This window comes from Takifugu rubripes, chromosome 10 (assembly GCF_901000725.2).
Source record: "Takifugu rubripes chromosome 10, fTakRub1.2, whole genome shotgun sequence".
Classification (NCBI taxonomy): Eukaryota; Metazoa; Chordata; class Actinopteri; order Tetraodontiformes; family Tetraodontidae; genus Takifugu; species Takifugu rubripes.
In genome coordinates, this window is record NC_042294.1 from 8,072,020 (window position 1) to 9,183,786 (window position 1,111,767).

The following is a 1,111,767-nucleotide window of genomic DNA, read 5'->3' on the forward strand; positions in this document are numbered from 1 at the left end:
GGTAGAAACAGCACGTTGGCCGTTGTGTGTATTTAATATGGGCCCGTCGGGCAACATTTGTGACTGAATCGGGCTGAAATGGTCCCATTTTCTCTGGCCAGTTATCTTTGAAGTGGGAGTTCACATGCAGAAATCCACATGTTTCAGCTTAGAAAGCCTTAAATCAAAGCAGACAGTGACAGATGGACTTTGGCACGTTAAAGGCAGCTCCTGGTGGGGCCCCTGGAGGCCATGCAGGTCCTACCCGGTTAGAGATGCTGTACATAAAGCTCTTCACCTTTTGAAGTATTTTCTCAGCTCTTTGAGTCGTTTCATGGCTCCGAAATCCCTCAGAAAGCTCTGATCAAGTGAAACTAAGTCTCAGATGGAATGTAGCATATTAAAAAAAATAATAAAGTACTGCAAAGATATTCATAAACCTAGGATTTAGACTTTTTATATGGTTGTACACCTCTTTCCACAAAAAGATTAAAATTTGGGCGTAAAAAAAATGCCAGATTGGCAAGATTGAAGCTCTGATGAGTGTTAGCAATGGCCCCATAAAGCAGAACAGAACCCCCCCTCCCCCAACACTAAGAGACAAACAGGTTCTTATGAATCAGCAATAAGGAAGAGGACCCAAAGCAGGACCCTGTAGCACACCACAGATTCTTATAAATAATAAATGATAAACTTTGTTCAATTCCTACCTTAAGCAGTCTGTATTAACTGTGAAAAACATCTAAATCTTATATTTAATGGAAATAAATCATTAATTCCAGCAGGACCATCATGGTCAGGGGTCTATTTGGGGCCCCTTTTCTTTTTTATTTCACAGCAGAATCACATTTGATGTCTAAAATAGAGACTCAAGTGTCCGTTTAATGTTCTGTAATGAACTTTGAGGGTGACATTTATGGAGGAGGAAGTGCCTGTTAAATAAGGTCAGAGTTTTTTATCTTTTGAATCTTTTTGGATTGCCGGTGTAAAACCTGTCCTTTCCTGCCTCGTGGCTCCTCCTGGCTGATAAAGCCGCTCTCTTAACCCTTCGTCCCTAAATTATCGTCCCTGCGCTCAAAGGCTTCGTCCTCATCCGATCACCCTCCAGGGGGTCCATCTATATCTGCTGTCCATGTTTGAGACTCCGTTAATTATTTTTCAATAAAAAGTGAAAAACCATCCTTTTTAAAGGCCTAGCCTTGGTGCTTTGGATGGTGCTTTTCTTCAGAAAAGTGAAAATTTGAGGTCAGAGCCATCTTTCTTGGTGGATTTAATAGTGTTTTAATAATATGGTGTACACCTTCCAACCTCCACCTCCCTTTATGAATTAAACTTTCTTAAAAAATGATCTGTTGAATGACAGAATGAGGATAATATGCGCAAAAAGAGTTTTTAAAATCCCTAGCAAAGGAAGGAATGGCGAAGGCAGCTCAAAGGACCAGGTGAGTGAGGAAGACAGAGGTCAGAAGTTTAACTTGTCAAGGAGCTAACATGCTAACGTAAGCCCTGGCACTGGGCTGAAACAAACCTCTAATGCCAGGTCGAAGGAAATAAAGGAAGCGATGGAGCTGCTGAGGACCGTGAACCCAAATAACAACGTAATGATCATTTTTTTCCCTTCCTGTCAGCGCGGAGCGGCTTCCAGCCAGGCTGGAAAACAGGATCAGAGCCAGATCATTAGGAGAGCCAAGACAGCGAACAGCAACTAAAACAACACACAATTTGTTTTACAGGAGGAGCCACAATATTCTTCATACTATTTGGGTTACATTTATGCGCAGCTATGTTTATGAGGGTTTCATCGTTAGTTCTTGAACAACAGAGGCGGCACAAGAGCTTTTGGATGTAAACAACCCAGCTAATTGAAGGCTTTACGCCCTCTGTGTTAGACTGCTCGTAAAAATTCAACATTAATGGCACATCCATCATCGCTGACCTTTCACTCCACGTGTTTCTCCGTCAGTGTTGTACCGTCACACCCATATTGACCCATTTTAAGCCTCCGCGGTGTCTCGACACGCCCTCAGCTGCTCCCTGGGCCCTGCCGCCAACAGAGGTCAATCCAGACGTGATATTTTCCTTGTTCCGTCTGTCTCTCGCCTCCCTCAGAGCTGTCAAGCTCACCTGCTCTCCCAAGGTTAATTTAATTTGAACCACGTCACTTCTCTTCAGCTTCTTTATTGATTGCTGTGAAATGAAAGTGTTTCTGTCTTTGATGTCTGGTTGTTGGACGTGGTTAATTAAGCGCCTGTGGCATTCATAAATCCCCAGACTTTAGTTTTTGTTCGTTCCCCGCTAAACACCACCATTAATATCTTCAGCACGAAGTGAGTAAGGCCTGTGGTGGCAAAATGATGGTGGGGGACTTGTTAGGAGACCTGTTACAAAAACTGAATATTTGAATGGATTGAATGAATATTTTTCTGTTTGTGATCTGAAATCACAAAACATTTCCTGCCTTCATGCTAAGCTAAGCTACTGGTTTCTCACATTAAAGACAGTTTATACTGTCAATTTAATACACACTCCTTGTTTTACTGCCGATTTACTGTTTTAATGCTGTTTTACTCTAATTGTGATTGCTACTTAATATGTAATGATTTAAATGTAGGACTGCCTCCTCTTTTTAGTCATGTGTTCTCATTTGTTCTTGTTAAACATACAGACCAGGAAAAGACCTTATTGAGCAACAACCATAAAAGCCATTTATTACCCTTTACGACATGCTAACAGCTTCAGCTAGTTTTCAGGTTGAATCCAAGATTCAGGTAGACTGTGAGGAACAGACAACTCGGCCTGAAGTTCTTCTGTGGTAGCCACAAAATGTTTGGCCTGGAGGTGAGGACAGGGCAGAAGAGTTAAGGGAGGAATGCTAACCTGGCCGATGGCGTCGCTGCAGGGCTCGCTGCGGCTCCTGCTGCCCTTCGCTCTGCTGTTTGCTCCTGCGTTGGTCAAAGCCTCTCATCGGGAACTCACCTGCGCTCAAGGCTCATGTTTTGCTTCGGACTGCGCGTGTAACTTTGGGGACGACTGTGAAAACGGCAGCGATGAAGAACACTGTGTGTAAAGAAGGAAAAAAACAATTCATGGCTAACATCCATCCCTGAAACACAGCTTTATTATTTATGTTTTTTCTCCGAAGGCTCCCAGTACAAGCGGTGCGACTTCGAGGAGGGCTTCTGTGACATGACCCAGAGCCCAGAGACGACCTCTGGATGGTTCCAAACTAATCAGGTCCCAGGACTCCAACACGACCACGCTGGCAGAAACTCAGGTGAGCCTCTTAAATGTGACGTTTGAATCCAAAAACATCGACTTTTATCGTGTCCTCGTCTCTCTCTTTCAGCCCATTTCCTGTCACTTTTACCTGTCAGAGGAAATGGAACCACTGCCGATTTAAAAAGTCCAGTTTTCCTGCCCACTCAGACCTGCCAGGTAACAAAATCCTCCCCTGGATTAACTGGTAAAAACAGAGTGCGGGTCTTAACATGCATCGTGTGTTTACACCTGCAGCTGAGTTTCTACCATCACGTTGGAGCACAACACGGACGTCTTCACGTCATCGTTCAGCACTATGGCCTGGATCAGCACACAGAGGTGTGGAAGAACTCCACGCAGGCGCACAAGGATGTATGGTGGCAGACGACCATTTTGGTTCCAAGCGATCACACTTTTCAGGTGCAGTTTGCTATGAAAAGTCCAACCCCAAATGTGGGGCGACTTCCTCCACCATGAAGTTAACCCAAAGTTAACACGTCACCTGTGTCTTCCTCACTGATATCAGACAAAACACGGCTGAAGTGTTGTCAGCATCCAAAGTGATCCGTTGTAGTATCTGATTAAAGACAACAAAAGATGGAAACCACGTATTCAGTGGATTTGACAGAAATCTTTAAAGCACCATTCTGCTTATTTCGGTCCGTGCTGACGCCGCAGGTGTAGATAAAGCTGCTCGATGGACCTTGTCACACTTTCACCTTATCACTGTGATGGTCAGAGGTCTGTTTTCCCTCTGTTGGAAGGGCACGGGAATGCTACGTTTTCAGTATTGATTTCGCATTAGCATTAGCATTAGCCACAGTCCATATGTGTTCATGTAGATGGTACATTTGTGTCTGTATACAACTACAACAGATGGAAATTCCTTTTAACGAAACAGACAGATTTCAAAGAAAAACCTCGACATTGACTCTGCTGATGCTGCTAGCATAAAGCTAAACCGGCACAAGTCTGAATGAGCGTACGCTGTAACCCATCCTGACAGATTCAGCCCAGACATCCAGATACTGGAAATAAAGCTGGACCAGACTCAACGTCAAACCGCAGTGTGTGAACATGTCCAGAACGGGCTTCGTCTTGCTTTAACAAGTATTCTGACTTTGCCCACAACTGACAGACATAATAATCACACGGGCAGGAAACGTCCCCGTTTCCATCCCGCTTACTGAGAGCACTCTTTGAACTCCCGTCAACATGCCAACACCAATCACTGTGTTTACCCGCCTGCCCTTGGATCTGGTAAATGTTTAGAGTTTTGGCTTTAGCATTTAGCTCAAAGCATCGCATCTCATCTCATCTCTAACAAGCCCATGAGTCCAAGGCGCAGCCATCGTACTACATGCTCTTAGCCACCCCATCCGTTCTTCTCCACATTTATCCCACTCACAGGGATTAAGGTATCTAAACTCTTGACACATAGCTGTCCTACTACATGCCTGTGGGACCCAAAACCAACCATCCTATTACAGACATGAGCTCCCGCCATCACCCCGGCAATCTCTCACAAGCTGAAATTGGCTCAGGTGACACTTCTGCTCAAGATATCCTCCTTCAGTCTGACTCATTTGTGAAGCCATCCCCAGTTTCAGGTCTCCCGTTCCTGCCGTTTTGAAACAGATTACTTTTTAACACCTGGCACTCTTGACTCCTGTCAAGAAACCTCCTCCTTCACTCGACCCAATCTTGTTTCAAGAGTGGCCACCTCCTGTAATAGGCCATTTAAAACGGTCCGAGCATCTCAGTCTTTGGATCTGATTTAGCTACATTTGATACAGTCCTTCGCTACCTTCCCCCTGGCATGTCCTCACTGGCAGCGCACGTTCCTGGTGTGAATCTTACCTGTCTGGGTGTTCATTCAGGGTGTCGTGGCAAGGTCAGCTTTTAACTTCTCCAGTCTCCCTGTGGTGCCACTTTGCCTCATTCGACGTCAGAAAAATCAGACCATTTGTAACCCAGCAAGCTGCCTTCTAGTAATAGCTGCAGTGGCTCCCTCTTTCTTGATCACTCCTGCTGAAGGCCATGCTACCCTCTCCTCCGCTGCCATCTACACATGAGCGTCATCTGGCAAAGCCACCTGTGCACACATGATCCAAACTGTTCTCATTCCTTGTTTCCAAACAGTGGAAGAACCTCCCAAGCTCTGTCAGTCCAAAAAGCTCTTGAAGACACAGCTCTTCTGAGAACACTTGCTTTCCTAACAGCACTTATTTTTCTCCTCTCTCTTTCTCTCCTGGTTATCTCCCTCTTCACTCCCTCCTCTCATTTCCGCACCGTTAGTTGGTAGTTGCACCTGTACTAGATAGTTGAGCCACCAATCACATGGTGGCTTGATTGTGTCTCTCACTTTAAATCCTTTAGTCCAAAGGGACTTTTAGTCATTTAGCAGATGACTACAATGTATAAATCATAGTAGGACAGATTTCAATGCTATTTAAGCTCTTTCTGTATCCTCAGGTGCTTATCAGGGGTGAGTTTTCAGGTGACAGTGAAGCGTCTGCGGTCCTGGCCATTGACGACCTCTCATTCAGCCCCGGCTGCATTGCTCCCACTGGTACTGTCATCGATTACATCTCACTGCATGTTCAGACCTTGATGCTTTGAAATATCGCCACACCTACGCGGCCCCGCCACAAATATTGAATACTGATAACGGCCTATAACATCAAAGTAGCGAGGAAGCCATTCACAGTGGAATAAATGAATCGTTAGAATGTGACAGAGAGCACAAAATGCTTCTCTGCACTGATGAATGGGATGCACGGCCGTGTCATGATTAGCACATTTGTAAGGAGAAGGTCATGGATTTGAATCCTGATTGGGCCTTCTGGTATGTTTGCAAGCTCTTGCAGTGTCTGCACGTATACTGCGTTCCTGCCACAGCCCAAAAAACATGAACACTAGGTCAACTGGAGCGGACTCAGAGGTTTAATCGCACACATGTGGCCCTGAATAATGGAAGAAGGATAAATGGGCCAGTTATGGTGATCATTTATTTTAACTGGGAGCATCTATAGTGTCTTCACAACAGCTATTATTCATCTGACACACTGCAGGATAAAGGACCTATTGGCTCCATTTGGCAACAACCTTCAATACATCCTTATTGGTAATGTTTGCTAAATGAATCATGAAAAATGGGCCAAACGTAGACACAAATTGGGGGACCAAAAACAAATGATCAGGACTGTAGTTTTAAGGTATAACAAGGTTTTTGCCATCATTTGGTCCAGTTTGCATGTGAATCTCTCATTAAAATGAATGTTTTTAGTCATTTTAGCTACTCAGTTTGGATTAATGCACAGAAAACTCATACAAAAAATTAAGAGGGAGCAAGTTAACAACCTATTTTCCATCGTCAGCAAAAAAAAAAAAAAGCAATTTTGAAACTTGCTGATTTTTCAGTTCTCGTAACAATAATTAGACCAGCTGCATCCAAAAGATGGAATCTCGGAGATCGAATCGATCAAACTTTTTAAACTTTATTCATTACTTTAGAGCTGAATCTAATCTTCCGTGGCATTGCTGACACACTTCACGTTCTGAGTGCAACTCTGCTCAAACATATATTAATATAGTGGTCCCTGAAGTGTGAGGGCCGGGGGTAAGGATGTATGGGTCTCCTCTTCTCCTCCTCCTGTACCCTAGGAGGGTCCCACCATTTGAGCTTGGTCCTCTACAAGGTTTTTCCCTGTTAACAGGCAATTATTCCAGCCACTGTTGCCTGCTCAGGGAGTCAGACTGGGTGTTTGTCACTGTTACAGCTGCTTTATAAATAAAGATAAATTGAACTGAAAGATTGTTTTCGGTGTGAGTAAAAGCTTATTAGAAACTCTCTGACAGATCTGATCACCTCGCCGCCTCCTTCACCGTGCCCTGACTCCTGGTTCGCCTGCGGCGATGGCGAGTGCATCGAGGAGAGCAAAGTGTGCGACTTCACCCCACATTGTCTCCACGGAGAGGACGAAGCCGGATGCCGTAAGATGGATGTTTATTTGAATCTGAATGAAAGGCTCTTCTCGTCACCCTTTAATGTGTCATTCAGCCACTGAGTGTGACTTTGATGGCGGGTCCTGTGGCTGGAACGAGCTGACCCTCGGTGACGGGTTCGATTGGGTCTGGGGGACTTCTGCTGAGTTACCACCGTACCTTTACGGTGACCCTCCACCTTTGGACCACACCACCAACAGCACAGAAGGTAAAAGGACCCACTTTTCGCTTTAGAAATTCTTGTTCTGTCTTTTTTTTTTTTTTAAATCACCATCTGTTGTTTTCAAAAAGACTTTTGTTGGAAAGTGTCCAAAGCTTATTTTTAGAATGTTACACATCCTGGTGGGAGCATGTGTGTGATGATTTAGAAAATTTGATCATGGGGCCCCAATTGGAGCGAAGGGATCGTTCCAGCTCATCTCCACACCGGCTCACACCGAGTGGGAGTGGTATTTGTAGGAGGGCATCACAGATAATCCCTGTTCATGCTCAGCCAGAGAGCAGCTGTAATTTTCTGTTTTATTTAATGGCTTTTATGAAAAGAGGACTATTATTTTATTCCACAGAGTTTGGTATGTAGATTTTTCAATATTCTGGCCCTAAAAGTGGAATCAATCATCACTGAATCTGGAAAATCTTAAAGATTGCAGCAGATATTTACAGCCTAAAGAGTTTGGTGGAAGCAACTAGGGAGAAGCAATGAGAGGTAACACATAAAAAGGTTGCCTTCTCTCTCTATAGGGCATTTCATGTTTATACGGAAGAATAGCAGCAGCCTCTACCCAAAGGCGGTTCTTCAAGGTCCCTGGTTCAAGCAGTCGGCCTCTAGCTGCACCATGACCTTCTGGTGAGTCACAGCTTCACCTTTGTTAGATGTTTTTTGTACCTTGCTGTTCATGGACTGATAGCAAACACCGGTCTCTCATTTCTGACAGGCACTATAACTCCGGCATATCTGTGGGGGCTGCAAATATGAACCTTCAGATTAAAGGTGACCCAAACAACACCATCCTCTGGAGGACGCTGTACGACCAAGGACCGCAGTGGAACCAGGCCACTGTCCAGCTAGGGCGCCTGACCCGGCCCTTCCAGATCTCCCTGTCTAAGATCAGCCTAGGCGTGTTCAATGGGGTCTCCGCTCTGGACGATGTCACTTTCAACAACTGCTCGATGCCCCCGCCAGCTGCACACTGTCCCCAACACACGCACTTCCACTGCAAACACACCAAAGCATGTGTGGAGTACATGAGGCTCTGTGACCTGGTGGATGATTGTGGGGACGGATCTGATGAAGTTGGATGCTGTGAGTGTTTGGCCATGACATCCTTTCTTCTTGAGATTAGCCGCTCACAACAGCAAATTTTGAATTTTTCTTTTATTTGTTGTGATTTCTGACAGCTCCAGAGCTGCAGTGTAACTTTGAACAGGGGCTGTGCAGCTGGAAACAAGAACAGAGCGGGGGGGACATGTTCGACTGGACACTGATCCAAGGTCCCACTCCGACCTTTGACACGGGGCCATGGAAGGACCACACGCTGGGCACAATCTCCGGCCACTACCTCTACATCGAGTCCTCTGCACCCCAGCAGTTTAAGGACACGGCCGTCCTCCTGAGCCGAGTGTTCCAACCCACTTTTAAGCACAGCAAGGACCCGTCATCGGCCCACTGCGTTTTCCGCTTCAATTACCACATGTTCGGGTCGCATGTGTTCTGTCTGGCGGTGTACCTCAGGACCACGGCGACAGGCCGCGGGTCCATGCTGTGGGTACGATATGGGAATCAGGGCAACCTGTGGCACAGGAAGACTCTTTACCTCACCAGCTCCAAGCCTTTCCAGGTAAAATCAGCCTTCAGAGAGGAACTAAAACTCTTTTTCTTTAAATGCAAAGTCTTTCCTCCTCGGTAGATTCTGATTGAAGGGACAGTTGGGGATGATTTTAGAGGCGACATCGCCATCGATGACCTCTCCTTCATGAACTGTGAACCATATGAAGGTAATCCTTACACCAGTGACCCATGCATTGTAACATTTTATCAGTCCAAGTTCACACATGCATTTTCCGGCATTTTTCAGGAAACCTCCCGACAGTGAACCAAACCATCCCCGCAGTGACTACCCCGGCCCCGACAGGTCAACCCCACAGCTGCCCCGATGGACAGTTTGTGTGCGGGGCTCACGGAGAGTGTGTGGCTGACAGCCAAGTGTGCGACTTCAGACCAGACTGTTCGGATGGTTCGGATGAATTCAGCTGTGGTAAAACTTTACGAATTTGCAGAATTGGTGAGTAGCTTCCTTTCCTTCCCCCCTGCTTTCACTTTAAATTTCTCCTCCTGCAGTGAGGGAACGTTGCGGTTTTGAAGATGGTGAAACTTGTGGTTGGAAGATCATGGATTCCTCTGTGACCGAGGCTCATGCGTTCCGTTGGTCACCTGACCAGGGGGAGAGTATTCACGATTTAGAAGAGTACCATCGTCCTGTCAACGACCACACCCTGTGAGTAAGCAACAGTCTAGAATTTACAACATATTTGATGACATTTGGCTAGCTTGACATTGAAAACCGACTACTCTTATCTATATTTTATTGAGTGCAGCAGAAAATGGCAAACATTGCCAACAGTATTCCATTAATTTCTCCACTGTCAGAATTGCAGTCGCTATCTTTTACTTAATCATAAATTTGTCTCCCTGAAAATCCCTGGCAGCCTTGACTGGCTGCTGATCAATAGTTGCACTGCAGAGTGAATTGAAGAGAGGAGGTTGTATCTTTTATTCAACCCAAGTGAAGCCGCAGCTCCTGTGTGAATTTAATAAAAGGGAAGTAGAAATGTCTTCATAAAAGTGGGGAGGAGAGAGAAGCAATCTCAGCCTGCGCGATTTACAGTGGACGCTTTGATTGACAGGTTATGTCCCATGAGCTGCAGAACACAGCTGAGAAATATCAATAAAAAACAGTTAAATTGCTGACAGGCAATGACTGTTGCCATGATTAAATTTATTACTGAATTATCTATCTTCTGTCTATGAAATATGAAACACATCAAATATATTCGCCTCGTAATCACACAACAGAATGGACTTGATGTCCCGGATGGAGGACCAAGTCAACCATCATATTTGACCCATCTTTCATGGCGCCTGCTCATTAAGTCACACCAGTTATTCCATTCTTTGTAATATCTGTATGGACAGTGCTGCAGTTTGCCGGTAGGGAAGCAGATTATGGATCTAGATTAGGTTTTTAAACCGTTTCAAAATTCTGATGAATTTACAATACTCAAAGCATGATTGATGGTGTCACAACATCTTAAGAAGGTCATTCTTAGTCCAGACAACGTCAGAGGTCTTGACTGGTGGACTGGTTTCAGTGGTTGTCCCGTCATTTTTTATAACAGAGGAACCCCAGAGGGTTGGTATCTATGTGCAGACAGTTCTAACGGAGGCTATGGTCACATCACTGACCTACAAAGTCCTGTTATCTCCTCCACTGGGCCCCAGTGCATCCTGGTCTTCTGGTACTACATGAACGGCTTCACAGTTGGAACGCTGCAGGTACGATGAGACGCGCTGCTACACAGGAAGTGTGCAAAGGCTTTTAGGGACTGAATATTTGTTTTCTCACCAACATTTCAGGTACTGCTGAAGTATGAAAACAACTCACGTGTGGTTTGGTCACAGACTGGTAACCAGGGCAACAAGTGGAGGCGGGGAGAGGTGTTTTTGGGACTGTTAAACAATTTTCAGGTTTGCAAAACACACACGTGCAGCTACAAGTAACAGCCATGCAAATACAGGATATTTCCTGTGGGAGTAAAGAGCTGTCAGTTCTTCATTGATTAAAATGATCGACATTCGCTCTGAACAGAAGGTCGGCCTCTCGGATGACCGTTCCTCAATTTAATTGGCCTGATATCAGCCTTGTCAGGCTAAATTGGACATGCAGACTTGGTCAATGTCGAATTGATTGAGTCGAATGAGTCCTAACCTGTGACTCATCAGAGTCATCAGAGGTGCTGCGTCTTTGGGGGTGACTGCTGAGCAGGTTCTGTGCCAGTGTGACCATATTGGCCCTTATTGGCTTTAAAAGGCGGGAGCACCTATTTCTTTGATAAATTTGTTAAAGCTTTTACAGACTAGAGAAGAATTCAAATTACACTTTTCTCTGGGTTCACAGATAACAAGCAGGGCCCCATTTGTATGTTGTTGACATCATTTTCAGGTGGTATTTCGGGCAAAGAGAGGAATCAGCTACATGGGAGACTTGGTGATAGATGATGTTAGCTTCCTGCAGTGCTCTCCACCTCTTCCTCCAACCCTGCCTTGCACACCTGAGCAGTATGCCTGCGCTAATGGCCACTGCATCCCCGAGGACAACCTGTGTGACTTCATCAACCACTGTGGGGACAACTCTGATGAAGACCCCTACATCTGCAGTGAGGCCTTGTCGTGCTGAAACATTAATATATGGGATCATTAGATCACCTTGTTGTTTTGGTGTTGCTGTCAGAGGGCTTCAGCGGGCGCTGCAACTTTGAGTTTGACATGTGCTCCTGGCGCCAGTGCCAACAAGATGACTTCGACTGGCTGATCAAGGCAGGTAGCACCCTGACAGTGGGGACCGGGCCTACAGGGGACCACACCCTGAGGAACCAATCTGGACACTATGTCTACCTGGAGAGCTCCTTCCCTCAGGCAGCCGGAGACACTGCCTGCATCTCAGGACCCCTCTTGAGCCGCAGGAGCTCCAAGTGTAAGGTCAGGTGAAGCAGAATTATAGCCTACATGTGTGTGTGTTCTCTCACTCGTCAGCCTGACTCTTCAGTTGATTGATTGTGCAGTTTGCCCTGTGAATCATGTTTCTCTTGTCTCACTGCTGTCAGTTCACCCTGCAGCAACGATGCACCAATTAATCTAAAGGGGAAGGAAAGATAAATGGGGAGCCCCTTTCTTTCAATCTCTGCTACACAACCTACTTGTTTGATACGCACTTTTGTTGACATGTTCCTTTTACTAACCGTCTCCAGATGCGTTTCTACTTTCACATGTCCGGAGATGGAATCGGCACGCTCAGCGTGTTCAGGAAGAGTCAAGGGCATCGTCACCTCCTTCTGAACCTGACGGGAGATCAGGGAAACTACTGGCAGATGGGAGAGGTCCCACTGAGCGACATCTGGGACTTTCAGGTCATATTTGAGGGCAAGGTTGGCCGAAACCCAAAGGGTGACATCTGCCTGGATGACATCACGTTCTCCCCGGGATGTCTGCTTGCCTCCTCAGCTGGAGGGTCGGAAAACACTCCTCCACCTACTGCAGGTATGCATCAGTCTGTTTTAACTGTTGGAATAATTCCCCCTCCTTCCACTGAATCCCCTCTTTTTCCCGACCTTCGAGCAATCTCCTCCTGAACGGCAGTATTTAGAAAGTAAAATGTCCTTGTGACATGAAACCAAGACTTGTTGTAGCTCTCTGGTCCTTTTATTGTATGAATATCTAACTTGGGAGCTGTAGAGTTCCTTTGTGCTTCTGCATCAAAGAGTGCCAAACAATAGCTGATTTATTGCCTTTGCTAATGTGTCTCTAAATGGGCTTTGAGATTCCTTCCTTGTCTCTTGTTTTGGATTCTTGGTCATCTTTGCTGGGAACACTTTCTAAGGCTCGATTATGACACAAGAGACTTCGATTTAACAGCACAAGCTTCAAGATGTGAAGATATTATAGCATCTGTATCTCATTTCACCCGCTGTATTTCTCCATTTTTCAAATTAGCAAGCTCATGGAATGAGATGAGGACGTAATCATTAAAGAGCTCTGATGTGCTGACACATACCTAATGGCATGTGAGATAATGATGTCTCCAGTTTAATGCTGCAACTTTGGAACATCTCGGTGGTTGTCGTGTCTCTCCGGAGCAGGTTTTTTTGTTTCCTGTTAGGCTCTTACCCCCATGTCTGAATTTTCCCCTGGGACTTCTGTGAATTATATTGGGAATTCTTTTCAGTCTAATCAGGAGGAACCTCTTTGCACCAGGGGGCAGTATGTCACCCAGGATGACCAGAGCAGGTCATATTTACAGACAGTGGCCTTGCAGGAATCCACAGGAATTGCCTTTTCACCAAACAGAGTCCAAGCTTCCAACATTTTCTTATTTAGAAATCCACCTTCTGCTTCTTCCCTGCTTAGACAGCTTTACGGTGGCTTACTGGCTTCGTCTGAGTTCTTTGTTAGGACCCATTTCTTCTGGTCTTATGCATCTGAAGAGGAACAAAGGATTAGGAGGGACTCAAACCTCTTTCTCTCCTTTACTTATGGGGACAGCCCCTTTTTATCACGCCTCATCTCCCACTAAAACTCCCCAGAACCAAACACTGACCCCATTCAAATGCCTTGCACAAGAAAGAGGAAGATTCCAGCTCCCCTTTCCCTCAGAATGACCACCTTTGATACACTGATTTGGGCTTACAGTCAGTTGGACTTTTTGTCTACTTAAGCTTCTTAAAGAGACTGTGATGTTGCCGGCAGATTGCTCCCCACTTTTATGTGTAGACTCCTTATTCTTAACTGTTAATGCAGAACTCATGTGGTGCTGCTTTATCTGGAAGAAAAAAACTTTCACTTTTTTTTTGAATGAAAATGGGACTTTTAGGTGTTTTAGGTGCTGGCTCAGCTCAGTCCAACAGTCACAATTCCATCTGCCCATTTATTCATCTTCAAAGTTTTATTAATGATCCGCTAATGCTAAGGCTAACCTTATCAGATTCAAAGTTCATCAAGAATTTTCATCATATCTGCATTTTTCAGAAACATGCAGTGCTAGCTTTTAACTCAGATCTGGTCAATCAAATTTCAGCCTAACTTACCAATTAACTGATGTTTTTTTCTAGGCGCTTGTCCTCCAGGCTTCCTGCCATGTGATAAAGGTGGCTGTTATGCCTCAGGACAGAGCTGTGATTTCGTAGATGACTGTGGTGACGGCACGGACGAAAAGGGCTGTGGGACTTCCTGTTCCTTTGAGGATGGTTACTGCGGCTGGAAGAGCTCCCCAGCTGATAATTATGATTGGAAGCTAGGTGTTGGGTCTGTGAAAAGCACACGGCCCCCATATGACCACACACTGATGGATGGAACAGGTTTGTAACAACACTTAGCTGTTTATCAAAATGCTAAGATACGTTTGAAGGCGCATTTCTCCTCCATCACATTTCCTTTTTGTTTTTTTTAAGGACATTTTGTCTCTCTGGAAGCTACCCCATTGGGTCTCAGAGGTGACAAAGCTCACATGAGGAGCTCTGTTTGGAAGGAGTCGAGCGCCATCTGCAAGTTCTCCTTCTGGTACTACATTTCCCACAAGGCTTCAGGAACAATCCGCGTCCTGATCAAGGTAAGACCTGTGTAAAATCATAGGAGACCCCGCATCATCATTGACAGTCACCATGTTGCTCTCGCCTAATACGATCCTGTGCACTGTGGGGGCTGTAGGCTGCCCCACCAGCCTGACACACGCTACTTTGCATAAGCAGTTTCCTGTTTCCGAACTCCGGCTGTGATTTGCTCCGGCCTCCTATTCTGTTTGCGCTCATTTGACCTCAAGGTCGAGGTACAGGAGATGATTTGCCATCTCGGGGTGTGAGCGTGCAAGTTCAGCTGGCATTCTTCCACATTTGCATGGGACGCCCTGCAGAAGGTCGGAAAGATTTTTATGCAAATTCCCGCAGATAGGTTCCCACCTTAGTTTCGCACCTTTCAAAGTCTTGCAAAGGATAAGTGATTTCCCACACTCATTTTGTGGAGATAAAACTGCATTTTCTGAGCATTGTCCAACATCTAGACAGCTGTGAAAAACTGAAAACAGCAAATAAACTCTGCATTCATTCCATTCTATTGATTGTGTCTGGAATTTTAAATAGGATTTGCTGATTTTTTCAACCAGGTCCAGTGGCTACTTGATTGATTGTGTGGCTTCCTGACTGGTGAATGATGGTTGCTTTTCATCCCCCAGTCATGCTGCCTTTAGAGTTGAAAAATGGAAAAGTTCACCTCCGGAACATTAACAGGATGTAAAAACATGGTGGTTACAAACAGTGAGACGGATGCCTTATACCTCAGGACCTCGTGTTTGATTGTTTTTGGATGGGGCTGTCGTAGCAGAGTGGGGCAGGTGTGAACTGAATCAGTAAACACTGGATGAGTTGTTAGAAACATCCATTGTGCCAGTAGATGGTACGCACTCACATGAGGTATACCTTGCTGTGAAAGGGGGAAATACCTATGACCTTGGAAAGATTTGACTTTCTGGACACATCATCAGCAGTATGCCCTTTGACTCATCAGGTGTTTCGGCCTTTTAAATACTGGACACCCTCCTCAAAGGTGGCCAGCTACAGGCTGAAAAAGCCTGAAATTGTGTCCCTAGCCCAGTCATACGTCAACCTGGTCACACAGTAGCCAGGAGCAAAACGGAGTGAAACCAGTTTCAGCCGTTTGCCAATGATTGGCATGGGATAGCCCATGGGGCTCTGCAAGGCAGGGGCGTCCAACTCCCTGAACCAGCACCTACGCTGGCCGCATACCTGGAATTGTTTATATTGATCCATGAGCCCAGCAAGGGTCCTTCCGTTTGATCCATATCCACTGACTGCTTCTTTCGGCGGCTTCAGAGACTGATCTTATCGTCTGCTGCAATCCTCTTTATGTCACCAAACTAACAAAGTAAATGAGATTTGTGGTCCACAATCTTAAATCCATACACATTAAGCTGACCGGGGACTCGACTGGCACCAGATGGGGTGTGTGGTGGAGCGATGGTGATGGTGCCCTTTGTAGCTCTGCTGCTAACAGCAGTAAAAGGCTCCACCTCTGGCAGCAGTGGACAGATGGATAACAGGAGACGAATGAATGGCGATCATACAACGCTACCTTTTTTGCTTAAAAACAGCCTTGATTCTATAGGAGCACCCACGGGAGGTGTGTTGTATCTATAAGCCCTAAAATCCTGCTCATTTTTAAAGTCAGTAACACTTACAGATCATTGCTTGGTGCCATTTTTATGGCTTCAGCGGTGCCATGAGCCCAAATAACGCTCCAAAAAACCTTCTGTAAACAAAATGTATAAGAAATCTCTAACGGCTGTTGGAAGAACAGGGGGGAAACAACAGAAGGGAAAACTCGGTAATGACGCCCCCAGACTTTAGCGAACCGAGGGAGGGGAACAAGAGGGAACGGATATTTATGTACCTGGCAAGTGTTTCCCACCAGGGAGGCAGCTTGACAATCCTATCTCGTCTCAGCTTCAAAGCGGTCCCACAGTGATCCAGAAGGGCGGTCTGGCACGTTTCATATCACCCATGTGATTAAGTAAATCTGCCGTTTTATTGTCTTGCTACAGTCAAATGACGCCTGATGTATTTTTAATTCTCTGTAAACGTATAGCTGCACTAAACTGAATTCCACAAGAAAAGACCGGTGGATTGGATTATTGAAAGACTTTATTGACTAGTATCACTTTTGATCACGTCAACTCCAGATGCTCGCCCATCACTCTCAGGCTGCTTTTATGGATCCAGCCTTTACACCATGACATAAATCTGGTGAAGTCCTGCTGTAACGCTGCCTATTAATCTGCACTCGACGCGCACTGTAACAAGATTATTGCAAGGCAGGACTCCGTGGCGTGGAGCAGAGGAGACAGCATGCTCTCACCCAAGGGTGCATTTTAATAGGCTTTTGAGCTGCAGATGAGAACGTGACATTGCTCGTCCTTTTGGGGGTTTTGAGCACATCAAACCTGGTCTCTTTTACCGCAGTTAAGCCTCTTTTACAAGTTTGATGTTATACATTATTAAGGAATTCTCTGACATTCAAATATCAATTAATGATCCGGCGTTTGGTGCCGTTAAGCATATTAATTCTGGTATAACGTGTTAATTCACATTGATCGCTTCCAAACTGACCTGCAGGGAGGAAGATTGTATGTTGGAACCTAATTGAAATATAAAACATGACACCAAAGGTATGTTTCTGCTTGACTTACAGCGATAAAGCGTAACCTATCAGGGGAAGCAATGAGACAAAGTCCTATGCCCAGGAGGTGGGAGGGAGCAGGACACTCCGGCTAAGGTGGATTTGGAGTCTGCTCCAGTCTGAAATGAACTTTGCACCTCGTTCTTTTAACTTGCCCCACAGATTAGACGATTAGAATCCGTCTGGGGAAACACAGACAGGACTTGCAGGGCAATACACACCCGTCTGTCTTTTGATGCGTTCCATATGTGGCATGAAAATAAACGTCCGACTGTACCGGCCTCGGCGGGGGGAATTGAGTTTTTATGCTAATGAGACTTTAACGGCCCCTTCAGGAGGTAAATCTCAGCAGAAACAATGAGACCAGGCTCCGTGATTGCAGCCCCAGCTGCTTCAATTACCGATGACATTAGAGCTGTCGTCCCACCTTGTTACATCGTCAAGTCAAAGCTGCTTCTCTCCGCAGACAGAGAACGACTTGTGGGAAGCCTGGAGCAAAAGTGGGAATCAAGGAAGCCAGTGGAACCGAGCCGTGATCCCCATGAGGAATCTGAGGAGCTTTGAGGTGATATTTGAAGGGGTTCGCTCGTGGGATGTGAGTGGAGGAGCTTCTCTGGATGACCTGGAGTATATAGACTGTGCTCCCAGTAAGTGATGCAGACCTTAACCCAGCAAGGGCCAATCGTACACTTTAAGTGTGTGTTTTAACTGCAAATATTTAACATCACATTGATATTTATGACTAGACGTGTGAGTGAATCTTCCCTTTAGTCAGATCCTGGCAGAATGTGATGATTCCTTCGGTATCCTGTTCTTAATCGGACCATAAAGTCAAAAACAAAACAATAAAACAACCGACAGTGGTGACAGATGCACATGCAGCAGAGGGTTTCCATCCAACCCGTCAGGGTGCGTCACATATTTTACAGTGAAGAGCTGTACTATGATGTTTTTTCTATTACTAAGATTTATTTTGTTACTTAGTGGGTTTTTCCTTGGCCTGTACTAAACTGCACCAAGTGAATTTAAAACTTTTTCTCTTTTTTTTTAAAGTCTAGGGCTTCAAGCCCCCAGACAAATACTGTGAAAGTCATTGCAGTCAGCGTGAGAATAAAAAAGAATAATAACATGCGTATACTGTATAGAACTCTTTTAACCTTTCACAGCATCAACATAAAAAACCGAGTTTAAACAGTCAAATAGCTTTTGTGCTAAGCTAACCTAGCTGCCCAGCTGGAGTTTGTTAGGGTTGAAATATGAATGCTGAGTTTCTCATTCAACTCTCAGCAGTAAAATGAGAACACATTAAACAAACGGTGAATCCTGAGCTTTGGTTCAACAGAAAGGAGCGAATGAGTTATTTATCAAAGTCCACGTGTGTGACTAAAATACCCATGTGGCTTTTTCATCTATTATGGAGGGATGGAATCTGCAGGTTGGCTGGTAGACAAGATGAAAAGTGAACTGGAAACTATTTTACAGGCCTGAAATCACTCCTCCTGCTAAGGGAATCGGTCCTGTTCAGTAAACATGCTGAAGGCTGCTGCGTTGTCATCAGTATTTTAGTCACCTTTTGAACTATGAGTCAGCCATTTGTGAAAAAGATCAAACCACCAGGTTTATCCAAGGTTTCATACCTGGATTTAGTGCCCTGTCACCTCCAGCCAACAGCTCCTTATTACCAAATTCAGATTCGGCTAAATCAACTTAATTCTCTGCCTTTTTACAGCGTAAGTATGCTGTGAAATTATTTCGCGCTCTGTTGAACTGATACTCTCAGCTATGAAATCGATTCTCAGATTGCAACAGGAAGGAAAACGCAGCCGGTGTTGCTCAGCAGAAGAGGTGGTGACCTATGGGACAGATGTTTCGCATTAAACGGGACCTTGCACGCGTCTGGAATCCGTGTGGAATGCTTCTTTTTCGTCTGCAACACAGGAACACGGTTAACACAGACATAAACAGACCTACAGAGAAGCAGAGACCAAAACACTGCTGTTCGGTCTCTGACATCGCCTGTGTGACCAGCCAAACCTTTAGAATAACACCAGAATAATATAAGAACCATATTCTTTAATGAACAGTTTAGAGGCGCCAGTTTAAAGGTCAAGTCGATGACTTTCTGTTTGTCTGTGTCTGTTTTAGATGAGGTGGAGCCACTTATTTGCCCCATAGTCACAGATTTCATGTGTCACGATGGCCACTGTGTCGAGTCCCACCTGAGGTGTGACCACAAGGGCGACTGCGCCGACGGGTCGGATGAGGTGGACTGTGGTGAGCAGGAACAGGAAGCAGCTTTGATGAAACGCTGAGTGAATTATCGCCCAAGAGAGACACAACACCGGCCTCCCTCTTCTGCCTTCATAGATCGGATCTTCGGCCTGCCGGGCGCCTGCGATTTCAACATGGATGATGACCAGTGGGAGGCGGCCTGCCAGCTTTCCCAGGACACCACGGATGACTTTGACTGGCTCATTGGGCAGCGGAGTGAGACGCACGGGGCTGGACCTCAGAGCGACCACAGTCCCGGTCAGTGTTCGCGCTTCATAACCTGCCTCTTCATCTGTCAGGCTTCACCTTTGACCTCTTCAGAGACGCTGTTTTGTGTAAAAAACAGGTGCTTCACTCCCTTAGAGTTGTTAATCTTGTGTTAATCTATAGTTTTATATTACATTAAAAAAAACCCAACAATGTGAGCCTTGGGTTGGCTGACATTGTCCTCTGGCGACTTCACCCCAGCTTCAGATCGATCCAGCGAGCTCCTGATATGGAGATTGAGCCTTGAGCTCACGTCGCCGACTGATCACATGATCTTCTCCACAGCAGATCAATAAATAATAAAGGCCAAACAAGGACGCGGTGACATCACTGGCGCTTTTATCTTTTTGTTGGAACCATTTAAAATTTTAAAATGAAAATCCCTCTAATTTTTTTTTTTTTAAATCCAGTTTTATTTATAATTCAGGCTGTGTCAATCTACGAGTATTCAACAAGCCAACCTTTTCTCCTGTGTCCAAGGGGGAGGGGGCAAATTCCTGTACGTGCATTCAGCCGTTCAGAGGGAGGGCGACATTGCCAGGATGACGACCAGGCGCCCGTTTCCTGCCAGCATCGGCGGGTGTCACCTGCGATTCTGGTTCTACATGCACGGCTCGGACAGGATGGGGACGCTGAAGGTGACTTGATCTGTACCCCATCTCCATAAATAATTCAAAGCCTTTCATTCGCCGTCAGGTGATCCATCACATGCGTCTCAAAAGGCGTGCGTTTGTCATAAATCTCATCTGTGTCTCACCACATCACAGTCCCGCTCTCTCCCTCCCACAAAGAAACAGGAAGAAATGAAAGTGCCGTGTGGACGTGTCACTTCACTAATTATCACCATCCTTTCATGTTGTTTTTAGCTCTGGGTTCATTTTAAGACAACAAAAAAACAAGCAAATATTCCCACGGAGCTGCTTTGTCAGCCGTGTTCCTAACTATCACATATGTGGTGATGATCTCACAGCTAGATGGCGACAAATCTCACACATCTGCTAAGAAACGAGGCTTTGTTTTGCACCTCATCAGGTCTACACCGTTGGACCCAGCGGCACCAGTCTGCTGATGTGGGCAGTCACTGGAAACCATGGCAGCGAGTGGACGTACGCTGATGTCATCCTCGCCAACACGGCCCCCTTCAGAGTGACCTTCCAGGCAGAGGTGGGCGGGGACATGTGGACGGACATCGCCCTGGATGACATCTCCTACACGGAAGAGTGTGTGGTTGGAGGTGAAGACGAAGATGACTCCCATTTCCTGTCCTTTTGGTGCTGCGGCCAAGTTTCCGGCCCACATCCTCCAGTGTTCACCGTCTTTTGGTCTCCTCTTTTCTTTCCACGTTTTCTGTCCACCATCATCCAGCTCCGTTTCCATAACGACTCTGCCGCAGTTCAATGAAGCTGATTGTCCTTCAGAATAAAACAAATCAACCAAGGACAAAAGCATTTAGATGAAATTTGTGTCTGACTGGTCTCGCCAGGGCCAGTTACTCCCCAGCCTCTGACCTGTGGCGTGGACCAGTACCAGTGCACGTACTACTTTCAGTGCCTCCCAATGAGCTGGAGGTGTGACGGCGAGCTGGATTGTGCTGACAAGTCAGACGAAGAGTCTTGTCCGGGCCAGGTCCCAGGCACCATCCCCCCGCAGGTCGGCTGTCCAACTGGACAGTACCAGTGTTTGGACAGCAGCTGCGTGCCGTCCATACTGCGCTGCGACAGCGTTGCCGACTGTCCTGAGGGGGAGGACGAGTACAGCTGCCGTAAGTCTCCGTTTTTGTGCACCTGGGACAACCTGAGGTCCTATTTTTTTGTTTTTTTGCCATTTGGTAGAGCATTAATCAGGCCCCCTCTTTCTGTCTCCACCAGCTCTGCTGCAGTGCGAACTGGGAGAACTGGTGTGTGAAGGTTCGCGCGGTTGTATCCCACTTGTCAAGCGTTGCGACCACTCTGCTGACTGTCTGCCTTTTCGCTCCGACGAGTCCAGCTGCCATGGTAACACACCCTCTCTTTCAAGATTTTCTCCACCAAACATATGGTGGCGATTCGACGCCCTGCATAAATACTGTATGTCCGACGATTATTTTTGAGCGTAGTCTAAAATACCCCCCCATCCAGGATAAAATGTTGAAATTTACACCGCCCTGTCGCGGGTCACTGCTCGGATTGGAATGGGATGCTCTTGTTCACTCCCAGCCTCTCCGAGGACGAGTGCTCACCTCACTTGTCAGATCCAAAATCATCTCAGAATCTTCAGGAATGAGACCAAACCTCATATTTATCCTCCAAGCAGTGCCAAATAAAAGTGACTGTGCAGGGAGAAAGTGTTCCATAATGGAGGTTTAATCATGACGATTATTCAGGGGGAAAGGAAGGACATTACTCATTAGAAGGACTGGGTGGGGAAGGGGGGGCAGTTTTAAACACTCATAATGGATGGAGCTCTACAGCGAGACACGTCCTACAACATAATTCTCTGGTTCCGTGTTCCAACGTGGCAGCGTCACGCTCCAGCGTGCTGGCGATGGATGATGGCAGCTCTGATGGTCAGTTTCTCTTCTGTGATTTACAGAGTGTCCTTGGGCGTACTGCCTGAACGGCGGCTCGTGCCTCGTGGGAAGCCACGGGCCCGTCTGCAGGTAGGCTGAACTTCTAACCCTGTTCAGAAACACACAGACACACACACTCTCTCCTCCCATCCTTTATGTTGCCCGTTAAACATGGAAATCCCATCAGCCTCGTTTCTTTCCCTGAAAAAGACACGCTCCGTGAAGCATGTGGGAATCCGATTTAAGCCACAGCTTAATCGCATCTCCTCTGCATTCATCTACCGAGCCGGGGAATCCTCCGGGTCAACTTATTAGCAGCATTGGTTTAAAATCTGCAATGTTTTGGGATCGTCTGTTGGTTTCATTGAGGAGACCCGTGAATCCATTTGGCGTCATGGGCAGATGGGAGTGACTGGGCTGTGATGCTCTGAAAGCAGGAATGCGTCTGTGAGTCTCTCTGCTGTATCTGCTAACATCATCAGGCTGGGCTGAATCCTAAATCACCTTTCTCCATTTGGGTCAGAGACAGAGCTCCTTCTCTCTTTAAACGGGATCAAACTTGTGTGCAGACTAAACCATTTTGAAAGTCACATATCTGCTGAAATGGGGCAGCAGAGAGCTTCTTTAGCCTCTTTTAGCCCACTGTAGCATAGTTCAGCTGCCTCTGAAGTGACTGCAGAGGTCACTTTGGTGCTGATGTGGGTTTTCTAGTGTCCTGCCACAACTCCTGCTTCCTACTGGTTTCATTACAAGGCAAGTTGTACAGTCTCAGACTGCTGGAACCTGAAGTTAGCTTTTAACTGCCCCTCTGAATCAGAATTTGAACCATGTTTCTCTGCTGCAGAGAACGTGGCCAGGGACAACACAACCCCCCCGATCTGATCTCATAAAAGTACCAAATAAAGTAGTAGCAGTAGTTGATAGTGCACTCACTCAAGCGTCCTCATCACTGAAAATGTGTTAGCTTTGCGCTAAGTGATGATGCTCTTAGTGCTAACGAGCTAAGCCCAGGTGTGTTTGTTTTCCTTGTAACTCTCACTTCCTTTTATTCATGTTGCCTCTCAGAGATTGTGATGTGTGACCGGCTTTGTGGTTTATTTCTCCATCTGTTCCCTGCTCTCATCTCTCCGCGCCTGCTTATCTTTTTTGGCTGGGTGGCATCTTTTATGCTGATTTACAACACCGGCGGTCTGCGTATATCCCAGGCAGCCAAACTGTTGAAAGGACCTACCATAGAAACGCTCCATTAAAACTGATTGATTCTCAATATTTCATGATCAGGTGTGCTCCAGGATGGACAGGCAACCGCTGCCACGTAAGGGAGAAGGTGATTCCTTCCACCCCCACCCCGGAAATGGAGGAAAGACATCTGGGTAATGAAGCCCACCTCCCTGCTCGTGGCACCACATAAACAGTGCCAGCTATAATTTGGGTCTTCTCCATGTTCAGAGTCCGTGTATGCTGGCGTCGCCATCGGACTGCTGCTGCTTTTAGCCGGGGTGGCGCTCTGTTTTCTGGCTGTGTGCCGGAGAAGATGCTACGCCCTGTGAGTTGGGACGCTGCGGTTTATTTGATGATCACCGCCGGTGCTGAGAGTTGGTGACTTGTCTTTGCTGCCTCCGCAGGAAGCACGTGATGATGAGCTACAGAGAGATGGATGAGCAGCCTGCTGACTGGAGAACAGAGGTCGGCCCACAAAAAGAGTCCAATCGATCATCAGAAGATTCCGTGCGGACGGAACTTCAGCAAATATTACAATCACTGATTTAACATTAGAGGTGTTCAGCAGGTGATCGCTGAGCCTTTCTGCTGCAGCATGGATTTGATTTGAGACTATTGATTTCCTGATTTGCATGAATAATTGTTTTTTTCCCGCGTGAATGATTTATAACCCCGTGGTTCTGGAGGCATATGAAGAAAGGAAGAAATGAAACGTTTTTATCTTGTAGATGAGGGAATTTAAACAGATTTGGGTTCAGGGACCATCATTCTGGCTACGTAGCCACCCGGGGACCACTGTAGCTGAGATTAGTTTTTCCTTATCTGTGATTTCAGAGCGTACTGAATTGCAGGCACTCGATTTTTGGCACTATAGTGGTGGACAGGGACTTTTGGGCTGTTGGGGCCCTGTTCCAATGTGGCAAAGCCACAGAGGACAGGCTGGGATAGACCAGTGGACGGTAGCCTGTTCAGATAAAATCATCCCTGCATGTTGTTTTTACATGTTATAGATTTGCATTATTTGATTGGTGTAAATCTCTAAAATTAAATACAATTATACACCATATAAACTCCATGGTTACCTTTGTGACCACTGGCAATCTCATCAGGGTCCACCAGGGGGCCACAGATAATAATGTGATGTTTTACCTCTCTTAGTCTCCGAGACTTATTCCAATTACACTAGCATAATTCGTTTTAGGAACCATTCTACCAATTTATTGTTGTATTCACACACCGGGTGCAACAAGCAACAATGAAACATAGTTCTAAGGTCTTGTACGTGTAGTTCAATCTGGAGCAGACATCAGCTATTTTTAACTTAGGGATGTGGTTTGAGGGACGTTAGAATGAATAACTCACACTCTCACTCTCTGTGTTATCCCCCATCTGAAACTCAGAAATCCTGCACTGCCAGCGTTAATCCCAGGAGGAATGATAGTCCACAGCTCCCCATCAGTGTCTACCCCTGGAGGAGGGAGGTGGAGGTACAAACACCCAGCCAGTTTCTGAGTTTACTCTGATGGTCTTTGCAGATGTCAGTGATGCCTTTGTTTGTTGTCTCCACACAGAAAGAGCTGTCCTTCGACAACCCATTATACACTCACCCACCTGACACCAGGCACACCCACTGTAAAAGCTCTGAAGCATGAAAACAATGTTCTTTGAGTACTTCAGCAGAGCTGAGCGAATCCGTGTCTGTAACGACTGAAAAAGCAGAGTGCGTTGATGTAAATTAAACAGTGGAGAATAACTGCGCTACATTTGTGAAAAGTGTAATTTTTCCTAAATAGTCATCTCATCTTAGTTTAATAGCAGAGCTAAGTTACTAGCCTAGCATCAGCGTTTGTTAGCAAATTATGGAGACAGCCTCTGGAGCGAGCGAACCATCTCTTGTTGATGCAGACAACTCGCAATTTATTGAGAGCAGGTAGATGTTTACCTCAATAATCTTGTAATATAACGTTTTACTAATTAAACTGTAAAGTTTCCTGTGGTTCCTTTGTGTCTCTGTGATCATTAAGCCTTTTCTTTAAACATCCGCTGTGCTGAACTGACAGGTTCCCCTGAACCCAGCGAGCCTTTTCAACCCCTCCATGTGAAAATTACTTTGTCCCGGTTTTATTTGCAAATAAAAATAAATCCCATTACAAGTCAGAGCCATGCAGCCGATTTGTGAACTGATTCCGAGTCTGTTCCAGCCCTGCGTGGAGCAGATGGGACCGCAAACAGCCCCAGTTAAACCACCGCGTTATAAATTTCACGAGCGTTCAGTCATTCTCAGACATTCTCAGACATTCTCAGACACGCCAACTGTCAGGTGGAGTGCTTACAATGCAGGATGAGTAGAAAAGCAGGCAAAGTTTATCCTCTTGTCAGACACAAGCATGCTAAGAGTTATCTCATTGAATAATTTAGGCTAGCTCAGCATTGAAAAAAAACAAACCCTAAATGGTTTTGAGACATTTATGAGGGGAAAAAGGCCGTGGTGGTTGTACACATTCTTGTTTGACTTTAATTTGGTGTCAGATCTGTTGACCTTGTAGGAGAACATTTCTGAAACCACCAGCTCAGCCTTTTTTTCCCTCCTCGTGACATTTGACCTATAATGCAACCACAAAGACTGACCTAAACAAAATGCCACCACACTATTTACTGGAAAGAGAATGTGCAGCCCTCATTCTTTTTAATCCCGGTCCGATGTTTCTTTTATTCTAGGGGCTTCATTATTCAGTCTGTTCAACAGCACACAGAACAGCAGCAGCGTTGTTTCTTTGTGCTGTGGACAGCAGGTGACTTTTGCTTTATGGGGACCCTAAATAATTTCCTCTTCAGCATCTGGAACCTGAAGGTCACTCATCAGCTGTCTGAGCTGGTTGATGTGAACTTCTCCATTTCTCCATTTCATGCCCCGCGGTTGGTTCCTCTCTTGCTGATGGCAGAAGAAAATAGCTGTTTTATTCATTGAGAGTAGTCATGTGTCCTGGAGGAGGCAACGATGTGTGAAGAGCCCAGACAGTGATAAACCTGCAGTAGTGATAAAGGTGGTGGGGGGGGGGGGGGGGCACTTATCATTAATATAAAGACAAACAAGAAGCCTTAAACTGGATTATAATTGACATACATATAGAATTTTAAGAAATCAACAGTACATCTTACTAACTGACCTTATGATAGTCCAACTAAATTGTTTAAATCCAGATTTAAATGAGTATTTAGTTATTTGTTTAAATATACTGAGTCGCCTTTGACAAAGATTGTTTAATGCTAACATGCCCTACTCTTACATCGTCAAAGTTTTTACATGTGCATAGACGTGGGTAGAGTGTACGCTCTTCTCAAAATGCAATCTTTGATTAACACGGTCTTTTTTAGGCTAAATTTTGTTGCTAAAACTTGTTTCTGCTGGGGGGGACCCAAAATCTAGGCAAAAATAGAAAAAATAGTTTTATTGTCGACGTATTTCTTGTATGGATGAAGATGTGTCGGTCAATGGTCTCATAATTGCTGTCTATTTCTACAGTTAATAACTATTAGCGATAGCATTCATGCTAGCATAATTTGATCGATATGATGGACAAATTAAGAAGTCTGAATGCTCTTTGAGTTTATTTTAGTGGCTGAAATGTTCTTATGAGGGACTGAACCTTAGGATTTAGCTTGTTATCATCCCAATAATAACAGGTTCCTTCCACTGTAATAGTTTAATTCCAGAATGTTCAGTTCCCTGACAGACATAGAGATGCAGGTTCAGATGAGAAGAGAGGAAAAATGGAGATGGATGAAAAAGGATGAGCAGGTATTGTTGTCAGTATTCAGGACAGGATTAACATGATGTCCCAACAAAACCTGACCTGTTCACATACAGTTCCAGCCTCACAAACCCAGAGATGGACGTTCTGAAGGCTTCCATTAAAATACACGGCCCTGATACAATATTATTGTATAACTGCGATGAAAAAACCCATTTAGTCCGTGCTCGGTTCAACACAAACCTAGTTTTTAAAATCTAAAATAACCTTTACGTGTCTTTTCTCTAAGACTTAGTTCAAATTTATCCCGATATATTTTTGGTCAGGATGATATCGCCCAATTCGGGGTGATTTTGAAGTATTGAATTTAAGCTAAAGGTCAGAATGACTTTTGGCTCTTTACCTATTGAATGCCGTCATTGTGCGTCATTATTCAAGCCCAGCAGTGCTCCAAGGGCGTCCTCATGATTATCACCCACACAGAGCTTTAATTGAGCTTATAATAATCTATTTACTGGCATTTGTTGCTAAAGATGCAAAAACAACACGTGTTCCGAGACGTCCCCGAGATCAGACCCACTGATTGGGTTCTTTCCGGTCTGGCTGCGAGATTTAAAGCCCAATAATTAGCACAGAGGACAGAAAGAGAGCGGCACTTGTTCTCTGGTTTTCACTTCACCTCTCTGTTCTGAAGAGGCCATGCCTAAATGCCACAGTTGCACACGGCTGCGCTGCCACTCTGGGACCCGACCCACCGCGTGTGTACACTCTGGAAAATTCACACTTGCCCCCACCCATGGATGGAAATAGTTTGATGTCGGTGTCATTTTTTTCGGTTTGTCACGGGCGTTTGGATGCTCTTTAAGGTCAATGACTAGTGTATTCAAAGTTCTAGCTGTCTGCGTCACACAGGGGAGGGTCGTTTTAGCTGTTGTGCTGCAAACGATTGGCAGAATTCTTGATAAATGTCGCCTCAGACGGGGGAAGGTTAATTATTACTCAAACGGGAAATCATCTGACATTTGTGTTGGCCTGATTTTTGGAGTTCAGGTTCCAAGGCATGTTTTAGATGGAAATCAGACTCTTTCTTCAGGGTAGATGAGACGGAACCCTGATACGAAGGTCAGGACTTAAGGAGGTTTAAAGGTCTTTATACTGAGGGCATGAAACACTCAGAGACAAATTTTCTATTCTTTTTCTATTGTATTTGTGCCCCCACGCCGCGACATTATTAAAAGCACGTAATAGCTTTCATGTCTATGTGCCTCCCTACTGTATAAGCCCTCTGAATGGGTTATAAATAGGTTATTACTGGAACCTGAGAACAAAGTTTGCAGCTTCTTGTGTGTAAACTTTGCTGCACGACAAGAAAAGTTCTTTGACAATATTAGAATGATGTAAAATTAACTTTGCTTAGACCTTCAGAGGGAGGCCAGAATTCTTGCTTCTCTTCCGCTGGCGGCGAAGTTTAATAAGGTAAAACTTATCACAGCAAATGAAGTTACTAGTGGGAACCATTGTAACGGTTGGAAGAAGCCATTTAAAATCTCTGAAAACCTATTTAGTGCAAATAATGAGGGAGAAACTTTGGATATGAAGCTGCCAAGTACATAAAAGTGGAGCTCCGGGCGAGAGCGTCCTTTCGTGTTTCGTGTGATTTGTGGTGCGGCTCCTGAATTCCCACAGTGAGTCTCTTAATTAGAGCAAGGCTGTGGTCCAACTCAATCCCATAAACGAACGTCTGGTGAGGAAAGAGAAGCCTCAGGAATGAATGAAGTGTTGCCTTTCATGAGAGATTTGCACGTTTCCTTCTTATCTGCAGGAAAAAAGGAACTTAAGTTGGGTCACCTGTCTTAGGTGATGTCATTTGAATCATTTTGGAAATGGTTTCAAAACCCATTCATGGTTTTCAGATTAAAAGACCTATTAAGGCTGATTACCGAATTCTCTGCCTGCTTATTTTAAAATTTATTTAGCATAGAATTTAAAAAAAAAGAAAGAAACAACTTCATTCAGTTTAGTAATTAATCTTATTGTAATTTGGTATTGGGCAATTTTTAAAATAAACAGACTGAAGCTTAATTGCGCCCATAGGGGGCGCACTAATTAGATAGCTAGATAGATAGATAGATAGATAGATAGATAGATAGATAGATAGATAGATAGATAGATAGATAGATAGATAGATAGATAGATAGATGTGTTTTAAGATGGTGTTTTGCAAAGTGATGTTGGTAATAAACACATTTTGTATGCAGACCAAAATCAGGACACCTCCAAAAATTTCATAGACTGCTTGTAAGACAGTTCAACCTATGGAGGGGCAAACGTTTTAAGTCCCCCCCCCCCCCCCCCCCCCCCTTCTGCACACAACGAGCATCAGACAGCTATTGGCTGCGAGGGGAAGTGGATGACGGAGGGGAGCGCACCGTCTTCTCCAGGAGCGCACCGCTCGCTCTTCACTCACTGCACCTCCTGCCAGAGACGGGAGAGCCCGTAAGTGCAGGACTTCTCCCCAGAACGCTTCTGATATCATCACTTCTTGTTTATTGCTTTTACTGGGGAGCTGCTTTGACGAGCCTTTTTCCCTTCCCTGTCCAGGAGCGCGCAGTGTGACACACACTGGAACAAAAAGAGAGCACAGTGCAGCGCGGGCAGGTTTGCGGTTTAAAAAGCAGCAGGAGCGGCTGGAGAGTTGCGGAGTCCGCCGGGGAGCTCCGTCGGTGCGTTGGGGAGACGAAGAGGTCCGGAGAATAACGAGAAGAGGGAGGAAAGGTTCGAGCGGACGCGCAGAACTTGGATGGATATGGCGTGTGTGAAGACGTTCGACCTGCTCGTTGGAGTTGTTTTAGTTTTGCAGTGCGTGAGGAATGTCCACGCAGAGATTGCAACCAGCTACGGTAAGAAAAGCCAACTCCAGCACCGAGTGAGATGTGCTGTTGCTGCAGGGAGCCGCTGTGGCCCCGCTTACTGTCAGTCACAGGTGGAATCCGGCATGACAATAAGCTGTAAATGCGTCCTTATCCTCCACATAAAACCTAAACACGCTCTTGTCTAGATGGGATTACGCATGTAATGCCGTTTAGAACGTGTAGATTACCATTATTACCACCCAGTTTCAACATATTTTCCTACAAATCCTGCAACTTTTAACGGATGTCTGATTGTGCAGGTGCTCTGCAGAGCTGTTGTTGGTGCATAAAAGACGCGCACGCTCCTTTACACGCAGGCGGTTTCCAGTGTGACAGTGGAATAAGTTCATGCTCGTTTCCTGGGGTGACGCAGGAATCTCATCAAGCATCAGAGTGGTTGGAGGGACGCTCGGCTGCTGACAGGGACTGTAAATGATTCCAGTGTGTGTTTGTTTGCGTGTGTACAGACCACAGATTTACTGGAATGTATGCATGTTTACATGAGGGAGGGAGATGGTATCAGCTACATGCACGGTTTTAATTCTTTTGGCTTCGGTGTCCAATTGTGTGTCTTTTGTTCTGGCCTCGTTCGTTTAAATGATGTAAATGAAGTTTCCCCTCACACAACCTCTAGTGGGACCAGTTTAAAGGCTGCGGAGCTCCACCATTATCTTTAAACTGCCTCTTTCCTCCTTCTTTGAGTGCTCCATCCCTCCTGCACAGACTGGACACTTTTAGAATGTAGGACAGTATTTTTAGACATGTGCGTGAGGGTCCTGGCTGGAGCCCATGTCCTCACTGGGATAGTTCTTTATACAAATGAGAACTCTCTGGAAATGTAGTACCAGAAAGCTCTCTTCTCCATGCATTCACTGCGATGATCTGTGGAGAACATCTGGGTGGAATTACACAACATCCTGTGGGCTTTTTTTTAAATACCGTTTGAGTCCGCAGCAGTCGCCCTCTCAGCAGTGGAACCGTCACAAAAATTAGTGCTGATTTTGAGGTTAATCAGCACTCTGGTGCTGTTCCCGGTGTGGAAAAAGAGATGTTCCACAAGAGTCTGAGATGAGGCGAGGGAGAAAGTCTCGCCTGTTGTAATGACGTGGTCTCATTTAAAAGCCCCCGGGGTAGTTAATGCGCTCAGATGGTGTAAGATCATGTGTGGAATTTCAGTTTGTCAGGGATGGAGGCTCAGAGTTATGTTTTTTTATATGGGGGGGGTTGATGGAAAGTCCCTTCCAGGCTGCAGCGAGGTGGTCATCACCACCTCCAACACGTCGCTGCTCATCCATCAACCTGCCTCGGCAATCAGACGAACACACACTCAAAAGGTCGAGGGGAAAAAACACAAACACTGAGTACAGAGAGGGCTGATCGGAGAGTTGTTAGGACGGATTCTATTTTGGGGCATTTAGTCCTTCAGCTTTAACTTACAGCTCCTCGTTTCTGCTTGGCTAATTGGCTGAATGAATGCAGAATTGGCGTCAAAAGGTTTACAAATGTCGTCCGTCTTGCTGTCTTTTTCTTGGCATTTTCGCCTAATAATTTCCAACTGTCGGCAAAAGGTTCCTTCCTGAGAACCGGTGGTCCAGCAGCTACTTATTATAAGCCCGTTTGGAATCTTCCCCCTCCCCCGCTCTCTTTTTCTGACATTGCACATTTTAGAATGGACAGAATGAGCCAGCCTCTTTATTGGCCTTCTGAAAGACCTGCTGAAAGGACCTACCCTGAATGGGCGATGGGGGGTAGGGTGGTATGCGGGGGTGAGCGGTGGCAGTGGAGGCTTGGGTTTATATTCTGTTTGCTGTCACAGTGGGCTGTGCCATACATCGCAGAAAGCAGGGAGGCTGGGTCGTCCCCTCGTACCAGCATGCAGCAGCAGGGCCGGGCTCCTGCATTAGTCACGCCTGGCTCTCGTCGCTGAGCCTCCTGCCCCTTTGAGCCCAGAGAGCAGCTCCATCTGAAGACTTGAGGAGCGCATAGTTCAATAGGCTCCAAGACAAAGAGCACAGAGGCCACTAGTTAATGAAACCAAACACACTTAAGCTCCTCTTTAGCTTTATTCGTGCTTTGTCTTCTCATGTGGTTCAAAAGCTCCTACATTCCCAATTAATGCAGCCCCGGAGCAACGCTGGAGCCCTTACTCTTGTGATGAACAAAATTTTATGAATTCTTCGAAGGAATTGATTTCAAATGTAACTAAGAAACGTCACGATTGAAAACAGAGTTCAGATTGGCTGGTGGATCACATGACCAACACCAGTGCTGTTAAGTGGTGGTTTCATCAGTGTCATTTTTGGAGTGATGAAGTGTTGATGTGGCATTTGATCCATGAGAATTCTAAGAGGTTTCATGTTTGGGTTTTGCCCCCAAAAAGGTTTCCAAGGCAATTTGATGGGATGTTGAAGTGTACGTACATAAGCTACATTTGTTTGGCTCCATGTGATCTTCCCCACAGAATTTAGCTTCAAGATTACACCAAGGTAATGGAAATAGTTCCATTAGAAATGCTGTTAATCATCACGGTGGAACTCAGCCGCAGCCATGGTGACAACAGCAGCAGTGTTGTGACAACTCATATCATGAAGAGCCACAATCATAGACATTGGCCATAGCAAACCTGATTTTGCTATCGTGAGCTGTGCAGCGATACAGATCAGAATGTCAGCAGTTTGCCCCCTCCCCGCAGATGAGTGCAAAGCTGTCAATAGACTCCGGTATTGTTCACAGCTGGGCCGTTATCTGTTCCTCTGTTTGACTCTAATGTGAGATGCTGCCAGAGGACATCTGAGATCATCTGGGAATGAAATGAAATGAAATTAGAAGACATGCAAATCCTAGTTCTGTTGGCTGGAGAAAAGAGGCACAATAACAGAGATATTACCCTCTTTACTGACTATAAAATACTTTTATTTGAGGATGAAGAATAAATGTCAGGAATATCGCAGCACAATTGTGCCTTTGGAGGATATTTAATGGATTTAAACGATCAAATTAATGATCTAGAATCATTTTGCATGAAAGCACTCCCTGCTTCATTAAGTTTGTGACAGTTTCAAGCTTTTATTCCCACAAAAATGAACAGTCGCAGCACAATACGTCCGACCCGTTTGTGGTTTTTGATGTCTGCTGAGGGTCGTACTATAGTTGTGATCAGAAGGCAGAAAAAAGTTGTAATACAAAGGTCAAAATAGCTTTTGCAAAATGGAATGAGGGAAAAATGAATTGCACAAGCCCTGACTGCCCCAGTCTGTTGGAGAGGCATCCATCGGCCATTGTTCACGGCAAATAAGAGAGTGGGAAAAGGGTGATTTGTTTATAGATGGGACACAGCAAATCTGTAACTGTCAGAGAAGAATCACTTACCGGTAGTTTTTTCCTCTATCTAGGTCACTGTTGCTGAATTAGATGGTGAATGGTGGTACAGCATTGAAGGAAGCAACACAGGTTCACACATGGAGAATGTGGCTGTGTTCAGGGCCATCCAGGCATGCTAGGAGGAGATAAGGTGTCTAACGGAGCCTATCACAAACACATGCATGCACAGACACACACACCTAACCTGCAGAAGGAGCATAGCCAAAGCCCAGCAGGAACAGAGGGGCCAGTGTCACTGACAGGTTGATGGCAGGCCGCGTGTGAAACACAACTCCCGTTATAAATGACTTTTCTCTCACCAGGCTTTTTTCAGGTCATGGTAGATAAGGTAAATTGTTTGTTGTATCAGGGACACTGTCACAGGGTGCACCTTCAGGCGCTCGTGGTTTTGGCATTTTTCATAATGAAATGATGAAACAAGATGATCGGTGATCTTTACAGCAAAAGTCAGCTTTCTTTAGCTTCACATTTGTAGGTTTTTCATTGACAAAGTCAAAACTTGATTGAATCAACTAATTAACTCATCGGGTAGTTCACCTAACTCCAATATTAACCCTAACCCCCCTTTTTTCTTTGATAAAAACATAACTCCAAACGGCTGAAAAATATAGCCTCACCTTTATACTTAGTGCAATTTCTCTGACCCACACAAACACAGGATCTGTTATTGGCCTGCTTTTATCATATTGCACAACTTACATGAAGAATCTTGTGAGTCATTTTTCCATTTTTGAACAGTAAACACGGAGCAAACGCCAGGATTAGCCTGTTTCATGATGCTCGACTTTAAAAATGGACTTGAACTCAGCCAAACGAAGCCTCACACACATTTTCCTCGCTGCATGTCCAACACCGTTGCCTTTGTTACCTCGCCCACAAAATGTCCCCAGATGTTTCTTTTCCCGTACCAAACTCATCCTGACAAAGAACAAGCACGCCTGGAGCAGTGGTTCCTCAGCAGCCGATTCAAGTGACATGGTCTTGGGAGAAAAATAAAGGGATTTACAGCCGTATGTGCTTCTGTGGAGGAGCGCAGAGAATGGATTGTGACATTGACTGTCTGCTCTTTCAGACAGACCAAACAAAGCTTGAAAATGACTAAAACAGTCATTGCTGTTGTCAAAAACAAGGCTTCAAATTGTGCATTTATTACTTTTCTGTATTCTCTGGGGCCTTCTCAGAAGAGTTAACCAGTGTAAGGAATGCAAGTCAACCCAGATTTGCAGGGCGTGCAGCACGAGGGACTTCAACATCATCTGTCACTGTCCAGACTGTATTCCAGAAAGGAGGCTCCACTCCTTGATTTGGACTGATTTAATAATCCAGTGAGTCATGAGGAGTGTGTTTATGTGTGTGTGTGTGTATGCATGAATCTCTAAAAGGTTTCAGCTATTTCAGCTTGACCCTACAGGAACCTTGACGGCCAATAATGGCGAGAAAACAGGCTTTTCTGAAAGGCAAGTAAAGGCACGTTTCATTGTGATGTTGACGCAGTTTTCCCCACAAAGTCGTGCATGTTGTCAACCCGGTGCTGAACTCATCGTGCAGCCGTAAACAAGAAAACCATTTTTCCGTCTTTCCTCGTGTGACCTTCATCCACGTTATTACATTACACAAATTCAAACGGCAGAGAACATCAAAATCAAGTGTTTCTGATGGCATCCCACAATTCCAGTTGTTCAAGTTTCCGTTTCTTAGCCAGTAGATTCCTCTACAGCTGAGGCACGCAGGAACAAAGGCTTGCTTTCAGTCTGTGGTGATGAATTACAAAATCTACCAGCATTTTTATCTGTGTACTTAATGGAGAACATCCTCCTAACTGTAAATTCTTCAGTCTCCGTGGATTGAGAATGAGAATACAGTGAAACAAGTTAAATAGCACATTCAGGGTAAATAAGCATGAAGATAGCTCAAAACTCTGTAACGTCTCTCTCTATGATTGTGCCTTGCCCTTTTAATGCAGCAAGTACCTGCACTAAAAGGGAAATTACATATTGTTTAAAGGTGCACCTGACATCCTTTTCTTCAATTGTGATGTATAGTGTTTGCTAATCAGGATATTCACTGCATTAATGATCATTTGGTGTGTGCAAGATTTATGTGGAGCAAAATCGCATTAATCAAGTCTCATTTAAAGGCCTTTGTCTATCGCCCACCTGAATTCTCAAGTAAATGAGTCAGAGCAGTTTAATTATATGTTATTCACAGCAATCTGCAAAGGCAATAAATGCTCTGTTCCCTCAGACAGGCTTGGTAGGAGGGAATGGTAATGAAGTAAAACTCTGCAGTGAGGACATTAATCCGTGTGGGTCCTTGAATGCATCATGGGTGGCGTGCAAGTTTAATGTATAAGCATAACCCACATGATGAAAGAATGTTATCTGATTTTGAGACTATTTAATCATGTTGTGAACGCAGAGATGGTCTTCAGGGTTCCAGCAGGTATTCCAAAGCAACCAAGTGCTGATAAGAGAAGCAGAGGAGGTCTAGATATTGATTAAATGCCTGGCTGGCTCCCTTGTTCATCCAGAACTCTGCTGAATTTAGTGAAGGTGTGGACACACTGCACTATCACATCTGGAAGCTGCCAAGCTAACTCCACCCAAAGACACTTATTTAAACCATAAATAAAGAGTGGTGGGGATATGATATGATCTCCCTGGTGCCATACTTTTTCTTAAGTTTTGTTTTAGGCTTGGAAAACGAATGATCTCTTATAGAACACATTGAATCAGGGTCAAATTTGAAATGGCCTCTCTTCAAAGAGCTGCCAGGCCACTGATAAATGTCAGAAAAATCCCTTCCATCACAAATTGAAATTGAGTGATATGAATATAAATGAGTTGGTTTATGTCCTTTTCTTGCCCCGAGCTCGCCCCAAATGGCTGGCAGACGTGCCTTTTGAAGACGTCTGCCCGTCACTCACTTCATAAATAATCTATTGAACGTCACAGTCTGAGGCTGTTTGTGAGTTATATTTTGAAAATACATGCATTTTGAAGGTAGACGTTTGGGAAAGAGCTGCACATGGAACACTATCAGGTCATTTCAATGAGAGCGGGATGTCTAAATGGCTAAATAAATAGCTGATTTTAAAGGGGCTGCTGTACCGTTCTGTGCCTGGGCAGGATCTCTGCCCTGATTCTTAATGTCCCTGACAGAGGATGTGTTTTTAATAAGCTAGAGGTCCCGGTAACAGAGTCTGCCTCTTCTTTCATTTCCTATTGCTGTGCCTGATGGGGCACAAATTTAATATCTTTTATGTCTCTTGCCTTTATTCTCCTTTATTCAGACATGTCTCATTTTTAAGAGCAGGCCTCATTCATGCCATTCAGAACGCCTTTTTAATGTAATGTCATTATGTGATGACCAGCCATGCGCTCACACGTGCACACTGCTGTATATATCAAGCCAGTATCACACACAAAGGCATTTCATTCTTCCATTATATGGCTCAATTTATGTCTGTCTTCGGAGATTTTGAATTGGTGACATTGACAGTTATAGCAGACATCGTTATCAGCATAATAATCTGCTACTTTTAGGAGCAGCAGTCACGAACTGAACCCCAAAAGGCAGAAACAGGAATCCAAAACCTAGGTGTAATGCAGAACATTTAGGAGCCAGGCTGCACCACAGGGAGTTGACCAAGGATGGGAGAGAAAACCAGGCTTTTAAAACGGAAGGCAGGTGGGTTGATTGTCCATCGATGCGAATCAGGTGTGCAGATTGATTGGCGGGAACTGGAGAGCAGCCCCGCTCAGCCTGAAAATAGGGAGCCAAGGGAACAACAGACAAGAAAGAGAAAGGGAGGAGGAGAGGGCTCACACTCAGGAAAACTCCTAACAGCTGCAATTCATCCAATAAAATTAGATGTCCAGCTTCATGGTTTAATTCCATTTCTTGCGTTTCGTGGCCTGTCAGATAAGAGTTTATCACACAAGCTGGCAGGTGAACCTCTTCCTCTGGCCTGGATGATCCCAGGTCTCAGTGTCCTGTGGTAGATTCGCAGTGACGTGGCCTGCCGAAGCATGACAGGCAACACATTCGGCTTGATATCAGGACACAATCACGCTGACAGGGAGGTAATGAGAAGCGCGTCTCCCTGACACTTCAGCCGACCCGCTCGCTGACTGCGCCGAAGTGGGACGTGGCGTGATTGACAGCAATAATTTGACCCGTCTGTCTGATTCTGGCGGATATCTGCGTCACATGAGAGGAACTTGGAGATACATCTGTGCTAGTAAGGCAGGTATACAGAATATTTCACACGTCTGTTTCCTTTATGAAAGAGCCGAGGGGCAGAAACATCTGCCAGACAGAAAAAGAAGAACAGTCCAGTCTTTTTCATGAGTACAATGAAGAGAATGAGGTGGGGCGAGGTTGGGGAGGCGTGAATACGCCGGGATCTGAGCTGCGCACTGCAACAGCTGGAAGAGGAGAGGCAGCTGAAGCACAACTCTGCTGTATAAATCTTTAAAGGCTGTCACTTGAAAGGTCACTGCAGAGAGAGGATAGTTAGCGTAGCATTAAAGTTAGTCTCTCAGGGTGGAGAGTCTGGGTGGGACAGAGCTCCTGCCATCCTAAAGCTTGCCTCTCCATCTCTGCATATCTGCAGGCTTTCACCCTTTCTGTCTGTGCTTAACAGAAAAATGCTGGCCGTCCACCGTATAGTTAAAAGTTTCTGAATTTTCTGCAGATGTCTTGTTTTCTCCAAGCCTTATTTTTTTTCCACCGCTCTGCTTTTCTTCCCCCGCAAAATGTAAGAGTTAGTCAGATCCTGTTTTTTTCCTGACCGAGCCCTGATAGTTTCAGCTCTGTTGGCCAGAAATGTGTTCATTTATTTGATCGAAATTGCGTTTATTAACTTGAACAGACAGCGTGCTTGTTCACTGGGATGTGAAAGTATAGATTTGAATTCAAATATATAATTACTTTTTCAAATGTGACCAATATTAGCTTTAAAGCTGATATAGAATGTGTTCTCCATGAGGTTAATTAGGCTTTGACATGCTAATGAATTCTTAGAATAGCATCATATACCCTCGCACATGTCAGTGACTTTCCTGGAAGTTGTCATGGTGATAGATTTAATTCCAGTCAAAATAAAGCAGAGGAAAAAGCTCATGAAGTGACTTCAGTGCTTCTTGAATCTGTCAATAGATGATGGTTTGGGTCTTCATGTTGTCTGCAAATCACCTTGAAAACGAGTGCGACCGCATGCCCAAGCTTAGCTGGCTTTTAATAACATGCATGAGCGATTGTAGTCGTCCCTCTAGATTTGCAGTTGTTTGCAGATGTGCGTCTGTGCAGGTGTAATGGGAAAACACTCTTCTGAATTTTGATTTTTAGTATGGAGACAATCTTGTTACTCAAGGTTTTATTCTCAAAAGTCAGCAGACACTGCTCAGGTATAAATAAAGTATAAAGGCTCTGTCAATTGCTGAATCAATCCTTGCCAAATATTTTTAGGTTTTGAGTTGTGCCAGACATCTATGATCCGTTGTCTCCCAGCCGGTCGGCCATGGTATGCTAATGCTAATGCTTTGTCTTTAAGGACTCTTGGGAAGAGACGGCAGATCGGTCAAGCCGCCACCAAAATGGCAGTTTTATTCTCATGCTAATCACTGACATCTGAGCTCCTGCAGTTAGAAACAACCAGAGGCGCGATGGCTTGTGTGCCCGCTGCAGTCTGTAGTTGGTGTCTGTAAAGCTCCTGCGGATGAGTCCTCAGAGACAGATGAGGTGAGGATGGCTCCTGCAGATGCAGCAGCTCAGACCACTGCTCAGCCCCCTCAGGGCATTTCCCACCTTTGCACAGCAGCTCTGACAGCTCCCTTCGGATTTTGTTACCTTCTTCATGATGACATGCCCCCCCCCCACCCCAAAACAAAACAAAAAAACCATCTTTCTTCCTGGCTTCTTTAAAACAGAAAGTGAGTGTGGATCCATATGCAGCTCTTTTACTGTCATGTTTTATTCAGGAATAATTTTTGGAGTGCCGACCTTTAAACACATAATCTTTGTAACTGAAACAGCTATTAAACTGTACCAAGGTAAAACTGTGTTGGCAGTGATTGCCCGACACGTGTTTTTAATTCTCTCGGCTTAATGTTTGTTTTATAAATTTTAATAATTTGCACTAAGAGTTGCTTAATTTAAAAAACATGTCAGGCACTTGAATTCAAAAGCATTCCTCGAACCAGTGGTTCCCACCCCCTTTCTAGGGCTAGGATCCTGGCCCTCTGTCGTGTTTTAGATCCCTTTAAATTCTTATTGTTTCACCAAGAAATTTTCCCCTAAAATTCCCAGAAGGTTTTATTTAAGTATCAGGGCCATAAATGGCTGAATAAAACTTTTATTCATTATGTGTTATGCCTATTATGAGCTGATATATATAAATGAAACGAGTGTGAGAGCGTTGGAGCTGCCGTCCTTCCTGGCTGGAGCTGCCGTCCACTGTGGGCCCCTACGTTTGATCAATGAGTCCCAGGAAGGCAGCTCACGGGACCCGGCGCCGATGGCAGCGTGCCCAGGAGCATGGCAACGCGAGCGAGAAACAGGGGAGTCGAGGCGTACTTGTCACACTCCAAAGTTTCAAAACAGAGAGATTTTCAGGCAGAGTAGGGTCGGGACTTTCCCATGAAATGTCGAGATGCTGCGGCTGTTCTGCAACATTTCAGAGAACAGAATCATGGAACTGTTTAGATCACATGGAGCGACTTATAGAGAGGAGCTGAGAGGCGAAAACCAAAGTTCTGGAATGAGTCCAAATTCTGCCTCTTTCTTTTTACTTAACTAATGTCATTTTCTAAGGTTAAACAAATAAGCCATAGTGCATTAAACAAGCATTTCGCTGTGCTCTGGTGGGAGTTTCATGCTTATTATGTTTATATGAGACCAGTATGTGACTCATTGTAGTTATAACAAGAAATAAAACGAATAACAACCTGTTGCTCTGGCTGAGAACAGGCAGAAGATCTGGATTATCAATGACAATAAACACACTGAATTAAATGATGCCTTAATTCAGTAAAGCGACTTTGCTTCACATTCATACGCATGTTCAACTTCATCAGCTCGGACTCTATAAGTGCAGATTTCAGTTACTCCCCGAACAGTTTGGAAGCTGTTGTGAAAACAAAATGCGGTGTCAGTCTGTTGGTTCCCTCATGGGAAAATAAGAAGGGTTTTGATTGTGGCTGGCAAGGCGCATCCATCTCTGGCTGAATAACAACACCACCACCCTCTTCATCACCTCGAGTGCCAAATCAGCTCACAGCCGCGCCGGAAAGCAAAAGTTAGAGTCCATTTTAAAACAAGTGCAACCTATTTACATTCCAGGCCCGTTTCTGCTGGGCTGTTTATCACGAGGGCTCCGCTCTGCCCGTTTCCATTACGGACCCGGGGCAGCCATGCGCCGCTGTACCAAGACAAATAATGTCATCAGGTTTGAAGTGAGCTATTATTTTTGTGTCCTCTACAGGGGTCAGAAGTACATTCAGTATCCAAGCGATCGATTGAAGAAACCGCAGACTGAAGCTAAAACACACTGGTCAGCTCAGCTGTCATTAACAGCGGGAGGGGGTGGGCTTTAAACTGCAGGCACGCGCGTCAGCACATGCAACAGCACGTCGACATGCAGCTGAGGCCATCAGCGTGAGCGGCTGTCCGGTTGACACTTAAGCCAGAGGATTGTAGGCAAGTACAGGCATGCAGGGTGCAAACAGCGGACGGCAGAGTCTCAAAAGTGGGAGATAACTAGTGAAACTTTAGGATTTATTTATGGGTTCCCTGACACAGGAGGTGGGATCAGCTGCAGGTTGGCAGGAGATGGTCTAAAACATACGGTAATATGAGGGAAGTATGGGCGGCTATATGCAATGCAATTATATGAGCTTGGAGATAAGTGGAGACTTTTGTTCCTTTGGGCACCGGCATAAAAGAAAAAAGCAGAACTCTCAGCAAAGTCTGCATAATTAGTCACTTTTGCAGCGAGAGGAAATCTTGTTATTCAGCTGACAGTGCCGGTCGCTGATAGAATGGAAGTGTGGTGGTCTTAATGAGACAGACCATTCCACATGAACAGTCTTCCCTAAACATGGTGTGATATAGTTAGAGACTATAGGCTTTAATGAGCCATTCTTTAGGATGTGTGATCTTTCTGTAAGGCGTGGCTTTAAACATCAACAGTTAAGCGACAAGGTTAGCAGCTTTTTGGTGTCATTGTTGAAAATTTGCTTTTCAGCAGCTGAAAGTGATGTTGTTGTCCACAGTGTGATTCATTTTTTCCCTTTTTACCCAGATAAAATTAATCTTAACTATGAAAATCCTTTGAATTGTGTGTCTGCACCTCAATTCTACAACAAAGTAGTATTGTTATTGTCAAAAGACTGGACCATTGACCCATGACCACCCAGATAACACCCATAAATTCTCATTTATATGTGCTTGTCAAATCCAAGATAAGAAATGTATCATTTATGACAGACCCAAAGTGTGTCAATGGGTGAACGATAGCGTTCAGTGTGTTCAGTGTATATTTCCTCCACCTACTTTTTAATTTATTCAGCTAAATGTTAACTTTTCCTGACCCAGAAGTGTTCCAGATGCAGGAGGGGAAAACTTTATGATCCAATTTATCATTTTCAGAGGTTTTATCCACATGATTGTGAGTGCAACCATGTTACGTGACGTTGGTTGATTTTTATCATGATGGATGAGACACTGTGGGAAAACGTATCGGCTTTTATAGTAGAAACACACGCTGGCGTCACGTTACAATTCAGCAAGACAAGTTGCAGATTTTCTTTTCTACGTGCTGGTAAGCAAAGCCAGTGACCGCTTTGCTTGTGAACATCGCCCGTGACAATATTTTACGAGAATAAATGCTGGCTATCGCTCAGCGTGCTGGAGGTGAGCTGACAGCTGCTGCAACACACGGCTGCGTCTGTGGACAGACACTTGAAATCAGTGCTGATTGACGGAGCCGCAACATCCGTCACACAAATGAAATGGCACAACAAATCTCCTGCTGCACAAGGAGTCAAATGTAGCATGCAGGGCTAATGTGTACCCTTAGCATGCTCTTTTTTAAATATAACTGTGAAATATGATAATAGTGGCATCTCTGAATGGATGCAATGCTATCATGGCATTCTAAACAATTTAGCCTTAAATGTAGATGGATGATAAATGTAATTTTCAGAGCCTGCTGTATAATCCTGTTTTGAAATCAAGACGTCAAGCGAAAGTACATCTGTCCTTGGACAGCAGCCCTTGCTTGACAGCTGGAGATTGTTTATATGGGAAATGGCAGGTCCAGTGGGATAAAGGTTCCAGCAGTTTGTGTGTTTACAGAATACTCAACTCGGGTTTGGAGAGGTTTGACTGGGTGGAGCGCTGACTCTGCATCTCTGATGGATTAGCAGGAAGGATGAGACAGACCCAAGGGCACCCATCTGACCTCACATGGAGCTCTCCTCCCTGAGAAGAGGCAAAAACAGGCTTAAACCACTCGCAGACACGCACCGGAGTCTGCACGAGCTTTCATCTGCAGACTTACTCCGTCCACGGTGATCAATCTTCAGTTTAGGCGCCGCTGCCTGTTCTCACTCGTTTATCCGAGTCACTCCTCGGATCGATTGTGTTTGAAACGGGAAAAACATAGAAGGGGCAGATTAGACTAGCTTAAAGCACTTGTGCTGATCAATATATTTTAAATGAACTAAAAGTCTAATTTTTTTCGGTGACAAACCATTTGTAATCATGAATATTTCCCAGTAATTTGGCTTCGGAGTCCGTGCGGCTGAGGCCGTCGGTGCGATTTGTCAGAGACGCGTTTCCCTGGTTGTGACTGGATGAAAAGGAAATTGAGTCGGAGAGGCTTTGAGAGAAGAAGAGTTTGCGAACCCAGAGGATAAAACCGAGGCTATTGTTTGTGATGCGGCGTATCGGAATAAAAGCGCAGGCTTTGTCCTCTCTATCCCCTCCATTCAGCGGTACAGATGTCACCTTTTCCGATTTAGAGGTCTGTTAAACCAGCACTGAGAGGACTGTGGGAACAGAGGAAGGACAGGCGCTGTGTTGTGTTTGAAAGGTTTGGGCTGGCCACCGTATCGCCACAGTTTTATCCCAGGTAATGGTCTGAACACGAGGAGGGAGGAACAATCAAGGCCCAGTGTTCAGGGATTTTGCAGCCTGATCCTTCTCAAGATCACCGGGGCTCCTGCTCCTGTTGCTGGCTGGCAAAGCTGAACGGTGGAAGGATGCCAAGAGCAGCGCTTCGTCAGCCCACACTATATCAGTCAGTCCTCTGAAATATGAGACAGATACCGCGCCTGACTGGAATCCTGAATTCGTACATAGCCGTGCACCTCAGGACGTATATTTTCTACTAATCCCCGTCTGTCTGCAGCCGTCCACACCTTCGTGTTGCTCCCTTTGCCAAAGCGTCTTCGTATACATTTTCTGAATTGACCAATGCCTCAGCCAAGGCAACCACCAATTACATAAAGAAAGCCACGGCGGTGACAGCAGCCTCCACGTTGGTTTGGTCCAACACTTAAAACCCTATGGTTAGGGGTTTGATTCTGTGTGTTTGGGTATATCAGTCTGTTCTTTGTGGCTTAGCCTGTTTGGATTTTATGTCCAGAGTATTTAGTTGTTTTTAAAATTTCCAGTGAAAAGAAAATTAGCCGAAGAAAGAACAATTATGTTAATTTTAAAACTTGTTTTGAAACTACGTTGAACTTGATCCTAAAGCCAGAAAATCTACTCTCGCTCTCCTGACACCTCCTATCTAAATAGCTGCTGTGTTATCTGAATATTCTCCCTGAATTTCTTCACCCTGAAGGCAGAATGTAATTATCACAGTCGAGGATGAATGTTGGGCTTTATTTAGTGCCACTTTCTCACACCTTGCTTGCAGTGTTTATTAGACGTTAGCCTGCTCCATTATCGTTTTTCAGGTTCTGACCTCAACATTTTGTGTCATAATGTACATTTGGGAGGAGAAGAATTTAAATCTGGCCTGGTGAAATCTCTCTGGAAAAACTGGGCATTTCTGACATCTCTAAATGTCTGTTTATAAATTTGCCTCAACTTCGACTCCGGCACAGATTATCTCTGGCATTTGACGGATTTTCCTATTCAAGCCACCTACATTCCTGCTTTTATTGGCCCGTTCCTCCATTTGTGAGCGCCGTTTGAAGGGGAGTCTCTTCTGCAGGTGCTGCGTCCCTCCTGGTCTGCCTTTAACTTTCTCTGCTTTATGTGTTTGCTTAATGACAGGCTGCATAAATGTGTAAAATGCACGCTGCGTCAGGTCAGGAAGCCCACTTCTGCTGTGCACGGTAATTTCAGGCACACTTCTGTCAACCGTGCACTTTAAAATGCATTTCATTGTGAAATGATTTGCGCTTAAGGGGTGAGAATGCAGCATCGCAACCCTGTTAGATCCACCTTATTAATTTATTCATCAGTCGGTGTCTTTTCAGTTAATTTTAGCATCAGCTAGTCTAGTAGGACTGTCATCACCTTTTACTTTCATGACATGTGATGTGCTTGCTGAAAGGATGTCGTACAGCGAATGCTTCTGCTCGTCGGTGCCTCGCTGTCATTCACCGGGTATTTGCAAGTGTTCACACGCTGGTCGGAGCAGATGTGGTCTCCGTATATATTAAATAAAATCTTTGTCCTCTGTTTCTCTGTGGAGAGTTTGATAACATAGAATGATTTAGTGTAATGAGGTGCCTTAAATGACAAATGGCCCAATACACCACAGCTAATGAGGAGAATAAGATTAGCTGGGTGGAGTGATAATTGCACTGTTTTCTCATGATCCAAACTGTTGCTGTTCATCACGGAGATCTTTACACACAGATGTAGGAACTATGTCTTTTCAATATTCGTATATCTGGACCTGTTGAGTTGATCTGCACGACACTGGCGCTGTGACAGAGCCTATAGAAGGTCCTCCTGAGTGCTTGGCACCTTCTGCTGCTTCACTGATAAAGTAGCTTGCAAAGGACACTAAATTAAGCACCCTGACAGCCAGAGATAGAAAAGCTAAGAATCCATGGAGGAACGAGACTTTCTCCTTAATCCGTAATCTCTATGCACACCACACACACTAGAATGCACAAATCTATCCAAGCATCCCGCCTCCTCCATTTGCCATTCATGTGTGGCAGCTCCCTGCTGGGCACACCGAGTCAGGTGGGAACTGTGAGAAAAGAGAGGAAAAATGGGGGAAGACAGGACCTCGGTTCTGCAGTTTTATGACTTTCTAAATGTCCTTGAAAGGCTTGAGGTGGAACCAAATTGCAGCCCCTCCTGTGTTTTTGAATCAGAGGTGTTGACAGGCGCGAGTCTGGCCAACAAGGCGACTCGACACAGTCATAGTCGAGGTATGCGGGTGCTTTCAGACGCAGTGAAAGAAGAGGAGGGCGGGAAAAGATTTTCTTTCTAAAGCTGAGGAAGAGTCTCTTGCCGGGAAGAAGAGCTGTCCTGTTGGGAAGTTATTTAGGTGTCAGTAAGGAGTCCTCCCTCCCAAATGCCTGACCAAAGACTAAGAGATAATAACAATCTGCTGCTCCTGAGTCACAGAGGTGGTGTTCACAACAAATTTCCAAGAGCGTGTGTGCATCATGGTTCTTGATCAGATATGCCAGGAAAATCGGAGCCATTCATTCATTCAAGGCCCTTATAATGTGGTCATGGTATATTAGGCATATAGCTTTTCCCCCGTACATTAGCAAAGACGTTTAATGGTTGAAAATAGACGTGAGGTGCCTCTCGGATTAGAGGACACATTGACAGGAAGTTGGCCTGGCCTACTATGTCTGCAAACGACATGTGACTAATGACTATTAGGGACAATTAGTTGCTGCCAAGAGAGCTGCCAGCAGCTCGTCATCTCAGCATGTGCAGAGGGAAGGCAACAAGTGCTGCAGCTCCGTACCTAAAAACACTTTAGAAAATGCTAAAAAAAACATCGAACCTTTTTCCGTTTGAGCGTCCACCTTCATAGATGGGTTTGTGTTTATTTCCATTGCTATTTAAGACGGCCATTAACTTTTCGCACGCTTCTCGGTCGAGAGTTGCCACATCCACACTCACAGGGCAGATTGATCTCACTGCTTGTTGCTTTCTGATGCTCAAAGCAACGCGAGTGTCAGCTTCCACTTAGGATAAATTAGCATCTGAAGTGTCTCCGCTGGGTTTCACCGAGGCCATCCTGCTCTCCTGAGAACCTCTCGTGGGGGGCCCGGGGAGAGGCGGACGACAAGGAGAATTAAATGTGAGTGTGAGAGAAGAAAGCAGGGAAGAAAAAGCAGAAAACCAAGTCAGCTTAGTAAACCCAGTGACCTCCGTCTGGTCATAAAACACAGGATCGTAACTTATAGTGGAGTCAACGGTATATTGTGTTTACATCTGTAGCTGTATTCAACACTTTTGCTTTCAAGCTTCGCATGAGCACAATGAAAAGTAAGTTTATTGCTAATTGACTTGATCCGATTTGGGTCATGGGGAGCAGGAGCTTATCCATGCAGGCTGAGCATTAGCCTGAAGCAGCAAAAACAAGTCTGCAGATTATCGCAGGACCGCCGGGCTGAGCAGGCCATCTCCTGCTCTCTTTGATACCTACGGGGAATCTGGCATCTCTAATCCCTGTGATTTGGCCATCTGAGGACATGCCCCTTTGTCATCAATTGACAGTCCTTTAAATTTCCATATGGGAATGTTACAACTACTGATGCTCATGAATCGGTTCAAAGCTATTACAAGTGAATATATTTTCCATGTTGTTATTCAGGTTAACATAATGATGGACCACATCAAAATCTGAATATAAACGTACGACGTGCGTTTTTGCTTCTCTCTAGGTGTCTCCTTCAAGTACACGCAGGATCACGAAGGAGAAGAGGACACAGCGGTGGACCTGAAGCTGTACAGTCACCGCTGGAGACGATGGCTTCCCCAGAAGCAGCATAGCACAGACAGCAACAGAGCCAGTCAGGAGCAGGACCAGGAGCTTGAGCCCGATGCACTCCCGGGACCGCTGTCGGCCGAGGACACGGACAACAGCTCACATATCGAGGTAGGTTGGAGCTTAATAGAAGATTTGGGGAAGTCCTCTAGATCATCTTCGTCTCGTCTGTGCTAATAATTTAATGTGGATTAACATGAGCCAGTTCTGTGCCTCATCTGATGTTCTGAGCATGTTGACCATGAACAACTATTGACAGTACAGGCGGTGTAAATAACAAAAAAAAAATTTTTTTTTTTTCTTGTTAAAAGTCACAAAGAAGCTAAATTGGTGCTCCAAAGTAACCAGTGTAGCAGGTGTACGTCTTCTTCCTGCATGGGGCCGAATACCCTTTTCACATGACCTGAAGGACTAGAAATCAACCTGGTGAAGCGGTTAATGGAGCAGGGTTTGTATCTGAGAAAATAAAAGGCATCGCTTGTGTCCCCTTGTTACGGGGTTTTGCTGGGTTCATGGGCCCCGTGGCGCCCTGTCATAATGATGGCGGCCGCCCAGGCTAAGACAGCTTGTTAAGCTTTCTGCTGTGGCTTGTAATCATCTCAGGTGCCCCCACGTCTCTGAGGGGGGCTGAGAGACGGCTTTGATCATCAACCTTCAACAATAACACACTCATCTTACACAAACATTCATATCACACAGCTGTAAACACGCCTCACATCCACAAGAGCACAATTAGGTGCATGCATGCACCAGAGCACCAACATCCTGTTGTTCCTCCTATTATTACACAGAAAGACCCACAACAGCCACTAACATGTTGCAGACATGAAAAATGTCCTCATAGTCAAAGGTTCCAAGTTCTTCAGCCCAGCAGTAAATTAAACGATTATTTTCGTTCTGAAGGAGGAACTGAGTGTCCATTTCTCAGTCTGTCACCAATCCACATTTCATCAAATATCTCCGACGGTAAACAACATTCCAAGCATAATTTGTGTTATAATCCATCTTCCCGCAGCACCGGCCTTCCATCAACATGTTTAGTCTTTTTCAGTTAATTACTGGCTCCAAAAGTTCCTTTCTTGTCTTGAAGGTGCACAGTTAAAGGCCTGATTTATGTATTTTTAAATGCAAAAAGCAGTTGGTTCAGATGAAGGATACAGGCTTTAATGTAGGGGAGACTGACAGCAAACTCCCGTGTAATTTATTGACCATTTAGATAATTGTTCATGCCCAGCTGGACAGGATACAGCCAGAATATTCCATGCAGCTCTTCCTCCATACCGAGTGATTGACCCTGGCTGTTTTCTATCACATTTGAAAACGCGTTTCTTTCCAGGACTCAGCAAGGAGAACTTGCTGATTCACATCGGCTGTAGAACACTTTAACTTGGCACATGAGTGTCTTATTCCTGAGGCGGATAATTTGTGCACTAACACGCTGTAGACATGTTGTGAGACAGCATTGGCTGTGATTAACTGTAACCCGAGCTCGCTGTGAGACCGCCGACTTGTCTCGTATTTATGGTGCAAAATTGTGAGTGATATCAGCTTTAACAGCAGACTGTCTGACGCCCCGCCTGCCTGAGTCACTGTACCAGCGCTGTAGATCATTAACTGAGACTTAACAGGCTCCCGTCTTCAGGTCACTGTAAGGTAGAATTAGAGGACGTCAGAGCGGAATAAAGGGTGTCGCTGGGTTTAAGCTCAGGGATCACCAGTGCGCCACAAAATGTTAACCCTCTCTGAAATCTGCAGTAAGAGTTGCAGTAAAATACTCAAAAGATAGCTGCGCTGGTAATAACTAAACATTAGATAAAGCAGGCTCGCGGGTGCATTGGCTTGAAAGATGGAACTGAAGACTCTAAAATACAAGGCTGTTTGGTGGCTGCCTTGGATAAACTGCTCTTATCTTTAATGGAAATGGAAGAAAAATGAATGTCTAAACCTGCAATTGGGAGAAAGGAGTTCATAATGCAGCCCTTCGAGCAAAACACCGAAAGAAACAGATCCAGTGCTCCAACAAGGGCAGCCAACCTTTTTCTTTATACTTGATTTATCATTTCTCAACACCGGCTCGGACTGACAAAACACCTGAAAACCTCATCGGCATACCACACAGGCCAACGCAGGGTCCCGACCTCAGCTTGCTTACAGCTGTCAGCTGGCGCCATTTTTGGTCAAGTATTTATAAGGAGCATAACAAACCACACCAACACACATGTGACCGACACTTGTGCGATAAATTTTACAAACCTCTTCTTTTCCAGCGCCTGTATCACATTACAGGATGTAGCACGGGCGAAGTCCAAAGGAACACAAAACTACATGTGTTCCTTTGGAAATAAGGCATATTTGGGACTTTGTTTTCACCAGTGTTGCCAATGTAAGCCCGGAGTGTTCAGGGTATTGTTTGCACAGCTCACTTTGATCTGCAGTAATAATGGTATGGGGCTATGGTGAAGACTTTTTATTGGATGTCAGGGACTTCGCAGCTCAAGAGGCTCTTTGAGGGGTTACAAGCTTCACCACATTCACACAGCGAGGCAGAAAGCAGCCAGCTTGCTAATGTCCAAGACTTCCATTGATTCCCAGTTCTGCTTTTACTCCCACCACGCTTCACTTCTAAAACCTGCAGTGAATGCAAATTTGTTTCACCCCCAACAATCTGATGTTTGTTTTACACTTTAGTTTGCTAGTAGCTTCCAAATGGACCATAGTCTATACGGCTCCATTAAAAAAGAGCACCGAAATGCGGTAAATCTATTTTTTAGGAGTCTCACTCTGATTTTTTTTCTTTATGTATGAAGTAAGCCCTTTGTACCTTTAAATGCAACCACATTCCCTCTGAACACAGTGGGCTGCCTGCAGATCTCAGCAAAGACCAAAGAACACTTGAATTGTAGATCAGGTGCCTGGATCCGTACCTGGCTACTTATTCACCCTCTTCTGCCTGCTTTCAACACCATGTAAATAATGTCAAATGAGTGTTTGTCTGAACCTTTGTCTGGCTTTTATTCAACACTAGTTAGATTCACACTGTTGAGACTCACACACCCCCCCACACACACACACACACCCACCCAACCACACGCACACACGCACACACACACGCGCACACACACACACACTCATTAATGCGATAGAGCTGGTGTAATTGGCAGGAGATGGAGGGAAGACATGAATAATGCATCACAGGTGTTATCAGCTGATGAAGAGCTGCACACACGAGTGATGCCCCCCCCACCCAGCTTTAATTTCATCTGACTTTTCACTTTTCTCTGTATGTGTGTGTGTGTGTGTGTGTGTGTGCATGTGTGTGTGGGGCTGCCTGACATGCGGCTTAATCCCAACATATTGAAACATTTATTCAAAGCTCAAACACTCCCAGTGCAAACATGATTTTTTTTCTTGCAAGTGGAGATGTGGTTTCAGCAGAGGGATTACAATTTGACTTTATTTTTTAGCCATTTTTATTTCATTTTCTTGTGCAGAAACATTTTAAGGTCTAATTTCCTTTACTTTAGAATGAAGCTGGGCACAATCCCCTAAATCCATAAGTGAAAAGCTACAAATAATTTTTATTTAGAGTCTCTGAGTTGAGAGGCTATTAAAGAACCAAAAAAAAAATCTGCATCTGGAATTTCATCTGGCTTTTCCCTTTATAACCCGACAGAAATCCATTTGGCCAGACATTCTGTTTCTCCACTTCACACAGGAGATGAAGTTGAGTCAGAATTCTCTTAAGGCCACATTAACCTTCTTCTGAGACTGTAAATATACAGCTGTAAATTCCAGGTATACCAGGAAAAACAGATATACCAATGTCATTAATATATGTACCGTAATCTAAATTATAGATGGCTATTATAGATGGCTTGTTGTGTGTGTGTGTGTGTGTGTGTGTGTCTGTGTGTGTGTAGCATATAGCTGAAATATAAGCAGACTGTAACATAGGTGCTGAATTTTACTATACTGCACCGAGGGCTGGATTAACCCAGAGTACTGTGTGCTGCTGCTCATCAAATGTTTGCAGATATTCAGCATATGAAACATTTTCATGTCATACAGGTATTTTCATTTGCAACTAATCATGTTGTAGCTTAGCTTTGCACGATACCATCACCCTCGTAGCTCGCACCGAATCAGCCCGTCTCCTCAGTCAGAACTGAAGAAGCCTCGTGGATACAGGTGAAAACGTGGCCCCTCACACTTCAGAGCACTCTTTATCTCTCTCTGCACTTTTCCATAATCATCTCCCAAGAAAGAAGAAAACATCTTGTGTTGATTAGGAGGCAGTATGAGCGCCTTTCGTTGGTTCGTCTGCTCCTTCTTAAAAGTCCCCTTGTTTTCTATTCTAGACATAATGTGCTGATTGAAACAGCCCAGAGGGCCATTTTCTCCCTGACACAATTTGTCTGCACTTGTGATAAAAGGCTTCCAGCAGGCTTTGTCTGAATTAATCAAGCAATACCACCTTAAACGACTGGCTGTTATTAGAATGCTTGATATTTATCATCTTGTGGAGGCTTTAGCAATCCATAAACAGGCTGGATGGTGTGCCTTTTTTTACAGTGTAACTGTCAGAGCTAAATTCAAAAACAAAACCAAGATGAAAGGTTGCACCCAAGTGTCTTTGCCTTTTTATGGTGTAGAACAATATAACCAGAATATCAAAGTAGTAAGCGATCACGCTCAAGCATTATTGACCTCCTCCTTCCTTATTGGACAGAAATGGAAAACTACAAGCATTAGGGAAGTACCCAACATGGATGGCCTTCCTTTTTTTGTACAAGAAGTAATGAAGTCAGACAGGTTCCACCCACAGGGTTCATGGAAATCTGTAAAGGCTTCTCTGGAAGATAATATGATGCAGGTTCCTGATCAGCAGAGGCAGTTGATTCATCCATTGTCTTGTTTTTATTAGATTATTGACAGAGTTTAGGGTGCTCCATGAAAGCAATACATCTAAAAATACAGGCACTCCAATCTGCAGATATAAAAAAAAACTGCTAATGTCATTGATTTTGGACATGCCAAGGGTTTCATCAGGGTGATTCTGGTTTCCTGGCAGTAAAATTAACCCCATTTCCTTTGTTGTGTCCCCCCTTGCAGGAGGACACAGACCACGACTACTACACATCCAAAACATACAGTCCGACAGATGCGATGAGCAGGGACTTGTGGGTAAACATCGACCATATGGACAAGGAAAAAGTGAAGATTCACGGGATTTTATCCAACACTCACAGACAGGCGGCGGTGAGATTTGCTTGGTATCCAGTTTGGCATCATTTTTTAGGATGAGTTTTTTGTGGTTATAGATGTTTGGAGTTTTAAAGATACTGATCACAAAGTTCATCTGACTGGAACCACAGACCTTTGTAGCATTCAAATGAACAGTCGCTGGTGAGGGGGTGAGGGGATGGAATAGGGCCACACATTGTGGGTTCTGATCCCCTACCTCTAATCTGAAACACAAAATCCAATAACAAGCCAATCAGTTCATAGTAAGCAAGAATTATGACTAAGCTGTTTGGGAACTTCCATTGTGGGATTCGTGCAGAAGGAACTCAAACTTTGCTGAGATTTAGGTGTCACATCATCACCTCAAACAAGGGCAATGTGTTATGACAGGAGCAGACATCCTGAGAAACTGCACGAAGAATGAGGAAAACTAAAGAAAAAAAAATCCTGGCGCTGCTGTCGTCCGCAAGAGAAAAGGTTTTAGCCAATGAAAGAAAATTCAAAACAAGGTCATCACCAGACCGTCGGATACCACTAAAATTAGCTGCTTACCACAGGATTAACCATGATAATCTGTGATCAGGTATAATAGCTGCATATTTACTGGCATTGTTGCAGCGGGACTGTAACGTATCCAGGTCATCCCAGAATAATAAATATACACACCGTCATTTGTGGTGATGTAGCTTTTGAGAAGATTACAGGTTCATGTGGTCCAAGAGCAATTTTATAAGGTTATATTTTCTTGACGACTTTGTAGAATGTGAGTATAATACATTTATACAATATATTGTATTTTTGTCAACTGTATTCTTCTCATCTTTGATTCTGTCTGACTGGGCCGATCTGTCCGTTTCTCCTTTACAGAGAGTTAATCTGTCCTTTGATTTCCCTTTTTATGGACATTTCCTGCGTGAAATCACTGTAGCGACTGGCGGTAAGTGATTGCTGCTCCCACTGTCTCCTTCCAACGGCAGTTATGACTGTTGGTTTTGGGTCTGCCGTTCATGTGGCATATTAGAGCATACACAGACAGAAGTTATTGCTGCGGGGTTGAAGGGAGTCTGTGAAATGAGTCTGGAGTAGAGAGGCTTTTTGGAAATGGAGACGAAGGAGTCGGCATGTGTTCGGAGCATTAGAGAGGGTCGACTGGTACCTGAGAGCTGCGAGTGTGGCGAGTCGGAAAAACAGAAACAAAAATTCAGAAGAGAACCAAATCAGTTAAATAGTTTTCTTGCTGGCACAAACCACAGAAACGAATATGAAACCAGTAACGCTCCATCAAACCGGCTATCTGTCAGTTAGATCTATGTCCTTCACCTCTGTGGACAGATGTGGGATAAAGCAAACAAACCACTCCCGATATTCAGCACCAGCAGCACCGCAGCACACTGGGGAAGGAATGAGCCCAAAGGGTTTGGGCTGGAAACAGGAGTCCCGGTGCCAGCTGGCCTTCCAGACCCTGAACGACGTGGATAAAGAGGCTTGGAGGGGGGCTTCTGGAGACACGTGACACAGCAGACGCGTTTGCCTAAAAAGTGCGGAGCAATTTTCCACTTCAGTCTCGACAGTGAAACCACAACACCCCAACCGGCTATTATCACATCTGAGACCAAAGTCGACCTCGCGCCCGTCTGCTCCCGTGCTGCGTTCAAGTGCGACTGCAGCGATAATAAAGAAATCCTCCCACAGTCTTTTATCATCATCCTGCCTTTCCCAGCTGATCTTCCATCACTGCAGATTGGACTTTTTTGGTTTTCAAATGGCGAGTGATGTGGAGAATGCACCGTCTCCGGAGCTCTGAGGCGCTGACTCCAGACAGATGCAGTGATAAAGCAGGCAGAAAAGAGTCCAGAAGGCAGCTATCTGCGCCTCACAGACCTCTGGGGCTTCTCCTTCATTTTCCTCCCATCCTTTCAACACAGAATAACTTCCTGCTCTCTTCCACGGACCATTGTTTTCTCCATCATCTCGTCAGTAACTCGCTGCATTAATAAATATTAACTGCAAGTAACTATTTGCAGATTGGATTCACGTCCGTGTTTAAACAGCTGCATCCGTCTCAGTAATACACCAGCCCCTCCGCAGACAAAGGATCAGCACAGAACTGTGTCAAACATGAGCTCCTACAATAATTTTATGCAGGGTAGAGTCGCTCTGAAAAACATCTTCCCCTCCAGGAAATTAGTGTTGAGATTGCAACTATTTATGCAAATTCAACAAATCCCCGCTGATTTTGTGTGGCCTTGCAATTTTGTCCAATTACCGAAACTTTTCCACACTTTCTTTGACCCATAACTGCAGACATGAAGACTCGTGTAGCTTTTTTTATTTTTTTTATTTTTTTAAGAAAAGCTGCTACAAATACAGGCAGTTTAGGCCCCAAAACCACATCACTATGTGCATTTTGCTGATAACCCAGTTATATTTTTTGGAAGAACACCTTCAAAAGTGCCTGTAAGACTCCCTCCTGCTCTTTATGCATGTGGCTCTGGCCCCTCATGTAGAAAATGCAAATGTCATTGCTGATATATGGTCTGGGGACCACCAGCTGCATGGAAGGTTCTCCAGCTGTGACCTGGTGGCTGCTGACTGAACCAGCTGTTCCACATTACAACCAGAACACAAACACAAACTCTGGAAAGCCGGAGCCTCACACCGCAAGTTATTACACAACTCATTGTTTTCCAGTTAACTCTCTGCGACCCGTGCTGATTGTTTGACGTCTGGGGGGAATTAAAGACGCCTCGCGATGGCGCAAGCTTATGCCACGCCACCACTTTTGTTGGCGAAACCTAAACACCCATGACAGATCGCTGCCCACCTTTCGCTTCACCCGCCTCTGCACAACCCTGAGAAAAAGGATTTATTCTGAGAAAATTGGACCTAATCCAGACGCTTCCAAATAAATAATGCAGAGAACAAGAAGGATCACTTCCAATAGTGAATATATCACTTCCAAATCACACCAGAGAAAAATCCTCTGGACTGTTGATCTGAAAACCTCCCAGTTAAGGTGAGTTCGTGTGTGGGTGTGTGTGACCAGCTCTGGCTGAAAGCAGGAACTTTCCTGTGAACAAAACCCAGCCGAGCACAGCGGAAGAAAGATCTTGTCTAAACAAAATTTCCAATAAAATGGACCTTTAGTCTTTGGGAGACCGTTAATTCCAGCCTGTGTTTTGCTTGGACAGCGGTACATCTGCACACATAAACAGAACCTGAAAAGAGTGGCCCCGCCCTCCCAACGCTGCTCTACCCAGCTCACTTTTTCATTTCCATCCCTCTCTTTCTGTTGCCCCCCCCCACACACACACACTCCTGTCGTCTAGTCAGCCTGAGGTGTGTGTCAGTGAAAGCCATAATGAATGAATCGCTTCTCCATTAAGCACCCTGTGGCTCCCGGCTCTTTAGTGTATTGAGACGCTGTCTAATTTCCTCTTGACTGTCAAATAAGTCGCATTGTGCTTTCAGGAGTTTGTCAGGAGAAAGTGGAGGCAGCAGCAATAAAGGAGAAAACCCTTTGACATGGGGTTTGTGTACACACAAGTGTGAGCAAAGTCTGAGCATTTTAAGTGGAGGTTTAGTGTTTAAGCAGAAATAAAACAAAGAGCGGAAAGTACATCAAATGAGAGGGATTAATTCATGAAAACACCTTAAAGCTTCTGAACCTGACACTCTAGTAAGTAAGAGAAAAGCAGGAAACTGCAGCAAATGGCCATCTTAAATATGTTTCCAGCACTTTTCCAGTCATACTGCAATATAATTAAGTTGTTCAAACCAAATAAAAACACTCACTTCTTTATTTGATGCTCAAAATAAAAGGTTTTCTAACTTAGAGAAGTTAACATCATTCTTATTTGTTGCCATTAGTGTTCATTAGCATCTCTGACTGATGATGTGGAGTTAGGGCACACATGGGAGGACAGAGGAGAGCTCCGGTCAGATTTACAGCCCTACCATGATGCAAAACTGCCAAGTCAGCATATTTAAAAGCCCTTCAGACTTGCACATCTGTTTCCATAAAACACTAAAATCCTCATTGAGAGCTGCTGCTGGTCAGAGAAACACACAGCCTCATAAAATATAGAAATAGAGATATTTGTCTCCAGATTTTTTGCAGAAAATTGCTTCTAAAGTTTCCTTTTCCTCGTCTTCTCCGACAGGGTTCATCTACACTGGCGACGTGGTCCATCGGATGCTGACGGCGACACAATACATCGCTCCTCTAATGGCCAACTTTGACCCCAGCGTCTCCAGAAACTCTACGGTCATCTACTTTGACAACGGTACCCACGTGAGGCCAGCTGGCTTCAGATTGTTTTTATCCTGGTGATAAAATCCTGCTTCCTCCTCCGTCTCAGTAAACATCTGAATCGTGAGGGGAAAAAGGTTGATTTTACCACCAGGTTCACGCCGACGTGCGGCTCTCTCACTCTCCGCTCCGCTCCTTCGTCTTCTCCGCTGCTCCTCATCCATCACATCAGTCACCGTCGTCTAATCCCTCCGCAGCGGTGACTGACCTTCAGCAGTGGAGCTCATCAGACTTTAACCGAAACGACAGCTTATCGATCCCCTGCCCGTGCTGCTGTCCATCAGTCAGTGTCCCGCCGTCCCAGCGGTGGGGCCGAGCTCGGCGCCGTCCTGGGAGCGTCGGCTGTTCTCTCCATCACACCGTAAACAGAGACGAGCCGTTTGTTCTTGACAGGATCAGAAATCTGGCTCTTTTTGAGCAATTAGAATCTGCTAAATAAAGATGGCTTTTCAAGTGGTGTCACACAGAAAAGGAGCGCTTTTGTGTCACTGATGTAAAAATACCACCGACCTTCACTTTGACACTTTTACCGTGGTGTGTCATCCCATTTAGATTATCACAAATTATTTTATTAATCTATTAATCCACATTAATCCAAAATCTTCTTCCCTAAAGAAGCTTTAAACTCCTCTCTCATCCAATTTTCTTTAAATAGCAATTGACAAAATATAAAATCTGACCGGCTTGGCAAGCTTAAACTCTGGCCGAATGTTGGTAAATGCATAAACACAGCTGAGGAACAACTGCCGACAGGCTCGTAACAGCTCAAGAGCTGAAATGTTCTTTTGAATGGATTTAGATCAGCCTTGCCTGGTTAAATCTGATCAACCTGTTCACAGTCTCAGTGCTTCCGTTTCTCCGTGTGTCAGTCCGGCCCTCCGGCTCTGGTCAAGGAAAAAAAAACAGCCAGTCGGGCCTTTAAAGGTCAGTTTACTGGTAAAAGCCCAAGAGCAGCTTCTGAGACAACTAGCATGTGGCGCTGGCGTCAGTTAGCGCAGTTGTGCCGATATTTGATTGGTGGAAGTAAGATTAAACCTCTAACAGCCTCTGCATGTGATCACAGGTTTAAATGTGCTTGGACTGTACCGAGCTGTGGACGGACTCGTCCGATTGTTTGTTTTGACTTTGTTAAGCTTTTAAGTGAATTAGAAATAAGGCCGGAGTGTCTTCCTTCCACGCTTCCTCGCACACTCTGTATTTTTAGCCCGCAGGCCCCGGAGATAACGTCCACCTCATCTCCTGGTCTCAATGCATCTTTAAGCAGACTTTTATTGAGCTTAACTTGTGCTGACTGAGAAATAACGCCGTGCCACAAGGCAGCACCTCAGCGCCCACGTCTTCGCTCAGATGTTCATTGCTTCTGCTGCGATCGTGTACAGCAGCAACACTTCAGTCTTCCAACTTATTTTTCATCCAGTCACTTCAAATATTGCCAGTTGATGTCAAACGTTCTTGTATTTTCTATTATTTCGCTCTATTTTGTCCTGCCGTTGTTGTGTGCCAGTATTATTGATCGCATCTTGTAAAATATGGAATCCAAACTCCACGTTCCGAGCCAGAGACCATCTGTTCGCGCCACGTGTAGTGTATAATAGGTTTGGGGATGACCTCTGCACTCCCAGAGTGCCAGCAGAGGAGCTCAATCACTTATTCGCACTAGATGGAAGAGCTTGGGTCACGTGACGTAAAAATCAATAACCGGCAGTTATGTTAACAAACCTCTATTGTGGTGGCACGCAGCCAAACCAGCGGCTCAGTCCTGGAAATGGCTTCGACATCAATAGGTTCTCCAGAGTTCACGGTAAATCAGAGTAGTGTTAGAAGTAATGCGAGGCCGTGCTGTCTGCAGGGTACAGCCCAAGGCCCCTCTAGACCGCTGCATATTTAATAAGGGACCAGATCATAGAAAAGACTATTAATGAGCCTGCTTGTCTTTAAAAAATCCACAAGTGCCGCTCCATGATTTCATTTGGGACTGAAGAAGGTGCAGGTCGATATGTCTGATGCACTTAAAAGTGTGATCCATCTCAATTATTTTAATTTGCCTGCCGAACATGTGAAAACACGCCAGTAGGATTAAGCGAAGTCTATCTTTGGACTGCATTATATATACCTTCGATGATAGCTCCAAGCTAACGGTTTCCCAGTTCCAGTGCAGCTCTTACGTAAGGGACGCCTGTCCTACAGCTTCAGCACAGATATCTCTGAGTGTTTGCAGGCTGCAGCGGTTGTTGAGGTTGCGAGTGTTGTTGTTTTTTTACATGCAAGCTTCAGACGATTTTTTAGTTTTGCCTTTATGAAACCTTAAATTTTCTCACTTCAGAATGGAAAAAGTATCCATTCAGTAATCCCTGGGTCCACTCAGTGAAAATATAATCAAAAGAGTTGGATGAATTCTATTTTCCTATTTTAAAAGGACCATCTCGCTCTTCTCTACAGTATGAAAAACATACATTACATGGTGCCAAAGCTTTATTTTCCATCTCAGAACAGTCCCGGCCCGACTCGGTTTGGTCCGTTTGTGCTGTTCCATATCTGCGTTCCTGCCGCCTCACATCTTCACCCAGCCAGCAGTCCTTTCACACCCCATCTGAGACAGTTGTCAACACAGATGTGTTCCTTTCCCCCCTTTAGGAACCGCTCTGGTGGTGCAGTGGGATCACGTCCACCTTCAGGACAACTACAACCTGGGAAGCTTCACCTTCCAGGCGACGCTGCACAATACAGGCAGGATCGTCTTCGCATATAAAGAAGTAAGAAAGCTTTTCTTTATCTAGGATTTCCATATTTACCTCGAGCATGTACGGCTTTTCTGAGCCAGCCTATAATGCGATAATGTTCTTTCTGACATCTCAATAAATAATCTTAATGCACTTTAGGACTATGACTCAACGCCACACTAATCACTAAAAGCCAGATCTCAAGTGCTGGAAGTCAGATTTTTACATCTTTGTCTTGAACAAGCAGCACAAATACTAAAATAATACATTCAGTCCCATTTTTCAGGCTTTTGAAACAAATTTAGCAGTTTGAACCTAATAACCACATTTCATTAGAAGAAATGAATCCACTTGAAGGTTTCCTTTGTATTGAATAAGCATTAGGGATTTAAAGTTAAAGTTACTTTACTCCAAATTGAACCATTCATTCTTGTCTTTCTGACTTTTAAATTATGTGTTATGTTCATCAGGAACTGCTGCTTCCAGCTGTCAGAAAACATGTTTCCTTCTCATGTGTTTGCATGTTGTTAGCATGTTAGCATGGTGCTGATATAAATGAGAGAATCATTCAGTACCCCTCCTAAAACACTCCCTAAATGCTTTCGTGCCGTTATGGAGACAATTATGTGGTCGTAAATGATTCTGGGTTGTTTCATAAAACGCCGATTAGTCTGGTAATCCAGCAGAGATCTAGATTAAAGCAGTGAGGAGGGAACAGTGCAACACAAGTCCAATATTTTCCTCACTGATGCCCTCAGTTTGGGCAGTGTGAGATTGTCGTATTTTTCTGCTTCAGATTCCGGTCGAGGTGTCGCAGATCAGCTCGGTGAACCACCCGGTGAAGGTGGGCCTGTCTGATGCCTTTGTGGTGGTCCACAAGATCCAGCAGATCCCCAGTAAGTCACAACCTTCCCGACGTTGGCGTCGAATGGAAGTTTGTTTTTGAAGACGAATGGAGATTTTCTTTGATTTCGGTGTTGAAGTTGCCTTTAGTGGCTGTCTGAGATTCCCAACCCTCCTCCCTGCCTCCCCCTGTGTCACTGTTTGGAAAATGACTGAGGTCATTGTTTCAGAGTTTCAGTATCTGGTTTCCTTTAGCGTCCACCCTGTTGCTGCTCTCTCAGTAGGCAGCAGGCGGGGCTGTGAGCCCAGCTCCTGAACTGTCTCCCCCATGTGTTTACTTTAAGACCTGAGCCAAATGTGCATGTGTGTCAAACACACCTCTGATTCAACATCTGTAAGCAGAAATGGGCGACTAATCACTAGCTTAAGAAGAGAGCTGCTCTGTGGAGGCACAACAGTATTTCACAATGCAACAGCCTGTTTTCCTTTTATGCTAAATCCCCCAGTCATGGTTACCAAGCGATTGTATCATGAACCTGTTAGTGCTCCTCCTGGACTTCATAAAGCGAGCTGTCTGATGCCTCCGACGCTGCCTGATGAAACCCCTGCATGCTGCCTTTTGGACGTGGTGACGTAATCATGAATGGGAGCAGATCAAGAGGAGTGTTGCGTTAAACATGGATAACGACTGAGAACATCACGTCTTCCGCGAGTCTGACTCCATTCTGCTTATCTGTTCTCAACCATCTCCCCAGCTTTTCGGCCCTGAAAGAAACCGGGAATGTTTATATGGGTGCTTGATTTGAGGAGAGATGAACCGGCACAAACTGGATCCTTGCAGGACCGTTGCCCGCCTCGCCCTCCTTCACATTGCAGATAAAATCCAACCCATGTCAACATTTCCTCTGACTAATCTATTGCAGTCTCTCACGAAGACCCGGGTCATCTGAGTTTATTTATTCCACCAGGAAAGGCAAAAAATAAGCTCTATTTGTCTTTGGCCAGCCAGCTAGTTATGCGCATTAGTCAGGTAGTTACTACTGAGTGAGTTAGTTTAGGCTAGTTATAAACATGTTGCTGTGATGGTGCATTTATGAACCGCCTTGAGCCTTAGATATTTGCATTGTGCAGGTTCATGTTCAGTCTCTGCTGTTGTCAGTGCAAAGGACTCTTCAGGTCCCTTTAATGAGACATAATAGATGCAAATGAAGGCTGAACTTAAATGTTTGAACTCAATTAATTTAATCTCCATGTTCCCCGCTGCAGCCACGGTAAATCTGTCCAGTTTTTCCACCGGCTCCAGCTTTGCCATGAATTTAACACTTTGAACTTTGCCTGCAGGCAGGTCAGCCCATCCGGCAGGACGCTGGGATGGGATGAGATTTATGGGTGTCCTGTGGCCACTGTGTGTAATTAAGCAGTTGGGTAAAAGCACACGTGAAGATCCGAGCTTTAATTTACATTCACAATGCGCGATTGCACATTTATTAGTCAGGAGATTTATCCTTTCATAGCCTAATGCATAATCCTGCCTTCCAGCAGAGGGACACAAAAACAGAACATGATTTCAACATGATTTTACCTTAATTCTGGTTAATTTATTGTTGCAATAGTTTAGAGTTCAACCATCTGACACATTTTAACCACGTCTTCCTAACCGTCCGGCCCATTTTCGGAAAAATCCTGTATTTAGATTTACTTTTAATGGCCATCTCAGAGTAATGCTGGTGTAAACACAGCAGCCTTATTAAAAGTTATTGAAGCCGTGTTTCCGCTTGAGAGGAAATGGTGTATAAAGATGTTTACACGGTTCAAATTAAGCGAGTACTTTTCTGCCCGTCTGCTGTGTATCCATTGTTTATGTTGTGGCTAAAACCAGCCTGTAAGTGATCCTGTTTGTGACTTCCTTCCACCTACAAACCTGAGGTCAGCAAGGCTCCGCAGCCTGCCCACCCAGCAGCTGCCTCTAGCTGCAGATCCGACCTTCCTCTGTCTCCCACCGCGTCATTAGGTAGCTGATAATCTTCTTCCCCGAGGCAAGAGGAAGTCAGGAGCATAGGAGGGTAGAGGAAGGGCAGTTTTATTCTCAGGTTAAACCGAGTGGGCTGGCGTTTGTTGCTTTGATCAGCCGCCCTGTGACTAATCACACGAGGCAGGTCTGCAGGAAACCTACATCCTGGATCCAGCAGAGACGAGCAAATCTACCGAATCAAAAATGCAACATTTTTCCCTTCCAGCAGTCCCGTAGACGGCCAAATCAAGCATTTATTTTCCACTGGTCCACATGAGTCCGAATGTGCCTAATCGATGACTCCATCTTACCCCAGCTGATGCGGATTACTGAGAAGGCAGCCTTTTCAGGGCCTGACTGATACCAGCGCCCAGGGCAAATGGCATCATCCTTTCCCAAACGTGTGCCGACACTGGGACATAAGGGGACGCGGCGATAAAGTGCTGTGGTAGCATTATTTACGACCCCATTCTGCCTCGGGCTCGCTTCCCTTTTCTTCAGGGACCACTTGTCCCAGTTTTTATATGTCGGATGAAGATTTGTAACAAACTCTCCCACTCTTTTACTTTATTTGCCATTTGTCTAAACTACAGACGTGAGGCGGAGGACAATCTATGAGTACCACCGCGTGGAGCTGACGAAGACGAGGATCACCAATTCCACCGCTGTGGAGATCACGCCTCTACCCAGTAAGACTTGATTGCAACAATCTCCGTGCATGCAGGTTTCTGGATAAGTGCGGTTTGGTAGATGGTCTTAGCTGCTTTTCGCTGCTTCAGAATCGTTAAGGCTTCTCTTCACCTCCACAGCCTGTCTCCAGTTCATCAGCTGCAGCTCCTGCGTCTCCTCCCAGATCAACTTCAACTGTAGCTGGTGCCATCGGCTCAACAGGTGGCATGTTAACTCTCCAAAGACTCCCGACTCATCACACTCCTCCACTCACAACATTCAAAGTCCTTGGTGGAGCAGAATGCATCCAATTTCCCAGCGTGCAGATTAACTCAGTTATTTTCTGTCCAACTTAATGTCTCTTAAATGACTATATTAGCCAGAGTTCCCCATCAGGAACCAAATCCTTGGGAATATTTGCATAGTAATATTATTTATAAAACTAATGAAAGCTGCCGCTCCATCGATCGCCCTTCCCATCCCTCTTTTGCCTCTGGCTTCAGTAAGTGTTTGAGCTGTTAAAGGAAGCGTGTGTTGCTCCCAGCTTAACTGGGATCCGTGCTGAAACTCCACCAGCAGCACAACGGGAACATTTGACAGAGGTCGCCGTCGAGGCCGTCAGTGGCTCGATCGGCAAATATTAATCTGCTCGCTCGTTTTAACCTCATTGTTTGTTGAGTCATGAGTTTGAGTAAAAGACAGAAATGTGCAGCACTTTTATCCGCTTAGCTTTGTTCTTTGGATTTGAGGCCCCTCTGCTCTGCACAGTTCGAGTAATTTAGCCCTGAAGCGAGCTTCCTCCCAGCCTCAGCGAGATATTGTACACCCACAGCAATAATCACATTAAGCTGCATTTTAATAAGCTTCCTAACTGTGTTAATGTCTGACCATTCAGCCCCGCTCTGCCCTTGGGATTCTGAGCCACTTCCTCTGAAAACACGGCTGAAACTCACGCTCATTAAAACCAGTAGCAGCCTGGTCGACTGCAGGGTTAATGAAAGGTGCTGGCAGAGAAGAGAGAGCAACCCTAATGACGTTTTCTGGCAGTAAATCTGCCAGTATGAGCATGACGCCTCTCATATGCTCAGTTCCTGCTGACATTGACTTGTTTGTTGTTGTTATGGTGCTGGAGGTTAATAACTTAGGTCCCAGAGGAAATACAGATGTGCCTTTTTTTACTGCAGCACACAAAAACAATTTTAAATATAATTAATTAATGGATCTGGAGAGATGAATATTTAATGTCTTTGTCATAAATCTAATGCTGCCATTAAATTACCCATTAGATATATTACATTTGTTTCTTTTCTCAACTGTGAGAAAGGGCCAAGGATGAGCTTTTTATCTTCAGTTTAAGCAAAATTCTGCGTGAACCCTGCAGGTCGATTCAGCAAATTTTGATGCGCAACAGTCCTCACTTTAACAGAATCAGTAATAACTCACATAATGTTCATTATAAAGAGGCTTTTGCCTAAAAATGCAGTTAAAATGCTCCACTTTCTGCCATTTTAAATACCAAATACCAGTCTTTCTTTGATTTCATTCTAGAAAGTGGAAGTTATTTTGTACCGTTTGGCCATTAAATGCGTCACTTCTTGTTTCTGCTCGCTGGGTTCACAGAGTGTGAGGGAGGTCTGAACTCATGCCTTGTTCCACTCAGATATATTGGCTCTCTTCTGGGGAGATGAGCTGGAGAAAAGTGGAGGATTAAGCAGAAGAATCTGTCTGGCCTGGTCGACCAGATGAGCTGAGAACTAAAGCAGTGGGATGACCACAGAAGCAGAAGGATGAAACTGACCACTACTGCTCAAAATTGTATCAGCCTGCACATGTCGTACATGTGCTGAAAAAACGCCTCTCAGCTCCTCAGTTAAACTTGCACAGCATGAGCGCCATCTAACAACCGTGACAGGCTGATGGCGAGTTCCCCAACAGGCAGGAAGTCATTTTGATCCATTTACAGCGTAAAGGATTAGCATTTGCCTCATCTCAGCGCCGTCTTCCTCTTGGGGTTATTGGAAATCTTAGAGCGTGATACAGCAGCCTTATCATGAGGAGCTGTGACCGCTTGAATTCCCCCTCAGACGCTCTGTCCTCATGCAGCCTGAGCTGCCGTCTCTGAATTTAAAATGCCTTTAAACCATCCTGTGTTTCTCATCTCTGCAGATGTTCCAGCGGCTTCGACCGTCACCGGCAGGACTGGGTGGACAACAGCTGTCCAGATGAGGTGTGTCTGGATCTGCTCGGCTCCCCTTCCCTCATCTTCTTCCTGACCACTTGTCTCATGTTGCAGACGAAGGACAAGATGTGCGACGTCCCTGACACCACGGTCCTCTACCCCGTCACCACCGCCGCCAAAACCACGCCCAGGTCCAGGGAGGTCACTGCAGGCAGAGACCTGCCCTCCACCTCCCACCCTCCCACCAGTCTCCCCACTGAAGGTTCGGTAGAAAACCTGCATCCAGATCTCAGACTAGCTTCTTCCTCCAGGTTGATGCTACATCGTTCTCCCGCTTCCGTTGAACGAACGAGAGGAAATGTCACAAATGCTGGTCCACTTCCATAAAAAGGAAATTCATTCCACTCGTGGAGCAGTGCAGAAAGACTAGCGCTCACGTTTGTGCGCTTATCACAAATCTTTTATTCCTGCACAAACCCAGAGTTCAGGTTAATGTGAATGTTAGCCTTCAGTGTTTGGCTGTGAAGGCCACTAATTTCCCATCCTGGAGGATGAATATAAAAGTAGGAAAATAGATTAGAGCCCTGGAGGGACGTGACTTGACAATCATTTACAGATTTAGTGGAAATTGCCCAAGTGGATGAAGATATTGAGGTTTTAAAAACTCCTTTTAACTCCTTCTCTATCCGCGTGCAAACGCCTAAATTAAGATTAAGAAAAAGAAACATGGATTTTACTTTATTAGATAATATTTACAGGTGAAAGAAATAGCCCTTTCTGACATCATCTTCGGTCACAGGCCAATGAGAACGCCGCCAGGCATTTAAGTTTGGCAGTAATTGCATTAATCCTTAATATAACATACGTGCTTTAAACCATGTGGGCTGTTTGCCTCCTGGTGATCAACACACTCGGGTCCTGACGATCATTCAGTGGTTTTATTGTTGTCTTGTATCAGAATGATACCTCCGACGATCTTTATTGTCCATCGTAAATCGAACGAGAGGCGTCTTTGACGTGTTGCTCCGGGTGTAAATGTTTAAGCCGAATGTGCTCCTTTGCTCGTTGACAGTATGAAAAGATAAAACTGGGAGATAAATCTACAGGTTATGAATTTACCTGGATTTGAAAAACAATAGGGAAACCAGCTTGTTTGGCTGGTTTATTTAGATTAGAACTGGTGATTTGACGATTTCTTTGCCATCAGAGTTGCCATAAAACACATTTAGGTCTGTTTTCAGAGAAAACTGACTGTGATGGGCTTTTAAATTGACTGAGTGCAGCATCTGTAAATTATTCCACTCTTTGGTACACATCCTTTGTTTAAGAATTTACCAGACTTCAATCTGGATTATCATCACTTAATTCCCACAAAGAATGTTCAGCAGAGCTGGATTTAAAAAGGAAACTATCGTGAAAACTGCTACATATTCTTTTACGTAGCATGGACTCTTCTCCATTTCTGATTCTCACCTGTGTGATCAGCTAGAGAGGTGAAAGGTCAGAACAGAGAGCATTCTGGGTAGCTGAGACCTGCAGCAGGATGACAGGCTATAGTGTCCGATGCTCTTTTAGTTCTAGGCTAGGATGCTAGTTCTAGGACACCATTTCTTTTTCCTCTGCTTCCTCCCTGTTAATGCAAAGCTCAAGTCAGCACCAACATGTCAAACTCTGCTAAATGGACTTTATTTATATACCAGTAACGTATCGACCACTCAGAACCCTTTATAACATGTTCCAGCATTGACACACACTCGACTGGAGAAGACATCAAGAGCACATCACTGTCCAGCATCTTTCCTTCATAATAAATCCTTAATTTCGTGTCTCCCCTGCAGAAAGACGGGGAATAAATATAGAACCAGCGCGACAGTTAATGATCACAAGTGATTTCAGCAATTTTTCAAATGGCGAATGCAGCCCTTCATCTCAGTGCCATTGCCATGGAAATGCCAGCATATGGAAATAAACCAGGCCAGATGAGTCCTTCAACCATCTCCGCTGCTCATATATGAAACTATTCAATACCATTGTCTTTAATAATGAATTCCAGACACCAAAACGTGGCTGTCTGCAATCACTGAAATGATTCTGGGGTGTGTGTGTCCCTCATCTACATAAAATGAACCCTATGGTGTGTTTAAAAGTCTGCTGTTCTTAGTAGAAATGGGTCACGCTGCATTTCCATATTTCACGTGCAATTAACTCTAGACAGCGTTAACATATTAAATTATGCAGCCTGCATCATTATATCCAAAGCATCAATTTTTAATCAGATCTTTAGTGTAGTAAATTCTACTTTGGAAGCAAAGCAGCAGCTAATGATGGAAACCCTCATGTCTCATTTAGGCCTTTGGAGAGGTATTTATATTGTCAGAGACTCAAAAACAAACTACAAAGAGAAATATTGATTACTGTGTCTGACACATCTCTGCTTTGTCTCCTCACAGACGACACCAAGATCGCCCTACATCTCAGAGACAACCAGGGTAGGCGGCCCATTCCATTAGTCTCCCCTGTTTAGTAAAAACTTGATGTTTTAAGTTTAAAATGTTCAAGGCTTGTGTCTAATTGTGAATTACAGCTGTGCTCTGCCTGTATTGTTGGTTAGGAGTGTGAGATAAGGATTAAGCGCTGGTGTCAATGCTAAGCTTTGCAGCTTGGCAGGATTTCTGTTGGTCCCGTTGGACCTTTTCTCAGAAAATTATGTATTTTCATTGTTGTGTGAGAGCTCTGCTGCCTGTCTGGGTTGGCTCATGGGACCAGTGCTAACGCATAAAAGATGCTAATAAAGCTCCAGTTTCTGCGTCCAGACTTTATACATGAGTGTTTTTATAATATCACTCTTTCAGCTGCAGTAGACAGGAAAATAATCGAAATCTGTATCATTAGTTGGGAGATTTTATCAGTTGCTAGTCTATTCCCGAGAGTAGATCTTTGTTAGCATGCCGACGACTCACTTGTGTAGCTGTTGTATGTGCACGATTTAGACTGGAAACAACACCACAATTGCATGTATAATGATGTATTCATTTTAATTTATCAAAATACAGTATTTGTTTTAGAATTGAAGTATTACCGCCACAATTACCACCATTTAAACCACCAAGCGTAAGATCGTGCCTGCATTACTTATGTCTGCCGCCAGGTGTCACTAATGAGAACCGTGAACATGGCCGAATCTGACTGTTGCTACTTATCTTCTTCCTGCCCCAATCCTGTATCCAGCAAGGGTGTATTTCTCCATCTTCTCCATCTACATGTTTTTATATTCTTAGGTTAATGTTGCCTAATGGGAAATAAACTGGTGTGCAGCCCCGTGCCAACATGACCAGTAAAGTGAAGCTGCAGTTTACAGGGACCAGTCCAGACCTGCCTCAGATAGCATTCTGTTAGCTTTTAGCAATACTACAACGAGCTGTCATGTTTTTGTTTTTTAAAAATTGATTGTTTATTTGTTAAACCTTTGAGCTTTGTAAATGCAGCTGAATTTAAAAAGCTACATTTACAGCCCTCCAACAGAAAAATTGAATAATGAAAACAAACAGAGCTTTTTGTCTGTTAAATGCGAAGCCATTAGCAGCCAACCACAGCCTCCAGTTTAGGAGAACACATAATGGTCACTCAGACTTACGCAACCGCACGCTGGCAGCAGCTGACCACGCACAGCGGATGGGTTTGATTACCGCCTGGTTGTTCTGTGGGCTGGGAATCAATGAGAGCTGGGAGAGAGGCTGGTTGCCTGCCAGGGCCGACAGCAGCCACCACAGCTAATTACAATCTGATTGGAGCTCAGGGAAGAGAATCACACCCATGGCGGTGTTGAAAAGATACTTGTGGGTGATGTGGAGGGAGGCAGATGATGAGGGCATCATGTATCCACAAACACATCATTAGTTTCTTTTGACACTTTTATTGTTCAGCTGAATTGCTGGTGAAACTTCTGTTTGGTGTGTGAAAGTCATGTCTTCCCAAATGAAAAATATCAGTGACTTTTAAAGAGAGGACTCGGAGTCTCACTGAAGGGCACGATTATTCTGTCGTCCTCGTGTAACGCCTCGCTTTGATTGAGCTGTTATCAGGATGTACAGCCCAGTTTGCCTCTTATCAGAGTCATTGCTGATGTTGGTCTGAGGCAAAATGCTACAGAAATCTGTAGTTAACATGCATAAGCTGCTGAAGCAAATATCAGCAGTGAAAGTGTCACCCTCCTCCTCCCCCTTGTTCATTGTCTTGTTCAAAACCAACATAATTTATGTCCAGGCCTCATAAGGTTTAATAGATGAAGGGCGATTGTCCCCTTGTGGTCATCAGAGGAACTGCAGTCAATTTATTTAAATGTGCTAGGATTGGCTCATAGCTGGTTGGTGTGTGTGTGTGTGTGTGTGTGTGTGTGTGTGTGTGTGTGTGTGTGTGTGTGTGTGTGTTTCAGTGATGCCTGCAAACAGCGCCGTGGACAGGATGCCGGGTACACACCCTCTGCACATCGGGCTGATCCTCGGCATCCTCTTGGTGACGCTCATCATTGCCGCCGGCGTGCTGGTCACCGTTTACGTCTACCACCATCCGACCTCTGCGGCTAGCCTCTTCCTCATCGAGGTGAGATCCAAATATCAGCCCATTCGATCCGTTTCTACTCGGACCGTTTATCGTCCCGGGCCATTTCACTGTTTGCTTTATGTCTCGAAACCAGGACTTATAAATATGCATTGTGGGGGAAAGGGGTGGGGGGGGGGGGGGGTGGGGATGGAGGTTGTTTGTGTGCTGCTGTTCAAGGTCGTTCTTATTAAGGTCGGAATCAAAAGCAAAGCTGCATTTTCTGATCAAAGCAATTTCCTTTGAGGTTTTCCAGCCTAAAGACGCATGCTCTATACATTAATTATTACGTGACTGTCACTGAACGCATCGTCCCCGCGTGTCCTCTACAGAGACGCCCCAGCAGGTGGCCCGCCATGAAGTTCCGCCGGGGTTCAGGTCACCCCGCTTACGCAGAGGTTGAGCCAGTGGGCCAGGAGAAGGAGGGCTTCATCGAGTCAGAGCAGTGCTGAGGGAAGAGGGGGGGCGCCAGTATCCCCGACCCTCGTCCACCTCCTCCCTCCTGCTGCCTCCCAGCAGGGACCTTTAGGATGAGCTCGGCGCCACGTTCGGACGGAAGTCGGCCCTTTCTGACTGGACCAAGCCACGAAGTCCTGATCCCAAACTGACAAAGCGGGACCAGAGGCCGGGAACATCGTGGATGCTTCGAATCCAGCTGCCGGGGCTGGATTTGGGTGGGTGGGGGGAATTATATGATCTATTTTCCAAAACAATCCAGAAGATGTGAAGAGGTGTTTCCACTCTGGTCGGTGGGTTGTCCTGTGTAGGCCTCCTTGTATCCATCAGCCCCCCCGATCAGCGTGTTTTCCAGAGGCATCGGCACATGTGTACAGACCCTGGCTGCTGCTCCTCTGTCCCATCACAGGCTTTGAGTTTTCCAGGAGGCCGCGGCGCTCCCGTTTTGTTTCTGGGGATAAAAAGAACCTGCGGGCTTCTCTGTAAGGGTGACGGGCACAATCTTGATTTCTCAAAATCCATTTTAAGCCTTTTCTTTTTAAGCTGTGCTGTTTTTGTACCTGATTAGAGTTTGCACATTTCTTTTCCATGCATATTTTTTATTTTTGCTCATGTGGTTCCAATGCAGAATGACAAGACAGGTGCTTGTGAGTGTGTATATTATATTTTCTATAGGTACTGTGTGTTCATGCAGAGAGCAGCCTGCAGTGTGACCGGCTGCCTATTTGAGCGGGCTCGGAGTTGAATCGGATTTTTGTGAGCCGGAAAGCGCGCACACACGCGCGCGCACACTGAGTGGGTGGAGTTTTCCTTGATTTTCTCATCAGATTTCCTCTTGCAGTATTTCCCCACCATTAAATATTCCCACCATAAATCATCTACGGATTCAGGTAACCCATGGTTAATGTCTGTTGCATAATTGTTATGAGTGGCCTTTTTTCCCCTCTATTTTTTTACTCAAACGTGAAGCTAATCAGCCTAATTCACACGCTCATTCATTCGTGTCTTTGCGCCAATGATTGTAGTCAGAATCAAATAAACCCTGGAATTAGACAGAAAATGTGCAATATCGATGCCGTCATTTCCAAAACAATCAGATTTTTTTTTGATGCCACACCTTGTAGACTTTGCATGAAGACCAAAGACTAATCAATACCTGAGCTACAGAGGTACACGTGACCTTTGAGTTATAAATTCCAATAGTTTGATAGATCTAAGCCCCGTCCCCACATCTAAACACTTAAATCTGAGATCAAAACCTGGGAAAGTGTTAGCAAATCCTGTCACAATATACGTTTGATTTTGCTTAGTAACTGATCTAAAATTGTCCCGAGGCTACTTTTATTGTGTATTCAAGATCTTGTAACCATTTATTCTGATCAGTTCCTAAATAAAACATTGTTTTTGTTGCTTATTTTAGCAGTGAATTCTAAACAATCAAACCTCTAATGTCCAGTTTCAACAGTCACAATGAAAGGATGCCATTAATTCTTAATTTGTTCACATCAGCACAACCTTGACTGTACGTACAGTATTGTCACATTTCCAGCTGTACGCGAACGCAGCAATGACAAAGACGCGTCACAGAACGGAAGGTATTTGTCGCCACCTCGTGGACAAACGGCAGAACTGCACAATACCCGACTGCACGGTCTGCAACCTTTTCAAACCTTTCCCAGTTATCTTTGTTATTTTTAATGATTTGTAGGATAAAAACATAAGACTGTGCACCACCAAGGAGCGGGGTTTAACCTTACATCAGTTGTTGACGTCACTGAGTGTTTCAAAAAGACGAACCAGGAATAACATCTTAATCTTCACCTTTAAAGATTAGAATTTAGGTTTTGCGATATTAACACCAAGATAGTGACAGTACATGTAAAAGAGACCTTTGTTTTATTTCTTTTTTTCTCCTGAAAACACAGATATCCCCAAATATCATCTGTGTGCGATTTCTGTACCTGCTGTTGTTTTTGGTTACTTTTGAAATAAAATCACGTTAAATGAGATGATTTGAATAGCAATTGCTGTTTTTGTCACCATCGGCGATCTAAAACTCGGTGAATGAGAGAAATAAAGCTTCAGAGACAAAAGGTTTCAGAAGCAAACCAAAGCAACCGAATAAATATTTCTTTCCTGCTTCACTCTTTAGATTCACTTGACACGGCGTTTCACTGCCATCTAGCGGGGAGATTTGGGAACTGCACACACACTGTGACAAGAGACCGTCTGACCCCTTAGATATTAAATCCCTGATTTTCAATGGTCAGACGATGCCTGGTGCGTCCACGTCATTCTAAAGTGTTATATGGAAAGCTTCCTCGTTTTGACAGCAGCTAAAAAAAAATCCGACTTGATTTAAACTGAAACGCCACCGCCAGATGGCAGCAAATAGCGCGAAGGTGGTTCCGCGATTTGGTGTTAAAATGGGGTGAAATTGTGCTTTGTCTCGTTTCAGCAAATATTTCTCATGCCATTGCAGGATCTATTTATTAATCCGTGAAAATATGTTCTTTTTCAAGGGTTTATATTTTCCCTCTATACAGGAAATAAAATCTGAATTTCAAGGGAGAAGTGATTTTTTTTTTTAATGTAACAGGCAACAGATTGAAAATCAATAACAATTCAAGACATTTCACAAGTGTACATAGAGTAAGAAACTTTACAAGGACAACAATTTGGTCGCAAAGATCGTCAAACGAAGGCACAACTTTAACAGTTACATAACATTGCTTCATCTTTGTTTTCACTTCAAATTTGCCATATGGAAAACCCTTAAGATCCTGAATGTATAGTTAGGTTTATTTAAAGATTGTGCCAGAGAAGTCAAAATCTTTAAAGGAAAAGTTACCATAACATTCAACAAAACCAATGATGCTGCTTCATTAGAAATGAACTAAAAATGCAGTCACGAGTCTAATTGGACAAATAAATAAAAAGACAGTTAGTTCATAAATACGCCATCAGTGCAGGACAGTCTCCCGTTACTGACCCAGAACCAGACAGAGTGACATTATGGCTCCGGATTGAAGTGCTTTAACGAAACCACTTGACAGTGTTAGAATAGCGCCGTCGGGCGGTTCTGGTGATCCGTGTGGTAGCTGATCCGTGTCAGTTCACACACTTATAAGATCAGAAAGAATAAAGAGGCTCTTAATCCTAACAGAGCTGGAGGGAACTTGGAAAAGTTTGAAAACAGATAAAATAACCACCCATCTCAAATTCATAGCACACAATAGCAGAACCGTCCCTTACAAAGGTCATCATAGTTGACCTTCCTCCCTGGCCAGCCCTGACGACTGCGTCACTGAGTGGGGAGTGTCTCCACCTCCATGGCCTGGGTCAAGCCCGGCCTAGAGTTCTGCTTGGGCCGGGCCCCCAGCTCCCGTACATCCCTGGCAGGATTCTGGTTCTCATCCAAGGGTTTCTTCTCCCCCTCCACCTCCGGGATGTAGTACCCCCCCTCCTCTGCAACCATCTTTTCCACCCTCTCCAACAGGTGCTCCACCTGCGGGTTTTCCCCGAATATGCAGTTGTTTATCACAAAATACCGGCGCTGACACTTCTCCAGCACCCACTGGAGCTCCTTCCCCTCCCGGCGGATGTACCTCTCGATTGAGATTTTCGCCAACACATCCGCCCAGTTGAAGACGACGATGGTGTGCTTCCACACGCGCTCCCCAAAAAGACTGACGTGCTCCTCGATGCGAGCGCGGTCCACGTCCGTGAACATGCCCACGGGGACGACCAGTAAAAAGGCATGTGGTCCTGGAGGACAAAGAGAAGCCCCCCTTACTAGCTCCTGCTTATATTCCAGAGGCGTGTCCTGGACCGAGAACCATCCTGGGGTGTCCACAACCGTCACCTGCCGCCCCTGAACCTCCGACTGCCTCGTCACGCAGAATTCGGCCGCTCGCTCCAAGCGGAACTCCTCTCGGCCGATAATGGTGTTGCCAGTCAGGCTCTTCCCGGGCCACCTCCAGCCCAGCATCACCAGGCGGACCTCAGGGAGAAAGTTCGGAGCACTTGTGACCGTCCGGGTCTCCCCATCGGGTACAGCAGCATCCCCAGCTGCAAGCACAAGTTCGACACATTAAATTTACGATCACATGCATAAAGGCAGATCTACACACCAGTTAGGATCACTAGTGTGATCATTATATTTTCCACGGTTGACTGAAGAGCAGGAATTTACGGATGAGTTACTAAACTAGTAAAACAGACGTGAAATAAAAGTGTACCGAGTTACTTCATGTTACTAAGTGATCCAGTGATCACTTTCATGATTGTAATAGTTACTTAATCCCTTAGTATCTATTAACATGCGACGCAAGTTTCCAAATCCTGAAAGGTAGTTTACTTTTCCGGGTTCTGCCACGAAAACGTGTCACGTCCCGGTTTAGAGGAAATGTTTGACGTCATCTTGGAAACAGTTCGCTAACTTAAAGCTAATTTTTATAAGAACGGAATCTCCCCGTTTGACAGATCGAAAGCGGACGAGACACCCATAAAGCCGCACCAAACGTTACCACTTACCGGTCGTCTGAAGTGTTTTGTTGTCCATGTTCTATTATCCTGGATTTGTGGTTTTATTCTGATATTGCGTGTCTTTGAGAGACAATTTGGAGGACTTCCTCCTACCTGAAGTGACAAGCTAGTGGGAATGTTCTACCCACACTTCCGGTGGCGCCAAACCACAACCGGAAATACGCTTAAATGGCCAAATAAAAGTCTGCTCACTTCCGGATCACTTCCGATCATTTCAATAAAAAAACAACTAAAACAGTCCACATCAATCAATCAATCAATCAATCAATCAATCAATCAGGACAGGAGGAGAGGAGAGGAGAGGAGAGGAGAGGAGAGGAGAGGAGAGGAGAGGAGAGGAGAGGAGAGGAGAGGAGGGGAGAGAGAAGATCATGTTCATGTTTCTGGACCCCGGCCCCTCGGCCTATAGCAGCATGACTAAGATGTTAACCTAATAATTAGACGACCCCCAAATATGATAATTAGTCTGACTAGAATAATAACTGAAACATCAGAATTACTGTACTATTAGCTTTTTCAAAGAGGAAGGTTTTAACAAATCTTCATCTTAAGTTTGGTCTCCATAGAAACTGTGTCTCTGTCTGCCTGTTTGTTGTATTGTTTCCTATAACAATGAGTGAAAATGCTACTATTGATGTCTAAATAGAAAAATCATGTATATATTGTATATGCATGATCTGTTAAACATAATAAAACCTAACAAAATGTAAAAAAATGCCCTATTTTTAATCATTATGATTGTATAAAATAAATCAAAAATAGTTACATTTCTTGGTGCATTTGCTGGGCAACAAAAACACTGTACAGTTCATAAGCAACTAGCATAGCTACATAATAAAAATAGAAAAGCACAAATACAGGAAATACTTCCTCGTGACCAAATTGTGATGTTACCTGTTTTGCATACTTGCTAGAACTGCTTAAGGTTTTTTATGTCTATTTTTTCTTTACAACACTACACACATTGTTGTTCCTATGCTAACATATGGCAGTTTTGATCCTAATAGTTCTTATATATACTATTTTACCAGTTACTGTTTCCCAGCTTACTTTTGATGTTTTATTCAAATCAATTCCCTCAACGTTAACTGTTACATTTTCTTCTCAGTTATGGGTAAAATGACAAAATATCCGATCTGGTTTCAGTAAAGATCTGATCTGAGAGAGCTAAGAATATTTTACATTATTACACAAATGAATAACATCCAAAAATCTAAATACATACCGACAACAGTAATTCATCCATCTTCAGTGCAACATACAAGACAAGTCGGAAATGAGTGTTCTGACAAATCAATGTTGCAAAAATCACTTTATTTACAGTTTTGTGGTATTCGGTGAGAATAATGTACTATCAACAAAAATGGGAAAAATTATCTCGGTAAAGACAGGCAAGATAAAACAAATCAAGAGATCCAACCGCCGTTTAATTTCTTTATGTAATCTGATTTTACAGAATAATTTAGACGTTCATCCACTAAAGAATGAGGTTCATTTTGGTGTGGTACAGAACGGCATGCTTGGACAGATGCTAACAGCTATTAGCTAATGTATTTAAGAGCATGATGGAGAACAAACATGGACAGTCCCCTATTAATTCAACAACAAAGCAAAAGGATGGAGAGTGTTAAACCCAATTAACACTTTATCCTCAAAGAAATGTGCATATGCGCTCCATTTCAAATTGAACCATCACGCTCAGACAAACACAGCTTTATCAACAGTCCAGGGCACTTCATTTCCCTAAAACCTTTTAAATTTATATGTAAAATTGGAGCCCTCCGTAATCATAAACTCTTCATTAGAGGTGGCCTGGGTGCAATTATATTGCCCACGAGGCCAGTTTACTCAAGTCTTCATCTTCTTCAGCTCGTCTCCTGGTTGCTGGAAAATCAAACAATATGATGTCAATGTTAAAGCAGCAGCCGGATCAATAAAAAGATAAATAGATTCCAGTTACTTACATGCATGCTGACTGGGCCGTGCCGAGGGCAGCTTGGAGCTGGGCACACTGGGAAGTCCGCCCATGCTCTCCATACTCTCCTCCATGTCCTGATCCTGCAGCTCCTGCAGCTCTGCCAACAACTCATCCTAACGGACCACAGCAAATGTGCAGGATTACACTTCTGCACAATGAATATTATTTTAAAGTACAAGTGACTTTTACCTCATCGTAGACGTCGCCAAAAGGCCTGGAAATGGCATCGCTGATCTCTTGGGCCCTGTCCTGCTGCTCCGTTATATCCTGCATCATGTCATCGATCTTGTCAATGTTGCTTTAAAAAAGAAAAAGGGGGGTAAATACTTTTACAAATTCAATGCACTGATGCACAAAAAGTGTAAGAGAATGTCTATTTATTCTACATCCTTACATGTCTTTGTGGACCTTCTCCAGGGCCCGGGCAGCGAAGCCCATGTTCTTCAGAACCTCCGTGTTGGTGTGCGAGTTCTCTAAAGCTTCACGCTGAAACTCAATGGTGGACAGCGTGCCGTCGATCTGGACAAGCTGCTGCTCCAGGCGCTTCTTCTTCTTCAAGGCCCGCAGGGCCGCTGATGCAGAGAAATGCCCAAACAATACATTTATCACCATTTATCATCATTGATGCTGAGCTTCCGGGGTTGGGCGTTCACAAACAACCAATCCAAATTCCTTCCAACGTTTAGTTCTACTCTTAAATGATTCAAATAGAACGGGCGACTGTTAAGGTTGTTTTTTTTGTTTGTTTTTTTTAAATGTAAAGGCAAAACTTGAGGTATATCACAAAATTTGATCAATTCTTGTTTGTAATAAACCAGTTATACCACATGTCTTAAAACAACAAACAGGGCAGGTCATAAATTTTCAAGGGAGGCCTATTTTACTTCTGAATTTTGAAGACCTGGTGCACAAGATTGTATTTAACCTATATATTTAGCATTCATTACAACTTAAACTGAGATATTACTATTATAATTGCACCAATGGCCTCGAGCACTGGGAACATAACACCTTTTACCAAAACATTATACTTTAGCAAAAACTTGCCTTGTTTGTTTTTAGTGCCATGTTTCTTTGCTGTCATTAGTTCTTGTTCTATCCTCTTCTCCAGGAAGTCTTGCTTTTTGGTCAGCATTTCCTCGGTTTCCCGCAGTTTGTGGATGGCCTCCTGCGGCGTCGGCCCTGCGTGGGACCGGTGGTGGTGTCGCGATTTCGACGAGCTCGATGAACTCGAGCTGGAGCTGCCCTTGAATAACTTGGTGAACTTACTCATTTTTTATCCGTTTCTCTCAATCGCCTCGGTAAATTTTCCCTGGACTCTTCCGGGCTCTTTGGTTGTCGATCGCACAGTGTGAAGGGCAGATTTACCAGCTCGACAAGTTTCTGGCTTCGATTCAACGCAGCCACCGAATGAGCCTTTTGCCACACCTTTAACAATTACCTGCATGACGTAGGGTTGGATCCCCTCCCCCCTTTCCATGACCCGTTTTCTCTTGAAAGAAGTTGCAGATATTTTTTTGTATTTGGCAATTAATTGCAAAATACACTTTGTTTCATTTTCCGCGTATTATCTGTTCTTTAATCTTTAATCTGCTCTAATCTAAAAGCGGATTATTTTACTTGATAAACAAAAACAGCGGAAAAAGAAAATAGAGGCAGCTACGTCACATCCGGGGCCAAAGTTGATGTTGACATTCGGCGGAAAGCTCTCCGATGGCTGAATTAGATATTGGAAGCCATTGCCAGGTCAAGTCCTGCAATCAAAAAGGTAATTTTGAGTCCGTTTTACAACCAACAGAGTTTGCAGTACTTTAACGCGTTTGTTCTAACAAATCTATAGCTTTGCGAGCATGTTAGCTGCTGACTAAAGGTTACAAACTGTTAGCCTGCTATAGGTAGCAAAATGACAGATATTTATATGTACGCTTTATTTTGTGCGAAAATCCACTCAGTAGAAGTTCAGAACATTGCTTAACCCCGCTGTTAACATTCACATATTGTGTTATTTACTGTTTGCACCTTTTGTGCTGTATGTGACGTAGATTTCCTGCCTTTTGTCTGTGATTGCTGCAGTGGCGTTTTCTGGTAAGGACTCAACAGCTCTGCAGAGTTAGAGGATAATTTTATTAATCCCAGATCAGTAGTGTAAATGTACCTGTCTACAGTGCAGTCAAACAGCACCAGTTAACCCGAGAAGCAAAAATGAAATAAAATGGTGCTTGTGTCCCTTACAGCTTTGAGCACAGAACCAGGGACTCTCATTCATGTTCAGAGGTAAACTAGTTTGTTGGTTACATGATTTGTATTTTATTACATTAACTGGGCCTAAGCTCCTGGTGGTATTTCACTTACAGTGTGTCTCAAATCTTTATCTTTTTTCCCCTCATGGCTTTTAGGAGCCAGTCAAAAGGACGACCCAAAAAGAGGCTGGTACCAGAAGTTATCCATGTTCATTTCAGGACTGCAAAGGAAAAGAATTGTTGCCTGTTATTTGTCCACATTGTGAACAACATTTCTGTTTGGCGTAGGTTTTTCCCCCCCTTACCACTTACCATAAATTGCCACCAACATAGTAGTCAACACAGTGTAAATTGCACTAAATAGAAAACTAATAAATGAAAGAAACCCCTTCATGTATATTGACTAGTATTTTGTTAATGTAATTGCTAACTCCTTGCTTTATAGCCACCGCCATCAAGACGACCACCAATGTGACAAGTTGGAAGTCCAAAAGCCTCGAATGGTGGCTACACAAGAGTTGGTGCAAAAGATTATTGGTCAGTGAGTTTTAAAGTGTTTTGTCATTCCCCAGGAATCCTTGGAATCAACAATTTGTCAGAATCACTTGGATTTTGTGCTTCTCTTACAATTGGATTGTTATTTACTTTCTTATCGTTACTCAGAGTCAAAGGATGGAACCAAAAGTAAAGGCCGCAAAGGGGCGAAGAACAGCGCAACTGCAGCCAAGGTAGCATTAATGAAACTGAAGCTGCATGCTGCTGGTGACAAAGGTTTGCCTCAGGTACTTGTTTAAAATCAAATTCAAAACAATGTTTTGTGGATCTTAAATATCATATCTGCCTATTAATGTACATTTATTGTCTTTTAGACAGAAAGAACATATTTTCAGGTCTATCTTCCCAAGGAATCTAAAGACTCCAGCAAACCAATGTTCTTCTGTTCCAAATGGAGTGTGGGCAAAGTGGTGGATTACGCAGCTTCATTAGCAAGCCTCAAGAACAACAATAATGTACAGGCTGCTAAGGTAATGGGTGCACACTGGTGCACTGAGGCCTGCCACTCATCCAACATGTCTCTGCTTACTGTATTGTACTGATTCATTTACAATTTTCTCAGGGCAAATTTTTCTATAACACAGTAATTGTCTTTTTATTTCTTGCACAGAAGTTGCGATTATGTCATCCTCAGACAGGCAAGGCTTTCCAGATGGATGATAACCTGCTCTCAATACTGGCCCACCCAGAAGCCCCTCTATACAATGGGGGTCATGTGATCCTGGAGTATCTGGACAATGAGTGCGCAGGCCTGGAGGATGTTTCTGAATACATCACACCATCCTGACAGATAAAACACAGATACAGTTGCATACAACCGTTGTGTATGATGACCTGTCAATAAAATGTTTTTATGCAAACCTTCTTTGTCACTATGGCTACTATGCGTTAATGTAACTTTCTTTGACAACAGCATATCTACATGAAAAAGGGAGAAAATTTTTAAGATGCAATGTTTAGAAATGGTTCAGTCATTTGAGGGCTTGAAAGCCATTTTTAGTATCTGCCCATTGATTTTACATAAAGATAAATAACATTTTACGACCCAGGTGGGACTTGAACCCACAATCCCCAGCTCCGGAGGCTGATACCTTATCCATTAGGCCACTGGGCCAACGAAATAGCTGGATAAAATATAAAATGATACAACTGTCGAAAGGAGTTTTAGGACTAGCATTTGAATTTACTATTGATTTCTTGTCCGGAATCCAAAAATGGTTAATAGTTTAACGCAACTGCTGGGGCGAGGAAAGGGCGTTGATACAGTATACATTACACATTATACACAGTATAAACAAACGGGAAAAAAGCCCAAAAGCATAAATTTTACTATTCAAAAATTAGGCACGTTCATGGAAGAGCAACAGCGCACGAATGATAAGTTACGTGGGACTTTGTGCATTTTGCGGATGGTGAATTGCTTAATGCTGCGGTATATATCAAAAGAATAGTCTGTAGAATGTGTTTAAGTGTCGCAGTTCTTATTTTTTTAGCAGTTCTTGAAAGATAAGCACACTGACGCAGTTGTAGTTTAGGGGGTCCTCGGATCAGGGGTCGACCAATCAAACGAGTTGTCACAATTACGTACAGGCGAAGCAGCCAATCACAGGATGGATTTGGTTGGCGTGGGCGTGTCTGCTTTTATATAAATAAATTAGGGGGCTGGGCGACCAGTACAGTCGATTCGGTTGTTTTGAGCGCTGTTGATGTATTGTTGAGGTGATCGACGATTTACAGAACCCTTGAATAGATTTTGGACTTTCGTTGAGCTAGGTAGCTTGTTATTTTATCAAGTCGCTTAGAAAAGGCGACTTGGTTTCGTACTAACCATTTTCAGCAAAATCAGGTCAAAAGGGATGCCGCTGCAGACAGAACCCGACGCACGTCAACAGCCTCTGGATGTAATTTCGTCGCATTTAATTGGGAAGAGCAGTTTTTCTATAAATTTGCAAGGCCCCAGACAAAGTCAGTCTCGACCGAGTGCTTCTGTGAGATACCCAAGCGCGAGTGTAAATTAAATTTTCGGCTGCGATTACAAAGAAGACGCGACCGCTACTAGCCTCCAAGCTAACAGATAAGCTGGTCAACACAGAAGTCGGTGGTTAATCTTTTGCCTCTTCAAGTAAACAACTTGAGTTGAGAAGAAGTCTGTACCGCTGGTGACCTGGCTTTTACATTATTCTGTGTTGGGATATATTTCTCGGTGAGTACATTAAAGCGTTATATTGACCCAAGAACAATTTGTCATAAATAGTGTGGGGGAGGGGCTGTAACCTAGAACCAGGAAATTGGCCCAGTGTTAAATGTGACCTCACGGGGCGCTGTCCTAAAGCTATTTACTGATTTATGCAGCGTATAATCACTTAATGACATCTATTTTACCCAGCTAATAGGTGGATCTGGAGGAAAGGTCACTTTATCCCTGTTTAACGGTCGTTGTGTTCCCTTTCTGTAGCCATGAAACTGTTGGAGAACTCCAGCTTTGAAGCCCTCAGCTCCCGGCTGTGTGTTGAAGTGGGAGAATCTCGCATCCTTGGAAGGTGGGTGTCCAGACCTTTGCAGCACGCACAACGCGCATTCCAGCATCTGTGCAGGAGTGGGAACTTCATTGATTGCCACATTCAAATGTCCTCACATAAGAAAGATTCTAGCCATGGTGATCAGGTAGGCTCGGGGAAAGGTGAATTAGGTGTGGTTCGTTTATGGATTACATCTCTGCCCGTAAACGGGGGTAGTGGACCATGCCTACCGGAATGTTGCATAATCCCGATAATGAACTGCTGTGCTGGAAACCAACTTTCAGTGTTAATTACTAACTGGGAGTGCAGTTAATGTTACCTCGAAGTGTGAGAACACAGTGTTTTTAGCTTACACAAGACCGTCCCTGACTGTAACAGTTACATAAAGGGTATTTGGTGTTGGAGCCCTGAAACCTCAGTACCAGCTTGGCTGTTGGAAGCTAAGCTTCTGTTACTGTGACCTAACGTCAAGCAAAACATGGCAGTCTCTCCCACAATTGCTCTGTGCACAGCTGAGACCACATTACTGGTCCTTGCAAGAACGTATCTCAACACATAAACGCAGTGAAAGCCGAGTGTCACTAGAGCTGCTTAGTGGATTAGTCAAGCGGAATATCAGAGTGGGACTTAAAGTTTCCAGAAGACATAAAAATAATCCGCCTGAAAGGCCGAGGGTCGGTCCCAGGTGCTAGCAGAAGGTTTGTTATTGTTGTGCCTAACTTAAGGCCTCTTGTGTTGACATGTCATCCGATTACCAGCCGTGTTTTGCCAGCAGGTCAGCTGTGTCTGGAATCCAGGCCAGTTTTTTCCACCGTGGTCTCTGCCGCCGCTCGTTGTAGCTAAATTTAGGGTGGCGACGCCAGAGACGGTCCCAGTAGTAGTTATCTTATGTTGCACAACCTTTTGCTCTTACATAACCCCTGTGTGTCAGGAAACAAAACCGTGCACGGTTAAGCCTGACCCAGAAACATGAACGAGCATGCAGGAGGTTTCAGAGGTGGCGGGCTCCGTAGATGAGCAAGAATGGCTCTCACAGTTGTTATTTTGTCTTGCAGGATTGAGAGCTACTCCTGTAAGATGGCAGGAGATGACAAACACATGTTCAAGCAGTTCTGCCAAGAGGGGGAACCACACGTCCTGGAGGCGCTCTCCCCACCCCAGTCCAGCAGCGCCGCCAGCCCTTCGCTGTCAGTGATGCCAGGATGGTGAATCCCTTCGACAAATACTAGAGATAACGTCCCATTTCCTTTTGTCCTCGTCCAGGCTGGGAAAGAGCAGCGAGGACGGGGAGAACCCCCTGAGCGACAAGTGTTGCAGGAAGACTCTGTTCTACCTCATCACAACGCTCAACGAGTCCTTCAGGCCCGACTACGACTTCAGCGCGGCGCGAGCCCACGAGTTCAGCCGGGAATCCAGCCTCAACTGGGTTAGTGTGCCTTTTTCCTCTGACCTGATCCGGGAGTTTTTACATCGTGCACTTTTCATGAGGCAGAAACGGCGCTTTGTGTAAGTGTCGGGCTTTTCCGCAGGTGGCTAATGCAGTGAACAGCAGCTTGTTCTCAGCAGTGGGGGAGGAGTTCAACTCCCTGAGACCAGAACTTTGGAACGCCATCGACCAAGAGATCAACCTGCAGAGCTGTGACATTTACAGGTAGTGTGTGTATTGTTTTCCACTGTGCCAGTTGCTATGGTGATAACCTGAATCGTGTATTGACACTGTTCGATGCTGGTTTGTAGCTACAACCCTGATCTGGACTCGGACCCCTTTGGTGAAGAAGGAAGCCTCTGGTCTTTCAACTACTTCTTTTACAACAAGAAGCTGAAGAGGATTGTATTCTTCACATGTCGCTCTGTCAGGTAGGCTCATTCTCTTGTAACCAAGGCAACGCGTTAGATCACATGTGTAGTATTTATGGATCTGTGCATCGACAGCGTGCTGAGCGGTTATGGTCGCGATTCTCTGGACAACGAGCTGGACATGGAGCTGGACGATGTGGAGGAGCCAGACGGCTTCACTGAGGACAGGTCTGTGGGTTGGTTTTTCTTTCTTTTTTTTAAATATTAAACATGTACATTACATTTTTAAGTGATTTATCCTCCTGTTACAGGTTCTACAGGGCTCTCTGCGTGTAAACATGGAACTATCCCGGCTAAAGAACAGCTTGGCTTCTCCCATTTCCATTTTGTTGCCTCATCCAAAGCCAGTTTCACCCATTACTCTGCATGTTTGAAGCTTTCTCCTCTGCCGGTCTTGAGGTTGTGGATGTTTTTGAACATTTAATCTTCTGTACTATCCATAAGCTGTTTTGTAATTCACGCGCCACCAAACATTCTGCACACGCATCATTTCCAAAGAGGGAACTTTGTGGATGACGATGAGCGACTCACGCAGGCGGATTTCTTCCGTACGATGTCGAGACGACACCAGCATCAGTGAGAACAGACTCAAAGTTATAAGTGGACTGGAGACTGGTCTGGGGTCAGGACAGCCCAATTGGGATTGATTCAGTATATGGGCTGAGAACCTATCTATTCGCTGTTTCCTTGTGTTGCTTCCTGTGTGTGGCAGTGACGTTACTGTGAGGTTTTTAGCACCGAGTTTGACGTCCCAAAACTGCATTCATAACTCCGAATTGTAGAACGGTGTTACTGCGAGCGCTCACCACTGGGGCATTTTGAGGAAACGGGAGTGCAGCTTCAAAACATATCAGTTGGTTGTTTTGTCCAATGAGTCTTGTTATAACCAGTGTTTATAATGTTCTAACCTATCAGCGGATTAAAACCTGATTTCTACAGTGATCTTTGTAAATTACCTCACTAAAAATGCTTCAGTGAGATGCGAATGTATAGTGAAAGGGGGTGAACTTTTACAAAAGAAGTTATTTTTTAGAAATAGACAAGTTCCTTGTTATGTTCCTTCTGCCTGGGGGGAGTTCTGTGACTTTTATTAACTGCTCTCTGCTTGCAGATATGAATAAACTAGTGTTTGAACCAGTTTCAACCTGTAGTTTCCATTAAAACAAAAAAAAAACCCAACTGGATTGAAAAGATTTATTCAAAACAGTTCTGGATGCAGGACCCAGGCTGGACTCCAACACACACACACACACACAGGTTCCTGTACGTTCTGACATTGGGTACAGAGAACCAAGCTGGAACCATAAACTGACATGCTGATGTAAGATTTCTGCATTAAGGTGATGGCTGGGGAGCAAGTTCTGGAACTGCAAAATGGCCAAAACACTGATTTAGTCAATACAAATAACCATGAACATGGCAGTAACAGCCTTTCCTTGAACATGCAACCCTGTTAGATGTTTTTGGATCCCTTCTCTTTGCAGGGGAAAAGCATTAAAAGAGAAACATGTGCATTAAATACACTTGAATAACAAAAAAAAAGTAAAACTCATTAAAACTTGGCTCTTGAAATAAGCTTTGTTCCAGGAGGACAACATTTTTTTCATGCCAGACAGAGTAACATGTACTTCCCTCAAAATAATGTACAACTATAGTCCTGAAAGTCAAGATGCCAAAGGGTCGTTTGACAACATTTCAGCACCAGCAGTGTTGAAAACACACCAACGACGTAGCTTATGAAAATAACATGGCAGGTTTTAAACCTGTGCCTGATTAAAGTGATGTGAGAACTTAACTTGGACAAACCTGCCCACACTGTCAGTGTCCTGTTTGAGTGGTGAATACTGCTGATAATTCCTCAACCTTCACCCAAATGTGAATAAAATAACCCCACAGCTGCATCCTGCTTCCCAACAGTGGGCAAACTGGCATTCTGTAAAGTAACACGATATGAATGTAGTGTGAAGGAGTCCTTGGTAGTTGGTTTTTTCACTACCGGTATTTAAAAATAAAAAAAAATAAAAACAAGCCGTGGCTCCCACAACTGGTTCAGTTCAATATTTACTGTAGTGTTTCCAGCTTTTCTACCTTAGCAGGGGCCAGTGCTTAGGTCCTTTCCTGTTCCCAGAGGTCACGAGTTCATTAAAATTCATCCTTTTAAAAATAAGAAGCAACGATGAGCCGGAAAAGACGAGCCGCCGTGTCACCGCCGCGAGTGGTGCAGGTAGTCAGGCTGTGGATGGCAGGAGGAGCGAGGGGCTATCTGAGGCCAGCCCTCGAGGTCATCCACTCAAGGCCTTGGCATAAACTGGACAAAGAGAAAAGTATCAATGAATGAAAAGTGCAAAAAGACATCATTTAAAATATCTTCCAATGTCTCGAAACCCTACTACACATTTAGACACGGAAAACAGTGGCTGACAGGACGCACAGCAGGCCAAATGTCAAAGTTTTATATTTTTTTCTTTTTTTGGAAGCCACACAAACAAATGCATCTCACCCTTCTCCTGTGAGTGCACAGCAGGACTGTATGTGCCAGGGGTGGTCTTTGATGGAGCTGAGTGTGAGGTAAGTGGAGATCTCTGCCGCACTCATACAATTCTTCATATCTTGCTTATTGGCAAATATCAACACGGCCGCTTTACGCAGATCCTGAAAGAGAACAAAGGCTGAAACAACGGGACCCTTTACAGGGAACTCAAAGCCCTCCGGTGACATCACCAGTGTGTAGGTGGTTTCCTTGTTAATGCATACCTCATGAGCCAACATCCTGTAGAGCTCCTCTTTAGAGATGGCCAGCCTCTCTCTGTCGGTACTGTCCACCACCAGAATAATGAACTGCAGAGCAGGAGAAAGAAACCACACCCATGACCTCTTTTCAAAGGGTACTTTAGAAGTGAAAATGCATCACAGTGGGTGGGCACAGGCACCTCACAGTGGGGTCTGTAGCTGTGATGCTAATAATCCTTTTACAACGCGAGACAGTGGCCCTGCGTGACAAAAGCCTGACGGCCGGTGTGTTGGGGGATGCAAGAGGGACTCCAGGGGCAGCAACAACCACCACAAAAGGGCAACATACTGTATATTCACAACACATTATCTGTGCTAGTACAGACAGAAAGTCATTTGAAAACAAAACATATGGGTGCTCATTTGCAGAGAACGTAGTGGAACCAGGTCACGGATCACTGAACACTGGCTGTGTTTACTGGTGGCCTCAAGCTGTATCAGATATCCCACGTCGTGTTCAGGCAGAAAGAGGCACAGATGGGTCTGCGGGTTGTCAAACTAGAGGGCTGTCCCGCCTGTGGTGCCCATCATGTGCCGAATCTGACCTGCCTTTTTGCCCTTCAGATAGGCACCTTTGTTCCAAAGGCAACCTTTGACCTGGGCGGCCCCTGCTGATGTCTGTGCGGCGAACAAACACGCCAGCTGCCGGACAATACCTTTTCCCCCCCCCCGGGGCCTGACAAAGCAAAGAAAGAAAAATCTGAAAATGTGCTGCCCACCTCTGTGTTGGAGTAGTAGGTGTTCCAGGAAGACCGGAGAGACTCCTGCCCCCCTATATCCCACATCAGGAAGTGAGTGTTCTTCACCACTATTTCTTCCACGTTACTTCCGATGGTGGGGGATGTGTGGACCACCTCGTTCATCAGACTTGACCAGGGGAGAATCGCAAAAGTGAGGTTTTTGCACGTTCAGACAAGACGCAACAAAACGTTCAACGGAGACTTACAACTGATAGAGGATAGTGGTTTTCCCAGCGTTGTCGAGTCCAACAATGATGACCTTGTGCTCTGCGAAACAAGTAAACACGGCCGTCAGTCGCAACAGGTGTGATATTGTGAGGCAGCGGGCCAGACTGAGGAGACAATAATGCAGATTCACCCCTGACACCAACACGCCAAAACATCCTAATGTAGTGGTTTGACTTTTCCGCCCTTCTGAGAGCCGCGGCTCCCAAACGGGAAGGATGTGCGGTCAAAGGGCCCCGCGGATTTGACCACTTCGGGGCACCAGACAAGGACCCGTCTGCCGCTTCCACAAAAGAGCCACCAATTACACTTCTGCAAAACTTCTGCCGATTTAAAATAGATGACAAAACCATTCCGTAGAACACAATAAATGGGTTGCTGGAATGGGATTAGAATGGGTCGAAGCCCAGTAATCAAATTACTCTAGATTATATGATGGTGTCTACTACTACTACTATTATGTGGCCAACAATAGACTCCACCTTAACGACTGAAACTTGAAACCTTGTGTCTGGAACAGTACATCTATGATCTATGTAATTAAAGTCCCCTCTAAAATCAACGTGAGAGCCAAATAACTGGGATTAAACCCCCTCTTAGGCTATTCACGGGCGTCTTTGTTGCGCTTCTCCATTGTGGTTACATCGTTTACACTTTTCTGGTTAGTCAATTTAACCTGGATTAAAATAGATTCTGGAAAACCGGGGGAAAGTTCAAAAGCAATTTTGAAACGGGTTGAAGGAGATGAAACCGCCCTGCTAAGGCTTTTGTTTTAAGGTAATCAGACAGGTTGACCAGCACATTAACTATCGTAGCGAGTGATGAAGATGACAACGTGTGGATTAATCTTATTTCTTCCAAACGCACGAGTCGAACAAAGACTGTCTGGTGATAAAGACGCCGAAGCGACACAAATATGCCGTGAGAGAATAGTGCCCCATCTGTTAGCTAGCCCGCTAACCGAGCTCACCAACCGCGGATGAGCTGCTAGCGGGTTGATCGGTGAGCCGGAAAATATCCAACATTCACCCACCTTGGTTGCAGAAGAAGCTCCACAGCTTGGCGAATATGAGGCCCATCGTTTAGGTTTCGAGCAACGACCGTGAATCCGCGGGCGGCAGCACCGAGCTCCGGCTCTCTTCACACCGCTCGATCCTCGGCCAGCTGCGGCTAGCTACCGTTAGCTCGAAGAGCCCTTGTCCGCTAGACACCTCACAGACCGTTTCAAAGAGGACTCCATGCGCCTCTTTCCTACCGAAAACGTGACGGGCGCGATGAGAAAGTAGTATGAAGGCGCATGGAGGTGACGGGATAATATCGAGTGTATTTAACGCCTCCGCAATAGCTGTAGCGGCGGGCGGAGGAGCACAGCCGTGTGGTGGGTTCGCCTGTGCCCGTTAGCTGCTGCTCGGCGGCGGAGCGGAGAGAATAAGAGCCAGCCGACCATTTAATTCGTTTCCGTCCACGTGACCGCAATGACGAACGTTATTGTTGGCTTTATTTATTTTTTGGTCGAGAGGAATAAAACGCACACGCGTCATGCGTATGTTAAATCACGCCTAAAAAAAGAGAAAAGATCCACAACAAAGGGATACGTGGCAAAAATTAGATTCTTTGTCAAACACTCGGGGGAAAAAGATTTTTTGTCTAACACTTGGGGAAATCGCTATGGCGAGTTTAATTGTTCTAATTAAAGTAATAGATTGAATTTTGTACGAATTTAAATTGCTTAAAAGTGTGCTGGCGTTGGGGCTCAACTTTCCGCGATTTTGGAATCAACAAGTGCCATGTGACCAAGCCGATGACGTATGCGGAAGTAAAAGCTGCATGGCATGTACGAGCACGGAATGTGAGTCAGGATTACCAAAACATCTTTTAGAAACACACTTACCTCTTATTAACGACTTATTCATTACGAAGCGGTGTGTTGAAAAGGGCAAACTTTGTTAAACGTAAATTTTAGATACCGGAATCGTCCCATTTCCATCACAAATGAATGTGATTTTGAACTTGCTCAGGTGATGGAGATGTCTGTTTTTCCAAGAATATCCCTGAAACCAGAAGTTACAGATTTTCTCCAGAGTGTTTTCCTCAACAAGGAGGTAAGGATTTCTGTTTTTTTTCTCTATTTCTGAATGATCACAAACCACTTTTCTATATAACGAAGCTGTCCAGATCTTTCAGCATAAGACAGGTTATGGGACGACAATTGAACAGAATCAGCTTGTCTGTGCTGCTGTCGTTTCAGGTCTTAGCTGCGGTGGGCCATCAGGAGGCCGAGAGTCGTTTCCAGAAGCTGCTCAGATGTTTGTCTCACCCTCCATCTTACACTTGTGTCCGGGCCAGCACCCATCTCGCTCCCCTGGAGGAGATCAGACTCAAGCTAGCAGAAGAGCTGGCAAAGGTGAAGAGTTTGGAGAGGTTTTTTTTGTTGCGGTGATGATTGTCCATGTCCAGTACAGCCAGAGAGATGATGATGGTGATGATGTTGTTGTTGTTGAAGCAGCAGATGGGCCAGTGTTCAGCAGAGGAGGCTTCCCTGCAGATTCTTACTCACCCGCATATTCCAGATGTGCTGCTTCTTCCCGTCGATGGACCCAGGTATGAGAGGAACACCAAACCCGAATGTCTGTGAAAATAATGCTCGGATTAAGACAAAAGAATCCCTGATGCCGCTCCTCTTATCTCAGACATGTGGAGCAGGTCAGCTCTGAGGTGGTGGTGGGTGCTCAGTGTGGCAGCGCCGTCCTGAGAGGCGCTCACGTCTTTGCCCCGGGGATTGTTGCCAGCCCAAAATGTAGGAACTAAACAGCACGTTTTTTTTAAATTTGGTTTTTTTTTTTATGTGGAATGGAATGAAAAGCTTTGAAATGGCCTGCAGATATGAAAGCTGGGGACGTTGTGTCCGTCTTCTCTGATCTGGAGGGTCGGTGCACCCGCGGAGCCACAAGCTTCCAGGGGAAAAGAGCATTTGTGGGAAATGGCGTCGCTCGGATGGACCGCTCCAGCCTCTTCTGCTCAGACGAGCCTGTCAAGTATGATGACCAGTTTCACATTTTCACATTGTTGCATGAGATGCAATCCAAAGAAATTATTCTACAGCTTCCTAGAAATTTTTGTGTCCGCATTTAATTCTTTTTTTATTTTAGAGGGGTTGGTGTGCAGATGGTGGAGCCGCTTTACCAGAGTCCGTCCTTTGACGGTGTTCTACCCAGTTTGGTCTTTCTTCAGGTATTCACACGCACAGCGTCGGTCTTGACATCAGGTTGCAGAAGTGTGCAGAACAGAAACCTGATTTTTCTGGCTGCAGAACCTTCCCTCTGTAGTCGCGGGTCACGTCCTGGGGCCTCGTCCAGGCGAACGCGTGCTGGACATGTGTGCGGCGCCTGGAGGGAAGACGTGTCACATCGCAGTGCTGATGGGGGACCAGGTACTCCTATTCACTATTTTCACCACTATGAACTGTTGTTAAACAAATTCCTCCTCACGCAGGGCAAAGTTGTGGCTTTGGACCGGATCCGAAATAAGATCGACCGCATTCTTGAAAACGCACAAGCGTTGCAGCTGCGCTCGATCAAAGCTTTCTGCTTTAACAGCACTCAGGCTGTCAGTGGTGATGCTGCACCACAGGCTGAAGGTATGAACTTCTGGTCATTTCGGGCTCTCTTTTAATCTAAAGGAAAACAGTGAGAACTTTGGTCTTGGCGTCACACAGAACCTCCGTATCCTCCGGAAAGTTTTGACCGGGTTCTGCTGGATGCCCCCTGTAGTGGACTGGGACAAAGGCCCAACATGGGGACCACCTGGAGCCTGAAGGAGATCTGTTCTTACCAGCCTCTGCAGCGCAAGTTATTCCAAGCTGTAAGTGCCTATTTCATTAGGTGAGGGAGATACATCTCGACCAGTAGATGGCAGCGTTGTTCGAGGTTTGGTTATGAAACCCTTTAGGACACCTTGAATTCACATCATATAAAATATTTCCTGTTTTTCTCACCAGAGGACATAAAAAAAAAACAGTAATCCAACAGTTAATCCTGTTAGTCCACTCTGAATCCATTTTGACTTTTCTTTCTTAAAAAATAGATTTGTGAAGAGAATCTTATTGTACACCTTTTAAAAAAGAAAACCAAACAATTCAGCTCTTTGGAGCAGATGGATTATTGCAGCAGTGGGCATCATTTATGCCGCTAGCAATGCTCCATCAGCATTTACTCAAGGTTATGTGTATATTGCAGCATCAGCGGAAGACAAACGCTTGGCCACGTGGGGGCAGCAAAAACCAATTTACAGGGAAATAACAGCAAATTTAGAATGTCTGAGTTTCAGGTATTTTGGAAAATGTTATTATACATCCGCGTGACACACGGATTTTGTATTTCAGGCAGTGAAGTTGCTGAAGAGAGGCGGCGTCCTGGTCTACAGCACCTGCACAGTGACCCTGGCTGAGAATGAGGAACAGGTCGCCTGGGCCCTCCGGACGTTTCCCTGCCTTTCGCTCCAGCCTCAGGTGAGCCTGACAGGCACAAAGAGGAATGCGTGCCATCAGATCATTATGTACTGTTTTTTTTTTCCTCAGGAGCCCCACATCGGATCAGAAGGCATGCTGGGAGCTGGGCTGTCGCCTGAGCAGCTGCGCCTCCTCCAGAGGTTCCGCCCCGAGCTGAGCTGGGACCAGACGGGAACGGCGGCCCCTCTCTCTTGCAGAGCTGACAGGGACACCATTGGGTTCTTTATCGCCAAGTTCCTGAAAACCTGACGTGGGGGGGGGGGGTGTTTTCATCCTCATCAGCCTCCAGACAGGAACTGCTGTGTTTATATTGTGCCGCCGGGTGCTTCGGCGGGGCGGTGTTGACAAAAGACGCTCGTGCTTCTGCCCCGCCGCAGCTGCTCTCTCCGAAAACTGCGGGCCATGTAGGGATAAGCTCTGTAAACACAGAGGCGAAAAAGGAGGGATGGAGGGTGCACGTGGGGACGAAGGCTGAATGAGCGCTGGCAAATGCAGCAGTGCCGGTGTTGCCATGACAACAGTGACGACTCCGCTTCCGCGGGGACAGCGGATTGGCTGGATTCAAGAGCTCGGATCAGGAAGTAGCGTGCAGAAAGAGGTCATGAGAGGCATTAAGAATTTAGTGTTTGGACAAATGGGAATTCTAATTAGTCTTTCTTCCACGTGCAGCCACAATGACGGATGTCAGCTTCCTCTAATTTAAAGCCTTTCCCTTCCATTTGGTCCTGAGCCATGTGTCAAAGAAGTTTTTATCTTTTGGTTTTGGTAAAATAAAGTCCGAGTTGACTGAAAACAGTGGTCGGAATTCTCGATTTAAGGAGCAGAAAAGTGAGTCATCACAGTTTCCGCGCAGGTTAATTTAAGCTCCTCGTAGTGGCACCATCTCATACATCATTTATTGGGTTTTAATTGACTTCTAAGTCTTGGAGTTTTGTACATTTTGAGTCCAGTCCATCCTACTGAAGACCACCGCGGGTCTTCCAGCTGTCCGTGATGAACAGGTTATGCATCACATGTCACATGTGAGTGAAACGCTCCGCCTCCCGGCGCACCTGTGATCTTTGTCGCATCGCAGCCCGTTCTACGCACACAAAGACAGTTTCCCACTTTAGACCTGCGGTCGTTCACGTTCGTGTTGTCATGACGACCAGGAGGCAGGCTCGTGAGCCTCCCCTCAAAATTCCAGACTATTTATAGATGCCGCTCCCCTCCTGAGTCCGTGTCCTCCGACAAAACACATCAGATGCGTCTCCGTGCCCACCAGCTCTTTGTCTCCAACTTTATTCTTCAGGTTTATGTACATACGCACGTTCACTGAATCTAAAACCCTTTAATGCCACCACCGCTGCACGGACACCTGCATTCTTTGAGTATTTACAATTGTCGGGCAAAGAGGAACAAGTGAAAAAATTGTTGATTTTAATAAACGTCAAAAATGTTCCTTTGACCAGCTGTTGTGCGTCACTAAACGTACATCACGGGTTTAAGCAAAACAAGTGAACACGTAAATCTGTCAGCTGAACATTATGAAAAGTTGAGTAATTTTGAAGAGAAGAAGCTCATTCTTTGTAGATTTTACCCCATTTTCCATGAAATATGATGCTTGATGGACGTTTGGCAGGAGTCAAACACCAAGTGGCAATGACGCCATCGCGCTTGTGTCCCTTAAACCACCATTAGCTAAGAAAAGTGCAGAACAAAGACTGTACCGACATTAAAAAGTTTCCAGATTAAGAGTGCGTCTGTCAAAAATGGCCAGATGATCCTTTATTTTCCGTCAAAATCTGGACAGATTTCTGCAAAGGCGGAATCCAGCTCACTCGACCGGTTATCTGTCAACCAGCAGTTTGAGGCAACGTTAATTCAACCGATCGGGAGCGAAAAGAGAATGAAAATAAAAACGCTAATCACAACAACACAGCTCAGTGCAGACAAAATTCTGCTTTAGTGTCATGCTTTATCAAACACGTTTAAAATATGCATATTAAAGAATATTCATGCATACCCACACATAGACAACATCTATGCATAGATACACACACATATATTTATATATTTAGATTTGTACCTATGTAATCAAAATTCTGCTGTTGAAAAAGATGCAACAACCTTTACAAAGGAGGTGTACATAAATAGGACGCTGTGGTTTTTAGGTGTAGCAGCATGATGGAAGAATGGGTCCAAATGAGCCTCAAGGAGGACTTGGCCCGTCACTGGTAAATGTAGGAGTCCCTGGTCCAGTCCCCGGTGTCACCCCTCTTTTTGGGAGCCACCTCCCCGTCTCGGTCCCTGTCCCGGTCGTAGCTGTGGTGGGGGTGGTCCCGTGTGGGCCTGTGGTGGTGCGAGCGCTGCTTGTTGCGTTCATTATGGTCCTGCTCGCGCTCCTTTGAGCGGTGGTGTCCAGTGCTCTGGCCGGCCTCGTCCGGTCCGCTCCGGTGATGGTGGTGGTGGTGATGGTGGTTGTGGTCCCGGTGGGGCGGCGGCTCGTAACGTTGCTGCTGTTGGGGTAGCTCCTCCCCCATGTCCTCGTCCTCGTCCTCGTCCTCCTCCACCTCCACCTCCTGGTGGTGGAGCTGAGCGCGTGGGTCGATATAACTCGAGTCTTTGCTCTCTCTGCTCTCAGGAGTCTCAGAGTCCAAAGTCTCCTGCCGGGAAAGACCCCGGGCTCGCCCGCTGTGGTGATGGTGGTGGTGGTGGTGATGGTGGTGGTTGTGATGGTCAGTCCTGGTGGAGGAAGAGCGATGGTGAACGTGCTGGTTTCTCCTGGAAGAGTCGGTCCTCAGAGGTCTTTCCTCTTCGTTGCCCTCTTCGTCCACCTCCGCGTCAGCATCAGCCTGGTCCTGGCTCTGTAGGTGGTGATGGTGGTGGTGGTGGTGGTGCTGGTGATGATCCTCTCTGGAGCCCTTTCTCTCCACCAACGCCTTTTCTCCTTTCTGCTCCGCACTGCTGCCCTGAGGTCAAAAGCAGCAGAGTCGGGAGGATGACGCAAACACAGCAAGCACTCACACGGAGGACGGAGGGGTTTTTGCGCACACACACACACGTGCACACACCTTGAATAGCTATCAACCTTCTATAGAAAGTTGGATTTGAGAGGAAATGTCACAGCAGACACGTCAAAGATTTCACACCCCTCAAGGCTTCAACTCCTCTCCACACTCACCAAAAATCACATGTCAAACTCATAATAATCAGGATTTTCCTCATTTCCAGTCTTACATGTCCAGTGTTGGTGGCAGGAGATGGACAGAGGGGAGGGGACAGAGCATTAACACACTTAAGCCTGTGACACTTTTAATTTCTTGATGATAACGAACTATTATGTCCTAGCTAGTATTATTTGAATAAAAGCTAAAAAAGAGAAGTTCTTTCAGTTACTGCCGACAGTGTGTTGGCAAAAAGTGCTGACTGACCACTAAATTGAGAGTTTTACACCCTAAAGCTGACGATTTGTAGTGAAACACATAACTGAGTATTTGGAGTGTGTTGGCTTCACATCCTGCAGCTTCGCATTTTTATTTGGTGCGGGTTACCTGTACGTCAGAGATGGGGGCTGCGTTGGAGGGCAGAGTGGCTGTGGACAGCTTGGCTACTACAGGGTTGGGGGGATTTGAGCTGCTGGGATGAGTGCTTCTCCAGTAGGCCTCTAGGTAATCAGCCATGTGCTCGCATGCGTCCTCCAGCTGGTTCTCATCTAGAATGATGTCAAACATCTCCTGAAATCCACACAGAAGGTGCAGATATAGGTAAAATAATGTTAGAAAAGGCATGAAAGAGACTGGAATTACATGAAACCCCCGCTTCCACATGCCTAGGGGGGCATACTTTACTCTCTAAAGTGATAACTAAGCAGATTACAGAGGAGCAAAAATAGAACTGGCAGAAAATATGTAGTTTAGATTCCTGTTATTCCTGAAGCAAGAGCCAGAGAATATCAGTAGTCGAAAATAACTGGCGACTTACAGGAGGACACTGAGCCAGTTTGTCAGCAGCCACCATCTGGACGTTGAGATGTTTGGCCTGAGATTTGCCCCTAGACTTGATGAGTCTCTGCAGCACCTGAAGGAGGCGAGATCACAAAATGTAAGCATCTGCGTCCTCAACAGTAAATGTCTGAGACTGATTACTGATATGTTGAACGCTGCAGAGAGAAAGACGGCCGTTTGCTTTAATTAAGAGGACAGGTGGTTGACGCTGTGAGTGGGATTCACACCGACGCCACTCTGATTTAAAGCTCAGGTCTTGTGCTCTTTCAGTCAGGCTATCAAAAAAGAGGTCTGCTGTGAATCGTGGGCCTTTGTGACTCACGCTGAAGGTCGTCGTGATGAATCAGTGCACTTTCAAATGCATGAGATGTTTAAAATTCCACCAAGGGCACCGAAAAAAGTAAAAGATGAAAGTTTCATACGGCAGATGACTGAGCCATGAAGTACGTGTCCTCCTGCCGTTTCCCCCGTTCCCGGCTCTAACATTCCCTAACCTTAGGAGAGGTGATCTTCACGTAGACGATGATGGGGGCGAGGGAAGTCTTCCCCAGTTGTGAGGGGTGGTTGATGGTGTCCGCGTCCAGAACCACCAGCTGTAGCGTCCTGGCCAGCTCGAAAATCCGCTCAATCTCACTCTGGACCTCAGCTGAAGGAAAAACACTGTCAATAACCAAGTTTAAGGAACCTGTTTTGGTAAAGACAAGCTACTTCCTAGTTTATGGTCTCGCCTCCCTTTATGTGAAATGAATATAAGCATTAATTTAAGATAAACTGACTACTATATGTGAAATGTTTGGGAATAACATCATATTTCACTCAGCCGATGTCTTCTTTCTTTCTTCTTTCTGTTAACTAGCTCTGAATTTTGACAAAGACAAGGAGAAACCTACTGCTGTCTGTTATGTAACCTTGCATTAGGACTGTCTATATGTGTGGGCACATGCAGGGAAATGACCTGATTGGCAGAGGTCTGTGCTCTCCGAGTGCTTTTTTTCTAGTTATTAAAGGGTTGCTAGCTGCTAACTGAAGACAAATAATCCCTTCCACACCTAGTGTGTACGATCTAGTGCCATCTAGCGGTAGAAATAAACATTGCAAGCATTAAATACTGTAAGAACTGAGTAGCTTCAGCCCTAAAGTGGATGGAAGAGAAGACGATATCTTTCACCATATCTGAAACCATAAATATTTGCAGTCCTGAGCTAGTTATCACACATATTTTTAAAAAGTGGCACTATGAATTGAGAAGAAAGTGAGTGAATTAGTGACACCTATATATTTATAGGAATATCTTAAACTCAAGGACTGATAACTGTTAGAAAAACACCGAAACACATTCTTTTAAATCTAACAATTACTGACTGTTACATCACACATCCCCGCACTCCCACAGATGACTGTAAGTCTGCAAAACCTGCCGCCAAATATCACAGTACGGCACATTTCCCAATCTGAGGAGTGGTGGCCAAGATTCATGACTTCCAGTCACGACAAACTCTGATGTAAGCCGATAGCCTCAAAACATTCCAAGCTAACAGCTCATTCAGACTCTGACTGAGACCCCCCCTCCTCTTTTTATTTTTTTATTTTTGGCTGAAATTTGAAAATAAAGAGTAAAGGAAAAAGATAAGCAGGAAAATCCTTTTCTCTTTTTTGCCATGTGGAGAGTATCAGCATTGATCTTTGTTGCTTCATCTCCACAGGGCTCAAAATCCCTCATGTTATCATAAAAAATGGGGTCATATGGTCATTTTGTGGATTTGCATCTTTGTGAAGTTAAATAAAATAGGAATAAAACTCTTTTTGCTCCCCGGTTTTCCGACTCTGTAGTCGGTGACCGTTGCTGTTGCTGATATGCGGATCTCAGGAATTTGTTTTATTCTAATTACTCCACTCTAATCAACTTCAGAACAATCAGAGCAGTTCCTGGAGTCATTATCCTGTTTTCTTTAAAAAAAATTAAATCAAAAGAAAATTGTCCACTCACAGCTCTCTGAGGTTATCACAGCTGCTGTCAGAACATTCTTTAATCATTTCCTTCCTACTCTACGTAAGAAAACATTCTGAATGAAAACAGCAGATGTTCCCAGGCCTGCGTGATGTACATACCCAGGTTGGAGCGAGTGTTGGAGCGCTCGATGATGGCGTGCTTGCTGGGATTGTTGAGGACTGAGCGTTTGGCGAGAGAAATGTCTGCCGTGACACGAGTGATTGATATTCTGAGAGAAGAGAAGAAAAAAAGACAAGCGACAACGTTGAATCATGGGCTGGACTTGATCTGAGCAGGAAGACAAACGGAACCAATCAGGTGCAGAAAAACGGACAAATCTACATGAACTGACACACTTGTTTCCCCTAAAGTTCTGCTGATGCCCCTGACCGTCCTCCGTGTAAACGCTGTCTCCAATTCTGTGACCAAACCAACTGTGTGAGGAGAACTGCATCTTAGTCTGAAGGGTTGTTTACACCGTCGCACATTAAACCGCACAAGGGGACGAGAATAGAATTCTCGATAGCTGCTGGTGGTCTAAGAAGATCTTCAAGTTGCATCATTTTGTGTCCTCTCAGCTTTAACGCTGAGTGAGGACAATCCTACTCTGCACAAAGGTCTATTATGGCCTATTAAGGACATGCAGAGGGCCTATTTAAAGCAACAGCACACATCTCCAGGCCAAACAAACTTGTTACACACCCCCTTGGCTAGCCTCAGGGGACAGATAAATACCCGCCTATAGGGTCGGAGCGGGGGGAAGAATGAGGGAGGAAGCTGCAGAGGAAAGGTCGGAGAGGACTTACCTTCCCTCGAATCTGTGTTTCAAAAAGTCAAACAGCGCTTTTTGCATCATGTCTGTCACCTAAGGCCAGGAAATGTAAGAGAAGCAATCAGACAAAACGGGTCTTTGCTGATTATTTCCCTGTAGTGAACGCCAAGTACCTCGTAGCCCTTCAGTGATGGTCCAACTAGAACCACGGGCCGCATGGAAGGCACAACGTCGTACGGTGGAATGTGTTCCGTCTTAAGAGGAAATAACAGATGAAGGCATTTATGGAAACAAAGTAAACATCACCAGGTATCACCAGAGGGGATTGGACCAAGAAAAACAATAATGTCTACAATTCTAAAGCACCAGAACCACACGGGCCATGAAACGGGCCATCTGAGCCAGTCCGAAAACAGAAGCGCTCGAAAATTTGGCTGAATTTCAAAGAAAAGAAAACGGGGTTTACTAGAATGTTTTGGGATTGCAATCTTAGATTCCTAGATAAGTGCTCTGATCTCATGGTTCTGATGTCTTGGAATCAAAAGGGAAAGAGGAAAGGTTAGTCAGACCGGGAGGTTAAAAAAAAGCTGCAGGAGACCAACAGAAGCGCCAATGGAAAAATCAAACACAGGGAGGAAGTGCTGCTCACGGCAGTTGGACAAAAGTGGGAGCTGAGTGTGTGTGTGTGCGTGTGTGTGTGTGGCAGCTCCATATAGTCAAAGGGGGACGAAATGTGAGTGTTTCCTCTGATGTTGTCAGCGATTAATCCATGTACTCTGGTTTTGTACATATTAAATGAACATTTGACATGTAAACGAGGAACCTTTAGATGTTTCTCTATATTTCTTTTTTTTTTTTTTTACAACCACAACAGGATTTTAGGAGCAGTGATGAGGGGTAAAAGGTCATCCTCGGACCCTACTGCGCTAGTGCACAGCAGGCTGGGACTTACCGACTTCTGCTTCTGCTTAGCTGTGGTGAGACGGAGCAGAGAAAGAAAGAAAGAAAGAGGTTAAACCCAGGCATGCGTGCTAAAAGACAGGTGGTAGAAGACAGACAGGATGGGTGAGTGAGCTTGTGCAGCCACAGTTAGCCTTAGCCGTGGGGACGGGCACAGAAGAGAGGCTTTGGTGGTACAAACTTTACCTTCTTAAAAAAGGGCATTCGTTTCTCTTTAGAAAGGGGTGACATGACAGTGTTTGGACTGGCTTTAGGGGAGCGCAGGTTGACTGGAAGCTCATTGTCCTCGGGGTCTAAGTCTGTGGCGTCTATGTCAAGGGCTACGCACACGGACAGATGACAGCGCCATTATACGGGGAGGTCACACACAGTAATGCAGCAGATTTAACACTGACAGTCACATGAATGAATGAATGAAAACAGACACTTGTAGCTATTGAATACTGGTGTAAAAGGGAGAAGTGGAGGTCTGTAACATGTCAAGATGCTTACCAGATGAAGGAGGAGTAGATTTCCGGGAGTTAGGAACAACTTCTCCTAAACTAGAGGATGAGTTTGCTCCCAGTTTACTGGCCAGAGGAAAAAGTCAGCATAACATTCAGTATTTACCATTTCATTGATTTTCCCAGCACATTGCGGGAACTCTGATGTCGGAGAGGAGGGTTACCTTGAGTGGAACTTGCCCTGTTTGGCCCTCTGCTCCTGGAGGATACGAGTGTTTTCGATCTTCACCGGACTGGGGATGAAACCAATTTCACAGCCTTCCTTCACAAGGCGTCCTATCCACCAGTCATTATTGAATTTCTATACAGAACAATGAGGTGCGGTTAGCCAATAACACCTCCTAAACATTCAATTGCTGTGATCAAAACACAATAAACGTACTTCTTTGACATGGAGGAAGTCTTTAGCCTCGAAGGAGATGGCCATGCCCGGCACAGGGACGTCATCTTCGTGACTGGGACTGTAGCTGACATTTGTGCGTACAGCAAATGCAACGGGTTTGGTCTGGCAGGAGGTAGAGAGAGGTTGGAGTGTCAACTTGTGCGGGACGAGAAATGCACCTTCAAAAGCCCCCTGCGGCTATTGGTATTTTTAGGTGGAACCAGCCGAAAAGAGAAATTTGGAAGGGTTTAAGTTGAGCAGAAATGGTGAGCAGTGATCTTTGTGCGAGGTGTAAAAATAACCCAGGGCGAGAGATCCAACACGCTCTGACTCATCCGGACTTACTTTAGCTCCGTCTGTATGAATGATTCGGCTGCTGTGCTTTCTCCGTCCCACGCTACAACAGTTTTTTTCATGGAAGAAATAGTGATACTACTCTATATCCCTGCAAAAAATTTGACCTGATCAAAGACACTCATCACTTTCAAAATGACATTAAAAAGCTAGTTTGCATAATCTGGTAGCCAATAGTTGGCAGTAAATTCATCTAGATTACATCTGCTCTCCAACAACATCAATCTAGCCATCAAGCTATCTACAATGACGCAGTGCTGTAATGGTTCCCGGCTAGTTTAACAATAAATAAGGTATGGTAGAAGCATCAATACCGGCTGAGACCCTGTAGTAAAATCTCCTGTGTAAATATTCAATAAATTGACCATTGTAAGGACCGTGCGTGCGAGCGTGCACGCCTGTGTAACACCTTCATTCAATCCAATCTGAGCAGTGCAGGGGACCGTAGAGGACGGCGTGCCCTTGGCGTTTGCATGCATGCAGTCACATGCTTTCGCTAAGGTAAGAGGTCCATTAGGGCTCACATGTTCTCCTTCGGTTCTCTTGTGGTCCACTCCCTCCCAGCAGCTCTGCTGGCCTTTATCCTTCACAGCAATTCATTATTTTATTGAGCAGCGGGCAATCAAGCACCTCTGCATGTCCCACAGGCTGCTTTGAAACACAGGTGACTGCGAGATTTGTTTCTAATGGCAGGTTTAGAGCTGCAGTGCTGTATCTGTACATCTCCTGATGGCGTCCATGCGGCTCGCTCGCTTCTTACGTAACACGCTCCTTCATTATGGATGCCATATTGACTGTGGGGAGAGAGTGACAAGGAGGAGGAAGCGCAGAGGTGGGGAGGGGAGAGAATGAGAGGGGGGGGACAATAAGAATGGGGGAAGCAACTGACAGGAGGAGAAAGGATAAGTTGGAACACAAAAAAGGAATTAAAGGGCAGGAAGGACAAGAGGAGACGCAGCCATGCTGATAAGAGGCACAGAAGAGATAAGACAAAGGTAACCTGTTCAAAACTAATCCTATCTGTAACTGGGAATCCTGGGGTTCGTACCCCCCCCCCCCCCCCCCCGGTCCAGGAAAGTCATATAACTGCCTATGGACACAATCAATAGGTCAATAAGGGTAAATTTGACCGTTATTACAGTACTTGGCATGGGTTAGCGCCATCACCTCTCAGTGCGAAGGATTGTGGTTTAAGTCCCTAAGAGGCATTTTCCTGTTACTCAATTATTCTAAAAAAGACTAAAATATAAATCAATATTCCCCCTCTAATTTAACACTAGTATGTTAAGCAGTTTGTTTTTTTTATAAAAGCAACTTTGGTGCCCCCCCCCCCCTCAATAACTGCAGCTGAGAACATGGACAGAGCAGTCCTTTCTGTCCTTCCCTGATTGGCTGAATGCCTCCAGGTTGTAAATTTACAATGGACGACGCCGTAACGCCTCCATTAGCACCACACACATGCACACGCTCTCGTGCTACAAATTAAAGCGTCCCGCATTGTTTCACCTGGAATGTTGTGGATCGATTTGAGACTCTTTTTAGCCCCAGGCTACTGAGAACCTGTGAAAGATGTGGGACATCTTCACCCAAGATTAGCGCATTAGCAGAGAGGTTTTGTTGTGCACTAAAGCTGCCAAATGTGGCTCTTTCCTTACATCACTTTGTGCTCTCTGTCCTAGTCTTATCATAGAACGATCAGAAAACCCTGAGCTAATCAACCAATAATAAAATAAAGGATTCTATATTACATTGTAGGCTGCATAAAGAGATTTGCCCCCCTGGAAGCAGTGAGACAAGCTCTCACCAGGGCACTTTTATATTAAAATACAATACAATGATGCATTTAAATGATGCCGCATCTATAACTTTATCTACTTTGCATTGACCTGAAATGGAGAGTGCATTCGGGCCAGCATGCATATGTCCCAGTTTGAAACAAACAGGCAACGGACACCTTAAAGTGAACATTAAGAGTCAAAGCGAGAGAGGCTGAAGTGTCCCTCCCTGACCTTTATTTTTATGACCTTTTCTTATCAGCATTTTTGGCATGTTAGGGAAGCTTTTGTGAATTAGTGCCCATAAGGTCTCACATTCAGGGAGCCTGCACTTCCTCTGACCCCCAACTTGCTCTTTCCAGTGGCAGGGCTTTTTTTTTTTTTTTAACTGGTCATCTGTCATGTAAAATGCCAGCGGGGGTAATCTATGCCAGGTTATCTCTAAAGCCGACTTATCTCTCTAAATGAACGAGGCAGAGAGTGCATCTCTGGAAAACAACATAGATCCACGGGAGTGATCCGTCTGCGCCAGGTAAGGGCGAACCTTTGACAGAGAGCAGGAGGAAAAGACATCATTCTGCTAGAATAACTGAGATAGCCTAAAGCTCACAATTAATGTGAGAAAGCTGTAAGACATTTAACACCCAGGGAAATTAACAAAACGAGGTTTGCGACACTTGCTTGAAATTTATGCGCAAGGTTTCCACTGAGGTGTAAAAGAGGAGGAGAACAGAATGTGTACAGATGATATTCGCCAAAATTCTTTCAAGACCAAAGTCATTAATCACACGGCAGCGGCGATTTCACTGGTTCTGAGGTAGTGAGCTGTGATCGTGGTTCCTGTTGCACAAAGACGCGTCTGCCTGTGTTTATGTTTGTTTATATGCTGCTAATTGTGGCCTTGAGCAGAGCAGACTAGGCTGGGCTCTGATAAACAGCGACACCGACAACACCAAGGCCTGAAGATCACACCACACAACCCCTAAAAGTACTTTCCTAATCTTAGAAACCAGGTCTAATGTCCTGATTTTTTTTTCATCATCATATATTCAGCCCTCAAGTGCTCATCCCGGCAAATGAGCCACGGAAATCGGAGACTTTTTTGCTGCGTTATCAACTTTTTAAAGAAACTTTGTTCAGACTAAATTAGCCCGAGAGCTTCCCACGTCCCCCAATGAAGACATTGCGTTGTCTTCCATTAAAAGAGAGTCTCACAGTCTAGTTCAATAGAGTAACCCTGCATGGAGGATGCGTAACCTCCACACTATCTCACCTGCTGGTGAGAGGCAGGGGGGCCCCTGGACAAGTCGCCAACTCATTACAAGGGCCAATATACAAAGACTCATCATCACTCATTGCGTCTAATTGGACCCACTAGTTTAATGTGACGCGGGATTTTGGATACTAACCTTGGCCTTGTCAAGCTGTGCCTGAGCCTGTCGCTCTGCCTCTCTGCGCACTGCCTCCTTATCCTCCTCCAGGGACACATCGGAGTCTGATGGACGGCTGGTGTAGGAGTCGGCCGAGCCCTGTGGACAAACACATGCGGAAACCATCATTTTTAAATTGAAGATGAGTCTTTGCAGCGACTTCTTTTCCGTACGCTCGCTCTTGTTGTTCAGTAAAACAGCTGCCTTTGGAGCCAAGCCACTCAACTGTGCTGTAACCATCAACGTCGGTTGATTTCAAGCTATTAAAGGCGGTGTTTAATAGAACACAAGCCCATCAATCAGTGCAGTAACAAGCAAAGCACAAACTGAATTTGTGGCAAATGAACAATTTCCTTGTTGCGAGAAATGATGAGACACGCACAAAAATGTGGGTAAATTCAAAACACCTGAGCAGACAATTGACAACAACCAAACCACAGCATTCTAATTCTATACGGACGTAAAAATGAGAGATTTGGGACTGAGGTCTGCATGAGCTTGGTCTTTACCTGCACACTACTCTCCAAACCATTCTTTCATTCATCTCACTGCAGCATTACAATCTGCCTGAGAGTTAAAAATAGCCTCCCTCACTCGTGCCCGATTAGAATTACCCAGTCGTCACATACGTTCAAAGGACCTCCCACAACTCGACATACATTACCTGAGTTGTGACACGAAAGCACACATTACACAAGGTTATATAAATATATCATTCAATTACCCACAGTCTGCAACCCTCCCACTGGATTTACCTGGTCTGAATAATGCATTTTAAAGCAAGGTCTGTCTGTATTGGATGGATTTACCATCATCACGTTCATGATCCACATCATCAAAATATCAGCATGCAAAAAAGAACAAACGGCACAAGTTTGAGGGCAAACTTTACTCATTTAGATGTGAAATCAAAAGGACGGCATCTTGTTGCACATCAGTTTGTCTTTTCTGCACTCAGAAAAGTTCACGTGATCATGTGGGTCATGTCTAATTATGGGGGTATTTTCAAGAACACAATTCCAGTGGGTCAGAGGGAGGCGATATGGAATTCTGCCCACGACTTGACAGCCGTAACTGATGCCAACGCTCAGCTTCTCATTATCACTGTGCAATAAAGAAATCGTGCCACACACATTGTGGATGGATGGATGGATGGATGACATAGTGACTGCAACACACACACATGCACATGAATCAGACCAGCTTTCGTGGGGTAAACACACTCAAATTCTGCTTACACAGGCATCAGAGCTCTTGACATGACCTCCTTTGGCTCGTTTCAGCAGGCGGATCCAGGTGGCCTTCATCAGCCACACTGGTCATTCAGTGTCCTGGACCACTGCAGCCTCCAGTCCTGCTGTAACTACACTTAACTGCACTGCTGTGCTCAGCTTTACATCAGCGGTGCAGCGGCAGCTTCGGCTACAGGTACATTCAACACTGTGGGCGCATGGACTTCTGGCTCCTGTTACACCTGGGCTGTAAATTCTACCTGCATCTTGGAATGAATAAATATGTTTGGAGTGAGAGCTCCTTGTGTTGCTGCAGCTGCAGCTAGCTCTGCTGCTGTCTGTACATCCACAGCTCCTGCTGCTCTTTCCGTTGCCAAAGATGGGGAATCCACAGGAGCTCTCTGCCACGAGCATAATCTCAGCAGCTCTCTCCCTCCTCCGCCCCGGTCTCCTCGGCAGAGTGTTAAAACAGACGTTGCAGGTAACAAGGCTGACTCCCCGAGCAGGTCAGGTAGCAGAAAGGCTTCTTATCCCGTGGTTTAAGCTCTGGGTCCAGTCTCCTCCTTTGGTGCAGCATTTTATCTATGCATGTCCGGGTTTGGCTGCGTGTGATCGCCTCTCCTCCTCCTCCTCTAATGGAGCTGCTGCCTCTCAGGTGCAGCAAGCTGCCTCCTTGTCACTCGCCGTCAGTGCATACGCTGCACACTCCTTCAGTGATTCTGCTTCTGTCTCCGTCTGTACCCACCCCTCCTTCTCCTTCTCCTCCTCCTCCTCTGTCCCTCCCCTAATTTATGTTCCCTCCATTGCCCCTCATAGTCCATCTGCTTGTGTATTGCTGCACTAATCAGTAGTGGGCAATCCATTGTATAGATTCAGTTTGTGTTCAGGATTTTCCTGCAGTCTTCTTGCCTTTTAGTATTTTGTATATACTGTATATCTATATATTTAACGTGCTCCATATTAGGATTTCAAGATTATTCTCATGACGGAGGAGGCTAAAAACAACCATTTATTTTGCTTCAAAAAGGATGCTTTCTATTGTCATTGTCTCCAGACTAGTGTCGGATTAATAAGGAGAAATGAAGTATAAGCTTTGACACAGTGTTTGGAAAATGTATTTTGGGTTTAGGGGCGACGAAAAAGAATTGTTTTGTAAAAAGGGATCATGAAATCAACTAGTTTTCTGCTCAAAACTTTAAGAAAGATTGGTTGCAAGATTAACAGGAAGAAAAACTGGTTCAATTGCGAGCCTCAAAATGTCTTTAACTCTTCAGCAATCAAATCAACAGAGACTAATAATGAGTCAAATGAGCGTAAAAAGGCTACACAGGACAAATGAGAATCAGAGCCTTAATTACAAAAAGCCCAACCTAATGAATGAATGACTGATTCAAAGTGTCTACAAGGATTACTAAAAATGTCCCTTTTTATTTGTTGCCTTGCTGACGCACGCTGCTCCCCAATGTGACCTGTCACGAGGTTGTGTAGGGTCCTGGGCAAAGCTCGTGGGAGCGGCGGCTGAGCGAGACCTGCTGGCTCGTGATCTGTCACTCCACACAAACTGTAGATTAAAGGCTGACATGCTAATCTGCACTGCTTATCATAACTAATCGATGACATGCCTCCATCTACTCGGGCTCCAGCGAGACACTGAGAGATGACACAACTTGCATATCGCGATGCCATTCTACCTCATTAGGAGCAATTATTCTGACAATGATAGAGATAAGCTGAGGTACCTCAAATTACCGTACCAAACCCTCCATCGTGTCATTTAAACACGAAGCGCATCCAGTGCTGTGTCACGACTTCCTGACATGGTCGCATATGTTTGGATAAGGTGTTTTGATGAGTGCCTGAAGAGGGCACAGATGCTCTGAACGTGAAGCCCGGAGGGAAGTGTGGTGAAACTGTGAAGGCTGCACTCCAGATTCAGAGTGACAAGACTAGCCTTCGGCTCCACATTACCGGCCTATAGACCAGCTGTCACACCGATACCGACAGCAACAAAAACACTGACTTCTACTAATACTCTAACAGCAGCACGGTGCTGCTGTGAGTCACAAGAATGCCTTCACGACGCCGCACAAGTCTTTATTCAATTGCTGACTCAGCAAATGTACAGCTGCCTTTAAAGTGAAAGGAATGTACGGTAATTTGAGTGGGTAGCATGAGATAAAATTAACACAAGGATGGGGGGGGAAAATGTGGAAAACCTGCACTGCTATCTACCCAAAATGAATCTGGCAGCCTTGAATGGCGGATAGCTGGCCGGTTTAATGCATGAGGCAGAGAACGACCAGTGAAGCAGCGGAATGAAAAGGCGATCCTGTCGTCTCTATCCCGCTCTTATCGATTCCTTTGGACAGAGGTCCCTGCTACACGACCACCGCTGACCTCCACAAGCAGCGTGGTACAGCAATCATTACATTAAAACATCACAAATCACTGTGGCCATTACCACAATGAAACGGGAGCCTGCTCAACAGCAGCAGCTGCCTGCTAAATCTGACCGACACTATAGAGGACGAAAACAATAAACACTTGACCTGAAAGCTTCCATTTTCATTTACGTCTGTTCTTGTGTTGAGTCCAACTGCTTTCACTGTATGCTCTCGTACATTGTCGACTAGTTCCAGTTTAATTCTCAGTTGGGTCTTAGCAGTCATCCCTTACTTCTCCAAGTTGCACTTCCTTTCACCTTATCCCTTCCTGTCCATCTCATCTGACCCCAAGCGCTCCTGCGTTCACTTACAAAGAGGCGAGCTCGAGCAAGTTGAAAGCGTTTAACCAGACGCTAAAATCTGGAGGACAAAACATTTGCATTAGACACTCAATTTAGACACTCAATTTAAGTGCAATTTAACTGTAATGAGCAATAGTTTGGAGAGCTGTCAATTGGGATTGAGAGAATCCATTTAGTTTGACATTGAGGACAGAACCTTTACTCTAAATGTCAACGCGGCGTAAACTAACGATAAACAAAATATAGATGACAGCCCTCGGCAGAGAATTAAAGGAAACGGTGTGGTCAAGACATACTAAAACTCACATTTAAAACCAAGCAGGAAGATTACTGCGCTTGCCAAGTCTTGCTCAGTTATGGCTGATAAGAGTGTAACTGACTACAGAGGGGCTGACAATGGGCTGTGCAAGTGTGCTAGCAGTTTGAGACTTGGTCTGAGTCATTCTTGGATGGAAATGAAGCCTCGTTCCTCAGCCATCTGTCTGTCACAGCCACAACTTCAAGTCAATTAAACCGTCATTCCACAAACAGCATCTTGATTGTCAAAGGCAGACAAGGAGAGCAAACACGATGGCGAATGCAGATGCTACCACTTCCAGGCGGGCGGTTACTGATATTTACTACATTAACTGAGCAGTGAAAATCAAATGAACAGCACAAAGAGGAAGGAAAATGTCAGGAAAAGAAAGCCCCAAAAGAGAAGCGCGACAGAAAAACGGAGCGGAGTATGGTCCTGTCAAAAAAGCGATTGGCTGGCTGGTCGTCAAGGTGACACTGACAGACAGCTACCCAGCATTCCAGACGGCACTGTGCTTGCTAAGTGCACTACATATTTACTAGACGCCAAAAATACATGACAAGGTTAATTTACACTGTTTATGTTGCACACTTAAGGAAAAAAGTTGTAAAAATAACAAAAGGATGTAACTGCCTGGTGGCTGCATGTCTGCCGGCCATCCATCAGGCCCACGGTAAACAAAATGTAAAAATGGTAATCTACTGGCTGGCAAGAAGACCAGAGGATGGCACATTTATTTAACTCGCCGGCTCTGACGGTGATTAAAACTTTGAAGGCGATCTACGTGGAAAATTTTTGATGACACAATTAATAATGGAGGATCCGTGTTTGCGTGTTTTAATGATGCTTCGCTGCTGTGAATGCCTCCAACAATGGGACACTACAAATGTAAGGTGACAGGACCCTTTACAGCAAAAAATGATGTGCTAATCCTTTCCTTCCACCACAGTTTGTATTACCTAGAACCAGCAGCAGTGGTCCCTGGAGGGACGTGGCTGTCGTTAAACGTGAAATCCCCTCACAGCGAGATGTAGTTTATCTAGCAGCTCTTTGCCTCTCGGGTCCCTCTGAGGAAACACACCACCATAATAGGATGATGTCTGATCAGGGGAATACATTCGGAGAGGCCAGAGGCTGCTCCGTGCTGCTATTTTCTGCTTGCATCATCAATATTCTGGCAGTTTCCCTGTGGATGAAGCAGGCTGTGGAAGATTGATGAGAACTGTAGAACGAGCCGCTGACCGTCACCAGCGGAGCGAGACCGTCCTACGAATGGGAGTGTGCTTGAGTAAAAAGATTTAAGCTTCATTGATTTTATTCCACACGGAGATAAAATTTAATATTCCACAACACTTTCCTCCCTCTATCTTTGAACTCCTTCAAATAAAACATGTAAATTTCCAGATTTTAAGCGGATGCAAATATCAAAAACTGGCCAAATGGCTGTTCATTTAAAAAAAACTGATGCCTATAAAGTGAACATCACTCATAAAAATTACAATTCAAACTGTTAACAATATACTTATACAATGAAACAACTTTGAAGCCCATCTTTAAGTTCAGAGATGGTACTTTAGTCCATTAAAATTGCCATTTTGAAATTTATACACTGGTTTAAAAGAGGCTATATATAGCGGGATAAGCAGTTTAGAGTGTATAAATAATATTGTCAGGGGCAAAATTATATTATCTCTTGGCAAACATAGTAACTTTCAAAACAAGTTAATACCACTGGAATCAGAATCATTGGACAAATATGAGGAAGAGGAAGTATTTGTGATCCAAACAGCACCACATCACGGCTTGGATATGGATGTCTGTCAGTGGAACTGGGTCACAGCACATTATTGGTGATGTGACTGCTGACAGTGATTCCTGGCATGAATAAGTTAAAATTTCCACTCACATTCAGCCAGGCTGCCCTCTGAATCAGCCAAGACTTATCCAAATTCTATTGAGGAAAAAGGACAAGGGGCAACTCCATCACCTGATAACGTCCCAAAGCAGAACAATAGCTCACTGACGGTTTGGTTTTAAATTCACCATCTTGTGTATTACTAGTCTAGACAGCTGTCTTGATAGATTTAGTGTCTGAGGCCACCCTAATGCTTAAAAATGTTAAAAAGCTTGAAACAGTAGGTGTGTATCTTAGGGAGAAGAGATAAACCTTGAGTTGTTGCCAGGGTTTGAGATCACGGTATGTAGAGGAGCGAGCTTTCCAGGCAGATGTTTACTTTTTTGCCTCTCTGCTGGTTAACCACTCTCACATAGCAGCGTTCGCAAACTCAAAGAAGACGCGTGAGGGAGCTAAAAGTACAAACAGAACTGAAAGGCAGTCAAACTGTGCATCTGGAACGTGACTGTACAACTTTCAGACAAAGCGACGAGGAAGAAAAATAGGAAGTCTGTGATTACGCCCCTCGAAATCCTGCACTCATAACCTAAATTCTCCAGCAGTCTGAGCCATTCCTCTTTGTTTGGAGGGTGGAACGCTGGCAGACAGTGTCAGAAATGTGTGAAAGGCTACAGCCTGAGCAACAGACGCCTCGTGTACTCAAACTTACCAGATCTGACTCCTCACTGCAAGAGTGGTACATTTCTGCCCTACCCGACTGTGCTGTTCAGCCTGGCTGGGAGAAAACCTCAGCTGCTGCCCATCTCCTCCAAGCACGCAGGAACTCCTACCAGCCCGACTCCTTCGCTCCTACAAACCCTCTTGTCCAAGCTCCACAGGGGAAACAGCTCTGCAGCGAGAGCTGGAGCTCAGGGGCTAAAAGTTAGTCCCTCTCAACCCTGCTTTGGCCTACTTTACTTACTGTGAGGCACAGAAAAGACAAGAGTCTTTCCCACGCTGGGAGAACACTCCTTTGGAGCGACGCGACCATCCTCCAGCCCCGAAAACAAGCCCCCTTGCCCCTCTCCCCTCCCTCCCACACACACTCTCTGTTTCATGCACCCACAGCCAGTTAGGAAGTAGGATCTCGGGCCAACGGGGCCGACCTGAAAATTCCAGAAAGCACCAAAAGCAGCTGCAGAAGGGTTTTTTTTATGTCCGTGTGTGTGTGTGTGTGTGTGTGTGTGTGTGTGTGTGTGTGTGTGCGCTTGAGGAGTTCATATGTGTTCTGCTTTGTACCAAAGAACTTATTCTGAGAAGAAGGCTCACAGATTTAAACTAACTATATAAACTCAGCACATGTTGCTGCGACGCCAGCGTCAGGAAGTAATTAGCCACACTTCACTGACGAAATGCCATGTATAAGCCTTCATCTTTGAGAGGAACTAAGACCATTTCTTTTAACGCAGAGTCGTAACGCGGCAGACTAAACCGTTTATCAGAGGACAGACGCGGGAGGTTTAGCTGCAGTCTGGGCAGCTGGTAGGAATCCAAGCGACTGTAACGGTTTCTGTAAAACCTCGTTACGCGTTCACTTCAAACAAACTTTAAGTGGATCGTTTCTTTGTTAGTGACATCAGACTCTCTGAAGCTCTGATGTGTGCTTTGTAATCAAGCTGCCGCTACGTCAGTGCTTACGCGGCCTTTTATAAAATAAATAACCTACCAAGTTGAGTCGCACAATTTTACATAAATAAATCCCAATTCATGAATATTCCTATCGAAGCAGGAAAATGAGGCGACGTCATAACTATTCTTGTTTTAACCGATGCTATTAGACGGGTAAAACTATCACGGATTCCTAGCTGTGTTTGACACCCCAAAACCAAGATTGTGTTTTGAGATTTTATTTTTTGCACAGCCCATGTTAAATCCTGGATTATATGGTGTTTGATCAGGGTTAACCCCTTTGTGAGGATTATTCTTCATGGCGTGTGCACCACACGTGACACAGTTATCCTCAATTCACTCAAGCCTGTTGCTGCATTAAAAAAATACATACCGGGGGGGGGGGGGGGGCTTTGCTAAATATGTATATGCATGGCCAGACAGTGATTTTGGCTGGAGGTGATTTTAACAGCTCTATTAATGCAAATAACGTTATATTCCAGAGTAATCATGTTGTCTGAAGGGGTGTCAGTCCATGATACCTCCAACACCAAATCAGCTCTCTTTAAACAAGATCTGATAGATCAATGTCTTCCAGTGGGGCCAGCTCTGGGAAATCAGTGCCGGCTTATCGATTAGTAGACACACGATGACGTCGGCAGGGCGTTCGCACTAACAAGCACTCACAGCCTGCAAAACCAGCAGGCAGTAATTGGGACGCGATGGGGGATCAATACAACATCCCAGCGTTTCCCACTCTGACAAATGACACGACAGTTGTTTCCTTCCATTACGTAATTACTAAAGAGTCACCTTGTACAGTGTCTGTTGGCACAATAAATCCAGATTCAGTCGCTCTGTCGCTCTTCCCTTTGTGACTTTGGAACTAAATAACACGTGCTGGACACTCACTCAGCATGAAACATGAAAACAGATGTTCTAAAACTAAACAGAATGATGTTATACATCTATATATTTTACCACACTTGATACAAACAGCCAGCAACTATCAGCAATGTCATTTAATGTGTCAAATTTTACATTGTAACGAGTCAGTTACCGGAAAACAAAGAGCTACTAGAGCTGAATTAAGCTTTCCCCAAGCACATCGCCTCTCCAAGAAGGCTGTTGGATATATTAAGCCTTACAGGATGCTTTTAAGTGCTGCTGGATATATCTGTCAGTTTCTCTAGAATCTCCCAAGTAGTTCATTCATCACGATGTCCAAACGGCATCAAAACCAGATAGTTTATATTTAAAAGCGTAACTTTGCTAGAAATTGCTCTGAGTCCAACTGGCATGTTTCCTAGGGAAAAGCTCATTATTTATAGTTAGATGTTTTCACATAGAACCTCTCTGGACGGAGCATCTCTTATCAACTGATTTCTTCACTTTTGTAAAGACCAGAGGAAGAAAAGAAACTGGACAATGTTTATGGGCTAGTTTGAGATCCTGGTGCATCCAGGTTGGGCAGGAGAATCCATGCTGGGTGTGATATGACTGAGATTCACACCTAAAAAAAAACCTCACAGCCAGCATCCGAGTAAGGTTACCTAGCTACGACACAAGCCAGGTCACTTGAGCCCTCATCCCAGCTCTAATTACAATGAGTGAAAGGAAAGGACAGAAAATGGATAAGTGATGAAAAGTGGAATTAAAAGGAGAACAGAAAGAGAAGGGATCCAGCTGCTCTGATTTCTGCTGCCTTTCTAAGCAACACGTACTCTAGAGCGCTGTGCCATAGGGCACCCCGCTAGCCTGTACGCTAAACAGCGCTGCAGCTACGCACGCATCAAAAATCAGGCCACAATTTGGAGTTTCATGCTGTTTTTGATGCAAAATGATACAGTCTCAGGCCAAAGTTAGGCTTACCAGTCCCAAGATGTGGCTGGTCAGCGGAGGCCAAGAGAACTTGTCAAGTATCCCCAGAGGAATGAAGATCATCTCAGAGCTGCAGGACATCGAGTAAAAGCAAAGACCCGATGGCTTCGGAAGCGCTGACATGTGTAACAGTTTACGCGGCGCACGTCATGCTCAATGGACACATTAACACACCAGCCAACCCAAACTGGAGGTTGACAAATAAACCTCTTCTCATCTGCCACCAGAGCTCTATGACCAGCACATGGACACACAGTGGCAGAAGAAAGTGCACTTGAACTCTGCATGGGCGCACAACTTCACACACAAACAGCGACTCCCCCCTGCCCTCTGGTGACAACGTGATAGGATGGATGAGGAGAGTAGAATAAAAACGAGGTAGCTCAATGAATCCTCTGCTGCTAGAATTAGAGCCCACAAATGTGCCCATACACAAAGTAAACACAAAGTGACACACATTTGGAAATAGAACAATGTCAGTGGTTCAGAGAGACAATCATCGGCCCCGTTGCCTTCCACACATACATCTCTATAAGATCCCCAGGCTTGATCCTCTGACTCACTTTATGATTGCTTCGTTCAGTAAACAGAATTAAATCTGCTCCTGTGTTCAACAAATCCAGGATTTAGAGTTCAAGACGGGGACAACGTCAAATTTTGATTTAGAAAAAAAAAACTAAATCAATAAAATAATACGTTGTGGTTTAATAAAAAAGGAAGAATAAAAAGGGACGATGTGTTCAGGCAGTGGTTGGAAAACTAGAGCTTTGTTTTTGGCACAGTCCTCTAATCTCTGCCCTTTCTCTTGTGATTTACTGGATTATTTGACCTCAGTTGTGTTCCATTAAGGTTATATCATGCGTTTATATGAGGACACACATACTTTCACATTTTCAGTAGCAATTCTTTTCTTTTAAATGGTGTATGCCTTTAAATTATGCAGAAACATTTGATATCAAAAAGGCAGTGAAGCATTTAAGTAAAATATATGCACAGAATGGAGTTTTATATTAGCCAGTGTTTTTACATACATAAATGCTCCAATTAATCTAAATAAGGTTTAGCAACAACTTAAACTTGATACATTTCTGACAGACCGTAAAGACACGTCAAAGGCAGGATATACTGTGACACGATGATGTCATTAAAAACTGCACGCAGGGGATCAACGAACACAAAGCACTCACAAAACAAGGCAGCGCTGCAGCTAGTAACACAAGCTTTGGGTAGTAAGCTGCTGATTTAAAGGAAAATAACAACAGGTTGTGTTGGTTTTCTTTTCTGTTTTGTTTACCTTCGGCTTCTTAGACATGCTCGTTCTCCCACAATGCCCGGGACACCTGTGACGCCTCACCGTTCCACAGCGACTGTAATGAATTATGCAAATCCCCTGGTTTTGTTCAGAGTACCATGACCTGGGAGTGCGAGCAGCTGATGACTGGCATCAGGGAAAAAAAAGCTAAGCTCTTTGTTTCAGCCCAAAAGGGATAAAACTGACTGATGTGTTACCTGTCAAGCTGCTCTTAAAGACAACCAGTATCACTGCTGGGGTAATATCTGAGAAGAACGACGTGGTCATCCTCCAGAGCTCTTTCACCAAGTGTCATGCCTCATATGGATTGACTCATTTACACGCACACGCGCACACACACACACACACAGTTGAGTGCTTGAGCTCTGCAGTGTGATGTTAGCTCTAAAGTAGTTTTCTTCAGCTGCGGAGGCATTAAGACTTAATTTTATAGCGTGGCAGACGGCGGAGAGTCAACTCAACAATACACTGTTATTAGAAGTAAGCAGAACATGACACCACATATCCAAACATCAATTAAAAGTCAGGCAACTCTGCCAACAGGTCCTCAATAGCGCGAGATCAGTACCTGTGATGCTAATCTGGCTGGTGCTGCTAAATGCTGCGATTATAAATGTTGCCGACAGTCATTAGATTAGGCCTGTTGGACAGACGGACGTATAGCTGTATATACCTGGGAGATGTTTCATCACATGCATCTGTAGATTTCTGCAAATGGAGGGATAGAAGATAGCATCTATGTAAAGGGACATTATAATAAAGCAAACCAAAACACTTGTCATATAGTATATATAGGCAGAAGTATGAGAAGCTTACTTAACATAGTAGGTTGCTTTGTTATCAAAGCCCCTGGTTTTGAAGGAGCAAATGCAAACAGAATCCAGACATCACCCTTCCATCGCTCTTCCTTGGCCAATTATCAACATTTCATTACAAACTGTTCATAACTTTTTGAGGTGTTTTGCAGACGCTGGCTGTCATGTGACCTCCAATGGCGGCGGTAATAACACACGCATCATTGCACTTGCCACACTCCCGCCATTAAAGTCACCGCCAGCTCTTTGCCAGTTGCACGAGCGGTGGACAAATGTATAGCAGGCACATGTCAGGTTGAGGAAAACAGGAAATGCTGCACGTGGCATTCCTGCCCATCTTGTTTTCAAAGCACATCTGCTGACATTTATGCTAGATTGCCACTATGCTAATACCGTTAATCTGTCCACACAAAAATGCATGGAAAAGAAATCACACCTTTTGCCCGGAACGCGACGCCACACGCAGAAACATCAAATTCAAAAAGTAAATAAACTGATGCAAGAAACTGGAGTCACACAGATGTTTCCTTTCATTTAAACGTCACTGGTAAGAGACTCAGACAAATATGGATGTGTATGAATGCTGAAAATAAATCTCTATAGACGGAAGAAAGCCCAGCACAACATACATTTTAAGTAAAGTTGCGTGACCTCCTGCTGGTGACCCAGACCCCAGCATGAGAGGCAGCACTGTGATGGTTAAGTATTCTGCAGTGCATAAAGATCGGGTTCATCGTGAGGACGTGGCGCTGAGCGGCAGAGAGCAGCACTCAGACATATGCGCCATATGGGACTGTTAAGCACGAACTGGAGCAATGATTCCCTCCGGAGAAAAACACACATCTATTTTGGCTTATGTTGTATATGAAACAGCTATTAGTGTACATGCTGCAGGTTCTTTACACCTCAACACGCACGCTCGTGCCTCACGCGTAGTATCTTAACAGATTTCACAACGGAGGGGCTTGGCAGAGATGCTGGAGGTCATGTGACAGCAGATGCAGGCGGTACAGATATTTTCAAGTTTATCAAACCTCTACAACATCCACTCCCGTCCCCTCCTCTCCACCCAACCCCCTCCCAGAAGTAGCTGATTTTATCCACGCAAAGCCACTCTCGCTCTAATCTCCTCTGATCTGTATACACTGGCAAAGACTCAGATATCAGACTTACACGCGTGGGCAAACCTGGCAAGGACACCACGAAAAAGAATTATTGTCCCCAATCTTACTATAATGAAATGCTTATAACCGTCTTTAACCATTTCTATAATTAATCACATTCCTTTCACCATAACCAGAAATGAAAGACTGACAAAGAGACCTCATAAAGCACGCAGTAGTAACTTGAATGTTATATAATACCTAAACCATTAAGCTCTTTGGAATAGTCACTGGGCCAGGCACATAAAAAAAAAGACCCAATGGTCATATTCTGTAATAGTCTCTGGATAATCCCTACATAAACCACAAAATCTCTGAAATCATTTGTGGTTTGATTTTAGCGCAGCACATCATGGCTAGCAAAAACCAAAACTTTAAAGAGAAACCGGCAAAAGCATGGAGGAGAAAACTCTCCCGTCGCGCCTCACTTACCCACGAGACATTTTTATTCTTGGTTTGTCTGATCATGGCACTGAGAGTGGGCCGCTAACTTGGAGTGCTGAGCCCCCTTTCTTGGCAGAATGCAGCTCCAAAGCCAGTTGTCAGGGCAGGTCTGAGCAGGGATCAGGGGTAACAGCAGGTCAGGTCACGCTCAGCCACGGGTCATCGTCTATCCTGCAAACCTGCGAGGCCGCAACGCCCCCGCTAATTGAATGCAGCATCTGTCAGCAAGGCCACGCTAGGCAACCAGGACGGCGGTGAAAAAGTTTCCCCTCACATGGAGAAAGAAGTCAAGGAGAGAGAATTATCCAGCAATCAGGCGGCTCCTCCTGGCAGCATGCTGTTGACCTGATGGACTGATTATCTATTCACGCTGAGTATGAATATGAAACGTCCCAGCAGGTTTAACCCCGCCCTGCTGAGCCTTAGCACGCGTCCAATCGTAGCGCAGATCTTTGTGGCCGGTTCCCGAGGGGGAGCTGAGAGATGGGCTAGGATGAACATACTGATTCTTTAGATGAGGGTGGGGTTCGGCGATGACTGTCAGGTCATCAGAAGTTCCAAAATCAAGAAACCTGTGGGAGGAGATAGCTGCTCTTATCTTGCCTCCATGCTTTTTCGACAGTGCAGCCCCCCTTCCTTTACATCATCTCACTTTCCTTCCTTTACTCTCAGCCCTCCCTCGCTCTCTGGGGTGCATCTCCATGTCTGCCTGGTACCTGTTGTCATAGCGCTCCTGTGCCAAAGCGTGACAAAGTCAAAGATGTTCAGTGGAAATGAGATTCTCTCTCTGTCTCAATCCTTCATAACGGTCTATTTAAGAGTGGAATTTTTTGACACAGAATCCTATTGACTACCGTATTTTGGGCTGGAGTCCTTATCTCCACACCTCCCAGCAAAGATGGAGGTTAATTTCAGTTATTTTGGGAGAACTGCCTACAAAAAACTACAAATACTGCCACAAAAGTAAAAGTAAAACAAGCAGCTTCCTCCACATTGATGTCAAATAAAATGGCAATTTCAATCACAAAGACACAATTAGAACACCACCCCTGTAATGTGGGGAAGACATTTAACAGCATCTGATCCATTTTTAACCTCTGTCATGTAATTAATTGTCTTTTGGATCCATATGGGCCAGCATCCCTCCTCAGGCGCACACACGTGTCCACATCTCTCCATTGTTAATTGGCCTCTAAGAACATCTGCTCCTGTTTTAAGTGATGGTTGGTTTGTCCTGGCTGCCCTCTCGTTCTGAGGGACCTAATTAGTAGTAGTAGTTCCACAACTCTATAATGAGAGCATGACTGACCTTTTTCCTGCAAATTCTGTATACGTTTATCCTACTATTCAGTAGGTGGTTACTGGAAAGAAGAGAGATTCAGTCTTTTGTTCAAAGTAAATTTAATAAAGAGTTATTGTTATATTGGTATTGTAATTATACTCTAAGGTGTCAAACGTAAGGTGTAATGACTTTTAAATTGAACTACATGTCTCAAACTGCACCTACAACTTTGGACACATTTCTTTTTAATGCGCGCTGTAGTGTAAAGTGATGCTGATAAACAGAATTAGTGAGTAGAGGGTTGCCAGAAACTGTAAGCGTCACAAAAATAGATGACTGCACTTCTGCCCTCAAAGCAGCTGCTTTCCACTGATAATAGCAAAGCTGCAATATGATGTGTTGGAGGAGAGACACGGATAAAATTAACATTCACCAGAGGGAGTAATTTATCTCATGAGGATGAGTCTCATGCAGCACACAGTATTTTCTTCACTGTAACTAATCAACATTACCAACAGATAGTATATCTACTCATGCAGCTATGCATTTATGCAGATAAACTTAAGTAACAGGTTTCAAAAAGCCCTAATAACAACAAACAGCCAAACAATATAAAAGCTAGTTTTTAAGTGGACAAAGAAAGAAGGGGGAAAAAAGGAACACCCATAGCGGCCATAACATGACACTGCATGGTGAAATCCCTCATTAATCTCCTTACGCATATAAAAAACATTTCATAGGGAATGAGATTATTCTTTCCTCCATGACTTCATCATTTTAAAACGCAGATGGACAAACCCCAGCGAAAGCTGGGCAGCAATCAGCACCCAGACTAAGCGTGCAGCCACTGACATCAGTGTTTCCAGTCTGCAGAGAAGCCAGAATCTGCCTTTGCCTTTACTGATTTTCTTTTGCATATTTTCCAGACCTATGGTGAGACTGCAGATTATGCAAAAGGAGTATCGAAAAAAATCAACATAAAAACCAGACATTCCTTGCTGGAATCTGATATCTATAATATGTTTGGGACATTTTTGTATTCTTGGAAATGCAATGGAGCATGAATTCATAAATGCTGGATGCCATAGTCTTCCTTTAAAAATCGAATTCACACTTTTCAGTTGGTTGTTTGCGTAAAATTAGCATTCTCAGTAGTTCTTTGGCCCTCGTAGAGGCTGTACCTGATCAGTATACATTCTTCAGGTAGTAAACACTAATTGTGCTCTATCTCAGCGGCCTGCTGACTTCAATTAGCCAACTTCCTTGAAAAGTGTCTTAAACCGGCCGCTCAGACTGCCGGACTGCCCCATCCGGTTGGGTAGTCGTGCTCCACATTCCATTCTGAGCGGAACTGTGTTCTGCCCCATTTCAGATGTAAAACGCTCGTTTGGTGCTCCTTATTGGAAACATGTGAGAGGAGTGTCACAGAGAGAATAGTGAGTCACGCCAACTGAGGTGATCTCAAGGTCATTACTGAGCTTTAAACGCAATCAGGGATTTAATAGAATAACCAAAATGAAAAACAAACACATGGTGCTTCTCCACACCGACTGGTTTGTTTTCATACCAAGGCCTTACACATGGGACTGGATGGTCTGGTCTGCAGTATCAGCAGCTGGTCCTGCACTAATCCACTCATCAGTTAAATTAAAGCTTACTCAGTTGAACAGTGAGAGTGGATGTAGCCAACTGCCGACCGTGTCACAGAAAACCAGATTGTGTAACCAAATTATAGGAGCCTGCACGGGAACAGTAGCAGTTTTCCATCTCTACAACATCTGGGTTAAAGTTGGAGTCCCAGACAAGGAATTGGAACATTCACAGCCCACATTTTTAAACAGAACACATCATAGTAGTATCAGTCACTACTTGACATCACTTGGAGTCGTCGGCGTCACATAATTTATCTTTGGTTTCATCGGATCATGGTTGAGTCATGTAACTTCACATAAAAAAGGGTGTGAAATTAGATTACGTGCAAATACATTAACTAAAGCCAAGCCATTTCACCACATATTGGGACTTACACCCATAGTGTAGTTCCGTGGCTCATCAACAATATAACTTTTTGAGTTGCGCCGGCTGTCTTGTACCCTCCTTGGCAGCGGCAAACAAACACATGCTGATTCGTGATGTGTCTTTTAAGGATGGACAGATCTGTCCATCGAGGCTTGTACTTGTCTGGTACAGAGCATACATTTTAATTTTAGAAATAATGGGGAAAAAATCAATCAGACCTCATAGAAACTTCAGGTATTTGTGCATATGTGGAAATGGAAGTTTCATCCTGTGAGTGGCAAAAGCGTAACATCGCCATCTAGTGGCACAACTAGTTTATGAGGGTTCATCAGCAGCTCTGGCAGAATTGAGATGGGGGATGAGAAAAGAGCACACTTTCTTTTCCCAAAATATAGATATACATCACTGCACAATAGTGTAGAAGCTAGAAAATAGCTTTGCTTTGAGAGGGAAGTTTACACGAAAGCACTGCACTACAACCAGAAGCCACTGTGGCATTACTGTCAATTGCAAATAAACAAATAAAAATAAGATAAATATGCATTATAACCAACCCAAGAACAATAAAGTAAAGCTGTAAACATGTAACTGCAGTGAGAAACATACATGTTCAAAACATGGACTGAGTGTGCTGTGGAGATCCCAGAATAAATATGAAATGAAAGATTTATTGTGTCTGGCTGCACGAGAAGCTGGCTGCACTGCCACATCCGAATCCTGCAGCATCGAGGGTCTGGAGACAGATCTACTCTAAGGGTAACGGCTGCAGCGGTCCCCTGGTCGTTCAGGCTGCTGCTTAGAAAGCAACGACGACGTGATCATTAAAGTTGTGCACGTTTTGAAGTAACGCCGCAAATAATTTCTGAATGATTCATATGAAAAAAGAAAAAGGCACATGAGCTGGCGTCTGCCGGCTGCTTCATTTAATCTCCCTTGTGCAGGCACGCTCTCTCTCTGACACACACACACACACAGACACACTTCTAAGCCATGTAATAAATTAGCGTGGTGCTCACACACTCACATATGGAAGCTGTGCTCTTCGGCGATGGCCCAGCCCACAGCACGGCATGAAGGGGGCCGAGGTGGAAAGGAGGGGACGGCCGTCTCACAGACTCCCCTGTCAGGCAGCAGCATCCACTCAGCCTCGGTCCATGTCTGCACTCTTAGCCCACTTGTGTGCAGACCTCCAGAAGATGAAAGACTCCAGTGATGGAAGCGATTCCCGATGGAGGGAGCGCTGCCAAGAATTCCCCCGCGACTTAGAAACTCGAAGCGTTCATAAAGTCATATTCGGACACCCACTCCCCTTCCTCATTTCCGACCAATCTTCAGACTGTTGCAGTCGAGCGCACTTGTGAGCGTACCACTCACCCCGCCCCAAACCTTTAAGCACTCTGACAGATCCTCTGAGCTGCTAAATCCTCTGCAGTGGCGCTGCCACAGTAACAGTTGTGAACTGGCACGCTGGATCAGGTCTGGGTGCATTTGGACTCTCTTCATCACATACAAGTTCTCCCTCAGCAAGTGAAGGAGGTGGAGCTCTGGAGTGTCCTTTAATGACCGCTGTCCCTTGATTCCTAATGGAGGATGTTGTTATCAAACTCTCCGCCTCTTACTGCTCTTTTATTCTGGTTGTAAAGCTTTAACCACATGTTTTCTTTCCCTCTCAGGTCACATTTCCTCCACGTTTTCTTCTACATTGTGGATACAAGATTCAGAGTTTTTTTTATCCATCTGCAGAGCTACTTGTTACAAAAGAGACAACGCTCCGCTTTAATATTCTCTTGTGCACACCAGAGTGTCTCCTTTTCAAGAAAGGTAGAACAGGGAGCCTTCTGATGATTGACTCTTCCTGTCACACGCCACCTATCAAGCGTCGCCCTTCCTGCCGAGTTCAAAAAGACAAGGAGTCCTACCTGCTACATCAGCGGGAAGTGAAATTACTCCCACTCTCTCTGAGGGGCTGATTTCACCTTGCCTTAACACGCATCTCGAGGGATTCCATCACAAGTAGTCAGCACTAAAGCAAGGTGAGAATACCTCCAACGTGTCCTCTAACACAGGCCACACTCAGAAGGGGTGTGGATAATTACTGATGATGGTAGTGGGAACACAAATGTGGCCACAATCTGTAAGTAGTCCCAACCAAAATACTAAAATTAAAGCACGCGCCATACATACTGCATTGAAATATGCCATTATATAATAGTAATAAATGACTGTAGATGGATAGCAATAGCAAACGATGTTATTAACACAAAAACATTGTCTCCTCAGGCTTTTAAAAAGAAATTCTGCTTCCCCCTGTGTCTTGTAGCTACATACCAGGAACCTTCAGATTCTAGTCTGCTGATTTAAGGTGACTTCCCAAGTAAGCGTGTGCACGTCACAATAGGTTCCCAGAAGTTCTGCGTTAAAAACATTCCACAGAAGGGGCCGGCGCAAGTTTAACAGAGTTGGAATGGTGCTGAAAGATGTCCACTTGTGATCAGACCACAAGAAATTGTGTAAAAAGCTGAGAACCTCCTCTGAAGGTCAGGATAGCACGGAATAGACATTAACAGCTCTGGGTATCTGTCACTCAGTAACAATCTCTCCTCATCAGGTCTTCTCCACAAAGTTTTGTGGTGGTTCGTGAAAAGGGATTTTTTTGTGCTTTGCACAGATTTAAGACTGGAAGGCTGAAAATTAAAAACTAGATCTACAGTAAAATACTCCGGCGTTCTCCATCTGGATCAAATTTCAGAACCAGAGTTGTCCTGCGCAGATAGTGTGCAACCTGTTGTAAAGCTTTGCCACATCACCGATAGCATCTCTGTCCATATATTTCCTGCTTGGGCCTGACAGAAACTCAGCCAAACATAAATCTGGCATCCTCTTTGATCAACAGCAGAGCTTTTTAACTTCATGGCCGGTGATTTAATGGCTGACACATGTCCGCTGTGATGGAGAGGCATCGTTATATGAGAGAGGAGCAGCTCACAGTGGCGACACAATTCAATCTGTCAGACTGGGTGATAGTGCTTGTCCCCTTTTGTGAAGTAATCACCATTTATCTGCCGAAGGACATCACCATGCGTTCATATTTAAAACAAGTCACTGTGCCTTGTTGAGACACTCAAGAACTATCAGTTGTGACAACAGAACGCTGCACAGATAAAACAGCAATCGCACTTATGTAGAAAATATTTGTCATTTTGCTTTGAAATGGACATTATTCATAAGGGAAACGGCAAACAAGAACATTGTTTTGCCACCAGGGGGCAGTACTGAGCTTCAATGAAGGAGCAGCAAAGCTGGCGTCTCTACAATTTACTTTTTTGGATTTAAATTAGTGAAACTCATGCGTCATCCTATAGTTCCTCTCCAGAAAACACGCACACCTTTCCAGGAAGGCCAACAAATAAAAATCTAATGACAAGCGTCACCCCAAATTCTGTTGAATGTTTGCTACGAGATTCCCAATGGCACCATCTCAGAACCACAAAAGGAGCTACTAGTAATTGTTATACAACTTGTCAAAGGTGACCTTATCTGATAAGCATCACAAAGAGTCACATGTTCTACGTCATTTCTCCTCTCCATTAAGCGTTAACATCTAATCTACATCTGGAGGACGATGAAAAGGAAAAATGTCTGCAATCAGTGAGTTTCCTGAATTTTCTGCACTTTATGGGATGTAAATGTGGCAGGTTACATCACAGTCCTCCAAGTGATTAAAATGCGAACTGCTGAACTGTAGATTTTTAAATGTTTTAATGAAGCAAATGGGTCTTAAGGCACACGCTCAATTCCCCCCGACTCAAACTCTAATCACCGTTTCAACTTACAGGGATTTCAATCTTAGGAAGAGGCTCCTGGAGTTTTACATCTAACATCAAGAGCAGACAGACAGACAGATCCTCGACTGAAGCGCGTCACAATCAAACGTGAGCTGCTTGGATCTTTATACATAATCACAGCCAAATTATCCTGACAAAGTCGGTCTTTTTTTAAATTCACCACTTGGACACGCTTTGTAGAGTTGCTTTAAAGTAGCTGTAGCCCTCCTGTTTAATCCTGCTGTTTGTTTTAGCCTTGCAAAGTACTTTGTTAACTCCGTTTTTAGAGGAGCACTATATAAAGAAAGTTTATTATTATTCGGGGTCAGCGAGTCTGGATCACTTCCCAGGATGCATTAGGCACAAGACAGACTCACTAAACACATCTCCAGTCTAAGGAAGATTCACATTTACACTTTCTACTGTGATGAACCTCTGCCAATATTTTTACAAAAATGCAAACTAGTGTAGCCTATTTATGTGAAAAGTTTAATTTCAACATGTCCCCTAAATCATCTGTACTTATGACAAAAAACAATATACAAAAATATGGCCCATTTTTGCTTTTGTAGCTTTCAGCTTTGCAACACTTTCAATTCAAATTAAACGGCCATAAAGTGTTAAGTTGTAAATTTTGGAGGCGAAGCAAGCCGGACCTTGTCACATTTACACAGCACAGTATTTATGTTTAGCTTTCTACAGAACCAAACTACCTTTAAACATATATAAAAAAAAAACAAACCTGTTCATATTGAAGACTTTTTGACAAATCTATGACTGGTCTGCCCTTTTCTCAATGGAGGGCTGTGTTCCAGTACCAACACTGGCCTCGCTACTCCCACGGCTGAGAGGGCCAGACTGGCACGGACCTCCTCTCTTCCCAGCCTCCTCCTACTCCCCCAGGCATCAGACGACAACCACAGGGAATGTCTCTCATCCTTTTTCTGTAAGCCTACTCACTGTCTGCCCTTTGCCCTTGATTTTTACCGGAATGAATAATCCTGTCTTAGAGGACTACAGTAACTTCACAATAATTTTTATGATGCAGAGGTTAGGGGGGTCATTCACACAACCATCTTGTATAGTCCTTAGTACGCCTACAGGAATTTCAGGGCTATGAGGCGGAAAAACAACAGGCCAGGCAGAACAAAATATACAAAACATCGTTTTGAAATCGCAAATCCACTCACGCAAAGCAGTAAACTTTGACCGTTGACAGCGAGAACCTAAAACAAAGAGAAACGGGAGCGATGAGGGATGAAAAGTGACAGGTTGATAAATAGGCTGTAAAACACAGACATGTTTCACGCAAATTCAATACCCAGCAGTCATTCTTCATTGAGAAATGGAAATAATCACAGCAAGAGTGATTCAGTGCAAGCAAGAGAAAAATTAAGTTCAAAATTAAAAGCGCTGTTATGATAACCCACATGAAAAAACGTATTTACATTTTTATCCAAACACAGAAGTTAGGGGAAGGTCTATTTATGGGGCGTTCTTGAGGCCAGAGGATCTTTCTGCTCAGCATGTAGAGCCTTGTTGACCCTGAAACACATTAATCCTCCACTCTCCCCACATCCTACTTTGTGTCTGCTACTTTAATAGCCTCATTTTTGGTAGAATATGGTGTTCAGTTGCAAAAAGATGTGTACTCATAGCTTAATTGGGTTAATGCCTGATGACTCAATGGAGGGGAAACTCCTCATTTGGGGAAAACACTGTGGGAATTGGCAAGATCTTCTCAGGGCAGGAGTTAAATCAGAAAATTTCTTACCAACAGTGACGATAGTAGCTCATTCAAACGTTCTCAGAGGCCTTGAGAGGAAGTAGGAGGTACGGTCTCACTCTGATCTCTTACAGCTTCTGATATATCTGCTGTTGCTATGCCAAAGACGATGTGCCTCCTCCAAAAAAGGCAGAAACATTCAGGCATAGGCGTGCATCCTCCATAACCCGGCCCATTCTGTCCCCTCCAGGTCTGCTAAACAAAGACCAGACACACACAACGTGTACCTAGCAAGGTCTGCTTCATAACAGGTCACCGCTTGGCTCTCACACCACTGAGGGTGCAGCTCAGATGAGAGTCTGACAAACTGTACCCAACAGTGTTTAAAGAAAGCTTTCAGTGCAGACCACATCATGCTCCTGATGGATGATGATGACTCATTGGGGCTCTTATGCCAGTTAACTTTACACTATGGGTTTTACACACACTCACTCACTTAGACAGACACACAGGTGTAACATTCCTAAATGAAGCAAATGGGAAGCGAGACAATGAAATCCGACTGTGCCATTTTCTGCCATTATTTCAAGAGTATCCCTTGTAAAAGTGGTTTTAACCCCTCGTTATAACAATCTCCAGTTCCATCATGTCTGAAATATCCAGCATCATCCCAGTACCTAAAACTACATCTGTGAAGTGCTTCAACGACTATCAGCCAGTGGCATTACCACCGATTAAGTGCTTTGAAAAACTGGTACGCTCCCACATCAAATCCATCATCCCACCTGATCAGGACAGAACCAGAACAGCTCATTTACATATTGCAAAGACCATAAAGTTTATTTATTTACACATTTCTTATGTTGATATCCATGAAGGTGAATAAGGAATAAACTAAACCCTTACCTGACGAACGAGACTGTTTGTTGTGGTGTCAGAAGAGGTGCTGCCATCCGAGCCTTTAAAACGTCCTTTTCTTCTTGCTCCTCTGCCATGAGACTAGAAATAAAGGTGAGCATGTAAATTAAAGACTATTTTCAGCTCAGAGGGTTTTTTTAAGCAGATAAACTTGTAAGTTTGCACTAGGATTTGATCCCCAAACATACAGGAGATCAAGTTAGCAGTTAGTGAGCTCACATGCTGATATTTTATGTATAACATTATAATGCAGTCATTAAAAATAATAGTAATTGTGTTGCTTATCCCCAGACCTCAAGCTGATATGGTGGCATACTGGAAAAGTGATTCACTCAGCTCAAGGTTGAATACAGCATACGTTGCTACTGGCAACAAAAGAAAATACAGAAAACCTGGCTTTTAGTTCAGTCTGTTCCCCAGGGGATGTGCCAATCATGAATATAAAAAGAGACAAAAAAAGAGCTGGTCTGACATTTATGCAGCCCAGAGAGAGTCTGGAATAAATGAAGGAGGTTTAATGAGCACCAGGAAGCTTATAATATAAATCAGTTTAACAATTACATTTTGTTACACAACGCCTACAATATAAAATCCCTAGTACAAAAATGTTCGTTACCTTGTGATTCAAATGAAAACCTCTTGAGTAACGATGGAAAAGTTTATTTAGTGATTAAAGAGATACTAGCACTTAGTTTTATTGGTATTTAAGAGAGTCTGATTAGAACAGATAAACTTTGATTCCACTTCCCCTGTTATGCTTGTGAAATCATGGATCTTATCTGGCTCCAACCTCAACAAAGCTAAGCTTATCGTTTTAAAATTTTGAAGAGGCGTTTTGATATAATAAACGTCTGTTCTAATTTCTTATTGAGGTTCTATACAAATGAATAAAGCAGTATAACATGGCTGTTTTTAATGTATGTTGACAACATCATGTTATTAGTTGTGTAAAGAACATCTGTGGCTAATCTTATAGCCTTTCGGACAATTTACGCTGATAAATATAACTTTTGGCTGCATCGACGCCTGATTTGAGTCCATAATTGCACAGAATGAGCAAAGAAAGGAACAACAGTAAAATGTTTAAACACTAACTTTACAGCGACAAAGAATAATTCGATTGTACATTAAGCGCATATTTGTTCAAAACACGGATTGTTACAGTTCGGTCAAGCTGGCGCGTGCGGCGTATTACGTAACGTATGCGGCTCGTCCAATCAGAGGGCAGGTTGAGGGCAGGTGAAAGTTGTTCGGACCTTTAGCATGCTAACTTTTGTCAAACATGAATAATTAAATTCCCTTTTTTTATGCCGTTTGTACAAATAAAGAACTTACTTGTAACGTATGCTCCAGCGAGTCCATGTGTTTGCTCCAGAGATGTTGAGGCTCGTCTTTCAAGAGTAGCTTTCACGACCATTACACCATCTGTTAAAAGCTTATAATCGACAAGAACTCTGGACTTATGTACATGCTACATCTGTGTCTGAGGCAAAAGCTATGACGCTCCATCGTTGTTGTGACGAATGCTGTTATTATTTTTAAACCTAGTGACCGGTAGAGGCGAACCGACGCGCCGTTGCTGCTGCTGCTGCTGTCGCCGCTAGATTGGCACCACAAGTTTTGAGACAGGAGATCCAAAAAGGAGGAGCCTGAGCGGAAGAGGTTAGTGGAGCAGCTTCCCTGTGGTTCGTGTTGATGACGGTCATTCGAATTCTCGGATATTATATTCAATAGCCTTCAGCATCACAGAGCCTCCTCATCACTGCCCTCCTACCCACACTGGTGGAGAGCTGCCCTGCTCCTTGCGCCCTCATCCAACGCCAACACTGCCTCCCCACAGCACCACCGCGCACAGATGAACAACAGAACCTCTACCCCACCTGGCTATTTTTTTTAACTTTTGCAATTAATCTCCATTTTCAGCACATCTTCCCTGTAATGGTATTGTATAATCAGTTATACCTGCAAAATGGCTTGATTGCGAAGCTGTGAAAAAACGTTACTACGAAAAAAAAGAACAAAAAGAATCAAAGTGACATTTGTGGGGTATTTTTAGATATTAATTGCAACTGTAATTCCAACTGGATCGAGTCCCTTTATTTAGAAAACGTCAGGGGATTGATATAGGTTTTAATACAAAGAAGACACGGAATAATTTTTGTTATGTACATCTTTTGTTATCCTTGTGATAAAATGAACAGAATAGTTGCATCTCTGCATGCCTCTCGATTCAGATCAGGGCTAAATAGTTTTCATAGTTTTCAAGTATGTGAGTCATTATTGCCCTCTAGTGGCGTAATAAACCCCCCTTTTGATCCAAAAATAAACTAGAGCCAATAAAGTTGGTTTTTCACTATTTCTCCAATTCCCTTTTTACCAAAAGTTGCTTACAGTCATCTGTGCCTGCCTAAGAAGTATAGATTTGTTTTCTTTTTTCTATTTAGATTAATATTAGAATAATTAATAGATTGATTTAGATTAATAGTATGTCCCATTGTCAGTCTTTATTTTAACTTAACCTGCTTCCAAACTGATTTTAACTGTAACATTATATTTTAGCTTTCACGTACGGCACAATATGAACAACACACTGGGGATTGTATTGTGGATTAATTACTGATTAACAGAACATGTTAAAATATAATGTATGTGGATGCTAAGTGGCTAATTGTGCTACATTTAATAAAGTTTCTTCCTGCATGTTAAGTTTTTTAATTATCAAATTAAAAATTTAATTTGATATTTTTATCAGATTTAATCATCTACATCATTTTTCTACAGTACATTAATAAAAAGTTCTGTTTTAGCAACTGTGCTAAGTCTTTATCCATCTCATGTCGTTTGGTCATGTGCAGATCATTGCTTTCAAATGATTCTTCCTCATCAAGGTGAAAACACATTTATGTTTCCTGTTTAATCGCTGAATTTTCCTCGGGTTTTCCTGCATTTCTGTCAACCCCTGTGACCCTCTTCCCTCGGTTCTCTCATGATCAAGTGAGGATACTTGTTGAAACCAGAGTGGCCCAGATAAAGAGCCCTTCCTTCCTTTATCCTGCCGGTAATCTCCTTGAACAAAGGCTTATGCACCAGATTGCACCTCTGGTGCAAAAATGTAGATTTACACACAAACTGCTTGGCTGATGCTTTCCTTAAAAAAAAAAAACATAAAAAATGCTAGCACAACATCAGTGGCAACGGACTTCCTACAATTGTTTGCTCAGGAAATGTCTGCTCTTTCTGATGTGATGACACTCAGCGGTTTTTGGTCAGCTCAGGATCTGAATTCACCATTCTGCAACTAATGCCTCGCGCGAAGCAGCTCGTGTCCATGTTTTGCATGACCATATTAATGTAAACAGCATAGAAATGCTCTTTTAAAAAGGCCAGAAACCACATCTCAGCCCCGCAGCCCACTTCTCCTTTCAGTTGCACAAATCCTATTTCACGTACAGTTAAGTTGGTTTATTGTGTGTTTATTTATCTTGTGGTACTGATTTGTTCAACACATTCTCTACTTCCTCCACCTCCTCTTGCGGGCCCTCTCTGGCCAGTGAAGAGCATGCGTGGGCCGGATCGTTCCAGAGTTTCTGTCTTCCAAAGCGAGCATTAGTCACCCAGGTTGGAGGATGAAAAGAACAAGTAGCTCAGGTGGGTGGAAGCACCCTCATATTGGATCATACAGAGGCCTTTAAAACAAAGAACACTGCCTCCAAGATCAGAAGCTGAAAGACAGCAGCGTTTGTCCACAGGGCTTTAAATATAAATGTGTTCACAGCAGCCTCTGGATATCACTGTTGAATCAGTCTTGCCTATTATATTCAAGTATAATTTCTTAAGACGTTTCTTGAAAACATGTTTGGCATGCATTGCAATGCAAATACAATTCAGTTATTTTGAATTAATATGCTGTCTGATGAAAGACAGGCTTAAGATGACAATTAGTTTTTGTTGTAAATAGTTGTTGATTTACAGAAAAATGTGATGAGAACATGGAATAAATGACATTTTTAATTCACTTTTTTAAGGAAAAATGTTAATGTGTCATTGAATACCACACAACACATAAATAAATCAAAATATAAAAAAGATTAACACGCAGCTAATTTAGTGTTTATCCAGATTAAACCACTCGTGCTTCATTAGAACATCATGACAAACGTGCAGAAAGAAACGGAATGTGCAGAATGATGTGAATGTTGATGTTTCAGCCCATCCTTTATCAACTAGGTTAAAACTGGAAGTTGAAGTGATTAAGGTTAAAAACATTGTTCCTGTGGACCCGGAAATACTTGCACATAATTCATGATTTTCTAATGCCAGCACAAAAAGTTCTCAGGAATACTGACAGTAATATTCCCCCAGGCAGGTCCTGAGCTGTTTCTGGCCACATTCCCTGTCCTGCTGGGGGCACTAAAGTCACTGAAGGTGTCCTGAAGCTTGAAAAGTGTTTGGCTCATCCAAACTTGCCTGGATTAAACCTTCCCAGCAGAACAGTGGCAATTGCCGATGGCAACGGGTCTAATTTTACCATTTAAGTTCATTTTCAAAGATTGCAAGGAGTAGGAGACAGGCCCAGCCCATCAGTAGACCAAGGTTCTGAAGAAGAAACATGAGGTAAGGCCTGTCGGTCTTTACCCGGTTCATCTCTGGGAGCTGGAAAAGCAGAAAGAAAGCACGGTTAAAGCCGCAACATATGAAAGTCAAACAAATATGTCTGGGGGAATTAATTTATTAATTAATCTGAGCAATATATAATCCCAGCTGCTTTGTCCTTTTAATGGCACCCCCTTACCATTTCCACCAATGACAAGTACAGGAATATCCCAGCAGTAACAGCAAAGATCCACTGCTGTACATCAGAATCAGAGGAAACAAAGAGTCCAATGTAGAGACCAGCGAACGCCGTTACAGCACTGAGAAAGTTCATGAGTACTGCAGTCTTCACTGAGAGCCCAGAGCTGAGCAGCACTGCAAAGTCCCCTTAGAGAGAGAGAAATAAGGCCTTAGCTAAGACACTGAAAAACTTCCCAAACTTACTACTCTGACCTCTCACCCATTTCGTGCGGGATCTCGTGGCAAAGGATGGCCACAGTGGTCGCCATGCCGGTCTCGGCTGAAGAGGAAAAGGCCGCCCCGACAACCAGACCGTCTGCGAAGTTATGAAGGCTGTCTCCCACAATTACCATCACGGCCAGCAGGGGAACCCCCTGTCCTGGGAACACAAAGGCAGCCTTTGTTGGTACGGCTCGTCTTTGGGCCGTGACAATGAGTCGGTCGTGCCAGGCGAGTAATTAAAGTGTGTCACATTCGAGTGTATTGTGTTGCTTGAATGGAGGGAACTCACTCTCACGTGCAGGCCTGCTTGTGTCTTCATGTTCAGGAGACACTTCTGGAGACTCCAGGTCGTCCACCTGTCCCTGAGGGACACAATTAGGAGGGCATTTTGATGGATAAAATAGTAATAAACTCCACTCCTGTAGAACTTTTACTAAACGATGCTAACAGAGAATACAGGTCTTATATGGTGTGTTCTGAATGAGTCAGTGCCTCTCATTCTCCAACATCCTACACCCCCTGTTCACTCTCTTCACCTCTCCTCTCATCCTCAGTTACATAAGAACAGGAAAATTGATCTGAGCAATTTCGGTGTTTCGAAATGCGTGCGGGGATCCAGCAGAATCATTCCAGCTCTGAGAGAGAGAGATGATTTAGGAGATTGTTTACACTGTTATTTTATGCTGTCGTATACAGTTTAATTCACGCATTGCGCCCTCTAGCAAATCTCCACTGTTTATAACAAGTGCCTGGATGGAGAAGGGGGGTGGGAGTAAACTGTCAACAGGCGGATTAAACAATGCAGAATTTAATTTAACTCCACAGCGGTGTCGGCAGAGGAAACAAAATATTTACTCAGCGTGTGAGCCGTGACCACATATTTGGGCAGCTATAATAAACACAAAAAACTACAAATCCACACCATTAATGTGATGCTCAACTTACAATCGGATTAGCGGCTTTGATAAGCCGGAAGCGCCTGATATGAACACACTTGCGGACTATGTACTAACTTACGTTTTTTAAATGCTAAATACAGTGAAATTCTGGCATGATTCAGAATTTATTTTTTCCTCTGAGACTGTAAATTCCTGGCCAACCTCAGACCTCAGGACACTTCACTGCTAGAATGCGGATGAGACTCACCAGCTGTATGGTGGAGAGGGATTTGCCCCGTTGTGACTGGTGGTTGCAGCTGAGCTCTAAGGGAAGGTCACCGGAATGACCCTGCGGACAAAAGATTGTCATGAAGCTGGATAAAACTTGCTTGTTCACGAAAAAAAAGCACCCCTGCTTCAGCACCTTCCTGTTATTATATGATGGATTCCGTTTTTCTCTGCAGAAGCTGCAATTTGTTTTTCATCAATAGATAAAAAAATATATCTCACATGGCTATGGCAGGGCATCAGTAATGAAAACAGCCTTTCCATGAGGAAAAAGGCATAAATTCCTGCAATCATTCCCAGAACCTTCCACAGATACTGATTTTCTTCTGCCGGGTGTCCATCATTGTGGCCATGAGTGTCTTCATGGAGGTCTAAAACCTTCAAAAAATGAAAAAAACACCCCAATTACTTACATATTGCAGCGTCATCAGGAAGTTGCAGCATCTCATACCTGTGGTATGAGGTGCATGAGTGCATCTCCTGAGAGGGTCCCCACTGCAAGACCCACAAACAGCTGCAAGATGAGGGCGTAAGTCTCCTGACAGGAGTTGAAGAAGATCAGGCAGATGCCAAACATTGAGCCCACTGTGATGATCAGGACGGCCACTGTACTGTAGCCATACTCTGGAAGGACAACGGTATCGGATTACACATACAAACCCCATTCTGGATCGTATCATTAAAATGTTATTTAATGAAGTTAACTATAAAGGTGCTCCTGCTGCATTTGTAACTGCAGCATTTAGAAGGAAAGTCTAAAGTCAGAACTCTTACTCTCGAGAGCAGTGGGCATTGATGCTATTCTCTTCTGTTCTGAAGACTCACAAGCGTTGCCTAGCAACTGCTGAATGATGGCTGGGCAAATCTGTCTGAAGTGCTCCTTGGAAATGGGCAAATGAGGATTCAGAGCAAAAATATCCACCAGTTGATTGGCTGAAAAGCACATCTAATTAGATTGAGAGAGACACAGGCATGAGGAGGATTTCTTTAGTGTTTGTTCGATACTGGTATTTCTTGTATACAGCATCGCTATCCCAACTCTACCTCTGCCCAGTCCTGTGTTATTCCCGCAGAGTTGTGTTTGCATCCATCTTGCAGATGTCTGTCTGTGACGCTCCGCCTCTTCCTGCCATGAAAATGCATGGCTCCTTCTCGTCCAACTCCCAGCTGATGAAGAAGTTCCTCCAAGTCTAACCAGAGAGAACAGAACATCAACATACCTTGAACATACCCTGAAACAATGAACATTCAAATTGTCAGCTTATTTCATAACCAACATCACTAACAATTTTAAACAATTACCCAATATTTGGAGGTTACTTGTGCGGTTAAGCGTTTGAAAGATATAGTCGGTGAAGAAAGCAGGGGATGGGAGTTCCTGGTGTCTGATACAGTGACCCTGCAGGATGTGAGTGATGATGGCTGCAGCCAGTTTGGGCACAGAAGATGCTCCAACACCTATATCTTCTCCTATGTTCAGATCTTGAAGAAGGCTTGTGGCCTCAACGCACTGCTGGATCAGACATAAAATCCTCATTCGCGTTCTTGCTAATGTCAATACAGAAATGCTTCCTTCGCTTACTTGCAAATCCTGTGAGGTTTCTTGATTGGATGGGTGGTAGTGCTGGTTGATGAGTTGAAGAATACTTCCTATTTCACTGGATGACAGAAATTTAGTATCCTCGTCCGGGTGCAAGCTAGTGAGGGCCAAGACATAGAACTGATCGTTTTCAGATGAAGAGGAGGAAGGAACGGTTGTGTGTGAAGCACAAAGGTCCTCTAAGTTTACAACGTAATACAGCAAAAGTGTGGAAAGCTGCTGGTAGTCGTCCTCGGAGAGGTCAGCCTTCCCATCATCCTTTACCACAGAGAGCGCTTTATCCTGTGTCAAGCACTGCAACATGGACAAGAACACAAAAGAGTTGGCACCCCAAAACTATCTTGCATAAAGTTTCTGAAGTTTGTGTAAAAACATCAAAATAAGGAAAGTTTTGTCAAAGAAATACGTCAAAGGGGAAAAGCAGCATACCAAGCACAACTGTTGTGTTCCGCATCACTGCAATTTGTTGCGCTAGGCAGAACATTAGATTTCTGGAAGTGACTCTGTCTCAGGCTCAGGACGTTGTGTCCTCGACCAGTCCCCCCAGCCAATGATGGACGCATGCTACATGTTTACAGCTCTCCGCTTGTGAACATCTGTATCTGTGAGTTTTGGCAGAGCTCTCATGATTCTGAAGATTCAGTGCAAAGTTGTCAGTTACAAGAGGGAGACAGGAACAGTGTCTGCACATGCTGGCCTATTCACACTTTATGTCTGGCCTCAGTGCTTGCACGTGCACAACATGCATGTTAGGTAGCCATTTCTGACCTCAGGCAAATTCAAAATAATGTACAAACAGGGCAGAGGCCTGCTGTTTAACTTGTCCAATTTTTACCTGTTATGCATTCTGCCTCTTTGATTCTGAACAAATTAAATCATAATTTAAATGACACCTGTATGTTTTTGTTGGGTCAGGTAAGCACTGGAAGCCACTGAAGACTTTCTATTCAGAAAACAATAAGGAAAAAGAAAAAAAAGTTGCTGCTTTCTATTGGTCTCCCAATTGAGGCTGGACTCACATAATCCTTTTATCCCCCCACCTACACAAACATGTAAAGTACCTCTGCGCTCCATGACGTGTATTATGTCAAACTGAGCGAGGTCTAAAGCCACTCAGCTTGAACACTGCATCGAGGTTGAGTATTTAAGCCCCTGCATTCCTCCTATGAGTGCATTTCTCAGTGTTATAGTGTTATTTATTTATTCTGTTGTTGATATTTAAATCTCAAGAGCAGAATGAATAAGCGAAATCCTGTGAATATGTAGGCTGATGGAGAAGTTAAGTTTGTTCTCTCTTTTGCAATAAACAGCTCAGGCCTTACCTGATCACAGATGTCCTGAGATGTGCCAGTTCGTTGTGCACAGTGCACTGCCTGGAGAACCTTGGTGATCAGGACACCGGTGTAGTTTTTTAGGAGCCGTGGCTCCGGATCATTTTCCAAAGGCAGATCCAAGGCCACGAGAGCCCGCTGCAGGTATCCCCCCTCCTGAGCATTCACCTTCAGTAAGCACAGCAGTAGCAGCAGCACTATGGAAGCGCTGCTCCTCAAATGCATGTTCCCACGCAGATGGTCCGGTATCCTCGAGCTCCCCGGGACTTGCTCAGGACTTGGTAAGACAAGAAGACGATGGAGAGAAACTATAAACATGCAAAGAGAGAAAACTATTGATTCAAGGTGAGCAAAAAGAGAGAAGACTAGATGTGGGAGGTGTTAATAATAGGTACGCCTGATCAAGGAAAGGACAAGAGGGCTTGTGCGCACCCCTTCGCTGAACCAGCTCCTCCAATACTGAGAGTTTAGCCAAAGCATGGGCCTCTCAGTCCACAACAAAAGGATTAGTGCAGGCAAGTGAGAGAGCACTGGGACAAGGAGAAGGGGGCATGAAAGGGGAGGAAAATAATTAGTATTGAGCAAAATTAGGGACCAGGCAAAAGCTATAATTAAGGCCAAACTTTGTGTTACAGGGACAGAGAGACACGAGTAGAAAAATATGAAAGTGTTTCATTTTAGGCCAAGTCTTGAGTTCAAGAAGTTTAATCTGCGTGCAATAGTGACAGTGTGAATAATAATAATCTCTCCCACACAAAAAGTGTTTGGGAGGTTAAGAAAGATTTTCTTATTCTGTATGAATTCTTCATGAACTCTTCAAACTTTCTAGCATCTTGAAACACCCTGTAGAGCAACTGCGCAACAAGCAAACAAATGCTGCATCAGTACCTGAGATAGAACAACCAGAAAGATCTCACAGGCTGATTCAGGCCCACTGATCTCCTGTCAGCTGCTTTGGCAGGGTTTGTTTTCCACCTCTGGCTGGATAATCACAAGTTCCTCTGATTGTTTAGGGGAAATTTGCAAGCGTCGGTGCTGCCAGTAAAACCTCTTATAAGAAGTAAGAGTTGAGTAAGCTCCTGAGGATTAGCTTTGACCGCGTTTAGAGGTCCATGGTTGCCATGGAGAACTGTGCCGGATGGTGACGGCCAGCTGTTTGCAGGGGTTTACTTATTGTTGACTTATTATTCTACTTAATAGCTGTTTCCTGGCTGAGTAACGCTTTTGAAAAGCAAATCTTATGAAACTCTCACTGGTTACATGTGAGGTTACGTTTTAGGGTGGAGTCATACCCTAAATCCTAAAAGTAGCACTTGAGTCAAACTCCAAGTGCAACTTAGTTTCGCCAGTGTGGCAGTATTGGGGAAAGAAATACTCCGAACAGACTAATGAAAAGCACTGAAACTAAGCACCACTATTCTTGACACATTTGTTTTCCTCTGGCTTTAGAAAACAAAGAGGTTGTGGGATCTTCATAATCCCGTGGGAATGTACAACTCGGTAATTCACTAAATTGGGGACAAGAGGCTCATTGCTTTTGGAGTGTTAAATAAAAGTGCATACTTCAGTTGTCTTGATTAATTGTCTTTTATTGAACATCTATTTACAAAGGTCATAGCATCAGGACGTGGATATTCATAAGGAGCCTTGTTGAATCTGATTACAGCAATTAAAATTTGTTCATCTTGCTTCATATTTAACTGGTATTTGACCAAATGAATGATAATCAATGCTTTCATGGCGTTTTCATGGTGATTTCTATGCCTGCTCATTCTGTTCTATGTTGGCCACGAGTCCGTTGGTGTCTACGTTGCTTCGAAGGGGGTTGTTGAAGTATAACTTGTTGTCAAAATTGCTATCACCCAACACAGGCATGTGTATCTTCTTTCGGAATAACAAGAAGCCAACAAGTATGACCGCAGCTATTACAACCAATATTACAGCCACGGTAACTCCTGCAGATCCCTGAGAGGGTTCCGTTATGACTTTGGCTGTAGGGACAAAAAAAAAAAGTAGTGTTAATATTTCGGTCATGGAAGTTGGATTTAGACACATATCTTTAGGGAAATAACTTACCAATGGATGGTGGTGCTTCTGTTGGTGCAACGACTGAAAGATGGGAATGAATGCTTTTACTGACAGTACAGTGTCATTTGGGCTGAAAGGTGCATTAGATGCGGCCTACCTTTGGCTAATTTGCAGATGTAAGACCTGTATCTGGAGCAGCTGGTTGTGCTCCACAGCCCCGTTTCAGAGCTGATGGCGACGCATGAGTCGCTGTTCGGCATTCCTGATTTCCAGTTGGTGTAGTCCACAACACTGTTGTCTATCCACATCCACTCCCCTTAAACAAGGATGACAGGCAATAACTTAGCTTTTATGCTTTCCCGGACAAATTAACATTTCATGAATGCCCACCTTCATGAGTCTTATAGAGGCCGATCCAGAAGATCTTGGCACTATCCTGAAAAAGCTCCAGATTTTCGTGTATGAACGCACCCTCCTGAGGGTCTTCAATGCTGACCAACGCAGCACCTAATGCACATGTTTGTGTCACAATTAAGATGGTGAAATAAAAAAATGTAACCATTACAGTTAAGACTCCATACCCATTTTCAGACAGTCAACCGAGGCGTGGGCCCAGTTGACTGACACCGAATTGAGAATAGTGTAACAATATCCTCTGAAAGGTAACCAGGTTTTCTGCTTAGTTGATTCTGGACAGATTCCGGGGAGCTGAGGAGGATCAGTGGGGGCTACGTCTGAAAAGGAGATAGGACATGGAATTCGAGCAACACCCGTGGTTTATTGTACAAGGGAGCTGACAGACCTGGTGACCTCTTGCAGAGGGAGTAATGGTTGTCTGTACATGGCGCTGTCTTCCATTTTCTGTCGACATCCATATAAACACACCCGTAGTTTCTTTTGGGCTCATTCTTTCCCCATTTGGTGAAATACATCCGCCATCTGTCAACCCACTTGAACCTCCCCCCAGTCTTGAAAACATTAAGCAGAACAACGTTACAGGGCATTTTTACAGAACTAAATATGTCTAAACAGACAATAGCTGGTAGATCCTTTACCTCGTTGCTGTTGAGGCCAATCCACACAGGTTCGTTGTATTTGGAAATCTGCAGGGTGAGGTATGCCTGGCTGTAGGGATTCAGAATACTGGCCAAATCTGCATCGTCTGCTTGGCACTGCCTCCTTGCCTCATCCCATCGCATCTTTTGGGTGACCAGTTTGTAGGAGTCATTGCCGAGTTTGAAAAAATTCTTTGTCGATGCAGTTGTGGGTGGGGCTGGGATCTGGGAATCTGTATTGGGGAGGAGGGCGGGATGACTGATGGGAGTTTTGAAGGTCGTACTTGTATAATGTAATGTGCTTTTACCCACCGACGTTTGTTTTACAGATGAATCCCCGTTTGGAATGACAGTCGTCCACCTTCCATAACCCTGTTTGTTTGAAGGTGCCACCAACCATGATCACGCAATCATACAGCTACCAGGCAGAGAAACAGAAATAGTTTAATTATACTTATTATGTTAATTGTATACTTATTATGTCAATTTTATAACTATTCTTCTATATGCAACAAACATAAGTTCAAAAGAACAACCTCCATATCTGAATAACGTCCTGAAGGCCCTGATGATGGTTGACCTTTTGCCCAGTTGGTGTATGAAATGCCTTTCCCGTCTGTCCACACAAAATGCATCTCCCAGTTGATATCGTTCATGCCGATCCACAAATCTTCATTGTATTTGACCATCTGGGCTGTAAGGAATGCTAAAGAAAGAACCATTCATGTTTTTATGGTATCTCTACATTAAAATCAACATGCAGCTCCAAGCTTCCCTTTGATCAAACTTTTAATTATTATTTTTCTTTAAAGCAATCCTGTTTGACTAAGATCATGGTGAAAAAAAGCAGGGTCAACTTTTATGTTAGAAAGAACTGGTCCATAAGAAACACCACAAAGGACGCATGTGTTTACCTTCCTCTTTTTCATTGAGGATGGAAACCAGATTTCCTCTTTGGTTCAGGCAATGTGACCTGGCATTTTGCCAGTTTTTGCCATTCCCCACAAAAAACTTGTAACACTGTGTGAAAAAGTGAGAAAAGAAAATCTAAGCTGTGTTTTTAACATAGGACTTGGATTCTTTGTTAATTCATTACTTTTCCACTGAAAGCTTCCCATTCTGGAGGACATCCTCCGGTTGGGACAACAGTCGGCGCCATTGTTGTGTTGACATAGTTGCTGCTTCTTTTGCAAATAGACGGTAGCTCACTGCCACAGTTAATATCATTCCAGTACCCTGCATGAGTGCACAGTGAAGCCGTCAAATGATGATATTTAATGTTTAACTTTACAAAATCTGCATGTTGTGGTCTGACTCACCCATGCTTTTGTAAATTGTCACACAGTTTTCATCGTTATTAGCAAAGTTGGGCTCATTGGCTTCCCATGCAGTGTAGGTAACGGGAGAACCATCCACCCAACTAAATAGAGGTAAGAAAGGAGCAACATTAACATTTGAGATTTTGGATTGTAATAAAGATCAGACCTATTTAGAATACTGTTTTTTGGGGGTTTTTTTGGCTTACCTAAAGGATTTATCCAAATTTACAGTCATACCGATATAGTACTGCCCTTCGGTGCCTCTGGATATCTGTTGGCAGACAAAGGTACAACTCAGGTTATTTTGTGTAATTTGGACATTGAGCTATGTGGTTAACTTGAATTTCTTGCCTTTTTCCAAAGGAATTTTCGCTCACTCTCCCCTGTAATGATCACAAGGTCACCAAAGTTCTTTTTGCAGAAGTCTCTTGCTGACTCCATGTCTAAGTTTTCATTGTTGATGAAATATTGTGTCTGGTTGTATATAATCCATCCATCTTCTGTGTTGTTGTATACTGGAAAAGGGTACCCATGGTTCAGCATTAAAGAAAAAGACTGCCAGTGATCTAGAGGCTCGGTAAACAATGCTAATACATGCATAATTTATTAAATCCTAATGCTATGATGCTAATGTTGATACCTTACCTTCCAAAACTCTGACAGGCTCAGGTTTGGGAGTTGTACCTACAAGCACAGAATAACAACTGTGACTTTCTAAGAGGCACAGCTGGTTTGGGACCCTTCAAAGATCTGAGTTTACCTTTGCGTATCTGACAGATCCAGTCATTGTAGGTGTCACAGTGGACGTCGTTCCAGTTTTGCCCACCATATGAAAGGATTTCTGCACAGTGCTCATTGTCATTGTGGTTGTTGGGTTCTCCGTAGCCCCAGTTCTCATATTCGGACTAATTGTTTAGAGATACACTTCGTTAAGTTTGAGATTATATTGAGACGTATAGCAAAGACGGTTATGGCAACAATAAAGTGCTACATACAGCGGAACCATCACTCCACACAAAACCTTTACTGGCACTCAGGCTGAGGCCGATCCACGCAGATTTCGATAAAGAAAAGCTGGATGACGACAGGAAACAATGATCACTCATTTGGATAAATGCACAGCTGAGCCTAACCAGTTGTTAAACTATAATACCGGGCGTTCTGCATGTCCTTCGGGCTGTGTATGCTCAGTAGATTTCCACCGATGGCAATGCAGAAGTCCAGAGCTTCCTGCCAAGTCTTCTTGAGCTGGGAGGACTTTTTGAAAATCTATATGTTGAATTAAAAAAAGAGAAATGAACATCTGACACACCGTTCCAGATTTTTAAGGATGATCGCATTGGTTCTCTTACTTTGAAGCAGACGTTTCTGTTGCTAATGGGGGTCCAACCAGACTCACAGCTCAAAGGGGGGGTGGTGGGTGGAACGGTCGTGACTTGCACTCCCTCTGCTGGTTTCTTGCATATGTACTTCTCCTTACTGCTGCAGCTGACCACATCCCACAGTCCAGCGAAAACCCCAGTCGTCATGGCAACGCACCCTTGGTTTCTGTCTTTTTATAAAGCACACCAGTGTAAATGAATAGAGTACAGATGTTTGTTTTTTTTTTCCAATTTTGAAGATTTTTCATTCCAATGTTTTTATTAAAACAAACATTTTCATCAAAATGTGATGGATTATTAAAATTGTTAAAAAAAAATTTTAATGGCATATATCTTGACACAAAGCTAAAGATAGATGCAATGTACCTGGCATGCCTATGTTAAAGTTGGTGAATGTGACTTTCCTTCTGGTCGTCCATTTGAAGAGGTGTTTGTCAGCTGTGTTGGAAAGGCCGGTCCAGAAATACTTTTCCGGTCTCAAACCCACCGTACTGACCAAGAAAGCGTTCTCATATCTGCATTTAAACATATATATAAGTGTAAATATGACCTTAATAACCTCAAAATGAACCCAATTTCGTTTTGTGTCATCTTACCTATCAGCCACATCGACTAAATAAGCACTAAGTGCTGAGCATGCCTGGGTCGCCTCGTCAAATGTTTTTTTCTCCGATCCAATGTTGTAACAATAAGAGTGGAACCTGATCCAGCCCTGGGTGGGAAAAAAACAGTAAGAATGAATCCAAAATAAGATTTGGCTACTTAAAGGGGAATTGCCTCACGCACAAGTTTGCAGCCTGGATTGATATCCTCTTGAATGCCTCCATTTGGTCTGGTGGACGCCTTCTTCTTACAGAGGTATCCATACGTCTTCTCGCACATGTGGTCGACCCACCTCCCTTCCTGTGTCAACCACTCTGTTTATTACTGTTGCAGTGAATCCATTCTTACTGGACGGTTGTGAGTCTTACCTTTCCTCTGATGAGGACACAGTCCTCCTGAAGGTTGATGGCATGAGACGGTTCATCGCTCTGCCAGTAGGTGAATCTAACTGGGGTGCGATCAGACCATTCAAACAGCATCTGGTTCCTTTGATCGTTCAGCCCAATCCAGAGCACATCTGTTGGCGCTAAGAGGAAGAAAAGGCACAAGCACTTGTTACAGTTGTGCTTTATTTGTTTACAAGATATTCCCTGTCTGTGTCCTTAAACCACTTTTACTTACAGTATCCTGACTGGGAAAATATGAAGCTCTGTTCTTCTATGTTGTGAATGCTGGCCAGGTCTCCTCCTTCTTTGTGACATGCAGCCAGAGCATCCCTCCACATCATTTTATTCCTCTCCAGGTAGTAGCAGTTACCCGCATATGGAACCCAGTGATTGGGACAGAAGCTGGGCTGGTTTTTGGCTGAAGACAGAGGCCAAAAAATGGTAATCGAGACACATTCAAAGACGCAGATGCGTAAAATCTGATTGCCAGCAGTATATTTCATTTTACTTAGTGACGGGAGCAGTTCTGTTGAGTTTCCTCTGCGGCAAATGTAACCGAGTTTCTTGTTGCATGCGTTGCTTTCCCACTTTGAGGCTTTTCCAGCATTCAGGGTTGCACAACTCAGCCCAGGCTGTGATGAAGGATGACCTTGTGAAACATCAATACATGAGTTAATTGATTTTTAGATATATGTTTTTAGCTTTTTCTCAATATAAAATATAGTTAAAAGTTAAAATCATATTTTCATACAGCTCTTTGTTAACCATTTTACCCTGCTTAAGCAGTTATAGCACTACGGAAGCTCAATCTTCATCGAAGAACCACAAAATGTTTGTATCTACTTTAGGTAAGTGACCAAAACATGCAAGGCTTAATGCCGTCATTATTTAAACACCAATTAAAATATATCGGTTCTTTTGCTTTGATACGGGCACTAACCTGGGGCCCAGTTTAAGTATCTGAATGGACTTCCGTTGCTCCATTGCCATCCAGTCTCAAAATCCAAGTTGTTTAGTCCAATCCACAGAGATGTCCCCAGAAATGCTGTCAACCCTGCATCAATGCAAACATGCACTGAAAGCTTCCATAACAAGCCCGATAATGGACATTTTTGACGTTGTACCTGAGATGTACGACTGTTCGTGTAGCTCTACAATGCTGAGCAGGTCAGCACCCTGCTGCTGGCAGCTTTTCCGGGCCTGATGCCAGCTCAATACTGACTGTGCGTTCCTCTGATACTGAACCCCCGTGACTGGGTCGGTGTCCCAGCCTGAAGTTCCTGCATGTTGCCAAGACAAAGCGACAAAATGTAAATATTTGATTTTAAAAAAAGTTATTGCAGCTGAAATTCTAGTTAAAATTCCACGCTCTGGAATGTTGAATGCTTGCGTTATTAATCTGGAACATTACTGTAGTTAGATGCTAGCTGGTGACTGGAGATCCTGCAAATGTCACTGTGGTGGCAGAAGTCATATTCCTAGAAGTCATATTCCTAGAATGCTAGTTAATGGAACTTTACTGGTAATGATAAAACAGTAAAAGGAACATAAATAGGAGTAAAAGATGGCACAAATGTGGGATCATAGCAGATTATCCATTGATACATGATGAGTTTTCTGCTTAAGAAATATTCCGTAAAACTGAGGTTTGCTTTGGATCTTCTCTTTCCTGCCCCAGTTTAAGAGCTGTGTCAGGAGAAAGGAGGGCTGGTGAGAGGGAAAACAAGGACAATGCTGTGTTGACAACTTGAAAGGAAGCGTTAATGCTGCTCTGCTGTTGGAGATGGGGTCAAAGACCAGACCTGTCAGCACTGACCTCCTCAAAGCAAAGATAACTCTTGCAAATGTTAGTTATGTGTTACTTGCACTTACCTTCAGTGGGACAAAAGCCCCACTTTTTTTTCATGTCATAATCTCTGTCTGTAGCACACCATAACTGTCTATCAGAGCGACCATCCTTGGTACATTCAGAATACCACTTTGTCTGAAACTTGAAGGGGAATTGACAAGGAGCTCCGAAGGCATTCCCGCCCAGTGTGAAAATCTCTGAGGAGACAAAGGATGAGAGGATTTAGGGGTTTCCCTTTTGTTTGTTTACATGACAACAACTTAGCAACATTGTTTATTTTCCAGTTCAGTCCAAACTTAAAAATTATTCTGTGTGGAGTAAAGTCCTTCCACACCATCCATCTGACAGCTGACATCTAAGAACCGACAGGAATACTTCCTGGACAAATTATTTTGATCTAATCAATCTAGTTGTTGCAGTCCCCTTAAATTACAGTTACATTTCTGTGTAAATTACATTATTTAGTAGAAATTTCTATTAATCTTTATAGCCTACATATCCGCAACTCTTACCTTGGAACCCCTTGGAGCAAAGGTCATTCTGGGTACCATAAATCCTCCAACGACTCCACAACCCCGAACCCTTGTAAATCATGATGTTTCTTTCATTAAAGTTGCCCCAATTTAAGTGCAGGTCATTTTCTTTCAGACCAAAAAGGGTGTCGTTCTTGCACTCCCAGTGCTGGAGTTGGCTGCTTTCATCACATTCAAAGAGGATGACTTTTACCCAGTCTTTAATGGATTCGGCTCCCAGACAGAGTTGGAGCTTGAGGCTCAGGACACGATATTCGGAAGCCCAGCGAAACTGCTGATCTTTGGCATGCGGATCGCACTGGGCCACCGTGATCGAGGTGGGACTTTCCACCTTTATGCACTTTTTGTGGTTCTCATTGAAAATCAGGAAAGATCCGGTGTCTGAAACAGAAGAGGAGAACAGAGTTTTGATGAGTTTTCCACTGATCTTGTATATTTAGAGGTGGACACATACCCATTGCTGCACTAATCCAGAAGACTTGCAGGAGCCCGAGGACCACAGCAGAACTCAAACACGGCAGCATTGTCCTCGGCGCTGTTTGCTCAAAGTGGTGGATGAGGCTGCGGAGAGTTTTCAAGATATGGGAAATGTGATCTTCCGCGTGCAAAGGTGTGTGACATAGAGCTACGGAGACATGCTGCCACCCCCATCACACTGATGGACATCCTGTCACATGAGCAACCGAGGCTGGTCAACGGCAATTTCCATGTGCTTTTTTTTTTGTAGCAAGCCAGGAAGTGGGGAAACATGCTGTTACATTTTGTCTGTAAATGTGTCTGTAAAATAAAGATCACCAACGATCATCACTGAAATTCTGCAAATTATCACAAAGGCCAACTGGTTGATGAATAGCTGCAATAAATTAACCAAATATATTGAAGTGTATGCAGAGTTTCAGCCTGAGCTGATGCTACACAATAGAGGTCAACCAGTGAGATTAATTTGAAAAGCAACTCTGTAAAACAAGAGGCATTCAGATCTGGAGAATGATGCTGATGTATGTGTTTTAGCGCGGAGTAGTAGTACCCAGGAGGTGTGTGAGAGTAGAACAATGATGATACAAGACAAGTACAGAGCAATGACAAGAGGAAATCCTGCTTCCTATGGTGGGAAATGAAAACCGATCTGATGTTCACTTTGTCCTTACTTGCATATTTTGCCGCAGATTTGATTCATTTCTAATGTTAATTATGTGGGGTTACTTTTTGATGGCTCATTGTGTTGTGGGCAAAGAGTAGGCAGGGTCACAGGAAAGCATGTGATGCTGTTGAGAAAGCTTCTGATTCCATCCATCCATCCATCCATCCATCCATCATCCATCCATCCATCCATCCATCCATCCATCCATCCATCCATCCATCCATCCATCCATTCATCCACAGCTGTTTATTGCCAATCAGGGTCACACCATCATCGGATATTTTGCTTTATTGATTTTATCAAAATATATCAGCGATACAAACTCACGCGTGGTTCTCTTGTGATACAACAAAGCAAAAAAAAATGCAAATTACCGCACTGAATCATTGTAGAAAAATATCAAAAGTAACAGGTTTGAAAAAGTATAGGTATAAAAGTTGATGACGCATAACACTTGAGACACGATCTTCTGTACCGTTAAACATTACCCCCCCCCCCCAACCGAGTGTGGTCATGCCTGTTAACAAATCGCATCAGGAGTCGTTGCTCTCAAAAGACCATCCGCTCGGTGTTAAAAACCCTCAGCTTAGTCATGAAGTTGAAATAGACAAAGGCCAGGCAAACCAGTAGGTTCTTCATCAGGTAGAGGATGGGTGTGACGAAGCCAAAGAAGGCCGTGAGACCAACTCGCACAAAGAAAAAGGGTAAATCCTGCACCACCACCCCAAGGGAGGACAGGAGCGGGCTGTGGGGCATGACCACCACGCGCAGGCATGACAGGTAGCTGAAGATGTAGATGGGGAACACCCAGCCGGAGTAGTAGACCAGGGGGTGTCCTGCCACCCTCACCATCTCCACTGTGTCCATCCAGAACATGAAGCTGTCCACAAATACATCTGCTCGGGCGTCACTGGCGCACAAGAATCTCAGCGGACCCGTGTAGGCGTACGGAGGTATGCGGAAGGGTGTGGTGCTCCCTGACTGGGAGCTGAGTGCAGAGGTGTTAAACGGTCTCCCAGGATTATTTGGTATTCCCGGGACCATTCCGTTGGTTTCTGGCCGAGCACCTGCTCCGTTCTGGCTCCTGTCATTGAGCTGATTGGGTCCTGGTGTAATCGGATTCTGGGCCCCTTGTCTGGGCGCCGCTGGTCCAGTCACAGCTGGTGCAATGGGGGTTACGGGCATTACCTGTTCCACATGTGTGAGAAGAGTGGTTGGGATGTCTGCATCTCTTTCCAAATCATTTGCTGGGGGAAAAAAATAGGAGATTTGACCAGATCAGTCAGATAAAAGTTTATTTATTCTGCTCATGTATGGCGCGTTTGTTTCAATTTCATTTCTTAATTCTGTTTTCTCAGAACACATTGTGTTAACAAAGACCTATAAGGTGCCATTCTGATTAAATAAGGTCACCTTTTCGCTGCACATTTGAAACAAATGCTTTACACCCCCCACCCCCACCCATAAAGAAAAATAAGGTTTTGTCAGGTCAGCACTATGTTACAAGAAGTGGATGAAATTTCCTGCTCATGTCCTCCATTTGCACTAACATTTATCTCCGAGGGGTCAAAAGTTGGGAGTTCTGATGACATCTCTATACCCGGGATTCCCATTCTGGTACGGCCCATTTTTAAGGGCCAAACCAGACTGCAAAAATCAAAGCTTTTAAATGATTTTAGACGGAATAAGGAGTTTAATTAAGGAATTAAATGTGTTATAATTATTATAACTTCAGAAGAGCAGCGCCCCTTTCAGCTGTCTCGTGTCATTGACTTTAATAGATAACAGTCGCAGCCTACGAAAGCAATTATTTTCGTAATTATTTCGATGAGTTCTATCTAAAAAGTTATGAAATGCATTTTTAGGAGTGTATGTGTATGTTCCGCATGTTGTTTGGTGAAGATAGGTTGACTTTTGCCATTATTTTGCATTTCATCAGCCTAACATGAGGATTATATCATCATAATGTCCTCCCACCATCAGATTCTGGAACCTCCTGTGCAATCTCAGTAGCGTTGGCTGAGGTTCTGCAATGTAAAGCCTGGCAGACATCACCGTAGCAGTTGGGAAAGGAAAGTTCAGGAGCCAAAGCACTGTATGAGCGCTTTGGCTAACGTGTCACTAGAACGTTGCGCTCACCCTGGCCAGTCAGCCTGCAGTGGCGTATCCTTTCCACAACGTCAATACAGATGAGAGAGAACAGGACCAGCGACACGGGGATCTCCATGAACGTGTCATGTTTGATGTTGTTATTTATCTGGACCTGAGTAAACAGCCAAAGTAACATCAGAATGGAGGAGATTTCATTCTAGAGGAGAGAAATAGGTTCATGGGGCAGGTCAGGACTACTCATATAGTCATTGCTCTCATGTAAAGTCGCTAGAGGTCATCTTAAACTCTAACAAGAGCAATGCAAAACTGCAAATAGCACCTGATCAGCAAGGAGGGGAAAATGTGCCTAATGAATGGGGGATTTGACGAGGGTGACCAGGGCAGGAAGAAGAGCCAAGCTTATTACTTGCTCTTTAGCCATAAGGTTGATATCCATGGCCCGTAGATGTAAAATGTCCCTAAGAAATCAACACCTTGTATCCACTCATGTAGAATTTTATGCAAAATTAGCCTCATATGTAAAGTTCCAGTCACCCAAAAAGCATTTACAATACAAAACTCTTGAATCAAGACCAAATAAAAAAGATTACCAGAATGAATAAAAGAAAAGGAATAATATTCAAGAAACATATTATACCTCAGAGCTGGCGATGAGAAAGGCAAAGCAGGGTAATGTAGCCAGGATCACATAAACAAGGGCCACAGGCCTCCTGATACAGAGACAAAAAAGTAAGGAAGGAAGACAAAGGCGATGCAGGACTTGCTAACTCATGGTATTTCCAAGCCAAGCGCAGTCCACAATCACCGACAGGCCTGTTCAGGTGGTCAGTTTCCAGCTATGCAGCAGCACGAGGAACTTACCACTTCTTCCTCCCAATGAGGAACTTCTTCTTCACAAAAACCATGTACTTTAGGGGTACCCAGACCAACAGGGCGGTGGAGGTGATATAGGCAACAGAGGAGGCCACAATCAACCAGTAGGCTGTGCTGCCATCACCGGGGGGCTGCGCTGAGCTTTTGGCCTTTGCCACAATGACGGCGAACCTCTGCATCACGATGAAAAGTGGCACGCACAGACCTGCAAACTGCAGCACCTCACACAGGGCAAACTTCAGTGTTCCCCCTGAGCCCATGTTGTGGCAGCTCAAAAAAGAAAAAGAAGGGAGAGAGATGGGGCTGTTGTCGCAGCGAGGTGAGCCCCTGTCCCTCTCAGGGCAGGGCAGGGCAGGGCAGGGCAGGGCAGGCCTCAGACCAATGCATTGTGTGCCTCCACCAGCATTTTCCACACACCACAGCCCTGGCTCTCCGCTCGCCCAACTGCTTACACTGCACTAGGCATTGTGTGAGAGGATGTATGTCTGGCTGGCTCACTGCTCTCTATAACGGATCCAAACAGTCTGTCAAACTTTACACAATGATAAACATGTGTGTACTCCATGAAACTCACAATTCAGTCTTTATGCCAACAACCTGAGATCGGCCAATTAAATGTTGCCATCTAGTGGCAAACAAACATAATGTAAATTAATAAATTGAGTAAAATGAGTGTTAGCACTTAAAATAACTCCAAGCACCAATTTTAGGCTAGTAACCATGACTAAGGAAATGACCTTAAACTTGAGTAAAAGCACATTTAATATGTGATTATAGTGCTGGGTAAATAAGGAATCTATAGTCACGCTGTGTTTTGTTTCTTTCCCCAAAAAACAGAGTTTAACTTGCATTGATGCATTGAATCAACAATAATTTGGTGTGAACAATATTACATTTAAAATGTCCAGTAAATCCAACTTCATGCTTTGCTACGTCTTGTAAGCGGTTGAAGTTTGTGGTAAAAGGCGTTCACACCGCCTCCAGACCGCCGGCAGGTGGCGCACTCGCAGTACCAGCACCGCGCAAGGGGCCGAATAGATGGATGTTTGACCCCGCGGTTGCCCTCCTCCCTCCCCACCCCAGCTGTCAGCTCCCCTCCCGATCTCCCCACCCTGCCCCCGGTACCATGGCGTCCAGCGAGGAGGACGGCGCGGTTGAGGAGAAGGAAAACAACAACAAGAAGAGAACGAAAAGCGCCCTCGCTACGGCATGGCTCACTTTCTACAACATCGCCATGACGGCCGGGTAAGCGCGTACTTGTGGCCCCCCGTCGGCTTTTAATAGGAGGCGCAAGTTCGCCGCTCCATGAGCGTGTGTTGCTGTTTATAGGACTGTGTGTCAAACCCAAAGTGCCTGTTCAGCGCGCTCGGCCGTCAGTTCCAGCTCAGATGGGTGTTTGTGTGTTTGTGTGAGGGTTTCTGACCGAAAAGAAGACAAAACGGAAATATTTGGAGCGAGTGTTGGAAATGAATGAGTGTTCGGGGAGGGTGGCGCGCTGGTGGCTGCAGCCGTGTCCAAATAGGGCTGACTGCGGCGTCAGAGGCCCGCAGCGCTGCCGACAGTTGCAGTGATAAGTATAGCCGGGCTCCTCTGACACTGGAGCCCAGGTCTGGGACATTAAAACTGCTCAATGGACAGATTTCTAGTTTAAAAACAAAGGTCGCACTTGGTGATTGAGTGTGAACTTCAGGGGAAACTGTCGTGACAAATAGATTAAAATCACAAGTGCACCTATATTGTTTCCTCCCAAAGACCAAAAAGGTTACATTGACTGGAGTCTCTAAATTGCACCCATGTCCGTGTGCGTGTGCACTGTGGTGAGTGTATTCCAGCCTCTCTCCCTGTTAATCCTGATTAGAAATAAGTGCCTCAAGAATTCACACTTAAACACAAATTACTGCTATTTTTTTGGAAGATTTTACTGTTTTGGACTAGAATCTGTGGCGAGGGAACATTTATCCCCAACCTGATAGGTCACGCTTCCTGTTTGGATCTGCAGGTGGCTGGTTTTGGCCATGGCCATGATGCGCTTCTACATCCAGAAAGGAACACACAAGGGTCTGTACAGAAGTATAGCACGGACGCTCAAGTTTTTCCAGACCTTCGCATTAGTTGAGGTAAGAACAATATCAACACCGTCCTCTTTTAAAGAACCTTCTTGGTCTGTTGCTGTCGTTGAGGGTCCAAACAAGGGCACGTTTCACAGTTGCCGTTATCACGCTGCTTATTTCGTCGCAGTCCTTTTCACAGAAGTGCACGCGCATATGTATCGTATACGTTTACATAAAACAGCCGTCAGCCGGGCCGTGGAGTTTATTATGCACTTTTAGCGATGATGGGGGTGTTACGCAAGATTCAGAGGAATTTTCTGGGCAGCAAAATAGTACCAGGGTAGGATTCTGGGTATTTTTAGTAAAATCATTTAGTTTATACACGTAGCACGTTGCTTTTTTTACTTTTATTAAAATGCTTTACGTCCAAGTTAACGTCTAATGTGTCCTGTCTTACAGGTGGGACATTGCGCCATCGGTATGTTTAGGACTGCAATTGTAATAAAAGGTAACCACATTTACGTGGGTGCCCTCGTCTCTGCAGCCGCTTTCTTTTGTTTTGCAGGAATTGTGAGGACATCCGTGATCGTCACTGGGGTTCAAGTCTTCTCACGGATTTTCATGGTTTGGTTTATCGCCAGCAGCATCCGCCAGGTGACCGGCCCTCTGCCGATTCCCTCCGCTCTCCTCTAACTTTCATTTCACAGCATCACACGTCAGGTGTGGCTCGTGTAAAGACCCGTTTCCTTCCTGTGGTATTGATGGTGTTTTTGAATCAAGATCCAGAATGAAGAAAGCGTAATCCTATTCCTGGTCGTGTGGACGTTGACGGAAATTACCAGATATTCGTACTACACGTTCAAGCTGCTGCACCACCTGCCGTTCTTCATCAAATGGGCCAGGTGGAGCAACTGGAGTGGCTTGTGCATGCGAGCATGCTGCTGCGTTTTTATGTTGAAGCAAGTCGGCGGAGTCGACGGTGAAAATAATAACCGTTGTGCAAAATGAGTCCGGATGTTCCTTCCTGATAACGCTGCGAATGATGTCATGGCGTTAGTGTCATGCCTCTCTGCTACTGTAGCTGAAACCCGAGACGGCCATCAGCTGTAGACACCGACAGCTACAGCCACGGACCGAGCGTCTGACCCGTGACGCCGAAACCCGCCTATTACATCACCCACAAGGCGAGAGATTATTCTGAGGAGAGGAGATCAATATAAAACAATTTTTATTATTATTCCTGCTTCTGCGAGTCGTGTGATCACCTCGAGAGCGATCCGCTTGCTCGTCTTGGGTGTTGAATCTGGGGCCTTCCCCACACGCCTCGTGTCTTTCTTTAAAGCACCGAGGAGATGCCAGGCCCCTGGAGGGGAGGGGGGGGGGGGGGGGGCTCAAGTTCAGCTGCTCCCGTTTTTAAAGACCATCTGTTTTGGTCATGGAATGTGTGTCCAGAGATTCACTCGCATCCGCTGACACACTCCCCCGAGCCGCCGCTGCGGTCTGGACTGAGTGGAGAGTCTCTGTCACCCAGAGTGACGGTGTTGGGGATATTATGGTATAACGGGAGGTAAAGAGCCTCCCACTGGTTGGTTAAGAGCAGGGCTTTCTGAGCTGGTGGCCTAGAGCTTGTTGGAGTTTTTGGGGGCTCCATCACTCATCCAAGAGATGAGGCCGGGCAACAGTCTTTTCCACCTGGGTGTTCTACTTAAACCCAGCCTGGTTTTTCCCCTGGCGCTCCATTAATGGATTTTTGTGTCTGTGGTAATAATCCCACCAATAACCTTGCATGAATGTTGGCTACAGACCTGCTGAGCCATGCTGATTCTTTCTAAATCATCGTCCAGACAGCGACGATGTGTTTTTTGGAGCGTCCTCGCTTTCTGTCCGTCCTTCAACTTTTCGAGAAAGTTAAAAGTTGCCGATAGATTTCCAACAACTACAAGAAAACCGCCAAATATCGGCACGGCTGAGCGGAATCTGGACGCTGAGTTTGAAACGCTGTTGCTCACCAGAGAGTGGCGTCCTACGACGTCGATGTAAACTTAAATGCATATGTTATAGAGCTGGAGTTGCAACTTTGGTCTGAATTGTGCATCCAAGTGTGGCGTGTGTGTGTTTTGGCATCTAGTCCTGTCTGTTTTAACATACATGTGATTTTGAGAAATTTCTGAGTGAAAATTGTGTGTCCCCTTCCCCCGCAGATACAACCTTTTCATCGTCTTTTACCCTGTGGGAGTCGTTGGGGAGCTGATGACCATTTACTCTGCTCTGCCGTTCGTGCGCAGAACTGGAATGTACTCTATGAGACTCCCCAACCTGTATAACGTGTCGTTCGACTACTACTACTGCCTCATCGTCATCATGCTGTCCTACATCCCACGTAAGGAGATTGATTTTGCCATCAGATTTGATGTGAACTTATGAAATGACAATCTGATAAATGTCGGGGGGGGGTGCATTGTGTCACCAGTGTTTCCTCAGCTCTACTTTCACATGCTGCGGCAGAGAAGAAGGGTGCTTCACGGAGAGGTCGTAGTGGAGAAGGACGACTAAACAGGCCCCGCCTCCACGCCGCCATCACCTCCCACGCTTGATCTTTGGCAACGTTGTTCCCCCGAGCGGGACAGAGAGGAGCTTTACCGTCTAAGTGGAAACACGTTTACCATTCCAGCACTGTGGGCACTTGAGACGGAAGCTGATGATCATCTTGGGTTATTTATTCTTCTCGCCGGCCTCGCTGCACCTTTTCACATAAGAAACATACCTGTCCCTCTCTCCTGGACTGAGCCCAGCCGAGGCGATTGGCAGGTTAAAAGAAAAAAAAAACCATTGGGATGTCAAGTATTTGGTTCTTTCATACCTCAAGAATAAACCTACATTTAGACAATACGCTGCTTCTTTTGTGTACGTCTGTATGAATCCCGTGGTTTCTCATACACTTAACATTTTGTCCGCTTAGTTCTTTAATGTCGCTCTCATGTCTCCTGTGTCGGCTTAATTTACAAGATGGCGTCTTAAACATCAGATTGATGCGCTTCGCGTCAGCGTTTGTGGGGAACGCTCGCAGTCTTGTGTTTTGTGTTGTCGGGTGTTGACAGAAAGATGATTGGATTCCGTCCAAAGGTGCTATCGCAGCTGGAGGAGAGACTTGATCGGATCTGATGCAAAGCAGGAAGTCGGCATGTGACACGATTGAGGGGAAATGTTAGTGAACTGTAGCCCAGGATTATCTCAGAAAATCTCTTTTTTTCTTGTAATCTGGGTTAGTGGAGGAATAAAGCAAAGGTCAAGTCACTGGATAATATTTCAATCCACATGAACAAATGTGAAAATCAATAAAGTAAATTCTTCAGTACTTTGTGAGTTTTGTGACCTCAATTTTTTTTGTTGGCATGAAAATGTAGAAAACGACAACCGACCTGTGAGTTTTTTCTGTTTATTTGGTTCCTTCAGCTTCTTTTATTACTTATTCTAAAATATTTCATTTCTCGTAACAGTAAACGGTACCTGAGTGCAGAAAAAGGCACATACGATCCATATAATCATGTATATTAAAGCAGAAAAGAACTTGGATTACTCACACAAAAGATAAAATCTCCACATGAATGAAATCTTCTGTACTCTTCATTGCTACTCCTAAAGGAAGACGTGACGGAAGCACTCACCGACTCTTCCTCTACAGCAACGGTTCTACATTTTGCATCATTCTGCACCATTTTAGGATGACTTCAGCATAAAAAGGTGCTCTATATCCTGGATTCATAGAATTGATCATTTCCTACAAACTTGTGTAATAAAATATACATTCAGATATTTAGTTGCACATGGAATACAAAACAAAAACAAAATATTTTCAGATATAATTCAGTAAAAACCAGAAGTCCTTCTTTGATTGCGCTACAGCCAGAGGATGAAGGCTTCCCTTCAACACCGGAGACGCATCAGCTGCAGCAGCCCTGGGCTCAAGTCAAGAATTGTCCTGTTCCGCTGCCCGTACCGACCCCGCATGCGCCGTGTCGGCAGACCGGAGCCACACAGAGGCCGCGTAGCTGCTCCCTGCCAGTTCCCCTTCAAGACTTTGCTATGAACCCAGAGGTCTCGCTGCATGAAACAAAAGCAGGAAAAAGTGAAGGCCTCATTTTCAGGAAACGCGGAGAACAATTAAGCCATTTCACCTACATTGCTCCAGTTCCTTCTGGCAGATGTAGCTTATGAGATCTTCACAGAAGAAATCGTTCCACAGCGCTTCGTGGATGAGCCCCGCACAGTCCTCACCGCTGATGTCTTGACCGTGGTTCCAGTTGTCCGGCTGACCGGGCTTCCACATTCTGCAGGCAACCGACAGCGGGCGACACCACATTACAGTCTGGATCTAATGCTGCAATCTGAGTGAACCCTTATTACTCTACAGACAAGTGATGTTGTTTGCATTTATTTATTGGGGGGGGGGGGCAGGAACAGCAGATAACAGTTCATTACTGACGTGAAAGCAGGCTGCGTCCCGTCTAGCCAGCGCCAAACATTCTCCTCGTCCTTATCAGTCAGACCCATCCAGAAGTAACCTTTCCCTTGGACTTGCTTCCTCAGCCATTTCTGTGCCAGGATAAGGACAGACATCAGTTCCCTTCATTACATGCTTATTACAGTAACTGTCAGTTGCTCACCTGTTCCTCTTTGTCGTTGATGATCAACAAGGATGCAGACATTAATTCACAAGTTGTCTTTGCATCGTCAAAGCTGTGCAGGTCTTTGGAGAAAAAGTAGCATTTGTCCCTGTGATTCAGCCACTCAAGAGGACAACCTGTAAAACAATGATCTCTTTTAATACAACCAAATGCACAATATTGTCAAAGTTGCTAGATTATGAACTAGTCATGCGCGAGCTTGATACCATGGAGTACAGAGTCACTTGTCTTTGCACAGCTGAAAACAATTTCAAAAATCACTTTGCTGCAGCTAATTTAAAAAACAACATCGAGCTAAAAACAAAAATGAGCCGAGAGCTGTTGGTTTTCTGACAATGCAATGTAAGCATTTTTACAACCCTCTCCTCTACTGCCCCCTACTGTACAGAGTGGGATTAGTTGGGAACTTTTTAATCGATTGTACATTTAGTTATGTGATTTTCTAGATGAACAAAACAACTAGTTTTTTCCTGTCCGTGTGCTGTTAGAGTACTTACCTGGTGCCCACAGTGTAGGGTTCACAGCCTCATCTTGCATAGACACCGGGCCTACAGGAGGTACTGGACCGCGTATTGGAACACCTGGTAACCCAGGTGGTCCCGGTGGCCCTGGAGGGCCTACTGGTCCTAGCAGTCCCCTTGGCCCCTGCTCCCCAGGTGGCCCCATTGCCCCTCTGATGCCCTGAGGACCTTGTGCTCCTTGAGGACCAGGCTGTCCATCTCGTCCAGGTAAACCAGCAGAACCTGGTTCTCCTTTTGTTCCAGGAGGACCAGCCCTTCCTCCAGATCCCCGTGAGCCCTTGGTCCCAGGGCTGCCAGGTACACCTGGCATACCCTTTAACCCTGGTAGGCCCGGTGGACCCGAAATACCCTGTTCTCCTCGTGGCCCTCGTATCCCAGAGGCACCTTTCTCCCCTTTTTCTCCCTTTTGACCAGGCTGGCCAGGTGGTCCTTGAGATCCTTTGTCCCCCTTTGGCCCTCTGGGCCCAGGAGGACCTAAAAAAGTCAGAAAATATGATGACATATTTAACAAAATACTAGGTCGCTAAAATACTGGTGCATGGAGTCATATTCGCTAGTTTATTGTTTTTCCCTTCCTTATCTTTGTCTTCTGCTCACAGAATATTGATATCTGCTACACTTAAAAGGACCCTTGTTAGTAAACAAACATTGTAACTCATGTCTCACCCTTTAAAATTGTGAAGTTGGTGATGAGTTGGGAGTGTTTTGTGTCCACCAGTTTCATCTCCTCCATGACAAAAGAGAGGTTGGTAACCTCCTTATCCAAACGTGAAGCCAGCTCTTCCTGCTGCGTCCTCAGGCCGGCTGCATCTGTCCGTACGTCTGTCATGCTATGATTGAGATTCAGTAAGAAGTCTGAGTGGCGGCCGACGGTCTCGGAGCAAGTGCGCAGTTCGTTTAACTTCAGGTTAATAGAGCCCAGCAGCTGCGTGGTAAAGCTGATATTGCCGGTCACGCGGTCAATGCTCTCCTCCGACTCATCCAGACGCCCCTCCAGCCGGTCGAATTTAGTGGAGGTGAGGTTGCTGAAGTCTCTCTGCTGGTCTAAGACCTCTCTCAGGGTCTGGTCGTGGGCTTCAGCCAGGCTGCTGGTGTTCTGGATCTCGCCGGCAATGGCAGCGATCTGCGAACCCACCTCCTCCAGACTGTCGTTGTTGGCCTTCGCAAGAGCCGACACGTTATTGGCCACAACCTGCAGGTTCTCCACCTTACTCCGGAGCCACGCGGCATCCGTGCGTGTCTGTCGGGCCGTCTGCTCGAGGCTCTGAAAGTCGTTGCGCATTCTCTGGATGGCCTGGCTGGTGTCGTCCACGGAACGCTGCAGGACGGTGATGAGGCTTCTCTGCTGGGCCTGGGTGAAGTTGAGGCTGCTGATGCTGAGAAGAGCCTGGTCTTGAAGTTTCACCTGCTGCTGCAGTTCTCGCTGCAGCCGCATCGTGTCGTCCTGCAGCCCCCCGATGACGCTGCTGTACGACTGCAGAGTGCCATTTATGGTGTGCAGGGTGGCCGTGTTGCTGTCCAGACGTCCCTGAATGGAGCCCTGGTTGTTCTGGATGTCTGATCCGATGTTCTCCAGCTGACTCAGCTTTACTTGATCATTGTGGATGTGTTCCTGCACCGCTGACAGCTGCCTCTGGAGAGTCCAGATGTTGTTCTTGAAAGCCTGGATCTCTGTGGTGGTGTTCTCCGACTTTTCCCCCGCTTGATCATCTGAAGATGGCAGATTTATGCAATAAACCTTTCACCATCACACTCAGGCGCGCCAATTCAAACTCAGGCGTGGGAGACTTACCCAGCTTTTTCAGATCAGTCTCAACAGCAGTTATTTTTCCTCCATAGTTTTCAATGCCTTCAGACACAGTGTCAACTCGTTGCACCACTGAAAGAGAAACCGGAGATTAGCGAAAGACCGGAATTGCCTGCAAACACAGACATCAACTATCTAAAGGGATCACAGGGAATGCTTAAATTCAAAAGCGAATTCCATAAGATGCGTCTACATGTCTTGTAGGGATGCAATAATGGTGGGTTTGACTGATGTAATCACCCGGCTAGATTTGTTTGAGGTGGACAAGCAGAGGAGGGAGGAAGAAGCGTGATTCAAGGATTCAAGGAACGGCGTGGGCTCCCCGCGAGGGACGCTGCTGGTGGAGGTGCACGGGAGACACTGATGAGAGCCTCTGGGAAATGGAAGTGAAGTGGAGGGTCTTCAGTAAACAAGCGGATCAAAGTGGAGACAGACACTGTGGCAGGAGGGACTCTTCACACCCCCACAGGCGACACTGGCATTCATTTCCTCTGGAATGTGTCTGGGATTCCAGGGAATCGTCCCACTTCTACCACCAGCATTGCCAGCCGGGGGACACGTCCTCTGACCTGAGGGGTTTCGGGTGGTGGGAACTTGCACCCCAGCTGTTATGCTAGGTAGGGGATCGACTCACCAGAGAGACATAACGAGCTGAGTTAAAGCCATCAATATCTCTACATATGAACTCTAACAGAGCTCTTAATTTTGTGGCATTTTAGTGAGCATCTGGTTCATTTCCCATGTGTATTACAGTTAAAATGTTGCAGATATGCACAGGGGAGTAGGATTGTTATCCTCTAAATCTGTACAGGTTTGAAACTCAACGGGGTTTCAGTCACGACTGCTACTCTATAGTTATTGTTTCCCACGGTATCTTTTATGGACTTTACTGTCACAAGTAGCATAATTATACTGTAATTCCAAGGTTATATAACAAATAAATATTTGAATTTTTAGCTGAAAAGCTGTGATAATGATGTGTGTTTCTGAAGTATTGGAAGACAGATGTGCCTGCACATGAATCACAGAGGCTGGAGTGACGATCTCGGCAGACCCTATGTGAATTTCTTCTCAAAATCCAGTTCAGTGATCCAAGTGAGTCTTAAATCAAAGACTCCAAAGGAAATTATAACCCAGTTTCCAGACTGCAAGTCAAGAAGGCCTCGCTGTTATGGAAAAACACCCTCAGACTCAACTCTAAGTCACCGGCGCTGAAATCTTGGGGAGTCTACAAATTGAAAATGAATGTTTTAACCAAAGTTTGGGTTTCCTTTCTGCAGCCAATTAGACGCCACAGAAATACCCCTAACATTGCAACAAATAAACACATTTTAAAACCACCTAAATTCATTCAGGCATCATTATTATCAGCCACTACTTTTTTTTCCACATGTATAAATGCATTTCTCAACACACTGACCCTTCAATTCAGTGCAAAAGACAAATGATGCAGAACTAAGCGGCTCCTATGCTTATTGTTTCTTAACCCACGTTTACACATGTAGCCTGGAAACTAAAACAAGCATCTCCTACACTTTTTGGGCCCTTTCCCACATGTGCTGCTAATATACCCACTCCCAGAGAGGCTCATTGCATCACGCTACAACAAAAAGGAGAAACATAACACGCTTCCAGAAAAGTTGCGACAGGGCTGCAGAAAAGAAAAGAAAACCTTGTTTTGGCCAAGAAGCTCTTAGTAAATATTCACTATTATTGTTATGTATTGTCTCCAGATCTTGTGTGGGTGGGTGTAAAACTGGCTGGGCTGTCTTGTAAAATCCAGCGTCCTTTTCCAGAAATAGTAAAACATACTGTTGAGTCTAAGCTGTAAACTCCTTATTTGGCTGTTGCAATCTCAGAGATCACCTCCTTATTGTGGTTGCCATTCCCATGCACTTGTTTTAACTCCTTTTGAAGGAAATTAACAGGGTTTAAATCCTCTGGAGTCCAGGGATTTTTTTTTGTCAACTTCATCGGGTTGCGTCAATCAATATCCCAATCTGCAGGGGAGAACCCAAGAGTTCACCGAATTCCGGAGTTTGAGCAGAGTTCGTGTCTGTAGGTCATCAGTGGAGGAGGCACACATGTTAAGTGCATAGATCTGGGTCTCACTACTTAACCATCTGGAGTCGGGGGTGTGTTTAGCCTCAGCTGTGGTTCCCTTGACATAGCAATGCTTCAGTGCCAGTAAAAACCCAATTTCAGTGGGTTCTGCTGGACTGGCTTCGAGCTGGCTCATCTGGGATGAATTAGGCCTGTTCTGAAACATGCAACATGGAACGGCCATGTCCACGGTGTGAAAAAGTACATTACAACGTACACGAGGGGCAGAGATAACTCTGCACATGTTAACATGTCATTTCGGGGGGGCAGTTACACATGGGAGCTTTTAGAACAATTATGGCAAGAACATTCAAAGTTCATTCCTCCAAAAGACGGCGAGACCGTTTCCTGACCTGGGAAAAATATGAAAAGAGGCAACCAGGAAGTTCGGGCACACTAAAGATGAAAGACGCTTACTAGAGGTGCGAGCTCGGGGCGGGGGGTGGGGGGTCGGGGGTTGATAAAATAAAGTGGGGGGAAGCTGATGGGTGGAGTCAGAGAGGCACAAAGGCACATTTTCAGCCTTAGCCTCAGCACCTTGGACACAAATCAAATTTCATTTGCACTGGATAAACTTGATAGGGACATACTTTTCCAAATCCCCACCCCAGAACAATTTTTATTGGATCCACATTTAATGGAATAAATAGTCCATTTGTGGTGAATTACAATAGCTTCGGAACAAGACAGGCCTGTTTGATTCCCATAGATTACCACACTCGATCAAACCAACAAAATGAGATGTAAAAATGTAAATTTAAGGGCTTTTTAAAAAAAATAAAAATTATTATCCACACGCTGCGACTTGTTTCGCATAATGAGGTTTGTTTTACCTTTATATCCGAGCACAGCAACAGCAATGGTCAGGAGAGAACACAGCACATAGAGCAGAGCTATGGAGGTCTTCAGTGCCCATTCATTCTTGCATTTAGTGCACTGGGTGCCCTCTTGGATCCCTGCGTAAGAAAAAGAGAGAAAACACTGTTCAGTCCATTTTACTGCCATTCTTCAAAGTCTAAAGAGGAAATGGGGTATAATTCAGTGTTTCTTTGGGGGCTCTTCATGTCCAGGAGTCCCACATCTGGACAAACAGCCCTGGAGTCGACATTAAAGCAGTTCCCCCTAGGGTCCGGGTAGCGGAGGGCCAGGGGACACAAAAACAATCCCCCCCACAAACTTGTTTACTCTCAGCAACATGCTTGTTTCCCAGGGTTTAGCCTAACTTCTTTTCCATCCACAAATCTCATGTGGGGGAAGAGTCCTTCCCAAAGAAGCGCTGTCATATTCCCACATGCCACCTCTTTTGTCAGGCTCTTCAGTTGCCGTAAATCTCCGTCAGCTGATTGTGGAACTGAAAAGCTCGGAGCAGCAGTCGTGGAATCTTCCTTTCATGAAAGCCGAGCGGCCAGATCCAGACTGCTGACGGGAACACAGCTGCATTTCATTTTCAATTCAGGAAGTGGGTGAATGTGTATGTAGAAGGACCAGGATGTGTGCGTTACTTCACATTATGAAAGGATTTCTCCAGGTCTTTCAACAAATGGAAGCCAATCAATGAAATGGCTACCACCTATAGGGCAACCGCAGACAAATGCCAGTCAGATTTGGATGAAATATTCATTTTTGCAACACTATTTGTTTGTACACATGTGAAAATGCCAATTGCCTCATTGTTCTCTCTCATATTCACCTTTTTAACCTAACAGCCTACCTATATACGTAGGTCTTGTAGTGAGCGTTTATGAGCACATGTTGGTATGTTTGTGCCTGACTTCACCAAAGTATTGCAGTTTGCATCATTATGTGTTTTTTCTGCCAGTATTTCAATGCACATTTAGCCCCTTTTGCACATACATTAAAGAGGATATCCTGAAAATGATATCTGGAAAAGCTCCACTTGCATCCATTCACACATTTAAGACATCTCTGGGTTGGATGTGCACAGAGGCTAAATAAACATCTGCTTTTGGAAGAAGCAATATGTCATATTTACACAGGAGCAGACTCTTCAGCATCCACCAGATCACTTCATGACTTCATCTTCTTGTGACCCTCATTACATTCACTCTTCATTCCCTCTATAGGAACACGCCAGGTGTCGACATTCACCCTCCCTTGGTATATTCACATATGGAACTAAGCCAGCAGAAATAAACAATGACCCTTTCTTCTCCTACTAATGAGGAATCTGGTTAAAGTCTTGATAAAGGCAGAAACACACCACATGAAACTGCCCCCACGTAGGAATTGAGCTCTAAAGAAATTTGCCTTGATGGTAACTTCAAAATTATTAAAATTTTCAAACCTAAAAAAGAGTTTTGATGACTTTCTTCTGCAGTCTGAACTCTGTCAACACGGCTGACATCACTACCTCTGGACCACCCTCCCCCCTGTAAGCTGCATTATAAATAAATCTTTAACATGTGTTCCCAACAATGACAATATACAGCAGAAGAGTGCATATTTCATCAAACTGTTTCAAATCCTGACGTTTTTACATAAACCATATCAAACATTTGCAGCGTTTGCAGATTCTTTCCAGAAGTCTTCAAAGCGGGGAGCTCATTATTTTCGGGGTGGGGCGAAGAATGATGAAACTGCACGTCTGCCAGCTTCAAAACAAATGCCAAACGTTCAAAAAGTATTAAAAATGCACAGTAAATTTAATAACACACTGTAAATATACACACAATGTTTTAAATGTGTCCAGATCATTTGCGCAAGAAGAAACATATAGGGTCAGGAAAATGTTTTATAAGTGAATATAAGATGTATAACTCTGTATAACTGGAGCACGGCATTCTGGGAATGCGACACTTGCCTTCTGGCCTGGTTCATAACTCTTGATGTGTTTGTTTTATTGCAGAAGCCATCACGGGCCGGTGGCCTGAACGCACCACTTCATCAGTTCGCAGTAATCAAACGAACTGCCGACTCAGCTCGCCGGTCCAGTTCAACCAGGCTGACAGTGTTTACTAATCTGTTGCACTGTGTGCGTATAAACTGTTACACAAGCAACAGGCTTTTCCATCTCAGCATTAGGCAACTTGGTTGTCAAATATGTGGACCACCTGACATAACACAAGACACAACCACCACGGGGGGATTCCAGTTTCACACCTCCCAGACATGAAGCGGAGCAGCTGTAGGTGTTCCGACCACCGCCGGCAGACTTCTAAGACCTCCTCGTGACCCGTTTGTTGCTCACCTCTCAGCAAGTCACTTCCTGGATGAGCAGAGGAACTGGACGAACATCCCAAAGACACGCGCGCCAGTCGATGCCGCCTCCTGTTTATTTCTGCAAACTATCACGGAACACCAGGACGGGAAAAGTGGAGGCATCGAAACACGTGCAAAGGTGCAGAAACAGGGAAAAATTGAGTTTGCGGTGCGATGTTTAGCTTCATGGGTAACTCAATCCCTGAGTGACACCGTTCTTAATTGATCTCAAACCTAAAGAAGAGACGCACGCTGTGGAAAACCAGTGACCTCATTGTTCGCGTTGAAATATAAAAAGACTCGCTTTCCCTCCATTTGGCTGCTCATCAGTGAAACAGACACTGATTTGTCATCTTTCCAGTTCGCATGCACAGTCAGACACAATCGAATCTGATGGCTGACGACCGCAAAAAACAACCACTGTCCAAGGTGCCACCGCCCAGACCGCAGGCTGTCAGCAACACTTTACTGCTCAGAGCTACACACAAACTGCCCGAAACAAAGAACTTTAGGGGCGCATGAAGCAACACTTGCTTTTTTTACCTGCTGTGAGTGGAGCCACTTTGTTCTTCGGTCACACATTGTGACTTCATGTGTCCCCGTAACAAAGGATTACCAACGCATGGTCATTTTCATGTCGGAAGAGCCATTAATTCGCCCCTGACAGGCCGCAACAATGCTCCCTCATTAAAAAGACAGTGTTTATTTACTGTAAATAGCAGAAGTGATGCTATGGTAACGGCTGAGTACACAAAGCCGTGAGCTGAGGTCACACACACATGTGATTTGGACCTCTGCCGGTCTTCTCTAACGCACACATCATTCCAGGAACTTGAAATTCCTCCGAGGGGGCAAACAGCAAATTATACCTGGCACCAAAGACAAGGAGCCTGGACTCCAGTTGGGAAAATGCAAATAAATGTTCTGTATTCAACAATATGAAGCAGCAACAGCCTAAACTATGCCTGTCATAAAAAGATTTGGCTTCTAATGAGTCCTCAAATTTATGGGAACACCTGGATTTGAGAAGAGATTAATACTTGGATGGAAAATTAACACCCAAAGATGGACAATAGGAGCTCCATAAAAGCTTGAACCAAAACATCAACGACCACCTGGTGGCGCAGTGCTGTAAATGTGTTCCTGTAATGCCCAAATATCTTTAAATATCTGATTCGTTTGGTTTCAATTATGCTATAAAAAGTCCATGACTGATTGCGTTTACGTTTTACTGGCTCTCTGTGGAACATATAGTGTATCACCTGACACTGTAAATATTTTTCTATGTCAAATTTGCTTTAAACCAAACCAGCTCTGTGGCGCTGGAGTTCTCTTCTGTACGTTATGCTTTTTCACAATAAAACCCGATCTGGCTTGGCCACCGATCCAACGAAGCAAATGCAGCATTGCCAAATGGGTGAGCGTCTGGATAGCTGGCCGTAACTAATTATTCTTGCCCGGTTGTGGCAATTTTCTGTTGCCCAACTGATGGACTGCAGTGTGTCCGACAGGAAAATAATAGCGTAAATAACAGCAGTTTCTTCACAGGTGTTATAGTTACAGGTTAAGACTGTCTTTAAAAGCTGGCAGGCTCCAGAGGGAACATGTGTGTCGGCTTCCAGCTCCCCATAGCTTATGGGTTTTAATGAATTTAAGGGAAAGTGACAGAAACCGGTCCAGCACTCACCCCCAGTGTGTGTGTGTGTGTGTGTGTGTGTGTGTTTTCTCCACACAATGAAAAATGGTGCCAGGCTGCTGCAGCTGCATTACAAAGACGTCATATGGTTACCTCCTCGATCACTGTCGGCCGTGAAAGATGTTTTATTGATTGTTTCCAGTCGTTGCGATTATCCTTCACGCGCCTGGCCTTTGTTACTTAGAAATTAAGTGTTTTAGAAAATCCCTCAAAAGTTCGACGGAGCCAAGATGTTTTACAGTGAGGAGGGAGATGATGGTTCAATGAGTGAGTCATGGATTGGATTCTCAATGTGTGTGTGTGTGTGTTTTCATGCGTGTGTGTGTTCTGTACTCTTGAGTCTCCACCCAGAACAGTTTGAACATTATTAAAAACATTTTTTATGAAAAGCTCAATATCCTTTGCCTGGTCTGTTTAATACGTTACTGTGAACAGTTATGGGTCAAAACCAGTTGGATTTCTTAAAAAAAGTCCCTTTTATGATCCTTTACACACCTTAAATCCAATCGGTCACAGATTATTGAAGTACTCCTAGATGGAGGGTCTGAAACTGGTGGAGTGGGATCCACAGCCTAAGTATGACGTTCCGTCACAGTGGAGGTCCTGGCTCTGTTTAACCCTCATAACCGGCTGTTTTACTGCTTGGACACGCTCCTTCAGCACGCCAGCGGCGCTCTCTTCGGGGCTGTACCTGCCTATGTGACGCAATCAGAGGAAGTGCGGAAATAGGGCTACGGGTTCACTGGACGTCTCTGGGGCCCCACAAGTAACTGATACCAGCTCGGCTCCATGTGTGGCCTGATTTAGCTCCATGTGTTTTTAGCGCGTGATGAAAACCTTACACTTCCTTAAGAGGATAACTGTGATGCTAATATTCAATAGAGGCAGGGAAGGAGAGATTCAAACTGATGATTTCAGAGAAAATAAATGTTGAATTTAATTAATACACCAATTATTTACTGAAACACTTCTTGCAAGTAGCTCAACGCCTCTTTAATGCTGCTGCTGAACAGATGCTGGATGTGTTTACAGTTGCATTAACGGATTTGGTTTAGCCACAATGAGACAGCTGAAAAGGGTTATCACCTTGTAAAGTTTTTTTTTTTTTAATGTGTCAAAAGTTTATTTACGCATGTAGTCATTAAGAGGCATCACAGCATCCATGAATCATTAAACATTAGTGGCATTTTTGGGTCGTCAGAGGAAAATATTTCAGTTCCTAAATGTAGCGGAACATTCAGCGGCTTCAGCTAGTTTGTAACTGCATCTGCTGGTGCTGCCAGAAATGGCTAAAAGACTCTCTTTAATCATTTCCTTCAGAGGCCTGTGAGTTTGGTTGGGTCTCCAACCCATTCTTGATCCCACCTTCATGATGTTTCACCGACTGATACCGCAGGTAGAGAAACAAACACACCAAAATTGTTGTCAGATGAGCAGTGGTCAGGCTGGATCGCACTCCTCAGCAGTGTCCGCAGCCCCCCTCCCAGGAGCCGAGAGGCCTCAGCCCGTCCCTGCACAGGCGAAGCGCTCGCCGTAGTTACACAAACAGGTCGTCTTTCCAGAAAACTGCATCAACAAATGAGTGGGAATGGACTTACTCAGCGGAGAGACTTGGGGCCCACGACGTGCCTCGAGGTTTTAGTTACAAAGAAAAACAACTCAGCTCACTCGCAAATGCATGTTTGGTTTTTTGTTGTCTGTGTGTGCGTGTGGCCTTTTTGTTAATGACCATCACATTAGCATTTAGAAATTGAGAGGTTTCCTACGCTCAACTTTGAAGGATATACAACACCGGGATACTTTAGCCAAAAAGAACAGAGCAAAAAGGAAGGAAAGCAGCATAAAAAGACAAGGAACGCTTCATCTGAAGAACAACAGCCGCCAGAGCACGCTCCTCTTCATTCATCCACCACAACCGTGACTCAAGAAACAACAGAAACATGTAGTTCAGAAAAATAAAAGCTCGACCGGAGATGTGAGTTTCACTCCCTGAAACTTAATCTGATTGATGTCCAATGTGCAGAGGTCAGGTCTCCTGCTACCAGTCAGACACCAGTCGAAAACAGGGAGAAGCACAACAGAGACCACCGGTGCTGACAGAGCAAGCGCATCAAAGGAAAACCAGAAAGACTTTACATTACACCTCTTTCCGTCAGTTCCACTGGAATGGAGTCAGATGAAAGGACGGTACTGCAGCGGGAGTTCAAATTGTCTAAAAATATCCAGCTGACATGAATTTTAAGCGTCTGAAATGTAAATGCACTGGAGAACAGTTCCTTTCCTGCTGGGGTTCTGCCACATAAAACCAGGAAGCCTTTAAAGAGCCGGGCAGAGTTTAGGGAGACTTTTGGGACGCACCACGTTCACATCGGCCAAACTCATCGCATCCGCCACTGGGCCCGCTTCAGGAACAGGGAACCTGAAAGCACCTCTTGTGTCACTTGCGTGACTCTTTCTTTGAAGTTTGAACAACATTTCTTTGATTTTCCGTCCATGATTTTGCCGGCATAATGGGATGGCCGTGAGGGATCGAGCCAGTGTGCTTTTAGGATTTCTGGCAATAAGAATCTGATTTGATGGTAGCTTTGAGAACTTGGAGGGCTGTTAAATGGTAATATGAATGTGTCAGTAGGACTGGGTCCAGTAGGGCTCAGAACTAAGATTGATGTCAAACATGCAGCTGTAAAAACACTTTAAAACTGTTCAGTTCAGTTCAAAACTGTTTTTTCTGTGTTGCTTTTGCTTACAAATGAGACTGTTATCAGATGAAAACTCAACTCAGACTGGTTGCCCACTCACACTGAACCCCACGTTACTCACGGCTCTAAATCCTAGATCAGCGGGGATGTGGAATGCACCGTTCGAGGAGTGCAAGCCCACCATGTTAGGCGCGGGAGTGTGATGTGTAGCTTAACGGCAGATGTGCTCCAAACAAGATAGCGCAGCACATGGTTCAGATGGGGCTGTCCAACATCTGGGTAAAACAATAATTAGGAGCAGACGGTGGCTTGACTGCCCTACTGTGTTTGTTTCGGGTGATTAAGAAGTGTTGCCTCAACTCCATTAACACCGACTCACAGTCGCAACAAAATCTCCAACATGACCAAAAGGGTCGACTGCTTTTAGCGGATGGTTAATCTGAGAGTTGTCTACACTATTGATGGTTAATCTGAGAGTTGTCTACACTATTGATGGTTAATCTGAGACTTGTCTACACTATTGATGGTTAATCTGAGAGTTGGCTACACTATTGATGGTTGATCTGAGAGTTGTCTACACTATTGATGGTTGATCTGAGAGTTGTCTACACTATTGTGCATCAGCACGGTCAGATTCATCCCATCGTCGAGCCATATGCTTGCATGACAACCACTGCGTACAGCTCCACGAGAGGTGCCGGAATCAGAATTTTAGTGAATTCCTTCTGTCGGCTGTCTCGGCCACACATGGAAAAATGTGATAGTCATTATCCTTCTGACAGCTCTGAAGCTGTTGCTCTCCGTTCCTGCTCCCCTCTGCAAAACCAGGAAGCTGAAGGTTGTTCTTGGCACCGGCTGCGCTCGTTTTCCACCCTCTCATTAACATCTTGGACTGCTAATAACAGGAGGTTTTATTAGTCATACTAAAAGAAAAAGATCCCTGTTTCGTTGTTAAAGTGTGCCTGTGTGTTCTGTTGCTGGAGGTGTTGGGCGCAAAACGCTTACAACTTTTTGCATATGAGTTGCGACGCATAAAGTCGAGTGTTACACAAAAACAGGTGAGTTGGGGGGCGCAAATGTCGGACGAACGCACGATTGGGTTCCCTCCAGAACAAAAAGACAGGTAGAACCCTTTTTACGAGAGGCGTTAAAGGAATGCAGGTATGGAAGCGCCTTTCATGCACGAGTCTGACCCCCTTTTTTAGGCCTTGGCAAACTCCACAAACTCTCCCCTGACATCTTCATGTGGGTCACATCAAGGACACCTGAGGAGTTATTACTGGGGGGGGGGGGGACAATGCAGCTTTTTCCTGCGCTTAAAGGTGAGTCGGGACCATGGGAGGATGATCACAGACAGGACTGGAAATGGGGTCTAACTACCTGCACATGTGTTGTCCTGGCAGAAACATCACAGATCCACTGTCTGCTCTTTGCATCAAGCGCCTGGAGTCAGGTTACTGCTGTTTTATTCAGTCTAATGAAGACAAGCGGAGCACAGAGAGATGAGGGGGGAGAGGAGACTTCCAAAACCATCTATTGTGTTGTCATCTTTTTAAAATCCAAAACTGCTTCCCAGTGTTGAAAGGAGTGTTTAGATTATTTACTCAACCTGTCAATCTATTGATCTTTACTCGCCAGAGGAGCTTTAGCGTCCACGAGCAACAGTTTGGTCCAGCTCTGTGGGATTTTCTGTCCTCTTTGCTTCCTTTAGGACATTATGCACATCAATGGCTGGTCCTCAACTGTACTTTTGTAAACCCAAAGACCAAAGGAAAAAAAAAAAGTTGAGTAAATTCCTCTGTGATTGCTGCCATCAGTCCACTCAGCTGCTTTTCTTCACACGCTCCGTTCTATAAGTTTGGAGTAAATTATAACAGAGATAAGATAGTGTCTAAATCTCTGAGAGTGATGGAGTCAGAGTCAAATTGCTCTTATAAAAAGGTGTCTGTATAAATAGCTCCAGCTGGAACCCCTCCTTCTCACCTCCTGGGATTTAATACCCTTTTGCCCCTTTCCCCTCTTAATTAATCCAGCGTCTTCTTATCTCTCCTCCAACCCTGCTCAGAGGTGTGATATGCTCCAAGAACCCAGATAAGAGAAACCCCCTCAACCCCAGCCGGTACATCATCCCAGTGTTTACAGGCTTCGCTTCACTGGGTGAATACATCGCATTTAATCCTGACCCGAGGCAGCTCCTATCAACCCCTGGATGATATCAGCCTCTTTTAAATCATACCATTGTTTTTAGGAGAGTCAAAATTTTGAGCTGATTTGTACAAAGACCTCAGAATAAATGAAAAAAGGCCTAAAAATAAACACTACGCAGCTTAAAGCTATGCTTGGCTTTGACCCTTTGAACCAGAATGAGGCAGAGCTGGTTCTGATTATGCTGACTGAGCATAATTGAGCAACAAGCAACAGGTGCCCATCAGCAGATCAGGAGTAATCAGGAACAGGTGTAACCCGGCTGCTAGAAAAATAAGACGGCCACTGCGTACGTCCTGCAAATGAGCTCCAAATCAGCCTTTCCTTCTGAGCAATCGAACTGCACATGGGGGAGACACTGGATATTTATTCTGGTCCCCTCATTGTTTTACCATGCAGGCTTTTAAAAAGCTACAAAAGCGAGTCCTGCGGTTTATTGGGGGTCTGCGCTGCCTCAGCAGGTGACTTCAATAAGCTTTTCTACCATCTCGATCGGCTCTCCCCAGCAGGTGTTTGACCGGCTGCACGCACAGACGTCCCCGCTCACCGCTCGTTACAGTGGAGGCCTCTGCTTTTTGGGATTTTCTATCAGGGACAAGGATTTTCTAAATCTAAAGAGATTTTTTTGATCTGTTAGAGACCCCCCTATGCATGAAGCTAAAAAGTCAGGTATCGGAAATCTCACGTGATCCAACAAAAAAGAAGACAAAGAAGACAAAGGCAACAACCGAAGAACACAACATGCAACATAGAAGAGGGCAAGAAATAGTGATGATGGAGGTCTTGGGAGTGTTTCTGAAATAAAATAAAAAACTGGAGAGCTGCCTGCTCGCTTCTTGATTGGCTACATTCCATTCAATTCAATTCTGTACAATTCACAGAGTCCTGGCTCTGGATTTGTTGGCTTTCCACACACGGAGTTTTTTGTTAAATATGGTCGGCCCTGACCATTTTCGGAGCCGATCAACAAGAAAAATTCACTCTTAACACAAATCAGACCACAGGAAAATCTCACAAGACCAAAAAGACATAAAATCAACGGGCGTTTGCCGTCCTTGGTCAGGAAGGGGGAAAAAAAATTGGGACAGAATCTAACCCGAGATTCATGGATCGCACTTTATTTCAACTTTTATATTTCTGGGGATGCACAATCAAGGTTTGTGGAAACTCTGCAACAATCACTGGCCAAAAGTTGCAGGAAATTGAGCTAAAATGCATAAAAGTAATAATGAATGAGCGCGCCAATCGCCGCTTGACCTTTCGTGCCACAAATTCGTCTCAGCAACGGATGTTTCTTCAAATTATCTGACCACAGCAAAAAAAGAAAAACAAACTTAACATGTCCTCACAGGCAGACAAACTAGGAGCCAGAGAGAGACTCCTGACAGCCGTATGGCAGAGCGTCCAGAACGCTTTGTACCCTTCACACAAGTATGCTCGAAACCTTCCACGCAATTTTAATAAAGAGGACAGATTTTGGAAAAGCTTGAACGCTGTAAGGAGGCCCAGAAACCACAGCAAAGTGGATAAAAAGCCCTCACCAGACGTTCTGATCCGCGCCGCGAGATATCACATGACTGCGAGTATTAAATGCATCTAAAAAGCTGGCTGGTAACGCTAACATGCCTAAATCCAGGTTAACCAGGATTGATGAGGTGGTGGGCGAGGTGTGATTATGGCCACAGCTGAGGGTGTGGGGGTGCTGCCAGAGAGACCCGACGGATCAAAACCAACCACGGCTGTGCTGACACAGCTGGTTCCAGCCATCGGCGTCCCCAACACCCAGCTCTGTTCCAGGAATGTTCCGGGCCTTGCTGGAGAAACAAGTGCAGGAAATAAATTAATGCGCTCTGGGCTCCACGCTGGCCGCAAACCCTCTGAGCCCGGCCACTATAAACCAACATATGTGTGCGACGAGCGGGAGACAGAGCCCCGCCCACAACGCCGATGCCGCAGTGGAAGCCCGGAGGACCTGCCGTGTGAATTCAACCCACCAGTATTCCCTGATGGGTACCCAATTCTTGAGAACCTTGACATGATGGTCTCCCCTCGTCTTTAACATCTGTTTTTGATGCGTACATGTTATGGAAAATGGGAAAACATGGGCAAGACAGGTTTGCGGGAGTCATGCGCAAATAACCGGGCACCCTCGTCCATTTAAGATTTTCCAGGTCCCGTTTTTTGGGTGATTCTGCTCAACAAAAGTGTGGAATGCAGGCTGGAAACAAAGGTGAAACAGAAATGAACGGCATCCAAAAAACTGTCTTTCTGGTGAGATCGGTGGTGTGAGTCTGGCCTGTGATCAACGAGTTTAGCGGCTCTAAAGGCTGAGGGGGAGTTCAGCCAGAGCTCAGGTAGCGTTCTGTTTTATTCGGATGACCTGCTCGTGTCAGCCTCCCACTGAAAAATAAATATGTTGAAACCTGGGTGACTGTGGAAGCAATTCCAGCCCAGCTTCATCTTTGGCAGGACGAGAGATGGTATTACCACATGAATTTACACAGTGGTTGTACTGGTGTGTGCGCTGGGGACTGTGTCTTGTAAATTTCCACTTGTATATAAAAGCGTGGAAAATATGTGTATATTTGGGTTGTATACATGCCATCTTGATGACGTGCGCGTGAGATTAGGAGGCTAAAACAGCGCGCTTCGCCGAGACAAAAAGCATTTGTGTTTTTTGCTTTGTGGGGGCATTTTCGCCGCTCACGAACTTCAAAGGGCCCGTTGATGGCTGGGCCTCGGTTTGAGGGGTTCAGTTGGAGTTTTCTTTAAGGCCAGCAGACGCTGAGTCAGCACATGTGCACTTACCTCCGAAGCTGACGCAAACATCACCTGGAAATCTGCTTCTTCTGGAGTTCTTTACGGCATAAAGTTTGTGGAACGTGCACGTAAGCGGGCTAATGAGAAGACGGTCCTGTTTGTATCTGCTGGTTCTTCTCACTGTAGAGGGTTTACAACCAGCAAGATTCCTCTCTTTGACCCTACGTTTGAGGAGTCGCAGCCGTCGGCCGCCGGACACTTCGGCGAATTCAAGCAGATTGCGTAAGGAGGAAATAACCGCTTGTATTCCCCCTCCGGCACTGATATGACGTTGATAACGGTGGAAGAATGAAGCGTGGATTCTGCTCCGATGGCGCAACAAACCCTCTGGAGCCGGCGGAGGCGGCCCCTCCAAGCAGCTGCTGCGTCCCAGCGCTCGGCTCCAGAGTTCAGCAGCTCTCTCTTGTGAGCGTCAAGAGTTCATTCAAATAAAGTTAAAAGCAACGCGGATGCACCCGCACCCCCACCCCCTCCCCCCGTCCCTCGAGCCCCCTAATCGAAGCCACGCGCAAGAGATAGATAAACAGGACAACCACCCGGGGGTGGGGGGGTTGATGCTGGAGAGGCTGCAGCCTCGCGTGCACTCTCCACCACGACAGCGGGAGAATGAATCACGCTGCAGCAACACCCAGCTTTTGGACGTCTCCATGGAGACGCATAACAACGTGCCAGAATTCACGTATGACATAATCGGTCGGCTCCTGATGGAAAACATGACGCTTCGTAAAACCATATTTATGGACCCCTTCCCCCCCCCATGCAAGACTTCAGAGTTGACCTTTGCTAAGGACTTCGGTTGTCTTTATTCAGATCACTTCCTGCTTAAAATATGACTAAACTGGTTTCTTTTTCCCACGTCCCTGCTCCTTCCAGCCAGCTACACTGGGAAGGCATCCATAATTCGGCTGAGCTGCATATGCAGGTCACGTCTGCTTCTGTCACCACAAAAGAGATGCCGAGCCCCCCCCCCGTCTATTGTTCCTACCGGTCACCTTGTTTGTTTTATTTCAGGGGGACACAGAGAAGAGGGGCTCCTACAGAATCTGGATCCGTGAGCTCTGTCAGGTCTGCGGTGAGCTGGACCTCACAGGCTGTCGGCCGCGTTTACGTTACCACCGAAACCCTCTGGTGACCGAGCCAAAACTCAGGACACTTGAAGACCAAACTCAGCCTGTGTGTGTGTGTGTGTGTGTGATGGGGGGGGGGGCAGCTTGAGTCATTTCCCACAACAGTTTGAGGTAATTCAGGTAGAAGTTTAGAGGTTGAAACAGAGTTGAGGCCACACACTCTGCAGCTTCCCCTCACAACTTTTTTTTTTTTTTTTTTTGAGGGGGGGCTATAAAAGGTTTATGATCAGAGCTCCGCTTTTCCCTCAAGAGTAGCACAGGATTCACTCACCGAAGCGCTTGTATCCAAAAGACTGTACTTCCTCCTCGTCTGCAAAGTCGTCTGCGCGACACAAGAGAGAAACACATCAGACTCGCTCAGGAACGTCGTGAATTTATGCAGCTGAATTCAATGTGTGATCTCAGTGTGTGATCTCAAGCACCTGAGGACATTAGGTGGCTGTGTGTGCACGTGTGTGTCCGTGCGCGCCCGTCTGTGTGTGTTAGGACATCCAGGGAACCATAAAGGCACTAGCTGTGGTTTCTCTAGGTTGTTGACAGTTGACTCTAATTACGCTCTGCTGCACAACACTGATGACTGGAGGAGAGCTCAGAATGTCCCTGCTAATGATAACCAGATGGAACCTTGGGGGGGGGGCAGGAAGGGATGAGCTGAGTGTGGGCCACTCTTGGTGCTGGTGTGGGGGGACAAGATGTTGATCTACCTATCTGTGAATGAGGAGGCCCATTGTGCTACCTTTGTTGCGCCCCATATGGATGCTTTTGCAAAATATTCATACAACTTTAGTGGAAAAACAATGTAATCGTTCTTTTCTAAGTGACGTTTGTTATTGGTGTCATGAGCAGCTTGATTCCCGAAACTGTGTGATCTCATCTGAAGACATCAGGTTACAGGCAGCAGAGCGTCGTCTGTGGTGTGTTGCAAACATTCAGGACTTTCTAGACATCTGCGCGATGCGACATTACTGCACAGCAAATCTGCCCTGAGCATCATAAAGAGTGTAGATTAAAGTTGCGTCTAAATTTACCTCTCATGGCGTTAAATGACTCGTTGGGGACTGTAGAAGAGATGAGGACCGCTGTCACTTTGAGCGCATCTCAACATCCAGCAAAAGTGTGGTAAACGTGGTCCGCGTGCGCGCCCTGTGCAGAAGTGTCCGGATTAAAAATGCCTCTTCATGCTGTGGTGTTGGATTAAAATCAAAAGAACAAAAACCCCATCGTGCTCCAGCGTGCCTCGCATCAGAGGAGTTTCTGAGGGAATGATGGCAAGTTTAGCAGCTGGAGGACGAACTGGAGACGCGACAGAAGTCAAGCTATTCAGAACGGGGCAATGTACTTCCGGTAATACTTTCAAAATAAAACAGCGGCCGAGTCGACTGTAAAACCAGACAAAACATCTTTCTTTCTTTACGCAGTCTTTTTGGATTTCATTTAGTTTTTCAAATCTTCCTAGCTGTATCCTACAGGAAACCTATAGTTTCAGATAATAAATGACTCCAGTACAAATCATATATTTTGAAGAGTTCTGTGCCCTGTTTCCGGTTTCATCTCTTCTCCAGCTGTGAAACTATCAACACCAGCGTCTTCTGGTTCCAGTAACTTTTAACCATCACTACAGGGGCCCCCTTTCACCGCCACCGACACCGGGAGGTCGCGCAGCAATTAAGCTGAGAGGCTGCCAGTAGAGATGGTGATCAGGTCCACGGTGGAAAACTGGGACATTGAAATAACTTTAGAAAGAGAAGCGACATCCGCACACTTGAACTGTTTTGTATCTTAGCATCTCATTTCCTTTGGCAATATTCCACCGGGGTGTCACATAAAGCGTGTTCATTTGTGGACAATTTTGTCAGAATTTAGACCTTTTTTTCCTGCACAAAAACAAAAAAATCGCATCAAAAACCAGCATAAATTCAAAGTACTGGTTTGATAAAAAATCTCTTCTGTAGAAAAGTAAGTAAAACAGGAAACACGCAGGTATTCTTGCTAATTCTTACGAATATTTTGGACGCAGTTTTTTAAATGAATTGCACAAAAAGTTTTTTCCACTAATTTGAACTGATGAGCTTTAATTTGTTGATTAATCAAATCGACCCGCTTTAACTTGATTCCAACTGATCAAATCAATCTTGGTGTTGAGCTGACCCGTCAGGACATTTCCTCTTTTACCTCCTCCAAGTGCTTTGATCAGCAGATCATCCCGCTGATGCGGATCACTGATCAAAGGGAGCACATCTGGATCAGGCTCTAGTATCAGTGGGCTACTTTTTCACTCTCTCAGTACAAACCAATCAATTTGGAGATAAGAGGAACATCAAACTCCAGCCTGGGTCTCTTCTTTCTCCGTCTGACAGGCCCAGAGCCCCACGCACGTCTCCAGAACAGCCTGAGATGATAAAGTGACTAATTAGTTGTTTTCTTAAAACCTTGCGGACTGTTGTTTCGCCGTCAGCTGGAACTGGAGCAGCAGGCAGGTATTAGGGCGAGCTGATAGGAAACAGCTGAGGGTTGGGCCCCGCTCCTGCTGGTCCTCCCTCTGATGCCAGGACCTGCTTTACTGGGTCAAGGCCTTCAGCGTGGGGCTCAGGCATTCCACGCAGCGGCCGTGTTTAGACGTCGTGATAAGAGCTCGGATTAGCTGCTGTGCTGCTGATGGAGAGCAGAAAGACAGGAAGTGAAATACATTTTTCTTGCCCCCCCCCCTCCCGGTGCTGACATTTATGATGGATGATGAACTATAAAGGGAAGTCTGCAGCTTTTTAGCATTTCATCTTACCTTCTGTTAGATCTTGAATACATTATGAAGCACACGCACAAGCGTTGCTTTATTTAAACCTGCGGAAGGTTTTTAAACATCTGTTGCTTTTGATTCATTTGACCAGCATCCAGGGAAAATATGCTGTCATGTTAAATGCTGCTTTTTAACTCTATTTGCAGCCATTTTCAGGAAAGCCTCACCACTTTAACCTGTATTGTTTCTTTATTTATGTAAACTCAATTCAATCTTAAAAAAATGACCAATAGATTTCCATTACCTAACTGCTGATTGTTTATCAGGGATAGTTACTATAAATATATCTGAACATGTGAATGGTGTGAGTTGCCACGGTTTTTTATGGATTGTTGATCATTTTAATCAGGTGACAATGTTAAATTTTCCCTTTCGGCAGAACCATAACCACCCATATTTGAAATGCTAGGAAGTAATTATGGCATTTTTTGGGATGGAACATCTTGACCTACATATCTCAACTTGTGACCTTTATAAACTTTAAATTTGACCTGTATACATTTTAAATTGAGTGCTGGCGGACACGATGCAGTTAAATAAGCCCCCAGTAGGCGGCAGTGTCGCGGAGGCTTCAAGCATAAGGAGGTTTTAAACGTTGCCGAATGTTGCCTTTTTTTAAATTTAGATTTAACAGGATATAACTGCATAGGTATATAAACTTTCAGTAGCTATATTTGCGTTCAATCTCTATTTGAGCTGTCAGTTTTATCCATTTACTATTTTAAATCGCCCGCTCTTGCTTTGCATAAGATGTCCACGTCTACGACCTGAGTTTCCAGGAACATAAATCTTAGTTCCATAAATTACATGAATCATGGTTAATCTTTAAAATGTGTCATGCTTTATCATTTCAGGCCTGTGCTCTAAATGTTGGGGGTTTCATGCGAATTGGTGTAATTTTGGAGAAAGTGGAGAAAATATTAATAAGACTAAAGCTTAATTTAAGAGAGCGCCAAATGTGCCGTTTGACTTGTGGATTAGTGGAACCGTCTGCACGTGTTTTCTCCACGACAGCACGGTTTAGTTCTCAGTGGGGAGCTCGGGTTAACTGTCAGTCAGATTGCGATTAAAACCCCGACATGAGGTCGGGATTCGACCCTCACACGGCGGAATGTGTGATGTGTAAAAAGCTGGTCGGTGCAAGAAGGGGTCAATTAATGTAAACACGCTAATAGGATCAGCAGCGGCGAGTAGATCCATAAAAATAGAACAATCCTTCGAGGAAGCAGTCACCTCCGCCTGAACTCTGCAACGCATGCTGCTTCTATACGTCCTTGTCACTCATCGAGGTAAATATTCTATACGCTTGAGACGATTTCTATATGTATCTGTTTGTCGCAGCGACATTAATTTGTTTGACATTTTATTTTAAAATGGTGTCTCTGTTTTTGCTTTTAGATATTGATAAGACCCGTGAATTAATGCAAGGAATAGACATATGCTGAATAGTTTAGGAGGAACGAACAGTTTATGAAGGAACATTGTTTAATTCTGAAGATTTAACTATCTAAATCACAATTTTAGGTTGATCATAGGTTCCTACTACCAATAAGTGTATGGCATTACTCATTACCTGCTGATGATAGAACCACCCCCCCCTCGTGATCAATTTATTTTTATTAGTTTTTGTTTGGCTAAATGTGTTGAGAACTGGGTAATACCGCCACCTTGTGGCCATTTAACGAATCGATGTGTCTCTAAACACTTCTTTTTGAAGTTAATTATTCTCTTGATGCTCTCTCCGGAGGGAGAATGAGGAGGCTACCGGTGCATCTGCTTTTTGTGTCTGAACTTCTGGTCTGCGCTGCCACACCTGCAGAACTCAGTGAGGACACGCTCAAACGTGAGGATTTGATTTAGAGTCCAGACGCAGATGCACAGTTTTGGTCGCAAAAAAAAAAAAAATGCAAACAAGGTTTGTTCAATGTGCTCAGAGCTGTCTGCAGCAGGGCGGCAGTATGTTGTGGAGGAAATACAGCTGGCCTTGCAGGGGATGAAGCACATGAAGGAGATGGTGCAGAAAACAGAAGAGAACCACAAACATCTCATGGAGGCCCTCACTCACAGCTACGAGAAGAAAATGGTATTCTGCTGTTGTTTCTATGCCCGGCCTATATAAGATCTCACGATAGCATAAAGTGTCTGTGTCAGTTCATACAAACATTTATTATAACATTTGGATTTAAATCCTTGGCTGTTTGGGTCAGGCCATTAAAGAAACATCTATTTCTTTGCCTCCAGAAGAACTTCAGCAACACCATCAAGTGGAAAAGAAATTGAACATAAATATTGTATTTTATTCTTTTGATGCACTTTTACATACATCACATATCCATGTTGGTGTCGATTTTAAAACCACTCCCTTATCTTGTCCTGTTTATTGCTTGAGTGAGACATTTTTTTCAGGGGGTAATGCAACTGGTCCAGGAAACACAACAGAAACTAGAAGAAGCTGAGCAGCAATGCGGAGATTTGACCAAATCCTTTTTTTCAGAGTGTCAGCCTTGCCTGGAGGAGACCTGTAAGGCCTTTTATACCTCCGCATGTCGGCGTGGCTTCATGTTTTTCTCCTCCGAGGTTTGAGCTCAACATGTTCCAACTGTGACTGTGTTTGTAACTAGCTGATGCTGCCTTTCTGAATCTCAGGTGGAGGAGCTTTTCAGTAAATCTGCCTCCTTGGAACATGTCCAGGACCATGGAGGAGAGAGTTTGGTGTGCGCTGACTCCCCGGGGAACCAGGCCAACGCAGCTGAGCTGGAGCTTCTGCAGGCAGACGCGTCCTTCAACCTGCTGTTGACTCGCATCAACCTCTTGCATGACCGGAGCGCGCTGCTGCTTGCAAACGTGCAGCAGTCGAGCTGGAAATCGTTCCTGACCGAGTTCCACACAGAGCTCCGTCCCGGCCCAACCAGGAAGGTTGAATCCCCCCCTGGTTCCTGGACCAATGATTTGGATCAACACCCTGTCTCTGTGTTCAATTTTGGGCAAAATGTTGCAGCTACTGAGGAGGTACGAGAACCAAAGGATTACCTCCAGCACACAAGCAGAGGTATCAGCCCATTACTTTCACTTTACCTTGTGTGAAATAAGGAAAATCACTGAAAGACTCTTTTTTTTTTTTAAATTGACAATCTGACGCAGAATCTTCCACTTTTGGACCGTCCCAGAACAAATATCTCTGCCGACGACTCCGCAAACGAGCGTCAGAGTGCCGGCGGCTCCAAAGTTTGTGTGAAGCGTGTGAAGAGAACTTGTTAAAAGGTAATTAACCTATCCAAGAATGTCTCTGTTTTTGTATTTAAGCATTCAAAACCCATTAACTGGCTCCTCACTGCAGATGAAAAAAATATTCTCATTCTCATAAAAATGCAAATTCTGGCCGAAATAATGAGCCTTGTAACTACAGGGAATTCAGGACTGCTTATCACACCATAAAAGTCTCGTCATTCATGCAAATTCCTTATTTTTCCCAGTGTGTCCCAGTGTGAGGCCGCTCCAGTCAGAGATGGAGGAGATGATCATGCTGTTGAAGGCCTCTCGTCAGCAGTACGCCGACCGACTGCTCCTGGTTCAGAGACACACGGAGGAGACCCAGAGGTGGCTCAGCAACATGGCTGACCAGTTTGAGTGGATCGGCCGGCTGTTCCGTGACGGCAGGCGTCCAGGAGACATCTTCAGCATGACCGCGGTACGTCTGCGTCTCGGCTTTAAGTAGATAAAACCACAAGAGGTTTTGTGTTTGCTGGACTGTTGTGTGATGTTGAGATGCGATTTGATCTTCTCGCCCTTCAGATGACGTCACAGCAGCAGATGAACGATGGTCTCGGACCTGGCAGAGGTGTGATTGTCACGTTACTGGATTCTGCTCCTATAAGAATCTCTGTTCCTGCAGAGCTGCTGCTGGAGGATCCTGCTTTTATCCAGCGTGTCGTTCAAGAGTCTCTGACTGCCTTTAAACAGCAGATAACAAGTACTGAGCTCGGCAGCGGCGCTGCAAATCCTGCAAGTTGAGCAGGAACAATTTCTATTATGGGCTCCGGATAAAAAAGTATATTCCAAAGATTAAATGTGTATGTTCATCAAATTAATGTTATTGCTGTCACTTACATGTCAGCAGCAGAATCCCATCTGAAGAAATTAGATGTTTAGGAAGCTATAGGATAATGTAGATTTGTTTGTGTTCCTGCTCATGGAGGAATTGAAAGGAATTAAGATGTTTAGCTAAGCAGTTGTTCAGATCTCAAGCAGTAGATATTCAAGTCCACTTAAACAAACCTGAATGGAAAGCATTCATATAGGAACATACACAGAAACAGTCGTTAAAGGAAGGAATAAAGCTTTTAAAGCATTATGAAGAGCACATAACTTTGAGAAATGGGAGGAGGGTACATATCTGATAATAAAGAATGGACAGGAAATGTCAATATCAAATGATGCTAAATCAGAATTAATGGTAAAGGCTTTTAGTTGTATTCATATCTTGAATAACAGAGGAAAGGAAACAGGTGGGAAAACATTATCATTATTACATTATTAGACTTGTTTCGTGCATCGATTACAGGAAAAGGCAACACAAATCAGACCAGCTCTGTCTGACACCATCACACCTTTAGTGCACTTGAGGTATGTCATCACACTTTACTGAAGTCTCAGATTGCTGTTCAGAAAAAGTATAATATTCACATTTTCTGCTTTAAGACAGTTGCGGCTCTGCCTTTTGCTGACTGTGTCGGCTCGGCGGGCTATGTTGCACGTTGATGCTCATTCGCTGTCTCCTGTCACGTGACACGGGCCAGCGCAATACGCCGCCAGGTATAGGGGTGTCCCGGCACATATTAATTTAAGTAACTAATCTAAAACGGCGGAAAGTGATGCATACATCCCCAATTTCTTTATTTTTTTTAGTTAGTATCGATATTTATAAAAGAAAATCGATACCAAATGAGTAGTTTGTGAGTATCGATATATCGATTCCACGGGATCGATCCGCCCATCCTTACCAATGAGACCGCCAAAAAACCACGAATACTAAGCGGGAAATTCAAGAGGTGACTGGAACGTCTCGGGAAGATTCTACACTTTTATCCGTTAAAATGCCCGCTACCTTAGACACACACTTCGAGGAGAAACTCACGGAACGTGTATGTAAGAGCGAGGAAGAGTCGAAGAACACCGCGGCATCGAACACGAAAAACGTCGGATTCTTTTGCGATGAGCGCGGGTATCTGGATCAGATCGACTATATAATAAAGCACGGCAAGAAAAAGGGTGACAGAACCGGTACCGGAGTCATCTCTGTGTTCGGCTCCCAAGCCAGATACAGTCTGCGAGGTTCGTTAAATCATTCCATCATAAATGTATTTACTTAGCAAGCAGCAGGACAAATACCGAGGGAACTGCTGTTTTCTCTGTGAAAATAGTTTTTGCAATTGATGCAATTTTTTTTTTAGCTTGAGAAGTGAAATATCGGTTGTGATCGGAGTTTTCCTGCGAATGTTCGGCATTATTAAGGCTTTAACCCGCACTTCGCTTGTGCTGACGGTAGCAATCGATACTAACCTGCTCCTTGTCTGTAGGTCAGTTTCCACTGCTGACAACCAAGAAGGTCTTCTGGAGGGGAGTCTTAGAAGAACTGCTGTGGTTTATCAAGGTGAGATTAACAATACTGTCCCTTTCTAAACTCGGGTATTAAAAAAATGCAAATTTGAGGAGAATTGGATCAAATGGAAAATAAAGGATTTGCAAGGTTGAGAGGACATGAAGTGATAATTCTGGTTTTGCGGCAGGGATCCACAAATGCCAAAGAGCTCTCAGAGAAAGGAGTAAAGATTTGGGAAGCCAACGGTTCTAGGGCTTTTCTGGACAATCTGGGGCTCACCGACCGAGAGGAGGGAGATCTGGGCCCTGTGTACGGGTTCCAGTGGAGGCACTTTGGTGCCGAGTACACGAACATGCACGCAGGTACGTTTTTCCACATTTCTTTATTTTGGACTCCACAGTTTTGCATCTGTTGCACACCCCTGTATTCAAATGTGACACTCCTTTGACAGATTACACAGGACAAGGCATCGACCAGCTGCAGAAGGTCATCGACACGATCAAAAAGAATCCAGACAACCGGCGGATACTCATGTGTGCCTGGAACCCCAAAGGTGATGCAGGACAGGTGTGATCAGGGCCCTATGGTGGAGAGGTGTGTCTGGAACATTGTCCTCTCCCTCCCACAGACCTGCCAAGCATGGCTCTGCCACCCTGCCACGCTCTGTGCCAGTTCTACGTGTGTGACGGCGAGCTGTCGTGCCAGCTGTACCAGCGCTCGGGGGATATGGGCCTCGGGGTGCCCTTCAACATCGCCAGCTATGCACTTCTGACCTACATGATTGCACATATCACAGGACTCCAGGTGAGGGTGCATCCATTTTTGAGGAAATTCTGTTGCACTTTGCCACTTTTTGTACTAAATTGTAAGGAGAAATTGTTTTTTTTATTATTATTTTTTTTTAATTTAAAGCTTTAAGCTCTGTGATGGTAACTGTAAAGAGGTAAAACTTTGATCTAGTGGTTGAGTAAATGTACGTGACTATCTTGTTTTTTCTTCTGTCCGTTCAGCCCGGAGACTTTGTTCACACCCTGGGAGATGCTCACGTGTACAGCAACCACATCGATCCTCTTAAAGAGCAGGTTGGTCAATGTGCCAGCAGGCACATCAACACCGCCATGTTAATACATTCCGGTGGTGTTTTTCGCTGCTCGTTGCTCAAGCACTTTATTAAGATGACTGCGATTTTAAACATGCTCCGTCTGTCTCCCGCTGCAGCTTGAGCGGGACATCCGTCCCTTCCCGAAACTGAAAATCCTGAGGAACGTGGAAAAGATTGACGATTTCTGCGCAGAGGATTTTGAAATCCAAGACTACAACCCTCATCCTCCCATCAAGATGCAGATGGCTGTTTAATCTGGAAACTGTAATCACTCGTACTCTGTAAATACAAAAATTCTATATATATTGTGGTTGAATCAACATTGCAGGAATAAAACCCAGATGTCAAATACAAGATGTGGAAGCAACTAATCAACACTTAAACACACATTTTTTTTGTTTTGTTTTAAATTCCTTCAGGAATTTTGAGACTATTGCACGTCCTGCAGTTCTCGAGATTCACCACTAGATGTCGCCAATTTGATATTCAATTAATGTCAGTCTTCATTTGCTTGTGTTTGCCTTCCACACGTCTCCCTCTGGGTAGCGGTGAGCCTGCACCGATGATGCCAGCATCTCACAAGAATATCCCAAATCCTGAAATGAGGATGCAAGGAGCAGATGCAGACACTTAAGAAAGGGAAAAACTTAATTCTCCTTAATATGCTGATCTCACCTTGGGGGGCATGTAGTGGCCGTTGCGAATCACCACAGGACTGGCAAAGTGTTCATGGAGGTGATCGACATATTCACACATCCTAAAACAAAATAGAAGAAAATATAAACAGCACTGCTTGTGAGTCCTCCAGCACAAATCAGGCCGTCTCATACCGGTTAGTGAGGCTTCCGGACACACAGATGTAGTCAAACAGACTCAGATGCTGCACAAGCTCGCAGAGGCCGACCCCCCCCCGCATGAGGACAGACGGGAACTGAGAGGAGAAGACAGAGAAGCGCATCCACTGTGTCATGTTCTCATCGATATAACATTTATACGATCATTAAGTGTTGAGAGATCAAAAAAGAAAATTACTGGTTATGGTAAGTTCCTCCCATACTTGACTAATGACCAATTATTCATACTTAAATCTCATCTGTCACACAATTTCACATCTCCACCCTTACAATAGCATGACTTTTTCCCATATGTGGTGCACTCTGCTATCAGATCTTGAGGTCCCTACCCTGGAACTTGTGCGCCATCAGGAGCACGGCCAGGTTCTCGTTGATGCTGCCCAGGCGACAGCTGTCTATCTGGACAAACTGGAGGGCCGAGGCCTGGAGGAACTGCTTAAACATCACCCTGTTCTGACACTAGATAAAAAATTAAATTAATTACTGAGGTTATTCCAGGCAGCACGGTGCAAAAGCTATCCGACCTGCTCTCCCGATGCCACACCGATCCCCAGTGGAGCCAAAGCCTGCAGCAGAAAAGCAGCTCGGTTGATAATGTGTCAGCCGGAAAAATAAAAGTCTCTCTCGCACCTTGGAAATAGCAGCGTGACCCAGGATGTCATCTGGACACGTGGGCTCCTCGATCCAGAGAGGGTTGAACTCAGCCAGGCTGGACACCCACCTGATGGCCTCAGCTACATCCCACCTCTGGTTAGCGTCGATCATCTGACACGTAAAACATCTTTAGCGCTTGTGTCGGTTTAAACCAACAGTCGGGGGCTCTCGCAGCCGTACCAGGGTGTTACTTTGGCCGATTATCTTTCGTAAGAGGCGGCAACGGCGTCTGTCGTCTTCTAAATCGGCGCCGACCTTCACCTTGAATTTGGTCCATCCCTTCTGAAGCGCATCTGTGCAGAGCTGCAGAAGCACGGTTACATTTGATGGTGGTTTAAATCCCTGCGGAGGTGTTTTCTCGCAGCAACCTGCGTGAGCTGCTCGTCCGAGTATCCCAGCCATGCGCAGGAGGTAGTGTAGGCAGGGTAACCCTCTCTCAGCATCTGATCCTCTGGGAAGATGCAGAAGGAAGTTCAGCAGACTTAAAGGTCCCCTGTCAGTTGGTAGTTCTGTAAAAAACAAACCCTGAAAGGGTGAAACTGGGGTGTTCTCACCTCTCTGCTGCCGGCCCTCTCGTGCTTTCAGAAGTATGTCTGAATGAGGAAAAAGGAGCAGCTGTTTCTTTTTACAAAAATGAGCGATTTTCACCCTAAATCAGCCTCACCTAGAGCCTCCTCCTCTGTCAGAGCATCGGTGATGTACCTGAAGTCAATGCAGGAGACGATCTGTTTGGGATCCTGAAATATCACACCAGAGTGGGTGTTTGCCCCCCGGTCACATGATCCTGGACATAAATCAAACGTGCCATGTGACTCACCATGTCAACAAGCAGCTTCCACAGCGGCTACCGGAAAAATGAAGAAAACGCACTGTGAGTTATGAAACGGTGGGAGGAAAGTGTCGCATCAAAAGTCCAACCTTGCCCTCTGCTCTGGCCCACAGGTCCCACACAGCATTCAGGACTGCAGCACTGGCCAGGTGGATCACTCCTTTCTCTGGACCTAACTGGTGCATACAAGGGTGTAAAAATATCAGTGTTAGGATTCAAATGATAAAATAACAATGAAGATGCTTGTTGATAACTTCTGTGTGTTTATTTCAGTAAAAATATATCGCACGCCGGCTTCTCCTTACCCATCTCAATTGGCTCTCACTGGTCAAGAGTCGGTAAAACCCACGAAAGTCACTGACGATCTCCTGCCAGGACATTCCAACGACCAGTTTGGCCAGTGCCTCAACAGCACACACCACTGTTAAACCAGTGTGAACAGAAATTATTCAACACGGACTAGTGACACATTTAGACTGCTCTGACTATACTGGGTACAACATAGAGTACTGCTACTTTTATTTACATTTGCGTGTCTAAAACCAGTATTGTGACTTTAACAATGTCAATAATTGATTTGTCTTGAAAGGTAGTAAAAGTAGGTGCAGCTTATATTGAACTGCCACATTAATATACACACTTGATTTGCATAAATGAATAAAAGTGCGTCCACAGATTTTACTGGCTAATGACTGCAAAATTTTGGAATCTTTTGATTTGGGGCAAAAAAACCCCGACCCAACTAAAACATCCACCTGACATACAAGAACAGGTCAAACACAAGCCCCGCCCTACTAGCGACGCACGAGCGCCCTGACCAATCGGAAGGTCAGAAATGAGGAAGCGATGGTGCTGCCTTCAGGAGAGAATAAAAACATTTACACCTTTAATCTCCAAAAAAATCACTATTAGTATTTACATATACAGTATGTTATATTTTAAGCCTTCTTTCTCACTAGTAGGTAAACTTAAACCGAATTTTAAGACATATTCGGTCGGTTTTGAATCTCACAACTCACTGTTCGAAATCAATAACGCAATGAATGTATGAATATCGAATTAAAAATTAACAAGTGATACATTTAGGTATTTCGTTTTCAAACGTCGTTGCTGCACGTAAACGCAGCAACATCGAATCACGTGATGCATGTCGACGTTAAAAACGATAGTTGTTACCAATCTCGGTGCCTTTTCCAAGAGTGAAAGTTAGGCCGAAACCTTTCAGTCCGCACTCCGTTTCGATCACCACATAAGCGGCCGAATAATCCGGGTCGGTGTGCTGCAGCGTGGAGAAAATGTAAACGAGGGCCTAAACCAACCATGTGCAGACAGTATTGGGTCCATCTTTTGTTTCCTTACCATTGCATCCGAACCGTGCTGCTCCGAAGACGTGGGAAATCTCACGTCCATTACAGTCAATTTCACGATTTTGTGCAACATTTTGGAACTGAGGTTACAGAAGTTTTGCTGAAGAGCTGACTTTATTTTTCTGAAATAACCAGTGGGACCACCCGCCAGTTTCCATTGGTCCAGACACTTAAAGAGACAAATCAAAACACTTTTATTGACTCTCGCTCACATATGTGCAACCATTTTATTAATAACCTTACAAAATGATATTTTTAGTAATATACAAAGCATTTTTTGATAAGTTCAAGCATTATTTAGTGTTATTCTCGTTGTAATACTGTATGCTTAAGAGAAAAATGCAAAGACAAAGTGTAAAAAAAAACCCTGCGATAAAAGTCTTTCACAAGCCACCTCATGAGTCAGCATAAGATATGAAGATATGGAGACAAAATGTTTTTTTTCCAGCACAAATGAGCATCTCAGTCAACCATCTCTTTCTCCGGGGGGAAAGAGTATAAGCTTCTCTTCTTCTTTCAAAAGTGAAACGTCGCCCATCAGCTTCATCACTGTTTAACTCACTGACCCACTATTCTGCTGTAATCACAGATTATACAACCAGGCCAGGGAGACTTATGAGACAAAGAGATTTTATCATTACAATACATGGTTTGGAAGGTCTTCAAGACCAATAAACGAATGTTCATATGACTGTGATAACAAGTTTAAAAAAAAAAAAAAAAAAAAGACAAAACAACAGAGACAAACACACAGCACATGTGGAATATATTAAAAAAATGCACTCTAAAATGTTAAAAAGGCATAAATACACGGTCACAGTCTCACTTCGGTCCCCCATTTTTAAAGAAAGTCAAGCTGTGTGGGATGAATTTCAGACCACCACTGTTAAACAGTCCTTAATATATTATCTCTGTCAATAATTCATTGTTTTAAAAGTACAATGTGGTGTACAACACGGTGGTGGAGCTAAATTAAACATGTTTCCGTTGCTGCTAAATTTAAAAATCAAACATGCCACACAGCTGCGACTTACATAGTACCATGACTGATAACGCAATACATCAGGATAAAATGAAATGGTAGCGGACAATGAAAAAGAAATGATAATCAAGAATGGGTGGAGCGAGTAGTGGTTCTTCAGCTGCTCAGCACCGCCTCCAGTTGGCTAAGAGCTTGTTTTTCTTAGGTGGAGGGAGACACGCCAGGCTATAGGTTTTCTCCAGGTTGGTATTGTGGCTCCGTGGCTGTGAAATAGTCCTCTAGGAAGGACTGCAGGTACTCGAACGTGGGCCTTTCGTCCGGGTCTTTCTTCCAGCAGAGCTTCATCATCTCGTGCAGGGACTCGGGGCACCCCTGGGGGCAGGGCATACGGTAGCCTCGCTCCACCTGCTCCAGCACCTCACGGTTAACCATGCCTGAAGGGGAGAGAGGTGGCAAAAAGGACTATCAGGATTTATAATCACTTCATAGCCTCTTATAGTCTTCTGGAATAAAAATAAGAAAGGTTTAATCTGACATACAGACAGATTCTAAACCCTTTGAACAGAGCTTGTTCTGCTGTTCGTGCTAAGCTAATTCATAATTGATAAATCACGACACAGGATTTATGGAGGATCAACACACCTGAGATGTAAATGTCCTCAAATATGAATTTACTTCATAAATCAAGCGCTTTTAAAAAAAAATAAAAAATGGTGAATGTTTCAACGGTTTCTGGTCTGCGGCTGACCTGATGTGGGCTGTGTGTTAGTGTGTTGCAAAACCCTGCCGGGACTTCTCCCCGGGGTAATATCAGTCTGGCAGATGGTTATAAACAGAGTGGTGCTCAATCTCCTGATCGTCCTCCACCAGATGGTCTCATCTAATCTCAAATGTGTGTGTGTGTGTGTGTGTGTGTGTGTGTGTGTGACTGGTCCCCCTGCAGAGGCATAAACAACCAGCCAGACAATGTCAGACAGCCTCACTTTATCCTCCCAGCATGCCAGCTTCATGTCTACAGACAGGCTGAAAACTGATAACTCTGCCTTCTGACACCCCCTCCGCCCCACACCTTCGCTCAGCATCACTCACCTGGATACGGCACCCTTCCTTTGGTCACAAGCTCGGTGAGTAAGATCCCAAAGGACCAGACGTCTGACTTGATGGTGAAGCGTCCATACAGAGCAGCCTCAGGCGCTGTCCATTTAATGGGGAATTTGGCTCCTGTGCAAGAAGACAGTTGTGAATTGGAACCACGAGGGGGCGCAAGACCACTTTTCAGCATGCTTTCATCTTTTTTTTGCTTCAGGACATCACAAAGGCTGTCGTGACACAGAATGACGTGACACAGATTACGTTTTTTTGGCAATCGGGTTCAAACAAGATTGAAAATGGACCCTGGAGAAATTTCAAAACTCAGGATTAAAGGGACAAACTGGGATTAAAGCACATGATGGAGGATTCAGGTTGAGTCACTTTAGATTTCTTTATCATTGTAATTGAATCAGTGAGGTTTATTAATGAGAACTGGATAAATTGCTTATCACTGTTAGCATCGCTGACGTGCATTTCACAATAATATCTCGCTATCTCTGGCCTGTAGTGAAATGGTCAATCCAATAATGACTCTTAATAATTTGATGGGGGATGTCCCAGCATTTTTCCTCAAACATGAGTTCAAAACAGATATTTGTCCCATATTCTAATTCCTGCTAACAGAAACTATCATTCTCAACTATATTTCATTTTGTCCGCTATATTATCTATCCTGACATTAGAATTCAGCTGTATCACCACAGGGCTGCTCACCCTAGCTACAATATTTTACAGTCTAATGTACGGTTTGAGTTTTACTTGCAGCGACATTTTCATTACTATACCGCTTCACGATTTTGCTAATGAGAAGATCATGAGAACAGCTACAGGCTGTGGGTGAATCAAACTAATCTGGCAGGGGTAACGATACCAGCCCTCTGAATGCAGCTAAACAGAGGCAACAGAAGCATCTGCTTGATGCTATTCACTTAATTTAACCCGACAGGACAAAGCAGGGAGTCATCACCGCCAAAAGGTCACTATTTGATCCATTTTCATCTGTGACTCACAACGTGACTCACCTTGCCTCGCCGTGTACTCGTTGTCCTCGATCAACCTGGCCAGACCGAAGTCAGCAATCTTGCATACAAGGTTGTCTCCCACGAGGATGTTGGCGGCTCGCAGGTCCCTGTGGATGTAGTTCATCCTCTCGATGAACGCCATGCCGTCAGCGATCTGCAGGAGGGGCGGGAAAAAAAAGAAATCTGACAGCATCTCCTGATGGCTGCTTTGAACTCCAAAACATTTTTAGCTACAAAAAGTGTCCCCAATCTGGGAGAGGAAGACATCTGAGGCTGGAAAAACAGCGGCTTAAAATAGAACTTAAAAGTGTGACTCATTGACACAAATTTGATTTTTTTTGTGTGTGAAAGCTAAAAAAAACACCGCAGGAATTTGTCTCACCTGCGCAGCCATGTCCACCAACAGAGGGAGCTTCAGGAATTTGCCATCACCCTCTTTGAGGAAGTCGAGCAAACTTCCTATAAAAAGTCATCAATGCCATGACATAAACTAGTTCACAAGCCCTAAATTATCATCAAAAACTGACGTTAAAATCAAGCGGGAGCTTTAATTTAGCCCAGATTTGATGCATTGTCCCTGTCATTAGAGGAATTGTGGGAAATCTTACTTATTTCATTACATCAGAGAAGCGTATATAATTAGAGTTAACGTTCTCACACACACAAATCTATTTACTGACTAAAAATCTGGAAATCAAACTCATTCGGGCTGAAAGCTTCTGACAAAAACAGCAGCCTCAAACACATTTAATGAATTAAGATTTAAGTGTGTGTTTTTAATGAGAGAGGCTTCTTCCTCTTCCGCACCTTTGGCCATGTACTCTGTGACGATGTAGATGGGCTCCTCAGACACCACGGCGTAAAGAGGCACCAGCTTGTCGTGTCTGAGCTTCTTCATGATCTGAGCCTCCTGGAGGAAGGCCTCGGGCGACATGGTGCCCGTCTTCAGGGTCTTGATGGCCACCTTAGTGGTACCGTTCCACGTGCCTGGGAGGTTGTTGGAGGGGCAGCATGTCAGTGGAAAATAACAGCTACGAGTTCAACAGGGGAGCAAATAAGAGACAGAGAGAAACACAACAAACAGAGGAAGCGACTGCAGGAAGTGGATAATGTCCCTGTTTGGACACAAACGGTACCGTAAATAATAAATATGTTTGCCTGCTTCCAGCTAAATGGCTAGGTTTTGAAGGCAGTACTTTAAAAAGCTAAACTCACCCATCCACACCTCGCCGAAGCAGCCCTGGCCCAGTTTGATCTCCAGTCGCAGGGACTCCCGGGGAATCTCCCAGGCATCCTTAGCCAGTCCCTGGGTCTGAGGCTTCACCGTGGGGCACACCGTGGTCAGCCTGTGGCAGAGCCCGTCGGCGTGCTCTGTGATTAAACAGACGGCGTCAGGATGCTCCAGCTACACGCAGACGCGCTCAGAGAACCCAGCCAAAGCTGCTCTCCACTCATCTGATCTGACGAGGATGAATTTCTACTCCAGCGCCAACGCCGCTGCAATATAAATGAGCTCAAGTGGCTTTTAACACAGTGGAACCCCCTCGAGAGTGAGGGCAAATGAAGTGGGATCACAGATCTTAACCTCAGCCTCAGTACTCAGGAGGCTAGAAAATCTCTCCCAGGGTGACACTCGACGCTAATGAATGTGCAGGGCGACGCAGAGAGTCTGGTGCACGTGCGCGTACCCGTGTAGTGTTTGACGAGCTTCTGTAACGCGTCGAACTGCACCCTGGTGGTGATGTAGTAGCCGCCGCTGTCCAGCTTGCGGATCTTGTAGTGTTTCACGTTGTCTCCTTTGGCCTCCTCCCAGTCTCTGATGGACAGGGAATAAGCTCCTGGAGAGGTTTCACTGGTTAGACTGGGAAGTCTCCAGGACTTGCGTCTCCTTTTATTTGCAAGTACCGAGTTACCTTTAGTGGTTTCGCTTTCCCGCACCAGGAAAGTTCCTCGATGGTTCCCTGGGATCAGCAGCAATCTCTCAGCATCTTTGCGCCCCATTTTACCAAAATACCACCTGTGAAGAGACCAAACAAACACAAATGCTGCCAGACTGATAGTGCCGGTGTGATTACTCTGCTGACAGTTGCCTCAGATAACAAGGTGGGAATCAGTGGAAACGGGGCCTCACTCTTCAGCCTGGATGGAGTCGGCAGGGGCCACGTAATTGCTGGGGATGTAGCCTGTCCTCCCTGTGGTGATGGAGCGGGCCTCCCACCAATCTCCCTCTCTGCGTAAATGACACAGAAATAATTTGTCCTGGATTTATTTCATCCGTTGGCGCTCCGAGAGGCGTCTGAGAGGGAAACGTAGGAGCTCACGTGTTGTTGATGATCTGAAAGCGGTCTCCTTTTGTAAAGGACAGATCGTCCGAGGTCCGAGCTTCGTAGTCATATAAAGCCACGAAGAAGGTAACCCCACCTGAGACACAACCCAAACGTAGTGACGGTAACACCAGGCAAGGCTGCTGAAGCCAGTACTAGAGAACATTGTGTTATCATATCAGGCTGTTTTGTTCCAATAAACAGACAAATATAAAACACATCTCATCAAGGTCTTTAGCTGTATTGATTCTGTCTGGCTTTTAATGCTTAGGTACTTGCCAGTATGGAAATATGATTGTGACCAGACGCTGCAATGACAGATAATGAAATGGAAGCCGGGAGAAAGCCGATATGTCAAATCTCTCTTGATCTGATGTCACTGGCACACGGTAGTGACGCAGATCAATGAGTTACAGGATAAGTGAGGTCATATTTCCACCACCAACATCACGTACGGCCCCATCTCCACACGGATGAGTCCGGTGTGAGACGGCTGACAACATCGCCGCCGGCTGTAATCCCATTAGCACCCATAGAAAGCGCCACCTTCACCTCCCTCACGCCCTCCTCTTAGAGCGGATCATCCAACTTGGAGAAGGATTACACATTAAATCCCATTGAAACAGGAGGGTTCGGTCTGGTCCTCGCGCTCTGAGGACGGCTGTAAGCTGCTCAGGCTCATTTAGGGTGATTAGAGATGAAAGGGGGCCTGTTAAATCTAACAAAGACTGAGGTCTTAGCGAGCTGATTTATCGGGTCAACATATAGAGCATTACACCAGTGATACCCTGTGTTTAGCCTCACATCACAAAGTAGTTAAAATGACTTTGGTGTTGTCATGACAACAGATACACAAGCTTGCTCTCCTTTCGAAGTGAAGCATGCCAACTTTCACAGCACAGATGTGCTCCATTCAGCAAAGCCGTTTTGGATCGTTCCACTGGGAAGCCGAGCCACACTGGATTTCAATAGTAGTAATTAATGATTGGTTTCCATATGTTTCTATAGATCTACCACTGCAGAATGAAGAATATCAGGATCATTAACCAAAACCCAAGGGTACACTTCAAGGCCAATACATTCAAGGAAAACTCACTTGAAACAGCCCCGGAGAAGGAGTTGGACACTGGACCGGTGAAGGACGATGACACCCCTCCGAAGGGAGTCATGGCAGATGAAGATCCCCCAAATGGCGTGATTGAGTGGTTGAAGTTCACGCCCACGTTTCCCGACGAGGACGAGGGGACCTGGTTCTGCTGCAGCTGAGTGGGATCCGGCCCGTAATGACCCGTCTGAGAGGCGGCGGTGGCGTTGGGGTCTGCCATCATGGAGTTCTCTGGACGGTACTTCATAGTGGGGCCTTTTTCCTCCTTGCTCTTTATGCATCCCATGGTTACGCCCACCTGGACAGACACGGCGCAGTACTGAAGGACCAAAACCGTGGATGGTGATGATGTAAGAAGACTGGGACAGATGTGGGATTACCCACTGTCTACAGCAGAAAGCCTCCATCAGCATGTGCCATGGAAAGATAATGAAATGACTCGATGTAAACAAGAATTCTTTCCTTGTTGATGCTGCAAACATGAACACGATAAGCAGCGTGCTAACTGGGACATATGGCTAAAGGTTAAATCCACTTTCAATTGCACTCGACTTCAGTGATGCGTGTTTGGAGGCGATTATATTGCATTGTCCTCCAGTAGAACAGATTAAATCCCTTTGAACACAAAGGGTGAGCAGCATCGTGCGGTGTGCTACTTTCCTGCCGCGCTGCGATTCATTGAGCTTTTGTGGCTGGAAGGGGTTCAGCCGCTGTGCTGCACCACCTCTTCAATGCTAAACCAAGCAGATGCGGAAACATCCTTCTCCAAACTTCTGGTTTCCTTTGAGTCTTTCCTCTGCTCGCAGGTGCAATGTCACATCTGTGCACGCTGTGACATCATTCACAGAGATGGACAGATCACACCTTTCACACGCCTTTCAACTGTGCTTCGCTAGCAGGGGGGGCTCATTCTAGACTTTCTTCTAGATGTGACAGATGGGGAAAACATGAAAGCGTATAAACGTTCGGCATACTTCGCTCGGATAAAACCACACGACCAGTTAAATTGCAGGTCGCAGGGCTCAGGTCCGCGAGTCAGCGAACGGAGTCGGGACTAAATCGATGTCCAAAAAATGGTTTGAAAGCGGAGGAAACGCGTTGAAACGTCCCACTCAGGCTTTTCCTAAAGACGACTCTGCCCCGCTGATGTCACTAAACTGCGAAATCACTCAGCTCTCAAGATTCCTGGAGAAGTCTGGAAAATGAACCACCACCATCCCATCGTTCTGCTTCCATGAAACCCATTTATGTTGATGTGCCTAAAGAAAAGATTCCCCTTCAGCCATATTAGCGGCTGCAGCCCTGCTCAGCGGTTTAGAGGTCATTTTCAATTACAAACGCGGGAGAAGACAAAAAGAAAGGTTAAAGAATGCAACCGCATGTTCCAACATGCTAAATTTCTCAGAATTCTCAGCAAATTACATTAGGAGCGACACTAAGACGTGGTAGAAACCTACAGACGCTAAAGACTCTAGTTGTGCTTATTCTACATGTCAAAAGGACATATTTTTGTAAACGGTGAGCACACGTGCACCTGTTCAAAGGTCATATCTGCAAAGCTTTAACTAGCTCACAATATGCTAGGGGAAAGGTTAGAAAGTAAATGAGGGTGAAAAAGCGTTCCAAAAGTCTTAAAAAGACCCTTTCGGCGTGCAGGCATAAAGGCGTTATCTGTATTCTAGCCTGGCAGAGCGGAGGACAAGGAAAAATCAGGTTGTAATGACCTTCCATCGTCCCTCTCAAACGTGTCTCAGGCCTGAAAGGCTCCTGTCTTGGCTCTGAACTAGGGCCGTGTTGGTTAAAGCGGACGACTGCTTCACAATGAAACTATTGTCCATGCTGAAAATAAAGCAACCCTGCGTGAGCTGGACAATCTGTCTGCAGGACTGCGCTGAAAACTGCCTGACCTGCACCTCTGAGCCCCTTCGGAGGCTTCCCAGCTCGGCGTAGAACCATACCTGAACAGGATTCACGAGAATTATCCCATACGCTGCTAATTATAGAATCCTAGTCCTCCGACACCCGGCTGCCCCGGGATGATAATATGACCTACAACAGAAGGACGCACGCACAGCTCCGGCGCTACACCTCTCACGGCGCCACGGCAACGACGAGAGGAAGGCGAAGAGTTAAAACCAGCCCGTTTACGTGTCATTGCAAAACAGTGTGTAAGAAGCTGTTTCCTCCATCTGATCGGGGGTGCGGCGCTATTGTTTCACTGACAAAGGAAGGTCGCCTCTTCCATCCAGACTGATTCCAGACTGTCTGCCATGAAGCATCTCGTCCTTCAGCCAACGCTGCGGCGAGATGTTTATTCTCTTAATCAGTGCTGGCAGACGGCTTCAGTCCAGCCATTTTTGCGCAAAAAAAGCTCACGAAACTCTAATATCCGTCTCTATCATTTTAATCTCTTGGCAACGGCGGGCGGTAGTGCTTCATCGTGTTGCTCAAGGACACTTCATCACATGCCAACACATGCCTGGAACACGATAGAAAACCCAGAAGTTGAACCACTGACACAAGAACTCATCAACAAATGAAGGCTGAAAGACACCAAGTCAAACTTAAAAAACTGGAACGCTCCGATAGTTTTGCTTTGGAAGCGCTCTAAAGTCAATTTTCCGTCACCTGCACGGAATTAATGGAATGGTTTTTCCAAACCCCGCGGCTGTTCTGGATTATCAGAGTTCCCCAAGCTGACCTCAGGAAAAACAAGGAGATAAATTCAATCACTGACGCCTGAGAAGGTTCCAGATGTTCTCTCAGGGGGCCGAGGCTGAACATCTGAGGTTCCCTTTGACCCCTGACCTCTCTTGTCTGCCTGCATCGTACGGCCTCTTCGCTGTTTTCAGACAATGGAGCCTTCCTGCGCGCTAGCTGCGAAACAGCCCTTTCCCATCATTATCTGTGGGATATCTAAAAAAATATTCTGCGTTTTCTGCGTTCTCCAGAGCAGCTGTTTGTTCCGAAGCTATAAAATCAGAACCACGCTTATTCTTCTGTGATAACCAGAGCTCCTCTAATCAGCGTCCAGCCCACGCGTTCCTCCAGCATTACTCTCCAACCACAGGGGAAAAAAAAAACACGGATAAATGCCATTTTTTTTCCTCTTCCCACGCTTGCTGATAGCTGCAAGGATGACCAAGTAGAGCCCCAAGAGGTCAAGGTTCGGAATATTACAATATCTCCGGGCATCATTAAGGAGTTACATTAGCTGAATAAACAGAAGCGTAAATGACCTAATGACATATGAACTCAATGGAGTCATTTAATCCTACAAATGATCTGGGGAATGTGAAACAAGACCTAGTTCAATGACAAGTAGCATGCCAGAAGCATGGAATGACATTGCTAACATGTAGCAGAAGTATAGCATTAGCATGATCTTAGCTTTAATGGGAGGCTAACAGGATACCTCTGGTACATTTGCCATTTTTTTGATGACACAACGCAGCCAAATGAGCAAATCATAAAAGCTTATGTTAGCAATAGTGGTTTAATTAAACTCTTTAAAGGCCTGTTGAAATTTCTGCAGGTTTCCCAGGAGGAAAAGAGATCAACGCTGGGCAATACAATAAGCAAACGAATGGTTGTGGTTGATGCTGCATGGATAATTTACAACCCAGAATCAAATACATGCATTAATCCTGACAGACTCTTCACCGCTCTGGCATGGATTAGATAATCAAAGCTTTAATGAAGTGCCATTTGGCCAGACCAGACGCCGGCCACGCAGCCGAGCCGAGGGGTGCGATGGTGGCGTCCTTCATCCGTCAGCCGTCCTGAAACGCCGCCACCAGCGTCTCGGCTGACAGCTGTCAGCAGAGGCAAAGCTGAGGAGGACCTCTGGAGCTTTCACCGGCCTTCAAATCTAGCAACAGATGCCGTCTGTCACCATCTCCCACATTCCTCCGACGCCAACGGGTTAAAGCTGGGTCTGGAGGAATGTCATGTGATGCTTCAGAGGTGAGGCCTCCGGACGGCAACAGGACCATCAATAAATGTCTTGTTATGAAGTTCCACCACGCAGACGTTTGCTCAAGCGTAAACAGGCTGCAAGTACGGAAGTGATTTAAAATGCTATAAAAATTCACAACCACTCGAGACGGCCTGACTCTTAAATAGATGTTTTCTCCCACAAGTGTCTTTGAATATAAGGAAATGTGACCTTTTGTTTCCGCCACCGAGCAGACAGCAGACTTTGGAAGTTCATAGAGTCCGGTGGGAATACCTGAACGCTCCGGCTATTTTCAGATTTTCTATAATTCAACCATTTGAAATATAACAGAGTAGAATTTATAGCATCCACTCCAACCAGGAAGATGTGGATTTATGCTGGTAAAAGGTTGCCAGTTTGATTCCAGCTCAACCCTGCATGTCTGCCCCGTGCCCACGCTCCTTACTCGCCCCCTGATGTGAGCGTGTGGGTGACAGGTGACCCGTCCAGAGGTGGATTCCCTCCTGGGGACTGCTGGGACCTGCTTAGCTCTGCTCCAGATGTGGTCCGGCAGAAAATGCTGAGCAGCATCCTCCACACGACACGTTCTCAACGTGGAACCACAAAACGCCACAGCAGAAATGGGGGAAAGCTGACTCAGCTGTTCTATCAGAGCAGACAGCAGCTCTTCCTCCTCCTCCTCCTCCTCCTCTAATACTCTGAATCAGCACATATCAAAGATTGGGGCTGACAATAAGATGATGAGGTGGCACTTTCTGACAGCACTGTTGCACCGTTTAAATCACAACAATCAACTTTTCAACGCACATATTTGTTGAATGACAAAGTCTGAAAATAAAACCCTCTATTGTCAGCCATTTAGGATTTTTTTTACAGGATAAAGATGGCCATTTATGCTTATTTTACACATCGATTATGTCTGTAGCGCATTTTGCAAGCCTGGACAGTTGTGCAGATTTGTCAGGTCATAATCTTAATTTCTTTGTTCATGACAGTTAGGCCAGTTTGGCAAATCTCCCTCTAATCTGAAGGAAAATGTTTCATGTGGTTCCCATTACCTTCCAAATCCACGTTCTTATTCAGCACTTTCTTCTTTCTTCCCACCTTGACTCAGATCCAGGAGTGAAAGAGGAGGGGGGGAAAAAATCCAGACGGGTTATTCCAACCGGGACCGAGCCATCCTCGATCTGTTAATCCGTCAGAGAAAGTGTGGGGAAGTTAAATCAAAGCGGGGTAAAGTGAGGGGTTGTGGAAGATACTGGCATTGTTGTCCCAGAGGATGCGTCCGGCGGCAGCATGGCCAGAGACTTCCACAGAAAAGTGCGGACCTCCAGCTTCTTTGTCGCTTCTACTTCCTAATATCAAACTTACGTCAACCCCCACACAACAACATGGCCGACCCAGCCTATGGGACCGGAGCCACACAGCTGGAGACGCGGCCGCCCGAGGTACAGCTGCTCCGAGCGGGCCAGGGAGACGAGAAAGGTCGCACACCGCCCGGGTGGAGGTGGAGGTCCGTGCGGATGTGGCGGATGGGACGGAAGAAGAGAAGAAGAGCGCAGAGGAGGTCGATTAATGGAAGAAGAAAAGGAGGGCTCGCGCCTTGGGTTGTAGGATTTTCGGTAAAGTTGGTCTCTCCCGCCCCCTGTCGGTGGCGGCGCGGTACTGCAGTCGAGGTCGTTGCATGTGGGTGAGACACAAAAGACAGACGCACGAAGAGGAATTGGGTTTTAATTTAATTATGACGATTACAAACTGAAATGTGACTTCAAATAGAAAAACTGAGATTAGAATAACGTATCGGAGTTGCATGTTAAACTTTGGATTTCGACTTAAAAATTCGACTTGTTATCCATCTTATTTTCTAAAGTCTTGATTGTTTTTGAAGCAATTTCAAACTTTTTATTTCTTTTCACATCACTTTAGGGATACATTTCAGCCGTTCCTCCTTTTTTCCTCCCGAAAGTCGTAAAAATGTCTTAAGATAGAATACAATTTGTGAACGAAACCAGATATATTTAAAGCAAGATTGTTTCCTTCATATGGGCCCCATCGATCGTCGATGTCTTCACCTTCTGGTGGTAGATTGCAGAGAACAAAGCTTGCCGTGTCTTGTTGAACCTCATAAGATGCTTTGACACAATTTCCATGTCATTTCCATCTTGTTAATGTGGCGGGGTGGAGAGAGGTGGAACGGTTCACGACAACGCCACCTGGGGAGTTTCACCCCAGGAATTAACCGGAGAAGAGGCACGCGCAGATAAGGTTCTATTCCAGAGGCAGAGACAGGATTGAGGGTTATGCACTACAATTTTATTAAATCCAATACTCAATATAACTCGGCTGTACAAAAGTCAAACAAAAGGGGTGGACAGGGCTGGGGCCCCACCGGCAGGTAAAACTCAATTAGGGGAGATAAACAAACTAAAAACACCCGTGCTACTACAAACAAAACTACACACGAGAGGTGATGAAAACGCCCTCCACCAGGGGTTGGGTCCCCGCCGTGGCCCGCAGCACCTGTCCACAAAGAAAAGAGAACAATTAAATTTACAATGATAAACAATCAGACGCGACGAGCGCACACACACACCTCACACACACACACAGGCAAATAAATGGTGACCAGGTCGTCTAAAAGAACACAACGTCAACCAAGACACGAAAAGCAACAAAACCTAAAAAAAGTAAATATAAATTGATACAATTTACACACTGTTAAGAGTCTAAAATTTAGGCAAAAGCTCCGTGGTCGCCTCGGCGGCACCACCACGTCTCAGCGCCGTTTCTCCGAGCAAAGGGGAGCGAGGGGAGAGGGAGAGAGAACAAGAGAGAGCCCCGAACCAAAGGACCGAGCCAAAGCAGCAGTGGGTCCAGTACGCGAGGTAGTCCGTGCCGACTGTGTTTGGTGGCGCCCCCACTCCGTGAGGGGTTCCCGCTGGGGCAACGCGACCCACTGACGCCATTAAAACACTCCAGTCACCACGGGCTGGAAATCCAATAAAATGACGTGTCAACACCGGAAGGTGCACCACCATATATAGACACAGAGCAGTAAAGCCTGAGTCACATGCTCCTCACCTGTCACCGGTGAGATAAAGGTGAATCACACCTTGATGCGATTATTCACAGCATCCAACTGTTAACATTGGACACAAACAAATGGAAGCACATTCGCTTTAACCGGATGTTTTCACGCCTGTAAAACAGGCAAATCACTTTAATTAAAAAGCCTTATCGTCAGAACAAAAAGTGTGAGCAGGAACTCAGCAATCATTTCAATAAACCCGCAGCAGGAGGTGGTTGATGCAGGTTTATTAATATTCCACGCAGATTATTGCAGGAAGACACTCAGGGTGAGTCAAGCAACAGCTGATTACTGGATAAATCATCTTATCTGCACAGCTCGGCACATGTAATTAGGCGATTAACAGGATGATGCCCAGCTCAAATATGTTGTTTTTTTACCCGTCGTTAAGGCCTTTTGCTTAATTAGACTGTGATTGCTGACTCATTTCCATACAAGACGTGGATGATTATATTATGATGGTTAACAGTAATTAATTTCCACTTAGATACGGGGAGAACCTGGTGAAGCAGCCTTCTTCATCCACTGCAATTATGTTAATGTGGTTTAGTGTAACTTGATTTAAACTCTAATTTCACCACGTTTTGGATGAATATTACAGTTCTTTTGATGTGTTACTGTAGAGAGAGTTTGGTTCGTCGTATTTAATGTCTAAAATTCTAATCCACAATGATATATTATTGTGCGGATCATCATATACTCATTACTATAAATAAAACTACGCAAATAAAAATGTCACCTTTTCATCACGCCGGTTTTAAATGCTTTCAAAAGTTACTATTTTGTTTTCTTTCTGTCTTTTTAAAAAAAAGTTATTTAAACTCACAAATACTGTTCCGATTGGTTCTGTGACACCCTGGTGCATTGGCTCATGTTGACCACTTGGGGGCAGTGTTCTCTCAGGGTACTGCCTGCTTAACGCCATCATTTCTTTTCTTTTCAATTTTGGAGTCCTGCTGATAAAGGCAGTCGGGAACAAATCCTTAAATACTTGCTTCTTTAGAGGATACAGAGGTGAGGCCACTGGAAGCTCTGACAGGAGCTGAGCCATTTTCTGCTGCTGTCAGTTGCACTCAAAGGGGCAACAGAGAGTCCTTCTAAAAGAAAATATACTGGCGATGCAGTTCACAGAGCAACTCTGAGCTGTGCCTTCAAATAAAACCAAATAATTCACACACAGATTGTACAAAGGTATAACTGGTGAAGATTAAAACTCCAGGTTTTATCATTTCATCGTCTCTGGTGACAGAATTTTCAGGTTTGACAAAAAAGGAAAACAGAACAGCGGGAAAACTAAACTATTTATATAGTACATCTGTTTTTTTCAATTCAAACATATACTGATAATTTAATTAGGCAAATATAAACTGCACAATATATGGATATGTGTTCTCTTTAATGTTGCATATTTTGAATTTAAACACGAATGTCTCTTTTTTTTTTTTTACCTTTTAGAGAAAGCTACATCTCCCTTAGCAACAAGACAAATCTTGCCACACAGTAATTTGATGCATCGGTATAAATAATTTACTTGTGCATTAACATTCCGTAATACCCACAGCAAAGATTTCCTCTTCATCGTTTTCTGTAATTACTGTAAAGTATTTCCCATCACTCCATCCTTCTTTTGTGGTTTTGTGTTGTGGATCAGTCAGAAATCAAGGTGATGTGGGTTTGACCTCTGACCTGAACATGGGGACTGAGCACAAAACCGTGTAATAGAAGGTATAAGTAGCATTACGTGTGTTCAAATTGATTCATGTTTTTTTTTCTTTTAAAAAAATAGATGAATTCAAAAATATACCTATACGTCAGATTTCACGTCACAGCTGCTTGGAATCAGACATAACCATATTTGGTTGCGTGGCCTCTCACAGGAGGTGTAAAGATGAAAAATAACTAAAAATATATGTTGCTAAATTAAGACAGCCTCCCGAGAGCCTCTCTTTGATGCTCGTCTGTGGAGGGGAGGCTGTCAGGCGTGTTTCAGCACCGGACAGCTCCCCCGGCACCCTGCCGAGGCTTCACCGACCACGTGATCCTGTCAAAGCCGTGACGTCGTTTTGACTTTAAATCATCGTTTAATTAATAGTCATGTTTGAATTCAAGAGAATTATTTTTTTTTTTTTTTTTTTAGGAAATGACTTGTCTCGGGGCATCTCATTGACGGAAAAAGGACTCCAATGGGACACAGGGTGTGCGTGCGTGCGCGTGTGTTTGTTGGGGAGGGTGATGACGCAGGCGCCCACCTCTCCACCCCCGCCCCACCCAACATCCTGCGTGCCATGCAATAAGGCATGCCTTTCGGAATCATGAATAAAAAACCAAGGGGATTTAAGTTCCTGGGAGGCAGGAAAGTTCTCCGCAGATGTATGTTTGGAGCTCCTCGCCCCGTCCATGAGCGAGTGCAGGTAGACCTTGCCGAGAAGTGAGCTGCGGACGCACAGAGGACTGCGGAACCAGCACAAAGAGACCGAGGAAGGCTTTCTGAAGAAGAGGAGAGAAAGAGACAGACTGTGTGTGACGCGAGGGACTGAGATAGAGATCCTATCTCACTCTCCCAGTTCAAGTCTTCAGCGCGTCGGAGCTCTCCACTGGTAAGACGCGTCTCTTTTACGCATCGCAAAAGTGGTGAAGAAAGTAAGTTTTGTGATCTTTTTCTTCCAGTAACTCATTTGTGGGACGTGAAAGTGATCAGATATTACAGATGGCATCGGAGAATATCTGAAATCTACCTGCTCATTCACTGATTGCTGCTTTTTTTTTCTGTTGCAGCAGCACAATGTCTAGTAAAGCGACTTTAGCTTTCCTCATCTGTGGGGTCATAATGCACTACAGCGTCATCTGCTCACCTGTGGGGCTTAGCTTTCCCAGTGTTAGGTACGTATACCTTTATCTGACGTCCACTGTCACCTCTGAGGTCGAGAATGTCTCCCCTGTAGGGGGACGTTGTGCGTTATTGCCGCTGCGTGTCTGCTTCTCCGATGTGGGCTGTTTCTGCGCGTAAAGTAGCCTGTTGGATTACCGGATAACAGCATCTGGCAGACAATCCGTATAGAGCTTCACGCACAGAAACATTCACCAGAGAACGGATGTAATGTGATTCAGGCTGCCGTGCCAGTGTTCCAGCCTGTCCTGCGGTCATTAATCCAATAATTTATCAGATTTAATCATTAAGTGGATATTTCTCATAGTTCGGACAGCTGTTTGTGTTCCCATATGATATTCAGAGATTTAGTTTGGTGGTGTTCTTCTTTGTTCAGATAATGTATATAAGGGTGTTTCTAATTATTTCCAGACTCGACAGTGAAGTTTATGATGACGGTGGGAATTCCCTACAGTCTCTGGATTATGACAGAGACATGGAAGTGAGGAGTCCTCCGTCTGTCGCTGACGACCTCTACTCCTTCTATTACGCACCAGAGAAAAGGTGACTATCATTTCTCTCTCTTTGTTTCTTTTCTTTTTTTTTTTTTTCCAAACGATGCCTCCTCGACGTCCGTGTCGAACATCTCCCATCGCTGTAGTCCTGCTCTGTCTGTTCTTCGTTTTTGTGTGAGTCACTGTGGCAATTTGAAACACCATTAATTTTTTTTCTTAAATTATAATTTGGGATTTCACCTACTTTATGTATTGAACCATTCGATTCACGGGGAAGCGGAATTAAATATAGAAATGACGCAAATTTCCAAAGAAAATCAATGAGGTGAGGCTTCAAATTTGCCTTTAAACACCTTAAATGTCGTGACGCATTCAGGTGACAGCTATACTTCCAACTCCAGAGGCCCTGAATTACGCCTTCCTCCGACCTGCTATAACATTTAAAACTGTTGCCTTTTCTTGCGCTGGGTGTGTGTTGATTTTATTTTATTTTATTTTATTTTATTTTATTTTATTTTTTTACCGTGTGGCTGTCTGTCATCCCAGAACGGAAAGACACGCAGACGGCATGTTTAATAAAGCCTACAGGAAGGCGCTGGGTCAGTTATCAGCCAGGAAATATCTGCATTCTCTGATGGCAAAACGTGTAGGGTAAGAGCATCTTCTTGGTTGTCATCTTTTCTTTTGTGTGTTGGTGTGCGTCTGGCTCCCCGTGATTAGTCATTTAAATGCACATAAGTCACGCTGTTTTACGCATTGTGTGTCTGTGGTCCCATCATCTTTCCCGGCTTGCCTCTGGGCGCCGTCTGAATCAGCCTTTATTATTGCTATAAGACCGCCATGAGTGCACAAATGGGCACTTGATTGATTTGGGAAGTGTCATTTTCTGAGCTCGCCGATGCGTCGTTAAGGCGGAGAGGGAAGAATTATCCCGCAATGACTTAAATTTATTTCAACATGAATAATTTATGAGCGTCAGTGATTCCCGGGGAAATGTGGGTGGAGGTGTGCGGGAGCATTTACTAAAGCAGGGGGGTGAAAATAGATGTCCTGGGAGGGGCTAAAGGTTAACAAAATAGCTTATATATTTGACATTTGCAACATCATTATGCAGAAATAGGATGATAAAGGCTGCCTGCCTTATTGGGAGATAATTGATGGAATATTTCCCCTCCCTTATCCCAATTGTGCTGCATTTAGGCATCATTCTCCCTCTGAGATGAGCATAAACTCAAGTGTCCAGACCTCTTTGCATCAACCCCGCATGTCCCTCCTGTTTGTCTCTCACACAGCGGTGGGAATACCCTGGAGGACAGCTCGGAGCCCCTCTCCAAGCGACACTCAGACGGGATCTTTACAGACAGCTACAGCCGCTACCGAAAGCAAATGGCGGTCAAGAAGTACCTGGCGGCAGTCCTTGGGAAAAGGTATAGACAGAGAATTAGGAACAAAGGACGTCGGATGGCGTACTTGTAGCATCTCCCCCTCCTATAGTGAAAAACAAAACATAAAAAACTTATGTGTGCCACCCCAGATGAAGTCATTCTGAGATCAACAATCAGTGGGTTTTTCTTTTTTGCTCCCAAACATGTATTTATGTATGAAGTAAGCCATTAAAATGAGTATTTTGATAATAATAATGCTTTTTATTTTGTACTTAAAGCACTTAAGGACACACATATCTACTCTGTGGACCAATTTTTGTTCATTCTAAAAAGAGAGAGAGAGAAATAGCCTCTATTTATGTATTCATTGATTTATTTTTGTTAGGACGGATTTATAGAGGGGAGACAGTTGTTCCCAGAATGCCCCAACAGCCCCTGTCTTTTAAACATCCAGTGAAGGGAAACGATTGTGAGGAGAAATAAATAGTTTAAAAGACAATCAATGTGCTGAATGCTGCTTTTTGTAAAGTGACGTTAAGAGTTTAGTTGTCTCTATTCACAACAGCCTTGAAGACGTAGTTTTACACCAAATCCTACAAGACATAGACATTGACGCCCTCCCGGACGGGGATGAGTTTGAGGCGTTCTTGGGAGACTGGCTGAAACGGTTCTATCCGAAATTCCCGGTGAGTTTCAGGCTCGTTCCTGACGCCGAGTCCTCGTGAGGAGGGGCGAGGCGTTCCCGCCTCCCCTCCTCCCTTTCTCTTCAGGCCTTTAACTCTTCTGTGATCCTGCTCCGAACACGTGAACTCTCCCTCTCGTGCCTCATTTGTGCTCCTGTCGCTCGGATTGTTTTCATTCCAACAACGCAGCAGCATGAATCCCTGCTGAATTAGGCAATCTTTAAAGTTTATTGGATCTTTTCAACATTCCTAATCTGAGATGACGCCGGGCACATCTGAGGCGGTTGGTGTCCTTCTCCTTCCATACCTTCAGACTCATGTAAAGTGCTGATCTTGTGTTTCTCTCCTGATGGTTTTATCATGTCTCTCCAGCCCATATAATAAGTATCAGAACCTTTGCATAAAAAAACCAAGAAATGATACTTGTTGCATGGAAGAAACCCTCCATTGATTGTTCTTTATGAGCGAGGCCGATTGAATTCTTGTGTTCTCTTCAACTTCTGGGTCTATTGTGCTTCCTTTTTCTGTCATGTGAACTGATGTATAAAAAAAAACAAAAAAAAAAAACTGCAGTAGATTGCATGATTAAAGTAATTGCACTAGCCACTGCGTCCGTGCAGACGACTCCAACTGGATGGGTTTGCTTGCTTTCTGACTTGACTGCCAACGTGTGTCATCTCCTGGATGTTGCTTGGTGTTTCTGTTCCTCTCTGATGTTTCTACATGTCAAACTTTTTTTTTTTCCCAATGTACTTGACAGCTAGCGAGGATATTTTAGTTTAATGTCATGCTTTGTCCCATACGGGACCTTTTTGTTTGTATTGTATCTGAAGAAACAGCCGTGATTTTCCAGTAGAATTATGAAGGATGATGAAAGGCAGGGACGGAACACCAGTAGAAGGAGGGAGGAAAGGTAGAACTAAAGACAAACGGGTGGATTTTACTGCCCCCCTGATGAGGGGAAAAATAGCATATCAGCTTCAAAGCTAGGAGGACGGTCTTGATTTGATCCTGTGATTACTGTATCAACCTTTTTCTGTTAATTTTGCACTCTCCTCCAGGCTTTGTGATGCAGGAAGCGGTTTGCGGCTGTGGTGCCTTGAATCGAAACAAAACAAAACAAAAAAAATCGCCATGAATTCACAGATGGCTCTCTAGTGGCCCTACAATGCTGCACACCATCAGCGTACATTCCACACTTCTGTTCCTGTCTTCTTTCCTTTTGTGGCATTTGCTAGCATCCATCGTAGATTACCCTGCTTTGTGTTGCACTTTGTTTTTTAGAGCGCTAGACTTGTTTTTGTGAAAAACGAGGGCAGTCGGGGTTTCCCACCCTCCGTGAAACGTATGTACGATACCGAAAGCGCCAATAGCCTTACAAAAATGAACTAAGCTAAAAAAGATATATATATTTATTGTGTAGAAAGTGAATATTACTTCAAAATGGTGATCTTCAAGGGTCAAGTCAATAAATGATTTAAAAAAAAAAAGTGTTGTAAGATTTGTATGAATAAATTTTTGTAAACAACACACATTTCGTCTAATCTTTGAAGCCAATATCACCATGGTGACGCAGATCCTGCCCTAAGATGACGAGAGGATCAAGAGAAGGAACCAGATCGATTCTGAAAGGATAAAAACTGAGGTGCCTGTGAAGGTTTTTTGAAACCAGGAAGAGCAGCGAGTCTCTGCTACATTTCCGTGGAGGATCTGGCTGAGGAACAGTGACACCAGTTGGCCGCGTGTCTGCCTCCTCTCAGGGTGGCGTTAGTAAAGAGACGTGGGAGAGATCAGCGCACACTGCCTCGCTGCACTTTACACCTCTCCGGGACTTCGGCAGTAGCCATCAAAGGCCTGCAGCACTGGAGGAACATTCGGATGAGCTCAGCACCCTCACACTTGCCAAAGACAACAAAGGAACCGGCATGGACCGGTTTTAACTAAACACGAGCGGCAATGATATCACGTATATGCCCAATGATGGCAACCTGAACATAAAACAATGCGGTTAAAATCGGTGGAACGCCAATTTATATTGAAACGGTAATGACAAGTTGTTCAGCGTGGGTTGATTTTTGCACCTCATCAGTCATCCACCTTGAAAAAGACCCCTGATGGTTTAAAAATAGACCCAATGAAACACAAATGAACACGCACATGAAAAACACGCTACTTAGCTTACTTCTTCCCTATTTCCTTTATTTGCATGATTAAGCTAAACTAATTGCTATTGTGTGTTAAATGCTAGCTTTACACTGATGCTAGCTGTGCTAGAATATAGAAAAAGTATTATTTTAAACCTCTATCAAGACTATTTTACTGAGGTGGAAAGATAAACAAAACACTAGCAGCACAGAATGCTAATGCTACCTACAACTGTCTATGACATCAAAAATGAGCCAAAAGTCAAGAAAAGCGTTTGCAAAATGACATTTTTTCACATGTTACGGCCTCGGACAAACACCACAGTACCATCTCTCCTCATGTGGGACTATTTTTATACATCAGTGTAGATCCAAATTACAGCTAATGGCCTTAAATAGATCCCCGACTCTGCTAATAGATCACCGCTGTTCTCATCCCACCAGACAGTTCTTCAATTACAATCACATCGCTCACGACTGCGAGAGCTCTCGGCATTACGCCGTGACACGCGGCGTGGGACGTCAAACGGCACAAAGCCCGCCGTGTTTCTCCACGGCCCACTCCTGCGTCGCAGACATGATGGCAGAGCTTTGATTTTTGCGGCCCAGGCTCTCTCAGGGGGAAGATGATCAATGGGAGTTATCCGATTCCTCCGTCCTGTGCCAGACCCCTTTTTAACCCTGCTAACCCAATCAGCCAGTGTTGCTGGGAGACCACTCCCTGGAGGACGCGTTGCCATTGGATGGGGCATCAGCGGCCTTCCTGGGCACCTAAAGATCACTCGGGATATATTTCAATCCGATGGCTTTAGTCGCAGATATGTCGGCTTCTACAGGCTGCAGCGGCAATTTGCAGGGAGGGCCTGATGGATGGAGAACAAAGGATAAAAGAAATCCACAAAACTGCACCGACACGAAAGGACAACGTGTGCTGATTTACATTTTCCATTCCCCAAGCTGTGTTTGCGTAACACGGCACAAACAATTTCATCAAACAGCAAATAGACCCAAGTAAAAATGCATCGTTCACCAGAAACTGTCTCTAGAATCGATTTTGCCATTGGCGACACTCAGACAGTCTCACTAGCGCGTTCCCAGCCCACCCATCAGTCGGAGCTTCGGATCTCCCTCCCCGCTCCTCTGGGGGCCGTGAGAGTGACAGCTTTCCAGAGCGGGAATCTACATGAAGCCCTTTTCATCGGGGCCCCCCCGGACGGATCAAGGCACGGTGCAAAAGTTCAGCTCGAGCAGAACCGTTGTTTACACGCTGAGGAAACACTGAATATTAGTGGATGTAAATATTGTTTAGCGCCAACATGCCAGCATCTCTGATACAATTCTTGGAGGAACATCAAAATTAGATTGATTAGGAACAGGAAACAATCCATCAGTGTTTGGTGTCATTCTTCCAAAACCTCTATTCTCAACAGCAAAAAGCAAAGGACTCTGAGATCGATAATTTAAAAAAACAAAAAAAACCTCACTTCATCTGCCGACAGTTGCAGACAGACAAAAGGATTTCATTAAAGCAGAAGCGATGCTGCTAGAAATTAATCAGGCTATTACAAGGTTAAAGACGGGCAGCTCTCCTGGAGCAGGCAGCAAGAAGATATAAAAATATGGTGTCTCATTCCATTTCTGAATTTAAGTTCAAGAACTGAATCTGTTAAAATAAGTATTTTGCCCCACCTGTTTAATCTTTTTCACTGTCTGCAGAGGTGACAAAACGGCAATTTCCAGAATGGGATAAATTCAGGCCTGGATATATATGGGAGGGTAAAAGGCCAAGGGTAAAATATAAACCTTTAGAACTTGACGCTGTGCTGGTAAAGCTTAAACTGACCCAGGAGGTCCGGTTTGTCCACTGTCTTCACCGGTCCTCCACAGCTTGGTTGATAGAGCAGATGGTTGCCGTGTCTGTCAGGCTGCGGTTGGAACCTTTCCCAGACGCTTCACCGTCTCTGTGATGGATGGCGTCCTGGTGATGTCAAGTGTGAAGTGGCACTGGTCAGTGACCTTTCCTTTCTTCAGCACACAGGATCATTTAAGTCGTATTTGTGCCTTATTTAATTACTTCCCATATTGTTTAACCCACACCCAACCAATTTGGGCCATTCTCCTTCACCTTCAGCGTCTCTGTGGCTTCCATTCGGTACATCAGAGCCCAATTAGCGGTCTCCAGGCTCAGACAGTACGAGCACCTTGGGTTCAAAGGCCACAGGTAGAGGAGCAAGTACCTGAATTCAGACTGAACGCAGGACTCATTATTGAGTTGTCATCTGACCCCTGATGTCATTTCCCTCACATCATTAGCGTGACGGTACCTCTCGGGGTGAAAAGCCCTGCTCTCTCTCTCTCTCTCTCTCACACACACACACACACACACACACACACACACACACACCCCGGAACTGTTGCCATTAATATGCCTCTGCTGACGTCACCCCATCGATACGTTCATTAGCGCCGCCTCGTGAAATCATCGCCTACATAGGGCCACAACAACGGGAGGTCACCGCCGCTCTTCACGATTAGGCAGATAAGTACACAATGGAGTCGCACACCTGTCTGCTCCGTGTGTCCCACCTGCGTCTGCTGTGTTGGGACGTCTGGGGAGACAAATGAAAATAAAATGGGTCTGCGAAATATTGTTGTGGTAGCGTTTATATTTAGACATTCATCATTCATCCGGCACCAATGAGATGGCGGCGATAAATCAGTTGGGCTGCTAAAGATAGAGGTGGAGTTAATCCATCTCACTTGTGCTGCTGAGGAGGTACCTGTCCTCTGTTGTTGCAGGAGGTACACAGGGAGGAAAGATAAAGGACATAATACCAGAATAGAGCGACCCCTTCTCCCTGTGGCCAGTTTTATCTTTATTCCTCTGAAACCGTAGTGACATGGCATTATATCTGTTATATTTGGATTGATATTTCTCTAATAAAGATTCAATTCAAGATTCAAGATTCAAGATAACTTTATTGATCCCTTTAGGGGGTGTCCACCAGGGAAATTAGCATCTCCAAAGATCTACAGCATCTACAAAATTTCCCACCACCATTCCCCCCATCAAACCTATTAAAGATAATAGAATATAAGAAAATAAGAAATAAAATAAAATAGAATAAATTAAAAATAGAATATGAATATAACAATATAAATATAAAACTATAAAAATGTTCCGGTTCTCCTGTTGGCCCTCCTCCCCCCCAGTGATGAGTTGAACAGCCTGATGATGTGGCAATTAAGTATTTACACATTTGCCATCGACTTAAGAAGCCGTTACCTCCCACCTCCGGTGTGAACTGTCTGTTGTCTCTTTTTGTGGCATGACATGTGCCAATGTGACACCTGGTGGATCGCCAGGTTGGATTTTTGAAACTTCAGTGGCATGTCGGGAGGGGAGCGATGGACCTGAAATAAACATGCGGCAAAGATTGACGGCTTCCGTTCACCCCGCCACTCACATTCTCCTGGATTGTGAAGAAGGCATTTGGTGGTCTGATTTACCGGTTTTGGGGGTCTCATTTTAGATTTTTAAGCACTATCTTTGGCTCTTGTGATTTTTCGTTAAGTTCAAACCCCGCATCCTGCGCTTGTCTGGTTCTTTCCGTTCACTCATCACCAGTGATATCGGGCTGACATTTGATGAAAGGTTCCAGTTATTCATCTTCATCCAGAATCGCTGCATCAGTTTCTCCACCTGCCAAAGCGAGCAGCCGCCTAATAAGGTCTCGCGGATTCTTCTCGACCTCTTAAGTGGACATCTTGGTAATGACACACAAATAAATTGATGATGAATAGGAAAGCTAATTAGATATGACTCGAGATGAAATGTAGTTCTAAATTAGATGACTAATATCTTCCCCACTAGGATCTGCGTGGTGGATGGAATGAATTTCCCGGTGCACATGATTAGACAACTTGATCTGGATGTTTTTCTAACCACGGCAAAGTGGACAAAGCATTAATTTGGTCTGAATTAGTGCTCTGTGTGTGAGTGTGAGCGTGTGTGTGTGTGTGAGCATGTGTGTGTGAGTGTGTGTGTTCCAGATTGTATCCAAAAAGTCTAGCTGATTAGCCTAATGATTGCCAAACAAATGTAGAACATAGTAAAGCAAGTTTTTAAATTAATATTGGCTGTGATGACCTTGTTTTTCAAAGAAGTGGTATCCATAGTAACAGGGATGTGCCTAACACCATATTTTGCAATAGTCCTTCAAGAAAAGCCACCGTAGGTCTAATATTCTGTTTTGATGTTACTTACAAGTAGTGATTATTAGACTTTTGGACTCACTTATATATTTAGCAAACATTTTTTTCATGTGAACATTTTAGTTGAATAACACTTTTCTTCAATATAAAAGCTGTAAGAATAAAGATCAATAAATCTGTGTAAATATCAATTTCCCTCCTCCATACGGTATTTACAGGAGGTAAATACCGTGTGAAGCTATGGGTCCCTGACTTCATAATTTCCACAGCAATGCTGACTTCAGAGCCTTTTTTATGCAAATCTACTTGTTTTTATGCTGAAATAACAACACGGAATGACGGCAACTGGTTTATGCAAAGTGTCGGCGGGTTAATGGCCATGAAGTGCAGCAGGTTAGTTACTCACATGGTGGGCTAATTAGCAGATTGAGTGCTAATCATGGGCTAACTAACCTTTATCATTTTAGAATCCCTGAATGACACAGAAGAAGACGCCCCCCCAGACATGAAACAAAAGCAGCTTCGTATTGGAGTTCTGAATGGGTTAGCCATCATTCACCTCCTCCCGCGTCTCTTTCATATGTATCTTTAATATCGAGAGTGACTAAAATAGAGCCTCTATCTTTAGCTGCCCGCAGTTCATCTCAGCAGACATTGACTGCTCCTGAAATAAAGTTTCTTGTCAGTTAAAAAGGCAACGCCGCCGGGCCTCCGTGTTAACAAAGAAAAGGGATGGCTGTAAAACATCACCGTCTCGGTAAAGAAGTACATGTACGGCTACATACAAAGATGTCAAACGCGTCCTGCAGGTCTCAATCCCAAACTTTTTTAAGATTATTTTGGAATTATTAGTCATTACCATTTTAATGAAAAAACCCCAAATGTTTTTCCGCGTGTTTTGCATTTTCAGTTGCGATGCATTTGCATAGACGTCATGGAATTCTGATGAGAAAAGCTACAAATTGCTCCATATCGCCTGAAAAGAAGAAGTGACAATATACCGATGCAATGTGTCGTGTTCTGCTCGTAAAACTGATGGCGTCCTTGAAACACAAAGGCCCGAAGAATGCGTGTCGCTCTTTGTTTGTTCCTCTGTAAGCAGGTAAGCTATCACAGCGGAGAAGCGCACAACACTTTATGTCCAAATCACGCACCATTATTGCCTGATGGCGAGACGCACCTCGAAGCTCCGAGCTTATTAAAAAAGACTGATTGTCCCAGACCCGCCGGCGGCTGGTGAAATTCAATAAAACCCAGCTTTTCTTCCGCGTGTGAGAGCGTGAGGAAGGTCAGCGCTCTCTGGTTACTTCCTGTGTACTCTGCGTCCTGCTACTCTATTTGCGATTTAATTGTGCCATTTGTTTGTTTCTTGACATCTCCGAGCGCTCCGATGACAACACGATGAGAGTCTCACGCAGGGCTGTTTATTGATGATCACACATTGGAGGAGGACGTGTGCTCGTGTCCTCTATAATACAGGTAAACAGAGGCTGGAACAGATATTAAATGCCTCCACGCTGCCCCGGCGGTTTTCCTCGAGCGGCCTCGTTCTGATCCGACGTGGAATGGCAGCTTACGTCGCACGTTTTTCACCTGAATGTGTTGATGATGCTACATGAGCCTTATGGGGCATTTTAAGAGTTCTGAATAGATCATCTCATTTTATTACTCATTTGAAATGCTCACATTTCATTGTAGCGTCTAAATTGGACGGTGACATTAGCGCTGAAGAGGAAACCAAACTTAAATCCCACCTCCCGAATCTGAATTGATGACACGTATCAACTCCGCGTTCGTGATCGTGACGCTGAGGCGATTGACTGGGATCAGGGGAGTGAACGTGCCTTTGATAGCACTTGTTGTGGCCGGTGTGTTCCTGGGAAGACGTCTTGATTCGCGCTCAGAGATGCTCCAGTAATGACAGGGAGGGCACGGCGCTCTCACCCCTGCTGGATTTCATCAGCTCATACGCCTCAAGGGTATCAGGTCAACCAAAGCCTACACCTGGAGGAGAAAGAGCTGGCTTGTTATTTAAGATATACCACTAAAAAGTGCAATAAACACCTTTTCTTCATGTTTAATTGAGTGGATGCCCCAACAACACGTGTTCCTCTTTTCCCTCCATTCTGTTGTGTATCAATGAGGACTTGCTAATTATCGGTCTATTCGATATGGGGGTGTTATAGTGTCAAATGAGATTTGTCTCACCATTAGGAGAAGTAATTGGGCACGGCTCTCTCTGCAATTTACTCTCAGCCGGCGCTGCGTTGCTTTATGGTGAATAATGGCTCCTGTCTGGCTCACCACTGTGATGAGCATCGCGAGCGTGGAGCCCCTGCAGCCGTGGAGACCAACGCCCACAAAGCGAATGGCTCCCGCTCACATCGGCTCTAATCCATGCCGGAGTCTCGTTCGGCTCTTGAGTATATTTTGGAGGAATTTTAAAAAACCCTGTTTGTTTGGCCGCCAAGAATCCTCGTGGATACACGAGAAGACTCGGGGAAATAGCGAAATATTTAACGAGGCCATGAAAGGATTCATGGTTGCTCCTCGCATGTTCTGCCAGGTTCTGCTTCTGAAAGTTAAAAAAAGTTTGTGTCTATGAAAGGCCCCGGTCTCCTGGCAATAAACAATGAAGGTGAACGATCCCACGATCTCGTTTAATGGCCGTAATGTGCTCATAAGGCAAGCACAATGGAAAATTCATGCACACTGACATTTTAATAAGGCAGCGCTGCGGCTCTAAACCCCCTCAGAGCCCATTTGAATCACCTCACTGTATTCTGATGAGCTTACGTGAGCCTTTCCATTGATATGAAAAATATTAAATGCCGAGTCTTTGTTGTGCAGATCATCTTTAATCACCGTCTCAATTTATTAGTCAGTCATGACATCTAAATCGGTGAATGTTGACAAAGCTCCAAAAGTTGGATTTAAGTTTTTAGTACTTGCGTTCATCTCACTGCTTTTCACTTTTTTATAGATAGAACAGTTGCATAAAGTAGGTTTTCTCAAGAACAACAAAAAAAAAAATCAAAATTTTTGTTTTGATGTTTCTTCTGAAACTTTCAGGACCAGAAGCAAAGGGTTCCTAAAAAATTGAGATGATGGTCCAACTGTAGTATTTTGGTGTTGTTTCATTACAAATTATTTATTGCTGAGAAATAGCACCAAGCACATTTCCCAGGTTGAAACCAAAATATACCATTAGGTCCTCCACAAGTATAGGAGCAGTTTTTGATAAGCGATGTCCAATCGGAGGTCCGGACCCCCCCCCCCCACACACACACACACCACCACAAAAAAAAAAAAACCTGTTAAATTTAGAAAGCTTGAATTTGTTCAGAAAACACAACAGGAAGTCAAGTCCAAAGACAAAAAGGTAAAGAAAAAGCACCAGAAACTCCAGGGGGACTGAAAGAACCCAAAGCAGCTGCAAACTGGTCATGAAAAAAGGAGAAAACACAGGAGAGGAGCACACGGACTGCCAGAGGAAAAAATACACAATAAAAACACACCCAATATCTCTGGTTATGGCACAGACATACAGAACTATCTGGCAGTGGAGGGATGCCTTTTAAAGGGAGCTGATGGGCAATTGGCCACAGCTGGTCCAGGTGAAATGAATTCATGAAATTATCTTATGCACTTAATAGATTTACATCATTTATCTTCTTTCTGAAATGTAGCAAAACAAAGGACGGGCTAAATAAGAAGCTTCAGCCTATTTCAGTGGCGTATGTTTTTATAATTTTGTATTTATGTATATAAGACATTTTTTATGTTCTTCTGACTGATATAAACTTAAAAAATAGTTTTCAAAAGTTCAACTTTATGATCCAGGACGCTGGAACTTTGGAGTTACTACTTCTTTAAAGGTCTTGCTTACTGTAATATAGGCAGCGCTAACACCTTAGCATACTGATAGCATACTTAGTTACACCTTAACATACTGTTTTACTTAGTTAATTAGTTATATGCACTATATGTCAAAGCGGGTCTGTATCCACGAGTACCAGATGGTTTTTTTATGGTAGCCCGGAAGGGACAAACCGGGATTGTCACTGCAGGACCGGAATTTCACAGTTTTACAATAAAGAAGCACAAGAAAAGAAATACTTAGAAAAATCGATTTTGCTCCACTGTTTAAAAAGGAAGACAGTGTAAGACATCTGTAGCCTAACCGGCAGATGCAACTGTGGCAGTGGGCGGAGCTTTGGTAAATTTGTCCTGAGACGTCTGGTTCTGTTGACAACTTCTGCAGGTCTCACGGCCATAAAGCACCTGACACGTGACATTCGGCATGACGGGAAACACAAACGCTCGGCCGCCACTCATTAGCTGGTGCTGGGTAACCTGACCTCCCTGCTCATCTAAATCCACAAAGGTCAAGCAATTTGCAGATGGAGCAGCGGTTAAGTGGCTGAATGTGACATCGAATTTGTTCTCTGGGGTAATTAGCTAAAACGATGTTAAAAGAAGACTGAATTTAAGGAGATAATTGAATTAATGTGAACGCGGAGCCGTCAGAGGTGAAGAGGCTCGGCAAACTTGAGGGGCTGATTGTCGACGCGGCGAGACGGAGCCGCGGATCAGCGTGCGCGTTAATCTCTGTGACGAGTTGACGTTTTTATGAGCAACATGTCTGTTCACACATTCAATAACGACCCACCCAGCAGTGACTCGATATCACCTACTTTATAGATCAGGTGGTCACGGACTCTGACAAAAGCTACGGTAAAAATCCCTGATGGGGACAGGGGCAAGCGGGGCGGCGAGAGCCATGACAGCGAGCGGGTCAGGCTAATTTGCTCGTGTCCATTTATTACCTTCATTAAAGTTTGAGGAGACGCCATCACACACCATCTGACTCATTGGGTGAGACGCCACAAATGGTACGACAGTCAATTACAATCCTTCCTGCGATCGAATCGCCTGTGAACATTAAAATATGGAGGATGAGCGGCGTGGTGACGTCTGAGGACTTGTCTGCATTGAATTTCTCAAATCACGACGGTATTTAGTTAAATGAAAATTAGCATAAGTCTAAGTTTCCTCAGAAAACACTGTCAAGTAGTTGAGAATTAGATGTGATGAGAACTTGAACTGTTGACAGTCTTACTCACGCACTATATGAAGGTGGACATATTAGGCTTCCCAAAAGTAGGAAGAAAGAGTGTCGCTATCGCCCTCTGGTGGATGGATACAGAAAAGAAATAAGCACTTCCTCTTTGCATTATATGCAAATGTTAAGAAATGACTGCACTTTCCCCCCTTTCCCAGGACATCACAGCAGCTTGTGACATTTAAATTAATCATTTCTTATACTAGCACTACCGTTGTCGTTAGCATTATGGATAGGAGCTCCAGGCTGAAAATGGCATCATGCTATTATGGTATCTAATGTACATCACCTCTTATCACCACCTTATTATATCTAAAGTCTGACTTTAGCTGTGAGCCACTGTTGATGCCACTGCAGAAAATGTGGCTTCACTTCCTGTTTTATGTAAATATGAAGCAACAGATATGAGTGCTGCTATCATGTGTCAATGCTATTTCAGTTATTTGGCACAAATAACAGAACCCCCCCACCAAATGGGAAAGTTCTCAAGAAGAAAATAAGAATAAAATCCAACAATAATCACCAACAATAATCACCACCTCTCTGGGTGTTGAACAACCGTCGGGTGGATATTTTTAGTGAGATGGAATGCAGAACATGGCTCGGGTCTCGCGGGGAAGCTGCTGCCGGCTCGTGTCTGCTCAAGATATTCCTATAATCACGAAAGTACGGCGGCAAAAACGCACGGACGGTTTTGCTAACAATATTTTTCAACTTTAGTGCACACAAGCACCGCGGGGGTCCGGTGGCCCCGAGGCTGAGCTGTGTGTCAGCATGAGAAGCTTGATTGGAATTAAGGCCCGGCTGGTGAAGGCTCCTGCAGTGATGGCAACAGGAGGCTAAATGGTCCTCTGTCATTTAGCACATTGTCTGCCGAGGTGAACGGACACGCGTCCCCGTGTGCGTTCACTTCCTGGTTGGCATGAAAGAGCAGAGAGCAGCGTGAGAGGAGGTGGCATTTCCATTTTACTATACATGCAAATCAGTGCCATCCTTTATAGTTCATGTTTTAATAAATCAGGGGATTAATTGCAAGACCAGAATAGTCATTTTAAAGCCTTCAGTTCCACATGAATGACCATCAAGCAGCTGCAGTGAACACACTCGTTCTTTTCCCAGTAGCATACATTCCAAGCTGTCAGGTAGACAACAGAGTGTTTCCCCACAGAACGCAGATCACGCATGTGCTTCCGGAGCTGTTTGAACTTTGACCTGCAGGCATTTTTGGAGGCGAAGAACAACAGATCAACTCTCCCTGCAGCCTCCCTGCTGGGCGACAAGGATCTCACTGAGTCACGCAGGCGCACGGGCATGTGTGCGGCGTGTGCGCGCGTGCGTTGTCAACAGTTTCTACCCAGCCTGTCATCTTCAATCAGCTCATGTCACCAGGAACATCGGACTGTATGTTTAGTAACAGTGAGCAGCCAAAGATCGAGAGACAAACTGGCAGTAATGATGCGACTGTACCTGTCACATTAGAAAGGGTAACATTTGCATTTTTCAGCAACAACAATGCAGATTCTGGAGGTTTTCCCGACCTCTCGTGAGTGCGGCGGGATAAGAAATACATGATATGCTAAACAAAATTGGTACAAGAGCCATCGTGCATGGGCGGCCTTTTCGTGGAACAACAGAAGCAGGGATATGATGCACGAGCTCCTGCATCATGCATTCCATGTTTCAATGCATGGAGAGCGTGACGGGATTTAGAATGCTTCATACATTTTACATGGAATCTGGTTGGCTTTTGCTTGCTATACTCGACTTTTAAAAGCGAGAACTAATAAAAAATTTCAACATTTCACCGAAACCACGTCACTCAGTCTTAAAAAATGTGATTTAAAAAAATAAAATAAAAAAGACTTATTATTCCAACTAGATTCAAACATTTGGAGTCTGGAACACCTCACAAAGATGAGACTGTCCAATTATGTTTTGGTTTGTTTGCGGCTCTTTTCTTGTAATAATATTCATCCCAGGAAGATGATTAGGATTTTTTTTGTATACATAAAAACACAACAACAAATAGTAAATGAAACATAATTGCTGTTTTTATTTAAATGCTTCCTGGCTGATGATGACGACCCACATTCAAATAAGATACAAATGATGGGATGCTGTGATGTCGCTGGCATCAGTAAATGCATCTCATGGTCGTCTCTACCAGCCACGTCTCAGGATTTCAGGATTTGCAGTGTAAATAAAATAGTAATCAACAGCCTGGGAAAAGGTCTAGTAGCCTTTAACGAGTGGTCTCTAACATTCATTTGCGCCAAAATTTGAAATGTCTGATAAAATGTATTAAATCCTTTTCCTGGTTAAGTATTTTGGTTTGTTAAGCTTCGTCCACCTGTCACAGTTCTAGCTCATTAGCAGCTCGCCCCTTCAAACTGCTACTTGAGGCTTGGAGCGAGCGCAGCACAGTAGCCTCGTGGGGAAAAGGGTGACCGGTCCGGCTCTGCAGAGGAGGTGTTGCTGCTCACAGATGAATGCTAATTAAGATATAGGTGCATTCTTTGTAAATCCGAAGAGGGCGCACACACACATACAGTATATATCTATATATCAGAAATCTGGGTGAAATCTGAAGTGTTTTTCAGTGGATTCGCATCCGTTTGTATTTTCACACCAGTCGTTGCTGATTTCGTCTGAGCTCAAAAACCTCCCTGCTCAAGGCTGCACGCTTCAACCCATCACGCCTCTCAAGGGAGACATTAGAAGCAACTAATTAGCAAAGGAGTGTAGTGCAACAATTTGCATCAAGGCTGAGCTTTAAAAATAAAAGAAGATGCTGCGCGGTCAATTAACGTTCATTTTCAGTGAGGTGACGACAGTATCATCCCACGAAGCCCACGCGCTTTCATCCACCCAGTCAAGGCCGATTAATCAACAACGCTCAACAATATTGTGCATTGTGGGGCGTCATTGTTTTCCATTTCATTGAAAGGATGTATTGTAGCAAGAAGCTACAGAAAACCACAGCAGAAGAATACATTCTGATAAATGGATGAGTTCAAAGCCCACACAGCAACGACAGGGCAGCCTCCATTGCCTTGAAAAAGAGTGTTGACTCTCTTGGATGTTTCCCTCTTTCCCCCGGGTGCTGCGGTGAAGTGGTCCAAACATTTGGCTTTTTCTATTTTTCAAAGAAAAGATTTAATGTTAACATGAAAACAGATCTCTAAAGTGATGCCAGCTGAATAGAAATAGGATGTAAATCAGGCGGCTGCTTAAATATTTTTCATGCCGGAGACGTATTAATGTCTCCATCACTTTTAAGCATCTGGACACGACACTTTTACTCCATTCATCTTTGGAAATTAGTGCAAATCTGTTGGGTCCACAGAGCAGGATTCACTCTAGGGAGGAGGCTGCGTTTCTGGAGTAAAAAGAAACCTCTTTGATTTTGGTCTGCTGGATATTTGCCGTCTCTTCTCCCATAAAAAATGATGGATGAAGGATCCCGGCACTGGAATGTTCCGTCCCATCTCATCAGCAGAAGCTCTGATCTCCTTCAGGGTAGTTCAAGGTGTCTTGGTGGTCTCCTCGGTCAGCCACCCACGTTGTGGGGCTGAACGGCTAAAGGTGGATTCATACTTAATCTTTCTTTAAGGCTCACCGATAAACTTTAATTAATTTTTATTGGCACCATTTCACACGCTGTTGCAGACCCGTAGACTACAGACTGCTGCTGCTAGCTAAGAATACACGAGCAAAGAGACAGACTACTGATATTTATTTTAAAAATTTAGCGTTAGTCAATGGTAGCTGGCTTGCTCATTAGCATTAGCACTTCGCTTCCTAGGCTTCTTTTTGACACTGAAGAGAATTATTTTATCTTGTTAGCATCTTTTATCTTATTAGCATGTGTTATACTATATGTTTTGTTTTATGTTAAAGTTAGTTTAGAAGTTAGGAATACTATATACTCTTTAGTAGGAATACACATAAGCAAGTCAGTTGACCCTTCCTTGACCTGAATACTGGTCAGACAGTTGGAGCCAGCCAGACAGGAAATGGTAGATCCCCATCGTAAAACATGACAACGTAGTTTACTGGTGTTGATAAGTTCCTTGGCAGGAATATGACTTCGGACCTGGCCATCTGGAGAAGATAATGGACAAGAAGGACCACACCAACACCAAAGGAGGCTGGAAGAAGAAGATGGGGTCATCCAAGAAGAAGGACTGGATTGGACTGAATTAGCATCAATAATTTACATATATCTTTCTATAAAAGACTGGGTCAAGGGATAGTTAGGTCGTCAGACTTCATGCCCTGACAATTGACTTGTTGTTGCTAGGGTTATGAACTGGCCCAGAGCTCTGTAATATTTGTATCGTGAATTGATTCTGTTTGCTAAATACATCTGTTTGCTAAATACATTTTGAAATTGACATTTGTTTACTTGAAGTCTTCATTTAAAGAACACGCGGATTGGCAGTGACACACGAGAGGTACTGCAATCCAACAACACCAACTCAGGTACCTACAATAATTTTCCCAGTTAAAAAAGTTCCCACCTGTATTTTTGGAGATCCTAAAATGATTGTGACACGGTTTAATCTACATCTGTAAACAGATTGATTAGATAATCAGCAAATTCAAGGGTCATCTGATAGGAGCTGTGCACACAAATGGATTATGTAAGAACCGCCCGAGTTTGGAGCGAAGGAAATGAGCAGCAGGGAGCGTTGGTGGCATCCAGAACAGCCTTTTAAATGAAGTTGGCCACCACGGAAATGGAGCCCATGCTTGTTCAGAGTGATTAAAAGGCAGCAGCTGAGCTCTCTAATCGAGCTTGCGCTGAATCCCCAAGCTGTCCTTTCCCCAGTCGAGGACAAACATTAAAAAACGTCCTGCCAAAATGATACACCTGATATTTCTCAAGAGCCTCATAATTAGGAGTCCAATGTGTGTGGGAGGCTGAAGCTATGGTTTCCGTGGGTACCCGTTTTTCTTTTAATGAGAGAGGACTGGTTGTAATACGATGAATATCGAAGGAAGGAATCCGGCGTAATAAAGGGTTGAAAGCGTGACTGGGGACTAATCCAGTCAGCTTTATATTGGGACAAAAAAGGCCGGCGTATGCGGACAGTGTGATTCGCCTACAAGCAGGTCTGAATGGAGCGTTGAAAGAGCATCACAGGTGACGCAGGATGTAGCAGGTGTGGCTGTAGTAAGGCATGTGGGTGAATGGACCCCTGACCCTGAATTACTGTTTGCCTGCGGCGGCCTTTGATGCTTTGTTGTGCTGAGTTCGCTGCATTTTAGCGACACAAACAGGGCGAGCGGAACAAAGTCACTGACACAGCACAGCTGGACCAGGAGGAGGAATGAAACCGGTATCCCTCCTGGGAAATGGAGATGTAAACGGGTTACCATGGCAACAGGAGATCATACTTATTCTGTACTTTGTTAGGACGATGGCTTGATTTACTAGACGCACTGAAAATGTGTTGCTGTTGCAGCGATAGCTACTTCAGTTAGCACGCTAACATGCTAAACCAGGGGTGAAATTCTCATCTCTCTTCCAGGGTTGAGCTGAGCCGAGGGTTGGGCTGGGATGTCTCTGCTCTTGAGTGGCGCTCCTAATGCCAACGCTAATCCACAAATTTCACATTCTTGTCCCGAATCACGTCCAGCGACACCATGTAGACCAACTCCCAATGCCCTTGCAGCGACCCCGTCTCCTATTCCCCATTCACACGCGTGATGACAGGCCAATAATCTGACCTCCACCTGCATATATTAAACTTGTTTATGCACCTTTGGGAGGGCTTTGAAGGCAGTTCTTGAGAGAACGCCCCTCATGTCTCATTCATGAGGCCGGCTCCCCATTGATTCAGCTGCTGTTTAATCTCGGCGGTGGCGCAATATTTTCCCACGTCAAAGTCACCGTCACTCCTCCCTCAGCCTCCGCTGTCACACGGAATTACCTGCCCCACCCTCCTCCGGCTGAGGTGACTCCAGGGGTACGCTGGGGATCAATGTGGAGCTGGAAACAATTAAAAACAAAAGTTGACCATTAGCAACGAATGCGGGGCCACCGGCGGCTGCCTATAGGCTGACTAATTGGCAGAACATCACATCTGTCAATAATTCATGTTTCGCATTAGTTAAATGAGTCTATAACGACCCCCAAAAGGTTAGAATTGGGCACGCTAGTGTGGCGCCGCATGCGGTGAGGAAGTAGTCAGAAAGCTAATGGCATTCACTAATTCATCATGGTCACACTCAGACCACCAGAAGAAGACGTTATTGATTCCTCAAAGTAAACATTTTCTCCATTATTTAGATGGTGTTGGGGTACCCGGCTCGTCCCAAGAGAGTCGTTACCGGTGACAGTGGTAGTCGTAGATCTGGATGCTGAAATCCTAACGGGTGCTGTAAGTGTCCCTTTTTCCTCTTGGTTGGACAATAAAGTCTGTGCATGTTTGTGGTCACTGGTACAAGTAAAACATGTCTACATCATATACACACATTTTAGCAGACTGTTATTATCGCCCTTGCTATCTGTAAAAAGACCAAAGGAAAAACAAGTTTAAAGTCGTATGCGACCCATGTCCAGATCCTTCAAACCAGACCGGAGGCAGGTTTCGTATGTGGTCGTGACTCAGACACAGTTCTGATGTTTGGTTACGCGAGCTCAGTCCAAACGGACATGTCTGCTTCCATCAGACGCGTACGTTGCCGTCGCCTCGGATGAGCATCTTGCTGAGGGGCGCTGACCGATCCGGTTCAAGGCGCGCTGTGACAAAGCAAAACTGTGGATCTGTTTCTGTGGACCCATCAGTCAAGTCTCCACCAAAGGCCCTTACTGGAGTTTGACAGGTCACGTTTTGAAACATAGCTGGAAGTTACAAAAAACTCAGATTGGAGCAACAGCGGCTGCTGACGTTGAAATGGCAACTCGTGCGCCGGACCAAGCAGATGCTTCATTAACATCTGTGCAGCAGGTTTAGTGCCCACCCCAGTGATCAGTCAACATGCTGGTGGGGTTTATCAGGTTTTCTGGGACTCTCAAACACGCCACACGTGCAGTATATGGTTCATGTATTACTAACAGGAAATTTGAAATTGTCCTCGGGTTGTTAGGCTCCTGCTCTGTCTTATCCCTCGCTGTCTTTTCTCTCTTTGGGTTTCTCTCCAGGACGGGTGGGGCTGTCGTCGTGGCAGGTCCATCCACACCGGCGATCAGCACCAGCATCTGCCTGCTATGGTCTCTCCAGCCGCTCTTCACCGGTTCTTTAAGAACGTCTGTTCCTGCCTGTCTTCCTAGTTTCGTTGGTCTGTCCCGGTCCCCTCCTCAGCACCACAAGCCTGACCTACAGCGTTTGTCCGAGTCCCCCCTGAATCATTCCCGAGCTATTTTCCTGGTGGATTGTTTTTCCGCTGTGTTGTTTTCCGTAGCTGTAACTGCACCTTTTGCTAAGTTCTGCCTGCAGCAACACCGGTTCTCCTAACCCAAACCAAACACCATGTCATGTACCCGGTGGCTGCTGTTAGTCTAACATTAAACGGGATAAAAAGAAAAGCTAAAGTTAAAATTGTAGAAAGGTCAGAGGTAACTTGCTTCACCTCATCGCAGCCTTTCAGAGGGTTCAATAAACCAATCATGCTTAGTGTAAGTGTTTCATTGTGAGAGGTGAATAAGGTTAGGTCGATTCAAAAATAATCCAAGGTTAGCAGGGAATTAAAACTATAAAACCTGGCATAAGGAGAATTTTTAATGTGATAGTAAAAGCAGACACAAGAGCTCAGCGTGGTGAGACACCAGTGCAGTTTATATGTTTGCAACGCCCGCTTGGTGGCGCCCCCCAGAGGCCACCCGTAGGACGGCAGCATTGTAAAAATCGTAAGGCAGCTTTATGAATTGTAAATTAGTCTGGAAAAGTAAAACATCCTTAAAGATGTCCCAAAACCTCACCTACGCCTGAAGTCGTTGTTCGCTGTCTTGCTAGCCTTCGTGCTAAGATGAAAGAGTTTCGTCACGTCTCAGTATTTGTGTCCATGGAGGAGACATGTAGCCGATGAAATACCTCAGGAGAAACGGGAATTAGCAGCACCATCTCCATATCAAAGCATGAGCCACGCCTCTTCCTGGGTTTTCTATATTTCTATATTTTTATGTGGTGTGATTGTGCTGATGGCATAAATTGATACCCCGCCGTGGCACCTTTAACTCCGCCATGTGACATCCTGTAATGACACGGGTTTTCAATTAAACGTGTGACCACACCTGTCACTCCCTCTGCACCAGACTATTTCTTCCCTTTCTGAGAATATCCCAACTATTTCTACCGTTTCTTCATCATTACATATGGCGTTATTTGCAAGCGGCTCCAGAGCTGCCGGCAGTGACCTGACTCTTATTTAGCTCATTTAGATGGCAGCTTTGTTTACACCCAGTTAATTATGAGCTTCCTGAATTTGTTCACCAGATTCTAATCGTTGCCTCACATCAGAAAAGCTACTCTGACTCCTGCCGAATGCAGAATTTAATGTCTGCTGCCGGAAAAGGTTATTAACCGAGCCCAGTGCCATATACTGGTGTACAGTCACTCAGACAGAGCTTTATCATGGCTGTACTCACCACAAATTTGCTGTTATCTTTATTTACACTCATGATAACAGGGAGTATAAATTGAGATTAAAGCAAATGAAGTTTATTGGAAATATTTGACTGCGGATTTGTGCTCTCCCGCCGGCGCTGCAGCCGTAATAAGGCCATGAGGGTGGGTAAAGGATCAGACCTGTCACGGAGGAAGCACCAGATAGGCTCGGGCCAAAGGAATAAGGGGCTAAGCTTGAGTATGAACATGACCTGCTGCCCGGGCTGTCAGCGAACACAGCCTGCTGAAAATCCTCAGCAGCAGTGAGGGATTTTATTTTATTATTTTCACCAGAAACCACACCGGGATGTGCCTCAGCTTGAAATGGAGAGATCTTTAATTATTTACTCCCGGGCTCGCTGTGCCTGCTTGTTGCTTTATCTTTTGGCATGTTGTTGGGTGCGAAAATGTGCCCTTCCCCCCTTCTTTTTTGGGTTGTAAATTAATGCTCCATCCCTCGTGAATACTAATGCTGAGAATTCCATGCTAAAGGATCCTGCGACACCAGAAAACAAAGACAGTTTAATTTGTGTATCTCCGTGACCGGACTGTGTGCACAGAGTTCTCTAATTCCACATTCTAAGCTAATTCCCATTTACCTGATCTTATGTGTTCTCCCCATGTCTGTGCCAGTTGTCTCCAGGTATTCTGATAGAGTAATAACGTCCCACAAGCCTGAAACATGCACATTAGTTTAATTGGAGACAACCAGGTGTCAGTGGTTCGCCGAAAATGGATGGAAGGCTTGACGATCCCAGGCACCGACAGGGAATCAAAGCATTCAAAGGAAAACGATTAAACTTCTGCTCAACCAACGGCGACGGGAAAGAGAACCACAGTCGATCTGAGCATCACGAGAGCCTGGAAAAGGTTCCCTCGACTAAGACGGCGCCTCGTTGATGAATACGATTGTGTTCGGGCGGGTTTCGGAGTGTGAGATTGTCGGGATTATGGTCGGAACATTGGCGACATGAATCATGCCCGGTCACACGTTGGCACACGTGCCAGCATACAGATGCGTGTGGAGGATCCCTCTTCACGTCTCCCCGGCGGGCTCTCCAAAGTCAGACCATCTCAGATTTCATAATCCCACTGTTTGCATGTACGAGCATGTCCTCCAGTCAAGCATTACACCTTTCACCAGCTCTAAATGATGGTCCACACAAAGCTGTTTATATATGCATGTATGCATGTTCTAATTCGCTGAAACATGCCGAATGAAGTGTGCCGAAAAATGAGGCGGATCAAGTTTTGATTAAAAAGAAATGGATTTTGCGTTGTGGATCGATTCGAGTGAATCCGAGCGAGGTAAACGAAGGTGCTTGTTCTATATTCATCAGACGTTTCTTTTTTCTTTAAAGCAATAGGAGAGAAAAGCACAGCTACACACATGCTAATGTAGCGGAAAACATTAGCCAACTACGGCGGTGGATTAAAATATTAACTATTTAGGTGTTAAAGATAAGACACTAAAGTAGTAAAGCCTATAAAGATTAGTTTGAATTGAAATTGGAGTCAGAATCAAACCATTTAATACCACCCAATATATAAATTTGCCCTAATGTATCTAAATGTATGGATGCTAAGAAAAATATATGTAATAAAGAATATTTGGTTCGTCGCTTTGGTTACTATAACGCGTTTAATTGCTCATATCACATCCACACTCCCGCACACACGTTTGCTTTCGCTCTAGGTGGCAACGAGTAGGTGGAAAATGCAAATGTCGGAAAACAATATGGTGCGGATCAGATAACACGTATGTACATAAACACGTGCAGGTTACCACAGTACCAAATCACCGAATTCTGCTCGTATAATCTTGCCGTGATGCTGATGTACTTTAGGGAACTATTCTGGTTTTCTGCTGTTGCTCGCAGAGAAGAGGCCAAATTAATGAGATCTCGAGTCCATGCTGACCTCAAGCACGTGAAATGAGAAAGGAAGTGGCAGGAAGAAGCCCAGTCGTGTTAAAATGCATCCACTGCTAATCTGCTCATGTCTGCTAAATCGTGTTGGAGAAGGAAAAAGTCATCTGAACAAACACAACCTTATTATTTTTGATGTTACCAAAAGCTCTGTGAATAATGTGTTCCAAATTAGCAGACAAGTACAGGTTCCAATAAATAACAGTAGTAGTTACTCAGTTCTTCCACTTTGATATATACTAAAATACCTGGGTTTCCTGCTAGCTTATTAGCACAATGATGGTGCATAATTAAGACAGAAATTGGGCCTCTGCAATTAACAAACTTCTTTTGAGAAAGTTAATGCTGCACAACTGTGCAACATGTATTATAAGGTCCTTTCAGCACAGATGTGGTGGGGGGGGGGTTCCTGTCCATTGCAGCATGAACATTTTCAATGTTCTGTTGTTCTTTCTCGTCACCTGTGCAATCTTATCAGCATGCTAATGAAAACAATGTTAAGGCTGGAGATAAATTTAGAGTGTTAATTGAGTACCCAATGCGCTCAGTCTCACTCTGCATGATTTTAGAGTTTGTGACACTTAGCCTAGCATCATCATTGATACTGTTTCCTGCTCATCGTACCACCGTACATTTAGCATGAAGCTCTAAATCTCTAAACAAAGTCACTTACAATCTAAATAAAAGGATTGCTAACCATCATCAGACCAATGATTTTGATGCTGTACAGTCATGTTTGAGGCAGTAAGCTTTTCCTGTAAGCTAGCTGCATTAAAACACCCCCCACCTCCACAGGTACACTCAAGAGACTGGGATGTTCTGGCAGTTTTGTCCTGTTAATAGACGTTCATTAAAATCCAATCAAAATGTTTTGATGTGTTTTTATTTTGCGCATTTAACGAGCGCAATTAAAATGTATTCGGTGATTCGGCGCTAGCGTCTCGGCGGACGTGTCGACCACACCGGCCCAAAAAAACCCACTGATTAGTGTCAGGTTTCCAGAGTAGATTAATTTACTCTTTTTTCCTCCCACCGTACACATACAGACATTTTCTCTCTAATGAGGGATGTTGGGATCTGGAGGAGGAGAGGAAATACAGGTGGCAGCTCTCTAATTATGTCTCTGGTGGTTAACTACATTACCCAGGTATCCCAGTCTTCTGACAGGTGGGTGGATGGACCAGAGAAGGAGTAACATGGAGATGAATGACGTGTCTTTTAAGTGATGGGTGGAAGCCACAGAAGTTCAAACTGGACCAGTGGTGGGGGGGTCTGGGGATACAGGTGTGTAACTTCAAATAGCTGTCAGACGTTGTCATTTTTTCAAATCAATTAGAGTGTTTTCCCGTCAGCAGACCAGCTTGTAAACACCTTTAATTAATCCTCCTTGGACGACGTCCACTTTGGCTGTTTTTTGCCCGCAGCCCTCAGTAATCTCCTTCGCTCCCAGGACTCCCCCATCGTTGGAGTAAACACCAGTTCGAAACTGCCACTGGAGCAGACCGAAGCATCCCTGGCATTGATGTGTGAGGAAGGAGTCGGGTCCCATCTGTTCACTGTCCACAGGGGACGTCGGCTTGGCCGGCCAGTCTCCTCCATCGCCACCCTCCCCTCCTCTCATCTCCACTCCTCCACAACACCCAGAGAGAGGATAATGAGAACAGGGACGGGGTGCACGGAGCATCACAGAGCACGGATATGTGCCTGAACTCCTGCGTCACCAGTTCTTACTCCCAGTATAGTCTGACCCCCAGGTAAGTGTGAGTAGCTTTTTTTTTTTTTTTTCATGACACAAATAAAAGTGCACTAAATCTGTGCAATAAAAACGTGAAAACCAGGAGTGGTCGACACTGATTTGGACCTTTTGCATTTCAATTTCCAGTCCACCAAACATCTCTGTAACACCTCAAAACAATCCAAATTTGAAAAGGCAACAAACTGAGTTATTGTCTTTTTTTTTGACGTTCATCATCCTCTCATGTTTTCATCCAATTTTCCTGCGAAGTGGGGAAGATTCTAACGTTTCAACATCGGTCAAATCCAACCCCGTGTCCATGTCTGCCAGCCGTAAACGGGACATCGAGACGTTTATTTGGGCTGGTCGAGCCCGGCGCGTCCTCTTTGCGTGGCGGCCAGCAGTGATGCGGAGATCCAACGGCGTGACCAGATGCTGTGGCGTGCGCGCCACTTCCGGAGCGGAACAGATGAGCTCAGGCCTGTTCTCTGAAGACTCACGAGGCTCACGATTCTTTTCCGCCTTCCGGCTTTTCGCAGCATTTGTGCAGAGAATTCCCCAAATATTCGATGCTTCCTGTTTGGCTCGGCTCAATATTCATGCTCCCGGTGTTTGGGTGCCTCAATAACACACCGTGATTGAAACACGGTCCATGTGGCGAGTGAAAAACCACTAAATTTGCCACTAAATCAGGGTTATGGGGGGGGTCACTGGATCCTTCTAAGGGCAGGAATACTTGTGGACAATTGAGAGTTTTGCAACTGCCTGACCACCATTCCTCACTCTGACCCACACTCCCAACCATGTTTCTGAGATTCAAGAGTCCGTCAGAATCTTAGGATAGTTCGGGTGTCAGCACAGACCTACTTGGGGGGGCGCTGGGGAAAGCTTTGAGTCACCCTCCACCCCCAGTCTTCTCTGTTTCACGCTGCTCCTCCGTACCTGGTGGGGACGCCTGACTGTTTGATGTTTCTGACAGCGGTACTGAGAACACCACACCCTGCAGTTCCGGTCTGGTCTAACCACGGACCCCCCCACCCCGCGGAAGCCTCCCGCCAATCTGCATCCTGTCACCCGCAGGGAGAAAGGTCAGTCCAGGTAACATCACGGCTCAAGAGGCGGGCGACTGGCGACGGTCGCAAAGCAAACATGGCCACGGCGCAGCCACGCCCACGTTCCTGTAGCGCCCCCCCTCACAAAGACAGAGCAGAAGGTTTCATACATAAATCCACGTTTTAAAGGAACAATCAGCCCTCACAGCTCTCATTTGTCTCTCCTCCTTCAGCAGATATTCTACCCTCTTGACCTTATGTGCTCCTAATCAGAACTGATAACACAATAGTGGCGCTGATCAAGGAGACACTCATGGGTTTAATCCACTCCGAGGTCCCTGTCTTCAGAGGAACACCTTCATTGGATGAAAAATGTGAGTTTTGATGAGCAATCACAGTTAAAGATGTCAAGAAGTGTCAAACCGAATACAAAAAAACAAAAACATTATAAGAAAAACCCAAAATTCGGCACCGTGGTCAGTTGTTTTAACAAAAGAGGTAACACTCCTGTACAGACCAGGGGCAGAGTGTGGGGGTGGGGCTTTACGGGGGAAGGGGGGGTTAAAGCCACCGTCGCCACATCTCTCCCCAAAGGAAAGGAGAGGTTTGATTCTCCCAGGGGATATGGAGACGTCAGAGTAAGAAGAGGCAGAGAAAATGAGACACCTTGAATAAATACAAACTGGAACAAGGAGACATGGCGCCCGGCCAGTACACGCCAACCTCGAGCTTCTTTATTCGTTATTAAAGTTGGCTGCGAGATGGATTTACATGCGTAGCTGCTCATCTTTCCGCCCTTTTATTAGACCACACAGGAGGGACTGTCCCTTTAATCTCCAAGTATGACCCTTATCACACCGGTCGGTTAGTGGGAAAAGGTGTAATGAACAAACATGTGACCGCTCGCTGTATAATAAAGAGGGAGGTTTTATTGCCGTCCAACAGACGGGCTTATCGACGGCTGTCAGTTGATCCCCACTGAGGTCTGTTTAATGATCCCCTTTTGCTTATGAGCCGTCTGTCAAAATTCAATTAATCTGTCAGGGGTTATTTGGCCGACGGTTTGCGGCATCTTTAATAAAGGCGGGCCTTTGATAAGGCCTCCTTTTAATTGACAGCGAGGAAGCGATAAAGCTCATTTCCTCCTCTTTCTTCTGATGTTGCGTTCGAGGATCCTCCAGCGCCTGTGCAAATAACAGCGGGTTTATAACAAGCTCTGGTTTGAACTCCCCTCCAGGTACGGCGTGTGTGTGTGGGGGGGGTGACTGGCATTCAATTGGAGGGGGGCAGGCAACCAATGCTGGGCCTGGTGTTCCCCTGGATGTTCTGCCTCTTGTCATGCTGGTATTCTGAGCTGACACGTCTCTTTTCCATCAAGGCAGCAAATCTGGCCCTCCTGGAGCTGTAGTCAAATGTCACCTGAACCCCCCCGCAGAACGACGCCAGCCCCGTCTCGGGTTCCACTGACAGATATTGAAGCACTTAGGTGTCGTTAAGCGTTCCAGCCCGCTGTGGGGCCTGCGGGCGGCTGCGGTGCCCCTTCTAAGATGTTACATAACATCTAAAGAGGTTATCGATACAGAGGAGGGCTTGTTGTAGTTGCCATTTTAGTTTTAGAGTTCTAAATGTTTGAGGGGTGTCAGGTCCCACGCATGGGGGCTGATTTGTCATCCATAGAAAGAGACTGATAGAAATGAACAGCGAACTGGCGCCCTGCTGATCGGATCGGCTCGTTCTGCCTGTCCTCGCCACCAGCGTGCGTGTCTCTGCGGGTGCAGCAGGCTGCCATCGCTGCGCTGGACAGCATATGAAGTAGGACAGGGGGAGAGGAACAGCCGGTGGTGGTAACACGGGAATGGCGTGAATCGCAAAGTGAGACGAAGGGCGCTGTCTTTGGGGAGCGAGAGGATCGTCCGTTCCGTACCGGAGGGGAGGACGGGGAGCAGGACAGGTGACGATTCCAGGAGATGGAAATCAAAGTTCTTAGACTGAAGATAACGATGAAGAGCAGCAGAGAGCCGTTTAATTGAACCACGGTCTGCCGGCTCAGACACGTCCACCTCCAGTTGAGGTTGCCAAGTCCTCTTCACAGCAGGTCTAAAAGACCACAGGCTAAACAATCAATAATCAACCTACCCGTGTGCTGATGAGTGTGCTGCACATATAAACTGCTGATGGATACGAGGATCCTGGTCTCACACCAGACTTTCCATGTCTCTGTTGCTAATATGCCTCAGGATAAAAATACACCGCTCCACTGCTTTGTTCACCTTTGCACTGCGACTCTCCCGTCCACAGAGGCTTGACTGAGCACTTGTCAGACTGCCGCTGACGGGTTAAGCAAGGCATGAGAGGTAGACCCCGCAGGTCTCAGACTGCTGCTAGGTCACATTAGTGGCCGTGTCGGTTTGATACGTATGCCAAGAAGTCAAAATAGGAAGGACTCATGTAAAATGACTGTTTCTCTTTGTCTACATTGCACTGACAGTCCTAAAAATACAGCCTAAAATGGCTTTATACTAGCTCTGAAAGGAAGGGTTAGCACTAGTTTCTCATTAGTTTCATCAGCAGAGAGGGGAAATTAGATGTCGTAAACATCCCCCATCAGGGGTAAAACAAAACCTCTTGACGTCAGTACAAATGTGATGGAGGACGTCCCGGGTGGACAAGACATTATTAAATGAAAGAATAAAATGCCAGTTGGCCAAAAGATCGTCTAATTAATCCGACTGATATTAAAAAAGATCAGAGGTTAAGCCACAAAAGTTTTCACCTTAAACTTCTGGGATCCTTTAGTTAAAGCCGTGTAGTCATTAAAGAAAATGTAATAGATGAGCTATATTTACATCAAAATGTCGTCTTTGAGTTATAAGCTAGAGCTCCTCAAGTCTGTAATAAAGAGTGTTTAAAGTTTTGCCTTCATAAATGAGTGGGAGTTTCAAAAGATGGTGTGAACAGCACAAATATTGATCAAATCCCCTCTTCTCTAGATCACATAAATTTAGTAATCTGCGGCCATCTGTTTCACTTTAATTACCAACATGGAATTAATTGTTTCTGGCAATTTCTGAAGCAACTGTTGCTCTTTTGAAAAGAGGAAGTCAGAATTAAAAGCCCATTTACAGATGGCATTACGCCGTATGTAAATAAGCTTCTAAATAAGCTATAATTCAGTGATTCCAAAGGAGATTATAATGAATTTCTTTCATATTATAAATAGCAGCCGTCTGCCCCCTTGTGGTTGGCTGCAGTATAGGTCATAAGCTCCTTCTTTTTTTGTAATTGTGATTAACACTGCAACATGTGCGTGGCGTCCAGCTCACGTTGGTCAATTTGTCCAACCGCATGCTTTTTCGTAGCAGTCAGAGGCGTTGCCCAGCAACGGTGTCACATAAACACTTGTTTGGGGGCTCCTGCTGGAGACGGCGTGGTCACGTTACCTGGGGGAGCAGTTTTCTGTGGCGCCGCGGTTTGACCGCGATGACACTCTCTCAAATGCGTCACTTTCGCTTTACATCATCTTTATTTCTGAAGCTCTGTGGATTAAAAGAGCCGGTCTAGTCGGACACTGTCTGGCTTCTCTGCTCTTACTGCAGTCGCTCTCTCAAACACAGCTCCACGGCCCTGGGGGGTCGGACTCTGGAGTGACGGCGTGTCATCACCGTCCCATATCAGTGACTCACTGAGGCCCGCGTGCCCCCGGCCTGTCACCGTCCTGTCGCTCTCTCTTCTCTGGCAGCACAACTACACTGATGTTGACCTCAGGTCAATATCGAAACATCTGTTCTTAAATCCATGTGTATTTCAAAAGTATTCATTACAATTCATCACATACAATCAGACTAAAATGCCTAGCCTTGAAATGCTAATAAAAAGAAAACAGTTCGACCCAAAGTTGCAGGCTTGAGTTAAGAAATAAAAGCAAATTGATGAAAATGAAACTTCTGGGAGCATTAATTTATAATCATACCAGTTTAGCTTCACCCAAAAGCTAATATGGAATCCCACGTACATAAACGTTATACGCTCTGGTAGGTAAAATCGGTTCAAACTCTGATAATGTCCGTGGTCTCCCTGGCCTTTAAACTCAGTTAAGGTTTTCCAGCCTGAGACTTTTATTAAAAACTAATGAACTCAACACTCTGTGTGCGTCCACCTTTCAGGTCAAACGCTCTTGGGACTCCCAACATCCTCTCTCTCTGCAGCCAGCGGAGCTGATGTAAATAGTCCATTCTGAAGGCGGCGAGAGCAAAGATTTAACATTTAATTTTAACGATCGATTTCTGCACAGTTTGCTGTAAAACCCCTCTTTGCCAAAGCAACATCACACCCACTTATCACTCCTCTGACGCACAGATCAATACCAGGATACCTTCTCGAGGAGTGAGGTCGATAGCTAACAAAAGTTATCCACTGGATTATTTCTTTAAAACTGTGATCCTTACTGCCGTATGAGTGCTGCTGTTGTGTAATAAGAAGGCGAACCATCTGGGTAAGAGAACAGGCGTGGATTTATCTATCTACATTTAAGTTTTTCTGTATATTTTACATCTTTTTCTTCTCCCTATATCATTGGTAGCCAGCATTCCCTTTTCTTGAGACTACCTTGACCTTTGTTCTGTAGACTTTCCACTGCATTTGTATGCTCCGGCTCAAACCGCCTCAAACCGCGCCTGTACTGGAAACCAGATGAATCAAAACCCAAACAGGCAGGCGCGCTCGCCGAGCAGCTCGTGCGGAGTATATTGGCGTTCAGGCCGCTGCATATGCTCTAGCTAATTTAACAAAGCGGCGTGAGGAGAGGGCGTTGGCGTGACCATATTTAATTTGTAGCAGAGCGGTCAAAGTCGAAAATGTAATAAACTCAATGAGACGAGAACGAGAGGAAGAGTGTGGTCTTAATCTCTGGGACGGACTAGTAAGAAGCCGGTGGTGGATTCGCAAAAATCTTTACTCTAATAAAGAAAAGCTTTATGCTCCGCCAACAAAGGTTGATTTCCCGTCTGCTGCCGTCCACCTGTCAGCCATTTTGACACCTGCAGCTACACCGTAAAAACCCCTCAATCCGTCTCCTTTAGCGACTATTTTGGAGCGTCTTGTTCACTCTGACACCTTTTCCTTGTCTCACTGACACATGCTGCTTTCTGACGGACAAGAAACGGGAGGCATCCCGAGAATGAATATGGATGGGCCCGCCCATCTGTCCATCTGCCATTAGGACGCCCTGAAAACCCACCTCTGACAGCGCTCGGCGGGAGCCCGAAGACAATCAGAAAAGGAGCTAGATGTGATTGAGGCTCTACACATTTTTCCCAGAGGAAGATCAGTCACACCGTCGAGGGCCGGCTTCATTAATGCTCCTCTTACAGCTGAGTCACGGGTGTGAAATTTCAAATGTTAGCGTTGAGATTCTCGTCGGACACCAGCTGTCAAAAGTGAGCGGACACAGGTTTGGGTGGCTCGAGAAGGGAGACGGATTGCATTCAACGCTGTGGATGCAATCATATTCATGTCTTAGATGGCATGCACGGTGATGGAGACGGTGCTTATCCCAGCATGCACTGGGCAGCATCCTTCATAAGATGCATGAATATTTTCGGTCCGAGCAGGAACCTGAACCTGTCACTTCTCACTGTCAGTGAACTGCAGATTTAACATATTTTTCTGAGAACCAGCATCGGCCACCAGGGGGCGTTTGGTGGAACATAATCACGCAGTTAGCAACGTATTGATCATCAAAGCACACACGGAAACAGCTGAATCAGGCAGTTGAAGCAGGATATTGTGTATTTTCTTGGTTAGATGGCAGCATGTCTAGCACAACAAGGTTTAGCAATAATCAGTCACATCAGTTAATGTTGATGTTGTTAAGGCATCTACATGCACAGTGATAACTTTTACCTCGCTATGATAGCATAAAAACCCAAATCCATTGAGTTTGAAAAGTTAAAAATGCTAATTACCTACGATAAAACAGTGGAAATCCACACGTAATGTTTAATTTGACATTTTCTTCTCGCACTCGATACACTCAAACCTTGAAAGACGCTATTATATAATGAATATTCTATAGATATTGTGGACAGAGAAGTAACGCCCACTCGTGTACGCTCGGCAGAGAGTCTGTCATCAGGAGGTCTGACCTTCTCAGAACATTTTTGTATACAATCTCCAGTTTTCTTTTATCGGATGTTATGCAACTCAGCGAACCATAAATATGGACCAGATTCTGTGGCAGCGTTTTACCTCTGTGGAGCCAAAGAGTCAGAACTGGGAGCTGTGGCGTCTCTTTTAAGATGATCATCTCTGTAATGTGTCTCAATTTAGCTCTGAAACACGCCCGTCTCACTTTCATATGTATATTTAATAGCAGCCAGATATATCTTCTCCCCTGGGTGATTTAGGAATTTATTAAAGTGCACAGAACTTATGTGGTCGGCAGCTACGTCCTCTTAAATTCATTTATGATATTCCGGAAAGCGTTTGCTTTGATTCCTCTCATTCAGAAATATATTGGCCAACGAATCCTTTGAAGTGATGAAATCATCACTTGAATACGTATCAGATGAAAATCAAAGCTCACTATGTTGTAAAAATCTGGAATAATAGCTGCATTCATGCCGATCGTCAACACATTGTTCATTTTGTTGCTGAAACTATCAGCCATTTAACACTGTAAGCACATTTTATACATGTCAGCGTCTGTGGTAATAATGTATAATCTTGGGAATTGTTCCTGCAGCTGCATGCTCACTTTAGATCTCATGTTCTCCCCAAAATGAAGTGACTGTGTGGCCGCTCGGTGGCCGTTGCTCAATGGCGGCGAAGACAAGTTAAAGAATCGAGGCAGTGCCTTTTCAATTACCCCTCTCATTCCTGCCCCGGCCTCCCGTGGGAGATCTGGCCGCCATGGCTGCCAGTTTCACTTGGCGCTGAAATCTTTTCCTTGAGTTAAAATGTTCCTTTAATTGATAGAACTGTAAAAAGATTTGTTTTTAATTCTAAAGAAGTGGATTAACAATCTAAAACTGTTGTTCTGACCGTCACATTCCATTAACCCCAGCTGAACGTGATAAACGGGACGCTACTGGTTAGCATCATCCACCAGTCTGCCTGGAAACAGGATTGAATTTCTCTCTGTTTTCGGTAATATTTCAATGGCGATGTCGTTTACAGGCACAAACGCTTTCCAGTGAGCAGAAATCGACCCTCTTAGCGGTTGCTGGTCGAGGAAGAGAGAAATATTGCAGCACATTAGCAGGAGCTGTGATGCATGGGTGCTCTCAGACCTCCATCTCCTCCACAACCACAAACGCCAACGTCAGATCAGCTGACTGGGCCGTAACCGGTCGCCCTCCCGCCCCAGGCGAGATTTTGCAGTGATTTAAAGCGTGAAGAAGAAAAAAAATCCAACTCCGACAACCTCAGTGGGCGGCGGAGCTGCAGGAAGACCAAATGACTAAGTTTTCACTCACGGTGCTTCACCTCCAGTTTGACAGGAAGCGCTTTGTCTTCCAGGAGTCTGGCAGCGTTGATGGCTGCAGTGACATCATGTTGTGGTGCATTGTGGGCTTTTAACGATGCTATATTGAGTGAGAACGTATCAGGGTTTAATTTATGTTTCAGTTTAGCAAGGGAGAGAAAATACAGGCATGACGACTTCTTCTCAGGAATAAACGGGTCATTTTTCCAGATTAATGCTGAACAGCCACATGACCTGATGCGAGTTTGGAACATTTACTGAAAATATTATTTACTCACAACTCAACGTGCAATGAAATCTTGGGGGGGGGGGGGGGTAGCCCAGTCGGGACATGGGCTGAGAAGCCCCGGTGCAGACTAAACATGGAAGGTGTTCCAGCAGTCGAGGAAGGTGCCAGAACACCTTCAGAGCACTACCTGGGTACCCTTGAGCAAGGGACCAAACCCAGGAATGCTCATAAAGGGCGACTCATCCAGGGAAGGAACCTGCCTGCATCCTCCTGTGTCCCCAAAAGGGATAAAGCGGTTAAGGAGACTGTGGCGGGCACATGGTCGTCCCCCACCCAGGAGGATCATGGGCTGGGGTGCGCGTTTGGCACCCTGAAGTTTTGGAGCACTTTTGTGTGAGTTTCATTCTCGCCGGCGTTCCAGAAGTAAACTGTTGTGTCATTTTTCTCCACTTATTTTGGCTACAGGGACGGCAAAACTTGAGCTCCAGCTGTGCTACCGATACGCAGGCATTTCTAAGGCATTTATCCGAGCGGTAGACGCGACTCCGTAGGTGGATTTTTTGCATTTTTGACTTTGCAAGAGAGCCAACGTCAACGAGGAGCCGGCGACATCCGCGTGCGTCATCTGGCCGATTGGATTCATTCAGCGCTTTTTTATACTATATTATGTGAAATTCAGGGATGAGTGTCGAGGCTTTCATTCGGTAGAAGCGCAGACAATGGCGAGAAGTCCTTGGCAGCCTGACTGGTGGAGGCTTCACCATCACCATCGTATTGAGATGGCTCGCGGTTGATAATAGCAACTTTTTAATCAAGGCTAGGTATCAAAAGGACCTCTCCTCCTCCAGCTTTGAATGGAAAAAAAAGTTGTTTATAGAACTAACTTTTCCTGCGTCAACACGAAAAAAAGTGTGTGTATCTCATTTAACATTTACACCAACCTTTTAATACCAAGAAAATACATGTTATTCATTTAAAAACATCAATAATTTTCATTTATTCAGCCACCTCCACACTCCTGGAGGTCGCCTGGGCAACGTCACGGCGCCATTCTGTCTGCTTCAGACTGGTCAGACTGGGAGGAATGGGGTTGTTTGATGAGGACAGAGCTGACAGGGTAATGTGTAAATGATCCTGCCAGAGTCACAGACCGACTTCATTAGCTGATGTATGCCGTGCCGCCGCCACCATAACTCACTTCCCACCCGGCCGTAAAGACAAAGGCAGCCTTGCTTGTCGCAACATGAGCGTGCTTCTCTCCGGAGACCACAGCACCACTAAAGAGGCCTCACCCAATGGGGAAAGGTGGGTTAACTGCTGGGTGACCGGGGAACCAAGGGGCTTAACTGTTTAATTAAGATTGGATTTGAAATTCAACAAAAATAAAAGGCCTTTGATCATCGCGGAGACACGTACCGAGCCAAAAAATAACCCGATAGCAAGAAAACCCGATGGCGCAAGTGTTGTTTGCTGCTGCGCTGTGGGAAGCCTGAATCAGAGCCTCGTAGAAATGCTCTTTCATCTCTCCAAACACACCATGGCTGCCTTTAAAATCTAATCCGACCTACAAAGAGAAAAAAAGGAATCAAAGCGCCACCACGCACGAGGAGAAGACATGAAGAAAACAACTGGCAGAGGAGAAGTTTGGCATTTTAATCCCTGTTAAGTACATTTAAAATCATCACAAACGCGCATCTCCAATATCTTCTGGTGAGCTCAGAATTCCCGTGGATCCGTCACCATCATCCGTCCGTGTCACAGTAAAGTAGCTTGCGTGCTGAAATTTGAGCACTTCGTTGCCCCAGCTGGTCCACCCAGGCAGGAGACTCCTGGCGAACAGCTCCAGGCACGTGGGTTCGCTTCCAACGTAGGGCTTCAGCACATCTGGAGGACCAGGAAGAGATGAAGAGGGGTGACCACAGATGGCGTCAGTAAACATCAACCTCCTTGTGGCTGGACGCCGTTTGGATTTCACAGCTCGGAACACAGTCAGTCTCCATCGCTAACAGTTAGGAAGTTAGGAAATAACCCCTTAACCCTCAACACATCCCCCACCTACGAGAGGGAGCTGGATGGCGTCAGCATTCTCTGCTAGTACAGACGCGTTATTAGTCTTTGGTGCTGCCATTATGACTTCATGCTACTAGCATAGCAGACACGGCTGACCTCATCAGACCCACAAACCCTGCAGTGGGGAAAAAAAGGTGGACGAACAGCACGAAGGTCATAAGAGGCCTCTGGGCTTTAGTGATTTATGTATTAGTTGCAGCAATTCTGCATATTTTCCTATTAAGAGAGAAGGTAGGTGGTTTTCCGTGATCCGCGACCAAGGTGAACCGAAGAACGTCTTCTCAAGGTCTGGCACGAAGGCGTCATCACGAGGAAGGCGTTATGGCGATTACGATCTGCCCGAAATGCTTTGATAAAGGCAGGACTGTGGACACACCAGCAGAGAGATAATAAATTCTTGCTCTGCGGATGTAAATTGGGCAGCGTTTCAGCTCCTTTCTGACTGTAATCTAATAAATTTTGGAGAGGATTTCTTACTCCGTTCCTTCGCTTGTCAGGCTGTAGGCGGCTGAGCGCAGCCTTGGCCAACTGCCCACATCCTTCACACCACTGCGCAGAGTTTCTGCGCGTACCCTGGCGATGACCTTAAGTCTACACGCAACGATATTCCAGGACCAGCACGCCTGACAAAAGCGGCTGACTTCCCACGCCTCCGTGCTGCTGGCGCGCGCTCAAACCGATCCCTCCGAGATCGGGGAACTAATGAGCAAGAGGAACTGATCATCAGTCTGACCCAGCCTGCATGATTGGTGCGTCCCGCCACCCACTCCCTCTTCCTTTGCGAGTCACAGTGAGGAAAAGGCCAAACACGCTGCTCTCTCTCCGCCCCGTTCACTCAAAAGTTCAATGGGAGGAAAGCTAATTATCCTTTATAACTTTTGGACATGGGACATCAGAAACTTCTGAGACTAAGGTAGAGGAGGATACTTCACTGTTCTCTTCACAGAACATATTCAGCCTTACATTTCCTGCCCTAGAGCAGCAGATTGAGGGTGTTCAACCCCTCAAGGGGCAGCTAAATATTGTTTCAGCTCAAAACATTCCTTACAGTGCATCCCTGATCCTAATTTTACTGTAAATAGAGGGCTACACATGATCACATGCCCCTCAGAGGGTTCACAAATGAGACTAAATGAGTCTTGAGACTGAGGCACAGTGGCAGAAGCCATCTGTCAAACCAATGATAAATGATGGACCTTCGGAGGTAAAAATGCAGCGAGCTTTGATTTCAGGGTTTTAACTAGGTGGAATGCGCACCATCCAGTTCCAGCAGATACCACCCGTGAATTTGTATTGAACGGCACGACTGAACACTCGACACACAGATGTAAAGGTCATCACATTGGCGGCATGAAAAATAAGGATTTTTCCTCCTAAAACCTGACAAGAACAAAGTTCAGGACTAGTTCCTAGGTTAGATCCATTCACAGTAGTAAGCGCTGATTACCAGATACACACTGATGAAAACTGTCAATTAAACATCCTGACAGAGACATTAATCACCACGACCAACCTAATGAACACTTCCTTCATATTGTCAAAGAGAGTCCTTATTAATAAAAATGCATTTTTCTATTGAGGCAAGCATCTTTTTTCGCCCAGCCTGACCATCTGGCAGGGGTGTTTTGTCTCTCTAGCAGTGTCCCTTATCTCTCCATAGTAACCAAGAATGTCAGCGATAGGAGTCCCTTCTGAGGGTGTGACACAAGTGGGTCAGGGCTTCTCAATCTCACAGGCCTGCGGCGTTACAACACGCAGGCTGCCCGCCGGCTGCAGCGGACGTGCGGCGCATGACTTGAACTGAATGAGACGATGGAAGCGCAGGACGCTGAAGGATGTCTGGCGGTTTCTATCTGATGCAGGACTGAAGCCCCGAGGTGCGATATTACCACCTCAAATTGTTTGGAAGCTGTTGGACGAAGTCCTGATAATATCTTAGCAATCTGAAACTGCTACGCACAGATTTAGGATGCACACATTTAATAAGTCAATCAAATGTTCTTTTGCGATTCTGACCTCAGATTAGACCGTCTTGTGGATGTAAACTAATAAGACTTTGAATCACTTGGAGATTTTAACACAGCCTGGCTCCCAATTTACTTAATCGCCTAGTTATTATCGCAGCTCTGCGATGACATCGTGATGTCTAAATCAAGGTATTGCAATAATGTCCAGCCACTTCCATGTGGGGGAGGCTTTTCTGTACTCCTGAAAGGGCACCGGCATTCACACTCTGTGCTGCACAATAAATCACATTCCCTTGAGAGGAAAGAGATGACGTCAAGCCCCTCACAAGCCCCTGCATATTTATTCTCAAGGTTTTAAGTTTGACGCATGTAGCAAAATCGGTGGAGTTGCCACACCTTAATCTGTGCAAACCGGGGCAGACCTGTGCAACAAATGAAACCTGTCATGAGTTTAATAGAGGTTCTCCTGAGGTGTCTCTTCTAGGTAATCAAACATAAGCACATACAAACCCCTGGCAGCATGATTTAAAGAAAATTCTACCGTAATTTAAACTAAAACTTTTGTTTGCAGATTTAATATGAATAAATTCACGTGTAAAGGGAGATACCAATCAGTGATGTGGCAGCACTGCCCTCTGGTGGCGCAATAAAACGGCAGGAACACCGACCTGTGAGTGAGGGTTTCTGGGAGTGGAGCGCTGATGGGACACTGACAATCAGACGCTGATCTTCCACGGGAACTTCTGATGTTTCTAAAGATCTACAAGCGGTGAAACATGTCAAGGAACAAAATCTTACCTACATAGCAAATGAAGCCTCTAAGTGGGACTATCTTTACCTTGTATTTTCAGGCGAGCAACGGTATCGGCCCAAAACCAGCACTTCGTAAGGCTTTTTATGAGGTGAATCGAGTGGAAAAACAAACTGTCCAGATGTCGTGACCTGAGGGGTAGAAAGGAAGTCCTTGTAAATTTAGATTTCCCTTTGATGAGAAGTTGTGTATTTCTATATGTATAAAATAAAGATTGACCCAATACCTTGACCCAAAACCACTGAGCCACGACTTGCACTCCCCAGTGAGGATACAGCTCATCACAAATGAATCGCAGGTGGCTGGAGCGGTTTGTGACCCAGGTAACCACCAAACAGTTGGGACAAGCCAATAGAGGTATTGGGAGGCGTTTCAGCTGGGTTGAGGGCAAAAAACTATATCTTCATTGGGAAGACAGACAAAAGAATATGGCATGTAAACATGACCTGAAGCTTCAGAGAAATCATAACACACTGGGCCTAACCTTACAAATAGCTGACATGTTTCAGATATAATGAGTTTTTAATATTTTTCCCAATCTAAAACGCAATGAAAGGATTTTTCCGTTGTGGTAATCAAGTGACTTCGCCGCGCCTACATAACATCTTCACTTGCCTGCGGCTCCTCTTCACAGACTTGTTTTCCCATGGTGGATCCATAACGATTAAATCAAACCTCCTTCCATCTGTGTGAGAAACAGCAGCATGGTGAGAAAACACACACCAGCACGCTTCAGTTCAGTTGTCAATATGTACGTTAAGATTTTGGGGTTTTTATACTTACAGTCAACAAGAGGCCGTATCCTTGTGAAATCCGATAGCAGGAAAGCTGAGTTGGGTGGGATTATGTACTCTTCTCCCATCAGTGAAACCACTGAGCCCTGGTCTTTGGCATTTTCTGTTACCAGGGAGAACAAATCCACATGAGATGTGTCTCCATATCCTTTCGTGAGTGGCTGGGAATGCTCCCCCTGCTCCTCCGCTAAAGGAAGCTCTTTAGCCATGTCGCACAGCGCAGCCAGGTTGCACTCCTGGGATGGAAGCGGCTCTTCTGTGGGGTCTGTGAGCCCATTCAAATAACCCAGAGCCTGGGCAGCGCTCACAAGGGCCTTGGTTCCATCCAGGATCACAGACCTAATCTGGATCCACATATAAAGCAGAGAGTAATACATTGTGGCTCAAATCTACCTTTTCCCCTTTAGCCAGCCTACCTTCAGGTGAAAAGCCTGGGAATCGACTTCGCCTTGATTTCGATCACCATTTTTTCGTTTCCTTTTCTGAAAACCACATCAACACTGAATGAGGCACAAACAGGAATTCAGCTTCTAGCTGAGATGATAGCAAATTGATTAACTGATACAGGTAACACAAACTCTAACGAGAAAATCATGTTATGCATGAATACATACTAGGTAAAAGTAGCTTTTATTCAGTTAGAAGATGTACATGTTTCAGCCAATTGTTCTGTTTGCACTGTTTTTGCACTAAATATTTGAACACAGTTGTAAGCTTCCAAAACAATGTTTTAAAGATAATGGAGAATACTGGGTTAAGGGTGGCTCTAGAAGTATCCCTGTTAGGATGCCAGTTTTACCTTTGGTAGTTTGTCTGTTTTCTGCAACACATCCGTGTTTCCTCCATTAGCGGCAGCACTACTATTCACACTGCCGTAACCTTTATATACATTGAAACATTGCTTTTTAAAATGACAGCTGACAGATGTTTGTTTGTGATCTTTGAATCGGATGCAACGTGAACATCCCCGATCAATGAGTGATCCTGCATCCAAAACCCAGCCTTCGGTGTGCTGAGCCACCACCGACATCATAAACTCGTCAGTTTTCTGTGTGCTGATCTGACAACGGGACCATATCGCGCTAAACAGCTACGAGTCCACTCATAAAAGCGATTTTTTAAAAATTAAAATAACTGTCCAAAGTGGACATTCACGTCGCTTCTTGCAGCACTTCCGCTTTCTTTAGCGCGGAAGTGAGGCCGGATGTGACGCAGCAAAGGCGCGCGGGGAAAGAGATTGAAGCGGTTTGTGTTTACTGTCGCTATAGCAACGAGGACAGAAAGAAAGAGTGACAGAAATGAATTCTCTAACGTCACTATTCTGTCAGGGATTATTAAACAACAACAAAACATCACAAACTTTAGGATTTATTTTTTTTACGTGCAATGTGCTACATTATCAAGAACAATATTGATGGGTGACGGACAGCATATTGGTGTCTCAGGACATCACTTAAAACAACAGGTTGTTAATTTTAATAAATGGAAAATCTTGTAGAAACGCACATGACAATTTTGTTAGAATGGAGTCCTGAGGGGGGGAAATGAGCATGTATTGACATCTGGCCCAGTGAGGGTGACGTTCAAAACAACTGCCATCAGGGAAAACAGTTCAAAAATAAGTGTCTATGCTGGACTTCTTTTGAGCATTCATACTGTATATAGCACATACTGTATAGGCTGAATCTTTAATCTATCATAGAATTATAAGGCAACCAATTTAATTCTAGCTAACATTATTGTCATGACGGAGGACTTTTCTGATCTTGAATCTTTTCAGCGCCATTGGATTTTCATAGCAGTATTTAAATGAATGTGGTTCAAGAAGGGGATGTCTGTCTCATGTGAATAAATGTGCTCTTGCATAACAGCCTGTTCTGTTTACAAGCTAAAAAAAGAAAAAGTCCCAGTGGCAGCCTTTAAAATGACCCTCAAACATTTTCTTCATAGAATAAAGGATAAAAAACAAGGCATGTCCCTCCCAGAGAGACAGCTCGCAGCATTTGTTTTTCAAATGAAATGTGCTATAACCATACATTGGTACCTAATTTTCAGAATTTTGTTGAAATCTCAACACTCTCCTCTTTGAATTATTCTGTCGTGCATCGTTTAATGTCTCAGTGGAATAAAGATTTTATTTTTCTGTGTGAACAGAGCCACAAAAGTTACATGCCCGTCAGCTAATAAACAAATGTTTGCTTGATCCGATGTTGTTTTTCTCTTTCACAAGTGTCTGAGGAACGTTACTCTGGTCACGAAGCAGCAATGGTGTCCCTGAATGGTCCCGGATCCAGAAGTGATGTTGAGAAATTTGCCTGTTTTAAAGAAGTTCCTTTCAATCTTCAAACAGCCTTTAAGTTCCGGCTGTGTTTGGACAATAAAACCCATTTCTGTTGAGTTATATGCAGTTATGCAGATGTATGTTTGCCAAACGTCAAAGCCATTCTTTTATGTTATCTAAGCGTGAGGAAGTTCTGCTGTCTAAACTCTCTGTTGGCTCTCTTGAAGGTCAACTAAAGGGAGGATGTAAATGTAGAAGATTGGGCCCCTGAGGCAGCTTCCTGATGTTCTGGTAACCATGATGGTGGTGAAAAAAGTGAATTTCCACAAAGACCGGATAGGGTGTATCTGTGGTAAACAACCATCCTTGTCACGATACACTAGGTCCTAGTGACTAGGAGGAAAACTTGATCCATAGGTGGCCAAACAATGAAAAAGAACAAATTCAAGGATAATCTTTTTTTGGCCAACGGCTCCATCTGCTGCCTGGTTAGAAGACTAGTTTTGCCCACGTTGTCACATGTAGAAGCGAAATTTTCTGTAAAGATTATCTGTACATCTTTCCCTGGAAACGTGGGAGAAGCTGTTTTATTGTCATGCAAATTCGGTCGGATATTTGAAATATTTGCACTTCCTGCTAAACCAGTGTGGTTGTTGTGTCCTCATTAGACCACTAGAGGTCGCTGTCAGCTAGGGTTTAAATCCCTGCAGCATCCTCCCCAACAAAGCTGCAAGGCTGATCCCAGCGTCACCTTTCCTTTTTTGCCCCCCCCCCCTTTCCCCCAATGAACTCAGGTTAATGTCTGGTGTAACTGATGATCTGATGTAACTGCTCACCTTTAACTCCATCTGGAAAGATATGGAGGGAAAATGTCAACACAATTGGTGAGTGAGTGATTACCAGAGGAACCATTTGTGAACCTTTCCCATAAGTATGTTTTAAATAGTGTTGTAGTGTTGTTGGTCTCTGGCGTCTCATTATGAGGATCCTATTCTTCCTACATTACATCCTTCCGTGTGCAATCCCCGTGCCGTAGCATAGTAATTTAAAACTCCTGCAGCACCTTCTTCCTGCACAGACTTTCTAATAGCTACACACGCCTTCATTTTCTTGGATAAATGACGTCCACTGAAAGGAATTTTTCACAGGTTGTTTGCACAGGCTATTGTAAATTTGCCTTCAACAGTAGAAAAAGTCTTAAACATTAAGAACAGATCCTCTCCCAGATGTTTGAATCTTTTTTTAAAAGATCACATCCACATATGAGGCACAGCCACAACCTCTTTGATCCCCTGGGAGCCAAGGCAGCTCCAGACGGCTCCTGAATTACCCCCACCGCCGGGAGAGCTATGACATGTTGAGCTGTTTGGAGCACAGTTCCCCTGCTCGGGGCAACAATGGCCCAGTTGTTGTTTTTATTGTAGAATTTTACAGCAGCGGGTTTCTGCTCTCTCGACTCATGCTGAAGTAAACGGTTCCACCTGGGATCTGATCTCACGGGGGCTCCTCTCTGGGGGCCTCTGCTCAGCTTTACCAAAATTGGGCCTCTTTTACCCCGTTTAAGTTGAAGCTTTTGTTATCGTTTCACCTCGTCCTCCTTCATTCTCCCCATCACTGACCTCTTGTGAGGTATAAACACTTCAGAAGCAAACCTTATGCTTGTTTAGATTTGCCACCAGGCCACCTAAAGACTTCCTGCTGCTGCTGCTGTTGCTCCCTTCGCTCTGTTTGAAACCCTCCAAGAAAATATCCTGACGGATGACCTGGACTCTGACCTGGCACAGAAGGTCGGTGAGTGATGCCCGCTGCTCAGTTATTGGGTTTTTAGCTGATGTCGCTGCTACTGACCCGCAGGCTCAGGACCGTTGACCCTGAAGAAAAGTAAAGTGATGAGTGATGATCACAAGATCTCAAGAGTAACCGATAAAAAACCAGATGCTGCACATGAAACATTTTTGTGCATTTTTTAACCTGCAGTTAAATTCCTATAAGTTTTGTTTTGTTTTTTTGCTATGTAATGTTATTTTTCTTACGCCTGTTTCCCATTTAAGTCAGTGAAAATCGGCAACAAAAAGAAAAGGAGACAAAGCTGTGGGCGTCGATTAATTCTATTTTTAAATATTTTATACGTAACCCCATTTGTCCACATTCACTTCCTTTAAGAACATGTTCTTGGCACTTTCTGGGAACAACATCCCAGATCCTTTTTCCTCCCCTTGGCACACATTACCCTGGAATCAATGGTAGTTTTACCCGATTTTAACGTCCTGTAGACCTGTCACATTGTGTTGATGGTTGCAGAGAGAAAGTTGCACGTGAGCTCTGGAGTGTGTGTGATGTGAGGAGGGGGGGGGCAGCATCTGTCAGTTTGGAGGGAGTCCCGAAACGTCACATAAAGTCTTCCATCTGGAAGGAGCTGGTTCAGATCCGTGCGCCACAGAGACGAAACCAGCCGCTCCACTAGATCACACAACTTTAGGGGGATTCGAAAACTTTAGAATTGTTGGGGATTTTAAAAAGAGACCAACATGAAACTTGACCCCAGGGTGCTGACACATCTTCACCTTTTCATAACTTTGACGCTGGTCTGTGGAACGCCGCTCCAGTATGACATGTACCAGGGACGCGCATATTCCGGAGCCGAGTCGCGACACCGAAATAGGTAAGATCGCCTCTCATCCTCCACGCAACTTTCTCCAGCAGTTGCTACACGAGGATGCGTCTCTTCTTTGTTTCCCAGCAGGAACTGGTGCGCACACATCGTGCACAAAAACGTGAGCTGCGCCGTCGTGGGAGGCACGGAGAGCTTCATGCAGCCGGAGGTTCTACCGTGTCCACCGGAGCTGCCAAACTGCGCGCAGCAAGTGATGTAAGTTCCCAGAAGTGCGGGACAGTTCAGTCCCCAGTATAGTCAGTGCTGCCAAACATGCACTGACCAATCAGGACTTTATTTATGTCAGAATTAATTCAGTTGTTTATAAGGAGCTATGATTAGCTAACAGGGAATCTCTCAAAAATAGGACCTTCTTAAAAGGATTTAAGCATGTCAGACACAGACTTTAGCTGCTTCTGCCAACTGTAAGCGAGAGTACCGAAATGTATTTTTCCACTTCCTCCCAGCTGCATCATTAATTAAGTGCAAATGGGGCTGTTCTTTATTTGGTCTGCTGCTGTCAGCAGATGTGCTCCGTTTCCTCATATATCACAACACCCCGCGCTTCATTTCAAAGAGAATCTCAAGTCGGCGTGTGTTATGTTTGTAGATATCAGACCCACTTCAGACCCACGTATAAGCTCGCCTACAAGGTCTTGACCCAGCTGGAGTGGCGGTGTTGTCCGGGGTACCAGGGCTACGACTGCAGGGAGCCGAGAGATGTTAAGCAACTTCAGGCAGAGCCTTTCCAACATGTTCCCTCTCCCTCTGCGCAAAACCCGTCCAGTAAAGGTGTGAAAGACGCGATCGTAACGGTGGAAAGTATCTGAGTCCAAATTAAACATATGGAAACTCTTAACACATTCTTATTTCCCGTTCTCCTCACTTTGTTCCTGCCGTAGTTCCAGAACAGCCAACAGAGAGCCGCAGGAACCATCCGTGGGGAGAGGAGGGGCACTTTGGAGGTCAGCCGGGTCACAGGCCACCCTCAGGTCATCACAATACACAACACCTGGAAGATGAGGTACAGCGACTGTCCCAGATGGTTCTGGACATGCAGGCAAGGATGACGGACATGTCTTCAAGTCTGAGGCTGGATTTCCAAGAGGACGCCAGTAAAATGCTAGTTTCACTGATGAATAACCTGAGACAGCCCGCCAGCGCCAGGGGAGCGGAGACACAAACCGTGGAGGTGCAGGACCTGTCGTTCCCTACATCAGGCATGGACGAGGTGATGAACAGGATCAGCCAGGTCGCAGACAACCTGGAGTCCAAGAGCAGCACTTTGGAAGAGCTGGTGGGCCGTGTCAGCCGTCACGACGGACAGATTCACCTGTTAATGGAGGCTGCCCAGAATCATCTGCCCACGCCGCCTCCCGCGGCCCCAGCCAGTGACAAAGATCTGCGAGATTACTTGGACAAGAAGATAGAAGCCCTGAGAGAAGAGTTGATGGGAGGCATGGATATCAAACTAGCCGACCTGAAGAACTCATGTGATTATAAAATCCTGTCTGTTCAGGAACAGTGTGAGGGACAAGAAACCAACTACCTGAGCCTGGCTGAGCTCATCGAATCCAAGGAAGCTGACCTCCGTGACGAGATCCAGGACCTCACAGCCAAACTGGTTGTACCAGGAAATCAAGGCTCACTGTCATCTGACTCTGTTTTGGCTCGTTTGGACAATCTTGAGTCCCGTCTGAACTCGTCTGATAAGAATAAATTGGCACAGTGTTCTGCGGAGGAGAAGCTGAAGCTTGAGCACACAGAGGCCATTAATGACTTGAGGGAAAATCTGGAGGACAAGTTGGTCTCCCTGGAGGACAGGCTATCCACCATGTTGTTAGACACGAGCACCATTGTCCAGTCTCCTGGACAAACTGATGATCAGGATGCTCTGCAGATAAATCTCAACTCTCTGAAGAGCTCCATTCAGACTCTGAAGAACCGATATGACGTTTTAGACCAGCTGTGCTCAAAGGAGTGCAATGCTAAATCGACCGGTCTGGAAGACATCAAACGAGATGTTGAGGGTTGCAGATCTGATGTCAATGCTATGGTGACGCGACTGGAAACTCAGATGAAAGACGGCAGAGCCACAGAGAGGCTACATCTGAACTTCACCACCAGCATAGAGGACCTACGGGACACGTTGAGCCACCTGAAAGGGCGCACAGATGGACTAGAGGGCTTGCTGTTGGATATCGCCCACCAGCATTCTCAGACCCCACAGAGTCTCAACTCAACCAGGGGCCGAGATCAGGGGAAGATCGACCAGACTCAGCACCATGACCTGAGAAATAGGCTGGAGGAGGCGGGCAAGAAAGGTGATTGCTGCAAGGAGCCAACTGAAGATATCAGGAAGGAGATCTCACGCATGGACAGCCGCATGGCTACAGTGGAGAGCTTGTGCCTCAAGCTAGATCCTATCTCAGCTAGCCTCGAAAGGATCAAGGAGGGCATGAACAAGCATGTGAATGCACTGTGGACCTGTGTCGACCAGCTGAATGGAACAGTTCAAGCCCAAGCCATAGATATCGGAGGGATGACGGGAACTTGCCAGAACCTCCAGAAGATCGTCTCTAATCTAGAGGTGCTGCTGCTACCAGACTTCAATCCTGGCACGAACGGTAAGCTGTAAACAACTCAACTCCTGGGGTTTGTTGGACTCACGATAGTCATGGTGTCTCCTCATTTAATGGTGGTGATGTAACTGGGAGTCTGTGTAGTAGCAAATGTCAAGCAAAGCAACGATGCCAGGTTCCTGCCTGCCCACCCAATCAGAGGTAGGGCTCGGATGTCACTTGTGATGGCCTCGGTTAATTTCTTCTTGCTAGCATTGGGCTACAGCCGACCAGCTGTGCAGTAAGTTCAGCTGTAATTAGTGTCATCGGGCGGTGATCCATCCCATCATTTCAGATCCCTTGGCATTATTTCCATTCATTTGCCTGTGACACTGGCTTTCCATATGAGCACGTTTCCGACTAAAGGGGACTGAGCTGATTAAAGACACATGCGTGATTCAATACGCAATACTTGGGTTGAGCAAGGCTTTGGCATAAAGTGACATTACTCACTGTTGGCCTTTTGCACATCCGGACATTTATGTTTCCGTATGTTCACAGAAGTCACGTGTCTGAATAGTTGTACAATTAGGCCTAAAACATGGCGGGTCTGCTGTGCCGGCCGCTGAGAGAGCGCCTTCGCCGGTGCAAACGTATAGAATTTCATCCATATGCACGTTTGCATCTGCTGGTTGATGTTGCCTGTGAGACCGAGCTGGATGCTCGCAGATGCGTGAGGCGGATTCACACCCGTCCAACGCTCACTAGCCAAGCCTCGTCCTCTGGGACGGGCTGGTTTTCAGTCACTACTTTATGGAGCAGGTGACGCAGAACCATGTGATCCACTTGAGGACCTCAAGAGACGGGAGCTGGAGAAAAGGCTCCTGAATCATCTCCGAGAGGCTCGTTTTGCTGTCACTTCTCTGCCAGCTGTGGATGATGACAGGCTGCCTCTCCACCCTCTACTCTGGACTGTGTCAGAATTTGGGATAAGTCATTCTGATTTGAGCACAGCTTCATCTACTTGTCTCCCGTCCTGCTTATCTCGAGACCGAAAAAGGCTGACGCGGTTTATGGACGATACCCTTGTGTGTTTTGATAATGTGCTCCTGGACCAACGTATGGCTCTTTCCTCACAGCCTCGTTCTGGATCAGCTTTCCATTTTAGTAACATCAGCCTCTAATTAATTCCACAGCACGACCCCTCAAAGCTCGACTAGGTCCATATATCAACATGTTTACTCTGCTAACCTCAAATAAGAATGTCCGGAAAAGGGTGGAGAGGCGCCTCGAGCCATCGCTGAGATGATTTTGTTGCCCTTGGTGCGCAGCAATAATGTTGCTCTGGCTTTGATTAATGACTATATAGCAACTAAGCATAAACTTATTTCATCGCTGAGCTAAAATCCACATATTTGTGTTCCAGGTGTCCAAATAAATAAAAGGTTGCTTATTGATGGCTAATCAGGCAGTTATTGGTGACTGATCTGACCTCAAAGGCAACCATCTGGTTATTTAGGCTGATATTTTGAGTTTGTCAATGTCCCCCTGAGGGAGGACAAAAATGACAAAAGAAAGCTGGGAACCCAAAATATCAACTATAGTTAGCATTTATTTAGCATGTATGGGTCTATTTCCAGCTGGTCCTGTTCTGTTTGGTTGTAAATGAATCACAACAGTAAGAAAATGTCCGCCGTTTGGCAGCACCTCCTCGGTGTGTTGGACACAGTGGAGTCGTTGGAATAACACGGCAAGAGCTGGAGCTCTATTATAGGAACGTTCCCAGATAAGGGAACATGCCTTCCTGTCTTGACAAAGCTTTGCGGTGGAGGTCAGCGACCTTTCAGAGATCTGCTTGGTATGTTGCAGCCGGGGGGTCAAACGCGATAACCCGGTGAGGACAAAACATGACGGGACCTGGCAGAAAAACCCTCGGGGACGGTGCCACAGCCTGCGGCGCCGACAGCGCTCCCAGGTCTCAGCGGCTACACGCTTGACACAGACGCTCAGCCTCCCACGTCAAAAACCCAGAAAGCGTCCCGAAGGGCCATTTTGATGACTCATGAAGTCAGAGTGCACCGAATTGCTGTGCTTCATTATGGGGTTTGTAATGTGGGAAGTGGCCATTCTTCAGAGACGAGGGGCTGCTGCATCCTGGGACTTTTGAGGGGGAGCAACACAACAAAGTAAGTTTTCCCACACTGCATTGTTGCAAACTGGAGAGCAGATCCAGCTGCGTCTGTTTACGCTGCTGCGCGCAGGAGTCTACTGTCTGGAACACAACCCCCCAACGCTCTACGTGATGACTAATGAACCAGGAGAGCACATGTGCACGGGCGACCCCCCCTTCCCTGTTTTACAGGCGCACACAGGTTCCCCTTCACATGTTGGGTTTAACAAGCAGACCTCTCGGGCCCCTGTGCTAAATGGGGCTTTTCCTCGAGCTGCCTGCCGATCCAACATGTGGCCGCCATCGGGGGCCTCGCCACGCACCAGAGGGGTAATGTTTGCTACATGCCCCCCAATGGAGGTCGATTTGTTGATAAATTCCAGGAATGTGGCGCCACATGCACAGTAGTGTCATTACGAGTGCAGGAGTGGAGATGCGGTTTGTTATTGTAGCCGTCTGCGTGCGTGATTACAGGCCGAGTTAATCACGCCGCTAACGAGAACAACGTCTTAAATGCTCTTGTTTGTTTCTCAAGAGCTGCATCAAGGCGGAAGAAATGCGACACGAGGCGTTCCAAAACCTCGGACTGTAATCAGGGCCGTCATCAAATTTCCTCGTGGAAGTCACAACCGCATCAGATTGAATACAACAGGATCACATGATCACATTTGCAAACATACTTCGTCCATGAATACTTGGAATGTTTGTGAGGAGCGGGGAAGACGTGTCCGTGGTCCCTCTGCTCGCAGATCAAGATGTATGGAAGCTTTTAGGGTTAAAAACAGTCCTGCACGTAGAATTAACGTGGGTTTTGTGGGTCAAAAGTCAGTCTATGTTCAATCATAAGACTTTTTTGACATTTCTCTCATGTTCAATCTGTTCTTCTTATTCACCAGGAGCGGAGGCCACAGCAGACAAGGCCGGGGGTCCCCACAGACCAAGTCAAAGCCTCCCGGTGCCGCTTGGTCCTATGGATGCCACCCTCCCACCACCACCAGTGATGGAGACTGGGGAAGCGGGACCCCCCGGTAAGATGACCGCCACCTCCAAGCTGCCCAAAGGTGTCGATGGCAGCATGATGCCAGTGAAGGGTTTTGCTGGAGCGCCAGGTAAGGAATTTACTCATGGACAATTTTGATGATACAATTTTTTGGGTATGGGGGGGGAGTTGTTTTGTTTATTCTAAATCACAGAATAACCCTCACCATGTTTTATTTTGTAGCACCTCCCAATGTCAAATCTACAGACTCGATAAAGATTAACATGGTCGTGTTTCCAGGTAAGAATCATCTTTTAGTCTCTCCAGTCGTCGTGCTGCATCAGCACTGACTTTAGGGGGGGAACCTTTGTTTTTATTGGACAGGTGTGGCCCCGCCCCACAGCAACAACCCTCTCAATCCTGCCCCGCCCTCAGGTCAGAGTTCTTTCCTCCCTATACATGTTTACCGTGGCTGCCTGGAGTGTTAACGATGCAAATTCTTTGCTCAGATGAGAGAGTTTCCTTCTCAGCTGGTCTGACTCTCCAGCTGCTCAGAGAGGTTGGAACCATTCCATTTAACAAGGTGCTTGTCAACGATGGCGGACACTACGACGCTATCACAGGTGACTTATGCTAGCAAGTGACTTATTCTAAAAAAGGGATTTAAAGGGATTCAATCTCTAGTTTTGACGCACCTTTCTCTGCATCCTCAGGTGTTTTCACAGCTCCCTCAGATGGACGCTACCTGGTGACCGCCGTGCTCACGGCGCAGCGTGGTGAGAGGGTGGAGGCGGTCCTGTCAGCGTCCAATCGCAGCATCCAGAAGCTGGACTCCGCGGGTTTTCCTTCGGGCTCGGCAGCACCACCTTCACACGGATGTGACTGCAACAGCGCGGCCTCCCTCAGCCTGGTCGTCCCTCTGAGGAGGGCAGACCGACTAGAACTCATCCTGACAGCGGGAAAGCTGGCCGTCTCCGACCCCCCGGAAGTTCGCTCATCATTCAGCGCTGTTCTCCTTTACCAAAACCCGTCGAAACGGTAGCCCTCTTCTTTTAATTCTTTAAGTTTCCATGAAACAAAGTCTGACAAAACATCTATTTATATCAGTAAGAATTTAGTGTGTTTATATTGTATTATTGCCATTCCATTGTGTAATTTTATGAGTTTTATCTTGCAAATACATTTGAATTAAACCTTTATTTGTTGTCCACCAGATGAAATGATCACACAGTTCATTCTAGTGAAAACATATGGTTATATTTATTTGTGAGGACCAGCCAAAAATGTCCTCACTGTGCAAATTAAGTGTGTATTCTCGTACTCATGCACAACACACACACACACACACTATGTGCTGCCGACACTGTGAATAACTTGCAAAGTTATTCAGTCTTTAATATTTTGTTTTTTCCAAAATCAACCAATCTTAAATCTTAACACAAATAAAATAGTGGTTCATCATTTTACTTAATTTAAACCTGATCAGTTGATTCGATTATATGTTACGATTAAACTCCGTAATCACAAAAACAATTGCAGCAAAATCTCATCACTTTCATGGAAAGAATACAAGAACACATTCTCATCTCTGGTTTCTGCTTCACTCTTAAAAGCCGCCCCAGTGAACCTTATCTCACCTGGTAATAACTGATTAAAGTGGCATGTTTGCGGGGTGCGTGCAAATTATGGCCTAACGCAGCTCCTGTAGGCACACCTGAGCGATGGGCTGCCTCCAGAAACAGAAGGAGCTGAACTCTGGGCAGCAGAAGGTGGCACTGTGCTGTGAACTCCGTAAAGGAAAAACGTGCTCCACCAGCTCACTCAGCCGGCCGTAGCTGTGAGATAAAACCCAACATTGTTTTCCAGAGGCTAAAAATAACTCCTGGATGTTGGCAACGCTTCGATACTCACGACGTTTTATTTCCTCGGGCCTGCTCCAGGATTAACTCCCCTCTGGGATTTACCGTGAAGATCCGACACGCCGGAACGCCAACTTGCTTGTAAGCAAACACGTCCTGAAAGCCCAGAGAGGCATCAGCGCGTTTGTACTTCCTGAATCCTGAAATTTCACTAAAATCAGGGCAAAATCGTGTATTTACGCTGTCTCTGTTTCCAAACGCCGCGTAGAAGGGACATGTGTTCGGAGAAAAAAGGTTCCTGATGTCCGCCAGACACTCCACCTTGAATTTCTCAGGCTTCTTTTCGATGATCTCTCTAAAAAAAAGGATGAAGCTGCGATTTTTCAAGATGAAATAAACAGTTTCGATTCGCAATACGCGGCGTGTGAAAGCTGTGTTCTGTGCAAATCAGAGTCGCAAAGCTGCAGGTCTGTATGTTTCGGATCACACAGACCTGTGGAAGGCAGAAAAGAGGCTGCTGGGGGACAGCATGAGGGGTCCTTGAGGCAGCAGCGTCCCTCTGTCGTTCACCCAGTGCAGGTACCCTCGGGTCATGTCAGCCATGCCGATCGCTCGGGCCGAACAGTACAGGAACTTATAACCGTTCCTACGGCAGACAGATGAGGATGATTGGGTTTTATGATCTAATAAAGTTAACTCACTTGCTAAAATTAAGGTTGGAATCACAGCGGTCCAGGATGCACGAGAGGCCTTACTCGTGCACCGAGTGGTAAAGCTTAGCGATTCCTTGATGAGTCCAGTCTTTACCGAGCTGAGGCAGAATTTGACCAAACACGTCTGATCTTTGGGAGGGGAAACAAAAACCCAGATATCCTGTTACCGTCCAGAGTGTTTCAAGCAGGATGCAGACAGTTTAAAGTCCTCTTACTTTGTGATGGTCCCATCGATGTCAGAAACGATGACCTTGTCGTCCCAGTTCCACAGGTAGATGGTGCCCTCGCAGCGACACGTCCCCTGGTACTGAGTGGTTATGCTAAAGGTGACATCATTGGGTCCATCTCGGAGCTTCAGGCTGGCCTACAGGGCACATGCAAAATGTATCGTTACCACTGTTGGACATAGAATCAGAGTCGTCGTGTCATCTGTGCTTTGTAATCTGTTTAAAAGCTTCTGTCACTTAACGCATATCAGGAAAAACAGGCAGTGTAAGTAACCAATCATCGCACTATCTGGTCAGATGACAGGCGCAGGGACTTCCTGTAGGAGTGACAAGGCGCCGAGCCCTCCGTCTGCACATGATTAGCCTGTGTTGGGACAGGCGCCACAGTGTTCAGCTCCTTGGTGTCATCATCGCTGGACCACTCTGCCGCTTTCTGGCTGCAGGGGAGAATGAAGGAAAAATACGAGTAAACACAAGCTGGTGGCCAAAGTAAATGGCATCATTTCATTTAATTAGAAAGTGAAATAAAATAAACTATGAGAGAAAAGCTCGCAAACTCTTCTAAATCTGTACAAATGTGTCAGCAGTAGCGCTCTTAGCCACCAGGGGGCAGCAGACATGTCCTGTTTTATTAAATTAACAATATCCAGAACATCGCTGTATACTTAAACAAGAATCACAAGTTGTTTACACGTTTTTTTTGCTGTCTAACATGTTCAGCTTGCGCTGCTTGTGTTGTGTGTCATGGGTGAGTGTTGCTGCTGACTCACTGTGTTTGTGGGGCCTGGTGCAGGGCTGGACTGTCCCTGCTCAGAGACTCCTGCCTCTCTAACTTGATCTCTGCTGAAGACTGAAAAAGAAGAGAAGAATCACAAGAAGCAGCCATGACATCAACAAAAGAGCGATGCCACGGTTACAGATGAAGTTGAGGATACTTTTCTTCAATTGACTGGAATGAAAAATACATAAATCTAGCAGCTGGTGATAATTCAGTGTGTACCTGCTTTACGCTGCTTTTTCTCCAGAACCACCAGCGTCCAGACTTTTTAGGCATTCTCTCTTTCACCCAGGCCTCCTCAGTAGCCTGCCAATCACATTTAAGACTTATGTGTAAACATATACTAAACAAAACTTCCATTAAAACAGGCAAAATTGAAGATTCACCTTTGGCAAATTCTTCTGAAAAGCCTGCATACAAAGGATCAAAGGCGCTGCCAGTGTCCAGTTATAATACCTGGAAGAACAAAGCCCATCTGAGCAACACGTGGACCTCACAAAGCTGCATGTGCGTGGGAACAAGACTCGCCTGTTTGCAATTTTAACCACCAAGTTTGGGTTGTCAATTATTGCAGGATTCTCTGCAAATTCATTGTAGGTGATGATGTGCTCCAGGAATTTATCTACGGTGGATAAAAGGGGGTTAAAATGTATTTACCAACGTAGAAATGATGCCACCTTTTTTTCCGTGTACCTTTGGAGATCTCGGAGTTCTCACCGACGCCCCCGCACAAGGACAGAGTGACATCTGGAAGATCGGTGGTGGAGTCAGACAGGCACTCGGTGCCGCTGTCCGCCGCCGCACTGCCCACGGACTGGGGCGACTGGGATCCGGAGCGCCCTCCCATCTCCACCCAGTGTTTAGGAACATTCTCAGACTCACTGAAAACAGCCCGACTCATCATTTTCACACATCGGGAAACACCCATGTTAGTGAGGAAGTTTACTTTTAATAACTGCCTCCTTCGTACCTTTTGGGGAAATACCGGGCAATAACTTCTGGTTCAAGGACATTCAGGTCATCCAGGTAAATATCTTCAGGTCCCTGATGTTGGCTCCTCTTCCTCACACCTTCACAGAGAACTAAGTTACGAGTGTTGTATTTTATCTCACTTCCTCCTCTTCTTCAGTGCATCAAATCAGGGGCAATAACCACATCCTTCCTCATATCAACCACTTACATTCTTGTGCCTGTACATGAACTTTTCTCTATGCTATAAAAGTGTTACCTCTCTTGGTGCTGGGGGAGTCTGCGGCCCTTGAATCAGCCTTAGCGCCGCCTCCGCCGGCAGCAGAGCCGCTGTCCCTGCGGCTGGGCGGCGACGAAGTCCACCTGGTCTTTCGCGCACATTTCGTGCCGACTTGAGTGTTTGCAGGACAGGGAAAGTCTGAGAGCTCCGGCTCGTTGTTGGTGAAGTTTGTATCGCACGGTGACGCTTCGAGCGGCTGCAGTTTGAGGCTGTGTGGCTCTAGTCTGATGGTTCGAGGTTCTGGCTTTATAATGCTGCATGCAGGATCTATTTTACCACACTGTTCCGCCAGGGCGTCTGTGCTTAAGATAACCCTGAAATGTGTCTTCTCAGAGGGAGTGATGCTGAGAATCTTCGGCTCCGATTTGTCCTTTTTGTTCACCTGGATACCAGGGAAAAAAAACCATAAAAACACAAATTACCAGATTTGTTGACACTAAAGGTTTAAGTCTCACCCTGGTGGACTCGGGGAACTCCCCCCAGCTCCAGCGCATGTGGGACTCTGCTCTGAGAATGGTGTCTTCAGGTTTCATCAGCTCAGAGTCGCTGTTGGGTGACATGTTCTCAGACATGTCAAGGCTGTCAACAAATAAAAAGAATCTACTTTCCTCCCAGGTCCAATCTGCTTCAATCAGCACTAAGGACTATTTTTGTCAGAAAACTGGTCATGGTAACAATGAAATGGTCATACACAGTGCACGGAGACCAGTCTCCATCAGAGAAGGGGTAGCTGTCCCATTCCAGGGCTGTGACAGGGGAATGTTGCCTGAGGTCCGTGTTATCATTAGTCGTAGTTGATGAGGATGCACTGAAGAGAAGGAACACTGTAATTAAGTCAAAGTTTACAGCCGCGATTGTAAACCCGGCCTCAAACCAACCCTTGGCTGTGAGTCTTCTCTTCATCTGAGCTCATCTCGCACAGCTCCACCTCCCTGCCCGCAGGTGACGTTTGCTCCTCTTTGCGCAGCTCCGCTTTGTGCCTTTTCCTACGTCTCTTCCTCTTTTTGCCGGCTGTGCTGGGGCAGACCTGCACACTTCCCGTAGGTGGGTGTTCTGGATCCAGAGGTGGGCCGTTCCCCATCCCCGACTCCCCACATCTGCCCTCTCTGCCCCTGAGGCCAGCCTCTTCTGTCGTAATGGGCGAGGTCATCAGGTGAGTTGGGACTACCTCCTGTGGAAAACAAAATAAAGTGAATTCTCCCGCAACAGAGCTACATGCTGAACACACTAAACAAAAGGTGATGGGAGTATGAGGAAAGTGAGGGCTCCCTCTGGTGGTGGGCTGCAGAAAGGTTGCTGCATACTATAGAAATTACAGTCGATTTTAACCGCAGGACTCACATCTTGCTGCTCCGTCTCCTGGACAAAAAAGGCCTCTCCGTTGTCTCCGAGCTTCATGTGTAAATCCACTGGCTCTCCATTGATTTCAATGTCAATCTGCAAAGTCGAAACCGCGCTTTGATCTTTACCTCGATCAACGTGGTAAACCTCACGAAACACCGTGAAAGGGTCTAAACAATGTGCCACAGAAGAATTAGGCAGAAAGGGGGGAAAAAACAACAATCCAAAGCTTTGTGTGAAGGATTACTGCTGTTAGCAAAGGCTTAGTAAACTGGAGTAGGACTGGAACTGGCTTAAGTTAATAAAGAAAGAATAAGAAGGTAAATAACGATGATATTATAGAAAAATATCGAAAACCTGCATTTTCATTATAGCTGATATGATATGAATGATGTGAAAATCTAATCGGGCGCTCACTATTTTCTCCCTGGACCGCAGCACTCCCAGTTTTCCAAAGCGCACGTGGAAGGGGGAGCACTGGAACGTTCCGTCGGGCTGTCGGACCACGATCACATCGATGCAGCCTGACAGCGTGGCCTGATTGAGACCCTTGTACAGCTCCTTCACCGTCACCAGCACCTGGCCCGCTAGCTGCCCCACGTAGTTCATGGTGTCCACCTGCCCGTAAACACGCCCACTTTAACACACAAATAAATGAACAACCGTGGTTTACAATACCCAGTCTGGGTGCCGGTGCACCATCTGAAGCACGTCAGTCCCTGGACACAGGGGTTCTGTCCCATTTTCCTCAAAATAGCAGTCGGCTGGTGGAGGTGGTCCTGCTTGATTTTTGAATAACTTTGACTTCTATTTGCATTTATTTCAACTTTTAAATTAGAGAAAATGAGCCTTACATTACAAAATGTTCCACTTTAGACATTAAAAGTGATGAATTCTCCAGGAAAAAGTCAGGGAATAAACTATTCCCATTGCTCGTGACCCCAAAACCTTTCAGACTGATTCAAATTCCAAGTACTTAATCTGGCAAGACAGTAGGAGGTGGGAACGCTTTGTAAGCAACAATTAAGTGAGAATAAAATCTAATCATATAGAAATAATATAACAATAAGTTATATTAGTCTGAGTTGAAGGTTGAGTTTAAAACCTTGGCCGGATTAGAGTTGGATTTGTGAACTGGCGAAAGCAAGATCAGTTCAGGGTTCAATTTAAATAAAGAGAATCTTTCCTGGATGTGAATCCTCATATAGAACTCACCAGAGTCCACAGGGACCTGAGCTGCAGCCTCTGGTCCTGCTCTATAGGAAACCTGTCTGACAGATCCATGTCACCACAGCTGGACTGATCCTCCTTCAGCCGACCTGCTGCAGCCGCCGCCGCTCTGTGCCACATACCGCTAACCCTCTCTCACCCTTCTGACGGGGCAAATTAGCCCAATGTGAACCCAAAACACACTTATGTAATCTGACTTAGTAGAGGGCACCAGCTTTTTTTCCAGAGAAAAAGGTCTGGAGATCATTTTAAGTCGAATGAACGCGGCATTTTGAGACCAATCCACTGCCAGGGGCGCTACCTTTTGCACTGGTTGTGTCGGTGAAAAGGGCAACAGATACACATACAAAACGTTGAGGTAACACGACATTTCCACTGCAGTTTTGCACTGCGGGACATTGTTGAATTCACACGCACACAAAGCAGAAGTGCCCAGATGAGAGGCAGATCTCTCCAGTGAGCTCAGCTGATGCAGCATCACTCAGAGCCTCGAAACACGCAGCAACACCAGAGAGGGAACAGCTTCATCCCCAAACTTCAGATTTAAAATGTTAATTCCTGAACTACCAGGGTTCAGATTTAGACCTAAGATGTACAGTATTTTGGGGGGGGGGGGAAATCTATCGAGATAAGCTTTTAGAGGGGGGAAGAGTGGTTAACTAAAGTTTTTACCTCTTTAAAACTAGTACAATTCTAATCGACAGCCCTATCATCATACTTCTCCTTTGAGCAATACGTTATAAAATGTGGTTTGTGACTCAAATCCTGCACAGCCGCTTGTTATCCAACAGTAACTGGAGACCTGACAAGGTGCTAATCCCCCTAACAGGATTAGAACAAATCTAGCTTTCACTGTCCTGCTGACTGCACCCTAATGGGACTCTGCTTTGACCAATATTATGTCACATATTGGCCATTCTGCTAAGGCTAAACCATAGTTAACATTGCCTTAAAGAATACCAGGCTGTTGCTCCATTGACAACAGTATATTAGCTGATGCCATCTTGTTTTTAACTCTTTTTTTTATAGCTCTTATGGAGCAAGTTTAAACTTTACATAAAATACTCCCAAGCAACAACAACACATGCTGCTTCTGGTAAAATGAACTGAAATCAGACTGAAATCATAATCTCGATATCTGATGATCGCAAATGACAGTTCATCTTCAAAGAAAAGCTTCAGCAGAGAACACATACAATAATTTAGGGCTTTAAATGTTGTCAGTGGTTATTTTAAGCATACAAATATGAAGTATCAGTCCAGGAAGTGAGACCACACACTTCAGAAAAGCCGGGTCTTTTTAATAGGAAGAATGAGGTCTGACACAACTAGCAGCACATTGAGGCATAATTCTTATTTTAATGTCACAGGTTAGTCAAAACAAGGCAATCTGCACATCCAGGTAGAGGAACGGCTTTTATAGAGGCAGTAAAATGTTTAAATCAACAAAAAATGAAAATCAACCCTACATGACTCAGTGATAACCAGCTGCATGCTGAGGTCGTAAATGACTATATTTTAATGGGATGCCCAATAGCTCAGCTTACCTAACGTGAGGTAAACAAACCGCTAACTTCAATGAGCCGCAGGGGGGCGATTCCGCGCTGACGGTGTAAAACACGAACGGGAATCCTTCCACATTCTGTGTGTCCATCTCTTATGTTTGGTAAGAAGCGGAGAAAGAGCCCATCCTACCTGCTGGCCCAGAGGTTCGGCCACAGTCACACCGACGATCGGCTTCTCGACCCGCAGGTAGTTCGGTAATAATCGGCTCTCTCCGGAGCCGGGGCCGAACGCATCACGTGATCAAGCAGAGCCGAGGACACGTGATTGTTACAGAGAATGCATGACGGGATGTATAGTCTTAAAAATCAGAGGCTAAACTTTTATAATTTACACGGGAATAATTCGTGTTTTCATTCAAACCGGTGTCGAGTGTTCTTTAGAAACACATATAAAGGATAAAAAGATGCACGCGACATGTAAATCTATACGCGAACGATGACAAACATCGTGTTATTAATCGCATAAACTAACAAAGCAGCTTATTCCGTTAAAGAATTGTGGTAGAATATAATAATTAGCAGTTAAACGAAAGAAATACAAAATATTAAAGAGTCAACATCAAACTTGTTGAATAACACGTGTCCTATTAAATTTCTCTATTTGCCTCCTGCAGCAATACTTTCTGTTTCCTTAAGTGTTTCAGCTTCCTCTGATGCTTCTGCAGGCTGCTTGGGAGGCTTTGATGGGTCAAAAGTTAACAGCTGGTCAACATCCTTCTGTTTTAAATCATCTTTTTGAGCAGAATCTGGGGTTTTTGGCTCCACTGCAGCAGCAGCAGCAGCAATATTCTTCTCATTTTTCTGCACGTCTTGTGGAAGAGCCCTTGTTGCAGAATCTGCAGAGCAATCATCAGCACATGTTTCAGCTTACTCTCTAACAAACAGCTTTGTTTCAATCCTCTCACCTTTCTGCTTCTGTGATTTGGAACTAGAGCCTGGAGTTTTCATCTTTTCTTTCGGGGTGTTTGGACCAAACACCACATTTCCTTCTGCATCGGTCCAATATGAAGTCACCCCCATGTCCGGTGTTCCCTCTGAGACCTCCAGCTATGTGAAGACAAAACTCCAGTTAGACAGAATGGCAGCGTGTTATAAAAGCCCTGCTGAATGACAGCATCCAAAATAATCGACTACTCACCAAAGAAGTTCAGTGAGGGTTGAACTACTGAGTTGAAAAGTTTGTCGTAGCTGAATTTATAATCACGATTGCGTGTCGAATTTTAGATTTTATGCTGCAAAATTGTGGCATGTCAAAGAAAAATAATATATGGGGCTAATTTAGAAACACGGAAAATGCTAATATCTACAAAGACGGACCCGAATTATTTATTTTATTGGAAATGTCCTCATAAGTGAATGAAAGTACAATGATTAGCATCCTAAATATGAAGTAAGCTAAAAATATATTTGTTATTTTATTGCCAAATCTGATACACGTAGCATTTGGAGCATTCTAGCTTAGCATAGAACTAAAAACTAGGATCCACTTGCAAAGTGATGTTAAACGTGAGATATAGGTACAATGATTTACAAAAAATAAATGAAGTCTTGTGCATCACTGGGTTTTAGCGGCAGACAAGGAAACATGGTATGTTTTCTCTCGTCGAGAGGTGTTTTGTGGCCTTTGTTTTCATCTAGCTGATCTATTTTCCAGAGCATTGTGAGTTCAGGGGGATGTCTTCATGCTGGAGGTTGATCTTCAGGCAATGTGGGTCTACGGGAACACGACTGGGAGTGAACAAGGAAAGAGTGAAAGGAAAACCCAGTGGAAGGTGTGCGACAAAAGTGGGAACACTTAGAGAGGAAGAGGAAGTGAGGAAGCACATGCTCATGTTTTTGTTTATTAGTTTCACCATAAACACAGGGTAACAGGAGGTGATGCGCTGAGTCGACAGTCTTCATAACAGCGAGACTGTCATCGTCATCATCACAGGGAAGATGAAGGACTAGGAGATTACAGCGATGAAGGACGGCAAACATACATAATTACTACAGACAGGGAGACAGTGGATTCAGAAGCAGCAGAATAATTACTAGAACATTTAGCCTGTTTGCAGCACATTCTGCATCTTTCTGCATTATCCTTGAAAATATACCATGGCTTTAGTCCCATTTAGTTCTGCTAACATGCTCGTGACCTGCAGTGAAGCTATCAAATCTTCCTTTTTAACTTTTCATTTGTTTAAACAGAAGCAGTTCAAACTGCACAAGCCGTTCTTTTGAAGCAGTAGAGCACGAGGATGTTTCAAATCATTCAATGTTGTTCATCTAAGGACGCATTAATGGAGCAATACATTGTTCCTCAAGCGCTAAATGTTAGAACTGACTATGCAGAATGTGCAGCAAATAAGATAAAACCTGTAATTTATTGATTTACAGGCACATCTACCTTCTGTAGTGGCTTTCAGGATAACTGCTATTATTATTGCCGGTGAACTTATTTATTACTGTTACTGAACATTTCATTTTCAGCACTTCTATGATTTATGTTCTACACATATCTCACGCGTCCTCAAACCTTTTTCTTCTTCACCCTTTCGGCTCCAACATTTTTTGGGGGGGGTTTGTACATATTTACGACAAAGTTTGGACCGCGTTTATTTTTTCTTGCTGCCCGCCTCATCCGGGATGAAGACACTTACGGTGAAGTCCCCGCTCTCTGTGCCGTACTTGTTCTTCACCAGGATGCTGTACTTGCCGCTGTCCGACGTGTTCACGCCGGTGACGAAGAAGTTGGCGAACTTGCCCGACTCGAACTTGAGGATGATGTGCCCGTCCGTCGTGATCTCCTTGTCGTTCTTCAGCCAGGTGACCTCCGGCACAGGGTCACCCGAGATGTTGCACGTGAGACTGAGAGCCTGGCGTGACAAAAGAGGACCCGCTGAGTAAAAAGGGTGTGGTGGCGGCAGAAAACGGAGGCGAACCTGTTTACCTTCCCCTCCTGTATGGTGACCACGTCTGGCAGACCCCCTGCCACACGGGCGCGACCTGTAAAGAAACACAAATAAATTCTGTCATTAGCCTTCATTCATTCATTCTAAAGTCATTAGCCTGGAGTCGAGCTCTGTCGTAAATGGATGGAGTTTAACAGACTTGCCTCTTTCTGCGATGGCAGCAGCTCTGTTGAGGCGAAACAAGACAGAAAAAGAAAATCAAGTCTCCACGCTGTTATTGACGGGACATGAAGCTAATACCGATGCTCCAACTCACTTGAGTCTCTGGAATTCTGCATAAGCGTCTTCAAAAGCTGCAAAACCAAAGAGTTATTTCTAAATTTCCAATTTCGTTGGTCAGCGGGTGCGCTGGATCCACTCGGCCTCACCTTGTCCGGTCAGCTCGACGGTCCTCCTCACACCACCCTTCCCGTCGTAGAACTCGATGGCGTACTCTCCCATGTCCTTCTCCGTGGGCTCTGTGATCTGCAGGAATATCTGCTCCCCCACCACGCCGCTCTTGATGCGGTCGGAGAAGGCGATGGCCGAGTTCCTGCCAGCAGGACGGCCGAGTCAGATCTGACATTCCCAAGCAAACGCTCACACAGGTGGACGCGGACTCACTTGTACTGCCACGTGACCTGCAGCAGGTCGTTGTAGTAACTGACAAACGTGTAGAGCCTGATGCCCTGGTCTGTGCTGGTGATCTTCAGCGGTGTGGAGGAGTTAGCTGCAATTTAGAGTCAAATGTGTGTTCCAAGATGAATCAGGGCAGCGTGTGAGCAGCTGACAGAAGGGCTCCTTACCGATAAAACTGAAGACCTCGTTCATCAAGTCTTTGAAGCCTAGAGGAGAACATAAAGAGTGATCCACCTGCTCCAGCTGGGACATAACTGTGTCGGCGTTTCACAGAGCTACCTTGATCTTTCAAATTCAACGTGGACGTGTCCTTTCCTCTGTCGTCCTTCAGAACGACCTCATAAACACCAGCGTCCTTCTTGGAAATCTGTCCGAGAGAGCCGAAAACCACCGATTCAGCCACGGAAAGTCAAAGGATTATAATCTCGCATTCATCCGAAAGGGCAAGCTCTCTCTGGTTCTATACTGAAAACACGTATATGACGCAAAAGCAAAAAAGCACACGGACGGACGGACGGACGGACGGACAGACGGACGGATAAAAGGTCGAGTAAAATCAAAGCATTCTCAGGCAGAACAAAAACCAGAAATGTTCCAGAACTTTTAGTCTTCTCCAGATTACGTGGTCGGCATAGTCTGCTGTGTCTGCCGGGGAGGCGCGCTGAAATGGGGACACACGTGACATCATGTTTATAAAGTGGCTGCGGGAAGGCCGGGTCAGTGAATGCCACACGGACAGATGTTTGGACACAACACAGCGGGATGGGAGTGAGCTTGGAGAGGCGATGGTGTGAGACAGATAGAACAGAGGGCAGAACAGGAGGAAAATGTAAGAGTGCAAGATAATGAACTGACTTGTGATGTAAAATTTTGAATACAGACCAAAGAATTTTTTTAGCAATTTCTGTGGTAATTTGGCTGTTTCTCATCTGGGGGACCAACACTGAAGCAACAGGTACTCAGAAAACATGAAGGATCCGCACATTTCTGCAGTGTAGGTGGTGTGTTTACACTCATATATGCAAATGAAGGCAGTCACAGTCAAACAGTACACAAATATACATGTAAAGTCAGACATCCGCCTTGACTCATCTCACCTGAGCAATTTCCAGTTTCAGCACCCCCTCGGTGAAGCTGAGGTGTTCGTCCGCTTTGATTTCTTGACCATCTTTGTACCACAGTGCCGAGGTTTCCTTCTTAATATTCCCTACCTATAGATCCAAAATGCCATGGAATCCATCCATCAAATATTTACCTTAAGCGTCTTAAAAGTTCAGTCTCACCTTGCATTTTAGCACAACGCAACACTCTGGTGTCACCTCATATCCCAGATATTCGATAAAATGTGGACCTAAACAAAAACACAACATTTACAGCAGATGAACAAGAGCAATTAGCAGTAATGCATGTGTACGAAAGGACGCCTGTGCTTCACCCTGCTTCCTGAACCATTCTTTCCTCTGGAACTCTGATTCCTTCTGCAGCTCCTTGAAAACTGCAAGGACATGGACCCCGTCAGTTCAAACTGCTTGTTATTAAAAGTACTTCAGAATATGAATGAAAACACATAGAAAAAAACATATTTAAAAATCGAAATCAGGATGTCTGTTATAGTGATGTAAACTGAACAAAAACTAAAACTTATTCCTTACTTTGCATTAATAGAATTATAGGAGATACATCAAAACTGTCAGCCTTTGCTGTTGACACAAAATACTTTACTGGCCTCTAGTGTTTAACAGATGTAACTACACAATTAAAACTGCCATAAAGACGCAGGAATTTAATTTTTCCATAAAATATTGATATTACTACGTCCATCGATGCTTTGATATGGATATACATAGTAAATTTTCCTTCCTCTTTCTACATCAATACAGTTCAGGGCTCTGTCTTTAGATTCTTTCATTTTAACCAAACGTACCATCTCCTATCAGAACTAAACTGGACTGGTTGGTGGCTTTCCCATCTTGCAACTGGAAGGTAAAGGTGCCCTCATCTGCTGGAGTCAGGGACTCCATAATCATCTCAATAACACCGGTGTTCTTGTCAAAGTTCATCTTGTATTTCTGCAAATGAAAATATCGCAACGCTCAGATATAACACGAACGCCGATCACTGAGGGTCCTCTTATTTTCCATTCCCTCACCTCCCCCTGAGAGAGAGAGCTTTCATTGAACACGTAATCCACTTTGCCGTTAGCTGAAATCTTGTCAGCCTGCAGCCAGAAGCGAACTTTGCCCTTCTCCAGCAGCTCCACTGCCAAATCTGACTTCAGCGGAATAACTGGTTTGGAGAGAAGAGAGACGGCTGAAAGAGACAGTCCAAATCAGAGCAGCAACAACTGCAAAAAAATAAAATAAAACACTCACTGGGAAATTTGTGGTCGTGACTGAGCTTCTGCAGCCTCTTCAACTCTGAGAAAGACAGATGAGGTGATAAATACAGGTGGAGGACAAGCAGATGTTCTCACGTCCTTTGTGGGTGTTGCCGACCTTCCTCAGACAGGGTGAAGCTGGAAGAAGCTCCGTCAGTGTGGGTGACAAAACAGGAATAAATGCCAACGTCCTCCTCCCCGAGACCACTGAAAACTGCTTTGGACCTGCAGGACAGTTCAGGGGCGACGCATGAATAACCCTGAGGGATGCGGCCTCAGTCGGAGTGATTCGCTTCGTCTCACTTGTTCCCTTTGGTCTCTACAACCAGGCGGGACGAGTCTGTTATGTCCTCGTAGTTCTTGGACCACACAAACTTGGAGTCGGGGGTCAAATCGCAGCATTCAAAGTTCAGCGAGACAACGCCATCGTCGTCGACGTCCACACCGATGTCCTTGGTGCCTGAGGACAGAGAAAAGGGTTGAAAAGGCCTGGCTAGGGCATCTCTCAGTCGTCTTACGCTCCATCTTTACCTGGCTTGGTCACTGCTGATACCGGCTCTGTGGCCTCGGAGCTTTTGCCGACACCGGCTTTGTTTTGGGCGCGCACGCGGAACACGAACGTCTCTGCCTCCTTCAGATTCTTAATCTGCGGAAGGAACGAGAGAAGATCAAAGCGGATCCATCAGGGGAGCGATTCTTTTTAAGTCCCACGGCGGCTGACCTTGAGGAACATCTTCTCCGTGGCCTTGTTGTTGACTCCCCTCCACGCCTCCTCTGGTGCGTCCGCCTCTTTCATGTCCACGTAGAACCCGTTGATGGGGTCGCGGCCCTGGTACACTGGGGGTTTCCACAGTAACACCAGGGAGTCGCTCCGCACCTCTCTTATTTGCAGGTCATGGGGAGGACCTGTCATTCACAACAGGGGTTAGAAAACCAACATGGATCAAACACTGCAGATCAATAAGTCTGATTGAGGAGCATGTGATCAACCTGGCACGGCGATGGTCCACTCCTCACACAGGAAGGTCTCACTGGGCAGAGACGGGACACCAACCCCGGCAATGTTGGCTGCCCTCACCTGGAACTGGTACTTCCTGTTCTCTTTCAGGTCAGTAACCTAGGAGCCAATCATCAAAAGGTTCCTGTCTACAATGGTCCTATGGTGATCGGGAACTATTGATCTGACATCTGCTCACCCTGTAGGCCCTCTCGCTGATAGCTCGTACGTTTGCCTCGTGCCACTTTCCTGGCAGGCCGTCAACCACCTCACGGTAATCCACAAAGTAGCCGGTGACATCGGCGCCGCCGATCGAGGTCGGCTGTTTCCAGGCCAGCACCATAGAGTCGCGCACGCTCTCCAGCACGGTGATGCCATAGGGTGGAGTAGGGGATGCTGGGACGACAGAGACTCAAATAAAAACCATGCTGGGCAGTGGGGGAACTGGATGAGGTCATGGGAAAAAGAAGCACCAACATGAGCCAAAGGCTAGTTCCTGTGATCCTGGATTGTTCAGTATTATGTAGAGACAGACAAATCTTAGCTTAGCATCCAGTTAGCCTTGCTGTGCAAACAAGTGATTCACTAAAGCTTGTCTTCACTGGTAACCAGTTAGCTGTTCTCCTGTTTTCAAGCTTTATGCTAAGCTAGCCAGTCTACGGATTAGTGTATGAGTCCTGGTGACATCTTGTGGCAGGAATAGAGATTGCCTGTCCTCAAATCACTGGCTTTTCAAGGCTGTTATATTTTTATACATTAAAACATAAAGTTTATTTTACCTGTATATTATTATATCAACACTCTAGACTACAAATGAGGAAAACAATCTAAGTATAAGAGTGTACCATGTGTGCCATAGGTCCATTAAGGATTAAGAATTTACATTATCTTTTTGACCTTGAGTTTTGAGACTTGGATTTAAAAGAATCTGCAGTAAAGTCTGAGACATAGAGATAGTAAATTTGCCTGGCACAGACAAATGTCAACACCTGCTCTCTTTAGGGGAGATAGTGCTCGGCCTAAAGGTTAAAGGTCACCAGCTCTAGGGTGACCCACTTTCTGATCGTGTGTTAAAATGTTTCCAGGTCCTGAGGTGGCAGAAGCAGGACATTGGTGGTGAGCAGCACTGGTGGAGGGTGTGACGATGCTGAGTGGCAGACTGGTGATCTTCTACTGCGACTTACCTTTGATTGATGATTACCAATGACTTCGACAACGAATTACACATTTAAAATATCGTAAATGCTGCATCACATGTGTGAAGGGAGAAGGGTAGACTTTAGAGGTTTTCCAAGGTTTTCCATCTCTGCCCAGTGCTCACCTGCTGACCGTTTCCCAGGCCTGGCGGTCTCCTGATTAGCTGAAGCACCTACAGAGGACTTACGTGCCTGTTTGGTGTCGGGCTCAGAGATCGTCCCTAGGGCCTGATCCTGAACCCCAGCAGCGCCCGGGTCTAAATGTGCAGCTATGTCAGTAAGTGAGTCACAAACTGAGTCTGACACAGATTCAGAGTCTTTAGCCAGGTCGGGGGTGCAGTAGGAGCGGCCTCCCTCGCACCCCTTGTTTTTACCCTCCGTGGGGCGGGGCCTCGAGACGCCTGAGGTAGCGGCCCCGGCCCCGGCCCCAGCCCCCTCCCTGGCTTCAGTGTCAGTCTGAGCTTTACGGCATGTTTGCTTAGTGTCAGGGGAGTACTGGACAGTGTCATGCGTGCCCGTCCAGCGTGGCCTGTGCTCAGTTAGTGGGCCAATTTTACCCCTCGGCCCCATCTCTGGAAACACACCGTGAGGGATGCCGCCCCCTACAGGATTAGCAGAAAAAAGAAAAAACACAGGCCATTCACAAGATTCCTTAAACATTCAGATTAAAATAAAAGGAAAGTAAAAAATGTCATTATAAGCATGTTTTTAATTGGAAAAAAAACTGCAGTGTCCTCATTGACTTGAGAAAATATGAAGACAAGATGGCCAACAAGTGACATCCACGTAAAGAGATGAGTTGATTTCAATTGTTACTATGGAAACATGCAGAGAGGGAAAACGGATAAGTCATTGAGTATAAATGCGAAGGATTTGCACGAGTCTTTAATGAAACAAAACACTGAGATGCTGGAACATGCTGAAGGAGGATCATCCCAGTTAATGCAGAGAGGATTCAGGGAACATGCAGAAAACATCACAGTAGCTACGATACGTTTAATTTGATCTGATTAAACATTTCAAATGCAAAAGTCTGTTCTGTGCATATAATGCATTCATTTATTATTATTATTTTTTAAATGATACTTTCTTGGTTTGCACAGATTAATTAAAGATTTGGTCCTCAGTGAAACTACGGTGGCTCCCGGGGGACCAAATACAGAGGCTGATTGTTGTAGATAAATTTGTAAACTAGCACGAGAAATGTATATTAAAAACTACAAAAATGCTCACACTAAATACTAAAAATAGATACTTATCAAAGTTCTTATCCAAGTCATTCTAGCCATCATGGAGGCAGTAACACTAGATTTCTATAAATAGCTCCTTGAAAGTGCATGAAACCACAGTGATGAGTATGCTGAATGGATTATAAATGTGTTAAACAGGAGTTAGGAGGCAGGTTATGACAGGCAAACTTTAAAGGGTGCCGGTGGGGTGGGAGAGGTTTGTGATTTCTGCTACCTTTAACACCACGTGAGCGGGGTTGCAGACACCTCTTGTGTCCGTGGGACACGAGGAGAAAAAGGTGCATGTGGTGGGACACTGGGCTGGTTTGTAACGACCGCTGAATTGGATCTCACTGACCCAAATTAGAGGAAGTCTACAAGTCCTGACCCTGACCCTGCCTCAGGCGGCGCAGGGTGGGGAAGAGGGGTGGTGGTTGTGGTGGTTGGTGTGGCTGGAGGGAGGTGGGAGAGGAGGGCACATAACAGTGCACAACAACGGGACAGGGTGACAGAGGAACCATGGTGGTGGAAGAGCGGGAGTACAGATACTATGTAAGGAGTGACAACAGCGTGGCATCTCGTCAAATATCAAATAAAGGAGCAGAAACGACATAAATTGAAAGATAGTTTTCTCAAATCGTTACAGATCTAGTTTAAACAGAGTAATCGGTGTCACACTGGTGCTTATTTGAGCCTCCTGCTTTAAGGTGGAGGTTTACTCACCAATAGCAGCCTTCACCTCCACCGGCTCAGACTCCGGGGAGAACTGGCTGAGCCCTGCTGCGTTCAATGCCCTCACCCTGAACACGTATTTCTCTCCTGTCGTCAGTCCGTGGCAGATGAACCTGCAGAATCATCCGCCAGATTTCCCATTTGAAGTAACCTTCATAACTGACCGAGACAAGGAGCTCAGGCTACGCGTGAACGTGCGTGTGCGCCATGATTTTTACCTGGTGCCATTTACGGGTTTGTTGTTGCATGGCTCCCACACCTGGCTGCCCACAATGCTGCCCTCAATGTAGTAGCCGACCAACTCTCTGGCATCACGGGAGGCCTCCCAGGACACAACCACGGACGTATCCGTGTTTCTGGTGGGGACCACTCTCCCTGGGGCTGATGGGATATCTGTGGGCCGGATATAAGGTTTATTTATCACCAAAAAGGCTGCTGCTGTTATGATGCGAGAGTGCGCCGCTTTGTGTCCTGACCAAGCTTGTCGCCAACAGTGGTGGCTTCGGTGGGGTCTGACGGCTCGCCGACACCGGCGGAGTTGCAGCAGCGGACGCGGAAGCTGTAGGACTTCCCCTCGGCGAGATCGAAGAGTGCAAATCGTGGAGACTTAACGGGGATCTCTGTGTTCACCCTCTGCCAGCTGTCTGTGCCTGAGACACACTGAGAAACACAGATGCGCGTCTCTCTGTCAGTATAAAGGCTTTACTTTAGAATATATTAGAGAATAAAGCACCATCACCTTCTCAACATAGTACATGACACCTTCAAGGCCTTTCCCCGCAGGCGGCTTCCAGCTCAGGACCACGTAGTTCTTGGTCGCCTCCGTCACCTGTAGCTCAAGAGGTCGACCAGGAACAATACCCTCTGTTGGTCAGAAAAAAAATATTTTGAGAGATGTGGAGGCTCTTCAAAAATAAAATAAAAAAATTAGGCTGTTAAAATTAGGTTTACCTGCAGGCTCCTCCTCTGTGACAATGATTTGTCCAGTCCAGGGAGCAGAGGTACCTGAAGATGATTCGATATCATTATATTTAATTTCAACATTTAACAAAAGTAAGATTTCAATTTACTTATAGGGGACTAATAATTTTCGAAAGGTGCCTCCTAATATCTTACTCTCAGAGGCCGGATGCTGCCCCCTACTGGACTAAACAGTACACTACAGTTTAAAAGTGGACAAAATTGAAATCAGAACAACAAACCATAAACCTGAAAAGTTTCTTTCTCTTTACTCGTTAATGTAGTGTCCCCTTTTCTGCTATCCTCGTTATTTTAATACAGGTAACATTTTAAGAGTTTTCAGGGACAAACTGAGGGAGAAGCAGCAACATGCCTCTCATCCGTGCACGGTCAGCCGGGTCCATGGCAGCCACTGGCTCGGACACTCTGGACGGGTGGCTCATGCCGCTGTTGTTTACCGCACGCACACGGAAGAGGTAGGAACGACCCTCCACCAGGCCGGTAACGGGGAAACGAGCAAACTTCACCGGCGTGTCATTGCACTGGATCCAGTGGTTGGTTCCAACCTCACATCTGCATGTGTGAGGGAAGAAAACAGTTCAGCTTCTGATTTGGTTCCATCATCCTCTAGACAACTCTGAGAGTTTTTGCTGGACCGACTGACCGGTCCACAAAATATCCCAAAATCGAGTTTCCACCATCAACGGCTGGCTGCTTCCAGGTGACGATAATGTAATCCTTGTTGGCATCCAGACAGCGCACGTCTAGCGGGGAGCCCGGAGCTCCCTCAACCTCAGCATCGGCATCTGGAAAAACCAGAATCTGCTTTGACTTGAGAAGTACAAATGGATAGGGTCAAATTAAAGTAACGGTAAAGCCAGTGCAGGAGAAGGGACAGGCTGTTCGCGCCATCTGCCCTCAGAGACAAACTCATTCCAAAGCTCAGCTAGTCTGAAAACACCCCCACTGTGCCTGGATCAGCCAGCATTTCTCTGTGGAGACTACACCTACAGTAACAACAGCATCAACTCTCTGGTTGGTTCTATTGGAAGGGGTTTGGAAGCAGAGGCCTCAAAGGTCAGATTGTCCCTGAAGGCACCAAAGATCAGTTTCGCTGCACTTCCCAGAAACTCCCTGACAAATGGACACCACAGATATCCTAGTCCACTCACTCACGTTCAAGGGCTCAGTTGCAATACTTTCACAGGACACAGTTTGATTTGAAATCTAAAGCATAAGCATAATCACACCTCTGACAAAGACGTAAGCTGAGTAGGTCTCGTATCCAGACTTGGTGGTGACACGCAGGGTGTAGAGGCCTTCGTCCTCTTTGTTGAGGTGGCTGAGCGTCAGCGTGGCTCTGTCTCCACTCCAGTGCATGTGTTGCCATTTGGAGGGAGACAACAGAACATCTAAGAGGGGTTATGGAAAAAAAAGATGGAGGCGGCCCTTGTCAGCATTAGAGTTATACCACTCAGACCAGTACAATAGCTGGAGGCTGCTTACCGTCGCGGTACCACTGGATCCCGGGCTGGTAGCCTTGCAGCACCGGGTAAATGACGACCGTGCAGCCCAGACTCATGGTCTCACCTTCTCTTCCAAACGATACACCAAACTTATCGACGATGTGAGTCTGGAAAGTGATGCCATACTCAGACACGGGCCCATCTACAGGGGGATAATGAGTCGTTATGGGGGGGCATAATGGAACAAAACGATTCTGACAACGCAAACTCAAATCAAGCAGAAGGGTAGGAAAAAGAAACCACAAGAGCAGTTTTATTAAAACAGACAAATTCAGACACAGAGAGATGAAGTTCTTTAAGGAGAGTAGTGTACAGAGAGGTGTTGTCATGCACACACAAGGTTCATGAGGTCAGTGGAAACATCAAGTTCACCACATTATCAAAACGGACTCCTGTAGCCCTGTTACCTTGACGACGGGCTCCTGCATCATTGCCACAACATCAAGGAAACAAAAAAAATGTTAGTGCAAAAGCAGCCACGAATTTCTGTTTTATTTCTCCATGTAATTTCTAAGTGTTTAAAAGTGCTCAAATTCAAGAGTCCCTTTTCGTTGAGCCCTCTTCCGCCAGGGGGCAGCAGAGTTCAGTAAAACAAAGGGCCACAAAGAAGAACACTAAACATCGTGTAGGGGCACAGATGTTTTCTGAAGTTATGGTGGATGCCAAAACACAAAGAGAACAGCAAAACTGGTTCATAAACTGATCAGTATATCAAAATAGAACTTCAGTATAACTTAAAATAATTTCTCAGCAAGTGTTGGATATTCTTGTTTGCTAACATGCACCAAACAAGTGTGACAAATTAAGACATCATATGAATATCCAGGCAGTGAATTTTAGCTTTTTCTCCCAGCTATTTAATGCCCTTTTAATCCCAGAAACCAGCTAAAATGTTCAAACAAGTAATACTAACGTCTGGGTGCTGGCAGGAACTCATCGACTTCACCTTTGAACCCTAGAACAGACAATAACAGATACAGTGTGTGTGTAGTGATGATGGAAGGAACAAATATTACATGGAGATTACAGGACTCGTGTCTGTTGTTTGAAGACGAAGTGTGACTTACTTTTAACAACGACAGAGGCAAATGCAGACAGTTCTCCCTTTGAGTTCATAGCAGAGACGCGATACTGCGCCGTATCCTCAAAATCACACCTGAAAGAGGAGGAGATCACATGGTTAATGTCCATCATACACATTTTATCATTCCTAAGGGGTCCGGTGTACTGGGCCCTACCCCCACCTCAGCATGGGCCCCCATCGGCTATGTTAATGATGCCACGTGACTCCTCTGAAGCGTTTCAAACCTCTTGGCCAGGAATACTCTGGCAATAAATAGACACCGCTGGTGATATCATTGAAAACCAGCTGGTTTTGGTCCCTTTAAAGTTTCTGGTTGAAAATGTTGTGTGTGACTTCATTATTTAACAGTGATTTGCTCTGGATAGCAACTGTAACTATTTAAAAAATCCCTTAAGAGACGATTAGTTAGCCTTAAGCTTAGTACAAAAACAAGAGATAACCCATTTTCCCTATAGAGATGATAAGAGAATCTCCTATTACTTTAATTTCAGGGTCATTGTACACCTAAGTTACTTAAAGCTGCAGGTTTTTTTCCTTGAAGGAGCTATTGCTAACAATAAGCTAATCTGCCATTTTTTACAGTGTATAATGTGTAGATAATACACACACCTGAGCATCCCGTTGGACCCCTTTTGTTTTGAATACAAATCATGCAATCTATGAAATAAACCTGGCGAATCTTTTAAACAGTTCACCGGGTTTTATTGTTATTTTGGCCAATTTGCTACACTTACTTGTTGATCTCCAGTGAGTGGATGTTGTAGCTGCTGTCAATTTTATACTTGCCAGGATTGGCAAGAGGGTCGATTGTCACATTGTTTTTGTACCTTTCGGGGGGAGGCAGAAAAATATGAAATGACAAAACCAACAGACCGAAAGGAGAGAAATGAGAAGGGTGATGTAGGTGACCTACCAGACGACCCGTGGGTCAGGCCAGCCGCTGACTGTGCAGTGCAGGCGCACGCACTGTTTCTCCCACACGGTGTGGGAGCGGGGTTTTATCACAAACTCTGGGGAGTGCATCAGGCTGTCAGTGTTCATGCGCTTAAAGTGTTCCTCGTGTTCATGGATCTAAAAAGAGAGACGCCAAAATCACAAAAGCCGAAGAGGGTGCGCTCAAAGGTGCGCTTCTTTATCGGCTGAAGATACATGATGCTTTAGCAGCACAAAGCAGAGCGCACGTGCAAATATGCAATTCTCACGGGCCGGAGCGTGTGCTGTTCATTTGAATAGCTTGGCCGGCGTTCAGGCCTGTCTATTTTGTGCATCGGTTAAGCCAGGGCAAGATGACCACACCAGTGGGATTCTGCCCCACCGTCTCTCAAGAAACACAATCTCCTGAGGAATCTCTCACCCGCCATGGTTATGTGGCGGAGTGGAGAGAAATTAATACAGTACAAGGATCACTGTAGCTTTAATAATCCTCAATGAATCGTTATGGTTACTACTTCATATATATGTCGGCTATCATCGAGCCACAGACACTTGGTGCTCACAAGCAGCATTAAACTTAATCCGGGTTATTCGTGTGGAGGATATAACCGGATGATATGTTTATGCTCGTGTGATGTCTGTCCGGTGGCCGGGAAATGTTTCCATGTGGATCTCAGCCCCACTGACCCTTTTGTTCAGAGAGATGTGTTCAGCGGACCGGCGCACGGCCTCCTTCCTGGAGATCAGCTCTGACCTCTCCGTCTCCAGGCCGCTGTTGAACACGCCGCTGCGAGACGCGTACGTAGCACAGCGGCTCGCGCTCGATTCCTCCGTGTCCAAATATCCCGCTCCAAACTCATGGCTGGAGGAGGCGTGCCGTGGGGAGCAAGGCACACCTTAAGATGGATTCAGCATTTGGGGATTCACACTGCAAAACGTTGGTTACCTGCCCCTGAAGAGAGGCACTACATAGCCGATGATTTGGTTCTCTTTGTCCACAGCCAAGTAAGTTGGCTTGACTCTCTTTGACGTCGGGCTGAGTCTGCCCACCTCCAGCCCAGAATGAGAAGACAGTCTGGGACATATAGAACACCGTCAGAGAGCACAACAAACCGTGTCAAATGTGGGGATGACGGGGGAGGAGTGGAGTGGATGGTTTAGTGATGATTCTTTAGCAATCCACGATCATGATGAGGTGAAATATTTTAACTGTCCCTTTAATTTTAAGGCATAAAACGATAAAACTGGATTTTAGTTTGCCTACCTGCTGCAATGGGATCTACTCTGGGCTGGGTTGTTGGGAGTTTAGAATATGAGATAACATGTGCCCGATAAGGTTCGGGGGTGGAGGGGGGGGTGGGGGTGGTGGGTTGACAGGTCAACTGCCCTCATTTTTCCACTATCTGGGTCACTTCCATGTCATATATCACATCAGAAAGCCTTTCGAACCAGTGTACATCTTCTAAATGCTTGAATTTTAGAAAAAATTCCCAGGATGAAGCTGCGTAATATCTGTAAATGCTTTAAAGCTGAAAGATGTTAATTCACAACAGCAACACCGGAATCAAATGTCAAGTCTGGGGATGAGAAAGTGCCACTTGCTACTCTCATGTAAGCACGGGTCAAGATGCTATTTCAGTCTCTTCCATGTACTATCGCCGATTATGTAAGATTTAATTTCCTTACAGCCTCTTTCATTTTGCATGACAGAAATGGCTCCTCGGGTCTAGATGTCATTGGGATTTGCCAGCGTGCTTGAAAACGCATGCAAGATTTCCATGCAGGGTCCAGAAACCAGCTAGTGGATCTGAATTCGGCGGTTAGCGGGGCAGGTGATCCGGGAGGAGGTGTGATGGAGGTGAACTTGATCAGATGATCAGATGATGGTGGGCGGTGGTGTTAAGCTGGGCTGATGAGGGTCTTTGTCTTCCTCCTTACCCTCTGCCCCCGCTGCCAATGCTGCTGCTGTGGTTAGCAGCGTACCTGCTGCTGGACTGGTACTGCTCCAGTTTGGCGTCCGTCTCCCTGCTACGGTAACTACGGTCGTAGTGGCGATGGTGCCTCTGGTAGAAGGGTATAGATCCAGACATCCTGCTGGCAGCGCTTGGTGCTTTTTGTTTCCTTTTTGTCTCTATTAGTTAGTATTTAACAGCAGGATACTTTAACATGCCAAACATGCTTTTGTCTAATTAACATGACCTGAATATGGTGTTAATCAGCTGTGCTGACTAGAATAACACAAAATGTTGCATAATTCAATGTAAGAAATATATACCGGTAGTACGAGTTTACTAACAAAGCATAGCAGATATTCAGGATTTTCCCGTCATGCCGACACAGACAAATGCAACACTTCCGGCAGGATGCCTGCACCTACCCTGGCCCCAAATTCCAGACTTTCCCCAGGAAAAGGTGTTCCGACTCCAGGCGTAAAGCTTGATATCCCAGAAAACCTACAGGTAGGTGCTTACAGTGGCTGCAGGCTCCACAACAAAAATAATATTGGCCCCTGCCAGAGTGTCCCAGCAGCAGCCGCAACCTTTTATGGTGACGGTGGAGATAAATATAGCCAGGAGAGTTGGGGGATAAGTCCACCCCAGCAGCGCAACGCATTTATGGGTGCAGCTCTGCCAGTGAGCATTAGAGCCTGGTATGCAGGTAAACACAGGCTCCCTTTTGTGTTTCTGTCCTGGCTGTGCTTCATATGTTTCGTGGTAGCCCTTTTCTCTAGCGGGTGACCCCCTAAATCTCTCACATAACTCTGATATTACCATCCTATACTCTAAACAGCGCTACTTTTTAAAACTCCAGTCCAAAATACAAAGGCCTTTCAGCTTATAGTATTATATTGCTGCTTAATCCAGCAGCTTTTGTTTTGACTTTTTATTCACAGCAGCATCAGCTGTGGCTGCTAACTTTAGCTTTGTGTTTGTTGCCTGCTTCACATACAGTGAATGCCCCTCGCAGTTTCCTTGACGTTCTCCCTTTATTATACACTGCAGACATCCCTGCGGGCCCCAGATACCCAAAAGGGTGTTTCTGGGAGAAAGATGGCACTTTTGGCTCTAAGGAGGCTGATATTGTTCAGATGTGAGCAGTGTCGATCTGAAAGGTGTATGAGACACAATCAGGAGAAAAGTCAGGAAAATGGAACAAAATAAAGCTCTAAATAGGTCATTGGAAATTAACTATTTGATGTATTTTAATGCACTATGACTGCAGCATCACAAACTTTTAATCTCCTTCCTAAAGAAGACTTTTATGAGATAAAAGTTTAGGGCTTAAAACAAATTAAAGTGTGTCTTGTTCAGGGGGGCGACGTGAAGTTAAATGTGCTAAACTAGAAGCATCCCTCTGGTTTGTTGCATTATTTTAATTTATCTCGTCAATATCAGATTCAGAGGATAACTAAGTGGGTTTTCATTTTCCTGGTTTGGGTTGTAAACGAATCCCCAGCAGCATTAACATACAATAGACTACATGTATTTGGTGGAGTTATGCAGTAATATGGCATTAAAAAGCCACTCTATTATAATAAATAAAGTATTAATGCTTATTCCCTCTCACATCTAATTAAATTGATTTAACATCCCGGCTTAAAATATACTGGGCAGCTGTCTCTGACAGTTTTGAGTCTCTCCCTTGATGCTCTTTACTTCTTATCTACCCAGTAAAATACTGTGACTTCATCCCATTGTACCCTCTGGTATTTGAAGATAAATCTATTTTAGTAGAAGTGCTTGACCATTGTCAACAGAGAATTTAACCACCTACTGACAGAGGAACTAATTTATTTGTTTAGGATCAGTGGGTATAATATAGTTTTAAGTTGGTTCCATGTTTTTGACACTATGGCAAGGATTTTGAAGAATTTTGCCGTTCTTAATTTTTTTCAAATTGATACTCATGGTCAGAATGAATCAGAATACATTCCCACCGTGTCACCGTGTTCAGCTGTCCAAATTCCAACTGTAGGAAAGTCTTCTGGGATCTGGGCCGGGATCTTCATGGTGAGCATCAGTAGACTGGGAGCAAAATAACACGTGCTAATCCCGAGGTCGCCATCTAGTGTCTGGAGGTAGGAATACATTAAAAATATTTTAAGTCAGTTTGATTTTACAACAATGTCTTGAGAGATCATTTTTAAAATTGATATCAAGTTAAATTAAAATCCCTTACTGTTTCCTGAGCTAGTGTGTTGATCACGTCTACATTTCCATAAGCGTTCAAATGGGTAAAACAAGAGAAGGAAAAGGACAGCTGTGTTCTGTTTTAACCTATGAGTCTATATTTCCACGTTATGCTTTTGGGCAGCTGCAGCGATGCATTATGTCTTCCTTTACAGCAATGAATCGTTCACCAAATATTTATGTGTCACCAATGGACAGAATCTACCCTCATGATGCTCTTCTTCCTTTATTGTGTTGGTTTGTATGGAATAGAATCTTGTGGTGGGTATGTAGAAACAAACGTGAAATAACAACAATGACAGCTTTACATTAACCGTAGAACTATTTACAGTACCCCCACTTTCAAATAATTTTGTATTAACACAAAGCAAGAGGACGTTACATTATTTCTTCCCTTAAAAGGGCATATACGGGAACTTCAACGCTCCCAATAAGTGTTCGTGAAAGTTACATTAACTTCGCTGGGGTGTGACGATAAATTATTTATACATGCGCTACCAATTTCATTGAAACATAGTGGTGTTTTTATTCTCCTCTTTATTTTAAAAGGCATTTTTTGTAGTTTTCAAAAATAATATATGCGTGAGTTGTTGTTTCAATGAGAAATAATAGATTAACGTTTGAGCTCCACCCCTATTCTGCCCAGTTGGTTTGTTCTGAATGTTCAGCACTGAATATTGCGTTACGACCAGGAAGTGAAGGGCGGTGGTTGAGAAAAGGAGCTGCTCCGGGCTAGCTGACAAATATTCTCTCGGTGTCAGGTAAGCCTCATTAAACACCAGAGTTCTCTCTGCAATAGTTAGCTTCATAGAAAAGGTGCTCATGCCCAGCTTCCGTATTACTTAGCACGATAATAAAAGTATAAATGTGAATGAGATCGTATAATGTACGTTTTGGTATCCGGCTAGTCGCTCTGAAAGCACGGCTGAATCTTAGCTTCGCGGCTAATGAATCGATTGCTAATGTCAACAGTGTGTCAATAATGGCGACGGTTTAGACGTGAAAACGCCGATGTTTGCTTCGCTTGTTAAAAGCCTGTCGGTGCGAGTAACTTCAGGGGATTCTGTGTTTTTAGTGGCATTAAGCTTTTGTAGTATGAACAGTTTATGTGTGGCTCAAGCTAGGCCTCTAGCCACGAATACTTATACTTACCGGGCTAATCAAACATACTGCATCTTATTCGGATCTAGTTTGTTAAATATTCTTTCCAATAAGTCTCACCTGGCCTTGTAATAGGAAAATCCAAAGAGGAAACGCACCACTCTATTGTGACTTTTTTTTTTTGAAAGAACTGTAGCCTTGTTTTGCTTCAGTAGAAAACCGAACATTTTGACAATAGTCGCTAAACAGACAAGCTGCATCATTTTAATAACACCGGGGAAGGTTGATTGTCTGTCAGAACGATCGTCCAGCTCTGCTCGTGTTCTGGGCATTGCCTGATAAGGTCATCCGTCCTCACATCAGTAGTTTTCTTGCTCAGACTGGAGGGAGTGAGCTGATCAACCCAGAAAGCTGAAGAACATTTCCATTTATAGCTCAGTCAGGGACACTAGCTAGGGCATCACGGCCTCACTATTAAAATACGCCGTCAGTGCTCTAGGCAGGAATGATGCATGATCCATTTCCATTTGATGAGTTTATCTCCCAGTCTGTTGGGACAAAGATCATTCGTCCCTCCACTATTGCATTGTCGTCTCAATGGGCGTTGTGTCAAGAGAAGAGCATTTAGTTACATTTCATTCTTGTTAGTTTGGTCATTATTGCGCAACTTTAGACAAATTGTCACAATACTTGCGTTGCTTAGTAGGTTTAGGCTGATTTGGTGGTCTGCAACAACAAATATTGGATTGATTTGTCGCCACAGGTATCACACAGCAAAGATGTCAAGCAAAAGGACAAAGGCAAAGACCACGAAGAAGCGCCCTCAGCGCGCAACTTCCAATGTCTTTGCTATGTTTGATCAGTCCCAGATCCAGGAGTTCAAAGAAGCCTTCAACATGATTGACCAGAACAGAGATGGGTTTGTGGACAAGGAGGATCTTCATGACATGCTTGCCTCACTGGGTGAGTTGAACCACTGAGCAGAACAAACAGGTTTGAAAGAGGTTCCAAACAGTCCAGAACTTTACATATTTGGGTGTACTCCAACAGTGTTTACTGTCCCAGTACTGTTTACTGACTGTTTCTGAAGAGAGATACACTTGTACCAGTTATGCAAAGTGCAGCTGAGTTTGTTTATCAAGACCCATAGATTGTTGAACATGTCACAGCTTTATGGAACCAGATGAAATGCAAACCTAGATGTCAGTACTAAGGTTTGTATGTACTGCAAACTGCAGCTTTAATGCAGGAATGGAAGCTGCAGTGTTTGTTTTCACTGCTGGAACATGTTCTTTTAGACAACGCAGTGGTTCTCTGGGTTCATTATAAGTATATTTTTTAAAGAAAGTATGTGCTTCAATTGTTAACTGGCATGTGTGGCACATTAGTCTGTAACATTCTTTTGCGACTGCTTTGCTATCAGCTCCAGCACAATATTTGCCTGGACTTGCAGAAAACTGTTGCTCTATGGGGGAGGGCAGCATAGGCAGATCGCTCCAGACTAGGCTTTTTTTTAAAGTTGCATGTGTTTGATGTTCTTATAACTGATTTTTAAAATCTATTCCAAGTTGTAAGAGTGCAGCACATTTTTGTTTTATCAACTGTTGTAAGGCTAAAATGTACTTTTAAATTATTCTTCAAATGTTTTGCAACTTGTAAGAGTGCTGCACATTTTTTCTCAAACAGGAAAAAATCCAACTGATGAATATCTGGAGGCCATGATGAACGAAGCTCCCGGGCCAATTAATTTCACCATGTTCCTCACCATGTTTGGAGAGAAGCTCAACGGTACAGACCCCGAGGATGTGATCAGAAACGCATTTGCCTGCTTCGACGAAGAAGGAACAGGTAAAACCTTGACTTTTTAATCCTTTTTTTGCAATGAAGTCGAAATGGTATCTGTATCTCTGCCAGTACAGCAAATTCTTTAGGATAATTAGGATTTTCTTCTCTGTCGCCTTATCTGATTTAACAATCCCCCCAGGTTTTATTCAGGAAGATTACCTCAGAGAGCTGCTCACGACAATGGGTGACCGGTTTACAGATGAAGAGGTGGACGAGCTCTTCAGAGAAGCCCCCATCGACAAGAAAAGTAACTTCAACTACGTGGAGTTCACACGCATCTTAAAGCATGGTGCCAAGGACAAGGACGATTAAAAAGCCAGCCCAGCGTATTCCTCTCGGTCAGCTAGATCACCGTGCTGTATTTCCAGCCCTCCAGTTTAAACCCATTTTTAAACAAACCAAAGCAATAAATGTCCACTCTCTTCTACTTTTTGTGAGCTCCCGGTTTTGCCAAACGTTCACATCTCAATTACTGTAATGAGTTGTTGAATGTTATTTTCCCTCTCATGTAAAGATGTGATGTGTTAGCACCATGGATGCTCTAAGGGATGTCTTTGCAATTCCTGTGATCTGGTTCAGCTGAATTTTGCCTTTTATAATATAAACTTTTTAAATAAAACCCTCTATCAAGTTGTACTTTCTCTGTTTCCCTTCCATAAATGACACATGGAAATAACTGTTTAATTGTGCTGTCTTTATTTAATCGCTTTTGCCTTTGTGAACCCAAAGTGGTCTGGAAAAATGCTAAAATTCTTTATATTATGAAGTCCATCAACCCAAACATTACTTGGGTTCTTGTCTGTTATATAGACACCCTGATAGTGTTGAAAGTGCCCCGATGAAAGTTTCACGATGAAACACTGAAGAAACTCATTTTAATCAAATTATTTCCTGGATATTACAAGAAAGATCTGAGGACTTCCACCATCGAAAACCAAGGTCTATCACAAGACATTTTGTAAGGAGCAATTATTTTTTTTAAAACGCACTCATTCCGGATGTTACATGTACGTTTTACGCAAAACACTGCTATCTTTGCGACAGTTTTTAGCATGAAGAATAAAGTCAACACGATGAACATTTTCTTTAAAACATGACTTTCACCTTGTCTCTTGGTGGATTTTTATACTACAACAAAGCCCGAATTAAAACAAAACAAAAACTACATTTGTCCAACAGTCGCATGGCGATTATGAAAGATGATCAACATAGTTACGACCTCCCGTGAACGCCTCACAAGGTTTACGGAACCACATTTGCGTCATCGTCGCGGCAGTGTCCAAGCCGGTGTTATATACACATGTTTGGGGGGTCTTAGCACATTTCTTCCTTTCGGAAGGCCCAGGTATGGATATTTCTGAAGTCATATATTTGCGAGTGTTACGTTTAGTCTTACATTTCAGTTTAGTCTTGCATTTCAGTTTAAACACACACATACACACCCTCCAAATTAGCCCAGGAAGCTACTAGCTAAATAGCTAGCGTTACCTAAACTAACTTCAAGGTTGTCTGCGCAACTAACCTAGATAGGTTTGAATGCTGTTCTCGTTAACATGGCAGGTTTTTTTCCGGCTAAACGACGATTCAAACCATTTTAAACTCCCCTTTTTATTCAGCAGGGTCTGATGAGTCTCAGGGTCATGGCTCAGAAGCTGCTCCATGGAGTTCTGCTGCTGAGACAGCTCGGAACATCACGCTGTCTTCTACCCATTAGGTTCCTGAGTGTCCGAGGTCCTGGTCAGGCCTTATGCATGGGTTGCCAGTGTACCTCTGCAGGTGGATTCATTGGGAGACAGGGCTACAAACAACTCCAAGTGGCCTGTGTCAGAAGGAGCCTGGGCACTACCACTACCAATACCAGAGAACCATTCTCCAATAGCTCCGTCGGTCTCCACAGAGATTCAGGACCCCATTTTCACCTGACCCAGCTCCATGGTCCCACTGTTGAAGAGGAGGAAGCTTTTCAGCAGCGTCTGCAGGGTTGCTCTTCCTCCCGGCAGGTGTTCTCGTTGCTGCACTGTGTGGGGATCATGTCAGACACCATGGCTGCCGCAGCGCTTCACCGTGTAGCTGACCTGGAGCAGGCGGGCAACTGTCTGAAAAACCCTGCAGTGCTAGAGAAGGACACCATCCGAGCGCTGTGCTTCCAGCTGGAGCAGGAATCCAGGCGGCTCACGGATGCCGGCCTGGCATCAGCTCTCTTGGCCTGTACCCGCCTCTTCTTGGACCCTTGGAGCACGCTGATGGTGCGTTTGGTGTCAGAGAGCCAGGAGAGGTTAGACAGAGGGGTTATGACTGTGGTGCAGCTTTGCACTCTGGGCCAAGCCATGGTGGCTATCGAGGGTCCCAACTGCGTGATGCTGGAACAGGCGATGGAGCAAATCCAGAAGCAGGAGCCTGCACAGTGGAGTCTTGCTGAACTTGTTGCTGTGTATAGATTTTTACAAAGCGCTGTGTTCCAAAATGGGAAATACCAAGACCTACTGAACGCCATGCACGCCCACGCTTTGACGGTAAGCTCTCGCCTGAACCCCACTGCTGTCAGCGTGCTGCTCAATGCTCTGGTGACCCTGAATCAGACGCAAGCCATGCCTCTCGTGATCAACCTGTGCAAGCAGGCTGTTCGACACGTGCCCCATTTCACCGATGACGAACTCACCGGCGTGCTTGGTGCCCTCATGCACTTTGGCCACAGCGACCATTACTTTGTGGATGCGATGGAGAAGTACGTGCCCACAATGACCTTCACCTCCCACCCAGAGACTGTCACCCAGGTCATCCAGTTCTTCAGCAGTAGGAACATCCTTTCTCCAACGGTGTTGGACGCCGTTGCAGAGAGTTTTGTGTATCGAGCAGATGACTTCAGCACCACTCAGGTGGCCAAGCACATTATGGTGCTGGGAAAGCTGGGCTACCTCCCCCCGAATGCTGGCACTGTGTTCAGGAAAGTGGAGAACATCCTGCACTCACACTTCTCACACTTCCAGCCTCAAAGTCTGCTCAACCTGCTCCACTCCTGCACCCTGGTGGAGAGGTTCCCCGTTAACTTTGTCTCCAAAGTGTTTAAAAGCTACTTCCTCCAACAACTGCAAGGTAAAGTTCTGTGTTTGTCAAACTGGAAAGCTCCCTCGATCGTTTTGCCCACAAGCATTGTCGTTTAACAGGAACAAAACTGTGTTTCAGAGGACGGCAACAGGGTGGACCGTTACGTTTTAGCACAACTGACTCAGCTCTACATGACAATGAAGTTGGAGTGCCCTTTCTATGAGGTAACATGCAAAATAATGAAAGGGTGAACTCGACATAGCGGTGAAACCTGAATACACACCCTCTCAGTGCATTCCTGCTGTCTGAACTGGCCACGACGCCTGATTTTGGTATTGCCGCTGTTTTACCGTCCCCTCAGGGTCCCAGACTTCCTCCCAAATACCAGGTCAAGTCCTTTCTCCTGCCGGGACGCTCCCTGGAGACGCCTGTGGATCTGCATCTGTACAACTCTGTGAAAACGGGGCTGGTGAACCTGCTCGGTGCCCGTCACTACTTTGGATCCAAAGTCCTGACATCCAACTGCTACACTCTCGGTAACATAAATAGGGTTTTAGTCCTGATTGTTGCATGGACACGGCAGGTTTAATGATTGCTTTTCTTTTTCACGTAGATGTGGAGATCAAACTGGACGAGGAGGGATTCGTGCTGCCCGCCAGTCACGTTGATGAAGTATGCAAAAGGTAAATGGTTTCATGCATCAGACCTCAGGGTTTGATTGTGCTGTAAGTCACAGAGCTGGACCTTCATGCTACTTTTAACACGTTTTAGGATAGCTGTGTGTATCGACGGGCGGAAGAGGTTCACTGTAAACAAGAGGCAGCTTCTGGGAAAAGAAGCCATCAAGCAGCGGCATCTGAGGCTTCTGGGATATGAAGTTGTTCAGGTTAGAGCCTCTGCGTCACGTTCGCTTTACATTTATCCTTTTGTTTTGAACTCTGCTTTTCATTCCAGCTTGCCCAGTATTTGAGAGTGAAGTCTTTTTGTTTATTCTGTCTTTATAGATTCCTTTTTATGAATTTGAAAAGCTGCAAAACCAGGCCAGTGTTGTGGAATATCTACACAAGAAAATCTTCCCCCACAGTTACAGGCTGAGCTGGTGATCATCAAAATGCCATTCATGTGCCATCAGAGGTCTTTTTGTACTTGAAGGACAGGATAGATCTAATTTTAAAAAAATATATATTACAAATGACATCTTTAACTTATTGATTGTGCACATTTTGTTGTTTAATTTCAGAATAAAGTGACCTTTAAAGCAGCTGACTTCAAGGTGACATCAATAATTGCTTGGAAAATATAATTTACTTTATTCTTATCAAGTCATTGAAGAATAAACTGTACAAGGCTAAGAGAAAACCCACTTCTAATCACTCCAGATATAAAGAGTATATATGCCATCCCTTAACTGAAATAACCCGAATCACTGATAAGCTTTCATCATTAGGAAAGAATTGGATTTGGAATGATACAAAGACTGAGTGTCAGTTGGTTAAATAGAAAATGAGACTATGATACATGTAAAAACAAGACCAGAGTTCTGCTCTTTTACGAAGCAGGAATCTGAGGAAGTCCAAACTCGTCCACCAAAACACCGTCCTGAAAGACAAAAACCCTGGTTAATAACCCTCTCCACCATTACAAGAAAACTCTGAAGCTGTCAAATACCCGGTTGGTTGATTTGTCTCCGGGAATGCCTTCCGGGATGGAGGGGGCCGTCGAGGCCTCATCCAGGTAGGTGCTGTCATCATCGAACAGCAGCTCATCTCCCAAAGCATCCAGCTCTGTTCATGGCGACAAACAACATTCATTGTTTGCAATTTTAGCAAACCTTTGCAATATTTCCCACGACTGCACTGAAATGACCTCTGACATTAACCAATAACAAGGAGGTACATAAATAAATGTGTAATTCTAACACCGAAGTATTTTACTGACCTGCTTCCAAGTCGGCCTCATCGATATCAGGCGTGCCGTAGCTTCTGCCCAGCGCATCCTGGATGTCATTGGCGTCCTCCATCATGTCCTCCAGCTGATCTTGAATGTCCTGAATGTCAAATAAAAAAGTAAATGTTTTTGTATCAACTGTAAGTCCAGAAGGGCATAGAGCAGGCACGGATTGCTTTGCTACCTCAATCTTGTTTATGTCCACTTTCTTGTAGGCTTTCTTCATCTCTTTAAGGCCAGTCTTCATGGCATCAACCTGAAACAACAAAAACAAATGTTAATGGAGAGCCAGATATTCTGTTGAGCTTCTGTCAAAGCCTCTTACGGTAGTTTTAGTGTCTTTAAGGTTCTGGATTGTGTAGTTTGCTTGTTCCATGTTGAATGACTGCTGCGCGAGGCCGTCTCTCTGGTTTTCATATCTGTAATATATATTGCCAACTTCAATTCCAAATGGCAATAAGACATCAAGTGTGGAAATAAAAAAACTTACGCTTTCTTTTGTTTCAGAATTCTCATTGCCCTTTGCTTGACCATGTTCTAGGCAGCAGAAATAAAAGAAACATGTCAATCACACATGCTCTCATATTGATTTTTAAACAAAAGAACAATAAGAATGAAGCTTTTATTAGAAAACATTGACTAGACTTTGTCCTGGCGAGTAGAAAATATATTATTCCCATTTTGCACCGTATAGAACAGTAATAGAGGGAAAAATCTCACCTTCGAGGGTCCATCTTTCATCTTTTTCATCTGATCCTTGTATTTAACAAGTTCAGCATCGAGTTTGGAGATCTTCTTGTCAATTGAATCTGTCCGGGAATCAACCTGAGATAAAACACAACCATCAGGATTCAGGCTGAACCGGCGTGTTACCCACTTCCTCCGTCTATCTAGTCAACTAATAATAACTCCAGACAAAAACCTGTATGACTGCTTCGTGGCCAGGGTTTTCACTGACTGAGTGAGACCATTTCCTCTGTTTTCACGTTTAGATCCTTTTCAAATGTCCACATGATGCTGATTCATGAGCTTAACAGACGGACATATTGTTTTCACTTTAAATACGTTTATGAACTGGCCTTTTCATAACACTGTCACGTAAAACCTCTAAAACGTGAATATTTTTTGTCAACGGGTAAATGATTTTCTATCGGCAGCATAATTAATGCGTTGTTTTATCAATTCCAAATGTTAAAAAGTCATGAAAAATCCACTGACCTAATTTTCTTGCCATCAAACTTAGCTAATACTTTAGCAAGGAGGGGTCCTCCGTCTTTGATTACTTTTTAAGCGTTTAGAAAGTTAATTCAGGATTAAACTTACAGTTCCAATGCAGTCGGTGAGGTTAGGCGGCGGACCTTTAGGCTTCGAGCTGCCAAAAATTCGGTTCATTTTGACAAAATGGTAAGTTTGATGCGGGAGAAAAGTTGTTGTCGTCCGCTGTCACGGTCCTGGCTGAAAGAAACACCCGGAAGTGAGTTTATGATGAGTCACGTGGTTATTACAGCCACGCCCCCTAGTATTTCTTTTTTTTTTTGGTCTGGGTTCTTTACTATTGTTTTTAAATTGATCATACATCAGTTGTATCATTTTGGCTTCTGATCAGTCATTTAAAAAATGTCCGGCAAATATCTGCAATTGCACATGTTTCCACTAGAGGACGCGGTCGGTACATTTTACCCCAAACTCAACTCAAATTAACCAAACGTGCTTCTCCGACAAAGACAAATCTGTCAACATACCCGGAATGAAACTCAAAACTGAATTCATTAAACAGACTTTAATTTGAACATTTCACGGACATTTCGTGTTTGATTAACTGCAGGCAAAGCCAATTTACAGTGACGGCAGTAGCAGCAGCAAATCTAAACTGACATAAATATGCTCATGCCCTGGACATCTTTATACAATGCAAAGTCAATACATTCCAAACTGACAGTACAACCTATAATTTACATACATGTATGTGACAAATACGGCAGCAGAAACAAGATCACGGACATGCTGCAACCATAATTTACTGACATCTGTGCAAAGTTCATCTATTAAAAATGTGCCTCGTATTCTACAAGGATTGATATTTAAATATTCTCTTGATACTATGTTGTTAATCAGGCATTTATCTACAGTTAAAAGCATTTCACAGTAATTCAACATGTGATGTATATGTACACAATATACAAGACAACTCATCAAACTGGACCCAAGTCCAGATTCAAAGCTGAAGCCGAGCCCTCTGTCAATTTTTAAATGCACAAGTCCAGGATTTTCCATTAAACCTCAACACGCATTCTTTGGCACATATCGGCGGACAGTGATTCATCAACTCTGTGGTCATTACTTTTATCCTGGACTGCTAAAGGCACAGTTGGGAAGGAAAGCAACAGCAGGAAGTACATAAAATGAGACAAAATTGGACAAAATGTAATAACAGCAGGTCACATCCCATTAAACAATACTACATGTTTGTTATTTGGCCCTAGAACCAAAAACATCCTGGGAATTTTGGCACTATTACGTCTTTTATGTAATAAGGCCTAAAACATCAATGCATATTGCAGAGATGCATGGCTGTTGCTGGAGTAACCACGCTAATCAACGGCAGGCTTGAGAGGCCACACGGAGTCACTGTTGTGGAATAATGACAACTGCAGTGTTTTTCTTTATGGTCCCGATGGAGACCGCAGGCTGAAACACACCAGGCAGCCAAAGTTGCCTTTCTAGCATTGCAGGTCTACAAATCTTTGGGCTCTCAGTTGGTCACATAAAAGGTGGGTAAACGACCTTCATCACAGCACGGATGGATAATCTGAGACATTTATCAGCAAAAGAAAATGAAAGAATTTTAAAAAAAGCAAAGCAAAGGCAATGTAAACATTAGTATGGCTTTCCACCAGAATTCTTTGGGAGCAAAAATTAGTCATATGATGAATTCAGATTCCTGTTAGACTGGTACACAACATCTAAATTCATCTTGTGTGAATATAATAACCAAACGCTGTATCAGCTGAAAGCATTTGTGGATTTAGTCCACATTTTTCTCACTGAAAAGGCTAAAAAATCTAAACACAATGGTGTGAATCTAACCTGTGTGGAGCTACATCTTTGTATGTTTTAGGAAGGATTTGAGTTCACGTTCTTGTGATCTGAATATGAAAAATGACTGACGGAACTAACTGAAAAGCCAAAATAAACAAATCTTTTACGTTGCTGAGGTGACGTGAGTTATGCCCAGGTCATGTGACTCTTTTCCAATATGGGACACTGAAGACAGTTCCACTGCTAGTCATGTGGGCTTACTGGTCGGGTCTGGATTCTCCAGGGGCACTGCGTTCTCCCGTACAGCGCTGGGGGTCTTCCTGCCCCGCGACACCCTCTCCCCCTTCAGTTTGGCCGAGAGACAGAAGTCCTTGAAGCAGCGTTTGAAGTTCTCATCCAGAAAAGCGTAAAGGACCGGGTTGAGGCTACTGTTTGTGTAGCCTAAAGCCACGCAGAAGAAATAGGCGCCCATGATGGCGGTGGTTTCAGGCACGTTCACCAGGGCCTTCACTAAGATGAAGATGTGAATGGGCGTCCAGCAGACCACAAACACGGCCACCACCACCACCACCAGCCGCGTGATCCGCCTCAAGTTGCGGTCCTTCTCCCGAGAGCCGGACAGCATCCGGACGCTCTTCAGCCTCAGGACCATGAGGGAGTAGCACACAGTGATGATGAGCACAGGCACAACGAAGGCGAAGACAAAGACGCACACCTTCATCAGGGTGTCCCAGTACACGTACGGATCAGGGAACTGCAAGGCACACTCGGTTATACCTGCAGGGTCGAGGAGAGGCAGAACCAGCTGTGGGTATGTGGTGCTCTTGTGGTGCTGCAAACATCATCTTATCTCTACTCTTTTAGCAGAGCTGGTTGCTAAAGCTAAATGGCAGAAAACTACCACAGTAGTTAAACAAGATCTTCCTCAAAAGCCTGGAAACATTCATCCTGTGTTCTGATGAAGCCTGGAGGCCACGCTTATGCTAACATGAGCACATGGACCAATTCCAATGCCTTTTATTCCAGGTGAGCCTGGTGAATTCTCAAAGCCATTAGCCATCTGCCATGGTTTCTACTGCCTCTTAGCACAACAGAAGTGGTTCTACCAGCACCAGTGACTGTTAAAAGCTGGTAAAGTCGGCTTGAGTATTATGCAAAAGCAGTATTAGTGTTAAAATGCTGTATAAATAAAATTCCACTTTCTGCCATCAATTTAAAAACTAATTTGCACTCAGAAGTGGGTATGTTCTTACAAACCCTTTTAAAGACTGACATGGTAATAGAAAATGTATAAAAGCTGGAATACTTAAGTGAGGCTTGACTATTTTGGACAAAAAGCTCTTCCTCACCGCTCTTTGTCTGCGTGCCGCCCAGGACGAAAGCGGGAATCCCCGCCGCCGAGGACAGGATCCAGATGCACACGTTGATCACCTTCGCTTTGACCGGGGTGCGGAAGTCCAGGGCCTTCACCGGGTGGCACACGGCCACGTAGCGGTCCACGCTCATCATGGTGAGGGTGAAGATGCTGATGAACATGTTGTAGTAGTCGATGGAGATGAAGACCTTGCACACCACCTCGCCGAAGGGCCAGGTGTTCATCATGTAGTCGGTGCTCTGGAAGGGCATGGTGGTGGTGACCAGGGCGTCGGCGAGCGCCAGGTTGAAAATGTAAATGTTGGTGGCTGTCTTCATCTTTGTGTACCTGTTACGCAGGCAGAAGGAAGAGGTTGCTCCACATTGGTGCTGCCCACATCACCAGGTGCCATTTTCTCGTGCTGCCACGGCTCATCACAAGATCTAGTGTTTGGCTGATTGATTCTGTTTGAGTTAATTGGCATCAAACATGGTTTAATGCCCCCTGAACATTAACTTAACAGTTGACATTAATATCTGGGACGGATCAGCTTCTCCAGGCGGCACCATCGAGCTGATGTGAGTTGTTTGGGGTCCAAACCCTCCGTCGTTGGCACTGCTGTGTTTCACATCACAGCAGGGGAGATCTTCCTCTGAGGCACACTGTAAATGACACTCAGTCCTCTCCAAGCAGCCCAATTCACACTATCAAAGATATCGCAGTATTTATTTAGAAATGTCCAAATGCTGCCAGATATTAAAGCACCTGTCGTTTACTGCACATGCAGGTTACAGGACAAGTGGGCTTAAGAGCTGCTGCTCATCTCTGGAGAACCTCCAGAGAGCAGCAGGAACCGCAGAGACCCATGTCAGGTCCACGTTTCCCTAAATCCTCATCATAAATAGGTCACAGTTTTTCACCATATACGCAAAGAAAAACGCCTCCTCATTGATGGTTACTCACCTGACGATCACATACATGACGAGACAGTTGCCCAGCAAGCCGACCAAAAACACCACGGAGTAGACCGCGGTGATGATGGGGATGATGGGGGACATCCCCTCCTGTTCCCAGCTCTCATCGTGGCTCATGTTCTGGCTGTCGGGGTATCCGGATACCCAGGCTGAGAAATTCACCGGACAGTCCTCGGCCGGGGCGAGCAGACAGTTATTGTCTGCTTTCAGAATTCCCACCGTGGCGCTTTCCATGCTGACACCTGTTTGTTTGGGTCGGGAAAAATCAGTGCAAGCGCACCGAATAACCCAATAAATTACACCAAGAGACAAAAGTGTACACTTTGGAGCCACTTCGGCGGGCACAAAATCAATCAGAAACACGGTAAACGCAACTCAATACCCACGCAGGTTACTCACCTTGATCTACCGAATCCACTCCAAAAAAAAAAAAGATCTTAAAAACGTGCAAATGAATTCCGTTTTGTTGCCTTGGCTCAAGATTACAGCTCGTCAAAGTTTGTGGACGCGTCTGCGCGCCTGGACAGAAGCGGCGGCTTTGCGGACCATCGCGCACGCGCGGCGGCGGCGGCGCGCAGCAGCAGACACACACACACACACACACACACACACACACACACACACACACACACACACACACACACTAGCTTTGAATGGTGTGCGTATGTGTGAAAGATGACAATGACCAGCAGTCACGTGTCACAGTGAGGCAAAAACACACCGGGGTGACGTCATCAGGAGATGGCCCACTCTCATCTCAAATAAATGCGTGTCCTGCCGCAGATTTTGCCCGTCCTTTCACTCACACCGTGGATTGTCTTTGTGTTGAAGAGAGGCAAAGTTCAAGGACAGAAGAGAAATCCAACGCATGCACTCAGCTGTGGCTGTTGGGGGTCATAACCAGCCACGGCAATGTCACGTTTTGCTGCCTTTCCGCTCCAGCAGACAGAGCCCGTCGAGAGTTCATGCGACCGGCTGAGTGGAGACGGCGCTGGAAACAACCGCCATCCCAGTGAATGACCATTTAAACCGCTGATGTGCCTCCCACACACACGACACGCAGAGTTTTATCTCTTTCTCTGCAGCTGCCGAATCAAGCGCGTTATCCTGCACACCCCAGGCTGTTGGCAAATCGGCAGCCATTCAACGACATCTGACAGATTGTTACAATTATGATAAACATCTGTTTCCCACAAATGATGTGTTCAATCTCTGCGTGTGTGGCTGAGATTAACTGTGTTTTGAGTCTCCACACAGAGACTGATTGATTTGGAAAATGAGGACTGATTCTACTCTCATTTAACTCACTTGTCAAGTGTAATTACCAATATATCCTTCATTCATCTGTCTATTATCATTTCTAATCATAAAATTGGGGGTTAAATAGACACATTTCTGAGATCAAATGTGAATGATGATAAATAAGAAATAATCATATGTATACCATGTATACCTCTCTGAATACCTTGATGATGGTACTTCCTGTCAGGAAATCACCCAAGCGTGCAGGGATATTATCTGAAGAATGGCTAAGATTGGATCTTTATCACCACTTTGGGGTTAAACCCTCATTCTCAACACCGCATAATTGATCCTCGTGTGATGACATTGCTGGGTGGCATCGGGCGGTCACACCTTGACCAGGTGACATAAGGTCCCATGCAATGGCGTGTCGATTACGCTCGCGTCACACCCCACTGATGACAAAAACCTGGCGCTCCCCATCAATCTGTTTGGACCCGCTTCAGCAGGGCGCAGTTGCCTTCAACTTAAGGCATTTTGAACCCGTGATCAGGGTGATTTGTGAGGTGGCTGCTTTATTCTTCACGCTGCAGCGGCTAGAGATGCTAGCAAGCGAAATGGTTAGCATTAGGGAAAGGTTTAGCCTTAACATCACAAAGTCATCAATGTAAGCGATCTGTAAAATGTTAGCGTTTATCCACTGAGGGAATAGATCCAGTTGGATGACGATCACAGTGAAAATCTTCAGGATGTAAAGCAATCCTCCGTCAGGTGTGCAAATAATTTCACGCTTTGATCAAGTGAATTCTGCCGTCCATCAATATTTCCACTCTTGGTCATGAAATTTTAAAATGACCAATGTTTTAACCTGAATATGACTCAGAATCTGGGACTGATTTCCACCTGACAGGACGGACGGACGTTTGCGTTTCATCTCAGGTCTGAATATAATTTGATTTTAGCCTTTCAGCTGGTGCCTCTCCTCACTGATCTTCCATTAGTCTCAAAGCATTTGTCTGTGTTGTGTTGTTGGATTATTCCAAACACTTCAAAGAAAGCAAAGAGAATCATTAGTGAGGTGCGAGAAGATCCCAGGGTGAATTCCAAAGAGAGGAGAGGGGCACCAGCCCCACAAAAATGCAAAGATGGGCTCCAAAAACTGAAACCTGTCATTTGGCTCTTCAGAGCAGCACCATGGCTCAGATTTTTGTCTCAAATCTATCACTATTATATTGTTTATTTCAGACAAGCGCAGCTATTTCTGTTAAAGATAATCATAAAATCATGCAAAAGTCTGAACAACAGAGTTATTTTGCATTAAATACAGCATTTAGACTTAAATGGCTCAACTCTGTCATATCTCTAAACGATCTGCTTCATTTATGGACTGTATTTTTGTAATTCAAATTAAACACCAATCCCTTTTGTTGACTTAGATTTAGTAGGCATAAGTCTGCGTGTTGGGGACTGCTTTTATTCAAAAACTGTGGCCACAATAACTTGTTTGTTATAGTGAGAACTGTTTTTTTGCCAACTGTGCAAAAATAAATGTTGCTTTTCCACCAAAATACAAGTGTTCTCAAAGGATAGTTTGAGCTCAAATGCAGAAGGCAGGAGGTAAAATTAGAATCTAATAACCAGTCAAGAACACCAACCGAGTAAGAAAAGACGCAGCAAGAAACTGACTGGAAACAAAGGAGGAGTTGGAGGAGACATTGAAGAGAAAAAGAAAAAGATGCTTCAAAATAAACCAGCTAGCAGGAAAGACACGGAAAATGATGGACTTCAGGCACTATAACATACTAGATAGTAGAATAAAGGAGTTGGAATTAAACTGAAAATAAAGAAGAAACACATTAAAGCATTCAAAAACAGTTAACTGTTCAAATGGTTCAACAAATGGCAGAGCAGGACCATTGGATTAATGTCAAAATAAAGGTCTTCCAGCTCAGATTGTGTCTAAAGTTACATCTACATTATTCATATGGAACGATCCCTCAGGTAAGGTGTGCTGCAGACGCATGCGAACAGCCTTGAGGGTCGACGCCAGCCGGGCCGGCAGCATTTGATCGATAACCCAGAGGAACCACCGATCATCCTTAAAACACGCTGAGCGTGCACTTGGCCAGCGAAGCCAGAGGATTTAGGGGCAGGATGGAGGGAGAAAATTGTGGAAGGACAACAAACTCAGAAAAACACTTCAGAGTGACAGTGTCACAAAAATATGAAATATCAGCCTGTCCGGCCTCATTAGTGAGCAAAGCAAAGCCTTAATTATACGGCTGCATTTGACTCTCACCTTAGCATTAGCGTTGGCTTCTGATGTCACAAACTACAGCCGGTGATCATTCTTCTCCCTCGCTGTAGCGCAGCTTCATTTCCTGCTGCTGGTCGAGTGGCGAGAGATTAACCACCGATGTTCAAACTGGAACATTGGCGGACACAAAGACTGGCAGCTGCAGATCATCGAGGCGAGAGGATAAATGCACGCTGCACACCCTGTTGTTAGAGTTAGATATAAATAAACCGAAATTCGCATTTTGTGAGCCATTGGAGCTGATTTCTGTGGATCAGGGGGCAATTAGGGGCTGTGTTTATGCCGCTAATACTAACAATTAGCTGCTTTAGCGCTGGCTGCGCATCTTCCCGGCGCATCTGAGCTTGGGTCATGATGGATGCCCACGAATTCATAAGAAGCGAGAGCTGTCAATAGATCTGATCAATAATCATGGTCACGCATATCTCAGAGGCTTCACTTCACAGAGCCAGGACCCTTGGTTAGCATCCGTGTTGGCACCGCCGCGCAGCGCCCCCAGAAAGCTGTAAACGTGTCATTTGTGATTTAGAATGCGGCCATAATGAAACCACAATTCACCGTGCGCGAGGAGCTTGTGCGTGATGGAGGGATGCTGCAGATGCTATCTGGCAGCTAGGAGCCGGCCATTAAGACAGACGATTCTCATTCAGGTGCTGATTTTCACCTACTGGTGCATTTTTCTCACCGTGGGAAGAGTTTGAGGCATTCCTGCAGAGTTTTGACACCATACAGCAGCGCTTCTCTGCAGCTCTGATCATTTCACCCAAGCCTCTTTCACGCCTGTGTTACAGGGACTCTCCCTAAAAATCAGAGCAGGGGTTTCAACATGTGTGTATATTCGTACATTTGGATGCAATCAGCAACCTTCAGAAGCTCTGGAGCGTGGTCGAGGATTTCTGATCCTGTGGTTTCACACGTGCGGCTCCTCTGGGGAGGATTCCGGTGCATCCAGGAGAAGAGTTAATGTGTGAAGGGATTAGCTACTGCTTGGCTACTCAGGAACCGCTACTGTTTGAGCAACATTTTGCTCACTGTTGGCAATAATTTAACACTGTGGACAGCACGATGGAGTCTTGTATGGCTCTGCAAAGGAAAGTTGCCATAAACGGACAGAGAAAATTGATTAAACCGGTCGATTAGCATCAAAAATACGCGGCCACGGAAGAGTAACGGCAGATTAGCTTCACTGCACACAGAAGCAGATCATCTCTGTTAACCCAGGACTAGCTAGAATCTGTGCCACACTCTTTTGTGGCCCTGATGATGATGATGTCGTCAATGGGAACAGATGGCTGAACTAGTGAAAATCATCTTATCACACCTCCTCCGCACTACAGAGGGGAAAAAAACACCCAGCTCTTCAGCGTTCATCACATTTATTGGTTAATCATCTCGACAAAACAAGTAGCAGAAGTGATTATCAATATCCCAACACACACAATGAAGCTGTAGAAAAATAGCCCCGGGATGGCTGAGTGTCCCCCTGGAGGAGCTATGGGGCAAATAAAAGTTTCAAAGCCAGGTATTTAATTGCATTCTACCACAGGCCGAAGCGTCATTTATGAGCCAGTTAATTGCATTTTCCATATTTAAGTTTTAAAGTGCGCGTGACCACAGGGCGCCCCTGTTCACATGGTTGCACCCTGACGCTAATGTTGCCGACAGACGGCGGCGGTGATGTGGTCCGCCGGGTGTCCGCTGAGTCATTTGCTGCTCAGTTGTTCCCTTGTCTCCGTGACACATGAGCAGAAGTCACGCCGGAGAGGGAGATGACCTTCAGAAGAATCTTAGAGGCTTCAGCGAGACAATTTCATTTCAGGGACAGAGACAGCAGCACCAAGAAGCGGTGAATTAACTCCTCAATAACAAAAGAAAACTTGAAAGGAGAGACTTTACTTTAGGAGCTGCCCCATAATTACAGCATTTTCTTTAAAGCCTTATTGTTCACGCCTTAAGAGGGTTTGTCAGACGAGGTTCTTTGTTCATCAGGAAATAAATCAACCCTTCATCACGCATTAGCATGATGAATCACCACGGCGCAGGGCTGCGGGCGTCTTCTTCCCCTCTGCATCTAACAGCATCAGACCGGAGGGGCACCAGTTTGACTTTATTTATTTTTTTAAATGAGGCTAATGTCGCTGTGCGTTGGGCCAGAAAATGAGCCCGGAAAGCTTCATTTGTCACGTCCGAAATGTCTGAAGCGTCTGAAGCATCCGCACTCTTTATAAGTTGCTTCTCACCTGTCAAAATGCTAAATTTGTCAGTGAAGGTGAAAACAGAAATAATCAAAACGCATTTTTCCTCTTTGCCGCGAACGCCACAGGTTACCTGCAGAGAGGAATAGTTAAAGAGCTTTTACGAAGCTCTACCTCGTTGTTGTGGGTATTGTGTGACCTCTATGATCCACTAATACCTGTTTGGATCCATATCCTCAATAACTTCACATGCAAATACAGCTCAATCTGACCTGAGATGTGCGTGTGAACTTACTCTCTGTCTCTCCAGTGTCTCCTACTGAGTTGGATTCATCCGTTGGGTACATTCTGCCGTTGACCTTTCGGTTCACACCAAACAAACAGGCTAGGGGCAGACTGGTGACCTGTCCCGGTGACTGTTGGGACAGATTCCAGCACCCTGAAAAAATGTATGAAATAAGAGAAGAAACAATGAAAACAAACTGTTTCATTACATTCATTACCTTCATTAGTGCCCCAAGAGAGGAATCTCTGGTTTTTATTGTTTCTTTTTGGTTGGTGAAACCTGGACGTAAGTCGTTAACGGGCTACTGTTACACTCTGCAGTTTAGCAGCTGTACTATAAACCCTCATTTGAATATTACATCCACAATAAAAGCAGATCTAATTATCCACCTCTCAGTGGGGGGAGTTAAAGTTCCAGACCACCTGAAACTGTATCTTTACTCCTTTCCCCGTCCTCCATTAGGCAGCCACCGGACAAATCGGACAGATATTAATAAATATATCAGGGGAATTTAAAGGTGGCGGAATGGCTTTCTTATTAAGTTCCTGCCAGCAGCGTGTAAATAATGGGAACATAAAGATGTGCCGAGGAGCCGCAACACATTCATACCCTTCTTTACCAAGCAGAGGAATTAAAGCCGAGTGAGAGAAGCCATCGATTGCCGTGAGGAAAGGGCGATTCAGTGAAGCACTGTAAACAACTAACTGCTTGTACCTTGTGCACGGAAATGTCCCTCAAGCTCCGCACTGCTGTGAATATGTTTTCATGTTTAAATGCTTTGATCCCAGTGGCAACGAGACCGTACCGCGGGAGACGGTTGCTGGCTGCTTAATGCTAATTAGGTCCAAAAAACATGAGGAAAGCTCCCCAGTCACCCTCTTTTCTGCATTTCTTCTTCTTCTTTGGTGATTCAGCGTCGTTTGTACCGGAGCTTCGTGCACTGGTGCTGAACCTGAACTTTCCCCTGCGGGGGGGGCCGTCAGAGCTAAACCCAATTTCACTGCCATCGGGGTCATTTGTAAGGCCGCCCCCCCCCTCCTCATCCTCTGTCTGACCTTCGGTATGATGTGGGCGCATCACGTTTGCCGTGCAGGTGACTTCCTCGTCCAGCTGAGACACCAGTCAGGTGTCCGTCTCCCTACGTGGACATAAGAGGTTCGGTGAGTCCTGCTGCCGCTGCAGTGGCCTAGTATGAATATTTAACTCCTGAATAAGCTGAGGGCTGACAGATGCATTCAACCTAGCAGGAAATTAGGAAGCCGAGAGTATACAGAGCACTGAATGCTCCTCCAGGTAGTGACGACCAGCAGGATATTTGAGGCCGAACGAAATAAACAGCATTTTCCTGTTGCATTATTCACACCACAAACCTCCTGCTGCATGTGGGAAAACATCAGGAGTGAAGAAAAGACGTTTAATAATCTGCTGTCATTAGTCGGGAGGAGAGATAGACGATTTCTGTTCTGCTCTCAAAGTGCGGCGGAAAAGGGATTCAGGGGGTTGGAAACATGGAGCCCGGGGGTTTATTTACTAAAAAAGGGGCAAAATTGGATTCAGTGGTCCAAGTTGATGCTTTAGTCATCCTTCCATGAAAGACCAAACACAAATAACTCCATTTCTCTTATGGTTTTGGAATATATTCAGGGTAATATTGGGTCACTCTCGGCAACAACTCAAAAATATTTATCATTTTATTGTTGTTGGAGTTTGTACATTCAGACAATTTCAACAAAATGCTCCAAGTCAGAATCGGGGTAATGATACGAGTGAAGCCCGACTGAGCTAACCGCTAACGCTAAATTAGAAGCAAACCCTTATTTTCTAGCAAAATTTGAGTATACATTAAGCAAAGCTGCATTATTGAAGAAATGACATTTACAGGAAATCCTTCATATCAAAATGTCACAGAAATGATCCCATGATCCCATAATCTCTGCTTTGGTTTCCCTTCGACAACAGGCTGTTTGTGAAGTGTGTGAATCCTCCCGGGCATAAAACAGCACATGGCTGCCCCAATCATGGCTCTCCAGGGTAGAAGGAGGGAAGATAGAAGGCATTTCTGTTTGAACTTCAAACTAAAAGATGAGGCAGAGAACCTCCTGGGAAGCTCTGGATGTATCCGAAGCATTTATCTAACGGTCTCCTGAGAAATATGGAGAGAAAGATAGAGTGACACATCATTCTAGAGACACAGCAGAGGGTTCATTTATCCCCCTGACCTCATCCAGGCCAGCTTTTATCATCAGGGAACCTTAAATCGGGTCTGAATGGATGGTCAGAATGACATAATTTACAGGCAAAAGACACTTTTTTATCTATTCTGGAATATTAACAAGGCAGCTTTTATTTTGAAAAGCTTGGTGCTGGCCCTCGTCTGATCATTTGCACGTGGAGCAAATGACAACAAACAGAAGGTCACGGTCATCAGGAGACCTTTGTCTTTAGCTAAAAGGAGCTTCTTAAGTATTTAATGACCAATTGAAACTTTGAAACCAACTTGGTAGACTCATGAAACCCTACATTCATTACGCAAGAGCCGCATAGAGTAATTGAATAAGGCAGTGATGCACGGGTTCCAGTGAGCATCAGCTTGTCTAAACAAGTTTACAAGATCTGATTAAAAAGATCAGACAGCATTCTGATGGTTCTAAATTCAAAAGTCATAACGCCAATGGAGACAGAGCACAGTTCAATATGAGTGGGGGCGGGGGTGTTATCCATCTAACCGAATAACAAAAGATGTTTGGCTGGCGTGATTCATCACTCTGAGAACGAGTTGTCGGTGCTGCTGAGAGCTATTAATTAGCCTGGAGCCAAGTCAGTACAGTGGCCGTATTCATGCTCAATCTAATCAATCCTCAGAAAATTTGAACGTGACCCAAAACGCACTGTTATCCGTTTAAAAGTACAAACAAGGTATTTCAGACTGGAAACTCTCTGCTGAGAGCGAAAGCCCATTTTTCAAAACGTCAGGCCGGCCTGAGATGAAAGAGATACGAACCCGCTGCTGCAGCCGCAGCAAAGAAAAGAAGAAAAAGCCTCAGCTCTCATTGAGAGGAATCTGGCAGTAAACCAAATAATTAGTTTGGGTGAAATATTACAGCGGATCCACCAGCCAAGAGGCGTAATTAGCATCCAGTAGCAGTTTTAAATGAAACACTCCGCAGATTTTCTTGTAAAACAGCCAGATTAAAGAATGGGGGTGTTTTGCAACCTGAGGCATGCGTGCCATATTTGGTACGCTGCACAAAAACCGCGGGCAGCCTTGGACCAGGTAGCATCTTAAGTTTTATCCCTTTAAACTTTGCAAAGCAAAAACTTAAATCAAAAGTACATTATACATTCTGCTCCAGCTCAACTGTTCCCGACTCCTCAAGAACGAAGCCGTTACAATAAAACATTCATGGCAATCTTTGATATTATGTGACTTAGTGATCCTGGTACCATGACAACCACTCCGTATGTATCGACTCCACACATCAGTGGGACAGCGAGGTATGAATATTGCACAAACAGATTGGCTACGACTTCTTTATTTCTTTCGTAGCCTGTTCGGAAGCCTGCAGAGCTCCAGAGATGAAGTCAAATTGGGGGGAGAGTGAGTGAGGAGCGAGCGGAGCACCTGGCGGAACTCTTGGGACGAGGAGCTGCAACTATTTACATTTAGGCTCTCTGTATGTTTGCAGCTGAGGAGCAGATGACAGGAAGAAACATAACCGTTCAGGTGTGAATTTGGAGGAATAGCATCACATCGAACACACCGCTGCACAAAACAGCCGTTTAGCACCTAGTAATTAGCTGTGCAGATACATTCCAAATCTTTGGCATCAACAGATGTTCCTCTGATTCGCCACATAAGCGTTCATGCATCTACTGGAGTCGCTCCTTCCCCTTTGTAACCGTGGTGAATCAACCGAAGCAGCACATCCCACACGGCAACGGCGGAGGCTGGAGGTGGCGCCCAGACGGGAGTCATTACTCTTTCTAATCAGATCAACCAAAGTGTCACACGGCGCAGGTACAGCCGATAATAACGGAGGTGCAGAAGTTCAGGGGCTGAAACACACGCGGCGACGGCTGTTAACCGCCGCAACTGGCCGAAGCAAAGGCGCTTCAGAACAGAGTCAGGCTGAAGCTAAATATGTAGGTGTGCTCAGTTCAAACATTCCCATTTTTGAGCGAGGAAGTAAGTCCAAAAAGAGCCGTCGTTTTGAAAATGGGATGTTAGAAGGAGCAGAAATACAGTTCTTGCATGAAATTACCCATGAGTCCTTCCTGACAGCTGGTGTTTTGAGATATATCGACTCGTGCACATTCATTTCAGGCTCCGTTTGGATGTGAACTCAATCAAATCGCCTGCTGACAGAAAACCCCATTAACTGTATAAATACCTTGCCTGGTCACATGTGGCGCCCACACCGTGCTCGCATCTATAAACGCCTCCACCTGACCGGCAGTTATTTATTTCATTACCTGCTGATCAATTCTTTTCTGCTGGGAATCATTTGCGTGCATCAGGGCAAATTTCCATCATCAACAAGCTCATTGCTGCTGGAGACCTTTTAGGGCTGCAGCCTGGGATGTACAATAATGCTAATGGTCATCAGCCTGACAGCCAGCCTGTTAATGGGAGTTGTACCCCTCATCCAGGTGAGCCTGACCTTACACGCTGCGACGTTATTATTCCTGACATTATTACCATTAAAGCAAACCCTCTGGGAGAAGATTAGAAACCAACTTATCATCAGTAACTGCTAAAAGTGGTCATATAAACTAGCATCCAGCTAATTATTGATTTAAAAAAAGGAGGTAAAAATGGATACAGAATTTCCTTTTTTCAGCTGCAGGAGGTAATCCACACCAGAACGTGTTTGGAATTGGAATTTTAAAGCATTCCCATCCATATTTTGGGTTCCATAGGTACCGAGCTTGGATGAAATGGTCATGTAAGCAGCCGAAGGCTGGAAATTGCATTTTGAAGTATTTTGACAAATGTGACTTTTTAGCCTGTGAAAATTACACTCAGGCCTTGTTAATAAATCTAATTTCTTTCCGGCCTGCTCCGATACACTTGTGTTTCCTAGATTTAATAAGAAGAAAGGTTGTAGTGAAGGAAACAATGGCTGATATAGGACCGATCGCTGCCCCATTCTCCTCCTCCCGCGCTGTCTCGGGGCTACATCTGGCATCGCTGCCGCGTGGAGGGTTTGTTTGTTCCGATTATCTCCACCTGACTGCCCTGAGAAGTGGGAGTGACGGCTGCTGCGTCAACGGCCGATATGTATAGTTCCTCCCTGGAGCACTTACCCCACTCATAAGCAACACTTATGCGTGTTTAACCTCCTCCTCCATCTCTAATGTGTCACCCACACCTCCTCAGCCTGCAGGTAAGACGTCGCCCCCTCCTGTCAGGTCTTTTCACATCAAACATGTCAAATCCAAACGTATATGAGACGCGATCCTCGTGTGTGCGTGACCTGGACTCCTCACGTGCTCCATCCACAATTCACTGGTGCAGAAGGAAGCCTGCCGACCTTTTAGAGGGGCAGCGGCCCGTTTGTGGTCACCGAGGACCGCGGCTCAGGTGTTAGCACCAGCGCAGGGACGCACATGAAGGGTTATTTGTCGGACGACGCTCCGGAGTTGCGAGGTGTGGAACGGCAACAAATAGTGCCTGTGTTTGTGTGTGTGTGGGGGAGGGGGGGGTCAGGATCCTTCTCACATGGATGCACCTTGACAGAGATGTCGATGTCAAATCAGCCAGTGGAAGAGAGTATGGCGGAATGATTCCGAGATGGGAAAATGTGAATAATTCAGCATCCCTGAGAGCCGATTGGGTTGCAAATACAGTCAACTAATGCAAACTTTGGCGCAGGAACGGCGAAAACCAAATCTATTTTCAACAGCCTTTTCCCTCCTCTCTCCTCTGTCATCGGTCACTCGGCGACCTTCTAGGGGAGATCAGATCAATAAACAACCTTCCAGTTTCACTCCATCCATCCATCCTGTTCTTCCCAGGGGGGTCCGGCCGGATGCCAGGATGCAGCTGTCAATCACATCTAGCCAGCTCATTTGGAAGTGATTGAAGTGGACGTCCTACATGGACTCTTTGCCTTGGCCCGGCGGAGAGGGGACATTGAGCGGCCGTCAGCGTGCAGAGGCAGGGAGAGGCGTATCAACAGTGTCCGATGCTCCTGATGTCAGGGATGGGGGGCAACCGTCCATGGTTAATTGGGAACCAGTTAGCCGTGAAAAGATGAGTCTTTGATGACTTTATCGAGCTTTTAAAGCCACTTTCTGAAGGACCATCCGCCATTTGATCCATGGGAAACTGATAGAAATGTTTTGATGTAAAATCGTCAATCAAAGCCAAAATTTTAAACTGTAAATAGCTGGGAACTTTAGATTTTGCTTAGTGATTTTGCAGTCATGCATATTCCCTGCTGACATTTTTCTTTTAGTGAGCCTCTAGATTTAGCAGTGATTTAATATTCATCATCATATTTATTGGACGTTTTAGTCAATAATTTATCCTGTTCACAGGAGAGGCAGGAAGGTCGGGACCTGTTTTTAATTTGAATGTTGGATTATTCAGTTGCTGTAATTGGTGTAAACTTAAATCTATCTGAATTTAAATATATATATATATATATATATATATATATATATGCTGAGGAGCCATTTCCACAGAATGTGCAAAACCTGTGGTTTCAGGAGAATTTCATTACGAATGTTAATTTTAATAACCCATAACCCGCACGGCGTGCTTACGGCTTAATGACAATTGGATGAGAGGCTAAATTAATCGGACGCTTTTCATTTGTTTGCAGGTGTTAAACGATCACAGCGCAGCTCCGTTTCACTGCTGAGCGAACGCAGCAGCATTTGTGGAGCCGTTCTCCCCACAAACCCCCTGAGTCCTACCTGAGTGTGAGAGCTCCACAGCTGATCCATGGCCGTGTTTGCTATCAGAGAAAAGGGGGTGTACGTGTGTGTGTGTGTGTGTGTGTGTGGAGGGGGGGGGGGGGGGGGGGGGGAACCTCGGGATAAAGCAATACTGCACAAAAACTTGAGGAAAACAGTCAGAAAAAAATCATTGGTATTATCTTTTTTATATCAACAAATGTCAGATTGTAGCATTGGTATGCTGTTCTAATTGTCATCACATGGTACCATGAGCAAAGTGGTCATTTAATTAGTAAATGAGGCTTTTTGGAGGTAGATGCATGTTTTGGTTGAGTGTTGCTGAAGCTACTTTAATATTTCGTCAGTGAGGGTTGGGAAAATCAACCTTTTCAGCCTCCAGCTGCACCGTTCACACAGGAGCAGATCTGAAACACCTGATTTCCTCCGGGACCATGCACGGAGGCCAAGCGGAGCCCTGTAGCTCTGGCCACCTCATTCAGCGGGAATATTCCCCGATTCTGAACCAGAGGCAGTGAAATCAGCGGGTGGATACAAGAGTTAGCTGCTGAGGCTGCATTCAAGGACCAGGTGGATCTCGGACCTGACGTGCGCGTTAATCCGAGCTGACAGTTCTGAAAGCTTCTGTCCCAGATGTGCTAAATTGCTCACCGGGAGGTTTGGCTCATCGGTCACACATCTGATTGCATCTTTCCTCATTCTCAGGAATGACCTCTGGTATCTGAGCTGATTACCAGCACAGACAGATATCAACTGTGCACGTTTCACTAGAACAAATGTCTTAAAATTGCCAAGTAAACTCTTCTCTTGAGACTCACTCTTAATTTGGAGATATTGCGCACAGGACGACAAAATAAAGCTTAAAAAGATGCTGAACTCCAGGCTGCGGATCAAAAACAGGTGCAGATTTCAATTTGAATCCAGAACTAAAGCAAATCCTCCTCCTCCCAGGGTGAGAGCACAGCTCATTGCCGACGCATTCTGGACTCCTCTTGGTGCCACTTGTGAGCTAACTGCTAAGATCTGGACGAGCGTTGGCGGCTTGGAAATGAGATCTGTTCCTGGGGTCCTTCAAAATAAAATTGGGCCGCGAGTGAAACATCTTCCACCTGGTTGATCGCATCACCAGCGTTTCCACAGTAACCAGGAACTGGAACATCATTAGATGTGATGGAGCGGCTTCGTAGCACCCACGGAGGTGGACCCGCCATAAATATTACACGAATGGAGGATCAACACGCCGTGGTTAATATGGAAAAAGCATGTTTGTATTTCTTATCTTGACGTCTGGAGATGTATTATTGAAACACTGCAGCGTCTGACTGACGTCTCCTAAAGGACGACTGTTCACATGAATACCTGGATGACCAGTATGATGGATCCCCGAAGAACCTTAAACTACAACAGCAGTTGGAGGAGGGGCTGTTGCAGAATTCACTGCCCGGCTGCAGCAGCAGATCAGCCAGACGTTCCTGTCGGAGCCCAATTATTCCGCGGGAACGTGTTCCACTTCATTCTGCCCCGGCTCCGTCTGTAATTAGCCAAGTTAGGCCTTGAGAGAGAACGACGGAAGAGGAACGACATGAAACCTGTAGCAGGCTCGCAGAAAAACACCAAGGACGCAGATCTGAGGGGAGGAGCGCTGGGGGGGGGCTGATTTTCAGCCAGGAGGGAGCTGATTCAATCCCAGTGTCATCTCAAAGATCCAGGAACTGCGGTTGTTTTTAATGTCCTGCTGTCGTTAACAGCAGGCTGTGACTGTTTGGCAGCGAATGGAGCGTGAATATAAAGTTACTGCATCTTGGTTGCTTTATTAATCCGCTCTCTGCTTCTCATTACGGGCCTATTTCCCCTGGGAAGACGCTCGTATCCTGCAGGCCTTCTGTATCGGATTACATTTTGTTCATGTCAGGTGTTTTTCAGTTATGCACCTTGGAGGGCATCATTTAGTTTCCTGTTTTGTGGTTGGGTTTTTTAATTATATTGATATCCACACCAGTTTTTGAGGCCAAAATGTTCAACTTTCCTTATTTTCAACTGTTGGCAGATGAAGACATGCAGGAGGAGGAAACATGCATCTTTAATTCAAGTCCTGGGTGCAAAGTAAAACTTTAATGCTCAATACATCCAGCCCAACGTCCCTCGCCGGCAGTCCACCTGTCTACAGTTGTAACTGTTCGGACGACAGCGGCTGCAGCTTTTATCGACCTCCTTTTTAAATGGAATAAAGTCGGTGGTTGATGGCGCCCCGTTGGTCCGAGTTTTCTCCTTCCTGAGGGGAAGCAGAGAAACAGATATGATGGAAATCTGAGCAATAGCTTGAGGTTTGACTCAGTTTGGCCTGGCTAGCTAACGTTTGCAGACCTCAGCTGTCAGGTTTGGAATACTTATTTTGCTGACTGTGAGCAGCCTGCCACTATGGGGCACGTCAGCCTCCTCCTTGGGCATCGCCAAGGTTTTGCTATTATTGCTAACCAAGCTAGTCTCTCCTCGTTAAATACTGCAGTGTAATTATGGTACAGTCAACGACTTGATTTAAAAAGAAACACATTAATAGAGCTGATGAGGTTTTTTTTAATAGGTGTTGTTTGTTCATCAAAATGCTGATGAGGTTCGACTCATTTTCATCTCTGCAGCCCTTTAATGCATCAAGCTCCAGACTGGGAAAATGGGAAACACAATAATGGACAAAGAGGGGAATTACACAATAAATAAATCAGATGTAATGGATGCAAATGGCCTCCGCACGCACACACACACACACACACACACACACACACACACACACACACACACACACACACACACACACACACACATCCACACACACGCACACACACACACACACACACATCCACACACACACACACACACACACACACCACACACACGCACACACACACACACACGCACACGCACACACACACACACACACATCCACGCTCGCTCAGCATCATTTCCCTGTGAGGCCGACTGTGCAGTTGGATTTAGCTGCAGTCAGACCTGCTGACAGCTTATAGGCGAAGCAATAAAAAGATTCACACGTGTGCTTAGCTGTTCCAGCGGTGGGTCGGGGTCATGTCAAGAGGTGGATCCATTCAGGAGGCAATTTTTCAACACATTTAATATTTCGCGAGGCTTAAACCAAGATTTTTCCGTGTTTATTGAATGACCCACAGAGCAGAAGGGGACATATATATTTCCCATCTCCCCCATCAGTGTTCAGTGTCCTATTGGCACCCTCTGGGAGGAGAAGTGAGAACATGTATTCGATTGGATGGCTGATAGTCCTCTCAGCCTTTTTCTGTGTCTGGAAGATAGCCAGTGCAGCTGTACTTATAGAATTTCTGCTGCGTGGAGATTAGCCAAAATTTGAAGGCACCGTCATGAAGTCATTGCTTCAAAAGCCACATCAGTCAGAAACTGACTCTCAGTCAGTCAGAGTTAATTTGGATATTTTCACATCTGGGAAATCAAACATGTCTGGGTACTGCGATGATCTGGTGACCCGTTCCTACCCCTCACCATCTAACCCCCCTACCTGACACTGAATACAGATTATCCTGCTAATGACTGTTTGGGGGAAATATTCGCCTTTAAAGGCATGTCACTAGTGATGCACGACAAAAATAAAGGAAATTACAGGTGTACGCAAAAACTGTAGAGCTGAATTTAAAAAACAAACAAACTATGAAAAGGGTAGATAGTCCTGAATTCGGCTTCCGTTCTACTGAAGCATTAATGCGAATCACTACTGCCCTCTGGTGGACACGCGGTGGCAGAACTGGTCCCCAAGGACGGAGAGCCAGATGCGGGAGAATTCCAGATGTTTAAGCGAAATAATTAGATTATTCTATTTATCCTAATCGTTCGACCTGTCAGGACTTCAGAAAATGATACATTTTTGGACAAATGTTTGGAAATTTCTATTTTAAGCAGATTTGATTACCGATAAACAACATTAATGAGATAAAACTAATGGTAACAATAACAAAATTATAATTATTTTTATTATTATTATCATTATTATTGTTGTTGTTGTTGTTATTATGTACTCAGGGATTGAATCTGAGCTCAGAAATTTTTCACGCTTGCAGCTCGCGCATGCGCGTAGAGGAGGCCGACTGGTTTGTGTCAAGTCGAGGCAGACGGATGTGATCGAGGATAGAAAAAATCATTAAAAAATCCCCTGCGTCCTGGCATTCATGGTGACAAAGTGAGTATGGCATTTTATTTTCCCTCCCTTTAACTGTGCGAATTTGCGCACTTTTCTGCACATTTGCACGTCTAAAGGGGGAAACGGTGTTCCGCGGTGGAGTCGTCGGGATCCACCGAGGCTGCAGCATCTTTGGGTGGGAAACCCAGTAAGCAGAACCAGTTGGATTTGGCCACAGTTGGTGGAGATTGCGCTGCTCCGGCTCTTTAACCATCCTCTGGAAATGATCAGCTCATCAAATGATTTCATTATGTTTCTATAAATGGCTGCATTGCTGTTATCTTCGGGGTGTGTGTGTGTGGTGGTGGTGGCCGTCCAGTGCATGCGTGCGCGTATGTGATGCGTGCGTCTTCTCCCGTGAATGCGCCGGATGGATGCTGCCGTCCGTCACTAACGTCCCTGTTTGGCTGCTCGCCCCCACACCGACGGGCGGAGTGGAGGAGAGAGGGCGGCTGTCAGCTGAGCGCATTCTCGGGCTTCGTTCTTTTGCTTCAGCATGTTTCGACAAACCGGTAGGAGCTATTTGTTACCCTGTGCGGCCAAACCTGAACCTAAACGCACCATTCGCGGGTCGTAAACGTCGCACGGAAGTTTGCCTCCTTTCGACCTCCTTTAAATCCGCCAATAATCACTGATTGGTGCTTTGATTAATTGCTTTCTCGGTCGGTTGCTTCTCCTCCGTTGGGCCTCCTCGGCTCTGCGCGCCTGCTGTCAGATCTTTAATCTCATGTGATTTCTCGGATCTTGTGATGTTTGCGGTGATGTTCCAGCTCGGTGTCAGTGAATCCTTTCCCAGCCCAGCTCTCACTGTGGTCTCCTCTCCCTCCTCCTCGCAGCCCATGGGCACAGAGCGGGTGGAGATGCGTAAGAGACAGGTCCAGGTCCACCAGGAAGCAGCCGCCAGTGTCCTCCACGCACGCCACAGGATGGGAGAGACCCCCACCAATGCCTCCAACGCCTGCTGCTTCTGTTGGTGCTGCTGCTGTAGCTGCTCCTGGTAAATGCATTTTAAAAAACCAAAAATCCCACCCTACCCCACTCTGCAGGGGCACAAGGGGACGTCAGAGTCGTTCCGTGTCGAACTGAGAGAGTTGGGTGCTAATTAGCTTCATCTGCCAATGCCCCAATTACAGGCCTATTATTCCCAATTTCCTGTCATCACAGGAATCTATCAGCATTAACTCCTTGCAGATTTTCCTGATGGCCTTTTGTATCAGATCTCAGAGTTCTTCCAGCATGATTCAGAGGAAGTGTAAGGCCAATGAGAACCAGGAAGCTGGGAATTGTCACATAGTACGTGTCAAACCCCGACAGGAGACAGCTGTTGGTCCACTGTAGACGTGACAGCGAGAAGATGTTTATTTTCAGGCACGTCTCCGCTACCACAGAATATTAGGTCTAAATTCCGATAAAGCCTTGCCTGGTGGTCAATTTTATCTCTCAGAAATGTTGAAATATAGAAGATGATGAAGATGAGCCTGATTTTCTGAACGGCTGTGCCCCAAAAACACCTTCCTTTCTGAGAATGTAGTGAGATTAAAAGCGAATGTTGTCACAAATCTGACTGAAAATGACTCAGTGTGCTTTAAAGCAACATGACAGCAAACCAGGATGGTGTTGGGAGCCTTTCGACCTCTTCATATTGCAGCATTCAATAGGAAAAAGGGAGTTTTCTCCACTAAAATCAGGTTTCTATGAGAAATCTCCTTTTTTTGCTGCGTTATGTGAATGAATATTATCAATTTCTGCCAGTGATGTTAGCAAGTAGCCGCACGAAGGCCTCGGCGAGTCCAAAGACGTGGCCGAACGTAGCTGCTCTCAGAAAGTGTGCACATTAAATCTGAACTCTGGAGCTGCGGAACTCGGAGCCGTAGTGGCAGCACGATCTGATAGCGCCTACGCAACTTTGCAAATACGCACAGCGCCTCTTGGAAACGTGTGCGACGGTATGCAAATGCACGATAGCATCTGCAGTTTGTGAGGGTTGCAAATGTGCGCGCAAAGTTGCAGACGTGTGTCCAGAAACCCCAGTTATGAGCACATAAAGAATCTACAGATGCGCTGGTCAGATATGCTGCTTGTCATGTGCAAATGCAGGAGGTTACGGGCTAATGTGAAGAGCACAACCCTGATATCAGACAGAAGGAGAAAAACAGTGGTCATGTGATCCTCACTGGATGTATGGATGAACAGCTTGGACCTCCGGGGCTTTTAATTTGTTTTCAACCGTTTACTTGTGCTTCCTCGGAGAACAGCGGGCTTGTTGTGCGCGGAACATGTTAATTCACTCCACCGGGGATGAGTAATGCAATTTGTATCCGCATCTATATCAATTCCATCTAATTGTTGCGGCTAAAACAAATCACGTTCCCAGATGGGACGGCGCTCACCTGAGCCTATTAGTCAGGAGCCAGCTGCTACATGAGGTGTGTGGGACCTTTTAATTACGCAGAGGAGGCACACGTCACTGTGCATCCCCATATTCCTATCAGGTGATCCAGAAAGCACTGTGGCTGTTGTTGTTTTTATGATGGAACAAACAACTTGCAAGGCCAACAATGTGTCAGTGTATACATTATGTGCATTTTAGCATCAAAAAGACAGTTATTAGCGTTCATGCTACTTGGTTACAGCCATCCGTACATCCATTTTCCATCGAGTGCCACTTTCCTAGTCAGGGCGTTGGTTGCTGGTGGAATCGTTAGGTGGGAACACACCTGGGACAGGTCACCCGTCCATCACGGGACACACACACACACACACTCACTGCTTGAGTCTCTGTGGGGGACATTTCAGCTAAACCTGTTAGCAGTGCTAATCTTGTAGAAATTGTAGCTGCATTCTTTTTTTTAATATAATAAAAGGAAGTTTTGATGTAAAAGGTACATATTCCCCCTCAGTCTGACTGTCAGGAGTGAGGATGAGGCGGTCCAGAGGTCCACTTGTGAACGCCGAACAGAGGGACCCATGAACTGTGAAGAAAGGTAATGAAAGACCTCAGCAGTCAGTCAACCCGAGATGCGCTGAAAGAATGAAATAAGTCTGACTTGTTACGTTTCCTCCTCTGAGTCTGCTGCCCACGCTGGAGGACGCCCGCTCCTGGTCGCTGTCATTCGAAAAGGTGATGAAGAGCTCGGCGGGTCGCGGCTGCTTCAGGCAGTTCCTGCGGACCGAGTTCAGCGAGGAGAACATGATGTTCTGGATGGCCTGCGAGGAGCTGAAGAAGGAGACCAACAAGACTGTGGTTGAGGAGAAAGTCCGTCAGATATACGAGGACTTCATCTCCATCCTCTCTCCAAAAGAGGTGAGGCTTTGATTGGCTTAGCCTATCAAAGGGACAGGTCACCCGTCCATCATGGGACACACACACACACTTTGATTGGCTTAGCCTATCAAAGCGTGCGGAACAGTGCCCCTAGCGGCAACATCTGCTACTGCACCGACACTCGACTTGTGAATCCCCTATTGCTGTATCATAAGACCTCTCTCACGTGTTCCTGCCCTCCAGGTCAGTCTAGATTCCCACGTCCGAGACGTTATAAACCGCAACATGTTGGAGCCGACCTCACACACCTTCGAGGAGGCCCAACAGCAGATCTACACGCTGATGCAGAGGGACTCGTACCCGCGTTTCATCAACTCGGCTGCGTACACGGATCTGCTAAAGAACCTGGAGGAGCCTCGTCCCGAGCCATAAGACTGACGCACGCTTTTACCCCCAAAAAAAAGGCACGTGCGTCCCACCTGAAGGGAGGACGTGTCTGTTCCAGCTGGAGTTTAGGATAAACACGTCCAAACTGGTTGCAGACCAGCTGTAACTGCTCTTTATTTACATGTGATTAGCTTACCAAAACACTCGGCGCGGCGAGAACAAATGCTCGATTCAGCATCAGTAACTTGTTGCAAACATATGTATATTTTTCTATACTCCCCAGCACTTGACATTGCACTTTTCTACCTTATCCAATGAGGGAACGCATGCGTCTGTGGGCACTGCATTTGTATTTAGGCCAACGGTGAGCCTTAAATGCATCTTCAGTTCTTGTAGAAATATTTAAACCTTATTTAAACAGTAACTTAAGGAGGGAGGAAAGTGCCTTGGAATAAGATCTTCTACGCTCACACCTTTGCGAGGGTGACTTCACACGCTGGTGCTTTCAGCTCTTCTCAAAGATGAACCTTTATACGCGCTCAGTGAGCTGACACCTGGAACAAAATCTATATTTGTGTGTTTCAATACTGTGATATTAGTCATATTTAATTTCAAAACGTGGACACAGGAGGCTGGTTTCACAACTACTGATATATTTATGTATTTATAAAAATGGTTTCCTGTGAAATAGATATCCCAATCTCACCTATTAAATAAAGCACAATCGTATGTTGTCGTATGTACGGAGCATATATGGTTCAGCTTTTATAATAACGCCATTAAAATGGACCGTGTTAGTGTACAGGTACGGTCACCGTGGCGATTGAGCCCGTCCGACCTGGCGTTAAAAGATCAAAGCGAGGCTGCACCAGTCATTACACCTCTAGTCTAAAATATTCAAGAAAAAGAGAGAACAGTTTGGTTCTAACATTTTTTATTGCTTTATTTGGGTAATACTATAGTAATATGCAGCCCTAGTGCGTGCACTGCGTTGCCATGGTATTTGAAGATCAAAGAAATGTTTGACCAGTCAGAAATGTCATGGGAGCTCCAAAGTGATTCCTGAATGAGTAAAACACAGCTTACTGCCCAGAATACTTATTAATAATGATACTACAGATTAATGCACACAGGGTGCACGTTAACACTCGCTGGAGATTGTTGCAAATGTAGTTTGTATGAAAAACAAGTCCAGAGTTCACATCTGCAAAAAAAAAAAAAAAACAGAAAGCGGAACTTTCCAAACCTACAAGGAAATGTTTTAAAAAGTGACAAATATCCAACAGTTGATCTTTAGTGTTTTTTTTTTTTGTTCTTGTCAGTAAAGCAAAAAACAGATTATTAGATTCACAACCATTTAAACAAGCAGAAGGAAATAAAAGTGGGAGGGTTTTGATGGATAAAATGTCTCGATCGACCGGTTTCAGATGAATAAACTTGAATTAGCGACGTTACAAACAAGCTACATGAGGAGGAGAAACAGGCCGTGAGCGTTTGACCGGCGAGTTTGGCTCTCGGTCGCTTAATGGTGAACTTTCTTAAAGCAGCTACTGTGACTCTACGTTAACGCTGAGCTCAGGGTCAGGTTACGTTCAGCTCTCTGCAGGCCCACGTCGTCCCCGTCCTCTGCGGCGCCGGCAGCGCCGCGCTGTTGTTACTGTAAAAGCGTGGACGCTCGCGTCCCACGGAGCCTCGCTGGAAGTCCAAAAACAATCCGATGGTTGTAAGCGGCGACCCCTGACCCCTGCCTTCACTCGTCCCTGATGGGCGGGAGCTGCTTCTCGATGAACCGTTTGATATCCACCATTTCCTGCGCAGAGAATAAACAGGCGAAACCAGTCAGCGTGTGTCAGGAACACTGGCGGGGAACCCCCCCGCCCCGCCCCGCCCCCACACTGACCTCCGGACACGCGCAGTGAGACAGGCCGCGATACGGCTTGAAGGTGATGTTCGAGGGATTGATGAGGCTCTTCATCTTCTCTGCCGTCTGGGTGCCAAACACAAACGGGACCATGGGGTCGGCGTCTCCGTGGCACTGCAGCACGTGAATGTCCTTATTAGCGCTGTTGGCAGAGGCCTGAGAATAGAAGAGATTAGGATTACTGTATGATCATCATCCGATTGTCAGAGATTAGACTTTAGCCCGGAGCTATTACTAAATCACCATTTTGTCACGGTAAAACGAAGCGGCTTTAGGCTGATTTCGTAGCCGAGTGAAGCGCCGTTCAGTGCTGGTCAGCTATATTTGTTTGTTTGTTTACCTGAGGAAAGGAGTTGCGTAGAGGGAGCCAGCAGCTCAGAGCGACCACGCCAGCTAGTTTCTGCTGGATCGTCAAAGCTGTGTAAAGAGACAACGCTCCTCCCTGGAATTAAATAGAAAAAGTTTTCGCCCATTGGCACACATAGAAAGGAGACATATAAAGGAGTAAATAATCATTAAAAAGTGAAGCGGCTTGATCCAGGTCATTGTAGGTTAGCATTTATAGCATGTACACTTTTTATGCTGTTAAAATGGATTTCAGTGTTCACATCTCCTGATTCTTTCACCTCGCTACTCTTTTGTACTGATATTGATCTTGAGATCTGGGAGATACAGTTCTCAGTGAAGCTGTGTGACTTCCTGCCTCCTGCCTCACTGGCAAATGATTCGAAGCAAAAGATGTTCATGTATATTTGTAGCGTGAAATATTCACTGCGGGGGCGCACACAGACCAGTTCAGTTTAACAGGTACAGTTTCCAATTTAGTTCAAATAGCATCTTCATAGGAATTTCAATTGGACGACCCAGATTAATGATTTTTATTTCTAGTGGTTGTGGGTTTTTTTTGTTTATTTTTATATTTTATAACAAGAAGTAAGTAGGAATAGTCAGTAACTCGTATATATGATCCTTTAAAATCAAAAGTCGCTCTATGTGAAGGAACATGAAATCACTACCTGTGAAAATCCCCCCAGGATAATTCTATGAGAAGGAATTCCATTCTTCACTTCTTGGTCTATCATGGCTTTAACTGTGCACAAATGACACAAAATTAAAAGCCAAATTAATTTACCAGTCAGTCCCATGACTTCCTGGGTGTGGCACAAAGATCTGCACATAAATAGACCTACTGTTCTCTGATGCTCTCTTAATGCCGGACTCGTCTTCTAATGCATCCGGACTCAAACCATGAATATCAAACCTGTTGTGGGGGATTAAAAACGATGTTATATCAATGCATTTGACCACCACCATGTGCACAAGCGAAGTTAAACTGGTTTAAATACTGTGCTGCTTACCAAGAAGGCATGGACATTCTCAAGTTTAAAGAAACTGGCATGATGGGACTGCAATCATGAGAAGGAAATCATTCAAATCACGTTCAAAGTTGGCCTAAACTGCACAAAAACATGTAAAATGACTGTAAAATAAGTCAAGTTTCCACTCACGCGTGTGGGCAGATGTATTTTACATGGGGTATCCTAATACCAGCAAAGGTATCCGCCCAACCATGCCTGATATGGTGGCAAAACAAAACGCATTTAAACACAAGTATGCAACACAATTAAATATAAAGATGCGAAGAGGAAAATCATACTTTTACCTACCCTGTATCGCCGAGGCCATGCAGAAATATCACCTAGGAACAAACACAAGTGCGGTTCCGGTCAGTTGCTACAAAAGATAAACAACAGCTTTTCCTGCACAACTTTTTCTAACCTTAACTTTTCAGACATTAATTCGGGGTTAGGGTTAGGGGGGGAACTCACCGCCGCTGTAGCTTTTCGGGCAGCAGGCACAATGGCAGGTAAAGGCGCTGACATGTTATTGCCGCACATGCAGCGCTAAGCCAGCTACTATGTAAAAGTTAGCAACCTTTATTAGCTCGGAGCTAAGGTTTTCCCGGCTCCCGTAACTGTGCCAACGTTAACCGTGTTAACCGTCTATTGAACGAAGGACAAAGTTCGAACGAAGGCGGAGGTCAAACTTCGGTCTTCTCGTAAGTTTAATTATGTAGAAACGGTAAACCGGCGGCTGACACTGGCTAACATGTCACTCACTCACAAAGGCGTCCGACTATTGTCCCGCCTCCCCAGCTCGGTGATTGGCTATCTGTTAACTTCCTCTACAAATACAGTGCAGTGATTTGTTGTTTGAAACGTCGGTCTATCATGTTCGGTTTAATGTCGATTATACCGCAACAATGGCACGGAACCCAGGGATCGGCGTCAAAGAAATATACAAAATAAAGGGGAATGTTATAGTTATTTAATTACAGTGTTATGTCAACACTTCGGTAAACATGTGTGATATTATGCCCCGAGCATCGCTCCATTTAACAAGAAAAAGTTTGATTTTATTTCGTTTGCTTAACATTAAATCTTGAAGTCCTGAAGTCGGCTTTTAAAAAAATCACATCGATTACAAGGTGAAAACAGTGCTTTTATTTTTAACACAACGTTGTACTATTAAATACTTCCGGGGTCACTTCTGTCACGTGACTGCTGTGTCCTTGGTTTGGCAATCTTTGACATGTGAGCGTTTGAAACATGTCTTTTACAAAGAAAACTGGTAGTAAAGCGTTGGATGCTTTGCAGAATCTTCCGCGGATCACGTTAGCAAACTTACGTCCAGAACCGGGAGCCAAAAAGGCGGTAAGCTATAAGCTATAACCGGCTAGCCTGACTATGGCTACTGTAGACAAGCGTTCATCTTCAAATTGGTTGAGATCATTCATGCCAAACATCACTTGCACCAACTTTGTTAAATGCAGGAAAAACGGCGTGGCAGAGGACAACATGGTGGCAACAGAAGCGGTCGAGGTCATAAAGGCGAGCGGCAGAGAGGAACCCGACCCCGGCTTGGTTTTGAGGGTGGCCAGTCTCCTTTTTATTTGATCATCCCAAAATATGGCTACAACGAAGGCCATAGGTAAATGAAAGTCAAGAGCTTATCGACGTCCTTCAAAGGTTCAAATTAATGTCAAGTAAAGTGTGCGTCACAATTCCAAACCTTTAAAATAGGCGCAATGGCAGCTGCAACTAGAGATTTTGGAGTTGCTGTATTATGTAAATATTTTGCATCGCATTTTACACCGAATGCAGAAACAAGTTTTATCCAAAGGTGTGTTTGGCTTTCAGCCCAATATTCTTGGTATATTTTCCACATCTGGCTACTTTTAGTGAACAAATGATCTACTGAGTTATGCGTTATCTTCTCTTTACGTCTCCTTCCTCCTTCAAAATAATTCCAAGATCAGCTCCACCAGTTGATTTTGACGTTTGCTCTCCTTCTCAGTCGTCGCCCTCAGTACCAGCCTCTGTCATTGAAACGACTGCAGTACCTGATCGATCTGGGACGGGTGGACCCGAACCAGCCCATCGACTTGACACAGCTGGTCAATGCTAGAGGAGTGACAGTCCAGCCTCTGAAGAGAGACTACGGTGTCCAACTTGTTGATGAGGTAGAGGGTGCATCTGATAGAAAGGACTTTTCTGATTGATAATACTGGCTCCATGCCTCTGATGAGTCTCATCGGTCTCTTTTGACATTTTACACTCAGGTTGAAACGAATAAAGCTTTTTAAAGGAGGTTAAAAAAAGTCCGAAACTTCTCTTGTATAAAGTTATGCCAGTAGGGGGCGCCATAAAGTAGTTTTGTGGTCTTGAAACGTCAAGTTGTTTTCATCCCTCACTGTCATGAGGTCAGCTTTCATGTGCACTTTCTGTTCCAGGGTGCTGATATTTTTGCTGCAAAGATCAACATTGAGGTCCAGAGAGCCTCTGAAGGAGCAATAGCTGCTATTGAGAGAAACGGAGGCGTCATCACTACGAGCTTCTATGACCCCATAAGTCTCGGTAACTAAGGAATGACCAACCTCATGCCCTCACAGCTATCTTATGTACACTCCGTAATGTTTCTATAATCTCTTTTATTAAAGGTATTCTCATCAAGCCCGTCCCGTTCTTTTTGCGAGGGCAACCAATTCCAAAAAGAATGTTCCCGGGGGAGGACATGGTCCCGTATTACAGAGGTGCAGAAAACCGGGGTTACTTGGCCGACCCCGAGCAAATCCGGGAGGCACGGCTAGCCCTCGCACGGAAGTACGGATATGTCCTACCAGACATTTCAAAGGATGAACTCTATCACATGCTCTCCATGAGGAAGGATGTTCGACAGATCTTCTTTGGACTGTCTCCAGGCTGGGTCGTCAACATGGCAGATAAGAAGATTCTTAAACCCACCGATGAGAAACTGGTGCAATATTACAGCTCATAAGTGTGAGGAGGCCAAAAGGCCAATGCGCATGTACAGTAACGTGGCAATGAAAAAGCCTTTGATGTGTGGATTTTATAATAAAAATCAAAGCAGAATTCAGACGTTCTGTCATTTTAACCTTTCTTCATTGTCTCACCCTTCCAACTGCGGCGTGAAGTCCGCAGCGGTGATTAATCGCTGCTGTCGTGCAGCCGACGCCTTTGAGCGATACTGGCCAGAATGGCGTGATGGAAGGAACGTGAACTGTAACAGGTGAGGGGGAAATGAGGAAAATAAGATAACTCAAAGAATGAAAACAGGAAACAGATGCCCAGCGGTGTGTGTGCGTTCGCTGTGAAAAGTGTTGCTTCGGCAGGAGAAGGGGAGATTGAAATTAGTCATAGGCAGCTGTATCCTGGTGTGGATGTTCAAAAGAGCCCCCTCCCCTCCTCCCACACACTTCTTTTGGAATACAATCACAAGGAAGTACGTATATACAGCTAAAGTGGCCTAATGAGAAATGTTTATGCTTTGATAAGGAAATTGCTGTGATTTAATCTGAATTTGATGAGACGTCTCATCGCCCACCTTCCCAGTATTCACACTTTCCCTGTTTAAAAGGACTTCAGAGTCTGGAGGGTTTGAAAGCAACGTAAGCACATTTTGAGCCCCAAAAAACAACAGTTTTTGCCCTTCGCAGACCTTTTGTTGTATAACAGGCCCCTTATATTTGAACTCTCCGTCACGCTGGTGTTTATTTTCTGAAGTCAAAATGGCACCCTCTCTATAAATAACTTGGTATTTCACGCAGATATTGTCTTAAGGGAGGCTACCATAGAATTTCTGCTGGTATAAAAACACTTTATCAAAGGAAACATATGTTTGTGAGTGTGTGCGCCGGACTATGAGCATTGTGTTGCTGCACAAAATCCCCCTTTGCCACGTTAGACGGCTGCTCGGGCCTCAGTTATGAGGGGTGGAAGAGTGAGAAAAGCACGAGGAGCCCTCTGATAATGCTTATTTTTATCAGATCCATTAATATTCTACTAAAAATACCTTTAAGGTCAGTTTAGATTCGTCTGCAGCTCGTGTGTTTTTCATGTTTTCCCAAATCTCAAGTATCTAATAAAGTAGATGCAAATTGGGTACATACGCTTCCGACCTGCCAGGAAAACCTCCCCAAATCCTTACAGCATAATACTTTAAATAAATCACGCCACAGGAAAGAAAGAGCACAATCATTGTTTATGGCAGAACTGCGGTGCTTATCTTCAAAGCAGCAGATCCTTTTGAATTCGAATCAAGTCCCAGACGAGCAAAAAGGAGAGAAAAGGAGCGAGCCGAGAGGCCCAGGCTGCCGAAAGTTACTCCACTTAAAGCGTGTGTGTTGGAGGGCAAAATTGTGATTTTTCTCCATCAATTACAATTAAGGCTAAAAAGATTTGTCTGTTTTAGGGAAGCATTTTATCTCCGCTCTCTGCTCCAAATAATCTAATGTCTGGGTCTAACCAGTTCACGCTATTTAATTAGACATTAAAGCATCGCCGCTGCAGCAGAGCAGGCTCTTGTTCAGGCGTTGTTTTGATTATCTGCCGCCTTGAATGAGCCATTTAGGACAGACACAAGTATCACGGTGTCTGACAGCTCTCAGTCTAGTTCCAGTTAATAATTGGGGCTAATTACAACTAAATGCACCCCCACCCCATCCCGTCTGCTTTGAAGAGACGCCTAGGATCATGATGACAGCAGGGCAGTTGGTGTGCAAGAACCCAAAATGATCCCACTGATCCACCAAATCTGAGGCTGCATGGGTGATAAAAGACTTGGAAGACTAATTTAGCCTCTTATTATCAGTGAAATGATTCCTAATTTTCAAAGAAATGCGCCATTTCTTGCAGCCTGGACTTCTGCCTCATTAGTCTGTCTCACTGGAGTCTGCAGGATAGACAAATTGAATACAATTAGAAGCCTGTGGCACCCCCAGTGAGAGGATAAAATAACCAAAGACCCTCCTCAGAAGCTCATGATTCAAGTCTGACATTTTCCATTACCAGCATAAAATGGCAGTAAAAAGTAAAATAGACCTGAATTGTCTGTTTTTGGTCCCTTTTGTTCTCTACAACTTAACTCACACTCTTTTTCAGCCTTTTAAATTCATTTAACGTACTCACTTCATCAATAAATAGATTGTTTTCCTTGATACAACACACACATTGGACTCTAAAAGAAACAAAGTTGGGAATAATTTGCTAAATGATTGATTTATTGTCTTGAACTTCACATTTCAGCAGATGCCCATGTTGCACATTTCAACCCCCAGGCCTGCGAGGCCTCGCGCTGCGTTTCAAGTCTGGCCGAGCGGTCCGTTATCTTGCCTCGGAGGTGGACGCATCATTGTGTTTGGCTAATGAGGCCGCATTAAGCCTGTCTTCACCAGGGGGGCGTGTAATCCTCTCAGCTGGGCCTGACGTAGGGCCGGGCTGGGCACTGTTTACGCGGGGAGTGTGGAGGCTAACGCTCTGGATCCCAGCCTGAGTCTACGCGTTAAATCTTCCTGGTTAAGAATTAAAAGAGGAGGGTGAGGGGAGGGGGTGGGTCAGTGCATAGAATGCTGCCCTAACAGAGTCTGTCCTGATGCAGACCTGCTGTGTCCATACAATACAGCAAGATGCTGGCTGTGAAAATCACATGTATTATATTCCCCTTCACACCTTGCAGCCATGATACAATGCAGCTCTCTATGAATGAGCCACTGTAGGGAAAAAGAGTGGGATGGCGCCGCCTGCGGCCTGCAATACAGTGCTTCGTTATCAGAGGCCTCCTGTTTCACTCTCCTGCGGATTTCTGTGAGCGTCTCCGCAGCTCCAGCAGGCACCCGGTCCTCCCCGGACGACAGACGCTCTGCAGCCAGATGAGAATCGCTATTTCCAGGTCCGTCAAAGAGCTCCAAAATCCATCTGATATTCCACCCAAACGTGCATCCAGTCCGACCAAAACGGCAGAGACTAAGCAAGTCTTCCGACTCTCAAGGCCGGCATCCCTACCTGTGCCATCCCTGGTCCAAAGTGAAGAAGGAGAGGAGGTGTCCCATATATGAGTTCTGTTCAGTACAATGGCACATTGTGATCAGTAATCATGAGGACAATCACCATTGAGGAAGCACAGAGGCCATTCAGCTAGTTTGGCCATGAGACAATGCAGTGATACCCCCGTGTCACCTCATAGATTAGGAATCATTATAAGAGATGGAATAAACCACAAATTGTGCCTTCTTTTCTACAAAAAAGGTCACATTTTCTATGTCATTTCGGTGCAAATATTCAAAGAAACTCTACTTCCCCCCCTCACACACTTAAATCGTCGAAGGGTTTATCATAAAGTATCCAAGGTAGTTTTCTATGTCAACTGGACTGGGTGTCTTGACATAGAAAACTACCTTGGATACAATGACCTGGATGATTGAGAATCTACACAGACATTTATCCACAAAGACCGTCTAATATTTGTCCGACCTAAGTCAAAGCTCAGCCGAAACTAAACGTTATTGTATTCACGCTGCGTCGTTCAAGCTAATTGATTCAATCCATTAGAGCTTCTTCGCAGCGCATTGGCGCATGCGTCGCGTTTCACGCCGCAGATGTGGATTCACTCCAACATCGCGTCAAAGGAGCCACCCTCCCTCCCTGGACAAACACCAGCTAACTCCGTGCTTATTCCAGTCAGTTATTCCACTTTATAAGCCCAAAGAGATGAATTCACTGCGCTCACATGGATTTTTCCTGCCTTATCTCGTCTCTCAGAACTTCAGTCGGTGCGCGCGCATTTGTCAGCGCAAACAACATAACTCAATCAATCCTGCTATTGAATTTGCCAATGTCAATGGACTGATTGGATTTTTGATTAGGACCAACCCTTGGTCCAAACTGAAACATGCCCCCGAAGGCAGGTGTGTATTAACCCTCTCCGGACCTTTAATACACTATTTGTGTTTCAAAGAGGCCTCATAAGCGACTCGTCTGCAGGGACAAAGCCTCGCAGGTGCAGATGAATTCACCTCAGCCTGTCCGTGTATTGCAGACGTCACCATAATGGCGTGTATTGTCTGCATAATGTGCATAAAGACACATATTCATTGAAACCACAGAGGTAATGGTGTCGTGTTATACACGGTGATCATTAAAGACAAAAATCAATGCTTCGTGTCCCATTCCAAATCTAAGTTCACAATAACTGTCACTACTCTACGTGTATTGACTATTTACCCTTTTCCCCTCAACATTTGTGTCACAGTATACATAAAGAGACAGTTTCTGTGAGTCTGAAGGGATCTGAAGATTCTCTTCCTTCGCGTTGGGCCGTTTCCTGCTTGTGCGTCTTCCTGAGCAGCCACTCCTTCCATTCCAAGAATTAAAATGTGTTCTTTTTACAGCATTTTATTATTTTATTTTCGTTTTTCAGTGTCCTCAGCTCCTCGCACGTCTGTCTTTTTTTTTGTTGTTGTTCAGGGCAAATATTTGTGCGCAGTAATCGCGCAATAAAAGCGCCTTGATCATGTTTGTTTCAGTCCTGTAAGATGCGCTTCGATAAAGACAGTGGAGGACCGATAAGAACCGAGATCCACAATGTAATTAGTAACTAACCCAGCCTGCAGAAAACTTTGAAGTCCTCCCATCAATACTCCGGCCGTCTTTCAGGACCAATTGATTAGATTCCATTTCTCTCCGAAAGCTGTAATTTGATTTCCCTAATATGGTTTCTGACCAAATCACGACTGAAAACAGATTTAGCTTCATTCCAAGTGGCAATTCTAGGGTGTCTCTTGCCTAAATAAATCATGCACAAACCTGAAAAAAAATCTAAAAATACAAAATAATGTACACAAAAAAAGAACTATCATTTTCTGCTTGGGCGAATTTTACAGGGGAAAAGTAACTGTTGTCTTGTTTGGCTGAATTTAGACATGATGCAACATTGTGGCATCGTCTTAATTGTTTATTATTTGTCTACAGACTGATAATTGTTCTCATCTGAAGTTTCGTGAGGTTGCTGATTGTGGCGTCAGATAGGCCTGCCGCCGACCCGAGAGAAACACCTGGAATTCACACCTTTAATCCACTCCTCCCGGGCCCCCATTGGTGGAGCGCCCACATATATCGGTCATTCTTCATCACTACGAGGATGACAGTTACCCAGAGCCGATTCCAACCAGCATCAGCCCAGTTTGACCATGCGTTTCCGCCACGACCCCGCCGCGTACCAGCACTGCGCAAACGCGTTCCAAAGCGAGGACTCGGCCTCCGCAGACGGGGAGCAGAGGAGCGAGGCGCGCTCGCCGGCTTCGGGTCCGTCCAGCCCGGCGTCTGTGAACTCGGACTCCAGCTGTACCAGCCCCGAAGCCAAGTCCGCCTCCTCGACGCAGCAGAGAGTGAGGAGGCCCCTGAACGCCTTCATCATCTGGACTAAAGAGGAGCGCAGGCGGCTGGCTCATCTGAACCCAGACCTGGAGAACACAGATCTCAGCAAAATACTAGGTAAAGTCTTTACTGGATTACCAGAATCGAATTATTAGCCATTTTAAGTGTTAAAAATAGTACAATATTTGTTTATGTGGACCCATAATACTGCTATAACCTTATTATTATTCAATAGTCAGACTTATTAAATGACTGGAATTAATCTTTTTCATCTTTTCTGCAGGAAAAACCTGGAAGGCCATGTCTCTGGCCGAGAAGCGTCCGTACATGCAGGAGGCCGAGCGGCTGAGGGTCCAGCACACTATTGACTATCCTAACTACAAGTACAGGCCCCGCAGGAGGAAGCAGCTGAAGAAGAACACCAAGCCTCCGGGGGCAGATGCCCCCTCCGCTCTGAACTCGCTCTGCACCTCTGGCTTCATGGTGTCCAACAACCTCACCCACCTGCTGCAGAACCAGCAGGCATCCTACCCCAGCATGCCCACCTACTCCAACTCCCTGGCTCATTTTGCCCCATCACACGGCAGCTACACAAACATGCATGTGTTTGGGGACGCGGCAGCAGGAGCAGCAGAACCTTTCCACAACCATCCCGAGATGTACCCAAACCCCAATCCAGCCACGTATGCCACAGAACCGTTTCCAAGGAGACATCAGAACCACGTGCAGTATGCTTCCTCCAGCCCCGCAGCTCCACATGTGGATCATGGGGAGTCCCGGTTTTATGGGAGCCTGCTGTGTCCGCCTGGTCCCTCGCTGGATTTCTACCTGGAACAGGTTCAGCTGGACATGCTGTATGACCTGGACCGCAGTGAATTTGAACAGTACCTGGGCCCGGCCCCTCATAGCAGGCCCGAATCTGTGGACCCCAGCAGCTACCAGCCACAGAGCAGCCACAGAGAGGGCCGCTTGCTCTCCTGACCCGATGGACCTATGTATTTATTTAAATTGACAATGTGTCCTTCGGACGGCTGCCAAATATATTGTACTTTTTGTTCTTTATTATTCTTAAATGACTTCTGTTGTCTTCCTTTGTGATTATAATGCAAAAATAAATAATTAATCCAACTGAAAAGGCTCATTATTACTATTCTTGCAGTGCTGTCAGATAATCAGAGGCCATAAGTTGATGGATTTTTGGATCAATAATAATAATAATAATAACAATAATAAAATACATTTCCCATGATGCAACTGGATAGAAAGCCTGCCAGAGAATTCCACCTTTATCTATTCCACCTTTTCTTAACAAGTTGTCCCACACTGTGTTTCACCTTCTTATATTACTTTAACATTTTCACAGAAGATCTAAAAATATGCTCCTAAAAAAAATTCAAGCATCCAAAAATATGTCGGTGCTGGCTCTGAATGTTTACTCGTTTAGGTAAATGTTTATTTCCGGTTTGAGAAGTTTCTGTGTCAGGACCTCCAGCTTGAACTTTTTCCTGCACAAGAAGTGAAGCACTGAAGGAACAAACCTCTCAAAAGGTTTTTTTTAAATATAAAAACAGGCTCAGATTAGGGGTTAACTTGATGGCACTTTTGTCTAGTTAGATCTTAATTAGCTTGTTTTAGATCAAATGTTGCACAAAAATGTGATGTCAGAATCCTGAAAGTATTTTAACCAGAGTGAAAATTGTCATATTCTATTAAGTATCTGTATTTATGATGTGCTGAGTCAGCCTTCAATTTAAATGCTTTATATTTTACATAATTTAATAGCACATTTGACAATGTGATCACAGAAAATGTATATTTTATATAAATTTCAATGTGTTCTATGGTCTAAAGTAACCAAGAAACTGGGTTTTATTCACTCAACAGGAAGATACAAAATGTGATCTGGGTCCACCTCCAACGGTGCTAGGAAGGTTGCTTCACCACTTTCTACAGAAGCCCAGAGTGGACAAACAGCCTGTGTTACCCATTGGCAATATTGATCCCATTTGAAGTCTAATTTTTGAAGTAAAATGCTTAATTAAGCTAACCACCAAATATTTCCAGACATAGATCAAATCCGTTGTTTCGTCCAGAGTTAATATGGTGCAATTTACTTTCCCACCACTAGGTGCCGCCAACTCTTACACGATTGTAGCATTTGCTATTTTTGCTTATTTGCAGCCTTTATTGCTCTGATATCTTCTTTGATATTGTGTTATGATTCAGACTGTGGGAGATTCTTTTTGTTTAGAATCATACCATTACAATATCAGAGGAGAGCAAAAACTCAAAAGATGCATAAAATGAGGGTATGTTGGCTTGAACATGATGATCTCGTGGCATCGGAAGGAAAGGAAAGTACAGTATAAAAAAAAAGAACGTGCTGTAATCTGACCTCACTGGAACGAGTGGAAGTTTAGCTCCCACGACAATATTCCATCATGGGTTATGAAACATGGAGCGCATGTGAGCGGTTTGCAGCCCAAATCTGCGAGTTCCTCTTGTTGTTTGGTTCAGACTTCGGCCTCTAATGAGCGGTTGCAGGAACTTCCTGAAAGACAAACAACGGGATGATATCAGCGTTGCAGGTGAAAATATAATCGGCAATAAACAGTGATGGAAACGGCCACTGCTGCGGACAGATATCGCTGTTGCAGTTATGAAACTGCTCATTTGTCAAATATTTACAATCTGCAGTTGAAACAGACTTCTGGTGTATCAAATAATACCAAAACAATGTCAGAGTGCATAAAAAAGGGGAGAATGTGATGCGTTTAGGTGAGGAAGCCTCGAGAATGGAAGAAATAAATGAACCCCCTCACAGTTAAAATGGTTAAATCATAATTATCTTGTTATTTTGGCCAATATTCTAAAAATGGAACGTCTGCCCTAGAGGCTGGTTTCTGATTATCACTCTGGAATGTTTGGAATCCCAACACATCAAGCATGTTGGATGTCAGAGGAAACATTCCAGACATGACATACTTTCCCCGTTAGGTATTAAAAACCGGAATACATCTGATATTGATGGACCGAATAGCTGGAGTTTATATTAAACCCTCAAAATAGACTCGTTTATTTGCTGGTAACCTTTTTCCGAGGAGCTGCGAGCCAAAATTAGAAGGCGTGGAGGTCATCAATAGTTTCCTGAAGTTCGGGAGAATTCGGAGCTGCCGTCTGCAGATAATGCTCATCCGAGAATTATCCCGGAGAGACGTCTGCTCCGTCTGGAGCTGAGGAGGAAGCTCCGACAGGAAGGAGCGTGAAGTCAGATACTCCGGAGTTCCTCGTCCTCCAGCAGCCACTAGGGCTCGGAAAACGACCAAATAGTATCAGAATGACCAGGTATGTCGGTCCGATCACTTAATGTCACCACGTGGTGCTGAATGTGACCCGGTGACCTGCGGGCCAGACGCCAGAGTTAGCAACCAGACTTCCCACAAACACTAATAAAAATAACGAGTTTTCGCCCCCAAGAAGCATCAATGAAGCCGACACTTGACAAAAATTGAGTCAGCTGACCACTCTAACCTCAGTGATAAATTGATTCATTAAATTACACGATGCGATTATTTCCCCCCAGTTATTTTCTATACTTAGCCGTTAGCCTAGCATGCTAACAGGGCTTAGGAAAGCTAAACACACTGTTTGATCATTTCTTTACGCAGCTTCCAGAGGGTTGGGAGAAAACCTCAGCCCGCTGTTTAAATACTGAATATGGATAGTCACAAGTGCAAACAGTTGCTGCGCTGCCTTCACGGCCAGGACAGTCTTCAGGAATTTCAATACAATGACACCACCAGCGGTCCTCAGTGACAGTAGGTCCGTCCCCTCGGGACCTCCGCCGGCCTCCCTTTGACTCTGCAGCGGGCACCTGTTCGTTTGTGTTGACGTGGCGTCTTCGACACCTCCGCCGATTGACTTAGCGTCGTAAAATCCCCAAAGCCCCCCCAGCAGGTAGCAGCCTCATGCTGGCGGCACCTGAAGGCAACACACTGTGTGTTAAGCTGCTGCTGTAAAATCACCTCGGCTGCAATGACCCAAGACTCACCGAGGAAAGAGAGACTGAAGTGGAGCTGAAAACAACCGGGACAACCGGGGGGGAAAAAAAACATTAGTGCGAGTTTCGCACTAAAGGTCAAAGGTCAAAGTTAGATGAGGTCTGATGTTACACTTTTTTATTCTTGCTCCTTTCTTCAGCACATCGTCAGATTGAATGTGGCCCATTGAACTATTGATATCAAAGCTAGTTGATGTGATACAGGATTGAAGCCGTTTCTATGGCGATATGAAAAGAGCAAACTCCGTGTAAAGGGTCGTGCCTTTGATTGGCGGCTCATTGTTGAGCTTGTGCTGCCGCTCTGAAAAGCTGGACCTTCTCTCAGGACGTAGCCTCACTTCCCTCCCTCAGAGGCTCTCGGGAGGAGCGCAGCGCCTTTTAACTTTTTATTTGTCTTGCGTTTGTTGAGGCCACATTCCCCGAGCTTGGCCTGCGACTTGTGTTATTCTTCCTGTGCTGTTTGCGCCGCTCGCAGCTGGAAGGGCAGGAAAACCGATCTGGAAAACTACTTCACGTGTGTCATCAGCGCCCGCCTCTGCACTCTGACGGCAGCCTCGCGGCAGAAGCCCACGGGGGCAGAGGGAGCCGGAGCGATGCCGTCCCGTGTGTGTGTGTGTGTGTGTGTTGGGGGGGGTGGGAACGCTCCGCCGCCCTTCCTCGTTCGATGCCCCGTTTCTGCGTCCATGCTCGGGGCCCCTGCAGCCCGGGCAGCACGCTTCCTGTGGAGGAACAGGAGGAAGCTCCACCAGCCGGGCCGGAGTGCCCAGAAACGTTTGCAACTTTCGCATGATTTCTTTTATCCGTCCCACCTGGAACACACACACACACACACACACACACACACACATACACACACACACACATACACACACACAAGGAACTGGGCCAGAAAAGTTCAGAAAAGAGACTAAAAGTCTGATCTGGTCACCGTAGAGACACTTGAGTAGTGGCAGCGGTAGTTTGACTGTAGTTTAAAACGACGAGGGCGTTTAAATCATAAGTCGTCACACTACGAACTGATGGATCAGGTGCGATTCTGGGTCCTTCGTTTATTCCTTTTCTGAGAATCTACAGAATAGAAAGATAAAGCTACTGAAGGTTTCTTTCTACACCCTGCAAAAGGAACACATATGTCACCAGAATGCGGCAATTTCATATTTTCACATAATTTCTTCTGCTTCATTTAAAACCCGATAGGTTTTTCCTTTACCAACATTTCCTGCAAAGACAAATCGGCTCAAATAAGCGGATTTCCAAGCGACTGGCTGCAGTTTGGAACCTTTAAAATGGGCGAAATGCGCGCGGCCTGATGCGCTTTATTGGGGCGAGAGCTGAGATGCACCACCGAACAATATTCTCACAGATCACTTTTTCATTGCTTCCTCTTCCCTCCGCCGCCCATTTTTCCCAGGCAGCAGACCTGGAAGAGCAATCTGGCGGGATCAGGAATGACAAGGCAGTCCGGCCTCCCATTGTATGTGAGCGTTTACTCAGCATGGAGGAGCAAGGACAGTGAGGCTACGAGAACACAATAGGCTCATATTTATTTACTGCTTAGTGGCAGCCAGGGAGACCCCCCCCCCCCCCTCCCCGGCCCCCACCCCTCATAGCTGATAGCAACTTTACAGTAATAGACCGCTAATAAAGACCTCAGAGGGCAAGTAGAGGCTAGACTCTGTGGCTCTGTGTGAATCACCCCTGCACACACACCCACACTCACTCACACACACCCTCACACACACACACCCACACTCACTCACTCACTCACTCACTCACACACACGCACACACACACAAGCAGGATCCCATTAGGAAACTGTGATCTGCTATTATATCATGAATATGAATACAGACCCAGACCGGCTCGGCCAACGGTGCCGTGATGGTTTTGCCGCCATCGCCTCAGCGGCACGGCCCGGGAATGCCGATACGTGTCTATATTTTGGCAGATGCTATAAGCATAATTCTGCCTGCTATTTTGGGTAGGAATTTTCCTTCCCCCAGCTGTCCTGCTTCTAAAAGTATTAGCTTATGTTATCATGACCTCGTGACTCGGATCAGGTCTGAAAGCAGCAAAAAAATAAAAAATAAAACTGCGTGTAAGCTTTTCTGGGAAAAGTGGGCAATTTATTTAGAGTGTGTAGAACGTAGTGAGAAAATGCAAACAGCTAGGCAGAGAGATATAGATTCTTGCAGTTTATTGGAGAAATGTGTATGAATTATGCATATTTGTAAAGTGAAAAGGTGTAACTTTAATTCTGTAAAGGCTAGGGAAATTTCTGTATTAATTTTAGATTCTATAAACACTGACCTTTTTAATTTTGTTTTTTTTACTATCAAACTGTTATACTATGAAGATTTAAGAAAGTTTCAAATCTGAGATCCAGAGAGTAGCAACTATTTGGTGTAATACCACCTACTCCCGGTAGAGGGCGCACCCATTTGGTCCGAGGTCATAATCTGCAAAAAGAGCAGAATATGTGGATTAAATTAGATGTATTTCATAATGAAAAATGCAATAAACTTTCATTGCTGCCCCCATTAAAGCCTGACAAAAAAAACCAAACAGAAAAATTCAATCCCCCACGTGCATGTTGCCTCAAAATAATCTGCAGTTCTTAAACACAATTGGACAGGTTTGGCCATCATTCACACTCCTTTCCTTCCGTGTTTTAATCTGGGCGAAAAATGCCTGGAAAACGACCAAACCAGCTTCAACTACCTGACCTACATGACCGAGTTCCGAGGCTCGGAAAATTAATTTTCCGAGAGGCATTACGAGAGTGTGATTTATTGGTGTCCTCGCGGGTGTAATTGCGGGAGCGGCCTGGGGCTGAGTGGCTTTGAGGCCCCTCCTCCAATCCCTGCAGTTTCAGAGATTAACTCACGCTCTGGATTAAAATCTCAAAATAGAGAAATCCTTTTTAGAGGAACAGATTGATTAAAAGGAAGGGAGCGGTGAATGCGCTGGGGAGCCGAGCTGCTGGAACTCTCACCTGGGAGAAAAAGAAAATCAGAAAATGTGAGAAATTCAAACTGTGCCACTCGCTGCTGCTTCTGCTGAGAGGCAGGGCCACAGAAATCACACATTATCACAATTTGCGTACATGTTTCTATCATACACCCAGGTGCTTCGGTTAGCTTAGCTCCACTTAACTAAAAGTGTTGCAGGTGGGTGTCGGAATGTTAGATGAAATTATGCCGAGGCTAAAATAAGCTAAGATAGCGCTTCGTGGAGAAAAGAAAAGTTGAGAAAAATTGAGTAAAAGTGTTTTCTTTTGTCTTTTGATGTGGATTTTTTTCAGTGTAATTCCACACTGATCACCCATAGAAGAAACAAAAACCTCTAAAAAAAAATTCAAGCTTAAAAACGAGCTGACAGCAGTAGCGTATGATGCTAACAAGCCTGACGCTAACCAGCCTGACGCTTGACGCTGTCATCGCTGAGCGGCCCGTTCAATAGTGGGAAACAAGTGCACGTTAGCGTGGCTTTTCAAAGATGCTATATGAAATTTAGTCACCCACTCACTTCCCCCTGGACCCCCAGGTTCCCTTTCCCAGCAGAGCTCCGCCCACACGCCTGTTAACACGCACGCTGAGCAGCGAGTCTGGTCCTCAAGCGCCACACGCAGCTGCGCGCATGTAAAGGAACCGGTGCATCAGGCTGGATTAAGTTTTGATTGTTATTCTTGTTTTCATGTTTCTGCTCTCCTCTCTCCTGCGCCTCTCGCTCCCTCCATCTCCCCTCTCTCCTTCCAGACCCAAGCTCTCTTCCTTCCTGCCCTCTCACGGCTTCCTGCTCCAGCTCTTATCACTCCAGAAAACGTGACACACTCTCAGCCCAGTCAAACCAACAACACACACACACACACACACACACCTTTTTCTCTCAGCCATCGCCGCCTTAAAAGGAAGATTTCTGACCCCCACCCTGCTCCCACAGGTCCATGCAGAGGTTGCAGGGGGGGCATCACCCACCTGGGCCAAATCTGTTAATGGACTTATTCATTATGAACATGAATGCCTCCACTTCACAGCCCGCGGAGGAACAATAAAGCTGGAGTGGCCAAGCGTGTTTTTATTTATGTATTTATTTATCTAAGAGGAAGCCGTGGGCGCACCGGGACCTTATCAACCCATTCTCCTCTGAGGGGTTTTCCTCTGAGCCGAGGAAATTGTGAGCTTTGATTTACCCTGTAAATCTCTGCAAGGTGTGATTTGTGGTTAAATTGTGCAGAATCATGCGCCGACTGATGCAGTTTCCAGGCAGTAATGCGCTGTCGTGGTGCCTCCAAGCACAGTTTCCAGTGCAACTGACCCTTAACCTTTGCTGACCATGTCAACTTCCAACTATCGTACCTCATCGTCCCAGATATCGTAAAGTTAGTGCAAAATTACTTTCAAATCAGACGTTGCAGCAGCCGAACAAATTCGGCTTCGTACATATAAGTGAACCCGTAACATAGGTCGTATTTATTATCCATCTATGACACTTCTCCAGGTCTGCAGAGGCATGATAGAGCTGGAGATTTCACCAGGAAACGGGGCCATCTGATAAGGAGCGGCGCTCTACACGCCACAGTGATAACATGTGTTATGGATGGTGCGGAGCCAGAAAAGTTCAACCCGACGCCGTGTAGCGGCGCAACAATTACCGCAAAGTTCAAAGTCCGCGCCAGAGGTACTGATCAGAATATCTGGATGCCATTTTTCAGCAGTGGACGCGGTCCTCTCGGGTCTCCATTGTTTCGCGCGCCATGGCATGTCAGCATGGGTGGCGGGCTTTTGTCTGGATGCTGGTCCAGATGATATCAGGAGGGACTTTTCCCTCAGTTTCCTGATACAAGCGTTTCCCATGCTGTCACAACAGGGATGCTGACCTGCTTACGCTGCTGCATTAAATCGGCTTCAAATTGGACGTAACCGCAGCCATTCACCCAAAGATATCTGCTAACACAAATCTAGTAGCCGCTGACCCTTCGGAATCACTGCTACTGCACCGGGCTAGCGTTGTTAGCATAGTTACCAGGGCGGTAAATGATAGTTTATTGATAGCTGTGCTAACTAGCAGCTGCAGTTTGCTCAGATTCCTCCGCAGCCTGAGGCAGGAGGTGAGAGGACCTGGATATTGATGATCCAGGCCATTGTGTGTAAATGAACCCAGGAGATAATCTCCATCAAGTGAACTCAGACACCGTGAGGTTTAGTCAAACACAGGGAGCCGTCAAAGTGAAAGATAGGCCTGAAGGATATGTGAGATAATGTATTGATAACATTCCAAAGGGGCGTACATTTTATTGTGACACAGTTGTAAGAATTGACAGAGGACGTATGCAAATTACAGCTTAGCTTTTTTTTTCTCTCTTAACCGAAAAAGTGAATCTATTACAACGGCTGTTTGTTCCTATCAGCGCAGCATTAATGTAAAGGGAACAGCTCTGGGAGGAAGTGCTCGCATGCAGCATTTCCTCCATAAAACCACAGCTGTGTGCAAAGAACATGCGCCGCATTCCTCAGCCATTTTTCTCACTTTAACGCAATAAAAGCCGTCGCCTCTCAGGTAACGTCACCAGACAGGGCCAGAGGCTCCGGCTCATCCGTAAGAGTGACGTAAAGAAACAAAAGGGAGGTTTTTCTTCTGCTTTGTTCTCCGTGCACACTCGGTCACGTGAGGAATTTCTAGCCTTGACTTTGAATCTTTGTTCTCTAATCTTCAGAAATCACGTTTTCTAATTAGACTGTTTCGTGTTTAGCTGTTTTTTTAGTAACAAACCCCAAACAAAAGGCACTGGTTGACGTCATTTTCAACCTCACATATACAGAACATAAGCTAACACCTTGTTTGTTAGCATTAGCTTCCTAGACTTGAATGTGTCGAGCTCCGCCTTCCTTTATGGCGCCACTGTCCCTCGGACCCTAACAGGAGGGTGTCTGAAGGTGAGCTGGAGAAGATCCATTATTTTTGTCTTCATCCTCAATGTTTGACATCTTTCAGCGACTTTTGACATTTGGGATACGACGGCAAAAACAGGATTTAAGGGACGACGCTCAAGTGTCGTTCAAGAAGCGTGTTTGATCTTCGCTCTTATCTTCTGACTTTGGCTTCCTTGCTTACCCCTATTGATCCAGATTCTTGGTAGGCACAATGCCACTGATCACACACACACACCGGTATTGATCGGCGTCGGTCGCCCCGAGCGTTTCGTTTTTCGGGTGACGCGTTAGCGACGAGGCAAAGGCCACACATGAAAGGATTTCAGAGTGTTTGAGCGGCCGAGGAATCAATTCACACCCCGATTGTCACACACAAAGACCCCACTGTGCCTCTTATTTCCTAAAAAAGGGAATCTAGAGAGTTCAATCAGTAATTAACAAATCAGTTTTCATGGCGGAGGGAATCAGAAACGGACTCTGGACTTCACGCGCCTCGACCTGCATCTTCCTGCCACTACAATACCAGTTAGATGAATCGAGGCACTTCTTTGGGTTGGGGGGGGTCAAAGACAGGTCAAAGTGTGTCAGGTTGTATTTATGTGTCTGCTCAGGAAAGCAGTTACCTCTTTTGGTTCTTTTCATCCCAGAGGTGATTGAGGAAAAGATGAAGAATAAGTCATCGTTTCTGAAAAACATTAGCCACAAATGTGCTTTTTTTTTAAAACATAGTTTAACATCCAGAGAACAACCATCATGCTCATGCTAGTAGCTACACAAGCTTTGTAAATCTGTTTTATTGTGTGATTGGGTGGCATAAATGGTTCTCTTGAGCAGGTATTTTGTGACCATTTAAAGCGTTATTTTGGGCTGGCTCAGGTGTCAAGGCCAAAAAAGAAAAGAAAGACCCAAAATAGACAAATCTTATCAGTTTCGGGAATGGTCATAGCAGCGGGAGGAACAATGCCACAGCGAGATGGGAGCTGAGGTCGACACTAATAATGCGGCGGCTCCAACAAGGAAACCTGGAGAACAGGAAGTCCACCGTACCTCTGTCTTCATGGATAAAGTCATAAAAATGATAAACACGGGTCTCGATTAGCCTCTGTCAGGACAATGTGCGGCTCGCCAGTGGGGAGGATTAGGGTCGGGGCCAGTAAAAGTGAACAGATGAAAGAGCCGCCCTCCCGTGTGGCCGACCTCCCTGTTCACTTCGCTAAGGAAACCTGGCTTTTCCTCTTCCCCTTTCTTACTAATGGTGATTCATCAGTCAATCAAGACATTCCTATTAATAGGCTTTCTTCTCCCTGCGGCGCTGTGCAGGGAGCGGGGAGACAGTTACAAATGAGCGAGCGCTGCCCCAGGGCCACTGGGGTGACGGCCGCATGTGATCATGTGACTTGAAGAATGGTTGTGATTTGACACGACATTGATGAGGTTTGGCCGCTCTTACAATAACAGCAGAGGTCACAGTGAAAGCTAAAGGTAGGAACTTCCTCTGCTAACGTCTTTTATTTACCCACCACTTCCTCTTTGTCTTTGCGCTCGCTGCTCGCCAGGTATGTGTCATCTGGGATCCTGCCTTTGATTGGTTGTTGCGGAGTCATGATGAGCAACGCCGGCGGGTTCCTGGTGTGAAGTCACTGATCTGTTTAGCTGTTCCATCCATCCTCCACAGTACAGACACGCATCGTCTGCGCTCTATGGGGGGGTCCGTCAGCACCAATGTGAATATGAACCGCCTTTGATCTGGCCTTCAAAGAGCATTTTGCACACCCAAACACAGTCCTGCCTCTACTGTGCACTAATAAAGAGAATGGAGAAACAGATAAAGTGACGCTTTGGTTAAATAAACTGCACCTGCGGAGCTCGATCAACTATCAGGTGGGTTAAGTAGGTTTATCTGGTCGTTGTAGCCATAAAAAATGATAAGGAAATAACTTTTTTTGGCTGTAAAACCAACTTAGGTTGCAAATCTGAGGCTGCAAGAGTCATCTCCAACCTCACTGCTATGCTAAGCTAACGGGCTCTTGACCATCACAAACAAGCTTCAGCAAACTGTGAGGAACTAAAACAATGAAATGTCTAAAGCTGCGCGAGGAACACCGAAAATACGGCGTTTTAACCCCCCCCCCCCAAGAACTCTCCCATCCAAATGACTGGAGAGATGTACTCTCTCCATGAATCCAGCCATTGGACTGATATTTCTGTGTGTTTCGGCGTGCTCTTGCTCACTTGACTGAAACTACAGAACCCTGGATGTTCTCAGGAAAGAGACTTTGATTATTTTACTTGTTGCTTCCGTTTTATTGTTGGCTGACCTCTGGCAAGGCGCAAACTCCAAGGTCGCCACAACTCGCGGCGAAAAGTTTCCAAACATCCTCGTGTTAGCATGGCTAAAGACACAGATTTGTGTCGGGGCCCGGCTTCAGCGTAGCGAAAACAGACGGAGAGCGAGGGCAAGACGGAAAGATAAGGCGGACGCGCTCGTCCCCGACAGCGACGGAGGCCAGGAATTGTTTTATCATTACGGCATCTTCCTGATTGGTGAAGATGTCCTCTTTGCTCAAACACAGATCCCAGCAGCCGGTAAACACGGCGGGGCCGAGAACAGGCCCACCTGATTCCCAGCAGATCCTCGACAGATTAACGCCTCCAGAACAATGAGACAAGCGTGGGGACGGTTTCCTCCGTGGCCCCGCTTGTCCCAGTGCCACCCTCACTGCAAGGTTACACAGAAACTTTCCCAGTACCCCCCCACCCCACCCCCCCAACCCCCTGGGGAAAGTGAGACCACCAATAAGATGTTTAAAAAAAACCAACGGGGGGATGGGGAGCTTTCTCATTGCATCATTTCATTAATTTCAAGTCCTCATTTTCATCGCTGGATACTTTCACTTCCCTCACGCTAAAGAGGTTCAGACCAAAAGCCCCAGGAAGATCTCTCATATCTGCAATCTGGTCCGCAGGGCGATTTTCCCGGTACAGACGGAAGAGTGCGGCTTCGTTACGACTTTTCCCGGCGTGGAAGGTGTTTTTCTCAGCTTCCCGGAGGGAGGTGTGATTTTCTATTTGCAGAATCAACCGCTGGAACAGTGGATTATCTCTGCTTTTCTCTCCTGCACACCTGTTAGACACACCCGTTCCTAGCCTCCTCCAGCCCTAAAACACCTTCATAGCAGGTGTTGGATGGGAGCAGCGGAAACAGCGGCTGTCTCACCGCCGATAATGACATGAGGCGGCGAAACCTTGACGCACGAACCAGCATTAATTGCCTTTTTCCTATAGGTTTTACTCCTTTAACAGGAGCTCTCAAGTTAGCGTCGTCTTGTTCTTGTTTGTTTTTAACACGCAACAATCGGAGGTCATGTTTTGATCCCAAAGAAGCGACTTTCACGGATGACTTTTACGGCTGAACGTGAAGCTTTGTGTCACACGTGCCTGAGTTTTTGCACAAGGAAGTGATTTCCGTGACATTTGGCTTGAGGTCTGTCGTCGCGATCTGTGAAACTCAGACAGAAACTCAATTAGCGGAATTCTGAACAGACCTTAAAGCGCAGATTGCTGTGAACCGGCGCGCTGAGAAGAACCAGAATGGCAGATGATTGGCTCTGGTTTTGCGGCATCTGCCACATCATTGACACAACCGAAACAGATCAGATACTCATCAGCAGTTTAGCAGTTTTTCTAACACGTTACAGAATCAAACCAGACCAAAAGAGGTGTAAGAGGCCTGATTAATGAGGTTTTAATCGACACACTGTTCTCATCAGAACATTTCGATGTTCCGTGCTTTGGTCAGGCCGTTGCTATGAGTGAATCAGGGGATTAGCGAAGAGTGCTAACATATATATACCTTCCGTTTCTCCTTTGCTGCTCAGCACAAAGGAGCCAGCGAGGGCATTGTGCAGTTCCCAAGAAAGCCACCCCGCAGACGTCGCTGGAGCAAGACTGGCGGCCAGCAGCTCCGCTTAGAACTCGCTTGGAAGGCGGACAGTTTGTGCTGCTAAGCCAAGGACAGGAAGTGCTCGCAGAGGGACAGGAAGTGCTCACCGCTGCAGTAGCCGAAGCTGGAACTGAGATAATGCCATTGTGTAAGCAAGCCAAGTGACCTCTCCCTGAGCGCACAGTCCAGAGGCTGGCGTCGGGAGCCCTGGCCCCCACCCAGCTCCAGACTCCCCAGGCACGGGGTGGGGGACTTATTGGAGGGACAGGGAGAGGAATGAGGGAAGGGGGGGTGAGGCGTGTCACCTTCCCTTACAGCCCGCACCACCGCCAATGCCTCGCTCCGCTCCGCTCCTATGGGCTGCCTCTGAACATCTCTGTGGAGGAAATGTGGCTACAACTCCAGACTTTATGACTTCTTCCATCAGGATTTTACACTCCCACACAGCCAGAGAGAGACACACAAACACACAGCGAGGTGGTCAGGACACGCTCAGACCTACGCCCATATCAACACACACACATGCAAACACACACAGAGTCCCCTTCTCCCATTCTCTCAGAATCGGAGGGGAAAACCTTATCAGGTCATCGGTGGTAAAATAGATGATGACAGTATTACAGTTCAGATCCTGTCCCATGCAGCGCTTGGCTGGACAATCCCCCCCTCAAAAAACAACCCCCAGAGGGTCATCCAGTGTGCTCTGGTGTCCCTGCTGGTGTCTGCACAGGGCAGGCAAAGGTTGCATAAGCATCTCTCATATTTCTGTCAGCCGCCTTTGACGCGTCGGTGGGACCGTCACCCACGGCGAGACAAGAACGGTCCCAAAAAAAGACGGAGCTGACAGGTTGAGGTCTGCCGGCTCTGATAAGAGCTCCAAGCCCGTGGCTGATGTTTGGGTTCCTGGCCACCAACACATGGGGGCTTCATCCTCTGCTGCGTATCGTCTGGAAATCTGGGGGTGCAACAGGTTGCATGAACCTTTCCCCCTCCTGTTTCTGGCACAGCTGCGCCAAAAATAAAGAAGCACATTCCCGCACATTTCTGCAGCTGGTGTCAATGAGCTAATAGAGTGTATATTTGACTGTAGGCTGACGTCATCTACACATATTCCATGAGGGATTGTCTTTATGGAGAATTGGAGCATGTTGATTGTCAGCCCAGACACAGCTTAAAAGCACAAATCAACATCAAGAAGGTGGTAAATCATTTCATTTGGACACGATCCCTTAGAATTGTATGATGGTGCACTTACTAAACCCAATAAAATAATCAAAATATGTTTATTTTGAGTAGCTTTTGATATTAGTATTTCAAATAAAAATACAAAACCAGTTTCATTGCATTAGAGCTGATTTCAAAGGTGATTTGCGTCGAAAACTTAATCAATTGGCTGTTTGTTTGGGGTCATTAAGGTCCCAGACTGACGTCTAGCCGTCTAAAGACAATGTATCCACCCTCGAAACAGCTTGAGACAGCAGTATCACATTAGAGTTTTTGTGCCAGTCGGTTGACAGCGGTGTGCTGAGTGTGTATTTTAGCCCTTTCTCCTCTTATTGATTTGATTCAAATGCTCAACCGGTGCCTTTGGTCTCATTAGTCTCAAATTAAAAGGGCGAGCTCAGTGACCGTGCGTAAAAGTTGTGAATGACCGAGCGATTATCTCCGTGCATAAACCTGACTGTCAAGATAGTTAAGCTGCCAATACACAGACTGCAATGAACGGGCCGTGTGGATTAAAGATTTTACGTCGTTTTCAATGTTGGTTGAAGGTTTGGACATGCGTATGGAGACTTTAAGCTGACTAAAACTGACTCGTGCGTAAAAAAAAATGTTAATAAATAAATTGAGATATGTGTAGGACCCCAAAGATCTGATTCTGTTTTTAAATCGAGATCCATCTGAGGGTGTCTGCTCTTCAAACATGGGTCGGAGGCGGAGTACTCGAAACTTTTTAACACCTTTGTAGTAGAGTGGGCACTCCCACCACACGGTGATTGGCTGCCCGTGACTTTATAGCGCACAAACCTTCACTTCCACGGTTGAGTTGACGGTACTTTCACTCCTGGAAAAGCCCCGTGGATGTGATCATTATCTATCTGAAGGCAGAAACGCGAAGTTAACTTTTTTTTGTCTATTCAACAGTTGTGTGTATGCGCGTTTTCGCCTCTGCGCGTTCTCCCAAAACGCCCACCAACCTCGCAGCTGGACAGAGATGAGTAGTCCCGATGCGGGTTACGCCAGCGACGATCAGACCCAGGCAAGGTGTACGATGTCAGTCATGATGCCTGGAATGGGACACTGCCAGTGGGTCGACCCTCTCAGTCCTCTCGGGGACACCAAAGTCAAGAGCGAACCGTGCGCCTCCGGCTCCGGGAGCCAGAATCGCGGAAAGAGCGAGCCGCGCATCCGACGGCCCATGAACGCGTTCATGGTGTGGGCGAAAGATGAGCGCAAGAGGCTGGCGCAGCAGAACCCGGACCTGCACAACGCCGAGCTGAGCAAAATGCTGGGTAAGTAATCCTGGGTTTCAATAATCGATAAATATATATTAACCTTTTTACATTTCACCTTCACATGTTGCGCAAAGGCGCAGAAATCCTAATAAATGCAGTGGTTGTTTAGGTAGCAAATAATAGTCAGAAGTCTGTGTGTGTGTGCGTGTGTGTGTGTGTGTTTTCCTACTAAATTGAAAATGGCCACCAACTATTATTAGTATACCTTCAAGGCTTTATTATAATATTATAATTATTATTATTACCATTATTGCTAAATTTTACCGAAGCAAAATCAGTGTCATCCAATAAAAATATTCCTCATTGTTGTTTAATTGATCTGACCACTGTCTAACCCGTGTTCTCTGCTCTGACCTGAAGGGAAATCGTGGAAAGCCCTTCCTGTCACAGAAAAGCAGCCGTTTGTGGAGGAGGCCGAGCGACTCAGGGTTCAGCACATGCAGGATCACCCCAACTACAAGTATCGTCCCCGGCGGCGGAAGCAGGTGAAGAGGATTAAGAGGCTGGATTCGGGGTTCCTGGTCCACGGCGCGGCCGACCACCAGGGCCAGCCCCTTGCCGGCGAGGGCAGAGTCTGCATGGAGAGTCTGGGCCTCGGCTACCACGAACACGGCTTCCAGATCCACTCTCAGCCGTTGAGCCACTACCGGGATGCTCAGGCACTCGGGGGCCCCTCGTACGAGACGTACAGCCTGCCGACGCCTGACACCTCTCCTCTGGATGCTGTGGAGTCAGACTCCATGTTCTTCCAGCCACATTCTCAGGAGGACTGCCACATGATGCCTGCTTATCCCTACCACCCCCAGGCAGCCGAGTATCAGCCCCAGGACCCCCTCTCCAACCACCACAGCAACCCCATCCTGCACCGACACCCAGCCTCGGCTCCAGAGCAGCCCCCTCAGCCCTCCACACTCCCCCCTGCCTACATGGGATGCCCCAACCCCCTAGCTTTGTATTACACCCACTGCAGCCCCGGCCACACCAAACGCCACCCGGGCGGCCCAGGTCAGCTCTCGCCGCCCCCTGACTCCCACCCGCACTCGACGGACAGCGTGGAGCAGATGCACCAGGCCGAGCTGCTGTCCGAGGTGGACCGCAGCGAGTTCGAGCAGTACCTGAGCTCTTCGTCGGGGCGCGGCGACATGGCGGGGCTGGCGTACGGCGCACACGAAGCCGCTATGCAGGGACCCGAGAGCCTGATATCATCGGTGCTGTCGGACGCCAGCACGGCCGTGTACTACTGCAGCTACAACAACTCCTAACCCATCCCCCCCCCCCCCAGGAAAGGCTGAGCCCACCGCTGCAGCTACGATTTGAACAGAAAAAAAAGCTTTAACTTGTTTTAATGGCAGGGAGACTCTGGAAAAGACTGCTGAAATGTAATATTGGGACACCCACACTGTTTTCATTCTCTGCTTCCCCCCTTCAGGGATTCATTTTGTGATAATAAAAATTGTACATCTACTATTTTAATGTTTATGTAAATACCGAAGGTGGTTTTTTTTATATACTTTTTGCACTTTCTAGAAATAAATATTGGAAAACAGGCGCGCCGTCTCCTGTATTTACTCTGGCTCTGGTGTTCTCACGCCCGTCGGTACTTTTCATGTTTCTGCCCGTGTCGGCGCTCTCTGGTGGTTTAGCCCACTTCCAAGCCGCTCACCTGGAAGCAGCCCGGAGACCCGACTTCCTGCCGAGGACGTGGAGGTAATCCCAGCGCCCGTGTTAAACGTGCCTCCCTGCTGCCGCCTTCCCGCCTCTGAATGACTCAGCCTCTGTCGGCCATCAAAAGCGGTTTTTCCACAGCGTGTATTCCCTCGCATAAACACGAGGTACATTTCAACCTCCATCCTCCGGCTAACATAGCAGTGACATCAGCTTTTATTCCTGAGAGCCCACCCTGGGATATATTTACCCCATGATGCCGCTCTGTTGCTTCATCACATGTCAGATTTATCAGGTAAAGATCTCGGAGGCATTTATGGCCGAGGAAGAGCCCCGTTTTATAAATAGGCGCTCCCGATTTTTAAAGGAAGAGGTGCTTCTCCGAGGGGTCAATCGCCCCGACCCCGCGCTCCATTTTTAGCGTTTCAGCGGAAACCCGCCGCAGAGGTGTACATGCTTGTTGGCTTTGTTCACGGCGAATGTTTTTAAATATTCTCTAATCTCGGACACAGAGAGGTCGGAGCTCAGGCAGCTGGTGCTCAATATTCCCACGGATTCACCGCTCATCTCGGCCGGTCACATGGATCCACATTTCTGGCTTTAGCCTTTAAAAAACGGGGATGTTTGCAAGGCCAGTTTCTAGATTACAGCAGTTCTAATCCAGGCGAGCTGGTCTGACATGTTTAAGGTGATGTCACGTCTCCGGCCCCCCCCACCCCTCCGCCCTCAGACCCTCTCATGCTTCTCTTCAGGCCGTCGCAGAAATCCAGCCTAATTGGGGCGAACGCGTTTGAATCCAGTCTGCTCCTGAGTGGCAGGTTTATCCTCGCTGCTGTCGCAGATAAAGGGTGCATAACAACAGGCTCAGGCCGCCGTCCCCGGGGCATCAGCGGATCAGTGGAGCGGGTGCCGGGGGCTTACGCAGAGGCAGACCCCCCACCTCAGCCCTGATATTATCTCCTGCAGCTAATTGATCGGGGCTAATTGACAAGGAAGAGCACATTTGGAATTTCAGGTGAACCTCCTCAGACAGGAAGTGGAGATTGGATCTGAACCTTCACAGCGATTTTATTTTGAAACGATCATTTTATTTACTCTTAATATACTGCAAAATGCAAAATTCACATCAGCGTTTAGGTCTGCGCGAATGAGAAGTTTGCAGGGCTGAGCGAGCTCAGAGCTCAGGAAATCTGGCCTTCCATTGTGTGTGTGTGTGTGTGTGTGTCCTGGGGGTTCTCTTCTGCAGAAAGCCACTCAGAGATTACAGCAGCGACATTAACACAGCAGCACTTAATCGTGCCGCTGCCCTAATCTCATCTCAGGTAGCTGCCTTCCACAAACACGGCCCCATCCGCCCACGGCGGCAGCTGCGATTTACCACCCCCCCCCCCACACACACACACACCTCTAATAAACCATCAATACCAGCTGTTTATTCAGCCAGCTCAGAGCCAGCGGAGCTGCAGGCCTTCATTAGTCTTTACTGCATCACGTTAGCACATCTTAAACAAACAGAGAACGTAGAGAGTTGATTTTATGAGCTGCTGCTGCAGGTGCACAATTATGTCCCATGACTGTCTTTCTTTAGGCCCAGGAAGGGAAATAAAGAGGCATTGTTGAGCTAATTAAGATAATAGCCCAATTGAGGGCTCAAACTTATAATAATAGTAATAGTTTTAGTGGATTTAAATTATTAATAAAGGCCACCAGCTGACAGACTTATTTAAGAATAATTGAAGTTTGAAGTTTTCTAAATTAGAACTGCCCTTAAAAATAAATTAATTAAAAACTTTATTATTATTCTTTATATTGAGTCGAACCTGAACTTTCAAAACACAAAGTGCAATTAGAGTTATTTTTCCATTTGGTCCATTTCCTTCACCGTGGCCCGGGACACCCGAAAAAGAACCTTTGGAGGTGCTGACCCCCCCCACCCCCAGGGCCCGCTCTCATTAAGTCATCGATAGCAGATTGTACATGCAGCATGCGGGACAGCTGCAGGAGAGGGTGTGTCCCCCCTGCTGTCCAAAGCGGGCCTGGTTGCTGGTAATCCCAGGCATATGCTGTCCCTCCCCAGCCTGCTTTTATGGCCCCTGCCTGTCACACCAGCGTCCAGTTGTGTTCCCGATATACATACAGTGGATCCGTGTCAATCTCCCCTCACTGCTCCCTCTCCATTGTTAATGTGTCTCCTGAAGCCGGATCAGCGCTCGTCGAACTTTTCAGTTATAAACAGGCAATAAAACCTAACAGGTAACCCCCCACCCCCCGACCCCACCCCACCCCCCCCGCGAGCCAACACAGCCATTTTGTTTTTCTTCTCAGCTGCTGTGTCAGAATTCACGGGGGATTATTCTCAAACAGATTTCTCCACCACGACGGTCGCGGCTCAAGGTGCGCGGCCGTGTCGCGGCTTAGCACCAGAAGTTGTTTTTACATTTGTGACCTTTAGGCGGGGTCGCGCAGGAGGGCACTGAAATATACGGGAATACGAGCCAGATTCAATGCCAACTTCACTCCCTTTTGCGTGAAGGAATTTTTTAAAAGGAACTAGGCTGAAACAGGTAAAAATGTTTTGATTGGATAAAAGCTGATATGAATCCCAAACCCACCACCGGCAGGCACGGCGTCAACCCCAGGCCGTGTCGATCAGCCCGGCGCTCTTCGTTCTTTAATCCGAATCCCCTCATGGCATCCAGGACAATTTTTAGCTCGTGCAGGCAGCAGCGAGTATAAGATGACTACATCAGCAGTCAGTTTCCTCTCTGCCCGGTTCTTTCTCCGGAGCGACTGAAGGCGCTGGCAGGACAGCCTCCAGCTACGTCCCTCGCCGCGTCTTTTGTCCGCTCAATGAGTCTGTGTGTCCTAATTGTTTCTTGGGAAACACAGGAAGAAAGTGAGCTATGTGATGACCAAACAGCAGCTGTGACTAAATGTCTGGTTTGATTGTACCAGGAAATATGACTGGATTTTTCTAAAAAAAAATCAGGACAGCAGTTAGGAGTTGTGAGTCACACGCACTGTTCAACCTCGGTCATTGCAATTTTTAAGGGGCAATAATCTAACGCAGCTAACAGATGAGTGGGAGAGCATCCGGTAAAGGCTACTGTAAAGTTACTAAAAAGGTAGAGTGGGCATAACTAAAGCAAAAATACTTATGGTTAAGTTATTAACAATTCTGGTTTAAACATGAAATTCAAACAAAAAAAATACTGAATAAAATCACCAAATATAAGTTAACAAAAGTAAAACAAAAACAAGCTACTTGGATCAGCTTATGCACTATATGCTACTTGCTAACTGTTGTATACATGGTGTGTGTTTAAATAATAGATGTTTAAAGCAACTATCTAGATATTTAAATTGTTATTAAGTTATTTGTATAGTAAATATGAATTAAATGATAAAGGGTAAAATATTTGTAATAGATTATAAATAGAAGCATCATATATTCTAAATAAATAAATTTTAAAAAAGTGGCCACGTCATGATAAAAGTTGGGAATTAATTCACCACCAACTGTTCATTAATTGTGAAATAGCCAAAATAAAAAACAGGAAATTGTCAAACAAGTAGATAACATTTGAATAACGAATATTAGAAACTTAGGAGTATTCAGGGTGAAGCCAGCTGATGTGTTTACCAGTTAAATGTGGACCATTGTCCTCTCTTCTTCCCTCTCTGTGGATCCCTGAATCTTCCACCTGTCTCCACTTCCTGGTTCCGATGACTGCTGTTTGCTCCGTCCATGAAAGATTGGCTGGGAACATCCTCCGTCGGGGAGGAAGCTGCGTCCTGTGAAATTCACACCACTCCAACCAGTTTGGGAATCACGGGAAGGACTTCCTAAAAAAATAAAAATACATAAAAAATATGGTCTATATAAAGAGAGGAGAGGTCAGAGTGCCGTGACCCGGGTCAACCACCTTTTGTTGTCTCATTGTATTAATGCATGTGAATGAAACCGTGCATGTGAGAGGGAACAGATGTTTCGCTTCTGATTATTGATATTCAGCCCGAATAACATCACTTTTATTGTGTTATTATAAGCCAAATATATGTCAAATCGTATTTGATATTACAGACCTGAGGTAGTGTGATAATATGGTGCGTATTAATTAAATATAAACAACATTTTCATGACCATACATCTAAAAAATAAAGATATTTTTGAACGACTCGGCACGTCTAGACACTGTTTGGTCTTTAGTGTTTTTTCCGTAGCGCAGCCTGTCTGAGAGCCGTCCCTCACACGGGAAGTGTGTTTGTGCACATGTTGTTGGATTATGTTGAACTTCAAACAAATATCAAGCACATTTTCACTGAAACAACAAACGACCTACTTCCAGTTCCCCAAAAGCCGTCCGTGTGTTCCTCCCTGTCCCGTCTCCTCTCTGTCAGTATCGCAGTCTGCGGCACATCAGCAGCTATTCTATTAACAAAAATCACCACTGTAAATAAAAACACGTTTTTTTGTTATTTTATCTTAGAAGAGCTGCAGTGGGTTGAGTCTGGCCTTATCATGAACCAGCTGCAGTGTCACCATCGACCACTAGGGGTCATCTGTGCACAGGAATAATCGCACCGTAAATAATGAAAGATTAAAAGTTAAAAAATGTTATTAAACGTTAATAATTTGATAACTTAAGAACTGTCGTTGTTTCATGTAATTATTGTTGTGTGGTGATTTTTAAATCATGCATTTTCGCAACCAAAGGAAGATCATTTACCTGGAACTCATCTGGTAATTATAATCAGATTACAATTCACTCAAACGGCCTTTAGTAAAAGTAAACTAATATGTAATAAACATTTCCATGACAAACCTGCAGCTGCAAAATCAACAGAGTGGCGTGTTGCAACCCCAGGTGATTATATCAGCGCAAACATTCATTTTAAAGCGAGCGAGGGATGTAGAGAGCATGTGAGGGCCTAATATTGATCCTGGTGTCAGAACGTGGCCTCGGTAATCCTTAACAGAGGTCCAACAGTCACGCACGGCAGGTTTAACCTCGGCTTTCGATATGACACGCGAGCTATGAGGAAGAATGATCAAACGCTTCATTTCTCACACTGTAGATTCGGTCCAATTTTGAGTTAGTGATGAATTCACAGGTATGATGAAATGACATGATTATTTTGGCAGATATTCACCAGCACTCGCAGGAGAAACGCCTTGAATATCGCCGGGCCTGCTAATCCCGCGCTCCTCCAACAGCCACGGCACGGCTACTTTTCGCTACTGAGCGCAGACAATGGCCAGCGTCCGCGCTGAAGGCGGCGGAGGTGTTAACCTGTTTGTGAACCCTCCGCAGCAGGAGCGCTGATCTTTAACAGCCCGCAGAGACCAGCCAAACACTGGGCCATTTAGATTCACCACATCCTTTTGTTGACGGTTCAGCAAATGTCAAGGCCGGCTCAATAAGTCTTTATCTTGGCGCTGCTGTGCGCGCGCACGCGCGTGCGTGTGTGTGTGCTGTGTGCACATTCCTCTGTACATGCTCGCTTCTGACTGTGCGTGGTGAGGTGTGTGCTGCGAACACACACTACAGTAAATATCTGGAAATCCCATTTGTGTTGGTCAGGATGCCATGCCTCCATCGGGGGGGGAGGCTGTCTGTCTCGCCCTCTCCACCCTACTCAGCGAGTGACCCTTAATCAGAGGAAAGTTGTCTGATGCGAGCGTGGACGGATAAATCACTCCTCGCCACGGGTTGCTCGTAACCAGGTTGTCCCGCCAGTGGGCTGGCCCTCTGCCCGGGGTCCACCAAAGCTAACAGTCCTTTGGCGAGGAGGACCCTGCCCGCCGCTGCCCCCGGGAGAATAATAGCCCACATTCTGTGCATATCAGTGTTTATACTGCTGCCGGGAGGCTAGCTTGTTGATGTGCTCCATCCTCCCCATCTGCAGGCATTCAGGGGACATCTGACACATTTTGATCTGCTGACTGAATATGTCCTTGGGGTGACGCGACTGTCCCCAACCCGTCCTGGCATTTAGACAAAAAAACATGTTCAAAACAGAGTCCCTCTGTGGAAAATCTGGGTTAAATAAAGAAAGAAGCGCAGCCCCAGAAATAGGACTCTTTAATCCGCCCAGGCCTATTTCTGGGCCTGTTTATTTAAAGCAGCTCTACCACAAATGTAAGGTGGCCACAGTATTTTAAATCGTCACAACTGTAACCCAAAACAAAAGAGAAAACATAGGAAAAAACAGTGATGATGGAGTTAAAAGAGCCATTCAAGCAATTGTGCACTCTGGTAATTCCTAGTTTTGGAGGGTAACAAGTTAACACGATATTATTGAAGTAGTAGTGAAAAAGCAAATAGACACAAGTTTCAAACAATGTAGCTGTAGCTTAATAGGCTCAGGTTAATAGCATTAATTGCTAAAATTAGCTTTATCTGTTAGCCTCTGTAGTTTGATCGGGATTAAGTCCTGAAATCAGGTCCAAAATAGCATTAAAAAACAAAAGAATGTAGCCTCCCACCATAATTACCAATAACTGCGGTCAGTTTGAGTGCAGTCTAATTGAATAATGGCCATATCAGTGAATGAGTGGGGGTGCCGAGTGATTTACCGCACGAGAAGCGTGCTTATCTTTCCCTCTGTCCCATGCAGGAAACACTGGGATGTCACCAGGCAGATTAAAAGCTTGGCACAGCTGATACGGACCGCTCAAAATGGACCGGGTGGGGACCTCTGACTGCTGTGTAGGGGGCTGCGGCGGGGAAGGGGTACAGGCGGCGGCGTGACCTTATGAGTCCTGTTTGGCAGGAATTCAGTCAGAACCTGGGAATTCCACTGGAAGTTAGGAGGGGAAGAAAAAGTCACATCAGTAATTTCAATGGAATGTTGAATTGTAAGCGTTTTCTCCACCGCGTTTTTTTTTCTATTTGGCTTTTAACTGCCCTCAAAGGAACAATAAAATGGATCAAAGTAGGCTATAAATTATGGAGTTTTTGGTGCAAGCTGTCTTCATAAAGCGCGCATGCTTGCGTTTAATGGAGGCGCGTGTCCAAAAACTGCTGCCGTGCAGCTGCATCGCTCATAATTGAATTCCTGACAGCTGCAACGCTCGGCATTTTAACCAGTTCTGATGGGGAGGTGTGTGTGTGTGTGTGTGTGTGTGTGTGTGCTGCAAAATTAGCCGGGCATTTGATTTCAAATGAAAGATGGCGGCTGGACGCGACCTGACATCAGAGCGGGAAACGGCTGCTATTTGCAACCCCTGCGTTGCATTTCAGCCCTTTCAGGCGGCCGCTGGCTTTGATTAACGGAGACTCGGCGCTCTCGAATTGAGGCAATCTATACGGACCGGAGAGAGGTGTTTGATGGGAACATACGCAGACGGATCTGGAGGAGCAGCTGCGCGGACGACGCTGGGCCAAATATAGAAAGGGGAAAGGGCCAAAACATATCACACATTTTTTCCCATTAACAACATAGGTTTGAATCTAACGTGGCGCCAATTAGTTGCCGTATAGGCGCAAGGCCTTAAAAATAGCACCCGACGGGGTGACAATACACTCGGAACGCAGGGACAGATATCTCTGTCATGGCGGCGTGCGAGTCCACGTGTAATCACATGAGGGGAAAATAACAGCGCGCGTATCAGCAGCTGGTTCTGTGACATGGAAGGTTATGTGACAGATGGAGCTGTGGCCATTTGTTGCTGTTACCTGTCAAGGCTGGGGTGTGTGTGGCAGGATTTGTTCCTGTATCGCTGCAGACAGACACCCCCCCCCCCCCCCCCCCCCCCTTTTTATTTTTTTTTCTGTTGTTTTTTTAGGGTTCAACATTTGCTGGGTTCTTATCTCAGTGGCAGAGGGGGCTGGAATGAGGGGCATGCAGGCTTCGGGCCTACCTGTTTACTCTGAGGGCTTCCTCCAGTACCCCCCCACCCCACCTTCCTGGTTTCCTTTCAAGGATTTTTCACATTTTTGCCCCTGTTGTTTTGGGAACAGGTCACGGGCCAGGCACGCGGGAGCCTCCTGTAGCATTCCTGAATTCTTTCCTACAGCTCTTTTGTGCTCACCTGTGGGTTTTTTTTTGGTTTTTTTTACCGCCCCAGAACTCAACAGTATCATTCAACTGAAACCTAATAACTTTTTGAGTGTATAACCTTTGATTGCTTCACTCCGGAACGGAGTTAGCTCTTGCAGGCTAATCCTTTTTTACTACAGGAATAGTCTCTCTTAAGGTACTTGTTATGTAACGTCCAGTATGGTTAGCATAAACACATCAGGCTAATACCCTCAGTAATACGACTCAACATAATCTGGCTCCACTACCCTTCTAAACTTAATTGACATGTTTTTGGGGGGGTGCTGTGGCGGTTTTATGGCATCAAAGGAATATTTTGGAAAGGTCCTGTCCTGACTCCTGCATAGGGCAAACACAAATGTGGACACAGGTGTAACACAGCATAATTGATGCTGTTATCGGGGGTATGCTATCATGGAACAGGGTTCTACCTAATTCTTATCAGAAGAGACCCTCGGTGAGATTACACAGACGTTACACCGATTCACCATCTGCTTCTCCGTTACCATGAAGTTAATTAAATTTGACAGTTTATTCACCGGAAAAAGCTTCAACTAAATGAAACCAACTATTCCTGCTGTAACAATACAACCCAAGAGTTCCACCTCCGGATCTTTGTTGGGCTCTGCCTCCATCTGTGTGTCACACCTTTCCTCAAGAGGATTTCCAAGGCCTGCGCTGGCAGTGGAGATTAACTTTCAGCAAAGATTAAGCAAATTCCCTGTGATGGTGTCTCTGGAAATAAACCGTCGCTGGGCAGTCGGTCCAACGGCGCTCGACGTGTAGAGCACGGACAAAGGTCCCACGGATCCTTTCGAAATCCACGATGACTGAACGGGTGAGTCCATTCAAAATTTGCTCATCGGGATGTAATGTGTAAAATCTGTGCTACATTTTTAGCATTTGGAGCGTAACAAGGTTAAAGCCGAACTACAAATGTTAATCAGTAAAGACAATACAACTGCTGGATGAATAATGTGAAATTGCAGAAGTTTTATTTCAATAATCTATAATAAATACCTTTTAAAGACTTTAAGGTATAAAGAAATGATACTATGTGACTTTCATTTTATTTTTCTATTTTCTATTTTTAAAAAAGCATCACAAATTGTGTTGCTACATCATTATTAATGAAAAAAACAAACTAGTGGTGTAAACAGCGATAATCTCTTCAAATCTTCCCAAACTTCTTGCTCACTAGTGAATTCTACTCACGCGGCAGGTGGTCCAGAGTTGACGTCACCCGGCCTGATGGAAGTAAACACCATATGTTTGTCAGAGAACACATCTCAAATCACTCGGATCGGCGCCGCGAGCGTCCCGATTCATGAAGGAAGCCGGTTTTATCATTTTAATGATCCAACTTCTCTTCCAGCCAATCAGTGACGATGAATGAACCGAGTCTTCGGCGGTTCCTCCCCGACCAGTCGTCGGGGAGCGGGCGCTCATTCGGAACGCCGCGCCACCAAAGCGTCACCGATCCAATCCTGTCGAAGCGGGTCTGCTTCTACAAAAGCGGAGATCCTCAGTTCGGCGGCCAGTGCATGGTCATCAACAACCGCACCTTCAAGACCTTCGACGCGCTGCTCGACAGTCTCTCCAAAAAGGTCCCCCTGCCCTTCGGGGTGAGGAACATCACCACTCCCCACGGGGTGCATGCGGTCAACACCTTGGATGAGCTGGAGGATGGGAAGTCCTACATCTGCTCCGACATGCGGAAAGTGAAGCCCATCAACCTCGCGCTGGTGAGGAGGAAGCTCCCGCCTTGGTATCACGCCCGGCCTGTCAGCTCTCGCCGTCGGACGGTTCACCAGTCCAGGTCGTTCCCTGGCCAGAAGATCCGGAAGACTGAGCGGGCCGTGTTGCGCACGCCGAAGAGGCTCGTGGTTTTCTGCAATGGGGCCCCCACTGTCCAACACACGCTGGTGCTGGACAAGAGGATAACCCCCACTTTTGAGTCCATCCTGGAATATATTTCAGAGGCGATCCAGTTCCATGTGGTGAAGCTTCACACGCTCGATGGCCGACGTGTGAGTATCAACGTGACACGCATGAAATGAAATTCTCGAACTAGCTGAATACCGGGAACACCGCAGCATCTTAGCTTCATGGTGATGAGATGTGGAGGTTCATTAAAGTATATATGACGCAATTTTAAACAGAACAGCATTAAACCTTTATTATCAATAACATGTTTGGGGTTTTGTGCCATTCTAATTGACCCATACTGGGCTGGTTTAAAGCTGTAAATAACCATCGCACGAGTTTAGAAAGAGTTAAGCTCCTTTGGCATCTCACCCTAATACGGAGAAAGGCATTCTGGGATACGTACAGTCCAGTAAGGCTCTGGGTCAAGGATCGATGGTGCATTCAATGCTGCTAATGCTGCAAGGGCTCGTTTTAACATTTAGACTGAATAAGTACAAGCATTATTTTCAAAGATGCTCCCAAATATCTTAAAATTGAAGGTTCCCCCAAACACACACACACACACACACACACACACAGTTTTCTGATAACTGTGCAGCCACATATCATTAAACACAAATCTTCCTTCTCCACTGCAGGTGGACGGTCTCCCTGGGTTGATATTGTGCTCTGGGCTTGTCGTGGCTGCAGGCAGGGAGCCTTTCAGGCCTGCAAACTACATTGCACAGAAATCCGAAGCGCCAGCAAAGCTAACTCCTAACAGAGCGAGAAGACTGAAAGCTCTCAATCGTAAGTTTGGGTTAAAACAAAGTTTGTGATTCGTGTTGCACAGAGGCGCCCCTACTGAGCGGGCCTTCAGTAATCCACCTGCTCTCATGGGATGAAGAATGTGCTGAGACGTGATATCATGCATAATACCACAGATGACCTACATACACCGTGGATCTGTCTGATGGATATTGTTCTTCAGGTGCTATCAGTAGTTGTGCCATCTCTCTAACTCTTTTTTCTTCTCCTTTCATGGCCCCTGGATCTCCTTAAACAAATCGGCTGCCTTTCCTCCTGAATTTTTGGACAATTTTGAACATAATTTTTGTGGGATTGGGTGACAAGGTAACAAGAAGCTTCTCTCATACACTCCCATGTCGAGGAAGTTCTCTTCCTCCTCCGAGAGGTACATCGTGAATCGGATCCATGACTCAATCACGGAGAGTTCATTCGACCTGCCCAGCAACCCCACAAACTCCGCCAGTATCGGGTCGCGTCATGTTTTGGAGTCGGTGGCGGAGGGTGACGTTGAAGCGCGGGACTGCGCGCTGCCCACCGAGGACGACATCGAGAAGTCCTTCCGGGTAAACCAAGATGGTACCATGACGGTGGAGATGAAGGTACGGCTGACGATTAAGGAAGAGGAAACCATCCAATGGACGACCACGCTGTCACGCTCAAGTGCAGCTAATCAGACAAATGGGAACTCGTTACCAGCCTCGGAAGAAGAGCAGATTGACTTGGTGAAATCTCACTCACTGGATTTACAATGTCCCAACGCGGCAACTGACGCCAATGAAAATGGCACAAGTGAGGGCAACGACGAGGAGCCCCTGCCGAGGTGCAACGGAGCTTTGAGTGACAGCCTTAGTGAAGATGTTCCGATGTCTCCTCAGAGAACTCCAACACCAGGAAATAGTCACATCAGGCAAAAGCAGGCATCTGTGGAAAGCAGGACATCTGTGTCAGCAGAGGGGCTCCAGGAAGGTACCATCACTGCTTTCTCATACAAAGAGCAGACAGATCACATGGCCATGACTGAACAGTACTGCATGTTCAAGCAGAGGAGCACCAAACCAGTGCCCAAACCCCGGAGGTTTGGATCGGTGGACGGCAACAGCAGGAACATAAGCGCGTTTGAGTCAGAAGGGATGGCTGAATTCCGGCAGACCGAATCCAGTGGAGACGACGTTGCAGAAACCGTCTTACACATATACGAACAGCAGAGCTGCCAGGACAACTTCCTTCCAAACATCCCTGGGAACCCATTCTGTAGGACGCTCCCTTCAGGAAACGGACAACCTCAAAGTGACATCTGGAGACCCTCGACGGCTTCTGAGTCAATTAGCATGTGGAGAGCTGAGAGCATGTCGCTAACATCAGATCTCTTCCTGCCCACGGTCAAAGCTAGTGAAATTCAAGCAATGGATTTAACTGAGCGCAGTAATGAGGCTCAGCAAGGGGAGGTTGGTAAAGACAAGAGAATCGCCTCAAATCCAAAAGCTCCCAACAAATACGGTCAAATTCCGTCACCAGGAAAACGACAGAAAGAAAAATCTGCAGAAAAATCAAAGAAACAAAAGCAGGTTAAACCTCTGTCTGTTAAGAAAAGCTATGGGAACAAATTAAGATCAGCAAAGAGCACAAAGGTGAGAAAGCCACAAACACCACAGATGGATGACCGTGAGATGGTTCCTCTCCAGGAAAACAAGAAAGATGTTCCCAATAAATCCAGTCAAGCGACACACCGGCCTTCAGTCCATCAAAGGACAAAGAACCAAAATGATGAGGAAACCGCCCCACTGCTGACCTTTGATTCCTTAGGCTCAGCTATGAACAAATATGTGGAAAAGTGGCTGGAGCAATCACAGCAGCACACGCACGAAGAAGGGGAAAGTCAGAGAATTAGTGTAGCAAAGGTGGTTAGACAATTAGAGATGACCTCAGAGGCGCAGACGAGCCAAGCCCAGAAAACGGACTTGCTCCCCGATATGGTGCGCAGAGCCTCTGTAAAACAAAGAATCCTCTCGTTTGAAACGAAAACATCAAATCCATCGGCAGAGAAGACGTCAAACCAGCAGCAAATCACAGAGATTGATGCAAAGCTCTGTAACAGCTCAGCTCAGAACAATCTGGGGGAAATACAGCCCGTCTCCAACCACTGCAACATTCCACAAACTCAAAAGATGCCAACAGAAAGTGAACGGAGATCACATCCAATCCAAATCTCGCTTCAGGATGCAGCGCCGTCCCCTTTCCTTTCGATGGATCTGCCCTCTCCTCCTCCGCCGGCTGACATGGCAGAGCTTTTAAATGATGACGAGGGTCTGATGCCTTCAGAAACCAGCGACGTGTTCTCCAGGGTTTCGTCGGGGGCTAGCCAATCATCAAATCAGCCATTACCCAGTAGTCCTTCATGTGACAAGGTGACATCATCTGTAGACCGGACATCAGAAACCACAACATCTGTGCTGGCCGATGGTTCCTCCACACCAATATCAAGAACTCCATCTATTCAAAGGGCTCCCTTGGTCAGTAATTTCTCTTTTGACAGGAAAATGTCCCTCAGAAAAGCTCGTCTGGATAAATATACCGTATCCTGCGATGAAACACAGCCCACTCCAAACAACGGGGCGGCTGAAACTGTACTTCCCGACATCCAACAAACAAGAGCCGCACATCTGGCGAGCAACAGTCCTTTGCTAGAAAACGGACTTTCGCGTTGTTCTTCTGCGTACCCTGCAAGTTTGGAATCAGAAGGGAGGATGTCGGCGGGCAGTCTTTTGTCAAGTGAAGCTTTAGCACCAAGTGTTCAGACAATGACGCACGTTGGAGAAGAAAAGCACATAACCCCAAATGCTAGCAGCTCTACCAAGAGAAAGCAGGTGCGTCCTCAACCAGAACTGCCTGATTCCCAGTCTTTGGACATGGTGTCACCGCCGGTGAGACACAGGTCTGGTGAAATGCTGCCCGGCCGAAATCCCTCGTTGGATAACGTAAATGTGACACAAAGGAGATCGTCCAAAGAAAAGGGCGAGCAGCCGTCACCGACGCCAACATCAACATCCGATCAGAGCAATAAAACAGAACGCCAGGTCAAACCACAACAATTTAACGTTGCAAATCAGCCAAATACGAAACCTGTGCTTGAGGAACTTTGCTACTCGATAAAGTCCATAAGACAAATATTGCAGAGTAGACACCCGTCCTGCCTTGAAAGGTCCAACAGCATGTCTGACTTCTCCTCTCATGTAGCATCCACGTTTGGCTCCTCCTCTAAAGTGCTCCTGGTGTTCCTATCTGTCATGACCTTGAAGGACGGCATAACTGATCATTGCAGGGGGGAGCTGAACGCCAACGCTGTCAGCTGCACCGGGGCTTTGGAAATGATCGAGTCTCTCAGGGAAATCGCTGCTATTGAGGATTCTCAGCAGTTAAATGGCCGATTGTTGAGTTTGCAGCAGTCCGCTTCAAAGCAGCTCATGGACAGCTGGAAGAGCTTCCAGGAATTCAGCACTAAATGCCAGAGCTGCAGCTCAACACTGGATTCAGAGCAAGAATTCAGAGCGGAGGCTCCCGAAAGACGCAGTGATACTATCGATGAGATCATGGATAATCTGGACATACCCCATGAGCTCAAAGTGGAACTAGCCTCCCTATCAGCGGAGGTCACAAGGGACAGTGATGATACAGAGACAATCAGGGATGTCAGCGGAGTGAACAAAGGTAGTGTAACTCGAAATGAAGCCAGCCCGAGACCTTCAATCCAACAAGACAGTTTTGAGTTGGAGAGTAATGAGCTGCAGGTGAACAAAGAGGAGATCAGGACTGTCCCCGAAAATGAGGGGTCAGGTACAGAAGAGGAACACCAGAGAGAAGCAGAGGTGGAATCTGATCGGACAAGCTATGAGAACGGAGCAGGCGATGACTCTTCTGTCTCCAGATGTCCCTCCGAGGAGGAAGAGCAAGCGGCGCTCAATTACTACGTAGAACTGAATGTAAGGATGAGTAGCCCAGCGAGCGAATCGACACGTGAGCATACAAGTCTCTCAAACTTAGAACCGGAAAGGTTGAATCAAACAGGCTACGCAGAAGTGGAAGCCAGTGCTCATGGCTCAGATATGGAAGAACCAGTTTCAGGAGAAGATCTGGCTGAAGATCAGAGTACAGAACCAAAGGCTGTTGTCAAAAATGCATTCGAAAAGCAGGAGAGCGCCATGGAGGTCGAAGAAGAAGACGTGAATCAACACATGCCTACCAGAAAAGACAGGAGCGGTCTGATAAATAGCCATCAATACAGTACCGATGAGGACACTGGAAATGACCACGATAGCTGTTTAGCTAAAGCAGAGTTAAAGGCACCAAAGTTTAGCAGCTCCACGGAAGAGGAATTAAGGTACTATGAAAAAGACTCGAGTTCAGAAGAGGAACGGTTGACCGTGAGCGGATACAGCAGCAGAGAATATCAGAAAACGTTGCTGGACGTTGAGTCTGAAGGTGAAACCTGTGAATATGTGGCCAGACAAATTCAGGAAGAAGTCATAGCCCAGACCATCGCAGAGAGAGTAAACCTCCTAGAAAAACAAGTTGCTGAGGCCCAAAGAACCATGAGGACAACAGCGCGTGCTACAGTCAAGTGTTCCTCAGAAAGAAACCCCCTCCTTCATTCGAATGACAAGGGTTCTGAATCCCGCACCTCCAAGTCGGCTCTAGCCAGCAGATCAGCCCCTCAGTCGTCGTTGTCTTTCAGCTACGACTCCAGCAGCATCACGACAGCGGAGCCCGAGGGGACACGGGTCAAATCCATCAGGGAAATGTTCCTGGCAAAGAGCGTGACGGACACCAAGCAAGGAAACGCCGCCACCAGATGGCAACTGCCCGACCTGCGAGCGGAGACATCGCCGAGCGGCGGATACCAATCTCAGACTTCCAGTGACGTATCCGGCGCTGAAGATGACTCAGCGCAGAAATCCATCAGTAAAGGCTTTGTGAGAAGAACAATCGAAAGGCTTTACGGCAAGAAGGCCGTTAATCCTGAACAGGAAGCGGGCGAGAGGCCTCCATCTGCTCCCAGGCCAAAAAAGAAGGATCATTCCAGAAATTCCTCTCCTTTCCACCACATCCCATCCAAAGCAGACTCTGACTTATCTTACTTCAATTCCACTAATGCGCTAAGCGAAGCAACAAAATGTGTGGCTTTTAGCAACCAGGTGAGGCCAGGCGAGAGCGAGAATGGACAAAGGCTGATTAGAAAGTGTGTTTCAGACCCAGCTGGAATCAATCAGGGTATCACAGCCCCCCCTCAGGCCGAGGAAATAATACAGGATTCAGACCAGAAGACTCCATATACGCTCCTTGAACGGGAGGACAGGAACACTCTCCAGAGGAAGTGCACCTACTTTTCTTTACCCCATGCCAATGAGTCAGATGTGTGTCAGGAGGAGCCGAGCACAGCTAGCAGGGTCACCGCCAACGGCGACGCAGTCACCAAGGACCAGTCGAAGGACGCCAAAAGGGGGGCAGAGAGGAACGGCACGCTGCCAGCTGTTGGCATTACCGACTTTAAGAAGATGGATAATAAAGTGCACCCACTGGTAGAGCTGCCTCCAGATGGCGAGCCGGTGGTTGCACAGCCTGTGCGAGGCCACGGTGTCGTGAGCAGAAGGGTTCCTGAGCCGGACGTGCTGGACTTACTGTACGACTTCTGCGGTCAGAACTGTCCCATCCTGTAGGGACGACCCTAACGCCTGGGCTACGCTGACTTTGGTGCCTAAACTCTGACGTTGCCATACACTTGGCACAACGCGCTACCGTACGGCAACTCCTTTGAGCTAACCGCTAACTGCTAATGTGGGGGGGGGGCTGGCTTGTGTCAGTTTCTGCTCCTTGTTTAAGTCCACGTGTTTCCTTGATAAATCTGTGTTTGCCATGCACACTCCAGGGCAGCTCTTTTCATAGGTTCCTTGCCTGTCAACAGGTACCCAGAGCTTACTGTAATCTCATTTTAAAGCTCTTAAAACAGCTCAAGTCCCTGCAGATGTCAGGCAACAAGGCCAATCCCCACCCAGCTAACAGATCTTGTTTTTTGTTGGGATTTGTTTTTTTTAACAGTTCAGGTGACTATAGGTTATTTAAGTAGTTCTGGTTATAGGGTCTAACAAACTGGATGTGAAGCCGGTTGTGTACAGATTGTAGAAAGTTCAACCCAGATGTGTTGCTTGATTTATTCCACGACTTATTAGAGGTAGCGCAACACCAATATAATCGTTAGAATTAATGGTTCTCAATGTGGCAGCTCTTTTGTAAAAAGAAATTTGTATTTGAAAATAAATATGCGTTTCCAAATTGTTGTTTTCTCTCGGCTCTCGGGGGTGAAACTCAGCTGATCGAGACAATCCTTTGGTCAGGAAAAGGTCAAAGTGACTGGTTTTGAGTGCTTCGGACACTTTAGGAAGCCCAAGTCCAGTCTTCTCCAGCTGATTAGCATCAGACCTGCGAGGAGGAGCAGAGGCCGGTTGTTTTCTCACTCTCTGCCGGAGGAAGTATCCGTGTTGTTCTAAGGTTGTTTTGCTTCTCAGAAGTTGCCATCGTGTTGCTCCGTGTTGTGACAGGAGTGTCGAGGAATGTGCCTAAGAAAGGAGTGTTTACATTTGCGAGGACAGAGGAAACCAGAGAAAATACTATGAACCTACCGAAACGTTCCCACCTTGAAGCGCGCATTAACAACAACGTCCACTAGATGTCAGTAGACGCCACTACAATATAGCCAGAACAAAAACTTTTAACTGTTTATTAATTAAATAAATATTTACATAACCGCTTCGTATAAATCAAGGTTCTTTTCTTACACGGCACATCCTTCTAAAAGCAAGTGTTTATATAATAAAGAACAAAAAAACGAGGGATGGATTAAAATAGCAGAAATCAGTTGAGAAAGGCAACCCTTCCTGTAGATCGCTCCGGAAAATGTCGTGCAGGCTGAACTTGATCACAGTGTTGCGTCACTCCAATACCCGACCAGTTAAACCGTGCTCACTCCTCAATACTCACCCAGTTAAAAAATACGCTGATCTAACTCGATATACATTTGTTGCCACTAATAGGAGGGTGATACTCTACACTAATGTAAGAGAAAGAGCTTTTTTTCCATTCAAGCACAAACAAAAACAATAAAGCTTTAGTGGAATAAAAAAAAACATCACTGGATACAGTTTAGGCTACAGTGCCCTGCTAAATGGTTACAGTATATGGCTCAGCTTGGAAAACTAAACATTTCAGGTGAGGTGGTCACATGACTAATGCCCGAGCTACACCTCTAACTCACCCGTCCTCTAGGAAGGAGCCTCAGCCCTGACCTCATCTCACAACAGTGACAGTGAAACGGGACCGACGCCGTGGAAAGAGCCAAAATTAACGAGAGACCCTCCAAACTCTGCTTCAGTACAATTTGAGATGATGGCAAACGCCACAGTAAAGTAGAAAGGTTGACCATAAAAAGCAACGTACACGTTTACAATGTATGTATTTAAAAAATATACTAAACATAATGACAGAGGTCTAAAATATCTGGTTTATGTCACATGATCAATCAATGAAATGCTCTTTTTTTTTAATCAATATTGCGGCCTGGTCATGCAGTGGAAGTCTATACTGAAATCAACCTGTTGCTTATATAATATGATTAAAGAAAATATTTCAGGTGGGGGATTAAAGGGTGGATTAATAACATTTTTCAACAACAGCCTTGTTGTTTTAATCCTGAGATTTAAACCAATATATATCCTGTCCGAGGAATTAGCTTTACTTTGTAGTATTGAAATTCTGCATCAAACTTTCAGGGATCTGGATAATTTGCTGTCCTGACGGCCGTCATAGTGTCCCGGCTTTGGGCTGGGACGAGCTCGTTCCGCTGACAAAGTTATAAACTAAAAACTGCGACGTGCCGAAATACTTGGTGGCAAAAAGCTTTCCGTCGGGAGTCGGGTCGGAGAAGGCGATCTCGTCCTTGCTCAGGTAGGAGCCGAACACAAAGTTGTTCCTGTAAAATCAAATGTTTAAGTCAGACTGTGGTTGTTGCCGGTGTAACACGCGTGGCGCTCCCTGAAAAGGCTCGTACCTGAGGCAGTCGAGCATGCGCGAGGCGATGCCCTGGCGTCTCATCATGCTGACCACCCAGATGCGGCTGATGCCGCAGATGGCCGGCTCCGGCGTTGTGGAGCAGCACCAAGCTCTCTGACGTTCAAACATCAGCTTCTCCCCCTCTGAACCCTCCGGCACAGGATCCTCGATCACTCTGTAGCCCTGCAGGCGCTCACATGGGTCAGGACATGATGCCGGGACTGTTTAATGTCTCCCCTATTGTGCTTCCTGCCCCCGATCTCTCACCTCCTCTATGTGCTCGGCAATGAGGCATCCGGCCACTTTCTTGTCACTGGAGATGAAGAGGAAAGTCTTGGTCTTAGAGGGACACTTGGTCTCCACCTGCTGGAAGCCGAGGTCACTGTCCACCACCTCTCTGATCTCCTCCACCTGGCAAAAATGATTTGAATGAGGTGTATCCACCAGTTTATATCCTGTTTTATCAGCGCAAGCTGAGATTTGGTTTGTGGGTGAAGAGTACCTTCTTCAGACTGTATTTGGGATCATCGGGCAAGACGAGGATGATCTTGCCATCGGGATACTCGGCCAGAATCCTCTCTTTCTTCCACCCCTGACAAACGATGGAGAGAATGACGCATTTAGGTGACGGTTAACTCTGTAAATGTGCAGACATTAGCTTCTTTTTGAGCTAAAATGGCCCAAAACCATCAAAACATTTGCATATCACCTAAATTCTAACCCCTTAGAAGACACCAAGACCAATAATGAGATGTTAGCGCAGGAAACACTCCCTCACCACATATTTGACCGCGCTGATGAACTGGTTGTGAAAGAGTAAGTGCTGGGACTCGTCTTCGGGGTTGGCAGCAGAGTACAGCATTCCACACACGGTGCAGCCGACGGCGCCGAAATGCTTCTGCCCCGCGTCCTGCGAAAACAACGGGAAAACAAAACTAAAATCCCTGAGCCAACAAGTCAGATTTCCTTCATGTCGGTCTGACAGTCAGGGTTCGAAGTGCCTGCAGTGAAGTCTGACACCGAGCCGCTCCGCAGACGCTGGACAAGAAGCGAATACTAAAATATTGATCACATCCTGAAGAGATTTGGTGCAGCGCTGCTGTTCACTCACAATAATGGTTTGGGTGCCATCTTTGTCAGCCTCCCTGTGTTTCTTGAGTTCTTTCTGTAGACTAGCTTCAGAGAGGGGAGTCCTGCCATCGTGTGTCTTACTTTCCATCTTCTCTGCTGGCGCATTCTTTAAAGGAGCCGCGCCATCGGCTGCAGCAACGGTAAGATTTGCGTAAAAAGTGAGAATTGTTGGCCTCAGACGACCCTAAAACAGTCCGAACCTGCACTAACTATGGTGAAAATCGAAATAACTCAGTGTAAATGGACAGTGATGTTCACCTGAGGGCTTTTCCTCGCACCGTTTACTGGCATCCGGCATTTCCAACTTCCCTTCTGGAGAAACTCGAGAGGGGGGAGCCGATGAAGGCGAACTGGTTGCATCCTTCAAAATGGAGATGAGACAGTTCTCATTCGCCCACTGATTCAGCCACAGCTGACAAGAGCAATCTCTTCTTACCTTGCTGCGCTCTGCTGAGGTGGTGACGGTCTTCTCCGGCGGCGGACCAGCAGCAGCACACGTGGATGACGTCGCTGAGGTGGACCGCCCGGACTGAGCCGCCTCTCCTCCGGAGCTGGGCTTTAACAGAGGGGAAGCGGCCGGCCTGGACTGACCCGGAGCTGAGGAGGCTTTAGACGGAGGCGGGCTCAAAGCAGAAGGTTTTAACGGAGGTTTAGCGGAAGGAGCGGCGTTGGAAGAGCCCGCGGCGCCGGCTGGCGCGTTCGCCGGGGGCTTCGTTGCGACTGCAGACATTGATGGAGCGGAGTCCTGGCCGGCAGGTGCAGTCCGCGTTTTGAGTAGTGTCTGACTGGGAGGCTGTGCTGGCAACCCGGGCTTGGACTGAGCTGTGGGGACTTGCTGAAGGTTTGGTCTGGCCTGCTGGGGACGGGGACTGGCCTTGGCTGGGGCGACTGGCACGGGGTCATCGTCCAGCTCAAAGTCTTCAAAGGAGTACTTGGGCTTGGGTTTGTATGGCTTGTACTCAACAGGGCTCTGCTTTTGAGCATTTAGACCATTGGGCATGGGGGGGGGCACCGCGGGGAGCTTCTTCTTAGCTGCCGATCTGGTCACTTTTGGGGAAGGTCCTGGGGCTGGAGTTTCTTTCGAAGCTTGAGCCTTCGTCTGCCTTGTAGATCTACGAACTTCCGCATTCAGAGGGCTGCTTTTAGCAGCTTCGGGCTTGGCAAGGTTCGATTTAGCGTCTTCACTTTTAGCGGGTTCCGTTTTGGTGGGCTCAGCTTCGGTTGCTTCTGTTCTAATGGGCTCCGTTTTGACTGGTTCTGGTTTGATTGGTTCCGTTTTAACAGGCTCATCCTTGGGCGGGTCAGCCTTGGAGACGTCTTTGGTTGGTGTTTCAGATTTGCTCGTTGAAGCAACGCTCGGGGGTGGGGTTTTTGCCGGGCCGGGTACGGGCGGAGGAGCTTTTGCCACAGGGTTCATGGAAAACTGAGAAAAGGCGTTAAGAGGTTCCTGCCAATCGATGTCTGAAAACATCTGATTTGCTTGGTCAGACTTAAGTTTCTTCACGCGTGCCCAAGACATCTTCTCCCTCTGCAGTTCCACTTGTCTTAATCTCTGATATCTGGTCAGTTTCTTCTTCTCATGGGCCTTCAGCGGCACGGACACTTGCGAGATGAAGAAACGTCTCTTTGGGGGCTCGTCGGCAGGTTTCGCCTCGGTAGCGTCGGCTGTGGGAGGCTGGGTCGGAGACACCTCATCAGCGGGGGCGGGAGGAGCCTCTGGCCCCGCGGGAGCCGAAGCGGGAGCAGTGTCTGCGTTAGCCTGTGCGTTAGCATGTGGACTCTCCTCGCTGGCTTCATGCTTAGATGCCACATCTGCCGCTGCTGCTGCTGCAGCGGCAGCGGCAGCAGCTTGCTTTTCTTCCTCAATCTTTTTCAGTAGCATGCTGTCTGTTTCAATGTCCTCTGCAATTTCCTGGCAGAGCGCTAGGAGATTGAGTTGGTGCCTGTTTGCTGATTTCTTAGCCGCTGCAGCCTTCTGCTCAGCTAAGGCCGCTAGGCGAGCTTTGGTCCTGGCTTGCGTGTTCATCTGTTGTTTCTTGGGTTTAACTTCCTCAGGTGCCTTTTTCTCGCCTCCAACCTTCTCGGCAGTGGTGTTTTGTTTCAACTTGGACCCAGAAGAGTCTTCATTCTTATTTTCCTCATCGAGCTTCACCTCAGGAGGCGCCGGCTCTGCTTTTTTCTGGGTCTTTCCTATGATGCTAACATCTCCATCTTCCTCATTGTCCTCCTCTGCCAGCACAACCTCGCGTCCGATCTCCATATCCTCCAGAATCTGCACTTCTTGTATACCCAGGTTCACTTCATTAGTATCCACTGCCACTGAAGGACAATCCTGACTGGTCTTATGTGCATCGACCTCTGACGTATCAAGATCCAGCGTGTGAGCCGATGGTGGCTGGTGAGGGTCAGAATTTTGAACATCACTTTCTGCAGGTGAAACGAGTTTTTGGTTTAGTGCCTCTGTGGCATCTGGCGCCTGAGACCGGGGAGCTTCTGCCTCTGAGAGAACCATCACTCGGGGTCCGTTCATCACGTCACCCTGTGCGACGCCTGCGTTCGCCTCTGCCGCGAACGGGACAGAGAGTCCCGACTCGGCTGCTGCTTGAGTCACAATATCAAAGTTAATTTCGCTCTGCGGCACCGGTTCCAGTATCACGTACTCCTCTGATGTGCTGTCTGGTATGGCAAACATGGTAGTGGCTGTGGTTTCTGCCACGGTAAGGACCGCGCCCTCCGGGAGGCCGGCGACCTCGTGGACCACTTCAGAAGATTCTGCAGCGCTGGAGCGGTCTGCATATCTGTTTTCACTTCCTTCGACTGCACCGTCCACCTGGCCTTCAGGCATCCTGATGTCATCGCTGGAGCTGATCACAGCGACTTGTTTGACTTCGCCGCTCTGCTCTGCTCCAACGGAGGCACAACTGTCAGGCACATCTGGGCTTTCCCCCCTCATTTCCTCCTCTTGGCTGTCTGGGACCTGACTTGGCTGTTCGGTATTATTTACAGCTGTGATGTTGCCATCAGCTGATGGTCCTCCTTCCGTTTGTTGGACGGTCTCCTCCATCCCCAGTACAGAAAACCCAACGTGGTTCTGCGACGCTGCAGGGACATCTCTATCGTCGCTGCTCTCTGGGCTGCTGATGGGCTCATACACCACCTGGATGGCTTGAAGCTCCTCCTCTGGCTGCGCAATCATCTCGACCTGCTCTTCTAACGGCGGAACTGTTTCGCCGCTGGCAAAAACGAGCAGCGTTACTTCTCTTTGTTCACTTCCCCCCTTGCGTCCTGCATCAGGCTGCTCTGTGGAAACCACAGCAGGCTCTCCATCAGCTTGTGTCACTTGCATCTTAGCTTCCTCTTCCAGTGCAGAGCCGAGCCCCTCTCTTGACCCACATATTGCGTCCACCTGCACGTTCTCGTCACCTGACCCCGTGTCTTCGTTATTTTCTGAAGCAGCTACAGTGGGGGGTTCATTAATGTCACACACTGAAGCATGAGGAGGATCACCAGCGGTTTCTTGGCAGTCCTGTTCCACTGCAGATGCCACATTGCTGATGTGTTCCTGTGTTGCTGTAGTTTCCACTGGAGCCTCTGGAATGTCCACGCTTCCAGCAGGGCCACTGTCTTCATCTACTCTACTTTCCAAACTTGCGCTCGCCACGTCATTCGGAACATCCGTGCCGAGTTCACACACCTCTCCTGTGTCCAGTGTAGGTGGTCGCCTTGAAATTCCCTCTGTCGCTGCCGTGGTTTCCATCTTCTGAGGTTCTGGAACGCTGACACGCTCAGCAGCAAATGCATCTCCATCCACTTTACTCTCACAAGTCGCAGTCAAAAGATCCGGTTCAAATCCTTTGCTCGGTCGACCGGGCTCTTCGTCACTCCGTAGCGGCTCTATTGATGTGGAATTAGACTCCATCCTGACGTTGTCTGTCGTCTCCTTTACTTCTGAGCTGTGGCCCATGATCTCCACCTTCTCTCTGCTCTGTATTTCTACTGTAGGTGGTGGAGAAGGAACTTCCACTGGTACTCTTGAAGCTTCTATGTTCATTTGAGAATCTGGATGAGTGACACATTCAGTCACTGACAGGTTTTCAGTTACTTTGTGCTCAACTCCATCTTCTTTAACACCTTTGTCCAGTTCTAACATCTCCACATGTCCACAGCTTTGGTCTTCTGTAGGTGATGGACTGGGCGTTTCTTCCGGTGGTGCACTTGTTTCCATTGTTGTTTGAGCCTCTGGAACATGAATGTGATCAGTTGTATTCTGATCACCATCTACTTCATTATTTTGAAAGCTTGCAGCCAGTTCATGAGGCTCTAGACTTCTGAGGTCTTCTCCATTCACTGTAGTAGGAATCTCCTCTGCTCTTTCTGAATCTTCTGTGCTCATCTGAGGCTCTGGAACGCTGATAGAAGCGGTTGCAAGAACATCTTCGTCCACCTTAGCACCACAACTTTCGCTCACTTTTTCTTCTTCTCCATGGACTTCTGACACCTCCACGCTCTGGCAGCTTTGCATTAACACAGTCTGACTGGAAAGTTCCTCTGGGTTTGGCATCGTTACCTCTGAAATATCAGCACATTCAGTCACGGGTGTGTCTTCATCACCTTCCCTCCCCACATCTTGATATACTCCCGAATCACCTTCTCTGATCTTCCTTCCCTTGTGGTTTTGAGCTTCCACACACGGCGAGTCAGAAACCTCCTCTGCTGCTGCTTCCATGAGCATCTGTGCGACACTGTCACGCTCTTCTCTGGTCATTTTATCTTCATCCCTTTTGCTCCCCTCACCTTCACTTACAAGATCTTGTTGAACATCTGTGCTGAGGTCACTGATCTCCAGGTTATCGGATCTTTGTGCTTCCACTCTAGACTGCTGATAAGACGTCATCTCCTCCTCTGCTGCACTTCCTATGTTTCCCAGCGAGTCTGCAGTATCCACACTTGTGTATCGAGTCTCCAAGGCTTCAGTCACGGGATTTTCTTGAACTTCTGTGTCGGGGTTGGTGACACCAGGGCCCTGGGGCCGGTCGACCTCTGCTGTGGATGACGCCACAGAGATTTCCCCTGCTGTTGCTGAAGGTTCCATGTCTGTTTGAAGTTGGGGATGCTTGACTTCCTCCTTTTCACCATCGCAACACTCGCTCGTCACCTCTTTTCCCCCTCCTGCCCTGTTGAGGTCGTTCGCCACCAGGTTCTGACAGCTCTGTAAATCCCCTGCAGGTGCCGACATAGTCTCCATCTGAATAACAGCGCAGTCGTCTGTCGTCGCGTCACCATCTACGTCTTTTTCCTGATACCAAACGTTGATTCCTGCGTTTTTGTAGCTTTGTATTCCAGCAACTGCCTCTGGTGCTGCTTCCACCTGATCTTCTTGCTGAATCCCAGCAGCACTCTCACACTCTGCCATCTTTGTGTCCTTGTCTTCCTCACACTCATGAGTGGCGGCGGTGAGTTCTTTCCGCACAGCGACTTCAGTGGCCTCTGTTGGAGTGCAGATCTCCTCCGAAGCTGCCGTCGTCTGGAAATCTATATCCCGTTGAGTTGTAGTAGGACTGGCAGATTCTGTTGGAACCAAGCTGTCACTTCCATGATCCTCCAGAGGCTGGACTTTGGGAGGATGCTCAACCCTCTCTGAAATATCCGCAGCAGCTTGGGTTAATTCTTGGGCTTCATACGTAGCTGCAGCATTTGACGTGTCCTCTGACGCAGTCTGCACCTCTGGTCCTCCATCTTGTTTGCTCTGACAAACAACAGGAAGATTCTGGACTTCATCACATCCGTCAACGGCATGCTCACTGGCATCTGGACTGGAACTCTCTGGCGTCGCTTCAGTCGTCTTCTCAGAATGTTCAGGAACCATGTCATGATCCCCAGCAGACACGTCTCTTTCAGGTTCTTCTGTATCTTTTCTGTCCTGGTTTTGTGCTTCTGCTGTACAGTCAGAATCAAAGCTCTCCGTCCCTGCAGTCACTGGACTCTTTGGCCCACTGGAGTTATCAAGGTTCATGTTGTCTTGATGTTCCACTGTTGAATTGATCTCACTGTGCTCATTGGAATCTGTAGTTATTTCAGTTTCCTCTAGAACTGCTCCATTAGACAGATCCTGTCCTGATGGCTTTACGTCCATTTTTATTTGTGTACCTGGTGTGGAAGCCCGTTCATGGTCAGTCTCTTCTGTAACTTCCCCAGGGTGGCCACAACACTCATAGCTGTCGTCGATTTGCAAATCCTCTTTCTGAGCTGAGTCAGGCTGGCGGTCGGTGTCTATCTTTGGCTCGCTGGCTGAGTCCATCTCTGTTTGGTGCTGCTCGCCGACAGCCTCAGCATCTTCAGTCGTGCTGTCGGTGCTCCTGACCATCACATCCAATGCAGTGCCAGGAACAGCGAGAGTGGGGGCAGAATATGACCCAACTTCTTTCCTTTCGCCTTCTCCAGGGTCACAGACAATTTTGTGGTCACCATCAAATGAGCCTGTGGTTGTATCTGGCACGTCGTGACTCACGCAATGCTGCAGGGACTCAGATTTCGGATCCTCCCTGACACTGCGGTCCATCCGAGTCTCCAGGGGGCCATCGGATGAAGCGGTTGTTTCCACAGGCTGACTGTCTGAATGTTTGGTGGCAGTTTCACTGCACATACTGCTCTGACCTGAGGCTGCCCTTTCGCCTGCCTGTGGCTCTTCTTGACAGCCTGGATTGGCCTCTGCGGTGCTGGAGTTCAGTGTTGCTGATAATAAAACCTGGCTTTCATCGCCAGAGTCCTTTTGGCTTATGACGGATTGCACTACATTCTTGTGTTCATTTACCACTGCTGCAGATGTAATGCAGTCCTCTGGAACTGCTGCACAGTTGGAACTTTCTCTATGAGACGTCGGGGCATCGTTCACAAGGGAATTTGGGTTGTATTCGGCTTTAACTGATGTACATTGAAACTGAGAGTCTGTTTTTAAGCTCTCTTCTGCAGAGGTTAAAATTTCATTGGACTCTGATTGTGTTGAGTGGACCAAGGATTCTTGATTGACAAACTGGTTGTTTTTCTCTTGAATATCAGAATTACCATCATTTAAGCTTTGAGTGCTTACTGTGCCTGACGCTCTACCATAATCGTGGTCCATCTGCACAGTAACCGTAGGTGCAGCGCTTGAATCCTGGCTTCTCTCCTGTGGCGTAGAAGGTAACTCTTCAGCCTTGCGCTTGGCTTTAACCCGGTTTGAATATTGCCTGACGCAGCGAGCCTTGTCACCATCATCTCTCTCTTTAAAGATGTCCGTTTTGATTCCATCACTACTCATTTCATCCTCGGAATCTGTGGAGGCTGCCCGCTTCAGGGAAACCTTAGCGTTCACTTTCTGTGACAGAGCTTCTCCACAGGAGGCACTTGAGGCATTTAGGAGCTTGGCTTTTTTAACAGGTGGGTCGGACGTAGAATCCTTTGGAGGGGAACTGGATGACCTGTCAAAAATGTTTCCCCCTTCGACAGAATCCGACAGTTTTTTCTTAGTCCGTGGGGGTGCTGTTGTTTCTCTGACATGTCCCCTTTTGAGGGTAAGTTTATGGGTAGCTGGTGATGTTTTGGAAGGCAGGTCCTCCCCGTCCTCTTCTGATATATTCATGTTGGACTCTGAATCATCGGGAGAAGATCCGCTCTTTGGGGCTGGCATTTCTGGTGAATATTAAGTAAAAGTAGGGAATTACAATTTGTCCCATAAAGACAATATAATAAAACACAGGCTATGTCTTCCTTACTATTTAAATTAAGCTTGACAGTGCAGACACTGTCATCTTTGATTTCTTCTCAAGTGGACTAATTTATTGATGTAAATCGAAAAGACTCGTTAAAATATTCATATATCTCCATTGTTAACCTTGCATTGAAGATGCTATGTCTTATAGAACAAAAGCAAAGCAATTTTTCTTGTTTTTATAGCATGCAACAAGACTGGCTAACGATAATCATTAAACAAATCGATGTCAAACTACCATAAGAACGATTTCGTCTCACGATGTGCAATCTGCGTGCACTTTTCCATCCGACATATTTCCCCAGTTACTTTACAAAAGTCGGCGGATATCGTTGCCATCAAGACTTGTGCAGACAGAAACAGAAATAGCCAGTTAGCTAGCGCACGCTGGCTAACGTGCTAGCTAGAAGTCCACAGTGGTAGGAGCTATGCTAACGCTAGCAACAGCCAACTCGCAACAAATGAGGGATACGAGATCCGTTGTTCAAGTAAGCAAACAGCGGCCGCACACATTAAGCAGACAGTGCAAGAAGTACATCTGAAGGGATTAACACCTCTGAACGCATAATGGCAAAATAGTCGACACTGAAACTCACTCTGTTTTCTTTTTCAACAACAGCTGTTTTTTTTTTCTCCCAGTGAATAAAAAATTAACAGTACTTCCGGAGTGAATGGGCGGATGTGACGTAGCGCACCCCGTCAGTCAGAGTCAAGATTTGGACACTACATAGACTACAGACTTCATATATCGCGTTATTTGTCATAAAAACAAAATACACACTAACGGTCACAACTGTCCAGTATAAGTATCGTGTGGACGAAGATGAGAAAATATTATTTAAAATAGTATGTGAGAAACCGGAAGTTTAAAACCCTTCATCTATCAACATTTGGCATCTTTGACGTCACCGAGTTTGTAAAAAATATATAGTGTCGTTTGTAAAAAATATACATCAAAATCGTTCCAAAAAATGGCTTATCGTGTAGGGGAAAAAACTGTTTACTTTTTAATGTCAGTAGACCTGCTGGGTTAAAAGATGGGTGTTTTACTGTTGAGTATGGGCAAATTCCAGCTGCAGAATATAGTCAAAATAAACATTTTGTCTCATTCTGGGCTTCAGAATGAACTCTACTTGATCATCTTGAAGTTAGTGAGGTCATGCGAGTTGTTTTGACTTGCAATTACCTGTCAGAAATTAGTTTATATATGATTTTATTGTTCAGAGATTGCAAGCATTTCAGGAAACACATTAGTAGCAAGTGGCCCGCAATTTCTTTATTAGATGTACAGCAAATATACATGACATAGTAACCACTCACATAGTTGCTTTGTACACACTCAGTGCCAGGGGGAATGTCATATTGAACAAAACAGTTACAGTGAAGGAAAAGCACCAGCAGCAAGGTTAAAGCATTAATTTGTGACGATATGTGACTTTATTTCCAGGGATCCACTCGCTTCGCACTGCAGATGTTACAGTACTGCACTCCAGGAAACTACAAAAGGCCAAAGAGAATGAAAAATGAGTCGAGCACAACGGTGCCATGAGTGAGATCGATGGTGAAGAAGTCACGTACCGCTCCTCCGGAAGAGGGTAAACATTCCCTGTGAAACATGTGTCTGCAGTGAAACATCACCACCCCGAAAGGTTTGCCCATGTCTGAAACAAAGGCACGTCAGAAAATAACCACAAACCCCCCACCCGACAAAAACAACATACTAACACATGAAAGACTCACCTGATGGTAATATTGCAGCGTGACACGATTCACAGATATTTTCCTCTGGACATACAGAGAGTCGACATTAGTACAGCTAATCCCCCTCCTCAGAGCAAGTTCTAAGGAAAAAGAAGACCCACCGTCCACACGGACTCCTCTCATTTGTGTTTTGTGCATCTTCTGGAGGAGAGACAGTGAGTCAGCCACCAGAATCTTCTTACAACCTTCCCTCAGAAGAATCTAGGAAAAAAGACAACACTGGTTATAGACACGTTACACTTTAATTGCTAAATGATTGAATATGATCGAGTCAAACCTGTAGATTGTAATCCTGGAGGATTTTTACTAAAGAATCTCTGAGGTTAGGGATCTCCATGCCCTCCTTGATGCGATGGATGAGCAGGATGGGATCCACATGCGTGCCGATATTATTAAGGAGGCCAGTGATAAATGCTGGAGGGGCAAGAGACAGGAAGTGTCACATATTGAGGCAGGCAAATGACAGGAACAGAGGTCAGGACAGGAGAATACGTGGTTTGTCGATGGAGTAAGAGATGAGGTCCTCCCACAGCTCTGCGTCGTCCTGCTCTTTGGCAAATTCTATGGCTTTGTCCACATCCTGCAGCTCCTCCATGATCATCTGCAGAGCCCGTCTGGAGTTCCCCATCCTGCCTGGGTGCAACGTTACATCCATCATTTCCTAATTGCTCTGAGATCTGGGAAAATGAGGGCTCCCATGAAGCTTACTGAGCAGGAAGACGGTCTCCTCTACGAAGTTCCTCTGCTGACACACCTCCAGAGCCTGAAGGAGGCGAGATGAAGCACAACACACACTGTCTCACACTTTCTTGAGTATGCAGCAGGACGTTTGGTGAGAATCGCACCTTTTCCAGCGGGCAGTGCGTGCTGTCCCTCAGGAAAGGCAGCAGATTTGGACGGTCAAACTCAGCGTAAAGGCCAATCTGCCTCTCGTGGTATTTCTGGCCTTTGTGGTGGTCCCGCTTGAAGAGTTCATGGAGGTACTGCGGGCAGGAGAGATCCAGAATCCGTTGTGGATGCTAGTCTGTGAGTTATTGTGATTCTGTCAGGAGACGTACCATGTGCAGGAGCTTAGGTCTGTCGGCGAGCTCTTCCACCACCCTGTCGATCTGTGAGCGCAGATGAAAAAGTATCAGCAGGACTTGAAGGTGTGTCAGATCTTTGATGAAAAGCTGACAGAAGCTCAGGACACTCACCGATATCTTGTCTTCATTGTCGAGGAGCATGTCAACAGCTTTCTGTGCAAATAGAAGAAATAGAGTTGGAAATTTGAAGTGGATCAAGGCTGTTTCTAATGTTTTTTTAACAATAATAGACTTTTACCTCTTTGTCAAAGTCCATGAGGAGAACAATTTTGTCTTCTATGGAGGTGAAAAGGTTGTGTCTGTGGATGAGCTGGTAAACATCTTTGTGCCTCAGTTTCAGGTAGATCTCCAAGGCTTTGTCATACCGTTGGTCATATGTGCACCTATTGTTCAGCATTAAGAAACTCTTTCATTTAAACATAAAGCCACAATTTCTAACTTTAGGAAAGTCTCTTTTGTCTCTGGGTTCCTATTAGCATCAATTCAACCTGTTGCATAATGCTGTTCTCCTGGCTCACTCACAGTTCAGCCAGCGTGGTGAGCAGGGTACTGTTCGAGGGGTCCTTCTGCAGGTGGTCATTCACTGCCTGAACAATCACCTTGTTGTTATAAAGATCTCCAGGCCACGTGCTGATCAGGGTGGCAAAACCCTGCAGGAACATTACAGGAAGTAGAACAGACTGTTTATTCTGTTCTCCCTTTAAGGATTATCAATGGACTTAACCTGAGCTATACCTCATAATCAGTTTTGAGGAACTCATAAAGGATCATTTCATAGATGGCTGGTTTGAGACGCAGATCCCCTCTGGGCAAATACTGACTGATGGCCTGAAACCACACAGATGCAGAGAGACGTTGATAAGAGGCTAAACCCGAGTTAAACACACTCAGTGCTCGCCCTGACCCACCTTCAGCTGCCCGATGGTCCTAAACCTGTACACTTCATTTTCCCACAGTTCCATGTTTTTCCCCAGAACCTTCTGGCACTTCCTGGATTGAGATTTAAAATCAACAGTCAAATCCAACATCCGTTATTTACGCCAACAGACGTCAAACCTACCTCGCCGCGGTGTCATAGTCTCCCTTCTCCACTAAGTGATTGATGTAAGCCATCCCGATCTTCTGGACGTCATGTCTCTTGATATTTTTAAAGCTGATGTCTGCAGCCATCAGCGCCTCCTGACAGAGTCGACGGCAACAGTTAAACATCTGCGACTGCGAAATTTAGCGCAACCATAAAACCAGAGGCAAACCTCGTATTTCTTCTTTTCAAGCAGCCAGTCGATGTGGTCATCTTGGTCCCGCTCCCTCGCCCCGACGATGTCTTTGGGACTGATGATGTAGAAGAGCGACTCCCCCTCAGAGTGCTCTGTTAATGAAAAACCCATTTATGCCTATTGTGCATTACTGGTCTCTGCATAATGAAGTCAGAGCGCGCCAACATAGTTTCACAGTCTCACCCAGCCGGTAGTCTCTGCACTCATTGTCCCTGAAGTTGCGCACGGTCAGCGCGTCTGAGGAGATCTCCTCGTAGCTCTCGTGGAGAGGCAGGATGATGTCGAGACGGGGGCGTGCCCGAAACTCCTCATCCTACAAGCACACACAGATGTCCAAAGCTGCAATGTCAATTTCCCCATATCAGCACAACTGCGAACAAAGGAAACTTTTACTACCATGTGATCAGAGTTCTTCACGAAGTAGAGGACGACGAGCTGATCGGCCAGAGGTGCCAGACCGCTTATGAAAAACTCCGTCTCAAACGCAGTAACTGAGAAAACAAGGAGAGGAGAATTCATTTTATATTATTTATCTCTCACAGCATGATGAATTTACCTAATTTATCTCAATATTATTAATGTATCTCCCACACTTTTCCATATGATCACTATTTCGGCTGATCGTGTACCTATTTCCACATAGCGGCTGGGCAGGTCCCGCATTTCAGTGGGATTTCGCTCCTTAACAGCACATATCTGAGGGGAGTTGAGGCATTTCTTAGAAGGGAGGAACATTGTTCTTTGAGGGTAATCAATTCAAAATTACACACCTTAATGGAAGTCCCCCAGCCAATAATGAGAGTGGTGTTGTCCTTCCAACATAGGCTGCACGGGTACATGTCTGGCCTCAGATGCACATTGTCCCGCAGCACATTTGTGATGCATTGTTTCGAACTGATATCATAGATTTTAACCCTCTAAAAGAAATCAAATGTGACATTTTAATTTCATTTTTTTAAAGAAACATAGTATTGTGCAAATTACTACAAATTACCACTAACAGGCTGCATACTCACCACATTGTTGGCCCAGGCGATTAAGTTTGCTCTCCACTTGATGTTTGTGATCGAACCCTCGCCTTCATGGAGAACAGTCATCTTCCATCGATTCAACCAGTTTCTTTCATACAGAAGCAGCTGTAAGGGTGGCAAAATGTCAACAACATTTAGCACAGCACATCTGGAGCCCGCAAGCATAGGAGAGCAGGGATGCAGTTGTGCATCCCGGCCTACAGGGGGCAGTAGATGAATAGCACATTGCACTGGAGCGGTCAGCCAGCAAATCCATCCTCCGGATTGAACTGAAACTGTGGGGAACATTCTCATTCATGCTTCAGATAATCGACTAAAAACCCAACTTCACTTCTCAGATGAACACCTTAATTCCACTTCAAAGCATTTAGGCGGAGAGACAATGAAGATAAATTGTTCATTAGACTCCATCTAAGTGAGAAAGCCTCACATTAGCTCCACATTCAGTGGTGGAAGAAGTAATTTTACTGTTTCGCATGCTTGACAAGATCTGAAAAAGGAGACGGCTTGAAAAAAGCCATAAAGAAAGGGTTGGAAGGGTTTACAACATCCTCCTTTTTAATAGCCTTGCACCCCTTTATTGGAGACACAGCATGTGCAGCTCAGAAGAGACAAGTTCGTACGTACGTTTTAAGTCTATGTCTTTCTATTGTGATAAATTCTACCAGAGAACTACAAAACTCACTGCGATGGCTTTGTGTGGCTAGTTTTATTCATAATGCAGTGTAGCACAGAGGCAACGAGAGAACAGTGTTAAGGCCTTGTGTTGCACATGCGATAGAGGACAAAGCTGGGCTCTCACATTCCCCACATTGTTGCAATCCCTACTATGTAAACAGCTATAAAAAAAAAGTCCCCCAAAATGTGCATAATGTCACCAAGGATATAGAAAGAAGGTTGTATAGGCACTTTAATCCAGCGGCTGGGCTATGTTAATAAACAGTTTGCTCTACAAAGAGATGATATGACAAAAGAACTGTGGAGACAAAATTGAATTTCCTTTGACAGGATGTGGCTCCCGTTGAGGCTTATTGATTTTCATCACAGGCACATTGTAGAGGCCTTCACAACTTGGAACAAGGAGGAATCAGCAGCAATTGAAAAAAATGGCAAAGTAACACTAACAATGGGGTTTCATAAAATAGTTGTTTTTTTCCTCCCCACAATGCTGTTGTATAAATGTCACTATGCTTTATTTATGGGTGACTCTACAATGACGCTACTTACACAACCCATTGTTAGTGGCGTAAAGTAATTGGTTTCCAGTGAAGAATACGGTACTGGTTTACCTTCAAAAATGTCCACAGGCTGACAAACATACGTGCGTAACTTTTCGACTTTGGTGGCAAAATACTTCCCGTGGAAATAATTTAGAATTGACATCACTATGCAGAAATCCCAACACGTGCTCGATAACGACATCTACTGGCTGCGCTTGTGAAGCATTGCCTTTGAAACTCTGTTGAAAGAACAGCACTTTGTGATAATGGCCAGCTCTCCCGAGAGCACTCCAGCAAAGAGACAGGAAACTAAGAGCCTTTCACGCCAAACAAAGTCCTGCGTCTCGCCTTCAGCCCAGCCAGAGAGGGGAGGTGTGTGAGATTGGGTTTCACCGGGACACAATCAGGACGAATTATTGTGGACTGTACACACTGTACTCGGCTCCCAGGTAAAAAGCGGGACACACACTCACCTTTTTGCCCCCTGTGACAAACTGTTTGTAGTTCGATTTGGTGAACTGAGGATGCACCGCCACGACCTTTGAAACAAAAAATGAGATGAGAACTTCGGACGTCAGTGTGGCAGAGAAAAACAGGCTTTATAAAAACTTACTTTGATGGGACAGTCAAAGATCTCGTGGAAGCCCTCTCTCGTATAGAGACCCAACACCTGAACCTGCAGCGCAGACGAGACATCAAACGGAAAGCAAAGGTGATCTGCTCAGAAACGTCTGCTTTAATTGCTGCCTTTGCAACCATCTGTGGCCAGCGGGGGGATTGTGAGAAGAGAGGAGCGAAAAACAACAGACTGAGTGGCTCCTTGCTCATCTGCTCGGTCACCAATTAGTGGACAAGTTGATTCTTTGAACCCTGCAGGGCTTGAAAAAAGAACTACAGCAACCCCTAAGGTTGTATTAGATTTGATGACGCACAGTATTTCTGAAAGAACAAAAAAAAAAAGTTGGACAGAAATAACAAAAATCTTCAGCACCTGCAATAAAGTCGGAATGTTCAAAGGATTTACAACCGGCAGGGCCGTTTGAGGGAAAAACAAATGCTGTCACCATCGATATTAACCGTCTGCTCCGACCGTTTGTGCGACAAGATCTTGTTTTTCCATCGTGGAGGGAGAAAGGAGGGGATGGGCGATATCAGAGAGCATATCTTAACTGCAAAATCCATGAAGGATGGTTGTAATGATGAGGAGAGACAAGATAACAGCCAGGTAGGGAAAGATGTGAAGGGGGATCCATCCACAGATGATGGCTGACAGGACAACGTAAAAGAAACCAAGCTTCCACCATGCTTTTGGAATAGAAGTTAGATCAAGCATCATAAGGATATATGGGATTAAGTGTTAATATAACAATAACAAAACTCAAGATAAACACTTTGGCTGTTGCCTAAATATCACCATAATGAAGCTGTAGCGAGTTCAATGTAATGGGAGCGCCAGGTTTTGAGCTCCGTCACCACTCTCACCTTCCCGTCCTCGGAGCACACGCCTATATGCTCTCCACTTTCATCCAGGCTGATTTGGTTGATCTTCACTGAACTCTGTGGGCAGAGAAAAGCAGCTCATTGAAATTGTGACCATCAATGTGCAAGTATAGCTCAGAAAGCAACCTCCGAGAGGGCTTTACATTTGAGCATATAGTTACACTTTTCTTCTTAAAGTCACCTTTGCACAAATAAATCCTTTCACTGGTTTCTTTTCAAGATGAATCTATGTCACCGAGAAAGTCTCTCAGCAAGAACTCAGCGGTCTGTTCTATTCAGGGAAAAACCTGCCTCATTTCTTTCAAGCAATGATTGATAACAGCCTGTAGGGTTACCTGGGTGGAGCGTGAATCAATGCGCTCGGCGGGGAGGCGCCAGCGCAGGTGCATTTATGAAAAAAGGTGCATTTGTGTGCCAAATCAGCTTTGAGATCCAAGTTAATGTTCAGAACTCATTGGTACAAGGTCAAAAGAGCTGAAAAGGTTGTTTTGGAAGCAAACTGGATGAAACACTGGTAAATAACCAAAGTTTATCTTAACTGGTGGTTTTATTTTGCCTTTCTGTGACCTTCAGCACTGGTTTGCTTGTTAATGAGGACAAAAGCAAAGCCAGTGTGCAAATTTATGAAGGGCAGTACATCACATATAACTGATATGGGAGTTTTCCCTCTAAACCAGATCACATAAAATGAAGAAACCATGTCCTAAAGGCTGTCACCACAAAACCATGGTCAAAAATGCAGGCGTTAGGCAGCTGAATACTGTTGTGAAACAGAAACAGCATATTTATCAGCGTAATCTACAAGGATTTCAGTCTACTCACAACTTCAAACTTCTGAGTTACATTTCCTTGGATGTCCAACAGGAAGACCTTTCCAAAATGAGTGCCGAGTGCCAGAAACTGGAATGAAACAAAGACGATATCGTTTAAACGAAGATTCGGGGGAGCAAAATCTTTTGCTGATGAAGAGCAGAGCCTGAGCAGCATGGGCCGAGCAGGGATTGGATGGGCTTGGAGGCAAAACTGTGAAATTGCAGAGGGTGGAAAAGCCCTATTTATTAAAGCATACAGTGTGAAATGGCATTTCCCCCCCTTTCAAATTAAAATGCTTAAGCATAATAAATACACTGTACATCTGACTTCTTCCCAGGATCCCAAATGCAACCCAATCACCTTCCTGCCCAGCGCACAGTCATTATTTCTCTTCAACAGCACCCGGGTTTCTGGGTTCTGTGCTTCAATAAAAGTGCGCGTGTGAGTGTGTGTGTATGTGTATGCGAGTCCACTGGGACACAAAAATTATAGAAACCGGGGGCTTTTGGCATTAGATTAAGTGTGTGTTCTTCCACCCTAGCCCTTGCTCCATGCCCTCCTCCTAATCCCAGCCCCTCCCCTGCTAGACAGCATGTGGATGTGCGGCGAGCCCACCATGCTTCAGTGCAGTCTATAATGAAATGCTTATATTTACAGGCACAGCTGAGCATGTCAGACAGAGCCCCCGCAATCTCCCCAAATAAAATAACCAAAAATAAATAAAGAAAGGGTTCAACCTTGTGAGGCGGAGCAAGTTTTAAAGGGATTTATCAGGATGGAATTGTTCAAATGAAATTCGGATTCAGATACTTAAAATATGAGGCAGCATTGGTGGATTTAACAAGGTGGGGGCTGGAAGGTACAAACACAAAAGGGGAAAAAAATGTAGAAACAAGGCCACGTTTCCACTGAGGGAAGGGGGAGATCTTAATAAAACAAATAAATGAAAATCAAGCATAGGTTTAAAAACAACAACAAAACAATCAGGTGAGAAGACGTGAGGACTTGTGACTTCTGCTCTGCTCAGGCGTGCATTTGTGCCACTGGTGCCACACCGGTTAAACATCAGACCGAGAGCGCCTCTCTCTCAAAAATATCAACCTTTGACAGAAAAATGGAGCAAAAAAAAAAGAAAAAAAATGTGTAGGAGACAGAATAAAAAGAGAAAAGACAAAAGCGCCTCTGATGTGGCTCCCTGAGAGGAAAGGCAAGGTGAGAAGAGAATGGACTGTGAACACTGTGACTGTGCAAGAGGGATTTTTAAAAAAAGCAGGTTGGAAGAGGGGACCTCTCAAATGTGTGCATAAAGAATGTGGAGTGTGTTGTTGATGGTTGGATTTGAGGCTGATAACCTGCACCTTGTCATGGACGGTCATGCAGCTGGCTGCATCCTTCTGGAGGATTTCTGTCACCCCATTGGCGAGCCGCTCATACTTCAGCTTCGGCTCGTCCTCGCTGTCCTCCTCCTGGTTTGGAAGATGCATTTAAAAAAATAAAATAAATAGAAATCCTTATGCAATGAAACAAATCGTAAAACATCCAGAGGTTTAATACATGTTGAGCGATAGTTACCCACCTGCTACTGGGGCGCACACAATGCCGCCCTATTTCAAATATCAGTCAGTTTGATGTCATTTGTAAAAAATAAATAAATAAATAAATAAAAAGAAACTAAAAAAGAAGTCTCTGCGCAGCACAAGGACAAGGTCTAACTTTGCAGTCTTCTAACCAGATATGTTTTGATGACCCTATGTCCCACACAGAAAAAAATACTTTATGTTTGTTGTTGATCCTCACACAAAGAGGTTGTTTAACGATACTTGAACATATTTTTTTTTCCTGATTTACCCAGATTCTTAAGGATGTCACTGGGAGTAACAAGACAGACATCCTCAGGATGCATCTACACATCTATACATAGGATAAGACAAAAAAGGCAGCACGAGTATAGATGATATACATCAAGGTTTTTGGAATTACTATAATTATCACATACTACCCATCATGAAAAAATCATTTGCTTCTCTAATGAATCGTCTTGGGCTTTGCTGAAATCAGCTGGGTCAAAACACAACTGCAGCAACATAAATTATCAATTTTAGCGCGATCCGTCAAATTAGCTTTGAAGCACGACCGCCTCACATCTTCAGAGTGAGTCGGATTGTTAACAGCGGCTGAAATTCCAGACTCTGATGCACAAACAGCAAGTCCACGAAACGCCGCATTGATCAGGAAAAAAAACACGTTACTGGAGTGAACAGGGCAGCAGAGTCACTTGTGTCCATTCTGAAGCGAATCCAAAGTTCAAACACTTGCTCGTTGAAGAGCAAAATGTGCGACCCATCTGCCACAATCAAGCAGAAAATGCCAACTATCGTCAGCCATCAAGAGAAAATTGGACAGGATTGTCAGAAGTAAACAACAAAATAAAACGAGTCCCCAAACGTCCACGAAGAACACCGATCGGTTTAGCTTGGTGTATCAGCGTCCACAGTGAGGTGATCGTACAGTATATTCCTGACACTAGAGATGGTGCTCTTCTGGAAACCTTGACAAATGTCAACAGAGGAATCTTTATTCTGTACAAAATAGCTTTGAATAACAATTTTAATAGAACTTAAATCACACCTGCCAATTAATTTACTGAAAATGTATTAACCTGCACAAGCCCAGAAAAATTCCTTCACTCGTACCGCTGGTCAAAGTCTAAATTTGTTAATGTATTGCAAAAAAAGAATTTCATTCCAGTATTGCCACAACAATCTCTACAATGGCAGCACGGACTGAAGAAATTTCCATTATTTTGCATGATCTGATTTCTCTCCGTGGACAGATGCGTATTTTCTCATTTAATAAAACAAACTAAAGGTATTCACCTGAAGCCTGTGTCAACATCCGAGGCCAGACATAGCAGGAATATTACTCATAATCCAGTTTATAACCAATGTTGCACAGTGTGTGGCTGCCCAGAGGGTGCATCACCTCAAAACATTGTCTGCCATTATGTGCTTCTGGGCTTGGAAGTGGGGGACAAAAGCGTGGAAAAATGTTATTTTCAAAAACAATCCTTTTCCACTCAACAACGCCATATCTAAGCTATTTCCTGTGTATTCTGCTCGTGAGATTTCCGATGCGAGAGCATTTGTCACGGGTTTCAAAGGTGTATCAAACAGGAGAGGCAACCTTCATCCTCAGAAAACAAGTGGCAATTTTCAAAGTTTGGTCATTTCTCTGCCCTGTTTTAGAAACTACTGAGCTGGCCTTTGTGCTATATTTTTGGCTTGATATCTGAAATACAACAGGAGGAACCAAACCTTATGCATGTATACTATCAAGCAGGTAGTCTATTTAACATGCACTAAAGGGCAAATTAGTCAAAAACCACCTGAAAGTACGAAAGACAGGAAGAAAGAGAAAGAACGAGATTAAAAAAGAAGCTGACGGGCTCTCAGTGTAGGTGCATTGAGGCTCCACTTACTGAAGCAACGGCGGCTAGTTCACCGATATATTCCACTAGATCATTTTTTGACAATTACATGTCTACAGGTGCACAAAGCAAGCGCAATCTCACCATCAAGTGTGCTCCTTTCCCAGTTCAGGGCCGAATGTACTATCACAACCCGAAAACAAGATGTAGGATGCCAAAATTTCCCCCTTTTCCTCTAGTTCGCGCTTTGCCGTTTCCTTCTGAGAGGTGAAAACATGCAATGCAATCTTTCCTAGATATTTCATTTGTTTCTTCACTTTCTAAGTCCTTCCTTCCTGCCAGGCTGATGTGTAAAGCTATATTTTATTTAACCTACTTGTGGTTCTCAGAAGCACAAGTGTACTGTAACATGCCCAACCTCTGCCGTAATATTGATTGAACCGGAGAGCCATGTCAAATTCATGACTGGTTGACACCTCTCAAAATCTGACAAAGATCCTTGCGGGATCAGGCTGGGCTGATCAAGGCTGCATTGTATTATAGTCCATAGGTACCAAGCTTTATTTGACTTCAAAATCACTCATACGTGACAGAAGTGTGCACACCCGTCATCTACAATATGCTGTTAATACATTTTTCAAAACGTCATACTGGTGTAACTTTGTGACATGTTTTAGTGCAAGTTTTCTCTCGTTTATTTCTACATAAACTTTATTTCAGTCTTTATATTTCTGGACAGAAAGACAAGTCAGTAAGAAATGACAGGTTACTTATGTCTTACCTCAGATTCATCTGTGAATTCTTCACTTTGTTTTCTTGCCTGAATGAAAAAGACATGGATCTGTTTATATATATACACACACACAAACACCAATGAAGCCCAGCAAATGCAGCACATTTCTAAATAGCAAATAAAAAAGAATAAAAAAAAACAACAAACAGACGTGTCAACCCTTTAACAGTTGTTGTTGCTGTCGGGGTGGAATCAACTTGCATTAATCAAAAATCATACCACTATCTTAAATTGCTTGACAAGAAATTCAAATCATTTGAAATAATGTTGACATTTGTTTTTAAGCATGCAAGTAAACATCAGCATACGACAGCTAGCGTTAGCATGCACTGCTTACCTCCTCCTCCACTTCCGCCATTGTTATTAACAGTTTACGAGTAAAATATTAGTAGCTAAAAAGGTCTTAAGCGAAAAGAAAAGTCCAATAAATATAATTAGCTCTCATTCATCTTTATACCATACATTACACATCAAAAAAGCGTTATCTGTCAAACCCTGCAGCCTCTCATGGGCTAAATCACATGACAGAACCGCAAGGCATGATGGGTATTGAAGTCCTTGCGGGTGCAAGAAAGGTGCGACGCCACCATGGAACCGAAACCTTTCTTTATTTAAGAAAAAACAGGTTAGACTAGTTTTATTGTGATAATAACATTCAAGCAAAGCTTTCCTCTTACTTTATCAGTTTTTGTACTTGGTTTTAGCCCAATTTACTGAATCATTTGCCCCCAAACACTGTAAGCTAATTGTAGCTTTCATTTATTGTTGTCAGTAATAGGTATTTAAAATGTTTTTTTGGGGTTTTTTTTTAAAAAGCACGAAGATTTACACGTTATCACACCGTCATCAAGTACCAAATATGTATATATATACCTTCCCGCTAACTGCATCAAATATTTGGTGGTATAAAAATATTCATTTTAAAGTCACTTGTTATTTTTAACCGCTTAACAGCCTCAGAGCCAAAGTAGAACATTGTATTTGTCCACAAATGCATTCCTTTTATTCCCCCAACTTTTTTTGCTGTCATGATATTTTGTGATTATCAGAACATGTGTATATATTAGATCCATTGGCCAGAATATCAAGCTTTATAAGATAAGAGCCTTTATTGATCCCAGAATGAGGACATGTCACACAGAACACAGAATTTAAGAGACATTAAAATAAAATAATACAAAAGCTGCAATAGATTGCAATAATAAGAGAAAGAAACAGTATTTATATACACAGCCTCCGCCAGTTAGATGTGCAGTGGTGAGGTGTTATTGCACAGGTAAATATGGATATATATATATTATTTTACAATATTGTTTTCTTAATTTGCAGAAAGTAAAAAGGGGTAACTTTTAAATCCAATACATAAGCCAGTGTACAGTAGAATATGCTTGATAGTCTATAGTTTGCTGCTGGGTAGGATGAGCACATTTGAGGACTAATTCCAGAATATTTAATTTTGAGTGGACTTTGTTTTGTGGCTCTACAGACATTCATGGACTGATTGATTGAATCCCACAGATATCAGCGTCGTCTCTGGGCCCTGCTTCACCCTGCTGACAGCTTCTTGCCAAAGTCCAGATAAATGCCAAAGGTATGATTTGCCTGTTCTCTATTGAGACTGTCGCACACGCCCATCTCACCTCATTCATCCTCTGGAGAATCCTAATGCACTGATACCGAGGGGGAATTTTTTTTTTTTTTTTTTTTTTACAATCTACTTAGCAATGATTTATTGATTGCGGCCTCCAACCTCACAGAGAATTACCGATCCTTTTTGGGAAATCAGATTTTCACACATTTCTTGAGTGTGTATGTGGCACAGGTCTCCAGAGAGGGTGCGAGGGGAGACTGACTTTGAGGAGCAGCAGAGTGTGAATCTCTGCGTTGTCGCTCCTATGCTGCCACTGGTATGAGCGGTGGACAGCCCTATGATTCTCTGCTGCTTCTCTCTCTATAGTGTTGCATTATTTATCGCATGATAAATACAATGTCTGGGTTGGAGTTTGATTTTGTTTTTGTTCCCGCTCAATTCATTCTTCATCCTAAAGTCATAAGCATGCGGAGGTCCATCGAAACATTGTTAAAAAGGCGGAAAAAAAAAATAAAACAACATCCCTTGCCCTCATAGGAGGAGTCAGATTAGTGTGCTGAAAGCTTTGATGCTCCAGAATGTCAGCTCCGCCGATCGATCGGGAAAAAAATAAATAAAAAACCACGCACGCACCTAACCAATCAGAGGCGTCTGTGTGTTGTGGACCTGCTGGGCACTGTGGTTTACAAGCTTCAAAGAGCTCCTTTTAATACACTGCTTTGATAGTCCTCAGCCTTCACTGACCCGCCGACCGGCCACTGGGGAGCATTTTAGCTTTAGTGGAGCAGAGATGGATAACTTCTGATCATATTAATGAGCATTATATATATATATATATAAAACTGGCTGCATTGATTACTGACACAGCGGGGTGGGCTTTCTAATAATGTATACAGATTAAGCAGACAGGCTTAATTGAATGAATATGATGATGCAAATGTGACTTTAACTCATTTGTAATTCAGTTATTGTTATTAGCGCTGCTCAGCATTGACACACGTTACAGCACGTTAGGGAAATGAAAGCACTCAGGATTCATTTAGAAGGGACAGTCTGGTTGATAACCCTAAGGGGGAGACAAATCATCATCTATCATACAACATTACGCACCGAGGTTTCCGGCACGGGGAGCGTCAGAAGACAGCGATCACTCACAATTGGTTTGAAATTTGTCCTTATGGTCAACTGTTGTTTTTTTTTATTGCCATTGGATCAGAGATCAACGCCGCGCTGCTGTGTGAGGATATTGATTATTAATGATGGCCTGAGCGGACCGCGGAGGAAGTGAAAAAAGCTACTACAGAAAAGTCGCCGCTCAACAGCAAAAACCTGCTACAGACCCACGAAAACCTGGCCTGAATCAGCACCACGGAGAGCGTCGCTCCGCTCCACGATGACCATCCCAGACGTTGCCATTATCAGTGTGAACTGAACATTCTAGGATCGCCCTGATAATGTTTTCATTCCGCTTTCTTCAAACCAATTTGAACTATAACTTCATTTACTGGAAAAATGAATCTTTAAGATAAGCGAGCATGCCACCACCCTCCTGAAACGCCTCCATTTGTCCCCTTTGGTTTTTATCTCAGGCATTCCTTTTCACCATTCACTTTTGCAGCAGTTCTCTTTTTGTGGCTGCTTTCTGCATTTTGTAGCTTCAACATAGTCCACACATCAGTCTCATGAATTTCTCTGAAAATAGTGAAATGTATAACTTAATATCTATCCTGAAGGCCAATTTATTATGAGCAAAGAGGCATCAATCTTGCCACTGTTCCTAAGATGATAATAATAACAAAAATTGTGAAATATTGTGACAGAAAGGGTGGAATATTGATTCTTTTTTCTCCTTTCAAAACCCAGAGGAGCCTTAAGTGTTGCAGTGGGGTGTACTGGTGTCTCAGCGCCCCCCACCAACACCTAATGTCCACTCCACACTGGGAATGCATCACTGAGACCACTGGCTATTACCATGGATATCTGATGACACTCAGGACTCTCTGTTAACCACCGATTATTTGGCTGGCGGGGGTGAACCAGAGGCAGAGGGGGAGATCAAGTGCTTTTTCTTGTTCCTGCAACCTGTTTCTGGGCTCTGGCCAGACGGAGTGCACAGAGAGGAAATAAGACAAACCCTCTCCTCCACAGCTGCTCCCTCACACATGCTAGAACTCATACTAACACTTTAACCAGAGGTCTTTAGGATTAAGCTAAATAAATGATGCTAATCGTTCAGTCTTAGAATCGCTAATGTCATTTCTCACGGTCTTTTTCTAAACCGCCCTCTTTTTATTAGGGTTTTTTACAACAAGATTACAGTTATCCCATTATACATGATTGCATTACCCTCCTCGCTTAAATTAATTAGCGCGTCCAATTTGTTGGCATGATTGCAAATGGCAGTTTTGAGATGAAGTAATTAACGGCCGCGAAAGTCGGTGAGGGATTTGTTGCCCTCTTATCCTGGAGCCTCAGAGGGCAGGGGAAGATTAGAGCTCTGATCTCATTCCCAGCACTTGTTTGGAGTCTGTCAGGAAGAGAAATGCCAGCATTAGAGAGGTACGGCCACACTCCTGATATGATGAAATAAGGAGAAAAGGGGAAAGGGAAAAAGATGGAAGGATGGACGGAAGGGATCCTGCCCTTCTCTGAAGTGTCAGTAGCTTGTTTATTCTATTTTTCATTGTAGCTGCTGGGGCAAAGATTCCCATTTTTCCTTTATATCCTCCCCCCTCACCTCGTAACAAAAACCGCTGCTCTCATTTTTTATAGGCTTTGCAAACTCTCATGCCCCAGTGAAAATTACATTGTGAAACGGGAGAAATTTCAGTGCTGCCTGCACTCTCTCCCCTGTCCCTCCGAGCCTTCAAACAGTCAACAGACTGTGAAGAATAAATAATAAAAAACTATTGATTATTTTGATGACTGCAAGATTCAATTAGGTATTAATTTTGCCCTCCAGTGGACCTATCAAGCAGCTCAAAGGAGAGGAGGTGGAAATTGGGGGTTGGGTCCAAATGCAATGAGTGTGGCCAGGCTCAGACAGAGGGGGGAAATGTGTTTACCTCGGCTCCGGGGAGGTGCGCTGATGCGCCGTGTCCCACATTTAAGCACTTCACAAATGAAGCCTTGATGAGTGGTCACATCGTTGGCGGAGATATCGCTATTGACCAGCTCCCTCATATTTTTAACGACAGCTTAAACTATTTGTATTGATTAACATTTTCATAGATTATCATGTGTCATATCAAAGAGGGGCCATTCCTGTGATGAGCGTGTTACAAAGGCCCCTCTGGGCAGGAACTCATCGACCAAACTTAAAATGGGGGTTGAGATGCCCGTGGGTGCGGCGGTAGCAGGAGCCACACACCCGACTTTCTATTTTAGAGTGTGTGTGTGTGTGTGTGTAAAATCACCTGTCTTTGGCTCAGTTATATTTAAGTTGAACTTGATTCATAAATAAGAAAGAGTGCTGTGGTCCTGCTGCCTGAGGTGGGATGAACACTGTCTGAGGAGCTCTCCAGGCAGGGGACACAAGAGGAAAGAGACGTGTGTGTGTGTGTGTGTGTGTGTGTGTTTGGGAGAGGGAGAGAGAAGGGGGAAGGAGGTGGCGTCACCACCAGTGCCTGTCTGAGGAAGCATCCTGGGGCTTGAACCTGTGGTGACCACTCCGATGCACAAAGGTTGATCTGGCTGCTTCTGCTTCAGTAGAAAACACGTATTAGCTGGTCTCTGGGTGATGGCAGCACGTTGTAGCTGCTTTATGCCTGACATCACCATTTGGACGCAGTGAAAATTCATTGCTTATACTTCATTATTCTGGAGTTTTAGCGAAGAGGCTATTGGAAATGTTAACCGCGCAGCTTTAGCTTCTAACGACATCCATTCCAAGCTCCTGAACAAGCTTTTTAAACGGATGTTTTGTTTAATTTTCTTGGGGTTTTTTTCTTTATAAGTTCACCCCCCACAGGCTGCTGTTGCTGCTTATAAGCCAGGCCAAAAATAAGAAAATAATTGGGAGAATATTTTTTGGTCAGAGGCTTCATCTCTTGTTTAAATCACCTCTTAATTTCACGTTGCCTCACTCGCTGCTTGTTGATGTCAGCTTTGCTCTCATTCTGTGTCCTCAGCTATGCGAAAATTGATATAATCACTGGTGTTTGGGTGCCTGTCTTTAGATGTAGAAATATATTTATTTCTTTTATTTATCTGTGTGCAGCCAGTGGACCTCTTTTGTAGGCTGCTGTCAGCTTTGTGTTTGCTGAAGATGAGGCGTATGTCAGGTAGTAATGAGCCCTTGGAGATGGATATATGGCCATTTTTAGGACTGCAGGGTATAATTGTAAAGCCACGCCATCCGTAACATTTCTTTACCAGGCAGCAGCCGGCAGTATCAGCGGGGTAGCACCAGCCTCAGATAAAAGAGAGAGCTGGAGAGGGAGGGAGCAGGGGAGAGAGGGAGAGTGATGAGTGAGCAATAGAAAGCTGGGTAGAGAGAGTGAGTGGAGACAGAGAGAAGTAGCCGGTGAGGGTGCGACGCCGCTGAAGCACATCTAACCAGGGCTGGGTTTTTTTAAAATTCTCTCCTCCCTTTTCCCCACCTGGGCTCTCTGCTCCCTCCAGGATCCAATGATTACAGGGCAGCTAAGCAAGCCGCTGCTCTCCCTGCGCAGCGACATGAGTGCGGCGGAACTCCGGGCGGACGACAAAGCGGCCACCCCAGACAGCGACCTGAACGACGAGCCCCTGCTCCTGTCCTCCGAGACGGCAGACAGAGAGGGCACCCCGAACAAGCTGTACAGTAAGTTGTCTTGTGTTTGTACTTCAGAAGGAGGCTGCAGGTCTGTTTGAGGTAACAGTGAGGTGGAAGCAGAGAGGTACCGGTGCTGGGACAGGAACCAGCAGCAAAATAAGTTTTAGAGTCTCTTTACATGTTGGTCTGTGTTTATCTTTCTGTTCAGGCATCACTCACATCTCATATTTCCTCTTAATTGTGCCTTCAAACTAGCTGAGATTGTAATTTTTAATCTTATTTCATGTGAACACCACTTTTGTGTTTTAAAACAAAGAATCACTGTGTTTTAGCCATTCCGTTTATTTTTTAATTTAGTGTTTAAAGTTTTTAACCACATTTAAAAATGTCTACTTTCACCTAAACAGTGTGATGTGATGGTGTTGTACTCTTTAGTTTGGTTTAATTCTATTTTAATTAATGAATCAATGTAAATACTATAGAATAAATAGATTACTAACATAAATACTGAATTATGTAAATAACAGTGGCTTTAATTAAAACATTTACAAAGGTAAAAATATGGGAATTCAGGAGTGCTACTGAAACACTTTTTAAAAATGTTTTTTCTTTTCTTTTAGTTCCAAATCACCTTCAAAATTCGTTCATTGGGTTTTTGCAGTTATTTATTGTTAATCACACTTGTAGGGTTTTATTTAAATCTGTGTGTGAGAAAATGGGCCTTACAAATCAATAAACAAATAAAATAATTAGCATTTTTCCCCAATGACTGAAACATACAAAGGTCACTTATCCCTCAAGTAGTCCTTTTTATTACAAGGAATCGATCATGAAGGCATTTACAACTAATTTAAACAAAATATTATATTGAGTTGGTAGAGGTTCCACTTTAATATAATATATTTAAATTCAAATGGTCAGTTCTTTATTTTTTATTTGCACAATTTCAGTGTAGACCTTTAGTGGATGGGTTGATTCAGAAAGTTATATTAATCTATATATTGTTAATATTTTCACCCTTTTCTTGCTTTTAGATTTGTGGAATGTAACCATGAAATGTGTGCGTGTGTGTGTGTGTGTGTGTGTGTGTGTGTGTTTCTCTTCTAAATTCATTTTGCTTCAGCTAACAGTGCATGTTAGCTGGGATTTTGGCAGCTAGTAAATTCAGTCTATCGGTACTGGATCTGGATCTCTGTCCCTGTGTGTTTCCATGGAGAGTACAGTCTAATTCTCCTAAACCCAGCCTGCAACATTCCAGAAACTAACCAAAATCGAGCAGAAGGATGAAGAAATATTACCCTCAGTGAGACGTAGGGAGAAGGGGGACGGTGGGGACGTCTGTAAAAGTCTTCTGTCTGTTTAGAAGCACCAAGCATTTTTGTTGGGAGTTACTTCATAAAAAGGCCGTCATGTTTAGGAAGTTAATGTGTGTTTTGCTCCAGCGTCCTGAGAGGAGTCGCTCCAGTGCAGCTTGTGAGGTTTTGGGTGTGGGGGTGGTCTCTGTGCCCCCACCCCCACCCCCTGGTGCCGCTGAAGCCCGGGGTCGTGCCAGCAGCAGGTTTGGTATGGGGACCGCTTCCCAGGGAGGGTGGGGGGGTGGATATGTGGTACAGTTGTGTGTTCTGCTGAAGGAATGAAGGAAAGAGAGAGTTTGAATTTAATAAGTGAGACTCAGCAGCTTTTTATGTGTTTCCTGAAATGCTGGCAGACAGGAGGCAGCAGGGCTGGAAGGGACTGGTCATCCCTTTTCTTCTGGTCAGAATTTGGCTGAGGCCTTAAAGGTAATTTTATTTTGGCTCAATTGCAAGTTTCTCTGTATATCTGAGTAACAGGGAAGCCAATTTTAGTGATTATTTTTATTGTTCGTTCGGATAAAAGGTTTGAAAATTCCCATTTTCATGACTACACGCAAGTGCGTCCATCTTGGAGAGTTATACTTTATTTACCATTTTCACAAAGGCAGAATGTGATTAACCATTGACTTGTTTCAAACGCTTCCCCTTTTTACCTTCAAAAAGAATAAAAATATTAATCTATTATATATCCTTTTATAGTATTGTCATCGTGCACTCAGACACAGTATTATTAGTGCAGCATAAATCATGTGGAGCTTTAATATTCTCCTCTTCAGCTCAAGTGTTACTGGAAGACCCTTGTCAACCCAACAAAAATAATCCTAAACTTTAATACATTTAGAATGATTTAAGCACAGATACACCTGCAGAATATTTATAGCATAAATGACTCAGTCAGAGCAGTTTTTCCTGACACTTTTAGACCCGAAAATAGACAAAAATAAGGCATATTCTGTAAATAATGCAGTAATGAAAGCTTGGTTGGAACAGGATACAATTGTGGATTTTTAAAAAATATATATATCGTCCCTGTATTCTCTCGGTGTCGGTTTAATATTGGTGTTTTTCTCGGATGACACGACCGTCACACTGCATTCCGAGCTACATACCATATCAGATCATTTGCGCCCATTTAGACATCCGTGCTGTCCTATTTACAGAGCGTGCCGGCAACTTTTCTCCCCTACAGAGTTGATGTTTGACTTCTGTGGTGGTTGGGAGACAATGACAGTGGTGGTCATGTTTGTCTACAGTAAATTGTTCACCTTCCACACCCACCACATGCTCACTGCATTGGTGAAAGGGTCGTTCTCCCCCTAAAAGCTCGCCTGTGCAAACGTTCTTCCACTTCAGCTAACAGGGGCTACGAGGCACCACAAACATCCCGCCGCCTTGTATTTATTCCAAGTAGAAGTGGACATTAGGTGGGAAAGCGGTGGTTAGCAGGGCAAGCAATTTTTTCAAAGGACGAGATGGTGTTGGGTGCGTACAGTTTCTGTCTTCTCTTCACAAGCAAATCTCCCCCTTTCAGACATCAACAGACAAGATAATAAGACACTCAGAGCACAATTCCGTATTATATTCAGCAACCAAAGGCTCATCTCTTGTCAGTTTGCATTTACTCTCTCAAGGATGTGACGCTTCTATCATCATGCTGTCAAAAAGAGCCAGTCTAGAACGACAGGAGTACTCATTTTATACACTTACTGTCTACACCAAATGGTCTGCACTTACACTCTGCCAACATGGGGGAACATTTTCACAAAGGTCACCTCGAGACCCCCCCTCCTCCCTAAAATGAATCTTTCATTGATTTCTGGTATTGGAGGTCATTCAGAACAAAAAGTCAATGTCCAAATGCTACGTTTTCTCTGACGCGACCTGTTTGTTTGTTTGTTTCTGTCTTCAATTTTAAAGCTTCGATTCATTTAAATGTAAAATGCTTACATTATTGTGAATTATTTTTGCCCCGCTAGTACGCTTGATTTTTAAAAAATCCTTATTATTGATATTGTTCGATATAGGGCAAATTTGCGCCTATTTCTCCTCGCACTCGTGTTGACACAGAGACGTGCACACGTTCACACCGCTGCAGGCCCGAGCTCTTATTATTTTTGTGTAATCAGCTTAGCGAGCAGGATGCATGCTGGGATAGGCTGCTTACTGATGCAAAGAGGCCCCTAATGTTGCGCGGCGAGGTTAAGTAATAAAGCGGTGCAGACGCAGCGCTGAATGGGCCACCTTAAGTAAATAAGAGTGGATAAAGAAGAGCGAGACTTTCCCCAGGAGGTGGATCTCGTTATGCGGATTTCGAGTGTCCCTACAAACTTGAAAACGAGCTTAATGCAAGCCTGTAAAGCAGGTGTAATACGCTCGCTAATGTGCCCGCAGCCCCCGCGGCTACAGCGGCACAGCCACTGTGTGGCACGGAGGACAGAGACGACGAGCACGAGGAGGATTTCTTGTTTTCCATCAGCAAAGGTCATCAGCCCTCACAGATTCCTGGTTGTGTAGAAAATGACTTCCAGCACACCGTAGAACTTAGACACATAATTTAGTTGTTCGTACATTAAGAAGCCCCGCGACTCCTGGGTGTTTTCAAGGAAAGCGCATTACAACTTCCATAATTGGATCGTGGTGGGAAAAAAAGATTGAATTTCAGTGCGCCTTTATTTCAGTTATTCGCTTTCTTTAAGTTCGGAACTCCCATATAAGATGCTTGCATGTTGCGCGGCGCACGCTCCATAAGCAATATCAATAAGCCTTTCATGTAGAGCTAACAAAGAGGCATCGCATCTCCTCGCACGGACACGGTCGGCGTTGTTGAGATGTAATTGAAGCTGCAAGGGTCACATTTTCGGAATAGAAATTACAGTCTTGTCTTTGACTTGTGTGGCGTGAACCAGAGATGCATCCCACAGCCCTCGTGTCCTTCACAAGCCTTTATTATTTATAACACTCGCTCTTTGAGCAATGACCAGTACTAATGCATAACCTTCTGTCCTTCTGGCTGATTCGCTTCCTTTGAAACCAAAGATTGAGGCAGGAGAAGTGGGTGTACGGTGGATGAAGCAGGGGTGTGGGCAAGTAGAGGGTGGATGCGGGCGGGGGGCAGTGCAGGGCAGTAGAGATCCAGGCTATCGAGAAGTTATTATGTTTCTTCCTTTATATCTGAGGATGCGGAATAACACTGCGATGATACTTTCCTCCAGAACAGAGTTATGTGCTTCAAAGCAATACTATTTCCTGATGTCCGTCCTTTCCCTATTTGTCTGCTCTGCTAGAATAATGTTCTCAGGGTGGGGTGAGGGTCCTTCAGCTACATGGGTATTTACTTGTTTTCACCTTAACCCACTCAGTACTGTAAATACCACAGGAATAGGGGGACTCGCTGCAGAACCAAAAGACAAGACCGCTCCAATAAACTTATTTCTGGGTAAACTCTTTACTGGTTGAGCGCCAGTGAAGATGTACAGTTTCCTTGTGCAGCTTGTACCCCGCCGATGTTATCCCAGTGATTGAGTCTGTGCTGCAGTGGCTGGTGTGAGCCATTGTTGTTATACCTCCATGACAGAAGGAGCGGGTGGAGTGGAGGGGGACTCTGAGGGGGCAAGCAAGGGGTGGAAAGTGGGACATAGGCAGCATTAGTGCCGGATAGCCTGAGGGGACCCGGCTGATGTGTCATGCATGACATGTGGGTGTCTCGCCCTCCACCCATACACACACACACACACACACACACACACACACACCCACTGGCTACTTGTAAATGTCCTGCACTTGACCAGACACAAAGTAGGATATACGAACATTCCCCTAAGATCACATGAATAAAGACAGATGATGCATTTTATTGATATTACCCCTTAGACTTTACTGACGTGTCTGCCACATTTTTGATTCAACTATGTAGCAGAATTCTATTTGGTCGTTTTGGACAATCACTGAGGAAAAGGATGGAATTATTAATTCCCCTAAAGAAAATTGCAAAGAAATTGCAGAAGATACTCCTCTTGCTTTGATCAGATTTATTTATTTACTTATTGCTCCTTGATGACTAAGTTCCATGCCCAGAATCTAAAATAGCCCTGAATGTGTTTGACTCTTTGTAACCCCAGCACATGATGTTTACATTCAAAACGCCTCAAATAATCAATATTGAACTGAAGTTTTTTTGCAAACGTGGTGAATAGGCGCTTTGTTTCCAAAGCGCTTGTTCCGTGCATTGTTGCAGGAAAGCAGGCCAGAGAATCCTATTTACCTCAAATAGCATTTAAGTAATTCAGGAGGAGGAGCAATGGCGAAGAAGGCATCTCCTAAAAGGCTTATAGCACTCTACAGCTACTCTTCATCGCATCATCCCCGCTGCTCTGATGGCCATAAAAGGATGAAGAATCATTTGGATTGTTACTTGCCTCTTCCAACCCTTAGCTAATCATTTTGACATTGCTTTGGGAATGAGGAGAGAGCATCACAGCAGATGTGTTGGTGGGCAAAGTGTCTCAAGTCCGGTGAGGATAAAACACCCACCCCCCACCCCTTCTCCATCCTGTTCTCCTCATCACGACCTTTGCAGTGGGCATTGCCTCTTCTCAGCACCTTGCTTCCCCCTGGTCCCCCCCATACTTGTGCTGCTCCCAGCTCCACTCCAGCATCATGGAAGAGACAGGTAAGAGCCCGAGCGGAGTGCTCTCATCTCAGAGAGCCTTTCGCTAAAGTCTTGAATCCACGAGTACTGGGGGCCCTCTGCACTCTTTGCTTCCGGCATCGTTTGCGTACAGATCCCCCGCTCATTCAGCAGGAACTGGTTTACATCTCTGAACTCAAATATCATCTCCCTTTACGGTGAAACCGTCAGGCTTGTTGATATCTATGTCAGCGCTGCTTCTTCCTCTATCCTGAGTTATTTTGTCTGCTTATGGCCCAACAGTTGCCTCAGGAAAACCCTGGGGTGCAGAGTCTGTTTCTGCCCCCCCCCCCCCCACACACACACACACACACACTACACAGCCCACCATCCAGTGTAATTCTTTAACTGCATAATTCCACCTTGCGCCAGGGTAATGAATGAGTCTCCTCTCCTCCGCCGTGAGGGCTATGCCCTTGTGTGATGAGGAACCAGGCTTTAATGTTGTGGGCCGGAGAGAGTGCTGTGGCCTCTTCTCCCTCTTGACCCGCGCTGGGCTCTTAATTAAGGAAATGACAGTCCTCTTAGCAGCAGCAGCAGTCGTCTTAATGTAAGTAATAGTGTTAGAAGCAGATACTCAAAAGTCAGGCTCTGGTGATTTTCCATCCTCAGAAACACTATCGAACTGCAGCCGCTTGTGCGCCCCGGCTTCTAAACGGAGCATTACTTCCCTCACCCAGAGGGAGCCATCTGACTAAGAGCACCTGGAGTTATTGGCAGTAGATTATTCCTCCTTATTGTTAAGGGCTTTTGTGGGAGTAATGAAACACTGGCTAAGTCACTGATAATTTTTACCTCTCTTCAAAGTCATCTTAAGCGTTCTGCGAGGAATTGTCATGGTTTAATTCTAATTGAACTTATTGGCTCTTCTATAAAAACAACCTATTCCAGTTGTCTGTGGATTTTAAAAGGATGAATGTCACTCCTTTTCTCCTTTTCTTTTCATCTCTCTTTGCTGTGCCACATCAACGTTAACGGCATTAACGAAATCAATTTTTTAAAATGGCCCCGGAATGGCTGGATGAGTATTGATGGAGTTAAACCTTGTGTGTGATGTGGCTTATTTTATTTTTTTATTATCTTTTTATTTTTTGCCTTGAATGCCCACAGACCACTGTCTGCCAAACTATGTGTTGACATCTTAAAGCCAATTTGCTGGTCAAATTTAAATCATAACAGTAAATAGGTTGTAATAAGCAGCTGTTTTAAATGTGCTCGCATGTGAAAATGCTTTTCATGTATTGGATTTTAGTGGCAACATGATTGACAACATCTTAATAGCAAACACACACTCAGCCAGGCATTTTCAAAAGGACCATTATAAAAATGGGGGGTTGGCTGTTCATCCTGAATAGGCTGAATCGTTACCAGGCGACTCTTGTACATCTGACAACTTACATAATGCATTTCCACTAAAATAGCTTAAGTGTTAAAGCTTCTTTTATGGGCAGAAATTGATTCATAAATGCACTGAGGCGAACGCTAACACGAACACAAAGCTTTGCTTTTATTCAAGCTGTCAATGTATGAAGCAGTTGCATTAGACAAGGTGGCATGCTGATTGCTTCATGAAATCCAGGCTAATTGTTGTTGCATAGTCCTTGGGGCACCCTGCATTGAGACGTGCCAAATAAAGTCAAATCAACAGCAATATCCCACCACTTCCCCCCTCCCCGACAGACCGATACGCACACATGTGGCAGAGGGAGACCCTGAAATTCGCTCTCCAGTGGCCACTTTGGTGATCAATGGAAGAGGATTTATACAGCGTTGGATATTGGCAATATTTTCCCGACACATTCAAAAGTGTTTTCAGTGACGCATCATTATGCAATTAATAGCATGAGCTTGAGTTCCCATCTACTGAGATTATTAGAATTATTTTTCTGTGTATGTTTCAGGGGTAAAGAGTCATTTATGTCAGGGGAAGACAAAGCGTCAAGGTCTCGCATGAGTTTGAAGAGACGCCGAACGCGTGTCACCTTTTTCTTTCATCCATTTTTAATCTTCTAAGGGGGAAAAAAAGAGAGTTTTCCTTTTTTGTCATGAAGCATTAATTTCTGCTGGAAATTTGATTTTAAGACCTATTCACTCTGGGAAAAACACTCTTCTTTTTTAAAAAAAGAAGAAAAGAAAAGCAGTACTTGTGCAAATATTTTAGTAATAACAAAGAACTGGAGATTGGCTCCCTGGATATTTCTCCTGTCAGCTGTTTAATTGAGTTAAAGAAATTACACAAATTCCTTTGGGGAAAGGCGCGCATGTGTATTTATTTATTATTGATTTTTTCCGCCGCTATAAATGCGTTAACCTTAGAGATATTTGCAAGGGGATAGGACTCTCTAAGATATTGTGAAATGATGCAATGAAAGAATCATTATTCAGAACGCCAGGCCTGTTTATCAGATTATTCACGACCAGTATTAACTACAGCTGTGAACCGCAGCGTCTGGATCCATACTTATAAAGTCTCATTCTTCCATCGGGGCTGAATATCTTAATTTAGCTAATTGGCTTTGTTATGATCACAATTAAATAATTCACTGGCGTAAAGGTCGTTGGCTGCACCGCTGTGCCTTTTATTGTGGCGCTGCATTTAGTGAATTGCCTCTGGGAAAGGTTGGCATGGTGGGAAAGTTTAAGTTGCCGTAAATGAAAATGTGTTTCGAGTCAGTAGAAAATAAATTACTTTAATAACACCCAAAGTCTGAAGTGGCTGCTTAGGAACAATAGCTCAAATTAAACAAAGTAAGAGCTGCATGGCCTCAGAACACCTACTTTGGGGTTTAAATGTGAAATCCTGCAGCAGATGTTGGGTGTATTATCTTTATCTTTAAATCAGACACAATACTCCTTTCCCCAGCTTCAGATTGATCCTAATTCAAGATACCGAGCGCTCGGGGCGGGGCAGCACACAATGCGATCCATAATGGGTGAAATAATTGCTGAAAAGAGACTGGCTTGTCAAAATATCCACAGCGTTGCGAGGTTGATAGGCGAGAGGATGGGGACCGTCATCGAGGAGCACGGCCAGCCAGCCATCCGGAGGTATAAACCAGCCAGAAAAGCAGGCTTCCCCTTGGGCTTTCGCATCAGCCATCAAATGCTGGAGGTTTCATAGGTCATGCCATTCACCAATTATTTGGATTTTATGTAAAGATGAAATGATTTCAGTTGGCGTAGCGGAATTTAATATATAACGCACAAATAAACTTGACAGGCAATGAGATCCTGCTGGCGAGACAGTTCAGTTGTATTTTTTTTGTCTGAAATTTCAAAAAAGGACTAGAAAACCTGTATGGCCTGTATGTTAAACAAGCCTATTCATCATTTAAGAGCGTGGACGTCCCGGCACAGCAAAATTCTTTGTTTAAATCCTGTATTATTGTATTAATGGGATTTATAATGCTGATAAAATCTTGATGTCATGAGATTTCGCACAGACGTTGACCTAACTTTCTACATTTCTGGGATTAATTATTCAAGTATAGTAATCAAAGCTAAACTTCCACAGTTTGTTTTATACACTGTGATCAAACAGCCATATGTTTTTAAACTCTAAAATAAGAGTTATGAGCCAGCCAAGCTTGTGAGCTTGCTATTTTAAAGTCTGGTGAACAGAATAACCAACGTGATCCAAAATGTAGCACCTCGTCAGATTGCTGTTGTCCTCATGCATTTACCAGGGAGAAACAAACTATTCTCTGCAGATGAAACCTCATCTGCGCAGTTTGGGTCTAATATCCTTCACTGATGGAGAAACAGGTGCGTTCAGACGTGGGAAAACCTCATATATTTGCTAAATTGTTTTAACCTTGTACTTGTACCGAAGGCTGCAGAGGAGCTGCGGCGCTCTCCAGGGTGCTGATCCTGCTGCTGTCTCGATAAAATAACAGGGAGACACTTCATCATCGGCTCCAGACCAGGTCTTTGTTGGTCGATGGCACAATTGCTCTCCAGTTCCACAGGACAGCAGTTCTCCAGCAAATTAGCACAGGAGCTTGATGGCGAATGGCACCGCTTTCTGCCACTTTCCTCACGCGGTGTTATTAAACTGGCTTTAACATTTGTCTTATATTGCTTCAGAACAATATTCCCAACCACTGATTTGTTCCTGAGAGTTGTTTGTTCCTGCTTTTCAAGGCATTAAACAAACAACAGTAACAGCCATTTTCACTTAAGGCACATACATGAGATCTTATTATTCTGACAGCTCTTTCAGCGAGATCTAGTGGTCTTCGCATGAATGTGTCGTGTGATCTTTATATCATTCGGTCGCAGGGTGAGGGTCACCGCACCCTTTCAGACCTTTTACAGCAGCCCACACTTGGCACACCGCTGATACTCTTTCCGAGATAGGAATGGCTAAGTTATCCAATTGTCGGTGTCCTTTACGTTCCCCGCAGCCATCAGAGAGCTCATTATCATGTCCCTGTCTGCTCTGCTCTTCTCTGCCCTCATAGCAAACAGGTCTAATTGTGTCTCATAGCTGCAGGCTCCGTGTGCAGGGGGGCGGGGGGGGTTAGATGAGTGATACTCAGTGATGTAAATGGCTGAATAATATGGCCTTCGCGGTTGTGGTGGAGCTCTGTCTCTCAGCAGTAATCTAGGCCATCAGGGACCTGCCAGTATGAATCAACCCCCATCAATGAGGCTCTTTGCTGGGTGGTAATTTATTCAGCGTTACAGCAGTTATTGATAAAGCACTTAAATACAAATTCCCCTTCGTTCCAATCTGCCCTTCTCCGCACTTTGCAACCCTCCGGAATGTGTGTTTACCCACGTGCGTCGAACGTGTCGATTTGTCCTCACTTCATTCTCCTGTCTGTTGCCCTCCCAGGAGGTCGTGATGGTTCGGTCCAGTCCGATGCCAGCAGCAGCCCCTCCGAGCAGAGTCAACTGGGCCAGTCCCACCCAGGTTACCCAATAGGCCCACAGGTGAGTGAGTGCAGAGGAGGAGTTCAAAACCCTCGACAACACAACACTCAATGTTTTAGCTTCCAGATGACTAATAGACTCTGTTTAAACGGCATTTATTGAGTGGATACGGAATGTTTTTACCCAGGAAAACCTGGATTTGGCCATCTCACACCCTGCTCAGATATAATAGACTCGTGACTCTAATGAGCTGACAGTACAGGCCTTGTCAAAACAAGCGTGAGAGCAGAGACCCCACGCCCGCAGCCCTGTTAATTGCTCAATCAGGAACCGTCCTATCTGCTTGGATTTATTGGCCCGGTGGCTCGGCTACGTTTAATGAACATCTATCTCATTAGCGCTGCTGAACGTCACAGCTCATCACACACAAGCGCAGAGCGCCAGGTTTCCGCCGCTCGCTTTAATAAGGCCAGCACGCCACATTACTCGGTGACAATTTATCCTCATCAGGTTAAACAAAAGAGGAAACATGAGAGCGGGAGAGCCATTTGGGTTCTTGCTGTCTGTAGGGTGAGAAAGGGCGACAGAGTCCATCTTCTGCCAGTCATGATAAAATATGAGACATTGAAATTAATTAATGAAGAGAGGATCTCTGATTACAAGCACCCTCTCTCGTAAAAGATGCACAGAAAAAGGCACAAAAGGGAGAGCGTCTCAGCAGTTACTCTGAACCTCAGCAGGCGGCTCCCAAACAGTCACCATCTAATATATTAATGCTGTCAGTACAGTCTCTGTGAAGCTAACACTTTTCAGAAACAAAGGCGCCCCACATGCCATACCCAATTCTCTTGTTCCAGGATCAATATGTTTTGATAGATTCTCGCTCCTGAGCCGGATATTGTTCGAACAACCATTATCCAATGATAGTTTACCCAACATGAATCCACCTTCCTTCTGTTTCCCGCTCGCAGTTAGGATGACAAAAGTCTGCTATCTAGGTGATTATAGGCAATTTCTCAGTGCCAGAGCTGCCAAGCAGATAGAAAGGCCTATTCTCCCCTGATGGGGAGAGAGCCTGGGCACCACATCCTTTCCTGAGTTGAGTTTGCTTCCCCAACACACACCTAGCTTGTCTTTCTGTGTGGCTCCTGCGAGACCGCTCCTCAACACACAGCTGTCAGGCCTGCCAAGTGCTGTACAGCACATTTTCCAGCAGCACCTGTGGAAAGGACGAGTAAGGGTACCGTACCTGGAAAAGGCAGAAGGTGAACTGCTGGTACATCCAGATGAGTGATGTGTTCAATGCTCACAATCTGTGTAGCGGAAGGACAAATAATTATGCTAAATTCTTTCTTATGCCTGGTTTTCATGCAGCATCTCTTAAGATAAAGATCTTAAAGACTGAGTTTTACTCTTCAAAAAAACATCAACTCAAATGTCTTTTCTTTGGAGCTGCATGTGTGTCAAACAGCTACTTGTTTCCCCAAAGCTGCCTGTAATGATAAATAAATCAAGCCTACATCTGATAATTTGCAGAATTGCCTTTTAATGTTATTCTCTTCTATGTGGAGCCGTCTCCGATGTCAGTTCTGGCAATCTCATTTTGTTTGACGCCAAGATGATGTTCAAAGTGTGCCTTTGATTAGGCGCCGCTTCACTTCCAGATTACACTGAGTTTAAAATGCCAGATTAAACGTATGTCACTTGCACAAGTAAAAATGGGTTGCCTTTGTTATCGTCCTTTGAGGGGGCTCTTTGAGCTGCCATTAGGAATTCATTTTTTAAAGTTAATGGCAAATGTCATTTACAATGCTCTCAGAAGCGTCAGCCATTGTCATTTGTTATGCACTGTTGTTGCGTATCAAAGCAAAAGTGTTGAGACAGAAGATTCTTATTCTTTGTGATTACTTGTGCCAGCAACCGTCACCTCTCTGTGCCGCTTTGTTCTTTGTGCAGCTTAGAAACCCAAACAGGTATTCATTTGCCCCTCACTGTAAATATCCCTCATTGCTTTGTGGCTTTAAACCCACAGGACCCTCGTGCTATTTCACGTGGACGTCGGGGCGGGCGCGGGCATTCTGCGCCTTCATTATTATCGCGGTGACACGCCTGTCAGCCAGCAGCACTTGGTTAGGGAGCATGTTCGGATCTCCGCACCAGTCCACCCTTTCTGGATCCTGCTCAAGCTGTACACACACACACACACACACACACACACACACACATGCAAAACAGAAGCAGATAGCTGACAATTGGAGTTAAGGGCCAGGCGACGTAAGGCACAAAAGAAGTGTCAACGTGACGCAGCCGAGCTCACCTAGCAACGGTTAAAAGGCTCCTTTGGTTGGGATGCAACAAAAGCTGAAAATCCTAAAGAGCTCAGCTGGATCTTTAAACAGCATTTTTCCTGACTTTCCAGCCTCCTCAGTAAATCTATTTTGACGCACTCAAACGCTGGCAGAATTTACTTTTTCTCCTTCTTTTCTTTAGAATAAATTAAATTTCAGATGCCATTCACTCTTTACCCAGAGGTTCCAGCCACTGTGTGAAGCGGCTCACTTGTGGCTCAAATCTCTTGTTGAAAAACGTGTATTTCCAAAGCCACTTCATCAGAAAATACATTTGAGGAGATCTCCTGCAGTGTAAAATATCTCAGAGCGATCCTTTTGATAACGTATCTCTTCCTCAACATGTTTGACAGAACAGCTTCCACTTTAAATAAGGTGGATGAATACATGAAGACCTAAGAGTGATGTATTATAGCCCTCATCAAAGGAGTGAAGTGCCGCTCCTTTAAAAAAGACGAAGTGTTGTGTATTTCAGGCACAATTCTGTGGCGCCGGGATTTGTTCAATGGGATGAAACATAAATCACTGCGCATCTCTGTGAGAGAAAGATTCTCGGCTCTTCCACAAAGATTAGATTTGATCTCCGTCGGCACCGACGGTGGTGTGTTTTGACTGTCAGTCTGTGACACAGTGAGGCTCAGAATTCATCGGCAAAACAACTGAAAGTGTTGATTAGCGATACAGTCGCTTCAGTGGCGTCTTCTGTGCTGCAGCCTTTGCATATTCTCTTCATCAGACTCTGAACTTCGCAGCAGCCTTGGCGATACTGTGTATAATGTATTTTTGTTGGCATCACTCCTAAATTATTTATTCAAGAAATCATCCAAAAGCCGAGCGGGCTGATTGGGGGATGATATTTTGACGGCGTGGTCCACATTAAAGGCTTCCAGTCTGCAGCGGCATGTCTAGTGTTGATATTTGTTGTGTGTTTTTGTGTGTCTTACAGTCTCTCCTCGTAGCCCAGCAGCTAGCTAACGCAGTAGGCGGCGTGATGTCCGGAGCGGCTCCGGGCATGAGCCAGCCCATCCTCATCCCCTTCAATGCAGGCGGACACCTGGGAGGGCAGCAGGGACTCGTCCTCTCCCTGCCCACAGCCAACATCCAGAGCCTGGTGGCTGCCGCTGCTGCAGGCGGCATCATGACGTTGCCCCTCCAGAACCTGCAAGGTAAGAAGGAGGCAACGGCCGACGCAGTGCGACCCATCCGGCGGAAATGAGCCGGGTGGTGGGCGTAAACACAACACAACCGGCCGCATATTATGACTAATGCAAATCCATACGACAAATATCGATCCTGATCATTTATTTACGATCATTTATGACGCAAACACTTTCTGCTTCCCCTGTAACACAAAAGCTTTGCAAAGCCTTGAACAGTTAAGAATCCTTCAGGGGTTCATGTCCCAAAAAGCTGTTATCCTCAACTAGAACAACCATATTAATTACAGGTCAGCGTTTTGCAGTGCAGCGCAAAAGCACTTTATGCCTCTTTCCTGTGTATAACAGTGCACTTTTTTATCTCTTTTCCACCTCATCTGTCCATCCACATGGTTGTACTTACCCCTTGCCTTTTAAACTTTAATGCCCAAGTGTTCTCTTTTGATCATAGTTGTAAATGGTTTTCATTTTAATGTTTAAAACATTGTCTCTTTTATACCATTAGACTGAGGGGCGGATGGGGATACCATCAGTCATGAATCTTGGATGAGACGCACTAATGTAAAAAGATGCTAGGCTACATGTAAAGCAGTGTGTTTTTTAGGGTGGAGATTACAATAATGCCAGTGCAGCACAAAGTGCAGCCAAGCTCCCTTCATGTGTGGAAATGGACAGACAGATGCCCTGAGTGAGGAAATGTGGAGATAGAAGCCTAATGGACACAAACATGCATAAATAACAGCATCCATCGCTGTGGGCAGAGCTTTTAATAAACTCGCGTCTGTCCGGTGAGGCCTTCAATGTGTCCATCAGTAGTGGACGATAATGGGCCCAGCAGGCCCGTATGACTCACACTTCAACAGATCTTCCCCCCGGTGTGTGAGGGACTACCAGGGACTCCTCTGATCCGATGGACTGTTTGGCAGACGCATCGTCAGGGCGCCGGAACAGCATACCAACATGCTCTCACTCACTGTTATTGTCTTCTTTCAAGCACACCAGCAGACCAGCAGACAGTGTGGATTTCAGTGATGAAATTTCCAATCTGTGAGAGCGAGTTTTAAAAAAAAAAAACAGTTTTGGAGAAATGCCTCTGTGGCAGATCCTTTTTTTAAGTATGCGGACTGACAGAGTGCCTGTTTGCACGTCCTCCTATCTGAAGGGGATGCGTTGAAGGGACCTCCGTGGAGAGAAAGTGACATAAGTCACGAGTGAAGCTAAATGTCTTGACTGTGTCCGAGCCCCTCTGGCCATGCAGCGCTCCTCCACTCTCCCCTGTCTGAGTTCATCACAGCTCCGCTGAATGAGGCCTGCTGGCACAGCACCTCTGTCAGACAACTGCAACTCCCGCCTCTGCCCCCGCATCCCCCTCGCTTTGTCGCCCTGCCCCTCCGGCTCCCCGGGCCTGATTAATCACACATATAATACAGCGCTGCGTTGTCGCCGGGGAGCAGTCAGCTCATTTTCACGACCTCAGGAGCAAGTGTGCGTTACAGCACTCACGCTGCTAGCTAATTAGCGCCAGATCATATACAAGACAACTGAGGCGCAGTAGACAGGGTCCAGGCAGTGGCTACATTTAATCTAATGAGCCAGTTAATGGCCAACTAATGAAGCTGTTTGTCATAAGGAAAGGGCAGTTAAGAGTGGAGAAGTGGTATTTTACATGATTAGACTCAAAAACAGCTTGCTTTCCATAAACGTGCAATTATTAAGTTGCTTTACAAAAAGTCCATCAAATTCAATTTGGTTTTATGTTTTCATTTAAATATTCAGCTTTAATGTGAAATAAATTAGATGGAAATTATTCAGAACAAGTTCTTTTTTAACCTGATCATGCTAATCAAGGCTTTTGGATAAAAGACTGTTCACAAAGGGAACTGCTGGAGTTCTGTGAGCTTGAGCAGGCCCGGCTCTTCCAGACTGTGATGAATAACTATCGCAGTAATGGGTTGTGCTATAAAGTTGGGACGGTAGCTTTAATAAAACCGAGCAACATCATGTGGCAGACTCCGTAAACACAGGCACCAGTGTAACCGGTTATTTGTCAGAATGATTTATGCCTGCAAACATGCAGTAAAAACAAATTCCCAATGAAACTAAACAAGGGAGAAAGTTATCTTTTGTGACAGAGTACACACAATTCTAGCTGACTTCACAGAGGGAAAACTAGGTTGAGTCATGCTAAAGGTCCGTAAATATGACGGCCGTTACAAAAAAAACAACAAAAAAAACAACTCCACAGTTTGACAGACCGTCTTCGGATTCTGCTGCTAACTTTCAGTTGCAAGTTAAAAAAAATCAAAATGATTTGATTTCAACTAGCAAAGCATCATTAACATGCTTGTAAAGCTCGTCGTATCAAAAGACTGTACATGTAATACCCAATGGGAAGGAAGAGAACAAAGTCTCATCTGTCTGCTCCTGTTCTCTGTGGCTCACTCAAAGGTAATGCAAGGAGCTAGTTTACTAGCACTCTTTTCATATTAATAAGCATATTCCAGCTTATTTGCTCTCAGTAGAACGCTCGGCAGCGCATCACATCAGAGAGCTGAGTTCTAATGGTGGAGTGTGAGCGTTGTTCCTCTGTACTCATCTGTGGGAAACTGAGAACAACACTCGAGCTTCCCGATAAAGGTCGACATCCCACTCACCTGCGGTAATGAGACCCTGTGTCAGTGCCAATCAAAGGCATGTCTGCCGCTCTGATGAAAATGCTCGGCGGTGTCGTTCACAGGTTGCGGGTGTTGGCGCGATACAAATTAGGGAAATCACTGTGCTCATTACAGCACCAAAGGGTGGGCTCCTGGGGGAAGAGGCAAATGTTTCCACACTAGTTGGATATGTCAGACTGCATTTCTTCTGCTTGGGCTCAGTCTGCTGCTCCTTTAAGAGTTTAAAGCGCCGGGCCAGGCCTGCTGACCTCACCTTTGTCTGCCGTGGGAATGCCTCTTTGTCCCCTTGAGCATGACATCATTGGAGACAGATCATTTCAAACATCCTTCATGGTTTTTCTTAATCCAACACTGATTGATTCTTTAAAAATATATATCAATAAAATCCGCTTTTTGTGCGCAGACAACCGGGCTACATAGCAGCGATGCTAGATGAAGCCACAACAGAGGCCAGACTCCCTATCATTGTTTAAATCGAGGTGTTCTCAAGCGCTATGTATTCCACGCCGCGCTTTAATGATTTAACTTTGTGTGGTTGTAAGATGGCTCACAGGGGAGGGAGCTGCATTAAATAAATAACAGTGATAAAATGTAGACCTCATACATATCAAAGCTAATGCAACTAGGGGTGCAATAGGAGCAGCTGCACACAGTCCTGAAGCGGTAATTTGATTGATTTGTTGTGACAGCAGCCAAATAATTGAGAGTGAGAGGTGCTGCCGGAGATGAAGGGCAGACGGAGGCAGGTTTGGGAGGCAGTCGCGGCAGATAGGGCACCCCAGTTCTCATTTCTGCCATTGATATCTGCCAGTGGTTCATTGTTTGTCTTCACTAGGCAGTTTGGAAATGTGCGGGGTTACCACCTTTGCAGTGGAAGTAAGAAGAAAGACAAATAGATCCCCACTCAGAATGTACAGAGGAGCAATGACGGCTGCACGCACGCGAGCACAGACTCTCCCGCGAGACTCCCCATTTACGCTCTGATGTCTTATTTGAAGCTGAGATGTAGGTAAATTTCACCCCGCTGCGTTTCACTTGTTGCAGACGCGCTTGTGATTTGTTCGGAGATCACCGCACACGTACATCCTAATTGCACAAACGTAGCAAAACACATTATGGGGTGAATATTTGAATATATATATATGTGTTTGTTGCCGTCTGGTAGGACCGGGTCTCAGCCTGCTGCCAGATCCTGAAATAAAGACATAAATAAAGACAGGGGGGGATTGGGATGGAGGAAAGGTTGCCTTTATGGCGGTGTGGGGGGAGGACAGTAATATTGTTAATCAGATGTGGCTGCACAGCAAACTTTGACATCTGCCCTTACTGGTTTCCTCTGGGGGGGGGGGGGTGTCTGCAAAGCCGCTGCCATCAACTAGCAGGTCTCCTGATAAAACATGATCGGTCATGTGGATCTAGAGGCTCTGAAGCAGCTTTCCAGCTCATTCTAGAACCCGCAGCATAAAGAGCTCTTTAAAAATTCTTAAAATTGTTACGCAATCTCCCCTTGTTTTAAATGTGTGTTCTTTAACACCCCCCCCCCCCCCCAATCAGTCGTGCACTGCCTGGATTTATCTGCATGTATTGATTACGTCACCAAATCGATGGAGTTCATGTCTTCATCGTCTCGCGTCGTTCCTGTTGAGGGGTCCAGTTCCTGTTGAGGGGTCCAGTTCCTGTTGAGGGGTCCACTTCCTGTTGAGGGGTCCAGTTCCTGTTGAGGGGTCCACTTCCTGTTGAGGGTTCAGTTCCTGTTGAGGGGTCCAGTTCCTGTTGAGGGGTCCACTTCCTGTTGAGGGGTCCAGTTCCTGTTGAGGGGTCCACTTCCTGTTGAGGGTTCAGTTCCTGTTGAGGGGTCCAGTTCCTGTTGAGGGTTCAGTTCCTGTTGAGGGGTCCAGTTCCTGTTGAAGGGTCCACTTCCTGTTGAGGGGTCCAGTCCAGCATCAGGGTTCAGCATGTCACGGTGACACACTCTCTCGTGATATTCTAACAGCGGTAAAATGTTTCCAGGAACGCCCTGCCCCCCCGACCACTTGACCCCACAGTTGTTCGGCAGAAATTACATCTCGTGTTCTTCTCCGCTCTTTCCCGACCCGCTTCCGCAGGATTTGCCGCGCGTCCGCCGCGTTAGCGAGGGCCGAGCTGGGCGTCTTCCCGCAACAATCCGCAGTCAGGCATTTTAAATGAAAATTGATTTGTGATTTACATGGTCAGCGGGGGAAAATGAACTTATGAAACGTTGTAAATGAAATATTAGACAAGGTGCAGTGAGAGAGCGGCGCACAGAGATGGTAATCTTGTGGAACTTGAATTCCCGCCTGGCAGAACTGGGTGACATTTTACATTTATCTGTGTTCTGCTTGAATTGTAATGTTAATGGTAATTTTATGGGATTGAAGCAGAATGAAAACGGTGTTATCGCGCTCTGCTTCAAATGTGGGACTGTGTAAAATAGCACAGCTGCACCTTTTATTTCCCATTCCACCTTAATGTGAGTTATCACATGACTTGTTCAATAAGGATTAAGCAGTTTGCGCGCGTGTGGTCATCCTCTTTTGCTCACGTGGTTTTATATCACCCTCACCAGATATGCTAGTTTAATTTGATTTTAGCGTGACTGGCAGGACTGCATGCAATGTTTTTCCTATTTATGCCATAGGTGGCTTAGTAATTTGCCATTAAATCCCTTTAAGCCTGCTGCCCCAGTTTATGTGTTAATTTATAGTTTTAGGGTTTGTTTTTTTCCCCTAAACCATTTTATCCTTGTAATTCAGCCATATGTAGCATTACAGTGCAGTACGGTATCGGTATGTATCTATCACGGCCCTCGTAATACAGGCAAATCAATGTCGCATTACTCTCAAATCAATACTACTTGTACTTGGTCCAGATGTTCTAATTTTGATCGATACTCTGTGCAGTGAATGTTTCCTGGTCCCTCTCTGGTCATGTGTGGCATGTATAGATTGTTATAAATCTGCGAAAAGGTACTCGAACAATAACCCCCCCCCCCCCTCCCCATAGGAGCACACAGAGTGAGCCCAGCTCCTGAATCAGGCAGAGGTCATCTTTAAACGCGGATCTCCGGTTCCTCACGTGTGAAACCAAAGAGTCTGTGGTGACATTTGTCAGCAGATGGTGCGCAACCAAACCCCTCGCCAATGGGAGCGCCTGAGCCGCTGCTAAAAGCTATCTGCGGTTACTAATTGCTGACCAGGGCCTAATTACCTTAATTAATGGCCAGGGTATCTGGGGGCCAGATTTGTGGGGGCTTTTATCAGTATCAGTGTGGCTAAAAAGGTCCCGTAGGATGTCTGAAGAGGCTGTAGGCCCCGCGGGTGCTATATCTGGACTAGCTGCAGACACATCACAGAAGGATCCTGTGGCACTGGTCCAGAACATGTTTGCAGAGGGATCTTTTACCTCACTTGCAGGGAAACTCAGCCCTGGTATCCCAGGCAAGAGAGAGAGAGAGAGGAAGAGAGAGAGAGAGAGGAAGAGGGAGAGAGGAAATGGCTTTTTGTGCTCTCCCATCAGAATGTTTAACTTTTTTTCCTCCCCCTCTCTTTGCACACAAGCGCTTTTCCTGAATTACACTGTCGTAAGTCATAATGACAAAGTAGACTTAGCGCCGTTTCCCACAGACCGTGTGTGTGTGTGTGGGGGGGGGGGGGGGGGGGGGGGTTGTTCACTGAGCTCTAACTGTGAAATTAGGCCCGCTACTTTTCATTTTCCAGCTGCAGTGAAATGGTTAAAAGACACAGATCAGCCGGTATGAAAATAGAACTGATTCAACACAAGTCTGCAGCCTCCCTTTGCTCGCTCCCCACTCATCCAGTAAAACATCCTCTCCCAGCTATTCCCCTACCCCCACCAGCCTTTTTATTCCCCCCCTCCGCCTTCACAACCATTCTCACCCACCCCCTCTCTCCACCCGCCCCCCTCAAAACCCGTCAGGCACCTTGTCCGCATCTGGAGAAGGCATGTAAGTTTCAGGTGCATACATTTCTTTTGATGATATATTGTCCCGCTGCGGAATTTCATTTACCGCCGCTGCCCTTTGCTGAACCTGTTGCTAGTCAGCGAGCACGATAAGCGTATAAGTAGCATGCTAGTTCATTCATCATACATCGTTCTGGGCTCTCAAATATCTCATACGCTATTCAGGAAGAAACTACTAAAGCGGCACAAAGGATCCCAGCAGGACCAGCAGAAGTTCCATTAAACACTGTGTACAAAATCGAGCACGCTTGCTAGTTATTATCAAACACACACTTCCAGCGTTGCATCTACAAAACATTAGCCGTCATTTCACGGGTTTCTCACCTTGTTTATGTTGCAGGTGGGAGACCGTATCGCATCTGGAAAGCCTGTGTTGTACATAATTCCGTTCACAATGCATTTTGAGAGCACGCATTTTGAAATCTGTTTCTTCCCCTCCATCACAGTGGCTGCTCTGTGTTGTATTAAACAGCATTAATAATCACAAGAGGCTCAGTGTCACTCAGAAGTCTCCACATCACTAAGGCAGACAGAGTTATGCTGCTGGGCATGTTGCGCTGTGTGAAAGTGCTTACACGCTCCCTCAGACAACCAAAGGGAATAATTAAAGATAGAAGATGGAGGCAGAAGAATGGAAAGCAAATCCCATTGTTTGGGGTTATTTCATCCCACCGAATTTCTTCTTCTTGCTTTTTTTTTTTTTTTTTTTCCCCGATCTCTTCTCGCATTCCTCCCCAAATGCATTGTGGGTATGTGGCAAGCTATCAAAAGCACATGTAAGCAGAGCCGCGCAGAACAAAACCCCTATGATGCCCCGCTCTTACCCACATTGTCTTTTGATTATGCTACAATCATTTTATGCCTGTGTAAGGATGGGGAGGCTTATTAACCCTGTAATGTAAAGTACTTTAGCTGCTTGGAAACCAGAACGCAAGCAGAACTTTAACGATTTCACTACGAGCTTGCCTATTCCCAACTTTTTTCTTCGTCTCTCATGCTATAATGTGTCGAAATCCTCACTGCTGCCAAAATAAGCTACAATGAAATCAAAATTAAAGGTGAACTGGGCTATTAGGCAAACTCTACCGCGCTCCATTTCCAGAACAGTAAATGTAGCCCCTCAATCTCTCTTAGCTTTTACTGTCAGTCAGAGAGCACTCAGTCATCTCCGTGCATCAGACCCGCAATATTGATTTTTCCACCCACTGAAACAGCCGCATGAACATAAATTTTGCATGAGGCTTTTACTCGCGGCCTCCACTTTGGTCAGACGACACATGATGGGACCATGAACGGTCTGTAATAACCCGGTCTGTTCCCCCTAAGCAGGCCGGCCCCTTTTATTTTCAAAGGAATGGGTGGTAATGCGGGGGGGGGGGGGGGGGGGGGGGGGGGGGGGGTTCCAGGAGCTTCTGGTCTCTGAAGGGCAAAAACCTGCAAACCTCTTTCGGTCCAGTGAAGGTAAATCCAAAAATATGAAAGCCTCTCAATGTATATGAGCGAGGCTTTGTTTTTTTCCTCGGAGATGAATAATTGAATGCTTCTGCTTTCCTGCATTTCTTGGGGAAATTAAAACTCTTAAAAGGTCCGTATCAAAAAGCAGAAGAGGCAACAGTCAATAACCTGTTATGGGAGCCACCCAGTATAAGAAATACAAGGAAGGGCAGCGTTAATAAACACACAGAGGTTTCCCCGCCTGTGTAACATCTCCACAAAGAGGTTTGGGCTTTTTGAAAAGCTTCCTTCTGAATGAGGATCCTCCAACACGGTCTGATATTGCCTCGCACCACAAAGTGGAGGCTTTATCCTTGGATCTCTTCAAGTGATGTGGTTTACTCTCTGAAACCCTGTGGCTCTGCTACTCAAACCTTTACTGTCTATATTTTTTGTACTCGCTGAGGGTTTTCTCTCCTGCAGCAGGGCAGAAGCAGCGTCTCGAACTCAAACATTTCATTTCTCTCTATTTTTTGTTTTTACCCTCAGCAGTGCTGATGCACCATTTTATTGAAATTGCGTTCATTAAATGCATCATTAAACTTTGGGAACAGATTTTTTAATATCATAGCAGCAGTTGCCACATATATATGATGTTTTACTGTCTAGATAGGTTAAATAAATCTAGAGATTTCCGTATTTTAGCGATTTAGCGAAGTATTTTGAAAATTGCCATCCTCTTCAGGCGCTTCAGTCAAATCCACAGAGTATCAACGACCTTCCTCTGACCAGCTTCATAATTACCACAACCCACAGAGTCTAAATCTCTTTAGCTCCAGTGTAGTAATTATGAGTGTGGCTCGCTGAAAAGGCAATAGAGACGGAGGCTGATGGAGTCCCCAGTGGGAGCGGGAGGCCCGGCAGTCACGGGATCTCTGTCCCCTCCAACCTGTCTTATCAGACACGCAGCCGTGTTTAGCTTCCAAATCTGAATGAATGGCAGTCGGCTGCAACCAAAGGCCGACTGAAGGGACGTTTTAATGTGATGCACAGATGGAAGCAACACGCGCGTCTCTGAGCGGCTGCATTTTTCATTGTTTGCCTAACACAAAAGGATGCTATAGATTTTTTTTTTCAATAAGCAAGTACATTCTTTTTATACTGTATTTTGCTTTCATAAAGGCCATGGAACTGGATTTACTTCAGCATAGATGAGAGCTCCACCTCCTCCTGACCTCACTTTATGCAGGTCGATTCGTGCCAAAGATCGTTGCGTTTGCGCGACTGCAGGCGCTCTTAGCGCTCCTTAGCCTTCACTCGCTCTTTCACATAATGAACGCGTCCTCACAAATGCCTTTTTAAAAGCCTAAATGTGGTGATTTAGGGGTTTTTGTGTTTACCTGTAATGCAGCTAATCGGCGGAGGTGACAAACGCTCAGTTTACAACTTAAACGGTTTCTCAGTTCGTTTGTGCGCAGACGAGCAGCCGCACCTGCAAGAGCTGGGAGACAGACGGAATAAAGGAGTCCAGGTTGAATCAACCTCAGAGTGCCTTAATGGGAGGTGGGGGGGGTTGCCAGGGACGACTGGGTTAGCGCTGGTAATGAGACAGCCCCCCTCCCGGCATTCTCCACTGCCACACAGAAAACAAATATAGCTTCTTGCGTGACGAATGAACCGGCTCTGACCTCGCCTTCCGACCTCTGACAATCAGTCTTGCCTCCGTCCTCCAGAACTGGGGCTGGAGACGGGACGGGCAAAGATAACGGCTGATTCCTGTTGTGGCACGGATGACAGAAGGAAACGAAGAAGGATGGCAGAGGTTGGAGGCCTTTAACTCCTCACTGCTGCTGCTTCCCACTCCCAGACGGCTGCAAGTTAAACGTTTAAATGGAGCAGAAAATGCTCGCGGTTCGACTCGCATCTGGTCATTTTAGCCCCTTCGTCTGGTCATTCTCATCCCTCATTACAAACATTAACATAGACGAGTTGTTAGAAAAGCCAAAGGGGGCCGTGTGCGCGTAACAGCCCTCGGGCTCCGTGACTAAGAGGGAGCACTCCTCGCGCTGCCGCCGGAGAACTGGTGAATATCAAACACAGCAAACAGACAGTGGGAGATTTAATGAGCGCTATAGGATCCCGGCACCCTTTTGCCCTCTCTTCATCATAAGCGGGGCTCCGGCTCTCCTCCTCCGTCCCGCGTCAGCTGCGAGGAAGGAGCACAAACAATTAGCTGAGACAAGCCGTGCGGATTATGTGTCCAACCAAAGCAATCAGACAGCGGTGGTTAAAAGAATGAGCTTCAAAATGCCAGTTAGAAAAGAAGGGAGGGTCAGTGGTCCTGACAGTCTTAACAAGATGACAGAATTTATAAAGCACTGTTAAAGAATATGGTACCTGCAGTGTAGGCCTTATAATAAGGCCACATGGGGCCTCTTCCATATTCCCTCTGTATTTGTTTTCCTTCGCCTCGTATTTTTTGTTGTACCTCTTGTTCCCGGCGCAACGGGCGCCGCTGGAGGAAGTGCTCCATTCCTCTTTGATCTCCGTCTGGTTCCGATAATTTTCTGACAGAAATCACATTTTATCCCTCTTTTGTTTTTCCCCATGTTTGCTGCTGCGCGTGAACTTGCGGGGGTTGATCATTTTGTCGCCGCGGCGCCGCAGAAGGAAAAGAGCTCGGCGCTCGCCAGACGTCTCCCCCCAAGTTAGGAGTTGAGAGAGTTGGACTCTCGCAGATGACATCTATAATTCATGGCAGGGGTGTAAAAGAGGTGTCAATGTGTCAGGAGGTAGAAGAAATGTAAAAGCCCCCTGTTTACTGGCTGTTTTTGGTTCTGTGCCTGCAGAGTCGGCAACGGGGAAGATGATCTGATCTTCATCAAATGTTCATCTGCGCCTGTCCTGCAGTTGCAGTGACCATGCTAATCAAAGACTCGTCCACACTGATGTTTTATTCATCTTTTATGGGGCAACAATCCTTAAATTATTTAAGCCCATTGATTCCGCATGTATACAAGCATGTCTGCCCCTGTGTTCACAATTGCTCCGCTGTGTTATCAGCAGATGTTCGCGCTTGCTTTCAAACGGCATCTGTTATTCAGTCTTTTGTGATTTAGGATTAGCTTCTACGTACCGCATTTTTAATACTAAGACTTGCCATTGTGGAGCATAGCAGGCTAATTTACAGCTAAAGGCTAATGCTGTAGATACAGATAAGGGCCAAAGGGTGAGTCAGGAGGGCTTGGATCAATGGTCAGCTCACTTTCAAGGAAAAAAGGTTCTACACTTACAAAGTAATCTGTCGATTTATAGGACGTCTAGTCCATTAAGACTACAGAAAACAGACCAGACTTTCAGCTAGCTATTCATGTTGGATCCTGTCATTGTCTACTAGTGTAATTTATTTTTCCAACAGATCAAATTTGAATGTAAGAATTTGGTCCTAATGTCATTTTCCTATTAGAGCCAATTAGTTAATGGGTTCATTTCTGATGTCTCTCCGTGAGAATTGATGTCCTTTTTTATGAGTAAGTTTCAACCATTGAGCCAAAGATTGTGACATTCTCCAAGTGACAATGAAAACTTCTGGCTCCAGAGAGAGCAATTATGTCAGTCAGGGATGATAGCTTTGTTCTCCAACCACCTAAATTAAATTCCCTGACTCTCCTGCGGAGTGAGAGCCCTGGAGGACTCTGTGGCGGCTCAATGTTATTTGCATGTCTGTCAGCATTTACCCCACACCTCTGTGTGCACATGCATTCTACCTGAGGTGTGAACATATTCCTCGAATAAAGAGGACGTGTTTGCTGAACTTTGCAGTGAGTTCGGGTCTCAGACGCAAGTATCGCTGTCGTCTCATCAACAGCTACCTCATCACTCAGCTCCCAGCTCCAACACCTGCAGCAGCTTCAGCAGATGCAGCAGCACCACCAACAGCAGCAACATCATCAGCAGCAGCAACACCATCACCATCACCACCACCACCAGACCCACGCCCAGAACCAGCTGCCCTCCCAGCATCACATGACCCCACCCAGCCAGCAGCCAACTTCGGTCCCTTCTCCAGGATCTGCCTGCTCCTCCGCCTCTGGTCATCCGCAGCAGTCACCGCCGCATCGGCCCAACCAGTCCCCGGCCCGCAGCCTCCCGTCGCCCGTCACCCCGCCCCTGCCTTTGTCGGTGAGTTTTACCAACATTAATACGCCCCAGTGCACCGGATACTGAAACCGGTCGACCTACTGCCGGTATATGATGCTGGATAAATGTGTGAAATGGGATTTTTGACTTCAAATTTTAATTGCCCTTAATCTGCTAACTGCTAACTCCCGTTAGCAGCGTCCTGATGTGACAGAGTCGGATCCAGTGGTTATCTAAGCTTACGTTTTTGTTTGTAATCGGGCCTTTAATCTCTGCTGCTCTTCCCACTCAACTTCCTTTTTAGTCACTTTGTCCGTCCATCCATCTCTGCCCTTCTGTTTGTCTGGCTGTCACAGTGTGACGATAATAACCTATTTTATATCCCCGTGGTTTCATTTCTGGTGGAGACTGGCCTGGGTCGCCTTTCTGTCCCTGGTCACATTCATCAGCGTCAGACCCTTATTGGGTTGTGGTGCAACCTTCTTTATGGTCAGGATGAGTTGGGCTATTTGTTTCTCCCCCTCCAGCCCTCTTCGGCCCTGTCACAGCCTAGTGAGACTCAGCAGGAAAAACAGCCTCTGGATTTAATGGGCTCCAAAGGCTATCCGCTACATCGCCCCAAACACACTGTCCAATCTGACCGTGGACACAAGGGCTACTGGCTTTCATACAGATTCACGCTTTAAGTTTGCATTGGAGGCCTCAGATAAAAGATGTGGCAGCACAATCCCACCTTCGAGTGGCTGAATCCCCAGGAAACCAGTGCTTTAGAACGGTTCTCCAGTCCGCCTCGGAACAAGTGCTGATTTTCCAGCAGCTACTGCGCTGATGAGACCGAGACCATTATCTTTATATAGATTGTCTTCTCAAAGAACCAGCGAGGCTGATTATGATGACAGAGGCAGACCTCTCTGAAGGAGGGGGGGGGCAAAGGGGCTACGTCAGTGTTATTAAGATATTGCTTCATCAAATGGGATTATGTGTGAATGCGCGCGTGTGTAAAAGGGTTAGTTTCCGTGGGTCAGTGCTAGGGTTTTCCTGGGTGTGTCACCCAAAGAGGAGCTCGCCCAAGGACAGGCCACAGCCTCAGCACCTCTCAAAGCTGCAATAGGATTTAAACAGCAGCCCCCCCTCCCAGACGCCACTGATTGAAATCCTCCGTCCTGGAATCGGCGAGCACCTCGAGGGTTAATGCATCAGTTTTGACCATTGGGAGACTCGCTTACGTCTTCAGCCGTGCGTAATTGGCTGTGTTTTTGTTATAATTTGGCACCCAGGAGGGATGTTCCTCTCTTCATCCAAAGGAATTAGGCTCTGCAGTATAATTTTAGTCCTAATTAGCATAATACAATCAGCATTACACAGATAAACCCCCATGTTTATTACTTTCATTACGGCGAAGCACGGAGTCATCCAGCTGTACAACTAGAGAAACTACACAGAGCTGTAGAAACACCAAACGCTCATTATGCTCCAATTAAAATGCCGTTGTAATTCCCTTCTCATGGGAGGTGCCTGACATTCTCTGGTAAAGAAATCCAGAGTATTCATGACATCCCTGGTGTTTTTAAAGTCGAGGCCAAATGAATTAATCGCCTCGTTAATATCACGGCTATGATACAAATCACAGTAACAAGTGTGTCCCCTCGAGTCGGAGGCCTGGCCTCAGATTCTTGCAGCTAATTTGGTTAAACTGGGGTAAGGATGTTTTTCCGCCTCCTCTACAGGCAGGCTAGCATTGGACTCAGCCTCCATCTTCCTGAAATAGCCACCAGAGTGATGACAAATAGACGGGAGAGATTATAAAATTTGCTTAAGTGTGTTAATGGGCTGATTGCGGGCGCATGCTGGATTTTGCTGGAAGTTGATTGATTAGAGCTGCGGGTTTCCTCCACGCCCGGAGAGCTCGGGGATTTGACAGGGTAAAGGCGCTCGCCAAGTCTGTTACACCGGAATTGATCTTAATTAGATCTGAAAGACCTGCCACAGCAGAATAGTCCCGGCGATTAAAATGAAAAACAGGAGAAATTACTGATCAAATTAATCATAATGTCGGGGTACAGCTGTAGGTCTGGTGTAATTTGCCACTCCAGTGAGTTACATCAGCCCAGGCAGGGAGACGAGAGGCGGTACATACTGATCCGTGGCAGCGGGAAGCTTAGGCCAGCCTGTCAGCGCGCTCATTCTGGTATGCACACCTCAGAACCTCCTGACCCGGCTACGCCATCCAGTGGAGCTCCTTCCTCTCTGCCTCCCAGTGACACTGATCTAATTAGTCACTATTTTATTTTATTTCATCACCAAATCCTCTTCGATTATGTCTTCCCCCAACCATTGGCTGCATTATTTAAACAATGATGCTCTTTCCCCCTGCTCCTCTTGTCAGGGCTGTCCAGTCTGCAGCATGTTTTGTGTTAGCTAACAGCCTCTGACCTTGGTCCAGTGTCTGGCTGGCGGGTTTTTTAAGGAGGGGGGGGGGGGGTTGCCGAGGCTTCTTGCCTTCCTCCTCTGCGAGACTCCCACCGTCCGTCTGTGTGTCCGTCTCTACTCCCTTACGCAGTCATCTCCTTGATCGCTGTCAAAACCCCACACTGGGCCTGTCCACTCTCCATCTGCACACTCATAGGGGTAATTACAGCCTAGAGGTCTGCCTCCCATCCCCGTGCTCCACAATTTACCACCAAAGCATCCGCAGACATCTCTCTTCTTCCCTACTGCACCCCGACATCACAGGACTGCAGGGCCTCAGACCCACAAGTGCTGCAATTACCTGAGCCTCTCCTCTATCCTTTTCTCCCCCTCTTCCTCCCCCCTTCCTGCTCCCTCTCTCCCCTCTCCACCCCTCACCTCCCTCTCTATTCCTTGGCAATCAGCCTTCATTAGAGGCCTCTGGTGAAAACTCATCGTCACCAAGGTCAGCAGCTGCCAACCACAGCGGCCTTTCAGAGGCCCGGCTGTCCGCGCTCCCCATCCCTCCTCGCTTCCTCGCTGCTCTCCCCTGTCACTCCCACAGCCTCCGCCAGTCCTGGGCCCATCTTTGCTCCTTTTATTCCCAGCTGAGGCCTTCTCAGACTCTCCTGTCACTGTTTTCCTGGGCGGTGCACTTTTCCTGCGGTCAGCCGCCGTTAAAATCCCCACTATCCAAATGGCGTCAAATGTCTCTTTTTCCACAGGTCATGGGCACCTCTCCGATTATATTAACATGTGTATTAAATGAGCCTTGCACATCGCCTAATTGATTTTACAGATAAGCCCCACGCCTATTCAATTTAGCGAAACGAGCTGCCGTCATTCCAAAGGGCATTAAATCAAAATTAAAATGACATGCTTAAATGTAGGCCCAGTGGCTGATACTGTGGCTTGTCAATGAAACGGATGCGCTTAAATTGAGGGAAGAGTCTTTTATCTCTCCTGTCTCGTAAATCAAAGGGCTCAATAGATAGATAGATAGATAGATAGATAGATAGATAGATAGATAGATACATAGATACATAGATACATAGATACATAGATACATAGATTTGACTACTGTTCCATATATTTATCAAATATAATAGTTAAATATGCATAAATGGTATATTCCAGTCTATGTTGAAATAGCAGCGCCGCTGCTTTTGGCTGCGTGGCGTGAAGCATGAGTAGCCACCCCCCCCTCCCTCAGCTCTCCAGCAGCTCAGCTCCGTCTTATTAATGCACAGGAGATCTGGCTCTTAAGAAGGCAGAAAATTGCCTTACATAACTAGCGCGCCACAATTTAGAAATACAAATGTGCACTGTTGACTGAAGCAGAAAATAAGACTGTTGCCCATCAACAGAAGCACATTTCATATGAATAATTATAAAGCATGAGGACTAGCTGAGGAAAACAACCTGACCATGACAGCTCTACTACTTTTATTTACTTCAAATGAGGGATTAGGCAGGGAGAAAATCTACAGACTTAAGGACCAACGATGAGCCCTGAATTTAAATATAAGGATCCGCTTAATTTTATCATATTTCAGAAAAACCTTTTTAAAAAAAAAACGAAAAGAAGACTTTCACTTTTCAAACTCACCAGAACTTGCCTCCCCACTTTGTTTTGTGACTTTTCTGGTTGCACCGGGTTTTCGGGCATCGGCAAGTCGATGATTTCTTTAGCTTTTTAACCTGCTTCTTTTACTCTTTCTGTGGGCTGAGGGCTTGTAGTTGAGACGCCAAGCAGAAAGGTGCTGGTTCCCTGATCAGCCCACAAGCTCACCGGGGGCAAGATGCATTAGACGCCCACGGGGGAGCCTTCAGATGGAGCACAAGGGCTCACCTAACAGTGGATAAGGAATAGGGTTTCTTTAATTATGAGGCAGGGATATGACATTGAGTTCCCCCTTTATTCGACCAGCAGGCTCCCAGACACTGTCTAAGTGCTCCGCTCCGCTGAGGAGGCCAGTCCCCCCGCGGGGCGCGATTCCACTGCCTGTAATTTCTGATGCCCATTAGTGACCGCAAACAGAGCACCGGGTTCACACGAGGAAAACAGCCATGCAGCTCTGTACAAAGACTTGGGAACGCGGTGTTATTGCATTGTGCCCTGCTCTGAAAGCAAGTCAGAAGAGTCTCATCTGTGGTCCCGTTCCACCATATTTCCATAGTCTAGATCCGGTCTAGATTCTGGAACATCTCTGAGGGGGGGCTGCGTGGATTGAGACTCCTCTTAAACCCTTTTCATCAAGTGTGAATGTGCAAATGATGGGTTCGTAAATAGATTCAACCCGAATGAATGAACTGCACATTCTCCGACGTCAGCTCCTCGACGAGGAGCCTCGGAAGTCAAATCCTGGGTAATCGATCCAAATCTGCCCGTAAATGTCAGCAATTCATCTCCACTTATGCTGATTTAGCTCTTGCAAATGTTTGTACACAGTTTCTGGAGGGTGTGGGGGGGGGGGCAGCGATGCAGAGGAACACAGAGGGAGGAGCAGCGGGCGGATTTATCGATCAAGGGTGACCACACCACAGAGCCACAGAGCTCCTCTCTCATGATTAATCTTAGGCCTTAGAGTTGGCCAATGACACATGACAGGCCTCCCCCTCAAACTCCTCCATTTCTCTTCATTACCAGCCGTATTTTTGGACACCACAGCGCAGAGTAATCATTTACCTTTATTGTGTTTATAAAGCTGCGGCATGGATGACCCTTCCTATATTGAATTGAGGACATCAAAAGATCACTGGACATTGATTAGGAGGATATTAAAGTCATTCAAATGGTATATTTATATGTCAAACAACAGCCGAGTGAAAAGGGACGGTATTAAACAAAATGAATGGGATCTGGCCATGGAGAGGGAGCTCCTATATTTGATTTCATATTGGACATTTGAGGTAATTGTCATCCAAAGGCTGGGAAAATAATAGTGTTCACAATTTCCTCGCAGCAACAGGGAACGTCCCCCATTTTGGGTTTAAAGTCAAAGACGGAGCAGATTTACTGCATTAACTGATTAACTTTTAGTGCCGCTGTAATTTCCAACCCGGCACGAGTGAAGCAGCGAAACGGCTGCGCCGAACATGTCACATCATGAGCTGAATCAGTCGGCACCTTCCCACAGATACTTAATCACCAAATTTAATCCAACCGGAAACAGCCAAACATTATAGATCATTTGCTCAGAAGAGAAATAGAGCACCAGGACTGTAGTATATTTTTAACTCAGAAAGTGTCCCTTACTGGTGGAAACATCCTGCTGTCGTGATGGATGACAAAGAACCCATTCTGAACCTCTGTGCCTAACAATTATCAACAAATGGTCTGGAGCAGATTTTATGTAATGATTAAAGCCGCTGTTAATTTCCCACGAAGGTAATGAGTGGGGAGATTGACGGCCACTGTCCGGCACTCCATCATTTCTTTATCGTTAGTTTAAACGTTTTCACGACTCTTTTCCTTCTTCATTTGCATTTTGCCTCATTAGATATGGCCATTTCTGGGGCCGCCGGCGGGATCCATTTCCTGAAGTTAATGCATTTTATTTGATCAGCCAAACCTTCCCAGTTAACTAGCTGTCATTCTGGTGTTTCATATGACATCACTCCATTAGCACTCGCCACGCCAGCTCCAATCCCCCGCCGCCGCCGCCGCCACCGCCTCGCTCCACACTCGCCACCGTCCCTCTGCTGCCTTAAGGAATTGCAATGTCCGACTGTCACCTGATGCAACGTTATTGTGTTTTTCCGGGCGTTATCTGCCCCAGTTGTTCTATCGGTCTTTCACTTCCCGGGATTTTTCCTCAAGAATGGCTCTTTTCGGGGGTTATTTTTCACAAAGGCTGTAGCAAAGGCCCAGTGGTGAGAAAATAGTCAGCGCCCAGAGGGTTGAGAGTGCGCAGCCACAGTAGGCCCTGCTAACCCAGGGACCAGAGGTGTTTTGGAGGGCCTAATGGCATTTTGATGTCCATAAACACAGAGGAAGCAAGCGGGGGGATGGAGTTCGGGGTGTTTTGGGGAAGGAAGAGAAGAAGGAGGGGAAAAGGCAGAAGACTGGTCAGGTCATGACTGACAGAGAACGTGTTTTCTCATGTCACAGCTGATTACATCCACTCCAGAGTGGGGAAAGAGCAGAACCAGACAGCAAAGTGTGGGTGAACAAGGGAAACGTTGTCTCTCCACAGATAACGGACGCTGTTCCCAACAATGATGAGACTTTTTACAGTGTTTGACCCACTTTGGTTGAGCTGAATATATCTGTCAGCCTCCCAACATACAGTAATTACAGAGAAGAGGAAAGTACTCTTGTTTCACTCAGCTTTTCTTTCATCACCAATTAATTCTGAACTGACCACTGGTTTTGCTAATCCATTCTCTGTGGTCTTTTATTCCCCTTCAGTTTTTACAATCTGTGAGATAAATGTTTGAGAGTGTTGTTGAATCATAGATCTGAAGAAACAGAAGTTTTATACATGGCTGACTCTGAGCACAGGCAAAAATGGGGCTTCCTGTTGGTGTCTGCGCCGCTTTAACTATTCATCTTTGCTCCTTTCTGTCCTCCGCGGGACCAGAACAAAAAAAGCAATTAAGTTTCCAAAGGGCCAAATGAAAAGAGCAAAACCAAGACAAAACTTCAGGTAGTTTGTCAGACGATTTTACCTTCCGGAGGTTTCTCCACGGTTTGTGGGGACACTATTTTTCCCTTTATTTTGGAGATTACACGGATTGCTGCATGAAGTGACCCTCACTTGGTCTGAGGGGGGTTTGGTGTCCTTCTTTAGCAGTTTCGCCCTCTCATATGGATGTGCTTTGTAGCTTTTCCTTTTGTTTTCATGCAGAATTTTCTAACGCGCGTGTCCCATTGGTATTATTGTTATTAGTGCTGCGTCTCTGACTGGGGTTTCTCTCTACATCGTCGTCAGCTCGATGCTCGTGTCTCTGAAAAATGCTCATAATGTCCTTTAGAACGAAACACAGTGGCTAATATGCAGGCTGCGCAAAGTGGAAGATCACTGTTTATCTTCTCCAACACATGCAATCAGGACAAATGCTAGGCCAGCGCTGTCATTTCGCGTCTCCCGCCGGGGTGTTGAGGGGAGTCACCGTGGCGGAAAATTACCTGTTTAGGTGTTGAACACAGCGTCGCTTCTTCTCATTCTTGGCTCTTTTCAACCGCTATCCATATTATCTGGATGCTACAATAAAGCTCCATCTGTTTTCACCTAGATTTCCTAGAATAACACGACATCTGAAAAGGCCTGTCATCAAACGAAATGACGATATTTCAAACAGATCTAAAATTACTCCAGCTGAGGGTGTGCCCCTCTGAGCAGCTCAGATTATGTGTGTTGTAGCCTTTGTAACCTTTATTCACGCAGCACTTACAATTTTGCTCTCCCTTTTTATTGATAATACCAACAAGCTAAAGGTAAATGTACCACAATATTTATCCAAGTTGGTTTTTTTTCCTCATTTTGGAATCCTCTTTATTATCTTAGCAACCAGAAAACCAGACGTCCAACCAATGGCAGCGTCGATGTGTTGCAGCACTGACCTCAAATCAGAGCCGATGAACATAAAATGTGACCCAACCGGTCTTGAATGTGCCCCGTTGAAATTGCCAGTCAGTTTCTGCCACACGAGCCCATCCCAGCAGGCGCTGATTTGTGAACGCTGACGGCCAATCAGAGCAATCGCTCTGGTCAGCTGACCTGGAGGACCACTCATTATTATTGGCTGGCAACGTTGGCAGAACAGCTCCAAACGGAACCATAATTCTTAATATTTTTTTGCCCTTCAAGAGAGTTAATAGGACTGATGGAACCCTAACCCTAACCCAAAGTATGATGTGCCACAGTACCCAGAAATGAGACGCTATAACAACACTTTTGCATGAGAAGTCAAAATAGGGAGACATTCAGCGTTCCAGAGGACAAGTGCTGGACACATAAAAGACAATCTTGCGATTATCGGGGAAAACTGGATGACTTTCAGACGAGAGGAGGCAATATCAATCACGGCCAATTTGAGGCCACCAACATGAAATATGATTTCATAAGACAAATGCAGTGTCATTCTTAATGTGCTTAACCTTTACTGTCAATGAAAAAGTATTGATCGCTCCGTGGCATTTTTTCATCATTTGATTTCAGAAAGTGTAATAATATATGGTTGTGGGCTACAATAAAAGATAAATGGCAATTGAATGATCTCACATGAACAAAGCAGAATTCCCGACGGGCCTTGTGGGCAAGGTTTCTATTTTAGCGCATTGTTAGTTTACACAAACTCCCGCTTTTTACTGTTGTATCTTTTACAAAACTCTTGCTCATAATTTGGGCTGAATTATTTGAACGTAGCATAACGGCATAAACAGCAGGGAGCAGGCGTCCTGCTCCAAAGCTGTGTTTCTATTATTTCTCTCTTCTCTTGAGTTATTGGGAGGTCTCCTATCTTTTCTTGGTCTTTGATCTACTTACTCAACCTAATAAGACTTTGCTCTGCTGCACTACAACCAAATCAGCAGTGCATTTTCAGCCTCCTAATAAGTGGTTAGCTTGATTTATACGGGTAATGTCCTCGATGTGGCGGTGCCCTGCGACTTCTCCCCGATGCAAAAAGCCTCTTTACACAACCACGAGGCCACGCCAAATGACTCCATTACAGCTGAGGCAAAGACGGTCACTTGAACCGTCCTCCCCCCTTCAAAGCAACGGTGCGCTAGAGCATTTTAAAGCGAGAGGAAATCCCAGTCGAAGCACATCGAAATAGTTGACGATACAGTGATTCATGGCCTCGCCGCTTTATTGTTTAAGCAGAATACAGTCGAGCCTTTGCTGTGGGCTGTGCAGACTTGACTTGGCCTTTGGGGAGCCCTGGGGGCCAGAAGAAACACTTAGAGTGGTAAAACGGCCACTTTTTCATAACGGCCCTGCTGTTTACACCATTCCTCCCAACCCTCTATTGCCTTTCCCATTGGGTTCTGGAACACAGACCTGTGGGAGCTGAATGATAAACAGCACTTCCCTTTACACTGGACTGCACAGACCAGGCTGCGGTTAGCCTGATCTGGCCTCGCCATAGCGATGAGCCGGAGTGTGTGAGGTTTCTGCTTTATGTTCCTAAACGTGGGCAGGGTTGATTAATGATCTCTCTGCCCCTAGCAGCTGAATCCGCTGGCCAGCCAAGTAGCAGCAGCAGCAGCCATGGGATCCATCGCTGGTTCGCAGGTGTTTGGGAACACCTTGTCAAACCTGCAGGGAGCCACAGGACAGCTGGTCACCAACGCACAAGGACAGGTAAGGCGCCGTATTGTGGATGCTGACCATTTTAGCGCACGCGCGGCTAATTAAATAGCAGCAATAAAAACGCTCTTTCCCGTAATAAACATTCCAATAAATACATTTCTTCAGCCTTTACGATCTTTCAATGGTTTCTCGTGACTTGCATTTCGGTCGTAGCCACTCTAACATTTATTTCGCTTTTCGGGGAATAAACAAACCCCGGTTTTCCCTCATCCTCATGCGCTTGTCGCCACGAAACGCTGACCTTGTCATATTTACAGGGTGGCTCCAGAATTGTTCCATCAGTAGCCAGAGGCTTGAACGATGATACTTGTCATTGTGGGACTCTATCTAATGAATCATCTTATCGCAGGTGCACACAGCTCATATTAGAGGGAAAATATATGGACAACGTGCCCTTTCGTGCCACTCTGTGTTTGTTACTGTAACCCTGGTTCATCCTTCAACACGCGCGTTAACCTTTGTCTAAATACACAGCTGAATGCATTTGGCCGCGCTTAAACCACCATAAATAAACATGTAACGTTGGCTCTGGGCCTTAATTGTCGGCACCAGTGTGTCTTTACATTTACAGTAGTCTTGTTTGATGCTAAATGCCACTAATGAGACAGTATGGATCGGAAAGGTGCCTGCAGCACTGGGGACAGATCACTGTGGATAGGGACTTGATGGGATGCTCTGTGCTTTTGTAGTGTCTTGGCGGCTGACAACCCCTGACATAATCAGGTCACATAGACGGTCAACGCCCTGGGCTACAGTCTTTGCTCTCCACCTCATTATTCCGCAGCATTATTCAAACTGAGGCCTTTGAAACATGCACTTCCCGATCAGAAGGTCCCCACCCCCTTCGGCCCGCGACTCGGAATTTACGCAAGCTATTACATCGCTTGAACGAGGGAGTAGGTCCACCAAACACGCGCCGAGCTACCTGACAGAAGTCACTGCCCCACCTTTCATCACGTTCAGTGAAGTGTTTTTCATCACTTCTGATGCTTAAATGGAATTTAACAGTTTGGTTTTGCAGCACACCAAATGAGTGAAACATCCCGTTTTTGTGGCCATTGGCTGCCTTTGACCTTATAATTTACTCTGTCAAAAGACTTTTTTCACAAGTGAGCACTCTGGAGTCCTTGAAAATTGCCAAGTTTGATGAAGGTACGGAGTTCAATATGTTTTTACAGCTTAATTATGCTGGGCTCCAGTCTTTTTATTCCTCAAGGAGAATCAATGAGGCTCTTGTGTCCTCTCTGCTTCCAGGACGGTGATTAAGGCCACAAATACAAACCTTGGTATTATTAAATCTCCTCTAGAGGCTGCGATTATTTCCTTTCTTTTTGCTCAATCATCATCCATTCGGTGAAAAAAAAGAAGCCACGGCGGAGGAACAGGCAACATTGCAGAGCGCATATTTGAAGGAATGTGGCAGCTTCTGCTGTTTCCTAAACGGACCGTTTGGTCGGAGCTTTGATAAGGAACGCCTACACGGTTGCATGCATGGTTAGCCTATAAGATGAAAAAGACTGGGACACGGAGCAAGTCTGCCCCGTCTATTGACAGAAGCCTCCTGGCTTTAGATCATGTGTAACCTCAGTGTAAACCCCTATTGACCCGGCAATTGTAAATCTGCTTTAGTGCTGTGGCTATTGATTATTTTCTTTATTAATTAATCTGTCCGCACCCTAATAGTACCTGGACAGAACGAGGCTCCTGAAATGACATTAAAATATGGTCTCCACCCCCCACCCCCTCCTTTGGGTCTGAGCTATCAGCGGAAGGGAGAAATTGGGCAGAGATATTGGCCCGCCACCATGGCTAAAGACACAGATTGCCCCGGCTGGGTGGGATGAGATGACATTTCGGTGAAAAGCAAACACAGCGCAATTACAAGCCAGGAAAGGATGAATATGGGAAATCAGATATACTTCAAGTGCATCTTTAGTAAGATTTAGGCAGCTGTTTTAGAAGTAGGAGACCAGGTTACCCTGTCGTCTATTAATTAACACGTCTTCAGTTAAATACTGTCCTGCCTGTCATGGCAGCGGAATTACGGCCCGAGATAGTCAGATGGAGAAGCGCTGCTCCGTGAGACAGGGACAAGATCTAAGCTGTCACTCGCCTGCTCTTTTATTATGCTTATAGAAGAGCCACTTAGTCCAGCGACGATGAATAATTGAGCGGAACAAGTACCCCGCCACTGCGGCATGCAAAGCTGGATCAGTGGGACTCGGGAGACAAGAGCGTCAGGCAGGGCAATAAAATATGCTAAGTGGCAGGAGAGCATTACAGGGAATTTGTAAAGCCGGCACGGAGAGAGAGATAAATTATCTGTGCCCTAATGCGAAGCAACATAAGCAAATGAGCCGTGGCGGGGATGAATTACAGATTGCCGGCAAACCTTTCTCTGGCGGATCCCTCCCTATTATGTCAAAGAGAGGGGGTGTGGGAAGGCAAACCACGAGGTAATGAATAAGCAGCAGTGGCTGAAGTGGCTCAGTTTAACGCTACGCTTAAAAGAAACACTGATTTTTTTTAACGCGTCTAGATTATTGCGCTGAAGCTGAAATGGAGGATTTCAGTAACTTTTCACTGACTTCAGGCGCCTGACGTTGGGCTTGTTTTTCACCTGTTTTGCAGCGTTGGCTCCATCTGAGGTGTTTCTTCAACAGCAGAAGCTCTTTGTCTGCTAACAGAATTTAGACTGATGGGCGTCTCATCGAGCTGCTCTCTGGTGTAATGAGGCATGGTGGAGGAGCGGTGTCAGCGGGGGGTGGCCAGGGTGACGGCTGCGCGGGAGCTGCTCACAACCAGTCAGTCCCCAGATGACATTAACCTTCATCATGCTGAAGAGGCGTTAAGACCCCCCCAGAGCGCCACTCTTGGCCACACTCTGGCAGCTCTGAGAGCTAAAATGTTGCAGTGACACTCTGCCGCCCCCTTTGATCTGCCCTTTCTGATTACAGCCACAGAGGAGAGGAAAACATGGCCTGTAGGGGGGGTGGAAGAGGGGCAGAGTACCCCCTGGGACCTCAAGAGTTGCATTTGAAACGCAAGGTCCTTTCTCATTCCCCGACACCCTCGTTTCGCCTTCTTACTGTTTCTTTTCTCGCTCCTTCTTTCAACATCGTCGTCTCCTGCTCGGAGATAAGAGGGTAAAATAGGGGTGTCTCAGCACCCCCAACGCCTCCTCATCAGAGGCAGACAAAGACACTTAGGCGCAAACATGCTCAGACCGGCAGTCACGCGCCCTCCTCTCAGCCTTGGCCCGCTGATGGATAATACAGTCAGTGGTGTGCACCATCACACACACAGGTACCGGCGCTGACCTTTGCAGTGCGCTCCCAGCAGTCTGCTCTGCTCTGGCCTGTAAAACCACATCAGCGTCTGATCATCGCCGGGCACTTGCGCGTGCTCCTCTGGGAAAAATCTCAAAAGCCACGTGGTTTGATTAACCTCGTAGCGCGGCGAAATGACCCGCTCGTGCTTTGAGTCCGACCACACGCGCGCATTCTTTTTTTAAAAACCACTCGCAGCGGCGGCGATCATTAAGAAGGATACCTCCAGCGGCGTTTACCCTCTCTCCCCTATCTTCTTTTTAAAACCGCCCAGCTGATTTCATCTCCTCTCTACCCCCTTTGTAGATAATTGGAACAATCCCACTGATGCCCAACTCCGCAGGGCCCTCCAGCCAATCAGGGGGTGGCAACCCAGCACTGCAGGTACAGCCAATTACACCTCAGCTTCTGACCAACGCTCAAGGCCAGATCATCGCCACGGTGATCGGCAATCAGATCCTGCCTGTCATCAACACCCAGGGAATCACGCTGTCACCAATCAAGCCCGGACAGCAGGTAACATGATACTCGGACGCACAAACACGTATACAAACAACGTCTGAGCAACTTATATGTCAACTTCCAACAATGCTACCGAGTTCAGACTCAGGAGCACAAGCGTGCGAGCGCCGCTCCCTTTCTCCACCTCTACACCCAGTTCTGTCTTTTATGCGCACTAGATTTGAGTTTACACTCAAGTGTAAAAACTGGGGGAATTAAAATCAATCTCAGAAGCGGTGCGGCGCAGATGCGCGCGGCGCCCGGCGAGAGCGTTATTGACCTAAAACCGCGACGCCGGTGCTGAAATTACAGGGTAAACCTTGACATTACAGTGCAGATGAATGAACTCTCCCCAGACGGACGCCTAATTGTGGCTCCCCTAAAACAGCCGATCACACCCTCGATTGAATTGCTGCATTTGCGGTCACGTTTATGCTTTTCGTCTGTACTTCAAAGCCCCGCATGTACACATCGCATAATTTACGGTTGTCAGCGTCTGCAGTCTCGAATATTTCCAGTGAAGCTAGATAATTCTCCGAGCCTGTCAACAGTCCTGACAGTGTGTGCATAGCTGCTGACACCCCTTACCATCCAAACAAACACATGCCACAGAGAAAATAATTAATTGCAAAGACGGGGAGGCGAAGTCGGCCAAGCTTATACCACCGACAGCTTTTCACTTTAAAAGTGAAGATGTACCATCTTGATCTTGTAGAAACAATTCAATTGTGCATAAAACATGAAAATACACCGTTTTCTCGCCATCAGGGCGCGCAGCCCGTGCATCATGAATTATGTTTGATGCGAGGAGTGCTGTGTTCACATGTTGTCACTTCAGACCCTGGCTGCCGTTAATGGCGTCGCCTCAGCTCTGATGACACCAAAGGAACCCTTAATTGTCACGAAAAGTTTTTCTTTTATTATTGAAACTTGTTTTTTTGTTGTTTTTTTCTTTTTTTCCCCGTCAATTATAACGCACGGAGAGAGAAACCCGACTCGTTCAGTACTAACCCACTGTTGTATCAGACTATTGACATTATGGTCTGCCCTGTCAGTCCGGGTACAGCAGGCAGTAATCAACATTTATCCAGTACAAAGTAAATCTCATTACATTCAGCCTTTGAGTGGCTCATTTACTGTAATTCCTCCTGTTCAGTTGATTAGATTTAATGAAATGGTCTAATCAGCAGGCCGACGTGATTATCTGAGATGATGTTTATCGTGCGGAGCAAAGTGATTGGTGCTGAAAGCCGTCAGCGCTTCGTCGACAGCTCGTGTGTCTAACTCGGCGTGTCCCTGTGTCCAGCAGCAGGGTCAGACGGGGCCAGCGTCCTCCCAGCCCAGCCTGCTGCACATGCCCCACCGGCAGAGCCCGCTCCACCAGGCGTCCTCCGCGTCCTCCTCCTCCTCCTCCTCCTCCTCGGCTCTCAGCGTGGGTCAGCTGGTCAGCAGTAAGTGTTGGATACAGCTCAGAATCTGCTCTTGTAGCTCTGAATAAACTTTCAGCCAGGTGCCCGAACCAGATAAACCCGATGGTTTTGTGCGCCGGCCCCACCTCGTGCAATATGTATGGGCGGCGTGCCATTCAGAGCTACGCTCTCTTCTCCAGCACCAAACCTCACCGCGCCGGGACGTGGCGATAGATTTTGCACGTCTCTCTCTTTTGAACCGTAACTTTTCACAGACAAGATGAAACAATTTATGATAGACTATAAGTAAGTGTAAATCAACCAATTTTTACACCAAGATATAAGGTTTTTTCCTCAAAAGGGTTCCCTTTTATTAATTATATCATAAAGCACAGCTAGGTTTCTGTATTTTTTATTCCAAGTTTCACTGTATCGGGTGTTTATTTAATGCTTTTTGCCGCAACATGGCAATTATCTCAGCATTGTCACAGTTTAAATCTGTGCTTAACGTCTGCGTCAGTGGCAGGAACTCTCCGCGTGGACAGCCTGTGAGTGATGGCCACTCTTTACGATTGCTCTATTTTTTCCTGATTGTCAATTCTTTGGTTTATTACACAATCCAACATGGCATGCGTTATATATGAACAAGAGGTTCAGTCTGTCTAATGCGAGGGCCTTTGGCAGAGCCTTATAAATCACTGGGCTGCAGCCTGTCAGCATGCAGCTATTGCCTTTAAAAACTCTGTTTTATTCAGATAAATTTCATTTGTCAGGCCTGATTCCCCTAAAGTCCCTGTAAACTCATTTCAAAGGCAGCTCCATTGCCTCTGAAATTTAATAAAAACAAGTCGCCATTGATCAACTTGTTGTAGACACCGCATTTAGTTTGTATTTACTTTTAACTCAGAGAAAATAACAGCGCTCCGGTCGCGAGGTAAAGAAAATGAATGCTTTTATGCTGAGCGTGAGTCATATCGCTTCCTCTCAATATCGCTTTCAGCGAACGTGCGCAAGAATCCCATGACAGCGTCGGAGTCGTCTGCGGAGGGAGGGGGGGTGAAATGTCATTGCGTTCACTGGCCACGGACAAAGTGCCGGGAACAGATTAAAATGAGAACGTCTGTTACTGTTATTCCAAATAATCGGATGGAAAATGTCAGTCCGAATGAAGAATGTCAGCCGCGCTTCGCCGTTTTTTATCCCAACCTTCCTCGGCGGCACTTACTTATTGGTAATAACACGTGCCTGAAACCGCCGGGCTGTGGGAAATCACGGCGGAACGGAGACTTAATCTGCCGGCGAGAATCTGCAGGCGTTCTGGACAATGTTGCAACCAGGCGGCAGCAACATTTGGACGCATCTCCGTCCTCGCCGAGAGAAACTCCCATAATAAGTAGTAGAAATGTTGAGAAGACTGAGTGAAAATGAGGCCATTAGTTAGTGACCAGGGACCCATGGATGGGAAAATCCCCTTCATGGGGAAGATGAAGACGATGCTGCAGAAGGCAGCGCGTCCACATTTAACCTCTAATCTCAGTAATAATCTGGATTATTAACAGCAAAACATTTATAACTTCATGAAACACACTGAACTCACACAGCACTGCAGGATCAGGGGGAGATGTTTATACAAATAAAGGTCCAGAACATGAAACAAGTCGCCTTAAAAACCCCTCCGAAAGCATTGAAGGTGATGAAGGAACCTTCACAATGGCGGTGGCGGCGATGGCGGCGGCGGCGGCGGCGGTGCAGCCGAAGGTGTCAGCGCTCATCCCCCCGCGTTCAGTCGCAGCCTCACGTTCTCCCAAATGTTCACACGTCTGGAGCGCGCCGCTTACGCTACGCGTCACTTAAGAGGCACGGCGAGATGGCAGCTCCATAGATTTTTGCTTAAATACGCTTGGAGGATTCCTTTAATAATTCATTGATAATGACCAAGTTGAATAATTCAGAGGCACAAACTTTGCTTTAGTAAGCAAGATGCCAGGACACCTGACATTGATGTACAACGTAAAATCACTTTTTATTAGCAGGGATATTCTTCAGAAAGCTTCAGTGCTAGTTCTTTTTTTTTAAGCTCAGAGCTTTTCTTTGTGTAAAGAGAGTGCTCTTATTTATGCTTTCAGGGGCCGGGCCGACTTTACCGAGGTCAGATGGATGAAATAATGTCTATATGCATTATTTAATGTTTATTTGCGTTCGCTGGGTTGAAGATTCACTCCGAGAGATTTTAAAAAGCCTTGCTTTCCTCATCCATCTTTTCACGTCTAAAGCTCCCTGTACATTAGATCAAAACGTACAGTTTAATGCAACCCCTGCGTTTGGATTCAACACAGAAGCAAAAGGGAAGAAGGTCCTGACCTGCCCGCTTTTTTAAGGCAATTTACAGACGAGAACTCTGGCGCGTATCTGAATATTTGCTCCTTTCACTCTGCAACAATGAGCTAATTGAGAGGGAAATTGAAACGATGGTGCCTGTGCTGTGTGGCAGACCCGCAGACCGCCCCCAGCGAGGTGGACGGGGTCAACCTGGAGGAGATCCGGGAATTCGCCAAAGCCTTCAAGATCCGTCGGCTGTCCCTGGGCCTGACACAGACCCAGGTGGGCCAGGCGCTCAGCGCCGCCGAGGGGCCGGCGTACAGCCAGTCTGCCATCTGCAGGTAAGAGCCAACATCCAGGCTGAGCCGCCGGGCGCTAACGGCTTCATTATTCCCCACTAATACAGCCTAATTCTGTCAAATGAAAGCCTTCCTGACAACTGCCATCTATTTTTTATATTTTCAGATCCATTATTAAAATATTTAATCGTCTATTAGGGCCCTGACAAACGAAGCTCTCGCTCCTGTTCTTCCTCTCGTCTCCCTCTCATCCGCCAACATGACAGCCGCGTCTCACTTATGCAGAATACATACACGGGTATTACGCGAAGCACTTAAAGCATTTAATAATTACTAAGGCCTTTTGCCCGGCTGCTCCGCCTGAACACAAGCGAGCCTGACAGCAATCGTCTGTTAATGAGACGGCCGCGTTTTGCCGGCGCTGCCAGGACAGTTTAGTCCTAAATTGAGCGTTACATATTCATGAGAGGACCAGACAATCAGTGTTTCATCCCTCCCATTTTTCCACTTGACTAACGTTTCGCCCGGCGATGTCAAATTAGAGGAACCCCCCTCTGGGGATGATTAAAACTGTTAATAGTGAGGCCATCAAACAGCACATTCGTTACACGGGGGGAGCTAAAACTTTAGCCTGGTTTCTGTCCTTTCTATCATCTTAATGTCCCTGTTCGTGCTTCGCCGATGACCTGGGCTGTTTATGCGACGCGCCGCTGCCACGCACCTTTAAAAATTTCATCACATCAACATCAAACCGGCGATAAAATGTGAAACCGTACGGAGGCCGCGGTTCTTATGAGGCCCGGCCGTTCCAGGCTAATGTTTAAAGTCTTAAAATCGCCCATGAAATATTCAGAGCCAGGAATAATTGAAATATTTATAACATACATTAAAAGCCATTAGCCTCAAAAGTAAACACTCTGCGGGCTCTTATTCAGCCCGTTAAGACATTTTTTCATTTGTTTGTATGACATTGGACATGACATGCTGATGTTTTAAGTAGAGGGGCAAACTTCACATGCTTTAGTTTAGTTAACATCAACGCCGACGTGAGGGTTGTGGAGGACGTCACAGTTGCTCAGGGGCTCCGGCTCTGAACCCTGACAGTGAACCAGCACTGACAGATGCTTCCATCTTGTCCGCTTGCATTGCTCAGCGCGCTTCCGCTGACTTTAGTGGTTCATCGAAGCCAACCAGGGATCCATGGTCTCAAACTTGATTTAGTTTATCGTTTAATCTTACTGGATGCTGCATTTTAATTGAAATTGCAGGAGGAAAAGGCTTTTACATTGTTACGTATAATATGAAATGATTCAAGGAAATCACTGAGGAAACTCCTCCAGTTCTTATAGGAAGAGCCTGTGAGGCTGGCGGTGCATTCAGGGCCTGTCGTCGATTCTGCCGCTGCTGCTGGGAGCTCACACCCCAGCTGAGCAGCTCTTAGTTCATTTTAGGAACTCGGCTTCCTGAAACATCCCATCCGTCTCTGGTTGCTACTCACATTTGCTAAATCCTCCCTCCTCTGTTTAGGAGTTAAGTTCCCACAAAGAGGAGAGGTGAGGAAACAGGAAGCTAAGGCGTCCAACTGTCCTTAAACACTCCTTACCTCAGCAGTCCATCGCTGTTTCTTTATTAATACACACGAGCTTGAATGAACATTTTATTATCTGCCTTTGAGTGTGGGGGCACTTTCTGTTCAGGAGGCCTCACATGGATCAGGATATTTTTACTGCAGACCCGAGGCTGCGTCCTCAGCGGGGCCCAGCTGACAGATCTCACTGCTGTCATCCTGTCAGATACGGGGGAAAAAATAACCGCGCGAGGGGGACAAACGTGCAGAGGAATGATTTATATCTGTCACAATATGACGGAGTATGAATCGTGTTTTGTTATTTTATACAATTACACTCTGAATCTGTAATTAACCAGGATTTGTTGCCGAAATCATCGTCAAAATGTAACAAAACTCAGTGAAATTCATGTTAAAATTGTTTTGACCCTCATATTGACTTTTACAACCCAAAGTGACGCTTCATCTTCATTCTCCGTGTTTTGGCTTGTTTTTTTTTCAGGTTCAAATACGCCGTTGAGGTTAAAGTGTGCAAATGCATTGTTATTAAATATAAAATGAGCGTTTGTTGCAGATGGAGAAAAGGTTGAAAAATGTATTAAATGTACATTGGGATTCATAATTCAAGCTCTTTGTTTAAATAAATGATGGTGCCGTATTTAACTGCATGCATTAGTGGTGGGGGGGGATTTTATCACCTAATTGTACGAAATATATATTCGGCAGCAGTTCCTGTGTTTTCCTCTGTGTGTGCAGAATTTGTGAGCTAGTTAGTTGCTTTTGCGCCGCCTGAACCTTTAAACATTGGCAGCAGCCAACGGAGAACCAGAGAACCGGTGCAGGTGCAACATAGCGGAGTTTAGCTGGGACGTCTCGCTCCCTGTGGCGTTCTGGTTGAGGAGGTAGCTTATCCCTTGTTCTGGCAGGGCACTTAAGTAAGATTCTTTTTTCTCAATTCTCCCCAGACACACCATCCTGAGAAGCCACTTTTTCCTACCACAGGAAGCCCAAGAGAACACTATAGGTAGCAGTCTGACAGGCAAACTGAACCCTGGCCTTTTATATCCTGCCAGGTTTGAGAAGTTGGACATCACCCCTAAAAGCGCCCAGAAGATTAAGCCCGTTCTGGAGCGCTGGATGGCCGAGGCTGAGGCCCGCCACAGATCCGGCATGCAGAACCTGACTGAGTTTATCGGCAGCGAGCCCTCCAAAAAACGCAAGCGGAGGACCTCTTTCACCCCGCAGGCGCTGGAGATCCTCAACAGCCACTTTGAGAAGAACACGCACCCCTCCGGACAGGAAATGACGGAAATAGCGGAGAAACTGAACTATGACAGGGAGGTGGTGCGCGTCTGGTTCTGCAACAAGAGGCAAGCCTTGAAAAACACGATAAAGCGGTTGAAACAGCCCGACCTGGGCCCGGCCGCCACCATGGACCCTCTCGTGGATTCTCTGGAGGAGCTGCCCAAATGAATCCGATGAATCGGACCCAGGCGGAACGGCTCCGGACCGAGGACGTTCCCGAGCCGCCAGGACGGACAGTTTGCAGATTATGTGTTGTCAAGTGTGATCACCACAGCTGTGTAAATGACCGCGGAGAAAAACCAAAAACCTGAAAAAAAGGAAAAAAAAAAACTATCCGAGAATTATGTTTAAAAGAAAAATAGGAAGAAAAAAAAGAAATTCCGGTCTCGCGGACCGGATACGCCCAAATTCTGGTTCGGATGAGGAGGGATTTAGTAAAGAGATCAAACCAAAACAAAACACTATTTACCAAAGTCTGTTGCAACTGAGTACGGAGAATAATTTTGTAATGTAAATGTGTTCTAAATTTTTACATTTGTACCGGCAAACCGAAGCTACACGTGTGAGCGTGGGTCTACCTTTTATCTTTGTCTGCTTACGTTCTTTTCTTTTTCCTTCATTGTTTCTATGTAAATATATTTCAAAGGGGGAAAAAAAAAAGAAGAATCTGTATTTGGAGTTTAACGGGCGGAGAGAGGTCTTTGATTTGGACAGAATATTAGCTTTGATGTTGATAACGTTCTTTGATTTGTGTTTCACCTGCAGATTTTCAGTCACAGTGCAACTTTGTACAACTTTTACAGGAATTTACGAACAATCTCATGAGATTACGGACGATGACGCCGAAGGTGATGGGTCTCGATGTCTAAAGCTTTGTTTTTAGCTACTGTGTCATTCTGTTGCCAAAGCCTGATAGCCAAAGAACACATGAATTTCAAGGACTTTATTTACTCCTTTATTCTTTATTTTACCCGTCACACTCCTTCTCCCTCCCTCATTTCTTTGTTTTTTCACTCTGCAGGTCAACTTTCACGAAAAAAACAAAAAAAAGGGAAAAAAAACTACCATGTCAAACAGCTGTATCACGGCAATATTTTATATTAAACGAGTGGCTTTGATTTCCTTTGAACTAATTTGCCTCTGCATGCTTCAGTTCGGAACACGTGAGGGATTATTTCAGATTAATTCCACCGGGCCAAAACCAAACTAACGCTGTCGCCTGAATCTTGTGGACGAAAAAGCAAAAATCACAATAAACCCCAAAGCTTGTTGCCACTGACCAAACTTTTTTTCTTTTTTTTTTTTACCTGCATCCTTTTAATCCCTGTTGACTCTCCTTTAAACTGCTCTTTATTGTGGAACGCGAGGACATTCCGGAGCTTTCCCTGAGCGCCGGGGCGGAACTCTCGGGAAAGGAGGAAGCCTGACGCGTCAGGACGGGTGAACTTAATCTGAAGTGAGGTGAAAGTTTGATGCAATTTATTCAGAATCCTGTCTGTTCGATATCTGTCCTTCCGCGTCACATCGGTTATCTCTGCCTTTATTCACCCCCTCCACACACACACACACACACACACACACACACACAGTAGATGTTATCTAGAAGCCTCACATCTTCTGTTAATCCCCAGAAAAGTCGACTCCAGCCTCCTCAGATGGCGTATATATTCCAGGGTCCTCGCCAATCTTCATCTCAGCTGTTGGGAAACCTCTTTGTCCTGACGGCAGCAGGTAGAACACGGATCTGTTCGGAAGCTTTAACCAAAAAACCAAAATGGCGTCCCTAAGACAGCAGAGAAAACCTCCACAGCTGGACCAAAGCGCCGCAGTTATGCACTGTACAGAGGAACATGTTGACAATCCTTGCAGCCAGAATCCAGGGTTTACCTTAGCGGCGTCCTCCCGAGGGCCGTGGACGCCGTGCGAGCGGGTCAGCCGAGACAGACGTCCCTGCTCATTTATTGTCCTGATCCTCCCCGACTCACCCCCCCGCTGGTTTCCTGTTTGGTTCATTTGGTTTTTCACCTTCGTAGAAGAAAAAAAAAACAGATTAACGTGGCTCTAAAACCGAACTGGGATGGTTTGTTAATAAGCCTTTTTGGTGAAATTTTACTAACACAAACTAGTTTGAACTCAAAAACCAAAGCTGGAGAGCCTGCAGAGGCTAGTTTTCATTTTTTAAATATAAATATAAATATATATATATAAAAACAAAACTAAAAACTGTAATCTATGGAGCAATATCTGTTTGGTCAGTTGAACAGCACTTTGTGTACTTCCAGAAAAAATAAAGCTTCAAATATGTCACATTGATTTGTACCATAATTAGTAATAAACATGTTTGACATGAGTTATGTCTTCTGGTGTTAATTATGTGTTTTTTTAATTGATTGATTGCACATGTACATGTCAACATTAGGCTGCTGAAGTACAAGCTAACTGATGCTAAAGCTTTTCTATACACTGATGCTTTCCCTTCATTTTTTCAAATATGTAGCTAAACTCTTGCTAAAGCTGCTCAGCTCAGGAAGAAGCATATTAACATCTGGGGACAATAGCAAGTTAATAGCTTACTAGCTAAAAGGTTAGTTTGGAGGGACATTCTTTTGAATGTAGCAAGCAAATTAAGTTGTGATTTAAAATGCTCTATAAAGTTGGATATTTGCCTGTTTTTAAACAAAAACGAGTCATTTATTTCATCTGAACGCTTGCCAAAGCAGGTAAAAGTTGGAGGGTTCACATCTCAACATGCCAATGTTGCTGTTTTCATCTCTGGCTCTTTTCTTTGGTGTTTTTTCCTCCCTTCCATCCTCCATCACACAAACCAGGTTGCTGAAAACATGAAAATAAAACTGTGACATCCTCCTGCAGGTCACGGTCAAGTGCAGCAAACTTCCCTTTCGATTCCCGTGTTATTTTCTTGTGGGGGCTAATGCGACTTAAATGAATATTAGAGGTGTATTTACACATGCTGGGGGGGGTCAACAATGTTTGTCAGCTCTGCTTGTCATTGGCGAGAAGCAGATAAAGAAATAAAGAGAGGAAGGAAAGTTCCGCAAACCCAAAAGAAGGTAAATAAATAATAATAAAAAGCGCTGACAGCATAAATAATTAACCTTAGGCTGAAGACGGATGTGGAAGATGCTTTTTCCTTCCTTCCACCCCCCTCCTTCATTTGCTGAGGTGCATCTCGCGCTTTCCTCAAGTTTTTCGGTCTCTTTTCATCGTCGTTGCCATTAAGGTGTAAATGTGCCGACGCGGCTCCTGACCCACATCTGCCTCCTCCGTCGGTCTGTAATCTGCTGCTGATGAAAGTTCTCAGAGGAGCTGGAATCTCGGGGCGGGGGGGGGGTTGGCTCTGGTTATTATTGGATGCCAGATGGAAAAGTTATCCTCAAGTTTCACTGAGGAAAACTGAGATGAAAGTTCTCCAAAATCGAATCATGGTCATAATCCCGACCTGTTGGTGGCTCAAATACAGACACATGCCCCGCCCACTTTTGGAGGTTTAATAGGAATAATCTGACCTAAAGTCGGATGACGGGAATGAACATCAACTAAGAAATGAAACAAAGGAAGTGTTGAACTCATCAAAGGATCCTCCAGGAACCCACATTTTCCCTCTTTTGGTTAGTTGGGATTCAACTTTCCATCATCAAAGCGGTTGTTCCTCTTCTTCGCTGGTTGCCATGGAACATTCTGGCGAGCATCCAGTCAGCTGTGATTGTCCTGAACGGACGGTTTGAGAAGAAGAGTGGCAGCGGGGGAGGGGGGGTTGATGGGATGTCTGCGCTCCAAATGGATTATGCTTCAATATCAGACACAGAGACAGAGTGGGGGGGGGAGGGGGACGTGTTGGATGCAGATGGTTTTAAATTGCTGCCTTTGTTTCCCATCAGGCGTGAAGCCGTCACCTCCCTATCTGGGCGGCGGCGGCGGCGGCGGCGGCGCTGATGTTCTGGGTAAATGAACTGTCTGCGCGTTGCTCAGCCTCCTCCTCAAGGTTGAGATGTTGCCACGCCGACCATTGGGCTCAGGCGTCTCCCACTTTCTGCCACGTGCAATCACCCGCGGTCAGCGGCGGCCCCGGCCGGCCAACGCACGTGTCCTTTCTTGGTCGTAATTATGTGAAGGCGCAGGAGCCGAAAGGCCGCGTCGGTGCCCGAACGCTGGTCTGACGCGCAGAGAGGTGGCTCCTGTAGATGTGATGCTCTCCGTGGCCTCCTGACCCCTGGAAACAGGCAAATGAGAGGCAGAAGCCCCGACGTCGTGGGCGCCGCCTCGCGTTTCCATATTGTGGTGGAAGAATGTGATCAATAAGTCTTTGTCTGAGGGCAGCACGCCGTCTGAATGCTTTCCTTTTAACGGGCGGTACACAAGGACAAGGTAGAGACAAAGATGACCGACATCGTGAGAAATGCATTTTTAAAGCTCAACAGGGACAAAACAAGACGCTGCCACGGCTCTTGTTGTGTCGGCCTTGAGCGCAGCGGCACTTTACGTGGCGTCGATGCAGAGAATCTCAAAGCGTCCTCAAACGCATCGGGAGGGGGGAAAGAACAGCTGTAGACGTCAGAGTCCACAAAACTTGTCCAGAAGCTAACCAGATTAGCTAACAAGCCCCGCCCACTGACGAAGGGCATCGCCCTCCACCTTTCCCCCCTTGTGAGCAACCCTGTCACATCAGCGCGCGTTAAAACTCCACTTCAGGATGTTTTTAAGCCCTTTTTCCATGGGTTCTTCTGCAGAAGCTAATGCTAATGCGTGTGTGTGTGTGTGTGTGTGTGTGTGTGTGTGTGTGTGTTTAGTGCAAATATGCTGTCTTTTCCCACTCCGCTGTGTGATTGCGAGCAGGCGAGGGGACTTTTCCCCCGAACGCGGCCGCACACTTTGGCGAAGTGCTGCTCTCCTCCAGGTGGGGGTCATCACAGCTTCAAGAGCGGCAGGAAAATAAGCGTCCATCATCCTCTCGTCCCGCTGACCTCCAGGTACGGAAGAGAGAGAGCGAGGGATTACATATGTGATGACACCAGGATGGTCAGGAACATCTCTGCTGTCTTATTAGTCAAAGCCTGCATGGACACTTTGGGTCTTCTGGGAGGGGGTGCATGATAAAAACCTCCTCCTGGTGCATCTGTGGAAAATGGCCGGGGGGAAATCACAGTGGAGAATCACTCAAAGACGAGGGGATGTCAACAGGCGCGTAATGATGGCTGATGGGCCCAGAACGCTCTCTGGGCCCTCACCTGCCCAGGTTAGGACAAAACATCATTAGAGCTAAAACAAGGCGACAGGGGCTTTGTCTCTCTTTTCTGTAAGCAACTCTCTTTCTTCCATACGTCTCCGAGTCTTTATTCCAGCCTTTTTCCAAATCTCTCTTTCACCTCGTGAGGAGGAGGAGAGCTCCCTCTGTGAGATGCCAGGGTGCTCCCAGTCCATTGTGCTGCTGGCTGTCAGGTTAAATTAGGGAGTACAGGCTCCGTGAGTGTAAAAAAATCAATACTTGATGGCAGATTGCTCCCCGGAAAATCTGTTTTGATTCCAGGATTAATTCTTGACCAAAGGCTCCGGCAAAATGACATGCCATTAGCCTGAAAATGAACACATTCTGCAGTGGAAATTGGATGGAAATGTGTCAGGTGATTGCCCCAGCAGGTTGTTTTGACTCCCCCCCCCCCTTCCCCATTTTCCAGAGGCAACTCCACCGTGGCCTCAGAGTGGTCACAGAGCCATTGTTGTCCAACAGTGTTGCCACCACTTGCTCACTCTTGTGCACGAAGGTTTTTCCCCTGTTATATTTATAAAGGATAAAAAAGGAGACACAGTCTTCTCCAGCCCCTTCATCCGAGTTGGGGTTCGGGTGGGGGTTCAGGTGGGAAGGGGGGGGGGGGGGGGTTGCTGGATGCATTATTGATGAGTGAATAATGTGTTTGTCATAGCAGGTGACATTTTCAGGATTGAGAACTTAAACAGGAAGCTGAGAAGATCCAGTGGAAGGTGAAGTGAAACAGGGATGTGTGACTCCGGGACAGCATGTTTCTGACCAGAACATTGTGTGTGTGTGTGTGTGTGTGTGTGTGTGTGTCTGTGTGTGTGTGTGAGAGAGAGAGAGAGAGAGAGAGAGAGAGAGAGAGAGAGAGAGAGAGAGAGAAGCATCTCTGAACTAAAAACATACTTATTTGGTTTAAATAAATGCACAAATAAAGGAAATCAAAATTGATGGAACCGCAAAGTGAACAGATGAGGATGAGGATGAGGATGAGGATGAGGATGAGGATGAGGATGAGGATGAGGATGAGGATGAGGATGAGGATGAGGATGATGATGAGGATGATTGGTGATGCGGGCCATTATTACGTCTTTGCTGAGGTTACAGCGCCCTCCAGCTGAAGTTAATTCAAATACCTGCATAAATAAACCCACTCAGTGAACTGGGCCCTGTCCTGTTGCGACTCTCCTGAGGTAGCAACAAACATCACATTCGTGTATTTATATATGTTTTATCAATGGTACAACTATAAGATTTTATTTAGCCTTGCAACAAATTTAAAATGTGGTTTAGGTACTTTAAATGCACATGTTATATATATTACAACTTTCCTTACTAGGTTTAAAATGTTTTTTCCCCCTACTTTGTACTGGAAATCACAGACTATGTTTCAAGCATAGTTTAAACTTTTTAGGTTAGAACGCATGAATGTATACATTTGAAACGTTCTGTCATTAAAGCTCAGTGTTATGAGTAAATAAGTGAACAAATTAATTTATATTGCATTGGAAACTCGGTGGATGCGCTGTAAAACAGATACACTCCACTAGGGGCGACAAACAGCTTCAAATCAACGCTAATCGCCTCTCAAGGAGCAGAAGAAGAAAACGGCGCTGAATGATGACGTTATTCCAGCGCAGAAATTTTCTTTTTCGAGTTTATTATTAAGTGTGGAGTTATTAATCCGTCGTGAGCTTGTTTTCTGTGTTTTTCCTGTAAAGAGTTGTATTTGTCAAGTCAGATGTCTTGGTTAAAAGCTGCATCGATCTGCGGGGACGACGTTTTTGACGAGAATGCGGATGAAATGAGCGTGATGAGCAAAGAATGGGCATCCAACATGAAGAAACGAATCCGGGTAAACACTGCTCGCTGTGTTTGCAGTATTGCTCAGTCTCTTAGTTAAATTACTGTAAAGTTGTGTGAAGTTGAGTTTTTGTGTTCCTGACTGCTGTCGTGGACAGGATGGCTATGTAGACGGGTCTGATGCAGGGATGGAGGCCTCGCTTCAGGTCGGTTTCAAACAGGGGTACCTGGAAGGAGCTGCAATGACTGCACCCGTTGGCCGCCTTAAGGGGATGTTAAGGTGTGTTGTATCAGTTTGTTTGTGTGTGTATGACTGGGTTGTGTAGCTCAAGACGAATTATTTGTCCATTTCCCTTTTTTTTTTTACAAACAAAACCAAATTCTAGGACCTTTTTAACAGTCGCACAGACTTTAGGTAACGGTGCCATCTAGTGGCCTTACATGGGTTAACATACTTTGTACCATTTTTCGTGTTTGTTCCATTGTGCCCTCTCGAGGATGTCTTGTTTTGGGTTCGTTGTTTTTCTTGTCATCATGGATTCCTTTTACACATAAAGAGGCATTAGATATTTCCATCTTTTTCTTACATGGAAACATCAGGACCCTCTTTTGTTCTTGCTATTATTGAAGACTTTTTTTCCTGTCACTTCTGTGTCATTGTAAGTGACTCTACTGCCTCTTTGTGCCTCTGTATGCCACAGTGCTCTGTATTTCTGGTACCAAACCAAGCATCCGGAAAACCCCATCCCACCCTCTGTGACAGAGCTTCTGCATCGGGTCTCACAGTATGAAGACACAATCATTGATGGGACCAACAAAGCTTTGGAAAAGCCTACTCCCAATGTTAGCTCTGTGTCCGAGACCATGGAGGAGCTGGACTTGGAGCAGTCAGTGTCAGGCTGTTGTAAAGAGGGATGTAATGACAAGGAATGCTGCAAAGAGGCTAAAAAAAATGACTTGAATGTTACAAACACACAGGAAAACCTTAGTTCTGGGTCATCTGAAAGCCTAAGTTGCCTCTTGCAGGAGTGTATAGAACTTTTTTCAGAATTTGGGTTGCCACAGGAGCTGATCCATCACATGGAGGAATTAAAGCCTATGTAGCAGATTAACTTGAGTTTAGAAAATCACTTGTTTTGAACTTTAAACAATGAAAATTAATTTTATATAGCAATAAATGTGTGAATACTTGTATATATGTAAAATGTAATTGTATATTCACAGATTTGTACATAAAAGATACATTTTGAAGCTTTTTTGAAAATAAATGTACAGCAAGTATCTACATGTAAATGGTTTCTTTAATTAAATGTGATAAGATGCAGTTAGAAAATTGATGTTTAGCGTTACTGTGATTGCTTTATCGGCGAGCACTTGAACGCAGCACAACTTGTCACAGCGCATTCTTGTGACGTCACGGCTTCGAACTGTGCGCTGACCTGCTACGCTGGTTATGCTAGGGCTTCCTATCAAACAGGATCTGCAAAACACTGTAAATATGTTCAGAACGAATGTTAACCATTAAGCCATAAGTGTTAAATACTTTTCTCTTGTGACTCGAGCAACAGGAATGTTTTTACAAATGGTTATCAGCATTCAGTGGCGTAACTGTATTTTAACTTGCGATCTGGCTAGCTAACTGAAGCGGATACAGGAAACGGTTCAAAACAATGCACTTTTTTATTCAGTTGCGCTGTTGTATTATTATTTGAATTATTAGAAGGACGCTGACTTTTGAACGTGTGATGTGCAATCGGTGTCCCTGTGATTAATGTGCGCCATACATTTAAAAAATGGATTCCTTGGTTGTCAGATTTAAGGATATATTTTTTAACATGTATCTGCAACAGAGATTGACAGATGTGGTTTCTTAGTGCTGGTGAACTGTGGTTGACTGATAAGTTCTATTTCGCTATGTTCAAATGAAGAGTTTCTTGATTTTACGGCTGTACATCCACTTCCCTAAAATTTCAGTTTTGTTTTGTAAGTCACGTGACGTCGGATCATGTGACATCTGATCCCGAGTTGTTTTTAAAGGGATTTTAATGAAAACGCGTTTACACAACGAGTGATTTTTGCCCACTAATTCATCGATTCTCTCTAATAGAACAACCATGGTTGCTCTCTGGCCATAGCTGCACTTTAAACATCATCATGAACTCCTAAAATTATCAGGTCGCTTGCCGACCTTTTGGAATAGAGGTCACCGTTCAACCCCCATTTGACCTCCTGGGCCACAGGGCTAGATGGGAGGCTGTTGCTGCCACGTTGAGAGTCCGGGTTGTAAAAGTGGGGAAGAAAGAAGTGGATTGCTGTCTGATAACTCAAAGGCCTCAACACAGGAAGCCAAATTACTGCTGGGCACCTGTGGGCCCGAGGGAGACGGAGACATAAGGTAAGCACCACAGTTTCTCTAAATACTCATTATTTTCCCTTTCATCCTAATGAGTCTAGCTCTAACTTAATCAGGTTTTGTATTGATCCCCAGGATGTGTTCTGAAAGGTGATGTTGCTGATCTTTTCTTTCACATGCTTAGGAATAAACACGACAACAATGTGGAGGTGCGTGAGGACGTTAAAGCTGTGGAGCCGAAGAATAGTCCCGAAGTCCGAGAGATCATGAACGGACCCCAGAAGGTGCTCGCACCAACACCGCCTCCCAGGAAAATCCCAGAGAATCCCCACGCAGCACCAGCTGCAAATAGCACTGCAGACGCCGCGCACGCTAACCTGCCCCAGTGCACTTTAATCTTGCCCGAGAAGCCGTTGAGCTCGACTCATTTCAGCGCAGTAGAAGCTGAAGCTGCGTCCTCGGCGGCTGCGGACGGGCTCCCTGATATCAGCGCTCTGTTGGCTCAGGCCGTTTGTGCTGAAAATCCCGCGGAGATAAACACGATGCAGCACGCTAACCTGGCCGCTCCCGACGATGACGGCGACGAAGCTGAGGCGCGTGGACAGGCCCCCGGAATAACCGACGTCTTATCTCAGCCAAACACTCAGCTGCCGCCCGTTGAGGTCGGACAGGAGGGGGGTGAGATCTCTCTGAGCTGGTGAGACCCTCGGGGGGGGGGGGGAAACCGTTACAGTTCAGCGTTGAATGCATCTGATGGGGACAGTTAACAGGTGTCGTGTGTTGATGTCAGACTTCAACGTGTCTCTAATTACAGCGCTGCCACTGAGCCTCCTCAGACGGAGCTCGCTTCAGCGTACAAACTGCCCGGTCCCCCTTCAGAGGAAGTTACAAGCTGTGACATCACTGAGTCGTCTTCCAAGCTGAAACCCGGAAGACTCGATCACAATGGTGAGGAGGGAGATTCCGGGGACGTTGTTGTACCGCCTGAGATCGCAGCTCCGGAAGAAGGCGGTCGTGAAAGGTCAGTAGGTCCTTTACAGCTGGTGTATCCGTCTTGGGCCACTAGGGGGCGTATAGGCACCATTATACAATTATCTACAGTTTCGGTTTGTTCAGATAAATAAACACATATAATCTCAAGAGTAACGATAGAAAATTGTTTTGTTTCTGCAGCTTGGAGTCAGAACAGGATGTGAAGCCTGACCTCACCAGCCCATCAGAGAACATGGGACAGGAAGAAATGATCCTGAAAGGACAGGATAAAGACGGAGATGTTGATAAATCAGAGGAGGAGGAGGAGGTGAAGAACGTGCTTGCTGAGTCCAGGATTCAGACTGGGGATGATGCTGAGATCCCGGAGGTGACTGGAGAAGAGGAGTGGCCTGCAGGCAGCTCAGTCAACGGTGCTGACGGGCCCGTTCTCCCCGAGGAAGGAGCCGAGGACGACCCGAGGAGCAGGTCTGGGAAGTTATTCAGTCTCAGAAAACCATCCGGTCTTTAATCACATGTTCCAAACACGCGTTCTTAATTTAGCTGTTCCAAAAATAGCCAGCTGGTCTCCTTCAGTCGATGCACGTTTAGTGCGTTTAGAAAGGTTTAGTATATTCCCACCTAAATCCTGTAGCAACCGAAGGGATCGCAGCAAGCATGAGCAACACCAAATATGCCTTATCTCTGGCTTTAGATGCACTCTGTCCTCTTTCTGTCTGTCTTGGTGGCAACAAAGATAGAAATCATGAGGCTTTCTGTCCTTTCCAGCGAGGAAGATCTGTACAGAGGAGCCGAGGAGCTGACGGCCTCTCAAGATAACGGAGCGGGATTCCTGCCCCCATGTCAGTCAATCACCACTCTCTCTTCCCTTTTTCTTGTCTGCTCGATCCCACTCGGGGGTCACAGGGAGGGGATGTCAGTCCATCTCTGGAACTCGCCTTCCTAAAGCAATCGTGTGCTCTGGGTGTCACATACCGACGCTTGTGTTGATGTTTTTCAGTGTTAAATGTGGAGGACAGGTGCAGTCTGGCTCCTGCCATGGATATTCTGTCTTACAGCGAGAGGGAGTGGAGAGGAAACACCGCCAAAAGTGCCCTCATTAGGAAGGTCGGTGACGGCTTCCACTTTAAATCCAGTTCTTTTGCATGGGGACGTCCAAGAGTCCTCCTGTGGTGTTGCTGTGTGCTGCTGCAGGGGTACACGGAGATGTCCAGCAGGTTCAGCAGTCTGAGGAGAGTGAGGGGGGACAACTACTGCGCCCTGAGAGCCACGCTGTTCCAGGTGTTCACCCACAGCACCCAGCTGCCCTCGTGGCTGCAGGACGAGGACGTCGCTATGGTAATAATGCTGCCCAGCAGTTAGCGTGCCAACTATCTTTAGCTCTGAAGCCACAACCGTGCCTGTGCTCAATTAGCTAGAGGCTAACTCGGGCAAATTCCTTTAGATTTCAGCGCAGCGAGCTGCATTAGAAACTCCCAACACGCCTCATGTTATCACCATCGGGGCACTGGCTGATCCTGATTAATCTGGCCTTTTTAGGCCATTAAGGGGCCCCTCTAAGCTGTAGTGTGTCCCAGCTGCCTCCACGGCATCAGCAGGCATCATTGTTGTGGTCAACTATGCCATGTTTGGGGTTTTTGGTCTGCTCTGGTGTCTGACGTCTGAGCGGTTTGAATTTTCTGTTTACAGCTCCCGGATCAGCTGGAGGCCCAGGAGGGGTTGATAAGTGGGTGGTCATTTCCTGGAGAATGCCTGCAGGGAGACGGGAGAGGAGATGCAATCCTGCAGATGAAAGGCTACACGAAGCTACTCAGAGCCAAGGTAACAGCACAGGAAACCGTCGTCTGTGTGTGTGTGTGTGTGTGTGTGTGTGTGTGTGTTCATCTCCTAAAGCATTCCCAAATGGCCCCTGTCTTGAGGCCCAGTCAGGATCACTGCTACCTCACACCACTCAGGGTTTATGAGAATTAGCCACATGCTACGTTGGCTCCAGACTTTATAGATTCCCTGTATTTCCTCTCAGAATAGACTGGTATGTGTTGTTTCCATAAATATGAGTTTATAAGACTTTTTAAATGCTTCCTCCCACCCTTAGAGCAGTTCATAATGCGAGAGAATCGATTTGAACTCAGGTTGCTTTGTCCTCCTGCCGTTTCTGCCCTCTGATTAGCATTATTTATTTCATAACTTGGCGCTTTGTCACTGCGACAACATTGGAAATGAGTCTTGACTCAGCGTTTCCAGTCCCAAAAGTCCAAATCATGACTGGTCGTGGGTTTCTGTGGTCACGAGTGCGACACCGGCTGAGTCGTTAACAGAGAGAAGCAGCAGATAAGAACAGATAACAAGAAGCAGAAGTGACGCTGTCCAGCCTGTTGAGCCACACACGTCCCCCTTCTCTGCTTTAACCCTCCTAATTAATGAATCAATTCCTCTAAATGGGGCATTCGGGGCCGTCTAGTCATGAGGAAATCAGCCGTTAATCTAACCTAAGACTCCAAAGGTTAATATTATAAGACTTGACGAATATGAAGCAGCACTAACGTCTGCTGTGGATCTGCCCCAGTGGCAGGCAGCGGTGGACTGCCCCTCGGTGGCCGAGCGGCAGCGTCTGTGCGAGCGCTTGTTCCAGGGGGGCGAAGAGGAGCTGGGTCTGCTGGAGGCGCTGAAGCTGCTCATGCTGGCCAGAGCGCTGGAGCTGCACGGCCGCATGCAGGCGGAGGGAGACGTGCCGCTCTTCTGCTGGCTGCTGTTCGCCCGGGACTCGTCCGACTGCCCGCGCTCCTTCCTGTCCAACCACCTCAGCCACGTGGGCCTCAGCGCCGGGCTGGAGCAGGTAGGAAGCACCCGGGATCAGCGCCTGACATTTTCCAGTCCCTCAGTCCAAACGTGCTGCTGCGCGTCCCGGCGTTCTCTCCCCTGGGAGTTTGCTCCTTTCAGGTGCCGTCGGAGTGATTTAATTGCTATTTTCCAGCTTTTAATTGGGGGCTGAAGCGATCCCAGCTGTAAATCTGGCGTTCTTGAGCGGCTGATGACAGTCAAAACATTCTCCAACTCTGCAATTATTCCCCTCATTCTCTTTTTCCTTTTGTGAAGGTGGAGATGTTCCTGCTGGGCTACACCTTGGAATGCACTATTCAAGTTTACAGACTGTACAAGGCAGACACGGAGGAGTTTGTCACCTTTTACCCCGACGACCACAGGGACGACTGGCCGTCCGTGTGCCTCGTCACGGAGGACGACCGTCACTACAATGTGCCCATTGTAGAAGCCGTCGAACGCGCGGAGCTGGACTCGAGCTGATGGCCGCCGCAGGAGCGACCTCCTGCCATCGCGACAGTCCTCAGGTGGACCGCCAAAACGAAGGGTTTAGTAAAGGAATAGTTTGACATTTTGGAAAATGTGCTTTCTTGCTGAGAGTTAGACGAGAAGTAGCCAAATAAATATGTAAGGCGGCTCTGGGCGGAGCTAATAGCTGGGCGGAGCCAATAGCACACACCAGCATATTTAAGGTTCGTTGCTGTCAATGGTTAACTGGACTGCTCAGTAAATTTGACCCGTTTGGCTGGTGTTGCCCACTTTTTCCTCACTGAACAGAGGTGTTTACAAGAGCCACCTAAACTGCACTGTTGAGATCCCTCCCCGGGCTGCTTGACCCCCCCCACCCCACTCATTTACACCTTGACCCTTATGGCCCTGAAGGGTGACAGGCTGGATTTCTCTCAGGACCGCCTCCAAAGCCAAACCTCCTAGCGTTAGCCTAGCATAGCGTACAGCCTCTCTCCAGATCTACCTCACAGTACGACCAGTTATGCATATTAGCCAAAATGTCTATTCCTTCAAAATATGCAGATTTGAGACCTTGTACAACTTTATTTGTACGCGCTGCACTGTAAAGTTTTCAAGTTGCTCGTCGTGCGTGTTAATCTGTCCCCGGTTTCGGCGTTTCTCTGTAAACGACTGATCAGAACGCTGCCGCGAGGCTAAAACGGGGGCGCTTTTGGCTTTTAATTTATTGCTGTGATGAAATCGAATTTTAACCGAGCGACTGCGGCGAATCATCGGGAAACGGTCACCGTTGTAGCGTGTGTGAGTGTCTGAGTCCTGTAACATGCTGCCTTTAACCAAGCCGATGGAACCGTCAGAAAGATCCTGGCCACAGCCTCCGGATCCAGTCGCAGACGCCCGCTTGGTCCTCCGCGTTGCCTTAGAAACGATGCACAACAACGAGCGAATGTGGGCCGCCGCACCGGCGGCGAGCGCGAATAAACGGCGTTTCCTCGCCCATCCGGGTTTGTCTCCTTAATGGTCTGATTGAGGCGAAAATTCTGTTGTTTTTGGGCGAACTGGTCACCTGACCCGACGCCATTCGTAGTTCTCTTCCTCTTTTTGCCCCCCCCCCAGTTGGTTTGTGCAGCATCACACTCCGTACCGTTACCCGCCATCGCCGCGGAAACGCTCATTCACTGCACATGAGGAAGCAGTTCTGAGTAACAGGCTTTTATTGCTCTTTAGAGTGGGGGGGGGTGGAAAAAAGTTAAAGCTAAAGTCAAAAGTCGTAACAATAAAGCAATTTATTTCCCAAATAAGAATGCCTATACAGTATTTACAGCACATGTGACAGTGGGAACACTACCAGCAGAAGGAGATGGACCCTCAGACTGCAGAACCAGGGAACGATCAGAACTGATAGGAGAGATTCCCGACCCCTCTTAAATATTCCCGTGGCGACGCCTCTAGAAAACAATCTGTACACGGCTGTATGTCAAATACGATTGCACAACCCAACAAGTCCCACAACACGTCTTTAAGTCGGCGTGCTCCCGCCGCCCTGTCCAGAAAAGAACACAGTTAAAGGTTGGGGTTTGGTGTCCCCGCGGCGGCTCCACCGACGCCCGGGTGTTTGGCTCGTCCTGCGGGGGAGGACGGCTTCTCCACGCCGTCTCTCTGTCTTTTTTTTTGTTTTTTTTTGGCTTCCCTTGTTGGACCGGCGGACACACACGTGTTGATACACCCACTGATGATGCGGAATCTTAAGAAAAAACAGGTATTTACACTTGGAGGTGCATGGCTTTCTCTGCTCCTGTGGGTCAGACGGAGAGCCTCCGCGGCGTCCTCCGCGGCGTCCTCTCAGTCCTCCTCCTCCTCCTGGAGCTCCGTGATGGTGTCCATCTGGGACCGGGACTGCACCTCGCTCATCTGGGCCGAGTTGTCGCTCTCTGCCACCAGCACGTTGGACATCTCGCTGTTTTTCTGTTGGCAGACGGGGAAAGGCGAGTTTGTCGTCTCTGCCCCTCAGCGGCAGCTGGAGCTTTACTTCCGCCGTTTTAAAGCGAGCGCCAAAAACCGACACTCAAGGTTGAGGCGAAATACAAAGAAAGGGCTTCAACGGAGCTGCTCCGTCAGCTCACCTGCTGTCGATAAACGTAGCACGCCGCTATGGCGACCATTGTGGACTCGCCTACGAACCCGGCCAGGAGGGAGCCGACCCCGAGCGTGGCCCCGTGGACCCTGAAACGCCAAATGAGAGCAGTCCAAGAGCCGCATAATCCAGAATTATCTCACGTTTGACAACTTTTCACCGCCGCTGACCTTCGTGACCTCTGGCGTGGTGACTTACCCCATATAAGGCAGCACAACGAGACTGGTGATGAGAACAATGATGCGGAGAACTGAGCTGGGGGCCAGCACAAAGGTCTTTTTCAGGGTCATGAGCCACGCGGTCAGATGAGCCCGGAGCGTCACTGCAAACACACACACACACACACACACACACGATAGAAACGTCCATGATCGGGAAGGAAAATCTGGCGTGCGCTGAAAAAAAAAAAACCCTGGGGGGGGGTCACCTGGCAGAGGAAAGAAGGAGAAGATTCGCAGCGGGACCACGCACAGCTCGGCGAAGGCGTAATCCACGCCGATGATGTCCACCAGGATCTTCTCCGACACGTGAGGAGTCCAGAACAGCACGAAGCAGAGCTGCGCGACAAAAGCACGTTAGATTACACATTCCCCCCCCCTTGGCCCCCGCACGCCCCGTTACAGCTCGCTACATCAGCGGCCTCCCGATTAAATGCCAAATGTGAGAAGCTCGGTGGAACCTGGAGCAGCCCAAGAAGCCTCCCTCCTCTCTACGGGGCACCAGGAGGGTCAGTTCTGCTCTGCCTCCGTCCCGACCGGCCCTGATTACAGCCCTGCGGCGCCTCCCTGTTATCACTCAGATTTAGAGCGTTAGGCCGCGCCCTGGATTAGACACCCACAATTTGGCTTTAAGAGGCCCCAGGAAAGCTTTTGTGAGTCCCAGGACAGAGAAGATGCGCCCCCCCCCCTTCCCTGGTGGGACACAGGGCCTGCCCCAAAGTTCCGTTTTGCCGCCTCTTGCGTTTTATTAGCCACTTACTGGGATGCGCCGCCGTTGTCACGGCGCCCTCTGCTGTTTTGTCTTGTCCACTTTTTTTCACACCTCACCAGGACAGCCCCCCCCCCCCCCACACACACACACACACACACATGCGCACACATCCCAAGAGACCCGACTCTGGCCACAAACTTCCTGTTATTCTTTCTGGTGCAGTTATTGCAACAAACTGGGACGTGAGTTCCTTTTTTCCTCCTCAGAAACTAGCTTAGCATCGCGGCAATGGGAGGCGCCCGTGGCGCCGCTGGCTTAAGGATCATCTGCCAGGACCTTCTGGAATGTGCTTTTATGTGAATGTCTGGTTTTAATGAGCTCTTAAACATCTGAGCCTCTTCACAAACTTCCATCCTAATGGGTCGCAACTCTAAACCAAAGGGGGGGGGGAGCTCTGAGCGTTAGCATGAAGCTTCCAGAACAAGGCTTTATGCAAGAATTGGTGCGGGACGGTATAGTATGGCTGCTCTAACTGGTTATACTGGTTCTGGAAGAGAAACCTGCTGCAGGTATGAGTGAATCAGTGCTTGACCCGAGTTTAGGGACATTCAGACGTCTGACAGACGTTTCCTCAACTGCGAATAACAAAAGAATCTTATCCTGATGTAAATATTGACCCGTCAAACAGCGCCGCTGCAATCTGGATCTGCCTTTTTTGGATCGCCTCAGCAGAGGTGCAGCTAACGTAGAAAGATTGCGCGGAATGAGGCGGGACTGTCACCCTGGAGCTGCGTCGTTTAACATTTAATCCAAGTGCGGGCTGCTGGTTCTGGGGTCGTCTTAGGTGACGATGTCAGCGAGTTCATGGGGGTTTCCAATAATGTGTAAGCAGCTGGAATTATCCAGTAACCCACGATCAACCCATCACTAGTTAAAGGCTACACTACTACGGGAGCCTGGTCCCGATAGGGGTTTCTCCCTGTTCAAATGAATAATATCGTCTCTGGACGTGGACGGTCGACGCAAGTGCCGATAGAAGCGGGCGCGGCGTGCCGGGACTCACCATGAGGGACAGCGCCAGGCAGCAGAAGGTGAACTTCTTGATGTGGGACTTGGTGACGGCGCTGCTGGCGTTGATCTTGTTGCTGGGATTATTCTGCAGGAGGGAGAAACCGTTCACCTGCCGTGATCTCTCCGAGCTACAGGCGTTAGCGGTCGCCGGGATTACCTTGTCGAAGGCTGGGTACACGGCCCTCAGCTCCGTCAGCCACCCGTAAGGCATGTGACCCACGGGATACGTGGCCGTGAGGACGGCAACGGCCTGGAATGACAAAGTCGCCGCTGCGATTAGCCGCGGGCACGCTAACGCAGGAGCAAAATTAGCCTGGTGTCTAACAATAGACTTGAACGCCACGCGCTGGGTGTGTTTTCACAGCCTTGGTCTTGTTTTTGTGCCCCCGAACAACAACAGCCTTGCGCGGGAACAGTAGGGCCGCGTACTGTAGAAAATGTTTTCACTCGGGATAATCGGGCTCCGCGTGGACGTGGTGAATCACCCCAACCGCTGGCAGGTGGCGTTGTCAATGATTTCCAGTTCATTCTGGTAAACAGCTTTGTGTTGCCTCCATTAGTGAGGGAGCCAGAACGCTCCAGAGGGGAGGGGGCTTGTTAGCATCTGATACTTCATCTGTGACCACTTGACTGTGGGAAGGGAGGGGGGGTAAAATAACGTAGGGACACAAAGACGTGTCCCCGGTTTGTGGAGGTAAACACCCACCTTGGTAGCGTCGGAGGTCCCCTTCAGGTCACGAGACACAAAGAGGTTGACGATGGGTCGGCTGATGCGCTGGGTGGCCAGGATGAGGGCCAGGGGCCACCAGAAGCTCAGCATCTTTTTGATGGTGGCGTCGCCCTGAAGGCATCAGATGCCCGTTAGCTTGTGTGTAAACAGAGCTAAACGGAATCTGAAAAAAAACAACCCAAACTTACCCCCACGTCCAGTCCGCTGGTGTCCGGGATGTTGTCGTGGATGTTGCAGTAATAACCCAGGCCGACGATGGTGAAGCGCACCAGGGCGCCCATGTACAGGGACAGGATGGGGATGAGCAGCGGCTCGGCGCACTCCAGGTTACTGTGGAGGAGGATGGCCACGAAGACGATCTGGGGAGAGACGCACGCGCTGAACGGCGGAGTTCAAAAGGGCGCCCGGGACCCTCGGCCGCGGCGAAGCGTACCTGAGCCACCACGTCAGAGACGGACGCCGAGCCCACGATGAGGCTGTACTTGTGCTTGAGGAGGATCCCCGCGTGGATCCAGGCCTTGGGAGTAAAACAAAAGCAGAGGCGGGTCATGGACGGCGCGGCTCGGGTGCGTGTCCCACCGCGCTGACTCACCATGGCGTCCAGCAGAGGGAACGCCGCCAGGAACAGGAACGCCTTCCTCGTCTTGCGTCCCACAGAGTCGTCCACATGGTGGAGCTTGTTTATGATGTAGTAGCCTAAATCGGTGTAAGCTGCGGAGAGCGGGCAGGCGTTAGTGCACGCTAGCAGCACGCCGTCGCTAATGAGGGCTGCGCCATCTATACAGGTTGGGATTTCTGAGGGGAAACATGCTAACCGCTAGCATGGGCTAACTCAGACGTTAGCCAAACGCCTGGCGGCTGACTGCTGTGTCATGGCGTCCTTTTTTGAGTGTTCTCGGCCATCGCACAGGTCTTGACACGCACCTATTAAGATGTGGAGCACGAAGGCGGTGGCCCCGGCCGTCACCAGCAGGAACATGGCCTTCCGCCGGTCCCTCTTGCTGTTGACGAACACCAAGCCCACGTTCTTGAAGTCGCTCAAGGGTCCGGTGAAGAACTTCATGAGCGAGTAGGCCAGGCCGTAGCTGGCCAGCATTTCCACGGCATCTTCTTTAACCGTCGCTATGCCCCTGTTGAGGGCCTGGAAGACATGTGGAAACGTGCGATGAGTCGGCGCCACGTGAGCGTGACCATGACCATGACACGCGATATCTTCCACTGCAGCTTCTGCATTTTAACTTCCGCTATGCTGCACCATCAAATTGCATTTCCACGCTCATTTTATCTCGCATCAAAGGGTGTTTTCCAGGGAAATGTTGCCCCAAGAGGAAAAGTAGCACCTTTAACGTCCAAGTTGTTGGATTTTCCTCGACATAAATGAGAATTTCTGATAAGGCGTCAAAAGCCCGAGTGGCGTGGGACAAATCTGCCATCTAAACCTGCTGTAATCTCCTGTCCTCATCCAGTTCTTCCTCCAGGAGTGTCCCTACAGCTGCCCTCTTCCTCTGCTTCCGTGTGCTATTTATAACAGATTCCAGCCGTTGCATAAGCTTAATCCTGACATCTAGCAGCGTTTGTTTTTAATTCAAATAGTCCAAGCAAGACCAAAAAAAGGTGAAGGAATTAGAGATGACGCTTCTGCCATCTACAAACCACAGCATCATACTTTGCTTCTTGTTATTATTGTAAAAACCGGACAGATGTGCTTTGATTCCAGATTAACATAGAAATAGTCCACAATTTGTGTGGAATTTGGTGGCCGTCGTGACACAAATTCAGGGGGAGAAAAACAAGGGCGTGATTTCCTTTTCCCTAAATAATGTATATAATCATGGATTCCTCCAGTTTCCAGCTAGGCTAGCTGAAGCTAGGCCGAGTAATCTGGGGCTCAGCGGGGCCGTCGCGGGGGAACTGCGGATTAGAGAATTAAAGGTTAAAGAACCGAGCAAAATAAGGAAAAAGACGCAGCGGCGGCGGCGGATGCGTCCCACGAGGAAGCAAATCCAGTGTTTTGCGTCGTTAGCCGCGGCTAACGGAGACACGGTCCCGTGTTTGGGACCTAACGGCGCGCCGAAAAAGGACGAAGAGAGCCGAAGCCTTACCTGCTCCCCCAGGTCGATGGCAACATTGGTGATCGCCAGAGGCACCAGGAAGCGGATGAGGGGCCAGTACGGGCTGAGGGATGGGAACTCCACCATAGTAGAAGCCGGGCTGACAGAGCGAGGGGCATCTGCCTCGGTCTGGGTGGATCGGAAGGGAAAACCCCGCTGCTGGCGGCTGCTGAGCGGTCCGAGCACCTGCGTTCACTGCGCGGTCGAAGTGGGGCAGCGGCGGGAGCCGAGGCGCTCCTGGGGCGGCGGTGGTGGCGGCGGCGGCGGCGGCGCGTCACAATGCTTCGGTGCTGCGGAGCGGAGGCGAAGGTCAGCGGAAATCTCACACATCTTCCTCTCAAATCATCCTCGAGGGTGGGGGGGTGGGGGCGGTGGCGGAGACGCGGCTGACACCTAACAGCGCGGAGGTTTAAACCCGAGGGGGGGGGGGGGTCCAGGTGTGACACCGATCGGAATGCGGGTCCGAGCGCGCACCGGTCCGTTTTTGCACGCTGCGCACTGGGCTGCGCAGTAGGGCTTCCTCCGAGGCTCCGCGGCCGTGACATCAGCAGCGCGCCGCGACGTCACACACGCCAATGCACACTTTCTTTACATTAATCACACGCCGATGCCCCCCCCCCCCCCCCCCCCCCCCCCCTCTCCCCCGCCGCCTCCTTTCGATGTAGAACAGATAATTGATCAGGGACATTTTAAAATATAGGCGGGTGAAAACGGCGTTCTTTGATCAATAAAATAAAAAGTCAATATAAGTGTTTCGTTAATTTTTATATTGTATATTATAAAGGTAGGAAACTTCCAAATGGTAAAGAGGGTAGATTCTGTAAAGGCGCGACCTCTGTGTGTGTATGTGTGTGTGTGTGTGTGCAGACTCGGGAGCGCCTACAGTGATTTTAACTGTTGACTCGGGGTTTTTTTTAATTATCTTTACAAGCAGACGGGCCTTAACTCGGCAGCTGTAAAGTCAGATGTTTACCAAGAGGCTCGTATCCTGCAAGCACAAACTGGAGCTCTAATTCCATCATAACTTCAGGATTGTTGCTGTAACTGTGCTGTTCACGTGTTTATATACAGCCATGAAGGGTGTTTAACCCGGCCGCTTGTGGAGTCATTTTGAAGTTATGGTTCAAGGAAAACAGCCCACAATGCTGCAGAGTATTTCAGAAAACGTCTCATTATTGCTACAGCAGATTGTTGTTTTCCAGGTTTAATCAGGGAAACGTTACACAGCGTTTAATGTTCTTACTTCCTATTTACCTGTGTCTCTAAATTGAAGACCGGCATCATTTGCAATTTAGAGATATTTTGATCAGTTGTGAGAACATTTTGCTATCATTAAAATAATAACAATTCACTAATTACTCACCGCAAAATAAAGTTTTTTTTAACCCTGTCTGTGTATTGGGTGGTGTTTTCAGATGGTGCGACAGCTCCCTCTAGTGGCCATAAACTGCAAGTGTGCTTTTTTGCAGGCTCGTAAAAGTGCACTTTAGCTTCATGCATTTGTCTGCACTTCGCAGCTGCTTCATGTCATAAATAATTGACTCAAACACGCAGATAAGATTAGAATTTTTATGCACAAAAAGATATTGTAGCTCATAATCCTGCTGGAAAAACCCAACCCACATGTGAACTAATATTTCTGACAATATAATATGATGAACAGGGACAGAAATGCTTTTAATAATTCGACTGCACATACAAATCTGTTTTGCGGACTTCATATGTTTCAATGTAATTTGGCAGAGCTTCTAACTGATTTTTCTTTTAGCATATATGTGCGACACATTTGCACCTGTATCTGTCCGGGTCCATTTTAACAACCATCTGTTGACAGCATCCATAATTAATGGAGCGATGAGCTCTGGAGTCAGGCGACTGTTTGTCATGTGTTTCATTTTCAGCTGCTTAGTTGGCAGTAATCTCCCCCAGGAGTTGAGCAACTATTGATTTTCTGTCTCTCAGGAATGGTGCTGCAGATGGACTGTGATGCGTCTGTAGAAGACCATCCTGGGACTGTCAGGAGACCCATTTCAGCTGTGACTGAAAGCCTTTTTTGGGGGGTTAGTTTCTGGAAGAACGTCGGTTGTCACTCTGTGTTTGAGTGTGATGGGCAGCTTCCTTCCTCACCAGCATCCAGAGCTGATTATGCAACGGGTGAAAGTAATATTCCCGTAACATCTGTCCCCATCTGCGCTTTTTATAACAGGAAACGACATCTTTAGTTAAATTTGGACCATCTGTTGAAATATTCGAGATGCAATTTTGAGTATGTTTAAGGGCAAATGTGATAAATACGTTAAAAAAAAAAGAGAACAAAACGTTTTATTTTTAATGGGGGAATAAAGTCAAAATGTAACAAAAAGAAGTTTGTTGAAGAATGATCTGTTGCAGTGTTAAATTACCGGAACATTTATCCAACATAACTTTATTAATCTCTTCCATGAACAGATGTTCCAACAGCAGACGAGGATTCGGAGTGATTTAGATCTCTTTTCACAGGAAGTGATGTCAGACGCTCTCAGAGTGTCTCCAGGCGCTCCAGAGCATCTGATAAATGCACCGACCACAACTCAGGCTCTGATGGATGTGGATGGCGGCTCAGCATCCCCAATTGGGGAATAGGAGAGAAGGGGCAACGGTTAAAGAGTTTTTTTATTACATCCTGGACAGTAAGAAAGGGGTTTATCACCCCCTTCCTCTATTATGGATTTAAAGAGTACGCACTGTGGGTACGTCCAAATCCCAGCCTATTATTAAATTGACTGACTCTTAAACACAAAAATTTCAAGTAAAGCTGACATATCAGCCTATTTTCAAGAAAATCTCCCTTTTGGCTTGGACCCCAAGACTTGTAATCATGATGTCATTTAACTGGAGCACTACCTTGTCGAGCAGATGCAATAATGGCGTTAACTTCCAGAGATCCTGTGTTCAGTATAAGGTAAAAACCACCCACAATAATGAACGAGAGCCTACAGTCTTGAATTATTCTCTCTAACCACTTGTTTGGGGACACACTGCTGGGCATTTTTACTTTTGAGAACTCAAACGATCAAATAAACATTGCCTATTTTAGTGGAAAAGGTTGATTGTTTTCCCCTATATAATCCCCCCATCTGACTGACGTTCCATACCCATGGCCCATGACCGCTGCATGGGCAGCTCGTGGGGTTCAAAGTTCTTGCATCAGTGACCTTGGACCCACCTGGCTGCCGTCCAGTCCTGGCACAGTCTGGCCGTCAGGGGGCGCTCAGAACCCGCTGAATCTCTCCTCCCCTCCACGGCAGAGGAGGGCACTTCCATCCATCCGCAGCACCCATCTGATTTAATTGCTTCCTTCCTGTCGTTAATTGATGCCAATCTCTCCGGACGACGACTAGAGCCACTTTACACGGTCACCATCCCGCAAACTCGCTGTCATTTATCTCCACCGTCGTTTGCAGCCTGCAGTTGTTGCGTGTGCCCGTCGAATTCACCTGTTTCTGGCCGTCTGGGAGCTGTGAGCACCCGCAGAGACCGAGGTAAACTCCCACACCTGTTAGCTCACACGTTCACTGCTGCTGAGATCGTGCATACGTTGCAGTTTGGACTCTTTTTCTGCAAAATGTTAATTAAAAAAAGTGCAGCGGGCATCTTCCTCTGTAGGATATTAAAGCTTTTCTCCAAAAAAAATAAATGCGTGGCAACGCCCAACAGGTTCTGATTCGTGTATTTGACAGTGTTTTTAAAAATCTAAACACATCGCACTAAATAGCTACTACTACTACATTGGTGTTTTTTTTCTGCACGTCAGCCGTCAATGGACCTCCACTGTGACGTCCTTAAAATTCAGAGCGAAATAGACTCAACCGCATTTAAACGCTTGGTTCGATTCATGGTGCTCAAATGAAAAATCCGTCACCATTAAACGCATTATGGTGCACAATGTGAGGTTCTTTGGGGTTCGAAAAACGGGGAAATTAACTGGCGGGAGGTGAAATCTTGAAACCGGCAAGTGTTTCGCGGGGAAACACGCGGAAGGACACAGCCGGGTAATGCGGTGGGTATAAATACGCGTAGTAAGACGTCTGAGCTCTGATTCGCACGCAGCCGCTGAGAGCGTGCGTGTCGCCGTGATCTGTCCGCTCCTCATGCACGCCTCACTCGGGCTGAACCCGCCTGCATCACTGTGGAACTGGAAGGATTTAATGCTGCTTTCGTGTTGGATTAACTTTTTTGCGCCTTTCGGATCGACTTTGCGCCGCATTCTCAGGACGACGGTTTCATAAAAATTGTAAAAGAAAGGTAAGAAATGGTCGTGCACGTCACTTCTCCCCGCGAGTGTAGTTTTTAAAGATTATTGCTCTTTGCCAGCGCCGGTTCATTCTAGTTTTCTTTCTTGCACTACATTTGCGCGTGCTGGAGCCCCGGTCGAGCACCTGCTGCAGCAGCCCCGGTGCACGCATATGAGGCGTGCACACGGTTTGCTGTTTTCAAGTCACCATATGACGTTGTAACGCCGTCGTGCGCTCCGAACCCGCACACCCCTTTTCCAGATGAATCAGATCTTCTTTCTTCTTCTTCCACTCAGCTCCGTAATAAAAGGTCGACAGCAGAGACGACATGCCGCTGAATTCAAGTTTGGCGAGTAAAAACTACGACTACGATTACGATTCTCTCCAGCCGTATTTCTACTATGACAACGAGGAGGAGGACTTTTACCCGCAGCAGCTTCAGCCTCCGGCGCCCAGCGAGGACATCTGGAAGAAGTTCGAGCTGCTCCCGACCCCCCCTCTCTCCCCGAGCCGCCGGCCGTCCCTGTCGAGCCTCTTCCCCTCCGTGGCCGATCAGCTGGAGATGCTCACGGAGTTCCTGGGCGACGACGTGGTCAACCAGAGCATCTGCGACGCCGACTACTCCCAGTCCTTCCTCAAGACCATCATCATCCAGGACTGCATGTGGAGCGGCTTCTCCGCCGCTGCCAAGCTGGAGAAGGTGGTGTCGGAGCGGCTCGCCTCGCTGCACGCCGCTCGGAAGGAATCGGCGGGCGGGGACTGCACGGAGCCCTCCGGCGCTGTTTCGTGGAAGCTTAACAGCAGCTATCTGCAAGATTTGAACACGTCTGCGTCGGAGTGCATTGATCCATCCGTGGTTTTCCCGTACCCGGTGGCGGAGACGCCGAAGCACAGCGCAGGGACGGTGCATAGTAAGGATCTGGGACTGGATACGCCGCCCAACAGTGGCAGCAGCAGCAGCTGTAGTGACTCAGGTAAGCTGCATTTTGTGCTCACCGTGCCAGTTTCACGACTGCCACTGGGAATTCACCTCGTATAGAAAACTTGGGTGTCAGTGGTTTTGATTTATTGACAGGCAGGCAGGAGGTAGACATGCTGCAGACATGTTTCACCCATGTTGTGAGATTAGCTGGGGGCTACAGCTGCAGCGTCAGACGGTGTAATGATGTGGAAGACTGTACGGAGTGTTCAATCAGAAGCATGTAGCCTGGACGTGACACAACTGCTGTGACACGTGTGATTGAATTTTTTTTTTTTTTTTTAATGTTGCAGACGATGGAGACGATGACGACGACGACGATGATGATGATGAGGACCAGGAGGAGGAGGAGGAGGAGGAGGAGATCGATGTGGTCACGGTGGAGAAGAGACAGGCGGTGAAACGCTGCGACCCCAGCCCGTCGGAGACCAGGCTCCCCAGCCCGCTCGTGTTGAAGAGATGCCACGTCTCCACCCACCAGCATAATTACGCCGCCCATCCTTCCATGAGGCACGAGCAGCCGGCTGTCAAGAGGCTGAAGCTGGAGAGCGGCAACGGCGGCCACAGTAGGGTCCTCAAACAGATCAGCAGCAACCGCAAGTGCTCGAGCCCGCGGACGTCTGACACCGAGGATTACGACAAGAGAAGGACTCACAATGTTCTGGAGCGCCAGAGGAGGAACGAGCTGAAGCTGAGCTTCTTCGCCCTGCGGGACGAGATCCCCGAGGTGGCTAACAACGAGAAAGCGGCCAAGGTGGTGATCCTGAAGAAGGCGACGGAGTGCATCTACAGCATGCAGTCGGACGAGCAGAGACTTCTCCTACTCAAGGAACAGCTGAACAGGAAAAGTGAACTTTTAAAGCAGAGACTGGCACAGCTACAGGGCTCACGTGTTAAAGTTTGAATCATACACTTTCTGGCCTTTTTTTTTATTTTTATTTTTTTTATTGCAAGTTCAAGACTTCGGGTGTACAGTTGTTGTTGTTGCATGCAAATGCAAAAAAAGGATTAAGTTGTTTGGAATCTTGGTTGATTTCAATGTTAAAACTGCCTCAATTGAAGTTATGGGTGGATTAAATATTTAAAGTTTATTTTTATTAATAAAATATTAAAAAGGGGACTACCCTGTTTGAGTACCCAAACTAAAATATAAATTTTTATGTTTTGTATATACTTAATATTTCCTAAGAAAATGTATTTTTGGATCTCAATTGTCTGGATGTTCAGACCCAGTGTTTGTTTATTCCATTATGTTCCTGGATTCTTTTTGAAATATAAAAAAAATGTTCTTCTCAAATTTGTGTGTGTGTCTTTCAAAGTGAATGAGCAGATGTAAGGAGGTGGGGGCACATTCAGGATAAAGGAGTAAAATAATGACTATCAGCTCTAAGATCACTTAAATTAGTCCTCCAATAGGCTCCTGAAGCACATGGTTTGGCAAAAAGTGAAGCATTTCCTTTTTTGGTTAATGTCTTATTTTGTGCTGGAATGTTGGATTGAAAATTAATTCCCTCAATTTCCTGAAATTGTTTTAAAAAAACTGGACAGGAAACAAAGTTTTGTGGTCAGTGATTCTAATGAAATCACTGCACTTCCGGTCTTTGAAGAATTTGAATCTATTTTTAGCGTCAGACCAATCCTATCTTCAAAAAAAAAACAAGATAAAAAATCCCAAACAAACACGGGAATAAAACCTTTAAATCCTAATCGAGATATAAAAACAATTACAGATTTAATCGCTAAAAACGCGACGGCGCCGGAAGCGTCGCGGGTCACCTGACCTGGCTGACGCACCTGCGGGCTGATTATCGGTTATTGATCTCGCGCAGATTTTCCGACCCTCTCGCCGTCTCGCCGTGACGTCACGCGCCGTAACCACGGCGCTCCGCTGAGCGCGTGGTCCCGGTCGCGAGCACGTGGAAGCATGGTGGAGATTTTGTGTCTGAGAGACGCGACTGATCGCCGCAGGGAATAAATGGATATAAAAGCGACAAATGGGCAGCGAAACGCAGCAGAACATCACGGTAAGAGCTGTTTGGACTCTCCCCCGACGGACACTTTGCATTTTATCCCACCAAAACATTGATAACATGAATTATTCGCCTGATAAATCTGATAACTCCAGCCTCTGCAGTGTCTGCTAAAAAAATACTTAATTCTCACCTCCACCTCGTCGTGCGTTACCCTGGCTCATGTTAAACCCCTTTTTGTGCTCCATTCTTCAAATATTGTCCTCATTAGGAGTCTATTTTCGTCTTTTGTCGACCGAACTCCTGTTGCAGCCCAGAGCTGGAGATGTTTACAACACATGTTCTGCCATTCTATTGTTCTTTAAAGTGATCGCCACACTCGTGTTTTCTTTAATCTCCATATTCTTTCCAAACCTTAGTATTCTCCATGGACAACAAAGTCTGTTGCTGTTAAATCTCTGCTGTCAGTGTGCGATCACAGTCTTTTGGCTCATGACTAATCATGACAGAATGCATCTGGGATTGCGTCAGGTACTGGTCACAGTGTGTTTTACACATGACATAGGGGGTTTATTTTGCATGCAACAGTAGGAAAAGTCTGGCTCAAGTCGGTTTTTGAAGGCAGAAAAGTGGAAAGTGTTGGAGCGGCGCGCCTGAGACATGAGCTGCACACTCTGACACATGGGTGGACCACAAAAGATGGGATTAGTGCAGGCGTCTTTGTGTGGACTTGCATGGTGTATTGTGAGCAGGGGAAAGTGTGCTGTAGCTGGCTGACCCGGGAACACGCCCCCACGGCGACCCGCATTCACCCCGCTGGAGTTCAGGCTCTGGAAAATGCAGAATTCCCATGCAGGGATCTGTCAGTGGTAGACAATGGTAGGCGGAATTTTGTCCCGCTAGGGGAAAAAAAAAACAAAAAACAGCCACAAATGGAAAGTTATGCTGTATTTTTTTTTTTTAGCCTTCAATCAGAATAATCCAACCAAAAATGAGGAGGCGTCTAATGGGCGTGCTGATTCTGTACGGTTGTTATTAAATCAACAAAACCTTATTAACCCATTATTAACGTCAAAACTGGGAAACAAAAACGTTGCTTTTGACATAACCACCTATTTTTTGCTGATGGGGGGGGGCTAACGCCCAAATTTAAATTCGACTATCAACACAGCGCATCACCCCTGGCGCTTAACGACCCGTCGTCATGGCGACACAGACAACAGCAGCTCTGATTGGTCCGCTGGTTTGTTGTTTATTTCCCTCCCGCAGGTCTCCATCCGGTTTCTGTCTACCTCGTAGAACATTTACCGACTCGAGAGGCCCGCAAATAGCCGGCCAGATGGCCGCCAATTCGCAGAAGCAAACTCCTGTTCGGGGCAGAGCGAGAAAACGTAGAGTGGCGCCGACGCACCAGCGCCGCGGGACCCGTGGGGTAAGCTACACTCGGACAATTACCAATCCTGACTGACCACAGGGCGCAGCCGTGGCCGATACAGTGGATTGTGAGCTTGTGAGATTGCGTCACCTCCCCTTGCGAGACCTGTGGGTCCTCGCCGCGGTCGCTTCGCCCCACATGTTGCTCCCCCTGCAGCAGTCTCAGTTGTGTGTTCCCATTTCCATGCCAGCTTACTCATAGCGAGACTCGACTGCCTCGCCGCAGCAACTGCACACATACTTTTTAGATACTTAGAGGCCCGGGAATACATCGGAGGTCTGCTCTTATGTAATCGGGGTTGTTTTGGTTTTTTTTCCACTGCTGAAAGCTGGAATAGATTAGACGACTTCATACTCCTGAAGTCAGAACTGTACCCAAGCCAGTTAGAACTTTCTCTCTGGACGCATCTCATTTCGCTCTTTTATTGTGATGAAATGACAGTTGTTCTCCACGTCGTGTGTTCCTCACTGACGGTTTCTGTCTGCTACCCCACAGTGGTGACGTTTCTCTCGACGACCTGTTTATGACACCAGGACGACCATAATGTTTACCGCACCTTTGCAGCATGCACGCTTTGCACGTTGGTATCTCAATAAGTATAGTTTTGGTATTTCACAGCCCTTTGTTTTACTTATTTTTTTTAACTTTTATATAATTATAAATTATAATTATATAATAATTTAACTTTTTTATAATACCTTGTTTTCAGATCCTGCATGTAGCTTTCGACCTCTCCATTTCACGTGAAACGAGGGAGCTAACCATTAATTAGCCTCCGCACTAGCCGGCCCACGTTCCATCCAGGAAATTACATCATTGAAACAAATGTTCAAGGCTTTTCTAGCAACCATGCAGGGGGACCCCCATCAATATTTGCATAAAGGGCTCCCTTGTTATTTAACAAAAAGGCGGTAATTAGTATGCTAATGTAATTATATGCTTTTTAAAGCGCATTGGTTACACCTTTTAAGTGTTTTTGCTCAAAACAATAAGGTTGGAGTGACTACCTTTTAACAGTTTGAAGCTGCAGAGAAAAGCCTTTTGGAGCGGTGCTGAGGTCGCCCACAGTAAAGTCTGGTTGTTGCGTAACAGTATTAGTCCCTGGTGAATGATGTCATCGCCAAACCTCATGCGCTCTTAATATATGGACAATTTGATAAAGCAAAGTAACCAAAATGTGGAAAAATGTATGCTGCGCGCACCAAAGCCCTATTTATACATATTTAATTTGAGTTTTGGATGTTGCTAAACCTTCCTCATCTATTCAAAGTGGTTCAAGTCCTGTGAGTAGAACACAGCAATTATAAGCGTGTATAACAAAAAGAATTTTTTTTTCTGTTTAGATTGATATGACCTTGTGTAGGAAATTGAATTCCTGTCAGATTTTCCTTTCATGGTCTCAATCAAGGCCTTGAAATGATTTCTAGATTGTGTAAAACATCATTTCAGGGGAAATTGAAAATAAGAAATCTAAAGAAAGCAGCTGGGTGCTAACCCAGGTGCGAATTGGTTTAGCCTGGATGTAAAGCGTGGGTTGAGGACTCTGGCCTCGCATACGTAAGTGATAAATTCAGACCAAAAATGACACGTGGCTGCGTTTCTTGTGTTGACAGAGGGCTTACGTTAGACCACAAGTGTAGGCAGTTGTAAAACCATCTATGGCATTAACTGTCCTTATCAAAGAGGAAGAACTCTATAGATTTATAACTGCCTGAAGGAGACCTGTCCAAATTGACTTTATCAACACGTTTACGTCGAAATGTGAAGTAGATTAAAACCACAGTTATTTGCATAACCCCGCCTCCGGCCAGGGATGCTGCACAGGCTCCGCCCCCACCCCTTTAGGTTTAGTGGCTGATACACACACAACCGTACTGTGATGTATGGAGCGCCCAACCACCACAAATGCCTTATGTTGTCTTCACATTGAAACCCTTGTACCCGGTGCCAAAGGACGTACTTTATACGTCCGCTCGTGTAGATAACTGATAAGAGTAAGCTGAAATAAACCCTTTCATAATGTTTAACACATGCTATAGGAGTGCTTTCCCTGGAAGCAAGCCCGCGACCTTTTAGCTCTTCTGGACTAAATCCAATAAATAATATGTTTTAGCTCAAACCAGAAACTGTGTATTTGTTTCAAGGATGGAAATGTGAAACACACGGATGTTGGGTCAAAACAAAAAAAAAAAACCCAACCTGTTTCCACAATGACACTCGGGTCGACAGACGCCGTCATAGAACCAAGCCCACGGCGAGCGGCGGCGCGCTGAGAACATCAGGTGTGGGTGGAAAAAAAAAAAAACCAGCGCAGCGTCTTTAATGTGGAAGCTTCAGAGCATTTCCTTAAACTTCAGCAGCATCTCCACAGACAGCCCTGCAGTGTCTGCCTTTTTTTAAATACCAGATTTACTCCATTTAACACCCCCCCCCCCCCCCGCGCTAATTCTCGACTCCTTTTTCACTTACAGTTGGAGTTTTCCAGTCGGGCTGTACGCTAGTGTTCCACATAATCTCCTGCCTGCTCCAGGGCTCAGTTGAACTTCACCACAGAAAGTTTTCACTCTCCCTGGCAGCGCTGTCAGATTCAATGGAAAATCTTGGGTTCAATTCCCATAATTTATATGGTACAAGAAGGGGTGGGGGGCACAGCTAAAATGCCCTGAATAAACACCAGGTCAGAACTGACCATCAATCGTGTTCTCCGGGGCAGCAGGTAGATGTTTGTGGTTGGTGGAGGCGAATTCCGGTACCCCTCCCTGGCTCTCTGGGTCACATGAGTCACCCTCTGCAAACAATGCATTTGATTTTGCTGTCTGTTCACCTCAGGCGGGGAGGGAGAGAGCCAAAACCACCCGTTCGGCTGACCTACATAGTGCGCGGACCGCCGCCCGTGGTGGCGGAGCCTGAACGGAAACAATCCCACACGTTTACTGAGCGTGTTTCAGAAATGCCATTGTGTGGCCGACAGGGCAGCGGAGGAGCGCGTGATGGAGGGGCTCCTCTGTTTGCCTGCGGTGAAAGGTAAAAACCCACACGAGCGGCGATGGCGGCTGATGCACAGCGACTCCTCAGATGAATAATCCGACCATCAGTTACCAGCACTGAACACATGAAACATTCTTTTGAATGTTAAACAGTGACTTTGTTTTGGTTCCCGCCCCGGGAGCCATCTGAGGGATCACAAGATGACTACCAGAGAAGGCGCTAAGGAAAACAGACGCCTTTGACTGTTACACTGGCCCACATTTTGACGGGTCATGATCAGCCCGCGGGACTGTCAGCTAATCCTCCACTGCACGTTTGAATGATGCCTAAATTCCTATCAGGTTACCGCACAACTTCCTGTTGCCTCCTTTTCTCCGAAATTTGCAGTATCTCCTAAAGAAAGGGGGGAATTTTTATGATTGAGGGGACGGAGTGTAGCCGTGCCGCCGCCGCCGGGCGTCGCCTGCATCTGATAAATTTACAACGGAGTCCAGAAAAGCCTTGTCGACCATCCCGATTAGAGCGTTAGCTGCCTAGGAGCGCTAAAGGACCAGTTAGCAAAGGCGCTCTTAGCCAGGGGAGTTAAAATATTAATTGCGTCCTCTCTGTGACAACTGTTTCCGTCATTTTCTCATGGGGGGTCAGGCAGCGGTGTGTCTGAATCCGCCCGGCTAATTACCACTGCCAAAAGGTTAATGTAGTTGTTGTTCCCAGATTGAGGGCGCCCAGTGTGCTGGTTCATTGCCAAAACCATTACGGAAGGGAGTCGGGCTCCTCCCGGATGCTCACGGAGACGGCTTTTCGCTCCCTTTGTCTGCTCCTGATGGTTTTTAATCAAAGCAGCTGGTGTGGAAGCGTGAAAACCGCCGCCTTCCTAAACAAACAGAAGCACGTTTGCAGTGGCGGCGTGTTTTACATTTCACAAGGCGGCCTTTGACACCTTAATGCAACCCAGCTCTGGATTGTCGTGATGGCTGCCTGGCTGGAGTTGAGGGTTTTTGGGGACTAGGCAAAATGACCCTTGACCCCTCCGGGTCCGGATCAGGGTTGCCTGCAGGGTTGAGCGTGGATGGATTTTACGGAAACCTAAAACGAAGGAAGATCCCTGTAAAGACAGGTGTGAATCGGCAGGAACGGCGTTTGGCAACTGTGATGAATGAAATGGACGCGATCTGACCACTGGCAGCAGGCTGGGCTGGGCCTCGACTTGCACCCTCTCACCCCAATCCCTCCCCCTCTGCTGAAGCCACGCTGAGAGGACACGTCTTATCTTACTGCATGAGATGTGGAGACGCCGCTGCCAACTGGGACTTAGGTCAGCGCACGCCAAAATTAGAGCAACATATAAAATGGGGGGGGGGGGGTTGCAGGTAATAAGAGGATGAGATGGCGTCTTGAAAACACACTTGTATCAACTCGCAATATACGAAAGGGTGATTTGACCTCAAGTGGGTCTTTAAGAATACATCCCGGGGTCGAAGGTCACTCAAACCACCTCTTGAAGCAGATGTTTGTTTATTGGTGGCGGCTCGTAAATTCTTTCCCCCTCCTTCACCTTTCTCAGTTATTCTTGGAGGACAGTTGTGAAAACACAGACAGAGACAACAGAGGAACTGAAACGGCGGTCGGCTGACACCTCCAGCCTCGGTTGGAGCTTCAGCGTGAAGAGGAGGAGGAGGAGGAGGAGCGTTTGCGCCACTTCTGGCTGGCTGCCGACAGCCCAGTAGGCCTGCCTGGTCCTGACTGATGAAGCTGTCTACAGGGACTTGATGGGGAAGAGCAGGGCTGTTTTTATTTGCCTACAACAGATGGGCCCCCTGGGGCCCCCCTGGCTTGTTCACACCCCTCATGAGCTCAGCATCCTTCATCTTAATCAGCGAACAGGTTCCTGAGCGCCACCACCTGACCTACAGGCGACCTCGATGACTGGGGCGCCTTTTCAAAGTTAACGGATGCTGGATGGACTATGGCTCATTACTCCACAGCTCCCAGTCAGGAACTGGAGGCTGTTAGGGTTTGTCGTCTCCTGAAGGGCAACACAATGACAGATCCAGCTGTGCCCATATGTTATATTTAGTTTGCCATAGTCACAAGAGAAAGTGGAATTGTAGGCGAGTTGGCGTTCCCTTAATGGCGTTTGCACACCAGTCAAAATAATTGCTTACTGACATTGCTATGCTAACAAGATAGCCCCTGCCAAACTGGTGTCACTCCCAGGTCCTCAAGAGACACAAACGTGTCAAACGGCGACGCTGCGGAGCGCCCCTGCAGTGCTCGATAGCACATCACCCCGGGGCATTGAGATTTACCGAAAATCTGCAGAAAAATGACACTAGGACGGCCGTAGCTGTTGTTTGAAGCATAAGACGACACGCGTGGGGAGTCGTTTTCATGCGCTCCCTTCGCTGAAACCTTCGGAATTCCGTTTTTTTCCCTCTCTCCTTTGCTCAAGGCCCAAATGTATCCTCCCTCTGGTTTCTGCCAGCTGTGACTCGTCAACCCTACCTGCTGTCGTCTACCTGCCCTCCAACAGGCTCAGGTCACAGGCTGAGCCTCACATTCCGTTGCTGTCATAAGTTAGCGGGTTCGCGCCACTATTTTAGCTCCTCTTGCTAAACAGGCTCACTGTAGCTCTCGTTCCGGACAGCTTCTGGTTTCAGCGCTTTGCCAACGTTTTTGCTCCAGAATGTGTGTTTCCTTTCAGAATAAACCCATGTTTGGCGTGGTTGTAAATCTAATCCCCACATTCCGCCAGATCAGACAAACGCGGCGCCAGATGCAACGCCATGCCATGTTCCGGGCTGGCGTTCCGATCGTCTTTGTCTGTTCTTGTAGAATTCCTGCGTCTGGGAGACAGTTTTTCAACACCCCCCCCCCCTTCATTGTCACAAATGTAAGAATTAATTCCCTTTGTTTAGGATTTGGGAGAGCCGCGCGGGTCTTATCCCCCCTTCTCGCTCTCCTCTGTGGTGACATTGGACATTGTTTCCTCTTCCTGCTGATGGCTGTTGTTCTTTTCACTATCAGGCAGAAGCAGCACAGGACTTTTACAGTTGCTGCTGATTCACCACAGATTAGATTGCACATCCCTGAGAGTGAGATTGCTCAGTTTTACTCTGAAACATTACATGAAGCCTGCCACGGGTCTCCTGACCCCAGAACGCAGAGGAAGTTTAGCTCTTGCAAATCCCATAGTGAGACAGCCACTTCCTCTATATAAGTGTAAAACAGATTCTTTATCATAGATGATCAGATAGCTCTCTGGCTATAAAGACCTCAGGTCCAAGAAGGTTGGGGTGAGTTTTCAGTGATAGTGCACCTTTTATCTTTCAGCTTCCTAGCTTTTGTCTTTGTTTGTTTGTCTTTAAACCCCCTATTCTCATCCCCCAGCATGTTTTCCTGTATCACAGGTCCCAGTAACAGTCTTTTAATTACATGTACTTCAGAGTGTAAAGAAAGCTTAATATATCTCCAACATCTGGGCATCGTGGTGCAAACTACAGGCTGCAAGATAAATCTCGCTATACGCGAAGAATCTGACAGCTCCGTCCAAGTTCCCCACCCCAGTAAAGAACTTTGTGTCTCAACATTTATCTGTTTTGCTAATAGGTGTAATACCAACAGTAGCCACTGGGCTTCATTTGATGTAGCTACACCTGTAGAGCGTCACCGTATTGAGGTTGTGGGGTCATTTGTCAGGAATGTCAACAACATAACGTAGCGTGTTCTGTCTTTTCTTTTGTCCCTGCGGGTTCCACAGTGAAACTGGGTGCTGACTAGCTGTTTGGGCCAGTTCGTGAGGCAAATGACTGGATAAACATCGCAACGTGTGGATTTTCTGCCTAAAAATCAAGCAGTGGTCCAACAAATTCTCGAGAAAATCCAGATTGGGAAAGTCTAACAGTGCAAATGGCTAACATGCTTCTGGGATGGTGAGCGCCATGATGGCAGCTGATCGGACGGCTTGTTGTCTTTGCCCTCACATGGTGTTCCTGCTCACTTCCACGTATTCTCTTTGGACATGATCCAGCTCTAAATGCACAGATCGCCTCTTTTCACAGAGACAGCAGAGTCAGCATGGCTACAGCCCCCAACAGACCCCTGGGTCACTGTCTCCCATGCCCTGAAAAGGAGGTTGAACCTTTGGGGGCCAGCGCCGTGAAGTGGCCTGGTACTCATCAGCCGCTGGAGGTGTTTTGTCTAAAGCTTTTTCATTCATTTACTGTGCTGCGCGAGCGCGCCCTTAAATTAAACAAGCAAGCGCAGACGTGTAAATATTTATCCTTCCGCATTTGAGGGCCGTTCAAAGCGGACAAAGACGTGAATGGGGACGATAAATTTAGATATTCGCAGCTAAAGTTTGTAGTTTTTATTGGACGATTCCTTTTATTCCGAATTTTTATTTTTGTTTTTTTTCCCGCTGCGATTTTTGATAAGTGATCGGACGGAGAGTTGTGAAAAAGAGGTCCTCGACCCGGTCACCGGCGCTCCAAGAGCCGTCCACGTAGTCTGCTGAAGTCTTTTAAACTGTGTGGGAGACACATGTGAAGCTATTTAAGGGGGACGTAATTGACGCGGCGGAAGATTTTTCTCTTATCCTAAATGTGACTTTTTTCCACTTAAAAATGCAGCTGAACTGGAAGCAGAGTTTCGCTCCGCTCGAAGTCAAAATGTGGAAAAAACCCACATTAAATGCTTTAGCTGATTTTCTGTGCATGATAATGCTGTCATTCTTGCCACAGGAAATGAACGTTTTTCCGTCCGAATGCTAATGTGAGGCCTGGTTGTTCATTTATTGGATTTGTGTGGGATTTTTTTTTTTTTTTTGTCCTAATGACTAGAAGTGAAGATGAAAGAAGCATAAACGAGTTTAAATTCCACAAATACCACAGAGAACAGCCTGCATAACTCCCGATCCTTTCTGGGCAGAATCACATGTGTCCTCCGGCTCTACTGTATCCTTATAGGACACCAGTGCGTCCTAATAGGACACCAGTGCGTCCTTATAGGACACCAGTGCGTCCTAATAGGACACCAGTGCGTCCTTATAGGACACCAGTGCGTCCGTATAGTGTGTCCTTGTAGGACACCAGTCCATCCTTATAGGACACCAGTCCATCCTTATAGTGTGTCCTTGTAGGACACCAGTCCATCCTTATAGTGTGTCCTTGTAGGACACCAGTCCATCCTTATATGACACCGGTGTGTCCTTAAAGGACACCACTGTGTCCTTATGGTGTGTCCTTGTAGGACACCAGTCCATCCTTATACGGCACCGGTGTGTCCTTATAGGACACCAGTGCGTCCGTATAGGACACCAGTGTGTCCGTATAGGACACCAGTCCGTCCGTATACGACACCAGTGTGTCCTTATAGGACACCAGTGTGTCCTTATGGTGTGTCCTTGTTGGACACAGTACAGCCACAGTACAAATCCTACACCAATATTTACATCATCAGACTGGGATGATGTGACGGGCTTCCAACTAGTGTATTACCAGTATAAATTTCCAAATGGGAAGTAAACATGAATGAATTTATATGAATGAACGTGACCCCAGCTAGAGTTAATGCCCTTTAAGCGGCAGCCCCTTTCAAGAGTAGATTCCTCTGTCACAGACATCCCAGCAGTGACTCGTCTTAAATTTGAGGCTGTTTTTTTCCTCATTAAAATATTGTTTACTTGCGTCATCGCGTGCTATAATGTTCCAGGAAATGGCACCATTTCATGCTCTGGTTTGGGGGTCATGTGATGAAGGAGGGAGTCTCAGATGATCGAGGAATGGATCATTATTCTGATCAAGCGTGAACACGGTGACGAGAAAAACGCCGCAAACATCAACTGGAATTTGTTCTCAAGGGATGAAACACCAGATCTACGCAAGAAAAGCCCCATTCAGGCATTATTTAGCCCACATGGTCCCTCCAGGAACGGGGTCTGTATTTCACCTCCGATGGCTCATGTGACATCATCTCTCCCCGCGTCGCCGTTAGCTTCACGCGGGAGGCCGCGGCTGCAGATAGAGTTGTCCGACTGTTTCATTCAGGCGAGAAGTTATAGCCTCGGAGTCGGTGAAACCAGCCAAGTTTCTGTCTGACTTAATTTGCAGGGCTCTAATGAAGAACAGGCTTTGTTTTAGCCCGGGCCATTTCAGGACCCCAGATTCCCCCGTCCTGACGCGCCCCTCTTTGTCCTTGCCCCTAAAATTTATTTTTAAAAAAAAGAGAGAGACACGAGGCGCTTGAGGGTTCATCTTGTATCTGCACCTGTTGATTTGAGTGTATGTCTTTGCCATTTCCCATCTTGAATTTACAGCCCTCAGCTGGGGGCAATGACCTTTTACTCGGCCTCGGAGCAAAAGCCGGAGCAGCTGGGATGACTTCACCGGACCCTCGTGCAAAAAGGACACTGACAAAGGTCCACGCTGTCCACCTAAATCCCGCGCGCAGCCCGATTTTACAGCTGTTTCTTTCTGATGCTGCAGGTTTTTTAACAACTCAAAAGGTGCATTCATTCCTCATCGCTGCGCCATGTGTCTTATTCACGAAAGTGAAAGCGGGTTCAGGAAGAAACCGCCGGTTCCTCCCATGTGGTCCTTGGCATCGCAAAATGGATTTTTATATGGGGCTGGCAGCTGCGTGAAGCGCAACATTAGCAACGCCGGCTCGTTACAAAGGGAAGCTGAACGGTCCGTGTCAAATTTATTTCTCGTTTGGCAGGGCACCGCAGGCTTCCACAGTGTCTCAGTGTGAGGAGAAATGGCTGGATGGTTTTAGGAAGTGCCCCATTACCGGCGGGCTCCTCTTGCCTGTTGGCTTCCCTCTGGAGCAGCTGTCGGTCAGTGTGTCACTGGGTAAACCTCGGGAACACGGTGCTAATGACGCCAGCGTTCTTAAAGAGACGTCACGCGTACTTAACGCATCAAAGCAACTTTTCGTATCTATTCTGCGCACCCGTTCAGAGCTTCCAGGTTTTAGTGCTTTACATCAGGTGGGCTCACAGCGGCTCCATGTCAGACCTCGAACCCACTTCCTTGATTTTGTCTCCGCCGTCTGCTGATCTCACCCTTGTCAGTCCGGGTCAAGAGGTTTTCGGTTAATGAGCGCGCTGTTAAAGAAAGAGCGGCGGCAGCTCGCGGGAGCAGCAGCAGCAGCTGCTAGCATCAGCGCTGGCGCACATTCCTGCAGGTTCACGTTACAAGAAGAGAGATGGAGCAGCTGGAGTTTGACAAGTTTAGAAACTGGTGACTCAAAGGGGCTGACATTGCTTTCGTTGAACTGGTCAGAAGCGGCACGCTGCAGCTCCTCAATGACTCAGTAGCCAAAGATGGAGATTTAGAACGTGGACTGAATGACCATTATTGTGTATATAACACGCAATTGTTGCTCTTGGCTGTGCTGCTACCTTCTCGCTGTATCTGCCCTTTGGTATTTCAGCGGTTGAAGGTCATAGTTAACGCTTTGAATTTCATTTGCTACCAAGCTAATTTTCTCACCAATGTCCTAGCACCTTAGCTTTTGCCGGCGGCATGTCTGAATCGGTTTGACTGGGCCGCCGTTTATTTGAAAGCCACAGTCCAGGAGCCAAAAATCCACCCGTCCCTTCCTTTTTTGGTACCCTGCTTTTGGGGGCGTCCACTGATTGGTCCACGCAGGCTGACCAGCTGTGCCGGCTACAACTGAGAGGGATCGGAGTGAGTACTGGGTGAGTCCTACAACGTTAGCGTTTCTATTTTTACCGCTAATGTCAGTCCATAACGTACTGGCACTCCAGTGTTATCCGTTCAGGTTTTACTGTGTCACGCTGCAGTGATGTCACACGGCTTATGTAGCTGACTCAGCGGCCTCGTGCCCCCCGTTAGAAACGCGACTCGAATGAAAGCAAATCATCTTTCTCTTTCCTCTGCACTGAACAGCGAGGTGATATTTGATCAGATTTAAGCCAAATGGAGGGGGGGGGGGGGGGGTTTCTGGTGTAGGATCACAGTTTTATGAATGGCAACCCGGCGCTTTCGGTGAGCAATCTATCGTGGGCCGTTCTTTTCTGCTTTAATCAGCATCAGATGAAACAGGATTTCCCACAGATCAGAAAAATCCCAGCCCTCCCACATGCCTGGTGCTTTTAGCATTTCGGTCGCTCCTGATTTCGTATTAATAGCAGTGGCGGATAGATGAGAGTGCGGTCCTCTGCCGGCTTCATGCGAATATGCAGCATCTGCATGTTCGCCACATATTGCACGAGCGTATGTGAGCGACTGCCTGCGCGTGGATTTCGTCGCCTTGCCTGTTATAGTAGGGCCGCGCTCGGATACCAGACCTCCTCAAATAGTGCGGTCACGTGAGGAGGCACGCTGCCAGATGGGTCGAGTTGCTTACAACCTCGCCCACATTCCTTTATTTCGCTGTCATCCCCCTGGAAATTCACTTTCTCCGACACGTGGCGTCCCTGAATATACACCGACTCGGAAGCCGCCCGCTGAAATCAACCTTAAAGCCACGAAGAGCCTGATTCAATATTGGCAGGAAAACTGGGGCTTTTTTAACAAAAATGACACCCTTTAATTAGTCATTCTGGTAAAATCTAACATTTTTCCAGCGCTACATTTATTAAAATAAAGCATCTTTAAAAATGCTTTAAAAAAACAACCCAAAAAGCTCATAATTCTTAATGATCAGTATGAGGACTGCAGGTTTTATTTCTGTGCAAAAATCATCTCACACGTGTGCCGTCCGCTGCCGTTGCCGAGCGACAACTGTTGCAGTGACAGTTGAAAGCAGAACTGCCCACTGTGGCGCCCGTATCACTTCTGTGAAATGTTCCCCCCTTTCAGACAAAGGCCAAACCGTCATGTGTGTTTGCTTAAACAGATAAAATGGCCGTAAAGCCAACGTGTTTGTGCTCCTTTGATGCTTCAAAACTCAGCGCGCGAGTCGTTGGACCGACATTCAGTCGACTCAAAGTATGAATTGAAACTCGTGAAGTCGGCGAATCAAAAAGATACCAGCAGAATTTGAGGGAGCTGTGAATAAAGCCTGATTTAGGGGAAAGGGCTACTCTGCCCTTTTTCTTGTCTTTTGGAGGCGTCTCTGCCGGCTACATCCCAAAATCAGCTGTGAAATTTAAAAAAAAGAGGTGCGTACATGTTCTCAGTGCTATCAATGTTGATCTGTGGCGAATGTCGTCACCTTCAGGAGAGTTGAAAAGCGACCAACCCCAAACCCCCCCCTCCCAATCCCCAGGTGCTGTTGCAGACCCTGGGGGCCAGTTTAAACTACTGAGGTGTAGAGGTTGAAGCAGGCGGCGTTGGATTGTGTTTCGCTGAGACACATGTGTGAACACACAGGATATGGGTTTTACTACTTCCTCCTTTCTTTGAGAAGATGCACCCCCCCCCCCCCCCCCACCCCTCTGCATGGGCCCCTGCGGTGATGGACAGTGGTTGGGAAGTACCTAGCGCTACAACTGTTGTGCTGTCATGCAGAAAGGGGCGACTTTCGCGTCCGTTGCGTTCTGCACTCGTGAGCTAGGGATGGAAGCGGGAATTGTGCTGGGGGTTATTCCAGCCCATGTGCTCGTTATCGCTGTGCATCGGCGCGTCTGGTGCCGCGCTGCAGAGAGGGAAAGTGTTTTCTCACACTTCTCACGTGGGCTAATTTAGTTGACAGTCTGTGCATCAACTGCACGAGCTAAAACTGATTGTTGCATCATTTTCAATGGAAGGCATTAGCTGGAATTCATCGAAACGTCCGCGGTGTAAATTCCAGCCGACGTGCAGAACTGGCGGCTCATGTGCGGTGCTTAACTGTTCCTCCGACTCTGGCAACTGTCGTAGCAGGTGGGAAAGTGCCTTGCTCAAGGGCGGCTCTGAAATCGCTCGACTTGTCCGGCCTTTCCGGTTCGGTGTCCAACGACGGGAAAACTTCATGTCTGCCGGGAATCTTCAGATCCAGGGCAGTTCTTCCTCTCCAGTCCAAAACGTTAGCGGCTGAGTCCGTCTCACGCGTGTTCGGGTTCGGAGCAGGAAGAGAACCAGATGAGGTTAATTAATGAGAGAAACTCATTAAAGCGCAGCGCTCGACGCTCCCACTCGCACTATGTGGAGCAGGAATGTGCTGCAGATCACTCACGGGGTCGCTTCAGGTAATGAATGAACTGGGAATGATGGCGCACCAGTAAATTCCAGGCCGGATTGTAAAGGCTGAATGAGTTTCTCACCACTGACACCTCAGCACACACACACACACACACACACACACACACACACACACCCAGTTCATTCATTCATTAAGTTATATATTTACATTACTTGTGGTGTCGGCTCACTATAAAAACGCTGTCAATGAATGGCCGGTAACTATTTCCTGTTTCTGCCACATTTTTCTCTCTTCTTTTTGTTTCTTAGACTTATTTGCATTTTTATTCTGTATATTTTCTCATTTCTAAATGCTCTCAAACACGACAGTTTTTCTGACCTACTCGTCAATAAATCATTGGAAGGAAATTCTCGCGGGAATATCAAGTTTTTTTCCCTGTATTCCTTTTCATTCATTCCTTTGATTTGGCCGATCTATAGTGAGAAAGATTTGAAATCATTAGATTGGCGAAAGCTCGGCTACATTTAGAAAAGATTTACCTCCAGCGTGAATGTTGACCTGGGAATAATGAATAAGATGCTGAAATATCAGGACAGGTTTTCTCCTGCTCGTACACGTTATTTGCATTTCTTTGCATTCCAACGCTCTTTCCCCAGTGGGACCAGTCCCGGCCGCCTGACCCCCCGTCGGTTCACGCCCTTTGCCTTTTGATGTGGCTGCTCTGTTTGTTCACCAGCGCCAGCGGTCTGTTCGCTCCCATTCAGCCGTCCGCCACTGGCTAAATCCCTCGCCCCGACCGGGCCGCGGCTGCATTGTTTGCTTCGCGCCAGGAGGCGGGAAACACGTGGCCTCGTTCACGCGCCTCTGCAGGTGTGGCGTCTCACCTGCGTCCAACCTGACCTAACAGCCACGGCGGAGCCGGAAAAGTGAGCGTTTGAGGCTAATAAACGGCTACGGTTGATCTTCCTTCTTAAATGGCGCAAAAGTCCTGACGGCCTTAAGAGAAAGGTGAAACCCAGGTGACTCATTACCAGTTTAAAATGTCATTTTTCTTTTCTTGTAAAAGTCAACTGGTTTTCAGAGTCTCATAAAGAGAAAATCTTATATGACTCACTATAAACATCTGTGTTAGTTACATTGAAAGCAGTTGGGTTAGTCATGCTCCGGCCCGGGAGGCATCCGTGTAATTACAAAGCAAATAACGCGATAGCTTTAGTTTGCTTAGCGACGATTAGCCGCCGAGTTACAAACCCAAAGGCGTCTCTGAACTCGTGCATCCTGCAGTTATTTTTAAAATTCATTGACAAGAAGAGGCAGCAGTTAGACCAAAGAGAGGAAGCCAGAAAAGTGTCGGCTTTGGTTCCCTTTTGTCTTCGCAGCCCCCCCCCTCAGCTCGCTTCATTCACGAGCCTGCACGCTCTGAGACCGCGTCTCATATACCGGGTCGCTTGCGGCAATAAGCCTGTTACCAAACACGTACAAACACAAATAGTTCACTACTTCACTTCCTGTGTGTAATTTCTCTAGAAAGTGCTGACTTAAAAGGTCAGTTGAGTTGTGGCCGCCCTGAGCAACGTTTGATTCTGAGGTCGTCTGCTTGCACGCTGAACCTGTGCGCCGTTGCTAACACGCTACGTTGCCGCAACAGTTGGTTCTACCTGCGCACGTTAGCAACCGTTGCTATGTGTCTGCAGGAGCAGCAGCCGATCATTTAAGCTCTTTAATGGCCAAGTTGATCCCAACTTCTCCACTCTCCAAGATCAGCAGGGCCAGATTTTTACTCGAGCGATGCGCTAGCATCTCCTTGCAGGACGGGGTTGATGACCACCGTTTGAAATGACATTTATAGACCTTAATATTTGAAATATGTTTTCACAGTCAGTTCGGCAGCAGCGATTCCAATGGCAAAACTCTGTATGTTGTCCTTTAAGTTCATTATGTGGCACCTCAACACATTTTTTTTGGTCTCGCCCAGCGACCCGCCCGCATTCACATCATTTTTCCCGTTCTCACATGTCTGAATTTGCATGAGAATTTGACCCATTTCAGGGCTCTCCCTGCAGACATCCCACCTCCAAGCGCTCCGGGACTCTGCCCAACACCTCCATTTTTGTTCCTCTCTGATTTTAACGTATCCTGGTCAGAGAAGTGTGTTTTTGTCTGAGCTAGTTTAAAAATTTTTTTAAAAAAAGGCTTTGTCTACTCCAAAAGAGTGTAGTTAAAACCAGCCGGCGTGAGTATTTTTCCATTTCATGGATCAGATTTCGAGAGTTATTTAAGAGCATTAATGTCAGTGATATATTTTACTGTGACTTTTTGGCAGCGTGGTCTACTTAAGGTCAACGAGGTCGAGATGAGCTAAAAATAAAAATGGCCTATTAGGTCTTACTATGTCTTCATCAGCAAATCTTTAATTAAAATAGACTGCTCAGACCTCCAGTCACCTAATCCCTTTATCTAAAGGATAAAAAGACAGCACCTATGTGAGTGTGTGTGTGCAGTGACATCTATATATATGCTCTATCTTTTTAAACATTTTAGACAGATCTTAAAGGCAGCAGTTTTCCAAAACTCTCCGAAGCGCAGCGTCTGTAGATTAAAAAGTGTCCAGGCATGTCGCAGGTGAGTAGCCGCCCCAGCTTTCCCAGGCTCGGTGTTAAAAAAAAAAAAAGAAAGAAAGAAAGTGCGACAGCTGTGGGAGGTCTCGGAGCGCCTGGAACTTGGCAGGAGCCCATTAGAAAGTATTCATCTCTCCAACTCAAACGCCGCCACAGGCCGCCACTCGCTCCTGCCCACGCGCGGGAATGCTCTTTCCAGGAATCGCGCTGCGCCGATCTCCCTGCCCAGCCAGGCACTGTAATTTCATTTAAACCCACCTCTTCTGTTTGGGTTCAGAAGATTCTTTGGAATAACGTTCCGCACTGCGAGAGGCTGAAAAGTTCCAGCAGAAATCTGAAGAGCGCTCTTTAATCTGTGGCTTGGCTCGCCGCCGCCGATCCAGTAACAATGACACAGCGGAGAGTGGATTTAGTGCGTCCAGATCTGTTCCACATTACGCTGCAGAGGCCAGATCTGCGCCGCTGATAATGATCACTTTGATCCCCCCCCTCCTCCTCCAGAGGTCAGATTCTGCCCATCTTCCCTTGACTCCTGAGGTTTTCAGGTTAGCTAGCTAATGCTAGCTAGCTGCACAGAGCTGAATTAACTGTTCTGAGCTTCTGGGAAAGTGGAAACTGCACAGCCATTCAAGTATTGAAAAATTCAGTTCACCTTCTTCGCTTGGCAGCTTCGCTTTGAGTCACGGTTAGGGGAAGTTTGCGCCGATATAAACCCCAGGCTTGTGAGAACCGGTTCTTCTTTAAAGTTGCTGTTTAGCAGCCTCGGGGCCTCCCCCCAGGTCAGCCCATCTCTCTGTTCCGCTTAGAAGAACTTTGTCTTTCCATTAACCTCAATGAGTGTGTGTTTTACTATTTTGGGTGGGGGTGGGGTCAAATCAGACTCAAGGTGGTTTAACTCTATTAATGCCTGGTGTAAAAAGGTGTAATTATCTTCTGAGAGGAACCACAGCAGCTGATCAGGAGGACGCAGCAGGAAGCTACCTTAGCGTTTACACAGATGCTGACATTTAAATGGGGGGGTGGGGGGGGGGGGTGAGAAATGGGAAAGAGAGGGATCGGGTTGCAGGCGGTGAATCATTTTGTCCACCTCGGATCAGGTGTGTTTGTGGTGGACCCTGTTGTTCCGGGCTAACATAACAGCCGGAGAGAGCGGCGGTTTAGCGGGTGTCGCTGCGGCTCGCTGCCCTCCCCCGGGTCTCTCTGGGTCGCCCTTTGAGGCCATGAATGTGGGTTAAACAAACTCCCCGAGACCCGAAATGCAGAAAACAACAAGGAACCTGGAAAAAGACACAGAAGCTGATAGAATCTACACACTCGTTTAAGCTCGGAGAGGAAATTGCATCATAAGCTTTTCTATCAAAAGCCGCTGTGCATTATAGCTGAGGCGCTCCGCAGCTATAAATAAAGCAATCTGCATCTCGGAGCGGACCTTTGTACGTTTCAAGGAATGATAGTTGTCACATCTGTGCAGAATGTCACGTACGTTCTTCACGCCGCCCTGAAATAAGACAGACGTTAGCGTGGAGTCGCCTCTCGAGAGGCTCTGTGAGGAGCCGCTGCGTCATCATCAGGGGTCAGAATCACTCCTAAAAGGTACAAAGGTGCATCAAACATGCATCAACGCCAGGACAATTTGCTGGAGGCTAAATTATGGAATGTTCCACGTCATTCCTGAGGGTGTCGGCATATCGAGCTGCGATTCCCCCCCCCCGCCAAAAGCACCACTGTCCACGCTTCCCTGGCGGCGCCTTTAAAGATCAAAGAACCAGCCAATCAGAATTATTGATGTCGGCGATTCGTGCAGGGGGGGAGATTACCGAGGGCGGCAGACGTGCGCGTGCGTATGTTAACGGGAGGGTTTTATGGCCGTGCTAATATTCATGAGCGCCCGTGAACCTGTTTGACTGATGCACAATGGCTTGGCATTCCTTCTGATCCGTCCCTTGTTTGGATTGACGCTGTAAAAAATGATCAGGTTGTTCCCACTTGGTGATCAACCGCTCGGCTATTGGAACCCTCCGGGTTGGAATTTGATTGACCAGATTGTGTAGCTTCACCTTTTAAAGTTCAGTTTTTTGAATTTTTTACAGTGTATTTTATCTCCACCATAAATCTTTCCTAATCATTCACTGATGATACAGCTGATTTGATATGTTTTGAACACTTCTTTAACCCTCATTGGGATTAGCAACTAGATTTAACATAAAGAATCTCATTAAATATGGTTGGAGTGATATTTTCCACCCTTTAAAGATCTAAAACGCTCCAGCTGTTCACACGATCTGAAATGGAAAATCCTTTGCGTAAACCTTTTGTCCCCTGCCCGTCCATGCGTGCACGCTGCTGTGAAGGCTTTTCAGGTGACACATGCAAATTCATTCTCAGTCATTTTGATTCCAGGTTACTTTTCATTTTCTCTTCCTCTGCAGACCGTCTGACTCAGACCGGATTAAACCCGACCACGGGCCACGTCGATGACTAAAACCTCCGCACACCCTGATTCACTCCCAAAAACTCCAAGCACCGGAGCGCCGGCGTCACTCGACTGTAAACCGCCGGGATGACGAGGAAGGAGGGGAGCGCTTCCGCCCACCGCTGGTGATCTGATGGCCAGAGATCATGTGACGTCCGGGCAGGAAGCGGCTCAGACTCTCTCTCCGGCGCACGCAGAAACCACAGTCGGAAAGCTTGTAATTTTCTGCGCCGCGGCGTTCCAGCGTCCCCCTCCGCTGCGAGCGGCTCCAGCTCGGGATGAGTGTATTTCTGGAGGAGCAGCATAGAATCATGTGCATCCACAAATGACAGATCAGCTCCTGAAAAAGAAAAGCTGCTCGGCCGCTGGGATTAATGCCCCGTTTCATCGTTTCGGATCCAGTCGTTGGGGGACAGAAAGGACGGCTTAAAAAAGAACGTGGGGCCGGCCTCCTCCGTCCCGACGCGCTGACTTTTCTCAGCCAAACTGACTAAATCAATTGTCATCTTTGTTTGCAGTCAGGGCCACCAGACAAGATGTCTCCTTCAGAGACGGCGTGTTAATGAGGGGGCTGATAAAGAGCGGCGGGGGCGTGAGGGTCATGTGCCGCAGTGTGACGGGCGCTGAATGGTCAGCTGTGTTGGCTCACAGAGGAGGAGGCTCAGGGATGCCGCGTACATGAAGGCGCCCTCTGTGCGCCCGCCGTGCACGCAAATATGCATGTCATTAGTGATTTTTGGACTGGAAGAGCTCCGCTCAGGCTTCTGGGACGGGGGCCGCTCAGGCAAAGACGCACTGTCTCACCTTCCCCCCCCCTTCCCAAAAAACTATAAGATATCCCTTTCTAATAACACACCTGGAGAACGTCACCTGTGTCAACAGCAGCCGTGCAAATATTGTAAAGTATCTGATATTAAAGCTTAAACCTGATGTCAACATCATTAAGAGGAGTAAATGTGTGATTTGTACTGTTTGTGTAAGTGTCCCTGGGAGCCAAGGCAAACCTCTATATTATCTAAATGCAAATAAAGATAATTTGGAAACACAGAAAAGTGCAATATTCATAAATGCAGGGGAGTGAACGTGCGCTCGGGTACAGTTAATCGGGGCTAAAATCTGACGTGGAGCAGCTCCAAACGCTCAGCATGACCTCGGGACATAAAACAAGCCAGAGAAAGAGACGAGATGACCAGAAAAAGGCGCATTTGAAGTCATCTGGAACGTTTGAAGTGCAAAACCTGGGTAAAATCCTGCCCGTCAGCAGAGAAAATCACAGATGACAGCGCAACTTCAGAAATCTGAAGGCATTTACATACTCGTGTCCCGCAGGGCGGTTAATTAGGAGCTCCCGGAAAAGCCCGTAAAATAAAGGCTGAGGTCATTATCCAGTACTTTGCATTTTACCCTGTTGGGGATTTTTAACTGTCGAATATTCACGGCCGCTGAAGGTGCCTCCAGCCTTCTCGACGCACAAAAATGGTCAAACGTGCAATTAATAAATGTACGCACATGTAATAAGTCCCCAGTATGGCCAGTGGATCCAAAGTTCCCAGAACTTTCTGCCTCATTGTATCGTTTGGAGTCATAAATCTGTTGGGATTGCCAGCAGCAAGTGTGCGGACGCCCAGCGGGGTGCCTCCGCCGCGGCGAACCGTTTAGCCCGACACGGTGAACCCCGCGTCTGTGGCGTGATGGAAGCCCACAGCTGCTGCGTGCACGTCGCCGTCCCTCGCTGTCGAAGCGTGGCAGCCAACCAAAGCCCTGCTGCCCCCGGTGGCGGCGGCGGGGGCTGCGCGCTACCCGGGACCACAGCCAGGGGCTCTGCAGAAGGATCCTGTGTGTAATATTACAGCATTTGACATTAAACCCTCCTCAGATTTATATCTGTGTGTGTGTGTGTGTGTGTGTGTGTGTGTGTGTGTGTTGCACTGTGTTACATCCAGCTATGAGTGTGGTTCCACGTGGGCTCAAGTTGGCTCCGACTACACGTTTTTAGTGCGTATTATCTGGTGGTCCCGGAGGCTTCTCAGTACAAAGATTGCAACATTTATGACTCATATCTGCGTGATTTATCTCTGGGCTCGCTCTTTTGCGGCCTGGTCTGAGTGTGTGTAGATACGGGGCGAATCTCACAGGCGAGAAAGGGTCTCAGTGGAAAGTTTCTTCTTAAAAACAAAATTGAAAGCCTATTTTGGTGTTTGAACATAAAGTTGACAGAAAACATTCATCCCTCCTGACACTGGCAGAAAAAAAATGATTTTGCACCGTCCTTCTAGTGGCCAAACAAGGAACATTTACGGGGCAAGATTTGCTTCGGGAGCCACCTCTGTCCATTTTATATGTACATTTCTCACCTCTAGCCATTCTTCTTCATTGGCTTTTATCTGTCGTTCTTAATCTCTACCCTTACACTGCCCCCTATGATTTCAGGCGGTACTGCAGCATTATGAATGGCATTAGCATTGGCAAAATATGTAAAAATAGGAATGACGCTAAAAGAGTGCCGACAAAAGGATCTACTCGACATCGCCTTTGAAACTCCATCCATCCATCCATCCATCCATCCATCCATCCATCCATCCATCCATCCATCCATCCTTCAATTTGTCCATCTCTTCCTGTTTATCCAGCTTGCTCTAAACTGGGAATTTATGGACTTCTTTGGAGCTCTTTGTGGGAGGGGTTGTCCTTCAACATTTCCAGCCCCAGATGTGATATTTAATCCTCCCAGTAACTGTAATGAAACCCTGTTGATGTAATTGTCCTTGCACCATGTGAAATCCTTGAACGTTGAAGTGATTCGCACACTTTCTACCCATTTGCATGTCAGTAGTGAGATCTATCTAAGAGGAAGGGCACATTATTGATTTGTTTTACAAACTAAAGGCTCCACACGCTAAGACCAAACCACGATTACAATACAGCTGGCGAATACAGCGAGGCTGCATTCACTGTACTGTTGGAAAATGGAAGATTTGCCAGCAAATGTGCCGAGACGTGGTGGCTGTTGTTAGCTAAGCAGGCCTGAAATGCTGCAGGTGTCACCCGGGTGTTGCGAGCTCATCTGACGAGCAGCTGTCTCCTCAGGTTAAGGCTCAGCAGCTGTCCCGCAACTCTGTTTTCTCATGGGAAACAGGACGACCTCCGCTCAAGAGATTGATCGCTCTCTCCTCTCCCCTTCCTTTAATCCCCAGCTCGAAAGCGCTCTAATATTCATACCTGCGTCTATCTCCCTCACTGACAGCGGCGGCGGCAGGTGGTCCGCGGCTCCCACTGTACCTACAGCAGTTTAGCATACGTGGCTAAAGCCGTGGGAGGCTCGCAGAAAGGGGATGAGTCACGGCTTCACGTGTAACCGCTCCATGTGACGTACCTGTTATTGACACGGCGCATTCAGCAGGGCTCCGGTGGGACCCTTGAACTTGGGAAGCAGTCCCTGGGAGCAGCACTGCAGGGCTGAAGAGTTCAGCGCAGTTAATGTTCAACTCTTTGATCTCTGCCGAGAAGTTGCATTCCACGAATTCCTCACCAACATTTCCAGCAGCAGCAGGACTATGAATGGCTCTACAGAAGACATTAACGCCCTCCTGTCCCCCCCCCCCCCCACCTCCCATAACTGCAGCAATGAAACCAGGTTTCACCTTCGCTCGGCTCATTTTTGCTATCGAATTGCCGCTATCGTCACATGGACTGAAAAAGGACGGCGTAAATGCTTTGTTTTGTCCCCTAACATTCCCCCGCAGATTCTCAGAAGCTCATTTCTTAACTTTCAGAGAAAAGGTCTGATCACAAACAAATGTGGGACATGTGGCACCGCTGCGCTGCCATACGTCGCCGATGACTCCAGCCGCAAAGTGGCGTCCTCGCGAAAAAGTTTCAGGTGGTAAACACATTCGCAGCCAAATCAATAGGGGTGACATCAGCCGGGGGCCCTTCCTATCAACCCACAGAGCAGCAGATAAACAGGAGAAACGGCTCCGCCGGGTTGCTATGGCGCTCTCGAGACCAGACGTTCAAACTCGACTCAAAATAGTGTCATTTACGCCGCCTCCTCCAGGAGTGCTGGATTTACGGTTGTGTGTTTCTGGTCACGGCTCCTGCACAGAGCCAGCATTCATGCTGATGCACTGGGACGTGTCCGCAGCGCCGCCAGTGCACAGCTGATGGACGCGGTCGCGGCCGCCTGGCTGCCTTTGTGACGCTTTAACGAAGACGCGTGCAGATGCAAATATTTGCAGAAAATTAGCCGGCAAACGGGAGGAAATGGGGCAGAAAGTCAACTGTGGGTTTAGGAGCATAGCGTAGCTTTTGTCCCGTGCTCCTCGGCGCCGCTGGAAGATGCAACTCGGCGCCCAAACGTACAGCGACAGTCGGCGACCTTTCACCTGACGCGGGGTTCCGTCTTGACTTTAAACCGAGCACCCCGATCCCCAACATCAAAGGACCAGATAGCGTGGGCCGTGCTGTGATTTCGGGGGGGAATTCTGCAATCATTACTCAATCTGATGAGATCACACCGGCAGAATTTGGCCCGTTCGCGTGCGACTGTGTACCCAACCGATCTGGTCAGACTGCCCCGCAGCTTTGAACTCGTGAGCGACAGGTTAAGCGTGGTTGGGTGATACACTCGTTATCTTCAAAGCCCAGAAGCTTTTATCCTGACTACGCAATCGGGTTTGGACACTTACTGCCTGGGAGTGTTAACCCCCTCAGACATGAAACCTCTTTAACGACCTTAAAAGTGATCACTCTAGCGAGGGCAATGTGTTTGGTAATTGAGTTAAAATGCCTGCCGCGTGGATGCCAGACTTTATTCCCGGAGTTCCAGCAGCTGTCGCAGCAGAGACGACCAATTTATGGCCACATGAATCATACGTTGCCGAGCTGCTGATCTGACCGAGCCGCGACGTTGTAAAACGCTGATTGATTGTGTTGGATGTTTTCTATTGTTTGAGCGCCGAGGCTTAGGAGCTTTAGCGCGAGAGTGATTAACTAATGGAGGGACTTAATCCCAGGTAAGAGTCAGGCGCTGGGGCCCAAAGCAAACAATGAGCCACCTCCATTTAACCCCGGCAGAAAAACCTCAACCCGCAGGCCTCCGTCACCTGGAGGACGACATTCTGGACGGCTGCCCGTGCTGGAGAGGACTGGACAAGGAAGTCCAGCTGGTTTGAGAACGGGGGGGTGAACCAATTAGAGTGTCTCGGTTGATCCCCGCTGCCGGTGACATTAACTGACGGAGAGCTGCGCTCAGGCTTACGCCTGTCTGGAGGGGCGGTGACAAAGAGAAAGAAAGTCTACCAGGGGCTTAGGACTGTCCAACAACTGCACCCACACTGCAGGGCTGAGCCCTCCTTCATGACCCCAACCCCAGGATTAGGGGTTGGGCATCGGAAATCTGGAATTCAGCCAATACTCGAGCTGCCATGGCAACAATAGCATCGCTGTCCAATACACATGGTCCGCACCATGTGAGCGTCTGATCCATTCTTGAATGGAGGATACCTGTTCAGCCACCTCATGCTAATGGGGATTAGTAGAATTTGAATCTGCATCTAATTTATGGGCTAATTAAATCTTTCAGTGTGCTGGCGAGCCGGAACCAGCTGGAAATACGGGCCTTCTCTCTTAGTGTGTTTTTTCCCCTGCTTTATTACCCCCCTTAATCAACTCCTGACTATGTTGTTGCCCCTTGGGTGGGTTCCAAGACCTCCTGAAATGGCGCTGAATGGTTTCTCTTCACGAGCGAGCTGTGGTTGGAGGAGACGTGATCTTGGATCAACGGCGTGCAGCAGCCAGTTTGGGAGCAAAAAGCGGCATTCCGAGGGAATTCCGTGCAAGAGCTCATCTGTGTCAAAGAGCACACGGCGTCTATAAGGTCTTGAAGGCACCTTTCCTGCCCCCATATGGCTGACTGTGTCCCGAGGCCACTTTGTCACTTGTTCCGTCACTCAACCCACTCAGCGACGTAAAAAGCATCCGAGTCAGTGCAGGAGCGTCTGTGGTCACTGTCCTTATGGGAAGGGGGGAGGGGGGGGGGGTTGGGGGCTTTGTGGTGACATCAGGGGATTGGTGATATAATCCTCTTAAAGGACCCTGTGCGCTGGGTCCAGACAGACCTGGATCAGGACAGTTGTGACAGGTAAAACATGGAGTTTCCCTTCCTGTCAGACGGGGAGGGGACCTTTGGGACCCCCCAGGCACGCTCACAGTGTCGCAGAGCTGCTTTTGGAGGCGGCGCCGCTCTCAGATGCTTCTGCGGGCACTGATTCAGGAGAAAAACGGCTGTGATTTTTCTGTAAGTGGCCTTGAGAGCGAACGCTGTGTTTATCCACCGACTGCAGCGCAATAATGTTTTACGAGTACATGTTGCATTTTTATGAACACCTGACTCCCTGAGTCGTGGATCAGGACTCCCTGTGCGAGTAACCTTTATGTTTGACACTTCCATAACTCAGCTGATATGAGAGTGGGGTTTTTTATGCCTCTGAAGAGCCTCTGGCCTGGAGTCAGCTGTCTTTTAAAGGCTCAACTCCATCTAAATTTAGATTTAAGGAGACACTGTGCTGAAGGTCAGGCTTAAATGTGTAAAAATCCTTATTTTGCAGAAATATGAAGTGTTGAGTGTATACAATTTGGCGACATCTAGTGGTAAGGATCAGTATCCAGCCCCCGTATTTACATTAATATTGTACTGCTACAATTCTCTGTATGCTCATCCTGTGACATTCGTAATAGTAGAAGTAAATGAGGAAGTGCAGCCGGGTTTTCGGATCATTTGAAACCAGCAGGATGAGTTAATTTGTTTATAGCCGTCCTGGAAAACTGCATCTGAAGAACAGCAATGCATGTGGACAGATGTCAAAGGTCGCCAGCCTTTAGATGACCTTGTTAAGATCTGCAGGACTCCAATTTGGAGCATTTTATTAGCATAACAAGGTGATCTGTCAGCAGTGAGGTCTGTGGGTGGACGGGGGGGGTAACAGTTGTTGGATCGAGACGTCTCCACTGTTTTGGTTAACGTCACTTTAAAAGGTCAAAGGTCACAGTTGGGATCGGCCTCCTCGGTGGGACTCGTTCAGACGTCACCCGACCTTAAAGTCTCTGAGACCTGATCAGAGGCTTCTGAGAGCGACGCTTCATCTCCGCAACGTTCACACCTTCAACGGGTTTCAAACGTGTGGGCGGGGTGGACCCGGCGCCGTGGGTGTTGAGGGAGGGGGCCCGGGTCCCGCTGGAGGACTCTGCTGCTGCTGCAGCTGCAGAGTTTCTCACAGTAGCAATTTCAAGGACGCCAAGATGAATTACGCACGGGGAGCGCGCGTTTGGTGGAATCTCTCCGCCTGATCCTTCCAATCCACCTCGGCTAATTCCATATCCGAGGAGCGCCGTCCGCCCACCCGCGCCGACGCTCTCCCCCGGTCCCGTCGACCCCTCGCGCTCCGCCGTCCTTTCACCAAAAATTGCGCAGTCGGACGAGTGAGTTGCGAGCAAAAAAATTTGGGGGTGGGAGATTTAAACGCCATCAGAGAGTGTTACCCTGAAGAGGCTAATGGTGCATGTGTGTGTGTGTGTGTGGGGGGGGGGGCTCATCAACAAGCATCACTCAGGCTGCAGCCATGTGTTCTACAGGTACACACAGGAAAAACAGTCGGGTAGATATGAGAAGTTGTGTTTGCTGGAGTGTGTGTGTGTGTGTGTGTGTGCGTGTGTGTGTGTGTGTGTGTGTGAACCAGCAGCCGGTCTGGAACTGCTCCATCCTTCACCCCGCTCTTATCCCACAAGGCCTCGGTCCTTTTCTCATCTGCTAGCGTCTTATCAGTGGACAGCTCGTCAGGGACACACGTGCCATGGTTCTGACACTGACCGCGGGTCATTGAAATGCAAACACAGAACACACTCAACCGAATGGGGTCGAAGAGCAGCAAATATTTGGCCAGGACCCCCCCCCCCCTTCCTTTTTCACTGATGTAGCCGTCCTGTTTATGGTCGATGAGACGGGGTTAGAGCAGATGGACGTCCGGCCGTCGAATGGGACGCTAGAACCGAACGGAACCGACGCCGTTAGATCCAGGCGGCGCGGAGGGGAGGTGACCCGCCCCTGACCCGATCCCCTCGCATTCAGACCTGAATGAAAGGAAGGTAAAAGAGGAGGAATTTTAAACAAATGGGGGGGTGGAATGAATGATTTTCTCTCCAGGTAAACAGGAGGCTGCTGATGAGCCTGGAGGAGCCGGACAGCAGCTCCCTCTCCCTTCCCCTCGCACCACTCTGGAAAACCGGGAACACTCTTCCCTGCCACCACTCCCTCTTCAGTGCCCTTTTCACCGTTTATTCCGATGCGCGACTCTTGATCTCACCTCGCCGCCGAGTTGATTTGCACAACAGACCCGTCGCTCGGCGCTCGGGACATAAATTCAGGACAAATTCGGACCTTTTTTGTCAGAACCGACTGATTTAGTGATTCTTTTTTTAAACTCAGCTGAGGTGAATCACATCTTGCGGTCGAGCGCTTCGGTGTGAACGCGAGAAGAAAAGGCGGGGGGGGGGGGGGTGAACACTCAGTGCAACAAATACAGAGCAGATGTAAGAACACTCTGACTTTTACCTCCTTTTGTGTACTCGGCGCCTTTGAATCAAAAGAAAACTCCGTATTCAGAGTGAGATGTTGTGCAGTCGTGTGTCTTCTACATCTGGAGCTTCTGGCACGTCTGCAGAGATCCTGTCACATAACGAAAACACGGGAATTTTCTTTTCTCCCCCACACATGTGACACCCTCCCACTTAATGATACTTTAAGAAGAAGAAGAAAAAAACCCCACGTCACTGAAATTTACATTTTTCAAGAAACTGCAACTTGGAGTTTTCTGAAATGATCTTCAGTTTTGTTTTTGCTGGTATGTTAAACAGTGCACGCTAATCCTGGATCTTCTATAGATGTTATATTCATTCATGACGTTTAGTGCTTGATTTCCGCTAATTAGTTGTCCAATGATATTCTTGAAAGCAGCTTATCACGCGCTTATGCTTTCAAATAAAGATAATCTAGTAATCGTTTACGCACCGACGGTCAAATGTCATTTCTCAACGTGCGCTCTTGTCATCAATTGCAAGCACGGCTCCAATTTTAGGCGCGCGAGCTTCCGTTTGGCTCTTGGTGGCAGCTAGCTTATCTGTGTGCTGCCTGCTAACAGAAATTGAAGGAAAATCTTTAAAAACACAACCCCAGGCTGTGTGTATGTGTGTGTATGGGGGGGGCTCTAACCACTCAGGGATGTTACAGAGGAGAAATCTTCCCGTCCGGGGGGCTTTGGTGTAACATCGTCATGTACTTTTAGTGTCTTTGGATCACGTCTGATGACCGTAACCTGATGCAGGTCTACGGTTAATGAATCCTCCCTCCGTTACCAAATCAACTTAAAAAGTGATTTTTCCGTCAATGGAAAATGAGGATGAGGTCACCGGGCCAGCGTATTATTATCTGTCGTAAGCTCCCTTCTGAGCAGTTCAGTGCTGCTCCAGCTGGGAAATGATGCTTTTGACATTTATAGCAGCGGCGCGTCCATCCCTGACGCACTTGTTGTTTGCTCTTTGTTTTATTGAGCGTGATGAGTCAGTCTTTCCCTTCCACTGTCCAGCAGGGCCACCTCTGTTGCCACAGTGATGCATCCACCAGACGGCATCCGCCGCGCCGCTGGAGGTGACCTGCCGCTGCCACGGTGGGCGCCGCGGCATCAGACCCCCGACTTCCGTTAGAATCTCATCAGAGCTCCCGGGGAGGCAGAAACTAGTTATGTGCCCCGCATTTGATGGTAAATGACCGTGTTTAGTCCGGCTGTGTCTCATTATGGCCGCGGCGCGGCGGTTAGCAGGGGGGCTGTAAAGGCTCCGCCCCCTTTTATTTTATTTCCCCCCGTGAGGCTGTTTTGTTGCCCTAGCCTTGGCTTGCTTTTCTTGAATGGGGATCCCACACCTGCAGCCTTTACAGGCTGTTCTAAGGTCCGACGGCGGGAACGCCGGGGCAGAAGAGCTCCTGCGTTATTCAGCACATTCCAGCCTGAAACACTTTCTATTTTGTCTCCGAGCTCTCTGTAATTACACAGCCGCTCCTCCCCACAGGCCCCAGAGGTCCAGAGGGCGCTGACCTCCGCGCGGTTATCCAGAAAACCTCTGGGCAGTTGTGCAGGAAATGGAGGAAATAGCGCGGCTGAGCTGACGCGCCAATATTCCAGAAAATATGTGAATAAGTGACGTTTTGGATGGTTTCTGTGGGGGTTTTTTCTTTCTAACTTTATAAAGTTTCAGCCAATCAGTAGCTGCAATTTGTATCGAGCAAGTTAATTGTCAAAACTGTTCATTTACTCTCGCCTGAGAGTAAATAAGAGCCTTATCATCGTAAAACCTGCAGGGAGCACATGTCAATCAGGATTTATGGCGCTGCGGAGAGCTGCCAGCAGCACAAATCAACACCGGGCGGCGGCGGCGGCGCTCGCACCCCGACAGAGTCCACACAGCAACACGCAATTATCCCGGCCATCAAATCAATACTCTCCTCCTCAATTAACCCGCGAGCTGCTCCGACATGGACGGAGGCGACAATGATGCCGCGATGGCAGCCGACCTCTGACCCCCGCCGCCGTCTTCCAGCGTCCTCCCTTTGATGTTTTATCGCCGGCCCTTTGAAGGGACGCGAAGGCCCACAGACTCTGATTTCACATTGTCCTCTTTTTAACCATTTAATTGATTCTTCCCCATTAGCCACGCAGATCGCGGCCCAGCGGAGGATAAAAGCTTCCCTTTATTAAACGTGTTAATGGGGCGGAAACGCTGCGGGCGGCGAAATCGCTCAGCCGGGGGCGTCCCTAGCCCGATCAGCCAATGAGTCCATTTCGGTGATCGAGAGAATAATCTTTGTCATGTTTTAACGTAGTTTGAAACGTAGATTTTTCGCACATTTCCTTCCTAATTTCCGGTTTTGATGCTTCAGGCGCTCCTGAAATTAGCATTGAGGCTAATTGTTATTGGCATTATTGGACGCGCTCATTTACCTTTTCCAGGGAAAGGTCGGCGAATGACCTTTAACCCGCCTGAAGCTGAGGTGGTTCCGAGGAATTATTGCAGCTGCTCTCAGCTATGAAACCAATTTCCACTTCCTATGAATTTTAGCGCTCATCAAAGCACTTAGCGGCGCCGTAACTCAGTGCTAATGATGCCGCCGTCCTTCCTCCATGAAACAGCACTTAATCCAGCTTAAGTAGGTGATCATGAAGTTGTAAAATAATAAGCTGTCCTGACGGTGCATTGGCAGCGCTGGGAAAACATAATTACAGGGTAATTAGTCATTTTCACCAATGTCGTAGCGGCGGCGGTCGGTGTTTACGCAGCGCCGCAACAGGTGCGACAGTTGAGCCGAGTGAATGGTCGATAGTCCGCTCCGGCCCCCGGGCCGACTGCTGGGAAGCAGGTGGGCGTCATCTGCCCTCATACATCACCGCTCCAACAGGCTCCTCTGCCGGCCGGTTGGGCCGGCGCTGGAAAAAAGCGTCAATAGAAATGAGGCGGTAAAGGAAAGAGAAAAACAGACAGAGGGGACAGCGTGGCCTGAGAGACGGATCAAACCGGGGGGGGGGGGGGTGATGTAAGAAGAAAACGCCGGCTGCGAGCGAAACAAAAGAGTCAGCTGCTGGAGTCGTGCGCGAACAGCTGGTGCCAAAAACAGAGCCGAGGACAAAGTGGGTTCTGTTTGGACTGGAGCGGCGCCAGAGCTGGGCCGGGTTAGCGAGCAGGGAGCGCCGCCAAAACCAGAAGAGGCCTACGGGAAGATCGTTATATAACCAGGAGGGGAAACCTCAGCAGCACAACAGAGATGCTCTTGACTCCCTAATGATACGGCTGAGTTTAAAGCCATGTCGGGGGGGGGGGGGGGGGGGGGGAGACAGGCGTCTATAAAAAGGAGAAGAGGAGCGTGGGGAGCGCAGCCCGTTGTTTATGCATTAACCACAGCAGCAGAACAGAGCCGGGCCTGCACTCTTTCGCCCCCCCCCCCCCCCCCCCCCCCCTTCACAGGGAGTCACACGAATGTGCAATGACCCCCAAACCCCCAAACCCCACCTGGCTCCTCGCAGGTAACTGGAAAATATTACTGCTGGGTGGCTGAAACCACTGCGTTGGGTCGCTAAATACCAGCACAAAATCTCATTTTCACCAACAAAGATGCACAGATGTTAGCTTAGCATAACAGGGAAGAGGTATGTTCCTTCTTATATCGGAACTTTGACGGCGTGCTAGCTCCTCATATACAGCTGAGTCCTGAAGACGCCACCCCCGAATATCCTCCCGCCACCATGGAACCGGCTCAGCTAAGCTAACGCTGAACTTAGCGTGAGTCTGTTTCGGAGGTACGGAGTTGCCAACAGCAACGCCAGCTTGACTCCAGGACGTTGGCGCGTTAACGGCGGGTTCCAGTCGCGCGTCGGCCATCTTTTCGCAAGCTCGCGGCAGCCGTGCACGTTCATGCCCGGACATGTCCCCGTCCCTCCGTCGGGGCCATCGGATCCCGTTCGGTCCCGTCTTTCTTCTTCCTCTGAAACCGTCTTTTATGAACAGACACGGGGTCAGCGGCGTTGATGAGCAGCGCAGGACGGGGAGGCTCGTTAGCGTAGATCCCTGACTCAGGCTGGATCGGGAATACCCGCCCAAATTAATCAGCGCCGGCATCAATTCCGAGGCGACCTTGGGAGGAAATTGGAAGTAATCCGAAAGCGTCTCGTCCATTAATCAACAGCTTCAAGGATTTTATTACGGCAGCTGAAAATGACGCCTTTGAGGCTTCTGTATTTACATTTCTAAGAGTAAATTAGGACGCAGATACAGAACTGGGGGGGGGGCAGCATCCACAGGCGGGTATTAAACCCAGCTGAAAAGAAGAGGAAGCACACGCCTGCGCTGAATCTGACCTCTGACCCTCTTTGGTCACTCATTTAGGATGAGTTATGGTTGCTCCTTACCCTGCCCCATCCCTCAGAGAGGGCGACCTTTGACCTGGTACACCTAACCTGGTCCTCCGAGCGTCCAGATTTACACTGAATTTAAAAAGGGAAAATCTTGGACGGGTTCCTATGACCTCTGACCTTTGGCCAAGACGGTTTAAATAAAAGTCAGAGGGTCGCCTTTCAAACAACCGAACACGACCTTTAGCTTCCAACATACGATTTAAAATCCCTTTGGATTAAATTATGAGATCAATAGTGAAATTATGACGGCTAAATAACTGCCCTCTAAAATCAAACAAGTCCTTTTTCAAAGAAGATCAAAGAGGATGATGGAGACCAGGGAAGAGGCCGTGTTTCCCGGGAGCAGCAGGTGACTCCGGGCCTCAGGTTGCACCAGAATACGAGGACCTGGGATTAAGTCTCAAGGGCCGGATTTCAATTTCCCGCTACTTTCGCAACAACATCAAGGACGTCTCTAATCCGCGTCCAGCTTCAACGCTCACTCCGGCCCTCGGTGGTCCGTCCCCTTCTGGATCCGCCGGAATAAAAACACTTGTTTCTTTCAAACCGAATCTGGCAAATTGCATCAAATCTTCCCATTTGAATGATTTCAGGAGCGGCGGCGCCTCGCCGACCCTGCTCTGCCGTCCCCGCCTGGATCTGGCAGAGCCGGTCGGAAAAGGTCTCCCTGTCCCACAATCCCCTCTTTGTTGTCTTTCCCTCTAATGGCTGCTTTATCGTTTCCTCCTCTGTTCGGAGGCCGCGTCGTACTCGACTGCCTGTAAATCTGTTTGGAGACTAATCTGCCACTACCTACCAGCTGCTCTCTTGGCACTCGCCAGGGCCAACATTCCCGTTGCCATGGAGATAGCCGGCCATGCCAGTCACACATAAGGCTTGGCGCCGAGCCGAGAGGGGAGCGCGAGCGTGCTCCCGCGAGCGCCCCGAGCGCCCCGAGCGTGCCCGGTAATGTGCCTTTGTGTTATTAGGAGTCAAACCATGCGGCCCGTCAACCGCCGCCGAGAGAGGAGGTTGTTGATTAACCGCCGCCGCCGCCGGCCCGAGCCTGTTAAGTGAGGGCAGAACCTGGAGCGCCGTAAACGGTTTCCTCCGCTAATGGCAGCTAACGTCGAGCGGCTTGTTCGGCTTCCTCGTTGTGCTCGTGCACACCCGGATGTTTTCACCAACTGTGGTTTCAGCGTCCCCGTAGAGCTTGTGTATGTGTAGCCGCAGCGGCAGGTTTTAGCTAATGTGTAGGCTCAAAGGCATGGAAGGAACCATCCCGCCACGGCTGGAAAGACCTGAATAAGTGACCTTTTAACAAGCTTTTCACGTGTTTGGTGGTTGGGGGGCAGTTTAGCAAGTAGCTAGCTAACTTCTGCATTAGCTCAAGAAAACTCCCCAAAAGCCGACACTGATTAATTAATCTGCCAAGCCTTTACTTCGTACTTGTTTAAGATGTGAATATGAGTCAGGTCAAGAACTAATTGGCTAATTTTTTATTCATTTTTTAAATGGCTTCAGGGCAAAGCAGCTGTTGAGTCGCAGAACATGAGAAAAAAACAAAGAGCAAAATAGAAAACTAACGAAAAAAGCTCTCCTTGTCCATCACACACACCCCCACACACACACACACACAGTACCTGTGCACCGTTCTTTTTTTTGTCTTTTCCCGTGTTTTTCTCAGTACGACTGAGCCCTTTCACTGAACACAACGCACAGGAAACAGCTGTGGTTTGATGAAACCAGGTGAGAGTGTGCGTGCCTCTGTGCACGTGTAGGCGTGCGTGTGAGTGTGTGTGTTCTACCGATGACATCACACCTTCCATGACAACAGCCAGTTGTGAGGGGCGGAGTTTCAGGCCTCAGTGATCAGGTCTATTTGTGTTCTGTAGATTTTTAAAGCCACAAAGAGCCATGAGGGGAAATCTGTGAAGGGAAAGCCCTGATATTTACTTTGTTGTCTGTTTTATTTGGATCACCTGGTTCCACTGAGTCACACACATGGTTTTAATCAAGTGGATCTTCCCACAGACGGACTTTTAACCTCAAAATGGGTTTTTTGTTTTTCATTGTTCTTGATCATTGATGTAGTCATCATGCAAAGTGCTGTTTCTTTTTACAAGTTTCAGTTTTATTCCCACTTAATCTGCCTTTTCTCACCAGCGGCGGCGCAAAACTTGGACTTTTTTTTTTTTTTAAAAACGCCCTGCAGCTCAGAACCTTAAAAACAGGGTCCCAATCGACGTGTCAAGAGAGAATAAAGCCACTAACGTCTGAAGGAGTTGGTGAATGCTAGCCACTTAGCTGGTGCTAGTTTTAACAGGTACAGCTAGGTCCCATTATGTGGGGGGGGGGTGGGGCATATTCAAACATCAAAGCTCGATTCATTATTACCGGCCTCCATTTTCCCCTCAAAAGGATCCATTTCAGTGATTTCTGCTTCCTCCAGTTCAGGTGTGATAAAGCAGGAGGAATATTACGGTCCGGTTCTCCCAGCAGGAATCTGCCGAACCATCTCGAGCTGCTTTTCACTGGGCCGACAAAACCGCCGTGCGTGCGGTGGCGAGCTGGAGAATCGGTGCTCAATAGATCGACGGGAGCCTTTGGTTCTAATCTCGCTGCATTGTCACAGGAGGACGCGCGAGATGTCGGGAGGAACGGAACCACGCTGGAAATCCTGCCGGGAAAGTGAGAAACGGGCCACGTAGCGGCGGCGGGCACCCGAACCTCGCTGCCACGCCCCTGGTTCTTTCCCAGATAGCGGCCATATTCTAAACCTTTCCCCGTAGGAAACACGTAGCAATAAGAAAACAGTCAGTTTGCTAATCCCCAGCCTGGCCCCGGGTCACGGAGGGAAGGTACCAGCGCCGCGTGCCCTCCCTCAGCTGCCTCCTAATCCGGCCCCGCAGCCGTAACCCGGCTCCAACCTCTCGGCCCCGCCTGTGTGGTCCAGCCAATCTCACCTGTTGCCTTCTCCCGCTTCTCTCCTGCCCCCTAAAGCCCAGAATTCCCTTTTCCCACTGAAAACACCAGTGTAGCGTCAAAGAACAGCATCATTTTTTTGGGGGGGAAAAAAGGCAGCGACCTCCTTGGAAAACTTCTGGAGAACGTACGTTTTCACCAGGAAGTGACTAAAGCGCAGCGACGCGTGGAACCGACGGGCAGATACGTGGAGCGGTTTGGACGAAATCGCAGCGTCACAGCGGATTCCTGACCCGCTGCGCTGTACGTTGAGGTCGCTATACGGTGAACTTTACGCCGCGGTAATTGGTTGTGACTGTAACCTTCCTCATTGTTGCGGACGATGATGGGAGAGGGAGAAATAGCGCTTGGCAATCAAATATTCCCATGTCGTCGGTTTGCTTGGCGTGCCGCTTTGAACCTCCCGGATTCACATGCATTCCTCTCCCAATAGGAGCTGTCACTTTGCGTGGACATTGTCCCTCCAGTGTGTGTGGCTTCTGGGAGCGTCTGATGTCCACTCCGGGCCACTTGTGTGTGATGTGAATGGGAAGACAATGAGACCCCCAGTGGCTCTCTCTCCCCGTGACCCGCCCGGGGTCTGATTTGCCTTGGCAAGGGGGACAGGGGCCCAAAACAAAGCTGAAGGAGTCTCCAGCGAAGGGGTGCAGAGGTCATCCCTGACGCCTAACTAACAGGCCCGTCCTCTGGTTTAGGCTCCTAAATGGGGAAGAGACACAGAGAAGGAGAGACAATGGGATAAAAGGGAGCTCCAAAACCATTAAATTCTGAGGAAGTGATGGCCGTGAATGATGACAGAGACTGAATGGGAGCTCTTGAGGTGGGAGGTACGCTCCATTAATGACCATGGATGCTCCATTATGGCGGCTCTGGGAGGTGCTGATGAGGTGCTACATTTTCTCCCATTAGGCCTCTCTTCTCTGAACCAGGAGACACTTCCAGATTGATGTTGAAATCCCGGTGGCGACCCCCGCCGCGACCCTCTGGGACGACGTGACGAGACTCGGGGCCCCTCCGGAGGGACGGCGAGTCACGTTACTGTTGGCGTAACTTCGAGCCTTTCAAGCCGCGTCCTCCTGATTGATGGACGCTCCCTTCTGCGGTGGTAGTTTACGGTTCCACGGCGTCAGGGATAATGGGGGCGCTCCCGATTGCTACTTTGTCTTCGTTTCTAAGGGCTAAAAGGAGTCGGTGATGTTAATGATGATTCATTCGTTACTGTCTGCCGACGGCGGCCACCTCTGGAACTGTCCGCGCAGGAGGAATTCCTCACAAAAACACCATCATCTATCTATATTTTTGAACCCTGGTGAATGTGAGCGTCAACGCTTCTCCGGTACCTTCAAAATAAAAGCACCGGACGTTAAAACCTCACAAAAATTTAGCTTCCGATTTCTCGGCCCCCAGATCTTCACATTTCTGTCTCCAGCTGCCTCCTGCATAACTTCGGCAAGTCCCTGCAGCTGGAATGTCAGAAAATAGACCCCCCCCCCCCCCACACACACACACACACACACACACCAGACATTATTTCCACAGAAGCCTCAGAGAGGAAATAAATGCCTGAAAATAAATAAATAAAAATCTCTGTTGGCTGGGAATGAATCATGATTTAAAGTCGCGCGTCGCCGTCGAGCGTGTTGGAAGACACCCCGAAGCACTTAAGAAAATAAAGCACGAGTGAATCATCCAGCTCTGACCGCAATGAAGCATTTTCAGCATAAACCGTTCCTGCTACGGGCTTAAACTAACGATGACTAAATGTTTTGTTAAGAGAGTAGCGTTTTTGACCATCAGCGTGCTGGTTAGCGCACATGTGGGGTTAGCGTGTCCTCCAGGTTCGTGGTCACGTTTAGAGCCGATTCCTCTTTGTGAAGAAGCCAAACCTGTATTGACTGAATCATCAGCACCTTTTAGCGGCTAACGTCCTCCTGTACGTCCAGGAGGTCATGTGACCAGGCGTGGCGGCATTTGCCGGCAGAGCTGCCGTTTCTTTATGGCCGCAGCCTCGGTTTACTTTGTTTAATCAGCGTGGGGCAGAATTTAAAGGTGCGGTTTGGGAGTGATTAGCAGCTGCCGTCCTCGCTAGCAGGTAGGATAATTTTTGCTGTAAAACCAGTCCTGACAAATCCTCCATTGCCCCCCCCCCGCCCCCCCCAGTGCTTTTCTTCATCTAATTGACAGGGACCCAGACTCCTCCGAGTCTGTCTATTATCTGTAGATCCAGATTAAATTCCAGATTCGTGTTATAAAGCAGAGGCATGTCTGGACGCTAATTACGCAACCGCAAATGTTCTGATTCGAGGAAGGCGGCCACATGTTCTGAGTCCTTCAGACCGGAGCAGCACAACTGGCTGCGTCTCCTCAACAATTTTGGCAGGAGGATTTGGGGCTTTTTCTCTCCCCCCCCTACGCTGCAGCCAAAAATAGGCATTCCGCAGTGTGAGAAATTGCTTGCAGGATGATATTCTATAGCTGTTCTCCAAAGCTGCACGTGGCTCAAAACTTAGGCATACCCGGCATTCTTGGGGGGAAGAGGCCGCTGACGCTTAAGGCTTTTGTATACAAAAGAAGGATGCGGCCGGCGTTTATCTTCCAGATGCGGTTCAGAATGCGGCGGTGGAAGGGGGGGGGGGGGGGGGGGGGGGGGGGGGGGGGGGGGGTCGCTCGCCGTCCGCTGATGTGCTGATCGATCTGATCAAAGGAAGTGTGGTGAACCTCAGGTGCAGCTGGAGATCCCGGTTTAACGCACATGGGAGCGGCTGTCTGGACCGGTAGCTCCCAGTAAGCATGCTAATATGCTAATGTTAGTATGCTAATCACAGATGTCGGCGCAGGGATTTAGAAGAGTGAGTTTGCACCGGTGGGAGGGGCCTAAGCGTGGATTAGATTGAAGCCGTATTGATTGGCATAAACTGTGAAGTAAATCTCCTCAGAATCGGGAGAGTCCCCAAAACGGAACAACCGGTCTGGTTCCTCCACGTGCGGAACCGCAACGTGATACACAAATGGAGCTCTTCGCAAAAAAGCTCTGTTCTTTAAACTACAGCGCCTGCGTATTGTTGGAGGGCCTTTGTCTTTTTAATTAAATTGCGCATTTGCTTTTGTGTCCCGAGCACTGCAGCATGCATAATTCAATCTCCCATCTGCAATAACCCTCCCAGCCCCCGCCGGCGGCTGGTGTCAGGGCCCTTGAATGGCTCCGCGGGGCCCGCTTCGCTTTACGCCATAATCAGAATTGACTGACGGACAATTGGTCCGGTCTAATTTCCAGGATGGCACCAGGCTTCTTCTCACCTTTGAACCCCGGGGCTCGACACCGGGCCGGGTCGTTCATGCGCCGCTGGGCCTTTGAGTTCTCCAAGATGGCGGATGAGCATTCATCAGCGCTGTCGTCGTGTGAAGCGGCTCCCGTGACACGGGTGAGACGCCCAGAATCCCAAAGGAAGTTTTCACCTAAAACTAGTTAATCCAGACTCGTTATTCTTGGGTTATGCAAAGACGCAGATTAGAGCACGCTTATTGTACGACACAACTTATCCTCAACTCAGCTAGCTAGTCCTTTTGGTAGCGAATCAATGGTGAAGACCTGTTGCCATTGTCGTGGTGACCCTTCGCTCTTTACGTCCCCTCTTCTGAATGTCTCCGTCGAAAGGTAGAGATGCTCGACCGACACAGGGAATAATTTGAATTTAAGGGGTGTTAGCATGCTAATCAGACATTGGCTGCAGTCCTACCTAAAGCACGAGGCGTTTTATTTTTCTTTCTTAAATTTCACATCAAAATTCTTTCTACAAATGTAATTTCTGGGTATTTTTATTTTTATTTTTTTTAAATCCAACTCAAGTGAGTGAAAACTCCCTTGATGTGACACTGGAATGTGTAATGGAATCCCAGCCCTAGAGCCTCTCACAAAGGTTGCCAAGACAACCAGGTGAGTGTGACATGCACGAAATTTGAAGGTTTGCGTCGGATTCCCGGCATGACGGAGGGAGAAATACATGGTTTGGCCTCAGCCGGCGTATCTTTCCCCCCAGTTTTAGCTGTTAGCCGCATCCTCAGAAGCGTTGTACTTCCAAGAAGAGGCCCAGTAGAGCAGCTGGCTCGAAGTCCGACCATACAGCACAATGCAGCACTGTCAGCGCTGGAGTCCATCCCCGTCACGTGCGCCTTCCTTTTCTGAGATGTGATGTTCTGAGAAAACGCTGAGATACTCTAGGTGCACATCTGGAGACCAGCAGCAACAACGGCTACTCATCTGTTTCTGGAGATTAGCATACAAGAATTAAGCGTTCCAGAAGAGTGAAGACATTTTTCTGGAAGAAGAAAGGATGAGGGAACTCGGTTGTGGAGCCTTGATTTACTCTCAGGGGTGCGGTGATGTTACTCGGTGAGTATGTGAGCGATGTGAATCTACGGCCAACCCAATGTCCAATACGTGAAACAGATCGAGGCCCAAAAAAAAAGAACAAAAAGAGCTTTAAATTCCTAATTACAACCCGCCTGTCAAGTTAAATACATAAAATCTCAGGTGTGGATCAGAACCAGCCACCTAGACTTGCTTTCATAAAAAATCTTGTTTTGGTTCTATTTGTATCGACCAGTCAGACATGACCAGTTATCCTGATACTATCCATGACATAAAGCAACGCTAACGTATTCCAAGGAGGAGCGTTGACAAAACCATCCTACAAATTTGACAGAATTTTCAAAAAACGCAGCCACTGAATCTAGAAAGTACTTTTTTAATCTGTCCTGACAAAATAGTAACAGTTAAAATAGACAAAATACAAGGCTGGAAACATTAAAAGTACCAAATAGGCTAGCAGGAAGTTAGCGCAAGTCACTGCTAATGAGTTAGGGAAACTAGTCCGCGCTAGCCTAACCTGCACTGAGACGAGTTAGCTAGCTGGCAACGCTGCGCTCGTTTGTTCTCCCACCGGACGCACGGCAGAGGCGTAGGATGTGGCTTTTGTGCGTCCCGTTGGGACAGGAACCCATGCAGGTCCTGAGAAGCGGCGTGTGTGCGCAGCGCTGACAGCTGATTGCGCTACGGTTTAATCTTGTTAGGGATTTTCAAAAGTGCTGCGTCCACTCAGATCTGGAGATAGCAGCGCCGTGTGGCCTTTGTGTACAAAATTGTAACGCTCCCGAAAAAAAAAAGAAGAGGGGGTGAAAGAGGCCACGCTGATGCCCCCCCGGTGATGTCACTCCCCCTGTCAGCAAGCCGGCCCTCGCTGCAACAGAGGGGCCAGGAAAGGACGTCCTGGGGCCGCCATTTGAACGCTGTCGGCGCCACCGACGCCACGGCAACCGTGAGGCCTTTTAAAACAGTAACATTTACCGTAACAGTCACTGTTCCAAAGCTTTGGTTTTATGGTCTGTAAAAGAGCGCGAGCTTGTGTAGATCTCGTGTTTTCGCGCACACGTGCACCGCAGCGCTCGCCCCTTTTCAAGACCTCCGACTCCGCTGAAGTCAAACAGATGACACATTGAGATTTGGCCTCTTGGCACTTTTGTGTCTTTTTTAACTTCTCGTCCAAGTTGTGTGAGGGCTTGTCGAGCCAGCTCCACATTCCTGAAGGCAGCTTCATAAATCTCGGCGGTGCGGACCGCGTGTGAGAGCGGGGGTGGGGGAGAGCGTCGCGCGCACGTGAACGCAGACAGATGTGTCCTAACTTAGCAAACTACGCTACGCAGTAACTCCTGGTTCCAAGAAACCGTGTGTGTCACTGTCTTCTCCCCATTTTTAGAGAAAGAATCTGGAGATGGCCTGTTGGCTTATATTACGGTACATAACACACACACACACACACACACACACACGTAGCGACAAATATACAGAGATATGTTTGTTCCGCATACAAGGGGACATCTTACACCTGGTTTCGGATATAGCCCACCCGTCCAAGCGTTTAGGGGTATTTATGGACATGAGTCAAGTATGTTCTTCACAAGAGCCAACCACCCCCCCCAAAGTGTCTGCCCCCGTGGGCTCCCGTTTAAGTCTTTCCTTCCCCCTCTAAATCATCGGCAGGACCAGGGCCGCGCCGCCGGACAGTTACGAGGAAACCACCAAGCAGCCGGCAGCCTGTGAAGTTTGACAGACAGAAAGACAAACATCCCCCGGGGCCACGAGGTTCTGGTGGTCGATGACCCCTGGCGGGCTACACAGGCAGCAGGACCATCGATCACCGGGAGCCACCTATCGATGCGGAAGTGACGAATTTTCGGGATTGGTTGAATTTGCGTTAATAATTGTTATTTCCTGGAGTCCTGGAGGGTAACTGACTTACCCCACAGAGCCCCAGGGCCCTTTGGCACCTTCGAGAGGAGGCCCCCAGGCCTGGCTCCCGGGGTATCGCCCTGCCATCCTTAATTTTGTCCTTAATTGGCATCTGACCTTTCATCTCACCAATTGGCCTTTTGGAACCCAACAGGGTCCTTCTGTCAGCAACAACCCGGCTGTCAGGGCCATTAAAGCACTGAGATCCCTTCAACTCAACCAGGCGGTAGTTCACGGTAGTTCGGCAGCTACTTCTAATGTGCCGATCGGCATCTATAAGGAGTCAACGCCAATACTGTCCAGGTGAGGTTTATTATGTAGAAAAGTCTTTTTGCCTCATGCATCATGTGATGTTTGCACACTGGAGGCTGAGAGGAAACGGCTAATGTTAGCATCTCCTCTCTAGGAGTAGGGTTCAGCAAATCTCAAATCTCAAAGTTTACAGAGAGGATCGCGTCTCAGAAAACACACTCGCGCACAAACACACACACATCCATTTAGAAAAGCCTCATTCTAGCTAAAGTAAGATCTTCAGCTACAAGTAAAGCAACAGGATTTGCTTACATTTTGGTTAAGAGAACCACGCGTCAAGTAAAGGTCAAAAAGCAAAAGAAGGAGGAAACAAATAAATCTGCCCCCCCCATGACATGAGAATTTCTCCTTTATTCTTTGCTCACACACATGGTTAACCAGGGAGGAAGTCTGGCCAGATGATGATACTTCAGAGCCAAACCGTCCTCCTGGTGGAAATCTCGACTGCGTGAGCTCACAGAAACACGCCGCCGTGACGTGGGCAAGTGGCGGCGGGGGGGGGGGGGGGGGGTTGACCACCTGTAATGGAGTGTTGGCAGATGACTTCACGGCACCTCGCGGAGGAAGTCATGGGAAATCCACCGAAGGTAGAAAAAGGCGGCTCCGAAACTGAGAAGACGGAGACGGGCATCAAAGCTGGGTGGAAGTTGGGGTTTAGCGCTGCAGCGAAGCGGCGCTGCAGCGGTGGGCGTTTGCACAGCCTAAAGGTGCCTTTTTGTTTCTCTTTCGGGCTAAGGGTTAGCACGGCATAGCGCTCTGATCTCCACGAGCATCTGGACTCAATGATGATAGAGCCCAGTTCAACCCACGAGCGTTATTGACTGTGAAGTGACTGATGTATCGAGACAAGCGGCGTGCACGGCCTTCTGTTTGCAATAACAGCCTTTCATTTATACGAGAAAACAGGCGTTTGAAGTGGAGGGAAAAACGCCGGCCGCTGCTGCGCGTTCATTAAAAAAAAAGAAATAAAAATCATACTTTCAACCCGAAGGTTCATCAGGCGGGTAGCAGCCCTGCGCGTTTAACCTCTACAAAGAGCCGCGACGTGGACAAAGCCCAGTTTTCCCATAAATTCCAGAATTTGGCGAGTTAATGATGCCTGCGCAAACGGCCCCCGACTCGATTGCCGGCAAATTTATTGGACACGAGCGCCATGGCGAGATCAAACGGGTCGCTCCTGCTCGTTGCACCTTCACTGCGGTGAATTTGCTGACCTCGTTGACCTCGCGCACGGCTTTGTATGGGATAAGAGGCCGGAAAAGCGATGCCCGGAGGAAGTCCTGGATGTAAGCGCACATGCTGTTCGGGTTTGGACGATGTTGGTGCAGCCCAATAAATCAGCTAGTTAGATTTTATGAACACACAGTAGCTGCCGAAGAAAAAGAGGACAAAGCCAAGAAAAACAGTCACACACACGTGCAGATGACTTACAGATGCACCACCCCCCCCCCCAAAAAAAATCATTCATCAGTCGAACTGGTGCTGTCCATTTCCCGTCGTGTGGCCATTTTCACTGCATTTGCAGGTTTTATTGCAGCTTTAATGGTCGACTTTAGCTCCGAGTTTTAGTCGGACTTTTGTTTAAGACATGACAGGGTTAACCAGGAGCTGAAGGCGGACCGGCCCAGGTGGCCCCGGCAACAGGTAGCGCCGGCGTCGTCGGTTCTCTCTTTGCGGCCTTTTTTTGACCCCTCCAAAGGTGAAATCACCCCGGTTCCTTCTGCCAGCGTCAATAAAGCAACAAAAAAGCCCTAAAAGCTTCCTTCTGTGGCACGTCGGCCACATGTTTGTCTGCTTTTTTTTGATGCTGAGTGAACGTGTGAGGGGTCGGCCGAGGAAGTCGCCACCCCGCCGGCAATGGACGCCATTCTTCTTTGAGGACCCCCCTCTGTGTTATTGAGACGTGCTCGTCTTCTCCTTTATGAGGCGTAATTAGGTTGTTGTGCTTATTAACTCCTATTATGGGAGCGGCCCAGAGACGTGGCATGTGGTCCATGTGGGCCTGTAGATTTACGTTAGCTCACAGACTGGCAGAAGCATCCTCGGCGCCGTCTTCAAGCATTTATTTACCGTAAAGAATGTGGCAGCATGTGATATTCTGGTGCAATAGACCGCAGAACAGCTTTATGCTACGCTGCCAAATCGTTGAGAGATCTGCAGCAGTTGTCCGGAGTTGCTAATTTTATCGGCCGATCTCCCACCGCGGACGCTTCGATCACATCAGGAAAAGGTCACCGGTCAGATCCACACCTGCGGGAAACCCAACACTCCGCATTGCTCTCTTATTGACTCGGCGAGGAAGGGCCGGGTCCAGGCGCTGACCTCAGTGGAAGCCGAGGAATGAGGAGACGCTCAGCGGGTGACAGCGGACACGTGAAGCCCGAGGACTGGTTCAAGCTCCGCCCCTCTGGTAGTGAGTCCGGTTCCCAGAGGGGAACGTTGACCGTGACGCACCCCAGGAGCAGGAGGAGGTTCCTGGAGACATTCTCCTTATAGGACTCTTTTCTCCTTGACACCTTTGCACCACATCATATTAGCGATAGCTTTGGCATGGTTCCGGGTGGGATGAAAACATGCGTGTGAGGTTGATCGGAGGCTCTAAATTGCCCCTCACAGGTACGCGATATGCAAAAACTCACCAAGAAGCTGTTTAGAATTTAATCTCCCAAGGGGCTGCGCTCCAGTATTCATAATGAATAATTTTAGCTTCATTAAAATTTTAAAACAGTCTGACGTGTGCCTTTCCAAACTTTCGAGCTCCCCGTGTTTTCCACAAGTCCCGCCTGGCTTCTGCATATCTGGGAATAACTGATGTTCAAACTCAGCGGATTTTTTTGGTCCCGACGATGATCCGCAGTAACGGCCCGTGAAAGGTCTCTGTTGCCGGGCAGAAAGAGGATCCACTGTGACACTCTGATGGGAACGCCGTCCGCCAAGGTTAAGAAGACAGAAGCAGAGGGAGGACAGCACGGGAACGGTCCTCCTCCGTGTCTCTCAAACAGCAAAGTGGAGCCTTAAAAAAAGAAATAGCTGGGAAAAAATTTTAGCTCCTTAAACCACCGACAAAACGATTTATCTGCAACAAAAGAGGAATCTGTGTGATCACATCGTTGTGAATCAATTTTCATCCCCTTCCTTCACCACCAGCAGTCCATTACAGACTAAAGCCCCGGAGAGGAGCTGATATTTAAAAAATGGGTCTGTTGCTCCAGGCTCTTATCCCTCTCTTCCTGCAGCCGCCCACCCACCCCGTCCCTGTACCCTCTTAAAGCCCACGGGAGCAAATAAAAGCCAACACACAAGGAAAACTCCACCAGTTCCCAAACAGCGGACAAATTAGGCACCGGCAGGCACCACCCGGGGCACCAGCGCCATGATGATTCATGCTCTCCCTACAGACCCTCCGTACTCTCCTCACATCTGCTTCACTGAGCATCCTAAATGGAACTACCCACTGACCCGAGCGGGCTCGTAAATCACCGCCGCCTCCACCGGAGGTGGGTTCTCCACGAGGTAAAAGTGTTGGTGAGCCGACCCTATTTGCCCCGCTACACATTTTTAAAACAAAACTGGAGCTCCTTTTATAGCCCATCCTGATTTTGACCAGGGGGGGAGTCATTTTGGGAAGAAGATCAGTCCGTCAGTGGAAAGGTTTGAAGCACCAGGGAAGCCCATTTATTTAATTTATACGGTGTAAATCCGGCAATGGGGCCACTGGGTCAGTTCCTCATCCGCATCATTATTTATGAAAAAAATGACAATTTGGGGTTGGAGGTTTGGTGCTTGGCAACCACGGCCGGCATCACCCACAACGCCTCGCAGAAGGTCACCGACTACAAAGAGGCCACGTCTGAAACCAGCCAGCGACCCGCCACGCGATTAACGCTCCGGCAGCAGGTCGGCACACGTACACGCCTGTTTATTGACTCTTGGCTCCGGTTCCCTGGCGGAGCCTTTCGCACCCAGCTGATCGGGTCCCAGGCCAGAGCTGGAGGCCCTCCAGCCCCACACATGCACAGAGCTGTGGTGGCCAGCAGCCGCCCGGGCCGAGGCAGAGAAAGAGGAGTGCTGTTTTTAACCACAAAAGAAGAATCGCTTCTTTCTAAACGTTCTGATGAAGTTCCTGGCTAATGCTAGGCTACGACATTAGCGTAGCTGCCCTGTGGACAGAAAAAGCCAGAACCTGTCGTTGATTTGGACTTTTCTAATTCTTTTTTGTTTTTGGCAGAAGAATGATTTTAGCGGTATTAAACTGGGTCATCTGAAGCGCCTGAACTAAAACCATATAAGCCGCACGATTTGTGCTGTATTGTTTGAAATAGTATTGTTGTTATCTTTCACCTTCAGGTAGCCGGGGTAGCTAATAACAAGGAACAGGACAAACATCAAACACCCCCTCAAGATTCCCGTAGATCTTCCTGACGGCGAACCTGGAGATGAAGCAGGTGCACCTCACCGAAGCCAGATTTTTGTCTCCTAGCAACAACACCAGAAAAGGCGCCAGCTCCGAGGGCTCTTTTACCAATTTGCCAGTTTGTTATGGCTGGTAAAGTAGGGCGCCGGTTCTGTTGTGGCAGAATGAACCGGACAGACGACAAACCCTGGTTGTGAGAAAAGTGCGTGATTAATTCTGGTTCCTTCTTTTCTGAAGGAGCCTTTGCTTCGGAGGAATGTGGCTTAGAACCGGAATCATTTGAAGTGTTTCTAAAAGGTCCCGGCTGCACGCACAGATCAGACAGCCTGTGTAACACCATGAAATGTTACCTATTGTCACCGCTGGGCCCACGCTTGATGTGAACGAAGGCCTTCCTCGCTCTTTGTGGGCCGTCCCAACAGAGATTAGAGGCCTGGTCTGCTGAATGGAAGCGAGAGGCACCTCTCCACCACCACCACCCCCACCCCCTCACCCCTCATCTGGTGGCTTTCAAGCGTCGTGAATGAGTGTAAATCTGGGAACTGTAAAGGCGACCCCAGCCCCAAAAATTCGGCAGAGCTCCCTGAGATTGGCCTGACGTCTTTCCTCAGAAGGAGAACAGAGCGCATTTCTCATTAAAAGGACCCAAACCCTCAGCTTCTGGCTCCCTCTGCGGTTCTTCGGGGGGGCCATAGGGAGCCTGGGCCTGGTCAAGGTTTCTTCCGGTTAATAGGGAGATGTTGCCGCGCCAATTTAACTGCATTTTACTTGGAATATCCGGCTACATGTAAGCATATTGAGTGTTACATTCGCAACAGAAACGGTCAAATATGAGGAAGCTGCTGGATGAGCGTCGCTGACACCTGTCAGTTTTTTTGGGGGGGGTTCAGGATGGGAACAGACAGCTGAGGGGGTCCAATGTTCTCTGCTGCAACAGCTGAGGCAGGTTGCCGAGAAAGGATCCCTTTTCTAAAAACTAGCTTAGCCACGCTCAGCTGAACGCTCTGAAGACTAAACACAACAACAACAACAACAGGAGGTCCGTATCTCACGCTGGCACCCCGCAACTGCTCCACATTATCACGTCTGTCTCACCCGTAGCGCTCGACAACGGTCTGCGCAACGTCGCACAGCAGATATCCGCAGCGGTTGCGCGGTGAGATTAGACCGCGGCCGCTCAGAACCTGACGTTTCGGTTCAACAGCCCAACAGTTCAGTTGAGGAAAGGCAGCCTCGGCGAGGACCTCCTGCACTCAGAGACAAAGAGGGACCGGTCTGACTGATTTCCTGGGTCAGGAATGCCGAAAGCACTAAGACATACTTCATGGTCGGGCATCAAAGCAGCTCGGAGGTACTCAAGTGCTTTCATCTCCACTCTGCTGGTTAAGGAAGCCATGAGTGAATGATGGGAACACTGCTCACCGGGAGAAATAAAAAGGTTTTTTTTTAGGAAAAACACGAAATCTGAAAATCCCTCCCCAGAACCCTCGCAGGTAGAGATGGGTGTCAGCGATACGAGTGCGGCGTCCCGACCTCTGCACGATAACTCATCTATGGTTGAGTGCTTTTCAGAATATGACCTCTGCGGTCGTGCGCTGCTCAGCCGGGCCCACCAGCTCCTTCCTCAACACTGTCTGAGCGGTGTTTTCTATTTACTGAACATCTCCAGGAGTCCCTGAGGGCTCTATTACGGCTTAATCGATCCATAAAAAGACTTCTAAAATTTTCTTTCAAGTAGATTTTCATATGTGAAGCACCTGAGCTAATCACGCTAGTTCCCCCCTGCAGTGTTTAATTCATAACAGTTCCATAAATTGATAACGTAATGACTAATTAGCACATTGCTTCTTTTCTCTACAACCTTCGGCTAATGTGGTGCTAGCTTCTGAAGTTCCCTAAGTCAATGAGGGGCTCATTTGAGAAGGGATGCTAACCTAATTAGCAAGAATATTGTAGCGTGTGTATGAGGAATGGTGGGAGAAATGTGTTTTATTTTGACATCTAGCTATTACTGAATCAATTCTGTTGTCGGTCAGAGGTGAGGAGTGTTTTCGTTTTAAGATTCACAACGGGGTGATGTAGTATATTATTGTAGTAAACAGTCGTCACTGTTGGACCTGGTTCAAGTTGTATGTGGTCAAAACACGTTCCCGTCAACTGGAGCTGGATGTTCCTGGTCGAAAAAGGAACCGACCCTTCTAAATCACACACGTGGCACACGAGCCGAGCCACCGCCACATATGATAATGAGCTGAGGTGATCGGGCAGTCCGATACAGGCGGGGCGACCCTGATGTGGCAACAGCGTCGGTTGGAGTCGGGGAAGCGTGCTGTTTCCACAACAGAGACGACCGGCGGCTCAAACAGATCGGTTGGATTTGCGGCGTCTCTCCTTTAAATCCAAGCAAACATTTGTTTTAGGTCAATACACGATACCATATCAGCTTTGCTCTTAGCCCCTCCCACCTCCTCCACCTACAGATTAAGCCCCGCCCCCAGGCATTAATCTAAGACTTTCAATTTGTCTGTTCATTTTTTCCTTTTTCACAACATGTTGCATTATGGGGAACATGATAATGGACACGCTAACGAGGTCGCAGAAGACCATCTTAAATACGTAGCCTCTGTTCTCAACCTCTTTTATGTCGTCACATGCTAAATCTATTCTGCTAAATTGACCCAAAGACGCAGTTTAGGAGTTCTGGCATCGGTGAATTCAGCGAGAGGAGAGAGGAGGCACAATTTAGAGTGAAGCAAATACGCCACGAGCTGACGTGGCCATTCCAGCATCTCGTGAAGTGATGGATTAAAGCAAACGAGCCGAGCCAGCATATTTTGGAACTATTTACAGAGGTTTATTACCCAAAAAAGGGGAACTTTTTTTCAGGTTAAAATCAAAAGAATCTCAAATTCAAATGACTTTTTTTTTTACTTTTAGCTCTTATTATTAAAGCTCTATACAGCCTTAATAAAGGCTTTATTAAGCAGGATTAAGACCTGCAATTGCAATTCAAAGATTTGTCTTATTGGTAAAAGGGTTTTAATAATGATCCCGTTTGGGTTTTTTTGACACATTCTGTTAGAAACCGCAGCTGAAAGGTGGAGAAAAAAGGACAGACGGCGAAATTAAATCCAAATATTTACCTGCCGCCCCACTTCTATTAAAAAATGGGGTCGTCCTCCTAAGCAGGGACGAGAGGGTCAAGGACACCGGGCTGACGCGGACGTCTTTGAGGCTGGCGAGGAGCTCACGGGGATTTGTCTGACTCGGGCGTGAATAAAACATGTCGTGGCATGTCGGTACCAGCGATCGAGGAAGCCTCCTGCATTATTCATGCGGGGTAGCGAGCGAGGATGGAGGAGGGGGGGGGGCGAAAAAGACAAGGAGGACTAAAGGAGGCGAGAGGAGGTTGATGCGCTCTGCTGGGGCAGGTGGGGCCGGCACTGTCCAACCTGTGGAGGGCATCTCGATCACAGAAGTAGGGAACTACTATTGAGAATAGGGGTCAGAGGTCGTCGCAAGCCACGGGTCCAAACTCCTGACGTGGAAAAAGTTTATTTGGCGGAACAAGACTAGCCTAATACAGATGGGATGCGAGTGTCTGCAGCAGCTGTGGTGATCTCCTCAGCCCCACTAACCCCAGAGACCGGGGGATGGGGGTGTGTGTGTGTGTGTGTGTGTGGGGGGGGTTCTCCCATAAGAGCTGAATAAGTGCTTTCCCTCTGCAGAGCAGCACAGAGCAAATGTGTTCCAGTCAGCAGCTCTTCAGTCAGGGAGAGGCTGACAGACGCAACCAAAGCTGATGCTACTGCACCACCTGCAGGCTCGCCGCCACATCATTGCAGACGCCGCGCGGCGGGTGTGAAACACGGAACTCCCCCCCCACCCTCAAGAGGACTGAAATATTGTTTCTAGATGCATGTGAAAAACTGCCAAACAATCGTGCACCTCGCCCCACGTTAGACTCCACACCGGCGTGACCGACGGCCTCACGTGCAGAAATGTGCCCACCTAGAGGTCCTATTTAAGACGGCTATCTTTTGCAGCGTCCTTTCTAGTAATGTAAGATAATCCTGTGTGTGGTATGAAGGCAGGAGGCGGAGGGAGCGGCGGTGCCAGCGGGGCTTGATTACAGTAATGTGAACACTCAGAAGCAGCTGGCGCTCATCGGCTCTGGCTAAAGTCAGGAGCGGCGGCGGCGGCGGCGGCGCTGCACCGCCCGACACACCCCTCGCTACACACACACACCTACTGGTTTTGCATGCACTGTAAGACATTCTATCTAATCAGTGACTGTTTGAATGTGACGTCTGAGACATGAGGGTCCAGATTAGATGAATTTTGGAATCCTTTGATTTGTTAAAGGTTGTATTAGTCAGAATATCACTTTATCCAATTTGACCGCGCCTCTGTGCTTCCAGGGCTCTTTGGAGATGGGAAATGTGTCTCCGGGCTGCGGACAGACATTTATGCCCAGCATCAAGGTCAATCAGAGGCAACGTGGATTCAACATTCAGGGAAATTAAGCTCCGATTTAAGATGCTTCTACCTAAAAATGTGAATCAAGGTGAAAATCTGTCACCTCCCACTCTGGAATCCCAGCTAAAAGTTTTGTATCTACGGGTGGCGGCACCCATTGTGACGGCGGGGTTGTCAGACCAATCCGTCTTGGGTGGCGTGAGCCCAGGATGCAGCGCCATTGCCCTTGCAAGGTTGAGACAGGGAACGTTGCCACGTGGCGACGGGTCCTGGATGCAGACCAGGAGATAAAGTTAGCTGGTTAAAACTCTGCCTCCCCTCTTTATTGTAGCAGGGACTTTGGTTTTAACCAAGTAACCCACAAAAAACCTTCCTTTTAATGTAGCTGATGCTACAACAAAGCCCAAGAAAAGGAAGGGAATTACCCAACCTCCACCCTACCATCCGATTTCACCCTCTTGTTCCTTCAAATGTTGTGCCACTCATTCGGATATTACTCAGCAACAGGATGGCAACTGTGGAGGAGCAACCACAGTTACACAGTCATCGGGACACAATTGTGATTTACGGGTCCGGCGTGCTGACAGAAAACGGTCACTTCCCCTCAGGAACTCGATTTAAGGAAACTGCAGCGCATCACGTGGATGAACGGGGGGGGGGGGCATGAAGTTGCAGTTGGGCAAAAATGGGAGAAAAGGTCACGTGCAGGCGAGTTGAACACCATGAACGTGTGATTTGTGATAATGCGTGGGGCTAATTGGGACAGTATGATGATAAATGCTAGCATCTGCTGGATGTGTTTTAACGCCGCACCATGTTAGCATGCTAGCTCTTGACTCCGTTAGCACAATAAAAGCACTTCTGTTATCTTTAACCTCACAATTGACCCAAAACCCTCACGCTGTATTTGAAATACACATATATAGCTGTTTTGTGTTTGCATCTGACCGCTAGATGCTGCTAAATCCTGCACAACGACCTTCAAAAATAATGTGCATGAGTTATAAACCAGTTATTTCTGATTAACTGCCGTGCTGTTGGAACAAATCAAACCCATTCGGGCACTTAATGACACAAAATGGCCGGTTTCCTCCCCTCTCAATCAGCTAATTGATTGCCGCTAATTTGCATAAATACACGCCACGCGAGCGCTGGAGGATAATTGCGGGACTTCCCGTTTCTGGAAGCGTCGGAGGTCAGTTGGAAGAACATCACAAAGACATAAGAGGCGGCGTGAAAATGTTCTTTGACAGCCTTTCGCAGGAACTTGGCCGCTGGCCTCTCAGGGATGTAGCAACATTTCCACCCTGGGTTCCCGATAAGGCGCCGATGCATTTGGCAAAACGAGCGGCGCTATCTGGCCAACGGACGCAGATTACAGCACGGCTGGGGCGCCTCTGCCGTCGTGCAACACGATCCTCCAGGAGCCGTTGATGTTTTGACACGACTGATTAACTAAGACTCGCCAGATTAAAGCAACGTACAGGAGGAAGTGGGATTTTTCGGGGTGGGGGGGGGGGGGGGGGGGGTCCTGCATCTGTGACAGCGGGCCTGAAGGGGTGGTCTCAAAGGATAGCCGTTGTCTTTCTCGGAAAAAGCGAACTTGGTCTCACCCCAGAGACAGATGAGCAATGTGTTAGGGCCTTGTGGTTTATGGACAGAAGCTATTTCTCAGGCTGGTGGGGTTTTCACTGGAATAAAAGAAGTAGCTCTTTACGCGGAAATAACTGACAGTTGTGTCGGTTCGCTCCGGCGCGTGCTGTAATATTCTGAGTGTCAAACTGTTAAACGACGCAAAAGGGGGGGGGGGGGGGGGGGGGGGGGCGGGCGGCTCGCCCCACCCGTCAGGCAGTTTTAGCTTGTGAGGGGAGGCTGAAGTTAGCGTTGAGAAGCTAAACACTTCAGAGGAAACGTTGACTCAGTTTCTCCCTGAGAAAAGATTCATTCATGTGCACGTTGAGAGTTTCCACCTCTGGACGGGGGGGGTGGGGGTGGGGGGGAAACCCGAGGCGGTCACAGACGGCGGCTTCTTCGGGTCGCCCTCCAGAATCCGTAAGGTTGTTTTTTTTTGTTCTTTAAAAAAATACTTTAGCTCCATGAGCGACTTTGAAGCTTTGAAGCTTCGAACGACTGATCTCTCTGCCTCCTCGGCTGGTGCAGAGGTGCTGCAGAGGACACGCCCATTGGCGCTGCAGCTCGTCTGGCTTTGACCCTGAGAAGTTCTTCAGTGCACTGCTGGTGGTGCTGCAGTGACCCCACCCGCCCCTCCCCTCCCCTCCCGCTCACACAAGGACTGTTATGAAAAGGAAGACATGGGGGGAGAAACCTGAAAATTAGCATCATCCACCATGTTAGCTGTAGCATGAATGACCTTTTTGATCAGCCTGCTCCGATATTTCTATTTTTTTTTCCCCAGGAACTTTGGGGCAGAAACGTTAACGCTAATGTTTGGGCCCAGGAAGCCGCCGACGCTAACGGCGACACGTGCTGAGTAAAAACCAACCTTGGCCGTCCGATGCAAAACACCGAGAGATGAAACATGGCGGATGTAGGAAAGGTGAATTCTCTTTTTAATCATCTCCAGCCACAGCATTCGGTTCATTTGACAATGCAAACTCCCAGTTTCAATCAGCGGTTAGCACACATCACAGTTTAAAAGTTTGAAATGAAAAATACAACACAACTATGAAAGAAAAACAAAAAAACAAAAACATATGAACAATTAAAACCTATAAAAAAATATAAAAACAGTACTCTTTAATCTCATTTCAGGTACCATTTCAAATAAAACATTTAACAGAGCAGACAAATTAAACCGAACCAATAGTTCTTTTCTTTTTTTTTCTTAAATAGAAGGAAAAGAATTTCCATCATGCAGAAGATGTCATATTAAATAAATCAAACAATAATATATACTTCTCTATATATCTCTTTTAAATTTCAAGTCAAAGCACTCCTTTCCCTCGTGGGGGGGGGGACATTTGAAAAAAACAAACAGAGGGTCCGTAATGCTTTTGTTAGCTGCCATCATAGCATGGCCGTTTATCAAAAACATTAGCAACATCTTTTTGGCACAGAAAAAGACGTTCATAATGGCAGTAGCATTTTGCATTATAAAAGAGGGGGCGGAGCTTCAGCTCTTTTTCCGTCGTAATTTTTTGTTTTTTGGTTTTTTTTAAATGAAAAGAAAAGAATAATCCTGTGCACTGACATCAGTCAGGAGAGTGGCGTCTCCCCAGCAGCAGCTCGCTCCTACTGCAGCATGCTCTTGATAGTCTTATTGGTCGATTCATCGTTCAGATGTTTGGTCGTGTACCTAAAAAAGGGGATCATTCAGTAAGAAACAATCAAATATCATGTTAAAAAAAAAAAAGAAAGATTATTCAGAATAAAGGCGGGTCCCCTCCATGGATACTTGGAGTGGAAATAAATAGACACCGACGTGGAAAATCCAATTGTAGCAGGGAAAGGACCAGGTTCACATATTAAAGTCATTCTTCCAGGCATGTCAGTCAGCCCCCCCCACCACCCCCCACGCAGGGGAAGAGCTGACGTGATGCATCAGAATGTCAGGTCCGCTTTGGCGTCCCTCTTTAACCTCCGCACCTGCCAGCCGTCACCACCGCTTCCTCGGATTTTTCCCAGAGAACAAATGTGGAACGCGGCTGAAATCTTCCTGTCAGACCACGTTTGTGAAATATGGCGGATACAGATGTGAGGGCCGATCAGCTGCAGCAGCTGTGAGGATAAAGTGTCGCACGTGCTTGGCCTTTTATTAAAGGGGGGGTTTGGGGGGGGCGATTGGACGTGACGCTAGCGTGAGAATGAGTCTCCGGTGCTGCGTGGGACCGCCAGGCAGCGCTAAAGCCGGCCCACACGCCACGGCGAGCTCACCTGAGAGCGTTGAGAAGTCCTTCTACGCTGTTGGGGGGCTGGTCTTTCAGGACTTTGATGCAGCCTTTCATCTGTGGGGAGCAAGCAAACCGTTAGCTTTAGCCGACAGGTGGGACGGCGGTGCGAGGGGCGGCTGCGCTCACGTCGATTTTGGACGACTTGGCGAAGGCCCCGACCGGATGGACGTAGTCGTAGAGGATGATGACCCCGACCATGACCCGCAGGCAGAAAGGCACCGTCTCCTCGCTGGTGAATCGGCTGCGGTACTCCCTGGGGGGGGGGCGCAGAGCTGCGTCAGGGAGGCGAGGGCGGCGAGCGAGAAGGCGTTAGCGCGGTACTCACGGCGTTTCCAGCATGACCTTACACACGGTCGCCATGGTGCTCAGGCAGTCCGTCGTGTTCTCGATGGGCAGGTTCTTGTTCTGTGCGGAGGAAGACGATAATGAGACGAGGCGAACGCGGTGGACACGCCGCCCTCGCCGCCCGCCGCCTCACCTCAGATACAAACTTAGTTGTACCGTCGCTTAACGTTTTCAGCATGGGCGTGGCGTCGGCGTAGAACAGGGAGATTCGATTGGCCAGCTCATTGTTGACTTCATTCTCGCCCTCAGCCTGAAACAAAAATAAAATAAAATAAAAATCGGTGAGACAAATGCAGCCTCTGCCCCGCGTCTCCATCGGGAGCCGTCCTCCCTGTCTCACACCTGTGGTGTCCCAAGGTCCTGGTTCTGATTGTGTGTGTAAAACCTTTAAGGGACCTTTAGGACTTTACTCCTCGTTGTCGGAGCTCCGACAAACTGCGATAAATAGCAAAAATCCCTGGAAGCGCTCCGGAGAAGGCCACAAATCCCCGATCCTCCGCCCGGATCGGCTCAGAAACGGTGAAATATTTATCTTCCGACTCGGAGAGAAGGAGAAGACCAATAAAGACATGAAAGGCAGCCCAGCGACAGAAGAACAAGGCGTCTCCTGAACGTCCTGTTCCCAATGTGTCTGCATATTTAAACAACCCGAACTTCCTTCTTTCGCGCCGACAGAATGTGAAGAACGTTTCTAGCTCCCACCGAAGATGACAGGAGCTCGCCGTCGGGACGGATGAGTCTCATGTCTGAGTGATTCAGCCGTCTGAGCGCTGACTAAATGGCCGCTGTCTGTAACGGAGCTGAGGGACGGCGGGCGGACGGGCGTCTAAACCCGTCTGGGCCCGTTCGCCTAATGGTTGCGGTGAATCGGACCTGGCGAGACCGTCAGAACGCGGTGCTGCTTGGTCCCAGACGCGGGGCGGACAATGAAAATCTCCAATTTAAGACATCTTGGGCTCTTCCTGCGGCGCCTGCGCTGGCGTTAGCGCGTCAACAGGGAGCATCGCTAACGACTCTGCCGCCACAGACCTGCAACCGGCCTCCATTTCCCTCATTCCTTTAAGCGCGCTTGCATCATCGCCGGGTGAAACTCGGCGTCCTCCGGCATTAGCAAGTGTCCCCAAATCAACTTCAACTGTCAGCGCTTGGAAAAAAAACCTACAGTTGTGAGAAGGTGGGAAATAAGATGAAGTGAAACTCCGGGCGCGCTGGCGCACCTCTGCTTTGCGTAACTTTCCAGCATCTACGCATCAGTAAAAAAGCTCAACGTCGACCTAAAATTAGAAGCTGGCGCCTCTGGCTGGTCCGGACCGAGGCCGCCTGATCTGAGATCAGCTCCTCCCGCCACATGTAGCCGCTCCATCATCGCTGCAGCTCCTTTAGCATCCAGCTTTTGACATTTATTCTCGCGTTAATCCCCCAACCAGGTGCCATTTTTATACAAACTGGACGCATGCAGGATCTCGCAGTCGTTCCACGCTGGTAAAAAAGCTTCGAGGGTCTGCTGCTAGCTGCTGTTAGCTGCTGCTAGCTGCTGTTAGCTGCTGCTAGCCGCTGCTAGCTGCTGTTAGCCGCTGTTAGCCGCTGCTAGCCGCTGTTAGCTGGTGTTAGCTGCTGTTAGCCGCCGCCAACATCAGCTGAAAACAAGCTGATGAGAGCAATCAGAGCGAATCAGTGGAACAGTGGAAGCAACAATAAGACCTCAAACATTCCCTCCGATCTTTGTAAACTTGTGCTTACGGGTAAGTTGTTGATCCGCATTCGACTGAGGGTCCTCCTGTAGTAGCTGAAGTCGTTCTGAATGGCGGGGGTCGTCATCTGTGGGGAGCAGAAAGGAAACGGCACGAGCCTGTTAATACGGAGCGAGTGTCTGGGCGTGGCACCGCCTGCAGCGGGACACGCCGCTCCGGATCAAACACGCCATCGCCGTGACAGCACGCTTTAGCCAACAAGGCAGAAAAGTAGCTTTGGGGGTGGGGGGGGGGGCACCATGAAAAGAACAGATACAGCTAGCTTCTTATTTGCTGAACTGGGCTTGAATCCCCCGACACTCATCCCTGCATCCCCGGAAATTTGCTTTATCCATGCAACACTCAGCGGATCGGTATCACGACAGGAGGGTCCGGAGAAGGGCGGCGTGAAGGTGCGCCGGGGTTAACGAGACCCGAGGACAAACAGGGGGGCTGGTATTGCTTTCTGAAAGCAGAATCTGAGCTGGGATGTTGGAAAAAAAAAAAAGAGGAAGGGGAAGTTAAAATCCAAGATGGCCGCCTGGACTGCTTCTCCTCTGACGCCGCCGTCGCCTCATCCTGTGTCTAATTATCACCAGCGCTGTCACCGTCAAAGCTGAGCTGGCAGCATGCTAATCCCGCCACAATAGGCGGGCGCTGTCTGCGGCCACTGCACGAGGAGTGTGGGGGGGGGGGGGGGGGGGCTCCATCAGGGAGAGGCTCCCAGGCGCACCAACACTTTAACTAGGTCATCGGCTCGTGCACGGGTGTGAAAGATTGATGAATAGGCCTGGCATGCCACCTTGTACCCCTACCTCTGTGTTTTTTTACCCCCCGGTCAGAGTTGTGGGCACTAATTTGGGCGTCGCAGCCAGTTCCCTGGAAGTGCTGGGGGGGTTCAGCCTCTGTCTGTCCAGATGAGTGCCCGTCCAGTTATGATTTTTGACAACGGGCTGCTAGTGCTGGAGTTTGGGTTGTTTCTCAGGGTGTTTCTGGGCCTTATTAGTCATTCCTCCGACATCCGCGGCTCCAAACAGCAGAGCGGCGTCGGGATTCTAATTAAATGCTAATCACCGGCTCGCTGAAAACTGCACGGAGCCAAAAATCAATTCAGCGGCGTCAGCAGTTTTCCGCGGAGCAGCCGGGAACGTGAGCGTCCCTGCGGCGGGGGCTCTGAGGCGGCGGAGGGGGCTCCCGCCTCACCTTTAGCTCGTCGAAGCGCAGCGTGAAGTGCAGGATCTCGGCGAACTGCTTGGCCAGGGCCTGCTCCCGCTCCAGGTGCTGGGTGGTGTTGTCGTAGGCCTCGCTGGTCAGGGCGCCCAGGAGGCTGCGCAGCGCCGCTTCTGTCAGGACAAAAGACCACAAACGTGTGAGGGGAGAACAGAAAACCGGGTTCTGTGGAGTTCTGGGGGGGGGGGGGGGGGGCTCATGCAGGCTGTCTGTGGGCAATATCAAACCAAAGTCTCCCCCCACCCTCGTTTCTAATGAGCTGAGGAGCAGCAGAGGACGGATCCTGGTTTAAGCATGTTCTGCACGTTACCAGCACACGTCTCCTACCCCCCCCCACCACACACACACACACACACACACACACACACACACACACACACACACGCACACACACACACACACGCACACACACACCACCCTCCATAACAACCACGACTTGATGTGTGAAGAGCGTCCAAACTGCCCAAGGCCCAGGAGCAGCCTGAGACTGTTGTTTTGTGTGTGTGTGTGTGTGTGTGTGTGGGGGGGGGGGGGGGGCGCTCCTGCTCAGATGCAGATGAGACACGAGGACATGGGGGCTAATTATCTCATTGGCATGAATGTGGGGGAGGGGGGGTCATTCAAAGAGGATTACACTCATTGTTGTGACAGTAAGTAAACACAAAGCCTTGAAATACTCACAGACTGACCATGGGGGTGGGGGGGGGGGGGGGGGGGCACCGGCAGGGAAACGAGGGAAAAACGAGGGGAAATGTGCGGCCCCCTCGAAATAAACTGTAGTTGTAGAACAAAAACAAAAAGCTTTACGGACAGAGGGACTTTTTTTAAAATTATTTTTAGCTTCAGACGTTTAGAATTCAGTCTAGACGCCAAAGGGGGGGGGGGGGGGGGGGGGGGGGGGGGGCTGAAACGAGGAGGTTTGATATTGGCACAAATCGGACCGCTTGACGGCAAGTTACGCCGTACGGTTCTTGGTGCTCAGAACTGTTGTACGCTCGGGTTTGAAGATCAGAAACTCGGGGGGGGGGGGGCGGCGTTAAATTAGCCACGTCCGTCTCCTGGAGCCAGCGCTGCGGAAAAGCGCCCGATTAAAACCGGCTTGAGCGGCGCAGTTTCCCTCGAGATTCTAGTCAAAACAGAAGTTGAGATGGAGCCGCTTTAAGGTCCGTAAAGAGGAGCCGGTTCAGCTACCGGGGGGGGAGGGGGGGGGGATGTCTGATCTTATTAGGTCACAGGACAGCGCGCAAGAAGAAAACGAGCACGTAGGCACTTAGCAAGCAGGGTGGGGGGGGTCGCAGGTGGGGGGGGTTCAGGCGCTGCTGCCAGAGGTCGGAGGGGTTAAACCTGTATCGGACCCTTCGTGGGTCCTGGGGCCTCCAGTAGGGGCTTTACGTGCGTCTCGCAGGACAGGACAGGACGGGGACGGGGACGGGGAGTGGGAGGCGGCCTCGTTTGTTACGTAACAGCCGCCGCCGCCCACTGCTCCCACTGACGACCTTCTCCAGAGCCGTGGGGATTAGATTTGAAGGCGTCGAGGCATGGCGGATTCCCCGCGGCCCCCTCCCCCCCCCCCCCAGCTCGCCCTTCGTCTTTAGGGTCCCCCCGTGCCCCTCCCTCCCCCTTTCATGCCAATTAAACAACCTATAGGCCCGATCCTACATGGAGGTCAGTGCACAGAGCAGCACGTGGAGGAGCGCACGGCTGAGCGGGCTTCCAGAGCGTTTATGGAGACCCGGGTTCACGCCGGTCCCGCCTCTGTTGACTTTTGCAGCCCAGCAGTCAATACTGCAGATGCACATGCAAACAATTAAGGTCATATATGGAGGTCGCGTGTATGCGACGCCACTTTAAAACGGCCTTTTATAAACAAGGACATCTGTCGCCCCCCCCCCCCCCTGCGTTTCTGCTCACTGGCATTTTTGAATAAAGTATCACGTAGCAACGAAGCCTCACAGGAGCCTGAGCCGAGAGCGAAGGCGCAGCACGGGCGGATGGATACCTAATCTCTGGGAGAACTCGTAGAACTTCTTCAGTTTCCCCACCAGGGGAACCACAGCGGCCCACGCCTGCTCCTGTAGCGCCTCGTCGTTGGGGTTCTGGATGGCCTGGAAACGGCAAGAAGATTAGAGAACGTGTTCGGGGGCAGGTGAACAGGAGCTGCTGGGGAGAGGCGCACCTCCCGGATCTCCACGCCCGCTCCCTTGTACGCCTGCAGCTCGTCCAGGATCCCTTTGGCGTCCTTCAGCACCACGTCGACCTGCTCCCACACCTCCCGCTCTGCATCTGTGGGCCGAGCATCTGCGACGACAAAGGTCAGGACGGGAGACTTTTGATTGGCATCTAATCCTTAATCCCGCCGGATAAAACACACGCCGAGAACGATTCTAGGAAGATAATCCAGCAGCATTTTTCCCAATTACCAAAATTCAAGCATTACTGGAACAATCTCGCCCCTCCACCTGGTTTGGTGATTTTTTTGCATCTACTTTTTTGGCCCAGAGGATGAAAATAGAACACAACAAACAACCCTGGTTCAGTTTCAGTGTTTATTTCCTTCGTGTTTTGGATTCAGTCAAGCGAAAACACCGTGAACCTTTACCACCACCCGAAGCTAAGACACGTTGGCAAGTGTTAAAGTACATTTTGAGCCTCTACAGATACAAACGCAGCCTGTAACAGCATCTGAAATATCTCCTTTTACGCTTTTATTAAGGGTTTTAATCAAAACATGTTTGTTATTAATCAATTTGCAAAAATCTTAATTTATTCTCCCTCCAGGGTGTAGAAAAGCAGTTAAGAAGTGAAGCTAACACCGATATTAAGGCGAGTCTGTCACGTACTGATTAACCGAACCTTTAAAAAAGTGATTAGCTCAGCATAAAGGCCCTTTGCCGTGCGTTGTGCCGTTCCTTTAATTGTAAATTCACCTGGAAACAGTGGGAGCTGGGAGGCTTCGCTCCCTACAAAGGTACGGCGGAATCTGCGCCTTTGCCAAGTGTGAGAATACGACGGCAACAGGATCAAGCTGTGCTGACGGCCTCGGGCTACGCAACAGCTGAAACTCCAGAGCCTGATATCTGAGGTGAGTGTGTGTGTGTGTGTGTGTGTGTGTGTGAGATTGATATTCTGCACACATTTCAGCATGAGACAGGCAGGTGGAAGGAAAGTGCAGAAGGTAGAGTTGTAGATTTGGCCCTTTTTGCCGCTGGGAAGAACATTAAAATAAACTCTGTGTGTGTGTGTGTGTGTGTGGGAGAGTTTATTGGGAAGTGAGATCAGGTGATAAGTTGAGATACTTATGCGATGATAGGAGAGGAAGCAATTACTCACTTTCGAAATCGAGGAAAAAGTTGGGCTCCTGTTCCAGATCTGTGCACGTTAAAACTTTCAATAGGTTCCCCATGTTCCGATATCTGCAAACAAATTTAAAAAGTGACAACACGGTGAACCAGAGATCTGAACTAATCCGTGGTTAAGGTCTATATGAGGACGCGTCTTCCCCCCTGCAGACGTCCCAGGTGAGGAGTGGCTCTGGAACGTTGTAATCTATAGTTAACACGTCTCACTGAGGCAAAAAACACAATAGATTCTAATTAATGGATGAGATGTGTGTGCAAACGATACTGCTGCGCATGGAAGAGACACAAACATGATGCTCTGCTGCGTATCGGGGGGGCGGAGCAACGCCAGCGCAGTTATTTCAGGGTACGTTTGCTGGGGGAGATCGGACCAACAGGTCAGGAGCCGCGTAAAGACGACTGGAGATGATTAACATGTTGTCATGGTAATCTGCAACTGTTGGACGGGACAAGGGAAGAAGGTCTGCCCCCCCCCCCCCTCAAAAAACACAAAAATAGCAGCATCACAATTAGGCAGCCTTGTTCCCGTCAATGTCTTGGTGGAAGAGGAAGCAAACCGACAGTTCCTGGAAAACAAACACTCGCCCTCAGAATCAAAGGTCAACCGAACCACGGGGTGGGGGTCACAGAGGAACTGTGGCAGGCGCTGTCAAAAGAGGACGGGACGGATTCCGGGAGATGGCCGCGCAAGGTTGCGAGGCTGCGCTGAGCAGATGTCAGCCGAGGTGAGTGACGGGCGGGGGCCGGGGTGACGGGGGGGGCATCACACCCACGCGCAGGTAATGCCGAGAGACAAGGAGGTGAAGGCGGAGGAGACGGGGCTGCTGTTAGAACGCAGCAGGAGGCGGGGGCGGCGGCGGGGAGACGCGTATTCCTGCATCCTCGAGGAGCCGGCGCGGGGTCGTGTCCTCACTTCCACTTAGTGTGCTCGAAGTGGGCAGAAGAGGAAGCGCGCTGGGGGGGTTCTGGCGGAGGAATAATTGAAAAGTAACAAGCAGAATGTCTGGGCTGCATTACCACGCCGACCCAGTGACCACCTAAACGCAGCCACCTGCCTCGTCTCATCCCCCTCCTCTAATGTGACCTGACTGAGGAGCTGTGCCAGCGCTGGCACCTCGCTGGCTGGTGAAACCCTGCACCTGATCCAGGGAGAGGGCCGGGCCGGGCCGGGCCGGGCCGGGCGCCGCCAGCCGGTCCTCTGCTGCCACCTCTCAGCCGCGCTCGCACAGACTGGCTGGCAGAGCCGCCTGGCCGCTGGCAGCCGCGCGGGCATGGCGCCGCGCCCCCGAAAAGCCCGGAATGAGGTCATTTTAAGGACGGGGATTTGACTGGCTGCGCTTCAGAGTCCGACGGAATCTTCAAGCGCGTCGGAGGGAGAATCTGATTAAAGCTGCGCAAATTCAAATTTTGAACTTCTCAGATTAAATGTCGTCCCGGGGATAATTTAAACACCCCGGCGTCAGCGGCGTCCCTTCAGAGCTGCCTTTTAAAAAATGAAAAAAAAAACCGCTTCATTTCAGCAGCTGTGGGAAAGCAGAAACATGGGCCGAGACCACAGAGAGACGGGGGCTTTAGTGCCCCCCCAAGTCCCGCCGCCATGGAGCACTGGCATGACCTGGGCACTGCGGAGACCCCGACCGGGGCAGTGTTGTTGTTTTGAACCCCCCCACTGTGCCATCGCGTGCTCGCTGCAAGGGATGGGGGGGTGGGGGGTGGGGGGGGACTGCTTCTAAGGCCAGGGGCAGAATCTGACAGGCAGAAGCCCGCGCAGCTCTTCCATTGGCTGAGACGATCTACCAACAGCTCGCTGTATCCATGGAGGCAAAAAAAAAAATAAAAAAAATTTGGTGCCATTGAAAACAAAGCGGCAGCCAATCAGGAGGCAGCTCCAGCCGAGCGGCGAGTACAGTAGTAGTGGAGTCGGGCTCGCAGGCGCATGAATATATTAACGCAGATGAGGTAATGCGCCAAAAAGAGCGGATTAGTCGCAGCCGTGAAGTCAACTGGAAGCGATGGAGGAATGTTTGCATTCCAGCCCGGTTTAGAACCTGGTGAGAAATGTGCCCCCCCCCCCCCCCAGAACATAAAGGGACATCCAGCTCCATAGCTTGGAACATCTTTGCAGACACGCAGGACCTCTTAGACGCATCCGCCACCCAAACAGTGCCACGCCCATGCAGCAGCGTGACCTCTGCGTGGCTCCGCGCTCAACGCCTCGCAGCACGGCGAGACGCAGGGCGCCGCCGAGGAGCGGCACTGCGGCAGCGTCCCGCAAAAGATAAAAAAATAAAAAGAAAGAGAAAACAGCTCAGGGGCCGACGGCGAGCTAATGGAAGGGAGGGACGGCGCCGACATTCCGCTACTCGGCTGCAGCGTGAGGATCCACGTGCCCCGCTGCTTTACTATGGAAGAAAAACAACGCCCCCCTCCCCCCCCCAGACGGGGGCGAGGGGCGTCACGTGGGCCCTGCCGTGGAGAGGCTGAGCGCACTGCCTGGGGTGTGGAGGTTGGGGGATGGGGAGGAGACGGCAGAGCGCTTATGCTGGAGATTAGGCAGCTCTGCGGATCACAGTTGTGTTTGGGTGGATGTGAGAAATGAAATTTAGATTAGACGTATAGGAAATGTAAATAAGCGGAGAGTTGAATGAGCGCGTGGGTGGGGCGCTGCGCGCGCACGCGTGTGTGCGTGTGTGTGTGTGTGGGAAGCGTCTCGCTGCAGCAGAGGCGGCCGGAGCTGCGTAGCTTTAAACTTGACCTAGATTCCCCGGGTGACACGCCACATCGCATTAGCCCACTCGGCCAGACCTGGACCCGCCGGAGCTTGCTGACACTGGGCGGACTCGACAGGCAGAAAATGGGGGAGCACTTCCCAAACGGGCCTGGCATGACCCCCCCCGCCCCGCCCCGCCCCACCCCGCCCAACAACAATCCTCTCCAGCTGACTAAATATTAGCGGGCATGACGATAAGGGGGCGGAGCAACTTTGTTTATCAGGGTGACCTCAAAGCCCCGCCCCTGCATTTTGGCAACCACATAAACATCATCTGATGCCCCCCCTCACCCAGATCCTGGCAAATCAAAACAATCCTCACTGGAAAGACGGATTCATTACTGGTGCTGGTGCACCTGGTATCAGCTGGAGCGGCAGAAACCCCCCCCCCCCCGCCGCCTAAACACTGCTCATAGACCCCAAAATAAAGCATTCCGGGATGGAAATGTGCATGTGCTCCTCCGGAGGAGCAGATCAGAGGTGGGATGAAAGCGAGGGAGCACCTCATCCCTGCCTAAGCCTCTGTCTTTAAGTTGGAAACCATGGCAACGGGCGCATACACAAGAGTCAGCTAAAACGCCGGCTCCATTGAAACCGAGCCTGCGTAAAGAGGCTCTTCAGTCCGCAGCAGCCATCAGAACAGACGCTGGCGGCCTGTGACTGATGAGCATTTCAGATCAACAGACGCCGACGCAGCTCCACGGCCGGCTCGAAATACTCGGTGACTGATTCACCCAAATGAATCAGAACAATCCCCAAACAAGCGTGTGTGCGTGTGTGTGTGTGTGTGTGTGTGTGCAGGCCTCCTCCATCCTGTCTGACGGTTGTAAGGAAATGCTTTACCAATGTGTGGATTCCCCTTCAAACCGCCGCTAACCCTGTTTACTCGTCTGACCTTCTGACTCACGGTGACTCACCGACGTCACTGCCTCTCTGTCAACATGCCCCGGCGTCCACGGCCAGGACAACATTGTGCACGTGGGTTCTGGGCCAAATTAAACCTTCATTTAAAAGAGGGGAGAGACGGAATCGTGGAATTCTCTCCTGCTCTGGCAGGATTTTGGGTGGGGCATATTAGAGGTATTTTGGAAGGATGATGCTCGCAGGCTGAGTTGCAGCACCGAGTGCATCGGTCTGCGAGGCAGGAGCGCCACCTGGGGGACAGAAGCGATTACACACGTGCAAAGAATGATGGGAGGGACCACTCCCAAACCCTTGTCCCCCCCCAGATTTAATTTGGCAACGCTCAAACACGCTGAATCAAAGGACAGCAGGTGATGGACGTCCATGAGCAAAAAAAGATAAATAAATAAAAAATCTTAAGAAAAACGAGGAATAAGCTGATTAAATGAGCAACATTGATGTCTGGTGTAACTGCGCCACCTAGTGGCCAGACGCAGACGCTTTACAAAAAATACAGGAAGATAAAAAAAATGCATTTTTGTCTTGACAACTCCCACCTACTACACAGAAGATGAATTAATTAGTTAAAAATAAGAACACGCACTAACAAGACAGGCCTATTGCCACGCCAGTCTCTGACAGCATTTTAGAAAAAAAAACAACCAACAAACTGCCTAATGGGACTGTCAGGAATTAAAAGCAAATCATCGTGCTGTAATCTGACAGGTGTACAACTGGCAACAGCCGGATGTATTCCTGGAGGGCAAGGGGCAGGAAGCGACGCGGCATCAGCCCTCTAGTCACATAAATAATAGATAAGCGAGGAGAAGCTGGAAGCTTTTAGACAACACAACAAGCTGTTCTACGCAGCGGTGCAGACATATCATCTCGAATGTCGTCTCAAATGAGGGAAGGCGTCTTCCATATGCTGACTCAACACTGAGACAACTGAATGAAAACAGATTTTAGGGCTTATTAACAGTTACCAAGCCAACTGACCAAAACATAGGGTAAACTCTACCACTCATCAGTTCATAAACCATTCATATTTGAATCTATTCCAGAGCCGACTTAAGCATCTTTCATATAATTTAGAAATAAAAATAATTAGCAGTATGGGTGACACTACTACAGTACACCAGATGGGGGCGCCCTCGGCCCATTCCTGGTCTCAGCGACAGCAAAGCTATGAAAAGCGACACCTCAGGCTGTGACACCACACCTCCCCCTCCTGGCTTAGTGAGGCTAATCCACCCTGCGTGTGTTATCACACAAAACCCGGTCTCAGCTCTATTCTCCATTTTCTAAAGCCTCCTTCTGCTTCCCTGTACCGCCACAGGGTCGTGTACGACGCAGTAGCTAAAATAACAAGGCACTCAGGCTACCCCAGTGAATACACACTCTCCATCACCGCGTACCGTCATTGTGCAGCGGCACGGCAGCCCGTCGCTGACACACCAACGCCTCCTGGGCCTCTGCCTGGGATACACAGACTTACAGATCCTATTTATGAGCCACCTGAGGCTCAGCTGTCAAAACGCTACAGCATTCCAACACCGCTGCTCAGCCAATGACACGATGGTCGCGTGCTCATGGCAACAGTCTCCAGGAGACGTGGAGGGAAATACAACAGGGATGAGCAGACGCGCAAGCAGGGGAGGCGAAGAGAGCAAACAGGAGACACTTTTATTGCGGCCTGTACTTCACGTTTTGGTCAGGTTCATTCTCCAGCTTCTATTTATGGCCCACAATGCACTGCACCGTCTGAGACAAATACCAGGGAAATGGAAATTCAGGCAGGTGCATGAACTGAATTAATACAGAGTTTATGCTGTAAAGTCTAATTCAAGGCAATATCAGTTTTATATCAAAGTTTGAATGGCGGCGGAGGAACTTAAGGAGTCACGGGAGGACAGCTGTGGCGAGGACAGCTGTGGCGAGGACGGCTTCTACGCTGCTTGGTGAACCAAGTCCACAGAGAGGGATGGAATTTTAGATTCATCATCTTAGATGCAAACCGAAAAAAACATGCTTTTTGTCTCAGGACCGTGATCAATAAGTAATGAGAACACACCGACTGTCTCCTGACATTATAAATTCTAATGAAGTTTTAAGGGGGACCTACCAGCAGTGAAGCTGGGTGATGGTTGGGAGCAGGGAGGCCTGGCCCGGCAGGTGGCCCCAGGTCACAATCCTCCAGCAGAGGTCAGCCTCTGCAACACAGTTTGAAAGGACATTTCCTGTGGTCACAATCCGAAACTGGATAAACGAAGCAGGGAAAAGCATGTGTGAAGACAGTCGTCTGCACTCGCAGCCCGTCTCACCCGCGAGCGCCACAGAATAAATCAAGTTATGCGTTAAAGGTTAGAACAAACCGTTTCATTTGGGGGAGGGAGGGAAAACAAACACAACAAACCACTTCCTTTTGCGCAACACTTCCTCTTATTCATTCTGACGTTACAGAAACTCTGCAGCAGTGAAATTTGACAGTCTGTGCAAACCGACGCGAGTCCAACAGAGTCCACGCGTCCTCGGGGACATTCTGAGTGACATCTGTGGCTGAGGCTGCGGAGCACCGCGGCGACAGCCCGGAGCTACGACATAAGGCCGAATCATCCCCCGAATAAGCACATGAGGTTATATAGGTTAAACGGGACGAGCAGAGCTGCAGAAATTGTCCATTTTGCTTGTTTCTCTCCATTTTCTGTGGTGAGATCTGTCATTGATTTGTGATTCCCTCGACCTTCCAAACAACCATTAAACCCGGGGCGGCTGTGGGCCACTGGACACGGTGTGGGCCCACTTCCCCCTCAGGGGGCGGCTTTTGTGGCCTGTCACATGAGGAACCAAACAACTGGACAGAAGTCTTTGAATGAGAAGTCACGAGACGAGAGGAGTGACGGCAGAAATTGAAAGCTTAAAATCAGATCCTGTTTGTTAAACTTGCTGGGCCACCTCAGAGAGCTGTCTATAGTCTCCACTGGTGGGAGTTACTGGATTTACTGGTGCAGGCACCATTTTCAGGTAAAAACTGGCTCTGTAGCCTCCTGATCTGCCATCTGGAGCTGAGCCACATGGGGATCTCATGTGAGCTGCAGAAAGAAAGAAAGAAAGAAAGAAAGACGCATTAACCAAGTAATCTGTGCCTACACCAAGTTGCTCGGGGGACTTTTCCAAATCTGGGTGAGCAAAGCGACAGCCTGCATCTTTCCATTGGTCTGTCTGTCCGTCTGTTTTTGGTCTTCTGTTCCGACTCCAAGCTCGCTTTTGTTGCTGACTCGCTCCGGAGATGCCGCCACACTCAGAAGTGAAAAGCATCCCGCCTTCGGTCCGTGGGTGGACAGAGTGGGAGGGACCGCTCCCTCCGCGTGCCCGACGCCTCGGAGAAGTCGCGGGAGGGACGTGAGGAAGCTGAGAGGAATGCCTGACCCTAGTCTGGAGCACAGGCTGACTCACTAGAAAGTGTATTAGGCAGCTGCCAAAGGCTACAAACGTCGACCCTTTCACAGCAAAACAGTGGATGGAATCCGATGTTTATTCGCGCAAACGTGGCTAAAATAACTAGCATGAGATCAGCTCTGTAATAACTGCAGCCTGGATTGAAGTATTCTCCCCAGAAAGATCAGATTAAATAACCCGCGACGGCGCTCCGGCCAGGGTTTGTGGATAACCATCTCCCAAAAATCTCAGCAGGTCAAATGGCTGAGAGGAAACAAATCCAAGCAAGCAGAAACCGCTTTATCCCATCCGACGGGGTCGATACGGCTCCGCCAGCAGACCTGGCGCCTGCAGTCTGCACGACACGATAAAAACATCAACAGCCATTAACTGAACACAAGCTGGCCGCCCGAAAACTCACAGTCATGCACATCGTTTACGCAGCTTCATGGCACAAGACTGATGACGCATCAGGATCCGGACAGAAGCTCATAGTGGACATAACTGATCTGTAACCCAACCCAGAAGCAGCACATCCATCCTACTGGGTGTGTCTGAAGGGGGTGGGCAGCAAGGGAGGGTGAAGACCTCCTGGCAACTTTCTGACATTCCAATGATGTCAAATATTATTCTAAAGATAGCGCACTTATCAGGAGGAGAGTCGCCCCGAAGGTGTAAAGGTAGGTCTGAAACTGAGGAAACACACATAGCGGATTAATAATTAGACAGAAATGTGAAAAATGCACGCGTGTTTGCCTGTGCCACGTGGCAAATCGCCCGCTGAGCTGCACTTTACTGAAGAGTTCTCAATACTGAACCACACACTAATGCTAGCATACGTGTAGCCTTCAGATAGCAAACCAAGTGATGACAAGCAACCTAAAAGCTGTATCGGATCACTCGACACATGAAAAAAACCCAGTAAAATCCAGATTGGACAGGAAAGGATCCATGTCCTGCAGCTCCCGTTCACTAGACAACATCTGATGTTCAACTCACTAAGAAAGGTCAAATGTCTGGATCCCTGCAGACTAAAGTTACAATATCTGTCTGCAAAGCACATAATTAAGCAGAATTACACCCACTCCAGTCAGCAGAGAAACACGGGAGAAAACAGGAACCAAAAAACTGAAATAAAGCCAGTTTGGTCGGGAAAAAAAGACATTGCGCCTAGCTAAACTTGCATGTCTGTACCTGTATTTGACTGGGATTTATGGACTCAAGCACTGGGTTAAATGAGCCATATTCTCATTTCACAAGCAAAAGCTTGGAAGTAAAACACACAGATTTGCTTCCTGGACGTGTGAAACTTCATGTCACAAGCGGGTTTTTCTCCTTCCTGCTGCACAGATGTCCACATCCAGCCCTATTTAAAGTCAAACTTTGCTTGGATTGCTAGTTCTAAACTCCCCCAGAGGTTGCCCCATCCATTATCCCGTCTGTTCACACCGCTACGGAAGAACTACGAGACACGGCACAACAAGTCGTACCATGTCCAACAATTGCTGAAGACGTCAGGTATTTAACATGTCTTTTTCAAGGAGTCAGCGATGAATCAGGCGATGGGTGGCATCCAGACTAGAGAAACTATCTGGAGGGATATAAAAAGGGCAGTTCCGTTTATAAAAGTGAACGCAAATAGGAATGAGGAAGATGGATGTCAAAAGCAGGCCTTCCTAAATATCCTGCAGAGGTGTTGTTCCACACAGCAACTGCAGCCGAGTTTCTCTTTAAAACAAAAACCCGGTTTACAGACACAAGTAACACCTGCCCACCACACAAGTGGCTTTTCCAAGCCGTGCAGAGCGGGACGAATGTGCACGGGCGGAGACAGCGAGACAGTTTCGGCCATTTTCAACAGGGGGCCACCCTGCGTCACAACTGTGGCGGGTGTCATATCCGGCTTGCTGCACGTTTCATTTGCACTTTCAGAACCTCGGCGGGGAGGAGAGCCAACAGTCAACGCCTACAGGTACTTCAGTGGAAAAAACAGATTCAAAAAGAGAAGTATTTTCACAATAAAGTCCAAACGGGCAGCACCACTGCGGTCAATCCATCCGGCGTGGATTTGAACCGAGGTGTGAGGGAGAGCGACACAGATGGGCAACTCTGCAGCACAAATCATAGCTTTAAAAGGGCATTTAACAACTAACACTCAAAGCGAGCCCTCGCAGACCCAGTAAGCACTAAATAATTAATAATTATGCAACTTTTACCACTGTGACGACCAGTCTCGTTGAACTCCAAGGCTGCAATAGCATTTTCTTGTTGTAAATGACTGGAATCATCTTCCAGGGACGAAAAGCTGTGGCAGAGACCTTTTTGGACCTTTTGGAAGCTTGGTGGGGATAAAAACGATGCGGTAAGGTGACATGCATGCGCATTTCCTCTGCTGCAGCTCCAAAGATGCAACACTTACTGCCTGCCTGTTAATCCCGGTCACAGGGGTTATTTAAAACCGTGTAGATGACCCGTCTCACCGGTGTGAATGTGGCAAAAGCACGGAAAGAAAATCCCCCCCAGTAATGCTCATTACGGCCGAGGCATGCAACATCAAACGCCTGGAAGCAAATAAAGGAAATCAGCTAGCAGCGTAGCTGAGACTGACGTCTCCGGTGAGATCTACCGTGCTGTCGAAATGGGGAAGTTAACGGCGCGTCGAAAGCTCGGGGACGTCATTTAAATGGATTTAGAGCCGACTTGGCCACATATATTGGCCATTTCGCCGGACTGGTTTGTGAATCATCATCATTTCTTGCCCCGGAGGAACTATATTTAACGGCTCCCAGCGGATCGAACCGGATGACACCCGCCGCGGATTTCCGAGAAGGAAGAAGCAGCAGATAAAAATTGTGATTTTGTATCCTTACCCCCTCTTTTATTTACCTTGGTGCTCGCTGAGGAACGCGGCGAATCGACGACTGGTTACCACGCTAGGAGCCAGCCAGTGGTCCGGTGCAGGAAGGGAGAAGAAAAGCGATTTGCTGCCGCCGTTTCCGGGTTAGTGAATGGAGCGTCAGACGGGAGGGGAGTTCGGTTTGGCCCACCTCTGGTCGCGGAGGGGAAGTTGTGCACTTTTCTTCAAGCGTGACTATGGACCCCGCCCGCACAGGAAAGACCCGTTAAAGTGTTCCAGCGGCGGCGAGCAGCGGATTACAACTGACCTAGCCTGTTAATTTAGCTTTATTGGGATTTATAGCGCTAAAAGTTCACCCCTGTCTTTGAACTAATTACAAGTAACGCCAAACATTTTATCAGACGGAATAAGTAACCAATTAATGGGATGCGGTATTAACGGAAGCCCGTTTCCACGTGATAGGAGAAAAAAATGTGGGTCAGCATAATGATTAAAGTATTTATATCTTTGTGGATGACCGAGGAAGTCTTTGTAGTGTTACTGAAACAGGATGAACATATATTTGAAGCCTATTTAACTTAACACGTGTTGAGCAAAAGGACGTTAATTAGTGATTGTTGGGACCAAGTCTTTCCATTGGTTCTGAGTTGATTCTTTAAAATAAAAGATCCACATCATTATAAATTGCGTTTCACAAGCCTGAATCCTCTTTCTTGTATGATTATGCACAAAAATACATTTGAAACTGAATGAAAGCTTGAATATTTCGTTTATTCCTCCACCTGGACGCCTCATACGGATGTATTGGAAGATTACGGGTGATCCAGTGACGGTTCTTTAAAGGCCTGTCGATGGTGACAGAATAATCACGGTACTTCCTGCCAAAAAATAAAGTAAGGTGCTGCTCAAAAATGAAACTAAAAAGCCTGCAACATAAAGACGGATTGTGACTCCAACGTTCACATCTGCCACCAATTAAGCCTGATGAAGCCTCACACCTGACTCACATTGGTCCAGTCGGATCTTATAAAGCCATGACCGCCGACCCCCAGGTCCGTTTAATAGGAAGATTTGGAAAGGAGAACGCAGTTGTTTTGTCCTCAGCGAGCTTCCCAGTAACAGAGAGCCAGTTCCGATCATGGGGAAGGAGAAGACTCACGTTAATGTGGTGATCATCGGCCATGTGGACAGTGGGAAGTCCACCACCACCGGCCACCTGGTCTACAAGTGCGGAGGCATCGACCAGAGAAGGCTGGACAAGTTTGAGAAGAGCGCAGCGCAGGTGAGGACGCACATGTGCAGCACCCAGAGTTCTGGGGACCGCAGTTTAAGGTCGTGTCCGGTTGTCTAGATGGGGAAGAGTTCCTTCAAATTCGCCTGGGTGCTGGACAAGCTGAAGGCCGAGCGAGAGCGCGGAATCACCATCGACATCTCGCTGCTGAAGTTCAACACCCAGAAATACACCATGACCATCATTGACGCGCCCGGACACCGGGACTTCATTAAGAACATGATAACCGGGACTTCGCAGGTAAGAAGCGCTGCGGCGAGTCCGTCTGCGCGTCCCTGAACGCATCTTGGTTCAGAGTGCCGCTCCGTTCCAGGCCGACGTCGCGCTCCTGATGGTCTCTGCAGCCAAGGGGGAGTACGAGGCCGGGGTGTCGAGGAGCGGCCAGACCAGGGAGCACGCCGTACTGGCCTACACGCTGGGCGTGAAGCAGATCATCGTGTGCGTGAACAAAATGGACCTGACCGAACCGCCCTACAGCCAGACGCGCTTCGACGAGGTGGTGCGCGGCGTGAGCGGCTTCCTCAAGAAGATCGGCTACGACCCCACCAGCGTCCCGTTTGTGCCAGTTTCCGGTTGGACCGGCGAGAACATGATTACCGCCACTCAGAAGGTCAGGACAGTGCCCATTAAAGAGCCTCCTGATGTAACCTTTTTGATGGCTGTGCTGTCTGCAGATGCCCTGGTTCCAAGGCTGGAAGGCCAAACGGAGAGAAGGGAACGCAAGTGGAAGAACTCTGCTGGAGGTTCTTGACTCTATTCAGCCCCCTGTGCGCACAATCAACAAACCCTTGCGGCTGCCTCTGCAGGATGTCTACAAAATAGGAGGTAATGGATGGTGCTGAGATATTCATCCCCTGCAAATTCAATCAAGGAAACGGAGGTAGATGTCGGCACCGAGCCACAAATGCTGAAATAAATGTGTTTTAAATTGCCGAAACTTGCTTTTTCCAGGAGTTGGGACTGTGCCTGTGGGTAAGATTGAAACGGGCATCCTAAAACCCGGCATGACCCTCAAGTTCTCCCCGGCCAAGCTGACCGCTGAGGTGAAGTCTATCGAGATGCATCACCAGGGGCTGGAAACGGCGCTGCCGGGCCACAACGTCGGCTTCAACATCAAGAACGTGGCTGTAAAGAACCTGCGGCGGGGGGACGTGGCCGGAAACGCCCAACAGGACCCTCCGTCTGACGTCAGCAGCTTCGAAGCCCAGGTTGGTTCTGTGAGGTTCAACCTGGATCACGGCGGCGTCACCGGGTTTTCGTCTCTAGGTGATCATCCTGAACCACCCGGGGAAAATTAAATCGGGCTACTCGCCGGTCCTGGACTGCCACACAGCCCACGTGACCTGTCGCTTCGCCGAGCTGAAGGAGAAGCTGGACCGTCGGACAGGGAAGAAACTGGAGGACCAGCCGCAGATGCTGATTTCTGGAGACGCCGCCACCGTGAAGATGGTCCCAATCAAGCCGATGTGCGTGGAGAGCTTCTTCACGTACCCTCCTCTAGGTAGGCGGCGATCCACTGGATCCCCGTGACCCTGAACGTTGCAGCGGCTTCACCTTCTCATGTTTCCCAGGACGCTTTGCTGCCAGAGACCTGAAGCAGACGGTGGCCGTAGGAGTCATCAAGTCGGTGGAGAAAGACCCAGGGTCCAAACCCAAAGTGTGTAAATAAGTTCTTTACCAGGACTCTGGTATGATTTAGTTTTAATTTTAGTTTAAGTTGTACTTGTGCATCCGTACAGTTTATGTTGAGAGAATTCCTATGTTGCTGTTAAAGCCAAGATGATGATGGACTTTGGTTCAAATGTGCGGCGATGGCCAAATATAAATCCTTTGGGAGACTGTTGCATGTTTTTATTGTGACGACGGCTTCTTGAAAGTTCCCCTTCAAAAAGCTGAAACGGGAACTAAACTTCTCCCGTTGCCACTATTAAGTTTGTGCTAAGCTAATGTCTGCAGCTGTATATTCAAATAAATTCTGCAAGAATTTTCATAAACTTATGGCGACGGGCGCCGTTAGACGTCCCAGTAAGTGTTTGCGAGGCAAAAAGGAGCGACTGCGTGAAGTACAGCACTTTAATGATACAAGGGGGCGCTGGGTTTGTTCAACAGCGGGAGAACCGCGGGTGGGTGAAAATACATCATTTGTCAAGCCTTTTACAAAGTCCACTTCTAAAATACCCCCTCTGGCTCACAGGCAAACCTGGAAATGTACTGATCCAGAAATGTGGAATGACCTTTGAGTTGGGTGGGGGAGAATTCAAGCTCATGAGGTTTTACAGGACACTGGTTAGTGAACACACCCAGCCTGTTGGAGAATCAAGTTATTGCTAAGATGTCCTCTCGCATTCCCGCGCTTGTCTTCAATAGTGGCTTTAATGCAGGGTACCCTGTAGCGGCGTCCTGCTCTAATAGTGGCTCTTCAAACCCTGAGGTGAGCGTCTTTGAATGCAGCACTCCACGCGATTCCAGTCGTCGTTACACCATGCACAGAAACGGTCAGGAAGGACTGGAGATGAGTTCACGCATGGTGAACAGTGTAACAAGGAGTAAATTAGTGACCTAACGTGAACCACAGGCTTTGATACTCCACCACACAGTAGCAGCAGGTTTTTCTATACTGTAAAACAACCATAATACATGTAAATACACACAAAAGCAAGCAGGAACAAGGAGCACACTCAATGAAGTTCTCGTGGTGGGACGCCTGCCTCTTCAGTCAATCGCGGTGGTCGACGGGGATGCAAGACACAAATAATGGTGTGACCTATTTCACATTCCGTTTCTTAGTATTTGTCTTTTTTTTTTTTTTTAAATCCAGAAATATAAGCAGATAATTACTCGAGGGCTGGTAAAATGAAAACAGGTAAAAGTCGACCTCCACCGCCCTGATGGTCACTGACGGGTCGAGCGTGATGGTACATGTTTTGTACAATAAAACATGTATGTACACAGACACAAATATATATATTTACATACATATATACACAGTAACAACATAGACTTGGGTAAGTGCTAGGGTTCTGAGAGTGGCTTGGTCGTAGCCATGCTATAGGATTAAGATAATACTGGTAAAGGAAGAATACACACATTCTTTGTACAGCATGGATTAAGCATCCACGGATAGAGGAGTCTTGAGCTTCTTTGCTTGTTTTTTCTTTTGTGTGACAAAGGGCGTTACGAGAGCTATTTACAGGGTCTCCCAGCGTAGGCAGAGGGGTAGTGCAAGAGTTTCTGGCTGTCAGTCACTCAGGATGTGCACAAACGACATTGGGAACACCCCCTTTCTGTCTGGATCTCCTTCGATGTGCCCGATCTGGAAGCAGAAAAGGGGGGAAATGATGCGTGTGAGGAAACAAAGGGGGCGCGGCGCAACGTTTCAGGGGGTTCCTGGCGGGGTTCCTGGCGGAGGAACCGGGAAGACTCACCCACCACTCCTGGTCCTCTTCTCCTGTAACTATGATCACCTCTCCTTCGACAAAAGTCAGCTCGTCGTCGTTGTCGGCCTGGCAGTCGTAGATGGTCTTCACCCGGCGGGCTTTGGTCTTCCCCTGGAGACAGAGAAATCATTAAGGAATAAACACGTGTCGACACGTGCAGCGTTAACGAGCAACTGGGATTAGCTACGTAGCTACATCCATTCTACATTTTTGTTCCAAAGCTAACAGCTAAGCTAAATAAAACTTTAGGGATCCTCTACCGTGTTGATCTTCCTGGGGAGGGGCACTGGCGTCTCTGCCAACCCTGCTGGAGTACCATTGGTATCCTCAGCAGCTGGTTGGGGGGGCGTTGCTGTGGGTGCTTGTTGATTAGGCGACGGTGAGTCTTGAAGCGGCGGTTGAGGCTGACTTTGAGGCGGAGGCGGCGGCTGCGTCTGAGGCCTCTGCAGCGTGTCACTGGGAGGCGGCCTGGGGGCGGATTCGGCCGTTCCGGGCTTGGGGGGGATGTCTGCCAGGTGAGGCTTGGGAGGCAGGTCTTTGAGGTGGGGTTTGGGCGGGAGGTCTCCTAGCTGAGGTTTGGGAGGGAGGTCTGAGAGCTGCGGCTTTGGAGGAAGTTCTCCAGGCTTAGGCGGAAGTTCTGATGGCTGCGGTTTGGGGGGCAGCTCTCCCAGCTGAGGCCTGTCCGCCACGGGAGTCTTCTGCGGGGTGTCGGCCGCTGGCGGAGACTTCGGGAAGACGTCTGGTGGCTGGCTGGACTTATCCACGGATGGGTGATGTATGGTGTCGATTTTGCGCAGCGCCACTGGAGAAAACAGCAAACTTTTTACAAGTGCTTCCTGATGCGGCAGCGTCCTGCTGAGTCAAAACTGACCTTTCTGAGGTAGTTTGGGAAGAACCCTCGGCCCAAGCGTAGATTTGGTGTTGCTCGAAGTGCTGCTGCGATGACAGAGGAGGTAAAATGAAGAACAGAAGCACGGGGGAAGATAGATAAATCTGAACTTTGCTACCTTTGCTGCTGAGGAATGCCTTCAAACTTGTTCGAAACGGGAGACATCTTGCTGACGGGTGGAGGAGTGGAGTCACTTCCTGGAATGCCCACACGGATAAATGATTATCCAAACCCATAAATATGGGGATGAATTTGATATAAATGACACAAATTAAAAAAAACATGCAGTAATGGCGAGAGAAAATAATGAGGGAGGCGTCGTCTGGCTGAGCTTTCCATTCGCCGTGTTTAATGGAGGCTGTGTTGTCTTTAAAAATGAGTGATCGTTCCGTTATGGGTGAGAAAACACCATGAAGGGCGAATGAGACAGTTAAAATAACAGTAAAAGCATTAAAATGATGGTTCACGTTGGTGAGGTCTTACTGTCTTTTTAGCCCGAGTTGGATAAAACTGAAAAAAAATGCCAACCTAAACATCTGAATATGAAAAATAACCATTTCAACTGGAATAAATCTCTATTTTCAGGCAACCCAGTGGCGAAACCAGCCCCAACTGGTGCAACGTGTGCTTTGTGTCTCACCCCCAGTTAAGCCCCCTTTACTGTGTGGACTGTGAGACAGCGGGCTGGGTGGGTCAGACAGGGTGCGTTTGTGTCCAGGAGGCGGGGGCGGAGGTCTCTTCTTGGACAGGGTGGAGCTGCCTCCTGGTGTGAGTGTAGAGGGAGGGCCAGATGGGGGAGGAGCTGGAGGAGCGATACATAAGACACATGAGGTGATGAGGGATGCAGAGGAGAGGGCGTCTTTGCACCGCACCAAATACACAACAGAGAGGAGAAGATGGGTTAATGAGACTGTATCAACACGTGTGTGTGTGTGTGTGTGTGTGTGTGTGTGTGTGTGTGTGTGTGTGTACCCAGAATTCAATTTGGTCTCTTAAACAGAGAAAAGTGAGAGCTAATAGAGAGCTCAGCCAGAGAAGAATCAGCTGTGTTGAGAAGTTTACAGCTCAGAGCTGATGGGACATCAAATCCAGAATAAAAAGGGGAAAATTACAAACATCACACGGCGGAAAATGGCGCCGCCTATGTGGTCTCATCATTGATCTGAAAACACACACGGCCAACCTGTCAACCTGAGCTGTAAAGGCAGAAACAACTGAGGGGCACATGGGGCAACACAGCCGCGTAGAAGAGGGGCGGGGGGAGAACGTAAAAACAGGATATTCACTGATGTATGGTCGGGTGCCAGCCAGTGTGGCGTAGTGCGAATGAGAGCCAAGGAATGCCAAGTGTGGAGCTGAAAGAATAGAGAAACAAAAAAAGAGAAAGAAAAGAGAGCGAGATGAGGAGTGAGGGAGAGAATCAGCATGTCAGTCTCAAAGAAACGCAGCTGCTCCCACACGCTACAAAACAAGATGACTTCTTATCAGTGGCAAAGCAAAAACAGGAAAATAAATAAATCAAAGAGGGAACGTGGCACGAAAGCTGGCCCGCAGGGGGCGAGCCCTTCAGAGCCTGCTGAGGGAGGGAGGGAGAAGAAGAGAGGGAGAGAGAGAGCGAGAGAGCCTTGCGCTGCTAATCTAAACAGCTAGCATGTTGTATCAGAGAGACGTTTTATCCCATTTTGCATTATTCAAACTAGAAAAACTCCACTTGTTTCCAGTGAGATGAGCCTCTCTTAGGGTTCATCATAGGTCTTTGGTGTCTGAAATCATTTCCTGTTGGATCCCTGCAAGATACAAGCTAACAAGCTACAGATCCGAGCTATAGCTAGCGTATGCAAACATGGTGTTATATACTGAGCCCGGAACTTTGTTCATAAAGAGGAAATATTTATCAAATTAGCACACATTAAATTGGCAGTACATGTTAATATTTGCATTCAGAATCAACAGGGAGTAGAACAAGCAATGCATTGGAATTCAAGTTGCCATAGCAACGGTGAATATAATAAAATAAGTGGTTAACAGGTTTAATGGGCCAAAAGTGGGATTTGCATTGGAAACAGGTGGAAATTCCAGCATCTTAACTACTCAGAAGTAAAAGCAGTGTTTGCGGTTCACAGCTGCGTCATGAAGCCGGGACCGTTGGCTCTTCAGGGAGGAGTGTTATCTTTAATTCAAATAGTGCCGAGACGGCGCAGCCACAGCTCGCAGCATGGAGACTGGGTCACGCTCCCCACTAACATCACATGCACCAATGTTTTCCTAAAAGTTTCCTCAGTTAGCATCTTTTCCGCCACCCGCATCTCCTCATCTGGTCTGCTGACCAAAAGCATTCCAGGGTTGTGCTGACTGTATGGTTCAAAAGGTGATGAGCACACAACGTCCCTCCATTTGATCTTTTCCTGAATACAATCAACTGACATAACAAAGATCATCTTTTCTCTACAGCCACTGGAACAAGTTTAATTTACAGGCTGATAAAGTGGACGCAGCCTCAAAAGGTGGGTCTGACCTTTGCCCTGGTTCCGAGGAGGCAGCGGAGGGCCGTCGGCCACCGGGGAGGTGGTGAGATCGGTGGAGGCGCTGTACATCTGGTTGGTGAAGGCGCTGTAGGACAGGCGTTGCTGTTTGTCCCTCTGGCTAATGAAACCTGGTAAGGAGAGCTTGTCGTGGGGTGAGAGGCTGGAGGAGTGGCAGAAGCTCTGAGGTCGTGGAGAGCGGTCCTTCTTGATGGGACTGGGCTGCAGCGGGAAAGAGGAGTGGTTTGATGGTGCTGGGGCAGAGAGGGTAGCTACGCTAGCTAGCTAAGCCAGGGGTTTCCAGACCCAGCCCTTGGGGGACACCATCCTGCCGGGATTTCTGTCCTACCAGATAGACAGTGTCTTCACCTGGGATCCCACTGTCCTTGGTTAAAGCCATTTCTGTGTGGTGGGACAGAAAACCCGGCTGGATTGTGGGCCTTGAGGACCGGGCATGGACACCCTGAGTGAAGCTAAGTGAGATTTTTCATTTAAGTCCAGTTGTTAAGGTACAACTGAGTTCACCCACTGCAAAGTTACAAATGTTACAGCTCAGTGTTGATGCGAACACGTTAACATTTGACTTCCCGGAATTTTCCTGTGAATGGCTTTAACAGTGTGTGAGTCACCAAGCGAAACTGACCTTGTCGTCAAGGTCGTCATCGCTCTCGTCCATCTCCTCCAGTCTGAGGCTCCACTCATATTCCACATGGATGTGGGGGTTAAACTTCCCCTCTGCAGCCTGCACGAGCTGTCAAACACAAACACACACGATAAAAATTCGAGTTTATAACCAAACAACATGTGTAAGGAGTTAAGGAGCAATAAAATGTACTCGTTTAGAGAATTCACGGCCTCCCAAATGTTTCCTTCCAGGTTCATATTAGCGTTAATAATAAACATACACGAATGATTACTTCCACTCCGCTGTCACCGTCGCCTGCAGCTGCAGACAAACCTCTGACTGTTGCCGAGTGACATGATTAATCTGCTCAAAATGAGGCCAAGATTTTAGATTTAAGACCATCTAGGCTCCACAAGCATTCATTTTTGTGTTAGATTTTTTTTTTTACACTTTGTGCAGCTTGGCAGTTGTGTACTTACTGCCTCCTCACACTGAGTGTTCCTTAGTCGCCTGGCAACATCCAGCGCTGTCTCTCCATTCTGATTGGCTGAAAGCAGCAGAGGGACAATCGACAGTGAACGGCGCCATATGAGTGCACGGATGACTTCGACAGGCATCGGAGTGTCGAATGTTGTGACTCACTGATATCCGTCGCAGGTTTGCCCCTCAGGAGTAACTTGAGGCACTCGGGCTTCTCGTACATGCAGCAGTAATGCAGAGCGGTGTTTCCGTACTCCGTCTGCTTATCCAGGTTCCCACTGTGGAACACACACACACACACACACTCAGGTCAAAAGCCTCTGGGTTTTTTCCACGACATCAGGTTAATGCATGCTTAGGCAGGATTTTGTTATTTCTCACGAGGGGAAACTTTCAGAAATGTCCGTTAAAATGCTTTGAAGAGCAATTAAAATCAGTCGAGAGCGGCACCATTTGGTTGTGGGTAATGAGCTAATTGACACTGTAACAGCAGGTAAAATAATCCCCCCTTTAGCTCGCGGAAAGGCCGAGACAAATAAAACACAAATAAAGACTAAGCGTGGCAAAGTGAGTGCGCAGCTTTTAATTAGGGAGACAAGCACGCGGAGGATGCGCACGGTCGGGAAAGTGGTGGGTAAACAACTGAAAGGAGACGAATAAATTAAGGCAGAGAAGAAAAGTGCTTGACCCATTTCTTTTCTGCCTTGTGGGAACATGAGCAGAACGGTGAGCTGAGCTTTTCTGCGCTACTCCACTGCTTCACTGGAGCCCAAATCTCGATAATGGCAGCAGAAAGACAGACAGAGAGCGGATGATTCTAGTGTTTCGGTGAGAAAAAAAATCGTCTTTTATTGGGAGGCGTGTGTTTTAAATAACCTGCGTTTGTAAGCGTTTGTCAAATTTCAACTGTAAGTCCAAGCAACTCCAGTCTGTTATGTTTCCATAAACTATTTTAAAGACGAGGAAATACCTATTCTGCACCAGGAAGTCCACCAGGTGCAGCGAGGTCTGGTCAGCAGTCCGGACCGAGTAGTGCAGTGCTGTTTCCCCGGATTCCTGCAGGGGGCGATCAAACACAGCAAAGACACGGTGAGACCATCTTGGGCTGCATCCATTCTGCCTTCTCTGCCTCTCTGCGTCACTTTAGGGAGTTAGATCAGCTGCAGTCAACAAAATGGTTCACTAAAAGCATGTCAGCAGACACGGGGCCGAGATTTTACTAATTACTGATACAGCTGGGCCACTGGGAGCCTTTTGGTTGTGCCCTGCTGTGCATTGCTGGCTGAGGAAAGCTGAGCTGGGATGTTGCTGCGTGATGTAGCGACAGCAGCAGATCAGATAACAGTGAGTCAGGCCTCGCCGCGCAGACGGCAGCAGCTCCCCCGTCATCACCAGATATCCCCTTTGATTCCGCCGCTGCGTCGCACGCTTAATTTTTTATTAAAGATCCGCCGTGCCTGCGCTGACCTATTTCTGTCAGATTAAGTCTGATCACACGTGTTGTTCGCCGTACGCTATCTTGGCCATCCACCGCGTGTTGTTTTAACTTTCATTTGTGCCCGAAGCGCAAAAGGCTGAGGAAAGGAGAAAACAGAGCGAGTTAAATTTTAAAAAAAAAGGAGAAGCGGGGATTACGCCGCCGCAGATGTCGTCATCCGAGTAAATAACAGGCTCAGGATGAGATGTGGCGCAGGCTGCTGGAGATCACCACCTGCTGGCGAGGTTATCTGCCTGACTCAATATTTCCCAACTGTTAACGCCCAGTTAAAAAAAGAAAAGCACACAGAATAATTCAGCAACTGGTAGAAATGTGTCAGACCTGCTGGGAGCGCTGGTTAAAGAGCGTTTTTTTAGCTCGATTTTTCAGAATGGATGCGTGCGCAGGTCTGTCATTAGCCCATTACATGGTGGACTCACCGGCCCCACCTCCGGGAGCGGCTCCATCAGCTCTACTCCCTCGGCGTAAACCTGGATGAGGGTCAGCAGGTCCCTGGACTGAACCGCCTCGAACAGGTCGATCATCTTGGCCGCGGCGGACGAGCAGGTCTTCCTTGCGTACTTGTGGTCCACGTACTTGGCGTTTATGAACTCCTTCCTCACCGTCCTGTGCAGGGGGAGAGCAATTCAGCTTCTCTGTCAGAGTTTTGATGCATAGCCCCCACCCGCCATAGACCTCTACTGGCCCCCACGACTCACATGTCGCTGGATGGAGTGGGCTTTGGTGAAGGGGAGGGCAGGTTTCCCTCCATGATCTCATTGAAGCTGCTGTTCCCCACATTCTTGGCCAGCTGGGTCAGAACAGGAAACATGCGTCACATCCCAATTTCATCACTTCTGCCTCCTCATCGCCCTTTTCAGCCGCCTCACCAAGAGTTCCGAAGTTCCCAGCTTGTCCAGCTCCATGGACTGGATGCGGGAGATGTGGACCCCCATCTCCCGGTGGATGCCGGAGCACTCGATGCAGGTCAGGATCCCCAGGTTGGTGGACAGCCATTTGGGATCTGAAACATGAGGAACGACCAGTTGATGGTTGCTCCCCATTTTGATTGTGTTCACGCTGATAATTTGCCACCGATTCATTTCATCAGTGTCGGGCACGTCTGACATCACCAGCAGCGGAGGGGGGGGCACATTGAGTGACCTGCTGGCGTCGTGATGAACTGACCAGCATTGCCAGTGTGACCTTCTGATGCAATCTGAGAGATTTACGACTGAGCGATTAAAACCTACAGACGGGCCGTGCCTGCTGGGGGGACGAGGACGAGGACGAGGACGAGGACTCTGGTGTCTAACAACGGTGGCTGTGGTGGAGGTTTGTATCGGGCTGGTGAAGGGTCACAGGGTGCAGCAGGAATGATGAGCTGACGTGGGCTGACCTCTATATCTGATTACTGCTGAGGCTGCAACGATGTCTCATATAGGGAGATCAGGAGGGACTATAAAATTAGACAGAGTTGTCCTGTTTTTGCTCGGACCGGTGGGACCTTTCAAAGTCATGACGATGACCTTTCGGCCATAGTGTTAATTAATAAGTAGTGGAATAGGCGTCTAGCAGGGGAGCTAAATCTGGTGGCGCAGCGCTTCGACCTACATGTGGAAGGTGTCTTGTGCATGAAGCGGACGCAGAAGAAGACCGAGGACATGAGAAATGACCCCTCCCCACCCTACCCCACCCCCCACCTATCCTGCAGATTGCAGGGGTCGATGGAGCGCACGTGACTTATGTAACGCAGTGATGTAAGGTTGTTTCTCTAAGAGCAGGAATGCTTTATTTCCTCCCTTGGAGCATTAAGTCCCCCCATCGGCCGATGGACTGCTGCGTGCGTTATTGTTGACACAACAGTGTGTGTGTGTGTGTGTGTGCGTGTGTGTGTGAGAGAGAGAGGGCTCGACTCTACGCCATTAGTGCAGAGTCCTTGCATCCGTCTGTGGGGGAGGAGGATCAGGTTGTGTTCTGAATGCTAACAACCCTCACACACGCACACACATACACTTTTTCATTCAGTCGCCATCCCTCTAAAGTATGAACACACAAGTGCGCAGACACACACACACACACACGTCACAAATCAACGAAGATGCCGCTGATGTGTTTTTTGCAGGAAGTAAAGCAGATGTGCGCTGATGCGCAGCTGCGCTACACACCTGCAGCTCCGCAGTCACAGCAGAGTTCGTTGCCCGGCATGCGCAGCACGTCTTCTATGATGGCTTTGGTCAGGTCCTCCAAACCGTCCTCGCCGCCGCTGCTCTGCTCGCCGCGGAACGCCATGTTCAACGCCTCCTCCTTGCTGTTGGTCAGCACCGATATCCAGCTGGACAGGGGAGACAAGACAGTCACGCATGAACAGCTTGTGCAGAAGAACGTCCTCACAGCGAGCGTGGGAATCTCTGCCTGAAAGATCCTTCAACAACGAATCACTTGGATAAATATTTACAAATTCTTTTCTGAACATTCAAGAGGAAGAAAAAAAGTGAACACACCATTAAGAATGTAAATTTTAGCTATGTCATTAATGCTACGCTATCAAACAGAGGACAATAAACCTAAACTGCACATACAGATGTGAGGAGAACTTTTATTTATACCTCCTGATGTAATTTCCACCGTTATTCCCACCGCCCAAATTCAAGCTAATGCTACCACACACAGAGCTACAAAGAAAGAGCACTGGTTCATTTGCGTCAGTAAAATAAAGGCAAGACTCGTTAAGCCTGAAAGTGATTGAGTTGAGCGAAATCCCAACAGAACACTCAAAGTTTCATGGAAAAATCCCACAAAGATTCTGCGGCTGGAGATGCGTGACAACAGAGGAGCCTTTAGCTTCATCCCACAGGACCAAGACTACATGGAGATGCTGAACGCTGGAGCGTGTTTGGATGGTACATCCGCAGCATCGTGCATCGGAGGGCGGAACGAGCACGCCCAGAACAGAGTGGGACACAAGAGATTCAGAACGATTCTAACTAAGATTATCAAGGTGTAGCCATTAAAATTGACATCATCACCATAAAAATGAAAAAAAGTTCTTTCTCTTTTGGAGAAAAAATGGTTTCCAAACAAATTCAAATGCATATTTTTGCAGTAAACAAACATAATTAGCCCCTCCATTAGCTATTTTGCTCGAAGCAATACAACAAATTAGAGAGCCAAGTGAGTTTGTGCAGCACATTACTGTTCTAAGGCAATACTGGACCTAACCAGTGCCTGAATGTATGCGTGTGTGTGTGTGTGTGTGTGTGTGTGTGTGTGAGAGAGAGAGAGAGAGAGTTTTTACATAGAAACAGCAGTGTTTGGTTAAAATGACCTGAATTACCGTCGACCACAAATCGCTGTGCAACACTCAGCGCCACTTATAACATGATGGGACTAACACGCAGTTGAAGCTAGTTGCTGAAGGGAATGCCAGCACAACTCGTTATTACTCACATAATGAACTCTTGTTCATCCTCAGCTTGGAAATGATATGTCCGATTATCTGGGAAACAGAGGAAAACACACAAAATGTGAGTCAACTGTTGCGCGGAAACTGTGCTAATCCACTTTGAAAGGATTGTTGCGTGTTCATGTGTGAAACCTACGTGAAATGAGATCAAAGCACTTCCTGTCCTCTGCACTGGGTTTCACCTGGCAGGTGAGCAGGTTGAGTTTGACCGGCTGCCTATTGGACTGTTGGCAGAGAACAAAGACAATAGAAACTATTACAGACTGACACGATCGCATGGGGTGGGGAAGGCGCTGCACTCTTAAAGTGGGTCGGTCCGGGCCGCCTGTTGTCTTAATGGGTCCAGTTGGCACACGAAGGCTGAGCATTGTTTCCCGGCCAGCGCCTGGGCAGGGAGCGAGCCGAGCCACGTGCTGGCAAATGCAAACGGGGCGCGATCGTCCCTCGTAGCTCGGCTGCTCTGCTGGCAGCCCGCCACGTCCGCTAAAGTCACCTAGAGTTCAGTCGCCGGCTGAGCCCGAGACGAGAGGAGAGATGCTGCAGAGGAGGCCGAGGAACGACTGAATTCAGGGAACGAGCGTGACTCAGAACAGAAGAAGAAAGGAGGCACTTTAAAACCGCAGAGGAGAGAACCACTTCCTGTTTGAGCAGAGGGAAAATGACTGTGTGTAAATTGAAAACCACGTTCACCTGATAAACGCAATGAAAGAGGGAAATGGCCAATCGGGTTCACATTAACATCAACATGACGACATTAAGGAGGATTATTGTTGATTTATATCAATATAAGCGTTTAGATCTAATTAAAAAGAGATTATTGACACTATTTGCGATTAAATGAACCTTTTACATAAGGATTCTCACATTTTTAGAGCTCCAGGCTGGATTCTTTCAGTGGATCTATTTACTCTCCAAAGGCTCCCACTGGTAGAATGCACAAGACTTTATTTTATTGGTTTATTTATAGAATTTAAAAAGATCATCTTATAATGCGCACTGCCACAATTAGCCGGACTTGCGGTCTGTGCTGCGCGGCCCGGCAGATGTCTTTGTTCCAGGCACAGTGGGAGGTCAGGTCTCAGATGACAGACGGCGTCGCGGAATTAATCGGATTTTCTTAAATTCGGGTTTTGCTTTCGGTTCGGGGGAGAGTGCAGCTGCGCAGCAGAGCGGGCGACCACACGCCGTCTATGCGCGCTCTGCGATGAGTCACAGAGGTGCAGCAGAGCCAAGGAGGGAGGGGGAAGAGGGGCGAAATGTGGGTTGCCATGACAACCCATTTATGTCAATTCTGCTCCTGCCAGCCTCCAGACTGAGAATGCCCAACACTCCCCGCCCCCCCCCGCCCCCCCCAACATGATGTTCTCCCTTTGATCAGCTCAGTCGGTCCTGGAGGTCAGTGTTGTCAGCGCATGCGTGTGTGTGTGCAAAACACTTTACTCACTGTGGCATGAGAGATGGTGAGCATGCCCCCCTTCACTGAGCACTGCCTCCTCTGCCACACCTTCCTCAGCCTGCGAAAACAACGAAGGGGCCATTATCTCCCCCTCGGTGGACGCTGCCGTGAGGTTTTCCTCTCTTACCCGTCGCTCTTCTTCAGCAGGTAGCCCTTCTTCTCACTACCGAACTCCTTGTTCCCCTGCAGCTGGTGCATACTGTAGCCGCCCTGCTTGCTCTGCGAGTCCTGCACAAACCCAAAGAAACCGCTTAAACGTGCGGGTGGTGGACAGAAACGCCGCTGAGAGCCATGCTGCACGCACACCGAAGCACACCACCAACTCATCCAGCAACATCAAAGAACGGGGAGTCTCCTCTTCAGACCGACGTGAGAGCGCTAACGGGAAAAAAAAAAGAAATCTACAAGGCATGCTCTGCAACACCTCTGAGGGAAAGGGGGGGGGGGGGGGGGGCAAACCACTCTACTGTCAAGCAGAATAAACAGATAGCTGCCAGCATGCACAACGTCCACCAGCACTTACTCTTCTAGACTTGATTCCAGACAAGCAGAAGGCAGAAGGGGGGAGATAGAGGGGAGAGGTGTGAAAGATCCAGCTCAGGTGTCGGTGGTGAGTGTGAAACGCCGAAACTCCATGTGCATCATATAAAGGCTCACGGCGGGTGCGGTTATCAAAAGTGTCAACTTTGAGAGTGGTGCGGCGCAGCGGACTCGGAGTGTGGCTGTGTGAGAGCAGACGCACAGCTGCGGCGGACTGCGCGCCGCCGGTGCCGTGTGTGCCGTGGCGCTATGTCGGGCAGTGAGTGGTTCTCCACTGAGCAGCCAGTGAGGCACAACACTGGTCACCAGCAAAGCCTACCACACACTGGCTACCAGCATGGTACAGCACTGGGCACTCGCTCTGTGCTGCTGGAGACAAGCTCCAAACCTGGCAGTGGCCAGACTGAGAAGAGGGGGCTAAAAATCATCTGAGCGCCACCCGGCTGGTACGAGTGAGTCGGGGTCTGCTGGTGTTGTGCTGTTGTGTGTGGATGGGAACGGGGCGGGCGTGTCTGGGAGTGGGACGGCCTACCTCCTTCTGGTCCAGCTGGAGGGAGGACTTGATCAGATCCCTCAGGGCTGTGAGCTGCTTCTTTTCCTCATCCTGAGTTTGTTTGATCTAAAAGGATGAGGAGAAATATCCAAAGTTATGAGTGCTACGGATGCTTTAACTCCCACTGAAGCAGGTTTTGCAGGCATGTCTGCATTAGTGCATCTTAGCTTCCAAGTGACTCTACAGATTACATAACAGAAGTAGCCCAAAGAGTGCTGCATGCTGCGGGCACACAGAGGAGGAATGTGAAAAGACAGGAGAGATTCGGATTTCAGCTCTGTTTTGTCTACTTTGTCAAGCGTAACTTTCTTTAGATCTGCGATATTGTCTGATCGCCCCCCCCCTTCCCACTTCTGTTCTGAAAACTGCAGGGCTGCTGTGTTCTGGTAAAACTGCTGCATCAGGAGGACGCTCCCTGTGACTCAGCGTGCAGCACAACACACTCCACAGTAACTTTTATATGGACACGGTCAGCAACTTCCAACATCTCGACCAAACTAAAGCTCACGGTTTCTATCGTTAACCGGCGGCCTTTCAAATACGGGCCGATTAGTGTAAAACAATGCGAGTTTTCTTGCCCTGAAGAGCATCAGAGGACGGTGCTTACATTGTAAAGATCAGCTGCCAGCTTCTCGATGTACTGCTTCAGCTTGTCCGCCGTCTTCAGCCCATCTTGAAAGAAACTGAACACATAAAGGTCACGTCACAAAGGTGGACTGGACGAAGATAAGAGAGGACAATGTGTTCAGGTGTAAACGCTGAAGGTTACGCTGTCGGCCGACAGTGGCATGGTTCATGTCTGGCTCTGACCTCAGCTCCAAACAACAATTCTATCCTCTTTGCCTGTATTTTTGCATTTATTCTCCACACTCAGGATGCAATCAGGTGCTGATACATCCTGCGGTTAGCAACACTTTGATTACTCTAACGAGGAGGCTCTGTCACTTCAGGTTCAGCCCGTTCGGGATGCAGAGGTTGTCACGTGGCTATCACAGAGATGTCTCAACAGCATCTTGCTTTATTCAAGCCTGCAAAAACTTATTCTACAGGTGGTAAAAGACTGAGCGCCTTTCCCAGAGTTCCCCATGCAGAGAGGTTATTTCTCTAATCCACTGTAGCTACTCTGTCCATCAAGCATAGATTAATTTATTTTGACCCTCGCAACAGTGAGGTAACACAGACGTTCTGTTCCCGGCTGTGATGGAGCTGCGGTTCTGGTTCGGGGACAGCTCCCGCTTATTCACCCACGGAACACCGCAGCTGTCAGGACACATCCGGATGATGACCTGTGCATATTTATGAGCGCTATAGGCTCACACGCAACTGCAAGATCCATTAATCACCCAGGAGTAAAGTGACATCTACAGCTTTAACTCTCTTGTCTGTAGCGATGCACGAGCACCACGATGGGGAGGATTAAGGCGGGACTTACTTGCACTGTGCATGATAATACTTTATCAGGTTCTGGAGGAGGTCGACACCTTTCTTGGTCTTGATTTCATTTACTTTGATCAGGTACTGCAAAACAAAGAGTAGCGGAGCTCAGGATGTGACATCCAGGATGCTTCTTAAAGGGTTTTCAGGCTTAATGAGGAATCATGTGGTAGACATGAATGGATCCACTAAGCCTTGATAATCACATCAGGCTGCAGATGTTTAAAGTACGCTTTGATGTACGAGCCAGTGCCATTGTCTGTCTGGTAAACACAGCTCTTGTGAGAACACTCTGCAACTCTGCCTTGATCTGAAAAAAAAGTTTTTTTCAAAGGGATTATGAAAAATGTACCATCAAAATTATTACAAAAAGCCGCCGGAGGACGTGTTTTGTGATCAGCAGGCTCGGGCTGCGACGTCAAACAAACAAATTCGGGTGCCGTTCCCCATCGAACAGAAAGAATAAAAAATAATCCCAGTTAATCCCACAGAACCCTTCAAGCCCTGCGGCAAAAATTTCATCTCCTGCTTTTCCAGTCCTCTGGTGTCAACACTCAATCTGCTCCTTATGTCGCGTGTGTGGATTGGTGTGTATTAGCGTGCGCATGAGCGCGTGTGTACGACCAAATATCTGCGTGCGTGCGTGCGTGCGCTGGTCCTTTGTCTCCCTGACAGTGCTCGCTGGACGGGAGATTATCCACATTCTGTCTGAGCCCCGCGTGGCTCCAGTGTTTCGGAGGGGCCCGCCACATGTGCGTGATCCGATTCTTTTTAGCAAACGCGCAGCGGCAGCTGAGTCGGAGCAGAATAGAATACATCCTGCTGAGCAGTGCCCTCCCATGCTCTTTCTTTTAGGATGGGGGGAAAAAGGTGAAAGAAAACAGTAATCTGGTGATTGAGGAATACAGACATGGTTAAAGGGGGGGGGGGGTGACTACATTTGTCAAAGACAGATGAAAAACAAAGCACCAAATAATGTAACACTGGAATTCTTTGTGGAAATCGACCTCTTCTCCCAGCAATCAGCAGAATGGTGTGTTTAAAGAGTTCTCTGTGCTCGGTACCCCCAAAAAAAGGTGAATAACCGCAATGCACCCAACACCTGAGGACAGGTGGAGAGTGTGGGAGACGACCCACAGGGCAAACGGGGCCGCAGCGGGTTCGCTTGTGAATAATTCACACATCCCAGCTCAGTCCATTATGTAACTGGAGTAAAAAAACCAACAGGGTAAAACATTGAACAGTGCGTAGGTGTCGCCGCCCACTGCTATAGAAGTTTTTTGGCAGAGCGAGCTCCAACTGTTTGTTCAGATTCTCTGAACAAGCACGGTTGTTTTCCACTTGGAGCGCTCGGGTTTCTGGAAGTGGTCTGAGCATTAATATGCACACTTAAATGTTGTCATGGTTTCTAAGAAAGAGCAATAAGAACGACTAAAAAATCGGGCAACATCTGAAAACACTCAGAGCCAAATAAATTCAAGGGAGCAAGGGATCCGCGTTACACCTTCCCTCTCCGTGAACTCGTGCACAGATGTGAACACGACATGAAGCAATTCCATAAACTATTCAGCTCATCTCGGAGGAGGAGCGACATGATCTGGTGACGAAGGGTGCGTTTAATAACTGCGAACGACTGCTAAAAATAGCACCGCACGTGTGACGCTGCAGGTCGGATGAGTCCTTGAATTGTCAGATTTGTGATTTATAACACCAACTGCGATTCTGTTACGACAAAATTTCATTTGACCCAATTTTAGTAGTTTCATGAAACCGAAACTGCAAATTCATAAAAGAATATTGAGAGAGTTTGAAATTACACTTTTAACTGTAAATATTCAACAAAATGAGCATAAAAGCTTCAAGAAATCCTAAAAAAAAAAGCATTCAAATAAAAACCATCAGTTAGACAGATGCTCAATAATGATGAAGATTCCAAACAGTGCCACCTAGTGGACATTCCTGCTGTTCCAAAATGCTAAAAACAGTGGAAATCAGCTGAAATTCCAGCCCACAAATGTAAAGGCTACCGACGCCACGTACCTCGCACATCTGTAGCTGGAAAAGACGTCGCTCCTTCTCCATCTCCTCTGCTATTTCAGCCCCGGTGATCTCCGTGCGGATCATCCCGTGCTGCTTGGCGTGCTCTCGTTTCTCCTTCTCGATCTTTGTACTGACGCCGAGAAGACAGCCAGACGTTAGACGCACAACAACGGCAGTACTACAATAACCAGCATGGCGCAATCATGACGGCGCACACTCACAACTTGGCTTCATAGTCCTTCCATGCCTTGTCAAAGGGTTTCTTTATGTCCTAAAGGAGCAGGAGGACGGACATCAGCCAACAACAGAGAGGTCGCGGGGAGGATGAGGCGATTTGAAATGCTGGAGGAGTTCCAGAAAATTCCTCACAGCGCTCAGAATTTATACCTCGGATGGCGGCAGAGTGACCGCGGCCCCTCCTTGCACCCTGACCATCCGGGGTTCGTGACCCAGTGACTCCCCACTGGCCTCAGCACAGCACGGAGGCCGTGTTTACGTCTGCCAGATTTACAGTCTGATCTTTCAAACAACTCACAAATCTCCCTCTCTCACGTTCGCGCTGGCGCTGAAACGGAGAGCTTAATGCAGTGCTGACGAGGCATCTGCTCGACTCCATTTGGAGCCGAGGGGGGAGGGAGAAAGAAAAAGACTCCGGGGTGGAAACAGTCGTACGGTAAATCTTACCCCTTTCACGCCCTTCAAATCGCCCTTCAGCAGCGAGTCCAGAGTGAAGATCACATTGTGGCTGAGACTCTGGAGCTGGACGAAGACACAAAATAGGGACAAAGTGAAAGACACTGGGATGTACAGCGGCTTGGACGGCTTGGACCGGGCAGGAGGGTGCTGACAGTCTGAAAATGCACCTCCGCTCATACTTTTGGGAGGTTTTGTCAGTGTGAAAATGTTTTCAAGGTTTAAGTCCAAATTGTGGACAATGATGGCGAATAAATGGTGTGGCTCTGATGCAGAAACAAATGAACCGGTGGTCCAGAGCGGCATAAACCACAGAGTGATGTTGGTTAGCACAGTCAGGCTCAGGAGCTCTAAAGAGAGGGTTTAGCAAGGCCGTTTCCAACAGCTCCGAGCATTTAGAGGGACTTAAATGCCAGGTCCAGACAGACACACAGCAGCAACCAAGGAAGTTCTCTTAATGGGCGCTAATGTGCTTCTTAAGTGCTTGTCCTGCACAGGCTCAAGTCAGAATCAATCTTGTGCCGGCTGACTGTGCGGACGCCCCATCAGCATGTTCAGGAACTCAGAAACGGCCTCTCTGCAGTTGCAGTTTCGCTAAATGTGTCGTTCTAACAATACGAAGCACAAACTGAGCAGCTTCGCCCAGAAAATCCTACATTTCGGGGGACAGCGTGTGAAGAGAGTATTATAAAAATAGTCTTTTTTGCCCTGCCGGCAAGCGTATTTACAGAGCCTAATCTCACTGTCAGCCACACAGGAAGAGACGTGAGAGCGGGCGCCGGCTCATCTTCCAACAACAAGCACTCGAGGAGGGTTCAAACAGGACACGGTATTCAACGCAAACATCAGGGGAAATCCACACAGGAACCGCGCCTGGGGAGGAAAAACTGGAAAAAGCTGCGCAGAAATGAATGAATTGTTACGCTCCTGACCTCTTCGGCTACCCGTTCCCCTCGTCTTAACCAGAAAGCCAAATCCTAAACCAATTAGAGCAGGGAAGACACGGGAAAACAAGCTCTGCGTCCACGTGAGGACGGACCCGCTGAAGCGGAGTGGGCGGCTTATTGGTCTAATCGTGTTTGAGGCCCGCGAGCGCTGACGTGCGCGACTCACCAGGTTCTTCAGCAGCGCCGACAGCTCCTTGGTGAGAGAGGAGAACTTGACGAAGGCCGTCCCCAGGTCGGGGTTGTCCCGGCTGATGAAGTTGCTGCCGAATTTGTCCAGAGCCTGAGTGTAGTTGTCCTCATTCTGGACGTGGTCTGAAAGAGGGAAAAGCTGATGCAGCAAAAACACCCTCGAATACGCAACTGAAAGCTGAAAACAAGAGGCTTTTAGCAAGAATGGAAATCCCCGCAGGCAAACAAGGCAGATGTCTCAGAAATAGGAGCAGAAACTTTGGAGGAATCCTCGAAAGAGGAGTCCTGCCTAGAGTAATGAATCCTTATCAAATCAAATCAATCTTTATTTATATAGCGTCTTATACAATCAAAACTGTTTCAAGGCGCTTTCCAGAATCCCAGGGCCTGACCCCAGACAAGCAACAGTGGCAAGGAAAAACTCCCCTTTAACAGGAAGAAACCTTGAGCAGGACCAGGCTCATGTAGGGGGACCCTCCTGCTGATGGGGGGGTGGGTAGAGGAGAGGAGAGGAGAGGAGAGGAGAGGAGAGGAGAGGAGAGGAGAGGAGAGGAGAGGAGAGGAGAGGAGAGGAGAGGAGAGGAGATGGGAGGAGAGGAGAGGAGAGGAGAGGAGAGGAGAGGAGAGGAGAGGAGAGGAGGGGAGGGGAGGGGAGAGGAGAGGAGGGGAGAGGAGAGGAGAGGAGAGGAGAGGAGAGGAGAGGAGAGGAGAGGAGAGGAGAGGAGAGGAGATGGGAGGAGAGGAGAGGAGAGGAGAGGAGAGGAGAGGAGAGGAGAGGGGAGAGGAGAGGAGAGGAGAGGAGAGGAGAGGAGAGGAGAGGAGAGGAGAGGAGAGGAGAGGAGAGGAGAGGAGAGGAGAGAAACCCACACAAAAACACACTATTTATCAGCGGGTCAGCGGCTTATGGAAGCAGCAAATGTCTGGGGGAGCCGTATGGCTCCGGGAGCCGTCAGTCTGTCCTGGACATTAGCGGGAGAATCCTGATGGAAGCGTGGAGCAGCTCCGTGATCACAGCTGTTCCATTTCTGACATGAGTTCATAAGTTCCAACCGTTTCCTCCTGTTGCAACACACCAGGGCCCCAACAGCAGCGATTCCTCCGCTCAAATCAAACGGATTGAGGATGCCTCCGTGCACGCGGCCGCAACTGCTCAGCAACGTCTTTTTAAACAGCTAGCTAGGGCGAGGAGCTCGGGCGACAGAAACAAAGGAGTCTTTTATGGCGACAATCATCTCAAACTGTCAATTTAGAGGGAGGAGGCTGCTTTTCCTGGAAATTACAGAGGATCAGCGTCACAGCAATGAGCCGACCTGAACTCAGGTGTTTCTGTGGGAGCCTTGGTGCACACACACACACACACACACACAAACACACACACACACTGAACACCATCTATCCATACATCTATCCTCACCTTGACCTGAATTGTAGATGGCCTTCACCGACTTCTTGACTTTCTGCAGGGAGGTCCGGTCCTGGTCCAATGCCTGAAAAAGACAAGACGCTCATGAAGCACGACGATGGTTTAATAATTGGGATAATTCGGAGTGTGTGTATCTGCTGAGCCGTGCAGCGCGTGCACACGACCAAATGAGATCACACTCGCTGTGGAACATGACCCGAATGTGGCAGAAATCATTATTTCAACACTGCTGGAGCGACGCCGGCGTTCACCGAGGGCAGAATAAGTAAATGCCCGGCAAATTCTCTCCAATTTCCTATTTCTGGATGTTTAAATGTTGAGATGGCTGCATGTATTGTTACAACCAGTCGCTCCCTCGCAGCCAGAGATTAATGTCTCAGCGTACGGAGGAAAAAGGCGGCGGGGAGTTGAAATAATGGCTGACGCAAAGGGAAAACACTCCACAGATGCTATAGATCACAGCACCGGCTCCTCGTGCGCGGGTATATTTACGGAAAATCCCACAAAGCTGAGCTAGTTTGACCTCTGGACCGAATGACCAATCATCCCTGGAAAAACGGCTCTGCGGGAGAAGATTCATCATCATAAACGTCACAGTAAATAAGAAAATCTCCCTCTGTGTGCTTGGTAATAAACACACGGCTGGATATTCTTGTGTTAGAGGTTTGAGCCGTGCCCTGATTTCAGCTAATGATAGCTCCATTTCATTTAAGGCGACGGGTCCCATTTTTAGCCCTCCTCTCTAAATTTTTGATGCGTTCCGCTTTATTTTAACTGCCCAGTAGAAAAATCTCATAACTCTAACTCACATTAGCCGCTAAACAGATCTTTCTGATCTGTACCTGGGCTGGCGGCCTCATTATGGAGCTCCCTGTCTGCTGTAAATAAGACTTTAAAGGTATTTCATTCCATGTTTATGGTCTCCTGATAATGACTATAATGACAGAGCCAACATAAACAGTTAAATGATGAGAAAGCCTCACTCATATCTTGATTGTGTTATCGTGAAGCCACACATACCTCAGTGTTTTTACAGCCCTGTACTTCAAAAAGCTAATAACCCCCAACATGACACTTTGGCTGACTGTAAGAAGCCGGAATTGTCTGAAAAAGAAAGACACTTCGCCTCCTTGACCTCCAAAAAGAATTCCACTTGTTGACCTTGATGTTCCGCGTCCAACAAAGTGAGTTGAAGTTAGCATAGACCATTTTTGTCTACAGGACAACCACATCTAAGGTTAGCACTGCTGCTAGCTAAGCACGTGCAACAAAACTCAGGACGATTATTAAAGCATCGGCTAAATAATTCAATGATTCCAGAGAGGCTTGCTAACCATACCGCAGCCTGCCACAAGAGGGCATTCACGGTGCACTGCCATAACTCTGAGGATCTCTCATCTCCCAGTTGTTTAAAGATTAGCATTTTAGATGGATTCACATTCGAAAGTAGCTCCGGAAGATAAACACAGAAAAAAAGGTGAGTGCATTCATCTGTCGCGAGGTAATCTCTCGCACTGTAAGAGCTAACGTCCCCATGGCAACTGACATGTTTGCTAACAGGCTGCTTCCTCTCAGAGCTGCTCTTTGCGACACTCAAACCCCACCCGTGTTACTCAGCCGCGCCTGTCCGTGCTCAAACGCCTCCGAAGCAAATCTGTGATTATTTGGGGGGGGGGTTGCAGCGTAGCGATTAGGATGAAGAGCTCGGAGCAGATTGACTCTTGTGGCTCTGGTGGTGAGCGTGTCACCACCCAGAGGTCACCCATAATCCCCTCTGTTTGCGCTTGTAATTAAATATTTAGCTGCACCATGAACAACTCAGTTAAACTCTGTACATTAGCCCAAATGTCAAAGCTTTATTATATCTGTGAGGAAGGAAAAGTATTTCTACGCTGGCCAGCTGTGGTAATTTGGATGTAGAAACTTTCCAGGAGAGGGAGAGAAAAAAAATAAAATAAATGAGCTGTTGATTCTTTGCAAACCCTTGGCAACAGGCAAGAATGCGTCCAACCTCTGCTCTCTAAAAAGGGCAAAACTGACTGAACGGAGTCCAAGGAGTGTTTCTATCTGCCAGATACCAGCAGCAAGCTCCAACTACAGGGGATTAGCAAGTGTAGCAACGCCAGCGGAACATCTGCGGCCGCTCGTCTCTCCACACGGACATCAGGTGATGGGCATGGAGGATCCATTTCATGGCGCGGGGTGGAAAAGAACGATAGAACGGGGGATAATTCAGGGTGGCGACCGAGAGAAGGAGCCGTTTGTGCTGCTAAAGTCGCCATGCTGGCGTCAGAGTGCTTTCCGAGGGGGTCAAGGGCCAAATTGAAGGGTGGCGGCCCGAGAACGGCGCCTGGTTCCGTGAGACGATTTAGTCTGACGCGAAACAAAGAGATGTAAAAATATAAAGACATTTTTCTGCTTTCTGACTGTGTAAACTTTATTATAACCTTGTACTTAAAAACAAAAATAGCTCCCAAACATGTGGCCCGTGGGTCAGTGGAGACAGACTTCCTGGTTCAAGGAAGGAACCACACAATCACTCAGTCATGCCCAGGAGGTCGAGGCCTCAGCGGATAATTGGTGGTTGGAGTGACTGGGCATGAGCGGCTGGAGGCCGTCTCAGCTTCACGCTTCCTGCCCGAGGCCTTATCCCCCCTCCGCAGCCCTGCCGCTTCCCCTGCAGCCGTCCTTTGACAGGAAGCAGGAAGCGTCCGGGCCTCGGTCCCGGGTCGTCAGCACTTCGTCTAATGACACCAACTGCTCCCTGCTGACAGCTGAAGAGCAAACACGCTGCGGTGGCAGAGCTCTTCTCCACATTCCTGCACTGTCACTCCGCGCCCCCCCCCCTGAACTCGCTCTCCTCCTCCTCTCACCATCATCAGCTCAGAGTGGAAATAATGGGAAGCTGTGAGACATCAATTGGGACACAAGCGAGGTCTTATGGCAGAGCTTCCTCTTCACCAAGCAGACACGTGGTCACCCGGATTCTCCGAATCGCTAATATGCTAATTATTTCCAAGGGTTAGGGTTGAACTGAAGAGGAACAGGAAAGGCAACAACGATCAAAGGGCTTCCTGGGATCCAGGAGAACATCTACCGAGGAAAAGAAATGTCCAGTTTTCACACATACAAACGTCCGCTCAACAAACAGCTCATCTGTGGACACGTGTTGCACCAGTCTGGCTTTTATTACAGCCAAAATGAAATGTCACGGAGGCAATGCATCTGTCTGTGTGTGTGTGTGTGTGTGTGTGTGTGTGTGTGTGTGTGTGTGTTGAGTCTATGTGGCATGACTCAAGCAGGAAGGGCGGGGAGCCATTTTCATTGGCAGGGAACAAGCGCACATCCCTTTAACTGGGCCGGCAGCCGGAGAGGCCGACAGCTCTCCAAGTGGAATGGGAAAAATGAGAGGATGTAACATTTCCAAAAGCAGCTGAGGTCAGACAACCTATTTCTCACACACAAACACACAAACACACACACACGAAGGAGGGAGGGTGGGAATGATGGACTGCCCGTGGCTTTGGTTTTGGCTTGGAGGTGTGTTAGCATGACCGCATGACTGATGGAGTGTAACTGAAACAGCAAATGTGACAAGTGAGGGGTCAAAGTTGATAAGGATCAATCAGCATCTGGTTCTGATAGGGAAAAAAAGGGTTTTTTTGGACTGGGGGGGGGGGTCTGTTGGCCCTGTTAGCCAATCAAAACTAGCCTTACTGGATGCTTTTATCTCCTAAAGTGTATGCTACAGATACATTCATCCCAGCAGAGGAAATCAGTAAATCTGATCAATAACTACTGGGAACACAAGCAGGCCTAATTCAACAGCAGGACTAGCTTAGCGTCACCACGTCCGCATCTGCCTGTGTTATTGTTTGAAGCAGACTTTCCAGCAGGGTTTGCATTTGCGTCGCCTTCCCGCCCCCGTGTGCACCATCAGTTTACATTTAGGATGAAACATCTACTCGGCATGTTGCAAACATGAGCGGCTAATGCATTAGCCTCCACGACGGGTGGGTGGACGGCGTTCTCCGCCACCGCCATTAGCCCAGCTAGTCAGAGAGAAACACGAGCTGTTTTCTGTGCGAGTGCGACGCTGCAGATGTTTGGACGCTCGATCCAGGAAGTGACACGGGCAGCTAGCCGTGCACTCGCTGGTGCTACGTTCACACATCATGCAGCGGCTTTCCTCACCGAGGAAGCGCTCGCTTTCAGCATCCCGCCCACACAGCTGCCGCCTCTGCTGAGCTTCACAGCTAACAAACGCCACGCTCGCCATCCTCACGGCGTTCTGCTGGTTCTCAGGCCCCAGTTCAAGACGAGAACGCGAAATGTTCCGTCCACAAAAACCTCAACAAGGTGAGAGGTGTTTGAAATGGAGATGAGAGCAACTTTGGGGCTATACATCAAAGCTGGAATAAGGAACAAAGCTCTTTTTGGCTGCATCTGCTTTAAACATTGAGAGGACAAAACACTGTATTTGAATATTGACCATTTATAACACGATATAAGACAAAGCTAACAAGTACGAGCATTATCTTATGCGTGGCATTGATTAGCTTGTTAAAAGCAGCCTCCTGTGACGGTTTATCTTTGCTGATAAGACGCGCCGTCAGAACGATTCCTCTGAGCCACTGAACAGCATTCCTGCACACCGCTCGGTCATGAGCCTCCGCGGAGGGCTTTGCTGCATTCCTTGAAGTTTTTTCCCTGCAGAACCCTCTCGGATTTCACGCTCCGGCTGGGTGACGCAGCAACTATTCCAAACCCACAGGTGTATTCACTCCCACGCGCCATTTGGACGCCCAGACATCTGAACAAATAGAAATAAGGCTCGACTGTGACACCCAACCGCAGCTATAACCGCGGCTAATGTGCCTTTTTAATACGCGCACCGTATCAACGGTCGTTTCTGATGGCTGCTGCCTCCGGGTTTGACCGCCCTCCGTGGTCACATGGCCCTCTCTGGTCACAGTAGTATCAAACCACAACACTGGAAAGCTGCATCAGCCACTGGGCCGTGGCGAACGCATTCTCCGGGCCAAACGGCATCAAAGCGCGGACGGGGATGCTCTGTTTGCCCCTCAGGCCACAGCAAGGCATCAACAGTCATCAGAGGACGCCACGTGAGGCGCCGACGGTCGCCGCGACAACCCTGGGACGGTGGTCCTAGAAGGACGACCATGTTTGACGCTTTAGTTGTCATGAAGCAGACATATTTAGCCCTGTTGGTGACCACCCACCTGGCGGCTGTTTAAACCGCCTCATCAGTTGACCTACAAAAACGTGATAGCAAGCGCTCGCGCGGTTGAGCCACTGATGGTATGTGTCCGCCGCGGATTAAACGGGATGTTGGCGATGAAAAACCTCCCGACGCCGTTCACACGGGAGAGCAGAGCGGCAGACAGATGCCAACAGGGGCCCCGCTCTTCTTCACCTAATTCCGGGGGAACAGCGCGGGGATCAGCGTCTGGGCCGGGGGCTAATCCGCCGGCGGCTAACGGCCATTGATGCTATACGCAGTGCAGCTGCGGCAGGAAGGTAGGACAACAGCTGCGGCCCTGCGGTCCGATTATCAGATTTCAGCCGCCGACAGCAAACAAGGCCACAAACAAGCAGCGGCGGCACCTCTCCTCCCGCCGCGGGGGGCAAATTAGAAAATGGCTTAGCGCTCTGTTCATGTTTTTAGGGGGAGATTAGGAGGGACACCTCTGCTCAGATGCTCTTTTATCCCAGACCTCATCGGCAGCGGCAGGTTAATGGTCTTCTTCTGTGGTTTTCTTTTCATCCTCCGTCACGTCTACAGCCGCCTGAAGCCACCGCGTTTACCGCCAATGCTTAAACGCTTCTCCGCTCGTCTCGATGCCGCTTCTGGCGTAAACAGACGTCGACCGACGCTAATTTTACAACATCGCCTGCTTAACGAGCCCATTCGCCGCATTTCGGCGACGCGGGGGACAAATATGGAAACAAAAGGCGCAACTTCAATAATTGAACTCGACACAGCTGTGCTTCTTAAATAGCCAGCGCTCGCTTTTGTTATGCAAAGCCAGGCCCCATGAAATGCGCCTCGTCTGCTTCCCCGTTCTGAATAATTCATGGGTTTTTTTTAGCCTGTCGGATCCAAAAGCATTCCCCTAAAATCCGAGGACTAAAATCCGAGGGTGAAAATCCTCCGCGCACATGACGGGAGGGAAGCGCTACAGATGACTCGCTCACATGACGAGGCCTCACATGACAACATGTCGTCTCTCTGACCAACAGCTGGAGGCCGTGAGGATCTCACAGCGGCCCTTCTGTCCACCAAGTTTGGGATCTCGTCACGAGTTTTCCGTTGCGCCAAAAGCAATCGGCAAAATCAGAAAATATTCTTTAAATGACGCTGCACGGAGCAGGTCTGGATTACAAACTCAAGGATTACGCAATTCATGTTAAACACAGGACATATCGCCATAGCAACCCACAGGAGGAACAGTATGGACCCCCAAAAAGGCCATTGCGTTAGCTTACAGAAGTACAAACCGCTAACACCAGGAGAGATTTAATGTCATCTGAAAGGAAACAACACTGTCGAATGGGTTTAATCGTGTTATTAACTGGTTTAACAGCTGAAATCTTGTAACAGAAACAAGATCTGCGCCGTATTTTGTGTATTTACAGGAAGAACCCAGCTAGCTGAAGCATCCCGGGCTGCTGCGAGTGAATGGGCGGTTCTGTAAACTGTGAAGGGCTGCTGCCTTTTAGGTCAAGCCCGACCACGCTTGAATAGAATGACTGTGAAAAGTCAACATTTTTCTGCTGCAGCCCATGTGATGCGGAGCGAGAGGCACGCTCAAAGGAATGCCGGAGCGCTGAGGGTTTCCCTTGTATCGCTGCTCCGGCTCTGTGTGCTTTAGCAAAGCAAACCCGGTGACGCAAAGTGCCATCTGTGGGGGAGAGAGGGAGACAATCCCGGCCCCCCTGGGGGATGACAAGCACCTGCTGCTGCTAATTTTAACCTGTATTAGAGAAAACCTGAGAAAGGAGGGTCTAGAATAATGACCTTTGACCTTTTGTCAAAACCTCACGTGCCATTTGCTACATGAAAAGACCTTTAATGGATTAACGTGCTACGGGCTGCAGGTTTGGGTGGATTATTACACTTTTCCTCATGCTCGTTGTGAGACGACTCTAGCCACAGATGCTGGAGACCTGCAGTAAAGAAATAAAAGAAAATAAAAGAAATACTGACAGTAACCACCGTTTCTCCTCATCCAAGGAGACTTGCTAGGGGTTGAAATCCCAGTTTTCTTCCCCTGACTGCCCAGGCATCACTGCTTGGACAAAACAAAGCATTTCTGAGTGTAAAGAATGAGCTAACGCTTGCTAACATGAAGCTAAATCCTGCTGAGCGAACTACCGCCAGTGTTTTGGTCTTAAAAATGGCCAGAGGGTCAAATCAGAGGTCATTGTCAACGCTGAGCTCCAGACTAAGACGCCGGATTACGTCAACCTGCAACAAAAAAACTAGAGTAAAAAACATTTGGATTATTGCTGTTGGACACCCGGTTCCAAGGTGTCCCACCATTATTTGAACGGACAAACCAAAAGACAACACAAATGGCCCAAAACAGCTTTGTCCACACGGCTGTTGAGCTGGGAAACGCGGTGACTAAGCCCCGCAACAATAAGAGGCGAGCGCCGGAGGCGACACCAAAATAAAACCCAGACGCGACGACACATTTCCAGCGTGCCACCCACACGCACGCACACACACACACACACAAAGCCCTGATCTCCTGCGCCTGCAGCCGCCGCGGCGGTCCAGGAAGGTTATTTTAAGTCGTTATCGCTTCATCTTGCGGTTCATTGTTGTTCGTATTTCGGCACTCATGCGAGATTAAACGCTTTCCTGAGCCCTGCCACGAAGAGACGGACGAGCCCCGGACGCTTGCGTGTCCTCACACACTCGCACCTTTGACCGGCTCTCCCGTGGGTCAAACGGCCCCTGACAGTTACAGCAGGAACCATACCGGTTACCTATTACCTGTTACCTTGGCGACGCCCACAGGAAACAGATGACCGTCTGAATACCAGACAGTTAATTCCTCTGGGCAGCGTCGACAGTCATTCTGTGGGGGTTTTGCTCAATGAACGATGGGAGCGAGCTCTTACTCGCCCACACGCGGATCAAGCGCGGTATAAAACAGACACTAATCTAGCGGTTTCCCCAGCTTTAGCCCGGCCTGCTGCTCATGGGTGGATCCCAGTTTGAGTAACCGGTGGGATTTATCCTCTTTGGAACATTTCAGGGCCACGGTAATGTCAGAAACTCCCTGGTGCCGCCATGTTGGTCTCCCCGGTCATGTGATCTCTGCAGAAAAGGATTCCAGAGCAGCTACCGAAGCCCCGCGCACATGGCGGCCCTCCCTAACAGATGTTTTTCGTTTGCGCCGCTGCAGTCTCTCTCGGCTCGGGGGAACGGGGCCAAAGAGGTGATTCATGATGCTGGGTTTTTTTTTTTTTCTTCCCCCATCGTTGCAGACACAAACTGCTCTCTGGATGAGGAGCGAGCGCAGGCTCGATCCTCTGTTGGTAGGTTTTCTGTTATTAATGACACCAGAAGTGATGGATGGCTCCAACGGGAGCTCTGACAAGCTCAAACACCATGTTTACATTTAATCTGCAGAGATCTACAGGATCAGAGCGGGTTACACCAATCAATCCTGCGGGTTTGGAGTCATTCACGTGGCCCAAAAGTGAGAATGAGCTCATTTAGGACGGGACCACGCTGAAGGTGTGCACTCCCCTGTTTGACGCTCCATTTAATCATCGCAGGAAGGATGCCAGTGCTGAATGGGGGTGGGAAACACACACACACACACACACACCTGCCTGGTCCGATTACAGCCCCCACAACATGATCAGCCGTGACACGGTGCCACACAGTGACTCTGGGTGGCTGCATTTCTGCTCCCATTGACTTCACCTTAAAAAAAAAATCCCGATCTTTGCAGCTCTGACTGGTGGGATTTGAGGAGCATTTTCCTCTTTTTATTCTCCACACACACACACACGCGCGCGCGTACACACACACACACTGCAACAGCCTGGCAGCATGTTCTGAAGCTGCGAGTTATGTAATAGAGAACACAGAGAGCTGCAGGCCTAAGTGCACATCCTCCTGCAGCCTACACTCTCCCAGAGCCATATTACTACTCTACATATCCGGGCAGAAAGAGCCGCACATTTAGACACGCAAGGCCCGCACAAAAGATAGTGAGCTAGACCTAATTATGCACCAGGACCACGAAGGTGACTCAACAGGTGGAGATATTTCCATCCCTCTGGGGCAGATGGGCAGCAGAATTATGCAATGAGTAATGATGAGCGGATGGAGGGGTAACATCAAATCAAAAATCACCATTTTATACGGGGATGGATGCATGTTTGGCTTTGCCAAATGTAAATATAAGAACCCCAATATTCATTTTTTTTGTATTGTAAACTCAGCTCTGGGTCTTTTTGTGAATCCTGCGCATGCACGCACGCATGCACCCATCCATGCGTCGGCCTTACCTCCTCCAACACGTTCACCGTGTTCCTGCAGCTCTGCATCCGGGTGGTGAAGCTGGACGTGGTCGGGGAATTGTAATCCTCTGTCGTCTCCGAGAGGAACTCGGACACCGATATTTGATCCGGCATCCTTCAACGGCAGGGGGGGGGGGGGGGGTGCCCACGGAAGGGTTTGCGATGAATGCTCAGAAAGACAAAACCATGTAAGACTAGAAAGCGGAGGGAAGGCAGCTGGAGACTGGAGCCCCGATGGGAGGAAGAGCCGCTTTTCCCCGCAGAAACTATCGAAATGTTCGGTACGTGTCTTCTTTCCCGGTGGCTCCTCTAATGACTTCACTATTCCCCAGAGGCCATGGGAGGAGGGAATTGTCGAAATTTCTGCGGGCTGCGTCCCCTTCGGTGCGTCTTTTCCGTCGGCAGATGTCTAAGAGCGACGCATTTATAAATAGTGTCACCCTGCGCCTGACTACACGTCGGAGGAAAAACCACCGTTCAGAATAGCGGATGCCCTCATTATGCTCTACAGATGTTCAATAAGCCGCTTGTCGTCAAAACAGCCCGCAGTTACCAGCCTCGGTGGAGGATTTCGCATAGTCCGGGATCTGCCGCGGTGGCGTCGAACTGCACCGGGATTTGGTCCGACGTCGTTCAGCTGTGGTTTGGGTTTTTTAGAGCTAAACGCTGCCGCAGACACATTCACTGCTTCGCTCTCCTCGGCCGCGCTGGAGCTTCTGAGCTACTGGTCAAGTAAGCCGGAAGAAGGGATGTGATCTCCGGTGACCTGTCAAAACAAAACTCACTGACGAACGATTGAGCTTGCAAAAACCACCAAGATCAATACAATTCTGCTCAGATACAGTTCAATAACTTGTTTAGGGCCCTCTTTAAATTTTAAAAGATCACGTTCAATTGGCGTTTTGACGACCGGATCAGTTTATTTTCACTTAACAAAACCTTTATTGTGAAAGCGCTATCGCTAGTGTTCGTCGTCATTTCTGGCAACTTGATTTAGGACACTCCCACCCATCTCGCCCGTTTGACGGGGCCGTGGAGCCATTCTGCGCACGCGCAATCTGCTGTCCGTTAGCAGTCGTTACATTTCATTTTCTCCGGCTAACATTAGCACAAAAAGGGAACAGATGTTTTAGTGACTTGGCTGTGGTGTTTTGGGACTTCGTTTCGGGTCGCAGCTGACTGTTACCGTAAAAAAAACAATGGTGACCGGTTGGCTTGTGTTTCAGGGAAACGATACGTGTTCAATATACCACATTTTAGCAGCATTTAATGGCAAAAAGGTTAGCAGTTGGGCTTTGTTCCTGTATAGCGCGCATTTACAGTAAATCCCTGCTTGTTTGTTGCCCTAAAACACATTGTTTGACGTCAATTAAACAATAGTCTGGCATATCTACGGACGTCGCAAACGTTAAACACTACAATGTTCGTAAACAAAAATGTATTTAGATGGGAAGAATACTTGCGTATTTTAGGGAGATACGTGATTGTTTTTCCCATTTGAACCAATTTTTATAAAGCCGCTATCTCTGTTGCCATCATATAGCGCCACCCCGTGGCCATTCAATATTTGATATTTCAAGCATTTCCTTATGATTCATGCGGTTGTTTTGCGGTCCTCAAATATATAATAACATATATTTTATAATAATGGTTACATATATGTAAGCATAAATTACTTTAGGTTCAATCGTAGTTATTGGAATTATTCACGTGACAGACCGGAAGTGCCCTGTTTTAATTTCGTTAGCTTTACATCAGGAACTTCCGGTCTGTCCGTCACCGCAGCCCGGGCTAGCCTCAAGCTCAAGCTAATTTAGAGAACTGAGTTGAAGGAGGCTCTTTTGTTGAATTGTAAGGATTTGGGCCTAAATTTAAACGGCCAGAACACGAATCAGGAAGTGTTTTTGCTGTGGAGTATTTCGATTCGATTGTCATCTCGCTAAAACCTTTCTTTTGACTCCATATTTAATGGCCGAGGGGAGCGCAGGTAGGCAAACATCTATTCTGTCAGGAAATTCTACCACTGAATGTAAGTTCTCTCTTTTACGATGTTAAGGAAGTGATTAGACCTGTATAGTTAATTGGCATGCTGCAACGGCTTCCATTTAACTTTAAATCTGATTGTCATTAGCAGTAGCGAAACTTTTCGTATGTAACTAGATGTAGCATGTGTTAGCTGGATTAGCTCCAAAGGTTGGATAACATTAGCTCAGGTGGGCGAGCACACGCACTGCCGCCTGTACTTGGCAAAACACGTGACAATGAAATTTGACAGCTAACTGAAAACTGTCACACACAAAAACACATAACGTGCGCAAAGATATGTATTACAAACTTTTCCACATGTAATAACCAACTACTAATTGAACTACTGTTAATGTGTGTATATGTATGATTATATAATCAATTGTCTATCAGTCTATTTCTTCTTTATTGTATTAGTTACACGTGTTATAATATTGAAGTTCATTAAAGAGTTTCTCCCCAATGTTAAAGATATTTACATGCATTAATGTTTTGTTTCTGTCTTCACAGACCCTCTTGACTTTAGTGTAGGTGAAGCGCCGCATCAAATCTCACATCAGAACAGATCCAGAAGAGGTCGAAACAGAAATGGCAATGACAGAAGCTTCAGTAGCAACAGTTCCTCATCACAATATGGTCACTTTAATCAGGACTTCAAACCCCCATTTAGACAAGATGTTTCGAACTATGTTTCTTATGAACATCAGCCGCCCTATCAAGGAAATGCTGGAGCCAGGCAGGGAGGCAGGGGCAGAGGAAGAGGGAGGAGAGAGGGACATTTTGGTGGCCCTGTCTCAAGGCAGAGGCCTGGAGGAGACTTTGGTAGATACACTGGTAACAACCAAGTTGATTGGGCCTCTAATGAAGGTCTGCCTCCAAGGGTTGGACCAGATAGTGCTAGCTGGCGAAGAAATGAAGAAAACAGTTTAGAACAAACCAGTGAGGAGCAGGATTCTGAAGCTAAGAAGCCCAGGAAGTTTAACCAGGAGCATAGAAGACAGCACCACTGTGAAAAAGAGAACAATGCTAAAGATGGGGGTCCAAAGTTAGGTGATGCAGAAGAAGACGCCCAAAGAGCTCAGACGGGTAAGACAGGTCCAGACTTTCAACGTGGGGCAAAGAAACGACAAGGTCCAATCAAACCTCCTAAAGCACCAGGTACAGGCTCAAAGAGCATGTCCAAGGAGCAGACCGAGCTTAGAGTACCTCTGGACGGCGCCTCAGAGGCTGGACACGGCTCAGGAAGACACACACCTCAGGCCAGAGGTAGGAGAAGAACACACCAGGAGAACCACAGATCAAGCCAGAGGAAGTGGGACAAGATGCCAGAGAGCAAGGAAACACAGACAGGTGAGATTAAACCTAAATAATAACCACAACTGTCACAGTACACTGGGAATCGACCTAAGGCGCCGTTAAAGACGATCTGGGTGTACTTATCTGGCAGGGTGTTTGATCGAGCAGCTGTCTGAGGAGAAGTACGAGTGCATGGTTTGCTGCGACGTCATCCGGCTCGTGGCCCCCGTTTGGAGCTGCCAGAGCTGTTTCCACGTCTTCCACCTGAACTGCATCAAGAAGTGGGCCCGTTCACCGGCCTCCCAGGCAGACGGTGTGTTGACGCTGCACCACGCCGAGGTGGCTGTGGAAATGTCTGTTCATGTAAAAATCTGTCTTTCTCAGACTCACCCGAAGGCTGGCGTTGTCCCGCCTGCCAGAACGTCGCCCTGAAACATCCGACCTCGTACACCTGCTTCTGCGGTCAGAGCACCCTCCCCTACTCACATGGCAATGAGGGATCGCCTTAAAGTCAAATTCACCAGCTCTTTCTTTGGATCGCAGGGAAAGTGACGAATCCTGAGTGGCAGCGCAGCGAGATTCCGCACAGCTGCGGGAACATGTGCGGCAAGAAACGGAGCGGCGTGGACTGCAGGCACCCCTGTAACATGTGAGCCACAAGCAATATACGCCATCAAGTGCATGAAATGATCTTGTAAATGCCATTTTGGCTCTGTGTCTCCTCAGTTTATGTCATCCTGGGCCTTGTCCACAGTGTCCCGCCTTTGTCACCAAATCCTGCGTCTGTGGGAAGATCAGGTAGGACAGATTCCATCAGATCACTGCGATCAACCTCAGGCGTGAGCGTCAAGAGAGCGTTTCGGGGTTTTTTTTTGCAGTCAGCCGACGCGCTGCGGCCAGGGTACGTTGCTCCGCTGTCAGGAAGCATGCGGCGCCCTGCTGAACTGTGGCGAGCACGCCTGCGCTCAGGTGTGTCACGGCGGCGCCTGTCAGCCGTGCCAACTGCAGGTGCAACAGGGTGAGTACCGCGCAGCAGAACTGTTGGAAAATAACAGAGGATTGGTCGTTATTGTTCGTCTTTATTTCTGTTTTCAGTGTGTTATTGTGGCTGTAGCCACCGTGAAGCTCTGTGCGGCACGGATAAAGAGGGATTCGATGGTTCCGGCCATTTTTCCTGCGGAAAACAGTGCGAAAGGTGAGCATGAAGGGTGACGCTCTGATCTGACTGCCTGGCCGCTCTCTAATTTTGATGCCGCTCTACGCAGGATGTTAAAATGCGGAGCCCACCGGTGCCAGCAGCAGTGCCACCCTGGCCTCTGTCAGCCCTGCCCGCTCACGCCAAGCACGGTGAAGACGTGTCCCTGCGGTCAGACTCCGCTAGCCAAGCTGCTGGAGCTGGGCTACCCCGAGCGAAAGAGCTGTGTCGATCCCATCCCCTCCTGTGGGAAGACGTGCAACACACCCCTGGCCTGCGGTTCCAGCGGTGCGTAGCCTTTTCCTGGCGGTGCGTTTGTGCTCTTTGTAAAGGTCGGAATTGTTAGAACGTGTGTTGTTTCAGACACGATCCATCTGTGTGAGAAGATGTGCCACGAGGGACGCTGCGGTCCCTGCTCCCTGACCTCTACCGTCAGGTGCAGATGTGGCTTCAAGACCAAGGTAGGTGTGAGAGCTACCCGCTGACCCGCTGAGTTGGGTTCAGCGCCGCTTTAATTGGTTATTGATCGGGGATTGTTTTCCTTTTTCCAGGAGGTGCCGTGCGAGACGATCCAAGCAGAAGGTGAGATTGTGGAACCTGAGGCCAACGTCCATCTGCTTTGTGTCCTTTGTCACAGCTGATTCTTTATCGTTGCAGAAGAGCTGGTGTTCGCGTGCGAGAAACGCTGCAGTAAGAAACGCTCCTGCGGCCGCCACAAGTGCGGTGAGCTGTGCTGCGTAGTGAGTATTTATACGCAATACTCCAAAACACGGTCACGTAGTTATCTTTGTAAGTAAAAGCTGTTTTGTCCAGAATCTAGAACACAAGTGCCTCATGATCTGCGGCTACAAACTCAACTGCGGCCTCCACCGCTGCCAGGAGCCCTGTCACCGTGGCAACTGCGCCCCCTGCTGGCAGTCCAGTGAGTATGTTGGTTAATGCCAGTCTGTGACGCCAGAGCAGCGGTCACAGCAGCTACGGCTCTCTGATTCCTGTAGGTTTCGATGAGCTGGCGTGTCACTGTGGCCTCACTGTCCTGTACCCCCCCATCGACTGCGGCACCAAACCCCCCGAGTGCAAAAACATGTGCACCAGAAGACACGAGTGTGACCACCCGGGTGAGTGAACGTTGCACCCGTTACGAGCGCCACTGACGTCCCGCTAATACCCGTGTTTGATTCCAGTGTTCCACAACTGCCACAGTGAAGAGAAGTGCCCCCCCTGCACCTTCCTCACTGAGAAGTGGTGCATGGGAAAGCACGAGGTAGCCCTTCCTGCCCCGACTGATGGCGTTGTTGAAATGCTCGCCATTAAAGAAAAGCCCTCTGTTTGACAGAAACGCAGCAACATCCCGTGCCACCTGCAGGACATCTCTTGCGGCCTGGTTTGTAACAAAGCGTTGCCCTGCGAGATGCACCGCTGCCGACGCATCTGCCACCGGGGGGAGTGCTCGACGGACGGCGGCTGCCTGCAGCCGTGCACGCTGCCACGTCCAGACTGTGGTCACCCGTGTTGCGCCCCCTGCCACAGAGGCAGCAGCTGCCCAGGCACCCCCTGCTCCGCCAAGGTAGTTTATTTTCAGCTTCATGACGACTGAACTCTGGTGAACTCTCACGATTGTGCGATGTCACGTTGCCTAGGTGAGTTTGCAGTGCGACTGTGGTCGAAGAAAAGAGCTGGTGGTCTGCACAGAGGCAGCCAACACCTATCAGAGGTCAGTGCGACAGCAACCAGAATGAGAAAAGAGACATTTTCTCTGTATGAAGCTGTCCTCTCTCTCTCTGGCAGGTACGCAGCCATCGCCATGGCGAGCAAACTGTCAGACATGCAGCTCGGCGACTCCATGGACATCGGCCCACTCCTCACTAAAAAGGAGATAAATCAGGCCAGGTTGGATATTTTTTTTCTATTTAATTCAGGTCTCAAGGGGCGCCATTTTGCTGCTAAGGACTAGATGGTTTTCTCAGGCTGGAATGTGATGAGGAGTGCGCCACTCTGGAGAGAAACAGGCGCTTGGCGGAGGCGCTGCAGATCGATCCGTCCTCTGAGCCCTTCAACAGCGGCCGCTCTGCTTCCGTTTACAGCAACAGCCTCAAGGAGGATGCCAGGTCAGTATTTATAGATTCGTGCTGTGTTGTGTCTGTTATCAACCGCCATTTCAGGAACTGCTTTTGTAACCAATCTTTCTGCTGTCTTTTTAGAAAAGATTTGAAGTTTGTAGCAGAGGTGGAAGAAGAGATCAAGAATCTTGTTGAACTGACTAATAAGGTGAGATGCTGCCTCTAGTGGTTATCTGGGGAATTGAGGCGTAACGAATACGAGCAAATATGTTATTTTGTTTTCTGAACATTTCTTATTGTTCATTTATCTGTAATGTGTAATTGGTGATATTTGTTCCTCCCAGACCACCAGGTTACATATAAGGTTGGGATACAGTTGAATAATTAATGATTTCCAGGGAATCATCAAAAATGTCTTACAAGTCAGTGTGGTGGTGCACACATCATTAAAAAAAAGTTCAGCACATCTTTCTGCATAATATATGGCCCCAGACTCACTATTTTATTATTTTTATGACCCAGTTGTTGGTTTTTCAGCTATTTTTGAAGCCCCGTGGCAGCTCGTGCATCCATCGGAGGAAACAAACTGCATCTAAAATAATCTAAATGATATCAATTCTTATCTAAGGAAGTATTGGATATGCTAGCGTCTAGTTTAGGAGCTGGCTCACCGTGTTGGATGTGAATTACAGGGAAAGCAGCCAAAGAAGAGCCACTGCTTTCCCCCCATGAACAGAGAACACCGCAAGATCGTCCACGAGCTGGCCGAAGTCTACGGCGTGGAGAGCGTCAGCTACGACAGCGAGCCCAAACGCAACGTGGTCCTCACGGCCCACAAGTAAGACCCAAGCTAAGGCCGTGCATGTGGCACAAGGCCGGAGATCTAACTGCTGACTTGTCGTCAGGGGGAAGGCGGCCTGTCCCAAAACGACCCTGACGTCGGTGATCGAGCGAGAGACGGCGGCGAGGGCGCCGCCCCCAATCGCTCATATCAAACAGCACAGCAGCAAGTAAGAACTGCGTTTCCACCGTTGTCACCTCCGTTCGCTCGAGCTTTATCTCCAAGTCCACCACTCTCCTTCTTTCCAGGGGTTCCTTTTCTTCTCGGGGAGAACAATGTCACTTCCTGTTTTGGTTCCGCGGTGGCTGACATGTTTATGGCATAAACGGGGCCTTTTCCCCCTCTCGTCCTTTAATCTGTAACTGAATTTCTTTCCCTGTTCTCTCAGGACAGCCAGTGGAGGCACCTGGGCCAAGATGGTGAAGGAGGAGCCGGAGATCGATTATTTTGATGTTCAGGATTAAAGGAAACGCACGCCACACGCCCGCCGCCTGCATCTGCCAGAAGACGCCGCGTTGATCAGAGTTCCTTCAGAGTCCTAATCAAATGAATGAAACATGTTTAACTTTGCTTTAATCTTTTTTTTTTTCTTTCAACATCTCAGCGGCAGCATCGGGGCTGCTGCAGAGGCAGCCTGGAGTTGGCTGCACGCGCTGATCACGTGACCCAACCACAAATTCATGAGTCATATCTGAGTCATAAATATTGATCAATACTGGAGCCGCCAGCGCTCCCATACGCCTCCTGCTCACCCAACACTAGTCCACATTTAGACAGTTTCTTTGTTGCTTTTTTCCCCTCAGTCTTAAATTGAAATAAAGTCTGCATACAATTAAAAAAAAGTACATGAGTATCGGTTTTAAAACATCCAATAATAAAGGCAGATTTTGCTCAGTGAAGGTGGTGAAGTATTGTATTTAATTCCAATATGGTCACATCAGTCCCATCTGGAACTAGTGGTCCTCTAGAGCCTCAGAGATGTTTAAAATGACTGAATAAATAAAGGTTTTAATGGGGAAAAGAGGTTTAAGGAAGCAAAAATTGGAAGTCATTAAATAGAAAAGCTTAAAAGAATCTGGAAAATAATATTTAGGGGTCAGAGAGAGAACAATAGGCAGTAAATTTATCCCATTAGTCGGATGGAATTTATATTTTGAGGGAAAACGCAAAATCGTCCTTTGAATGAATGAACAGAAAACTTTAAAAAAAAATAAAATAATTAATTTGCCGCCTGAGCTGTGATTACAATATCAAATTACAATATTTGCTTCCACATTTTGACGTTTACAATTTGCTTAAATGTACCCACCCCCCTTATATCTCTCTCCAGAAAAATCCTAAACAGTACATTCAAACGATGGCGACCATTTTTCAGCGTCTACGCACTCTGAAGTGGTCCGTTTGCCATTTTTCGTTCTAAAGCAGTGATCGGGGTAATTTGCTGACGCTCCCTTTGGCTGCTGGCTCTTCATGGATCGACTCTCCGGCGGAGGCGCACCGCGCCTGCGCCCCCGCTCTCCCCAACCAGCCTTCACCAATCGTGGCTCTCGCTCCATCCCCGGCTCGGCGTCTCACAGGCCACTGCTAATAATTCGCCTTAGCTGTCCGGTGATGGGGAAGTGAGAGGGAGACGCCGCTGTCTGCGAAGCCGCGAAGAAGTTGAGGAGTGCCGGGGAAGCTGAGCCCGCCACCTCCACGAAGGAGCGGAGCCCTCCGCGGAGCCACACAGTCCCCCCAGTCGCGGTTGTTGAGTAGCTTCAGAGAGCGCCCAGTGATGGAGAGAAAGGTATGGATGCTTCTGCTACCTCCGTTAGCACGTTTGTTTGATTCCACATCACTTGTGCGCGCCGCAGCCACCATTTGAACTGTTCTTTACATATTTCTTTGATTGCTGCCGGCGCCCGGATTAATGCGCATTAATCTGGATTATTGTGATGGGTTTTTCTTTTCCTTTTTTTTTATGAAATGTTCCAGCGCGCACGGTGCACAATGTATTTATTAGAGAATCCGCAGCAGGGAGTGGGACGTGGTTGGGAATATTTAAGGGGGGCTGGAGGCTACTCGTGTCTGCATCACTGTATAGTTGCTGCGCCTCACCTCCCTCCACCTCCACCTCCCACCCCTCCCCGTTTTCCAGCCGACGCAGGCAGACACCAGCGCGGCTTGTTAACCTTGACTCGTGTAGGAAACAGACAGACACTTGAGGAGCGATGCCCGGGGGCGGGGGAGCGCAGCGGAGCCCGGCCGAGGGTGCGCAGCACCGGCCATCCGTCCGTCCGACCGTCCGCGGTGCCCCTTCAGCGTCCGGCACCTCTCCCCACCCGCCCTGCCTGGACTGGGGGCCACGGTGCCCCGCGTCGGCTGCCCGTAATTATGCAAGTGCGGGTTTAATCTCGGAGGAAAAGTTTTGGATCCGGTAGTTGGGGCTCGCACGGGAGCAGGGGAGGCATTCGGGGGGTGGCGCACGCAGTCAATGTGCTGAGCCAAAGGAAAATCAAATTTTCACATTCCAGCTGCAACATAATCACCTCCGCTGGAGCACATTCTGCACGTTGGCCGTTTCCAGGGGCCTAAAGACTGCGCAGTTTTGACATTTTTGCTTCCCCGCTGAGAGTTGGAGCCCGGCTCCGAGTCCCAGCATGCAGCGCGGCTCAGTCCGGTTCAGCGATTTGCGCAATTATCAGTGTTTTGATCATCACAACTTCTTAATTGCACCTAAGAGAAAAATATACAGGAGGGCACGTTTGAAATAATTAGGTGATGGGACATTTTTGATCGTATAGTTGAGCTAAAAGCGATTGTTTCCCACCCCAACAAGCAAATGCTGCTAATTGCTACGTGCTAATTGCCCGAAATTAGCTTAATTTTAGTTTATTGCTGTCTGAAATTCTCAGCCCCGATTTCATGAAATGCTCTAATTTTATTTGTTGGCTATATTATCTTTTGCTTTTTGGAAAATATTTTGTAGGAGAATTTATGTATTGCAGCTGACCACCAGGGGGCGATCACTGCGTCATCCATTTTAGGAGTACGCCAGTTAGGCTAATTCAGAAATATGAGAAGAGCTGCACCAACTCACTCATTACATTTCTTTTCTATTCTTGTACCAATAATCACCCAGTCTTTGTTTTTATTTATTATTTATTACTGCAGTTAGGTGCTGCGTTATTTGCTGTCCCATTTGCGTTTAAAACTAGGCTACTGGATCTAGTTTCACCTTGTTAGCATACACTAATTCATTTCATTTTAATTTGTCATAAATTAATAAATAATTTCTTAGCATGTCATACAAACAAGTTATGTAATTTGCCTGTGATGATATTGTTGTTTCTTGTTTGTTTGTTTTTATACTAACACAAATGTGTTAAATTTCTATCATTATCCACGTACACTGGTTATTATAATTTCTATTACTATTATTTTTCAGGACCAAAACAACAAAATATGAGATGTAGTTTTGATTTTAGGGTTATGCTGCTTTTCTTCTGAGTCAATTTAGGTCTTTCATCCCTTTCCAATAGTTTAGCCATGCTAAGCTAATAAGACAATAGCTCATTTTAGCAAACATTTGTTTTACTTTCAACATATCTTATTATTGCACCACCCTCTCAAAATCATGGGAAAGTTTGGGAGGGCTAAACTACATATTTATTATCGTGATCGTGTTAGAATCTGTCAATTATTTTCCACACTTCCTCCCTTTCTTTTTTGGTTTGATGCACTAACGTGATAAAACTGATGTTTTTGGCTGCAAGCAAAGGTTTCATAATGCTAATGATCTGCAAAAAAAAAGCCGTTTTCCATATATTTTGTCAGTCGAACCACGTTTTCCTGTACAAAGGACATACTTCAGCATTACCACACAATGGAAACCCGCTCTGTGTAACAACATTCACGCTGTAAATGAAGCTTTCAAGGCATTTTATGAATGCTGAGATGTTTGCTTGTGATGCCTTTTTACATAAAAGTGTGTGTTGTCAGCGATGTAGGTGGAGTGTCCCTCTCTGTGGGAAGAAATGGGACAAAAATGGAAAGTTTTAGTCTTCCCTGACCCAGCTCCTGGCGCAGATATTCCCATAGAAAGAAAGGGAGAACATTAGTATGCAAGGTAGCGTCGCGGCTCCTGATGAGCGGATCAGCTCCTTTTACAGTCTGCTGGGTGCTTGACCAGGCTTTTTAAGGAAAGCTGCACAGGAGCGCACGTGCATGCTCGGGTGCACACACACACACACAGCGGTCACTGTGTTCAGTCATGTTTGAAATTTAGTTTGGGAGCCTCATCAAGGTCAATCCATGTTTTGCAGCGGCTCACGGGTTTCCATCGATCCGTCTTTTCCTTGCCGCCGCTCCACCTCGGCTGAGGCTCTGATCATTTGTATTACACATATATATTCCTCCAATCGCAGCACCAGCGCCGAAACTCTCTCTCGGCCTCGGTGTGTGCCGTTTTTTTGCGCGGATAATTGGACAATGGGCACTTCCCTTTGTGTTTCTCTTGGCTGGCAGGAATGTGCTTGTGGAATGGCGGAAACTGAAAAGCTTACAGGAACGCCGCTGTGCTGTCATTTATTTCTCAGTTTCATCCACAAAAGTGTGTTTCTTTTATCCAGGTGTTGGAGTTGTGATGCTACTTCAAGCTCATTAGGCTTCAGTGGTTCCCAGTCTGTTTGTCAACCCAATCCCCACGTTGCTCCGCTCCTCAGCTAGCATGTTAGCGTCAGGGCTAATTCACATCCCAGTTTATTATAGACATTTCCCAGAATCTGGATCTGTTCTTTTGAATATATTATTGTCTAGTTGGGCTTCGTAAATGACAGAAAGGGGAGGTTAATATAAGATTTCTGCTCATATTTAGGAAATATGTGTACGTCTGATCAGAAAAGTGGAGCGGGCGCCCTGATGCTCATTCCTATTGATGAATATCTTTCCTGAGTGCTTCTATTTTGGCGTGTGGAGTGGTCGGGTTTGAGGGTTATCTCCCCGACCCATTTGGACTCTCTCAGCCTCAGCCCAGCACATTCCGGGCCTGGCCTCGTTCTGTCGCCTCTTCTCTCCCGTCCCGCCCAGGCAGAGTCGTGTTGAAAGATCCGGGCCAGAGGAAGGGAATAATCTGCCAGTGTGTGTTTTATATGGCAGTTGGAATTTTTGGAATTATTGCCTCCCGGCCCGGAGGAAGAAAAAATCCCTTTAAGCTCCAGAACGGGCTCCTGCTCCACTTTTGAAACCGCTGCAGTTGCCGTCACCTCATTGGCTGTTGGCTTTGGGCAGGGGACATATTACCCCGTTGTCATAGTTACAGCAAACAGGAAATGCCCGCAGCAGGTAAAGCCTGGGGCTTTGTTCCAGGGCTTGCGGGGTCTTTTCTCACCTCGACGAGGGAGCTTTGTCCCAAACCGGGCCAGAAAATCCAGCGCGGAGCCTCGGCCTCCTTTCAGGCTGGCGCCTTTGTGTGACCTCCTCACTGTTTTTTGTGCCAAATCACCTTGGTAGCAGAATATCAGCAGATGCTCTATTATTGCCCCTCATTACCAATGCCGGGCTGCATGAGACCCGCCAGGAGATGTGCTTCTCAGCCGTTAATCCCCCTCGGAGAAGGTGCGGCTCTAATTTGGCTTTGATGGCGGCTGACGGCCACTCGGGCGTTTCTGGAGGCATTGAGCTGCGTTTTGTGTGCAGCTCTTAAGAAAGAGAAAGGGGAGCAAAGGAGGGGGCCCAGCCACGGGAGGGAGCCGTACCCTCGGTACAGTCCTTCCCTGCAGTGTACCCCATCTGTCTTCTACAGTGACGTGCACGAGGGCAGGTTCCAGGCCTCTGGTATGTAAACGCTGCCTCTGGGAGCTGGAAGTCACGCATCAGCATTTTTATATAGAGGGCAAAACCATTCTTTGGATTGCTGGTCCCCGTCATTCACGGTTTAACGCTGGTCTTGTCTCTTTAAACACACTGGGAGACATTTGGGTGATTTACAGTTACAGGTGCTAACTTCAAAGCCAATCTAAAGATGCAGTGTCTGCGACTTGGTGGCATCTTTCCATCATTTTTCCCCCCTTGAATGCATCCACATGCTGGAGAAAAGTAGCATTTATATTGCAAATGAGGTCAATCTTCACACTGCAAAGGCCTGAGTTGGTATTGAGATGTTTTTGTCCATTCTGGGCTACTGTAGCCACATGGCCGAGCTAGTTTTAGCACCCATGGAGGGGGACCCGCCTTGTGTGTATTAATATGTTACACCTAAGTGAACAAAAAATACCTGCGGTTATGATATGCACCAAATCTCAATGTTTACCAGATTCAGTTTGTGAGAATAGATCATTCAAATCTGGATCTTTATTGACTTATGTTTACATTCCTGCATCACCAACATTATGGTTTATTGGTATGACTTTAAACAGCTGTTTCCGTTTTAATCATGTACTTGTTATTTATATTGTTTTATTCTTTGTAATATAAAACCAGGCTGTGAGCTCATTGCTTCCCTCTTGTGGTCGGGTCGGGAATTGAAGGCTTCAAAACCTCAATCAATTCAGGTTAAACCATTAAATTAAGGGAGACTAATTAGCGTGTTAACATGAGCAGTGCAGTTAAGCTTAACCTTGTCATCAACATCCATTTATCTAACTGCATCCTGATGGTGGGCCCCTCCTTAAACCCCCCCACCCCTCCTTCCTACCCCTCATGCCTGACTGCTCCCTCTGTTGGTCATCAGTAATACTGCTGGCGCTCCTTTAGCCCCTTTCAGCCCCCATCTGCCCCCCCCTGGCTGCTACACATTGGGGGCCTCACCATTTGGTGAGACTGACTGGCTTTGGTAAGGGCGACTGTGGGGGTCCAGCAGGGAGTACTCCTGCACCACGGCGCTCCCTTTCTCATCGACCGAGTAGCTGGATCTCTTTGTTATCCTTGAAAGAGCACGCTGTCGCTGAAGAAACGGGGGCCGGGGCGCAGTCTCAGAATCAGAGGGGGGGTGGATTGGCCAGGTTGACCTTGAGGGAAAATAGCCATGTGATTAATACACGTAAAGGCTTTTCGTCATACGTTACGCAACACAAGGTTACTCTCACGCGGTGCCAGCGAGGGCGGACGCTGCTGCCGGGTTCGAGCGGGGAGGAAAATGTTGAGGGAAGAGAGTGCGAGGGATTTATCACTCACAGGTTTATTTCGTGATTCCTTCCCTACCCAAATGAAGACGGAGGCAGTTTCTTCATTGTAACAGCAGGTGGCGCCACCGAGCCACACTTCAGCAGGAGCGCCAGCCAATAAGCCAGCTTTAAATGAACCAATCATTCAATTCCAATAATCGCAATTAGGTGCTGAATTTCTGCACATCTCTGCACTGTGCAGACCTGTTACTGCTACTTCTGAGGCTCTACCATGTCCTCCTGAAGGTCGCGACCTCTGACCTGAAGGGTCTCAAGACCCACTTACCAGCTGTCCTGGCGACGCCACCTTTCCTCATCCCTCACCCCATATTTAAACTTGTCAGAATGTTGTGCTGATTGTGATTTAGGCCACGGAGCTGTTGGCTTTTGCCTTTTATTCTGGCACTTGGCTCGACGCTTTTGAGGAGGAGGGGACAATAAAAAGTGACAATATGCCGTCGCGTGTCCACCAGTCGGGCCCTCCTCTTGAATCTGGCCCTCTTCACCTCCTTTGTCATTCAAATAACCTCATGAATATTTCACTCTCATGATCTGATGCTGGGAGAAGACGAGTCGGTGGAGCACGAATCTCAAGCTTGCATTTGATCATATTTCAACTTAAAATGGCCGCACACGCACACACACACACACACACACACACACACACTGCCTGGACTCTTTCACCCCCGTACAATTCAGGTCTCTGCATTTTATGAATAAATGTTTGGAAAACAGCCTGATTGAAATTTTATGTGTGAAGTGACCGACGCTTCACTGGTCCACTCCCCCCACCCCACACACACACACACACACACACACACACACACACACACTCCCAGGCTTATTTGCCCCAGCCTGAGTGCAGCCTCTGTACCGGCTAGTGGGTGAAAGGTGAAAGCCATGGGAGGGGGGTGCAGGAAGTATTGCTAACCTGTGAATGCACTCTGACGAGGACGGCACAGGAAATGGAGGTGCTCCTGACATGGCCTGCTCCTCTTTGGAGCGTTGTTGTGACACTTCTGAGGCTTCCCATTGAGGAAACCACGCCATCTTTGCCATCGTCGCCTTCGTCATCACATGGCTGACGTGACACTGCGTCGCCCTGATTTTCAGATTGAATGATTTAATCCTTGATATTAGCTGTTATGTGGGGCCTTTAATGTCCTGGCCAAGGACCTGGTTTGCTCTCCTTCATCATTTAACAATACTAAAGAAAAAAATAGGCAAGAAAACAGACAAATGATTAGATCTGTGTTAATAAGATAACATATATCAGTAATATTTGTTGTACTGATCCCGTTGATCTGATGTGTCTGATATACATCCCATATTTACAGTATATCAGAAAAAAATGTATTAATATGGTAACAGATGTAATATACTGGGACGTAAGTGCATGTTAATGATATGCAGCACTTTCCCTTTAAGAGCACGATGTCCTATTTTTTTCCTTTTTCTTTTTTTTTTTTTGAGAATGAGCGGAGGACTTGCAGCTCTGTGTGTGCTGACCGTGGCCTCTGGGTTGGTCAGCGAGGGGGAAGCTGCAGCAGCAGAGGAATGGCTGACTGGCTGTAACCTTCCCAGCCCCCGTTCAGACCAAACAGCAGCCTCGCCGTGCCCTTATCTTCCAATGGAATGCAACAGCTGTGCGGGGGAGCGTCGGGGTGGGCTGGCCGAATCCCCCCTGACAGACCCCCAGCGCACCGCCGCCACCCCCTCCGCCGTCCCCACCTCCGAGCGACGTGCCGGGCTCCTGAAATCCGGCTCAACTAAAAAGTGAGCTAGACACAGCGAGGGACTCGGCGGGGCTGCTTCACGTTCAAAAGAGGGAGAGGGAGAAGGAGAGCCAGGGACAGGCAGTGCTGAAAAGGAGAGCACAAAGAGAAGGAAAGTGGAGCAGGGGAGGGGAACAGGAGGGAGAGGGAAAGACAAAAGAAGGAGAGGGGAGACACAGCCGGGTGAACGGAGGGGACTGAGCAAATGGCTACGGAGGAGACGGCGGGGGGAGCCAGGAAAGCCACCAAGAGCAAACTGTTTGAGTTCCTGGTCCATGGAGTGGTGAGTGGCGCTGTCCGTCATTCCCGTGAAGGGCTCTGGCATGCATCTGTGCGTGTGCGCGCGTGCGTGTGTTAGTGCGTGAGTCAGTGCAGCAGCGGCGGCGGCGGCAGTGGCGTGCTGTCGGCGTGCGAGGGAGAGCTGGGTAGCGCTGAGCCATGTGAAGGTTATTTCCAGCCTCCTGGATCCCAGCCTGGCAGAGGAGGATGGGGCGAGAGGACGGGAAGCGGGGCGGCGTTGATGGGATGTAGCTGCAGAAAGGATGGAGACGGTTTCTGACAGGCGGAGAAGCGGCCAGCTCCCCGTTCGGCTAACGCAGGAGCTCCTGCGGGACAAACATGACGAGCCCGACAGCACGGGCAACCTCCCAGGCGGCGTGGCGGCGCTCGGCGGAGGGGTCTGATCCCGAAAGGTCACGGGGGCGCACGGACGTAGTAGCGCGGACGCGGCTGAGGCAGATGGCCAATCCTGGAAATCACGCAGAACAATCAGCCCATTCATGTGCAGCTAGCATGAAATGTCACGTCAAGTGTCGCTCACGGTTAGAGGTTAGGCAACTGTTAGCCTGCTCCTCCCACTCTGGGCTTTTACACGCCAGGACACGGGCGGGATGAATCAGCGGGCAGATGCCGAGGATGGAAAAGTCTCTCCCTTTTCTATCCATAAAGTTTTACTTTGTCTCATGGCCCCAGTGTGAACTATTGAGTCATCTGTCAATTCTCCATTGATATTCCACTGCGTATCTTCTTTGTGACCAGTTAAAAGAGGGTCCGGAGCCTCAAGATTGCTTTGATGTTTTGCGTTTATGGATATTTTTGTTTCCTCATTTTAAAAAAAAAAGAAAAAATAGAAAGGAAGTGAGTTGAAACGCTCATCTTCTGACGCTACGCGGGACTTTATTTTCTCCATAAATTAACACATAATGAGCTGAATTATTTCAACATTTGCTCTCATTTTCTTTCATATTTTGAAATCAAAGGAATTCGAAGAAACGACCCCCAAACCTGGAACGTTGTGGTCCGTGGCGCCCCAAAGATCTGCGCAGAAACATGAATCGGCACTTTATTCTAATAATATTAGCAAAAGCCGAACCCGCCCGGCTGGCGTCACCTCGCCAGAGTTCAGGACGGTGCAGCAGACCGTAGCGCTGCCCCCAAAGCTCTCCAGGTGATGAAGAGGCGCCGTCTCTTGGCAGGAGGCCGTCCTTCCTCACAGAGGCAGACTTTAGGAAACAATGGGGCAGGTGATGGATGGTGGAGCCGACCGCGTCCTCTCGACAGGCCAATTAACCTTGATGAAGCTCTGGCTGCTCCAAGCCAAATATTTCCCTCTGCATATTTTGTCAAACGCCAACCCCCCCCTCCCCTGGAGAACGTCCCATTGCGTAAGCTGCCGCGGGTTTTTTCGCTCCGCGTCCCGCAGGGGCGGAAAAATCTCGGTATCTCGGCGCGGGATGGGGGAGACGATGCGCGTTTATCGACGCGAACGTGCTGGCGAACAGACGGAGGCGTGCTGGCGTGAGCGCCGGCGTGGTCCTAGAAGGTCGTGGCGGTCTTGGCGGCGTCCGGTAGCCGAGGTTCGTGGCTCGGCTGATGTTATTTCTCGTTATCTGTCTCCTACCTCCCTCCTGTTGCGTTTCTGGGGTTGTGTGTGTTCCTGCATTTGTGTGGAGTTAGCCGAGGGTGTTGACACCAACCTTCCAGCAGTGTGTGTGTGTGTGTGTGTGGGGGGCGGGGGGTGATAAACTAAAGTACAACAAAATGCACTGGTCTGTGTAGCTTTAGAACTTTGTGTTGCTGCTGATTTTACATGTGCAACTCGTTCCTCCGGCCACTAGGGGGCTCCTAGTTCCAAAAGGAGGAAAAGACGCAGCTTGATGACATCATGTAGTAGCATGACACTACGGCGGCGCCAACAAAAACAATAAAATATGTAGTAATTAGTTAGCAAAACATTTCTATACATGATTTAGTCGTCAGTGAGTCAATTTGAGGGACAATTTTAGCATTTAGCATCAGTGTCGGACAGAAGAACATCGATGGGCTACTTAAATGATGCTCGTCGAACAGGTTGAAATTTTCTGGAATGTTGGATCAGAATGAAAAGACATTCCAGAAGTCAGCGTTTATGGAAAGGAACATATTTGATTAGTCTCTCTGTGTGAGCGGAACAAGAATCATCTGGCAACTTTACGCTCGGAACCCCGTCTTCACCCAGTCGCAGGTTTCAGGCCTCCGGTCGCGGTCCTGCGACAGCGTGGTGGCGTCTGGGTTAAATTTGACCGCTCCAAATCCCTCTGGAGATGCCAGCACACTTCTCAGATATCCGTCCACACGGCAGATGTGATTCCTGGCTCGGGTCAGAGGACTGGAACCAGTTCAGCAGGTCCGATGATCCACTCACTGTCTTTGGGAGGGTTTCAGAGTCCATCACAAACATCCACGGTAACACAAACGCTCAGGAATGAAGCGGCCCTTAAGTCTCCATAAGGTGCCCATCTTGCCCCCCCCCCCACCATATGTTTCCTTATCCTCTTCTGAACACCCCCTCCCCCTCACCGCCGACCAAACAGCCGGCTGGAGTGACAGCGCCGCCTGCTCGGGCTTATCACGCAGGCTCCACTCGGTCACTATTTCAAAGGGCACCAAAGACGCCGACCTCGTTCTGTCAGGCCCCGTCGCGTTATTGAACCCGAACAGGTTCGCCCCCCACCCCCATACACACGCACACACACACACACACACACACACACACACACACACCCCACGCTGGTGTTTTATTTCCTCTTTGTTTGTTTTCAAAGGCGCGTCCACGCCTGTTTGCCGACAGTCTAAAGATCAATTCTCGTGCTCGTCAACGTGCGCACGGAGGCGCGAGGGAAACTATAACGTGCGCTCACGTGCGCGGCTGTGAAACATTTTTAATTCTCCATCCGTCCTTCTGCTCCAAACATTCAACAATCGCGGCGCATTTCATCAGCGCTCTGCTGGTTAGGAAAGGTCACTTTATTTCATCTTTATTTATTCAATGTTTTGGCAGCTCGAATGAATGAAATATCCAATAAAAGAGGGTTTGGATGCTACCGAGGTGGCGTGAAGAAGGAGACAGGACGCGTCTTTGGAGGGTTTATTTTTTATTGGAGCTCAGAAACGGACTTTTGTATTTTTGGATCATTTCACTATCTACCCACTTATGGGTTCCTGAAACCCCGTTAGCATTAGCATTTTAGCGATCGCCTTCTGAAAGCTCACCAGCGGGAATAAAAGCCGTCACCTGGTTGCGCTTTTGTTGCACTGTGACATGAATAAAAGGGATTTTCATCTGAAAAGTGGCTAAAGACGACTTTTGCTACTTCGCACGCCAAGGACGTTGCTTAAATTCAACTAAAAGTATCAAAAATTCAGAGAAAATGGCTCAACAGGACCAGTTATCATGCATATGAACCCTCGCGGCTGGAGAGGGTTTGACAAAGTTCTCGTGTTAACGTTAGCGATGCTAAGCAGCTCGCGGCTCCTGAAGCATCATGGGATACAGTATTTGGGACGATGGTGCTGACGACCGTCGTGCAGCTTTTTTCGCACACACTGCACATTATTTAACATGTTTAACATGTTTATTGCTGTTAAACGGGCTGGTTCTGCCTAGTGTGCCAGAGTTTAGTCTCAGGGAGCCAGCTGTTGCCATGGGAGTGACAGGCGCAGGTGAGGGCGCTCCAGTTGTTCCCAGATGTCAGCGCGGGACTGTTTGCGTTCCTTCGGAGGAGGGTGCGAGGGAGCTTTTCCGCCGTCACACCTGATGTTTTTGGATCTGTTCCTCACTCACTGCTGCGGCTCAGATCTCCTCACGTCGACGCTACATCTGATCTGGCTCCTTTGTTGTATTTATAGATGCACTGTTTGGATAAAAATATATTCACATAACCTGTCTTCTCACCCCTCAGCGTCCTGGAATGCCGTCCGGAGCGAGGATGCCCCACCAGGGCGCTCCGATGGGCCCCCCTGGCCCGCCGTACGGAGGCAGCCCGGCGGTCCGGCCCGGCCTGCCCACCCCGGTGATAGAGGCCAGCCGTAAGAGGCCCGCGCCCTCCCAGCAGGTCCAGCAGCAGCAGCAGCAGCAGCAACAGACCGTCCAGAACCGGGCCAGGAAGTGAGTGTGGACGCACGGCGCGCCTGTGGAAAACCTGCTGAGATCATGCAGCCGTGGTTCCGCTTCAAATGCAACTGCTAATATAATGTTCTTACTGGCGCCGAGCCCCAAACCAAACAGAGTCATGATTCATACGTACGGAACGTATGAAGAGATGGACCACAGTGTTTATTACTACTCCAGATTTGACTTAGATTTGCATTATGTAGGTTTTCTGTTGAACTTAAACAGTAAAAACCTCTGACAGAAAGGCAGAAGATACTACGTAATGCTAATGCTAACGATGCTAATGGTGAAAAGCGGAGATGAGAGGTGAAACCACATCTTCTGTGTATCTCTTCATCCTCCATTTTGTTTTTTTCTGTGCTCTCTGGCTGTTTCTCTCTCTTTTTAACCCACCGCTCCTCTTCCATCACCCATTTTTCCTCATCTCTTCCCTCTTGGCCACCCTGGGATGCGGCGGGATCACTTCAAACAGCTAGCGCCGACAGACGCCGCCTGCTCGAGTAATCTCTCCCAAATAAAACGAACGCCAGCGTGAAACGATTACAGCGGCTAAACCATTTCCTCCGCAGCGCCGCGCCGCGCCTCGCCGCCGACATCGGCGCCAACAAACCAACCTTGTCCACTTTCTCGCCTCGCAAGGCGGATTATTGTAGCAATAATTGGGATGAGCTATAATCCAGCTTCATTAGCGCTGCGCTCGTCCTCGCTGCGGGATGATGCGTTTGGGTGCACCTCGGTCCCATTGTGGGGCGTGGAGCCACAGCTGGTGTTAGCTGCGTGGCGCGGCGATGAGAACAGGGCGGAGAGCGTGGGACACGCCGCCGTTGCTCGGGCTGGTGGTTATTCCGTGGTCACCCGGGGTTCAGAGCTGTTCCTGCGTTGTTGTTGCACCATTGATCCGCCTGCTATCTGATTAGGCAGCAGAAAAGATCTGAACATCAGCATTCCAGGCACATTCAGATCCACACAGAGCGCCGATGTAGATCAGGAGAGCGGCGTGCGGCAGGTGGGCTCGTTGGAAAGATCAATACGCGCGCTCCCTGGACCTCTATCTCCTCTTCCCTGAACCTGCGGCGCCATTGATCCACGAGCACATCGACAGGCGTGTCAAACGTCGACCCGCGTCTGAGCCTCAAACCCGGGCGGACAGATGCCGTCCCGGCGCGTGAGACCGAGCCACTTCGGCCAAACCTCCTTTCACACCTCTCTGGGTGTTTGTTAACACTGTGCAGAGTTTGTACTGACCCCTGAACGCAACACACACACCAGCAGCCAGCACCACCACGTGTCCCCCCCCCCTGACATGCTACCTCTGAGCGAGTGTATGTTTGTGTCTAACCGGACAACCCTCGAATCCCTCACCGATTCCTAGGAAGACGGTCGGATACCCCGGAGCCAGCGAGATGCCGGCGAGGCAGATGGACATGAGAGAGCCACAGTCAGATCCCACGCTTGGATCAAAGTAGGAGTTTATTCTGCTGCATGTCCATTTTCTTACCCTGGCGTTTGTTAGCCTGAGGCAAGCACCCGGCAGACGCTGACCCCTGACCTGTAGTGGTGCATGATCTGGACTGGAGCATGGCATGATGGGAGCGTTGTCTGGTAGATTCTGGCATCAAAGGCCTTTTAAGGCCGTTTGAACTAGCGGAGACTTGTGATGGAGGGTCTGTTTCAACTTGGATTACTTGAAATGGGGGGGAAAAAGGTGAGATAGAGAGTTTTCTACCCATAGCTAGCTGTTCCCCAGGTGCTAAGCTAAGCTAACTGACTAGGGCAGCTGCTATCCCGACTCCAGCGCTTGGTTTTATTCTTTAGCGTAGTGCTCCCCAGGAACACGCCACAAGAACCAACAAACCTGCATGCACGGCCCCAAAATTCATGCAAACGGTGGTCTCGGTTCCTTTGGCCCAACTTTGTATTCGGCCACGTGTGAGATTTTAAAAGAAAATGTTGCTTTTGGTGCCTCACACAACAGGAAATGCCAGAAATTCATGAATGAAAACACCCGCTCCACTCAGACTCCAAAACCCCAAAACACCACCCTGTCGCCAACACGGACGCTGCAGAGTGCGTGTGCGTGTGCATGTGTGTGCGCGTGCAGTGAATATATGTCACGCTAAAGGCGTGCGGCGTGGCACTTTAAAGGATTCGCTCGCTTTGAAGGTGAACGGCTGCATTTTACACCAAGTCATGAGCTCACACACACACACACACACACACACACACACAGCTGGGATGCTGGGGTGCTGGATATGGCCCAGCATTTTAGCAGATGGCCTGGGTGCTACGCTATCAGTCACCATAGTAACATGCTCTCTTTTTCCTCTTTCTCTCTCTTTCTCTCTCCCTCTCTAGTGCAAAGAGAAGGAAAATGGCAGACAAGATTCTTCCGCAAAGGGTGAGGCTGCATATTTTTTACCTTTGTTGTTCTCTTTTCTCTTTGTCTGTGTGTTATTTTTGTGTGCAGGACACAGAGATCTTGGTTGTGTGTGTGTGTTTGAAGTCAAGGCTTCTTAGAAGGTGCGGAGGGCCGGTCGATGACAATGAAGGGGTGCAAACGGGAGGCTTTCTTAGGTTGTGAATTTCGCTCCGTGGTTGCAGATTTCCAGGCCCGCGCCCTGGAAAGGTCCTGGAAAAGGTCTGGAAACTGCGAGTGTCTTGGCCGAGGTCTTATCCCAGGCATATCCCAGACAGAGAGATAGCGGTAGGCACGGCTTTGGGCGCCACTCCACAATAATGACTCAGGGATCAGGAATGTCTCCCCCACTCTGTCCGCCCGGCACCTCGGCCTGGTGAAAGACGGCGAGATGGAGGTAGTGACGGAGCGATGGGGAACAATGGAGGCAGCCGTTGAGGAGGAAGCATGAAAGAATTAGGGAGAGGTGGGCACGGCTGATGCTCCCTGGCGTCCCCTGGGACCGCCGTATTAAGGGATCGCACCGTCCGTACATCACAAGAGGCCCAGGTTTAGCAGGATAGCATTAGCATAGCGAGGAGTTTTGGAAGTTTGGTAACAAGTTTCAACAACAAAGGACACGCGTCTTTGTCCATCCGCGCCCCCTTTAAACGCGCGAGAAGGACGCCAGGTTGAGGACAAAGCTCTCGATGCGCTGGGACCAAATGTCCTTGAGATAAGCCGGAGCGGCTTCAAGGGATGGCGGATCGATAATGTCTTTTTAGAGAAAGCCACAGATAAATTGTGGAGAAAACCGGCATCCTGCTGTGTCTTCAAACCTCCGACGGTCTCCCGTGTGAACAGATCCGCGAGCTGGTCCCGGAGTCCCAGGCCTACATGGACCTGCTGGCGTTCGAGCGTAAACTGGACCAGACCATAATGCGCAAACGCGTGGACATCCAGGAGGCGCTGAAGAGGCCGATGAAGGTAGCGAGCAAAGCGGGCCGGGCGCGGCTGAACGGCGCCCTCTCTCCCGCCCCTCCTGCTGTTAACTCCCGTGATTTCTCTATGCCCTCGTGTCAGCAGCAAAAGCGAAAACTGAGGCTCTACATTTCCAACACCTTCAACCCCGCCAGACCTGACGCCGATGACTCAGACGGCAGCATTGCCTCATGGGAACTGCGAGTGGAGGGAAAGTTACTGGATGACGTGAGTCCCTTTTTATCGGCAGCGAGCGAGCGAGCGAGCGGCGGACAGCTGAGATCATAATCTTTCCGCGTTGTTGTTGGCCCGACCCGGAACGCGGACGACCAGTGCCGCGGAGACCAGATCCCAGAAAGTTTTGCAGCGTTAGCTTTAAAAATAAAAAAAATAAAAAGGGTTCCGACGTTCCTGGTGATGTCTCGCAGCTGGAGGAGCCATTGAAGTCTCACAAACCACAAATATTTCTGGTGGAGCTCACAGGAAGTGGACTCTGAGAACGTCTCGCTGCATGATCTCACGCGGCCTCTTGTGGCTTTTTGAGTAGCGTTGCTCTGAGAGACGAAGCTTGTGCTTGTTTGAGGCCGTTAATGTAGCGGCCGACTGCCTGTGTTTCACAGCCAGGGAAGCAGAAGAAGAAGTTTTCTTCCTTTTTTAAGAGCCTGGTGATCGAGCTGGACAAAGACCTCTACGGGCCAGACAACCACCTGGTGGAGGTCAGTGCAAACAGAACATCCCATTCATCATTTCATCATTTCATCATTTCCCAACCGTTGGTCTTCAGCTGTAGCTGCTTCACTTTGTCCACACAAAAGCTACATGCTAACACGCTATAGAAGTTCTAGAATGAGCTGAAGGAAGTGCAGCACAAGCAGAAAAGCCTCAACGTGCCTCCTGTGCAACACAGCTGTATTTGCATGGGATGGATGGATGGCGTGAATCCAAAGTAGAATAAAATTTCTGCATTCCAAGGTGAATGTAGTCAAAAATAAGTGCCAGCGTGGAAAATGTTTAATTAGGCTCCTTCCCTTTGTGCCTTTGCAGTAAAAAATAAAATCCACTTTAAGACTTTTGTGGTAAACATTATGAATTCTCAACATTCCGCCTTTTAAGAGGGTATTTTAGCGCGGCGTTGGAGTGTTTGGTCCTAAACGAGGTCCTTTCAAAAGAGCCCTTTTTGTCAGCGCTTTACAGGTTGAGCCGCTGATTGGATGTAAAATATTACTCCATGTTGGCAATTGAGAGCAATCAATCTGCACCAAAGACATTTCTTAAATGCTTTTTCTTTTCAGCTTCCAATAACACGAACGTGAAGGTTGAAACACTGAATGTTAATGGGGGGGGGGGGGGTTGTTTTTTCTGCCGGAGGATAGCGCGAGCTCGATTATCGCACCATTCAGCAGGGGAGCCGCGCGGTTAACCTTCTGCTATCTCGGTGTCTTGGTACACTCTGTGTGGGTACATTTAAAAACTATTCACTCCCCCCTTCCACCGCAGATGTGGCACTTGAGGCCAGCATCAAGGCTGCGAGATACAGACAGGCTCAATTGGAAATCTTTAGCTCAGAACAGAGCGTGAATATGTGGCCTCTGGATTTTGAGTGTTTATCCACAATGGTTGAAGAAAAAAAAAAAGAATTCACAATTTCCCCCGGCTGTTTATGTGTAGGATATAACCCAAAAACCATCGTTAAAGGCTCTAATTTCCTCAAAGGAGATGAAATTGTCTGTCAGACTTCAGAGGCGCTCACAACGTTAGCATGCTAGTCAGCACAAAACACAGAGAAAAGCCAGCGATGATGATGATGATGATGATGATGAAGAGAATAACCAGCCAATTGGGTTTCTGGCCGCAGTGGCACCGCACGCCCACCACGCAGGAGACGGACGGCTTCCAGGTGAAGCGTCCCGGAGACGTTAGCGTGCGCTGCACTCTGCTGCTGATGCTGGACTACCAGGTGAGCCGCTACCGATAGCGCCGAAATCACCGGACGCCATGAGGCTCCTGACCCGATTGCCTCGTCTCCGCAGCCCCCCCAGTTCAAGCTGGACCCCCGCCTGGCTCGCCTGCTGGGCATTCACACCCAGACCCGCTCCTGCATCATCCAGGCCCTCTGGCAGTACATCAAAACCAACAAGCTGCAGGACTCGCACGACAAGGAGTACATCAACTGTGATAAGTACTTCCAGCAGGTACGTCACACCTGGAGCCCCCAGAGGACGTTCAGGGACGCTGACGTCAGCTTATTGCCCTAGATTTTTGACTGCCCTCGCCTGAAGTTCTCCGAGATCCCTCAGCGTCTCACCAACCTCCTCCTGCCCCCCGACCCCATCGTCATCAACCACATTATCAGGTAAACTCCCCTCGCAGACTTTCTCTGAAGTGACTTCCTGTCTGCGTTTCACTGACGCGCTGTTGACGGCGTTAGCGTGGACCCCAACGACCACAAGAAGACGGCCTGCTACGACATCGATGTGGAGGTGGAGGACCCCCTGAAGAGCCAAATGAGCAGCTTCCTCCTCTCCACCGCCAACCAGCAGGAAATCGCCTCGCTGGACAACAAGGTGAGCTCACCTCTGACCCGACAACTTTAGGGTGGCGAGCGAGCTGCCCTGCGGAACGCCAAGCTGCCAGTTTTTAAAGTTCATGTAACGGCGCTGTTTTCTCAGATCCACGAGACCATCGAGTCCATCAACCAGCTGAAGATCCAGAGGGACTTCATGCTCAGTTTCTCCAGAGATCCCAAGGGCTACATCCAGGACTGGCTGAAATCCCAGAGCCGAGACCTCAAGGTTCAGTATCGACCTCCTTACTACTAATTAGCAAGCAGGTCATGGGTTTGATTGGCTCCGTGTGGAGCCGGTGATGGATGGATGGTGATTAGGTCCTGTCATTAATGGCTCCGCCCTCTCCTTGGCTGTAGTTAATGACAGACGTGGTGGGGAACCCTGAAGAGGAGAGGAGGGCGGCGTTTTATCACGAGCCCTGGTCCCAGGAGGCCGTCAGCCGCTATTTCTACTGCAAGGTGAGGATGCAATCATCCGTCTCCCGATCTCTAGAACCAGTCCCGTCCTAATTTGACTGATCCACTGACAGATTCAGCAGAGGAGGCAGGAGCTGGAACAGGCCTTAGCCGTGCGCACCACATGAACCCAGACCCCCCGCGCCCCACCGTACCTGTGCGTCTGAGTGTGTTTGGAGGTCAGGGGGCGCCGCCGCCTCATCGCCATCACCATTTCTTCCACCTGCTACTCTTTACTCTGTAAATATCTCCAACAGTACGACAAAAAACTGGCTGCTAACACACACACACACTCATCTCAAAGATTTTGCTGCGTCACACTGGACTCTCGGATCAGAATAGTTGTGGGGTTCTTTTTTCTTCGTTTTTCAGTGATATCTGACACCAGCAAAGGCGAGATTAGCGTCCCGTTTTTACTACATTTCTCACAACAGTATTAATTACACCATCGCAACATTAAACCTTTGTGTCTTTTTATAGCAACAATCCAATTTTCTTCCCTAAAAGGTGATAAATTTGCCTGTAGCTGTTGGGATTTTTCCTGGAATCGCTCACTTTCTCTTCCTTGTGTGTTCTGAGATGTGCTGAAGGTGTTACCAAAGGCTGCCACGAGAAGGAAATGATTTTATTTTTTTTTAAAAAGTGGGCACAAGAGAGCTCATCTGGGTTTAGGAGGAAGTGGAAGGAAAATTGGAACGTTTTGTGTCATTTCAGAGAAAATTCCCTTCCAAAGTTGAGCTTTTGCGACCGTCTGACCCCAGATCTGCAGGACTGCGTCTACTTTTTTTCCCGCTTTTTATACCATACGGAGGAGGATTGGTTTGAATTCAGATGTGAATGTAAATATGTTTTTGCCCCTTAAAGAGGGGGGGCTGTACAGTACACGGCGGACTGCGTGCGTTTGTTTTGAGGGGGATTCGGCGGGGCAGGAATGTTCCTCCGTGTCTCGGGACGGGGCGGTTTATTTTAGCTCCGTCCCCTGACCGTCGTGGGAGCTGGAAGCTGCAACAATGAAAACGGCTCCCTTGCTTTCCACCCATGAAACATCCTGCATCCATCTCCTCTCACGCTCAGCTTCTTTGTATATGTCATCGAATGGACACACACTCTTTCCACCATTGATTTGCACTGTGCGCCGATTGGATGATTCACCACGACCTATGCATGCTTCACGGATGTTCATCCATGCATCCGACAGACGGCGTGTGTGTATATATACGTATATATCAACCTGGCAAAGCAGGCCGGTGTCTGTGACGAGCAAAAGCGAATGCCTTCTGGAAACTTTTTTGCCAAAAATGATATGCCCTACCAGCAACTAACTGTAGGTGTGTGTTTACTTTTCTGAGCTGTGTTTGATTTTTGTTATTAAGTTATGAGAACTGCACTCCTTAGAGCAGAAATGTAGTCAAAGGTAGTGTCTTGTAGTCCTGTCTCTGACCTGGAGAAACGTCTTTGTGTGGCTGTTGTCGCTGGCTCTCTGGCGCCCCCTGGCGGAGGAGAGCGGGAGCCGCGTCGTCCCGACAGCTGTTGAGGACGTGCGTGAAAACAGTCCGAGCGGCACCAACTGGGAAGAAAAGGGATCCAGACTCCTGAAGTACTCAAACTGGATTTTTAGAAATGGGGGGGAAACAGCCGTGACACTGCAGGACAGCCTGGATGTAAATAAAGAAGCGCTTGCCAAAGTTTGTAAATGCCATCGTCTTTAAAGTGTCTTTCTTTCCACATCTTTAAACAGTCACATTCCTTTTAGGTGTCAATCATGTGTCAGGCTTTGATTAGCATTCACGAGTGCTTTAAATTCACCAGTTAGAAGAACAGAAATCAAGGTAACCATGAAGAAAATCAGTTCAGTAATTAGATTAGACGCCGTTGTGGCGTGAAGCTCTGCAGATGAAGGGAATTCAAGCGTCGCCTCGCGCGTGACGGGAGAATAACAAGGACGTCGCACACGCGGCTGCACGTTCAGACTTTATTTACCAGGCACATAAACTGTTTTAATACGTCTCCTCGTCTTAGCCCAAACCTGCAACATTCTCCAGCGGTTTATTCATATTAAAGCTTTAATTAAAGTTGTTCTTCGGTTTATGAGCAGTATAAAGGAACAAGCCTCCCCCTGTGCATCTGTGTTGACTTAGCGCCCCAGCTCCAGATATTTCCTCAGACAGGCGCGTCATTGTTCACGTCAGCAGGTGAAGGCCGTTTCCCCGCCGTCTTTAAGCCCTTAAAAGAGGCTCTTTCACTGGCCCCGTCTCCTCTGAGCTCACGGGAGAGGTCTCGGTGGCGGAGGAGGACGGTCCTGCGTGGTTGGAGGCGAGCCGCCCACGCAGAGATGGACCCGGGCTGGCCAAACCGCCCCGGAGGCAAACACGTGGAGAAAAGCTGCCAGAAGCCCCGGGAGGCCCAGGACAGGGTGGAGCAAAAAAAAAAAGCCCTAGATTTACGGTGAGGAGATGGGGCGGGGCGGTCTGGGGCAGACTGTCCCTGGCCTCCAGGGGAAACATTTTGCTGTCTTCCAGAGAATGAGAGGAAACAGAAATAACACTTTAATTGCTTAAAAAATACATATATTAAAGAAAAGCCGCCTGCTGGTTTTAGCGGCTTCGACGCAGAAGAATCGTTCTTCCCAATTCCGCCATTACAGACGTCCTTCCCCTAACTCAAGACTCTCAGCTCGAGTGTCCGTGGCTGCTCCAGTGAGGACGCAGGACACGAGAGGTCCACATTCAGGCGACGCCCGTCTGACTCACAGTGTCCAGACGTGAGGGGGTTTTAATCCCCGCCGCCTCTAAGTGCTGTTGGCCTGCTCCTGCTCAAAGAGCGCCATGGCCAGGTGGGAGCGCGAGCCCAGCCCCTGTAGGTTACTGAGGACGCAGCGGTGGTAGACGTCCTCGCTGAAGCGGGGGTTGCAGGTCCGTCTCACGTACTTCTGGATCAGAGCCGGCTCCACGGCCCTGAAGACGTGCAGCCCCGAGTACCGCACAAATATGTCGTACACGTCCATGCTCTCCAGGAGCTCCTCGTTGTCCAAGAGGTCGGCCGCCATCTTGGTCCTCGCCGTCATGTAGTCGGCGTTGTAGAAGCAGGCCTCGTCAAACACGTGGCGGTCGAAGCGGCCGTCCCGCAGCGACTCGGAGGCGAAGGCGGACGAGGCGGCCGAGGGCTGCTGGTCCCGGTACATGACGGCGGGGCTGAACTCCTGGAAGTGGATGGGGAAGAAGACCTGCCAGTTGCTGATGGTGTTCATCCTGCAGCGGTTCAGGAAGTCGGCGTTGACCTCCGTCCACACGCTCGCCAGGAAGAAAAGCGTGTCCACCGGGTGCTTCTTGGAGATGATGTCCATCAGCTTGACCTGCGAGGGCACCTCCGTCTTCACGCTGATCCAGGGGATCTTCACGTCCCCGTAGCGCTTCTCCACCTCTCCGATCATGGCCTTGATGCCCGCGAACACGTCGGCCTGACTGACGCGCTGCGCGTCGAACGGGTCGTAGATGAACAGGAACGTGAGCAGGACGTTGTCGCGGGCGTCCAAGGTGTTCATCACGTACATATCCAGGAAGTTGCCGACAAAGTCCTGGTCCTGGGCGGTGACGGGGAGGATGACCTGCACCCGGGTGGCCTCCGTCACGTACGGCATGGGGATGATCTCCACGGCGCTCAGAGGGCGCAGCAGGTTCACGCGCTTGGCGATGACTTGGCTGTGGTCCTTCTGGGTGTACGCCTCCAGCGCCAGGTCCAGCACGTACTCCATGCCGCGGGTGGGGTCGAAGCGCCTGTAACCGTTGAGCAGACGCCGCTTGGTGAAGCGGAGCTGCGGCTGGTAGCGCTCGTTCAGGCGCTCCACCGCGATCTCCAACACGGCGTCGACGTCCGCGCGGTCGGCGCCTCTCATCTCGCACTTGGGCGAGCCGTCGACGCAGGAGTAGATGTGCTCTTCCGTGAAGTATTCCCAGTTTATCACCTCGAAGCGAGTTCTCGGCTTAAACGGGGAGTTGATGCCGACGGGCCACGTGACTCCGGCTTTGCCCTCGGGCGTCAGCTCGCTCAGGTTGTTGATCTGCGTCTGTTGAGCGAAACAATAAATCTGTCAGGTGCAGAGCAACGCTAAAGCCTCATTAGCGGCTAATGCTAGTTGGGAAATAGGGTTCCTGGGGCTGCTCTCAGGTTTATTATTGCGTCAGCCTAAAAATTCCGCCCTGGCTTCAAAACAAAAGAAGCGGGTGCGGTGGAGAGAAAATCAGCTGTGTTTCGCTAACAGAGAGTGCGGCGGCGCAGAGCGAGCTAACGAACCTGCAGCTGCTGAATGTGCAGGTACGTTAATTCCAGCTCAATCTGGCTGAAACGCTTGTGCAGGCGGTACATGAGGTTGGGGTCCGACACCGGGTGGACGGTGAAGGCGTTCCGGAACTGCAGGCTGTCCTCGCGCTGGGGATCGGCGTTCTTCCCGAGCTCAAAGTACCGATAGTTCATCCCCTGACGGAAAGAGGGAGGGATCTTCGTAAAAACCGTCAAGCGCGTCATCCCGTGGCGGGACGTTCTAACGGGCTTACCTGGTGCACCTCCACGCAGCTGAGACCCAGGTAGTCGATGATGCAGCGGCCGAGCCACTCGTCGGGCCGCACGCTGAGGATGTCGTTGCGGCAGGTGTCCAGGTGGGGCTGCAGACGGGCCAGCAGGCTGCGGGACAGCAAATAGCCGTAGCCGCCGTGGCAGTAGCGCGCTTTCTCCTCGCCGCCAATAAACTCCTCCGCTCTGCCCATGTACAGATCCTGGCCCGTGCCGAGGTGGCCCACCAGCTCCAACAGACGGTCCGCCTGCATGTAGGTGTCGTCCTGGGCGAGAAGGAACCAATCGTAGTCCGAGGCGTAGTGCTGATGGAGGTGGCGCACCGTCTCGTACATCAGCCAGACGGGACGGTCGTCGCCGTGCGCCACCACGCTCATGCCGTGAGGCACTTTGGGGCTGCGCAGCCCCGTGAAGAAGAAGGTGCGGTGGAAATGGTGGGCGACCGTACGGTTCACCGCCACAGCCAGCGTGTTGAGGGTCGCCCGGGAGGTCAGGACGCCCACCAGGAGCCGCTCCCGGATTCCCAGTTCTGTGTGAATGTACCTTGTTCTTGGGGAGCGTAAAGAAAAGAAGAAAAAAAAACCCACATGAAGCTCAGACTTTACATGACGGTGACTGAAAGAGCAGAGAACAGAATCTCATTGTGACTCTACATACCCACAAGGCAAAAAAAAAAAATCACTGTAAAGCTGTTTAGACAAGATTTTCTGTTTAATTCAAAGAGCGATATTGAATGATTTGACTTCCAGACTTACCTGAGGACCTTCTTGTGGGGTTTATTCGGGTCTTTGTGGTAGGGAACGATACGTGGCTGGAAGTCCTCCTCTCCAGCCTGGTCCCTAGACTCTCTCTGGGAATCTCTTCCAACCAGAAAGAGTCTCCCGTTGCCCAGGTCGTCTCCACACCCGTCATCGGCCTCCCCTTGGGTCCAGGAGACCATCAAAAGGCTCAGACTACATCCCAATGACAGCCCGAGGATGAGGGGCAACGCAGGCCTGAACACGGCCAAAAAGGAGGAAAGGCGCATGTCTGGAAGTTATCAGCTCCAGTTGCTGGAGCGTTTTTGTGCTGGGTCCTTTACAGAAGGGGGGAAAAAATCGCTTTCTGTCCTGAAATAATTCGATTATCTTCAAGGTCACATAGTGTCAGGCGTCCAGATGCTCGGCTAACGTTTAAGGGGAAACCTACCTTTGGGGGCAACTAATTATGCAAATAAAAGCAACGTTAATTCATAAACACCATGCCCGAAGAGGTCAGAAAAGTACTTTCCGTCTTTTTGTTGTAGAAAGTAGCCGGGAGACGCCAGCCGTGCCGTCTCAGTCCGTGTCATCCCAGACAACAAACACATCATGTTCCCATTTCAGCAAACCTTTCGATTAGCCTCACTAATTTCGGTTAGCCCTGGCGCTAACAGCCGCCACTAAAGTCGGCTAACTGAGGGAGGAAGTGCTCGAAACGGCGCTTTAAACGCGGACATTTGGGATGATGCCAACCTAAATAGTCATTCCTGGAAAAAGTCGAAGTGAAAGAGTGTCGGGACGGGAATGTCGCCTCCGAAATTGAGCTGCGGGGGGAGACGTCGAAGGCTGAGCTAGCGAGCTAACGACCCGTCCGGGGCTTTCGTGCACATTTTTCGCACCGTGATTCCTTTACACCAACGCGGAGTTGGGCGACTCGGTCGCGTTCTTGTCGCAGCCGTAAAGGTCGAGGTGGGGGGGGGGGGACAACAAAAACACGCCGCTATCGCCATCGGAAGCGTGAAAAATCCGTCCACGCGTCATCCATTTTCTTTAGATTCTTGACTTCCTCCAAAAACTGAAGCCTACGCGGGGGAAGGAACGCTCGCCCCCCGCCTGCGGACACCCATCACCCCTGACCGCGCTGCAGCATCAGCTCCGGGCTGACTCCCGATACTCGGTCCGGAAACAACACGAACGCCGCGGTAACCAGCACCATCCGCGCACATCGGTTCCATTTCATTCCACGTTGACATTGAAACACATTTACAAAGCCTTCAGTTCGTTTTATTAAAATACCACCTGTTTTATTTTTTACGTGGGCTCACTGTTTTAGTATTACATTTTAGCGAGCTGCCATGCTCATGAGCAACCATCCTATTTATATTGGTTTATCGATTTTTTTTAAATATTGAAACTATTATTTTCAGGAATGAAGTAACGTTTTGCTGCAGTCCCACGAGAAGGGGCGGGGCGTTTAGTTTCCCCGCCCCATTGACCATATATGGTCCGTCTGGCGGTCCGCTGCTCGGCTACATTCACCCGGCGAAAAGTGGGCACGAGTCGTCGGTGTGCTCCCGAGAGTAGGAATTCGTTTTCAAGGTAAATGTAACCAGTTTTGTCTCTGACAGACGTGGCTTGGGTCGATGACGACCACAGGTTCATGTAACTATAGCTGTAGTTTGGGAAAAATATTCGTCAAATTCGGAATTAGTTGTTTTCTGATCTAATCGGGCCTTCGAGTTAGCTTTAGCGGCATGGGCCTGCCATTGGTAAGTTACCGGTAGTCTGCAAGGTAGCATTTTTGCTTAGTCAGATTGGGAACGCAGTCAATGGTTTGATCATAAAAATCTTCCCAAACAACAATCATGTGTACGCCGTTTGCTAATACTCTTGAAAGGTATAAGTAGCTGCTTTTATCTAAGGTGTCAAGCCGGCGTTTGCTGTGTTAGCAACGTGCGCTTCTGTTAGCAACAGCTGGGCTATCGGGGTCAGTCGTGAGCGGCACAACGTGCGTACCGGGTGGTTGTAGGCAACTCCGAAGCTGTCGCATCTGGCAGAGCTTACACAAGAGGAAACATTTAATCAGAAAGTCGATCCCTTGGTGAAACTGTTTTGAGTTAAATAGCAGCCGTTACTTGCGTTACCGGCATCTTTTCGGCTCTCGTAGCGCGTCAACGGCTTATTCTGTACTCCATGTACTGTCGAGGATTTTCCTATTTTCTGTGTGTTTCATTCCCTTTATCGTTTGCCAATCGCATTACAGCAAATACTCAGTAAAGGTTTTGCTTGGTACACCATGCCATCCGATTTGGCTAAGAAGAAGGCGGCGAAGAAGAAGGAGGCTGCTAAAGCTCGCCAGCGCACGAAGAAGCCCGAGGAGTTGAATGAGGAAGCCGGGGAAGCCGAGCAAGCAGAGCCTCAGCAGAATGGAGCTGACAGCAATGGTGAGAGGAGGCCTCCATCAGGCTGGAGCTGACGGGCCAGTCTCCAATGACTAACGTGATCCTGTGTTCACAGGTGTCGCCAGTCTGACCAAGGAGCTGGATGAGGTGGAACTGGCCAAAACCGAAGCGCGGGCGGTCACTGGTGTTCTTGCGTCCCACCCCAACAGCACGGACGTCCATATTAGCAGCCTGTCGCTGACATTTCATGGCCAAGAGCTTCTAGTAGACACCAGCCTGGAGCTCAACTCAGGCAGACGTTATGGGCTCATCGGCCTCAACGGCACAGGTAAACGGTCTGTTGTACTCTTGCTTATAGCAGCAGATCGTGAGGGAGTAGTGGTTAAACGTACTTTGTTTTCAATCTGTCAGGGAAGTCTATGCTCCTGTCGGCCATCGGGTATCGTGAGATTCCTATCCCAGAGCACATCGACATTTACCACTTAACCCGGGAGATGGCGCCCAGCGACAAAACGGCTCTTCAGTGCGTGATGGATGTGGATGAAGAGAGGATAAAGCTGGAGAAAGAGACGGAGAGACTTGCCCATGAGGACTGTGAGTAACCTGTAACCGTTTATGTAGATGGGAAGTGTTCTCCGAAACCCCAAAGTGATGAAAAAGTCATTAAAGTTGTGTGTTTTGGTTTAAATTGAAGCTGAATGTGAGAAGCTGATGGAGCTTTACGAGCGTCTGGAGGAGCTGGATGCAGACAAAGCAGAGATGAGAGCCTCTCGGATCCTCCACGGTTTGGGTTTCACCGCTGCAATGCAGCAGAAGAAGCTGAAGGACTTCAGCGGAGGGTGGAGGATGCGCGTTGCTCTGGCCAGGTAACGTGTGCACATCGATATTCCCAATCACTCACTGGAAGAAAGTCGGTCTTTGAAATTACCGCGTCCCTCCTTCCATCAGAGCCCTCTTCATCAAGCCGTTCATGCTGTTACTCGATGAGCCGACCAACCATTTGGACCTGGATGCTTGCGTGTGGCTGGAAGAGGAGCTCAAGTCGTAAGTTCAGGTTCTGCTTTATCGCTTGATGAGCCGAAACGTCGGGCGCGTGTCGCTCATCGCGCTCCATCCTGCTCCAGGTTCAAGCGAATCCTGGTGTTGATCTCGCACTCTCAAGACTTCCTGAACGGCGTCTGCACCAACATCATCCACCTTCATCAGAGAAAACTGAAATACTACACGGTGAGAACACGTCGCTAAACTACTGCTGGTGCCTTAAATGCCTTAAAGTGACATCATAAATAGCATATTGCTAATTCAGGAAGCGGGTTATTCTCTGTGCCAGCCTTCAGCATGACTGTGTAAATCTGCCTCCAGGGTAACTATGACCAGTATGTGAAGACTAGATTGGAGCTGGAAGAGAACCAGATGAAGCGCTTCAACTGGGAACAGGACCAGATAGCACATATGAAGGTAAATGATGTATTATCTTCACACAATTATCTTCACACATGGCACATTTTGTTCAGCGTTGCTCATTAATTTTGTGAGTGTCTTGCATTTATCCCGGCTCTGTTGTTGTTGTTCTAGAATTACATAGCGCGGTTTGGTCACGGCTCTGCAAAGCTGGCACGACAGGCACAGAGCAAAGAGAAGACGCTGCAGAAGATGGTGGCGTCTGGCTTGACTGAGAAAGTTGTGAATGACAAGGTGGGTGGACAGGTGCATTGAGGCAATTTTCAGACCCAACATGAACTTTGAACTTAAACCGGCCTCTCCTCCAGACCCTGTCATTTTGTTTTCCTCCCTGTGGGAAGATTCCTCCCCCTGTTATCATGGTTCAGAACGTGAGCTTCCGGTACAGTGATAACACGGTGAGTATTGTGAGCGCGGTTCCTCAGATCCTCGATTAGCAGCTAATAAATTAGCTTAATCGTCTCCTGATACTCTGTCCAGCCAGTCATATATAAAAACCTGGAGTTTGGTATCGACTTGGATACAAGAGTGGCTCTGGTGGGACCGAATGGAGCAGGCAAGTCCACCCTGCTAAAGCTGCTGATGGGAGAGGTGAGCACCACATGTTTGGACCGTCTCTCCGCGACCAGGCCGGTGTTTAATTTTTTCCTTCCTGTTGTAGCTCCTGCCCAGTGACGGGATGATCCGCAAACATTCGCACGTCAAGATCGGCAGATATCACCAACATCTGACGGAGCAACTGGAGCTGGACCTGTCTCCTCTGGAGTACATGATGAAATGTTTCCCCGAAATCAAAGAGAAGGAGGAGATGAGGAAGATCATCGGCCGCTACGGCCTGACTGGGAAACAGCAGGTAGGACAGCGGAGAGCTCAGACATGGAGGACATGTCTTTCAGGAGTGTATTGACCTCATCATTGTCCTCCAGGTCAGTCCAATCAAGAACCTGTCGGATGGGCAGAAGTGTCGGGTGTGTTTTGCCTGGCTGGCGTGGCAGAACCCTCACATGCTGTTCCTGGACGAGCCCACCAATCACTTGGACATTGAGACCATCGACGCGCTGGCTGACGCCATCAATGACTTTGACGGCGGCGTGATGCTCGTTAGCCACGACTTCAGGTTAATTCAGCAGGTATGGACGGTCGGGAAGGATGAAGGTTTTTTATTTTAATTTTAAAACCAGCTGTTTAAAGTGTTTCGTCCTTACAGGTGGCTCAAGAGATCTGGGTGTGCGAGAATCAAACCATCACAAAGTGGAAGAGGGACATCTTGGCCTACAAGGAGCACTTGAAGTGTAAAATTGAAAAGCAGACTCACAACGTCTGAGCAAACTCTGAGGCACTCCTTTATCCCGCAGCACGGATTCGACCTGCTCGTTCCCAGAGGCGAAGCGGGAACTGTCCCGAGTAGACTCGATTATGCATCTTGTCGGACGCGTCCCGTTCATGTCGTACTGTGTTTTCCATTTTAGTTAAACGGCGCCTCAACGCTCGTCCCCCCCCCCACTTCTTTACAAATAAGGCTGCTCTCTGATTGGCTGATTCACCTCAAGGATTCACATAGGAAATGCTTATATTTTTCCATGTTTTATCCCACATCCACAGCAGCTTTTAGGTCATATTTTGATATTTAAAAGTTGTCTCTTTAATTTGTGTATTAAAAAAAATTCAGCCTTTAACTGTGGAAATGCAATAAAGAGTTTGTCTGAATAAAAACATTAAACACCACACAGATTTAAAACTTTATTTAAAATCAAAGTAATACAATACCTGTATCACAAATCGAGCTGTTGCTGAAAATAAACCTGACATCTTTGTAAACTCCTCAGATTGTGGCTTGTGACTTTATCCATCTGGTTTGTGGAGTGGGGGGGGGGGGCCTAAAAAAAGAAACTTATGCACCAAACTAAAGTGACTAAAACTAAAGAGTGCATCCAGGATGATTTGATGCCAAGAATAAGCCTGCAGCAGAACCCCCTCCAGAAGAACTAAAGTGACATCCCTCCTCCTCCCCGACTAATAAAACCTGCACCTCTAACCTCCCGCTCAAACATAACCCACCACATTTGGTTGATTAGTTAATACTTAGTTCATATCATCAGCGTTAGTAAAGACATGCTGTTACTGGACTCTATTTTAAAGCTTGGAATCATGAGTTTTCCAGACACTGAGGAACTGTATAGATCGATGGCATGTAAACTTTACATCCCATCTTCAAGGGTCCTATTAAAGGTTTAAGCTCGGTGCCTGATTGAGAAGTTAGCTGTGGTTTTGACAGTGCATTATAGAAGAGAAGTGTGCAGGTGTCCCGCTCGGCGCTCACTGGCTCTCCCACTCCTCGTCCGAGGCTTCGTCCAGCGGGATGCTGCGAGTGTTACTGGCGCGAATGCTGCTGATGTTCGTGAGGGTCAGGAGGTCTGCGACGCCCGCCAAGCTCACGCCGGTGCCGTCCAGATTCACGTGAGCCAGGTGCATGCGTTTTAAGAACTTCAGGCCTGCGGGGGAAACGGAGAGGGTGAGCCTAAAGCAGCCCAGCTGTGCTGGCATCGGCGGGTCCGAACGTCGGCCTCACCGTTGTCCGTGATGCGCGTGCGGCTGAGGTTGAGTTTAACCAGCTGACTGCAGCGCAGCAGACCTTTCCTCACCACCGTGTCCCCCACCTGGGTGCAGGCCAACCCCAGCACCTACAGAACAGAGAGCGTCTCCTGACTGGCTGAATTATACTGTGTTTTTTTGGGCTCAATCTACCCTGGATCAGCACCAACTCCCTCCTCACATGTAACCTAACCTGCAGGTGCGGCAGGCACGTGATGAGGTCGGCCACGCCCCGGCTCGTGACGGCTGTTCGGTCCAGGCAGAGCTCCTGCAGCTCCTGGAGGCCCCTCAGAGGTGGAAGTCCCGCGTCTGTCACCTGGGTGTTGCTAAGCGACAGCTTTTTCAACCTGCGGGGACAACGCTGGCGTAAGCACTCCTGCGGCTGACGCGGCGGAGAGATCAAAAGCACGAGGGCGACCTTCTCATGGAGGCCAGCTGGGCCACCCCCTGGTCTGTGACCTGCGTGTAGTCGGTCAGGTCCAGCTCGGTGAGCAGAGTCAGCCGAGAGAGGAACGACAAGCCGCCATCAGTCACGGAGCGGCGTCCAGGGAGGGTCAGCTGTGTCAAGTTTAAACCTGAGAGGGAAACAAGAGCTCGTTTTTTCATTTCACAAAACGCAAGGTGGGGACGGGGGGGGGGGGGGGGGGGGGGGGGGGCTGAACGAACGCTGGCGGCGCACCTGAGATGATCTGCAGGGCTTGGTTTCCGTCCGCCACAGAGATTCCTGCTAAACTGAGAGAAGACAGAAGCGGGTGGGAGGCGAGGTGCTCCAGGCCGCTTTCTGACACGTCCGTCCCGTCCAGGTTGAGAGTCTGCAGGCCGGACAGTCCTGCCAGAGCCGCCACGTCTCTGACCTGACAGAGCGACGTCATGAGGGCCGCTGTGCGGTCTGAATCTAAACGTGGATCGTACCTTCGTCTGCTTGATGCTGAGGAGCCGCAGCTGAGGCGCACAGCTGGGCAGGACGACCAGCGTGGCCTCGGTCACCGCCGTCTGGTTCAGGCTGAGCTGGGAGAGGCAGGACGGCGCCGAATGGAGGTACAGCACCATCCCTGCGTCCGTCACTTTGGTCTGGTCCAGCGACAGGAAGCACAGGCTCTTTAAACCTTGCAGACACGGGAAAAAGATTTCACTAAATCTGAGGATTTGACCCAGCAGCTTAGATCTGGACCAGCATTTCTGCACGTCCAGCGACGATTACATAAAACTGACCTGTAATATGCTGCAGGCAGGAGTCTGTGAGTTTGCTACATGAGGCCAGGTTGAGATACTGGAGTCTGACCAAACTGGACAGAACCGACAGCCCAGAATCTGGACGGAACCGGCGGCGATAACGGCAAAATGAGCGAAAAATGCCCGACACAGCAAATTTAGAGAAGCCTTGAACCAGATTTACCCGTGATGAGAGGCGAGTTGACCAGACTCAGGTGTTTGAGCGCCGTGAAGGCCCGCAACTGGCGCAGCAGCTCGTTGGTGGAGTAAGGGTAGCAGTTGAGGACAAACTTCTGCAGAGGGCAGCCGAAGAAGAGCTCCAGGGTGCGCGGGCGGAGGAGCCTCTCGCGAGACATGTGGTTGAGCAGAAGCTCCACCAGCTCCGGGGTGAGGCCCGCCAGACTGCTGCTGTACTGCATGCTGGGAGCTGTGGGGGCAGAGGAACAGCTGTGAGGGGACAAAGCGGCGGCGGATTTGTGTCAACAAATCGCGTTCTCTCACCGCTCATTAGCTGCAGGGTTGCGCGCGTGGCCAAGGCACATAACGACGGCAGACTGGGGGTCTTGAAGGGTCTTTTGGGGGGTGAGGGTTGTCCCTGGGAGGTAGGTGGGTGTTCTTGGTGCGCAGCCCTTTGGAGGCGCTCCACCGCAGCCAGACCTGCGGCTACAGGTGCCGCCGGACCTCCCGCATCTTCCACCTCTACGGCGTCCTCTTCTGGAGCCTCCCTGAAATAAACAACTCTTTAGTTTAAATATCCTTCTGGGAGCTTTCCCCTTCAAGTCACCCACCGGAGTCTGTTGCCTTGCTCGGGCCAGTGGTGCCTGGGCTCCATCTCTCCTCGGACCCAGTTCTCTGGGAAGAACGGCAACCTCGGCATTCCTGTGAGAATAACCGGTGAGAAAAGGAAAACCCCTCCACACGCCATCACAGCTGCTCTCTCGGGAAAAAGCTTTGGACTCTGGTACGATTCCAGAGCTGAGAGCCAGAGATCACAACCACATGCTTAGAGCGGGTGAATACGCGGGTGAAGTACTCCCAACGGGAGGGCGGGGGCAGCGGTTCTGACCCTGTTCTGTATGGTGGATGGCGAGGGCCGTCTGACATACCGTTGAGCACGTCAGGCGGTTCCTCCTCTTGCTCCTCCTCGACAGCGGCACCTTCGTCAACATTACCGGGGACCAACCTCTGACCTGGTCCTGTTCAACAGCACCACAGCGCAGAATAATTCGGATGAGCTTTAAATCTCTAAATCGGGTCTTGCTCTTGTTGTGGGTACTTACCCCAGAAGTGGGACAACCCAAAGAGTGAGCGACCAGCTCCGGGTATCCCAGCGTAATTCACTGCCTCTTCCCACAGCTGGTTAGGCAGTGGAGGAGGCACCATGGGTTCCTGCCCTTCGGCCCCCTCCGGGACAGGGATACATGGCTGCGGAGACGCATCACATGGAGACGGGGAGCCCCGCCCCGCCGACAGGGGGTCTGCAGGGCTCTGAGCGTCCTGGGGCGTCTCTGGAGGAGTGGTCTGAATACACAGCGCCGCATTAGGCGTGAGGCCGAGCGAGCGCAGCGAGCACGTGAGCTCCGTCTCTCCGAAGCGCTTCCGGGGGAAACCCTGGACAAGGGAAAAGGAAGACAGGGAGGGGTGGCGCCCGGCTATGTGCTCCACAACGCTGCTCAGCGGCGCGTCGGCGGGGAAGCGCTCGCGCATGGACTCGCCGGACGGCAGCCGAATCTGCAGTAAAAACACAAACTTTAGGTGTAACGAATCAAGTTTGTGCCTTTTGATTCTTCGGGGCTTCACCATGAGGAGGCAGTTGTTGTCCCTGTTGGTCTGGACCTTCCCTCCAAGCTTCTGCTCTTCACCACAAGGAGGAGACGTCTCCGTGGCGGCGCCGGTCCGCAGCTTCTCCTGCTGGCTCTTCCGATCCTCAGCTATCCGCTTCAGCACCAACTCCCGCTCCTGAAGCACCAGAACAAGGATCTGAGTCTGATCTGTTCAGAGTCCACCCACACAGAAACACTGTCGGACTTTCCCACCTTTTTCTTCTGTCGTTTCTCCGCTCGGGCTTCCTGAGTGACGCGTTGTCTCTCCTGCTCTTCAAACTCGCTCTTGTCCTGCTTGATGCGGGACTCGACAGGGGACGGGTCAGAGGACGGGCTGCATGACTGCGACGGTCTCAGAACCAACGAGGAGGGCTCTGCCGAAACATACAACGGCAGCTGTGAATCTAATCAAGCATTTGCAGTTGCCATAGTGGGTACAGGACTTGTTGTAAACACCTCTGTGTGTGTCCGAGGGGCTCTGAGAGTGCTTCGGCGGGTTGAACGCAGAAAACGCTGTCTCGGAGGGCTGCGACGGCTGCTTGACCAGCCTGTGGCGGGGATACTGACCCTGCAGGAGCCTGATGAAGGGAGACACGTTAGGTTAACAGATGAGGAGCAGGGTCCTTGGGCTTCAGTGCAGGAAGACTCACCATTCAGTTGCATCTGCAACCGAAAAATGGCCCGCCTGTACAGCTGCCTGGATCTGCTCCTCTGTGAACCCCATTTCCCCAAGCACGAGGAATAATTCCCCGATAGTCTGGAAACAAAGGGGCATCAACCATTGAGAAAACAGGGGTTAACTGACACTAGATTATGCGACATCTTCAGGACACGTCGAGTTGGTTACAGTTCATTGTTGTAATGATCACGTCAGTGTCGCGTTTGTTTGGTTTTTTTTGTATACCTCTGCCTTGATGTTGGTATTTTATGCTAGCTAATGTTATACCGGACTGCTTATGATCAATATATCACCCTTTAAACTCACTTAAACTAATATTGGCCGACAAACTTATTTAATCCAAATGATGACAAAATAAGTGCGTCAGAGGGAAGTCGGTGAATTCAAGCCATCCTGCACAACAGATGGGCAGCAAAGCACCGGCTAACTCCCCGAATGTTGTGCCCGTTATAGGGAGGCTTGTCAACAAACAGCGTTAGCATCACAGTAGCCGACGATGACGGATGAAGCTAATGCGGCTAACGCGCAAAAAAAAAAAAAAAAACACGTAAAAGTACAGCGTCCCCACAAAGGAAGCACGGTAAACACCGACTTACCGGAGATTCGGCGGAACTCATGCTGCTGTTCAAATAACAATATGAGAAAAAAAATTGAATGAATGTTTGTTAGCAACTAAGTTGACTTTCTGGCCGGATCCAGTGTGCAGCCTGCTATGCTAGCAACACTGACCTCTCCCCCTTTTGCTTTCAGATTCCTGGAATGGAGCAGCCTATGATAAAACCCCGAGGATGGCCCAGTTTTTTCAATAGAATTAAATTTATGGTTAAATAATTGGAATGCGGCACAAATTGTGTCAAACAGTCGTTTATTAATCATCCTTTAAAATTAATTATGACTGTATGTTATAATCGCACTTTAGTGCTTGGGCTGAAGAAAGGGAAAAACTAAAGTAAGAAATAAAGAAAAATAAATAAAGACAGTGAATTTCTAGGTGTATTTTCACGAGTTTAACAGGTGAACCCTTTAAGTGTCAGTGGCCTGAAGCCACCGGTAGGGGTCGCTGTGTTAATTTAATTTTGTGAAATTTGCGACCTGTACCTTGTTTATGTAGAATTGGGAATAAAATCCGACACAAATACATCTCATACGAACGTACGATACGAAAGTATCCAGGCTTGCGACATAAAATAAGTATGTTGAAATCCAGCATTAAAACTAACGCTGTCGGTTTCCAAGGAAACACAGCTAAGCTAGTGCCGCATTTCAGCATATGTGTTTCAACACCATGCGTAGCTGTTTATATGCGTTTTAAATGTTTAGAATTATGGGATTTTTTTTTTCTCTGTCACGTTCTCGGGCGATCATAACGGAAAGACACCCTCATATGATTCAACTATGACGCAGGCGCAACAATTTCAGCGTGGTCAACATCGCAACAAGCTAACCTAAATGATGACGCACGTCCGGATGTGTGTCAATCGTGACACCAAAATAAAAGCATGGAATTTCGTCCGAAAGAAGATTTGAATGGTAATATCTTCACAGCGCTCTAAATCTATATTTTTATACTTTAGCGTGATTTCAAATGTTTCTGCCGACGGAGTTGCCGGTCAATTACGGGGAAGGCACGTTTTATTTTTTTCCAAATGGTTTAAATTAGGTACCACTCACGGAAGTGGGCGTATATAAATCTTAAAATTTGACACCGGTTGAATGAGCAAGTCATTCAGCGAGAGTTTGTGGTGAGTAGCGGACACCGGCGATTAAATGAGACACATTTTATATGTTCTTCTTAACCTAAAGATGAATTAACTTTATCTGCTTTGTGACATTTTGGGTCGTCCTGAATTGCTCTCGAGCGTAAGCTCATTTTCCAGTGAAGGGAAGCGACATTGACAGCCAAACTGCCACACATGCACACGGGTGTCTTGGGGGGGGGGGTCGCTTTGTTCCCCGGGCTGATAAGCAGGTAATGGAAGTCTGAGACCTGCGGTTTGAAGGCTTTAAGCGTTGGAAGCCTGCTGGAGGTGTTCCTCATCCTCCCTGACTGCAGGCGTATCATGACAGCCTGTCACGTTGCGGGCTGGATGAGCGTGCGTGGTCGATTTGGCGATGCGGGGAAGGAGTGTTTGGCTTTAATTAACTCATAAGCCACTGTTGCCTCCGTGGATAGCTGCGTGACGTGCTTCAGGTTTCTGTACGTGACACGATGAAAAGAGGCTGTTATTGCCGAAATAAATGAAAGTTAAACTCTGATCTCTTTAATGACAACGGAGCAGCTGCAGCAACACAAGATGGCTGTTTACACCAACACACTGCAGAAAAGGACTCTTATCTTAAGCTTTTACAAGTGTAATATATACAGAGGGATCCATGTAGCTACAAGGTTAGGTTAAAATAAAGTTATTTAGACTTGAAACACTTTAAAATATCTGGCGCAAACGGGGTGATGCAAACTGCAGCAACATTTAGTTTTAATCAACCGCTCTTCCTCTTCCTCTGCTTTTGTCGATTCTGCAGAAGTTATCCTTCACACCTGATTAATTCAGAGTCATCCCGGCGTTCTGTACTCAAGGTCGGGAGCCGTGGTCCCATCCATCGCGTCCCGTGACCTTTGGCAGGATAGAGGAAGGATGTTCCCTCTCTGCTGACTCGGCAGTATGGTCTTTGTGCGGCTCTCTGGGTCGTCTGAGGAGATCGTAATGCGCTTTCGTTTCTCCCCAAACCTTTCGGAGACGGAACATTTCGTCTCGGAGCGTCTGACCTTGTTGAAGGTGGAAATGCAAGCTCATTGTAATCCTAGAACGGACCTGCCGTCTTATTATAGCAGGTGTGACTCAGTCAAACCTGAGATTTTAAATGCATCTTTTAATTGTTCACCGAGCTTCTGTAAACTGGCGGCGGTGTTTCGCAGAGGGGAACTTTTTAATAAACGTGGAAGCGTTGAGCCGAGCGTGTCCACATTCCATGCTGGAATTGCCTGGTCATGCAGACGACAATGAAGAGGTGGATAATGGGTTCCTCGGAACCATGTTTTCTCAGCTCCTCTGAGCAGATTCTTCTAATATTGAAGTTCCTGCTACTTTGAACCCACATGGGTCTGGAGGCCGAAGTCAAAGAGCATCTTTGCACCCTCCTCCTTTGTCGCCCTTTTTCCCATGAGGGTGTAGGTTTAAATCCGTCTGCCAACAAATGTAATCACATTACGTCGTTTCCCAGGAAATTGGTAAATGGCCGAGTTGTGTTTGAGTCTGGTGTGAGATCAGGTCTTTGTTTGGGTTGTGGGAGTCCAGGCGATATTTTATATCCCCTCCCAGCCTGTGTCTCATGGGGATAAAGACAGTAATTATAAGTGCACAATTACGGTGCTTGTGTGAGAAACTGGCTTTTCTTTTGGAGCAACCCTGGGATGCGACGGTGTTGACGGGATATTGCCACACCCTGGATGGGACTCGCTGCTGGGTGAAGGTGAATCAAAGTCATATTTGCTTCCAGTCCACGTCCGCTATGTTTTGAAATCACCAACAAGCTCTATAGCCTATTTGAACATGATAATTCTTCAGTTACAAATCTCCTTGATGATCTCCTTGGATCCTGAGTGGAGTTTAGCATTTTAAGCTAACTGTCCTACGGATCCCAGCTAAAAACTTCGACGAAACCACATCCCTCAGGTGTGATATTGGCACTTTTTATGCTAAATGAGATGCGTATTCACAACCTAGCTGGCTTTAAGCTGTCAAAGTGTCTGACCGGGGGTTGCTTTTTTGGGGGGTTGATGATAATAGGCAGGAATTGCGAGAGCAACCACTGTAACCGGGTTAGCATGGACTGCAGCTGTTAGCTGGGATATTGGAAGTCTTCCACAGATTATGCTAGGCGAGGTCAGACTGCGAGGAGCAGAGTCCTGCGTGCAGCAAGAGTTCAGACGTGTCCTGGTGACTGGACTGCTGAGCTATTCTAGCCTGAAAGACTTGGAGGCCACAGCAGCAATCTACATAACACCACTGCCAAATCCCCATAGAGATGTATAAACAGGCCAGCTGTCAGCGCTAACGCTAACGCTACATCCAGGCCAGTAGCTGCACAGTTGGGGAAGAGCCCTGGGCGGTGGGGACTTTTTAGAGCTTTGGAAAGGTTATTGTCACCTGTTGACAGATGATACACTCTTCTCCATAAGGTAAATACTGTCTTTGGGCTCCACTTCTTTCTTTTTCCCCCCCCCCAAACGCTCCTAAATATGGTGTTGCAAGCTCTTTTGAGCCGTACGGGAGAGAAGAATCGCAGGAAACCGGAGGGAGAATTTCTCAGTCGTGTTTACACATTGTGTAAAAGCGAGGAAAACCGGAGGCGGGATGTTGTCATGAAAAAATTACACGTTTGTCTTGTCATTTCGGACATAAGGGGAAACATGTTTTGACTTCTGCCCTAGATATATTTATGTCAGGTGGTTTTATTTCAGGACGTGCACAGGACAATCAAACGAGAGCCCTGAAATGGCGGCGATGGGAGCTGCGTTGCTATTCTGTGCAGGTTCCGAGCTGGGGACACAAGCTTTATTGCAGTGCGTAGTCGTCTTGGAACAAAGTTTTAATCGCCCTTCCGGGCTTGTGTGCACAAAGTTGCAGCTCTTTATATACTTGACCACTGTGCATAATGCTATTATCAGCACACTTGGGACGGAGGAAAGCCCCAGACTCAAGCGGGCCACAATTTTAGCTGCTCATGGGTTGAATTTTTGTTCCCCTCCTGCAGGACGTCCACGTGACTCCATGGTGAGGTCACAGAGCTGGGGACAAACAATTTTACCTCGTACACACGCTTGCTGGGGCAACCTCCCGAGGTTTTCTTTAGCTCCAAGGCCCATAAGCTGATGTGGAATGCAGCGCTTGATGGTCGGCAAGCGACTTGTTTAGATCACAGGACTGGTCCCTGTGTGCTGGAGAACGTAATCCAGTGGCTTTTCTGGCTTTAGGCGGTGTTAATCATATTAAGGCTGATTTCACCCAAGCATTTTTATTTATTTATGTTGTTGCTAAATGGGGAGTGTGTGAAGTTATATGCGGTATCGTGTCATTGCTGCAATTTTCTATTTTTTGAGAAATTCATCAATGATTCAACATCCTGCACCTCCTGGGTGTGATGCAACATCCGACATCATGACAAGTCAAGGTTTCCTACCTTCTAAAGAAGTCTTGTCTGTGGTGACTCACGGCCGCTGCCCCGGCCTGTGCTATTCTGAAATTACAGATTAACTGGCATCGATTATGTAGTAGGTCAGGTTGTTGCTGTACTCTATTATTATCCTTTTCTTGACATTTTCCTTTTTATTTTTTTTTTAACCCTCATGACTGCAATCACTAGCATTTAACAATATAAGCAGCTCTATGCACACATGGTAGGCTCGACATTTGCAGGGTGTGGAATAGTGCATTTATTTTGTTTTCCTCACTTAAAGTGCCTAAAAGTGCTATCCTTAGCCACCCTTCTGTGGCAATTTATTTTTTGTAATGAGTAAAACAGAAAATATTTGGATATTCTTATCTTTGTGATGACTGCAGCCAGCAGTGGTTGTGAAACCTGTAGCTGTCTATATTCTCGCCACTAGGCGTCGCCAAATCTCACACTTTTGCCATTTGGCTGCCTTTCAAACTGCACGAAGATAAAAATGTAAAATGACAGAATGAGAAGAGATTTTGTAATTTGGTAATCTCTGTTTCACTTCCCAAATGCAGACTCGTTTAAATTCACAAATAAAAGCTGTTTTATTCATGTTTAGAGAACCCCATACTCGGCTTTTTCTGCAGATAAGAGTAATGATTTGCGAAGGTAGAAATGTAAAGACTTCCTAATGGCACGATGGGTAATGATTAATTTCTGTGCAAGCTCTTCCTTTCAAACGTAATAAGTGAAGTTTCTGTGATTATTTGTTCAAAGCGGGTTGAATATCCACATTCAGTGAGGGTCAGGTGTGTGTGTGTGTGTGTGTGTGTGTGTGTGTGTGTGTGTGTGTGTGTGTGTGTGTGTGTGTGTGTGTGTGTGTGTGTGTGTGTGTGTGTGTGTGTGTGTGTGTGTGTGTGTGTGTGTGTGTGTGTGTGTGTGTGTGTGTGTGTGTGTGAGATCGATTTGCTCGTCTGAGCAGCGGCATCTGACTCAGTGTTGAATGGATCCCTTAGTCACATGGCTACTTGTCAGCAGGCTGGAAGAGGAAACATAATCCAGAGGAGGAAGGCTGCTGCTATCAGTCCACGCACGCTGGTCTGAGAGAGCGCTCGGCTCCACTCGAGGCTGCGCCTGATCCTCGTCTGTGTCTCTAACCCCTTTTTTTTGTCTCCTTGTCTTTGCTTTTCTCTCTATTTACCTCCGTCCTGCTCTCTGACCAGCCCCGGGTCTCTCTTCACGGCAGAGTTGACGATTGCTCTAGGATGTCTGCGCTGGCTTCTCTGCTGTAAGCACACAAAGGTAGGATTCAGTCACGGTGTCTCGGGTTAATGCACGTTTGGCGTGTTCCTTTCAAACTGACATTGAATTTTTTTCGTGCTGTCCAGTTGAATTGATTCAATATGCTGCCTCTGCACAGACGACTCCTCTATTTTACAGCACAAAAGCCTCCTAAACGTCTCCACTGATTTAAATATTTAGTTGTGGGGGTTTTTTAAAATCATTTTCTTCGGCAGCTTTAATTATGTTTATATTTGATAATGTATACAACCAACTGGAAATGTATAACAAGCTTTAAGTTGGTTTCATTCATTTATTATAACCTTAAGCTAACGTTAACCCTTTGAATCTCTTTGCATTTAATTTCCTGTGTCGATTGAAGTTTTTCCACGTTGTAATCTGCCCTCACCTGTTCCTCAATCACTCACATTTAGGGAGAGTTTGTGGTATTGAGCTGAAGAAATCTTGGTCTTTTTCCAACCCTCAAAGGTCACATGATGACATTGTTAAGATGGAAGATCAACTTATACTGAAAGTTTATCCTTACAGTGAATCTGCACTTAAAAGTGGTCCAATTTGACATTTAATTTCACATGACTCGACATTTAAATACAACATAGCATTGGTTAAATGCTTTGATTTACTGTTATTATTGGATTCTATTTTGAAAACCTTGGAATATATTTAAAGTGTGGCTCCAGACGATCGAGCGTAATCCCCAGTGATTTATTTAAATTTTTTTTTTTTATTAAGACCAAATGAAAACGTTCTATAAACTTTGACATTGTTGGGCGGTGACCTGACACTGAGGCTGATGCTAAAAGAGGTGGCAGGAAACAGGAATGTCAGAGAAATCAAGGAACTGCCTGTGCTGTACGCAGCCCTCCTCCACCTTCCCAATTTTACTCCCTGTTTCGTCTCGTGTGCTTAAATCATCGCACTTGTTTGTGCTTAAGTGTCCCATTTAGTGCTAAATGTCATACATTTGTGCTGGTGAATATTTTAAACGCTTTTTCATCATTGTTTCAATATTTTAAATTCTAAAATGGCATTTACACCAGCTAGCGTTGTAAGCTAACTGTCAGCTGACGAGTCTGCGATAGTACGCGCAATAAAATTTGACCTGCGGGTTAACCTTAAGTAATCTGTCTAAAATAATATATCGTCAAGTCACTGAACTGTGATGCAGAAGGCTTCCCGTTTTCTCTACCACGAAGACGTTTGTCAGGCCTTTAAAACTCCCAAATAATGGTGACACGAGGCGGATGTTGAGGTGTTGTTTTTCTGTCCACCCATGTCAGCCTGGAGACGTTTCCAGGTCCCCGAGAAAGGCCTTCAGAAAGAAGCCGTTGTCTACTTCCTGTTTTCATACCAACTTCCTCCACCAAGGCCATTTTTTCTCAAATAGTGAGCTGCACGAGACAAGTGGAAATCTCTAAATATTCCATCAGTTTTGGAAGTGATGGGTGAGTTTGGAAATAGTTGGTGAGCATCTTCCAGGACGTCTATGTTGCTCGTGCTCCTCTTTTCCATCACTTCAGGGTTTATGGAGCAAGTCGTCATCAAACTCGTTCCATCTTACTCACCAGACGACGCAGTTTTAATCCAGATGCCAAATTATAATTTAGCTGTGGTCATGTGATTACCACCATGGCTGAGTCACATTTGGTCTGCCGGGTGGCTCTGTGACGTCCGCTCAGTCCAGTAGCTCTAGGTCCAGCACGGCCTCGGCGAGGACCATGACTGGACCTTTCCCGGGTTTATCTAGATTTTTTGCTAAAAGCATTCACAAAGTTTCAGATCACACAATCGTCTGTGACTTGAATCCAGAAGGCCGTCAGCTTCAGAAGCTCACAAAGGTTATGCTGGGAAAATGTCAAAATTAAGACCACTTCGGATGATGTCAGGCTTCCTATGCGGGTTCCTAAAACTGCACGATTGCACAACCCTGATGCTATGTGTTGCCCAACAGCAGCTGGGACGCCCAAAGAAGATGATATTGTCATCACAGGGCTCTCGGTGCTATTTGTTTATACAGAATATGTGTGTTCAGTCATATCTCTAATACAATCCACAATAAATCTGACCCCCCCGACACATCTGTCATGCTTTATCAGGGGTTTCAGATTAGCCCTGCAGCCAGAGCCAGCTGGGCTCCTGTTACGTGGGTGATTGAGAAACGATGCATTTTAGTTTAATCGAAGCAGTATTTTTAGGCGCTTTGATTGCGTGTCTCCAGGCTGAACGAGGAGGTCGAGGTTAGCGGGAGTCACGTGCCGCCTGGCGTCGAGGGTCCTCTGCACGGCAGCCCTCGTTACTATCTGGCTCTTATCTTTGTTAATGACCTTCAACGGCTGCAGCCAAGCACTGTAAGCAGTGGAGCAACGGCCGTCGGTGGAAACGTTTTCTTATATATTTCCCCTTAAGGACGATGGAACCTTTTAATTACTTCACACATCATCATAAAGACTTTCAGATGAATGTGGTGGGTCAAAGGTGATTAAAGGCCTTTCCAGGAAATCCTGAATTTTCCAGTTGCTTCATTAACGCCGTTCACGACTGTTAAACACACACATCAGCCTAGTATTTCAGCAAAAACCTGGTTTATTTGGCTCCAGCAGAACCAATATATGTTTACTTAAATGTGCTTAGCATCGTTATCCAGCTGCTTTGCTCAACATTATTAAAAAAGGGGTCTTATTCAGTCCCCTTCATCCCGCACAGATGAGTTCATTTATCAGCTGAAGCAGTCCGACCAGATTTCCGACCTCCGTGTGTCTGATGTTTGTCTCCAGGTTATGCTGCCCAAAAGCTGTCTGAGTCCCAGTGAGAAAGAGAAGGGCTAAAGCAACAGCGTTCCAAAACCCTGCTCACCAGGTCATCCCCAGCAGGGACCCCCACCGTGGAGCCATGAGCAGCCCCAACGCTACCAAACCCACATTGGCATCGGGAATTCACAGTGTAAGTCTGGGGAAAAAAACCCGGGATTGTCCACGGCGTGATGAAACCAGACCGCACGGTTCACGTGGATGATGCTAGCTGACGTCTGTACGGCCCCATTTGCTTCGTATTATCTGTGCTGGATTAACGCTGCGTGAACTCCCTCTCCAGAACATTTGTGTAGGAATAGCACGTCCCAGTTTCCTTCCCCTTCCTTTCCGAATCAACCGACCACCAGTTAAAAAAAAGAAAAGGAATGTAAACAAAACGTATGGCGAACGTGTGGCCCGGGGGGGATGGGGGGGGTCAGCAGCCAACAAGAGCCAAATTCCTGGATCTAAAACGTTCATCTCCGAATGATTAAAATGCAGCAGAAAATATCCCGAGCTTGAGGAGGCCAATATTTTTAGGCATCCTCTCCAAAAATTGAATTCCATGAATTATGAGAAATGCAGTTTTTCTCACGTCCTTTAACTTCTCCGTAGTCCCAGACGAGGAGCGCTCACGGCTCCTGCCTTTCCCTGGAATACTCCTTTAAAAAAAAAAATAAAACAATCACATTTTATCTCCAAAGTCTTGTTAGTTGGGCTTAAAGGTGCGTAAACGTGACTTTATTTATAGGCAGGAAGGCGGTTAATAACCATAGATTGTGGGCCAGACGCGCTGGTCCGTAATGAGGTTTGCCAGTAGGAAGCATAGTGACCGAGAAGTTATCAGAAGATAAAGCTGTTTGCTGTGTGACGGCATCTGAGCTCTCATTGGCTCTTCTCTTGACTCAGACTACAGGAGGTTAATCATTATCTCGAGCTTTATGCCTGTTTGCGAGAGAGTTTAAATAATCCTGTCTGACTTTTCTTTTTTTTTTGTTTAACGGCTCCTTGCTCTGATCAGCCACGTTTGACTGAAACGGACTAAAATGGGAACTATTTTTCCTGTGACCTTTGGCTTGTGAATTTGGAAAGGCAAATATTCCGCAGCCGCACGCCGGCGTGTGATTTCATGGACTATCTGTATGCATTTAAGGTGAGCGCCTAACACGAGGGTTCAAATCCTCGTTCGCCCTCGGTTCCTGTCGGATATCTAATCCCACTCTAGTCAACGAACACATTGGAAACGTGTTTTCACAACCTATGGAGCCTCTAGGGTTCCTCCTCAGCACAAGCTCCAGCTGGCTAATATTCAGTCAAGTTGGGTATTTATTACTGCGTAAGGTTAAGCGTTAGCATCAGTGGTCATGCTCGTTCCTGGATTGGGCAGCGAGGATATGAGAATTTCGGCCTTTCGACCTCAATTTACATTAATATAATCAACCCGCTGTGCTGCTGTTTACAACGGTTTCTTTTTGCTCAAAGGTCAGAGGTCATCTGCCAGTTTGCTGGAAGCGGTAGACGGTTGCTCTTTCAGCGGAAACGGCTTCTGAATTCCAAGTTCATTGGAAGCTGTTTTGGAAGTAGATGCCAAATAGTTTCGCTTTAATAGGAGCTAAATGGCTCCGGCGAGAGATAAAAGGCTAATGAGATAAATGTTGTACACAAAGGCTCACTTAATTTACTGTCTACCAGCCACTACTTCAGAGGTTTATAGCAAAATCAATGCATCACGTCGCCCAGCCACGTTTCTGCCTGGATGGACAAACGGGCTTTACCATAAACTTTAGTCCTTTTTTATATTCAAAAACTCTGCAGATGAGAGATTCATCATTTTAATTTCAGAGTCCTGGATGCTGTCCTGGAAAACTCAGCGTGTTTTAATCCTGACATGTAACCAATCTGAGTGTGAACTGTTATTTTATTTAATACAAGGGGCAGCTGCTGGGGATGATTTGCTATTTAAACACTCGTGTCGCTGAGCGGCGACTATATGGTTATTGGCTGGAGGACCGTCTGCCTTCGCCATCTGTTGATTTGAAACACACACATGAACACGCGCGCGCGCGCGAGTGCTGCCAATGGACAGTTACTGTATTATCTTCCATGGTGGGGTGACGGCTAATTCAAAATGAAAGCAACTGATGGAGTCATGGTTAGCTTAGCATCAGAACTGCTGAGCTGTCTCTCTGCAGAGGTTAAACTCGATATGAATAATCAGTGAGGAGTAGATTTTGTTACCTTTGGACAGTCAGAGAGGTCACACAGTTAAAAAAAATAAATAAACCACCTTAGGTGTGCGTGCACGTGCGTGACGGGTAGATTCCGGTGGTAGGCTGCAAAGCTGAGGGACCGTCTGAGACCAACGGTTTTAAAAGTGCAGTTGACTTCATTTGAGAGTCGTTCCAGAACTGTCTTCTCAATATGACAGGCGCTGCAAAGATGAATGGATTGTTGTCTTTCAGCCCCCCCCCCCCCAAGGTCGTCCACCTCTAGCCCAGACCACAGCGCGGAGCGTTGTGTGGCCCTCCTCCTGAACTTTGACATTATAGGACAACCATATCAGTGACTCTTGGGGGGGACAGCTGTTCCCCCAAGAGTGAGTCATTAAATTTAAAATAGTCGCCCGTCTCACGCACGACACTTGAAGGTAACATTATCTTGCTCATTCTTTACTTTTGTCGCCTCCAGGGGACAGCCCAGTTTTAAGAGGCAGTTTATCAGTTAATAATCTGAACTGCAAACTTATCTGAAGCCACGGATGCCGTGAAAAGAATCTTCCCTACCAGGACGTGACGTTTTACATGCATTTTATGGTCTGATGACTCATGTCGTCCTTTCAATATATGACTTTACAGCCCCGCATGCTACGCCTTTAGCATTCTCACTGATTTTATATGTGTACAGTACATTGCTGCTTCAATCTTCACATTAGTATCCAACTTAAGAAATGGGCTAATGTGTCGGTAAATTTATCAACTTTATTCCATTTATCGTCCCTCAGACTGTGATCATCTACAGCTATGGCTTGTACATCAAAGATCTCTCATTTTATGCGTCATAATGGAGGGGGTCAAACTCAGGTTTTCCCAGCCCTGGTCTCCTGAAACCACCATAAATGAGGACAGTACAGTAGGAAACCTCTCCTCGACTCCCCTCAGGTTGCTCTTTGCACATCGTTTTCAGTTTTCTCGCCTGTTTGAGAATCCCTCGCACTTTGCCCCCATAGCGAAGCCGCGATATGAGCACGAGCAGTGGAAAAATAAACTGCTGGATAATGTAACAGCACATCTGGTTTTTGTATTTGTAAATTAAATGTCGGCACACTAAATTTTGCTCCTCTTTTAATGTTTTTTTTTGTTCTCCCAGCAGTCTGAAGGGAGCGTAAAGCCTCCGTTATTACTGTATTATAATGCTACAGCCTGTCCCAGCAACATCACAGGTCACCTAAGGGTTCAAGGTCAAGGACGGGTCAAATTTAGTTGAAATACCCTTAAAGTATGTCGAATCAGCCGAATCGTGTCTTTATAAACGAATAACTACCATTAATCCTTGTTCTGTGTGTGATAACTCGAGTTCTAAGTTAATTTGCTTTGCTCTTGCTGAATAATGGTGTTTGTCACACCTACATGATGCGTGTAAACCCAGTAACCCAGAGTGGAATTACTGGCCAGTTTATCTGTTTCATTCAGAATTCCACTGGTTTTTGTTGGCAGTTCTGCCACTTTTTCTTTCTGCACACTCAGTGTTTTGGTACATTTGTGCATCCCAGATACAACATTCAGTTTTTCCTCAGTAACAGTTTCTTTTAGTTGGGAAGTATGTGTAAGCCGACATGTCAGACATGTGCAAAAGGGCCCCTCATGTTCAATATTTGTTGTTGAACCTCTGTGAAAGACTGACTTTAGAAGCAAGATAATCCATGTTTTAGCGGGCGAGATGCTAAAAACTAGGCTTTCTGCTGCTTCCTGCAGTAATGGAGAAAACCTAATATGTGACTGACACGTTAGGTGTCCTGAGAATCACGTCAGGGAGCATCAGATGACCTGTGGCCTGAGTCGTGTCACAGGAAGGGTCCGCGGCAGGATCGGAGGACTCGGGGCAGTAGCCATGGCAACATTTTCTCTGCTGTGAGGTGGCTGCAGCACGATCCTGTTAGCCATAGCTGATCCACTTGCTGCGGTGCCCCAGATAATCCTTAAGACAACATCCCGCCGGCAGAGCGGAGAGCAGCAGGGGCCCAGCGTCCTGCTGCAAGAAAACATATTTCTTATCACCCACATGATCGTGGAAAAAGAGTATCTGATCGATGCACATGGCTGGTGTTTCCTATACAAGGCTAAATTTCAGGCGTGTAGACTGTCATGTGACACTGGACAGTTTTTAAGGAACCAGAGCGCCCTCTAGTGGTGCTTATAAGTCAACTTTCCAAACTCCACACGAGGCAGTTCTTCCCTTTTTTGTTTTAATTTCCTGGTTGTTGTATTGATCGGTGTGTATTCTTCAACACAAGGACTTGTAAAAAAAGTATGTTCACGCTATCTTTTGTTACAGCCAGATGCGCCCGCCGTCTCATCGCTACACGGGACTGCGCGCCGTGACGAGGAAGACGATGGCGACCTGAACAAGGCTTTGGGTGTCCAGCGCTTCCAGCAGATCCTCAGCCCTGCTGCCGCAGTACCTGATGAGCAGCTGCACAACTACCATGAGGAGGACATCGAGTGTGAGTACGCGCTGGTCTTCTCCTGAGGCACACGCCTGGGGAGCCTTCTGATTGGCTGTCTCTGCAGACCACCGTCACTCCTCCCACCACATCCACCGCCCCCTGTCCAAGCTGCCCTCTGAGGGCCGCCGGAAGAAGGGCAACAAGAAGCGGAGGAAGGACAAACATCACAAAAGCAGCCATGCTGCTCCCAGCAGCCCCGTGGAGGAGGGAGAGGAGGAAGAGGAGGAAGAAGAGGAGGAGGAGGTGACTGACGCACCGTCTTCCCCCTCTGAGTCAGACAGACCCAGAGATGTGGAGGTAATTGGTTTCAAAAGCAGATGGAAGAGAATAGGGGAGTTTGTATGCGCGTTTGCTTCGTTTGAAGCAAGGTTGCTAAAAGTGGTGCCCTATCGGCTTTATCGGATATATTTCCTGCAATTCTACCTCCATTTTTCCCTAAATACACTCCACCTGCACTATACTGCATATGTACGTCCAGTTGGAAATAAAACTCATTTCTTCAGTGAACAAACTTTTACTCCATCTTCTCTCCAGTTCTTTCTCTCCGATGACGACCGCGTGGTCAAACATGGCAGAGGGAGTGGCCACTCGGCCCGCGAGCAGGATATTGCATCCCAGTCCGGGGAGGGAGACGCGTCCTCCACAGAGTAGGCTCCTCCGTTTTCACTTCTCATCATACTTCACTACAGCGTCGCGTCTGTAGTAGCCACGATGCAAATGATGGAGCTCTATGAGAGCGTGACTGGTCAGCGAAGGTGCACAGCATATGTTGCCATGTGTCAGCAGTGGGCCTGCTGAGCACCCTCAGATGGCCCCGACTAATAGAGACCCATAATTCTTCTGTTGCTATGGGCACCTGAGCAGCCCCCCCTTCCCCCCAGCTTGACATTTATATGTTCACTTTGTATGGGAGCTCATCTGCAAGTGCACCTTCCTCCTCGCTGCACAGATCTGACCTTTTATTCTGATACTCTTGACCAATTTTTCTGTATCTATCTAGCAAATCGACCTCACCGGAGGCCTCCAGCTCCGCCCCTCAGCTGGTGCCAGCCGAACATCCGCCGCTCACCCGGGTCTCCTCCCGCAGCTACGACCTGCAAGAGCGGAGGCGCACAGGCAACATGACGGGCGCCGAGCAGGCCAAGTACCAGCGGATCCCCACAGACGAGACCGAGGCTCAAACGCTGGCGTCCGCCGACCTGGACGGCATCAAGAGTGAGTGTAGCTGAAGAGTGAGCTGAGCTCAGGTTAAAACGGTTTACACATCTACGCCAGCTTCACTTTGGGCTTATTTCTGATGTAGTTTAGGGTTTTTCTAACTTTCATCTGTAGTCCTGGAAGGTGACGTACACATACATTCGGGCACTGTACCAACTTTTTGACATTATCAGGGGAAAACTGTGATGACTAGCATATGTTTGAATTTCTACATCAATACTTCACTGAGCTTGAAGGCTGCAAAAGAGCTACTTTAGTCTATTTGCCTTGTTTCTGTAATACGTAACGTTCTTTTATGTTTTCAGATGGTTTGCCAGTGAAACTCTCTTGTCATGGCCATGCGCCAGAGCTGCTTTGGTTTTACACTTTACAGCTGGCTTCTTAATCACCTCTCAATTGTTCTGCGTGATTAAGCAGCAGCGCTAATGAAGCCTCAGATTTGCGGATGGCCAAATTCCTTCAGAAAGATCGGAGCAAGGGCAATGGTCCCAAAGCAATTCCGGCCTTCGTTGCAGTCGGCTCCCCGCTGCCCTGTGATGTTTTCAGCCCCGGGCCCAGCGTGGGGTCGTTTTCACGGCCAGAGAGATTTACGTCAGGGAGCCGACTCCTCGGCAGAGAGCGCGGCGGACAGGCTTGCATTATTAAATTAGCCGTTCCTGCTGTCAGCTGAGGGCCCTGGACTTGGGCCCGAGCCAACATGGTGGCTAATTGTGAAAGCTGAAGCTCGGTTCACAACCTTTTAATCATTAGTGGAATGAAACAAGGGGAAGAGTTAAGTGGACCCGAAGGCTAAAATTAAAAGCTGCGGATGGAGTTTTCCGTCTTGACTTTGTTCAGATTGAGTATTTGGTCATTATGGAGCTTAGTGACACCAAGTTGAGTCTCCCAAAAGGTTCATCATTCTTTTATCTTCCTGTAAAATCATCCTGGGAAAGTGTCTCTGCCTCTGGCTGCTGCTCAACAACAGGAATTATTAGATCACTCTTCTTCCCCTTTTGTCTGACCTGAGCGAATTAGCGCCTCCGCTCGCTGATGCTTTCTGATAGGTGCGGGGACCCCGCGGGGTCAGGCTCCGGTCACCAAGTGGCAACTTTTTCCAAACATGTCAAAAGTTGCACACGTCGGGCGGCGCAGATTTGATCAGCGAGGGGGAGTCGGGCGGCCGTGCCAGCGCTCACCCTACGCCCACCGCAAATCCTCGCCAGTGCTTCGGGAGCTGCACGCCGCTAAAGCCGCTCGGGGAGCGAGTCGATAGAATACTTTGAGACGCTTTGTTGCAACGGTACGATGCTGAAACATTGATGACGAGCCGTGAAATCCTCACAGTTTGTTTCACAGCGGGACAGGAAAGAAGCTCTGGTAAAGGTAGGATTTCAGGTTTTATTGGATTTTGGTGAGCTTTTTTAATAGCTGTATTTTTCCGACTTCTTATTGTGCCAATAGAATCAGGGAGGTTCTTTTATATTGACTTTTTTTGTTTTCTTTTTACTGTTATTAGTTATTTGTCCGGAGCTGCGAGCCTGAAGAAATCTATATTCTGGCTCGTTCAAGTCATTTAATTTCCTCCATTTCTGCGCCTCCAGGCCACCGTTTTGAAGATGTTCCTGGCGTGCGCAGACACCTGGTCAGAAAGAGCACCAAGGGACAAATTGTACACATCGGCAAGGACCACAAAGAACCCACCACCCGCGCCCGGAAGCAGGACCGGACCCCACATGAGGTGAAAACCAAATGGCCGTTTCTGTATCTTCATTTTAAATGTGCACTTTCTGGGTTTAGAAGAATTCCCAGTAGATGTAAACAGCTGTATTCTTTCATTATCTGTCATTCAGCTAAATTCAATCCTAAATATAAAAAGTAACAGTCCCGCGACATAATGAGCCTTGAACTTTTCCTGCCCTTCACAAATCGTAGCAAATCCTCAGAGGTGTTTTCCTTCCGTGCCCCTCTCAAATGTTGCCTCGCCCCGGCTCTCCTTTGTGGATGGGACAATTAAAAATGAATGAATGAGTCCTTTTCTTTCATGCGTGGAAAGGAAAAAAGGGGGAGAGGAGCTTCGGTAACCAGACACTGGGAGCTGCTGAGAGAGGGAACGCTATGTTTTATTAACACCCCCCAAGAGCCCCTGTCAGGTGAAAGAGTTACCTGTAGGCTCGCGTCCCCGGTGTTTGAATCCTCTCCTGCGCCGTCTCGCTCCCCCAGCCCTTACCGGTGATTCTGTACCGCTCCGCCTCTCGGCCTGAAGGCTTCCTGCTGGATTTGGGCTCCAGTCACATGGCCCAGTACAAGGAGGTGAGCCCAGGTGGTTGGAGTGTGACTTCACGGGCATGCAGCAGGTGTAGACTTTGGCCACGGGTTCATAAGGAACAGGCTCCTGCCTGATTTTGGCCTCCCACTGACCAGCATGGAGTTTTTTTCTAATAACCTGATATCTGATGCTGACAGACTGGAGTTTTTATTGCAGTGTTTCGTGTTTTGAAATGCTCAAATTTGGGTTTTGGGCACTAACATGGAAAGGTTTTGCAATGAATTCAACTCTTTGGTGAGCATGGTGAATGTTCTCCTGCTCCTCGCCCCTGCGCGCTCCTGATGGTTCCCAACGTCATTTTCAGGTGTTTGTGGAGCTGAATGAGCTGACGATGGACAAGAACCAAGAGCTGCAGTGGAAGGAGACGGCCCGATGGATCAAGTTTGAGGAAGATGTTGAGGAGGAGACCGACCGTTGGGGGAAACCTCACGTGGCCTCACTGTCCTTCCGCAGTTTGTTGGAGCTGCGCAAAACCATCTCACATGGTAACGGAGTCTTGCTCCTGCTGGGCTGGACCCACGTTTGGTGTGAAGCCGAGCTCTGAGGTCTGTGTTTCACCACAGGTGCGGTACTGTTGGACCTGGACCAGAAGACCCTGCCTGGCATCGCCCACCAGGTGGTGGAGCAGATGATCATCTCTGACCAGATCAAAGCCGAGGATCGGGCCAACGTCCTAAGAGCCCTGCTGCTGAAACACAGGTGACCACACACATCAGCGATGTCTGCAAAGGAATTTCACAGCGTCTCTATACGGAATCTGCAACAAATCAAAGAAAAAGTATCCCAACTGTTTCCAACAGTGTGCCGGATAATCCTGCACGCCACATTAAAGGCTAAAGTATCATTTCCACCTCTGCCTGTTTATTTCTGCTATTTTCCCATCAGTTTTGCTTTTGATTTGTTAACTGACACCATTATAAGAGGCTCAAAGAATATGATTGACAGCAGAGCCTCACGCACGAGGCGGAAGGTGATGGTGTGTGCAGAAACTGGACACCTCGTCCCCGCTTCGCCACTGTGCAGACGTCACCCCAAATATTGCAGGCAGACGGTCATTATTGTTGTTTTGTTCTCACTTCCTCTTTTTGAATAAATGAGCAAGTGTCTGTATTCACTCCCGCTTCCACGTACGCTTCCCGCTACTAGATGGCTTTACGCCTGGTCGCTGCCTCTCTTCCTCCTCCTCACCCTCTCTCTGCCTCTCCCTGCCTCCCCTAGTCACCCGAGCGATGAAAAGGAGCACAATAGTCATTTTCCCAGGAACATCTCAGCGGCCAGCCTGGGCAGCCTGGTAACCCACCACCACAACGCCAACCACGCCCACCAGCCGGAGCCATCGGTGACCGACCCGCTCATGGGCGGCGGCCACGCCGTGGGGGAGACGGACATACACATCGACGTGGAAAAGAACGACGTGCAGGTGAGGCTTTCGAACCTCTGTGTTTGGAGTGGTTGCGCTCAGTGTGTGAATGTGCGAATGTCCGCCCAGCAGCAGAAGGAGCCGGCGGTGGTCTCTGGGATGCATCGATCCAAATCCAAACATGAGCTGAAGCTGCTGGAGAAGATTCCTGAAAACGCTGAAGCCACTGTGGTCCTCGTGGGTCAGTTGTCTCTTGTTATCACTTCAGGCATTATCAGTAATAATTATTTCACTGCGTGTCTGTGTCCCTCCTCCCTCCAGGCTGCGTGGACTTCCTGGAGCAGCCCACCATGGCGTTTGTGCGGCTGCAGGAGGCGGTGGAGCTGGAGTCCGTTCTGGAAGTTCCCGTGCCAGTCCGATTCCTCTTTGTCCTGCTGGGTCCTCCCAACTCCAGCATGGACTACCACCAGATCGGACGCTCCATCTCCACACTCATGTCTGACAAGGTGGGCAAACGTCTTACTTGGTTATTATTTGCGATTTTGAAAACAAATTTTCAACAGAAGTATTTTTCTTTTGCCTCGCCAGCGATTCCATGAGGCGGCCTACCTGGCCGACGACAGGCACGACCTTCTGAATGCCATCAACAGCTTCCTGGACTGCAGCATCGTGCTGCCGCCCTCAGAGGTGGGGGGCGACGAGCTGCTGCGCTCCGTGGCGCGCTTTCAGAGGGAAATGCTGCGCAAGAGGGAGGAGCTGGAGGTCAAACTCTTGGCCAAGGAGCCCAAAAGCCTGAAAGATAAAGGTCCGCGTCTCCTCATCAGGGTTTCAACGACAACTTCCTGGGATTTGAATGACTAATCTTCTCTTCTGTTTGGCAGAAGCCCTCCTCACACCCTTGAAGAAGTCGGACGATCCTTTGGAGCGCACCAGACGCCCGTTCGGCGGACTCGTTCGTGATGTGCGGCGGCGCTACCCGAAGTACCTGAGCGACTTCAAGGACGCCCTGAACAGCCAGTGCATGGCTGCCGTCATCTTCATCTACTTTGCCGCTCTTTCGCCGGCCATAACGTTCGGGGGGCTGCTAGGTGAGACGCACACGTGGAGAACAGGCGTCGGGTTACTGCAGGGTCACGTGTCAACATCATTTGAGCAGCTGTTGAAGGCGTCTCTCTGTTTCTAGGCGAGAAGACGGACGGGCTAATTGGTGTTTCCGAGCTGATCGTGTCAACAGCGGTGCAGGGGGTCATCTTCTGCTTGCTCGGTGCACAGCCGTTACTTATTGTGGGCTTCTCAGGACCCCTGCTGGTTTTTGAAGAAGCCTTTTACAGTGTAAGTTTTATTTAATGAAACAAAAAAAAAATGACCAGAAAAATGACAATAAAGTTGCAACTTAAAGAGGTGCAGACATTGGCACCTGTGCTGACCTCAACCTGCTACCGTAACCATTTGGTTTTTTTACTTATTCAGTTATTCTGTTTTTCTTCATCTTAATGTTTTGTTGGCTGATCATGGACTATTTTTCTCACCAGTTCTGCAAAGCAAACAATATGGAGTACCTGACGGGCCGAGTCTGGATCGGGTTCTGGCTCATCATCATCGTGACCCTGACGGTGGCCTTCGAGGGGAGCTTCCTGGTCCGCTTCGTTTCCCGCTTCACCCAGGAGATCTTCTCCTTCCTCATCTCCCTCATCTTCATCTGCGAAACCTTCATCAAGCTCGGCAGGGTACACCAGAGACTTGAAATAACAGCTCTTGGTTACGAAAATGTTTTCGTTGGCAGTCTGCAGGTTCTCGCCCCTGACGCTAAACCGAGCAGACTAATCTTTGGACAGGCTTCAACCCTCAGGGTTTGAATCATTCTGTTTTTGTAACCAGTGGATCAGAACTCTTTTGAGATTGATCGCTCTTGAAAATGAGAGGGATTAAACGCTGAAGCTGAATCTGAATCCAAGCTTGTGATTTTGGGGCAGTTTGCTAGTTTTTTAGGGCGCTGACGGTTGTGAAAGCTAACGGGGTGAATGTGGTGTGTGTGTGTGTGTTGTCAGATTTTCAAGGAGCATCCGTTGAAGCGCTGCTCCGTGGACAACGGCACGGACGGGAACGTCACGGTGGAGAATGTCACGTCCCTGCTGAACAACGACACCCAGCCCGCGGCGGTGACGACCCTCGGCGAGCCCAACACCGCGCTGCTGTCGCTGGTTCTCATGGCCGGAACCTTTTTTATCGCTTTCTACCTGCGCAAGTTCAAAAACAGCGCGTTCTTTCCTGGAAGGGTGAGCGGGGACACATTACCCGCCACATTAATGTCGCATTCTGTCCGGTACGGTTGAAAACACACCCATTTGTGCACCCTGTGTGTTCTAGTTGCGCAGGGTAATTGGAGATTTTGGTGTTCCGATTGCAATCCTCATCATGGTCCTGGTGGCTTACAACCTCAGCGACACCTTCATTCAGGTAAGACTGGGATCTCCTCACTCAAGCGCTCATTTGACCTTCACCTTCAGTGCCGTCATCACCTGCGCCGCCGTCCTCTCTGCAGAAACTCAGTGTTCCCAGAGGCTTCTCCGTGACGACTCCTGCCAAACGCGGCTGGCTCATCCACCCTCTGGGCTCAGACGGCAACTTCCCCATCTGGATGATGTTCGCCTGCTGTTTACCGGCTCTGCTGGTCTTCATCCTCATCTTCATGGAGACTCAGATCACCACGTGAGTTCATGCTGGATCATCGTCCGCCTCAATCCACTCCTCTGCTCTTTATATTGACCGTGGATTTTCTGTTGTAGTCTGATTGTGAGTAAGAAGGAGCGGATGCTGGTGAAGGGTTCCGGTTTCCATCTGGACCTGCTGCTGATCGTGGTCCTGGGCGGCACCTCGGCTGTCTTCGGCCTGCCGTGGATGGCCGCTGCGACCGTCCGTTCGGTGACCCACGTCAACGCCCTCACCGTCATGAGCAAGGCCGTCGCCCCCGGAGACAAGCCTCGCATCCAGGAGGTGAAAGAGCAGCGGGTCACCGGGCTGCTGGTGTCCATCTTGGTTGGTGGGTGTTGGACAAAGCGGTCTCCGATGACCCAGTTGTACAGATCTCCATTTTAAATCTTGCCCACTCTCTGCAGGTTTGTCTATCGTCATTGGCGACCTGCTGCGTCAGATCCCCCTGGCAGTGTTGTTCGGCATCTTCCTGTACATGGGTGTGATGTCCCTCAACGGCATCCAGCTAACGGAGCGGATGATGCTACTGCTGATGCCTCCAAAGTATCACCCAGATCACTCCTACGTACGCAAGGTATGAGAACCCGTGAACGCCGGCATGATAGCATTCGCTAACCCCGATGTTAATGACTGACTGAGACGCTGCTCCTCCAGGTGCGCACGCTGCGGATGCACATGTTCACCTGCATCCAGGTGGTGTGTCTGGCCGTCCTGTGGGCCGTCATGTCCACTCAGGCTTCTCTAGCTTTTCCATTCGTCCTCATTCTCACCGTTCCTGTAAAAATGTTCCTGCTGCCCCGCATCTTCACAGCCAGAGAGATGGCATGCGTAAGTCACCCACCAGGGGGCGCAACATGGCAGCTTTTAAACCTGTGAAATCTCAATATGTCCAAAGCAAAACGGAGAACCTGTTCATCCTGATGCCCTCCTCTCCATCCCACAGCTCGATGCAGACGACGCGGAGCCAAAGTTTGATGAGCGCGAGTGTCAAGACGAGTACTCGGAGATGCGCATGCCTGTGTAACCTACAGTGAGCCCTCGAGGTCTCCTGCCAAGTCAAAACACTTGCACATGACACACACAGCTTGTTGGGGGTCCTGTCGGTCGTTACTTTGGTCAGAATGTAGCTGTTTTTATCAGATTGTCAGAAAGGAAATCCACATCAAACGTTCATATTTACTTTTTTAACCACATATTTCAGGGGACAGGAGAAATGAAATCATGGTATCTTGAGCCTTAAAGGCACGAACGGATGAGAAGACGCATTTGCAAACACGGTAGATTTTTAGCCCTGAAAGTTTATCCTGATTCACATTGAATATGTGGAGGATATATGGGATCTTTTATATCTACACGCTAAGTCGTTGCTTTTTTTTGTGTGTGTGTTCTGTCGCTCACCATGCGCCTTATGAAGAATAGTGAGAGGTGTTTGTTTTCTTATGCTGTCTTATTTTAGGCAACAGATCACTTTACCCACCTCCTCAAGCTTGTAGCACTTTTTTAAAGGCACCAAATCCTCAACAATGACTGTATTTTATGATGATTTTATCCTATTATCGTCCTCCCATGAACACAGTTGTTGCATTAGTGTGCTTCTTAAATCAATGTCCATGATTAATTTTTGTCTTGTAATTCATAATCTTTATCTTTGTTTTTCAATCAAGCAGAATAGTTAGAATCCAGTCGGCTGGTTCTGCAGTGGAATAAAACCGCCAGCAGGGGGAGCTGCCGCCGACCTTTGACTAAAAATCTAACATAAAAAAACATTTTCCTGTAAAACTAATGCCACTGTATAATGTTGCTCATCATAATTTAGTAATCAAAAGTAGAAATATCACAAATGAACGTAAATGTTAGCTAACATGCCACTGACAGCGTGGAGTTTGTGTCTCGTGCCAAATGTGTGGTGTGTGTCGTCCACGCCACCTTCCATCAGTAACCTTGCCGCTAGCCCGCATTAACATTCCTACTTTCACCATAATGTCATAACTCATCATCAGCTAGGACACACGCACTGTGAACATGGTCGACCAAAACGTACGCCCGAGCTGTGGGACAATCTCAACATCCACGCGTGACCCAGAAGAGCCACTTTACAAATCCATGTGTGTATGTCGTTGTTTTGTATGGCGCTACATGGATCGGATAAAGCCTCTGTCACACTAGGGCGTCCACCGGAGACGCCACCTTCCCCGTTAACGTCATTTGTGATCCTGTGCCTGGTTTGGTGTCACAAAATCTCAAGTGCCTGTGGGACCACGAAGTGATCAGCTACAAATGTTACAGCAGATTTGCACTTTTGAGAAGCTCGGAGATGAAATATCATTATTTTTGCAGAGATGGGAGGCATTTTTGCTCTTATTTGGGAGATTTATTCAGAGTATGTCGCACATTTGACTGGTTCGTCACTGTGGGGAAAATGGAGGAGGTATTTACAGGAAGCGGTTGTGATTCTTTGTTCCTGTGGATTTGTCTGTGTCTGCCAAACGTTTGTCAAAGTCATGAAATCGCTGATGTGACGTGTTCCCCTTCGATAGCAATATGAAGTCAGACTGTTGCAAATGTTCCCTTGTACATTCATATCTGAGATATTCTATGAAATTAAAGGTTATTTTCTATTTATCCTGCCTCCTCCTGCTCTGTTCGGCTGCTCCTCTTGGTGGCGCTAAAGCGATCGTTCACCCAGATGTCCGATGGGCCGATGCAAAGTTCTGCTGTGAGATTTGGCGCCATCTAGCAGTTGAGAAGAAGACTTCTTAACCCCGCCAGCTTTTCCAGAGTGTTGAAGGGGGGGTGGGTCCATTAGTTGGTGGGACAAATGCTAATAAATGAAATATTCCAGGAGGTTCCACATTGGAGGCAGCCATCAAACTTCCAATTTAGAAGATTCCAACCTCAAAAGTAATGGCTGACAATACGTGTTGATAAAATAAAGCCTTTATGTCCATTCTGGGCTACTGTAGAAACATGACAGCTCAACAGGTTATAGCATATTTTTCTTTCACACTTGAGCTTTAGGATCAGTATTAGAAATTTTTCCACTCCTGCTTAGAGTCCTAATGAGAGCTGCAGCTGTTTCCTCACAGGAAATGAGGAAGGCGGGTTGGAGAAGTGTGTGTGTGTGTGTGTGTGTGCGTGTGCGTGTGGCAGGGGGGAAGGGGGGTCATCTCTCCAGTCCAGGCAGTCTTTCAGAGGCAGAGGAGAAGATGGCAGCACCACCACCACCACTGCTGCCGCTGCCGATGATGATGATGATGATGATGATGATCAGCGTTGGAGCGCTGCTGCCCTCTGAGACCCAGACGAACCCTTACAGCCAACTGTCCCCGTCCCTGAAGGGAGGGGTGGACCTGGCCCTGGAGAAGCTCCACTCTCACGCCGCCATCCAACAACATCTAGTCTTCCTCAGGAGCCTGTCGACGTCGGACGTCCAGGTACGGTCCGCAGGCCGACGGTTCTGCTCAAGAGCCCTCGGGCACTACAGGCTGTCCTCTCTCTTGCAGGCTGGATTCGGCGTGACCTTCATCTACCACCACTTCTACCTCAAACCCACCAATTGTCCCAAACGGACGGCGGACGTCTCGGGGTGCCGCCACAGGAACGACAGGGTGAGTGTGTGTCCATGTGCAGGCATGTCTGGACGGAACTCCTGCTGCAACTCGCACTCTCCTGTTTGTGTGTGTTGGTGCAGCCGCTGATCGACTGCGCCGTGTGTTACAAAACCCTGAGGGGGGAGATTGAGCCGCAGCCCAAACCCTACGTCCACTGCATCCACAAAACGGCGCTGACGCAGGTTCGTCCCCTCCTCTGCCTGTTGACCGTTTGTCAACTTGCCCGCATGACTTCCTGTTTTTTAACTCCAGTGTGGGGCTTTTATCTGGGATTCACCGAGAGTCCAATCTGTGAGAATCAGCTCAAGTTGCCAGGGGCAACCATTGCTCCTGTGCCTCGTTTGAAGTTTTGGTTAACCCCCGAGTGTTCCTGAGTGAAATGTCCCCCCATTAACGGACCACAGCTGCAGAGGTCAGCCTCTGGGGATCGGCAACGACCTTTTGGTTGACCTTTTTGCTGTTGTGATTCCAGGAAATGAAGGACACCAGGGTAGAACACTGCAACCAGCTGAGTTACAGCAGCGGAGACACCACTCTGCTGGCCTCCACAGGAAATGAAGAAGCGTGACCTTTTGGAGCCCCTCTCACAGTTTTTCTTGCTAAATGTATTAGCTTTAGTGGCTTGAAGCTGATTATTACTGTAGCTAAACTGTTTTTCCTAGCAACACATTCTTGTTATTCCCACTGTAATAACAGTTTGTACATGCAGAGTTTCATATAAATAAATGAGTAATGCGCCTCTCCGAGACCTTCTCCATTTTCAGCTTCGGTTAAAACCTCTGTGACTCACTGCTCAGTCGGTTTCAATAGGTGTTAAACTTGTTTCATTACACAGCCCATTAAACGCACACAAAAGAAAGAAAGAGTTCCTCCAAGTGACCCACATTCCTGGCTCTGTAGCCAAGAGACTCAGATGAATTCATTAATCCGTGGGTTAACGGCTGACCTTTATCCCCGTCCTGGAACTGGAGATGTTTATTTGGGTCGCTTCCATCTGGATAAACAGTCTGCTTTTGCTTTCATAGTCTTACGGGAACTCTGAGATCTGTAAACATGTATTGGCCGCAGGCACGTCGATAAAGCCATAACAGGATGTGTCGAGCACTGAGAGGAGGGAGTCGACCATCTGAAGGGAGCTTCTATTAACTCACACTCACTCACTCAGCCACACAAACTTGTTGAAGCCATGGCTGCCGGGCTGCTGTTGCTGCTCTGTGTCGGGTCTGTGCTGTCCCTCGTCAGGGCCCAGGACGCCTACGCTCGCCTGCCCGAGAGCTACAGGAACGGCGTGAATCTGACTCTGGAGCAGCTGAACTCTCACACTGGGGTCCATCACCATTTCCGCTTCTTGAAAAGTCTGGAAAAGTCAGAAATTGAGGTAAAATCATCATAAAAGATTTGTCTAAATAAAGGGATGTTATTAAATGTCCGTGGGGGTTCTTATTGGATCTAAAGATGCCACTGAGGCTCAGATTGATGTTGTTCTCTTTAGTTCTAAAGTTCTGGCAAATCTGTGCTGCCTTCAGGGATTTGCTCATACTTGTTTTCAGCTCTGCTTTGGCCCAGATGCAATCTTCAAGTTGCTTCATGTTCTCAGCAAGAGATTGTTTCCTTTTCTAAAAAAAAAAAGAGCAAACTTTTGATGATGTTTTCCTTGGCTGGAAGGTGCAGATGAAGGACAAAAAACAACCACGTTCCCACTGCTCTTGACCAGGAGTGCTGCAAAACACTTGTCAGTGTCATAGCAACAATCTTAACTTTCAAGACAGCAAAGTTTTAAGATAAAAAATATGTTAAAATCACCACTAACAACTTTCATTTAGGCACTATTGGGTGAACGGTGGAGGCGCTTGCCTTACTGCAGTCAACCACCAGGGGGAGACAAAGGTTCACTAATAAGCGTTACTGACAGTTTATTTAACGGTCTTGGTGCACAATCGGGTTAGTATTTGAATCTGAATCACCATGGGTTTTTTTGGGGTTATTTTTTACACTTCTTTCACTCGTTAGGCCTATTTTTTCACTGACTCTTCAACCACATTTCTACACTCTCTGCTCTGTCACAGTCTGGTTTTGGTGTGAGTTACCTCTACCACCATTTTTACCTGAAGCCAACGTGGTGCGCCAAAGGAACAGAAGAGTCGAACCCTGAGGCGTGTGCCTTCAGGAACGACAGGGTAAGACAGACGCATTCAACCGTAGGCAAAATACAAAGGGCACATTTCATACTTGTTTGTGTGTTTATGACTTGACAGCCGCTGATGGACTGCGCGATCTGCTACAAAACAGCGAACAATGTGATGGAGGCCAACCCAAAGCCATATGTGCACTGCATCCAAAAACCAAGACTCACACCGGTATTTGTTAGATCTTTGTTTACAATGTGAATGTAACGACACAAATCCACTTATGCCCCCCCCCCCCACCCCCCCATCCCATCCTGTTTACTGTCCCATCGCAGGACATGAGGAGGAGTAGGACAGAACATTGCAGAAAAATGAGCTACAACAGCGGAGCTCCAACACTTTTGGCTGTGAAAGTCGGCTGAAGCAACACGTGGAGCAACTCACTGCATGATGCCAAAGCAGCTCACTTTCTGCACAGGACTACGAATCGCTGCCCCCCAGCCATAATTTCTTTTCTAAAAGACAATAAAATCATTTGGCTTCTTGTGATGTTATAGTACCGTAGTTTAAATGACTTTTAAATAAACGCGTTTTCAGTTATTGTTTTGTCGAAACGGTAAAATGTTCAGTTAAACGTCATTATTAAAGTAATGTCCGTATATACTATTCTTTATTCCTCTGATCAACCTTCAAAAATGTTGCGTTAAATTCCCTAAAACACGGCGCGTCGCAGGGTTGTTTTGAGTGGTTGTAATGTCTTAGTGTTGCCACTAGAGGGTAGATACGGGTGTTCAATAATTCATAGGAACAATTGCCATCTTTGCCACGAGAGGGCAGTGAAGTGTTAGTTTCGTAGTAAAATTCGGACTGATGTCGTAGACGTAGAAGAAGAACTGGACTTCCGCTTCCGGTCGCCTGTTCTTCCTCGTTTGTGATTTCAAAACGTCTAAGCGTCTAAAATCGGTCGCTCTGATTGCGATTCTGCATCTTGTTACGCCCGAAACGGCCTCTGACCGAGCAGACGCTGCATAAGTGGGCAGACATGAGACACAACACATAAAATAAATAAATAAATAAAAATGAAAGTGGAGCTAAGCAACAAATACGCTATCATTTTAACACCCTGAAGGTCCAACAGTCTAATTCTAAGAAAAGAAAATCCTCTGTTGTCAACATACACCTGACTGCGATGTGACGAACTGAATCACCTGCAGGCCACATGCTTTTTCCAGCCATATACAGTATATATATATATATATACAGGCATATATATATATATATATATACAGGCATATATATATATATATCAAGCTGTATGTCAAGATAGAGCGTGACATTGACTCCCTGATTCACCTCATTAGGATCTACAGCAAAGACATCGGGATGTCATTCACTAGATAAGTGTGGGCGAAGGATATTTAGAAGAGGAAAGTTGATCACAACTGATGGGGTTGACCTACCTGAAGGGAACACCACAGATGTGAAAGACAGTTACAAATACCTGGGGATCCTGCAGGCAAATGGTAACCATGAGGAGGCAGCTAGGAGTTCAGCCACAGCCAAATATGTACAGAGATAAAGGCAGATCCTGAAAAGTTAGCTGAATGATAAGAATAAGATCCAGGTCTTAAACACCTATGCCCTGCCAGTAATCAGATACCCTGCTGGCATAATACCCTGGCCACTGGAAGAGATACAAGCCACTGACATCAAGACAAGGAAGCTCCTCACCATGCACGGAGGGTTTCGCCCTAAGTCCTGAGGATGTACAGGAAGCGAAGGTAAGGGGGCCGAGGACTAGTCAGTGTCTTTATATAGCATCTGTTACAATACAAATCTAATAATAATAATATTATTAATAAATACAAAGACCAGATATTGAATGCTGTTTTAATTTTCTTTTATTTGATCCCAGTTCATCAGGAACTTCGGATGTTTGAAAAGCATTATTTAGAACCATGGTCGACATCGGAGCTCCAAATCATTTTGCCGTCTTTCTCCCAGCTCCAGTCTGCCCTCGTTGGTCAGGGTAAGAGAACACGTCGAACTGCTTGGACTGTGTGTGTTTGTGTGCCAGCGGGGCTTGTTATCATCATTGTACATGACCAGGTTGCAGTCTTCTTGCATGCACAGGCGCGTTGCATCTGATTTCCAAGTGTTTGACGCCCACTTGGCATCCCAGCCAGATGACAAAGTTGCCGTCGTGCTGTTGTGAAGACGGCAAAGGTCATTCTACCTGTTCTCACCTGCACTCTTCAATTTAACTCTCAACAACAGTTGGGCTCACCTGGAAAATCACTTTCCAATTCCCATTTTTGGAGACAAGGCAGTCTCCTTTGAGGAGCTCCTCACCTTTGGAGATGATCTTTCTGCTCATAATTCAGCATATATATAATATATATATATATATGTTTGTGTGTGTGTGTGTGTGTGTATATATATATATATATATATACACACAAACACACGCACATACTTATCACCTTTTCGTGCACCCCCCACAATAAAATCATCATTTCTGAGGGTATGCAAGAGGGTTTTTTTTAGAATATTTCAAGGCATATTTTGTATCTATACATTCATTTCTGTTTTTGTGTGTAAGTTACCTATCAGAACTGAATGAATACTCACAGGCTTGACTGCTGCACCCTGGTCAGACCAAGAGCAAACAAGGGAGTGAAGTAAGGGAGGCTCCTTCCCTCTATTTTATAGTCCCAAAGGTGGAGAGAAAACGGGCGTATCGCGTGTGAGGGAAAGCTGGTTCAGTGGCTCTGGATAAAATCAGGCCAACACAAAAAAGTCAGTTCAGTAGGACATTATTTTTGTTTGTGTCCTTTAGGACAAACTTAAAACTCGGGCGTCTTTGGGCCGTTTCATGTATATACGTCATGCGTTACACATACTGTATATGTATATGTATATACGTGCAGCGATAACAGTCTTATGAAGGACAACATGCATGGCAGCTTTAATAGTTTTTTACATAAATGTTTGACCAAAAAATCTTGATCCATCGATTACTGGAATGATGACCTCATAGTGAGAAATCTCAGTTCAATGTTACTCACATCAGTGGAAGAAATAACACATACTGTCAAGAAATGTAAATACACAACATCGACTGCAGCTGAAGAAAGAGGCCTACAGGTCATGGCTGGTCTGTGGGTCTCCGGAAGCAGCTGACCGGTACAGGTTGGTTAAGCGGGTTGCGGCCGCGACAGTCGCGGAGGCAAAAACTCGGGCATGGGAGGAGTTCGGTGAGGCTATGGAGGAAAACTTTCGGTCTGCTCCCAGAAGATTCTGGCAAAGTGTCCGGCGCCTTAGGGGCGGCAGGCGGCAACTTGCCCACACCGTGCTAGGTGTGCTTGAGGAGCTGCTGACGTCTCCTGGGGTAATTATCTGGCGGTGGAAGGAATGCTTCCAGGAGCTCCTCAATCCTACAAACACGTATCCTCAAGGTGGAACAGAGTCGGATGACCAGGAGGTGGACCATCCAATTTCCGGAGTGGAAGTTGCCGAGGTAGTGAAACAGCTGCCCGGCGGCGGAGCTCCGGGAGTGGATGAGATTCGCCCGGGGTATCTTAAGGCTCTGGATGTTGTAGGGCTGTCCTGGTTGACATGCCTCTGCAACATTGGGTGGACATCGGGGCAGTGCCCTTGGACTGGCAGACCGGGGTGGTGGTCCCTATTTTTAAGAGTGGGGACCAGAGGGTTTGTTCCAACTATACGGGGATCACACTCCTCAGCCGCCCTGGGAAAGTCTATGCCAGGGTGCTGGAAAAGAGGATTAGACTGATAGTTGAACCTCTGATTGAGGAGGAACAATGCGGGTTTCGCCCCGGTCGTGGAATCACATGTGCTTTGTGGACTTGGAAAAGGCTTATGACCGGGTCCCCAGGAACATCCTGTGGGGGGTGCTCCGGGAGTATGGGGTGGAAGGTCCCTTGAAAACGGCCGTCCAGTCCCAGTACCAAAGCAGCAGGAGTTTGGTCCGGATAGTCGGTTGTAAGTCGGACTCATTCCCAGTGAGGGTTGGACTCCACCACGGCTGCCCTTTGGCACCGGTTCTGTTCATAACTTTTATGGACAGAATTTCTAGGCTCAGCCGGGGAGTGGAGGGTGTCGAGTTTGGTGGCCGGAAGATCTCGTCGCTGCTTTTTGCGGATGACCTAGTTCTTCTGGCACCATCAGACAGGGACCTCCAACAAATGCTGGGATGGTTCGCAACCGAGTGTAAAGTGGCAGGGATGCGGATCAGCACCTCCAAGTCAGAGTCCATGGTCCTCGCTCGGAAAAAGGTAGAGTGCCTTCTCCGGGTTGGGGAGGAGGTCCTGCCCCAGGTGGAAGAGTTCAAGTATCTCGGGATTTTGTTCACGAGTGCGGGTAGGATGGAACGGGAGATCGACGGGTGGATCGGAGCGGCGTCAGCAGTGATGCGGGCGCTTAACCGATCCGTCGTGGTGAAGAGAGAGCTGAGCCAGAAGGCAAGGCTCTCGATTTACCGGTCGATCTATGTCCCAGTCCTCACCTATGGCCATCAACGCTGGGTGATGACCGAAAGAACGAGATTGCGGATACAAGCGGCTGAAATGAGTTTCCTCCGCAGGGTGGCCGGGCTCAGCCTTAGAGATAGGGTGAGAAGCTCGGACATCTGGGAAGGGCTCGGAGTAGAACCGCTGCTCCTCCACATCGAGAGGAGTCAGCTGGGGTGGCTCGGGCATCTGGCTAGGATGCCTTCCGGACGCCTCCCTTTAGAGGTGTTCCGGACATGTCCCACCGGGAGGCGGCCTCGTGGCCGGCCCAGGACTAGGGGGAGAGATTACATCTCTCGCCTGGCTTGGGAGCGGCTGGGGGTTCCCCCGGAAGAGCTGATGGAAGTGGCCGGGGAGAGGGCTGTCTGGGCATCCCTCCTGAAGCTGCTGCCCCCGCAACCCGGATCCGGATAAGCGGCAGAAAACGAAACAAAACGAAACGAAATGAAACATCGACTGATTCAGTTGAAACTGATATGAAAGTGGTTGATTTATAAAAAAGCCTGCCTTTAACACAATTTTAAATATCTTGTCTCCTTCACTCTTTATCCCTTTTGGGGGCCATGGGGAGGGCACACATATGGGTGATGCCAGTTCATCACAGCGCCTTATGTGAGCATTGGTGGGTCTGGTACCTTGCTCAAGGGTACCTCGGCAGGCGTTCTGTCATCTTCCCCTCCTACCAGAACAAGTTTGATGTTTTGTCCGCACTGAGGCTTGAACCAAGAACCCGACGTTTCTCAGCCCAGCTCCCAACAGCCTGAGCTGCCACTGTCTGCGACATTAATTAATGCTACATTAATTAATAAACTAGAATGGGATGGATGGGGGGGGGGGGGGGGGGGGGTAGGACTGCAATGTGGGGATGTTGTTTTAGCCACAGAGGTTTTAACTGTTTACAGCTGACTACGAGGAAAAATACCCCCCCATCCTTTTATGGTAGCTACATTTGTAATTCCTCCCTGTTATTTGTACCCCGTTGACCTGCTCTTCGTTTCTGACTGAGAACTAGAGAAGTGCTGATTCCTGCACATCACCACCGTGGGCGCTCACTCTTGCACAACCATGACAGATTCATGGTTTTATCCTGTTTTACTGGCTTCACATGAGACAATTTATTTTGGTGTTACTTGTTTGTGCCAGGATTCGTGGAAAATAACGACATCCAACGACATGCAAGGCGTGTTCTTGCATGCATAAATGTTAACCACACCAAGTTCATGTTGGTACTGCTTCCAAATACCAGTTCCCATGGCCCCTTCTGCACACACCCTCCACCCTCTAATGAAGGTTATCAACATGAGCAATGACATTTTTTGCACATGATTTTTTGCTTGTGCACCAGCAAGTCTATTTGCTGCACGGTGCAAAGACGAAGCTGGTGGTGACCTTTTCAGGTTTGTTTTGTTAGCGCGATCTCTCCTGTGATCTGCTGGCACTTTCATTTCCCTCTAACAAACAATAATGTTAGCGACATTGAGGCCCTCAAGCAAACCTTGCTAACTGAACGTTGGTGCTTGCTCAATATGCAGGCGGAGAAAGAAAGGTGAGCTGAATCCTATGTCAGATGCAGGGGATGTTGCAGGGCCTGACATGCACGCAAGCACTGTGTTTAGGTGGTCCTGGGTAACGGCATGAAAATGACTGAACATTCACGTGAGGTGCTTGGGTTGTCATTTGTTGCAAACAATCGTATTTTTCATTGAGTTTTAAGTTACTTCACAGAGACAAAGACTCATTTGTGAACTGGTGAAACATTTCTTTTATTTGAACCCAGTTTACAGGACAGGGTTGGAAACGCCCAGTGATGAGAGTTTGGCTTTCAAATGCATCACTTCATGCCATGATCGTGGTCAGAGTTCCAAATCTCCTGGCCATCCTTCTTCAGCACCAGCTGCCCTTCGTCAGTCAGTGAAAGGACACAGGTCTTGCAGCCGCCTTTGGAGGTGTTTGTGTGCCAGCGGGGCTTGTCCTCATCATTGTACATGACCAGGTTGCAGTCTCCTTGCATGCACAGGCGGGTTGGATCCATGCCGAAAGTGTCTGAAGCCCACATGGGCTCAGTGCGGTAGACGACAAAGTTACCGTCTTGCTGCAGGCAGAAGGAAAATGTGTCATCTCGTGTCACTTTATTTTGTAAGTAGCATTTATTGCTGTCTTTGGCAGAGGTGTTAGTGATTCACCTGAAAGAGAGCAATCCACTGGCTGTTTTTGGATAACACAGAGTCTCCCCTCTTGAGCTCAGAGCCTTTCTCTAAGACATTGATGGACATGGTTCTGCAGCACAAAAGGATTATTGTGTCACGCTCAACAGAAACCGTTACAAATTCACAGGAAAAGTGGGACGTGGGACAATGTCCAGCTTCATTTTGCAACCCTCGATGGTTCTTGCTCAGTAGGAGACAAACTCACATCAGCATCAAAGATTTCCTCGTTAAAGACAATGGGAGAAGTGGAAAATACTCACATAGCTTTAGTGTAGCACCCAAACCAGACTGCAAGCAGAAGGAGGAGGATGAGTGAAGTCAGGGCTGCTAAAACATCTTTTATACCTAGAGAAGGGAGGGGTTTATGTTAATGAGGGGAGGTGCATGAGACAGAAGGGAGGGGCCAGAAAAGTTTTGGAACGTTGACCAGATGAAGACCTGTTGGCGCGGAGGAAAAAAATGGTCATCCATGGCGCCATCTGCTGGACAGCGCGCCGCTTCAAACACTCCCGACCTGTTTTTTTTTTTTTTTTAATTAACCAATAATTAGATTTTTAAAAAGCATACCTATCGTTTCAATTCAGTAATCGCTCACAATAACTATTGTTTCTGTGTCTATTGTCTGATCTTTAAGATGTAGAGTCGTTCTGTCCCTGAAGACTGACACTGCATACCAACAACAGAATTGGACTTTCAGGAACAATATCTGAAGACGAATGACGGATTATTCGATTTTGAGCTGATAATCAAGTCCTCCATCATCTCTTTTTTTCTTTAAGAAAACAGCCATAATTAACAGCATAGCTGGTGGTCAATTGCATTTGAGTTAAAAAGGGATGAAACAGTCTTGTGTTTGGCTTTGCATTGCTAAGTATCTTCAATCCTAGACTCTATTATGTGGGATTCTCAGAAGGTGCAGCTGCTTGGTCTGCAACAGGCAGCGTATTCAATATGGTCAGACCTCTGTTTACGGTACTGACCACGAGGCGGCGCTACATAGCTCAATTTAAGGACTAATATTAAAAGCAACGATCTTGGTACGATGTGTCGGATGAAAATTAGCAGTTTTATGCAAGATATGCTGTCACTTTGGCATAATCCCCTTGTTTGGGCTGACATTGAGAGCTCCAAATCACCCCTATATTGTAAATGGATCACTCCAACTCTGCACAGGTGTCAGGTCTTGTTTCCTGCCATTTAATAGAGTAAATCCATGAGCTATTATAAGTTGCATCCGAGTGATTAATAGCTGTGCTGATTTGCTGCTCTACTGCTGTTTGGGGTTTTCATTTAAAAACAATCCCAGTTAAGCTAACCTAGCACCTGTTACCATGCAGCAGGTGATGTATTAGAGTAATGGCGCCTCATTTGGAGACACAGGTGGCTCCCCATACTCACGAACCATGTTGCGATGACATACCTTTAGTTCAGATCTGTGTGCTGCGCATGTTGGACCCAAAACTCCAGAGTTCTTGTCCGGCAGTCATCGATGTGTGCGTCAGTTGGCTCCATATATTATTTGCAGTATTTCCCGATATTGTCTTTAGTTTGATTCAGAATTCCGCAGATATATTTGGAAAGGTTGGCTTTGCGTCGTTAATACTGAGCCGCATGATGTTTTTGACGGATGCATTGCTGTGACCTCGGCCAGGACGCTCTTGTAAAAGAGATTTTTGATCTGAGTGGGACTTCTTATGTTTTAGCTGGGTTTTAAGTTGCAGAGACAAAGACTCATTTGTGAACTGGTGAAACATTTCTTTTATTTGAACCCAGTTTACAGGACAGGGTTGGAAACGCCCAGTGATGAGAGTTTGGCTTTCAAATGCATCACTTCATGCCCTGGTCACGGTCAGAGTTCCAAATCTCCTGGCCATCCTTCTCCAGCACCAGCTTCCCTTCATTGGTCAGTGAAAGGACACAGGTCTTGCAGCCACCTTTGGCGCTGTTTGTGTGCCAGCGGGGCTTGTCCTCATCATTGTACATAAAAAGGAGAGGTTGGGGTCTCCAGGAATTTAACTGGTTTAGAGCGGCAAGATGTGGGATGTTGGTGTCCAAATTAAAGAACACGAATACAGATGTCCAGGTTGTGGATTATGATTTATTCTGCTGTGGTCTGCAACAACAACGCAACGAATATCCATCAACACAGCAAGCACACATCAAATACACAAACACAATCAAATGAGCAACACCGCAAATGAAGCAGTACAATTCAATTCCCATTTATCCCACAACAAATCACCTAACACAAGACATTTAGATATTATTATTAGCTTGAACACACATTAACATAAAGTTAGCTTATACACAACTAAATAAGTACAACTATGCACTGCCAACTCCTTACCTTATGGCATTCACACACAGCAATAAACCACAGGAGCACAGGCGAATGAAGAAAATTAGGCAGAAAAGGTGAAATTATCTCAGCGTAGCTGCATCTGAATGGACACGCACTCTCTACAGTTGCATCGGGTGTGAACAATTAACTAATTAAAGTACCGCCTGCACAGACGGCAGTGGTGCGTTCAAGAGCGTCGGACATCTGTGTTGCATCCGAGAGCATCGGAAATATGAAACTTCAAGGAAAACTAAATAACAATGAATAAACATACTACTTAGATAAACTCTAACCATATACAATAATATAAACAGTGTGGGCTTTCGAACACAGCCGCCCCCGACTGTCTGCATAGACAGTCGTATCCAAGGTAGAAAGACCACTCAGGCAGGTGGATCTGTAGCTCTGTCTTCGAGCTTAGGGAGCTGGACCAGACGAGCTACTGGTCGAATGTATGTCCGATCTTTGACCTCAATGGCAGCAGTTCGGATGCGTCCATCAGCTCCAGGGTAAGTGGCAGGTAGTGACTGATGAATCTGGTCCAGAAGCGATCGACAAGAACTTGGCTGTGCCGCCATCTGCGATTCCCAAGGGTGTCATTAGAGTCATATATGACCTGAGGAAGTGACGCATCATAGCGTCCCATCAGCAGAATGCTAGGTGTGATAGGGTCTGGATCAGCTAGGTCAGATGAGACATAGCCAAGAGGCTTTGCATTCAGGATGCCCTCTACCTCCACAAGGACTGTCTGGAGCACCGTCTCCGGTACGGTCTGTTCCTTAAGAACTACCTTGAGAGCTGTCTTCACGGACCGCACTTCTCTTTCCCACGCTCCACCGAAGTGGGGAGCACTGGGGGGATTGAAACAGAACTCGATCTTCTGTTTCGCAAGCTGTTCCTTTAAGTGCGGAGCCATGGTCTCAAAAGCTTCGCGTAGCTCTCGAGCTCCACCGACGAAGTTTGTGCCGTTGTCGGACAGGAGTTCAAAGGGTTTGCCTCTTCTGGCGACGAAACGGCGTAAAGACATCAGAAAAGCATCGGTGTCGAGACTTTCCAGGAGATCTAGATGCACACATCTGGTTGTCATGCACTTGAAGACAATGCCCCAACGCTTCTCTGTTCGGCGTCCGATCTTCACCGTGAAGGGCCCGAAGCAATCTACTCCAGTTGAATAAAAGGGTGGTTTATATAAGCGCAGACGAGCAGGTGGCAAATCAGCCATCTTAGGGACAGAAGGATTGGCACGCCATGCCTGGCACTGCATGCAGCGACTCTGCTGCCTCTTGACAGCTTCCCTGCCCCGCAATATCCAAAACCGACGACGTAGCTCTGCCAGCACTCGTTCAGGGCCAGGATGCAGGAGGGTCTCATCGAAATCCTGGATGATTAGATTGGTCAAGGGATGCTTTGGATCTAGCAAGACTGGGTGGATGGTGTCTAGTTCTAGCTGCTCTGCTCTTCGTAACCTCCCCCCAACTCTGATGAGCCCTGTATCCTTATCATACTCAGGAGATAGGGAGCCCAATCTACTGGAGGTTGGCAAGGGTCGGTCGGTGATGAGCGCCTTGACCTCTTCCGGGAATGACTCCAACTGCGCCTGTTTTAGGAGGAGATTCTCAGCTTTGATGTAATCAGCTGCTTCGTGGAGCGAGTCATAGTTTGGATCAGCCGCCCCGTGTAGGAACCGCACTGTTGCTTGCATGAGTTCCTTCCATGTGGAGAACATGCTGACCTCGGGGAGTTGAGGACAAGAATCAACAGTCACATGTCCACAGAAGGAGGATTTCTTCAATTCACTATCATCTGCCTCTGGATAGGAAGATGGGCTGGTCGGCCAGTGATCCTCTGTCTGACGTAAGAAGGCAGGACCTTGGTGCCAGCGGTGTGGTCGAGATAACTCCTTCAGGGTCTTGCCCCGCGTGATATCATCTGCAGGATTGTTCGCAGTATCCACATACCTCCAGTTACTCACGTCCGTGAGACTCTGTATTTCTGCCACACGTGTGCCCACAAAAACCTTATATTGGCAAGATTCGGACGTGATCCAGTGGAGAACAGTAGTGGAGTCTGACCAGAGAATGATCGTCCTGATGGGTAAGGTGAGCTCAGTCTGAAGGACGCTGGCTAGTTGAGCACCGGTGAGTGCAGCACTCAACTCTAACCGTGGCATGGAAAGTTGCTTCTTTGGTGCCACACGGGATCGAGCTAGGACGAAAGAAACATGCACTTGCTTCTGAGCATCTTCTGTCCGTAGATAGGCAACAGATCCATATGCTCTCTCAGAAGCATCACAGAAGATGTGAAGATCTCTGATAGATGTCGATGAGTCTGCAGGCACTGGTGCATAACATCTGGGAATCTCCATCTGGATGAGATCAGGAATCTCATGCTCCCAAGTGAGCCATCTGTCACGGAGGCTCTGTGGCTGGATCGGGTCATCCCAGCCAATTTGTGCCTTCCAAAGATCCTGAACCAGAATCTTGGCCCTTGTGGTGAATGGTACAATATAACCTAGTGGGTCATACTGACAGGCAAGTACCCTGTAAACGTTCCTCAACGTAGGTTCAGTTCTCTCCACTGGTCTATGTTTGTACTTCAACGTGTCATGGATGCAGTCCCAACGTAACCCAAGAGTTGGTTCCTGCAGGTCCGTACTGTATTGGGAAAGCCATAGCTCACTGCTCTCAGATCTGATGTTGGATGGAAGATGTTCGATAACGGCAGGAACGTTACTAGCCCACTGGCGTATTTCGAAGCCTCCGGTGTGGAGTAGATGGCGCAGGCGATCAACAATATCCTTAGCTTCCTCCTTTGAGTGGGTGCTGTGGAGACAGTTATCCACGTAGAATGACTGCTCAACAATATCAATGAGGTCGCTGTTGGACTCACTTGTATTTTGGACGTGCCGTTGCAGGGCGTAGATGGCACAGCAGGGGCTGCACGTAGTGCCGAACGGCAGAACTTGCCATTCGTAGATCTTAGGCTCCTCAGTCCTCTTCATATCCCGCCAGATGAAACGCAGAACTGGTTTGTCGGCTGGCAGAAGGCGTATCTGGTGGAACATGCCTTTGATGTCACCGCTCACCGCTACTGGGTACTGCCGAAACCGAATGAGGACTCCAAGCAATGATGGGCCTAGGGTAGGTCCAGGGAGGAGAAGTTCGTTCAGAGACTTCCCTTCGTGCCGGAAGGAACAGTTGAAGACGATCCTGTCCTTGTTGTTGTGCCGAACCATATGGTGAGGTATATACCAGGATTCTGGGGTTGATGTAGCTACCTCAGGTGGCACCACTGCTACGTAGCCCATCCTCTCTAGCTCCCTGATCTCTTGACAGTACGCCTCAGCGCGTTGTGGGTCTTTGGCAAGTCTCCTCTCTGTGCTACGAAGACTAGACAACACAGTTTCCATAGGGGCTTGGAGAGTGGCGGAGTTGACACGACGAAGCAACGGTGTAGCATATCTTTGTATCCCATCAACAGTGATTCTAACGGTGGATGACTGGAGTAAGGCTAAGGCTTGCTGATCTTGCTTCGATCGGGTCACCTGCTTCTTGCTTGTGTAGGGCAGCGTATCGATCTGCCATAGACGTTCAACATTCTTAAAGAGTTCACAGGTTGGTGAGTCTGTTACTGTGAATAGGCACTGCTGCTCGGAGGCGGGAACTTGGTCGATATTGGTGGGACCTTGAAGTGACCAGCCAAGCTGGGTATGGACTGCGATGGGCCCTCCTGGTGGACCTGTCCGCACCGGCTCTATGGGTGTCAGGAGATGAGGCAGATCAGATCCAATGAGCAGCAGAGGTTGAGCATGTTCTACAGGAGGCAAAGGTAAGTTGCGGAGGTGCTTATATTTCTGTTGGAGAGACCTCACTGGATAGGAATGCTCTGAGAGACCTAAATTCTCTGAGGTGAATGCATGGTGTATATGATACCTCTCTTCAGGTTTGAGCAGTGAGGAAACGTAAAGGGTAACTGAAGCGCCTTGAAGCTGCACTACCTCTTGGTGAACAGTTCGGACGGTAAGCGTTTCAGGCTGCGCGGTGAGGTTCAGACGTTGTACAGCTTGTGGCAATATGATGCTTCGCTCTGAACCATCGTCTAGCACTGCATACGTCTCCAACACTCTGTCCCCAGCATGAAGTAAGACTTTCACAACCTTCAGCATCACCTTGGGGGATCTGTTTGGTCTATCCAAGTACACCTTTGTAGTTGGAGCGGTCACCATAAGCACACTCTTCTGGGTATGCTGGACTGCGTTGTGTAATACTGTCAGATGTTGTTCTTTGCAGGTATTGCAAGGCCGCTTGAGGGTACAAACCTCAGGCTTGTGAGATCGTCTGCACTTCCAACACCGCTGTCCGTCCCTTATCCACCTCACGATCTGCTCTGTGTTCAGTTTCTTGAATTCTGCGCAAGCATTCAGAAAGTGCTCCTTATTGTCGCAGTGAGGGCAGTATGGTTTTGGTTTGGATGAGAACTTCATGGGTGCTGGACGTCCTTTGAGATCTTTATTATCACTGGCAGTGAGGAGGAATGCTGTGGATTTCTCCTTCGATTTGTTGAAGGGACGTTGGTCCTTCTTTGGTGGCTTGGGTGCTTCAAAGTTATAGAGAGAAGCAGCTCTACCAGCTATGCGTTTGGCTTGGGATTTCATCTGAAGCCAGACGCTCAGATCAGGCAGAGTATAGGTCTGGTCCGTACCTGTCCGAAGGATACCTTGGTTCAGACAGTATTCCACAAACCCGTCGCGGTAGCTTGGCGGCATCTTGCCCAATAGCCGGTCGACATGGGATCCACATCTTAACTCATAGCCATTCTGTCCCTCTAGGGTCCTAAGCATGCCTACTAGCGTTTGAATGGACAAAGCAAACGCATCAAATGCCTCGGAGTCTCCGAACTTGAGGGCTGGCGCGTTAAGGATCGCACCGAGTTCACTTTGGACGAGCTGACGAGGTTGACCGTACTTATCTTGCAGTGCCTGCATAGCCGCTGTGTACGGCCTTGGGTCATGCATATAGGCTTTGGCTAATTGAAGCGCACTAGGTAGCTTCAGGTGTCCCAGAAGCACTTGATACTTGTACTGCTCACTCAAATGCAGATGACTATTCAGCAGGTTGTCAAGTGCCATCCTCAGTAGCGCAAAGTCACTTTCTTTACCACTCTCGAAGAAGGGGATCATAGGTTTGGGGATGCCATAGGATGTGGCACTGAGTGGGAACCCATCAGCCGTCTGTAGTTGAGGCAGCGCTGTAGTGGAGCACGACTCTGCTTCAACCGGGCAGGTGAAGGCTGCACTGGAGCGGAGATACTGCGCTGGGTGAAATGGATATGAAATTGGAGCAGAGTAGTAGTTCACTGGCGCTGAACTACAAGGCAGGGATACTGGAGGAAGGGCACGATGTGGTAATGGAGGAAGAGATGGATATGGCGTAGAGGGCGGAGCTACATGTGGTGCTTGAAGTGAAGTCTGAGCAGCTGGAGGCAGAACCGCGTGTTGGCTGGCTGAAGGTAGAGTCACTGGAGCTGGAGGCGGAGTCGCATGGGGCGCTGCAGGTTGAGGTACAGGTTGCCTTGCCTCACTATGATCTGATGGACAGGGTGAGGATCTGGCACCACCAGGGTCCTGTGCTTTCTCTTTCAAGAGAGAAGTAACCATCTTCGCTATTTCCAGCTGGTTCGCTCTCTTCTTTAGCTGTCGTCGGCTCTCAAGCTGTCTTGTTAACGTTTCCTGCGTTCTGATGGCTTCCTCCTGCGTTCTGATGGCTTCCTCCTGCAGCTGCTGGGCCTCTCTGGCTTGAGATTGAAGTCGCAGACGTTCATGTTCTATTTGGTTGTCCTCTTCTAGACGCTGTTGTAACTCCTCAAGCTCCATCTGTTTCACTCGCTCTTCCAGCTGTGCTGCTTCCAGTTCTGAGAGAACGTTAGAGGGGAATCTGCTCGAGAACGAGCGAGATGATCGTGTTGATCTGGAGTCGCAGCTCTTCTGAGATGAGCATGATCTCCCACTACGTGATCGCTGGGAGGAGAGAGCTTGTTGTGTGGTATGGGTTTGTCCCTCTGAAGGGAGTGTTGCAACCACATAGTCAGTCAAGTAGGCTGGGGGGCGTCTCTCTCTCTCCGAAGCACGTTGGGGTGCGGGCTCAGACGGGACATCTGCAGGTTCCATACCTTGATTGATACTCTAATCCGGCTCGAAGGACCATAAAAAGGAGAGGTTGGGGTCTCCAGGAATTTAACTGGTTTAGAGCGGCAAGATGTGGGATGTTGGTGTCCAAATTAAAGAACACGAATACAGATGTCCAGGTTGTGGATTATGATTTATTCTGCTGTGGTCTGCAACAACAACGCAACGAATATCCATCAACACAGCAAGCACACATCAAATACACAAACACAATCAAATGAGCAACACCGCAAATGAAGCAGTACAATTCAATTCCCATTTATCCCACAACAAATCACCTAACACAAGACATTTAGATATTATTATTAGCTTGAACACACATTAACATAAAGTTAGCTTATACACAACTAAATAAGTACAACTATGCACTGCCAACTCCTTACCTTATGGCATTCACACACAGCAATAAACCACAGGAGCACAGGCGAATGAAGAAAATTAGGCAGAAAAGGTGAAATTATCTCAGCGTAGCTGCATCTGAATGGACACGCACTCTCTACAGTTGCATCGGGTGTGAACAATTAACTAATTAAAGTACCGCCTGCACAGACGGCAGTGGTGCGTTCAAGAGCGTCGGACATCTGTGTTGCATCCGAGAGCATCGGAAATATGAAACTTCAAGGAAAACTAAATAACAATGAATAAACATACTACTTAGATAAACTCTAACCGTATACAATAATATAAACAGTGTGGGCTTTCGAACAGTACATGACCAGGTTGCAGTCTCCTTGCATGCACAGGCGGGTTGGATCCATGCCGGAAGTGTCTGAAGCCCACACGGGCTCAGTGCGGTAGACGACAAAGTTACCGTCATGCTGCAGGCAGAAGGAAATTGTGTCATCTCGTGTCACTTAAGTGGCATTTATTGGTGTCTTTGACAAAGGTGTTAGTGATTCACCTGAAAGAGAGCAATCCACTGGCTGTTTTGGATAACACAGAGTCTCCCCTCTTGAGCTCAGAGCCTTTCTCTAAGACATTGATGGACATGGTTCTGCAGCACAAAAGGATTATTGTGTCACGCTCAACAGAAAGCGTTACAAATTCACAGGAAAAGTGGGATGTGGGACAATGTCCAGCTTCATTTTGCAACCCTCGATGGTTCTTGCTCAGTAGGAGACAAACTCACATCAGCATCAAAGATTTCCTCGTTAAAGACAATGGGAGAAGTGGAAAATACTCACATAGCTCTAGTGTAGCACCCAAACTAGACTGCAAGCAGAAGGAGGATGATGAGTGACGTCAGGGCTGCCAGAACTTCTTTTATACCGAGAGAAGGGAGGGGTTTGTTAATGAGGGGAGGCGCACGAGACAGAAGGGAGGGGCCAGAAATGTTTTGGAACGTTGACCAGATGAAGACCTGTTGGCGCGGAGGAAAAAAATGGTCATCCATGTCGCCATCTGCTGGACAGCGCGCCGCTTCGAGCACTCCCATCCTGTTTCGTTTTTTTTTTAAATTAACCAATAATTAGATTTTTAAAAAGCATAGCTGTCGTTTAAATTCAGTAATCGCTCACAATAACTATTGTTTCTGTGTCTATTGTCTGATCTTTAAGATGTAGAGTCGTTCTGTCCCTGAAGACTGACACTGCATACCAACAACAGAATTGGACTTTCAGGAACAATATCTGAAGACGAATGATGGATTATTCGATTTTGAGGTGATAATCAAGTCTTCCATTATCTCTTTTTTTCTTTAAAAAAACAGCCATAATTAACAGCATAGCTGGTGGTCAATTGCATTTGAGTTAAAAAGGGATGAAACAGTCTTGTGTTTGGCTTTGCATTGCTAAGTATTTTCAATCCTGGACTCTATTATGTGGGATTCTCAGAAGGTGCAGCTGCCTTTGGAGGTGTTTGTGTGCCAGCGGGGCTTGTCCTCATCATTGTACATGACCAGGTTGCAGTCTTCCTGCATGCACAGGCGGGTTGGATCCATGCCGTAAGTGTCTGAAGCCCACACGGGCTTCCAGCCATAGATGACAAAGTGAGCATCATGCTGCAGGCAGAAAGAAAGTTTGTTTGTGTAACTTGATTTTGTAAGTATCTATTGGATGGAGGTGTTGCACCTGAAATTTACCTGAAAGACAGCCTTCCACTCTGTGTTCTTCGCCATCAGATAGTCTCCCCGATGGAGCTCAGAACCTCCCTCCAAGACATCTTTGGACATGGTTCTGCAAGACAAGAGGTTATTGCATTATACTCAAGAATCAGGATGAATTCAGCTTCATTTGTTCAACCCTCAACCACCAGCATCAGTCCTTTCATGGTCATGTGCAACGATGGTGGAACAAGTAGAAAATACTCACAAGCTTGAGTGTAGCGGCCAAAACGGACTGCAAGCAGACGAAAGGGAGTGCAGTCAGGAGTTCTAAAACTCTTTTTATAGTCCAAAAGTGGAGGTGCCGAGAGAAGGGAGGGGTTTATGTTAATAACGGGAGGCGCATGAGACAGAAGGGAGGGGCCAGAAATGTTTTGGAACGTTGAACAGATCAAGACCTGTTGGCGCGGAGGAGAAAAATGGTCATCCATGGCGCCATCTGCTGGACAGCGCGCCGCTTCGAGCACTCCCAACCTGTTTTTTTTCTTTTTTTTTAAATTAACCAAGAATTAGATTTTTAAAAAGCATATCTGTCGTTTCAATTCAGTAATCGCTCACAATAACTATTGTTTCTGTGTCTATTGTCTGATCTTTAAGATGTAGAGTCGTTCTGTCCCTGAAGACTGACACTGCATACCAACAACAGAATTGGACTTTCAGGAACAATATCTGAAGACGAATGATGGATTATTCGATTTTGAGCTGATAATCAAGTCTTCCATCATCTCTTTTTTTCTTTAAAAAAACAGCCATAATTAACAGCATAGCTGGTGGTCAATTGCATTTGAGTTAAAAAGGGATGAAACAGTCTTGTGTTTGGCTTTGCATTGCTAAGTATCTTCAATCCTGGACTCTATTATGTGGGATTCTCAGAAGGTGCAGCTGCTTGGTCTGCAACAGGCAGCGTATTCAATATGGTCAGACCTCCGTTTACGGTACTGACCACGAGGGGGCTCTACAGAGCTCAACTTAAGGACTAATATTAAAATCAACGATCTTGGTACGATGTGTCGGATGAAAATTTGCAGTTTTATGCAGGATATGCTGTCACTTTGCAGGTGATGTATTAGAGTAATGGCGCCTCATTTGGAGACACACGTGGCTCCTCATACTCACGAACCATGTTGCGATGACATACCTTTAGTTCAGATCTGTGTGATGTGCATGTTGGACCCAAAACTCCAGAGTTCTTGTCCGGCAGTCATCGATGTGTGCGTCAGTTGGCTCCATATATTATTTGCAGTATTTCCCGATATTGTCTTTAGTTTGATTCAGAATTCCGCATATATATTTGGAAAGGTTGGCTTTGCGTCGTTAATACTGAGCCGCCTGATGTTTTTGACGGATGCATTGCTGTGACCTCGGCCAGGACGCTCTTGTAAAAGAGATTTTTGATCTGAGTGGGACTTCTTATGTTTTAGCTGGGTTTTAAGTTGCAGAGACAAAGACTCATTTGTGAACTGGTGAAACATTTCTTTTATTTGAACCCAGTTTACAGGACAGGGTTGGAAACGCCCAGTGATGAGAGTTTGGCTTTCAAATGCATCACTTCATGCCCTGATCACGGTCAGAGTTCCAAATCTCCTGGCCATCCTTCTCCAGCACCAGCTTCCCTTCATTGGTCAGTGAAAGGACACAGGTCTTGCAGCCGCCTTTGGCGCTGTTTGTGTGCCAGCGGGGCTTGTCCTCATCATTGTACATGACCAGGTTGCAGTCTCCTTGCATGCACAGGCGGGTTGGATCCATGCCGGAAGTGTCTGAAGCCCACACGGGCTCAGTGCGGTAGACGACAAAGTTACCGTCTTGCTGCAGGCAGAAGGAAATTGTGTCATCTCGTGTCACTTTATTTTGTAAGTAGCATTTATTGGTGTCTTTGACAGAGGTGTTAGTGATTCACCTGAAAGAGAGCAATCCACTGGCTGTTTTTGGATAACACAGAGTCTCCCCTCTTGAGCTCAGAGCCTTTCTCTAAGACATTGATGGACATGGTTCTGCAGCACAAAAGGATTATTGTGTCACGCCCAACAGAAAGCAAATTCCCAGGAAAAGTGGGATGTGGGACAATGTCCAGCTTCATTTTGCAACCCTCGATGGTTCTTGCTCAGTAGGAGACAAACTCACATCAGCATCAAAGATTTCCTCGTTAAAGACAATGGGAGAAGTGGAAAATACTCACATAGCTTTAGTGTAGCACCCAAACTAGACTGCAAGCAGAAGGAGGAGGATGAGTGACGTCAGGGCTGCTCGAACCTCTTTTATACCGAGAGAGGGAGGGGTTTATGTTAATGAGGGGAGGCGCACGAGACAGGAGGGAGGGGCCAGAAATGTTTTGGAACGTTGACCAGATGAAGACCTGTTGGCGCGGAGGAAAAAAATGGTCATCCATGGCGCCATCGCTGGACAGCGCGCCGCTTCGAGCACTCCCATCCTGTTTTTTGTTTTTTTTAAATTAACCAATAATTAGATTTTTAAAAAGCATATCTATCGTTTCAATTCAGTAATCGCTCACAATAACTATTGTTTCTGTGTCTATTGTCTGATCTTTAAGATGTAGAGTCGTTCTGTCCCTGAAGACTGACACTGCATACCAACAACAGAATTGGACTTTCAGGAACAATATCTGAAGACGAATGATGGATTATTCGATTTTGAGCTGATAATCAAGTCTTCCATCATCTCTTTTTTTCTTTAAAAAAACAGCCATAATTAACAGCATGGCTGGTGGTCAATTGCATTTGAGTTAAAAAGGGATGAAACAGTCTTGTGTTTGGCTTTGCATTGCTAAGTATCTTCAATCCTGGACTCTATTATGTGGGATTCTCAGAAGGTGCAGCTGCTTGGTCTGCAACAGGCAGCGTATTCAATATGGTCAGACCTCCGTTTACGGTACTGACCATGAGGGGGCGCTACAGAGCTCAACTTAAGGACTAATATTAAAATCAACGATCTTGGTACGATGTGTCGGATGAAAATTTGCAGTTTTATGCAGGATATGCTGTCACTTTGCAGGTGATGTATTAGAGTAATGGCGCCTCATTTGGAGACACAGGTGGCTCCTCATACTCACGAACCATGTTGCGATGACATACCTTTAGTTCAGATCTGTGTGATGTGCATGTTGGACCCAAAACTCCAGAGTTCTTGTCCGGCAGTCATCGATGTGTGCGTCAGTTGGCTCCATATATTATTTGCAGTATTTCCCGATATTGTCTTTAGTTTGATTCAGAATTCCGCAGATATATTTGGAAAGGTTGGCTTTGCGTCGTTAATACTGAGCCGCATGATGTTTTTGACGGATGCATTGCTGTGACCTCGGCCAGGACGCTCTTGTAAAAGAGATTTTTGATCTGAGTGGGACTTCTTATGTTTTAGCTGGGTTTTAAGTTGCAGAGACAAAGACTCATTTGTGAACTGGTGAAACATTTCTTTTATTTGAACCCAGTTTACAGGACAGGGTTGGAAACGCCCAGTGATGAGAGTTTGGCTTTCAAATGCATCACTTCATGCCCTGATCGCGGTCAGAGTTCCAAATCTCCTGGCCATCCTTCTTCAGCACCAGCTTCCCTTCATTGGTCAGTGAAAGGACACAGGTCTTGCAGCTGCCTTTGGCGCTGTTTGTGTGCCAGCGGGGCTTGTCCTCATCATTGTACATGACCAGGTTGCAGTCTCCTTGCATGCACAGGCGGGTTGGATCCATTCTGGAAGTGTCTGAAGCCCACACGGGCTCAGTGCGGTAGACGACAAAGTTACCGTCTTGCTGCAGGCAGAAGGAAATTGTGTCATCTCGTGTCACTTTATTTTGTAAGTAGCATTTATTGGTGTCTTTGACAGAGGTGTTAGTGATTCACCTGAAAGAGAGCAATCCACTGGCTGTTTTTGGATAACACAGAGTCTCCCCTCTTGAGCTCAGAGCCTTTCTCTAAGACATTGATGGACATGGTTCTGCAGCACAAAAGGATTATTGTGTCACGCCCAACAGAAAGCAAATTCCCAGGAAAAGTGGGATGTGGGACAATGTCCAGCTTCATTTTGCAACCCTCGATGGTTCTTGCTCAGTAGGAGACAAACTCACATCAGCATCAAAGATTTCCTCGTTAAAGACAATGGGAGAAGTGGAAAATACTCACATAGCTTTAGTGTAGCACCCAAACCAGACTGCAAGCAGAAGGAGGAGGATGAGTGACGTCAGGGCTGCTCGAACCTCTTTTATACCGAGAGAGGGAGGGGTTTATGTTAATGAGGGGAGGCGCACGAGACAGGAGGGAGGGGCCAGAAATATTTTGGAACGTTGACCAGATGAAGACCTGTTGGCGCGGAGGAAAAAAATGGTCATCCATGGCGCCATCTGCTGGACAGCGCGCCGCTTCGAGCACTCCCAACCTGTTTTTTGTTTTTTTAAATTAACCAATAATTAGATTATTAAAAAGCATACCTATCGTTTCAATTCAGTAATCGCTCACAATAACTATTGTTTCTGTGTCTATTGTCTGATCTTTAAGATGTAGAGTCGTTCTGTCCCTGAAGAAGACTGACACTGCATACCAACAACAGAATTGGACTTTCAGGAACAATATCTGAAGACGAATGATGGATTATTCGATTTTGAGCTGATAATCAAGTCCTCCATCATCTCTTTTTTTCTTTAAGAAAACAGCCATAATTAACAGCATAGCTGGTGGGCAATTGCATTTGAGTTAAAAAGGGATGAAACAGTCTTGTGTTTGGCTTTGCATTGCTAAGTATCTTCAATCCTGGACTCTATTATGTGGGATTCTCAGAAGGTGCAGCTGCCTTTGGAGGTGTTTGTGTGCCGGGGGGCTTGTCCTCATCATTGTACATGACCAGGTTGCAGTCTTCTTGCATGCACAGGCGGGTTTGATCCGTGCCGTAAGTGTCTGAAGCCCACACGGGCTTCCAGCCATAGATGACAAAGTTAGCATCATGCTGCAGGCAGAAAGAAACTTTGTTTGTGTAACTTGATTTTGTAAGTATCTATTGGATGGAGGTGTTGCACCTGAAATTTACCTGAAAGACAGCCTTCCACTCTGCGTTCTTCGCCATCAGATAGTCTCCCCGATGGAGCTCAGAACCTCCCTCCAAGACATCTTTGGACATGGTTCTGCAAGACAAGAGGTTATTGCATTATACTCAAGAATCAGGATGAATTCAGCTTCATTTGTTCAACCCTCAACCACCAGCATCAGTCCTTTCATGGTCATGTGCAACGATGGTGGAACAAGTAGAAAATACTCACAAGCTTGAGTGTAGCGGCCAAAACGGACTGCAAGCAGACGAAAGGGAGTGCAGTCAGGAGTTCTAAAACTCTTTTTATAGTCCAAAAGTGGAGGTGCCGAGAGAAGGGAGGGGTTTATGTTAATGACGGGAGGCGCATAAGACAGAAGGGAGGGGCCAGAAATGTTTTGGAACGTTGACCAGATCAAGACCTGTTGGCGCGGAGGAAAAAAATGGTCATCCATGGCGCCATCTGCTGGACAGCGCGCCGCTTCGAGCACTCCCAACCTTTTTTTTTTTTTTTTAAATTAACCAAGAATTAGATTTTTAAAAAGCATATCTGTCGTTTCAATTCAGTAATCGCTCACAATAACTATTGTTTCTGTGTCTATTGTCTGATCTTTAAGATGTAGAGTCGTTCTGTCCCTGAAGACTGACACTGCATACCAACAACAGAATTGGACTTTCAGGAACAATATCTGAAGACGAATGATGGATTATTCGATTTTGAGCTGATAATCAAGTCCTCCATCATCTCTTTTTTTCTTTAAGAAAACAGCCATAATTAACAGCATAGCTGGTGGTCAATTGCATTTGAGTAAAAAGGGATGAAACAGTCTTGTGTTTGGCTTTGCATTGCTAAGTATCTTCACTCCTAGACTCTATTATGTGGGATTCTCAGAAAGTGCAACTGCTTGGTCTGCAACAGGCAGCGTATTCAATATGGTCAGACCTCTGTTTACGGTACTGACCACGAGGGGGCGCTACAGAGCTCAATTTAAGGACTGATATTAAAATCAACAATCTTGGTACGATGTGTCGGATGAAAATTTGCAGTTTTATGCAGGATATGCTGTCACTTTGGCATAATTCCCTTGTTTGGGCTGACATTGAGAGCTCCAAATCACCCCTATATTGTAAATGGATCACTCCAACTCTGCACAGGTGTCAGGTCTCGTTTCCCACCATTTAATAGAGTAAATCCATGAGCTATTATAAGTTGCATCCGAGTGATTAATAGCTGTACTGATTTGCTGCTCCACTGCTGTTTGGGGTTTTCATTTGCTTGAGGGGAGTTGGGAGTTTGCCCAACCAGTCCACATGTGTTTTGTGAAAAAGCTTATGACCGGGTCCCCAGGAGCATCCTGTGGGGGGTGCTCCGGGAGTATGGGGTGGAAGGTCCCTTGATAAGGACCATCCAGTCCCTGTACCAAAGGAGCAGGAGCTTGGTCCGGATAGCCGGTTGTAAGTTGGACTCGTTCCCATCTCTCGCCTGGCTTGGGAACGGCTGGGGGTTCCCCCGGAAGAGCTGATGGAAGTGGCCGGGGAGAGGGCTGTCTGGGCATCCCTCCTGAAGCTGCTGCCCCCGCGACCCGGATCCGAATAAGCAGCAGAAAACGAAACGAAACGAAACGAAATGAAACATTGACTGATTCAGTTGAAACTGATATGAAAGTGGTTGATTTATAAAAAAGCCTGCCTTCAACGCAATTTTAAATATCTTGTCTCCTTCACTCTTTATCCCTTTTGGGGGCCATGGGGAGGGCACACATATGGGTGATGTCAGTTCATCACAGCGCCTTATGTGAGCATTGGTGGGTCTGGTACCTTGCTCAAGGGTACCTCGGCAGGCGTTCTGTCATCTTCCCCTCCTACCAGAACAAGTTTGGTGTTTTGTCCACACTGAGGCTTGAACCAAGAACCCGCCGTTTCTCAGCCCAGCTCCCAACAGCCTGAGCTGCCACTGTCTGCGACATTAATTAATAAACTACACTGCTCACAAAAATGAAAGGAACACTTTTTTTATTGGGCCTGGCATGAATTGAATTAAACCTGTCTGATAATTTTCTGGTTGGTTAAGCAGCTGAGGGCCTCGTTAATCAATTTCAGCTGTATTGGTGTTCATGGAATTAACAACTGGTGCACTTCAGTGGCAACAATTAGAAAACCCTCAAAACAGGACTGGTTTTACATGTGGAGGTCATTTCAAGTTTCTCCCTCTTGATCTTTTTTGGCTGGTTTTCCACTCGTGCTGATTTTGGCTTGCGTAATTATCTCTACTGGCAGTATGAGGCGATTCCTTAACCCTACAGAAGTTGCACAGGTTGTCCAACTTCTCCAGGATGGCACATCCACACGTGCTGCAGCAAGAAGGTTTAATGTGTCTCCCAGCACAATCTCCAGAACATGGAGTAGATTTCAGGAGACTGCTGGTTATTCTCGGAGAGCTGGACAGGGCCGTAGAAGGTCCTCAACCCCTCAGCAGGACCGATACCTGCTCCTTTGTGCAAGGCGGAACAGGCTGAGCACTGCTCGTGCCCTACAGAATGACCTCCAGAGGGCCACTGGTGTGAATGACTCTACCCAAACAATCAGGAACAGACTTCATGAAGGTGGCCTGAGGGCCCGACGTCCTGTAGTGGGCCCTGTGCTCACTGCCCAGCACCGTGGAGCTCGACTGGCATTTACAAATACAAAGGGCACATTTCATACTTGTTTGTGTGTTTATGACTTGACAGCCGCTGATGGACTGCACGATCTGCTACAAAACAGCGAACAATGTGATGGAGGCCAACCCAAAGCCATATGTGCACTACATCCAAAAACCAAGACTCACACCGGTATTTGTTAGATCTTTGTTTACAATGTGAATGTAACGACACAAATCCACTTATGCCCCCCCCCATCCCATCCTGTTTACTGTCCCATCGCAGGACATGAGGAGCAGTAGGACAGAACATTGCAGAAAAATGAGCTACAACAGCGGAGCTCCAACACTTTTGGCTGTGAAAGTCGGCTGAAGCAACACGTGGAGCAACTCACTGCATGATGCCAAAGCAGCTCACTTTCTGCACAGGACTACGAATCGCTGCCCCCCAGCCATCATTTCTTTTCTAAAAGACAATAAAATCATTTGGCTTCTTGTGATGTTATAGTACCGTAGTTTAAATGACTTTTAAATAAACGCGTTTTCAGTTATTGTTTTGTCGAAACGGTAAAATGTTCAGTTAAACGTCATTATTAAAGTAATGTCCGTATATACTATTCTTTATTCCTCTGATCAACCTTCAAAAATGTTGCGTTAAATTCCCTAAAACACGGCGCGTCGCAGAGTTGTTTTGAGTGATTGTAATGTCTTAGTGTTGCCACTAGAGGGTAGATACGGGTGTTCAATAATTCATAGGAACAATTGCCATCTTTGCCACGAGAGGGCAGTGAAGTGTTAGTTTCGTAGTAAAATTCGGACTGATGTCGTAGACGTAGAAGAACTGGACTTCCGCTTCCGGTCGCCTGTTCTTCCTCGTTTGTGATTTCAAAACGTCTAAGCGTCTAAAATCGGTTGCTCTGATTGCGATTCTGCATCTTGTTACGCCCGAAACGGCCTCTGACCGAGCAGACGCTGCATAAGTGGGCAGACATGAGACACAACACATAAAATAAATAAATAAATAAAAATAAAAGTGGAGCTAAGCAACAAATACGCTATCATTTTAACACCCTGAAGGTCCAACAGTCTAATTCTAAGAAAAGAAAATCCTCTGTTGTCAACCTACACCTGACTGCGATGTGACGAACTGAATCACCTGCAGGCCACATGCTTTTTCCAGCCATATACAGTATATATATATATATATATCTCTACTGAATCTGTATAAATGGTAACATCTTGTCCTTTGCTTAGTTCACAGGCACGTGTGAGTGCGACGAGTTCTGCAGCTTGAGCAGAATAGGAAGAGGAAGTGGTTTCGCCTCCACCACCTCGGTTGCTGTAACTACTGCATAGGCAGTTCTAGTACGTCCACAGTCATCCTTTCTCGATGATCCATCCACAAAGAGTGTCTGTCCTGTAGTCAACGCGACATCACTAAGATCTGGTCGCGGCAGGACCGTAATGGAGAACTCATCCAGGCAGTTGTGCTGGTGTCCCTCTTCTGCGGTGGGTAGCAGCGTCGCTGGGTTTAAGGTCGTGCAGCGACGAATCGTCAGATTCGGCTGAGACAGCAACACTGCCATACAGGAAAGATGACGTGCGGGCGACAGGAACGCTATCTTACTTTGTAGCAGCAGTATTGACACTGCATGTGGAACTAGCAAAGTTAGCTCATGATATAGCACCACTCCTGCGGAGGCTTTTACTGCCTCAGACGCTGCCACAACTGCTTTAACGCAGTGCACAAGCTACGGGATCTAGCTTGTGGGAGAAGTAGGCCACTGGCTGCCTCTTATCTCCGTGCTTCTGCAATAAAACTGAAGTCATAAAGTCACCCTTGCAATCCACAACCTGCTCAAAAGGCTTCTGATAGTCTGGCAGCTTTAACACTCCAGCACTTACAAGGGCCTGTTTTATGTACATAAATGCTTCTTCAGTTTCGGAAGTCCATGTTAACACATCATTCATTGCTAAGGGATTATCATACATCAATGCTTGTAAAGGGGCAGTTATTTTTGCATAATCTAAGATCCATGATCTGCAAAAATTCACTAGTCCTAAGAATGACATCATCTGCTTCTTTGTTTTTGGTTTTGGACCAAACCACTTCCTGCTTCACCAGTTGCAGTTTGCTTTTGCTTAATTTATGGCCTTGTGAGGCTAGCCAGTGTAGCAATGCTAGCGTGTCTGACCAACAATCTCCCTCTGTTTTTGACGCCATGAGGATGTCATCCACGTAGACGAGGATTTGACTTCCACAGGAGGTTTAAACTTAGCTAATGATGACATCATTACCTGAGAGAAGATTGTGGGACTCTCACAGTAGCCCTGAGGTAACCTTGTCCAGGTGTACCTCCGTCCTTGAAACGTAAATGCAAACCAAAACTGGCTGTCTGGATGTACTGGTACAGAGAAAAATGCATTGGATACATCGATCACCGTGTACCACTGATGTTCAGGGTTTAAGTAATTTAGCAGAGTGTATGGATCTGCGACTAAAGGAGACCTAGGGACCACTGCAGCGTTCACAGCTTGCAGGTCTTGCACCATCCGCCAGCCGGTAGATGGTGATGCCTTCCTTACTGGAAATAGGGGTGTATTTACAGGAGACTCAGGACACTCTCTGATGACTCCTGCTTTAAGCAGTGAGTTAAATATCGGAACAATACCCTCCTGTGCATCAGTCTTAAGGGGATATTGTCTCTGAAATGGTCTATAATCTGATTTAGGGATTATTTTTATAGGTTCTGCTCCTTTTATAAGACCTACATCTGCAGGTCCTTCCGACCATAATTCAGGGGGAAGCTCTTTCAGCTTCTCCTCTTCCTCCTGCGTGAGGAAGATGTTTTCTTCTCATGAACTCTGGTCTGTGAGATGCGTTGCTGGATGTGTCAGCAACCATGTTTTAAGGGGAATACGCCACACCTGGAACTGATCATTAAAATCAACCTCACCCTTAGGCCTATAGGGCTCCAGTGTTTTACGTCACATCCCAAGTCTTGCCATCTTTTCTTAAGCGGTTTAGCAATAGAAACATGTGGTACAGAACCTGACACTTTGAATAGCGCTGCTGCTTCGACGGAAAGGCTTCCTGCCGTGCAGACAGCTGTCTGACCACACACATATAAATGCATAATTACAATCATTTGTGGATCTTTAAGTTTAGTAAACTGCTCTGCATAGCTTGATGTGCCGTGTGAGTCTGATTTACAGAATCCACCAGTGCGCTCCACGTGCATGGTTACATGCAGGTCAGCTTGATTGTGGAGCTGGGCTTCGGGCTGTAAGTATGACAGAGCTTTACCATATAACATACTGATTGGGTCAGAGAATGGAGGGGGCTGTTTTTCAGGAATGTTGAGTGACCAGTATTTACTGCACGTCCCTCCTTCCCTTACCCACAGATTAACCATTCTATCTACAGACCACATTCCTTCGGCTGTGGTACGAATCATCAAGTGAAGCTGAGAGATAAGATCTCTTCCTAATAGATTTACGGGACATGTGGTGGAGATCACAAAAGGAGCTTTAAGTGTGATTCCACTCACAGGGTCACAAACATCTACAGGAACTGACATTCTTTCTTTAGTTACGAGACCATTTGCTGATCTCACAAAAATCTGTGTAGAAGTTGGCTTTAGGGCTATTGGATCTCTAATTACTGATTTACCTGCGCCCGTGTCTACTAAGAATGTTAAAGAATTGCCTAACACTGTCAGTTGTATTTCTGGTTTGCCTTCAGCAAACAGGAAGATGGTTTCTAAGTCTAAAACATCTTCTCGGTCATCTTTTTCAAATTGGTCAAATTTTGTGCCCTGATTTGTTTTAATTTTTGTGACATCTTTCTCTAGTTCTAGTCATTGTTGAGGTGTATTAGAACCTTGCTGCTGTCCTCTATTGTATCTCTGGTCACGTTGTTTCTTTCTACAATCACGTTCCCAGTGTCCATAATTTTTACAATAATGACACTGATCTTTTTCACGGGAATTGCCTCCTCCTCCCCTTCCGCCTCGGCCTCGCCCACGCCCTCGGCCTTGGCTTGGGAAAGGATTGGCATTGAAAAACATGCCTGTTAACTGATTCTTACTTTTTTGGCATTGTCTTTCAGCATGCATAGCATGTTGTTCATAGCGGCCTAGGTTACAAGTTGTTGAGAATTGTCTTTATCTTGTTATGTGTTTCACCATATGTTTCTGTCTTCTCTTAGAAGTTAGGCAAGGTAGACTCATTAGCAAATGAAATAAAGAACAGAGACATTTGCAGGATTGTTGTTTGTTCTACTGTTATCTTAGGAGCCAGTCAGGCAGGAGCCAGTCAGGCAGGGGGTGTCAAACACTCATTGTAAACAGGATATCAGGGGGGTTGATGATGATCACATTTGCATGAAGAATGGGATCTGGCCACCTGGGAAAGCAATGGAAAAGAAGGACTGTATCAACACCAAAGGAGGCTGGAAGAAGAGGACGAGGTCATCCCAGCAGAGGAACTGGATTGGATTGCATGGACATTGTGAATTTGCATGTGTGTGACTATAAAGGACTGGGCCAAGGGATAGTTAGGTTGTCAGACTTCATGCCCTGACAATTGACTCTGTTGTTGCTAGGGTTATGAACTGGCCCGGAGCTCTGTAATATTTGTATCTGGAATTGATTCTATTGTTAAATACATTTTGAAATTGGTACTTTACTTCTCGAAGTCTTCATTCAACGAACACGCGGATCGGCAGCTACATACAGGAGGTATTGCGATCCAACAAAGTTCTGAAATCAACTAACTGTCTCTCTACCCAGGTTTTTATCTCTGATTTTGATCCCCCATGTATAGCTTGCTTTAACTGCTGTTGGTAGGGACCTTCTGGTTCTTCCGCATACGGAATTCCACTATTTTTCCGGAACACATCTTTCATTCTCATACTATAGTCTTCAAAACTTTCGTCAGTCTTTTGTCTTGTGGCCGTAATGGCGCTGTAGTCAGCTCGTCTGGTAAAAGTAGTTCGCATGCGCTCGTACAGTCTGTCAAGTCTGTCATTTAGTTCTTGGCTGCCAGGCTGCCATGGTTGTTGAGTGGCTGGATCCACTGGGACCCAATCTCCTCTAACAGTGCCCCATTTCTTGCCATATTCTATTAAATCTTCTTTTGATTTTATAATATTGCCTGGCCTGTCTAAGTTACCATCCCAATCGAACTTAGTCATCCACAGCTGAACATATGAGCATGAACCTGGATATATGTCTTCCATGTGTTTACATGATGCTGGGATTTCGAATTCAGCACCTTTTATGGAATGTTGGTTGCCCATGTTTGCACTTTATTTATCAGTTTTTATGTATTTGAATGGAGACGCCTGATCTCCCGACTGAACAACCCTCAATCCCTACAGGATATCTAGTTCAGTCCCTCCGCCGTGGCCTTATAACCCCTTTTTTTTAAGGTGTATCTTGCCTCTGCTTCTCTCCTGATGACCAGGCAGGTAATACCGCGGTATTTTCTGTGTAGCGCTTTTCGTGTCTTATACTCACTCCGTTGTCTCTATGGTTTCTCTCTGAGTTGTTTTGGTGCCTTCTTCCCGTCACTGGAGATGGTCGCCCTGGGAGGGACGAAGACCGGCCTTCCGTCAACTCGTGATGAAAGGTCTTTCGATTCGGACGTCTTTTGACTCCGGCTGTGCACAGACTTCGGCGTTCGGTCGTCCCACGGCGCTCCTCTCCAGGTCTTGGGATCCGGCTCGAAGGACCAAATTTTGTGAGGATGAAGTTTTGATCACCCGCGCTGTTCGTTCACTAGACTCAGAGTAACCACGCAAACAACAAGAGTCCCTTGCAAGGGGGAGCCAAGCAGCAGTTCAAGCTTCCTCTGTCAACTCCGTTCGTCTGCTGCTCGCTCACCTCTTTTATTGGTGCAAACAGAATAGGTGTCTAAACAGGATCTCGTAACTCATTGTCTTCTGACATCTTTACAAACTTCTCTAATCCTGACCAACAGGATACATCTGGTTGCTGAGCTTGATTGTAAGCAGCTTCAGCACTTTTACGACACTCTCATGTTCTTCTTTTCCTATCAACATTCCTCAAACACTCAAAGTCTACATACAATAGCATTTAAAGATACTAATAACAACAATAACAATAATTCTTCTCACATGGCCGGCCCAGGACTAGGTGGAGAGATTACATCTCTCGCCTGGCTTGGGAGCGGCTGGGGGTTCCCCCGGAAGAGCTGATGGAAGTGGCCGGGGAGAGGGCTGTCTGGGCATCCCTCCTGAAGCTGCTGCCCCCGCGACCCGGATCCGGATAAGCGGCAGAAAACGAAACAAAACGAAACGAAATGAAACATTGACTGATTCAGTTGAAACTGATATGAAAGTTGTTGATTTATAAAAAAGCCTGCCTTTAACGCAGTTTTAAATATCTTGTCTCCTTCACTGCTTTATCCCTTTTGGGGGCCATGGGGAGGGCACACATATGGGTGATGCCAGTTCATCACAGCGCCTTATGTGAGCATTGGTGGGTCTGGTACCTTGCTCAAGGGTACCTCGGCAGGCGTTCTGTCATCTTCCCCTCCTACCAGAACAAGTTTGATGTTTTGTCCACACTGAGGCTTGAACCAAGAACCCGACGTTTCTCAGCCCAGCTCCCAACAGCCTGAGCTGCCACTGTCTGCGACATTAATTAATGCTACATTAATTAATAAACTAGAATGGGATGGATGGGGGGGGGGGGGGGGTAGGACTGCAGTGTGGGGATGTTGTTTTAGCCACAGAGGTTTTAACTGTTTACAGCTGACTACGAGGAAAAATACCCCCCCATCCTTTTATGGTAGCTACATTTGTAATTCCACCCTGTTCTTTCTACCCGGTTGACCTGCTCTTCGTTTCTGACTGAGAACTAGAGAAGTGCTGATTCCTGCACATCACCGCCGTGGGCGCTCACTCTTGGACAACCATGACAGATTCATGGTTTTATCCGCACTGTGTTTAGGTGGTCCTGGGTAACGGCATGAAAATGACTGAACATTCACGTGTGGTGCTTGGGTTGTCATTTGTTGCAAACAATCGTATTTTTCATTGTTTTCACTGAGTTTTAAGTTACTTCACAGAGACAAAGACTCATTTGTGAACTGGTGAAACATTTCTTTTATTTGAACCCAGTTTACAGGACAGGGTTGGAAACGCCCAGTGATAAGAGTTTGGCTTTCAAATGCGTCACTTCATGCCATGATCGCGATCGGAGTTCCAGAGCTGCTGGCAATCCTTCTTCAGCACCAGCTTCCCTTCGTCAGTCAGTGAAAGGACACAGGTGTTGCGGCCGCCTTTGGAGGTGTTTGTGTGCCAGCGGGGCTTGTCCTCATCATTGTACATGACCAGGTTGCAGTCTTCTTGCATGCACAGGCGGGTTGGATCCATGCCGAAAGTGTCTGAAGCCCACACGGGCTCAGTGCGGTAGACGACAAAGTTACCGTCTTGCTGCAGGCAGAAGGAAAATGTGTCATCTCGTGTCACTTTATTTTGTAAGTAGCATTTATTGGTGTCTTTGACAGAGGTGTTAGTGATTCACCTGAAAGAGAGCAATCCACTGGCTGTTTTTGGATAACACAGAGTCTCCCCTCTTGAGCTCAGAGCCATTCTCCAAGACTGTGACGGACATGGTTCTGCAGCACAAAAGGATTATTGTGTCACGCTCAACAGAAAGCGTTACAAATTCCCAGGAAAAGTGGGATTAGATTAGATTAGATTCAACTTTATTGTTATTGCACATGTACAGGTACAGAGCAACAAAATGCAGTTTAGCATCTAACCAGAAGTGCAAAAGAAGCAGCAAGTGAGGATAATGCCCTGTACTTTTCACAGACGAGAGCAGGTTCACCCTGAGCACCTGTGATAGACGTGAAAGAGTCTGGAGAAGACAAGGAGAACGTTATGCTGCCTGCAACGTCGTTCAACATGACAGGTTTGGTGGTGGGTCAATGATGGTCTGGGGAGGCATATCCATGGAGGGACGCACAGACCTCTATTGCCTAGGAAATGGTGCTCTGACTGCCATAAGGTATCGAGATGAAATCCTTGAACCCATTGTCAGACCCTACGCTGGTGCAGTAGGTCCTGGTTTCCTCATAATGCACGACAATGCCCAGCCTCACGTGGCAAGAGTATGCAGGCAGTATCTGGAGGATGAAGGAATTGAAACAATTGAATGGCCTTCACGATCCCCTGACTTAAACCCAATAGAACATCTCTGGGACATTATGTTTCGGTCCATTAGGCGCCGCCAGGTTGCTCCTTAGACTGTACAACAGCTCAGGGATGCCCTTACACAGATCTGGGAGGAAATGCCACAAGACACCATCCGTCGTCTCATTAGGAGCATGCCGCGACGTTGTCAAGCATGCATACAAGCTCGTGGGGGCCACACAAGATACTGAAAAGCATTTTGAGTTGCAGAAATTAAGTTTTGGAAAAAATGGACTAGCCTGCCACATCTTCATTTCACTCTGATTTTATGGTGTCTACACAATTGAGCCCTCTGTAGGCTGAAAACCTTTATTTCCATTAAAAGACTTGGCATCCTTTTGTTCCTAAGACACTGCCCTGTCGTTATTTGTATAGATATCCAACTTCATATTGAGATCTGATGTATCTAACGTGTTTCTTTAAAGTGCTCCTTTACTTTTTGTGAGCAGTATAGAATGGGATGGATGGGGGGGTTAGGAATGCAGTGGGGGGGGCGGGGGGTTGTTTTAGCCACAGAGGTTTTAACTGTTTCCAGCTGACTACGAGGAAAAATACCCCCCCATCCTTTTATGGTAGCTACATTTGTAATTCCTCCCTGTTCTTTGTACCCCGTTGACCTGCTCTTCGTTTCTGACTGAGAACTAGAGAAGTGCTGATTCCTGCACATCACCGCCGTGGGCGCTCACTCTTGGAAAATAACGACATCCAACGACATGCAAGGCGTCTTCTTGCATGCATAAATGTTAACCACATCAAGTGCATGTTGGTACCGTTTCCAAATACCAGTTCCCATGGCCCCTTCTGCACACACCCTCCACCCTCTAATGAAGGTTATCAACATGAGCAATGACATTTTTTGCACATGATTTTCTTCTTGTGCAACAGCAAGTCTATTTGCTGCACGGTGCAAAGACGACCTTATTGAGGCAAAGGAACAAAAAGCTTGTTCATTCAAGTCATCTTTAGTCCCTTCCAACGTCTGCTCAAACTACAAAAGCCACATAGAGTTTTCCTGCCAACTATATTTGCTGAGAAGACTCAAAATAAGTTCTGACATTCAAGTTGTGACCTCCTTTGTTGATTATAGTCAATCAATCAATCAATCAATCAATCAATCAATCAATCAATCAATCAATCAATCAATCTTTATTTATATAGCGTCTTATACAATCAAAATTGTTTCAAGGCGCTTTCCAGAATCCCAGGGCCTGTCCCCAGACAAGCAACAGTGGCAAGGAAAAACTCCCCTTTAACAGGAAGAAACCTTGAGCAGGACCAGGCTCATGTAGGGGGACCCTCCTGCTGATGGCCGGCTGGGTAAAGAGAGAGGAGAAGGGGGAGGACAGGTAGAGGATAGGATAGGTAGGAGAGGAGAGGAGAGGAGAGGAGAGGAGAGGAGAGGAGAGGAGAGGAGAGGGGTAAAGGAGAGGAGAAGTAGAGTGAAGGGGAGGTAGAGGAGAGGAGAAGGAGGAGGAGGGGAAAGAGGAGAGGAAAGAAGAGGAGAGGGAGAGGAAAAGGAGAAGGAGGGGGGAGAGGAGAGGAGAGGAGAGGAGAGGAGAGGAGAGGAGAGGAGAGGAGAGGAGAGGAGAGGCACAGAGCACAGAAACACACACAAAAAATATGATGCACAATCACTTCATGTCACAGACATGATGTCACAGACATTATAGTCAGGCTTCGCTGCAGAACACTGGCAGACATTTGTGCAACAAGCCAAAGGCTCTGGCTCAGTATCTCCTTGGGATGAATGTTAAAAGATTGTTATGTTTTGATAATTAACTTTGGTAAAAGTGTTCATGTCTCCGTGAGCTTTTCATACCAAGAAGAAGTTGTGTAACAGTTTTCAGGTCTGTTTTGTTAGCGCGACCTCTCCTGTGATCTGCTGGCACTTTCATTTCCCTCAAGCAAACATTAATGTTAGCAACACTAACCCCGATGCCCTCAAGCAAACCTTGCTAACTGAACGTTGGTGGTTGCTCAATATGCAGGCGGCGAAAGAAGGGTGAGCTGAATCTTATTTCAGATGCAGGGGATGTTGCAGGGCCTGACATGCACGCACGCACTGTGACTATTAATTAGGTGGTCCTGGGTAACGGCATGACAATAACTGAACAGTCACGTGAGGTGCTTGGGTTGTCATTTGTTGCAAACAATCGTATTTTTCATTGTTTTCACTGAGTTTTAAGTTACTTCACAGAGACAAAGACTCATTTGTGAACTGGTGAAACATTTCTTTTATTTGAACCCAGTTTACAGGACAGGGTTGGAAACACCCAATGATGAGTTTGGCTTTCAAATGCATCACTTCATGCCATGATCGCGGTCAGAGTTCCAAATCTCCTGGCCATCCTTCTCCAGCACCAGCTTCCCTGCCTGTTTTTGGATAACACAGAGTCTCCCCTCTTGAGCTCAGAGCCATTCTCCAAGACTGTGACGGACATGGTTCTGCAGCAGAAAAGGATTATTGTGTCACGCTCAACAGAAAGCGTTACAAATTCACAGGAAAAGTGGGATGTGGGACAATGTCCAGCTTCATTTTGCAACCCTCGATGGTTCTTGCTCAGTAGGAGACAAACTCACATCAGCATCAAAGATTTCCTCGTTAAAGACAATGGGAGAAGTGGAAAATACTCACGTAGCTTTAGTGTAGCACCCAAACCAGACTGCAAGCAGAAGGAGGAGGATGAGTGAAGTCAGGGCTGCTAGAACCTCTTTTATAGTCCAAAACTGGAGGAACACGTTAATGAGGGGAGGGTAAGAAATGGTTTGGAATGTTGCCCAGGTTTTAAAGGGCATTAACGAACTAAAGTATAAGTACATTCGGTATGAAGAAACTGCTAGTTCTTGTCAGACAGGTAGGTAACTTATTTGCAGCATGCCTGACATGTTTTGGCATCTTCATCAACGGTCTCACCGGTCAGGAGCCTCCTCCCGGAGCTCCAGTGTGACCAGAGACATTTAAAGGGGCAGCATCAGGACTCTTTCACACTGTTGGACAACATCAACACCGTCCTGTGGTTCTAACAAGCCCAGCCTCGATAATATTGGACCGTGTCAAGCGGTATCTAGGTGGGGGGGGTGCTGCCAAAGCATTGTGCAGGTGCTGAGGCTGCACAACATGCACGCAATTGGCTTGGTGGGGGGGGCAAGAGGCAACAGAGGCAGCGTGAGGCACACCCTCACAAATTATGCGGAATTGTCTAGTTCATTTTACTTTGGCCATTCATGGTACATTTAGTTGATATAAAGATTTTACTGCTGAAATAACAATATTTGATCATCTCTGAAATATGCATCGTTTCTGATCTCATTTTCAATGCTTGTACTTAATTCCAGTGCAGTTTTTTAATTCTTGTAATCACAACAGTCCAACATTACGTGAACATGGATCAGGTTTTTAGTGAACTATAAGCTGAGTAGCAGATCTCCTGCAGTCACACAGTCACAATAGCCAACGACCCCCCGCCGTGTTGTGTTTGTACAGATTTATTTATCACACTAAAGACTGATGCTGCCTCAAAACAAGAAAATCAGACTTTCAGAAGAAACATTTCAGGATGATTTCTACAAAAGCTTCATACTTGTTTTGTGAGATCTGTCGTCTGTTAGCGTGACATTTCAATCAAGATGTTCTTTTTCCTCTCAGGGCATTTCACAGACTTTAAAAGCTTTAAAAACTTCAAACGCACAGGTAGAGCGACATTTAAGGCACTTGTGAGGGTGTTTCAGCTACCGAAGAAGTCACTTCAGTAGAAAGTTCAGCAGGTCTTACAAGTCCCCCGATGAGAACAAACCTACCAAAAAATAAAGAAATGCTCTTTTTGCTTCCACATATTTTTCTTAAATCACAAATTTACCAACAGAAGTTGAACTACAAAACTGCACCGACACTACTCCGCTCCACAGAGGACGCCATCTCCTCTGCACTCCATTGTTGTTTGACCAAGAGAAACATGCCCAATTGACCATGTATACGACAGAATGTGCAACATTTCATTGATAACAGTATTAAAATGGATAACATAATATGGCAACTTAAATAATTTTTCCCACAAATGTTTGGCCAGAAATTACTGATCTATTGTTAAATGAGGATTGGAATGATAACTTCATAGTGAGAAATCCCAATTCAATGTTCAGCAGTGGAAGAAATTACACATATTTTCAATGAATGGAAAGACATGACAACTGATTCAGATGAAATTGACATGAAAGTTGTAATAACAGGGTAAATGAGGGGATTTCAGCGCCATTAACATTAACCTGTAGCTCATCACACCTTTTGCTGATTATTAAGTTACTTCACAGAGACAAAGACTCATTTGTGAACTGGTGAAACATTTCTTTTATTTGAACCCAGTTTACAGGACAGGGTTGGAAACACCCAGTGATGAGAGTTTGGCTTTCAAATGCATCACTTCATGCCATGATCGCGGTCGGAGTTCCAAATCTCCTGGCCATCCTTCTCCAACAGCAGCTTCCCTTCATCGGTAAGTGAAAGGACACAGGTCTTGCAGCCGCCTTTGGCGCTGTTTGTGTGCCAGCGGGGCTTGTCCTCATCATTGTACATGACCAGGTTGCAGTCTCCTTGCATGCACAGGCGGGTTGGATCCATGCCGGAAGTGTCTGAAGCCCACACGGGCTCAGTGCGGTAGACGACAAAGTTACCGTCTTGCTGCAGGCAGAAGGAAATTGTGTCATCTCGTGTCACTTTATTTTGTAAGTAGCATTTATTGGTGTCTTTGACAGAGGTGTTAGTGATTCACCTGAAAGAGAGCAATCCACTTGCTGTTTTTGGATAACACAGAGTCTCCCCTCTTGAGCTCAGAGCCATTCTCCAAGACTGTGACGGACATGGTTCTGCAGCACAAAAGGATTATTGTGTCACGCTCAACAGAAAGCGTTACAAATTCACAGGAAAAGTGGGATGTGGGACAATGTCCAGCTTCATTTTGCAACCCTCGATGGTTCTTGCTCAGTAGGAGACAAACTCACATCAGCATCAAAGATTTCCTCGTTAAAGACAATGGGAGAAGTGGAAAATACTCACGTAGCTTTAGTGTAGCACCCAAACCAGACTGCAAGCAGAAGGAGGAGGATGAGTGAAGTCAGGGCTGCTAGAACATCTTTTATAGTCCAAAACTGGAGGAACACGTTAATGAGGGGAGGGTAAGAAATGGTTTGGAATGTTGTATAAGTACATTCGGTATGAAGAAACTGCTAGTTCTTGTCAGACAGGTAGGTAACTTATTTGCAGCATGCCTGACATGTTTTGGCATCTTCATCAACGGTCTCACCGGTCAGGAGCCTCCTCCCGGAGTTCCAGTGTGACCAGAGACATTTAAAGGGGCAGCATCAGGACTCTTTCACACTGTTGGACAACATCAACACCGTCCTGTGGTTCTAACAAGCCCAGCCTCGATAATATTGGACCGTGTCAAGCGGTATCTAGGTGGGGGGGGGTGCTGCCAAAGCATTGTGCAGGTGCTGAGGCTGCACAACATGCACGCAATTGGCTTGGTGGGGGGGGCAAGAGGCAACAGAGGCAGCGTGAGGCACACCCTCACAAATTATGCGGAATTGTCTAGTTCATTTTACTTTGGCCATTCATGGTACATTTAGTTGATATAAAGATTTTACTGCTGAAATAACAATATTTGATCATCTCTGAAATATGCATCGTTTCTGATCTCATTTTCAATGCTTGTACTTAATTCCAGTGCAGTTTTTTAATTCTTGTAATCACAACAGTCCAACATTACGTGAACATGGATCAGGTTTTTAGTGAACTATAAGCTGAGTAGCAGATCTCCTGCAGTCACACAGTCACAATAGCCAACGACCCCCCGCCGTGTTGTGTTTGTACAGATTTATTTATCACACTAAAGACTGATGCTGCCTCAAAACAAGAAAATCAGACTTTCAGAAGAAACATTTCAGGATGATTTCTACAAAAGCTTCAAGCTTGTTTTGTGAGATCTGTCGTCTGTTAGCGTGACATTTCAATCAAAATGTTCTTTTTTCTCTCAGGGCATTTCACAGACTTTAAAAGCTTTAAAAACTTCAAACGCACAGGTAGAACGACATTTAAGGCACTTGTGAGGGTGTTTCAGCTACCGAAGAAGTCACTTCAGTAGAAAGTTCAGCAGGTCTGACAAGTCCCCCGATGAGAACCAACCTACCAAAAAATAAAGAAATGCTCTTTTTGCTTCCACATATTTTTCTTAAATCACAAATTTACCAACAGAAGTTGAACTACAAAACTGCACCTACACTGATTCTAAGGATTTGTTTCTTTAAAAAAAGGGTGAATGATTGTGACTATAAATACTGTCCTCTGGTGGGACATATTGAATATTTTAAATTCTACACAAGTAAAAGTCCATTTGTTTAATCATCCAAAACGATTTCATATTGAACAATATTTTACATCACTCACTCAGACCTGTTATTATGTTGATATTTACTGCTTTGATTCAGTTTTCATTTATGTCTCTATTTCTATATCTTGTGATACAATCAAAAGGTTTTCAGGTGCTTCAGAGAAACCCAGAGCCTGAACCCCAACAACAGGAGGAAAAACTCCCTTTTTAACAGCCCCCCCCCCCCCCTGTCTGGCCAGAGAAGCAAGAGGAGGCAAAAACACCATATATGCAAATTTACAGTCTTTTGCTTGTGTGGATGCAGTTTTGTAGTTTAAATTCTGCTGTTAAAGTTGTGATTTAAGATAAAGCTGTGGAAGCAAAAAGAGCATTTCTTTCTTCTTCTGGTGCAGTTCTCATCGAGGGACTCGTTAGACCTGCTGGGTTGCTGAATTACCTCCCAATAATTCACCTCAAACCCTAAAGCGACAACTTTAGGAACGCCCACATAAGACCCGTAATTATGTTGCTCAACCTGTGCATTTGAATTTCATAGACTTTTCTTTAGAGGTCTTAAAGTCTGTGAAATGCTCCAAGAAGAAAAGAAAACATCAATATAAAAATCTAAAATATGGCAGTATCACAATCAGCATTATAAAATATTGAACAAGACACCCAAATAAAATACAAAAAGGACATCTGCTCGAGCTTACTCTGTAGTTCAAATTTGTCAATACGAGTTTTACATTTCAAATATACAGTTGCATGTTTTGACGGCCTTTTTTGTAAGCAGTGAAAGTCATTGTAAAATGTGTCATTTCAGGATTTGCCTTCATTTATTTGCATTTGTGTATGTGAAACTTTCCCAAGGTGAGTGTATTGTTGATCAAAAACTTGTGATCTTTGTTATCTCCGACAAAACCAAAAGTATTCAGGGAAGGTTCCAGTCATATGTTCAAGTGAAACTGCTTTACTATATCTGTCCAGAGAGTTCCTGAGAAGTTGCAGTAAAAAAAAAAGAAACCTTTTGAAGGTTTTTTAGCTTTGCGTTGTCACGACCAAGTAATGTTAAGTGTCCGTTCTACAGGGTTTTATTCTTGTTACCTCCTGTTTTAGTTTGAAGTCTGATGCTCCCATCATGTTATTCCTGCCTGACCAGATCATTTACCTGCCTGGTTTTTGGGTTTGGGCTGAATAAACTGACTCTGATCTAAGCATGAACCCTGACATCCTTCAATGACTGAGCCAGTCTGGAAAATAGCAAAAACTCTGAATGTGTCTCCAAGTGTGATTGTAAAGAGCGTCAAGGGCTTCCACGTACAGTCCGGAGGTATAATGATCGTTTTATTGATCCCGTCATGTCTTGGACACTCAGGATGAAAAGAGGCGCTGACTGATCACCAGCTGGTGGTAAGTCGGATCTGCTGGAGAGAACTGACAGACCCAAACGTATTGTGTGGGTCTGTTGGGAACATCTGGTAGAACCTTCTGTCAGGGAGGTCTTCATCTCCCTGGTCCCAGTGGTGGACACTGGGTGCAGTAAAGGAAGCCCAAAAGGGGTCCTATGAAGCTTGGTTGGCTTGGGAGACTCCTTTCTGGTACTGGCAGGCCATACGTGCAGTCCCAGAGGCAAAAATTGGGTCTGGAAGAAGTTCGGGGAGGCCATGGAGGCACCTCAGTAGGGAGAAACAGTGCCCTACCAACACTATTCACAGAGGAAACGGGGGTATTTTGAGGCTCTCCTCAATCCCACCGAAATGCCTTGCTTAGAGGAAGCAGAGGATGAGGAGTCAGAGGTTGATTCATTCATAGTTGAGGTAGTTGGGAAGCTCCTCAGTGGTAGGGCAGGGGCGGTACATGAGATCCATCCTGAATTCCTCAGGTACCTGGATGTTGAACTTTAGGTCATGAACAAGCCAGCTGATTTGGCTTGGGCAACTGTATCAGATGCCCCCTGGAAACCTCCCTTGAGAGGTATTTTTCAGGCATGTCCCATCGGGAGGAGACCACGGGGAAGATCTCGGACGCATAGGAAAGGCAATGTGACTCGGCTGGCCTGGGAAAGCCTTGGAATCTTCCCTGAAGAGCTGGAGGAGCTTTCCGGGAAGAGGGAGGTCTGTCTGCGTCCTTACTCGGACCGCTGGGCCCTCATTAGAAGGAGATGGACGGATCTATGGATAATAAAAAAAAAACACTCCACGGGTACTTCGATCAAACAACCACTAGGTGGCGCTACATGTTCAATTTCAACATGCCGGTTTGTAAACCGGGTACTAGACATTTGCTGAATTATCTCGAAGGTTATTTTGAAGGCTCGTTAAAAAATATTTTGATTAGAAGTCTCTCGTAATCTGATATTCTAAAATCTGACACCAGAATAGATCCTTGTTATGCTCCCAAAATGTGCCCTTTGCTGACATTTGAATGAGACAGGAGGTTCTCCAGCTCGGTTCTGGTCCGCTCGCATGGCAGTGACGTTGCAGTCTTTGGAGTTTGAAGGCACATTATTGTTCTTTCTGGGTGTTTATGCTGCTGCACGAAAACCCAACAACCGGAAAGGAAAGTGGTAAAGAGGCGCAAATCAAGATCGAATCCACTGAATTTAGTTAGAAACGTGTGCTTTAAATAAAACACGAGCTACGTGATTGCACATTCCATCACAGAAAGTCATTACATTTCTGAATTAATTTGATTTTTGTCCAAATTGTCCTGGCTGAAAGCGGATTTCTTCTTTAATTACGGTGGAAAAGAGTCACCTCGGAGCACATGTTGGCCTACGGCTCATTGTGCATCGACACCCATTTTTGCACCGTATATTTTGCCACAACCAGCTGGCTTTCCTCCGCCTCCATTTTTAAATATGTGGTGCGCGCACACAGCGGACATTACGGTGCTCCATCCCCTCTGTGCGCCGTCCCCGCTCGCCTGGTTGGAGCCCACGGCTCCAGGCTTCAGACCCAGCAAGAAGACGGTGGATAAGAGGGATCTCTGCCCTGAAACAGCCCTCCGAGCTCACTGACGCGTCGGCCGCGCTTCTGCCGCGGTCGTGGTGCCAAAAAGACAGCAATAAAACTCTCCATGTATCTATAAATAGCTGTATTTGTTCGTGCAGCCCGCTGGACGCACCGAGTCTGGGATGTATTCTTCGAGCCTGTTCAGTCCGTGCAGGGATCCGGCAACGTGCGCGCTGCGTTTTATCTGAGGGAGGTGTGGTTCTTCTCCCAGGCTGAGGAGTGTCTAGGCTGCTCGTTTGGTTTCACTCGATCACCCTGTTTTCATCTGCAAGATGTTTTGAGCACCAGAGGAGGGCTGAAGGCGGCTGGTGTGGTCGGGCGGCGTGAATCTGCTCTCTGCGCACACAAGCGGCGCCGCTCGCCTCGACGCAGACGGCCCTGACGGAGCCGAGGGTCCTGCTGTGTGTGTGTGTGTGTGTGTGTGTGGGAGGGGGGGGGGGGGATTTTAACCGTAACTCACAGCCTGAAGATGACGATGTCTGTCCCGGAGAGAAAATCGGGGTCGGAGGGGAAGGAAGAGGAAAGTGAGGATGAGAGCGAAATCTTGGAGGAGAGCCCGTGTGGCCGCTGGCAGAAGCGGAAGGAGCAGGTTAGTGTGTGTGTGTGTGTGTGTGTGTGTGTGTGTGTGTGTAAAATTAAGAGACTGACTGAAGTTGCCCTTTTTGGTCCCGCTGGACACTCTGTTGCGCAACTCCCGAGCCAGACACGGGCTATTACTCCGGCCCGGCGTGATGTCACCGATCCTCAGACCCAGGCTCACATGCTGATGCTGTCTGATGGGTGGAATCCAATAAAAACACCGTTTTTTTTACCCGGAGGCCACTCCAGTATTAGTAAGCCTGTAGAGTTATTGATTCCCAGTCACCTTACCCCACCAGACCAGTCCATTTTGTTTGTCTGTCCCAGTCTGTCATAGCCAGTCTGTTCAGGCTTTTTGTCCAGCTCTAACCAGTCCATCACCCCTCTATTGTCCTACCTAGCCTTTCTGTTCTATTAGAACAGCCTATTTGGCCTCTGCGACCAGTCCATTTGTCCTCTCTGAGCAATTCCAACCAGTTAAGCCTGCTTTACCGTTACTGGTCTGCCTGACCTCTGTCCCAGTATAACGGGGGCCAGTGAATGTAGAACTTTGTAAGATGCAGAATAGGATCCCGAGACCCTGTTGTTGCATTTTAGCTTATGTGTGTTAGCTTCCAGCACGAAATACCAAAAGAGTGTGAGTATATCCAGTTAGCTGGAACTGGAGTTGTCAAGAGTAATAGATAATCAAAGGAAGTGCAGATTAATCCTCAATTCTTCCACTAATCTGATTTGCACCGGCTCAGGAGCGGGCCATGATTATAATCCGTTTATCTAATGATGCTACTGTCAAGATACGAGGAGCGTCATCTGTAGATCCACCGATCCATCCCGGTCCCTATCAATCCCAGCTTTATTGATCATATCCTGGTCCTGCTTGACGCTTTCTTCTAATCCCATTTTTCTTCCCTGAAGACAGCAGCTCACGGCATGTGCGAGGCCAAAGTTTACTTCATTGTTAGAACACAAAATATTCTTCTGGGAGAGAAGGGGGCAGACGTCTGAAGTCCCCGTCAGGGGTGAAACAGAGGGAGTCGCCTCCACTTCAGCCTCAGATAAAGCCTTCTGATATGAGTGGAAGGTTATCTCGAGAACACACGCAGCTTCTTCTGAGACCTCGGTGCTCTTTCTCTGCTACCGAGCATGAAAATAAACATGTCCCGCCGTCATGTGATCACGTCTGTGCGGCGTTTTCATGGTTTCTGTGCTGGAGGGACGCGCTGAATGTGTGAAAACCTGTTAAATCCATTCAGATGTGCTCATTCCTCTCACCTCCGCTGGCTACAGCTTTGCTTTTTTTTCTCTAAATTACAGAGAAAATGTGAAATAGTAGCTTTCTGCGTGGTGTTTTTTGTGGTTAAAGTCCCAGAGCACACAATAAATGAATGAAACTGACTCGTGTGGTTGGCCAGGAGTGAGGGAGCTTCTGTCATCATTTACCCAGAAGCCTTCACTCCAGCAGCGAGGTTTACGTGCTCGTAGTTTCTGACTGGTGGCACGTAGACTTTGATTGAGTCATCCGCGCCTTCACATAATGGAAATATTAAAGGTCCCCCAGGAATGATTCATGCTGGCACCTGAAACTGCCGTTTGGTTTTTAATATTGAAGGAATTGTAAACAGAGCAGTGTTGTGTATCATTTTTTTTTAGGAATATTGTGTTCATTTAAAAAGAAATCATAATTCTGACCACAACCAAACCAAACAGACGAGTGTTTGGACTTTATGATGTGAGGATTTGAGCATCGAGTGTTGTTGGTTTGTTTGTGTGGAAGAGAGAGCGCTTATATTTATAAAGGTACGTCCAGATGTTGGCGATGAAGGCGAAGCTGATTAAATTCATTTCAAAGTGCCAGCAAATTAAAAAAAAGAAGCTAAACTATGTCGTAGCCCATAGCTACCTGACTCCATGGTAACCGTGTGGTCATAACTCGTGTCTGGTGGTGACGGTGAGGCCAATGACGGATTATCACTGCCCAGGTCTGGATCCTAGTTCAGTTTTACACTTCAAGAGAAGGTTTGATGCTACAATCAGGGCGTTAAATGTTTTTTTGTGTGGCCTGCTACTAATTTATGCCGCCTTAGGTAGAATATGACAGGTTGTGCCTTCTCTGCGGGGAGCTGGGGACGTGTTAATAGCATAATGAAAGTGCTTTTCTGCCTCTCGTGGGGTGACCAACCTCTGCTGTCACCGTTAAAATACTGGAGTGGTTCAGTGGTTACTGTTGCCTCACAAGAGGAAGGTTCCAGCCTCCCAAAGTAATGAAAAGTTCATCACGCGCAGCTTTAGAACACTGTGGGGTTTTAATGTTTTTTCAAAATGTAGTCTGGCTTGTTGTTGTCATGTCCTGCATGTCCAGAAAGTCCGATATAGTTAGCATTAGTTAGCATGCTTTGATTTCATTAAGCCGATGCGGCCGTCGTCTTAGCCTGGGCAACGCTCTCGTCGGAAGTGATCGGCTCAAGCTCGCCGCGAGGCTCAGCACACAGTAAACCTCCGTGTCAGGGGTCATAGAGAGGAGCCATTAAACTGAATAAATGTGTCCTCTGGCGCAGGTTCTCGCGCCTCATCAGCAAAGGTCAGCTTGTGGCTGGCTTTCAAAAGGGCTGCCTGTGTCAGGGAGATCTTCTTAATGACTTACACCCCATAATAATCCGGCAGTGTTGGCAGGGCCGCCGGTTTCGAAGCTTGACCCGTGCGGAATGACATCAACTCAGATTTCTCTGGAGGAAAACCTCAGCTTTGATCCACCTGTTTTCGCAGCCGCTGTGCCAACACGGGCCTCGTGGAACTATTTTAGGAGACCAGAACTTTTACACTGTTCCTAGAGTGCGATTATGAAATCTCAGAAAAGGTTGGGTTCTTTTTGTCTCAAAAGTTGTTTTGCTTCAACTGGTATTTTAATCCGCTGCGGTTTGCTAACATGCTAAACAAAATTGCTGCACTGGAGGACACAAACCGAGCCGTTATCAGCGTTCCCTCCACCATTGTGGGTGTTTGGAATGAATTGCCCGGGTTAATGGTGCCTCGTTTTCGCTGACACAGGTTGACGGCCACCCACGGTAATTTTCAAGACGTGAAGTGAAAAAGAAGCAGCTTGGTACGTTCCGATGATTACACGGTACTAATCCGCGGGCGCTGCTGCATGGAAGAGCCTTATTTATACAAAACAACACTTACAGAGCACCTACATGATGGTTTGAGCTGCTGAAAAAGCATCTGGAGAAAGAAGCTTCACTTATCTGAACTGTGGTTCCACGTAAACAGGATGAGGAATTTCATGTCAGTCAGTCCTGATTGCCTACTATCATTAGCATCACGAATGCTAAACTGACAACTGTGGAAAGGTCCCAGCTGAAGTGAAGGTATCACGTTCAGTTATAGGGGAGTCGCGTGGATGTCAATCAATAAATCCTGCTGTGCCTGTTTACTGGGACAGGACAGTCTAATGAAGTTGACCAATCGTGCTCAAGATCATGCACAAACGGCAAGCTTGTAAGAATTAAGCTGAATAAGGCTAAGAAATAACCCATAATCAAAGTGTTTTTTTAAGTATGCTGGATAAAGTTTAAGGCTTTATTTTTTTTAAAATGTAAAAATGAATGCATCAATTATACTATCAGGTAAGTGTACGATAAGTGGAGCCAATGATACTGTTAATGCTAACTGGTTAAATGGAGGAATACTAGATAATCAACTAAAATCAAAAGCCTTCTGGTCTTATGCCCCATGTGCTTCTATAGATAGAACATATAGACGTGTAAACCAGAGAAGATAGAGAACACTGCAGACACAGAGAGAACATGCAAAATCTGCACAGAAAGGCTAACCGCTAACCAGTGACCTAACACTAGCCTTCGATGCATGTATTATCCATCCAGTCTGGTAGGAGTGAAGCAGTAGAGCATATTTACATTAATGAAATGTATTTCTAAGAGAACAAGTCTAACCACAAAGAAAGGGGGCTTGCATCCATTGGCTGTACTGCCCACGGGACAGTTGGTGCTCAGCTTGTTAGCGTTTGTCGTGATCCTGCAAGATTCTGTGCTAGAAGCTGAAAAATTCGCTAAGATTTGCGGGAGCCGGTCACCCAGTGGTGAAATGTGATCCACGTGGGGGGGAGTGTCATACCTGACGGGATACACAGACTGGTATCTGTCAGCATTTTCCACTCCCAGCTGTGAGAAACGGAGCTACCCCATTTTATTTTTTTTTCATAGGCTGACATGAAAAGGAATCCTCTAGGAATGACTGACATCTCTGTGGGCTGTCATGGAGCTGTGGCAGCGGTTCATATCACATGACACCAGTGCCTCTTACGCCCGCTCAGGCATGTTGAGCACATATCCACCGACATGTGTGAAGGCACAGTTTCCTGGAGCTGTGATTTGGAAATGTGCAGAGCAGATTTGGAAAGTGACACAAATCCGCAGGGGCGCACGGCGTGGACGCCAGCTGTCAACAGATACACAGTTTTTTTTTTAATATTCCTGCCTTTTATTTATTCCAGAAAGTCAGCCAATTGTTATCTATGAGCAGTAACTGCTTCGCGTGATGCTAATCCACTGCGGGCGTTTTGGCGCTGTGTTTGCCTCATGTCTTTGCACGATTTTAACTCGAAGCAGAAAAGGCCCAAATCAATGTGTGCGAAGGCTTCACTGACGGCTTTAAATACATGGAAGGAGCAGTTAATATTGTTATTGTTGTTGAATGTTAGCATTCCAGCCACCCCCTGCTTAAAGGCCAAAGTCCTCCACCTCCTCATATCTCCCCCAGTGTTATAAATGGCTGCGATCAAAGAGCAAAATATGTGCCCTAAAACCGTAATGTTGCCAGGCCTCCTCGCAGGTGCGTAAAGACTCCATAAACATGGCGTTTTTCAATCAAGTTAGACACACACACACATCTGCGGCTGATCTCAGAGTGCGGCTTGAATCCTCAGAACCTCACCACTGACAGATCTTATCAGTGCGAGGCTAAATATCTCTGTTGATGTGTCAGCTATGCACAAAAGTGGTGTGGCAACGAGGGATCTTATGAAAGAACGTGTCCTGATTTAGGTTGGAACATCCAGGGAAGGCGTCAAATGTGCAATGGTCAATATTTGCTTTCTTAACCTATCTCAGGGCTGTGTTTTGTATTGTTAGCAGGGCTTGTTAGGGACCGTACAAATATTGATTTTTAGGGGAGCGTTCAAACACGATGACCAGGGCTCACAAGACTCTTAAAGCCAACAGACAGCCTCTACTTTCGAAGCAAAGTCCCAAAAACTTCAAAGTTCAATAAATCTATCATTTTCACACGGTCCCTAAAGATGAAGCAGACGAAATGCTGCGATTGCAGTTCAGTTCAAGCCATAAAAATAAATACGGATTTCTATGAACGCTTCCATTCCGTCGCTGTCTGCTTTTTCAGCAGAAGTGAACTCATTTGAATTCCAAATTTGCATGTGCTTGTCTTGTCTGTGTAGCCCGGGCAACAGACGGCCGAGCAGGTGACTGTTGTGCAGGGGCCGTGTTTGGGTGGGAACCGCACCCAAGTCTGTCCAGAAACTTTGTGGACTGGATCTGCAGCCACCAGCGCGAGGGGCCGGAGAGTTCTAGGGTGGGAACAGGTAGTTCCTCGCGCACGTTCATTTAAAGAAGCTCGTGAACTGCGATAAAAGGAAACAGATGCGTGTTTGCTGTTCTTTGTATGTGCAAATATTAATATGATGACGACACACATGTGTCCTGAAACTAAGGCCAGGTAGCTGGGGAGGGGGTGGGGGCGCACAGACAAACACACGCTCCCTGACCTCCCACCCTGTGAGCACACATGGCGCCTTCACACTCACTCCCATTGAGCTTTGTCTGAATTGTTACGTAACGGCAAGAGCGTAGCAGCCTGCAGCCTCCGCGCACGTCTGCCAGCACGCTTTTGTTTCACCACGCGCTGGAGAGCCGGCTCAGGTTGTCTGGCCCGGTTCTGCATAATACCTGCCACCCCCCCCCCCCCCCCCCCCCCCCCCCCCCCCCCCCCCCCCCATCCCTTTGTGGAAAATAAATGCCCCATGACCAACACAACCTTTTCCGTCCACCTTATCTGCTCCACGTGGGGCTTTTTAGCAGGCTCAATATCAGACACTCGGCTAATTGAAGCCTATAAAGGCAACAGTAGCTGTGAGACACACCACATAAATGCATTCTGCCCCCCCCCCCCCCCCCCCCCCCCCCCCAGGTGCATTCTTTGGTTCAATATTGGGTTAGCATCCTGCCTTGAGTGCACCTTTTAAATGTTGCTGGGTGCTGTGGCAGAGACTCAGTTGCACAGCTTTGTTCTGGAGACGCCTCTTGGAAAACTGGATGTTTGGAATCTCTGCTGGGTGTGTGTGTGTGTTTGTGTGTGTGTGTTGGGGGTGGGAGCTCAGATAACAAAAAAACCAAAAGCTTTGCTGGGTTTGCAGCAGCGTTAAGAGCGACAGTGTGGATTTCCTAGCATTTTTCAACCATTTTAAATGCTGCTAAAGTAAAAAATACCAGAATTGAGAGCATCATGTGAGCTGTTATACATCATTATTATCTGTCATTATTACTTCAGCTGCCTCCTGTTTAAAGTCAGATTCACTCAGTGTTGGAGAGCGTTTCTCCTTATTTCCGATTATTATAAGGCTGCTGGAAACATTATTGCACTTTACCCTGCTGAAGGTGGACTTTGTCAGAACCTGATAATCTGCCTCAGTTGTTCCTGATTTTCAGGAAACTGAAAGGGGCCCAGTCTCCAGCTTGAGGCAAACTCGCAGTCTAAAACTGTACTTCTATTCCAAGAACTGGACCAAGCATGAAAGTAAGCCCCCTTCGATTTATAAAGCCTCTCCTACATTCAAAAGTCGTCCCCTTGGTGCTAAAATAGTGGAGGTGAGGCCCACAGCATAATGGCCAGTTTCAACTTTGGCCCAGCGAATCGGGGGCCCACAATCCACCCCAGATCCAACCTCTTTAATAGACGTCCTCTGTGCCAGGGCTCCATGTTATAATGAAGAATGGAACAGCCCCACGAATCTAATAAACCCTTATTTCTCCCCCTCTGCTAATAAATACTGTGGTGTTTGCCTTCATTAGGAGTTTTGGGAGATTTCCCTGTCATCCAGTACAGTAGAAACTTTCCTCAGCACCGTGGCATAAACGATAATCCTCCCCGTCACCATAATAACTCGATTTATCGCTGTTGGAAAACAGCCGCCCTGGACTCGTAACCAGAGCTGTCAGAAACTGGGACGCGACACCACTGGACAGAGACGTCCCCCGAATTTCAAAAATAAAGACCCTTTTACCCGGCAGAAGGCAGACACGTGTTAATGTCGATGCTCCAATTCCCAAATGGACGTGGATTGTGGTGCAAAGCAGCTCCAAGTCTTTCATCGATTCCCCCAGAGTAAAGAAGATTGATTCAGGGATTTCTGACTCGGCATGAACGCCTGGCTCTGCGGGAGCTGGAGAAACGGGACATGGCTGAGATTCGCTGCAGTGTTTCACAGTGACGTTGAAATAAATTAACCCGTGTTTCGCTCCCGCAAGAGATAAATGATAACAAATCGGATTGTTCCTTCTGATCTCCTCATTGCTGCAGTGTAAACCACTTAAAAGGCTTCGAAACGCTGTTATTTACTGTTCCTCCTGTGATTAAAGACATAAGAAAAAGCAGGATTACGTCGTGCACCTTCCAGCTTTATGCGCCTTTGTGCCTGCAAAAACAAAATCAAGCTACGACCGGCAGATTGCTTCTCCGTAGGATTCCATCTGGACCAGGGTGGATCTTGATCTGATGTCTGCTCGCTTTATTCATCGCTACGTGTGAGGGTCGAGCTAGTTAACCTCGCTCCTTTTTGTGGGAGGAGGAAGGGAGCCCTCGCCGCAGGGCCAAACACACTCATTCCCACATGTAATTAAATCATTTTAAAAATGAACAAGAATTCCACAAGCACGGATATTCAGCATTTTTTGAATTAAAACATCTCGATGCACCTCCAACTATATGTATATGGCTCATACCGTTAGCTTTATTTCCAAATTTCGTGGTGTGCCACAGGGTTTTGTTCTCAGCCCATCCGCGTTACCTTGTCTGAGGTAACGTCTGGCCGCTGTGTCCCTTCAGGACAATTCTTCCCCATTGTGGGGGCATCATGTGAAACTCATACTGGTTATACTGGTAGCATTAAAGGACTCACTGTGGATATGCATGGCAGCACTGCGTATAGAAGGGTCACTCCCTTGAGTAAACACTGTGTCTCCATGCGCAGCTAAATCAAACTACACTTCTTGCTTGATTGGTGTGAATAATTTATGCTACCAGGCTCTCTGTCTTCAAAGCCGTTTGCTGTTGTCAGATTATGGGTGGACTGACTTAGCTCAACTGAAATCGGCCTGAAGAAGTCTGACTGCAGCCGGACTCACACCCCCAGATAGCTTGGTTGTCGATTTATGAGCATGTGGACGGCGGGGTGACCTATGCGATCTGCGCATGAGCTACATTTCACTTATTTCACCGGATGCAGGAGCTTCCTGCCGGTACAGTTTACTGGGTGTTGTATCAACCAGTAGGAACCTAGCATGGCGGTGCTCCAGAACATACAAGTGGTATGACAAGTACTGACGTATAAACTCATCTATCGCTGCTGTTGATTTAGCTTGTCGATACGTTTGCCATGGTTTGCTAGGTTCCTGTTTTGAAAATTCATTAAGTTTATATGGTGCAGAGCATCTAGTTCCTTTTTGGACACTCCCAGTTTCCTGGAGACTGGTTCAACCACCTCTAAAAGTAGAGGAAAGCATCAAGATTTGTGAATCATACCTATTGTTTTCATTTGTTTGTTAGTTTTGGAGCATTTGTCAGTTGGAGATTGTTAATCTGACAGGACAAAACTGCGTTACGGGTGCATAATGTTGGTGCTTTTTGGCCCACATTGTCATTTTTATTGAATCTTTGGTAATACGTTTTTGAAAGAAGGTTTTGTACTCTGAATTTCTTACTACTCTGTGGAAAGAAAAGCAATTTGTAATCGTTTTGAAGGCCTCTCGGTGCTTATCTTGCTACATTTATGTGAAAAGGAGCTGGAGTTGAGCAAGCCTGAAGCCAAATATTGCCACTGTAGGAAGTTTTTACAACCAAACAGGCCACAGAATCTCTGAAAAGGTCATTTTATTTCCACTTTGTTTGTTTCCCAGCAGCTCTCTGCTCTGATAACCTGCCCCGCTGTCCGACATTCCTCATAGCGGGGAGCTTTAACCACTCAACAAGAAAATGAATAAGCGAGATGTGATGAAGGCTGATGGCTCCTCTCATTGCCTGTTTGACCTCCCATGTCCTTCCAAAGTGCGTGAACCTTTAACCCCCCCCATGAAAACCGAGCACCTTTATTAATGCGCTGTGACGTGGGCTGAATTTATGTGAAAAAATTGTCTTCAAACAGACAGGAGCCGTCTGTGCTGTGATCGGGAATGTGGCTGAGTCGCACATTAACTGTCCCCTGGCCGACTCGTCACGGCCTTTGCCATCACGTTACCCCCCCTCCCGCTGAGCAGACACACACACAGATGATGACCTGACCTGATTATGTGCCACACATGTGATTTCCTTGGGGGGGGTTGTGGGAGTTGGGGCGGACTCATGTAGCTGGTGAAGGTCAGCAGACGGTCAGCAACTCCGGGCCCTGATGGGAAATGCTTGGTGTGAGGAGGCAGGTGGCTCCTAAATCTGGCTTCTTTCTGGATGTTTGTGCAGCATATTATGCTAACAACACCTGAGAAAGCAAGATTTGGAGGAAAGGTGATTATTGTGAATTAAACTGCTTTATATTGTTATAGCTCTCTAGACAATGTAATCACGTTTAGTTTTTAAATAATTCGTATAAAAAAAATCAAAAAAACCCTTTCTCATAATTATGCAGTGGAAGAGGCAATATAATCCAGCTCCTGTCAGGGGTCAGAGTTCAGCCCCGAAGGGGCGGAGCTTAAAAGGTTTCAACCATTTTAAATGCTGCTAAAGTAAAAAATACCAGAATTGAGAGCATCATGTGAGCTGTTATACATCATTATTATCTGTCATTATTACTTCAGCTGCCTCCTGTTTAAAGTCAGATTCACTCAGTGTTGGAGAGCGTTTCTCCTTATTTCCGATTATTATAAGGCTGCTGGAAACATTATTGCACTGTAAGTGCCTTGGAGCTGCGATACCTACTCCTCTTACCGGAATGCTGTTTGCTCTCTGAGTGCAGACTCCGATCTTGGGACAGAGGTAAGTTTGGCGTAGCCATTTTACCGCTGTCAGGTCAGCACATTAACCCTGGACAGTGGCCATCAACATCAGCTACCATTTAGAGCAGGGGTGGGCATCGAGGGCCGTATCCAAGCCAGACTTTCTGTCCTACAGCCAGGTTTTGCATCCTACCAGAGAGAAACCACTTTCACCAAGGTAAATGAAACCACAGGTGAAAGTATTTACCTGTAGGACAGAAAGTCTGGCTTGGATACGGCCCTCGAGGACTGGATTTGCCCACCCCTGATTTAGAGGTAATTTTTCAGGCCTTATTGTTATTTTGACAGCAGATTGGATTCATGATGGGTCCACTTTGGGGTCTACACACATGTAGGACGTTAGCCTGCTATTCAAACTTTAACTTCCTCGCAGTTGTGCTTATTAATGATGATATCAGATGGACTCTATAATGAAACTGGGCTTGCATATGGAGCAGCAGCAGAATATTTAGGACTGTTTGAATTGCAGTGGTTGCACCTTTCTTTCCCCCTCGCTGCTGCAGGAAAGTCTCTGCATTTGCATTTTCTGCAAATCTTTCATCCTGTTAGTCTTTGATAGCACTCTTTGAATCACTGCGTGGGCTCATTTCCATGCAGCGCTGCCAGGTGGCCGTCTACTACAGTGTAATGCAGATTACCTGGGTGTAGTCTCTGCACAGAATCCGCTTTTTAAATATGAATGTGCTGCGTCACGTTGTCTCATTGTGGAGGTGTGAGCGGAGATGGTGGTCTGTGGGAGACAAAGCTATTTGTGGACCCCCACGCTGTCTCAGACAAAGACGTTCCTCAGAAGGAGGACGAATGGAAGCGAGGGCGCTGACATGCTGTAATTTGGACTGATAATCCTCCCGGTGGCTGACTCATTGCGCCCCTTTTATTGCTTTTAGATCCTTTAAGAGGTCCTACCCTCATGCCTCTCCATTTAAATGATGTTGCTGAAGCACCCCTGCTGGATACAGCTGCGCCATGGATCAGGGACCCCAGGCAGAGTCAAAATATTGAGCTGTTTATTTTCTTGCAATTTTGGACTAAAGTGCAAAAGATTTTGAAATGTCCAATAGCTTCACATCCTGATTATGTGACGTAAGTCTATTTCGTTCTGTGTTTCCATTTGATTTCTCACTACTCGTGGTTTATTTTGAGAAGGATTAATGGACTAAAGCTGCAAATAGCAGCATTTTCTTACAACATTAGTAGTGAAGCCACATGCCCACAGCTTTGGAGAACTAAAATTTCCCCAGTGTTGAAGGTCTGCTGCAAGTTAATAACATATGGCTGCTATAAAGACCTTCTCATAGTGTCTGTGTTTATTGAGAGAAATCGTGATCTAAACCATCCGAGTAAGTAAATAATTAAAGTGACCATTAGGGCAATAAATGCACAGGACACCTTTATGTTGTGATGCAACAAGAGCGTCTAAGACGTGTTTTTACCCGTCTTGGATCAGGTTGACAAACATTAGAAGCCGTTTTAGCAGGTACACACGATCCTTTAACGTCTCTCTCCTCAGCGTAAACCCACTGCCCTTGCAGCAGCCAATCACTGCGCAGCATCTGGTGTGCTGTTTACAAGTCTCAAGCTACCATGACCAAGCACGGGACCCCAGGGAAGCAAAGTCTGGGACTGGGGACCGAGTGTTTCTCAACATCTAGAGAAAATAAACAGCAGCTGAGGCCTCCGACACCATTTTTCCATCCCGCTCGCCGTTCAAGTGAAGGAATTCTGTCACTTATCAGCCAGTCAGAGCGGCAGAGCGGAGATTGTGCGGCAGCTCTGTCGTGCCAATAATGAGGCAATAATATTTCTGAAAAGTGGCGGCCTCATTTACTGCCTGAGGCTCCGTAATGAAGAGCCACAAACGTGGGCTGAGGCTGGCTCCTCGCAGAAAAACATCAGCTCAAAGACAGACGCTCAGATTATGTATAAATGTATATATAGGAGCTTTTGTGGTGAGACTGATTGTCGTATTCGTGACCCTGGAGTGTTTGCTTCGGTTAAACCTCCTCCTTGGATACAGAAAGATATTTTTAAGTTGAGGTTGACGTAGAATTGCAGCCCTGTAGAACCTATCAATGTTAGCCTTTAGCAGTATTGATGTATAGTTGATTCTGCCCCGTCTCCAGGTTCGCTTACCAAAGACTTTTTAAGGTTATTTATTTGCTCTTGAGTAAAGTACATGTCCGTATGAGATCCACAGATTCTCTGCTACCTCCTGAATTTCCTATTTAATCATTCATCCTCTTAATCTCACCCTTACACATTTCTCCCTGTTTCCTGCTAATCCCCCTCTTTGGTCTCTGTCACTCATTCTGCAGCTGAAACTTCTGATATAATCTCTACATGAGTTCTCCTTGTCAGTCCCTAAAGGATGAAAATATGGATTTAATGGCATTGGAAGAGAAGTTAGGCCTCACTAAATCATTTTTAAATGATGTTGCTTTGCCTGACAGGATTATTTGGAGATTTTAGCTGAGATCTTGAATGAAAATTAAAAGAAAAGGTGCTAAGATGTGAAAAAGCTGAGGTAAACCCCTCATCGGTCATTTGTTTCATGTTATCACCTGTGATAATAGAGCTGTGTTAAACTTTACAATTTTGATCGTGACCATAAAGTCCTGTCTGCATCCTACAGGTCAGCCAAGGTAATGTTCCAGGTGTGGAAAGCGCCTCTCTAGCTATGGACACAGAGGAGGGGGTGGAGGTCGTCTGGAACGAGGTTCTTTTCTCTGACAAGAAGGTCTTCAAAGCTCAGGAGGTACTTTTGGTTTTGTGCTAAGACACTGAGCATTATATCAGCTGGTTAGTTGTGCTGTAGTTTACACATCATACCAAGTCTTCAAAAATGCTTTTCACTAAAAAAGGAAACCAATAAAGCATTTGTAGATGTTTAATGTTTAGTTCATTACTTGTTACTCGTGGCTTTTGTGCTTCTTTTAAGGTTGGAGCATTGAAGGGTGATAATGTCTGTGTGCCTTTGCAGGAGAAGATCAAGGAGATGTTTGAGAATCTAATGCAGGTTGAACATCCCAACATTGTCAAGTTCCACAAGTACTGGCTGGATATGAAGGAGAGTCAGGCGCGGGTGTGTATATTTTTCTTTTTTCCTTCTTTATACACTCTTAAAACACACTAAGTCCTCCTCTGTCTCTTTCCTCACAGGTCATCTTCATCACGGAATACATGTCCTCTGGCAGCCTAAAGCAATTTCTGAAAAAAACAAAGAAAAATCACAAGACCATGAATGTGAAGGTCAGCTTCTGCCTTTGTTCACAGTCTGTCTGTCTGTGGTGGCGATCCAGGGTACTGCAGCCCATTCACTGCATTGACCCATACAACAGAGGATTGTAGATTACGTAACAGAAAATTGGTCTGTCAGATTTTTTTAAAATATTCTATATCAAGTTTAAAATGCACAATGTCTCATATTTTAGGCCTGGAAGAGATGGTGCACCCAGATTCTGTCTGCCCTCAGGTATGGCCTTTATATGGATTTTTTTCCTCATAGTTTTTCACTTCTTCTTTTTAAACAAGGAACTTTACCAGATTGTTTGTTGTTTCCTGGCAGTTATCTGCACTCTTGTGACCCGCCCATAATCCATGGCAACCTAACTTGTGACACCATCTTTATTCAGCACAACGGCCTGATCAAAATCGGCTCAGGTCTGCCCCCGGCTGGGATTTTTATGTTACTGCAACCAGCTTTTGCCGCACACTGTGGCTGAAATATCTCAATTTTGCATCCTTTTCTTTTTTTTCTTCCTACAGTGTGGCATCGGCTGTTCGTTAATGGTAAGAAACAGAGCATTTTACTGCTTGCGCATATATTATTTAACATATTCCATCTTACTTAGGATTGTTTTATCTTTAATCAGTGTTTCCAGATGCGAGTGTGCATGGCAAAGGGAGGCAACACCGTGATGAACAGCGGAATCTTCACTTTTTTGCCCCAGAATTCGGAGGCAAGTGTCAATCCTGAAGTTAAACCTAAGCTTTTATACATATAATAATATTTGCCTGACCTTTTTTCTGTTTCCAGCTGGTGAAGATGATTATGCCATCGACATTTTCTCCTTTGGCATCTGTGCTCTCGAGGTGAGAGAACCATTGCGCGATTCCCATCTGTAATTGTAAGTGTTACATGTGATCACCACACTGACAGTATGATTTGCTCACTGCAGATGGCTGTACTGGAGATCCAGGCCAACGGAGACAGCGTCGTATCCAAAGAGGCCATCGTCAATGCAGGTCACTCTCTGGAAGACCCTCTCATGAGAGTGAGTGTCAAAAATACCCTGCGTCCTCGATACGCAGCATCACAACAAGGATGACTGTTCTGCATGACTCTTCTAACCCATCCGTATCGTTTTATTTTGCGTAACTGATCAAATCCAGAACGATGTGATAATTTTTATATTGACCACCCTGCAGGAGTTCACCCAGTCCTGTTTACGCCATGAAGCCAAGATCCGTCCAACAGCTCACGACCTTCTGTTCCACCGAGTGCTGTTCGAGGTCCACTCCCTCAAACTGCTCGCCGCCCACTGCCTCATCAACAACCAGTGTGAGTTTCTCACCTCTACCCGATGAGCACAGTGCAGCAATTGCTCCTCTTTCAATGCCGGCGCTCTTTCTTACTGGTACCAAACACAATGTTGACCTTTATGGCAATATTTTCAGAGGCATTTAACATTTAATGTGGTTTGCATGCACAGATTTACTTCCAGAAAATTGCGTGGAAGAAAAAACCAAGTCTATCGACCCCAATGCTGTAATGGCTGAGATAAAACACAGAAACAGACAAGGAGTTCAGCTCAAGTACTGTGGCACAAACTGCTTCAAATCAACCAAAATGCAACAAATCACACTCGCTCACTGCTTCTGTGTCTTTTCTCTTGTCCTTCAGATATTCCCATGTGTCCCCCTTAGAGCTCGACAAGTTTCTGGAGGATGTCAAGTGAGTAAAAGCAAATTACTGCTATTTTGCATCAGATCATGAGAAACCCAAATTCCTTTCATGTATGTTTTTCTCCCCAGGAATGGGATTTATCCCTTGATGAATTTTGCCTCATCCTGGCCTCACCCCATCCCTCGAGCTCTGTCCTTGTCTCAGGAGCAGGTTGAGATGGTAAAGACTCCAACTCCGGAGCCCCAGGAGACAGAAACCCGGAAGGTTAGAAGCAAGGACTGACTATGGCTGCATTAAATATGTGTTATGACGCGACAGCTCTGATACTAGAATTGTTTCTGTTGTAGGTTGTTCAGATGCACTGTAACTTGGAGTCAAATGAAGAAGGGACCAAAACTCATGTGAGTCACAAAATATTACAGGTACTTTGCTTATTCAAGTAAAAATGCTTCCGCTGACCTGTTTATTAATGATTTTGTTTAATCATTTATACATTAATCTTTCTGTACTAATAAAATATGAAGCATTTTACAAAAACTAAACCTGCAGTTTGTCCAAATTCATAAAAAAGTTTGCATATCTCCATAGTCTGATTCAGATTTTATCTCTAATGTTTTTGCCTGAGATTATCTGATTAAGATATGTCAAAGAGTGGAATCCTTTTGGTTGTTTATTACTGAAGGTGCACATGCATGATTTGTTTGTTATCAATGTCCATTTAAACATCAATTCAGTTTGATTTAAATTCCCTTTGTGGTCTCTCACCAGCTGTCTTTATTTCTGAAGATGGATGACAAACTTCACAGGCACCTGAGCTGTGACATCTTTCCAAGTAAGCAACGACTAACTGATATTCCTGAATGGCAGCAATAACAATTAACAAAAAGAGATTAGTAAAAAGTAACGTAATTATTAACCAATGGTGTTTTAATATACCAACCCCCCCATGCGTTCAATGAAGTACATTAAATAGATATTAATGTGTTTTCATTTGTAGCTTTTTTCATTGTTAATAGGTCCACATAGTATTATAAAACCAGTTAATGCTTTTTTTATTGTGACATATAGCACAAGCACTACAGTATTCATAAATATCTTAGCCCTGTTAACAGTAAGATACTCAGGTCTCCCTCCATGGATGCCAGCATGTTACTCCACTAGGTTTCTATAAAAGCCTGAAATGGACAAACAAAGTTTCATTGTTGGGGACAGTTTTGCCACATGTGTTCTTACCATTAGGGGTAAGAACACAATTTTAACTACCAACTGCTAGTTCACGACTACTTTAATCATTTACTGTCAGATCATGTTTCTTACGGCATTGTCCAATATTGTATTTATTTTTTTTGGTCACATCAGGTAGGTAGTTTATTAAAAACGAAAAGAGAAACACAATTTCTTCATTGGTATGATTGTACTGGAACTGAATTATTTCATGCCAACACTTTCAGCTGACACCTCCAAAGACCTCGCGAGCGAACTTGTGCACTACGCCTTCATAAACGAGGTAGATATAAAAGCTGTTTTTAGCAGCAGTGTCTTATTTTACTTTTTATGAGGGATGTAAACGTGTTTTTGGTTTTTTTTTTCATTTGCAGGAGGACAGTGAGAAGGTAGCAGGATTCCTGGAGGATGCAATAAGCCGACACAGAGTTCGAGCGTTTGCCAGCGGCAGCACACAGTGATGAGTTGAGTGGGGGTCTGGCCCAGACGGGGTTGCCTGGAAAGATGGGCCCCGTTGTTGATGGCGTGGATCAATACAGGAAGAGAGCAGCGGGCAGAATCGTGGAAAGAGTGATGAAAGCTGATCCAACTGGGAGATTTCAAAATAGGGGGATGAGGCTGAAAATGATCCGAGGAGGAAAAGAGGAACCCCTCAGCTGAGCAGGAACTGAGCGCTCGTCTGCTTGGAGAGCCGGAGGCATCGTGGCTGAGCTCAGCGATCCCACAGCGCAGTGGAAGACTGACGCCCTGCCTGCCTAAAAGGGCCACCATGCCTTACAATATCTTGACAGCTTGGGTTTTTTATAATGCCACTATTCAGAACGGATGTGATACTTACTTCCAAACGCAGCAGCCATCTCTTCAGAGGGACTCGTGAGCCTCATTTTCATTCAGAACACAACTTTCATTTGGTTTATTTACGCTGAATATGCTGGCTCCTACGAGTTGGAACCATTGATTTATTGCTATTTTACAGATTTAATATTCCGTTCAGAATGCACTGTTGATGCTTATTCATTTCACATATTTATTTCTGTTTAACTGTGAAACTTTGAGGCTTTGCACATTCTTTTTTTTGTCTGCCTTTGACCTGCAAATAACACACATTGGATTAGGGTCAGAGGCCTTTTCTTCCCGACTTGTACAACACACCATCCTTCAATATACTGATGATAAGTGAGGCGATGCCTATTTTTCTTTGCCTGTAGTGCTCTTAAGGGATTTCCTTGTGAAACTGAAAGCCAAAGACTTGCAAAGTGCCTGATTTGGCAATGTACTTTGGACAAAATTTCCCGGCATCGTACCCAAAAGTGGAAATTAGAATTTTCATTTATTCAGATTAGACCGTTGAAGAGGCTGACACATTCACACTAGCTTTTAGTTTTAATTATAATAATATGAATTAGCAGCTGTATTGCAGTTCTAAGAAATTATGCTCTGAGGTAAATAGTTTAGAAAAGAGCTACCCTTTGTCTTCAAAAATTAGAATAAAATAAATAACTTGAATCTTGTTAAATAAAATTATAGCCCAATGATGGACATCAGGAGAAAATCATCCTTTTAATACATGTTAATAAATGCTATATTGTTGATGAATATTATTGCTATACTTATTTTTGTGGTCCTCATCAAACCATCCATGGATATTTTTTAACATTTGAATAACTTTGTAAATGTTTCTAGAGTGGTGTTAAAGAAGAGACAAGAATGTATAGTGGTCAAGATGAGTAGCAGTTCTTCCCACCATGGGCTGCTTGTCATATATTTCCCATTTTCGACCAATCTGCTGCAGTTCCCTCAGTTTAAACTTTGATTGCCCTGTGGCCTCCACGGACATAAAAATAAAATGCATGTTATCGCTGCCAGATCGTTTTCAAAAACATGGTCTTGGTACTATATAAGAGATTAGAATTGTCCTTTAAACAACACATCAAAAATGGCTAAAGTATATTTGTTTTCAGGTTCATTTGGCTCGACCTTGTTTGCCAGGATGTGTAAGGTGACAGTTTAGAGTTCTGTTGCTGTACAGTCATTACTTTAGATTCTTATTCTGTCTCAATCTCTCTTTGTATGTGTGACTGTGAAGACAGGGGTCCCAGACTTTCACACAAGATGTGGTGTATATATTTGTGGTTAATAAAAGGGGTTTACATTTAATAACAATTTCAGTGAAACACATGGCCATTGTTATTTTCATCTTAAGAGCTGCATGTCTTAATTGCCTGCAACCCTTCATAGCTGCATTATGCCTTTTTCAGTCGCTGTTCAGTTCCCAAGGGACCTGACCATGAACATGAATGTTTAGACTTTGCAAATATGAAAACAAACCATTCATAACATTATGTTACCTTACTTCCCCCCATGTGAACTGTCTGAATGAAACTCTGGATGTGTTCTACTTAAAACCTTTGTTTAATATTGTACTTACTGCAATTAAATAGATGACAATAAATAATGTGTGACCTTGGGCGTGTTTCAAATCATTTGGTTTTTTGATCTTTTCTAATTCAACTAGAAATGCAACGTATTTTGGAGTAAATAAATAAATAAATACGTAAAGTGTTTTAAGATTCTTAAGACTCTTGGGTACCGTCGACATTTTCCGGTACTTTTTAAGGCGCTTAATCGCGGTCACTGACTTACATCGGCACAGCCGCGTTTCTGTGTCAATGTAGGTTTGGGGGTTTATTCGCATAAAATGGATCAGGCGTAGCTACAGTTAGTAACCAGGTCGTGCATTAACCTGATTATTAAGCATTTTTGCTCCATCCTTTATTATGGCCAGCCTTTTTTTGCGTGACGTCAACTCTCGCGATACCATCCATTGAAACAACGACAATCTCACGAGCTTTCGTCTATCCGGGCCTCTCCAAGGAGTGCTTCATGGCGGTAACGGAGACTGCGGTAAATAAATGCGATGATTAAGAGAAATTAAGATTTTTTTCAGCTACATTGGTTTTTGTATGACTACTGCATCAGGGCAGTAAAACGTAAGAGGCTAGTATTCAATAAGTTTAAGTATATTTTAGTAGGCCGATACAGATGCTTTACGCGCCCGACTAAAGAGTGCTAAGCTAGCGATCGTTAGCATTCCTTGCTATCCTACCCGTTGTTCTCGTGAAAAGCAGGCCTCGTTTATGCAGAAGCGATTGTTGTAATAATTGTTCAGTTTCACTACTTGGAATGCATTTAAGGGCAAGTTGCAAAGACCTTATATACGATAATCTTCGTCCACCATGCAAAATTCAGGCTAATTTATTGTACTCCAGTACCGAAATTTGCGGCCGAACACCTTCGTTAGCATGCATGTGCATCGCGCTAATGTTAGCTAATTAAATCGATAGGGACGGCAGATTGGCTGTGTTGCGGTGTAACTTAAATCTTGCCTGCCTGCATATTGTTTTTAAATGTTAGCCTGAAGGCATATTTTTAATTTCCCCTTAGAATTTGTTGAGTTTTTAAAGCCTTCCCACGAGTCAACTTCCCCTTGGGGGCTTACCGTCTCATATTGGTGGACCCAACGTTTAGCAAGTTGCGTAGGTAAGGAGTTCATCCGGCCAGACATTGTTCAAATCCGGTTGTATCATTTGTATTTACTTACGTATTTGAACGTAAATTGCTCTCTATGACGAAACAGGATTGTGATTGTATCTTGCAGAGTTTTAGGCCTGATGTGCATAGAGGCAGGTGTTGCGGACTGTTTGCAGCTGTCCAGTGTTTCCACACATTAACCTTGTTGTTTCGGAATTCCAGGGTGGTGAAGCTCTGACGATGGAGAATGGACAGGGCACAGGCTCCAAGCTTGGCCTTCCGCCTCTCACCCCGGAGCAGCAGGAGGCACTACAGAGGGTGGGCCACTTTCATACCTGTCCAAATCCACCATTTAAAAAACGAAATATTTTGACGTTATAGGGCCTTAACTCATCGGTCCAAATTCTCTTTGTTTATATTTTCCAGGCAAAGAAGTATGCCATGGAACAAAGTATTAAGAGTGTGTTGGTGAAGCAGACCATTGCCCATCAGCAACAGCAGCTCACCAACCTGCAGGTGAGATGTGAAGAATATTTGGGACTCAGTTATACTAAAACTGTAATACACCTGTCTTCTGACTCCTCGGTAGTCTTTCCTCGCGTTAGTAATGTTGAAGTCTCTTGACTCAACTGTTGGTTGCGCTACAGGCCATTTGGAAGTTTGCTGTGGAAAAAATGTGTCAACTGTGTGCCCGTTCTGTTGCCTCTGTTCTTTTTCAGATGGAGGAGATCATCGTGAAGGCTTTGGCTATGTTAATTCTTGGCACTTTAAAGGGGAATTGTTAATGTGTATTGGTTTGTGGTATTTTGCTATCTAGAGAGGGGAGGAAGCTGAAATGTGTGCTGTTTAAGAGGTTATAGTGTTCGCATAACCGCTTTTATCTATGAGCATTGACAGTTTTGAAAAAATCAAAGCTAAGAGACTATTTCACCTACTTCTCAGCACTTTTTTCATCTTTACTGTCTTTCAGATGGCAGCAGTGACAATGGGCTTTGGAGATCCTCTCTCACCTTTACAATCGGTCAATAGATTATTAAATTTTCTTCTGTGCGCATTCCCAATGGAAAGGACTGTTACCCTTCTTTTACTGGTTGCTTTGGCAACGACCCTTGCCTTTTGACCTTACAAAATGCATATTTTGTAAGAAACGTGGCTCTCCTCTCTTAGTCTACTTGTGACCGTGTGTGTAATCCCTTATGTTTGAAGCATTTTCTTTCTTGGTTGGTGGGGCTGCACTGTTACTTTTTGGGCAGTTGAATAAATTAGGTGCCAGGAAGATTTATAAAACTGTCAGTAAATGCTACAGTGGAAGAATATTTGCTCGTGGAAAGAAGGTGACAGTTTTATAGTCTATTTCCCGTTTCCCCAGCGTCTGCATTTCTCGTGTTTTTTGAATATAAAGACGGGCGTGCTTGTCAGCAGTCATTGCAATGGTTTGTCGTCTGCTATACAATAATCAGAGTATCTTCTCTTGTGTTTTTAGGATCAAGGTGCTGTTACTACTTTGATGCTCTTTCCATATTATTTTGTCCTTGGTTACATTACATTTAAAATATTTTGACTGGTATATTAGGTGTATCGTACATGTACAGCTTCAGGTTGCAATATATTCTGTGGCAAATGCACGTGTTTTCAGTATCACTGAATCATGAGTGTTTAAACAAAGGGAGGTACAACTGTGACCATTATTTAATGTGCAGCCCTGTTTACAATTGGATAGTTTGCCCTTTTTTGAAGGATTTATACATATGAGAAAGGTCACTTCTCTTTGAAAAATATGCATTTGCTCATTTTTAAAAGCAAAACTACTCGGCATGGGATGAAAGAGGGATAGCAATCCCTTTAATGGACCAAAATGAGAGAACTGTTGTAACAGGGATCTTTTCGGCCATCTCAAAGTCAAGTGTTCTGTGAATAACCCAGTCCACTTTATATGATGTCATCAATAAGTCTCATGTGTTAGCATACTCTGTTGGCTTTAGAATGAAACCAGTAGATTGATTTGAAGGCATCAGACACACACAGCAACTTTTGGTGGTTAAAAATCCTCTCACACTTGAGGAGAAAGTTTGAAATGCTTTCAGCAAGAATTTGTATGGATTTCGTTTGAACTCCTGGGTTACTTTTGTTACCTTACTTGCATCCCTGGACTACAGGTCAGTTACTGAAGCCAAATACTTATGAGGGCTGTGCATGTCAATCACATCAGTGTGTTTCACTCCCTGTATCTTTTGAATTATTGCAGATTAGAGGCCATATTGTAATTATAATGGGTACGTCTAATATTATACAACAGTAAGTTTTATTGGGTTTTTTGCACTGATTACAGTATCCCAGTACCTCCTACTTGGAATTGGCCTCCAACTCTTTTTGAGGAAATACAGCACAGTAGAAAATACATTCATCTTTGTGTGTTCTCCTTTTTGTTTACTTTCTAATGCTTATGTGTTATTTTCTCAACTTGGCAGGTGGCAGCCCAAAGACAGCGCGCGCTAGCCATAATGTGTCGGGTGTATGTGGGGTCCATATACTACGAGCTCGGGGAGGACACCATCAGACAGGCCTTTGCACCCTTCGGTCCCATCAAGAGCATTGACATGTCCTGGGATTCTGTAACAATGAAGCACAAGGTCCGTATCTTTTTCCTTTCTTTCTTTCTTTTTTTTTTTTTTTTTAAATTCAGTTTCTGCTTTCCCTCAATTAAATGTCGGAAAGTTTAACTTGTGTGTATTTTGTTTGGTCCCTTCTAATTTGTCCTGCCATGCAGGGGTTTGCCTTTGTAGAATATGACGTGCCAGAGGCTGCTCAGCTGGCACTGGAGCAGATGAATTCAGTCATGTTAGGGGGGAGAAACATTAAGGTATGTTACCCAGAAATGATGAACACATGGATAAATGAAAAGACACACTGTGAGCTCATTAGGGGGTTTGAGCCATTATGACGTTACCTGCATTTACTGACTCATTTCTCCCTCTTTGCTTGTCTGTCTGTTCATTCCAGGTGCGTTTTTCTTTTTATTTGTGTGAATGTGTTCCTGTTTTGTGCGTTGTGCTTCCTTGATTTCATAAGCTGCTTAAGTGACCAGCTCCAGCAGGATTCCAACGGGTGCACTGCATCACTCTGTAACCATGCGGTGCTGATGAAGGACTGCGCCTGGTTGTTGTTAATTGGCTGCCCCATCTCTAGCACAGATCGTAAAAGTGCGTCGAATAGGTAGTTTGGTTCCTTATTTGAAAAAGGAAGAAGCTAGGATGCGTTTATTTTCCAGTGTCGCCACCGATCAAATGGTGTCCGTGAAGCTTGGCGAATCTCCAGGTCACAGTAATTTATCGAGCTTTAGCGGAGAGTCAACTGGAAGATGTTTCGCCTCTCGTCTTTGGATTGGAGGTGAAACGTTGGCTCTCTGCTAGACCTCGAAAGAGGGCGAGCGTTCGTGGTTGGTTCATCAAACCCTTTATTCAGTTGCGGTGCTGGTTTGATCTGTGCTATAGGTTGGGCGGCCAAGTAACATCGGTCAGGCGCAACCCATCATTGACCAACTGGCAGAGGAGGCACGTGCCTTTAACCGGATATACGTGGCGTCGGTCCACCCTGACCTATCGGACGACGACATCAAGAGTGTGTTTGAGGCCTTTGGACGGATCAAGTCTTGTATGTTAGCCAGAGATCCCACTTCAGGGCGACATAGAGGCTTTGGCTTCATTGGTGAGCTGGAGGGCTCCTCAAATCTCTCGCCCTCGCTGTGTCACATCACTCTGCCGTTAATGGTTGTTCTATTCACTTGCAGAATATGAAAAGCCTCAGTCAGCATTGGACGCTGTCTCTTCTATGAACCTCTTTGACCTTGGGGGTCAGTACCTGCGGGTGGGCAAAGCAGTGACACCGCCTATGCCCCTACTGACCCCCACAACTCCTGGTGGTCTGCCACCAGCTGCAGCAGTGGCTGCAGCGGCGGCTACCGCTAAGATAACGGCCCAGGCAAGTATGAATCCCTTCCAAAGGGATTTAATGGCCTTACAGGTAAATATGACCCAGACATAGGTAGAACAAACAACAGAAGCATAAACAAAATGGTCATATAGTTTAGAGGTGTATGGGAGAAGGCCATAAATAGTTAAATACTTTGTAAATCTAGTGTATCGCCAACCACAGACTTGATTGTACACCAATAGCGTGGTGCAGAGCTAAAGATCTGCCCAGTCGTAATGACTGAAATGAATATCTATGCTGTTTATCAGAGGTAGGCCAGGTTGACACTGTGTCATGCTGTGTGATCGTTGACTGTGCTGCCTTGTGCTGTGCTCTGTGTGTTTCCCTTGCCTAATGTCTTCGGCCCCCCCTCTCTTAAGGAGGCTGTAGCTGGTGCATCAGTTTTAGGGGCTTTAGCTGCGCCCCAACTTCTCGGTCAGCAAATGGGAATACCTCAGGCCGTTATGGCTGCCCAGGCGCCCGGGGTCATCACAGGTATGTCTGATGGAAGGCTTGGATCGGCGGCTCAAACTGCTCGGGGTTTTTAAGCAGCTATGACGAAGGTTACTGTTGTGTGAAACCACTTCTGCCCTCTTGATAGGAGTGACTCCAGTACGGCCTCCCATACCAGTGCTTCCCCAGGTCGGTCTGGTGAACCCCGTGCTTGCAACGCCGCCGGTCCCGTCGAACCAAGTTGCCGCCGCCATCCAACAGGAGAGGAAGGAAGAAAAAGAGGAAACGCTCCAGGATGGCACAGGGCAGGAGATGCTGAGTGACCAGGAGCACATGAGCATCTCCGGGAGCAGCGCCAGACACATGGTGATGCAGAAACTTCTCAGAAAATCAGAGGTGAGCTTTCTGGTAGTTTAAAATAGACTCCTGTTGTTTTGCCAAAATGACTCTTACTCATTTGCTCCTGCGCAGTCAACGGTGATGGTGCTCAGAAACATGGTTGGTCCGGAGGACATAGACGACGACCTGGAGGGCGAGGTGACGGAGGAGTGCGGCAAGTTTGGCACCGTCAACAGAGTCATCATATACCAAGAAAAGCAGGGAGAAGAGGAGGATGCAGACATCATCGTCAAAATCTTTGTTGAGTTTTCTGCAGCTTCAGAGATGAACAAAGCTATCCAAGCTCTCAATGATCGTTGGTTCGGTGGGCGTAAAGTCGTGGCAGAGGTGTACGATCAAGACCGTTTTAACAGCAGTGATCTCTCTGCGTAAAACATCCGATTTCTGACCAACGGCCATTCCCATAACTACTCTAACCCAATTCATCCAGCCACAGATCCCTGCAACTACAGATGTGGGCCTCCAAAACCTGTAACTGTTTTTATTTTTTTAAATAGCTGTTATCTCTGTCAACGCATTTGGGGAAGTTTGTTAAAATACTGTCAGATATTGCTTTGTGATTAGTGAAGACTTCTTTTTGTGTCAGAATTTTTTTTTTTTTTCTCCCCCAAGACCTCAAGTTTTTTCCCACTTCTATGCTCCTTTTTTCTTTTCATAAAGTTGCCAGGTTCTGTAAACACTTTTTTTCTTTCTACAATTAAAGGTTGAAAATAAATGTTTGATTTCTCGTTTTATTGTAGAAATACTCGACCCAGTTAGAGAGAGCTAAAATATACATTGAGACCAGCAATAAAACCTGACTGAAAACTAGACATTTATTTTAGAAGTATGAATAGTACGACCATAGACAAGTTTCGTAATCGTGTAATTGCTAACACTCGCCGCTGGGTGTCGCTGTGAAACAAGGCGCTCCGCTTCCAACATTGGCCCCGCCCACTGCAATCCCGCCTCCCTCAGTTCAACAAGGGGAGGGATACGACGCGATTGCCCCAACTCCTGTTCGTTGCTGGCTTTTTACCTAGCGTCATGTCGCATTTAACAGAAGCCCTGGGACAGTTACTTTGACGCCTGTCGCGATGCTGCTGTTATATACATCCGTCTCGCTAAGATGTTTCCGTAGCTTTCCCTTTACTGGTATCAGCTAACGGTAACTGACCACAAAGGCGTTCAGTCAGCTACTAGCCGATGAAAGCTAATGGTAGCTAACCCGCTAACAACACAACCGGTGCGGAGGAGGACGTTCCTGCGCATCCACAGTCGGGTAAATTTTTTCTGACGCGCGTCGCTGTTTGTGTAAACCAATTTATGCTGGTAGGTCATTGTTTACCTTTGACTGGTGGAAGCGTAGGGTCGCCACTCAAGTAATACATACTTCCAGCAATGTTTCTACATAACTGGGTCGCTGGCTGCACGCTGTTAGGCTAACCCCGTGGAGCGTCGTGTTTGTATGGGGATGGTGGTGGATGTAGTAAGGAAACCAGCTAATGCTACTTCATTACTGTGAATAAGTGGGGGGGAAAGTTGCAGAATATTCTTCCAAGCGGGAGTTCCCATTTATGCTAATGGTAATTCCGGGGCTGATGACGCGAAGACGGAGCTGACTGACCACCCTGAAGCACGCCTGCATTGAAACTGGGAATATCGCTCGAAGATCAGGGGATTATTTTGTTTCTAATTGGATTTCGGCCTCCTGTTCCTGTTAGCCGCGAGAATACAACAAGTGATTTGACATCGAGGAGGCCCTCTCCCCCCAAAACACCCTCCCTGATCCTGACCTTCATCCTCCGATGAGGAGATCTCAGTAGCGCCGGCAACCACATCCCCCACGGCGGCCGGACATGCTGAAGTGCATTCCTCTGTGGCGCTGCAACCGCCACGTCGAGTCGGTGGACAAGCGACATTGCAACCTGCATACTGTCCCCGATGAGATATTCCGCTACAGTCGCAGCCTGGAAGAGCTACTCCTTGATGCCAACCAACTCAAAGAGCTACCAAAGGTGAGCAGGCCCTCTCATATAATCACCGGTGCCTTGAGACGACTATTGCCAGGTGGCCCTGGCAGCAGGAACGGCTTGCTTTACATCACCTGCTCAGGTTCTGCCTCCTTGGTTCATGGAAGTGGTCTTGCGTTGCTGCGGTTATCAATATTCACCTTGTGTCTGATATAAGAAACCGCTTGTACTGTTTTGCACGCTCATGACTTTGAACAAACGGAGCTTCCAAACAGTATCTGCAGGTTGTGTGGCCCGGAACAAAGCAGCTAGGAATACATGTGCCCTCCAACGGTGCTGTCGCCGGCTGGTCGGACACAGACACAGTACGCTGAGGCGCGCCTGGAATTGAAATGCAATGCAGACCCGCCCGACTTTACACCATTTAAAGTATGACAGACATTTCCGTGCATGCTTAAAGGTCGTATTTGGAAGTGGATGTCTGCGTGGGACCCTATATCAGTTTAATTTGTTCATCTTTGTTTTTATTTCTGAATATATGAGGCCTCCACTTAAACACCTGGCGGATTATCGCAAGTCCGTTTACAAAATGCTGTGACGTCCTTGTTTTTTCTGCAGAGTCATTTAACGCGAGGCGATCTCTGTCGTGCTGACATGAAAGCGCGTGGACGTCGCCTTGCGTGGTGGTGGCGGCGAGTACGTAGACTCAACGGGGCATCAGTGGGGGCGCAGTGTGGGGGGGGTCAGACCCATATAAGGTTTGAACAATGACATCGACGGTATGATGAACGGCGTTGCCGCCTTGAGCCAAAAATCCGTGCAGCGATTGTTGGCTATCCGTCCAGTCTCGTCTCAACTTGAATATTCCCGAACCGTCTCTGAAAAAGAAGGGTGTAAAACTGATTTCTACTTCTGCAAGTTTCTAGGGCCAGACACAATTTCTTTACACGCATTTCCTCAAAAGCAACCGCACATTAATGTGGCGCACACTCCAGCAGCTGCACTTTGACCACTTGCTTCTACCTATTATGGTTCTATTTTCATTCCTCTCGGTGGAACAAACAGGGGACGTGTCAAGGATGAGAGGAGTCAAAATAGGACCACTTGTTTGAATCTTCGTTTTCGATCCCCATCTTTCACTTAATGAAACGTTTGCTCGGGTAACTAAAGAACTAAGCTGTCGCTGTCGTTCTAGAGCGCATTGGTTGGGGTTTAAGACGTTGAACAGATGGAGATTTAGACGTCCTGGTGTTTTTAAGTTTACTCTGACTCACCAGTCTCCACTTGACTGAGCAACCAAACCTGAAACGCTGACTCGTTTGCATTTGTTGGGTCAGTTGTTAAGGTAATGCCTCACTTGGATGATTCTCCTCAAATTTATCTATGATCTATTCTAGGACTCTAACATCATTTATCAAAACGTCAAGTGTCTGTAATTTGTCCTCAAAAATGTATGTGACGTGTTGGTCACGAGCACCACCGTTAAATGCGCTTATGTGATCTGTAGTCTCCTCCCGTTGTGCCGATGAAGCTATTCCTTCCTCGCATATCATCCTAAGGAAGAGGGAATTATCTTTTTAGCTGTACTCGAGTCCCATGACAGGCTACAATGAGGCCCATTCACAACTCTGATTGCCTCCACCCCTTCCCAAATATCCAGTGTCATGGCTGCTCCTCTGCACCACGCTACCCTTGGCCCGGTACACATTAGCCCGCTGCTATATTCGCTCTCAAATGATAACTTTAAAGACTAATTACACCCTAAAGCTTTTCAGGAGACAATGTTTTTTTAGAGTTGTACTTTGTTTGGACTTTTTTCTTGTTGAAATAGGGAACCAGCTCCTGATGGGTGTGTCTCAACCAGACTTTGTGAAACAGGTTTCCAGGATATCGCTCCCTGTTCTTTGCCAGTAGGCCTGTGCAGCTACAATTGCAATCTTAGACATTCCCGGAAACTGGAGAAGTCCCAACCTGTCACCGCTATCTGCAGCGTGTAAAGTTGGGCCGTTTTTGTATTTTTGCCTGCAAAAACAATGACTGGTGCATTGTTCAAACCCAGGAATACCCCCCCCCCCCGTGTGTTTGTCTGTTTGTGCATATGTGATAAAAGATCTGCAGTTAAAGGGCAGATTAGGGCTTCATCTGGCCATGAAAATGTCCCTCAGCACCTCGGTTTGGACCCCCTCCCCTTTTCTTGCAGCGCGTCTCAGGGGTGGTTTCCTCTGGGATCTGCTTTTCACATCTAAATTGTGCTGATAAGAATCAAAAGACCTGTCTGTATTCAGCCCTGGGTTTAAAAAACAAAGAAAAGAAAAGAAAAAAGCATCCCACTTCACTTTGCACTTGGTCATTGAGAACTTTATTTTCTTTCCATTATTTCATGATTGTCTAATTCTAAATAGGTTGTGTCCCACCTCCCTCCAGTTCAGCCTTTTCTCACCCCACTCTCACCCCCACTCTGACGGCGGAGTTGCTCCTATTTAGGAGATTACATGGATCTGAGGTGATTCGTGTGGATGTTTTCACGGTGCTGAACACCTTCCTTAGAGAAAAGGAGTTGCTGAAACATAAACGAGGCCCAGAAACATTGAGAGCATGAAGAATCGGCAAAGCACGGAGGCAGATTCTTTTTGATGCAACAGCACATTCAGCAGGTTTCTTTGTCTGAGCTGACGACCAGCTGGTGTCACATCCTGCCCCCCCCCCCCCCCCCCCCCCAATCTGGTGAGACGGGAGTAAAAGGAGGGGTGTGAGGGAGAGAGAATGGCGTTGGGGTGTTTGCATTTTAGTCCAGGGGTACATTAAGGGAGAAAGCTGGGGCTCTTTCAGGTGGAGGCATCAGCGCTAACGCACGTTTTACTGGAGAATTCTGCTAAACCTTTGGTGATTTCCCAGGCTGGCGGTGCTGCCTGTCCTGCCGGAGCGCTGCGATAGCCTGTTTGGATGTAGTTGTATAACCCCGGGCGAGATATTTCTTTTTTTTTTTTTTTTGGAACCGCAGCTCAAATATATACAATCAAATGCGCAGGAGGAAAGGAAAAGTAAACCACAACCCAATCTGCAAACACTGGGAGAAATGGCTAACAACCTCAGCAGCTGCTTGTTGTCTGGATCGTAGCAGTTGCCACTGAAAACACCCCCACAGTGGGTGAATGTGTGGCGTTTGAAATCATTAATGGAGCCACATTTCATCCCAGGGTGTGGTTTGTGATCCGTTGGGCCGTGCTGGAGACCAAGACCCCTGCTTTTATTTACACAAGCGGTCCTCTGAGGCTAATCTGTCAGGGTGGTGGTGTCGGTGGGGAGGGAAAAGGTCACCGAAGATGGCACTTAAACCGACCGCAAATAAATGTTGCCCTTTATCTGCAGGCCACACGCGGCCAGCCCAGGCCGGGTCATTCAGACATCGGCGATATTCTGGGTTGTTCACATCATTATTGGGGGGTTTCCATTCATTTTGGTGATTTGTGACTGATGGTGAGGAGGCACCGGGTCTGATTTGTGGTCCTCCGTGTTGTTCTTGTTGATTCCTGTTAGTTGGGAGCGCCAAGAGGACGTGGGGATAATCAGGCGAGCCGTGGAACGCCCTGTTTTCGTTAATCATTAGTTAATCATTTAGTCTACTTGATGTCCAGTCAAAACCTGTTTTAAGAGAAATCTGTATGTTTTGTTTCAGCGATCTGATTTCCTGTTACATCGCAGTTCTACTTCTTATCAGCCTTTCCCGTTATTTATCTCGACTTTGGTGTCAACAAAAAAGTGAGAGAGACGGTGGCCGGAGCGCCGGCGCGTGGAGCATCTCTGCTGGCTTCCTTATCGGGACTGTCTCTGTCGGCCTGGCCGCTTCTCGCGCCGTGCGGAATAACTTTCAGGAAAGAGTGTTTATAAAGTGTGACTCGGAACAGACGAACGTCATTTGCAAACATGCTTTTATACTTGCGTGGACAAAAATAAATCGGACAGTCTAAACAGTATGTGGGAGTGAAGGCAGGGATTTCTCTAAAATGGCATCTTTCTTGTGGTGAAGTCAAACCTGTGTTGATGTCGACTACTCTTCGCCGTTAAACACCTCCCTCACACACAGAAACTGGACCCCTGCCAGGCCCTAATAAGACCCACAGTGAGGCAACGGGTCACTGCCTTTACCTCCGTGTTAGCCCAACAACCCCATTCTTGTTGGACAGAAGCAGAGTCACATCATGATGATGGTCATGTCGTCATTTTACTACATGACGTCGTATTTCGTATAAAAAGAGAAGCCTTCCTCGGTGGTATTTATGAATTCCTGCATGAGTAAGATGTTGAGATGGTCAACGGTAAAAGTCCTGACAGAAAGAATTAATTATTGGAACTGGTTCTTTCAACCCACACGATTACGTAACAGAAGAAAGAACACTGGGGCCGTATGCCTGGTATTGTAGGAAGAATTCTCCAGGGCAACACATTGTTTCTGTCACTAAAAATATAAGTAGGTCAGGACCTCCTGTGTGGAAATATTTTACCGTTCTTCAGAATTGAAAACACAAGATTTTAAATGAATCAAACTGCTGATTAACTGGTTCCTAAGCAAACACAATATGGTGCGGGATTCGCCGTCCCACATGACTGAGGTTCCTAATAGGGCTGCGGAAGGCCAGTCTTTCTGTCAACAAGCGTGAACGTTCTAACACAGCATGAGCCTTTTGCAAGCAGCAGAGCAGCGTGCACACATGAAATTGACATTCTCACGCTGATGATGGGCAACCAGAGAATCAGTAACGGCCTGGAGAAAATGGACAGCTGTAATTCATGGCCATTACCTGTTATTAGGTATAAATTATAACTGAATTCCCAACAGGATCAAGTTTGAGCCCTGTGGACAGGAAGAGTCTCGGGAATTAGAGGGAAAATAGTGTTTTGTACATGGAAACCTGCTGAAATGATATGCCAGTGGAATAACTGGTGCAGGCCCAGGCGGCCGTGGATTTAAAATGGCTCAAGCACCCTAAAATGCTGAAATATGGAGCCCAGCTCTCTAATGGTGCAGTTCATCTCGTGTGAAGCCTCTGTGCACTGTGTAATTAACACATCGTAGCTGTGTTTGCTCTCCATCACATGACTTCAGAGGAAACACAGGCATGCCTGGAATCTCCAGGAGTTTGCATTACCTCCCGATAGGCACTGCCTGCACACACGCACACACACACACACACACACACACACACACACACACTCTTGAAGTCATTTCACATTCCTCTAGGTGAAACCCACACAGGCCTTTCAGTTATTCAAACAGTAGATGCTGACTACTGAATTCTCTGAATTCAGTTAAATTCTCAAGACAGTTAAACATCATTTTAGAGAGGGAAAGGACGTTTTGAGACTGTAAGGACAAATGGGAGTGCCGAGAGAGCTCGGAGAGCGTTGGTTCCACCTCAGTACCAGTGAATAAGCTGCATTTAGCAGAAACAGGCTGACGGAGCTTTGACGTTTGTCAGATTTGTCAGTTTTCATGAGAATAACTCCCACATGTGCTGTTATCTGTGTCCATTATCAGCATGCTCTTGTTCCAAACCTTGACTTTGACTCTGGAACTGCTCTAAATAAACTTTGGGCTCCGTCACATGACTCGAATTCTGCAAACGCAGGACAATCTTTTTTTATTTTCTATTATTCACCTGGACCCCAGGATCATATTTCACTCACATCAGCTCTGCCATTTGCGTGTCTGGGGACAAACGTCTGCAGGCGGCAGCAGGACTGATGGACAGGTTTACAGCTGTCTTCAGGTCTCTGTGAACTATGATAGTGTCTGACATTTGCTGCCAATCAGACTGCATAATCATGATCAAGGACGCAGGCAGAAAAATTACAAAATGGGCTATCTGTGCTTGAAAAAGCAGTGTTTCTTTTAGATATTCTAGTGTATTATTAGTTATGAGATCACAAAGCACCTCCATGATGTTAGAAAAGGGATTTTACAGATATCCATAAAGGATTAGCACGTGTTTGTCGGTGGGCTTAGGGCTGGTGTTTCAGTTCTTCCTGATGTTGATCTCTTGTGGAGTCATGTGGGAACGGTGTGCAGAAGGTAATTATAGTGTCTCCATGACAAACTATCGGGGTCTTGTAATCTAAGGTAGCAGCATCATAGAAGATTAGCCTTAAGGCTAACCACTGGGCACACTTCTGGACCAATGTGTATAAAATCACAACAAGGAAAAGAAATAATGAATAAAGCAATGGGGAGGTTCGGAAAGATGCAGCCATGTATGAAGTCAACAAATGTAGTTTTTACTTTCCTAGCAGACTAAATACCACCCAGGAGGTTCCTGCTTCCTTGTTCCAAGGGCACATTAATGAACTCGTCTCCAAGGTTATGGAACCGTCAGAGCTGGGAGGTGGTTGCATTTACTCCGGGTTGTCAAGGAGAGATGCCAGATGAGCTGGGACTTCCCTGTCACTGGGGTCCACACACACACACACACAGTGTGCTTGATCCATTGATCCAAATGTACCTTTAACACAACATTGGCCTCCAAATATATTACAAAGAAGCAAAGTTGAAAGTTTGGGCTTTAAAATAGGAATTTATGCTTTTTATAACATCGGGGGCTTTAATGCAGTCCAGGTTTGTTGGATCCAAATGAAGCTGATAGATTTGTCAGATCCTGTCATTCAGATAAGCTCCATTCATAAAGTCCATTAATGCCAAATATTATCAGGACTCGTCTTCCAGCCTTAAAAGTGACCATGGTCTGAGAAATAAAATCGAATTTGAATGTTATGACTGAGTTGTTGCCTTTGTACTCCAGAGGAATCGTATACACCTCTAAATATGTCCTAAATGTTTTTCTCTCTCTCGCTACAAATTAACCTCTGTTGGTCAGTCAGACTTTAAAATTCCATGGGAAAGGAGTCCGGCTATGGCCTGTCCCCAGTTGTACTTTTCCACGTCGGTTTCAAGCGGTCAGGGAACATTCCTGAGAGAGAAATGTAAAGAGGACGGTGGAGCTGGCAGCAGCAGGAGAATGCCTGACCGTTGCTGGAAAACGATAGACACTGGGCCACATGATCCTGGGAGGGGGGGCGCAGCCCCGGTGCACACAATGCACGGATTGTACCAAGTGTGTTTGTGGGCTTGTGATATACACAACTTTCAATACATTTTCAAGCCATGAGGCTCTATTTACCTGTAAAGATGGCATTTGAAATCCTTATTAAACGGCCTTTTTCAACAACATAACCTGACTTTTGAACACCACTTTTGTTTATGTCTGCGGCACTAGTTCGTCTCCGTTCATCCAAAAGCAGCACATACCGGATCCATCCCATCCAGGAAAGAGTGGAACGTCCTCTGTGGACTATAAACAATAGAGCTACTGGATTTGTGTCATGTTTGTGGGAGCCCGATGAGAATGGGAGAGCGTGCAATAACGGGGAGGTGGAGAGCCTCCCCTAAAGTTTTTGATCTGATTCTGAAGTCATTCATTCCTTCTCTGTGAGACTATCATGGAAAAATCTCAATCTCAGGCCGTTTGTTCATCGAAGATAACTCCCCATGGAAATGATTTGGTGTTGGAGGTTGCATTTACACCTGCTTTCGAGCGGGACCCTTCGTTCGCAGGGCTGCAGCACGCTCCTCTTCATCATTCCGTCCATCCTGGTTTTCTTTGAGTTTAGTCATTCAGAGTTCTGGGAAGATCTTTTGAATCTGATTTGAGTTGCAAATCTCGCCTACAACAGAGCGCTAACTCCCTCAATAACTCGCCTTCATTGTTTATATTTACAAAGTGGTGCACATGGTGTTCCTGGACTAGTGGTGTGTTATTACTGACTTAGTTTTAGTAACCAAAGCAGTGATTAGCCCACCAATATGGAAACAGCGGAGGGATTAGCGTTCTATTTATAAAATGCTTTACAGCAGCGAGCAGTCGCCCTTCCTCTTTCCAGAGCGCTTAACCACACATCAAAGCATTAACGGCACTATCCATTTTACGGGGGGAATATAGTGTTTCGCAACTGCAAACCCGTGTCGTGTGTATTCGGGAGTTAAAGAATCTCATGAAAAGTATGATTAAGTTGTCAAAGAGGAATCGGTACACTGAAAAATCCAAGTCGCACATTTCAGAGCTCCGCTGAAGTGCCACAGTTTGCAAAATGGAGACAAAGTTTGTTGCCATTATGGTTGATGATTAACCATCTGGTGGTTCAGAAATGCTGTGAGTGGCTATCTATTTTCAGTTATTCCCTTTCCTCATCAGTTCTTGTTATCTCTGCATAATATTCCTTGTTTTTCAGGATATCATCATTTAGTCATCAACGACTCGTGCTCATTCAGCTACTCGACAGCCATCATTTACTCATCAAACACGGCCTGACTGTTCTTATCTGTCACGATGGAAGCTTTGCCTGCACTGATAAGGGCAGAATTATTCCAAAATATCTTGTTTTCGGTGGTTATGTACAGCATTTATTTCCTCGTACCCTCTAATTGACAGAACTGGGATGGCTGCTGTGGTTAAACTGGTAATATGCAGTGGTGAAGAGACGTTTCCGAGGCCGGCTCTTTGTGTTTGCTCTCGGCACACATCAAAGTCACGAGCACAGGTGTACGCACATGGGAGTTAGCTCGCCGCCAGCCGCTCGCTGTCTGTGTGGCCTGTGCAGGTCTCGGCCCCAGATAATGAACTTACCACTAAAGAAGCCACTTAAACGCTAACAGGCACACAGATATGGGCGCAGCCCAGTCAGACACCTTTATTTTGTCCTTTTTATATTGGTAAATTATATTTGAATATCTCTCATCAATCTACTGTCAACACCTCAGCGTTTTTTGGAGCTTTCAGTCCCTGCAGCAATTAAAGCCTCCTGTCTCTGAGCTCTGTTTCCGCCTCACAAAAGGAACGCTGCCTTTGCTCAGTGTGTGGGAGACGGTGGGTTATGCCACAGGAAATGGGATGTTGCTTATTAGCTTGTGGGTGGATGGTTGCGTTGTTGAGCTAATGTGTTTTTCTTCTTTCTCTTTTTAAAAATTGGTTACCTAATCTATCTAAATAATTATTTGTAAAATTACCACTGGGGGCTGTGTCCACTGGACATCATCCCTATGCATTTAAGTCTGGAGGTGTTGACAGCTTGCTGTAAATTAAAGGCATCAGAGCATCATGTCACAGCTGCCACACATCTGGGTGGGACTCAGAGGTTTCAGTACATACTGTATCGTCAGTGGGGGGAAATATCAACATTTACTCTTTGTTAAAATGATTAGAATGGTGAGTGACTGAGGTCACTTTATCCATTAGCAGAGCCTCCAAATGTGGGAATCCCTTCTTTACCCTTTATTCTTCATTAATATATCCTCCCCTAGTTCCTTTCTCTCAGCTCTTTACTTGTCAAACCCTTGCCTTTCTTCTCCACGGTGTTCTCCCCACTCATCTTTCTTGTCTTTCTCAGTAAATCCTGTCTTTTGTTGTCCCTCTTTCAAATGTTCATCCTTCAATTTCTAGCTGTCTCTCTCTCTCTCCTTCGAAGTGTCCTCTCAGACAAAGAGGAATCCCAGGCTGGTCCGCACAGGGGGCTGCAGTGAGAGCTGCCCTTTGACGGACAGCACTATGTGGGGTTGCCTGCTTGGCCTTTGTCCTTCTGCCGAGGAAAAAGGAGGGAACCCAGAGAGGTAGAGCAAAGGAAGGGGGGTCATTCTTGTGCATAAGGTTTGATCATTTTGAGTTTAGACATATTGCCTTGGAAGCAAAAGGGAATTTTTTTTAAGTTTACTGATACCATTGAGGTTATATGAAAGCAATGAGTGTGTATGGAAATGAACAGGCAATAATCAGGCTTGAAAGACCAAGATACTCAGCCGACCAAATCCCCTGTTTTTTCTTCCCCCGGATGCTGGAATAGTGCAGGCCAGCACAAAAGCATGTGCTCCTCTCTCCCCTCTTTGTGAGCCCCTAACCCTGTGTGTGTATGTGTGTGTGTGTGTGTCCCTGCGCACTCATTGTGAGGGAATTGATATTGGGAATGGAGGGGACATGCAGGCTAGGCCGACCGGGCAGATTTGGCACAAGATTAAGAGGCTTTGGAATGTGTGAATAGGAATTCCACTCCAAGAGGAAAGGAAGTATGTCAGAGTAAAACATAAAAACAGGGCTTATAGGAAGAATGGATGTTTATTGAAGTTTGAATCTGCATTTTTAGCTAAAGATGGAAGAATTGATTAAGAGTTTAATCTTTCCGTGGTGTGCAAATGAACTATTTTTTTTTTAAAAAAACTTGTATTTGACAAATCTTGAGTACAGAGTAAACCGCGCCAAATGGGAGGGTTCTCTGGTCTGATGCACACTAAACTGTCTGTAGTCTGATGGCATTATTGGAAGGAGCCTACCAGCTAAATGGAGTCACTTGACTGGAACACTGCTGTCCCTGTGAAACCCCTCCAGACTGTACCTACCACGGAGCATTACTGCTACCAGCAACGTGCACTCCACTGCATGCACACAGTCATGTTTTAGTGCTTCCTGTGAGGAATGCTCTCCAAACATCAACATTCCACCCTGTAAATTTACAACCTCTTTCTGCACACATAAACGTAATCTTAAACACTCTTAAACAAACACCCAACCTTGGTAATACACACGTCGCACAAATATCCACGCTTGTTAACCTAATAGTTGAAAGACCTGACACATGCATGGTAACGTCCATAGGAAAAGCTCTCGACAGGCTCTGAAGACAAGCTTACTTGCGCGTTTGTACACACGCTGACTAACGGCATTGACCAAAGACTGCATGACATCTAAGAATGAATCATGTTCTGGAGGCTATGCCGCAAAGCTATCTAACTGGTCAAATGAGACCCAAAACTGCCCAAGTTTCCAATTTTTTAGTATGAAAAGAGCCGCTTGAGGATACAAATTTTATCCACCTCTATCATGCAAAAACCAAACGATTTTTTCATAATCAGATTGGGCTGTAAACATGTCCAGACAGGTGTTCTGTCTAAGTGCTCTGTATACGCCACACTGCCCCCTGTTGGCAGTACTGCCCCCTGTTGGCAGTACTGCCCAATACCACCTCTGTGTCATTAATTACACTCCACACACACACACACAGAAGAGCAATTTTCGTAAAGCTGCATGAAAGACTGAGCAGATTGCTGTGGCTCACAGTGAAAAGACTTTTGGAGTTCATTAAATCCCACGGCTCCCACTTGTTCCAAATGGCCTTTTGACCTGCACGACACTCCTGCGTCTCCATTGTTTTATTTACATACAGCAAGGTACTTGTTGTGCTGCTCAGGAGACAGATCTGGAGTCCACTGCTCCTACGTTACACTCTTAATTGATCCAGCTCTGTGTGATATTGAGACAGGAATGCAATGGAGTGCTTCATATAACATGCAGGAAAAAAAATCCTTGTTGTCTAAGAAAATGGACAGAATGCTTAATATAGGTTGATTGAAGGTTCTTGTTCTTTAATCTGCTTCCTACTCATCTATTGTCACCCTTCCCACCAGCAGTGCTGTCTCCCATTGAGCAGCTTTGCTTTTAGTCACATGTCTGCGCAGCTCCTGTTTCCTGTTCCTGTCATCTGATACATTTCACCTGCTACCCAGACAAACACCAGCTTTTCTTTATCGGGCATTATTCTGCACTGTAGTCATCTCACTCTCGTATAAAGTTTGTCAGTTTTATGGTCTACAAATCAGAGGCATTGGAACTTGATTTTATATTTCTTTGACAAAGGCCTTTTAAGTAAGGCCTCTTGGGAGAGCATTTAAAAACGCTACATTAACGTTAACTGCGGTTCTCTTATGGCCTGTACAACTATCCGCCATTTGAGGCTTTAATAAGTGCTTTTGGTCCGATAGTCATGCTGTTCCCTGCCAGCCTGTCTTGTCAGTCCATTCTAACACTAAGAGATACTCAAGTGCATACACAGAGGAATGTCTGTGAATGCTGTCATGTCCAACAAACCGGCTCTTGTGAAAGCATTTGGCAAAGCGGCTGCCACAGTACTCTCCTCAGTCTGGCTATCAACAACCTTGCTATTAGCTTTGCATTGGCGTATTAAGGAAGAGTGCTCAGGAATCTGATGATGGGATGCTTTTAACAACCTGTTCTTGGGAAGCGCTTGAATATGCAGGATGTGCTGGCTAATCACTTTACAGATGTTTCAGCAAGAAGAGAAATATACTCAGCATCTAAACTCACTTGTACTCATTTCTGACATTTCAATAGGTGCTTAAAAACTTTTGTGACAGTAGCAATGATAATTGACTTTTGTACACTCTGTATCTTCTGTCTTTACAGCCTTTCTTCAGACTACTGAACCTCCGGAAGCTCGGCCTTAGTGATAATGAGATCCAGAGACTCCCACCCGAGGTGGCCAATTTCATGCAGCTGGTGGAGCTGGACATCTCCAGAAATGGTACCCAGACACACACGTTACCCACAGGACACCAATGACAATATGGAACATCCCCTTTAATGTGAGGTGTTGCTTGAAATGATGGCAAGATTTTGTTGGCTGAATCTGTGCTTTCCCTGAGAATGACGTGCTTTTGCGCTGGAGCACTGCGGCTTATGTTGCACTTTGTGTGCAGTGGCCTTTAAAGGCCCCCTCATCCGTCTCATGGCCAGCTCCTTCTGCACGATGCTGAGCCAGATATGCGTCACAGCGTGCTCAGCTCAGTAGGGATTTCTTAACCTGCACCTGTGGGAACAAGCAGGAGGAGTTATTTACCTGGTCAGGCCAGCTGGTTACATTTCGTCTGCTATACACACCATAACAAGCCGTTTGAAAAGTATATATCAGTGTTTTAATAATAACATTCCATAAGTTGTGCAATCCTGTACATATTTCAGCTTGAAGAGAAAATGAATTCCGCTTGGTGCTTTGATGCTGTAATATGTTCATCTCTGTTATTACTTGGCTTAAAAGAATGACTTTAATGCTACCCTTTAACCCCGTTTCTGCTTTGTCTCTTGTTTTTCCTGGTCCACTCCTGACCATCTGGCTGCCATTGCACACAACTTAAAATGATTCATTTCTGCAATGTGACCCACGCTCCTGTGCTCTGTGTCCATGGCGCTGATTCTCATCTCCCCCACCTTCTTTTTTTTCTCTCATAGACATTCCTGAGATCCCCGAGAGCATTAAATTTTGCAGAGCTTTGGAGATTGCAGATTTCAGTGGAAACCCCCTATCCAGGTAAGTGCCAGAAAAACAAACCATAACTGTGTTCATCATTAATGGAGCAGTGAGAAATTAAAACACAGCGCATCAGTAAGTCTTCTAATTCTATTACTTTCTCATATGACGGGGGCAGTGAGTTGCCCAGCACACAAAATCATTTCATCTTGACTGAGTCAGTTTATTTAGGCCAAGGTTACGCACAGATCATGAACATATTCCCGGGTGTCCATGTGATTTTTGATCAAATAAGGATCTCCCGACTGAATAGCTGTTCCTTATTAGTGTGTGAGACTGGAGTGATCCTATTAATCGTGTAACAAGAATCTCTGTTCATAATTTTTCTCCTGTGTTTTGCTTAGATTGCCAGATGGCTTCACTCAACTCAGAACGCTGGCTCACTTGGCACTCAACGATGTGTCATTGCAGACGTTACCCAATGACATTGGAAAGTACGTATGCATTAAAACAGCTTACGACATAATTTCATTTGACAGCTTTGCTCCCCGAAATATTTTCAGAGATTACTGACTAAACATTATTCTTATACATAATGAAGAGTATTTATACTCGGGTTTTCAGAGGATTGTAGTCATAGTATATAATAATAATACTGCCCAGTGGGCTGAGAGAGGCCTGTGGGCTCTGGGCCATTGCTCTGCTCAGACAGATGGAAGAGACCCCTCACCATGCCAGGGACTGCAGATGAACAGACTTGCCATCTGACAAAACAACCTGTGTCTGTGTCTCCTTCCTCCCCCACTCTGCCGTTGAAATCTGCCAACTCCGACCCCTCTTTTCACTCGAACCCCTCCTTTTGCAGTTTAGCTAACCTGGTGACGTTGGAGCTCAGGGAGAACCTGCTGAAGTCTCTGCCCACGTGAGTTTCCTCTCTCTCCACTGCAAAATGCCACTGATTTTTCTTATTTTGAAATGTCAGGTTTGAGGGTTTGATTGTGCTCCTTACTTGCAAATTATGTCGTTGGGTAAAAAAAGGAAGGAATAATGGGTGCAGCAGCGCAGGTTTAAGAGCATTCCTTGCATATGTTGCCACACGTGCACGAATGATTTGTCACTTCTATGCTGTTTTACGGTGCGTAGTTGTGTGACCTCCTGCACATGCTTTTTTATTTCAGCTCGCTCTCTTTCCTGGTAAAACTGGAACAGCTGGATCTGGGCAGTAATGAACTGGAAGATTTGGTAAGTCAAAACAGTTTCTCCTTATTAATGTCCCAGTCATAACAAAAAAAACCCTATATTTTAATTTCCCAGCCGGACACCCTTGGTGCTCTCCCCAATCTGAGGGAACTCTGGCTTGACCGAAATCAATTATCTACATTACCAGAAGTAAGACCAAATAATTAACTTCTTCCTACTTTTTTTTTTTTTTTTTTTATAAATTAATCATAAGCATAATCTCTGACATAAAGTCAGAGAATTAAGTTGTAACTGTATGTGTGTGTGTGTGTGTAGGAGCTAGGGAACCTGCGGAGACTGGTGTGTCTGGACGTGTCTGAAAACCGTCTGGAGGAGCTTCCCTCGGAGCTAAATGGCCTTTTGGCTCTCACTGACCTGCTGCTCACACAGAACCTTCTGGAGTTTGTTCCAGACAGCATAGGTAAGACCTACAGTCGGGGCCAGAATAAAAATAACCAGAACGCGAACGCGTTTACAAGGCTGATGCTTCCAGTTCTCTAATGTTACAGCACCACATCAGTGTAGTTTGTAGCAGACCAGAAAAACTTTTATTGTGTTTTCATAGATTAAACTTGTATATTTTGTGTGTTTAAATGTATTTAAATGGGTTGAACTTGCTCAAGTGAGACCCCTGACAGATGCAAGTAAGGTATTAGAAATTGCCAACAAATAACAGCACTGCCCCCTACTGGAATTTTAACAACAGTGAAAAATAAAGCCTGGACCTTCCTGGACTGTTTTAACGCTTCACATTTTAAATAAATGTATTTTATTTCAGACAGGTGCCTCGTGTTTGTGCTTTGGCTCTCAGTGCGTATAACTGATGTTTGTGTGTTTGTGTCTCTGTTCAGGCTCCCTGAAACAGCTATCCATCTTGAAGGTGGACCAGAACAGGATGACTAATCTGACTGATTCAATAGGAGAATGTGAAAACCTAACAGAGCTTGTCCTAACAGAAAACCTATTACAGGTAAGAATGAAAAACACATCACTTTGTCCATTGGCATTCTGCTGTTGTGTTAAACTTGGTTTTCTGTCATTATTCCTGATAGTCACTTCCTCAATCGCTGGGCAAGCTAAAGAAACTGACCAATCTGAATGTAGACCGCAACCGTTTGAGCAGCGTACCCAAAGAGCTGGGTGGCTGCTCCAGCCTCAATGTCCTCTCACTGAGAGACAACCGCTTGGGCAAACTTCCCGCTGAGCTTGCAGATGCCACTGAGCTACACGTGCTGGATGTGGCCGGAAACAGGTAACGTCTGTTATGGCTTGGCAACATTTCGTTTTTTGCAGGTAGCGTTAAAATAAGTAATCCATATTTTATAAAAAGGCAAAACAATCTTTCTTGTTCCGTGAAAATATCTCGATTTAAGTGTAAATCTTTGTTAGCATTGAAGTAGTATAAGTTTGAACAATATTTTGCAGTTACATTGCTCACATTATTCTCCAATTGCTTCATTTGTCTAGATTACAAAATCTGCCCTTTTCACTGACAAACCTCAACCTGAAGGCTATGTGGCTGGCAGAGAACCAGTCACAGCCAATGCTCAAATTCCAGACAGAGGATGATGAACGTACGGGAGAGAAAGTGTTGACCTGCTATCTGCTTCCTCAGCAGCCCTCTCCAAGTCTAGGTCAGGATACATGCGTCTTAAACTCTGCTGCAGCTCTGTTGACATCATCACTAGCTAATTCTTTGATAATACAAATAAGAGTTCACTATGGTGTAATTTCTCTTTTCTGTTTACCACAGAGAACTTGTTGCAGAGCAGTGTGGATGACAGCTGGACAGACAGTAACCTGAACAGAGTGTCAGTGATTCAGTTCCAGGAGGAGACCAAAGGAGAGGACGAGGATGATGAGGCAGCAGCAGAACGCAGAGTGAGATTTCCTTGTATTATTTAATCGGCGTTGGTAGTGTACTGTGTTTGGGTTAAAGGTTTTAATTTGCCTTTTTTTGTTTCAGGGCCTTCAGCGAAGAGCCACGCCACATCCGAGTGAACTGAAAGTGATGAAGAAGGTCATTGAGGAGAGAAGAAATGAAGCTTACACATCCAGAGCTGATGGCGCAGATGAGAATGAAGACCAACAGGTACATTATTAAGTTAGTGGTGATAACAAACATGTGTTCCCGCAGAGATTACACAGCGATCCCTTTTTCATTGTCATTTCCCTCCAGGAGAAGCGGCTCAGTGACCTGTCCAATCAGAGCCACGACTCCCAGGTCTCCAATAGCACACTGTCGGCCGCCTCGCACGAGGACAGGCTCAATGCTGCCCCAAACACTCAGAGGGAAGACCTTGTAGATGGCCACTCTCCTCAGGATGAGGAAGAGTTGGATGAGATGGAGGTGGAATACATTGAGGTGATTGTCACTTTGACTTGATTGTAAAGAACAGCCCACTCGCATTTCTTAACGGCTTAAATTTAGGTTTATTTTGTCATTAATAAACTTAAGCTCTCCTCTCCAGCCAACTGTGCACTTTGCAGAAGAGCCAATCATTCGAGGAGGAGACGAGGATGAAGAAGAGGGTGGGGAAAATGGCGATAGGACTGACGAAGAGGACGAGAAGCCGTCCTTTCCTATGGAGAAGCAACGGTTGATCAGAAAAGATACACCACACTACAAGAAGCACTTCAAGATTACCAAGCTGCCTAAGCCCGAGACCGTGGCTGCTCTTCTGCAGGGATTCAGTCCTGATGGCCTGAATTCCCCAACACGGGCTGGTGAAGAAGAGGATGAGGAGGACGATGATCAGAGCACCCCACTGCATCATCCCAGAATGGAGGAGCTTGGGGACAGCAGGCTCCAGGTTAACTCCAGTCAAGTGAAGGTAAAAGGAGAATGGCTAAAATATTACCATGTACACATGTTGAACTATATCTATAAGGTAAAGGCCGGATATAGGAGACAACACAGATTTTATTGTAAATGCTGACACAGTTCTGGTATCAATAATGTGTTTTTACATAAATAATGCATCAGAATAATATCTGATCCACGCAAACAGCTGCAGTACCCACCTGCCTTGCGCAGTCATGGCCATTTTAGCTTTTAACCTCTTATTCTCTCTTGATCAAAATGAATAGTGCATAATAATTTTTCGCATCCTGCTTTTGTAACATGTCACACGAGCGCTTGTTAGAATCAGAAAAGGGTGTCAAATTTGGGGAGTGTGAATGAAAAATGTTGATTTCTCCTGATGATTTTACAAAGCTTCTTAACACTATGATCACTGTCATCGTCTCACCAAAGCTACATCAACTGTTAATGAATGTGGGTATGATTGTTGATGATCTCGGACCATGCAGAACATATACTGGCAGAGCTGAGATCCAAGGAGCCTTTTTTTGTGCAAAATAAAGATATTTTTCAGGATGTTTCTGTGCTTACAGAGATTGCAGCTCAGCACGACAGACAATTTTTAAATTTCCCATAAAGACAAAGACATCGCCTGTTATCTTGACCTCATTATAATATTAGTTTTTAATCTTGACCCAGAATTTCTGTGTTGCGGAGGCTGGGCTTATTCTGCATTGGGAGCTTTTGCCTTGTCCTGTCCGCTCTGTCTCCACTCTGTATTTTATGCTGAAGCTCAGCTCCTTGGTCCTGTTCTTCTGTCTCTGCCTGTATTTGCTTCTGGTGGCTGGGGCGTGAGTGTGGCATCGACTTCAGTGTTCCACGGAATGCTGAAACAGACATTGAAGTGTTTGGTTTGGTTGGTTGGTGATGTGGAGTGTGTGTGCATACTTGTGTTTTTTTTTTTTTTTTTTTGGCCTGACTAATCTGCATGCTTCTCGCTGGTTCCTGTCCTAACAGGGGGTGTCATTTGATCAAGTCAATAATCTGCTGATTGAACCTGCTCGAATTGAGGAGGAAGAGGTCTGTACATACTTTTTCCCCAGTCGGCCTATTTCTCTTCTGTGTCTCACTCATTCACTGATTTGCCAAAGAAGTATACCCCCACAAAACTTCCTGTATCCTGTCATAAAGGACCCTGTAGCCACAACTTATTCATGGAATGGCCAGTGTGGCAGAACAACTAGCAGAAATTAGGCACTCTTCTTTTTCCTCCTTCAAATGAACAGTGGTGCACTTGTCGAAGCTCTGCTGGTGTTTTGAGCTGTTATTCTTAACTTCAGGGTTCCATCTGCAGCATTTCTTATCTATGTTGTACAGCACTGACTTATTTCTCCAAGGAAAAGGTGGGAGCTGTTAATCAAGTTTAATTCTGTAGTCTATCTTCTCGCTAATTAGAGAATCTCCTCCATTGTTACATGTTCAACTTTGTTTGCAACAGGTTGAAATTATGATTCATTTATTTTTTGTAGTATATGTAAAATTCTACATTGCTTTTCTAAAGTACTGGCCAAAACTTCCACTGTTCTGTTCTGCCACACTGCATCTGTGCTTATTCCGTTTCTGTAGTTTTGGTCACTTTTTTTCTCTGCTGGGTGGTCCTGCAGTAAATTATCTTACACTTTAACGAAACAAGTCACCGTTCAATCTTCCACCAATGCTTTGCTGCCATTTTTTATTTTACCAGAAAAATGGATGAAGAAATTTCCATTTCATTCGTAAATTTAAACATAAACAATCATACGCTGACTGTGCTAAGGATGCCAATAATATGTCTCTGCCAGTGTAAGTCTGCTTTGTTTTATAAAGACAACAAATGCTGGGCTTTTTATTTTAAAACCTTCGGTTATCTTTCCTCTGTTTTGCACGTCTTAAATGCCAAGAACAAAGATGTTTTTTTTTTATAGTTAAGCCGCTGTTTATTCATATTTTAGCATAAGAAAAACAAAGATGCTGTTGTGAGAAGTGGGACACTATTGTCTATATAAAAGAGGGAGGTCACCTAGAAATTAAACTATTACATTAAAATCAAATAAGAATAAGTTAATATGAACTTTTGGGGGCCGCCTCCCGCTCCACCTGACCTGACCCCCACTCCCCATCTTGCAGCACACAATCACCATTCAGCGACAAACAGGCGGCCTGGGCATCAGCATTGCTGGTGGGAAAGGATCTACACCTTACAAGGGAGATGATGAGGTGAGACCTGCTGACTGGGCAGTTTTGAGATTAGAAGTGACCGATGACACATGGAATCTTGTGTTTCTTTGTTCAGGGAATCTTCATCTCTAGGGTATCTGCAGAGGGTCCTGCAGCCAGAGCTGGGGTGAAAGTAGGAGACAAACTCCTGGAGGTAAACCTTTGCTTAACCCTTTTTTCCCCCCATTACTTCTGCTTGGTAGTAGTGTTTCTAAAGGTTGTTTGTTTCTCAGGTGAATGGTGTGGACCTCCATGAGGCAGAACACCACACAGCTGTTGAAGCGTTGCGAAGCTCCGGGGCGACAGTTTCTATGACGGTGCTACGTGAACATATGGTGGAACCAGAGAACGCCATCACCACCACGCCGCTGAGGCCGGAAGACGACTACTTCCCACGGGAGAGGCGCAGCAGCGGCATCGCCTTCAACCTGGAGCCAACCACCAGCGGACCTCAGCAGCGACTCACCACCTGCCTGATCCGAAATGACAAGGGGCTTGGATTCAGCATCGCCGGTGGCAAAGGCTCCACACCTTACCGTACAGGAGACACGGTGAGACAGCAACACCATTTTATTACCTCATGGAAAACAAATATTTCAGGATTCATGTTCAGCAGACTGTTTTTTCGTAGTCCATCTTCAAATAATTCATATTTTGGGAAAATATCCCCAGATAATTTACACAATTTTGCTGTTGTGGGCAGTTTCCACTCAGTACAAATGTGGTAATTGGATTCTTTTGCCAGAATGCAGGGTGAGAGATAATCTAAAATGGAAATGTAATTACCGGTATTCAGACTACAGTTTTGGAGTAGGTAGTGGCATCGTGAAGGTTGGCCATTAACTGCATCAGGCTCGGCTCATTCCAGCCACAGCGTTCCGTCATCTCCAAGGAGACAGAGATATGAATAGCCAGACCCGATACCTGATAGGCCTGCTGTAACTAAATGGGAAGAGGCATATATTAGGGTCAGCGGAGTAACGCATTGCAGCTCACACAGCTCCACAAGTGCAAAAAAAGGGGGTTAAACCTTCGGTGTGTCAGACTGTGTCTGTTTAAACGGTTGTTGAAGTGGAACCAGACATGATATCTTGTCAATTATTCGAGAAGGAAGTGCAGAGTTCTGGTAAGGCAGGCAGTCACTCTGTATTTAAACAGATTGTGTGAAACTTGTGGCTATTTATTGTATGTTGGTGTATCTGTTTAAAATCAGATGTTACTCTTTAGTAAAGAATGTTCTTGGTAAAACAAAATATTATCATAGAAACTTTTAACCATGTTTTTATCCTTGTCTTTTAGGGAATCTATATTTCACGTATTGCTGAAGGTGGAGCAGCTCACAGAGACAGTGTACTGTGCGTAGGGGACAGGGTGATTTCTGTGAGTACTTTACATCCACCCCATATCTGTAGTTTCCAGTCTGCTAACCAGTTTCCTTTAAGGTGGTTGGATGGGAGGGGAAAACCTTCATTACTTTTGCCATTTTTATTTTCAGAGGTACTCTCTTGGTGTAAAGTTTTAATCATTAAATAGGTTTTACTGCCGGAACAGATATTTCTGCCATTTTTTTGGCACCTAAAGGACAGGTCCTCCTTCATCTTAAAGGAAACCCTACGTGTATTTCATTATGAGTGAATGCCTTCTATTGTAAATCTACCTATGTCTGCTCTATCACTCAATTATAGCGTCACTGTATTGATTTAAGATTGATTTACTAACTTAAACTTGCATTTAAATTCCTGTACTGGCTGCAAGTAATTAACCAGCATCTCACCAAAAGCACCAAAAACAAAAGCTGCTCGTAGAATTAAAGTTCTAACTCTAGTAATTTTGATGCAGAGCTTCTCCTCTGTAGAGGTTGAGTACAGGATTGCTTCTACATAATCTTTGCACGATCTTCTGGCCTACCACTGCATGCTTGCCTTTGCTTTCCTTTCCTTTCTTTTTTTAGTTCTGAGTTACATATTTCTGTCTTTTCTAATTTTTACCTTTTTCCTCACAAAATAATTCATTTTAGTCCAGCTGGAAGTTTGATAACCACTGTGAAAGTTTCCAAGAACTGCAACTCATGCAGATTGAAAACTCCCGGAATCAACCAACCTTTCTTTGTGTATTTCTCTTTATACTGGCTGTTTCTTTTGACCTTTGTTCCTATTCATAACCTCTCACGCTCTCTCCATCTGCACGTTCTGTAATGCTTTAATTGCATCTTCTCACCTGCTTGGAGGTGGGTATGGTGTTGGGGTAGAGTTGGCTGTGACTGCTTCCCTACTGGCATGGTCAGCATATCTGTGTTACCATGACAGCAGGTGCAGCAGCACATCAGCCAGCAGTAAAAGCTGTTACTGTTAGGTCAGTGCTGACCTCTGCTTGTCACTTTAGCTTGAACAATTGTTAGGTTTGTGCAAACTGATCAAAAATCATACTTTGAGGTATTCCTGCCTGGACTATCCTTTTTGCCTTTGTGCCCTTGAGATCCAACTTATTTGAAGGCTTCTTCTTCTGGTTTTAATGAAACAAAGGCAAGAACGGTTAAAACAAAAAGGTTTGTCTGAGTCAGTGAATCACTAAATTTGGAAATGGCTTTGCTCGCTTGAAGCCCTCTGAGAAGCTCTTCCATATCTCAAGTACCTGCAGCAGCCTTCTTTTATCCTCTGCTCCCATTTTCCCTCTTCTTTTTCTTGTTGCTCCAAAAAAGGTGTTGGGCTCTTTGTCAAATAACAGTATTCACGTTGGTGCGTTAGTGAAATCGTTAGTGAATTACATTGCAAAACCCTCTATTTTTCAAGTGATGAGATGTGACATCAGGAGAAAAAGAGTGACTGCAGCATGCTGCGCTCGGCATGCTTTTGAAATGTTTATTGTTCTGGTGGGAAGTGTTTCCCGTTATTATTGGGACTGTCCTGGTAGGCTGATACCTTCCATGGTTGGTTTTACTGTCAATCCAGATCAATGGTGTTGACATGACAGAGGCCAGGCATGACCAGGCAGTAGCACTCCTTACTGGCACCTCCCCCACCATCTCCCTCGTGGTGGAGCGAGATCCGAAAGCATCAATGGGCTCTCCTGGCCAATCTCGGGCGCGAGCCCATTCCCCTCCACCCCCAGAACCCTCCGATTCACCAGACCAGGACGAAGAAGGTCTTCAAGGAAACCACTTGGGCCAGATGGAGGATCAGTATCCCATTGAGGTAAGAGCCTTGCATCATTTTATTAACCTGTGCTAAAATTATGGTATTTTTGTTGATTCTTGCTCAATTTCTGTCCTCTCTGGCTTTAATACTGTCCAGTTCCAGAGAAGATGGTGCATGGTATGAAGGCTCAGTCTAATTTAGAGTTCTGTAGTTTCTAGTTTACCCATTGACCCCAGTAAAGAAAAAGAGGAGCTAAAGGATGGAGTTTAGCTGTGTTAGTTCTAGTCCTGTCCAGTTAAGAAAGTGCTGTAGTGAAAATATCAGCAGTCAAAAAGATACCGGTTGTGTACGTGAAGTATGTTGTTGTTTTTTTAATTGAGAGCTAATAATTAACTTGTGGCTTGAGGTGCAAGTATTCTACTGTTAGATTTAGATTTAAAGGTTTTCAAACTCTCACCACGATTCATTCTTTACCTCGAACCCCCAACAGGAGGTCACGCTACTAAAGTCCGGTGGCCCTCTAGGCCTGAGTATTGTGGGAGGCAGCGATCATGCCAGTCACCCATTTGGAGTCAATGAGCCCGGTGTCTTCATCTCCAAGGTAAAACTTCTTGAACTCCTTATTTTCAGTTGTTTCTTTTCGCCCTGTCCTGTATCTCACTGTTCATGATTTATCTCACCATCAGGTGATTCCTCATGGTCTTGCGAGTCAAAGTGGGCTGCGTGTCGGAGATCGAATACTGGAAGTAAATTCCATCGATCTGCGTCATGCCACCCATCAGGAAGCTGTCCGCTCTCTTTTGGCTAATAAGCAGGAGATCCGTATGCTAGTACGGAGGGACCCTTCGCCACCCGGCATGCAGGTGAGACCCCTAACAGCAGCAGGCTTCTACAGTTGTTACAGTATGCAAAAGGTAGCGTCACATTGACAAACTGCATGTATTGTTGCAGGAAGTTGTAATCCAGAAGCAGCCAGGGGAGAAACTTGGCATTAGTATTCGTGGTGGGGCAAAGGGTCATGCAGGAAACCCCTTTGATGCCACAGATGAGGGTGTCTTCATCTCCAAGGTAGTTAAACAGTCTAACGCAGCTTTGCAACTGGAGACATTATTATCATGTCACATTTTGTCAATAACATGTACCTTGTCCATATTCAAACAGGTGAGTTCAACTGGTGCAGCAGCACGAGATGGCCGTCTGCAGGTGGGCATGCGGATCCTCGAGGTGAATAACCACAGCCTGCTGGGAATGACGCACACAGAGGCTGTACGAGTGCTGCGGGCTGTGGGAGACTCTCTCAGCATGCTCGTGTGTGATGGCTTTGACCCACAGAAGGTCACGTCTGTAGAGGTAAGAGATTGCCAGCAGCTTCAATTTGTCCAAAACCTGTTTTATTCACAGTAATAGAGGTCTGGAGACCTTTTTAAAAGCAGCTAGTCAATATGTGCCTACAGTAACTCTATATAATAGGTGGTTCAATTCAAAATAGTGCCCGAGGTAGGATTTTCTTTCCTCTCAGTTTGGAATCTCTTTTGAATTAGAACCCTTTTTGTTGTTCAGGCCTCTCCCGGCATCATTGCCAACCCATTCGCAGCAGGCATCGTCCGTAAGAACAGCATGGAGAGTATCTCATCTATAGACCGTGACCTGAGTCCAGAAGAGATCGACATTATGCAGAAGGTATGGGATGAGACTCTAAAAATAACAATTATAGTACTCGTCAGTGAAGGTGGGATCAGATGATGACTCATTCTTTGCATAGTGTGAACTCAGTGGCCCAGATAAAGTGCAAAATCCATGAATAATGGAAGAGAATTGCGTTGGTATGTATGACAGCAGGAGCGCCACACGCAGTTCAGTCACATACCAGGGATCGGTTCGGCGACTTTGTTGTCAAGTCCGGGTGAGAATCACGCGTGTGTTCAGCAATTCCATGCTGGCAACACTGCTTCCGCAGCAGTTTGGTGTCAGCAGGTGGAGTTTCCAACAACTATGGAGATTGACTCATCCCAACCCCACACACTACACATGCCTATCTTTTCACCACAGCACCAGAAAGCACCAGCACAGTTGTTTTTCCTTTTAATCTAGATGAGCTTTTGGGGGAACGCCATTGTTACCGGACTGCAAATTACATTCCAACCCGAATTCACCGTATAGAAACTGAATTGCCTCGAATTGTAAGGATCCTAAATGTTTTTCAGGAGTCTGAAATGGTGAGAGAAACATCACAGTGGGAACGTGAAGAGATGGAGAAAGTGGTAAGTGAAAGAAAAAAATGTTGCCTTATCAGATTATGAGGAAGATGGTTATACCTCAGTAAAGGACTGCAGGTGTTAGTCGTTGAGTAAAACCCCAAACAAGATTCAAAGTTGAGCCTTGAAATCATCAGGCTCATGTTGGTCTGTGCTGGAATGAATGGAGCTTCTCCTCTGCAGCCTGCGTCAGTATTGTGTTTGACAGGATTCCTACCTCGCATGCATTTTCTGCTCCCATAGCTAATGAATAGATTGCTTTTTAACTTGTGTGGATTCTATTCTTTCTCTCTTCCCATTTTCTCATCTTTTTTTTATTATCGTTGATGTGTTTGGTGTGATACACACAAAAAAATCATCAAATCTTTCCACCTCTACACCACATGGCACCCCCTGAAACACTCATTTCTGCTTCTGTGTACCTCCCCTCTCTACTGTTCATCACATTACTGTGTGGCTGTGTGGTCGGGTGTCTTCCCTGCTCTTTCCTCCTCCCCTTCCTTTCTTGGTGAAGGAGCGTATGCGTTTGGAGCGAGAGGAAGCAACTCGCCAGCTAGAAGAGGAGACCGAGGTGAGATACTTCTTCCAGGGAGGTGTCCTGACGACATTCCTGCCTGCAAATGGGTCACAAAACACATCAGTAACGTCTTCCTTCTTTCTCAATGCAGTAATTAAAGCTGTTTGAAGCTGAAGCTCACTTACTCATAGCTGTTACTCCGTCTTAATCGACAGTGTTTTTGGAACATAATATCCCCTCGAATGTTGAACAGCCTTTTTTCAAATCTTGTTTTGACTTGACTACAATAGGTAAAAAATAAGCAATTAGCATGTTCCTTCACCCTTGTCTTTTCAAATCAACAGCTGACAGCTGAACAGTATGTTTGAGAACACAACACGGATATACTCTGAATTCTTTTTGTATTGAAATCTTTTTCTGCATTTATATCTTGGAGTTTAAAGCATGAATAAGTTAATTTGTATTTACAGCAGCAGTGGGGGGTGAATATTACCAAGCTACAACCGCTTTATAGAGTGCAGTAGTACAGAACATGATGTTTTGAAAACCATTTTGTATAATGTTTTTTTTGCTCTCCTTCAATAAAGCAACCATTTATTTGTCCGTTTCTGTGCAGAACATAAGCACTGGACCCCTAAAACTTGACTACAAAACACTGGCGGCACTGCCCACCAGCAGTCTGCAGAAAATTAACAGGGTAAGAGGTTTTTTCTTTGTTACTAAAGAATAGGGAAAAGTCTTTTGGTAAATCGGTCCTCCCTCTGTTTACCCTGTTTCAAAATGGGTGCGTCCAAGTTGTAAATACATGCAGTTCTTTTTGGAAATGGCCTTCGTGGCTCAGATTATCTCCTCGTGGAATCCCTTGTTTTTATGTCCTGGGAGCCTGTTACCCAGCATTGACCTCCAGGAGCAAGAATGTTGACCTCCTTCCGTGTGTGTAATCCCAAACACGACACGGGCGGTGGTGAGCTGAGGCCATGGAACATAATCTGGATCAGTGGAAAACAAAGATATGATAATGGATCAATCAAGATGTTTGGGAAAAGAGCAATGGAGATGAAGAGTGGAGAGGAAGATGAAAAGGGACTTGAAAAAGAAGTGTACACACTGAAAGAGAGCCGGCACTGTCCTCTCAGAGCGTGCTAACAGCTGCCTGCCTCAAACCCTCTGAGATATTTTAAACCTGCATCTGGCCCAGAATCGGAGGAAGTCTCTGGGGTGGGTGGGGTGTCAGAGAGGAGGGCATCATCTGAGAGTAGCAGGCATGTATTTCAGTTCCCAAAGACCACAGAAGAGTAAGTTTAACTGGGCATAGAGCACGGTCGTGTAACACCCCTCAGGTATTGGCTTTATTGCTTTTATCTTTGATTTGTCGCTACGTCTGTTTTCATTTAGTCTTACTTCACTGCATCGGAGGCTCAGATTTTCGTGACTCGACGTGCAATTGTTCCGGCTAAGTGTTAAGATCACTTTGCCACTTGGCATGTGGGACACGATTCATATTGTCTCAGAACTGTATAGACTTATTTGACACCGGAGTAATGCAGTTATTTACACCTTGTTTTCATTTGGTTCTTTAATGGCGTTGTAAGATTCAGCTTTGAATATTTTAACTGGTAGAGCGTTAACTAAGATCACAGGAAAAAAATGAGAGAATGTACATTATTTAAGTTCTTTTCTTGATTTAAATTCTTCTGGTCCACTATATTCTTTGTAAGAATCTTTTGTTCAAAGCGATTCGGTTCTTTTTATTTTAACATGCAGCCTTTTCCCTGCTTTATTAGTCGTGTGCTGGCGTGCTGATAGATCAGCCTCACACCAGAGGCCCAGCTGTCCCTCACAGTCTGTGTCAGAGCCAAGAGGGCACTCGTTCACATTCCATCCCACTGACCCTCATCGCACTACCAGCTCTCCTGGTCACCGCGAAGAGGGCAGAGTTACTACTCACTAATACTTAGGCCGAGTATTTTTGATGACGTGTCAAGGTCACGTCAGTAAATTCACAATTGTAAGGTTGCTTTTACAGTATTGGGTTTTTGCTACATGGGTACATTTAAAGATAATTGCATATTTGCCCACGTGCAGTCACTTTTAGCCATGTTGTATTTAAAGTCCAGTGTCTCACTGGTCTGATAATGTGGTTATTTCGGGCGGCAGTCGAGAGCCCAGCAGCAGTCAATAGCCCTTTATAAATTCAGGCACATTTAAGAAATGTATTGATTTCTTTTTTCCCAAGCAACTACACATTTGTTTGTCAGGTATTTTACTATCTTAAAACATGATATTTCCCAGACTGAGACTAACATTTGTAGCACATTATTCAGGGGACAGGTTTTATTAACTCGGTTAACTGAATGAATTCCAAAGCTGATAGAAATAGACTCGAATTGTATTTAAGTTGTCCTCTCTGTGGTCATTTTGGAACTTTACTGTCTGTCCTCCTCTTTGATCCTGTCCAGTTTTCTACAATCATAAGTCCTGCTGCTCACATGGAGGCTCCCTTACAGCCCCAGTATGGACCTCCTTTAGAGCCTCTCGGCTTCAGTGTAGGACATGGCACAGAGTCCCTCGGCCACATGGACCTCGAATCCCGCACAAACGATGAAGGAGATTATCTTCAAGGAACCCAGTTCTCCCCTAGTTGGAACTCCCTCACAAACAGTGCTGGCTCATCAACGACCATTAATTCATCAGCTCAAGAGGAAGAAGAATGCCTGGTAGACTCTCAGCCCATCTGCTTCAAAGAGAACCCTTTTTTGGTGGCCAATCGTAAAGGGAAGGGTCGGCCGTCTGGGGAGCAGATCCTGTCCGGGCCTCCTGTGGGCTACGGGAAGCAAGGCCAGCTGCAGCCCTGGTTGTACAGCAAGGCAAGCAGCCTGGCCGAGTGTGGTTTGGTGGCAGCATGGCGTGTCTGAGCACAAGCGTTTGATGTTTGACTCGCTTCAAAGGGCTCTGTTATTTACATCCTTATACCAGTTCTGTTGCATCAAACAAATATATCAATATTCTGTCCTTATATTACCTCCTTTTCTGGCCCCAATCCATGAACAGAAGTTTTGTGACGTCACCTTTGGATGCTGGGACTTGTGATATAATTTGAACAGATTTTGGCCTGTTGAAATTACTTTGCTATAAATATGTTCAGTTTGCCCATATTAATTTCAGCGTGACAACCAGCTAAGCTGGCGCATGTTTTTGCTGTGAGCAGTTTGCTTGTGGTGTTCCACAAGGAGGATCGATCGGAATGTTTACTCCAACAGCTGCAGAGCAAGCCATTAGTCACGAGGGATCAATGACCTGTAGAGCGCACCAGGAAACAGAGAAACCCTCCGTTTGATTTATTTTGTATTCAATGTGTCTTTTTGTTGTTTGTCCTCATTTTTAGGCACCTTCCACTGATTCCCCCAGGACAGATAGCCCAATCAGGGAAGCGCCTTACTCTCCCATAATCCAACCGGTGAGCAGCCTTTACACACAGCACTCTTCTCCTATACATCTGCTCTTTATATATGCTATATTTTCACTCTGATTCACCTTGTCCATGAGGCACTTGGGCTTAATTTTTTAGTTTGACCTTTGATCCTGTCCTCCCACCCTTAGCCCAGTCATCAGTCTTCCAACAGCTCCCTGTGTGCAGCCAGGGAAACCCGCTTCGTAAGTGGGTCCTTTGGCCCTCTTCTTTGGCCTGGACTGTTTTTCCAAAGCACCTGTGTTGTCTGCTCTGAGCTCTGTAAAATTTGATCATGAATAACTGGTGCAGCTGCCATGTCTGCAGCAATCCGACCAGCATGTGACTGCTTCTTCATAGCGCGCTGGGTATCTGAGCTTTGCCCTGTAAAACCCGGACGTGCATTAAAAGATAAAGTCGGTTTTGATATATTGCTCATGATGATGCGACTCACAAGAGGTGGCTTTAAACTCTCGCTCAGGACAATAATGGGACAACGTAGATGTTATTTTATGAGGGGCTGCTGGTGATCAGACAGGCTCCTGGTGGTGTTGGATTTGTTTGTTCAGCCTGGCATCATCTCAGAAAAGCTCTGCTGACATTTGTGGCTGGTTGCAACTCCAGCAGATCCTGCAGATAAACACATTCTGTTCAGTTCTCATTCTTTTTGTTTTCACTTTCTTTTGCAGGCAAACATTCATTACACTTCCACCCCCACTACCAAGGATGACACACTTTCATCAGTGAGTGTTTGGATGTTAAACACACTGTCCATAAAATAACTCAATAGGTTTAATTATTGAAATCCACCCACTGGGAGAGCAAATCCCTTTTCACCACTGTCATTCCTTTATTTTGAGTCCTCATTCTTTCTAAAGCTAGCAGGGAGTAATGATGAAAGTCATTTTTGTAAAATACTGCATTGCTCCCTCACAGACTCGACCGGGGGCCATCCAGCCAGTGGGACGTGTGCGTCAGGGAACGTCCCCCTCCACCCCGGACGGCCACAGCCCCAACCCTTTCCAGCATGGCCCCTCCCCCTTCAACTCCCAGACCTCTGTAAGACCCCTCACCACCACATAGTGTTGTTTTCCGTCCACTCTTGTTTCCGTGCCTCCGGCTGTCAGCGACCAGCCCCCCTAAAACACACAGGAGATGTCTCTGAGCAGTTCAACAGGGATGCAGATTGAGCACAATTATTTAAGAGAGCCAAAGATATAAAGAGGGGTGTTTTTAAAATGATCAGTGCTGATCAGCATGCTGTTGCTATCGGCTTCCAGCACGCTGGTTACCTGTAAATGGAGCGTGCAGCCACCCCGTAGAGCTCCTGAGTTGGACATTATTTGTCACATTTGCAGTTTTCTGAAATGCTGTCTGGAGTCCATCCTTTGACAACTTTTAACTTTAACGAAGAAACTATAATCTCATTCTATGTGGTCCCTGGAGCTTAGGCGGGTCTGTCATCGCCGCAGGTCTTCCAGCTGTTACCGTTTGTTCTTGGCATTCATCCCACTCCTGCCACTCCAAACCAGCCGCCATGTTGCTCACCTGTTCTCCTCCAGTCTTCAACAATACTGTTTTTATCATAGTCGACCCTCTCCTCCATTTCTCTCTCTGTCTGTCCGACTCACTGTCTGTCTGTACTCTTCCCACCTCCTCGACTTACCACATGAACCTACCCCGCCCTCCATGCCCCACCCCGCCCCCTCCTCCCTACAGCCTCGCGCCCCTTCCCCCACTTCGCCTGTCGAGTTCCCCATGAATGTCAAGCAGGCATACAAGGCGTTTGCCGCCGTGCCTCGCTCGCTGGCAGTGCTGGAGCCTTCGCAGGTAGGATGTGATGCCTGGACCGTGTTCGGGTCACAACCTGAAACGCATGCTGTGATGATTGGATGGTCTCACCCTGCCCCTTCCTCACTGGAGCTCGCAGCACCATGTCGGAGGGGGCTTGTGATGTGCTGTGACGTGTGGAATGCGCTCATCTTTCTTTTCTTTTTTTTTTTCTTTTTTCTTTTGTACCTGTCCTCAAGTGCCATCTTGGCCCTTTGGTGTTGAGTCATTCTTCTGTCCATGGTGAACATCGTGAACTAATTTTCATCTCCCTTATGCATTACTTTTATATCTTGCCTGGTCTGTAACTTTGTGTTTGTTCTATATCTGACTGTGCTCATTTTCTGACGTTCTCCATCATCCTCAGGATCTCTATGGTGTGAGGAACAACTTCCACCACAGGCAGTCAAGCCCAGAGGTAAGCCCACGTATCAGCCATGACCACGAGTTCCACTTCCGTGACATCATCAGACTAATGACAAATTATTATATTGAAGGATTTAAGCACTGCTGTGCATTGTATTTATTGTAATATCAAAGGTAGTCCTTTTATTTCTAGCTTGTTTTGCTAAAGTAAGACAAGCTTCTACCAAAACAAAAAGAGAGATAACAGAATGTCAAGCTAAAGATCAAACCTTCACACAAGAACTTACCCTTTAATAGATCATGCAGTTATTAAAGGGTATTCAGTGAGTTTTGACATTTCTGGATGTCTAAAGCCATTCTAATTGCGTCCTTGAAAACCTTAAAAAAAACCACAACGGCTGGTATGGCGACTAACAAATGTGGCCTTTTCAGCCTGAGTCGAACAACGAGGTCTTTGACGAGGACTTAGATGTCAGTAAGGGACTGCCTGGCAAGGTTTCCCCTCGTCAGGAATACATGAACCTTGCAGCAGTGCCTCGATTCTCCAGGCCCTCCATGGAGCTACAGGTAGCCTCCACCACATTTAGAGCAGCCCTTTACTGTCTGGGTTGTGTGCTTGGCTTGAGCAACGGTGGTGGGAGGCTGCCATAATAAAGTGATTGTCGCTTCATTACTTTTAAGTGGTGCTTGGGTTTTTTGGCTGATAGTTGTTGTTTTTTTCTTCTTAATCAGTTGTGTCATAGTCATTTCTCTTCTAGTAGTTTTTGCAATGAAATTTCCTTCTGGGCAAATGAAAAATTGGCTTTCAGCAACAAATATTGATCTTGTTTGAGTCTCCCTTTGTAATTTCTGATTGTGTTCTGCCCTTGAATCGTCCAGAGTCCTTCTCCTAGTGGGAAAGACGGCCCAGAGCAGCGATCTTTCAAGGACCGTCAGAAGTACTTTGAGATTGACGTGAAGCAACAGACTCCAGAAAAACCCAAACCTCGAGTGTCGCTCGTTGGCGAAGATGACCTCAAGAAAATGAGAGAGGAAGAAGGTCTGTCTTCCTTATCTTTTTTTTTTCCCCCCTGAATATCATTTTCCACTAACCAGACCTGTCCGTTGATCTCCCCTCAGAGAGGAAGTTTGAGCAGCGGGCGCGGGAGTACCTATTGGATGAAGACGATGAGGAGGATGATGAGGAGGATCTGGCTAAGCAGGTGGCACACATGAAGGCCTCTGGGAAAGTCTTACTGGATGGCGTCGAGTACAAGGTGGAGCCCATTTCCTCCCCATCTCAGCACTATAATCTAACGCCACAAAGATACAGCAGCAGCTCTGGGTAAGAAGTTAAATTGAGTTTACTATTTTATTATTGTTATTCCTGCTAATATATGTGTGTGTTTGTAAAGGCCTTCTCCAGTTGATAGTAAAGGGGACTCTCAGAGGAATTCACTGGAGGACAGTTTCAGGCAGGAGCAGAGGCCCAACTCCATGACTGGGTAATTAACCTTAATTCGCTACCTTTCCTGTGCGTAACTCTCACTTAACTCACTGCTCTTCGTTTTCTACCCCAGTCTGATCCCAGCGTATTCCGGGGAAACGGCTCCCATCCGCACAGCCAAAGCGGAGCGAAGACACCAGGAAAGGCTCCGCATGCAGAGCCCCGAGCTGGCCGTGGCCCCCGACAAAGACCTGTCCCCCGCTGAGAAACGAGCCCTAGAGGCTGAGAAGAGAGCCATGTGGCGGGCGGCAAGGTAAACGTGACATCACTTTACTGAAAGAGTGACTGACGGAATAAAAAAATAATCATACTTTGATGCCATAAAAACATCTTGTATGCGTGGGTGTGTGATTAATCTGTCTATAAATGGTATCTTCTTGCTCCTGGATGTCCTAAATGTGTTGGTGTTTTTGGTTTTCTCCTCTTCTTTCTGTCTCTATCTGATTTTCACTCCTCTCATCATTCATCCTGCTGTACCAATCACCACTGCCCCTGCTCCTCTCTTTCGCTCCCTCCCTGGCCTCATGGGGCTCAGGCCCTGTGGCTTAGAGGACGATGTTAGACAGTATGAGCAGGACCTGGCTAAGAGGCTCTACCAGGCCCGGGTGAGGGCTTCTCAGGGCACGTCCGAGGCCCCCACCTCCTCTGCCTCCTCCGCAGCCTCCCAGCTCAGGTCTGCTTCTCGGCCCCGGCAACTAGGGCCAGACGCAATGCATCATGGGGGTGTGCTAGGGTGCTTTGGCATTGAATATTTCTTTGCTAAAAGTTCAGAAAGGTCCAAACAAGCACTTGCAGCAGTGTTGTGACAGTGCTTCCACCACCTTTGCTGTCTTGCTTCTGCACGTCTTTGCCGTTTTCAGCTGTTTCTGCTCCTCCCTTTCTCTCTTCTCTGCCCTGTCTCCCCCTCTCTGCAGTCCTTTCTTGCACCTTGATCTCATACTCTTCTTTGTACTAACACACTTCGCAAATCATTTGTGAGTTGAGGGTAAACCTACTCGCTGTAGGTAATCCTTTTCCTGGAATGCATTTACCGTAATTGTTGAAGGAATTTAAACCAGTTGTCACAGCAAACCAGGACAAGGAGCACCCAAACCAGTAGTGAAAGCACTTTAGTGCCTCTGCTAGTCTTCGTACTCTAGCCTCCCTGTTGTTCTCTGTTATGTGATGCCGTTGCTCCTCTCGTAGAATGAAGTCTCTGGAGCAGGACGCTCTGAAAGCTCAGATGGTCATCGCAAAGTCTCGGGACGGCAAGAAACGCGGCACGCTCGACCAGCTGACGGAGTCGCCCTCACCTGCCCCCACACCCTCACCTACACCAATGGAAGGTAGGAGGATTCGCGCTGGCAAACCTGAAATGGTTGTTTCCACAGCTACCTTCCTACCTATCTGCCTAATGGAAACGCTTTTTCACCCCAACATTAGTGAGGTTTTAACAAAATGTCTTGTGTCGCTCCGACAGAGCTCAGTCCCCGAGGACTCACCTCTCCTGGGAGGCTGGTAAGCACGTTTCCTCTCTATCTTAAAGCCATTTTGTGTGGCTGATTCTCCTCTTGTCCTTTGTTGTCAGGACTCAGGATGTGTTTGCTCTGATCAATATTTAAAGCATCCTGCTGACACTGACACGGTCTTAATCCAGGGAGGTTTATTTGAGAACTGCAGCCAGTAAGATTGCTGGTTTACATGCTGGAAGATGAGGAGAAAATGGATTTGCTTCACAGCACACTGGCATTAATCCACCATATTACCCATCATCACTCTGGCCTGTCAGCCGCAGCCGGCTGTTAAATCAACCATCAGCCTCTCTGCTTCCCACCTCTTTATTTCTATCCCCTCATCCTTCTTTCCCCTCTCCCTCTCCTGTAGTATCTCCACCCTCTTTTCTCCTCCTTGACTTCTGCTCAACCCTGTTTGCTATACTTCTAGTCCCTGTCGTCAAAGAAGTTTGACTACCGACAGTTTGCAGCCATTCCTTCTTCCAAACCAGTATACGACATCCAGGTATTGGCTGCATGCTCGGCTCCTCGGACCCAGGCCTTCTCCTCCCCCTGTCTTTCCCTGCTGCCTCTCCCCTCTAGTTTCTCGGTCAATAAGAGGCGTCGGTGCATCTGGAGATGTGATTTGGCTCAATAATGGATCAGAACTTCCTGCTCTTCTCTTCATTGGTCCGCATCACTAACTCTCACATGCCCAGTGAATGCAGGCTGCATCTATCCACGTCAATAACATGCTTTCCATAAACGGTCACCACTCTCTGATCTCTCTGCTAACATCTCAGAGAGTAATGTGTTTGTGAACCCACTAACCAGAATTGTTCCGTGGGGGGGGGATGTCACACACTCTCGCCTTCACCTTCATCTGCATTTTGGGTGGGTCACAGGCGGAGAAAAATGTGTCGCCTTATGGTTTTATGATTCTAGAAGCTCCCGGTGGGGGCACAGGGGAACCCTGGAGATGGTGCTGGACTGATCAGAGCTTTTATTAAGCGGACTTTAATGACTTCATGGCAGTTTGCATCGCTGTCCGTCTTCAGTGGAAACGTGTTTTGTATTATTAAAGTTTATGAGTGCTTGAATTACGTTCACTGTCTTGTCTGTGAACTGTAAAGTTTAATATTTAAGGGACAAGTTGATGACAGGTAAAGTCATGTGACCCGAGGAACCTGTAGTTAAAACTATATGGTAAATTCTGACAAGAAGATGGTGAAATGGCTCTGTGACGCTGGCATCAGGGTGACTAAATGAACTGCTGCTCGTCTTCTCTTTACCTGTGGTCATTCTTACACAAACCCCTGGAGCTGGCCTGACCTAACCTTCCTAACACCTCCTGGGGCAGTAATGAGGTAGATTCGCTCTGGCTTTAGTGGCTGGGACAAAAACGTTCCTTTCTGGTGGCGTCTGCTAAACCAGTTTAGGCTGCTGGCACGTCCTCTCACAGCCTGCCACGCTGGTGATGGCTTCCAGTGCGATTCAGGATACTGGAAGAACTCTGCCGCTCAGTTATTAAACATCTCTGCCTTTTTTCCAGACACCTGACACAATCGACGACATGAAGTTCATTGACGACGGCTCCAGCAGCCAGGGTAAGTACCGGAGCGCCACACAACCAACGATTTATGAGTGATGGGAGACTGAAAACAGAATATTACACCCCCTCTAAATGCTCGCTATGAGCCGCCAGTGGCTTAAAATCTCCAGTTGAATGCAGGAGAAAGTGACTTCTTCAATGGATTTTATCCCCTTTGATTCAGGTGACTTCCTGGGATAAGCAGCTGTAATTGGTAGGATTCCGTGTGTGTGTGTGTGTGTGTTAGCTAACCTGCCTCTTCTGTAGGAAACTGTTGTGGGTTCCACTGACTGTTTCTCACTGCTTTGCCTGCTGTTGCCCACCACATGAAACATTAGCTGAGGGGGAGGATGGATGGTCTGTGTGATCTCGCACTAACTTCGATCCGTTTACGTGTGAAACGTGTGATTCCGTCGACATGCCAGCATCAGCGTGATCTATTTATCCAGGTTTCCTGTGAGCGTCTAGGCTGTTGGTTTGCTCATGAAACCAAACGCGACGTCGCCGTGAGCGCTTGGCCCCGGCCAGCTTCAGGTTTCTGCTTCTCTGCAGCAGCTCGTTGGGGGCTTCTCTCGCAGGTTTCAGTGGCCTCATTCACCAAAAGAAAACGAAGAAATAAGAGTTTCTCATTCCCTTGATTTATTTATTTTATTTTTTTAATATTCCTCACATTTCTGTGGGGAAACGGTCAACATATCGCATTTGTCCATCAGCAGACCGATCCTGCGAGTCGTGGATGAAATAAAACATCCCATTACAATGCTGCATTTCTAGGTTTTTGCACGTTTCTTTTTGTTCACTAGTATGATCAATGAAAAGAAGATATTGGTGAATGAGGCTCCACCTTCTTTCTTGTCAGCCAAATGCTACTGTTACTTTTTACTAAACCAATCACAATGGTTACAAGTTGTCTTCCTCTAACTGGAATTATTATTCCCAGGGCGCGCTGCGAGTCCAGAGGCCGAGATGCAGACGGCACCGCCTGCTACCTCCGCCCTGGAGGAAATGGCACTGTACAGCAACAAGCGCAAACTGAGGCAGGGCCGCCGCAGCCTGGAAACCGCCGTACCCACGTAACACCTCACCTTGGGAGAAGAAATCCAAAGAACGGATAGAAAAAAAACACATTTTTAAGCCACTGTGCAACATCTGCGGGTGCATCCACAGGTGGTCCACAGTCACAAACACTACAGTGTCAATAGAGCGAGGTTTCCTCTCCCGTATGTAACCACTGCAGAGGGTCATGGTGTACACACTCTTTGTGGCTTGCAAGCCTTTTTAGTCTGTGTATCAGCCAGCTGGACAGTGAAGGGTGAGGAAGAGCTAGCACTGTTAGCTAGCAATGCTAATTTCATTTGTTTTAGCAGAAGCTAATCTATTTTTTAAAAAGAGAAACAAAAAAAAGTTGGTGGATGATTTTATTCTTACGTCTCTGATGAATTTGCTGTTAAAGAAACATGCATAAAGAAAAGAACATGGGGTCATAGTTCTACTAATGATATTTTTTAGGATTTCAGTGAATAGAATGTAAAATGTCATGACCAGTGTATATATTGATTGGAAGAGGGAACGCCTGCTACCTTCACTGTCACAAATTACATATTTTTTCTCTGCCATATCATTTTTTTGCACTGCCACTCATTGTTAGCTAATTTTAAGTAATTTATTTCCTTTAAAAAATGATATATCTCAAATTCAAGAATATCTTTTATCACTTTTAACTGATCCAGTTTAGATTTATAAAAGTTTGACCTAATTAACTGGATATCATTTTATATCATCAGTTTGATATTGGAGGTGCATATCAATGGCATTAATGGCTCCAGGACATTCCCTTTGTGGACAATGATTACACTGGGAACAGTCGACCATATCGAGCACACACAGGTTTGGCGGTACTTAAAATACCCAGCTGAGGGTGTTTATATTACTTAATCAATGTGAATCGTTTTTATATCCGAAGGTTTCCTGGCTGCGTTCCACACGACGTGAAGGTAGTGGGTGTTTTTTTTCCTGTTTGTTGTATTTTCTGTCTGGTTAATTTAAGTCTGACGCCATTGAAAATCACTAATTTCTGTGAATTGTGTGAATAATGTACAAATACCGAAAAGGAAATGTTGGAGCTGAGTCGTCGGTGTGTGGGGGCTTCGTGTCGCCACACTCTGCATGTGTGAATTCAATAAGGGGAGAGCCAAGAGGAGTGCAACGTGTTTGAAAAGCATTTGCTGTTGTTTTTTTTCTTTGCAGAATCCGAACATGGTAGCAGTGGCTAATTCAATGTAGGGCTTTCATGACATTCTCACTGACTGAAATTCAGTTTGTTTGAACTTTTGCAGCAGTTTATTTCCTTTTTTTTTTAAAGAAAATCTTGCATTAGGTAATTTTTCCAGATGGGTTTCACTACATCATTATTGCTGTGTGTTTTTATGTTTTATTACCGTGTCTCCAAATCTTTTCAGGGGATTTTACTCGCAGTTAGGTTGTTGGGAAGGGTCAAAGGTTAGAGCTCATTCAAGACTGTAACTAGTGAATTTGTACAACCAAAGAAGTCTATTTTGTGGTTCAGGAATAATAAATTTTACTTTTCATTTAAAAGTCCCATATTTTTCTGGTCTGTCTGTCCCTGAGCCTTTAGCTCACACGAGGAAGCAAACGAATAAATCGGCTCCTGTAGTGACGTAACGGTTAATTTGCATAACCCGGCCTCTTCTTCGCGGAGCCCCGCCCCCTCCCCGGTGACACCCGAGAGGCGGGGCTTAATCGTGGCGAAGTTCGGCAGTAAGATATCGGTTGTATGTATGTTCTGTATAAATGTATGTAAGTACGTACGTACACTCAAAATTTTTGGCGTCTCGTTAAAATTTGGTAATGTCCCAGTTTACGTGCAACGGAGTAAATCGAATAGCTGACAGGCTCGTGTACTCAACACTAGGTGGCGATACGTGTCTTAACAGTGTCTTAATACGGCCTCATTTTACGGTTGACCTTTTACGTCACCTCGCCACTTTTGCCAATATATGTCTCCATCTATTCTCGCTAATGCTGCACGATAAAAATAATATCTTATGGTTTTCGTCTAAGTTTTACTATTTTAGGGGGGGCGTGTTTTGATGTTATAACAGCGGCGGTTTTGCAATGTCGGCCAGAACCGGACACGCAAATTGCTCCGTTGTTGGTTGGTAAGAATTAAACACAGGTGCCGATATTCTGTCCCAGCTCTAGAACAGAAGAGACAGTGGTTGCGTTTCATTTTTAACGGGAACGTACTGGCTACGCTTCCTGCGAGTCGGTTAGGGTTAGGACTGCTTCAGTAACGAGGGCCAACACAGCCACGTTTGCCTCCACATTGCTCCTCGTAAAAAGATCATTCCGAACCGTGCGGGGCCCAGCCACTGCACCAGAGCCAAAGGTCAGTATCACCACGTTTTGACAGTGTTTACAGTTCCCTACGAGTGTGGTCAAAGAAGCCTCTTTATTTGCTCTCTCGATCGATTTCAAGTGAGTTTAACCTTAATAATAACGCGGAGCTTTTTTTTGTCATGGAGTCCGAGAGGTTGTCGTTGTATGACGGTATAACGTTATTTGTACTGGAAAACATTTTAACATGGCTCTAAATAAAACGTACAATACAATTCTGTTCAAGTAAAGCTTTAAAAAAACGTCAAGCGTCAGCCGCGTGTCTGAAAGTAGCGTCACAGGCGTATCTTAGCAACACTACCAGCGCTTTCTATTGGTCGACACATTGGCACTCTCGCGGCTACAGTGATGACGCAGCAACATACCGGTGTCTCATTGGTCAGCGGCAGCGGTCAGAACTGCCAGTTTCATTATAGTAAAAGTCACACAAAACGGATTTACTAAAAAAAAAAACAAAAGAACAAAGTGCGTTCCTTATCCGTTCAACTGTGGACGCATCGTTTAGTGTCTTAATACAGGGCAATACGCTATTTTAAGGGACGAGTGGGTGTAGTTGTATGTGAAAGTAGGGAATCCCTCATGTAAAGGTGGACAACACACAATTTCCCGAGTGTTGGCTTACTAAGCTGCAACCTTTTTGAATACAGGTCATCGAGTGCATTCATTCAGTCACCGGGATCAAGCACACAGCTGCCTTTTAGGTCTCCTCAGTCCCACTTTAGAAGGGAAGGTATGTGCAAACCATCCTCAGGACCAGTCGGTTTGATGAAGTCGGTAATCATTTACCCATTGTCGGTTTCTCGTGTCATCTATGTGGACTTCTTTCGTAAAAATATATTGTTTACAGGTGTTCAGGCGACTGTGTTCTGCAAGGATTTTGAAGTTGGGACATCCACTGCCAACCCTTTTTATTTTTCCTCATAACCAATTAAGGCAGCCTCAAAGACACGATCAAAGAGACTGCGGCTGGTCTTTGCTGCGTTTTCTTTGTATGTCACTAATATTTGTTTTGTTCTCAACAAGAAGAACTGCCGGAATTTTCCTTCACGCGCTCTAAACTTCACATTTAAAACTGTTCTGCGAAACAACTTGGAACGCGTTAACTGGTTAACTGGAGTATTTATGTCTTTTTTTTTTTTTAAAATTACAACCGTGCTGGTGCGTGTCTGAAAAAGGTTTGATGTGTCCCTGGTTGGTGGGCGGCTTCATGGCGCAGCGGGTAGCAGCACCAACGACCACCAGATCAAACCCCCAGGCAGGCCGCCCAACACATGGGGTCAATGGAGATAAGGAGACCCACAGAACAATTCACAAGGATCACTTTATTTGTTAGGTTCCTCTCATTACACAGATAGCCCAGGCAGGATCACTGCCCCCAAACCACGGGACAGCTCTCACCCCCCCCAAACATAACCTGTAATAAAAGACATCTGATCCAATCTGCATGCACAAGTTTCATCCAGTTGGTGTAACTTTCTTAAAGGGGCAGTTCACACAAAACTGTGGATTCACTCACCATCATGAAATAGTTGCAGGGTGACACTTGAGTTACTGTTTAGGACACCATCTGGATTGGGGCAAGCAGGTGAGCAATTCCTCATGTTTGGTGAACCAGACAACTTTACCAACTACAGTTGGTGGCCAACAAATTGGATTAAAATAAACTTTAAATGAGAAAGGGGTTAAGTGATGGCCATACAACCTCAGACAGAAAATGCTTTTATTGTGGTTTTGGTTTTTTTCCCCATTTGTCTTGAGATCCAGAGGCAGCAGCCTGGGACAAAACAAGCACGAGTTCAGGTGATGACGCAGCAGTTTCTATCATTAAGGCCACTTTGTAAAGAACTAAACGAGGACCGCAAGCAAGCGTTTTGCCTCCAGAGCGTTGCATCATCGACGTGCGAGATGAAGAACAGATGTTCTGGATTACACAGCCCGATGGCCAGCTTGTGAGGGGAGAGGAGGGTCACTGTTCAGCCCGTTCACCACAATGCAAAAACCAAACAGGAAGTCCACGTCGTCCTCACTATCTCTACTGCCGAGGTAGAATGCCCAGCTCTCAAAAGCCTCCAACCGCAGCTTGGATTTTTTTTTTTTTTTTATTAAAAAAAAGAACAAGTGCGACTGGGTTCAAATGATCTTGCAAAAAAAAAAAAAAAAAAAAAAAAAAAAATAGATATTGAGACAAACGTCTGTAGAAGCATCTCGTTGTCTTTGACCCTCGGTGGCTTTTACCAAAGCAAGTTGAAGTCCAGAGAAAAGAGTCGCCACAAAACTGCCGCTCAGAGTTCAAGCCGCCGCCGCCGCCGCCGCCCACTTCTGCAGATTTGTACTTTTGGGTGTTTTGCTTCTTCCTTCGCCACACATCCCTCTTTCAGGTGCAGTCCTTCAGTTTCGCCGACCAAATGTTTGTCATGTGATCAATTCAGAGGCTGTGTTGCTGTATGAGGCGTGTATGTGTGTGTTAACGTTGTTAATGGTGGCAGCATGGGCTCGATCAGGACTGCAGTCAACACAGCTGAGATTCAGCTTTCTTTGAGGGGCCGGACTGTACTGAAGGGGCCAGGGGACGGACAAGAGCGCCTCTACTTGTCCCCCAGGATGGCGTACTGGTTGTCGAGCTGCAAATGCTGCATAGATCCTCCACTAGTGTCTTCTCTGCCACGGTTCCTGTGTTTTACCACCTCAAAGGTTTTCTCCATTTCTCTGTCCCTGAAAACACAGACACGATCAGGCTAAACTCCAGCAACGCGTTAGCATCCTGACCACGGGTTAGCATCCCCACTGAACTCACTTGCGCGTCTCCACGTGTTTGGCGGTGGCTGACAGAGACGGGAATTGTGCGTCACTGAAGATCTCTGGAGGTGCCTGGTTGTGGACTCGTTTGGTCGTGGTCAGCCGAGCCCCTGGAGGGCGATAGACGCCCGAAGTTTTCGCCTCTGGCACTTCAATTTCCTCTGGAAGGACACCAAAACTATCAGCTCTACCCAAACATGCGACAAGTACCTTTCGCTGTCATTTGTCAGTGTCAACGATGGTTAGGCGCTCAGGCTGATTTTACTCACCCACAGGGGCAGCAGGAGGGGGCGCTGCCCCAGATTTGCTCCATGGGCTGAAAACTTTGTCTCCGCTGACCAAAACAATTTCTCCATCTTCACCAACTTCCTCCTTTTCATATTCCTCTTCCTCTTTGTCGTCACTGGGAGCACAAATTCAAATGACCAGGTTCTTATCAATCTAACATCCATAAAGAATAAAACTCCAATTAAAATAATAGCTTCTCTCGTGTGTTTTCGTGACATCAGCAGAGTTTAGGTGAACACAAATCATGTTGTGGGTTCCATATCTACAAAAAAACAAAACTACCACAATGGAAGATATAAAAAGTTCCAAGAATTAAACAGCATCACTGACATTTGCTCTGTTTTAAACATGTCCCTCAGTGGAATTTAAATTTCAGATTGCTGAAATTATTGTAAAATACGAAATGACACTAGAAACGTGTGACCAGTCAGCACATTAAGGCATCAACATCTGCAGCAGGGTTTTAGTTTTTCCTGCCACGTAATGATAAAGCTCTTTTTTCCTCACCTCATCTGCAAAGCCTGTAGTCGGAGTCCGCTGTAGTCCACTTCTCTTTGCTCAAACTCTTTCCACTCCTCATCCTCCTTGCACAAATAAACAGCGTAAAATAAACCAAACCAAAAATCATGAGCACCACAGGTGGACATTTTCTGGTTTCTTAAAAAAAAAAAAAAAAAAAAGACTGCAGAAACGTATCTCAACAAATTGGTCCAAACGTCATTTTTCTGATTTAACAGTGTTAATAAAAGAAGAATTAATACAAGAAGAATGAAACTGCATCCACCAGATTTACCATCGTGATACCGGCTCATAATAAGTGGTGACAAATGGCGGCTCGGCCTAGTCAGCCACGATTCAAAGAAACATGACAGCTTCTAGGAGGCCGAAATCGGTCGCTGTCAGTTTGGGAACACATGAAATTCGTCGCACACTTTTAGTGTCAATCCCATTATGACGCCACAGATATTTAAATTTAAGCGTGTCGTGTCAAAATTGGGCTAACCGTTACAATCTGTGCCAGAATGAACCATATGCTATTTAGCTAGCAGTCGGTGTGATTTGTCTGCATGCGAAAATATTCCAGTTTAAGTAGTTTAAACACAAGCGGGCGATTTTGGTGAAGGAAATCGGCGATGACAAGAGGTCAGTTTGACGGCAACGGTGTCTCAGCAACACCGACGGGGAAAAGTTACCGAACAACGTCGCTGCCCTCACCTTTTCTAACTGTGCGTCCTGATTATCACTTTTCGTGGTTTTTTCCTTCTCTTTCTTGTTCTTTTTCACAAGGACCGTGGGCCCGGTGACGGGCTCCTTGCCCTTTCCTTTTTCCTTCTTCTTCTTTTTATCCCGCTTGGCAAAGAAATCGTCCAGACACTTCTCTGTCGGTACATCCGCCATTTTCAAAAAGCGACGTTAACAAGTTTAGCTAGCTTAATCGGGCGCTGACAAGTGTGTAAATCCGATCGCGGAGAAGAACAGCGACAACAACTGTCAGAAACGGTCGAGTTCGCGTTAAACCGGACAGTTTTTACTTTTGTTACGGGTTGATAGCGATGCCAACCCAAGGTCCCCGGCTGAAGCCTTAGCTACCCTGTCAACCATGCCATGCACAGGCTACTTGACGAATCTGCACCATAAACCGGAAGTTCCGGTCTGAACCGGAAGTATTGTGTCACGTGACCATTAGCGAGCATTTTCCCCTAAATTTTGTGATTATGAAAATAAACACATTAAATACACCAGTCATTTTGACATATATCTTAAATTTATATATTTTTCTCTTAGCGTTACATATTACAAAAGTTAAGATAATGCAAACCTTTATTTCCTTCTTCCCGGGTTTTCAGGCATCGTAATTATCTTTTGCATTATATATATATAAATATATATATTTATATATTTGCATTATATTTTGGGAAGATGTTACAAAAATTACACACAAAAAAACCATAGTCCCTGATTTAGGTGCTTGTCAATCTCGTTCCCCCCTATCAGTTTAACACTATTAGCACTATTTGTAAATTTCTTTGTGTATGTTTTAGTCTCTTAACTAATTGTCCTGACTGTGTTCAATCAACTGTGGCAAATTTACAAAAAACACCCTCAATATTTAATCAAAAATCTTTGATAACATGTTTTGCTGTCACACGTTAAACACAAACTGATGTGAAATGTGCAATCCAGAGAGCACTAGGAGACAGAAATGACCGTAAACAACTAAATACAGAAAATAAATCAGTCACTCTTTTCCCCCCTTTGTTTTATTGTTCAGCAGTAAAAATTACAGTGTGTACTACAATACAAAATATACATCATATAGAACACTGCTCCACTGTGCCACTGAATGCTAATCCACTTTTCAGCGTGCAAAATGAGAAGCCCGCCTGTGAGCATTAACTCGTCGCCTCCTGATGAACCAGCAATTTCAGAACATTTCACATCGCAGGAAGTTTTTAACAAGACAGGCGGCAACAATTAATAGAGAAATCTGCAGCGGCACAACAGAAAGCATACGACAGAGGGGGTGCGGAATCAATTACCAAAATATTAAACTCATTCTTTGAACAAAAGGAGTAAATCACCTATTTATGTGCTCACAGTCAATGTTCATTACTCATCTCAGTCACCGTTTCTGTCCAAATCTAATGGAAATCATTTGCACGGACTAAGATACAGTGCAGACAATCCATTATCTGGGACATAACTGGTGACCACAGCCAGCCAGACATAAAAACAGGGAAAAATCCGCTGATGTTGGTGCAAATCCTTGTTTGTTTTTTTTGTTGTTGTTACTTTTGGTTCAGTTTTTGTGTTAGAATTCATCCATCCATCCTTCAAGCAGCCATACGTAAACTGCTGACATGAGGAATTAAGACAACTGTGTGGTTCCTCTGCAAAGAAGCTGGTGACACATGAGGGAGGGAGTCCATCCAAACTCAAATCTGGGCTTGTATTACCTTAAAATCTAAAAGGTAATAAAATTGTCTTCATCGTGACTGAAATGAGCAGTTTTGTCACTTTCCTCTCCTATCAACAGTAACAGGATCAAATGTTTTAACTTGTCAGAATTATGCATTTGTTTTTGAGGTAAACATCTGTCAGTTAGGTGTCAGGGTGTCACATGCTCAATAACTAATGTGTATACCCACAATTTGATCATACAGAATTCAATTTAATGAGTGGGAGTTAAAACCGGTTTAGTACTTTTAATTTCTTTCTTTCTTTCTTTCGAAACATGAGCCCTGATCTCTCGTGGTTTTCTGCACCCCTCCCCCAGTTCATAGGCGCTATATTCAAGTTCAACAGGCTGAAAATATATTAGAGTTTATTTTAAAGGAAAAGCAGACTGACGGATAAAAGCAGATATTTTTTATAGCATGTTTGTGTCTCTGAAACAGATTTCACAGTGACCTCACTGAAAAGAGGAACAGAATCACATAGAATTTGTGTTTTATAAAGACGATAAAAACCTTTCTTTTTTTTTCTTTTTTTAAAATCACAATCAAGCCATTTGTAGAAAATCTACATCATAAAAATATGCTGGAGCGTCCTCATAGTAAATAATGTCTGTTTGCGTTACTGGTCTCTCTGTTGACTCGCTGTTTTTTTAATCTTCGGTGGAAAGTCGGGGTCTCTGAGGATTTACCACATGTAAAGTAAGAAGAAACGGCACTTCTCTAACTTCAGATGGAAGCTTTGTCTCTATTGATGAACAGGGTTTCCTGGCAGAAAGGGTTAACCAGGACGACGCTACTGCTGCTGTAGTCGCCATTAGGGGGTAGACATGTGTCTTGGTCCTAGAAAGAAAACACACACACGAAACATGAGTGCAGGAGCCTGACTGAGGATTCCTACTTCTACTGTTTGTAAATCATTATCTATAACTGCAAGATGGTGATGTAGAACATGCTGGGGAAGATGCCAAAGCAAAGGGTGACACATGAACAAATACAGGCAACAAGGTCAGCTGGAACAGGGAGGTGTTGTAAGTGTTTCCTCAGTGGGAGCAAATCAGATCAGACTACAAGTTTAGGTTCAGGATCGTTTCTCCCAGAGTGCTGTCATTCATGTAGAGTACCAGGGAGCTACAAGGGCGCTGCGCTAGGGAGAAATCAAGGAAAAACAACACCTGGGAATCACCAGGGGCATCCCAGACATGAGCCAACCTCAGTGTCCCTGTCCTGATGCTGCTGCACCCCCCCACCAGTCAGCAGGAAAAGGGAACATGAGCAGTGGGAGGAGTGAAAGAAAGAAGATGGTAAAATGGTGATTGAGGGTTTCTGATCAAAGCACAAAAAACAGAAAGGAACAGGAAAAATGATCTAAGAAATATCGAAAATAATTTGAAATATTCATGTGTCCACCAGAGGGCAGTGTAGTGCACGAACCGGGCTGCCAGAGAATACAGAGAATAAAACTTTTTCTTTCCAGAGCTAGAATGATGTTCCCGGATTAATTGTCAGGAGTTGAACATAATAACGGACCTTTTTTATTACTGAGTATATTAAAGGTTTATATCTGGTACGATCGACATTTCCATTGACTAGATGCAGGAGCCTGATAGTAAATAGTGGCGAGAGCAACGACTGATGCTGAAACATCTACTCAACCTCGCTCTCCAGGGTGTGTATCTGTCTGGGCAGCTCCACGGCGTGCCTGCTGAAATAGTCCATGGTGATGGCGTTGTTCCAGTAGCTCAGGTTGTTCTCCTGGCTCGATGACTTCTTCCTCCGCCTCATGCAGCACACCGTCAAAAGCACGGCTGAAGGAGGCAGAGAGGAAGAGGAAGACGGGGGTTAGGCTGTAACCGGCCGACGGATGAAACAATATTCGAATATAACTTACAGCACGAGGACACGGGCACACTGATGGCCAGCACGATCCATACGATGTCCATCCGGCTCAAACAAATGGTCACACGTGAAGGAGGGGGGTCGATGGCGTGGCCAGAACTGTTGTCGGCCGTCCAGGGGTCCTGGGTGGTGGCGGGCACCTGCCTGTTCAGGAAGCTCCCGCTGGCTGTTGAAGACGGTTCTGAGCTGTTCCCGGGAAAATCAGCCTCCCCCATTGAGCTGTTGGACAGCAGACCCCCGACTGCAGTCACGCTCCCCAGCCCGTCGGTGGCGTTACCCTTGACAACCTGGAACTCCGGGGTGGTGGTGTCATTTGGTGTGGAATAGTCGTTGATGACTGTTGTGGTCTGTGTGCTGAGGCTGGACTCGGTGGGCGAGCTCTCTTGCTTTTGCTCTGTCACCAGTTCATCGGTGGGGGGTTCGTCGCGCACCTCCCTCAAAGTGATGGCGTGTTGTGCGGTGCCGTGGGCACGCTCTCCGACTCCCAGGCCCCGTGCAGCATCGTGGAACAGAGACGAAGTCTGAGGATCATCAACTTTTCGCTGGCTCCGTGAGGGGGGGTCCTCTGAGCCAATAATCTGAGGCTCTATGTGAGGGCCTGAGAGCTCCTCTCCTCTGTCTGATCCAGATCCACCCAAGTCCAGGGCGCCTCTAGTATTAGATTCCACATTATTTGGGAGAAATGTGCTGGCAGATACGAACGCCTGGTTCGTGGCGACGGTTGCCGAGTTAAGCCCTTGCGGTGTTTTAGCCCAACGGGAAGTCTGGAGCCCGTGAAGCAAAGCCCGAGGGTGGAGGGCAACGGTCGGAAGGATGATATCTGGGGGTAGAACGCGTCCTTTGGGAGACCATTCCCCACTGCTGGAGCCTTCCTGATGCCAGTCCTTTGGGGGAGGTGTGGACTTCTGGGTGATTGCCATGGAGACGGGATGCTGGGATGTCTGGCTGATGTGCAGCTCCTGTGCTGACGTCACCAGTCCTGACAGTGCGAGGAAAGCTAGGACACCTGCAGAGAGATAATGACTTTAGGTGGCAGGACTGAATTTTGATGTGATAATTTACACAACTGGCTCTCCAAAATATATGGAATGTAATTATGTATTTGTGATCAACCCGGCTTCCACCACGATGCTTTAGTGGGAGCAAAAATCTGCAGGAGCAGGAAACAGACCCACAGTGTCCAGTGTCCTATAGAGCCACCGAGAACTCAGGTGTCAATCGTGACACTTTAATGGCAACAGCAAAACTTAAACTAACCACAAATGCAAATAATGTAATTGGGCATGCCTTAGTGGAGCAGCCGGAGAGCCGAGATATTCCCTGATTCCTTTAATCTTTAAATTTAATGAAATTAGACATTTTCTGTGACAGATCATCCAGTATTTACGGGCGAACGTCGCCCGTTCCAGGCTCAAATAAATTAGATATCTGTCGTGGAATCAGAGTGCGATAAATCCTTCTCGGAGAGCCTGACAGGTCCACATTCTCCTCCACAATCCCTGAAGGAGTCTGGGTAGTGACAAATCACTGGCAGCCGCCTGCTGGGAGTAGCGCTCCTATTATGACATCCAGACATCGGGAACGTCGTCGGGGGAGGGACGTGAAGAGGGTTATTAATTTGCTGCCTCCCTCCGCCCCTGATCGACACGGTTAAACAAAGCTAAAGCGGCACATTAGCCGAGCTCCCACTGGGCAGCTTTTATGTATTCAGCACATATGTGTCCCTGGCTGTAATTCCAGCATAAACCAGTCATTTCAGAGCTGTTGTAGGGCTGCACAAAAGGGTCGGAAATTCCTGAGAATTAAAGTGTTTCTGAAAACACTGAAGTTGAACTAGTTTTTGAGGCAGTTGCGGAAAAAACACAGCCACCATAGATTCTCTGAGACTCCTGAATAAGGGGGCTCGAACTGCCATTCATTCAATTTATAACCACTAGTCGCCAGATTTCGCTCAATTATATTTTAAATGAAGAGCAGTGTGCACCCCCCGGTAAAATAAGTCAAAAAGTGAGTGAGACACCACCGATTAGCTGAAACCCCGTTGGAAGGTCAGAGATGGGTGAAAAGGGCGACATTGAGGTTCTCGCCACAGAAATCTTCGTGGTCTGCGCTCAACTGAAGACTTGAAGTTGAACCTGGGAGCAGAGTCTGTTTAAAGTGGGCCTCTGAATCATTCATCATCTCGCTCCCGTCTCAATCACACAGGCTGGCGGGACAGATGCTCCACGCTCGTCCCGCCAATAACCAAGCCCGTCACGTCTCTAATCCCGAGACTCCAGGCTCAAATCTTACGGACACGGGCGCGCCTGGTTTACAACAGAGACGTCAGTCAGACAAACTCAGCCTGTCAAAGCTTAAATACCTGAGATAAAACCGTTTGAAAACCACCCAGAATGTCGTCATTTTCAAACTTTTCTACGCTGAAGCAGAAAATAGAGGCCTTCAGCATAACTACTTATCAACACATAAATTATCCAGTATCGTATTTGCATATTTGGTCTTAAAAGGAAAACTGTGGGCATGTTTACAACTTCTATCCGACCTAAAACTCCGCATCAGACCGAGCTGTCGTCACCAGGCAACCCGACACCTCTGAATAAAACATGACGCCACAGCTACCTTTACAAAACACCACACAGCCCAATTCATCCTGGTGATGAAAAACATGTTCTGGCACATTAATATTCATCACAGATGCTGCAGTTTAGGGAAATCATATTTTATTGATGGGTTAACGGGACAAATCAGCGTTGGTGCTTCCTCGGAGCGTCCCTGGACATATTGAGACAGCCTTCAGGTCTTTGGAATTACCGGATTATTTTTATCAAGAATTGTTCTTCTTTTGTATATTGTCTATAAAAATCTAAAATAATAATAATAAAATAAAAAAAGGCAGTTTGGGATCGGAGCTAACGTGGCTGCAGCCTAATAAGAGCCAACAATGATCTAACTTTTGCGAGATTCTTTTGATTTTAAAGGAAACAAAGGGAAGGTAAAAAGCAGGAGGTCAGCGGTGCTACTGTAATACTGCTGCATGTATGGCCACACCTGAGTATTTTACACGTGCACACCGAGGTAAATGGGGGTAATTTGTCACAGCGGTCGGGTGTCTTGCTGATGGAGTGACTGCATGAGCAGAGTGAACGCAGATGGAGCCCCCCCCCCCGCTGCAGAAACGTGCAGCAGAGAAATGGTGGCGGCGAGCGAATTAACTGGGAAAATGATGGAAAAGGTGCACGAAGAGAACCGAGCATTATGAACATACATTATTGAGTCGGCGAGCTGGGAGGAACACGAGGAAATGGGAAAGGTAAGAGGAAGAAGGGCCAGGTTGAAGAAAGGTGTTACACGCTGAATTTAACACTATAAATAAAGCTCACACTGGTGTCACACACCTTCCTGTCACCCCGACATGCTAACATCACAAAGATGAACGCCCCCACGGTGAAACCAGCCCGAATTCAGTTCACTTGATAAATGATGTCAACCTGTTTTCCATTAGCAGATTTCACACTGTGTGCTGGAAGTTAGCAATTCAAATGCTGAAAACATGCTGAAGCGGAGCTTTTTTAAAAGGTGCGGAGCACCGGGAACAATCACTGAAGCCCTGCGCTGATACCGCCGGGGGTCCTGGGAACTGAGCACTCCTGATTCCAGCATCCTGGTCACACTGACAGGGTCCACCGTCCAGGGAGGGATAGTTATCCTCTCTTTCCATAATTTGCCTGTGAGGCTAAGTTGGATCCAGGCGTCCCATCATCACTGGGCAGCGACACTTTTCAAAATTAAGAGAGAGATGCATCCTGCAAAGTCATCCCTCAGTCAAGCCTCAGCTGGACTGACAGGTGTTTAACCTGAGACGTTCCCAGTTTATTCCTCATTCTGCATTTCTTATTCCTCATTCTGCATTTCTTATCCCTCATTCGGGCAACATGCCGTAGAGGGGGACCCGCAACAAAATATATATGTCGGCGATTAAACAAAATTATAGCTATATCTGTACGTTATATTCATCTTCTAACTAATAACAAAAAATAACCACACACTGGACCTTTAAAAGAGGGTTTAGTTTGAAAAGGAAAGGAAATCAAAGTGGACAGATAAATATGTCCGAATTGAATATATTTTCCCGCTCTGGTAAAAATACTGAGCTGGAGATGCAAATGGAACGAGCACGGAAACGGATGCATGGCTGTTGCATAATCTAATATAATCAACACGCGTTATCATTTAGAAGCCACGAGCAACTGATCCAGAAGCAGTAATTATGGACAATCATTTCACAACCCAGCTAACCTCATATATCATATACTTAGCTTTAGGTATGCTAATCTCAGCCAAACCGCAGTAATGATCGAAACCTCCGAGGGCTCCCATGAAATCTCCCCGGACAAAAGGCAGAAGACGTTATCAACATTCTTATCAGGATGCCGACAAATCCTTTAATCAGCCGATGATCGGCTGGCTGCCATCTAATGCCGACATGAACGCATATCCTGCTTTTGAGGATAAATGCTGACAGACACAAATTGGAGAACACATAATCCCTCAAATGGGCAAATTACAGTCTGAAATGAACAAATCCATCAATATATAAAGAGACAAAATAAGCAGGACTCCAGAAGTTGCTGGTAAGGCTGAATTATCAGGCCTGGACGGCGCTGCGATAATCCAGTGTTACCAGATTTATGTTTAATGGACCCACTCTAATGACCACAATGGTCAAACGGTACCAGTAACGTGTTACCTGTGTTACCTGTATAGTACCAAGGAATGCTACACAGCTACAGCTCCCCAAAATAGAACACAGTCATCTGCAAAGAAGTTTGTTTATATACAGGGAACGACTGAATATTGTGTCCAGATAAATTCCTTCTGTCAGGCACTGGGTGTGTTTGTGTAGCGTTCTGAGAAGAGTGTGTGTTCCACAGACAGATAGGGCACGTCCTGTGGCCCGCTGGAACCCTCCTGGGGCAGGAGGACTCCTACATGGGCGGAGGGGTTGCATAGGCAGATGCGAGCCACGAGATAAGAGGGAACGCTTTCGTAACAGGATAATGGCTTCCTGTTTGAATGCTCCTCCAACTGTTTGTGGGGTTTCAGCGGCTTTGAACGCGGCCGTGTTTATCGGAAAAATCCAGTGGGGTTGATTTCTGAAAGGAGAGCGCCAAAGTGTTCCCATGGTGTTTACTTGGATAACGAGTTAGCTGCAGCCACTGTGACAGCGGCGCAGGATCTGAGAGGAAGGGGAAACGCTAAACAGGAAGTTGTCTGGAATCTGGAACGGGTGGCTGGAGAATTCCAACACCTACACAGCTTTTAAGGGTTTAAACCTGATGCAACCACAACTTTTGTTAAGCAAAGATAATTAAATAAGGAAGGAGGACTTAAACCATCAGCACTACTGAGCCACAACGGGATGATTTCAAAACACAAACTAGGACGGAGGGAGTGGACCAACCACAGGAGCAACAGGTTTTCTACACAGGTTTTCAGAACAGCTCAGAAGGAGCTCTAACGAGAAGAAAGTGCTTCATTTTCTCCGGATCATCCATCTCTGTTCATCTCCTCTTCCAGCAGCGTCATTTTTCTGCCTGCAGCTAGAGGACAGCGAGGCACATCTGTTAGGTGGTCCGGAGAGAAAACTGAGAAATGGTTCTGCCCAGGGACAGAGATTTCAAGTGCGCTATTCATCTGTGCAAACTGTAAAAAAAAATAAAAAAATAAAAAATAAAGAAAGGAGAGAAGTGTCCGTCCTCACTGTCAGGCCTGCACTGAGAACAAGACCTGGCTAAATAAAACCCAGCGTGCAGCTTTAACTCGCTGCAGCCCGACCTTGTTCCACCTCTGCTTCAGCCTCAAACACTTCAGGTTCAGACCCAGTTCATCGCTGCTGAGGGAGCCGCAGATGAGGCGAGAACCAGATACCATCGTGCCGCTAAGCTAGCTGCCAAAGAGCCTGGTGGGTCCCCGTCTGACCCCCGTGTACCGTATTAACGTGACATTCTCTATTCTGGTGGCCTGCCAGAGGTTTGTACGAGCTTTAATACATCACCTGAATTTCAAGCAGTGGAGCATCCGACAGGAAGAAGAAGTCCAGAAATGCATGTACAAGAGTACAGGGAGGCTGGTTAACCGAGGTATGACTCAGCAATATCTGCACAATATTTGCTGTGCGGGTTTGTGTGCGCATATGATTGTCTTTTTTTAGTGGTGTACAACAATTGGCCAATCGGAGATCATTCCAGTTGACAATGGAACCAGTTAGCCATGGATGCTAGCACACAGCAAGTGACACAGAAAAGGAGGTGGCTAGTGCTGATGTTAATCTGGCACTTATCCCTGATTAGACCCAATAATAAGAACACGCACCTTTATTTAGTCTCCTCCACGGTTCCCGATTGGCTGCTTTAACTAAGGCACAGTCATAACTAGCTTGTTTATCCCCCCCATTTGCAGGCTTGATGCTAAGCTACAGGTGAGCTAGCTTCAGCCTGGCTGTGGCTCATATCTAATTAGTAGTCAGAGTGGTAGTGGGATTAATATTTATGTTGCAATCTTTTGTAATCAGACTGTAGTTGCTGTCTGGTTTCACTCTGCATCTACAATTTATACCCTCTTCCTGTGCACCCGGGACTTCCTGTTAATACGCCCGTTCCCGCTGTGGGTCTACTCACTCAGCAGCTGGCAGCGCAGGACCTGCAGGCTTGTCTTCATGGTATCATGTGGTCCGGCTCCTCCTCCACAGTGCTCATGGTTCTCTAGTCGAGAGAGAGAAGACAAGAGAGAAAGCGAGTTGAGATTAAACTCAATGCCGGGGTGTCAAAATCCCCTACGGAGTCGAGTTCCAGGCTGGATCAACCGTCATTCTGTCGCCTGGGTAGAATTAGAGAAGCACATCGCATCACGCAGTAATTCCAGTAAAGGCCGCAAATCTTCAACAATAACCAAGAAATGACACTTGGCTGGCCAGTAAAACCAGTTACAGACCAGACACTGACCAGTATGGTCTGCTCTGAGATGGCGGCTGCTGAGAGGCAGCTGCTAGGACGACTGAGTCACTCGTGTCCTCATGTTCGCCGACAAAAGGCCACACAGGCAAATTTGTGGGTCTGGATTCTTTTGTAGGAATGCCCCGGAGCCGTGTGGTGTGTGTCACTGGGCCTGAACACACACACACTTAACCAGTCACCACTGCTGCTGAGGTCACAGCGACCTTGACCTTTGAGGTCCAAATGGGAATCTGTTCATCTGGACAACTAGCAAGTACAGAGCATTAGCATGAGGGCTGCTGAGCCCATCAAGTGGACTCTGTTTCAATAGTTACGGGGTTAAATTGACCTTTAACCTCTAAAACCTTCTTCCATCCATCCTATAGCAACGCTGGGATGCCAGAGAGAGAGAGCGGCTCAGTACGATGGCAGCTTTGCTCTCTTTTCACCCTACATCATGTTCCTGGCCTAATGAGCTCAGCGACCGGGCGCGAGAAGAGCAGCGGAGTCTCTCCGCGGTAATTACACCTCGTCAGCGTTGCCAGACCAACACGGCCTCGCGGACACGCTGCTTAATTTGCGGGGCCCGATAGGTGAGGCTCAGGGAAGGTTTGTGGAGGGGCTGGGACAGTCGCGGGGCTTATTTAATTTGTATTTGTCACCACCGAGACGCACGACAAACGGCTGCCGAGGTCCTCCGTGTACTCACGCGCAGGTAAAAGATAAGGCACCCGCGGCGTCTAAGCACAGCTACAAAGACACGATAAGCAGCTTCTGCTTGCTGTTGCCACTTAACAGCCTCGGGTCTTTTTTCAGTGGGCACAAAAGCCGAAGCGAAACAGCTTTTCCGATGCTTTTCTTTACTTCCAAGCAGATGCCTCCTACTTCTCTTCTACAATACTCAAGCACGTAGCAGCTTTGCTCCCCAGCGGTGAGGAAAGGGAGAAGAAAAAAAAAAAACCTGCATGGCAACCGAAAGGCACACAGATGGCAGCCGTCGCCATGGCAACCCTAATAGAAAATTACATTAGAATTGATTCAGACAGACATTTTTTTGGGGGGCTCCAACAGAGGAGAATTTTGACATTTGGATTTGGAGGAACAAAAGCACCTGGAGAGCTCCTGTATTAATCCGTTTGAGGTCTCGGTGTGTTTGGCAGGGCCGGGCCCTCGAGGCAGGGTCCTTCATGGCAACAGCAGCCGTGAAGAAATAAAGGCGTCACTCCACCCCCCCCCTCTCCGCGGTCCCCGTCACCACAACAATGGCCTTAATTCTGGACTTCCCTCTATTCTGCGGTTCAGTACAGCAGCTGTGGCGCTGGCTGCCGAGAGCTTTTCCATGATGATAGAGCAGGAGGAGGTGGAGGGGAAGGAGGGGTGGAGGTGGGAGCTGACAACAACACTGAACTACACCGTTGTGTCCTCGCCATTAGCTGATAACTGGACCTGCAATCACAACCGACGCTTGTTTTCATCCCCGCGCTCTCACGCTCCTGGAAGGAGGGGCGCAGATCTCAACGACCTGCTGACACCAGCCGTGCAGCGCTCGCCACGGCCTCACCACACCAGTCCTCCCAGTAAGACAATGAACCGCTGGGGGAACACGATAGTTTAAGTGAGCATGAGTTCTTCCACCCGCTAACAGGGAACAGCAAATGGCTTTCCATAGAACTTCTGGACCTTGGGGCTAAAACGACTTTAACACAGCATATTTTTATCCAGGCCTGAAACCTCGTTTGCAAGTGAGAATAAACTGAAGGCGCAGACGTGGGACTCTGAATCTGTGTGTAAGCTTCCATCACGGAGACGTGTGTCGTAATGGACTGTATAAAAGGAACGGTGCATCGTGGTTCCAAATACGGCTATGGATCCAGAAGTTGTGGGGAGGGGGACATCTAAAAGAGATCCCCTCTAAAACTCTGCGTCGGTGCCAAGGTCACAGTTACTCCTGCCTGTGGGTTCGCGGTTCTGGTCGTTCCAGTAAAACTGAAAATTCTGGCTGCAGCTTTGCATTGTGACTCGGTTCTCCGCCCACAGGCTCCGCCCTCCCTGGGTGACCCAGTGGACAAGGCGACACAGAGGGCGTCCGCTTCAACCCCTGATGCGGATTTACCTCCTGATGGCGATCAGCAACCACCCCCAGAGAGTGCTGCGGCAGCACATTTGGGGCCCACGTGCGCTACGCCGGCGAAGCCGCAGCTCTGCACCTCTTGCAGACGTCGTATCGACTCGTTTGCAAAGCGGCCCGGGCCTCAGCGGCTTCTTGCGCAACCGAGAAGCTGATTAGCGATTACAGCTAGCGGTTGTTCTGTTACGAAACCGTTCTGCCCCTCAGTGGGAGGGGGATCCAGTTCCAGCGGCGCAGGACGGACTCGGAGGCTGTGATGACTTAATTGTGCAGTCACGACGCGCGTCAGAGCCGGTCCTGATTAGACGCCGCAACCAGAATAAATTTGTGATGGCAGCACGACAAAAGGTTTCCAGGGAGATTGTTTTTAAGGCTTTCCATCCAGCTGTGGCTCCAGATGGCTGCTGGCGCTCCGTCCTCGAAGCAGGAAGCGATTTATCTCAAAAATGTTTGAGCACATTCAACTTAGCGCCTGTAAGGTGGCAGGAAAGCAGCTAGAGTCGCTGCTGGGGACAAATTCCTGCAATTCCTCCCTGCAAATCTGGGGAAAATGTTGGAATTCCTAAGTAAGAGTGCTGTAAATTGGGGAGGAATTGAGATGTCCGTCAGGTGAGCTCTGAGAACCAGAACCCCTCGAAGATCTCAGCGTCACTCTCTCACACCGACAACAGCGAAAACCCACTGTTGCTCTCAGGCCGAGTGACGGAATAACACCCACTCCCAAAGAGCGGCACTCAGGGACAACTGAGGAGGAGGCGGAACAGCGTCAGAGGCCTCTTCACGCAGGACTCACACCAAAGCAGGAAGAGACACAGCAAAAAGGGGGTGTTGAGCACGAGCAGCGTCTTTCAGAACAGGCCCAAGGATATTCCTGGCTCCGATCGATCCCACCCTCGACGAGGTGGATGCTAACGCACAATCCCTGCATACCTGCTCCAAAACACTTGCGTAACGCGCCAGAGACGGATAAATTAGCGTTCTTTCCCTCCCGAGAGAGACGGAGAGCAACAGATGACGCTTCGTGGCATCTAAACCGCTGAGTAAACCTCAGAACAGGATGGACGAGTCCCAAACGAGCTGTCTGATCAGCAGCCTCCACAAGAAGCGAAGTTCGGCTAAATTTAGCCAAAACGATGACCGGTGGTCACGAAATACTAATTTTCCGATGCAGAAAGCCCCCGGGGAGCACGCCTTTGATCAGGGAGCAATCTCTGGCTTCTATCTGGCAGCTAGAACGCTACATCTCTGCGTGCGCCTGGAAGCTGTCAGGCCCAGAGACAGATTGATATGTAAAGTCCGCCTCTACAGCTCGGTCACATTGATTATCGAACCGGCGCCGCTCCGTGAGGCCACCGCAGCGGCTAACAAGCACATAATCACATAAGAGCTGTCGAAAAGCTAAATTTACACCTGGAAAATGGGCTGGGAAGCCTTTGATGAAGTAACGGACCTCCTTAATCAGGGCTTGTTGGACAGATACTCCCACAGCAACTCAATGAGTTCCTTTTTTATTTGATTTTTTTGCTTCACATTTTCAGCCAGGTTGTCGAGGACCGCTGGCGATGATGGAAGAACCGTGCAGTTCAAACGCGGGGCGCGACGCGGCGCCGAGCTGCAGGGGCCGCCCTCTCCTCCGTCTCCCGGCTCTCTTTGCTCCCCACTTCTTTAATGTCACCTCACGCTTTCATCCGGATCAGAATCTCCCTCCTCCCTTCCTCACGTCTCCGCTTCAGGCGCCGTCTTTGTGCCGCCTTTATGCCGTTCCCTTGAAGCTAAGAAGCGGCCTGTGCGGGGACGTCTGTCTCGCAGACGAGAAATTTTAAAAAACGGAAAAATATGGAAAATAATTCAGCTAAAAAGTAAACAAGAATGTCCCGACTTTCATACAGTAAGCAAATAACAGCAAGCCTCTCTAGCTAGGGGAACATTTCCTTATGGAAACTGGGAATTGAAGCCAGTTCGATACAATGTCACTGTCCCGCGACGACACATCAGGACTCTGCTGCCTCCAAAACGTCCCAATAAACAATAAACAAAGATCTAAGAGACGCGTCCCTCCGGGGGGAATTTGGACGTCGTCTCCATTGTCAAGTGAATGTCAGGTGAGAAAGGAAAAAGGCAAATACTGCGACTCAAGAGTAACATTTCTCCACTAGGAAAATGAGGGAAATTACATAAAAATGACTCTGAGCCCCCCCCCAACTGGCCCTTTGGGGAGAGGTGCGTTTGAATGACTCACCTGGACACGCAGCACTTTTAAAAACGCTAATGATGAGTCCAGATATATTTATACATTCGTTACTCATCTTAAGGGTTGGGTGACTAATTTGAGTGAAGCATTAATGTCAAAAGAAAACAACTTCCTGATAAAATACATCCTGACAGTTTCATAATAACAGATTCAAAGAGATTTTCTCCAACACGAATTTTGATCTCCATCCTGTGTAATTATGGTTAAAACGGCGAGCTGTCCCCTCGGGGCGGCCTGGCCACTCACAGCCCTCTGCGCTCTGATTGGTGAAGCGGGGGCTATTTTTAGCTCCATATATTCAATAAAAGCAGACACCTGTCCAGAAGTTTCAAATTGAGACAAACAGACAAGCCGACGCCACAGAAAAATAGCATGACGCAGCAGCGGCGCGGCTGCTGTCAGCCGCCATCGATCCTCCCGCGGTCCGCCGGGCATCTCTGTTAACACCAGGCCTCCCGGCGTGCACCTCCTCTCAGGGCCAGCAGGGAAAAGAAGAGCCCCGAACTCTAAGAGGGGGGGACTTTATGTGCAGCGCCGCAACATTAAACGGCGAAGAGCCATTTGTCTGCGTGCTTTCACACCGCAGCTCCTGTGACGGCGAGGAGCCGGCGGTCCTTAAGCACAGCCACAGTCCTCAGAGGAAACAGTGACTCAGGCATCAGTGATGGTTAACTGCACCGCCAGACGAGCGCCGGCGAGGGATCCTGATCCACGGGCGCAGCTGAGCGACACCGTTGGTGATCGATGCGTCCTAATAAAGTCTAATCGAGGGCGTAAATTTATATTTGTGTTCAGGTTGAAGAGCTTAAATGTGATGAAAGGAGAAAAAGATGTTCAAGCACCGCGGTAGCGTGTTGCTAAAAGCTAATTGACCCTTCGCTAAGTCCCCCCCCCATGGTTACAGTTGCTAGGCCTGGCAAGCTTTCTTTGCTGGTTCACTCCTGCAGAAATGTAAACGTGGACGTCTCAGCGTTTTCGGTGAGAAATATTCCGACGAGTGAGTTCTTCCGTATCGTTTAATCCATATTCAACATCTCTCCAGTCGTGTTTTTTGGTTTTGGGAGGGTGAAAGTTACAACCTGAAGTGAGAGCTTGGCAGGGGTTTCTATCTCTGTTACCGTTGCTAGCATGTGATTGGTCAGTGGCCGTTCTAGGGTGGGACTTAGCTGAGTCAGCACTAAATACATCGGAGGAAGGATGCTAAGATGCTAACTAGCTGCATTTAATTCGATTCAATGAGGATCAAAGAGAATTTTAGCAGCTGTGTTAATGTGAAATGATGGCAGCGTTAAAGTGTCCTCAACAATGCACAATCACGCACTTCCAGCTTCGCGTTTGCCTGCATGGCTGCTACGGTAACCACGGAGACTGTCTGGTTGCGTTTTGACGCACAAATTTGATCTTATCTCTTTAAATTCAATTGTATCGGGTCTGACACAGACTCCTGCTGTCCGAACGTAGCTTAGCGAACGTCAGACGTCTGCTGGTGACAGATCAAATATGGCCCCGCCCTCACGTTTCAGGTCACCTGTGTCGTTTGAACCAGATTCATCACGCAGGGCGAAACCGCACGGGCACGCGAAGAATTCTGTATCACAAAGAAACCTCCAAAAAAGGAAATGTCGGGTTTCAATATAATGACAGGAAATACTTTTGTTCCCAAACTGCTGCTGCTGAATTCCACGGCCATTTTGACGGGGTTTTTTTCCCCCCACGAAAAGATCGTCTTTCCTGAAGACATTCAATGTGATAATGTTGCGGAGGGCGTCTGTGAACCCAAAGGGAGCAACGCAGGAAACACGGCCCTTCAGCACGTCCAGGAATGTCCACGAGGAAGACACAGCAAGCCTCGGCTACAGCGCCTCTCCGTAGACTTCCTGTCTGTCTCAATGGACCAGAAACGTACTTTCTACAGTCCAGGAAGTTCCCAACACATTCCTAATTATACCTCCTGACGCAGCCTCTTGTACAGCAACAATGGCAGGAACCGAGAGTAGTGGGGGAAGGATGTTTTTCTGGAGGTGGGGGGAGCGTATTGTACCTCGTTTCCTTGAGTGGTGCAACAGAGGCAGCCAAGAGCCAGATGGGACCAGGGACCAGGGAAGCAACATCCGTACAGAACGTCAAAAAGGTCCAAAGATTTCCCGCCGGTTGATAACCACGTGTCCGGAGGCTGAGGGAGAGACGCGGTATTGTTCTCCTCTCCTCCCTCCCCCACCTTACCCCCACTATTTGTGAGACGGATTAACTCGGAGAGCCGCTTGTCCTGGGAGTGTGTCTGGATGTACGCAGACACTCATCAATTAGGGCGTCTTTGTCAGACTCAGGCAGGGGGGGCAAGGACAGAGACACTCTGCAAATATGGACAGAACTGGAGTTTCCACGCAGACGCTCGTTTCTCTAAACACACTAATAGGCCAATTACATCGAGGCTAAATTGGTGCACAAAGCACAAAAGAGGATTTTGGGTGATGCGGCTTCTTTGCAGAGGAGATCGAAGAGCAACAAGTGGAGAAGAAGAGGTGATTTGGGCTCCGGAAGTTTTTGGAAGCTGGCGCTAACCTAAATATGAGGATGTGGGGACCCGACAGGGTTGACATTTCAAAGTGAGATTTCACAGAGTCCGGCGGGAGTCCCGCTCGGTGCTAGACGTCCATTAGATTCTGCAGCCAGAACACAGCAGGTCCCCGTATTTTCATCAGATTAGAAGCACCGATAAACGTTCACAAGTAACCGCCGTTGAGGAAGCATGATGGACACAATTAGCATTAAATGCTAATGGTAAAAACCAAAAACCATCAAGTTACTTGAGCTCACCATGTTCACCTTAGCATTTAGCATGCTACCTAGTAACAAAAAGATAATTTTATATATTAATCTGCATTTAGGTCTGCGTTACATATATATTAGCATTCTGCGCTAGATTAATTTTCTCTCCACAAAATTCCAGAAGTCACTATCATATATTGATTCATTATATTTATCTAATATATTTACTAGCTAGCTTTTCAGTTTCACCTGTATAAAAACAATTGTTTCCCTGCACTATAGATATTTGCATTTCCTGTACCGCAATGATCGTTAGACTAGAAAGCTCTTAATGAATAACAACGCCACATTGGAAACAATTCCTACTTCAAGGGCGCAGATTAATCACCGCCGATAAATAAACCATTAATGAGAAACAGCCATTAATATCTCGACGCATCCCAAAACAATCCCTCAGTAAATAATTGCGCGGCGCTTGGGGCTGAACGGCTGCGAGCCAAACACGATAATGGCTGTGATTCGGCCCTGCTATCACACAAAAACCTCTTTCATAACTCAGAAGAGGATTCATGAGTTTATGCTCAGTTATTGATCATCCAGAGGTTTGTGTGAAGGGGGTGCGAATTTCCCTGTGGGGGGGTGTTTTGTAGATGCTGCTGCACCTTCATGCGACATCCATCAGGCAGCCCTCACTGGTGCTTTTTGGAGGAATAATGAAGCAATCAGCGAAGCCACTCAACATGCTAATTATCAATGCTAGCTCACGACGCCCCCTGACAGCAACTCAGAGCACTTTTAAAATGCTATCTGGGAGGGGGGGGGGGGGAGGTCTCAACGTGTGCTTAATCACCAGAGGGTGGAAAGCTTTGGTTAGCCTGCGCCGTCACTCAAGGCGGAATTAATGAGTAGGTAAACAGTGTGGTTACGATGAGGAAGTCAACGGCGCCCGCGTTCACGCCAACTGTCGGGGCTGCGTCGGGTAATGGTTGGCTGGGGATGAAGCATGCGGGCTTCGTGGAGGCGATGATTGAGCGATAAACCGCACCAGGGACGCCCTTCCCGAAAAAAACACAACATGGAAAACATGATTTCATCAGGACGTTCCAGGGAGCCATCGGGGAATCTTGGTCTCCACCCACTATAATCACAACGGAGACTTCCACAGGTCGCGTCTCTTCTTTCAACTGGGATGAATGTTGTTGAAATTTGCTGATTCTTTCACCTGCGAAATGCCAAATTCGCTGAGCGGCTTCCTGTTAACGCTTCTCACATAGTTTCCGAGAGTTCCGAGTGTTCCGAAAGCAGACAAAAGTGAATGTCAATGGCATTCCAGGAGCGTGTTTACAGCTCTCACAGTTAAATGTCAAACGGGTAACTTGAGGGGAGAGAATGCGCAGGTGTCCGTCGCTGCATCACTCCCGGGTGCTGGTTAAAATGCCGGGATTGGCCGAGTTGCCGAGGTGATTCCGGAGGTGACTTCCGAACCGTGGATGACAAAACTGGGGCTGTGTCCGTTTTAAAGGCGGCTTCTCTGTTCCATGAAGTTGTAACAAATCACTGCAGCCTGCCTGGTTTGTGGTCATGCTTCTCCCCTCAGTGTCCTCCCCATATCGTCTCCATGGTGACGAAGCTAGCACCGTTCCTGCCAACATCGATACACTCACGCTAGGCAAAAATCTGCTGTGTCATCTTTGCCTTATTTTAAGAGCCGCTCTCTTAATTTCCGTGGCCTCACTGCATCCTGTTCAGCATTTACGACGTCTCAGATTACAAGAGAGCCCCCCCGAGGGCACCGATCTATTAGACTGGAGGAGGATGGAAGCACACCCGCCTAAGCTGCTGTTATTAGGATTGATGAGGGATGATGGTTTAAAATTTTAAGGAGTTCTCCCACAGGATAATTGAAATAAAATGCCAAATTTTGTGCCATTCTGAACTGGTAGCTCTTCTAAGCTAGGCGCTAACTGGCAGGGATCCCACGCAGCCTAAGGAAATTCTCCCGTTTACCTCATGTGACCCTCCTGAGAACTCTCCTCAGCCCATCAATAAGGCTTCGCCGGCAGCCATGAAATGAGCCATGTGCACCAGCGGCGGCACCCAGAGTGTAAACAGCGGTTTCGTGCAATCGAGAGCTCCAGATTTCCTCTGCTGGCAAATGCACAAACAGCCTGGAAACAGGAACTTGTCTTCAGTTGTTGGCGAGTGGTGTTTTCTCCCAACAGGAAGGCTCCAGAGTCTTTCTCCAGGCCCTTAAGAGCCCTCCAAGAACATGCTGGACACTAAATGGCTGTGCAGCACCGACCGTGAGGGGGTTCAACGCCCCCCCGACATATGGTGAGAGTCAGGGGGGTAAACATGCACCCCAAAGCTCAGAGATCAACAAAAACAAGCAAATGCTGCGTATTCATCGCCACACCAGTTGTGATTTTTGTTGTCAACTACCTAAAGGACATCTAGACTGAACTTGTTGCCAAGGAAACTAGAGAGCGGCTCTGCTCCTTTGATAGAGCAGCACTTCTGGGTGAGCCCGTCGTGATTTCTTTCCTTCTGGGGTCACAACCTTCCTTCCATTAGAGACTCTGATTAATCCCTGTAGGTGATCCCAGCCTTGAAAACCCCCGTAATCATCAGGCCCACACCTGCTGGCATTGTCCTGCCCCCCGGGGGTCAATCGAGGAAGGGTTTACCGGCGCAACTTGTGACCCCCCCCCCCCCTAGGTTTCTCCCTCCATCAGACCTTCTCATAATCCTATTAGACCCAGTCATCTGCACTGAGTTAAGAAAATGTGACGAGTGGCCCCAAGAGACAAATCACGTGCGTCCCGAGGAGTCCCCGTGTTTCACTTTCAGCAACCTGCCGTTATATTTTTGTCTAAATGTGGAATTTGGAAGCTAAAAACACACCAATAGGGGGGAAAACATGTTTTTTGCTTCACTTTTTAGTCGCGGTATCGCCTAGCTTTGCATAAAATCAGTTCATTTTGTTGCTGTGGGGAATTTGGGGCCTCCAACCAATCTCATGTGCCCCTTTCTGGACTAGGAGAGGAGCCCGGAGCACCTGCTCAAAGGTGACGGTCCACTGCAGGACGCCGCCGCCCCTCGGGAAAAGCTAAAGAGATTAGCGTCCACGCCTTACATAACCTTACGTAAGAAATGAAGGCTACCTCAGGGACAGAGGGTGACCATCAGAGGGCTGAGGTGCAGATCAGAGTGGCATGGCTGCAGCTGAGGAATGCCAGGAATTCCCCCTGTAAACACCTCATGCTTCGATGGCCACCACAACTCTTATCTCCCCGTGCCTATCGCCCCCCCCCCCCTTTAATCATCATAATGGTAGGTCATCCATTACCAGTGCCCCCGCATCCTGGTCTGTTTGCTTTTCCTGTGGCCTCTGGGCGGGTCAGTGCAGGTTGGGGTTGAGGACTTCCCGTTACCTGCAGCGCCACATGGTTTATTATTAACTTTGTTACCCCCCTGGTGGGCAAACAGAGCCCCCTCTGGTCGGCCTGTACTCAGCACAATGGCTTTCAAATGTCAACCTGAAAGGGAGAGGTGTGTTTCTTGCTGCTGCGCCTCCCTCTGCTCCTATGGGACACTCTTGAGCTGATAAGATCATAAGTGACTCCAAAGGGTGGAGGGTGGAGGGGGGGGGGGGGGGGGGGGGGGGGTATTTATTTATTTATTTACCCTTCGCTAAACAGAGCAGCTTTCGCTTGCTTTCCGACCTGTGTGCTCCCCTGTGGTCCCTGAATATGAGCCCGCCTGCTGATTTAATTAAAGTGATTCTGAATGCAGCCGAGGGCCTCCGGTAAACCTTCGCGGCATTCAGAAAATAATAAAATATTTTTAAAAAAAAGCAGCCGGGCACTCTGGCTTTTTCCTCCCTTGGCTTAAACGAAATCCTGTTTCGGCCGCTTACTGGAACAAGGTGCAAAAGTCCGTCCGGAGCACGTTTCGTGCACCACGAGGGGCCCGTGGGGGCTGCATTCCAGCTCCCAGCGTACCACTCTCCACCGGTCATGAGGGACGCTTACTCACAATCATCAAACCCACTCGCTCGCGTCGCCGCTTTCCCATCGGCTCCCCGAGAAGATCGGGAGCCAGATTTTTCCCGTTTCCTGGAATTTTCTCCCTTTGATTGTTTAAGGGAGGTCTGTTGATCTGGACAGGAGAAGCGATACTTCCCCTCTGCGTTTCATGTCCCCGCGAGGACCTCTTCCTGATAAGAGAGCAGCTGTGGACATCATCTGCTGGCGCCACTGTAAAAATATTTGAAACGCCACATCCAAACCCAACAAACTCCAGCAGTGGGGTGGACGTTCAGTACAATGCGGTTCAGAATAAACGGGACAAACTGAACCTGCACCGCAACATGTTTGGGCCTCGATTCCTGTTGGAGGGCTGGACGGGCGAGTCCAACAAATGAATGTCCTCATGAGTGTCCAGTGTTTTGCTCATAGGCTCGCTGAGACCCATTCAGGGTACCCCAGCGTGTCAGCTCGCCCCAAGGAAGCTGTCAGCTACACATGTCAGTACGCCCCGTGACCCCGCTCCCTCCCCCAAGCCCTGCACCCACATGGCACTGGAGGATTGTCCCCCTAGAACAAAGGAATGGGGGTTACTGTGGAGAACCGGCAAGCAAACATTCCTCTTACAATGGAGAGAGCGGCCGGCAGGTTCAATTGGGACACTTTAAACTGTGTTATACATGAAGCCGCCGAGCCTGGAGACAAAGCCGCAGCTCCGAGTGTTTGGTTTGAAGTGCGTTTCTATAACTAACTGCAGTGCCCCCCCCCCCCCAGAAAATAAACCACGACAGGACACTCAGGTGAGATCTTCAAACTGAAAGATTTACGGCTTCTCAAATATTTGTTGAAACTTTCCTGCTGGCACAAATAACAAGGGATTTTACCAACAATTCCCGAATTAGATGTAGAACCTTCCGGTTTGCCAGAACTTTTCCATGACACCCGCGAGAGATGCTCGGGATGGGTTGCAGAGCTGACAACACAACACAACGGCAACAAATTGCACGTTTGGGTCGAGGTGGGGGGGGTCGGTCGGTGCACTCACCTATACCAGGTGCGTCGCAACGTCGGGTACTTGTCGTATCCGAGAGAGGAGGAATCCCACCGCTGCCGCGTCACACTTCACACCGTCCAGACGCACGTGCCGTCCGCCTCCACGGAGAAATGTCTCAACCGCGGGAACCGGGAGGAGACCGCGAGAGAGGACCACGAAGGAGGGACAACTCGGGGCGACTCCCTTTTCCGGACCGTCGGGACTCTGTGCCCACCTTCCCTCCTCTGACAGCTTCGACCAGACGCGAACTCCCCGCCCGTGAGCTGCGCGATGCGCGTCCGCCGGTGCTAAAACTCGTGGATCGGCTCCGCGCTGCGCAATTAAAGATGCGCGCAGGACGCCGGTGCCACCCACCAAAGACGGCACGGGCAGGGAATTTTAATGAGCCCTGCTGCAGTTTCCTCCCAGCCCGGGCAGCCGTCGTGATCGTTCCCTGTGGATAATTGTACTGTGCTGCCGTCAAACATTTAAGTTTGCCCACACGAGGGGAGGAGGCGGGATGACGGCAGAAGGTGACGTCGTAACCCAGGTCACCGTCACCTGGAAAGTGGGAGAGAACCGTCACAGACACACCGGTTGTGAATATATTAAAACCAGACTTTAGAGATGATCATTCTAACTTGTTGCGCAATCTCAATTCTTCTTGATGATCAACTTTAGAATTCATGTTTTTTGGGTTCTCTCTCTTAGGGGCCCCCTCGGCCCTCCTCTAATCCCGCATGTCTCTGCAGCAGGTCAGGAGTGCGTCTGTAGAGACGCTGTCAGATGGTCCCTCTGCCGTCAGCTTAAACCACTTATCTGTCCATATGGACGGGACGGGATAAACAAAGTCTGGACTTACGTGGTTCTTCCCAACGTTTCCAAAAACGTCTCAAACCCAGCCAAGCATTAAAGTCAAGCCATTTTAAATCGAACTATATGAATTTCTTGGCTGAACCATCTGTGCATTGACGAGTCATGCCAGAAACTGTTATACATTTAATTTTCAGAACACAAAACATTCAAATCGCTGTTACGTCAATGAAATAACACAAGTTTAATACGTGCTCTGTGCAACCCAAACCTGTGACACTGTGCTGCCCCCCAGAGGTCAGAGTGCGCAACTGCCTTCAATTACAAACCGTGACTCGACATTTTCGCCGACCTTAATTATGTCATCCATCACAGCTCTCCAGAGAGCAGCCAACTATAAAGCCCCTTCAGAACAGTGACAAAACAAGCGTGGCATTTATTTCATTTTGAAGAGATAAAATAAATCATTTATTGTTTATTTACACAGCTGCGAGAATGAGAATGTTAAATATTTCATGTAGTTCAGTTCCGACGTGTCTTTTTGAGTTTGGCGTCGTCCGTCTCTGCTTTGCGCTTACGTGAGGGCGTGTTTGGGTTTTCTTCGGAGGGAGCTTCACTCAGGTAATACAGCTGAATCGACGGGGTCGGCTCCTGGGCCAACGGACACGCAAAGGTCAAAAGGTCAATTACTGCAGTCTGGCTGAATATTTTCAACGACTCGACCCAGCGATGCTCCACTGACCTGCATGAGGTAGTCTGCTATGTATTCTGGCTTCAAACACGTGACTCCTTGCGAGGCGGCCTCAGACACGTCAACTCTGAAGTCTCCGGGCTTCAGCCGGCTGAAGTCCGCAAACAGGTGAGTGGCCTCCCTGTACAACGACGGGGAGGGACTCGGCAGCACCTGGGGGGAGAAATTCCAGGTAACAACTTGGAATTTGTCAGCATATCTGTTCCCCACCTGACACAATAGGTAAAACAGCTGGAACCTTTGCCCCGCCCGACTGCAGCAAGCGCCTGAATCCAGATTCCCTGCTGTGGTCGATGTTCAGCATGACTGTCCACCCACTGAACGCTCCCTAAACAACAGACAACACTCGGAGCTCAGCCAAGCGCAGAGATGAAAGGGTAATCTGGGCATTTGTCTGCGCCTACCTCGTCCTCGGAGCTGCTTCCCCGCAGCGTTCTCCGCCAGCGCATGGCAGCCGACGCCAGTCTTCTCTGCTGGGAGGTGATGGAGGGCAGGGCATCGAGGATGGAGCTGCTGCCCCACTCGTATTCATCCTCCTGCAACACGAACGCAGAATACGCGCACAGCTCGACGTGAAATGTTCCGTCCCTTTGCGAGCAGATCTGCGGAGGCCAACCTGAATGAAGTGGCCCACGGAGCGGCAGGCCTCCAGGTAGGAGCGGTGCAGGATCCACTTTCCTGCTGCCATCGCTGCCAGATACTTTTCGTTTCGCAGCGGGGTCCCGACAACAATGTGGGTGCAGCTCGGGTCGAAAGACTGCTTGTCTAGAACCACGCCACCTAGAGGGGAAGGAAAGCAACAAAGGACGACAGCAAGGAGAGCAAATGTTTACTAACGCAGGGTTTATTGTGAGGGATCCGTAGCACGACTCTCTGACAGCGTTGCTTCACAACAACCAGATCTATGTTTGAGAAAATTAAGATCTTTTTATGAGAGGCAGCATCGAAGAGGAGGAAACAATAGAGAACCCTTCAGTTCCCGACATCGGGGATCGTATGCACTGACTTCAGGCCTTGGATGTTATTTTACACTGCAGCAAAATTACTGCCCAAGTGGACAACTCACCGAGCTGCTCTATGAGGTGACTGTAATCGATGCGTTCCTGAGGACTGAGGGAGGACAACTGAAATCTGGGCGGCTGCTTTTCTTCCTTTTAGGAGATCAAAAACAATGCACGTGTGAAAATGCTGGCAATTGTCTCTTAAGTCTTTGCTCCTCACCTCTGGCTCTGGGGCAACTGGAGGATTTGCAAGGGGGAAGGCAATACTGGGGGCCTCAGGAGTGAGAAGGTCATTTTCCTGTTCTTTTGTCGGGGGTGTTGTGAATTTCTGGCCCATGTGCTGGTCAATAACATCACAAGCAGCTGGAGAAAAACACAAGGTCACTGAAGATTTACGACTTGAGCCTTTAAAGCTGGGGTACCCAAATCCAGTCTCTCATTCTCCATCGGTCATTTCTGTCCTACCAGGTTGATGTGGCTCTCTACTAGGATCAGATTTTTCTGTGGGAAAGCATTTTCTGCCTGGTAAGACAGAAATCCCAGCTGGACTGGGAGACCCTTGAGGATTTGGGCACCTCTGCTTTAAAGGAAAACCGCATAAAGTCGGGCTAAAGGCGGATGTGCGAGGTTCTGGCTCTCTTACCCATCTCAACCAGCTCTGAGTCAGTCATGGAGTCCCTGAACTGAGGGCAGGTTTCCGTGGTGGGAGGAGGTGGAAGGGGCTCAGAGTTCTGCGAGGGGCTCGAAGGCCATTGTAAGTTATCAGCCAGCTTGGCCCGCTCCTCCCTCGCTGTTGGATCATCCCAGACTATTTGCTCACTCTGGGACGGCTCTGTATTTATGTCCATGGCTGCTTCTCTGGAAACTCTGTGGGCAGGATGGTGCGGGGTTTAATCCCAAAATGCAGCTTGTTTGCTATAAATTCTTAACATTTAGTGGATTTATTCTGGTGTAGCCACATTTCTTCATGATGAGTCCATACCTGAGAGCTTCCAGCGTACGCCTGTTCCCATTCCGCCCGACCCGGCTCACGTCGGGTGTGTGTGGGGCCGAGTCAACGCCTCCAGATCCCATCCTGCTGAGCCTGGCAGAGGCTCGCCTCCCTGTCGTCAGCTTGGTGGCAGACATGATCTCCTGGAGCTGCCTTTGCAGGTTCTCTCTCATGGCTAGAGACTCTGACATATCGTCAGGAGAGAGGATAAATACGTTCATAAATAACCTGCTGTCATCTCTCGTGACAAGTGTTTAGTGTATGATGGAGGTCGACAACTACCACTTCTATCCTGAGCATCACTCGTCTCCTCTTTGCTTCCATCACTTGCTCGGCGTACAGCTGCTCCATCCTCCGCGGTCACAGGTTCAAACTAATAAAAAACATGAAAACATCACAGCGTTCCCGAGATAGCATTTTGTTATCCATTATTCAACTGAAACATGAGAAGAAGTCAAGCTTCAGTGATGAGTGGCAAAGGCTTAGTCACGTCACTCTGGACCCACCGTCTTGGCCTTTCGTTCGGCCGTCTCCCTCCGTTGTGTTCGGGTCAACGGTGGAGACTTCTGAGAGCTGCAGGGTACCTGACTGAGGTTCAGGCTCATTTTTGGATTGTAGTTAAACGGATACAGAGACTCTGGAACGTGTCTCTGTTCCTCAGCACACTGCACAACAAGACACATGTCGTCTCTTAGCTCCAAACTTGAAGACTTCCACCATCTGCACAATAACATGGACACATACAGCGTGCAGCCAGTACTGAGAGACCACGTGAAGTCCTCTCTCCTTCACTCCTTTGTATTCCCGGCTGTTGTCCCCTGCTCGTCCTTGGTAGATGTAGTGGGTCACTGAATCATCACACACCCACCTAAACCCAAGCAGATAGGGTCAATCTCATGTTTGTGTTTCTCAAGGCAGAGCTGTCCTGAATATTCTTGTTCTAGACTCAAAAGTCCTGCCTGAAGTCGGCTCCGAGTGAAGCAGCGACAGCGTTGAGGTCACTCTGCATCTTGGTCAGCTTCTTTCCAACACAGATCACAACGCCCTTCAAGGGTCCAGATTCTTTTTCTGGGACCTGAATAACAAAAACATGGACAGTTTCAATCACTGTTGCGTGGCGGTAATGGAGAATTCCTTAAAAAAAGTGACGATTAAGATCAAAAGTCAAGATTGCCATAATTAAGAGGTGTACCACAATTGACCTCACCTTAGTCTCAGATGTCTTGGGTAGTTGGGGGCTGGCAGAGACGGCCTCCATTTCCGATGTATTTCTTGTGCTGTTGGCCAAAGCCACCTTTAGATTCCTCTGAATGACGTCAGTCAGCGGCGTCCCCACCTTCTGTGCTGTTTTTGATCCACCTCCTGGAGTGTCCAGTTCTCCAAGTGCATCCTACACAGTTTAATATGTTCACGATTAGTCTTTTGCTTATATTTATAGAAAAAAATGTAAATGAATCGAGTCTGTGGACGCTCATTAGGTCAAAACCTTGACATTAAAGGAGGGTCTGAAAAGCTGGTCTCTGCTGAGGAAACGGGAGGGAGTGTCCAGCGGCACCGACGCTTCCTTCTGTTGAGAGTTCCTCCGACCAGTTTCCTGGAGGGTTCCAATGTTGTCTTTTGGCTTCATCTCATCCAACACTGAACGGAACACTTTGCTCTGGAAGCGGCCTAAATCCAGCGGAGTGACAGCTTTTCCACTCTGTGGACCCAGAAGAGGGATCTCAGGTGACACCCGCGCTGGTGGAGACAGGGGGGGCTTTTGAGAACCACCGACAAAACTCTCATCCTCCCTCTCTGTTGACAGTAAAAAAAGAGGGTGAAAAAAAAAGACCTAAAATGTTCAAAAGGATCACTAATTACATGTTACAGTAACCTGGTGATGGTGGCAGGTCAATCAGAAAACGCTCCTCCGTTGCCCTCTGGCCTGATCGAGCAGACTCCAATATCCATCTCATGGTGACAGCAGGGAGGCCCCATTTCTTTGCAGCCTGGTACTTGGTGCCTTCGGGGCTTTGCAACACCAGATGGGTGCTGGCCAGCATGCCTTTCTTGTGATTGGCCAAACGCACAAAGTAATCCTGCACCCTGTGTTAGAGAGGAAAACAAAGGTCAGAAGAGATGAGGACAAGATTTATAACTATACAGGGCAGGACTTGAGGGAGTATGTGACAAGTAAACAATATAGGAACGTAAACACACTCAGCTCCGAGGTATTTGGCTAGCTCCACCAAGGATTCCCTCTCTGCTCCGGTAAACTGGCTGACAGACAGCACGCAATTTTTGAGAGGAAAACGCCCGTCCATCACAGGAACCGGAGTGAACAAAGGGTTGGAAGACAACTGCAGGACACTCTCCTTCTCAACACACATGGCCTGAAAAAGGTATTAGAAGTTTCTCGATCCCTAATTTCTATTCCAAGATCCTTATTTTAACAATGGACATACATGAAATATACTTAGCAGTTATTCAAATAAATGTTTATCATTCATGTTCTTACCAGCCAGGTGTCAGTGACAACCTCGTCCACTGTGGCCTCCACTGAGCAGCCCAACAGAGGCACCACTGCATAGTCTGCAACCATTCGGGTCTGGCCCGTCAGCACCCTGCCTCCATTTTCTATCACCAGGAGAGACAGCTGGGCATCGGCCTCAGCACCAAAGCCCACAAGAAGGAAGCGTTTTCCAAAAAACAGCCCTGCCTCGCTCCCCTCTGGCAAGGTTGAATTTGGTTCTGGTCCTCCTGACTGATTATGTCCAGACTCAGGTTGGAGACCTGGGCTGTTAGTGCCCCCTGCTGGTGGCGCTGCGTCAACTGCAGGCGAAAACTTAAATGAGAATAGCTGTGGCTGGTAACAGCATATACAATACATTTACCTGCACAAATCATCGTAAACAGACACTTACCTACTGTTGTTTCATCATCCATGTATTGAGATAGCAGGTCCTCTTCTGCTTTGTTATATGTCGGAGTGTTTAGGCTGGCCATTGGGGGTGCAGCCGAGAGTCTGGAGGTTGAAGCCCGATGGTCAGGAACAGACAAAGCAGTTGGAGCAGGTGGAAGGCAGTCAGGGTGGAGGTAACCATCTTCAGGGAGCACACAGCCTTTGGTGAAACAGTCCACAAGCCACTGCACTGTTACAACATGGGGTCTGGCAGAGAATATACAGACATAATATCATTAAAAAACCTCAAGAAAAATCTTTATCAAGACAAAATGAAACAGATAACTTAAGTTCCAGTTGTTGAGATTATAAAGCAGAATTGCTTTAAGGATCCTGAGGAAAACTAAAAACTAGATTAATTAGGAATCAAGACATTGTGCAAAGCAGACCTGTGTGTTGTTTTGGAGACAAAGTTCTTAATATCTTCATCCAGGTCTCCCATGACCACGTGTGTGAGCTCTTCACTGGGTTGGTTAAAGCGAAGTCCCCCTGTGGTGTTCACCAGGCGGCGCAGCTTCTCCAGCTTCTTTGTGGGCAGGCCACACAGATACAGCTACAAAACAAATGTAAATCAACTCCTGGAAGAAAACTCTACATTTCATGATATTGACTTTTCCTTTACTGACCTTGCAGCCATCCAGTATATCATCACCTGGGCACACAGTGAGGTCAAGACTATCAATGGGATCGGGAATCTCGAGGCGGCTGATGGTTCCGTTCGTGAGAGCTGTGTCGTTGATTGTCATGCTGGCATTAACAGAGATGTGGCTCAGGCCCAAAAGAGACGGACCTTATAGAAATGTAAATTCTTTGTTATAATATACGCAAACTAATAATGAATTAAGAAGAAATCAAAACTGCGATATACAAGTGCGCTGACGCTCTGTAGCTCACCTTCCTTGTTGGTACCGGTAGGCGTGGAAGTGTGTGGCCGGGTGGATTTCGATGCATTTCGCTCCACAGTATACCTGCTTTCATCTTGGCAAAATCCCTTCTCTATGCTGTCAAACAACCAGTGCAGAGATACACAGTACACATTCCACTTCTTGGCACACTCATACTTCTGACCTGTAAACAAATAAGTACATTAAATAACAATAGCTCAAACGTGGTTTTTAGGTACATTATTTTTGTCAACATGTTGAAAGTTGGTGCCTTGCCTGTCGGGTCACTAACGATGAGGTGAGTACACTCGTTCATTTTGAGCTGACCGCTGTAGCTTGCGCCATGCTGCTCACAGAGCCGCTGAACATCTTTACGCTCTGTGCTGGTGAGACCTGTCACGCAAACAGTACAGCCACGCAGCACAGGGCACAGATATTCCTCAACGGGTAAATCAGTGTACCTGAAAAGGCTGAAGAGAGAAAGGTTTTTAATAGGAAGTAACAAAAAGTATATTCTCAGTGTACACTTTTCAACAAGTATGGAGTGACAGTGTTTACCTGTCTTGAGATTTCTCCCAGCAGGCTTTCACCCATGAAGGCAGCAGAATGGGTTTTCCAAGGCTAGCAGCTACTAGATATTTCTTGCTACCGACTTCTCCTGCTATTAGGTGTGTAACAGATACATTTAGGTCAAGATAGACGCGTCCCCCCATGAGTTGCACCAGATCCATCACCTCTGCCTGCAGAGACACGGACATCAGAGTTTACATGTTTGGCGTAGACACTTATTTTGGCTAAGATTACTTACCTGACCTATTTGAAAAAAAAAAAAATCTGTAAAGGAACGGGTATGTGCACACTAACCCGTGCTGCTTTATCCAAGCTTGTGCAGGAAATTGTGACGTCAGCCATGGCCATGTTGTAGACAGGCTTCTCTGCTTTGGGAACACAATGCTGCTGCTGAAGGCAGAACACTACCACCAGCGGACCGACCACTCGGCAACCAAGCTACATCATATGGAAAAAGTGAGAAATTACTTTTCTGAATGGCCCTAAAATTTTGATTGGGCTCAATGAGTCAGACCATTTTGCAGTGCAGATATCCGGGGCTGGTGAAGCTGCTGAAGACATATAAAGCCTTGTCCTTCTGATCCATCTGTAAAATGGCATCCTCATCCACAGTTTTTACGTATTTTTCAGACTGTAGCTCCAAAATGGCCTGTGTAAACATTACACACATAAGACAACCTGTACACACTGTCATCATCAATGTTTCACGGTAGCTAGGGATATACCTCATAAGCCTTGACTGAATACTCCGTTTTTTGTCCTTTGCTCTCGACAAACTTCACAATGAAGCCTTCCCTGTCTTCTCTGGGCATTATCAACCTGCAGTTGCACAAGATCCAGGGAAAAGCGATTTGTTTTCCATGATGGGATTTGTTTCCCTCTCAGCGCAAAATAATGATCATTATCAACTATCAGTGATCGTCATAACTTCAGTGCTAAAACGCTTGTCCAATAATACGTTGTCACATGAAAATAGACCCATTTACCCTAAATGTTGAAATAGCTGCTTACCTCCTTTTGAGTCAGGCTGTTAGATAACTGAAAAGCTACAGTCGAGTATGTAGTTCCGAAAAGGATTATAACCTCAAAAAACAACACAATACCCACGAGAAATTCCAAAGACATTAAGGTTTACAACCAAATGTTTTACGCAGACTTCGGCGTAAACATACCTAAAATAAACTGTACGATTGGCTGACATGAGCTAAAACGGGAACAAGAAGATATTAATTAACGACAGTCAGTGATCCTATTGCAAGGAAGACTATAATCTACACAGTTTTGATATAGAAATGCACATTTAACTTTACATTTAAAATATGTTGACGAAACTTCAGCTTTGTTTTCATTCGCGCCAACATTGATATCAAGGTATCTTCCGTGTGTTACCGGCTAATGCATCCGTGTGGACTCTGTAGAGTCGAAACGTTCCGGAATAAAGAAAAATATATACGGTAAGTATACATATAGCGTCGGCAGTAAATACATTTTCATCATGCATTAAATCTTCATATATGATCTAATTAGCGTTTAAATTGCATTCATAGGTAACTAATATATTACTTAAGTGGACTGATTAACCTTTTTAAATGGGGTATACTTTGTCCAACTATTCAATTATAATTTTGTTAATCTTTCTGTGTCTTAATTTATCCAGCAAATATAGATCGGCACTCATAAAAGGTGGTATCTATATAGCATTTGAGTTTTCTTGGCTTGACAAAAGAAGATTGAAAGTACTCAGTAGTAATAGCCAGAAGCTTTCCAAAGCTAAACAGCTTTCCAAAACTAAAAAAATATATGCACAAAGCCTCCCGACCAGTACCTTTTTAATATGTAAAGCTTCTAACAAATAAAGTTACATAACATAGCCGGCAAATGTAAATATTTTGGTTTTGTCTTTACCTTTTAAATTATGAATTGCTCCCCAAACACAAATGCAGATACAAAAGAACACTGTGGGTTCCCTTTTATTCTTAAAACTTTATGTACAAGTGCGAATGATTTATTTTTTAATGTACATTCAATATAGAAAGTTTATATATGCAATATTACATTGAACATTTCACAAATTGCACTAGTCTGTCACATAGATCCATAATCAGAGTCATTTGTCATGTCTTAGCAAAAGCTCATTTCCACTGGTTATTATTCACTTATAAATATTCTAGTGCTTTTTGCATTCTGGGGGCGGGGTGGAGGGTAATCTGTTTTAAAATGTGAGGCAGAAAGGGTAGCCTTCAAAGAGAGCAAACAATGAACTCTGAGATAAAAAGATTGGAATAAGAGACTGGAAAAGCAATTGCACAACTATGTAAGAGTGGATCAAGCAAATCAGAAAGATCAGAAAAATACATTTTCTGATTTCCTATTTCAACATGTTTTCCTTTCAGATTTGAGAATCAATTTCTCCGAGTAGTAAATGTTGTGAGACGGATAGTTCAAATGCACAAATGTGGCCTCTGTGAAGGTTTTAGTGGACAATGCAGCCTATTATGATTTGGAAAAAACAGGAACAAGACAAAACAGAAGACACCGTAAACCAAATCAGCGCCGAAGCCTTCTGATGTCTTTCTTATAAAAAGAAAATGTAAAGTAAAAAATATATTCATACAAAAGTTAAATTTTCTGTGTTGCTGGAAGGAACATGAAAAGTAGCACAGAAACAAAAGAAATCTGTTAAAAAAAACAATTTCAAAGCATTTATGAAGACTCAAGTGTTGTTTCTAAGAGGAAGGTGAACAATACAGGAAGAGATGTTGAACAGATTTTGGTGGATGACAGCTTGCTTTTTTTTCCTACTCAGTCTTTCTCTTTCCATTCCCCTTGACTGGGAGCTGAACAGATCCCTGTCTGAGCTGCGGCTGTCGGGCTGCAGGGCAGTCTGGGTGCCTGAGTTGTGTGTTTGCGCGAGCGTGTCCGTCAGCCTTGGTCTCCGCTGTCGTCCACGGGGGGAGGGACGCTGGGGACTACCGTGGTGCCAGTTCCTGCTGTAAGGTAACCTGCGACTCCTGGACCTACAGGCGACAGGAGGAAAGAGACGACTCTGTACATCTGTGGTGTGCTGGGAAAACTGGACTGTTAATGATGCTCGACACTAGAAGAATGGATGTGATTGGTACTGGTTTTAACCCAGTAATGGCTTAAAATGTTCAAAGATGGATGATAGGAAAAAGTAATGTTGTAATGGAGGATCACTCTATTTTACATTAATATCCATGTATAATTTATGTTTTCTCTCATTTTCTCATTTTTGGATTTGAAACCGGTAAACCTAATCCTCTCTATGTAAAAAAAAAAAGGAAGAAATAGATGAGCAAATGAAGATGTTAGAACATTACTTTCAGCACAGTGGTGATGCAGCACTGGGAATGGAACAGTAGATGGGAGTAAAGAGAGGTCAAACAACAGGTGGAAGTCTACCTGCATCAGAGCAAGCGAGAGGAGGGCTGTGAGGGCCCAACTTAGGAGTCTAAAGACCACCTCGCAGGGGGCTGCTGGCAGCCAGGAGAGAAGGAGTGGAAACCCCTAAGGAGAACATGTGAGGGCAAACAGAAAGGGAAGGGCACAGCCAGGAAATGGTAGGACGTGTAGAAAGAGAGCATCACTGGGTTTGAGTACAAGTGAGGCATCAGCCACAAGGTTTTTTAAAGGACAAAGCATAGCATTAAAGGTTAGGAACAACAAGTCAGAGGAGGAGAGTCAATACTTACCAGTTTAATGCTTACAGAGGAAAATCAACAGTTTTGTGTGATAGAAAAATGTCTCAGCAAGGTGACACCACTTAAAAACTTCACCTGTCAGGTAGCCTGCAGTCTGCGACTCTGAGATGAAAAGGTCGTGTTTCTGGTCTTTGAAGGCACTCCATACCGAGGACCTCGCTAGAATCTCATTCACCTGCAAATAGATGATTCAGTGATCTCATAAATGCCTTCAACATTCTGCTTGCTGTATTTTCACACCACACAAACCTGTTCTCCAAACTGTAAACTGCGAGTCATGGATTTCAGAGCTTTCACGATCTGGGCCTTTATAGCTGAGGGGTTTTCTTGTGTCTCCAGACCGACCCCTTCCAGAAGCTTCAGCAGGTATGGAACCAGGTCCACTTTCAGAGCCTGTTTAGCACATTAACAATCACTGTTTGAACGTGTACCTAACATTAAAGCTAAAGGGTGTGGTTTTACCTGAGCAACAAGTTCAGTTTGCTCCTTTTGGAACATGCGATTGAGTGCTTCACAGGCCAATCCAGCCATGTCAGGTCGAGATTTCATCCCCGCCATGAGGGGTCCAATGGTCTCCAGAGACGCCATGGAACGTACACACAGCTACAGAAAATAAGATTTTGAAAATTGTTTTTAAGAAAAATGACAAGACACCCTTTTCCTGCTCATACGTTCTGCTCCTCACCTCATTGTCTGACAGCACGTGGAGCAGGCGGATGGAGTTCTTGGGCACAGTGTTGTTCTTGTGGTTGAGTGCTGCCAAGATCCGAGGCAGGTGACCAAGAGGAGGGACCTGGTCGGCCAACTGGCTCTGGGTGCTGAACAGACAAACTGCTGCTGTGGTGACCGTCTCCAGAGCCTCACCCTGCAGGAGAGTGGAAAGGATGGAAGAGGAAAATATTGGTGTGAGACAAAAGAGCGAGGAATGTGACAAAAAAAACTCAAACAGGACGCTCACATTGGGGTTATTTTTCTCAAGCAGCTCAGTCACAGTCTCCAGGAGGGAAACCAGGAACTCTCGAGGTTTACGCAGCACCCAACCAGGCTGAGCAATGAAGATGCGAAGGAAGACTCCACCGACTTCAAGCTCATCCTGTCCAGCACCGTAAGCTACTGTGAAGTTCTCTGGAACCTGAACCAAAAGTAATCATTACAATGAGTCAACTATAACATGCTGAGCTCTGATGCAAAGCTGTGTAAATAATCACTTACTCTCCAGTTCACATCAGGATTATCTTTCTGCTGTTTAAAGTGCCTGAAAATCAAAAAATCCAAAACACCATTTTAGGTATTTTTAGAGTGACACTTGAAGCTCATATTGATAAGCTGATTTAAAACAGAGCATCAAACTGGGTCGTACTCGAGCATCATCTCTCGGACAGTAGTGGAGACTTTTTCCCTCGAGTTGTCATTCCAGATTAGTTCTGGGTTCTCGTGCGTCCCTTCAAATATGTGCACTGCTGCCTCTGCATTGTCTCGCATGGCATCCATGAACACGCCGGGGAGGAAACGCATCAGCGTCAAACGTACCTATTGGGGAAAACAACTGATGAAAGATGAAACAAAGAGAGGAAACCTCCTTTTTTCTCCTTATCTTTGCTGACCTTTGGTCCAACTAGCTTGTCTGATGTCATCTTAGAGAAGAGCTCTGCTGTCTGTGTGCGAACCTGGGGATGGGTGCAGTTACAGAAGAGATCTAGCAAATAGATCAGAGCACCTGGGGAACAAAGATATTCTTCTGTTCAGAATTCTGAGAAAAACGGGACCTTATCTTACAAAAAAAAACATGTCGACAGAACTGCACGAACCTTTGGCCATAGCCTCTTTGACTAACTTAGTGTTGGAAGTCAAAGCGTGCAAGGTTTCCAGCACCAACTGACGACCTACATTAAATAAAAAGGGTATTAGTCAACTGGAATCATTTCAGAAATGCTTACATTTTCTGTTGTGGTCTTACTGGATGGGAGTGAGTGCAGCAGTAACAGCAGGTTGGACAACACCAGGGAATCAGCAATGTTGCCGACGCATTCTTGGTTTGAAGTCACAGTATTTACAACCTGGCGAGGACATCAAAATAACTATAACCTGCATACGTGGGCATAAAAATTATGTTATGACATGGGAGATCAAATGCATGTACCTCCAACACCAGCTGCTGAACCCTGCCAGCTCCATGAACCCGCAACAAAGAGAAGAGCAGTTTGAAATGGCCAATACACTCCGACTCAGAACCTGAAAGGAAAAATCACTTAGAACAAACGTTCTAAAATAAACATGTTAAAATCGAATACCTTCCCAGAAGGTGAGCAGAGCTGGAGGAAGTGTTAGAATCTCACCGGGGTTGTTCTTGATGACGTTGCGGAGAGCCTCTAAAGCCATTTCAGCAAAACGGAGCCTCTCGGCGTGTGCCTGGGACTCCACTTTGTTGGTTTGATTCATGGCCAGCAGAGTGTGGAGGTACTGGGCCTGCGAGCCCACATAGTCAAGAAGGCTAGCTGCAAAAGCTTTTGGATACTAAAAGCAAGAACGGAAGAACATAGGATGACAAAACATTTACTATTTGAAACTGAAAGCAGGTTGAAAAAGACTTTTTGACAAGAAAAATCTCGAATATAATCTTCATTCATTCCAAATAAAATATATGGAAAATGGCAAGAATGCCTGTCATGTTTGACTCACCTCAAGAGGAAAAGTTGGTTGCTCATTGTAAACTCTGACAAAGATTTCACCCACGATCAGCTCTTTACTGTGATCAGTGAACACAAACTCTGCCCCAAAGCTGCTATCAGATTCTCCCTATTAACAGACAAAAAAACAAGAAAAGCATACATGTTTAATTCATTTGATTAAATTATAATTTACACAGGATATACCAATTCCAATTGACCTGGGCAGCAAAGCAATAAACTGCAGGTAGTTTTCACCCAGAAGAAGATATTCCTACCCTGTTCTTTCCCTCCTGCTGAGTCTCCAGATACTCCTGCAGCTCAGTTCTTGTTTTGTTGTTCCAGATCAAGTAGGGGTTCTCAGAGTTGGAATTCAGCAGCTTCAAGACCTAAATGCAGAGCAGAGTGTGTTTACTCTCCTTAGGAATCTGGGATTATTTGTGTCACAGTGAATTTGCATTCACATGCACAACATACCTCAGCGGGAGGTGCCATTCCGAGCTTTCTTGCGATGTAAGGAGTCAGCATGGCTGCTAAGCTCTTGCGAATGGCTGGGTTTTCTGGAAGTGTTTCCTCAACACCGTTAATTTCTGATGTGGGATTATTCCCGCCGGCACTGGGCAGCGACTGATTGTAACCTCCTAGACGGCTGAGAGCTAATAAGCTGAGTTTGGCCAGATGGTTCGCCACTTCTTGCTGATTTGTGTCCTGACTTGTCTGCACGCCGCTCTCCTCCAGGGTGTAGTCATAGTTGAAAAGGTTGGCGAGCAGGTGCCACAGCACGCCGGCATGATACAGATGGGTCTGCAGGAAGAAATCCACCGCGAAGGAGCTCACACACTGGACTGCCACGGAGGCCGTTTTCGGGAGACCCTAAGAGGAAGAAGAGGACAGTATAGCACAAAGATCTACGGCAGATAAACATTAATATATGTCTTTACAATTACTGACGAAAGACAAGTTTAAATCAGTTTAACACATTGTGATTCTCACCTTTCCATAGACCAGGATGTGACAAAGATCCCTGATGATATTAGGCAGTTCAATGATCTTTTCTCTACACTCCTCAAACTGCGCTGCTACGCTGTAGCATTTACAGATGTGCCCGCACACCTATAAAAAAACAGAAGGAATCGTCTACAAGTAGCACAGAAAATATCTGTATATGAAGACTGCTCAGATTTTGATAATTACCTGGACAGCCATGTCATCTGGTTTGCTGGATGCAGTTAAGACGCCAACACACCGAGACAGAGCCTCCAACAGCACCTGAGTGAACAAAAAAAACAAAAAATAGCATCGATCGCAATCGAATGTATCAAGAAACACATAAGGATCGTTAATGTTTTGTGTAGTTTGGGTCATTTTGTTCTAAATCTGCCACGGGCATACCTCAATGCCATTGTCCCGACGCAGCTCCTCGGCATTCAGAGCCGAGCAGTTGACGGTGTGGAATGCTAATTCTACAGCAGCTGGGAGAAGAGGGGAGGCTTTGGAGAAGAGCTGATTGTCCTCCGTTTCCATTGTGATGGTTTTGATTAGCATAGGATAACCGGCGTATTTGTATGGTTCCAGTTCTGATTGAAGATAAACAAGAGGTTGGGAATGTAATATTGGTCATAATTGTGTGGGAAGAGCATGTTAACTCCATGAAGATTACCTTGTTTGTGACGATTGAACAGGATGCTTTGAGTTTTAAGGATAAGGATGATGTTTTCTGGGTCGGGACCATCCAGGATTTTGGTCGACTTTGTACAAAGGAACTCATAGGCCTTGTTGACTTTCTCAAACATGTCCTAAAAGATCCACAATAAATTCACATGTCAGGCTGTGTAATCCTTATGGACAGTACCAATGATCCTCAAGCCTACCCTGCCCTCGGGGTTCTTGTCAGGATGATATTTCTGTGCCAGTCTGAAATAAGCCTTCCTGATTTTACTTTCCTCATGTCTAAAAAAAAAAAAAGAAAAAAAAAAAGAAACTCCATTAATTGCAGTCCATTCATTTTAAATACAATTATCAATAATAAATCAATAAACATAATTAAAGTCACAAAAAGAATGTAATATAAAGAGCACTCACTGCCCCTGTCCTTTAGGAAGGTTCAGGACGTCATAAGCATCATCTACAGACATTGAAGGAGGCTTTTTCTCAACCTCCTTTTTCCAGGCTTCTAAAGTGTCTCTTAGCAGCTTCACCTGCAGGAGAGGTGTAGGACGATTTTAAACAATGGAGACTTTATAACAGGTATATATCTTTGCATTTGTTTAAATTAGACGTACAGGGTCTTTAATGGGCCAGTCAGGGAAATGACTGACATCACACAGATGTCTGAGGTAGTAGATGTTGCAGAACAGCTCATTGTCCAGCTGTGGGAAGTTGATCACAGGAATGGGGCAGTACTGGTAGAGCGCCCGTGTGTTGCTCTGCAGCCTGGGGCTAAAATCAGCAACGTGAGCAGCTATCTTTTCAATCATAAGCCGCCTAAAACAGAACAAATAATTAATTTTATTTTGAATTTCAGACCATTTCGTAGAACAATGAGCAAAACTGGTCGCGTGTACCTCATTTCACTGCTCCAGATGGCCTCGGGTGTGTCAAACTCCCCAAGAAATATCTCAGAGATGCGTTCAGCATCGTAGTTTTCCAAGTAACACACCATTGCTTCAGGCAACACTGGACCGAGAACACTACGCTGAACAATGTCCTGACCTTTGGCCTGGAGAGGAGGTACAAAGGTAAAGTGGTATTTTCACAGAAGCTCGTAAAATACAACCACGTCATTTATAAAAAAAAAGAAAAGAAAATACTTTTTTACCTCCTCTGACTTAAAGGCTTGTTTGAGATGTGTGTACTTCAGGAACCTACAGAAACCAGAGATCACATTAATTTACTGTATTATTAAATTGAGTTTCTGAGTTAGTTCCAGATCAAAATGCCCTTTCACCTTGCAACAGGCAGCACGTTGGAGCCTGTGTACATCATGATGAAGAAGAATACTCCTGTTAAATACAAGCGCTGCAAATTAGGGTTGTCCTGCATCACCAGGTAGAGCAGGTTAGCTACCTTTTCCACCAGGATAGGGTCAAAGGTCAACAGTAGCTTCAATGGGTAAAAAACAAAACAAATTTAGTTAATGTTTGAATGTGAGAACGGCATAAATGTTTACAACAAAGACCACCAGAATAGCACAATAACCTGGACAATATGTGGGAGACAAGCATTGTCACTGATCATCCTCTTGATCTTCGGTAAAGGACGGATAATTGCGTTGTCTGGATCCCTGAAAAAACAGACAAAATTCATCATCACACACATTCAAACAAATAAATTAACATTTTTTTCCAGACAGACAGCCCACCTGCTTGGGTAGTAGGAACACATGGTGATGAGCATGTTAAGGATGAGTGTAGCCAGGTCTGACTCGTTCATTACTGCTTGTCCAGTGGCCAAAAAGCACCATTTTAGCTGTGGGATGGCCTGTAGAGGACGCCAACCATCCATACCCTGAGCCCAGCAACGTGTCTTCGCCGTCACGACGCCTGTGCTCCAAAACTCCTGCATCTAAAGACAGAAACAAAGACGTGAGTCATCTAGAGAGCTGAAACAACAATTTTCTGTAAACATGAAAGACTGATCTTCATTGCGTACTTCCTCATAGCTAAAAGGTCCTCTTCTTTCTTTATCAGCATTTCCAAAGTACCACTCTTTTTCACTTTCTCTTTTCATGTCCGGAGATGCTTCCAGGACATTACTCTGCAGAAATATGCAAACTTTCAGGTTGACACTCCCAGGAGATTCATTACGGGTTTCAGCCAGTTCAAGGTTGAACAAAGGTGAACAACATCATCAGCAGATTACCTATTGTTACTAATGAGACGTCTTTACCTGCAGTGGCACGGTAGCTCTTGAAGTATGCAGATGGGCTAAGGTGAGCAGATCCACCAATATGCGTACTCCGTTAGAGTCCATCATCTCCTTCACATTTTTCTAGAAAGCAAATGATGTAAAAATATTGATGGCACCAAAAAATGATGGAAAGGCGGTTTTGCTGAATTATTATTATTATTATTTTAAAGAATTACCTTGTGCAGAATGAGTTTGTTGAGGAAGAGGATGAGTCTGTCTCGTTCCAGTTTGTCTGTGCACTTTAATCATGGAGGAGTTTGGATGTCACGATTAATGAAATGATGAAACTACTTCACCCTTCTATAATGATATAAGTTCATTTGGTACTCACTCTGTCCAGCATTCCCACTATATATTTAGTGTCTGTAAAGGGGCCGATCTCTTCAAAGCATTTGCCATAAACTATAGTGAGTGCCTGCAGGCACAGGCACTTCATGTGAACTTTGGGGGTCAGCAGAAAACGATGGTAAAGTTCATTGAAGAATTCATATCTGGGAAATGGCAAAGAACATTTTGGTTTGAGTGCAGAAGGATAAATTAGCTGCACTTAGATGATGGATGTAGCGTAAGTCTCACGATCTCTTGATGGCGTTTGTTTCTTCGTTTTCATCCTCCTCCAGAAGCAGACGCAGGTAATAATCCCCGATCTTTATCTCATCCGAAAGGCACTCGTATCTCACCTGCAAACATCAGCATAAACACAAAGCTACTTTTTAAACTGTCTTGATAAACTGATAACCGTAAGGCAGATATCCGACAGTGAAATAAACCTCAAACTCCTGGTGGTTCCAGGAGATGACGTTTCCACTGCCAAGCTCGCGATCCACATTGAAGGCACGCATCTCTCCTTCAAGGCCGTCCCGCAGTTCCTCCCTTGTCTTCAGGTTCCAGATGAGATTGGACCGAGCGTGGTCCAGCTGGAATCTGGAGAAGATGGGAGGACATATTAGGAATGCAGAATGAAAAGATGCTGTTAAACTAAGAATTTTTTATTACTTACTTATGATAAAAAAGCTCCCAGTTGACTTCAATCTTTATTCTTTGCCGCCTCTTCCTCAGGATGACTGGCTTTTGGTTTGGATTCTGAAAACAAATGCAAGCTTTCAGATCAGAGCATCATCACTGACAATTAGCTACAGTGTATTTGCAGCATCTGAACGCATGAAGTCAATGATGAATGAATGATGAGGCAATAAAGGAATAAAATTAAAGCAGTTTGTATGTATAATAATGCAACAAAGAATATCAAATATGAAAAGAAGATAAAAAAAACATCATGGAAAAACCAGAAAAGGTATGATTTCCCAAAACCAACATGGGATCCCGACATTAAATGAGTTCTTTGATTCTGGCTGTGTGTGAATTAGATTGTGTTTTGACCTGAAAATATGAAGCTACCGCTGCATTTTGGCTGAGCTCAAGTTCTCACATGATGATTATTACAGTATGATACCTACTAATGCATTAAATGAGTATCTGGAGTAGTACAAGTTTTCTACATTGTCCGTCTACATGTCCAAAAAACTCATTCAATGTCATCTGATGGCGAGGTGAAGAGACAGGGTACGGGAAGAAATGAAGGCATGGATCCCACTGGTCAAATCTACTTACCAGGTTATTTCTGTCCTGCTGCATTGTTTCACAGCAGAGAAATCACACAAGACATGGGGAGGGTGGGACAGAAACAACACAGATTATTGTTCCTCAGATTCAACAGAAGAGAATAGGACTAAAATGCATTACTACTGCTACAACAATAAAACTAACTGGAACTATGACTAAACTCTGATCTATTATTACTGGATTGCTGGAGCATCTAAAAAGGGAACATTCACAAAAAGCAAGCCAATCGAAATATAGTTATTGCAGGCGTTTTGAATTACTCAGTGTTAAAGGACAGAAAAGAAAAAAGAGCACGTAGACGTTGAAATAAATTTCATTTTAAAGGTTAGGCACAAACATGAACATATGTAAGCCAGTATACCCCCAGGGTCCATCATCACAGAGTGCAACCTTGTCATCCAGACAAAAGTATTTTTGATGGAAAATTGCTTGTTTTGGTTACGTAAACCAAAATTGAGGATAGAGAAAGTACTGAAGAGAAAGCGCAAGCATTTGCATCTTTAAATGTTTTTTATTCCAGTTCTGGCATCAAATCTGTTGCTCGGCTTGATGCAAAAGTAAAGACCCTGTAGGCTGCTGTTCTGTCTGATGGGGTTCTGCAGCACTGCCCGGTTCAGCATAAAAAACACGGGCACTAAAGCAGCAGCAGCAGCAGGAGCAGCAGCAGATCATTTCAAATACCAGCTTCCTGTCAGCAAGAACGCTCACCTCTTTCTGAGCTATTCCCATTTTATCTCTCCAGTGCATCAGCACCAAATCAGCCTTCTCCTTGGCAAACTTTTCCACCTCTTTTGCTGCTTTGCCTGCGATCCGTTGCCACTCAGGCACCTTATTTCGATTCAGCTGGTCCTTTAACAAGCAAAAAGCAAGAACAAACCCAACTATTACATGAGTTCTGCTGTTTGCGGGGGTTCTCATTGTCTCAGATGTGATGTAAGTTTAACCAGGTACCGTGGCAATTTTCAAGTTGTCGCGAATGTGCATTCTGTCCATGTCTTTCTCTGGGACTGCGTCGGTGCTGTCCAGATAGGCCAGCAGACCTGTTGGCTAAAAGGGCACAAAACACATTAAAATGGGAAGCCTTTTCCTCGCTTTGCACTTCGTAACCAAGTGCTCCATCTCTGATGCTCTAAGCAGGCATCGAATATGTGTATGAAAGTCTGAAAGCAAACTCATTGTTAACCCTACCAGTATCCTCTTCAGGAGGTTCATAGCAACAGGGTTCTCTGCTGTCCACAGACCCACAAGATGCCGACTCAACTGCCTGAAAATGGAAATCCTGGTAATTAAGCATTTTGTTCTGCGGCTTCTTTAATTTACGTACAACTAACATATAATTAACCAGTCACGTCACAAATGTAAAGCCAATAACTCAGAATATAGGCAGAAACGTAGTGGTGTGTGAATTTTTTGGGGCTTTGACCTGTTAGTAAGCATCCGCTGGTCAGCGCTGATGGTGAACAGAGAGGTGTGCAGGTGTCGTGGAAGAGCCCCTTCACTCAAAGCCAGCTCCTGCATTTTAGTGGCGATTTCCTTGTCTCCCTCCTGAAGTCAGAGAAATAGGTTAATATTAGTGTAATGATTGTAAACCAATGATTGTTTATAGTTTACCTCAATAATGGCCTTCATCACCAAGCCTGCCCCCTTCACTATTGCCATTGATGGATGCTAAAGAAAAGGACAATTTAATACACTTCTGTTTACTGAACTCACACCTTGATGTGATGTTACTATCACAACCACACTGGAGGGCTGTAATGAATCACCTGGAAGAGTTTGAACAGTGTTCGGCCGTTCGATGCAACCATTTCCAGCAGCATGTCGAACTGCTGCCCCTCTGTGGTCTCACTATAAGGGGCGCACAGTGCAAATGTCAAGAAGTCCAGTAAAGAACTGATGACTAAAGCTCCTGTTCCATGGTCCTAAAACACAGACAAAACTACAAGTGAGACTCTACACGTGAACATAACTCAATTTAACAAATTACATTTTCAACGCATATTTAGAAGTCAGCAGACTGCAACACACACACACACACACACACACACACACACACACATAAAAATATATCTACCACATTGGTGATGAATTTTTCAAGGAGGTTTTCCAGGAACTTCTTTGACGACAGCAGAGAGGCCTTGTTCAGCTGCTCCTGCCTCAGGTCATAATCGTCGTGCATTGGCTGAAAAGAAACAATAAGAGTACATAAAAACACATGAAGAGAAGCATTTTAAATTCAGATTTGTGCATTCGGTTGATTTCGACATACTTACACACATTAGGGCACAGAGCATATCTACAGCAGCATGCGTCACACCATTGTTGTTTCGTTTTAAAGCTTTTACCGTCTTTACTCCTAACTTTTCCCTGAACCTGTCACACAAAATGATACATTCAGACATTTAAGACACCACTTGAAAGCACAAAACATGACAAGATAAAGCAAACAAACACCATATTACTTAAAATAGGTCTGGGTTTGGATACACAAAGAATTCATTGCATCAGAATTGACTTGTTGTTTCTTTCACTGATGTTTTTGTAAAGAAGAAATATAAAAGAGGCTTCCATCTAAAAAAAACGGGCCATTTGTGTTTATAGTGCTTTGTGTCTGGTGAGTATGTGAGGGAAACACCAAGCAACACAAGCAATGAATCTTACAGATAAACCAATTATGGCTCATTTCTTAAAAGAAACAAATATTTAACAGTAAATACAATTCCTCTCATACATCTCAGTGACCCAAGAGATTACTCGTTTTATACTCTTAAGTGTAGAATGGACAAAGCAGCTAAAGCAGGACAGAGAGGGAGGCACAGAAATAAGAGGGAGAGGGAGGTCAAGACAAATCGAGGCAGACAGCTCCACTATCTTAAGTGCATTTTGAAGAGCCTGCGATGAAAACGGAAGGGAGACGGACGATCGACAGACAGCTAAGAATAAATCTGGGAAAAAGCTAGCAGTTGAAGGATGAAAAACAGGCAAGAGAGGACACTGAGATGTATGGATTCATATTTACGTTGCATCTGTGCCTCCAGGCCCTTGACCAGACCTTGGAATGACAGAGCATGCCTGTTAACCAGCAGCTCACCCTTGAGAAAATCAGACGAACACAGATAACTGCTGCCTTCTTACTTGGGTAGCTGGGTAAAAGCCTGGAAGCCGGCCTTTGAGGCCACCAACCGTCGAATAGCCTGGAAATGACTCTCCAGCTCAGCATTAAGCGCAGGCAGTTCAGCTTCCTGGGACAAAAGTGCCAGAATGGCATTGTTGATGAGCTTCTCTTTGTTCTCAGAAAAAAGACCCTGGAGAGAAGAATGAGAAAGAGGGAGGATAAGTGTGAGACCTAGTCGGGAAAACAGATGGATGGGAAATCACACAAGACTCAGACACACTCACATCTTGTGTCACTGCATGAAGCACTCCACTGTAGGATATGTTGGCATTGAATCTGAAGACAGCATCGGCAAAATTTCCATCTGAGAAAGGATGGCACCGTTAAATATTACAACCCTACAGTCCCAGTCTGACACAGATATGCACCTGCAATATCACCCAGATTGAAATGCTGATTTGCAAACACAAAATAGATCTACAGCTATTAAATAATCCCTGGTTAGATATCTGAAGATTGTTCTGGGAATAACAAATATCAAATTGTGGATACCAAAACAGTAATATCTTGCACTCACTTGGTGGCGCTGCGAGGAATTTGAGATGTAAACTTTCCACCTCCTCATCCACCGGCATGCTCAACAGGCCCCATCTCTGACCTCGCTGCGTGGGGGCCATCTTGACGCACACGTCCCTGTTCCCTGATGCACGCACTCCATCGAGAAGGCTGGCTAAGAGTGAGTCTCTGCACACACAAAGGCACCCGGTGTAAATCAACTCTTAAATTAGAGCAGGTCCAAACAGGCAAACATCTGGAAGGGCGGTAAAATCAGGCTGTTTACCTTTCCGTGGAGCAAAACTTTCTGATTTGCCCTCTGATGAATTCAATCGTAAACACTTGAGGGTTCTCGGCATCACAGATGAGAGCAAAAACCTGCCGGCGGCACCAAGAAGGGATGGGTGTATTCGTGTAACACATACTAAAGTGCTTTTACACAGAGCAGTAATGTCGCTCATACATAATAAAACAGAGGCAAGCAGTTCAATTAACATTTAATCTGTGAAAGACCCAAACACAATGAGAACAAAATGCTTCTGAGGTTTTCAGTCTGTAGTTTAACAGTCTGATGTTGCTTACCTCTCCAAAGGGTTTGAGGGTGACGATATTGTAGGACGCCGGGTCTCTCTCCACTAGACACGTCTCTGTCAGTGCCAGTATACGTTTAACGGGCTCCTAAAGACCCGTCACCAAGGAAAAGTCATATATTTTTACTTTTTCAACCTCTGAAATCAGCATATTTTAAAAATGTAAGTTCTCACCCGGTGCCGAGGCGTGATCTTCTGCACCACGAACTCAGCCAGTGATGTGATGCTCTCGTCTGCGCTGTACTTCCCCAACCGGTTGGTCATAAAATCCTCAAAAGTCAGGGGATCCTTCCTCAGTCGTAGCGTGATGCCAATGAAGTTCCCGGCGTGCTCAATGGCGCTGCGGATGATTTCCTCCCGGTGCTCTGATGCAAACAAATGCTGAGAGAGGCGACAGGTTACAAAAACTTGAATATTGCTCATAAAGAAACACACAAAATGTTGTGAATGCACACCAGCCTGCTGAAGCCACCATAGAGGATGCAGAAGCCTCCCTGGTAATCGGAGACCTCGACGAATCCCTCGACATTACGATAGTCGTAGGAACAAACTACCCGGTTCGTGTGCGGGTCGATCTGGTCGATTCCACCAGGCGTCACCTCCAAACTCACAGACTTCCTCGTGTCACTCCAGTGGTGCTTAAAGCAGTTGTAGCGCTGTTCAGCACACACAGGTTAAAGCATTTTAGTCACATGACATTGAAATCCCACTAAACTGGAATTTTAGCTTGGATGGACGGTCATACTTACTCTGCCTGTTATCTTTCCTTCTGAAAACTCTGTTCTGAATCTCTGCAGATAGAGGACACTAACTTAAAAAAGTATCATATTGATATTTACAATAAAAAGAGAAGTCAAATTACACATTAGATAATAATCCCTTATATTTTTCTGCTTCTATGACAGAACTATAAAAGTGCGTCTGACCGCAACTCTAATAAGAAGACCAATTTAATGTGAAACGAGGCAGCTTTGGTCTCACCAGTGCTTCTGTGAGCAGCTCTGTCCGATGCTCTGTGGAGAATTTCAGTGTTTCCGACCTCTTGCCCGTGCCCCTGCGGAATGTGAGGTTGAACTCTGTTCCCTGACCTTTTCCTACTGGACTGATTCCACAGATGTCTCCATAAGGCCACTGGAAAACAAAACGTTGATGAAACGAAGATGCGAACGCAGCCCAGCGATCTTTCAAGCATTTTCTAAGCCACAGTGTAGAAAAGCTTTATGAATGCAAAGCTGTGCACTTACTGACCTGATTTGTTACTTCTAGTGTGGTAGGATTGTAGGTGGTGATGCCGTGCGTCCCCACTGAGAAGACTCGCTTGTACCTGGAACAGACGTAAGGCCCTCTGTCAGCAAGACCCACAAGAAGGTGTGATACTGTTTTTGCTATGAGATGGAGGATGTCTCATGTAGAAGTAAAGGCATGTACAATTCTGCTAAGCCAAACCACTTCCTTGCTATGCTGAGCAGAGGAGCTTGTGTCCCCCCCCCCCCCCGACAGTTGCGGTTTGCATTTCTTGTCTCGCTTTTTAAGTCAAAATGGGACATTTAAGAGACAAGGTTGCACAATTGTTGTGATATCTATTAAAAACACACGTGTGAGGGTTCATCTGTGAACAGCATGTTCTTTTAACACTATCCGACACGCTGAACTGCTGACTCGGCCCGTGTCCTTCTCGAACGTGCTCGTTAGATGTGGATAGTTACAGCGAGTCCTAACGAGGGAGGAAAACTGAGAAAAGGCATCACTAACACAAAGAGACAGGATGGACAGCAGCCTGAGGCAGGACTGAAATAAAGGATTGTCCCAAAGCACCATCGTCTGCCTCCATCCTCCAGCATAATTATAGTAATGCTGCATTATTAGTGCGGACTTCACCCACTACAAGACTGTGCAATTGTATTCATTTCATTTGATGAATGAATTTGGTGTGATCTTAGTGATAATAGCTGTGGCCTAACTGGGCTCGAACAAAACGGAATTAATTCATTTTCTCGCACAGCCGTTAGTAAACTTTCTCCTGGAAAGATACTATTAGAAGATGAACAATGAATAGCATTTAATTAAACACCTCCTCTCCATATCAACCCTTGGAAATGAGTATCTCATTTCAATTTTAATTAAAAAAATAACTTCTGGCGTACATTCTAAGCTTTCCCATCACTTGCTATGAGTTCTTGAACTATAAAATGAGGCAAATTGCCTGATTTATTGACGTATGCTGCATGAATATTCTTTGTTCCTGAGAACAGAGCTAATATGACCCTAAAAAAAGAGTCAGACGTGCATCCTGAACACTCACGCTGACAGAAGTGCTTTTCCTATTTGCTCAAATGACGGGGTTAATCACAGATGGGTCTGATTAAAGTCTACAGGGGGGCTTCCTTCACAGCTGAGTTTCTTTAAGCTTTGGGTTGACAGGATTTATATCACGATACACAGTTCAAAGTGTGATATGAATCAGACCCTGGGGGTGTGATTAGCAATTCAGAGTACACAGCCTGAACAGATGCTTCTAAGCCGGTCTGTTCAATAACCAATGAGACAATTAGCTGTGATTGCACAGGAGGAGCAGAAGGCTGGCAGCTTCCACACTGAGTTTGATTGAGAGGGATCAGTCAGATTTCCAAATCCAAACATGTTTACTGGTTCCAGTTTGTTAACTGGATTTGTTGTTGCCTAATCAGCAGTTGAACTGATAATGAAGATCGCTTGTCGTGGCAGCTCAAGAGGATTCACTGATGCTGAATTAGAGCGTGTTTTAGTGTGGAGTGAAGTGCCAGGAGACACAGTGTCAGGGCGACTCAATCGCAGACCAGTTACATAAAATGCGACCTGTCTCATGACCTCAGATTGTGTCATTCTCTGGAGAGACAGACACATCGCCTTCAGACAGCCATATTTATTAATTAAATCTGATGTAACGTTAAGCACAGGATGAAGTGAGAAGTCTCTCGGAACACTCTGTCACCCAGAAGGGACCCACAGATGCATCGGCCCTCAGATCTGATTCAGAATACTTTAGGCAGCATTTCCAGGATGAAGGATGATGTGGACAGTGATGGTGGCTAATGCCGTATAGGCCTACTTAGGTTACCAAGCCTGTGGCGGGCCTTAATGGGTCAGATAGAATTAGAGAGTAGGTACTGGTAATATGATGCTGCTGGTCTCTGTTCAAACAGGAATGTGTCCATCTTTTAGCTTTGAGAGCTGCTGATCACCAGTATTCATAATGAATGTAAAGCAACCATGTAGGCACATTACAGGTACCATACACTTCAGTGTATGTTCACATTTCCTACACATCACATGACAGAGCAGTAACACACAGCTGACCAGTAAATGCTGACCCCTCCATGTTATCCCAAGCCAAGATAAGGAAGTCAGCACAATGGAAGTTATGAGTCAGGAATCTGAAGTGTTCCCAGACTGACTTGTGAAAGATAGGGAAAATGAGGTTATTGTCGCACTGACCAGCCACAGACAATAGCACCAATTCTGGAATATTAGCACGGAGCTTTAGAACTATAAGGCGGGTCTTACTTTCCCCTCCAGGAGTGTTTGGTCGTGTAGAAACAGGCCAGGTCTTTGTTCTCTTTGACGACATTCATCTTTTCACAGGACCTGAACAAAAAATAAAAGTAAAAATTTATGTAACACACACACTAATGTAGTGCTACGCACACTTCGCACCACCGTTCAACATTCTGACGCTCAAAGTGTGACACCTTTACAATCACCCAACGCCCAAGCGCAGCTTATCTCTCTCTCCATGTCTGACTGATTCTTCAACGTCAGTATTACATCAGTGGTGAGATACAGCATAAAAGTCTCACATGACCTGTTTATTACAACTGCCTTCCAATATTCTCACACACGCACACACGCGCACACACACACCTTCCTGTCTACTGCCCTCCAGTTTAACTTGGAACGTAAAAATCATTATTTCTCCTGTTTGAATGCGGAGAAAAAACTGCAGCCGGACATCTGTCAATAAGGTCAGGCACATAACCGGCAGCCTATTGATTGCTTTAGATAAACAGGAATACTTGTTGTTGCCCAGTACATGATTGAAATACAAAAAAAAAGTTAAAAGCTTTAGAATCTGGACAACAGATTTACTGTATCTGAAGGCTTTGTTGTCCATTTGGGGCAGATCTCACAGCCGGGGTGGGATTATTCAAGGATGATGCTGGTTCAAACATAAAAAGGCATTCAGAACAGAAACAATGTAGTAAAAAAAAAGAGTCACTGACAGAAACGACTTGCAACCATATTGCAGTAATTTACAAGCGGCTGCACAATGCCTTGAGAAACCTGTGTCAGCATTCTGGCAGGATCCTGAAAAAAGAAACACCATGCCTCCAGTTTTCCTTCCTCCTGAGCAATAATGGCGGAACGCAATATTCAACATTGTTTCATAACACTGAACATTGAATGCAGTTCCGGCTATCTCAGGAAGTCAACGCAACCTCACTTATGTGTCAAATCTGAGAGAAGGCACACAAATGCTACAGGAACTGTAACACATGTAGTCTTCCATGCAGCAGAAGACTGCACTTTTGCTACATTACACTGAATTTTATACTTTAATGAGTGTAACAAAAAAAGGGGCCAAGGAGACTTTGGGAGCACATCATGTGATTACCCCTCCCAGCACTTCTTCCTGGCTGTATGTATGCAGATCAATAGCAAATTATTCATGGTCTATTTTGGACAGTGTTGGAAGGAAAGAAAACATACCGGTACACAAGAGCAGCAGAGTAAATGGAGCCTGGGCCCAGAGCAAGCCACACATGCTTCAGGCAGATGTCCTGACTATAAAAAATAACTTTTAAAAAGCATAGCTACTCATTGCTAACAAAACTCAACCTTACTGGGCATTTTCTGTACCGTGATGCTTTAAAACATACCAATAGGGCTGCCTTAAAGCTGTTAGCGAATGAGCCACAGCTGAAAGGTTACCCAGAGGAGATGCCGACCAACACGACTCCAGCCACAGGTGACAAGACTAATGTGCAAACATCTCTTCTTCTATTGGTTTTTTCACCCTGGTTTTGAACGGCTGTTTGGATAAAGAGCAGGATTGCCTGTTTCTTTCTGAGACAATGAAGAGCAGCAAAACTGCTGCATAGTTGTGAATGCAGGGCGCAGTACTGTATGTCATGTCCACACTAAAATCTGCATAGTCAGGTACCTCAAGTTATTGTATAACTTCCATTCATGCATTATACGTGGACAGCAGAATTACATAGTATTAGATAGTTAAAACAAAATCAACAACAAAAAAACACTACCCCAACAAAAGCCAATCACGATCATACAGCTTTGGCCTGTAGGCAAATGTCAGTCTTGTGCCTTGTGTCTCTTCGGGAGAATTTTTGAGTAAAACCGTGTTGCAATCAACTGCCTTTATTATATGAAGCAATCCCACCGAAACACACCGAACTTGGTCTGCGGAGATGGAGGATTTCAAGAGCTACTTGCTTGCAAGATGTAACAAGCTACCGTCACCTGTGAACAGAGGCACTGAAGCCTGCAGCCACAGAACATACTTCAAATGTTTAACTTTGACACCGACTCCTCGCTGGCAAATAAACCCACGCCAAGCGGCATTAAAGTTACCTGCCCTTAAAGCGTTGAGCCAAACGGCTTCATTGCACCAGGCCTGCACGGCAAACGGCTAAAAATAAGCAGGACAGCTCGGCTAGCAACGTCGACGCAACTGTTCCTCTTTCACAGAACGGCACACCGCCTAAACGTATGTTGTTATCAACGTCTGTTATCGCATGGAGAAAAAAAGGGGCTGCGGTAGGCTAATACTAGATTAGCTGCGAGCTAGCCACCAGCGAGCTAGCCTATCACTGTGGTTTAACGGGACAGCTAGCTTGTTAGCAGCGGGGCTCAATCAAGCAAACACGGGGAGGATGCATTAAAGACAGTGGCATTCGGCAGCGGGTGCATTTACCTGTGAAATCGTTACGGGGTGTTATTGTTAGCCGTTCCTCGGCCCCCACACTCCTCTGAGTGCGGTCGGTACCTTTACGTTTATCCCCACTCTGGTGCTGAAGCTGCTCAGTTACTCCGTAGTCCCCCAACAGGGATCAGGACGCAGCCATATTCCTGCAACCAAAAATGACCCACTGCGCATGCGTGAGCCCTGCCTGTCATGCGGCTGTCAGCTGATTGGTTTGTTCCGAAGCGGAAGCGCCCATGGACCTGATCTCAGATCAGTTGTTTCCTCACACTGCTCTGTCATTTTTACTGACGCATGAAGTAGAAGCGGACGCCGGAACAGTTTATTGTATATCAGCAGGATCGAAACGTCAATCTAAACTTCAATTTTAGATTCCTCGTTACTGTTAAAACGCAGGGTTGTACAAAAAGTGATCAAAATATGTGATTTGTGAAAGGCTTGGTTGATACTGACATCAAGACTTTACATTCAACCTATTTATTTTAAATATCTATTAGTTGGTCCTTTTTTAGCCTTAGTTTCCTGAATGGGATAGATTGTTTAGAAAGAGCACGGACCTCAAATGTAAATGACAAAATAACACCCACATTCTCAATTAAAACCTCAGATAAAGGAGTCAAAAAGGCAACTGCGAATGTATTTGATCTCTGGTGAAAACTGGCTCCTTGTTCAGTTGAAGGACGATTCTGCCCTCTAGGGTCAGTGTCCCTCAACACAATAGCTACCCGGGCTAAAGCTTAAACAGCTCACATGGATGAAAGAATAAAAATAATCTTGCAGCCTTCTCAATACTATCTTTCAACGTTTCACCCATGCCTCAAAAATCTTCAGTTTCTAATCAGCATTTGTTAAACCCAAAACCAAATAGTCAAACTCCAGCTGTAGAGGGGATATAAACAGCCTTCCGGCACATGTACAAACACAATACATATCCATGCAAATCAAATAAGAGATTCCCATGACCTTTATTGCTGCAACGTGAACCAAATACTGATTATAAATTAATTTACAAGTAGTTAGTTGTGATGTACCACCTAAAGAGGTGTAGAAGGCCTGCCTGTGGACCAACACACCTGTGACACTAACATACACGGAATCGCTGGCAATTGCAGAGCAACAGGTCCAACATGAGTGTAGTCTCTCACATAAATCCACCACATAAACCTGTCAGAATGTATAATGTGAAGTATTTGCATCTAATTGTGAGTGACTCACCGTGACTGAAGGTAGAGAGGAAACATCTTGGCTGTGGTGACTGACCGAAGTTGCCCAGAGAGTTTGAGCGGGACAGGGTGATGGAGAGAAGGGACAGAATGGTCACGTTATGAGGCATCTGATTTAGGTGACCAATCATGCGCTGCTAGTTAGTCTAATTTAATTACAGCAAGAGTCTCACAGACAAGGAAAATAAGTTTCCTTCTCTTCACTTAGAAAGATCTTGAAAATGGAGTCACACAAAGATAAAGAAGAGGGAGACAATGTCTCATTATCTCTGTGAGGTCTTGATTTTATCCATATAAGGTTAAACAAACCAACTGACTCCGAAGAAACTGAATGGAAAAGACTGTGGAGTAAGAATCACTAGATTGCACAGTGGCTTGAGCAATGCAAAGTGTTGTGAACATCATTATTGTTGGTTAAAATATGGAACCTTTTCAGTGTGGGGGAAAAAACAAAGAAAATAAAGATAATGGGGCCCTCATTGTCTCCTTCCTTATACTACTTTGACTTAGATCTCTCTGGTGATTTTTTACACACTGCTGCCATCTACAGCTGAACAGTTTAGAAAAGCCTTCTGTTACAAACTACTTTATCATCCCGTGTGACGATGCTAAACGTTTATTCACTCAGTTTGCAGAAGGATTTAAACTGCCTCATCTGGATTTATATCTTTAAAAATATTACGAATTAGTTTCTTCTCATACGATAAGACTTGAACGAGATAAAACCCGGAAATGAAAGAACATTTTTTAAAACCGCGGTAAAAACTAAACGTAACTGAACAAATAAACAGATTTATAAGTACATTGAAAATATATTATTTTTAAAAAGGTAACCAAACAAGCGAGAAAGTGCAAAGCCAAATCCTGACGTTCCAATTTACGTACTTCATGCACGTACATGCGTCTTTGAACGCACCCCTGGTAACCAAGGCAATGACGCTTTCCTCTGTTACCAAGGCACTCGCGAGGCAAACATTAGCTACTAGCTAGGCTAACCAGTCAGATAATCTCACAGCGTTAATACAAGCGGTGTTTAGCTATTTGACGGTGGTTAGATATCAACTTTGTCATCGACTCCAGCAGTTTTACCAACTTAATCCCGTAGCCATTCCGCAGCGTGGCGTGAATAACAGGCCGAATAAGCCGTTTTTGTCCTATCCAAGATCTCAGTCTTGAAGCCAAGTTATTGATATAACCGGCAGCTACACAGCCGTCATGGTAAGAAGTTCTTATCGCTTGCTGTTGATGTTGAACAACATTACATGTTTGCTTTACCATTAGCTTCCTAAACATTTCACTCAAGGCGAGGACGTGGCGCTATTAGCATCCCTGTGCTTCATGTAGCACGTCTGTTATGCTTTGAAAAAGGCCTTGTGGTATAATACCGCTAAATATTGCCCTGAAGTTAGCCTTTAAGCTCACCCGAGGGAGATTTACGCCAACAATCTCCACCTCCGTCTTTCAAAGCTGTTGACAGTCTTTGTCTTATGGTCTCTGTGCAGGCTGAGTTTGGCTTTAATGAACACCACCAGAATGAAGTCATCAACTACATGCGATTTGCTCGTTCAAAGAGGATTTTGAGACTAAAAACTATTGATTCATGTTTTGAGGAACTCAAAGAAAGCAGGTAACTGGAGAGAGAGAGTGTGTGTGTGTGTGTGTGTGTGTGTGTGTGTGTGTGTGTGTGTGTGTGTGTGTTTTAGCTTCATTTAAATGGGAAGAATGAGGCTCTTTCTTTTGATCAACCAGTGTCACCTTTCTCTGAAGGTTGGTGGAGGACACTTTCACTGTGGACGAAGTGAGGGAAATGTTGGACGGGCTGCAGACGGTGGTGCGCGACGAGGTGGAGATGGAGCTCATCAACACAGCCCACACCAACGTGCTCCTGCTCAGGCAGCTGTTTTCTCAGGCGGAGAAGTTTTACCTTCGACTGCAGAGTGACATTTCAGAGCTGGAGAACAGGCGAGAACAACCGAGATTACTACCTAATAATTCATGATTGGAACATACAGGTACAGACATGACCAGGTTATCTCTTGCTACCTCTGAAGACACCCTCGTTTTATTGGGGAGAAAACCCCCACTTTGTTCCACTTCCTCCATATGACAGTCAACGACCAGTCAGAAAGGTTATTGCAGAAGCATGGCCTACTATGTGAATGTAAAGAATTACAGAGGCTTCTAGAAACCAGGGTTTCACTCGTCAACCAAGTTGCAAACCACATATTCAGGGGACGATTGTCACACAGAGTAGTGAAAGCTGAGCAACACCCTCCCTTCATGACTTTAGGGCTAATAATACTTGCACAATTCTGCATTTTTGGTGCGTGACGTGCTAAAGCAGGTTTAGACCGTGTCTCTCTGGTTTTCACATGAACTCCAGTTAACACCTGACCTCTGGGCCATTTCGCTTTGGCGGAATAAAGCGCTCTTGGGTTTGTTGTTGCACATATGTAGTGGGTGGTTCTGCGATCCCTAAATATCGCTTCTGCATCGCTCTACGTACGTGACTGATGCGGCGTTTAAAGGGGAGGAATACGCCCCGTGTTTGAGCCTACGTGTGTTCTGCTGCCTTTTGAAAACCACATTTGAACCTTCTGGGGAGCTGTTCTGCTCACCACAAGGCTTTAATCAGTGCTGGTGCTAAACTGCCATTCAGAACAACACTGTTATTTTCACATGCTACAGACGCCTAACTGCCTGACTGAAATGGCAAAAACAGCAACATGATGTGCAAAGATGAGCGGGCTACATCCGCTTTACCGCTCCTCACAAATATTGACCTTCCCTTCATTTTAACCTGCTGTTTTCTCATTTCTAATGCTGAGGTTTTGTTGATTTAAAAAAAAAAAAAAATGTAAATCCGATGTAGTCGTGAAATAAAATTACTTGTTTTATTTCAACTCTACAGAGAACTGCTGGAACAAGTGGCCGAATTTGAGAAGACTGATTTTAAAAGCGCCGATAAGGTGAGTGTAGCTGTCGAGCGCCTTCACACTCAGCCTGTGCAACGACAGCAGCGCTGTTGTGAGGAGTTTCCACACGTGGCTCTGCGGTTCAAGGTGTACGGTGCACGGTCACAGTTGAAGAAAAAACAAATCAAGCTGAAACTTAAATCATGCTTGGGTTTGGTCATTCACCATCCATCAGGTTTCTCAGTGAGCTACGCAGGTGTTGCTGTGTTGTGTGGAAAACCACTTTCTGGTGCTCACGGTGCTAAAATGTGTGAGAGTGTGCTTCTTTCTCCTGGATTTATACCTGGATCCTAGTAATTATGGTTCAACTGGTATTTATGGTCTGTGATGTTTTCCCAGATAAACCAGGAGACAAACAAATCCAAACTAGCCCCTCTGAATGAATCCGGAGTGGCTGAACTTCTTAACAGGGTAAACCTGCCGTTTTAAATCATATGGAGGTTAATTAGGGAAGGTTGCTCCCTCTTCACACCCTTGTCTTCATCTTCCTGCAGGAGATCTCAAGACTGCAGGAGGAAAATGATAAACTGAAGGCCAGGCTACGGTCTTTAGAATCCCAGGTACGGCTAATGGCTCCAGTTGTTTAAGCACACAGCATCTTATATACCCTGGTAATCTTTGCCTGACTGATTCTCGTAGGCGATGAGTGCACTGGATGAGAAAACCAGAGCTGAGAGAGCTCTGAAGGACCTCCAGAAGGGCCAAGGTGAAGATACGGTAATGTGAAAGCTGGCAGATATATTTTCCATCCCTGAGCTGCAGTGTAATGATGGAGGAGCTGACTCCTCTTTGGGTTTGTTGGCTCCTCCAGTTGTCCGTTAAAGCTCAGGATATCAGCAGCCTGGAGGACACGGTGGCAGCTCTGAAGGAAGATTACGAAAGGTGTCTCAGCGCCAGCGCCGCTTCTCAGAAGGACCTGCAGGAGAACCTGGTCTCATCCAAGCACCAGTTCCTGCGAGTGCAGGAGCAGCTCGCGCTGGCAGAGAAGGTCCGGCACGTGAATCAGCCTCCTCCGGTACTTCAGCTGTCCAGTCACACCTCATGTGTTCACATCTCCAGGAGCTGGAGAAGAAGTTCCAGCAGACCGCGGCGTACCGCAACATGAAGGAGATCCTGACCAAGAAGAACGAGCAGATCAAGGAACTGAGGAAACAGCTGCAGAGGTGGCCTCACCTTGGGCGTCTCCATCGTCAACGGCTCTTTAACAGAGAAATATCATTTGCGTTTCAGATACGAGCCGAATGAATGAGCGGGAGCCAAAGACGGCAGGACGATCGGGCGGGAAGATTAACGGAGGACGACCTTCACACATACTTTTGTTCTCCTCATCTGGACTCAGGCGCAGTCGCCGTCATACTTCACTCCATGTTCTATGCAAATACTGTCACGCTCCGGTTCGCAGAGGCCTTGTTCATTTCTTTGGTTGACACGTGTCCCCGAAGCCCCGTGGTCCGATCCGCCAGGTGTGATGTTTCGCTACGTAGCTTTGCTTCCATCCATCGCCGTTTTAATTTAATATTCAAATCAGCGTTTCCCACCCAGATTTCATCCTTTCTGCTGCATATCAAGTGGCGCAAAGTTTACTTTAGTGTGACGCCATAAAGCTCTAGAACATTTCTGTCTTGAAATTTGAATATAAAGGTCACAGCGATGACGTGATGCTCTTGTAGAGTACTGATACTTCTGTCCTGTACTACAATTATAACTAGACGTGCTTTTGTTTGTTTTTGTGCCGAATATAAGGTAATAAATGGTTTGAACAAAAAAGGGGTGATCATTATTCATATAGAGACGCACGGACGTGAAACATTTAAATCATTCTCAGTGAGCGCCACAAGGGGGCGCCAAACTCACCTTTATACTTTAATATGGTTTAGGGACCCGATGTGAGAACGTACTTAAGTGAGGATTAGGGTCAATAAGTGTATGTTTTAACATCAGAACCAGCAGAACTAGGAACCCTGACTCTCAGCAGGACAGAAATGGCCCAATGAGGTCGTGTTCTGAGTCCCGGCGTTTTCATCACTTGCTCGGCTGCAGCGCTGCTTGTTTTTCTTCTTCTGCCCTGATCACCAGCCAGTCAACCGTCAACCACTGTTGTTTTCAGCGAAACTCTTGGAGACCACAAACCATCCTGACTTAAGACCTGCTCTGCATTACATGCCCAAGGTGAAAACAAAACAAAGAATGTGCACAATTGTGGGAAAACTTGTTTCAAAGAGGATGCTGATGGGTTACATGTCAGAGCAGTAATAAATCACAGCCAACAGAAAGTGGTAACTTGTGTCTGTCAGTGCTACAAAGAACCTTAGAGGAAGAGAGATACAAAAAGTGCTAATAAATTCAACATCAAAGATGACTTTCCTGTGAAATGACGGGCCATCAAAGGGGTTTTCTCAGTTTCACGACAGCAACTTGTTGTGGTTACATTTTTTCCAGAATCCTGGTGGACTTTCTCTTAAAGATTTGCTAAAATTTGTCATAGCAACAAAAAACATCTCCTGTTGATGTGTTTTAAAATTGGATAAAATCCTTTTGCATTGTATTCTCATAGAGATGAGCAGTTAGCTTAAGAATCGTCAGACTGCTGTAGAATGTTCATTATCACATTTTTGATCACGTACACACAGTGAAGTGTTTTTTTCAGTCAAAATGATTAGCTAGCATGCAGCAGATATCTTGGATCTTGAGTAGATGTTTGGCCAACATAAGCACTTGTTTCTTTCATTATGCATCATCTTGGTGTTCAGATCAACAGATTTGCACATTACAGCCACTTTAGCTACGCTGTCTCACCATATCTGGGCTTTTATCTGTGAAGCATGAGATTTGAGTGAGGCAACAAATGTAATTTCTGTACTTTTGGTGGATTAGGTGACTGAAAGCAGACCAATTTCAGCATTTATGCATCTATTTTTAACTGTTTGAAAATGTTCCTTGTCGTCCCCCCCCCTTCCCAAAACAGCTGAGCTGTTCATGCGTAATTAATCAACGGATAACAGTTGGAGGGTTGTAAGGTCAAAGGCCAGCCGACCCTTAGTAATCACAGCTCAGCAGTGTCGTAAGACACCCCTCCCCCGACTGGTCCTTTAGCCTTCACTAAACCTTCTGACATCTGTGACGTTTGCAACTTTTTTAGTTTAATGTTTAAATTCTAGCGCTAATTTTTGGATACATTTACAACCAACTGTCGTCCTGGAAATACTGGATGTAGTTGTGTTCAAAGTGACACCCTTGAAGGGGGGGGGGGGTTAATTCTTGCATTTATTCTGCTCACCCTGTTCATGGTTCTTTTGTGATCCTTATCCTGGTTCCTAGTGTGATGATGGTTGTCATGGGGGTGGCCGACCCGAGACTCGGCTGCACGGGTGTCAGGAAGCAACATTTGGTGGTCAGCGTTGCGAGTGAAACCTCTTGCTCTCACACTTTCTACGTCAGCCTGTTCCCAGGAGAAGAACGCAGATGCGATCGCACCGACTGTGATTAAAACTGAGAAACACAGCCGGCATTGTGTGGGCCGCAGGTCCAGAGCCGTGTGCTCGAGACGGAAAATGTTGCATCAGATCGAGCAATGAGACCGCGAGAAGAGAGCAGAGGCCCAACATTCCCACAGTACCACCACAGTTGTCTAAAACCCAGCCGCTCTTCTCAGCGGGGGTTTTTGTTATGCTGTCCTGGTGAACTATGTGATTGTTGTGTCATTCCACCCATTTCCCCTTTTGCTGGCAGTGCCAGTGAACTCTGGTATTCCCTCTTAACACGGAAAGTTCTTGTTTCTCCACCAAAACAAGAAGTGGAACCAAGTTTAGACCCACCATGTGGTTCACAGACAGCAGACCAGTTGGTGGATGCCCTGGAGACCACAAACCATGGGTGACAAGTGACCTGAAGGCCCTTTTGAACAAGAAGAAGACGGCCTTCACTGCTGGGGACCCGGCTGAGCTCAGGAGTGTACAGAAGGAACTGAAACGCAGTCTGAAGGAGAGCAAGGACGCCTATAGGAAGAAGCTGGAGGAGAGACTGGAGAGGAACCAGACCAGGGATGTTTGGAGTGGGATGAGGACAATCCCTGGCTTCCAGAAGAAAGGAATACGCTCAGCTGATGGGAACGTGGACCAAGGTAATGAGTTGAACCAGTTTTTCAACAGGTTTGATTCCAGCTCCCCCTCCCCCAGCTGTCCCAATATTCCTCTGGATAACAAGGGGTCCCCTTCACACCTCCCAGAGCCCCTAACACCTCTGCCAACTTCTTCCCCCTCCCCCCTGCTGACACCCTACATGGATTCCAACATGTCACCCATCCCCCCGACGGGACTGTCCTTCACGTCTGGCCAGGTGAGGAGAGAGCTGGAGAGGCTCAACCAGAGAAAGGCTGCCGGACCAGACGGCATCAGCCCACGGGTGCTGAAGAGCTGCTCCAGGCAGCTGTGTGGAATACTGCAGCACCTGTTCAACCAGAGCCTTCATCTTCAGAGGATCCCAGTGCTTTGGAAGACATCCTGCCTGGTCCCGGTGCCAAAGAAGACCCATCCTGTGGCACCGAGTGACTACAGGCCAATAGCACTGATGTGTGTGATATGGTACCGTGGTAAAAATGTGTAGTTAAAACATGAGCAACGTGACTCAGCAAGCATAAACGCGCCCCCGCCTGTGTGAGAAATGTAACTAAGTAACTAAGATACGCTTCCTGCTATGTAACCTTCCCTGTATTGTAATAAAAGGAGACAATGCTGGGGGAGAGCGGGAGTCTCCAGGACAGCGCGAAGGCAAGCGTGGCTGTAACGGAGCGGGACTCCCCTTGGCCAAGGTAGAAAAGGAACTTGACGTCTGGTCTCAAGTTGTGGTGAACTTCGGTCGTGCCTGTCTGAGTACACTTCTGAGGATTTCGACAACAAGATTCACTTCTTCTAGTTCACCCTAAAAGAAATATTCATCGCCCCTGTGCTTCAGATGGCCGTGTGTGGCTCAGCAGGTCATGTGCAGCACTTTGGCTGCGTGCGCAGATTCACGTGATGTGTGGTTTAGGGGAAACTATATAATCTGCAAAGATGAGTGCATTCAGGTTAGCTCTGGTAAAGCACCTCCAGGTTGTGATTCTCTGTCTCTGCATCTCAGCAAGTGAGAGCTGCACTTTAAGTTTCGCTTGCTGTCGAGTTCAACTGTGACTGATTCATTCTTGTCTTTCAGCGATCATGGTTGAGCCGTTTGCAGCCTTTATGACAACAACAAGTCTGGATTATTCTTTAACTGTGAGTATTATTGGGGGTTATTATCTGAAACCTACAAACTGCTAGTGTTAAAAAAAAAAACCCCTGCTAATGCAGGGTTAACAGCATAGGCGAGCTGGAGCACGCGTGATATTGTGAGAAAGTTAAAACCAGACAGCCGCTACTCTCTCCACCTTTGTTAAACCTGATGTTGTTCGTAACGCTCCAGGTACAGCCGCGTTATCTAAAGCCAACATCTGCTTTGTGCACAGCATCACATTTTCCATGCACGGCTTGTGAAGAACTTCACTTCACCCAACCGCCTATCTCTACCCTACATCTAAACCCGATGCGTCTGGGGTGCTGAGGTCTGCTGCGGGCCCCCCTTTCGCGGCCCCCCTAAGGATTGCAGATCGGGTTCCTCACCCCCGATCCAGGCTTGTGTTACTGCAGGAAGTTGTGCAGTATTGTGGTTTTCGCTTGCGCAGACACAACACCTGCACCTGAAACCTCCCCATTTTTTTTTTGAACATTCTCTGGGTAACTTTCTCGTCAGCACCTGCATTTGATGTCATGAAACCGTGTCCTCGTTTGAATCACAGTGTTTACATTTGCTCCTTCAAACCATCCCATTTCTGTCCCTGGCCCTGCTCAAGGTTTCTTCCTGCTACGAAGGAGGATTTTCCCTAAATGGTTGCCAGTGTGAAGAAACCAATAAACCATTTTGTTCTTTGAATGTCTTTTTTCATATTGTGCTTTTTTCTATATCTCCTCGCAGGACCCGTCTTACTATGACGAAGACTATGATATTGGGACAACGGAGAACTCGGGCATGTGTGACAGGAGCTGGGTCAGGTCCTTTCGCAGCCATTACGAACCCCCTCTCTTCTGGATCATCTTCATCCTCGGCGCCGTCGGGAACCTGCTGGTGGTCTGGATCTACAGCACCGTGCGCAACCGCCTAAAAACCATGACGGACGTGTACCTGCTGAACCTGGCCGTGGCCGACCTCCTCTTCCTGAGCACGCTGCCCTTCTGGGCCATGGACGCCGTCAGCGGCTGGGACTTTGGCGTGGCCCTCTGTAAAATGGTGTCTGCCGTCTACAGGATCAACTTCTTCAGCAGCATGCTGCTGCTCACCTGCATCAGCGTGGACCGCTACATCTCTATCGTGCAGGTGACCAAGGCTCAAAACACGAAGAAGCAGAGGTTGTTCTGCAGTAAACTCATCTGCCTGGGTGTCTGGATGGTCTCCGCCCTCCTGGCCCTGCCGGAGTTCATCTTCGCCAAGGTGAAGACTGACCTGAAAGACCAGTCCTTCTGCACTCTGGTCTACTGGAACAACGAAGACAACCGGACTAAGATCTTGGTCCTATCCATTCAGATCTGCATGGGCTTCTGTCTTCCATTGTTGTTCATGTTCTTCTGCTACTCCTTCATCATCCGCACGCTGCTGCAGGCCAGGAGCTTCCAGAAGCACAAGGCGCTGCGCGTCATCTTCGCCGTGGTGTTGGCGTTCGTCCTGTCTCAGCTTCCCTTCAACGCTCTGCTGATATTCGAGGCCACACAGGCAGCCAACACCACGCTGACCAACTGCCAAACCATCAGCGGCTTTAATGTGGTCGAGCAGGTTGCCAAGAGCTTGGCGTACACCCACGCCTGCCTCAACCCGTTCCTCTATGTCTTCATCGGTGTTCGGTTCCGGCAGGACCTCCTGAGGATAGCCAAGGGGTGCGCCGGCAGGCTGGGCTACGGTGGGCACAGTAAGCCTCCAGTTGTCCCAAAACGTCCCTCAGTCATGTCGGACACGGACACTACCCCCGCCCTTTCCATATAGACGCCCATTTTCCCAGAATCCTCATGCTTCGCCTCATGCTTTTCACTTTTAACTCATAGAGCAACAACAACAAACTCTTAGCAGTCACAGTTTAATGAATTTGACACTTCCCTGACATTGTATAAACTGTGGAGTTCTGTAAATACTATATTTTTCTGTTGTTTGATTATGTATGCTAATGTTGTATTGTGTGGGTTTTTTCTTTTTTGATAAGTATTAGAACAATTAAACATGGTTTTATTAGTGTTCAAGTGTTGCAATTCTCTTTATACATGCACTCACAACAGGATCTGGGGATATCAGTGCATATCAATACAGTTTCGGGTGCTTTTCAGGGCAACCATCGATGCGTGATTGAAGTGTTGTTAACGGCGTAACGTGCATCTTGTGGTAGGAAGCCAGCTTAAGTCTGGCCTCGACATTCAAAGGAGGTTTTTTCGGTCTGACGAGGCAGTCTGAGGTTGGCATCAACACCGGCGACTGTTGAGCTCTGACGCTGACTCATTGGTTTCGCTGTGAATGCTAACGGATGCCCATTGAAACTGATGTGAAAGAGAGTCACCGCAATGGCTTTACGACGGCTGCGGTTGAGACGAGGTGGCAGACGAGCCGGCAGTGGGAAGGCTACCGTTGGAAGCGACACAATACAAAACTAAAACTGGTGGGACGGTTCCTGGTGTCTTGCTTGTAATTATTGTGGTTTCATCACACACAGAAACCACTACAAATATCCTGACACAAATCAGAAAATCTGAGAATGGGAATCATGAAAAGAGAATGACCGTGACCCCGTCCTCATACTGTGTTCATTACATTGTTAAAACCCTGCTTTTCATCCTCAGTGCAGTGCCCTCGTGCAGTTGTAGATACGTGTGAATCAGGCCCGGAAAGCAAACACAACAGTGTCACTTTAGTTGCTGTTGGCAACAACTTTGACTTGTGGTTGTTTTGAGCTCACATTCTGAGTTGGCAATCGATGACAGATGCAAAGGGCAAAATCATGATCTCCATTAAAGAGCTACTAAATCTCAACAGTGGAACTAATGACAGTGATACGACATTTACCATCAAGGAATCACAGCCATTATTCTAAAGTCACGAGCAACCGGGGGCCATTAGGAGAACTTCCGGTCTCTGGAAGGTTGTGTGAGAGTTTCTCTGAAAGCTTCTGGGATCGAACGAAATTGTTTCAATATTAGGATGAAGGAAGAGAGAAGGTGTGCAAAGCTAATGCGGAAATCAAAGCACATCACAGGTCAAACATAGTGGAGATCAAAGCAGAAAAGTGGATTTTATGTCCCCTGCTAGCTTATGTCGACTGACGTAGAAAGAACAGTGTAAACAACAGATGCAGGAAGTAGATCTAGCCCACTGAAGCGTAAACCTGGAATGTTATTGTGGCGTCTGAGGTCGGCCCCAGACGACTGAACCCTACCTGCAGAATTCAGGTGAGACCACACTCTTTCATTTCCCCTCGCTTCTCTCACGACAGGAAACCCTGAGCCAAGCGATGAAGAACGCACTTCTGCTGAGGCCTCGCTCAGGATTTCCTTGGGGATCCAAACGTGCACAGATGGGCTGAGTCGTGCCCATAAGGGTGCAGATATACACTGCGCCACAGCGCACGCGTTGAATGTGCGTTTGCCTGCACGTTTACTTCCACTTCTGCGCACAACATCTCTCACCAGTCTGAAGGTGGCGTATTCAACCTGGGCCTGGGCATAAAAACATCCTCATTATGGAGAAATTGAATGACAGCATGCTTTATTTTAATATTTTACATCAAACATTCCACAGCTAGGCCTGCTGAAATGGAATAAATGACATGAGAATGGTATTTTCCCAACAACGCGGCCATTGTTCTGGCCAGTGGGTTTAATGTCGCGAGTTCAGGCCGAGTGTGGCAGGAAGATCTTGTCATGCCCCTTTAAAAAAGGAGAAACTGAAAGAAATGTGACTGTTGCAAAATGCTGTTTAACTTTAGGAACAGCAGTAGGTGTCGACATGTGATTAAACCATCTCCAGCAGCTGACTGTCACATACACAGGAGAAGAAGTGGTTCCTCCCGCTGGCATGTTTTGACCTCATTCTGTGATGAAAATGAATCAGGATTCAATTCAATCCCCAAAAGAATGCTGCTGAAACGACCTTCTGCTTTCTCCGCAGGGTCTCAGAATCCCTTTGCTCTCTACATAGAACATCACCGGCCGATGAAAGAATTCTTTTGGCTCCTCATTTTTGTGAGAAATTGTGTGATTTTTCTATAATTTCATCTAATTTTCTTTCTATAAAATCACATTGAAACTGAGAAATTTTAGGGAGGAAATGGTTCTCTGGTGTAACTGACGATTCAGAGATGTGTGAAAGATGGAAATGGTCCACAGGTGGTCCTTCTGAGGGGGGAAGGGGGGGGGGTGTTAATGGTTTCGTAAGTGTTTGTTGCTGTTTCAGTTTATCCTGTGCAGTCACCTCAGGGTGCTGTTATACACGAATTTCATATTTGATACCATTGAAAGCAGAAAAGTAAAATTTGTGATAATCAGAACATTAAGGAAGATGAAGAGGTGATTGTATTTTCTTTTTCTTTTAATCGTGAAGGGAAAATGGAGAAAACAATTGAATAATGTGTGTAAATAGGTGTAAATCCATCATCATTATTATATTTTATTTTAATAAAAAGAAATCCCAAAAAAAGCCAGAAGTGTTGACTGTTGTGGGTACTTTTTTACAGCGCAACTTTCAGTGGAACTGTGGTTGCTTACCAGCAGCTACCACACGGTGGCGTAGCTTCCCCGGTTTTTCGCCTGTGGCGCAGGCTGGCAGCAAAACACACATGTTGGCGCCATCTAGTGACCCCGTTAACGTGAGCGGGGGACAGCTCATCTCCAGGAACTCCCCCGGATGCAACCGTCTCCACTTCCTGAAGGTTGTCCCATTCCCAAGAGCTGCGGGCGGACAGGCGGATGGAGCGCACCACTAATATTCCGTCACTATCCCAGCACACTAATCAGCACCGGAGAGAAATCTTATTGATTAACAACCCCCCCCCCCCCCCAAAAAAAAACCCAAACAACAAAGAAAAGCTCTGGAATGTGTGGTGAAGAATGCTCAAGAACCACAAGTAGAGCAGCACCTGTGGTTTGGGGACATCCCATCCATCTTTGTGCACAGGGGGAATTATCTACATGTGCGTGAGGGAAGGAAGAGAGGGATGCTGGGAGGGCAGGGAGCGCCTGAGTAATAGGGGAGGCGGAGAAAGCACGTGTGACCCGCTGACATCAACAGTCGGGTTCCTGGTTCGCTTCTTTGGACTTTTCAGCTTCCAACACTTGTATGACAACAAATAAAATCATTAGAATATAAACGCCCAGAAACGATGTTAAGGATAATACAAGTACAATAGGAAACACCGGTCTGAAGGGACTGTGAGCCTTTCTCAAAGGAGAAAAAGAAGATCTTTACACCTCCCCCCACGTAAAAAGACACGTAATGGAACTCGGACCTCCACAATTTCAGCCCAAACTGGGATCCCCTTATCGTCCGCCATCTCTCCCACAGCTAATATTTCACTTCAGCTCCCAGCCCCAGCAGAATGAGAGACGTTTCCATTTCACGTCAGTCATTTCCTGTTACCTGTGCGGTGATAAGTGTTTGACTGACTGCGGGCGTCGTTAGTCACTGTCCGGCTGCGAGTGACAGCGGCAGATTGACGCTGATGATGAGCGTGTTGGGGAAAGAGTGTAAGCGGAGAGGCGAGGATGATGAACGCGCTTACGCATGTAGGGCGACAACAGGGGGCTGAAAAGAGGACATTTTCAGCCGCTGTTATGGGAAAATACGGAGCCATGATAGATCGCCGTGAGCCTGGAGGTATCGCTCCGTGTAAATCGCACTGAATATTAATTATTTCTATTTTGGTCTTCTAAAGGTCAAAGGTCAAGGCCTTTGTAGGACAACGGAGGGTTTAAATTGAATTGGTGTTTTATTTTGACAGGATTTATTATACTGTTTTGTCCAGGAAGTTCCTTTCCGGTGACGTGTGCTTAAAGATTGATGCAGTTTCTAAGAAAACTGCTCTTAATAGCTGGTAGTTGCTAACGTAGGCTGACGAGATTCTTTGTTTGCAAGCACTGTTAGCCTAAAGACTAGCCTCATTTGTGGAATTAGTAATATCTTAGAACGCCACCTGATGTTAGCTTCTGTTAGCTCATCGATAACGTTATCAGTCGGATTATATAATGTTCTAGCTAAAGCTAACCAAAGGCGTTTGCTATTAGTGTGTCTTTAACCAGGTAAGGCACTACCAACCTGACAAAAAAAATAAATCAAACTGTGAGGTCAAAAAGTTCAATTTGCGGCCATTTTTGGAACATGTTCCCACCCCCACATGACCCCCCCCCCCTCCATTTCAGACAGAGAAAAAAGTGAGATGGATGGGCCGACTCTGACTCGCTGCTCTACCTGAGGAGTCGAAACAAAAGAGCAATCTCTACCTGTAGGACTGTGGGAGTGGAGGCTTTGATCTGGACCAGCAGCAGAGAGTAGTTTGATGAAATATTGATGCTTTTCTTTTGGTTTTTCTTTCTTAACTGTGTCCTGTGGGAGCTCGCGATGTGTGCTCGGAACCACAATTCTCCACACACGAGGATGGACGTTGGTCAGACGCTCTTTCAGGTCCTAGTGGACCTGCTGGGGATGACCCTCTACTCTGGGCTGGGCCGGGGAGGGTCCATGGTTTTAGTTTTCCAATCGATCATTGTTAATCAATACATTTCAACACGCACAAATGACTGACAACATGCATTTGACAGCAAAGTCCACACATGACTGAAATCTTTATTTCGCGCGGGGTCAGACCGGACTCGTTTGAGGTCAGAGATTTGCTCCGTCCTCTTGTTGGAACGTCTTGGAGAGCCACCGGGGGGACGAGGCGCACAATTCCAGCATTGAGGAGTCGCCAGAGGCCCAGTATAAGCCGGGGTGATATGGTTCCAACTGGAAACTCAGAAACTTTGAGTTTGCTTGAGTGACCCACATTCTCCACCCAACGATGATCTCTTTGCAATGGAGGGAAGAAATGAATATTGATAACTGCCTCCAGTGCTTTTGTGGGAAATTTAAGAGGCCAAAACGCTCCAATCAGACCGGGGAAGAAGTGTGAAATACGAGAGGATTTATCGCCGTCCCATGCTCACGTTCAGATAGACGGCCCGCATAATGACTTCTGCGCTGAACGATTGTTTGAACTTAAGGGAAGAGGAGACAGAGGAACGGGTAGAGCTGGTGGGGGTGGTGGGGATGGAGGGAGTCTTTGGAGGAGCCAGGGGCAGGAGACAGTCTGGGAAAGGTCTCGCCTTAAAGCGGCATTAACATGCCTTTCTGTTGGAGTCCATTAGATAATCATTTTCATACCACACAAGGCTCTAAACCCTCTCCGTTTCATTATTCCCTTTTAATCCCGCCTGATAAGGGGGTTCTGGCATCGTTGGTTTTATTATGTCGTCATTTGGATTCAACATGACCCCCACCCCTCCACCCCTGAAACGGGATGCTGTCATGGGGAAAATTGTTTGAATAGGCCAAGTGGATATAGTGTAGTTTGGGGTTTATTATTTCTGAATAAGCGCAAATATACTTTCCTAACTATTGAGAGCCTTATCGCTTGTTCACGCACTCAAGCCATCCCAACCTCCGGCAGAGGAAGGATAGGGGTGGGGGGGGTGTCTGTCAGTGTTGGGAATGTACAAGTACATCCACATCATAGTTACAACATAGGGGATCCTAAGATGGTGCCTTGTTGAGTTCCCCAATGGAACCGAGAGTAGGGTCTCAAATTGGTCCTGGGTGAAGGTCCAGGGACAGTGTGGTCATCAACCGCCCCATGAAAACAGAAGTAGGTGTGGGGTAACCTGCCTGAAGACCCGTCCTCAACTGAGGCCTCAGGACGGACTGAGGAAGGAAGGAGGAGAGCCTCCTCCTGGAACAGGGACTTGGGTCCACCATCTGCTGGTGATCTGGGGAGATAAGGGGGGGAGAGAAGTGATAATAACAGTAGGTTTACAGAATATGACAAAACCAACAGGCGAGGACTCATGTGGAGACTATAGTTGAGTCTCCTCGTGGCTCTAAAGTGGAGCGAACCCTTGTGTCAGTCCTGCAGCCGGTCCAGCGCTCACATCTGTGTGAATATAATCTGCTTATTCTGCCGTATCCATTTCACAGTGACATCTGTCCAGCGGCGAAGAATTAAAGGCAAAATTCCAAATGCCTCCGCAACATTCTGCCAAGTATTGATTTACTGCTACTGCTCGTGTAACATACGTGGCCACGCCGAGGTCCGCGTGTTCGCTGGGTGAGATCACGCTCGCCCTTTCTCTCTCGTTGCAGATGCAGATGTTGAGGACGGGAGCTCGGCATTTTCCTTTTCCTGCTCCTGCTGATGTGTGATCACACCTCCCCGCCTGTAGATCTCAGGCAACAAACAACTGTTCCTGCTTAATTGGGGTGAGACCCGGGGCTCAAAGGGGGCGCCAAAGGACCCAAACCCCCTGTTTTTTTTTTCCACCCCTACCCCACCAGAATCGCTTTGGCTGCAGAGGTGCGTTTGATGTGTGCTTTGGCTCTGCAAACCCGACTCTGGAATATGTTCTTGGGAGACCATTGGTTACTTGCCTCCAGGCAGAATCTCAATCCCCAGGATCCTGCCCCTCTTTGATGAAATACTTTCGGGAGCCGCTAACCCCACTGATGCCCATGTGCACCCTCCATCCTCCCCCCATTTTCTCTCACTTTCTTTACCTTCTTGCCGCCCCCCCCCCCCCCACCTCCCCCCGCTGCTCCCCACCGCCACGTTCCTCAGATTCTCTTTGAGAGACTCATAACGAGGACTTTATCTCTGTGTAGTCGGGGGCCAGATGAGCACCGCCTGACAAACTGACAGGAGAATTAGTCGTGTCTTACAGAGCACCTTCCACGGTCTCCTCCTCCTCACGGACACCAGCCATTCCACTTCTTCTTGTTTTCACTCGCTGGATTCTAATTTTAAAATGAATAAATTGCACACATACAAGCAAACAAACTGTGAATTAAATAGAGAAAGCAGTTTCTGTATTATGGCTGGGTGACGGGAGATCTGAACCTCTGGATGATCCCGACAGCCATCGATCAATACTCAATAATCAATGGCTTTATTGGCGGAATGGTCAGAGGAAGCTCCTCAAAAAAAGGATTTTTGCAACCACCGCAGTCCCAAACTCCATCCAACGGGTGCATGTCTGTGTGGCCGAGACGCCAATTCCACCCCCCCCCCCATACACACACACAAACACACATGGTAAAACGATTAGCTGCTGATTTCCCCACCTCTTCATTGATTGACAGAGCACCCTAAAGACCCCTCTTACCACATCATTTCCCTGTATATTGATTATGTATATTGATTCCAACCTCAGCCTACAGGAACGCGACCCCGACGTTAACTGCTGCTCTGAACGGCGAGGCCGGGAGGCCCACAGACCCTCCCACATGTAAATCTGGATAATTGAGACGCAAAAGCAAACAGGTGTGCCAAATGTCACGCACAGTACCCCGCTATTTTGTGTTTTTAAATACAGAATTGGCCGTATTATGAAATAATCTCTTGATCATTGTAAAGAATTCTGGCAGGTGCAATTTGATTGCTTTCATGAGATTTAAAGATGCACTGGTCACATTTTTCATTATGTTTGGATTATAATGATAAAGTCTCTCTTTTCATATATTATTTTGTGCTATATAAAGGCTGCTGCAGGCTGTTCTGTCAGATACCATCTACAACTAACCAGTTTTCCTTAAAATGTTGTTACTACAGTGTAACAATGATCCCAAAATTAGTCTGAAATAAAAGAAAAAAGTACAGGGACAGAGAGGAAATGATGCAAGTGACCAAAATCCAACTTATTGTCACCAGCAAGGTAAACGTTGTTATCTTAACTTTTAGAAAAGCAGCTCCTACACAACAAATTTTACTAACAAGGATTATTTTTTTTAAAAGAGCTTGAATCACGACGAGGGAGGAGGGCGGAAGCAGGAAAAAAAGGGGGGCGCAAGAAATTTTTAAAAAAAGGAGGCAGTGAGTAAAGAAGGGAGCAATCCGAAGGGAGGAGTCAGGCGGGGGAAGGAGCAGCTGGAGTCCCACACTTCTCCCTCTCTCTCCCCTCTTTCCCTTCCTCTCTCTCTCTCTCTTCTCCTCGGAAAAAAGCGCACTAATGTAACAGCAAATCTCCATGCGCTTCTCTGACGCCCGTGTTGTTTTTGTGCACATCTGCGGTCCTGCAGACGCTGTCGGGGCAGACTGGTGGTGTTTAGTCCGCCGGTGGGTTTTTGAGCACAACAAACTGTTTGGAGGAGGAGGAAGACAGACAGACAGGAGCGGTGAAGAAGAAAAAGAAGAAGAAAAAAGCTCTGGCAGCGGCGATTTGGAGTTTGAGCTGCTGCGGAAAGAGGAAAAAAAGTCCGGCAGGCAACTCCAGAGGCACATCTGCAAGTTGGGAAAAGAGAGGAAGAAGAAAGAAGTCATCACTGTGTCTCTGCGAAGAAAGAAGGGAAACCGCCCGGAAAGAAGTGAGTACTTTTACGCGCAGAAGCGGATTTGGCTGCGCGTATTTTAAAGTTTTCACTTCTTTCCACAGCGACGCAAGTTTAGTCAGATTGTTTTAGCAGAGGGTCGGGGAGAAGAAGAGGAAGGCGCGAGGGTACTTTTTAATGGAAAGTCAGCAGGGGAAAAGCAAAAAAAAAAAAAAGAAATAAAAGCGCATGTGCGTGAATTAGGTTTCACACGCCGTCGGACAGATGTGCACTTTTAAACCAGCCCGAGTTTGCACGGAATTCTGGGACCGAGGAGGAGCCTGAAAACTGGGAACAACTTGAGGAACTTTGCAGACGCGAAAGTTGGAGTTTTGCTTTGAAACGTGCGTGAAGGCGGCATGAGTGTGTTTCTGTGTGTGTGCGTGTGTGTGTGTGAGAGAGAGAGTGAGAGAGAATGTGTGTGCGTGCAAGTGTGATCATATTTCAATGTTATATTTCTCTCTTCTTGATTCTTTAGTTTTCCAGAAAACAAATCTTATTTTTTTATCCACATGTTTGACCCCCAAATTGACCTTTGAACAGATTAACCTCAGATTTTATGATTACTACAATTTTCCTCCAATATTTTCCAGATATTCATATTAAATCCCATTTCAAGCACAAATCACTGTAAATTGCAGCCTGAATATAACTATATATGCAAAAATGAAATCCTTTTTTCCTGTTGTATTTTATTCCCATTCAAGTTGAGGAGGGAAAGGGGAGCTTGTTAAATTTCAGTGTGTAATTTATTTTGGAAATTAAAGTTATCAGTTAGTGCATTTGGTGTAAATCGTGTCCATGTGCTCAGAACCTCGACAAGTCTTTTGTGTGTCCAGCAGTGTGAAATTAGAAATAATGTGATATAATTTATTTCCATTGAAACCATTTGGATTTAGCTGAATTTAAACCGAATAAAGGTGTCAAAATTTTAAATTTAGACAAGTAGGATGCATCAAAAAATCTGTTCAATTCTGAGGGTCCTGCTAACGTTCGAAAGCCCCCCTGTGATTCGACCCCTCCCGAGCCTCCACATGTGCGGATATTTGTTTGAAACTTTCCCTCCTGTCCTCGCCAGCTGTTCCACATTTTATCTGCTTGTCTGCTCTCGGGTTTCACCCAGGCGACGAGGGTCCGCGGTGCTCGGCCATGCGGTGCAGCACAAATCCACCATTTTTTGACACTTGGCAAATTATTAACGGAGGTCCAGCTGCTTTGATAAAATAAGATGTTCAACAGCTTATTACGCTGGGAAAAAAAATCTCCCCCATAACTGGATTTTTGATAGGTTTGATTGTGGTTTTTGTTGGCTGCAGCCTGAGCTTTGCTTGAGGGTCTGGGTCTCGTTGCAATGTTAAAACAATTTAGTAGTTAATTGTCGTGTTCTTTATTTTATAATAACAAGAAAAAAGATTATATGTCAATGTCAATTTTGATAATTAAACCTAATTAATTTGAAAAATCCTTTAAAGTAAATCCTGTTTCAGGCCTTCAGCATTTTCTGGCCTAATCATTTAGATGTTATTAACTAAAATAATTTGTAATTATATATATTTTGTACTAACAATAAATGCTAAATTGCACAGTTCCCCATTTTTTTTAACATAATAAAAAAAAGTATTTTAATTGCCTTCACATTTATATTATTTTTGACTGCAGCTCAGCTAATTTAATCCTTAAACTTGAGTTGAAATTGTGATTTATTTTATCTGAACCTCAAATTAGCTAAATCAATTTTTACAAACATGCACGGCAATATTTATTTTCCAAACTTGGTGATTTGTGTGTGCTGTGATGATCTCATAATTTACATTAGCGCAATTGATCACTTGGATTTTTTTTTTTAAGAAAATAAAATAAACCTCAGAGGGGCGTCCTTCTGTCAAACAGGTGCACGTTTATTGCAAATAAAAGGGGAGGGATGGGGGGGTGGACGTTGTCTCATTACGATGCAGCAGTGGTGAAGAATGCAGCGGTGTTTAAGATGCTAATCTGTGCGACTGAGATGCACAGCTCAGAGCCAGTCGCTTACTGTAGCCAGCAGAGATGCATCAGCGCCGCTCAGCGCTCCTCCAGCGCCGCGCTTGAGGAGCAGCCGGCTAATGTTTCCCTCTGCAGGAGATAGCAGCGCCGAGCTGCTTTATCTTAACTTTAAGCATTCTGTTAAGTGAAAATATGCATTGCGGCACTGGCCGTGACCCTGGCGACCTGGCAGAATAGGGGCTGTCATGTTAATGTGGGGATATGGCATCCTATTAGCCTTTGAGGTATGGCCCCCTCCTCTTCATGAAGGGCCCTTCCATTCACCGCTAACGACAAGTTGCGTCCTCAGGCCTTTTCGCGCCCTGCAGGACGAATACCTGTTATCAGGTTTGGATACAGGAGGGCCTAATGAGCTGTGGTGTTGTGCCAATATCGTGAGCCAAGCAAAGACAATAAATGTTTTGTTAAAAAAAGGAGGCGAGGAACTTTGTTTTCCTTGAGATAACGAGGAGTGCGTTTGCGTTTCAGATTTATCCTGTCCCGTTGACGCGGCGGTGTGTAAAAAAAAAAACCACAAGCACCTGCAGTAACTGTTAAAGTTCCGAGTAATTACTGGTAATGGCCGCTGCGTGCGCAGCGGATGGTCCCCTGACAGAAATCTCACCCTTTGATGCTTTGCTGCTTTGATACGGCGCCGTCAAATGAAGCAGATGCAGCGGAGCGGGCGAGGACAAGTTAGACAGGGGTGGTGATTGAGGTTTCAAAAAAGGGACTGCGAATGAAGGTGGATGGAATTTGTGTGTGTGTGTGTGTGTGTGGGGGGGGGGGGGTTGCGCACGCGTGCGGGCACTGGTGGGGTTTTGCGAGGCTCGGGGGGCTGTTGTAAAATGTTTGGCTGAGACGGCAATCCTGGGACGCGTCAAAACGTCCGGATGCATTTGCGTGCGAGCGGAGACTAGAAGGGGTCTTTGGCTGTTCGAGGGCTTCTCCTTGGCCTCTCTAATCCCCAGGCCCAGCCATCCCTTCAGGGCATGCCTCAGATCTGGCTCTCTGGCTCTCCGCGCCGACGACCCTGCTCCGCCAGCGAGATTTAATATGCTATGTGTTCCTGCTCCCCTGACTCCCCTCCACCTCAACCATCATTGTCCCAGAGCGGGACCCCTGCTCCTACGCTTCAAGGAGCCTGCTAAAGGCACCTTTCAAGCCGGGTGATGTCTTTGGATAAGGAGTGTGTAAAGCGAGGGGGGGTGGGGGGAGTGGCAATGAAGAGGCTGCGGGGCTCCAGATATCGTACTGTAATTTTAGATATGTATATTACACACACTCAGGAATCTTAATGCACTTGGGGCTCTTTGCAGCGCGCATACTGATACAACAACCCTCGCACCTCAGCCGTCACGCATCAACACTTCTGGCCCTTTATGGAAGATTCCACCCACCCCCATTTTTTTTTTTTTTTTTACAAAAAAGTATTTAGAAAAGGTGAGAAAAGAATTCGAGTTAGCAGGGGCTGAGGCGGGGGGGAGTCAACCGAGTTTGAACGCGGTGATTTGCGATTAGTGAAGTTGCACTTGACAGCTTAACATAAGCCCCGCCGTAGGTCAGCCGCCGTAGGTCAGCCCCCCCTCCCCCTCCCCCCGCAAATATGCAGGTGTGGGAATGCAGCGTGCGATCGTTTTCTTTTCACGCGCGCTTGAGGTGAAACAGGACGGGTCGCGCCTGCATGCGGCCGCCTCTCGCCTCCTCCCCTGTTTGCCGAGGCCGTCTTTAAGTCTGTGGTGTGAAGTGCAGCGGCGAGGGGGCGGCGGAGCGCTCCGGGGTCGGGGCCCCATTTGCTCGCAGGCGACGTGTATCCAGGCGCCTGAAAACACCGTTTCTCAGGGTTTCGTTGTTGTTGCAGATGTGGCATTGTGTCACGGCTTTGATGGGAGCTGGTTGTGGCATCCGTGAGGGGTCTGTGTTTTTTTTTTTTTTATTGCATGATGGGGGGGTTGGAGAGAAGAACCGGCTGCTGGCTGTGGACAAAGATCCGTCACTTACTCCTGCTTCTTCTTGATGTGTGAAGTCAAGTTTCCTAAACTTCAAAACTCAGGAATAGTTATCAGCTGACCCACCTGGGCCCTCTTAATGGGACCCCGCGTTGTTGTGGAGAAATACTCAGATGGTGCTCGTAGTTGTCCTGGCGCATCCCTGGGGGCGAGGTCAAGGAGGGGTCGAGTGTTTGAAAGTCAGGTGTCAATCCCGAGGTTAATACCTGAAAGAAGCAGAGAAACCCACATGTTCAGATGGGTAGCTCCTCAGCCGCCTCCCTCAAAAAATGTGCTCCTTCATTTCCTGTGCTGTGTGCTCGGGGCAAGTTGGAAAGAGTCAGGCGGGCATTCTGAATAAGCCCCCCACTAGTGTGTTCTTCTCTACAATGAATCCTAAGAGACCCCTGTCTCTAATAATCCTCCATCGTTGAAAAAACAAAGGGGGAACTCTACTAGGAGTACATTTTTTTTCTGCCCCAACCTGAAAGAGCCCTCCTTCTGACAGTGCAGCATTTGAAGACTAATCGTTTTTTCTCATGCAAAGCATGTTTTAAAAGCCCGGGCCACGGAAAAAGGGGTGTAGGGGTGGGGGTGTTTTAACAATACTCTGCAGGGAGTGAGGAACAGGGTTGGTGGTGGTGATGGGGGGGGGGGGGGGGTTCTTCATCTTCTTTGCTCCTCAGACAAAAGCCCAGTTCCTTTCAGGGTTGAAAAGGGGGGTTGGAGCACACAGGCAAGAGTTGGAGTTCCTTGAAAGAGGGGGACTTCAGTTGTTTCTAATGACAGTTTGTCTTCACGGCTGCTCCACCACCTTCCAGGGAAAATGTGGGGCCGGCCTTGTGGTGACAGGTCTGGAAAGAAATGGGCCCGAGGAAAATTTATAGAGAAACAGAAATATTAGCGTGTACGTGGGGCCCTAAAACGACTTTGGCTATTCCTGCCAGACTGGTGTTTTTATTAAGAGGGGTGGACATGCTTTGGAAATATATCTTATTCATGAAGAAAAGCCAGGTTAGACTTCCCAAAGAATTCATTATACTCCCCCAGATGCGGCTTTGCGGGTTGTGGCAGTCCCTCGGAGGATGTGGAGCGTGGAGCGCGACATTGTAAAGCCTCCCTCAGTGGGCATGGGAGTGCGAAGGGTTCCATTTGTCAAAGGTGCTGGAGTCCCCCCCCCCCACCCCCTTTTTTTTCCCTCCTTAACACTTTCCCAGCTCACTCTCAAACTCATTGTCTGAGCAAAGGCAGGACATTAGTCACCGCAATGCCACGGGAGCCTGCGGGGCTAAGGACCGGTGCTCTGGCGCCCAGGCCTGGGACACGGGGGAGGTGGGGCGGGGGGGGAAAAAAGTGAGCGAGGGGCCAGAAATGTAGGTTAGACAAAAAAGTGAGGAAGAGGCAAGATGATAGCGTGTGTGTGGGAGAGGGAGAGAGACCATTCTGGTGAGGTAGGTGGGGGGTGCAGAGGGAGGGAGGCTGGAGCGCTACCTCGGGGCTCAGTATGTAAGCCCCTGTCTACCCCCCAAAGCTGCTTTCACAAAGAGATTTACAAGACAGGTCTCTGGTGTGCTTCGCTGCCCTGCATTATGAGTGTGTAAAAAGTGCGCATTACAGACATTTCCTGTTTTAATCATTTTTTTTTTATATGCAGAATTTTATAGTGACCGGAGTTTGCCGGCCCAGACTCAAACGCCCTGGCGGACCGGCGCGAGTGACTTATCCCCCCCTCCCTGGTGGCAGGGTGCACGTGTGTGCAGATGTGAAGATTCACACGTACATGGGATGCTGTTGGCTTTGGGAATTATTTATAAAGCCTGGCTTTTGTGTGGCACTCTAAGTCTCTGTCTCCTCCCATTACAGCCTATGACTCTACCTGGGCTTCCTTCTTGCCCCTCCCTGCACAGAGAGCTCAGTTTGGGCTTCTGTCTCAGCCCTTTATGGTCACTATTTTCCAGAGAGCCGGCTTTTTATTTTTATATATCCTGTTGCTGAAAAAAAACATTTCTCTTACTTGGAATATCATAATCGACATAGGCAAAAGAATCTATACGCCCCAGAGAGGCTCACAAAGTTATGCAGTCCCATCCCACATGGCCTTAATTACCCTGTAATCCAGGAAAGTTCTTTTTTTTCTGTGTGGACCAGGCGGGGGTGAAGGGCTTTAGTGTGTTTGAGATGGTTTATGTTAATGTTGCTTTTATTGAAACAAGCTGGGATGTGATTATAGTCCTGCTCGGAACATATAAGCAGCAAACTGCTCCAGTTTCTCCATCTCCTCCTGGCGTAGAGATCAATGCAAACCAGCTAACGTGGGGTAATAAGCCATTAGTACACACACTGTTGCAAAGATTTACATACATCAACCGGCAAACTGATTAACTAGTTCCCGTGTCCTAGAGGTACGACGTATTGCACATGTGGGTGATTATGGGCTGCGGGTCTGAGTGCGTGCGGAGCAGCGCCCGGTGATCTCCTCTCTGCGACTGCCAGTCATGTGTGTGAGGTGCCAGATTGCTTTGCTGGGAGCCAGGTTGTCTCTGCTTGTCAGAAGCATGAGGGCGGAGGAGGTGAGATGTGAGGATGATTGCACTGTACACCGTTCCTCTGATCTGATTCATCACTGACTGTCTCCTCTGCAAAGGGTGAACTTATTATCCCCGTCTCAACTTCCACCGCGGAGCCAGCTGCTCGCCATGCTTCCCAATTAACCCCAGGCACCCGTCAAAATGCTCCAATTAAGGCTTCCTCCTCCTCCTCCTCCTCCTCCTCCTCCTCCTCCTCCTCCTCGTGATTTTATTTCCCTGCGTTTGTTGGCCTCGCTCTGGTTTGGGATGAACAAGCGTGCGGCAAGCGCTCGGCGTGTTTGTTTAGGAGCCGTCCTAAGCGATGGCGTTACAGCTCCCAGATTTATTTGAGGCGGGGCTGCCAACAGCTGAAACGAGTAAATACCCCCAGATGTTTGGCTTCCTCGCAGTTGAGTCGGAGGGCCCGAGGGAGCTGCCTGGCTAATGACATTCTTGTTCCTCGCTCTTAATGCTGGGGATTTTCACAGGGCCATTTTGTGACTTTGGTCTTTGGACTGTGTTTTTATGATAAACACCCTGGGAGCTGGTGCTGAGATATCATCTGGCCGTTTCACCTTCCTCATCCGGCCAAGAGTCCCTTTAAGCCGCGTGTGTTTGGTGCAGCGGTTTCAAATGAGCAACTCGATGCATATCCGAGTGCTGCTGTAGGTGGGGGTGTAGCCAGAATCCTCTGAGACGGAGGGATTGGAGCCCATGTGGGGGTCGGTGATGGATATGAAAGCGAAGGGTGAGAGTTGTCTCCTAACACTGGGAGAGCCGTCAGGGAGCGGGAAGACTCCGGGACTCCCTCTGAGCTTCAGCTGTCTTTGATCACTCCCCTCTGTTGCCGCACACTCTGCATTATTTTATACTGCACACCCGTACCTGCCGCCACAGTTCACCCACAGGCCTGACCCCATCCACAGCTCTTATAAAAGCACCGTTTTTACCTTTTCAACCCCGACAGCACCCTCCCTTCCCCCCACCTTGATTAATGAAGCCTTTTTAAATCTCAGAAATGTCAGGAATGAGTCAAATTAGATGCTATCAGAAGCCAGGATGGCCCCAATTTGTCTGATCCAAAGTGGAAATAACTTAAGTAAAATGTTGGAAGGATCCGTTTGAAAAACTTGGCAACTTTCGGTCTTCCTTATCATGAAAAGTTGGACCGCTGGCCAGACCAGCGCAGCGACCAGAAGCCAAGCTACGTTTAGTACGTTCAAGACAAATTCTACTCAATTGGTACTTACGGCGTTCAAAACAAGCATGTTTCAAGATTGATCTGTTACCGAGAACAAACTGCCCCGAAATAACAAGTTATGTCATAATAGATTCGCGTTAGCATGTCAAACACACTCTGCGGTTACATGATTAACGCCAACGTTTAAGCTAAGATACTTGTGGCAGATGCAGTAATTGGAACTGCACCACAGCATATTTCAGCTTTTGACTACGTTTTTATTTTTTCCGGGTACCAAACTTTTGCAAAGAAAGTTTTGCAGCGTGCTTCGACTCCTTAGAACTTTGGTGTTTTCCCCATGTTCTCCCTGCTGTATACGCTCCGGTCCATCACCGACATGCTGAAATAAGGCTTCGGCGTTGAAAGAGTGACCTGATTTAAAGGTATGTTTTTCCATGCGATGAAAGAGAAGACCATAACGAGATACAAGTGAATCATCTCATTCTGCCTCGGTGGAATGTGGGAGCCTGTGTTACCCTTTTGGAAACGTTCCCATACACACAGGAAGTCTTGCCTCTAAAGCAACGCCGTCTCTTCTTCTCTCGCACTCTCTTGCATTCTTTTTGACCGACTGCGGTACTTTTCGGGACAGCCTCATTCAACATTCCTTTACATCTTGATTTATTTGCCTTCATAGTTTTTTTTTCTCTTTCTTTACAAGTCTCACTCTGTTTAGGTCCGGCTTTATCATGCCGGAGCCCGACACCGAGACAGCTTCATCTCATCCAATTTTCACCCCTTTAATTCGGTTTAAATGGCAAGGCCGCGAGGGCCTGAGCGGGAATTAATAAGAGCCAATAAAGCTTGCCGCTGAGGCACCGAGGCCAGTCTTTAAGTAAACATTATGACTTCTTGAGGGGGGATTCAGGCGCGGCACTTGATGAATTGTGGCGGAGCTCGGGAAGGGCTAATTTCTCACTTAGCCGTCCTGATGGGGCTAGCTAATAGGCCTTGCTTTGCCTGGCTGATTATCTGCCGGCTTTATTATTGTGCATTATCGCGCTGCCCCCTGGCTGTTGTTAGCGTTCTGGGCCCGCAGATGCTGAGGCCTGTCATTAATCACATCTCGGCACTGACTCACTTCACACCAACACTTATTCCAATGACATAACGGAATGAAGGAAAGGCAAGGGAGATAGAAAAAGAGAGGAGGGGTGGAATGCATGGAAGGGTAGAAGCGTAATTGGCTTCCGTAACCTGTAGCTGTTAAGTTAGAGATGCAACAATTTTCCCTCCGCTAAAGAGCTAGATGGATGTGGTCATTGATCAAATGTCTGCCATCAATAATGGATCTCGGGCTTCTCCGGTTACCTTTGACCCCCTGTCAAAGGAACATCGGCTGCCGAATGCACTCACACAGGACCATCTATCTGCTTTATCTGACTCTGAGCGCACGTGCAAGGAGGCTGGGAAAGAGAATAAGAGGCAGAGATGTGTGTGAGGTTTTCATCAGGACGGGAACTTCTTTTCTCTTACTCGTACCCCCTGGGGTCCCTCCCCTACTCTGCACACACCGTACCGAGAGGAGTGTAAAGCAGCCGCTGTACCAAAAGCAGGCGAAAAAGCAAACACACACACACACACACACACACACACAAAGACACAGATGCATTCCCGTGCTCTCAAAAGATCGAGCACTGAATGTAAAGTCTTTGGCTGCGGAAGCAGAGTGAAGGATGTTGTTGATGCGCTCTGGTTGTTCCATCGTACGAAGTGATTTCTGAAGTATGAAGAAGATTCTCTGCTTTGGAGATGAGAGGCCCACTGACAGGAAACAGACCTCACTCTCTTTACGTCAGCTCCATGCTCAGGGACCATTTGAGCGAGAACCTCTGCACTGGAGCATAAGGTGGCTGGCTGCATTTGCTCTTTCAGATGGAAATAGGGATTTCATAATCGAATCTCTGCAAGTTTCCTATGGCTGAAAGTTTGGCAGGCAGAGCCGTGTTTTCTCTTGTCGGCGCACAGAAGGGATTGGTTGCATTGTTTGCTGTGGCCTGCAGGAAACGGCTGAACCAGCATCTTCAAGAATCCCGAAAAGTGTTGAAAGAACGAGCTTTATATTTTAGGGTGAGGAGAGAATGGATGCCGCATTACCCATTGTCTCAGCCGTCGCAGCCCCCTTGGCCCGACGCAAGTGGCTCCCAAACAAACGCAAAGTCAAAATAAATAAAGCATCTAATAAGCAGGGGGCTGTGAGGAGAGCGCACCAGATTTCCATTGAGGCTCACGCTTTATTCGCCCCTTATCTGCTGGGTAGAGAGCGCAAAAGAAGCATCGTGTAAGCGTCGCGATTACATCGTGTGGGTTTGTTACCCAGGAATGTAAGATGCGCCCGGCTCACTCTGCAGTGCGGCACGCAGGGTCCCGCACCAGCCCTCCAAAGCATCTTAAGTGGAGAGGTCTGAGGGACCAAAGACACATGCGAGGATAATCTCATTAGCTCTGCTGAAAGCCACTGTGATGCTGTGCTGTTTGTCCTTGACGGCAAATAATGAACTGCTCATTTGTGCTGACAATAATTCTTCAAATGTTTAGAAGGACGGTCGCGATAAGGCTTCAAACGGTTTGCTGACGCGGCGACCATGTGGCAGCAGGGGCCGGGGTGCATTGTGGGTTATGGTCAGAGACAAGCGGGCGTCATCAGCAGTGGAAGTTAAAAATCTGAGTACAGCCCTAAATTGCCGCACCGCCGCTCACACATACACACACACACACACCATCTTATGTAAAGATTCTATAAAAACATGCAAATGAGTGACATTCTGAATAGATGACATGTCACCAAGCACAAAAGAGTGAGAAAAGGGCAAACGCAACACCATTATGCGTGTAAATATCTGGGATTTGATGCGTGTGTGCATGTGTGGTGGGGCGTGACTAATTCCTGCTAAATGGCCCTTAACTTGAGGGGCTGATCTCCATCAGCTGCAGGGCAGACTTAGTGCCATCTGGGCACAATGTTAAGTTTTACCGGTGAATGGGAGCCTCGGCCACAACCCTCCCAGTCCCCGCGTCTGGCTGCCAGGGCCAAGGGCAAGCCCTAAGTGCAGTGTTGAACACAAGTATGTGGTTTCCCCCTCATGGCTGTTGAATTTTGGGAACCTCCTCAGTCGGGATTCTGAACCCGAGACAGTGTGTCGAACTCAACGCGAGTTGTCTCACTGTCTCCTTAAGAGGCTTCGTCCCCGTTTTGGCCTTATCCAATGCAAACACATCCAGGCCAGTGAGATCTGTTTTATTGCTAATCTGGCTGAAGTCCTTCTAGCCCCCCCCCCCCCCCCCCCCCCCCCCCCCCCCCCCCCCCCCCCCCGGTGGTTGCCCCTGAGTGTTATAGTTATTCCAGCTGTGCAGGAGGCCTTAATGTTGGCATAGCTGTGAAATGTGCAGAAACACACGTTTTACACACAGGAAAACATGTGCAGGCACGCAGCGGCACAGCGAGGCACACGCACAGGCACGCCAACACACACGCATCCTCACTCTCCACCCTTTCTCCATTTGCTCTCTCCCCCTCTTATACCACTTTTCGCTCACAATCTCCCTCAATCGTCTCCATCACCCCCCCCCCCCCCCTAACTGGACGCACCGCGCTGCGTTTGTGCAGCGTCGGTAAACCTAAGATAGCAGATCTCGGTGGTCGCTGATGTAATGATGATGAATGCTGCGGCGCTGCCAGTTTCCCCCCTCGGGGGGCCCTCGACGCTGAACAGTCGCCCTAATGAAATGAACACAAATACAGTACTCACCCTGTGAGGGGGGGTCGCCAAATCTAAGAAGACACTTCAAAAGTTGATATAAAATGTCCTCTTGGTTCGGTGTGTTTGTCATGTGTGGCTAATGACGGGAGTTTCACAGAATCAAGCGTGTGAAGATGAAGCGTCTAAGTAACGGGAAGCTGTGTTTCTCTTGACAGCGTTAGCAGCCTTAAAGCAGAAACCCATTTTTTTCCCTCTTTTTTTATCAAAGGCAAAAGTTTATTTTAGTGTTTCACTTTGATGTGTACAATACGCAGATGACTTTCAACTCCGTGCCTTTGTCGCAGAGGCGTGTAATTTATGTTAAATTGATTTGCTTAATGTGCTTATAAAATAAGACTGATTTTTTTCCCCCCCTTTTCTGAGGGAATCGTCTGAATTGTGGTATTTTAAACCTGTTTAATCGCCTCTTTTTTCCTGTGTGGAAGGATTACGGTTGAGCACAAATAAAGATAGACCCTCTTTTTCTCCTCTGTAATTGGACATAGGGCAGATATTTCATGGGTGATGCTAATATCACATTAGCATTTTTAGTTTGGGATGGCAGCAGCAACCTCTGACTTGATGTGGAGTAATTCTGACTTTAGTGTCTCGGGTCAGTTCATCACTGAGGTTTCTGTGTTTTTTTAAATGCAGATAATTAAATGACAAGAGGCAAACATTCCTTTCCGACTGCAAAGTTGGTGCAGATGTGTTTATTTATCGACTTTGGAGAGTTGGACATGGTGAAAATGAGCAACACGAAGGCCTGAAGCAGGGAACATCTGCAGGATTGGGTGTGGGCGTCCAGGTCAGGAGGATTATGGGTGAAAAGGTCCAGCTTTTAATTGCTGCTTTGGAACTGTGGCCTGCCTTCTGGAACACAAAGGACCGGTCTGACACGCTTCAGCGGCTCGGACCTGTGAATATTTGGCCGACCAGTGGAATGCCCCGCTTTCTCTTCGCCTACCCCCTCTCCCAAACCCGAAAATCCTGATCTTTGTATTCGCCGTACGTTCTGCCCTTGGCGCTCTGCTTTTACTCACCTGGGCTGGCAGGAAGACCTGCACATGCTCCGGTTCATTCATTAGAGTGATGTAACCACAAAGACTGAGTCACACTCCTGTTTCAGGAGTTTCATATCTGTCGGGGGTGGGGAGACTGCATTGCCGTGCTAGGATCGATCATAAAGTGGGTACTTGCATACGGGCCCCGAGCCCACAACCAATTTATCCAAAAGCACATGAAAGAATCCCATCAGACACTAAATCTGCACAAGTAGGACAAAATGTCTTTGGTCCGGAGAAATAGCAGCTACATGTCTACTCATATGGGAGTGATTAGAGGACAAACTCTTGTTTAATTCTGTTTTGATTGGTAAGGCAGTAATTGTATTGTGTTTTTTGCCCCCCCCCCATCCCATCGTGAGTTGGAGATTGCTTACAGATGTTGTTGGCGGGTTTGGATCAGGGTTCGGGAGGCAGACTCTGGTTTTTCTGGGGTTTGGAAAAAACAAACAAAGCGCACAGTGTTTGTCTGAAGTCCCCCCCACAACTTCCCCCTTGCTTTTACCCCTTGGGGAGTTGGTTCCCCCCCACCCCCAGCACTCTCGCGGCACCCCTCTGTTTATTTTCTTGCTGTTTTTTTGTATCCTTACATGTTTACAGGGCGGAGGACAATTAAATAGTACAGATGGGTAATTAACCAGTGTTTGTTGAACGTCAGACTAAATATTTCCAGTAATTATCTGTGATTTATGGAGTTCTAAGTAAAGGCTTTGTTCTGGCCCAAATGGAGCTGTCCTGTACTTTGTGTAAATGAGTGCTCCTTGTGAATCACGTGTGTTTTCTTCATAATCAGAGACCTCCATGACCCAGATAGATTTGAGCTTGTAGACAGCCTCTGAGGTGCTGAACTGAGCAGCATGTCTGCCAGACTGTTGGCTGAACCCCCTTCTAAACCCACAGACAGCATTAACTTGAACCACCTTTATTCTTTGAAAGAAAAATTGCCCGGCACCATGATATTCCCAGCAGGGCCTTCAAACAACCCTTGTTTTTTAGGTCTGTGAACGTTTCTCTCTCTGTGGTATCCCCTCAAGGTTTCTCCTTTCTCTGTGGAAAGACTGCAAGAGTAGGATTATCGGCGTATCCACAAGCTGCCTCTCACTTCTATACTGAGGCATAAAACCAAAGAAAGATGTCCTGCATTGCTGCGTTTATGAAGTCGTTCTGGTTTCTGACGTGGACTCAAAGGTTTAGCACGACTGGGGTGAAACTCAAGCAACGCAAATTTGTGTTTTGGTCAATTGATCAAATACTGGATGGATTAGCCACAGCGGAGGAAGCTTTAGGTGAAATAAGTCAGGGTTTGTTGATGGATCAATCCACGATCTGCTGCGGCCATCACGAAGATCTGAACCCTTCCCTAATAAAGTGCTCTTCTGGTAAAATACTTGTTTTAAAAAAAATCAGAACCTGAAAGTCCGCCTTCTCTGGCAGGTAATCCCATCTCAATGAGGTGCTGAGGAATGAACAATCGCCATGGAAACCCAATCCCAGGCCAGTTCAGCAGCTGAGAAGAAGAAGAAGGTGGAGACCATCGCGGCGACCAAAGGCTTGGTGGCGCGCAATGACATCAGCGAGAAGGCAGTGGCCTCCAGCACCACCTCCAATGGTAGGAAGTTGAAACCCTTTGGAAAACTTTGCCTATATATCCTATATGAGCTTTTTGGTCACATATATGCTGTAGGTGTTTGCAGGTTCCCCGGAGAACTCTACGGACAACTGTTTCCCTGAACGTTTATTTAGCTAACAGCCAGTTGCTACGTCACTTGTGGCATTTCTACTTAAAATTCCACCTTCATATCCGTAACTCAGTCACTAAGCCGTAAATATGTGCTGTTTTCTAACCATTAATTCAGCTCCTGGGTTTTCCAAACATAATCAGTTACCACTTTACAATATTGATGACCGGGTTTCGGCGACACAATGAATGCTTTTAGGTTCTCATTACTCTAAGATGGAACTGAGGTACTCACTTGTAGTTCGCCCTGGCTCAATTCCCAACCTTAGCTGGTCCCGAAATCTTTCGGCATGTTTACATTCCAGTGTCTTCAACACATGCTGTTAAAGGTGCTGTTAAATCATACAGCCGTTCTCACCGGTTACCAGTTCCAGTTCCTGAACGAGGAACTCTGGATGGCCTTTTTGAGTGCTGAGCCATAACACAGACAGGTTTCGAGATCACCAAAGCCCAAGCAACAGCTGGAGCCATTAGCGCCCAGACTGTTTTTGTGGGTGTGCTTTAGCATTTTCCCTCAACTCTGTTCCCGTCAAACACCATCAGCCACCCGTGTAAATCTGAGACAAACAATCCAGGAAAAAGGGGCCAATAACTTGCTCGAACTTGCTTCCCATATGGGAGTTATCGCAGGAAGAGGGTAAAGTAATGTATCCTGAAGCAACTCGGGCGCGCTCTCGCTCTCACTCACTCCCAGATGGCCGACACGGTTTCATTAATTAAGTGGGGGCAAGCGGGAGACAAAAAAGGAGTTTGTTTTGGAAAAACGCGCGGTTGTAATTTGGCTCGGTGATTGCTGATATTTCTTCCTAATGTGCTGGTGATTACAGCCCCCCGAACAGCAGGAGGTTTGTCACGTAAACCGCTTCGGATTCTCAGATGCCGCCTCCTCCAAGTCAGAAGCTTTAAGCAGCTCGCCTCCTTAACATACAGTAGCCTCATAATTCATTTGATGACAGGATGGATGATACCTATCTGCAGAGAGAGGTCCCCCTTTAGATGGCAATCTCCCTCGGAATCAGAAGGTAGCTTACGCATTCTTTGTGTTGTTATAATTACAGCACATTCCCGAGTCGCCCCCAGAACTCATAACCTCTTATCAGGTGTAACCCTACACTCGCCTCAACTTTAACCCCCCGTAGCCCCGGTCCTGACCGCCTCCATCCAGACAAAAGGTAACTGTGAGCAGCTGCAGAACCCCAGTGACTGACAAAATACTTACCCCTTATAAAGCCCCTGCCCCCACCGATGGGGGTGCACCTTGCAAAAATGTGCTATGATAAGTTAAGACAGTAATGTTGGCTTTAGATTTTCTGTATGTTATTCTGTGCTTACTTGACTTCTGCAACTTTAATTGTAAAGAGTGACAGTAGGGGTGGCATTACCTTATATTCTTGATTAATAATAAAACAATAACAGTTAGCCGATGGCTAACATTACTTTGGAGGAGCAAGTGAGAGCTGGAAGTGTAAAAAAGGGAAAGGGTGGTACAAAGTCTATAAACTGGGCTGTCCTGAAAAGTTAGCTAGCTTGTTAGCCAACACCAGCCAGTAACAACACACTCATTCTAACAACAGATCATGTAGAACACATCAGAAATTTCCCATAAATACCTTTATTTGCATCTGTGAAACTGTTGCTGGAACATCAACAAGTCCCCTAATTAAACTCCTGAAGCTAGCATCCAGGACAACATCCGCTGATTCAATTCTAATATATTATTGACCTGGAGTGAAATGAAATGCGGAATATATGTCTAAAATGTGGGATATTTTTCCCTGTCAGCAACTCCAACTAACGGAACTTCAAGGGATACTTTTTCAACTCTCCGCCGTCCCTTCCCCTCTTGTCCCTGAGTAATTATTGAGTCCCGGTGGAACGTTCCCACATGGTTGGCTAAATGGTGGCTTCATTCTGTGTGCCATTCATCTCCGTGCCCCCTCCTCTTGCACTGACAGCTCAAAAGAGCCGACTGTGCCACAACAATGCAGTGATTGGTGCTCTTTAGGAAGGGTCCGGGGGAGGAGAGGCAGGGGGTTGGGGGGGGGCACTCTCTCCCCTCCCACCCTCATCATTCGGCAGGCAGGTGGACCGCGAAGTCCCCTGATTCCTTTGTTGAGTCCAAAGCAAAAAAAAAAAAAAAAAGATGTCCTTGCTTCTTGCCTGAATAAATCCTGTCGTCATGGGATAATTTTCTGATCGAAAAGAAAAAAAAAATGGATGGATGATTTCTTTTGAACTGACCATTTGAAGAAGAACAAGAAGGAGAAATGGATGGTGGATGGACCTTTATGATATTAGTGCCAGTTCCTGATGAAATTACATAATTTACTCACTTATAACGGACACGTGTAACCGTTTGCGGTCGTCTGCGTGTGATCCAAACGGGTCAGTGAATTCAGAGCACACGGCACTTTATATGAAAGGTCGGTCTTTGCAAAGCGGGACACTTTGGTGGGGTGTCTAAAACCACCAGATCAAGCTTCTCAGTTGCAAACACGCTGAGCCTCAAAGGCTGAGAGATGTTTGCTTTCCTTGTAGGTTGAGTGTAAATAGGCCAAGCAAACCGAGGATGTAGTTAAAGTGTTTAAAGGAGAAAAAGAAAGACTTGACCCTGCACTGAATAAAGGAAAAAGAAAATCTCCTGGTGGGAAGAATGATACAAAGAGCGAGGGGAGATAGGGGAGTGAGGGGCCACCTTCTTTTTAGGCAGCCATTTGAATGATCAACAGTAAATAGAGGGGAATGTCATCTGACAGAAATAAAGTTCCCGTTAACAGCGGGGATGGAAAGTAATTTACAGATACGCTGTCCCCGCCATCTTTGTGCCTCCCAGATAAGGTTTCATTTCAGAAACGGATAGGAGACATTTTCACTTACGGGCCTCCATTCTGGGACACCTGTGATAACAGCTTGTGGACCCCTAATTGAAAATGGGTTTCAAAATGGATTTTCATTTTTCTTCCTCCCGTCTCCCCCTCCGACTCTGCTCCCCCCGCCTCCGTCAACACTGGGCTCCATCCCTTTCTCTCCATCCCCTTGTCGTTGGCAGAAGGGAGGCAATATCGGAAGGACAGGGAGGGAGGTGGGAGGTGGGGGGGAATGGAGCGCAGGGAGAGAATCATCCCTCAGCCACGTGTCACACCTATGACAGCTGCGTGATTCGTCTTATTAATGAAATCATTGATCACTTGATGGGACTCATAATCAACTGTTCCTTTGCTCATCCATCGTCAGTCCTCCTGTCGCTTTACACTTTTCATCCACCCAACAGGAGAAATACGTAAATATGACCAAGAACACCCAGAGTGCTCCACAAGAGGATACGCCTCATTCAGAGATAAAGAATGTATTTTTTTGCAATTTTGTCTCGATTTTACAATAAATGGCATTAATTGAGAAGGGTAGTAGTAAGTAGGCACTTAATTTAGGGAAATGTTTGGCAGAAATTCAGATTTTCACAAATTAAAGAAACAAAACTTCGAGCTAGCTAATCCTTGGCAAAGACATAGCTAGCTCAACTAGCCTCCCCCGGCTTTTATTTACTGTGAATGTCACGGGTACCGGAGGAGGAAATGGGGGCCCCTCTATGTTACCCTACTCTGGCTCTGCCTGTGGGGGCTAATGAGAGAGGACTGATGGAAGGATAAGGGACCACATGGGATCACCCACTGGCCCTCGGGTCAAAGAGCACAATGGAGGAGGCGTTATGGAGCCTGACACGCAACCCCTCGCAGGAACGTTGGCTTTTAATGTCAAAAGAGCTCTGTATGCTACATCAATTATACATTAAATACGGAAAACCTGAAATTAAGAAAAAACACAAACAAAATGTCGAACTCCACGGGAACAATGTCATGTTTTGCGGCGTTTAAACGTAGTTGTGAGTGTAAAGTCACCCTGGCCTGTTCACACGGTGGTTTTCCTCCACTGGAGAGCACAGATATTTCACGGACTTCTGCACTGACGGCAATTTCCTGCAACAGCAGGGCAGGCTTTGGCAGAGCCACCTCATAGGGGCCAGAGGCACAGGATTAGCTTAGCCTTCTACTCAGGGCGGGGAGGAACCTCAGCTGCCCAGCCCAATCCAGATCTAAACCAGCCTGGACTGACTTGTTTGGCACGTTCATGTACACCCCGAGCTGCCTGCTGGAGCTCCACAGATGTTTAAAGTCTGGAGGATGCATATTAGCCAAGACTTCAAGACTCTAGTGAATAATGCCTTTTTAAACAGCACAGTGAAGGCAGACAAGGCATCCAAACAACAACCAGACAAATCTGGTTATCCAAAATGAGATTTTTGGATCCGTAAAATGCATTCCTTGCAACTTGAGTTAAGTGAGGAGATAAATGCCAAAGCTGCAAACACTAGAACAGTTTTTGAATCAACAAATGCATCGAGGATTCAAGGATTTCTTTTCAAGTTGTCATAAGTCACGCTGGCCTGTACAATGGCCCCTTAGAAGAACCTGAGATCATTTTCGCTGACATGCTGAGAGCCAGAATGGTCTTGGGGTCAGAGGTCACGTTAGTCGGGGACAAATCTTCGAACTAGTGACCTTCTTTACAAAGACAAATCAGTCTGCTCTGTGTGCGTGCACCGTACCAGCACAGTCAAGGGTTCTTCTCTCAGAGCCGGAGGCATGGGGTGATAAACTCATAAACCCATAAAGTGGGGAAACAGGAGTCGACCATTCGACCACTCAGTCCATTTGTCGGTACACATCAGTGTCCTGCCTCCTGCCACGAAGAACAAAGTACGAGTGTGCTGAGCGGGTGAGCGGGATTTACTGTGGTGTGCCCCTGTGAGCATCCTGTGTGTTTTCTGTGATTGCTCACACATCCTTTCCACATTCAGGTGGAAGAGTTCATGGTGATGTTGGAACAGAGGCCCGCATGTGGAAGGGGTTGGGGTTTTTAATGACAGAGCAGACTCCAACCCGTAAAGGCACTGCTTCATCTTTATAGCTGATTATTTGTGGAGGCATCGTGGCGAAGCTGCGGTGCAGAGATGGTTTTGCGTAAAAAAAATACCGAGCAAAAACTTCTGCGACGCACTCTGACGCAGAACGAACGGCGACGACCGTCAAAAACTGGAACGAATCAGGTTTCCCGACTTCTGTACAATATTTTGTTTGGTTCCTCTAACATTTGCTTGGCCGTGGAAGAAGGAAAAAAAACTGAAATTGATCCACAGGTTTGATTTGATCTGTGCAAACAGAGCAGGTCGGTTTTGGCTTGCAGGTTAGTTCAGTGTAAACATTTATCCGAATGCAACATTACTGTCCCAGCTGAGCCTTCTTGTCCTTTTACAGACACAGCACGTCTGCTTGAGTAGCTTTTTTGAAATATGTCCTGAATGTTTCAGGCCACTTGCTGCTCTGCCCTCAAAACTCACTGGATTAAATCAAGACATGCTTTGAGAGACCAAAAGGTCCCGTAGCCCCTAATCTCTCTCCCCTGACCTCCACAGCCTCTGGGCCTTGGCTCTCACCCTTTCCCCCTTCCCCCTCTCTCCCCCTCGACAGCTTTCTCCCTCGTAGTGCGAAAGAGGAGCTTGGATCAAAGGCCATAAACTGTGGCAGTGATTTCTGGTGATTGATTAGAAGCAGAGGTTGAGAAGCACCAGCTCCCTCTCTCCCCTCCTTTCTTCCCACCCTCCGGTGCTGTGCACGCATTCTCCCAGGGCTCTCGTAAGTAGCTCAGGCTTCAAGTGTAAAAAGAGTTGCCACGATTGGCAGACAGAGCCCAGAAAGCACATCCATACCCAGGCAGCTTGGACGGCTTCCTCTGCCTCTTCCTCCTGGATGGCAGGGGGGTGTCAGTTGATAAGAACCATTTGTTGTCTTGCTTGGAACTGGGGAGGGACAGTGTAATCCCCTCACCCTGGTTTGTTCACAGAGCTGGAGGAAAAGGGCAGAGGAGAGGAGGAGGAATCGATTTTCAGAGAGGGCACGCAGAGAATTGAACTCAGATGTGTAGCAGAGACAGGGCCTGAAAGAAGCATTCTACTTGCGGGGGGAAAAATGTCTGTAGCTTAGAGCTTAGGGCCGTGCAATTTGAACTTGTGCAAGGCCTTCTCATGTTAATCAATTGCATAGCTGTCTTTCACCATTCCCTCTTCTGTTCCTCCTCCTCCTGTCCTGATCTCAACTCATCCTGGAGGCCTTTCGACAGGCAAGTGGTCTTGTAGAGGTATTTTAATAAACCCACCCTGTGAGGAGCGTTAGCCTCTTTTACACAGGCATTCAGAGACGGGCCTGTTACTCCTCTGCCTTTTCCATTGAACTGGTTCCAGGACTTTGGTTCTGCTACTTCAACTAGCACCAGTTCCTTGGTTACAAAAAGACCAGTTTAGAGCCAGGAAAAGTTTGCCACGCTGGCCCATTGCTTGTTACCTCAGCCGCTCTAAAATGGGATTATTGTAACTCCCCAAAATATTTTACTGGAGAATAAACAAAGGAAATGACAAATAAACGAGAGTGAAAACAGAAACCATGCATGGCATAGCTTCTTAGCTACATTCTTAGCTAGGGAATCACCCGTTTCTTTGAAAATATGAACTATTTCTGAGGAGTGCGTGCAAAAGTTGCAATTATCTTCTTAAAGGATCTGAGACCACTAAGCAATAACTCAAAAAGAACACCTGGAGAATTGCACAAATTGTTGGACAACTCCAGTTCTATTGAGATGTGTTTCATGTCAGCCTCCAATAACCAAAAGGGTGGGCCCTGGAGGGCCGGGAGGGCTATTCTTCCACTTTTCTGGAGCCAGGCCAATTCCAAGAGCGCGGCGCTGTGAAAGTTTTGTTTTTCCCTCAGCCGTATTTACAAGGTGATTGAATGCATTTTTGAGTGTCACGGAGTATCTCATTTCGCCGTTAAAAGCTTTTTATCCCTCCACAACCACGTGAGGCCATGCAATGTATGCTGCAGGACCGCGGCCATACACAGACACACAACGGTGGATCACGCCGGCCCATCCTCCAGCTACACCAAGTGTGTTTCTGCACTTTTTTTTAGGGGAATCCAACTGCAGAAACACACTTGGTGCAGCTGGAGGATGGGCCGGCGTTATTAACTGTTTGGCGACTGCATGACTTCATCTTCGGCGCTGTCAGGCTCAATGGGCTCTTTGTTCTGGCTTGGCTCTGGAGCTGCTCAGCATGGGGCTGCGTGAGTCCAACCGCCCCACCGTGGTTCTGTAGGGTGGGAGAGGAATGGATGGAAGGAGGTAGTGGAGATTTACAAAAGACATGGGAACTGGGAGAGAACATGGGAGATCAAGAATTCAGGAGAGAGCAAAGAAAGTGTAAATGAGATACAGAAGGTGGGATGTTGAGGGATAAAAGGGGTGAAAGTGTAACACATACTGCAGGTGAACCCTATAGCAAACAACAGTCTTATAGTCTGATCATTTTAAACACACTTTCCATCCGGCTGATTCATTCCAGCGCGATCCTGAAGGCAGCCTGTCATCTAAGCTGCACCGGCAGACCTTGTGTGGAATGTGGGATTAATGGCAAACTAATGCGGCGATTAGAGAAGGAGGCGAGAGCTGAGCGGGAGAGAAGGATTTGAGGGCTGGGAGTGACAGGAGAGGTCATACATGAGGAGAGCTCATTACACAGAGAGGACGGCAACAGGAGAGAGGAGGAGAAATGGGAAAGGAGCTGTGAACAACTGCCCATGGTGAGACTGGGACTGGCCCACCATATGATCCAAACCTCTCATTCTGCTACTGAGCCACCTACACCCCCACAGACAGTATTCTAATCTGTTTGGCCCACAAGGCAGGTCCTCTAATCTACAGAACTTTCCCTGCCTGCTGCAGATGTAATGATGGGGTCGAGGTCTCACCTGAGCTTTAAGTGGGTGGGGAGTGGTGAACTACACCCCGTTCATTAAGTCAGAATGCCTATTCATATCACACCCCGGGGGCAGGTGAGGGTCAGGTCTGGGATTTTGTGGCAGACGTGGCCCACTTGTCAGTTTTGGGATGTTAGAAGGTAAATGATGATTGATAGGTTGACAAAAAGGCTCTTTGTGTGGTTATTTGGCACCTTTGGAGGAAAATGTGGAAAAGTAACAAATTCTAGTTTATATACTTAGCATGCCAGCAACACGAAACAGCCATTGTTCTGGGTTCTGATTGCCCAAACATGAGGAGTTCAAAACCACAAGCGTTACCAGCTGAACCATTAAAGGCACTAGCATGCTGTTCATTTAACCCAGATCAGTCACTCACACGTAGCCGCTAATTCAACCTGTAATGTAAACATTCAGCAGATTAGACCGAGTGCAGCTGAGCTGTAAATACACTCATTCAGAAACACTCTGGTTTCCATCAAGAACATCAACTGCGGTGCCGTTGAGAATTAATGCAGGTCTAAGAGATTCTGATCTACACGATTCTGTGCAAATTAAGTTATTCAAGGAGAGCGACTAATTGAAACGGATACTTGGATGTTTTTGGTTCAGGAGGAGATTGCTTAGCACCAGTGTAGAAAAAGTGTTATGCAAATATGGCTCTGGGGAGGAATTTGCCTCTGTCTACTGAGTTTCGTAGCAGGTGCCAAAACAGACCAAATGAGCAGGTCTGTGAATTAGACAGATCCACAGGCCTAATCACCTCAGAAGAGAGGCAGAGAACGAGCGAGTCCACTCTGGACTGAGACGTGCACCAGTCATTGATAAAGTGCTTAGCAGCAGGGAAATTAATGAATCCGGCCTGACTGGGAGAGGGGGGGGGGGGGGGGGGGGGGGGTGTTTGGCATTGAAGAGGAGGGAGAGGAAGAGGAGGAGATGAAGAGGGTAATCCTGTTCCAGCTAAATGGCTGATCCCTCTCATTCCTTAGATATCAAATGTCAAGAGTTAAATTAGCCTGCTAGCCTCAGATAGGAGTTAACATGCTTTTAAATGGGGCGGAGCGCTATGATTCCTGCCCCCTGTGGAATGGCGGGCAGGTACCTTTGAAGTGTCTAATTATCTTGTTCCCAGCAAGTCTTAATGGCGATGCATATTCTCTTGAACAGAGTGTGCATTATTAAACGAGCAAAACGGCCGAACAAGTTTGAACTTTTAAGAGTTAGTGGAAGAATTTGATGATGTCATACAGCACAAGGTGGGAAATATCCACAGTGGCAGTTTGGATTACATCTGAAGTGCATGAAATTTGTTGCATTATTTTTTTTCTATTTTATCCAAACTGTTGGCTCTGTGGGTCTTTGCTTTGGCCGGGTATCATTTCTCTTGGCAAACCTCTCCTAATCAGAGTGCCACAGACTTGGTCCAGATCACACTAGTGTCAGAAGTTGGATTCCAGTGCTGAGGCCCAGTGGAAAGCTGGCCCACTTTGGTGAGGTGGGCACCGGGCCCAGATTCACCCACTATCCCAAGTGAACATTAGTCACCCTAACAGTCAATATTGTTACAGAGGGCAGCATAACCAGGTTATGACTGATCATAGCTTGGCTGTGGGCTGTGATTGTCTATGTAATCATACTGCCTATAATACAATCACAGCAATAAATGACTTATTTTATTCATTTACTTTGATCACATGCATAATTTGGGCTTTGATTCCTTAAAGAGAATGCAGGCCTAGGTGCACTTTGAGTCAAAAATCTAAAAGCCATCACTAGCCCGAGCCAGAAATGCATCAGCGTGTATTTTGGAGTCAGGGGGCTTTCAGCCCTCTCACTTAAATGCCCATTGCTCCCTCACAATGTGGCCCTGATGAAACGGTAGTGGCGGATTTATGGTGGGTCCGTGCCCCCATATGGTGAATAGAGTGCGAGTAGGAGAAGGTGGAGGCTTGGCACGACACAACCCTGCTGAGAGGCTGATTTGAGGTGAGCAAGGGAAGATGGAAGGCGGCAAGCTGGCTTTGATTTGCCCCTCCCCAGCCCAGGGGCCCTGAAAGCAGAGGCTCTGAGTTGCTGATCTATGGGTGCCTTCCAGCAGACCCCTGGTGGCGTAGAAAAAACGGGCTGGGGGCTACGGGCCGCAGTTCAGTTCGTGAGCTGCCAAATTGAGACGTGGGAGTTATCAAATTTGCTGTGATAAATATTGAAGAGGGGATACGAGGGCCTGCATGTGGAAATCAACCCACGAGCAAAACCCTCACCTGCCCAAGCCATTAATTCAGACATCAGTCACACGCTGATGGCTAAATAATGCACAGTTGTCCAGTGTACCATACAGATTCATTTAAGTCCACAAACTTTAACAAAAAATTTAAAAAAAAAAGTGAATTAATTGACCTGACACGCCCTTCTGCCCATTAGGAAATTGGTTCATCAAGGAATTGTCACCCTTTTTTTGGGAGACGAAAGTAGCTCAGTGTGGTGCAGGGTTAACCTTCAGGTAGTGTAAAGCTGAAAAAAGTTGGTAGAAAATAAAAAAGAAGCCCTCACACAATGGAAGTAATCCCCGGTGCTTTTGTGTTGCATTCGGTGGAGTTTGAACGGTCTCCCTCTCTCTTGTCTTTCAGCCTTTTGCTAATCGGAACGATTCTCTCCAACTATAGCACCGGTGCCAGGGCCGGTGAATCAGGTACATAAGCCTAAGCCGCTTGGAGAGGTGCTCTTATTAAACTCAAGCCAGCTGCTGGAATTTTTCTTCCCCCTCTCATTGTTAATTGGGGAGTCTTGAGTCTTTCCCGGGAGTTGATTTGCAAGAGAAAGAAAAAAAGGAGCAAGAGATTATTGCACAGGAGGAGATGAGCTTTGAAGAAATGTTTTGTGATTTCACTGTATATCCCCCTCCCCTGTTCACTCTCTGCGTGCTCCCCAGCCAAAACCTGTTTGTGCCACTGACAACGGTTCTTTGAGAAGTTCGAAGGTGGAACACGGGCATGTGTCTGGTTTTGGCTCAGAGGTACAACAGCACCTCTGATGTTTGGGGAGAGGAAGAAGGGATGGGGTGGGCGGGAGGGAAGGTGAAATGTGATGTGCAGTGGTCCTTTGTGCATGCCTGAATCATACGTGGCCCAGCTCTGAGTTCAGGCTCGAGGGCAAATTGGATGCTTGATAGCGGAGGACAGATTGGCATGTTGGGGAACAGCAGACCTTGTTTTTAACCTCAGCCTCAAGTAAATGCCTTCAAAAACAACAAGCCAAGGGTTTTGTTTCACTTTTGTTTTTTGGTTTTTTTGAATTGGCAGGGCACCCTTAACTTAAGCCCCCTCTTGTCCCACAGCCCTGTTCTCAAAGGAATTGGCCCCACTCCATATCTCATTATCTCCTTTAAAATTTCATTTGTCATTGCATATCCACAGTCTCCTTTCAGCCTCCATATTAAAGGCCTTGCACAGGGATTTCTCTGAAGGTATTCGTACCATTTTTTTCAATAGAGACCCCGGACAAGAGGAAAAGGAGAGAATCTGGGCTTTAGGATTTAATGAGAGGCTTCATGGGGTTGAAAGAATGTTAGAAAGTAAGTGAAGGAGGGCAAGAGAGTGTATTTGTGATGGGCGAGAGGAGAGAGAGGAGTACGGGAGGAAGAATGCAGGAATAGAGTACCAGGTACTATAATAGTGGCAGAGAAAGCTCCTGAAATACTAGAGCCGGGGCGTGTGCTCTGATCAGAACGGCAGTGAGCACAATTACCTTCTTTTCAAATCCTTCAGTGACACTGCGGGAGGAAGGAGGACTTTGAAACTTGAAAGGCAGGAGCTCGCTTTCAACCTCAAACGCAAGCAGGAAAGGGCTCTGAAATTTGTTCAGTGCTCCCCATCCACCATTAGCTTGTTTCTTCCTCTCGCCTCCAGGCATTTAAGCGCTTTTTGAAAAGATGTTAAGAAATTCAATCACCATAGAGAGAGAGTGGGATAGTTCTTTTTTCTGTTTTTTGAGAGGCATGCTTTCCTCTGGTCCACAGAGGACTGGCCTGCTGCTTTTGTATTGGTCTGAATAGGCCTGCAAACTGGTGGAGGACTGGATGTGGCAACCATGGGAAAGGAGAGGGAAATAGAAGAGGAATGAAAAATGAGGGAGGGAAAATGGGAAGGGGTCCTGTTGGGTCCGAGTTAGGCAAGTGTTGAACTTTTGTAAGTTGCAGGTGTTTACAGTTCGTGAGCTCATCTTTGACAGATACCTGACATGTTTTGAGGATTTGAAAAGTTTCCACCAGCAGATACAGGCAACATGATTGAAAACAACTTACTCTTCTGCCAATGGTAGGATTTAGCTGACCTTTGTGCTGTTGATTGTTTGCTTAGCCATTTAATGTGCTATAAAGTCAAGCAATGAAGCCCCTTAAGGTGGTATATTGTTGAATGATGAGCCTCCCTGGGGCTTTCTATGCCGACTGGATGGGAAGGTGGGAGTGTGACATGGTGGTGATTGAACTATTAGTCGCTTGACCTCCCGAAGAAGAGGGCAACAGATCTGAATAGAATTTGGAGGGGTGGGGGGTGGGCAATATAGAAAGGGAAAAAGGGGCAGAAGAAATGGGGAAGAGATTAAACAAGACATTTAAGGTATCCAGATTTTTATTTAAAGATTAAAACAAAAAAGGAAACAAACTAGGGCCACAAATGGAAAGACCTTGTGTTTCCTGGAGCTGGTCACAGATTTTTTTATTCCCAGTATGCTTTTAAAAAAAAATCTGGTACATGAATGTGGGCTAAAAATGCCCAATTGCTAAATCTACAAAGGTACATTTTCATTCTCAGGCACTGTGTCTGCTTTATAATCTAAATGTAATTGATTACTTTATGAATAAAACATTAAATATCTGTCATAAAGGTAAACATGCTCACTATCACAAAGAATGGACATTTTTAAATGCACACGCTCTACCCTGAGCCCGGCATAGTTTACAGTCTCCACTTATTTCAATCCATGTCGGGAGATGAACCCAGTTCTGAAATCCCTTTATGTTAATATTGCGCTTTGCTAGAGCAGACCTATTAATCCAGCTTTAACCGTATAAGTGCCATTATTCCCTTAATAAGATCACGGGCTGTGCAGTATAGGATTAAATACTTATATCATAACTGACGCTGTCATTTCCTGCGGATGAGAGAGGCTTGCCTCTGTGGCTGTCAGTTCCGCGTTAAGAATCCTTGAAACCGCTGCCAGAGCTGCACCAATGAGTCGTTGGCCTGGTCGCTGGTAATGGATGTGGGAGAGTGAGGGGAATAAAAGCGGGACCTGTGGGTTGCTATCTTTCTCTTTCTTCTCCTCTCAGCCTTCTTCCTTCTTCCTGGCTCTCTCCCTCAGCCACCCTCGTCTGATCGTTTTCTCTTCTTCTCTGAAGTGCAGCAGTGTTCCTGAAGTGCTACGGTGGCGGTCTTCTCCAGTACTTTAGGTAGTGCTCTTTAATCTAGCCCTCTGCTCCTCTACTTGTAGTAGGGGAGTTCCGCACCACTCGGGTCCATTATGACCAAACTACAGGTTCTGCCTTGATGGCATGACTCTCAGTGAGCCATGGCAATGCCAGGAAAAGTACGATAAACCGCACTTGAAACCAAAATTTAACACAAGCAGCGTTGAACATGTAGACTATTAATAACAGGTGCTGATAAAGAAGTAAGGCTTGAATGGAGATCCGACTCGAAGATACAAACCAGATGTAAGATTTATGTGAACTATGCACATTTAACCTCTTATCTCCATCGTTGTAACATGCTAGTCCAATTCCTGAATAAGCCTACGTAGTAACGTACCACATAAAAACTATTAGCAGGAGTTCAGTTCAGAGTTCAGGTCAAGGGTGAGGGGGTCATGTCTTCCTGGTAAAAGTCAACACAGCGTACCTATAATAGCAACAGCCATTCAGCCCTGTGGTGTTGGTACAACCCATCTTTAGGCAGCTTGTGTTATCCAGACAGAAAGTTGGCGGTCCCCCCTCAATGCTGACATATTTTTCAACATATCGGCATATTTGTCTACTGAGAAACTGGACTTTATGTCCAGACGTAGCTGCTGATTTTCTCCTACACTCGCATTTTACCTCTGGTGCCTTGGATGGAAGTTCATTTTCATTTATTTGGTCTATTTTGACGTCTTGTGGGGATTACGTAATGCCCTAACTGACTCGAGAATGTGAGAGAAGTTCAAAACGTTAGAGCAGAGATGTGTTTACATTACTCTCAATAAATCTGCACTGCAGCATTTTCCCCCGTCAGAATTTTACAATAACATTATGGTTTCCCCATCTTTCTGTCTGCTCATGCAGAGGACGACAGTTCAGGCACGCCCTTCCACCGGGAAAGGCGCAACGCCATCAGCTCCCACGCCCCGACGGCCAGCGGCCTGGACAGGAGTATAAGCGAGGAACCATCCACCTCCACAGATGATCGTCCCTCCCTGCTCAAGAAGGAGCAGCATAGTTCCCTGCCCCACCTGGCTGATCATGCCCTGCCGTACCGAGGCACTCTGTTCGCAATGGACCCCCGTAACGGCTACCTAGATTCACACTATGGTAAGTAGCAAATATTTTGTAGAGAAATAACTGATATCTGTGTCTAAAAACGTTTTATGTGGCTTCTGATGGACCTGAGCCATGGAGGAGGCTTCTACAGGAACGTCCTGTCCAGAATGTCCTCCTCAGTTCAGATTGATATGTTCATATGCAAACCTTCACTGCACGCACAGCCTGGGGCAAAAATTTGGGAACTTTTTGTGTACTTTTCACCTCCCGACAGTGAGGCCAAGTTTATGCCTTTCTTTACTCGAGGTGAGAGGCAGCACTGCCAAACACTTGATATAATCTGACAGATTAGCCCCTTTCTTCTGCACACACACGCATGCACACACACACAGGCACATACGCACGCTCGTCTTGTTGTACGCCTGGGAAGTTAGTATGGGGAACGGCCAGCGTAGCTTCTTAATTCCCTCATTAGGGGCCTGTCTGAACACAGTACTCCACTTTCTCTCATCAACACACACTTCAAAGCACCAAAGCAGCGCCAAGTCAAACCTCACCACCCCCTACTCTGCTTCCCTCTCTCTGTGGGACTGAGACTGTGTGAGAGGAAGGAAGTGAGGGAAAGAGAGAGACTAACAGAGATGAGCATAGAGAGATTGTGGTGAAGGAATAGCTGTGGCTTGAGTGAGATACAGAAGATAATTTGAGAATAAAAGTGAGATAGACGGTATAGTTAGATCAAAGTGAGGCGGTGTGTGTACGGGCTAAGAAAAAGAACAGTAGCTAGATGAGTGCAGAGTAAGAGGCTGATAAGGGGGTTAATTCGGTGGCCACTATAGACAGGACTTAGCCTGCAGACAAGGATTTGATGTGATAGCTTGTTTAGTTTGGTAAACTTGCTGCAGAATTACAGCAGACAGGGTGGGAGAGACACATTTTAATCCAGAGGCAGTAATGAAAAGTCCAGTGGACCCCAACCTTGAACTGTAACTCTACTTATTCAGCCACTTCATTAGCTACACCTTCATACTTGGATGCCCGAAAATCACCAAGGTGCCTCTTTAAAGGAAAGGTTACTTAAAAGCATGCAGCAGTGCCGCGTACAGGAGCCTCGAGTGTGGAACATTACTGCCCGTTACAACCCGACCTAACTCAGCAAGACTGCCACTTCTCATTTCATGTGTATGTGAGTGGGGGTGATTGTGTGTGTGTGAAGGACCCTTTGGTTCCAGACCACTGAAGCCTAGGGGTAGGAGTGAGGAGAGGAAAGGGGAGATGGGGTGGGTGGGGGGTCACTCTGGGGTGGAGGGTCATGTGGGAAAGTCTCAATCCGAAATGGCGAGTTCAAAAGCGGCAGGAAAAGTCAAAAGGGCCGTAGAGCTTCAAGAGCTTTCCTCCATGTCTTGAGACTCAAGAGGTTGTAGGACTGGAGACTAGAAAACCAGGGTCTTTACTGCAAGGCTGTAGACACAATATATCTAAATCTTCCATCTGATTCTTCTTCTTTTTCTTTGTTTCATTTCGTTTGAAGATAACCAATTCCTGTAAGTTACTGTAGATATGATGACATAGGAGACTAAGAGTGCCAAAGGATTGAAAAAAATGTACACGGGTCTCAACAGTTTTAAATATTCTCATTGGTGTTTATCTGGCAAGTCTCTGATCCTGACTCTGGAAGGTCTGTGTGATCCCAGACGAAAGCATACAACACCTCCTCCTGGCCCCAGGTGTTGGGGACACAGGGCGTCCCTTAAGACACTGGTCCCATTCTGTCTGATTGAACCCAGCGCAGGAGCTCAATCCCCCATGAGAATTTGTGGTCTGAGGGTCAGCGAAACGAAAGGGTTTGCCTTAAAATCCCTATTTCCTGTCCCTCCTGCTGCCGCTTTGAACCAGAGGCCCGTGGAGTCTGTCGCCATTCGCGCGCCACAAGGTGTAAAAAGGTCATGGGTTCCTGCTCCTGGTTTCTGGTTCACATAAAACAACACACATACAGTCCTCTCTCACTTGGCCAGTGGTAGCCCCACTCTAGGAGGGCTTTGTCACCTCCTAAATTCATCCCAGGTGTGGGAATGTGTGTGTGTTTGTGATGGAGAGGGGGCTCCAAGTCTTTGTGCTGTGCTTGCAGTGCGTGCCACGCCGCACTGCAGACAGCCACGTAAATCCGATTACTCTTCACGCTATCTTGTGTCAGTGCTTAATGTGCCTAAATGCAGCGGCACCTGCAGCCTCCCCACACCTGGCGCTCACTCATTACTGTGGTGAAGAAAAGTGGCTGTAGGCGTATAAGTTGAGAGCAACGAAGGGAGCAAAGGGGGAAGATGGCAGGGTCTGTGAAAAAGATGCTATTCATGCAGACTTGTGATCTCCCACTCCTCTAAGGCCTAAGACCCTGTTTACTCTGGTTTTTACACCCACTTCAATTCATAAAAGAGGGAGGCACAGGGAAACATTACCCCTATTGTTAGCATTAGCTAATCGTGGTGATGCCTGAGTCTTAACAGCTTTTCTTGGGCAAACACTGGATAAGAGTCCACATCCTTCTTACCACAACACTAATACATGGGGCTTTGCTGTGGGATAAGAAGAAAGGATTGAAATGAGGATTAATGAGGGAAAAAGTCTTTTTTTAAAGATCTTAATTGTGTGGAAGCATGAATGGGATGCGCAGTGCCGACATCTGTTTACTTTGTCCGCTGATTAGCTGGTCAGTGGTCCTGCAGCAACAGCAAGCCCACTTGCTGGCTAAGCATCTCTGCTTCCTCCGAGGGGATCTTCTTCTTTAAAGTGTCTCCTTTCTGAAGACTTGCTTCTCCTTGCCAAACTAAACACATCCACAGAGGGACTTAAAGCGCCTCCTTTCAATGGGATTCTTGTAAATGTTAAAACTCCACTGAAACACTCAAAAATATCCAGTGAAAGGAGAAAAGAGACGAAAGTGAATTTGCAGAGCTTTGCTAAGAATGTTTAAGTATTTTGGCACTGATGTAATACAATTGTGACTACTGTCATTGGGCATAAGCAGTATCAGAAAAACTACCCAAAACTTACACAAAGTGCTTTGGAAAAATGAAAGGCTCCGATATAAATACGACCAGTTTTATGTCAATGAATGTCATTAATCAATAATGCCAATGTACTCTGAATAGAAAATACTCTGGGGAATACGAGTACCTCTAAAGGGCACATGAAAAAAAAATTGAGTACGGTAAGTGTATGTGGTTTTCTTTATTGGCGACAGTAGACCAAACCCATTACTGTATGGCATAGAAAGTGTCCTTAAACTGTAGCTGCCCAGTAGCCTTTGGGATACTAAAATCATCTTGTAAGGGCTCAATCTATACTCCAAAGCCTCATTGTCCTGCAGTGGTCTCAGAGACTCAAGCCTGCTAAGCTAAAGGCAGTAAGGGCATGTATAATCCTTGTCTGAAGTATCCGAGCACATGTATGGAAGTGATACTGTTCCATGAGCTTGGACAAAGGTGGTTGCACGGTTCTAAGAGAATTCTCGTGAATGCTTGGCCTAAAACCTAGCCTTGTTGCTTGTTGTGATGTACAAGGAGGGGTGACCATCCAAAGGGGTTAAACCCCAAAACTGCTGCGCTTGATCTCGGGTCTGCTGGGCCGTATCATGCCGACCGCTGCCCGGCGTCAGTTTGACTGCCTGGGTATCAAAATGCGGCTGACCACTGAACTGGATGAACTGGCTGTCGCTGAACTGTACGTGATCTGCACATGAATGACCCTGGACTCTGTAGTTAATTACAGTGGATGGTCTTCTGGTTCAACTGGACTGGTACAGCTTTTCCTCTGTCTGAAAATAGAAGGAATGGGAATAAGAGCTAGAAAAGTCAACGTTTATGACCGCAATAAACGCAATTCACATCATTTTTGTGTCAATAAAACTATTTCCATCGGATCCTGGATCATGGATTCATAATATTAACATGATTACAGCTCCAGCAAATAGCCAAATTATTATATTTCAGCGTCAACTCACATAGCATAACTGTTAATATTGGATTAAAAGGAATTTGGTTGGATTTGGTGTGTTGAGTAGATTAAAAGGCATCGGCTTAAGTGCCAAAGGTACCCTTCTAACTAAAGACATTACATTGCTGCACCTCCTGATTCAAGATTCAGATTTATGGTAGCTTTCCTTAATGTGTGCAAATTTCTCTGCCATAACATGCCAAGGTGTTGCTCACCAACCCTCACATGCGTGAAAAGGATTCAGACAGGGCCCTCTTGTAAACTTGCTTTCACGCAACGAACTTTCCAGCCTCTTGCTGGGGCAAGTGTGAAAAAAAACCCCCAAAAAAACGGGGGAGTAGAAAGTAGAGCCTGAGGTGTGAAGACGCGTGCCTGTTTCAAGGGTAAGTGTTTGGCTTTGTGATTGTTTCAGTATTGGCTTTTTCAGCGCGGTGGCACGGTGTAGTCCCCCAGCGGCGTGCCGGCGTAGAGAAGCCTGGGGCGCACTACAGGCAATGAAGAGGGATCCCTTCCATCCACCTCCTTTCATCAAGAAAGAACAACACAGGCCCGTGCTCTGTTGTGGCCCCTTGGTCCAGCACACCAGGGATAATCAGATGATCCCCTTTTATACAGCTTATTAAAGGCATCTCATGCTGTAAGATAGGTCACGTTCTCACATGTTTACGTCTTTTGATAATACGTGATGAAGGAAGCGTCATTTTGTACAATGTTAAGGTCACATTCTGGCCTAACTGCAAAGCAGAGTATCTCATAATAATGGCAGCTTTTTCCCCCAACAAAGACTGGATTAAATTTAGCTAGCCGAGAAGAATTATGGATCTCTGGCAAACCTAACACACTCAAAGGAGAGTACTCAGCATTTCTTGTTATCGTTTCACAACATCTGTCAGTGTGTTTGACTTATTTTGGAATAAGATCGGTTTATCAGTTGGGCCACAGGGGCAAAAGGAAACATTGGGACTTTGCTGACGTTGCTGAGCCTTATGAATGAAGATTTGCTGCATTTGTCTACTAAAAAGAAAAATCAATTGCAGCGGACTCCACTGGTAATTCTAAAATTACAAATAGACCCAGCTCGTATCCTGATGGGGGCCTTTTCTCATTGAGCGGGTTTCCTCTCCTCCTTAAGTTACCCTGTAGACTCCAGGAGGATAATCACCACTGCGTGCTCAGGGAGAGTCTGTGTTTTTTCATGGCTTTTCGCATTTATTTCCCCATGTATCCAAATCTCATCACTCCTGTTTGTGTTTGTGTTACCGCTCATATAGTGGCAAAGATAAGCGCCCTTATCCCTTCTGCAAAAGACTCATATCTCGCTCTCGTCTCTGGAGGGTCACGAGCATTGTTCTACAGCAAGAGAAGGCTGATGAACAACAGAGTAATTAAAATGTTTCCGGCAGCCTGGTGAAATGTGAACCATATCAGCGTGAGGAAGGGGAAGGAGGATGGGGTCTAGGGCTACAAGCAAGAGAGAAGGGAGTTTCAAGAAGGAGCTGGGGGAGGAGTGTGTAACAAAGCAGAAAATGAAGAGAGACATAAAAGAATTGGAGCTGGAGGAGGTCAGGCCCATCACAGGCTTCAATGTTTTCTTTAAAGATGCTTGGGACAGGTGGCAGCTCCAGACAATCTCGCACCACAGAGCAGCATCCTCTGGAGGAGATAAGGGATTCCTCCAGCCCTCCTTTCACACATGCTTCTCACTTCCCAAAGCCCACCGTCCTCCCTTTCCTCCCATCTTGGGGTTCTCCCAGGCAGACCGCTTTGATGTAGCTCAGTGTGCGCAGGCAGCTGTAGGCCACGGGGCTGCAGAAGTGCTGCTGGGCCACTGGGCCATCAGACTGCTGGGATCCGGCTCGAGCGCAGCTCAATCAGTGGGGCTCTCCGGTGCCTGGCACTTTCAGGTCTCATTAAAGCGCTCCGGCAGGGTTAATCCTCTTTAAGGTTTACACGGGCCTCAGTTTGTCTCTCTGCCCAGGCTGAGGGAACCCTTGGGCACCACCTGCGTGACAAAGACTCAAATCACTGTGACACAAGTTCCCTCGTCTGTTGCTGTTGTGTGTTGTTCTCTCTCTTCACTCTTTTTCCATGGCTCTCACTTGCCTCGCCTTGCCTCTCGCATTTTGACTTTTCTTTCCACCCTTTCCCTTGAGAGCACCTAGGCGTGGTTGCAAGTCTTTCAGGATTATTTGGGCAAAATCTGTTGACAGGGTTGTGGTAAATGGATTACAACTTTGTCCTTGTTTTGGGATGCCGTGAGGAGGGAAAGGCGAGCGATGCGCTTAGAATAATGAGAGAGGCGAAGAAAAGAAATAGACTGGGAGCGGGATTAACTGAAAGAATTAAGAAGACGATACAAGGGTAAGAGGGTGAAAGAGAGGCTAAGGTGACAGAAATGTGGAAAACTAAGTGGAAAACAGAGACGCGCTTCCAGATGCTTTTGCACTCACAGGACCTAATTGGTCCAGGAGTGTCACCCTCTGTCTGGTCTCACCAGCACCCACAGGCCATTTGTCTGCTCCGGCACTGGCCTTTGTCTTTGCTGTGTGACGCACAGTTTCCTCCATTGACCACATAACTCTGGAGGCCTGCGAAACCTTGAGTTTAGTAGAAAAAAATAGAAGCCTTTAACATTCTTTTCAAAAATACATCAAAGGATTACAACAATAGCGGAGAACAATTGTGTAATAAACTTACAATATGAACATGACCATTTTGCAAAGACTTAACAAGTTTCTTAACTGCTTCGAGACCTTCAGGGCCCCCTTTGAGGGGTTTTAATTAGCTAGCTAATAACAGGCTGTGTTATTAAAATCCAGGTGTAGAAACTGAGCGCTCACTATAGTTTCAGTATTCAGGGCTCAGGGGGAGTTATGAAGGCCAGAGGTCACCCTGTCACAGACTAACCTGCCGTAGAGAGAGCAATCACCAACGCTGTCACTTTGTGTCCTATACAGATGCCATCTAGCAGATTAATCATACTTTTTCCCACTTCGTGATACTGACATTTAAACATTGTTTCATTTCCTCTCAGTCAATTGCACGCTAAGATCTTAAACGCGCCCTGAATGTTGCATAAATCACAATGCAGGAGCTGAGGAAAATAAATGTGGCAAAGTGGCGATGAGACAACGTGAGCTTTAAATCAACTCCCTTCAGTCTGAGAGGCATCTCTGTTTGGAGAGGGTGACAGACTGGTGCAAGAGATAAATAGTGAAAGGAGGAGTAGCATAGCTACTAAACTGCTGTGTATATCTTCAACTGAGTGTGTGCGGAGGAGGGCTGACTGTATGGATAGAGACGGGGAACGGGATCGAGTGTCAGGGGGAGGAGGGCCAACACGTAGCGCTTTGTTCTGCTCCCCAGCTTATCCCATTCTAGAAATTCACCAAATGTAGGAGATAGATTGTTGCTCCACCAAGGCCTCATGCAATAACCTTCACTCCTCAATCCACACGGGGATACCGGGAGGAAGGGAGGTGGGGAGTGGGAGAAAACCCAGGGTCTATCAGGTGGTGGATGGTGCTGGGGGGCCCCTGGAAGAGTCATGTTCGTGCTTAGCTCCTCTGTAGTGTAGCTCGGGCCTTTGTGATGGTGTGCAATTTGTTAAGACTTTTCTTGGAAAATCTCTTGCAGATGCTCGGCCCCATCCAGTTCTCCTCGAGCTGGTTGGAGTTGAGGAAGGGTCTGCAAAAAATTCGAGCAAAGCCAACAGGTTGACTTTCTAGCCAAGAAAAGAAAGAATAGAGAGCAGACGAGTGTTTTTGTGCTAGCTGAGGTTTCTCCTTTTAACACCCGCTCTCTCTTCCCTACTGTTTTTCTTCCCTTTGCACCATGTTAATTAAGTGTACCCGCAGAGAGATGGGTTGTGCTTTTTGGGCGTGAGAGCAATTGAAAGAAAATACAGGGAGAGGGAAAATGCGGCAGAGGAGAGAGCAAGAGAGGAAAAATATTGATTTACAAAGGAAAGGCAAAGTGTGATCTGCCAGTTTTACACATATGATGAATGGCATTGCACCACTTAGCATTCCTCTGTTATTTAACCTCTTTTCTTGCTTTCTTTTCACACTTGATTTTTTTAATTTATTATGTTTACTTTTCTCCTCTCTCAGCTTTGTATAAAAGCATTCTCTGTTGTAGTACCGAGGCTCGATAAACACAGCAACATTAGGCTAATTTATACAGCGGTAATTAGGCCATCAGACCTAAAACAATCTGGGACCCATAATTAAGCAAAGCGCTCTAAAATCAACAGCAACTCCCATTGAGCTTAGCTAAACAGTCAGCAAAAGTGGTATTTACATGTCCAAACAGCTTGAGGTCTGAAGCAAACACGATGAAAGAGTAGAGCGATCACAGGCAGAACTCAGTCTTTGAGTGCTGGTTTCCTCCTGCATCCACTGAAAGTCTGCTACGGGCTTCCTCATTGGGCTTTTTACAGATATACATCCATTATACTGAATTTCAGGTATCTCACAGGACTGGAAATCATGTGCACTAAGCAGAAAACTGCAGAAATACTGAAGAGGACCAGGAAGAGTGTGTTATATTCACAAATGTCAAATGGTGGATGGAGACATCATGTCTGAACCTGGTTTTCTGCATCACTGTTTCCAAATGTTCCCATATCTGCCATGTAAAAGAAAACCTAATCCAGAAGTCTCTAAACTAAAACAGGCTCAGCAGCAGCATTCCCAAATGTTTTCAATTCCTAAAATGTTAAATCAGCGCCACAAACACTGTTTTCTGAAAAATCAAATTATTTTCAAATTAAGTTGTTGTGAAGTGGACAAATGTTCTCCAGTCAGATGTCTTGTAAAAAAATCATCACAGACATTGAAACACTTTATTTAATAAAGTGTTGTTTTATTTACGACATTTATATAAATTTGGGAAAACATGAGTTCAGCTTCGACAGTGACATCAAACCGAGGTCGCTGTCTTCGCCTATAAAGAGCTGCAGGGTTAGACTTGGCCTCACCACAACCCTACAGGACTGTGCGCATGGACAAAGAAGACATTATCTGTGGTTTCTATCAGGGTAAAACTTTACAGATGTTCATCTTTTTAAACTTTTGCCTCTTTTAGGTGAAGTAAAGCCATACACATAATCAGTGATGAGCTTTTTGGGAGGTAAAACTAAGCGTCTGTTGGCCGTCTTACTGTCTTATTGGGCCTTGCATATGGATATGGCATCACCATGGAAAGTAAAAAAAAAAATCTTTGAAGCTTTAAAATGTTTGGCTCAGTCTGGAAGCATTGTTGTAAATTTACATATCTGGAAGCGAAACCGACAAAAAAAAAGAAAATCTGGGGCCATCTTTTGAAATGAATTTTTCAACCCCATTAACACATGGGTATGCGCTGGCAACAGGCATTTGTGCTGCGCGCAGTCTCGCAGTGTTGCACTGTACTTAACTGTGCGTCTCACTGCAGATGAACATGCCTGAGCAGTGAGATCATGAGCACCGGGAGAGGTGGCATAATCAAATCTGGCACTCCCGACCCCGGCACAGGCTTCATATGTTCCACATTAGCAATTCACAAACCTCTGGAGCAGGCCCCAGCAGCTCTTTACTTACTCCGCCTTACTCACTTATGACAGTCTGTCACTGGCTCATTGTGGTCTCGCAGCAGAGCACCGACGACAAGTGCCCTGTTTATGTAGGAACGCTTCGTCCTCGGCTGTGGGTGACGCTTTGTTAAAGAATCAGTCAGCCGTCATCAGAATGGAGAAGGAAGGGAGGAGACAGAACTCAGACCGGTGAGAGTGCAAGAAAAGAGAACAGAAACCAACAAACTCCAAATGACATGCCTGGCTCTCAAAGTATCGCTGAAGGTCCCAGAGCAGCGCAAGGATCCATCTTGGTGAAACTTCCGTCGGAAAGGAGATTAACCAGTAAGCACAAATGATGTGCTTTCGTCTTTATCCTCCCCCTTCTTTGAAATTATTCAAGTGTCCAATAAAGGACAAAGCAATTATCATACTCCTGTGTAATGAAGCGGAAGCTGGCTTTTGGTCCTGAGCTCTGCCTGTTTATGTTAAATTGGAATTAATGAGCTTGGTCAAAGTTTGCCCCTAATTGCTCTTTCATTAGTGCCCATTTGTAATCATGTTACAATGACTTCCAGGTCCCTTCAGGATCTTTTTGGGGGAAGTAGTGACACTGCTCCACTCAAGAGATGCTCTATTGGTCATTGAATAGTATCACAACTCATCTAATGAAGGGGTGGCATCCGATATTGCAATTTTGAGATATCCTTTCGTTTGTTATAATTGTATAATTGTTTTTCCATGGGAAACCACGTTTTAATGGTTATGCACTAGCAGTGCCTGTGACGTATCTCTATATCTTCCATATTTTTGTGTTTGCTTTGACCAATGTTTTGTTAAATCTTGCGAGACGTGCAGTAATTGCAAATACATTATCGCTTTGTAAGAGTTTCCAGTCACTAAGTTGAGTATAACCCAAACTAAACCGCCCTTGTTAGGAACTGCTGTGGTACGTGGCTGCAGAGGAATGGTTAAAAAGTGTGATACGTGTGCCTTCCAGCTGTATTCTGAATTGCAGGATGAAAATACCCATTGAATATCCAGGAGAGCAGGGGCAATTTAGTCCCGGAGTAAACAGTAAGAGGTCCCTGCAGGAAACATTGGAGATGGATTGCCGGATGGAGTCTCTCCCCCTCTCTCATTAGCCCCCTTCTTTGTGACCGTAGACTTTCCCTCCAGTGACACAGGCCTGTTTGCCTTGTTAATGGAGAACTGCGATGGTGTAAAAGAGGTGTTGGATTCTATTTGGATAGCACGATGGTAAAGTAAACTCCTGAGGTGATTTTAAGTAAACTTTGGTGGAATAGATGTGCCCTGCTGCAGTGTCGAGGGCCACATTGAGAGGGGTGAGAAGAGAGGGAAAGAGTGATGAGGACTGAATGATAAAAGGTCCAGTCTCGGTGCGGGGATGTGCTGAGTGAGGGGCTTTGGAGACATAAACACAAGGGAGATCTGGGTAACTCATAGGGGAGTTTCAGATGAAGGTACGGAGGTTATGGGAGCAAAGGGGACGGAGTCTGCTTGACATGACAAAGATTTGTATAAAGTTTTTGCAGTGTGGGCAGTGATCAGTGAGATCAGAGTACGCAAATGTTTTCACTCCTGTGGAGCTACAATGCGCTCACGCAAAAGGTTCATTTCAGGCTATGACAGCCGGGAGCCCTTAGACTCAGAGCGGAGCCGCGGACAGTAAACAAAGCAGATTCCACTCTTGTTCAAGCCCATCCATCCATCCCAGCATCCCTTCATCCCACCCTCCCCGAGCAGCTCAGGAGTCAGCCGAGCCAAGACTGCGTCATCAGGAGGAAACCATCAAACAGACCGAGGCAGAGTAGACAGATACTTGCCAGAGCTGTACAGAGGAGGTTTACCACTTATCTCGACACTTGTGTAAACAGGATAAAACTCCCCATTTGGTTTTTGAAAGTTTTTCTTAACTTGTTTATGCATTACAAAGCAAACTCACACTCTGCAACTGCTCGACCATCGATCGGTGGTTACGTTTTTGATGAGGGAAATTCAGTACGGTACGGCACAATATTCGAGAGGCCTTTGCGTTGTGGTAAGCACACCTGAAAGGTGCTGGGGGATCAACACCTGCCGAGTCATTTAGCTTTTTCTTGGCACTGTCAGGAACACTTGTAGAGCTGTCGGGCTCCCCGCCGTTTAGCCATCTGCCCACTTTTGGCACATGCTTGCAAATGTTTACAACCGCAGCTGAAAAAAAAGTCCCTGAGGCTTGCCATGTGGAAGTATGCAGATGTTCACACATGCTTTGCCTCAGGGTGGTGATGCATCTGATGATATGAATAAGTGATTCATTTTACAGAGAAAGTGTTTAAGTTTTTTCTTCATCCACTCCCCAAGCAAATATCCGTTTCACTCTCAGGTAAGCAAAAAGAGACTGCAGTGATGCTCTGACCGAGTGTTTAAATCCAAGCCTGTTGGTGGAGCCATTTTATGGGTAAAAAAAATAGAGAAATGCTCAGAAGCACATATTATGCAAATGTTTTAATGTTTTATCTGGAGTGGAAGAGAAAATAAGACGCTGCTCACTGGCAGCTGTGACAAAACACTGTTACGGAAAAGAATGTTTTTGTCCTCATTTTGCACATTTCATTGGTTGTACTTAAATGTTATCCTTCACACAAAACCCTATTATGCTTGGTGCTTTGAGAAATGTTGGCGGCCCTCCCGTTTGTTTTGAGTCATATCAGCCTTAAAACATTTACAAAGACTTCCTCGGCCAACATTTCAGAGCAGTATCGCTTTCTGGTTAATGAGGTCCTAATCTGGGCGGGTCTGTTCAGAGATGGCTATCGGCCAGAGCCTTTCATTACGATGCTATTTAGATGAATGGAGAGTAGAATTCTGACAAAATCTCTACTAATTTTTATTTGTTCTTGTTCACTGCAGCTGCACCGCAGTTCTTCCCTACCTTCCATCCTCCTGTCCCGATTGATGACAGACACACCCAGGGACGCTACATCTACGATCCTTCCCCCGTGCCACCTCTTCATGTGTAAGTTACACCCCTTGTACTCATTGAAATGCTACAGGCCAGATGCATCAGTTGCCTCAGTGGCTCCTCGTTACAGACCGAACCTCCTTCTGCCCACGGGCATGGAGTCGCCCGCCTCATGGGTGCAGGGCGTCTCTATTTGCCTTTTAGGATCAAAGGCCGCAAGCATGTACATGTGCAACATGAGCCACATGTCAGAGACACGCAGATGAACATGTGTCAGAGACATGGAAATGAGAGCAGGGCAAGAGGGAGCCTGGGAGCGGGTGATTCTCAGAAGACCACTGATCAACCCTTGTCAAGTGAAGGAAGCAGCTGACATGGACCCAACTCTGACAGACACAGATGGTCTCCAGAGGACTGTACTCAGTTAACAGTGATCAAATATAGCAAAAAAAAAGCTAGCATTGTCCAAAGCTAACTAGTGTAATTGAACTAACAGTTTTAATTGACATGCTAGCCCCAACCCTAACCTTGCAAGTATGGATAATTCAGGTCTGGAAACTTGAATGAAGGGGTACCTTTTAAAGCAACAACTGCCACTCATTCGATCCCATGGTTGGTATGAGCAGGGGAACTCTAATTACGGTGGTCTCGTGTTTCCACACCGCGCTCCTGATCGTGCCGGCCAGGTCAGCGTGGAACTTCAAAGCATTCCCTGAGCTCGCACACTCCGGTACACCCCTCCCGCTGTTTTCCCTCCACACTCTGCTTCTTTCCTTCATTCTCATTCACTCCATCATTTGTATTCCCAAACACTGAGGGCCTTAACGAGATGTTCCATCGTCCTCGCAGTGCTTGTTTCCTACGTCGCGAGACACGGAGGAAGCGATCACAGCCCGGCGAGGACAAATTGAATGGGGCAGCTACTTGGGCCGCATTATGTTTGATATTCTTCATCATTATCGGCTCCCCCCTTCTCGTCCTCAAGAGTCATATCTCTCCCTTGCTGATGTGCCACTAAGCGTAATGAATTTTTTATGTCCCCCCACCTCCAGCCCACCCTACCTCTCAGCCCCTCATCTCCAGCTCAGGGGCTGCTGCAGAGGGAAAAAAGAGAAGAAGGGAGGTTGGGGAGGGGTGAGGGAATAAAAAAGGAGGTGATTGATGCCCAATGTCACTGTAAACAAAATGGCAAATATAATTTAGCATTTAGCTTATGCGGAGATAATGGGGCAAGCGCACGAAGGCGACACAGGCATGAACAAACAGCCTGGCTTGTTATCCGTCAGAAATACTTTGGTGCGATGTGGCGCACAGGTTAGGGAGGGTAGCGTGGAAAGAAATGATGGGGAGGGGGGGACTCGAAGCCAGGGAATTGAATTAAGGGAGAGAAGTTACGCCGGTGTCTTCAGTCACTCTGACCAGACAAGAGTTATCTGTGTGCTCCGTTGGCTGTCACTGGAGACACTGGCACACTCCGCCTCGCTACTTATGGACTATTTATCCAAGACATTAACCATAGCTGCCTAATATGACATGCTATGCTGAGGGAAACTATTTGTCAATATTACAAGACCTCTTCTAAATCAAGCCTTTGAACTCGCTGTCACAAGTTTTCCACGAGCACACACGGGATCGTGCAAAAACTACTGGACTTTTGGAAGTCGCAACATGGAAATTAATTGCGGCATATTCAGCCAGTCCCTGTGCATTCCATCACACGTTTTACTGCACACGAACAATCCAGCTTTCTGTATTTTTATCCTAGGTTAATTAGCTGGCGGTAGAGCGGTACAGCAAGCATGATATAATGCGTGAACCTGGGTTCTGAAGGGGAATTAGCCTTGAATTCACTTCCAGGTTTTGCTGTGCGCAAGTTTTAGCTCCGTTCAAACTTTAGAAATTAGAAGAAAAAAAAACCTCATTGTGGAAAAGTGATGCATTCTGCTCCGTATGTTGCTTGTCACCAGGCCGAGCAAATAGGGGCCGTCAACGTATAGCTGTCGCTCCGGGGAAATAAAAGGAGGCGGCTTATGGAGAAATATTGAATTGTTTTAAGACAAGTTCTCCTCAGTGAGCAGAATTAATCGTTATTAGCCCTCTCAAAGATATGCCTAAGTACACAGGGACTATTATTGCAGTACTTCCCCATGCAGCCTCTCATTACGGCCTGTAATTACAGTTGGGTTGGCCCTGCGGCAGTTCCATCAATCCAACCAGCTTCCCCCCACTGCCGCTGCTCGCACGAGCCAGCCACCACTGGGCATCTGTGGCCGGAGAAAAAAATGTCGCTAACGCCCCGGTAACTTGTTTCCTCTTCGACACAGTGACACATCCAACATCCGAATGTGGCAAATGAACAGGATCATATCCTATTACTGCGACGGGCCTAATTGAAACATGTTTATTTATGGCCCCCGTTTTCAGACGAGGCACGGGGTTGTTAGCGCGGCTAACGGGCGCCTGCAATATAAGGCAGTAGAATTAAATTAAAAGCGCATAAAATGAAATATGCTCCATATTAGCTGTTTGACACTTAATTTGCCTTCAAATGAGCAGAGGAAATCACAAATTAACTGTCCTTTGTTTTTTTTTTCCCTCCTCACCTCTATTAGGCAAAGGAGAGCGCAATTACAGACAGGCTAATCGTTTAGTTTATGAATTCTTGCGGGGACGGCACCAACGTGCCATTCAATATTAAAGCCCCAGGGTCGGAGGGGGGGAAGGGGGCGGTCCTTTTTTAAACAGTCTAAAGCAAACCAAACATGCCTCTTCTGAGTTCACCAAACTTAACCAGTTTTGTTGTAAAGATCAGGAAAAGAGTGTTTCCTGCTTTTTCCTGTTTTTCCCTGCATGCCTTTGGTGTGGAAACCTGCTCCAGAGAGGATACTTCCTACTTAAATAAACACATTGATGGTTGAAGAGCAGGCTCTCAACGGGAGCTCCGGTCCCCTTTGCCACCACCATTGTGCAGGACTGGCTTAATGGGAGTTAAGGGGGGAGAGGTCTGGGGCGAGGAGAAGAGACCGTTCCTTTCATTCTAGCTTTATTGCCTGAGCTGCGGTACACAGCAAAACAAAACAGCCCTCTCACAGAAGCTCAGCACCGGCCCTCAGTCACCCGGAGACCGCCTGGAACAAACAGGGGTATTCTTTACAAGTCAATTATCAGCATTGGGGGTTTTACTCCGCTGTCCCTGGCCCCCGTGTTGTGAATGAGCCCCACTAAAACAACCAGGCACTCGTAACAGTCAAGCAATTGACTCACCACCTTTGGCGTAGTTGCGGAACGTAGATTTCGGAAAGAACGAGTCAATGCGGAGTCCATTCAGGAGTTCATAAAGGTGCAACACAAAATGGAGGAGTTTGACTTTGATTCGGGTTGAGTTTGCACATTTAATGTGGCCGAAATGTTACTTTAGACGTAATCTTATCACTTTTCTTTGCGTTCAAAGGTGATCGTAAAGTCGACGAAGTTTGGATCGCCTAATTTAGAGCCAAAATCTCAGTGATTCCACACAACACTTCCCCCTCGATGTCCCCGGAGTTTCCTCTAAGACGGTTTCTGCGTATTTACATAAACTGTTGTCAGAGCGCCCAATCTGGGCATAGAGAGGCGGCGCAGCGCTTAGCATAAAGACCGCCGTCTTATCTCCGCAGCTCCTTCCGGATGGGACGGGATGGAGTGCCGCGGCACGGAGCACGGACTCATAATGCAAAAACAGCGAGAGACAAAAGAGATTTAGCGTGGACGCGTTTTTAAGACGAGCGTGCACTTTTATCGGCGGCGCGTCGCGCTCCAAGTTCCGCCAGAGTCGGCGGTCGGCCTCGGCGTTCCCATTTGAATATGGTCTAGACCGGAACGTGAAGCAGGGCCATAAATTACATTAGGAATTGATGATTGTTTCATAATCTCATCTGATCGCTCCTGTCCAGATACGCCGGCCGTCACCGCCCAGAGAAGAAGGCCACTTTTTCATCCTCCTCTCTGACTGTCCAAAACGCGTTCTGTGTGACTCCATAGGTCACCCCCTAGCTGATTTCCCCTCCCTGCCTGCTTCACCCCTCGTCTTTAATACTTCCTCTATGGAGTGAGACGGTGGGGGACAGGCGGCGGCGCGGTCGCTGGCTTCATGATTAATGGTGTTTATTCTTGACAGAAGCCTCCTTTATTTATCTGCATTGCAGTTTCACTGATACTATCAGTCACCTGAATGAAAAATATTCAGTCATACCAATTTTGCAGTATAATTGAGTAGAGTCACTTCCTTTCAGCTTCCTCCCCACCCCTCGCCTTCTCCTCTCCCACTCTATCTGGCAGCCTTATCATCGCCACAGTAATTTTCGTGCAGCGTTGTTTGATATGGAGAGGCCGGCTTTAGCCGCATTTGACATAAAGCCTCTTCAATTTTCACTGGAGGAAGCGAAGAAGGAAAAAAAAAAAAAAAAAAGTTGTGCACCACTCTGAAAATGTGGCGAAAGTATCTCAAGCCGCCCCTTTTTTCCCCTCTACTGAGGCAATTTCAGGATTTAGAGAGAAAGGAGATAAATGCCGAAGCAGAAATGTGGGAAGATTGAAGTGATGGTATCTATTTTTTTGTAATACACCCTAAATATGCATTGTTGCCTTTTTTCCATGCAGCACATGCACAGGACTGTGGCCTTTTACGTATTTTGGGGATAATTTGAGCACATTCGAGCAGGTGGGGTGGATGTTTGACAGGGTCTGAAGGTTTTAGAGCCCCGATTTGTCCCCAATTACAAGTGGATTATTATCATTTTCACTGCCATCGACAGAAATTATTCTCACCTCAAGTTTGAATTTCTTCTTTTTTCTATGTGTTCTTTTTAATCCGTGTAAATCTGGTGTTGTTCAGCGTCATGTTTCCTGTTCTTTGTGTTCAGCGTTTGTAGCCTCATTATTCGCTAAACATCCTTTGAAAAATGCCGTTTGATAAAAAAAAGGGGGGGAAATGCATTAATCTCTAATACGAGGGCTGTGAATTTGCACATGTAACACATTAGTGGATCTGATTCTCTGTGCTGCAGCCGTGCCCCCCCCCACTAACACACACACCAACACACACTTCATATGTTTGAGATCTCAATTTGTAGCTCTCCCATGGAGCACAATGGAAAATCAGGTCTGAGGGGAAGAGATAACAGGCAGGTGCCAACAGCTCTGCGCTAATGTGTGTGTGTGTGTGTGCGTGTGTGTGTGTGTGTGTGTGTGTGTGTGTGTGTGTGTGTGTGTGTCTTCATGTTTTCACGGTTTTATTTTTAGATTTCGCTGCCATTTGATGCCTTTAATTTCTATCCAAACACAGTATTTTTTCATGTTTGTTTAGGTTAGAACAAAAGTTAGCCTACCTTTAATATATGTAAATTTGACGGTCTTTACTGGAATGTCTCCTCCATGAGCCCCCCCCACCCCCTTATTGCCTTAGCGAACCAGAGCTTCTTCTGATTGGCCGGAGGAATGATGGGTGCCGCCTCGCGTCTGAAACGGCCGTGGCGCCTGGCGTCCGCCTCACCTCACAAAAAGGAGCCGTCACGTTTACCTTTTATAGGAAACGCTGATCTTTACAGGGTGCACGTTTCAATTCATAGGTGGTGAAATGTTCAAGTCCGTTTGTGTCACAGAAAGGTGGAATTTCCATTACTCTGATCTCCGGGCTGCGGGGCTCCAGACCCCCCGATCCCACTCTGGGGGCCAGTTACAGCGAGTAACGAGGACAAGGGAACAGGGCCATAAATCCTCCCCGGCTCTCCGCGCTATTCCCTTCCTTCCTTTCCTCCCTCTCTTGCCTTCGCGTCCATCTTTCCTACTCAAGCCTTCAGCGCGTGATTTACGCAACGCAAGCGTGTGAAATATCGGCGCATTTTTAAAATGCCTTTAGTCCGGTTTAACTTCTGCTAAAGACCCTTCCAGCGAGGAAACCGGTGCGTCGGCTCCCTCCCGGCCTCGGCATAAACCTCCGTATCTTCCAAATCGGGGGAATTTCTCTCTCTTTACACTCTCCCAACCAGTGAAAATTAATTCCTATGGCATAAAGCGATTGTATTGTCTGAGCCCTTCCTTATCTCCCTCATCGGGTGTTGCGGTCATTACATCTGATAGCAGTTTCGTATCATAAAAGTATTTTTTTTGCCGTTTTGGAGGGAATATTGGCCCAGGCGGGGGCTGCACAGCTGCATTCGTAAGAAGAATGCAAGGATGGCAGGCGTTTTATTGTGCGTCTATCATCTCGCGGCTCTTTGTTAAAAGGTGGAACACATTTTTACAAACTGTCCAGATGTCTCAGACCGACCCTTTTTTTTAATATTCCTCTTATTTTACTAGATTTCGTGCTTTCATGTTTTGTCATTCCTAACAAAATCAATTTGAAAATGTGCAGAAACTGCACATAGGTCTGCGTGGAAGCTCCAGCGAGCCGGGCTTTGGCGCCGCCATGCTCTCCTCCAGCCTTCCCTGTGATTAAATATCAAGGAACTCCACTTGACATTTTATTAGTCCAACAAGATGGATGGAATGGCTGGGATAAAGTAGGCTGAGTCTGTTCACTTTCCCACCAGCAGTTGCCGTTCTTCTGTCCAGTTTTTCCTCTTCTGCTCCTCTACAAGAAGGAAGTATTAGAAAAACTTGATGGATTTTCTCCTGGAGGAAGGAGCCTTTCGGCGCTTTGAGGGAAATATTTTGTGTCTTGTACCTGATGCTCCTGCTCTCCCCTGTCTGCCCCCCCCCCCCAACTCCTCCTCCTCGTCTGTTGTTCTACCTCAGATCTCCGTCTGACGGATTAACCATCTCCAGCAGCGTCTCTGCTGTCTAGTAGTGCCACGCGTTGTTTGTGATTTGATCAGGACCATCCGCGCCGCTGCTCATTTCAGCAGCCCAGTGTGACGTGGATGACGCGGGGGGAGGGGGGGTGCACTCTGTGGCCCCGGGCCACACTCATTGTCTTCACCTGAAATGGGCCGCGCACCCGTGCTCATTACCGAGCTGGTCCGCGGGTAGAGCGGGCGGCTGAATCCTGTTTAGCTGCAGGCGCTAGCAGAGTCTTGGCGGCGGGGGCCTTGGAGAGGTGGCTTAGAGAGGAGCAGGGAAGACAGAAGCGCTTTCTCCGGGTTTTTAGAAGTTTAACTCTTCAGCAGCCAGGAGTCCAACTCATGTCTGCTCTGTAGCCTCGGGCAGGTCAGAGAAGCTGTATCTGGAAAAACAGGCTCACAGTGACGTTTGATAAGGAATTACATCATTTCACCTCAAAAGACTTGTGCATTATAAACCTCTAAACCTCTAAAGTTTGGTTTTAATTATTTTGTAATTCCTTTTAATCCTCTTTTTATTCCCTTTCCACTGTCTCCTCATTGTCCTGGTTTATGTCACCTGTGTCTAGTCCTTCTTCACCTGTCCTGTGAAGCCCTTTATTAAAGTACACTCACAATCTGGGGTTTATTTTTAAAACAGCAAAAATCTAAAGACAGCTAAAGGGAGCTTTAGACCCTCTTTCTTGCTCTCATGTCTGATTTGAGTCTCCTAGAAATTGCAGGGGGACCAAAACGGGCCGGCTCGTTTTGTGTAATTTCACTTTCATGTCTCCCTTCTCCTGCCGTAGCCTCTGTTGGTTTGTTTTCGTAGAGGTTCCTTATCTCGATGGGTGAAATTACAGTTAATTGCAGCCTGGAAAAAGAAGCCCCCTGCTGTGTGGAAAAGCCCGACAAAAACTTTTGAAAGGGGACTTGATGTGGAAGCGGGCCGAGCGGGCGAAAAGACCGTTTTTGATGGTTCTGAGGTGTGAGGAGCCTCTGATTTCAGAGGGTTCTGTTCTTCGGCTCCTCTGACACCTGCATGCTGACTGGCTGCTTGTTGGGAAACATTTGTTATCAGTCCAGTGGCGTGGAAGCAATCCGTGCCTGCAGCGAGGCACTGTGCACGTCTCCGGAACGAACAAGCGCGCTTTTTTTTTTTTTTCTTCTTCAGAGAGCGAGATCGGAGCGCTGCCGCGGTTTTCAGCTGCACACTATGGGAATGTCTGGCTCGGCTCTACAGGGATCCCACAGAGAGGGAATCCTGCTCCCTGTGACCATGAATAGAAAACCATCCCCGCCTCCTGAACCCACCCAGACCTTTGATGTCAAGGGGGGGTCACGCAGCCGCTGCGGCTCCACGGCACATAGTTGCCTCGGATGCCTGGCAACCTCGCCGCACCACGCCAGAGCCGCAGTCAGCTCCGCTCAGACGGAACAAGGACGAATGACCTCAGACGGCAAAGGCAACAAACTGAAACCACTGAGGCTCCTGCTCACGTGGTTCAGTGTCTTTGCAGAGGAAAAATTCTGAATTGAAGCACCAACAAATGGCCAAGATGGCTCAAAATTGACAAAACCCCCTGCAAAGTTGATCCCCAGTGCTGTGGCCAGAAGTCCCGCACCTGGCCCTCCATCTCTAGGTTGATGTGGGTCCCACAGCAGCTGCGATGGGTCCCCTAGTTTGATGTTATCTCAACCTGCAAGTCCGCAAATGCAAATGTGACTCGTGTCTTGAAGCCATCGGAAGGAACTTTGGTGGTAGAAGGTAAAGTTTCCCACCGAATTGTCATGAACCCTTAACGTCTTTCTGTCAACCTCGTCTTTGTCCCCCTGTCTCCCTCTGTTCTTGGGTCTCTGTTCCTCTGACCCTTTGATCTTCCTGAAAGGGTTCCGAGCTTTAAAGCGCTTCTGTTTCCGCTGTCAGGAGCCGCTCTCTTCCTCGCTTCTGGTTTAGGTTTTCAGCGTGGCGGCTGAGTTGCTGTTTTGGGGTGAGAAGGTTGGGTGGGGGGGGGGGGGGGGTCGGTGAGGTGGTGAGTTGAAGGTGTGTGATGCTGTCAACCAGTCAGGAAGACAACTGGGATGACCCAGTTCTCTCATCACGCTGAGCCCCTGCTGGCTGCAGAAATCTCTATAAACATGTCGCAACTTTAAGTTCCATTTTGCTCCTGTTTCAGAAGGCTGCCGCGCCGACGCCAAAACGACGCCTTCGCGGCCAAGTGAAGTCATCGGCGCGCGCCGAGAAAGCGACGTGACCTTGTTTCAGGGCGTGTTCACGCCCCGCGGAAGAAAACCCAACGCTTCGCTCTTGGCGAGCGCGTCCGCGGGTGTTTAAAATTCACAGACCGCCAAGTGTAAACAGGCGATTCGAAAAAGTCTCTGGCGAGTTCAAGTGACGCCACGTGAGAGCAAATGGCTTCCATGTGTCAGGAGCTCGCTCTTTCCTTGTGCCGCGGAGGGGTCTCCAAGAAGATGCTTTGATGTGATCTTAAATCAGGTGTACGTAAGACGCTGAGGCAGAGGACGAACATTCCTACACAGCCGTTGTCAGCAGAGGTCCTCTCACGCTCGTGATTGATGCGCGCAGGCAGATGGTGAAGCCATCACGACTGCGGGGCCGAACAGCGAAGGCCAGACGCTCGCCACACTCCTCCGAACCATCCATCTCTCCCCCCGTCCTCCCCAAATCCCCTCACACCTGCGCCTGCACCCCTTCTGATCTCCTCCTCTCCTCTCCTCTCCTGTAACTCTTCCCTGACCACCGATCCCTCCCCGTCTGTGTCGTCCCGCACGCCCTCCATCTTCTCCTCCGGACTACTGTTGGCTGCTTTCTCTCCCTCCTCTTTTCTTTTTACCCGCCAGCAGACTGGATAATAACCAGTCCCTGCAGGAATTTGAGGTTTCCAAACATAAATTCTCTGCAGGTTTTTCTTCTGTGAGATAATTCCATTGTAGTTTCCCTCTCAGAGCTTATTCAGAAGAACCTTTGCAGGAGTCAGAGATAGAGACACGCACGGGCGTTGCATCCAACAGTTGGGGATTCTGGTGTTGCACACATGCAGGATCCATTTTCCTGCCATCAGATGAGTAAAACTGTGCCAACCACACACTAGAAGAACTTTGCCGGTGCCGTCGACGGGAGCAGATAAACAGGTTTTACACTTTTTGATCAAATGTCTGAAACATCTGGCTTTTTTGGCTGCAACAAACCTTAAAAAAAAACCTGCAGGGACTCAATAACGCACCGGGAAACTGGCAGGCTACCAGTCTTAATGCTCTATTTTTCCTCTCATTTTGACCACTATTTTTTTTTCAATAGTCCCATTATTTCTCTGCTCTAAGTTAAAAACAAGGAAAGCGAAGGAACGTTGCCAGGGTCAGTGAGAGGAGCTCCAGCCAAGGCCTGACAGGGTTAATCAGTGTCCTGGCAGCCGGAGTTGGCGTCTGGCTCCCCTCGCGCGGGCCCGCGGAGCAGCAGATGAGGGAAAGACTCGTAAAAAATTATACCTTTCCCCCTGGGTTTTTATTTCCAAAATGTTTCAAATGTCACATGCGGTCATTCCGAGACACGGGAGTACTCCTGCCGTATAATTTGCCATTAAATAGAGACTCGCACATGCGGGAATTTGAAGAGTTTCCACGGTTACACTTGCGTTGAAAAATGTCAGGTGCAGGATGCGGCTGAAATGGGGTTTTCTTCTGCTTTCCGTGCACTTTTCCTTGGCGTCGCGCACGTGGCCATGTGACATCAAAGCGAGCGTTGCGCCGCAGCTGAGTTGTGATCGGCGCTAGTGAGGCGCGTAACTGTGGCACATGACCGGCTTATCAGGAACAAACTCTGGCGCCCACGTGTTTTGTTGCCCTCAGCATGATGTGTGTGTGAAGTGGGGGGGGGGGGGGGGGGGGGGGGGAGGGAGGGGGCTGGAGCATCGGACAGGAAGTGAGCTTGGACTAACTCTTGAACCCAGAACATCTTTCCAAATATAAATGTCAAAAGTGCCTCATAACTTGGGTTTGGCTCTCTCTCTCTGGTAGGAACTTTTAATCTGTCACCTTTATACTTTAATGACAGGGATCCCCACTAGGACCCCCCCCCCCCCTCACACACGCCTGCTTCGGCATCATTGAGACGCGCCGTCACACAAGCGCGAACCTTTAAAATCGTCTCTCCGGCCCCTTTGGGCTTATTACAGGAGCAAAAGACGAAGTTTGTGCTCGTGAACGGCGGCGTGCGCGTGATTTCCGCTCCTCGGTGCTCATTACTTGCCCTGGCCTGAGCTCTTTCATTAGGCCTCTGTGAGGAGGAGGAGGAGGAGGAGGGCCGGAAAGGCCAGTAGGGGATCAGAGGATGGGGCGGAGGCTGTAATTGGGCTTTTCCGCTCCCCTGGCCTTGCTCAAGGTCACGGCGAGACGAACCCTGCGCCAGACCTCTCACTCTTTCTCCATGTCTCATCACCTTTCTCCCTGTAAAACCCGCTCCTCCTCTACTCATCCGCTCCCTCTCCTGGGGTCCATTGTCACAGTAGACCGGTCCGCCGGGGAGCCGCGGAGAAGTAGAGGGGCTAATTCAGTCTAATCTCTCAGCCTCTTAATGTCTGGCTGATATGTGGATTTCTGCGCGTCCTCCGGGGACGGCCTTTGTGGTGAAGGCCATCATTACCAAGTTTCCGTACCCTCCGAGGCAATTATACGAAGGGAGACAAATGAGTTCAGCTCAAACTTTCGGAGTCTTCCCAACTTTGCTCGTCTGACACCATCAAACACTGTTTAGGCTCCGATACGCGAGCATTTCCCCTAAGTGCACGTCACGTGCGATTCCATGCAGCTCAAAGCCAAATATCGAGCTCGCCTGGTACTGACCAGTGGCTCTAACGTTCCCTCTGATTAAGACGCAGCGGTGAAAGCCGCCTTTGATCCGAGGAAATGTCTGCGTAGGGAGCTGCTGGAATGCGGCGCCGCGGCGAGCGAGCGCTACGCCCAGGCAACACGTGTTTGAGTAAACTGAGGAGACGTCGCTGCTTTCGATCCTAAAGACGCAGAATTGTAAAAATGTCCAGCTTTTTCTGAAGAGTCCTCTCTGAGAAACTGCCCTCCGTCTCCCCACAGGCCTCCTGCGCTGGCGGGAAGTCCGGCTTTCTCCGACATCTCCCTCATCCGGATATCGCCCCAGAGGAACCCCTCGGTGGGGGCGGAGTCGCCCTTTCACCCCCCGCACCCCTACATCAGCCCATACATGGACTACATCCGCTCGCTCCACAGCAGCCCCTCCATCTCTGTCCTGTCAGCCACCCGCGGCCTCAGCCCCGCAGATGGTGAGTAAAGTGAAACCGACCCCTGATGCGTGTCCGCACACATCTGCACCCCCCCGGTGGAGCGGGGGAGCGAATGATTAAGTCTCAGTAGACCCTTTTTGAAGCCGTATTTGGAATTGATTAGTGATCTTTGATTGCTATTAGCTACTATCTGTTTAATTCCTGGGTGAGATCAGAGGTCAGGAGAGAGGCAGCCAGATCCATCTCTATTAAGCCCCACAGTTTGGGGAGCTGTTATCTGGGTGAAGGTGCAGGGGTATTATCTGTGGGTGGGGGTAGTCCATGTGAGCGGGGAGAGGGGGGGTGCAGGCTGGAGCGAGGGTAATCCTTTTGATCTGTGAGTCGTGTCAGAGACCTCTGGCGGGTGAATCATTGAGCGGCGGGGTCACGTACAGTGACAACACGAGGGTCAGGTTTAAGTTTAGAGTTGGGGGGGGCTTTAGAGGGGGGGTGTCCTGAGACCTGGGGAATCTGCCCACTGATTCAATTAAGAAGTTAATGATAAATCAGAGTCGTTCTGGCCAAACAGTGCCAGATAAATATGCAGACGAAGAAACAGAATAACACGATATTTCATGTAAACTGCGAAAAAGCTAATTTACTCAACAGCTTTGTCGGGGTGGGGGCCACCAGCTTGTGCTCGGAAACACGGATTAGGAGACCCGTTAAAACAGCATCCAGCCCAGTTTCTGCGCTGGTCACCGTCGTCTCTGATGATTTTCCAGCGTAGTGGACCTGGGCGATCCCTGGGAACAGCTCCTCCAGCCACTTTCTCCCTCCCTCCTTCAGCTCGCAATGCCGTGAATTGTGAATTAGGCACCTAATTACTCCTTTAATCAATCCGCTGATTAATGAACCCGTCAGCTTTTGTGTTGTTAGTATATCACCGCGCTTACAGGAAGCCTCCTTCAATATGCATTTTTTTTTTCCTGATGAAAAAAGTACATTTGAATAATGATGAATTAATTAACAGAGGCTAATGGAGATTTGCAGTGGGTGGGATTTAGTGCCACCCTCTCTCTGGCACACGTTCCCAGTTTGCTCCTCCCTCTTTTTGTGAGGTTCAGAGGTACCCCCCCCCCCCATTATTGTAATGCTGCAGGAGAACCCGGTGGCTCGCTGAGTCCTGAGGCGAGGCTCCGCCCATTCCACGCCGCGCGCCACACTCGGAGCCTTCCCCCACTCCCCAGTTTCTGCCCTCAGGATCACTCTGGGATGCCAGCGTTTCTGATTTAGAAATTCCGCAAAGCCCTTTTTCCGACGCTGAATGGGCCATTTTATGGCTGAATGCAAAAGCAAAGCTAAGGCGGAACAGTGGAGACAATTAAGAAACTCAGCCCCCCTCCACAGAAGACATAATACCCAGATCGAATTCATTTAGAATTTTTTCTTACCAATTCAACCAATCGTGGATGCATATTGCAGCCATACAGGCCAGAATTAAGAGGAAATCTTCCCATAGAGGCTTTTCTTTATTTATTTACCCTTTATTTTCTCAGTGGTGGTTGGGGGGGGGGGGGGGGGGGGGGGGGGGGGGGGGGCGTACTGCAACACTCTGTGGGTCTGAACCAAATCTCTTTTTTTTCCCATCCAAAACCAGTGTTAGCCTCTCTCTTTCTTAGAATATTTGCATTAGGAAGAGCCCACCACCAGATGTTTTATTTTTAGGCCGTGGTTCAAAGCTCTCGCAACGCCACCACGGCGGGGATGGGCTGGGAGCGAGGTGCATTTTGGGTAAAAAACGACGGGAGAGTGAGGCGGAGGCAGAATCGTTAGCCGCATCTTTATGCATGAAGATGCATCTGAGCAGATTTAGGCCTTTTGTTTCCCTCCGCGGTTGTCGTTCGAGGAGCAGGTTGCATATCTGCAAACCGCAGCCCCGAGTCGCACGACGCACCAGCCTCGGCTCTGGCAGCCCACTGAGGCTCGCCACACACACGTTTATCCATGTACACACACACTCCCGCCGCGCCTTCAAAGAGACGTGTGAGAAAAGGGCTGTTTAAGGACAGCATTGTAGCACGATCAGTTATGCCGCGCTCGCATGAATGCATCAATCAAACGCTAATGCACACTCACCGTAATCTCTGAGCAAGCATCCGCTAATCCCCAGCGAGCCGCTCCGTTTCAGGTGACGCTCCCCGTGCAGCTGTTTTTACTTGACTCGACGCTGTTGCTAATGCGCTCATTAATGTTGTGCTGAGCTGATTATCATCTGATATAAATGGAGGGGGAGGTTATGAAGCAGCACAGGTGTTCTCTGCTGCTCTCACCATCCCGTTCTTTCCTGTTCCCGCCACAGCGCCTCACGCCGGCCTGACCACAGCCGAGTACTACCATCAGATGGCCCTGCTGGCGGGCCACCGTAGCCCGTACGCCACCGACCTGCTGCCTTCCCTGGCCGCCACGGCCAGCGCGAGCGGTGCCGTCGCCCCGCATGTGGAGTATCTGCACGCGATGGAAAGTGAGTGTTGATCGAGCTGCTACCTGCTCTATTTCACGCGCTGTTTTAGCTAGCTACGACAGCGCAGGGTGTATTCTTCAAAAACATGTAGCCCACCTAATAAACATGTCCTCTGGGGATGCACCTTAGCGTTCCTGCACATTATAACATGGGTGGCCACAGCGGGATGCTAACCTATAAAAGACACCTTCTCCTACTATATATAGATGGACCTGGAGCTCCACTGTGGCAGGAAGGAACCTGCCACTTTTCTCTGCCGTGATTTTAAATGAGCTATTGTCTTAATATGTTGGGCTGCACGGCAGACTTATGCTAATGAGTTATTTTAAAGTGTAAATAGGAAATTAAATGCATACTGAATCTTAGAAAGGTCGCAAGGCTTCACCCCGTTCTCTTTGATGAGAATGTATTTAGTCGGGCAGACGCGGCTTTCATGGAAATCCGGGGTGAAGTCCCCCCAGCTCCTCTGAACAAACTAATTAAAACTAGCCAAACTTGCGCGGGTATCAGAAAATTAATTGCTATTAAGTGGGAATTGGAATGTCCCACCATTCATCACTGCACAAATCCTTTCTTCTGTGTCACTTTTTAAGATTAATAGACTGAAACAAAACAATTAGGGCCAAATTTAAGCAGAGATGCGACGCGCCTCACTTTCTTACAAACGCCTATGATCATTGCTTGGTAACAATCCATCAGTGTGTGTGTGTCTGTAAAAATTAACACTTTAAAGCCATGCTGGGTTTGAGGAAGAAAAAGAATCCGGAGACGAGAGTCTCTTGATGATAATCTAGGCTACTGTGGCTATTTTAGTCTAATTCACATCAGTGTAATTAGCGACAGTGAGAAATACTAATGAAACAATGCTCCTGTCCTGCCTACTGGTGCGTTAATGGGCCATTGTCTGAATCCGGACTGCTTAATTAGCGCCACAGCGCTCATATATCACAATATTAAGCTTTGTATCTGTAGTCTTTATTAGTTCATTTTAATCTTCTTGCAAGGCTGAAAACCAGATTACAGGAAGTTCCCGTCTGGTCATCTGTCCTGTGGAAATTCTGGGTCATATTCATATTTTCACCTCCCCTGTGCTAATGTCCCTCTGTGGTGGCCCCGGGGCGTGTCGGCAAGCGTTCAAGTCCACTTTTAGGCAGATTTTATTTCCATCACCGTCAGTCTGGCCTGTCTAAACCCTCCCGGCCAGAAGAATTAATGACGCGCAGTGTAACCAGCCGTCCCGTCCATAAATCAAGAGGAAATTAGAGGGACAGTCCCGCTATATGCCAGGACGCTCCTCTCTCCGTCTCCCCGGCCGGCCGATTTATCATTTGGGCTGTGCATTAATAAACACCGCTCCCAGGAGGCTTCGCCGTGGCGAGATGCTGGCCCCGCTCCTCGCGCGCGGCCCTCTTCTGCTAATTCCGCCGGATTCGAACCTGTTCGGGAAGAAAAGTGCAAAATTTGGAGTGTGGACGGCTGGACGGGGGAGCGGGGTAAAAGAATCCCCGTGAAAGTGTGAATTGTGCTGAATAAGGGACGCGACTAATCAGGCCCGAGAGTGTCACATGACGAACGACGCCGTGTTTAACAAACTGGCTGCACTGGGGGATTTGGAAGTGCACGTATGTGCCCCCCCCCCCCCCCCTCGACAGCCCAGCCGCTAAGCCATAAAAAAGCCAGATTTTCCATACAATGACAATGTAACGGGGTGTTACTTCCCATACGGCTTCACGCCGCGGTAGAAACTGGGGCCAGAACGCCACAGAGGCATCGGCGTGCGCTTATTCTCTGATTACCATGTGAATGGAGCGCTCGGTAATCGTCAGATGTGTCAAACCGGAGATGGAGCATTTACGTTTGGGAGATGGATGGATTGTGGGGGACGTAAATATAGAGGGGGGGGGGGGGGTTATCGGCGCTGTGTAAGCTGGTTTTGTTCGCCTTTATGAAATAACTCAAAATGTTTTATTTGCGAGTCTTGAGTCACAAAGTCATTGTGTCAGCTCAGGCACAAAGCGCCACATCCCCTCAGCGCTTTTCCACCCTCCTCCCGTCTCCCTCTGATTCCCTCTGTCTTGTTTGTGACATCTCTGTGTGAAAAGACAACAAAAGTCACGTTTTAATCTCTACCCGTGGCTCATTGTGCGCGCGGAGAGAATGGTTGCGCCGTTTCCGCCTTTTTACCTTTTCAAACCCCCTCTTGGTGTTTCCAGTCAACACTGATTCCATCTGAATAACGACTCAAATTGGACTTGATTAAATATTAGCATACAGCGTCGGAGCGTCTCGGCGCATAAAAGGCATGTTTGCGCGGGTGAAATGCTAGCAGTGCATCAAGTGACAGCTGAACGCTCCTTCGGCGCCGTCTTTTGTCTGGTGATTGACAAAAATGTCATCTGCTGGGGTTAAGTTGGAGTTTGGCTGAAGTCAAGCGAGCGTTTTCAAACTTCTCCCTCAACTTCGCTCCCTTCTCTTATTCCAGGCTCCCGCTTCTCCAGCCCGCGGCTGCCGTCGCGGCCCAGCAGGAAGCGCCCGCTGCCCATCTCCCCGCTCTCCGAGCACAGCTTCGACCTGCAGACCATGATCCGCAACTCGCCCAACTCCCTCGTCAACATCCTCAACAACTCGCGCTCCAGCTCCTCCACCAGCGGCTCCTACGGTCACCTGTCAGCCGGAGCCATCAGGTAGCGTTCCGGCTCTTTACCTGGATCTTTACCTCGCGGATCGATGAACTTTAGGGTCCCCGGAGTCAAAGCTTCTACTTTTAGGATGAAACTGTCAAATCAGAATTCCCAACTGTTGTGCGGATGCAGCACAAAATCACTGGATCGTCTCCGCGAGGTTAGGAATAAATGACAGGAAGTCTTTCCGGGGCGTTTGATGGATCACCCCCCTGGCGGTGGTCATCCGGGGGCGTACGTGCCGATGATGTATCAAGCAGCCGCTTCTCCCCGGAGGAGACCGCTCTCTAATGTCATCGACTTTTGGGTGTCGGAGAGCGGTTTCTAAATGTGCGGCGAGGGAGGAAGCGGTTTGGGCAGTGTCTCGGCGCGTCGCCCGTGTCAGACCCCCTGGTGGGCGATGATCTCCCTGCCTCCCCGGGCGGCTCGTGTCAGTCATCCGGTTCACCTCACGGAAACGCCGTCAGGCAGGCAAAGGTGAGGGAGAAGAGGAGAGATCCTTGGCCCCACCCATGGTCATTGATCAGTGGGCTGTAAGAGGGGCCTGATCAATCACGGCGCTCGCTCCGGCGCTGTCCCGGTGACAGCGGCCAAATAGCCAAAGCCAACAGACTGATGAGTGATATGACAAGTGAATGGGCCCCCGAATGCGTCTCGCTCCATTGATTTCCACTCGGCTCGTAATAAAATCAGCAGACATATAGGTCGCGGCGAGAGCCCGGCATCGCCGCTCAGGATGAATGGAGAAGCCGGATCTGTTTATCCGCCGGTGGACGGACCCCAGAGCAGGTTCGGAGGCGTGTGGGATTTATTTTCAGATAAACAAAGCAAGCTGAGGGTAAATAAACAGGCTTTATTGGCGTGGCGACACAGCCCAGAGTGTTTATCACCGGCATCATTTGCCCAGTGGAAGAGCGTCGTGCTACCTTAGCCGCTAATGCGCCGTGTTAACAAGCCGAACATCGTTGGCAGGGATTAGCCGGCAGCCGCGTGGTTCCAGTATTCCCACACCATCTCCTGTCAGATTGTCCTCAGGGACAGGGAACCATCCAGAACAATCCTCTTATTCACCGTATTCCCCCCTTTTTTTGCCTCATTGCTTCGATAAGTGATATGTTTTATAATTATTTTACATCTGTTCCTTCCCCGTTCCTCCTCCTCTCCCCGCAGCCCGGCGCTGAGCTTCGCCTACCCCCCCACCCCCGTGGCCCTGCACGTCCACCAGCAGCTGATCGGCCGCCAGCCGAGCATTGTGGGCTCGGCGTTCGGCCACAGTCCGCCCCTCATCCACCCGTCGCCGGCCTTCGCCACCCAGAGGCCCGTCCCCGGCATCCCCCCCCCGGGGATCTCCGCCAGCGAGCGCTCAGCCATCTCCAGCGACTCATCGCAGGTGAGAGTGGCAGTAGGCGCCTGTGCCATTCATCATGGCAGGTAATAGATGGCAGGGGTAGAAACACAAGTGCACCAACTTGCTACAGGCACCCCCCCATCCCCCCCCCCCATCCCGCCCCTCCACACGCTCCTCTCAGGGGAGTTTCCTCCTACTTGTGTTGTCTCTTGTTTTTACGCTGCCACGATTGCCAAGAACGAGCCTGCAGCAAACAACAAGGGGCTTGTTAGCATAGAATCCCACCGCTGACGCCATTAATCACTAGAGAGAGAACACGGATGTGGAGAGGGAATATTGACAGGGATGGATGGATCCTGGGGGGTTTTTTTTCCTCCCCTTTCTCAATCTTTACAGGATGTCCGCGTCGAGATTTGAAGTAAATATTCCGGGTTTGTTATCCACCCTCCCTGCCGTTTTTCCATCGCTTGAATTTTCGTCGCCGCAAACGAGGCGTTTTAAAAATGGAGCTGACCAAAAGGTTCTTTTCTTTGGGCAGAATTTGCCGGAAGGTCTGCTGGACTTCTATTCTATGAATAATTATTATCAATGGCAAATGAGGGCGTTCCAGTCATCTGGAACGAGAAACGCGCTCAAGAGGAAGTTAAATCCAAGGTCAAAGTCAGGTCGTCCGCCCAATCGCTGAATTGGTTGATGAGTTTGTGTTAATTGCTGTGATTAGACGAGCTAATATGATACAATGATTTGCATAGTTTTTAATTCCAGCCTGGAAATAAGGATACGGAAACCATTACACCGCAGCCATAGCTTGGATTAAAGAAATGAACGACTCATAAGCATTACGCTAAGATTACGAACGTTCTCTTCCTGCAGAACAAACCAACAAGCGAGTCCGCGGTGAGCAGCACAGGAGACCCGATGCACCACAAACGCTCCAAACTGAAACCAGAGGAAGAACTGCCCAGCCCAGGCGCTGTTAGCATACAGGTGAGTTTGGTACAGAAAGAACAATATCACCGATTAGCTGCTACGTTGGATATTTAGTACTTAGGCCAATGTTGCGGTGCAGATCTGGGGATTTGCTAGCCGGGTTTTAGCTAGCCATGCAAGTGTTGGTTATCTGCCAGTAGCTGCAACAATAGAAAGGATTACCAACCGCTGTTTGCATTTATTTACCTGCGTTTGTTTTTAATCCCTCGCCGTTCCCAAAGAAAAAGAGCACGAGTGTATATCCAGGTAAACGCTGTGAATGAGCCCACACCAGCTCTCCGCTCCATTCAGCTAGCTAACGCTGACAGTGAAATATGTCTTGGCTAATAGAGGAACCTACAGCAGGAAAAGCGGGTTAGATTCCTCAAATGCTTTCCAGCCTGTCCTGTCGTTTAACAACCCCCCGAACACAGAGCCGGGCTTTCAGCGCTACATTTCCGCTCTCCTCCGCGCTCCCAGAACACGGCCAGACTCACAGCAGCCGCCCAGACCTGAAACCAAAGCTGCGGTTTGTGCTCCTTTCATGTTCACCCAACAGGGTGGTTAAAAAATGGCTTTTGGGATGGACTGGTGGTGGCGAGAGGAGGGTCGTTCATTCGGCCTCCGCTTTTACAGGAGGCCGTTTATTCACCTCGTTTTCACTGTGTTGAATCTGAACACCCCCCCCCCCCCCTCTCTCTCAGGATCATCCAGATGGAATGACGCTGGTTAAGGAGGAAGGGGACAAGGACGAGAGCAAACAAGAGCCGGAGGTGGTTTACGAAACCAACTGCCACTGGGAGAACTGCTGCCGCGAGTTCGACACCCAGGAGCAGCTGGTCCAGGTGAGGCGGGCGCATCAGGTTCTGGTGTACAGTGGAGTCCTGAGATGGTGATAATGGGCTCAAATAGCTGGAGAGGGTGAGGGGCTAGCTGAGACACACACACACACACACACACAGACATCTGATAGAAAGATCCGGCTCTCCACAGCTGTCTGGTTGCCGTCTTGACATCCCAATCCTCGTGCACAAGCGGTGGTAACCTCTATCTATAATTGATATCCTCAGCGTGGAATGGGCTGCCTCCCGCGTTTGAAGGGTTCGGCTCAAAGGTCGAGCATCCTGACAACGTCTCGCCACGTGTTTTAGGGGGCGGGTGTCAGGTGAGTTCTCTGCTAACAATTACAAACAGGGAGCGTCTCATTAAAAAAGCAGGCGAAGTTTATTGCCCTGCAGCGAGGGGGGGGGGGGGGACATTCCTCCACCATTCAAGCGTATTCATAGATCTCTTCAGCTGCCTTCAGGTGTTGGGCATGTTAAAAGCATCAAGCATTCAACCCCCCCCCCCCCCCCTAAGTTTAGGAGGGGAGGATGGCGTCATACCTCCCTCCACTCCCGCGTCCACGCCAGGTGGCCCCCTCCCTCCGCTCCTGGCCCAGCACCCATCAGATACTCGCGCAGAAGGGACGCTAATATTAGTTTTCCCGTCCTCCATCTTGTTTTTTTTTCTGTCTTCTGCTGCTTTTTCTGCCGTTTGACTTTGCAATGTTCCATTTTATTTCTCATTTTCTCCGCGCAGATATGCAGAGAGATGAGTTGCTGCCCTCTATTCCAGCACAGCGGACGGGAAAACGCTCTTATCTCTCTGCACCCCCCCCAAACACCCCCCGTCAGTAATAGGATAAGTACAGTATTTGGACCACAGTGCCTCTCCTCCAACACTGGGAGGGGTTTGGGTCGTGGTTGGCGGTAGGAGCGGATGGGGGGATGATTTCCATATAGCTAAACAATGGGGCCTCCCTCCCCCACGTCTAAAATGGCTTCGGGATGAAAATAAATACTCGATAAGAGAAAAATCATTTGAATACGTGCCGGCAAACTTCGGTGGCAGCAGAGTAACGAGCGCCACGTTTTCCGCCGTTGTGGTGTGGCCTGATTTCGGGAGCCTTCGCGGCGCCCTTGTTGCGTCCCAACACCCGCACGCCGCCGCACGGCGCCGTCTCCCTCCATCGTGCACGTGTAGTTGCTCTCGGTGCAGCCGATAAGATAAACATCGGATCTTTGCAATTTAGCTCACTTATCTGGCGCACTCAGTCAGCAAAAGGGAGCCGGGTGTCAATTTTAGTTTGCTGCCTTGATTTATTACGTTTCAGCTGGCTGTGCCCCCCCCCCCCCCCCCCCCCCCCCCCCAAGCTCCGTGCAGCATTCTTGTACTTCCCCATTTTTGGGCATTATTCCCTATCCTTCACTAGTTTTCCCTTTCATTTCCCCTCCGCCCCTCTTCCTCCTCGGAGGGACTACTTTTACAGATAAGGCCTGTTGGCTTCTTTAATGTCTCTCTTGAAGCGCCCCCCCCCCCCCGTTGCCAGAGCCCTTCGCTCTCATAATTCCCAAATACGGCCCTGTTCAACGTGCTTTCATTATTTTCTCATGTGACTATTATTGCTCATTCCCGATACTACAAGCAAGTGTTACAATTTAGGACTGTTGTTCTGGTTTGGGGGGGTTGTCCAGCGGTCCTTTCTCACAGAATCGCCCCCCCTTTTCCTTCCAGGTGGACTATGTAGGTGGCGCTGCTCCTTGTTTTCAGACGGAGCGCCGGCGTTCCACACCTCCCCAGTGTTGAGGCGAGATAAACGCGGGCACGATCAGAGCCGGCCCCCTATATGGCTGCTGGCGCAGGCTTTTAATTGGTAAAATGCAGATTTTTTTTGATCAGGAGGAGGATTACGGCTCTTATCTGTCAAGAGTATCTCACGCTAAGATGAAAAGACTGCCGAATTACACATGCCAATTCCAGCTCCCTGCCCCCTTTTTGCTCACTTACTAACTGGCATTTTCCCAGCTTTCCTCTCTCCACAGCCCCCCAGACTCCCTCCCTCTCTGCCTTTTACATGCTCCTTTCCCCCCCTTCCTCTCTGCATACAAAGCATCTGACATCACAAAAGAGAATATGATTTATTAGACCGTGTTTGATAAAGCTAAACGGTGTTGCGGGTCCAACAACCCAGTGAAATTGCCTTGTAAACAGGCCTGATTTTCACGCACGCTGGCATCCTGATGAGAGCGGCCCGTGTCCTGGAGAGGCTTTGATAAGGAAGTGTGGAGATGTTATGCTAAAGTGGCCACATAAGTGACGCTTTTAGGGGCACGGCAGTAAACTGGATGGTGCTGAAACTCAATTTGATAGCAGAACTTCCTCCTCTTTAGTGCCCTAGTCTTCTCGGACCGGTGTCCCCCACGCTGCCCCTCAGGGTCCGCCGCATCCACGTCCCTGCTCCCCCTTGTCCCGCGGTTCCTAAATCCATCTCGGTGGCATTTTTACAGTGGTTGGCTGATAAGCTGGCAGGGGGAAGATGAATAACCCGCCACGTCGCTGCTATCAGCATCTGTTTGTCAATGTAGCCGACCAATGGGGCCTGTCTGCCCAGCATGGAGATTATTGATTCAATAAGAATTGCTATTAGATCATGCCATTAGGTTTCTTAGGAGCCACCTCCCCCTCTCTGTCAGCTGAGACGCTCATGCATCACACCGCTCAAAGATCCACTCCCGGTAGCGAGTGCGCCCACCGCCCCTGTGATCCCGCACCATTGGGGCTCTCCCATCGCTCTCAGCCAGTGGATATTGAGCGCGGCTCCGGCAGACCAATCACTTACAACCAGGAAAAACGGAGACAACTTCGGTTTTTCTGCGATATCCACCGCCGAGGTTGGGAGCGAGATCAATCTCGGCGGTGGGGGACTTCGCTGGCCTCTGTGGTCGCACGCTCCCCAATCATTTTCCATCGAATTAGTCTGGTTTTGTCACTTTGGAATTAAAAAACTGTCATGTGAGAATAATGGAGGCTGTGTGCAGACAGATTAGTGTCAGTGTTGGTCTTTGCCTCTGCTGTCATATCCCTCTGCTCCTGCCTTCACTCAGTTGTTGATCACCCTCTAATAGACCTGGAAACCGCTCGGATTCTCCATAGAATAGAACAAAACCACGTCACCCGTGGAAGGGGCCGTTCTTCCACTCTTTCTTTACATACTGCTACAGGCTTTTGCACTCTTAGGTGCTCCAGGAACGCATGTTTCTCCCAATGTTTACCAGCAGCCGAGCTTCCAATCTCTATTTGTCTTCCTTCTGCCGTGAGCTAAACAGAGTCTTCGGCACTGCTGAGGAATGTAATAATGCCGGTCTGTGTTAGTCAGGATATTGAGCGGGTCTCCTTGGCTTTAAAATGCTCCCAGAAAGGCACTTCAGAGGCCACCACAGTCTTGTATCTGAAAGAGAGCCAGATGTTGTCCCCAGAGGGTCGATGTCTGCTTGAGCCCCCCGACTTCCTCCGTCCCTCTGTCACGTCAACCACTTCCACGGGTTTATGGAGGCGATTAGTGGTGAAAGGAGAAAGAGATGTAGAGAATGGAGCCAGAGAAAGGTGGTGCTGAAAGATATAATGCTTGGCTGCAGTTGTGAAGCCCCCTGAATTTCACATGCCTCAACTGAACTTTGATTTCTCGCCCTCACCTCCCTCTCTTCCTAAGCCTTAGATTGGAAGTTGCCACGGCAGCACAACTGTCAGTGGCTGTCACGGGGGGGGGGCAAAGGCCTGGCGTGATGCGAAGTGACAGGGTTTTAGTTGAAAATCCTGCTCAGCTTGGACACTGGAACTCTGGGACAGAATTATTTTTTCGTCATTGTGTTTACAGAGCGAGGCCGAACTTTTAACACGTGAAGAAAAAACAGGAACTTGAATATTTAGAAGAAACTCGGGGGTGTCCAAATCCAGTTTTTCTCCGATCCCGATCCTAATACGATCCAATCCGATACAGTTTACGGTGCTGATTTCAAGAAGGCCTACAATAAAGTTATTGATACCAAAGTAACTACGTTTCACAGACAAATTACATGGAATCAATTGCCCACATTCATTGATATATTTCATTCCAGCACGAGACTTATAAAGCAAAAAATTGGAGCCATGAGGAGGTAGTTTCCAGATCCTAACCGTCTGAGCATGTCTTGGCCAGACAAAAAAAAATAATCAAAAGCATCAGGCTTGTTTTTTATATGTCAACAGTAGAGACGATGCAGCTGAATCCTGGCCAGCACTGAGCAGTATCGGAGAATAGAACCACTTCCAGCCGACATCATCCACAACCTTAACGTTAATTTAGCGTGACAAGCATCTGCTAACCGCCACGGTACCGTTGCCACGCTGCACGCGCAACCATCTTTGTTTACAGACATTATCGGACGTGTTTCCTCCTCCGTCAGATCCGAAACAATTAAAAAAAACAGGTATCGGGGACCAATCCGATACTTTTGACCGGGACAGCGTTAGCAGGAACCGTTTCCTGTGTTCGGCGATGCTAATATTAATAAGGGGAATATTTCTCTTTCCAGCACATCAACAATGACCACATCCATGGGGAGAAGAAGGAGTTTGTGTGCCGATGGGAGGATTGTTCCCGAGAGCAGAAGCCCTTTAAGGCGCAATACATGCTGGTGGTCCACATGCGAAGACACACTGGAGAAAAACCCCACAAGTGCACGGTAAGTGAACCAGAACAGAGCGGTTTATACTCGCACCCACCTCGTAACGTTCCACCTCCCTGCAGTTCGAGGGCTGTGCTAAGGCCTATTCCCGCCTGGAAAACCTAAAGACTCACCTACGCTCACATACCGGAGAGAAACCATATGTGTGCGAACACGAAGGTTGCAACAAGGCCTTCTCCAATGCCTCGGACAGGGCGAAGCATCAGAACCGCACGCACTCAAACGAGGTATCTATAATTAGAGGAAGTCCCGCCCCTTAGCCAGGCAGCACGTGTCCAGAGCTCATCCTTGTTCCTTCCTTTCTAGAAACCCTACGTGTGTAAAATCCCAGGCTGCACCAAACGCTACACGGACCCGAGTTCCTTACGTAAGCACGTGAAGACTGTACACGGGCCAGAAGCGCATGTCACTAAGAAGCAGCGCGGGGATTACCCCCGACCCCCGCCCCAGCCACGGGAGCCTGGGACCAACGGCCAGGGCCGGTCGCCGGGGCAGCTGCCCCTGGGCGGGTACACGGACCAAAGGGAGTACAACCACTCTACCTCAAAACAGGAAGAATGTCTGCAGGTCAAGTCCATCAAGACAGAGAAGCCTATGGTGAGACTCCCCTTCAGGGTTTATCTGAATAATTTGCTGCCTAGCTTACCTTTAAAGCAGGACTGTCACCGCTCACGTCTTCTAACGGGTAAACCTTTTCTTCTGTTCAATGCTTCGGCATTTCCGCTCCCTCTCTTGCTAAGGACAGTGGGTAATCAGGTGAGACAGATGTCCTGTCGTCTTGCGTCACTCCAGTGAACCATCGTCTCCTTTTCCATCGTGAAAGTTTCTGTCTCCTCATCCCATCACAGCTGTAATTTGTGGCAGTGTATTTTAAAAGCTGTTTTCCTCTGACTTTGGTCGGAAAGATTTGAGGACGCAGAAAAAGCTGCCTCCATTGTGCAGCCGAGATTCATTCACGCTGCAAACAGGATGAAAACTCTGCAAATGCATTTGGCAGCATGGCAGAAACTGTAATTGTCCTATTCCTCAGTGCACCACGCGCGCTAACGTTGAACAACATAATTAGCGCTAGCTCAACTCACGGGAGACCTTGATCCTATTTGCCTGTTGTCTGAACAGCCCAACACATGGTTTGACCTCCAAAACCTTGTTAGCGTTGAATCACTGTAACTTGTTCAACAACATTATCCTGCGTGGAATAAAAGATGATCAGTGATCTTCATCGTTGCTCATAGATTGAGGAGTAGGGAATTCATTCTTCATTGAATTGCATTTTAATAATCTTTCACTGTACCTCCAGGATCTTTCACTTCGTTTTCCTACAGCTTTTGACACAACCTGGAAGGTTTTTAGGCATTTTATTGTCATAAAACGGGGGGAAAGAACTTAACAGTTGAGCTTTACCCTCAAACGAGATGAGAACCGAGTTAACGTGCCCAGAGAACATCGGGGGGTTGTTTGCATTGGTTCAAAAAAAGGGCTGAAACCTTACAGCCCATGGAAAGAAATATGCTAGTCATTTGTGAGTAATGAGTTAAAAATGGTCCAATTAAAGTTCCTGGAGGGGCAGTGTTGTAAATGTTGAAGGAGTTCTTGCCCGACCCACCAGATTCAAAAGTGTTTCTTTGCCCCAATCATCTGTCAGACGTCTCAGCCAAGCCCTGGCGGTCAGTCTACATGCAGCAGTGACCAGTCCCCCGTCAGCACCTATCCCTACAGTAGAGTCCAGCTTGCTGTGAGTGCCGGACGCTCGCCAGGGGAGGGGCTAGAGGAGAATGAGGAGAAAGAGGAAAATGAGGAGGCGGATGAGGAAGGCGAGGAGGGTGAGCAGGCCCCCATCATGGACTCCACGGTGTCCACGGCATCCACGGCCATGCTGACCCTGCAGGCTAGGCGGGGCGTGGGCCGCCCCCTGCGCTGGATGGAGCACGTCAAGATGGAGAGGCTAAAGCAGGTGAACGAAGCGCTGCCCAGGCTGGGGCCCCTGTCCCCGACACCGCCCCCAAAGGTTGCCACGTTACCCAACATCCTGGGGAAGGGTGAGATTCACTTCTGTTCCGTTTTTTTTTTAGTATCGTTTAGAGGTGGCAAGGTAGAGCGGGAGAAATAATCCAGAAAATCCCTGCTGCCCGTTTCAGCTGAAGCTTTGAGGCAAAAACTCATGCTTAAAATGAACGGTTACGCTACAAATTCATATCAAGTCCGATCAGCTGTGTATCGTATCGGAGGAACGAGCACATAACGATGTTTCATGGCCGTGTGCCTGAGAGGATCTGTGTGCTGAATCTGTCTCAAAACTGCTGTAATTTCCCCTTTTTTTTTGGAGTTTCCGGAGTTTCTTACACCTCTGGTTTGTGCGTGTTTCCAGGATCTTGCCTGGGCAGACAGTGGGGGGTGACTGCTCCTCAGCCGCCCATCAACGGGGAGCTCGGCAGCACGGAGCTCACTGTGCTGAACTTGCTCCGGGACCGGCGGGACAGCAGCGGCAGCGCCGCCAGTTCCGCCTACTTGAGCAGCAGCCGGCGCTCCTCGGGCATCTCCCCCTGCTTCTCCAGTCGGCGCTCCAGCCAGGCCTCCCAGAACGAAGCCACGACGGCCGCTGCCCACCACCGCCGCCTCCACAACCTCAGCTCCACCGACTCCTACGACCCCATATCGACGGACGCCTCGCGCCGGTCGAGCGAGGCGAGTCACTGCGGAGGCGGGGCGGGAGGAGGGGGTGGAGGACCGCTCTCTGGCGGCTGCGGAGGTGTGTTTGGATTAGGCGTTGGAGGGGGAGGGGGGTCGCGCGGCATGCTCAGCTTGACTCCAGCGCAGCATTACCACTTGAAAGCCAAATATGCGGCGGCGACGGGCGGCCCGCCTCCCACGCCTCTGCCCAGCATGGAGCGCGTGATGGATGACGGAGGCAGCAACCAGACGCTGCCTCCTCTGGTCAGGCCGCACCGCTGCAGCGAGAGTTCATGGGGAAACACAGGTGGTTACGTGGGGCATTCAGGTTCCAGAAGGAGGGTCCTCTATCCTGGCGAGGGAGCGTTGAATAGAAACAGGAGGGCCAGTGATCCCGTGAGAACGCAGGCTCCCGATGCGTGTGGTTTGCCTCCGGTGCAGCGCTTCAGCAGCCTCAACAACCTCCATCCTCTCCCACCTCTGGCTCATCATTCTATCCCCGAAAACTGCAGCCTCAGTCTCCAGGGTTCCACACGCTCGGAGGGGAACATGCAGAGATTCCTGCAGCATTCGACGTACAACCCTAGCATAGCAGAACACGCAGCATTAGAAGCTCTGGCAATGGAGGAAGATGGAGGTTCTGGCTTCCTGCTTGGGGATGAGGATATGCTACCAGATGACCTGGTGCAGTATCTCCACTCGCAGGTTCAGTCAGATAGTTTGTCCCTTTTGAACATTGAGGACCAACTAGCTTCCAGCCAAAGGGACACCTCCTATCCATCCATGGAGGAGTTCGAGCAGATCCAGTCCTCAGGGTTGGACATGTCCTACCCTGGGTCCCACAGTCTCCAGCACCAGATAGCAGAGCAGAAAAGCCCGAGCAGTCTTCCCATCCAATGGAACGAAGTCAGCTCTGGTAGTGCTGACAGGTCTCCTCACAGGAAACAGAACCAGCAGACAGCATATGGAAGGTGGACAGGTTCAGGAAATGGATGTGCATCTGCACCATTTGGCAGGTTTCAGAACATGGTGGTTCAGCAGCAAGTGCCCCTTGAATTTCAGAACAATTGTCCCAATGCCAGTCAGCCTCAAGGTGCTTGTAGTGTGAACCCTGCGGTGAAGCTGGAGACATTACCCAACTCCTGTATGGAACTGCGAGGCACCCGAGGGACCATTGGAAGATCTACCTTCCCACAGGGCCTTGACGGCCCCCTTCCTCAAGTCTTTAAACAGCAGCCTGCCAACGGAGCTCCAAGACAGAGTCACTCCCAGCTGAAACACCATAGCACTACCCCGTCGCAGGATGGAGCCGATCCCGGCTCCTCCCTCAACAACCTCTCCGGCCTCTCTCATGGAGCTGCTCTATCTCTGCATCGGCAGGTCCACGTTCCTCACCCGCCCAACAGCTACAGAACCTTTGCCAGGGCCCAACAGGGTCACAATTCCAGCAATATGCTGACCAACACTAAGCAACAACTGATGCGGAGAAATGGGGATCACTGTTCTCTTGCACATCAGGTATCAGGGCTGAAGCTGGAGGCCCCGGACCAGGGATACTCGGAGAGCGGGTATGGCCAGTCCCTCTCTTACGGAGAAGGGGACTGTAAAGCCTCCTCTTTCCTGGCTCTGAAGGACCAGTGCTTACTCGGCTCCATCACTGAGCCGCTCGGGCAAAGTGAAGGCATCAACGGCACGGCCCCAGTTGCCCTCCTCTCCCCTGGGGCAGACCAGGTGACCAGCACAGTGGACAGCCTTGGGCCTCCATTAGATCAAGGCACAAGCCTGGATTTTGGCGCAATCCTCGAGGATGGCTTCGACCAGGGCAGCCTGGGGTCGGGACTGCTGAGCCCCTCCATCTTCCAGGCCATGTCCAGGACCTCATCGCGCCTCACCACCCCTCGAGCATCCGCAGCCTTCCACAGTGTGGCGCCGGGACTAAACAACATGGCGATCGGAGACATGAGTTCTCTCCTCACAACACTCGCGGAAGAGAGCAAGTTCCTGGCTATCATGCAGTAGTCGCTCGCTCGCTCGCTCTCTCTCTCTCCTCCACTCCTTCTTTCTCCCCTCAGATGGAAAATACAAAAACAGAAAAACTCTGGTGGTTTACGTGAAGACAAAGACCAAAGCGGCGATTATAAGAACTTCAGAACGTACTTAAAGTGTTGTGGAAGAGGCGCTTGTTGATCCCGTTGAGGTTGTAAAAGGATCATCCCAGAAAGAAATGGGATGCGTCAAAATTATGTATAGGCAAATAGTTCTATTCCTTTTCTGGAATGTAGGCTATTTTTGAAGCTCTTTGTATTACCAGGTGATGGCGAGCCAAAGCTCACCCCTTTGAAACAGTATTCTGTGTATCGTCACCGTTTTGCTGTACACTCCGATGGGTAAAAAAGTGCATGTATACAACGCAACCCTGTCTGCGTAAGTGGGACGAGCCCGGACCGTACCAAGTCGGCATCATTCTTACCGCACAAACTTTATGTACCGAGGTTTTATTCAGTGGTGTATTTACATTTGCTGTCATCTGTATGTTGCTTTTGTGAAGCTGTAAATGTTTCAGTGCTCCTACCAAGTCTTTTCTTTTTTGTCCTGAATGGTGTCGCGTCCAAAAATTGGACACATCCGAGTCTTCAAGACTTTCGACTAACTACATTTAGTCGGTCTCCTGACGTTCCCACTAAGTAGTAGTTGGGCAAATGTTGGAACGGTACTTCATGATTGGGTTTGCTTTCCCGGGGGGGGAACTCCAGAGGGAAAGGCACCACACCTGTACCACTTGGTAGAGACACAGCTTACGGTACTCAAAAGTGTATATAACTATTTTTGAATTCTGTTGTGATAATCCTGGTTGTCGAGTTGCACGGTTGTTCCGAGCCGATATGGACACTTCCTCCAGTATTCTTTTGTAAGCTCAAGGGATTCGAGAGCTTTCGATGGCGCGAACGACCAGGTTTGGCTCACAGCACATATGAATAAATGCTGTAAAATTGTTGCTTTTTTTTGTTGTTTTTCCCCCTCCAAAGCGCTTAAATTCAGAACATGTACTGCCACTGAGTGTTGCGGATTGTCAACAGTGTTAGCATCTTGCCTCGCAGTGTCAACGAGGTACTTTTGATGGTTGGTACGTTTTCCATTAAACTTTTAGCCAGGCATTTTGTTTCCAAAAAGTAGTAACCGTCTCCTTTAAAGGGAGGAACACACATTGAGGGATGTGCCTTATAAGAAACTGCCTGTCGATCAAGAGAACGATCACTGCCAATCTTCTGTTGGGAATTATGGGAAAGTTAAACGTTTAAAGTAAATGACAGAACAATTTCTAGGTCAAATCTGAAGATGGAAAACATTAAGATTTGTGAAATGCATCCTACTTTTGTTTGTGTTCACATTTATTGTGCTCTTTTATACGTGACATGTAAATACTATATAATTTCTGTAGGTTTAGCAGAAATGGGGAGCAAAGAACTGACTTTAAAAGCAGGGATTCCCGGGCACTGAGGGATCTGGTCCAGCGCTGAACCAGAGCAGCCACTTTGCTCTTTTATAAAAAAAAAATAAAAAAATGTTTGTATGGTTTTAATAAAAATTTAAATTCTATTCCATGTCTGTTCTTTTCAAGTTGGGTTTGGGATGAAAGAATAAAAGGCAAAGACAGAGTGAGAACATAACTTTTGCACATCAATATGGATCAAAGCACCTCCACACACGTCACACAAGATGATCACTTAATAAAAAATAGACTTTAGAGTTTTAAAAGCATTAGTCGGCCTTTGAACGGAGCGCCCTCTGCTGGCCACCGCGAAGCACTACAGCACCGAAGAAGGAAGCAGGAAGCAGGTTGGTGTAGAATAGGAAACATTTTATTACTAAAAAGTTGTCTTATACCGAGATGCTCTTTCAGCAACATTTCCACGACAATTCTTTATTGAAATCACAAGTTGTTTTTTTAACCATTTCATGGGAAACAAAAAGCTTTCACATGAAATGAATGTTACGGTGGTCTATATACAGTAACAGGAGGAGGGAGGTGACAGCTGTGGCTTCCACAGGCCAGTTGGGGGTGTTTTTAAACACAGCTCAAAGAGGAGGCACTTGAACGTGAGCCTTATCAGAGCCAGGACCTGGCCGGAGTGCTGCAAGGGGGAGGGGAGGAGAGTTTTTTAAAAATTCCAAAAACTGAAAACAATTATGTTTAAAACAAAAAAAAACAAAACGAGGAGTACATCATATGCATCTGGATCCTTCTGCTCAGAGCTCGTCTGAGGGTCTTGGTGGTGGCGGGCTTCTGTAATGTGGGACTCTGATGCACGCTGACGCAGGCCTGCGCCACAGAAACCAAACACGGTGCACATTCAAAAGCATGCGTTGCCCTGGATGAGATGGTTCATCGGCGGCTACAACAAAAGCTCGACTCTCTGCTGCTAGAGATTGCATCACTATGTACAGGAATTATACTTCTCTTTAAAACATCTCTCACTCCCAATGCCGGTTAAATTTAAGAAAAAATAAAATAAACAAAAAAGGAACTGCGTTGTCGGGTGTGTAAATCAGCCTCTACCGTTTCAATTACCTATTTACAATAAAACATGGAATATGAATCCTGAAACCAACTCAAGTTGAGGAAGAACTAGCGTCCATGATGTTCTGACCAGTCGGCGTTCGTGTCAGAGATGCTGTAGTGGTTGGTTCCGTGTCTGTTCCGAGCCCGTGAGGCGTTCAGGCGCTCAGATCTTCTCCTGGATGAACGGGTGCTGCAGCGCCTGGTTGATGCTGATGCGTTTGGCCGGGTCCAGCATCAGGGTGCCGTCCAGCAGGTCCTTCAGCTGCATTACCTTCTTCCTCTGGTCCTCCGGGAGCCGCTGGCCCCCGATCATGTCTGCCAGCAGGTCTTTGGTGGGGTTCATGGTGCTCATCACAGTCACCTTTTCCTGAAGAACAGCACATGAAGACGTGACGGAACAGCCCCAAAAAAAAAAAACCATCATCAAGAGCTGCAGGAGAAGGAAGTTTTACCCTTTCTGTCACTTTGTCAACTTCAATGTAGAGGAAGTTCAAGTTCTGATCGAAGTGCTGGTCTTTGAACAAGCCTTTACGGATCATCTGAGGGAAGAAGAGCACGGCGTTGCGTCAGTCGAACACAGCTCACATCGACTTGGAAATACCAACAATAACTGATGCAACTTTACCTTGTTGGGCATCTTGCCCTTGAGGTCCATAGCCAGTTTGATCATGTGGTTGTTAGAAGATCCAGGAAAGAGGATTTTTCCCGTGTACAGCTCGTATAAAGTGCAGCCCACAGACCACATGTCAATCCCATAGTCATAGGGCTTCCCTATAACTGAGGCAGAAGCAGGATGTGAGCGGGGCCCTGGTCCACACAGCCCTTCAAACCTGCCCCACAAACTGACACTTACTGATTTCTGGAGCTCTGTAGAACCTGCTCACCAGGTACGGGGTGATGTCATTGTCGGCAACGTGAGAGGCGGAACCAAAATCGCACAGCTTCAAGATGGTCTTTGACTCGTTCACCTTTGGCAGGCACAAACATTAGGACGCACGTCGCCGCAACACTCGTGGTTTTTAAGGACAGAAACCTTGGACCCACCAGGATGTTGTCTGGCTTGATATCGGCGTGGAGGATGTTGCATCGCTTGAGCAGCTTGAGAGCCAGGAACAGCTGCTGGCTGTAGGAGCGCACGGCCTTAATGTGCAGTCCCACGTCCTTCCCGTACTTCTTCAACACCTCTCGCAGGTTCATGCTGCAGATGAGACCGTAGCAGAGTTAACGAACGCACATCTGACGGCGGTGACCCCGCTTCCTCTTTACCTGAGCGGCTCAAACACGAGACACAGGTGCTGCTTGTGGTAGAAATGCCTGAAGAGGCGAAGGCAGTGGAACTTGTCGTCGGGGTCGGCGTCATTCAGCTTCTTCAGGAACTCCAACTCTTTCAAACCCGTCTTCTGCCTGCAAGAGGATGGTGTTTTACAGGCGGATCGACCCAGCGTCCGCGCGTCGACCGCCGCTTTGGTCGGTCGGACTCACATGAGCTCGTTGTTACGGATGATCTTGACTGCCACCTCCTGGCCAGCCCTGGCAGTGTCCCTGGCTCGGATCACGTTGCTGAACACGCCCTGACCCGTGTAGCCATAAACGTCGTAGCGTTTGTCCAGCGTCTCCCCGATGTTGACCCCTAATAGGAGCAAAGTTCAAACACTGATACTGAAGCAAAGTGCGAGCACAGCAGACTCTGGAGTCTCCGGACGGTCCTTACTGTAGTAGCCTTCAGCATCGGTCCAGTTGTCCCTGAGGTTGGGGTTCTCCTTGAAGTCCTTCCCTACACCTGCGGCCCTCATCCTCGCACTCTGCAGGACCCAAACTTAATCAAAATCACCGTTTTCCGGACTTATTTCCAACAGTAAACTTCAGCTGCTTACGTCGAAGTCTGCGGCGAACAAAGCATCGGACTCTGTAAACATGTCGGGGGCCGACGGCCTCTTGGGGTTGGCTCCTGAAACACACAGACAACAATAAAAGGATGCAGGCGTGAGTTTCTGTCCTTCTGCTGGGTTGTAAAACACAATATCTGGAACATGTGTTTGATTCACATACTCTGCAGAGCTCAAAATATGCTGCAGGGGGCAGAGACAACCAGGCTTTGGATTACAAGCCAGCAACTGAATGAACACATGACAGAAAGACACAAAATTAAAAATCCCTGCATCACACAAGTCGGAACTGAACTGGCTTTCCTTCACATCCGCACGGCTGGTTTTGGTTTGTCAGAATGGTTTCCTCAGGAAGACGTCAACACTGCTCAGATGTATAACGTGCAGATTTGGCCGCTTCAAATTTCATTTTAACAATTACCAGGGGGTCGGAAAATAGTATAGCGTCTATTTTCACTCCTGATGGCAAAGTTCATTCAGTTGGCCTTGTATGCTGACATGCACACAAACGCGGTGGTGGCGGCGGACCGTACCGTCTTTCTCCTGGGCGATGAGGTTGTGCTTGGCTTTGATGCTGGCCTCGAAGGTGTTGAGGTTCTCCCGCTCGTACTCCTTCACGTCTGCCGCCGCTCGCTCCAGGATGTCGTCGGGAGAGGGGGAACGGCTGCGCGTGCTGCTCTGGGGGCTGCTGGGCTCCGATATCATGTTGCCGTCCTCGTTCCCGGCCTTGTATTTCTGAACAGTTTGGGAGGTTTGGACCGTGAGGGAACAGTGGAAACTCACAGTGTAGCGTGTCTCGATGCGGTTGGACCACAACAGACCCGGAACGGCTTTGTCTGGAGTCCTGTGACACCTCGGAGGTACATACAGACCTGGACAATAGCCATCCGCTGCTGCCGACGCTGTTCAATGAGTGCTTCTTCGTCTATCTCCTCCCCATCAAAATCCTCCAAACTGCAACCAGACATACGGTGTCAGAACACGGCTGCCCCCCTGTGAGGAACGCCCACATCGCCACATGCCCGTGGGACTCATTCACTCACACTTCTTCCTCGGACGACTCCTGGTCCACCTTCATTCCCTCGGAGAGGCTGCCCTTGAACTTGTCCTCGTCGCGGCTGTGTCGTCTCCTCCTGTCCCGGTTGCGGGACGACGAGCGCCTGTACTGTCTCAGCCTCCCGTATCGGTCTCTTTCCATTGACCTGCGTGATAGAATTGCTTGATGTTCCAAAGTTTTGGGATCTGAGACCGTATGTGAACCGGCTGCTAACATGTCAACGTAATCACCTGCGTCTCATTGGGGAGCGTCTGCGGGGCGAAGAGCGAGAGCGTCGCCGTGGCGATGGGGACCTGCGTCTCAGGGGCGAGCGACTTATCCTGCGGCGAGGGGCCAATCTGGGACTGGTATCTCGGGATCGATCCCTGCCGAAGTCTGGCCGATAGCGCTTCCTGTAGAAACAGACGGTCAGTAAAGAAACAGCAAACTCCGCGACACGCGTCTCTACAATGGGCTCGGTTCTCTAACCTCACAGGTGAGTCCTGGCGGTCCATCTCCCTCCTCCTGACACTGAAGTCAGGTGAGCGGCTGCGGCCTCTGCGGGGAGGAGTCCTCGTCCTGGAGGGGGAGTGGCTGCGTTTGGACGTCCTTTCTGAGGTGCTTGCTGGGTGGGGGTGGGCGTCTCTGTGGCGCGGCGAGGCGCTGCGTTTCCGAGCGGGGCTGTGAGGCGCTCGTCTGTGAGGGGAGCGGTTCTCTTTACCTGAAGAAGCGTCCTTAGATGGCGACTTGCCAGGCCGCTTGTCCCGCTCGGCCTCTGAACGGCTTGGCCTTTCTCGCCGTGGCGATCTGGACTGACGACTCGCCCTCTCCTGGTTTGGTCTGTCGTCCTGCTGGGAGGAGGAACGTTTGTCAGAACGGCTGCTTTTCTGTTCTCCTCTCATGTTAGAGGGGGAGTCAGACTTCCTGGTTCTTTCCTTGGACCTGTCAGTGCTGTCTGCACGCTTTCTGTCTTTAGATCGGCTCCTGGCGCGGCCTCTTTCCTTCACAACTGTGTCCTTGGGGGTTTTGGTCATCTTGTCCTTGGTCTCCTTGGTTTGTTCTAGCCTGTTTCCAGATCTACTCCTACTCCGGTGCCTGGCACTGGCCTTACCTCCCTCTATTGAGTCCCGTCTAGATTTCCCACTTTTCCCCTTTCTGGGAGTTGCAGGTTTGCCAGAACTCCGCTGATGCTGCTCTCCGTTTCGAATGCGCGCTTCTCCATCTTCTTCAGATCCAGAGTTGTAACCCTGGAGAATCAAGCCCATTCCAGACTGAACCTTCCCCTCCATCAGCTGGCTGTCCAACTCAGCTTTAATCAAGGCCCTCTGTTTTTCCAAATCCTCGAGCAAAGCCCTGTCGTCCAAACTGGGATTTCCAGAGGAGGGAGAGGAGTCGCCTTTTCTGTGGCTGGAGGAGCCGAAGATGATGGCGGCGGAGGGAGAGGAGCCTTCCTTGCGTTTGTGTTTCCTGTGTTTGTGACGATGCTTCCGCTTTCGGTCCTTGTCCTCATCCGAGGCGTGTTTGTGCTTTTTGTGCTTACTGCGGTGCTTGTGTTTTTTCCTCTTGTGTTTACCACTGCTGCTGTGGTGTTTGGACCCTTCTTCCGTTTTCTCGCCATTATTTACTGCCAGCCCCTATGGAAACGAAAGGAACAACAAATTAGCCCGATGTGCAGATAATAACGATCTTTGAAGATGGATCTCCTACCTCCTCTTCCTCCTCTTCTTCCGACATGTCTCCACTGTCCTCGTTTCCACTTCTATCCTGGCTTTCCAGATCCTGTTTCCTATTTAGGAATACACATACATTTTTTTCCATGGTTTTACAAAGTCAAATGCATCTTACACAAAGGTATATTTTCACTGGAACAGGTAGGATGGCTGAATTACTAATAACATCAAGAGAGCCACAAGAGAGCTAAAATCCTAGTGTTATCTAATGCCATAAATCGGGAGTAATGTAAATTTACAACATGTTTACACCATAAACCGTAAAGGATAAGGAACAAAGAATGAGGTGCCCGGAAACCGGCTGCCCCGAGTAACCCATGGCAACCGGGAAAACACACAGCTAAAAAGTGCTGTGACTCTCACTACCAATGTTATCATTCACTAAATAATATCAGCCGCTTACGAATTAAAAATGCCGTCTTTCGATCGCATAAATGATCGACTTTTTAAAAAAAAAAAAAATGCATAAATTGCGTGCACGTTTTAAAAGCGCCAGAAAGAAAATTAAAAACCCAACGAGAATAAAATGACGCCTCCTTGAAAACTACTTATACCAATAATAATCGATTTATTGCGTAACTAGAATTCGACCCCAGACCCTGGAAAGGCGCAAAAGAACAGTTAAAAATCAAATTCAACTTCATTAATTGCCTTCCGCAATGAGCAGCCGCGTGGGGCCGCAATCTAAACTTTGAGTGATGGCACTTATTCGAGGCAAAGAGCCAAAATGTTTTACAGCCATTAACCGTAAACATGCCATGACGCGCTAAACCATCCTAGCGAACTTAATGCTAGTGAGCTACCGCCAGGTAACGTTAGCATTTAGCCACACTAACCTACATTACACGACCAGTGTGCGCGCTTAAAAAGGTCCGGCTGGCCGATATAACGTATGAAGCTGATGAATTATTAAAAGTGCACATAGCCCACTTGTAAACGACAAGTCTATGTAATACGCCTGTCGGGAAAGTTTATAGCACTTAAAACCTTAGCTAGCTAGCTCGGTTTGCCTCGCTGTGGCCCGGCAACATCGTTGGACCTGCTCGTCTGACCTCGGGTGATATAAAGCAAAACTACCGGCTCATGTTTTCAACGTACGCACGCAGTTGCGTTCTTTCCCCACCGATGTCTCGTATTTTAATTCCTAACTTACACGTGCTCGTTTCCATTATTCATTCTTGAGGATGCGATGTCCATCTCAACCTCGGCCATTTTCCTTGGTTGAGAGGGCTTCTTCTTCTTCTTCGGCGATTAAAGAAACTCAAAATGAGGTACGTTGAAATTAAATCGGTGTAGCGCCCCCTGCAGCGCTGGCGCCGCATGTTTGGAGCACAAAAATGCGAAATCCGTCCACTAGGATGTACTAAACGTTTGTTTTCGTTTTCAGTCAGGGGGAAAAAAGCACCGAAGTCTTTAACTGGCGGTAACCCGACGCGATAAGAAAAATAGGTCCAATAAACCTCCACGTTACATCTGATCACACATTTTCTATTATGAGTGTGTTTAACTTTGATCCATAATACTGTACGCTCCAGCTTGGGTGCAGATCAAACTCAGATCTGCTCTCTGATGTTGTCGTATTCGCAGAATGACTCTGAGTTAATGGGCTGTGTGGGTTTTTGGGGCCCCTCCTGCACCACAGGGCATTTTTGGGATTTCTTCTAGATGGCTGACAATGTTTCATTAGTACGCACACATTTATATCCCCCTGACGCACTCTTTGCAGGACTAGTGATATGAAACTGCAAAGTAATGTTTATTTTTAATGCTATAATTTTAGCCCAGTACACATGTAATAAATAATAAGCAGTTACGGTTGGTGGTGTTATGTGACTTCAAACCTCATAATGCTTATTGTGATGTACCTGTGGATTCTTGCAGCAGTAATGGAGGCACATTTGTCTTGTTTGTACCAGCAGAGAAGGTCGTGTCTCTACAGGTGTCTGATTCTGCTTTAGATGCGTTCATGTTTGTAGCTCGGACAACTTTGTGCATATTTAAAGGGATGTGTCATAAACACACCGCAGCGTTTAGAGCAGCCGCAGGCGTAAAGTCAGTATTTCACATCTGTTTGTGCACATTAATGATGGAACAATGTCCACCCGCCCCTCTGCACAAGCTCCTTGAAGCTCCAAGCAGATTTATGATAGTGTGAGCTGAGTTTTGAATTTTCATCATGAATCTCCTTTCCTGAGACTTTTATTGCTTTTGCAGCTTAAGCACAGACAAGGATACGGCAGTAAAGCACAGACAACCGCTGTTCGTGCAGCCATTTTAAAATGCTGCTCCCAACCTGCTGTGACCTTGGCCCCCTGCCCTCTTCATAGGAGAACTAGAATTATGGCTCAGGGTGATTTCCTCACTGAAGCTCAATGAAGAACCCCAACATCAGTCTCCACAAATGCAGATGGTCTCTCTCCTTTTTCGCGCCAGATCTGCCCATTTTTCTTTTTATTTTCCTTCTGTGCAGTTTTGCATTATGAGTCCCTGATGTTTGCATTGGAAAAAGATTTAGCGGCATCCAGGCATACGACCCCAGCATATGGTGTTGTCTTGGGGGGGGGGTCATGTTTATTTCAGCAGGTTCGCTGTGGAAAGATCAACTTTCCTGACCTGATACTGTTGCATGCGCACACAGGCTCTATAGATTTGTGCAGCTTTTCTCCAATTTAGCTGCCATTATTTGTTTGGCACTATGACTAGACATAAAAAAAATTAAGTGACATTTATATGTGATAGCCTCCAAATCGGTTAGCTGCTTTCCAGAAAATTGTCTAAAGAGGGTTTCTGATAAAAGGAAGTGTTCTATAAGTCTTGTGATTGCCCACATTGTATAAAATACTAATTGTCTGATATTAGCAACATGGATGCTAATGTCCGCAATATTTTATCTCGTGAATGCAATTTTTAGTTTGGACGTCACATCATTTCACACCAGTCCCCCTGCTGGTTCGGAGGGGAATTACACGCGCAGTGACCAAATTGTGCGCGCGGCCTAAAACATATGAGACACAAGTACATACGTTTTAATGAAGCTTTACGTTGTATTGACAATTCAAAAGCACATATATGAGTCTTTTATTAAACCACTCAACTGTAAAAAGCCCAAGAGCAGCGCTCTTCTTCAATCCTTTGCAGTTTTGGAACAGGCTGCTGTAATCAGAGACAAATATACTTAAAGTTCGTCATGAAAAATAAAATTCCCCCACGTTTACTCTTTCGGTGGGATTATAATGAAATGGGGATTTTGGGGGCAGAATGGGCTGAATCAGCAAACGTGGTCCCACCGCAGAATGAAGCTGTGCTTAAAACATCCCGATCGTGTTATTACACAGGAGGAAAAGGGGCTTTCTGAAAATCATTCCTGCTCTCCACAATCATTCACGCTCGGAACTCTGCAGCAAACCGAAGCTCTGCGGTTGAAAAGGAATCTTAGGATAGAAGATGAATGAACAAAATTCTGATTTAAAAGGTGTTTTCGTGTTATAAGGGCATCAGCAAAACTAAAGAGTTTTAATCTCGCAAAAACTAAAAGAAAACAACTCACATCGGATAAAGGAGACGTTTGCAATCCATATTGTCACCACCAGAGGTCACTAAAGTCTGACCTGACTAAAATCAGAAGATTCCAAAAACTTTAATAAATCTTAATTTAATTAAATTAACATTCCTCTTTTTGTATCCCACTTCTAGACCCTCCTTTGATCTGCATGCATCACTTTTTTAACTGAGTGTGAAGTCCTGCATAAGAATTAAGATCCTTTATGCCCGCAGACCAGTTCCTTTTTAACGATTCCTTTCTTTTATTCCATGTTACAAATAAAGTTGAAGTTTCCGGCAGAAGTTTATTTGTTTGTTTGGGAAGGGGGGTCACACAGTAAATTGTGCTATTCTACTAACTGCTGACCAATAGTAGCAGAATGTAAATGAAATGTCATGTTTATCTTCTGGACAGACCCCCTCCTGGACCTGCAACAGGACCCTTCATTATTACTGTTTCACGACATTTTCTTACGTCCATTTTGCTGACAGGCTGCTTATTTCTGGTCAGAGATGAGGAGCTGGTCAGTATCCGCAGCCTGCTGGACTCTTTGCATAATAATAGGCTGTTGTTGAGGAAGAAGGAGGGTGGAAGAAGAGGGGAGGAAGCTGCTGCAAACTGCTTTTACAGAGCAGAATTTAGGCAACAAACGGAGGGAGGAGGGGCCCGGAGAGATGAGCCTCTTTAATCTGTAGTGGGGAAATAAGAGTTTTTCTCGGGCGGATCTGACTTTAAAGTCCGTTTCCCCTCCTCTCCATTCGCGTCCAGGATCGGTGAGGAAAAGTTGCGCTCCCTGTCCCGCGGGTCGAACTTGTCCCAGCATGCGGGACTGAGCGCACGATGGCATCGGCTGTGTTCGAGGGGACGTCCCTGGTCAACATGTTTGTCCGAGACTGCTGGGTCAACGGGATCCGCAGGCTCATCATCAGCCAGCGGGGCGAGGAGGAGGACTTCTTCGAGATCCGGACCGAATGGTCGGACCGGAACATTCTGTATCTGCACAGGAGTTACTCCGACCTGGGCCGCCTGTTGAAGAGGCTGCTGGAGTCTTTCCCAGAGGACAGGAGAGAGCTGTCCAAGAGTCCGCTGATAGAAGGTCAGTCGGACTCCATAATTTAACAAATTATAGAGAAGTGTCAGGGGCGTCGCTGCAGCTCTAATCTTCAGGAGGGGGCTGCCCCCCCCCCCCCAGCTGGAGTAAATGTTTAAATTACTTTTTATTCAAGGACACTTCAAAAACACTCAAGAGCTCTGATGCTTCATATTGTCTATGGTTAAATGAAATTATCAGAACAAATGTAGCTTCATAATCTTTGCATCCCTTATGTATTATTAACTTATTAGCATAAACATTCCGCATTAGGGCGCTATAATGTTAGCCTGTGATACTACAGCGGCCCGGAAGGGACAAACGGGCTGAACTCCTGGTTGTTGATGCCACTTGTGAAGTATCGTTTCAAATTCCGGCGCTCGCATTAGTGGTGTGGTGATAGCTGCATCAGCAGCGTGACAGAGGGGGGGGGGGGGGGGGGGGGGGGTGTTCTTGGAGGTATGACTGGTTCCTTTACAGGTCTGAGGACTGAGAACCAAACCACTGAACCACTGTCCTGCTGCCCCATAGAGCTGTGATGCAACTGCGCATGAAAGCATGCCGATGACCTCAGAGTTGGGAATGAGATCATCCTGGAAGAAGCAGTAAGCAGTCAGGATCCAGAACTTCGGCTTTACTGTAGCTGGAAGTTTTCGAAACCTGCAGGAACGACTGCAGAATGACCCTCGTTTGCGTTCAGACCCTGAAAGCACCACTTCCACCCTCTCCTGATACCCCCCCCCCCCCATCCCCCCGCTACGTGAGTGACAGTTGCACAAACAGGGACCAAGAATCCACCTCTCTGGGTGTCATCACGTGATTCCAGTATCGGCACCGTTGGGGTTGAAGGACGGGTGAATACACGCATGTTCCCGCGCTCCTGCTGCTCTAGCTTAATGTTTAACAGTCACATTGGCAGCACCGGACAGTTCTGGCCCCACCGTGATGTCAGGGACGTCCTCTACTGCTGCCAGGCGTCAGTAGCATTGGCTGATGTTTACCGGCGTCCTGCGCGGATGTGAGGTGGCCGTTGGGGTCGAGTATTGACACTGATTCCAGTCCCTGTCATCGACGGCTCATCCTGAGCCGCGACCTCTGACCCTGATAAGGGTCCCCGTGGTTGTCCCTCGTGTGGCCCAGTGTGTCGTCCCTCTCGAGCTCTGCCAGGGGGCTGCCAGCAGCGTTGGCAGAGCCCCCAGATGGCTCCCTGTGGATAAGCTGCTCACACAATCTCCTTGCTCTCTCCCCCCCCGACACGAATGTTTAGGAAACATGGTGGAGGTTGGAAACTTGGGATTGCTGGCTGTTCTCTTTCCGGCTGTCCGGGGTGCCGGGAATTTCTTTTCTCAGGAAAAGGTTCTTGCTCAAAAAAAAGAAGCCCTTTTCCCAGTTTCTGCTCACGTTTTTCCCCCCTTTCTGAGCAGCGCCATGGCAACCAAAGCAGGCGTTCAGCAGAGCGTTCAGAGTGATGTCATGTTGGCAGGGAGGCAGATGGGAGGACGGGCGAGTTTGCCATATTTAGTCCCTCCGCTCTGTCCAGGCCCTTTAACACTTACCTTACATGTGACCTCAGAGGGAACGCAGACAGGAAGTGATTGCTCACATTCCACAGAGGCAGAAGTTGCATCCAAAGTCACTCCCTCTGGAGGTCACAAACAAAGTGGAGTCAGAGGATTCTAGAAGCTCTGAAGCAGGTTGCCAGTGTCATATGATCATAACTTTAATCATCATTGATGTTGGGGACTGATCCTTCTTCTGATCGCCTGAAGACACCTTCTTCTTCTTCTTCTTCTTCTTCTTCTTCTTCTTCTGTTGAGTTACTCCAAAGGTAGATTTTGCTGTTCTGTGGCGTAGAAGAGTCTTAATTTAAAATTTAAAGATGAAAATTTTACCACCGTTTTACCCAGCTTCATACGCTGAGCTAGGCTAACAGGCAGCTGACTCAAATTAGCGGAAGTCAGGTGTCCGATCGATTGATTGTTCCTCCCCCCTCACAAACAGCAGACTGCAGGAAACAAATCATAGATCCCCCCACGTTTGGAACGTGGGTGTTCTGAAATAAGGCCTGGAGAAGGTGGCGAGATGATGAAACGCTGTGACAGGAGCCGCTGCTCCAGCATCTGATGACTGTTTAGCTAACGCATGCGATGATGACTGGAAGCGCCTCGCTGGAGCTCCAGCGCCGACTGTGTCATTACAGTTCATAGATAAAGTGTCTTGTCAACACAACAGGCTGCTGCTAACAGACGGGACTCCGTTTAGGGTGTAATTACGGAGCGTCTGAGGCAGGAGCAGCCCTTCCACGTGTGCTGGAGCTGAAAAACATTTGCTGTGGCTCATCTTCCCAAAAAAGGCTGCCAAGGAACCCAAAAGCCACGCTGGGGTTAAAGGCTCTCGCAGATTAGCGCGGAGCTCCGAGGAGCTTCTGCCGGACAGAAGGCAGAACGAGCGGAGTCTGTGGCCAGGAAGCTCCGGCAGGAAATGGACAGGAAATTAGAGGAAATGCACTTAAAGAACCCAGCGTGCAGAGGTTCAGGGAGAGATAGCGCACACGCCCACGTGGAGGCTGCAATCACGCTTAAATCTGTGCGGGGAGGCTCAAACTGTTGCAAAACAGATGCATCTTGTCATAATCAAACTCCCAGCAGGGAGATTTCATATCGGAAACTCTAAATGTGCTCAGTCCCATGATGGTCACACGTCCACATCACACTCTTGATATCAGGTGATAGCAGATTCGCTCTGCAGGAGGCGCTGTTGGCTGTTTCTTTGGGTTTCTCCACAGATGGAGAGGTGTGCTGTGGTTCCATTTCTCAGAACGGGTTGTAATAATAAATAAAAGGGTTTTGAGGGGATTTTCTGAACCGAACAGGATCTGATCTGAGAACGCTTCATGTCCCCGTGGTTATGATGTCATCACGGCTGGCCATTAGGAATGGAGGAGGTGTTCCTCCTGGCTCCCTTACTCAGAACTTCCACATCACGCTGTGACCAGTTTTCTCTGCGTCATCAGGCGCGTCTCCTCACCACATCCCAGTGTGAGCCGCGGTTCACGATGCTATGCTAGCTGGTGTCTCCTCTCCAAGTCCAGGGTTTGGTCCAAATCATGGTACAGTTTTAAAAAATCCAAAGCAACCTTGTAGCTTATGGCTACCCAGGCTAGCGCCACCTACTGGCCCAGAAAAGTATGAAGATGGATAAAGAAGGGCGCTAGTTATGCTAGCTCACCCCGGTCCTTAAACAATAACTATTTGTTTATTCCGATCAATGACATCAAATTTGTCATTTAGGGCTCCTAAAAATCAAAGAGGCCGACGACATTGAGGAGAAATTGAACGAGGTGGAGAGAGTGCTAAAGAATGCCATCAACATGCCGTGCAAGGTGAGACGTGCACGTGAGCCGCTGGCCTTATTTCACCGATGTTATCGTATCCGTCTTTAATGCCGAGCGCAGATGTTTGTGTACTAAAACCCCGACGCGGCAGTATTCCAGGTCAGAGGTGATGTTGACGTTCTTCGAGCGGTCGCCGCTGGACCAGGTGCTGAGGAACGACAAAGTCCACAGGATCCAGCCGTGCTTCCAGAGTCCAGTCAAGATATCAGGTCAGCGCCTGTTGGGGTTGTGCAACGCGGAGCCCCCGCTGACCCCGGTGTCCAACCTCACCTTCTGTGTCTCTTTTAGAAATCATGCGGTCCAACGGGTTCTGCCTGGCCAACACAGAGACCATTGTCTTTGACCAGAGTCCCCCTGAGGAGAAGGACAGACCCTCGTCCACGGACTCTGTGGACCATATGTGAGTGCGGAGAAAAGACTTGAATGTATGTTAAAGGCGTTGAAGCCGGGCCAAACCCTGGAGCTCCCACAGGAAGTTTGTCCGTGCACCTCTTCCTTCCCTGGGTGTGTGCGAGGCCGGAGGAAGACATTCCTCTCTATTCTCCCCATAAAACAACAGAAAAGACAAAAAAAGAGTGATATTTTTCCTTTATTTCATGAGCTGACGTGTGTAAAAACCTGTTAATTCCTCCTTTTCCCGTGTTTCCTGTGACCGGCGTGTTCCAGATACGAGGATGGAAGCGACTTTCTCCCCGTGGAGCCTGACGAGTGCGACCAGGATACGGCGGCGTACGTCACCAACCTCTCCTACTACCACCTGGTCCCGTTTGAGACCGACATCCTGGAATGACCCCCCCTTCCCGCGCTAGTGGCTGAACGCCCGAACATGCTGCCGGAGTTCTAGCAACCTCTTTAAGTGACACCGCCGGCGTGCCTCGTGCACCCGGAGCCTCACCAGCATGGAGCCGCACGGAGCCTGATGCATTCTGGGTCTGCAGCGGGTCGCAGACGACTCCCCGAAGTGGCGCGCTGGTGCTTTGTTGTGCACGCTTTGTGTTTCCACTTATGTAAACGAATCCTCCAAAACTCCGAAGAGAAGCTGGAAAAGGCCAAACACGGGTGAAGAGTCGGCGTGGCAGAGCAGCATTGGACAGAAACCTCAGCTGTTCTCTTTATTCCCTTTTTCTAATCTAAATAATGACACAACGTGTCGTCTCTTGTACTTCCAGTTGTCGTATTGCGATGTTTTCTGCTGAGATGCAACAAAGAGGTCTTTGTTTGAGGGTCCCTGTAAGTCGACGCGTGGGTGATTGGCATCTCCTCCTCAGCCTCCCGTTAGCCACTCGCGCTGCGTGCAAGCTTTCTCCAGGAGAAGTCGTCTGCGAAAAACCCCAAAGACGATTAAAATTCATGCCTTCTGCGCCTTTCCGGGTCTCCCTGCTGCGTTTGCGTCCAGCGGTTTTGCTTCAGAACCTGCGGGCGTCCTGATTTATGAGCCTCCAAACACAGAAGCGTCGAAGCCTGCAGAGATGAGGCCCACGAGGCTCCAGCGGGACGCTGGTCCACACGAGTCTGTTCACAGTCATGACCAGCAGTCAGCTGACAAATGTGCTGCACCTGTAGTTAGCGCGGGTGCCGTGTTTGGTTATTCAGATTGCATATTTATGAAAAGTTGAAAGTTTAAACCTAAAAGGTACTTTTAAGATGAAGAGTGGGGCGAATCTTTTTAGTAGGTGAACCGTTTCAGTGGCGTTTGGAGGATTTTAGGCTGAAAAATAATTAACCAGAAGATTTTGTTGATTCTTTTTGGCCACTGTGTGAAGCTAAGTATAAAATTTGATGTCATTTCAGTTCTGTAAGTAAATCTAAACTGTTTCAGTTACATTTGTCTTGTAAATGGTGTCGATAAAGCGACACAGACAGTATTAAACGCAAAAGATTATCATAAGTCTCCTAAAAACCATTATATTTACAATAAAAGATGATGAACGAAAAGTTTTTGGAGTTTATGTGCAGGAATCTAATGAAATACATGTATTTATACAAATAGCCTCAAGTTGCTTTCAAATTAAATCGTTTTACAACGTTTTATTGCATTTCTTGTCATCATAAGTGTTCCTAATTATATAATTAGCTATAAAGGTTGGAAATAACGCTTCAGTTTTTAAAAATGCACACTGTATTTTGGTTAAAAGTTTAACCTTTGCACCGAAGCTGCAGTGCAGCTTTGAATTAGCTTAGAGCGCCATCGTGTGGTTTGTATTAACAAGCCACACTTGTAATCAGCGCAATTAAATAAAGCTTTTAAATCTCTTGATTAATTTGAAAATAAATCCTGGCCGAGTTGCTTTTTTTGGACATGTATTTAATTTTCGTGCGAACGGGTTTATTCAATTTTTTTTTTTAGTAAATGTAAATCATGAAGCTACTGATTAAAATATGGCACGATGACACAGGATTCTATGATATAAACAATAAATAAATCAATAAATAAACGAAGCTAAAACCAAATAAACTAAACTAAAAACAGTGGAAGAAGAAGCAGCGGTGTGCGTCATGACGTCACCGCCGGCACGTCGCGCATGCGCACAGGCTGCAGATCGAGTGGCTGTATTTCCTGCTTGCTTGTTTCCAGCCGAAGCGATGGCAGAAGTGAAAGCTTGTGTGTTTTATGGAAGTAAGTCTCACATTGTGCCTCCTTTTAATAAGCCATCGCCCTCTGCGCGTCACCGCAGCATTTATAGACGAAACTACAACGGCCTTGTTGTTGAAAGCGCAGCTAAATGGACGCACTGTTAGCCAGGAGGGCAGCTTTAGCCGGTGATGCTCCAGCCTGGGGGGCTGAACGCGATGTCAGCTTATTTAAAAATAATTCAAATTCACCATCAAATGAAATGAAATGAATTTGCTCTTTTGCAACATTCCAGTTGTGGCGTCTTTCCTGACTTCAGCCGTGTTTGCCTTCGTTGAAGACCTGGACGACACGTAAGTGATGCACTTCTGAATGTGGGAATAATTCTGATGGTGTTTGTTTAATCTTCCAATGTTGAATTGAATGAATGATGTATGTTTCAAGGTAAACATACACTGAATTGGCCCCCTGGGGATTAGATCTCGTCACAAGTCTTTTAAATTGGCTGTTGGGGGGGGGGTGGGGGTGGTCTGTGGAGATTTAGTCTCACGTGCATTGAGAGGATCCTTTATTTTTGCTTTTGTAATTAAGATGATTTTTAAACCTCAACAAAATCCTAAGTGCGTCTTTTGTTGGGTTGTAATCGGGACATCAAATTGAGTTTGTTAGAGAGAATATGAACCTGCTCTCTGCTCCTCCTTTTAAATAGATTTAAAGACAAAAGAGTCAACGACATCTGGCTGGTTGATGTGAGTCCGATATTCCACACACACACACACACACACACACACACACACACACACACACACACACACACACACACACACACTGTTTGGAGTCCATTCAGCTGTGATTGATGTTCCAGCCGCTGCCACTGTCTGGATCATCTGTTGCGGAAGTGGCATGGGTCAGGGTAGGATGTGGGATGATGGGGGGGGGGGCAGACTGGTCCTGTGTGTGTGATTAGTGAATGGGAAGTCATGCATATTGGTGTAAAGCCGCCAGGCTCCAAGGGCTTTATATCAGAGCTGTGTCTCTGGGTCCAGAAAGCAGGTCTGGGTCACGCTGGGACGTTTTAGTGCCGCATGAATTGATCAGACCGGCCCAAAATTGCACTAAAACCCCCAAAAATAATAATTCAGAATGAAAAAAGGGAGATTCTCTCTCTTTCATTGATTTATCTGAAGCTGTTGATCAATAACATCATTTAAAATCCCTGGGGTTAAATATGTGATTGAGCTTTAGGCTTTGGTCGGTAAACATTTACTGGATTTCCTTTCGGCTTTAGGGAATTAAATTATGCCCCGACTTTTGTGGAATTAACCGCAGGCCATAGCTCATAGGGGCAGTTAAAATTTTATTTCTAGCGCACCGTTAAAGCAACTTATGTTGACTGAAAGTGCCGCAAAGGCTATAAAATCATCAAGCTGCATTAACACATGAGCCAAAAAACCTCCGAGAATTGTGAGAAATCCTCACATTTTTGCTTCCTGGGCCACAGATTAATATAAAGAAACGCCGCTTTATGGTGCTCACGTCCTCCTCTGTGCATTTAGTTCTACGCCCCGTGGTGTGGCTACTGCAAAAAACTAGAGCCCATATGGAACGAGGTGGGACTTGAGCTGAAGATCTCCGGGTCCCCGGTCCGCGTGGGGAAGATGGACGCCACAGCGTACTCTGGTGAGTTGACAAAGCCAACGTCCCCGGTGGAGTTTGGGAGGTCAGAGCGTTATTTAACAAGATCACGGAACAAGAAATTAGATCCTAATATCAAAGGAATAGTTTAGCATTGTTGAAGTGGCCGTTCATGCTAACAGCGGGCCGCTAATATCCAGTTTTTAAACCTCTGCACCCATTTGCTGCATATTTCAAATGCTGAGCTTGTGCAACAGCAGTTGAAGCTCCAACTTCCTCTCCTGCTGCCCAGTTTTCCATTTGACTCTCACGGGCTTTTTTTTAAAATCGCAGCCAATAGCGCCGCCTTTTGACGGAACCTGTGTAGTACACCCCATCCGTGTCAGTCACTTTACAGTAACTGGTCTCAGTTTATCGCCCATTAATTTGAGCCAATCCCAGCTCAGTCTGTTGGGAACTGGGCTGAGGAGCACAAGGTGCCAGAACGCCTTCAGAGATGCTTTTATTTTGAAATCGGGCTGATTCCAGCCTGTTTTCTCTCACATGTTTTGAAATGTCCGGCCGCTAATTATCATTTCTACCCTCCAACAGACTCTATTTAAAGGTGACGCGTAACTGATAGTGGTGATTATAACCAAGCGTGTTGTGTTGCAGGAATGTCGTCGGAGTTCGGCGTTCGTGGTTACCCAACCATCAAACTGTAAGTGGACGCCACTCTCGGCCTTTCATTACAAGGTTTCGTCTATTTCCTGCCGCCATCATTCAATTCGGAGGGTCCGTCTGATGTTGGCTGCAGCTGTGACTCTGCCCCCCCCGCCCCCCCTTCACCGCCACTTCCCACACATGTTTAAGTTCTCTTTATATTTTGTTATTATGGGGTTTCTTTACCACTGTTGTTTCCCCCTGTGGTTTAACCTGCGGAGAGGACTTATTCAGGAGGGGGATTAGCTGTTGTTGTAGCTAATCACAGCTAAGAGACAGACCCACCTCGCACTCTTTTTAGCTCATTTTTTTGGGCCTCGGATTCTGGAATTCTCTTGATGGAGATGAATGACACCTCTCAATTTAATGTTTTGGCCTTGAATATGATGTTTCCCTGCTTTAGATGATTTCACGAAGACGCCAGCTGCTCAACAGCAGCACTCGCGTCAGCTTTAGAGTGACGATCCAGCCGTTCCTTCACATGCTTCATCTTTCTGCGGGCAGCCTTAATGGGCTCTCCGTTTAGTTTCATCAAGCTCATTTGGGAAACTGCCACTGGATCACAGCGGGGCTCACAACATCATACCAGGAAAGTGATGAAACATCCATCGGAGAGTGCCGGATACCTCCCTCAGAGACGGGAGGAGCCTGGAATTAGAAGCGCGCTCCCCTCTGGGCTCATTCCTCTCTGGGCTGATGCAACTTTGACAAGCCTTAATGCATTCTGCCTGTTGTCAGAACTGCAGCTGGCAGATGCCTGGAAGTCTGTCAGATGTATTCTGAGGTGTAGTGATGCACAAACGTTAAACGATGGAGTTCATCAGCCTGGTTGTTGCCCGTCAGTTCAGTCCCAGCTGACTTTTCTGACGGTTCAAACCAAACCATGCCTGTTGTTGCATCTGCAGGTTAGCTTAGTTTTATACTGTATTTTGTCATGCGTCCAAATATGGTAAAGCTGGCTTGACTTCCTGTTTTTTGAATAAGCTTTTCAGGAATACACGGTTGTATTTTTATTTCTGCCTGTTAGAGATGCAGCAGTGCTTTTAGTCCTGCTGTGTAATTGAAACCTCTGCCCTTCATTGTGTTTGATTTCTGTCGCTCCTCCTCAGGCTAAAGGGGGATCTTGCCTATAATTACAAAGGACCGAGGACAAAAGATGATATTATCGAGTTTGCCAACAGGGTAGCGGGGTGAGTCACAGCCTTCGTTTGCTTAAAAAAGGAAATGAGTAATGTAAAACAACTCTATTTTTTTTAGTTTAGGTGAACATACATAAAACCCAAACCCATGAGGTCATGATAGCCTGGCTCATAACCAAATCCAATATTCGACCTTGATTGATCTTGTAACGCATTAGTGATATTTATAGAAGTAAAAAAAAAAGGAAATTCTCACCAAACAAACTGTTGGTTACTAAAATACTTGAGGAAACAATATGTTGCTAAGTAGAGCTCCAAATTTATTGTTGTCAATAACAGCAGATCCTGAAAATGTGGCCATATTTGTGTCATAGCTGAAGGGCTTCTGCCCCACATGCTCCACCTTAAACCACCGTGTCAACTCCGCCCGACAGATCTGTCCTCCTTGAGGAAAGCAGAGCTCGATCCGTGACAGAGGGGTTGATTAGAAGCTTAGCTTTGATGCTAAAACAACGCTTCGGTCTGTGTCCACCGGGTGGCGCCCTCTGCTCAGCCATCAGCCTTTGCTGTTGTATTCGTCAACTGGAATAAAACAAAACTCAAGCAATGTGTGCCGGTTTTCTTCCTCTTCCAGACCGGCCGTCCGATCTCTTCCGAGCAAGGAGATGTTTGAGCACATGCTGAAACGGCACAATGTGCTCTTTGTGTACGTCGGCGGGGAGTCTCCTCTCAAAGTAAGCGTTGTTCACGGCGGCCAAACCAGAACGCTCCGTTAAAAACCACGAGGGCGTCAACAGAGAGACTGATAGAATCTGCTGGTCTGTTAGCATCTGTCTCCCAGCAGAGTTGGTGTATTTACCGCCTATTTTAGCCTCCCCCCGATTTAAATCTGAACGAGCCGTTTGTTTCTGCAGGAGAAGTACAATGACGTGGCTTCCGAGCTCATCGTTTACACTCACTTCTTCTCGGCCTTGGAGCAGGTTTTTCCAGAGGCAAGTCTGAAAGTGTGTTCTTTGTAGCAGTTTCCTAGTCTGAATGGGACAAGTGCTGAGCTGCATAATTGTCCAATTAATACATAAAAGCAGATGAAATTATGGCTTCTGCACAACCTTGCTGCTAAATATCAGCCTGCTCCTTATTTGCAGGTGCACGGTTACATTAGCAACCTTCCTAAACTGCATCTCCTCTCTCTCTTCCTCGACAGTCTCTAACTTTACCGGAGCTTCCCGCAGTGGTCGTTTTTAAAGATGGAGGCTACTTCACCTACGACGGTGAGTTATTTCCCCCGATTTGTCAATGAAAAATATAAAAATCATCCGGCGGGCAGCGGGGTGGTGTTTGTTTATCGATCCTCCCGCTCCCCTTCCTCGTGGCGTGCCTTTTTTTTACCGCCGTGCGTCGGTTCTCCCATGGCTGCTGCAGCAGCCCTCTCGTCTTCCCCACCACACTTGAGTTATGGCGTGCTCGTCCCAACACAAATCACCCCGGGCTCTGCCCACTATTGTGCGTGCGGTGAGCCCAGTGATGTTTTGCGGCCTGTCTCTGGGTGGACGTGCATAGCGGTCCGGGGCGGATGGGTTTGAGAGACCACATGTAAAGGAGGAGAAACCAAAGCCAGGAATTGCCAAAGCAGCTGTCAAGTGTCTGGGATGGGGGGGGGATCAGATGTGACAGACGAGGCCTGGAGAGGCGCAGTCTGAAGCCGCTCGCTGCAGCGATGCTAGTTCGCCACATTCCACTGTAATTTTCTGCCCCGGCTGGGCAGCGGGAAGGGTTAGAGCACAGCGCCAACACAAACTTGCCCCGTCAGCTGCTGTTGGGAGGGTTTGTTTCCAGCGGAGGACTGTGAGAAATCCATTCCTGCCACCTTCCGTCGGGTCATTACTGCGGCCGAAGCAGGAAAGGTTCAACACAGCTGTTAAAAAGAGCCACAGGAGGCGTTGGAGGTCTGCTGTCGCCACCACGACCGGGCAGTGGACTTGTTCAAGACCTCGGATGTGTCCTTCCTCGCCTGGCTCAGGAGTCAAAACAGAATAAACACAAACTCCTCACAATGCCCCGTAATAACCACCTGTAATAACCCACACAAGTGTAATAAACGTGTTAGAAGCCCTGTGATGTCATGCTGGAGACTGATAACGACCACTGAAGGCGTCTGCTGGTTTTTGCCAGAGGAGCGGAGTCAAAAAAGGTTGCGTCCAGCATGTGCGGAATATTAAACGGGGCCTCCTGTCTGCTTCCTGGTTCTCAAAGTGCTGCAGGGTGAAGAGAAGGGCGCTCGTCTCCGTTCTCATCCTGCGTTTGTTGTTGGTCTAAACCAGCCTGGGATGGACGGAGGGACAGCAGCTGCAGATGCGGATCGGCATTTCCAAGTCATCCAATCACAGCTGTGGAATGTGTGTGCAGGGGAGTGTGTTCCTGCGGAGGTTCATGCCAGGCTGTAGGACCCCTGCAGATGTTACAGATGTTGTGCTGTAGCACTGATGCAGACTGCAGCGCAGGGGTCCAGGAGGTGAGCTCCCCGTGGACGTCTTTGAAGGCTCCACGGATGCCTGATGTGGTATCGGGGTTCCAAACGTGTTTGTTTTTTTGAGTTGAAACAATATTCCAGACCCTAACCGGGCACGGGCAGCTTCAAATGCTCCTCGCCACGGCTGTATTTCACCCCTCCGTAGCTCCGCGAAGGTTGATTCCACATGTTGTTGCTGGGTTTTGATTGGTTTAGTGCTCATCACAAAGGGCTGCATCCGCTGTGAAGAGGAAACCGGGACAGACACTCATGCATGTTTAATAAGTCCAATCCAGTCTGCACGCCGCTGCTCCTGTCAGCACCGGCGCTGTACTCCGACAACCACCAGGGCTACAGGCTCGTGTGGCCAAAAGGCACAATGTCTCGTGTCGTCTTTGCGTCCTCTTCCTGCTCTCGTGTCTCCCTTCCTTTGATGCGTCTTTGATCTCTCCTCTCTGTTTTTGGTTCTCCGTCATCTGCATAGTGGCGGAGGTCTTCAGAGCCATTAACCTTCCTCTGCGCCGTGTGTCAGAGCTGGCCCCCCCTCCCTCTGACAGCGCATCATCCTCACCCCACGCTCTGTCTGCCCCCCCCCCCCCATCCATCTCGCCCTCCCACTGTGTAAACTCGGCCCGGTGGGCTCCTGGGGGGCAGTATGGAGATTGCAAGGTTGGCGCCTCAGAAGAGAGCAGCTCTAATTTGCTTGAAGGTGAAGCAGGTTCAGTGGAGGTTCATCAGCGCGCGGATCCCAGTGTGACGCCTTCAGCTCTCGTCTTTCGCCTTCAATTTGGCGAGGGGGGAGTCGGGCAGCAGCGTTGTCTTTAAAGCCTGAACATCTGTGGGAAGAACTGAGGAACGCCGACGCCCCAACAAGCGGAGCCCAGGGCATTGAGGGTATTCTAATACTAGCGCGATGAGCTACGACCTTGAGGTCTTCAACACGTGTTCAGGTTTAAGTTGTCATGTTCAGTATTGTGCTTAAAGCTCCTTCGGGGCCCTGCGGCCTAACAACTGTGTTAAAGTCGTCGGTGTTTTTCTCGTAGTAATTGTAATGCTGCTAAAAGGTCATCATAACTTATTAACATGTCTTAATGAGGTCCCAGCTACGTTTGACATCAATTATGTGCATCCTGTAGCCGTCCCCAGTCAGAGAAAACACTGTTTAAACGAAGCAGGCTACATTCCGCTCGTAGGGAGCAGATTTCCATGTTGCCTCCAGATGTTGGGGCAGTAATGACATTTGCCACATTTTGGTGGTTTTGGTTTTAATCCACTTGTTTTGCTGCACTCTTTTTCCTTTTTGCTTAATGCAAACGCTGAATAATGCATTTTGCCGTGTCCTGGAAATAAATGACTGAATGAGGTTCATATTCATTTACAACCCAAATTTTCTGTTCCCTTTTGAGAACAAAGCTCATCGGCTCACAGATGGAAGAGTTTAGGTCCTGCCACACGAGCCGGGGAACCCGAATTGTCTCTGAATGTGTGGAACAGCAGCTGCGTAGAACGCTAGCGCTCTAGCTGTCGGTGCATTTTAATGATCTGAAGGGCACCCGGTGACTTTCACAGTTGCAAACAAGCCTGCTGGGTAATTTTCTCTGGGGCTGCCAAGAAAGACCTGTTGCGAACCATCTCGCCACTTACTGCGACAACTGCTCTCTGGGAGGAGTCCTTCACACGCGCGCTCACCCTCGCCGATATTGCTCGGCCCGCTCGATTTAATCAGGCTTTCTCCTGTGGCAGAATGGGCCTCCTGGGACCCACTAGGGCGACAGCGAGCGTGATGGGTGTGTGTCGGTCGGGACCGAAAGGCGCTTCACAGATTATCACCGAGGAGTTTGCAGCCTCTCCTGCTGCTGTTGCTGATACGGTAACGATGAAGAAGCGCTGAGGCCAATCTCCAGACCTTCCCCCGGCGCTCGACGGGCCGATCATTAAACCCGTGTTTCAGAAGGATGCAGATCAGCCTTTTTTCATCATCATTTAGGAAGAAAGTAGCTTAAATGTTGTTATTCCGCTCGCTGATTCCCTTTCCAATTTGCCGTTTCCGACTCCAAAATGGCCTCCTTCCCCCCTCGCTACGCCTGTCAAAACAATTTCCTTTGACTGTTTGAGTGCTGTCTTCTGTCTGTAAATGTTGATATTGTGCCTCGCTCTTTAACCCCACATAATTTCAAGGTGGTAAACATCAAGCTTCGTTCGGTCCGAGCATGAATATGTTTACAGCATGTCTGGAGCGGTCCTGACCTTGAGGCGTTGCTCATCTTGTGTTGCAGAGTATGAAGACGCTAGCCTGTCGTCCTGGGTGAACAGGGAGCGCTTCCAAGGATATCTCCAGATAGACGGTTTCACCCTGTACGAACTCGGAGAAACTGGTAAGCAGATGACATTTTATCTACCGTATTTTCTGGACTATATGTCGCTCCGGAGTTTAACTCGCACTAGCCAAAAAATGCATAATAAAGAAGAAAAACAGATATATAAGTCGCACTGGACTATAAGTCGCATTTTGGGGGAAAATTTATTTGATAAAATCCGAGACCAAGAACATACATTTCATCTTGAAAGGCAATTAGCATGGATTAGCAATAGGGTTACGGTATGCTAACGTAACCAATTCAGCTACATGACCCATAACGAACTGAGTACGTGTCTGCTTTGTTAACGTAACATATTAACAGTTGTTCAGATAACTATAGCATAAAGAACATCCGAGCAAGTTTACCAAACAATCAAGTCTAACTCCAAAGACGAAGCACTGCTTCTTCTTCTGCGTCGCTAAAGGAACTCGTTCCTCAGGTACACACGCCTAGAGCGCCCTCTTGTGGTTGCCAGTGTGAAAATGAGGAACATGTGAAATTCTGTAATAATGTATTTATTTAAGTCGCAGCGGAGTACAAGTCGCACCCCCTGACAAACTATGGAAAAAAAGTGCGACTTATAGTCCAGAAAATACGGTACATTCTTTTCTGTTTCTCTGTAGGTTTCTTTACAAAATCTCAGCTCAAAGCAAGAAGCAGCTTTCCATTTCTGGTAGATTTCGACTGTACAGTAAAATGTAACCTCTACATTTAACCTGCCCCCTGAGGAGCTAGCAGCCACTTTGCGGTCTGCTGGGACTAGATCCATTCGTGGAGTCGGTGCCATCGTCAAGGACACGGCGAGCTTTTGCTCGAAACAGAAACTCACTGATATCACAAAAAAAGAAGAAAGTGTGATGTGGTGATTAGATATTTTACAGTTGCATTGTTACACTTTTCCCCAGGGGGATGTGAGTGAATGAACCACACGTTGTCTCTGGGAGGCAGTAAATCGATGCCGTGTGCAGTGAACGATGTGTTTTCTAATATAAGCTTCAGTACTTTTCCTTGATGTGCAGTTTACTGAGATCAGTGATGCGTTACCGGTGCGTTCTGCTTACATTAGCTGCTGCTTACGCAGCCACTTTTTGATCCATTCCTCCGTGTTTACGGTTCTGGACATAGAAGCAGCTCAGCTGGATGAAGTTAGTGTGACGGTTGAGAATGGTTTGGGAAAAACAGTCTGCTGTCTCAGAGCAGGAGTATCAGATTTCCTGCTCCACGGCTGAGCTATGTTAGCATTCCAGAAGTTTTAGAGCATCAAGACGTGAGTCACGCTGACATGCTGAAAATACAAATGTAGCCAAAATGATCTCAAAATAGTCATTTTCAAGCTACTGATCAAAAGCTGCGAGACACCGGAGGCCGCAAATACATTTTAACGTTCCTTTTGGACAGATTCACAGCACGAGACTTTGATTTGCACGATATGTTAGCGGCACGAAACAGGAAATGGCTTCGTTAGAATAGAAAAATAACCCTCCAAATCTTCCATTTGTGGCCAGCAGGGGGCAGGGTGGCACTCTGACCGACTGTAGCCCGTGTTTGCGCCTGATTAAATCTTATAAGTTGCATAACAGTTTTGGGTTTTAAAACCTGTTTGTCGGTTTTAGTGACACTGAAATAGCCCCTCTGACACTGATCGCTAGTTGTCTGTTGAAGCCAGCAGAAAAACCCGAACCCGCTCGCCGTTTGAGCGACGACTGAATAGCCTAGCCTCACTCCTTCGTTCACTCCGTTGAGGTGATTCGTCTCCAGCGGAGCTGATTATCTCCCCTGCTATTGTCTCCTCATCTTCTGTGTTTTTCCTCTCCTGTCTGAGTGTGATTGGTAATCCCCGTCTGTCACCGCAGGCAAATTGGTGGCGATTGCTGTCATCGATGAGAAGGACCCCACAGAGGAGAGCGACAGGTACAAAAACCAGTGAAATTAAAAGAACCTCACTGTTATTGTTTTCTTCCCACAAAATTGCAGCATATATGCTAAAAATAAGAGGTTTGACTCCAACTTATGTGGTATTTCACTGCCTTCTCATTTGCTTTCAGACTAAAGACTCTGATGCAGAGGGTAGCGAAGGAACACAGGGAACATTTTAGCAGGTAAGACACTGATACACGCCGAGATAAAAGATAAAAATCCGTTTTAGGCATTTATTCTTGGTTGGCACTTCACTGGGGAGCACTGTCTGTCTGCTCACGACCGATCTCCCGCCTTGTCGGGGCACGTCTGTTTTCGTTGAGCTTCAGTTGAAAGGTAATTATGCAAAATGTCAGCCTCCAAATATAGGTGCTCTTTTCAGCTGTCAGTTAAAGGCAGCTGGGTTTGTATTAATGCCGTGTTCTCTCCTGCAATAACAACCCAGAGATGGGATGTTTTTGTAGAAGCTGCTGGATTAACCAGCTCTGCTGCAGACTGGTCGCATCAGGCTCCTCACATTTGAGTTATTGTTATTTGTGTCTGGGGAAACTCGCCTTTTACGGATGACCCAAGAACCTGAAAATGCGTTCGCCGAGTTCCTGGGCGGGTACGGGATTCGTCCCAGGTCGAGGCTGGAATTCCGATGAGCTCCCGGGTCGTTCCTGTGACCTTTACCTCTGATCGCTTTCAGCAGGGCGCCAGGCAACAAGAGGGGGGATTAAGGGAAGAAGAAAAAAAAGCACCCTTAGGTTATTACGTGCAGAATTTTTCCACGTAAAACATCCTTAAGGAATAATCTTCTGCACGGACCTCTGGCCATGTTTCATCTCATGAAATCGGCGTTGGGTTCAGCGTCTCGATCGCATTTTCCCGCCGATGCCGTTTTAGCCGCGGGAAACGTCAGCTAGAGGACGCTTCTCAGCCCCTGCGATGGCTTTGACGCCTCGTCGGCGAGACTCGTCCGGCGCCCGTTATCGTCTCTGTCCGAGCCCTTTGAAGACGCGCTCACCTTATCGGGTCGTTTCGGAGGTTTCCCGCTCCCAATGTTTCCTGCGCAGTATTATCACAGAAGAATTAATAAAATATCCAAATGTATTCGCTACTTTATTCTCCCGAGGAGGGTTCAGCTGCTGTCTGAATAAAATTTAAATTATTGTGTCCGTGATTAAAATTCAGTCCAGAAGCGGCAGATAGCTGCTTTAAGAAAAAATAACTGTTGGGTTTTTTTATGATAAATTGGTTGTTAAATAGATTTCTTTTGTATGGATGGTCTATATTTATCTTCTAAGAGCCTCAAATGGAACTAGGAGAATGAGGTGAATGGAACTGCCATTTTCCCATCATCTGTTCCAACATTTTCCCTGTTAAAATAACAGGTTTTGATATATTTTTTTAAATAATCAAGCCAAATATCTGCACTTTGAATATATTCTAAGGTGTCGTAGTTCGAGCCCTGTAATCACATTCTGGGTTCTTGCTTGTCAAATTTTGATTTGTGTTGTGTTTCTCACACTTGCACCAGCTCTCTAACAGCCCTGTTTGCTGGCTGGAAGTCTAAGCAGGAAATTTTCTGACTGTTTCAGCAGGGATCCGGAACCCTCTTCCTGTGTGATAATGTGTCCTCTGGACTGGTGTCACTGCTGCATTCGCACTGTTCTGCAGACTCTAACTTCCTGTTTCATTTACACTTTAAACGCAGCTTTTCCCACCTCCCATCTGCATTCTGTTTATTTTTTTAAAGCAGTTTGTAAACCGTCTTCCATAATTTGGTGGCGACGCCCTCCTCGTTAGCGCCGCATGAAAGGATGACAGCACGCGGCAATCTCATTTACTTTCATTCCGCCTGAGAAACTGAGGCGGCTCCTGGCAGAACATTTAGATGGACGCATGAAAACGGAATAAAAAAAGATGGAGCGACAGACGCACGGCAGCCAGATGTGCGAGCTCCCATCTCAAGCGCTGCTGGCCGAATAAATGCAATTCTTGCATCAGGGTTTCCCGTCACCATCCCCTCCGCCGGCAGCGCCGCGGCTCCTCGCTGAGCTTTATTGTCTGTCCGGCTCAATATTGACGGTGGGATTATCACAGACTGCTTTTATATTACATTCACCGGGTTTATTATGCAATTCATAATCACGCCATTGATGGAAACACTACTGAGGAACGCCCAGGGGACAGGTGAGCCGGCTGTAGCTCCGAGTCTGCATGAATATAGAATATATGTAATCAGTCCTTCAGTGGAAGGCTTCCCTCTGTCCTCCAGTCTACCTGCGGGACGGTCTGCTTGGCGTGATGCAGGACATCCAGGCACAAATTGAATTCTTCCTCTGGCCTTATCGCTTAAGTAAATCGCTTTCCTGTGATGGCAAAGATGAGGAAGGAAGCATCTCCAGACAGAGATAGAACCAGGCTGTGGCCATCTTTCCTATTTCTCTGAATAAAATAGTACCAGACTCCCGCACCGGTCCCCAGATGTATGGATACGGATTTATCCAGCTGAGGCAGAGGAGAGAAAATAAGTTTGTTTTGACCCGAGTGTTTTCTGTCCGACAGAGACTTCCAGTTTGGACACATGGACGGGAACGACTACATCAACAGTCTCATTATGGGGTGAGTGCTCCTCTTTCATTTTTGCTGGGCTCACGCGGCGTCTCGCTCTCCTCCTGCACCTCGTGTTACATATTGTCAGCTACTTAACCGGGTTTGAACCGACTTGTAACATCAGCCGCTGCCATTAAAGACGCTCTCTTGTTGAGAAGCCAATTACACAGACGGGCTGTCATCCCCCAGGACTCTGGGAAAACTCGACCCACCGCCATCATCTGCACTGGCTCCCACAAAGCTGCGCATGTGGGCGGGATAATCAAGAGTGGAGAAGGAATTTGTGGGTGTGGATTTGATCGGCGGCGGTCATGTGTTTAATAGCTTGTCAAAGAGCAGCTCTAATGATGCCAGCAGGCCGGCCCGAGGCCTTGGATCTGACGCCCCACACTTCTGATTCGCCAGCTAGCGCGAGGGCTCGGCGCGGCTGCAGCCGTTAGCGTACCCGGCGAGGCAGGCCTTCCAGGAGGGCCCCTCATGTTGGGTTTGCCTCTGACAGGAGAACCGCCAGAGACGGGTTGTTGTTTGAATTTAAGTGATAGTTTTCATGAGGGAGATTACAGCAGGCGTGGCCTTCGAGGGCCCGCGTAATTACACGTGTTCCACGAGTACAGCGATCGTTCTGTAAATGCGACTGCGTCCGTGGAGGCGCCGCCCCCGTGGGCCGTGTTTATATTTAAACATAAAAGATGTGATTAGTCCTCCTGATTTTCTATCAGCACACACAATATGTTTTCGCTGTTTTGCTCTGTGCTGTTTGGCTGCAGTGGTGCAGGATTAATTGCCCTCCTTTGAGGAATTGCACTCCCGGTCTGTCGATGTCCACTAATTCCCCCCCCCCCCCCCAGGAGAGCCGTGGAAATAATTCTGATGCCTTTTTATCCCTCTTTCTGTCATCGCGGCGATTACTGTGTTCTTGCAGCGGCCTGTCTGGTGTGAAGGCTGCCCCTGCTTTCACCCGCACACACACACACACACACACACATACACACGCGCGCGTGCACTTCCCTAAGCCCCGGACCGTCTCTGGCTCTGTTTAAACCCGGGATTATTGCTAACCCCTCATATGAGTTTTACTGTGGGTTGTGACGTGCCTGAAGTGTCTGGGTGTCCAAAAGCCCTGAAGATGTCCAGGTTTTATCTCCTCACACCTGCTCGATGGTCCTGATCATCTTCTTGCCATAATTAAAGAGCTGAAATGCTTCTGTTTACAGGAGTGGGGCATCTGTGGGGGGACTAAGAGCTTCTGCTCATGACAGATTTGTAGTTTTTCCAACTTTGACCTGCTCTGGAATGTTGTTTCCTCACAGAGTAGAACGTCAACGTCGTACAGCCGCACGTATGCATCCGCGTACCCACGGGGAGCGTCGTGCTTGTACGGCACAGACAAAAAGACATTTTTAGCCTCTTTTATCCGGTTCTTTGAAAGTAGAGAAGTCGTAGATTCAAAAAGATTGTCAGCAGGGTATTTGACGTTGGTGTCAAGCTTTTACTTGATGCTAGCGTGATGCTAATGCGTCATATTTCTCAGCGTGCGAGAGCAGAAAAGGATCAATAAAAATGCTTGCTGTAACTCAAAGGCTGGTGTAACGTCAACATGTTGCTACGATCAGGCTAAACCTCTGTGGATGTGAAGGGCTTTGATGATACTTCAATTACAAGTCTTTTGTGGGAAATTAGAAGAAAATGGCAGCAACCAGGGAGCATTAAGGGCCTCAGCGGTTCGTGATAAGTGTAGGCTTTCACCTTCCCAGCCCAGATCTCCCGCGGCAACCTGGCGGCGGCAGCTGCAGACCACCCGTTAGCAAAGGAAGAGGCGCTTTCCTCCCTCTCAGGAGTCCGAGTGCTATTCATATTGTTCACACTGCTATTTCAACTCGCACAGTCATATAATGTGGCTTCAATAACAATCATTTAGTGTGTAAATTGACCTTATAACATCCTGTAAAACCCTAATGTATTTTTATAAAATCCCAGTTTGAGCTAAATGAGGCAGTGCCTCATTTTTAGCAGAAGTTTAAAGGTGATGATTATGGATTTTACATTTTTGTGCACAACCGAACGTGTTGTTTTGATCCCGCCCCCCAGTCCTGATTGGACCACAGGCTCCTCCCAGCATTAGATCCATAATTAGTGTTCAGAAACATAAGAAAACCAGATCAAGAGCTAACATTTCGCGGTCAAACAGATCTGAAAACGTCTGCCTGATTTTTCAACAACAGGCAATAAAAATTGGTTTGGAACCTTGAATGAGCTGAAGGCTCGTTGTTCAGCAGCTGTTTGGACGAGAGAGGGAATAACTTAAATGTGTGTATTCTTCTGGCTCTAATTCCTTGGATGTGTGACCTTTCATTATGGGCAGCACCCCCTAAACACACACACACACACACACACACCCCGATGCTTTTGTGAATCCATTTTTGTTTTTAGTGGGTACCAACTGTTGAAGGGGGCAGCAGCGGGTTGGATTTCTAATGTGTGTTTTTGCACATGATTGCAGTTCTCCGCTGGACAGAGTGGCCCAGCCTTGATGACTTACGTGTGTGTTTGCTCTCCTGATCTCAGCAGGGCGCTGGGCTGCGACAGTGATGGATATGCGTGCATATGTGTGTGTGTGTGTCACTGGGTTGAGTAACACTGTGAGAATCTGTAGTGGCATTGCTGTGATTGTGTGTGTGTGTGTGTGCGTGTGCGTGTGTGCAGGGCTTTGATACTTGTGCTGATGTGTGTGTGCAGGGATTGCTTGTTTACGTGACCTTGATGGATGTCGCGCTAGACTTTTTAATTCTGTTTTTGAAGCGGGTGCAGCTCACGGTCTGTTTCCACATATTCGGCCCCACCGGTGGACTTCTGCCCTCTCTCGTGCACTCTCTCGTGCGCTCTCTGCGAGCGCCGCGGCCTGAATGCAAAGCTGCCTTCTTCTGGACTCCCTGCATTTCACCTGTCAGCCACAATTTGTAAAGGTCTCTTTAAGTGTGACCGGCGCGGAACCTCGGAGCCCCTGAGCTCAGCATTGTTTGCATAAAAGATGGAAAGAGCGCTCCGAATGTGGCCTGTTCACCAAATAAAACCCCTTTGGACCATTCCCAAGGGAGGAAATGAGCTGATCTGAGTCCAAAGGCTCTGTTTACCACTGTTGTCTCTGTGTGTTGTAACGTGTTCCTGTCTAATGATCTCAGCCCAAACTTCTTGGATAAACCTGCATCTCCTCCCCCTCCCTCAGTGAAGTGGCGGTGCCCTCCGTCATCATCCTCAACACCTCCAACGAGCAGTACTTCCTGCCCAGCGAGGCCGTCGGCACCATGGAGCAGCTGGTCCACTTCATCAAGAGCGTCCTGAACGGTTCTGCACAGGTCCGAGCGCCCTCTTCCTCATCATCCGCGTGTCATTCAGCTCGCCGCCACCTTTCCCCTCCCTCTGTACCATTGTAATCACGCCAGTCGCCGTCCATTAATCAAGCACGCCGTCTTGCATTTTAAGTCCCCTCTGGAAGTGATTTTCCCCCCGATGAGGCATATTTTCAATCTCCTCCTGCATGTTTGGTTTTCACCCTCACTGTCCTCCTTGAGTAGATCATCAATAATTCCCTCGAATCACTGGGACGACTCCGCGCGTATGAATCATAATCTGGAAAATAAATGTCACCCTTTCCCAGCACCGCCTCGGCAGGAGGATTAAACCATAAACCAAACAGTCCTCTTTTCTTCCGCACGAAAGGCCCGGGCTGTTTTTTTCATCCCAGGCTAAACAAACCACCTCCCATCAAATAAACAGCAACAGAACGCTGCAGTCTGCTGCGGGGCCACGCCTGGACGCCGCGGCCCGCTAACGTGGCGGTTAGCCGACCCGCGGCTGGCGTGTGCATCAAAATCCATTTTTACCCCTAAATTTCGTCGATGGTGTTTTGTGTTGAGCTTCAGCGGCTGGAATGACTTTTAAACTCGAGGCCTAAATGAAACATAAAGCGCGGACCAGCCTGAGCGGGGCGCCGCTTTCAGGCTGTTGCTTTTGTAAATGAAGATTTATAGGATAGCCACGTGCTTCGCCAGCCGCTGCTCTCATTAATTGCAATTTTCAGGATCCATTTTCTCCTCCTCTTATAATTAGGAAACGCGAGCGGTGGCCTCCTCCAAAAGCTTTTCCATTATCTTTAACGTCTGCGCGTCGCGTCGGGTTTTTACACAAACAACGCCGAGCTCCCTCTTTCAGCTTGTTTACCGTTTTCCTCACTCATCACTGTCTAATTAGCCGTCCTGAAGAATCGGCGTTGATCACTCGCCGACCGCCAGATGCTGTTTTGATTAACTGACGGCGGACGACAGGATTTGGATCGCAGACAAACCTTTTTTTTTTTTTTTTCCCTTGTTCGGCTCATGTCACAAAGCAGACGGCGTTGACGTTGAGTTTGTGTGTTTCTGCAGGCGTACGGAGGAGACGGCTTCATTCAGAGGATCAAACGCATCGCCTTTGATGCCAAATCCACCATCACGGTGAGTTGGTGAGAGGCTTTTAGCTCATATCGCTCCTAAGATTACAATCCACTGCTTTAAACATGACATCGCCGCCGCGGTCTTTCCGAAAAGTGGGTCTTCCTCGCCGCCAAGACTTGTTCTTTTTCACGAGGTTCTGAGAAAATTCCTCGAATCCCGACGTTTTCTCAAAAGTTAAGAGCCGAAGTTCAGATTTATTCGCTGCGCGTCAGAAGTCTCGGGAGAGCTCCCGAGGTGAAAAACAGTTCAGAGCGGCGAAGACGACTTTAAGCGGGCTGAAGAGCTTCTTAAGCAGAAGAAGAAGAAGGAGGCGAGGGAAATATTACCTGGAACGCTGAGCGACAGCCAGTTAATTAAACGGGGGGGGCGATGTTTGTGGTCGGTCTCCTGGGAGCTCCGGCCGCCGCACAAGTGACACAATCAGCCGTCATTTGTGTCTGAAGACGGTTAAAAATACCACCAGGCGAGGCCTGTGATGTCATCGCCCTGTGACTGGTCCCGCCCACCAGTGTGACTGGTCCCACCCACCACTGTGACTGGTCCCACCCACTGCTGTGACTGGCCCCGCCCACCACTGTGACTGGTCCCGCCCACCAGTGTGACTGGTCCCACCCACCAGTGTGACTGGCCCCGCCCACCACCGTGACTGGCTTGCCCACCACCGTGACTGGCCCCGCCCACCACTGTGACTGGCCACGCCCACCAGTGTGACTGCTAAACCAAAGGGTGCCAGAGCGGGACAGCAGGCTTATTTTAGTACTCAGCCCAGATTCTGACAGTTGTGATGCAAATAAATGGAAATCAGAGCTGAATAAATGAAACTGTACCACCTGGGGGGGGATGCAGCATGAAATCAAAGTTTACTCAGAAGCTGCGGCGCCTCACCTGGGAATATTATGCTAATGCATCAGTTATTGGAGCCTGCTAGTTGATTTATATGATAAACCTGGCAGACGAACCCCCTCCTAATGCCGCGATATGGAGCGGAGCCGCTCGGGTCACCTGATGGATGAGAGACGGTTCTTTATTTTACATTATTTCAGCTCGTTTTCCAGCGGGATCATTAGCGTGTGGTTGCAGGTAGCCTGCTCACTGACAGCTCATTTCTGGTGTGTTTACGTGGGCTCTGTCACCGCTCGGCCCATTTTATCAGCCTAGGGGCAGGTCCGTTCACTCTCACAGATTACAGCCCAGGTTTTCATCCCACAGCCAGAAAAATAATAATTGGACCCATTTTTGTGATGACGGGACGCCGACAGTGGCTTAATTGTTTGAGCGGAGCTGTAATAAAGGTTTCTGACGGCAGGTTTAGATTGGATGATGTTATTGTTTTAACCGTCCATAGTTAACGGGTCCGAGCGCTGGTTCCTGCGCCGCTCCTGGGAATGTGTAATGTGGGCTGTAAACATTGGTATGGGGAGAGAGAGCACGGGAAGAGGAGGCGGAGTGATTAGGGAGGAGGAAGGGTCAACGGGCTGAACTCCAACTTCTCGGAGTGGTTGGATCTTTTCAGGGGAGAAATGAGAGAAAGAAACGTGTTTATTTTACCAAGAGTGTGACAGGAATGTAAATCCGGGCCGTGCTGCGAGCGCTACGAGCGCTACGAGGGGCGCGGCCGTTCGCGGTGCCGCTGAAGGGATGTGAAACCCAAGGTGGAGACTTCAGGGACTCAGCCTTGATGGGGGGGGGGGGGGAAGGGTAGCAAAAAAGTTTTGCTGAAGGATTCTGAGCCGCAGTGCAGCAGGTTTGACAGGCTGGTTTTAGCTTGAGTCAGTGGAAAAATCGGAGGATTCAGACAGCAACCCTCCCACTCACTTCCTGTCCCCCCCCCCCCCCCTGTGATTCAGGCATGATTGCTGTTATCTCTAAAGTTGACAGGAAGCTAATGAATTCCTTCTCATATCCACACTGGGAGTTTGTTTCTCCACTTTTGGGGGGCCTCATCTCTCTGTTTCTGGCCCGTAAACACACTTTAAGTGTGTTGAGCTCATAGGTTTTGTATTTATGCCTAGAAGGAAGCGCAGAAGTGAGCGTGAATTGTGTCTCCACTTGCCACAGGAAGGAAAATACCCACTTTATGCTTCTGTAAAGGAGGCGAGCGGCTTCTCTCTCCCCCTCTGATGATCTGATGCGTGAGGCTAGGCCACCGGTGACGGTAGCCGTGGAGACGTGGAATAAACACATGTGACAGGCCCGTGAAGATGCGGCCGCATTAGGCACCGTTAGCTGTGTTAGCATGGCGGGCGCCCATCTCCGCCTCATGTGTTGCACGTGACACCAGCGATTACCATCCTTCTGCCCACGACTGGAGGGATCGGGACGATTACTCGTCTTCCCGGCTCGCTGGCTAACCTAATACCTCCTTCTCGGAGCTCCGCCTTCCATACAAAAGTCCAGTCCGCGCGTGCTCTCAGGGACCCGGGGGGGGTATGAGGGAAGACAAAAGGTCCACACGGAACCGTCGGCCCCAAATTTAGCCCGTTAGCTTTAGCATTTATGTGACTGCTTAGCACTTTTTGAAAAGAACTTTATGCAGCTTGTCCCACATTCAGAGCTGATAAACATGGTCACTGCTTGCTGTTATTTACTTCTCAAACCCTGCTCTCCCTCCCAACCCCCCTGCCCCCCCCCTCATCAGTCCGTGTTTCGCAGCTCTCCCCTGCTGGGCTGCTTCCTCTTCGGCCTTCCGCTGGGCGTAATCAGCCTGATGTGCTACGGCATCTGCACGGCCGAGTCCGACTACGGGTCGGACGACACTGACGCGCTCAAGAGGCTGACCGACGAGGAGGACGAGGACGAGGAGGAGGAGCAGGAGAGGGAACAGTCCGCCGAGCTGGAGGGGCCCGAAGAGGATGAGCTGGAAGGAGAGGAGGGAGCGGAAAAGGATCCGGCGGAGAAGAAAACGGATTAACTCCCGTCAGGATGGAATCACATGCAGCGACATGAAACTCAAAGACATATCCGTGTATCACCGTTCCGCCTCTTTGTCTTTCATATCACTTCCTGTCAGCGCGGAACGCTTTTGACTCCTGCATGTGGGCGCGTCGGGTCAGCGGCTCGGCGAAACCGATGAATCGCGGGGTGGAAAAAAATCGCAGCCTTTTTAATGTCGGAATTCACAACCCCTGAAAACAGAAGGGACCATGGCCGCGTCACCACCACCGTGTTCATATTTCCCTTCCTGTTCCAGTCCACCACGGTGGCCTAGCGTAGCATTTATAGCGTAGTGACCTTCTCCTTCCAGCTGGACATCCCGTTGACCTTTGCCCTGAACCCAGAGTGTAGTTGATCACGTACAGTACAAAGGAAAGTGCCCGAGAAGGAGAATCTGCCATAAACAAAGTGTGCTTTTGGTCCGGTTCTGCTTTAAACCCGTGTTTGGAACTGCGTTAGGAACGCTAGTGCTCCTCCCCCAACAGACACGATGATGAAATAACCTAAACACAGGCCTCGCGCAACTTTTATTGAATATTATTGCGTGGAAATGACTCCTGTTGCCAAGACGCCTTCAGCTGATGAAGGAAACAACAGGAATCTCTCTGTAAACGGGCAAACTGCATCTGGAATCAGCGGGAACGTCGGCACTCCGACGGCAATAACACGCACCGCTAGCTCCCGCTGCCTGCTACGAGTCACGCTCCTCCAGATAGAACTGTCCTGTCCCTCCTCATATTTCAATCTCTTCCCCCATCAGATCCAATCCTCTTGGCAGGTTAGGGATTATGTCCCGGGAAATACACGGAGCGTGCGGAGCATCCTGCTCTTTAGCAGCCCCCCCCCCGCTCCTTTGTCGGCTTTCTTCAGGCGTAGAAATCCATCTGTCATGTCCCCCCGTGACTAACGTGCATGTGATGGTTCCGATCAGACAGCGGTTTGAGGTGCCGACAGCCATCTTATTTCATGAGAGCTCCTGGAAGCTGCCACATCCTGCGTCCAACCGTCTGTGGGTTGGGATTTGGAGCCGCCGTTAGCCGCGGAGGAGCTGCTCTCGCGCTCCAGAGGTCAATTCACAGCTTGGCGTGACCTCTGACCTGGTTCCCTGTAGATTCCCGAGGGCTCGCTACGCCGTTTTCACACATGTCCAGTTTCAGAACATGTCGTTGCGTTTTACATGCGGTGCCTTCTGACCCGCTAACCTTAACCACGCCTCCCCCGGCCCCTGCGCCCATATATTATCTGTGTGGCGGGGCGAGTTAACCCCTTCGCCACCCGGCTTGGCTAGCTGGGAGCGAGAACATGTTGATTATGGAGCCTTGGTTGAACGATTAAAGCTTGGTGCTATTAGCTGATTAGCTTAGCTTGACCTGAGGACAACAGCAGCGTGTTTATTAGCTTCACATCCTGACGTTATCGTCGATTCGACATGAATCTATAATGTTCTGTTTTCGTTTGCGTTGGGATTTTAAGCTAAGCTAATCAGACATCGGAGTAGCATCGATCCACAGATCTGACTGCTTCTGTGACCTTTTTATTTAAATTTTTCAGAGGTGGGCTGGGATTAGCCGCTGGATGGTTGCTTTGGAATATTTATGCGATACGATGTTGCATCAAATGCAGCCGCGACCGCCTGAAACGAGCGACAGCAGCTTCCTGTGGGGCATTTATGGGTCAGCAGCATGAACCAGCGTCCTGGATGAAGCTCCGCATCGTTCTCTTCTTTCTCCTGGATGATATGATCAACAGAAACACATTAAAGTGTAGAATCAGACTCCCCCCCCCCCCCCCCAAAAAAAAACAACATTAAAATCTTTTCTGGTTCTTCTCATTAACCTCACTCATGGAGTTAGCCACGATAGCATTAGCTACTGTTGTTTTTTTTGGTATTGTTTAAACTTCTCTGTAAATCAGCCCCTAAACTCGCCGCTGTTCCTAAACCACTGTTACCGTAGCAACCGTCGCCTTTGCCTTCTGCTCTCTTCAGTTGCCAAACTTGCTCTTTGGGTTTAAATGGAAACTGTCCCACTTTAATATCGCAGCTGCGAAAGCCTGAAATAAAGATTGTGCTCCTTTTTAAATTTATTTATTTATTTGTTTTCCAAACTTGTTGCCGTGCGTCTGTGCATCATTCGGGTTAATTTGGCCTCAGCCAAAACCTCACAGCAGATGAGAGGGGCGCGGAGCCCGAGCCCACGTGCACGAGGCCGCCGGCCGGCGTTCTGTGAACGGAGGCGGCGACGCCGTCGTGACACTGATGCAAAACTGATTCACCGCTCAATTACCTCGCCGCACATCCTGGGAACGGGTTCCATCGCGCCGCAAATGGAGGAGGAGTGCCGCTTCATTTTCTGTCAGAGAGCCAACAATTTAATGCCCCAGACAAGGGCAATTACTCCCCGCTCCTCTGCCCGACGCCTCCGAATGGCGAATTAAGAGCAGATAGCAGCCATCTTATTTCTGTGTGGCGTTTAATGGCTCTCAGGTAGCGCGGCCGGTTGGGGTGGAGAGATGGATGCTGATGGAGGGTTCAAGGGTGTTTCCAAACCCTCTGGCCATCATTCAAAAGGAAGAGAAATGTCTCCTTCGCTCTGGTCGCCATAGAAACCAGCCCACACTCGCGTTCACCGCTGCAGCTAATGGGCACCGGCTGCGGTCGAAGTCCGTCTGTTTGCTACTGTAATTGCTGCACCAGCACTTGAGCCCGTCCCCTCCACCAATATATATTTAACGCACCTTTTTTTTTTTTTTTTTTTACTGTGTGAGCGTTCAGTTGGGTTTTTTCCGTCCAAAACCTCACCGCCGGACGCCAAACGACGCGGAGCGGCCTTCCACGGAGACACGGAACGTCGTTAAACACGTCCTGAATGCGGCGTGGCAGCTGAGAAGAAGATGAGGGTAGAGCCGCGGACAAATAATGGAGTGCTTAGCTAAATTAGCGTCCCTCCGGTTATTATTTAAGGGGATTTAACAACAAAGTCCTGAGATTTGGCTAAATTATAGCAGAAGCGCTGATGGGCTACTTGATTTTATGCGTTATTTTACTTGGACTTGATTTGGCTGCCAATTGCTACTTTTAGCTGGCTGGCAAACTTAGCCTGTAGAGGGTAGCGAAAGTTCAAAGCGCCACTTTTGGGGCTAAAAACAAATAAGTTAGCGTTATTGCTGCGCTAACTTTCAGTTGCTGAGCAAAGTAGAAACGTGCTGTGAGAAAAAAACAACTTTATTTATAGCAGAAGCAGACAAACATGTTTAGCCGAAGGTAAACACACCCGCATGATTCCCGGCACCTTTAAATTGGCTGCTAGCATTTCCCCACAGAGCTCCTGGCTGTCGCTGCCGCGGCGCCGTTGCCTCGAAACAGTCGCCTAACGATGCCGCCTGGGTCGCGCTTATTTGTCGAGGAGACCTGTCCCCGCAGGTGGGGTCAAGGCCAGTTACCGTGATCGGAAGCGTAACCGTTGGTGAAAGGAGGCGGCGGCCCGCGAGGGCACAGCTGTCACCGAAGGCTGCTTCCATCCTCCAAAGTGATAATCCAGAGAGCTTAAAACGGGGAAAACAGATGCGTGGCCGATGTCCTCAACATGCTCACCGGCACAGGGATGCGCATGTGTGCGTGCGTGCGTGTGTTCTCATACATGCTACATAGGGAGGATGTTTGGCTGGGCCCCACAAATTCAGTTTAAGGGTCAAGACGGGGTTTTAAGGTCGATGTATCCACATTTCTTTTTAGGGGAAGTCTCCAAAAAGATGGGAAAACAAGTGTGTGTGTGTGTGTGTGAGTGTGTGTTGCTGGAGTTAATCTGATCCTCCATCCGTTCGTGCAGATGTTAAAGGGCGGAATGTGACTCTCGTGCTGAGGCTAAGAGCCCGTTAGTGCGTGTGGCCAGCTGCTTCTTAACGATGGTGCCTCACATCACTTAGCTTGTGTTAATACACACACACACACATACTGACATAAGACCTTTTGCTGCCCAAACAGTAGAGACCAACCAGCCCGAGAATCTCTGGAATCATCACAAGCAGCTGAACGTAAAGAGGCTAAAAGCTACGATGACTTTGCCCTTGGCAGGAAACGCGACATATCAAACGGCATCGGCTGAAAACGTCGTCCAATATTAGCGCTCCTTTAATTAGTTTACCTGTAGCTGCGGTTGCTCCGCGCGTTAAAATGTTTACGATGCGTTTGATGTCAGACGCCATTACGTTGTTTTTATCTTTGGTACGGAGAGCGGCGTAGCCTGCTTCCCCCGTCTGTGGTTTTAGCGTTTCATCTGGTTTTGATGTGCTGAACAGACGCGGCGCGCTCGGCCCAACGTTGGCAAATCAAGTGAGATGAAAAAAAGAAGGAATAAAAAAAAAACGTGCAAGCGGACGGTGAACGAGGACGTCTGGATTAGCGCGTTTAGAGACGTAGAAGTTTCCTGCTAACTCTTAAAAATCAAAGCGTTTTTTTATGTTTCTCCTGATGGCAGCGGCGCTAAGTGGCGGCTGGGGTCGTTAGCGGGCCCACTTTAGCTTCCCACGACGTGGAAGAACACTGACACCTTCGGAGCGCTTTCGCTTCTTCACGCTCTCGTGGCGGCGCCGACGGGAGGTTCCCTTCACGCTTCCCTCCCATAGCGTTTTAATTGGTGTCGGCAACAGTCCCGTCTCCTCCGAGACCGCCGCGTGCTTACGTGGAAGGAAGCCGCTCCGTGCTGTTATCTCGGAATTATCGTAGTTGGAGCAATGCGGCGAGTTGGCGCCGCATCACGTCGCCGTCGTCGGTGAGGATTTATTGATTTGAGCAATAATGGAGGTCGGCGTTCCTCTGGGCTTCCGTTTAATGGGAACCAGCTTCTGCTGGGTTGGATCCATTCCCAATAATGCGCTCCAGCACTTATTGATCCTACATGGAGGCGAGATGGCAGAACGACGTTCCGAAGACTAAAACATGGTGAGGAGATTTACTGGGCGCTTCGACGGCGTTCCGAAGGCAGAGAACGACCCTCCCGGAACATCCCGGAACATCCCGGGATCTCGAGCATCGTCGCTCCACCTTGGATGAGGTCGCTCGCGAGAGGTTCCCATGATGCATCGGGAGTCGCGCTCCTCCGGTGCTCCTGCGCGTATTTTAATGATAATTACCCACAATGCCGAGCAGCTTTGCTTTTAAGCCAGTGTCGACCGTCCAACGCTTCTCCTCGGATCAGCTGGGGGGGTCTGTCGAGCACATCCAGATGCGGATCCAGGTCCGGTTGATGCTTCCCGTCGTCCTGGAGACAGAAACGATTAAAAATCCTAAAGATTAATCAGCGCGGGAGGAGATTAATCATGTTTAATCCCAGTTCAGATATGTGATCAATTTTAATTTCCTCAACAACAAACAGAGGAACCCCCCCCCCCCCCCACGACAGTTAGCACTCCGACGCTTCCCTCCGGAAGTGGGAGTCACTCCGGGGTAAAAGTGCTCGGTGTGTCGCGGAGCGAGAAAGCATCACTTTTACATCTGTAACTGCTTCCATATTCCCAGAATCCGCACTTCATCCTGATGTTTTATTCACACGGAGGAGAGAACAAAAGGAAGCGCCGGAGCTGCTCTCTCGCTTCGTTAAATAAGCTAAAATAAAAGCTGGCGAACCGTCACAAACGTGTTTTCAACGCCGCGCGTTCCTCTTTATAATGAAGCAAATCTGCTTTAATGTACTTCAGGTGGGCCTTTGATGATTTAATATCAGGTTATTATTCTAAAGTCCACTTTAGAGAATGTGGCTAAAATAGCCTGATGCTAATTTGAGTGTTTATTTGTACACAGCCAATGGGATTCAAGAACACGCCCATATGGCAACAAAGGTGAGATTTATTTCCTGTTTCATCTCAGACAAGATGGCCGCCGCCTCATCATCAGCATCTGCGCTAACGCCTTTATCTCAGCTCGGTGGGAGCTAGCTGATGCTAGCAGGCTAGCTCACTGACGTTCACCGCATCGCAGAGTTCGGCAAGTTTTTTTTTTTAAATGTTTGAATTAAAAAATGATAGTCACATTTGACATCTTAGCCCAGCTATTAGCAGCAGTATTAGCGATGGCCCTAATTACCCTCCTGTTCCATTCACACCCGATATGCTAATTATACTCCTCCAGTTTTAGACCAGTTGGGCTCCACATGCTAGTGCTAATTTAAACCCCATCAATTTTCCCTTTTCTTTAATTACTGGGATGTCAGTAGGAGTAGTTTATCACTGCTAGCATGCAGCTAAATGACGCGGCACATTTTTTAATTCGACTGGTGGTTATTTGTGCGTAAAAAAGTTTAATTATTGCTGCCTCTTGATTTGTGTGGACATATTGTTTAATAATGTCCCTTTAGGATTAGTCGCATATAAAAGCGAGCCCTGGGCGGAATCCGATGTAATTAAAATGAAGAAAAATAAACTAGCTTGTTGTTCTCAGCACACCACAGCCTGCGTGGACGAGGCGCTGCAGGGGGATTTGAAAACCGCTAAAATGCTACATTGTTCACCATTAGAGACACAAAACTGTAGAATATTTATTAAAAAAGGTGTTTTTTTCTCATTTTTGAGGCACAAGCAGAGAGAAACCTCACATTCATTCTTTAATTTATTCTTTCCTCTTTTGTCAAAACCTGCCCTGTGCCCACATTAGCTTATTAGCATGCAGCAGAGGTTTCATCTTTTTTGCATTTTGTGAATAATAGGTCGTTAAAATTGCGGTCACAATCGCAAGAGGATCGAAGATTAAACGTCCACAGAGTTGAAAAACTCTCTCATCCCATTTTAGAGCAGGCAGACGTGTGAGACAAAATTTGATCTTTTATTTGATTTAGCCCCGAAATTAGACGAACCCGGCTCGGCTTGTCTGGTCCTTACTTGAAAAGAAACTCCGTGCGGAGGGTTTCATTTCCAGTTTCTTTCACTGAACGTTCACTAGTCAGAAATCTTTAATTATTTATTTATTTTGCTAGCAAACCATTTGCCCTCTGTTAGCAAGCGGAGCCAGACTGATATTGTGTCTGCTGTATATATACAGTATATATATTAGCAACTTCTTTAGCCATTAGCCATTCCACTGTCCTTCAGCATGAATACCCACTCTTGAGTACTCACTGATGTGTGCACCTGCACCACTAGTACTAGTTTCTGATAAACCTTAATCAAAACCTGATCATTTTATGATGAATACAAATGAGAAGGGGACATCACAGAAGCTAACTGCCTTCCCAACTTTTACTGTTTTTATTTTGGAAAATCTTTTGTTCTCTTTGTGTTTTGTGTTTGTGGCTCAGCACAGGTTCCTATCATAATTCAAGGATTTGTCCAAATTCCTTTCTAGCTAACTGGGAACAAGCCGCATCCTGCGTTAACAAATGACTCGGACCTTAATATGTTAGCTAACTGATAGCTAACTGATAACTCAGTTTGGTGAAGTAAGCTAAAAAGTACCTGGAACTGAAGCTGCACTAACTTGTAAACACTTGTGACTTCTATTGCTCCACATTAAAGAAGAGTAATGAAAACCAGCCGCCATTAGGCCTCGCCAGCTGCTAGCTGCAGCTGCATTCATCCCTCCAAATGGAATGGAAATTGTGGATAAACAGATGCTAAATGTGGGCTACAGAAACATGGCTACAGCTTGACCAGCAGGAGCAGGGAGCGGCTTTAGCTCATGGAGGTTTTGTTTTTATCACAAGAGACCAACAAAATGACCAGACAGACACGTTAGCGTGTCATCACAGAAAAATCCACAGTAAAACCGGTCGTCGTCTGAGAGTGACTCGGCTGGACTCGTTCCGGGCCCCGTTGTGTGCTCGGTGGCCCCCGACCAGATTAATCCGCGAGTTGTGAAATTATTCAAAGGGCCCGCGACGATAAGCTATCGCAGATCTGCCCGCGCGCCGCTAGCTGCAATAAACAGAGAGGAAAGTGGAAACGTGCTGCGGCTAGCGGACGCTACACATCTGTTTTCTTTGCTGAGTGAAGCCAGAAACCGGAGTTTCATCTGGAAATTGTCCATCCTCCGCCTTTGGTGGTGGTGGTGGTGTGTGTGTGTGTGTGTGTGTGGGGGGGGGGGGGGGGGTGTTGGGGGGGGGGGGGGGGGGGGGGGGGGGGGGGGGGTGTTGGACTGCTGTCCCGAGATGAGCGGCTGTGATGAGACGGATACGGACCGGGACAGATGGAAGCGGACACATCTGTCAGGGAATAAAACACGTGGTCGCAGCTTCCGTGATGCCGTCTGTCGGAGCGGTGTGGGAACGCCGCCACAAACTCAACAGCGGCACGCCGCTACTCCTCTGGAGGAGGAGTCACGTGACTGACGGCCCCGGGCGGCCATGAGGCCATGGCCTGGCGCCGTGGCGGCGTCTCCGCTCGGTGGTATCTGCGGCGCCCATCTGTCAGCACCAGTCAGCCAGGGCTCGGCGCTGTTTGTGAAGGGAACACCAGGCGTGAGCGGCCACCCTGCGGCGCCACGCGGCGCCCCAGGATCCGCTCGCAGTTACGGCCAGAGTGGGTCTGCGCGAGGGCGAGCAGCAGCAAAATTCCGAAAAATGTTGGCATAGCCCAGTTTCCAAGCAGTGAACGGTTATCAGGTGCTTCCGCTTCCAGCCGCGTCAGCGTTTTTAAGCGCCTCCCTAACCCAGATTTGCTCCCCTGGATCCCGACCCAGCTCTGGCGTGTTGGCTAACAGCTCCGCGGAAGAACGCGCGGGTGATTTATCAGCTCTTGGAGTGCCGAGAAGCTTCCGTTAATGATTTATGAGCCGGCTTTGCCCAAATCGTATTTATAACTCCGCTTCTACGACCGTTACCGTCACTTTCGTCTCTGACTCGCCGCCGCCGTGTCAGCGAGGTAACCGATGGTTAACCTTAATATCTGCTGAGGATCCGGGTCGCCCCGTTTGGTGGAACAGAGGCCGGGACACATCGTTTGAAGGATCCACTTCCGTGTGCGTTGATGATGATGAGGAGAAGCTGCGAAGGCCAACGCCTGATGGCGTGATGATGCATCACCAACAACCCCCCCGACTGCTCGTGTGACCCACTATTCCATAAACACCCACTTATTTCTTCATTTTCCCCCCATTCCGAGCGATGACGAGGCCATCCCGAGGACGGAAGGTCAATAGTTGGAAGTGCGTTTAGATCCAGGCATTGATTGGCAGGTTTTCCTAGAAGAAGAACTACACGTACAGGCAGGTTTTTGCCTGATTCGGAGATGTTTTAACATTTAAAACCCCTCCAGGAAACCCCCAGGACCCCCCTGCAGGGAGACGGATGGAAGAAACGAATCTGGGAGAAACCTTGGAGAGTGAAAGGAAGGAAGTTGTCTGGTGATGAACTTTAAACCTGAAATGGGACTTTCTCCCGGAATGGCGACATCTGTCCGTCTCACAGAAGCGTCACACTCCCGTTTTCTCCTCTCCCGTTTCCAGCGTCTTCAAAGGAACACTTGAAAACCATTAAATCCTGGGAGAGAAGCGGGATGTATCGACCAAAAACGCGAAATTCTGGGTCACGATCGGCAGACATTCGCTTGGCGGCGGCCTCCCCGTGGCGGCGTCATATTCAGGTGAGGGCGATCGATGCGCGGCCGTCCCGCGCTTCCCTCTGTGGCGGCGCCGTTCCCCGCGGAGCGTCTCCGTGCAGGTCGTGCTGGAAAGGTCGAAGGAATCGATGGATGGAGACGTAGCTAGCGCGGATGTTAGCGGTGGAGGTGCAGCAGAGACCAAAGAACCCAGACTTAAATAAATAAAACCTGACAGAATTTGGATTCTGGGTGTTTTTTCGCGTCTAAAAGTGGAAAATTCCACCTTTTAAGGTGCCAAAAGAGGAGGATTTTAGTGTCAACGCAGCCCTTTTCATTTAAGATGCGACTTATTTCCTGACTCTCCTGGCACGACTGCGCGCTTCTGCTCCAGGAACGAACAATTCCAAGTGAAGTCGCGTCATTATAGCGCACCGTTGTGATGAAGAGACACACATGAATTATCAATCGTGGAACGATAAAACGCTTCCAGAACACAACAAACACTCATTCAATTTTTATAGAGCTGAAGACAGAATTCTTCCATTTAGCGTTTATATAAGCTGCTGCAGCTTCCTGCCTGCTGGAATACCAGAACTGGCTCCACCTCGACAAAGGAGGTCGGAGTGGAACTCCAACATACCGGGAAACTGATTCTACTGGCCGAGATCACAGGACAACCCGGATTTTTTAACTGACAAGCTAACAACATTCGTTAATCCCAGCTATATTAGGCTAACCTTTGTTAGCATAGAACATGGAAAACTAGGGATGAAAGAAATCCTTGAGGAATCACAGGAGCCCGATTACGAATAAATGATCAAGGAATTTTCTCTGCCACCAGTAATCTTTTATTTAGATGTGAAGCGGAATTTTGACACGGACGACTTTTAATGTGGCTCGACGCGCTTATGTCACCAACGACTGGAAAATGTTCGGGAAAGAGCGGAAAAGTGGACGACTTGAGGGAGCGTAGCAGTAGTTCCAATTCAGTTGAGTTTCTCTGTTTCCCCCCCCCCCCCCCCCCCTTACCTCATTGACCGAAGGAATTTTCAGTATCATATCCGATGACTAAAATATTCGATAGCCGCGGCCCTACCAGAGAGCTAATGTAAGTACGTCTTTACGGCTGTTTCCGAGCTCCAGAGGCTCAGCTGGTTCTGTGGGAAAGATAATGGGCGGTTTTAGGAGTCTCCCCACCAGTGTGCCCAGTATCAACAGGGCACTGGGGGCAGCAGCAGGTCGTCTTCAAGCAGCTGCTCCTCTGACTAGGAACGCCGATCTGTGCCTCCAAATCTGCTCGCCATGATTAGCGGTGTTCCTGGGAGCGTCGTGGGGGTCGGGGAGACCGCCTGAAGAGTGGTGATGAAGCAGGAGCGCCGCGTTCGAACGATGCCGGACATAAGGAAGAGAGAAGCTCCAACAGATGCTCGAGGTTTCATTTCCAAGGACGTGATGACAACAGCAACTGGGAAAATCGTACCTGAGGAATTGGCTAACAGGTGTGGGAAACGCTAAAAGAGCTTTATCTCTTCTCCGATGAGTTTTCCCCTCTGAGGTTTACCGCAGGATCCACTTTAAACACCAGACCTGGAATGTCGGCTACTTCCTAACACTTCAAATCTCTCGTTTCCTCTCCGTTTATCCCTGAAAACCCTCTCGGCTCCGAGGCACGATTCCATCTCCGCACCTTAGCGGACGACAGGCGGCATTCCTCCTCCACCTCTCCCGGAATTCATCCGATGAACAAATGTTTGTCTCGCTCTTTGATCCCGCGAGATCGGCGATTATCAATGCAGCAGAGACATCAGGCGCTCTAATTCTTGGCGCTTAATTGCTAGCGTGTAAACAAGCGTCGACACTAATCCTCAGGGCTCGCCAAACATTTTACAGTTGACACGGCTGCTAATAACATTAGCGGCGAAGAGGCTTGTTTGTGATTCCGATGGTAACAAGAAGCAGCGGCACCGTTTGGACGGCCTGTTCATTCCGGGCCCTCAAACTTTTCCGACTTGAACGCGAGGAGGCGTCTTTGGCGTTCCGGGCGCACGTGATCATAAAGTGTCACTAATGTGCCATCCGGCGCTCCCCTCCGGAGCGCGTGATGTTCCGCACCCGTCGCCGCTTGGAACTCGGCACCTTGTGCTTCCGTCAGCGGGGCGTCTTTGACTTCCACAGGAAACTCTCGTTTGAGGGCACCGGAGAAGACGAGGCGAGAACGAAGGCTTCCCAAAATAGGCCGCTCGTTACCTTCAAAGCCTCAGATGCCGTTTGCTTTATTTAAATATATAAACGTCCTTCTCCCGACACTTTAAACAAGCTCTGGTGTTGTCTTGGAAAATAACGGGGGAAGGTACGATTGTCAGGTTGACGCGTAACAAGGTGACATCGCAACGGGTGAGGGAAAACTGGCGGAATACGCCTCCTTAGATCCGTCGCTGCTGCTGGTGAAATCATGCTCACGGCCCCCCAGGGACGGAACCAGAGAGGGTCACCCTCGGAGGTGTCGGCTCGGATGTGACTTCAATACACCCGCTGCTCCTTATTTCAAAGCGTCTTCCTGTCATTGTGAAATTGTAACGTTGGCGTCGTCTCGATCCATTCCTGCAAATAAAAATACCCACGGTATCGACGTCTTTAGCGATGCCGTGCAGCGGTTAGCGCAGACGTCTCACAGCCCAAAGATTCTATAGATGCACAACCAGGCCGCCACTGTAAAAACATGTGGTGAAACTGGCTGACGCGCATCAGCGTTAGCTCATTAGCAGAGCGTTAACAAGATTTTCGGTGGTTTACGTGACGAATGAGGCACGGAGGTGCAACAAGGCCACCTCATACCTACGTTATCTCCATGAGAGCATCAGTGGAAGTTTCCGGAAGTTTCTGCTGTCCCCACTCACCCCCAGCTCCGCCTACTTTAGCACACTTTTAGCGGCGAGCTAATTTAGGTGCTGGTTAAACTGGTGGTTATTGCTGCTGTTCGGGCTCCTGCTGTAGTCATTGATTTTTGTTTTTTTTTCTGCCTGTTTGGCACAAGTTGGACCTCCATTTGCAGGTTTTCGGCCCGTTGAACGATTCCGTCTGTCAGGCTGAGAAATTACTCAGACCGGCCCGTTTTAGATGAGCACAGGGAGAAAAATGGAAGGAACAAAAGGAAACAAACGAGCCAAGTCAAGAGGGCGCTCGCGTCCGGCTCATCCCATTTCTCAAAGATCCTTGTGGTGGGCTGATGTTTTCATTAGCCTTCCACATCCACATCCACATTTTCCCCACAGCTGGATATGTTTTTCCTAAATATTTGCAGTGCTGTGGCCCGGAACCGTATTGGGATGTGCTTGTGATGCTACAGTGTGGACCTGTGTGGGTCCCTGGGGGCTGGTGCCAGCTTGACCGCCCACGTCCCCTCATCCCTCTGTCATTATTCCATGTGAGGCTCCTCGTCCACTGGAGGGCACGCCGGCGTCACCTTGAAGCTAGCCGCGGTGAGAAGCTAGCAGCGACTGAGGCACATCATTAAGGACAGACCTGGAGCGCCGCAGTTTGACATTTCCCATCAACGCAAAGCCCGGCCTGTCACGCTGACGCCGTCCCACGGGGGGAGATTCCCAGCAACACGGCCTTCAGTTGATTAACTCCCGTTAATCCCGGGCAGCCGCGGGGACGGTTGCGTCTGCCGGTTCGGTTTATGGAAAGGAAGACGTTGGTATTCCCGCGCTCCAGCTCATCAGCGAGTCTGCCGGGAGCGAACGCTCTATAGAGGAGAATTCTGTTTACCATATCCCAACTGGGATCTGAGTCTGGACACGCTGAGGACGGATGGGACCGCCGGCCAGTGACCAGGATACCCCAGAGTCATATCTGATGCTGCCACCTTTGTTTATAGTTGCAGGGCCGCGGTTTTAAAATTCCAATGAAGCCACAGCATCTTTATCTGGCTGGATGATTTAAGTGCATGCTGGGAGCTGGGGGGGGGGGCTTCCTGACTGGCAGCTGTGTGTGTGTGTGTGGGGGGGGGGGGGCATGAAGTGCGCTTCATCCTCAAGCCTTCTCAGCGGCCTTTGAGGGAGCAAGGTCAGGATGATGTCATCATCGTGGGGCGGATTATTGGCCTCCTGAACGTCAGTTTTACCTCATTAAGGCTCAATATTCTCTAGTTTCATCCTATCATTAGCGTTGCTAGCGCTGTGTCGGTGAGGTGAATCCCAGGCGACCTTGGACACCCATATTTCCATCGTTCTTTGGGGGTTTTGATGCCGGCAGCCCGCTGGGGTCCGACAGGATGTGTTGGCAGATGCTCAGGAAGGCAGGAACGGCTGTGGCGTCCCTGTGGCTCCAACACTTATGAGCATTCCTTGTTCTCGGAGCGTACGGCTCCGTGGCTCCCCGTCCCGCCATGGGCGGGGGGGAGGCGTAACGTAAGGGTTAACATCGGGGGAGAAACGTGGCTCCAGCACCTGCACGTTGGTCCCAGAACAGCCCGTCCCGTCACGTCCGCTGCATCAGAAATGAAAGCTACGCGAAGACGCTGCGTCTTTATCTCTTAAATGAGTTTTTGTGAAACGTGGGATGTGATCGGGCTTCAGTTACAAGATTTACATATGAATGCGAGCGGATCCCACAGACTCCGCCAGCAGAACGGGCAGAACGGGCGGCGGCAGCGGCGCTCCTTCCCCTCAGAACCTTCTGCACTGTACAAAATCCCAACGAGAAGGTTCTTCTCCCGTCGGAAGCCTCTGAATTTTACCGTTTCTTTCACAATTTCTGCGTCTGTGCGTCTGGGGAATATTGTTTGGGTCAGTCGGGTCTGGTCCCGCTCCAGGTTCTCCTGCCCCTGCTGTTTGGGGGCCTAAGAACGATCCTGAACTGAACTGAATCTAAAGATAATAAGTGTGTTGGCGTCCCTCCAGCATTTGGGACCTGGGTATTTCCACATGTACCCGTGGAAACGATGAGCTAGCCGTACCTGAACAGACTCACTGTGGAATTCTTTGTAGATTCATGTTTTATCCCGTTTTCCCGCGGTGATAAACGCCGTATCTCCGACGACGTTGGCAGGCCTGACTGATATCCGCGACGACGAGCAGCTCCCGCCGATGTCCGGGGTGACGGGCTGTGAGATTTATGTGTAGATGAGATGATCGCGAGCTGATTTGTGGAGCCGTTTCAGCTCATATTTTCCCTCCCTCCCTCCGCCCCGGCCGGCTCTTCTTCATTTTCTCTATCTTCCAATCACTCCCAGCGTGGCGAGCGAACACATTCATCATTAGAATTTAATGCTCTGCCTCATTGTTGGCACCGCGGCCCGGCTGTATCGCTGAAGCTCCGCCTTATCTCTCCAGCCGAAATAACCGAATTACCAATATGGCGACGAGGAGACGACGGACTCGGCCATTATTGCCATGGCAACGTGAGCTGGGAGCGATGATATTGCGCTCCGAGCTGGGGCTCCGGAGATACAGAGATGGTTCGAACCGTCGAGTTGTGTCGGAGAGGGAGAAACGCACACCTGAGGAAAGGGAAATGTGACCCGAGAGACGGAAAATCGGCGGATTTCCTCATCAAAAACGATTCTCTTGTGGATGAACTCCTGTAAGAGTCGCTCTGAGGGGGATGTTTGCACGCACAGATGATGCAGGAAGTGGATCCCGGAGTGGGAGGTGGTGAAGAGCGAGCCGGACAATAAGGCCTGGTTGGATGGAGGTGCGGAGGTGCTGCTCCTGACGGGGAACAGAACTTTCCCCCATCAGCCCACTCCCTGGAAAATAAATCAAAACCCAATTACAACGCTAATTAATGGAAACAAACATCCCATTAGTATCAGCGTTTCCTAAGTGTGGGAGTTGTGATGAGTCACTGTGACCGCTGACGCATCTGCACCAGCTTTTCCTCTTTTGTCTGAATCTGCAGAAGATCGGAGCTTTTTTAATTCCCTTCAGTCACCGTGGGAACCGCTTCTAATTCCCATGAAGTATTTGTGGGTAAAGCGGTGCTTCTTTCCTCAGGAACTCTTCTTCTTCTCATTCAGAGCAGCGGCGACGGTTTTTCTCTTGCTTCAGCGGCAGCTCGCCGCAGAGATCCCACCGATGCCAAACGTTCATCAAAATTGCTACTTTACGCCAACGGGAGTGCGGCGAGGAAGGACTCGGATATTTAGGAACGCGTGTAAAGGAAACAGGACGTTGGAACAGCTGTAAATGTTTAATGAAAATTCCTTTGGCGTCTACAAAAGTTTATAAAAAACCCTCGGTTAGCGCCTCAACGCGTTCTTATTAGGCCTGAACACAATACACAGCTGAGCTGGAGGGTGAAGATAAAAGACCAGAAGAAGAAGGTGTCCACCTATTGTGGGCGGAGCCAGCAGGGGCCCTGACATTATCAGATGGGGGCCTCTTAGATTATTATGTACAAATTGGTCTACAGGAAGAACTGCAGAGAGGAATAGGCGGATTAAAACAGAGCTAGAATGCTAATTGTGCTAATAAAACAACAGGAAGTCCTTCGAAGCTGTAAAGATTCTGCATTTCCTGTCCTGGAGCCTCCATTTTTGTCCTGGTTCCCTGAGCGTCTGGTCCCTTTCTCTACGGACGACACCTCCTCCTTCCTGTCAGAAATGCTCTGACAGGAAGGAAAAGTACTTTTGCTCCGCTCTGGAGATGCTCCCTCCTCTCAGCTGAGGCAAAAAGGTGTCCGTTTAATTCGCACCAGCACCAGCGTGCACGGACCAGCAGCCATTAAGCCGCATCGACTCCCTTCAGCACTAATAGATGGAGGTTTACTTTGTGCACAAAGACCATTTGTAGGAGAACCTGCGCTGTCGTGAGACCTTAACAGAGAGTAAACCCTCGCTCTTACACGCATGTACGGAATATTTGGAGTAATGGGAGCGAGTTTAAAGAAAGCTGGAGAAATTGGGTTCTTTGAAAAGTGCAGAAACTCATTATTTTAACTCATCTTCACAGGGAGATAAGAATAACGCAGAGAAAGGCCTTTATTTTATTTTTTTTTTGTTGGCATGACGATAGCACGGATACCAGTTTTACCAAATAACCCGAAATGAAGTCATTTAAATCCAACTTTGACGAAGAAGTTGATGAGCGACTTTTCACTTGGAGCGACTGGGTAAAGCCAGCTAGGAAGTCATGCTAACAGATGCAGCGAGGAGAGCATTTTAAATGTAAAAGGACCTGAAAACACAAATCTTTCCCCCCAACATCGCTGTTGTTTATACTCTTGATCTGCATCTCTTGGCTGAAACACAGCCAGTTGGAACACTTTTAAGTTTCAGTTACTCCCAATTTGCCTCCTCTGGAGATGATTCCTTTGTAATAATAGCCCTCAGCAGGCGTCTGAAGTCTAAACAACAAATATTCAACAAACTCCTGGCCAGGACAGAGCTCCAGGCTGGAATTAATGGGGAGCCTCGAGGAGGTGTGGCGGCGTAGAGTATTGCCCTTTAAGGACTGCCCTCGTAACAACTTCCTATACTAACTAAATTATCTTCACCACTGGAGCGTCCTTTCTAATTCCAAATACCATTTTTAGAACTGCCTGAGGAAATTCCTACCCCAGTTGGAGGCCACCTGAGAGTTTCCTGATCTGAGTGGGAGACGGAATATCACCTCTGGCTGCGCGGCATCCCGGTAAGCCCCGTAAGTCCTGTTTGTAGCTTTACTGCGATCGCATTGGGAAAAACAAGTTGTCATGACGGCACCCTGCTGGGATGGATGGTGGCCCCCAGCAACAGACCTCGTTTGCTGTGGCTTGTTGCATCTTCTCTGTCTCCCGGAGACCTGATTAGCTTCAAGCGGCATATCTTAGCAAAAGACGTCACTGCTAGCTAGCTAAAAAGCAAACTTTCAGCATCAGAGGTTATTTTGGTTGAGCTTCTGTTTGTTGTAAAGTAACTTTGGGTGTTTATGTTGCATTAGCTTAGCTAACATAATACCTTGACTAGATTACCGACTCCTGTATCGGACTGCTCTTCTTGTTCTGGTATACAAGCACACAATTGATGTATTGATCGAGATGCTAGGTAGCAATATCCCTTCCAGTTACCTAATATCAAACTTTTACAATTGACCTATTACGTCACCTATTACGTCACCTATTTTGAGCAAGTTAATAGCTAGTAAATGCTAACTGTGTCCTAGCATGTTAATACACTGTTTAGTTTGTGTATGTTGCAGAATTAAAGCTAGCGGATCTAAAAACAAACAGGTTGTTCTGTGTAAACCTTACATTCAGAGCTAGCATCTCGGAAGATTCCACCGTGGGTTGTTTGGCCAACTAAACCGTTTCTGGGTGTTTATAAGGGGCAGCAATTAGCATTTCTTCTCACGGGCACTCTTGGCAACAGATGGCAACGTTGACCTAGTGGGATCCATTTAGTACTCCGCACTTCTCATTTTCCGGGACACTGCAGAGTTTGGTCGTATGAAAAAATTCCAGGTTCCGGCAGGGTAACGAGGAGCCCAGATTATTGGCAAATTACAGCCAGACAGGTGCGTCCGTGTGGGCCGCCTGTTTACGACCGCTTAGCTTCCACGACTGTTGAATATGGCAGCACAACTTTACATAAACCGATGAAAATATGGATAAAAATAGAACTCCGTTTAAGGTTTTACCCTTAGCGCATAAAGCCCTGTTGCCAATAGCAACCATCTGAATTTTAAACCATCTCGGCCTCCATTTACAGAACAATTCAGAGGTGTAAAATAGGTAGCGTGTTGATAGCCGTGGCAGTAGGTTATCGTCAGATCTCACCTTGGGCATGCGGGTATCTGATGGATGTCGGATTAAATCCCGATAGTTGTACGTGTTGGTGGAGGCAACAGCAACAATTACCCCAACTGGTTGGAAAGCAAACACCCCGAACAAGAGCCAAGGCGCCTTCAAAGATGTGATTTTGACGAAGGCTTTTATCCGCGGACAGATTCCGCGGTGCTTACTATGTTGCCGTGGCAACCATACCGTCAGGGGTAAAGCGCCATCAGGTCCCGGCAAATTAACAGTCTGCACGGCGTCGGTGAGAGTGAACCTCTGCACAGATAGAGGGGCATTAGCGTGTTCCCTCAAACGCTGCCGTTTAGCCATCGCTTCCTAGAGCGTAGACCTTCGCTTCCAGCTTGTTCGTCTTCCAGTTTCCGGATCCGTACCCGGCGTCGAACATGCCCGCTGACATTCCAGGGAAATAAAGAAAAACACAGACTTGACAAGACGCTGTGGACGTGTTCCACTGGAATTAAGATTTGCAAATTATAGAGGATTCTGGATTACATGTTTGCAGCCCGGATTACGACCTCTTCCGAGGAGTCTAAACCGCCGTCGCAGGTGGTCGTGGCGTGCCGCACCGCGCCCGAGATTGCTGCTCTGTCAATCAGCGGCAGCATCGATGTGCGGAATCCTCGGGCGGTAGTGATTGATTTAGAGGTCTATCTCATCTAAGACCCCTGAGTGCCCCCCCCCCCCTCCCTCCGGAGCCGCAGGTTATAAACCACCGCCAATCCCTTAAAATTGTTTTTCTCTCCGCCATCAGATAGCGGCCTCGGGTTTGTTCGCCATTACATTTTAATAAGGCGGATGGGAGACGGAGGGGGTCGAGTGTTTTTGAGAGGAAAATAAATAATGGGAGACCCGGCCGAGTCCGGGACATATTGCCAACCAATCGATGGACTATTAAAGCTTGAAGCCAGCCGTGAAAACGTATTCGTCTTGAAGAGATAGAGAGGTCAGAGACGCCGCCGCTCCCGTCAGATCCGCGGCGATGCTGTTGTGGGGTATCTGCTGCCGGAGCAGAGCTTTTGTTCTTAATGGTGCCGTACGTCAATATGGACCTAACTGTCAACCACCCACCGCCGCTGTCAGTGGCCATGTTTCACCGCCGTGCGTCACAGGCTAACATACGTACCTGCACATTAGCTCGCACGTCTGAATGGGATCGAGACTGGTAATAGCTCCTCTACATGTCAAAACTAAGACTTTTATCACCATTTTTGATAGCCTAAACCCCGCAGTAGTCATTAGGTTAGCCTACTTATACATACGTAATCAACACGTTAGCATTTTTAGCCGCTACATAATCGCAAAACTGCGGTTAATCCCCATAAATCCGGGCAACATCAATGTTTTTATAGGCAGTACGTCCTGTCAGGATTAACGGGGACATGTTTGTGACAGATGTGAAACATTAGCATAGGTCATTACCATCGATTAGTCAGCAGCGACGACTCCATCGCAGCGCACCAGCCTCGGTCAACACATTAATGAAGGGTAATGTCATTGTTGTCATTCATCTGCCCACGTTTCTCAGTCACCGTCTCCATTAACAACAACAGTGAGCGTTAGCACTTTGCTACCATTATTGTGCCGCCGCTCCTTTATCTCCCATAATACTGCGGCGTTATGTTCACGTTAACATCTATGGTATTACCTTGTAAAGGGGTTTCTTTAAGCATATTGCACGTCAGAATTTAGCCATCTATAATCTAATCTAAAGTTTTCTACACCTGGTCTGTTTCTCTGCTGGCTAAATTAGCCTCATCCATCTTCATTTTTCCACAAGTATTGGAAAATCAGACAAAGACCTGGTGACACAGGCAGCCAAATATGAAATATTTACAGTTTATCTGTGATTTACCGAATCAGTCCTCTCAGCCCCCCCCACTCCCCCGCCCCCCCAATGATCAATGCACCCCATCCGTGCACATAATTTAATCTAAAAAGTGCTGCAGTGGCGACCTTCTCCGACTTATGTGTAAAAACTGCCAGATCTGACGTTTGTTTTTTCCACGCTGCTCAAGAGAGTGAAAAGGTTAAGTTTGGGGCCAGCATTAGCTTTCGTTATCGCAGGGGACAAATGGGACACACACACGCACGCACACACGCACGCACGCACGCACGCACGCACGTTGACATTTTGAAGGGATAGCTGCACTGCTCTAAACCGCTAGTATCACAGCGATTTCAGAGCAACAAAACAAGGGCTTTGATGTTGTTTAGAGTCCTGTGTGGCCGACCTGAGGTTCCAGAAGAGCCATTAAGTGACTACTTCAAAGTGACGTATAAAGTTACGCCACCAAGTTTTGCCCCATTCGAGTATAGCAAGGGTCAGCAACCTCAGGGATGAGTGCCACAGGTGGTACGCTGCAACATAATTAGGGGTCGATAAGCAGTAAACGTTGAGCAATCCGCCAGTCGGCGTTGTCTTTCCCGTCTTGTTCAATAAAGAAACAGTCCCGCCCTTCTTTTCCGTCTCTGCAGGTGTCGCCGCGCTGTGGTGGGTGAGCGGCAGGAAAGTTTTGGAGTGATTTGTCACCGGTTTGGATGCTGGAGAACACTTTCTGGCTGGAAAAACATGACTGGGCAACTGTCCGATCTCAGGCTCTCCAAGTTGCAGGGCCAACATTTTCAGTTGCTGCTAATTCATTGACAACTTGTGTCACAAGGGATGTTGCTAACTCAACGAGCTGGACTCGATGTGCCTCACCTGCACTACAATATACTGATTGTACTGATATACAAACATTAGCTTGTAAAAAGTGGGTTGCAATATTCTCTTTGTTGCGCCAGCACAAAAGCATCATCGGTTCTGTTGACATAGCATTTACGGCTAATACCCGGTCTTCTAAGGGTTTGGTTCCTTGTTGACGGTATGGGACGATGATCCGGCTATGAATAAATCAAAGTTTCCAAATGTTTGTACGGCTGATGGCCCATGGCTGCTAACTGTTTGCTCGTGCCCGTTATCTGTAACAAGTGAGGCGTTCGTCAACAGACACGGCCCGCCGCCTCGCGCACGGGTGGCTGCAGAGGAAGATAAACGGGCAGGGTTTGCCCTCCTGACAGCAGGCAAGCACAGAGGCGTGGAAGCATCCCACTTGATCCGAGGGGGGCTTAACCGAGCCCATGCCGCCTGATAAAAGGGCGGGATCATGCAGGACATTCACCCTGAATTTCCTGCAACTTCCTGAATGCAATTTAGCTAACGAAGCAGCTGCTTAATGGGAATTGACCAGTGGCAGCCTTTCACTGCTGAGCAAATGTTCCTTTAATGTGAAGCGTGTATGACATTAGATCCTCTGTTGTACAGGGAACTTCTCCAATAATCTAATTAAATGTAGAATGCTACTTCAGAGCCCTCTAATAACCTTTCCTGTTTGTGCTTAACGCTCACTGATGAATGGTCAAATTTAAGGGCGCACGTTGCCGATGATTTTCATTAGGTGCAGCATTTCTAATGGCTCCTTTTTTTTCTTCGGCCTCACAATAATCGGAGACAACTGGCAGGGTGCACATGTGCTAATGGTATGCTAATTCATGGAGTGGCGCTGCATCAAATATGTCGGGTTTGCGACTGATCCAGCTCCTGCTTGTGCTTCTTACCGACGGCCGTTCGCTCTCCTTCCACGTTCAATGACGGACTTCAGCGTTGGCTGTGCACGTAGCGCACGTGCGGCGAAACTGTCTAGAACAGTCAGAGTCGGCGACAGCGAGAGGCTGCGGTTCTTTGTCATAATTAAATCACAGGCGGACTTTTAGGGGAACCTTAAGTTTTATGATGCATGGCTTTATGGAGCCGGTGTTCATGCTCGACAAGGACAGACGGAGATATTTATGATCCGTCCAGGCTCTTTTTGTAATACATCTTTATTATCTTGGACTAAAAAAAGCAGCATTGTGTGCTTGTGTAATCAAAAAGCTGATTTTTTTTTAGACTCCTAACCGCCTTTAACTCGTTTCAAACCCCCCCCCCCCCAGCCTTTCATGCTCCGCCCCTTGGGCCACGCCCACTCACAGGAATGAGGAGGAGCTTCTAGTAGAGGACCCAAAGAAAGCTACTTTTACGTAATTATTTGCAAACTTAAGCTTCAAAACGCAACGTACACAAGGTTCCCAACGAAGGTGACGAAGCTCCTTTTATTAGCCTCCGCTAGCCGTTGAGACGTACTAGAAAGGAGCAGTAACATGTTGTATTTAATAGTGTATTACTCGTTCTTCATCATGAATAAGTCATTCTTATCAGCAGCCGCAGTGCAGGTGTTAATGCTGCCTGCTGTATTTTTAATCTCCCTGATATGATTCGAACATTATCGCGCCCGGTGGTGTTAGCTGTCGGGTTTTTGTTGGCGTCATTTAAATTCAGTGACCTCGTGTGAAATCAATAGAGAGAAATCTGCTGACAAATCTGCCTCAAACGAGCGCCATCAGTCATTCCTGATTTCACTGATAGCAAATAACAGGCTAATTTTGGAAACCGACCCGAGGTTAGCATCAAACGTGTCACCTGTTCCGTCCCTGAACAATTCTCAACCTCCTATATCGGTGAGTAGATGAAACTGAAGCATCCGACTGATTATTTTCGCCTGGCAGAAGCTGCCGTTTGATGACCGTGAATGTGTTTTTATACCAGGGAGTGTAATTAAAAGTTTGAAGTGCAGTTTTGGCTGCAAAACAGCCCCGGGGCGAGGTTGGAGGCACCTTGTTATTGGAGGAGGAGGATGCCGAGAGCCAGACAGATTACTGCCAGTAAAAATAAAAGGGAGAACAGGACGTTTATTAGCACGATGACGCCTTCATCTGCGTCTGCCAGGCAACAGCGTGTGACATTCGTGCCACTCTGGGAGTCCAGACGACGCCGGTTAATTTACTTATGCGAGAACGTTTCTTCAGGCTAAACGCTTAAGCTAAAAGTCAGTTCAGATCTTCCGGTTGTGGGAGTTCCGTTCCCTTTGGGAAGGCACCAGGATTCTCGCCGCTAAGAGAACGGGAAACCAAATCGATTGTTGTCTTTTGTTAGCAGACGGTAAATTTGTAACACAAAGAGTCCTGACAGTTTTATAGTACCGCAGTGCAGATGGTCCTGTGAGGGACAGCTGGAGAGGAGACGTGGATGTAGCATCCAATGCTACCAATAAATCCCATTCCTGGGTCTGTTTGGTGTATTCTGGTTTATAAATTATAACATGGAAATGTTAATTCATCATTTAAAACCTCCCCAAAACAGGAAGGAGAAGGTACCGCCACCACGTAGAGCTGCTAAGCTAATAACTGTAGTGGGCGCGGAACGCCGCGTCTGACCGCGTTAGCCTCTAAACTTCAGCAGACAGGACACCGTATATAAGCGGGCTCAGGTTATTTCTTGTGCACCTAGCAGAGGATACAAACCCGGTGTCCTAATCTATCTTCCTGAGAAATTCCGGCGGCTGGAGCGCGAGGTACACGGCGGAGCGCCGAAGTGACAAACGGCGAGGTGTTTCTCCGTGTTCAGCAGAAACACGGCGGGAAACAAATTCATTTGTTGACGCAGAGCTTGGCAGGAACACATCTATTTGTCACAGAGGACACGGCGAGTAAAGGATAGACTCGCCTGACCCAGCGTACACGGGGATGGGGGGGGGGGGGGGGGGGGGGGGGGGGGGGGGGCAGGAACAGAAAGCTACTGCAGTCGGATGGAATCGGGAAGAAAAGTTGCGGTTTTGAGGCGATGTAAAAAGTGCCAACTGCGCTTTCCTGCAACCTTCCAACCCAGCGGTGACCATTATTTATGCTGGTGGGGGGGGGGCAATCAACCAGGGGGCGGCACAAACCCTGATTACATCCTCGGAGGCAGGCGGAGGATGGAAATGATAAAAACAAGCGAGTTGGCCGTTCGTCTCCCAAAGAAGGAGGTTTGTTGCTCCGTCCTTCCTCCTCCATCACAGCTAAGCCGGATTATTCTCTTTTCCTCCTGGAAATAGTTGTTGGCATGCATGAGGCTGTAACATGATTAAACTTCAGTCAGCGCGTGGCTCACAGTCACATTTACAACAGCGTTCCTTCAAACTGCCCCCCCCCCCGTCCTTCCATGGGGTTTGATATATGAGATGCTAATAACTCTGCTCGGAGCTGCAGGAAAAGTTTCTGGTGGAAATGAGCGCAGCGCTGCGTCTTCGGATGGAGATGGTCGCCGTGTGACCTGCGTCTTGCTGCTTGCTAGCATTAGCTTTAGCCGGATTAATCACCAGGTGTGTGTTATAGTTTCTTGTTCGTCGCATCTGTTCTGTGAAGATTCCACCACATAGACTCGCTGCGTGTTGGGCCAGCTAGCGCCAATGCGAACGTTGTAATAGTAGCGCGATTTTGTCTTTTATTTTGAGGTTCGGGCCGGAGCAGGACCGCTAAAGGTCGGGAGGATTCTCCTCCATTTTCTTGGTTAACACAACAATGAATTTGAGTGTTTTTATGCCAGTTGGAAAGGTCTAAAACTAGCAAATATTATTACACATTTCGAGCCCGTGCTCAGATTATAGATGTGTTTCCTGCAGCTTCAGAATCACACACGCCGCGGTAATTAATCTCCACGTTATTTGAAGACCTGCCAGATTCTGTTGGGGGGGTGTCAATCATCCTGGTTCATCACTTCTACATGAATATTTCAGGATGTCCTGCTATATTAGAGTGTAATTTCACCCTAAAACATTCATTTCAGAATTTAAGGGCAGGTTAGCGTGAAGCAGACCGCGTGTGTGAGGAACCTGAACAAACAGAACCCATTACGACGCTCCCCCGCACTTCCGCTCGATCCTGTCAGGCCATAAAAGAGCAGCCGAGCAAACAGGAAGTGGTGCGCAGGAAATGAACGTGACACCATTAATCCAGTGTTCTGCTCCGGCAGCGAAAAGCAGCTAAACGCGGGGCTGCTTTCACAAGAAGAGAATAAAAATTCAGTGAATCTGAAGCCCCAGATGCTGATAATAGGAAGCAGGAAAGCTTAGCAATTAGCGAAGCACTCCGGGAGGTGGGAGAAGCTTCTATTCAGGAGAAAAGTAGAACCTGAAGCGACTCTATTCGTGACGCGCCGGCTAATACCTGAACGAGTGCGCGGCTCTTTCCGTCAAAACCTGCAACTTCTCATTGTTGCTAATTGATCGCACATCGCTCGCGTGGCCGTTCGCCATCATCTGGAGATGTCTGCCCCCCCCCCCCTTCCCGAGAAGGAGGGAAAAAAACACTTCATGCTGCTGAATCGCTTTGAATTCGCAGGCGTTGGAGCTCTCAAATCCGAGCGGCGCGGCGCGAAAGCTCAAAGGACGGCGGAGTGTTTTGAGCCTTTGATGAAAAGGCCATTTGAATTTTTGTTTCCTGGGGAAAAACTCACAAACACCTCCCCTGTTTGTGCCAGACAGAACAGCCCTGCGTGCTAATGTGTTAGCAATAGCATGCGATGCCTTTCATACGTCGAAGCCATGACGCAACACAAATTCCATCCATTAGATTTCCACATTTCAGAGGTCATGTGACCGATGTTCACCCTTTAAGTAGGCGAGACGCTGCGGAAAACCTGCTGGAATTCACTGAGCAATATTTTATCGTTAAGCGCTCTGACAGCACGTCGCTTACGATCAATTTTCCACCAGGTTTTACGGTTCCTGACTGACATTAATTCACCGTTTGCCTGCTCAAATTAAAGGCGATGGCCTGGTTGGTCCACGAGATGGATGTGATTGCACCTCGGGGGGGGGGGGCGTGAGCACAGATCGGCTGATTACAGAGTGCTTCCCGCCGCTGCTCGACGGAGTCTATTGTGTTGTCGGCATTCATCAGGATGAATCAGGTTGTTATGGCGATGAGCTGCTGGTCTGATGATGGACGTCACATGATTGACTGGAGCCTCATACGTACGTGACAGAGTTTAAACCTGTTTCTCAGTGTCGGCACTCGTGTTCACCAGCACTGCCAAGTTCGCTCCAGGTTTCCTGGTTGTGTACATGCTCCGCCCCCTTTACCAAGTCCATCCGCCTTGTGCGGTCTGTGGACAGCTAGCTATCCCACAATGCATTTCCTGGTGCAACAGCAGCACCAATGGAGAACTCTGCAGGCCTCTGAGCCGGACCCGTGGCTAAAGTCTGACAAGTGGGCTAACGGCTAGCAGATTAGCCAACCTGAGTGTTACTGTTTTGGAGCGTGGAGCTTCCAAACTGCCTGGATTCTGCGCCGCTGCAGCCACAACACAAGAGCTAATTAGGCCAAAATAACGGACGGACGAGTCCCGCTGAAGTATTCCTCCTGTTCAAAGAGAGCTGGTTCAGGGGTCCGGCTCTGGATGTAGAGCATATCGAGCGTATTTAATGACCTTATTTAATCCGGGAAAACCTCTTTATTTAGCCGCCCTCCCACACTGGACCTGAAGGGAACTGCCGTCGGGAAGGTTATGGATGTCGTTACGGTCCTCTGTGGAATCGGCCGTGAGCTCATTCGGAAAGGCTCACTTGTCCCCGAAGTGCACGCGGGAGATAATCAGATAGGCGAGGGCGCCACAATGAGAGGTGGCGGCGGCGGCGGTCCTGGATTAGACCCCTCCGTGAAGACAGGGATGCTCACAAAGAGGGATGGAGGGAAAAAAACCATTTCATTTTTATCAAGCGGTCCTTTTCCATTTGCTAACTTCGCCTTTGTGCGCTGTCCTCACGCCGGCCTTCTTCCGAGGTTAATCAAGTCTTGCATATTAATGCCGGACTCCATTCAAACCCACAACGGACCGCTGCCACGATTAGGAACAACAAACCAACGCCGCTGGAATCGCCGAAACATTTAGAAATCACTCCGGAATTCCGAATTTGACGGCTAACAGGGGGAACGTTACCTCCGCGTGGTCCCTTGCGACGCTAAGCGGAATATCGCCGTCTGATATCCGAAGTCGTTGATGCACCACAGAGGAAAGTTCTCCTCTCCTCCCGTGTTGATTTTCCAGTTTTGTTTGATTAAACCCGGAATCGGTGTCGCAGATCTTTTGATCAAAGGAATATTTCCCAGGTGCTTCTCCTGGTTTCGCTAATTTGACGCCGATGTGACGGACGGCGCCGCGCCGCGATACATCACAATCATTCCAGAGCTAAATGAGCCACCGCGGCGAATCTTCATTAGGATCAATATTCATTTATTTACGCTTTGTTGTTTCCACCGGCTGAGATGCCTTTGATTAGCCAGGCGCAGTCTCGCGGCGGAACGCCGCCGCTCCAACCCCAGCTGTCATAAAAGCTGCGAGACTGACGGAAGGAGGCCGCCAAGCAGAGCGCCAGAAGACGGAGGAGGAGCGACGACTGACCAGAGCCGACCAGGCAGGAGGGTCATTCCAAGCACTTCCAGGGCAAAATTCCCAGGCTCCGGGTAGCTTTGACCCCTCAGCCCAACGCTAAGTGGGGAAATGGAATTCCAGAACCTGGAATTTTGGAGTTTTGAGGGAATAGCTTTTACCACGCAGCTAAATGCCCTGAATGAGGAGCGGACGTTTTTTACAGTGTAGCATGACACCATATTTGTGTCTCGTCCGTGTCGCTTGGATCGGAAACCTCTTATAAAACTTTTCTTTTATGAAATACAAACTGTTTAATAGTTCAGATCAGAGCCTCCTCAGCCGCGATCGATTCCACATGCGCGCTTCAGATAACGGCGTGCGCACGCTGGCTGCGGACTCGCCGCGGATGCTAAGCTAACAGACTTATGTCCCCCTGGCAGAGCGATGCAGCTGGCACCAGGCGAGATGAGCTCTAATGAACAAAATCCGCAGCCTAAAAACGGCAAAGGGTCGTTTAAAAATAACCGGAGGGATGATTTCCTGTCACGGCACAAGGTCGGGGTGGTAAAAACGGTTTGTTTTTTCCGCCTCGGAGCATGAATCACTCCGTCCTCGCAGCCTCGGCTCTCCGGCTCTGCCCTTCACAAGCCTCCCATCAAACTTGGCGTAATTGCGCCGTGACAGTCGCGATTTCTCATCCCCATCAGTCACTCTTACGGAGAGACGGCTACTTCCTGAGATGACCCCCCCCCCCCCGCCGTCCCCATTCAGCCTCCGAGGTTTATGGTTATGGTGATAAATAACACATCCGACACATCCAACCTCCTCTAGTCGGAGCCAAGATTTCCTGGCCCGCCTCCTATCAGGACCGGCCCAGACACACAGCGCGCTGCCCGATGTTCTGACCGTCTCGGGTTACCGACTTTTTTTTTACGTTACTGCTGCACAACTTGGAGACAAAAGTATGCTAACGTCTTTTCCTGGTTGCTATCAATTAGCCTCCACTATTCACCCGAAGAAGGCTCCTTTGTTCCCCCTTTTGTCACAGCGAGACCTGCGGTAGGTTCACCAGCAGGGGAGTCTATTGATAGCATCGCGCACGTTGGCGTCGGCCTGTTTTCATCTGCGCCGTTACAGAGCTTGTTTGTCTCTTATCAGAAGAGCGCGAGGTGGGATGTTTGCTTCCAGGACTGTGTGATAGCACGTGACTTCCAACACGAGGAGAAAACTAAATTTACAAAAGAAAACACTAAATAGAAGCCAGATGCTCAGATCTGGGATCTGAAATGAGGTGAATGAACTGAAGAAAGTCTGAATTTAACGGGTTGTATTACACGTGCACCTCGCTCCTCCACCAGTAGGTGGTGCTCACGACAGCTCGTTAGCGTTGAGAGCCACCAAAGCGCATTACTAACGGTCAGTCAGACATCAAAGAACTGTTTTAACGTGCAGAAAGCAGCAACGAATGTTCCCTTTAAATCTAAATGTTGGCCTTTAATTCTGGGATTTTTCTTTTTCAAATTTGCAATTGCTAATTTCCTGTGTTTATGTGTTTATCATCCATCCTTCCTCTACGTTACCCTTAACGGGGTTGTGGGATATGTGTGTGTGTGTGTGTGTGTGTGTGTGTGTGTGTGTGTGTGTGTGTGTGTGTGTGTGTGTGTGTGTGTGTGTAGAAAATAGTTTAATAATACGATAAACGTAGGAGAAATGTGCAGCCACATCACAGGTCGCCATGGCAGCAGCTGTGGCCTTTCAACTCTCCCCGACCTTAGATCAAGGTTGCAATATCAAAGCTACGTCTTCTTCTTCTTCTTCTCTGAGATCGCTTATGTTGCCTTTCAAGAGGAATTGTTGTCTCCCACGTTTCCCGAGGCCTCTAATGCATCACCGTTAGTGTTCTCGTTTAACACAAATGCCAGCTAGCTAATTTTGCTATTTCAGTGCCGTAAACTCGGCGGCCTAAAGAGCCTCTTGGGTCGAGCCGGATGATGAATAATTGTGCTGCGTTGGAGGAGAAGAAAAGGCCGTCCTTCATCCCCAAGTTTGGCCTTGTGTCTCTGCACGTTTTTCCTGCCATCTGTGGTGCCGCCGGATGCACGTCTATAAGAATCATGGCGTTTCTCGAACAGGTTAATGGACCTCTAACCCCTCATCGGTCATTAGCTTGATTAATCAGACAGCGGAATAATTCCCCTCCACTCCGGCGCGGCTTGCTATTCCTGCCAGATGGTAGCGGTGCAACAGCGAGAGCGGCGAGGATCAAAGTTGAGCTTCAGAGGCGGCAAGAATACACAGCGGTTATCTCCAGCTGGGCCTGTGACACCTTTACAGGCTTCATGCCGTCAACAAGGTGTTAACCTGAGAGAGCGCTCGCCACAGAACGCCGCTTTCACGCCGCTTTGGTGCTAACGGAACAGAGCTAAAGCATCAAACGTCACCAGCATATTTTAACCTGTCAGACTGACGCAAACCCACTTGGGAACGTCCCAGAAAGTCCTTGATGAAGCCTGGCGGGAGATCAGGGAGTGATGATGTCCTGATTCATTTCCATGTCATCCCCTCCAGATTGATCTCACGTTTCCAACATGGTGGATTTTAAATTGCTGTTCCGCATCTGGTGCGACTGCTAACGTGAAAAGTACTGCATTAATGGGTCCCGAATAACGTTCCCGCATGTCAGCTAAATAAAGAACACTTAGCATTGTTCCTTTTTGCCGGTTTGAGCTCACATCACTGTGCACGCCTACCAGCCACGGCTTGAAGTTGAAGGCAAACAGCGCTTCTTAATTGGCATTCCGAGGAACATTCCCAAATCCGTGTATTCCAGGGAGTTCGCATTATAATGCTAATGCTGGTAAATAATGCAATTATAATGCTATAATGACGGGAAACTGAACTGCTGTTCTTGTTAGACGGATGTTCATTTTTAATGGGTGCGGGAGCGACCACTGAAAGGGATCTTAGAACCATCGAAATAACACATTGTTTCAAACTACTAAATGCACGATTAAATCCACCGTCCATTTGTCTTTACTCTCACCGTGGCGGCGTTCGGAGGGGGTGAGCGTTGGGAGCAGATGGGAAAGAGAAAATGAGTTTCAGCTGCAGCTCTTTCAGACCTCCGCCAGAGTCCCACTGGGATTTCTTATTTCAAGGGAAAAATAATTAGAGGCCGTCTCGTAGCCCACGTTTAAATTTTATCAAAGTGGAGAGCAGCCGCGCAACAGCCTTCCAAAATGTGGCATCCTTTTAGCTTATTTAGGCTAACGCTCCGCACGGTAGAGGGGAAGTTTGGTTCAAATTTATGCTGGATATGTTTGAGGAAATGAAGCAGATTAGCATGAAAATACAATCTTAACCCGCATCTGTTGCATTTCTGGCACGTTTAATCCTTTGAACAATGTCACAGGTTTCATGAGAGTAATCCAGAACAGTCACACTCCAGTAATACTGACCTAATCTCCCAGTCCCAGCGCGGCTATTCCCATGGGATTAGTCTATGCTCGGGGATTGGTGTACGTGCCCTGATGGTTATCGTCTTCTCTCTTCCACCCATTAGCGCTGGGATTTGTGTTCTGTTCGGAATTTGTGGTTGTGGAAGCTGGTCGAAGATGGAAAAGTGGTATTTGTTGTTCGCTAAATGCTCCATATGCCAAATACCACCTAGTGGGCAACCACGGTATCAGCGATAAGCATGTCAGACGTCATCTTTATCAGCCAACGTGTCAACAAACACATAATCCAGCTTTAAACTGCAAAGATCTGTGGTGGGGGCGTGGATTTAGCGTCCACGTTCAAGTTAGCATCTGACTCCCGCGGTCCATTGAGCACGTGCTCGTCTTAGCGTTACGGTGTGCTGTGGAGGGCCTTCTGGAGTATGTTTAAACGGTATAATTGCCTGTCAACAGCCTGCAAGGCTGACGAGTTAATTACATTAAGTGTGTGTGTGTGTGTGTGTGTGAGTGAGTGGCGAGAGTGTTGACAGAGCAGACAAGTGAGTGACGGGTTGAGCGACTCTCTGAGATTCCTGATATTTTGAGGAGGCTCAGCAGGCAGTGACCGGTTCGGACGGCCGGAAATAACCTTCGAGAATAAACGACGTAAATGGGACCCGGCTCAACCTCACGCGGGTGCCAGGCGTGTTGCGTCGCGGTTTCATCCTGACTCGGCGCCCACGTGCTGTCTTCCTGTCTGCCACAGTTCGCCTGATTGATGCTCGCGGCATCAATAATAGACCCTCTGTGTGTTCTCTTCAGAGATGTAGCATGAAGCTACTTCTGACAGCGCGAAATAAGCAATTCAAACCAGAAGATTGCTAATGTGTTGTTAGCTTGTGTTTGAGAAACTCACAGTTGTTGCTTGTTTCTGTCCTCTTTGATGTAGCGCAGCTTTGAACTCTTAAAGCTCAGGGCTGGTCCTGGTTGGGACTGATGTCCTCCAGAGGCTCTAAAGGTTCCTCTGTTACGGCAGAAGACGTGAAGTTCCTCACTTTATTGGGCGCTGAAGACGCCGCAGAGCAGAGGTGAAGGGTTTCTACGTGCGGCTGAAGGTCAAACTGCAGCACGTGTGTGCAGGAAGTTGTGGGGATGAAAAATATATGATAAGGACGTCAACTATTATAGAACACCGCTGGGTTCGTTTTAGGCTGTTTTGCATTAACATTGATGTTGCCATAGTAACACGTGTGTTGCTGTGCCGTCCTGATGTTACCTGTTTGTCCACCTGACCGCACAATATTATTAAACCGGTATTAGCCGATACGTGCTCTGTGGCCGGGAGGTTTAAAAATGCTAGGTGGTTCAACCAGGCTGGAACACATCAAGTGAAACAGCCCAGATGGTTTTTGATCAGGAGCGCGAGGCCGTGGCGCTGCATCCTGCTGCCAGGGACACATTAACTTCTGGAGTTCCAGGGTGACATTGTCTAAACAAGGACGCGGCTGGAGGCATTAACGGATTCCAACGAGTGTTTGATCACTGTTGCTTCCGTGTCCGAGCCGGGCAGATGACATGTTTACAGGCTTTAAAGCAAATATTTACTGTGGGTTTCAAAATGTCTACAGTCCAGTGTCATCCTGTTTCATTTTCATCATTTTAACCCTCCGCTGTCCTTTTAAAGTTGTGAGGATCAAAGTGTTCCCAGGCGTAGTCTGGTCCTCACTTTGTATGGTATACAAGAACACACACACACACACACATGACCGTCACTGCTTTACTTTGACGCATACATTTGAAAGATGAGCCAACATTGTGAATGCACTGAATCTTCAGGTAACCGTGGATACCAATCCCCCCGCAGGACTCGGATCAGAAGCTGTAGACGTGATGATCCCTGAAGAGTGTTGCTCCATGAGGCAGTTCATCCCGTCATCCTGGAGTTGAGGCCATTTCAGTAGAAACGTCTGGAAGGATGTTTGGTGGAAGTAGAACAGCGGCTGATGCAAGCAAACCTCCGGAAAGAGACGCACCTGTTTGTGGAAGCCAAAGGGGGGATGAAAGGAGGCGAGGGGGGATGAAAGGAGGCGAGGGGGGGGGGCCTCAGGTGACCCGATTGGAGGAGGAGGTTGAAAGGCAGCGCGAAGTTGTCTGGTCTTCCCGGGGACAAGCAGGAGATAATGAGCCCTAAAGAGGGAATCACAGAGAGTTCAGTCAGGCTTCCGCTCTGCTGCTCCTGGCTCGTTCCGACTGTTCCGAGTGCCAGACAGGAACGCCCTCGGAGCGCCTGTTCGGACCAAACCCTCATCCTGAAGCGTGCTGATAATCACTTCTCATTGAGGTTCTATTTGTCCTGTTTGCGTCAAAGATTGTCGGGCTGCGGTGTCAGTTGAGTAAAAGTCCTTTGAGGGGAACGCTGGTGATTATTCCTGACACAGAGAAACAAATGAAAATAGCATGTTTGGCTTTTGTAAATGACAGGGCGGCGAGGCTCGTCTTCGCATTCCGCTCCAGCAAAAATGGTCATTAAAAAGTTTCAGGGGGAAGATACCCTGTCAGTTTCTGAGCTGCGTAGCAGAATAAATATCCCGCGGACAAGGATTTTTTGTGTGTGAATCAAAAATGCATGATGCTTTTGGCAGCTCCCTTGAACCATTTTGGCTTTTTTGTAGCCTGGAAACGCCGGAACAAGTGGAAGTAGAAGAGTTTCATTTGCAGTGTTTTCACACTTGTGTATCAGCTGGTGGGGCTGAACGTATTATTACATTTACGGTAGCATCGCGATGTGATAAGTAGGTTTTCGATCCGCAACGGCTGCGATTTGACTGGTCATGTGACTTCTGATCGGAGCAAACGGGGTCGGAACAACACTGCGTTTTAGCCTGTCGCTCACATCCTTTAGTGGATACACCCTCCCTAGGGTCAGCCTAGGGTTCTTGGTTCGAGCCCCAGGGCAGACAAACATGGAAGGTGCTCTGGTAGTAGGGAAAGGTGCAAGATTCCTTCAAAACATTGCCCAGGTACCTTTGAGCAAGGTACCAAATGCTCATATAGGGTCCTGTGATGAACCTCATCCAGGGGTGGACCTGCATTGTGACCCAAAATGGGATAAAGCAGCTAAATAGACCCGATGGCAAATAAACAACTTGAGATTGTGTTTGCTTATTTAATATTAAAATCACTGGTAACCATTTTATAAAGGCACGACATCACTTCAGGCCATGACACACACTCGCTGAGCGTCCTGATGTATCGATGTATGACGTATTTTACATAATCCCTTAACTAGCTTTGTCACTGGGTTTCCATGGAGGTGGCATTTAAATCAATACTTGTAAAAATATTCAGCGGTTGCTATGGCAGCTAGTTATCGATGTGCGGGTGTGAGGCCGCTGCATATGCTAACACCGCGTGTTGAGACACAGCTAGTAAAGCAGGGCCACACGTGCGATTTCAATGAGTTGGCGGATTTCAAGAGCCACGAGGTGGAAAAATGTGTCTGAGCCTCTCCATCGCCCCCTGGTGGTCGGCTACAGAACCGGCCCATTTCAAACACCTTTTCCTTTTAGCATTGTTTACCCCCGTTGCTTCCGTGGGCAGAAAAGACCCACTAATGCTTTAATAAATGCTCAAGAGCCGGCAAATAATGATCCATTGACTTATTTCATGTTGAGAAAACAAAAAACAGATTTTTAATTACCCAACAAGCGGAGGCAGATTGGGATAATAATTCATGCTGGCGTTTTGGTGTCAGCTCCGGCCTCGTTGGTTGCGTTTGCAGCAGATCATATGCTTCTGTTTCTCTCTTCTTCTCCCTTTCTTTCCAAAAATAGTTCAAATCCAAATGTAGTCAGCATTAGGAGGCAATGGCTCATCCACAGTTGAGGCAGTGGGCATAAATATTCATTTATTTTGTCTGTTCTGCACTTGGAGTATTCACCAGGGCTCCAACTGGAAGCTATGGGAGCTGTCTAACGTCCCAGATCATTTCCACTGGTTCAGGTCTTCAGGTTTTGGACCACAGGATGGTCTCTGTGACCGATGGCTGCCATGATGGTAAATGTCCATGCTGCAGAAGGTGGAGGGAGTCGCTACGTTTTAGCAGGAATTCCTCCCGCCGGGTTTCTCCTGCTCCGCCTCTTCTCCTTCGCAGGTCTTTAGCTAACTTCATTTAACATTCCCAACGCTAATCTGACCCTGTCAGAAGCTCCCGCGGGGCTCCTGACGACACATCCTCCCCAAAGTCTGAAGACGATCCCAGAAAAAAGCCTCCTCCTTTCACACGAGAACATGGAAAAGATATCTAGGAATACCTCGCCGGCTCGCAGTTCGTGCGACAGACGGTAGAGTAACATTAACCACGGCGATAAATCTTCATACCAGCCGGCCTCGACCATATCAGTAATTCCTCCTGATGAAGGCATTTACAGAGAGGCCGTCCTCAGTGGGGGGTAAAGCCACTAATCAGTAATAAATCCTCATTTGCAGACGCCCCTGAGATCCGTCGGTATGTTAAAGAAGCAGCTTCTGCTGGAGGATCTGGCCCCCGCATCGCTCCCGGTCACGTCCAAACACTTTCTTCCTGCTTGTTTACAGCGATGGGCACATTCGGAATAACACCTAGCTGTCTGCACGCATTTGCGAGCAGCATCTATTCCATCAGCTCGGCAGACGCACGCGAGCCGCCGCCGCCGCCCCGATGATCATCAGCGGTCTTCCGGCTCAGCAGCTCACTTAATGGAGCCCCCCCCACCCCCACCCCGATCGGGGTTTAAATATTCATGGGTTGGGGTTGCACTTCACACGCCGCTGCCGCTACAAGATTGCCTCATTTCCGCTGCGTGTCGACTTCATCCGCGGCTCTCGCGTTCCGAAACCTTCTTCTGGGATGTTTGTTTAAGGGTCGATGATGCAGCTCACCGGAAGTCAATTCCCTGGAAATGTGCTGCAAATTTGAAATAGCTTAGCGTAGCCGCGTTGTGGCCCGTTGAGGATTGGGGGGAGGGCAGCAGTTCTGACCTCTGACCCCCCCCCCCCCAACACTTCCTTCCTCTTCCTTCCCTCCCTGTTTCGGGATGAGTCTGCGTTGATGAAGGTCCCTTTGAGGTGCAGAAACCTCATTTGTCTCATTTGTCGTTACGCCTCAAAACCCTTCACCAAAGTTGTGGCCATTGGATTTGGCCGGCTTGTGGAGGTTAGCTCGCAGCTAGCATCACTAAACCCACTACGTCAGCTGTCCTTTGGTATATGAAAGGATTGGGGGAAAAACCCATTTTCCTGTAGTATTTGGGAAAATCGACCTTCTCATCATTTCCAACCCGACTGCAGCCCCACAGACATCGTCGGTTGCCTGGTGAAACTTCCCCTCTTAGCAGACCGAAGCTGCAGCAGGTATCTCAGAATCTATCGGCTGAGCTAAATACCGGGGCTGAAGCCCGAGAGAGGAGTGAAAAACGAGCTGACTTCAGCGTTAGCTTTCCATCTGCGTCCTGCACAACCTTATCTCACCCTCTGGCTCATCATTCACGCCACGCCGTCACCGTGAATCCTGTATTATTTACCACCAAGACAAAAGACTGGACTCACACCGCCGCCACGTTTCCAGGGAGGCGGCGAAGCTGTTTGTCTTCTTCCTGATGAATAAAATTCCATCCTTTCAAAAAGGGCTTCAGAGTGACAAATGAAATGTTTGATCTGGAACAGGCTGATCCTCGGCGGGCGTGCGGCGATAACAACACGCTTTGAAGCTCAATCAGCCAGACGCAGTCAATGGTGCCCGTTCTCCCTGCCACGAGTCCTACTTGGAGATAACGTTCCGGCGTCGCTCCGGTGGAGGCGCAAGCTACGCGATGTCAACGTTAAATCCGCGCTACATGCTAGCATGACGCAGGACAGCACTAGCAGTATTGGGCGTCACACTTGTGCACGTGCACGTGCTCTGTTTTCGGCCGCGAACAAAATGATTTCGTACATAAAACATGGCGTCCGCAACAACGGCGGCCCGTCAGAAGCAGGCCGACCCTCATGAGTTTTTTATGCGGCGTTTCCTGAGGTTCGACACATACAGTATTAAAGTGACCTCGGTGGCCGGGGTGTGCGCGCAGGTTAGCAGAAAATCAACGCTTTTAGAGAGTTGCTTCGCTTCCGTCTCACCTCGCTTGGATAAACTAGGACAAAAGGCGAGAAATACCACGCGTAAACACGCGGGTCTGCGTGTGCGAGGTTCTCGGGTTCGCACCAGCAACCCTGCAGCTGCAGTTGCGTGTCCGACGGCGGGTTTCTGATGTCCTCACAGTGGACCCGGCAGGGCTCTTACCGCAACGGGTTGGAGCCGCCGACCGAATTAGGCGCAACGAAAGCGGCCCCCGGCGACTGCAGCGCCTCCTCACCGCCGCGGCCCCTCCGCCGGTCATGAAATATAAAACAGATACAACACCCCCGCGTTGGGGAGGCTTTCAACCCCTGCTCGGAGTCCGCTTTAATATTTCATGCTCACCTCGTACTTATTTTAGCGGGAATAATTGATCTGGAAGGAGCGCCGCCATGCTGCATGAAAGGCCAGACAGGAAAGGGAAGAAAGAGTTCGACCCTGGTTTTGACTGGAGAATCTCGTTACCGGGCAGAAGGAATCTCAATCCCTCCAACCTCCATTAATCCAGAACAGGATCAGAACCAGGAAGTGCTCTTCTGTGCTTTGTTTGCCGTCCAACACTTCCCGACATTACAAACCTCATTGGACAGCACGAGTCGCCTTTGTTTGCTGTTGTCGTGAGCGTTTTCTTCCCGTTCCAGCAGCCGGCGGAGGTGGTCTGTAAACAGGATTGATTGGTTCTTGCCGATAAGGGTCGAGGGCGTCCAGGACCAGCCGCTGAATTCACTCATGCACAATAAAACACCTTGAGAGATGTGCACTCGTGCTCACGCGGCCCCTCGTGAGCTCCTCTTGCAAACTGGTTTAATGATTTCTTAGCAAGCAAAAATGTTGGCTTGGGGTTGGGGGGTAACGCAAGGTGAGGCTATTCTCGGGGACAAAACAAGACAAAAGGCCTTTCTGGCTTTTCTCCTGGAATAATTGATGTTGTTATTGAAAGATTTGGTGCTGTTGTGATGGAGGAGAGTGGAGGTTTGTTGCTGGATGCCGAGCAAAGGAAATGGAAGACTTCAGCTGACAGTAGCGCTATTAGCCAGCGGCTAGCCTGGCCATATAAAGTCAGATGACCATTTATCATGCTGACAGTTGGATTCCTGGCTCCATAATTGCAGCTGATGCGTAGCCTGGCGATCAAAGCGATCAATTCAGCAGAGGGACGCGCGCCGCCGCGCCGTTGGAGATCAATGAACTTCATCAGGGAGCAAGCTGAACCGAAAAACAATCAACAATTGTTGCCCAGCCAGCCGCGCGCTCGCTCCCAAGACGGATGTCCTCAGCGGACGACCACCGTTCGGAGACATCGGAGATAGGACGGAATTAGAGCGGAAGACAATCAATGGCGAGAGGACACATCAAACAGGTGGGCAACCTCATAGATTATAGGTGTAAACCTGACTCCGCCCCCCTCCTCTAAGTGAGTATATCTAAATTACTATGATCAAAAGATTAAAGATGTATCTTAAAGAGTTGATTAGCATTAGCAGTTGACTCCAGGAGTGTGTGTAATGCAGGTCCTCCGGTTGCCGGGGAAAAAAGTGTTGAGGCTTTGTGGTTTCACCATCTGCCGTGTGTCCTGAGAGATTCCCAGTCTGCTCCTCCCTCATCTGTGAGCTGCTGCCAACTATTTTGACCCCTACAGTGAATTTGTGCTAGCTGGTCCACAGAGGGGAGGTTCTGCTAACGTTGGGGGCTGCGAGGACGATGGAAGCTCTGCTAACAGGTGATGTTCTGCTGAGGGCAGGCGTGACAGCTCGCTTGGCTCGTCTGGGCAGGACGATAGGTGAAGAACCAGATGGACGCGCTCTGCTCGTCCTTGAGCAGAAAGGACTTCCTCTACTGGGAAGGACACGACTGCCACTCCTGAGGGCAGCAAAGCAGCACCTTTAGCATCCTGCTGCAAAAATGTTCTGCTACTGATTTGGACCTGATGGGATGGAGCCAGACCGTGGAGTTCCTCATGATTCTTTAATCCCCTCCCTTCCTCAACCACTCGGGCCCATAAAGCCCCCTTTATAGCTCTGACCAGGGCTGTGCACGCAGATCCAGTATTCGGGGAACACGACGCCCATCGTGACAAACCTCAGTCTCGGTGCCGGAGCTAAAGGCGCCGCAGTACGACTAAGTGCTCTTGTTCCAACTCCCACGAATCCTGTCGATTCCATCCATCATTTATGACCCCCTGAATCTCTTTATTGCATATCTGTGTAGCATTTTGTTGCTAGCTGTCAAGAAGTTAAATGTTTCTGAGGAAATAGTTCGTCTTCAGGCCACTTCCTGCTAGCATGGACAGAAGACTTAGCGGCCTTTGCGCCCCACAGGGGAACCCCCCCCCAGGGCCTCGACAGTTGCCTCCCATGTTCCAAATATCCAGTCAATTAGAACACAATGTGTTCGGCGTTTAATCTAAATTGGACCTTTCCTTCGGGCCAGGAATTACAGAAGTGGTGCGACTGCAACCTCTTTTCTTCGGAGGGATGATAACAAATAGTGTGAAGACAAATAATAGCTGCTGGGGGGGGGGGCTGCCGCCGCGGCGCCGGGCCTAAATGCCATTGATTGCCGTGAGTCTCTCTGAGTGGTTTTGATAACATTTCAATAAATATTGAAATGAGCGCCGGTTCTCTGAGGGCGTTTTTGCAGAGCTGGAGTGACAGCAGACGAGAGGGGAGTCCGTGTCCCGGGAATAAAATGCCCTTCGGCGCAGAGTCGTTACAGGGAATTGGGATAACGGCCTCTGCAGAAGCGAGCGCGGCCACATTTAAACGAGTTTTCCAAATGAAATTAAAGCAGCGACGAAGCCGTGGAACCTCCGTTCTGACCACATCCCGTCAGTGGGCCGGAGCCGGGATGCTTATCCGGCTCCCTGCAGATTCAGCCGGCTCTTCATTCCCGGTCACTGAACTGTGAACGTCTCCGGTTAAATAAACCCAAACGGTCTTCTCTGAAGCGGCGAGCCGCGGCGCGGCGCTGCCCGGGACGCTTTGTCGCACGCCAACGTTGACCGAGCGGCTCCGGCGTGATTTGCAGCCTGGCTGGCTTCCACACCCGCGTGTTTCGCCTCCGCACGGATCAAATGGCCTCGCTAATGGCTCGGGATGATGACACCCGGGGAAATTCGCCCCGCCACTGTTGGAAGAGGCCTTCCAAGAAAACTAATGCATGTCGCCGGCGCCAAGAGTTTCTCTCCGAACAGCTGGAGGAGGAGTAAAAGCATCGGAAAGTTGCTTTGGCTGCCTCCATTCTTCCACATGACAGGACGCATTTAGCTTCTGTCTGTCGGATCGATTTGCATCGGATGGGCCGGCGGTAGTCGGGTGGGGGGGGGGCTCGGGACTCTGCTGAGACAACAGGGGGCAACGGATGATTGATGATAGCAAAAAGCCAAAGATTTGACAGGGAATGAGGAGTGCGATGCAGCGATGGATCAAAGATTACAGGTTTGGACCTGCAGGGATCGGACGGCTCCGGGAATGTTTAACCGAGCCCACGTGGATCACAAGCTGCCGGCTGTTCATTGATTTACGTCAGCGGTGAAACGAGCGGCCTTAATCGCCTTAAATAGTTTTACCCTCGTCCGTGTTCCTCCTGTATCTGTACCGCTCGGCCCGATTGATCCCGGATGAAATCATATCGGCAAAGTTCTGCTCGGTTCCGCTTCACGACGAGACCGAGTCCTGGTCAGACCCACCCACAGAATCAGCTGAGTCCTCGTTAATGTGGTCATTTATCTTTAATAGTTCGTAGTTGGTGGCTGGAGGAGAGATGATCCAACCCTCTAACTTAGTGATCAGGTTCACTAGTTAGTGGTTCCTGCTTCTTCTTCTCTGGTTATATTAAAACTGAATTATCAGTCGGAAAAACCTCATTAATTGTTTCAGAAGCCCTCCACTGTAACGAGTGTCCTCCAGCTGTTTTAGCTTAGACACCGTTAGCATTAGCAGGTTTGGTGACGTGAGATTAGCTCATCTTTAAAGAAACGTGTGCTAACAGGTCCCACCTGTTTTCGGCTGATCGCGCGCTAACACCGACCCGCTGTGTTCTCGTGAGAAGGTAAAAGAACTAGTATTGATCCGGTAAACTGGTCGTGATCCACTCGCTCGACCTTTCCGTGACTCCGATCGGAGAAACGGGCTGTAAACAACGGCCAGAACTTCACCTAAAGACCAGAGAGGATTCCTGCCTACAGATGCTAAGCGGTCAGGACAAGGCTGGAAACGTTCCAGGTGATGGAATATTTGGTCCGGGATAATGGGATTATGAGGACAAACACGGCCTGGCAGGGTGGGATAAACAATCCCGAGCTCTGGTATCCCAAGTTAATCTGCTGAAGAGGGAAGTCCGACCTCAGTGGGGGGGGGGGGGGGCAGAGACAGACCCGGGTCCCCGTGAAGCACCGAAGCGTCAAACGTAAACAAATTGAACGAGCCGCGTTGCGGCGCATCGGAGCGCGGCCGAGGACGCCGCTCGCCCTGCAGCCCCGCTCCTGCCTAACGGCTGTCGTGTCATCTTTCCCTCCCCAAAGTGTTTCATCTGTCACCAGAGAGGCTCCGTCACACCCCCCCCCCCGGTCCCGGAACACTCCCACGGACCCCCCCCCCCCCCCCCCCCGCCTGGTGCATAAACACTCAGCCTGTGGAAAATTACAAACACACACAAGGTCACGGTGGAGCCGAGCCCAGCCTCCCACAGGGCCCATCTGATTCCCCCCCCCCACCAACTCACCCCCTGCCTCCGTGTGGGGCTGCTGCCATTTCATTATTTATTTGGACAAATAGGATTATGGACGCTCTGCCCCGAGGGACGGGAGGCTCCGGGGACGGCGGGCCGGGGCGGTCAGGTTTGCTGAGTCAGCGTTGGGCTCGCTCCGCTCACCTGGACACCAGGTTGGAAAAGTCCGACCTCAAAATTCCAAACCAGCCGCCTCAGCTTCAGCTTTTCCACCTCCTCTAACCAAGTGGGCGGAGGGCGACTGGATCAGGGAGCCTTTGTAAGGTTCCTGGGCTCAGAACCCGACCCAGCGCTAGAATCAGCAAAGTTAAACAGAAATGAAGGAGCGTTGATGGGTTTTGGCTGCAGAGCCCGGATCTGGCAGCAAATTCAGCAGGTTGATTAAAAACCTTCAGAGATAAAAGCCAAATGAAGCAAAAGTGCTTTTTAAAGGGACCCTGCTTGTTCACAGCACGTAAATCTGCCCCCCCCCCCACACACACCCATCTACCCACTGCTGGGGTCATTTATCCCAGAATGTGGAACCATTAAAAAAAGTGGGATTTTCCTCATGACCAGGAATCTTTCATGGCCTCATCCGTCCTCACACGGACGCCATAGCAACCGAACAGTCCTAATGTATGTGCGTCCACGTCCTTGCGCCACCTGATCACCATCTTCTAGTCTCCTCAGTACGACCCAGCGATCCACGCGGGTGTGGAGAGCGTTCAATGGCCTCTCCTTGAGCGATGCTAAGCTGGGCTAATTGACGATGAATGAAATCAGCTGTGGAGCGAGCGGAAGTCGACCTTTTCAAGCGTCAGGACGTGACCTCTATGCTCTCCTACACCCTCATGAATAAACAAACACACAAATGGGGCGGGGCGGGCTGTAAACGCCGAGCGGCGAGACAAAAACAAAATGCTAATTGATGTTAAACATGATCAATACACACAGCAAGGCAAATGGCTGAACTTAGAGGGCGCGTCGATGCTAATTTAGCTTTGGCGTCTGTTTTAAGCGGCGAGGTTTCCGCGATGGTTAATCGCGTTGTAATGTAGCCTAGGCTTCCTTTGTGTTAGCGAAGTGTCTCATAAGCTGCTGGACGGATTAGTGTGAACGTGTTAGCTAAGTCACTGCTGTCATTACGTGCTAAAAACAGGGATGGAATCAGGTGTTCTTACGCCTCGATACCGGAGACTGCTAAAAAACATGAAATAATGAATCTGATGGGATTGTTTTACAGTGCAGTTGTCGAGGCAAATTAGCTTTTTAGCATTCGTTGTCACATCTGGACAATAAAGCACCGAAAAGAAGCTGACAAACAGTTAATCTTCCATCTTTTCCTGTCAAAGAGACGTCCGAGATTCTGTAAGACTTTAATTAATCCAAAGATAAAAGAAGCTAAAGGGTGAAAATGCTTCTGGCTGGAGGAAAAAAACCCATGTGACCTTTGCACATGACAAAAAGCAGCGATGTAGAAACTTTTAATTGTCAGCAGGACTCACAAAGATCTTTACACGTCAGACGTCTCCTTTGATTTGCAACCTTAAGCCCTTAAAGAATCCTGTTATACATGAAATCTTAGGAGGTTTTTACTTCATCTAGCAGCTAGCATTTAGCATTTAGCCTGAGGAAGTGAAATGCTAGAAAAAGAAGCTGTTTAATAAATTCACCTGCACTTCAAATCAGAGAAGCAAACAGACATATTTGATTTTTACGCCATTTATCAATATTCCAGTTAGCATAAGATCCGGATGGTTCCTGATTTATTTAAGGAACACGCTGACGTTTAGGTAAATGTGCTAATTTGGTTACTGTCGGGAGGGAAGTGAGATGATCGACACCTTGTTGTTAATTCAACAAGTCGACACCTCCATCGATTTTCATACGATGCTGCAAAATTAAAGCGAGAGGAAGCAGATTGTTGAATTAACAGCTTGTTTTTCTAAATAAATCTTGTTTTTTCTGATAGCTTCAGCGCCGCCGTCTCCCCGTTTGACATTTTCAACTAAGCTGAGGGAGCACTAGCCCTGAGAAATGCTAGCGTCTTTTCATCGTGAGCTACTAAATCTAATGGTACAATTAGCCCACCAAGTCAGGATCTGAGTCGCCCCCTGGTGGCCGGCTCCTGTATAGGCTTTAGACACTCTTCCATATATAAACTGATATAAATAATATAAATTGACATGAATCCCCCTGTCTGCTTTTTCTGGCATGGGCGTAATTATATTTGTAGGAGATGGCAAAACACGTGAATTAGCATGAACATTAGGCTAACGCGAGACTGTAAATTAGCCTGACGGTTTTGCCCTGGTGACCTCCTGCTCCCACGTGGTCCTGACCACAAAAACGCCCGGAATTCCTCAGTTCTTCAGTGTATCGTCCGTAGAATCAGGTTGGTACAATCTGCTGTGTTCAGGGCCGCAGCGTGTGTGAGGATTTTCAGCCATCGCCATTACGGAACGCTCGGATTATCCCTCAAATTACCAGAAGAACATTCCGCTCATTGTAATTAATGTGCTGCGGAGGCGAGAGCCGCCGAACAAGTCGCTAATAAAAAAAAATTCTCATGCAGTTAAATCGATTTGGCGGCGGTCTGCGACGGATATTCTCTTAAAAGTCCTTCCTCGCGGCCCCCACGAGGCTGAACTTTCCGCGTTTTTACAAGAAACTTCGGAATTAATTGAAGAATCTCATCAGGGGCGGTGGAGGGAAGGCCGTCCTTTTCCACGAGGAGCCGTCCTTCAGTGGGGACAAGCAGGCCTCTGTTCACCATTTCATGTTTCATCAAAGTGCGTTTTAATCTCAGCATTCCGCTCACATCTTAACAGGGAATTCGCTCTCTTTATCAATTATACAATCCCCCGCCGCTCTCCTCGGAGTCACTTCTGAAAGTATGGAATTCCAGGCTGTGAAACCAGTTCAGGCGTTGATAATTGGACACTTTTGTCTTTGGAATGGCGGGAAGAAGAGGGACATGTGACCACCTGATGGAGGTGAGCACTTCCATGGTCACTCCTAATATTCCCAACCTTTGAATCCGGGCTCTCTCAACGATGCAGCGCTGCGGACACGGCGGCATTCTGACAAAAGTAGGGATAACATGTCCTTTGTGCATCTTCTGATCCCAGTTGTTCCACTGGGGTGACTATAATCCAGCTGGGAAACCAGTGATCCCACTCCAGTCCAGAGGAACCACAGATGAAACAGCGTTTCCAGCTGTTGAACTCTGGTCAGGAAGTGACAAACTCTGGCCGGAAAGCTGCGATTCCTGGAGGAATCTTTGGACCAGCGAAGGCACCGTCCGGATCTTTAAACGGGTCAACCTCTTGTCAGGCAGAGCGGTTCCACAGAAGGATTATTTGTGAGGCGAGGAATCTGCCCCCAAGTCCAACATTCCGAATTCCTCAGCCAGGACCGGAGCGCTAGAAAATCAATGAGATATTTTGCTGTGAACTGCAGATGAACCGACTTTTGGCTTGTTTATGGATTTTAATTAGGCCCAGACTTGTGAATACACGGAGGGTTCTGCTGCGGCCCGTGTGCATCCCAAACACAGCCGAGGGATTCCGGCCGGCGCCGCCGGCTGACGCGCTGCGGGTCCGTGCGACGACGATGCCGTCAGACGTGCACGTGCACGTGCGTTTACCGATGTCGCTGCAAAGCACCGCCCCACGACATCCATTACGGTGATGATGGTGTATCCGGATCAGCGGATGTGTCGCTCGGCGCCCGCCGAGAGGATTCCCGCCCGTCTTTGCGGTCGGAGTCGATTTGAGGGGCCGTGGATTCGCCGACGTGTCGCGTTTCCGATATCTCGATATCTGCATAGCTGCATCAGCAGGTGCCGAACGGGACAAAATCAATCCCAGCAGAGGAGGCGCTGATGGGAAATCTGAAGGAGGACGGGGGGGGAGGGGCTTCACCTGTCTGAGCGAGGCGAGGTCACATCCACCCCCCCCCCCCCCACAGAGCTCAGATCAGTGAATCCTGCATGCTACATGCTACATCATTAGCTAACCTAAGCTACATCCCAATAGTGACAGGACTACCAGCAGATGGATTCTTCGGAACCATCAACGTAATCCACTATCGCGTACTTGGCTAATGCTAAGCAAAGCTAATGACTGCCCTCATCCTTGTATATCACCCCCCCCCCCCCCCTTCCCTGACCATGTATGTGTCCTGGTTAGCGTTAGCTAATCCTTAAAGTATCTGTTGCCTGAAAGCCTTTTAGCTAACGCCGTAGCACGCCTGTGTGCGGGCACATGGAATTTAATCCTCCTGACTGACATATTTCCATTAAGCCGTCAACACGTGCACAGTTCCTCTGAACGTCTTCCTTACGGTTCAACGGACCTCTCAGCACCTCTGGAGACCACAAAGAGCCACGATTCCGACTCCAATCCCGAGGCGGCTTTTGAGATCAATATTCCCTCACGTGCATTTTGACATGAAGTGTTTCTTCAAACCGCCGACCGTCTCGACGGAATTCTGGCAGTTTCAAACACGAGCACCAGCCTGCTGTAGCGGGTCCGCTCGGGGTTGCACTCAACGTTCCAGTTTGACAGACGTCGTGGGACAAGTCGAGTTTCCCAAACGGCGCTGATGGGCAATCCGCGAACAATTAAAGGAATTCTGTGAATGGAGGTCGGGATGAGAGGGTGAAACAGCGACGGATGTTGGTCCACATTCATCAAGGACATCAGAACTGGTGCAAACGCCAGCTCAAAATATGTCCGGAGGTGTGAAGAACACACTCAGAACCAAAGCTAATGCTAATTCTGGCTCCCCTCTGGGTGGATGTGAAGGAAACGAGGGATCCTGAACGCATCCTGAGAGGACTCTGCATTTATTTATATCCTCTTTGATTGACAGGCCGTATCATAGCAGCAAAACTGCCTTTGAAAACGGAACAGTCGAAGCCAATTTTCCGCGTGTGTCTGCCCCGAGGGGCCGGATGCTGGATGCCGAGCGCCTCGACCCTCTCAGGGAAGATTGAAGGTCTCCACAGGGAGAGCAAGTGGGGGTCTTTCAAGTCTTTTAGGAGCCCGGTTCCCGCCGCCCTCCCGCTCCCAGCGTGGAGTACTTTTAATAAGGGCGCAGGCTGTCGGCACAAGCGTCATCGCTCCGGCGTGACGGTTCGTCTAACTTCAACCAAAAAAAAAAAAAGCAAAGCTGAGGTTTAAAAGGCTTCAAACAGCCCGAGCAGCCGGCAGGAAACCTGCAAGCTGCCACCTGCCACTCCAAGGTGCGTTTACTCCGTGTCTGACACTCACTTGGCAATTCATCCTTCATTTTCCCTGATCAGACATGCTTGAGATGTTGCGCGGCGGCCGACACCCAGCCGCCGCTCGAGGACCGCCACCCGACGAGCGAGCGGCTGTGGGGGATTGTGATTAGAGTCCCGGTTTGCTGCGGTTGACATCAGTCGGTCACTCCACCGCGCCGAGGCTGCTGCCTAATTAGCATGCTCACTCGAACCCAGCCGGCGCGGGTCGGCGCCCCGGTTGGCGCTGAACCTTCAAAGGACGGCGGCGGTGCGCTCTAGATAAACAGCTCTTTTCATCTGAGCCAATTTTGAGGTGAGACAACACTGCCAGACGTTGCTGGGTTTGTTGTGTTCCAACTAAAGTGGCGCGCTACCGTGTGGGTGGAGCTCGCTTCTGTGCTCCCCGCCGCCATTTTGAATATCTGAAGATCATCACGGAGAGGCGATGCGTTCAGGACTGACCCAGGAAGTCAGCCAGCCTGTGGAGCCTATGGAAATGTAGCCTAGGCTAAGGTTAGCGTGCTCTGGACCTCTGACCTCCACAAAGCGCGACCTTTTAATGGCACGTTGACGCTGACGTGGTGCAGATGTTCAAGCTCAGAGGGGCGACAGTGACCCCTGATTCTTCCTTTTATATGAGACAGCAGAACCAGCGTAGGGGGGGGGTGAAGTTCGCTGTCACAAAGACGGATGCACTGGATCAGGATTCAACCTTGAATCTCAGAGGCCGACAGAAGCAGACGGGGCACAACCGCCCTCACACCTCTACAAACCCGTATTCTGGATGTCGAGTGGTCTTGAACCAGATCCGGCACCGTGTAACCGAGGCTCCTGACGTCGGTCAGATTAGCCGGAGTAGATTAGTTTACCCAGGTTCATCCATCTCTCCTCGGCTGAGGTGATAATATGTGGAAAAAGCTCTAAAAAACCCTCATAAATGCAATAATAATTCTCTCTCCAGAGAAGTTCCTTCAGCCCGATTAGATTAGACTTTTAGAGGAAATCTATATCTTACGGACACTGGATAACGAGCTAGTATTTCATACAAATTATGTCTAAGTGTAAAATACAATGATTTGATTGAAAAAGGTCGTATTACAGTATTAATTCGACTGAAACCGACTGTTAATGGCGGCGCGTTAAAGCGATTTATGGAAACCCGAAGAGACTCTCAATATGTTATAAATTCTGAGAGTAAAAATGGCTCTAATGCAACTGATGCTAATTAAAACCACATTAGCCGTGTTGCTCCGTAGGTAAAGGAACAAAAGCTGTAAAGTAATAATAAAATCAATTTCCTCACGGCTAATAACGGCCACGTCCGTAGCAGTTTAGTCCTTCCTGCGTGGGCGGACGATGCACTTAAAATCCGAAGCCGCTCAAAGCAGGATGAGAGTGTTGTGAAATCCATCTGTCTCAGCTGGCGACGTGCAATATTGCATGCGACAGTCGTCTTGCTAAGCTAGGAAGCTGCAGGCTGAGGGAAAGCGATCCATCTTTAAAAGACAGGCAAGTCAATGGAGGCCCCTTTTCTTCGCGACAGGGATTGTGACGTTAGCGCTAGGAAACCGGGGATGAAGCGATGCGTAAAGGGAGATTTGAGGCGTGAGGTTCGGCCCAAATAGCTGATGGACGTGATCTTTGTGGAGTTAACCTGTTCAAAAAGACTAAAAGTTCATTTTAACAGGGTAGTTTTGTGTTTGACGAGCGTGTGTTTCATGCAGCTAACCCAGCTAGCTGCCCTTCTAGCGTCACTTTTCAGGCTTTGATGTTTATTGAAGAATTTAGCGCACATTGCTAATACATTGGCCTATTAATGGTTACAAGCAAAAATCAAACCCCTGCTGCTTACTTTTATTTTCCGATAAATGTAATTTCAAGTGAATTAGGATAGGAGGAAGCCACTGATCATCAGCACGGGGCTCACTGAGGGCGCATTGCTCATTTAGGCTTATAAAATTAATCACATTTCTTCCCTGCTGGTTTTTAGGAAAGAGGAAAACAAAAGGCAGAAACCTAATTCTTTTTCATGCAAAAACAGACAAACAGGGGTCGAATATTTACTTTTTCTTCTCCGTACAAGCAACTTTATTAACTAAAGCTGAAACATTAAACGCACCACGGTATGAATTAGGGCTCCTCATCATCACTTTTACTGCTGACCGGTGATGCGTTCACGGTCCGCTTACTGTTGTTAATGGCCCAGTAAAGGTTAAAACCGTGTGTTTGGTTCTTGCGCGTCCGATGCTGCCTTCATTTGTGCAGTAATTTAACACGTGCTAACGGCGCGCAGGCCACACGGAGATGGGGGCGGAGAGAGGGAAGATCTCCCATCCTCCGTTCTCTCTCTCTCCTCCGACAGGCTGAAGCCACGGCTCCCTCTACAGTCTGCACAGCACATTTTTTCCATTCAGTGCGGGAAAACATCCAGACTGAGCCGGAGAGTCCGGGAGACATCACGGAGACGTCTCCGCGGCCACGCACAGTCCCGCTCCCGTGTGCGCTCGCGGGTCTGACGCGGACGCGGCACGATCGGTCGCCTTCTGCGCGTTTGCGCCTGGAATACCCTCCTCCGCGAGCATCCGCCAGTTCCTGCGGACACTGGGAATAATGGGCCGTTTTTTGGATACTTGAGGAGTGACGACAACTTTCCTCTTCCCAGACTTCGCTCCGCCGATGGCGGAGGACAAAGCGCGCCGGCGGAATTAAGGAAAAAGCAGGTTGAACTATGCAACTTCCACACGAAGATCTGGCGATTTAACGCAGTTTCGCGCGGTTTTCGCTGCCACGCGTGTTGGCGGCGGAGATGCGGGGCTTGTTAGGGTTCGTGCCCGCGAATGGTGCAGCTCAGGCGGGCTGCGGACGGTGCCTTTGGATGGCTGTGATTGGACCGGACACGGACTGGGGCTGAGAGAGGAAATGTTTTGGGGAGGGGATCGATGCCATTTATTGAAGGGGAGGGGAGGGGGGCGCCAGTGTCCGCGGCCACGCCAACACGCACCCATCAAGACTTTCTGGACTGAGGAAATGTTCATCATGAAGACTTTTAAATCACGTGTTTCTTCGCGGACTGTTTCCATGTAGTTTCCAGAGTGGTCTAAACTTTTTTTTAAAACCACTTTAACTTTAAAATGCTCGTTGACATGCGATCAAATTTAAATTCACCCGGAGACATTTACTTTCATTTAAAGTGTTAAATACTCATCTGCCTGCTCTTTAACCCCACCGATGTGCAGAAGGATGGTGGCTCACTGGGCTGTCTCCTGCGCCTTTTTCCTGCCCCTGATCAGCGCGGGGGCAGCGTTCTCGGGGGTTTTCAACACCTCGGACAGAGACATTTTCACAGATGATTTGCTGCAGGTCAAGCTCCATCAGGACAGAGCCGGCGAGCAGCATCAGCTCCGGTCCGCTGCCGCCCACCCCAACCTTTATTTCAGCCCGGAGGACGTGCTGCTCCTGAGGCAGAGGTCGTCCACCACCCACAGCCACATATTCAAAGTCGTGCGGTTGGCGGTGCTCACCATGCTCGCCAACGTCCCCTTCTACATGCCGCCGGCGAAACACGAGGATTTTACGAGCAAATGGAACGAGATTTACGGCAACAACCTGCCCCCCCTGGCTCTCTACTGCCTGCTGTGCCCAGAGGACTCTGCCGCTCTGCAGTTTCTCCTCAAATTTATGGACAGGATGGCCGAGTACCCGGACTGGAAGGTGACCAGCGCGCCCAACGACGAGGTCCCCACAGCGCATTCCCTCACTGGATTCGCCACCGCGTACGACTTCGTCTACAGCTACCTGGACGAGCAGCGCAGGAAAGTTTACCTCAAGAAAATCCGCTCCGAGACGGAGGAGCTGTATGAGCTGTCAAAGCACCGGGGGTGGGGCAAGCAGTATCTCCAGAATCATCAGACCACCAACATACTGGCTGTCCTGACTGGTGCCATCGTAGTGGGATCACACAAAGACCCAGAGTCCATGTTGTGGAAGCAGGTGGCGGTGAACTACATGGAGAAAACCATGTTTCTTCTCAATCACGTGGTGGACGGCTCGCTGGATGAGGGGGTCGCCTATGGGAGCTACACGGCCAAGTCTGTCACCCAGTATGTTTTCCTAGCGCAGCGCCACTTTGATATCGACAATCTTCAGAACAACTGGCTGCGGGGCCACTTCTGGTTCTATTACGCCACCCTGTTGCCAGGGTTTCAGCGGAGCGTCGGCATCGCAGACTCCAACTACAACTGGTTCTATGGGCCGGAGAGCCAGCTCGTTTTTCTCGACTCCTTCGTCATGAGGAACGGGACGGGGAACTGGTTGGCCCAGCAGATCAGGAAACACCGGCCCAAGGACGGACCCATGGGACAATCCTCTGCCCAGCGCTGGGCGACGCTTCACACCGAGTACATCTGGTACAACCAGCACCTCACACCGCAGCCCCCACAGGACTTTGGGAAAGCCAGGATGCATATTTTCTCTAACTGGGGTGTGGTTACCTACGGAGCGGGGCTGCCCAGCAGTCAGGGTAATACTTTTCTCTCCTTTAAGTCCGGCAAGCTGGGTGGCCGTGCTGTCTACGACATCGTCCATGACAAGCCTTATTCCTGGGTGGAGGGCTGGAACAGCTTTAATCCGGGCCACGAGCACCCTGACCAGAACTCTTTCACTTTCGCCCCTAATGGGCAGGTGTTTGTGTCTGAAGCACTTTACGGACCCAAGTACAGCTATCTCAACAATGTTCTGGTTTTCAGCCCATCGCCCACCAGCCAGTGTAACAACCCCTGGGAGGGGCAGTTAGGGGAATGTGCTAAGTGGCTTCGCTGGACCGATGATGGTGTGGGTGACGCCAGAGGGGAGGTGATCGTGGCCTCTTCGCATAGTGACATGATGTTTGTGAGCGGCGAGGCGGCGTTGGCTTACTCCCCCGCCATGAGGCTAAAGAGTGTATTCCGGGCTTTAGTTCTGCTAAACTCTCAGACGCTGCTGGTGCTGGACCATGTGGAGAAGTTTGGAGACTCGCCCCTCTCGTCTCTGAGCGCGTTTTTCCACAACCTTGACATCGACTTTAAGTATGTCCCCTTTAGATTCATGGACAGGTACAACGGTGCCATGATGGACGTGTGGGACGCTCACTACAAAATGTTCTGGTTCGATAGCCAGGGACAGAGCCCCAATACTAGGATCCAGGAAGCTGAGCAGGCCGCAGAATTTAAAAAGAGGTGGACTCAGTATGTCAATGTTACTTTCCCGATGGCAGGTGCCGTCACCAGGGTAGCTTACGTCCTACATGGGCCGTATGTCAAAGTGTCCAATGCAAGGTTTGTGGATAGCAGCAAAAACGGCGTGAGAGTCTCTTTAACTATCAATAACACAGAGAAAGTAGTTTCTGTAGCCACAAATTATAAAGACATTGGAGCTAGACTAGCCTACTTAGGGTTCGGCGGTCACTGCAAAGTCGAGGATGCGTATCAGATCACTCGCTTCGGCATCGGAACACAAAACATTCCCAAACAAATCAACAGCGATAATCAGCTCTTTGATCTCGGGTTCACGGTCAATGTGATCGCGGGGGTCGTCCTCTGCTTGGCCATCGGGTTCTTGACCATGCAGAGGAAGTTCTACATCTGCTTCAGCAGGCTGATGCGCTACGCGCTCCTGACCGTGCTCTTCCTGTGGATCGCCGAGCTGCTGTTTGTGTCAAACAGCTGCGATCGGCTCCTCTGCGGGGTAAATTGGAAAGGCGCGGGTGCCAGAAGCGAAGTAAACAAACAACTAAGGCTCTATGAGCAGCAGCGGCTCCCATTGCCCACCGTTGTCATAACCACCCTCCCTGGGTCTGGATCAGAAATACTTCAGCATCTTTTTGACAACAGCACAGACTTTGTTTACGTTAGAGTTCCCACCGAGCACGTGGACATTCCTGAAACCGAGTTTGAGTTCGATTCCCTGGTGGACGCGTGTGAGTGGTCCAGGTCGGACGCCTTGCAGGGGCGCTTTAAGATCATCCAAGGCTGGTTGCACTCGCTGGTCCACAACACCAAGCTGCACTTGCAGAATATTCAGCTGGCAGAGGGCAGCAGGGTCAAACAGGGGCAGAGAGACGGGGTCCTTAAGGACAGAAAGAAAAGATCACGGCGAAGGGAGGTGGCGTCTGAGCTGAAGGGCAAGCTTAGGGTCAGTCTGGACAGAGATGCAGAGTACGTCAGGGAGATGAGGCGCCATGTTGCAGAGTACCCCAACGCCCGGGTGGTTCTCAGCATGCGCAGTGGAAGCTGGGCACTCAAGCTGCCTTTCATTCAGGAGGCGGTCGGACTCTCTCTCAGGACCATCTACTTGGTGAGAGATCCACGGGCATGGATTTATCTCATGGTTTATAAAAGCAAACCCAGTCTTTACACTCTTAAAAACATTCCTCAGCACCTTTCCCTGATATTCAAGGAGGGTGCTATGAGTGAAGGGTGTCTGGCAGTGGCTCCTGAGTTTAGGCTGATCCAGAGGCTGCTGTCTGTCTCTGAGACCAACCCCGTCCTGATTCTGGCTCATCTGTGGCTGGCTCACACCGCAGCCGTGCTGAGGATCAGCAAGGGCCTCCCTGAGGAGGCCGTTCTCCGGGTGAGGTTTGAGGACTTGGTCAATTATCCACAGGAGACGGCGGAGGGCGTTTACACCTTCCTCGGGGTGCCTGTCTCGCCGGCGGCCCTCAACCAGCTCATGTTCACGACCTCCACCAACCTGTACAATCTGATGTACGAGGGGGAGATTTCACCGGCCAACATCAAGGCATGGAGACAAAAAATGCCTCGGAAAGACATCAGACTGATTGAGGATGTGTGTGGGAGTGTGATGAAGAGGCTGGGTTACGCCCGGTTCCCCGCCTGACTTTACCGCTGCTGGCCAGCTAACAGCAAGCTGCCTGGTCTAAAGTCTGTACTTTCATTTTTTGCACTGACGGGACATTTTTAAAAAAACAACAACCCATATTTACCTTTGAGCTTGAGTTTCACTCTGTTTGGAAGGATGTTGAAACTGATCTTACGGAGGATTTCACGCCTCTAATCCATGACGTCAGAGAGCTGCTGATGAAACAACCGCTATCAGAAATGTAATGACAGAAACACAAATGTGAGGAAGAATTTAAAGGTCATGAATTCGCTGTCCTTTCCCTTTAAAAGCGTCAAAAGGCGCCGCGGTGTTGAATCAGAGTTTGCGCTTTAATGTGTCACTGCAGCCTGAGTAACGCCGGCTGTGTTTTCATGTTTCCACCATGTCTCGAAGGTTTGGTGTCTTTGCACTTTCACGGGGACTCTTTTGATTGTACGTGGGACTTTGTGCATTTTCCAAAGCTGCTCTCGACGTTCTGCGCCAGTTTGAAAATACGAAACCCCTGCAGATCTTTAATCCTTTGAAGATATTATGTCTAGAAGAAAGAACGCCAGGAGTATTAATGGCTTCCAAAGATATGTATCCCAAAGGATCCGCAATGAATATGATTATCCCTGTGGCATTTATTGAATTAGTTGTGAGGAAAGTGCTTAATGGGGATCAAACTTTGAAAAAACTGTCAAGACTTGACACATTTCTAGTCAAAGTAATTTCTAAAAGCAGCTTTTATTAATCTGCAAACTGCCATAACTGTGTTTTACCATGTGATTTATGTCCGTGCCTTTTTTTTTTTTTTACTCCTACAGTGAAAATTAGTTTTTTATTTGCTGTCTCGGTCGATCAGATAATTGATGATGTTTTTAGCTGTTGTTATAGCCTATTGCTAAAGATAGCTAAAATTACAACTCCACCTAGCGGAACATGGGGGAGGAGCAGCAGAATGTGGGCGGGGCTAAAACGGTTGCATTTTCCTTTTGCATTATTTCTTTCCTCTTCTTCATTCATCACTTTGCTTCACTGTCGATGATGTCACACTACTTATGGAGCATCGCCCTGGCAACAAGGCGAAGGCAACTGGACTTTCCTCCTGGATCAAGATTAACTGATGATTCACTTGTTTTGCGGTGCATCGGCGCACAAACCCGAGACATTGCGCCTTCTGCATCTTCCCTCCACCAGAAACTGTTTGTTTTCCCTCCACAGGCTGGAAAAACCTGTTTGATGTTCGTGGTCTTTGAATGTGTAGACTTGGCAGACATGCGTTCACTTTGGTGTTGCAATCCTGTTACAAAGTATGTTTTGTATTTGCTCCTGAGGATACACTTCCTTGCTTCCGTGGCCTTGAATTACAATCATTTCTCTCTTTTTTTTTTCCTCTCCTTTTTTTTTCTTCTCTCTGCAGGCTCTGGAACAGGAGGTGGAGATGATGTAAAGAAAAATAATAAATTCATAAATACAGTGGAACCCTGACTGTGTCTGGATGCTGTGAACTCTAAAAACCACCAACTTTCACTGACGTTTAATGACATTCGCCAATCGTTAAAAACCTCGCAGCATACTTTTCATACCGATATTCCCGCCATTAACGCGCGCCCTCCAGCCAAGCGTCGGCTTATTCAGATCCCACAATTACGCACGAGCCAAATCTCCATTTTATTCGGCACGCCTGACAGAAGCCTAATTGCTTGTATGGCTGATGTGCACAGCAAGGAGAGGCCGACTATTAAAAACATGTCGGGGAATTTTAAAGTCACGCCCTCACTGATGGGACCTGGAGCGGCCTCAGTGAGTCAGGCACTTCATTAGTCATTTGTTCTTGATCCCTCGTAGCATGTGTAATCCTCTCTCTCTCACACACACACACACACACACACACACACACACGGGCGTGTTATTGACTGAAAAACCTCAGGCAAATGCTGAGAAGTTTCTGCAGGTCTGGACGTGCGCTCAATGTCTAAGTAACTTTTCTCCGACGTGAAAAAACGAGACAAAAAAAAAGGAGGAAACATCTTTTGGAAATATGGGCTCATAAATATTGATCATGTCAATCTGCAGGCTGGTCTGACATCTCGGCTGCACACAAACCTGTCAGGATAAGTTCATATCAGTGCGATCGCGCGTTCTGAGGGTTAATCCCTTGGATTTAAGCCGGTTTTCGGGAACTGATCTCATCAGTTTGGTCAAAATATCAAGAATGACAAGAATTCCAGTCAGTCCGTGGTCTGCAGCGCCGCTTTAAACCGGATCCCTTTTATTAATATTTGTTCTGATTCATACTTCCTGTTTCTGCTCTAAGCAGAGCGCTCTCGTGCCAAAATCCATCTGGTAGTCATTTGTTTCAGGCTGTTGTTATGGGATGGTTGTTTTGTCCCTAATTAAGGCTCAACAATTGCCCCGGACCAGGACTTTTGCTGAGATTTTCCTTCATGAGAGGTGAAGAGGATAAAAACATGTCAGAGCGAGTTCTCTGTCTGAGAACATTGGCTACAGGTGGAGCGACCAACCAGAACCATCTGCCGACCTCACCCATACAAAACGAATGTCTTAAGGTGCTTTCTAAAATGATCTTTGACACCCGATTGCCAATAAATATTCCTGCCCGCAATGAGGTTCTATGGCGACAGTGATGAAGAGTCGGGTTGGAATTTAATTCCTCGCCACAGCTCGGCGAGCTGATGGAGTGGCTTTCCTGGACTATTAAATACAAGGCGGCGCTCCAGGTTGGAAAAAGACGGGACTCCATTTGGGCTGAGTAATCATTCCTGTGCCGGCTCCGCCTTTATCTTTGCCACCGCTGCGTCAAAGTCCCGGGAGAGCCTCTCCCTCGCCACCGGCCGTCGCCCCCGCCACCGCACGTTAATTAACCTCTGCAGCAGCCACCATCAGTCAGGGAGAAACCTGATATCCTGGGCCGGAGTAATCACGCTCGCTATTGTGCGTTCGAATCAGCCCGCTAGAGCCGAGTTGTGCTGCCAGGTTGGGACTTTTTGGACGAGGCGCGAGCACCTGCCGCGCCGCTGTCCTATATTTAGCCGTGTTCGGAATGGTAAACATTATCTGTGTGGTCCGCAGAGCCGTGTTTGTGCTCGGGGAGCCGCGGTTCCCGGGAACCGCTGCTAATAAGAGCAGACTTGCAGGGAATTGTGGCGCATTGTGGATCTGCAGCTGCCGGCGACTCACTTCTGTAGTGGAAGCGGAACCTTCGGTGCCAGCTCGGTGCCGCGGCGACGGCTTGTAAAGGCCGGTTTGGCCTGGCGGTGGCGGGGAATGAGTGGAGATGAGGCGTTTTGGACGTGACTCCAGGCGCAGCAGCCGTCGCGAGCGCTCCTCAGTGTCTCACGCAGCTGCGCCTTTCCAGCGTCTCGCTTTCATTATGACAGCGTCGCGGCTCGAGAAAATGAGATCATTCCACACGGCGCGCTGCCAGATTAGTGGAAGCACTGCATCCTCTGGGAACTTGTGTTGGGATTTCACCCCCCCACAACCTCCGCGTTTCCTGGACCGTTCCTCTGTCTGAAAGTCAAATGAAAGTCCGTGGAAATTGAATCTTTCCTGCATAGCCGCATGATGTGAGGCGGCGACCGAGGCTTTGGGAAGTTTTTGACTTTTTGACTTTGAAAGTGAGACCCTTTGCTCGACTCTGGCTTCCTGTCAGCTTAAACTGCCTCTCCTGACATCTCGGCTAATCCCCTCAGTTCTGTAAATCGCAGTTTTCGGGGGATGGGAATGCTCAGGGTCTCCTATTCCTGCATGCCTTACTCCTACAATCGCACAGATGAGCGAAATGTTAGACTAAGGTGAGCCTACTTACGAAGGCTAAAGTGGTCCATGACTCCAGTGGTGGTTAACGAGACATGTCTATCTGCTGGAGGTGGTGAATCGGAGGGCCGGCATTATTCAGAGGTTTATGATTGAGTCCAGCTGGCTGATCTTTCTCCTGACTGACTGCAAATAGGCAAGCTGATGGTTCCCATTACAATTACATTCAGCCTTCATTGATATCTAATTAGTGGGATTCATGTCTTGAGGAGACGAGTTCTTCGCTGTGATGTTAGTCACGGCGCTAAAACATGCCACTTCGTTAGGCGCCTCGATCCAAATCAAATTTGACTTTTAAAAAGTCGTCGTTACACTGAAACGCTAATAACTCAAATCATTAAACGCTGGAGTAACGCATCCTGACGACGACAGATGTTGGATCGCGATACCTCCTGTATGTAGCTGCCGATCCGCGTGTTCGTTGAATGAAGACTTCGAGAAGTAAAGTACCAATTTCAAAATGTATTTAACAATAGAATCAATTCCAGACACAAATATTACAGAGCTCCGGGCCAGTTCATAACCCTAGCAACAACAGAGTCAATTGTCAGGGCATGAAGTCTGACAACCTAACTATCCCTTGGCCCAGTCCTTTATAGTCACACACATGCAAATTCACAATGTCCATGCAATCCAATCCAGATCCCCCGCTGAGATGTCCCCGTCTTCTTCCTCCAGTCCCACTTGGTGTTGGTAGAGTTCTTCTCTTCCATTGTTTTCCCAGGTGGCCAGCTCCCATTCTTCATGCAAATGTGATCATCATCAACCCCCTTGATGTCGCATTTACAATGAGTGTTTGACACCCCCTGCCTGACTGACTCCTGAGATAACAATAGAACAAACAACAATCCTGCAACTGAAATGTCTCTGTTTTTAACTACATTTAGTCTACCTTGCCTAACTTCTAAGGGCAGACAGGAACATATGGTGAAACATATAACAACAAGATAAGGACATCAAAGGGAAGACAGGAACATATGGCGAAACACATAACAACAAGATAAAGACAATTCTCATCACAGATCTCAGACCTGCTCCGTGGGTGGTCTGGGAAGGTCAGAAGACCTCGAAAAAGATCGTTTCAATCGCTGTAGTGAATTTGTTTATCGATTCTCTTTGGTCTTCGTCGTACTAATTAGCGTTATCGCCCTCTGGTGGAGTTGGACATCTGTCGGTCAATGCATTGATTTCCCCCTGTGCAGGTACACTAAGTGGGACAGTTTGAGAAGATCTGGAGTCAAACCGATGCTCAGCTAGCGCCGGGTACGTGTTTTCTGAGCTAAGCTTTATTTTTTGAAAAGAGACGTCTCGGCATTGAAAGGCGGCAGGAGAGGAGGGACATGCGTCACTCTTCTACTGTCCCCCATGATTTTGAGCTGTGCGGGAAGACAGATGGTCCGATTCTCTGCTCATATGGTTCTATTCCTCCGAGATCGCCGTTCTCGGCCCGCTTCGCAGAAAAGTGTGTCGTGATGCGGAGACATGATGAGAATCGATGGGGGGAAACTCGCACATCAGAACGGTGGAACGCAGATTGGCGTGCGAGAGGAGAGGACGAGGCGAACGTCACAGCTGCCGTTCAGCGCAGAGATCACGAAATTACCTCGGTGACACAATTAAACCTGGAGTTCTGGAGTCAGTGTTGTTGAAATTACAGCATATTAAATCTTAATTGTGCTTAAAGAGTACATGAGACATTGTGTATTTATGCGCCATGGGTTTGTATTCAGGTTGCACGTCACACCCGCCTGGTCTCCTCACGATTTGAATTAGTTTTATCGCCACCTAGTGGAACTGGACCTGCTTAATTTAAAAGAAAGACGTGACAGAGGTGATGTTTGTGCTGAAAGGACAAATTGGACTGAGGAATTTTTCTGTGAGGTTGTTTTGAGGCCATCAGACAAGTGTCCAGTCAACAGTCTCTACCAGTCAAAACACGTCCTATGAGTGCCTTAAAGTTATGGGATCTGAGAAAAGGTCACTTTCAGATTCTGTTCGGGTTAAAGAGGAAAAGACCAAAATGTCCCTGGAGACACCCCTTCAGTCCAAACACCAGCTAAATGTCTTACTGGGCATTAAAGACAGTAAACTGTCACTGGGGTCCTCCCAAGGGCCCAAAAGACAACCGAGACAACTGCTGGTTGCCCAACATGCTGGTCACCTGCTCTATGGCATCTACAAAGTCATTTATATAAAGTGCCCCCCAGAGTGTGGTAACAGTGGGAAATGGGATAAACCTCCACGTCCCACTCTAAAATAGTGCCCGCTGTAGGGCACAAAATAACAAATTAAACGCCCCACAGTGCTCTGCTGGGGGCCTGTTCTGGCAACAAGTCACAAAAAAAAGCCATGGGAGCTCTTCCAGTTAACCAAAGGCAATAAAATGCTAATCATCGACACAAATCATGAGAATAAAATGTCTCTGAACAGGAGTCCCTGTAGGGACCCTCTAACCTGGCCTCCTCCCACCCCTCAAATATTTGCTCTTCCGAACATCGTGAAAATTCTTCACGCTAACGCGGGCTGGTCGGTGTGAATAAACGGGAAAGGCCCTAAATGTAAAAGTAGAAAGCCGTGACCTTTTCATCCGCCGCTGCAGCATTTATTAGAGGAATCCTCTGAAACTCTGTCTCTGTTTAAAATTCGCCAGATCGGAGCTGCTAGCTGGAGAAGTGAATCCTTCGGGGAGGACATATGCTAGCTGCCTGGGAGCCAGAAGCGGCGTGTGCTGCTTTCCAGGATAACAGCCGGAGACTTTAAAACACTTTATGAAAGAAGGAAAATTAGGTGGAATGAAACAAACCTGCGCTTGTTGTTTGACTGATCAAGTAAAAACAAATATTCGGTTTGAGATTCATTAATTTCTGGCTGCTTAAATCGAGGGTGCAGCTTCTCTATCAAACCGGTGCATTCCCGCCTGTCACGGAAAAGTTGTTTTTAATTATTCATCGCTCCTCTACTCTTCCTGCGGTACCTTTTAGCTTCTTGGCATGGCTGCCTGGCTGTTTACTTATTGTCATCTGTGTACTTTTCCGTTTTTTTGACGGGTTCTGCTCTTGACTGGGAGGCACCGGCGGTGGCGGCGGCGGCGGCGGCGGCGGCGGCGGCGCTCCAGAGGAGGAGTGATGTGCAGACGGGGTCCCTGTGGCCGGGCTGCTTCATTAAATGGTTGGAGAAGAGTGACTGTCTGCAGGGCTGGATGCATTATTGATGAGGCAGCCTGATTAATTGAAAATATCCTCTACAGCGGGGGAGGGGAGGGGAGGGGGGGGGTGCACGCGGTCGGGGTAAGTGGATTCATTTTGTCTGAACGGCTTCATCAGTATCCGCAGTGCTTTGATTGTTATTCAGCGCAGGCACACGCCGGCAAACATTTACCGTGAGCCCGATCACAACTGCAGAGGAAGTCACGACGGCCGTGACGCGAGTGTGGTCCAGGTGGGAGCGCCCCAACGACCCACGGGAATTCACGGGACGTCAGTGGGTGCCAAACTGGGGGGGGGGGGGGAGGGGGGCTGGCATTGGTCGTGGCATTGTTAGCAAGCATTAGCAAAAGTAATCACAGGTTTACAAGTCCAGCGAGCGGGAGAGTTTTAGGGGCCGCCGCTCTCTGATTCACAAGTTGAGCCTAATTCACAACAGAGAGAGATTAAAGAGACTAAAGCTAACGATGCATTCAGGCGCACCTCAGTTCGTCAGGTGGTCCGTAATAAACCGGAGGGCTCTTGAGTTAATAAACCTGTCATCATCCAGGAAACTTGCAAACGAGCCACATTAGCTTCCGCACACCGAGATGCTCTCACTGTTGTTGTTTCCAGTTTTACAGGCCTGTTAAATGTTTGCTGGCCAATCCCCTGCTGGCTAGATTGTGTAATTACACGCACATGCATAAAAGCAGTTACATCCTATATTGTCTGCTTGCTAGCTAAATATGTAGCCAGTTTTATCTGTCTGGTGTGAATTTGGATATCAGTGAGAACACATTGGACCAAACAGGTGCAGGAGAAGGTGCAGTCGTTTAACTCCAGGCAAACATCTTTGATACAGTTTTGGTTATTTTACCCATCTTCGGCATTTTTTAAAACAAATCAATGTGTCCTTGACTCTCAGAAAGCCCCATAACTCCACGGAGTAACACCGTATATATTATAAAGAGGGTAAACAGCCAAGAAGTTGTGATGTGTGAACTTTAAAAAGTAAGAAATGCCTTCAAGGGAAGAATGAATACATAAACCATCTTGAATAATCGTCTGCAGGATGACAAACTTTTTGATAAAGTGGTTAGCTTGTTTCAAGGACGCGGCTCTCATATCGCACCCAAATTTGGCTGCGTTTCTTGGCCTCAGAAAAGCCTCATCAGCAGTTTTTGACATTTCTGGTGACGTGTGCAGGGCGTGATAATATCTCGCTTCCTTCCCCATGTTCTGCAAATTCAGTCCCGGCTCAACTCTCAGACCCATCAGAGCTGCCATTAGTATTCCATCTGAAGCAGGAAATACTGTAGATGCCCTCTCGCCAACCGCCGATAACAAATGACTCGTGCAGAAGCCCACATTAATTTAAAATTCATAAAAGCAGAATATATTACACACTATAAAAAAGCAGTGCCCATCATGAGGGTGTGAGGTGGCTGAAATACATGGTTGCACAATTCAGGGCAGGGTTTGACCCCAAGCACAACCGGGTTCTGTCTGCTCCTAAAGTGATTCAACGTCGTGTTAACGACATCCGTGTGCTTCTCTGCTGATGATGGAGACATTTAGTGTCATAATAATGTGTCAGAGTGAGTTGTCAAAATGTTTAACCCTTGTGTAATGTTCATATTGTTGTTACTTGTTACTCAGCCAGCGTTTGTGGGTCTGATGGACCCGTTGCAATTTGTGGCTTTTAATGCCTCACAGTCCAACACTTTTATGTTAAAATACTGAACAGATGTTTACCTTATCCCAATTACAAGCAGTGTAAACAATATATATATGGTTAATATCTGCCCTTTACCTTTGTTAGGTCACATTTATAACTTGTTATTTAAAACATAATAAAGAAAATCAATTAAAATCAAGTAATGAGTGGAAACAAATTTATAAGTGAAGCAAGGTTTTAATTAATTAACTTTATCATTTTTCTTTTAATAAAAAGTGAAAACGGGTCCCACAGACCCGAACACCACACAAGGGTTAATTAGTTTATTATTAGTTTTGCACAAGCTGCTTAACATCACCTTCAGTTGGTTTATATTAGCACCCCTGGTGGCCGTGCACGCAAAGGCAGGCTGGACTTGTAGCTACCAGCTCATTAGCATAAAAAGGTGTAAAGTTATGTCTCTAGTAATAAAATATTTTAAAAAACCACGGAAGAGAGAAGCCATTTGAGGTAATTAGAAATGTTGGCGTAGGAGAAGAGTGTGATGGCAACAGTTAACGAGGGTTTGTGATACTCAAGCCCACCAATAGGGGGCGATTTAGGGTTGAACGTATGTATCATATAATTTTTCTAGAGCCATTTTAGCACAACTCTTCGGGCTCACTTTGACTTCAATGCTCATATTCTTATTCAGCTCACTTGGACCTTTTAAACAACGTTAGCTAACATCGGCATCTTGTCTATTTAAGCAGACTCCTGTCTCATCTCCCTCACCTTCCCAGGCTGGGTGACCCTGCAGTGAAAAATATTTTCCAAACGTTAAAAACAACTTTCTTACATAAATTATCCACTTTTATTCGGAGGCATTTAGCTGTAAATGATGTTTTGCTTCGACCTCAGTGGGAGTTTGTTTGGGAAACGCGCGGCTGTGCTCCACAAGGACTCCTGCAGCAACAGATGTTGCAGCTAGTCGTGTTTTTGGCTTCTTTTGGCAGGAAACACAGAAGAATGTGAACAAAACACAACTGTTGAGCAGAACTGCCCTGTTTGCTGCGGAAGTCAGACTGTCAGGCAACATTCCTCCATCCTGATAAATATTCCGACTTTTACGATAGTTTTACAAGATTAAATATCTTCTTTTTCAATTGTTTGGGTTGTGCCTGTCGCTTTTGCAAAGCAAACATTACATCTAAGGTCAGTATATTGGCGTCGAGTGTGTGTGTCTGTTCTTACACATAATGAGGACCAGAATGCGAATGCAAAATGGGGACATGTTGGGAAGTGAGGACATCTGAACTGGTTCGCAGAATTTCAGTGGTTCAAAGGATGAGATCAGGGTCAGATTCTGTCCATGAGGAATGAAAACTATCTGTCACCTGCTGCGGGTGATTAGCAGTTTCGCTAATTAGCCGTCCTTGAGTCTGACACTCGCTCGGTTCATCGATTGCGCACGTGCACTCGGGTCACGGTGTGCTGAATGCTCTGTAGGCATTACTCTGTCCATGCATGACAGTCTGTTAATGTTAGCATATTAGCCTAGCCGTTTAATTACCAAAGGTTAGGCTCAGGTCGAAGAAACTGTAATTAGCCCAGAAGGGACTGATGCTGCCGGGTCAATAAAGCTAATTTCCTGCGACAATAGGCACAAACATATCAGGAAACAGAAGAAAATTCTTCTGAACATTTCCGTCATGCTATCTCGGATCTGTCAAAGCTGAGCCAGAGACCTCAGAGACCCTCCCCTCCCCTCCCCCGAACATTCTGTGATTCAATGTCACATTTCATTGAGGTTTCTCGGTCCGTGCCGATCGCTGCACCAGTAGACGCAACGTCGATATCGACCCGGTTACCGCCTTGCCTTTGGTTGTGATGCCAGTTTACAGCTTTCATCTGAGTTATTGGCGAGGATTCTGGGACAATATCTGATTGAATGCGGAGAAAAAAAGTAGAACAGGTCGTTATTTGGTTTTAGATGGTTCTTCCCCGAGCAGAGAGGCGAATTAGCAATGTATCAAGGTGTGTCTTATACTGTTGCTCCTCCCCTACGTAGCTGCTGCTTAGCATTTATTTAGCACTTAGCATAGTCCTGCGTTAGCCTAACCAAAGAATATGACTGCACTTCCTGTTTTGGCCCTGTCACTCTCTCGGCCCTCTAACGCGAGACAGTTTCTGCTGTTTCAAGAATTCCTCTCTGTCTCCGTGGTGACAGCTGTCTGCCGCCGTCTTCGGTCGGCTCGTGTGCGCGCAGACGTCCCTCGAGATGACTGTCAGAAAGGCCACCGGCAGGATGACAGACACTTTGTATCATCAATGGGCGTAGCCGTGCGTTGATTTCAACATTTCAACGTTTAGTTTTGGAATTTCACACAGAAAACATGAAACAGACTTCTTTGAAGCTTAAAGGATTAGCCTAGCCTAGCTTCAGGGAAATGTCGCTGCCCCGGGCTCTGTGTGTGACCCACCCTGAAGCTTCATCCCTGTCAGCTACACGTTTGTAGGGATTGTGCCAACAAAAAGAACCCTCCCGGAGACATCTGACATATTTCAGTGTTTGATAAGGCGACAGATGATGAGATTCTGGTGCATCTTATCCCTCCAGAAGAGCATCGTGTACGATCTGTCCTCTTCAATCCGTTAGCATTTGATGGGACGGCATGACATTTTAGAAACATGACATTTTTTTTGTTTTTTGTTTTTTGAAGCGGGTGCAGACCTGCCCCGGTAATAAAGCTGCCTTCTTGTTTATTAAATCCAGCCGATCTGGTTCCAGTTCTGGCAGCAGCTGTGGGAAACTGGAGTGTGTAACAAGTTTCTGTCTGTGCAACGCTGTCACTTTAGCTGTCATGATTCTTGCCAGATGACACCCACTCTCCACCCAGGGCACCTAACAGCCCCCCCCCGAGCCCATCATTCAATCTGGCTCAACGACTAATACTGGATTTATGGCCATGCAATGGATCTGTGCAGAACCTTAGCTTAGCACTACAGCTAGCATCACTCTGCCCCCACTTGGTTCGGTCCTGATAATTGGTTCTAAGGTGCCGCAACCCCTCCTGCTGAGCACCAGATAAGAGTTTTGGATGCCAACACGTCTGTGTTAGCCTGATTAGCTTAAGATAGAAGGAAGGTTTCTTTGTTTTTTACACTATAAATGATTCAAGATGGAACATTTAAGCTGATACGAGCATGTTAACAGAATCTATTCCTGCGCTGACCCTATTGTAAGTGTGCGTATTGTTTCCATGGTATTGGTTGCTGCCTTTAATCAGTGAACCAGAGAACCTTTGATCCGCAGAGTCCATTCCATCAGATTCCATCAGAATTTGGTGCCATGAATCTAATCACACTGTAAAAAATAGGGTTTACAGGCTGGCATTAATTAAATTTAACTGTAGGATTAAAACATTTGCACATTCGTGAGACTTTAAGCACACGCCTAATTAATTTTTGCTGAACGCTACTTTCAATCTACAGGAGTTTTGGACTTCCTGCCGCATTAAATGGATTCTTCTGGTTACGTCTCCAACTTCTGTAAACAAGGATGCGGCGGTGTGTTTTTCTACACTCCTCAGGACGTCTAAGGTTTTCTGTTACCCCTGGCAACGCTTCAGTCTCCTCATATGTTCCAGGTTTCATCACCATTCCTGCCACTTCTCCGTCTTTCGGCTCCTGTCCTCTGATGCTGCCGTCTCGAGTGCCTTCTGTCAGCTAGCGCCCGCCCCGCCGTCATTGGTTAGCCAGTAGCTGCTCGTCTCCTTTGAAATTCCGAGTCCCTCGGGAGTGTTACTCGGCTGTTCTCAGCCTCCGTGTCCCAGCGGGACGTCCATGTTTACTGTCCCAGCGTGTTCTGTTCCTCGCTGCTGCTATGCTGGGACGTGTGTCAGAGGCTCCGTGGCACCTTTGTTCTTGACAGTCCTGGCAGACCTGTCTTTACGGCCCATGCTGGAGGGGTTATTTTGTTTGTTTTTGATGCTAGCTGCCGCTAGTTGTTTGTCCCAACTGTCCATGATGGTGATTGTGTGATGATGTCATCTTTGAATGGTAATGGACCATATGTTTAAAGCCACCGGGGTGTAGAAAAGACCAGTTAGATCAGGATTTAGCTCATTAGCAACCAGAACTTGGATCTGATCTGCCTGAAACGAAGACATCTGATTGGCTCCTCCCCAACAGAGGACAATTGGAACGCTTTGACCTCACGTCTCCGAACGATGAGCAGCTCCGGTTTCTCCAAGTCACCTTTCTCCTGTCCAGAAATCTTGCGGCCGAACGAGTCGATATAACGTCCTGTGAAACGACCCATTACTGCCCCCCTTTACAGCCGGTCAGCGCGGTAAAACCATCGCCCGTGATGCATTTTACAGATGCAATTATGCTCCTCGGCTTAATTATCTACTCTCTGCATCCCCAGCCAGCCGTTAATTATCGCAGAACCTGAGTCCGACAATGTTTTAATCACGCCGTGATATCGACCCGCATGAGCGACGATTCAAAACCCGGACGGGAATCAAGGATTTGGCAGGGACACGATTCCTCCTCTGCGATGGAAATGATCTTCCAAGACAAAGAGCAGGATTATTAAATCCAAATCCGACCTGATGAGTAAAACAGGATTAACCCAGAAAACAACCTGAAGCACAAACCAACTCCACTGATTGTGTCGCAAGGAGGAGTGAGCGCGCACGGGCGAGGAAAAACGCGCTATTTCCGGCGCCGCCTCCACTGGGACCAGCTCGCACGTCCCCACTGTGTCGTCCGGGTGACAATCAGGCGCACAGGCGGGAGACAGTCTCTAAGCATCCTTCTGTTTTCTTCCTGCCTCCCAAATCATGGAAGCAATAGACGAGGACGCTGGAGTTGCACTTGATTGGTGGAGTGGAGCACGAGGGGGCTCGGCGGCGGCGGCGGCGGCGAATCGTGCAGAGGTGGACGTGAAAGTCAAAAGCGAGATCTTGTGACCGGCGGCATTAAAAATGCAGAAGTGTCGGTGGCGGAACCGGAGAGTGTTCCCGGCGCTGCTGGGATACGGACGCTCTAAAGAGGCCTTGTGGACAAGAGCCGTTAATTTCCTGCCGTGAGTGCGCGCGCGGTCGATTACCTGACGCACGGCCGCAGCAGAAACAAACGCCGCATGGCGTTTTCCAGACTTTCTATCCACGGAGTCGGGCGGACGGCCTTTTGTCGGAGCCGTAATTGCAGCGTTGCTAGGGACACAAAGAGACTCCGCGTCAACGCCCATGTTGTCGAGGCACCGTTCTGGAACGTCCAAGTATATCCTGCGTGTTTTTGGCATCAGTGTCCAAACAACAACTAACCCCGGGTTAACGGTTGCTGATCTGTTCTTCAGATGGAGTTCAGGAAGTGGCCGGATTTCACAATAATGGCACCAGCCCTTCAGGAAGTACAGCCATCTGTAGGGGATGAAAATTTGGACGGGAATTCTCTCAGATCTGCAGTTCTACAGCTTCGCCTGATATACCACTCCTATACCACTTCTTACTACTCCTAGCTTCATCTGTAGCTGGAGCTTACCTCCTCTGTCAGAGCCAGGTGCTGGTTTCAATGGTGGAAGAGTTCGGCCAGAAAAAATTTAGCTTGATTTCCGAGAAGCGGAATAGTTAATTCTAAAGTCGGTGCTTTGACATGTGTTATCTAATCATGTCCTCCGACAGGCTCGCTTGTTTTCAAGGTTAATTTCTGCCCGATTCTTCTATCTGAACCCGATCAAATAACCTCATGGTGGACATTTCAAGCCTCTGTCAGAACCGTGGTTAAATAATAAAGCAGAGGATCACAGAGGGTCGAAGAAAGGGAGGAATGAGGAGGAGAAAAGCGGCACAAGTTCTTTGATTGAGTCAAAGGAGGCTTTTCAAATGGAAGTGGAGATAAGGTAATAGAGAAGGCCCCTCGGGGGGGGGGGGGGGGTCTACCGGGGTCAAACCTTCTCCACAGATAAATATTGCACTACTGCCTGTTCAGGGTCGCCTGACTTAAATACAAAATGATTTACGTAATCCAGTATTTCATAATGTAAAAAACTAACAATAGAGGCGATGGAAACCAGATCCTTTCTAAGCTCTTAATGCAGCAAAGTTTGCAGAGACGTTCGTTGTTGAGCCGTATTTGTGACGCAGCCTCCCAAGGTGAGACGGATCCTGTCAAGCTTCCCGCGTTAGCTTTGCTTTCATCCGTGACTCATGGGGCCAGGAGGACGGAAACGTGTCCATGTGACAGGACCACCCTGGTGGACCTCTTCCTGCCCCCATCTCCATCTTCCTAGGAGGTTTTTACAGGGGTCCAGTCGAATATTTGCTCTCCTCTGCCCCTTTTCTTGGTGTCTTAACATATTTCCAAACCATCTCCACTGCTTATTCAAACACAGATGAAGCCTTTGTGTTCCCAAACCTTCTCCCCTCCCTGTGCAGAAGCTGCTCAACGGATTTCTGTCGCCCCCTCGTTTCTCAGCCGGAACCGAGCGACTTTTGTCCTCCGGAGACATGGAGGCTGCAGAGCCTCGCGTGCGCGGAGACGGGCGGCTGGTTTTGAGGCATCTGCTCGGTGCTTCGAGGTAGCCTCCAGGTGTTTGGTGGCCTGGACATGAGGTTAGAAGCAGCACGAATCCAGGGTTCAAGGCAACAGTTTGTGTCCCTTTTGATGTGTTAAACCTCCGTACCCCCCCCCCCCCCCCCACCCCCCAGGCCAGAGACACCGCTGGCAGAAACTCACCGATCGTTACCCCTTCTGATCCAAACTTCTAATGGATGTAGAACAACAACGTGGCTTTTTGCCGTTGCTTTAAGCTGTCAGTTATATTGACAAGAACACCCATATGAGCCCATTTAAAGAGCTTTCTGTTTTTGCTTTATGGATTTTAAGATGCTTGTTTATGCTCATGAATTATCTAATATGAATTTGATCGAGTGCCGTCTGCCTGATGTTGACAAACAAGTCAATAATAAATGCGAGACAGTCAATAAGATGGCGAGACAGCGCCTCTGTGGCTGGGATGTCCGCCCCCTTCTGGCTGCCCGTGTAACTGCGTTCTTTTTGCTTATGTTTATCCATTTTTTAATGCTTCTTTCATCGGTTTATCTCCTAAAGCAGCAAAGCAGCAACAGTCTGCCGAGTCTTGAAACTCAAACTTCCTTCATACGTTCGAGTTGAAACAACCGTGTCTCCAAATTCCAAAGCGCGCTGAAATCTACACACGGATTGGGCGTTTATCCTCCCCGAGCCGAGCGTTCAGGAGCTGCTCTGCACATCTGCTCCAAAGCTTATTAAAGCAACGCTCTAATAAGACCCCGGAGATGCCAGCTTTGCTTCTGCCGCCTGCCTATCACCTCCTTCATTAGCCCACAGTTGTGCAGCCACATGCTACATCTGCGTCCAGCCACAACGTAACCACCCGTATCCCTGCGTGGGGAAGTTTATGTACGACAAAACCAATTTCCGGAGTCCAAGAGACGGGTCTCGATGAGCAGAGAGACGGCGTAAAATTTACTAGATTTCAGCGGGTCTTGATCGCGACGGAAAGGGATTTACATAATTTGATAGTTCCTCGCATACGTGCGTGTTCAGGTTCAACCGGAGGAGCGCTCGGATCATAATGAGCTTAGCATAAAGATGTTTCTGAACCTTGAACAGGGTTGGTTCTTGATGCGGGAACAACGTTAAGCTAAGAGGGTCAAGTTCTGCCGGGGGTTTAGCACATGGGGAGATAAAGCAGATGGAGCTGCTGGCATCATCACTAGTGATATCGAGTGGTTTCTTTGATATAAACAGCCAGAAACAACCTTGAAAACAGCACTTGACCATCAGCTGGGACAACGTGTCCTCACCTCAGGGACTTTGTTGACCCTCACTATGTACGGCACACATTTGCCTCTATCCCTGTGAGGACTTGCAGGCAGAACCCAAGAATGCTTGTATTAGAACACACACGCGTGCACGCGCACGTGCTTTCCAGTTCAGGCTAATTGTGCCAGACCTCTCTCTGCTTCCCTCTTTCCAGTCCAGCAATCATCTTTTCTCCGTATCGTTTTTTAAGCTCGACTTCTTCTGACTCGTCAAAACCTTCTGACAAAAACAGCGATTAGCCTGTCAGCTCTGACAGTTAATGGAAATGTACTTAATTCACCTCACTTTCTTAGTCCGTTTAAAAAAAAAAAAAAAAACCCTCACATTTGAATAAAAAGTCCGTGAAAAGGTCGAACCGGTGCGTCTCCTAACGTTTGCATTGACGCAGGACACACCCTGAAGCTAACTCCTGCTATGTGTTTAATTCCGGGCCCAACTCCAGCCTCCACAGCTGGTTACGGCATCACTCGTCTTCCGACCGTCCAGATTCCTTCACTGACTCCTCATGAAATGTTGTCAGGGAACCGTGGCTAACATATGCTAACCGCCAAAAGGGCGGCAGAAGGCAGGTAGAGGTCGCGAGCTGCATGATGGGAGAAACGGACGGGAGCCAGGAGCCGATGCAACAGCGAGGAGCTACTGGGTGGGGGGGCACGGGGGGGCAGATTAAAACATTCTTCATATGTGAAAGCTGTAGCAACGCAAGCACTGCTGGTAGCGGAGGCGCTTCAGGACGCACACGGATCCTCCGCCGTCAAGAGGAGACAATGACAATGCCAAATCAAACCAAATCAATGGGAATGTTGTTCCTGTTGGCAGCTCTGGCAAATCAGCGCAGCTCCAGTAAAATAGACAGTTCCGAACAATGAGCTTTTGTCTGGCAGCTGCAAAACATCCTTTCCCTGCGTTTTCATCCCAGATTACTCATTTTGTGCCAAGATTGCCTTTGAATTGTTTCAAGGACAAAAATCTTTGGGGCCCAATTGATTCAGAGGACCTTTCTTCAGACTCTTTTTTTTAATTAAATCTGGCCTCGGTGAGCACAGCCGCCGGCTCTTCTGCTTCAGGCATCGGGCGCTCCGGAGTGGCCCCGACCCATCCATCTTCATCCCTGTCAATTATGCCGTTAGCGAGATGCACATCTTCATTTCCAATGTGGGTTCTGTCCCAAAGTACTTCCCAAAGTCACAGTAATCCAATTATATTCTGGCATCGGCGATGATACAGCCCATTAGAAAAGGCCTAATCAATGTGAGATCTTCATTAAAGGCCAGTTATGAATATTCATCGCGACACTGGGCTCAATACTAAAGAGAAGCTCTAATCACGCTATTAGCGATAGCGCCGTAACACCACTTGGCTGTAGCTTCAACGGCGGCTCTGTGAGGTACTATGAAGTATTAAACACCGTTTTAATCCACTGATGATGCTTCCCAGCGCGGCCCCGCAAAAAAGGACTTCCTAAGTGTGAGCAAGACGTCGAGCCCTGGACCCTTAACTGGCCCTCAGGTAACCTCATTTTGATGCTAGCCTCGACCTTTAAATGAGAGTGTTTTTTATTTAGCAGTGTTTGTTGTTGGTAATTGTTGATCTCTCCTCAGGAAATGTGTCGACTGTATGATGCCTCATTGAATCAGGCTTCCAGCCGCTGTGCCAACGGTCTCGTCCCCGCAGATGTGCCTTCTGATTGGTGGGGTGAAATGCTGGCGAGCGACGGCTGCGTGTCTTCATTTGCATTTCCAGGCAGATTTTAAATGTCAGGTGTAATGAACTCCACAGTGATGGTTTAAAAACATGGCTTATTATGCAGATGAGGGCATTTCAAACACCCTCAAAATGTTGATAGCAAAACCCAACACAGAAGCGTTCATTACTCAAATTCGATAGAAAATGATGCTAGCTATAGCGCCGTTGTTGCGCAACGTCGCATCCTCGGTGATCTTCTGGTGATTTAATTGTGTTTTAGTCGTGTAGAAGATGAGGTGCTCTCCAACATTGAAAACACAAACGTGGGTGAGCAGAGGTTTTGTCGATGGTTTGAAGGTGATGTGCGACCTCTGAAGTTATCGCAGGTGTCGCGCTCCATCTAGTGGCCGTGGATACACACTACAACAAACGGCTTCTTAGCCGTGCTCTGAATTGTCCTTATCAAAAGCGGGGGCGGCTGCAGTTGAAAATGCCTTTTGTGCTGTTATTTTGTTTCTTACTTTAAACTTGTTGCTTTAAGTTTGTTACCTTAGGTTAGTTTCTGTGTTGTTTCTGTCACTACAGAAAGTCACATTAGCATGTCCGTTGTTGCCAGGCGTCAGTTTTTGAGCGCGACATGTCAGACCTGCTGCAGCCCCCCCCCCCTTTTTTTTGGAATTAAACAGTTTCCGTCCGGGTCACATCTGCACCTGCAGATTAATCCCACTAGGGGGCGCCGCACACTCGCTATTTCCCCTCAGCTGCGCCATTAGTCCAGTTAATGACCCCGTGTTTACATTGGCACTTAATTACTGCAATAATCAAGCTGCAATATAGCTCATTTAGTTCTCCCAGTTGTAGTTCCCTCTCTCTTTGTCATTGAAGCAGCCAACAAAGCAACAGACAACAACACAAAGTCAACTGGATGTATTGAATTGAAGTTTTATGCTCTTCTCTGCTTTGACTCATCTCCCGTAGAGTGGGAACGTCTGCTCCGGTTCTCCAGGAGATCCATCATACTGGAGGGTCAATACAGAACCAAAAGCCCCGGAACAGCATCACAGCAAATCTCTCACTCGTTCTGCCGCGGGAGACGATATCGAGCATCGCTCATCGATCCGAACCAGCTGCCGGACAAAATGCACCAGAATATTTGGGAGAACTGGGTCACCAGGAGAGTTCCCTCTCTGCAAACAAATCATTACCCATTAGTGTCGGCGTCCTTGATCAATGAGCCTCCTCCAGCGCTCTCCGCTTTCTGTCGCAGAACTTGAAGAGAACCTCCTCCAGGAAGCGTTTGTTTGGGGACCTGATCCAAGCCCGCTCGCCTCGGGCGGCGCCGGCACGCCTCTCCATGAGGAGCGGTGCCAGAAGGTCGGCGGAAATCTTTAACCCTCCTTTTATTTGCCCTGTGTGGATGAGATCAGGAGTGAAGAGTGGCTGTGTTTGAACCTCCTTCTGAATCACTTTCACATTTGTCTCGTGTGTGTGTGTGTGTCTGTGTGTGTGTGTGTGTGTGTGAGAGAGAGACGGAGGAGGCAGTCAAGGTTAAAGCTGCATTTGTTCGTAAAAAAAAAAGGGGCTGCATTATAAAACAGTGTGTTTATGAAGGTTTGGGAGCCGCCTGTCCGTCAGTCCCGCCTCAGGCCTGTCGAATCGTGTCATTTCTGTCACGGGTGAGAGACCAGCGGCGGGCAGAGCGGGACGCCTCGCTGGCTCCCCGCTTCCTCCCTCCCCTCACGCGCGGAGAAGTCTTTCATTTCACATTCATTTGGGGAGCCTCGTAAATTAATGATGCGTCGACGGGCTGGTTGTGCCATAAGAAGTAATAAACAAGCCGGGGATGTGTGGAACAGAGGTGAGCTTTATCACCTGCAGAGTTCACGGCGTGTTCATGGGCTGCATTTACACATCTCAGAAGGTGCTCCTGCGCATACTAATGAGCCTGTTGTGTGTTCTTGTTGCTTCCAGGATCATAAACATGCATTTATTCAGTTGTTTTCTGCTTTGCAAGCAAACACTCGCTCGGTATCACGGGAGTGAATGAACGCTCATTTTGGTGGACTTATCAGGACCGAACGATGGACATGGACCTGCAGCGTTAGTCCCAGTGTTCTTTACTGCCCCCTAGCACTTCCCACTGGTACTGCAAACCCTGCCTGGAGCGCTGTGGTCATTTCTGTAGTAATGTGACCACATGAGGAGGGAGGGGGCCTTAACGAACTGTAGCCTAGCCGCCCTGGAGTGGCTGCTTCACAAATACCGATCTACACTTTAATGATGATGTTTCTGAAAACTGTCTTCTGTAGCCGACCTGCGATGTCCACTTCACACTTGTCGAGCTGTGTGTGATTTTGTCTTTTGAACCACCGCACCGCTCATTAGCGTCCCCGGTATGCACTCGGCAAACTTGATTTCCTCGTGCCCTAAAATAATTATAATATTAATACATAATGCATCAGTGCATGCCACACGGACGCTGCCGTGCGCACGTCCCGCTTCATTAATTCATCCATAATGAGTTTTGTGGCATGTAGGAGCAGCTACCTTAGAGTCAGTCCCAAGAGTCAGAGCTAATTAAATCAAAACCCCAATCTGTGCGCATCTGCCTTTGTTTGCAGAGGAAAAGGTGCAAATGAGCCGCAGCTACACTGTTCACGCTCGCCATCCGTCTCCACAGGCGGACCCAGAGCACAGGTACAGTCGGAGGTCCACAACGTGCAGGTTTCAGCCAGTAGGTGTCTCTGTAGCACAGACAGAGCCGCATCAGGAGTGACAGCTCACGCACATCTCCATTTTCCGCGTGTACGTTCAGTCGAAAAGGCTGAAAATACAACTTAACACTGGGTTCAAGTGTAACGGCCCCCGTTAATTAGTCTCCAGAAGTGTGATTTGCAACTCGCAATCACAGGAACTAAATAAGCTGAGCTGCGGCGTCTCGCACTACAGGTGGATGAATGAGTTAATCAGCCGCTCGCCACGTCGGTCTCAACAGCGTTATCGACCACAGAGGAGGCCTGACTCTCGCCTTCCCCTTGAGGTGTTGAGATGGTGAGATGTTGAGGTGGGTTCAAACCTAAATTACAGATGTTCAGATTCCCCCCTGTTGCAACCGGACAAGTCGTGCGCAGCGCTAACACGCTAGCACCGCACAGGGGGTCTTGTTTCAATACTTTTAGGTTGGTATCGATTGATTATTAAAAATCTGACCCTTTAACTACTGGAGGAATCGCTCTGAGAGTCGCTGCTGCTGCTGCCGTTTTTCCTCTTGAACCTCTAAACGCGGTGTTGCTCCCTCTCTACATGTTCCTGACGGATCCATACATATGCATGCTGATGTTTCTTGGATGAAGTACTGGTGCTGAGGAACCCTTGCGATTGTTTATCAGCGAGCAGAAGGAAAAAAAAATTAGAGCACCATGTGTCTCAAATTTGTCTTTGCCAGCTGCCGGCGCTGAGGAGAATCTACGAGCTGGATCCAGATTCTCATCTCGCACGCGCTCTCGGAGAACACTCGAGGCCGCGGTTTATCTCTTTGAGAGGAGCTGTCTCGGGGACGACAAGTCGCCGCTGGAGTAACCTACCGCGAACGTCAGATGTCACCATTAATCACGGGGACGTGTCAGACGTGGTTTGCCACATCTGGTCTTTAGTCATATATCCTAATCATCACCGCGGTGGCGCTCCGAATCTGTCTGCGGATACATTCGTCAAATTCAGTTCGTTAGAAAAGTCGTTTGGGCTGCCAGTCGAGTCCACCTTCAACTTGGAGATCGGCTCCAACGACGTTAAGTTTCTTTGTTATCATCTGCTCCTCTGGTGGCAAAACTATCGTCTTCTGTAAGTCACCGTTTTGTGGCGATTCCATCGCCTCTTCTCGGCCTTAAAAACTCCAATGCCGCTGCTTTTTCTCTCACAATGACTTCATCGGATCTTCCTCAGGCTGCTCTCTCCCTCTCCCGGGCAGCTTCTTATATAAGTGTGTGACAAATCGATCTCAGAATTGCCGGTCAGATCGTGTTGACTGATAGGCACCTTCAGCCCTGAAGGACAAACAACCCTTAAAGAAGAGACTCCGACTTCTGTGGTGCAACAGCTTCGTCTGTGAGTCCATTCTCACGTAGCTTTCTTGACCTTGAATCTGTAAGTTAGCGTAAGTCTTATTGGTGTTATTCTGCTGCGGGTAAAAAAAAAAGCTATTTCCTGACAAATGCTATCGACAGCGTACATCTTTCCGCGAGGATTAGCCCGGCTTACGAACCAGAATGCCTACCAGAGACAATGCGCGCGCCGTCTGTCCCCTGAGAAAGTCTCCCTCAGCTTCCTCTGAACTAATCTCATATTGCTATAAATACAGGTGACGGTGCACCTGTTTGAGGAGGGCAGGGGGCCGATCCTCCCCCCGTGGAGTCAATATTTCCGCCCTGCTCACCAAGGACCATCGAAGGGCATCTTCAACGACTCCTAACTGCAAAATCAGCTACATTCAAAAGTTTGGTTTCAATTTGTTGACATAATGGGGCCAAAAGCTTTTCCGAGGGGAATTTTCTAAAGCTTTTAAAGACTCCACGTTGTAAATAGAGTCCAAAACAAAATGACAAAAACGCTAAGATGTTCTTCTGGGAAACCAGCATTTACCATCAGCTACACTGATGATGCCACCTGATGGAAATTCTTACGGAACACTAAGAGCCAACAGAAAGACCCGCGCTGCCTCAGAAGTTGCTTAAAAGCTAAAATTTCCTTTTGCTGAAAACCTGAAACCCCGCATTCCAACTCAGAAGTCTGTATTTCCACGGTGGCACCTCTGACCCCCCATCTGAAAGTGGTCTAGGGGTCTCCTCGGGAAAAACACCGGGAAAAAACGGATGTCTCCATGGCTACCGGCTAAACATCAGAGGGTTCAGTGCGACCAAAGCACCATTGAATCGGAAACTACAAAGTTGTTTCAGCACATTTCCCCCGGAAAACCAATTACGCTACTGCTGGCAGCGAACACCGCCATGTCACCGCGGTGTCAGATGACTCAAGACGACGAAACCTGGATGGAGCTTTCCCTGATTATTCCAACTCTGCATTTGGACCCGGGTGGCGGTTCTATTGAAGATAGAGGTCGTTTTGTTGTTGCGGGCACAATTAAAGGAGTGCGGAGGGATGTCTGAACGGGGTACCTGTGGCGCCTGGCGCCGGATCCTTTGATTCGTGCCTCCGTGGATCGGACTTCAAATGAAGTTGTTTGCTCGGTCTGAGCATTGCATCCTCTCACCTGAGCCGCTGCCACCGTACCCGAAATACTTCAAAACGCTATCTGATGTATATTCAGCGTGTCGAGTCTTCGCCCGCGTGTGTCGGTACCACCGATGTATGAAGGATTAAACCACTAAAACAAAAACATGGTCCGCATAAAAAGTCTTCTGGAATTGGATCACCAGGGATCTCTATCCCGCTGTGAGCTGCCTTTGCTCACCAAAACTGGTCCCAAGCTCGCCACCCTACCACCAAACACGCAATAGCTTTTTTGTTCTTGGGTCGTCCCCGCACGCGTCAGCCCAGTTGCTGTTTATTTCTTTCCGCTCCGGGTCCACGGACGGTGGCAGCGATCCATCCTGACAGCCGGGGGGGGGTGAGCGACAGATTCCACGCAAGGGGGAACCCCAAGGTAATCATTTGCATTTGTTTTTTTATTGCGATCATTAGGGCTCCCCTGCCGGGCCCAAGCACGAGTCCCAGTGACAGAGCTCATGTTTTATCTGGGAGTCGGGGGAGGTTTGTTACTAGGGGGGGGGGGATCAGGGCTGTACAGTAGGCTGCACTGATAAAACAGGCATGCTGGTGACCATGCATCACAGAGAGGGTGACATCTGGGCATCCCTGTGAGCTCCGTACACGGAGGAAAGAAGCCGGATTTCTAACAGTCTGCGATGGAAAAACGCGGTGGGTATTAATTACCACGCTGGTGAACCCCGGCGGTTTATTAAAGGCTTTAAATAACTTTTTATTACGTGTCATTAAATGCTGATAAACGGCAACTGCCAAGAGCGAGGAAACACAAGAGAGGAGGAAACTGTGGGGAGAACAAAACAACAGAGGAACCCTTGATCAGGCTGTGCGGTGTCCTGACCTCAGCATCACAAGAGGTGCCTCGGTGACCATCTCCGTGGCTGAGCATCAGGAGGCAAAAATCGCCCCGAGCCCACATTTTCCTTTAATTATCCCGGGGTTTTTCGGGAGGAATGCGGCCGGGAGCGATCCCTTACTGAGCTTTGGCTGCACTAAAGAAGGAGCAGAAATGACCGTTGTGGTTACCGGGCCGCTGCCCTTCCATGCAACTTTTTCATAGATGATAGTTTCTCTCCAACTTAACTCTGTGTTCTGGACCAGGTTTTGTTCCGGTGCCCTCGGGTCACGACAGAGGAGCTCCGGGTATTTTGGTAGCAGTAAATTGTGACAGTCCGCTGGCTTCTGCCTCTTCCTGTTTGCTGCTGCATTGTCGTTATGATCATTCTTGTACGAAGGCGGAGTTGCTGATACACCCCTGCGCTCGTCTCAGCGCACCATCATTAATCTTTGATGGAACAGCGCATGGGCCCAAGGTGAGGAGGAAAACGGCTCCCACGCTGAGGCCAGGCCAGGCCAGGCCAGGCCAGGCCAGGCTCGCCGCCACACAATATTAAACTCATTCAGCTCATTATGCTGCAAACTAGTGTTTTTCCGACTCCGCGAGCAGGCCCATACACACACCTCTAATAGACGCCCGAGGCACTTTTTTTGTCCGTCTCATCCACCTGGTGGAACCAGTCTGGCCCTTCTTCACGTCGGCGTACTTTCTCAATCAACGAAACTCCAGCCTGCAAGACTCATTCCAATTTGGTCTCCTTCCCCTGATACTGGAGCAATTACCCGGCTCTGACCATCTACATCCCTCGCTACACCGTACCCCGGCAGCTTGTCACCTATGGCGCTTTAAATGAGAGGGGAATGGGTGATAGCGAGGGGAGATGGGAAGATTATGAGGAAGTTTGGCTAGTTGAGGAAAGACACACCAACATTTGAAGTCATTAAGTGTCACTTTGATAAATCACATACCTAAAGGTTTTCGCTTAAATCGCCTTGTTGGCTGTTGTATTTCATGAACCAAAATGGTCTTCCATTATCATTTTCTTTTTGCCCAAAGTAAATTTAGTAATTCACAAAGTTAAGCCTTTTGGTTGAGGCCCGTTGTGCTGTTTCTCCTCTCTCGTGTTCACGCCTGCTGTGTCCCGTCTTCCCCCAGAGTCATAATATCGTCTCAGTGCTGGTTGGAGTTTTGGCAAATCATTGCCTCTAACAGGCCAACAAAAAAAAAAAAAGGCTAAATGCCTTTCGGCGCGCTCAGCAAGAGTGGGATGTGAGGCAGAACTGAAATCCTGGTGGGCTCAACTGACTTTCAGCTGCAGCTTCGCTTCTCCTCTGACTGAAACTTCAAATATCCAATTTGACAATTGTTTTTGGTGTAATGTTACTCCTCACATTCCTCGTGGCGATCTGAAGCGCGATAGAAAAGCATAAAAAAAAGTGTTTTTGTTTAGTTTGAGATATCAAACGTCTTGATTGGGTCAGGAAACTTTCTTTCTGAAGGTTGTGTCGAGCTAGCTAGTTTCACTGCTGGTATCACCGGAGCCTCTGTAGTGGCGTCAGCCTTGAATCCACTCTTTGCTTCCGGTCTCACTTTATAAATCCTCCATCAGGTAGCGATTCTGTTTACCCCCACATCCCTTCAACACCTCCTCACCTTCAACTAGAAGGGAATCCTGTCCAGGATTTCCAACAAAAGTATGTCCAATTTAGCACATCCGACCAGGCTTCACCGGCCTTCTGGAATGCTCGACCGGCAGACCGTCCCCACTAAGGACCAACGCTAACACTCCCGTCCGTTATCTGCAAGTTGCTGATGTTTCACTTATATACGAACTCGGCCGCATCAACTTTTGGGATTATAGCTAACAGGCGCCGCTGTCAAAAAGCAGGAGGATCACTTTTCTGAATCCCACAACTCGCTACTCCGAAGGGTCTCCTCACGGGTCTCCGGAGTGGAAAGGGCTCCCACATCGGTGTATCTCTGCTGATGTGTCTTTCACTTGTCAGAAGCAGTGATATTACCATGGAGTCCTGGGGAGGGGGCTTTGTCTTTTAAACAAGAGCCCGCGGGGTATGCATCAGCGATCGGATCAACCGCACCACGCAGGCCTGGGAGTCCCGATAAGACTTTACACTGGGTTACCGGGGTGGCAGCTGGAGTTAGCGTTAATTCCCACTTATGAATATGAATCAATCAGAGTTTGGTCTCTGCTGTAGGGAGACATCGTCCCACCGAGTGTTGTTTTCAGGGGCCGTGCTGAAAGTACGGCGGTGCTTCTTGAGAGGATTATATCCTGTTTGCCTCGCTCGGAGAGCTCAGCTTCCTGCGATCTTGATCAACATCGGAGCGCGAGATTTACGGCGTCTGCCATTGTTTGGAACAGCTGCCGTGCTAATGCGGTTAAGACGGCAGTGATGAATTAGAGCCGCCGCTCCTGACTTAACTGTCGATTCTTGTCGGGGTTATGTTTTACTCTGACGATGGCGGCGTCCTCCGTTAGCGCTTCTGTTTCCTTTGTGTTTCCTTTTGTTTTGCTGTCGTGTGAGACAATCAGCTGCAGCAACATTCCAGTCTGTTCCACGGTAGCAGTGGGAGGGTGTGGGAGGATGTTTATTTTAGCGTAATGATAAGTCTCATCCTTTTATCGCTTCCGCCAGTCAGATACTTGACCTACAACATCGCTCATGGCGAATCCAAAACCAGCATCTGCTTCTATTTATTTATTTAGTTATACATTTTTCCACAACCGTGTCTGAAGGCATCAGGAATTTGAGGTTAATTACTGAGAGTTAGTCCCGCACACACCCACACAGGGGCAACAGTGAGCACCTACAGTCTTGGATATGACGAGTCTAGAAGACGGCAAGCTGCGAAAAAAGGGAAATATTAGTCAAATATTAATCCTGACCTTTTCAGAAGTCTCTGTCTTGGTTTTCCAATGAATAAAGTCCACAAGACAACGAAGGCTGACTATTTCTGCTCACCCCTGATGGACCTTATTAGCATCTCCTGCTTCAGAACCGCAGTGTCCTTCTTTGACTAGGAGTTATTTATCGGCCAAACAGCCCACAATTTCGTGTTAACACTTGTTCGCGCCATCTGTTCCTAAAGCCGTCATACTTTTTTGACGTTGAATTTTGATGAGAGTCAATTATTCCCAAGGGGAAAAAAAACAAAAAAAACCCCAAAACAAAACAAGAGGTCAATACTCGGAGTACAAAAAAGGGAGGCGGTTTAATAATGTGAGATCAGACAATAAGCTGCAATAAACACATCTGAATAATAACTAATTCCCTGGAAATGTCAGGACAATAAGGCAGCAGCTGTTGAGAAGGCTGGATAAATAGGAACATGTCATCCCCTGGGATTATTTCAAAGACCTTAATATGGTGGAGGACTGTTGACCGCTAACACGCCGCAGATATGAATGCTACATATTATATTGACATAATATATTGCGCTGCTGCTTGAAGGGAATAAACAAGAGCAACACAACTGCGGCACTTTTGGAAGACTCGCTCGTCAAAGACGTGCCAGATGTCTTCATATTATATTTAGCTTCCGATTCGCAAGTGAACATTTTGTTCCGTCTCTATTCCGGAAACAAGAAAGAAAGAGTTTGTCCCGAGCCGTAATGTGCCGTGTCAGTCCGTACAGAGAAGATCTGCGGGAAACGAATGGTAAATGATAGAAAATGTGACTTTGACAGTAATCCAGGATGATATCCTGAGGATCAGGATGCACTCGCCTCCCGGAATTCACGGCGTCGCCTCAGATGTAAAACTCAATCAAACGGAGAAGTTTAGACAGGCATTGCGAGGTCTGTTTTTAGTTCGCAGTTCCAATTAATTCCAACCGGATCTGCTGAAATAATGTCATTTTGGGGCCGATTCTGCTCAGATTGAAACGCATTAGACTTGATCGCTAATTAGCGCCACGACCCGGCTGGTAATTATCCCAGATTTTCTTCTTCACCCTTGATTCATCTGTGTTACCTGTAAGTTCCTTTGTTTTAGCGATACAGAGCTAAAGGAGGTTTCTCAGTCGTAGAAGAGTTAGCTGCAAAAGCCTTCAAGAGAAAATCAGGTTTAAGTTAAATATAAACAGGGAGAAGCAGAAAAAAAACCACCAAATCAACGGCCAGCGATCCTGTGACTTTCGTCAATTAGCGCCTTTTATGTTGTTTCTTAACATGAGCAGGCGCGTGAACGACCGACTGGTTTCTCGAGTTGTCTGACAACAAACACCTGAAAAAGCATCTTCGCTCCTCCGACAGGGTGAATCGTGGCCTGTGAATTAAGAAGAAAAGCTCTTTCACATCATCGGATCAGTTAATTAATGAGATAAAAGTTGAGATAAAACTTTCCTCTTTCCTTTCCTTTTCCCTGTCTGGGGTCCTCCCTCATGAGCCCGGTCCTGCTCGAGGTTTCTCCCTGTTTCTAGCAGGTTTTTCCTGCCACTGTTGCTTGTTCAGGTATCAGGCTCCGGGTTTCTGTAAAAGATACAGTTGTGACACTTTATAACTATGGTTAAATTCAACCGAATGTGCTAGGCTAAGCTAACAAGCGTCTTCTTTCTTGGGATTCTTTGGAAAAAAAAGCAGCGCACGATAAAAAAAAGAGCAATAAAAGTATGGTAGAATATTTCCATGAGAGACAATAGCAGCATTAGCTGCTTCCCCCCCCCCCCATTTGGATGTTTTACCTCGGAGGTGTCTTCATCAACACGCTCGCTGGTGGTTGTTTGTGATAGATTAATTACAAATCTCCATGGAAAGCGGGAAATGAGACGGCAGAAACAAATCAACATAATTAAGATCTAATTTTTCAATCGATATGGAAAGAACAGAATGTCGAGTGTGACACTCGACTGCGGCTGCGTCCGTGATTAGCATGTTGCGGACTTTTGGGGGCGGGGCGCTACGAAAGCTGCGGACGCACATTTCTTTTGTTATGCAAATTAGCACAACGTTGAAAATAATGCGGCGTGATAGAGATGCAGATTGTGATTGAGGGACAGTTAATTCTTTATTCTAAGCAGAACATCTAAATGCAGCTTCGTGTCATCTGGTGATGACGTTAATTAAAGCTACTCAATTAGCCCTCGTTTCAGATTTACCCTGTAGCCGCGAGGGGCTATAATTTCCTCTGACTCTATGTTAGCACCGAGTTAACACTGATATGTAAATGATCCTTTTTACCCGCTGCTGAGACTTTTTCTCTGTTAAAACGTCATTTTACACGTAAACGTTCAGAAAAGGAAAAGTTGCTTCTTCGCTAATAAACCCAAAAGTCTCGGGAACAACAACAGCAGAAATTTGTGATGAACCTGAGAAGGGCTGACGCCAACTTTCTGTTGGACTGTTCTGACCAGGTCCAAAACCCTCTGAGACCCCGTTAAAACAACCACGTTGGCGCTTCCTTTTCTGTCTTTACGACGGGGAGTTTACGACCGCACAGTTACGCGTAATTATCTCGCTAACTAGCTACAATAACACTGTTAATGGTTAACACAGGTTCAACCAGCAGCAGCATGTTAATAATCCCAGTTTAATCCAATCAGGATGTTTTTAATGAATCGAGCGTCTGCTGTATCCTGTGATTCCCTGTCGTCAAACGAGGGAAGGGAAGAGGGAAGCCTCTCGGAGAGTTTCCAGAGGAGAGTTAAACGAGTTCCCCGACTGGGCGGATCTCCTCGGGCGGGTTCCAGAGCCTCGGGGCCCAAAACTGCAAATTACTTCAATATTAGGTTTGAATTTGTCCTGGGGAGAAGAGAGCAGACCGTCTATCGGTGTGGTTGGACGGGTAAGAGCTGGAGATGGTTCGGAGATTCACACTTCTCTAATTTTGAGCATGAAATCGATAAATGAGTCGGAATCAGACCTCAGGCTTGCTAAGATTTGTGCTTTTATTTGATCTGAGACACCGTCCACCCTCTTTTCCTTCCAGTTTCTCTCTCTGTCATATTTGTGCCGTGGTCGAGGGCGTCCCAGCGCCACCGCCACCCGGGCGAGCCTCTAACGACACTGTTTGTCTGCTTAAACCCAACTTTAATGTGTTTCTAGCCCACATCCGTCCTGCGGTCTCATCTTTTTCCCTCCGTAATCAAGGTTATTCAAAAGAAACAATGACCCACAATTCACAGCTCAATTCATCTCAGGCGTGCGCGGCGCCGGTCGCTGCCGGAGGACGGCGTGTGATCATAAATAAAACATGAAATTAGTTCGAGATAAACACGCACACACTCGGGGAGCCTCGCACGGTGCACGCGCTCCCCAACATAAATGTTACGTAACGGGAAAAGGGGATGAATTATAAAACTCGGAAGGCAAAAACTCTCGGGAGTGAAGCAGCGATTTGTCTGATATAATGTACCGGGAGACGGATTACCTCCGGGACCATCGCCCCGCCAGGCCAGCCGTCATAAATAATGCAGCAAAAATACATCATGGTGATGTTTCTCTTTATTCAACATGTGTAGCTGTCAGCTTTGATCAATAAGGACGCCGGAGAGACGGCGGGACGGAAGCGCGGCCCTTCCAGCGCTCCGTCGCCAATACGCGGAATTTAGACGTGAAACGTCTCCATCGCGAAGCCTCGCGTTTCCTCTGAGGTCGACCCGTCTGCGCACGTCCAGACGTCTTGTTTAGCGCGCGGCTCTCAGACCGCACACGTGTACAGCGCCCCCCCCCCCCCTCCCAGGCTACCTTCGCCTGCGCGTAATAACGACGGAAATTTGAAATTCAAATGTCTCCCCTCTCATCTCTCGGCAGAACTTTGGAATGATCCGAGGACCGACCCATCAATTTACACTGTCGGATCAAAAAAGGGCTTCGTTTGCATCGGCCGTGGCGGAATTCCTTTTCTCTCGCGGGTTTTTGACCTTAAATAATTAAAAAAAAGAGAAAGATAAAGCGTGGAACACGGCTGCACGTAAGCAGCCAGAAGCTTAATTACATTAATTACGGACTTCCAGTGTCTTGCTCGCTTAAGCTAACAGAACGGACAACTATCGAGCTGAATAACTGGGCCCGATCCATCCTTCTTAAAGCTAGCTAGGAGATCCCAGGAGACACCAGCACACACACCAATTAGGGCGGATTATTGGACCGTGGGAGGAACCTGGAGACCTCCTCAGAGAGCGAAGCACGTGCCCAGAACCGAGCCGTCTACGCGAGAAACTACTGAAAGTAGCGTCGGAATCTTCTGATGTTGGTATTTGTCTTCGTATTTGCTTGGACTCCTCCTGCCGTCCTCCGAGAGGCAGGTGCTATTAGCATTAGCGACCTCTCTGATGTGGAATCCTCTTGTAGAGACGGGAGGGGAGACAAGAACGATGCCGCCACATCCCAGAGATCCTTGATGACTGTCGGTCTCGGTGGACTTTGTTCCTACGCCTTTCAGACCTAAAAGTCGGGGGGGGGACTCTGGCGCACCTTTAGCTTCATCTTGAGCAGGTGGTAATAGCCTATGAGCAGAGTGTTATTACTGACTCATTTGCCATTTTAAATTGATCTCTTGGTCTCTGGTCCGAGGAGACGACGTCGCCCGCTTTCAATTTCCATCTGCGATTTATTATAATCAATACGTTATCAGAGCCATTTCATAGGCTATTACTTAGCGCTCTATTAGCATAAGTATATGCATTCCGCTGCAGCCGAGTGCTGCTTTTAAATGAGAAACACCGAGAGGTGGGAGTTCTCAGAGGGGGCCCAGAGGGGGCCCAGAGGTGGGGGGCACCGGACTTCCTCCGGGCAAACTATCTCCCAGTTGTGTCTCTTCCTGCCCAAACATTTTAGCGTCATCCGGAGCGGGCTGGGACAGGAAGTCGCAGAGCAGGATTGGGAGCACGAAACAAATGAGATTAGCCTATTTATCTCCCCCCCCAAGCCCCTCCCCCACCTGCTACACCTCTCCTGTCAGCGGGAGGCCGCGGCCGCGTCGGCGCCGTCTCCCGTCAGACAAAAGTGTCGGCATCGATCAGCCTCAGCGCCGCTCACGGCGAGGATGTGAGGAAGCGGAGGAGGAGATCTCGCCATCTCACGGACAGATCATGAATAAATTCAACAGCGGGGCGAAAAAAAGACTGCGACCCAGCTGTTACGGGAACGCTTCATATCGCCGTCTTCCGCGTGTGCGCCGATAATTGTGCGAATGAAAGCGACGCATATTACATTTTCATTTCCCATCTTCCCTTTGTTGGCTGGCAGCTGCGCCCCTTTATTTGCCTGAGCTAAAAACTGCTGTAATAATCCCGCGTTTTGCCGCTATAAAGCTAATGTTCTAGCCGCCGCTGAGCTCTGTCAATATTTTCTCCCGCAATCGTTGTAATGAACAATAACGGAGTCGCAGGTGTGCGTCTCCCACAAAGAGGGAACGTTTCAGTTTTATCTCAAAGAGGAAAAGCGGGACGTGGTTGTGGCGACGCGGCTGAGCTGCTAATTGAAAATCCGGTATTAGCAAAAACACATAAAAGCAGAGGAAACCTGTCCTGCCACATTAATTGTGGGTTCATCTTTTACAAAACCGTCTTTCCCTGGGAGGTATTTCTATTTTCAGAGGTTTTTGTAGCGATGTAAAAGTGTAGAAACAGAAAAAAAAACAAGAGAAGCTTAAATTGAGCTATTGTTGCTCATGTAAAGCATTAGAAGCTGTGCTGAAAACGACGTGCAAACACTTTAAATATGTACGAAACATCCTGGATCGCAACTCAGCTGACACGCTAGCATCTTATTGTATATCCCGAAGGACACTACAAAATAATCTTTAGGCATTCTGGCTAGCATAAACGTACCTTAAACAGCTAACAGATGACTGTAAATGTTCAAAACGATGACTATCACAGTTAGCCAGCCGGCCGAGGCTACTGCGCTAGCTGCATCAAGTCACGTGATTCAGGGGCTGTAGGTAAATAAGTGTTTTATAGCGCAAAACCTTGACCTCGAGAGTTGCCGCGGTAAATCCAACGTAATCATTCGGTTGCCTGTTAACGTCGTAGCCGTCGACACTCAAGCTGCTGTTTTATCTACGCAGGTGATTCATATTTAAGGCGGAGGGGCGGAGTCACGACAGCAAGTGTTGTAGTTGCTGGGTAAACAACAATAAATTCTGTTGGCGGGATCCCAACGGACCCTGACGTAGTTCTCCCCAGACGCCCCTCCCAGACTCAGACGACACCAGCCGGCCGTCATGCGTCCCAAATCCCTTCGTGGTCATTTTGTCTTGCTAAACCCACAGATGTTAGCATTGCCCCCCCCCCCCCCCCACACTTCCTGTGTGATCCTATCACCCCCGCCCATCCATCTCCTGGCTCACTGGGTCAGATTTAAGATACCGGCGCCGGCCGTGGTGTCAGGGCGCAGGATCGCCCGTGCCAGATCCCCCCCAGGATACGAGCAGGAGATAAGGTCTTATCTCGCCCCACGCCGCTCCACATCTCGGCCGTGTCGCCACAGGTCGGCTCGGTTCTGGAGTTTGTGGACTCTGCGTGAAATATGGTGACAATTACGCGGCCGGCCGATATGAGACGTGGCGGCGAGACGCCAAATGATGCCGGAACCACGCAGCGATGCTGCAGCTGTGAAGTACAATGGCGGCGGCCGCTTCTGTTGACCTAATTCAATTTTCTTTTCAATTACCTGTAGTATATTAGCATCAGCGCCGCTGGCGTCACGGCATAAATCATCCGCACCGGGCCCGCGGCTGCAGCGGACGGGCCCCCCGCTGGGTGATGTAGAGTCGTGTCTCGTCTGGCCCCTTCGGACTTAAATATATTTGAGATTAGAGCCAAAATGGCTGTGACCCACATTCCTGTGACGCCCCCCCCGCCCCCCCCATGTGTGAGAGGAATTATCCACGACCGGAGCTAACTTGGCGTTCCGATGCTAAATGAAATGTCGCGTAGCGGTTCAGATCTCCAAAGGTCACGTGAGCTGGTGTTGGAGGCGTTTTCAGGCTTTATTGGCAGGCGGAGTCAAGGTTAACGAGCCGCGGCTCACCTGCTCGCCGGGGCCACGTTTCCACGTCCATTCATCTGGACGCACCGGCGCCAACGCTGCTAGCTCACGCTGCTAGCTCATGCTGCTAGCTTATGCTGCTAGCTCATGCTGCTAGCTTATGATGATAGCTTATGCTGGAACACCTCCAGAAATCCTGCACAAAATTGGACAAGGAGGGAAGGAAAATGAAAACACAGCCTTTGAACAGGGAGAAACCTGGAGCAGGACCAGGCTGTGCGACAATCCAGTCTAAAAACCAAAAAGAAACCTGCTGCCGACCCACAAATCGGGCCCAGAAAACCGGATTCAGCCTTTGAAGTTCACCTAAGAGTTGGAAAAAACTTGTTCCAAAGTTCAGCGGAGCGCCGACACTTTATATACTGTTGTTAATTAGCAACTGCTAGCATGCTAACAGGGCAAACAAAGCTGGGGATCCAAACAAACGCTGCCCATGAATATTATGAATATAATTAGCGTGGAAATATTAGCATTTAGCATAACTCTGCTTGCTAATGCATTCCAGTTTGATCTGGGTGTTCCATTAATTAAAGGTTTGACATCCTGCTTGTTTGCTATCGAGGCTCGAAGATTTAAAATAAATCCTCCGTATTTTTTCATAATCGCCAGCTGCTACCGTTGCTTTCGTGCTAACGTAAGCGATACACGTAAGATTTGTTTTCTTCTTTCATCACAATTTTTCAGTTCTAAGCGGAAACTTTGGGAAATTCCTTTTTTGTCGAGCAAATTTGTGTTTATTTTCAGGCGTTTGGGAGGAACCATGAGGGCTAAAAACGCACTTTACGTCTTTTTTTGCGTTGTTAAGCAGCTTTAAAGCTGCGTAATTAAATGAGCCGCGTGGTAAATTCGAGGCTGTAACGAAGACGTTAAATGTCTCCTTTTTAATCACGTCGCACCGTAGCTCCACCGGAACCCTGTGTGGTGTCCTCAGACCCCCTGCGGGGTCAGTTTCAGGCGTTGTACCTGGATAACGAGCTGAGCGCAGTGGGTGGATAACACACAAAGCTAATCATGATGCTGTAGCATCCACATGCTAAAAGTTCATGGTCAAGACTTTATGCCTCCTTAATCTGTATATAAAATGATTTCTACATTAAATTGGTTTTTAAATGTATTTTCCCCCTAAATTAGCTCATAAATGTGTCATTTCCATTATGTCAGACTAATTAATTACCGACTTACACTTTGCAACTCTTGTTTGCTCAAATTAGCCTTGTCTCAGAGCATCTACGCAGACGAGTGTGTCTGATGAAAGATGATGTTTTTTATTGCAGATTTAATTACTTTCTGCATATTCAGAAGAAGCTAATGTGGTTTTCATTCCCCCTCGCCTCAGTTTTAGCCCCCCAGCGCTGTCGAACACGATATCTGAGGCTATGGTGAGAAGCGCTAACTGCTGCTAGCGCGTAAACTGGCTTCACCTGTCTTTAATTTCAAGTTTCCTGCACATGTAGCGCTGGACCTTTTACTTGGTGCTAACTGGCCAAACCTAGAAGAGGATGTGATGTGGACCCCAGTAGAGGAGGAGCATTAGCCTAGCATCCACCACACTGTAGGAAATCATAATCTCTTACAATATTCTTATCAAACAAACAACTATCGACAAACATTAAATCTTCCGCTCAACATGGACGCTAATGCTCAGCTAACAGTCGTTACTTTCAATTTACGAGGCTTTCGTTGAATTGTTAATTGGAGCAAAGGAAAGCTATTGAAACACATGCTAACGTAACGCTACAAACAAAGAAAGGAGCGTGCACTAGTGATTATAACAAGCTAACTACCTACGTGCTATCTCAATATGCGTGACACTTCATTTTATTTTCAGTAGCCCGCATAAATTAGCCATATCGTCGCTATGGTAACATTTTAAATTGACATTTAGCGTCCGTCTCCGTTGCGTTCGACACTAAAGGTCGATACGTCCAGAAAAGACGTGAGATTCCGCCGATGCTGGAGCACATTTACCTTCACGGCTGTTAAAACTTTATGGCGTTTTCAGCCGGTATCGATTTGACAAAGTGTCGAGGGAAGAGGGAGACAAATTACATTTGGCGGGCAGGAAGACGGAGGCGCGGGAGGCGAGGGAGGCGCGGGTTATTTGCATTGGAGTTTGGCTCTCTAAACATTTCTCAGGCAGATTTACTCCAGAGGACGAGCTCCTCTGATCAGTTCAGTTAAAGCTAGCAGAGCTAACTCACCAAAGTTTGGCTTGATTGCGTTAAATTAGCTACACAACATTTCACTCTTGAAAGCAGCTTTTTAGCAGATGTGCGCTTGGATAACTTTTTAAAGTAAAAAGTGAATTAAGTCAAACTACAAATGCTAGAGATGCTAACCATGTGAAGAGCTCTATTACTGTCCGGATGCTAACACAGATACCCAGCAGTTCAATGGCGTTCCCTGATACACAACCACGGAATTCAAATCTGATATTTGTTGCCTAAAATCTCATAATTGCCTGGAAAAACTCTTTCAGCACCGTTAGCATGACCTGAATTCTGGGTTTCTGGAAGGTTCTCAGCCAGCCGGCGTCTCATTAAGACAGGAGTAAAGATCACGTCCTGCGGGACGCTAGCCGCTAAATGTCCAAACGCAGCTGCTGCTCTTGTTTTAAATTCCTTAATAACTCAACTCTCGGATCTCCATTTCTTTATGCTTCGGTTTTATCTTCCCCTTATATAACGATGATTTCAAGGGAACTGAAACACGTTTATGTTATTTACGCTTAGATTCGACCAACAAACAAACAAACAAACAACCATAAACAGGCGGCGATACATCGTTTCCACTTTGCTGTCTGACTTTATCGAAGGTGACGCTTGAAACTTGCGTTAAACTCAAGCTAGCTTAACTTCCTAAACTGATGATTCGGCTAATTGGTTATTCTGTCCGTTAGCATCATGGTGTCAGGACCTTGACCACGGATGGCGGCGACTGTCCCTCGTCCCGTCCTCGCCGTCCCGCGTACGTACGCAGCATCATGTGCGTTGCTGAGAAATGCAGTTCCGGCAGATTAGCTTGTCCTCAGCGGGGCAGCGTGACCGAGGCGGCAGCGGCGGTGGCGTAGCCTCGTATCTGCTGACAGATCAGCCTCTCCACAGTTGGGGGAAGCCTTCCTGCCCCCCCCCCGAACAAATAAGATCAGAGTCAAAATGAAAAGCATTATTGCTGCTGACATCTTTATCTCTGCTCCACCTTATTTAATAACCGATGTTTCTTTCCAGGCCTCCTAGGGGGGGTTTATCCTGAGATCCTGCTCATGTACCTGGAGCCACCCGGGGGTCTCCTGGCACCCTGTGGGGTGGGGGGGCTATGGAAGGGCTTCTTTAAACACACCTGATTAATCATTATTCCAGGCTGAACCTTATTCTCCTTCTACCTACAAGACAAATATCATGCTAGTCTTTCAATAAGCCCGGTGGCCTGAAGAGATGCTGATAGCTAGTTAGCATGAGCACTTTGGACTGCCTGTGTTTTCAGGAACTGGGGTCACGTGGAGGGGTTTTCCCCACTATCTCTGTTTTAGTAGCGTCTACGGTGATGATCTTGTCGCATTTGGGTCTCATCCTTCGGCAAATTTGATTCACAGCAAAGAAGACGTAGCATAAAAGCTACTAAAACTGCGCAGAGACAAAGACGAGACCTTGGTAACGATGCTAATTTTTGCAACATTTAAGCTTATTTGACGATTTCCATATCAAACCTAGCAGAAAGTTTCAGGTAGCATTAATCGGTCCTGCCGAACCGATGATGCGTTTCCTGTTTGCTGCATTGTGAGAGATGCTGACGTTGTCGTCGGGAGGAGCTATTTTCATTCTGCGGGGATGCTAATGTTGGTAGCGGTCCGTCCTGCAGGAGAGGAAGAGGAGAAGTGTCAGTCTTCGTCGTTAGCTGAACTGAAACCAGCGGTTCACAGCGCTCCATGGTGGACAGGACTGGTCCTGAGAGACGGACTCACGTCGCTAGCTGCTAGCTAGGCTAAACGAGCCGGTATTTAGATTCTGGTGTCTGAGTTGTTGTGGCTGTTGGCGGTTTTGACATCTTAATGACGGCGCCGGTTGCTAACGGGGCAGCGTTGACCTCTAACAGGTGCAGGAGGCCCGACTGGCTCGCCGGTACCGTCCACCCTGCCGCGTTATCGAAAACCGATCCAGAGACGCTGATGTGCGAAGTTTTACTTCAGACGACAACAATTAATGACACGGCCGCGGGGATCAATTGCAATTAGGTGTCTGTAACGCGGCGCGGCTGATAAGCATCCTGGCCATCGATCAGCGCGCCAGCGCGGCGCTCCCGCGGCCCCGAGCCGCTCCACGCCGCCTCGCGGCAAACGTAATTGACCTCGGCGGGTCAATGAACAAAGCTCAGGATTTGCCGAGGCATCGAGATTATCCCCCACTTGAGGGCGGGGGACTCGCCGGCTTTGGCTCCGCCGTCATTTTCATGCAAATGCTCAATAATCAACAAGCGTCCGGGGCAATATGGCGGCTGTATGCTAATGCTAATCGTAGGGATGCTTTGAATTTGCCTGTTTTTCGCAGCACAACTCAGCAAATCCACAGATTAGCGCGGCGAGCCAATTCTGCAAACACAACAGGAAGTGTCAAGCCCGCTCTTCCGACATCTGTGTCTCCCGGATTCTCTCCGGGCTGCGATGGGATCACGATTCCTGCCTTTGGAAAATGGAAGTCATGGCATCATCAGCGTTTTAGGTCTTTTTCGAGGATTTTAGCTGCTCAGCAGCAGCGCTTTGATCAGCTACTGAGCATCGATTCGTCTTTGAGCGTCAACGTTCACTTGAAAATACAGAAAAGAGACGGAACGATTTGAAAATAAGAGTTTGGGATGAACGCTCCAGATAAGCCGCCCGTTTGGGATCACCCACCGAGCAAAGACGAGCTAGTCTGACGTTCAAAAGACGTGCGGCTAACAAAGCCTGTTTTTTAACGCTTTAGATCCATCGGCGCAACAAAAAGCTGCTTTATCCGGTAGAAATGCTTCAGCTGAAGCTAACGTTAGCTTTTCTTCTGAGGAATTTGGCGGATGTTCCCAACTGTTCCTGTCCTTTTAATTAATATCTGGGTGAAAACCTTAAATCAACTCTTCCTTTCAGGCCTCAAGTGTCCAACTGTGATTTTGGCTAGGGCGGCGCTAGCTATCGGGAAAAAAACTACAAAGAACTACAAGTCGCTCTTCCTCAAATGAGTTGATTTTAGCTGATTCCGAAGGCTGGAGCGGCAGAGGAGCCGGAGCGAGGAGGGTCTGAGCCCACAAGCGGAGCTTCCGTTTAGCATCTTTGGGTCTGGACCCATTTGATCCGCGTCCCGGCTGAGGTCCCCGACCTTGACCCCCAGATTTCTTCCTGGATTAATGTGGACAACTCCTCCCAGGAGAGGAGGAGTTGGAGTTTGAGGGGAGGCTGCTAGCTTTAGCATTCCTGGATATTGATCGGGACCGACTTGGTTAAACCTTCACGTTTACACTTTTAAGGTGAACAAACATTTAAACGATACTTTCCCAGGACAAAGGGAGGATTACGATGCTAACAAAGGACTCGTCGTTTCCAGGATGATTCCGTTACAAAGGAGCGTGTAAACAGATTAATCCAGGCTGAGCATTAGCGGATAGCTTTGGATTCCTTAGACGGTTGGAAATCTCTTAAATATTCATCTGCTGCTCATCAGACAATAATCGCAGATTTGAACTTTTTACGGGTTTAGCGGCAGCGTAATGTTTTACGGTATTTCACTGATTGGGAATGTCGTTACAGGCCTAAAAAAACACATTGTAATGGAATTAACGGGAATCTCGACTAGCAAGAAAATTTGCCGCATCATCGCCACAAAGAGAATATTGAAAAAAAATAGAAAAGACTTGTTCTGTCTCGACGCCAGAAGCTACTTTGTTAGCTTCAGATGCTTCAGTAGCTCTGTAACAACATACAGAGGTACCTAGCTAAAGCGGAATCATTTGTAGCTTCATTTTTATATCTCTTTGAAGGTGCTAACACTTGACAAGGGCTTTGAAGATCAACACGGTTCTTTTACTTCCGATCCGGGATGTTATTTCCCACGTTTGTCGGGAACTGCCTGTACCCGTTACGGCTCCCTGTCATCTCCGGACGGCGGCGAGGAAGCGGGACACGACGTTAGCTTCTGTCTCCTGTCGCGGCGAAATAACCGGCGACAGCTCAACTACGGCAATTATTGGATTGATTGTGACGACGCTGATGTCGGCGCGCTCCCGTTCTTTGTCATCTATGATGCAACGGTTACACGGCGCGCATCAATAAAAGATTACACAACGTAAACGCCAACAGGCGGCGCCGCGCATCAATATGCCGATGAGTTTCCCCGAGTTTTTAAACGTCTCCGAACTTGACTAAACACGGCCGCCGTCGCCTCCGGCTAATCTGGGAGCGGAGCGGCGAGGCCGCGCTCAGATCAGAGGGAACGTTAGCGGGGTGAGAGATTTGCTAAGTCAATCCCGCCACCCTGTTAGCTGCAGATACACCGTTTGATAAGGTCCCCAGATCGATCTGATGGGGTGGGGGGGGGGGGCTCGACCCACAAACCCTTTCATGTGTCAGGGAATCGTGGCTCGGGATCGTTGCAGATTCATGACTGGCGGTCATCAGAACACACAACAGCTGTGGGTTCTTTGGTTTTCTTCATGAATTCATTCACTTTGTGTGTTCGGAGCCGCAGAAGTGATGAAAACCAGCCAGAAACAAGAGCCACAAAAGCCCCGAGTGGGTTCTGCTCACCACAGGAGGGAACCCACGCCCGGTTACTGTGAAGCTCTTGTTAGCACGGCTAGCTACAGTAAGGGTCGGGATTGGGAATATGATCGCACAAGCAGCTGAACCACGTAAAAGATGCACCTAGCGGCCATCTTGGATTGGAAACACAACTTCACAACTGGTTATTTGAGGGTCTGAGTGAAACAGGCCAAAACAAAGTGGCTAACTAGCATGCTAAAAACAGTGACTCCCCCTCTGTCATTATCGCAGTGATGCTAGCGCTAGTGCTACACCAGAGCCGAGCGCCCTTCCCTGCGTTACAAGTTAGAATATTCCATCTTTCCTGCCCTCTTTTAAAATGAATTTGATTTTATTAAGGAGATTATTGTGGGCTGCTGACTCCCACCAGCACGCCGCTACTTTATCTTAGCATAACCACAGATATTCACCATCGGATCACGTAGCTCATCCAGGTTTAGCATAAATACATAAATAAAGTAACAATAAATACGCCCCCTCCCTTCTTTTCCTCCTTCCCCCCTCCCTCCCTCCCTCCCTCCCTTTCTTTCCTCCCCCCTCCCTCCCTCCCTCCCTCCCTTCCTTTCCTCCCCCCCTCCCTCCCTACCTTTCCTCCCTCCCTCCCTCCCTTTCTTTCCTCCCCCTCCCTCCCTCCCTCCCTCCCTTTCTTTCCACCCCCTTCCTTCCTTTCCTCCCCCCTCCCTCCCTCCCTCCATCCGTCCCCCCTCCCTCCCTTTCCTCCCTTTCTTTCCACCCCCTTCCTTCCTTTCCTCCCCCCTCCCTCCCTCCCTCCATCCGTCCCCCCTCCCTCCCTTTCCTCCCTTTCTTTCCACCCCCTTCCTTCCTTTCCTCCCCCCTCCCTCCCTCCCTCCATCCGTCCCCCCTCCCTCCCTTTCCTCCCTTTCTTTCCACCCCCTTCCTTCTCCACTTTTGTTTCCTACCTTTGCATTAATTCCAGAGGCTCAGAGGACAAATTACGGCTGTTAAATGTGGTGAAACACCAACAGAACAGAATTAACGCAGACGACCCATCAGATTTTAGACTTTTTTGCGGCTTCTTTCGGATTTATCACCAAAAAAATGAACCACATTGTAGCTTTTTCTCCAGAAATGAGGCGTCGCTCCTGTGCACCTTCACACAGGTGTCTATTTTTGGACCTATTGATCATCATTTACGTCCAAAACTGGTGGGAAATGAAGCTTTTCCTCCCTCGTTTCTAAACATCATTTTCCTGAAAAATTAGCCCGGAACGGCGGATCCGCTGTCAGCACGGAGAGGAACGCAGGAGTGCCCCGTAAATCCCCAAACTATTACCAAATATTAGCTAATCTCTTTTCAATCCGGACGGACGTGGATGGGATTTTCTAACAGGTGCGCGGCTGCTGGAGTGCCTCCGGGGCAGAGATTAGCCGGCGTGCCAAACGCTCCACCGCAGGACGGAATGAATAATGTCGCCGGCTGAGGTTTATTCAACCTGACGACCGTTTTTACCGCGATATGAGCGTCAATGCTGAGGATCCCACCGCTGACGTTCCTGCTGCCTGCAGGTTTTTGGCTCTCGCTCCCAAACGGAGCAATAAACCCGGCGTGGCCGCACTTTATTCACGCTAAAAATGCTCCTTAAGCGTCCGACAGCTTCATCAGATGCCGGAGAGCGAGCCGGAATTTCACCCGAGATTGGGTGCTAAATGCTAACAAGAGGAGACGAAGAAGAAGTTTGAGCGCAGGTCAAATGACCAGGCTGCCGTTGCTATTAGCAACGTCAACAGGACTCCAAGGAAGCTGCTGCCTTTCTCCTGTTCTTGTTGTTAGCTCGTGTTTCTGGGTTTACACCGATGCTAAAGAAGGGTTAGCATCTCTTTAGTTCTTTGGCCTCGCCGATGAGATCGGCTCCGGAGTTTTTCCCTGAGGTCAACGAGAGGCCGCGAGGCTACGCTTCATTTAACTCAGCCGCGCTAACGCCTTTCCGCAGGCTTTACCCACATTTGTGCGCCGAGCCCGCAGAGGGACGACTTGGACCTAATGAAACTCCGACATTTCCATAAAAACTGTGTACGTGAATTCATTCCGCTGGCTTTGAAACGGACCTTTTCCAGGCAAAGTTGCTGAAAGTAGCAGAAGCTCGTCAAACTGTATTTAAAGGTCAACACTGGGCGCTAACCCACATGAAAACTTGCTGTGGATTTGTATTCCTGCCTCTCGCTGCCGGGATGGAGCCCGACACCCTCCCGACACGGAAAACCATCCCATGAACGTGAGCCCGGATATCAGACCCAATAAAAGGGGGGCCATTAAAACCGGCCGCCGGTGCGACTGGATCCCGGCACGTTAGCCGCGATGTGGGACATCTGTCAAGCGCAAGTCGCTCATTAATCACCTGTTTGTCCCCAATAGTGCGGCGCAGAGGTCCTGCCGGCTTTTATACTTTTAATTAACGTCTGCGGTGTTAATTACTGCCGGGTGTTTGAAGGTGACGCTCCGAGAAGAGGAAAACGTCTGGAGTCGCCAGTTAGCATCATCTGCAGGACAGATGACGTCACAAAGCCGGGACGACATCATCCCTGTTGTCCTCATGTGTTCCACCCGTAGGCCCCTCCCCCTCATTGGGTTCTGGCCACAGGCCCCTCCCCCTCATGCCTTTCAGCAGCAGGCCTCTCCCCTTCATGCCTTCCATACGCAGGCCCCTCCCCCTCATGCGTTCCAGTCGCAGGCCCCTCCCCCTCATGCCTTCCAGTCGCAGGCCCCTCCCCTTCATGCCTTCCAGTCGCAGGCCCCTCCCCCTCATGCCTTCCATACGCAGGCCCCTCCCCCTCATGCGTTCCAGACACAGGCCCCTCCCCCTCGCGCGTTCCACCCGCAGGCCCCTCCCCCTCCAGAGGGGGTTGCTTCCCCAGCAGCTCCAGGTAGAGGACATAGCCGGGTCGCGGCAGCTTTTCCATGCTAATGTTCTCTTCCTCTGTGGTAGATTGATGGCTCAGCACCGCCGCTCATTGATCAATCAGACACAATCTGTGTCTCAAATGAACCCGGACCGGAGGAGTTTAGCATTCCGCACCCCAAAGGGAGGCGGCGGCGGCGGCGGCGGCGGCGGCGGCGGTGGCGGCGGCGCAGCTCTGGATCGATTTGTTCTCAACTTATTTGTGTAAATACTTTGTAACCTTGCCGATTTATCATCTGCGTTTCTTCTCCGCCGTGTGACAAAACTACAATAGACGCGTCTCGGCCGGCTGACATTTCCCGACGTGTAATTTCGGCGTCTGCGGCGGCGTCTGGAGAAGGATTACAGGAAAGATGAGTATTAATTATGGATTTCATCAGCGTGATGGAGACGGCGCTCACCGTCCCCCCAGAGAGCGGAGCCGCGTTCCTTCAGAGCGTCCTTTGTAGAACGCTGTCAGATCTCGCTCTCAGAAGATGAAACCTAGCCGCGGCGTGCTAACGCTGGCTAGCACAGGTGGATGGGTTGTGGATCAACAGACTTTAAAAAAAGCAACCAACAAAACGAGAACAAGCGTGCGCGACTTTGAAGCCATTTCAAACGTAGAGCTGATCAGAGTTAGTGGCCGTGTAGTTTCAGTAACCATGGCAACCGTCGGACCCTTTTAGAGCAGGAAGATTACGCTGTAATTGAAACGCTTTGACTGATGGGAGCTGCCTCCTTGTCAAAAAGCAAGTTAGTCGTAAAAATAAGCCAAAATTAGCTCGAGCTAATGGGTGCTAGCGCCCACTAGAGGCTGGGATCTATATAGCAACACAGGCTAACACGATGCTCCCTTAGGCTGATGTCGTTTTGCTTCCCTGGCTTACAGGAGACACATAACACATGTTTATTTTATTATTATTAAGTTCTCTACATTTATAAAAGAAACTTTGCAGCAGTCTTAGATTTAGAAAGGTCGGTACTTATTTGTGTACATATAAAAAGCTTTATGTTATGATAAATGTGCAGGTTGTTATTTAAAGCATCTCAGAGAAAATTGCGACGCTACAATAGCCGTTATTTTCTTCCGCCGCTGTTGCAATGAAGAAAATCCAATTAGGGTCTAAAGATTCAGAAGATTTTTATTTTTTTTTAGTGAAAAAAAAACCGAAACAAAACAAAAAACACGTTGCTGTGAAAAACGCGCTGCTATTAATCCAATTTTAACGGGAAAAATTGTTGATATTTTTGTCCAAGACGGAACGGCGGCGAAGCGGCGCAGGTAGCGGAGCGCCGTTGATTTCGCTCCGTAAACAAGGTCGTTGTGTTTTTGTGCTAGGTGGTTTTTTTAAAAACAATTCTTTAGCACCTCGACGCCTCTTGAGAGGGACGGCGACAGGAAGGGAAGGAGGTTAGTATATCCCAGAGAGCCGGGCGCCGTCTGTCAGGTGGCGGTTGCTTGGGTAACCTTCCGATAAGGTCCGACGCCCGTCACTCGGCCACTTTGTTACTCTGTCGCGTCACATTATGTGGCCGTGTGACCCCGTCGGGGTTGTTGGATACTGGAGCCGACAGCTTTTCATTGCAGGTAAATTAAACTCCCGCGGGGATTCCTGATGAGTCCGGATGAGACGTAACGGATCGGGACAAAGTGCCGATATGTGACGAGCCGGGATGATCGCGTTTGAAAGCACATGTTGCTACAAGCTGCTACAAGCTGCAACACCTAAGGAACCTTCGGCGGCGATCGAGTCTTTCACCACTTTCGTCATTTTTAAAGATCTTTCTGGGTCCAGAGTTGTGGGAAAACTTGTTTTTTAGCTGTCTGCTGGCTAAAACCACGCCCCCATCACGGGCCACGCCCACCCATGACATCACACTCGTGGTATGACAGTTTATGCTAGCACCGTCCCTGGATCATCGATAACTTTGGATTTTACCTGCTTGGTTCTATTTCTGGAAAAGGGTCTCGCTGACTCTCGTTTTTGTCCCCTCACGTATGATTCCAAGAATTTATTCCCACCTTTCTGTCAGACATTGAGGAAATTGCTCCTCGCAGCCGTCAGCAGGGACCCTTGTCGGTAAATTCGTCCATTTTATTCCGCTTATTCAGCAAATATCCACAAATATCTCCTCTAGGGCCGAGCCAGAGCAGAAGCTTTCAGGAGAGCGCCAACATCTTCCCGGAATAATGTCGCGCATTCCAAGCGCCTTTTCCGCGGCGGCTCCCGCCTCTTTCAGCCCCGCCCACCTGACAAATGCACGGCGGTGTGCAGGAGGCAGACCCGGAGAAGCGGCCGATGTTTCCTGTCAAACAGAGCGCTCCACCTCCTGCACCAGCGGCTGGCGTCCTTATTTGTCATAAGCGAGCGCCGTTTCCCACGGGTGAAGACAAAGGCCAGCGAGCGCACGAGGAACATGCATTTTTAATGTGACATTCTCATCAAATTCACCACAGCCGGCTGAGCGGAATGCCAACGAGGCGCCGCGCTGCCTCCAATTACCACGAGATGATGGCAACAATACCAATGCTAACCGTGAAGGGCAAACGTGCGCCCGACATGACAAAGACGGAGGCGCCAACCGTTGAAATCGCACCTGTGGCAACAACAGACGGTCTGTAGTTCCAGTTTCCCCAGATACACCGGCGCTGGCGAAGCTTCATGCTAGCAGCAGCCACAGCTTCTATCACTCATCCAAGGCGACGTCCTCGTCTATGCTAATCCGACTCTTCGCTATCTTGTTCTGAATATGTTGACCGCTAGCTTGTGCCATAATTGGACAACCCTGAAATGTCACCCCAGACTGAGAGATGGTCCGATTCCCCGCCAGCTCTCAGATAGAGGAAGGCGAGCGGGAATGTAAATAACTTTTTTATTTCTCCTGGCACCCAACTGTAGCGCTCGTCTGCCGCGCACCTCCGCGGCGTTCCGTCCGTACTCCATCATTCTAATGAGGGAGGCTCAATTAGACAAGGTCTACAGCGGTAGCTTTAAATGTCACGGAGCGGGTCCTGACATTTCCTGGCTTGATACGGAATCAGAACCGGAGCGGGAGAGTTCACAAGGAGAGCGGTTCTCATCTTCCAATCAAAACAAACGCGACCGCGTCGCAGAGTCGAGGCCGCGGACGCGTCGGAGACATTTACGGCCGCTAATACTTGCACTCGCAGACCCCCAATTATTGAATGTAGGTCTGTAATTAGCCTTCAGAGGTCACCGCGTTCCTGAAAGGCCTGTTAGGAATGCTTTAATCCCAAAGGTTATCCGGGTGGCTCATCAGAAATTACTCAGGAATAACAAACATTGAACTTGTGCGCTAATTGAAATGACCACAATTACTGAAAGCAAATGTTAGCTACACGCTACTGGTTGATGGGAGTCGGAAGATTTTTTGTTTTCTAAAATCAAACCTTGTTTTGTTGCTACGGACAAGAACTGGAATGGGGAAGCAGACTGGTTATAATGGGATGTTCAATAGAATCATAGAAGCTAAACGGACTGGTTATAATGGGTCAAACAGGTTAAACAAACTGGTTATAATGGGTCAGTGAAGCTAAATGAACTGTTGTTAGCTGCACAGAGCCTAAACGAACTGGTTATAATTGGTCAAACAGGTTAAACGAACTGGTTATAATGGGTCAGAGATGATAAAGGGAAAGGTTTGAATAAACCTTTTTTTGTAATTAACTAAAATGTATGTAAATCCTCTTTGATGCCACCTGGAAGTAACACTTTTTTTGGATCCCGATTCTGATTTAAGAGGGTTTGGCAGCAAGAACGTCAAAGAAAATAAATCTCTAAAGATTCTTCAAGCAGAAATATTTATTGGAGCATCAAGCAGAGTCGAAGATGACAAACTGTCTGAGTGACGAGCGGCGTCACTCCCGCTCCATAACTGTCGTACTGGAATATGTGTTTAAGAGCCGTGTTAGCGCGCTAAAGCTACGACTCAGCTGTCATGTGGCCCTCTGGCTGGTGTCACCTAAGAGCAGCTTAAATGCTGCCGTCCATTTCGCTCAGAATTCGGACCTGGAAATGACATCGCAGCCAAAAAAGTCGGACAAGAAGATGGCGAAAGGATTCCCGCACTAACATGTGGTCCTTCTGAAGCTCGCTTACAAAAATACGGAATGAAACTTGGAAATTGCAACTTCTGAGTACAAACGGAAGGCCGCAAGGGTCAAAGGGCACCCGCTCAGAACCATCTTGGTTCAGGCTCAAAGAAGCTTCCTCCTCTTTGATGAAGTGAGACGTTTATAGATGTTATCAGGATGAGTTTAATTACAGTAATTAGCAAGTGGAGGGGCCGAGCGTTCCAACAGCCGTATCCGAGGAAGAGACGTGTCATCAGCTTTCTTTTATGCTAACGGAAGTTTAGCTACGCTTCTAACAGTGAAGGTGCTTTACTGCACTTTGTACTGTGTCGGATGCAAATAAAGACAACGGAATTTGAATTTCACAGGAACAGAGATGCACCAACGAGCTCCACCCATGATTGCATTTTTTTTCTTCTCGCACGTTAAATGTGCCGCGCATGTTAATTATTTGACGCCAACGTCCTCTTTTCCATGAAAACGCATGTAGCTAGCGCAGTAGCATTTCTCGGGATTGATTCAGTTTTCCTCTATTGACATGCTTTTTTATTGAAAGGTTCTTTTTTATCAACAAACTCCGGCACACAAGAGCCTCTCCTGACTGATGCTAAAGGAGGCTAACATGATTTGTGTTGTGTGCAGCAGCGTAATGGAACACAAATGAAAATAACTTTATAAAGAAGGTGCATGTTTACAAGAGAACCAAGGCCAACACAAATGCACATAAATACGGCCCTGATCCGCGTTTACCTGAGGGTTTAGGCTCCGGAACGCTTGGAAAGTGCACAGTTTTATTCAAAATCTTCTTCAAAAAGCCTTTTTAATCCTCTAAATTAATGGCGCCGTCTGGATTGTGAGAGGTGCTTTGCTAATAAAGTTAAATTGAACAACAACCAGAGCGGAACCATCGAGCTGGGAGGCGCTCCGGTCCTGACTCTTAACCACTCCAGGCGCAGAGGTCAAAGGTCTCCGAGACTGCGTTGGCAGGCGGGAACAGATGGAATGTCAGAGGACGGCTCCGTCTCCAGGAGGGACGCTGTCCAGGCCCTGGACGGCGTCCCCTCGCTGCTCCAGCTCCACTCCAATAAGCAGCAGATTGTTCCCGAGGAGGGGCAGGGAGACCCGGACCGGAGAGGAATCCGTTTGTGAGTCGGGGCCCGCTGTGAAGAAGGCCCCGAGTGTTCTGCTGCGAGGCGTCAGACAATGGCGCCTGTGTTTGTTCTCCTCCAGGAAGTGGAGGGGAAGAGGGGCGGTGGTCCGCCGAGGGGATCGGGCACCGTCAGAACCACACGCGCGCTCGCTCCTGCCACGGCGGCGCCTCCAGGCTCCTCAGACAGGCTGCTCGCCGCACCCGTGATGATCCCTCAGCCGCTAACAGGTCGGTGGTTTTTACATCCCAGGAGAGTCGTGGGGGGGGGGGGGAGGGGGCTGTCACACTCTTATTTTTGATTTTATTTAGCGTATAGAATCCTTCAGTTTAATCTCTTACAGTTTTCGTTTCTCCTGCGTCCGTTTGAAATAACCGTAGCAACGGTTACCGGGAGACGGTCTGACGACTTCATGCTTTACGGTTCATTGACAAAAAAACGGTTAATCAAATGCTAATTAATGAAAATGTCCTGCAAAGGGAAACGTTTCATGGGTTCATACACGCGGGTCCTAGCAGGGTAGCTAACGTAGCGTTATGGAGAGGGTATTTACAGCTAAGCAGGCCCCTCATTAAAAGAGCAATACCTGCCACTCTCCGCTTTCAGCATTATTTGAGTTTTGACACATGTGTTCACGCCTACGCCGTTGCCATGGCAACAGGCCGACAGCATGCGTTTCTCTGAAGACGCATGTCCGACTTGTTTCTCAACGGGAAACAAGTAAAACTTCAAATTAAAGAAACTTGTTTGTTTTGTTTTGCCTCAAACACTGTTTTTCTGGCTCAAATGATTCAACACGGACTCTGAATCTGTTGATTAAAGCCACTACTGTGACCCTTTTTTTAAAAAAATTTAAATGAGCCTTTAAAAGTGTATCAAACCCACCCAGCGAGATTTATTTTCATTACCAACGAAGAGAAATAATTGCCTCAAGTTTAAAAACCCTCATTTCCATTATTTTTCTGCTCCCCCTTTTAAATCATCCTCGGGCACCAATTGTTCTCAATTAGCGATAGCATGTAGCCTCACTAGCGCTGACGCCCACGGACGCCGGTGACACGTGTTAAACGGTAATGATTTCCACAGGAGCGCGTTTCAAATCAAACAAATGACTTATTTGTAAGTACACGACACTCGACGCGTCTCTGGGCTCATTTGAAGCTCAGATTTCAGCACAACAACTTATCGGCGGCGCTGTTTCGCCGAGCTGAACGGTAAACAGGTCCCACCTGACCAATTAAACCTAGTTTGTCCTGGGAGGGTGATTTTTTAACAAGGCTGAGCTCAACAGATGGATCGAAATAAATAAATAAACCAAGACTGCCATTAGCGGCGGCTAACTGGGAATTCTGGGAGAATACGTCGAGCTTCTGTGGTCGCCTTCGCTCATTTCCAGGCCGTGGACTTTGTCCAGGGAGATTGACGGACGACGTCCAAATGAATGTCGGAATCTGTCATCTTTAAAAAAACGCCGCGGCGGCTGCAGCTGGAGCGCGTCATCATATAGGAAAGTACTGCGATGGTCTCAGCACATCTGCCGGGTGGCGGAGCAGCACGCGCAGGCCGCCGCCGCGCCGCCGCACACGGGCGGGAAGCCTATTAGAGGTAATGAACGGTTGTCAACCGGAGGGCGCTCCGCATGTTCTACATGTCACCGAGGAACAAGTGTTTCTTTTGACCCCGGAACGTCTCTTTATATCCACTCTGGAGCGTTTTTTAAGGGGCTTTTATTTTTTCAAAAGGCCCCCGAAGACGCATTTCTGCATCATTATCGTCGTTATGCGCCTCCGCACGGACGCGTCAGAGCATTCCCACTGCCGTCCATCCCAAGACCTGTTGACCCGCAGGGAATTCCAGAGGCCGACCACCGCAGGAAGGTTCCAGATGTTGGGGGTGTTGGGGGTGTTGGGGGTGTTGCTGTTTTGGCTGAAGGAGCTCAGGTTTGGAGGCGCTTGACAGCCTCACGAAAGACCTCACGATTCACTGGTTGCTAATTGGAATGTCACTCCGGAATGCTGGGAGATACGAGCGTACGTTAGCGCTCAAAACAAGCGGAGGTTTAATTTCAGAAGTGAAGAGTTGCATCAGTAATGAAGGGGGGGGGGGGGGGGGGGGGGGCTTTTGAAAGATTAGATATGAAACGTGTTCCTTCACAGTTTTCACGCTCGCGCACGTCTGCCCTGTTGCAGATCCTTTGTTCCTCTTCAGGATTTCAGAATAAAAGCGTCCGATTGGCGAAGCCGTCCAGAACCAGAGCTGACGTGACCCCCCGCCCCTCGGAAACATGCGCCTGTTCGTGGTTCCTCGTGAGCTTCAGATATGCAGGAACAGGGAGGGCAAGGGGACGCGTGGAGCTGGGAGCCAAGCGCGCCCACGCGAGGAAGATGATGCTGAAGCCGATGAAGACGCACGTCCGTCACGCACGCTCAGCCTACGTGTTAGTGAAACAAGCGTGATTTGTGCCGAGTTCTGGAACCTTCTGTGCGGCCTCGCCTGACTTCCTGGTGCTCTTGACTCCGCCCCCCTCCACACACTGTAATTGCTACATTGATCGTCGGTAGCTGCTCAGAGTCGGCGGCGTCTCCGCCCGCCGTGGCCGCGGTGGCATCGATCTCATTAGAGGTCTTCATCAGTCTGCTGCATCATGTGAAAGGAATGACCCCCCCCTCCCCCCCCCCCCCAACCACCACCACCACACTGGGAACCACAATAGGGAGCCTTGTGTGATTCCAAAACAAAGCTTTTATTGACGAGCATTGTGGGATCGGAAAAAAGTAAAAGTTGGGGCAAACGATGGGGCTATTTGTCTGTCCGTGTCTGTATTGAATGTTTTTGCCCCCCCCCCCCCTCGCTGCTGCATCTCTTCGCTAACCCTGGATGCTACGAGCGCTAACATCGGTTAACTTTATTCCAGAGACCAGGTGGGACCCAGCCCGGGTCATCAACGCCGGCTCCCCCTCAGAAGAGTGACACCTCTGTCATCATGGGACGTCCCGAGGGCGTGCGCGCGCGGGCCGTAGCGCTCGGCATCTTCGCCACGTTGGCGCTCTTTTCAGCGATTCCTGGGGCGTCAATGAGCGATCCAAACGCCCCTGAGCGGCCGCCGGCGCCGGGGTCGTCTCAACCACATCGGCGCCTGAAGAGAGGCTGGATCTGGAAACAGCTGTTTGTCCCTGAGGAGGATCCCACCCCTCAGGTTATCGGCCAGGTACCTGCTCGGATCCAACACCTTCCACCTTCACTTTTCCCGCTCCGTTCTTTTAAAAATGATCCTTTTCCAGCTCAAGTCGGACTCTGATCGAGGAGAATCCTCCATCAGATACATCTTATCGGGAGAAGGAGCCGGCGACGTGTTCCAGATAGACGAGTATACCGGAGAAATCCGGACACTCGGGAAGCTCGATCGGGAAGAAAAAGCGTTCTATGTCCTTCAGGCTCAGGCCATCAACCGCAGGACCAACCAGCCCGAGGAGCCTGAGTCCGAATTCATCATTAAGGTCCAGGACATCAACGACAACGTCCCACAGTTCCAGAACGAGCCCTACGTGTCCAGTATCCCCGAGATGTGTCCAACGGGTAGGTGTAAGGATATTCTAATTACCGACCACAGTCCTTATCTCTGCTGCTGGACTCCACCAACTCCAGCTCCGAATAAAACGTCCTCAAAATTCCAGGTGTGAAATTCTGCATGTGAGGACTTAATATTTCCCACCGGACTCTAATTGCTCAGCCGGCTTTTTGACATTTCCCTCTGCACCATTACCAGGTCCTGTTCTTCGCCTCCCTATCGACCGCGGCGCAGCCGGTCTAGTTTACGTTATCATGCTAATACGAGGCCGCAGAACTGGAGTGGAAACGGCAGCAAGTTAACGGGACAGATTATTGGTTATTGGGATATATACGGATGTGTAGTCACAAATCAAAGCTAACACATAAATACGCTGGTCTTCATGCACTTTTGCTGTATGCTAACGTTAGCATACCGGTCTTTGTTAGGTTAGCAAAGTTGTGTTGTGAAGGCAGTTTTCTTCGGTTTAACTTGACTTTTATCGTCTTTAACAATCAAGATTGTCTCTAGAAACCCAGAGCCAGACCCCCGAACATCTGCACCGGCAGATACAACCTGTCTATTAACAGGAAGAAACCCAGAGCCAGACCCCCGAACATCTGCACCGGCAGATACAAACTATCTATTAACAGGAATAAACCCAGAGCCAGACCCCTGAACATCTGCACCGGCAGATACAAACTGTCTATCAACAGGAATAAACCCAGAGCCAGAGCCCTGAACATCTGCACCGGCAGATACAAACTGTCTATTAACAGGAAGAAACCCTGAGCCGGACCAGGCTCATATGGTGATGAGAGAGGAGGAGGAAGAGACACAAAGAGATATTTAATTAAATGTGTTACGCTCTAATTACCTTAGGAGGGCTCAGGGGTCAGAGGTCAGCGATGAAGTCAGAGAGAGAGAAGACCAGAACGAGGGAGGAAAAGTGGACTTAATGACACCAAACACTGATTAACAGCGAGGAACGATGGAAAGATGGAATTCTAAGAATGCTGCATCCAACAGAAGACTTGATTTCCTTTAAAAGAAGAGTAGTATTTCCAATAAACTGCTCTTATTTGCTTTATCTATGCAGACGATGGTCTTTTCAAATAAAGTGAAGCTGAAAAAAAAAACCTAAAACTAAAGGTTATATAAATGTCTGTCAAACGTCCCCGTTCAGGAAGTCAGAGGAATCGAATTTGAAAGTTTTTGAATAACGTCATTATAATGCAGGAAACATTACCATTTCAATTTCTGTGGAATCTACCTTGGCTTCCTTATATCTTCCATCTTCCTTATAAATCACACGCCGCCTCCCTCTCAGGGTGAGAAATAAGCAACGCTGTGCTAAAACCAGGACTGGCCCCTCCTGGAACCCCCCACCAGATAACTCTTACCCCCCCCCCCCTCCCCAACAGGCACCACGGTGGCCCGGGTGACGGCCACGGACGCCGACGACCCCATGTTCGGAAACAACGCCAAGCTCATCTACTCCATCCTGCAGGGGGAGCCCTACTTCTCCGTGGAGCCCAAAACAGGTCAGATTAGCATCTTTTCTCTGAGTTCTCCACGTTTGACGGTTAAACGCGTTCACACCGGCGGGTGGCTGATGGATCAGCGCACGACTCTGTGGGGGGGGCGTTGGTCTCCAGGCCTTCAGACGCTTCAGAGTCGAGGAGGTCACACGCCAGACTTCCCACACAGCGTCGGCTGGATCTTTGGGAAGTTGGGGGAGAGTTATTGACGGTCCAAAAGCAAGGAATGCAAATGATTTTGGCGTGTTAAAGGGCAACTTTTCTTTTCTTTTTCTTTTTTGGAAGCCAGTTGTGGGTGTTCACCGAGTCGAGGGCAAGAGTTGACTTTAAATCACTAAACTGTGTTTTCCTAAAGTTTCCTCAATGCAACACGAAAAAAACCAACGAATAAATTAATCTCACGAGCAACCGTTGCCTCCGCAGCCTAAGTTTGACTCCGTCCTGGCGTCAGCACTGATAAGAGCGCTTTAGCCGCCGTGCTAACCTGCAGGGACACGTTTCATGTGTTGTTGTTCCACATTGTTGAAAAGTTCTGTTTAAATAAGATAACCTTAAAACTGTGATTTCCAGCTGTTGAAGGAAATGAAAACTCAACATAACAATCATCATATACAGCAGCTGTAGGAAGATTTACGTCAACCGGAGATTTATTTTCGATAAACCTTGATTTTTCGTTTTTTCAGGATCTGAGCGTTTCTGGACCCCTCACGCTTCGTGTTTGGATCAAAGTGAAAATTCTGAAGGTCTAAACCTTTGAAAATCTACTCAACAGAGTCACGTGTCTGAAAATATTCCCAGGGGACCTTGAATTTGATCCTTTTATTCATATTTCGAAGTTCTTCTTCAAGGTCTTCATGACTGAAAGAAACTACCCAACAGAAGATTAACGCATTATTTTATATCACGAGAGCTGTTAAAAAACGCCGTTAGTTCACTGAAAACCCATCTGTGTGCCTACCTGCAGGTATCATCGTCACGTCCTGGCCCAACATGGACCGGGAGGCCCGGGATCAGTACCTGGTGGTGGTGCAGGTGAAGGACATGCTGGGCCTCAGCGGAGGATACTCCTCCAGCACCACCGTCACCGTCACCCTGACGGACGTCAACGACAACGGGCCCACGTTCCAGCACCGTGAGTCACCCTTCCCACCCCCCCCCAGGGGTATTTCTGCTGGTGCCTCCCCAGGTCGGGGCGGTAGGAAGCAGATAGCAAAGGAGATGATATCCCGTCGTACGTTTGTCGCCCACTGAATGGATTTAATCATTCACACAAGGGGAGACCTTTGTGGTGACCTTTTGGAGCGAACCCAGCGGCGGCCGAGGTTTATCACCGCCGAACGGCTGCGAGGAAATCAATTCTGTAAAAATGAGGACGCGAAGCTGATACTTTAACTATTAATCACCGGCCGGAACCATCGCGGGCGCTGCGGCCGGGTCCCGAGGATTTTATGTCCGGTGGAAAAGCTTTATAAATATTGAAAAGCTACGGCTCACTTTCAACTGTCCTTTCTGTTTCACCAGCGCACGAATCGGCGCTGGCGGGGGGGTTTTCCCCGCACGTTTCAGACAGATTTCAGCTGAGGTTTTTTTCCCGCCGCGGGGTATTTGCCGCTCACGCGCAGTTATCGTGCGGGAAATGCCAAAAACATCAACCGCTAATTGCTAAAAGACTTGATGCTCCCTTTAGGTGTTTTTCTTTGTTCGACAATACGCTGACGACACCCTCTTCTTCTTTTACCCCCCAGTTTTTTTCCCCACTGCTAATGCTAGCTGATTCCACAGTTGAGCTCCTCCCTCTGTTTAGCAGACCGTAGATTCATCTAAACCAGATTATCTGCTCCAATCAATTAAACCACAGCAACAAGCTAAAGTCATGAATATTTGCACAAAAAGCAGAAAAAGGAAAGATCCTAATATTGTAATTACTGGCTGATTAATATCGTGCAACCTTAATTAAAACAGCTAAAGGACTATAATTGCCAACCTCCACATTTCAGGGCTCTTTCTGATCTTGTTCCAGAGTTCAACTTTCTAGGCTAATGCTATCAGCATGGAGTTATTTTCTTCCTGCCTCTGCAGACCTGTACGCCTTCGCGGTCCCTGAAAATGCCGCAGTGGGCACGACCGTGGGCAGGATCATGGCGCAGGACGGAGACATCGGGATAAATGCTAAAATGACGTACAGTCTGGAGGACGACTTGGAAGCCAGCGCGACTTTCATCATCAGAACAGACCCGGTGACACAGGAGGGAGTCGTGCTGCTCGCCAAGGTGCACGCACCTCTCTTTATCTTCTGCATTTGACTTTATTTTCATTTTCTTTGGCGTCAGATATATCAAAGGTGCCAGCAAAGCCGGGAAGCGTATGTGGGCGGGCAGAGAGGCCATTAGGATCTGAAATATTATCCTCAATCCTGAGGCTAGCATTAGCGCTCCTGTTAAACTGTCAGATAACGGATTTCAGCAAAATTAGAAACAGCAACGTACAATAAACAGCTTCACTGTTGCCTGGCACCTTCTCTTTATCAGGCGAGCGGCGCCAGTGTTAGCGCGCACGCCGACAAACGAGGAAAAAGCTAAAAATTAATGAGGCGCGCAGCAACATCTGGCACCGGGATCCAATAATCAGTCACACACCTGGAACAAACTGGCAACAGCTACTCTTTTATAGGTCACGGGCCCGTAAAGCGACGAGAAATTTAGGGTATATTCGCCAATTTACACGTGACATATGTCCGCACGTGCTGCTTCATGTCAGCGTTGTTAGCAACTTTTATCTCCGTCCATTCGCTTTCAACGGAATAAAAACCGTCCCGCGGCCGCACTGTCAGTTTAATCCCGTTAGATGATCAGCCTTCATCTCCCGTTCGACCTTCCCTCCATCTTTGTTTTATCTTAATCAACAGACGTGGTAATTGTGTTAGATAGCCTCGCCGCTAACGATTTCCGCTACAATCCACCAGTGATGGTTTCAGTCGTCGTCAAATCGCCACGGCAAGGATGAGAGATCGTTTGTTCTTGATGCTAGTTTGTTCAAATATCACGTAGATTTTAGGATAAGCTAAAATTTGACCTCGAGAACAGAGGCAAAGCTCCTAATCCAAGGGAAGGAAGATATCATTGTTTTTTTCTTTTTAACCTTTCAGCCTTTAGATTTCGAAACCAAGCGACGTTTCGTGATGGCAGCCGAGGCGGCTAACGATCACGCTGACACTCGCTTCCTGCCCTTGGATGAGTTCAGGGACAGAACGACGCTCAAGATCGTGGTGGAGGACGTGGACGAGCCGCCCGTCTTCCTGTCCCCGCTTTACGAGTGGAAGGTCCCAGAGAACGCGGCGGTGGGAACGGCGGTGGGCAGCGTCACCGCCGAAGACGGCGACGCCTTCAACAACCCCGTCAGGTAACGGGAGGTGCCTGAACGGAGCAGAATGGCACCTGCCACCCTGTCACCTGCATGTTAATGAGGAGGTAGATACCAAAGGCGGAGGGGCGGGGGGGTCGTCCCCAGACATCCTGCAGACAGCTGCCTCCACAGGGTGAAAAATCATTCCATTTCAAATAACGGTGCCGCCTCGGTGCATCCATTTTTACCCTTGATCTCTGGATACCCCGAACATGCTCATATTTATCTCATATTACTTTAGTAGGAAATGAGCCCTGCTGAATAAATCATGATGATATTTTTCCCCCCCTTTTTTTCCCGAACCTCACAGGCTTTTCTATCTTCCGCTGCGCTGCTATCACAAAGCCACGTGGCCGGGACGCGGGGATGTAATAAAGCGCCATACGAGGTGGCATATGGAATTGAGATTTGTAGCCATTTGCAATTGTGGCACGTTGCGGCGGAGGCGGCGGCAGGTGCCTGAAGTCCACCCCACCCTCCACCCACCCCACCCCTCGGTGGAGGTGTCTTGGCGATCAATAAAGAAGGGAAGGGGGCGTGCCTCGCATTGCTGCGGAGATCTGATTAAGTTTACTTTTGTTGAATTAGCTTCTTTTCCTCCTAATTAGCCACGCAGCTAACGCAGATGAATCACCGCTTCCCATTTATAATCGCTCCTGTTAATTAATGAGAGTGAAAGAAAAGATTTCTTTCACAAAAACCTGAATAATAATAATAATAATAATAGATTTTATTTCAAAGCGCCTTTCAAGACACCCAAGGACACTTTACAGTACAACTATGCAACACTATTTACAATTTAAAATCATAGGTCAGCTTCACAGTTAAGAGTTCAATAACAGTTGTAATAGCACCAGTTACAACAAAAAAGAAAATAGTAGGTGAAACATGCATAAATACATAAAATCAACAAAGCAACATATAATCATAAACCTAAACAAAGAAAACAATTAAGGGTGGTGCAGTGAGTAAGCCAGACGAAAAAGGTGTGTTTTGAGGTTTGATTTAAATACGGGGAGAGAGTCGATATTTCGAATGTCTGGTGGTAAGGAGTTCCAAAGGTGAGGAGCAGAGCGACTGAAAGCTCTGGCCCCCATGGTCCTGAGGTAGACAGGGGGCACAGTGAGGTTGAGGGAGGAGGAGGATCTGAGGGGGCGTGTTGGAATGGCAATGTGGAGGAGGTCAGACAGGTAAGGAGGGGCAAGTTTATGGATGGCTCTGAAGGTGAGTAGAAGGATTTTGTACTGGATCCGGAAAGTGATGGGAAGCCAGTGGAGTTGTTGTAGGATGGGGGAGATGTGGTGGGAAGATGGGGTTTTGGTGATGATGCGGGCAGCTGAATTATGGACCAGTTGTAGCTTGTGGAGAGATTTTTGAGGGAGACCGAAGAGGAGGGAGTTGCAGTAATCTAAACGTGAGGTGACAAGACTATGGGAGAATGGGAGATTCATGCTGCACAAATTATTTTATTTTCTTTCCCCCCAGAAAAATAAAAGCTACCTGCCTCGCTAATGCTGCAGTTGCTAAAAGAGGACAAAAATAAAAGCGGAACTATCTCCACTGCCTTCGAGAGAAGCTTTGGTTTCACCTTTGTAGCCGTGTTAGCTTCTGTTCTGGTGTTGATTTGTTGGGTTAAAATAAATAAAAATGTTTCCTCTGCTCTGTTTCGCACGGCAGATATTCCATCGCTCGGAGGAGCGACGCCACGAGAGCTTTCAAGATTGACCCCAACAACGGGACCGTAACCACGGCGAAGGTTTTGGACAGAGAGGCGGCGGGCTGGCACAACTTGACCGTGGAAGCCAAAGAAACAGGTTACAACATGCTAATAGCATGCTGATAACGTGCTAACGGGTAGAACTTAAGCGGACGACCATTGACGTTAGCTAGAAACGATGTCGATCAGAATAATGTCAAACATTAAACCATCACTCAGCTTCATCATTAGCAACATTAGCGCTTTAGCTTCCTCTCTCGCGCCCTCGTCGGGCCCGTAAGAGTTCCTCTGACAGCTTTGACGGGTGGCTGGACTCCACCACGTGTCCGTCTGTCTGTCTGCCCCGCTGCAGCGCAGGGCCGTCTATCCTCCTCGGCGGCGCTGTTCATCAAAGTGCTGGACGTAAACGACAACGTGCCAAGGCTCGCCACAGATTACCAGCCATATATCTGCGAGGGAACACAGCCAGGGGAGGTATGTATATTATGACGCGGAGATTTACTGCCAAGCAGCCGGACAGTGGCGACGGAGATGGCGCCGATCGTACGGTCGGCCGGTAAAATGATTAGATTATTATGAAGACTGGTGTTATTGTGCGCCTCTCAAACGTCAGCGGGGTCGTTCTTTATGGCGCCCATACATCTATACATTAATAAAGTCAGCCGCCCAGCCTCGTATGTCACCGTCGGAGGCTGCGGGGGCTCATTTCTCTCCTGTCATGTGTCTCTGTGTCGCTCAGCTCGTCCAGCTCATCAGCGCCGTTGATCCCGACGAGCCGGCGGAAGGACACCATTTCTACTTCTCCATGGTCCCCGGCAGGCACATCAATCCCAACTTCACCCTCAGAGATAATCAAGGTTACGCTCAGAAATGTATATCATTTACACGCGCCATCAGAGACGGGACGCAACTGCGGCGGGATTTATGGGCGCGGCGAGCGGCGAGCGCGCACGTGCCCCGGCCAGGGTCAATGTTTGTGAGGTTTAGCACCAAATTGACCCTTTAGCGCGGCTGGCGTACGAACTGGCGTGAATATTGGCGCCGTTTCCCCTTTCATACAGATAATTGAGGAGAATTATGCGACCAACCACAGCAGAGTTACAGTCCAGTAAAGCAGAAACACAATGAGGGAGATGCCCCCCCCCACACACCCCCCACTGCTACAGATACACGTTAGCTTAGCTGAGATTATTTTTACATATATATGTTCAGTTCTAATAAAGTTCTCATCACTGTCTGGTAGATTTCTTCACCCCGAATATTAAACAGTTTACACCGCTGACGCAGGTTTATGGCGTCGCTAGCTGAAGGTCAAGGTCACATGACCGGAGGAGCCGCCCCCTCTTTCCTGGTCATCACAGGAGATGGTTGGTGGAGGATCCGCCTTTATTTAGACTTTAAGCTGTTGGAGACAAAACAAAATCGGCGTGTGGAATGAGTGGATATGCTAATGGGGGCGGAGCTTCTGCCTGGGCCCCTGAGGGCCCGTCGACTCTCCAACTGAGGGTTTGCCTTGAAGTCACCTTTTATTCTCAGTTTAGAATTTAAAAAAGGACAAAAACAATGGGTCCAAACGCAGCAGTCCTGCCGCCTACAGGACGTCATCAAGACCTTTCATTTAAATAAACCCCCCAGCCCTAAATCTGACAGGGTTTTCCCTGACCCCCCCTTCTGATTTCAGACAACACCGCTGGCATTGTAGCGCGCAGGAGCTCCTTCAGCCGCCGGGACCGGACCCAGTACCTCCTGCCTGTGGTGGTGACAGACAGCGGATCCCCGGCTCTGTCCAGCACCAGCACGCTGACCATCAGTGTGTGCAGCTGCCAGCCTGGAGGGCACTGTCCCACCGGGGGGGTCAGGGCCCTGGCCATGTCCATGGGGGTCAGCTTGCAGACCCTGTTAGGGCTCTCCGTCTGCCTGCTCACACTCACAGGTGAACCGTCCCTCCGTTTCTGACAGGTCTCAGTGTGCAGAGCAAGAAAGACCTACCTGTGAACAGGGAGAAACCCTGAGCGGAACCCCCCCAGACTGAGGGGAAATAGGGAAGAAAGAGGACTATGTTAGCCATGTGTACTCGTTAGCTTAAACATGTAGGTCAAAGAAGATGCTTTGCTAGGTTTTCTGCTACCTCTGTAAATGCTAATTACTGTTAAAAGAAAATGATAATAATTCTTCTCCAGCAGATGTGGAACTGGCACAGTTCCTCCTCCTGCCGTTGGCAAGTATCTGAACGTGAAGCTCTCGCTAACAGCTATGAGTTTTTGAGTGACCCCCCCCCCCCCCCGAATTAAAGCCTACCTGCCTTTAACTCCCCATCTCTCCTCAGCCCTGGTTTCAGGTAATGCAGGGTTTGCATAGTAAAAAAAAAAAGCTATATTATGACCCCAGCTGCTTTGCTAGCTCCCACAGCCCATCACATCAAAGATTAATGGCGGTCCCCGCGATGCTAACATTTGACAAATGGGCGCCAAAATCTCAAAAACCTCTTTTCTTAGGCCTTAACTTTGACATCCGTGATGATTCCCAAGAGTTCCTCCTACTGTTGTTGCTTCGCATCCACCAGACGCAGTGATGGGTTTTCTTTTTTTTAAGCTAAGCTAACGCCCGGGTGTTTAGCTGTAATGAGACCCTGCTGTGTGCTGCCTGCAGTGCTGTCTGTCCTCATGCTGCTGCTGAGGAGACACCGGAGGAAGCAGCAGGAGGGCCTAGAGGTGGACACAAAGGAGCTGGAGCTGCCAGAGACGGTGTCGCAGAAGGTGCTCTATTACAAAGAGGCGGGGGCGGAGGGGGCGCGCCTCGACTCCTGTCCGGGGTCGGCCGTCCCGCTGCGTCCCCACCCCAGGAGGAAGGAGAGGAGGCTGCGGAGGGAGGACGTGAGGGCCAGCATACGAATGTCCCTCAGAGAGTCCCACCTGATCGGTCCAGAGGACGACGTCTTCCGACAGTTCATCCTGGACAGGCTGGCCGAGGCCGACGAGGACCCGTACGTTCCGCCCTTTGACTGCATCAGAGCCTACGCTTACGAGGGGTCGGGGTCTCCCGCGGGGTCGCTGAGCTCACTGGACTCCGCTGAGTTGGGAGCCGAACACACAGCTGGCGGCAGCAGAGCCCACGTGGTCCGGCTGAGTCCATGGTGCGGGGCGGTGGACGAGGACACCTTCTGACAGGCTGGTCCCCTGGACGTCCTGCAGCGGTCGAGGACCCTGAGTCAGGACAGACCAACGGACAGTGAACTCAGAGGGTCAGGGGTTGAAATAAACGTCCCAGGAACGACTGGAGTAGTTTTTGATGTTGGCGAGACAAAGTTGGACGTCTTTACGTCAAGATTTGTGTCATCGAAAGATCAAAGCGACTCTCCAGGAAACCAGAGTATTAAATACTTGTATTGCTGCACATACGGCATCTTTGCATATGACCTTTAGGTATAATCTGTTCTCATAACTGAAGGTGTGTTGGACTTTTCGGGGCCCTGAGGTCAAAGTTGGACATTTAAAGTCTTTAATGATTTGCACCACCTGTTTAGGCTCCACCCTGACCTTTAGCTTCTGATTCCAAACACGAGTGGATGTTGTTTTGGTCTCTTTGGGGTGTTGAAGAAGCCCAAATTGCTCTGATAACACGTTGCCAAACTGGTGGAGTGTCCTCACACATCAGAAGTGCCTTTGCTAGCTTTCCAGCTCTCATTCGTCCCTCAACGTGTCTAACCAATTGTGAGGCTAGCTGGCAGCTGCACCAATCTTTGTTTCTCTGCTTGTTAGATGTGATTTCTGTTGGAAATATCTGACAGCTGCAGTTGCTGCGTCGCCCTGAACACCACTTGATGGCTGGACAACCAAAATAGGGAGTTTAAAGAGGCTAAAGTGCTCCTCAGACTGAGGGTAAACGCACCCGCTGAGCTAGTTTTCCGTTCCCCAGAGACGTCTCTGATCGGCTCTTTAGCGGTCTTGTTAGCATGTGCGAAGCTCCACAGTTGAACCTGGATTTCAGTTTTCTTTCATTCACAATTTTGCCTCATTTTTATTTGTGTTTATGAGAATCAGCGCGCGATTAGCATTGGCTAGCTGTTTCATGGACTGACGTGTTTGTTCCTGATGATGGGAAACACACACACACACACACACACACACACACACACACACACAAGAGGGTTCTAGGGTGACTTCAGGTGGACGCCTGGATTAAGTCCCGCCCACTTCACCTCCGCGTCCTGTAATTAGCGAGGGTTGGACCACAGAGAGGAAACTCGTATGAGAACCTTTCAAATGATCTATTAGCTTTTGGTCTCTTTCCCACCCACAATTCCGTGTTCTGGCCCCTCCGCTCGGCCGGACAATTTGGAGACACGGGGCCACTTAAGCGTCTCATGTCGGAGGCTTTTAAAAACATCGTGTTCACCAAAAAATAAAAATTAAATAATGTTTTCATTGATCGGTTTCTGAAGTCCAGCATGTTCTCAGCTGGATTTTCCCCATAAGATTCTCGTCTAATTCAAAATAACTTCAAAATTAAAAATTCTTTCGTCTCCCGGCGTCGTTTAACCTCGTGGTTTTTCCGTCATTACGGTGAATACCACGGATGATTTACCCTCACAGCCCTTTTCTTTATGTAATTATCACCATTACGTTACGATTCCACTCCGTCAACCCTCTCGGTTGTTCAGGAGCAGGTCGTCTTTTCAAACGCCGCAGCAAACTCATCACAAAGCGCCAGAATGTTCCGTGAGGGGCTTCTGTGAGGGTCTCATTTGGCAGACGGGAGCTGATTGAAAAGTCTTTTTTCCCCCTTTGGAAACCCATTTAAAAAACCATTAACGTGGATCAGCTGGAGAGGCTTCAAACCTCTCATCTGGCCGGAAAATTTGACCCAACTACAGTCGGAAAAGTCCACTTGGCCGCTAATGTTTACGTAGTTTAAGAGAAAATGCTGCAGTTTGGCGTTGGAGTGGAATAACAGGAAGAATTCGAATAATCTTGACAAAAAGTATCAACATGATATCATCTGATTAGAGATCTGTGAGATGTTTTGGTGGAATTACACCAATAAAAAAGCTGCGTGTGGCGGATTGAACTGAACTATCATCTCCAGTTAGTAACTTCCCCCTAACGTGTTGTTTTTGGTTTGTGTTTTTAGTGTTAAACCAGTTTTTAGTTTTAGTTTCTAATATTTACCTCCGTCTGTTACCTGCATGTAGAGTTCTGATAATTACAGAACCTTCAGTTTAGTCCAAAAAGGTCACGTTTTCGCGGCTAATTAAGCGTATGTGAATGCACCATCTGAAACTAGCCTCCGCTTAGCCTTTCTTAGTTCTCCAAATGTTTTATTTTTTTCACCTCCCAATAAAGTCTGAACTTTTTTAAAAATGATATAATCACGTTAATGTTCGCGAGAGGCCCAAACATCATAATAATTACAAAAAAACTGAGGAATGTTATTATTAGCCAAAGCGAGTGTGGGCTCTCGGGCGTAATGAGGCTATTATCACCTCAGCGTGTGCTCGAGTCAAATCTGACAGCAAATGTGTTAAAAGATTATGCAAACTTTAATATTTACGGATTTGCCGAATACATTTCCTGCGAGTTTAATTCATGTGAACCGCGTAGCTATTCTGGACCGCTAATGAGCTTTCCCTCATCGCTGTGTCACTTGGGGATTTCCAGACTTTGAAATAAAATTAATAAATAAAAAAATGACACGCCGAAACTTTGAGATGTTGTTTTGTTGCTCAGCAGAAGCTAATTGGTGGCGGCGGAAACTGTACTTTACAAGAGCTACTCACACTTTAGCTTCAGTAGCTACCTGGTTTGGTGCTAAAGATGATGAGTTAGCATCTTTTATTTCGTCTTTTGATTTAGAAGAAGAAAATAAGATTAATTAGTTAAGAGTAGACTTTCATCATCTACATAAATTGAAAGCTTTGAATTATTTAGGTAATTGTCAAAAATAGCTTTAGTAGCTTAAAATAGTAGCTTTAAAATATTAACTGAAGCCGTCGGGTTGAGCGGACAGAGTGATTCCCAGAATTACCAGGGATTCATTCAACACCGTGTGGGTCAGCCGTTTCAAATCACCCCTCTAACGAGAGGCAACCACCGGAAATTAGCAAACGGCAGCGCAGCTCTAATTGCGTAGGTGTCTGTTGCCGAATCTTTTGCTAATCACCAATTATCGTTTTGACTCCGATGTGAAATTAGCATTCAAAAAACAGAGAAATTAATGATGCGACACCAGAGGGACCGGCCTGGCATTTATGGATGTTAGCTAGGTCATCCTCCCCGCATTACTCATCCCTGTCCACATTTACTCGGAACACGGAGAGATTCCGTCATTCCCGGGTGTCATGTGACCCTCTTTGTTGACGCTAGCATCTAATCAGAGATACAAAACTCTTCCAGAGATTAAAAGAACTCGAATCGCCACATGTCAACGTGACCTTTGGTATCGATGTAAATTAGCCGTCTTCCAGGCAGGTTTAGCCTTGACGAGTTTTTATCGTCGCAAAAATGAGACTCTCGTTAGCCCAGAAGAACTATTGTTGAATTAGACAAAGTGACACGGAGCATAAATTACATTAACCACAGCTTTTTTTGTTACGAGCGTTCACATTTAAAGCTATTTTAGGTATTTTGTGTCGGTTTTTTTTTGGTCTTAGCAGGGGAAGAAAAGCTCCAAAGGTAAACTACGTTTTTCAGACGCGACATGTCAACTCCAGCTCGTTTCTTATTGTTCTTTCTTCGGGTTTGTGCAAGACGGCTGTTCAGGAATTCCAAAGGCCCCGGGTCCAAACGGCAAAATTCCCATTAGTAAAGGAGAGATTACTTTCAGCGGCTGTCGGAGCGGCGCATGCTAACAGATTGATGCTCGCGCATTAAATCACACCCTTAAAGGTCCCTCCAAAAATGTACAGATGCTTATTTTTTTCTTTGGTACATTTACGCTTTTATCCGATTCTTTTTTTCTCGCTTTGAACAGAAATTTCCTTCCTTCCTTCCTCTGAGCCGGAGGGTTTGTTTATTTGCCTCTTTCCCTCTTTTCTTCTGGAAACCATCCCTCAAAACTCAGGACTTTTTCTTCCGACGGCTGCCGAAGCGAGGAAATGAGAAATGACTTACACACTTTAGCTCCTCTTCATTTTCACTCGTGTTATTATTGGAGGCGCGTCCCCGTGGCGTGCGCTCGCTCAGATGATTAGCGAGGCCTCCTAAGCTTTCTGTTTTTTTCTGTGAGTTCGTGAAGTTGCAGGAAACAGACGTACTTGGCTCCTGGACTCAGCTAATTAGCTGCCATTCATTATTAATTAAAGCTCATTTTAATCATTAATGTGAGCAGTTTATTTGTCCGGTTGCTACATTCACCTCACGCCTGCATGGAAATATTAGCAACAAAGGAAAAGATTCATCGGGTCGGTTCTGGTTTTGTCAAATAAATTAACGACTTTTTCCACGATTTCTTAATTCATGTCTCTGATTGTGACTTAAGCAGACAAATGAGAGATCATTGATGAATTTTGTTTACATATTTTTATATACATAATCATATGTGTTTTTAACGGCCTTTCACTTTTAGAAGTTGCATTTGTCACAACTTTATCACCACAATTAACAAGATTATCTGTCGGTGCACGAAGAAACCCAGAGTCTGACCTCTGGCCGGCCAGAAAAATGAGATTTTAACAGTGAGAAACCTTGAGCAGAACCAGGACCCATGTGGAGGAGTTATATCATGTGGTATTCTGTGACTGCGTATGAAAATAATCACACTGTTATGTGTAGTTATGATTAATAAAATATCCTGACAGATGCAACTTAGCATGGATTAAACTTCTACTTTAACTCTTTTACTCAAAACTAGAGATTTATTTCATTTAAAGTGATAAACAAACTTAAATTAGTGGTTCGCTGGTGTTTGAAGGGCAGCTGTTGTGTCGCCAAAGATGTCTGCTAGCTAGCTGTGTAGCTACAGGTGAGAGACAGACCTGGTTATTATTGTCCTGTTGCATTGTGGGTGTCCGCTGTGTTGCTCTAAGTGTGCTCCTGGAGTCAGGGAAATCGAAAATAAAAGTCACGGTTGCCGTCCTCAGAAGTAGCACATCATTAATAACGCAGGGACCTTTGAAGATCCCACATAAATGTCTAATTAGGTGTTGCTAACCTTTACAAAACTGGAGTGGCTGAATGCTAAACAGGCTGTGAGTCCACGTAGCGCATGAACAACCAGGCCCTCAACACAGGAGGGGTCTGGTCGAGGGGGGGCTGTGATTCGAACTACCTGCCAGACCGATGAACGGTTTTTGAACGGGGAGGTGAAACATGTGTGTATGTTATACTTCATACGGTGAAACTCGTAGATTATTGCCTTTAAATGTAAAATAATCAGCGTGTGATTTGATATTAATCGTTAAAGACCGCAGCGCGCACGTTTGAGCGCGCCGCGTCTTCCAGCAGGGTTCTGGCTCTGTGGAGGTTGGAGATATATAAGCAATGTAAACACAAGGATCCCAAGACATACATCACAGAAGCTCTGGATCAAACATATTTATTACATCCCCACAGAGGCGCATCAGGCTGAGGGACACCCACCTACCCGCCACGCACGCACGTGCGCACGCACGGATTTAACAGCAATTATTCAGTGAAGGAAATATTTACCGACTGTCCCACCGGGAACCTGCAGGATTCGTCTCTGAGATGGTATTTGATGAGTAAAAGTACTTCCGATTATTGGTGGAAGTTCTGAACCACGTTTGGATTAAAAACAGAGTCGTTTTTATTCGTAACTGAAGGCAGAATAGTTTTTCAAAATTCAGCTCAATTCATCTTTATTTATGCAGCCTTACAATCAAAATGGAGTCCCAGGAGCTGACCCCCCCAACAAGAAAAAGAACTGTCCTCTAACAGGAAGAAACCCTGAGCAGGACCAGGCTCAGGGGAGGACAGACAGAAGAGAATAGACATAAATCATGCGAGAAATAAATAAATAAACCCAGTAAATTCATGATGAGAAGAGTGCTTTAAGTGTTCTAGTACACAGCAAAAGTGCTCCCTGTTATTATTCATTTCCCAACATCACATTTACACAGTTTCAGGATGAGACGGCTAATTTAAGGGCGGCACAAGAGGCAATCAGAGAAAGTGGAGGTTAGTTGGTAAATCGTAGTGTTGTAGCGTACAGTGGTGAGTTTATTCAAGGTTCATTTCAGCGAGGTCAAACGGCGCTGTTGACCTTAGCGCACGGCTGCGATTATTCACGCGCTGGTTGACCTGCTTCTGAAAGGGTTCGGACAGATTTTTCTGGTTTTATGTTTAATATTTACACGATATTCTCTGCTTCGTATTGGAGATCACGAGTTAGCGTCACTTAAAACGTCTGTTTCTGAGCAAACTCTTGCCTGACGATACATCGCTACTCTCATCGTTAGAGTAAATTCTTACGCTCATTGATCGGAAACATAAACTCTCCTGCTCTTTGATCGGACGAACGTGACCTTCAGGCGCACGTTCAGTGGCAGAAAAGGCGGGAAAAAGTGAGGCGACGCGTGAAAATAAGGATAAAACAGCAGCACTATTATTGGATGTCTTCACTGTTTTACACACATTAATATGGAGTCCGAGGAAAGGATGAACTGTGGTAACACATCAGCCAGCGATTGCTAGTGTGCTGTGTTTGCGTTTCTGTTTGAAAATTGGCAATATCCCTTAATTTATTATCGCTTTATTACCTGGGGACGTTGACAGCTTCGTCGTCGGGACGACAACAACGGCGAGTTAAATTCCAGGCTGTCAGGAGTGTCAAAACAAGGCACTTGTGGAAACGGAATGTTAGCGATTCCATCGTGTCTGCCAGATGTTTAGTGGCCAGGTGTGTTCGGCAGGCTGGGTTCATCAACAAGGACGCAGGATTTAGCGACGGTGTTTACCTTAAGGTTGATGTTATTATGGGATGATCAGCGTTGGCCCCGCGGGACCATAGACCACTTTCTCTAGCGCTTAACAATCTGTTAGCTTATCCGCTAATTTCAAGGTGCGGGTGTCAGAAACAAAAGGACCAAAGTGACTTTAGCAGTTTTTATTATCTCAACTCCACCCAGTCCTCCTCTGCTTTTCATTCCCTTTTTTTCTTTTTTTCTTTCTAAAACTGCAACGGTTCCAGCTGTTTTTGCGCCGTTGACGCCTCCGCGCGTCCACCGAGACCTCTAATTTTCTGAGTGAACGGTCCTGGAACCATCTAATGACATGTTACCGCGGAGCGGCAGGCATCGGGGAGGTGTGGTGACGGCAGTCCCAATTAAGACGGACGCGCCCTGCGTGGTTTTTGTCACGTAAACAAACTCCGTAAACGCAAATAAGGTGCGGAACGCTGGCTGCGAGGGCTCGGGGGCCACTGACGAAATGTCACAGAGGAGCCGGAGCGACGTGCACCACAACAGCAGCTACGCCTCCGCGCTAAAAACGAGAAAAAAAACCATCTTTTGTTTCCCGTGAGAACAATTATGCTCGACTTTACCTGAAATGTCACAAAAACTTTGATGGGTCTTTGAAAATGTTGCTGCAAACTTCCCGACTGCTGCTTTTGTTTGTCATTTTACCACTTTTTTTTCCCCCCTCCCATGGACTCCCGGTTTGGCAGGAATGCCGGAATACGATCGTGTTTACTTGGAAGAGCGGCAGCAGTGGGAGGAGGTTAGCCTTGGACGGCGAGATTGAAATACACCACAGAAGAGTTTCTCCTTTTCTTCTTTCAATCCCCACTACAGTTCCCTTTGTGTGGGTTTACCTGCGGATGTCTCGGTTAGCGCGCGTGTCCCTGTTTGGCTAGGCTTAGCTGGAGATACCCCCCCCTCCCTCACCACCACCCCTCTCCTGTGAGTGCAGCATATGGACATTGTGATGGAGGGTAAAAGGAAATGACAGCCCATTTGAAGATGCTCTAGTCGCCTTGTCATGAATAATGCAGAAGGTGCAGCGAGCAGGTTCTCGGCTCTGGCTTCAAAGTTTATCGGCCTCCCCCGTCTCCCCCCCGAGGAGAGGCAACAATCCTGCCGGGAGATTAGCCCAACACTGAGGAGAGACCTGGTCAAACTCAATTAAATACGAGGGGGGGGTGATCCCATCGGCAGGGTTTTATTAGGAAAACCAGCCCAGCATGCTAACACCTCGGACCCACAATAGCGCCTGTGAATTATTAATCAGGCGCTCGTTTGCGTTCAAATAAAACGCCGACGTTCTGAAGGATGAATGTTGTCATTAATCATGTCAGACAAACGCTGTAAAAGAGAAAAGAAAAAGAAAAGTCTGGTTCAACTTTTTCCCTCTTTCTTGGACTCCAAAAACAGCACAAACGTAGATAATTAAAGCTCAGTTCTGGTGTTAGAGCAGCTCTGATGGGCTGTAATGGTCCCATTGATAGATGATTTATTAGTCCTCCTGATTTGAATGTGTAATTCAGCCAAGTATGACTGAGAAAACCCCAGAAACACCAACCTTAAATCTCCCATTAGCATGTTTCCCTCCACAGTCCTTTCAGATCCGATTACCTCACCATCCTTCCGTGCTAAAGGCAGCTGTGGGCCAGCGGAACCGCGTCTCACCGCCGGGGCCGATGAAGCGTGTAAGTATTTTCCGTGTCGACACGATAAACAAACATTCGAGCCACCCACTCGCTCCAAACTTCGTCGGGCGCGTCGGGCTTGGCTAACGATGATAAACCGCGTAAAAATAAAAAGTGTCGCTAATTAGGCCTGGGCCGATTATGGCTCATTAACGCTCTGACATGTTTCTACCAACAAACGTTGGCGAGATCATCAGTTTAGTCAGGAAACATATAGGCAGAAATGCTAAAGCTACGTGCAGTTTGGACGATTATCTTGTTTTTTCAGTCTGTTTGCTCAAGCACTCAAGTGTACTTTGACCATCACAGGCTAGATATTTGGATTCCTCAGCGGTAATGCTAGCTAGCCTAAGCTAGGCTCCTCAACTGTTGAGGAGCCTAGCTCCCCCCCCATCCCCCCGGCAATGGACGAAAGTTCCAGTAGCTTTTATCATGGAATTGACACCAATGCTAACAGCAGTTCAGGCAAATATCTTCCGGTCTGGGACCAGTTTAACGTCCTAAAGCGTCCCTCGTTTTGAACCCGGTTACCCTTATCCGGCCACTTGACCTACTTTCCCGCTCCTCGCGGTTGTCCTGGTGCGCTCCCCACATGTTCCTCTCAAGAGAATTATTCATGCCACTCAGGTCTGGGATCAGTCTAATTTGTGCGGAGCGGCAGAGTACACAAACCTCAGGTCTGACATTTCTTTAGCCGCGGGCGCGGTCGACTGCGGAGCGAGAGACGGAATAAAACATGGCGCGGGAACGGCCTTTGATCTTCCTCGCTCCTCTTCTCTGTTTCAAAGGACCAGCGAGGAGTCATCCAGCTGATGCCGGAGCGGCGGCCCAGTCGGCCCACCACCAAAGCACCGCCGTCTGTGTCCAGGGTGGAAACGGGGACTCGCTCGCTGCTCGAATGTCAAATTTCAGCGCTAATCTGGCTAAATCTCCTCCTGACCTGGAATTAAAAAAAAATATATCTGTTTTGCTCCCTGGCTGCTAGCACGGCATGCCGCCACATCGAACACGCTCTGCATTCATTCACCTGCTTCCAGGTGCTATTTTTAGCTTAAAACGGGACAACTAAGATGTTCGTTATAATGTGTTTTGATTCCTTCATTTCACCAGCAATATTTAATCGATGTTTTGATGCTCTGTTGTCTCTGAAGTTCCCAAACATCAGAGACTCTCCTGTTCACATCAAAGCCGTTAATCACCATCACAGGATAAACGGAGGCGACGCTCCGTCATCGGCGATGGCGGACACCTGCGCCGCACACGGAGCCAGGCGGCGGCCGCGGAGAGCGATTTCTCTAACGGGCTGTCAGGAGGGTCAAACTCCATTAGCCATGTTCCAGCAGACAATCTGAGGAGAAGCGTGGCCTCATCTCTCCGAGAGCCCCTGAAAATAGGGACGCCGTTGTCAGGGCAATTTGCCGATGATGCATGGTTATGATAAGGACGGAGCGAAGTGTCTGCGGCTGCCCCGGGCCGCCGGAGCTTCCAACAATCCGCGGCTAACACCAGTAATCAAGCCTGGGCCAGATTGAGCCCCTGATAGCGGAGGATCCCTGATTGCTCATAAGCACCCCCGAGGTGGCGGCCGTTCAACACGCTCCCACGTCTGGTTTTGATTGACGGCCGGTCGTCTCCGACGATCTGCTGTCGGCGTTGGAGATAACTGGAGACGCGTGTTCAGGGGCCGTCGATAGCTGCTGATAAAGTTCGTAATTATGGCACAGCGTAACACAAGCAAACACAACCCATTTAAGCAAAGAGGGTCTATCCATTACGCTTTGAACTAGCTAGTTTTAGCTAGCATCATAGCTACATGTAGAAATTCGGTGTTTATGCGACCGGCGACGCCTTTACCGAGCGAATTCCTGAGCACCTTTGAGATGCTCATTAAATCTTTGATTTCGATTTTTGGAACGAAAATATCGATCGAGTCGTAGTCCCGTTCGGCATTCTTTGGGAACTACCATACTAAACCTGTAAATTACGGGAGGATTTGAACACAACATTAAGGGATAGTCTCTGGAGTCCTCGCCAACTCCCTGAGGACTCCTCCCAGTCACCCCTGTGGAGCGCCTGTGGAGCGCCTGTGGAGCGCCTGCGGAGCGCCTGTGTCGCTCTGCTTTTCAACTACAGACGGCGCAACGAACAAAGATGAGGAAAAAAGAAATCCCAAGTCTCCTCCATGTCTGGAATCTCCTTTCAGCTGCTGCTGTTGGACCAAAAGAAACATTTTTTAATACTGAATGTCAATTTTATTTTCAGCAAAGGGATAAAAACACGACTCCGCCGCTTCAAAATAAATAATAACACAGATCAGTTGCACATCATAACATAATATGTTGAAGCTGGAAAAACAAGGCGGCACAACGTGGCAGCGCTAACTATCATACAGTGTGTCCTGTTGGTGTCAAAAGTTCAGAATGACGACATTTTCTGCCAACTACAGAAGCGAAATTTGCCTACAAACTGCAACTCTGAGGTGTTTATGGACACTTGTTTCAGAAAGATATGTATTTTTTTTTCCCTTGAGTGGTGCCAACCTCAAAGACGCCTGATCCATCCGGAAAAAAAAGCTTCCTAGCGTAGCAGATGTTCCCAAACCACCCCCCCACCGCCCCCGGAAAGCAGCGCAACAGAAGTTTATAGCTCAGAAATTATACATCGGACCAGGAAATAGGAAGAAACAGACTCAAACACACGCTACAGCGGAACATCTGCAAAATATTTTGTTTGGAAATTAAGAAAGAAATAGGATATTTTCCTGTTTCAGCCGGGGGAGACATCGACGAGATAGAAATGTCCCATTATAATTTGCACAAAGTACGTTTTGCACATCAACTACTGTTTTAATACTGCTTGTGTTCAGACAAACGCCATAAATAACGTGACTCTGTCACATCAGTGGCAGGAAAAAAAAAAACCTCCTTTCCTCTGAATTTCCCCCTAAAGGAAGTAAAAGAACAAAATTGTCGTATTTCAGGGACGATTTTGGCTTTCGGAGATTCATCAAAAACATTTAAGGGTCTCACAAAAAGGTCGCAAAGTAAATGCAGCAAAGCTAGCGCGCCGGGTTAGCGCCCACTGCCGGGACAAAAGGTCAGGTGACTCCCAGTAAAAACTCGTTGCAGTGTCAGTGGTCGAACTGGAGCCCCCGAAACAGAACCTTTAATGTCGGTGGCCCTCAAGGTTTCCCGTCCTACTTTTGAAGTCCGTGTCAAAACTGGAATACTTCTGAAAATCCACACAAGGAGGTAAACAAACCCAAGAACCTCGTCAACGCGTCGCTCTTTCAATCGCTCGTGTGTTGTCTTTGAATCGCTCCCGCTGCTCCTCTGAGGACGGCAAAATCGCTTCCTCCGACTCTTTAAATCCGAGACGTTTAGGGGCTACGAGAAGACGGCGGCGCCGTCGCCGTTGCCGTACAGGTCGGCCAGCTTTTGGAATCGCGGCCCCCAGTTGTTGAGATAGTCATAGTTCTGATCCGAGTCTGTACTTAGTGACTCCAGAGAGCTCAGCGACTCGGCAACAGAGCCGCTGCCTTCAAAGGCGTACGTCTGCAGAGAGTCGTAGGGGGGCGCCGTAGGGTCCACATCCGCATCCTTGAGCCGCTCCCAAATAAACTCCCGAAACACCACGTTGTCTGGCAGGGTCTTAAAAGACTGGCGGGAGGCCGGCGGGTAATGGTAAAAGGTCGGAGTGTCCGGCGTGACGTCCCGCCGTACGTTGGGGTCCCTGATGACGTTTAGGTTTCGTAGGGTCACCATGTCGAACGCCTCGGTGTCCTCCTCGCCCCCACCTTCGTCGTCGTAGCGCACGATGTTCTCCCTGATGTCCCGCTCCTCCTCAAGGATTAGCGGCTGCTTCCTCCTCCGACGCATCGTCACGATCAAGAGAACCATCACTGAGGAGGAAGAGAACCACAGTCAGTAAGGACCTTGACTAGAACTGTCGACCCTTGGACGGGTCATGGTCCTGGGGCCTGGTAGAGGCTCCCAGGCTCCTCAATGAAGGGCCACACCAGAGGAACCCAGTGAAGAACAAGTTGAACCCTGCCTTGATTACTCAGGATCGGTAATGCTAATTCCTTAGTTGTCACCAAAGTTAGCGTTTGTTTTGTTTTTCTAGGTTAGCTTACATAAATATGGATGTCACCGAACGCATCACCGGGGGAGGTCGTCGGCATCAGCGTCTGGAATAAAAACGGTTCAGCACATCCTGCCGTGAATCCGTTTAGAGTCCCTACATCCGAACCGGCCGTGTAATCCATCGTGACCCTCTTTTATTCCCAACACCTACACTTTGCCTCCTGACATGTACAAAGCTCCTCTCCTCTTAGGTCCCAGCTGGACCCCTCCCCCAGACCCCCGCACCCCGGGCCCATACATTACCGCTGAAAATAACTCCACACCCAAGCAAACTGGCAAACGTCTAATGATCCTCCATCCATCAGTGTCACGCCGGCGCCGGTGAAATATCGGCCCGTGGGTCCTTACTTTGAGCTACGGCGTGCGGACGGGGCCCAGGAACCTCATTCAAACACGACTTCAGAGGGAACAAACGGAAGGTGGCGAGTGTCACAAGGAAGGGCTGGAGATGAATGGGCGCCAAAACACCAGCTAACTGTTCCTCCAGCCCGAGAACTTCCAACATCCGCGACTCTCCTTTCAGAAACGCCACGCCTCCTCTGATTTGAGGACGTCGAGTTGTTTTAAATTCCCTTCGATTCGGCGGCTCGTCTCCAAAAGGAATCACAAAGTGGATCATTGAAACTGAATATTCTCGACGCTCTCCAGCAAAGCTCTTTAGGGTTTAACGCCTGGAAGGAGGCGGCGGCGGCGGCGGCGGTGCATCCCAGGCTAGAGACAGACCTCCTCACGTGTGGAGGCGGATGAGCGGACGGATGGCGGAGAATATAAAGTCTGTTGCTGGTAGCACATTTACGGACGGCGTAGAGCCGATCAATCCAGCTCTAATTGGAATGTTCGGATCGACAAACCTTTCCGATCGATGCGGAATGTCGAGATTTGTTCATCGCATTTTTCATCGCAGTATTTATTTGGTTTTGATGAGTCTTAACGGCGAGGCGATGAGTTCGGTTCTGACAGAAATCTCGATTCTTTATCGTCGTTTTTGGTTATTTTTACAGTGCAAAAATAAACAAAGATGGCGCTTGTTCTGCTAAAGCTAATAACGTATGCAGGTGCTTTAGCGCAGCCAGTTAACACTTGACCGTTAGCTTCATGCTCTTATGTAAACTAGCAGCAGCATAATTCAGAACATCGGGATTCTATCAGCTACAATTATAAGCTACATGTTTGATGTTCCATAGTGATGCTACCGATGTGACATTAGCGCTATTTTCAGACTTTTCTTTTTGAGAGTGAAAACAACTTTTAATTGATGCCGTCACCTCTCACAACCCACAGACACGCCCCCTATTTTTACTCCATATCTCTCGCGTTTATCGCCATGACAACGCACGAGAACGGTGAGGAAGAGATTTGCTAAAGATTAACGAGGTTTTTCTGTTTTGTATATCAGAGTCCGACCCTGCTAATCTAAGGTACGCGCAGAAAACATTTAATGCAGTTAGCATTTCCAAAGTTTTACTTGGTTAAGCTGAATTGTTAAATGATGGATTTGTCTGATACCCTAACATGCTAAAGGTTTCTGGACAGAACAGGAAGTAGTCATGGAATCGTGCTTTTTTCTTTACGCTAACATTGTGGCTAATCACTGTGGGATTCTAAAGTAAATGACATAACTCAGCGGCAGACCTGAAAGGTGGAACATATTTTAGCATTAGCCCTCAAAGCTACAGTTCAGAAATCTTGTGAATCTGAAATGATTCCTGAACACGCTTGTTTATCTTGTTTTTCTTTCTGTAAATATCTTTCAGGGTGCGGATGTTTATTTAATCGCATGCTTTAGCGCAGCCAGTTAACACTTGGCCGTTAGCTTCATGGTCACGGAGGCCAGCAGAGCGATATCAGTGGGCGGAGTGTGTTTCTGTTTCAGTCCTCACAAACCCATGTGATTTATTCCTGCGGAGCTGTGATGAGCACTTCGGACAGCGCTAATAAATCCTCAAGGATGTGATTTAATTTCCACCTCAAGCTCTTCCACGCGGCTTTGTTAGCATCAGCGTTTGACGTATATACTGTATATATATACACATATATGATTGTCTTACTTGATCTTTGATCATCTTTGAACGGGTCTTGACCCAAAGTGGAGTCGATACGTCAGACGACTTAAGAAACTTCTGTAAATAATTCTGCTGCCGTCTTTATTGATGCTAATCTGAATCCTACACGTGCACGCTGAGGGTCAGAGACATAAACAACCACACTAGGAATAACGCGGGGGCACATTTGCCAGAGACCTTAACGGAGAGGCTCTAACGTGGTACCGCACGTTGGGGAAGAATCGTTCGCCGTTTTACGGCGGACAAATAAATGGAGCCGTAGCCGCTGAGGGAAGACAGTAAAATGAGAGACGTGAGTGGGAATTTAAAGAATGACTTGGACGAGACAGAAATAACCGTCTGGAGAATCGGAGCGCTACGTAATGTCCTAATTGGCCCTCCGGAGGATTAAACCATACCTGGTCTGTCCTGGGAAAAATACGGAACGCTATGCTAACGAGATAACGGCGGCCTCGGTTGGGATCATCATTTACGGAACTGAAGTCTGAAATGACAGTTGTGAAAAAATAACACAGAGTTGCTCACTTCAGGAACACGGCGGCGGGAGGACAAGGCTGTAATTACGTCTAAAAATATCAACCTGTGATTAATGACCCTTAGCGTAGGTTAGCTTAGACATGCCGCCGCACCGATGTGCTCTGAATTTGAAAGGTCTGTTTTAATGTGTGTTGTAACACCGAATTAATTAATTTTTTTTGCCTTTCAGACATTTTTAATCTACCTAAAAGACCCCAGCGTTCCTTAAACCTACTCTGTTAGCATCGCTAAAGTTCTCTGACATGACGGCTTTGCTGGTGCAAAAGCAGGACTTGAGGGCTCGGTACGGATCTAAAACTAGAGAATCAGACATATTAGCATTCTTTCTACTCCAGAGAGAAAAGGACGTATTGACGGAGGCCGACTGGGCCGAGCCGCTGCACGTGTGCCGCTAACAGTCGCACAAAAAAATACAACCAGGTTCATTCAACTGAAGCCGCGATTCCTGAGCCCCTGTCCTCAGGCTAAAGAGCCAGATGCTATTAGCAGCCCTCCATCCAGGGAAAGATTTTTCATGCCAAAGATAAGAAAGAAGGAAAAAAGTTTAAGGGTAGTTGGGGGAGGCAGGCAAAATCGCCCCTCATTAAAAGTAAATTTGCGTTTCTTTGCATTTGGCCTGAACAACAGAGAGCAGGGACGCTGTGATTCCAGTTGGTTTTATCCCAGAGACCTTTATAAATCAGCAAGGAAATTCTGCTGAATCTGGAGGGAGGAATTATGAGCCTTCCGAAACCAGAGGCACCGGTTCTCTTTGTGAAAGCCGTGATTGTCGTTTTTTGTCCAAAAACGTCCTTGAAAGAACGTCGACTGTCTGGTGAACGGCTGAAAATCCCTCCTGTGGCGTCTAAACATTCCCAACTCATCCAACTCCAAATGTTGATGATGACACGATTAACATATGGAGGCTGTGAACAGCTAGCGTTAGCATCAAAAAGATGGTGGCGCCTCATCAAGCCTCTGACTCCAGGGAAGCTGCCATAACAGCTAAAGGACCAGCTAAGGTAGCTAAAGCTAAAACAGTGAATTTATTCCCAAACAGCGGTCGTCACATTTTAATATTTTTCCGCAGACGTGGGCGTCCGAAGGCCTGTGGAGATGTTGAGCTTTGATAGAGGCAGAAACACCTGCAGGCTTGTTTCATTAAGGTGGAAACTCAGAATGAGGTTTGGAGCTCTGACAGGTGAGAGGAGAAGATCCCGCTGAAGGCAGGTAGCTGATGCTCTAACTTGTAAATATATTTCAGGTTAGCGGCCGAACCAGCCCCAGCAGCTATGATTAGCAAGTAGCATTAGCTTAATCCATATTTTAGGTTGAGCTAAGGGTCTTGACTTGCGTCATGTATCTGGGATCAACCAGAGCACCACCAGAGACCCCCCCCCCCCCCCCCCCCCATCATCACCGAAGTGGCGAGGCTCTTACCCAGCAGCGTGATGATGCAGCTTAAAATAGCCAGGAGAGCGCCGGTGCTGAGGCCGGTGGCGGTGTAGGCGACAGCTCCACACGACAGGGCCACGCCGTCCGAGTCGCAGTCGCACACCCGCACGGGCAGCGTGCTGGTGCTGCTGAGGGCGGGGCTCCCGCTGTCCGTTATCAGCACCGGCAGCAGGTAGACGGGCTGCTCCCGCCGCAGGAAGCCGCCCCGCTTGGTGAGCACCGACGCCGTGTTGTCTGAAAGGGGAACGAGAGCCCAGGTAAACGTGCCGCAGGTGAACGGAGGCGGGGGTCTGCTGCCGGACCAGCGGGGGGGGCGCGTTCCTTGGCTCGCGCGGTCTGAAGTGATTTTTATAGATTTAAAAGCAGGAACGCCGACAGATGGTGTGATTAACGGGACTCATTATGTGGCGGCGGTGCGGCGGCTGATTTGGACCACCTGTCGGATAATGATGGGCTTGATTCTGATGTCGGAGTTTCATGTGAAAGAGCAGCCAGACGAGAACAAGGTGCCATTACAGCCGGAAGTCGACGGCTAACCTGAGCCTCCCGTAGCTAGCTGCTGCTCTCTGAGGACCTTCTGACTGCAGGGACTGAGAGGGTCGGGCTCAGGTGAGGAGTCGCTAGTTTAAAGGCTGTGTTCCGGGTCGCTGAGACGCATTAGATGGGGTTTTGGGCAGAGATCAGGTCTGAAAAAGGAGGATTCAGACTCGGGAGCCGGGCTAGCGCTCGGAATTGAGGCTGAGCTGGTGAAGACGTGATGGATTTGTCCCGTCACTTCCCTGCAATTACTCCAAACCTTCGAGCTTTTCTCCTTCAGACTCCAGTCTGGACCTTTTTCTGTGGTTTCCACCGTTGTTTGAGGGTAAACTCAGGATATTCACTCAGCTTCAAGGGGGGGTTTCGACCTCTCAAACGTGAGGCTAAACTGGTTAAGAACCAGCGGAGTGCCTGTGTGCCGCTCAAACGGGTTCAAAGGTCAAATGGGTTTAAAACGGAGCTCCCCGGTGGGTCGGTGGCTGAAATAAAGTGGACGTGTGTTTGGAGTCAAAGCAAAGTTGTGGCTCCACAGTTGGGCTGAACAATAACCCAGAAACGGGCTGTTGTCATGGCAGAGTTATGGCTCCGTTCTGCGGACCTGCCAGGCTCCGCCGACTCGCCTTCCTGAGTCCTGAGAAGATTGTGTCCAGATGGAGGACGGAGCGGGCCGGAGTGAGCAATGGCCGGAGTGTCAGCGGCGACTGCTGCGAGGCTCAATTCCAGGAGAGGTGAGCAGCCAATAGAGCGATCCCGACCGGACCGACGGCTCCGGCTCGCTCTGAAGGCTGAAACTTTCGCTCCCCTCTCTCTGTATTCCTGCTGCACAGCAGCACCGGGCTGATAAAGGTGCTGCTGCGCCGCTCCTGCTATGATAAAGCAGCAGAGATTAGCTTTTATTGTTGGCTTTATCGGCCGTGGTCATCAGGAGTTATCGATTTTACAACGTCCGCTCGTGAATTTAATGTTTGCTCCTTGTTTTTACAAATGTCCTCACATCAGTTATCTACATGTGTTACGTGAAGGAACGGGGGTCGGCCTTTTTTAGGAGGAGCCCAGCCAATATAGAAAATATAGAAATAATATAGAAAATATAGGGAATAAATCCTGGGAGGTGCTTATGGGACGCTGTCTTGTTAGGGTGAAGGTCAACCCTTAGGGTGAAGGTCAACCTTTAGGGTGAAGGTCAACCCTTAGGGTGAAGGTCAACCCTTAGGGTGAAGGTCCACCCTTAGAGTGAAGGTCCACCTTTAGAGTGAAGGTCCACCTTTAGGGTGAAGGTCCACCTTAGGCTGAAGGTCCACCTTAGGGTGAAGGTCAACCTTTAGGGTGAAGGTCAACCCTTAGGGTGAAGGTCAACCCTTAGGGTGAAGGTCAACCTTTAGGGTGAAGGTCCACCTTTAGAGTGAAGGTCCACCTTTAGAGTGAAGGTCCACCTTAGGCTGAAGGTCCACCTTAGGGTGAAGGTCCACCTTTGGGGTGAAGGTCCACCCTTAGAGTGAAGGTCCACCTTTAGAGTGAAGGTCCACCCTTAGGGTGAAGGTCAACCCTTAGGGTGAAGGTCCACCTTTAGAGTGAAGGTCCACCTTTAGAGTGAAGGTCCACCTTTAGGGTGAAGGTCCACCCTTAGGGTGAAGGTCAACCTTTAGGGTGAAGGTCAACCTTTAGGGTAAAGGTCCACCTCATCCCTGGGCCGGTCGTTAGCTAAACCCGGTGGTACGGACGGCGTTGGACCCGTCTGACTGGGACTGAAGCAGTGTTATTAATAAATTAATAAATGGACAATAACAAAAAAAAGGAATCACCTTTGTTGTCACGAAGGGTGAAGTTCGGGTTCCCGGCGACAGAGGGCGCCAGGGTGAAATAGAAGCGATGTCCGCTCGGAGGTTCGTCCTTGTCCACGGCGCTGACGGTCTGGATCACCTGAGAACATCCAAAGAAGGGACCGAAGGGCACAATTAGGACGAGGAGCTGATCCGGAACGACAGTTTGGTGAATGCCACCTTGTTTTCCGAACGCCATCAACACGCGCGCTACTTGGGAGGCTAACGTCGTATTTATTGACACACGTGATCAAGCTAAGGGGGAAAAAAACGTGATACAGCTTTAATTACAGTAGCTTCCTGCAACATAGGCGAAAAAGGTTTGATACATCCTGTAGGACAGAAGCGTATCACACGCCATATGGACGACAAATGATAGCCGCCGCCGCCATCAAAGTGGGCGTGACCACTGCACATTTAGATGAAGGCTCCTGGATCCGTTTTGGAGGGAGTTTGAAAACTGGACCGTGTGACAGCTCACACCCGAGGACGGGATCCAAGAGCGTCTTGAAAGCAATTCACACTAAATTATCACATCTGGCGGCGCCGCGGCTAACGTCAAAGGAGGAAAGAGAATCAAAAACATAGACAAATAAAGAGGGTTGAGGAAAAATAGCAGCCTTCAGGATCCATCACGGCTGGAACCTGGATTATCGGTTGTCGGCCTTGATTAAATGCTGCCGCTAACAGGCTGCCAGGTGTCAGTTTGGTGTAGGTGGGAAAAAAACATGCTGGCAATTATCAAACCTGGCAACCGGCTGAGATTCCGGCTACGTTTCACTGCACAAACAAATTCAATGGAAAGAATTCCATTTTCATCTGCAAAAGTCAGTTCTGACGCCCGGAAATGCAAATAAAACTAGCGAAATAAAGGTTATCGGCCGCAGATCGGGACGTTATCAACGGCTCACCTGAGCCCACCTGTGTGTGTGTGTGTGTGTGTGTGTGTAAGGAAATCTGCCATGGATTCAGAGATCCTAATAATTGACAAGCCTCTCACTCTGCTCCTCCTCTAATGGAGACCTATCTCGGCGCCTCCTATACACAATTTAAAGCTTTTCATGTCCTTTGAATATTGCTGATGGAGACGGAGCTCATCTCCAGGAAGGGTTCCGCTCCTCGCTGGAGGGAAGGGGCTGTAAATCATCCTTAAATCAAACACTTTGTCATGTATAATGCCTTTCATTAGCAGCTCTGATGCACGGCGTTCCACAGAACCTTCGGTGGGGGATGCTCTGATGGAGGGAGGGAGGGAGGAAGGGATGGAGGGAGGAAGGGATGGAGGGAGGGAGGGATGGAGGGAGGAAGGGACGGAGGGAGGGATGGATGGAGGGATGAAGGGATGGAGGAAGGTATGGAGGGAGGAAGGGACGGAGGGAGGGAGGGAGGGAGGAAGGGAGGGAGGAAGGGAGGGAGGGAGAAAGGGACGGAGGAATGGAGGGATGGAGGGAGGAAGGGATGGAGGGATGGAGAGAGGAAGGGATGGACGGATGGATGGATGAAGGGATGGAGGGAGAAAGGGACGGAGAGACGGAGGGAGGAAGGTATGGAGGGAGGAAGGGACGGAGGGAGGAAGGGACGGAGGGATGGATGGAGGGAGGGAGGGACGGAGGAATGGAGGGATGGAGGGAGGAAGGGACGGAGGAAGGTATGGAGGGAGGAAGGGACGGAGGAAGGTATGGAGGGAGGGATGGAGGGAGAAAGGGAGGGGGAGAGGGAGGAAGGGAGGGATGGAGTGAGGGAGGTTGGAGGGAGGAAGGGACGGAGGGAGGGATGGAGGGAGGGATCCTGAGCCCCAGCAGAAGGGGGCCTGTCAGGCCACTGGATGGAGACGGATGGTGAATCAAGGAATTATGAGAGTAGAGTTGAGGGGGGGGGGCCTTGTTCCAATCGCCACAAATTTCTTGCAGTTCCGACCAACCACCACTGGGGCTCCGGGGGGAGGATGGAAGGAGGCGACGCCTCACATTATCCCAGTACCGTAACCAAAGATGTGTAAAAATGGTTGAAATCCCGAGCTTCATTTTGTTCGAGTTAAGTTACGCAAAGGTTCAAAACGTTAGCTTCCGAGCGCTAGCGACAGGCGTCGGACCGGAGAACAGCAGCGGCAGGAGCGGTGAACCACCTGACCCACCGGCCGATGGCGTGTTTACGTCCGTTACGTGAGTCTGAAGCTAACTCCTGCCATAAACCCCAGTCAGCCACTCAGCTGTGTGTGGGGGGGGGGGGGGGAGTCCTGTGGTCTTCACACCCCCCTCATCACGCCCCTCCCCGTGACAACGGCGCCCTCACCATCACCCGCCCCTGACATCCGCGGCGCCGGGCCATCCTGCTGCTATCGCCGCCTCTCACACGCACCCTTTTAATGATAACTCGCACTTCAGCAAATCTCCGGCTCTTTTTGATCCGTCTCCGAGCCGGTGGGTTAATTTTAAATGAATCGCGCGCCGAGGGTCCTTCCTGAAGCGAGCGAGCGCGCTAGCTCGCCGGGATCCTCACAAGTCAGGAGTTCTGAGGCTGTGGAGTGATCTCGTGCGGAGATCTGAGGTCAAATTATCGCAGCCTTTTTATGGAACAGACCTGCTGCTACATCGCTAATATTTTCCTTCTCAACATGCACCTTAACACCACAGCCCCCCCCCCCACCCTCCCCGTGCAGGACCTCCTAATAAACCCGGGGCGAAGCGGTGGTCGAGAGGTTTCTGGCTGTTTGCAAGATTAACTTGAGGAAAAAAAAGGAGTGTTTGAAATGATTTTTCAAAGCTAACTTTTCATCAGAAACGGGGCTAATAGCTGCATATCAATGGAGGCCGGCTGTTATTCCAGGAACAAGGCTCCTGTTTTCTCCTTTTCTTATTCCGTCTGTCTTATTTGGAAGTAAATACACTCTCTAAATTGAACGTATAGGTCCCAGAATGCAATGCAAACACTGTAGCATTATAATGAGGCTATTATGCTAGCGTACAGAGCGCATTCAGCCTGGATTTTCTGCCTTTATTTGTTTACAGTTCGGTATATTAGCGCCATTAAACGCATCCCGAAGGCCGCCGGGGATTCGCGGTGCAGACGTGAGAGAACAATCGCTGATGGAACATAAAAAGCTTCCTAAAGGGGCTGGAAAAACATCCGCGCGTCGTTCCAGACAGAAGGAATCCTCAGGTGGGCTGCAGGCGGAAAGTCGAGTCCTTCATCTCAAGTTTAGCGGCGCCGAGTCGGATCCGAGGAAAACAGGCGTTCCTACCAGGACCCTTCGGGTCACCGGTCGCCATGGCTACGGCCGTGACCATCTATCAGTCTGCAAAACCTTCGTCCTGGGTCTTTTGAGGGCTGGGGGGGGGGGCTGTGATTGAAGGGATTGTCCATCGTGACCCCCTGACCTGCCCCCACACCCTCATCATAGCTTTAATTAATGTGATGGCATGAGACAGATGCTCCGGTGATCCGGAACAAGTGGCATCTCTGGAGAGCGCGGTGTCGGGGGGGCTTCATTAAAACATGCTAGGTTATCCACCTCCACAGCCTCCCCCCCCCCCAATCTGTGCTGCTGAGAGACACCCATGGCCCCGAGTGGCAAATGTTATCATTACATCTCTGTCACGGCTGTGAATAAGCCAGCGGGCATGACAGCTGGGGGGGGTCCAATAAAGCTTCACACGGAAACGGCGCCGCCGCCACAGCCGCCGTGCAAACGCCAGCGTTTTAATTAATTACGAACGGAGCAAGCGGGGGTCTCGCCACAGCCCTCGACCGTGTTTCCCACTGTAAAATACGGATGCAAATAAGGACGTAAAATACGTCCCCACTGTTAGCGTAGCGCTAGCAACGCTAGATCGGCGATAAGAGAGAATGTAGCTGAAAAATGGGCGAGCTAGCGGGAGAGCCACATCGCCCCGCCGGGCCATGGGGTCGACGCCCTCCTCTGAGAGGCGTCCGAGGGGTCGAGTGTCATTTAGCTCCGCCCACATCAGAGGAGATCCGTAACAATCCAAACAATAAGCGTCGGGAAGAGGGATTTTTTGGCGCGGGGCGGCAGCAGCGGAGGCAGGACGTCGATCATCGGAACGTCATTCCCAGGGAGGTGATCCACGTCGGCTCCTTCCCTCCTCGGCTCTCAGACCAATAGATTTCCTTTATGGATCGCTACATTAGTCACTGGACAAACCCCCCCTGCAACTATCCTTCACCAGGAGTGCTCATTAAAGGCAACGGGCCCCGACACCCCCATACAGGACCCCCCCCCCCCCTTCTGAACAGATCCAATATCCAAAGATGCGTCCGGGCCCTAAACTGAGGACTGGGTGTGTTTGAGTGGAGCTGAATGATCAATGAGGACGGCGGCCTCCTGCAGCAGTTGCAGCTCAACCCCCCCCCCCCCACCACCACCACCCCCCCGGCCCCCCCGGCGCGCCGCTGCCATTGAGTAAGCAATACGTCTTCTTCAGCTGAGTAATTACAGGGCTGCAGCACCTTTTCCTGCTGATGATGCTGTCATGGTGGGGGCTGCTCCAACGTTGGGGGGGGGGGACTTTATTTTGCCGCGTTCAGAGTCGCCACAGGCGCCCAGCCGTAATTTATAAGCTGCTAATGGGGGAAACGAACACATCGTGTGCAGGGTCGGGGTGAATCAGTCAGGTGACAGGTGACAGGTCAGGTGACAGGTGACAGGTCAGGTGACAGGTGCAACAACAATCATCAAATACGCTAGCTCTGCGGCTAAGGTAGCGACTGAAACAGGAAAGTGGCCACGAAATAATCAACTCGAGACAAACAGACATAGAAATAAAGCTAAAATACAAACATGCTAAGCAGCGAGACAAGCTGCCAGCCATCCCATAATGCACTCTTCCTCGGACAGCAAAAGCAGCCGCATCCAAATGAATTTTTCAACAAGGCTTTTTGGGATGTTCAGCATTTGAAAAAGTGATTTTTCTTTAAATATTCAGAATATTATAATTGGTATTGAGAGCGCGTCGGATATTTTGGAGTATTGAAATGACCCCGAACTCCCTCTGAGACAAAAAGAGGAATCATCCATACGGAAAGAAGGAGGATGAAATACGGCGGCTTCACATCCGCAAATTAAATGCTTTGCTATTTTAGCTCAGCCCTCCGCGAGCGCGCTGACAAACTACCTCCAAATATGGATGCAAATAACATTTAAAAGTGCCTAATAGCCCCTCGCAGCGCCGCGCGTCATCCTGATCCATGGCGGGTTTCCGGGGCTGCTCGCCTCCGTTACCCTTCGCCTCCGATTGTGTTTCCCAAACGCCATCAGCAGACAAATGAGCAACAGATGCTAAAGAGAAAAGGTCCTTTCTTCTGTTCCTGGATCAGCGTTTTCTACCCCTCAGACGGCGTCCGGGCTCTGCTCCGCCCCAGCGAGGGGGGGGTGGGGGGGTATCCCATGATGCCACAGTCACCCAGGGAGCCAGAGAGGAAGACGCCATTAATCCAGACACAACGGGACGAGCGCGGCGCCGCTAATGAACAATAACACCTACAAACGCTAACAGGTTGAGTCCGGCCTTAACCATGGAACCACCACGGAACCACCTCCAGCGGGTCAGGGGGCGGGTCTTACCTGGCCAGGTGTGGTGGTTTCACACAGCAGGGTTTCGTAGTCGGTGGCAAAGACCGGTGCGTTGTCGTTGATGTCCAGCACCGTCACCAGAGTGATGCCCTTCCCGATCTGGACCGGATCCTCTGGAAGAGAAAAGAGGTCTGTCCGGACCGTGACACCTCTGGAGTCAAGGCTGATACCTGGGGATTAGCGTTAGCATGTTGCTCTGCGCGAAGGTAGCAGATAATACGGATAATACAGATATTACAGGTCGGTGGCAGGAATAATGTCGGGCTGCAGGATTAGTTTTTTTCTGTTTAACGTTCTCTGTTTTAATTAAACAAAGAGACGAGATGAAACTTGAATGTAATGGATCTAACGAGAAGCAATTATGAAAAATGCAGGATGCCCCGAACATCTGGCGCCCTCGGCAACTGTGATGTGGATCGGCCAAACTGATGACAACGGTGGCTTCACAGCCGAGGAGGAGGCGGTGTGTGTGTGTGTGTGTGTGTGTATGCGTGTGTGTGTGTGTGTGTGTATGCGTGTGTGTGTGTGTGTGTGTATGCGTGTGTGTGTGTGTGTGCGCCAGCCTCGAAGCCTCGGCCGGCCCGACACACACTGGTGGCTAAATGGCTCCGCGTCCGCAGCGGTGACGATGATCCGGCCCGGCGTGGTCAGCGACGCTGGCCTGAGACGACGTGCTGACACCCGTGAAGGAGGGGCCGATGTGGCGGTGACATAAAGGGCGTGCGGCGCCCGGGGCCACGGGTGAGCGGAACGTGCCTCCCTCGGCCGGAGGGTCCCTGCACTCCTCCCACTCTCGGAGAGGTCGCCTCGCAGGGAGGCGCCGGGTTTCATTCGGCGCCTCCGTGAGATGTTTTGGGCTGGAAACAGCGCCCGGGTGTCGCCGCGTGTCAGAGGCCGGCTCGTCAAGCGTGAAGGGCCGCGGTGACATTTCGCGCGGCTGTTATTATGAGCCGCGCTGTCTTTGTTGCTATATCGGGCGAGCGGCGCCGGAGGCTCGGGCAGGTTAGATGTAAATAAAAACACACCTTTGAAGCGGCGTGTGATAAAAGCTCTGCAGGGATGACAGGGGGTTATTGAACGCCGCAGCGGCGCCACTGATGGCGGCGAAGGGGGAGAGCGAGAATGAAAGGAGGCTCCCGCGACCTCTGAGACGCAGAACGCTGAAGGTGCCTCCCTGCTCGTCCGCTCAAGGGCGATTGAAGGTCAACATGACCTCGCAGCACGGGGATATTATCAGGAAAACAGACCCTGGTGTGAGGGAAAAATGTTCCGAAAATTCATCTTCAGTGGGCAGCGGCGATGAGGACAAGGCCGAAGATTGGCCAACAGCCGGTCTGTTACCGTGGTAACCGTTCGGCGACACCAGCGCGTCCTCTCTCTGAACAGCAGCCTCACAGTGATGAGTGAAAGAGGTCCACCTGTCAGCTGGCTGCCCAGCCTCAACTGCTGCTAACGGCGTCTTGCTAACGGTGGCGATGTGCGCGCCTGCTCCTCCTTCACTCCTGAGCCTGGCAGCAGGTTTCTCTCTGTTAATAAAGCTTTTTTCTTCCCTAATTACGTGTTTGTGTGACAATAAAGTTCCGTGAATCCCTGACCGTTGCCACCGCTACCGCTGTAGCACGAACATGAGTTAGCTAACAGGGTTAGCAGGGTTGCGTTTGGACTCACGAGTCTCGATGGCCAAGATGGTGAGGTTGTGGACCGAGTTGACCTCTCGGTCCAGCGGCTTGGCCGTGCTGATGACGCCGCTCAGCGCGTCGATGTTGAAGAACCGCTCCAGATCCGTGTTCCTGTCGATGGAGTACCTGGCGGAAACATCGCACACGCACGAAAATACGCTTTAAAAAATTGCTTCTGGGCGGCGGTATTGATTTGACATTTTCGCTTGTGAGAAAAGATTATTAGGTTTTTATTTCATCGCGTCGTGTAACTGTCGGAAAGAGTCAAATCAAAGCAAACGCCACATCGGTACCGACGATATAAAACACACCTTTAGCATCAGAAGTAAAAAAAAATATTCAGGAATCCTGGCGAAAACTTTTAATACGAGCAGAATGAAACGGTTGGAACAGCTCGGACCCCGTCGACCGGCGGCAGCTCGCATATCTGGGGAACATTAGCGGTCCAATTAGCCTCCATCTAAAGGGTATTATTGCGGCATAATTTGACTCTTGTGGCTGCATTAGTTCCACAATCATTTTAATTTCTGCACATGTAGTGAAATATATCGTAGGGGCCGATACCAGCAAAAAGAGGCAATCTACCATCTACAATGGAGTAATTTGATTTTATGATTAAGCTCGCTAACAGGCCCTCCAACGCCGGGCGAGGACGTGTTTTCCAGGCGTTCAGCCGAGCCCCTGAGGAATTCCCGGGGTTTCCGTGCGCGTCTCTACCTGATGGCGTTACTGGAGGTGTCGGGGTCGTGGGCGGAGACCCTCCCGATGGAGGTGCCCACCCGGGCGTCTTCTGACACCACCATCTTGGTGAGCGGCGCGGAAAAGACGGGCGGCTCGTCCACGTCCTGCACCGTCACCTTGACGGACGTGGTGTCGCTGAAAGGGCCCAAGCTCAGGAAGTTGGTGTCGATGTTCCTGTTTGTGGCTTCGATCCGAAGAGAGAAGCTGCTCTTTGTTTCGAAGTCCAGCGGCTTCAGGGGACAGAGGGGGACAAATGCGGGGTTAGCCACAGAAAGCTAATTACCGTTAGCAACACTTCTACCCCGCATGCGGGCAGATAATCGCTTGTTTTTACTCACTAAACTGCTGTAATCCTCCGGGTTTGATAGAAAAAGACTAAATGGCAACGACCTGTCAGCGCGCGGAGGCCGTTTCTCCGACTCTGAAGCGCTAAACGCAACGTCTAAAGGAGGATCTTTGGTTCTGGAACATGAGGCAAGACCGTGCAACAGATTTAAGAGGACCGTGTTTACTCCGGCGACGGTCTCTGATGAGGTCTGGAACGCGCTAGCGTAGCCTCCGCTGAAAGTGGCTGTCTGGTGGATTATTAGCAGGATTACGGTGACAGATGGATTTAGAACGATGCGCTACGTCCAGGACTTTTAATTTATGGGAGCTGATGGCTGCTGGATGAGGAATGCACGAACGTTTATTCCAATTTGCGTTGAATCCCACTTATACCGGCTCAGGGCGAGCTCGTTTCCGCAGAGCTTCCTCCCTCCCGTTATCTGTCCCAGGGTTCTCCTCAGGATCCTCCGGCCTCCCAGACCCATCCAGCTTCATCCACCTTTGGGTTACCTTCAGCAGGGTGATGACGCCGTCCTGCGTGTCCTCGTCCGTGCTGACGTTGAACACCCCGGACCCGTCGCTGTCCATGATCCTGTAGTCCATCTCCGCGTTGGAGCCGATGTCGGCGTCCACCGCTTTGATCTTCGCCACCAGGGAGCGCGTGGGCAGCGACTCCAGCACCGTGAACTGGTAGTTTTCTGAGGGAGGAATCAAAGAAACATTTGGGAACCTTCAGCAACAGCTCACTCTCCTGGTTCCCCTGCATGTGGCTAATTAGACCAAATAAGCTATTAAGGAATGTTTTGTTTGCTGTGACAGAATTTGGCCGATTAGCGGACGAGCGGGTGGAGTTCTCGAGCCGGTGTTGGGCGATGAAACGGCCCCTTGAACCTCCTCTTGGTCCCAGACCCTCCGCGGTGTCCCTGCAGCTCGCGCCTGACCCTCTGAATTTGGAGTGCTCTTCCAAGAACAAAGAAGGGAATCATATTCATAATCATAATCTCTCCAATCACCATGGAAGAGCTCATTACCAGACCTTTCCGCGCTCCTCGCCGCGTCCCCCTCAGCCGCTGTCTAAATGCTAATCTGCCTGACATTGTTTGCCGGCATGTAATCTCTATAATGGCTTTTTAATTTGCCGTGGAATAGCAACTCCTTAAAAGACCAAAGAATTGCTTTCCTCCCTCCATTTTCTCCACACCTACCTCTTTCCCTCTTTCCCTCTGCCCCCGGCACCCCCCCCCCCCCAGCTGTCCCCTCACCCGCCCAACCTTGGCTTCTTTCCACTCATTTTCTTCCAAGGGCTCGCTACGCTGCCTGACTCCAGCGGATGCTCTGAAGCTCCATTATGGTCTATTGATTCTGACCCGTGACCCTGGCCGTGCGGCAGCAGGAGCGGAGCCCCAAACTCCAGCACACTCTCTTTCCTCCCGGTGTGACACAGTGGGTTTAAACCCTTCTTTCCCTCCAGGGGCCGGTAAATTGACTCTTCTCCGCGGCCGTCCAGCGGTGAGAGCATCAGCCATTTTCGGCTATCAGCGCTAAACCGATTGCCGGTGCTTTGGATTATCATGAGAAGTGCTGCACGGCTTTGAATACCAAAGTCTGACTGGAGACCCGTTAGCAGAGCAACAGCCGAGAACTCAAGAGGGTGATTGATCCGGCAACCCTGGAGAGGGACGGCGTGCTCCGACGACGCCGCTCCGCTGGCAGACGGATGGTTTTAGCCACATATGTTGGTCAAAAAGCGTTAAGAGAGAAAATGCTAGCATGTTGAATGTTTGCGCTAACGTAGCTATTTCAGGTGTGTTAGCAGCAGTTTCTGTTGAACCCAGGATGCTAACAACGCTTATTTCCTCTGTTCCTTCCGCGTTTTCCTAATCTGTGAAGGAAAAACCAAGCTTCAACACTCAGATTAACCACGACAGAACGCCGTCGTTCCCTTCTGAAGTCAGAGCACCTTAATGTGCGTCTGCCTTGATGTTTTGCTGGGATGAGAAAAATGTTCAAATGAAAGGAGAGAAATAAACGGCAGCGGTTTTATTTGCTCTTACAGGTGTATTAGCGAGCGAGACCTTTGTGGCGCCACTCGAAAGCTTGTGTGAGCTCAAGTGTTTTGGCGAACAGAGCTTTTAAACACTCGACGGACGACTCAGCAGAAATGATGCGAATGTTCTCACTGTGGCTGAAGCGCGGTGGGTTGTCGTTGACGTCTGTCAGCGTGACGGTGACGGAGGTGGTGCCGGAGAGCCCGCCCATCTGGCCCACCATGTCTTTGGCCTGGATGACCAGGACGTACTGGTCTCTGGTCTCGCGGTCCATGTTGGGAAGAGCCGTCCTGATGACGCCTGCAACGGATAAAAGAGTCAGACGACGGCGTATTGATGGAATTCATCCGCGCTGATTTTAAAATTTCCTGTTTCAGGAATCACAACCGGTTCCCTCATCGATCGTTCTGCCGGCTCCTGTCTTGATTAATTAAGACTTCGTGAAGTACTCTCAAAAAATAATTGCCCAAACTCATATCTTTTAATTGGATCTTTGACCAACCAAACGCATCAACGGAACGTTTATGTGGAACATTTGGACGAAATCAGTAAATTCATTAAAGTAAGTTAGAAAAGTCAACTAATCGGGTTTGGGCCGGTTGGGGGGTGTAACCTAGCAACACGTAGCCACGCGCAGCATCCAGGTGACACAGATGAGCAGTAGCTGCGGGTCAAGAGGCCATTCTTTGATGGGAGGGTTGGTAATCCCACCCCGACCCCTGCTGTCAGCGCCGTAGTGCCCTTGGTCCAGAAACTGAACTCCGAAAAGAAGACGAGAGCCGATCCATCGCCACAGGAACGACTGACAAGCGTGCAACAGTTAGCAACTGTTTCATTTAAATGATTTAAACCACGGCGGTTTGGAGGCATCGCTCCACTTTGGCCTCGTTAAGCCCGCGCGGATCGATAAATAAGCTAATTCAGGCCCCCTGCTGCCCTGTCCTTCACCTCCAGACAGGAATCCCGTTGACACCTGACTTTACTGCTAAATTAGCTCTTGGAAAGAGAATTTCAAATAGTGCGAAAAGACCCGACTTCAGGTCGTGCGAGAGCGTTAACGCGCCTCGTGGAAGCGTGACCACGGACGGCGGGAAGGAACGATCCGGGCGACCCTGAGACGTGTCTCGTCCAACATCGGCCCGGCGTGATGAGGTTAATATAAAGGCGCCACGGGCGATAGCGTTATCTGTCCGCCGTCGCCGTGACAACGTGACAACGCTGATCGTGCCTGAGCTTCATCAACGTCGGTGATTCGGGGGGGGGGGTGATTACAATCAACACTGCTTCCGAAGCTAATGGCTCACCACACAATGTGCTTCATTCGTTAAACGCCACTTATTAAAAATTCCTACAGAACATGAAAGATTCCTCATTATTCCTCTTTTTTTGGGGGGGCACCTGAAAAGCTTCCTGTAATGATTTACACTCTGTGACCGAGGCTAGCGTGCGCGGATGCTAATTATTATTTACTCTCAGCGGCCGGTTTATCTGCCCCAACCTCGCTGTGATTGGCCAGCGCAGCTTCAACGTTCAAAGACTCTTGACTTGTCGAAGTTTCGGTAGCTGTCATAACAAAATCCTCTTGTTGCCTGGCAACGGGACATTGGGCGACAGATCGCGGAGGGTAACCTAGCGCGATGGCGGGATCCCTACGCGTGTTTATCCCGATCCAGATTTGAAACGAGGGTGAAAGGGCAAACTGGGGCGTGTGAAAGTTGACCCCAAAGGTCAAGCCAGCCTACAACGTTGCAGAGAGAACGAAGAAGCTAGCGCACGGCCGAGCACCAAACCTACAATTAGAGACGGGCGACAAACGTCTGGAGACACTCGAGGAAGCCGCCGTTGTTGAAAACAACTATTCCGTTAAGTGTTTAATTTCTGTTTTTGTGTCATTACCGTCGATCCGGCTGATTTTTCCGTGTAATTGCTTAGTGACAGAAATTATAGTCATCCACTTCCTGCCAGCGCGCCGACAGCGAGGCCGCGTTAGCCGCCGCGACAATCATCTTTTTCTGGCGAAGACGCGCTAAAGAAGAAGGGGACGTTTTCAGGAAGGGTTGGAGTCAGTCGGGGACGCGGGGACGCGTCTCCGGATGCTTCCTTTCATCTGTCTCATCCTTCCATAGCTTAACCCCAGCTGCCAATTACGCCGCGCGGCTGCTGTGCCGCTGATCGCCGTGGCAACACCTTTGAACCCTGTTTACCATCCTGGATCAGAGAGGTTACTTCAAAAATCCTCGAGGCGAGACACAAATAAAGCTAAACTGTGCCCCGTCTCCGCGGCGACGCAGGTGTAGACGGAGGCGTCTTTGAACATTCGGATGCTGAGGAGGCGGATGGATACGGTCGGGCCGTAAATTGGTCGGCAGCGGTGAGACAAACAAGGGGGTGCGCTGGCGCTCAGGAGACGCCGCCTGTGCTTAATGACGGCGTGGATCCTGCGTGGATCACACCGTCTTCCTCCCGGGTGTCCGCAGACCTCTGCCTGAACGCTGCAGCCCGCCCCCGCCGAGGTGTTGTTTGGCTCCCCCGCCCCGCCCCGCGCCTCGTCTCCGTTGCCCCATGTGGCGCTGGTGTCACTCCTGGGGAGAAGCGATGATTAAAATCCTTCTGTCTCCGCCGCGCCGCAGCCTCGCATCGCGCCAAGACTCCTCGCCTCCGGTGGAAGCCAGACGCGCCGCAGCCGCGCATTTATCTAGCTGTCTGGGCGGCGCTGGCGGCAGACGGGTGGGCCGCGCTTTCTCGCTAAAGCCCCGGTGCTTGACATTTGTCTTCGGAAGAGGAAATAAAAGTGGAAGCTCCCGGCCGTCTGTGCCGATATGAGACCGACTGACGACGGTGATGAACACCCAGACACGAAGCCTCCGGTGGACAGACCTCATAACACAAACCAGGGAATTAATCCGCCGGCTCAGGGACCTAATTACTGACCGAGGTTCAAACATCGGCCTCTAATCAATGGACACAAACAAACCCGGTGAACCTCCGAGGCGGCGGCCTCACAGGTTCCTCACAGACGTCCTCCGCCAGAATCGCCCTTCATTTGTAACGTGAGCGGCGGCGCGTTGGCGAGCGACCACCTCCGGCCGTGTGGGCTGTTTGTGATTAGAATTGAAAAATTGCATCTGCGTCTCGATATTGCAGCAGGCGGCCAGATTTATATCTGGCCGCGGGCCCGAATGTTCCCGCTTTAGCCGCGACAGGAACCCGGAACAGGGCCGCTAACACAACAAACACGACAAAGATGCTTCCAGATCAACCAAAAGTCCGGCAGCCTCCGCCAGCCCGGGCTGAGATCAGGACCCGGCTCCTCGTTTGGCTTTAATTAGACCCTCAAACCCGTTTAGGGCTGAGACTGGAGTGGCGGAGTCGAGCCGCGTCACACCTGAAACAACCCTTTTACAGTGTAATTAATCCGCTCGCTCAGGCCGCTGATATTTCCCGCTAACTCAATCCGCCTCTTGTTACAGCAGCCGTTCGGGCTTGTGAGCGTGCATGCTGAACACCGCTAATGTGCACGGGTAATTGCCTCCGGAGGGGCCGCCGCGCCGCGGGCAGCTGTTCCAACCTCCTCCAGGACGGACTCCACGGCAACGCCACCGTTTCGACGTCGCCTCCGAACCAAATCGCACGCCATCGATCAATATATGTGACAAAGAAGCCGCCTAAACGCGTCGCGCGGAAGTTAGCGAGCTATTCGGGATTAAGCACTTTTCCCAAGGGCACCTTGTAGATTCAATTTAGGATTAGGAAGTGGAGTAAAAAGGACTTGTTAGACCAGAGCGAGCAGGATGCTAGCAGCCTACGGCCGGGTCAGGCTCATCCCCCCTCCCTGACTATTAGCCTTCTGCCACTTAATCGCTCCGGCAGCGCCGCGGCGCCGGGCTTAGCGAGCGCATTTCAGCCGAGGCACTCTGTCAAAGTCACCCTCCACGATGGCCGAGGCGTGCGCCGCAAATGGGGCTAATTAGTAACCCGCCAAGACAACAGGCGCATCCTGCCGGGCCGACGTCTGGGGGCGGGGCTTAAGGCCCGTGGCGCGAATCCGCTACGTTAGCAGGTATCGACGGCGCGTTTAAGAGAAAACTAACGGTTGTTACGAACGACGCAGCCACTTTAACGGTCAATACGGAGACGAGTGTTTTTGGAGAACACAACGATTAAAGGCGATACTTTCAGCTCGTTGTGCTCGTGTTAAACACTTGAAAGCTGCAGGAGACTGAGGGGAAACAAGTTGTTCAGTTATTAACAAGTTATTAACAAGTTGTTAACAAGTTATTAACAGTTGTTCCTTTGATCGGTGCTGGAATGGACCAACGTTAAGAAGAAGCTGGAGAAAACGACCCTAAACCCACCACCCTAAAGGCACCAGTCTGTCCAATCAGCCAATTAAGCTGCTTTCTTCTGATTAAACCTGCTAGGTTCAGATCTGTGCACGATCAAGGCCCAACTGGCGAGGGGGGGGGGGGCGCCAGTTTTAGTGTTAGCTTCAAGCTACATGGAACATTGCGTCATGTGACTTCGGGGGGGAAGGTGAAGGTGGAGCCTACACAGGCCAGCGGTGAATCACACACTCACTCAGAGTGGGACTCAAACCCAGGCCCTTCTAAGAGGCTATGGCTAAAGGCTAATGCAAATATAGGTTATAAAATAAGTGGCCATATAACCCCCCCCACACACACACACACACACACACACACCTCATCAAAGTTGTGCGATCATCAACTCTGACATTTAGAAATCCACTCAGCCTAATGAAAGACGCGTCATGTGCAGAGGCGGCAGCGGCGGCGGCGGTGGGGGGGTGTTGAGCTGAGGGGGGGTCTGTAGAAACAACGAGGCGTGAGGGTAATGGGGTCGTTATGGGCTGGACGCGCTGTTTGATCCTCACTAAAGCAAATGTCCACTCTCGCTCTAATTGGCCCCGGCGTCGGCGAAACGCATGGGCGGGTTCGGGGCCCGACACCAGCGTAAAGATCAGCGACCAGCCGGCGGCTCCTGGGGGGGGGGAGGGGGGGGGGGGGGGGGGGGGGGTGTGTGGGGGGGGAGGGGGGGTTCAGGTTAAGGTCAATTTGAGTGAGTTTGGACGCAAACAAAAGCTTTTCTTCTTCAGCAGAATTCTGCGTTTTTATTGGGAGTAACTCCATCACGGTCCGGAACGCCGCTCAAGCCGCTCAGATGTGACAACAATATTACATCTTATAACGCTGCGATCCGATCAGCGAGCGGACGGATAGAGCCAAGAACCATCGGGAGCAGCGAGACGGAGCGCTGGCGGGGGCCCGGGAAGAGCTCGCAGGTTTGACAGGTTAATAAAGAAGCCGTTATTCCTTAGGAAAAGCGCCGATAAGCGCGGGGAGGAGGCGCTTTTTGCCACCCAAAGCAGGTTTTCATATTTTTAGCCGTCTCATCTCTTTAAAATTGCATTTTTATAAATCCACGTATGGAGCCGAGTCAGGTTAAACCTGCTCTGGACTCAGAACCAGGAGCGGGGCGGTGCACGTCTGCGGGAATATTAGCTAGTTTGGGCTAAAATATGCTAAACTTTCAAAGGAAAATGCTTTCAGAATTAGCATAAACTCTGAGATGACTACAGACGCTTCATCCTCTGAATATAATTGGCTCATTTATGAGTTTATTAGCACCAACCTCTGGTGCAGAATCCATTTTTAAGCTATCAATGTATGGAAATTGTGCCTGATACGATACGACAGAGCACCACTAAAACAGTTATCGTAATAAAATGCCGCCCCATTCCTGGAAAATGAAAAGCTGAAGCTAACGTGTGTATGCTAGCACGTCACGAAAACAGGAGAAGGAGACCAGCGGCTGAATCTTTAACGCTCTATTTTAATAAATGTGGATTAAATTAGCAGTTAATTGACCTTCTGCCGGATCGTCAGCTCAACGGCAGAAAGGAAGTGAGGAAAACATTCATCACTAATTCCCAAGTTCCAAACCGGCGTTACGGGAGGTGATTGCAGCGTTTTAAACGCGTTAATTAACCCACAAAATGTGAAGAAAAAAATGAAGGGTTTGCACGCTGGGAGGAATCCTGGCGGAGCTGCTGGAGCTGCGTGGATAAAAGATGGAATTTTCACCCCGAAACAGGGAAACACGGGCGCGTTCCCTCATGAAGGCTCCAGCTACATTCTCCATTAGCTTAAAGAAAACAGAAATCAGCCGCACTTTCTGCTCTTTTTAATCATCTCCCCACCTTCCTTGTCCAGGTTTGGCCTTATTGAATGTTTACGTGAACCTGGTGGGTCACCGGACTCATTTCCACCGCCCCATCGCTCCGTGGACATAAATCCACGCGCCGCCGCCGCTTTCATCAGCGCTGCCCGGCGTCCATAAAACCCCAGCGTGAGTGGATGTGCTGCTCGCTAAGCGGAGGACGGAGCATCATGAGATGGACGCTATGTTTCTGTTCTTGAAGGAGTGCTGCGCGCGGAGTAGCCGCGGCGCGGCGGGGCGGCGGCTAATGAGCCGGCTATGGAGATGTAGCGAGCGTGGCGGCGACACATTTCAGGGTAAAACGCCCTGCAAGTCAACAAACAAACTCACATCCGGCAGTTTATTTAGTTTTCCGAGGCCTCCGAACTGTTTTCCCCTTTGATTTTACTGCCGTTATCTTTATTGCATCAACTGCCGGCTGCGTTCCCTCAAATGCTGCGCTTCAATTTGTTGATGGCAAAATAAAACCTCGGTGTTGTTTTTATTGTCGGCGCGGAGGCGGCGAAAGTCGGGAGTGCTTTCAGTGCTGGTGGCACCTAAATAAAGATGGATGAGGCGTCTCTGGCTGCTATCGATATTTAAAGGCTAAAATAAGGAGGTGTGAGCTAGCAGTTTAGCCCGGTGACTTCTGAGGTTTGTTTGGGAACAGCGCTTCCTCTCGCTATCATCCGTCCCTCAGATATTCGTGTCAATCTGTACTTGAGTTCCCTGTTGCCATAGTGACCACAGCTTCGTGCTTTAACACTTAATTACGTCATCGAACTCTAAACTAAACTGGAGCAACAACAGAAGTGGTGCCTTCGTGAACATGGGGGTAAATGCAGGAGGAGTACTGCAGCTGGCCTCCAGGGGGCGATCAGGAGGCACTTGGCTGCAGAATAGTCCCATGATTATTAAGCTAACGCCTGTTTTCCACCTTTGTTCATCTCTGCGGGATAATTGCTGAGCTTTGCTGTGGAATTATGGGAACAATCTCGTTGAATGAACCCGTTTTTCTTCCACAAACACTTGCGTTTTAGCATCGGGGTGATGTTTTTTATTGCTCGGCTCCACCTTTAAAAGTCTTGCAGGTGCACAGGTGTATCACCCCTTTCTAAGCTCATATTTGGGCTTTAGCGCCGTGTTTTAAGAACACAAAGAGTCATTGGCATCTTCTCAGGCTGGCAGCACATTTAGCAGCTTTTAGCCAGTTGTTGCCCCGTTAAACCCTCCTTTTGCCTCCCAGTTTGGATGTGGACGGGCTAAACTTGCCCCCAGCCTGACCTGTGTGCGGTACCCACCTGTCTTGGGCTCCACGGAGAAGTACGGCTGCCCGTGGATGATGCTGTAGACCACCCTGGCGCTGTTCCCGTACGTGGGGTCATCTGCGTCGGTGGCAGCCACTTGCACCACCATCGTTCCTGTGGGCAGACAGACGCTCATTAGTTGCCACGACGACGCCCAGCCGGCGCGACAGGAGCAGCAGAAAGCAAGAGTAGCGGCCGTATGAACCGAGGATGTGACCAGTTACACCTATGAAAGGGCCGAAGAAGAAGGCGGAGCTAATAATCGGGGTAATCGGGTGGGTGCTGCTGTTGCCTGGCGTCCGTTTAAGTGCTGAGTCATGGTAAACGCCTTCACGGAGGCTCTCATACTGCTGCAGACAGACGCTCGTTTATATCTGCTGTCCTTTTCTTAACTTTTCTGTTTCCTCTCATGTTAATCCAACCTGCCGTGACCGGAGCTCGCCGCTTTATGCTTAATTACACATAAAAACCGCCATTAAATCCTTCGATTATTTTATTTTGGGCCAGCAACCCTCCCCCGAGCTGCCAAACTCCTGGATTAGCATCATTCTCTCTAATAAAGGTGCATCTATATCAGCAGTAGATGAGCTGCTCTGTAAATTTACACTTTAATTTAAAGTGTTTGACTATCGGGGGCACGGCTGGACACCTCATCACCCCCACATAAAAACCAATCAGCTGCTTTCACAGCCTGATTTGATTTACATGTAAATTTAGTGACACTTGTGCTCAGAAATACGTGATTCGGCTGCATCGGCGGTGGAGACGGCGACGTTACAGAGACATCTTTATGTCTGAAGCGTTAAATCCTCTCCGACAACTTTGGGTCACCACCAACAAAAACGGGAAAACAAACTCCTGGAGGTCAAAGGTGACGACGCGCCGCTAAATCACGCTGAAATCAGCTAAAACTGGATCTGTGGAGGCAACGAGGCTGGAAAAGTTTCTAAATCTTTAATTTCCTCGACCCCACACACACACACACACTCAACTCACACGCGGCTGATGCGAGTCGAGCTGACAGCCACAGCTGGGGGGGCAGAAGGGAGGTTTTTACAGGAAGTAAGGGGGAGGGGCACTGACGACAGGTCGTTCATTACTCTGACTGAGTGTTGTCGCGGCGACCGCGCAGGTTTCTCACCCCCGTGCAGCAGCTTTATGCCGGGACTGAAACCCATCGGACAGGAAACGTCGTCTCACTGACGAATTATCGGGCGGCTGGAATGACTCAGGCCTTAATTGGCTCCTGGACTGTGGTTCAGGTGGGGTCCAGCCTGGACTCATCAGTTGTTTATATATTTTGAAATGAGTTGACACCCCCCCCCCCCCCCCCCCCAACCCCGCTCCATCAGCTGGTTTACGCCCCCTGCGCCCATATTTCATCTTAATTGCTAGCCTAGCCGCGGCCGAGCGCGCCCGACAGCCGGGTCTATTTCACTCTGAAGAAAAACGCCGCAATAAAAATCACACTTTTTAACGCAAGGTATCTTTTACAGGCTTTTACAGAATGAAGTGATCACGAAAATTGAAGATTAGATTCCTGCGCTGTGGCAATAAAGCCGGAATTAACAGGCGCTGGCGCTCGGCGTGAACAATATAACAGGAAGAAGACGGAGGGGAGCCGCAGGAGTTATGGCGGCCGCGTTCGGAGAAGGACACCCAGATTATATCGTCACCTCTTAGTCATGACAGCTTATATTACAGGTAGTTTAAAATGCCAAGGTCAAAGGACGGGAGAGCTCCACCCACAGCTACATCCCCCCTACAGGTTGATCGTTAAACCCCCCTGGCAGCACTAAGAGGCTGTAAATTAGCCTTCCATATGGTCAGAAACCAACATCAACAACAGAATTATGGCAAATATCACCAAAATAACCTGTAGGAGCTGTAGATGAATGCAGCAGACGGTGATACACGGCTAGCTTAGTTTCACGCTAGAAAACCCAGCAGTGGCGTACCGCAGGGGTCGATAATCGGCCCCTTGCAATTTAACACCCAGACACAAAGATCTTAAACAGGTTAAAATGTGTGTGTTGTGTTTAGTGTAAACATGCGGGCCCGGGACTCTGAATATAATGATAAGATTTAGATGGCAAATCTGGCTGATGTTGGGATGTTTCATCAGAAAAAATCACGTCGTGATCTCGAGGAAAACGAAACAGGAAGCATCCGACTGTCACGCCCAACATCTGTGACCCAGACATTGACGTTTTGTCTCTCATTTAATCTGTTTTCTAACGAAGATGGAGCTCCTAAAGTCTGACAGAGGTGAATTTAGACAGAAATGAGGGATAAACGGTGTGTGTGTGTGTGTGTGTGTGTGTGTGTGTGTGTGTGTGTTAGAGCTTTTTACTCTAATTGAAATTTCATGCAGCTGTCAGGACAAAACGTCCAAGAATCTGTAAAAACGAAAGGCTGTGATGCAGAATTTGAAGGAGCGTGTCCACACACACACTCGATAATAACAACAACGGAGGCAAATCGGTTCAAAATACAACCTGATGTGCATTTAGCAGTTAATTATCGTCTAAGAGGAGGTGGATCGAACGTGAACGTTTTAGAGGAGAATACCAATAAAACACCCACAAGTTGCCCCAAAAAAACTACAGTTTAACTCAGGAGGAAACAGGAAGTGCGTACATGAGTCCTCAATGCTGATTGGCCGACGGTGGCCTGGACTCTTCCCACTCTTCTACATCCTTTCACATGCCTTCGTGTTCATATCCGATGCAAAGAGGAGCCCGCGGGTCACTTATCCTCCACGGAGGCCTGACTTTAGCTAAATGAAGGCAGCCCTTTGGCTCCCAGGGCGGGGGGGCTGCCCCCGCTCTGATCCGCGCCCTCATGAATTAGACAGGAACAATGACAGCCCGATATGGCGCCGCTGAGCAGTAAATCCAGGAGCCTTGGCTCTGACATTACATCCCCTCTCCTTGTAATGAGCCCTCAGACCGCTTCGGTGGCCCTTCAGCCTGCCAGGGAAGCCTGGACCCGTCCCGCTCGCGCCCCTAACTGTCCTCTGGCTCCGCCCATCCCCTCTTTGACGTGCAGGTGGTGATTAAGACAAAAGCCTGCTGGCTTCTCCGGACCAGGGGGTCGGCGAGCGCGGCCGCTAATTACTTTAATTAATTAAATTCACGATTCCCTCGGAATTGAAGCCATTTATCAGCGGCGCGGAGCTGTGACCATTAATGATTTAAAGACATCGACAACAGGATTGAGGACAAGAGGTGCGCGCCCCTTCCGTGTCCTCCGCCGCACTTATAATTGCTTTGAGCAGATATTTGCTGAGGACAAAGGCGTTTTTTCTCCTCCCGGTTCCTCTCGCAGGAGCCGAGACAACAGAGGTGACCTCAGTCTCATCGCTCGCTGCCGGGATCCCTCTGTGGACGTCTCCCTTCTTATCTGGGTCTGGACACGAGTCTCAGGGCCCGTGTGCTCTAATCCTCTGGATCCCCCTGCAGCCGCCACCGGTACCATGTAATCCTCCTAAAATCTTCGCATCTCTGCAGGAAGCAAAGCGTCTCACTCGGAAATCTTCCTGTTGTGGGTTTAAAATGGAACAAACACCTTTGTTTGCGACCCATTAGAGTCTGGATGGAACCGGGACGGAAGTTTGTCTGGTTTTAGACCAAACACGCAAAGTACTGGCTCTATTTCAATAAGCAAAACCCTCCGACGTAACACAATCTATCCAGAAACCTAGAATTAAACATTAACATTACACAATATATTTAACTTGGATGAACAATCTCCTACCATGAATGTTGTGGTCTGAAAGCAACAAGAGGCTCAAGAGTCATTGAACGCAGCACAGAATATATGAACTGTGACCGTGTGGTAGTGCTGACACCACTAGCATAGATGCTAATCATGTATTATCATTTCTATACAAAAATCTTGCCCAGTGACCGTAGAGACGCAGGAACCAGACTTCCCTGATTAAAAGGCATCAGTCTCAGGAAAAACAAACACTTTCCCCTCCTGGCGTTGACCAGCCTGAACTCTGAGCTGGCCGAGGACGCTCGCCTCCAGAGTGTGATTCAGACCTCCGGTTAGCTGGAGTTCACCTGACGTCGTCTCTCTGGACAGAAGTTTGCATCTACGGCGGTGAGGATGCAAATGGGGGCACTTCGGAACTCAGAGGGATCTCAAAAACACTCTAAGCGGGGATTTTCACCCCGATGATGGTGAATTCTGTCTGTGGATGCCACCGGTTAGCGCGCTAACGGCATCTGAGGTCGCCAACGATTGTAGCATCGTGTGTGTCTATACGTCAGGTTGTGTCTGTTACCCCCAGAGGTGCGTTTCCTCTTTTCAGGTGATCTCATCAGGCAACATATCAGAACAGCGATAACCTTCCCACGAGCCTCAGCTGTCCACAGGCGAATGACATTTACAAAAGAAGATGCAGCGTTACGACAGATATGAATCCCGGAATTCCACCAGGAACCTCTTCCATCTGTGCTGATTGCAGCCGTCTCAGGCAATCCTCATCCCAGGTGTGGAGCAGGTACCTCAGATGTGTCCCGGGAGCAGCTTTGCGTCTCTCTTCAGAGGGTTTTTTTTTCCCCTGGATTAAGCTGCACGAAGCAGAACGAGTCGGTAGCTACAAACAGCGTCCAGAATCTGGAGAATTTCCCCAATAAAACAACCGGCATAGACTTGGGATTGCGCTTAACTTTCCACAAGACAGCGGCGCAAAACCATTTAGCCGCTTAGCATATCCTCGCCTGTGGGGGAAACACGCAAAACAAGGAAAAATGATGAAACAAACCGAATGGGAGCCAGTCGGGCGGGCGGGCGGGCGGGCGCGGCGCTCCGACTCTGCAGAGGTCCCGGAGGGGCGTCGAGTCATTTGGAGGACAAGGCTAAACAGGTACGCAGAGGTGGATTCAAGCTAACGCTGTGTTTCATTCCGCCGCCTCGTGCTGCAAATCCGAGCGGCGAAAGCAGCGACGGCGGCGTAATTTGTCACTATTTTGGCGACCAGGAAAGCTCTTCAAACGGCCGCCTTCTCGTTTTTCCTGAACAGCCAGTCGGAGGGATTTCTGCTCCCGGCGGTTTACCCACAGCTAGCTAGCGCCTGTGCGTAGCGACCCGACCCTTCCTCTCCATCATGGACGCAAAAGCTTTCATGTTCCTCAACTCGCTGCTTTCCTCCTTTTCGAATTTTCTCCTAAATGCCCGACATGAATAAATTGATTGCATTGTCCGAAATTCCCCGGGAGCCCCGGGAGTCCAATCATTCCGCATCATCATTCTCCCGACGCTCCCTGAATGAAAAACACCTCCGTGGTCCCGGCGTCACCGAGGAGAAGAAGTAAAGAAAAGAGCCTTAAAATAAATGAAACTCTGAAGCCTCATCCGACACAGAACCTGCGCTCGGACCAGAACCCGCTCCGACTTCCTGGGTCTCTGACGACGGACAGGCGGGACAAGTTAGGACACGTGGAAGAGAAGAGGAAGAGTTTACCTAATGGCGACATCTCCGGCACTCCCGCTAAATACGGGCCGTCCGCAAACTTGGGCTCGTTGTCGTTGATGTCCTGGACCTTGACCACAAACTCCGACCTGGGCTCCACGGGCAAATTGGTGAGCCGGTCCACGGCCTGGGCCTGCAGGGTGTAGTAGGCCTGCACCTCGCGGTCCAGGCGCTTGGTGGCGTGGATGTCCCCCGTGTTCTCGTCGATGGTGAAGATGGAGGTGGCGCCATCGCCGGACAGCACGTACTTCACCTTCCCGTCGCCTTTGTCCACGTCTGAGTGCAGCTGCGGAGAAGAGAAGAGTCATGGGGACGGCGTTGGACAGATCACCGCGTCTTTGAATCAAACGCGGACTAAACGTAGCGCAGATGGTTTGCTAACTGTTGCTAACGTCCCCCCGGCGTCTGTTGAGATGAGCAGAGACGCGAAGCTCCGCGTTTACGCGCCGCTGGAGAGCGAACGGCGCCCCGATACCGGTCCTCCGCAATCCGCCGAGTGCGGATGAGTTTTGGAATGTTTATACGACGACGACGCCGGTGCCGATTTGCGCTTGAATTTGAACGTTTTCGTCGCAGAAATCGAAGAGGTTTCACTAAAATGTGGAGCAGCTCGGAGGCGCAAATCCGAGATAAAAGTCCCGTTTTTCGAGGCCGTTTCACTGTACTCGCCCGTACTTGCGTTCTTGTGAACTTGGGAAGCACCACCCAAGTGCTGTTCCAATTACAAGTGCACAAACTCCTACAGAAGTTTGCTTGCCTCGGATCGAGGAACGGCTGTAATTTCCCTCCCAGGATCTACTTTTTGCAACCTCGCCACGGCAGCCTTCACACAACGGCCACACAAACGAGTGCAAAGACGGTTTTCACGCGTTGCCACCGAGGAAAAAAACATCCGTGAATGCTTCGGAATAAAAAGCACTTGAATTTAGACCTTGATAACCCATTTTGAAGCCAGTGGCCTGATGGCTGCTGGCTCTTTCAGCGCGCTGAATATCACGGCGCCGGTCATAAATCCGAGGGGAAGGCCACCCGGGGCGGAGAACGATTAGTGAACCATTTTCGCCGCTGTACCGCCACCTGGACGCTAGGGGGCGCTGCTGCGGACAACAGCCACGTTTTTAGGCATCGACTAGACAAGGAACCGCGCGGAAAACTCTTGTTTTTCCTTAAATCAAACGCCAGTCAACTACCCGGGACCTTCTTTGAGACTGAAGAAAAGCGGAAAAACAGCTTTTGTTCCACGTGGAGACGTAAACCTGGCGACGCTGTCGAATCTGCCGGATTCCGGTCGTCTTTTTTTATTGTTAAAAAGAACAAACGGGCACCTTGAGCGGGCAATCACGCGGCGTCTTCCCTTGTTTGCCACACAACAGCCGTTGTGTGCTCATGTCTTTTAATCTCGCCGCCGTCACCCCCGAACTGTTGTTCGAACTTCAGTTTTCTTTAGTTTGTCTGTAAATGTCAACATCTGATGGCGGCGTGAATAACGGCGGCGTTCCGGGGGCTGCGGGGACGGAGACTGATTAGGTCAGTATTGAATTGGTGGCGTTGACGTAGCGCGTGTTGAACACGGAATGTAACAACAGAGGCCTTTTATTAATGGATTCCATCAGCCTCGTTGATGGATGCCGTGTTAGCGGTGCGATGATTGCGGCGGCTGTGTCCTCGGGGCCTGGCGTGATTACACCACCTCGTATGGCGCTCGCCCTGTTTACTCGCCAGCTGCCGCCAGGAGCGGACTGTCAGCCGTGAAGAGTCAACATTTGGTATGGAGGATGGCCTCCGTGGACGTTTGTTTCTGGTAAATACCAGGGGAGGGAAGGACAAAACCGGTGGGCCGCCAAGAATGCGGGACGGGTCAAAGGTCATTGTCCGACCCCTCTTCGTGGATTCCATCTCAGAACGGCCGCCGCTCATCTGCAGGTAGCGGTTAGCTACATCTACGCCGCTGTTCTTGGTAAGCTGATGCCCGGAGATGAGACGTCTGCGGGGCTGGGAGGCACTCCGAGGGATTGGGGGGGGGGGGGGGGGGGCACCTGAACACGCCGCCTTCGCAAATCGGGGTTGACGCTTATCGTTGCTCTGTATGCAGGCAGCCCTCCAGGGAGCCTGTTAGCTTATCATTAGCTTGTTTATCTTGTAGCGGGAGAGAAGTGGGGGAAAAGCATGAAGCAGCTCCTCATTCGTGCTTCCCTCACTCATAAAAACTGGAAAATGTGCAAGTCTATTCTTCTACACATTTAGAGCTCTTAGAGGGGGTTGTGGGGGGGGGGGGGGGGGGGTCCCTACTCGGCAGCTAGGACGAGTCGCTAAACAGGAAAATGTGATGACACTTGAGCTGAAATTAGTTTACGCACCCACAAAACCACGATGGTGCACTGAGGAAAAGATGATTAGCTGTGCTCGGTGGGCTTAAGCTGGGATCACCGGATCACCCGGCAGGTCCCAGAGCAACGGGAAAGGGGGGGGGGGGGACCCAAAGAACCTGGTTCTCCTGCCAGGATCCACGGTTACGTAACCACGATATTACAACCGACAGTAAAAGCAGCTGCGACTCCCAAAGAGGCGCCGGCGAAGCTCAAATAAAGACGGACAGCAACCAGGGGGAGAAGATGAAGGGCTAAATATTCAGGGGGGGCAGCTGTCAGTGACAGGGCTCTGTTCTCATTTACCCCCTCGCTGGCGTTCTGCTGAGTAGCCGCGGCGCTGGGCCCTGGATTAGCATCGGCAGCACAGCTCCTGATGGCCGCGCGTCCCTTTATTATGCAGCACACCGTGTATTTATTGCTGCCCCGGTTCTGTGAGTTACACCCCCGTGGCAGTCGCCCCGTTTTTGAGAGCACTTAAATACGACAATAATGCTAATCAATCAGAGCAACCGGCCCGTGTTGCTGCGGCGCCCTCCGATACTTTATTACATTGCGTGGATTTGTGCTCGGCACCGAGACGAGTCGCACTTGGATATTTACAGCAGGAAAATCCTGCTTCCATTTACCTGAAATCGGACCAGGATTTGCTCCTTCGGGCCATTTCTTATCTATTTTTGGAGACTCCGCGGCTAAAATCAACCCACTTTTCTTGTACTTGGAGGGACCGGAGGGCTCTTTCCTGAACCCCCGCGGGTACAGAACAAGGCGGGCGGCGGCGACAACAGAGATGATGATGATGACGAAGTCAGACAGCGGAGCAGGGGTGGAACGTTTGGGAGCCTGAGACGCTGCGGTTAGGTGGCATTTTGCTGGACGCTAGGCTAAAAGATGGTAAAATCATTCTCTTAGCATGTTAGCATGTCTGACCTGGACGACTGAGACCCTTCGTCGATGCAACGTCTTTAAAGATTAAAGGAACTTCTTTTTCTTGACTGCTTTATTTCTTTAGAAGCATCTGCATCAGCAGTGGAGGGTCCTAGTGAGCACTTGGGGGTTCGGGACCTTGTCAAGGGGAGCTCGGCAGCGCTCTGAGGGGGTCCTGGCACTTAAATTCCCTTTTTCACACTGGGGCCTGAGGCGAGAACCTTCTGCTTCCCAGAAACTTACTTGTCATTTACACACGAGATGGTGTGAAATTTGCACTCAGGTCCCGATTATAACAGATTTAAAGGGCTCTTGGGGAAGTTAAAGAGCAAAGATGAGCTTAGAAGCCCGAAAGGATTGAGAAATAAAAGCACTACAGGAAATGGGAGGCTAGCTTCAAGGCTTCTGTAGGCAAAACTAGGACACACTGGAAGGATCGGACCTCCCATCTCCAGGAAACTGGCCCCAAACTGGGATCAGAGCCACTGATGAATGCTTCTATATCATTGAGAAACACCAACATTGCTTTGATCTTTATGGAGATACCAGCCCACTAGCTCGGCGTCTTCGTCGGCTACACAGACGTTTATCTTGTAGCGAGCCCGCCGGCAGAACCGACGAGACGAATTTTGGACAGTAAGCGCGGTAAAAGGGTCTTAATGCTACGTGTCTCCATTCTGCTATAAATGGAAACATCGTACATGACAGTAATTGAATGTAAAAAATAAAGCCCGTTACCAAACAGCGGCTAATTAAGCTCCTCTGTTGTCACGCGAACGAAGACAAATCAATTAACTTTAAAGCCCAGCTGTCGAGAAGCGGCGAGGTAGCCTTTATTTTCAGAACATACAAAGCTTTTCAGTCATGTTGGTCTCGGTCCTCAACCATTAAGCTAACGCTAAGATAGAACTTTCAAGTAGGCTTTCAAGTTTGCATTGAAGCAATTCTAAGTGGCAAAACGTGCACAGGTGTCATCCAGAACTGTATATAATGACGTACGTAATCCAGCTGTTAGCTTCCGCAGCAGCTGTTTTCACAGCTAATCTAAAGCTTAATGAATTGTGCTGTCATCTGCCGTCACCAGCAGAACCCTGACAAAGAACCGAGTCACATTATTTATATATTCACAACTTAACATCCCTTTAATTAAACTCTGAGTGTGTTTAAATGTCGTGATGTCTGATAACAGGCAGTAAATAAAAGGACTCCGGAAGAATTCTTAATGTTACTGTCATAATAAAAAGACATAACATCATTAAAGGGGTGATTAATTCATTAGCCCTTCCCTAAATGACACAGCTAAATTAAAACACAATAAACTCAGTAATAAATGGCTTTCCTGCTGGTGTTGTTTGGGTTATTAATGCTCATTTTCCTGAACAAAACTAGCATCTGGAGGAATGTTGGGCTCGCTGTCTGTACTGGCCACCGTGCTGGTGTGACACACATCAATGACAGGAATCATGCTAGCCACCGGGGCTAACTGGGCCTTTTATGATGCTTTTAAATGACATATTTAGCATGTGTGATTCAGCTGTCCTCACAGCAGCAGATCTTTACCGCGTGTCTCATGTAGCCAAAGGTCTGGAATGGGGGGCGGGGGGCATCTCCAGGTCAGCCGATGCAACACAAAAACTGAATAAATGAGATGGAATAGATAAATAATAAATGAATAAATACACGTTTTAGAAGGTTAGCCGCAGGTACCTTTTGAAGAAGCTATGGAAAGATTAGCATTTCTGCGGATAACTTTAGCCTTTTCAGTCTGAGATGGACGACAGCGCGTCGGCTGTCCGTCGTCACGGCGATCAGCTGCTGGTGAGTTCTCAGATAAAAACCAGCTAAGATTTGAAAACGGCCGAACGTTCTGCCAGCCGACAACTCTTTTCTCTATCGAATTAGTGACATTTTGGCACCGGCGTCCTGCTGAAAACACCGATCCGTGTTTTCTGCCGCAGCAAATTGGCCCACTTATCCGCTTTTAGCCACTCTGGAATAATAGATTTAATAGCTGCACTTATGGGATGTGGCTGGATCGGAGCGCAGAACAAAGCAAAAGAGGCGGGACTCGACCGGCAACTCCAGCCGATGGTGATCTTCAGCTCAAAGAGGGTTTCTTGGTTTGATGGTGAACCTGAGCAGCAGCGCTGGCAGAACCGACCCGCTCTCGCTCGCCCGCTCTCGCTCGCCCGCTCGCTCTCGTGACTTTTTCATTTGTTCCGAATTGATCTGCTGCTGAATCCCATTGAGCTTAAGTGTCCTTTTGGAAAAACAGAATTGATTCAGAGGAACCGCGATTATCCGAAGAACCCAGGCTTCACGCCGTCCAGAGAACCTCGGTGATCGATGCTAATGCTAACAGCAAATTATGAATTTAGAGCTTGAAACGAATGACTTTTAAAACATGTATTTAATCATTTAATGCATTTAATCATAAAAGAACACGGATGGCAGCATTTATGAAAGAAAGAAATCTCCATAAAACCTTCAAAATGGCCGCAGAACGACGTGATTGTGATCAGCTGGTACGGCCACGCCCCCACTTCCTCCACTACTTCCTGTCAATGCTCGACCACTTCAGGAGGGGCCACGCTCCGCCAAAAGATGTTCCAAAGCAGCCGCTCTCCATCTGTCTCGCCGCCACTCCCCATTGGCTCTCACCTGAAAAGGGCCCGCGGCGTGCTACGATCGGGCACCATGTGGTTTATTGCCATGGCGACAGAGAGGCTGCGCGTGTCAGAGTCACATGATCATGCTGACGGCAGAGTTTTTCCTCTGAATTATGATAATGGCTCATTTACCCTGATGATGCTGGCAGACATGAAACCAGTCAATCACTGAGACGGTGGGCGGGGCTTAACACGAGGAGGGGGGGGCTCTAATTAATTAATTAATTAATCAATTAAATCAAACTGTGGCCTGTGGAGTGGAGCAGCACAGTTGGCTGATAACTCGTAAGTTTTCGATAAATGAAAGCTCAAATAAGTTGTAAAACTTCCACTTTGATACGTCAACAACTGGATACGCTTGCGGCTAATTTAGCATCATCTTAACGATTCCGTTATTATCGTATATTTCCTGTCACTCACGATGATCAAATGATGAAATCACAGCCGTTTCATTAAGATTAAAGGCATCCTCGGTATTTTGTCTCCATCAAAGCTCCTGGACCAATAAAAAGTCTTCTTCCACATTTGATGACGATAATCTGGATTAAAAATGCGGCCGGTCTTTACATTTAGGTGACATCAAAGGTTCTCATCCTGAGCTTTGTTCACCATCGGATCATTATCCACCTATTTCCTCCTCGTGTGATGAGAACCGCAAACTTCTAAAGCCTGTTGTTGTTTAAAAAAATCTCCTTTTGAGGAATTTTATTAAATTAAATTCAGGGTAGAAATGAGCTTCTCCAATATTCCGCCGACCTCATTTCCCTCTGATATTGTCTCCAAGGTCAACAGAAAGAGGCGATGCGAACGCCGAGGCGCATAAACACTTATTTTATAGTGGTTGCGGCCCCATAATTTCCGTTTGTTGTTTCCTTTTGTTTGCCGTCTGCTCCCCGACGCGCCGCAGGAAGCAGGTTCCCGCGTTGTTGTGATTAAAATGGCAGAAACTCTCAAAAACGAGGCGAGGTTAGCGCTCGACGACAGACGCATCAATAAAGCTGGCAGACAAGGACGGAGACCCACCAGATATTAGAATATGGATCAAGAGGCGGATAATTGTCGCCGTTATTACCCATAAATCACACGGTACCGAGAAGCTCAGCGACGACTCGCGCTCCTGTTGCTAGCTTGAGGAGTTGCTAGCTTAAGTTTCGCCTTGTCATCCTCCACCTTCGTCCCTCAGCAGTGTTTGTGCTGCCGAAGGTTGAAATAAAATGAAATCCATGTTTAAAAAGAGGGTAAAACTGACATCCGACCTTCCAGAAGGAAGTCTGGGTTCACTCAAATAATGAAAGAGATCAAAGCATCAAAGAGAAACAGCACATGAAGGCCAAACGTCTGAAAGAATCAGGCTTTTGTTTGGCCTTCTGGGTGATGAAGGCGGGGGCTTTGAACTTGAGCGAAAAGAAAAGACGACTCTGATGTCAGGAGATCCACAGCGATACGTTCAACGCGCATTTCTTTATTCGACGTTCAAAATTTCCGATGAAGATGAAACGGCGCTCCGGAGAGTCCGTTTACGTGAAGCTCTTTTCACAGAACGGTGTCGTTAACAGGCCTTTGTTCCTTTGATGCTTTGTTCCAACAGTTGGATGTCGCATCGACACCGTTGACTCTCGAAATCTACGTGAACGGCGGATGTAAACGTCACCTCTCTGTCCGGAGCAGAACCCCGGCCGATATCTGACGGATTCTGAGGAGGGATGTTTGTTCGTAGGGGAGGAAAAGGAGGGAAAACGGTCGTTCTGTGGTGGAAGAGGCATCGGGGGTCCAGTCTGAGGCGCCGCCTCACAGACGCCCTCCCAGGACGCCAAGATGGCGGCCAGCCCGGTGTTTGGACTGGCGGGGTGCGACTGGAAAGGTCAAGGCGACAGCGAACACTGTCGTCACCTGCGGGAGACGGTCCATTTGTCTAATGTGCCATTTCCAAAGTGGAACCTATGTAACGGCGCCGGCGTGCCGGGCTCGCCGCGCGTGGCGGCCCTTTGAAATTTGACTAGAGCTTCAAACTGTTTACCGACGTGTGGAGGCTGACATTTATTGAGCGCGGCCTTTGGTAAAAGTCATGTGCGGCGAGACCGTGACGCTTCACAATCGTCGGGGCGCCTTAACAGACGCGGCGCGGCGTGCGTCCGCGGAGCGGCGAGGATCATCGGTCCGGCGGAGTCAGGATGAACGACTGGACTCAAAGGGAAGAGCGAGCGTTTGTGGAGGAGGAGGCGCGCCCGCGTCCATCTGTGCAGGCCTGTGTGGGACGTCAGCTGCGCTAACAGAACGGGCAGAAGGAGGGAGGTGTCGCTCGCCGCTTCACGCCGCCATTTCCCAGATGACCTCAGCAGCAGACATTCATGTTCCGCAGAGCAAGAAATCACAAAAACTCCACGTCTCTGTTCTCGCTTCAGTGGAGATCGGTCACATTTAGCTCAGCATGCTAATGCTTCTAATTATGAGGCTAGCACGCTGGTTATAACAACAGGTATCCACACACACGCATACACACATATATATATTTATATATATTTATTCATATGTAAAAAGCCTTTTTTAAGGATAGCGGCGTGCCACTTGGCTCGATTTTAGGACCACTGCTCTACTCTTGTCTAAAAGCACCAATTGTATCTTTCTACATTTATTTAATAAGAACAGCATCGCTATCACTCCAGGAACAAAATGTGTGCCATTATTTTTGCTTTCAAGCTAACGCCAGACAATATTACACACTTTCACCGCCCCCGATTTCCCGTCTGACCGAAAAGTATCGCACCTTTACAACAAAACTCGCTCTCGCCGCGGCTAACTAAAAGCCTCCATTACAGCAGCTCTGAAACCTGTGAGTGTCTGAGAATTACAGAGCTTTCACGGGGTCCCTGAAGCTCACGTCAGGCTTCCGCTGAGCCAGAATTCACCTTTCTTTGCTATCACCTTTGCTTTCAGAACTTTAGAGAAGCAAATAATCGTGAAAACACGTGATGGCGCCTTCTTTTACGTCAAATAAGTTGGTTCCATCTTTGACAAGTTTGCCGGGGTCATAAAGGTCTTTCTGGAATTTCGCTGACGGCGCGGAAAAAAGAATAATAATAATAAAACTTAAGCCGGTGTAAATTTGTGCTGACGCCATATTGAGCCGTGTGGCTCAAACCTCCCTCCCTTCTTCAGGGAAGGATTGAAAATTCCCAACTGAATCGGGGGAAAACGGGCGTGGAAGACACGGATAACGCCGTCTCCGTTACACTCCCGACAGCACCGCAACAATCCGAAGGGATTCTAAACAACTCAAACAGGCGGCACTACTTCAAACAATAAAACACCTTATTAAACCCCAACATGAGGGGGCCTCTGGGAGGGGAGACTTTTGATGTGTACACAATAGTGAATATATTTAGGTCCTCACCAGGAAGGCGAGGATCTCTCTCCTGACTGCGTCTTTATTCCGAGGATATCAGGAGCCAAACTCAATAACTTCCGATCGCAGCTCCTTCCACCACTGACTCATCCCTCAGCCTTTGCCGGGAATTCACCCCGCAGCGTCGTTTAATGCTGTCAAACTATAAACCCGCTCCCATTGAACACAGATGGGCCGGGATCCAACAACGGGCTATCAGAACCAACGGCTAATTTTAGCCGTTTTTAGCTGGTAGCAGTCGAAAAACAAAATTTAATCTCAAAAGAGTCCAAAAAAAAAAATGAGGAAGCTGTGAGTGAATCACAATCCTGACGGCTGAAAGGGAACTGAAAACTTCATCGGATTCGGAATAAAGATGTTTTTATAGGAAACAACAATGAATGAAAGAAAAAGGACGGAACGCTGCCGCGACATGGGTGGAAATTTAAATTGTCCTTGGATTTCATAAAAATGGAGTCTGTCAGAAAAAGGAAGCTTTTATCCCGGAATCGAGCGGAGGCTTCTGGCTCCTCGTTCGGCTCAGGCAATAATCCGGATGACAATCAAAGAGGTGGCGAGGTCACAGGAACAGCACGCCACCGTTTACATGACGCAACGCCGCGTGATTTCAGCCGACGTGAATGCTATGCTAGCATCTCCCTGCTGCTGTCTGAGGGGAACGATGAAATCAGGATTCAAACCGGCACCTTTTCCTGTGCTCTGATTATCTCCTCCCTCTCCCACTGCCAGGCATTTTTCTTCTTCCACAACGGCGCCATCCTGGGCCGCGTCCAGCGCGTGATGAAACAGGGGCGCCGCGGTGCACCGCTAACATTAGCCCTGCTCGCACAAACACCGATTGCCTCGTTTCTCCGCATGCAGATTAGCCTCCGCGGAGCAATGAGCCGTCGCACAACTCATCGCTATTCCGGTGGCGAAAGCGCCGGCCGAAAATTAAGACGCTAAAAGTTAGCAAAAAGAAGTGAATGATCTGATGGAACATTAGCACGGCGCGAAGATGGCGCGGCTGCTACCTTTGTGATGGGCTTTTAATCACATATTAATGCGAACATTTGCTCGTCGCGACAGGTTTAGCTGTTTGTCCAGATTTTCTTCCCTTTTTTAAAAAAAAAAAGAAGGAAAAAGTGTCGCACAAAGACTTTTTTAATAGCCTTTCTGGTACATGTAGGTCATTTCTCCTCCCTGTGGAAATCCAGCCTGTTTTAGGATTAGAGGGTAAGATTCATTACCACTGAATTTAATTACAGCAGGAGGTGGTGGTGGACTTTAGCATATTAGCCCCTTCATCCACTGGCTGGTACATGGATGGGGGGGGGGGGGGCTATCTTGGCTCCAAGAAGAAAGACGGGTTCGGGTTACGTCCACAAATAAATATCTCAATTTCATATAATGATACAATGGTTTTGACTTTAGCTGTTAGCTAATTAGTTGTAGTAGAAGATGATGCCCTGGTTTTAATTACGGGGCCCCGTATCACACGGAAATGAGCAGCGGCCCTGCGTGTGATTCATTATTTAAATGCACAATATTTAATTAGCCAATATTACGCAAGAGGAAGGGCCGGCATGATCGGCAGCAATCAGGCTAAACAATATGACCGCTGAGGGGAAAAGAAGCTGCTAACACAAAAGCTAGCACGAAACAAAGCGCTTTGTCTCATGGTTTTGTCCTGTTAGCTTCTTCGGTGTTAGCCGCTACTTTAAACACACGTATCTTCTCACTCACGCTTACGCACAGGCCAGCTGCTATTAGAACAGCTAACCTAAAACAGGAAAACTTAACTAAAACAAAATAGCTTTGAATGTCTGAAAAAACTGAATAAAATAGTCACGCCACCAACTCTGGAACGCCTCCAAAAATTAATGAGATCCAAGCGAACATCTGGAAATTCTTTCATGCAAAACCATCTGACAATTAAGCAAACGGGGACGAAAACAGAACCCGGCACAAACAAATAGTCTTTTTAGTAACTACCCACATGAAGGACGCACGAAGCACGCATGCGTCGGTCCTCATCTTGGCGCCGGCGGCCTCATTAGCGCAGCTACGTGAGTTCCTTCCTGGGCTCCAGGTGCATCATACCCCTGGTTGAGTGTCATTAGCACAGCGTGCTAAAGTGCTGCTTTCCCATCACACATAAAAGGCGCTACTGTAAAAGATAACTGGGTTTCACCTTCCAAATCGAGCTCTTTTAAGCTAATTATGCTCGCTCGCCTAACATGAAAACGGAAAGCCGAATCCTCGTTGTTTCTGAAATGAGAGTACATCTGAAAGTGGGCGCTAATCTGATTAGCGAGCCGCCGCGTGTGTTAAATGAACAGCGGTTTGATAGACTTTAACCCCGGGGTCCAGAGATAAGGGGGTGTAGGTGAAGGGGCGTTAGCGGGGGTCAGCTAAAGATGCAAACATAACAATAAAGATGAGCAGATTCTATCCCTCATTACCGGAACATTTGTAATATCTCCGCTTCGGGAAAACCGCTCCCAGTTAGGCTGGGATCAAACTGCTTTCGCTCTAATTAGGTATCCGTGTGAGACGCAATTAGCAACGGCGTGAAAAACGAGCGGCGCTCCGCAGCGCCTCGTTACGTCTCCGCAAACTGTCCAACAGGTCGTTTCTGTCAAATCACTTTATTTCACCTTCAAACCGGCTTAATTCCTCTTTCAACCGCAGTAAATATGGAAGCACTTCCCAAGTAAATTGGATTCGTTACCCACTCGTGGAAAAACCTAGCTGAGGGCTGAGGACCCTCCTGAATAATTCGGGGGGGGGCGAAAATTCACGACATCAGCATTTCAGGAAATTTCAACAACTCCCAAGTGCTAAAAAAAAAGGAGACAAAAACATATAACAGAGGGGAAACAAAAAATAAGAATATGAGACGCTCCAGTCTGGCTCAGGGGTCCCGGCACATGCATCAATATTTTATTCCTCCGTAGCGTTATTACACACCAGGAAGACGGAAAACGGAAAAAAACGTCTCTGTCTTTAGCGTCTCCACGCTGTAGCTAAGCTAAAACACGAGCGCGCGGTCGCTGCTGGAGCCTGGACCGGCCGCCGGGGGACGTTTGACTCCAGCCTTTGCGGGTTAAAGAAGCCCCTGCGGCGTTTTTAGCGTCCGCCGCTGATATACAGTGATTGACGTCCCCCCGACCGTTAGCATTTCAGCCGCCGCTATCGACTCCATCGGGCTCAGCTGGTGGTTGTTTTTTTTTTCCCCCCAGCTTTGTCCTTCATTTGGCTTCAAGCTGGTTTAGTTGATTTGGTCCATTTTTCCTCGTCTCCAGGACGGAGTCCCGCTCTCTGCCGACGGGGGACAGTCCGTATCGGAATCGAGGCCACAACGGAAACTGATCCGAACTCCCCACCTGAGGGCAACATCTGGAACGCCGGGCCATTTTATAGCATTTAAGCTATCAGATCTGTTCCATCAGGATGAAACACGCATCACAGCTTAACAAAAGCTGTTTATTCATCTCCTTCTACACTTTTTATGCTAAGCTAATGAAGCTTTTCCCTACTAGACACAATCGATTTCAATGAGTGACCATATTTTGGGCGAATGTTGCATTTTTTTGAGCCCGTGAATGCGACG

General features: G+C 47.2%; 73 protein-coding genes, 11 long non-coding RNA genes and 1 other non-coding gene across 195 annotated transcripts in view; 43 read left to right on the forward strand and 42 right to left on the reverse strand.

Annotated features, from left to right (window-relative positions):
- The first annotated feature begins 2,753 nt into the window (after window positions 1-2,753).
- malrd1 (MAM and LDL receptor class A domain containing 1) lies at window positions 2,754-25,569 on the forward strand. The gene is made up of 33 exons (XM_029843176.1): window positions 2,754-3,038; window positions 3,122-3,253; window positions 3,326-3,414; window positions 3,493-3,657; window positions 5,713-5,809; window positions 7,099-7,233; window positions 7,301-7,453; window positions 7,987-8,092; window positions 8,181-8,548; window positions 8,644-9,083; window positions 9,153-9,240; window positions 9,321-9,500; window positions 9,584-9,740; window positions 10,642-10,798; window positions 10,880-10,990; window positions 11,466-11,679; window positions 11,754-12,001; window positions 12,271-12,559; window positions 14,128-14,373; window positions 14,467-14,624; window positions 17,730-17,910; window positions 19,409-19,537; window positions 19,631-19,792; window positions 20,282-20,439; window positions 20,834-21,035; window positions 21,285-21,563; window positions 21,670-21,795; window positions 22,373-22,439; window positions 23,631-23,722; window positions 23,799-23,895; window positions 23,975-24,035; window positions 24,971-25,057; window positions 25,142-25,569. Exons 1-33 carry the CDS (start codon window positions 2,849-2,851, stop codon window positions 25,220-25,222), a joined length of 5,445 nt encoding a protein of 1,814 aa, XP_029699036.1. The 5' UTR covers window positions 2,754-2,848; the 3' UTR covers window positions 25,223-25,569.
- A 4,130-nt stretch (window positions 25,570-29,699) lies between these two features.
- Window positions 29,700-72,645, forward strand: plxdc2b (plexin domain containing 2b). Of its 2 annotated transcripts, XM_011607987.2 has the most exons (15): window positions 29,700-29,818; window positions 29,924-30,222; window positions 47,505-47,719; window positions 52,721-52,867; window positions 53,720-53,789; window positions 57,016-57,138; window positions 59,799-59,917; window positions 60,681-60,780; window positions 63,332-63,427; window positions 63,548-63,629; window positions 65,574-65,634; window positions 65,701-65,848; window positions 68,037-68,075; window positions 70,019-70,185; window positions 70,515-72,645. In XM_011607987.2, exons 2-15 carry the CDS (start codon window positions 30,123-30,125, stop codon window positions 70,632-70,634), a joined length of 1,587 nt encoding a protein of 528 aa, XP_011606289.1. In that variant the 5' UTR covers window positions 29,700-29,818; window positions 29,924-30,122; the 3' UTR covers window positions 70,635-72,645. The 2 variants fall into 2 exon arrangements, with proteins under 2 accessions (XP_011606289.1, XP_011606290.1); XM_011607988.2 differs by having other exon boundaries at window positions 29,717-30,222; window positions 65,707-65,848.
- Window positions 72,646-73,199: 554 nt separating this feature from the next.
- Window positions 73,200-75,323, reverse strand: gimap4 (GTPase IMAP family member 4). Its single transcript, XM_003968050.3, has 2 exons — window positions 75,175-75,323; window positions 73,200-74,709 (listed from the first exon to the last, which is right to left on the reverse strand). The coding sequence occupies exons 1-2, from the start codon at window positions 75,200-75,202 to the stop codon at window positions 73,943-73,945; spliced, it is 795 nt and encodes a 264-aa protein (XP_003968099.1). The 5' UTR covers window positions 75,203-75,323; the 3' UTR covers window positions 73,200-73,942.
- Window positions 75,324-76,479: 1,156 nt separating this feature from the next.
- chmp4c (charged multivesicular body protein 4C) lies at window positions 76,480-78,609 on the reverse strand. The gene is made up of 5 exons (XM_003968061.3): window positions 78,212-78,609; window positions 77,559-77,736; window positions 77,354-77,462; window positions 77,151-77,277; window positions 76,480-77,070 (listed from the first exon to the last, which is right to left on the reverse strand). Exons 1-5 carry the CDS (start codon window positions 78,435-78,437, stop codon window positions 77,009-77,011), a joined length of 702 nt encoding a protein of 233 aa, XP_003968110.1. The 5' UTR covers window positions 78,438-78,609; the 3' UTR covers window positions 76,480-77,008.
- Window positions 78,610-78,779: 170 nt separating this feature from the next.
- On the forward strand, window positions 78,780-80,819 carry zfand1 (zinc finger, AN1-type domain 1). Its single transcript, XM_003968060.3, has 8 exons — window positions 78,780-78,932; window positions 79,207-79,249; window positions 79,399-79,438; window positions 79,561-79,688; window positions 79,850-79,941; window positions 80,068-80,186; window positions 80,274-80,429; window positions 80,570-80,819. Exons 1-8 carry the CDS (start codon window positions 78,878-78,880, stop codon window positions 80,744-80,746), a joined length of 810 nt encoding a protein of 269 aa, XP_003968109.1. The 5' UTR covers window positions 78,780-78,877; the 3' UTR covers window positions 80,747-80,819.
- Window positions 80,820-81,000: 181 nt separating this feature from the next.
- trnar-ccg (transfer RNA arginine (anticodon CCG)) lies at window positions 81,001-81,073 on the reverse strand. Its single transcript has one exon. It is a non-coding gene; the product is annotated as a tRNA-Arg (tRNA).
- Window positions 81,074-81,616: 543 nt separating this feature from the next.
- maf1b (MAF1 homolog, negative regulator of RNA polymerase III b) lies at window positions 81,617-85,511 on the forward strand. The gene is made up of 8 exons (XM_011607985.2): window positions 81,617-82,162; window positions 82,415-82,499; window positions 83,534-83,665; window positions 83,742-83,904; window positions 84,008-84,129; window positions 84,216-84,335; window positions 84,411-84,503; window positions 84,587-85,511. The coding sequence occupies exons 2-8, from the start codon at window positions 82,417-82,419 to the stop codon at window positions 84,609-84,611; spliced, it is 738 nt and encodes a 245-aa protein (XP_011606287.1). The 5' UTR covers window positions 81,617-82,162; window positions 82,415-82,416; the 3' UTR covers window positions 84,612-85,511.
- Window positions 85,512-85,515: 4 nt separating this feature from the next.
- Window positions 85,516-89,491, reverse strand: arl8 (ADP-ribosylation factor-like 8). Its single transcript, XM_003968049.3, has 6 exons — window positions 89,124-89,491; window positions 88,072-88,132; window positions 87,845-87,992; window positions 87,090-87,173; window positions 86,836-86,987; window positions 85,516-86,643 (listed from the first exon to the last, which is right to left on the reverse strand). The coding sequence occupies exons 1-6, from the start codon at window positions 89,167-89,169 to the stop codon at window positions 86,595-86,597; spliced, it is 540 nt and encodes a 179-aa protein (XP_003968098.1). The 5' UTR covers window positions 89,170-89,491; the 3' UTR covers window positions 85,516-86,594.
- A 198-nt stretch (window positions 89,492-89,689) lies between these two features.
- Window positions 89,690-93,940, forward strand: nsun6 (NOP2/Sun RNA methyltransferase 6). Of its 2 annotated transcripts, none has more exons than XM_029843190.1 (12): window positions 89,690-89,939; window positions 90,109-90,192; window positions 90,339-90,494; window positions 90,594-90,691; window positions 90,781-90,887; window positions 90,972-91,125; window positions 91,240-91,321; window positions 91,401-91,520; window positions 91,583-91,727; window positions 91,806-91,951; window positions 92,472-92,597; window positions 92,667-93,940. In XM_029843190.1, the coding sequence occupies exons 1-12, from the start codon at window positions 89,892-89,894 to the stop codon at window positions 92,844-92,846; spliced, it is 1,446 nt and encodes a 481-aa protein (XP_029699050.1). In that variant the 5' UTR covers window positions 89,690-89,891; the 3' UTR covers window positions 92,847-93,940. The 2 variants fall into 2 exon arrangements, with proteins under 2 accessions (XP_029699050.1, XP_011606286.1); XM_011607984.2 differs by having other exon boundaries at window positions 90,597-90,691.
- A 53-nt stretch (window positions 93,941-93,993) lies between these two features.
- Window positions 93,994-129,647, reverse strand: cacnb2a (calcium channel, voltage-dependent, beta 2a). 14 transcript variants are annotated; one of them, XM_029843178.1, is made up of 15 exons: window positions 129,247-129,647; window positions 128,205-128,273; window positions 127,900-127,992; window positions 104,729-104,848; window positions 101,191-101,313; window positions 100,973-101,109; window positions 100,798-100,874; window positions 100,492-100,625; window positions 99,519-99,599; window positions 99,380-99,438; window positions 98,693-98,802; window positions 97,078-97,229; window positions 96,561-96,656; window positions 96,131-96,313; window positions 94,335-95,548 (listed from the first exon to the last, which is right to left on the reverse strand). In XM_029843178.1, exons 2-15 carry the CDS (start codon window positions 128,223-128,225, stop codon window positions 94,808-94,810), a joined length of 2,127 nt encoding a protein of 708 aa, XP_029699038.1. In that variant the 5' UTR covers window positions 128,226-128,273; window positions 129,247-129,647; the 3' UTR covers window positions 94,335-94,807. The 14 variants fall into 14 exon arrangements, with proteins under 14 accessions (XP_029699041.1, XP_029699042.1, XP_029699040.1 ...); XM_011607979.2 differs by having other exon boundaries at window positions 128,205-128,276; XM_011607981.2 differs by lacking the exons at window positions 100,492-100,625; window positions 128,205-128,273 and adding an exon at window positions 100,298-100,317.
- A 2,254-nt stretch (window positions 129,648-131,901) lies between these two features.
- LOC101074941 (zinc transporter ZIP12) lies at window positions 131,902-137,627 on the reverse strand. Of its 3 annotated transcripts, none has more exons than XM_029843189.1 (12): window positions 137,055-137,627; window positions 135,715-136,026; window positions 135,435-135,645; window positions 135,177-135,322; window positions 134,907-135,012; window positions 134,584-134,756; window positions 134,355-134,510; window positions 134,113-134,193; window positions 133,256-133,328; window positions 132,965-133,123; window positions 132,704-132,891; window positions 131,902-132,564 (listed from the first exon to the last, which is right to left on the reverse strand). In XM_029843189.1, the coding sequence occupies exons 1-12, from the start codon at window positions 137,379-137,381 to the stop codon at window positions 132,436-132,438; spliced, it is 2,061 nt and encodes a 686-aa protein (XP_029699049.1). In that variant the 5' UTR covers window positions 137,382-137,627; the 3' UTR covers window positions 131,902-132,435. The 3 variants fall into 3 exon arrangements, with proteins under 3 accessions (XP_029699049.1, XP_003968107.2, XP_029699048.1); XM_003968058.2 differs by having other exon boundaries at window positions 134,907-135,078; window positions 135,435-135,642; window positions 137,055-137,626; XM_029843188.1 differs by having other exon boundaries at window positions 134,907-135,078; window positions 137,055-137,623.
- A 1,007-nt stretch (window positions 137,628-138,634) lies between these two features.
- On the reverse strand, window positions 138,635-146,879 carry mrc1a (mannose receptor, C type 1a). Its single transcript, XM_011607977.2, has 30 exons — window positions 146,673-146,879; window positions 146,198-146,599; window positions 145,709-145,882; window positions 144,961-145,116; window positions 144,777-144,890; window positions 144,345-144,485; window positions 144,072-144,254; window positions 143,819-143,976; window positions 143,634-143,750; window positions 143,444-143,559; window positions 143,214-143,362; window positions 142,818-143,017; window positions 142,619-142,734; window positions 142,461-142,539; window positions 142,226-142,370; window positions 142,111-142,149; window positions 141,817-141,980; window positions 141,672-141,736; window positions 141,466-141,566; window positions 141,243-141,382; window positions 141,061-141,166; window positions 140,683-140,852; window positions 140,459-140,564; window positions 140,147-140,379; window positions 139,894-140,059; window positions 139,673-139,825; window positions 139,482-139,598; window positions 139,249-139,407; window positions 139,140-139,172; window positions 138,635-139,054 (listed from the first exon to the last, which is right to left on the reverse strand). Exons 1-30 carry the CDS (start codon window positions 146,740-146,742, stop codon window positions 138,822-138,824), a joined length of 4,305 nt encoding a protein of 1,434 aa, XP_011606279.2. The 5' UTR covers window positions 146,743-146,879; the 3' UTR covers window positions 138,635-138,821.
- A 796-nt stretch (window positions 146,880-147,675) lies between these two features.
- LOC101074715 (transmembrane protein 236-like) lies at window positions 147,676-150,613 on the reverse strand. The gene is made up of 4 exons (XM_029842946.1): window positions 150,333-150,613; window positions 150,109-150,181; window positions 149,499-149,622; window positions 147,676-148,606 (listed from the first exon to the last, which is right to left on the reverse strand). Exons 1-4 carry the CDS (start codon window positions 150,602-150,604, stop codon window positions 147,909-147,911), a joined length of 1,167 nt encoding a protein of 388 aa, XP_029698806.1. The 5' UTR covers window positions 150,605-150,613; the 3' UTR covers window positions 147,676-147,908.
- Window positions 150,614-151,416: 803 nt separating this feature from the next.
- hacd1 (3-hydroxyacyl-CoA dehydratase 1) lies at window positions 151,417-155,749 on the forward strand. The gene is made up of 7 exons (XM_003968045.3): window positions 151,417-151,589; window positions 152,344-152,461; window positions 152,855-152,873; window positions 152,961-153,049; window positions 153,176-153,297; window positions 154,597-154,775; window positions 154,866-155,749. The coding sequence occupies exons 1-7, from the start codon at window positions 151,471-151,473 to the stop codon at window positions 154,946-154,948; spliced, it is 729 nt and encodes a 242-aa protein (XP_003968094.1). The 5' UTR covers window positions 151,417-151,470; the 3' UTR covers window positions 154,949-155,749.
- Window positions 155,750-155,818: 69 nt separating this feature from the next.
- LOC101074496 (collectin-12) lies at window positions 155,819-176,563 on the reverse strand. The gene is made up of 10 exons (XM_011607976.2): window positions 176,306-176,563; window positions 175,549-175,599; window positions 162,345-162,467; window positions 159,394-159,480; window positions 158,268-159,311; window positions 157,578-158,075; window positions 157,060-157,196; window positions 156,879-156,988; window positions 156,575-156,723; window positions 155,819-156,496 (listed from the first exon to the last, which is right to left on the reverse strand). The coding sequence occupies exons 1-10, from the start codon at window positions 176,310-176,312 to the stop codon at window positions 156,477-156,479; spliced, it is 2,226 nt and encodes a 741-aa protein (XP_011606278.1). The 5' UTR covers window positions 176,313-176,563; the 3' UTR covers window positions 155,819-156,476.
- A 2,273-nt stretch (window positions 176,564-178,836) lies between these two features.
- On the forward strand, window positions 178,837-182,271 carry LOC101062764 (clusterin-like). 3 transcript variants are annotated; one of them, XM_029842844.1, is made up of 8 exons: window positions 178,837-179,360; window positions 179,819-179,914; window positions 180,006-180,154; window positions 180,478-180,648; window positions 180,718-181,120; window positions 181,213-181,332; window positions 181,545-181,759; window positions 181,864-182,271. In XM_029842844.1, the coding sequence occupies exons 1-8, from the start codon at window positions 179,327-179,329 to the stop codon at window positions 182,080-182,082; spliced, it is 1,407 nt and encodes a 468-aa protein (XP_029698704.1). In that variant the 5' UTR covers window positions 178,837-179,326; the 3' UTR covers window positions 182,083-182,271. The 3 variants fall into 3 exon arrangements, with proteins under 3 accessions (XP_029698704.1, XP_029698705.1, XP_011606307.2); XM_011608005.2 differs by having other exon boundaries at window positions 179,326-179,360; window positions 179,823-179,914; XM_029842845.1 differs by lacking the exon at window positions 180,478-180,648.
- Window positions 182,272-183,073: 802 nt separating this feature from the next.
- Window positions 183,074-185,126, forward strand: tyms (thymidylate synthetase). Its single transcript, XM_003968087.3, has 7 exons — window positions 183,074-183,402; window positions 183,648-183,721; window positions 183,858-184,032; window positions 184,122-184,223; window positions 184,299-184,474; window positions 184,681-184,752; window positions 184,889-185,126. Exons 1-7 carry the CDS (start codon window positions 183,165-183,167, stop codon window positions 185,024-185,026), a joined length of 975 nt encoding a protein of 324 aa, XP_003968136.2. The 5' UTR covers window positions 183,074-183,164; the 3' UTR covers window positions 185,027-185,126.
- On the reverse strand, window positions 184,993-188,642 carry enosf1 (enolase superfamily member 1). Its single transcript, XM_003968088.3, is given in 16 exon segments — window positions 184,993-185,368; window positions 185,448-185,529; window positions 185,603-185,682; window positions 185,684-185,703; window positions 185,956-186,085; window positions 186,151-186,192; window positions 186,257-186,391; window positions 186,461-186,583; window positions 186,649-186,731; window positions 186,835-186,873; window positions 186,945-187,017; window positions 187,098-187,124; window positions 187,199-187,285; window positions 187,415-187,530; window positions 188,286-188,388; window positions 188,469-188,642. Coding segments are annotated over 16 exon segments (1,314 nt in total). The 5' UTR covers window positions 188,550-188,642; the 3' UTR covers window positions 184,993-185,275.
- Window positions 188,643-188,668: 26 nt separating this feature from the next.
- Window positions 188,669-200,537, reverse strand: LOC101078472 (tyrosine-protein kinase yes). 3 transcript variants are annotated; one of them, XM_011608008.2, is made up of 13 exons: window positions 200,331-200,536; window positions 200,018-200,146; window positions 194,993-195,299; window positions 193,894-193,993; window positions 193,704-193,802; window positions 193,486-193,589; window positions 193,261-193,410; window positions 192,788-192,943; window positions 192,380-192,559; window positions 191,955-192,031; window positions 191,573-191,726; window positions 190,548-190,679; window positions 188,669-189,892 (listed from the first exon to the last, which is right to left on the reverse strand). In XM_011608008.2, the coding sequence occupies exons 3-13, from the start codon at window positions 195,285-195,287 to the stop codon at window positions 189,684-189,686; spliced, it is 1,656 nt and encodes a 551-aa protein (XP_011606310.1). In that variant the 5' UTR covers window positions 195,288-195,299; window positions 200,018-200,146; window positions 200,331-200,536; the 3' UTR covers window positions 188,669-189,683. The 3 variants fall into 3 exon arrangements, with proteins under 3 accessions (XP_011606310.1, XP_029698562.1, XP_029698560.1); XM_029842702.1 differs by having other exon boundaries at window positions 194,993-195,320; window positions 200,018-200,537; XM_029842700.1 differs by lacking the exons at window positions 200,018-200,146; window positions 200,331-200,536 and adding an exon at window positions 199,170-199,229 and having other exon boundaries at window positions 194,993-195,320.
- Window positions 200,538-204,332: 3,795 nt separating this feature from the next.
- On the forward strand, window positions 204,333-208,986 carry adcyap1a (adenylate cyclase activating polypeptide 1a). 8 transcript variants are annotated; one of them, XM_011608001.2, is made up of 7 exons: window positions 204,335-204,644; window positions 204,823-204,927; window positions 205,346-205,477; window positions 205,975-206,079; window positions 206,721-206,855; window positions 207,379-207,499; window positions 208,558-208,986. In XM_011608001.2, the coding sequence occupies exons 2-7, from the start codon at window positions 204,830-204,832 to the stop codon at window positions 208,564-208,566; spliced, it is 600 nt and encodes a 199-aa protein (XP_011606303.1). In that variant the 5' UTR covers window positions 204,335-204,644; window positions 204,823-204,829; the 3' UTR covers window positions 208,567-208,986. The 8 variants fall into 8 exon arrangements, with proteins under 8 accessions (XP_029698269.1, XP_029698266.1, XP_029698267.1 ...); XM_029842406.1 differs by having other exon boundaries at window positions 204,334-204,687; window positions 207,379-208,986; XM_029842407.1 differs by having other exon boundaries at window positions 204,334-204,644; window positions 204,826-204,927; window positions 207,379-208,986.
- A 15,829-nt stretch (window positions 208,987-224,815) lies between these two features.
- On the forward strand, window positions 224,816-226,353 carry LOC115251319 (uncharacterized). Its single transcript, XR_003889887.1, has 3 exons — window positions 224,816-224,955; window positions 225,279-225,369; window positions 226,134-226,353. It is a non-coding gene; the product is annotated as an uncharacterized lncRNA (long non-coding RNA).
- Window positions 226,354-240,961: 14,608 nt separating this feature from the next.
- On the reverse strand, window positions 240,962-246,875 carry mettl4 (methyltransferase 4, N6-adenosine). 2 transcript variants are annotated; one of them, XM_011608010.2, is made up of 9 exons: window positions 246,464-246,875; window positions 246,081-246,146; window positions 245,654-246,008; window positions 245,486-245,555; window positions 245,097-245,271; window positions 244,898-245,001; window positions 244,728-244,819; window positions 241,693-241,906; window positions 240,962-241,586 (listed from the first exon to the last, which is right to left on the reverse strand). In XM_011608010.2, the coding sequence occupies exons 1-8, from the start codon at window positions 246,695-246,697 to the stop codon at window positions 241,704-241,706; spliced, it is 1,299 nt and encodes a 432-aa protein (XP_011606312.2). In that variant the 5' UTR covers window positions 246,698-246,875; the 3' UTR covers window positions 240,962-241,586; window positions 241,693-241,703. The 2 variants fall into 2 exon arrangements, with proteins under 2 accessions (XP_011606312.2, XP_011606311.2); XM_011608009.2 differs by lacking the exon at window positions 240,962-241,586 and having other exon boundaries at window positions 241,654-241,906.
- A 3,447-nt stretch (window positions 246,876-250,322) lies between these two features.
- On the forward strand, window positions 250,323-257,521 carry emilin2b (elastin microfibril interfacer 2b). 2 transcript variants are annotated; one of them, XM_011608017.2, is made up of 9 exons: window positions 250,323-250,607; window positions 250,686-250,814; window positions 251,209-251,390; window positions 251,501-253,225; window positions 256,226-256,438; window positions 256,552-256,608; window positions 256,693-256,743; window positions 256,818-256,931; window positions 257,022-257,521. In XM_011608017.2, the coding sequence occupies exons 1-9, from the start codon at window positions 250,474-250,476 to the stop codon at window positions 257,348-257,350; spliced, it is 2,934 nt and encodes a 977-aa protein (XP_011606319.2). In that variant the 5' UTR covers window positions 250,323-250,473; the 3' UTR covers window positions 257,351-257,521. The 2 variants fall into 2 exon arrangements, with proteins under 2 accessions (XP_011606319.2, XP_029698290.1); XM_029842430.1 differs by having other exon boundaries at window positions 250,689-250,814.
- A 28-nt stretch (window positions 257,522-257,549) lies between these two features.
- On the reverse strand, window positions 257,550-265,471 carry LOC101078839 (phosphatidate phosphatase LPIN2). 5 transcript variants are annotated; one of them, XM_011608015.2, is made up of 20 exons: window positions 265,401-265,471; window positions 262,893-263,093; window positions 262,476-262,571; window positions 262,013-262,305; window positions 261,826-261,942; window positions 261,590-261,680; window positions 261,114-261,516; window positions 260,856-260,955; window positions 260,579-260,766; window positions 260,414-260,507; window positions 260,272-260,341; window positions 260,108-260,191; window positions 259,878-259,957; window positions 259,394-259,544; window positions 259,096-259,244; window positions 258,923-259,009; window positions 258,661-258,813; window positions 258,408-258,522; window positions 258,220-258,323; window positions 257,550-258,143 (listed from the first exon to the last, which is right to left on the reverse strand). In XM_011608015.2, exons 2-20 carry the CDS (start codon window positions 263,082-263,084, stop codon window positions 257,999-258,001), a joined length of 2,712 nt encoding a protein of 903 aa, XP_011606317.2. In that variant the 5' UTR covers window positions 263,085-263,093; window positions 265,401-265,471; the 3' UTR covers window positions 257,550-257,998. The 5 variants fall into 5 exon arrangements, with proteins under 5 accessions (XP_011606317.2, XP_011606313.2, XP_011606316.2 ...); XM_011608011.2 differs by having other exon boundaries at window positions 261,590-261,713; XM_011608014.2 differs by having other exon boundaries at window positions 261,590-261,713; window positions 262,893-263,112; window positions 265,401-265,458.
- On the reverse strand, window positions 265,041-282,408 carry myom1b (myomesin 1b). Of its 5 annotated transcripts, none has more exons than XM_029842426.1 (40): window positions 281,860-281,981; window positions 280,823-280,951; window positions 280,564-280,738; window positions 279,857-280,014; window positions 279,678-279,770; window positions 278,927-279,015; window positions 278,773-278,814; window positions 278,267-278,281; window positions 277,840-278,001; window positions 277,584-277,745; window positions 276,998-277,139; window positions 276,707-276,906; window positions 276,325-276,378; window positions 276,113-276,237; window positions 275,850-276,033; window positions 275,592-275,766; window positions 275,365-275,486; window positions 272,416-272,612; window positions 272,210-272,336; window positions 271,941-272,125; window positions 271,751-271,865; window positions 271,523-271,679; window positions 271,338-271,444; window positions 271,215-271,259; window positions 270,992-271,128; window positions 270,767-270,911; window positions 270,278-270,337; window positions 270,126-270,193; window positions 269,940-270,053; window positions 269,444-269,503; window positions 269,122-269,209; window positions 269,010-269,048; window positions 268,828-268,933; window positions 268,593-268,756; window positions 268,481-268,517; window positions 268,368-268,390; window positions 268,203-268,258; window positions 267,913-268,128; window positions 266,176-266,317; window positions 265,041-266,106 (listed from the first exon to the last, which is right to left on the reverse strand). In XM_029842426.1, the coding sequence occupies exons 1-40, from the start codon at window positions 281,964-281,966 to the stop codon at window positions 265,868-265,870; spliced, it is 4,761 nt and encodes a 1,586-aa protein (XP_029698286.1). In that variant the 5' UTR covers window positions 281,967-281,981; the 3' UTR covers window positions 265,041-265,867. The 5 variants fall into 5 exon arrangements, with proteins under 5 accessions (XP_029698286.1, XP_029698284.1, XP_029698285.1 ...); XM_029842424.1 differs by having other exon boundaries at window positions 281,815-281,981; XM_029842425.1 differs by lacking the exon at window positions 278,267-278,281 and having other exon boundaries at window positions 281,815-281,981.
- Window positions 282,409-282,835: 427 nt separating this feature from the next.
- LOC115251175 (uncharacterized) lies at window positions 282,836-284,310 on the reverse strand. The gene is made up of 3 exons (XR_003889711.1): window positions 284,056-284,310; window positions 283,814-283,948; window positions 282,836-282,981 (listed from the first exon to the last, which is right to left on the reverse strand). It is a non-coding gene; the product is annotated as an uncharacterized lncRNA (long non-coding RNA).
- Window positions 284,311-284,783: 473 nt separating this feature from the next.
- myl12.1 (myosin, light chain 12, genome duplicate 1) lies at window positions 284,784-287,688 on the forward strand. Its single transcript, XM_003968074.3, has 4 exons — window positions 284,784-284,827; window positions 285,931-286,130; window positions 286,854-287,015; window positions 287,152-287,688. The coding sequence occupies exons 2-4, from the start codon at window positions 285,947-285,949 to the stop codon at window positions 287,322-287,324; spliced, it is 519 nt and encodes a 172-aa protein (XP_003968123.1). The 5' UTR covers window positions 284,784-284,827; window positions 285,931-285,946; the 3' UTR covers window positions 287,325-287,688.
- Window positions 287,689-288,083: 395 nt separating this feature from the next.
- fastkd3 (FAST kinase domains 3) lies at window positions 288,084-291,318 on the forward strand. 2 transcript variants are annotated; one of them, XM_003968092.3, is made up of 7 exons: window positions 288,084-288,357; window positions 288,629-290,105; window positions 290,196-290,281; window positions 290,419-290,593; window positions 290,671-290,740; window positions 290,829-290,943; window positions 291,062-291,318. In XM_003968092.3, the coding sequence occupies exons 2-7, from the start codon at window positions 288,638-288,640 to the stop codon at window positions 291,158-291,160; spliced, it is 2,013 nt and encodes a 670-aa protein (XP_003968141.3). In that variant the 5' UTR covers window positions 288,084-288,357; window positions 288,629-288,637; the 3' UTR covers window positions 291,161-291,318. The 2 variants fall into 2 exon arrangements, with proteins under 2 accessions (XP_003968141.3, XP_029698292.1); XM_029842432.1 differs by having other exon boundaries at window positions 288,632-290,105.
- chmp5b (charged multivesicular body protein 5b) lies at window positions 291,266-293,479 on the reverse strand. The gene is made up of 8 exons (XM_003968075.3): window positions 293,328-293,479; window positions 292,725-292,829; window positions 292,495-292,541; window positions 292,330-292,423; window positions 292,189-292,260; window positions 291,996-292,104; window positions 291,726-291,841; window positions 291,266-291,656 (listed from the first exon to the last, which is right to left on the reverse strand). The coding sequence occupies exons 1-8, from the start codon at window positions 293,394-293,396 to the stop codon at window positions 291,606-291,608; spliced, it is 663 nt and encodes a 220-aa protein (XP_003968124.1). The 5' UTR covers window positions 293,397-293,479; the 3' UTR covers window positions 291,266-291,605.
- Window positions 293,480-293,783: 304 nt separating this feature from the next.
- LOC101064320 (delta-type opioid receptor) lies at window positions 293,784-298,411 on the reverse strand. The gene is made up of 4 exons (XM_003968093.3): window positions 297,771-298,411; window positions 297,361-297,613; window positions 296,393-296,745; window positions 293,784-295,820 (listed from the first exon to the last, which is right to left on the reverse strand). The coding sequence occupies exons 2-4, from the start codon at window positions 297,603-297,605 to the stop codon at window positions 295,291-295,293; spliced, it is 1,128 nt and encodes a 375-aa protein (XP_003968142.3). The 5' UTR covers window positions 297,606-297,613; window positions 297,771-298,411; the 3' UTR covers window positions 293,784-295,290.
- A 16,028-nt stretch (window positions 298,412-314,439) lies between these two features.
- On the forward strand, window positions 314,440-318,942 carry LOC101079747 (regulator of G-protein signaling 20-like). 2 transcript variants are annotated; one of them, XM_003968077.3, is made up of 5 exons: window positions 314,440-314,551; window positions 315,388-315,548; window positions 317,452-317,535; window positions 317,621-317,855; window positions 318,060-318,942. In XM_003968077.3, exons 2-5 carry the CDS (start codon window positions 315,391-315,393, stop codon window positions 318,246-318,248), a joined length of 666 nt encoding a protein of 221 aa, XP_003968126.1. In that variant the 5' UTR covers window positions 314,440-314,551; window positions 315,388-315,390; the 3' UTR covers window positions 318,249-318,942. The 2 variants fall into 2 exon arrangements, with proteins under 2 accessions (XP_003968126.1, XP_029698805.1); XM_029842945.1 differs by lacking the exon at window positions 314,440-314,551 and adding an exon at window positions 314,717-315,063.
- LOC115251278 (uncharacterized) lies at window positions 316,977-317,737 on the reverse strand. Its single transcript, XR_003889853.1, has 2 exons — window positions 317,599-317,737; window positions 316,977-317,523 (listed from the first exon to the last, which is right to left on the reverse strand). It is a non-coding gene; the product is annotated as an uncharacterized lncRNA (long non-coding RNA).
- A 178-nt stretch (window positions 318,943-319,120) lies between the features above and the next one.
- Window positions 319,121-322,278, reverse strand: lypla1 (lysophospholipase 1). Its single transcript, XM_003968076.3, has 9 exons — window positions 321,954-322,278; window positions 321,792-321,823; window positions 321,633-321,698; window positions 321,483-321,530; window positions 321,315-321,385; window positions 321,141-321,214; window positions 320,465-320,566; window positions 320,104-320,280; window positions 319,121-320,013 (listed from the first exon to the last, which is right to left on the reverse strand). Exons 1-9 carry the CDS (start codon window positions 322,020-322,022, stop codon window positions 319,954-319,956), a joined length of 699 nt encoding a protein of 232 aa, XP_003968125.1. The 5' UTR covers window positions 322,023-322,278; the 3' UTR covers window positions 319,121-319,953.
- A 372-nt stretch (window positions 322,279-322,650) lies between these two features.
- Window positions 322,651-324,561, forward strand: mrpl15 (mitochondrial ribosomal protein L15). Its single transcript, XM_003968078.3, has 5 exons — window positions 322,651-322,838; window positions 322,958-323,115; window positions 323,482-323,647; window positions 323,918-324,041; window positions 324,125-324,561. Exons 1-5 carry the CDS (start codon window positions 322,734-322,736, stop codon window positions 324,460-324,462), a joined length of 891 nt encoding a protein of 296 aa, XP_003968127.1. The 5' UTR covers window positions 322,651-322,733; the 3' UTR covers window positions 324,463-324,561.
- A 4,874-nt stretch (window positions 324,562-329,435) lies between these two features.
- On the forward strand, window positions 329,436-330,952 carry sox32 (SRY-box transcription factor 32). Its single transcript, XM_003968094.2, has 2 exons — window positions 329,436-329,972; window positions 330,139-330,952. Exons 1-2 carry the CDS (start codon window positions 329,669-329,671, stop codon window positions 330,834-330,836), a joined length of 1,002 nt encoding a protein of 333 aa, XP_003968143.1. The 5' UTR covers window positions 329,436-329,668; the 3' UTR covers window positions 330,837-330,952.
- A 14,868-nt stretch (window positions 330,953-345,820) lies between these two features.
- On the forward strand, window positions 345,821-347,855 carry sox17 (SRY-box transcription factor 17). Its single transcript, XM_003968079.3, has 2 exons — window positions 345,821-346,304; window positions 346,668-347,855. Exons 1-2 carry the CDS (start codon window positions 346,007-346,009, stop codon window positions 347,567-347,569), a joined length of 1,200 nt encoding a protein of 399 aa, XP_003968128.1. The 5' UTR covers window positions 345,821-346,006; the 3' UTR covers window positions 347,570-347,855.
- Window positions 347,856-350,266: 2,411 nt separating this feature from the next.
- On the reverse strand, window positions 350,267-353,343 carry LOC115251264 (uncharacterized). The gene is made up of 4 exons (XR_003889833.1): window positions 353,127-353,343; window positions 352,316-352,404; window positions 351,616-351,818; window positions 350,267-350,847 (listed from the first exon to the last, which is right to left on the reverse strand). It is a non-coding gene; the product is annotated as an uncharacterized lncRNA (long non-coding RNA).
- A 3,677-nt stretch (window positions 353,344-357,020) lies between these two features.
- LOC101064769 (oxygen-regulated protein 1) lies at window positions 357,021-364,447 on the forward strand. Its single transcript, XM_029843155.1, has 5 exons — window positions 357,021-358,048; window positions 358,586-358,736; window positions 359,061-361,083; window positions 361,158-361,246; window positions 361,971-364,447. The coding sequence occupies exons 1-5, from the start codon at window positions 357,407-357,409 to the stop codon at window positions 364,445-364,447; spliced, it is 5,382 nt and encodes a 1,793-aa protein (XP_029699015.1). The 5' UTR covers window positions 357,021-357,406.
- A 1,044-nt stretch (window positions 364,448-365,491) lies between these two features.
- Window positions 365,492-376,395, reverse strand: LOC101064990 (titin). Its single transcript, XM_011608020.2, has 9 exons — window positions 376,308-376,395; window positions 368,401-375,632; window positions 368,223-368,325; window positions 367,945-368,093; window positions 367,612-367,743; window positions 367,336-367,425; window positions 367,101-367,244; window positions 366,832-367,016; window positions 365,492-366,753 (listed from the first exon to the last, which is right to left on the reverse strand). The coding sequence occupies exons 2-9, from the start codon at window positions 375,628-375,630 to the stop codon at window positions 366,585-366,587; spliced, it is 8,202 nt and encodes a 2,733-aa protein (XP_011606322.2). The 5' UTR covers window positions 375,631-375,632; window positions 376,308-376,395; the 3' UTR covers window positions 365,492-366,584.
- A 512-nt stretch (window positions 376,396-376,907) lies between these two features.
- vps41 (VPS41 subunit of HOPS complex) lies at window positions 376,908-389,138 on the reverse strand. The gene is made up of 28 exons (XM_011608021.2): window positions 388,956-389,138; window positions 388,607-388,645; window positions 385,757-385,864; window positions 384,408-384,485; window positions 383,568-383,642; window positions 382,699-382,761; window positions 382,559-382,624; window positions 380,851-380,970; window positions 380,605-380,751; window positions 380,464-380,530; window positions 380,231-380,325; window positions 380,018-380,147; window positions 379,811-379,926; window positions 379,618-379,736; window positions 379,466-379,547; window positions 379,293-379,385; window positions 379,080-379,207; window positions 378,796-378,940; window positions 378,669-378,710; window positions 378,531-378,581; window positions 378,318-378,455; window positions 378,181-378,235; window positions 377,965-378,105; window positions 377,750-377,886; window positions 377,574-377,673; window positions 377,452-377,496; window positions 377,290-377,372; window positions 376,908-377,208 (listed from the first exon to the last, which is right to left on the reverse strand). The coding sequence occupies exons 1-28, from the start codon at window positions 388,974-388,976 to the stop codon at window positions 377,149-377,151; spliced, it is 2,544 nt and encodes an 847-aa protein (XP_011606323.1). The 5' UTR covers window positions 388,977-389,138; the 3' UTR covers window positions 376,908-377,148.
- Window positions 389,139-389,148: 10 nt separating this feature from the next.
- Window positions 389,149-444,487, forward strand: pou6f2 (POU class 6 homeobox 2). 8 transcript variants are annotated; one of them, XM_029842938.1, is made up of 12 exons: window positions 389,149-389,243; window positions 390,137-390,209; window positions 391,426-391,630; window positions 394,833-395,010; window positions 405,845-405,942; window positions 409,177-409,396; window positions 421,367-421,680; window positions 431,265-431,399; window positions 435,044-435,253; window positions 436,545-436,689; window positions 439,139-439,307; window positions 441,798-444,487. In XM_029842938.1, the coding sequence occupies exons 4-12, from the start codon at window positions 394,839-394,841 to the stop codon at window positions 442,303-442,305; spliced, it is 1,971 nt and encodes a 656-aa protein (XP_029698798.1). In that variant the 5' UTR covers window positions 389,149-389,243; window positions 390,137-390,209; window positions 391,426-391,630; window positions 394,833-394,838; the 3' UTR covers window positions 442,306-444,487. The 8 variants fall into 8 exon arrangements, with proteins under 8 accessions (XP_029698798.1, XP_029698793.1, XP_029698797.1 ...); XM_029842937.1 differs by having other exon boundaries at window positions 389,187-389,243; window positions 390,105-390,209; XM_029842933.1 differs by lacking the exon at window positions 391,426-391,630.
- A 4,503-nt stretch (window positions 444,488-448,990) lies between these two features.
- On the forward strand, window positions 448,991-450,490 carry otulina (OTU deubiquitinase with linear linkage specificity a). The gene is made up of 3 exons (XM_011608022.2): window positions 448,991-449,261; window positions 449,368-449,489; window positions 449,911-450,490. Exons 1-3 carry the CDS (start codon window positions 449,148-449,150, stop codon window positions 450,311-450,313), a joined length of 639 nt encoding a protein of 212 aa, XP_011606324.1. The 5' UTR covers window positions 448,991-449,147; the 3' UTR covers window positions 450,314-450,490.
- Window positions 450,491-450,602: 112 nt separating this feature from the next.
- Window positions 450,603-456,844, forward strand: LOC101065898 (uncharacterized). Of its 2 annotated transcripts, none has more exons than XM_029842504.1 (11): window positions 450,603-450,701; window positions 451,450-451,604; window positions 451,747-452,259; window positions 452,377-452,583; window positions 452,736-453,020; window positions 453,321-453,394; window positions 453,553-453,659; window positions 453,747-453,890; window positions 454,242-454,373; window positions 455,119-455,388; window positions 455,649-456,844. In XM_029842504.1, exons 2-11 carry the CDS (start codon window positions 451,456-451,458, stop codon window positions 455,853-455,855), a joined length of 2,088 nt encoding a protein of 695 aa, XP_029698364.1. In that variant the 5' UTR covers window positions 450,603-450,701; window positions 451,450-451,455; the 3' UTR covers window positions 455,856-456,844. The 2 variants fall into 2 exon arrangements, with proteins under 2 accessions (XP_029698364.1, XP_029698363.1); XM_029842503.1 differs by having other exon boundaries at window positions 450,614-450,701; window positions 451,317-451,604.
- A 264-nt stretch (window positions 456,845-457,108) lies between these two features.
- On the reverse strand, window positions 457,109-463,182 carry ankha (ANKH inorganic pyrophosphate transport regulator a). Its single transcript, XM_003968080.3, has 12 exons — window positions 462,808-463,182; window positions 461,630-461,846; window positions 461,298-461,416; window positions 461,139-461,222; window positions 460,894-461,064; window positions 460,682-460,816; window positions 460,133-460,225; window positions 459,968-460,060; window positions 458,402-458,531; window positions 458,173-458,296; window positions 457,964-458,063; window positions 457,109-457,805 (listed from the first exon to the last, which is right to left on the reverse strand). Exons 1-12 carry the CDS (start codon window positions 462,901-462,903, stop codon window positions 457,683-457,685), a joined length of 1,485 nt encoding a protein of 494 aa, XP_003968129.1. The 5' UTR covers window positions 462,904-463,182; the 3' UTR covers window positions 457,109-457,682.
- A 3,687-nt stretch (window positions 463,183-466,869) lies between these two features.
- myca (MYC proto-oncogene, bHLH transcription factor a) lies at window positions 466,870-469,366 on the forward strand. Of its 2 annotated transcripts, XM_011608004.2 has the most exons (3): window positions 466,870-467,100; window positions 467,387-468,064; window positions 468,363-469,366. In XM_011608004.2, exons 2-3 carry the CDS (start codon window positions 467,419-467,421, stop codon window positions 468,971-468,973), a joined length of 1,257 nt encoding a protein of 418 aa, XP_011606306.1. In that variant the 5' UTR covers window positions 466,870-467,100; window positions 467,387-467,418; the 3' UTR covers window positions 468,974-469,366.
- Window positions 469,367-469,886: 520 nt separating this feature from the next.
- LOC105417004 (uncharacterized) lies at window positions 469,887-490,695 on the forward strand. Its single transcript, XR_964856.2, has 3 exons — window positions 469,887-470,093; window positions 471,309-471,471; window positions 489,605-490,695. It is a non-coding gene; the product is annotated as an uncharacterized lncRNA (long non-coding RNA).
- Window positions 490,696-523,663: 32,968 nt separating this feature from the next.
- On the reverse strand, window positions 523,664-541,861 carry fam49bb (family with sequence similarity 49 member Bb). 5 transcript variants are annotated; one of them, XM_029842520.1, is made up of 13 exons: window positions 541,689-541,860; window positions 541,019-541,140; window positions 537,490-537,577; window positions 531,663-531,745; window positions 530,509-530,630; window positions 530,332-530,437; window positions 528,306-528,445; window positions 527,113-527,190; window positions 525,506-525,622; window positions 525,353-525,432; window positions 525,154-525,280; window positions 525,011-525,081; window positions 523,664-524,432 (listed from the first exon to the last, which is right to left on the reverse strand). In XM_029842520.1, the coding sequence occupies exons 4-13, from the start codon at window positions 531,733-531,735 to the stop codon at window positions 524,369-524,371; spliced, it is 978 nt and encodes a 325-aa protein (XP_029698380.1). In that variant the 5' UTR covers window positions 531,736-531,745; window positions 537,490-537,577; window positions 541,019-541,140; window positions 541,689-541,860; the 3' UTR covers window positions 523,664-524,368. The 5 variants fall into 5 exon arrangements, with proteins under 5 accessions (XP_029698380.1, XP_011606327.2, XP_003968130.2 ...); XM_011608025.2 differs by lacking the exon at window positions 541,689-541,860 and adding an exon at window positions 541,222-541,616; XM_003968081.3 differs by lacking the exon at window positions 541,019-541,140.
- Window positions 541,862-542,705: 844 nt separating this feature from the next.
- Window positions 542,706-544,801, forward strand: eef1a1l3 (eukaryotic translation elongation factor 1 alpha 1, like 3). Its single transcript, XM_003968082.3, has 7 exons — window positions 542,706-542,941; window positions 543,011-543,190; window positions 543,264-543,560; window positions 543,625-543,775; window positions 543,902-544,158; window positions 544,217-544,451; window positions 544,522-544,801. Exons 1-7 carry the CDS (start codon window positions 542,798-542,800, stop codon window positions 544,617-544,619), a joined length of 1,362 nt encoding a protein of 453 aa, XP_003968131.1. The 5' UTR covers window positions 542,706-542,797; the 3' UTR covers window positions 544,620-544,801.
- Window positions 544,802-545,009: 208 nt separating this feature from the next.
- asap1b (ArfGAP with SH3 domain, ankyrin repeat and PH domain 1b) lies at window positions 545,010-575,427 on the reverse strand. 10 transcript variants are annotated; one of them, XM_029842506.1, is made up of 29 exons: window positions 574,680-575,426; window positions 565,113-565,185; window positions 563,676-563,821; window positions 562,554-562,628; window positions 562,091-562,140; window positions 561,870-561,999; window positions 559,828-559,913; window positions 559,003-559,078; window positions 558,375-558,461; window positions 557,826-557,834; window positions 557,430-557,530; window positions 557,291-557,360; window positions 555,983-556,070; window positions 555,831-555,879; window positions 554,549-554,715; window positions 553,271-553,404; window positions 553,100-553,191; window positions 552,821-553,007; window positions 551,874-551,959; window positions 551,066-551,181; window positions 550,903-550,970; window positions 550,442-550,549; window positions 549,792-550,020; window positions 547,917-548,078; window positions 547,395-547,473; window positions 547,259-547,320; window positions 546,648-547,189; window positions 546,376-546,498; window positions 545,010-546,263 (listed from the first exon to the last, which is right to left on the reverse strand). In XM_029842506.1, the coding sequence occupies exons 1-29, from the start codon at window positions 574,803-574,805 to the stop codon at window positions 546,189-546,191; spliced, it is 3,396 nt and encodes a 1,131-aa protein (XP_029698366.1). In that variant the 5' UTR covers window positions 574,806-575,426; the 3' UTR covers window positions 545,010-546,188. The 10 variants fall into 10 exon arrangements, with proteins under 10 accessions (XP_029698366.1, XP_029698365.1, XP_029698368.1 ...); XM_029842505.1 differs by having other exon boundaries at window positions 547,259-547,323; XM_029842508.1 differs by lacking the exon at window positions 547,917-548,078 and adding an exon at window positions 548,563-548,631.
- Window positions 575,428-576,447: 1,020 nt separating this feature from the next.
- Window positions 576,448-583,007, forward strand: nfx1 (nuclear transcription factor, X-box binding 1). Of its 3 annotated transcripts, none has more exons than XM_011608028.2 (23): window positions 576,449-576,720; window positions 577,227-578,066; window positions 578,164-578,325; window positions 578,397-578,474; window positions 578,556-578,661; window positions 578,739-578,810; window positions 578,891-579,030; window positions 579,108-579,207; window positions 579,278-579,495; window positions 579,571-579,668; window positions 579,759-579,789; window positions 579,865-579,947; window positions 580,021-580,129; window positions 580,206-580,325; window positions 580,392-580,471; window positions 580,544-580,774; window positions 580,848-580,921; window positions 580,996-581,097; window positions 581,175-581,315; window positions 581,409-581,475; window positions 581,960-582,105; window positions 582,173-582,277; window positions 582,497-583,007. In XM_011608028.2, the coding sequence occupies exons 1-23, from the start codon at window positions 576,660-576,662 to the stop codon at window positions 582,570-582,572; spliced, it is 3,240 nt and encodes a 1,079-aa protein (XP_011606330.2). In that variant the 5' UTR covers window positions 576,449-576,659; the 3' UTR covers window positions 582,573-583,007. The 3 variants fall into 3 exon arrangements, with proteins under 3 accessions (XP_011606332.2, XP_011606330.2, XP_011606331.2); XM_011608029.2 differs by having other exon boundaries at window positions 576,449-576,678; XM_011608030.2 differs by lacking the exon at window positions 582,497-583,007 and having other exon boundaries at window positions 576,448-576,720; window positions 582,173-582,281.
- Window positions 583,008-583,601: 594 nt separating this feature from the next.
- LOC101066581 (SWI/SNF-related matrix-associated actin-dependent regulator of chromatin subfamily D member 3) lies at window positions 583,602-603,549 on the forward strand. Of its 7 annotated transcripts, none has more exons than XM_029842519.1 (14): window positions 583,602-583,894; window positions 595,246-595,451; window positions 596,830-596,919; window positions 597,813-597,855; window positions 598,717-598,839; window positions 598,936-599,061; window positions 599,454-599,549; window positions 600,689-600,790; window positions 600,864-601,025; window positions 601,089-601,186; window positions 601,262-601,397; window positions 601,503-601,625; window positions 601,757-601,858; window positions 601,930-603,549. In XM_029842519.1, the coding sequence occupies exons 1-14, from the start codon at window positions 583,883-583,885 to the stop codon at window positions 601,981-601,983; spliced, it is 1,473 nt and encodes a 490-aa protein (XP_029698379.1). In that variant the 5' UTR covers window positions 583,602-583,882; the 3' UTR covers window positions 601,984-603,549. The 7 variants fall into 7 exon arrangements, with proteins under 7 accessions (XP_029698379.1, XP_029698376.1, XP_003968152.1 ...); XM_029842516.1 differs by lacking the exon at window positions 583,602-583,894 and adding an exon at window positions 590,945-591,308; XM_029842515.1 differs by lacking the exon at window positions 583,602-583,894 and adding an exon at window positions 592,698-592,881 and having other exon boundaries at window positions 598,939-599,061.
- Window positions 588,831-590,901, reverse strand: LOC115251188 (uncharacterized). The gene is made up of 3 exons (XR_003889733.1): window positions 590,760-590,901; window positions 590,182-590,457; window positions 588,831-589,094 (listed from the first exon to the last, which is right to left on the reverse strand). It is a non-coding gene; the product is annotated as an uncharacterized lncRNA (long non-coding RNA).
- A 259-nt stretch (window positions 603,550-603,808) lies between the features above and the next one.
- chpf2 (chondroitin polymerizing factor 2) lies at window positions 603,809-608,404 on the reverse strand. Its single transcript, XM_003968083.3, has 4 exons — window positions 607,177-608,404; window positions 606,406-606,970; window positions 606,146-606,328; window positions 603,809-605,918 (listed from the first exon to the last, which is right to left on the reverse strand). The coding sequence occupies exons 1-4, from the start codon at window positions 607,446-607,448 to the stop codon at window positions 604,644-604,646; spliced, it is 2,295 nt and encodes a 764-aa protein (XP_003968132.2). The 5' UTR covers window positions 607,449-608,404; the 3' UTR covers window positions 603,809-604,643.
- Window positions 608,405-608,607: 203 nt separating this feature from the next.
- LOC101062096 (ATP-binding cassette sub-family F member 2) lies at window positions 608,608-612,846 on the forward strand. The gene is made up of 14 exons (XM_003968084.3): window positions 608,608-608,760; window positions 609,425-609,605; window positions 609,679-609,891; window positions 609,975-610,157; window positions 610,258-610,429; window positions 610,512-610,607; window positions 610,688-610,790; window positions 610,926-611,021; window positions 611,139-611,258; window positions 611,333-611,422; window positions 611,505-611,615; window positions 611,686-611,877; window positions 611,951-612,154; window positions 612,232-612,846. Exons 2-14 carry the CDS (start codon window positions 609,458-609,460, stop codon window positions 612,346-612,348), a joined length of 1,845 nt encoding a protein of 614 aa, XP_003968133.1. The 5' UTR covers window positions 608,608-608,760; window positions 609,425-609,457; the 3' UTR covers window positions 612,349-612,846.
- LOC105417006 (uncharacterized) lies at window positions 612,752-618,086 on the reverse strand. The gene is made up of 17 exons (XM_011608035.2): window positions 617,927-618,086; window positions 617,302-617,408; window positions 617,108-617,229; window positions 616,865-617,025; window positions 616,629-616,787; window positions 616,109-616,559; window positions 615,935-616,024; window positions 615,617-615,707; window positions 615,330-615,553; window positions 615,013-615,255; window positions 614,829-614,927; window positions 614,529-614,722; window positions 614,296-614,470; window positions 614,035-614,191; window positions 613,810-613,963; window positions 613,594-613,705; window positions 612,752-613,516 (listed from the first exon to the last, which is right to left on the reverse strand). Exons 1-17 carry the CDS (start codon window positions 617,945-617,947, stop codon window positions 613,341-613,343), a joined length of 2,736 nt encoding a protein of 911 aa, XP_011606337.2. The 5' UTR covers window positions 617,948-618,086; the 3' UTR covers window positions 612,752-613,340.
- A 953-nt stretch (window positions 618,087-619,039) lies between these two features.
- On the forward strand, window positions 619,040-641,521 carry slc4a2b (solute carrier family 4 member 2b). Of its 5 annotated transcripts, XM_029843066.1 has the most exons (24): window positions 619,040-619,072; window positions 623,711-623,789; window positions 626,564-626,729; window positions 631,130-631,298; window positions 631,366-631,598; window positions 631,836-631,948; window positions 632,302-632,516; window positions 634,103-634,239; window positions 635,132-635,312; window positions 635,391-635,526; window positions 636,046-636,247; window positions 636,317-636,428; window positions 636,509-636,693; window positions 636,776-636,992; window positions 637,069-637,275; window positions 637,371-637,519; window positions 637,720-637,914; window positions 638,236-638,463; window positions 638,555-638,644; window positions 638,730-638,896; window positions 638,974-639,227; window positions 639,304-639,473; window positions 639,554-639,727; window positions 639,843-641,521. In XM_029843066.1, the coding sequence occupies exons 3-24, from the start codon at window positions 626,679-626,681 to the stop codon at window positions 639,921-639,923; spliced, it is 3,666 nt and encodes a 1,221-aa protein (XP_029698926.1). In that variant the 5' UTR covers window positions 619,040-619,072; window positions 623,711-623,789; window positions 626,564-626,678; the 3' UTR covers window positions 639,924-641,521. The 5 variants fall into 5 exon arrangements, 4 of the variants coding, with proteins under 4 accessions (XP_029698926.1, XP_029698925.1, XP_029698927.1 ...); XM_029843065.1 differs by lacking the exon at window positions 619,040-619,072 and having other exon boundaries at window positions 623,592-623,789; XM_029843067.1 differs by lacking the exon at window positions 619,040-619,072 and having other exon boundaries at window positions 623,592-623,789; window positions 636,320-636,428.
- A 2,080-nt stretch (window positions 641,522-643,601) lies between these two features.
- LOC101062321 (uncharacterized) lies at window positions 643,602-645,295 on the forward strand. Its single transcript, XM_029843069.1, has 4 exons — window positions 643,602-643,888; window positions 644,577-644,687; window positions 644,766-644,867; window positions 644,972-645,295. The coding sequence occupies exons 1-4, from the start codon at window positions 643,697-643,699 to the stop codon at window positions 645,056-645,058; spliced, it is 492 nt and encodes a 163-aa protein (XP_029698929.1). The 5' UTR covers window positions 643,602-643,696; the 3' UTR covers window positions 645,059-645,295.
- A 1,224-nt stretch (window positions 645,296-646,519) lies between these two features.
- LOC101069526 (mannose-specific lectin-like) lies at window positions 646,520-647,013 on the reverse strand. The gene is given in 4 exon segments (XM_029843070.1): window positions 646,520-646,636; window positions 646,638-646,821; window positions 646,823-646,842; window positions 646,924-647,013. Coding segments are annotated over 4 exon segments (348 nt in total). The 3' UTR covers window positions 646,520-646,582.
- A 3,897-nt stretch (window positions 647,014-650,910) lies between these two features.
- On the reverse strand, window positions 650,911-651,720 carry LOC101074324 (mannose-specific lectin). The gene is made up of 3 exons (XM_003979582.3): window positions 651,636-651,720; window positions 651,352-651,445; window positions 650,911-651,260 (listed from the first exon to the last, which is right to left on the reverse strand). Exons 2-3 carry the CDS (start codon window positions 651,439-651,441, stop codon window positions 651,000-651,002), a joined length of 351 nt encoding a protein of 116 aa, XP_003979631.2. The 5' UTR covers window positions 651,442-651,445; window positions 651,636-651,720; the 3' UTR covers window positions 650,911-650,999.
- Window positions 651,090-660,721, forward strand: LOC115251308 (uncharacterized). The gene is made up of 2 exons (XR_003889877.1): window positions 651,090-651,161; window positions 660,620-660,721. It is a non-coding gene; the product is annotated as an uncharacterized lncRNA (long non-coding RNA).
- LOC101068052 (mannose-specific lectin-like) lies at window positions 653,114-662,328 on the reverse strand. The gene is made up of 4 exons (XM_029843073.1): window positions 662,210-662,328; window positions 661,981-662,074; window positions 660,612-660,718; window positions 653,114-653,356 (listed from the first exon to the last, which is right to left on the reverse strand). The coding sequence occupies exons 2-4, from the start codon at window positions 662,068-662,070 to the stop codon at window positions 653,203-653,205; spliced, it is 351 nt and encodes a 116-aa protein (XP_029698933.1). The 5' UTR covers window positions 662,071-662,074; window positions 662,210-662,328; the 3' UTR covers window positions 653,114-653,202.
- A 1,129-nt stretch (window positions 662,329-663,457) lies between these two features.
- LOC105419951 (mannose-specific lectin-like) lies at window positions 663,458-664,318 on the reverse strand. Its single transcript, XM_029843071.1, has 3 exons — window positions 664,178-664,318; window positions 663,899-663,992; window positions 663,458-663,807 (listed from the first exon to the last, which is right to left on the reverse strand). The coding sequence occupies exons 2-3, from the start codon at window positions 663,986-663,988 to the stop codon at window positions 663,547-663,549; spliced, it is 351 nt and encodes a 116-aa protein (XP_029698931.1). The 5' UTR covers window positions 663,989-663,992; window positions 664,178-664,318; the 3' UTR covers window positions 663,458-663,546.
- A 1,090-nt stretch (window positions 664,319-665,408) lies between these two features.
- Window positions 665,409-666,223, reverse strand: LOC115251306 (mannose-specific lectin-like). Its single transcript, XM_029843072.1, has 3 exons — window positions 666,129-666,223; window positions 665,850-665,943; window positions 665,409-665,758 (listed from the first exon to the last, which is right to left on the reverse strand). The coding sequence occupies exons 2-3, from the start codon at window positions 665,937-665,939 to the stop codon at window positions 665,498-665,500; spliced, it is 351 nt and encodes a 116-aa protein (XP_029698932.1). The 5' UTR covers window positions 665,940-665,943; window positions 666,129-666,223; the 3' UTR covers window positions 665,409-665,497.
- A 3,513-nt stretch (window positions 666,224-669,736) lies between these two features.
- Window positions 669,737-670,271, forward strand: LOC115251307 (uncharacterized). Its single transcript, XR_003889876.1, has 2 exons — window positions 669,737-669,854; window positions 669,948-670,271. It is a non-coding gene; the product is annotated as an uncharacterized lncRNA (long non-coding RNA).
- Window positions 670,272-676,776: 6,505 nt separating this feature from the next.
- LOC100049620 (intestine mucus lectin) lies at window positions 676,777-680,580 on the reverse strand. The gene is made up of 3 exons (NM_001098639.3): window positions 680,527-680,580; window positions 677,218-677,311; window positions 676,777-677,126 (listed from the first exon to the last, which is right to left on the reverse strand). Exons 2-3 carry the CDS (start codon window positions 677,305-677,307, stop codon window positions 676,866-676,868), a joined length of 351 nt encoding a protein of 116 aa, NP_001092109.2. The 5' UTR covers window positions 677,308-677,311; window positions 680,527-680,580; the 3' UTR covers window positions 676,777-676,865.
- Window positions 680,581-682,216: 1,636 nt separating this feature from the next.
- On the reverse strand, window positions 682,217-683,198 carry LOC105419568 (mannose-specific lectin-like). The gene is made up of 4 exons (XM_011621209.2): window positions 683,159-683,198; window positions 682,942-683,033; window positions 682,658-682,751; window positions 682,217-682,566 (listed from the first exon to the last, which is right to left on the reverse strand). The coding sequence occupies exons 1-4, from the start codon at window positions 683,174-683,176 to the stop codon at window positions 682,306-682,308; spliced, it is 465 nt and encodes a 154-aa protein (XP_011619511.2). The 5' UTR covers window positions 683,177-683,198; the 3' UTR covers window positions 682,217-682,305.
- A 3,968-nt stretch (window positions 683,199-687,166) lies between these two features.
- Window positions 687,167-706,751, forward strand: LOC101067699 (nuclear receptor-binding protein 2). 2 transcript variants are annotated; one of them, XM_011608044.2, is made up of 18 exons: window positions 687,167-687,856; window positions 700,771-700,893; window positions 701,119-701,220; window positions 701,298-701,387; window positions 701,570-701,610; window positions 701,704-701,798; window positions 701,904-701,927; window positions 702,011-702,097; window positions 702,175-702,230; window positions 702,317-702,412; window positions 702,567-702,699; window positions 702,851-702,953; window positions 703,042-703,092; window positions 703,173-703,308; window positions 703,392-703,466; window positions 703,813-703,876; window positions 704,496-704,551; window positions 704,643-706,751. In XM_011608044.2, the coding sequence occupies exons 1-18, from the start codon at window positions 687,737-687,739 to the stop codon at window positions 704,727-704,729; spliced, it is 1,539 nt and encodes a 512-aa protein (XP_011606346.1). In that variant the 5' UTR covers window positions 687,167-687,736; the 3' UTR covers window positions 704,730-706,751. The 2 variants fall into 2 exon arrangements, with proteins under 2 accessions (XP_011606346.1, XP_011606347.1); XM_011608045.2 differs by having other exon boundaries at window positions 687,169-687,856; window positions 703,392-703,445.
- Window positions 706,752-707,047: 296 nt separating this feature from the next.
- LOC101067930 (poly(U)-binding-splicing factor PUF60) lies at window positions 707,048-713,335 on the forward strand. Of its 9 annotated transcripts, none has more exons than XM_011608048.2 (12): window positions 707,077-707,172; window positions 707,713-707,808; window positions 708,022-708,117; window positions 708,226-708,315; window positions 708,770-708,820; window positions 710,268-710,429; window positions 710,567-710,659; window positions 711,291-711,504; window positions 711,587-711,819; window positions 712,149-712,263; window positions 712,370-712,617; window positions 712,693-713,335. In XM_011608048.2, exons 3-12 carry the CDS (start codon window positions 708,040-708,042, stop codon window positions 712,990-712,992), a joined length of 1,584 nt encoding a protein of 527 aa, XP_011606350.1. In that variant the 5' UTR covers window positions 707,077-707,172; window positions 707,713-707,808; window positions 708,022-708,039; the 3' UTR covers window positions 712,993-713,335. The 9 variants fall into 9 exon arrangements, with proteins under 9 accessions (XP_011606349.1, XP_003968156.1, XP_011606354.1 ...); XM_011608049.2 differs by having other exon boundaries at window positions 707,144-707,258; XM_011608047.2 differs by lacking the exon at window positions 707,713-707,808 and having other exon boundaries at window positions 707,048-707,172.
- A 245-nt stretch (window positions 713,336-713,580) lies between these two features.
- Window positions 713,581-752,707, forward strand: scrib (scribble planar cell polarity protein). 15 transcript variants are annotated; one of them, XM_029842528.1, is made up of 47 exons: window positions 713,581-714,617; window positions 726,869-726,986; window positions 727,691-727,769; window positions 728,114-728,203; window positions 728,575-728,631; window positions 728,888-728,951; window positions 729,024-729,098; window positions 729,225-729,369; window positions 729,800-729,918; window positions 730,001-730,200; window positions 730,416-730,582; window positions 730,702-730,829; window positions 730,915-731,040; window positions 731,128-731,313; window positions 731,420-731,782; window positions 732,769-732,831; window positions 733,918-734,007; window positions 734,084-734,161; window positions 734,241-734,558; window positions 735,307-735,387; window positions 736,956-737,198; window positions 737,632-737,742; window positions 737,828-738,004; window positions 738,093-738,209; window positions 738,303-738,491; window positions 738,702-738,821; window positions 739,346-739,402; window positions 739,911-739,967; window positions 740,530-740,610; window positions 743,299-743,370; window positions 743,514-743,567; window positions 744,051-744,104; window positions 744,298-744,420; window positions 745,081-745,191; window positions 745,559-745,609; window positions 745,990-746,124; window positions 746,437-746,596; window positions 746,677-746,881; window positions 746,952-747,041; window positions 747,117-747,296; window positions 747,579-747,716; window positions 748,229-748,368; window positions 748,503-748,540; window positions 748,967-749,041; window positions 750,068-750,122; window positions 750,291-750,320; window positions 751,047-751,185. In XM_029842528.1, the coding sequence occupies exons 1-46, from the start codon at window positions 714,459-714,461 to the stop codon at window positions 750,305-750,307; spliced, it is 5,556 nt and encodes a 1,851-aa protein (XP_029698388.1). In that variant the 5' UTR covers window positions 713,581-714,458; the 3' UTR covers window positions 750,308-750,320; window positions 751,047-751,185. The 15 variants fall into 15 exon arrangements, with proteins under 15 accessions (XP_029698388.1, XP_029698381.1, XP_029698393.1 ...); XM_029842521.1 differs by lacking the exon at window positions 750,291-750,320 and having other exon boundaries at window positions 751,047-752,707; XM_029842533.1 differs by lacking the exon at window positions 748,967-749,041.
- A 155-nt stretch (window positions 752,708-752,862) lies between these two features.
- Window positions 752,863-755,622, forward strand: LOC105417007 (uncharacterized). 2 transcript variants are annotated; one of them, XR_003889849.1, is made up of 3 exons: window positions 752,863-753,515; window positions 754,171-754,253; window positions 754,371-755,622. It is a non-coding gene; the product is annotated as an uncharacterized lncRNA (long non-coding RNA). The 2 variants fall into 2 exon arrangements; XR_964858.2 differs by having other exon boundaries at window positions 754,171-755,622.
- On the reverse strand, window positions 754,827-758,272 carry cdv3 (carnitine deficiency-associated gene expressed in ventricle 3). 2 transcript variants are annotated; one of them, XM_011608066.2, is made up of 5 exons: window positions 757,823-758,272; window positions 757,115-757,188; window positions 756,589-756,722; window positions 756,318-756,480; window positions 754,827-756,235 (listed from the first exon to the last, which is right to left on the reverse strand). In XM_011608066.2, exons 1-5 carry the CDS (start codon window positions 758,003-758,005, stop codon window positions 756,109-756,111), a joined length of 681 nt encoding a protein of 226 aa, XP_011606368.1. In that variant the 5' UTR covers window positions 758,006-758,272; the 3' UTR covers window positions 754,827-756,108. The 2 variants fall into 2 exon arrangements, with proteins under 2 accessions (XP_011606368.1, XP_003968158.1); XM_003968109.3 differs by having other exon boundaries at window positions 757,115-757,191.
- Window positions 758,273-758,852: 580 nt separating this feature from the next.
- tmem108 (transmembrane protein 108) lies at window positions 758,853-781,145 on the reverse strand. The gene is made up of 5 exons (XM_011608067.2): window positions 780,674-781,145; window positions 768,138-768,221; window positions 761,453-762,466; window positions 761,218-761,369; window positions 758,853-760,404 (listed from the first exon to the last, which is right to left on the reverse strand). The coding sequence occupies exons 2-5, from the start codon at window positions 768,175-768,177 to the stop codon at window positions 760,291-760,293; spliced, it is 1,320 nt and encodes a 439-aa protein (XP_011606369.2). The 5' UTR covers window positions 768,178-768,221; window positions 780,674-781,145; the 3' UTR covers window positions 758,853-760,290.
- A 502-nt stretch (window positions 781,146-781,647) lies between these two features.
- topbp1 (DNA topoisomerase II binding protein 1) lies at window positions 781,648-790,119 on the reverse strand. Of its 2 annotated transcripts, none has more exons than XM_011608071.2 (28): window positions 789,923-790,119; window positions 789,338-789,431; window positions 789,127-789,261; window positions 788,907-789,050; window positions 788,601-788,782; window positions 788,319-788,512; window positions 788,053-788,226; window positions 787,785-787,948; window positions 787,548-787,711; window positions 787,121-787,365; window positions 786,715-787,028; window positions 786,417-786,589; window positions 786,091-786,302; window positions 785,704-786,011; window positions 785,425-785,607; window positions 785,177-785,292; window positions 784,962-785,085; window positions 784,724-784,882; window positions 784,500-784,590; window positions 784,209-784,401; window positions 783,870-784,093; window positions 783,447-783,589; window positions 783,292-783,376; window positions 782,842-783,005; window positions 782,630-782,761; window positions 782,464-782,553; window positions 782,217-782,378; window positions 781,648-782,125 (listed from the first exon to the last, which is right to left on the reverse strand). In XM_011608071.2, coding segments are annotated over exons 1-28 (4,500 nt in total). In that variant the 5' UTR covers window positions 789,925-790,119; the 3' UTR covers window positions 781,648-781,996. The 2 variants fall into 2 exon arrangements, with proteins under 2 accessions (XP_011606373.2, XP_011606374.2); XM_011608072.2 differs by having other exon boundaries at window positions 789,624-790,119.
- Window positions 790,120-790,550: 431 nt separating this feature from the next.
- Window positions 790,551-810,936, reverse strand: LOC101070212 (dnaJ homolog subfamily C member 13). Of its 5 annotated transcripts, XM_029842652.1 has the most exons (58): window positions 810,764-810,936; window positions 808,336-808,416; window positions 806,041-806,116; window positions 805,774-805,923; window positions 805,542-805,583; window positions 805,248-805,448; window positions 804,967-805,173; window positions 804,785-804,880; window positions 804,489-804,580; window positions 804,225-804,391; window positions 803,932-804,011; window positions 803,668-803,837; window positions 803,552-803,584; window positions 802,806-802,905; window positions 802,607-802,714; window positions 802,299-802,454; window positions 802,144-802,200; window positions 801,956-802,077; window positions 801,721-801,796; window positions 801,484-801,579; window positions 801,241-801,381; window positions 800,521-800,538; window positions 799,910-799,992; window positions 799,680-799,833; window positions 799,486-799,589; window positions 799,241-799,400; window positions 799,086-799,148; window positions 798,889-798,990; window positions 798,652-798,756; window positions 798,362-798,564; window positions 798,199-798,283; window positions 797,948-798,102; window positions 797,819-797,864; window positions 797,565-797,719; window positions 797,283-797,484; window positions 797,083-797,198; window positions 796,872-796,950; window positions 796,661-796,796; window positions 796,393-796,577; window positions 796,195-796,269; window positions 795,994-796,113; window positions 795,478-795,873; window positions 795,279-795,389; window positions 795,014-795,130; window positions 794,671-794,848; window positions 794,475-794,566; window positions 794,292-794,391; window positions 794,143-794,217; window positions 793,939-794,051; window positions 793,695-793,864; window positions 793,547-793,589; window positions 793,293-793,466; window positions 793,020-793,199; window positions 792,797-792,937; window positions 792,584-792,727; window positions 792,410-792,509; window positions 792,036-792,140; window positions 790,551-791,629 (listed from the first exon to the last, which is right to left on the reverse strand). In XM_029842652.1, exons 2-57 carry the CDS (start codon window positions 808,401-808,403, stop codon window positions 792,085-792,087), a joined length of 6,774 nt encoding a protein of 2,257 aa, XP_029698512.1. In that variant the 5' UTR covers window positions 808,404-808,416; window positions 810,764-810,936; the 3' UTR covers window positions 790,551-791,629; window positions 792,036-792,084. The 5 variants fall into 5 exon arrangements, with proteins under 5 accessions (XP_029698512.1, XP_011606370.1, XP_029698510.1 ...); XM_011608068.2 differs by lacking the exon at window positions 792,036-792,140 and having other exon boundaries at window positions 800,521-800,535; XM_029842650.1 differs by lacking the exon at window positions 792,036-792,140.
- Window positions 810,937-812,921: 1,985 nt separating this feature from the next.
- Window positions 812,922-816,737, forward strand: lztfl1 (leucine zipper transcription factor-like 1). The gene is made up of 10 exons (XM_003968116.3): window positions 812,922-813,213; window positions 813,498-813,622; window positions 813,763-813,957; window positions 814,907-814,964; window positions 815,310-815,381; window positions 815,465-815,530; window positions 815,610-815,687; window positions 815,782-815,958; window positions 816,030-816,133; window positions 816,201-816,737. The coding sequence occupies exons 1-10, from the start codon at window positions 813,211-813,213 to the stop codon at window positions 816,217-816,219; spliced, it is 897 nt and encodes a 298-aa protein (XP_003968165.1). The 5' UTR covers window positions 812,922-813,210; the 3' UTR covers window positions 816,220-816,737.
- A 2,990-nt stretch (window positions 816,738-819,727) lies between these two features.
- On the forward strand, window positions 819,728-822,265 carry ccr9b (chemokine (C-C motif) receptor 9b). The gene is made up of 3 exons (XM_011608073.2): window positions 819,728-820,088; window positions 820,158-820,219; window positions 820,956-822,265. The coding sequence occupies exons 1-3, from the start codon at window positions 820,019-820,021 to the stop codon at window positions 822,012-822,014; spliced, it is 1,191 nt and encodes a 396-aa protein (XP_011606375.2). The 5' UTR covers window positions 819,728-820,018; the 3' UTR covers window positions 822,015-822,265.
- A 7,867-nt stretch (window positions 822,266-830,132) lies between these two features.
- Window positions 830,133-903,258, forward strand: gli3 (GLI family zinc finger 3). Its single transcript, XM_003968118.3, has 15 exons — window positions 830,133-830,615; window positions 844,674-844,848; window positions 859,162-859,407; window positions 871,820-871,925; window positions 883,778-883,983; window positions 886,286-886,447; window positions 888,930-889,131; window positions 890,299-890,518; window positions 891,350-891,463; window positions 892,150-892,290; window positions 896,839-896,988; window positions 897,054-897,218; window positions 897,298-897,588; window positions 898,637-899,030; window positions 899,360-903,258. The coding sequence occupies exons 2-15, from the start codon at window positions 844,716-844,718 to the stop codon at window positions 901,678-901,680; spliced, it is 4,851 nt and encodes a 1,616-aa protein (XP_003968167.2). The 5' UTR covers window positions 830,133-830,615; window positions 844,674-844,715; the 3' UTR covers window positions 901,681-903,258.
- Window positions 903,259-903,499: 241 nt separating this feature from the next.
- On the reverse strand, window positions 903,500-910,133 carry prpf4bb (pre-mRNA processing factor 4Bb). The gene is made up of 16 exons (XM_011608074.2): window positions 910,028-910,133; window positions 908,852-908,930; window positions 907,634-908,778; window positions 907,396-907,557; window positions 907,152-907,310; window positions 906,981-907,062; window positions 906,642-906,843; window positions 906,097-906,170; window positions 905,934-906,024; window positions 905,705-905,852; window positions 905,489-905,626; window positions 905,267-905,420; window positions 905,076-905,190; window positions 904,848-904,999; window positions 904,675-904,761; window positions 903,500-904,589 (listed from the first exon to the last, which is right to left on the reverse strand). Exons 1-16 carry the CDS (start codon window positions 910,084-910,086, stop codon window positions 904,386-904,388), a joined length of 3,051 nt encoding a protein of 1,016 aa, XP_011606376.1. The 5' UTR covers window positions 910,087-910,133; the 3' UTR covers window positions 903,500-904,385.
- A 1,765-nt stretch (window positions 910,134-911,898) lies between these two features.
- LOC115251345 (uncharacterized) lies at window positions 911,899-912,988 on the reverse strand. The gene is made up of 2 exons (XR_003889903.1): window positions 912,422-912,988; window positions 911,899-912,305 (listed from the first exon to the last, which is right to left on the reverse strand). It is a non-coding gene; the product is annotated as an uncharacterized lncRNA (long non-coding RNA).
- Window positions 912,989-913,052: 64 nt separating this feature from the next.
- On the forward strand, window positions 913,053-918,928 carry pxdc1b (PX domain containing 1b). 2 transcript variants are annotated; one of them, XR_964859.2, is made up of 6 exons: window positions 913,053-913,511; window positions 916,796-916,887; window positions 916,991-917,108; window positions 917,188-917,299; window positions 917,566-917,958; window positions 918,069-918,928. XR_964859.2 is itself a non-coding variant. In XM_003968111.3 (5 exons), exons 1-5 carry the CDS (start codon window positions 913,256-913,258, stop codon window positions 917,687-917,689), a joined length of 702 nt encoding a protein of 233 aa, XP_003968160.2. In that variant the 5' UTR covers window positions 913,053-913,255; the 3' UTR covers window positions 917,690-918,928. The 2 variants fall into 2 exon arrangements, 1 of the variants encoding a protein (XP_003968160.2); XM_003968111.3 differs by having other exon boundaries at window positions 917,566-918,928.
- Window positions 918,929-919,413: 485 nt separating this feature from the next.
- Window positions 919,414-956,909, forward strand: LOC101071135 (protein disulfide-isomerase TMX3). Of its 2 annotated transcripts, none has more exons than XM_029843100.1 (16): window positions 919,414-919,516; window positions 919,767-919,824; window positions 920,181-920,220; window positions 921,028-921,151; window positions 921,761-921,806; window positions 922,918-922,998; window positions 923,582-923,681; window positions 923,862-923,939; window positions 924,152-924,218; window positions 927,733-927,831; window positions 929,670-929,727; window positions 929,862-929,915; window positions 932,287-932,343; window positions 935,558-935,687; window positions 936,756-936,824; window positions 956,823-956,909. In XM_029843100.1, exons 1-16 carry the CDS (start codon window positions 919,483-919,485, stop codon window positions 956,862-956,864), a joined length of 1,137 nt encoding a protein of 378 aa, XP_029698960.1. In that variant the 5' UTR covers window positions 919,414-919,482; the 3' UTR covers window positions 956,865-956,909. The 2 variants fall into 2 exon arrangements, with proteins under 2 accessions (XP_029698960.1, XP_003968168.1); XM_003968119.3 differs by lacking the exon at window positions 956,823-956,909 and adding an exon at window positions 939,463-941,843.
- Window positions 956,910-989,055: 32,146 nt separating this feature from the next.
- Window positions 989,056-995,242, forward strand: LOC101071362 (dermatan sulfate epimerase like). Its single transcript, XM_003968120.3, has one exon. The coding sequence runs from the start codon at window positions 990,131-990,133 to the stop codon at window positions 993,773-993,775; it is 3,645 nt and encodes a 1,214-aa protein (XP_003968169.3). The 5' UTR covers window positions 989,056-990,130; the 3' UTR covers window positions 993,776-995,242.
- Window positions 995,243-1,042,604: 47,362 nt separating this feature from the next.
- Window positions 1,042,605-1,061,171, forward strand: cdh19 (cadherin 19, type 2). Of its 2 annotated transcripts, XM_029843099.1 has the most exons (13): window positions 1,042,605-1,043,297; window positions 1,045,982-1,046,275; window positions 1,046,349-1,046,643; window positions 1,048,039-1,048,158; window positions 1,049,120-1,049,287; window positions 1,050,235-1,050,425; window positions 1,051,301-1,051,554; window positions 1,053,235-1,053,371; window positions 1,053,627-1,053,748; window positions 1,054,014-1,054,131; window positions 1,054,956-1,055,207; window positions 1,055,458-1,055,492; window positions 1,055,924-1,056,084. In XM_029843099.1, the coding sequence occupies exons 2-13, from the start codon at window positions 1,046,051-1,046,053 to the stop codon at window positions 1,055,948-1,055,950; spliced, it is 1,944 nt and encodes a 647-aa protein (XP_029698959.1). In that variant the 5' UTR covers window positions 1,042,605-1,043,297; window positions 1,045,982-1,046,050; the 3' UTR covers window positions 1,055,951-1,056,084. The 2 variants fall into 2 exon arrangements, with proteins under 2 accessions (XP_029698959.1, XP_003968170.2); XM_003968121.3 differs by lacking the exon at window positions 1,055,458-1,055,492 and having other exon boundaries at window positions 1,055,924-1,061,171.
- Window positions 1,061,172-1,064,654: 3,483 nt separating this feature from the next.
- Window positions 1,064,655-1,065,826, forward strand: LOC115251322 (uncharacterized). Its single transcript, XR_003889894.1, has 2 exons — window positions 1,064,655-1,064,878; window positions 1,065,667-1,065,826. It is a non-coding gene; the product is annotated as an uncharacterized lncRNA (long non-coding RNA).
- A 1,281-nt stretch (window positions 1,065,827-1,067,107) lies between these two features.
- The window catches only part of LOC101069064 (cadherin-7), a 73,309-nt gene continuing 28,649 nt past the window's right edge, over window positions 1,067,108-1,111,767 (reverse strand). For 3 of the 4 annotated variants that reach the window (XM_029842980.1, XM_029842979.1, XM_029842981.1), the window contains 10 exons: window positions 1,098,799-1,099,093; window positions 1,093,317-1,093,436; window positions 1,085,932-1,086,099; window positions 1,084,262-1,084,449; window positions 1,083,401-1,083,654; window positions 1,082,673-1,082,809; window positions 1,080,996-1,081,117; window positions 1,075,397-1,075,514; window positions 1,073,043-1,073,291; window positions 1,067,108-1,068,779 (listed from right to left, as the gene is read on the reverse strand). In XM_029842980.1, the coding sequence (XP_029698840.1) occupies window positions 1,068,265-1,068,779; window positions 1,073,043-1,073,291; window positions 1,075,397-1,075,514; window positions 1,080,996-1,081,117; window positions 1,082,673-1,082,809; window positions 1,083,401-1,083,654; window positions 1,084,262-1,084,449; window positions 1,085,932-1,086,099; window positions 1,093,317-1,093,436; window positions 1,098,799-1,099,093 (2,166 nt within the window). In that variant the 3' untranslated portion in view covers window positions 1,067,108-1,068,264. Of the gene's footprint in view, window positions 1,068,780-1,073,042; window positions 1,073,292-1,075,396; window positions 1,075,515-1,080,995; window positions 1,081,118-1,082,672; window positions 1,082,810-1,083,400; window positions 1,083,655-1,084,261; window positions 1,084,450-1,085,931; window positions 1,086,100-1,093,316; window positions 1,093,437-1,098,798; window positions 1,099,094-1,099,738; window positions 1,099,841-1,111,767 lie in introns of those variants that run through there. The other variant, XM_029842982.1, reaches the window with a different exon arrangement.

Coding starts and splice junctions, on each gene's coding strand:
- fam49bb (XM_011608026.2), bottom strand. CDS start 531,735: ATGGGGAACCTATTGAAAGTTTTAACGTGCACAGATCTGGAACAGGAG. Junction 528,446..530,331: donor CGAGTTCTCCCAGAGATTAG/GTATCCATCCGC, acceptor TTGTCCTGACAG/AAGCGGCGCTGCGCAGCCTC. Junction 525,433..525,505: donor CAACTAAGTTTGTATCTGAG/GTGAGGCGGCGG, acceptor TCCTCCGCACAG/AACAAGAACCTGCCCATCGA.
- maf1b (XM_011607985.2), top strand. CDS start 82,417: ATGAAACTGTTGGAGAACTCCAGCTTTGAAGCCCTCAGCTCCCGGCTG. Junction 82,500..83,533: donor GAATCTCGCATCCTTGGAAG/GTGGGTGTCCAG, acceptor TTTGTCTTGCAG/GATTGAGAGCTACTCCTGTA. Junction 84,336..84,410: donor TTCACATGTCGCTCTGTCAG/GTAGGCTCATTC, acceptor GTGCATCGACAG/CGTGCTGAGCGGTTATGGTC.
- plxdc2b (XM_011607987.2), top strand. CDS start 30,123: ATGGATATGGCGTGTGTGAAGACGTTCGACCTGCTCGTTGGAGTTGTT. Junction 30,223..47,504: donor AGAGATTGCAACCAGCTACG/GTAAGAAAAGCC, acceptor GCTTCTCTCTAG/GTGTCTCCTTCAAGTACACG. Junction 60,781..63,331: donor CAAGATCCAGCAGATCCCCA/GTAAGTCACAAC, acceptor TCTAAACTACAG/ACGTGAGGCGGAGGACAATC.
- LOC101074941 (XM_029843188.1), bottom strand. CDS start 137,381: ATGTTTATAGTTTCTCTCCATCGTCTTCTTGTCTTACCAAGTCCTGAG. Junction 135,646..135,714: donor AAACCTCACAGGATTTGCAA/GTAAGCGAAGGA, acceptor TGTCTGATCCAG/CAGTGCGTTGAGGCCACAAG. Junction 134,511..134,583: donor TCATGCACCTCATACCACAG/GTATGAGATGCT, acceptor CATTTTTTGAAG/GTTTTAGACCTCCATGAAGA.
- ankha (XM_003968080.3), bottom strand. CDS start 462,903: ATGGTGGAGTTCCCATCCCTCAGCCCGTACTGGCCCCTCATCCGCTTC. Junction 461,417..461,629: donor CGTGCTCCACATCTTAATAG/GTGCGTGTCAAG, acceptor CGCTCTCCGCAG/CTTACACCGATTTAGGCTAC. Junction 460,817..460,893: donor CCAGCGGACTGGACGTGGGG/GTAAGTTTGGGT, acceptor TGATGCCTTCAG/GGCGACGCCACCATCAAAAA.
- myl12.1 (XM_003968074.3), top strand. CDS start 285,947: ATGTCAAGCAAAAGGACAAAGGCAAAGACCACGAAGAAGCGCCCTCAG. Junction 286,131..286,853: donor TGACATGCTTGCCTCACTGG/GTGAGTTGAACC, acceptor TTTCTCAAACAG/GAAAAAATCCAACTGATGAA. Junction 287,016..287,151: donor CTTCGACGAAGAAGGAACAG/GTAAAACCTTGA, acceptor CAATCCCCCCAG/GTTTTATTCAGGAAGATTAC.
- otulina (XM_011608022.2), top strand. CDS start 449,148: ATGTCTTGGTTAAAAGCTGCATCGATCTGCGGGGACGACGTTTTTGAC. Junction 449,262..449,367: donor ACATGAAGAAACGAATCCGG/GTAAACACTGCT, acceptor TGTCGTGGACAG/GATGGCTATGTAGACGGGTC. Junction 449,490..449,910: donor CGCCTTAAGGGGATGTTAAG/GTGTGTTGTATC, acceptor TGTATGCCACAG/TGCTCTGTATTTCTGGTACC.
- cdh19 (XM_003968121.3), top strand. CDS start 1,046,051: ATGGGACGTCCCGAGGGCGTGCGCGCGCGGGCCGTAGCGCTCGGCATC. Junction 1,048,159..1,049,119: donor CTCCGTGGAGCCCAAAACAG/GTCAGATTAGCA, acceptor GCCTACCTGCAG/GTATCATCGTCACGTCCTGG. Junction 1,051,555..1,053,234: donor GCCTTCAACAACCCCGTCAG/GTAACGGGAGGT, acceptor TTCGCACGGCAG/ATATTCCATCGCTCGGAGGA.
- mettl4 (XM_011608010.2), bottom strand. CDS start 246,697: ATGATGTCGGTGGTGGCTCAGCACACCGAAGGCTGGGTTTTGGATGCA. Junction 244,820..244,897: donor TGCTCGCCTGAAAATACAAG/GTAAAGATAGTC, acceptor CACCGCTTGTAG/ATCTTTAGAAACATCAGAAG. Junction 241,907..244,727: donor CCAGAAACCCTCACTCACAG/GTCGGTGTTCCT, acceptor CTGGTCCTCCAG/ATGTGCTGAAGCCCTACGTT.
- tyms (XM_003968087.3), top strand. CDS start 183,165: ATGCCCGCTACCTTAGACACACACTTCGAGGAGAAACTCACGGAACGT. Junction 183,722..183,857: donor AACTGCTGTGGTTTATCAAG/GTGAGATTAACA, acceptor GTTTTGCGGCAG/GGATCCACAAATGCCAAAGA. Junction 184,033..184,121: donor GTACACGAACATGCACGCAG/GTACGTTTTTCC, acceptor CTCCTTTGACAG/ATTACACAGGACAAGGCATC.
- LOC101071362 (XM_003968120.3), top strand. CDS start 990,131: ATGTGCAGAAGGATGGTGGCTCACTGGGCTGTCTCCTGCGCCTTTTTC.
- LOC100049620 (NM_001098639.3), bottom strand. CDS start 677,307: ATGTCCGTCACAGTCTTGGAGAATGGCTCTGAGCTCAAGAGGGGAGAC. Junction 677,127..677,217: donor AGTGGATTGCTCTCTTTCAG/GTGAATCACTAA, acceptor TTCTGCCTGCAG/CAAGACGGTAACTTTGTCGT.
- chmp4c (XM_003968061.3), bottom strand. CDS start 78,437: ATGAGTAAGTTCACCAAGTTATTCAAGGGCAGCTCCAGCTCGAGTTCA. Junction 77,737..78,211: donor TGGCACTAAAAACAAACAAG/GCAAGTTTTTGC, acceptor TCTCTGCATCAG/CGGCCCTGCGGGCCTTGAAG. Junction 77,463..77,558: donor GAGAAGGTCCACAAAGACAT/GTAAGGATGTAG, acceptor TCTTTTTTAAAG/CAACATTGACAAGATCGATG.
- LOC101068052 (XM_029843073.1), bottom strand. CDS start 662,070: ATGTCCAAAGATGTCTTGGAGGGAGGTTCTGAGCTCCATCGGGGAGAC. Junction 660,719..661,980: donor AGTGGAAGGCTGTCTTTCAG/GTAAATTTCAGG, acceptor TTCTGCCTGCAG/CATGACGGTAACTTTGTCGT. Junction 653,357..660,611: donor GGAGACTGCAACCTGGTCAT/GTACTGTTCGAA, acceptor TCTCCTTTTTAT/GTACAATGATGAGGACAAGC.
- arl8 (XM_003968049.3), bottom strand. CDS start 89,169: ATGGGCCTCATATTCGCCAAGCTGTGGAGCTTCTTCTGCAACCAAG. Junction 87,174..87,844: donor CCTACTACTCCAACACAGAG/GTGGGCAGCACA, acceptor CCTGCTCTGCAG/TTCATTATTCTGGTGGTGGA. Junction 86,644..86,835: donor TGTGCACTCACAGGAGAAGG/GTGAGATGCATT, acceptor CTCTTTGTCCAG/TTTATGCCAAGGCCTTGAGT.
- cacnb2a (XM_011607978.2), bottom strand. CDS start 129,273: ATGGACTCGCTGGAGCATACGTTACAA. Junction 96,657..97,077: donor TGAAGATCACCTCTCCTAAG/GTTAGGGAATGT, acceptor CGCCTCCTTCAG/GTGCTGCAGAGACTCATCAA. Junction 95,549..96,130: donor CCCCCATCTCTGACGTACAG/GTAACCCGCACC, acceptor TTTTGACCTCAG/GGCAGCAGTGCGGAGCAGAA.
- LOC101079747 (XM_029842945.1), top strand. CDS start 314,791: ATGATTTCATTATGTTTCTATAAATGGCTGCATTGCTGTTATCTTCGG. Junction 315,064..315,387: donor CAGCATGTTTCGACAAACCG/GTAGGAGCTATT, acceptor TCCTCCTCGCAG/CCCATGGGCACAGAGCGGGT. Junction 317,536..317,620: donor CCCATGAACTGTGAAGAAAG/GTAATGAAAGAC, acceptor TCCTCCTCTGAG/TCTGCTGCCCACGCTGGAGG.
- tmem108 (XM_011608067.2), bottom strand. CDS start 768,177: ATGAAGACAAGCCTGCAGGTCCTGCGCTGCCAGCTGCTGA. Junction 761,370..761,452: donor TGTGCCCGTGTCCTCGTGCT/GTAAGTTATATT, acceptor TGCCTCCTTCAG/CCGTGCTTTTGACGGTGTGC. Junction 760,405..761,217: donor TACACACCCTGGAGAGCGAG/GTTGAGTAGATG, acceptor TTTTCTTTCTAG/GACCAAGACACATGTCTACC.
- LOC101062096 (XM_003968084.3), top strand. CDS start 609,458: ATGCCATCCGATTTGGCTAAGAAGAAGGCGGCGAAGAAGAAGGAGGCT. Junction 610,608..610,687: donor CTGGAAGAGGAGCTCAAGTC/GTAAGTTCAGGT, acceptor ATCCTGCTCCAG/GTTCAAGCGAATCCTGGTGT. Junction 611,022..611,138: donor ACCAGATAGCACATATGAAG/GTAAATGATGTA, acceptor TTGTTGTTCTAG/AATTACATAGCGCGGTTTGG.
- LOC101070212 (XM_029842650.1), bottom strand. CDS start 808,403: ATGAATGTCGTCAAAGAGAACAAAGACCTGGCCTGTTTCTACACGACC. Junction 802,455..802,606: donor AAAAATTCATCACCAATGTG/GTAGATATATTT, acceptor TCTGTGTTTTAG/GACCATGGAACAGGAGCTTT. Junction 794,218..794,291: donor GCTGCACTCACTCCCATCCA/GTAAGACCACAA, acceptor TATTTAATGTAG/GTCGTCAGTTGGTGCTGGAA.
- mrpl15 (XM_003968078.3), top strand. CDS start 322,734: ATGTCTTTTACAAAGAAAACTGGTAGTAAAGCGTTGGATGCTTTGCAG. Junction 322,839..322,957: donor AACCGGGAGCCAAAAAGGCG/GTAAGCTATAAG, acceptor TGTTAAATGCAG/GAAAAACGGCGTGGCAGAGG. Junction 323,116..323,481: donor GGCTACAACGAAGGCCATAG/GTAAATGAAAGT, acceptor TCTCCTTCTCAG/TCGTCGCCCTCAGTACCAGC.
- myca (XM_011608004.2), top strand. CDS start 467,419: ATGCCGCTGAATTCAAGTTTGGCGAGTAAAAACTACGACTACGATTAC. Junction 468,065..468,362: donor CAGCAGCTGTAGTGACTCAG/GTAAGCTGCATT, acceptor TTAATGTTGCAG/ACGATGGAGACGATGACGAC.
- adcyap1a (XM_029842406.1), top strand. CDS start 204,830: ATGTCTAGTAAAGCGACTTTAGCTTTCCTCATCTGTGGGGTCATAATG. Junction 205,478..205,974: donor TATTACGCACCAGAGAAAAG/GTGACTATCATT, acceptor CTGTCATCCCAG/AACGGAAAGACACGCAGACG. Junction 206,856..207,378: donor GCGGCAGTCCTTGGGAAAAG/GTATAGACAGAG, acceptor TATTCACAACAG/CCTTGAAGACGTAGTTTTAC.
- zfand1 (XM_003968060.3), top strand. CDS start 78,878: ATGGCTGAATTAGATATTGGAAGCCATTGCCAGGTCAAGTCCTGCAAT. Junction 79,689..79,849: donor GAACAACATTTCTGTTTGGC/GTAGGTTTTTCC, acceptor CTTGCTTTATAG/CCACCGCCATCAAGACGACC. Junction 80,430..80,569: donor ATAATGTACAGGCTGCTAAG/GTAATGGGTGCA, acceptor TTTCTTGCACAG/AAGTTGCGATTATGTCATCC.
- LOC101064990 (XM_011608020.2), bottom strand. CDS start 375,630: ATGCCAGCCCCAAAGAGCGGATCTTCTCCCGATGATTCAGAGTCCAAC. Junction 367,017..367,100: donor TTGCCGAGCACATAGAGGAG/GTGAGAGATCGG, acceptor GAGCGCCTGCAG/GGCTACAGAGTGATCGAGGA. Junction 366,754..366,831: donor CGCATGCTCGACTGCCTCAG/GTACGAGCCTTT, acceptor TTGATTTTACAG/GAACAACTTTGTGTTCGGCT.
- lypla1 (XM_003968076.3), bottom strand. CDS start 322,022: ATGTGCGGCAATAACATGTCAGCGCCTTTACCTGCCATTGTGCCTGCT. Junction 321,531..321,632: donor AAATACATCTGCCCACACGC/GTGAGTGGAAAC, acceptor TCATGATTGCAG/TCCCATCATGCCAGTTTCTT. Junction 320,567..321,140: donor TCCTGGGGGGATTTTCACAG/GTAGTGATTTCA, acceptor ATTTAATTCCAG/GGAGGAGCGTTGTCTCTTTA.
- LOC101062764 (XM_029842844.1), top strand. CDS start 179,327: ATGCTGCTTCTATACGTCCTTGTCACTCATCGAG. Junction 179,361..179,818: donor CGTCCTTGTCACTCATCGAG/GTAAATATTCTA, acceptor CTCTCTCCGGAG/GGAGAATGAGGAGGCTACCG. Junction 180,649..180,717: donor TCATGTTTTTCTCCTCCGAG/GTTTGAGCTCAA, acceptor TCTGAATCTCAG/GTGGAGGAGCTTTTCAGTAA.
- LOC101074324 (XM_003979582.3), bottom strand. CDS start 651,441: ATGTCCATCAATGTCTTAGAGAAAGGCTCTGAGCTCAAGAGGGGAGAC. Junction 651,261..651,351: donor AGTGGATTGCTCTCTTTCAG/GTGAATCACTAA, acceptor TTCTGCCTGCAG/CAAGACGGTAACTTTGTCGT.
- LOC101074715 (XM_029842946.1), bottom strand. CDS start 150,604: ATGGGCTCAGGGGGAACACTGAAGTTTGCCCTGTGTGAGGTGCTGCAG. Junction 150,182..150,332: donor CTCATTGGGAGGAAGAAGTG/GTAAGTTCCTCG, acceptor TCTCTGTATCAG/GAGGCCTGTGGCCCTTGTTT. Junction 148,607..149,498: donor CTGCAGGCTGACTGGCCAGG/GTGAGCGCAACG, acceptor TTTTTCCCCCAG/CAAATGATTTGGAAAGAGAT.
- cdv3 (XM_003968109.3), bottom strand. CDS start 758,005: ATGGCGGATGTACCGACAGAGAAGTGTCTGGACGATTTCTTTGCCAAG. Junction 756,723..757,114: donor CTACAGGCTTTGCAGATGAG/GTGAGGAAAAAA, acceptor TTGTGCTCCCAG/TGACGACAAAGAGGAAGAGG. Junction 756,236..756,317: donor AAACACGTGGAGACGCGCAA/GTGAGTTCAGTG, acceptor CTGTGTTTTCAG/GGACAGAGAAATGGAGAAAA.
- gimap4 (XM_003968050.3), bottom strand. CDS start 75,202: ATGGACAACAAAACACTTCAGACGACCG. Junction 74,710..75,174: donor CAAAACACTTCAGACGACCG/GTAAGTGGTAAC, acceptor TTGTGCTTGCAG/CTGGGGATGCTGCTGTACCC.
- LOC101074496 (XM_011607976.2), bottom strand. Junction 158,076..158,267: donor CAACTTCACAATTTTAAAGG/GTGAGACATGAG, acceptor TGACTTTTTTAG/GTCCTCCTGGGCCCAGAGGG. Junction 157,197..157,577: donor CCCTACACTGTGGGCACCAG/GTAAGTACTCTA, acceptor ATTGTTTTACAG/GTTGTCCTCTTGAGTGGCTG.
- pou6f2 (XM_029842933.1), top strand. Junction 395,011..405,844: donor CACCCCGAACAAGCTGTACA/GTAAGTTGTCTT, acceptor TTGCCCTCCCAG/GAGGTCGTGATGGTTCGGTC. Junction 421,681..431,264: donor CCCCGCCCCTGCCTTTGTCG/GTGAGTTTTACC, acceptor CTCTGCCCCTAG/CAGCTGAATCCGCTGGCCAG.
- chpf2 (XM_003968083.3), bottom strand. CDS start 607,448: ATGCGCCTTTCCTCCTTTTTGGCCGTGTTCAGGCCTGCGTTGCCCCTC. Junction 606,971..607,176: donor CCCCACAAGAAGGTCCTCAG/GTAAGTCTGGAA, acceptor ACGCTCCCCAAG/AACAAGGTACATTCACACAG. Junction 605,919..606,145: donor TGCACATTCAGCAGCTGCAG/GTTCGTTAGCTC, acceptor TTCGCTCAACAG/ACGCAGATCAACAACCTGAG.
- ccr9b (XM_011608073.2), top strand. CDS start 820,019: ATGAGTGCATTCAGGTTAGCTCTGGTAAAGCACCTCCAGGTTGTGATT. Junction 820,089..820,157: donor CTGTCTCTGCATCTCAGCAA/GTGAGAGCTGCA, acceptor CTTGTCTTTCAG/CGATCATGGTTGAGCCGTTT. Junction 820,220..820,955: donor GTCTGGATTATTCTTTAACT/GTGAGTATTATT, acceptor ATCTCCTCGCAG/GACCCGTCTTACTATGACGA.
- scrib (XM_029842521.1), top strand. CDS start 714,459: ATGCTGAAGTGCATTCCTCTGTGGCGCTGCAACCGCCACGTCGAGTCG. Junction 726,987..727,690: donor GCTGGACATCTCCAGAAATG/GTACCCAGACAC, acceptor TTTCTCTCATAG/ACATTCCTGAGATCCCCGAG. Junction 745,610..745,989: donor ACAGGCAGTCAAGCCCAGAG/GTAAGCCCACGT, acceptor TGGCCTTTTCAG/CCTGAGTCGAACAACGAGGT.
- slc4a2b (XM_029843066.1), top strand. CDS start 626,679: ATGAGCAGCCCCAACGCTACCAAACCCACATTGGCATCGGGAATTCAC. Junction 631,299..631,365: donor CCATGAGGAGGACATCGAGT/GTGAGTACGCGC, acceptor CTGTCTCTGCAG/ACCACCGTCACTCCTCCCAC. Junction 636,993..637,068: donor CAAAAGCCTGAAAGATAAAG/GTCCGCGTCTCC, acceptor TCTGTTTGGCAG/AAGCCCTCCTCACACCCTTG.
- LOC101067930 (XM_011608047.2), top strand. CDS start 707,152: ATGGCGGTAACGGAGACTGCG. Junction 710,660..711,290: donor TAGGGGGGAGAAACATTAAG/GTATGTTACCCA, acceptor TCTGTGCTATAG/GTTGGGCGGCCAAGTAACAT. Junction 711,820..712,148: donor GGGATTTAATGGCCTTACAG/GTAAATATGACC, acceptor CCCTCTCTTAAG/GAGGCTGTAGCTGGTGCATC.
- LOC101064769 (XM_029843155.1), top strand. CDS start 357,407: ATGAATGAACCGAGTCTTCGGCGGTTCCTCCCCGACCAGTCGTCGGGG. Junction 358,049..358,585: donor ACACGCTCGATGGCCGACGT/GTGAGTATCAAC, acceptor TCTCCACTGCAG/GTGGACGGTCTCCCTGGGTT. Junction 361,084..361,157: donor GACGTGTTCTCCAGGGTTTC/GTCGGGGGCTAG, acceptor CATCATCTGTAG/ACCGGACATCAGAAACCACA.
- sox17 (XM_003968079.3), top strand. CDS start 346,007: ATGAGTAGTCCCGATGCGGGTTACGCCAGCGACGATCAGACCCAGGCA. Junction 346,305..346,667: donor CGAGCTGAGCAAAATGCTGG/GTAAGTAATCCT, acceptor TCTGACCTGAAG/GGAAATCGTGGAAAGCCCTT.
- LOC101066581 (XM_029842514.1), top strand. CDS start 592,759: ATGGGGGAGACGATGCGCGTTTATCGACGCGAACGTGCTGGCGAACAG. Junction 592,882..595,245: donor GGCGGCGTCCGGTAGCCGAG/GTTCGTGGCTCG, acceptor CTCACCCCTCAG/CGTCCTGGAATGCCGTCCGG. Junction 601,626..601,756: donor CCCAGAGCCGAGACCTCAAG/GTTCAGTATCGA, acceptor CCTTGGCTGTAG/TTAATGACAGACGTGGTGGG.
- myom1b (XM_029842424.1), bottom strand. CDS start 281,966: ATGTCTGGATCTATACCCTTCTACCAGAGGCACCATCGCCACTACGAC. Junction 280,015..280,563: donor ACATCTCTCTGAACAAAAGG/GTCAGTGGGGCT, acceptor CTCTCTTTTTAG/ATCCATGAACACGAGGAACA. Junction 266,318..267,912: donor CAGAGAGCGGGGACTTCACC/GTAAGTGTCTTC, acceptor GTCTTCACATAG/CTGGAGGTCTCAGAGGGAAC.
- gli3 (XM_003968118.3), top strand. CDS start 844,716: ATGGAAACCCAATCCCAGGCCAGTTCAGCAGCTGAGAAGAAGAAGAAG. Junction 871,926..883,777: donor CCCGTGCCACCTCTTCATGT/GTAAGTTACACC, acceptor GTCTCCCCACAG/GCCTCCTGCGCTGGCGGGAA. Junction 897,219..897,297: donor ACCGCACGCACTCAAACGAG/GTATCTATAATT, acceptor CTTCCTTTCTAG/AAACCCTACGTGTGTAAAAT.
- chmp5b (XM_003968075.3), bottom strand. CDS start 293,396: ATGAACCGAATTTTTGGCAGCTCGAAGCCTAAAGGTCCGCCGCCTAAC. Junction 292,424..292,494: donor ATTCTGAAACAAAAGAAAGC/GTAAGTTTTTTT, acceptor TATATATTACAG/ATATGAAAACCAGAGAGACG. Junction 291,657..291,725: donor GAGACAAATCAACCAACCGG/GTATTTGACAGC, acceptor TTTGTCTTTCAG/GACGGTGTTTTGGTGGACGA.
- nfx1 (XM_011608028.2), top strand. CDS start 576,660: ATGGCCGAGGGGAGCGCAGGTAGGCAAACATCTATTCTGTCAGGAAAT. Junction 578,662..578,738: donor TGCAGGCACCCCTGTAACAT/GTGAGCCACAAG, acceptor GTGTCTCCTCAG/TTTATGTCATCCTGGGCCTT. Junction 579,669..579,758: donor GATGTGGCTTCAAGACCAAG/GTAGGTGTGAGA, acceptor TCCTTTTTCCAG/GAGGTGCCGTGCGAGACGAT.
- prpf4bb (XM_011608074.2), bottom strand. CDS start 910,086: ATGGCCGAGGTTGAGATGGACATCGCATCCTCAAGAATGAATAATGGA. Junction 906,844..906,980: donor AGCGGATGGCTATTGTCCAG/GTCTGTATGTAC, acceptor CAAACTGTTCAG/AAATACAAGGCCGGGAACGA. Junction 904,590..904,674: donor TTGACAAAGTGACAGAAAGG/GTAAAACTTCCT, acceptor GCTGTTCTTCAG/GAAAAGGTGACTGTGATGAG.
- LOC101071135 (XM_003968119.3), top strand. CDS start 919,483: ATGGCAGAAGTGAAAGCTTGTGTGTTTTATGGAA. Junction 919,517..919,766: donor AGCTTGTGTGTTTTATGGAA/GTAAGTCTCACA, acceptor GCAACATTCCAG/TTGTGGCGTCTTTCCTGACT. Junction 922,999..923,581: donor TTTGCCAACAGGGTAGCGGG/GTGAGTCACAGC, acceptor TTCCTCTTCCAG/ACCGGCCGTCCGATCTCTTC.
- LOC105419568 (XM_011621209.2), bottom strand. Junction 682,752..682,941: donor GGGTGCTACACTAAAGCTAC/GTGAGTATTTTC, acceptor TTTGTGCTGCAG/AACCATGTCCGTCACAGTCT. Junction 682,567..682,657: donor AGTGGATTGCTCTCTTTCAG/GTGAATCACTAA, acceptor TTCTGCCTGCAG/CAAGACGGTAACTTTGTCGT.
- eef1a1l3 (XM_003968082.3), top strand. CDS start 542,798: ATGGGGAAGGAGAAGACTCACGTTAATGTGGTGATCATCGGCCATGTG. Junction 542,942..543,010: donor TTGAGAAGAGCGCAGCGCAG/GTGAGGACGCAC, acceptor CCGGTTGTCTAG/ATGGGGAAGAGTTCCTTCAA. Junction 543,776..543,901: donor GGATGTCTACAAAATAGGAG/GTAATGGATGGT, acceptor TGCTTTTTCCAG/GAGTTGGGACTGTGCCTGTG.
- hacd1 (XM_003968045.3), top strand. CDS start 151,471: ATGGCGTCCAGCGAGGAGGACGGCGCGGTTGAGGAGAAGGAAAACAAC. Junction 153,050..153,175: donor TCGCCAGCAGCATCCGCCAG/GTGACCGGCCCT, acceptor TTTTGAATCAAG/ATCCAGAATGAAGAAAGCGT. Junction 153,298..154,596: donor TTCTTCATCAAATGGGCCAG/GTGGAGCAACTG, acceptor CTTCCCCCGCAG/ATACAACCTTTTCATCGTCT.
- mrc1a (XM_011607977.2), bottom strand. CDS start 146,742: ATGCTGCCGTGTTTGAGTTCTGCTGTGGTCCTCGGGCTCCTGCAAGTC. Junction 144,891..144,960: donor CGAACAGTCGTACATCTCAG/GTACAACGTCAA, acceptor GCATTGATGCAG/GGTTGACAGCATTTCTGGGG. Junction 142,540..142,618: donor AAGGACATGCAGAACGCCCG/GTATTATAGTTT, acceptor GTCGTCATCCAG/CTTTTCTTTATCGAAATCTG.
- lztfl1 (XM_003968116.3), top strand. Junction 814,965..815,309: donor ATTTTAAAAGCGCCGATAAG/GTGAGTGTAGCT, acceptor ATGTTTTCCCAG/ATAAACCAGGAGACAAACAA. Junction 815,959..816,029: donor AGCTCGCGCTGGCAGAGAAG/GTCCGGCACGTG, acceptor TCACATCTCCAG/GAGCTGGAGAAGAAGTTCCA.
- LOC105417006 (XM_011608035.2), bottom strand. CDS start 617,947: ATGAGTTCCGCCGAATCTCCG. Junction 615,256..615,329: donor AACCCTGCAGCTAATGAGCG/GTGAGAGAACGC, acceptor CTGCCCCCACAG/CTCCCAGCATGCAGTACAGC. Junction 614,192..614,295: donor AGCCCTGCAGATCATCTCAG/GTGCGCCGCCAG, acceptor TTTCCCTCTCAG/GTTTAAACTTGACACAGCTG.
- LOC101064320 (XM_003968093.3), bottom strand. CDS start 297,605: ATGGAAAGCGCCACGGTGGGAATTCTGAAAGCAGACAATAACTGTCTG. Junction 296,746..297,360: donor GTCATGTATGTGATCGTCAG/GTGAGTAACCAT, acceptor CCTGCGTAACAG/GTACACAAAGATGAAGACAG. Junction 295,821..296,392: donor CGGCACGCAGACAAAGAGCG/GTGAGGAAGAGC, acceptor TCGACCCTGCAG/GTATAACCGAGTGTGCCTTG.
- asap1b (XM_029842505.1), bottom strand. CDS start 574,805: ATGCCGGATCAAATATCGGTGTCCGAGTTCCTCTCGGAGACGACAGAG. Junction 563,822..565,112: donor CATCTACAATTCAGGTCAAG/GTGAGGATAGAT, acceptor TCCCTCTTTCAG/ACCACGTCCAGAATGAGGAC. Junction 550,021..550,441: donor ATGACGACCTTGACGACAAG/GTCAGTTTCGCT, acceptor TTCCCGCTGCAG/CCCAGTCCCATCAAGAAGGA.
- LOC101078472 (XM_029842700.1), bottom strand. CDS start 199,214: ATGAACTTCCAAAGTCTGCTGTCTGCTCGGTGGCGGAAACAAAAG. Junction 193,590..193,703: donor GACTCCATCCAGGCTGAAGA/GTGAGGCCCCGT, acceptor GTCTCTTCACAG/GTGGTATTTTGGTAAAATGG. Junction 190,680..191,572: donor CGAGTACACGGCGAGGCAAG/GTGAGTCACGTT, acceptor CTTCTTGCACAG/GAGCCAAATTCCCCATTAAA.
- LOC101078839 (XM_011608011.2), bottom strand. CDS start 263,084: ATGAACTACGTGGGGCAGCTAGCGGGCCAGGTGCTGGTGACGGTGAAG. Junction 260,767..260,855: donor GCCCGGTATTTCCCCAAAAG/GTACGAAGGAGG, acceptor GGCTGTTTTCAG/TGAGTCTGAGAATGTTCCTA. Junction 258,814..258,922: donor CTTTACCACTCGGTGCACGA/GTAAGGCCTCTC, acceptor TGTCTGCCGTAG/GAACGGTTATAAGTTCCTGT.
- LOC101062321 (XM_029843069.1), top strand. CDS start 643,697: ATGGCTGCCGGGCTGCTGTTGCTGCTCTGTGTCGGGTCTGTGCTGTCC. Junction 643,889..644,576: donor TGGAAAAGTCAGAAATTGAG/GTAAAATCATCA, acceptor GCTCTGTCACAG/TCTGGTTTTGGTGTGAGTTA. Junction 644,688..644,765: donor GTGCCTTCAGGAACGACAGG/GTAAGACAGACG, acceptor ATGACTTGACAG/CCGCTGATGGACTGCGCGAT.
- LOC115251306 (XM_029843072.1), bottom strand. CDS start 665,939: ATGTCCATCAATGTCTTAGAGAAAGGCTCTGAGCTCAAGAGGGGAGAC. Junction 665,759..665,849: donor AGTGGATTGCTCTCTTTCAG/GTGAATCACTAA, acceptor TTCTGCCTGCAG/CAAGACGGTAACTTTGTCGT.
- fastkd3 (XM_003968092.3), top strand. CDS start 288,638: ATGAGTCTCAGGGTCATGGCTCAGAAGCTGCTCCATGGAGTTCTGCTG. Junction 290,282..290,418: donor TGGAGTGCCCTTTCTATGAG/GTAACATGCAAA, acceptor CCGTCCCCTCAG/GGTCCCAGACTTCCTCCCAA. Junction 290,944..291,061: donor TGGGATATGAAGTTGTTCAG/GTTAGAGCCTCT, acceptor CTGTCTTTATAG/ATTCCTTTTTATGAATTTGA.
- malrd1 (XM_029843176.1), top strand. CDS start 2,849: ATGCTAACCTGGCCGATGGCGTCGCTGCAGGGCTCGCTGCGGCTCCTG. Junction 9,241..9,320: donor GAACTGTGAACCATATGAAG/GTAATCCTTACA, acceptor GGCATTTTTCAG/GAAACCTCCCGACAGTGAAC. Junction 12,002..12,270: donor GCAGGAGCTCCAAGTGTAAG/GTCAGGTGAAGC, acceptor AACCGTCTCCAG/ATGCGTTTCTACTTTCACAT.
- topbp1 (XM_011608071.2), bottom strand. Junction 788,783..788,906: donor GCTTGGATAAAGCAGCACGG/GTTAGTGTGCAC, acceptor GTGTCTCTGCAG/GCAGAGGTGATGGATCTGGT. Junction 782,554..782,629: donor GAAGCAGCTCCGAGGACGAG/GTAGGCGCAGAC, acceptor TCTGTTGTTTAG/GGAGCGTTCAGTGGGTGGAC.
- LOC101065898 (XM_029842504.1), top strand. CDS start 451,456: ATGGGAGGCTGTTGCTGCCACGTTGAGAGTCCGGGTTGTAAAAGTGGG. Junction 452,260..452,376: donor GGTGAGATCTCTCTGAGCTG/GTGAGACCCTCG, acceptor CTCTAATTACAG/CGCTGCCACTGAGCCTCCTC. Junction 452,584..452,735: donor GAAGAAGGCGGTCGTGAAAG/GTCAGTAGGTCC, acceptor TTGTTTCTGCAG/CTTGGAGTCAGAACAGGATG.
- sox32 (XM_003968094.2), top strand. CDS start 329,669: ATGCGTTTCCGCCACGACCCCGCCGCGTACCAGCACTGCGCAAACGCG. Junction 329,973..330,138: donor AGATCTCAGCAAAATACTAG/GTAAAGTCTTTA, acceptor TCTTTTCTGCAG/GAAAAACCTGGAAGGCCATG.
- vps41 (XM_011608021.2), bottom strand. CDS start 388,976: ATGGCGGAAGTGGAGGAGGAG. Junction 378,106..378,180: donor GGAGACCGTCTTCCTGCTCA/GTAAGCTTCATG, acceptor CGTTGCACCCAG/GCAGGATGGGGAACTCCAGA. Junction 377,373..377,451: donor CGCTGCAATATTACCATCAG/GTGAGTCTTTCA, acceptor CCTTTGTTTCAG/ACATGGGCAAACCTTTCGGG.
- pxdc1b (XM_003968111.3), top strand. CDS start 913,256: ATGGCATCGGCTGTGTTCGAGGGGACGTCCCTGGTCAACATGTTTGTC. Junction 913,512..916,795: donor CAAGAGTCCGCTGATAGAAG/GTCAGTCGGACT, acceptor TTTGTCATTTAG/GGCTCCTAAAAATCAAAGAG. Junction 917,109..917,187: donor GAGTCCAGTCAAGATATCAG/GTCAGCGCCTGT, acceptor TGTCTCTTTTAG/AAATCATGCGGTCCAACGGG.
- LOC105419951 (XM_029843071.1), bottom strand. CDS start 663,988: ATGTCCATCAATGTCTTAGAGAAAGGCTCTGAGCTCAAGAGGGGAGAC. Junction 663,808..663,898: donor AGTGGATTGCTCTCTTTCAG/GTGAATCACTAA, acceptor TTCTGCCTGCAG/CAAGACGGTAACTTTGTCGT.
- LOC101067699 (XM_011608044.2), top strand. CDS start 687,737: ATGACGATGTCTGTCCCGGAGAGAAAATCGGGGTCGGAGGGGAAGGAA. Junction 687,857..700,770: donor GGCAGAAGCGGAAGGAGCAG/GTTAGTGTGTGT, acceptor TGCATCCTACAG/GTCAGCCAAGGTAATGTTCC. Junction 702,231..702,316: donor TTGGCATCTGTGCTCTCGAG/GTGAGAGAACCA, acceptor TGCTCACTGCAG/ATGGCTGTACTGGAGATCCA.
- emilin2b (XM_011608017.2), top strand. CDS start 250,474: ATGAAACTTGACCCCAGGGTGCTGACACATCTTCACCTTTTCATAACT. Junction 256,609..256,692: donor TAACATGGTCGTGTTTCCAG/GTAAGAATCATC, acceptor TTTATTGGACAG/GTGTGGCCCCGCCCCACAGC. Junction 256,744..256,817: donor CAATCCTGCCCCGCCCTCAG/GTCAGAGTTCTT, acceptor TTCTTTGCTCAG/ATGAGAGAGTTTCCTTCTCA.
- nsun6 (XM_029843190.1), top strand. CDS start 89,892: ATGACGTATGCGGAAGTAAAAGCTGCATGGCATGTACGAGCACGGAAT. Junction 90,888..90,971: donor GATTGTTGCCAGCCCAAAAT/GTAGGAACTAAA, acceptor AATGGCCTGCAG/ATATGAAAGCTGGGGACGTT. Junction 92,598..92,666: donor GCCTTTCGCTCCAGCCTCAG/GTGAGCCTGACA, acceptor TTTTTTCCTCAG/GAGCCCCACATCGGATCAGA.